The following is a 1,153,433-nucleotide window of genomic DNA, read 5'->3' on the forward strand; positions in this document are numbered from 1 at the left end:
AGATGTCGCTCTTGGCTGACATACATTGTCCAGGCCTCGCTGCCGTAGAGCAAGGTACTGAGGACACAGGCTTGATACACTCGGACTTTTGTGTTCCGTGTCAGTGCGCCATTTTCCCACACTCTCTTGGCCAGTCTGGACATAGCAGTGGAAGCCTTTCCCATGCGCTTGTTGATTTCTGCATTGAGAGACAGGTTACTGGTGATAGTTGAGCCTAGGTAGGTGAACTCTTGAACCACTTCCAGAGTGTGGCCGCCGATATTGATGGATGGAGCATTTCTGACGTCGTGTCCCATGATGTTAGTTTTCTTGAGGCCGATGGTTAGGCCAAATTCGTTGCAGGCAGCCACAAACCTGTCGATGAGTCTCTGCAGACACTCTTCAGTGTGAGATGTTAAAGCAGCATCGCCAGCAAAGAGGAGTTCCCTGATGAGGACTTTCCGTACTTTGGTCTTCGCTCTTAGACGGGCAAGGTTGAATAACCTGCCACCTGATCTTGTGTGGAGGAAAATTCCTTCTTCTGAAGACTTGAACGCATGTGAGAGCAGCAAGGAGAAGAAGATCCCAAACAGTGTAGGTGCGAGAACACAGCCCTGTTTCACACCACTCAGGATAGGAAAGGGGTCTGATGAGGCGCCGCTATGCTGAATTGTGCCTTTCATATTGTCATGGAATGAGGTGATGATACTTAGTAGCTTTGGTGGACATCCGATCTTTTCTAGTAGTCAAGAGACCATGTCTGCTGACGAGGTCAAAGGCTTTGGTGAGATGAATGAAAGCAACGTCGAGAGGCATCTGTTGCTCGCGGCATTTCTCCTGTAGCTGGCGAAGGGAGAACAGCATGTCAATGGTGGATCTCTCTGCACGAAAGCCACACTGTGCCTCAGGGTAGACACGCTCGGCCAGCTTCTGGAGCCTGTTTAAAGCGACTCGAGCAAATGGTTTCAAAGCAGCATGGGCAAAAACCTAGAACAAACCCTCTTTTTTAGCCTGGGTGTAAGATGACATACATAACATTTCAACTAATTTTTACTGCTTGCTTCCATGCCTTCCTTGTAACTTAATCCACAAGTTTAGTTAACAGCATTCTTGGCAGTGGCAGTGAAGGATTCAAAACTATTTTTACCTTCATAAGAATTGACATATACTTTAATATCAGCACCTGAAATGCTGGAGTGCTAGCATGGGGGTGTGAGAGGTTCAAGCTTCAAACTGTGGGTTCTACCTCTCCTCAGTGATGAAGACCAAATGGTTAGTAGGACAATATGTTTAAAAAAGCATTGAATCTTGTCATTAAGAACAGGAAGGATGAAAAAAACAAAGCAACCTTACTTCTGTTTTTAGTTAATATGTCATTTCCTGAAAAGTACCTCAGCTGTTGCTCAACTACCAGCAGTTCAAATGTTTGCATTTTATCAAGGTTGGTGATTACTACAACTATCCAGAGACTGGGAAAAAGGGAAAATTTCAGCAACATTAAAACGGTTCTGCCATTAGTTCACAAAAGGCAACTACAACAAGGCCAAGATTAGGACAGACATCTGGAAGTATTTTTTTTTACTACAGCTTGAATGCGTTACTAGGAAGGATTGTTGAGACCAGAACATTTAAGAAACAGCTGAATGCAGTAAAAGAAAAAAAATTGCATTTATATAGCAACTTTCACAACTTCAAGATGCCCCAAACTGCTTCACAGTCAGTGAAGTACTTTTGAAACGTAATCACTGTTGAAATGTAGGAAATGTTGCAGCCAATTTGCGCACAGCAAGGTCCCACAAAGAATGTTGTTCCTCCTTCGAGGTGAAGATGACCATGTTCATCACCTGGGGTGTTAGGTAGAGTTCCACTGGGTACGGAGGTGACTGCTAAGCCAATCTGTGCCAGAAGATTCTACAGCAAATCCTTATAGTACTTCATTTGGTTGCCATGACAGTGCACTGCAGACTCAAGCTCTTCATAGAAGATTCGCTTTGGTAAGCGAGTATCAGGCATTCTGACTACATGACCAGCCTAACTCGGTTGTGACTGTCTCAGTATGCTGTGGATGCTTGGCCTGCCAGCTCGGGTGAGCACCTCAGTGTCTCGCATGCGTAGAGCAGAGTGGGCAGGACTATTATTCAATAGACGTTCAGTTAGGTCGGCAGATTTACTCCTCTTCATTCCCAGACTGATGTTGGAAGTCTGCTGAAGGCTACAATTGCTTTGGTAATTCTTGCATGTTGCTCGTCATCGATATACACAGTTTGAGAGAGTTTGCTGCTGAGTTAAGTGCACTTATCTGCTGCTGAAGGATTCTGGTCATGGACTGAAACCTTGGGCTCGAGATAGGGCCTTCCTGGAGCAGGCTGGTACATTACTTCAGTTTTCCCTGTACTGATCGTAAGGCTGAAGTTATCGTACACATTGGAGAACATTTCCATGCTACATTGCATGTCCAGCTCTGAACTGGCAACTAGTGCACAGTCATCAGCAAACAAGGAATCGCAAAGTATGTCCTTGGAGATGTTAAGTTAAGTTTTGCCTGGAGTCATCTCAGATTGAGCAGCTTCCAGTTCATGCAATATCTGATTTCAATGCCAGCAGCACCATCATGGAAGGCATCGGAGAGCATGGCAGAGAACAAAAACATACTGCAGAGGGTTGGTGCAAGCATGCAGCCCTGCTTGACTCCATTAGTGACTGGAAATGGACCAGAAGACTCACCATCATCCGGGACATGTGTGAGCATGCCATCATGGAACTGTCGAACCATTGCGATGAATTTCTCAGAGCAGCATAATTTCTCCATTACCTTCCAAAGGCCCTTCAAGTGACTGTGAAAGCATTGGTCCACAAAGAATAATATGATAATGTCCAGATCATCTGTTTTTAGGTTGATTGAGGGATAAATCTTGACCAGGACACCAGGGAGATATCCCTTTCTCTACTTTAAAATAGTGCTGTGCAATCTTTTCCATCCACCTGAGAGGGCAAATGGAGCCTCGGTATAACATCTCCTCCAAAAAAAATGATACCATCCAATGGTAGTGTTAACTCAGATCATGTACTGAAGCATCCAGAGTGGGATTTGAACCTACCACCTTTTGGCTGAGAAGCAAGAGCACTATTAACAAAGCCACAGATGACACCTATGTAAATAGCTGAACATTGCCATTACTGGCTGTCAACATCACCCATTCACAGCAATGGGAAATAGCTTCATGGATTTAATGGCCTGTGGCCTCACAGAACATCGCTGAAGGCCAGGAGAAATTTTTATTTTAATTCTTCTATTATGAAATGATTGAGCTTTTCAAAACATAACTGAACAGAGACATTGCACATATGAGTTCCTATGGGTATAATGTCCAGTTCCAGCATGCTAATATTACCTCTCTGGGAAAGACCTACCAACTTGTACATTCAAAACAAAATCTACAACACTTAACAGAATGCAAAAAACAAGACACCTGCAATGGCTTCATCACATCCTCAGGATGTCTCAAAGTGCTTCACATCCACTAAGTTACTCTTTGAAGAGCAGTCACTATCTTTATATGGCCAAAAGAAATGGAACAGTGGAGGAAGTATCTCAGTTTTGATGGAACACAAAACAAGTCCATTAAAATTGTAGTCTAAGGTTCAGAGGTACTTCAATGTTTTAGGAATTTTAGGACAGATTCATTGATCTGTTGAGAAGTGGGATAGAGGGTCAGGATAAAAAAAAACATACAGCACAGAAGGAGGCCATTTGGCCCATCACACCTGTACTGGCTCTTTGAAAGAGCTATCCAATTATTCCTGCAAATTATTATTAAAATATTACCATTCACCCTCAGTAACATATACATAATTATTCAAAGTAAATTCCTCCTCATCTTATTAAAGGGGAACTGAACCATAGTTTAAAAAGTAAGATAAAGTTGTCAGTTTACTCACAAGTACCAATCTTTCAAAAGTCAGAATTTTGCAGTGCAAAAGGAGACTGTTTGCTTATGATATCTCTTTTCAAAAGTTTGCAAAGTTATCTCAGCACATGGATAATGCAAAATAATATTTTGGTGTTGACTTATTGTTGATCTAATACAGTCAAGATGCAGGGCAAGGTTAACAATCAGTGTAAGTTGTCATTATAGCAACAGCAAAGTACATTTTGTTATGCAAGTCAAATCTCAAAAGGAAATGGAGCAGGATACAGCCAGGAGATTGAGAAGACGAGACACGAGATAAAGCCGACAGATGATGATACAGCTCAAGGTTCGATAGGAGAGCTACAAACTCATAGGCACGTGGACGGGAGATACAGCTGACATATGACAGATGAGAGACTGAGAATGCCAAAGCCTTGGGATCAAAGAGGACTAAGAAATTGAAGAGACAGAGCGAGGAGCTAGAGAAGGATAGCACTTCAGGATCAATGGGATAGTGCTGGGAGATTGAAGAAACAGATTGAAGTCAACAACAGGTACAACCAGGACGGAAAAAGTAGCTTGCAAATTGAGAAGGTAATTACTGGAAGAATTAGGAAATGGGACTAGGTGGTGTCAAAAGGCCATGTGAAAAAGAGAGAGGATGATGGAAAAACACTAAAAGAAAAATAAAGAAAACTACAGAGTAAAAGAAGACAGAGGGAGATGAGACAGAAATATTTGTTTTCCAAAAAACACTAAAGAAAGATCCCTACCTATTACATGAGTGAGGGTGAGATAAATAAAACTGAAAAGTTGGATTCAGATGTCAATAAGGATTGGCACTGACCCAGGTTTGAACGTATTTTTTGTATCCTTAGAATAGAAAAAAGATTTGATATAAATCTGTTATAATATTGGAAAAACAACTTGCATTTTAGGTATTTCAGCTGGTTAATGCAGTGAAAGAGGAGGGGAAATTCACTAATATATTGCACTTAGTCGAGATTTAATCTTAGTTTACAGTCACTGTAGATTTTCATCTGCGCACACAGACTGGAAGCAACCTCATATTTAATACATGCCGTTTAATGATCTCTCAAATCCTATCATAATTGTGCTCAGTTAATTTAATTGTATTTTTCAGAGAAATTCTTCATTAAGAGAGTCCCACCTAGTGGAAACACATAGACAGGAGCTGATCTAATGAAAGAGCGTGGCCTTTTCTCCAGCTTTTCCTGCATATGATTCTACCAAACACAGCCCGACATATTGACATAAAACTGAAAGGAAAGGAATTCAAACATTTCTTAGACAGAAAGTTTCTGTCATTTTCGGGATATAACTGCAGTGGAACTGGATTCTACATTGTGCTTATGTTATATTATGTTGTTAGGATTTCTAATAGTTCAGTCTTGAATGTTGATGGAAAAAGTCAGATTTATTTTGGATGAAAATAACTTTGCTTGCTCACTGTGCTTAAACATGCCAGGGGCAATTTTAACCCATCCCTGCCTGGTAGCAATGGGCCAGGGACCTTTAAGATGGAGACATTCCCACTGAAATCCCACTGGCAATCATTCCAACTGATCACTTCAGTGTAAGCTGACTGAGGCATCTGTGGGTGCCTCATAAATTTATCCATGTTGAGATCAGGAAGAAAAGAAAAGAAAAAAGAAAAAAGGAAGGATGGTTGGGAAAGGAAAGAAAGAACGAAAAGACTTGCACTAAATAGCACCTTTCACAGCCACAGGATGCCTCAAAGTGCAATATTCCCACAGTGTTCAGGCCAACATTTATCCCTGAAAATCACTACAAAATCTGGCCTTTATCTTATTGCTGTTTTAGGGACCTTGATGCACACACATTGGTGGCACGCTTCCTACATTATGACAGTCACTACACGACAACGCATTTCAATGTGAAGCACTTTGGGACATCCTGAGTGAAAGGCGGCAGACAAATACAAGTTCTGTTTCGCCCCTTCGGTCGCTATGTTGCTGAGGCAGCCAACGGTTGGCCAAGCATCAAACTGAGACGGGAGCCCTGCCCCACCTCATTAGAACATTATGCTGGACCCATGTGTACCCCAGGATCACGCACAGTACGGCACATATGGAGAAGCTGAGGAAATCTTGGTGTAACGTTGATGGACGAACGGACAGCTCTCCGAACCTTTTCTTCCTCGCTGGGCCAGAAAGCTGCACGTTCAACAAGGTGCAAGGCAAGGGAAAATCTCTACACTTGGCCAGCCTGTTAACTTCTCATTTGGGGTGACAGGTTCTCATTTGCTATTAAGATGTAGCCTATTTTTTTTTTTACTTGCCTCACTCTTAAAAATAAACCCAAGCTCCATCTGCTTAAATGGATTTTTGATCTGCCTCTCTCTTTTTGATCATAAATCTTGCTAACATTCCCCAATGGTGTCTGCTCTGGTGGTGCATTCCCAACTAGACCATCTAGGGAGCTAAATGGGAATTAATTGACACTGTGAATCTGACCTTATTACCTGTAATTAATGGATGGGAGGTGAAGGAAAGATGAATTGAGCAATTAGCTGAGTTATCAGCTCTGTCTCAGTGTAACTAGACCCATTTGTGTGAAGGTTAGACTGACCCTGTGGAATGCTGCCAATTTAATAGTTAGGTATATTATATAAAGTACAGCAACAATATTGCTAATGCATTAATGAAAGTAATTTAAGACTTTTGTTTTAAATTATTTTCTCCTCCCATACTGAAGTCTAAGATACCAAGCTTCTGGTACCTGGTTCAAGTGGCAATTTGTTATATGTTAGCCCAGAAAGTGAGTGCAGGTCACTCATACAAGCATGGCGGTGGCACAACCAAGCCAAGTCCTATCTTCACCTAATTCCCACACACCTTCACTTTCCAGCATGGCATCACCAGACAGTGAAGAGGAGTGTGAACCCTGGCTGACTCGCCAAATCCATGGGCACTGAGGGCAATTGTACTTCCCTAACATTACTCCTGAGATAGGTCGTTTGGGGGATCTCCAGCTGCATTTTATGGTACACAGGCAATTAACTGCCAGGCGCCGGGTCCCTATCCCTTTAAGGAGATCCTACCTCCCAGAGTTGCCAGCCAATCAAAGGGCTGACAGCTCAGCAGTGCCACTGGGAGAGGTGGCCACTGCTGGTACTGCAGGTGGCCCAGGACCAAGAGCAGCGCTGGAGCCCCGAAGAGGAGGTAGGTGGGGCAGTCTTGCTGGGGTCAGTCTGGCAAGGCCTGATGAGGGGTGGGTGAGCTGTTGAGGGCAGGGCCCTGGGTGTTGTCAAAGGAGTGGCCTTTGCTGGCAGGGGCCTTCCGTGGGCTACAGATTGCCCAAGCAGGAGAGCCCCCATGCCACACGGAGGCCATTAGGGCTACTGGGCGACCTCCGCATGTGGTGGAGGGCCCCACAGTCGCTGGTGAAATGCCAGCAGTGGCGAGAAGAGGCCCTTAAGTGGCCTCCTTCAAATATTTATCCAATTCTCTTTTGAAAGCTATTACGGAATCTGCTTCCACTGCCCTTTCAGGCACTGCATTCCAAATCCTAACAACTTAAAAATAGTAGGGGTTAAACTTGGTCTCTTTGGCTCATTAGCACGGCATGAAGTGCACTTACCAAACAGGGGAGTGTTAATCTATTGTTATCTTACCTGTAAAGTGCTAGGAACTAATTAGCTAGGGACTAATTGTTGTGTAAGTGTTCTGGGGGGGGGCACATTCACGGCTGCACTTCAGAGTCATGTGACATGTAACAGGAAACTATATATCAGACAGCATGCTGGCTGAATGATTAAACAAAGAACTCAAGCCTTTCCAAGTTTAAAGTGTGATTATTTCTAACTTATGGGAACCAGAAAACAACCAGGAGACATAATATGGTGGCAGCAAATGTCTGTGAGTAACCCTAAAACATTTTAAATGAATTTAATGCTGAATTAGATTGGAAAAATTGACCAAAATTAGTGCCAGAGAGAGAGAGAGAGAAGAAAAACTGACCGGATCGTGCAAAAAGGAAAAAATGAAATGTCAGCCAGGACAGAAATGAACGCACAGCTAAGCCCATTATGAATTGGGAAGCTGATGATGTCGTAGAGACTTTTGAGAAGTTTAAACAAAAGTACAGATTGACATTCAGTAGTTTTCTAAAAGGCACTAGCGAAGAGGAGAGGGTCAGATATATTCTTCTGTGGGCAGGAGATAAAGGATTACATTTATTTAACAGCTGGGATCCAAGTGAAAAGGACAGCAGAAACCCAGACAAAACTTTTGAAAGATTCAGCACCCGTCTCCAGCTAAAATCACACCGTTGAATATACCAATATGAATTTCAAGGCCTCAGACAGGAGGAACTAGGTAGGTGTGTTGCCAATTTTGTAACAAGATTAAAAAGTGCCGCCAGAAAATGTAAATTTAAAGACACAGATGGAAGGCTGATAGATCACCGAATTTGGGGTTCTGCAAGTACAGAAAGGTTTAATTGGAAAGGACAAGCTCACAATATCGCAGGCTGTAAACACTGCCAGAGCACATGAAGCCACGAGCAGACAGATGAAGACACTGACTACCCAAACAGCTAGCCTTCAGTTAAGCCAAGAGAAAGGCAGCAAGGTTGATGCAATGAAACAACAATGAAAGAATGTACACCAAACAGAGAGGAAGACGTGCAGCAGCTGTGGATGACCCCATGAATTCACAGACAGGAGGAAACGTCCCGAATATGGATCAATCTGCAGAGCTTGCAGAAAGACCAACCACTGGGAAAAGATGTGCAGAACAAGGGAAGAAGGTGGTAGACGAGTCACCAGAGCCAGAGTAACAAGGCAAATGAGTAGCGAAAGAAACCAAAACAACCATACCCTGGAAGATGGTAATGGGTTTGAGAACATGATAGACATAGGAACCATAGAATTGCACAAAATGTCTGGATTTGACAGTTCCCAGAGACAAGAAATTCACATGACCATTCAAATCAGGAAGAGGGTGAGAAATAAGCCCAAAATGATAAATCCGAAGCTGAAGATTGATACTGGAGCACACAGTAACATCATCCCACTCAGACTATACCAGAAGATCTTTTGTGAAAATTTGGAAGAAAATGGTTATCCAAGGAAAGGTGCTCTGAAACTGAACATCATGCTAACAGCATACAGGGGAACTGAGATTCGACAGCAAGGAACACCCAAATCAGAGGGATACACAAAGGAAAAGATGTCAACTGTATGTTCTATGTCACTGAACATACATATAAACATAGGAATTAGGAACAGAAGTAGGCCATTCGGCCCCTCGAGCCTGCTCCGCCATTCAATAAGATCATGGCTGATCTGTTTGTGTCTCGAATTCCACACTCCCATCTACCCCAGATAGTCATTGATTCCCGTGCCTAACAAGAATCTATCTACCTCCCACTTAAAAATATTCAATGACCCTGCCTCCAACACCTTCTGAGGCAGAGACTTCCAAAGTCGCACAACCCTCAGAGGAAAATATTTCTCCTCATCTCTGTCCTAAAAGGGCGACCCCTAATTTTAAAACAGTGCCCCCTAGTTCTGGACTCACCTACAAGAGGAAACATTCTTTCCACATCCACCTTGTCAAGACTGTTCAGGATCTTCTATACTTCAATTAATTCTCTCCTCACTCTTCTAAACTCCAGTGAAAACCAGCCCAGTCTGTCCAACCTTTCCTCATAAGACAACCTGCTCATACCAGGTATCAATCTAGTAAACCTCCACTGACAGATGGTCCTGCTATCCTGGGGTTGAGCAGTTGTGAAGAGCTGCAGATTATCTCAGTAAACCATGAGGTGAAGGAGGCAACACTGAGGGTTGAAGACAGTACACCCATTGAAAAGTGCCCTCCAATCAGAAGCAAAGAGATCTGGAACAAATGTACCAGAGAGTTTTGACGAGATGGTTGGATGCTTTGAAGATTTTGAATGTCACATCACTAGTGACCCAGCGATGAAACCAGTGATTCATCCCCCACGTCCCACTAGAAGATGGTGTTCTGCTGGCCGGATCCAGAATAATCATACCCAAAACGATGCAGGAAGAACTTCTCTAAAAGAAGGCCACATGGGAAAGGAGAAGTGTAAGCTCACAGCCACATCAGCTGTGTACTGGATAGACATTGAAACTATAGTGTCTACATGCAATGTATGCCAGAAATACAGAAACACACAGCAAAAAGAGGAGATGATAGCTACTGAAGTACTACCCAGACCGTGGTATACTGTAGGAGTCAATTTATTCACACACAATCAAGAATGGTATCTCATAGTCACAGACAACTACTCAAAGTTCCCTTTTATCCGGAAGGTGAAAGACTTGACAGCCACAACAATCATCTCAACAGTACAAATTTTGTTTGCTGAGCAAGGGATTCCTGAAAGATTAATATGTGACAAAGGCACCCAATTTACTGTTAGTGTCTAATATGTTCTGTTAATGGATGTTAAATACCTAGTAGTTGAAGGTAATAGGTGAACAGGTTAGTTAATTGTACTCAGATGTATATATTAAGAAGAGCCAGCCAGCCCTTGTGGGGTGTTGTTAGGAGTGGAGAAGTAAGCTCTGTGGCAAGCAATAAATAGTCTCCACTAAAGCATCCTAGCCTCAGTGTCGTCTTCACAAACAGGCTTGCAAATTTCTCTAACATTTACATCCAGAGAATTTAAGGAATTCGCTTATGTGTTCAGCATCATCACCTCATCACCACACTACCCATGGGGACACGGGTTTATAGAAAGACAGTCAAAAGAACCCTTGCAAAATGCCAAGAGACTAAGGAAGACCCAAACCTGGCCTTATTGTCACTCTGATCCACACCTCTCAAGGATGACATGAAATCACCTGTGAGTTGTTGAATGGAAGAAAGTATAAGTCAACTCTGCCAAGCAAAATCCATCCTTCAAGTGACCAGGAGGAACTGAGACAATAACTCACTGAAGCACAGGTACGAGGAGAGCAACACTTCAAGTATGCTAAATCCCTACCTGAGCTGTTGGAAGGACAAACTGTACATGTACAGGATCCAATCATGAAAACCTGGAGCCCAGCAAAAGTTGTTGGTGAAGCTGAGACTCCAAAGGTCATATACCATTGAGACCAAAACTGGTAACCAAATGAGAAGGAATAGAATCCATATTCGACCTTAACCTGAGCTGGAAAAACAGAAAAGACTATCAACAACACCGGAAACATCACTATCCAGCAAGACAACATGAACAACATCACCAGCAAGTGGCACAACAATCGTCTGTACAGTGTGCCAACTCACTACTGAGAGCAACAAATGCCAAATCTACAAGTTGGAGGCGCAACATCTTACCACCTAAGTGATACCATGAATAATATTTTTAGAAAAGAATACACGCTATAAAAGATGCTATTAAAAAAAGGGGTATAGATAATTTCCAAAAGTTGGTTGATAACCTTTCTTTAAACTAAAGAAGATTAATAACTGGGACAGTTATATTGATATAGGGGCATTATGCCTTTAAAGAAAGAGGGATGTTATATATTTACTATCTGTAAAGTGATAGGAAATAATTATTATATGCAAGCATTCGGGGGGTGGGGGGGAAGGGTGGGGGGAAGGGCGGGCACATTCACAGCTGCACTAGAGTCATGTGACGTGTAACAGGAAACCAGCCTCGGGCAGTCCTAGATCCGAGACCATGGCGACTGAATGATTAAACAAAGAGCTCATGCCTTTCCAAGTTTAAAGTGTGATTATTTTGAACTTATGGGAACTAGAAAACAACCAGGAGAATAATAAAAGCAAAATACTGCGGATGCTGGAAATCTGAAACAAAAACAAGAAATGCTGGAATCACTCAGCAGGTCTGGCAGCATCTGTGGAAAGAGAAGCAGAGTTAACGTTTCGGGTCAGCGACCCTTCTTCGGAACTGTTCCGAAGAAGGGTCGCTGACCCGAAACGTTAACTCTGCTTCTCTTTCCACAGATGCTGCCAGACCTGCTGAGTGATTCCAGCATTTCTTGTTTTTGTTGCAGGAGAATAATAAAGAGCTTGCTTTAATCCTTAGTGGTCTTTCATCACATTGCACAGGTAAGAAGCTGTTGCAACCTGGTCTACCATTAAATAAGCTTGGGGGGCCTACTCGCCAGGTCCCTAAGATTTAATTCCGTACACGTCAAGGGAAATCTTTTGACTGCCTCTTTATAATCCTATTACGAGATCCGTGCTTGTGCGCTGGGTCTCGACATATGGTTCTTGCACAATCGGCTGCTACATGGAGCTAAACTTGATGGAATTCACCAAGTATGGCAACCAAGATGAGTTTTATCTTCAGCTTGCGGGCAGCTATGTGGGACTGGCTCATCAATAGCTGGTGCTGATGGAACAGGTCCCCTGCCATGTTAAACCAGCTAAACAACCCCTCCCTCTGAACGCAGGTCACAGCCTGTGTAGGGTTGCCAACCCTCCAGGATTGGCATGGAGTCTCCAGATTAGCCTCCAGGACACTGCTGCCAGAAAGCCAGGAAAAAGAAATCATAGGGGCATTAAAAAAAATTGTACATTCTTTTTTTCATTTTCTTTGAACAATTCTGTTTCCCAGTTATAAAAATATGGGCGATGGAAGAGAAAAGGCTGTTTTACCAATAGTCAAGGATCATGCTGTCGGGTAATGAAGTGAGAGTTTGTCTTGTAATTGGTTTGGGAAGCTGGAACACTGTTAGAATGGACATGCCTTTTTTTATTCTTTCATGGGATGTGAGGCATTTGTGGAAATTCCAGCATTTGTTGCCCATCCTTAATTGCCCTTGAACCGAGTGGCTTGCTGGGCCACTTCATAGGGCAGTTAAGATTCAACCACATTGCTGTGCATCTGGAGTCACATGTAGGCCAGACCAGGTCAAGATGGCAGATTTCTTTCCCTAAAAGGACATTAGTGAACCAAATGGGTTTTTACAGCAACAATCAGTAGTTTCATGGCACCATTACTGAGACTAGCTTTCAATTCCAGATTTTTATTAATTAATTGAATTTGTATGAATTAATTGAGTTTAAATTCCACCAGCTGCCATGGTGGGATTTCCCCAGGTTATTAGCCTGGGCCTCTGGATTACTAGTTCAGTGGCATTACCACTATGCCACTGTCTTCCCCCTAAATATTGACCTACCAATGGCTGGGGGATGGGGGCGTGGGGCAGTTGCCAGCAGGAGGTCATGTGATGAAACCTCCAGAAATGCAGTTAACCAGAGTTGGGAACCCTAAATAGCTGGGCCAGCTACAATACAGTGCAATCTTTCAATTTGTATGTGGAAATCAGATGGAAGACCTGGCCACAGAAGCATTGTAGAACCACATATCCAGCAGGGGAACTGCAGTTACAGAGCCACATCTAATCCCTCTCAAGCTGCATAGTATTTGTACATATATTTCTATTAACATCGGGTCAGATTGACATTGGCCAGGGAAGAAGCAGTATTTGTTTCCTTCACTCTCCTGCTGTGTCCTCAATATATCCGGAAATATCTTCTAACATGAAACCCCAGTTATTTAACACCACAAAACATCCTTTAAGATGAATGCAACTATTATTACCTTTGCTGCACATTCAAAGAACGCATTTAGATCCTACTGAGTCCAGAAGTCGTGTTGTTCTCAGTAGGATGTGGGGACAGACTTAACTTATCTACCACCAGAGTACAAAAGAGCCTTGTTTATTCAATTGCTCAAGGCGCCGGGCAATGATAATCCATAAAGGATGGCGTGAAAAACATTAATGATAGGATGGCTTAAAAGAGATTGAGTGTACTTTTTGACCATCTACATTTTAATGGAATATGGATTTATCATGCTTCACTTGCTGCGTTATTCCCTCATTTTAAAATAAAAATCTAAATCTCATTCTTTCTCTGTGCTTTCAAGGTCTACAGCCTTAAAATCAGATCAGACACCTCCTGCACTACAGCACTGATAACTGATGTTGGGGCAGGAGCCTAACAGAAGGCAACTCAGTGGGATGTCAAGTGGTGGAGGAGGAGGAGAAAGAGCCTGGCATTAACACTAGATGCTGGAAGCAGGACAACTGAGGATGACTAGAGCACAGCTAAATGATCTTAGGGTTGGATGTAGGGAATTAAGTTTTATGGGTCTTGAGGAATAGGCCAGGACAAGGATAACATGGAAATTGAGGGATGAGAGAAAACTACTGATTAGATTAGATTAGAGATACAGCACTGAAACAGGCCCTTCGGCCCACCGAGTCTGTGCCGACCATCAACCACCCAGTTATACTAATCCTACACTAATCCCATATTCCTACCCAACATCCCCACCTGACCCTATATTTCCCTACCACCTACCTATACTAGTGACAATTTATAAAGGCCAATTTACCTACCAACCTGCAAGTCTTTTGGCTTGTGGGAGGAAACCGGAGCACCCGGAGAAAACCCACGCAGACACAGGGAGAACTTGCAAACTCCACACAGACAGTACCCAGAATCGAACCCGGGACCCTGGAGCTGTGAGGCGGCAGTGCTAACCACTGCGCCACTGTGCCGCCCGGTGGGAAGTGTGCTGATCATTACCTGTACCCATGGGCTGGATTTTTTGGCCCCGATTATAATATTACTTGTTCCTTTGTTATGTGAACTATTGTAAGACTCATAGGACTCCAAGTAATATCCAAAGAAAACATGGATTTTTTTATTATACTTAAACTAGAACATATTTATACATATATGTATAAACAGTTACTGCATGAGCCACATCTAAAACACATCTCACTCTGTCGGGCTATACCCACAACTCCCTGGTCACACGTGATGTGATATCACTTCCTCCTGTGACCTTCACTTGCAGCTCCTTAAGGTGGTCCGCTGTTAAGGTCAGTCTAGAACACCGATGGGGGTGAGCATGGAGGTTGGCAGGTGCAGAAATTTGTGCTGCCAGCTGATGTACCAGTTTGCCAGCTCCATCCTGCCCCCGGGCCTTTTCCCGGGAGTAGGTTTAGAGACAGCAGGGTTACCCATCCACAAGCAGTGGGTAGCTACTTAACAATAGTTAATGGCCTATTAAAGTGTCAGGGAACAGGCCAGCTGTCTGAAGACGGTCTCCCGGCAACAAACCAGGGGCCAGCGAACCAAGCAGGCTTTAAGGCCCTCCCAGCCTGCCTGTCTTCAGCTGTAGCCACAGGCCGTCCAGTGGAGGCCCTCTCCATGATGGTGGCCCGGCTGCTAAAGGCATTTTTTATTTTATAGTTTAAAAAGTTGGAGAGGGTGCCTCCATCTTGATGTGCCCCCTCTCTCTTACTGAAAAGGCAGCCTGTTGTTTCCTTAGTGCTGGAGGGCCTCTCTTATTGGCCCTCCATCTTCGAGAGCCCACTTGCCATCCTTAGTTGGATGGTGAACCCACCTCTGGCCAGTAATAGGACATTTTGGGGAAAATCACTGCCAGGTGACTCCTTACCCCACAGTGCGGGCTTCTGACCCCCATTTGACCCCGAAACCTGCGGGGGAAAATCCTGCCCTATATCTGGCACCTGCAGATGTACCTGGGAGATTACTGATCAGGACCTGGAACATGTCTAAGACATGATGTAAGTTATCAATCTTGAGAACATGCCTTACATGTCTATGGCAACATGCTAGGTATGCCTCAAGTACATGGGAACATGCCTTTCACTTGTATGGAAATCGACATGAAGAGTGTTGGAACATGCCTTACATGTGTATGGAAACACAGCTCATTTGTGTCTGTTCAACCAGGCTTGGGAATATGGAATTTATTTGTCTGTCTGTACTGACAGTGGACTGACTGTGTCAGGAAGATATCAAACCAAGGCGCTTATACTGAAAAATGTGCAATGACTAGACCCATGTTAATGGAAACGCATATATATATATATATAATATGCTGTTAGAAAGAGATTAGACATGACTTGCTACAGAATATGGTTTCAAGACTATCTGTTGAGCTAGGTAATTAACAGGTCTTGTATGTCGTGGTAGACACGTCAGCTGTTTTGCATCACACTTACGGCACATAATCCAAAGTTAATGCTTTTGTGTCAAATGCATGGCTTTTGACAAAGTTCTACATTTAGATCATTTTCAGTTTCAGGCTCCTTTACAATGGTGGAAACAAAAATTCTGCTAAAGTGGTCACCTCACTGGTGTAAGGACACAGCGATCACAGTACACAGATCCACATAGAAATCAGCCATTTGCTCTAATGCCAGTATCCTAACTCGCACAAAGGTCTGTTCACTCATCACCCCTGTGCTCATTGTCCTCCATTGGTTCCCGGTCCGGCAACGCCTCAATTTTAGAATTCTCATCCTGGTGTTAAAATCCTTCCCAATCTATATCACCTTCTCCAGCCCTACAACTCTCAGATCTCTACACTCTACACTCCTCCAACTCTGACCTCTTGTGCAGCTCCTATTTTCATTGCTCCACTGTTGGCGGAAGTGCCTTCAACTGCCTGAGCCTTAAACTCTGCAACTTCCTCCCTAAACCTCTCTAACTCCCTTTTCTCCTTTAAGACACTATTTAAAACTTGCCTCTTTGACTAAACCTTTGGTTATATGTCCTAATATCTCATTATGTAGCTTGGTGTCAAGTTTTGCGTGATAACACTCCTGTGAAGCGCCTTGGGGTCTTTTACCACACTAAAGGCACAATATAGGCCTGAAAGGGTGGTGGAAACAGATTCCCGAGTAACATTCAAGAGAGGATTGGATAAATACATGAAGGGAAAAAAATTACAGGGTTCTGAAGAAACAGCAGGGGTGGGACTAATTGGGTAGCTCTATCAAAGAGCTGGCACAGGTACGATGGGCTGAATGGCCCCTTCAGTGCTGTATCATTCCATGATATAAATGTAAGTAGTTGTTTCAGTATTATAGTCTAAACCTGCTCAAGTTTAGTTGCTTATTTCAGTTTCTTGTAAAATTTCCTTTAGCATCTGTTTAGCTTCTCTTGCCCATGCCTGTGTCACAATTTCATTGGTGCTGGCAGTCAGCTGGTGCTGTGCCCAAGTTACTATTTTTCATGTGCAAACCTGGACAATCAGTTTCAATAGGTTAACTGAACAATTGGGGCCACCATAGCTCTGCCTGATCCTTCATATACACACACTGACTTAACAGTAGAGGCCAGTGGACTGTGACTAAGAGTCAAAACGAATCTGATTTTTTTACCTCTTCCTCACTCAGAAATGCTGAGGCCAATTTTAGCATCTCCAAGATGGAGAATAACTAATGCAGCATACAGATAGATTTAAAGATGGCATCTCCCTGATCTAGATGGCTCAGTAGTACACAGTATGATGCATTTACATGGTTGACTTTTAATGTTCTTTAACGTGGGAATAAGAAGCTGATTCACACCCTCTCAGGGCAACTAAGAATGGGCAATAAGTGTTGTCCACATGCTAAGCACAAATATTTAAAAGAAATTATTGATAAGAGAAAGATAGAGACAAAACACACAGAGAGACAAAGAGAGAGAGAGACGGGGTTCAGAGCTTGTTGCTTGGATTGGGAGAGGGGGAGGGGTGTGCTGCTGGGTGAAGGCTTGACTTGATGGGCAAGGAGAAGTGGGGGAAGCAGCAGAGGCAGCCACACAAGTGGTCTTTATCTTGCCCACCTGTCAGTGATCAGTTAGTGCAGTCAAGAATTACCAACAACCCAAGAAATCTTTTGCAAGAGAATCTGTATGATCTACATAAACAATCTGATTCAGACACCTAATATAATATGGTCAAATTCACAGATTAACCTGAGGGCATGAGGAAATGAATCAGTGTAATGGAATAGCCAAAGATTTACAAAGTATGTAGATACAATTTGCCAATGCAAAGATCTCTTTGAGTTGATGAAATTCAATGCAGATAAAGTGCTCTAACCTCTGGACAATAATGAAGTATGTACTTTTTTTTTTAAAACAGGAAAAATTCCTGTGCTTTAATAGTGATTTAACTTCTCACACTGCTGTACAGTAATGGCACATTTCCAAATCAGTGTGACATGGAAACCTGCTCAAGAATACCAGAATGTTGGAACACCATTTAAAATGTAAGATGACTGCAAAGCCTCCCTGCAGTATTTCAGCTGTAAATTCTGGGCCGCATTCCACGTTGGTTTTACTAACGGACTCTGAAACATGGCCAGGAGCCCTCTTTATTTCCTAATCTCATCCAGGTCAATGGAGCTAGGGACAGAGAGAAATCTGGCAGCTGAGATACCACAGATCATTATGCACCCTCTCTCTGGTATCAGAGCAGGATTAGATGAGGCAAAGGATCTGGTCAGCTGCCTGAGGAAGGGCATGTTATACAAGGAGATAGAGGTGGGCCCAAGTGCAGGAATGGATATCTGACTCAATTTGCATGTTAAAAACAGGAACGTTGCCAATTTCATTGCCATTTAATGCTTATGTGCTACATCGGGATGTGAACTTTCACATTTCCGTATTTATATTTGTGTTCAGTGGGACACATCCCCTGAAACTTAGCTTTAAATTAAAAAATAGGAACATTTATACAGTATTGATGCTCTGCCACAAGATAAAAGAAAGAAAAGAAAATAAGACTTGCACTTATGTAGCGGCTTTCATGATCTCAGGTCATTCCAAAGCATTTTTACAGCCAATTAAGTACTTCTTGTTGTAATGTAGGAAATCCAGCAGCAGCAACCAATTTACACACAGCAAAGTTCCTACAAACACCAATGTAATAATGACCAGAATTTTTTTTAGGTGCTGGTTGCAGGTTAAATATTGGCCAGAACGCTCGGGAGAACGACCTTCCTCTTCGAAATAGTGCCGTAGGATCTGACAGTACAGCATTCCCTCAGTACTGAAAGTTGATGGCTCCTTGCATGTGAGTGGCAACTGCAGCAACTCTGATCTTTTTGAGATTTCTTCTGAAACTCCATATTGTCCTTAGTTATTACAGCAGACTAAAATAATGGGTGCCAGATATTATTTCTTCCATTTCCTCCACTTTCCCCCAACCTCCTAAAACCAACGAGTGTTGCCAAAGGCTGAAATAGATTGGGGATTGTTCGCCAGTTATGTAAAGCACCAATTGGCCAAGTAAAAGAAAAGAAAGACTTGAACGTCCTTCAAGACCACCGGACGTCTCAAAGCACTTTACAGCCAATGAAATACTTTATAACAGTGACTACACTTCAAAGTGTGGGAAACGTGTTCGCCAATTTGCACACAGCAAGATCTCAAAAACAGCAATGTGTTAATGCAGATAATCAGCTTTTGTGATGTTGATGGGCAGGGGGGAGGGGATAAATATTGGGTAGGCCACCACTGCTCTTCATTGAAATAATACCAACACTGCAGCACTCCCTCAGTACTGGGCTGCAGCATCAACATTGACTTTTATACTCAAGTCCTGGAGTGGGATTTGAACCCAAAACCCTACTACTTAGAGACAGGAGTGCTGACAACTGAGCCACCACTGACACAAAGCAAACAAAAAGTCGAGTTACAGTCCCAGATCAATGGCGCACAGTTTCTTTTACACCTCTGCTGGTTTGGGTTACCAACTCTGGTTGGATGTATTCCTGAAGGTTTCATCACATGACCTCTCCCTTCAAAAGCCCAGCCCAGTAAAACATTCTTTTTCTTCATCTCCAATATCTTTGTAACTAGTAAATGAAATTGTTCAAAGAAACTGAATAAAACTCATTTTGTTTTAAACACCCCTATGATTTTCCTACTGGGCTGTGTCACAGCACCTTGAGGAGTAGTTCACCATACAGTCGTGCCTAGGAGGTTAATCTTCAATTCGGAGACACTCCAGGGCAATCCTGGACCAGTTCCTGGAACCATCGGCTTTAGATACCGGATACAATGTGACTTGAAAACTGTCAGGACATGTAGTTTACAGATGTGAGGCCATCTGAGTCTGGAGCTGTGGAGTCACCTCTGGCCAGGATTCATCTTGAGAGCTGCATTGAATTCTGGCAACCTGAGGCATAAGTGAAGCAGCAGAGAACGAGCACGAGGCTGACCCCTAGTATCAGAGGACATGAGGCAAGGCTGGAAACCCAGGAACAGGAGTAGGCCATTCTGCCCCTTGGGCTTGCTCTGCTGTTCGATTAGATCATGGCTGATCTGCACCTTAACTCCACTTCCCTGCTGTTGCTCCATATCCTTTGATATTCTTACCCAACAATAATCCATCGCTCACAGTCTTGAAAGCTCCAATTGTTGACACTCTTCTGGGGAAGGGAGTTCCAGATTTCTGCAACCCTTTAAGTGAAAATGCACTTCCTGTTTTTGCTCCTGAATGGCCTAACTCTATTTTTATGCCCCCTTGTCTTGGATTCTCCCACATGAGGAAAAGTTTCCTCCTTATCTACCCTATTGATTTCTTTTAATGTTTTAAACATAAATCTCAGACTCCTCAACTTTGAAAGGAGGTGAATGAATGGTGGTCTTGATTGAATAGAAAGTAACAAGACATAAACAAGAAAAAAGTAAGTTCAGGGCTGGATGTCAGGAAGCGCCTGTTCTTACACAGTGATCAGTGCCTGAAATTGGCTTCCGAGTGGGATAGCAGGGAAAGAAAATTCTGGGATCAATCAGGAGTCAGTTGGACTCTGTACTGGAAGAATTGCAGGCTTCTATGGAAAGAAGGGCTGAATGGCTTTCCTCATCTGCCCCTATTATTGTGAGAATAAAAAGCGTAAGTTGGATGCAGTAACTGAAAACCCGTAAGTTAATTGCAGTGTAAAAGCTGTGGAGAATGGGGCTCTCTCCCAGTACACCACTTCCTGGTGTGTAGCAATATTTAATAAACCTGTTTACATGGAGCATCAAACTCAATTTAATTTGCTTTGATCTTAATTGCAGCTTTCTGCTTTGACAATCTGTTTACACTACTAGCCCCCAGTGCTGATACACAGAAGGAAATTTGATGGAAGGCCAGTAATGACGCATAAACAACACTTTTGTGTGTCATGCATTGGCACATGCCAGAGTGCAACAGGCTCTGGTAATGGTACGGAGAGGAATTAAAAGCTCAAATCTATCCCCATCATGAACGATTACAGCAAAAGCCACAGAAGAACCTTAACAATGCAAAGGATTTCCCAGCAGAATTGTAAACTGCTCATTCATTCTGCCTTGGCCAATGAAAGCACCTCAAAGAATAGTTTCCTTTTCTTGTATAATGTAGGCAAAAGCAGTGCTGCCACTGCCTTCGCAAAGCATCTCAGCTAGGCATGGCACTAGCTTTACCTAATGCCCATATCTGCTCAACAGGATCAATGGATAGGAACCAGGGGCACTGCCATATTTTGTCTTTTTTTGATTTTTTTTTATAGAAAGGATTCGGGAAAATAATTACTTTTAATAGAAAACTTGAGTATTGCTGAAAAAAAGAGACATGCTGTCGAAGCTTTCGGTCTTGCAGTCATCAGGACAGATGCAAGAATGCCAAATTTCAAAGGCAGCAACAATTTATGCTGCATAAGAAAAGGCTGCTGATTGGTTGCAAGTTGATTCTGGCCGAGGCACTGCCATGGAGAATGCACCAGGGAACTACTGTCCCCACGCCTTTGTTTAATTCAAAAAATGTTGTATCAAACATCATGTCCCTTCGGTTGTTCACAATAGGCAGAGTACTAACCGTACTCAATCAGCCTGTACTTGCAAAACGCAGAACACAATGTTTAACGTTAGATGCGATTCTGCGATTGGACAGCACTTACTAAACAATCCCGAGTGTGCTAAAAATTACACCAACAATCAATTTAAGATTATCAGTAGGGCTCACAATGTAGCTCACTTGCGGTTGCTAGAAGCTCCATATATTCATATGCAGGGACCTTCCCTCAGTAGGAAAAAGGAATGCGTCCAGGCATTGCACCTTTTTTGAATTAAACAAAGGCATGGGGGACAGTAGTTCCCTGCTGCATTCCCTTTGGCAATGCCTTGACCAGAGTCGACTTGCCAACCAATCAGCACTCTTTTCTCATGCCATATAAATTGTTGCTCCCTTTTAAATTTTAGTATTCTGATGAGTGCAAGACAAAAGGCTTCGACAGCATGCCTCTTTTTTCAGCAATTACTTTTAATGTTGGGCTAACAATTTTTTTTTCATAAATTTCACTCATCAAGCTTTTTTTTTAGAAAGAGGAAGTGCTTATAAGGAAGATGTTGATTCTCTGCCTTTTTTTTTACTGTGAAGGCACAGTATTTTTTAATTAATTGAGCAAAACCGAAATCATTTTGGGCCTTCCAAACATACAAAAAGACAGCAGAAGATCAAGGTAGTGCCATCCAGGCATGGTGAAGCCTTTCGCACACCAGCACCACTTCCCTAGTTATGCAATCTCCTGGGAAAGGCAAATTGCTTTGAAGTTGCTTTGTGTGAACATTAGTGTCAAAACATTCAACCTGTCCACTATCTCCTGTCAAATATTAATCCATTTCTTTTTCTTTTGGGCCTCCTTATCTCGAGAGACAATGGATACGCGCCTGGAGGTGGTCAGTGGTTTGTGAAGCAGCGCCTGGAGTGGCTATAAAGGCCAATTCTGGAGTGACAGGCTCTTCCACAGGTGCTGCAGAGAAATTTGTTTGTTGGGGCTGTTGCACAGTTGGCTCTCCCCTTGCGCCTCTGTCTTTTTTCCTGCCAACTACTAAGTCTCTTCGACTCGCCACAATTTAGCCCTGTCTTTATGGCTGCCCGCCAGCTCTGGCGAATGCTGGCAACTGACTCCCACGACTTGTGATCAATGTCACACGATTTCATGTCGCGTTTGCAGACGTCTTTATAACGGAGACATGGACGGCCGGTGGGTCTGATACCAGTGGTGAGCTCGCTGTACAATGTGTCTTTGGGGATCCTGCCATCTTCCATGCGGCTCACATGGCCAAGCCATCTCAAGCGCCGCTGACTCAGTAGTGTGTATAAGCTGGGGATGTTGGCCGCTTCAAGGACTTCTGTGTTGGAGATATAGTCCTGCCACCTGATGCCAAGTATTCTCCGAAGGCAGCGAAGATGGAATGAATTGAGACGTCGCTCTTGGCTGGCATACGTTGTCCAGGCCTCGCTGCCGTAGAGCAAGGTACTGAGGACACAGGCCTGATACACTCGGACTTTTGTGTTCCGTGTCAGTGCGCCATTTTCCCACACTCTCTTGGCCAGTCTGAACATAGCAGTGGAAGCCTTACCCATGCGCTTGTTGATTTCTGCATCTAGAGACAGGTTACTGGTGATAGTTGAGCCTAGGTAGGTGAACTCTTGAACCACTTCCAGAGCGTGGTCGCCAATATTGATGGATGGAGCATTTCTGACATCCTGCCCCATGATGTTCGTTTTCTTGTGGCTGATAGTTAGGCCAAATTCATTGCAGGCAGACGCAAACCTGTCGATGAGACTCTGCAGGCATTCTTCAGTGTGAGATGTTAAAGCAGCATCGTCAGCAAAGAGGAGTTCTCTGATGAGGACTTTCCGTACTTTGGACTTCGCTCTTAGACGGGCAAGGTTGAACAACCTGCCCCCTGATCTTGTGTGGAGGAAAATTCCTTCTTCAGAGGATTTGAACGCATGTGAAAGCAGCAGGGAGAAGAAAATCCCAAAAAGTGTGGGTGCGAGAACACAGCCCTGTTTCACACCACTCAGGATAGGAAAGGGCTCTGATGAGGAGCCACCATGTTGAATTGTGCCTTTCATATTGTCATGGAATGAGGTGATGATACTTAGTAGCTTTGGTGGACATCCGATCTTTTCTAGTAGTCTGAAGAGACCACGTCTGCTGACGAGGTCAAAGGCTTTGGTGAGATCAATGAAAGCAATGTAGAGGGGCATCTGTTGTTCACGGCATTTCTCCTGTATCTGACGAAGGGAGAACAGCATGTCAATAGTCGACCTTCTGCACGAAAGCCACACTGTGCCTCAGGGTAGACGCGCTCGGCCAGCTTCTGGAGCCTGTTCAGAGCGACTCGAGCAAAGACTTTCCCCACTATGCTGAGCAGGGAGATTCCACGGTAGTTGTTGCAGTCACCGCGGTCACCTTTGTTTTTATAGAGGGTGATGATGTTGGCATCGCGCATGTCCTGGGGTACTGCTCCCTCGTCCCAGCACAGGCATAGCAGTTCATGTAGTGCTGAGAGTATAGCAGGCTTGGCACTCTTGATTATTTCAGGGGTAATGCTGTCCTTCCCAGGGGCTTTTCCGCTGGCTAGGGAATCAATGGCATCACTGAGTTCCGATTTGGTTGGCTGTATGTCCAACTCATCCATGACTGGTAGAGGCTGGGCTGCATTGAGGGCAGTCTCAGTGACAGCATTCTCCCTGGAGTACAGTTCTAGGTAGTGCTCAACCCAGCGGTCCATCTGTTTGCGGTGGTCAGTGATTATGTCCCCCGATTTAGATTTGAGGGGGGTGATCTTCTTGATGGTTGGCCCAAGAGCTCTCTTCATGCCATCATACATTCCTCTGATGTTTCCGATGTCTGAGGCCAGCTGAATATGACTGCATAGGTGTTGCCAGTAGTCGTTTGCGCAACGCCTAGCTGTTCTTTGTGCAGTACTTCTGGCTGCTTTAAGTGCTGCGGATGTTAAATCGCTGGGGGCTTTCTTGTAGTTCAAAAGTGCAATGCGCTTAGCGGCTATGACAGGTTCCAGCTCTTCATTATGAGATTGAAACCAGTCTGCATTTCTCTTCGCACTTTTGCCGTAGGTGGTCAAAGCTGACTCATAGATGGCGTCTCTGATGTGGGCCCACTTGGTCTCAGCATCCCCTGTGGGAGTGTTTTGAAGGGCTGTTACAAGTGAATTTAGAAATTTTTGTAACAGCTGTGGGTGAGAAATTCTGCTCGTGTTGATGCGCGGGTGGCCCTTCTGCTTGGAATGATGCAACTTCTTTGGTCTGAGTCTAACCTTGCTGCACACCAGGGAGTGGTCGGTGTCGCAGTCCGCACTGTGGAAGCTGCGTGTGATTTGAACACTGTTTAAGGCGGCTCGCCTTGTGACAATGAGGTCTAGCTGGTGCCAACGACGAGATCTTGGGTGCCTCCATGAAACCTGGTGACAGGGTTTAGTGTGAAAGAACGAGTTGGTGATGCAGAGGTTATGATAGGTACACAACTCAAGCAGTCTCTGCCCGTTCTCATTCATCCTTCCAACGCCATAGCGCCCAAGGCAGGAGGACCATGAGTCATGGTCGGCCCCAACCCTGGCATTAAAGTCCCCCAGCAGGAATAGGTGTTCGGTGTTGGGGATGCTGCTAATGATGTTATGGAGTTGTTCATAGAACTGGTCTTTAGCTTCAGGTGCGGAACAGAGTGTTGGAGCATAGATGCTGAGTAGGTGTACTGGACCAGAGGTGGTGAGCAGTCGGATGGACAGTATGCGTTCCGAGCCATTTGAGGGAGGCTCTATCATGCTGAGCAAGGAGTTTCTGATGGCGAAGCCCACTCCATGCTGTCTTGGTTCTTCAGGATCCCTGCCCTGCCAGAAGAAGGTGTAGTCTTGCTCTGCTAGAGAGCCACTCGCGGGGAGGCGAGTCTCCTGAAGTGCTGCAATGTCCACATTGAGTCTACTGAGCTCGTTGTTAATGATGGCGGTCTTCCGAGAATCGTTGATTTGTGTAAGGTCTTCCGACAGGCCAGGACACATAGTTCTGACGTTCCAGCTTGCAAAGCGAAGGGCTGGTACCTTCTTTCCTTTTTTCATGTTGTTTGGTGCGGTGTACCAGTCCACCTTTCGGGCAATGACCCTGAGCTCCAAGCACCCATTGAAGCAGGCAGACTGTGGCGGGACAGAACCTTATTGACCGGGGGCTGCCCGGTTTGAGGCGGGCGGTAGCTGTCCAGTGAGGTGCAATGACCTCTCCCACCGACAAAGGCAACCTGTGGCGCCCAGTTTCTACGCCAATTTATCTGGACTTATAACCCGTAACTGCTGCCTTCCGTGTTGTTTCAGTCGCTGTGAGGCAACTATGGAGTGACCTCTCCATGGCGCATGCCTGGGCAAATTTATGGAGGTTGAGAGTTGCCCAGTCGTCAAAACCCCCCTCTCGGCCTTTCTGGTGGGGTCCAAAGGAGTGCAGGACACGACGTTTGGCACCAGTATGGCTGCAGGAACTGCCGGAAACATGCCAAAGGTGACACATGACCGCCTACGGGGTTCCGCTCCGGATTTTCTGTTAGGGTTTACTCCCTTAGCCTTGGTCTCTCCCGAGACGCCCACAAGGCAGTGGGGTTGTTGGGGCCCCTACACAGGTGTAGGATGGTGCCGGTGGGAGGAGGGGATGCAAGGGGGAGGTTTAGAGGGAGGGGGTGGGGGGGGGGGGTGCAGGGGAAGGGGGTGCGGGGTGAAGATGGTGCGAGGGGGGGGCGGGCTGGGACGGGGTTGTGAGGGGGTGAGCTGAGAGGGTGGAGCAGGGAAGGGGACGGGGGTGGGGGGGGGGTGGAAGGGGGTAAAGGGGGGGGGGAGGGGGGGTGGAATCTGGTGCAGGTAATAAGCCATTTCCTCAGTGCCCACCATCTTTACACTCAGTTAAAATAGATGGTGAAGTTCGTACTAGCGTGTGGAAATGTCTTGTGTGATTGTACAGTGTAATTTCAAGGCTTTTGGTTTTTCCATCCTGTTTATTCCACACCTGCTTTGAATTTGGTAAAATTACTTGCAGTTTTGTCTCACTGGAGTGAAAGAAAATGTGAAATTGGCATGAAGCAAAGTGACTGATTTCCTGGAGTGTGTCACTGTGAGCTTAACTACCTGCAATTATAGCCCTGCGCGCTGTTTCACGCTGATTATTATTGATCGTGCACTGTCAGACAAGGTCCAGCATGCATTCTCCTTGGCTTATCCCAGATAGGAATCAAGGCGTAATGTTTCAAAAGCAACTTTTTATTTCTTCCCAATTCATTCCTCTCTTTTCTTGTGCATTTTCCTCTCTTTTCCTTTCCATTTTCTCTCTCTTTCCATGTTTTCCTCGCTTCCCCACTTTTGTCTTTCCATTTCCCCCCCCTTCCTTTTCCTTTCCACTTTTTCCACTCTTCTCATATGAATTGACAGCGTTCAGTCACCTCATCCACACTTCACTCCTGAGATCAGACAGTGAGCTTTGATAGGCTATTCTAACCCACAGTCATCACAGGCAGTTATGCCTGATCCTGCCAGCAATTGATGTCCACTTGATGTGGATTCTCCAGCAGGACTGACTGGATAGTAATTAAGACTGTTCCCATTCCTTACTGATTGTGGCACACTCCTCACCCTCTCTTGTCCACCTTCGCTAAAATCTGCTAGTTTAACATATGTCTGAAATTGAACCCTCTGTGTCTGCACTACTCAGCTCCACAACAGAAAAGAGAAAGACTTGCATTTATATAGCATCTAGTACAACTTCAGGATGCTCCAAAAGCACTTTACAGCTAAAGGAATACTTTTGAAGTGTAGCCAGTGTTTTAATGCAGTTGCATTTACACACACAGCACTAGTAGGAGCTCTCATCTTTGTTATAGTTTCTTCATTATAAATGCTGATGCTGCATTACAAAAACAGTCTGCCTGTATGTCAATGTAATTCAAGCATGCATACTATGACATACCTCACTGAGACTTGCAATGTGAATCACACACAACAAAAGGATTCAAAAAGAGATGACAATGTCCTCATGGATATCTACCATCTTACTCCACATTGATATATCAACATACATCACACAGCTACACTCACGTACATCACACAGATACCTCAATATATATCAAGCAGATATGACAGGATTCAACTCACAGGTAGCCTAAATGTACATCACACAAATACATCAATGCACATTAAACAGGCACAAGTGTACATCACACACCCAATCAATTAACTTTGCAGGCTGTTATCTACATGTATACCCTTTGCTAAACATAAAACCCATTATGCTTCTCAAGAACTACTATTAATATGTCATATGTGCATTTTCCAGCTTGGAGATTTTGTTATCTCCTGGCAGCCACTATTTGCTGTTCCAGTGCACAGGGAACAGCTCTCCCCAGGAGAAAGGCTTCAGTATGAATGTTAACTGATGTTCTTTGCATTTTATAACCACTCCTAGTGCAAGGCTTTTACTTTCTCTCCTCTTCATTTTACTCTGCCAGTTCTCTCCTGAAAACATTGACTTCTAGTTGGGTGGGGAAATGTGGGGAAGGTTACAGCCCCATCGGCATGGGACGCTCTGTGGAACCCCCATCCAAGTGCCTCTTATTCATTTATGACAGAGTGGCAACAGGCTATTCAACTGTGGTGGGCACCGCAACCAAGACTCAGTACCCTCCTGGTCTCCAGCGGAGGTCAGTGGATAATGATCAGCAGTGGGAAATTGGACTCATTTTCACATGTCTGAAATCAGGGATACTGAGGCTAACTGTTCAACCCCCACAACTGCAGCCCTGGCTCAGATCAGCTAACTCCAAAAGTACCAAGAATTGCACCAATACCTTCCGTTTAATCACGGGATTAATCTGTGATTATGTCAAGCATAATTCAGAAATTCGGTCGAAATTGTAACAGGTTTTGAGAATAGTAGATTGAGAGAAACTATTTCTACTCGCCAGTGGGTCGGTAAACAAAGGACACAGATTTAAAATAAATGACAGAAGAACGAGAGTTTTTTCCTTAAAATGTTTCCACCTCCGGTTTGCAGAGGCCCTTCTGACTCGTTTTTTGAGCTCCACCCCAAATCTGGCGGCAGCTTTATGGGAATACTCAAATTGGAGCCGGTTATAGGATCCCAAAAGAATTTCCAGCTGCAAGCGGGCTGAACGCAAGCAGCTCATTGGATTTGGTTAGAGAGGGCGGCACAGTGGCGAGGACGGCACAGTGGCGCAGTGGTTAGCACCGCAGCCTCACAGCTCCAGGGACCCGGGTTCGATTCCGGGTACTGCCTGTGTGGAGTTTGCAAGTTCTCCCTGTGTCTGCGTGGGTTTTCTCCGCGTGCTCCGGTTTCCTCCCACAAGCCAAAAGACTTGCAGGTTGGTAGGTAAATTGGCCATTATAAATTGTCACTAGTATAGGTAGGTGGTAGGGAAATATAGGGACAGGTGGGGATGTTTGGTAGGAATATGGGATTAGTGTAGGATTAGTATAAATGGGTGGTTGATGTTCGGCACAGACTCGGTTGGCCGAAGGGCCTGTTTCAGTGCTGTATCTCTAATCTAATCTAATCAAAATGCTCCTCCTGGTCCTATAAAAAAAAATAGTGCCACCCGCTGCCAACCAATTAGCACCTCCCTCCAACCAGAACTGCATCCCTCCCTTACTTTAATGCCTAATTTTGGGCATGGTTCCATGGAACAGCTGCCGGGTTTCCCCATGCCCCCAGTCGGTAAGTCAGTGCTTGCTGATCCAAACCCAATGAGGCCCAACCAAGGAATTGGCACAGGCCTCTCACCCATGCAATTGGGCAGACAGGGAGATTGCTCAGTCCACTGCCCGCTCAATGTGTGCCACAATGGGAAATTATCTCTTGTCTCTTCAGGGGAGTCTCAGCACCTCCAGAGGCAGAGATGACACTTCATTTACTGCCACTAAAGTCAGGATTGCCAGCTGTTTTACCAGCTCGGCTCAGATGGCTCCCTTGCCTCTAGGTTGCCTCTGGGTCGGAGGGTTGTAGGTCTAAGCCCGACACTGGTACTTGAACAAAGTCTAGGCTAACACTTCAATCTAATACTGTGGGAGTGCTGATGGAGGTAAGGGCACGATCAGAGAAGAACAGGGGAGTTCTGGCTAGTACTTATCCATCAACCAACATCACTAAAGTCAGATTATCTGGTTCTTTATGGGACCTTGCTGTGTGCAAATTGGATGCTACGTTTCCCTATAGTACAACAGGGACTGCACTTTAAAAGTATGTAATTGCATGTAAATTGCATTTTGGGACCTCCTGTGGTCATGAAGGGTGCTATATAAATGCAAGTTCTTTCTTTTGGAGCACAGAAACTAAGAGCAGATTTAATGGAGGTTTTTAAAATTACAATAAGTTTTGGTAGGTGAATAGACAAAAACTATTTCAGTGACGAGCCCTTTCCTATCCTGAGTGGTGTGAAACAGGGCTGTGTTCTCGCACCCACACTTTTTGGGATTTTCTTCTCCCTGCTGCTTTCACATGCGTTCAAATCCTCTGAAGAAGGAATTTTCCTCCACACAAGATCAGGGGGCAGGTTGTTCAACCTTGCCCGTCTAAGAGCGAAGTCCAAAGTACGGAAAGTCCTCATCAGAGAACTCCTCTTTGCTGACGATGCTGCTTTAACATCTCACACTGAAGAGTGCCTGCAGAATCTCCGACAGGTTTGCGTCTGCCTGCAATGAATTTGGCCTAACCATCAGCCTCAAGAAAATGAACATCATGGGGCAGGACGTCAGAAATGCTCCATCCATCAATATTGGCGACCACGCTCTGGAAGTGGTTCAAGAGTTCACCTACCTAGGCTCAACTATCACCAGTAACCTGTCTCTAGATGCAGAAATCAACAAGCGCATGGGTAAGGCTTCCACTGCTATGTCCAGACTGGCCAAGAGAGTGTGGGAAAATGGCGCACTGACACGGAACACAAAAGTCCGAGTGTATCAGGCCTGTGTCCTCAGTACCTTGCTCTACGGCAGCGAGGCCTGGACAACGTATGTCAGCCAAGAGCGACGTCTCAATTCATTCCATCTTCGCTGCCTTCGGAGAATACTTGGAATCAGGTGGCAGGACTATATCTCCAACACAGAAGTCCTTGAAGCGGCCAACACCCCCAGCTTATACACACTACTGAGTCAGCGGCGCTTGAGATGGCTTGGCCATGTGAGCCGCATGGAAGATGGCAGGATCCCCAAAGACACATTGTACAGCGAGCTCGCCACTGGTATCAGACCCACTGGCCGTCCATGTCTCCGCTATAAAGACGTCTGCAAACGCGACATGAAATCGTGTGACATTGATCACATGTCGTGGGAGTCAGTTGCCAGCGTTCGCCAGAGTTGGCGGGCAGCCATAAAGACAGGGCTAAATTGTGGCGAGTCGAAGAGACTTAGTAGTTGGCAGGAAAAAAGACAGATGCGCAAGGGGAGAGCCAACTGTGCAACAGCCCCGACAAACAAATTTCTCTGCAGCACCTGTGGAAGAGCCTGTCACTCCAGAATTGGCCTTTATAGCCACTCCAGGCGCTGCTTCACAAACCACTGACCACCTCCAGGCGCGTATCCATTGTCTCTCGAGATAAAGAGGCCCAAAAGGAAAGGAAAGGATTTCAGTGACGAGTAGCCATCAATTTAAGACTAAGAGTGATGAGAGAGGTTAGCAGAGATTTGTTTTCTGGGATATCTGCTGGAACATGGAATAGTTTGGAAGAATGAGATCAAAAAAGGCATGTTTCAAAACAAGAGGGTGTAACCTTGAAATTAGAGTCAGGCCATTCACGGGTGATGTCAGGAAGCACTTCTTCACACAAAGGGTGGTGGAAATCTGGAACTCTTTCCCCAAAAAGCTGTTGAGGCCGGGGGTCAATTGAAAACTTCAAAACTAAGATTGATAGATTTTAGTTGAGCAAGGATATTAAGGGTTATGGAATCAAGACGAGGAGATGGAGTTCAGATACAGATCGGCTATGATCTAACTGAATGGCAGAACAGGCTTGATGGCCTGAATGACCTCCTGCTGCTCCTACATCCCTTCCTATACTGTTCACTTGGGTTGCTTTTGTCGGGAGATATTTTCTGTGTCATACGTAATGAAATTATACATATCCATTTACAAAGAATGTGCTGATGGTTGCACAGTGAATAGTACATAGAAGATGTCTTCTGTTCTTGTGATCTTATGGAGCACTGAGGGGTGAATGCAGGATAAACCACACAGCACTGGATAACAGTGATTAAGAACAGGCAGGAAACATTGGCAGGTTACCAGGCCAGGTGCTAAAACACTTGGCTTCAATGAAAGCAAACAGTACAATGAAATCCGATATTTCATCCCTCCTACCCATCTCCCTTCAAGCAATCGTGAAAGCCCACTATGAATGGAATTAATGGTTTACAGTGTAATGCGACCCCTTTGGGAAAGTGTTTCAATGCTCCTGAAAGATTCAAGGCACTTGAGCTGATCCAATGCATACGAGTTTACACGTCCTTTAGGTATTGTTCATGAGAAGCAAGCACTGTTTTTTGAGTGCTAGGAATGAACTAAAATAAACGGCATGCTGCCCTCCTCCTCTGAAGATGCCAGCCACCCGCCTTCAAGTGAAAGGAAATATAAAAGCTTAAACTAAAGAGAGGCAGCGTAGATTTTCATACATGTGTGCACCATTCAACATTGAAAGCTGACCCCCTAAATGCAGGCACGTGCTAGATGCATTATATTATATACATTATATTGTGCGGCGTAGAAACATATGTTTTTATATTGATTCAGTTAAGCCTCATAGGTACGGTTCCTGATAGAGTAACTTTTAAGAATTCTTTCCTCTTCTTCCGATTTCCTCCTATTCTCTCCCGAAGGCAATAACGCAAGCTGAGGTATGTCATCTGGCATGAATCTAGTACTTCACCTAAGCTCCGTGCGTGTGCCTGGAGTGTATGTGTCAGCCAACTGCATGAGCATGAAGAGGCACCACCAGGCAAATTGGCTGGGCCAGCACATCTACCCTTTTCCAACAGGGGTCACTGGGTTGAAACATAGGAAGACCAAGGTCTATCTAGTTTGCCTTCTACCTTCCTGGTAGCTTCAAAATAAAGCAATAATAGAGCTAATGACTAATCATGGCACATTTCATGCCTCAGATCATTCAAATACTGTAGCCCCAATTATTATCCTCTGAAAGAATTCTTATCTAATTTGCATTTGAAAGAATCAATTCTTCCTGCTTCCATCACCTACCCAGGGAGTCTGTTCCATAGATTAGGCACTCACTCACTGAAATAATGTTTCTGCACATTAGTTTTGAATTTACCTCCCTGCAATGAAGGCCATGCCCTCTGGTTCTACTGTTGTGATCTACAGTAGTTGGTCCCTTGACAGCAATCAGATTAGTTCTCAATCTTCTCTTCTCCTGTGTCAACATGCCCAATTTATGTAATTGTTCTTCATAATCCAATCCCTCCATCCCCTTAATTGTTCTGGATTTCTCTCCTCTGTATTCTCTCGATCACCGCAATATCCTTCTTGTAATGTGGTGACCCAAACTGTGCACAATATTCCAAGTGCAGTCACACCAGTGATTTATAAAGTGGTAGATTTACTTCACTATTACAGCTCAATATTGACCCATTAATACATTCCAACATTTGGTAGCAACCAGTAGCATTCGGGGGAGGCAGTGGCGTAGTGGCAGAGTCACTGGACTAGTAATCCCGAGACCCTGGCTAAAGCTCTAGGGCCATGGATTTGAATCCTGCCATGGCAGATGATGAAATTTGAATTCAATTAATAAAATCTGGAATTAAGAGCTAGTCTACTGGTGACCATGAAACTATTGCTGACTGTTGTAAAAACTCATCTGGTTCACTAATGTCCTTTAGGGAAGGAAATCTGCTGTCCTTACCTGATCTGGCCTACATGTGACTCCAGACCCACAGCAATGTGGTTGACTCAAATGTCCTCTGAAATGGTCTAGCAGCCACTCAATTCAAGGGCAATTAGGGATGGGCAATAAATGCTGAGCCTGCCAGTGATGCCCACATCCCATGAAAGAATAAGAAAAAATGATCCACGGCTGATTTTTTTCTTCTTCCCTTGACTAGGGGTGCTGAGATCAATTATCGCCCTCCCTCCAAGTGCTGCCCTCAACTGAGATCACCTCAGCACAGTAAGGGGAATAAAGTTGGAATCTTTCTAAGGTCTTGCACAGGCAGCACATTAACCTATCACAGATAGGTCATTTAATACTATGGGGCCAATTTTGACAACAGTTTCTCCGTTCCTTAGAGAAGAGCACAGCCTTGCTGAATCAACTCACAACACAACATTGTGCTCTTCGGCTGGGAGAGAAAAGATATCAGGATTCCTATGTGCGTGAAGCAACAACAGAATCAGGGTGAGGGTGACAATGCCATAGAATCGTTTACCAGCGTTCGATGTCCAGGCTGAGTTAGCATTCATGGAACCACATCCCAAAATGAGGCAAAACCTTCAAGAGAAGGGGAGAAAACTAGTTTGGAAGAGGAAGGCCATTTTGTTTTCACTCCCACAGATCAAGGAGATAGAGGGCTGTTTTTTGGGAGCAGCTGAGGAGACAGTCTATTTTCCAGTTCCAATTGGAGACCGTGTACGGTTGGTGTGTCCACCGTCCACACATCCCCACCTGTTTCTTTTCACATTATAGTCATTAGTACACAATACATGTTCGACACCTTCTGTTTTCCATTGTAATTCAAAATAGGTCAAGCATGAAATAAAAAAGCATTCTTTTTAAAAAACCTAATATGAATCATTTTCAGATTCATTACCAGCAGCACAGGTACATACTCAAGTGAGGGATTTGTATTCCATTAACTACAAACGCGGAACAGTCATTGCACATCATATCACTTTCATTTTGTTCTCCCAGCCACCACCCACACCATTTCGTTCATGTTTGTTCTCTTGTTATAAAACAATAAATAACATCACTCATGCTGTGTCTGTTCTGGAACGTTTGAATGCATGGAGATAGTCGCATGGTTGGCTCAAACCAAGAGTTGCTCTCTGCCACCAGAAATGTGTTACAAACAGCGTGGGCCTTTAGGGGGTTGAGATGGTGGCTGTAAACACTTGCCTGGCAAGCTTTCTGCCCTGCAGTTCCTTAATAGTGAGAGTTATTTGATTAAACATTCTCCATTGCCAATGTTCTCTACTCCTCCTCAAATGCTGTGGACTCTTGCTGAGTTCAGTTTTATTTTTACCAGCGGTCCTCCAGCATCGTGGCCAAGTAACGGCTCTTCATGTGCAAGCCTAAACAGTGAGCGTTGGCAGGCTATTTGACAGTGTAGGGTGACATGACTGAGTCCAATCCTGCCCATTTATTTAGAAATCAAAAAAAAATCTTATTAATGTGACATCGTTAGAATTGCTGTTAAAACAGTGTTATTTCTCAATGGGCAGCTTTATTTTAAAGGAAAGCATAGATTGCCATTTTAGGTTTGCCAATCTTAACCAGAACAAAAAACTTTGCATAAAAAGCAAATAAAAGTGTCAGCATTGGCTCATTGGTAGCATTGTTGCCTCCGAGTCAGATGATTGTGGGCTCAAGTCCTACTTAAGTGGCTGACACCTCGGGGGTAGTATTGAGGGAGTGTTGGAGGTGCTATCTTTTGGATGAGATGTTAAACCAAGATCCCATCTGTCATCTTAGGTAGATGCAAAAGTTCGCATGACACCATTCAAAGAGCAGTGCGTTCACTTAGCATTCCGGCCAATTGTTTTTCAGTCTATCAGTGTCAGTAAAACTGATGAACTGGTGACTTATTCCATTGCTCTTTGTGGGATCATGCTGTGCACAAAATTTGCAACCATGTTTTACTTCACAAAGTGAACACACTTCAAGAATGTAAGGTGCCTTGCATCATCCTGAGGTTATAAAAGGCTCTTCATAAGAGGGGCGGCACAGTGGCGCAATGGTTAGCACCACAGCCTCACAGCTCCAGCGACCCGGGTTCAATTCTGGGTACTGCCTGTGTGGAGTTTGCAAGTTCTCCCTGTGTCTGCGTGGGTTTCCTCTGGGTGCTCTGGTTTCCTCCCACATGCCAAAGACTTGCAGGTTGATAGGTAAATTGGCCATTATAAATTGCCCCTATTATAGGTAGGTGGTAAGGAAATATAGGGACAGGTGGGGATGTGGTAGGAATATGGAATTAATGTTGGATTAGTATAAATGGGTGGTTGATGGTCGGCACAGACTCGGTGGGCTGAAGGGCCTGTTTCAGTGCTGTATCTCTAAAATAAATATAAGTTCTTTCTTTATCAATTCAGAAACATGGTAAAGTACTCCACATATTTTAAGGTAGAATGATTGTTATATTGGCAAACATGACAACACAGTATATAGTAAAATTCACCCCCCCCCCCCCATTAACAACAATGAAATTAATTGCCAGTTCATCTGCTCTTGGCAGTATGTGTTGGGCCACCAGTGCTGACATTGGAAGACTTTTTATTCCTCTTCAAATACTCTTATAGGACCTTGAAGGCCCATCTGAAACACTAACTGATCAAAGGATGGCATCAACACAATAGCTTTTCCTCAGTACTGCACGAGAATGCCAACCTTCATTATGTGCTGAAATCCTGTGCTTGTTTTAATTCATGTTCTAGTTTGCAAAGCACAGCTCAATTTAGATAACCTTACCTCTAAATTATCCATGCCTGTGAACAATTTTGAAGACCTGGCTTAAAACACACTTTCCTCCACTGAGACCAACTCAGTTCTGTGTGTATCTTTTCACAACTTAGAGTTTGCGCCAGAATTTTCCTGAATGCTTTCCTCCAAACCTCTGCCAAAGCATCAATATCCTTTTGTAAATACAGTGCCTACAGTATCCAAGACTTTAACAGGATTAAGTAACTTACTTCAACAAATTTACTCCAAATGCATCTCAGTTCTTGATTATCCTTGGTCGCAACTTCCTATCGGTCAAATACTTCCAGTGAATAGCCAATGATTAAACCCAAATCTTGTTTACTCATTCGGTCTTTGTTAATCAGCATTCCTACATCAAACTGTTTCGAAGAAGGGTCACTGACCCTAAACGTTAACTCTGCTTCTCTTTCCACAGATGCTTCCAGACCTGCTGAATAGTTCCAGCATTTCTTGTTTTTATTATCACTGATCTTCACTGCTGCCTCTAATTTATTTGTAGTGAAAATTAAGACTGTGTGCAGCACAGTCTACTCTAGTTTGAAATAATTTCCTCAGAAACTGGACAGTTTGAGCAGGATGAAAATCAGCTTGCTTGCAATGGTTTATTTAATATAAAATTAGTATTTTCATCTCAACAGGTTCGGGAGATAAAATGGGCTTTGGATCAATTGCTGTGTAGCAAGATGTTCACATCGCAATACTGTTTGTCTTAATTTAGTTCTATAATGGCATGCAGAGTACAACCATATTGTACGTGACATTTCCCTATGGGCTGTTTCTCACACTCTTTCATGCTGTGTCTGTCTGTCTGTCTGTCTGGTTTTGTTGCCTCATTTTTCTTTTATTCTGTTCTTTTGATCCAGCTTCACTCGGCACATTCCTGAAACCTGACATTCCCTTCTCTTAAAAGGTAATGCATGAAATGGCAACGTTTAAAGAAACCTGCCCCCATCAGGACCCCCTTTTTAAATACGAAACAACTGTGCAAAATCTTCAATGTTTAATATCCTTTGTCTGGCCCGTAATGTTGTTGCTGGGTTTACGACTGGTAAGAGAACTCAGTGACAGTACCCAGGTCCCATAATGCAGGACAACAACGAGGTTGAAAAGAGCTGGGTTTTTGAAAGCTTGCAGACTGTAGAAGGAAAGGCAGGAATGAGTTATGTGAAGAATAAAACACAAAGATTCTGAATTTCAACACATTATGGATGCAGTGAGAAAGGAGAGTGACAGAATAGCATATTTGGAGCCTAGAGAAAATGAGGGGAAAGTTCAGTAAAAGGATAATGATAATGGTCTAGTGGAAGCTGTTTAATTGCAGCATCTAGGAGGACATTATCCCACCCCAAAAGTCACAACTGACTCACATTAGTGTGATTCTCCAACTGATCAATCATCCCAACTAAATGATATTTCAGTCTGCTCTCACTCTTGACAGATATTATATATTACACAACAATATCGTTAACATTTGCGCTATTGCCTTTTTTCATCTTTTAATGACTTCACTAAAGTTTTTACTGCAAGACCTCAGCTTCACCCAAAGATACTGGCCTTGGATCTTCTGCCCAGAACCTTAACCCAGCAGTGTGAGCACTGGATACAATGTTCCAGGATGCGTCAATCCAACTGCTCAAATCTTTCTCTTCAGCTTCTAACAATAGCGCTTCAGAAACTTTTTCAAAATTATTTGAAGCTCAAGGTCAAATTTCAAAACTTTATTCAGATATAGATTATTTGAACAATTCTTTGAAAACAGAGCATGCGTAGGAGAGAGAAATTGAGAAAATACAGAGATCTAACTCAAATATGACAGGCTGTACTGATGAGACCCCTGTTGCAGCTTTTGTTTGTGCTTGAATTATAAATAAATTATCATTTATTTTTCTCAGTGGAAAAGCCATATCTTCTCTCTGTGCAGAACAGTCTTTGAGTTTGTGCATTTTTACATGGACTTACTAGAATGAACAGCACAGAATTAGGCCAGTGCCTATGCTCCACATGAGCCTCCTCCCACCCCTTTTCATCTAACCCTATCAGCATAACCTTCTATTCCTTTCTCCCTCATGTGTTTCCCTTAAATGCATCTGTGTTACAAAGGCCTGCTCAAGTCACAAAAAAAAAACCCGACCCAAACCCGACGGAACCCCATTGGACCCGAGCCCGACCCGGCCGAGTCCCTCCATTTTCCCCCCGCGTCTGACCCGACCCGAGCCCGACCACCGCAATGTTCCCTTCACTTACCTTCCAACTCCCAATCTTCAGGAAGATGCAGCCTGAGTGTGATGACGTCATAGAGACGCTCACTCGCTCATTGCACAGACTCAGAGTTTCCTTCTTTGACGTCCTGGACTCCAAGCTCAGTTAAGTTTTTAACTTTTAACACTTACCTGCAATTCTTGCTGTGTGTGTCCAGCCTGACCCGGATCCGGCCCGACCCGACCCGAGCCCACAGATCGGACCCGGAAGAGCGGCCCAACCCAACCCGAACCCAACACATGTCGTCGGGTCCTGTTGGGTTCGGGTCAGGTAGCAGGCCTTGACTGTGTTATTCACCTTAACTACCACTTATGATAGTGAGTTCAACATTCTAACCACTCACTTAGTAACACTTTCCTCCTGAATTTCCTATTGGATTTATTGGTGTCTGTGTTATATTTATAGATCCCAGTTTTGAATTCCTCCACAAAATGATTTGAATACAAACTGGATAATGAACTTGAATAAGCTTTCAATTGAACTTTTAACTGGAGAGAGAGAGAGAAAAAGAGATGAACAGAGAAAGAAAGACAAAGAGACAGAGACATAGAGGTAGATTTTTGTCTGGGAGTTTATTTGGCAGTTCACAAGTCCTTTGTAGGACACAACTGATCTTTATTCCATTGATTCTATAATGGGAGGGGGCGGGGCTGAGCTGCCCCAGGTGGTAAATACAAAACCTTCCCCACAATCTTTCCTCATTCTAATTTGAGTTCTCCCACTACAATGATGCCAGCTCACGGGGCCCCACCAATGCTACCAAACCACCATACCCCAACTCAGTGCTGCCGAACACCAGGATGCCCATATACCAGGATGCTCAATGCCATCTCCCAGTGCAACCATGACCTAGGACTGCTCTTGCTGCTACCAAAACACAAGACCTCTGCCAGTGCCACTCATATGTACATTCCCTCCCCAGTATTATTAAAATAAAGGTACCTTTCTCCACTGGTACATTTTGCTTCCCAACTTGCTGTGTTTCCTCGGACTTTTAAATGATCATAATTAAAATTGAACATACATGACAAGGAATATATTTATCGAATATAAAGGGCAACTCATTTACAGTTTTCACAGAAAAATAAACGTAGAACTGAACTCTCAGATGATCATGCAATAATTCTATCATAAATAAGTTACCCTGATGTTATGGCATAACATTCCTACTGTTATAAAACAAAATATATCCTCCAGCTCAGTGAATAATGCTATTGGACACTTGGTAAAGCCTATTGTCTTGCATCTGAAACAGCACACGTACAATGTACATCACACCTCTACCTTATGACTCTGATAGCATACTCATAAAGCATCAATAAATCTCAATTGAAGAATCATTTTTAAAAAAAGTATGGATTTTTTGCTGCTCTTGAATACCTTGCCTTGGTTTGGTTAAGGATTAGATGTAACATACCTCTAGCACCCCACAGTTGAAAACCCTACCAAAACAGCAGTTAGACATTCTTCAAGTTTGATTCTATGAGCTGGATGTTATAGATCCCATGGCTTTATTTGAAAAAAAGCAGGGAAGTTCTCCCTGTATCCTGGCCAATATTTATCACTTAATCGATATAAGAAAGAAACAAAATTACAGATTATCTGGTCATTATCTCATTGCTGTTTGTGGGAGCTTGCAGTACCCAAATTGCCTGCCACATTTCCTACATTACAACAGTGACTATACTGAGCCCCTCAAGCCTCTTCAAATAAATCATGGTTGATGTGTACCTGAACTCTATTTACCCGCCTTTGGTCCATATCCCTTAATACCCATCCCTAATGGAAATCAATCTATCCCAGTTTTGAATTTTTCAATTGGTCTACCATCAGCAGCTTTTCAGAGAGTGTTCCAGATTTCCACTATCCCTTGGGTGAAGATGTGCTATTTGATATTACCCCTGAACAGCCTAGCTCTAATTTTCAGGTTATGCCCCCTTATTCTGGACTCTCCCATCAGATGAAATAGTTACTGTCTTATCTATCCGATCAAGTCCTTTAATCATCTTATACACTTCAGTACTTCAGTTAGATCACCCTTTAATCTTTTATACCCAAGGAATCTAAGTCTATTATATGCAACCTGTCCTTATAACTTAACCCTTTTAGCCCTGGTATCATTCTGGTGAATTTTCACTGCATACCCTCCAAGGCATATGTATCCTTTCTGATGTGCAGTGCCCAGAACTTTTTTTTTATTTCCAAAATATACTTTATTCATAAAAATCTGTAAAAATTACATTCCCAAACAGTTTAAAACAGCATCAAGTCAAAAAATACAAACAGTGCAAAGATGATCAGTTTCCTTCAATACAATCATGAGTTGCCTCACAACCCTTCTATTTCATTGTCATGCCATATACATTTTTACATTTACAGCACACAAAATTTTCCCGATACAGTTCGAGGGGTTTCCCATGGATCCAGCCCCTCAGTTCAGCTTGGTGGGGGGACCTTACACTGTGGTCTTTCCCCATTGAGCAGTGCCCAGAACTGAATGTAATACTTCAGATGTGGTCTAACCAGAACTTTCTATGACGGTCACATAACTTCCATCCCTTTGTATTCCAGTCCCCTTTAGATAAAAGTTGACATTCTATTAGTCTTTTAAATTATTTTTTCCACCTATCCATGGATCTGTACTTGGACTCAAATCTTTCTGCTGCTCCACATTTCCCAGATTTTGCTTTTACACAAACATACAAGTCCTGGCATTGATCCACACCTGCGTCCTTGCAGAATAGGACTCGAGATATTCACTTTTCTCCTCACAGGTTGTTTGGAAACCACATTCAGTAATTCACACTCATAGCCATGCAGCCCAATTAATTCCTAAGTGTACTACACCTTGAGCAGGACAGATTAGTTAGCAGGAGAGCTGCTGGCAGTTGACTTTGATAAAAAGCTTAAATGTTCATTTTCCTCATGCAAGTAAACATGACTCTCTTTCAAATGGTCCTGTTAGCATGGATGAACTGTACTTTTATAAACAACTCCGCTCAGTCTAATCCAGTTAGAGCAAGATATTGTGCTTCATGGTATACAATTTCAATTCTAATGGGTTTGAAGATGACAACAGTGTGCTGCAATGAAGAAGCAATCAACAGCTTTTGATTGGGCCATTGTCCATTGCAAAGATGCTGCCAGTGACTTAAAGCACTTAATTTTAGCTTTTGTGTTGAGGAAATGAAAGAATATTTGAGTGCTGCAATACTCCTGATTTTCAAAGTATTGGAAGTAAATATAACAGCAAGCCTCACAAATTATTATTGAATTGCTGAGTTTGGCACACTGCCCTCACTATTAAAAGGAAGGGAGTGGTGGACACATTGGGTATTCTCTGGTAAAATAAGAGGGTAATGAAGGTCAGACAAGTCCCAAGATTTTGACCTTAACTGTGTCAAAGCATTTAAACTAGCCCTTCAGAAATCAATGGTTACAGAGAAGTCGCAGTGCGTCAGGGCAAAGCCCATTTTTCTGCAAAGGAGTAAGTGCGGCTGTGGGTTGGAACAGATTTGGGGTATTATTGGCATCAGCCGTGTTGAGTCTGGGGAGTTGATATCTGGTACTTTCGAACAGAGAAAGGGGCAAAAGTCAGATGTAAAGTCATCGGAGGTATGCATTCAGTGGGCAACTGGAGCACCATTGGTGGAGGCCTGGAAACAGATTGCTTGCCCACTTTCAAAGCCACAAGAGATAAATTACAGGCGGAGAGCAGAAAGGGGAGAAAAAGGTAACCTGGGTTCAAATCTGACCTTAGCAGATGGGATGAAAATCTCCTCCATTGGTTGTAAAGACTCTGAGGGTTATTTTGACTAGTGAAAAATGAGTGATATTAATTCAGCCACCTGTTATTCATCTCTCCCAATTTTAATTTCCAATGAAGTCAGTGGGAATGGAAGGTGGGAGAGATGTATAATAGGCAGCTGGCTTGATGTCCCCTGTTTTATACCATCACTCAAAGTCAAAATTAACCCCGTTAACGAAATGAGATTTGGCAGGTTCAATGTCGTTTCTAGGGGGCGCTTGAGCACTACTGTAATCTGCACTAAATTGTGAAGCTACGATGGAAAGACTGCAAGGTTGGTTGGCTGGTGTAAGGAATGCCACATTGGTACAACATTATGGGATGATTTCCAGAGAGCGATCTTAAAACAGATTATTGGAACAGAGTAAAAGGAGTTTCACTTTAGATCTCACCAAGTACCACTTGACCTGACAGTGCTTGATGCTGATATGTGGTGGGAGTGGAGGTGGGGGGGTGGCGGCATTGAGTTTACTCCTTTAATGAGAAGGCCTGTTTTTCTCCATAATTAACAATCCATTCGAGGTGTACTATTAAATCCTGCAGCCACCAAAATCCATGAAGGTTCTGCCAGTGTCCAGGGGGGCTCCTAGAACCCACTGGAAATGGCAGAGGCTTGTTTCACTGAGGGACTGCTGTATAGTTGGAGGTTTTGACTGAGATGTTCACCAGAGATTGGTCTCCCTGGGTCAGAAGATGTTAGAGATCCCAAGGGACTATTCAAGGAGCCAGGATTCCAAGTAATAATCCTTCGTCAAGTAACACCACCTAATATCAATTCACTGGTCATTGATCACACGACTGCTAGCCAAATCATACTGTGTGCACAAAATGGCCAATGTCTTTGCCTGCAGAACAATTGCCACTCCATTTCAAAGCAGTTGATACATGTGAAGTGTTTTGAAATGTTTCTGAAAAATGCAATAAGGAGCTATATAAATCTGGGATTAAAAACAGAAAGTGCTGGAAACATTCAGCAGGTCAGTCAGCATCTGTGGAGAGAGAAACTGAGTAAACATTTCGGGTCGAAAACCTCTCACTAAAAGTTCTGGTGCTGCCTGACCTGCTGAGAGTTTCCTAGCATTTTTGGTTTTTATTTTAGATTTGCAGCATCTGCAGTATTTTGCCTGTTTTTTTAAAAGTACAAATGTGGGCCATTTTATTGCTCGTGAAGTTATATAATGAATAGATTGAATTTATAGTTAAACTGAATAAATGTTGTACCAGTTTTTTTTTTTTTAAAAGAGCCATCAAGGGGGCACTGAAGGAACTGCATTGGCAACAATATTACTGGTTGTCACATGACTCAAGTTAAAGATAGAACAGAAACCCTGGTAATAGGGGCAGAGAAGTGACAAGCATCCCTTGATTGGACAAGCCCAGTAGCAGCAGAGTGCACCTAGGATGGGCAGAAAACTCACAAGCCTTTTGGTTGAGGGTCAGTATGTGTTTTATCTTATAGAGTGAGCGGCTGAGAAAGTCAATTCTACTGAAGAAGTGTAAAAAGGAGAGAAGACCACAACCCAGCTCGCTTTCCAGCATCTCTGAAGGACCCCGAGAAGTCCACTGTGTCAATTCATCTCATTTCCTGTCTTTGAAGAAAGCCTGCTAAATTACTGTTCAATGCCAGATCTCAGAGACCTGTCTATGTGTACTCAGAAGTTAGATTGTATGCCAGTTTTGGAACAACATATCTCATCTGCTGTTTGCTTCAAAAATGAGTAAGTAATCTGCCCAAGTTTTTTTGTCAGTAACAGAGCTCTGAATTTCTAAAAATCCCCTTTTTATTTTTTTTCGGTTAACCGGATTATATATGTGTGTGTGTGAATGTGAAGAGACGAAGGTAAAAAAAAAAGGAGCTTAAAAATTTTGATCTGCATGTTTACTTCATTACAAGTTCAGACTTGTTTCATAATAAACTGATAATTTTGTTGTTCATTAATGAAAGCTGGTTAGTTTGTGTTCTATTCTGGGAAAAATAAAGTATATGATTGACCGTATTGGTAAGTGGGAAAATTTAAAACAATATATGTTGTGACCTGTGGAGAAGTGGGACTAGAATAAACAGTGCACTCCTCCCGTCTCAATCGTAACAATATTGACAATATAAAATGGTTGAAAGGATATAGACATTATTTTGAAGCTTTTTAAGGAATTTTTATCATACCACATTGATGAGCATATCACAATCCACCTCCGCATGGCCAATTTATCAAATCAATTCTGTTTGCATATCATTGCTAATTCATAATCAGCACATTCGAGGTATGTTCCACTCAAACGTGATGAGCCATTATGGAATGGCAAGAGTTAAAAGGCTCAGTGAGCTCTGAGGTGCTGAGGGCAGTATAACAAATAAAGCCGTGGTCTTTCCATCAATGAGACGATCGACTCAGCTGGACACAGAGTACTATCGATTGTGATTGTGAAGTGTTCCTCGGTTTACAGATCAGGTTAGTGCAGCATAAATAGATAAACAGAAGGGGTATAACGTAGCTCTTCAAATCATTCAGCTAATAACCATGGCAACAAACTTTTTTGACCACTGAAGGCTCCTTGTTTTAATCATTTTTCATGAACCAAATTGTATTGCGAAATGGCCTCACCAGTCAAGGCTGACAGCTCCACACAAAGCCGATTAATCCATCTGACAAGGTAGCAGCCCCTAATGTCTATATTGCCATGCCAATATGAATGACATCAAACAGAAATCAATTCAGCACACCTTGTACCTGCATGTAACTGTCAAGCCTTTATGGCAGAAATTTCGAAATGACAGAGCCTTGGGTCCTATGGTCACTTTGAAATAGTTATAATCATAACAGGTATTCCAGATTCTTTGGGCTATCCCATATTCTATTGTTAAAGAGAATGTATCTCTTCCAGGTTGCTGTATGTTTGGTACAGTATCTGCACATGATCAAAGCACCACTGCACTGCCAAACGTGGAGCATAAAATCAACACAATTGGACTGGTGCAAGAAACATTTTTTGATTTCATGTACCAACTTGAGGCCTCTCACAAAGATTTTGATGAGCTGTTCCTGTGAGTTCATGATTTGCTAGGGTGATAGACTAATGCAGTATCAATGCCATGAAATGCTGGGGAAAGTCTGACCACCCCGTTCCCTCCTCTCAATCTCACAGTCAATTGCATTGCAAAACCTTCATGGCCAAGGACTTTCTGATATGATTGAGAAATTGGAAGAGGCAGTCATGGGGCTGACTGGGTCTAGAAATCTGTCTGTAACTAGAGTGGAATTGGTGGGGGAGTGGAAGGGAATGGCTCACTTTAGGGGTAAAACTGAATAGAGCAAGAGCACGAGAGGTTTTTTGAGTCAAGTCCTGGGCAACATGGCAGGTCCAGTGCCTGACACTACAAACTGCTTTCCAAATCTGTAGGAATCCAATAAGTACCAAGAAATAAACAGGGTTGAGTTTAGGAAAAGCTGCTTACACGCAAATACAGCCCATTAAAGTACCCAAACTCTTCCATTATTGCATCAGCTTCATTTTGAATATCCTTACTGCTTTCACTCTGGTGGGATGCTGGGCAGCTATCACTGTAACTTCCACTCACTCCTCACTCCTGTGATTTTATTTTTGTAACTTTGTGCCATCCGAAGGATCAACAATAGGTAACGAATTGCCAGGTGCTGTTAAACAATTTTGCCAGGTCCTTTTTTTTCAAGCAGGAGTCTGACAAATAAGCCTGAAACCAGGAAGCCTGGAGCAGTGGATTGTATACATCCCTCTACACAACAGGATAAAACTATCGCTCAGTGAATTGTATCATCAGGAATGGCTGTTCATCTGTAAACTATGAAATAGCTATGGGAGCAAAATGAAAGCAATTAACACAGTTACTGAGTTCAGTTATTGCTCACAATTCACCTCACCTTTGAAGACTTATTTATGCACGAGCTCTAAAGTGCAGAATGTTATTGCGTTACTCGTATCTCCGGTTTCCACTTCCTCTCATGATTACGTGGCAATCTCAAAACAGCCATTCTGTACGTTAGCCTAAACAGTCAGTGAGGGTCTCTGGGCTATTTGATTGCCTGATCCCGTTTTCATCCAGTGTCCATTTTCCAGCAGGGGTCAACAGAGAGCAATCAGGAATGGTAATTCCCATTGATTCTTTTCCCCTCTAACTAGCCAATAAACACTGAAGTCAGTTGTGCATTTCCCACCTGCTCCCAGGCTAAGTTGAGTTAACTCAACTTAGACCCGAGTTGGGGAGATGTGGGTGTAGCGATAATGTCACTGAATGAGTAATCCAGAGGCCCAGGCTAATTACCTGGGGATATGGGTTCAAATCCAACCACCAGTAAGATTTAAATTCAATTAATTAATTTTAAAAATCTGGAATTGAAAGCTAGTCTCGCTAATTGTGCCATGAAACTATCGCGGATTGTCGTAAAAATCCATCTGGTTCACGAATGTCCTTCAGGGAAGGAAATCTGCTGTCTTCACCTGGTCTGGCCTACATGTGACTCCAGACCCACAGCAATGTGGTTGACTCTTAACTGCCCTCCGAAAGCCACTCAGTTATCAGGGGCAATTAGGGATGGGTAACAAATACTGGACTTGCCAGTGATGCCCACATCCCATGAAAGAATATGAAAAGAAATCCAAATGACAAAGTACAATAATACACATTGTATTCCTTCACTGAGCCCTGCTTCTTTTGCTCAGCACTGCAGATTTATTGGGGCTAATGACCTTTTCCTGTTCTAATGTTCTTCTGCCAGTTTTAAACTCCTATCCTCAAGGTTTCACACTCCCAAGCAGTGGAAAATACTGACGGGATGATGGGCTTGATTTGCAGGCCAGCCATCTTGAGATGAATTGGAAATAAAAATCACTTTTGGTGATCAGATGACTGTGAGGTTTACCCTGGACCATTCCTATTTTTTCCCTTCCTCCTCTCCTGAAGGTATTGCCACTTGTTGGAGCTGACAACTCTCTGGGGAATGTCACTCCAGGAGACAATTTTTCACGTGTGTGCTTATACAGTGAGTGATGGTGAGCGATTTGAAAGTGGAGGCATGATGGTTAAGTCTGATCATCTCACCAATGTCCATACGTGTGCCCTTTCCAGCAGAATTCACTGGATAGTGATCAACCGCCCCCTTCCCCCCTTCTCCCCCCTCTACCTTATCACAGCATGACTGAGGTAGCACCTCAGCTGCTACCCTGGCTGAGATCAGTCAACTCAGTACAGTACAGGAATTGGAGCTGGGGCCTTCCAACTCTGTATTGCTCTGTACAACAGTAAGCAGTGCTTTCACCTACACCATTGAATGAATGATTAGAAGAACAAAGTAATCACAGGAGCTCATTCAGATGTTAACAGCTTTTGTTTTTCTAAGGCTTTCTTTATAGCACTAATTTAAGGCTCACGAGTCAGAAATACTTTTCAGTGTCTAAATCTATAGACCAAATATAATCAATATTAAATTGAATATATTAGTTAAGTTATAAAACATTCTTGTCGGGCTAACACAGTACAGTGCATTTCTGCAGTTGGTCAGTAAAGGCTAACCAGAAAATCAGTTCCTGATGGGTTCTGAACCACTAGAATGCACTTTGCCAATTTGCCTGTCTTCAGCTTAAACTGATATAAAAAAGTTTTAAAAAGACTTGAATTTTTATCACATTTTAAAGCACTAAATCTCCATCGAAAACTTTGAATTGCAATATGATGTTATGCAGTCACCATTTTGCACATTCTTGAGAATCTTACTGCACTTCTTCCAAATGCATCAGGGGATCTTTAATTTCAATCTGAATTACCAGAAGAGTCAAGATGGGGTTCTTATTAACAGTAATTTGAAGGGTGGCACCTCCATCAATGCTTCTCTCCTCCAGTGCCATATTAATGCCTCAGTCTCGATTATGTGCCTGGATGAGTGTAACTTCATCAACACTTAAGAGATTCAACGCCATCCAGGACAAAGCAGCCCGCTTGATCGGCACCCCATCCACCACCTTAAACATTCACTCTCTCCACAGGTGCACAGTGGCAGCAGTGTGTTCTTCTGCAAGATGCACTGTAGCAACTCATAAGAACATAAGAACTAGGAGCAGGAGTAGGCAATTCAGCCCCTCGAGCCTGCTCCGCCATTCAATACGATCATGGCTGATCTCATCTCGGCCTTAACTCCACTTTCCTGCCCGTTCGCCATAACCCTTCAACCCATTATTAATTAAAAATCTGTCTATCTCCTCCTTAAATTTACTCAATGTCCCGGCATCCACCGCACTCTGGGGTAGTGAATTCCATAGACTCATCACCTTTTGAGAGAAGTAATTTCTCCTCATCTCTGCTTTAAATCTGCTACCCCTTATCCTAAAACTATGACCTCACGTTCTAGATTGCCCCATAAGAGGAAACATCCTCTCTACGTCTACTTTGTCAATCCCCTTAATCATCTTATATTCCTCAATTAGATCTCCTCTCATTCTTCTAAACTCTAGAGAGTAAAGGCCTAAACTGCTCAATCTCTCTTCATAAGACAAACCCCTCATCTCTGGAATCAATCTAGTGAACCTCCTCTGAACTGCCTCCAATGCAACTACATCCCTCCTCAAGTAAGGGGACCAAAACTGTGCACAATACTCCAGGTGCGGTCTCACTAATGCCTTGAACAGTTGCAGCAACACTTCCCTACTTTTATACTCTATTCCTTTAGCAATAAATGCCAAAATTCCATTTGCCTTCCTTATTACCTGCTGTACCTGCAAACTAGTTTTCTGCGATTCATGCATGAGGACACCCAAATCCCTCTGCACTGAAGCACTCTGAAGTTTCTCTCCATTTAGATAATAACTTGCCTTTCTATTCTACCGACCAAAATGGATAACCTCACACTTAGCCAAGTTAAACTCCATCTGCCAAATTTTGGCCCATTCACCTAACATATCCATATCCATTTGTAAATTTCTTATTTCTTTATTGCAACTTACTATCCCATCTATTTTAGTGTCATCTGCAAATTTGGCTATAGTACCTTCTATCCCTGCATCCAAGTCATTAAAATAGCTAGTAAATAATTGGGATCCGAGGACTGAACCCTGTAGCACATCTTGCCAACCAGAAAAAGACCCATTTATCCCAACTCTCTGTTTTCTGTTGGTTAGCCAATCTTCTAGCCCAGCTAATAAATTGCCCCTGACCCCATGTGATCTTACCTTGTGTATTAACCTTTTGTGTGGCACCTTATCAAATGCCTTCTGGAAGTCCAGATATACTACATCTACTGGATCCCCTTTATCCACTTTGCTTGCTGCAGCTTTGAGGAACTCTAGCAAATTAGTCAAACACGATTTACCCTTCATAAAACCATGCTGACTCTGATGGATTGCATTTTGACTTTCTAAATGTCCTGTTATTTCTTCCTTTATAATGGATTCCAACAATTTCCCAATGACAGATGTTAAACTAACTGGTCTATAGTTTCCTACTGTCTGCCTCCCTCCCTTTTTGAATCAGGGTGTTATCTTAGCTTTTTTCCAATCCACTGGAACCTATCCCGCATCCAGGGAATTTTGGAATATTGTAACCAATGGATCCACTATCTCCGCTGCCACTTCCTTTAAGACCCTAGGATGTAGGCCATCAGGCCCTGGGGACTTGTCTGCCTTCAATCCCAATAGTTTGCTCAGTACTTTTTCCCTAGTGGTGATGATTGTTCTAACTTCCTCCCTTTCTATAACCTCTGCATTTCCTGTTACTATTGGGATGGTACTAGTGTTCTCTACCATGAAAACTGAGGCAAAATACTGATTTAGTGTCTCCGCCATTTCTGTGTTCCCCTCTATTAATTCCCCAGTCTCATCCTCCAAGGGACCAACATTCACTTTAGCTACTCTCTTCCCTTTTATATACTTATAGAAGTTTTTGCTATACGTTTTTATATTTTGCGCTAGTTTTCTTTCATAATTTACCTTTGCTCTTTTTATTACTTTTTTAGTAACCCTTCTTCGACAGCACCTTCCAAACCAGTGACGTCGACTATGTCAAAGAAAAAGGGCAGCAGGCGAATGGGAACATTACCTGCAAGTCTTGCTCAAAGCCACACACCATCCTGACTTGGAACTATATCGCCGTTCCTTCACTGTCGCTGGTCAAATCCTGGTACTCCCTCCCTAACAGCACTGTGGGTGTACCTACACCCCAAGGACTGCAGCGGTTCATGAAGGTGGCTCACCACCACCTTCTCAAGGGGCAATTAGGGATGATTAATAAATGTTGGCTTCACCAGTGATTCCTACATCCCATGAACAAATGAAAACAAAAGTCCCACACTGGTGCTTGGCGACTGTTTGATTCAAGAAATAAACGCCCTTCCAACTAAGCCAAGTTGACACTATTAAGTTGAGTCGAAGAGACTTAGTAGTTGGCAGGAAAAAAGACAGAGGCGCAAGGGGAGAGCCAACTGTGCAACAGCCCCAACAAACAAATTTCTCTGCAGCACCTGTGGAAGAGCCTGTCACTCTAGAATTGGCCTTTATAGCCACTCCAGGCGCTGCTTCACAAACCACTGACCACCTCCAGGCGCGTATCCATTGTCTCTCGAGATAAGGAGGCCCAAAAGAAAAGAACAAAAGGTAGCGATTAGCATAATCGAACGTTCCAGAACTGCAGTGACTGAAACAATCAATTGAATAACACTGAAGTAGTAATTCCTGAGCCCTTATTCAGTTTACCATATTGCAGCCAATTAAAAATGCAATGCAGCTGTTCTTTCTGATACTGCAGCAGCTGCACTGCAGCCTCAGCGAGGTTAAATGAAATAAGCACCATTTCTTATCGGGCATTTACCAATTAATTGTGTAACAAGTAATAGTCAGACAAACAGTCAGGCACATGAAGGAAGAGGATAAAAATCACACAGCCTGCTTCAATTAACAGTTCGTAAAATGGGTTGCCCAAAAGAGTGGTTGAGGTCAGACACTGACATTTAAGAAAAGGTGGATGTTGCAATGGGATGGCTGATATTCTGGAAGGATGAGATCAAACGCACTGAAGAAACTTCGAACTTGCATTAATGTAGCACTTGGATGTCCTAAGGATGGCCTAAAAAGCTGCACAAGCAATGAATTACTATTGAACGGCAGTTGCAATTTGAAGCAAATCATTGCACTACAATTGCGGGGATCTTGCTGTGTGCAAATACAGCAGCCAATTTGCACACAGCAAGATCCAGAAATAGCAATGACATGCTTTGGCTGAAGGTGTGCACATAGTGCCCATGCATCAAGTGAAGAAAGTGGCAAGAGGGAGGGATGGAGTGGAAGGACAAACTCACCCTAGACTGCTCTCACACCCCCTCCAGATGTTAGCAGTAGAGCTTCATGGGGGAGGGCAATGGGGGGGAGAGAGGGGTGAGAGAGAGAGAGAGAGAGAGAGAGAGAGCGGGGACAGGCGGGCAGGGAGAGAGTGGGGGGGGGGACAGGGGGAGAGGGAGAAAGAGGGAGAGTGAGCGAATGTGAGAGGGCGAACAGGGGGAGAGAGAGAGTGCGAGGGGGGGCACAGGGAGAGTGGGGGACAAGGAGAGAGAAGGGCGACAGAGACAGAGTGTGAGCGAACGCAAGAGGGAAACAGGGAGAGAGAGTGCGGGGGGTGGGAACAGAGAGAGAGAGCGAAAGTGGGTGACAGGAGAGAGAGAGCGAGCGAGCGAGAGTGGGGGACAGTGAGACAGGGAGAGAGAGAGAGAGAGAGAGGGGCAGAGAGAGAGAGAGAGAGAGAGAGAGAGTGGGGGACAGTGAGACAGGGAGAGAGAGAGAGAGAGAGAGCGGGCAGAGAGAGAGAGAGAGGGGTGGCAGAGAGAGAGAGAGATAGAGAGAGGGGGCAGAGAGAGAGAGAGAGAGAGAGATAGAGAGAGGGGGCAGAGAGAGAGAGAGAGAGATAGAGAGAGGGGGCAGAGAGAGAGAGAGAGAGAGATAGAGAGAGGGGGCAGAGAGAGAGAGAGAGAGATAGAGAGAGGGGCAGAGAGAGAGAGAGAGAGAGAGAGATAGAGAGAGGGGGCAGAGAGAGAGAGAGAGAGAGAGGGGGCAGAGAGAGAGAGGGGGGGCAGAGAGAGAGAGAGAGAGAGGGGGGCAGAGAGAGAGAGAGAGAGAGGGGGCAGAGAGAGAGAGAGAGGGGGCAGAGAGAGAGAGAGAGAGAGAGAGAGAGAGAGGGGGCGCAGAGAGAGGGAGAGAGAGAGAGAGGGGGCGCAGAGAGAGGGAGAGAGAGGGGGCAACGAGAGAGAGGGGGCAGAGAGAGAGAGAGAGAGAGGGGGCAGAGGGAGAGAGAGAGAGAGAGCGGGCAGAGAGAGAGAGAGAGAGAGGGGGGCAGAGAGAGAGAGAGAGAGGGGTGGCAGAGAGAGAGAGATAGAGAGAGGGGGCAGAGAGAGAGAGAGGGGGCAGAGAGAGAGAGATAGAGAGAGGGGGCAGAGAGAGAGAGAGGGGGCAGAGAGAGAGAGAGGGGGTGCAGAGAGAGAGAGAGAGAGAGAGGGGGCGCAGAGAGAGAGAGAGAGAGAGGGGGCGCAGAGAGAGAGGAGAGAGAGAGAGAGAGAGAGAGAGAGAGAGAGAGGGGGCGCAGAGAGAGAGAGAGAGGGGGGGCAGAGAGAGAGAGAGAGAGAGAGAGAGAGGGGGGGGCAGAGAGAGAGAGGGGGGCAGAGAGAGAGAGAGAGAGAGAGAGGGGGGGGGCAGAGAGAGAGAGAGAGAGAGAGAGAGAGAGAGGGGGCAGAGAGAGAGAGAGAGGCAGAGAGACAGAGAAAGAGAGAGAGAGAGAGCAGAGAGAGAGAGAGAAGACAGAGAGAGAGAGAGAGAGAGAAAGAGAGAGGCGGCATAGAGAGAGAGGGAGCAGAGAGAGAGAGAGAGAGAGAGAGGGATGGAGTGAGCAGAGTGAGAGAGGGAGGGCCAGAGAGATAGAGTGGGGACATAGAGAGAGAGCTGCACAGAGTGAGAGGGACAACACACAGAGGGGGACCACAGAGAGGGAGGGGGATGGAGAGGCCGAGAGAGAGGAGGGAGAGAGAGTGATCAAGATCACTCCTGACAGATGGATATCTATCGGGAATACTCCACATTGCTCCAACAAGTGTGCAGACAAACACTGACTACTTGTGCAAGCAAAAAATGCTAGGTATCTCACTAAATTAATGTCCAACATGGTGACGAGAAAGTAAGACAATAAATTAATCTTCTCATTTAAAGTTGACAAAATGCACATTTGTTGTTGTTTTGATTAATAGTAAGATAAATTTTTAAGGCCTTTATCTTTCCAATATTGTCTCACCCACCCCCTATTTGAGGCAAAAATCGTAATGCAGCCCCCCACATGAAAAGGTTGGACACCTCTGCCTCAAGCCTTTAACCTTGTGTTTTAAAATGCCCTCCTCTCTCTCTCTTTCTGCCTCTCTCTCTGCCTCTCCATCCCCCTCCCTCTCTGTGGTCCCCCTCTGTGTGGTTGTCCCTCTCACTCTGTGCAGCTCTCTCTCTATGTCCCCACTCTATCTCTCTGGCCCTCCCTCTCTCACTCTGCTCACTCCATCTCTCTCTCTCTCTCTCTCTCTCTCTCTGTCTCCTCTCTTTCTCTCTGCCTCTCTTGGGGCGGCACAGTGGCGCAGTGGTTAGCACCGCAGCCTCACAGCTCCAGCGACCCGGGTTCAATTCTGGGTACTGCCTGTGTGGAGTTTGCAAGTTCTCCCTGTGTCTGCGTGGGTTTCCTCCGGGTGCTCCGGTTTCCTCCCACATGCCAAAGACTTGCACGTTGATAGGTTAATTGGCCATTCTAAATTGCCCCGAGTATAGATAGGTGGTAGGGAAATATAGGGACAGGTGGGGATGTGGTAGGAATATGGGATTAGTGTAGGATTAGTATAAAAGGGGGTGGTTGATGGTCGGCACAGACTTGGTGGGCCGAAGGGCCTGTTCCAGTGCTGTATCTCTAAAAACTAAAACTAAAAATAACCTAGCAGCTAAGTTATTTTAAAATACAAGTTTAAAGGCTTGTGTTATGTAAACTCATTTTAAAATGGCAAAAGTCACTTAGGGAATGTCTCGATTGCTATGCTCTGGCATGCATTACTTTTACTTGGGACACAAGCTCAGTGACATGTTGAAATTTGCTGGACTTTTACTTCTATATAAATGTCGCAATTCTGCTGCTAGCCATTTGGAATCGCATTCTTCCAGAACTTGTATTGAGGGGAAAACAGGCAAGAAAATCCAAGGAATCTCCAGAAGTCAGCACTGTAAGTTCCTCAGGAATACAACAGTACAGTGTAATTGGACTGAGTGATATTGGCAAAAACAGGATGCGACTGACCCATATACAATAATTAGTAAATACAAATGTTACGGATAACTTTAATAAAGCTTAATCAATGATGAATTATGATTCCTTCACAAAATCCATGCTGCAATTGCAGTTTTAAAAACTGTCAGGGAAGCCAAAGTAAAAATTATTTATGTTTCATTGACCATGTTAGAAACAGTCATTAACTGATTTTTTTTGCTGCGAATTGGATTAAAAGGACAAGTGAACCTCGAGTGTGTATAGGTGTGTGAGTTTATTATTTTACTTAGATCGGTTTCAGTACAATAAAGCTAACCTCTTTCTTTGTTAAACTCAAGAAAACATGTCTGATTGGTTCTTTTTATGATCATAGCATATAAATAGTTAAACACTCACTGAGTTGGCAAGTATATCCACTTGAAAAATAGAAATAAATTGTGTGGTCAAACAAGGAGAGAGAAAAGATGGGAGCCCTTCAACCCCCTCCTCACCTGATTGTAACAGTCCCTTAACGTTATTTGAAGAGCAGAGAAATTGTTACATACAAACATACGAATTAGGAGCAGGAGTAGGCCACTTGACCCCTTGAGCCTGCTTCCCCATTCAATAAGTTCATGGTTGAACTGATTTCTCCACATTACCACATACCCCCGATAACCTTTCACCCCTCTGCTTATTAAGAATCCAGCTACCTCTGCCTTAAACATATTCAAAGACTCTGTTTTGAGGAAGAGAATTCCAAAGACTCACGGCCCTCAGGGAAAAAAAATTCTCCGCATCTCTGTCTTAAATGGGCAACCCCTTATTTTTAAACAGTGACCTCTAGTTCTAGATTCTCCCACAAGGGGAAACATCCTTTCCACATCCACCCTGTCAAGACCCCTCAGGATCTTATATGTTTCAATAAAGTCGCCTCTTACTCTAAATTCCAGCGGATACAAGCCTAGCCTGTCCAATCTTTCCTCATAAGATAGCCCACCCATTCCAGGTATCAGGCTAGTAAATCTTCTTTGAACTGCTTCCAACGCATTTACATCCTTCCTTAAATAAGGAGACCAGCACTGTACACAGTACTCCAGATGTAGTCTCACCAATGCCCTGTTGGGGGTGTGGTGCGGGTGTCTCCCAGTGCTGTGGTCAATATCTCCCCCTCAACCAATACCAGACAAGAGGAAAGACTTGTATTTATGTAATACCTTAACAGATCTCTCAGAAAAGTCTGAAAATATCTTGGATGCATCTCCTGAAATGCCACTGAGGGGAGAGCGAGGATGGCGGGGGGAATGTGACATCTTGTAAAGTATCTTGAATTGCTTTAACCATGTAATATAATGCTTTATAAATACAAATATTTTGTTACTCCGAATGGTAATCCTGGTATTGTAAAGGTGATAAAATGGATCTTAAAAAAATTCCTAGGTTGCTGTGGCAGAATTTGGCCATCAAATCACTGGGTGACTTTAATTCCATCAGATAGTTCCTTTAATTGTTTCGAAGTTCAGTCAGACACACATGCGCTACGCAGATCCAAACCCAACACTATCTCAAGGATGCCAAGGCCCGGTCTGCTGTTGTGTACAGCCATAGGTATTATTTTGTTCATTGCCACTGGTATAGTGTGCTTAAAACTTCCACACGCTGACTCGATGGGCTATTGTTGACTGAACGGAAGTTGATTGACAGATAAATAAATTCAAGTCCTTGAAATAAAATAGCCATTTAAAACTGGGTACACAGATATATATAATTCTATATAAAGTCAACCTCTCAGGGCAGAGTCTGCCACTCAGCTTATACACAGCAAAGCAATATTTGCACTAAGTCAAAATGGCACTAGTTCTATCCACAGTGGAATTTTCCCATCTTGATATGGAAACTAAATTGTGAGCCCTTGTGGAGCTGATCACATAATAACTCTGGATTGAAAGCACTCCTTTCACAGAATAAAAGTAGAAGACAGATTAACTTTCTTTCTTATTATCCCTTTCACCCATTGTTCTGGAGTGCTGTTCTGTACTGTTCCAACAGTGCTAAGGAGAAATTAAATGCCTTCATCTCCATTAGTCAAATATAGAAGTACGGGTACACAACTTCCCTCAGCTGGGTAAATACTATTGGGCGCTGACCCTGTGAGCTGGGTTCAGTCTTTGGACTCAGTTAGCTGATCTCTGTCAAACCAAGAGAACAATTTCAATTGACAACACAGCTCCCTGGGCTAGGCGGTGGGAGGGCAGTGGTGGGGAAATCAGGGGCACCCATTCCTGATCACTGTTCAGTAACCCCTGTTGAGTGTGTTTGGATGCGGATGTTGAGGGGAGACGGTATTGGCGTGATTTGCAGTACTGTCAATGTGGGGATAAGAATGGCCACCAGGATGGTTTACTGCCGGTTGCTGCAGGACAGGTTTAACCAGCAGTTCTCAGTGGCCGCTATTTGCAATCTTACATGGTGAAACCATCAGTGTGCAAGATAGAATCAAAGTAGACAATTTCAAAGATCTAACTGGGTGGTGATTGGCCAGTGACAGGTGGGCAATAGTGATAAGATTAACTTGGAGCAAAGCAAAAAGAAAGACTTGCATTTATATAATGCTTTTCACTAGAGGTCTCAGTGTTTTACAGTCAATGAAACGCTTTTGAATGTTTTAATGTAGGAAAGGCTGAAGCTAATTTGCACACAACAAGTTCCCACAAATAGCAATGTGATAATGACCAGCTACTCTGTTTATTGATGTTGATTGAGGGATAAATATTGTCCAATACACCGGGATAACTCCCCTGCTCTTCTTCGAAATGGTGTCACAGGATCTTTCACATCCACCTGAGCAGGCAGATAAGACATCTGAAAGACGGCACCTCCAATAGTGCAGCACTCCCTCAGGACTGCATTGGAGAGCTGCCTAGATTTTTGTGCTCAAGCCCTGGAGTGAGACTTAAACCTGGAATTTTGTAACTCAGAGGAAAGAGTGTTACCAACTGAGCCACAGCTGACATAAAGCACATGCCATAACCCTTTCTTGAAGATTAAAAAATTGTTGGGCAGGGGTTCTGTTTTTGACAATGCAAGAGTCCAGCACGTCTGTACTGTAGCTGATGCAAGACCTCAAAGCACATGGGTACCAGCCAACCCAGCAGGGTGCAGGGTGGGTGTAGTTGTGGTGATGATGGTAGTGGTAGGATGCCGGTGATGGAGTCTTCACTTTGTTTATAATACAGTGCTGCCTGCCAAGCTAGGACTGAAACTGGCAGGAGCACCGTAATAAAATGCAGCATCAGATTAACTGCAAGAAAGCATGCAAGAGGCGGGTTGACTTGGAATTTGAGTTCTGACTCTCCAGGACTTGCAGGGAACATTGGCTGGCAAATTGTGGGCATCTGATCTCTGATTTTCCTCCTGTTAACTTAGATGGATGGAAAATGATGGGCTGTGGGTTCCTCGGTTCCCTGACTTGTGCTCACTGTGAGCGTCACTGTGCCAGGAGAGCCCAATCTGGGCAGTCAGCTCTTTTGATGCTTTTCCATGAGGGGGAGAGGGAGAGAGCACACCACAGAGGTAATTTTAACCTAATATGTCTGGTGGGATGCTGACTGGCTCTGATCGGCACCCATTTTTCACCCTGCCTGCTACTACTCTCCGTCAGTTTCCCACTGGGCGGGTTAGGTTAAAATTACACCCACCCATCCCCATGTCCCTTCCAACAACTCTCCCTTTGAGGAACTTGCTGAGTTTGCAATCGAAAGTGCAGAACTACTTTAAGTTGTTCTCAGACTGTGGCTTTCTTGAAGGAAGAAAGGTGAACAGGTATGGAAGCAGCCAATGCATGGGATCTAATTAAGTGCAGGCTGAGAAACAGACATGTCAATCACCGACAGCTATAGCCGGTGTAGTGCTGAGACCCTGTCATCACCTGTACATCCAGAGTCAGATTGCTCATTCTGTTCATAACCACAATGATTCATGAAAAGGCAACCTCTGTCTATAAGCTTTTCCTGAGATGCATGAAATGCACAACAGTGTCCATCTCCCTGACAAGCTTGTCTACTAGCCCATTGCCTTTCAAAACTAGTTCCTTTATGGAGCTGCAATTTTGTGCTTCATTTTTAAGATGGTTGTTTTCCATATTGTTTCTCTTTCCATTTTTTTTTTTTTGCATAACCAAGGGTGCCAGCCATGGCAGAATGGGTAGCCCTCTTGCCTTTACGTCCTTAAATTGTGGGTTCAAGTCCCACTCTGGAAACTTGAGCACAAAATTTAGGCTGATACTCCAGTGCATTACTGAGAGAGTGCTGCACAGTCAGAGGTTCTGCCTTTTGAATGAGATGTTCAACCAAGGCTCTGTCTGCCCTCTCAGGTGGATGTTAAAGATTCCATGGTACTACTTTGAAGAGGAGAAGGAACATTCCTCCCAGCGTCACGGTCAATATTTCTCCTGCAACCAACATAATCTAAAAACAGATTAGCTGGTTATTACCACATTGTTGCTTGTGGGAGTTTGCAATTTGGCAGCTACATTTCCTACATTACAACATGACTACACTTCAAAAGTACTTCATTAACTGTCAAGTGCTTTGGGACATCCTGAGGTTGTGAAAGATGCTATATAAATGCAAGACATACTTTTTTTGAAGCCAGGAATAAGGTCATTGCTTGGGTAGTGTTATGGTGGCAATTACAAATACAGAAAAAAAAGCTGCAAGATCTAGAGCTGGCCCAATCCTGACCAAATTGGCCCCTGGCACTGGGAAAACAGTTGGGTATGATCATCAAGATTAGCTCAGCTCTGGCCCCACTCATGATCGACTACTCTGCTGACACTCCTAGTTGGTTGAGATATCCCAACTCCAGCCCGAGTCAGCAACTTCAGGACAGCAGGAGAGAAAATAACTGATTGATCGAGATGAAGGCCCAAACCTCCATAAGCAATATCCTGTATTGGACACCATCTTGATATCTGCAAGTGGTGTGATGTACCACAGCACAAGGCTGTTAACATAACAAACTGTGTATTAGCCTCTGTAATAGGTCTGATGCTTATGTTTTTGCAAGCCATGTTCGAAAATGTTAATCTATGCAGCGGAAGGTAATTTAAATAAAGATCTAACACACAGTCTACAGACTCTCTCAGGTGTTAATTATCCAGCCATCAGGAAGTTTGCTGTGAGTGAAAGTTTCTTGCGGATTCAGGAGAAAAAATAAAATGACAACCCTGTATCACAGTCAGCGGTGCGAGCTGACATTAATTGTTCCCACTTCCTTTCACAGATTTGCATTTGAAATAACCTGGGAGCAGAGTGGCACCAAGATGATTTTTCACTAACAAGATTCAAGCACAGTTGGAGAAGGTATTAACAGTTCAAGATACAGTCTCTGCTCTAATGAAATCTGGTGATTTATTGTACTGAGTATGTGTGAGTATCGTGGGTTGGACAATATACACTCATTTCTGAGACATGTATTTGAATCAAGCTTGGTCTGAGGAGGCGCCATTGGCTGCAAGGGTCCAATGTAAAATGAGTTGGGCTGTCACATTCCAGCTCTGAGCGGGAAGGGCAGTGACACTAATTGGCACTGAGCTAACAGTCTTAGTCAGAAAAGGCCATAGAGATTGTGTGTGAGTGCATGTGTGGGGGGAGTGAATATATTCACATCGGTGCTGTGATGTTCAGCTGGGCTCAAAGCACTTGGGAAGTAAATTACCAGGAAAGGGAGTTACAGCTGAGGTCAGTGCTGTTCCCACCTTTCACAGAGAGTCCTCCAGAGAGTGAATGGAAGAGGAATTCTGTCCCATGTTTTTTCTCCCTAACCTAAGGATGTTTAGCCCAATGGACCTGCCCAGGTGACTAAAACTACAGATTGAATCTGGCTCAGTTTCCGACTGGATAAACTCACCTAGCAATTTGCAGAGTGTCTTTTTCTTCTTTTCAGTCCGATCGTTAGGGGGTTACACTTGCTGTATTACCACTGAACAGAAGTGTTGCACACAATCCCACAGAAGATTCATTAGGTGTGAGTTGGCAAGCTGGAGGCTCTGAAGTCAAAGTGGTTCAATGATGACCAAGCAAAGTTACACCCAGGTCAGTCATGATCATAAAGCACCCCAAACTAGCTCATTTTGTTCATCTTCCCACACTGTTTTAACACTAACAGGCATCTGAGTACATTTTCCCAAAATAAATAAACTAGCGTAAGATAGCATCCTGTTGCATTGTGCTTCACAGAGGCCTGTGATGTTGTAAGTTCATTTAGTGTGAGCACTGAAGAGAAGATACATCTAAAAGACCATTGCCCCACTTCCATGATTTGCACGTGCTGTCAACAAGGCTCCAGATTAACAGCACAATCTTGCAAATAACATCAAAACGCCAGTCACAATCTCATTCCTTGCCCCAACTGTATAAATAATAATTATACAAAGATCTAAAAATATAAGAAATACTTGCTTTTTACTTTGTTCAAATGTCTCAAAGTGCTTCACACAGTGGAGGGCAGTGTCCATTGTCACATGGGCAAATGGCTTCAGAAACATCTTGCAAACAGCGTGGAGATTCATGATTAGCTCACCTTTTTTTTGGCTGTGTTGCTTGAGAGGGAAATGTAGGTCCAGACAGCAGAGGAACTCCCTGGCGATCACAAAATGAAGTACATAAGAGGGAGGCCAGCCAGCTCATCTTCCAGGTGTTAATCATTCTTTATTTGAAGAAGTGCTCCATACTATCAGTCTCGAACTTATCTTTTACTGGTTGGTACTTATATTTCTGAGTCTTGTATGTTTAACTTGAAGCAGTGCTCAGGATTAGCTCTTTCTATTCCACGTGGTGTCTTATATACCTCTGCAAGTCCTTTCTCAGTCACCTCCTTTGATCAATGCGGCGGGATCTTTAACAGTATGCTCATCATGGACCATGAGGGCAGTTGATCTAAAAGGATGGCACTTCCAATAGTACAGAACTCTTACAGTATTACACTGGAGTGCCAGCTTGGATTAAGTGCTGAAGTCTTGTGTGCACAATTCAAGCCTATACCTTTATGATCAGGGGTGAGAATGCAGCTAGCTGAGCCATCTGGATCTGGACTTACCAGAAGGCGGCAACTCCACTTATAAGTAGGCCAGACCTCAAAGGTGATGTTCTGCTGGTGAGGTCATTAAAAGTCCCTCTTTATCTTGTATGTTTATTTGAGCTGTTCCCCAATTGATCACAGCCCTCTGACATTTAAACTTGCCTATTTATTTGCATTTATCTGTCCATTCATTGCAATGGATCCGTGCACAACAACTAAGATGAGATGACTCCCTGTCAGATCCAATTACCAACACAAGGTTAGAAAACGCACAGCAGAGTGATTCATTGTACTGAGCCCTTACAGAGCTGTGTTCAGGTACTTCGTAAATGTACTGGCTCATTGGAATGTAAGTTGCTATAAACATCACAGCACAAAGCTTTCAAAGGTGGGCTCGGGGAGGAAACAGGGATAATGGATTTTTTTTCAATGCCAGCATGACCTAGCTGAACTCGTGTGTCACCTCTGACACCAATAACATCTGCAGCCTTGCTGAAAACATGGGGTGACGACAATATCAAAAATGATTTCATACCATGTGACATTGAGAGCATCAGACAGAAACAAAAAGCAAAGGTAACATTGTACAGCACTGCTGTCTGGAAGCTTTACAGTACACCAGTATTGGGAATATCAGGCAACAATCCAGTCCATCCCACAATCGTTTTTATTCATTTTGCTATATTAGTGCAATGCTACTCCTACTTTCTCCTCACAGTCCTCCTTAGTTGCAATCACCAACATCTCCACTGATGAAGCCAAAACCCTTCACCATTTCATCTACAAGGAACATGGTACGTTTTTTCAGAAATAATCATACTCATTGCTGTGGCCAAAATGAAATCGTACTTGGCCACATAACAACAGCCCTTCAATCATGGAATCACAGAAGGTGACCATTCAGCCCAATGTTCCTGTGCTGGCTCTTTGAAAGAGCTATCCAATTAGTCCCACCCCCCTGAAGTCTAAAAATAACTTATTGAGTGAAGTGTTGTGTGAGCTTTTGATTGGGTGGCAAGTTGGCATAGAAGTGCAAGTTTTAAACATTTATTGTTCACTCTTCTTGATTCTCTTTTGCACTTTACTACCGAGAAGGAGAAAGGCAGCAGGCACATGCAAACACCTCCAAGTTCCCTGCCAGTTACACACTATCCTGACTTGGAAATATATCTCCGTTCCTTCATTGTCACCAGGTCAAAATCCTGGAACTCCCTACCTGATAGCACTATGGGAGTAACTTCACCTCACAGACTGCAGCAGTTCAAGAAGGCAGCTCACCACCACCTTCTCAAGGGCAATTAGGGATGGGCAATAAATGCTGGCCTGGCCAACAACATCCATATCTCATGAAGGAATTTTATAAAGTACTCCATTCATGTCGATCCATGGCCAATAATGAAAAGACCCTGCTCCCCATTCTGCCCCACTGCCCAAGCAACAAAAGCAGCCCCAAAACAGTGGGAAGTGAGGCAGGCCGAGGGTGGGGGGATGGGCTTGTACTTTTTTGGACATCATGCACTTAAGCTGTACAACAGAGGGATTTCCTCACTTACCCAAGATTACTTTCTCCCCCTCCCTCAGATGGCCTTGGCCGAGACTGTTCTGAGGACCCAGTGTTTATCCCCACATCTTACAGTGACAGCTCTGTAAAACAGAGAAAGTGCGCCACCATCAGAAGCCTGCTCATATTCGCTGGAGTTCAGAACAGTGAGGGGGGATCTCATAGAAACCTATAAAATTTTAACAGCACTTGACAGTGTAGATTCAGGAAGGATGTTCCCGATGGTGGGGGAGTCCAGAACCAGGGGTAATAGTCGAAGGATACGGGGTAAACATTTCAGGACTGAGATGAGGAGAAATTACTTCACCCAGAGAGTGGTGAGCCTGTGGAATTCGTTACCACAGAAAGCAGTTGAGACCAAAACATTGTATGCTTTCAAGAAGGAGTTAGATATAGCTCTTGGGGTGAAAGGGATCAAAGGATATGGGGGTAAAGCGGGAACAGGTTACTGAGTTGGATGGTCAGCCATGATCATAATGAATGGCGGAGCAGGCTCGAAGGGCCGAATGGCCTACTCCTGCTCCTATTTTCTATGTTTCTATGTTTCATAGACTAGCCCATAAAATCAGCCTAAAACCAGTGGAAAATAACTAATAATAGTTGTATTTATACAACATCACATAAAAGAAAGCACAGCACTTCACTTGATAAATTATTTTTAGACGTCAATGGGACTGTTTCTATGTTCTCCATCTTGGATAGAACAATATCCATCAGCAGTGAGACCAGTGATGATGCTAATTTGGTTTTGGTGCTGTTGGCTGAGGGAGGAATGTTGGCCAGTACACTGGGAGAATTGCCTCCCATTATGCCACATGTCTGGAACGAAGTGTGTAGCCTATGTACAAGGAGAGTCTATGAAAATATGTTCCGTGTGGGTCAGACAGCAAAGGCTGGGGTGGGAGGACGAAAGACTTATATCATACTGAGACCCATGCTTACAGCACCAGCTCCAGAAATGCCTGATCAGGCTTTCTTGGTGCTTGCCATGGGCGGATCCCTGTATGCTTGCTTGCAGCAAGCTGCACAAGACCTGTGCATTGGAGGCCAGCTCCATGGCTTTGTACAATATAAAAGCAGTTAAATCCTTAGAACAGTGAAATGGATTACAGATGATTAGGGAGAATCAACATGATTGGGAACTGATTATACACTTGAGGTTTAGGGGTTTTCAAATCTCTCAATGGCTTCTCCTCTCCCGATCTCCGTAACCAACTGCAGCCCTACAACCCTCTGAGATCTCTGCGCTCCTCCAATTCTGGCTTGCACAGCCCTAATTTTAATCGTTCCATTGGCAGCCATGCCTTCAGCTGACTCTGCCCTAAGCTCTGGAATTCCCTCCCTATGCCTCTCTGTCTCTCTACCTCTCTCACCTCCTTTAAGATGCTCCTTAAAACCTACCTCTTTGTTCAAGCTTTTGGTCACCTGTCCTATTGTCTTCTTTTGTGGCTCAGTATCAAATTTTGTTTGATAACACTCCTGTGAAGTGTCTTGGGATGCTTTACGACATTAAAGGCTCTAATGATTGCAAATTCTTGTCTGTGCTATCCTTGTGGAGTAGTTAACCTACTTCAGTTAAATGGGTTATTTTTTGCATTAAAATAGCTGAGATTGACATGTAATGGGAACAAATTAGCCAGTGTGTTAAAAATAGCACACAGAGGGAATAGGACCACAGTTATACCACTGTGATTGGTTTGATACTAGTGTATGCTTTGACCAATGTGGGGCTAGCAGACCTGATTTATACTGCTCACTCCGTTTGCACACGGAGCTCCACTCAACCAAGGTCCAAGTGGCTATTTAATGCTTGTGAGTTGAAGAAATGTTCACATTACGTGAGCAAACAGCCATTTTGTAGAACCTTACAACCCCAGATCAGCAATGTAATGAATGATCCTTTATCTCCAAATATTACAACGGAAAGATCAACATCTACCTGAATATGTGGAGAGAGCCCCAGTATCACCTCTCACCCACCCTCAGCAATATGCTTCCTCAGGGCAGCAGTGGAGAGTATTACGTGCTCAAGTCCTGCTTGAACCCACAACCATCTGATTCAGAGCCACCAGTGCAATAAAGTAAGGCAAACTGATAACAATTAACCTATACTGCTAATGCCACCCAACTGTCAGCATCAAAAGGGTTAGTAATGTTTTGATTTTTTATCCCATTCAGAATAGAATGGTCTATAAATTTCAGCACAAAAGGAGGTTATTCAAACCATCGTGCCTGTGAACTATTGTACTCGGGCAGTGTAACTGCAGTTAGTGAATGGGAAGCAATCCACTTGGATATTCTCAGCAGAGGACTGGAATTTGCCTTCATTGGTGATTGCAGGTTGAAGTGATTTGGCAGGGGTCAGGGACGAGTGAGTTTGGATTCACAGTGCTTTGCAGGGTTGGTTAGCCTTGCAGGCACTGTGTACAGTTAAGCTTTCAATTTAATACTGCCTGTGTCTCCGCCATAAGCAGGCCCAGTGGGCTCGTGTCACAATTGTATTGCGCTTTGTACGAAAGCCAAAGGCACTATATTAGCACAAAGGGGCTGGGTGCTAAAACAGTAGAGGATTGCAACATCTTTAGGGCATAATTGATTGTGAGACTCGCATTTAAGCAACTTCTCCTTACATGAACTGGACACTGTGTTTATGTAGGGATCTGTCATCTGTGTAATGCACGAGTGCCTGCAATTGAACAAGGTTGTGGAACGTGCTATATAAATGCCAGTACTTGCTTTCTTTATTGATCTGTCCAGAAATCACCCCCATCCCCTTCACCACCAACAACTATTTCTTCTACTGCTCTGGCCTAGAAGTCCATTTCCACTGTCAATCACGCTCCATGTGAAGATGATCTTTTTGACTCTGCCCCAATGGATGGCATGGTCTGGGTTGTGGGGGAGGGGTGTGGAGCTGGTAAGGTGGGGTGGCCTATGTGGGCCAGCGATCAGCAATGTGTACTGCGGGCCATTATGGGAAAGGCAGCGGACTTCAGTCTGCCACCCGCCAAATAATAGTGCAGCGACCTCCTCCTCCAACACCTGCAGGTGGAGCACGTGTATTCGCTGCTGGAACCTGCTGCCTTCCTCAGATTAATGCTCCCCTTACTATCAGAAATGTTTACCTCGAGGTATTGTCACTGCAATAAGGACTGTCAGTGGCTGTGAAACAAGTGCAGTGTTAATGAGTACAGAGCGCTAGCTTCAAGGAATGAAAATGAATGCTTTAAACAGACCTGGAATCTCCAGGGTTTTTCGTGCCAATTGCTGTAGACTTCCACAGAATTCAGACCCCTAATGACCACACTCTTTTAATCTGGGGAGGTGTTGTAAGGTGCAGAGCAAACAGTGCAAAATAGATTTTTTTTTTAAAAAGAAAACCTCAATAAACAACATAATTACAGGAGTACTAACTCTGATTGCAGAAACACATTAGGACAACAGCAGTTTTTTTGCAAAAGGAAGTCTGTCCCCTGAATTCATTAACACCAGTTGAATTCCTGAGACTGATTTCTTTCAATTTATCCCCTGGATTCCCAGATCTCAGTTGGAACAAAATGCTTCCTGTAACACCTGCGATAAATCGATCACAGACTTTCACTCAGGAGCTCTGCTTTGTTTATTGTCAATGGTGCTGGGCATCTTTAACTGCGTTCTGCATATGAAACCTCTGCATCTCAGGATGAATAAAAAGAAAAGAAAGACTTGCATTTATATAGCACTTTTCATGACCTCAGGATGTCCCAAAGCATTTTACCACCAATTAAGTACTTTTTGAAGTGTTGTCACTATTGTAATGTGAGCAGACAGCAGCCAATTTGTGTAGTGCAAGCAATGATATAAGTGAATTATTAATCTGTTTTTAAGTGACTTTGTTTGTGGGATAAACACTAGCTAGCTTACTAGGAGAGTTCCTCTACTCTTTTGAATAGTGCCGTGGGATTATTTTACATCAACCTACAAGTGTAGACAGGACCTCAGTTCACATTCAAAAGACAGCACCTCCTCAGTACTGCACAGGAGTGTCAGCCTGGATTTTGTGTTCAAGTCTCTCAAGTGAGACTTGAACCCACAGCCTTCCTGAACTCAGAGGCCACTGTACTACTAACTGAGCCATGGCTAAAAGCCAATTGGAGCTGAGATATTTTGATGCATGCCATCATATTTAAATGTTTCCAAGCCAAGGTTCTGTTGGCCCAATAAAGAAGTGTACGCTCTCTCCCTGTAGGTACACAATCACTTATCCAAATCTAGAAAATCGTATGGCACAGGTTGGCAAAACAAGCTTAAGTACAGAGGAACCGCTGGAAATTAAGCAGCTAAAACACATTAAGTTTATGAGTACAGAGTATTGTGCTACCAAGACAACCCCATCTTGAGCGTAAGAACATTTTTTAAAAAAGGAACACATCCCTTTTAACTCACATCTGGCTAGAGCAAAATCCCCACCTTAAAAGAAGTCACATTATAAGGGAAGTCACTATTCAAATGCTTCTTTTAGGACCGCTGCCAGCACTCGAATGCAATGGGTACCAACAGCACGGCACGTGGTCAGAAACACACTTTCGCAATCCATTTAGATGGTTCTTCATGGGTCATTGGACAGAAAACCCACATACTTCAGGATGGAGGCTCTGAAGCATGACTCCCAACAACTGCAGTTCTGATCATTTGTTTCCCCACGTTGTAGTATTTTTTGGCAGCACTCTGAATACACAAGGTAGAATTTCCACTTTGGCGCAATTGGCGAAACAGGTGCAAAATGCACCCAAAATTGCACCCGTTTGGAAAAGTGTTTCTCTTTGAGTTTCCGCTCATGCTCATTTACATGTCACCGAATTCAAAATATGCCAAGAACGGCTGTATTTGGTGTCGCCGCAACTGCAGAGGCCGCACTCCCCATCCACGCGCAGTTGCAATGCCTGTATTAATGATATAGGCCACACACCTTAATATACCACATACTACAGACAATGATTAATCCTCAGTAATAGTCTTTCCCCATCCGCATTAGTTCCTATGTTTAATCCTTATTAATCTATATTCCGCTGCACCATAAGATACGATACTTAATACGCTTTAATATACTTCCCACGATATCATGACATTCTATTCGCAATCCTCATAAACCTATAATCAACAATATCCATTTCATATTTTTCCTCCTCAGTTTCTTGTCAATTAAATTACTTATGTGAGCTGGTAAGAAACCTGAACCCCACTATTTAATGGCATATTCTGTATGGCTTGTAGTACTGTATTTGATTAATACCCAATAATTGATGAAATCTGACATTTGATTGCTGCTTGATTGTCTCAAGATTTACTGTCCACCTGGGGCTGATTAAAGACTTTGAGGTAAAAAGGGATGATTAAAAATACTTAGGTAAACTTGAAATCCCCTCGACACTAATGACATAACCAACCAATGTGGAAAACTGAGGCGAGAGCACATGCCCGTATCTGCACATATGCAAAGACGCCTTCAAGTTGGCATCAGGAGATACAGTGTTTTACAGAAAATTACTTTTAAAATGTATGCAGAACAATTTCCTAGTTACATTGGATTGCAGTAGTCAGTTTCCTAGTAGATTTTGTTTTATTCATTCATGGGATGTGGCTGTTGCTGGCAAGGCCAGCATTTATTACCCATCCCCAATTGCCTTGGACCGAGTGGCTTGCTAGGCCATTTCAGAGGGAGTTAAGAGTCAACAACATTGCTGTGGGTTTGGAAATTAAAAGAGATTATATTCAAAATCTTTTAACACATGCCACTAGAGTCTTTGTGCTCAAAAGAAATAGTTTAATATTTAGAGTCTTCTCAAAGGCATGCAAAGGAGTTCAATTAGCACAAACTTCCAATGATGATTCTGGACATCCTGGACAGGGATGACCAGTTTTGTGGGTGGGTCCGGCTTCTAGCACAATATTTATTAAACTAGGGCAAAAGGCCAAGAAGACCTGAGCTGCGCTCACTGTAATTTGTGCTGAAAATTCAGTGATCATTTCTGCTGGTTATGCCAAATTTGGGCAAATTTCACTGCAAAAAGAGCTTCCCTTGGTATCCAGTGATTCTGGTTGATATGAGGGTTGGGGTGTGTGTGTGCGTGCTAGGGTTGCCAATTCTGGCTGGGACGTATTCTTGGAAATTTCATCACGGAACCACCCACCATCAATTTCCCCGTCCAGTCAGCTTCCCTCCCCCTCCCCAATCTGCAATACATTTATAACTAAGGTTTTCAAGGAAAATGAAAAAAGAAACACACAGTTCCCCAATAATTCTTCTCCTGGGTTGCTTGCAGCAGAACCCATGAGATGAATCTTTAATTCATGGAGACTCCAGGACAATCCTGGAGGGTTGGCAACCCCAGTGCAGGGGTCGACAACCTGCAGCTCATTAAGGATTCGTGCGGCTCCCAACCTTGATCGATTGAACCCATTTTAAAATCTACTTAAGTGGCTTGTTTTGGCTTTTTAAAACTGCTATTCACATTGTACTTGTGAGAAAGTATCATTCAATTAACAACTTTTTTGTAAAAACCTTTAAAATGTTGTTAAAATGTGTCTAAGTCTTGTTTTTCATTATTATTGGCATATGAATAACATCAATACGGGTCTTAAGATATTGTTTTTATGACTAAATCTAAAAAATGGCTCGTTATTGAGGTTGCCCACCCCTGTGGTAGTGTATGTACATATATAAATTGTAAACAAAGTGGGAGGATTTCCCTTGTTCCCTTTTCCGAGTGAAATCATAAAATCATTTTGAACGCAAACAATTATGGTTTCACTAGAAACTGTAATGGGAGAATATCGTCCAGGGCGGCACAGTGGTTAGCACTGCAGCCTCACAGCTCCAACGACCCGGGTTCAATTCTGGGTACTGCCTGTGTGGAGTTTGCAAGTTCTCCCTGTGTCTGCGTGGGTTTCCTCCGGGTGCTCCAGTTTCCTCCCACAACCAAAAGACTTGCAGGTTGATAGGTAAATTGGCCATTATAAATTGCCCCTAGTATAGGTAGGTGGTAGGGAAATATAGGGACCGGTGGGGATGTGGTAGGAATATAGGATTAGTATAAATGGGTGGTTGATGGTCGGCACAGACTCGGTGGGCCGAAGGGCCTGTTTCAGTGCTGTATCTCTAAACTATGTTGCTACACTGTCACACAATAGGAGATACATGTCTCCATTGGAGCATGTAAAAAGAGGTGAGGCTAGGACTGTCCAGTTTGCATTGTGAGCAAGTTTTTGAAAATTTCTAAGGTAATCAGCCAGAAATTCCTATGAGGGACAACACAGGACAAGCACAACTTCTTTTTGGATAATAAATGTTTATTCTTTCCCCAACACATTTCTGTCTCTCATGATGTGGTGAGATTAATTACAGAGGTTTACATCAACTTTCATCTGCAGCAAAACAATGCACAGAACTGGAGCAGTGATCCTGCCCCCATCCAATCCCATCCCTCTCCACTTTTAGATTTATCAGAAATGGCCACCTAACTGGAAAGGGAAGGAGAAACAAAATTCCTGTTAAAAATTTCTTTGAAGAAAAAGAAATACTTCTCAGTGAATGAAATTAGAGGACGAGGCACAGGCAGCCAGAAAAGGGAGCCGGGCATGGCAAGGAGATGGATAAGAAGCCCAGAAATTTTTAATCAGACCTAGTTACAAAACCTCCTGATGCGATACAACAAAAAGGCATCTTGTGCTATATGGTAGAAGCTGGCAGTGGCATGGAGTGCCAACTCTCACTTGGAGAACTGCAGAGCAACGTCAGAAAAAAGTTCAATGACCTGATGAGGGCAGGCAAGTAAACAGACCAGATAGCTACTCAATCAGGTACTGAGTACTTCATCTGAGACATGGGAGCTGGTGGCCAGTAAAGTCCATTAGTGAGTTTCTTCCTCTGATCTATTTGTCAAACCAAAGGAAACTGCATAGTTGTTTTAGGTAAAGCAGTGGTGACTGCATGGAAGTAAGTACGCTGCATCTGAACTTGCCAGACCCACATTATTGCTTATAGTTCATACAGTTCCACAAATTAGAGTTTGTTTGCAACACCTGGCAATGTACCTCTGGCCCTAAAGGTACATCTGGAAGAGCAACATTTAATTGATGCCAAATTAAAGAGCATTTTACCTCTAACTTGGCCTCCAACCAAGTCTCTTCACTGAAAGGACTAGAATCATTTGTACTGTTCATTTGATGAGTGAAAAGATTAATTCTATTAATCTATAAAGTACATCTGGTTGTACTGATATTCAATCACAAAAAGCTATAAGACAGCTCTCCAATTCTTAATTAAAAACACAAATGAAGGCATTTATTCAGCACCTTATCATTTGTCTCAAAATTTTAAAGCACCTCATGTACAACAAATTGGTACAACATCTGTTAAGGAGGCAAATATGGTAATCATTTTGCATGAGTAAGATCTGACAAACAGCAACAAAATGAGTGACCAATTAATTTGATTTCAGTGGCGTTGGCGAAGAGAGGTGTTTTGACCAAGAAACAAGGAGAACTTCCTACTCTCCCTAGAATATTGCCATGGGATCTTAAACGATTACAACAGGCAAGTGTTGTGGTTTAATGTCTCATTGAAAGACCTGAACCTCTGACAATGCAGCACTCCCTCAGGATTGCACTGGAGTACCAGCCTAGATTATATCCTTAAATCCTGGAGTGAATCTACAATCTTTCTGCTGGGCTACTTACTGAGTCAACCAGCATACTCGCACTTTCTCAGTTCTTGGGAATCAACAGGGACACTGCAATCTGGTACTGTGTTCTTTGGTGCAGAAACATTACTACTGTGTATACATACTTAACTGCAAGATTCTACAAGACATATGTATTAACAAACACAAATTTGGCTACAGGATGGTAGGATGCAAGGTTAATAACAGTTGGATTAAGCATGAACGAACAACGAATGGAGAGGATGGAAACGGGGCTAACGATATGGCTTTGATGAATATGGCCAATTTTTAACTGGAGGGTATCTAATTCATCCAATACTTGATGTGCAAAAGTAAAGCTGGGTGTCATTGGTCAATGCTTCTAGATAATGTCACTAAGAGGTCTCATGTAAATGAGGAACATGAAGGGGGCCAAGGATGCTTGATGGTCGCTTACACAGGGAGGGGGGTGCAAAGAGAATCAGCAAGCAAGAGAGGAAACAGCGCAGGAACAAAAGAACTGGAGCCCCTATTTTAACACAGCAGGAATCAAGGGTGCAGGGGCTGAAGTTAAAAACTCCCAGGCCTCATTTGACGCCACGGCTGGAATTTTACAGCCCCCCAATGAGCGGGCTGGTGGTGGGGGTGGGAGTGGGCATAAAATTGAATGGGAAGCGGGGTGGGCCATTCCCAACATGTTCCCATCCCACTGCAATGTTACATGGGCGGTGACGCTGGAAACAGCCCGTCCACCCCAGGCCAATCAAAGCCCTTAAGTGGCCAATTAACTGTCACTTAAGGGCCTTCTACCACCACCACGGGTATGTTACCCATGGTGGGTGGACAGCAAAGGCGTCAAGAACACTGCCAGGTAAAAACTGGAAGCCTTCTTGCGGGCTGGGGGTGCCTCCTGATTGGGCACCCTGTGCCCCACAGAGGGCCGCTCCTGAAGCATCAACTGCCCCCACTGCACAACACTCCCCTCCCTGCTACCACCACCCAAACCAAGCTCTCTTGCCTTACCAGGGCCTGCCTGATTGTCCCCAGTGAGGCCCTAAAAACTTACTGTTGTTTCCCGGGGCCGTCCTTCCTCTATCTTCCGATGGGTGGGTGTAGTCCCAGCAGCGGCCACTGCTCCTGGTGACGCTCCTGGGAGTAAGAGCTGCCGGTCCCCTGATTGGCGGAAGGAGGTGGAAGGGCTTAAGGCCAATTAAGGGCCGGGGGAGCGGAAAATCCCAGCATGGCTCCCCAGGCCTGGTGGAGGCGGGCTTGCGCCTGACTTTTTGGCCGGTCTCCACCCACCATAAAATTCCGGCACGAGTCCCAGAGACAGTGGGGGTGATGCCAAGGGTGGGGAGGGGGTGGCGTTGTAAAGGGGAAGTCCAGGGGACGGGAGACCATAGGTAACCTTTAAATAGTAAAGAAAAACTACTTACTAGGTCCATTGGTAGCCATGAGGCTGCCTGCTTCCAGCTTTCATTGGCAGGGCTGAGACACTGCTGCCCTCAGTCAATGTGCAGTTAAAATGGATGTGTCCTGATGATGTCACCGGGATGGGACCTCGCCATTGAAATTAGATCCCCACTTCTTTGGTGGCCTTCGTGTGCCTGAATTCAGCTAAGATAAGATGGTGTGGGCAAGAACATGGGACGATCACACTTTCCACCCCCAATTCCCGCCATCTTCGGCCACCAGGAAAGGGGTGAGAGGGAAATTGGCTAAAATTCACCTAAAGTAAAATGCACTGAGGCCTTACATTTGGAATTACTGTGAAGATTTGGCAATGCTTTTGCTAATCTTGTGCCTGTTCATCAGTTTAAAAAAATCTTGCGCCTCAAAATTTGACAAAGGATAAAGCAAATTTGAAATCATAAAAGGGCTAATTAATAATTCACAGCTCCACTCAGTAAGCAATGCTTTGAAATGTCCATCAATAAATTGAATTTGCCTTAAAATCCACTCGATTGGGAGATAGCTTTTGTAGTTCTTTCAGAATACTCATTTTAAATTCTTCCCTAACACCAGCAGAAACATTTTCTGTAACTATCTTAAAATAAATTATTTGTAGGATACTAGCTGCTGATGTGAAGTCTTGCCTATTTTTTTTGAATAACTGTCAAAAACTTAAGTGTCAAACGTGTGAGTGTAACTTTCTGACCTATCCCTTTAAATTGAAGGCTGTCCTGAAGGGTCACAATTCCTGTCTGGAAACTGCCTGTTAATTCAGTGGCCATGCAATACTATTGCCCATTATTGGATGGAACACTATGTGGAAGTGATAACAGCTGGGTGTTATTTTGTATGAGCGAATCAAAGTTTTGGCAACTCAATTAAGGTGAGATAGATCCTGAGATCAATCACATTATACAATGTGCCAGCCATGGCTCAGTGGGTAACGCTCTCACCTCTAAGTCAGAAGGTTGAGGGTTCAAGTCCAGAGACTTAAGCATAAAATCTGTGCTGCTACTTCAATATGGTCCTAAAGGAGTGCTGCACTGTTAGAGGTGCTATCTTTCAGATGCATCTGGTAGAATTAAAATATTCTGGGTACTAAAAGTAAACAGTATGGGCTGGCATGCAGTGTTACCACACATTGAGTGTATTGTTAACAGAGTATAAAAGTTGGGAATTTGGTGGCAGTGATCCTGTCAGGTAAGTTGCAATGGGAGACTAAAGCCAAACTGAAATTTAATTTAACTTAGAACCTTAAAAACTGTCAACAAAACCACAAGCTAGTTAACAAAATTGCCCTTCAGTGGCAATTAACTGTCAAGTGATTGCCCGAATAAATATTAATTACTGAGAGTAGGAAGCTGAGTTGGCGCTTGCAATTTGGGTGTGGCTCAAAAAGGTGAATAAAAATGATCAGTATCGGCTGATGCACAGGGTTATAAGCTGAATGCAGTGCTAGCAAAGTGTACAATTGGGAATTCAGCGCAGAGGATGATGGAGGTGCTTTTTTTGGTTTGTGCGACAGACAAATATTTAACTTAACCTACCTATAACTTAAACTATTAACAAATGAGTTAAAAGACTAAAAGCTATTAGCTAAGTTGATTAAATATATAGACTAATTAGTTAAATAAATAAGAGTTTTGTAAGGCTGGCAGTGCAGATGGTGTGCCATAACTGCAGCCTGTGGGAGTTTGTGGTGAACATTGCGAAACTCAAAGAACAAAGAACAGTACAGCACAGGAGAAAGCCATTCGGCCCTCCAAGCCTGCGCCGATCTTGATGCCTGCCTAAACTAAAACCTTCTGCACTTCCGGGGACCGTATCCCTCTATTCCCATCCTATTCATGTATTTGTCAAGATGACTCTTAAACGTCATTATCATACCTGCTTCCACCACCTCCCCCGGCAGCAAGTTCCAGGCACTCACCACCCTCTGTGTAAAGAACTTGCCTCACAAATCCCCTCTAAACTTTGCCCCTCTCACCTTAAACCTATGTCCCCTAGTAACTGACTCTTCCACCCTGGGAAAAAGCTTCTGACTATCCACTCTGTCCATGCCGCTCATAACTTTGTAAACCTCTATCATGTCACCCCTCCACCTCCGTCATTCCAGTGAAAACAATCCGAGTTTATCCAACCTCTCCTCAGAGCTAATGCCCTCCAGACCAGGCAACATCCTGGTAAACCTCTTCTGTACCCTCTCCAAAGCCTCCACGTCCTTCTGGTAGTGTGGTGACCAGAATTGCAAGCAATATTCTAAGTGTGGCCTAACTAAAATTCTGCACAGCTGAAGCATGACTTCCCAATTTTTACACTTTTTGCCCCGACCGATGAAGACAAGCATGCCGTATGCCTTCTTGACTACCTTATCCACCTGCGTTGCCACTTTTAGTGACCTGTGGACCTGTACGCCCAGATCTCTCTGCCTGTCAATACTCCTAAGGGTTCTGCCATTTACTGTATACTTCCCACCCGCAGTAGATCTTCCAAAATGCATTACCTCACATTTGTCCGGATTAAACTCCATCTGCCATTTCTCCTCCCAAGTCTCCAACCGATCTATATCCTGCTGTATCCTCTGACAATCCTCATCACTATCTGTAACTCCACCAACCTTTGTGTCGTCCGCAAACTTACTAATCAGAGCAGCTACATTTTCCTCCAAATCATTTATATATACTACAAACAGCAAAGATGATCCCTGCGGAACACCACCTAGTCACATCCCTCCATTCAGAAAAGCACCCTTCCACTGCTACCCTCTGTCTTCTATGACCGAGCCAGTTCTGTGTCCATCTTGCCAGCTCACCTCTGATCCCGTGTGACTTCACCTTTTGTACCAGTCTGCCATGAGGGACCTTGTCAAAGACTTTACTGAAGTCCATATAGACAACATCCACTGCCCTTCCCTCATCAATCATCTTTGTCACTTCCTCAAAAAACTCAATCAAATTAGTGAGACACGACCTCCCCTTCACAAAACCATGCTGCCTCTCGCTAATAAGTTTGTTTGTTTCCAAATGGGAGTAAATCCTGTCCCGAAGAATCCTCTGTAATAATTTCCCTACCACTGATGTAAGGCTCACCGGCCTATAATTTCCTGGATTATCCTTGCTACCCTTCTTAAACAAGGGAACAACATTGGCATTTCTCCAGTCCTCTGGGAACTCACCTGTAGCCAATGAGGATGCAAAGATTTCTGTCAAGGCCCCAGCAATTTCTTCCCTTGCCTCCCTTAGTATTCTGGGGTAGATTCCATCAGGCCCTGGGGACATATCTACCTTAATGCTTTGCAAGACACCCAACACCTCCTCCTTTTTGATAATGAGATGACTGAGACTATCTACACTCCCTTCCCTAGGCTCATCATCCACCAAGTCCTTCTCTTTGGTGAATACTGATGCAAAGTACTCATTTAGTATCTCGCCCATTTCCTCTGGCTCCACACATAGATTCCCTTCTCTGTCCTTGAGCGGGCCAACCCTTTCCCTAGTTACCCTCTTGCTCTTTATATATGTGTAAAAAACCTTGGGATTTTCCTTAATCCTATTTGCCAATGACTTTTCATGACCCCTTTTAGCCCTCCTTACTCCTTGCTTAAATTCCTTTCGACTGTCTTTATATTCCTCAAGGGATTCGTCTGTTCCTAGCCTTCCAGCCCTTTCAAATGCTTCCTTTTTCTTTTTGACTAGGCTCACAATATCTCGCGTTATCCAAGGTTCCTGAAACTTGCCAAACTTGTCTTTCTTCCTCACAGGAACATGCTGGTCCTGGATTCTAATCAACTGACATTTGAAAGACTCCCACATGTAAGATATTGATTTACCCTCAAACAGCTGCCCCCAATCTAAATTCTTCAGTTCCTGCCTAATATTGTTATAATTAGCCTTCCCCCAATTTAGCACCTTCACCTATCCACAAGTACCTTAAAACTTATGGAATTATGGTCACTGTTCCCGAAATGCTTCCCTACTGAAACTTCGACCACCTGGCCGGGCTCATTCCCCAATACCAGGTCCAGTACGGCCCCATCCCTAGTTGGACTATCTACATATTGTTTCAAGAAGCCCTCCTGGATGCTCCTTACAAATTCTGCCCCATCTAAGCCCCTAGCACTAAATGAGTCTCAGTCAATATAGGGGAAGTTAAAATCACCCACCACTACAACCCTGTTACCTTTACATCTTTCCAAAATCTGTCTACATATCTGTCGATAACCACATCTGCAGTAAGTGTCTGTATCTTGAAGAACTTCAACTCAGAGTTGTTGAGCTGGAATATGAGATGCAGACACTGTGGGGCATCAGGGAGGAGAAGAGATACCTGAACACTTTTATGCAGGAGGCAGTCACACCCCTTAGGTTAGGTGGTGGTACAGGTCTGCTGGTGGTCAGGAGGGTGTGATTGCGAGTCAGGCAGGTAAGGGAACCCTGGGTGTGGTGCTGGAGGAGCCGTGGCCTTTGTCCCTATCCAACAGGTATGAGGTTCTTGCTACCTGTGTGTATGAGGGCAAAGTCTGCAGGATGGATGTGCAAACTGCCCATGCCACTGTGGTACAGGAGGCCATTCAAGTCGGGGGTTGGGGGGGTGGTGCTAAGAAACAATGTGATAGTGGTAGGGATGGTATATCAGGGGAATAGATAATGTTGTCTGCAGCTGCGACTGGGAGTTCCAAAGGTTGTATTGCCTGTCTGGTGCCAGGGTTCAAGACATCGCCTCATGGCTGGAGAAGAACTTGGAATGGGAAGGGGAGGATCCAGTTGTCATGGCCCGCACAGGAATGAAGAATGAGGAATGAAGTTCTGCTGAGGGAGCTTGAGGAGCTAGGGACCAAATTAATAAACAGAACCTCAAAGGAAATAATCTCTGGATTACTACCTGACCTACGTGCAAAGTGGCATTGAATCAAATAGATCGGAGAGTTGAATGTGTGGCTCAAAGAGGGGTGTGGGAAGAAGAACTTTCAATTCATGGGCACTGGCACCAGTGCTGGGGAAAGAGGGAGCTGTTTTGTTAGGATGGTCTCCACTTAAACAGGGCTGGGACCAATGTCTTGACAAATCACATAACTGGGCTGTAGATAGAGCTTTAACCTAGAAGTTGGGGGGTGGAGGTAGTGGTGGGGAGGGTTCAAGTGAGGAAAAATTTATAAAGCTTAAGAGAAAGGTCAAGGCCACAGAGCAGTGTGGTGATTTGATTAAAGATAATCTGAGTGTGATAGAAAGAGATAAAAGGTTTAACAGTGCATCAGCGAAAACAGGTCAAATCTGGGAAAAAGGTAAAAAATTAAAATTAAAGGTGCTTAATTTGAAGTGTGAAGCATTTGTAACAAGAATCTTGGATTAATATCACAAAGCGGGATAAACGGTTTTGATCTAATAGCTGTTATAGAGACATGGTTGCATGATGACTAAGGTTGCTTCAAAGAGACAGAGAAGATAAAGAGGTTGGGGTTAGCCCTGATAATAAAGGATGACACAAGGACTGTAGTGAGGAAGGATCTTGGATCAGAAGAGCAGGAAGTAGAATCAGTGTGCGTAGAGATAAGAAATAACAAGGGTTAGAAAATGTTGGTGGGAGCAGTTTATAGGCCCCCTAACAATGGCTATACTGTTGGACAGAGTACTAATTGAGAAATAAGAGGAACTTGCACCAAAGGCAATGCGATAATTGTGGGGGACTTTAATCTTCATATAGACTGGACAAATCAACTCAACAAAAATAGTTTGGAGGATGAGTTCATGGAATGCATTCAATACAGTTCTCTAGAACAATACATCATGGAACCTATCAGGGAAGAGGCTATTTTAAATCTTTTTTTGTGTAATGAGAAAGGTTTAATTAGTTTTCTCATAGTAAGGGATCCTATGGGAAAGAGTGATCATAATATAATGAACTTCACATTGAGTTTAAGAGTGACATAAGTCTGAAATTACAGTATTGAACTTAAATAAAGCCAAATACATAGGTATGAGAGGTGAAATAAAAACAAGAAATGCTGGAACCACTCAGCAGGTCTGGCAGCATCTATGGAAAGAGAAGCAGAGTTAACGTTTCGGGTCAGTGACCCTTCATCGGAACTGACAAATATTAGAAAAGTCACAGGTTATAAGCAAGTGAGGTGGGGGTGGGGCAAGAGATAACAAAGGAGGTCTAGATTGGACCAGGCCACATCGCTGACCAAAAGGTCACGGAGCAAAGGCAAACAATATGTTAATGGTGTGTTGAAAGACAAAGCATTAGTACAGATTAGGTGTAAATACACTGAATATTGAACAGCAGCAAGTGCAAACCTGAAAGAAAACAGTGGGTAAGCAAACTGAACAAACTAAGATGAAATGAAATAAATGCAAAAAAAAGGATTGTAAAAAATATAAAAAAGAATGTAAAAAAAAAAGGAAGAAAAAATAACTAAAAATGAAAGTAAAATGGGGGGCTGTCATGCTCTGAAATGATTGAACTCAATGTTCAGTCCGGCAGGCTGTAGTGTGCCTAATCGGTAGATGAGATGCTGTTCCTCGGGCTTGCATTGATGTTCACTGGAACACTGCAGCAATCCCAGGACAGAGATGTGAGCAAGAGAGCAGGGGGGAGTGTTGAAATGACAAGCAACCAGAAGCTCAGGGTCCTGCTTGCGGACTGAGCGGAGATGTTCCGCAAAGCGGTCACCCAGTCTGCGCTTGGTCTCCCCAATGTAGAGGAGACCACACTGTGAGCAGCGAAAACAGTATACTACATTGAAAGAAGTACAAGTAAATCGCTGCTTCACCTGAAAGGAGTGTTTGGGGCCTGGGATAGTGAGGAGAGAGGAGGTAAATGGGCAGGTATTACACCTCCTGCGATTGCAGGGGAAGGTGCCCTAGGATGGGGATGAGGTAGTGGGGGTAATGGAGGAGTGGACCAGGGTGTCGCGGAGGGAACGATCCCTTCGGAATGCTGACAGGGGAAGGGAGGGGAAGATGCGACTGGTAGTGGCATCACGCTGGAGGTGGCGGAAATGGCGGAGGATGATCCTTTGGATATGGAGGCTGGTGGGGTGAAAAGTGAGGACAAGGGGAACCCTGTCACAGTTCTGGGAGGGAGGGGAAGCGGTGAGGGTAGAGGTGCGGGGAATGGGTCGGACACGGTTGAGGGCCCTGTCAACCACAGTGGGGGGGAAATCCTCGTTTGAGGAAAAAGGAGGTCATATCAGAAGCACCGTCATGGAAGGTAGCATCATCAGAGCAGATGCGTCGGAGACGGAGAAACTGGGAGAATGGAATGGAGTCCTTACAGGAGGTAGGGTGTGAAGAAGTGTAGTCGAGGTAGCTGTGGGAGTCGGTGGGCTTATAATGGATATTAGTAGACAGGTGAGTTGGCTAAGGTAGATTGGGAAGTTAGATTAAAATGTATGACAGGAGATGAGCAATGGCAAACATTTAAAGAAATATTTCATAATTCTCAATGAATCTACATTTCATTGAGAAATAGAAATTCAACTGAAAAGAGATTCACTGTGGTTAATTAAAGAGGTTAGAGATAGTAATAGTTTAAAAGAAGAGGCTTATAATATTGCCAAGAGTAGTAGTATGCATGAGGATTGGGAGATTTTAGATTTTGGCAAAGGATGACCAAATAATTGATGAAGAGGGAGAAAACAGAATGAAAGTAAACTAGCCAGAAATATAAAAACAGATTTTAAGGACTTCTACAAGTATGTAAAAAAGAGAGTAGCGAAAGTAAATGTGGGTCCCTTACAAGCTAAGACAGGGCAACTTATAATGGGGAATAAGGAAATGGCAGGGGCATTAAACAAATATTGTGTGTCTGTCTTGAGAAGAGAAGCCAAAATGTATTCCTCAACCACCATCTTAAAATGGATTATCTGGTCATTATCATATTGTTTTGGGGAGCTTGCTGTGTGCAAATTGGCTGCTGCATTCCCTACATTACAACAGCAACTACACTTCAAAAGTACTTCATTGGCTGTTGAAGTTGTGAAAGGTGCCATATAAATACAAATCTTTCTTGTATTCTACTCATTGTAACATTGGCCTGAAACTTCCTTGAAGACGTTCAGCTCTGCTGGTGTAGTTTAGCTGGAAGTGCGGTGGAGATCCTGGTTGCACACTTCAGCGGGGTTCTCCGATTATTGTCAAAGACAAGCAATGCCAGGGAAATACTGGCCATGGTCTTGCATTGCTCGAGCACAAACTGTTAGCACTTCCCCTACCTGAGATTCCAGTCCCAAAGGGAGATGAATGCCGCACTACTGGATATACATACATACCAGTTACCCTGGTGCTATAGAGTGTACCAATCTAGATTTGCCACTCCTAAGAACACCCATTCCCTTTCAGGGAAGCAGGTTAGTTGGAACAAACAGGGCATAATCAAAGCAGAATAATAGACATTCAATTTTGACACAAAATAATGTAGACAGGAGAGTTAATGTAGGAACCTGAAACAAATCTTGCAGGATCATGCATAACACATTGTCAATCTGTCTCAGCAAATCCCTACTGATCTATAAAAAGAGATAGCAAGGTGCAGAAGATTTCAATACAAACCCCTTTTGGTAAACCTGTGATCTTTACAATGTATTACTATTAAATTCCATTGGACCTGAGGGTAAAAATGATTATCTACAGCTTGATCTAGAGAGAGAAATTGGCCTCGGCAAACAATTGAGATATAAATTTGTTCCTGTGCCATGACAAGTGCAATTTTACAGGAAAAAACATCAAAAGATAAACTGTAACTTTCTTCAAATGCTCAACAGTAACTTTTCTCGGGTTTTTCTTCCCTCTTCCCCTGAAGGAGCTCATTCTTTCTGAGGTACAGTTCCTTGGGTGTTGGTCGCTCCTCAGTGCCTTATGCAGATGGCTACTCTTCATGTGTGAATTTAGACATTGTGATGAGGATAGGGAGGGCAGGGGTGCAATGCAATCACAGTCGAGCCTGTTTCTGCTCTCACTGGATGTCCATGCACATATACACTTTTCAGCAGTGTTCACTGTGGAGTGATTCAAAGCTGCAATCCTGATTGATACCCGCCCCCCGTTTCAGCCTTTGACATGGTCGATGACATCATCTTCTTGCAATGCCTCTCATCTGCTGTCTAGCTCAGTGGGAAAGTCTTAGCTTAGTTCCACTCTTTCCTAACTAATGGTCGCCAAAGCATCTCTACCCATGCTTCTCTTCCTGGCCTGCACCATCACCTCGAGTCCCTCAAGGATTTATCCTTGGTTTGCTCCTCACCCATTTAAATGTTGCCACTTGGCAGCATCATCTTCGGACATGGAGCCTGCTTCCATATATGCACTGACCACATCCAGCTTTACCTCTCCACTAAATTAATCCCTCTACTGCCTCTGAGCTGTTAAACTGTTTATCTGACACCAAGTCTTGGATGAGCTACGATTTCCTCCTATTAAACATCAGGAAGACTGAAGCCATGGTCTTTGGCTCCCGACACTAACTCTGTACTCTTACCACCAATTCCATCTCCCTCCCAAGCCACTGTCTCAGGCTAAATCAGTCTGTTTGTAACCTCTGCATCTCATTCAACCTAAAGCTGAGATTTCAACCCCATAATCCTCTTCCCCACCAACACCTACTTGTACTCCTGCAATATCATCCTACCTCCATCTATACCTCAGGCCATTTACTGCTGAAACCCTCATCCATACCTTTGTTACTTCCAGACTCGATTATTCCAATGCTTTCCTGACTGGCTTCCCATCCCCCACCCTCCATAAACCAGATCCAAAACACTGCTGCTCACATTCTTTCTGACAGTAAGACCCGTGCTCCTACCATCCCTGTATCCTTGCTGACTTATATTGGTTCCCATCACTCCAACATCATCAACTGAAAATGATCATGTTTAAATACTTCAGTGGCCTCGTCGCCTCCCCATCTCTAACCTCATCCAGCCCTACATTCTCCTTGAACTCTTCACTCCTCCAACTCAGGACTTTTGTGCATCCCCACCCTCCCTTCACCCCACTATTGGCAGCCCTGCCTTCAGCGGTCTAAGCCGAGGGTTCTGGAATTCCCTGTCTAAGCTCCAACTCTCAGCTCCCTCTCCTTTATTAAAAACGACCTCTTTAACCAAGATGTTGTGCCACCTCAGATGCCCACTTATTTCTCAGTATGTTTATGAAGCACCTTGAGATATTTTATTTTTCTACATTAAAGTCACTATATAACTGCACATTATTGTTGTAGCTTTATGTATGTGCACATGTTTTCTGCATGTGTTGTGGGGGTTGCGGGGGGTTGGGGGGGGGGGGGTGCAGTGGGAAGGTAGCTTGATTCTAGTTATTTAACATTCCCTTTATTGGGATCACTTAATCTTCCCAAACCTGAATAATTTCACGTGAAAATCACTGTGGGTATTTTTGATGGACTTGGATTTTTTAAACTGATTAAACCACCTCACAACTGTACAAGAGGAAAATTATCACCAATGGGACCAAAAAGTTAAACACTTTTCATAATAGATGGTTGTTCTCGACTAGAGATCTGAGTAATTATCCTGACTCACAGGATGTGCCTAGTGTGCTCTGCGAGGGCCCAGGCTTTCCTTTCAAAAACGAATACCGCATTTCCTTTTTATTTTTCAATCAGTATTAAATAGGCAACTGTATTGCAGAAATAATTTTGTTGGTCTGAAAGATCCATAAGGGAATTCTGGAAAAGAAATCTAATCCATTTGCAGTCATCAGTTAGTTAGCACTCGGAGAAACATGAGTTAATCAGACCCCCACTGTCACCTTACGATGCATCTTAACATTGCAAGTTTGGTGGAGCATTACAGAAGGAAAGAACCTCAGGATGTCCTCAGAGTGCTTTGCAGCCAATTGAGCACTTTAGAAGTGTATTCGATGTTGTAATGTAGGAAAAGTGGCAGCCAATTTGCATACACAAGCACCCATATACAGAGATGGGATAATGACCAAGTAAGCTTTTTATTAAACTGATGTTGGTTGAGGGATAAATATTGGCCAGGACACTGGGGACAACTCCCTCGCTCTTCTTCGACTCGTGCCATCCGATAAGTTATCTCCATCTGAGAGGGCAGACAGGGCCCCGCTTTAACGTTGCATCTGAAAGACTGCACTTCTAGCAGTGCAGCACTCCCTCAACTGCACCAATGTGCCAGCCTAGATTTTGTGCTCAAGTCTCTGTAGTGGAACGGAATCCACAACCTTCTGACTCAAAGGCAAGAGAGCACACATTGGCAACTGTTCACTGACTTTCTAATATGCAGGTACAATGTATTAGCAAGGCACTTTGGATTGATGCCATGTATTTGCCCTATTGTTCATTAATTGTAGCTAGTACACTGCCCACATCAGATCATTGCATGCTGTATGTTTAACAGACTCACATACAATGGGTGTTAAGCTGGACACTTATGTAATACACATCTTGCCTCATATTCCTCATTCTAATATATTTATATGATTGCAGTAAGAGACACACATAACAGATAGCAGCAGATGACAATGAATGTTGGAGATCTTGGTTGGGCTATATAGCAAGGTTCCCTTATGGGTCAAAGAATCTGAACCTTTGTTTGCCATCTTGATGGCCCATGTGCCAATCATTGCTTCAATCTAGGTCTAGTGTGTCTCAAAGGTTTCGAGAGCCACAGCTCCTATAGATCCCCTTGGATCCCTAGGGAAAGTAATGGAACGCTGCCCTGGGAAAACAGTGCAAATGTCATATTACAACTGTACATTGCAGACTGAGAGAGATTTAAGTGATATCTTCTGCTGCTGCATGGACCAACCAGCGACAGCAAATGATGGATGGCCTTCCCTCTCCTGGAAGTGGTTTCAAGATCTGACTGTAGGTCACTGCACAGTTCTGTAATGGCCTCCCTGGTAAATCACTGACTTTGATATGTCCTGGTAGATTGCCTTGGCCTCTACATGTGGGTGGTAGTATTTTGCTAGCTCACTCCTTATCACCTAAAACATAAACACCTTGTGTAATTTCTCATCTTCCTTTAGAAGCTGCAGATTTTTTTCCCACGGGAGATGGGCGTCACTGGCAAGGCCAGCATTTATTGCCTGTCCCTAATAGCCCTTGAGAAGGTGGTGGTGACCCGCTTTGTATAATATAACTGAGTGGCATGCTAGGCCATTTCAGAGGGCAGTTAAAAGTCAACCATATTGCTGTGGGTCTGGAGTCACATATAGGTGAGACTGGATAAAGACAGCAGATTTCCTTGCCAAAAGCGCATTAATGAACCAGATGGATTTTTGTGACAATCCGGTAGTATCATGGTTACTATTAGAGATACTAGCTTTTAATTTCAGATTTATTTAATTGAATTTTAATTCTCCAGGTGATATACCATACTGGAATTTGAACTCATGTCTCTAGACCATAAACATAGAAAACGTACAGCACAGAAGGCCATTCGGCCCATTGTCTCTGTGCCAGTTGAAAAAGAGCTATCCAGTTCTTGGTCCGAAGTTCTGTAGGTTACGGCATTTCAAATGCATATCCAAGTGTGTTTTAAATATGATGAAGATTTCTGCCTCTACCACACCTTAAGACTGTGAGTTCTAGACCGCCACTACCCTCTGGGTGAAAAAATTACTCCTCAACTCCCCTCTAATCCTTTTGCCAATTACTTTAAATCTATGCCCCCGATTAATGACCTCTCTGCTAAGGGAAAGTTTCTAAGATTCTCTGCTAAGATCAGTCCAGGCCTCTGGATTACTAGTCCAGTAACATAACCAATATGCTACCACATCCCTAAACAGAAAGCGATGCCCAATGAGGACACCCATAGATGCCATGTAGGCTGCAACTGCAGATCCCTCGGCAAAAACTTTTAGATGGAAGATAGGGGTGCACCCTTTAGATTCAGGTGTGAAAGCCAAAAGAAAAATGAATCTTGAGATCAACATCCAGCTCCGACTCCCCTCTAAGGAAGGGAAATCACCAAGGCTAACTTTTATACAGGCACTGAGGGATTGCAGCACTGTTTGGGCGCTATGTGTCTGTTGTCTCATTAATATATCTTTTGGGGCTCTATGGGATGTTGTGTGCAACAGGCGCACAGGGGGCATCACCAACACTGAGACTGCTTCACTCAGCAGGTTGCACAACAGTGCTACTAGGGCCACGTACTCCAGTATTAGGGCAGCACAATGGCGCAGTGGTTAGCACTGCAGCCTCACAGCTCCAGGGACCCGGGTTCGATTCTGTAGTACTGCCTGTGCGGAGTTTGCAAGTTCTCCCTGTGACCGCATGGGTTTCCGCCAGGTGCTCCGGTTTCCTCCCACAGCCAAAGACTTGCAGGTTGACAGGTAAATTGGCCATTGTAAATTGCCCCTCGTGTAGGTAGGGGGATTGAGGGAAGGTGGGGATGTGGTAGGGAATATGGGATTTCTGTAGGATTAGTATAAATGGGTGGTTGATGGTCGGCACAGACTCGGTGGGCCGAAGGGCCTGTTTCAGTGCTGTATCTATAAATAAATAAAATTATCACCTCATGATGTGCTGTTTCAACTATGACAAATTATTTGGAGGACACGTTTTCATTAAACATCCCATGAAATTTTGCCACAGAGCAACATATTACTATCATCAGTCTCTGAAATGGTCTGCGACTAAGTACAACCAACACAAAAGCTCTTTTGATATCCAGGAACCTTTATCGGAGCTCAATCAGGAGTTTACACGCCAGGGTAACTTGTCTTATCTCTCTGGCACAGATAGTGGCTGGTATTACAGCAGCACTGAGATAAGGCTGGGCTGTGTCCGAGCTGTCAAGTATTCCAGATGCACTATTTGTCTTTCTCCATCGCTATCTAATCAATTCATGCTTATATAAAGGGGGGGGGAAATAAAGTATTCCTTGGAAAAGGAGGGGAGAGTGTCAATTAATTACAAATTCAGCAAGAGGAGATAGCAAAGTACACAACAATGATTGTGCAAGTGGTTTGCTGTTTTATCTGTTCTTTTTATAATAGATATAATACTGCCAGCAGCAATAATCATAGCTGAATATGGACTGAAGAAATCATTTTCCACTAATGACCAACTTTTCACAGGAGGGACATGGAACCCCAAGGGGGCTGGATGGAGTTAACATACGGATCAACCATGGTGAATGGTCTTCTCCTGTTCCTAACCTTTTGTTGCTTTACCTTTCTTTAAAAATAGAGGCTTTAACAAAAAACACTTGTGGCTCCTCTCTTGAAGGAGGTGCTTTGTGTTGGGGACTTCTCCTTTGCCCTGTGAGGGAGGACGGAGACACCATGGTTGAGTTTGATTGGGTCTAAATCTGACTCCCATACCTACAACTTTTAGAACTGGGAGACCCAGGAGTGACAGTCCTGGGTAATTATTCCTCCTCCTTCACCCAGGCACCTCAAGTGTATTACTCCAATTGGCATCCTGTCAGGACCAGACTGCTGAGCACAGGCCAGTGACTGCACCTGACAGCCTAAACTAAATTTATTCATTTTCTCTTTTTTTTGGTACTATTGCTTCCCCCTGCCCAACATCAGGGGTTCAAGCAAACTCTGGCTGCTTGGAGGTGGCGAAAATGCTGCTTGCTGACATTCTGATTTCATGACTGAGTTGATGTGCTGGTGCTAATGTGTGCCCTACCACACCATGACAACTTGGTTTGCACAATACGTTCATATTACAAAGTGTGGAGGTCTGGGGCTTACAACTTGCCCGTGGCACCCAATATTGCCAGATGTGGGCAGTAAGTGTGAAGGAGCTAGAAGCCTGAGCACAAGTTGTGTGCCAGTCTCATTCGGTCCATAACTTTAAGGCAGGTTAAAACATTGTTCCATAATTAATGCAGGTGGAGTGTGCCAGGGGACACGTTCGAAACAGGCAGCACCAAGCGGAGGCCACCACGGTACTATTTTGAAGAAGAGCAGGGGAGTTATCTCCAGTGTCCTGGCCAATGATTATCCCTCAATCGATATCATTCTAGATTATTTGGTCAGTATCACATTGCTGTTTGTGGGAGCTTGCTGTGCGCAAATTGCCTGCCGCATTTCCTGCATTACAACAGTTTCTACACTTCAAAAGAACTTCGTTGGCTATAAAGTGTTTTGGGATGTCCTGAGCTCATGAAAGGCGCTATACAAATGCAAGTCTTTTTTTTTTAGTTCAGAGAAGGCACAGTGCTCAAACTACTGATTATAGAGAACAAATGCTCACACTATGGAGTTCAGAAAACATACAGTGCTCATACTGTCACGTTCAGATAGGAATGGGTAAGTGATGGAGGAAATTCAACATGAGGAGGTATTGCTGGGCTGGAGCCAACATAGGTCAATGAGTTTAGGAGTGATGGGTGCACGGGATTTACTACAAGTGTGGATACATGTGGCAAAGTTTTCGATGAAAGTGGAAGATGAGAGGTTGAGCAGGAGAACATCAGAATAGTCGAGGCTGACAAATAACACATAAATATATTATAATGTGTGTTGGTAGGAACACAGAATGGACCCTCATCTTTTAAGGGGAATAAACCCAGTTTGTTTCAGTGCTCCACATAACTGAAGTCTTTCATCCTTGGTACCATTCCAAATAAATTTCCTCTGCACCTTCTCTAAAGCCCTGACATCCTTCTGAAAGTGTGGTGCCCAGAATTGGCTACTGTACCCCTGCTGAAGCCTATACAGTGTTTATATAGATTTAGCATAACGTCCTTGCTTTTGTGTTCTATGGGCTGAATTTTCCCGCAGGTGTTGGGACCCTGACAGCAGGACCGTATGTGGGTCCCGAGCGCATGCAAAGCCTCAGTGCACCCACTGGAGCAACTTTACCTGATGTGGCTTCCTAATTGGCCGTGTGTTCACTGTCAAATTAAGGACAGCAGGTGGACCAGGGAAGCAGGAGGCCCAACAGGCAGGCTCGCAGCAATGTCCAGAAGGCAGTGCTACCGGGAGAGGCAAGTGCTGCTGGAGAACAGGGAGACCTAATGGGTGCCTCAAAATGGAAGCAGTCACAAAGGCCTCCCTCCTCAGTGCTGAAAAAGTACTCAGAGGGGCCTCAGGGTGGAGAGTTGACTCTTCCTGCGGCCGCTCCTGGACCCCTGGGGAGAATGGCCCTTGATTAGGGCCTTAATTGGCTTCATTGCCTACCTGCCCCCGTGCAGAAAGCTGCCAATTCCTGTGGCAGCATGCCCCTGGGAAAGTCACTGAGATATGGGACAGCGCAGAGAAGCCATTCCGGTGGGATTTGCTGCTAGTTTACAGATAACTGCCACTGCCTTCAAACTGGTCTCCATAGGGTGGGGGAAAATCAGTCCTACGCTTTGACTAATAAAGCCAAGGATTTTTCAAACCATTTAACAGCCTTCTCTACTTGTCCTGCTACCTTCAGAGACGTGTTTCCGTACACCTGCAGGTCTCTCTGTTCCAGCACCCCTTAGTTTATATTGCCTCTCCTCATTCCTCCTACTTCTCCAGCACTCTCTCCACCCCCATTCCTAGAATTCCAGACCTTTTCACCTATGCAGACTTATGTCGACACCCCAGGGACAAGCAGTACAGCCGGCTGCGACCTGTGCAGTCCATGTGGTATTCTCCAATGGTATTAATAAGGACAAACTATGCGGGTCACTACACAAACAAATTTCTCACCCTTACTCTCTTAACATCTTGCAGTTCTGATGAAGGGTCATCAACCTGAAACATTAACTCTCTTTCACTCTCAACAGATGCTGCCTGACCTGCTGAGTATTTCCAGCACTTTTAATGTTTATCTCAGATTTCCAGCACCTGCAGTATTTTGCTTTTACTCTACATTTGAAATGCCATGTGCCATTTTTGAGAACGCTGCCTTTGAAAAGGCCGTTGACAGATTGGAAAGCGTTCAGAGAAGAATGACAAGAATTATTCTGAGTATTGGGACTCTGCGTGATAAAGAGTAAAGAGAGACTCGCAGAACTGAACCTATTTTCATTCGCGAAAAGAAGATTAAGAGGAGACACAATGAAGGTTATTAAAATGCTGAGAGGCAAGGGTAATGTAAATGTAAGCGGGTTACGTAACTTGGACAGTGATCACAGAGCTAAAGAACATGAGTGCTCAGTTAGCAAGCCTCAAGCAAAGGATTTTTATTCCTTCTTCCACAGGCTGCTGGCTGCATGGAACAGTTTTGTATAAAGCCAGCCACACTACATTATCACCTTTAAAAAAAGGATAGCTAGACAGCTGAGTAGGAGCAGGCTTATCAGGATATGAGTTAATGATGAGGGTGATCTGCGAGCCCATGAAGGGTCTCAACCATTCAAATTAGTGAATGGAATATTTGGGTGGGATTCAGTAAGGGCAGGCACTTCTCCTACATGTCCCTCATCTGATTTTCCTGTATTCATTGCAGCCAACTAATCCACCAGCCCCAAATCCAGGAACAGAGACCAGCTGTGTACTCCCAGAATTTTCCGTATTTATTTCAGATTTCCACCATATGCAGTTTCTTTTTTTAAAAAACTTCTTTCACAATTTACTGGCAAGAGAAACTCCACAGACCCTTTCTTCAGGAGAGGGAATGGGATCACAAGAGCAAGTGGGTTTTCATGGTTGAGTGGATGGTTCATCAAAGGAAGGGGTTTGATGGGTGAAATTGCTGATTCTTGTTTTATGCAACAAAGGATAGCGAGAAAGAAAGAAAATACAGTCAGCCAAGTAAAGGGTGCAATACCAGTCCTACTTTCACATTGATACAAACAGGGGAGAAAAGGTTCACTTATCCCATTATGTCCCCAGCTCAATGAATTTTGAGCTCGGCATGATGTTGAGCTCTTCCTCCGTCGCCTTCGCCTCCACACCCACTTCTTTTGCCAAGAGTCCTCTCCTTGCACAGTGGACCCTTTTACCCATCTCCAGTATTCTCCCTCCAACTGGCCTCCTCCCACTGGCCTCTTACCCTCTTGTCATCTTTTCATGAGAACTGCCAACGTGACAATGGCCGTCTCAATTTCTCTGCTCCCCTCACTCACCTGAACCTATCTCCCTCTGAACTTGCTGCACTCGGTTCTCTCAGGTCCAACTCTAACATCGTTATCAAACCTGCTCACAAGGGTGGTGCTGTTGTTGTTTGGTGAACCGACCTCTACCATGCAGAGGCTGAATGCCAACTCTCCAACGCTTCCTCCTAACTCCCCCGGACCATGACCCTACCACCGGTTATCAAGCCATTGTTTCCAGGACTGTCACTGACCTCACCTCCCCTGGAGATCTTCCCTCCATAGTCTCATTGTCTCCCAACCCCAGACAGCCCACTTCTACCCCCTTCCCAAAATCCACAAACAGGACGGCCCTGGCAGACCCCATCGTTTCAGCCTGTTCCTGCCCCACTGAACTGACTTCTTCCTATCTTGACTCAATTTTTTCTCCCCTTGTCCAGTCTCTCCCACCTAAATATGTGACTCTTCTGATGCCCTCCGTCACTTTAGCAACTTCTAGTTTCCTGGCCCTAGCCCTCTCCTCTTCACTATGGATGTCAAGTCTCTCTATACCTCCATCCCCCACCAGGACGGTCTAAGGGCTTTCCGCTTCTTCCTTGAACAGAGGCCCAACCAGTTTCCATCCACCACCACCCTCCTCCACCTGGCTGAACTTGTTCACACATTGAACAACTTCTCCTTCAACTCCACTCACTTCCTCCAAATAAAAGGTGATGCTATGGGTAGCCGCATAGGTCCTAGCTATGCCTGCCTTTTTGGGGGATATGTGGAACCTTCTTTGTTCCAGTGCTACTCGTAGGAAATAAAGGGATCTGGGGAGCAGGCAGGAAAGTGGAATTGAAGCCCAAGTTCAGCCATGATCGTATTAAATGGTGGAGCAGGCTCGATGGGCTATATGGTCTACTTCTGCTCCTATTTCTTGTGTTCTTGTACTCAGGCCCCCTCCCTCACCCCTTTTTCCGGTCTATTGATGACTGGATCAGTGCTGTTTCCTACTCTCACTCTGAACTGGAAAACTTAATCAACTTTGCTTACAATTTCCACCTTTCTCTCACCTTCGCATTGTTTATCTCCATCTCTTCCCTTCCCTTCTCCGATTTCTCTGTTGTCATTTCTAAGAATAGGCGAGCAACAAATAATCATTATAAGCCCACTGATTCCCACAGCTGCCTCGACTATATTTCCTCACACTGTGCTTCCTGTAAGGACTCCATTCTATTCTCCCAGTTTCTCTGTTTCCATTGCATCTGTTCTGATGCTACAATCCTTCCATACCAATGCTTCTTATATGTCTTCCGTTTTCCTCAACCGAGAATTCCCCCCACTGTGGTTGACAGGGCCCTCGACTATGTCCATCCCATTTCCCACACTTCTGCTCTCATCCCTTCCACTCCCTCCCAGAACCAAAAAACCAACCCCTTGTCCTCACCTTCCACCTCACCAATCTCTGTATTCAACAGATCATCCTCTGCCATTTCTGCCAACTCCAGCATGATGCCACCAAACACATCATCCCCTCCCCTTTCAGCATTTTAAAGGGACTGTTCCCTCCACGACACACTGGTCCACTCCTCTATCACCCCCGAACACCCTGTCCCCTTTCCACTGCACCTCTCCATGCAAGTGCGGGAAATTTAACACTTGTCCTTTTTATCCTCTCTCCTCACTGTCCCAGGCCTAAACTCTCCTCCCAGGTGAAACAGCGATTTACGTGTATTTCTTTCAATTTAGCATACAATATTTGCTGCTTGCAATGCGTTCGCCTCTACATTGGGGAGACCAAATGCAGATTGGGTGACAGCTTTGAAAAACACCTCCACTCAGTCCACAAGCATAACCCCAAGCTTCTGGTGGTCTGCCATTTTAATTTTCCACTTTGCTCTCACGCTGACATCACAAGCTCAAGGAACAGCATCTCATCTTTCGATTAGGCACTTTTCAGCCTTCTGGACTCAACACAGAGTTCAACAATTTCAGACAATAATCTCTGCCCCCATTATTTTTTCTTTCTCTTTGCATGTTTCAGTCTTAATCTTGTTTTTCACTTGATTCTGTTTTCAGACGGCAGCTGTTCATTATTCTGCCAAATCTTTTGTCGCTTGACTTGTCCTGTTACCAATCCATTTGACTCTGCCCCACCGACTCTTTTGTCCTTGAAAGTCTCCCTTCTTCCACCCTATCACTAACCTTTCCTTTTGTTTTTTTTCCACCATCCCCCATTTGACCTCCTGAAAACCAATGACATTTCTAACTTTTCCCAGTTCTAATGAAAGGTCATTGACCTGAAAAGTTGGCCGGAATTTTGTGTGGCCCCAGAGGCGTGGTCAGAGATGGGGGAGGCATGGAGAATCGCAATGGGTGGCTGGGTGGGTGGGGGGGGGGGGGGTGAAGGGCTTATCGCCTCCCTGTCGCCAAGTGATCCTCCTGGGGATGGGATAGACTGACGATAGCCGACTGCCCAGAGGCCAATTGAGGGCCTTAAGAGTGGCCTATTAACGGACAACTAAGGGCCTCTTCCTGCTGCCACTGGGATCTTACCAGGGACAAGGGGGCTTCCACTGCATGGGCATCACGCCTTGTAACACAAGACTTTTTTTCATATTTCCAAAATATACTTTATTCATAAAAATCTGTTAAAAATACATTGCCAAACAGTTTCAAACAGCACCAAGTCAAAAAATACAAACATTGCAAGGGTGATCAGTTTCCTTCAATACAATCATGAGTTGTCTCACAACCCTTCCATTTCATTTGTCATGCCATATACATTTTTACATTTTACAGCAAACGAAAAATTTCCTGATACAGTTCGAGGGGTTTTCCATGGATCCAGCCCCTCAGTTCAGCTTGGTGGGGGGACCTTACACAGTGGTCTTTCCCCATTGAGCCTTTGCTGCGGCTACCCCAAGCTTTAGTGCGTCCCTCAGCACGTAGTCCTGGACCTTGGAATGTGCCAGTTTGCAACATTCAGTCGTGGACAACTCTTTGCGCTGGAAGACCAGCAAGTTTCGGGCAGACCAAAGGGCGACTTTCACCGAATTGATAGTCCTCCAGCAGCAGTTGATGTTTGTCTCAGTGTGCGTCCCTGGGAACAGCCCGTAGAGCACAGACTCCTGTGTTACAGAGCTGCTTGGGATGAACCTCAACAAAAACCACTGCATCTCTTTCCACACCTGCTTTGCAAAGACACATTCCAGAAGGAGGTGGGCAACCGTCTCTTCCCCACCACAGCCACCTCGAGGGCATTGTGCGGAGGGGGTGAGACTTCGGGCGTGCAGGAAGGATCTGACAGGGAGGGTTCTTCTCACCACCAGCAAGCTACGTCTTGGTCCTTGTTTGAAAGTTCTGGTGATGAGGCATTCCACCAAATAACTTTGGCGGTCTGTTCGGGGAACCATCTGACAGGATCCACCATCTCCTTTCCCGTAGGGCCTTGAGGACATTCCGTGCAGACCACTGCCTGATGGATCGGTGGTCAAAGGTGTTTTCCCGCAGAAACTGCTCCACGAAGGATAGGTGGCACGGCACGGTCCAACTGAATGGACCGTTCCGCAACAATGTAACCAGGCCCATCTTTCACAACACCGGGGACAGATAGAACCTCAGCACGTAGTGACACTTGGAGTTTGCGTACTGGAGGTCTACACACAGCTTGATGCAGCCGCACACGAAGGGAGTCATCAGGATGAGGGCGACATTGGGTAAATTTTTCACGTCCTTATTCAGAGGTTTGAACATCGTGTCCCTCCGGACCGGGTCCACTTTGGATCCCCAGATGAAGCGGAAAATGGCTCAGGTGACCGCCACAGCGCAGGAGTGGGGTATGGGCTAGACCTGCACCACGTACAGCAACAATGCGAGCGCCTCGCACCTGATGACCAGGTTCTTACCCACAATGGAGAGAGATCGCTGCCCCCACGTGCTCAGCTTGTGTTGTACCTTGGCTATTCGCTCCTCCCAGGTTTTGGTGCACGCCCCGGCCCTTCCGAACCATATCCCCAGCACCTTCAGGTAGTTTGACCTGACGGTGAAGGGGACAAAGGATCGGTCAGCCCAGTTCCCAAAGAACATGGCCTCGCTCTTGCCGTGGTTAACTTTGGCTCCTGAGGCCAGTTCGAACTGGTTGCAGATGCTCATTAGTCTGCGCACAGACAGCGGATCCGAGCAGAAGACGGCGACGTCATCCATGTACAGGGAGGTTTTAACCTGAGTGCCTTCAGTGCCTGGGATTGTCACCCCTCTTATGCTCGCATCCTTCCTAATAGACTCAGCAAAGGGTTCAATACAGCAAACAAACAAGACAGGGGAGAGAGGACAGCCCTGTCTGACTCCAGATTGGATCGGGAAACTTTCTGATTCCCACCCATTGATTGAGACTGCGCTACTGATGTTTGTGTAGAGCAGTTTGATCCAATTGCAGATTCCGTCCCCAAACCCCATTTTGGAAAGCACGTCCATCATGTAGGTGTGCGATATCCTGTCAAAGCCCTTCTCCTGGTCCAGGCTGATGAGGTAGGTGTCCACCCTCCTGTCCCGTACATAGGCGATCGTATCCCTCAGTAGCGCGAGACTATCGGAGATCTTCCTGCCGGGTACAGTACAGGTCTGATCGGGGTGGATCACCAACTCCAGAGCAGACTTGACTCGACTGGCTATGACTTTGGACAGAATCTTGTAGTCAACATTAAACAGTGAGATGGGCCACCAATTTCTGATTTCTGCCCTCTCCCCCTTCTGCTTCTCGATGAGGGTGATGATGCCTTTCCTCATGGATTCTAACATGCTGCCGGCCAGGAGCATACTCTCGTATACTTCCAGCAGGTCTGGGCCGACCCAGTCCCACAGGTCCGAATACAACTGGACCGGTAAGCCGTCGCTTCCGGGAGTTTTACTCGTCTTGAAGGACTCGATGGCCTTTGTCAGCTCGTCCAGAGTTAGCGGCTTGTCCAGTCTCTCCCTCATGCTGTCATCTAAGACCTCTGTGATAGATGACACGAAGGACTGGGAAGCTCTGCTGTCTGTGGGCTTCGGGTCATACAGCCCAGCATAAAAGGATTTGCTGATCCTGAGTATGTCGGACTGCGAAGATGTTACCGAGCCATCCTCTTCCTTCAGGCTGCTGATCACAGAGCTCTCTCTGTGTACCTTTTGGAAGAAGTAATGCGAGCACGTCTCATCCTGCTCGATGGAGCGGACTCTAAATCGGAAGATGATCTTGGAGGCCTCCGTCGCAAAGAGCGAGGCCTGCTGGCTCTTCACCTCTTGGAGGTCGTCCTTGACCTCGACCCCCATCGACTGCAGCCGGAGCAGATTTTGCACACTTTTCTGGAGTCGGGACATTTCCCTCTGTCTCTCTCTCGCCCTCTGAACACCTTTGAGGATAAAGAACTTCTTGATGCTCTCCTTGATCGCTTCCCACCAGTGAACTGGAGACTCAAAGAGGGGTTTCACAGGCCTCCAACCTTTGTAATCCCTTTTGAGTTCCTCAACGTTCTTGGGGTTAGCAGTGTAGCATTGAGCTTCAATGTCCCCCTGCCAACCCGCTGGTCGCCCTGTAAGTGACAGTCGGCCAGTAAGAGGCAGTGGTCGGAGAAGAACACCGGCTTGACGTCGGTGGATCCGACCGTGACAGCACGGGACACAAACAGGAAGTCAATCCTGGAACAGGCAGACCCGTCCGATCTTGACCAGGTGTATCTACGCTGCGCTCTGTCTGCAGGTTTGCTGAAGATGTCCTGCAGTTTGGCATCTTTAACTGTTTCTATTAGGAGTCTGGACATAACGTCCGGTTTGCTGTCGTCACTGCCGGATCATCCAGCTGCATCGATGATGCAGTTGAAGTCACCGCCTAGGATGACCGACCTGGACGTCGCCAGCAGAAGTGGGAGCTGCTGGAAAATGGTCAGTCGCTCACTTCATTGAACCGGGGCGTACGCGTTGATCAACTGGAGCGGAGTGTTGTTGTACATTACATCTACTATGAGGAGGCGACCGCCCACCACCTTCTTAACTTCGGAGATGGTGAAGTTATCTCCTTGCAGCAGAATACCCAGGCCAGAGGAACGGGAATCATTACCCCCGGACCAGATCGATGGCCCGTGGGACCACCATCGCAATCACTGACTATAGGTGCTGAGGTGTGGTATTTCACACTCCTGCAGAAACAGTAGGTCGGCTTTGACCTTGGCAAGGTAATCCAAGGTTGAAACACATCGCATAATGGATTTAATGCTACGCACATTAATTGAAGCATTTCTTATACCCATTTTTTAAAAGTTGGTTGTTGCTTCCCATACCCTTTGTGCTTGCTAGTTCCAGTCCTTTGGATGTTCCTGCATACCCATAGTGTGCGCACGCTGCTTCACAAGGCGCCCTCCCTGTGGGCTTGGGGGAGGGTCCCTCCTTCGTGGGCAATTTGTGGCCCACAGAGGATCCCCACTCGGAACCACTTTACAAACCTGGGACCCCAGACTGCACAACCACCCCCCAATCCCCCCCTCGCTAGGATCTTCTGGACAGGCCCGAGTAACCCTGCCTCACCTACCTCCGTCCGTGGTTCCAGCACTGGGCTTGGCTCCCGGTGGCGCTGCCAATACTGCTGAGCTGCTGGCTCTGTGATTGGCCATCAGCTCTTGGAGGCGGGATCCCCTTCTTTAAAGGGATGGGGATCACGGCTCGCGAAACTTACAAGTTAAAAGACCAGAGGATTGCTCCGGGGCGGGGAAGTGGGTGGTGAGGGTGCGGAAAGGTTGGGGCGGTGATCCCACTGCTTTTCCAGCCCGTTAACTCAGTTTCTGTCTTCACAAATGCTGCCTGTCCTGCTGAGCATTTTCCATTTTTTTTGCGACACAGAGTTCCATGCCTGCATATTCAAACACTGCTCATTGAGGCTCTGACTGCCTGTGAGAGTTTAAGTGATTGAAAAGATAAGAGCTGACGAGACAGTCTGTTCCTTTCAATTATTAAACTGTGAATAGTGTTTCGATGGGCTGCCAGAGTTTCTTTCTAACTTTAAAAGCTTCCAATAATCCACGCTGTGTCAGTGAGATACTGACTGCAGCATTGCAATTAGCATCAGCTTCTCTGGGCCTGGATAGTGGGGGGGGGAGGGGGGAATTGACCATTACTGTGTCACCCTCCTTTCTGTCACTGGAAAACGCATATGTGGAGAGCGGATGAGGGCAGAATCAAACCTGATGTAATTGTCACCTATGGTTGCACATCATGCCAGTCCACACCCTCGTCTTGGTTAAGGTATGAAGGACAACCTTGTCCTTGTCCTTCATACCAGATGTATCGGGGGCTGCTGGTATCTGTGGAACTGTATCAAAGACATGCGGTAATTGTTTAGCTTGGCATGAGCTGGTGCACATCCTCCCTAGGGGAGAAACAGTACCCTCTGTGTTAACGGTGCCCTGATATTCCTAGCCATGATATGCCGTATTTCTCGTTTTAGGCAAATGCCTGGTTGGACATGGCATCAGTACCCAGAGTGCAGCATAAGAGCAAGTGTGTACTCCAAGAATAAAGGGCTAAAAATTTGATTAGGTCTGTTAACAGGCTTGGGGATCGCCAGGGGCGATTTCCCCGTGCCCGCTTGAGGTGAGGCAGGCAGCCCAGCATGAGACGGGCTGGTGACTTGCTGCACGCTCAGCAGGGGTCTAGGTGCTTGCGTGGCCAGCACCTTTTACAGCTCGTCCACACTTCTAAAAGGCAGCCTGCCCCTCTAAAGGGGAGGTGCATTCAGGCTGCAGCACCTAGTGGAATTGTTAGTTCTTTCACTATCAACGGAGCATCAGACCAGAGAGAGGACTCCCAGGTTCTCTGATGCGGCACGGGAGACCTTAGTCCAGGAGATCGAAGGAAGGAAATGGGTCATGTTTCTGCAGGGGGACAGGAGGCCCTCAAGGCAAAACCTGCAAAAGGAATGGGAGCAGGTAGCCACAGAGAACACTTCCAGGAGTCTGGTGCTGAGTATCTGGTTGCAGTGTCGCAAAGAGTTCAATGATCTCACGAGTGGTCAAAGTCAGTGAGTACATCTTCCAATGATATTTCCTACTCACTGCAACACCAGCCTCACACGCTACTCAATGCACAACAGCTCCATGACTCACCCATCAGCAATTATAGGAATGTTACGCATGAGTCCTGATTGCTAATACTCCACCTCAGCCTCACACACTTACCAACGCTGCAAGCCTCACAACCACATCTTGCAGCTTCCACATATTTCCACCCAAATACATGCCGACACACTCACCGACCCTTTTCCCTTACTCTTGTAGGACAAGGTTGCACATTACATGGGGAGCAGAAGAGACCGAGCAGGTCATAAGCACACCTGCATCTCCTGAGCTCTTGGGAAGAGAAGGTACTCAGCAATATAAGGCCGTGAGTGACTGAGGCCGTTGCATCCGGTGCCACCGGAAACATTCAGGATTCAGAATGTCTGCTCCATGCTGTCCCTGGTGGCAACATGGCTCTCATTGTATGCTCACTCTCCATCTGTGGTCATGTGGCGAAGCATGAACCAGGTGTAGATCTGGTTACCGAGCAGCCAGCCTCCAGTTCGTTGTGGCTCAAATATGGTGGGAGCGGCTGACTGCCACAGGACGAAAGCTTCCTGGTTGCTACCAGGATAGTGGGTATTCACCAACAGGATGTTCTGTGTATGGTCGCACACCAACTGTACATTCATGGAGTGGTACCTTTTGCGGTTGTGGTACATCTTCCCTTTAATATGTCGTGTCTGCATAGCTACATGCATGCAGTCGATGGCTCCCTGTACCATTGGGAATCCCGTTAGCTGAGCAAAGCCACATGCCTGCTCCTCCTGTTACTCTCTGGTTAGAGGGAATCTATGAAGTCCCCTCTCCTGTTGCACAGAGCCTCTGTTACCTCCCTAATGCAGTGATGCATGATGAACTGTGATATGTTGGCAATGCCAAGGATCTGCTAGCATAGAAATTGAGGGCAATGGTGATCTTCATGGCTACTGGCAGTGCCATCCTTACCCTGCTGTGTGGCTGCAGGTCTGGCTGGAAAAGGTAGCACAGTTCAATAACCATCTCCTTGACGAACGTAGCCACCTCAGACATTGCGCCTGGCTGAGGTGGAGATAGGAGAATAGGAGAAGTGCTCCCTGAAGACCCTTTTTTGCATACGGCCTTCTATTGAGAAGCCTCCTCCTCCCTCTGCACATACGCAGCAGAGGAGGGGCACTGAGCTCCATGTCCCTGTCGTGCTGCAGCCCAAGAGGGTCTGCAACTACAGCCCCTTTCGCAGGCTTTCTGCTGACAGGCCTCCAAGCTCCTCTGAACTCCTCATAAAAGTCCAGCACCACTCCCTTCTGACTTACATATGAATATACGAATTAGGAGCAGGAGTAGGCCACTCGGCCCTTCGAGCCTGCTCTGCCATTCAATAAGTTCATGGCTGAACTGCTTACTCCACATTCCTGCCTACCTCCGATAACCATTCACTCCCTTGCTTATCAAGAATCTATCTACCTCTGCCTTAAAAATATTCAAAGACTCTGCTTCCACTGCCTTTTGAGGAAGAGAATTCCAAAGACTCTCGACCCTCTGAAAGAAAACATTTCTCCTCATTTCTGTCTTAAATGGACAACCCCTTATTTTTAAACAGTGACCCCTAGTTGTAGATTCTCCCACAAAGGGAAACATCCTTTCCACATCCACCCTGTCAAGACCCCCCAGGATCTTATATGTTTCCACTAAGTTTCCTCTTACTCTTCTGAATTCCATCAGATACAAGCCTAGCCTGTCCAATTTTTCCTCATAAGACAGCCCGCCCATTCCAGGTATCAGTCTAGTAAACCTTCACTGTACTGCCTCCAACGCATTTACATTCTTCCTTAAATAAGGAGACCAGTACTGTACACAGTACTCCAGATGTGGTCTCATCAATGCCCTGTATAGCTGAAGCATAACCTCCCTACTTTTGTATTCAATTCCCCTCGTCATAAACGATAACATTCTATTAGATTTCCTAATTACGTGCTGTACCTGCATACTAACCTTTTGCAATTCATGAACTAGCATACCCAGATCCCTCTACATCTCAGAGCTCTGCAAACTCTCACCATTTAGATAATATGCTTCTTTTTTATTCTTCCTGTCAAAATGGACAATTTCACAATTTCCCACATTATACTCCATTTGTCAGATCTTTGCCCACTCACTTAACCTATCTATATCCCTTTGCAGCCCCTTTATGTCCTCTTCACAAGTTACTTTACGACCTATCTTTGTGTCATCAGCAAATTTAGCAACTATACCTTCGGTCCCTTCATCTAAGTCATTTATATAAATTGTAAAAAGTTGAGGCCCCAGCACAGATCCCTGTGGCACATCACTCGTTACATCTTGCCAACCAGAAAATGACCCATTTATGCCTCCTCTCTGTTTCCTGTTAGCTAGCCAATCTTCTATCTACCATGAGCTTTTATTTTCTGCAATAACCTTTGATGTGGCACCTTATCAAATGCCTTCTGGAAATCTAAGTACAATACATCCATAAGTTCCCCTTTACCCACAGCACCCCTCAAAGAACTCCAATAAATTGGTTAAACATGATTTCCCTTTCACAAAACCATGTTGACTCTGCCTGATTACTTTGAATCTTTCTAAATGCCCTTCTATAACGTCTTTAATAATCTTTGGCCTCCTTGTCTCGAAAGACAATGGGTAATCGCCTAGAGGTGGTCAGTGGTTTGTGAAGCAGCGCCTGGAGTGGCTATAAAGGCCGATTCTAGAGTGAGACTCTTCCACAGGCACCGCAGATAAAATTGGTTGTCGCGGCTGTTACACAGTTGGCTTCTCCTTGCACTTCTGTCTTTTTTCCTGCCAACTACCAAGTCCCTTCGACTCGCCACTCTTTAGCCCCGCCTTTATGGCTGTCCGCCAGTTCTGGCGATCACTGGCAACTGACTTCCACGACTTGTGGTCAATGTCACAGGACTTCATGTCGCTTTTGCAGATGTCTTTAAAGCGGAGGCATGGACAAACGGTGGGTCTGATACCAGTGACGAGCTCGCTGTACAATGCGTCCTTGGGGATCCTGCCATCTTCCATGCAGCTCACAAGGCTAAGACATCTCAAGCGCCGCTGGCTCAGTAGGGTGTATATGCTGGGGATGTTGGCTGCCCTGAGGATTTCTGTGTTGGAGATACGGTCCTGCCACCTGATGCCAAGGATTCTCCGTAGGCAGCGAAGATGGAATGAGTTGAGATGTCACTCTTGGCTGACATGCATTGTCCAGGCCTTGCTGCCATAGAGCAAGGTACGTAGGATACAGGCGCGAAACATTCAGACTTTTGTGTTCCGTGTCAGTGCACCATTTTCACACACTCACTTGGCCAGTCTGGACATAGCAGCGGACGCCTTTCCCATGCGCTTGTCGATTTCTGCATCAAGAGACAGGTTACTGGTGATAGTTGAGCCTAGGTAGGTGAACTCTTGAACCACTTCAACAGCGTGGTCACCGATATTGATGGATGGAGCATTTCTGACGTCCTGTCCCATGATGTTCGTTTTCTTGAGGCTGATGGTTAGGCCAAATTCGTTGCAGGCAGCCGCAACCCTGTTGATGAGTCTCTGCAGAGTCTCTGTGTGAGATGTTAATGCAGCATCGTCAGCAAAGAGGAGTTCCCTGATGAGGACTTTCTGTACTTTGGTCTTCGCTCTAAGACGGGCAAGGTTGAACAACCTGCCATCTGATCTTGTGTGGAGGAAAATTCCTTCTTCTGAAGATTTGAACGTATGTGAGAGCAGCAGTGGGAAGATGATTCCCAAACAGTGTCGGTGCGAGAACACAGCCCTGTTTCACGCCACTCAGGATAGGAAAGGGGTCTGATGAGGCACCGCTATGCTGAATTGTACCTTTCATATTGTCATGGAATGAGATGATGATACCTAGTAGCTTTGGTGGACATCCGATCTTTGCTAGTAGTCTGAAGAGACCACGTCTGCTGATGAGTTCAAAGGCTTTGGTGAGATCAATGAAAGCAACGTAGAGGGGCATCTGTTGTTTGTGGCATTTCTCCTGTAGCTGGCGAAGGGAGAACAGCATGTCAATGGTGGATCTCTCTGCTCGAAAGCTGCACAGTGCCTCAGGGTAGACACGCTCATCCAGCTTCTGAAGTCTGTTTAAAACGACTCGAGCGAAGACTTTCCTCACGATGCTGAGCAGGGAGATTCCTTGGTAGTTGTTGCAGTCACCGCGGTCACCCTTGTTCTTATAGAGGGTGATGATATTGACATCGTGCATGTCCTGAGGTACTGCTCCCTCATCCCAGCACAGGGAAAGCAGTTCATGGAGTGCTGAGAGTATAGCAGGCTTGGCACTCTTGATTATTTCAGTGGTAATGCCTTCCTTTCCAGGGGCTTTTCCACTGGCTAGAGAATCAATGGCATCACTGAGTTCCGATTTGGTTGGCTGTTCGTCCAGCTCATCCATGACTGACAGAGACTGGGCTGCATTGAGGGCAGTCACAGTGACAACATTCTCCCTGGAGTACAGTTCTAGGTAGTGCTCCACCCAGCGGTCCATTTGCTTGTGTTGGTCAGTGATCGTGTCCCCTTATTTAGACGTGGGGGGGGGGGCGATGTTCTTGATGGTTGGCCCAAAAGCTCTCTTAATGCCATCATACATTCCTCTGATGTTTCTACTTTAAGTGCTGCGGATGTTAACTCGCTGGGGGTTTTCTTGTAGTTCATCAGTGCAGTGCGCTTAGTGGCTATGATAGGTTCCAGCTCTTCAAAGTGAGATTGAAACCAGTCTGCGTTCTGCTTTTCACATTTGCCAAAGGTGGTCATTGCTGAGTCAGAGATGGTGTCTTTGATGTGGGCCCACTTGGTCTCTGCATCCCCTGCAGGAGTGTTTTGAAGGGCTTTTCCAAGTGAATTGAGAAACTTATCTAACAGCTGTGGATAAGAAATTCTGCTAGTGTTGATGCGCGGGTGGCCCTTCTGCTTGGAGTGATTCAGCTTCTTTGGTTTGAGTCTAACTTTGCTGCATGCCAGGGAGTGGTCGGTTTCGCAGTCCGCACTGTGGAAGCTGTGTGTGATTTGAACACTGTTTAAGGTGGCTTGCCTTGTGACAATGAGGTCCAGCTGGTGCCAACGACGTGATCTTGGGTGTCTCCATGAAACCTGGTGACAGGGTTTAGTATGAAAGAACGAGTTGGTGATGCAGAGGTTGTGATAGGTACACAACTGAAGCAGTCTCTGTCCATTCTCACTCAACCTTCCAATGCGAGAGCAGGAGGGCCATGAGTCATGGTCGGCCCCAACCCTGGCGTTAGAGTACCCCAGCAGGAACAAATGTTCGGTATCAGGAATGCTACTAATGATATTATGGAGTTCCTCGTAGAACTGGTCTTTAACTTCAGGTGGGGAGCAGAGTGTTGGAACATAGAGTAGATGTATTGGACCAGAGGCGGTGAGCAGTTGGATGGACAATATGCGTTCCCATCCATCTGAAAGTGGCTCTATCACGCCATGCTGTCTTGGTTCTTCAGGATCCCTTCCCTGCCAGTAGAAGGTGTAGTCTTGCTCTCTTAGTGATCCGCTCGCAGGGAGGCATGTCTCCTGAGGTGCTGCAATACCACTTTGAGTCTACTGAGCTCGTTGTTAATGGTGGCGGTCTTCCGAGCGTCGTTGATTTGTGTTAGATCTTCCGACAGGCCAGCTGATGATTCAGCTTGCAAAACGAAGGTCTGGTACCTTCTTTTCTTTTTTGGTCGTGCAGTTTGGTGCGGTGTTACAGTCCACTTGTCGGGCAATGACCCTGAGCTCCAAGCACCCATTGAAGCGGGTGGACTGTGGCGGGACAGAACCTTTCTGACTGGGGGCTTCCCGGTTTGAGGCGGGCGGTAGCTGTCCAGTGAGATGTGATGACCTCTCCCACCGACAAAGGCAACCCGTGGCGCCCAATCTCTATGCCAATTGAGCTTGACTTATAACCCGTAACTGCTGCCTTCTGTGTTGTTTTGGTCGCTGTGAGGCGACTATGGAGTGACCTCTGTATGGCGCATGCCTGAGCGGATGTATGGAGGTTGTGAGTTGCCCAAGTGTCAAAACTCCCCTCTCAGCCTTCCTAGTGGGGTTCAAAGGAGTGCAGAGCACAACATTTGGCACCGGTATGGCGGCAGGAACTGCCAGAAACATGCCAAAGGTGATACATGAGCGCCTTCGGGGTTCCGCTCCGGATTTTCTGTTAGGGTTTACTCCCTTAGCCTTGGTATCTCCTGAGATGCCCACAAGGCAGTGGGGTTGTTAGCTTCTATCCCTGAGCAGAGGCCCTAACAAGTAAACTGTGCGATTTCATGGAGGGAGAGGGAACAGGCGAGAGGGTGCGAGGGGGAAGGGGGTGCAGGGGGTGAGAGGGAGCGGGGGTGCAAGGGGGGAGGGGGGAAGGGGGTGCAAGGGGGGAGGGGGTGGGGGGAAGGGGATGCGAGGGCAGGGGGTGTGAGGGGGGGAGGGGGTGGGGGGACAGTGCTATGGCTGGCTGCGATGTGGAGCTTCTTCTCCCGGGATCCGATCAAGGATTTTCCGTACGAGTCCAGCAAGTGGGGTGGTGGGGGGAGGGGTGCGAGGCCTCGCTGGGCCTTTGGCATGTACTCATCGTCGCCCCAGTCCGGGCACTGCAGCTCCAGCTCTGACCCGACTTCCTGGCGGCATCTTACCCACCAGGTAATTCCCAACTCGCTTTGTGTGAGAGAACCAGATCCTGAGGTGAGGCGGCAAAACACTCCGGCACTTCAGAGTCCTTGTTCACTTCATCCCGCACTGGCAGCACACGCTCCACCTTGCCCGGTTCTATCAGGATAATTATTATTATTAGGTCTTTAATAATAGCTTCTAACATTTTCCCTAAGACAGATGTTAAGGTAACTGGCCTGTAGTTTCCTGCTTTCTGTCTCCCTCCCTTTTTGAATAAAGGAGTTACATTGGCTGTTTTCCAATCTAATGGAACCTTCCCTGAATCTATGACTTGAACGCCTTTTCAGAACTCCTCCAGCAACACTGAACACGGTACTTCCACTCACTCTGCGGCAGCAAAGGAAAGTCAATAGAACCTCACCTGAAAGTCCCATGCTGCTGCCTTGTGCAGCTGAACCCACGTTCAAGTGTGAGTGTTGAACAGAGGACTTTAACAGAATCTGCAAGGTCCAACAGAGCAGGTTGGGTGTCACATCAGCATTTTATGCTAAGTGATGTCATGATCTACCCATCCTGCATGCTTCTGGCACCCTTATAAGCATGGTGCGCCGCATGGGCCGCGGCTGGAAGTGGTGCGGCTGCCATTTCCGCCTCTCCAGGCTTCTGTAGCACTAACAGTAGCAGAGCTACGAAGCTGAATTTTGCAGCCAAAGAGTCACCTCGGCTTAACCAGTCTGTTAACATGCTGGATAGAAATATGCAAACAGGGGACCAAAACTGACATGAGGTGTTAGATTTTCAAAATTCTGCCCCGGTGTAAAACAGGAGTGATGAATCGACCACCTGTTACGGAAAAGCCTCATTATTGTTTCAATAAATTTCAATGGAACATAAAATGGGATTGTTTGTATAACAGGCAGCCCATCCTCAACACCAGTTTTACACCTGGACAGCAAATTGAAAATCTATCCTGAAGCATTTATATGCAGTGTAAAACTGAGTAGCTCCCAAGATCCGGGCAAGTCACTGTACAAGACCAAGTAATAGGGGTGATTCTGGGACAGAGAATGCCAAGTCGTAAAGATATGAAGAAAAGAAATTGGGATTGGTGTTCCACTGGAGATAGAAGATCATGAAGAAGCATGATCCAATCTTTTAAAGTATCGACAGGCATAGATAATGCTGATGGAAGCAGGCTATTTAACCAAAAGTGATGTGTGGGTTTGAGCATCTGAAAATAAAGTAATCAAATGCAAGGCTAGAGATTTCGCCTCGCACAGTAGATGATGTATGGAGTAGGTTCTCATCAAAAGTGGCTCAGTAATAAGCAGAGATACACAGATTTTGAAGATGATCAAATATTTCAGAGAACACTATGGCTCTCATTCTACTTAGCTGTGATGATTTTCCCTAACTGAATTCCATTCGGGCTGTCGCTGATTATAATGCCCCTATCATTGAGATCTAACTCAACACACCAACAACCTAACCTAGGACCTTTCTGATCTGTATGTAATATTTCTCACAATATTCTTTTTTGGTTCAAAGACCCAGCTTGTTTGTCTCTCTAAGTTTTGTTTTATTTCTCCAAAGGTTGCCTTTATTAACCTTATCTGCTCCTCCCCTGTCAGTGACTTCCAACACTTCATCACAAGAGCTGCACAATGCAACACAGACCGGACTTTTAAGCCACCCCAACGAGCCGGATGGTGGTGTTGGTGGGGGGGGGGTCGTAAAATGGAGCGGGAGGCTCCCCCGTAAAATGTGGGTCGGATCCCCAGGCGAGGCAGAAGTGGGTTCGCCACCGACCTTTCGTTCTGTGGCCGGCTCCCATCCGCCCAACGTGAAATCCCAGCCATAGTCACAGCAAAAATAAAGCTGTCTGACTTTTCTGGGACATCATGTTAACCGCACAGCTCATCTTTGTTATATTCACGTTTGAAATATTCTTTTCAATTTATCTATACAAAATTATATTTCAAATTACATTCCTTCCCTCATATTCTCCATTTTTATTGCATTCCAATATTGGCTCATCCTATGTTTTATTGGGTGCTAATGCAACAACATTGCCCCACCTTTAGAAATGGCTTTAATTTTCCTCACAGTTAATTTGCAGGTGGATCACAGGGTGGAATGAGACAGAAGCGATCCTCAGTCCCCTGACTTAACAATTATAATGACACTGGAAGTTGTCAGTTTGACTCCATTATTTTAAAACATTCCCTTAACACATGTAGATTCTGTATCAACATTGCAATTAGGCAACTAGTTCAAACAAGGGTTAAGCATAGGTTTAGCCACGTTGCTGCCGAACGCTCCATTCAGTTGGAGCTTGGTGTACCACCTGTCCCTCCTCGTGGAAATGTTTGCGCAGAAAAACACCATAAGTCCATCAGGAAGTGGTCCGACCTAATGTCCTCGAGGCCCTGTGGGAAAAGGACCCTGTGGGATGGTTCCCTGAGCAGACTGTCAAAGTCATTTTACAGAATGCATCATTGCCAGAACTTTTAAACAAGCACCAAGCTTGGCTGGTGGTGAGAACGGCCCTCCCCGTCAGATCCTTCACGCACACCCAGAGTCTCACTACCTGCGCATGCTGTCCTTAAGGAAGTTGCAGTGGGGAAGAGACCATCGCCCAGCTTCTTCTGGAATGTACTTTTGCAAAGTTGGTCTGGAAAGCGATGCAGTGTTTTTTGTTGCAATTCATCCTGAGCAGCTCTGCGCTGTCTGGCTGTTCCCAGGGACGCACGCCCAAATAAACATCAAATGCTGCTGGAAGATCATCAACGTGGTGAAAGACGCTCTTTGGTCTGCCGAAACATTCTGGTCTTCCAGTACAAAGAGCTGTCCACGACTGAGTGTTGCAGATTGGCACATTCCAAGGCCCAGGACTCCATGTTGAGGGACACACTAAAGCTTGGGGCAGCCGCCGCAAAGGCCCAATTAAGAAAAGCCACAGTCTACGGCTCTCCCGCCATAGTACACTGAGGGGCTGGAACCCGTGTAAAAACCCCTCGGGCCATACGCACCAGAGAACGATTGACATGAAATGTAAATGTATATTGTAAATATTGCATGCCATGTACCACACTGAAAGAAATTGAACTGTATTGCACTTTACGTAATGTCACATTTGAAACATTATGTAATGTACTTTTATAAATTTATGAATAAAGTATATTTTTTGAAAAATTACTTATATCCAGACTGGATACAATAGGCGGTCTACGAGGCAAGAGTTATAAGCAAAGGCTGAGTTGCACAACATGCTGCAAAGTTGTTTTAAACTTTAACAAAGCACATATGTGTTTTCATTCAATCTCAGATTACAAATGAATCCTAAAACAAGGCCAACAGAAGAGCAAGGCAATGCCGAGAGAGAAGAGAAACAAAAAGGCCAAAAGGACAGTTGAGATCTCAGTCACCGACACATGAGGGGAATTGGCAGGGAGCTGGGAGCAGGCTGCCAAGGCCACAAGTCGCACTTTGCTCAAGAAAATCTGCATGCACTGGAAAAAAGGGTGGGGGAAGAGGGGTGGTAACGAGAGAGAGAGACAATCGATGGGTAAAATGAAAATTTGAGGTCATAGTGGGCCAGATTTTTCAGGAGCGAGACAGCTCACAGTGTGGCCTGTTAGACTTACAATTCCACACTTAGGTTTTAAAACATTTTTGCCACAACATTGTCGGAAGTATGAGCTGATTACAGCATAGCAAGGGCAACAGAACATCTCGGACCTTACTGAACAATGAGACAGTGTATCTCCTTAACCATTGAGATTAAATAATGAGAAAGAAACAGAAATAAAAGCAAAATACTGTGGATGCTGGAAATCTGAAATAAAAACAGAAAGTGCTGGAAAAACTCAGCAGGTCTGGCAGCGTCTGTGGAGAGAGAAGCAGAGCTAATGTTTCAGGTCGGTGATCCTTCTTCAGAACTGGCAGATATAAGAAATGTAAAAGATTTTAAGCAAGTAAAGCGGGAGTGGGGCAAGAGATAACAAAAGAGAAGGTATTGATAGGACAAGGTCACAGAATAGCTGACCAGAAGGTCATGGAGCAAAGGCAAACAATATGTTAATGGTGTGCTGAAAGATAAAGCATTCGTACAGATAGGGTGTTAATGGACAGAAAACTGAACAGCCACAAGCATAAACATGAAAAAAGTGGGTAGGCATAGTAGAAACAAACTAAAATAAAATAAGCACAAAAAATAAAATAAAAAATAAATGAAAATAAAAGTAAAAGGGGGGGCCCGTCATGCTCTGAAATTATTGAACTCAATGTTCAGTCCAGCAGGCTGTAGCGTGGATGGACAGAGGATGGACTGAGGAGGAGGGTAAATTAGAGGCCGTGGATTCCAAGCCAACTCAGGTACAGAAAAAGAAATAATGAGGGAAGGAAAGATTGGATTGAGAGAGAGGAAAAATACGAAAATTTAAAATTACATTTTTAAAATTTAAAACAATTCACAACCTGAAGGAATGCGATTTCACTTTTTTTTTACTTTCTAGGCTAGAGAGGTTGATTGGCAGTCATAAACAATTATCACATTAAAAGGATAAGCTTATTGGGCAATCAATGCGCAAATGCAGCAAATTAGTGAAACTCACGTCAAAAGCGCGAGATGTCGCTTTAACAAAATGGTTCACAATTTATTGGGTATTTCTGCCTCATCACAAGTTGCATTAATAATGGCATATGTCGTTCAAATGCCGTTATTTTTCTCAGCAAAAATCTTCCCAGCAACTGCTCAATGTTTTGTAAGTTTGTTTCTATTGCTAATTTTTCAGTGACTGAAATCCTTGAAGTGATTTCTGCCTCGTAGCCTTTCAACAGCAGTCAGATGGATGAGTAATGCAGGTGGCTTTAGACCTAGTCTATGTGAAGATTTATTGAACCCTTCCACAGTCTGTTGTTTTATGGGCATTGTGATAAGACTGTAATATTATTTCTGTGCTGTCAAAAATTATTGCTGTTCACTTGTGAATCAATAGTAATCTATTTCGAATTTTTCATCCTAATGACAGGATACTATGCAATTATAATTTGTAAGGAGAATACTAGCATTAAAATTGCAATATCTAGTTTCCTGGACTTTTATAGGTCTATAAGGAAATCTTTAACAAAATAAAATCTTTATTGATTGTTGAATAAATCATTCTATTCTTACAATAGGGTTTCTGTTGCTGAATTTAAGTTTTAATGGTGTAATCTTTTTCATTGACTGTTTCATTTTTATACATGCGCTTACTGAGGTGAAGTCCTCCATTTGAACTTTCCAGGAGGGGTTCTCCTGCCCTATCAATGGAAGAGTGACAGAAATCTCAGAAAAAAGGCGGAAATGGCCATTTACATAAATCTCCTGCCAAAGTTATGACGAGGACATTCATGATTTTCTTCCCCCCTCCCTTCTGTTTTTCAATCATTGCCCCATGGTATGTAGTGTCGGAGCAGAAAGGAGGAAATCTCATACGGTACAAGTGATGGGGGGGCGGGGGGAGGTGGGGAAGCACCTCGCTTTGATTTTTCCCACCCTCCCCTTTGAAGATCCACTTTGGCCCCCTCCAATCACCTTTATACAGGTAAGTCTCACTTTGAACTCAAATTCTGCAGAGATTGCTATTCACTGGATTTTCCAGTTAAGAGGTCAGGCAGGTTCATAGTGAGTTGATGTTCTTGTGTGGCACACAACTAACTGGCAGGCGAATGTGAACACGCCGACCTTGTTCCTCGTGAAGTTCGAATTAGCAGCTTTCAGGATCAGCTGCTTCCACCCCTACCTCATCCCCATTGCTGTTCGAACTCATATCTGTGCTTTTGCCATCCTCTAGATTTGATTTCTCCAATCTTCTATACAACCTTCCATCTTCTTCCCTTCATACACTTCAACTCATTCAAAATTCAGCTACTTTGTATTCTGTGCCATACTAAATCCCACTTTTCAATACTCCCTCATTGGTCTACTCCAGCTCCCTGGTACATAGAATTAAAATTCTTCAGCCTCATCTTCAAATCCTTTCAATGGTTTCACCACTCAACTTTTGAAACCACCATTTCATACATCTCCTCCCAGTCCCTTTGGTCCTATGTCTTCCAATGTTTTGTGCAACTTTGCCATCTCTTTGTGCCACTATTGGTGGCAAAGCCTTCAGTCACTCTTCAGCCTCAGCCCTATTCTCTGAAACTCCCTCTCTTAAATCCCTCTGGCCTCTCTCTTTCTCTCTGCCTTTATAAGCCATCTTTTCGATCAAGCTTTCAGCTTTCTCTCCTAACTTCCACCATGGTTTGGTTTCTGCTTGCACATAGAATGTTCAGGAGAGAAACAGACCATTTCTTCTATTCCTTTTCCCTCATATGCTTATTTAGCTTTCCCTTAAATAGATTTATGCAATTTGCTTCAACTACTACTTGTGGTAGGGAGTTCCACATTCGAACCACTCTTTTGGTAAAGAAGTTTCTCCAGAATTCCCAACTGAATTAATTAGTGACTATCTTATATTGATGGCCCTTAGTTTTGATCTCCCCCACATTTGCCCATTGTAAATCGCCATGGGATATTTTTCTACAATAAAGGTGCGTTATAAATACAAGCCGATCTTTTCTCCATCCTAAAATAAGAACTTAATGCAGAGTCCCTCACTATAACTCTTTCTCAAGACTTCAGCCCAATACCATTCTGCCTTCCTCCCCTCCTACAACCTACAGGATATTTTAAAACTAAGTCTGGTGTCAACTTCCTGACGTTTCTTGAATTACATTCTCTTTTACATAAGAACATAAGAAATAGGAGCAGGAGTAGGCAAACAGCCTCTTGAGCCTGCTCCACCATTCAATAAGATCATGGCTGTCCTTCTGTCTCTGCTACACCTTCCCGCACTATCCCCATATCCTTCGATTATATAAGTATCCAAAATTCTAGCGATTTCTCTTGAATATACTCAGTGACTCAGCATCCAGAGGGCTTTGGGGCAGACAATTCCAAAGATTCACAACCTTCTGAGTGAAGAAATTTCTCATCTCAGTCTAAATGGTCATTATTCCAACCTTGGTGGTGTCCTACACCACAAGTCTAGGCCCTTCACTAAGACTTCTCATTTCAAACAAGAAACAGGAAGAAGGATGGAAACAGTGAGAAAAGAGGGAATAAAAGCATAAAATAAATAGGATGGTGACTTATTTTTTATAGAAAGCATACCTAACGTACATCAAATAGCAGAGAAGCTAATGTTTTAGTGACGCTGGTAACTATGCTTTGTTCTACTGAGCTACAGCATAAACAATCACGATTCAAAGTGCCAAAATTACCCAGTGGCGCCATAGTATAAGTATGATAACCTTGTACAAGTAAATATTTAATGATCTGAGCAGTTAAATCACTGCTTGGTGTACCTTTTGCTTTAATTGTATAAAACAAATGGAATCCTTTGAGCACGTTGCAGAAACAATGTGGTCTTTTACTTATTGTTGTGACATAACTTCTTAAAAATGCCAAGAAGCGGAGCCCAGGAAAATAAAAGTTGGCAATTAATCACATGAATGTGCTGTCATTCCCACCATCCTTACCAGTGATATTCCCAACAAATGACTTTCCCTATCGAGGAAATTCAGATGTCGTACTGGCCCCTTCCTTCTCTCCTCCTGCAAATCACAAAACCAAACATGCAACCCCAGCAACCAATATGGGACTTTGCCTTTGTAACAAAGTCCATTTATAGCACAGAAAGAGTTTTTTTTTAAATAGTCCACTGTGTTCAATATTTCAATTTTTTTCTCTCAAAGTAGATGATGAGAGAAATGCACATCTGGTCAGTTAGCAATCTGCAAGAGAATTCTTCAGCGCCCACTTTAAGTTACAGCACTGCTGTCAAAGGCAGCCTGACTTCAATGGCACTGAGGTGTCAGTGAGGCTGTGCTGTGGTTCCCAAAAGGGTGGAGAAATAGCTCGAGGTAGCAGTGTGCCAGTGTCAAATGTGAGTGACAACCAGCACCAAACCTGGCTGCCATCTTTTCCAGCCCCAATAAGCCGAGCTCTCATTTCTTTGCATTGCCAGCTTGTCTGGACCTTTCCCTACACCAGGGGCAAGTCTTTAGCACAGAAACATCTGGCCAAATTGGTCTATGCCAGTGTTTATTTCCACCCAAGCCTCCTCCCCACTTCTCTTCATCTAACCCCATCTGCATAACCTTTGATTCCTTTCTCTCTCATGTGTTTATCCAGATTCCCCTTAAATGCATCTATATGATTTACCCCAACCACACCATGTATAAGCAAGTTCCACATTCTCACCTAGTTTCTGGGTGAAGAAGTTTGGCTTGAATTTCTTATTGGATTCATTAGCAACTATCTTATATTTATGACCCCGAATAAAATCAATATTGGCTTGAGATAAATATGCATGTAGTACAACACAAACATTTCTCCGGAACTGCCAATGTTTTGAAAGCCACATTGCAGAATAAGTCATTTGGCACCAGGAGCCCTGGAATGTTGGAGAACTGATTTGAATTGGAATATAAAAGAGATATCAGATACCCATGAAGTATTGCATGGCACTAATCATAGGATCATACAATGGTACAGCACAGAAGATGGACCATCAGGTCACTGTGCCTCTTTGGAAGAGCTACCCAATAGTCCCACTCTCCCTACCCTTTCTCCTCAGCCCTGCAGATTTTTCTTTTCAAGTACTTATCCAATTCCCTTTGCAAGTTATCATTAAATCTGCTTCCACCTCCCTTTCAGGCTGTGCATTCCAGATCTTAACAACTTGCTTCTGTTTCTTTTGCCAAGGACATTTAAATCTGTGTCTTCTGGTTAATGACCCTCATACACTGGAAACAGTTTCTTCTTATTTAATCACCCAGTCAAATCTTATAAAACAGCTGTCACAGATGCTGTTGTATTCTTCCTCTGGATGAACTGATATGCTGCAGGAGGCAAACGCCTGGAGACAGCTGGGAAACAGAGCAAATACAATTCAGTGAAAGCGTGTAATCTATTAGCTGAGTAAGGGTTAGATCACAACATTGACAGATTTAAGGTTCATCCCCTATTTCCTTCAGCAAGGCAGCACAAACACACATACATCATTGCTTAAGGATACCATTACTGCATGGGGAAGTGTTCCGAACATTCACTTGCGCTTCACCTGCTCTCCTTATCTCTTTTGACATACATCATCCCAATACAGCCCTGTTGGATGATCTGGAAGTGCACTCATGCCTGCAGGAGTTAGACAGCTCATCTTTGTGGATGAAGCAATCAATTTTCCAGATAGCATGATATCATTAATACCTAAATATTTATGGATGGCTAGCAAATCCTAAAATGGTACAAAGGCAGTTAGGTACTTGTACATTTACTGGGGTCCCTCAGTTCTTCATTGTTCCTGGGATTCATGCTCTCAAACTGTGATTGACAACCTGTGAGCATACATTTCGATCAGAGGCTCCTCCTCAATGGTAGAATGAAAGACCTCGCTAATAATCCTTGCTCTGCTTAATGGTGTTGCTGGAAAGGAATTTCAGTGATATCCTTCAAGAGAATTTCCATACAAAATGACTGCCTCTCACCAGACGATAAGAAGCATAGGGCACAAGGACAAGTAGCACTGAAACACACGTGTAAGTGGACTGAATTTTCTCGTAGCATTCCTTGTGAATAAAGTAAAAGCTGAATCTCTAACTTTACTTATTCTTTCATTGATATTTTTTTGCTCCCTCTCTCTTGTTCATCTTCCATTATTTTAGTTCCTCCTTTCCCTTTGTATGGCTTTCATAGACTTTATCTCTTCAACCTCTCTCCAAACTTTTCCCATGCTTTCTACCATTTTCCTGTAAGCTGCTTCTTCCCTCTGTCTGCCACTCGATTTACATGCATCTCATACCCTTTCTCTCTTCCTCCTATATGTTTCCCACTCTGTATGCCACTGTGTGACTTCATCTTCATATATCTCTTTTTCACTTTCCTGTTTCTCTCACTTCCAGTGGAGATCTGGAGCCAGACTCAGGATTCCGATCCTCCAAGATCCATGAAATTGATCTTGTCTCCTCCTGGCACAAAGTTCAAGTATGACGAAAGCAGGCCGTGGGAGGGTTGGGGCAAGTGGCTGAAGCTGAGAGGAAGCTGGGGGGATGGGTGCCGGTAGTGGGGGGGGGGGGGGGGGGAGGGGGTGGTGCAGGTGGGGAGGGGTTTGGCATCTGGAATGGTGAGGTGACATGGAATATAAGCTGGGATGTAGCTGTATACCAGACCTGAGATACTCAAATTAAGCAGAAGAGTCTGTAAAAACAAAATAATAGTTGACCACTGGTGTTCCTGATCCTGAAATAATCTCTGAGATAAATGTTCCTAAAACAAATGCAAGACCCATGAGATTAAGTATAGTTTTCACAATACAGTCCTCAGGAATGTGCGCAATTGGAATAATTGGTAGAATTGAGGCAATTTTTACTTGAAGAGGTCATCAAGTGTTTCACGCTGGGCTGTTTAAGATTTCTTTTTTTCTTTTGGGCCTCCTTATCTCGAGAGACAATGGATACGCGCCTGGAGGTGGTCAGTGGTTTGTGAAGCAGCGCCTGGAGTGGCTATAAAGGCCAATTCTGGAGTGACAGGCTCTTCCACAGGTGCTGCAGAGAAATTTGTTTGTCGGGGCTGTTGCACAGTTGGCTCTCCCCTTGCGCCTCTGTCTTTTTTCCTGCCAACTACTAAGTCGCTTCGACTCGCCACAATTTAGCCCTGTCTTTATGGCTGCCCGCCAGCTCTGGCGAATGCTGGCAACTGACTCCCACGACTTGTGATCAATGTCACACGATTTCATGTCGCGTTTGCAGACGTCTTTATAACGGAGACATGGACGGCCGGTCGGTCTGATACCAGTGGCGAGCTCGCTGTACAATGTGTCTTTGGGGATCCTGCCATCTTCCATGCGGCTCACATGGCCAAGCCATCTCAAGCGCCGCTGACTCAGTAGTGTGTATAAGCTGGGGGTGTTGGCCGCTTCAAGGACTTCTGTGTTGGAGATATAGTCCTGCCACCTGATGCCAAGTATTCTCCGAAGGCAGCGAAGATGGAATGAATTGAGACGTCGCTCTTGGCTGGCATACGTTGTCCAGGCCTCGCTGCCGTAGAGCAAGGTACTGAGGACACAGGCCTGATACACTCGGACTTTTGTGTTCCGTGTCAGTGCGCCATTTTCCCACACTCTCTTGGCCAGTCTGGACATAGCAGTGGAAGCCTTACCCATGCGCTTGTTGATTTCTGCATCTAGAGACAGGTTACTGGTGATAGTTGAGCCTAGGTAGGTGAACTCTTGAACCACTTCCAGAGCGTGGTCGCCAATATTGATGGATGGAGCATTTCTGACATCCTGCCCCATGATGTTCGTTTTCTTGAGGCTGATGGTTAGGCCAAATTCATTGCAGGCAGACGCAAACCTGTCGATGAGACTCTGCAGGCATTCTTCAGTGTGAGATGTTAAAGCAGCATCGTCAGCAAAGAGGAGTTCTCTGATGAGGACTTTCCGTACTTTGGACTTCGCTCTTAGACGGGCAAGGTTGAACAACCTGCCCCCTGATCTTGTGTGGAGGAAAATTCCTTCTTCAGAGGATTTGAACGCATGTGAAAGCAGCAGGGAGAAGAAAATCCCAAAAAGTGTGGGTGCGAGAACACAGCCCTGTTTCACACCACTCAGGATAGGAAAGGGCATCAAGTGTTTCACGCTGGGCTGTTTAAGATTACAAAGGGAGAATACAGTATACAAAGTCCTACTTTGTTTTAGTATTTTTGCATAATGGACAGCATGTTAGTGTATTTGCATTTTCTTCTTTGCCTCCTTATCTCGAGAGACAATGGGTAAGCACCGGGAGGTGGTCAGTGGTGTGTGGAGCAGCGCCTGGAGTGGCTATAAAGGCCAATTCTAGAGTGACAGGCTGTTCCGCAGGTGCTGCAGAAAAATGTGATTGTCGGGGCTGTTACACAGTTGGCTCTTCCCTTGCGCCTCTTGTCTTTTTTCCTGCCAACTGCTAAGTCTCTTCGACTCGCCACACTTTAGCCCCGCCTTTATGGCTGTCCGCCAGCTCTGGCAACCGCTGGCAACTGACTCCCACGACTTGTGATCAATGTTACAGGACTTCATGTCGCGTTTGCAGACGTCTTTAAAGCGGAGACATGGACGGCCGATGGGTCTGATACCAGTGGCGAGCTCGCTGTACAATGTGTCTTTGGGGATCCTGCCATCTTCCATGCAGCTCACATTTCAAGCGCCGCTGACTCAGTAGTGTGTATAAGCTGGGGATGTTGGCCGCCTCGAGGACTTCTGTGTTGGATATACGGTCCTGCCACCTGATGCCAAGTATTCTCCGGAGGCAACGAAGATGGAATGAATTGAGGAAGGATTCTTTGAGGAAGTGACAAAGTTGATTGATGAGGGAAGGGCTGTCGATGTCATATACATGGACTTCAGTAAGGCGTTTGATAAGGTTCCCCATGGCAGGCTGATGGAGAAAGTGAAGGCGCATGGGGTCCAAGGTGTACTAGCTAGATGGATAAAGAACTGGCTGGGCAACAGGAAACAGAGAGTAGCAGGAGAAGGGAGTTTCTCAAAATGGAGACGTGTGACCAGTGGTGTTCCACAGGGATCCGTGCTGGGACCACTGTTGTTTGTGATATACATTAATGATTTGGAGGAAAGTATAGGTGGACTGATTAGCAAGTTTGCAGACGACACTAAGATTGGTGGAGTAGCAGATAGTGAAGGGGACTGTCAGAGAATACAGCAGAATATAGATAGGTTGGAGAGTTGGGCAGAGAAATGGCAGATGGAGTTCAATCAGGGCAAATGCGAGGTGATGCATTTTGGAAGATCCAATTCAAGAGTGAACTATACAGTAAATGGAAAAGTCCTGGGGAAAATTGATGTCCAGAGAGATTTGGGTGTTCAGGTCCACTGTTCCCTGAAGGTGGCAACGCAAGTAAATAGAGTGGTCAAGAAGGCATACGGCATGCTTTCCTTCATCGGACGGGGTATTGAGTACAAGAGTTGGCAGGTCATGTTACAGTTGTATAGGACTTTGGTTCGGCCACATTTGGAATACTGCGTGCAGTTCTGGTCGCCACATTACCAAAAGGATGTGGATGCTTTGGAGAGGGTGCAGAGGAGGTTCACCAGGATGTTGCCTGCTATGGAGGGCGCTAGCTATGAAGAGAGGTTGAGTAGATTAGGATTATTTTCATTAGAAAGACGGAGGTTGAGGGGGGACCTGATTGAGGTGTACAAAATCATGAGAGGTATAGACAGGGTGGATAGCAAGAGGCTTTTTCCCAGAGTGGGGGATTCAATTACTAGAGGACACGAGTTCAAAGTGAAAGGGGAAAAGTTTAGGGGGGATATGCGTGGAAAGTTCTTTACGCAGAGGGTGGTGGGTGCCTGGAACGCGTTGCCAGCGGAGGTGGTAGATGCGGGCACGATGGCGTCTTTTAAGATGTATCTAGACAGATACATGAATGGGCAGGAAGAAAAGAGATACAGACCCTTAGAAAATAGGCGACATGTTTAGATAGAGAATCTAGATCGGCGCAGGCTTGGAGGGCCGAAGGGCCTGTTCCTGTGCTGTAATTTTCTTTGTTCTTTGTTCTTTGAGACGTCGCTCTTGGCTGACATACGTTGTCCAGGCCTCACTGCCATAGAGCAAGGTACTGAGGAACAGGCTTGATACACTCGGACTTTTGTGTTCCATGTCAGTGCGCCATTTTCCCACACTCTCTTGGCCAGTCTGGACATAGCAGTGGAAGCCTTTCCCATGCGCTTGTTGATTTCTGCATCTAGAGATAGTTGAGCCTAGGTAGGTGAACTCTTGAACCACTTCCAGAGCGTGGTCGCCAATATTGATGGATGGAGTATTTCTGACATCCTGCCCCATGATGTTCGTTTTCTTGAGGCTGATGGTTAGGCCAAATTCATTGCAGGCAGCCGCAAACCTGTCGATGAGACTCTGCAGGCACTCTTCAGTGTGAGATGTTAAAGCAGCATCGTCAGCAAAGAGGAGTTCCCTGATGAGGACTTTCCGCACTTTGGACTTCGCTCTTCGACGGGCAAGGTTGAACAATCTGCCCCCTGATCTTGTGTGGAGGAAAATTCCTTCTTCCGAGGACTTGAACGCATGTGAAAGCGGTAGGGAGAAGAAAATCCCAAAAAGTGTGGGTGCGAGAACACAACCCTGTTTCACACCACTGAGGATAGGAAAGGGGTCTGATGAGGAGCCACCATGTTGAATTGTGCCTTTCATATTGTCATGGGATGAGGTGATGATACTTAGCAGCTTTGGTGGGCATCCAATCTTTTCTAGTAGTCTGAAGAGACCACGTCTGCTGACGAGGTCAAAGGCTTTAGTGAGATCAATGAAAGCAATGTAGAGGGGCATCTGTTGTTCGCGGCATTTCTCCTGTGTCTGACGAAGGGAGAACAGCATGTCAACGGTCGATCTCTCTACACGAAAGCCACACTGTGCCTCAGGGTAGACACGCTCGGCCAGCTTCTGGAGCCTGTTTAGAGCGACACGAGCAAAGACTTTCCCCACGATGCTGAGCAGGGAGATTCCACGGTAGTTGTTGCAGTCACCGCGGTCACCTTTGTTTTTATAGAGGGTGATGATATTGGCATCGCGCATGTCCTGAGGTACTGCTCCCTCGTCCCAGTACAGGCATAACAGTTCATGTAGTGCTGAGAGTATAGCAGGCTTGGCACTCTTGATTATTTCAGGGGTAATGCTGTCCTTCCCAGGGGCTTTTCCGCTGGCTAGAGAATCAATGGCATCACTGAGTTCCAATTTGGTTGGCTGTATGTCCAGCTCATCCATGACTGGTAGAGGCTGGGCTGCATTGAGGGCAGTCTCAGTGACAACATTCTCCCTGGAGTACAGTTCTAGGTAGTGCTCAACCCAGCGGTCCATTTGTTTGCATTGGTCAGTGATTATGTCCCCTGATTTAGATTTGAGGGGGGCGATCTTCTTGATGGTTGGCCCAAGAGCTCTCTTAATGCCATCATACATTCCTCTGATTTGCACTGCACTTTTCTATTATCTCAACATCTTTCCTATAGTATGGAGCCCAAAACTGCATACAGTACTCCAACTGTGGTCTCACTAAGACTTCACATAGATCCACCATTACATGTTGACTTTTATATCCAATACTTCTTGCCATAAAACCCAATGCTATAGCCCTGATAGATGCAGATTGTGGTTGAATTCCTTGCCAACTGAACAAAGTGTGAAAATTATGTCTCTGGGGCATCCTTAAAGCTCCAATACCCAGCAACTCCAGTCTGACACAAGCAAAACCTCCACACTCCTACAGAGACCAGTTTCCATATTTGCTATTTCATGGGAGTCTTAACTATCATTTTCCACTGGCTTGTATGAACGACTAATTCATCAGTAGCTTTGCACATTTGTCAAAAGATATCCACTTTTTATAAAAAATAAACAGCAAAGCCACTGATCTCCACCACTGTCTTGTCCATTCTGGTGAACTAGTTGTCAAAACAAGTCAACTGAAAACCTGTCTACAGACGGTCATTATAAATCGAATCACAGAGCAACAGACTATATCAACATTGCAATGAAGTCTGAACATTGGTGTGTTACCAAGGTCTCAAACAAAAACATCCTATAGTGAAGAATACACAGGATACATAAATACATAAACTATGAACACTTTAACAGCAGCAAATATAGATAACCTTGAGATATCAGCTTTTGTTAGTCTGATTTCTAGCTATGTCATATATTTAACTACCACATGCCGATGCTAAGAAAAAGAAAATAATTACTTCTTGTGGCAGATATGCTAACGGATAAACTCCAAAAATTCCACAGGAAAAAGAACCAAATACAAAAACTATAAATACTTCAACAGCAAAAAGAAAGGAAATTGTGTGTTATGAGATGTGACAATGGATAGAGCAAATGTTCCAGCTGTTTTTCTGGCATTAGCCCATCTCCCTGCACATAGTGGGCTGAACCCTAGTGCGCTCATCGTGGGTCCTGGCGGCAGACCCGGAGTGGGCACCATTCCCGCTAGTCACGTGGGCGGCTGACCCACCAGGATCATGCAGCGGATGACCAGTTTGCATAACAGAAGTACAGGGCCCAGCCAATCATGCAGTGGGGGTAGGATGTGAGACGGCGAATATGGTGTCAGATGACTGCGGAGCAAGTGCTGGCACCATATGTCAAGCCCTGTCAGCTCTGCTTGCAGTGCTGCCTTGGACTCGTTTTCTGCTAGCTCTTCACAACCGACAGCAGTGTTGCAGTGACTCTGGACCTCTCATCATACCTGCCACTCCCCCAAGGCGAACCCCACACCACCCTCCTCCCCACCCCAAGACATGGGTACAGTGCCGCAAGTGGGTCAACGACATCCTTCGTTCTGCAAAGGTGACTGCTCCATAACTCTCCCCTTTTTAGGGATTGCAAGTGGCTATGTAGGAGGATGTGAGACATGGGGAGGGAGGCACTACAACTGCACTGGCAGGGGGGTTTAGGCATCACCTCATCTTGACATATACATAGCTGCATCTCGGCCACAGGCCACCTTTCTTCTCAGCTCACCCCCATTAACTCCCGAGAGCGGACAGGAACATGAGCTATATAGGATACCCCAGTATGGGACAAGAGGCTGACAGTAGCAGAACTGTCATGTTAATCTCTATACGAAGTACGTCCATCTCCCTTTTTCCACTTGCAGGACAAGAGGGCCCATAACAACAAGGAGAAATACCAGACTGGCGGAGGCATTCCAGATCTTTGGCCTCTCTCAACAGCAGAGGAGGAGGCATTAGAATTGGTGTGACCCAGGGCGGCCACTCCATATCAGATGGAGAGAGTCTCTGTGCAAGAGAGTGAGTATTGTCTTCCATCAACATACAGTTCATTTCTGGAAATCCACATCATGCATAGTTGGCAAGATGCGATCTTCACAGCCTAACCCACATGTTATGTTCTCTCATCCAGGTCGGCGTCCGCAGGAGACTCAAGGGAGGAACCGCAGTCAGAGAAAGCACCGTCCCATGACTCTCCTGCACCTTCCAGCAGCGCAGATACTGTCAGCTTGGTGGATTTCCGCTCGGCTGTAGAAGCAGGGTCACAAGTTGGTGAGTGCGTCACACACACACCCCTGAGCAGCTGACTGAGGCTGAGACAGCCGAGGCCTCCAACAGTTGGAGGACTGTGGGTGGCCAGGCCTATGCTAAGCCCCAGGCTGATGATGAGACTCTGGTGTCAACAGCACAGGGTATGCTGGAGTTGCAGAGAGAGGTAAGGCAACATCTGGCGGAGATGCAGAAGGCCGTGAGCGGGCAATGAAGGAATCCATCTATGCCAAGAGTGCTGACACGTCTCAGGCATGTGAGTGCATGGCTTCCTCCATCGAGAGGTTGGTGACCCTCATGCAGAGTCAGATCCCACAAATGCATGCAGACCTGCAAGCCCTCGCCTTGGCCATGAGCTCAATGCAGCAGTGGCAAGGTGAGAGAAGGACAAGGTGCCTGGACTCTTCTCCAGTTCCTTGTCCTTCTCTGGTCAGCAGGGATGTACAAGTTGAAAGTGAGGAGGAGAGGCTGACCTCCACAGCAGGCAGCTCCCCTCAGGGAGCTCCGAGTGTGGATATTTGAAATTTGACGTGCTGCATCATATAAAGTTCTTTTGTTCCAGTAATTAACCTTCATTGTGTAAAAGTGGTTATTCTATCATACACTAATTGTGAGCTGCTGACTTTACCCTTCCCGATTAGTGGATGCCAATGTAGGCACAGCCCTCATTTGAATACGATCTCTCATGGACCATAGCCCATGGTTCAGCTGGGCACTAGGCACGGAACACAAATAGAAAGGAAGTGACAGACTGCATGCATTGAAGTGAGTCTTTATTGTTTTTACTCTGAGTGGCCATCAGTGTGGCTGCAAGTGGGTAAGTATGAGATTGTCACTGTCCTTCTTGGCATGTCACTCAATCTGCCTGGCAATGGCTTCAACATCCAGTGCTGCTTGCTCATCTCCCTCCTCTGCATCCTCCTCGTTGGTGGAGGAGTGTCATTCAGTCATGATATGCAAAAGCCTCTCTTGGGCATACTGCAGGGCTCCATCAGTTGAACATTGACTGAATGGAAGCCCTTCCTGTTGATGAAGGCGGCTGGCTGGTCTGTTGGAGCCTTAGTGGCCACATGCGTGCAATCTATCACACCTTGCACTGGGGGAAATACAGCGATGGCCCTGTATGCTCCAGTTTTTATGCTCCACTGTTACTCATCTCAGCTCTCTATCCACTGTCCCTCTCTCCCATTTGCTCCATTCACAGATAGATGGCAAAAGAGTCCCTCACCTAGTTTCCCCCCTCACTTTCCCTCTCCCTTCCTAGATGCTATTCTGAAAGAAACTTTAAAATAAATTGAAATTTCAAAGCAAATAAAAATCGAATTAGAATGAGGAAACAAATGGTCTGTCTATCTCTTTATTTGTGTATCTCTATATCTCTCTCTCTTCCTCACTCCCTCTCCTTACATCGCATTGGTGTTAAATGTTAGAATCTATCTCACAAATGTATGTAATTACCGTTGATCTTTTCCAACTATCATGTGGAGACCATCATTTGGCTTCAAAATTCAACTGATGTATTTTTGCTTGAAAATTAAAATAACGTTAAATGAAGAAAGGCACACTATCTCTATTCTCACTTCCTTTTACTCTGACCCCAGGTTTTCTCTCATTGCCCCCTCTTCCTAAGTTTAATACACTTTTTAAAAATAATGATGGAACACAAAAGCCTCAATAGGTGTGCAATCAGAGCATTATCATTTGTGTTCACTTTCACACAGCGGGCCACACTATTTTTTTTCAAACAATTCTCAGAGTAATTGTTACCCCACCAAAGCTTTTGAAACTTGTTCTCTTGCTTTTCAAAATCAGTTGAAAGTAAGCTACTAAAGAGAAAGCACTAGGAGGTAAAGAAAACTATCCCCTAAGCACAGTTGACTGAGAAATACTGATGCATCCTACGAAATTAGGTGTGGAGTAAATACTCAGATGACACAAACTAAATCCTGATCATACAGTCACAGCTCTGGGCACAAATATCACATCCGAGTGCAGACTTTTGGGAGTGGAGAGAATCTTCAAATAAAAGCTTTAATAAACGCATTATAATCCATAAAAGACAGTCAAAGGATAAATCTATCATGTTATTGTGAAATATACAATTGTTTATTATTTTTTGGAACCAGAGTTTGCAAAATTCAGTGACTGAGAAAAAATGGCAACTGAAAAATACTTCAGAAGGTATTTGGAGTGAATTTTGGGAATCCAGCGGTCAGATTGTGAAATCTCAGGCACATAGCATAGTGACTCTTCTACCGTGTTACACGGTGTGCCACCATCAACATTGGAAAGCCCCACAGCAGTGCCACCTACAGGAGTAACAGGCTTCCAAAGACATGTCAATGACATTTGCATCCCATGTATCGAATTTAGCACATAGTATTTTGTCACATTGCTCCTCCAAAGTTTTCTTCACCTGATCTAGTTTCAGGCAGGTCAGAAATTCCTCATACTTAGAGAAGATTTCTTCTGAGCTGTATCTGTAATGAAATCTTAATCCTGTTTATAAAGAACAGGTTTACAATTGTGTTCGACATGGGGCAGAGATGAGACCTTCACCCACCCTCATCTTTTGCACAGTCTCCAAAGCACAGCAACTGGTTGACTGATGGCACCTCTTCACCTCAAAGGCAAAGGTTCCCAAACACTCAGTCTTCATTACTGTGGGCAGCACAGCACCAATATACAGAGGGCAACTATGCTGATTAACATCTTAACTACGATGTGCTCTCATTCTGTCAGCCTCAATGCTTTCACATTGATTATTTCCACATTCCATTGCTGGTCAAGCTGATGTATATAACGGGGTCTCCAGAGAGGCAAAGAAAAAGTGAAACTGTCTGATAGTGAATAACATCAGTGAAGAAGAAAGCTGCTTGCACCAGCACAGAATGAGCACAGAATCCTTTTAGTAAATAAAAACTCATTCATTTGGAGACAAGAAAAGGCAGGTCATCCGATAGTTCATCTCTCACATCTGACCTATTACCTCTCTTCCAATTTTCTTTCTCTATTTTATTGATGCTACTGAGAGGGGCTTAGAGGGTTAAATTATGAGGACAGCTTGGATAAACTTGGCCTGCATTCCCTGGAGAACAGGAGAATGAGGGGTGATCTGATCAAGGTTTTAAAAATGTTAAAACAATTCATTAGAGTGGATACAGAGAAACTATTTCCTCTGATGGGGAAAATCAAGAATGAGGGGATATAATATTAAAATTAGAGCTAGGCTATTTGGGAAGGAAATCAGGAAACACCTCACACAAAGGGTAGTGGGAGTCTGGAATTCGCTCCCTCTAAAGGCTGTGGTTACTGGCACAATGGGGCTTTCAAGACTGAGATCAATAGATTTTTGTTAGAATGGGTACCAAGGGATATGGAGCAAAGGGAGGTAAATGGAGTTGAGGTACAGATTAGCCTTGATCTAATCGAACGTTGGGGTGGGGCGGTGGTGGGGGGAGCGGGGAGCGGGGTGGTGGGGAGGAGGTGAATGAACGACTCCTGTTACTATGGTCAATATTACTGTGAACCATTGTAAGCTCTAAATATACATTCACATACATTCTAAATATACATTCACATACATTCTAAATATACATTCATAGTCCAACATTCACTTCACCCTTTCTGGATCCTCATGAAATCAAAACTCATCTCTCTGCCCCTTTAAATTACTCATTGCTTGGATATCAAACCTGCAGAACTCCTTACCTCTCTCAATTTTGTGCCTTTCTCCAATAAATTACTGGCTTTTAAAATCCAAGCTTGGTCTCACAACATCTCGATTCATTCTGTCTTCTCCCTACAATCTTTGAGGTGTCCAATACTATAGGCTTGACCTTTCACCAGGCTTTCACGAATTAAAAAAAAAGTTGTGTTTATATTTTTCTGTTTATTTAATTCCCCCCTCAAGCAAAAAGGAAATGGTGGCAAACACATCCTACAAATTAAATTTTACTTAGTGCTGTTGTGGGACTCTTGCACTTTGTTTTTCTCTTGGCAGCAATGCGCAATATACTATTTATAGCACAGCCATATTAAAAATTGAAGAATTTTGTGTGCATAGACTTGTCACATAGTTACTTAAGTATTGGATTAAAAATCAATTATTTAACTTATAACTCTGATTTGTTCACAGTGCAAGAAGCAATAACTCACCAGACACAGCAATATTTTATGAGGCAATGTTCAGTAAACTATACAATTTCTTTTCAATACACTGTGCCCAAACAAAAACTAGAGTTAATTTTGTAATTGTAATAAAATGACAGACGCTTTTTGTAAAAATGTTTACTCCAACACCAATTTCTTCACATTCCAGTCAAGGTTGAAAGTTATTATTGTATTGTCCAAGTTCACATGGACATCCATAGTCCTAGTTGACTCACGTATAGCTTCTCACTTCATGACACTCCGATATACCTCAGTTGCTTATATAATGCTGTCATAGAGATTAAACTTGGGGAAATCTGAAGTGGCTTGTGGCTCCATCTCTAATAAAGCAGTAAAAACCACTTATCCCGAGTGCAATTTGATCTCATTGGCTTCAAGAGCCCTTAAACAGGACACCTCTTCTTGGCCATGATCCAGTGAGACCTGTTGAGAAGTGTGTATGTGTGGATATCAGGTGAGGACACAATCAGAGTCATGCTTAAAGCGGCTTCTAGTATTCACTCACACATGAAGAATGGATCCGTGGACAAAGCATCAGAGAGTTGCCTGGACTCACGTAATTATACACAGCACATATCTTCAAGGGAACAGGGACAGAGAAATGGGAAACCATACAGGTTGAAGGTCAAAGACAGCATTATGGGTCAGATTGATGACATTCATTTTCTTCAATACTTGCCATTACATCATTGCCAGCAGCATAGGTGGAAGCATACAATTACAAAGAAATATTAATAGTTTAGCAAATGGGCAGAGCTGTGGCAAATGAATTTCAAGGAAGGCAATTGTGAGGTCATTCACTTTTGACCTAAAAAAGCTGGAGCAAAGTACTTTCTAAATAGTGAAAATCTAGTAAGTGAAGGTCCACAGAGACTTGGGGGTCCAGGTATACAGATCATTAAAATGCCATAAACACATACAGAAAATAATTAAAAAGACTAATGGAATGCTTGCCTTTATATCTACAGGACTGGAATAGAAGAGGATAGAAGTTATGCTACAGCTATACAAAGTCCTGGTTAGATCACACCTGGAGAACTGTGAGCAGTTCTGGGCACTGTACCTCAGGAAGGATATATTGACCTTGGAGGGAGTGCAGTGTAGGTTTACCAAAATGATACTTGCACTCCAAAGGTGAAATTACAAGGGAAGATTACACAAACTAGGGTTATATTCCCTGGAATTTAGAAGGCTAAGGGATGATATGATTGAAGCTTTCAAGGTATTAACGGGAACGTATAGGGTAGATAGAGAGAAACTATTTCTGCTGGTAGGGGAGTCTAGGACTAGGGGCATAGTCCAGAAATTAGAGCCAGACTTTTTGGGAGTGAAATTAGGAAACACTTCTACACACAAAGGGGGTAGAAGTTTGGAACTTTCTTCGGCAAATAGCAATTGATGCTCAGTCAATTGTTAATTTTAAATCTGAGATAGATAGATTTTTGTTGACCAAAAGTATTAAGGGATATGGGCAAAGGTGGGTGTATGGAGTTAGGCAACAGATCAGCCAGGATCTCATTAAATGGCGGAACAGGCTGGAGAGGTATTAAGGGCATAGTACTGACCCTGTACTCACTAATTGTACCTCTCTGTTCCAGCAATCTTCTCCTCCCCCAATAACTCTATGGTACATGCAAGCTGTTGAACAACATAGCACTATACTCAACCTTGTAATTCAACAAACAATGCAATATCCATAGCACAAATTTGTTTGCATTGCAAAACCTTGTAATATGGATAAATTAACAACTTTAAGAGTGAAATTTTCTCCTGTTCTTCTACCTTAGGTTGTCCCAGGTCAACACTCTGACACCCGAGCTGGGGAGGCCCACAGTACTGCTGATGGTCATTAGCATTGACTCAGCTGGTAGAACATTTGTACCTGCATCAGAAGGTTATGGGTTCCATCCCCACTTGAGTGCATTATCAAGGCTTATCTTCCTGTATTGTGCACATTTTCTGAGGAGCCATCTTTTGGCTGGTTTGGGTTGACATAAAAGATCCCATGGCACTTTTCAAGGAGAGGGTAGTTTTGCTCGTCTCCTGGCCGACACCTCTCCCTGAACTAACACTTCCAAGATTAGATTAACCTGCTATTAATCTGGCCTCTATTTGAGGGATATTGTTGTGCGTGAATATGTCCACAATGTAACAGTCACTGCGTTTCATAGTAATTCATTGTGTGTGAAGCACTTTGAGATGGTATAAGGTGTTACATGAATATAAATTATCCTCTTCCTTTTTCTAACAAGATTACTGCAACATTTCTCACAAATCAGCTGCTAACGGTCATTTCAGAAACTTGTGGCCGTTACATCAGAACCGTTGGTGCTTCCGCATGGTGTCATCACAACTATGCACATTGCACTGTCATCCAAGATCTGGTAAAACACATGCCACTGGTAAAATATAAACTGAATTAATTGCTTCTTGCAAAAATCTACTGTCTATATCAAAACAATTAATGGATAGATGAGAGTAATTCCAACACTGTAATCTCATCATACAGCTTTTAGGACACGTTACAATATCATCTGCATGCCTCACTGAGATTATTGCCTTCTGATCAATCCCACTGTTCAACATAAATACACAAAAACAAGAGGACCAGATGTACATTGATATCTGCGGGTGCTTTTAAAATTGAGCAAGGCTTTAAAGTGCCATTTTGCCTCAACTCATTAAAAAATGCTTTATAGCCGATCAGTAAAGTTCCTGAAGCACACCCAGTACCATTAATACCAATTGAGGCTTCTTCTGAGTCCAAACTTACATTACACAACATTCTATTGCATCATCCATAAATTACACATTTTAAGAAAAATTAAGAAGAAAGGGCAAATTATTTTTCTACCTTTGGAAAAGTATTTCAGAGTGGTACCAGCCATGCTAGTGTTATGAAAATGAGCGACTGAGTAAAACGTGAAAAGGTTCTTCAGCCTCGAGCCAAGTGCTTTGATGACAAAGTTACCTGAAGGACAGGCCAGTTAAGAATAAGTGGAAAACTCTTGCTGTTAGTGGAAAGTATATTGCAGTTTTTAACTAAAGAACTAGAGAGAGGCCGGATGTGGGGGTAGGGGGGGGGGGGGGGGGGGGGGGAGGAGGGAGGGAGGGTTAGGGATTTCCAATTAAATACAAAAATAAACTCCAGCCACAACTTGGTGGCATCAAGTCATGGTCTGATAGCTCCAAATTAAACCCAACTGAGTAAAAGCCAGACTTTCAAACAAAGAAACAGATGTAGTGACAATTTCAAACCTGAGATTGATAATTTTTTGACAGAGCTTCTGTTTGGTTCTTTCCTCCCCACCTCTCTTTCCCTGCCTCTGTACTTGCTCAAAACGTGATACGCCTCCAACATTTTCCACTTCTGAAGAAAGGTCATCAACCTGAAAAGTAAACTCGGTTGCTCCCTCCATTGGTGCTGCCTGGCACACTGAGTATTTCCAGCTGTTTTTGTTTTTGTTTTGATGGGTTTTTGTTAGGCAAGAGTGTTAAAATCATAGAATGGTTACAGCACAGAAGGAGGCCATTTGGCCCATCAACTCCTTGCCAGCTCTCTGCAAGAGCAATTTAGCTCATCACACTCCCTTGCATTTTCCCTATAGCCCTGCAAATGTTATCCCTTCAGGTGCTTATCCTATTCAGGGTCATAGAACCAAGGTGGGTAGATGGAGTTACGCAACAGATCAGGCATGATGTAACTGAATGACGAAATAGGCTTGAGGGACTCCTCCTGTTCCTATGGTCTGAAAAAGAGCTGGTAGTGAATGTCTAGATTATCTGGCAGCTAACAGTTTGGTCACAGATTCTAGTTCTGTTGCTCAGTCTTCCTCTGTTGGATACAAGTTTGGATAGTTCTTAACTGAGCCTGTTAAGTGAGCAGCACATTATGGTAAAACATTTCATGCAGATGAGAGAATGGGAGGTGGGCACTGCTTGACGTATTTTGGAAGTGGATGTCCTGTCAACCCTTTGTCCTTATTGACTACCAGCTTTTATTGAAAAAAATGTGCTGAACACCTTTGATGCATATCCAGGGGTCACAAATATAAGATAGTCACTAATAAATCCAACAAGGAATTCAGGAGAAACTTCTTCACCCAAAGAGTGTTTAGAATGTGGAACTTGCTATCAGATGGAGTGGTTGAGGTGAACAACACAAATGCATTTAAGGGAAAGTGAGATAAAGGCGTGTATAGAGAATAAAGACAGGCACTACCTGTTGGGCTGATTGCTCTGTTTCTGTGCTGTAAATACTATGCAATGGCACAAGATATTACCTAGCTTGAAAAGAAGGAAGGAGGTGAGCAGGAAATGGTGATTAGGTGACCACAAGAGCCTGTAGGTTGCAGGGGGAAGGAAAGACTTAAAGGAGTTTTTTTTAAGTTCCACAGTTTTTAAGACATGGGAAGTAATTAGAGCAGGAGACAATGTGATGAGTTTGCTTTCAAACCAGAAAAGATGTAGGGAGGAGGAAAAGTGTCTACGATGGTACATCTGCAGCTCAGAAGTAACAAGAACAAAAAAGGAACATTCAAAGGAGCACAAATATGAATGATAGAATACAGCAAAGAAAGTTTGCAACCTGACACAGAGCTGATTGTGAAATGAAGCAGACAATAATCAGCAGACAGTAGTCGAAGCGATACTTGGGTCTTGGCAGGTTAGCTTGCCCTGTCAAAGTAAGAAGCAAGTGGGTCTGTGGTGACATAAGGAAAGTGGGAACAATAATAGTTAAAATGTAATTCTCTGCACACAAAGCAAGTTTTCAATTTTGGCTCAACTATTGTGTAGAGGGAGCAGAAAATGAAAGGCCAAATCAATTTGAGCCTGTTCCTAATGGTGTGTTACACAACTACAATGGCAGACACCTGGGACTAGGCTATCTGTCCTGAATGCATTAAAACAATATTTAATAAGTTCACCAACACAGCACTGTTCCAACATCCCCACATATCTGTTTACATTATAGCCATCTTGGTTATTTTTTTGTTGTTTAGTCAAAGATAAACCAATGAGCTGAGTTGCAAACTTTGTGCAATAGCTTTATAAGCCAATGGCCAAAACCTGGCAGTAGATCATTTGCAGTATTGTTACTTACCTTTTTCTATTAAGACCAATTTTCCAAAGTTCAAAGTGTTACCAATAGAAAAATCTGGTTTGTACACACAACATATCTGTCAGGATACCAGTGACAAAATGATTAATCATTGCAGTTTGTACTGAAATAATCCTTCGATGTCATGTTTTTAGAAGATCGCCTTAAATCCCCTCATTCCAGTGCGATGCCTAACATCCAAATAGACACAAAATTATTGAGATGTGTCTAATAACACACACAAATAGCATGACAGAAAGAAGACTAGCCTAACAGGAATACTTGCTGATTGCTTTCCTATAGTGGTTACTGATCATCTTATAGAATAGTACAGTTTCTGTCTATCCACACTTTTGTGACTGGTCAGTGCACATAGCAGAGAGATTAGGTCTACAGTAGATATTTTCACGGTTTCACACGTGCAGTGAGAGGTGAGGTTGGTACGCTTTTGCAAGATGATAATATAAAATCGACAGAGATGAAGGTAAAATGTAATCAATGTAATATCAAATAGAGACTGAGGTTACATATATCCAATATAACATAAAAGAGAAAGACAGAGTTATATTATATAAAATAGAGAGAGACTGAGGTCAAGTATAATTAATGTAATATAGAGATCAATATATAAAATAGAGAACACAAGAATAAAAGAGAGTGACAGAGGTTGCTGTTAGCATAGACCCAAAGAACCATAGGCATCTCTCCCATTTGAGATAGACAGTTGGTGATGTATAGCTTGAGGGCCTCCTTGAACTACCACAGCCAGTATAGGGATTGAACCTGCACTTTTTTGCATCACACACTAGCCAACTGAGCTAACTGACCCCCAGCCTCACACGGGTGAAATAGACAAAACAGCGAGACACTGAGATAAAGTACAATCAATATAATATGGGGATCGTAGATGGCAACCCATTTTAAAAATTGGGGACAACTCCTGTTGGGTTTCTAGGCTTTGCTTTGTGGAGTGTTTTATAAGGTCCAGTGAAGCTTTGCACCTGTGAATGTAACTAAGGACTAAAATGACTGAAAGGACAATGTAACTGATCAATTTTTGGCTGCATACCATGACTACAGTTATGCCTGCTCTGAGAATGTACAGAAGGCATGATATATTAAGTTGAATTGGCTGCACATTGAATTTGCTAGCTTGCTCTTTGTGGGAACACAAGGGTTAAGGGAGTGAAAAATAGTAAGGCAATTTCTCGTGTAAGCAAACACTTAACAGAAATCGATATGGAATGTCCTGTGTGCTGCATTCCTAAGATAAGATATGAACAGTAACTGACCAAAGGCTTGTAATTACAAGACAACAGAAATAGGATATGGGCAATAAAATGACCAAACGTCTGTAATTATAAGAAACCAGGTATGGGATCTGTTCTTATCGCAAACGTTGCAATGGTACAAATACCTACGAATATCAAAACACTGGCAGGATGAAGCTCATTAATGGAATTTTGTAACTTCTTCTGGTTCCATGGTCATCATTACGGTCAGGGGACTGAGGAACCTTGAAACCGTGTGAAGGAAGACACCTGGGTGATTAAGAGAGGGACAGACATCATTAGCATCTGCTAGAGACTCTGTCCATAAGAGGTAACTTCACCTGTGACCACTCACAGAGCTGACCATGCAGGGAGTACCCGATATAAAAGCAAAATACTGCAGATGCTGGAAATCTGAAATAAAAACAAAAAGTGCTGGAAGTACTCAGCAGGTCAGGCAGCATCTGTGGAGAGAGAAGCAGAGTTAACTTTTCAGGTCAATGACCTGCTAGACCTGCTGAGTATTTCCAGCACTTTTTGTTTTTATATTAGGGAGTAACCAATTCCTGGGCGCCACAGGATCTGAACACATGCACAGAGGGGTATAAGAAAGGCATACCTTTCTATGTTCTTCACTGTACGGCCGGACCATTGGCCAATGCATCAGAAGTTACATCTTTTCCACTGGGACTCTGACCAGCGCTCCAGGTGTGAACAGAGACTAGAGGGGACCAACTGGGCTGGGTAAAGGAAAAGCTTGTGAGTATCGTTCAGGGAACATGTAACCCTTTAGTCTTCCAGTTGAGTTAAAGGCAGAGAACTGGAGGGGACATGCCAGTTTTCTGTGGTTGAGTTAAAGAGATTGAAGGGCAAGGCTGGTGTCTGTGTGGAAGATTCAGCTTTGTGGATGTCATCCAGATAACTGGATGTGTAAACCTTTGATCTCATTGTTTAGAGTAAGACAGGCCAGTTGTCCTGTGGATTGGAAAGATTCAGCTTCTGTGGGGTATTTATAAAATGAAAAAGGTCAGTTTGTGAGTTTTGTTTTCCATTGATAGGTCCTACATGGTGTTATTTGTCTGTTCATCAGCTATCAATGTGTGATTCATATCCTTGTGATTTTGAAGCATAGTTTAATAAAGTTAGTATGAGAATTTTGAAATTCTATACCTTTACCAGTGTCATTATTTATTCTATTCGAGTCTGAATCCTCATAACAGTTCACACGTTACATGGCCTGACAGTTGGTTGATTAGATATTATAACATTAAAGTACAGTGTGTGTTGAGTGAGAGCTTTTTGATCGATTCAATACCAGGTACCTGGTAAATAGGGAAGACATATCTTTGGTGGGCGGTGCCTGGCACATGCAAAGGCATGTAGGGAGGGGATTATGGTTATTTAGAGGCAGATTGGGATAAGGGATGTTTGATATCGCAGAAAATAAAGAAAAAAGAGACTGAGGTAAAATATAAGCAACGTAATATAAAAGAGAGAGACAGACGGAGATAAAATCTTCTATAATACAGTTTCTGTCTGTCCGCATTTTCTGATTGGTCGATGGGCTGATTATTGGGCGGAGCCTGGAACATGCGTCTTGGTTACGGCTCCCGGCTTTCACTGCTCCCCGGCCTCAGTTACTCAGCTGACACCCTAAGAGGAAAGTTGAAGGAGTGAACCTCAGAGACATATAGAGTATAAAATAGCATAGGTAAAGGGAGCCCAGCATGCTACTCTAATGTTAGTCAGGTAGAAGATGAGGATGCAAATTTTGGCCTTTGGTACTGGGATCTTTCCCCCACCATCCGCCACTCACTGGCCTCGATTACTGGTCCCAGGCCCCCGCTGCTCCCTGGCCTCGATTACAGACTCCCGGCCTTGATTACTGACCAACCCCCCACCCCCCACCATCCCCTGGCCTCGATTACTGACGCCAGCCCCTGTCACTCCCCAGTCTCAATTACTGACCCTCCTGGCCCTTGCCACTCCCCAGCCTCAATTACTGATTAGCCCCCCACCCCCAGTCCCCGCCACTCCCTGTCCTCGATTGCTGACCGCTGGCCCTTGCTTACTGGGTTCTTGACGATGATGGGGTGGGGGGCGTGGAGTGGCATGAGGAGGGTGGCATTGGAGGGGGAGTCATAGGAAAAGGAGATGGATAGCATGGAAGGGGAGGAGGAGGGCATGGGAATGAGGAGACAGCATGCGAAGGGAGGGCATGGCATGGGAAGGTGGTATGGTGGAGGAGTGGGGGTCGGTATGGGAGTGGTGGTGACTATGGTGGGGAAGAAAGGGGGAGGGGTGGAGGTGGGGCAGCATGGGAGGCAAGTGGACAGCATGGGGGTGGGGCTGGGACAGCCTAGGAGGTGTGGAATGGGGGATGGGAATGGGATGGCATTGGAGCGACGGAATGGGGGATGGGGATTGCATAGGAGGAAGGGGTGGAATGGGATATAGAATGGGGATGATATGAGAGGGATAAAAGGAATGGGATGGGGATATGAGAAGGATGGAATGGCATGTGATGGGGATTTAAAGAAGTACAATTGCAATAAACTTGTCAAATTCACCGCAAATGTTTTGCGGGTCTCTGTTAGTTTAATATATTTTCTGCATGATACTGGATTGTGAAGGCACTTACACAAGATTTAGATGAAGAACCCGTTCACATTCCATATGATAGATATATACATGGAAGGCTATTTGACCTATCTTAACTCATCCAACTGGAAACAACTACACATTCTATCCAATCATGGCACCTAATTTTTGCTTAAATAATTTAAGGTTTTCATCTCTACTACTCTATCCAAGTGGGTAGAAATCGGCATCTGTTGTGCCTTTTCTTGGGCATAAGATACACTGCATATGTGCTCTTTGGAAGACAACAGAGTTTTGCTGCTTTCATTGTAACTAAGACCTAAGAGTAGGGTGGGATGGAATGAGGATTGTTGAGGGAAAAACAGAGAAAAGCTTCAAAGGTAAAAAGGATCATAGTCAACGCCATGGCTTTTAATAATAATTATTATTATTAAAGATGTTATAGCAGGGCATTTAGAAAAATTCAAGGTAATCAGACAGAGTCAACATGGTTTTGTGAAAGGGAAATCATGTTTAACCAATTTATTGGAATTCTTTGAGGGAGTTACATGTGCTGTGGATAAGGGGGAACTGATGGATGTATTGTACTTAGATTTCCAGAAGGGATTTGATAAGTGCCACATCAAAGGTTATTGCAGAAAATAAAAGCTCGTGATGTAGGGGGTAACATATTGGCATGGATAGAAGATTGGCTAGCTAACAGGAAACAGGGAGTAGGCATAAATGAGTCATTTTCTGGTTGGCAAAATGTAATGAGTGATGTTCCACAGGGATCTGTGCTGCAGCCTCAACTTTTTACGATTTATATAAATGACTTGGATGAAGGGACTGCAGGTATGGTTGCTCAATTTGCTGATGACACAAAGAGCAGTAGGAAAGTAACTTGTGAAGAGGACATAAGGGGGCTACAAAGGGATATAGATAGGATAAGTGAGTGGGCAAAGACCTGGCAAATGGAGTATAATGTGGGAAAGTGGGAAATTGTCCATTTTGGCAGGAAGAACAAAAAAGCATATTATCTAAATGGTGAGAGTTTGCAGAGCTCTGAGATGCAGAGGGATTTGGGTGTCCTAGTGCATGAATCGCAAAAGATTAGCATGCAGATACAGCACATAATTAGGAAAGCTAATAGAATGTTATTGTTTATTGCGAGGGGAATTGAATACAAAAGTAGGGAGGTTATGCTTCAGCTATACGGGGCATTGGTGAGACCACATCTGGAGTACTGTGTACAGTACTGGTCTCCTTATTTAAGAAAGGATGTAAAAGCATTGGAGATAGTACAGAGAAGGTTTACTAGACTAATACCTGGAATGGGTGGGCTGTCGGACAGACATAAAGGTGGGGCTAAAGAGTGGCGAGTCAAATGGACTTAGTTGTTGGCAGGAAAAAAGACAAAAGCGCAAGGAGAGAGCCGACTGTTTAACAGTCCCAACAACCAATTTTATCTGCAGTGCCTGTGGAAGAGTCTGTCTCTCAAGAATTGGCCTTTATAGCCACTCCAGGTGCTGCTTCACAACCACTGACCACCTCTAGGCACTTACCCATTGTCTCTCGAGACAAGGAGGCAAAGAAAGAAAGGGTGGGCTGTCTTATAAAGAAAGATTGGACAGGCTAGGCTTCTATCCACTGGAATTTAGAAGAGTAAGAGGCGACTTGATTGAAACATATAAGGTCCTGAGGGGTCTTGACAGGGTGGATGTGGAAAGGATATTTCCCCTTGTGGGAGAATCCAGAACTAGGGATCGCTGTTTAAAAATAAGGTGTTGCCCATTTAAGACAGAGATGAGGAGAAATTTTTTCTCTCAGAGGGTCGTGAGTCTTTGCAATTCTCTTCCTCAAAAGGCGGTGGAAGCAGAGTCTTTGAATATTTTTAAGGCAGAGGTAGATAGATCTTAATAAGCAAGGGGGTGGAAGGTTATCGGAGATAGGTGGAAACCTGAAGTAATCAGTTCAGCCATGACCTGATTGAATGGCAGAGCAGGCTCGAGGGGCCTGTTTGCAGGTTCGTATTACACAGAATGTACGGTACAGAAAGAGGACATTCTGTCCAATTAGCCCATGCTGGTGTTTATGTTCCACCATGAGCCTATTCATCCAATCCTATCAACATAACCTTCTATCCCTTTCTCCTTCATGTGTTTATCTCACTCCTCCTTTAATGTTTTCTCTGTTATTTGTCTCAACTACTCCTTGTGGTAGTAAATCCACATTCTAACCATTTTCTGGGTAAAGAAGTTGGATTTATTAGTGACTATCTTATATTTATGGCCTCTAGTTTTGATTGTCCCACAAGTGGGCACATCTTCTCTACGCCTACCCTATCAAACCCTTTCATAATCTTAAAGCCCTTTATCAGGTCACCCTCAGCATTCTATTGCCTAGAGAAAAGAGTCCAGCCTGTACAATCTTTCCTGATTGGTAATAATCCCTTATGTGGTCTTTTGTTGCTTAGAAAGTCACACATTTTTGTAACTAGACTGCCTGATATTGGATTTTTCATGAAATACATTCAGGTCCTCTATTAAATAGTGTGACATTCTCAAACTGACACATTCATGTATTCCTTAAGGAAACAATACAGACTGCGCCCAGGGAAAAGGTTGTTTTAAAAAAAAAATCGGAACAGATTCTGATTTTGCGGCTGCATGTCAAAAAGTAAACAACACTCTTCTCACAGCACGCAATTATCCCTTACCTTGACTTGAACAATATTGCACAGGCATAAATTACTGTAATTGTGTTACATCTGTCTACCTCCATCCCAATTAATTGGTGAGCGCTCCTCCCTTCACTACAAATGTATTTAAAGACTTTCGTGTAGCTGAGCCACAGACGCCTTTGAACTGTGTCCAATCTTGTCACCTTGTTACTGGTGCAACAGAGAACACACAATTTCAAATGAATTTGCATCCTTTAACAGGAATCTTTCACAGATTAGTCTGTCTTCAATTTGGTCACACTCTGAAAGGAATGAACTATACCATGCCTCATGTAATTTACCATCTGCTGTACACGGGACATATATTTAGTGCCAGTTGCCAAGATATTTTTATGATGATGCCAATGTTTTTCTTACCAATGTAATTGATATTAGTAATGGTGAATGGAATTATATCACTTTTGGGCATCCTTTGTGTGTATCGAACACTTCCATAAAAGGCATAGTACATTTTGATGCAAAATAAAGCTCCCTTCCACTCTGCCTCTGCAATGCACCTTAGTCCCACAAACAGAAAAGCATCACTGACTGCAACAATTTTCTATTTCCCAAGGCGTCTATCCCGTGGTCTCTCTGAGTGACATTACCAATTTCATGCTGAGTGAGGGTTGGTTTTATGCAGTCGGCCTCGGCAATCTAGAAGTTAGAGATAGAGGCTGCTCAAATTTATTTCACATTGGACCCCGACAACCTGAAGCCAAAGATGACTTTAATCCCGTCAGTCTGAGGCTGGATGTGAAGCCAGCACCGGAGATGAATGACAAGGATCAGTCCTATTAGTTTCTTCCCAGCAGGTTTCCTTAGAAAGAAATCAATTAAAAATTGCACCTCACTTCATTGCCTTCTTCTATTAGTGCTGAAATCGTGATGGACTCACCTTGTACAAATGCTTACCACACTCCTAGCAGATTCCTGTCTGCGTTATTTTAACTAAGGTAACTCCTATGTTAAGATAGCACAGAGAGGAACTCGGCACAAAAGTATTGAGCATCTGTACAAGAACAGCATAGTTGTAACTGTTACTCTGATATCTTTTACCAACAGCTGAGAAAGAGAATTTAATCCAACATATCATGGGAAAAAGGGTCTTGAATGCCTTGCATCGCCAACTAAACTCAGTCGAATTCCTATGAAGCACTACAGCAGCTGCACACGTTCCAGCTATGAACTGTGTGGCCCCACTGACAGGAGTCACCCAACTCTCTGATGTCTGTAGTCAGAGGTAACTCAGCGAATGTCATTCAATATTATAACCACCAGCAGTCACAAGATTGGTGTTATGCCACTCTTTTTCTGTCGGCACAAGGGCCATTCGAAGTCGTTTATGTCTACCTGGAAATAGCCAGTCCACATATTTAATATTTGGCCAATGGATGGAGGAACAAGGGGGAATGATAAATTTCAGTCTTTAGCATTCTTATTGCAGAGCATGGGCACACTGGAATGCTGAAGAGGGAAATTTACTCCATCCACATTCATTATTAGGTAGATGCTTTGTTTCTTTATTTTCCCAAGCTGCCTATTTAGAAAACAATACATGACAAGGACCCTGAGGAGCAGTAATCCACATTATATTTCAGGAGTCGGTAGACCATGTAGTTTACTGTTGCTACCTGTGCTATAGTGAGGATTTTGGTGCAATTAAAGTTAGAATTTCACTCCCGTCTTTTGTTGAACATATTTTAGAATTCTCTGTAGTACAAGATTCAGTGAAAAAGCTGGAGCTTTATTGAACTGAAAAGCAAGTTCATATATAGCAGCTTAGCCATTGCTTGTTAACTCCACCTTGCAGACTCCTTGGCTCGTGCAATCTGGATCCAGAAATTGCTGGAAATATACAACAAGTTATAATCAGGAATCAAGACTCATTGTGCTGCATCCAGCTCTACCTCATATTTTTTCCCATTGTCTCCTAACTGCAGAACTCCTTACCTCTCTGATTTCCTCTCTTCCAACAATCTACAGTGTTTTAAATACCCCGAAAGCTTGGCATCAGTTAACTACTAGTGATCAAATTATGCTGTGCTCGCTCCAACACATTTCAAATCTTGCGATGTTCTGCTTTATGAGCTGTAACCTTTCAGCTAGGCCATGTTTAAGGAAGAAAAGTGAGTCGACTGAGCATGTGCGTTTGACCAAGTATCAGTTTAGAACTGGGTGTGCAGTTCTGGAGATATCCCAATGCAAAAAGAACCCTCAGGTTTGTCCACAATCCTATACCATAGATTTGTGGGCTCCGCAACCACACCTCATCACAGAGTCCTGATGCCATGGAAAATGTCATTTATGTGGGAAAAAAAATGTGAAGCAGTCATTTAATTCCAGTCACTGCACATCCCCCCAATATAGATGACGGATGATAGAGTCTTTAATTTGCACTTCTAGTTGCAGAATAGGAGCTTCCCTGCTGATACAGATAATTGCGAGCTACAACCATTGACAAGGTTTATAATGTGGTTTCCACATCTGTCATCCAACTGTACAACTGCCTTCATTTGTGCAATCTGCCTCTGAAATTCCATTGAAGCCAGAAACACTTTAAAGTATTTTGTCATCACCTTTTGAATATTCTATAGTTTGAATTTATGCCATCTTGTTGAGAGAAGTCTTGATCGTAATTTTATATTTGAAAAGGTTTTACTTCCCCTGGATCCTGATTGTATCATCGCGGGTCTTATGGCTCTCCAGATACTGTCATCCTTCTGGTACCTTACTGAAGTGACCATAATTCATGCCTGAGCTTTAACAGTGGGAGTGAAATCGGTCTGTGACAGTACCACGAAATAGGCTCATAGCCAATCAGCAGCCCATTTTACACTGTGCCCCATTTTGTTTTCAAATAGGAAGACAGACTTGCATTTAGATAGTGCTTTCATGATCTCAGGATGTCCCAAGGCGCTCTGCAATCAATTAAGTACTTATTGAAGGTAGTCACTGTTATAATATAAGAAATGTAGTAGCCAATTTGTGCAGAATGGCCAGTACAGCATCAAGGACTCCCCTACTCTTCTTCAACTAGTATCATGGGATCTTTTACATCCACCTGAGGGGGCAGACAGGGCCTAAGTTTAAGGTCTCATCTGAAAGGTGGCACCTCTGACAGTTCAGCACTCCCTCAGTAATGCCAGTCTAGCTTATGTGCTCAAGTCTCTGGACTGGGACTTAAACGCACAACCTTCTGGCTCAGAGGCAAGAGTGCTGCTCATTGAGCCACATCTGACACGTAATAGGCTAACAATCACTATTAGCCCTTTTCATCCATTGCCAAAGACCAATTTTACACCCTCCCCAACCCCTGTGAATTTCAGTATTTGATCTTGGAGACAGCCCAATGATTTAAATCCTGTCCTCATTCAAACATCCTACTGCTCCATACGTTTCACTGGATCCAGAGCTTGAGCCTTCTCTGCAGGCTGATTCTTTTGAGTGAATTACATTGTTACTTTTGCATGGATGTGCAGACAAACAACCTTGCAAGAACACAGTTTAAATGTAGCCTCATTTCTCTCACCCTGCTCAGTGTATTGTAGCCCATTGTGTCCACCTGATGACAGGTAGGGGACATCAGCTGAATCAGTCTGCATGCCACCAGGCAGTGCATTTAGTCAACGAACCACTGGATCAGTTCCTGAAAAGATTATTGATTCATAATATTATACAGTTTTCAAAACTCTAAGTTGAAATATAAAAAGTTCTATATATGAAGCTCCTTTACAGACATTTAATATGATTGTTAAAAGAAGCAACTTACCGAAACATGTCTGAGAAAGTAATGGATTCCCAGGAACAATTATGAAGCAATAATCCAACCAAGGACTGAGATGACATTTCCAACAGAAGAGAATGAAGCCTGAGTGGTTTATAACTATCAGAAGATTCGTGCGAGTAGATTGCAACTGAATTTAGATCACTCTCTGGTAACTCATTATTTCTAATATATACAGTTTCATAGGAGGCTTTTACTCTGTTCTTGGTCAGTTTCTGTGCCAACAACAGCTGTTGGTGCTCAATAGATCCTTGATGATGTTCACACAAGAGGACAATTAACTTTGATGTCATGAGTTTAAGTTTATCAAGAAGCGATCTGCAGATTATTAGCAGAGGAGCAGAGGTTCTACATTAAGTGCAATTTATGTGTATGCTAGTCTCCTACTCCAGTCTTCAACTTGAACATACCCTCCTTTGGGGATGGGGAAGAAATGACTCCAAGATAGAAGACCGAAAGACGATCAAACTTCAGTGGCAGAATCAGTAATCAGCCATGATCGTTTTGAATGGTGGAGCAGGCTCGATGGGCTGAATGGCCTACTCCTGCTCCCATGTTCCTAAGTAACGAAACCATGCGAGCCCACAGTTGATGACTGACCAGGCTGCTGGACCTATTAATAGAATATGGAAGGGTAGATCTATAACTGAAGGATGGGATTCTTCCTATCTGCCTCAAGCTAATGTCCCAACAGGTAGAGTGGTCCTGATTGACCAAGAAATTGGAAAGCTTATCTGTACTGGTAAAGTGAATGGTTTTAGTTGGTTGCATTGTCAGCAATGCCCTGAGCTTTGGCTTTGCCATCCTTTGCCTCAGCTCTGTGGAAGTGAATAAGTGGGGTGCATTTCTACTGGCAGAGAGTGGGCATTTGGTATTGGGCAAGCGGAAACTTTACTTGTATGGATTTGGCTTGGAGACTGTTAAGCATGATACAAAGTTTCCACTTGTGGTGGGCACCCAAATGACCAAAAGCAAATGTCCCTGCCTGCCTGTATTATACATTTTAATATCACATGCCTACACCTCTAGAGAGATGAACTGAAAGGAGTTAAATCACAGGAGGCAAGTGGTCCTGTGCATTCCTGTTTAATTTGTCCCTGCTGGATTGATAAGCCACTCTCTAGACAATCGTAATTACAAGTAATTTGTAAAAGTAATAAGAGCTGCTTTTTATTACAGGCAATAAAATCAATTCTTCATTCAATTATCTTCCTGGCTATGATATGATAGCTGCCCCCTGGGCAAGTGTAGCAGGGATATGCCAAGCTAAACACTGGTGATGTTTCGACACACTGAAATGTGATAGTACTTGGGGCTTCTACTTTTTATTTTGTTGTTATTTTACATTCCCAATGACAAAGTAAATGAAATAATGGATAGCTGAAAACATTACAGTGCAATGACATGCAGTGCACTGGAGTGCATTGTTACAGTAAAGTAACCATGGCTACCACACACAGGCCTTTAGCACTGTACCGACAGAAGAAACATTTCATTTTTCTCCCCCCTCCCCCATTATATTGAGTTAGTGTACGAAAAGATTTAAATACTGGAAAATGTAGAGCACAAGAATGCTGCAAATTGTTGAATTCTTGTCGCTTGCTCTCCAAGGTTGGAGCTTCTCCTCTTAACCTCACCCACCTTGCCGTCTGTGCTTCAAGCTCTGCCACATTACTCTCTTCACAAAGCGACATTTGATTAAAGAAGTTACTTTTCTTGTTTTGCTTTGTAGGGTTGCTACCACACATACATATAAAGAATTCTACTTTAAACTGGGTGTCGATAATAACACACAAGATGCTTTCCACCCAGTCTAGCACTGTGAGAGAAGCAGCCAGAAAGTAGAAGCTCCTTTGTTTCCGGAGTTCCTTTTTTAAAGCCAAGTACTAATCCAGCTTGGAAAAATGGGGACAAACATGTTGCCGTGATGATGTTTTGGCTCTCCGTGTCTTTAGAATGCTTCTGTGGGTGCAATATGATGTAGCAATTTAATAATGTGCTGTTGATGTCTAGAACTTAACTATCAATTCAGCATACATTGGGGAGACAGTGGCATAGTGGCAATGTCACTGAACTAGTAATCCAGAGGCCCAGGCTAATGCCCTGGGAACACGAGTTCAAATCCCACCATGGCAGCAAGTTGGATTTAAATTCAATTAATTAATAAAAATCTGGAATTGGAAGCTAGTCTCATGAAACTATCAGTGATTGTCGTAAAAACCCATCTGGTTCCCTAATGTCCTTTAGGGAAGGAAATCTGCCATCCTTACTTGGTCTGGCCTACATGTGACTTCAGACCCACAGCAATGTGGTTGCCTCTTAACTGCCCTCTGAAATGGTCTAGCAAGTCACTTAGTTGTCAAGGGCAATTAGGGATGGGAAACAAATGTTGCCCTTCCCATAAAAGAATATTTGAAAAAAAATATTAATACATATTAACAAACTATTAATTTGGAAAGGGCAAATGCGAACCATGCAGTAAACCTTGAAACATCTTTCTAGCTGCAGCACCAGCAGGCAGCTTTTTCTTTGATTCCCCTTCTAATATTTAGCAGTGTGACATGAGCCAGCGGATTTGTAAACACCTGCCGTGCCACAGCAGAACCAATTTCAACAATCTCAGACAAGGACAATGGGACTGTCCCAGTTGATAACAGCCATTAGTGTTTGAACAGCACTTTGCACAACAGTGTTGACTTATGAAAGCCAAAGCATAGTACGGTGTGATTACAGCTGCAGTATGGAAGAACGGGCAACAATCTTCGAAAGTTAGGACTGTGGCCCAATTGCTAAGGCAATTGAGAAACCCCATACAGTGTTGCAAACCACATGCTAGGACTGTGACCTTGATAGTTGGCAGAAGACGATTACAGTTGGCAGCACAAGGGCCATCACCTTCAAATTTGAGGGACTACCACCATACCTCAGTGAACATCCCTATATTTACATATATTTTAATCATACATATTCTTTGCTGGAAGATCTACCAAGGAAGAACTCAACTGAATTCAGTTAAACTGGATTATGTGTTCACTCTGCATCCTCTGGCAAAACTCTGGTGCAAGACTTGTGGAACCCAGTGGAAAATGGCAGGGCATTGGCTGTGACAGCCCTCCATCGTTTTTGGGATCTTCTCACCTGACTTGTAAAAGGAGGTACTTCTGCAATCCCTGAACAAAGGAAGTGTTGTCAAGAGGGGTGGATGGAGTTGGGACAAGGAACTTTAACGTCTAATTTCCCCAGCTCATTCGCGATGTGGAGAAGTACTGGAGGCAGGTACACCCAGTGAGATTAGACAGACTAACCTCCAGATGGACTGCAGTGGACCCCATCGGTGGAGAGGCACAGGATTTTAAAGTTGCATGTGGCAGGTGGGTGCTGGAGATGCATCAACAATTCCACTTGTGCCCATCCCATGCCACTTAGGTGACCTCACACTGACCACGCAAACTGACAGTGCTGGAGGGTACCAGTGGGTTCGATCTTGGTACAACCATCAAGATTGCACCCCCTAACATTTTTGAGACCTTTGCACTTTTGGCAATGTTCCATTTAAACTGAGGCACTGTCTGCCGTCAGGTGGACATAAAAAAATCTCCCGGCACTATTTCGAAGAAGGGCAGGGGAGTTATCTCTTGTGTCCTGGGCCAATATTTATCCCCTCAATTAACACAGATCACCAAAACAGATTATATGGCCATCATTACATTGCTGTTTGAGGGAGCTTGCTGTGCGCAAATTGGCTTCTGTGTTTCCTGCATTGCAACAGTGACTATACTTCAAAAATACTTTGAGGCATCCTGAGGTCATGAAAGACATCATCTAAATGCAAGTCTATCTTTTAGTGCAGTGAACAACAGAGCAGCAGGACATGGGTTACTCAGTACTTAGTGAATGGGACTCCTTTTTGAACTTTCCATATATGGTCTCTTGAACTTGTACTGGAGAAAATAAATCTTTAAAAGGGACAAAGCTTTATTTGGAATACATGAGCAATGAGGAGATACCAGCTCCAAGAGCACAGGCAGCAGAAAATAGGAAAAGAATTGGCAGCTGGAGCAACAAATAGGTGGCGAGTAGTTTTGCTCAACTTATAGCTGGGAAGTATCTGGTGCCAGTTGAGTTGGCAAGCGGAATTTTCCTGGTTGTGTCTCTCCAAGGTTTGGATATCCTCAACATAACTAGATAATGAGTACCCAACTAAGCCAACTTTAACTGATGTGTTCGGTGAGGGTGAGGGAGGATAGGAATATGGGACACTATTCTGACATTATCATGAAGATTAGCATTTGGTGTAAAAATATACCTCCAGGATTGGAGTTCATTTTTCAGATGAAGGAAGGAAATGGTGTGAAACTATCAACATTTCAATTCACTCTGAATATGGAGAAGCTCCACTAATCCATCCTCTTTTAAAGGCAGCTTCCTGTGTCATGCTGGTGTCAGGAATACCCCCACCTGCCAAGACTGAGGTGCACATTATTTCACCACATGAACAAAAACTTAAAATTGCAAGCCCTGACTGGAAGGACATTTGCATAGTGCCAGACCATATTGAAACAATGGGGACCCAGTAGTTGCTTCCCCAATACACAAAAGTGGTCAAACCAGTTTTAGTCACATGACCAGCTGGCTGGAGATTTTGAATTTGAATTTCCAATAAAGGATTTGAACTGAGAACACCATGTGCTCGTGGACTGAGAACATCTCCTCTCCTGTCTGCCGGCCTCCATCTCTTTCCCACGGAACTGAATCTTGTGAAGACACGTAAACTCAAAGAGAGAACAGTCTCCTACGTGAACAAGGTTTAAGACGAATACTGGGCTCCAACGAAACACAAGACCATATCTTCAATCAAGGACTACAGTGAGTTCGAGAAACAGTAACAAGACTAAGTGAGACCGGCAGAGTTTAAAAGTGCAGCGGCAGCAGGAAGGAGCGAGACTGAGTGAGACCAGCAGAGTTCAAAAGTGCAGCGGCAGCGGGAAGGAGCGAGACTGAGTGAGACCGGCAGAGTTTAAAAGTGCAGCGGGAAGGAGCGAGACTGAATGAGACCGGCAGAGTTTAAAAGTGCAGTGGCAGCAGGAAGGAGCGAGACTGAGTGAGACCGGCATAGTTTAAAAGTGCAGCGGCAGCGTGCCTGAATTTTGAAAAAGAAAAAGCCAACAGTGATGTCACAGGAGAGCTGCAAGGTGATTGGTTGGTGAGTCACTGCTGTTAGGGAATAGCTCTAAATAGCTGGGTAAGTATCTCAGGTAAGTAAAGTTTAAAAGTTTAAAGTTTATTTCAAATATCGTAAGTAGTGTTATTTTTTTAGGGAGTTCTGTAGTAACGAGGACCAGGGAAGAAGAGCCCTAGAGTAACTGATATTTATTTATTTAGAGATACAGCACTGAAACAGGCCCTTCGGCCACCGAGTCTGTGCCGACTAACAACCACCCATTTATACTAATCCTACATTAATCCCATATTCCCTACCACATCCCCACCATTCTCCTACCACCTACCTTCATTAGGGGTAATTTACAATGGCCAATTTACCTAATAACCTGCAAGTCTTTGGCTGTGGGAGGAAACCAGAGCACCCGGCAGAAACCCACACGGACACATGGAAAACTTGCAAACTCCGCACAGGCAGTACCCAGAACTGAACCCGGGTCGCTGGAGCTGTGAGGCCACTGTGCCGCCCACATTAAAATTTTCCAGAAGGTTTAATTTAATTTAAAGGGTTAAGTCAAGACAGGAGAGTTCAAAGCCATGGTGTGTTCCTTGTGCTCCATGTCGGAAGCAGGGAACATTTCCAGTGCCTGGGACCAGCATGTGTGCAGGAAATGTGTCCAGCTGCAGCTCCTGGAAGCCCGGGTTTCGGAGCTGGAGCGGCAGCTGGGGACACTGTGGAGTATCCACGAGGCGGAGAATATCGTGGATAGTACGATACTGGGTACTGCCTGTGTGGAGTTTGCAAGTTCTCCCTGTGTCTGCGTGGGTTTTCTCCGGGTGCTCCGGTTTCCTCCCACATGCCAAAGACTTGCAGGTTGATAGGTAAATTGGCCATTATAAATTGCCCCTAGTATAGGTAGGTGGTAGGGAAATATAGGGACAGGTGAGGATGTGGTAGGAATATGGAATTAGTGTAGGATTAGTATAAATGGGTGTTTGATGGTCGGCACAGACTCGGTGGGCCGAAGGGCCTGTTTCAGTGCTGTATCTCTAAATAAATAAAATAAAAAATAAAATAAAAAAAAAAGCACGTATAGAGAGGTGGCCACACCGCAGGCTCAGACCCCACAGGCAGTTCAGGAATCTCCTGTGGCTATTCCCCTGCAGAACAGGTATACTGCTTTGGATACTGTTGGGGGAAATGGCCTCTCAAGGGAAAGCAGCAACAGCCAAATTTGTTGCACCACGGTTGGCTCTGCTGCACAGGGGAGGAGTAAAAAGTGTGGGAATGCAATAGTTAAAGGGGATTCAATTGTAAGGGGAATAGATAGGCGTTTCTGTGGCTGCAAAAGAGACTCCAGGATGGTATGTTGCCTCCCTGGTGCTACGGTCAAGGATGTCTCAGAGCTGTTACAGAACATTCTGAAGGGGGAGGGTGAACAGCCAGTGGTTGTGGTACACATTGGTACAAACGACATAGGTAAAAAAAAAAAGGATGAGGTCCTAAAAGCAGAATATAGGGAGCTAGGAAGTAAGTTGAAAAATAGGACCTCAAAGGTTGTGATCTCAGGATTACTACCAGTGCCACATGCTAGTCAGAGTAGAAATAGAATATATCGGATGAATACGTGGCTGAAGAGATGGTGTGAGGGGGAGGGTTTTCGATTCCTGGGGCATTGGGACTGGTTCTGGGGGAGGTGGGACGAGTACAAACTGGGCGGGTTACACCTGGGCAGGACCAGGACTGATGTCCCAGGGAGAGTATTTGCTGGAGTGGTTGGGGAGGGTTTAAACTAAAATGGCAGGGAGATGGGAACCTTTGCAAGGTGTCAAAGGAGGGGGGATCAAAGACAAGAACAAAAAACTGTAAGGGGAATAAGAAAAGTGATAGGCAGAGAAATCAAGGGCCAGAATCAAACAGAGCCACAGTGAAAAATAGTGGGAAGGCGACAAGTAATGTTAAAAAGACAAGCCTTGAGGCTTTCAGCCTTAACGCGTGGAGCATTCGCAATAAAGTGGATGAATTAATCGCGCAAATAGATGTAAACGGGTCTGATGTAGTCGGGATTACGGAGACATGGCTGCAAGGGATGGGAAATGAACATCCAGGGGTATTCAGTATTTAGGAAGGACAGACAAAAAGCAAAAGACGGTGGAGTTGCATTGTTGGTTAAAGAGGAAATTAACGCAATAGTGAGGAAAGATATTAGCTCTGACGATGTGGAATCTGTATGGGTAGAACTGAGAAACACTAAGGGGTAAAAACATTAGTGGGGGTTGTATATAGACCCCCAAACTGTAGTGGTGATGTTGGGAATGGCATTAAACAGGAAATTAGAGACGCATGCGATAAAGGAACATCTGTAAATATGGGTGACTTTAATCTGCATATAGATTGGGCAAATCAAATTAGTCACAATACCGTAGAGGAGGAATTCATGGAATGTATACAGTATGGATTTCTGGACCAATACCTAGAGGAACCAATGAGAGAACAGGCCATCCTAAACTGGGTATTGTGTAATGAGAGGGGAATTATTGACAATCTAGTGGTGCGAGACCCCTTGGGTATGATCGACTATAATATGATAGAATTCTTCATCAAGATGGAGAGTGATGTAGTTGATTCTGAGACAAGGGTCCTGAATCTTAGTAAAGGAAACTACGAAAGTATGAGGCGCGAGTTGGCCATGACAGATTGGGAAACGTTACTTAAAGGGATGACAGTGGATAGGCAATGGCAAACATTTAAAGAGCGCATGGATGAACTGCAACAATTGTTTATCCCTGTCTGGCACAAAAGTAAAACAGGAAAGGTAGCCAAACCATGGCTTACAAGGGAAATTAGAGATAGCATTCGGTCCAAGGAGGAGGCATATAAATTTGCCAGGAAAAACAACAGACCTGAGAATTGAGAGCAGTTTAGAATTCAGCAAAGGAGGACCAAGGGATTGATTAAGAAGAGGGAAATAGAGTACGAGAGCAAGCTTGCGGGGAACATAAAAACTGACTGTAAAAGTTTCCATAGGTATGTGAAGAGAAAAAGATTGGTGAAGACAAATGTAGGTCCCTTACAGTCAGAAACAGGAGGATTTATTATGGGGAATAAAGAAATGGCTGACCAACTAAATGCATACTTTGGTTCTGTCTTCACAAAGGAGGACATAAATATCATACCAGAAATGTTGGGGAACACAGGGCTTAGTGACAGAGAGGAACTGAAAGAAATCAGTATTAGTAGAGAAATGGTGTTGGGGAATTTGATGGGATTGAAGGCCGATAAATCCCCAGGGCCTGATGGTATGCATCACAGAGTACTTAAGGAAGTGGCCCTAGAAATAGTGGATGCATTGGTGGTCTTCTTCCAAGATTCTATAGACTCTGGAACAGTTCCTACAGATTGGAGGGTAGCTAATGTAACCCCAATATTAAAAAAGACAGGTAGAGAGAAAGCAGGGAATTATAGACCATTCAGCCTGACGTCGGTAGTGGGGAAAATTCGAGAGTCCATTATCAAAGATTTCATAGCAGAGCACTTGGAGAACAGTGGTAGAATCGGGCAGAGTCTGCATGGATTTACGAAAGGGAAATCATGCTTGACAAATATACTAGAATTCTTCGAGGATGTAACTAGTAGAGTTGAGGAGGGGGAGCCAGTGGATGTGGTTTATTTGGACTTTCAGAAGGCTTTCGACAAAGTCCCACATAAGAGATTAGCATGTAAAATTAAAGAGCATGGGACTGGGGGCAGTGTATTGTGATGGATAGAAAATTGGTTGGCAGACAGGAAACAAAGAGTAGGGATAAATGGGTCTTTTTCCGAATGGCAGGCAGTGACTACTGGGGTACCGCAGGGATTGGTGCTGGGACCCCAGCTATTCACAATATAGATTAATGATTTAGATGAGGGAACTAAATGTAATAGCTCCAAATTTGCAGATGACACAAAACTGGGAGGGAGGGTGAGTTGTGAGAAGGATGCAGAGAGGCTTCAGGGTGATTTGGACAAGTTGAATGAGTGGCTAATGCATGGCAGATGCAGTATAATGTGGATAAATGTGAGGTTATCCACTTTGGTGGCAAAACCTGGAAGGCAGATTATTATCTGAACGGCTATAAACTGAGAGAGGGAAATATGCAGTGGGACCAGGGTGTTCTGGTACACCAGTTGCTGAAGGTAAGCATGCAGGTGCAACAGGCAGTAAAAAAGGCAAATGGTATGTTGGCCTTCATAGCAAGAGGATTCGAGTACAGGGGCAGGGGTGTCTTGCTGCAATTATACAGGGCCTTGGTGAGGCCACACCTTGAATATTGTGTGCAGTTTTGGTCTCCTTATCTGAGGAAGGATGTTCTTGCTATAGAGGGAGTGCAATGAAGGTTTACCAGACTGATTCCTGGGGTGGCGGGACTGACATGTGTAGAGAGATTGAGTCAGTTAGGATTATATTTGCTGGAGTTCAGAAGAGTGAGGGGGGATCTCATAGAAACCTATAAAGTTCTAACAGGACTTGACAGGGTAGATGCAGGACGGATGTTCCCGATGGTGGGGGAGTCCAGAACCAGGGGTCATAGTCTAACGATACGGGGTAAACCTTTCAGGACTGAGATGAGGAGAAATTTCTTCACCCAGAGAGTGGTTAACCTGTGGAATTCACTACCACAGAAAGCAGTTGAGGCCAAAACATTGTATGTTTTCAAGAAGGAGTCAGATATAGCTCTTGGGTCTAAAGGGATCAAAGGGTATGGGGCGAAAGCGGGTACAGGCTACTGAGTTGGATGATCAGCCATGATCATCATGAAGGGCGGAGCAGGCTCGAAGAGCTGACTGGCCTACTCCTGCTCCTATTTTCTATGTTTCTATATTGCCTCAAACAGTGCTACCTATCTTTTTTTCTGTGCTTTTCTGTCCCTATTTGTGTGTATGTATCACGTGTGCATGCTAGCGTGGGCGCGTCGCATATCCGTAGGCGTGAACCGTATCAGAGTTTAAGTTTTAAGTTTTAATAAAATTTCATCTTTCTTCTTTAAACCTGAGAACGCCTGTGTGAATTGGTTTCTTTGTCTTATAATTGGAAAACTGTGAACAAGCATTCACAAAGGGGGAGCTCAAAACACAGTGTGTTTAAAATTAAACTCTGTTACAATCTTCTTCTTCTTCTTTCTTCTTCTTTGGCCTCCTTGTCTTGAGAGACAATGGGTAAGCGCCTGGAGGAGGTCAGTGGTTTGTGGTGGTTTGTGGAGCAGCGCCTGGAGTGGCTATAAAGGCCAATTCTAGAGTGACAGACTCTTCCACAGGTGCTGCAGAAAAAATTGGTTGTCGGGACTGTTACACAGTTGGCTCTCCCCTTGTGCTTCTGTCTTTTTTCCTGCCAACTGCTAAGTCTCTTCGACTCGCCACACTTTAGCCCCGCCTTTATGGCTGCCTGCCAGCTCTGGCGATCACTGGCAACTGACTCCCACGACTTGTGTTCAATGTTACAGGACTTCATGTCGCGTTTGCAGACGTCTTTAAAGCGGTGACATGGACGGCCGGTAGGTCTGATACCAGTGGCGAGTTACCAGTGGTTACAAAAAGACCAGGTGAAGATAGTAACAGACCCCTAGACACCTTTCGCACCTGGTTGTAACACTGGTAAAATGAAACATTTTGTCTACGCATTTCTCTCTCGAAAATGTTTGTTTAGCTTACTCTGATATCTGCTAGATGTACAGTTTGATTTGCATTTAGGGTTCTTCTTCCATTAAAAGCTGTTTTTTTGTGCCAAGGTTGACTTTGTATGTTCTTGAGGCCTTATGGCTTTAATGACTATATTCCCCACCATAGTTTAACATATAGTATAATGGTTTTCAAGCAGGTCTCCTTTCTGGCCAAAATAATGTCTCCATGTTATCATGTCCTGAGCTTGTCAGATATACTGTGTAGTGATTTACTTTATAAATTGGATGGTAGTGTACAGGTCCAATGTTTTCTCAGTTCTGGTTATCGAACTGGACTGGGGCCATGGAGATTGCTCGCTGAAATTCCACTATGGCAAATTGTGAAATTGAATTCAGTAAACTGGTAATTTGTTGTCTGGCAGTGGGAAAATTTACCAGATTGCCCTCGAACATCAGCAGATTCACCAATGTTCTCCAGGGAAGGGAACACGACACTTCTGCTTGGTTTGCCTAAAAGCAACTCAAGTCCCACAATAGGCGGCTGACTCTTCATAACTTCTGCAGTGATCAAAGCTTTCACCCAGTTGTAATCATTTGCTACGGAACACAATCAGAAGGGGAATAATTCCCTCCCTGACGTCACTGCTGGAGCATCATCCAGACAAGAACTCTGTGTGCTTTGCGCACCGTTATCCAGTTGAAACGGTGGCCAGGCATTTGCTATTGCTATTTTTGGGCAGCTGCCAGAAAGGGGCATTTGAGCAGTGCAATCAGGCTCCACCTTAACTGGGGAAGTATCTCATCTAAGTTAGCTGTCTTCCTCTGAGGAGATTGTCAGTGAAATCATGGACATGACCCTATGGCATACTGTTGGAAAACAGTCCACGATGTCACTATTTTTCGTAAGAATCTTTAGTAAGAATAGCAGGAATGCAAGGGCTTCGCTCATGAGGGAAAACAAATGTGCTCCTCAGTGGCATTGTTATTTTAGAATAATTTTTGCATGCATTAACTGAAAACTTAAAAGAAACTTGATTCAGGAATACATCTCTTCAAAGTGCTTAGTTTTACTCGGAATACTCCAAGTGCCCATTTTAAATAGAGTCTTTCATCAAATTAAGACATCTATTAGTCTTTAATGTTAATCCTGAGCAGTTGCGTTGAAGTGCTTGAAATCAGGCTACAGATTAATTCTTCACACAAGTTTCGGACTTTTTCCATTGCAGTATTCCTAGCACATGCAACTGGAGAGAGTCAGCTTCTTTTCTGTAGGTTAGAAAGGAAATGAGTAAGTTCCTCAAAGCACAAATGTTTTAAGAGATTTGTTGAGGGCCAAGGGGCCGTGCGCTCCCTTTTCTTTGATCCATTTCTAACTTGCTCCATGATTGCTCAGCTACAAAGCTTTATTCATGTTGATGCAAGCCAGCAGGCATGTACTCCCTCGGCATGGCAGTAATGTTCCTACCAGGTTACTTCCTCCTCCTTTCACGGGACTCCAACGTGTTACCAATGTTTAGTTCGATGCTGCTCCTTCCCATTCCAGGCAAAACTATTCCTTGATGGTTTAGAATATATTACAGTTTACACTGTTCTCAACCACTGTTTTCAGCTCCTCAACATGATGATAACATGAGGTAAATGGCCACAATATTCTTGGCAATGCTTTTAGCCTATGCCTGTTGGGCTTCCCCAACAAGGAGCGCAACCTCCTTGTTGCACACAGATGAATACAAGATGGTATATCTTATCCCCACAATAAAAGTGGGTTAAACATCAGTGAGACATATCCTTGTTAGAATGGGTGATATGTGGACACAGCTATGGTACAATGCATAGGTCCACCATAATATTTACAAGGTTGCTGGTATCCTTGACCTAGTGGAACCTAATGGACCATTGTTAAATCACCTTGACACCCCAGAATACCCAATGTGTGCACAAAATACTGAGCACTCCAGTGTACCAACATATACCTCGAAGTAGTGTACGACAATCACTTCATGGAAAAGGTGTCTGTACCTTTTACTTAAGAAAAAAAGGTACATTATAAAATTGGAAAGAAAAGTAACTTGGTGGAATTTTTTTAAATAAAAGGTAAATCTTTTATACTGTCTGAATAAAACTGTGTCATTAAAGTTGTCAGCAGCAATTGGAATAAACACTGTCTCCTACTATTTTCCCTTCGAGGATTATATGGGAGGGTTTGAGTTTGTGATAGCACTGATTGGGCTGGATGTACGGAAGAGGCACACTGAAGTGGTTGAATGTCCTTTCCTCATTCCATTCTTTTTTACATTGTCTTTGTATCCTTATCTTAATCTCTGTAAAGTACTTCCAGATATAGTTGAAGGAAACAATGGAAGTCATGCTGCCAGGCTCAGGTGGATCCTGGACTGGATAACCTGGAACCATTCCAGTTATTTTCTCAGCTTGATATGATCACCTTTGTCTATCATATTCTTTGAACTGTCAATCCCATTCTTGATCCACTATTTACATGCTGTTTTTATTAAGGAGATAGTTGAGAGAGAGTTGAGAGAGAGAGAGAAAGAGTAGAGAGAGAGAGTTGAGAGAAAGCGAGAGAGTTGAGAGCGAGAGCGAGAGCGAGTTGAGAGTTGAGAGCGCGCGAGAGAGAGAGTTGGGGGAGAGAGAGACTTGCTTTTAGAGAGTGCCTTTCTCGACCACAGGACGTCCCAAAAACTCTTTACAGCCAATGAAGTACTTTTGAAATGTTGACATTTTTGTAATGTAGAAAATGCAGCAGCCAATCTGCACACAACAAGCTCCCACAAACAGCAATGTGACAATGACCAGATAATCTGTTCTAGTGATGTCGGTTGAGGGATAAATATTTGCATGGACACCAAGGATAAATCCCCCGCTCTTCTTCAAAATACTGCCTGTTAATCCCTTAATTGTTCATGAATTGTTTCATTATATGCAGGTGGAGGGTGTTAATTGGGGTCTTACATGAGCACTTATAAGCAGACATTTACTGAGACGAGTAGGGGGTTTGAGTGAGGAGCGATATGTTTGTAATCCTTTTATTCTGTACAATAAATGTGAAACTGAGTAAAGATAGGTTCCAGCATTATCCTTCCACAACAAGCTTTCTGGAATTTAACAGTGCCATGGGATCTTTTATGCCCATCTGAGAGGACAGACGGGGCCTCAGTTTAACGCTTCATCCAAAAGACAGCACCGCGGACAGAGCAGCACTCCCTCAGTACTGCACTTTAAAACTACTCCTGTTGGGAACTTATTCTATATATCCACTACAGTGAAGGTGTGGAGGCAGAAGTTCAAAACTTCAGCCTTATTTGAGTTTAGTTTTGTTCCTGTGTCTCCACATTCTGGGCTCACAATTCAAATCAAACAATCTGGTTAAGTTTACATTGTCTGTGCCCCTCATCAGTTTGATGATCTGGGTGATTCATCCAGGAGTCTGTGTCACACAGACAATTCTTTCAGTGCAGAAATCTGTTCCGCGCATACGTATGAATAAACTGGAGACATTCAACCTTTGCTATGGTAGAGACAACTGATCTAATCTAAGCACAATTGAACTCTTGGGAATTTACTGAAGAGATAATTCATTCAGTAACAACCCGTCCTGAGTTTTGTACATCCATGTAAATCTGTGTCCATGTAAATCTTTACATTTCTGGTATTAAACTGATGGGGTCATTTTTCACCCTAGACCAATTTTGTGAAAATGCAGCCAGCTTCAAAAAGGATAGCTGAAGCCAGGAAGAAGGAAATGGGTAAATAAGGGCCTTGTTCAAAAATAAACTGGATTAGATTAGCTAAGAATATTTTAGATCAATCAGGAAATAATAAGATTAAAGCTAATTAAAATTGGGACAAGTGTAGAAAAAAGAAAAGTAGGTTGCACTGGAGTGTTTAATTGTCATTTAAAGCTAGCTCATCTCTAATGCTGTTACTCACATCTTATTGAGTATCTGCAGTATGCTTAAAGAATTACCTGCATTTATATAGCACCTTTTACAACCTCCAGACATCTCAAAGTATTTTCCAGCCATAAATACATTCCAAATAATGTAGACTTCATCAAGCAATTGAAAGAGTTTATTTTTTGGTTTAAACAAACATACAGCCCATTGGTAAACATTTCACAACATTTAAACATTTTTTAAAATTCTAAACTACCCTCCTCTAATTTTGTGTCACTAAGTAGCTTCCTATTTTCATGCGCATTTGAAATCAAGGCCCATCAGACCATGTCCTATATTTTAACTCATTCTTTTTTTCAGGACCTCAAACCATGAAAATCCTTACCTTCCTCAATTTTCCCTTCCTCCTACAATCTACAGGCTTTTAATCCCTAAGTTTGGTGTCACCTAAGAAATAAAAGAAAACGATTTGCATTGATAAGGCACCTTATCACATCTCTCAGAAGCATCTCACAATGCTTTACTTATAATGAATTATTCTGCAGCGCAGTGACTATTGTTAAGTAGACAAAAGCAGCAGCCATTTTGTGCACAACAAATAACAGTAAGATGAATGACGAGTTAAGCTGTTTTACTTTGGACTGAGGGACTTCCTTGGGGAACTTCCTTGTCTCTGTCAAATCATGTCACATGAACTTTGATGACCGCCAGTAGTACAGGTAAAAGCGGATGATGAATGTGAATTGGTTTAACATCTTATCGAAAGGATAGACACATCAAACAATGTAACTCTCCTTGAAAACTGCATTAAAGGGCCAAGCTTCGATTATAAGCTCAACACTTGGAGATGGGCTTGAACTCAGAACCTTCTGAATCAGAGACCGGTTCATGGGATTCTTTGTGTTTTGAGGTACATGGATTCCAGTTCCTTGAAGATCTCCAGAAGGTTTATTAACAGCTAATCTAGTACATACAATACAGAGCTAACTATATACAGAACCTTTGTCCAAGGTGTTGCTCTGCAGAGTGACTATGGCTTCCAGTCACATGACTATATTCTGGTACTCAGCTCATGAGCATACTGAATTCTTAAAAGGGACATCACTCTTAAAGCGATCATACAACATCCCCTTTCTTTCCAAAGATAAGTCTCGTACTCTACAAGTAAAAACACATAAAATTGGATTATATCAAAAGTAGTTATACAGGGATAAAGATGATAAAATTTACAAGTATAAAGATAAGGATTGTGAAATTTACGAGTGCAGAAGCTGAAGAGTCCATATATCATTTCGGTGGTTTGACAATTCTTCCAGATCTTGTTATGATATAACAGTCTGGGGATGTGGATTTCACTCTTGGCTGTCCTGGGTTTGCCGGCATGTTGTCAATGTGTTGGTTGTTGTCCTGTTGTTCTAGCACCTCCTCATCGTTGGAGTGTGTTCTTTCGAGTCTGCTGTGCATAAATGCAGTATTGCACACTTTTCTTAGTTGGCTTCAGTTCCTCTTCAACACTGCTCCGTTAGATCTTGTAACCGCGCAAGACCTAGACTCACTGCCTATTTTGGATACCTCTGCGGGTAACCATGTTCTCATTATGGGACGTATGACCCTGACCTTTTGTCCTATGTATAGTTGAGGTGGTACCGTGCCTGCATGTCGGTCATGCACCATTTTCATTCTCCCTGGTTTTTTGAGCAGTGTTTCCTGCATCTTGGAAAATTTGAACAGATGGTGGCTTGGCAGAGTCGTCCACACTTGTCTGTCAAACATGATCTCTGCTGGTGATGGTAAGCCCATGTCCATAAGTGTGGTTCTGAGATGTAACATGGAAACACGAAAATCTGATTTCATTGTCCTGCACTTCAGGATAAGCAATTTAACTGTGCAAACCATTCGCTCGGCAAGACCACTGGATCCGGGATAATGTGGTGAGGATGCCACCACATTTGGCACACATATCCCTGAAGGATATACTATATACACCTATATACTGTGGCCCATTGTCAGAAATAATTTCTTCAGGTGCACCGAACAGACTGAATATGGCACTCAATGTGTCTGCGACAACCCCACTAGAAGAGTCTTTTACCTATTTGACAATTGGAAATTTGGAGAAATAATCAGTGACTAAGATAAAGTCGTCTCCATTCACAGTAAATAGATCAGTGGTGATTTTGGACCAAGGGACTGATGGAATCTCGTGAGGATATAGAGGTTCTTTACATTGTTGTGGCTGGTGGCTCTAGCATGCCTTGCACATCCTCACTAACATTTCGATGTCACTGTTGATCCCTGGCCAATAAACAGTGTCTCGTGCCAGTCATCTCATTCGCTCTATACCCAGGTGGCCTTGGTGAAGTTGTGATAAGATGTCCTTTCGGAGAGCTTTGGGCACAATCGCTTGTTTCCCTTTGAAGGTTACACCTCTTGAGATACCAAGTTAATCTCTATAAGGCCAAAAGCATCTAAGGGTTTCTGGCACCTCGTTCACCATATCACGCTAACCTTCTATGATGACTCTCCACAGTGCCTTCAGTTGTGGGTCATTGACTGTTTCTGATTGCAGTTGGTCACATTTGTGCTGACCAAAATGCAATAAATAGATTTTGAGCACATTTTCCACCTCGATGTCTATGCTGTTTACTTGTAGATTCAGTGGGACTTCTTCATTCTTGCTCGAGTTTGGCAATCTGCTCAGCGTAACTGAGCTGACCATTTTGGTACCTGATTTGTAGCAGAAGTCGAAGTCGTACCCCTGCACTTTCACTAATAGTCGCTGTAGTCAAGGTGGTGCGTTTGTCAATGGTTTGCACCAGATCATCAAGTGGTTTGTAATTGGTGTTCGGTAAGCAGTTCACTGTGGAAACCAAACACCAGAGCCAGGGTTTCACGCTCGATGCTTGAGTAATTGGATTGTGCCGAGGACAAACATTTGGACCCAAATGCAATTGGTTTGCCATCCTGCAAGATACACGCTCCTAGCCCTTTCTGTGAGGCATCGACGTCTAGGATTGTCGACGTCCTTGGATCGTAGTACTGCAGGGTACAGGTTTCTGCTGACAATGCTTATTGGAGAGACTCAAAATATGCTGATAGTCCTCCTGCCATATATATGGGATGTCTTTCTTTAAGAGCTCTCTCAGCGATGATGCTTTGTCGGAAAAATTTGCAATTTATGCTGCAAAGAAGTTGAAAAATCCAAGACATCTTTGTAAATTTTCTTTGTTTTACAGAATAGACATATGCCTTACATTTTCAACTTTGCCTGGGTCAGGATGGATTCCGCACCTGAATAAATGAAGCCAAAGAAATTATCTGACTTACATTCACCTGCTACTTCTTGCTGTTAAAAATGAGCCTTTTGCAACTAGCTAGTGCCATCAGTGAATGAAGATTTCAATTATGTTCTTCTTTGATTTTACCCATTACCACAATATCATCGGCAATGCATATACATCCAGGCACGTTTTCTGTAATTCTGTCCATATGCTGCTGAAACAGATCTTGACTGACAGATAAGCCGAATGGTAGTCTCTGGAAGCAGTATCTTCCAAATGGTGTTCTGAAGGTGGCGGACTTCCTGAGATTCCTTTCTAGGTGTACCGACCAATAACCATGTTTAGCATCCAACTTGGAGGAGAATTTGGCTCCCATGAACTTGGAATTCAATTCCTCTAGTTTTGGAATCTTGTGCAGCCATCTCTTTTTTGGCTGAGGTTTAGATGCCTCGGATCTGGACATACCCTGATTGCTCCACCCTTCTTCAATACACACATAGTTGAGATGCACCAGTCTGTGTGATGATGCACATGATGGATGATGCCATTGCATTCTATGTCATCCAACTTGCGCTAAAGCTTTTCTTGGTTGTGCATGCTATACATTCTGGGAGGGTCAATTAACGGAATTGCATCCTCTTTGAGGTGCAGTATGGCATTGCCTTTGAAATCTCCAATGGCGTCCAACCTGTCCGGGTACATTTGTTATAAGTCCTGGACTGATTCAATGCAGGTACCCTCGGTCTCTTCTGCTGTAATGGGTACCTTGGTGATCTCGTAGACAGTCACGATGTTGAGTTCCTTACATGATGGCAGTCCTAGCACTGCTGGTCCATTCGTGTCTACCAAGTAAAATATTTGTGGTTTCCATGCTGACTTTTCATAGCTGCATTGCATTAATAGTGTACCACTGCAAGAGATAGGAGACCCATTTTTTGCAGTTGTCGGTTGTATCATTAATTTCCAACAACCCCAGTACATATCCTTCAGGATTCGGACTGGTAAGATATTTGTACTAGCTCCTGTGTCAATCTTAACCCTGAGTGTATGTTTGCCAACTTTCTTTGGGTACATGATATTAATAGTAGCAAAAGCTTCCCATTGTTTGACTTCATCGACACAATGTGTCAGGTTCACAATGTGAAATGCCTGCTCATCTTGTGGCTGGGAATCGCTCCACTCAGTCTTGTCTCAGATCTTTTTCATTGTGGACTTTGTGTATCGGCTTGCCTTTATGCAGGTCTTTGGAGCTCTCCTTGCTGCTGTTGCCATGTTGCTGTGCCTATCTTCTGTTTGTCTGTGTCCTATTGTGACTTCTGGCTGCGTCTTTGGGGCCAGATTTCTTGCATAGGCGGGCCCAGTGTCCTTTTGCATCACACGCCTTGCACAGCTCTTGAAATGCAGGACAACGTCGTGGTGAGTGGGACAAGCCACATTTACCACACAGCTTGCTTGCTTTTTGTGACCTGGTTACTGTGCTGATACTGCCAGCTGTACCTAGTGCTTGCAGATGCTGTTGTCCAGCTACAATGGCTTAGTATTTCTTGCCATCTTCTAGCAGCGCATCAATGCTGCGACCTTTTTTTTCCTCAAGAGGTCTTTATGAAATGCTTCAATAGGTGTTAAGACAATCACCAGCTCCATTATTCACTCCGACTGCTCAGTTTCTGAAAAATTGCATTTGTTGCCCTTGCCACGGCATCTACTGATGAAATGATCTCTTGATTTCTGTGGCTGTTGCCTGTAGGACATCAATTCCAAGCGATGAATTCTGAAATTCACTCTTAACTGAAGCTGATCTTCTAGCACTTTCCATATCTTTGTGGGATTTTTCTGGTCCTCTTCAGATAAGCCAGAAGTATTGATTCTATTTAACCTCTCATTTCCAACTGTTATCAGTATTTTCACAGCCTGATTCTCTGGTTCTGCAACTGCTTGGCCTATGAAGCATAACTTCATTCTTTGTTTAAAAAGTTTAAACGCTGATAGGATGTCACTGGTGATCCAGTTCATGCTGGGAAATTTGATATCCATCCTGCTGTTCTTTTGCTTTCTACTCTGTTTACCTTTGTTTAGCGCTGTATGTGCCTTCAGCACTGTACTTATTATAACTTCTATTTGTCACTTAAAAGTTGTTTTATTAACTCTGTGCTGTTCCCCTTTTAAGAAATGATTTTCTTCAGGCTAGTTGCTTTGACAGAGTGTAACAGGTGCTTGACAGTGTTCTCTTTTTTCCCTTTCAGCACTTTGCTTGCATGATTACACAGCTGCTCGATAGGCATTTCAAGGGTTTTCCCCTTTGCCTTTTCTTTCTATAGTTTCTTTATCTTCACGCTTGGCTGGTTTAATGATTTTTTTTCAGCATCACTGCTTTAATGGAGATTGTTATGTGCTCGAGGGTTTCCTGCTCTTTTTTCACTATTGGACTTTTTTTCAGTTCACATGCTTTTCTATGTTTTCCCCTTTTTTTCTCTAACTCACACGGAGCCTTTAGAAAATGAATTTTTTAAACACTCTTCAAAGGCTTTTTTTAAAAACTGAGATTTCTCGATCGTCGGCACAATGACTCATCCGATCGCTTGCTTTTTAGCCACCCTTCCGTTTGCTGGAGCTTTTCTCGGTCTTCTAAGGTATGTAGCTTTCTTTCACTCTTTTCAGGTACTTCTTTTAGAGTTTCTTCACTTGTTTGCTGTTTTACCTATGGTCTTCAAGCTTATATCTTGTCTTTTGACCACCGTTGCCACCAAATCATGAGTTTCTTTGTGTTATCTTGAACAACACAATGAGGTACATTGATTCCGGTTCCTTGAAGATCTCTAGAAGGTTTATTAACAGCTAAACTAGTACATACAATACAGAGCAAACTATATACAGAACCTTTGTCCAGGGTGTTGCTATGCAGAGGGACTATGGTTTCTAGTCACATGACTACATTCTGGTTCTTAGCTCATTAGCATACTGAGTTCTTAAAGGGACATCAATCTTAAAGTGATCATACAACAACTAGAAGGCAAACAAGTGAGCCAAGCTGACACCTACTTGAGCACTACTGTTTGATTTATCTAATGATTTTTCTTACTCTTTTCAACCTTAGAGTAGAATACTGCATTATGGGCCTTGAATAAGAACATTTTCTTCAGTTAGGAAACTGGGACGGTATAGTCTATAGATAACAGGGAAGGCTTAAGCTGACCTAACTGGTTCCCTGCCACGCAACACCTCGATTTTAAAATTTTCATCCTTGTTTAAGTCCCTCCATAGCCTCGCCCCTCCCTATCTCTGTAATCTCCTCCAGCCCTACAATGCACAGATATCTGCACTCATCCAATTCCTGTCCTCTTGCGCATCCTTGATTTTAATCACCCCTCCGGTGGTGGCCATGCTGTCTGTGCCCTAAGTTAATTCCCCACTGCCGCTTCTCTCCCTCTCTCCTCCATTAAGACATTGCTGTAAGCCTACCTCACTGACTAAGCTTTTGTTCATCTACTCTAATATTACCTTATATGACTCGATGTCCAATTTTGCTTTGTAATGCTCCTGTGACACTCCTTGGGATGTTTTATTACATTAAAGACGCTATTGTTGTATAATTCCTTGATTGATCCCCCTCGTAATACACTTAAGCAATGTAGTAAGGATTTTACTAACTTCCTCCCCATCACCCCCAGAGGTCACACCTACAATGCCCTCTCCTAGAAGAATCTGAACTGAAGCTTCTAACAAGACTAATGTTGGAATATAGGCTTCCAATTAAACACCCCAGCTTTTTTTTAGTTTCTCTAGTATTATAACCAAATATATTACCGTAGAGTGGTTGGAGCCCAACATAGAGACATATAGATTGTTATGAGGTGAGGGTATCAAAGAATACGGAGCTAAGGCAGGTGAATGGAATTGAGGCACAAATCAGTGAATTGAATGGCAGAGCAGGCTCAAAGGGCTGAATGGCCTACTATGTTTCTGTTTATGGATTCAGTCACAAAATGCCAGAAATATTCATAGTAACAGTTGATGCACAGGACATATTTGCTCTGTGTAAAGCTCGATTAAAAAATGGATGCAAGTAACCAACAGAGGAAGAACCATAACAGAGAGAACAGAATTCTTCTGTTTTTAAACGACTACTCAGAGTCTTGCTCCGACATAAAGGTATGTATATGAAACAAGCCCCTTTCAAAAAGAAGGAAGCTGCTGAAACCACTTTACAGAGCAGAGGAAAAAGCCGTGGATTCCCAGGAGGAGGGTAAAACAGAAAAAAAATGCGTGATAGATGGGGAGTTGTTCAGCTCGGAGTATCATCATGTGACTTTTAGAAGGTTGTTGAAATCAGGGAGGGTGGCGCCAAGGTTTGTTAAATGGGTTTCACAAGAAACATAGTAAAATGTCCCAAGGTGCTTCACAGGAGTCCTATCAAACAAAATTTGTCACCGAGCCACATAAGAAGATATTAGGGCAGATGAACGAAAGCTTGGTCAAAGAGCTAGGTTCTAAGGAGCATTTTAAACAAGGAAAGAGAGGTGGAGAGATTTGGGGAGGGGATTCCAGAGCTTAGGACAGTGGCAGCTGAAGGCACCAAAGGTGGAGCGACTTAAATTGGGGATGCTCAAGAGGGCAGAATTGGAGAAGCACAGATGTCTCGGAGGGTTGTAGGCCTGGAGGAAATTACAGAGATAGGGAGGGACAAGACCATAGAGGGATCTGAAAGCATGCATGAGAATTGTAAAATCAAAGTGTTAACCAGATAACAATATAGGTCAGTGAGCACAGGGGTGATGAGAATGGGGGAGCAAGAGTCCAGTCTCGAGGTAACAAAGGCATGGATGAGGGTTTCGCAGCAGATGAGCTCGGGCAGGGGCAGAGTCTGGTGATGTTACGAAGGCGGAAATAGCCAGTCTTAGTGATGGTGCAGACATGTGGTTGCAAACTCATCTTGGGATCAAATAAGACACCAAGGTTGCAAACAGTTTGGTTAGCCTCAGACAGTTGCCACAGTAATATATGTGCACGTGAGTGCATATGTGTGTGTGTATATATATTATATATATATATATATATAATATATATATATATATATGCTGTTTACTGTGCTTTAATGGTAATTTAAACACATGCTGATGATTTACCACAACTTCTTTCAGATACTGGTACAAGTTGCTTATAACTGCTTTGTTTTCATTGTTTGGTCTGTTACATCCAATGATTTCCTTGTATTTTCTTACCACACCTCAGGAGTTTACATCCTGTGCTATGTGGGAACTCCAGAATGCTTCTCGGGTCTTGGATAGCCATATATGCAGGAAGTGTCAGTTGCAGCAGCTTGAGCTCCAGGTTGCCGAACTCGAGCAACAGCTGGCATCGCTGCGGCACATCTATAAGGATGAGAGCTTTGTGGATATCATGTTTATTGATATGGTCACCTCAGAGCTTAAGAGTATGCAGGCAGAGAGGGAATGGGTAACCACCAGACAGTCAAGAAGAAACAGGCAGGTAAAGTCCTGAGTGTATCTCACTTTCCAACAGGTATTAAGTTCTGAATACTGAGGAAAGTGATGGTTCATCTGGGGGTTGAAGCCAGAGCCAAGGCCATGGTACCCTGGTTGGTTCAGCTGCACAGGGGGGCATAAGGAAGACTAGAAGAGCATTGTGATAGGAGATTCAATAGTCAGGGGAACAGACAGACGTTTCTGTGAGCACAGATGCCTCCCTGGTGCCAAGGTCAAGGATGGCACTGAACGTCTGCAGAGCGCTCTGGAGAAGGATGGTGAACAGCCAGCAGTCACGGTCCACATTGGTACCAACAACATAGGTCAGAAGAGGGATGTGGTCCTGCAATAAGTTTATCAAGCTAAATAAGAAATTAGCAAGTAGGACATCGAAAGTAGTAATCTCAGTGCCATGCACAAGTGAGTACAGAAATAGGAGGATAGTGCAGATGAATGCGTGACTGGAAAGATGGTGTGGGGGAAGGGCTTTAGATTCCTGGGACACTGGGACCAGTTCTGGAGAAGGTGGGACAACCTGTACAGGCCACGGGTTGCACCTGAACAAAGCTGGGACAAATTTCCTTGCAGGGCAATTTGCTAGTGCTATTGGGGAGGGTTTAAACTAACTTGGCAGAGGTATGGGAACCAGGAGAAAATATCCGAGAGGAACACCAAGGTGTACAGAATACTGGGAAAGCTAGATAGCACTAGATTAGAGAACAGTAAGTTATGAGGTGGGGTCAGAGTAAGGGACAAAGTAATAAAGTCTAAGTCAGAGTTAATGTGAATGCACAGAGTGTAGTTAATAAGGCTGGTGAGTTACTGACGCAGATTGACATGTAGGAATATGATATGGCTATAAAAGAGACCTGGCTCAAAGAAGGGCAAGACTGGGTGTTAAATGTTGCTGGATACTAGGTGTTCAAGAAAGATAGGAAAGGGAAAAAAGGGATAGAGTGGCAGTATTAAGGAGAGCATTGCAATGCTGGAGAAAAAGGATGTCCCAGAGGGGTTGAGGACAGAATCAATTTGGCTAGAGCTAAGGAACAAAAAAGGTGCAGTTACATTGCTCAGTGTTGTCTATTGGCCACCAACTATTGGGAAGGATGAAGAGGAACATATTTGCAAGGATATAACGGAGGTGCAAAAATTATACGGTAGTTATAATGGGGGATTTTAATTTTCCAAACAGACTGGGATAGTTGTAGTGTAAAGGGCAGTGAGGGGCAAGAGTTCCTAGAATGTGTTCAGGAAAGTTTTCTACAACAGTAAGTTTCTAGTCCAATGAGAAAGGAGGCACTGCTAGACCTGGTTCTTAGGAATGAGGTGGGCCAAGTGGATCAAGTGTCATGAGGAGAACATCTAGGGGATAGTGATCATTGTATCATAAGGTTTAGTCTGACTATGGAAAAGGACAAAGAACAATCCAGAGTAAGAATAATGAACTGGGGGAAAGCCAACTTCAATGGGGTAAGAACGGAGCTGGGGCAAATAAATTGGAGTCAAAGGTTGGCAGGAAAAATGATAGCTGAACAATGGGCTACCTTCAATGAAGAGACAGAGTTTGGGCACAGTCATGGTATATTCCCTCGAAGGGGAAAAGTAGGGTAAACAAATCCAGATCTCCCTGGATGGCAAAAGGTAGAGATTAATATAAAGAAGAAAAAGTGTGCTTATGACAGATGCCAAGTAGAAAATACTATTGAGAACTAGGCGAATATAGAGATCCAGAGGGGAAGTGAAAAAACAGATAACAGAAGCAAAGAGAGAGCACAAAAAGAGACTGGAAGCTAACATTATATGTCTTTAGAAAACTTTGGGATTCCCTTTAAACAGTGAAGGGTGGTAAAAGGAAGAGTTGGGTAGATTAGGGAGCTGAGAGGGGCTTTACGCATGGAGTCAGAGGGCATAGCTGAGGTATTAAATGAATACTTTGCATCTGTCTTTAGCAAGGAAGAAGATGCAACCCAGGCAATGGTGAAAGAGGAGGTAATTCAGACACTAGACTACAGACCAGTCAGTTTAACTTTGGTGGTGGGGTAACATCTAGAAAGAATAATTTGGGACAAAATCAATAGTCACATGGACAAATGCAGATTAATTAAAAAAGCTAGTATGGATTTCTTAAGGGAAAATCATGTTTAACTCACTTGCTGGAGTTTTTTTTGAGGAGATAACAGAGAGGGTTGATGAGAGCAATGCTGTTGAAAGGGTGTGCATGGACTTTCAAAAGGCATTTGATACAGTGTCACACAACAGACTTGTGAGTAAATTCATAGCTCATGGAATAAAAGGGATGGTAGCAACATGGATACAGAATTGGCTGAGAGACAGGAAACAAAGAGTAGTGGTTAATGGATGTTTTTCAGGCTGGAGGAAGGTTTGTAGTGGAGTTCCCCATGGGGTCAATGCTGGGACCCTTGCTTTTCTTGACATATATTAATGACCTAGACCTTGGTGTACAAGACACAATTTCAAAGTTTGCGGATGATACGAAACTTGGAAGTACCGTGAACTGTGAAGAGGAATAGTGTAGAACTTCAAAAGGACATGGACAATGCAGAGAAATGTGAAGTGGTTCATTTTGGTAGGAAGAACATGGAGAGACAATATAAAATAAAGGGTACAATTCTAAAGGTGGTGCAGAGGGACCTGCGTGTATATGTGCATAAGCCATTGAAGGTGGCAGGACAGATTAAGAGAGCAGTTAATAAAGCATACAGTATCCTGAGCTTTATTAATAGCGGCATAGAGTACAAGAGCAAGGAAGTTATATTGAACTTGTATAAGACACTAATTTGGCCTCAGCTGGAATACTGCGTCCAATTCTGGGCGCCGAACTTTAGGAAAGATGTAAGGGCGTTGGAGAGAGTATAGAAAAGATTTACGAGAATGGTTCCAAGGATGAGGAACTTCAGTTATGAAGATAGATTGGAGAAGTTAGGACTGTTTTCCTTGGAGAAGGGAAGGCTGAGAGGTTTTTTGATACAGGTATTCAAAAGGTTGCGTTTTTGACAATGCAACCACTAGGTGGCAGAGTACGGGCACATGCACAAATGCAGCCTCATCCACTGAAACGTCACTGCGACATCTCAGGCAGCTGCCAGTAATAAAGATGGTGCTGCTCAATTTATCACAAAAAACAAATTAAGGCCAATTCTCTTAATGGCTGTGATCGCTGCCTCCATCCCACCCCCAACAGTACCCTGGCTCTCTATTGCCACTGTGCTTTTTTTTGCCGCTCCCTCCCGTGCCTGTGTGCTCGCTGCTTGCTTCCCACCTCGCCACTGCCTTCCTACAGCCACTTGCACTTCAGCAGTTTGTTCCCCGCCGCACCTTTGGATGGCGTGGTGGGGAGCGATCGGTCGAGGGGAGGAAGTGACGAGGCTTGGAGGGAGCGACTGGGGTGGGGATGAAGTGGTGTGCGAGCGGCCGAGGGGTGTGGGGTGGGGGGGAGCGGGAAGGCTGGGAGCGAGTAGCTGAAGGCAGGCTGAGGGAAGGCAATGGCGAAGCGGGGTGCAAGAGGCCCCGTTTCAGCATGCAATGATGTCTTAGAATGTACGCGCGCATTAGTCCTGGCAAGCTGGATGCTGACATAAGCTGCACAGGCGCAGCAGCACACTGGCAGGAAGAAACCATCTTTGGCGCATGTGTGCAGCTGGGAACGCACTGATGATGTCGGCGCTTGGCTGCATTGTCAGGAGTCATTATGTATTCAAAGTCATGAGGGATCTGGACACAGTAGAAAGGGAGAAACTGTTCCCACTTGTGAAAGGATTGAGAACGAGAGGGCACAGATTTAAAGTAATTGGTAAAAGAAGCAAAAGCAACATAAGGAAAATCTTTTTCACACAGCAAGTGGTTAAGGTCTGGAATGCGCTGCCTGAGAGTGTGGTGCAGGCAGGTTCAATTGAAGCATTCAGAAGGGAATTAGACTGTTATATGAAGACTGTGAATGTGCAGGGTTACGGGGAGAAGGCGGGGGAATGGCACTAAGTGAATTGCTCTTTCAGAGAGCTGGTGTGGACACAATGGGACGAATGGCATCCATCTGCCCTGTAACAATTCTGTGATTCTGAGCTGTTCACATACTTGTTAGAGCTAAGACGTGTAAGTATATTCAAAATAAAATTGTGAATTCCAAAGCCAAGTTCACCGGTAAATCAATAGCTTGTAAGGGCTGCTTAAAGCAGCATTAATGTCCATTATAAGCAATTGATTTAATATTGAACTCTACTGTCAGAATTTGGGTGTTGCAATTTTGTCAAAGGTGACTAATTGTTGCCATACCTGCACCCAACATCATTGAAGCTGACTGTAATGAATCTGGACTTTTACACTGGACATGTTCATAGTTAATCTGTCTGCTTTACGGTCTACATTATTTGTCACCTGCTCCATCTTGTTTGAAGTTATATATGACATTATTTTCTCATGAATTTCCATAATCTGTTTATCTCACAAAAACGTCAATGCCTTTTTTTAAAAAGAGATTCTCAAGTGTTCGATTTTCCCGCATTTGGTCTTCAGCCATGCCCTTTATGAGATGCTGCCCAAGGTTGACACCAAATCTAGGTGTGAAAAATAAAACATTGGTACCAAGGCTGCTGTTTGAAATGAATGCATGTCATAACATGAAGATCTCTCTGGGATTTCCGTTTGTCTCATTTACTCCGTTCATCTTCGTTGAGCGGCAGCAGAGCCACTGGAAGTGGAGCAGGTGTGTGCTGGTGCTTGTGGTGGTGCCCCCCTATCAGTACGCGGTCTGTGGGGTGGTCTGCACTCCTGCACTCTATCTATCTTTTTTCAGCTGCACTCCTGAGCTAAGAGAGCCTTCTCCTCTTTCCCAAATTTTCCATGCTTCCATCCTCCTTTATTCTGTTGTAGCCATTTACAGCTTGTCAGAACCAACTTAAGCTTCTAGACTTGTCTCATTATCATCTCCTTTTGGCCTTGCACCATCACTTTTGTCATTTAATCTCTCCAGCCCGCTACCCTGACACAGACCTCTCCATTTTGTTCTTCTCCCCACCACCCACTACCACCCACCCCACCACCATATCCCCCTCATTTCCCTGACTTTGCGTCTGTTCAGCTGTAACATCTTCCGGTTCTGATGAAAGGTTACCAACTAAAAATGTTAACTCTCTGTTCCTCTGTCCACACATGCTGCCTGGCCTGCTGAGTGTCCCATGCATGTTTTCATGCCATAGCGTCTTTCCTGAGAGGCCCATACTCTAACCAAGTCGATCTCTTTCCAAAGCAGCTGAAGATAGAAAGAAGTAATGATGATAATTTTGAATGTACTGCACAGAAACAGGCCATTTGGCCCAACTGGTCCATGCCAGTGTTTATGCTCCACATGTGCCTCTTCCCACCATTCTCTATCTAATCCTACAGCATACCTTTCTATTCCTTTCTCCCTCATGTATTTAACTAGCCTCCCCTTAAATGTATCTTTGCTATTCGCCTCAACTACTCCTTGTGGTAATGAGTTCCACATTCTAATAACTTGGGTAAAGGAGTTTCTCCCTATTTTATTGTTAATGATTATCTTATATTAATGGTCACTAGTTTTGGACTCCCCACAAGTGGAAACATCTTTACATACACCCTATCAAACACTGTTGTACTCTTAAAGACTAACAGGTCACCCCTCAGCCTTCTCTTTTCTAGGGAAAAGAGCCCCACCCTGTTCAGTCTTGCCTTGGCAATCTAAAATTTTCTCAGGAAAAGTTGCCAGAGGCATGGAAGTACGCAAAGTATTGAACATTTGGTGACACAGCAGGCCTCAATTCCTGTCGCCCATAGCTGCTGAAGGAAAGATTTGTCTGGGGCATGGACACTGGGGCTCTGCCACAAGAGCCCACCTGAAAAAGGAAGGTCAGGTTACGAGAGAATCCATGCTCTTGTCACATGAAGGAGTCTTGCTGCAGGATATGTTATTTTAACACCCACGTTGAACATCAGATCATGGGCTCTCATTCGACTTCATTTGAAAAGATCCAAAGTAAACCTGGCCTTACAAGGAAAAGACATCTGCGTGGCAACCAAAGGATAACAACAATATGTGGAGCACAACCTGCTGCATGAACAGCTCTTTGTGTTTTCAATCAACCCAAGTGTTATTAGCCAGAAATCTTGGGTTATATTATACAGAAAGATGAAATCAATTTATAGCCACCAAGATACAGCAAAAAAACAACAATTTGTATTTATATGCAAGGATGACACCAAACTGAGAGGTTATACCTATCAGGAGAGATTGAACAGGCTGTGCATCTTTTCTCTAGAAATGAGATTGCCGAAGGGCGGCCTGATAGGATGTCTTTAAGGTTACGAAGGTGTTTGATAGGGTAGATGTGGTATTGTAATACCTTTTGTATACTGCCTCTCTGCCACCCTCTCTGTTGGGAGGTGTAAATAAAGTTCCAACGAGGCTGCTCCTAGTGAAGACCTCATGTTAGTTTTACTCTGAATATAGTAGATGTAGAGATGATGTTCCCACATATGGCCCCTAGTTCTGGTCTTGCCCACAGATATAAGATAGCCACTAATAAATCTAATAGGGAATTCAAGTGGAACGTCTTTACCCAGACAGTGGTTAGAATGTGCAATTCTTTAGTTGAGGCAGATAGCCTAGATGCATTTAAGGGGAAGCTAGATAAACAAATGAGTGAGAAAGGAATACAAGGGCATACTGATAGGATTAGATGAAGAGTGGTAGGAGGAAGATCGTGTGCAGCATACACACTGGCATAGACCTGGTGGGCTGAATGGCCTCTTTCTGCACTGTACATTCCATGTAATTCTACCCATGCCTTTACCATAATAAGAACATCCCAAGGAGCTTCACAGGAATGTTCTCAGACAAATATGACTTTTCGTGCTGACTGCCTATTTATAAAGTATTCACTGCTATGATTATATAAAAAGACATGCAATTACATTTAGGGAACATGCAAAGGTGTTTTATCGACAAAAAAGATCTGAAGTTCTTATTACGGTGCAGAGCTTCATGAGACTGCACCGACAGCAGGATTGCCATACATGCAGTACCCTTTGAATTGGGAGGAAGCGATCTGTTTTTGAGGTGGACTTCCTGTTCATGATGGCCATATCTGTGGGCAACACCTTGTTCTCTAAAGTATCTCGGAGCTATTCTATGCATGTATTGCGTGCTCCTCAGTTTAGATTAGAGAGCCTGGCATCAGTTCCGAGGCTGTTTAGCTGCTTGAGAAGTGTGCAAAGAGCAGGATCAAGGGTGTCCAGTCATTTGGCTCCTGCTATTACTTTAGATAGCACAGAAACCTCAGCAGCAAAAATCACAATCTCCTGCAAGTCTTGATTTGGGGTTATTATATACAACCTTCGGCCAATTAATTTCTTATTCAGCAAATGAGGAAAGTGGACCCTTGAAATCCTAACTACATCGGAGATTTGTGAATGAGAAATTCTCATGGGGTGAGACAGCTTTAAATCCAAACATGAGGGACAGCAGGTGCAGTTAGGCCAGTAAGAAGGAATGCATGACTTTTGAATTCTGAGCTCCGATAAAATAGCAGCTGGACGACCAGCTGGACTTGGTTAGTGTCAATGGACACAGAGAAGAAACAGGAAACTGGAATTTCTGGAAAAGGTGTTGAACCCAGAGCCTGTGCCCCTTTATCCAGGAACCCAGTTCACCTGCTAATCTTCTTGTTCACCCTTCAATCTCCTTTATCTTTAAGAACATGCATAGGGCTCGACATTCCTGCTGCTGCTAATTTTACTGGCCATCAGCTTGTGCCCTCACAATAACCTTTCAGGAGACATCGTTGACAGGGAACCTTCATCGGTCCCTTGTTGTCTCCTAAACCTAAATAAGTGCTGTATTCGGCAATAACCATGCTGCTAACTTAGTCAATATTATTATGACCCTTTGCGTGAGATACATGTCTGAATCTCCCTATTGACTTCTAAATTCTGAATCTTATATTACATTCCCCAATTTTTCCATCAGTCCGAACCATTTGTTGGGGTGAATTTCATCAATTCCCTTCATTATTTTCTAAATGTTTATTAGGTCACTTCAAAGTCTTCTCTTTTCCAATAGGCACAAGCCCAACTTCCTTAACATTCCCTCATAATTTAAATTTCCAAGATCAGGCACTATCATATTGGTTCTATGCCACATCCTCTCAAGGGAAATAATATCCCTTCACAGGTATAGTGACCAATATTGGATGCGATACAGTAGAAGGGGAAGCAATCAACCATATCACTTCCTTTTGATTGGAATTCTGAAACAACATGTGTTTTTAATGCTTGTATTAATGTCCTAAGACAAGAAAAGATACTGGATCAGGCATTCTGTGATCACGCAATCCTATATATTGCAATACACTTCCAGTCCCCAGGAACCTGGACTCAAAAAGAATTACCTATACCTGGATCAACTTGGGGAACATAATGCTTTATGATTTTTTTAAAACAACTGACAAAGCACAGTACACCTTTATCAATCCCACTTCTTTCACACAGATGGCTAAATTAAACTTATGCGAGAAATTTCAAAGAAAGTCCACGATTTATTTTGGTGCAAAAAATGAGTTAATAGCCATCTGACAAATCACAGGTACAAGGGCCGTGACTATTAAGATATTTACTGACTGCAGGACAGGGCGAATGCTTTGCTTAGTGCACCTGCAAAGCCGATGCCACTATCTCAGCCTATCTTTAAATTAAATATTCCAATATATCCTCAACAGTAGTTACACATGTCGCTGAATGCTGCGAATTGGACAATACGTGCTTTAAAAAACAGTCAATGACTGAATGAATCACCAGTGAACTGCAGCATTCACAATGCACCTTCTGCATGCACTGAAATACAAATAAACATCCACAGATCTGGAGCAATGTAAAATATTTAGCCCTTGTCAAAAGTGCTAAGACACCGCATAGTTTGTGCTGACCTTACACTGTCCCTGTTTCTTCAGTTGTGTTTAGGGGTTAAGCAAGTGCCCCCGCTGTTGATATATTTAAAGGCATAGACTTACTTACACAGCATGGTTTATTAAAATAAGAGCACATTATATTTTACTTGCTCCACAGCAGGGTTACTGCCTCATGTCAAATACGTTATAGTTAGGATTTTTGTGAATAATTTATGAAAATATGACTGCTTTTTTATCTCATCATTTTGAATCTGACATTTCTCCGCAGAGCTTTTAATTTAAAATAAAAGTGTAAAGGAGGGTTGTTTCGAGCAGTGTCAGAAATCTATTTTGTCTTTTCAGATTTTTTCTTACACTATTTTGTAAATTGCTTTCCTTGAATGGCAATAGACGGAGGTTCAGCCGTTGTTACAGACGCAGCAAGCCGGGGAAACTGATGATAATCTAAGTGCTACTTTACATGACAATATCCAATCCCCCTGGATTTAGACTACTGAGGCTTTGGAAACTCTAGAGCAACAGAACTGAGCAATTCTTCAACCCGTCTTAAATGACTGGCCTTTTACGACTGGACACCTGGAGAATGTTGACGTACTACGCGCCTCGAAGCGTTTAAAAGAAAAAGTATAATCAATTTTTAAAAAATGTCACAGAAAAACTGAAACAGAATGAATACTGCCGAGTGCCTTTCCATTTTAGGAAGACAATTTACAAAGTTGCCGACATGTAGCAAATGGCACCAGACTGGTTTGCAAAGTCACAATAATACTTTTTCTTCGTCAGTCTCTCTATTGCCAGCTGCTGATGTCTAGTCTTACATGAGGAAAAAAAGCACATATATTTTATATATAATATATATAAATACACACACACACACACACACACAAACGCAGAGAACAAAGTGATTTAACATCAGATCACTGTTGCTAACTGCTTAATGGAAAGCAAAGTAAAGGCTTGTCAAAAAAAAACAAATGCTGGATGATACTATGAGCAGACAACATCAAATGCCTGTCTAGTCACAGGAATTGTAAGTCTGCTCCTTGTTTTTTACCCAACAGCCAAGTCAGTGCTGAGAGAAGCATCATCAGTAATGACACAAATGCAGTTATCACCTATTATGAGTGAGAAGCAAAGGTCAGATAAATGGCAAGGACACCCCATCGACCCCCCCCCCCCCCACCCACCGTTGCCGACCACCCCCCCCCCCCCCCCACCCCCCAACCTCACGCCGGCATTGTCGTCTTGTGTTCGGAAATATCACAGCAGGAAGACCATTCAGCTTCTACGAGATACACAAAGCTTATATGATTCAAAATATCTCGACAAAAGAAATGCAATTAATATTTTAAAGGAGAAAATAAAATCGGTCTTACCAGACTCGTCTTGAAGGCTCGGGTTCAAATGAATGTTACTCTAAAAGATATGTCTTTCCTTTTTTTTGTTTGTTTTGTTTATATCCTACAGGGTGAAAACAAATGGAGACTGTTAAACAAATTCTCACTCTGGAATCTTTCAGCTGTCCTGCACACACACACATACACACATACATAAACACACACACACACACACAAAACATAAATAGAGCTTCTTCAGTAATTTGCTTTTGCTGTGTGTGGAAGTCAATGCTGCATCATTCTGTCCCGCCCCTCCCTTCCCACTGGGTTTTTGACTACCTGCTGGCTTTCCTTGAAGAGCTTCTGTGAGAAACGGCAGAAGAAAAGGGAGAAAGCATGCTGGAACATTGCTGTCTGGTATCTGGGTCCTGCCGAAGCTTCTGTTGCTTGTAACCCCACCCCCAGCAACCAGCCCCCGCTGTCAGTTCAGCCTGTGCAGCATTTTTATATATATATATATATATAAACCATCACTATCAGTTAATGTCATCGGAATGGGACTCAACACTGCACGTTCCATTCAATAGAGGGAGGGCAAAACAACTTGCAAGTACCGTGGGGCCAGAAGCAACGTTTTAACTATTTCCTCACTGGCTTCACATTTCAATACTTGTATTTTAAAGAAAAAATTTATAGCAAGCCACCTTCAGTTTATTAATTCACTGAGATCTCTTCCCCAGAGAGGGCAAGTTCTGGTCATATTCCTTTTTATAGTACTGTGTGAAAAGGTGGAAGTGGGGAGTGGAGTGGGGAGAAGAGAGAAAACTGTACACTTGAGATTTTAATCAACTTCACTAATGACTGGATTGTTAAACCATAGGCTTCGGGTCCCTGCGTCATCAGTTTACATTGTGGCGAGCTTGTTAAACTCTGACGGTACATGTACATCTTGAGTGTAAAGGGGATAGTGTTTAAGAGAGACTGGGCTTCAAATCCCACAAGAACATAAAAAAAAAGAACATAAACAGACCGTTTGGCCCATCAAGGTTCACCCTCCCCATCACCATCAAAGAAGGCGAAATCTCTCTTTAAAGCATCCAGACAGATTCTGAACATCCCTCATGCTTTTCCCTTTATGCTGCTTAACTCGCTTTCTCCTCTTTCCAACCCATACCAGAAGCTCCTTTAAATTAGTTTTTGGTACAATTGCTTCATTCTATTGGAAGATTTTAAAACACTTTACAGGATTGACGTGCTATGATTGGAAGCAGAGCAGCCCTACCATTATCCCCTTGAAATCTATAGAAGCACCACTGTTTTCCATTGAAAAAATATAACACTCCTCATTTTTCTTCTGTGTTAGTTATTTTTTGTCTCACTGACTGTGAACTACTCCCTCAGGCACATCCATTATTACAGAGGCTATTTAAAAATGTCCTACTGGAGAGGCAGGATCCCTATAGTTTCTCCTTACCGGGCTCTGCTATGATTGCTTCACATTGAAGCTTTTCAGAGGTGACTAAGAACAGAGATTTTTTAAAGCATAAATTGAAGCAATTATGCAGAGCCAAATGAGTAAAATGAATCGGGTGCGAATAAACCCAACATGTCCTAAAGAACTATCTACTGTATATGGCCTTACCAGGGGTCCCACTCTCTTTAAAATCTCAGGGTGCATTTACAATTCAACTGTAGCATCAATGTGAAGAGATTTTGCTTCGCACTGATGTTGTTGCTTCAGTGTAAGTGCAGCCTGGATCTGGAGCCAGATTCCCTTGAGGAGGGAGTGTTTCACCCAGTTCAGGCCTTCACACCCAAGTTTACACTCCAAGTTTAGCATTGGTGTGAAGTGGTTTCCAAACTTACGAAGTGTGAACACTCTGTAAGACTCATTCTGGGTTGAAATGTTCAGCGAGTGATTCACCGTGCAGCATAATTTAACAGTGTCATTGTCCCTCTACCCTGAACCAATTTAAAAAAAAATATTCATTCGCGGAATGTAGGCGTCATTGCCAAGGCCACATTTATTGTGCATCCCTAATTGCCCTTGGGAAGGTGGTGGTGAACTGCCTTCTTGAACCGCTGCAGTCCGTGTGGTGAAGATACTTCAGTTGCACTAATACCAGTTGGCAATATTTATGTGAAGATTCCAGTCATTTTTCGAGATGAAGGGCTGGATTTTATTGCAGCAATGGGGGTCTCAGCGATGGACCAAAAAGCGAGGGGGGTGGTGGTGGGGTTGGAGGTGAGGGGAGGTGACCCATGGTTCTTCATTGGACTCCCATTAAAATTTGACAGTGGGCAGGCCATTGGATTGTCATCCCCTTTAAGGGACAAAATCACACCCCAAGAGTTGATAGCCAATCAGAGGACCGGCAGCTCTAGCAGCAGTGCCACCGGGAGCAATGGTCACTATTGGTATTGCAAGAAGCCTCAGGCCAAGAGCAGCCATGGAGCCCCAGACGGCAGGCAAGGCTTGACGAGAGGTGGGGTGTTGCAGGAGGTTGGGGGGGGGGGGGGGGTGGTGTTGGAGAAAGTGGATGTTGATGGGAGAGGGTTAGGTGTTGGCGTAGTTGACCTTTGTCTGGGGGCCGTTTGCAGGCCACAGATTGCCCAAGCAGGAGGGGCCTCTCCCACCCAACCCATCGGAGGCCGCCTTGTGTTACTGTGCAGTATTCCCATGTGGTGGAGGCCCCCCCCCCCAGCCCACCCTATCCTGCCACTGGTTAAATGCCAGCAGTGGCAGAAAGAGGCCCTTCAGTAGCCATTAATTGGGCACTTAAGGGCCTCAACTGGCCTCTGGGCCAATTAGCCTTCTCTACCCCTGACAAAATTGAATGGCGTTGGGAAGGTGACGGGCACTCCATCCCTCCTGCTCCCTGTCCATCACTAGAGGGCTGATACAATTCAGCCTGAACATCACTATCAAATAGTTGAATCCAAAAATCCAATTCGTTGCCAGGTTAAAGGAATGTGGGTGCACACTAGATGTTTGTGATCACCTACACTTTCAAAGCAATTCCCCCTTCTCCATGTGCTCTTTATGGAAAATATTCTACCCCGCACAATGGAATGTCAGCCGATTGGAACATATAATGGACTGAAATGTCAAGCACACAGCCCCACTTTGTTTATAGTCCTGTTCTCCGTTAAAGATACTTTAACCCTGCAAAGGCTTCCTCAACTTATTCACAAATCTAACTAACCTTCAGAAGTCAAGACTGAAGACTTAAATGTAGGGGGCATGATTAAGAAGTTTGCAGACGATACAAAAATTGGCTGTGTGTTGATTGTGAGGAAGAAAGCTATAGACTGCAGTAAGATAGCAATGGATTGGTCAGGTGGGCAGAAAAATACCTCAATCCCCTGAGCGCACTGCTCCCAGTACAAACACAGTCATGACAGGAAACCTGGATGTAGTGATGCATTCACCTCCTGCAATCACCATACAAGCAAAATGCATAGCCACCTCAAAATATACATGGCAATGCACACTTAAATGTACATGGGCCTTCCAAGCTATGGCAAGATTCTCCAGTGCTGGGACGCTTATTTTTTAAAAATTCATTTGTGGGACGTGGGCATCACTGGCTCGGCCAGCATTTATTACCCATCCCTTATTACCCTTGAACTGAGTGGTTTGCTAAACCATTTCACAGTGGCGCAGTGGTTAGCACCGCAGCCTCACAGCTCTAGTGACCCGGGTTCAATTCTGGGTACTGCCTGTGTGGAGTTTGCAAGGTCTGCGTGGGTTTTCACCGGGTGCTCCAGTTTCCTCCCACAGCCAAAGACTTGCAGGTTGATAGGTAAATTGGCCATTATAAATTGCCCCTAGTATAGGTAGGTGGTAGGGGAATATAGGGACAGGTGGGGATGTGGTAGGAATATGGGATTAGTGTAGGATTAGTATAAATGGGTGGTTGATGGTTGGCACAGACTCGGTGGGCCGAAGGGCCTGTTTCAGTGTTGTATCACTAAATAAATTTCAGAAGGCAGTTAAGAGTCAACCACATTGATGTGGATCTGGAGTCACAGGTAGGCCAGACCAGGTTAGGGTGGCAGATTTCCTTCTCTAGAGGATGTTAATGAACCAGATTTTTTTTTACAACAATCAACAATGGTTTAAAGATTAACACTCAACTAACTTTTAATTCCAGATTTTTTTTATTAATTGAATTCAAATTTCACCATTCAAACCCACATCTCCAGAGCATTAGCCTGGGCTCTGGATTACTAGTCCAGTAACATTAATCACTACGCCACCACTGGCTTGCCCTGTGCTGCGTGCAAAGACTTCTCAAACGAAGAACAGAACTCATATGGACTGCAGTAACTTTTCTTCTTCCTTGGTTCTACATTGTGACTTTTATTTTGGGGAGATCCTTTTCTCTCTTACTCCACCATGCTATCAGTGTCCAAGAGCATGCATCCTGCTCCTAAAACCAGCAGCAAACTAGAAGTGCATTATTCCTCTGCTCAGAGATCCCCACCTGCATTATGTTAAATTCTTCCCCTTGGCAAAAAACCATACTGTGCCCCCACATAAAACTAGTGAGTCTTGTCTTAAGATGGTGAGCTGAAAGGTAAAAAGACATTTCGCTTCTGTGCTCATCAAGGTCAGTGCTGAGGGAGCGAATACTTAACATCCAGCATCAACAGCTTGCATTTCCAGCTGAGGTAGAGTGTGGCCAGATGCAAGAGCTAAGCACCCTCTATGTTGCTGTGACAATGCAACTGAATCCTGACTTCAGAAGGATATACTTCTTTACTGGTTTACTGGTCCCTCCCCAAACCTCTTTGCCTTTCCACCTCTCTCTCTCCTCCTTTAAGATGCTGCTTTAAACCTACTACGTTGTCCAAGTGTCTCCTTTTTTGGCTCGGTGTCAAGTTTTGTCCGATTATGCCCCTGCAAAACATCTTAGGGTGTTTTACGACATTAACGATGCTACATAAATGCAAGTTGTTGTTGTAGCTATCTTTCCACTTCCTCAACTCCAGCCATTTGTATGGCCGTTCTGAGAGGGCCTGCCATTATAGCACCAGATTGCCAGTTGGTTTGGTCCGTGGCTCTAGGAACTGGGTTGAACCTGACCAAAATTCACAATCCAGGTACAAGAGTAACAACTCAGAGTCTACAGCACAAGAAGAGGCCGCTCGTCCCCACTGTAAACGCGTCGGCGTTTACGCTCCACACAAAAAAAGTCTTACATTTCTGTAGTGCTCCTCATGTAGAGAATGTACTTTACTAGGCAGGAAGAAAAAGCTTCAGAGATGAAAGACTTTCATCGTACGAGCCTGAGTATTAGAGGTGATAAGCAAGTGTGCTAACCCAATTCCATGGTGCAACCACTTTTAGTGCACACATGGTGTCCTTTTATTAGCATCATAAAGTTATAGAGTAAGAAGCAGCAAGCTGGTCCCCTGCCAATCTAGTTAGTTGCTAAGTTGTCATGACATTCGCTCCCTGTTGCTAAGCCAATGATGTCTTAATAGGCCATTTATTCACTTTTCCCTCAGATAATTGTATCATAAAGATGTCCTCTTTTAATCTGTACCAACTGTTAACAAATGTGATGTAATAAAGAGTGGGAGAACATTGATACAAGTGATAGATCTGCAAGTTTGATTTTGATGATTGCTAAGGTAATGAGTTTTTTTTTGTATAACTGTTGTCACATTTATATAATGCTCCAGTACATGGAGGGCTGCCGGTGGTTCTGAGATTCGGCCAGTTTTAAGTTCCAGAGCACCAGTGGAAACACTGAAATGACACCACACGTGTGGGTTTTACACACGGGCAGTTTGTCACAAGTCATGGTCACAATTAACCATTTGAAGGCGGGAACCACCGCATGGGCTTATGATATAATTGCCATCCCGCGGGTTGCCAATTCTGGTTGGACGTATTCCTGGATGTTTCATCACATGACCTCCTGCTTCCAAATGCCCCACCCAAACAAGCCTTCCCCACCCCCCCCCCCGCCCACTCTATTTCAAATATTTTCATAACTGTGAAACAAAAGTGTTAAAAAAAATTGAAAAGCACACAAAGCTATTTGGGGTTGGCGATGGCAACACTTGCCCTCCAGCAATGTGGAGAGCTTGAGTCAGTAGTTTGTGCTGCGAGTTGTGGGGGACAGAGTGGGGAGCACCTTCAATATATAAGTTTCTATTTACCAAGTGTCAGTAGCCATGTGCCTTTAAAATTAAACAGTTTGAAAGCAGCAGCATCTTTAACATCATGCTGTTTCATATTACTGTTGAATAATTTTCACTCTTTCCTCAGAAGCCATTTACTAACTGTGGCTGAGAGCACAAGCAAGCCATATGCCTGACCTCAGTGCTCTCAAACCAATCCCCAAAGCTCGATCACTCTCTCCCTGAAATCACTTACTTCTTCTCCAGCAACCCACGTCTCGTATCATGTGGCTGAGATTGGGAAGAGTGAAGGAATGTTTGCCCAAACCCACATGACACCCCTCCAAACTGCCACACGAAAGAATGAATGATCAAACATGCATTTAGGTAGCGCCTCGTATGACCTCAGGACATCCCAAAAGCGATGAGGTACTTTGTTGAAGTGTAGGCAATGTCGTAGGAAACATGGCAGCCATTTTGTACACTGCAAGGTCCCAAAAACAGCGATGAGATGGTCTCTGCAACCTTCTCTGGTCCCATAATGCTTCGAGATCTCTGCACTTCCCCAATTCTCTTGCACATTCCTGATTTTAATTGCTCCACCATTGACATCCATGCTTTCCACTGTTTTGGCCTATAAGCTCTGGCATTCTCTCTTTAAACTTCTCTGCCTGCCAACCTCTCTCTCCTCCTTTAAAATGCTCCTTAAAACCTACCTCATTGACCATGCTTTTGGTTATCTGTCCTGATATCTCCTTCTGTGGGCTCAGTGTCAAAATGTTTTATTGATAATGCTCTTGTTAAGCACCTTGGGGTGTTTTGCTGCATTCAAGGTGCTGTATCATTGCAAGTCATTGTTGGGATAATGCCCAGATAATCTGTGTTTTTTCAATGATAGTTGAGAGCTAAATATTGGCCAGGACACCGGGGAAAACACCCCTGTTCTTCGAAATAGTGCCGTGGGATCTATTACTCCTGGCTGACAGGGCAGTCGGGACCTCAGTTTAATATCTCATCTGAAAGATGGCACCTTCAACAGTGCAGCACTCCCTCAGTATTGCACTGGGGTGTCAGCCTAGCTTTTGTACTTAAAGTCATACATTAGTACTCCAACATACTGTGTCACTGTCTCTTGCTTAAAGGCCATGTACAGTCCATTAGATGAAACAGTGCGTCTGGAGACAAGACTGTAATGCAAGTTTTCTTTAGATTAATCCAATACTGCAAGCTTGACGAGAGAATCTTGCGAAGCCAGTAGTAAATCACAAAATAAACACACAGGGTTTCCCAAAGCCAGTGCTGGGAAGACTAGTTGTTTTTTTATTTCTTACAGGGTCATCCTTTCCCGCTGTTCTTTGGTGTTCTTGTAACAGTGTTGATTGCAGTTGGGAATGTGAGTCCTGCTGTCATGACATCGTGGTAAATGGGATACAGAGGAAATTCCCGTACAGTTTGTGTGTTATCATACCTCTTACTGCTGCTGTTACAGCACCACTGCTGTAACACATTCATGGTCAAGCCAGGTAACAGTCAAACAGAGCACCTTTATTATTATATACACTAACAGATCATGTGATCTTCTCATCTTTGCGAGTGGACAAGTGTAGCAGACCATGCCTCAGCTCTGGCAATTTTGTTGAACATTACACAGGTAAATGAACATTGCACAGTACTTAGAGAAAACTTACAGTAATTAAAAATTTCCTCTTAAGTTGACAAAACAACTCACCTTCAAAAATAAGATCACCCTTTGAAGACAGCTTTCTTTTCTTATGGGGTAATCTGTTACCATGAGTTTGCTGACTAGTCCCAAATGCCCTGGCTTCAGATTGATTGCACTTCTGGCAGGATACTGCCCAGATGTCCTTTGAAGGATGTTAAACCTTATTCTGCTTAACTACATGTTGGTGTCACGCATTCACATGATTCTTGTAATTGAATGGAATAGTTTGATTTCTTGATCCCTTCCAAACCACTTTGATTAACCCAGGATTGCAGGAAATGAACACTTTTCCAGTCAACTATCAGGGGCACTGCTGGACAGAATGACACTAATAACTCTGTACTAAACAAATAATAGCACTCACTGTCTTACAGGAATAAGCGACAGATGCATATTAATGGCTTTGGCGTTTCAGACTGTATTGTATATTCTCTGCAGCTTGTGAAAGCAGCTCACAGCAACCGAATCTAACCCTCAAACCAAAGCAGGCATTGTGGATGCTGGAAGTCTGAAATAAAATCAGAAAATGCTGCAAACATTCAGCAGGCCAGGTGGCATCTGTGGAAAGGGAGAGAGCGAGAGCGAGAAACAGAGTTAACCTTTCAGGTAAATTCTCTTACTACTCGACCCCACTCCCACTCCGAGCTTTCAGTCCTCAGCCTCTTACACTGTCCCAGTGAAACTTAACGCAAGCTCAAGGAATAGCAACTCATCTTTCGATGAGGCACCTTTCAACCTTCCAAACTCAACATTGAGTTCAACAACTTCAGATCTTAACCACCGCTGCCATCTTCTCAGACAGCAGGTGCTGGTAATGGCTCTGCTTTAACAATTTTACTCCTCCTTTGGACCCATCTCTTGTTTCCTTATTGTCCCATTAGCATCCCCCTTTTGTCTTGCAGCATCATCCCTGTTGTCATTTAACCACTTCCACCCCGCACCCCTCCCCCCATCTCATCCAATCACAGACCTTTCCTTTTGTTCTTTCCTAACCCATCCTGCCACCCCAGCTCCACCTTTTCCCCGGCTCTGTACTGGTTAACAAACTGTTAAATTTCTATTTCTGATGGCAAGCCGTCGACCTGAAACATTAACTCTGTTTCTCTCTCCACAGATGCTGCCAGACCCAAGTATTTCCAGGAGTTCCTGCTTTTATTTCAAGTTTAACTCTCTGGGTACTGTGACTACTTAAAAAAGGATCCATTAAACAATCCATAATGGATAAAATGTTTCAAAGATTTGTTCTGGATGGATGGGCTAAGATGGACTTCCTCATTTATATCCATCATGTAATCACTAACAGTGAAGGTTTCAACTGTGTTTGTCTGAATGTTCACCAAATTGGCTAGCTGTTAACTGCAAGCTGTGTGGAATATACATCATGGTTTGGTATGCTGAAGGCATTGATATGCATCTAGTGCTGCTGTCTGTTCAGTGCAGTCATTAGTGCCATTCTGTCCCGCATTGCTCCAGTATCTAGCTGAAAAAGTGTTAATTTCCTGTCTAAATGCGGGTTATAGCTATAAATTATCTGACAAGAGGAGGAGAAGGAGGAGATATGCTAATGAGCTTTACCGGTTACTTGTCCTGGCAAATGACCTTTGCACTTCCACACATTGGGAGCTGTTCAGCTAAGCAACAATATTTTGAACACTAAGATATTTGTAAATTTGAGAGTGTGACAAAGTTTCCAGCATTGAGCAAAGAAAAAAAATTCTGCGTGTGACTGGGCGAGATTAGACACCAGATGGTGGCTGGTATTTAAGGCTGTTATTTCTGCAAATGCCATTTTCAACTTTTCTGGCTTTTTTCACAGTTATGAGCAGTAATTATTGCTGAAGTAGAAGAAGAGCTTTTCAACTGCTTCATTTCTCCCAGCCCGCGCCCCAGGTCCAAGTCACCTCCCGGTGTCCTGAAAGCATTGACTCTTAATTGAACATAAGAACTCAGGTGTCAGCAGTCCTGCAATATCTAGACCAACTTGTTCCAGTGTGAGCTCAGACAAAGCAATGACAGTAGACTCTTTGACAATGGAGGGCATCACGGCCGAGCCCCATCTTCTCTCCATCCAAAGTCTATACACATGCAAGAAAACAGAGGAGGCCACTAAGCAGAGGTGAGGAACAACAATAGCTGCTTACATTTATATAGCACCTTTAATGTAGTAAAACATCCCAGGGCACTTCACAGGAGCGTAAGCAGACAAAATTTGACACTAAGCCGCATTAGCAGATAGTAAGATGGGTGAAGCAGGTTTTAAACAGCACCTTAAAGGTGGAGAGAAAGGTGAAGAGGTTTAAGGAAGGAATTCCAGAGTTTGGGCCTAATTAGCTGAAGGTATGGCTGCCAATGGAAATCTGGCATAAGGATATACAGGAATCCTGGCTGAAATTTTCCCCTCCTTATTCCAGAGGTCAATTGTCACAAGCCAACCTCCAATGCTCCGGCTGAACTTAGCTGTTGCAGCACAGGCAGGGATCAAACCTGGGACCGGGTAGCCTGCATGGCTGGTTATGCCACTGATCCACTGTGAGATTTGTTAAACTGCTTTTTGTGTTCTGTCAGAGGCAGTCCCACATCAGAAGGACGAAGGCGAGCAAAAGATCAACTCGACGCACAAAACATTCTGCATAAAGTTCTATCCAAACATGACCGGATAGGAAGTGGACACACCAAACAGCAATTACCACACACTGAAACTGCGTTTCAGCACCTGCTGTATTTCATGTAGGAGAGCACAGTTCAAATCTCAAGAAGAATGAGTGATATTCTGCTGGCATTTTCTCTTTCAAATTGAAAATCTGGCAAGTGATTTTTTTTCTAACAAAGGATGACAATAAATAAATTACCTTATGAAAAAAGGTGCAGCGAGGATCATAACAGGAGCATGTTATAACATCATAACAGGAACAAGGAAAGAGCCACAATAGTTGTCGACCACAGCCAGGCACAGTTGACAAAGGTGGCACAGTGCTACCTCTCTCAGTGAAGGCCTCCCAAGCCACACAAAATGACTGGGGAGGGAGGGATGGGGGGGCAAGGCATGAACCTGCACCCCGCCCCCAAACACACCAAGCCAGAGTGCAGCAGGGGAGAGGGTTGAGAGAGCGCTTTTCTGCTTCCACTTTGTCCAGATGAGAGGAATCAGCAAAGTCCAGTGACATTGGTGAACTGTGTGCCTACGTTCAATTCCTGGGGATGCAGGGCTGGAGAGTGAAGGAGCTGGGAGGTTTGTACAAACTTCAAATAACTAGCTCCGCCCTGGACATAAGAGGTGTTTTGCAGGGCTGCTGTCATAGAATCATATGGTACCAAAGAAAGCCATTCAGTTTATCGTGTCTATTGAGAGAGCTATCCAATTAATCCCACTCCCCATAGCCTTGTCATTTTTTTCTTTCAAATAAATACCCAATTCCCTTTTGAAAGTTACTACTGAATCTTCACCACCCTTTTCTGTAGGCCATAGCAAATCGCTGCATTAAAAGAAACAGCCTTCCTCAGTCACCCTTGGGTGTTTCGCCAATTACCTTGAATCTATGTCCTCTGGTTATCGACTCTCCTTGCTTACCCGATCGAAACCCTTCATAATTTTGAACACATCCATTAAACTTCCCCTTAATCTTCCCTGCCGTAAGCAGAACAATCCCAGCTATCAAAAACCTGAATCTTACAGTGAGTGCCAACAGACACAACATAGTCAACTGAAAATGTAAGAGCAGAAATGCAAGGGCCCAGACTGCTGAGGTTGGGGTTGCAGGGCCTATCACACTATTTACAATGTTTTCAGTCTCAGCAAGTTCTGTAAGCTTTTCAGCAACCATTCAAAAAGTGGCTGATATAGTTCTTTTGTAGAACTGGTGAAACTCTTACCTGAGGATTGAATGTTATTGCCCTCTACTGATGAAACTGTGACATCACTATGCACCTTGGTAGATGTTAGCTCGAAGAGGATCTGCTGGGCTTCTTTTGGCTTATCACAGAGATCCCATCATACAGCATGGCAGTGTCATTACAGACAGGGAAGCATCAAATGTGCAGTTAGATTTTATAGGCCATAAACTGAATGGTTATATTTGCACACCCCACATAGGTTTGGTCTTGTTTCAATGTGCTGTGAAAGAGACTGGATTTACTAAGCAGAGAATGACATGTTTTAACTTAATACCTTTTTGCTTACCAAACTATTCCATTCTAATTCAGTAACCATGGATAAAATACAAGGTTCCCTGCATATACAGTTTGAGAATGTGCAAAGTTAGCAAAGGGAAGTAATTCTCAATATACTCTCAGCATGCTGAACATTTTGATGGGAAAATAGGAGTGGACAGAACCAGAAGAGTCCATTGTGGCCAATCTCCCTGGTTCTACATCATCCTCTTACACCTTTCAATTCTTTTCTTTGCCAAAGATCGATCCATTTCTCTCTTGAGTTGGCTGAAATGATCTACTTCCACTGCCTTTCCAGACTTTTCCACAGATTCACCACCCTCTGTGTTCAGTTTGAATTGTCTTATTGATTGGAGCTTGATGCTTGAATACCTTGTTATGGAGAGACAACTAAATACAATTGCTTCTGAGAGGGGGGAGCAAATAAAACAAGTTTCCCTTTGAGGAAACCAAAAACATCTGCTGAATGAGTTTGATATTTCCTTAGAGAGAACTTTTAAATGAATATACTTAAGATAGATAAAGAAACAATGAATTTGCATTTATATAACACCTTTCATGATCCTGGGATGCCACAAAGCTCTTTACCAGTTAATTATGTAGTTTTGAAGAGCAGTCACTGTTACAGTGTAGGAAATGTAGCAACTAATATCCACACAGCAAGGTTCCACAAACAGCAGTGACCAGATATAAAAACAAGAAATGCTGGAAATACTCAGCAGGTCTGGCAGCATCTTTGGAGAGAGAAGAAGAGTTAACGTCAATGACCTTTCATCAGAACTGGCAAAGGTTAGAAATGTAATAGGTTTTAAGCAAATAAAGCAGGGGTGGGGCAAGAGATAACCAAAAGGGAAGGTGTTGATAGGACAGGGTCACAGAGAATAGCTGACCAGAAGGTCATAGAGCAAAGGCAAACAGTATGTTAATGGTGTGCTGAAAGACAAAGCATTAGTGCAGAGAGGGTGTTAATTGACAGAAAAATGAACAGCCCTGGCCCAAAGCACATACATGAAAAAAAAATGGGTAGGCACATGTAAAAAAAATGAACGATGAAACAAACTAAAAAAAAAGAAAAAAAATTAAAATAAAAAGGGGGGAAGCATCGTGCTCTGAAATTATTGAACTCAATGTTCAGTCCTGCAGGCCTAATCAGTAAATGAGCTTATGTTCCTTGAGCTTGCGTTGATGTTCACTGGAGCACTGCAGCAAGCCCAGGACAGATACGTGGGCATGAGAGCAGGGGGGAAGTACTGAAATGACAAGCAACCAGAAGCTCGGGGCCATGCTTTCAGACTGAGCGGACGTGTTCAGCAAAGCGGTCACCCAGTCTGCGTTTGGTCTCCCCAATGTAGAGGAGACCACATTGTGAGCTGCAAATCCAGTATACTAAATTGAAAGAAGTACAAGTAAATCACAGCTTCAGCTGAAAGGAGTGTTTGGGGCCTTGGATAATGAGGAAAGAGGAGGTAAAAGTACAGGTATTACACCTCCTGCGATTGCATGGGAGGACGCCGTGGGAAGGGGAAGAGGTGTTGGTGGTAATGGAGGAGTGGACCAGGGCGTCACGGAAGGAACGATCCTTTCGGAATGCTGACAGGGGAGGGGAAGATGTGTTTAGTAGTGACATCACACTGGACGTGGCGGAAATGGCGGAGGATGATCCTTTGGATGTGGAGGCTGGTGGGGTGGAAAGTGAGGACAAGGGGATTCCTGTCGTGGGAGGGAGGGAAAGGGGTGAGGGTAGAGGTGCGGGAAATGGGTCAGACATGGTTGAGTGCCCTGTCAACTACAATGGGGGGGAATCCTCGGTTGAGAAAAAAGGAAGACATATCAGAAGCGCTGTCGTGGAAGGTTGCATCATCAGAACAGATGCGTTGGAGATGGAGAAACTGGGAGAATGGAATGGAGTCCTTACAGGAGGTAGGGTGTGAAGAAGCGTAGTCGAGGTAGCTGTGGGAGTCAGTGGACTTATAATGAATCTTAGTAGACAGCCTATCCCCAGAGATGGAGACAGAGACGTCGAGGAAGGGAAGGGAAGTGCCAGAAATGGACCATGTAAAGGTGAGAGAATGGTGGAAATTGGAAGCAAAGTTGATAAAGTTTTCCAGTTCAAGGGCAGGAGCAGGAAACGGCACCGATACAGTCATCAATGTACTGGAAAAAGAGTTGGAGGAGGGGCCCCGAGTAGGACTGGAACAAGGAATGTTCGACATATCATACAAAAAGACAGGCATAACTAGGATAAAAGCAAAATACTGCGGATGCTGGAAATCTGAAATAAAAACAAGAAATGCTGGAACCACTCAGCAGGTCTGGCAGCATCTATGGAAAGAGAAGCAGAGTTAACGTTTCGGGTCAGTGACCCTTCATCCGATGGAATGTTGGATAAAGGATAAATATTGGCCAGGGCACCAGGAGAAATCCAGTGCTCTTTAACTAATACCATGGGATCTTTTGCATCCACTGGAGGGGGCAGATTGGGGCTTTGTTCAATGTCTCATCCAAAAAGATAGCACTGCTGACAGCTCAGCATTCCCTCAGTACTGTACTGTAGCTTCAGCCTAGATTATGTTCAGGTTTCTGGAATGGGACTTGATCCCACAGCTTTCAGACTAAAGAATCAAGTAAGCTACCACTAAGCCAAGGACCACTGAGATAGGAACATGACATACGTTACGAGCTCACAGGACAACAGTCTGCTGTGGATTCTGTCTTTAATGAAACTGACTATCATGGCTGCCCCCAGTCAGAGTGCCTCATGGTAGCGGTCACATGACTACAGCAAGCCAGGAGTTACATTGGTACAGTATTGCATTTCTATCCCAAACATTCCCTTTTTCAGCCAAAGTGGGTGGGCATACTGATTTGGAATTTTCAAAATCACAGTTCATTGATGAGTTTTAAAAGAGGCAAAGAGGAAAAATTGACCAGTAAAGGCCATATTTAATATTATTCATTTAGAACCCAAGATTGGTGTCATCTAATCAATACTTCAGGATTTATCGGGTCCTTTCTTTTCAAGCTTGGTATTCTTCCCTATGGCTCTTCAGTGCAGTTTCTCAGTAGGGAAGACTACGAGCAAGCTCCAGTTATGTTGGTGTTAGAAACTTCATGTACCCATTTTAATAAGTGTATTTGTTAGAGAGGGAGGAAGAGGCAGCGACAAAACAGCAGCTCTTTCCCACAATTCAAACCAGCAGATATCGCACAAGATAGATGGCCAATAAAACACCTCTTCATTGCCCCAGAAATGTGCCTTAAATATTGCAGAACAGCACCTACTGAATTGTCCACCACTTTGCTTATGTGATATTTTTCAGCTCCCACAACAACCTCTCTGGTCAAGACAAACAATTTATTCCCAAAATATGGACAGAACAGTGAATCGTGGGAAATGGTTGGTTTTCAGGCTGGGGGACGGTAGACTGTGGTGTTCCCCAAGGGCCAGTGTTAGGATCACTACTTTTTTGATATCGTTACACCAATGTGCTTTGTTGAATGATAATTTTCTTTAATCCACTGACTGAAATTTATATATTTTTTTTAAAAAGACATTTAAAAAAGAAAAGCTACAAGGATGACTTTGCTGGCAGCTTGGGATGTTCACCCAAATTGCAACAGTGTATCCTATACTGCAATACTATGAAGAGGGAGACAAAATGTCTCCTCATATCCCAGCAAGAACCAAAACCTAGGGAGTTTGAAGGAACTACTTGTTCTTTTTAGCAAGAGAGAAATACTGCTAACTGCTATGCTTGAATGACTGAGTAACTGCCATGTGAAAAGACCCTCCACATCTGTGGTTTTAAGCTTGGGTTTTTCTGCAGCAGAGAGAGGAGAAGCAACTGGATTCTGACACAGAATCGTTACAGTGCAGAAGGAGGCCATTCGGCCCATCATGTCCGCACTGGCTCTCTGAAAGAGCAACTGCCTCAGTTCCATTCCCCTGCCTTCTCCCCATAACCCTGCACATTCTTCCTTTTCATATAATTGGCTAATTCTTTTTTGAATGCTTCAATTGAACCTGCCTCCACCATGTTCTAAGGCAGCGCATTCCAGACTTTAACCACTCGCTGCATGAAAAAGTTTTTCCTCATGTCACTTTTGCTTCTCTTACCAAATACTTCAAATCTGTGCCCTCTCGTTCTCCATCCTTTCACGAGTGGGAACAGTTTCTCTCTATCTACTCCGTCCAGACCCCTTATGATTTTGAATACCTCTATCAAATCACCTCTCAGCCTTCTCTTCTCCAAGGAAAACAGTCCTAACTTCTCCAATCTATCTTCATAACTGAAATTCCTCATCCCTGGAACTATTCTTGTGAATTTCTTCTGTACTCTCTCCAATGTCCTCATGTCTTTCCTCAAGTGTGGCACACATGTGCACACCCCAATGGGCTCTCTCTCTTTCTCTCTCTCCATTCCAGCTTGAAAGCTTTCAAATCCTGCCTGTTTACTGACCACATACTCCAGCTACAATCAGTTTGCATACTCCAGCTACAATCAGAAACCCCATTGGAGGAAATCATCCGCATTGCTGTCTCCAAGAGACCCACCGAACCAGTCATCTACCTCTTTAAACTAAAAGCCTCAGGACCACCGAATTCAGCTAGAAGTCAACCGAATCACCAAACACCATAGACTGTATACTTATTTTTTCTATGGACTCTAACTCAACCAATCTACCTTTCCCCACTCTGTAACCTATTTGTGTGTGTAAACCTCTTATGTGTGTGTGAGTGAAAGGTGGTGAATTGTTTATTATTTTTATTAGTTTGGTTTAGGTACAATAAAGTTAACCTCTTTCTTTAACTCAAGAAAACCTGTCCAATTGGTTCTTGTTATGATCATAGCAAGTAAGTAATCAAAACACCTGCTGAATTGGCCAGTACATCCACTTTAAGAAAGAATTAAACCTGTTGTGGTCAAACAAGGAGAGGGAAAAGAGGGATTCCCTTCGACCCCTCCTCACTTGACCGTAACAATATACATAAATGACTGGGATATTGGAATACAGAGTAGAATTTCAAAATTTGCCGATGGTACCAAACTTGGAGGCATGGCAGACAATAGGGATGACACTAATCGACTGCAACAAGACATAGAAAGCTAGCAGAATGGGCAGACCATTGGCAGATGGAATTTAATACAAAGAAATGGTGAGGTGATGCATTTTAGCAAAAGGGATAAGGAGAGGCAATATGTACTAAATGGTATAGTTCGTAAGAGTAAACAGGGACAGAGGGATCTGGGGGTTCATGTGCAAACATCTTTGAAGGTGGCAGGACATATTAAGAGAGTAGTTAGCAAAGCACGTGGGATCTGGGGCTGCATAAATCGGAGGTATTGACTACAAAAGCAGGGAGGTTGTGCTGAATCTTCATCGAGCTCTGGTTAGGCCACAACTCAAGTATTGTGTCCAGTTCTGATCACCACACTTTAGGAAGGATGTGAGGGTGTTTGAGAGGGTGCAGAGGAGATTTACCAGAATGGTTCCAGGGATGAGGGATTTTAGCTACAGAAGCTTTGTTTGTTCTCCTTGGAGCAAAGGAGACTGAGGGGAGATTTGATAAAGGGGTACAAGATTCAGACATGTTTGGAAGGGTAGACAAAGAAAAGCTGATGGCACAAGGACTAGTGGACACAGATTTAAGATTTTGGGCAAGAGATGCAGGGGAATGTGAGGAAGAACATTTTTTACACAGTGAATGGTAATGAACTGGAACTCGCTGCCTAAAAGGGTGGTGGGAAGCGTAGACGATGAATGATTTCAAAAGGAAATTGGATAGGCAGTTGAGGGAAATAAACTTGCAGAGCCACGGGGATCAAGCTGGGGAATGAAATTGATTGGATTGCTTGGCAGAGAGCCAGTATGAACTTGATGGGCCGAATGGCATCCTTCTGTGCCATTATGACAGTAGGACTAATTTTGTATTTGTGTTGCGATGTGTACTTCTGTTAAAGATTAGATTGAGCCAATATGAATTAATTTTGATTCTGATGCAAGGTAATCCACCTAAAACATTAACTCTGTTTTTCTGTCTCCACAGATGGTGCCTGACCTGCTGAATATTGCCAGCACTTTTCTCTTTATATTTTGGATGTCCAGCATCTGGAGTATTTCTCTGATGAATCAATTTTGTTCAGACAAGAAACCATCTACATCTCTGTGGTCTGGGATGGGTTTAAGCCCAGGCCAAAAAGATGTTGTAATGAACTGTACCATCAAGCTATACATGTGGCAATTAAGATGATGGAGGCTGTGCAAAATGTTTCTTACTGCCTATAAAATGTCCAAAAGTATGTTTAATTACGATAATCAGGGAAAAGAACATATGACTGAAGTGACTGTAATTGCCAATAGTTATAACTACAGTCGAAACACAATATCTTAATTAACAGTTCAAGTACATTCTTCACAAAGACCCAGTTGATGTTTATCAGTCTTGATTTACATTAAAGCATCAAATTATTGACTGTAGCATTTTAGAAGCTGGAACTCAAGAAAATGAAAACAAATCTTTTCCTCCTTACCAACCTGCAAAATTACTTTAAGGGATTTCATGTCTGGCCCATACCACTACATTGCTTAATACAATTCGTAAGACATTGTTTGGTCACAAAATGGTTGCAACTAGCGGAACCCCCAGATCAGCATCTTATAGCATAATATGTTACCAACGCCAATACAAAGGATACTGATATTGGTCAGTGCATTTAGGTTAGCAATGCATCAAACATTGGGCTCCAGCACTGTGGGACACTGAGACAAAGGGCACACAGTAATGCAGTCCTGAAGCATCTGTGCCACTCAAAGCCTGCATATCCACCATGTCTTAGACTCACTGTGGTGCAAAAGGTATACAAATGAGGGGAATGCACCTGGAGTGCCCTATCAGTACACCGAACACTCAGTTGATGTATGGAAGGGACACTGCATGGGAAGCCCATCCTGATATACTGAGTCTTCAGCTTTAGTGGGAGTGACTTGCTGTCATTAGCTGCTGTGCCTATTGGCAACTGTGCTTCTAGGTGTTTATCTAAGCTGGAACCCATTTATCTCAGTGCATTTTGAATTTTTTTTAAAATTTCAAGCCAGTCCCCTTGAAGGATGACCAATAGCCCTTTAAGAGCTACTGATGCCAGGTATTATCGCAGGCACAGGCAGCATCCAAAGAGTAGCATTCGGACCACACTGCACTAGGACTGCTTTATTCGGGAGGGAGAGCAATTTAAGTTATAGGTTTCCCCATGACAACAATCATTACTATTCTGAGATGAGTCAACACACAGGGAACCAAGGGACTTGTAAAAATGAGGAACTGAAAGTAATTAGTATCAATAAAGAGGTAGTACTCAAAAAATTAATTGGATTGAAAGTTGATAAATCCCCTGGACCAGATAAGCTACATCCCAAAGTATTGAAAGAGGTGGCTATAGAGATGGTGGATGCATTGGTGGTTATCTTTCAAAATTCTATAGATTCTGGAAGGGTTCCTGCAGACTGGAAGTAGCAAATGTAACCCCACTATTTAACAAGGGAGCGAGACAGAAAACAGAGAACTACAGACCTGTTAGTTTGACGTCAGTAGTGGGGAAATTGTTAGAATCTATTACAAAGGATGAGATAACTGGACACTTGGAAAATAATGATACAACTGCCCAGAGTCAACATGGATTTGTGAAAGGGAAATCATGTTTGACAAACCTGTTGGAATTTTTTTGAGGCTGTTACTTGTAACGCAGATGAAGGAGAACCAGTGGATTTGGATTTTCAGAAGGCTTTTGATAAGGTCCCATACAGGAGGTTAGTAAACAAAATTAGAGTGCATGGGATTGGGAGTAATATCCTGCAATGGATTGAGAAATGGTTAACATACAGAAAGCAGATAGTAGGAATAAATGGGTCATTCTCAGGATGGCAGGCTGTTACTAGTGGGTTATCGTAAGGATCAGTGCTGGGGCTACAGCTGTTCACATTCTATATAAATGGTTTGGATATGAAGACTAATTGTAATATTTCCAAATTTGCGGATGACACAAAACTAGGAGGGAATATGAATTGTGAGGAGGATGTAAGGAGGCTTCAAGGGAATTTGGACAGGCTAAATGAATGGGCAAGAACACGGCATATAAATGGCAGATGGAATATAATGTGAATAAATGTGAAGTGATCCACGTTGGTAGAAAAAACAGAAAGGCAGAGTATTTCTTAAATGGAGAGGGTTGGGAAGTGTTGATGTCCAAAGAGAGCTGGGTGTCCTTGTTCATGAGTCACTAAAGCTAGTATGCAGGTGCAGCAAGCAATTAAGAAGGCAAATGGTATGTTGGCCCTCATTGCAAGGGGATCTGAGTATAGGAGCAAAGATGTATTGCTTCAATTGTATAAAGGCTTGGTGAGACTACACCTTACAGTTTTGGTCTCCTTATCAAAGGAAGGATATACTTGCCATAAAGGGAGTGCAACGGAGGTTCACCAGACTAATCCCTGGGATGGCGGGATTGTCTTAATGAGGAAAATTGCAGAAACTGGGCCTGTATTCTCCAGAGTTTTGAAGAATGAGAGATGATTTCATTGAAACTTACAAAATTCCTACAGGGCGTGACAGGGTAGATGTGGATAGGATGTTTCCTCTGGCTGGTGAGTCTAAAACAGGTAGATGATCAGCCATGATATGTTTGAATGGGCTGAATGACCCTCTCCTGCTCCTATTTCCTATGATCATATGATCCAATGCACTCAAGTCATTTCGCCTTCTTTGTCTCTTCTATCCCTCAAGATAATGGCCTCAAACTGCCACGCAGCAGAGCAGGACTTCCACCCACCAACAGGCCTGATGCTGACCTGATCCTAAATTCCAGGGTCAGTGCATTTCAATATTGCCGAGTGGGTCAAAAGGTCATGTTTAGTTTAGAGATACAGCACTGAAACAGGCCCTTCGGCCCACCGAGTCTGTGCCGACCATCAACCACCCATTTATACTAATCCTACACTAATCCCATATTCCTACCACATCCCCACCTGTCCCTATATTTCCCTACCACCTACCTATACTAGGGGCAATTTATAATGGCCAATTTACCTACCAACCTGCAAGTCTTTTGGCTTGTGGGAGGAAACCGGAGCACCCGGAGAAAACCCACGCAGACACAGGGAGAACTTGCAAACTCCACACAGGCAGTGCCCAGAATTGAACCCGGATCGCTGGAGCTGTGAGGCTGCGGTGCTAACCACTGCACCACTGTGCCGCCCATATGTCTCATCAGCAATTAATTGATCCACACCAGGAGGCCTGGCAAATTCCGAAAGAGCATCAGACGTATAGGAAGGCCAGGTAAAGACTCTCCAAAGGTGTAAAGCAGATAGCAGGGATGATGGCAGTGTCTAGTGACATCCCTTATGGCCCTGTCCATGAGGATTTGTCTACAATGCAGCAAACCCTGGACTAAGTGGAAGCTTCAGGGGCTCTGCACACACCCCACAGAAGCCTCCTAACACATAACTCCATGGATATATTGAGGGAAGACTTTCAGGGGTGATACACCCTGGTGATTGGATATCTGCAGGAGCTCTTGGTGCTGCAGGTTGCCTGATGTTCCTCCTCCTTCAACCAATAAGTCAGAGAGGAACACCCAAGCGGAGAACCATTTGGAAGTGGGAAATTCCCCAAATACAAAACTGTCTCGTTAATGTAGGAACGCCAAAGAGAATAGTTTAACATATCTGAAGTAGTTATATGCTTCAGTCTAAAAGTGCAATGCAGCACAGGAATTCACCTCTAATATTCCAGAATTAGCCTTTCACTGTTGCTGTTCTAAGGTATATTCCTATTTTATAGTGACATAGGTTAGAATGGCAGACCTTAGGGTGCAAATATTGGAATTTCTAGGACTTATGTCATCACATCCATGACTGCACCTTAACTGTGGCAGGCACATCCTACAAGCTTCCTCACTTTCAGTGGAACTTAGGGTGAAACGTAACAGTAGTATCCTCCCCAGATCCCAAATTCCACCCCTCAGCGGTTGCATCTGCATGGTTTATGCTTTATCAAACCATTGGATGTTTGTTGTGCCAGTTGTGCTGTCACAATGTAGTCATTCTGTTAGTGGCCCCTTGATTAATCTATGAATCTGACTTGCAACAGACAGCTCTAGGCCTCAATCCTGCAATCATATGGTTCAGATAGACACTTTTGTTGCACAAATGCTGAATCATTGTGATTCTTTGCACCCCAATGAGATATTCTGCCTGGTTACATGACAGTGGTAGTAATGTGGCATAAACATTATAACCTCTTGAACAAGAAAGAATTCACCATTCTAGCCTATTCACAAAAAAAGGGACTTATGGAGCACAAGGGGCTCTTAGGATTGCCCTAATTCCTGCATTTTACCTTGGATTTCTGACAGACCCCAAAATTTGAACAAAAGCTTGTGAGAAACTTAATAGAACATCGAGGCCTTCCAGATCTCCTCATAAGCCATCGATCTAATCTTCATGTAGGCCTGACTTTCTCTGCTGTTAAACTGAGCCTCCACCGATTTCATTCATGGAGTTACTTTTACTGCAATACTTTCTTTATTTTCTGAAAGGCCAACCTCACATGAAGTAATCCTACCCACAGAGGTGCACCACTTTATTTACCCCTCCAATTTTCTCTTCCTTCATCTATCAGTTCCTAAATCTAAGCGATTCATGCTCCAATGTGGTATAACAGGTACCAGTGCATTCATCTGACCTTTTCCAAGTTACCCTAAGATATAACCTGCTTTATGGTTAGTGACTCCCAGTTACAGCCAATTGCTGCTTTGGGCAGTGTTTTTCATTCCTGTTAATGCAATGCGTTTTTAAAAAATTATACTGTAAGTTCCTGTTACTTAAACGCAATAAAAAAAAACTTGCATTTTTATAGCACCTTACCATAATTCTCAGAACGAGTTGTTACGAGCCGGAATGCACTGCCGAAAGGGTGGTGGAAGTAGATTCAATAGTAACTTTCTAAAGGGTATTGGATAAGTACTTGAAAGGGGTAAAATATTGCAGGGCTACAGGGAAAGGGCAGGGGAGTGGAACTAATTGGATAGCTCTTTCAAAGTGCCAAAACGCAAACATGATGGGCTGAATGGCCCCCTTCTGTGCTTATATGAACATCTCAATGCACCTCAGACACAATGAATTACTTTGAACTGTGGCGACATGTTATGTAGGCGGTAACTATTTTGAATACAGCAAGGCCCCACAAATCGCATCAAAGCAATGGTCAATTTCAGTGAAGGTGGCTGAGGGAGGCATATAGAACACAATGAGAATTGCCTGCTCTCCTTTGAAGAGTAGTATGGGGAAATGAAGTTGTGCATTTAGACACTTGCCTTATTGAAAAATTGGGCAAAAGACTAAAGTGAAAATAAGATCAATCATTTTTGCTTTCTGGCAGTTAACATGGTCACATCATTGCTCCAGTGATTCAATATTCTGAGAATGTCTGGTAGGATCTAAATACTGCAAATGACAGCATGAAAATCAGAAAGCACACAAAAATTGCTCTCATCAGTCCCACGTGAGGTACTTAAAAAAACACACACGAAGGGATGGCAACATCTGTAACACCCTGAATAGCAAATACTTGAATAAAAGCAAAATACTGCTGATGCTGCAAATCTGAAATAAAACAAGAAATGCTGGAAATACTCAGCAGATCTGGCAGCATCTGATAAGGGAGAAGCAGAGTTAACATTTCAGGTCCGTGATCCTTCTTCAGAACTAGCAAATATTAGAAATGTAAAAGGTTATAAGCAAGTAAAGCGGGGGTGGGGCAAGAGGTAACAAAGGAGGTGTTTAGTTTAGTTTAGAGATACAGCACTGAAACAGGCCCTTCGGCCCACCGAGTCTGCCACCGAGTCTGTGCCGACCATCAACCACCCATTTATACTAATCCTACACTAATCCCATATTCCTACCACATCCCCACCTGTCCCTATATATTTTCCTACCACCTACCTATACTAGGGGCAATTTATAATGGCCAATTAACCTATCAACCTACAAGTCTTTGGCATGTGGGAGGAAACCGGAGCACCCGGAGGAAACCCACGCAGATACAGGGAGAACTTGCAAACTCCACACAGGCAGTACCCAGAATTGAACCCGGGTCCCTGGAGCTGTGAGGCTGCGGTGCTAACCACTGCGCCACTGTGCCGCCCCTTGTAAGTAGGACAAGGTCACAGAATAGCTGACCAGAGGTCGTGGAGCAAAGGCAAACAATATGTTAATGGTGTGTTCAAAGACAAAGCAATAGTACAGATAGGGTGTTAATGGACTGAAAATTAAACAGCCGCAAGTACAAACATGAAAAAAAAGTGGGTAGGCAAACTGAACAAATTAAGATTAAATAAAATAAACACAAAAAAAAATTTTTAAAAGGAAAAAGAAAAAAATAACTAAAAATATAAGTAAAATGGGGGGCCCGTCATGCTCTGAAATTATTGAACTCAATGTTCAGTCCGGCAGGCTGTAGTGTGCCTAATCGATAAATGAGATGCTGTTCCTTGAGCTTGCGTTGATGTTCACTGGAACACTGCAGCAATCCCAGGATAGAGATGTGAGCATGAGAGCTGGGGGGAGTGTTGAAATGGCAAGAAACCGGAAGCTCGGGGTCCTGCTTGAGGACTGAGCAGAGGTGTTCCGCAAAGCGGTCACCTAGTCTGGGTTTGGTCTCCCCAATGTAGAGGAAACCACATTGTGAGCAGTGAATACAGTATACTACATTGAAAGAAGTACAAGTATATTGCTGCTTCACCTGAAAGGAGTGTTTGGGGCCTGGGATAGTGAGGAGAGAGGAGGTAAAAGTGCAGGCATTACACCTCCTGCGATTGCAGGGGAAGGTGCCATGGATAGGGGACGAGGTGGTGGGGGTAATGGAGGAGTGGACCAGGGTGTCACAGAGGGAACGGTCCCTTCAGAATGCTGACAGGGGAAGGGAGGGGAAGATGCGTTTGGTAGTGGCATCACGCTGCAGGTGGCGGAAATGGCAGAGGACAATCCTTTGGATATGGAGACTGATGGGGTGGAAAGTGAGGATAAGGGGAACCCTGTCACGGTTCTGGGAGGGAGGGGAAGGGGTGAGGGTAGAGGTGCGGGAAATGGGCCAGACATGGTTGAGGGCCCTGTCAACCACAGTGGGGGGGAATCCTCGGTTGAGGAAAAAGGAAGACATATCTGAAGTGCTGTCATGGAAGGTAGCATCATCAGAGCAGATGTGTCAGAGATGGAGAGCAAATACTTGATGTTTGCTCAAGCATTGGGGCACGTGTCATATCTCAGCAGGTGCAAAGGACAATGAAGCCATTGGCGTTATCAAAACTTTGTTGGGTCGTCACTCCCTGGGCTTCAGCCCTCGGGATGAAGGGGGAGAGAAAACATAAAGAGAAAATGAAGTCCAATCAAAAGCAGAAGTCAGAAAAATTCTCGGAAATTCCAATCTGAGCTTTTGTTATGCACCAACACAGGAAAACATCAAATATTCTTGTGCTTGTTCTCCTTGCATTCAAAGGGAGGTTTTTTCTGTTCTCAAAGCTCACTCAGAGTTTGATATTCTCTCCTACAAAGAATAGTTTCCCTTTGACGTTATCCAACTTAAAGGTTCAACTGACACATCGACTCCAAGTAACATCGCACCAAATGACACTTGATATAATTAACACCACACATACAGGACAGCACAAGAGTGTTGAACAGGAGGCAGCTGACAGTTGCAGAGTCAAACTGCAGTGAATACTGGCCTGTTCCTGACCTGCTTTCTATGCTCAGTTCTTCCTTCCGTGGAGCGAGAAAATCACAGCACCCTAGCGGCTGACAGCTACACATCTTTGTACTTGTGCCCTGCATTGCCCGTGGTCCTTTACATTTTTCATGTGCACAGCCCGTCCCTGGGGTACAGCTCCCACCATCTTGATACAATCAAAAGGATTGTGCCAGTGCCTCAACAGGCTTGGACCTTTGATAAATTAATCCAGCTTTGCATACTCAGCTTTCAAGCACACTTTTCATTTTTGCCTGGTTTCTCTGCCAAATTATTCATAACTGCAGCCTACTTACAATGAACCTCAGCCAAAAGCAAATCCAACCTGTAATTCCTTAACCTTTTCCCAGTAAAATATTTTGGAATACAAGATAAATTCATTGATCTCAATTATTGACAAAAAGTTAAAAAAAAGCTTCCTTTTTAGTGAAAGAAAAACCTGCCTAGTATGATCTGTAGACAAGACACATCATCTGTGGTTCAGGAAGGCCTTGCCTGCTCTGAACTTCCTTCCTTTGTTCTTCCCAAGTTCTAAGTATACTATTCAGTGCACAGAAGTAATTTTACCTACAGAACAAGTGTCCACACTTCAAAAGTAATTCATTGGGTGGTGAAACATTTTGGGCTGTCTCGAGGATATAAAAAGGACCTATACATTAGCATGTTCTCCAGCGACTTTTTCTCCCCTCCCTACATCGTCTTTCCCGATAACTGTATCGCTATCTCACATTCTCTAATTCTCTGTGATTCTCATTCTACCTGCATCCCCATTTACCTCCCTTACATAATTTTGTTGCTGTATTTGAGATCCATTTGCCACTCTTTGTCTAACTCTATGTAAAACTGTCATTCTCTCCACCTTTTCCCACTCTATACCTCCCATTTAGCTTAATTCCTTCTCCCTCTCTCAACACTTCTAGATGTCAAACGTACTTCATTGTGAAGCGCTACGAAAAATGCAAATTCTTTCTTTCTTATGAATTCAGCCATTTATGTTCCCCTCCACCCACAGAGTGACAGGGACGTATCCAATAATGGCATTGAAATGAATAGCAGTTTCCAGATTCGAAGATAAAAGTACACAGATAACAATCTAACATCTGATTATTCTGTGTACAAATTATTTGAAGCTAGGTTTCTGTGCAGACCAATAAAAATGTAATTGGAATCAGATGAGATGAAAAGCATCAGATGACACCAAGATTATTGACCAGTTACAATTATTAAATAGCTCATTTCTGTTGCTGCTAATTCATTTTCAGTTGTGATAAAGATATGTTATGTTCTTAAGCATAATACCAAGAACCTAAGAAATAGGAGTAGGCCATTCAGCCCCATGAGCCTACTCCATCATTCAATAAGATCATGGCTGATCTGATTTTGGCCTTAACTCGACCTTCCTGCCTGCCCCCCATAACCCTTTACTCCCCTATAGTTGAAAAATCTGTCCAACTCAGCCTTGACTATATTCAATGACAGCATGCACTGCTCTCTGGGGTATAGAATTCCAAAGATTAAAGACCCTCTGAGAGAAGAAATTACTCCTCCTCTCCATCTTAAAAGGGAGACCCCTTGGGTGGAATTTTATGCTCTCCCCCGTGACGGGTTTGGAAGTGGGGAGAGCATAAAATCGGTGTGATCATGGCGGGGTGACCCCGCCACAATTTATTCTGGGGCAGGAAGGCTTGTGAATGGCCAATGAGTCCCTTGACTGGGTAATTAGCCCCCAATTAAAGGTCTCTTCCTACCACAGCCACAATCCCGTGCGGGAGGTAGCCTTGCCGTCGCACGGGAAACACGGCACAAAAAACCGTGCAGGCTGCTTCCCGGCTCCGGATGTTTGGAGCATATTGGAGCGGGGGCGTGGGAGGTAGGGGCCCTTTGTTCAAAGGGACTCAGTGCCTGAACGAGGGACCTGGCAACAGGAAGAGGGGGGCCGGCTGAGGGCTACCCCGCCCTTGCTCCTGAGACACCTCCCACACTCCCCTGCGACCCCTCCCCATTTGACCTACCTTAAGACTGCATCCAGCGTCGCTGCACGGCGTCTGGTCGCTGCAGTTACAGCAGCAGCCGCGCCTCTGCAGTGGCACTGCAGCTGCCAGCCTCTGATTGGCCAGCAGCTCTGCAAGGCTGGGACTTCTAGTGATGGGGTCCTAAATCCTATGGAAAGCCCGCCGCTGTCAAGTTAAGTACCTGATTGGCACTAGATTCGGTGGGCCTTTCGTACAACAGGCAATGCAGGGATCTACAAGAGGCAACACTGAGACCATGGCATCAGTTTCCACCGACATCGAGACTCCCCACTGCTAGCATAAAAATTCTACCCTTTGTTTTGAAGCTCTGCTCCCTAGTGCTCGATTCCCCCATAGGGGAAACATCTTCTCAGCATCTACTCCGTCAAGCCCCCTCAGAGTCTTACGTTTCAATAAGATCACCTCTCAATCTTCTGAAGTCCAATGAGTATAGCCTCATGAGTGAGGAGGAGAGATTTAACTTTAATGATTAATGAGACTTGAGTGTTCGTGGAATTCAACATACGAGCTTATGCTGCTTTTCCTAAATTTGTTGTTAACATTTTGAGGCAAGGTGCCTGTCGATTTAGACTTTCAGTTTGCGACAAATATCAATTAGTTAACTCTTGGGACAGTGATCTAGAAATTCATTGACACCACAACTGTTTTACAGGAGTAAAATAGGCTGTTTGGTGTAAATATTGCAAGCGACGCACGCACACATTTCATGCCAAAGGTACATTGCCCACCTTATTGGTAAAAACGGGCGTTAGGCACTTTGCATATGGAATAGGGGGCCTGAAGCCTGCTTCAGGACCCCAAGTGTCAGGCCAGTTGCATGAGGACCTGCAGCAGGCATCCACAGCTCCCCAGTCTAATTTAAATGAGGCCTGAGATCGAAGTGAATTTTGGGTCTATCCATGCATGCGCAAAGATCGATGCTTGTGCCCAGTTTGCACCACCACCCCCCACTCCCCCACCGCCCAATGTCTTGCTGCACCATGAGCACACTCCATGGTGGAATGCGACAATGCCTATCTGGATGGTCGTTTTGAAATTTAATTGCCTTAACTTTCTGATTTTAACTGAACAATGCGGGAGAATTTGCTGAGAGAAAGTAGGCAAGGGGCTGTTCAGAGTTAATGCCGCATATTCTTGGCTTGTTTCAGGCTCAAAATATGCCATCTTATGCATTCTCCCTCCTCCATGTATCTTCACTGTGTTGAACTGAAGAGTTGTCACACCATCTGTTGCTCTAACTCTTTCTCTGCCAATACCTTAAAGTCATGGAGCTTTTCATTTGCTAAATTCTTCCCTTCCTTCTACAATCTACCACTTTTTAATACCCTAGCTTGGAGTCACCTGACCATAGCTGCACATTTTTACATTGCTTTCATCCTTGCGTCAGTCGTAGAAATTTTGTCCGAGTCTGAAGGTCAAAGTTCAAAGCCCATTCCACTTGAGCACCTAAAATAGGCTGACACTTCATCACAATACTTTGGTCTTAATTTAAGCTCCTCAATGAATAAATCAATATCAATAGGAGCAGCCTGGGTGCAATTGGGCTGCATTGAATTGTGAAGGGTAAATGGAAAGGTTGCCTGAAAGACCCACCAAAAATTAAATAAATCACATTCCATTTCTAACAGTAAGGAATACCAAATATTGTGCATTATAAACTCACTCATGATAGCGGAGTGTCCATTATACTCATTTAACTTTCCTACCTCATGCCTTCTGCCAATTAAAAGACTGGAGGGTAGATTTTTCTGTCCTGGTGTGAGATATGAGTGGAACACCCTCAGATCACTGCTTCTGGGATTTCCCATCCTGGGCCATTAAGCCATGTCTACATCTGACAGAAAAGGCAGGAAATTGAAGTGCTGCTGAGCCTAAGGTCTCTGTCAGCTATCCAGTTGGTGGGAAATTGGAGCATGTCATAGCACCATGTTTCTCTAGGCACCTGGGAGTGGCCCGGCAGGAAAATTGAGGTCCGAAGCCAGGAAGTACCATTTATTGCCTCTTTAGCAAAACACAACAGCTTCCCCCACCAGGAAAGTCCCTTTATCCTGACCTTTGCACCTAAAAGATATGGATGTTTCCTGTGGGGAAGGGTCAGAAAAATCTACTTTCATTTCTAGCAATTGAAATGCACTATTCCTTTAGTCAGGTGCAATCTGTATGACCGGTCAGGCAGAGTGACTTCCTTGTCTGTATGGAGATGCACTTCAAGCATTTGGCTGCTGGCGGCTGCATTACTAATAACTGGCCTTATGTCACTGACTCAGGGTGAGAGGAAAATTATTGACCATTAATGAGCAGTATTTGATAGCTTTGCCTTAACGAAACAATTCCACAAGCTCCTTATTAAAAGCCAAAAAATGCTGGACATTTAGTGCAGGTCAGTCGGTATTTAAAAAGGAAACACATGTTAACCCTTGATCTGAACCCATTGAAGTCTCTTTTCCCTCTCCAGGTCCTGATTGAGCCTCTGTCCAATTCCCAGTTTTCATGATCGCTCTCCAACATTTGTGGTTGTGCTTACCTTAGGTTTGAGGTTACTTTGAATTTTGTCCCTCTCTCTTTCAGTTAACTGATTGCTCATTGGTTTTATAGAACTTCCTTAATCTCTCCTCTGCTCACCTGAAGTCACTGACCTGTGTTGGGGGCTGGGGCTGAAGTTCAGTGATTGGTGGGCATCTTCTGCTATCTCGGTAAAGTGGTTGTTCATGTGAGAGTTTCGACATGGAGCCTCGGCAGGCTTTTCAACAGCTTCTGAGCTGTGCCCGATCCCATCATCACCCTCACACACACACAAGGAGCTAAATATACCATGTCTCTTGCCCATCGACAATTTTTAAACCTGTGATTATGGGCAGTAACACACAGCCTGAAACATGAGCTGCAAAGCATCCATTAGCTTGGAAACTGCAAATGCTTCAGGTATCGCGTATCACATTTGTCGAACATTTGCTGGCGAGAAATGAGCTGGAATTGTAGCAGCCGACACTTGATGCCATTGGCCTCCGGGTTGTCAGCCACCATTATCTTCATTAGCCTGTGCCAAGCAGCTTTTAATCAGATTATATCCACCTGCTACATACTGGCGAGAAGATGGACAGCAAAATGTTTTGTGATGGATATTTTTGTAAATCTATTCAATGTACCAGAGGCGCAGCAGATTGCAGCAGCCACAGGCAGCACGCAGAAAGGTTGTGATGCATGTATAATCTCCCCCCTCACTTCTAGTCTCTGGTGAAAAGTTGTCGTGTAGAGCGCTGCTCTAAAAGGGTAGGTCCCCAATAATCTTGACACACCTCTTGTGACCTGGTACAGAATGACGCTGTTCCAGTAGGAGGGCCATCCACCTTTTCCCTTGGGCCCAGATAGTGCCTGGCTCAGGAGGACCAAACTGGAGAGAAACTGGAGAATTTGTGAGAGCAGAAGATTTTTAGCCATTTAAAAGGAGCAGAAAAACACCATCAGGCCCAAAAGGCCCTATCCTCTTTGATGGAGCAACCCTACCTCCTTACTGTATCCCTCAACCCCTTCTCTGAGCAGAAACACACTACATTGCGGCTTTTAAAACATTTATTTATGGGATGTGGGCATCACTGGCCAGGCCAGCATTTATTGCCATCCCTAATTGCCCTTGAGAAGGTGATGATGAGGTGCCTTCTTGAACTGCTACAGTCCTTGGGGGTGTAGGTACACCCACAGTGCTGTTGGAAGGGAGTTACAGGATTTTGACCCAGCGACAGCAGGTGAGCTGAGGGCACAGTTAGACACGTGGTAGTATGATATCATAGCTATTACAGAAACATGGCTTAAGGAGGGACAGGAATGGCAGCTCAACATTCCTGCTTACAGGGTTTTCAGACGTGATAGGGAGGGGGATAAGCAAGGATAGGGAGTGGCAATTTTGGTCAAGGAAACTATTACAGCTGTGAGGAGGGATGATATGTTGGAAGGTTCATGAAATGAGGCTATATGGAATGATCTAAGGAACAAAAAAGGGGCAATCACACTGCTGGGAGTGTACTATAGACCCCCCACAGTCAGAAGGAATTAGAAGAGCAGATATGTAGGCAAATCTCTGAGAAGTGCAAGAACAATAGGGCAGTAATAGTAGGGGATTTTAACTACCCCAATATTAACTGGGATCATTTCAGTGTGAAAGGAATTGAGGGAGCAGAATTCTTGAGGTGCATTCAGGAGAACCTTTTTGGCCAGTATGTAGCAGGTCTAACAAGAGAGGGCACAGTTTTAGACTTAGTTTTAGGAAATGAAGATGGGCAGGTGGAAGGAGTGGCAGTGGGAGAGCATTTTGGTGGTAGTGATCATAATTCAGTCAGTTTTAACATAATTAGGTAAAACAGGAGCTAGAGTTCTCAATTGGGGCAAGGCCAATTTTACTAAACTGAGGAATGTTTTAGCGAAAGTGGACTGGAAACAGCTACTTGAAGGTAAATCAGTGTCAGAGCAGTGGGAGGCATTCAAAGGGGTTCAGAGCAAACATGTTCCCACAAAGAAAAAGGGTGAGGTAGCCAAATCTAGAGCCCCATCGATGTCAAGGAGCTTACAGGGTAAGATAAGACAGTAAAAGAAAGCTTATGTCCGACACCGAAACTCAATACGACAGAAAGCCGAGAGGAGTATAGAAAGTGGAGAGGTGAAATCAAAAAGGAAATTAGGAAAGCAAAGAGAGGGAATGAAAGAATATTGGCAAGCAAAATCAAGGTGAACCCAAAGATGTTTTATCAATACATTAAGAGTAAGAGGATAACTAAGGAGAGAGTAGGGCCCATAAAAGACCAAAAGGGTAACCTATGTTTAGGGGTGGAAGATGTTGGTGGGGTTCTTAATGAATACTTTGCGTCTGTCTTCACAAAAGAGGGGGATGATGCAGATATTGTAGTTAAGCAGGAAGTATTGGATGTGATAAACATAGGGAGAGAGGAAATATTAATGGGATTAGTATCCTTGAAAGTTGATAAACCACCAGGTTTGAAATGTACCCTAGGCTGTTGAAAGAAGCAAGAGAGAAAATAGTAGAAGGTCTCACCATCATTTTCCAGTCCTCACTAGATATAGGTGTGGAGCCGGAGGATTGGAGAACTGCTAACGTGTACCGCTGTTTAAAAAGGGAGCAAGGGATAGACCGAATTAATACAGGCCAGTCAGTCTAACCTCAGTAGTGGGCAAATTATTGGAATCTATTTTGTGAGACAGGATAAAGTGTCACTTAGAAAGGCACAGGTTAATTAAGGATAGTCAACATGGATTTGTTAAGGGAAGATCTTATTTGACCAACTTGAACACATTTTTTGAAGAAGTAACACGGAAGATAGATGAGGGTAATGCAGTTGATGTGGTGTAAATGGATTTTAGGAAGGCTTTTGACAAGGTCTCACATTGCAGACTGGTTAAAAAAATAAATCCCATGGGATCCAGGGAAATGCAGCAAGGTGGATACAAAATTGGCTCAGTGGTAGGAAACACAGGGTAATTGTTGACGGGTGTTTTAGCAACTGGAGGGCTGTTTCCAGTGGTGTTCTGCAGGGCTCAGTACTGGGTCCCCTGCTTTTTGTAGTATATATTAATGATTTGGTCGTAAATGTAGGGGGCATGATCAAGAAGTTTGCAGACGACACAAAGATTGGCCGTGTGGTAGATAACGAGGAGGATAACTGTAGGCTGCAGGAAGGTATTGATGGTCTGGTCAGACGGGCAGAAAAGTGGCAAATGGAATTCAACCTGGAGAAGTGTGAGGTGATGCATTTGGGGAGTCAAAAAAAGCAAAGGAATACATGATTAATGGGAAAGTACTGAGAAGTGTAGAGGAAGTGAGGGACTTGGAGTGAATGTGCACAGATCCCTGAAGGTAGCAGGACAGGTCAATAAGGTGGTTAAGGTGGCATATAAAGAACAAAGAAAATTACAGCACAGGAACAGGCCCTTCGGCCCTCCAAGCCTGCACCGATCCAGATCCTCTATCTAAACATGTCGCCTATTTTCTAAGGGTCTGTATCTCTTTGCTTCCTGCCCATTCATGTATCTGTCCAGATACATCTTAAAAGACGCTATCGTGCCCGCGTCTACCACCTCCACTGGCAACGCATTCCAGGCACCCACCACCCTCTGCGTAAAGAACTTTCCACGCATATCCCCCTAAACTTTTCCCCTCTCACTTTGAACTCGTGACCCCTAGTAATTGAATCCCCCACTCTGGGAAAAAGCTTCTTGCTATCCACCCTGTCTATACCTCTCATGATTTTGTACACCTCAATCAGGTCCCCCCTCAACCTTCGTCTTTCTAATGAAAATAATCCTAATCTGCTCAACCTCTCTTCATAGCTAGCACTCTCCATACCAGGCAACATCCTGGTGAACCTCCTCTGCACCCTCTCCAAAGCATCTACATCCTTTTGGTAATGTGGCGACCAGAACTGCACGCAGTATTCCAAATGTGGCCGAACCAAAGTCTTATACAACTGTAACATGACCTGCCAACTCTTGTACTCAATACCCCGTCCGATGAAGGAAAGCATGCCGTATGCCTTCTTGACCACTCTATTGACCTGCGTTGCCACCTTCAGGGAACAATGGACCTGAACACCCAAATCTCTCTGTACATCAATTTTCCCCAGGACTTTTCCATTTACTGTATAGTTCACTCTTGAATTGGATCTTCCAAAATGCATCACGTCCCATTTACCCTGATTGAACTCCATCTGCCATTTCTCTGCCCAACTCTCCAATCTATCTATATTCTGCTGTATTCTCTGACAGTCCCCTTCACTATCTGCTACTCCACCAATCTTAGTGTCGTCTGCAAACTTGCTAATCAGACCACCTATACTTTCCTCCAAATCATTTATGTATATCACAAACAAGTGGTCCCAGCACGGATCCCTGTGGAACACCACTGGTCACACGTCTCCATTTTGAGAAACTCCCTTCCACTGTTACTCTCTGTCTCCTGTTGCCCAGCCAGTTCTTTATCCATCTAGCTAGTACACCCTGGACCCCATGCGACTTCACTTTCTCCATCAGCCTACCATGGGGAACCTTATCAAACGCCTTACTGAAGTCCATGTATATGACACCTACAGCCCTTCCCTCATCAATCAACTTTGTCACTTCCTCAAAGAATTCTATTAAGTTGGTAAGACATGACCTTCCCTGCACAAAACCATGTTGCCTATCACTGATAAGCCCATTTTCTTCCAAATGGGAATAGATCCTATCCCTCAGTATCTTCTCCAGCAGCTTCCCTACCACTGACGTCAGGCTCACCAGTCTATAATTACCTGGATTTGCCCTGCTACCCTTCTTAAACAAGGGGACAACATTAGCAATTCTCCAGTCCTCCGGGACCTCACCCGTGCTTAAGGATGCTGCAAAGATATCTGTTAAGGCCCCAGCTATTTCCTCTCTCGCTTCCCTCAGTAACCTGGGATAAATCCCATCCGGACCTGGGAACTTGTCCACCTTAATGCCTTTTAGAATACCCAACACTTCCTCCCTCCTTATGCCGACTTGACCTAGAGTAATCAAACATCTGTCCCTAAACTCAACATCCGTCATGTCCCTCTCCTCGGTGAATACCGATGCAAAGTACTCGTTTAGAATCTCACCCATTTTCTCTGACTCCATGCATAACTTTCCTCCTTTGTCCTTGAGTGGGCCAATCCTTTCTCTAGTTACCCTCTTGCTCCTTATATATGAATAAAAGGCTTTGGGATTTTCCTTAACCCTGTTTGATAAAGATATTTCATGACCCCTTTTAGCCCTCTTAATTCCTCGTTTCAGATTGGTCCTACATTCCCGATATTCTTTCAAAGCTTCGTCTTTCTTCAGCCTCCTAGACCTTATGTATGCTTCCTTTTTCCTCTTAGCTAGTCTCACAATTTCACCTGTCATCCATGGTTCCCTAATCTTGCCATTTCTATCCCTCATTTTCACAGGAACATGTCTCTCCTGCACGCTAATCAACCTCTCTTTAAAAGACTCCCACATATCAAATGTGGATTTACCTTCAAACAGCTGCTCCCAATCTACATTCCCCAGCTCCTGCCGAATTTTGGTATCGTTGGCCTTTCCCCAATTTAGCACTCTTCCTTTGGGACCACTCTCGTCTTTGTCCATGAGTATTCTAAAACTTACGGAATTGTGATCACTATTCCCAAAGTAGTCCCATACTGAAACTTCAACCACCTGGCCGGGCTCATTCCCCAACACCAGGTCCAGTATGGCCCCTTCCAGAGTTGGAATATTTACATACTGCTCTAGAAAACCCTCCTGGATGCTCCTTACAAATTCTGCTCCATCTGGACCTCTAACACTAAGTGATTCCCAGTCAATGTTGGGAAAAATAAAATCTCCTATCACCACCACCCTGTTGCTCCTACATCTTTCCATAATCTGTTTACATATTTGTACCTCTATCTCACGCTCGCTGTTGGGAGGCCTGTAGTACAGCCCCAACATTGTTCCCGCACCCTTCCTATTTCTGAGTTCTGCCCATATTGCCTCACTGCTCGAGTCCTCCATACTGCCCTCCTTCAGCACAGCTGTGATATCCTCTTTGACCAGTACTGCAACTCCTCCACCCCTTTTACCTCCCTCTCTATCCTGCCGGAAGCATCGATATCCTGGGATATTTAGTTGCCAATCATGCCCTTCCCTCAACCAAGTCTCAGTAATAGCAATAACATCATACTCCCACGTACTAATCCAGGCCCTAAGTTCATCTGCCTTACCTACTACACTTCTTGCATTAAAACAAATGCACCTCAGACCACCAGTCCCTTTGCGTTCATCATCTGCTCCCTGTCTACTCTTTCCCTTAGTCACGCTGACTTCATTATCTAGTTCCTTACAGGCTTTAGTTACTACCTCCTTACTGTCCACTGACCTCATTTGGTTCCCATCCCCCTGCCACATTAGTTTAAACCCTCCCCAACAGCGTTAGCAAAAGCACCCCCAAGGACATTGGTTCCAGTCCGGCCCAGGTGTGGACCGTCCAATTTGTAATAGTCCCACCTCCCCCAGAACCGGTCCCAATGTCCCAAAAATCTGAACCCCTCCTTCCTGCACCATCTCTCAAGCCACGCATTCATCCTGACTATTCTTTCATTTCTACTCTGACTATCACGTGGCACTGGTAGCAATCCTGAGATTACTACCTCTGAGGTCCTACTTTTTAACTTGGCTCCTAACTCCCTAAATTCTGCTTGTAGGACCTCATCCCGTTTTTTACCTATATCATTGGTGCCTATGTGCACAACGACAACTGGCTGTTCACCCTCCCCTTTCAGAATGTTCTGCAGCCGATCTGAGACATCCCTGACCCGTGCACCTGGGAGGCAACATACCATTCGGGAGTCTCGTTTTCGATCACAGAGCCGCCTATCTACTCCCCTTACAATCGAACCTCCGATGACTATAGCCCTTCCACTCTTTTTCCCGCCAGCCACGGTGCCATGAACCTGGCTACTGCTGCCTTCCCCTGGTGAGCCATCTCCCTCAACAGTATGGAATCCTTTCCCTTAATTAGCCGAGGTATAGAATATAAGAGTAGGGAGGTTATGCTGGAACTGTATAACTCATTGGTTAGGCCACAACTTCAGTACTGTGTGCAGTTCTGGTCAGCTCATTACAGAAAGGATGTAATTGCATGAGAGAGGGTACAGAGGAGATTTACGAAGATGTTGCGAGGACTGGAAAAATGCAGCTATGAGGAAAGATTGGATAGGCTGGAGTTGTTCTCCTTGGAATAGGGAAGGCTGAGGGGAGATTTTAGATTTTTTAGATTTTAGAGATACAGCACTGAAACAGACCCTTCGGCCCACTGAGTCTGTGCCGACCATTAACTACCCATTTATACTAATCCTACACCAATCCCATATTCCTACCACATCCCCACCTGTCCCTATATTTCCCTATCACCTACCTATACTAGGGGCAATTTATCATGGCCAATTTACCTCTCAACCTGCAAGTCTTTTGGCTGTGGGAGGAAACCGGAGCACCCGGAGGAAACCCACGCAGACACAGGGAGAACTTGCAAACCACACAGGCAGTACCCAGAATTGAACCCGGGTCGCTGGAGCTGTGAGGCTGCGGTGCTAACCACTGCGCCACTGTGCCGCCACTGATCAGATTGAAAAGTACAAAATTTTGAGGGGGCTGGATAGAGTGGGGGTGAAGGGTCTATTCACTTTAGTAGAGAGATCAGTTACGAGGGGGCATAGATTTAAAGTGATTGGTAGAAAAATTAGAGGAGAGATGAGGAAACACTTTTTCACCCAGAGGGTGGTGGGGGACTGGAACTCACTGATTGAAAGGATAGTTGAGGCAGAAACCCTCAACTCATTCAAAAGGAGTCTGGAACTGCACCTCAGGTGCCGTAATCTGCAGGGCAATGGACCAAATGCTGGAAGGTGGGATTAGAATAGGTGAATTGTTTTTCGGCCGGCACAGACACAATGGGCCAAGTGGCCTCTGTCTGTGTCTTAAAGTTTCTATGATTCTATGACAGTGAAGGAACGGCGATATAGTTCCAAGTCAGGATGGTGTGTGGCTTGGAGGGGAACTTGCAGGTAGTAGTGTTCCCATGCATCTGCTGCCCTTGTCCTTCTAGGTGGTAGAGCTCGTGGGTTTGGAAGGTGCTGTCGAAGGAGCCTTGGTAAGTTGCTGCAGTACATCTTTTATATATAGTACACACTACTGCCGCTATGCATCAGTGGTGGAGGGAGTGAATGTTGAAGGCGGTGGATGGGGTGCTAATCAAATCGAGCTGCTTTGTCTTGGATGGTTTCAAGCTTCTTGAGTATTGTTGGAGCTGTACACATCCAGGCAAGTGGAGAGTATTCCATCACACTCCTGATTGTGCCTTGTAGATGGTGGACAGGCTTTGGGGAGTCAAGAGGTGAGTTACTCACTGTAGAATTCCCAGCCTCTGACCTGCTCTTGTAGCGACAGTATTTACATAGCTGGTCCAGTTCAGTTTCTGGTGAATGGTGACCCCCAGGATGTTGATAGTGGGGGATTCAGCAATGGTAATGCCATTGAACATCAAGGGGAGATGGTTAGATTCTCTCTTGTTTGAGATGGTCATTGCCTGCTACTTGTGCAGTGCGAATGTTACTTGCCACTTATCAACCCAAGCCTGGATGTTGTCCACGTCTTGCTGCATATGGACATGGGCTGCTTCCGTATGAGAACCTGCAAATGGTGCTCAGCATTGTGCAGTCATCAGCGAACGTCCCCACTTCTGACCTTATGATGGAGGGAAGGTCATTGATGAAACAGTTGAAGATAGCTGGACCTAGGAAACTACCTTGAGGAACTCCTGCAGTGATGTCCTGAGACAGAGATGATTGACCTCCAACAACCATAACCATCTTCCTTTGTGCTAGGTATTACTCCAACCAGTGGAGCGTTTTCCCCCGATTCCATGTTGAGTCAGGGGTTTGCTAGGGCTCTTTGATGCCATACTCAGTCAAATGCTGCCTTGATGTCAAGGGTAGTCACTCTCACCTCACCTCTGCAGTTCAGCCCTTTTGTCCATGCTTGGACCAAGGCTGTAATGAGGTCAGGAGCTGAGTGGTCCTGGAGGAACTGAAACTGAGCGTCAGTGAGCAAGTTATTTCTGAGCAAGTGCTGCTTGATAGCTCTGTCAACTGGATGCAAATGTTTCAACCTTGTCTTTTGCACTGACATGCTGGGCTCCCCCATCATTGAGGATGGGGATATGTGTGGAGCTTCCTCCTCCTGCTGGTTGTTTAATTGTCCACCACCATTCCCGACTGGATGTGGCAGGACTGCAGAGCTTAGATCTGATCGGTTGGTTGTGTGTTTGCTTAGCCCTGTTCATTGTATGCTCTTCCGCTGTTTGGCATTCAAGTAGTCCTGTGTTGGAGCTTCACCAAGCTGATACCTCATTTTTAGGTGCTGCTCCTGGCATGCCCTCCTAGACGCTTCATTGTGGTCTCCTGACTTCATGGTAATGGTAGAGTGGGGATATGCCGGGCCATGAGGTTACAGATTGTGGTTGAATACAATTCTGCTGCTGCTGATGGCCCACAGTGCCTCATGGATGCCCAGTTTTGAGTTGCGAGATCTGTTTGAAATCTATTCCATTGAGCACGGTGGTAATGTCACACAACATGATGGTGGGTACCCTCAATGTGAAGATGGGACTTTGTCTCCACAAGGACTGTGAGGTGGTCACTCCTACTAATACTGTCATGGACAGATGCATCTGTGACAGGTAGATTGATGAGGATGAGGTCAAGTATGTTTTTCCCTCTTGTTGGTTCCCTCACCACCTGCCGCAGACCCAGTCTCGCAGTTATGTCCTTTAGGACTCGGCCAGCTCAGTCAGTAGTGATATTACCGAGCCACTCGGTGATGGCCATTGAAGTCCCCCATCCAAAGTGAATTTTGTGCCCTTGCTACCCTCAGTGCTTCTTCCAATTGTTGTTCAGCATGGAGAAGTACTGATTCATCAGCTGAGGGGGCAAGGGGGTGGGAGGTGGTAATCAGCAGGAGGTTTCCTTGCCCATGTTTGACCTGATTCCATGAGACTTCATGGAGTCCAGAGTCAATGTTGAGGACTCCCAGGGCAACTCCCTCCCAACTGTGTACCAATGTGCCGTCACCTCTGGTGGGTCTGTCTTGCCAGTGGGACATGACATACCCAGGGTTGGTGTCAGGGACATTGTCTGCAAGATATGATTCTGTGAGTATGACTCTGTCTGGCTGTTGCTAGACTAGTCTGTGGGACAGCTCTCCCAATTTTGGAACAAGCTCTCCCAATTTTGGAACAAGCTCCCAGATGTTAGTAAGGATGACTTTGCAGGGTCGAGAGGGCTGCGTTTGCCATTGTCGTTTCCACTGCCCAGGTCGATGCCAGGTGGTCTGTCCAGCTTCATTCCTTGGCTTGAACCGATTTATACTGGTTTGCATCAGTGGTCTTCCTTCAGGGAAAAAATTGTTAGTGAGCTCAAAATATTAACTGAATCTCAGATTTGCTGATTTTCATATAAAGCAAATTGAGCTTCACTCTCAGGGGTTATGGTCTCCAGAGAGCTACCAGAATGAATTAATGTTACATTACTCACTGCCAACCACCTCTTATCAATATATATTCCTGCATTGCTCAGCTAGAATATTTCAATACTTAGATCCAGTAATCCTTTGTGTGGTTAAATTTTACCATTTGTCTCAAGTTTCTGCAGAATGTTTCATTTCATACTTTTGATAGGAAAAGTTGAATTGAATATCACGCCAAAAATCATCCTTCATATAGTTTGATCTCAGCCTGGCAGCATTTGAAGCATTGCAAATCGCCTCAGGACCCTAGGTAAAGGAGGAAAGATCATCAAGCATTTCCACTTCTGATCACTAACTAGTGACTCCTGCTGGAAAATGCATGTGGATTATGGAGCAAGGACAGGATCAAGCCTGGCTATGATGCCCAACAGAACTGATAAGCCCGATGACATGGATTGCCTTCAATGGTTGCTCAGACATGGCCAGTGCCCATGTGAAATATAGCCCAGCAAGAATTATTTCAGGAATGGGATGAATATTGAGTTGAAGCCTTGGATGGTTATGAAAATACTTAGAAGTTTGCATTTAATCAAATTTTGAAAAATACATAAATCGATGTGAGTGAACCTGGTCATTCATTCCAACATTTTTCAGGCCACTACTGATGCATCATCACTTAATGTGCCGTCCCTTCTCAAAAATATCTGATTTTTAAAAATTCATTCATGGGATGTGGGGGTCGCTGGCTATGCCAGCATTTATTGCCCATCCCTAATTGCCCATAAGGTGGTGGTGGTGAGCTGCCTTCTTGAACTGCTGCAGTCCATGTGGGGTAGGTACACCCACAGTGCTGTTAGGAAGGGAGTTCCAGGATTTTGACCCAGCGACAAGGAAGGAACGGCGATATAGTCCCAAGTCAGGATGGTGTGAGGCTTGGAGGGGAACTTGGAGGTGGTGGTGTTCCCATGCAACTGCTGCACTTGTCATTCTAGTTGGTAAAGGTCACGGGTTTGGAAGGTGCTACCTGAGCAGCCCTGGTATGTTGCTGCAGTGCATCTTGTAGATGGTACACACTGCTGCCACTGTGCGTCGGTGTTGGAGGGAGTGAATGTTTGTGGATGGGGTGCCAATCAAGCGGGCTGCATTGTTCTGGATGGTGTTGAGCTTCTTGAGTGTTGTTGGAGCTGCACCCATCCAGGCATGTGGAGAGTATTCCATCACACTCCTGACTTGTGCCTTGTAGATGGTGAACAGGCTTTGGGGAGTCAGGAGGTGAGTTACTCGCCGTAGGATTCCTAGCCTGACCTGCTGTTGCAGCCACAGTATTTATACGGTTACACCAGTGCAGTGTCTGGTGAATGGTGAACCCCAGGATGTTGATAGTGGGGGATTCAGCAATCATAATGCCATTGAATGTCAAGGGGAGATGGTCAGATTCTCTGTTGTTGCAGATGGTCATTGCCTGGCACTTGTGTGGTGCAAATGTTACTTGCCACTTTTCAGTCCAAGCCTGGGTATTGTCCAGGCATTGCTGCATTTCTACACAGACTGCTTCAGTATCTGAGGAGTCATGAATGGTGCTGAACATTGTGCAATCATCAGCGAACATCCCCACTTCTGACCTTATGATTGAAGGAAGGTCATTGGTGAAGCAGCTGAAGATGGTTGGGCCGAGGATACTACCCTGAGGAACTCCTGCAGTGATGTCCTAGAGATGAGATGATTGACCTCCAACAACCACAACCACCTTCCTTTGTTCTGGGTATGACTTCAACCAGCAAAGAGTTTTCCCCCTGATTCCAGTTTTGCGAGGGCTCCTTGATGCCATACTCGGTCAAATGCTGCCTTGATGTCAAGGGCAGTCACTCTCACCTCACCATTTGAGCTCACCTCTTTTGTCCATGTTTGAACCAAGGCTGTAATGAGGTCAGGAGCTGAGTGGCCCTGGTGGAACCCAGACAGAGCATCATTGAGCAGGTTATTAATAAGCAAGTGCCGCTTGATAGCACTGTCGATGACACCTTCCATCACTGTACTGAAGATTTAGAGTAGACTGATGGGGCAGTAATTGGCCGGGTTGGACTTGTCCTGCCTTTTGCGTACAGGACATACCTGGGCAATTTTCCACATTGCCGGGTAGATGCCAGTGTTGCAGCTGTACTGGAACAGCTTAGCTAGGAGGTGTGACCTGCTGGAGCACAGGTCTTCAGAACTATTGCCGGAATATTGTCAGGGCCCATTTCTTGATATCACACGGAGTGAATCGAATTGGCTGAAGACTGGCATTAGTGATGCCAGGGACTTCAGGAGGAGGCCGAGATGGATCATCAACTCAACACTTCTGGCTGAAGATTGTTGCAAATGCTTCAGCCTTGTCTTTCGCACTGATCTGCTGGGCTCCCCCATCATTGAGGATGGGAATATTTGTGGACCCACCTCCTCCAGTTAGTTGTTTAATTGTCCACCACCATTCACGGCTGGATGTGGCAGGACTGCAGAGCTTAGATCTGATCCGATGGTTATAGCATCGCTTAGCTCTGTCTATTGCATGCTGCTTACACAGCTTGGCATGCAAGTAGTTCCGGGTTGTAGCTTCACCAGGTTGACAACTCATTTTGAGGTATGCCTGGTGCTGCTCCTGGCATGCCCCCCTGCACTCTTCATTGAACCAGGGTTGGGATCCTGGCTTGATGGTAACGGCAGAGTGGGGGATATGCGGGGCCATGAGATTACAGATTGTGGTTGAGTACAGTTCTGCTGTTGCTGATGGCCCACAGTGCCTCATGGATGCCTAGTTTTGCATTGCTATATCTGTTTGAAATCTATTCCATTTAGCACAGTGGTAGTGCCACACAACACAATGGTGGTTATCCTCAATGTGAAGTGGAGACTTTGTCTCCACAAGGACTGTACATTGGTCAGTCCTTCCAATACTGTCATGGACAGATGCATCTGCCACAGGCAGATTGGTGAGGATGAGGTCAAGTATGTTTTTCCCTCTTGTTGGTTCCGTCACCACCTCCCGCATACCCAATCTAACAGCTATGTTCATCAGGACTCAGCCAGCTCGGTCAGTAGTGGTGCTACCGAGCCACTCTTGGTGATGGACAGTGAAGTCCCCAACCCAGAGTACATTCTGTGCCCTTGCCACCCTCAGTGCTTCCTCCAAGTGGTGTTCAACATGGAAGAGTACTGACTCATCAGCTGAGGGAGGGCGGTAGGTGGTAATCAGCAGGAGATTTCCTTCCCCAAGTTTGACCTGATGCCATGAGACTTCATGGGGTCTAGAGTCGATGTTGAGGACTCCCAGGGCAACTCCCTCCCTACTGTATACCACTGTGCCACCACCTCTAGTGTGTCTGTCCTGCCGGTGGGACAGGAAGTGCCCGGGGATGATGATGGCGGCATCTGGAACATTGTCTGTAAGGTCTGATTCCATGAGCATGACTATGTCAGGCTGTTGCTTGACTGGTCTGTGGGACAACTCTCCCAACTTTGGCACAAGCCCCCAGATGCTAGTAAGGACTTTGCAAGGTCGACAGGGCTGGGTTTGCTGTTGTCGCTTCCGGTGCCTAGGTTGATGCTGGGTGGTCCATCCGGTTTCATTCTTTGCATCACATTTCTTCCCATTGGAGATGGTGGGCTGGGTTGCTCATAAGAAATGTTTATATTTTTTACTATGGTAACTCAAAATTTTATTCTGCCATTTTATAAAAACATTCATATTGGTTGGCTCAGTCCTCAGAAACCATGATTGTAATTGTAGCTCATCACCGACTTCTCATGGGCAATTAGGGATGGGCCACATCCCATGAAACAAATAAAAAAAATGTCAGGAGCTTGAGAATTGTTGCAATTTGAGGAAGATGAGTAAAAGCAATACAACTACCCCCACCCTCCCCCCACACCCTCTTAAAAGACCAGACATCTGGTCTTCCAACCCTGAGGTAAGGCCCCTTGGACCCCTCCCATCAAGAGTGCGGGAACTTCAAACCCCTCCAATCGGACAGTGCAACACTCCGAGTCCTGACCCATCGCAGTGTGTGTGAACCTCAGCCTATCCCATCACAGAGCGGAAACCTTGAAGCTCCATTTCACCATTGTATACAGGAGCTGTTGGATTCTCCCATCCTTGTATGCTGAAACCACTGACTCCTGTCTGTGTGGGCTGGAACCCTGCCTGTCATACTTTACTGTCCAGGAAACTTTGCTTCCTGTCTTATCTGGTCTAAACATTTCACTTGGGTTTTTATGACCAAGGCGAGGAACTGATTATTCAAGGGTTTTTGACATTTCAGAAGGATAGGAAGAAAGGAAATGAAGGTGGGGTAGCTCTGTTAATAAAGGATGAGATCAGTACATTAGTGAGAAGTGATCTTGACTTAGAAGGTCAAGATGTAGAATCAGTTTGGGTGGGCATAAATAGTAAGGGAAAAGCAGTCACTGGTGAGAGTAGTTTATAGACCACCTAATAGTAACCACACTATAGGACAGAGTATAAATCAAGAAATAATGGGGACTTGTAAGAAAGGTACTGCAGTAATCATGGGCGATTTTCAATCTTCATCTCGATTGGACAAATCAAATTGGCAAAGGTCGCCTCGAGGCTGAGCTCATAGGGTGTATCAGAACAGTTTCTTAGACATTCTGGAACCAACCAGGGAAAAGGCTAATTTAGACCTGATAATATGTAATGATTAATGAGTGATCTCATAGTATAAGGATTCTCTAGGCAAGACTGATCACAACATGATAGAATTTTATTTTCAGTCTGAGGATGAGAAACTTGGGTCTGAAACTCATGTCTTAAATTTAAATAAAGGCAATTATAAAGGTAGGAAGAGAGAGAGTTGTCTAGAGTGGACTCGGAAAGTAGGTTAAAAGGTAACACAGTAGATAGGCAGTGACCGACAGTTAGGAGATACTTCAAAACTTTCAACAAATATAGATATACCATTAAGAAGGAAAGACTCTATAAGAAGGATGCATAGTTAACTAGGGAAGTTAAGAATGGTATCAAATTGAAAGAAAAGGCTTACAAAAGATGTGAAGATTAGTGATAGGCCTGAAGATTGGGAAAATTTCAGAAACCAGCAAAGAATAACTAAAGAAATAATAAAGAGGGAGAAGTTAGAACATGAGAATAAACTAGCAAGAAATGTGACACCCTTATTCAAGAATGGGTGTAAGGACAGTCCTAGCAACTACAAGCCTGTGAGTTTATCAGTAGTGGGTAAGATTTTAGAAACAGTAATCAAGGGGGAAAAACTGGCACTTGGAGAGGTTTGAGTTAATTCAGGATAACCAGCATAGATTTGTAAAAGGCAGATCATGCTTGACTAATCTAATTGATTTTTTTGATGAAGTAACAGAGAAGTAGAAGAAGGGAATGCAGTGGATGTTGTCTATATGGATTTTCAGAAAGCATTTGATAAAGTACTACATAAAAGGCTGGTTAACAAAATTGAGGCTCATGGAGTAGGAGGGGTCAGCATCCAATTGATAAAAAATTGGCTTAAGGATAGAAAACAGAGTCATGGTAAATGTTTTTCAAACTGGAGGATGGTAGACAGTGGTGTTGCCCAAAAGGCCACTGCTTTTGATATCAAACTGGGAGGAGTGGCTAACGGTGAGGATGTTATGAACCACCTGCAACAGTACATAGACTAGCAGAACGGGCAGACAAGTGACAGAAGCAATTTAATACTGACAAATGTGAGGTGATGCATTTTGGCAGAAGGGACAGGGTGAGGCAATATAGACTTAATGGCACAGTTCTAAAGAGTGACCTGGGGTCCATGTGCATCGATCTTTGAAGGTGGCAGGACATATTGAGAGAGCAATCAGAAAAACATATGGGATCTTGGGCTTCATAAATAGAGGCATAGAGTACAAAAGCAGGGAAGTTATGCTGAATCTTTATAAAGCTCTGGTTAGACCCCAACTGGAGTATTGCATTCAGTTCTGGTGACCACACTTTAGGAATGTGGGTCCTTGACAGGGTGCAGAGGAGTTTTACCAGAATGGTTCCAGGGATGGGGGATTTTAGTTATATGGTTAGATTGCAAAAGCTGGGGTTGTTCTCCCTGGAGCAAAGGAGATTGAGGAGAGTAAAAGCAAAATACTGCGGATGCTGGAAATCTGAAACAAAAACAAGAAATGCTGGATTCACTCAGCAGGTCTGGCAGCATCTGTGGAAAGAGAAGCAGAGTTAACGTTTCGGGTCACTGACCCGAAACGTTAACTCTGCTTCTCTTTCCACAGATGCTGCCAGACCTGCTGAGTGAATCCAGCATTTCTTGAGATTGAGGAGAGACTTGATAGAGGTGTACAAGATTATGACAGGCCTAAATAAGTTAGATAAGGAAAAACTGTTTGTATTAACTGATGGTACAAAGACTAAGAGAGACAGATTGAAGGTTTTGGACAAGAGACGCAGGGGCCACGTGAGGAAGAACATTTTTACGCAGCGAGTGATAATGACCAGGAACTCGCTGTCCACAAGGGTGGTGGAAGCAGAGACAATCAATTGTTTCAAAAAGGAAATTGTATGGGCACTTGAAGGAAATAAACTTTCAGGGCTACGGCGATTGAGAGCTCGAGTGGGACTGATTGGACTGTTCTGTGGCGAGCCAGCATGGACTCGGCGGGCCGAATGGCCATCTTTTATGTTGTAAATGGCTCTATGACTCTAAATATAAAAAAGACCGTAAGAACTTAAATAAGTATATAAAAAGGAAGAGAGTAGCTAAAGTAAATGTTGGTCTCTTATATGATGAGACTTAGGAATTAATAATGGGAACAAGGAAATGGCAGAGACTTTGAACAAGTATTTTGTATCTGTCTCCATGGAAGAAGACACAAAAAAATCCCAAGACTTGTAGAAAATCAAGGGGCAAAAGGGGCAGAGGAACTTAAAACAATCACTATCACCAGAAAAAAACTACAAGGAAAACTAATGGGCTAAAGGCTGACAAGTCCCCTGGACCTGATCGCCTGCATGCTAGGGTCTTAAAAGAAGTGGCTGCAGAGACAGTGGATGCATTGGCTTTAATCTTCCACAATTCCTAGATTCAGGAAAGGTCCCAGTGGATTGGAAATCTGCAAATGTAATACTTCTATTCAAGAAAGGAGGGGACAGAAAGCAGGAAATTACAGGCCACTTAGCCTCACAACTGTCTTTGAGAAAATGATGGTATCCATTATTAAGGAAGCAGTAGCAGGATATTTAGAAAATCATAATACAATCAAGCAGAATTAATATGGTTTTGTGAAAAGGAACTCGTGCCTGACAAATTTATTAGAGTTCTTTGAGGGTGGATAAAGGGGAACCAGTAGATGTAGTGTATTTGGATTTCCAAAAAGGCACTCCATAATGTGCCACATAAAAGGTTACTACACTAGATTAGAGCTCATGGTGTTGAAGAGTATTATATTAACATGGATAGAGAGAGGATTGCCTAACTAACAGGAAACAAAGAGTTGGGATAAATGGAAATAAAAACAAAGTGCTTGAAATACTCAGCTGGTCTGGCAGCATCTGTGGAGAGAGAAACAGAATTAACGTTTCAGGTCAATGATCTTTCAGCAGAACCTTTCATTGGGATAAAGGGGCCATTTTCAGGTTGGCAGACTGTAACAAGTGTGGTGCCACAGGGATCAGCGCTGGGGTCTCAACAATTTATGATCTATATTAAAGACTTGGATGAAGGCACCGAGTGTATTGTAGCCAAATTTGTTGACCAAAAAAGGATAGGTAGGAAAGCAAGTTCTGAGCAGGACACAAAGAGACTGCAAACGGATATAGATAGGTTAAGTGAGTGGGTAAAAATTTGGCAAATGGAGTAAAATGTTGGACAATGTGAGGTTGTCCACTTTGGTAGGAAGAATAAAAAAGCAGAATATTATTTAAATGTAAATGGAGAGAGATTGACGAATGTTGCGGTACAGAGGGATCTGGGTGTCCCTGTATATGAATCACAAAAGTTAGCATGCAGGTACAGCAAGTAATTAAGAAGACAAATGGAATGTTGGCCTTTATTGCAAGGGAAATGGAGTATAAAAGTGGGGAAGTCTTGCTACAACTGTACAGAGCATTGGTGAGACCACACCTAGAGTACTGTGTACAGTTTTGGTCTTGTTATTTCAGGAATGATATACTTGTATTGGAGGCAAATCAGAGAAGGTTTACTAGGTTGATTCCTGGGATGAAGGGGTTGACTTATGAGGAAAGGTTGAGCAGATTGGGCCTATACTTATGGGAGTTTAGAAGAACGAGAGATGATCTCACTGAAACATATAAGATTCCTAGCAGGCTTGTTAGGGTCGATACTGAGAGGATGTTTCCCCTCGTCGGGGAATCTAGAACTGGGGGTACAATTTAAAAATAAGGGATCTCCCATTTAAGATGGAGATGAGGAGGAATTTCTTCTTTCAGAGGGTTGTTAATCTTTGGAATTCTCTACCCCAGAGAGCAGTAGATGCTGAGTCATTGAATATATTCAAGGCTGAGATAGAGAGATTTTTGATCTACAAGGGAGTAAAAAGGTTATGGGGCCAGGCAGGAAAGTGGAGTTAAGGCCACGATCAGATCAGCTATGATCTTATTGAATGACGGAGCAGGCTCAGGGGGCTGAATGGCTTACCCCTGCTCCTATTACTTACGTTAATGTTCATAGGCCAGTAAACAGATATCTATCTATTCCATGCACTGACGTGCAAAAAGTAAAGCATTGATGCACAGATTTGTGCTTGATCCTCTACTCAAACACTTTCCCAACTTCCGCAAACTTCGCTCTTTTCTCAGCAATGGGAATTGCTGACTCTTTTCAATCTGCTGGCATTTCTGAGCCAAGGTAAGCAAAGCCATCCATCACTATCAAGCACCAATACTATCAATCATGGCCCAGGCTCTTGTCTTCTTAATAATCTTAACTGGGGCGTGATATTTTCAAAATCAATAGCACTTAATGGAAAGAAAGAAATAAAACATTTGAGAGTCAGGCGCTCAAGGAGGACTGTGGTTGAGTCAGTTTGTAACTTGCAGCTGAACACTCAAAGCTCTCCACCATGGTATTGAAAAATTTGAAAGCGATAGAAGAGGAGATAAATTGGACCATTCCCCCAGTGCAGCCCCTTACCTCAATAAACAAGAACTTGACATAGTTAGCACAATAAAATGGCAATGGGTACCACTTCAAATATTAAGCAAGCTGAAAGACCTGTGATGAAGTGCTGAATTGTGTCTGCAGTGTGCAGCTTCAGATACCCCAGGCTTCTTGATCAGGGTCACGCTGAGTGCAGCCTTTGGCTTCTCCCTGCAAAGTGGGGTGGAGGAACAGACAATAAGCAGATCCACATCCAGCATGATGCCACTACCAAAGACATCTTCCCGTCCCTTCTCCTGTCAGCATTCCGAAGGGATCGCTCCCTCCACAACACCCTGGTCCACTCCTCCATTACCCCCACCACCTCGTCCCCTTCCCACAGCACCTTTCCCTGCAATCGCAGGAGGTGTAATACCTTCCCATTTACCTCCTCTCTCCTCACTATCCAAGGCCCCAAATACTCCTCTCAGATGAAGCAGCGATTTACTTGTACTTCTTTCAATTTAGTATACTGTATTCGCTGCTCACAATGTGGTCTCCTCTACATTGGGGAGACCGCTTTGCGGAACACTTCCGCTCAGTCCGTAAGTATGACCCCGAGCTTCTGGTTGCTGGCTGTTTTAACACATCCCCCTGCTCTCATGCCCACATCTCTGTCCTGGGATTGCTGCAGTGTTCTAGTGAACATCAACACAAGCTCAAGGAACAGCACCTCATTTACTGATTAGGCACACTACGGCCTGCTGGACTGAACATTAAGTTCAATAATTTCAGAGTATGACGGGTCCCCCTTTTTATGCTTAGTTATTTTTTCTTTTTTTCTTTTTCCTTTTTTATTTGGTTATTTTATTTTCGGTTTTTCAGTTTGTTTAATTTGTTTCCACTGTGCTTACCCACTGTTTTGGTTTTTTTAATGTGTTTTTTTATATTTGTACTTAGAGTGCTTTGTGCTTTACAGTCATTCACACCCTATCTTTACTAACGATTTGTCTTTCAGCACACCATTAACATACCGTTCGCCTTTGTTCCATGACCTCCTGGTTAGTTATTTTCTGTGACCCTGTCCTATCAACACCTTCACCTTTGTAATCTCTTGCTTAAAACCTTTTACATTTCTAATATTTGTCAGTTCTTAAGAAGGGTCTCTGACCTGAAACGTTAACTCTGCTTCTCTCTGCACAGTTGCTGCCAGACCTGCTGAGTATTTCCAGCATTTCTTGTTTTTATTTCAGATTTCCAGCATCTGCAGTATTTTGCTTTTATATTAATAAGCAGACTGGGTGGGATTGCTGTTGCCAGATGACACTATATGTCTCCTCGGTGACCAGTCAAAGAGTGCATTGACTGAAATCTGGGCAGCGAAGTTATGGAACTCAGTTGGACATTAATTTTTAAAAAAGAAAATGGAGGATGCATGTCCTTCATTGAGTATCTTAAAAACAAGCCTATGACTTCCTTTTGTTATTGCTTCAGTTCTGCAATCCATTAAAAAAAAAATACATGTTTTGTTTGAGTTCTGAGGCTGAGAGCCCAACTGTGCAAGGAAACTGAACTCGCATCACTAAATAGAGTCTTTAACCCAAAATGCCTCAGTGATCATCTCATCAACTGTGCATGTTAATCGAGCTCGCTCATATTGTTGGGCTCAGCAACTGCACCAACTCCAGATCCCTGCTGGGATAGAAGCAGACAGCAAAATAATCAGGTTAAAGTGAAGGGCAATTGTTTAAACCGTTGAATTTTAAGAAGGAAACCGAGAGCAAGACCTACATTTTGAGGCTCAACATCATTTGTCACCGTTTCTAAATATTGAAACAAAACCACATTTTTTTTTGGATATTAACCTTCAAAGAACATAAAAGGAGTACATTTTCACCTTTGTACAAATGTAAAATGGGCGACAGAGAGACAGCAGCCCACTGTACATTTCTCCTCACTTTTTTTTTTATTTCTACTGACTTTAAATGTTCAGGTGAGAGATATAGAATGGGCTGCCTGGCTCGCTATCACCTGTTTTACACTATCACACAAAGTCAAGATCTACCTTAAAAAGGTTCTTGGATGGCCTAAAGAGTTGCGTGGAACACTGTCAATGAATAAGCACCAGGATGAGGTCTTTCACACTGCAATGATGCAACGCACATTGCAAAAGGTCATTATGCTATAACCTTCTGACTGCAACGGGAGCGTGGTGCATCCCTCAGGGATATTTACTTCTGTTCACTAATAGGACGGAATGATTGTTCACAAGTCTAAAGCGGAGTGACTGCATACTTCATATCTGGTTACAGAAATTTGAGCCAGAAGTTAACTAGACTAGTAGGAAAGGGGCTATTCACCATTACACATAATGGAGTGCATTTTTTTCAAAAAAATAAGTCAAATTAATTTTTATCCTTCACACCTCATGCTGTGACAAATAGCTACATGATCTAATACAACTTCCAGGGATATGAGTCCAATTAAATCAACAATTTACAGCATAACAATTTCACAAAAGATAACATTCGCGAAAACAAATCTTTATTATTCCCACAGGATGTCCACGTTAGAGTCCATATACAGGGCTGGAAGAAAAACTGCTACTGGACTTTCTTCTGCCCTATAGCATGGATTATGCAGTCTGCAATATTCTAAATGCTAGATATAGGATTGCCAATGCGTGGATTCTCAAATTGTGATTTTCTTTTCCTATTTACAACATTTTATAAAAACTCATTCCACAGCCCATTTTACATCACTCCCGATTTAAAAAAAAATTTCTGTCGACTTCAGATATAAAGACTTGCCTTAATATAGAGCCTTTCACAATCACTGAATGTCTCAAAGCGCTTTACAGCCAATAAGGTACTTTTCAAGTGTAGTCATTGTTCTGATGTTGGAAATGTGGCAGCCAATTTGCATCCAGCAAACACCCACAAACAGAAATGTGATAATCCGTTTATCATGTTGATTGAGGGATAAATATTAGGCAGGACACAGGGGATAACTTCCCACTCTGCTTCAAACAAGTGCCATGGGATCTTTTCATCTACCCAAACAGGTAGGTAGGGCCTCAGTTTAATGTCTCATCCAAAAGACAGCACCTCTGACAGTGCGGCACTCTCACAGTAATGCACTGGACTGTCAACATTGACTTTTGTGCTCAAGCCCTGGAGTAGGACTTGAACCTGAAAACTTATGATGCAGAGACGGATGATGCCAACTGAGCCATGGCTAACACGGTTCAGATGAGATGTGTAAAATGGCTGCCAATTGGCTATTGCCCTCTATATACTACCACACAGCGTCAAAATCACTCTCAAAATATTTGTTCACTCTAAGTATTTTTTAAGCAATCAGTGTAAATGGACTTGAATACTATCTGGGCTGGTCAAGTAATGCATTACCAGTAGATAAGTTTAAACACTGCTTTTCTGTACTTTTGTTTCAGCACATGAGCTGTGCATTATAAATTTAAGATCTTGTGCACAGTATAAAATCTTTAATTGTGGTAATAAGCTGGCAGCGAACATGTCTGCAAATTAGCAATCTAACCCTACAGGACAGGAGAGATGTCAGTGGTGAATTTCTTCCCGCTGTCCTGTTTAGACTGCAATGTGTGCAGCCAGGGCAACTGCACATTCTGGTGGAATAACATCAACAAGGAAAAAACTTCAAAAGTCTCACCTTTTGTGAAATTGTTATGCTGTAAACAGTTAGAATCTTATTCTCTGAAAGCTGTGGTGGTATTTGGAGGTCTTAGAAGGTTCTTCTGAATCAAGTGGGAGGACAAAAAAACAAACAAACATGAGCATCCTCCAAGACACAGACATGATAAGTATATAGAGGCCATGATAATCTCACATCAGCTGAGATGTGTTATCAGAACGCCTGACTCAAGATTTCCCAAACAGGTGCTCTACTCAGAGCTACGCCAGGGAGCCTGTTCACATGGGGGCCAAAGGAAACATTTCAAAGACAATTTCAAAGCCTCCATGAAGGTCTGCTCTATTATCAACAACACATGGGAAGCAGATGCCCAATCATCACCAAAATGGTGAACAATCAGTCATTGAAAATGGTGTCAAGGCCTTCCAAATAACAAGTGCAGCCTCCGAGAGAGAACAGCGAGTGACTGAAAAAGAGGGCAGTTGCCCAAGTGAACAATCTGCCATCACCTCCACTGGCTAAAAACCGATATTCTCCTCGTGGGAGAGACTGCAAGGCTAAGATCGGGCTCGTAAGCCATCTGTGAACCCACAGTCAATGCTAACATCTCACTTCCAACCAGCCATCCCTGCAAGGAAGAATCATCCTCGACACGAGGGATTACTGATGATTATTTGGCGATCTTCCCATTCCTTCAGCTGACAAATATCAAGTTGGACCACTTTTTAAAAGTATCCTCTCAGAAGCATCTCATTATTGGCTGAGAACAAACCTTAATGAGCAAAAAGGTTCTCTTTTTGTGCTAATCTCCAGGAACCCATTTTAGGATGGGCACAGAACTCTGATGATAACAATGGCCAAAAAGGCCACTGCTGTTTTCTATCGGTCTTGCAACCCAATTTGCATGTGCCAACTTTAAGGCAACAGTCAACACATGGAAGAAAATAAGCAACCCCGCCCTCAACCCCCACCCAGCCTTTCATGTTGCTGTAAGTTTCAAGCTCCAACATTACAACATACAAATCCATGTAATGGTGCATTCCATCTACATTTTTAGTTTTGGGGCAAAGCAATCTCAATCTCGCAGCAGTGCCAATTTGTGTGTTCAAGACTCAAGATAACTCCAAAAAGAACCAGAGAGTACCTCCTCCAGCGAGGCTCATTCTGCTTTGTTCCACCGTCAGGCCTGATTCTGGGTTCAAGCTGCTACACTATAACTACAGCATCGTAGCAAAACAAAAGCACTTCACACCGAGGCTGTAGGGACCCTGTGAATGCACCAATAGTGGGGAAAGTAATCGCTTATGGCAGTTAAAAAAAGAGCTTTCAGAAAATGTTACATTTAAGGAAATTAGCAAAATGAAAACATACCTGAAACATTAAAGTCACATATGGATATACAAGGTGTTTGGCTCCAGAATTCCATGTATACTGCTGCTTCCAGCAAGCCCTTGTGATGAAGTTATGCTTGATATATATGAGTTAATAAGTCTTCATTTCCTGAACTATACACAGTATAATATGTATTAATGAAACTTGAAGACAGTTTTTGAAAGATCTGATTATATGAACAAAGGCCTGGCATTTTCTCAAGTTGGCTTATAAACAGAAAGACCTGCATTTCTGTAGCACCTTTCATGACATCAGGATGCTCCAAAGTGCTTTACAGCCAACAAAATACTTTTGAAGTGTAGCCAATGTTGCAATGTAGGAAATGCAGCAGTCAGTTGGACACAGCAAGCTCCCACAAACAGCAATGTGATCATGGTCAGATTTTGGTTCAGGGATAAACACTGGCCAGAGCACAAGGATATCTCCCCTGTTCTTCTTCAGAACAGTACCACGGGATCTTTTATGTCCACCTGAGAGGGCAGACAGATCCTTAGTTTAACACTTCAGCTGAAAGACAGAACCTCCCACAGTGTTGCACTAGTGTATGAGCCTAGATTTTCCTGCTTAAGCTGTGAAGTGGAACCTTGAACCATAGCCTTCTGACTCAGAGACAAGAGTGCTACAAACTGAGCCACAGCAGATACTTATACTGTGCTGGCATCGAAATATATGCTGAAATTTACAGCGATTCTGCTGTCACCAAATTACGGCAAAATTTCCTGTGCATCTCATTTGCATACATCAGAACGTAAAACCACCGTAAAACAAACAAATTTACCATAATGATTAGGAGCTTGAAGAAACATGTGGCACATTTCTTTGTTAATTCCCTCTTTATCTTATTATTCATTCTTGGGATGTGGGCATCACTGGCATTTATTATCCATCCCTAGTTGCCCTCGGGAAATTGGTGGTGAGCTGTCTTCTTTAACTGCTGCTGTCTGTGTGGTAAAGGTGCTTCTACAGTGCAGTGGGGTAGGTCGTACCAGGATTTTGATGTGACAAAAGGGAATCTGAAACCATGTATGATCATTAAGCACTGCTAATGTCCATGGATTAGTTTGCGGAGGGGCAGGAGTCCTCCGATCAGGATGATACTCGAATGTTTAAACTATGTAAGAGTAGGAATAGACTGGATGTTGGGCAGTTTTTTTTCCCCCCAGAGTGTAGTGAGCTTCCGGAATGTCCTTCCAGCTGGCATGGAGGCGGCTCACTCTGCATTGCCTTCAAGAGGGAGCTGGACTGGTTCCTGACTGGGGCAGAGATTGCATCATATGCAAGTGTCTTTATAGATAACACTTGGCTCACGTGATCTCCTGGAATGGTACAATCGCCTGCTGGGGTCAGACAGCAATTTTCCAGACTATTTCCTCCGTTAGCCCAGAATTTTTCTCTGTTTTTGAGTCTCTCCCAGGAGATCACACAGTTGCACACAGGGGCGGGTGGGCAGTGAGGTGGGATTGGCAGGGTCTTGGTGGGGGGGGGGCGGGGGTGCGAGAAGTATTTAGCTATGATGGTCCAGCCATCATGGTGTGGAACAGCCTTGATGGACCAGCTGGCCTTTTCCTTCTGTTCAGATAGTCCTCTTATGCCCCCTTTCCTACAGTACAACCTTGCTACATTTTACAAGGACTTCACTGACTGTAAAGCGCTTTGGAAAGTTCTGCGGATGTGAAAGGTGCTATATAAATGCAAGTTTTTGCTTTCTACATTCCACCACTTCTTACTCATTTTTTTGCTAAGAATCTCAAGTCCCAACACTGAGGTTTTTTAATCTCGTTAACTACAAAATTTGCCCCACATTTTTCTGCCTGACTCCCTATTTTTAGATTCCCAATATAGATCCTATCACAAGGGCAGCCAATTCTCATTAACTCTTCAGCAATCTACGGAAAGTCCTCTCATCTAAGGCTGTCCTGTCACTTTAGCTCCTTCCATCTATTCTTCATGGAAAAATGCCATTGAACTTTAATCAGTATGAAAAATTCAAGCTCACTTGTGAGGTATGTATTCCAGAGAACATTGCAGCTTAATGGGTACAAGATTTGGAATCTTTCTCTGTCAATTGCACCTGTGGACTTATTGGGGTCATGCAGAGTCTGATAATGAATCCACAGAGAAGTTAGAAAAAATTATGAAATGGCATTATTGTGTTGTGTTCTATAATAAAATTAAATAAACATGGAAAGCTGCCAGCATGTAGCCATTTTCCAATGTGCAATTATATTGATGCAAAATGACAATGAGTTTCATGGTTTCCAGGACAACACACATTATCAGCCTTCATTCAGTTGGCAGCACTCTTGCCTCCAAGTGAGCGGGCTCTGGGTTCAAGCCCCACTGCAGCCACTTGAGCACATAGTTCAGGCCAATGCCCAAGTGCAGTCGTGAGGGAGGGCTGTACTGTTGGAGATAGCTCACACAGCTTCAGTTTAAGTGGGTGTAAAAAAGATCCCATGGCACTATTTTGAAGAGCAAGGGCATTTTCCTGGTGTCCTCGCCAGCCAATATCATTAAAAGCACAATTATCTGGTCATAATCTCATTGCTGTTTGTGGCATCTTGTTGTGAACAAATTGGCTGCTATGTTTCATACAATCATAACAGTACCAACACTTTTAAGAAGTACTTAATTGACTGTAAAGTGCTTTGGGACATCCTGAGGTCATGAAATGTGCCATGTAATAGGGGCTTGGGGCCAATATGAATCTCCAGTGGCCTTCATGTCTAAAATGTCACTGGTGGGGGTAGGGGTGACAAGATTTCCACTCTGCCACAAACCTTTTACCCAGGAAAGTAATGAGTTAATTTTCCGTGCAGCACAGGCTCTTGATGGGTTTCCTGCCACCAAGAAGGAGCTTACCATTACCAGTCAGCAAAGTCCCAATGATACTGCGGCAGGACGAGCACTGCAGCAGCAGAAGGGGCAGCTGAGAACTTAATGCTCTGGGGACATGGGTTCGAATATCACCATGGCAGATGGTGAAAAAGATGATGATTTCACCATGGTGAAATTTGAATTCAATTAATAAATCTGGAATTAAAAGCTAGTCTAATGATGGCCATGAAACCATTGTCGATTGTTGTAAAAACCCATCTGGTTCACTAATGCACTTTAGAGAAGGAAATCTACCACCCTAACCTGGTCTGGCCTACATTTGACTCCAGACCCACAGCAATGTGGTTGACTCTTAAATGCCCTCTGAAATGTCCTAGAAAGTGCAAGGGCAATTAGGGATGGGCAATAAATACTGGCCTAGCCAGCGACGCCCACATCCCACAAATGAATAAAAAAAAAGCCCAAAGCGAGGAAGGCAAAATGTTTATAGGCCTTGGCCCAAACTCAACAGGAGGCAGCTTTGGGTCAAAATGGAAGGAATGAAGGGAAATATTAGGCCCTGCCCACCCCCCCATTAGGGGAATTCAAGGCCTTTACTGCCACCTTCTAACCAGTACGGTGGCAATAATGGATCATAAGCTGGGTCCCTCCTCCCCATTGGCATTTACACATAGCGGGAGGGTAAAGGGTGGCTGCCTGCAGCTCCTAGGGAGCAGGCAGCAGAGGAAACTCCAGGCCAGGATGGAGAAGCAGCACTAGGCCACATCACCTCAGTTTCCCACCCAGTTTGGGGGCGTGATAGCAGATCGAGCCCATACAGTCCATGCTGAACGCCCTATCTGTAACCTCTTGAAAAAAATTCAGAGGCAAAATCAAAACACCCATGAAATATCTATAGCCTGTTTATTATCTTTCTCAAGGTTATTTATCCCATCTTTTGCTCAGCTGCCTGCACTTGTGGTGCTTTACTAGGAGTGCTGAGTGAAAGGGCACCTCCCCATCAATGTCTTGAGTTAATGGATTATAGAATCACAGAAAAAGGTCAGGTCACAATGACACCAGGTCTAGAGAGCACAACAACATTTGGCAGGTTAGCATAGACCCCTATATGCTGACATAGAAGTCAGGACCTGAGAGTTATATGGAAACAGGCTACCAAACCCTGTCATGCTGTGTGGAAGGTCAGGGGCAGTCTGGGCATTGCATCTCATTTTAAGGCTTCTCTGGATTGGTAGATACCTACAAAAGCGGTATAAACACCAGGAACGCTTAACAGGTCAATCAGCACAAGAAAGTCAGATTAATGTCTCACGTGGCACTCTTTGTTCCAGATGTAGATCGATCTTCTGTGCTTTTTCCACCGAGATTATTTTTGTTCTTTCAAATTATTCACACTTACTCGCCTATCCTGGTAGCACTGCTCCTTGCAGGGCAATGGTTACATTGACTCTGGGATCTCACACAAGTGACCATTCTGTATGTATGAAGCCAGATGATTGGCAACTTGCTTCATCACAGAGGGCACCTCAGCCTTGCTCGATCTGTCCTCAACCAACTGTTGCCTGTTCTGACACTGAAGAGTGATCAGGACCAAGAAACCTGGCAGCATCTCAATGATGGTCAGTTGGAGTGTCCCAACTTGCCAACCTAGCTGACATCAGTTAATGTAGCACACAGCGTGATCTGTGTGACTCAGTGCCAAACTGGGCAGTGAATCTAGTATCCGAGACATCTCAGCCATGATCACACTGAATGGCAGAACAGGCTCGAGGGGCTGAATGGCCTAAACCCTATTCCTGTTCGTGCATTCCTATTTCTGGCAGGGGGATGGAGGAGGGGGGGGGGGTGGGGGTGCGGGGTGGTGTGAGGCAGAGCCTGCATGAATAATTTCCATTTTGTATTTATTAACTGGAAACTCCTCCTCCTACCCCTCCCACCCCCACTGCAGGTTAAACACTTCAGGCGAGGTTGGACTGGAAATAGGCTCCTAATGAAGCAACTCACTGCTGTGCGGTGGATTCTGCAATTAAAAGGTAAAATAGTCATCACATACAGAGTGAGCCAGTCACCCTGCCTGAGTATTACAGCACAACAGCATCTCTGCGGGAAAAAAAAAATACTCGATTACAAAAATTGTTGTTTCTGCAAGATATGGGTAAATGAGCAGGTCACCTGTCAATTCCGCCAATGAATTGCATTTAAGCATCACTGAGCTGAGAGAGCTAAATAAACTCAATACTCCAAACTTCCCAGCAAGTAGCAGATAATCTAACTGACAGTCACCATGGCAACACAGGCCAGGAAGAGCAAGCCACCAGCCTATAAAATGCCACAGAGAAGCCTCTCTTAATTGGAAGGCCTTTAGCCCATTTCTCATTGCAGCACAGCTTCTTTCTAAGAAGATTATTAAATTCCTCTGTTGACTTATGGAGGCTGGCACACACCATAATACGCTGCTTTTTGGATCACCCATTGCAATATCACTTGTGGCTCACTGATATTTCAAACCAAGCAGCATTTGATGAGAGCGACGCAGGGAGGCTTCTGTGAAAGGCTCAAGTGTACGTGCCAGCCACTATTTTCAGTGTAATGCCAGGAAATCACGAGATTGCTGAAATATAAGCAAAATTAAGAGAAATAACTCCACAGATCAGCAAACACCTACCCCCAGAAATGACAATCACAAATTTCACCCCCCTGCACTGACCCCCTCCCCCAAAATAGCTTTGGTCTGGTTTTTAGTTCCACAACATTAGACATTATGGTAATATAAAAGCAAAATACTGAGGATGCTGGAAATCTGAAATAAAAACAAGAAACGTTGGAACTACTCAGCAGGTCTGGCAGCATCTGTGGAGAGAGAAGCAGAGTTAACGTTTCAGGTCAGTGACCCTTCTTAACCAATCTCCCATGCGGGACCTTATCAAAGCCTTACTGAAGTTCATGTAGACTACATCAACTGCCTTACCCTCATCTACACATCTAGTCACCTCCTCGAAAAATTCAATCAAGTTAGTTAGAAGTGATCTCCCCCTGACAAAGCCATGTTGACTATTCCTGATTAATCCCTGCCTGTCCAAGAGGAGATTAATCCTGTCCCTCAGAATTTTTTCCAATAGTTTCCCTACCACTGATGTTAGACTCCCTGGCCTGTAATTATCTGGTTTATCCCTGCTACCCTTTGGAGTTATTGTTGGAGCTGCACTCATCTGACAAATGGAGAGTATTCCATCACACTCCTGACATGTGCCTTGTAGATGGCAGATAGACTTTGGGGGGGTCAGGAGATGAGTCACTTACCAGGGAACATCCAGCCTCAATGATGACCTCCAGGACATTGATGGTGGGGGATTTGATGATAATGTTGTTGAATGTCAAGCGGAAGTGTTTAGACACAATCTTGTCAGAGATGATCAATGCCTGTCACTTGAGGGATAGGAATGTGATTTGCCAATTATCAGCCCATATCTTTCTCCATGCAGGCACAGACTGCTTCATTATTTGAGGAGTTGCAACTGGAACTGAACACTGTGCAAACATCATTTAAGACTGGCATCTGTGATGGTGGGAATCTTAAACAGGAGGCCGAGATGGATCAGCCACTCAGCACTTCTGGCTGGAGATGGATGCAAACACTACAGCCTTGTCTTTTGCATTCACGTGCTGGTCTCTGCCATCATTGAGGATGGGGATATTCATAAAGTCTCCTTCTCACGTTAGATGTTTAATTGTCCACCACTGTTCATGACTAGATGTGGTAGGACTGCAGAGTCTGATCCATTTGGTTGTGGGATCACTTAGCTCTGTTGATAGAGCATGCAAGTAGTCCTGTGTTGTAGTTTCACCAGGTTGGCACATTTGTAGGCACACCTGATACTGCTCCTGGCATGCTCTTTCACAGTTCTCATCGAAATAGGGTTCCTTGGCTTGATGGTAATGGTAGAGTGAGGGATATGCCGGACCACAAAGTTACAGATTCAGGTGGAATAGAATTCTGCTGCTGCTGCTGGCCAGCTTTGAGCTGCTAGATCTATCACATTTTAGGTGGTAGAGGAGTCACACAACAAGATGGAGAGTGTTGTGTGACACTACCAACAAATTTCTTTTATTGCAATTCCAGTTTTGTTCTTAAAGGGACATTGCCTCAGCCCGGGAAAGGGAGAGCAATGAGTTATGTTGTTAAGTTACAATGGACCCAAGTCACATGATGATACTTTTACACGGGAATAATTTGTTCGACACTGACAGTGTTATCGCAGAAAGAAATGTGTAAAGGCCTGTCACTTTTTTCTAATGAAGCCTTTGCCCTTTCACCACTGCTCTTCAAATAGGAAACATTTAATTGAATTTGTGATTAAAAAAAAATAGCACTCTATAAGCCCCAGGGGTCAAACATTCAGTGGCTGATCATCAAATTAAATGTCAGATTCTGCATATTAAGATACCACCTGTCTGAATCTCATCATTCCTTTCATATTTTTCTCCAAGATATTAGTTTTAGGTTATCCCACAGGGTAGCACATCACCTAATCCCACCTCTATCTGTGCAGCACACCAATAATTCAACTAATTAGAGCAGTAAGTTGCTCTCAAGTTATTTGCTTTTTATAGAGAGCAAGTTAGGGAGCACAGAGCTGTTGTGCGTTTTGAAAATAAAAGCAAGTTTTCATTAGCCAAGCTGCAGAACACACTGAAATAAAGGACCAATGCAGAAAACAGCCTATTAGATCAATAGGGAGCACACTGGCTAAACAACATGTTGTTCAGAGAAACAGCTTGTTCTGAAGAGGAATTTACTGCTGAAAAATCAATATAAAGGAGCAACCTTACACTTATCAGACTTCCTCTTAAGTGGCAAAATACTTGAAACCTATTGCTTGTTTCTTTGGCCCATTGTGCTCCTCTTCTGCAGGCTCCGGGGTACAGTTCCAACGACCTGCTGTTAATAGGCCTCGCACTATTTTTCTGCTCCAATCAGAAATAGATGTGGTTCAGTTGGGGCAATACAGAGAGTAATCAGCCCTTTCTGTGCCCTTGATCTGTGCTGAATTATACCTTCCTGTTCCAGTACCACAGCACACAGCGTGTTTAACCACGTTCAGTGGGAGGCGGTGGTAACACTTCAAACCCTGCAGATAGTATGGAGGTTGGTGAAATTCACCATTGCAAAGTCCCTCAGCTTCTCTATCACCAAATGGCAGCAAAGTAAGCAGCACCAAGAGAGGTGAAAAATATAATTTCATACATCAAGAAAAAACACAACAGGTTTAGCAGAGCATTACAGACAGTAATTCAATCTACTTACTAACAAACTGTCAACTAAACTCTTCGATTGAGTTACTGACTTGCAATTCTCTTCCAGCACCCAGTGCTGGAACAACATGTATAGATGGACTAATTTCCCAGCAACCAACTGTCAGATTATTTCCAAAGGAAGAAGTAAAGAAGGAAAGGAAGAAAGGAAGAAAGATGCGTTTATCCAACACCTTATCAAATCTGCCAGGATGTCCCAAAGTGCTTCACATCTAATGAGTTAGTTTACCTTTCTTACAGAGAAGTCAGTCAGTTTGTACTTGACAAAGTCCTGCAAACAGGAAGTGGGATAAATGCCTATTTAATTATTTTTTTAAAAACTGGTTAGTTGAGTAAAGGGCACTCGGGGAACTCTTTGCTTTTTTTCCCAGTAGTGTATTCACCTCAAATACTGAAGAAGACGGGTCCTCAGGTTAACATCTCATTAGAAGGGCAGCACCACTGAAAATGTAGCACTCCCTCAAGACTGCAGTAAGAGTTAACCTGAATCACCAGCTCAAGGTGCAGTCTGATTCGAAAGGCAATAGTGCTTGCTACCATATAAAGCAAACTGACCAACTTGCAATGATTAGATCAATATCATTCATCCCTGAATGAAGACAATATCCTGCATCTATTGCATGGTTGTTGAAGTTTGTCATGATAATTGTCCTTTACCAGGAAAAGACAGAAGGAAAACACACAATAGTGACAACTCGACAAAACATTAACTTTTTTTAAGCAAGGATGAGCTAGCTTGTCTAGGTAATGCTGCAGTAGTCCAAGATAACTTATGGGTCAAGAGAATCACCTGGTTGCATCTAGCTTTGACCACACCAGGATAATGATGATTTTCCAATGTTGAACAGTCATGCGCAGGGCATTCTAATCCTGGTATGAACTGGGGAAACTTAGTCTGACATATAATATGAGAGAGAGAAAGACAGAGACCTGTTTGCAAACTCTCTGGGACAGTTAGCAATGTCTTAACGCACGCTACCCTCCCCCGGACCAGATGAGGAGAGGAGAGATTTATGGTTGCTGAGAGGTTGCTCAGAGGTGTAACAGCTTTCCATCCTTTTTGTCCTAGTTGCTAAGTATAGGCAAGATTACAATCTCCCCTCCCTAATACAGATGATCAAGTCGTGCATGAGACATGTCGGTTTCTGAATGCAACTGGTCTAGGATGGATAATTTAGGATATAGAGTTAGATAAGTGTCTTGGAGTCTTACTTGGTGAACCTTTAGGGGAGGGAATCAAGTGCAAGCTTGCAGACCCTCTCACTTAAATGGGCTAAAATAGAGCCCAAGATACAACTGAATGCACATTGTCTTTATAGGGGATTTCTTTCTTCAATCCTTGCTCTCTTACAATGCTTGAGAGAAAAGGTGTTTTGAAGGTAGCATATTAAAATATTTAGAAATCTGTGTAAGCATAAAGGGCAAAATGGCTTCCCCTTCCTCATACTTCTAATTTTTCTTTGTAATACTGAGAACAGGAATCCGAGAACACCTGTATGTATAACTTGCACATAGGAATTAGCAAGTAATTTCTAGTCTTTACACAGTAAGATTTTGTTCTGTTGTTTCTTTCTCATTGAACCTTAATTTTTTTTTTATTTGAATGCAATAATAGAATCATACAACACAGCAGGAGACAGTTCAGCCCATCGTGTGTGCTGGCTCGTTGAAAGAGCTATCCAATTAGCCCAACTTCACTGCTCTTTCGCCATCGCTCTGCAATTCTCTTTCCTTCAAGTATTTATGAAATTCCCTTTTGAAAGCAAATCACTTGTAAATTATTTTACAGCTTAATGGCCAGTATTTAAAAAAAATAAAATTCAGACTGCAGCGTCAGTAGGAATTAAACCAGACAACAAAGGAGCAGAATCACTCCTCTGGGATCATTTATCTTTTCCCTATTGACACTCGAGTCCTTTACTAAGCCCATAATTGAACTTATCCCTGACCTTATCCCCCCACTGTGGTTGACAGGGCCCTCAACCGTGTCCGGCCCATGTCCCGCACCTCTATCCTCACCCCTTTCTCTCCCTCCCAGAACCACGACAGGGTTCCCTTTGTCCTCACTTTCCACCCCATCAGCCTCCACATCCAAAGCATCGTCCTCCGCCACTTCCGCCACATCCAGCGTGATGCCACTACCAAACGCATCTTCCCTCCCTTCCCCTGTCAGCATTCCGAAGGGATCGCTCCTTCCGTGACACCCTTGTCCACTCCTCCATTACCCCCACCACCTTGCCCCCTTCCCACGGCACCTTCCCCTGCAATCGCAGGAGGTGTAATACCCGCCCATTTACCTACTCTCTCCTCACTATTCAAGGCCCCAAACACGAAGCAGTGATTTACTTGTACGTCTTTCAATTTAGTATACTGTATTCGCTGCTCACAATGTGGTCTCATCTACATTGGGGAGACCAAATGCAGACTGGGTGACCGCTTTGCGGAACACCTCCGCTCAGTCCGAAAGCATGACCTTGAACTTCTGGTTACTGGCTATTTCAACACCACCACCACCAACCCCCCACCCCTGCTCTCATGCTCACATCTCTGTCCTGGGATTGCTGCAGTGTTCTAATGAACATCAACGCAAGCTCGAGGAACAGCATCTCATTTACCGATTAGGCACGCTACAGCCTGCCAGATTGAACACTGAGTGCAATAATTTCAGAGCATGACGGGCCCCCCTTTTTATGTTTAGTTCTTTTTTCTTTGGTTATTTCATTTTAGTTTTTTTAGTTTGTTTCTACTGTGCCTACCCACTGTTTCTGTTTTTTTTAATGTTTGTACTTGGAATGCTTTGTGCTTTACAGTCTATTCACACCCTCTCTGTACTAACACTTTGTCTTTCAGCACACTATTAACATAACATTTGCCTTTGTTCCATGACCTTCTAGTCAGTTATATTCTGTGACTGTCTGTCTTACCAACACCTTCTCTTGTTATCTCTTGCCCCACCCCCCGCTTTACTTGCTTAAAACCTTTTACATTTCTAATATCTGCCAGTTCTGATGAAGGGTCACTGACCTGAAATGTTAACTCTGCTTCTCTCTCCACAGATGCTGCCAGAGCTGCTGAGTATTTCCAGCATTTCTTGTTTTTATTTCTGATTTCCAGCATCTGCAGTATTTTGCTTTTATTATCCCTGATCTTAGCAGGCTTGGACTCCATTGGGTCCATCAAGGGGCATATGGGTTGGAATTCCCCCAGAAGTAAAGGGAGCGGGCAGAAAGATCCGTCCTCTCCCGTACCCCCCAACACAGAATTTCCGTGCATCATCTCCACAGGGCAGCAACCAATTCCAATTGGATTCTGTTCCACATCCTGCCCTTTCTTCCCCCAGCATTCATGTTGGAAATGTTCCCTGACTCAGGGGAGAGAGAAATTTGAGGCTTGTGCCACCGACGACTGAACAAAACAAAAAGCTTTGTGTGCCATTGGAAGGCAAGTTGGTCAAGGTGCACCATTGCTGTCATGTATTGCGAGGGGAATTGAATACAAATTATGCTTCAGTTATACAGGGCATTGGTGAGACCACATCTGAAGTACTGTGTACAGTATTGGTCTCCTTATTTAAGGAAGGATGTAAATGTGTTGGAAGCAGTTCAGAGATGGTTTACTAGACTACTAGCTGGAATGGGCAGGTTGTCTTATGGGGAAAGGTTGGACAGGCTTGGCTTGTATCTGCTGGAGTTTAGAAGAGTAAGAGACATCTTGATTGAAACATATAAGATCCTGAAGGGTCTTGACAGGGTGGATGTGGAAAGGATGTTTCCTCTTGTGGGATAATCTAGAACTAGGGGACACTATTTAAAAATAAGGTGTCACCCATTTAAGACAGAGAAAAAGAGAATTTTTTTCTCTGAGGGTCGTGAGTCATTGGAAATCTCTTCCTCAAAAGGTAGTGGAAGCAGAGGCTTTGAATATTTTTAAGGCAAAGGTAGATAGATTCTTGATAAGGGGGTGAAAGGTTAACGGGGGTGGGCGGGAATGTGGAGTTGAGGTTACAATCAGATCCGCCATGATCATATTGAATGGTGGAACAAGCTCAAGGGGTCGAGTGGCCTACTCTTGCTCCTAATTTGTATGTTCGTACGTAATACGACAAGAAAATGTTCTAGTTTTGGCCCTTGCCTTGTCCTAAGTTAGCTGATCTTAGCAGAGGTGATGGTGGTGAGAGCACTGGACTAGTATTCCTGCATGTGGAATTGATGGGGGTGAGGGTGGGGGATGGGAGTGATCCAGCATTTCCATTCCTTATTATTATCCAGAGACACTTGCTGAACACTGCCCTTGGCTGGATGGATGGTCACGATGAAATCTGGTTCAGCTATAGTGTGTTCCATGTTTAGAGTAGCCCATCAACCATCGTAGCTTACATCTGAAGAATGGTCACCTAGTCCATCAGTAGGACTGAACCCCAGTATGAAATCAGCATCTTCAGGAAAGGAGGACAAAAAGGAAGGGAATCTGAAGTCAGGGATTAAATCACTAACATTCTGTCCTTGCTGTCCTGTTCCATTGTTACTTTTAAACAGAAGGCAAGGATACAGAGGCAGATAAAAGGAGCAAAACACTAAAAGTCAATGTTAATCATAGCTCTTCCTTTTATATTAGGATATTCAAATGCTGCAATCAAACGCTAGACACTTTATTCAAAATTTGTGGCTGAACATATAATTTCATTTCTCAGGAACAGGTAATAATCAATCTGCAATAGGACTTTCTGTTCCCAAATGACAGACTTGACAATTTCATATGTGAAATCCTTTGAGAAATCCGCCTCAATTCCCACAGTAAAGATTGATCTGTGGTAGCATTCCACAGCGACGCCAGATTCTGCGAGTCCCGTTCATTATCTCTCTCCACAATGAAATATTCTTTCTTTAATGTAAAGCATCTTTCCCGCCTGCCTTTCCACAACAAATACAAAACATGCCTAGAGAAACTAATTGAAAAAGGTCATTTTTATTGAAAGAGGCACTGACACGGTGAGGAATTATGGCAAATCTCTTCTCTTTTGTTTGTGAACACATAAGGGATGACACAAAATTGTGGTGAAACAAGTCATATCACTTAGGGGCGACGTGATGAAGGGAATGAAACCTGGTTCTTGCTCCTACCCAAAGTAAAAACAAAATTGCCAATACATTTTCACAAAGGCAGAACCCAAGATGCTTGACTGACCAATGACTCCGCTGGCCAGGGCAGTGAGGAGCTTCATCGTGCAGAAGAGCAAAGTCTCAATTTTGATCACAGCTCATGACCCTGTCAACTCTCATCAGGGGCAGTGGCATGGAAGCTACAATTGGTATCAGTATCCCTGGGTTTGAGAAGGAAAAATTGTCCCTCATCCCTGCCCAGTAGCCTCTGCTGGGAGTATATGTGTGGATTCCAGCTGAGGGCAGTGTTAGGCTTGATTGTAATGCCATATTAGCATTGACTGGACAGTAGGGTTTAGATTAGTTTAGTTTAGAGACACAGCACTGAAACAGGCCCTTCGGCCCACCGAGTTTGTGCTGACCATCAACCATCCATTTATACTAATCCTACACTAATCCCATATTCCTACCACATCCCCACCTGTCCCTATATTTCCCTACCACCTACCTATACTAGGGGCAATTTATAATGGCCAATTTACCTACCAACCTGCAAGTCTTTTGGCTTGTGGGAGGAAACCGGAGCACCCGGAGGAAACCCACGCAGACACAGGGAGAACTTGCAAACTCCACACAGATAGTACCCAGAATTGAACCCGGGTCACTGGAGCTGTGAGGCTGCGGTGCTAACCACTGCGCCACTGTGCCAACTCTGATGGGATAAAACCTCCTAGAATACATCCAATGCTCTACTGATTGTACCATCCCATCCCAAACATTGGCCACTGGTCATCTGACACATCCACCCTTGTAGCACAACACCTTCGCAGATCAACTGGAAAGCAAATAAACTGGGATACACAATTGGATGATCCCAGATTGTTAGTCCAAAAAGTTTTATTCCCATCTGGTGATATTTAAAAAAAAAAGGCCCCAATGATTTGCAACCCCTCTCCTTCCATCAAGTTCTCTCTGCAGTGGCCAGGAGCTCAATCTTTAATTCCTGAAGACTCCAGGGCAATCTGGTAGGTGTGGCAACCCTACTGTAGAGGCTCAAATCTGAAGGACAGTCAGTTGAACAATGTACAGAAGGGTAACCAGTGCCTCAATGCAAAGGCTGGGAAATGTAGCTTAAAATATAGACTCCTATAGAAAGTCTCAGTAACGTGATTGCAACAGTGAGAGCCACAGTACAATAGATCACAGTATGATATCAGACAACAAAGAATGACAACAGGAGATAAGATGGGAATAACAAATGTGGTGAACTGTGTGGGGAGGAAAATCCTGGACGGAGCAGCAGATGGGGTTGGGAGGAAATGGACGTTTTCTTTTTACTAAATCAATAAGAAAGGTGCTGGCACATCACAGGACAGAATTTGCAGACAGATTTGAGAGTATTGAAGAGACAATGGAACGCAGTAGTAGATGGCGAGAAGAGGGGCGGGGGTAGAATTGGTGGAATATTGGCCAGACAATGGAATGCTGTAGTACATGGGGTAGAGATTACAGAGCGTCTTAATGGATGGAGATGTCGTTTAAAAAGAAAACAGCTTCTTTGGTCACATATTGCTTCATGATAAAATTCATTAAAACATTCCAGAAATTCACATTGGCAGGCATTACATGATGGAACGTATAAGCACGTGCACATATTTTACAAAAGACAGCTATTACTCAACAGGAATTAAAAATCAAGGAGTGAGGCAGCATCTGGTTGAAGGGTCTGTCAGAAAAATAACTGCACGGGCAATACTGAATTTGTGATGCTGACAAAAAGATTGGGTTGAATTGAGAAGACGGCTAAAGTAAAGAAACACATGACATGTCCTTTATTCTGACAAACTATTGTATTAACCAAGTCAGTTTTTCACAAGACCCCATGAAGCTGATGACCTGATTATGCACTGAAATGCTGGATGATGTAATGATGTCAGACGGTTCACCAGTGGAATTATGATCCCAGGGCATGAGAAACAACAGTGCTCATGGAGAAATGAAGAGAGTGTAAGCTTACAATATATGTGTATTATTCTCCCAGGCAGCTTTAGCTTTGTTTACATATGGTAGAATTATGCATTCTGCTTCATGCTAACATAGTCAGCGATTGATATAGTATATCTACTGCAGTAAGGAACCAATTTTTTTTAAAAAAGAAGATACAGTACCTTGCCTTGGGGTGAAAATGGGTTGGGCGATTATTCTTGGAATTGAAGAGGGGCAGCCATGCTGCTGCTTCTCCTAGTCCCTCCCTGTGTGTGTTGTGGTGATATGGTTGGGCGGGGGTTGGGGAAGGTGATGTGGTGGGGTGGGTCTCTTTTTGCACACTTCTCCACGCAGGGTCAGATCAACTTTAAATTCATCAGTTACTCAGCGATGGTCTTTCCCCGAAATCCAGCGACAGGAAAACAGCAACTGTAGAGGGTGTTGATGAGACCACACCTAGAGTACTGTTGCGTTGTTCGGTTTGTATTAGTAGCATTGTAGGGCGTTATAGAGAAAGTCTTAGACTCTGGAAAATGTTAACTTTAATTATTTACAGTTACTATATACACACTTTGCAAGTTACCTAAGCTAGCATCCTTCGTGCTGCTATACCTTCTTCTCAAGCCTATCTCATGTGACTGTTACATCATTGCTTCTACAGTTTGGGGGGAGGGGCTCGCTCACTGTCTTCGGTATTGACCCTTTACATCCTTATACTACAAGGCAACTCAGAGAAGGTTCACTAGGTTGATTCCTGGGATAAATGGGGTTGTCTTATGAGGAAAGGTTGAGCAGGTTGGGCCTATACTCATTGGAGTTTAGAAGAATGAGAGATGATCTTATTGAAACATAAAATTCTGAGGGGGCTTGACAGGGTTGATGCTGAGAGGATGTTTCCCCTGGTGAGGGAGTCTAGAACTAGGGACAGAGTGGCAGAATAAGGGGTTGCCCATTTGAAATGGCGATGAGGAGGAATTTCTTTCCTCAGAGGGTTGAGAATCTTTGGAATTCTCTACCCCAGAGAGCTGAATCATTGAATCTATTCAAGGCTGAGATCGACAGATTTTTGGAATGTTAAGAGAGTGAAGAATTATGGGGAACAGGCAGGAAATTGGAGTTGAGGCCAAGATCAGATCAGTCATGACCTCATTGGATGGCAGAGCAGGTTTGAGGGGAGGGTATGATCTACCCCTGCTCATTTTTCTTATGCTATTAACTCTGACATGAAAAATCAGTCAAGAGTAGCCCAAAGATCAGTGGTTGTGATCAATGTTTCCTCAAAGCTGCGCACATGCATAGCCATGCAGCAACAGTGAACATACCACACAGGTTGCTCATGAGTTATCCTCTAAGATACCGCACATGCACGGCTGAAAAACTTTACAGGTACCACACATTGAAATAAACAGGCCCTGTGCAACAAAGAGGGATCAATGGCTGTGACTCAATAAACAAAGATTATCAGAGTAACCCCAATTCTACTTAAACCATCAGCAATTTACTAAACCTTCTCCAACTGCAATGAACTTTCTGGCAAGCATTCTGCATTTTATTGGGAGTCCCTCATTTAGCCCATGATAAATTACACATTGGGCCATCTCTCTTCCTATTCTGAGGACAGATTGAACTGCCACAAAAATAGTTAATGGGTCTTGCACCACCTGGGGTATTAACACTGCCGGTCTCTCATGGACACTGCTAAATCCCAGAATGAGTTTGCAGTGTCCTGGGCTGTTGCATAGTCTCAAAAATATAGTTGCAGAAAAACTAGTTAGTTTTTCTTTCTCGAATGCACTGAAGATAGTTGTAGCATTCCTATCACTGCCCCATTTGAGACCAACTGGGACAGAAATCACACCTGTCAAATGGAAACATATTAATTTTGTCATATGGGACACTACTTGAAATTTTTTAACTGGACATTGCAAAGAATTTGTTTAAAAAAAAAGCAGAGCTGAGTGGCTGAAAACATGGTTGCACATTTGCATTCTGAGAGACATGAATGGAGAGACAATGGGGCTGCTCCTTGATTCAATTAACAAGATTGGTCTGGACAATAGTGATGATCAATATCCTTTGACGGTGTAAGAGCCAGAACTCCACACCTCACCGAGTGTGTCTGGAAAGCTTTGAAATCCAATAACCCTCCAAGAAGCTGCTGTTTCAAACAAAGAGATGGTAACATGACATGTCTGCTGGCAAGACTGGGGTTTTTGAATTGTGTCAGCCAGAAAGTACAGACTGCAATTTTGAAAACCATGGGGAAGATCTCTCTCACTCTCTCTGTCTCTCTCTCTCCAGCAAAGTCCCAGGGAAACCACGGTGGCAATGAAAGTTTCAAGGCCAAAGCCCTTCAAGTCTGAAATTGTGCACCGGGCCCCAACTAGGACTCCAAGACTCTGACTTCAATTAAGTACATTGTAACAAATGGAATTCAAATACTGGGTTGCAAACTCTCCTTCAAGCCCCTTGCCGCCAATTCTTTGTTCCTCTCTGTATTATAGAAACATAGAACATACAGCACGGAACAGGCCCTTCGGCCCACAATGTTGTGCCGATCCTTTGTCCTCTGTCAAGGACAATTTAATCTATACCCCATCATTCTCCTTTATCCATATACCTATCCAAAAGCCTTTTGAAAGTCCCTAAAGTTTCTGACTCAACAACTTCCCCGGGCAAGGCATTCCATGCCTCGACCACTCTCTGGGTAAAGAACCTTCCCCTGACATCCCCCTTATATCTCCCACCCTTCACCTTAAATTTATGACCCCTTGTAACGCTTTGCTCCACCCGGGGAAACAGTTTCTGACTGTCTACCCTATCTATTCCCCTGATCATCTTATAAACCTCTATCATGTCACCCCTCATCCTTCTCCTTTCTAATGAGAAGAGGCCTAGAATGTTCAGCCTTTCCTCGTAAGACTTATTCTCCATTCCAGGCAACATCCTGGTAAATCTCCTCTGCACCCTCTCCAAGGCTTCCACATCCTTCCTAAAATGAGGCGACCAGAACTGCACACAGTACTCCAAATGAGGCCTTACCAAGGTCCTGTACAGCTGCATCATCACCTCACGGCTCTTAAATTCAATCCCTCTGCTAATGAACGCTAACACCCCATATGCCTTCTTCACAGCCCTATCCACTTGAGTTGCAACTTTCAATGATCTATGCACATAGACCCCAAGGTCTCTCTGCTCCTCCACATGCCCAAGAACCCTACCGTTAACCCAGTATTTTGCATTCATGTTTGTCCTTCCAAAATGGACGACCTCACACTTTTCAGGGTTAAACTCCATCTGCCACTTTTCAGCCCAGCACTGCAACCTATCCAAGTCCCTTTGCAGACGACAATAGCCCTCCTCGGTATCCACAACTCCACCAACCTTTGTATCATCTGCAAATTTACTGACCCACCCTTCGACTTCCTCATCCAAGTCGTTAATAAAAATCACAAACAGGAGAGGACCCTGTGCCTATTTGTGCCTATGTGGCTCATATGCATGCAAGCATGGTTGCATTGCGTATTTTAGTAATTTTAATCAAGTTACAGTGGTACAGCTAATAAAGTTACATCTTTCTTGTTTAAACCCAAGACAACTTGTCTGATTGGTTCATCTGCAATTACAATTAAAGTGTAGTGAGCAAAGACTCACTGGAGGTGGTAAGCTAAAAATCACTGTTTTTAAAAGAAACACAATTATGGCCAAACCAGGAAAGGGGTATGAGGGGAGCCTGAGACCCCTCCCTCACCCATTCATAACAGCAACCCCAGAGGTTGGAACGGAGACCTTCTTGGACCATATGACTCAAGAGTGTGGATATTGAGTGTGGAGAGGGTTGCTGAATTAATTGCTCTCAAATGGGGCAGTGGTACAAATGCTGCAACTATCTTCAGTGGGTTTGAGAAAGAAAAACTAACTAATTTTTCTGCAATGATATTTCTGAGACTATGCAACAGCCTAGGACACTGCAAACTCATTCTGAATTTAGTAGTGTCCATGCTAGGCAGCAGTGTTAATACCCCAGGTGGTGCAAGACCCATTAACTAACCTTTGGGAGGGCTAAAATCTTTCAACTTGAACATGAAAACAAAAGACACCAAAAAAATTCTTGGATGATATTCGAGCTCCACTATATTTATGGCACTTCCTGATTAAATTCCCAAGTCACTTTTCTCCCCCCCCTTACCACCCACCCCCTTCTTTTGAATGCGAAGCATTGGTGTTGGTGCAGAACTCAAAGCAAAACAGACAGAAATGTAACGAGAAGACACTAATGAGACCTACTGCTGCCCTGAAAGTTTCAAACGATGCAATACCCTGATTCAGCTCACAAGCTTCATGGAATACTGGAAAACTTGAAAGATCTTTTTTAAAAACTCAGAAAATGAATAACGGGAAGAAAGATGTTGGTTCAGCTTTTATTTCATTTCAATGTATTTTGATTTTTGCCCGTATATTTAAATAACAATTTTCTGACCTCTAACATCCCTCCTACAACTTACATCATTCACATATCATCAATTACATCATCAATACCAACTACTAATTTACTAGAACAGAGACAGAGAGAGCAGAGTGACTTCAACTTGAAGACATGAAGCTTGCTCTCCCTTGCCTGAGAATGGGAACTACTCGCAATCACAAGATAGAATGACATAAATGTGGCCATTTGGCCCATCCAGAAAGAACCTGGAATCCTTCCATTATGGCATCTGACTCTTTCTTAAATAATACCAATGCTTATGGCTCCACTGGCCTATTTGAAAGCCTATTCCCTGTTCCAATCACTCTCGGTATGAACTTCCTGAAATCAGTCCTAAATTTGCTGTTCAATAACCACAACCAATCTATCAATGTCAAAGCAATCTGATGTGGAACAATGAGGAATGTTTAGGATTTTGAAATTGCCTGTTGAGCCCTTTCAGCATCTGAAAACCCTATATCAATTCAAAAGAGTTTTTGAATGGAACGTTGTGAGCCTGGGAAATGGATAGGTCTTTCAGTTATAGTACTAACCACTCTCTGGCTGATTTTGGCAGAGTGTAGGTTAGCTCTCTCTCTGTATTGGTCCAGTTTCAAGCTCAATTGTCCTTTTCCTGCTGCAAACCCAAATTCGGAGGCCACGTTTATTTAATTTTGTCTGTGATCCAAAATGCTGTACTTAGATAGATAGAACATTACAGCGCAGTACAGGCCCTTCGGCCCTCGATCCCATTGTCATTTTTGTGGACTCCTACCAACACCACAGACAAGAAAGAGCACTGTTATTGTGCTGTCGATGAAGATTCAAAACTAGGTCAAAGCAAATACAAATTTTACATATGGACAAATCAACTAATCCGGTCAAATGAGAAACTCAAACCTGAAAGTGTTTCAACACCTGTCCCAACCTGATGCAGGACATCTATGGTCAGGTCTTAAGTCGTGAAGGGCTGGAGTGAAAGTTTTGGCCCACTGTGGATTTAAAACCACTGCCTGATTTAAACAGTATCTGTGCCACATTGGCAAGTGGAAATATTAAATTGTCTTTGCGCATGCCTTGCCGGAATCCTGCAGCCACCCGGACTGAGATTCCCAAGCTAATTTTGTTGGGAATCTCAGCAAACACCAATTTTTTTAAAGTTCCATCTGCCTTATTTTGCATCATAGGCCCTTAATGCAAAGGAGCATTGATCTAATTCACCCCATCAACCAGCAAAGTCAATTTAGAAAGTTAAGGGTGACTTGATTGATATTTAAGAGGAACTGTTAGGGTAGATAGAGAGTGGAACTATTTCGGCTGGCTGGGGAGTCTAGGACTAGGGGACATAGTGTAAAAATTAGAACCGGATCTTTTAGGAATGAGAACAGAAAATGCTGGAAATATTCAGCAGGTCAGACAGCATCTGTGGAGAGAAAAACAGAGTTAATGCTTCAGCTCTGTGACCTTTCTTCAGAACACATGCAGAATTTTGCTTTTACTCTTTCAGGAATGAAGTTAGGAAACACTGCTACACACAAAGGGTGGTAGAAGCTTGGAACTCCCTTCTACAAATGGCAGTTGATGCTAGGTCAATTGCAAATTTTAAATTGGAGATCGATAGACTTCTGTTAACAAAAGGCATTGAGGGATATGGGCAAAGGAAGGTTTATGGAGTTAGGTCACAGATCAACCATGATCTCAGTGAATGGCAGAACAGGCTTGAGGAGCTAAATGGCTTCCTCCTGGTCCAATGCTCCTATTTCTACCACCTGGGCAGTGATCTGGTACAGCGCCAGGAAAGGATCCTAACCCGTTGCTTGAAGCTGCACCAATTTACATTTGCTTAAAAGCAGTGAAGTATAAATTGGTTGCACTCAAAAATGGATGGACAAACTGCTTCACAAGATTACCATCCATAACTTTCAGTAAAAAGCTTACAATAATACTTAAATAGCTCCAGTAACGGCACACTGAGAAGACTGGTGTTTTGTCTGTGTAACAGGCTTTTAAAGTGTTCTTCCTCTTTGACAGAATGATGTGTAAAATGTACATTTCATATAATAAGCTCTAGTTTGTACAGGACTGAGAACCTGTTTGTCACAATGTATTACAGTGTCTGTTTTGTTAAGCAAGTTTACTGGTGGCCTTACCTATATAATGCCAAGCTTCATTAAAGTAGGATGAACTGAAAGTTATTCTAATTGATGTCCTAATGTAAATTACATTTTAATAATGAATTAATGTTAATTCTTATGACATTAAAATATGTCTCCACTAGATTTTGTTCACATTTCCCCCACCATGGTAAGAACGTAACTCAACAAATAGATCTGATGCTGCCGTTCAACTTTATACAAGGGCTGTTTGCAAGTTGTCCCTTCTCCAGAGGGCTGTAACTAGTCACCACTCTGCATGTCCCTCTGAGGGGGCATGGCTGACATTCATTTGCAGCAACCCAAATTCCCACACTCAGACATGATATCAATGCAACACTGCACTGTACACTTCTTATATCCGGAGTTCCGTACAGACTACTCTTGCTGCTCGCCCAGTGCCCACTGAGAAAAGCAAGTTATGCAGACCAGCAAGGAGCCAAATTTGATTCTTTGTTCATTCACTGATGGGAGGCAATGTGTGAGGTGCTACCATTCACCTCAGCACCCCCGGGTTAGAAAGGGACTAAAAAACCGAGGTTTTCTATCCAGATAGCTATCCAGTTACTCCTGCTGCATGCAGACATGATCTAGCTGTGCAACCCAGTGCCATCACTCAATTTTGAGGCTCACACATTAGTCATCACCAGTGCAAAAAATAAGAGGGCAGAGGTTACCCATCGAAACATACTCCAACAAAGAGTCAATGCATTAGGGAGAGGAGACGATGCGCGGGAATGAAGATGGTGGCAAACACTGGTGATTCGAAACAAATGGACCTACAACTTGGGTTAATGGGAGCAACAACTTTAAAAGTAATATTCAAATTAAGTTGGAGTAACAATCACTATCCTCAGTTTAGAAAAGATAGGACATTTACCTTTTGAATTATAGCACAAGGTTTACTTCCAATTAATCTAATACACATATGCAGAACAAAAACAATTAGCATAATTCATTCATACAAGCAAGTTCCAGGAAGGGTGACTGTGAAGTTTCTAGGCCACAAGGAAGATGAGAGAAAAGTTGCATCAATATCACTTCTCAAACCTGTTCTACTGCATGAGTGACGTCAAGTGGGAATGGTTACAGATTAGGCTGGAGACTGTAGAACTTTGCTATATCAATATGGACTTCATAAGGGAAATATCAACAGCAGATTTTTGAAGTATGTAAGTTTATAAACTGTCTACTTGGAATTCAGGGAGATTGATGAAAATGGACATGACAGCAAACTAGACTTTGAATGAAAAAAAACTCCTCTAAATTCCCTTCCCTCACGTCATCGACACCTTGAAGACACTGACTCATGTTGTGCATGGTTTCACAGGTGCCAGCAACTCCAATGCTTCACCCACCCTTTCTTCACGATTCCACTGGGATTGTTGCGATTTGAGGTGTGTGTGTATCAGCTTTTGAAAATTCGAGTTTGCATTCGGTAGGGAGCGATCCCCAACTACAGTACGCAACTGGAATTCAGGCACAAAGTTACACCTGCAGTACCAATGGATATTCTACAACAGGGGCATCACAGTCAAGCTGATCCTAACCATAATCAAAACCCATGCGCACACATACATCCATACAAGCTACAGTTTGCCCTCTCCCTGCTCCAGGGCCCTGAATTCAACAAAAGAACCTGTTGCCCGCCCCCAACAACGTGCACCCAGTCGAGCTTAGCAAATTCAACACAGATCAGAGACTGAACCTGCAACCTTCCTAGGCTCAGTCCTGGCAACGTATTTACCAGTAACCCATCGAAGACAGAGTTGAATGTTTAATTGCATGCTGCAAAAGTCATTTTTAAAAGCTGGCACGTAAATCTCCAAACACAACAATCATAGGTATCACCAAAACATTTTGTGAATCTCTTTACCAGCGCCTGTGTCAGTTTTCTTTTCCAACAGCTGTACTGAATTAACAAATACTGCTGGAAACTCGGCTTAGGTAATCAGTTACCACAGCTGTAAATGAATGTGTGTGGCGTTCCATAGGAGATTTGTGGACAGGAAGGCAAAGTGCTGATAAGCCAGAAGACTGATTGGTTTTGCACAAATCAGTCAAACGATCGAGTAAGATGCAGGAAGAAGCTATTGTCTGTTAGATTTGATATTACACAGGCTGTAACAGCAGCGATACTGTGTGAATAGGTGCTACTGCTGGAGATACTCTTAAAAAGGCTGTGTTGAAATTATCTAAGTACAATACACTGATAAGGAGCAGGGGCTTTATCATCAGGTGCATTTTCTTTCAATTTGACAATTATAAATATGATTTACAGAGATGTGCAGAAGATTTGGATTACATACAGTGGTTAGGTGCATTTTTAACAGTCAATGTTACATGTTCCTTTCTGAACACCTCTGGGAACAATCGCCCAGTACTTTTGAACAGCTCATGCACTCCCCCACAGGGCTGAGATTCGACCATCCTCTTGTAACCCATGCAAGCTAGTCTGAGGCTTGCTGCTGTGGGAAAGGACTTTCCCACCGTCGGTGTCTGTGCATCTCATAGAAACAGGCTTTATTAGCATTGCCTTTAATTAAGGCTTGGGAAGCAGGCCACTTGCCTGTCCTCTTACTTGTGGAAGGTCCGTGGCACTGGGATACAAAGCAAGAGGTACCACAAAGTATCCTCTGTAAAACGGAAAAAAAGAGTTTTGTTCTCCCTTTCATTTCATATTAAGTTGTCTTCAAAATCTTTGATTACAAAATTCTCATCCTGCTTTACAAATCCCTCCAAGACCTCGCCACTCTCTGCAACCCTATGCGATCGCTGTGCTCCTCCAATTCTAGCCTCTTGTGCATTCCTAATTTCCTTTGCTCCACCACCGGTGGCTGTGCCTTCAGCTGCCAAGGCCCAAAGTTCTGAACTTTCTCCCTGAACCTCTCCGTCTCTCTACCACGCTCTCCTCCTTGAAGTCATTGCTTAAAAACTATCTTTGACCAAGATTTTGAACAGCTTTTGTACATGACTTGTTGTCCAGTTTTGTCCAATAATGCTCCCATGAAGCACTTTGGGACATTTTACCATGTTAGAAGGCATTATATAAATCTAAGTTGTTGTTGTACACTCCTTCAGCATCACATACATCAACTGTAGACCAGATGAACAATAGAAGTGCTGTTTCTTTACATTTGCTTCTTCTCAGGAGGTGAACAAGTGGACACAGTTCCATTCTTACCTCTCCAAATGCAATCAATTCGTTTCTTCCAATAATTTTTCCTCCCATGAAATGTGGCCATCTATTATATGGTCCAATGCCCATCCTATTCCTTATCTATATGCCACACCTTGGTAACAATCTCTGCAAACAAGGGGCCTACTCTCATGTGAATGTTGAAGACACCCCACTCTACTTCTCCACTAAATCTGCCGCACTGTCCAACTGTTATCCTGTTTGGCTTCCACCAGACATTCTGCATTCCAGGTGCTGATTCCATCTCTCTCACTAGTTGTGCACTTAGACTGAAGCAACCAGTGCACCATCTCAACATCATTCTCCACCCTGAGCTGATCTTTCAACCCACATCCAGTCCACTGCCAAGATGACTTTCTTCTATTCCAGACCGTTGCTCATATCTCACCTCCAGTGCAGCCGAAATCATCCACATCGTCACCTCAAAAGCTCAATTGCTCTGCAGCCATTTTTGTCACATTCCCTACTCCAAATTATCCAAAACTGTCTCAAACAATGTCCTGCTCACCCATCATGCTCCAAGTATTCCTATGGCTTAGTTGACATCATTCTTGTTGCCAAGTCAGAGGTTGTGGTTTCAAATACATAAAATCAAGGCCAACGTTTCAACACAGGACCAAGGAATGTCTGCATTATCTTCTGGATGAGATGTTAAACCAAGGCCCCATCTGCTTGCTCAGGTAGACATAAAAGATTCCATGATATTATTTGAAGAGCAATATTCTCCCAATATCCTGGTCAACATTTCCCCCTCAATTAACACCATCAAAATCAGATTAAGTGAGCATTTAGTTTACTACTATTTGTGGCAACTTGCAGTGTTTGGCTAGAATTCAAAACTCATGGCTCATGATGACATGCAAGGCACTACATAGATACGAGTTCTTTCTTACTTGACAACCTCCACTGGCTTTGTCAAATTTAAAATCATTGTACTCCTCTTCAAACACATCCATGGCCTTGTTCTCTCGCTATCTTCTCCAGCCCTAAGCCTCAGCATGCATCTTTCTCCCCACTCCCCCCCTCACAAAATCTCCTTTCACCATTGATGACAGTCTTTTCAATCATGTCTTTCACTTCTGGAACTTTCTTCCTAAACCACTTTCCCTCACCAGCCCTCTCCTCCAAAAGCCTCCTGGAAATCTCTATCCAACTATTCCTCCAGCCATCTAGCTTAACTTCTGTCTTACTCACTGTTCCTCCAAGAAGTGCCTTCAATAGGCACAGTGGCGCAGTGGTTAGCACCACAGCCTCACAGCTCCAGCGACCCGGGTTTGGTTCTGGGTACTGCCTGTGCGGAGTTTGCAAGTTCTCTGTGACCGCGTGGGTTTCCGCCGGGTGCTCCGGTTTCCTCCCACAGCCAAAGACTTGCAGGTTGATAGGTAAATTGGCCATTGTAAATTGCCCCTAGTGTAGGTAGGTGGTAGGAGAATGGTGGGGATGTGGTAGGGAATATGGGATTAATGTAGGATTAGTATAAATGGGTGGTTGCTGGTCGGCACAGACTCGGTGGGCTGAAGGGCCTGTTTCAGTGCTGTATCTCTCTATAACACTAATTACAAAAGTCTCTATGCAAGTGTACATTGTTGTTGAAGCATCCCAAAATCAATTGGCACTGAACCCTAGAGTTACTCATACCATTTTTGTCAAAACCTCTGACAGTGCAGTACTCCCTCAGTACTGCACTAGACTGCTAGTGTTTTGATTTTTGTGCTTAAGTGGGACTTGAATCCACAAGCTTTTAACTCAGCAGTGAGAGTGCAACTGAGTGAGCCACAACTGAAGACCGTGCAGACAGAGAAACGCTGGCTAAACTGGGGTCACCGCTAGCAGCAGACCAGTGCAGCATGCGAGGTTTGGTAGTATGTGATTCACATTTCAGAAGTCAACGGCACTGCAATGTAGAAACATCTTTACAAGCAACAGGCACAGGAGACTTTCCATTAGGGTTGCAACTCTAATCAGGTGGTTACATCCCATGACCTTCCACCTTTAATTGCCCTGCTCCTGGCATGTGTCACTTGACATGCCCATACACCAACCTTCCCATGCAAACAGACTCTTTCTTAACTGATTGGATGATTCTTGACACAAACAGCTTCCCCCACCACCACCACAGCCCACGCACACCCCTCCCCCATCTCCAATGCTTTTATAAAGAAAAAGTGTTCATAGAAAATTTTTTAAAAGCACACAATTGATTTCAATGTCCCAATGATCTTTCTCCTGGGCTGCTTGCAGCAATATCCTTGAAATTAATCCTAATTCCTGGAGACTTCAGGACAATCCTGAAAGGTTGGTAACTCTTCTTTCACCCTGGTCACTGGTGACCTAACCTCGTCCTCCAACTTCAGCAGTTCTCATTCAGAAGTAATTTATTTTTATGATGTATTTTTTTATTTGACTCTCCTCCAATTGGGACTCAGAGTTACACTTCAAAAACATTACTCTGCAAAACTCTGATTGTTTTAAATCTCTACTTATCCAAGTTTTCCATTACAATTGCAGCTTTCTTAGTTATAGCTGAAATGATTCTGATCTGTATAGTTTGCCCGTAGGGAAGCATTAGAAGTTTGATTTGAAGCAGGTCATATGTTAAATGAACAACAACTTGCATTTGATCAGCGCCTTGAATATAAAATTGGCCCCAAGCCCATAGATAGAGGAATGGATGCTCAGCCATTGAGGGGTTGATTAGGAGCTTAGTTGAATAGATGCATTTTAACCATGTTTTCTTTAAAAATAAAAGGTGGAGAGAGAAGATATGGTGAAGGAGAGCCACTGTCCCAACCTGAGCTCTGATACTCAGCTCAACCCAATCAACCAGGTGCTGTGAATAAATCATCTTTGGTGTTTGTTTTGCTGATATGATGCATACCAGCATAACTCCCATTGGACTCCAACCAAAATTGCTTCTGTACTGCTCCATGCATTGCTCCCTTCATATATTACTAACTGCAGCCAAACAAACAGTCTGCCTATGTCAAGAGTACCCCAACTATCCAATACTAGGTACAGTATTGATCATATGCAACAAAAGCTTGTACCCTACTGTTCTGACCAGGTGAGAAAGAGGTCTAGGGTTCCCTTTCAGCCTTCGCCTGGTCTTACTGTAACAGGATTTAATTTTAAACACACCGTGTTTTAGCTCCCCCTTGGTGAACCCTTGTTCACTACTTTCCAATTATAAGGCACAAACAGGCTTTCCTAAGTTTAAAGAAAAGTTGAAATTTATCAAACTTAAACTCTTATTCAGTTAACGCCTATGGATACACACTGTGCCCCACGCTAGCATGCATACGCGATACACATATGTCTGGAAAAGAGCAGAAGAAATATAAAGTGGAAAGGTTTGAGGCAATATCTGAAGAGTTTTTGTTACGGTTCTTCGAGTTCACTGTAGAGTCCTTGATTGTAGATAGATCTTGCTTTTTGTTGGGGCCCAGTATTCTTCCTAAACCTTGTTCGCTGTGGAGTCTTTTCTCTCTTGGGGTTCATATTAAAGGCCTGCTCGGGTCTGCAAAAACAAAACCCGACCCGGCCCGCAACCCTCCATTTTTTCCCCGCTGTACCTTTAGTTAACTTACCTTCTGTTTTTCACTTTGTTGCTGATCTGCACAAGCTTAAAATAATTGTAACAAAACCACCTTTCCAGTGCAAAAATAAAATTAACAGTGGAGCTACTTACCTGTGATAGAGCGTGTCCGACCCAGCCCCACCCGAGCCCGAATGCTGGACCCGGAAGTGCAACCCGACCCGAACCCGACATGCCATCGGGTCCGGTAGCAGGCCTTTAGTTCATGTGTGTTCAGTGGATTCAGAGGCTTGTGAGAAAGAGATGGGAGCAGACAGGATAGAGAACTTCTCAGTCCAGGAGCAAACAGCTTTCTGCCCAAACTGTTCGTACAAATTCAAAAATCTCAGGTTGCCCAGCAGGTTAGTCATGTGACTAGCTGGTTGGACCATGTCCATTTGTTTATTCGGCCATCTTAGCAGTCAACCTGGAATGCGAGCTCCCCCACCTTCAACGTCTGGTGATCAAAAGTCCATTGTGGGTTGAATGTGTCAGGGAATGGCAGCTTTGTCCTTCCAGACACTATTTGTTATTATGCAAATGTCTTTTCCAGCCACAGCTGATCTGCTTAACAAGTCCTTTCTTTACTCCAGCAACAGTTTAAAACCAATGTTCATGAAAAAATTAATGTGCCTCATTCTTGGCAGGTGGGGGCCTAGCATGACACAACATAATGTCACAACAGTGGGTGACATTTTTCCCACTTTGAAAATGAATGGAGGGGAAGTTCTAGACAACATCTCAACTTCTAGTTTAACATTCTGGGGTAATTGGTAAAGGTGTGCGTGTACAATTATTGAAGGCTAATATTTTATCTTACAACATGGGCATCAAGTTATATCTATAGTTATGCAGATAATGCATTCATTCTTTAAAATAACCATCAGAAGTTTGGCTACCAATATGAATTTTGTACACAGTACAGCCCACCATTATATCCCCACCCTGCAACTGGACATCTGTGTCTCAAGCAAAGACGACACCCTCGCCATTGTCTATTATGATTTCTAGGCAAAATAAGCAACTAAAAGATGACTCCTACCCTTTGCCTCTATTTTTGAGATGAACCTAGTAATTTCTTCTTAGTAACGCTGTTCACTTCCTAGACTTCCTTGCAGCACAGGGGTGAAACAAGGTTGGGGGAGGGGGGGGGGGCTTCAAGCTCCACCTCACTGATCCAAAGAGTGTTAGGACATGCCTGGAATTACTTTATACAGCCATCCCATCGTGAAGCGATGTCAAGTATGGGGCACACATTTCCCCACTGTCAGGGAGAAGCCTGCTGTATGGCAGTGCTGATCAATGCCTGCAGACCATAAGCCTCACTTCCAGTTATTGCTGGACTATCTAGTGGATAGCAGTGGCACAGCCTATAGAGCAAAATGGGGTGGGCCAGCAACAGAGCAGGAGGAGTTCATTTTGAATCAATTTTTCTCTCCCCCCGCACCCCCCGCACCCCCCCCCCCCGCTTTATTGTTCGCTTTTCACGCATTCTTACTATATTTTTCACTTTTTCCAATCTTCACTTTTTGGGGTGGGTTAGGGAAGAAATTCTTGCAGTGTTAGTTCAGTGAGAGTCAGGGTAGCCAACTGGAAGCTTCACTGTGTTGCTGGAGCTCAGCCCATGTACACAAACTTTCATGGGGCTGGATCCATGGGGCTCCCGTCATCAGCACCTGTGGTGTTATATTCTGTACGAAGCTCTCTTATGCAACAAGAGAAAAACATCCAGAGAAACATAAACCTCAGTTGAACACAAAAGGTGTGAACAGATGGCTCTCAGAACACACTGCATGCCGCACAAGACGAAGTGCAAGGACATTTGAATAAAATTCACAGATCAGATCTTCGCACCTTTGAGTCCAAGTCATACAGCATTTCCTGACAAAGCCTGTGTTCTCTCTCTCTCTCTCACACACACACACACTCTGCCAATATACACTTGATGTAGTACTTGCAGACAGATCATTACTCTCACTGCTACACCTTTGAGTCTCGACTCCAAATGCATTGGAAAAGTGGTCCTTTCATTTACCACCCTTTACTTACACACATTTGCAATGAACCAATACCACCTTCAATCCAAATCACATGACTGTGTTAGTTTGGCAGGGTTTGCAGACAAAAACAAGCTGAGAAAGATGGCTGGCTGTGGACAACAGGAAACTGCTGTGGAATGGAGCATCTGGGCAACTAAGAGAAATCATACCTTCTGGAGGTGAAGGAATGCTGTGCGATGTCGCACAGTTTGAGAGTTCGAGACAACCATTTCATGAAGTATTTTTACTTTTACTTTTATTAATTTTTATTCTTCCATTTCTTGTTATAACTATTCTGAATTTGGTTGGACAAATGATGATTGAAGTACTGAATTGATACAAAAATATATTAAAAATTAAATATGCAGGATTCTTTCCTCAGATCCTTATTCCCCCTGTCTCTTGTTGATAACTTTCTTACTTAAAACATTTCTTACGCCATCTTCAGACTGTTTCTAATTTCCCTGCAATTATTTAAATTTAATGCCAGCTTGCTGTCCTGTTCACATTTTCTTTTATTCCTGAATCCTGTGTTTCTCCTTTTTCTGGGTCTGATTTCCATAACTCCAGTCAGATTTTCTCACTCTTTCCTTTAACTTGCCCTTATTCTTGGCAGAAGCCACTGCCTCCTCCTCTTCCGCCTTGGACTTAGCAAGTCCTCGTGAGCATATGCTTCATGTCTCACTTCATGCTCACTCACTCCTGTTGGCTCTCAGGTTTCACCCAGAGTCCTCTCCATTCTGCCAGGTTTCACCAGCTGCACAGGAATGCCAGTTCCCACTATTGGCCTAGATGTCACCACCAGTTGTCCATCTCTGCCTCATTACCCAATATTACTCCTGGCCCATGTTTCTCCACTGAGGTTTCCTGCCAGTTTCCACTACCAGCCTAGACTTCTTGTGCTCGAGGCTCCCTAGTGTGATTATGTGATGGTACCACATGGTACAGGGACACTTGCCAAATTTACATTATTCAGAAATTTAACCGCTATTGTGTTATGCACTAATAAAAGTTTTAAAAAGCAGGTTTAATGCCTCCAACTTTATTTTTCAATTATTTTGTTTGCTTGCCATGTTTAGTCTGAGGTTGGGTCCAGTCCAGCTTTTCCCTGAATGCTGACCTACATTGTGGTAGGAATACAGTGTAATGTTTTCAAAGGAATATCTCAATTGTGACACTCTGATGTACTGAGAGCTATAGAAAGTGGGAAGATCTGGGTTTACGTTGTTAGTTGCTCACCACATAAGCTTCAGACCTCAGCTGCTTCACCATGAGACAGGCCAGGTAAAGGATAGATAAAACTCTTTGCTCATATTTCTTTTGTTGAGGTGCTGATTCGTGTTAGTGAAATGTTCAACAAGCCCAAGGCATCCTTTGGTGCCACATCCAGAAACATGGTAAATGGTCTAGGTCCAGTATGCAGCAACACAGTAAGAGGTAGTTGGGGCAGGGGTGGGAGTGGCTGCAGGGAGGTCAGTCTTAGTCAGTTTGGACAAGTCCTCACCCATCATGCTCCCTCCCCTTCCTTGTACTGATGACAATTAGGGCAATCTCATTGTCTCTGTAAAATGGACTAGCTAACACTGCACAGACAGACATCAAACCTGGGACCATCCTAGCCTGAGCTCTATTGCCATTATCTTTTGACGCACTGGAGTTGCAGAGAGGACAGGAAAATCTAAGGACGAGCCATCGTTAGCAAAACAACTTCTCACTGTGTATCTCACTGTCAAAGATACAGCTTGGCTCTTCTTTCAAATAGTTTTGCAAACTATGCCTGTTTTTCTAAAATAAAAATAAAATCCTCCCCATTCCCAATGCTTTCATTATAACAATACTGCACCTTTCAACAAAATGGCATCATTTTCAAACATCAGAACAGCACAGATTGCATAAAACTATAGAAATAGGCCACCTGGCACAACTGGTATGTGCTGTCTTTACACTGTACACAAGCCTCCTCTCACCCTATCAGTATATCCTTCACAAGCTGTTTCAAGCACTGACATGATTGCTTCAATGCGCATGCAAAAGCTGATGGATATCTGATACCTCCCCACCGCCCCAGCTCAAATTTAATGTTTTTCCGATCACTCAAATGAGTTATCATTCTTGGAGGCTGAGAAGTGAGGTCGGTCAGTTAAAGGGGCAGGGGAGGGAAGGTAAGCAGGGTGTCTCTGATTCTGAGGTGGCTCCAAGATGACATGTCTGATGGGGGAAGATTGGAGCCACGTCTATGCTCTGTGATGACTTAGTGATCCAATACCTGAGCTAGACAGGCCTGCAGTTCTCCAGACCACCATGATGGTTGACCAGTCATTAATGAGACCTGGAGGAGATAGAGCTGTCACTCAGGACTGGGACTTTTCACATTGTTCCAGGAAGTTTATGTCCATCTTTTAATGATTAACTGCAGGCACATGGAGGTTCCTAAACCTTGGTTCTGGCCAGCCCTGGCATAAGCTCTCCAGATTTAGGGAAACTGGATGTGTCTCTTTGGGAAACATAGAAAATAGGAGCAGGAGTAGGCCATTCGGCCCTTCGAGCCTGCTCCGCCATTCATTATGATCATGGCTGATCATCCAACTCAGTAACATGTTCCCGCTTTCCCCCCATATCCTTTGATCCCTTTCAACCCAAGAGCTATATCTAACTCCTTCTTGAAAACATACAATGGTTTGGCCTCAACTGCTTTCTGTGGTAGCGAATTCCACAGGCTCACCACACTCTCGGTAAAAAGATTCCTCCTCACCTCAGTCCTGAAAGGTTTACCCCATATCCTTAGACTATGACCCCTGGGTCTGGACTCCCCCACCATCGGGAACATCCTTCCTGCATCTACCCTGTCAAGTCCTGTTAGGATTTTATAGGTTTCTATGAGATCCCCCCTCACTCTTCTGAACTCCAGCGAATATAATCCTAACCAACTCAATCTCTCCTCATACGTCAGTCCCGCCATACCAGGAGTCAGTCTGGTAAACCTTCACTGCACTCCTTCGATAGCAAGACCATCCTTCCTCAGATTAGGAGACCAAAACTGCACACAATATTCCAGATGTGGCCTCACCAAGGCCCTGTATAATTGCAGCAAGACATCCCTGCTCCTGTACTCGAATCCTCTCGCTATGAAGGCCAACATACCATTTGCTTTTTTTTTAAAATCGCCTGTTGCACCTGCATGCTTACCTTCAGCGACTGGCATACGAGAACATCCAGGTCTCGTTGCATATTCCCTTCTCTCAGTTTATAGCCGTTCAGATAATAATCTGAAGAGAGTGTCCTCCAGACTAGACAGATGAAACTCTGCCTCTATGTTTGAGACACTTAATCATAGTGATAGAATTCCACAAGCCTCAACAAAGAATGACCAAAACATTAGGCCACATTTCAATTTTTTCTTCAAAAAAAACGTCCTCTTTTTCATGACCTATAAAGAAAATGGAACGCTCATTTCTGCAATTTGCAATTTTGGTAATAAACATTCGATTAACAGCAATGACTAACAATCAGGCAAATATGATGCATCTGTAGTAATAACCATTGGACATTTTTAAGCAGATAAGTCTTTAACTGAAATAAATTATACCATTTGGTAATTCTGCTAAGGAGTGCACATTTACGATGAGTAATGCGCTAATGAAAAAGGAAACAAATCTCAGTTTGCCCATGAAACACTGCACATAGTAATAATGCCAGTAGAAAGAAAATAACTTGCATTTATATTACACCTTTCTGGTCCTCAATATCCCAAAGCATTTCACAGGCAAGAATTACTTTTAAAGTGTAGTCAATATTGTAATGTAGGCAAACACTGTAGCTAATTAATACACACATGGTCCCACAATTCTTCGATGGTGTTAGTTGAGGGATTAAGAGTTAGAGTGGAGTTGGGGAGGATGTGTCTAGTCATGATGCTGCATCATGGTGTGGGGAAGGCTTGATGCCAATCAATTTTGCCTATTCTTATGTTAGCAGAGGCATTAATTGTTTGTTTTAAATGAGTTCACACCTCCATTAGAATAGTAAAGAAAGGAATGCATTATGAACTCAACAGGAGCAAGGATGTCTTACTGTAATTATACAGGGCCTTGGTGAGACCACATCTGGAGTATTGTGTGCAGTTTTGGTTTCCTTATCTGTTCTTGCCATGGAGGGAGTGCAAAGATTTACTTGACTGATTCCTGGGATGGCAGGGTTGATGTATGAGGAGAGATTGGATTGACTGGGCCTATATTCACTAGAGTTTAGAAGAATGAGAGGGGATCTCATAGAAACCTATAAAATTCTAACAGGACTAGACAGGCTAGATGCAGGGAAGATGTTCCCGATGGCTGGGGAGTCCAGAACCAGGGGTCACAGTCTCAGGATACGGGGTATGGCATTTAGAACCGAGATGAGGAGAAATTTCTTCACTCAGAGGGTGGTGAACCTGTGGAATTCTCTGCCGCAGAAGGCAGTGGAGGCCAAATCATTAAATATATTCAGGAAGGAGATATATTTCTTAATGCCAAAGGGATCAAGGGATATGGGGAGAAAGCGGGAACCATGATCTTTTTTGAATGGCGGAGCAGGCCTGAAGGGCCGAATGGCCTAATCCTGCTCCTATTTTCTATGTTTCTAACCTACACCCCTTGTTGTTGCTAACAGTCATTCAGAATTTTCTATGTCCCCAGGTTCCAAGATAAAAACTACATCTGAGAATTTCTGAACTTGTTAATTTTAAATTGAAATATATAATCTTCATCTCTTCAGGGATTGGGTGGTGGAGTAGATTAGGTCACTGTCATTTCACAGCTCGGGCCTTGTTCCTGACTGATGGAAGGAAATTTGTGCTTTCTGAAAGTAATCTATCGGGAAAGATTGAACAGGCCGGGGCTCTTTTCTCTGGAAAAGAGAAGACTGAGGGGTGACCTGATAAACGTTGTTAAAATTGTGAAGGGATTTCGATAGAATGTTTCCCCTCTGGGGGAGTCCAAAAAAGGTAAAAAATACAAGACAATCACTAATAAATTCAATTGAGAATTCATAAGAAAATTTCTCCAGAGAGTGATGAGAATATGGAACACACTACAAGAGGGAGTAATTGAGATGCATAGTGCAGATGCATTTAAAGGGAAGCTAGATAAACAGATGGTTGGTTGACATCCTTCCATCTATGAAAGATGATGGACATGCAGCAAACAATCCATTTAGGTGAGGTGTCTTCTCTTGGTGCACCTTTGCTGATGGCTGTGAAGGCCAATTCTTGAGAGGCAGGTTCTGCCACAAGTGCCGCACATGAAGCTGCCAAGTGATACTGTGAGTTGTTGTTTTTGACATTGGCGCCTGTTGCCAAGCTGCTGTAGCAACTGGTCATCGTGGTAGTGCACACCAGTCCACGGGATGTGTCGCCATTTCTCTCCTTCGCCAGCTTGTGACTCACAAGCGTGATAGTCATTTAGCGCCTTCATGTCACGCTTGCAAGCATCTTCAAAATGGAGCGTTGGGCACCCCACTGGTCGTCTGGCTCTGGCTACCTCACCATACAAAAGGTCCTTGGATATGCAAACATCTTCCATCCTGCAGGTGTCCAATCCACCAAAGCCGCCTCTGTTTGATTAGTGCCAACACACTTGGAAGCTCTGCCTTTGAGAGGACTGTACATTTGTGATTTTATCCTGCTAGGATACACCCATAATGCACCAAAGACAGCAAAGATGGAAATTATTGAGCTTCTTTTCCTGACAGCTGTAAGTCGCCCATGCTTCACAACCATACAGCAAGGTGCTGAGAACACAGAGCTTATCAACCATCAGCTTGGTCCGAAGGGTCAGCTTGGTGTTATCCCATAAGCGTTTCGCAAGTCGGCCAAAGGTGGTAGCTGCTTTCCCTTTGCGTGTATCGAGCTCTGCATCAAGAGACAGATTGTCGATCACCATGGACCCATGAGGGAGAAAGGAATAGAAGGATATGATGCTGGGGTTAGATGAAGAGGGGTGGGTAGAGGTTCATGTGAACCATGTTGGGCCAAATGGCCTGTTTCTGTGCTGTAGATTCTATGTAATTCTAATTCTGTGTGAGTTGCAGAAGACTGCAACTGGCTGTAAGATGCAAATATCAGCTAATGTGATGTAAATATTGGATAGGCCCATGCAGATTAGGCTGATTTTTCGGTTTGATACTTTTAAGTAGAACTTTGGTAGATCAGTCAAAACAGTGAGCTGTTCTTGTCCAAAGAAAATCCATCCTCCGTGCAACATTGAAACTTAAAAGTACACTGCTTACTTTTGATCTTCTAAACAGTTCTGTATTAATTGGGACTCACCAGTGTAACCAGACTCACTTCAACTACTCCAGAGGCTAACAACTTAAGACTGATTGCATATATTATGGAGAATTCCCACTACCATGGTGCCACATCTGTAAAATGTTAAATGCAGTAACTGAGTAAAAAGCTCAACTTATATAGAGAATGGGGAGTTGTCGACCGAACGTGGTGAGGTGCTTTAAAAAGAGGGAAAAGCTACAAGCCTGCTAAAGTGAGCAGACTGTACAAGGTGATGCTTTAACTATATATTAGTCAATGATAATCAACATTATATAGAATAAGTCTGGCAGCATCTGTGGAAAGAGAAGCAGAGTTAACGTTTCGGGTCAGTGACCCTTCACCCTTCATCCTAACCCTAACCCTAACCCTTCATCCGATGAAGGGTCACTGACCCGAAACGTTAACTCTGCTTCTCTTTCCACAGATGCTGCCAGACCTGCTGAGTGGTTCCAGCATTTCTTGTTTTTATTTCAGATTTCCAGCATCCGCAGTATTTTGCTTTTATTATATAGAATAAGCCTCTTTATAGATAAAGCATGGTTAAGGTGATCTCCTTGACTGGTTTTGATCACCTGGGGGGAGGGGCAGTCGAGAGAAATTTCCCTACAGTATTTTCTTTCCTTATCGGCCACAGTTTTCCGATATTTTGCCTCTCCCAGGAGATGATGGCGGGGGTGTCGAGGAGGAAGGAAGTGCCCAACCATGATACTTCAGCCATCATGAGTGAAGACAAGATGGTGGGTCTTTTCTTGCTTGTCCTGTTCATCTGTCGATCAAGCCACTAATTATTGAGTTATCTCAAGACAAGATGAATCAATAATTAATGGTTGGCACAAGTTTTTTCAAACTTGCTCGTGGCCTGGTGAGTGAAGCCAATGAAATTTTGTACTCAGGGTTCTGATGAGAGGAAGACACATGAAGCGGTACCTCACTTGTCAGGCGCTGATAGGCCTTTTGTACTTTTTCTGTTTTATTTTAGTGCAGGATTTCATCATTTGTGGCTGTTTCCGTTTATCATTAATCATTTTCATCGGTTTTCTCCCTTTTGGATTGAAATCAAGAGAGTAAAAATCAGCTAGCACATGAAATGACCCATGCCCACCCCATTCCCACCTGTCAGTTTAAAGAAAGAACTTGCATTTATATACAATGGCATCCTAGCACCTTACAGTCAATGAAGTACTTCTGAAGTGTTGTCACTGCTGTAATGTAGGATAACTTCCCGACTCTTCCACGAAATAGTGTCATGGGATCTTTTACATCCAATTGGGAGGGAAGGCTGGGACTTTGTTTCATGTTTCAACTGAAAGATAGCACCTCCTACAGTGCAGCACTCCCTCAGACCAGCACTGGAATGTCAGCCTGGATTCTGCACTCAAGTCTCTGGAGTGAGAGTTCCAGTCTAACCCACAACCTTCTGACTTAGAGGCGAGAGTGCTACCCGCTAAACTATGGCTGACATGCTTGGGTTAGGATAAAATTGGATGGATGTGACGCTCATTTTAACATGGCTCAAAGACCTAACTGTACCAGGAATTGAACGTATAACATCATTCTAAACAATCGTCAGTTCATTGTGGAATAAAAAGGGATAATCCCAAGCAGCAAAATCAGAAGAACGTTCCTGCCCGGAATCATTGTGAAGCCATGTAATCAGTGAAATGTGCAAGTGTACAATAAGTATGTGAGTCGTGAAATAATCAATAAATTTAAAACAGATGAGGATTTTGGAACATCTGCTGTCCTGTATTAAGAATGATAAAACAGCGCTAAGCGGATTCCAAATACTCTTGCAGTGGTTTGATGGGCAGTTATACTCCTCATCTTGGCTGCCTGGCTACAGATACTCTAAGCCTGCTGCTTAAGCATGCATATTTGATACAAGTGTTGTGCGTATACTGCAAATCCAGGTTACTGTGCAAACATCATTTATATGACAATGGCTGTTAGGCACTTGGAAAGACTAAAACTCTTTAAAACATTTTTTTAAATCAACCCGGCAAAGATGGTAGAGACCCTTTTCTAAAGCAATAAAAGCTTCCTTGCATGTAAAGGCAGTGCGAGTTTATTGCTTAATACCTCACATTGAGAATGCCAGTGACAACACTGGGCTACCAACATGTCAAAACTTTCTGTGTATTTTTGTTGGGAAGGCAATCTCATTCGTGATTCTGTTTGAGAGCTTCTTGGCTGTGCTTATATTGTTTCCACAGACTTCATAAGCGTCAGTTTTATCATCTATTCCTCTGCTTTTTTCTAAAAACAAAAATCAGGCCTATCTCAGGTGCTTGATAGATTAATAAAAAACACATCACAGATCCATAAATCCTGCTCTTGGCTTGCACCAATGAGCCAAAAGGTGCCTGCCAGAAAAATAAAAGGTAAACTTTCGGTCTTGACAGGGCTCACTTAAGGTGGAGGAGTGATGAAGCACTCTCCAGCTCTGAATCCAGTGAGATTATCAAGCTATCAGGCGTGCCCCAGGTCAGACATAATGCAGAGCTCCACTTTGCGTTGCCTTGACAATGGGCACTATCCTTCCCTATTTTATTACGTGTGCAGCCACTAAACCCTGCCCAGAGCACTAACATTCTCGGCAGCATCAAATGAAGGATAATGGGCAACAGAATGAATACTTGGAAGTCCTTTGACATGGCCTTTTATTCCAATGTGATTTGACACATAGTAGAAAGCTGGAGTGGGAGGAGAAAAGTGTGGGAAGGTAGACAGTCTTATCAATTGCAGAAACTTCAGTTCAGCCTTGGGAGCACATAAAGGAAAATCAGAAGCCCTCTATTTTGAAAGTGCAGTCCCCCCTCATTGAGCTCACATAGACTATTACCTGATGATGACCACATACAATAAAAGAAAATCTGCCCCTAGTAATTATGCAACCAAGCCTCACAGGTATAAAATGAGGAATCACTGTCCAAGTACACCTAAAGCCAAGGTGTTAACCAAGGCTTGGTGGGTCGAAGGTTGTGAGTGCAAGCCCCACTCCAGAGCCTTGAGCACTAGGCTGAGCCTCCAGTGCTGTTTTGAGAGAGCATTCAATGTCGGAGGTGCCGTTTTTTGGATGAGACACCTAATCTCTCTGGTGGATGTAAAAAAATCCTATGGCAATATTCAAAGAGAGCAGGGCAGTCTCCTTGGTGTCCTGGCCGATATTTATTCCACAACCAACATTGCCAGATTATCTACAGCACATGGACAGTAACTGCTTGGAGCCCGTTCTGACCAGGACTAAAATGCTCTAAAATGGCAAGTGGAGTCCATTGTACATTACAGGACTCCTATTTGCATTGTAAAAGGGGCCTACTGCCTAAATAAAAACAGGTGCTTCGACCACCTTGTGCTAGACCCTTGTATAAATGGAAACAGGCAGAGTGCCAATGTTAACGGGATTGTAAATTTAACGGCCCCATTTTGACACCATGACCAGGCCCACTAATGCAGGGTTAAAAATCAAATGCAAATTGGTTTTCCAACAGAAGGTGAAGGAAAATCTTTTGCAGAAAGTCAGCCTGGGCGGTTTTTTGTAACAGCTGGCTGAAGAGTGACAGTCAGTCAAGACAGAAAGTGCTGGAAATACAGTTCTGGCAGCATCTGTGAAGAGAGAAACAGAATTAATGGGCTGAATTTTACACCGCCCCAGCGGGTCAGATGGTTTCGTGCGGGCAGCATAAAATTGAGTGGGAGGTACCGGGAGGCCTATCCGCACCTCTCCTGCCTCTGGTCAAGTTTACAGCGTTGGGCAGGGGGAGAATGGCCCGCCCGCCCGAGGCCAATCAAGGCCCTTAAGTGACCGCTTATCGGCCACTTAAGGGCCCTTGCCTGCCTCCACGGGTATTTTACCCGTAGCAAGTGGGCGCGCAGAGGACATGAAAGGCCACCCAGCGATAGCTGCCGACCTTTCCGCGCCCTGGGGGGGGGGGGGGGAGGGGGTGGCCATGGCAGTCGGGCACATGGTGCCTGATTGAGGGCCGCCCCCGCCTCCCAACCCACCCCCGGGACCCAAGACTCCCCCTTCCCCCCAAACAACCACTCCAGCCTCACCAGGGAAGGACTGATCCCCCTGGTGAGGCAAGCCCAACTTCCCTGGACTCCTGGCTCCATCAGGTCGGCTGGGCTGCAGTCCCAGCAGTGGCTACTGCTCCAGGTGGCGCTGCTGGGACTAAGAGCTGCTGGCAGCTCAATGAGGTGGGACCGCCTACCTCAGGCAGGTGGAAGTCCCGCCTCGGGACAATTAAAGCCCGCGGACCCGTAAAATGTGGGACGGATCCGTGGGCTAGGCGGTGACGACTTCCCGTCCGCCTAAGGTAAAATCCAGCCCAACGTTTCAGGTCTTTGACCTTTAATCAGATTTTGATACTTCATCAGCCAGTGGGCAGTGATTCATCTCAAACTTGATTCAGAGAAAGAGTTTACATTTATATAATGCCTTTCATAACTTCAGGGTATTCCAAAGTCTAAGTGTTTTTTTTGAAGTGTAGTCAATATTGTAGTGTAGGAAACACAACACAATTTGTGCACAGCAAGGTCCAACATACAAATGCGATAATGAACAGATAATTTTTTTTAAAAGGTGTTGGTTGAGGGATAAATATTGGCTAGGGCAACAGGAAGTACTCCCTCTGCTCTTCAAAATAATCCCGTGGGATCTTTTATGCCCATCTGAGAGAGCAGACGGAGCCTCTGTTTAATGTCTCATCTGAAATACGGCACCTTTGATAGTGCAGCACTTTCTCAGTACTGTACTGGAGAGCACAAAAATCAAGGCTGACAAGTTCTGGAGTGGGACTTGAACTCACAACCAAGTGAGAATACTACCCACTTAGCCTCAGCTGATACCTATATCACTCTTCATAGATGGGTCATATTCACTTATGAACATATTAATATGTTCAATAAAATTCTTTTGTGATTTTAGCATGGGGGTATTAAACTTGTTTATTTTAAATGAATTAATGCTAAATTGAAAAAGTGGGCCAAAGAATTTCATATGAATCAGTTCACATACTATAATCACAGCATGAATTCACCCCAGAAATCAGGTGCAATCTAAACTCAGCCATTGTGGCTGCTTGAATGAGTAGTTATCCCTCCATTAGAATGGCTCACTGCTGGAGTAGACAAAGCCTTCTACCCGAGAGCAGTATTATTATGCATTATATGCAGTACCAATTAAAAACGTGTTACTGCCCAAGAAAAGAAAATGCATGAACTATCATAATTTATGTTAATGTTAACAAGGGAGTGCTTTGGGGAATTCAGATCAAGTTTTGGTCTAAAAAGTTATTCATTTGCTGAAAACACCCTCAAGGAAGGTGTCAGAACCCTCATTTTCCTTCAAATGGGCCAGTCAAAGAATCTCTGGAAAATGAGATGTTGTTCATCATTAGTTCACTTGTTCTGCAATTACTTTACATGTCAATAATGAACAGTTCTCAAGAGTCCATGCTAAAGTGGATATTGTGTGGGCCTTTTTTCCTAACGATCCACCAATTCAGACATACTGCACCCACAGCAAGCCAGAAATGCAAAAGATCCTTTCCCCTGGCCCATTCATTACATTAAATTATATCTTTGACCTGCATCAACAACAACAAAAACATATGTTTATACAGTGCCTTTAATGTAAGAAAATGTCCCAAGGCGCTTCACAGGAGCAATATAAAATAAACTATGACACCTAGCCATTAAAGGAGATATTAGGTCAGGTAAACAAAAGCTTGGTGAAAGAGTTAGGTTTTAAAGGAGGAAAGCGAAGTGGAGAGGCGGTGAGGTATAGAGAGGGTATTCCGGAGCTTAGGGCCCAGGGACTTGAAAGTGCAGCTACCAATGATAGAGTGATTAAAAATCGAGACCAGAATTAGAGGAGTGCAGATATCTTGGAGGGTTGTGGGGCTGGAGGAGAATACAGAGATAGAGGGGGACAAGGCCATGGAGGACTTTGAAAACAAGGATAAGAATTTTAAAATCAAGCTGTTAGTTGACCGGGAGCAAATGTAGGTCAGCAAGCACAGGGATGATAGGGGAAAAGGGACTTGGTAAGAGTTAAGACACAGGCAGCAGAGTTTTGGATAACCTCAAGGTTATGGGGAGTCGAATGTAGGAGACCAGCCAGGAGTGCGTTGGAATAGTCAAGCCTAGAGGTAACGAAGGCACGAATCAGGGTTTCAGCAGCAGATGAGCTGAGATGGGGGCGAAGTTGGGCGATGACACAAATAATAAAATTCGTGGATGAGGCTTAAAAAATGATCGGAAGCTACAAAGACTGACCAACAATACACACACATTCCGAGAGAGCTTGCAGAAGCTTCTGACATTTGACCCCAAATTGCACTGCAAATCTGAAAGCATATAATTAGTTGGCAGGCTGTTTTTAGCTGCTGTTGAAAGAAGGTACTGTTAATAATAAGCAACAGACCACTGGGTGTCGTGTAATTGCTATGAACCCAGTGCACTGGCAGCGCTGGAAGGAATAATGGGCACCGTGCTACTAATAAAGCCATTTAAATGCACATTTAAAACAAACGTTGGGCTTTAATGAACAGTGCAAGTTAACCAATTCTTTGGACCCATACTGAAAAAAACATTTCGGCTGCTCCAGTTACTAGGCATTGGAAGAGGTGGCTGTTAGAATAAAATCGGATCTTTCTAACTATTTAAAAAATATATAAAATCAGTGACTATGGTACGGATGATGAGGTAATCGGTTTTATGCTCAAATATATTTAAACGTCCTTGTGAACGGCTTCACAGCCAAGGAAGGAAGATGGCAATCTGAAACAATAACAGAAAAATGCATACCAGGGTCCGACAGTATCTGCAAAGAGAAAAGGAAAGGGTTGTGTTTATTGTTGACATCTCCGAGAATTCATTTAGCATCTTTCATTAAACGAGTTTGTGCAAAGCAAATCACTTTCCTTTGGTAATTTTAAAATAAAATTGCCCACAAGCCCGAAATTGGCTCAGAGGTTAAATGCACCATGTGGTGTGGTATAGAATCCTGCAGCACAGAGGGCAGTAATTTGTCCCATCAAGCTTGTGTCAGCTCTTTTGGAAGGGTTATCCAATTAGTGCCATTCCTCTACTCTTTTGCCATAGCCATGCAGGTTTTCCTTTCCAAGTATAAATTCTAGTCCCTGATGAAAGTTACTTTTGAATCTCCTTCCACCCTCCCCTACTTCCAGGCATTGTGTTGCATAATTACTAGAAATGGCAGGCTGAGAGAAACTAAGAGAGGAACAATGGAATCGAATATTGTCCTTTCTGGGTAGGCTCTAATAGGAAGAGTGAGCTCAAGTGATATAAAACAACACCTTAGCATGGCAATAGGACATCCCACAGTGCTTCACAACCAATTAAGTGCCTTTGAAGTCTAGTTACTGTTGTTGAGGGAAACAGAGCAGCCAATTTGCACACAGCAAGATCCCACAAATGGTACGCAGCCTTCCAGGACTGCAAGGTCTCATATTCACTCTTTATTCTGCAGCAAGTTAACTGAGCCACAGTGGGGTTGCTACAATTTCTCTGTGAGTTTGGGGTGGGGGTGGGGGGAGGTGCAGATAAGTGGGGCCGGGTCAGAAAGCTTGCAAAGTTATCGCCTTGATCGCTACCCAGTAACTGCTGCTGCAAACAGTGGTTGCTGGGTGGGAACAAGATCCAGCTGGGCGATTATGCCTTTCATGGTAGAAAAGCTTCCTGATGCTCACTATGCAGGTTCATCCAGAAAGAATGACCACTTTGGTGAGGGGTCAGAGGGGTCTCTGCTCTCATGGAGCACACACTCCGATTCAGCACAGGAGCCAAGGTTATAAAGTTCACCCACCCCCTCTCAACGATCCCAGAGGTAGCAGTGTGTGGCACACGGGCCTGAGCCCAGACTGATGAGATTAAAGTCTCTCCTCTCTGTTGGATGCAAGGGTCCTGCATGAAATCAGTTTGGGCTGACTCCAACCTGCCCTTGAAGGGTATGGACCCATAGAAGAAAACTGCTCCATTGATGAGAAGAATAAACTGCAAATAAAAAAAGAAAATGCCACAAATACACAATTGGTCAAATAGCACCTGAGAAGAAAAAGGTTGGTTAACATTTTAGGATAAGCCTGTCAATGTAACTCTGAAGACAGTGGCTACACTTCAAACATGCTTCATTGGCTGTAAAGCACATTGGGAGAACCCGAGCTTGTGAAAGGCGCTTTGTATACCAAAGACTTTCTTTCATTCTGGCTAATTTGGTAAGGATGGCTGGTGCCAGAAAGGAAACATTTGATTTGTGCAGGAGAAGCACTTTGTTGGGACAGAATAGAGGATGTTTTACTCTTGATCTAAGCAACACTGGGGACACAAAATGGAAAACCACCTCCTTAACAACAACCTGCATTTATTTAGCACCTTTATCATGGTAAACCACCCCAAGGATGCTTCACAGGCATGGAACTGAACACAGGTTGTCACCAAACCAAAAAAAGGAGACATTTGGTCAAAGAAGTAGTTTTTAAGCAACATCTTAAAAAGGAGATGGAGAAGGAACGTCCAGCATGAATATCCCTCACTTTGATAAAGGACAAAAATTAACCAAAAGCATGAGTGCTGTTTTTTGCCATTAGTATTAAAAGGTTTCTTGCTGTAATCTTTGGGTTAGAAGAACTTTTTTTAAAAATGCAAAGGATTACTGGATATGGACTGCATCACTCACAAATGGATATTGAAATTGAGTCAATCACAATATTTAATAGTGAACTTGTATAAACACTTGAAAATGAAAATATTAAATAGTACAAGGAAAGAGCAGGGAAATGAGATTCGAGTAACTTCCATGATTAAATGCCTACAATTCTATAATGCAAGTGCAATATAATTAACATGTATTACCAATTGTTTTAAGATTCCGTCATGATGGATTTAGGATTAATACTGTTTGGTTGGAGAGTTTATTAAGGACAATGTCACGGATTGGCTGGTGAATAGATAATAATCCAGGATAGGACCTTAAATTCTAATAAGATCATTTAAGAAATATAATTAGGTTATTGGAATCCTTGTGTAAAATGGGCAAAGTTAACTCTTCAGCTCTCTAGACCCAGCGATACTTACAAACATACGAATTAGGAGGAGTAGGCCATTCTGCCCCTCGAGCCTGCACCACCATTCAACAAGATCATGGCTGATCTGATTGCAACCTCAACTCCACATTCCCGCCCACCTCTGATAACCTTTTACCCCCTTGCTTATCAAGAATCAATCTACTCTTGCATTAAAAATATTCAAAGACTGCACAGTGGCGCAGTGGTTAGGACCGCAGCCTCACAGCTCCAGTGACCCGGGTTCAGTTCTGGGTACTGCCTGTGCGGAGTTTGCAAGTTCACCCTGTGACCGCGTGGGTTTCTGCCGGGTGCTCCGCTTTCCTCCCACCTCCAAAAACTTGCAGGTTGATAGGTAAATTGGCCATTGTAAATTGCCCCTAGTGTAGGTAGGTGGTAGGAGAATGGTGGGGATGTGGTAGGGAATATGGGGTTAATGTAGAAATGGGTGGTTGTTGGTCGGCACAGACTCGGTGGTCCGAAGGGCCTGTTTCAGTGCTGTATCTCTAAATAAATAAATAAACCACCTGTTGAGGATGACAGCTCCAAAGTCTCACGAGCCTCAGAGAAAAATTTCTCATCTGTCTTAAATGGCAACCCCTTATTTTTAAACACAGTGACCTCTAGTTCTAGATTCTCCCACAAGAAGAAACATTGTTTCCGCATCCATCCTGTCAAGACCCCTTAGGATCTTTCAATCAAGACGCCTCTTACTCTTCTAAACTCCAGTGGATACAAGCCTAGCCTGTCCAACCTATCCTTATAAGACAACCTGCCCATTCCAGGTGCTAGTCTATTAAACCTTCTCGGAACTGCTTCCAATGCATCTACATCCTTCCTTAAATAATCCTGTTGTACAGGTCTAATATACATTGGGTCTGGTGAAAGTATCTCTAATGCTTTTTATAATTATGAAAGTTGAGCAGCAGTGTACAATGAGCAAAGAATCATTTTGCACATAGAAAGGCTTTTCGGCCCATCATGCCTCCAGGATTAAGCAATCTGTCAAATGGCGAAAGGCTGGTTCAGCTCTGATGAGCTTCTAGTATCAGACAGACTGCTCATGCTCATTGTCCACAGTTACACATGGAAAACCGATCATTTATGTGAGGTACCCCAAGATATCACTGCCTTCAGTGTTGTGGTGTGGGGGAAGGGGAAATAAAATACAAGCTTGATCTACTTGTAGAGAATAATGTAGGATATGCAAAACATTGACTGAATGTTTTCGCTACCTCCCCAATTTCTTTCCATAGCCTCAATATAAACCTATCACATGATAGTCTAATGCATGCAAAGAACTCAGCTTTATCCTGAACAGGCTGTAAGGACCTGCCATTGCTTTCTTTGATGCATTGACGTCGTTCACTCCCCCACTCCATCTTTATAGTGCCCCTTCAGCAATGCTGAACGACTGAGGGTACTCCTTAGGTGCTAAACACTGTCCATACAGCAGTCCCATTGTTAGACTGTTATAGATAATGATGATGGGAGCAGTAATGAAATTCTTTCTGAGAAAGACAGAGGCACTTTCCCCTGGCTCTCCATACCATTGGCATCACTGCGATCAATTGTGGCAAGGGTGCCACATGACAGTGCAATGGAAAGTGGGCTCTTTAACAGGGCCACCACCACAAGGGATAAATATACCAAGTGAGACCACACAGCTTAGATACATCAACAGGTACAGATACATCAACACAAGAGTGGCAGTGTAGTGAATAATCTCAATCACAAAAGGATTTAAGAAAGCATTAAAAGTTAAAGATTCTAAATTCCCTCGTAAACAGTGTGACTGTGGGCTTGAATGTCAAGCTTTTTACGGTGCTAATTCCGTAATACAAGATGCCATACTGAAACCAAGAGGAAATGCTACTAAGCAAATTGGTCTGATGATTGCTTAAGATGATTCCTTACCAATGTATACGTTAACCCCTCATTCACCATTTTTGAAAATATTATTTCATTCTCCTCCTCTTTAGGACCTTACACACAAGCCATTTAGTGAAAACACATGAAGGTTATGTTCCCTGGATTCTAGCAAGGACACTCTGTAGTCTGCTGATAGGGTAATATTGCCAGCCATTTTTGTTTCCAATTCTATAAGGAAGTGTCTTCCCTTCCTCCACAGGGACTAGTTACCGGCCAAGTGAAAATCCATGAACATTTCTTCTGACACTAGCTATACCTGTACCAGCCACCAGGAGGTGTGAAAGAGCAGCACAAGTTGATTGGTCCTCCAAAGTTTTCAAACCTCTTGTCACTGCCTGGTGCTTTCTAAAAGGTTTGGCTGAGATCAGGAACTCACTGTGTTGGGATCTGCAGGAGCAATCCTGGGACCCACTACAATGAGATGCAGTTTGCTAATTTGCCAAAAAAAAACAAAAGAAACAGGCAGCAAATGTCGTGACAAACCTGTTGGATTGAGAAAGAGAGATTTCAAAATGCAGGTGTATCATCTATATATTATTAAATATGCCACATGTGTGTGTCCTGGTCTAATTCTCCCCCACCCTCTAATATCCTTTTCAGACCTCATGACTCCCCATGTGCTACCACAGGGGAGATCAGCTAGTCCAACACAAAGTCTTCTAGAATTTATAGATTCTTGAAATTTCAGTTGGAATTCACAAGTTAGTTTTACAAATAAAATGCACTCAAAAGACTGAAGATAGCTTTTCATGTTTTATTTCTATCATCTTGAAATTGCATGCCAAATGATGTACCTGGATAGCAATTATAACCTTGTTAAATTAGCTATTACTGTTCAGTGTCACTCTAAGAGGCTTTAAAAGGGGTCAATACATTGGAAAATGTGCAACTTCAAGTTATCATCAAGTGGAATGTGAATCCATAATGGCAACTTCACTATAAATCACGATGGGCTCTTGAGTGGGGGCAATGTGATCTCGATTCACAGACCATATGTGGACTGGGGCACTGAATTCAGCTCTTGAACCAAACCACTTCCACTGTTGCGCGACTAGTTAGTAAAACAACTGGGAACAAGCTGTTGACTAGCCCAGAGGAAGTATTTTTTTTTAAAAATAGGTTAAAACAACACCACTTGTGGACAGCAGTCAACCTGGACTTCAAGCCAAGAAACGCCTCTATGTAACTAATTGCACAGACTAGCTGTGAGTTGCAAGACAGAAAAAAAAAAGTGAACCAAAAAGGCTCTCCTTTGCCAGAGACACTTCCAATCTTGCTCAATTTGCCACCAGGCACCGCAGGTTTTAATTAACGCCCCATTGTAGCCATACACTGGTTCTCCTGACAAGGTAACCATTTCACGCTCCATCATGCAAGAGCATCCTTCTGAGGAAGCCGGGCAATAAGCTCCATGCCATTTACCTAGATCAGCCTGAAAACATCTGGAAACTCTGAGTCATGTGGGGCAGAACAGGGAGAAACTAAAACTCTCAGCTTTTAAAATATATATATATTATATGCACAATACCATGCAACCATCAAGTGCCAGAAGAGATTAAAGTCCAATAAAACTGGAGGCTGATTCATTCCACAACAAGCCAAAATACACACATTTTATAAACAGCAGAATTCAAACATTTAAAAAAAAAATAAACCTGTTGAAAGAGAGATTAAAATTACTCAATGATTTCAAAGCATAGGTTGATGTTTCAAATCGCAAATGACAACTTGATTGTGCAAGGGCAGAAAAATCAGGTCAAAAGCTAGAATGAAGTCTAAAATATATGTTTTTTTTAAAAATCCCAACAATAACGTACCTCTTTTTGGGGGGAATTGACTTTCCAACAGCACACAAGCGGCGAGAAGCTTGAACCGGTAACTCCTAGCACTCAAGTTCTCGTTATGTTCTCTAACTGTGACAAACCCAAGTGATTGTCTTTATTCAGCGCAGCCTCAACTGCTCGGTTTTAATGAAGGTTTATGTGGGTTTGCAAACGGTTGCACACGTCAGGTGCACATCAGGAAACAAGCGAGCATGTTCAGAAAGAAAAAAAAAGACACATGCATCCTTTCTGAGGACGTGGAGGGTTTTGAATACTGATTAGCATGGACACGAGTTCAATTTAACTGACTCATCAAAAGGACTTTGGTCCATATTGATGCTCAGGAAGCATTTTATAAAAACAAAAAAAAAATCCGGGAAAAAGTGTTACAAGCAAAACCAAATGCACAAACAGCATCTAATGTGTATCACAGTAAACGCCAGAGGCAAGCGATATAATCTGAGGAGGGAGGGGGACGGAATATGAATACAGCCAGACAGCAAACAAACTGAAATCAGGAGAAAGACAGTCAGGTAGCTAAATATATTAGTGATTGGTAAGCTTAGGTCTCATTGGGATGAGTGACTGTTGGAAATAAATCACCAAGATAAAAAAAAAACTACTCGACAGGCAGGTATGCAAATAGATAATGAACTGTGTTTCAAACTTGTGCTAAAATCTAACGTTCATTTGCTTGGTTACAATATCTGTCTCTTGCGTCTCCCTCCCACTCAGAAATAGGGTGCATGACAGCAAGGGAGCTTCATTGCAAAATACCAGTAATTGACATTTTTTAATTCATAATTCACAAAGGAGTTGCTCTAATGTTATGTTGCATGTAGGGTTCCTAATCCAGTATTGGATAATAAAGGGGTAACAACAAATTTATTGCTCAAACTGCTTCACATTCAACTGCAAGCCTACAAACTCCATCTTGCAGGCAGATTCACTTCACCAGTCTGAATCTAAGCAGTTGCTTAATTGCAACATCTATTAGAGCACTTGCTAGTGTCGAAGTGTCCCGAAATTCTTATACTCAAACTGGTATGTTATCACAGAGGTGGCATAGAGAGCTGCAACTTCATATCTACAATGTATTATACAGAACAATCTCAATAACAGCAAAATATTCAAGAAACATTCAGCACGTTAGGATTTATTACGTTCAGTGTATAGCACCATACAATATTAAAGCCAGTTGGTAGTTTAATTAGGGAATGTTAGAGGTAAGCACACTGTGTATGCTGTGTTCACCTTTCTTTTGTACACTTGATCAAGCATCAGCCAGCTTCAAATCTACCAAACACGCTAGCGAAGATTCATTTATCAGAATTTTTAATAGTTGAGGGATATGTAGTTTATCTTGTGACCAATGATACCAGGCAGGAAAAAGGTAGCAGAAAGTGCCCTTACTGCATAATCACCACACCCCAATGTAGTTCTTTGGCTGGTACAAATAGAAAGGCTATCAGCTTATTCAAGATGCCACAAAAGGCATGAATCATGAATGAGTCCCATAGAGGATACAAGTAACATCCCAGAAATAGCTGTAAATCAGGAAATGGAAAGGGAGGGAGGAATTCAAGAAAATTACAATTACCAGGGAAGTAGTACTAAGCAAATTGTTGGAGCTGCAGGCGGACAAGTCCCCGGATCCAGATGGATTTCATCCTAGGGTCCTAAAAGAAGTGGCTAGTGAGATAATTGATGCATTGGTTTTAATTTTCCAAAATTCCCTAGATTTGGGGAAGGTTCCATTAGATTGGAAAATAGCCAATGTAACTCCTTTATTCAGAAAAGGAGGGAGACAGAAAGCGTGAAACTACAGGCCAGTTTGCTTAACATCTGTCATAGGGAAAATGTTAGAAGCTATTATTAAAGACGTTATAACAGGGCACTTAGAAAAATTCAAGGTAATCAGGCAGAGTCAACATGGTTTTGTGAAAGGGAAATCATGTATAATCAATTTATTGGAGTTATTTGAAGAAGTAACTTAGCCCAGTAGTGACTTTGGAGGGGATGGGATGGGATAATGCACATCTGTCTGTGCAGTCCCCCACCCCAGTGGAACTGAAGCCTGTTAAGTTACTGTACAAATATGAACAATTGGGGTGTCAGTGTTGCTTTCTGTAAATACCAAATTGAGTATACGGATCATGCTAATATTAATATGAAAACCAGTGTGCAATGTTCTTTCTTTTTGTAAAAAATGTTACATTTAAAAAAAAACCTGGGCCATATAATTTGAAGAAAGACCTGCATTTATATAGTGCCTTTCACTGCCACAGTACATCCCAAAGTGCTTTACAGCCAATGAAATACTTTTGAATTGTAGTCATTGTTGGAAAGTAGGAACGTGTTCTGATGAAATGTCATTGATTTGGACCATTAACTCTCCACAGATGCTGCCTGACCTGATGAGTGTTTCCAGCATTTCTTGTTTTTAAACGATCAGTCTGTTTCAATTTGTAAACTGTTTGTAATATTTAATTTCTTGAAATATAAGATGGAATTGAAAACAATAGTAGAAGAGTATGAATCTTTCGATTTCAGTGCTATTGTCTCCTTCCAGCTTTCTATTAACCATATTATGCCAGTGTTAGGGATGATTACACATTGCTCTGGTAGAGGTAGTAGATCAAGGTTATCTCTGGTTTCCTGGCTTGTTTTGTCTTCCCCATTTTGTCTATTACTTTCTCTCCTTTTTAGATTTCCAAGCTGGGATAACTCCCTAATGGACTGGAGGAGACATAGCCCACTTCCCGCCTTCTAACTCTGGCAGTGGCAGACTGGCCACAAAGAGGGAAAGAATAGTTAGGGTGGATGTATCCTCTGATTCTTCAGTAACAACAACTTCCATTTATTTAGCACCTTTGACATAACACTTCACAGGAGTGTTATCAGACAACATTTGACACAGAGCCACACAAACAGATATAAGTCCAAGTGGTCAAAGAGGTAAGTTTTAAAGAGTGTCTTAAAGAAGGAGAAAGAGAGGTAGAGAAGATTAGGGAGGACATTCCAGAGCTTAGGGCCTAAGCAGCTGAAAGCACCACTGCCAACGGTGGAGTGATGAAATTGGGGATGTGCAATGGATCAGAATTGGAGGAGCACAGATATCGGAGGGCTGTAGGGCTAGAAAAGATTATAAAGATAGGGGTGAGGTCATGAAGGGATTTGAACGCGAGGATGATAATGTTAAATCCCCTTCTGAGAATCACATCGCTCCCATATAAAGAGCTTAATTAAGGTGTAATACTTCCCAAACATTAAGGTTTAGGCCAAAAACTCATCATCTGGGGGGAATTACAGGAACAAGCCACTTCCTTCCAAATATATCCCCATAATAAAGTACAAAGAGAAAGGGTTTTAATATGAATATCATTAGTTTAGCAAGGGTCCTGGGGACAATCAACTGGACTTCTTGCAGACTGCTTAGCACAATGGGCAAGATTTCAATTCCATTAACATGGAAGCAAACTGTGACAAAAAATGTCATGTAATTTTTATATTGCTGGCTTTATCTGGATACTTTCTGGACTGATACATTCAGTTTCAATTCCTCCTATTCAACAGAAACCGGTTGGTTGTTGGGAAGCTGTATGTTTGGTGTGTTCTATTACTGTTCCTTCACATTATCGTATACATTTGTGATTGAGCTAAAGTTGAGCGACATATGTGACAATTTTTGTATTGACTGATGACCATGATTTTTAAAAGGGTTTTATGGTCTTGCAGAGCCTAACTGTATATGTACATTTGTGTTTTAAGCACCATAGGCAACATTTTACCTTTGATGGCTCCGTGCAGCTCTAGTATTGGCATTCTTGGCATCACTACCTCCTCTATGCTCAGATTGAACACCCACATATCCTCCCTTGCTCAAGCTGTCTCCAAGAAGCTTTATTTTCACCTTTGTTCCAATTACCCTTTCTTCCCAGAAACAACTCTTAAATCTCCATAAAGCCCAAATCCATCCAAAGATCGATCTCACTCCCAGGACACAGCACGTTGGGGATTATGCAACATCTTGTTCTGTGCTAGAGAACATGTGTGGATGACAATGGGATCAATGCTTAAGAGGCATGTTTCTGAAGGGAGCTGAACGAGAAGCCTTCTGTATTATTGATATTGGGCTGAAGAAAGTTTTGCCTTGTCCAGGACTTTGATGACTGAAAAGGGCAGATGGACAGTGCAAGGTCAATCGTGAAATAAAAGGTGGTGGTGGAGAGGTACAGTTGGTTGTTATAGGTATGCAGTTGGAAGCTGATCTCATGTTTTAGGAAGATGTTACTGATAGGGTTGCCAATTCTGATTGGATGCATTCCTGGAAGTTTCAGTACATAACACCCTGCCACCCTACCACCCACTCCCCCGCTGCTTGGAAAGCAAACAGACTCTTCATGACTCAACTAGATACTTTTTGACTGTCAAACACCCCTTTTTCCCCAACTCCTATAGTTTTGTAACTAATAAACAAAAGTGTTCAAAGAAAATGGAAAAAACATACTTTTTTAAATGCCGCTATGATTTTTCTCCCGGGTTTTGCTCAGTGCAGTGTCCTGAAAATTAATGCTCAATTCCTGGAGACTCCAGGACAATCCTGGAGTGTTGGCAACCCCAATTACTGAGGGGCAGCAGACAGATAAAGTTGGGGTGGGCGGGGAAGTTGGGCAAGGATGACCAAGCAGGGACGAGAGGTCAAGGCATTAACTTGTGAGCCTGTTACAAGAAATATGTGTGTAAGATCAGTTTATACACTGTTGTTGCTAAATCTAGTGGATGAATGCTCTGATATTTCTTCATCTGCTATTTTAGTGGGGATGGTGCTAATCCATCTGAAATAAATGGGCTAAAATTTGCATGAAAATAGCAGACAGAGAAATGCCATATGGATATTTTCTGGTATATTCCCTAATATCGCCAAGATAAATTTCTAGACCTGTAATATTATTTCTAGTGATTATTCTACAAGATTGAGAGATTGGCCCAGCCTGTCTTTGCTGTTCAAGGTAGAAAAAGCAAATTGCCTTACTTTACAAAAGGACATTGAATCTATCATGAATTCTTCCTACAACTTAAGAATTCCATTAGTGTTCAACCAATAGAAACAGATCAAACCCACTCTATAAAATTAGCCTCCTGGAGGGAGTGATGAAAGTGTGGAATTCGACTCTTTTATATTTTCTGGAATTAATATTTTGTTGTTCCCTCAGGTGACAACAGTCCTCGGCTGAAGTCCCAGCTGATGACTGAGGAAAATTACGCTGACACTTATCAGTCAACGTGTGTTAACAGGGAACAGTGTTGGCACATTGAAAATGTCCTTTAAGTGTCAGGATCCAACAAGACTGAGCATCTTGCAGTGTTGTCTCACAACTCTGTGGCCTGTTGAGTGCTGCACAACATCATGAGGAGTCGAGATGAAAAGAATGACGAGGAAATATGAAAAAAGACAGAAGTGGTGGGAATGCCACCAATTCACATCTGAAAGAGGGACACAGGTCCAGGTTTTGAGCAGAAGGTTTCATCACAGCTCGTCACTTCTTCAACATCAATCTATCAGATCCTGACTAACCTGAAATGCCTTTTGTCATGTGAGGTGGCCTTTTACTTTATAAGATTGCAGCCGATGGCAAATTGTTGGTTCTCTCACCACCGGCTACAGACTATTTGACAATGATCCTGTTTCTTATTTGCTGACTCGCACATGCCCCCCACCCCCCCAACCAGTAAAAAGGCTCAGCTGAAGACCCAGAAGAAAATTTTTGTCTTTGGCCTTCACCGCATGGAGAGTTAACTTAGCAGAATGGATTGGCTGCCCGTTTTGAAATCTGTCAAATTTTCATTCCCGATTCCTGCCCATACAATGAAGACTGCCTGACCTAACGCTGGTCCAGTAGCAGTGAAGGTGAGAGGTGGTATTCCAGCTGACTCCCCAAAAGCAACGCTTTGGGTTCACTTTCTTAAACCAGACTAGACTTTTTTCCTCAAGAGAGCAAGCAGTAGTGGTGAGTTTAGCTGCTAGTTACCAGGCAGAGAGAAGACTACAAGAACTGATCGCATTAATTTAGTTAAGAGTATTTTCCATTCTGTTGATGTGGAATACCATGGAATACATGCCTGCCATCTTTTAACTATAGGAGACATGACACTTAATTAATTGCTTCAGTAGTGCCTCGTATGTACACAAACTAAGTTAATGACTATTGGTCTAGTCTGATTGTTGTTGTTAACACAGAATTAACCCATGAGCCGGTAAGGTCATCTCACAAGTGCTCTTTGATTCCTGGTCCTTTTTAATGAACAAATCTTCATTCTAAACCACCTAAATGGAATTAAATTGTAAGTAAACACCTCTTATTTAATAAAACATTGAACACATACAAAAATAAAGCAATTCCTTATAAGTTCTGGAATCTAAAACAAAAAACAGAAAATGCTGGAAAGAGGCAGCAAGTCAGTCAGTATCCATGTAATGAGCAGACAAGTTAGAGTTTCAATTGTAAACCCTTCATCAAATTCTTTTCCATTTTGAGCACTGTTTCAGACTGGGAAATTGAAGGAGGTAGACTATAATGTGGTGACAAGACAATGCCAGAAATGTTAGAATCAAGCCAGAGACAAACCGATACAGAAAACAAACTTCAAAGAGGCAAGGGTCATCCTAAACCTGAACAATTCTTTCTGCATTTTCTTTTTTGTATGGCCACCAAAGTGTAGGAGTAGCATAGGAGATACATTTCCACTGGTTTTTGCCCCATGTTAGATACGCTCAGATCAGTAGAACATGGAAGGGGGCACAATAAAATTTAATTTGCTCTCATCCAACAGAGCACACCAGACTGAATCTCAGGTGAGAATCCTCTCCTGTGACAATACAATCCTCTTTCTTCTGTTCCTCCCCACCTTCCCGCCCCACTCCCACATCAGCCTCGACCTTATGACCTTGGTCAATCACCTTGGCAGTACAATGTTGGTTTATGCAGTTCTATGCCACGGGATGAAGTTTGTTAAGGATTGGGTTGAGCCTAGGAGGCTGAATTAAACTTTTGGCAGTGGTGACACACAGGTGGTAGCAACTGGTTGCTCATTATACCCATATAACCACTGCTCATTATACACCTGCTTGTTACACATTCACCCATTATACAATCACCAGTTAGGTACCCGCCCATTACACAACCCACCTGTTATATACTCACCGGTTACACACATTCCCATTACACATTCAGCAGTTACACACCCACCCATTATACACTTGCCTGTTAAACGCACGCCATTACATACTCGCCCATTATTCACACTTGCCTGTTATACACTCAGCAGTTATACATCTGCCCGCTATACACTCACCCATTACACGCCCACCCGTTATACACACATCAGTTAACATCCTCGCCCATTATTCACTCACCTGTTATGCACTCACCAGTTACACACTTGCCAGTTATGCACTCACCAGTTACACACATGCCTGTTCTACACCTGCCCGTTATACACCTCACCTGTTACACACCCTACCCATTATACACCCCACCCATTATACAACCCGCCTGTACACATTCACCCATTACACCCGCCCATTATACACTGCCTGTTGCACCTAACACCCCAACACCTCAAATTAAAAATTCTCATCCTTGTGTCCAAGTTCCTGGATGACTTCACCCTTCTCTATCTCGAGAACCTCCTTCAGCCCTACAATCCCCTCCAAACTCTTTGTTCCTCTAACTCTGGTCTCTTGTGCATTCCCCTCACCCCCACCCATCTCCCTTAGCCCTGCAATTGCAATTGTGTCTTTTACCATCAAAGCCCTCGACCCCCGTCCTCTATAATTCACTCCACCTCCCACTCCTTAACACCCAATTCTTTGACAACTAAGCCACCTCTTTTACTCTCTCCTTCAGTATCCTTTTTTTTTGGATTACGGCTCTGTGAAGCACCCTCGAACATTTTTCTACATTAAAGGTGCTACATAAATGCAGGTTGTTGTCAAGAGGAATAACCATTTTTTTGGAGGTGTTGGTGGAACTCCCTGCTCTTTTTCGAATAGCAGTATCGAATCTTTAATGTCTATCTGCACAATCAAAACACACTGGGGGGCTTCATCCAACAGATAATTGTAACAATGCAGCAGTGCATTAGAGTGCTACATCCTGAAATACGGGCTCACTTCCTGGATTGGGGCTTGAACCTAAAACCTTCAGACTCTGAGGGATGAGTGTCACCAACTAAGTCAAGTGCCAGGGTTTGAGCAAAGCTGATCCTGTATACTTTGCTTGGCCTCTTAATAGCATTTGGGAGAAGCCCTCCCCATAATGCCTCCCCGGCTCCCTATGGCTCACCACCCCCGCCACCCACCCCCCCCAACACCCTTACTTTGTCTCATTGAGTAGGAAGTGAACAGGGAATAGTGCTGAACACACAGATGAGGGAATGAAATGCAGAACTGAGTGACTGAATGGAAACCTAGAGATGGAGAGCTCCAGAATTGCCAAGGGTCACAGATGAAGGGGAAAGGTGGAGGTCACACCTTTGTCCTCTTGGTCTGTGTGACTGAACATAACAGGTAAAACTAACCTGCAAACATTGTGCAATGGATGGGGACAGGGAACATATAAAGAGAGTCTGGAATTCTGTCACTCAGCAGGTATTATGGGACTGAAGTGTTCTTCAGATTTTAAAAGTCTTCATTCCTGCAACAAATTAAAAACACCGATAAATGATACTGTTACAGTTCGTTCCAAGAATTAAGTAAGATTTTATGGCCCTGTACATTTCGCTAATTCTGCTTTATCATAATCATTGCAAATTCATTTCTGCAGCTGCGGAAAGGAAAGATCTGCTTCTTCTTCAGTTAAAGAGTCTTTCAATTCTCAAAAGAATTAAATTAATTTCCGAACAGTGCACACAGCTGCCAAATCTGCACATGTGCCTTCTCATTTCTGCTTCGCAGTGATGTTTACTGGGATTGCACTGGGCAGTGAAAAGATCAACACACACTGTGGATTTAGGGTTCCCCTATTTTAATCAGCTGTCTGGACTTTAACCTTTGGAATTCCCTCCGCCTCTCTAACTCTCTCTCCACCTTTAAGCCACCCCTTAAAACCTATCTCTTTGATCAAGTTTTTGGGCACCTCTTTATGTGGCTCGTTGTTAAATTTTGTTTAATAATGCCCCTGTGAAATGCCTTGGGATATTTTACTATGTTACAGCTGCTATATAAATGCAATTTGTTGTTGCTGTTGTTGACAGGTCCAGGTACGAGAGCCTAGTCCTGTACTCAAGAAAATGCTCCTACTCGCTCCTAACCTTGCACTCCTCCACGTGCTCCACCAATCAGAGGAGGAAGTGAAGTGGATGGTTGCTAGGTTTCACTGTTTGCCTCAAGAGATGGCGATGCTGGGCCAGAAGATGACCCTACCAGTGAAGGTGTCACAACTATTGACGAAGTAGGTACCTGGGCCTGCCAACTCATCATCCATGCCAACTCTTGCTAATACCCTGCTGCCAGGCACTCCCTGAACATTGTCAAGAGATTTATATGGGAACGGATCTCTGTGAGATGGTTTGCTGTCTCTATTTGATTCATCAATGTGGTAAGACCAGAGGAGATAGACTGCTGTGGACTTGGTACCAGTGAAAGCATTCTTGAGAGTGAGCAGGGAAGGGGCTTTCCTGGAGAGGGCCTTGGAGTGCGCACATTCTCCATTGTGGTCTGAAACTTGGTTAGGTAGTTGCCCACCGCTGCACAAATACAGGTTATGCAGTTACACCTCGGAACTGTATGGAGTGACTAACACACTCTTTAATGACTCCATGACGTTCGGATGTTGAGCTACCAAAGAATGTTTTTAGACAGGTCCTATGAGGACCATATCTCTGGGTACAGAGGCTGATGGATGCCTCCAGCTAGTCTTCTAGTCAACAGGCCGTGCCTCTTGTAATTCACTCTCCCTCACTTGTGCTATATGCTTCGACGATGTGATGCCATCTCCAGAATGGATATAAATATGCTGGTGCTTGCCACTGTAGGAGTGGGTGATATAGGGTGCTGTGAGGTCATAGAGTCATAGAGGTATACAGCACAGAAACAGGCCCTTTGGCCCATCGTGTCTGCGCCCACCATCAGGCTAATAACTATTCTAATCCCATTTTTCAGCACTTGACCTGTAGCCTTGTATGCTATGGCATTTCAAGTGCTTATCTAAATACTTCTTAAATTGGTGAGGGTTCCTGCCTCCACCACCTCTTCAGGCAGTGTGTTCCAGATTCCAACCACCCTCTGGGTGAAAAAGCTTTTCCTCAAATTCCATCTAAACCCCCTGCCCCTTACCTTAAATCTATGCTCCCTGGTTCTTGATCTCTCCGTTAAGGGAAAATGTTTCTTCCTATCTAACCCATCAATGCCCCTTATAATTTTGTATACCTCAATCACATCTCCCCTCAACCTTCTCTGCTCTAAGGAAAACAACCCTAGCCTATCCAGTCTCTCTTCACAACTGAAATGCTCCAGTAAAGACAACATCCTGTTGAATCTCCTCTGCACCCTCTCCAGTGCAATCACATCCTTCCTATAGTGTGGTGCCCAGAACTGTACATTGTACTCCAGCTGTGGCCTAACTAGTATTTTATACAGCTCCATCATAACCTCCCTGCTCTTATATTCTAGGCATCGGATAATAAAGGCAAGTATCCCATATGCCTTCCGAACCATCTTATCTACCTGTTCAGTGATCTATGGAGCAAGGTCCCTCTGACCCTTTGTACCTCCTAGGGTCCTACCATCCATTGTATATTCCCTTGCCTTGTTAGTCCTCCCAAATTGCATCATCTCAGGATTAAATTCCATTTGCCACTGCTCCGCGCATCTTACCAGCCAATCTGTATCGTCCTGTAATCTAAGGCTTTCCTCCTCACTACGGCACCAACAATTTTTGTGTCATCTGCGAACTTACTGATCATACCTCCTATACTCACATCTAAATCATCAATGTACACTACAAACAGCAAGGGTCCCAGCACCGATCCTGCAGTACACCACTGGTCACAGGCTTCCACTCGCAAAAACAACCCTCGACCATCACCCTCTGCCTCCTGCCATGAAGCCAATTTTGGATCCAATTTGCCAAATTGCCCTGGATCCCATGGGCTCTTACCTTCTTAACCAATCTCCCATGCGGGACCTTATCAAAAGCCTTGCTGAAGTCCATGTAGACTACATTAACTGCTTTACCCTCATCTACACATCTTGTCACTGCTTCAAAAAATTCAATCAAGTTAGTTAGGCACGATCTCCCCCTGACAAAGCCATGCTGACTATCCCTGATTAATCCCTGCCTCTTAAATTGGAGATTAATCCTGTCACTCAGAATTTTTTCCAATAGTTTCCCAACCACTGATAGACTCACCAGCCTGTAATTACCTGGTTTATCCCTGCTATCCTTCTTAAATAATGGTACCACATTCACTGTCCTCCAATCCTCTGGTACCTCTCCTGTGGCCAGAGAGGATTTGAAAATTTATGTCCGAGCCCCTGCAATCTCCTCCCTTGCCTCACATAGCAGCCTGGGATACATCTCATCTGGGCCTGGCGATTTATCCACTTTTAAGCCTGCTAAAACAGCTAATACTTGCTCCCTTTCAATGTTAATATGTTCAAGTATATCACAATCCCCCTCCCTGATCTCTACACCTACATTTTCCTTCTCCATAGTGAACACAGATGAAAAGTAATCATTTAAAACCTCACCTTTGTCCTCCGGCTCCACACAGAGATTGCCACTTTGGTCCCTAATGGGCCCGACTCTTTCCCTGGTTATCCTCTTTCCCTTAATATACTTATAAGATGCCTTAGGATTTTCCTTTATCTTGCGCGCCAGTGTTTTTTCATGTCTCCTCTTTGCTCTCCTAATTACTTTTTTAAGTACCCCCCCACACTTTCTATCCTTCTCTAGTGCCTCCACTGTTTTCAGCACTCTGAATCTGCCATAAGCCACCTTTTTTTCCCTGATCCAATCCTCTATATCCCTTGACATCCAGGGTTCCCTGGACTTGTTGGTTCTACCCTTCACCTTCACCTTAATGAGTGCCAGCTTTGAGGCTGTACAGTTGGCTTCCTCTTGGACACTTGAGGAGCAGAAGAGTGCATTCTTATAATGCCACCCATTGAAACACAGCAAGAAACTGCAATGTGTTACACTGAAAGACTGCAATACGGGGCTGTGTGGAAGGAACAAAGGAGCCAGTAAATAAGGAAATAAAGAATGAAAAGTACTGGATACTAGCCAGGGGCTTGAGAGAACCCTATGACTTCACCACTCCACCTCCCTTGATTGGCTCCATGCCCATAATTGTAATGACATACTCCGCAGAAGGAATCCATAGTTTACCAAATACTGCCTCAGTGAATTCCTCCACTTCTACTTCCCTCCATGTACGCTACATTCCTCCGACACCTCATTTCCCATTCCCTCCCTCCACCCCTCCTCTCCATCTGATCAGTGCTCACTTCTTTTACCCAATACCCAATAATTTGGGATGAAATAATGCATTGCCCATCAACATTAAGAAACACATGCTGGGAAACACCTTAATTTCTGCCAAACAGTATGCCTTGTAACTTGATTGTCCGTCAAAGTAGATTATACAAATTAAGTGATTGTTTTTTTCAAATAATGAAAACATAAAATTTGGTCACAAAACAAAGTTTTAAGATGGGATCAGATTGATCTTCGGATGTTAAAACAGGAAAAGCCTATTAATGAGTCAATGACCCAAAGCCCTGGACAGTGTCTGGAATGTGAACCTCCTCTGAAGCATTGAAAGGGTTAAGCTGATTTAGTTAATCCACTGCTCATTAAGTATTCAACATTTGCACCTTCTGCTATACCATCGTTTATCATATGGAATACACACCTTTTTACATTGGGATATGCGTTGAAAATATAGAGGGGTGGTAGAATGTGAGACTACATTTTGTGTCAGCGTGTTTACCGGTCTGCAATTTCCTTAGCTGTACATTTTAGGCAGGGATATGCTATGAACAAAAGTTTTGTGAAAATAAGTCTATGATGTTACGGAAAGATTTGAGAGGCATTTGGTGGTGTGGAGAAGTGTAAATGTTTGGATACATTCCATTTTCTAAGGAGTCCCAAACGTCTAACTCTTAAGTGGGTTTTGCAAAATTTGTCCCCTGTAATTTGGGAGACACTGAAATTTAACCAAAAACAACAAGAGGGGTAATTTGTTGGCAATTTTTTTTCATAATACCATACTGCTTTGAGATTACAGAATGCAATATGATGAAATGAAATGATTTATGACAGAATCACAGATGGCTTGCAACATAAATGATTGTTGGAAAAGCTTCAGCACAATCATGACTTTTCACTAGAGAAGGCAAAACAAAACAACATTCAGGACAGAGAAAAGCTGTTAAAAAGCAACAAGAGGCTACACGGAGACCAGGCAGCTGGGAAAGCAAATGTAGACCAACTGAAGGCATGAAGGAAGCTTTATCAGTCTACAAAGGTGTCCCAAGCAAAATACGCTCTGAATTGATGCTGCAAATAGAGAAAGAAACCCAATGAATTATAGAAAGTTTACAACACGTGTGGACATGCACCATCCAGAGACGTGCATCTAACAATGCAGACACTCCATCATGAGCTCTAATATGAGGCTGACTGACAGTTCAAGAGGACGGAAATGATGCTGTAAATCCCATAGTCCTGGCTGGGTATTCTAGAACATGAGGTCACAGTCTCAGAATAAAGGATTGGCCATTTAGGACTGAGATGAGGAGAAATTTCTTAATTTAAAGGGTTGTGAATCTTGGGAATTCTCTATCCCAGAGAGCTGTGGATGCTCAGTCGTTGAGTCAAGACTGAGGTCGATAGATTTTTGGGCACCGAGGGTATTAAGGGATTTGGGGATAGAGGGGGAAGGTGAAGTTAAGATAGAAGATCAGGCATGCTCTTGTTGAATGGTGGAGCAGGCTTGAAGGGCCAAATGGCCTACTCCAGCTCCTATTTCTCATGTCCTTATGTCCTAAACCTATCAGGTAGTTGGCATCTTGAGAAGCACTCCTCGAGGAATTTCTACATCGACGTGACTCGACATAAGGCTCATCAACAAAGACAAGTCGTGACCTGATGCTACTAAATGCCCAAATATGCTGTTCTGAACTGTCCAAGTTGTGTTGAGGTGAAGATCAGTCCAGTCAAGGGCAAGATAACATCTGCTGCGCCTGAACAACCCTGGCACACTGTTGGCACAAATCTGTTTGAGTCTAAAGCTAACGGTTGCCTGTCGAATGTCGACAACTTCTTTTTCATTGAGGTTGCTCAACAGATTCACACCATGTGGAACATCTGAAACTGATGTCTGCCTGATGTAGGATAAAAACAAGGGTGACCGCGGTGACTGCAACAACTACCGTGGAATCTCCCTGCTCAGCATAGTGGGGAAAGTCTTCGCTCGAGTCGCTTTAAACAGGCTCCAGAAGCTGGCTGAGCGTGTCTACCCTGAGGCACAGTGTGGATTTCAAGCAGAGGGATCCACCATTGACATGCTGTTCTCCTTTCGTCAGCTACAGGAGAAATGCCGCGAACAACAAATGCCCCTCTACGTTGCTTTCATTGATCTCACCAAAGCCTTTGACCTCATCAGCAGACGTGGTCTCTTCAGACTACTAGAAAAGATCGGATGTCCACCAAAGCTACTAAGTATCATCACCTCATTCCATGACAACATTTCAGCATAGCGGCACCTCATCAGACCCATTTCCTATCATGAGTGGCGTGAAACAGGGCTGTGTTCTCGCACCTACACTGTTTGGGATTTTCTTCTCCCTGCTGCTCTCACATGCGTTCAAGTCTTCAGAAGAAGGAATTTTCCTCCACGCAAGATCAGGTGGCAGGTTGTTCAACCTTGCCCGTCTAAGAGCGAAGACCAAAGTACGAAAAGTCCTCATCAGGGAACTTCTCTTTGCTGATGATGCTGCATTAACATCTCACACTGAAGAGTGTCTGCAGAATCTCATCGACAGGTTTGCGGCTGCCTGCAACGAATTTGGCCTAACCATCAGCCTCAAGAAAACGATCAACATGGGACAGGACGTCAGAAATGCTCCATCCATCAATATCGGCGACCATGCTCTGGAAGTGGTTCAAGAGTTCACCTACCTAGGCTCAACTATCATGAGTAACCTGTCTCTTGATGCAGAAATCAACAAGCGTATGGGAAAGGCTTCCACTGCTATGTCCAGACTGGCCAAGAGAGTGTGGGAAAATGGCGCACTGACACGAAACACAAAAGTCCGCGTGTATCAAGCCTGTGTCCTCAGTACCTTGCTCTACGGCAGCGTGGCCTGGACAACGTATGTCAGCCAAGAGCGACGTCTCAATTCATTCCATCTTCGTTGCCTGCGGAGAATCCTTGGCATCAGGTGACAGGACCGTATCTCCAACACAGAAGTCCTCGAAGCGGTCAACACCCCCAGCTTATACACCCTACTGAGTCAGCGGCACTTGAGAATGGAATGGCCATGTGAGCCGCATGGAAGATGGCAGGATCCCCAAGGACACATTGTACAGCGAGCTCGCCACTGGTATAAGACCCACCGGCCGTCCATGTCTCCGCTTTAAAGACGTCTGCAAACGCGACATGAAGTCCTGTGACATTGATCACAAGTCATGGGAGTCAGTTGCCAGTGATCGCCAGAGCTGGCAGACAGCCATAAAGGCGGGGCTAAAGTGTGGCGAGTTGAAGAGACTTAGCAGTTGGCAGGAAAAAAGACAGAAGTGCAAGGGGAGAGCCAACTGCGAAACACCCCTGACAACCAATTTTATCTGTAGCACCTGTGGAAGAGTCTGTCACTCTAGTATTGGCCTTTATAGCCACTCCAGGCGCTGCTCCACAAACCACTGACCACCTCCAGGCGCGTATCCATTGTCTCCCGAGACAAGGAGGCCAAAGAAGGATACCGAAACAGGCAATTTCAGATCTTGAACAACTTTCAGCTGTGGACATTGATACAACTGCAAAACAATATGGATTGGTTACAGGGAACCTCAATAGCCCCAAAATAATGGTGAGGTGGAGAAAGAGCACTGCAAACTACAGTGAACCTACTCAGGAAGCCAAAAGATCCATAGTTAGATCCCCTTCACATTCCATTGGCAAATAGATAAGCCCTATTAACTGTTAATGAGCTAACAGTTAAGAATAAAAGTACAGGGCTTCAAGCAAACCTCAAGTCTAAGTGAAAATACCTGATCAGCATCACAGAGAGAGACAAAGCAACAGCACAAGTGGAAGACTTCAATTCACGACATAAAGGTAGGGGCTAAACACTGGGCATCAGGTTTGGATAATGGCCACGGGAAGCAAAAGGATAGTGCACCTGATGTGTCAATTATTTGCCCCCAAGATACCTAAAGATCTACCGTGGAATCAGCATTGTTTTGTGCTTGTACCGGAACTGTTGGAGATGGATGTGATTGCAGGCCCTGAAACTCCTGGCAGAAGGGCAGAGACTTCAACTGAGGCTGACAGGACATAACCACCTAAAACACATGCGTTCCTGGGGACTGTCCACACCCAAGTTTGGACATTTAAGCATGAAGGAAATACTGTGTGCTGATGATCGTTGAGGTGTGTGAGGATATATGTAGAGTATGTGTTACCTTAGAAATAGGTTTGTATTGAATTTTGGAATATTTGAAAGACACGTAACATATATCATCACTGCTGAAAATTGGGAGAAAAATGAATGGATTTGTTTAAATAATCTTTCAGATAAAGAACGAAGGTGCAGGATATGAGTTAATCAAGTTAGGGAGGATATGCTACATACAATATGTATGTACTGGGCAGTAGAGTGCCTGTGTTAATTATAACTTGCTTGTTAGTCACTCTGAGTCTGATTAGAAGAATCTGTGAACCACATTCATTCCCACCATGATTAAGACCTGCTCACTCAGCACAGACCAGGGATAGAACTTTAAGCTTCAGGGTCTATTTGGTTCAATTCCAGTGGTTGGGCAATGTATTTGACCAACTCAGCTGGCGCCACAAAACAATATTACTTGTTCTTGCCAAAGAAATGACTACACATTCAAAAGTCAAAAGGGACATGAAACAGATATCATGCATGTAAGATATACAGAAATAAACTTAGCAAATGGAGGACTGGATAATGCAGTGAGTTTGCCTTTCAATTCTGGGATTCCAGTTCAGATTTAGCTCAGGCTAACTGTAAGGATCCCATATAAATAACAACACTAACTTAGTAAAATGTCCCAAGGTGCTAGACAAGAGCATTATCAAACACAATTTGATATTGAGCCATTAACGTTAAGATTATTGCACAGGTGACCAAAAGTTTGGTTAAAGAAGTTGGTTTAAGGTGCATCTTACAGTAGGAAAGAGAGGCGGAGAGGGCTAGGGAGGGAATTCCAGAGCTTGGGGCCATGGCAGTCGAAGGCATGGCTATCAGTGGTGGAGCGCAGGAAATCAGTGATGCGAAAGAGGCCTGAATAGGAGGAACACAGAGATCTTGGAGGTTTGTTGGTGTGGAGGAGGTTTTGGAAGTAGGGAGGGGCGAGGCCATGGAGGGATTTGAAAACAAGGATGTCAGCCATGTGAGTTTGGGCAGTCTTAATGCAGAAAACCTCCGCAAAAAGCACAAACAGAAATGAGGAATCTCATTCAGACAGGCTGTCAGATGGCTCATGCGGGAAACAAAGGAATGCCTCAACGGTACAGTAGAGATGCCATTCTCCCGTTGGAGCTGAGCTGCATTATCAGGGAAGAGCAGAGCGAAGTCTACCTTGACTCCAGACTGCTTGATGTTGATACTGAGTGGGCCAAAAATGAGAAACAGTTCCATTCCTTGCCATCGTGCCGAGCACTAATTTCAGACAAGGCAGGTTTAAAAAAATCACGACAGAAAGAAAGTTTCTTTAAAAAAAGAAGTTGCGGCTTTGCAGCCTTATGCAGGATGTGAAGTAAAATAAAATATAAAAAGCAATGTCTCCTCTGTGCTCCAAAATGGAACCTGTGCCTTTCCTGGTCTGGGAGCTCAGTACGACAAAGGGTAGTGTATTTAAGGCTGGTTCCATACTGGGCAATGCATTTAGTGCTCAGTGTGGGACTAAGCTTTTCAAAGGAGTCCAACAGAGCCCAAAAAAGAAAGGATCCCCTGAGCACTGATTAAACACAGCGCCAGACAAGTACATCACTTACTGGTGCTGTTTTAACCAGGGCTAGAAGCTCTGTTTGAAACACTTTCTGCAAATGGTCTCATTGATCAAGGTCAAAAGTATAACAAAAAAATGTTAAAGAAACCCCCGCCACCATCAGTAGCTCTTGCGAAAGAGAAAAAAAATGACAACGGTTACCAATTCTGGCAACTTTCCACTTCTTCCGTGAGTTTGTGTGACCATGGTAAAATATCTGAGATCAAGTGATGATTGCTGAGGTTATCATGCAGCCACATTGACTTGGAGAGACTGCACCTGCCCATTTGTACTTCCTCCTTATTGACGTTAGTGCCCATTTCTGCAGTTGTTTATATTCCTGTCCACATAGTTTTTCGTCCAATCTATTTTAAAACCTCTCTGACAGGAGTTACAGGTATGTTCAGTTAAAAGGACACTGAAGGTTCCTGGGACCAAATCAGAAAGGCCAAAGAGCCCTACTTGCTTGCTGATTTAGCTCCTGGTTGCTTGCAGTCAGCATGCTACGAGTAAAGATGGACGATTCTTATAAAATGAAAGCTTCTGGCCCCAAAGAGGCTCAGTGAGGAGAGGTGTAAATAAATGTGTTTCATAAAGGCAAGTTGTGACCTATTTGCTGAGCTATTTCAGGCAGAATTAAAGGGCTGGAGCACGGGGGTGAGCACGGAGGTGGGCGCTAACAAATAACGTCGCCAACTGGCTTGTCGGTTCCCTGGCTCCATCCAGCCCTCAGATCATTTTCCTGGAGGTGGGATGGGCGGTCGGCAGAGCTACCTGCCCACAAGCAGCAGGTAGCCAATTGAGCTCATTAGTGGCCACTTAAAGCCAATTCTCAGAGGCCAACTGGGATTTTCCAGTCAGCCTCCAGGTTCCCACTGGCGGTGGGGGAGAGTATGGCTGCCCATAGGCGGCCTCCTTGCCTGCCTGGGTTCAGTTACAGACACAGGCTGCCCAGTGGAGGGATTTCCCCCCTGCACAATGGTGGCTCAGATGCAAAGACTTTTTTTTTACTTTAAATTTTAAAAAGTTGGAGAGTGGGTGCCTCCATTTTGAGGCACACACCCCCTCGGTTACCATCCATCACAGCCTGCTGCTGATTCCACGCCACTGGCCCTCCAGCTTCAAGCGCCTGAATTCCATCCTTAATAGGACAGTGAGCCCGCCCTCTGGTGAATTCGGGGAAAATCACAGAGTACAGCCTTCTGACCCCCAATTGAGCCCGACGGCGGGGCCCTGAAGCTTATCATAAGTGTCTGAAGGCCTAACAATGGGTTACAGTGTTACATGTTCATAAAAATAAAGGATAGTTCACAATGTCTGGCCTATGAATATGAACTCGGTGTTTAGCTCAGTAGGTGCACTCTTGTCTCTGAGTCAGGAAAGTTGTGTGTTCACAGTCCCACCCCAAATATTTCAGCACAAAACATCAACATCCTAGGGGCTATCATTGACCAGAAACTGAACTGGAGAAGCCATATAAACACCATGGCTACAAGAGCAGGTCAGAGGCTAGGAATCCTGCGGCGAGTAACTCACATCCTGACTCCCCAAAGCCTGTCCACCATCTACAAGGCACAAGTCAGGAGTGTGATGGAATACTCTCCACTTGCCTGGATGGGTGCAGCTCCAACAACACTCAAGAAGCTCGACACCATCCAGGACAAAGCAGCCCGCTTGATTGGTACCCCATCCACAAACATTCCCGCCCTCTACCACCAACGCACAGTGGCAGCAGTGTGTACCATCTACAAGATGCATTGCAGCAATGCACCGAGGCTCCTTGGACAGCACCTTCCAAACCCACGACCTCTGCCAACTAGAAGGACAAGGGCAGCAAATGCATGGGAACATCACCACCTGCAAGTTCCCCTCCAGGTCACACACCATCCTGACTTGGAACTATACTATATCGCCAATCCTTCACTGTCACTGGGGCAAAATCCTGGAACTCCCTTCCTAACAGCACTGTGGGTGTACTGACCCCACATGGACATCAGTGGTTCAAGAAGGCAGCTCACCGCCACCTTCTCGAGGGCAATTAGGGATGGGCAATAAATGCTGGCCTAGCCAGCGACGCCCACATCCCATGAATGTTGGAGGTGCTATATTTTGGTCGAGACGTTAATCCAAGGCCCCACCTGCTCTTTCAAGTGGCAGTAAAAGATCCCATGGTACTATTCTGAAGACAAACGGGGGGTTCTCCTGGCTAATTGTTATCTCTCAATCAACATCAATAAATCCAATTATCTGGTTATTATCAGATTGCTGTGTATTGGAGCTTGCTGTGCGCAACTTGGCAGTTGTGCTTCCCTACATTACAGTGACTATAACATTAATGGGCTTTGAAGTGCAATTGGATGTCATGAAAGGTGCTACTTAAATGCAACATGGAGAACTGGACAAGATGTTTCCCCTTGTTGGGGAGAGCAGAACAGGGTTCATAAATAGAAGATAGTCACGAATAAATCCAAAAAGAGATTCAGGAGCAACTTCTTTACCCAGCGAATGGATAGAATGTGGAACTCACTACTACATGCAGTAGTTGAGGTGAATAGCATAAGGGGAAGCAAGATAAACCTGTGAGATGGAAAGCAATAGAAGGATATGATGATGGGGTTGGATGAAGGCGACTGGGAGGTGGTTCGTTTGGAGGGTAACACCAGCATAGGCCTGTTGGGCTGAATGGCCTGATCCAGTGCTGCAAATACTATGTATGTATTTCCTTTATCAAGGGACTTGGCAGCCAGCATTCTCTCGCCCAGCCATTGCTTTCATTGAATACCAGGACCCGATGCTATTTATGAAAAGGGATTACCAATGAGCTGCCTTATTTTTAATTTCACTGTTAATTTTTGACGAGATCCCTCCTTCATTGCAGTTACGCAAGTCTCTCAGTGGGAAGCTGAAAGGCAAAAGCAGGACAATCCGACTTAGAAATAAAAAAAATTGAGTTAAGGAATAGAATATTGCAGTCTCACATTGATCACCATAACAAATCTAGTCCACTCGAAGTAATTTGCTGTCAACTCCTGTTACGACACCAGCATTTGTTCAGGCAGTAATCTATACACCTCAGCGTGTGATGAATTCCACAGGTCTTTGCCACTGCTGTTACAGCTTAAGATCTATCTGTGAAACTATCCTCACACTGACCTGTGAACTATTGATTTGTGACATGGTTTAATGGGTCTGCTAACTGAAGACAGAACAGCATGCGTACCTCTCTGGGTTTATTTCATGTACTGTTGACAACCATTGACAATATCATTAATACATATACACAAACTGTAAATAAAAACAGGCAAAGGACGTATTGGTCCACTCAATATGATAGTAGGGAGTTGGAATCATATAAAGTTATTAAATATCTATTTCAAACCTGTCTTTATTCATGAAAGAGGGCAGGTTGCCTCAGTCGGTTATTGGAGCACAGGCGAAGCTGCACAGCATGCAGATAACAAAAGATACTAATATGAAATGATTCAATTCTTCAGGCAAATATTGAAAGATAATGTAACTAGCTTCAGGAAAATTTAACATTAATACAAGAGCAAAATACTGCTGATGCTGGAAATCTGAAATAAAAACAGAAAATGCTGGAAATCCTCACAGGTCTGGTAGCAACTGTGGAGACAGAAGTAGAGTTAATGGCTTAAATTTTACTGGTCCCCCGGAGGCGGGCTGGGAAGCAGGAGGTGGGAGGGTATTTTACCAGGGGCGAGACCAGATGCAGATTGCCTGCTTGCTCTGAGGAGGCAGGCAGTCGATTAGCGCAATTAAAGGCTCAATTAGGGGCCATTTTAGATGCTGCTGACATTTTGCCAACGGCACAGTGCCAGCTAACTGGCAGCCCAGGGGGCATCAGTGTGGGAGCCTATCTGCTAAAGAGGGCGCCACGACCAGGGAAAACAACCTCTGTGGCACCAATGATCTCGGTGGAGGGGTTTCCCTCCAATCTTGACCCCCTGATCTTTTTTTTAAACTTATCCGGCTTATCCCCTGAGGCTGCAGAGCTGCCAGCCGCCTGAGCGGAACTGCTGCATCAGGAGCCTGTCTGCTGTCCTTAATTGGACGGCAGGCCCAGTGGTGGCCTGTGGTAAAATTGCCAACAAGTGCAGGCTCGGGGCTCACTTTTCTCAATGACATCAGTGTTCTGACACCCATGGCAAATTCAGGCCAATATTTCAGGTCTGTTGGTCACAGATCTGAAACATTAACTGTTTCTCTCCCCTGCCAGACCAGTATTTCCTGTTTTTACTTCAGGAGAATTTAGCTCTTTTTAGGTCACTGGGCTGACAAATGCAATACAGTGGGGATAACTGCCAAATAGTTAGAATGGCAGACAGCAAACCAGAAGACAAAATGTTCATTAAGGGGGTTAAAATGGATAACTTACTGAAACAGTCAATACAGTGCTTCGCTACATTTTTTTTAAAAGGCAAATCAGGTTCTGACGACAGGTCATTGACCAGAAATGTTGCGCTCTGCTTCTCTCTCCACAGATGCTGCCAGACCCGCTGAGTATTTCAAACATTATGTTTAAATAATGCTCTGGGTTGCTTTAACAGAAAATAAATGCAATTTGCTAATTCGAGTTAATGTTTCCAAAGGAGAAAATTTGCAGAGCTTTGGGGAAAGATTAGGAGAATGCGACTAATTGAATGACTCTTCCAAAGAGATGGCGTATACACTATGGGCCAAATGGCCTCCTTCTGTGCCCGTGTGATTCAATGTTAATGAAGAGGTTTAGATAAGGTAAGTAGGAAAAATAAAACAATAGGATTGATTTTAAGAACATAAGAAATAGGAGCAGGAGTAGGCCATTCGGCCCTTCGAGCCTGCTCTTCCATTCAACAAGATCATGGCTGATCTTCTACTTCAACTCCACCTTCCCACACTATTCCCATGTCCTTTCATTCCCTTTGTACCCAAAAATCTATCGGTCTCTGGTTTGAATATACTCAACGATTGAGCATCCACAGCTCTCTGGGATGGAGAATTTCAAAGATTCACAACCCTTTGAGTGAAGAAATTCCTCCTCATCTCAGTCCTAAGTGGCCGACCCCTTATTCTGAGACTGTGACCCTGTGTTTTAGGTTCCCCAGCCAGGGGAAATATTTTCTCTGCATCTAGCGTGTCAAGCCCCCTAAGAATTTTATATGCTTCAATGAGATCAGCTCTCATTCTTCTAAACTCCAGGGAATATAGGCCAAGTCGACTCAATCTCTCCTCATTGGACAATCCCCTCATCCCAGGAATCAGTCCAGTTAACCCTCATTGCAGTGGCTCTCGGGCAAGTATATCCTTCATGAGGTAAGGAGACCAAAACTGTACACAGTACTCCAGGTGTGGCGTCACCAAAGCCCTATATAATAGCAGCAGTAAGACTTCTTTATTCTTATACTCTAATCCCTTTGTTACAAAAGCTAACATACCATTTGCCTCCCTAATTGCTTGCTGCACCTGCATGTTAACTTTGTGATTCATGTTCGAGATTTTGATGTTCGGGGACTGATCATCCTGGTAGTGTAGCGGTGGCTGTGATATTGAGGCCCTGGCCTCATTAACACCAGGCTGGCAAGCCATGGGGTGGCAAACGGTCATCCCTCTTCAGCGTGCTGGATTTAAGTTGCCCATTAGCAGGTCATCCCAGCTGACAGCAAGGTAAGTGTGATTGCTGTAGAGCCTGGAGCCCTGAGGTCTTGAGCCTGGGACAGCAGCTGCCCAGATTGATTTTTTGTGGGGCCAGAAGCAAACATTCCTCTTATCTTTGCTGGGCCTCTTTTCCTCTATTGCCTGTGGAACTGACTGTGGACTGAAAGGCGCCACCCCAGTGCGTTCTCTCCTAAAATGGCTAACGGAGCCCAAGTATGTCATAGGACCCCAATTTGCATGTTAAAAGGGGGTACTCGCCCTGAACCAGGCAGGGGCTACAGATGCCCAGACATAGGCTCCTTTCAAAATGGCAGCTGTGACGGAAATACGAGCAGAGGGTTAAGTTTTGGGTGGGTTTTGGTGTCCTCTCAAGGCAGCGGTGAGCTTGTTGCTGTTTGCCCACCCATCAGGGCTCTGGACTTGCAGAGTTAGCTGGAACTGAGTGTGAAAACTGCCAGTTCCCAATGATAGGTCTATTCCTCCAAATTCCCCAGTAAGCTGGTCCAGCTGGTCAATCAGTAACAGGACCCTGGGGGTACTGTGGAGCTGCTTGGCTCAGGTGTTGAATTATCAGGCCGAACTTGGTTCAAAAGGTCCATCCTGGCGAGAGGTTCAAATATCAGTGGACACAGATTAAAAAGGTGTAATGATCCTGATGGGATGGGCTGTGGGCAGCTGGAGTAAAGGCTTCTCCCAGCACTGAGGAAGAAAGGCAGAAACTGGGCCTAGAAGGCAAAACCAGAATGTGTTCTGTGAGAATAAAGAAAGAGAGGCAAAAGGAGACCTTATGTTGCAGTCGATGAATTGTATCAACATTACAGTTGACTGGACCTGGCTCTATATATATATAAAACTAAGTTTGGGGTTTTATCTGTTTCTTGGGGCTTAATTAGATCATCATACTGGGAAAAACTAACAGAACCTTTTTACCTAAAGGGCAATGGAATCAGTTACCAGAAAAAACCAATGAGACAGATGGGTACAAGTGGAATCAAGAGACAATTTGGATGTGTTTCTGGAGAGAAATGTCATTGACAGATGTGGTGAGGAGAAAGGTGGCAGGAGTGGGGGGGAGGTGGGGGGTTTGAGCTACGTAAAAAGTACAAGTTCTGGTGGGTGCCTGTTCATGTTCCCAAAAATCCTTTTGTTCCGACAAACGTGATAACATTCAGCTTTGTTTAAAATGACACGATGTGAAGGAAGGATCTAAAGCTGTAAAACACAATCTAAACTCAGTATCGGTGCCACCTTTCAGCCTCGTGCCCCACTGTGAGCCACTCACAGATCCTCTTCATTGACTACGTTATGTCCACGCTTCTAAATTTAAGAAGATAGAAATTTGGCTGCGAGAGAATAACATTCCAATTCTTCTGTTGCTATAACAACTTACAAACAATACAAAGCCTTTCAGCATTTGTGTCCTGCTCCTCAGGAATGCTGCAGGTTTGATTCCTTGTCTTTGCTGAATGAGCTGAACTCTCCTGGGGGTGATAGCAGAGGCACCCATTTGGGTTCTGAGTTTCCAGGCCTGAATCTGAACCAATCAGCCAGGGCTCTTGTTCCCAATTGCTATTTAGCGACCCCTGCTGGAAAGTGTGTTCGTGCGCATGCACAAACGTCAGGGGCTGGATTTTCAATCCGGGGTCAGGAACCCAATGCCCGGATCATTGCTGGATCCCGACCCTGTGCCGCATCAGTGTCGTTAATGCGACACTATTTTGATATGTGAAGGCCCTAATTGGGTCGGAGGCGAGTTTGGACACAATTAGTGGTGCCGGGAGCTGGCTGGAGATGGTAACTGGCTTGGGAGGGCGATTCTCAAAGACAGACAGCAGCCATGACTGGGCTTGCCATTGCCTGGCAGAATGGAGCAGCCAGGAGAGCAGAGGGCCATCAGCCTCACAGTCCAAACAAGTGTCCAAACGCTCACTCATCAGGTAATTAACCTGCTCTTCTCCAGCAAGAGCAACTTTGTGCACCGCAGTCTGACTTTCCTTTTTGTTTCAAGCCTTTGTCTGGAATTTAGTACGCCCCGCCCACCAGCCAAAAAGTTGGGGGCGAGCCCGCCTCCACCAGGCCTGGGAGCCACGTTAGGATTTTACGTGGCCCAGGGCCATAATTGGTCTGGAGTGGGACTTCTGTCCCTCTGAGGCAGGAAGTCCCGCCTCCAAGAGCTGCCAAGCAATCAGGGCCAGCAGCTCTCGGTCCCAGCAGTGCCACCTACAGCAGTGGCCACTGTTGGGATTGCAGCCAGGGAGTGGAGCAAGAGGGATGCTGGCCCCAGAAGAAAGGTAGGTTTGTGGGGCACTGCTGGGGACAATTGGAAAGGCCCTGGTAAGGCAAAGGGGGTTGATTGTGGGGGGGATGGGGGGGAAACGTAGTTCAGTGGGGGTGGTTGGGCCATTGGGGCCCAGGTGCCCGATAAGAAGAGCCCCGCCAGCCCTCAAGGAGGCCGCCAGGTTTTACTGAGCAGCCGCCTGGGGGTCCTGAGCTGCCCACGGTGGCGGGAGGAGGCCCTTAAGTGAAATTTGATTGGCCTGGGGATGGTGGGCCGTTTCTCGCCACCGCCACCCCTTGTAAAATTACAGCAGGGACAGAAAGGCAACGGGAACAGCTTCCTCTGCCTCCCACTCAATTTTATGACCTCCCAGCCTCCAGCCTGCTCCTGCTGGGGAGGTGGGGGGGGGGGGGGGGAACGTAAAATTACGGCCTTTATATCAGCAGGAACAATGAATACTGGCTCCCCGCTGTGCTCCCGACAGCTGTGCACTAACGTGCCCCAGACCGTTCGCTCTTCCTGTTTATCCCTTGGAAAATTTCACTCTGTCCCTCTCCAGCCCGTTAACAAGCTCTTCAATGAGCCAAATAATTGGAGGGCGTGTGGGTTGCCACAGCACACCACCATTCCTGGCCCTCTCTTTGAAAATTGCAGCATGTCATGGCAGCGTTGGAAGACTGATACGCCATCCAAGGGCGCGATTTTCAAAGCGGTCTGCACCCGGCCTCGCCCCCATGGGTGATTGAAAATCCAGCTCCAGGTGAGAACAGGATGTGGCCTAGCTGTGGTGCCTTCGTGGTTAAATAGTCAGCTGATACACAAAGAATAGCCACGGCTGAGGAACTGAAGCCATGCTTTCAAGAAGCGAAGGAGGTTTGAGCACAAAAACGGCTCTGGCAGTAAATGAGACTTCCTCCCTGCATCCTATCACCAGACCATCTCATTGCCTTTGTCTTTGTACTTGTAGCTGGCATTGATGGGGCTATAAACATGAAGGGCAGAAAAAACACTGAAATTTGTTTTTAAAAAAAATGCCTGATTGACATTTCCAAACAACTCACAAAGTTACATGTGCACATTTCCAACATTTTGTGCACCACGCGTTCTCATAAAATGTTACTGTGCTTCTATAAACAAAGTAAACATGCTTTCTAATCAACTGGCATATTTATGACTCCAATTTTAAAACTAAATATTTTTCTCCAGTGAATATGCACACACAGATCAAACCAAATAAATTAGCTGTCAGCAGTTCTCGTCTCAATGTAACCCCTACCACCTGTGCTGATCAGAAATATATTCAGGCTGATTTTAACTTTGAAGTGCTTTGGAAAACTGCTATCGTGGATGAGCTGAAAGGAAAATTGGGTGGAGTCAATAACAGGAGGGGTGTTACAGGCATGTGTATAACAGGTGGGTGTAATGGGCAAGGAGTGCGAAGGGCAGGAATGTAATGGTTGGGCATGTAACAGGCAGGCTTTTTTTATTCTTTCATGGAACGTGGGCATCACTGGCAAGGCCAGCATTTGTTACTCTTCCTTAATTGCCCTCGACAACTGAGTGGCTTGCTGGGCCATTTCAGAGGGCAGTTAAGAGTCAACCACATTGCTGTGGGTCTGGAGTCACATGTAGGCCAGACCAGGTAAGGAGAGCAGATTTCCTTCCCTAAAAGGACATTAGTGAACCAGATGGGTTTTTATGACAATCGATGATAGTTTCATGACACCATCACTGAGACTAGATTTCAATTGCAGATTTTTATTAACTAGACTTTTAGATTTAGATTTAGTGATACAGCACTGAAACAGGCCCTTCGGCCCACTGAGTCTGTGCCGACCATTAACCACCCATTTATACTAATCCTACACTAATCCCATAATCCTACCACATCCTCACCTGTCCCTATATTCCCCTACCACCTACTTAAACTAGGGGCAATTTATAATGGCCAATTTACCTATCAACCTGCAAGTCTTTTGGCTGTGGGAGGAAACCGGAGCACCCGGAGGAAACCCACGCAGACACAGGGAGAACTAATTGAATTAAAATTTCACATGATGCCGTGGTGGGATTTGAACCCATGTACCCAGGGTAAGGAGAGCCTGGGTCTCAGAATTACTAGTTCAGTAACATTACCACTACACCACCATCTCCCCGAACGGGTGGGTGTGGAACGGGTGGGTGTGTAATGGACAAGGTGGGGAATGGGTGGGTGTGTATTGCGTGGGTATGTGACAGGCGGGTGTGTCGCGGACGGGTGTGTCGTGCACGGGTATGTCACGGAAGGGTGTAACAGATAGGTGTGTAGCAGTCAAGTTGTGTAATGGATGGGTGTGTAACAGGCAGGTGTGTAACAGATGGGTGTGTACCAGGTGTGTGTGTAAAAAGTGAACAATCCACCACTGCTAGTTTACCCCTACTGCCCTCACAATGTGCCCAGGATAAAACTGCTCTGTTCCCTGCTATAAGTCATTTAATTCTCCCGTACATCAGCTGATTACTGCTGTTATCTTGCATCTGCCCACTGTCTAAATCACCTGCAAATCAGTGAAATAAATACACTTATTAAATAGCAGCTGTGAATTACAAAGCCAGGTTACATCCTGACTGAATGGTTAAGTGGGATCTGGAAGAGAGCTGGATAACAAGTTTGGAGTGTTGGAGGACCCTGAGTGGAGCAGCTGGTGGCACCACCAGCAGACGACTAAATTGAGCCAATCTGGGGGTGGTGGATTTGAAAATTGGAGAGAGTAAGGCTAGGGCTGAACAGATGCCAGAGCAAAGATACAATTATCTGATTGGGAGCTGTGTCAAAAGAGAAAAAATAAAGCTGCCTAAACCCAGGGTTATCAGTGTAATGGTTTTGAGTAGATGACATTTTGATAAAAGCCAGCATTCAGTGACAAAGAAGAACTTTTTCATAGGATACAATGATGCTCTAATAAATGCGAGTTTTTCTGCTGACAGTCGCTGTCAATGCTCACACTTACGGACTGACCATTTGGGTGAGGCACATAAAAGAAAAGAGAGAAACATTCCGAAAGCTTGCCGCCTGTCTCCCTCTCTCTTCTCCTTAAAATCTACCTGCAGACTTTTGGTCACTTGTCCTCGTAAAAAATCTCGGCTGACTCTCCAGTGCAGTACTGAGGGAGTATTGCACTGGTCGGAGATGACGTCTTTCACATGAGACATTAAATCGAGGCCCCGCCTGCCCCTCTCAGGTGGTCATAAAAAATCCCATGGCGCCATTTTGATGAAGAGCAGGGGAGGTTTCCCCGGTGTCCTGTCCAATATTTATCCCTCAATCAACATTACTGAAATAGCAGACTATCTGGTCAGTATCACATTGCTGTTTGTGGGATCTTGCTGTGCACAAATTGGCTGCCATGTTTCTGACGTTACAATAATGATTACACTTCAAAAGCACTTCATTGGCTGTAAAGCACTTTGAGACATCTGGTGGTCATGAAAGGCGCTATAGAAATGCAAGTCTTTCTTTTTACATGGCTTGGTGCCTGATAACGCTCCTGATAAAGCACCTTAGGACGTTAGGGAGCTATATAAATGCAAGTAGTTTTTGTTGCTATAAAAGCAAAATACCATGGATGCTGGAAATCTCAAATAAAAACAGAAAGGACTGAAATCGGCAGCGGGTGAAAACAATGGTGGGCCGCCCGTGCGGGCCGCATGTCGTGGAGCCACCGCGATATTAAGCGCAGCGGCTCATTTAAATAGCCGGGGCAGATCGCCTACCCCGATGACGTGGAGGGGGCGGGTGGTCGGCCCCCGACAATTGTGTCAGCAGCCTTTGCGCAGACGCTGACACCATTTTTAAAGGGCTTCGAGCCCTATATTTCAATTTAAATATTTAAAGAGAGATAGAAGAAAAAAAATTTAAAACATTTATTTTGCCCCCCTCTCCCACTCCCCCAGTACCATATAATTAATTACTTGCCCTCTCCCCCACCCCAAAACACTTACCTTGTCCACCTGACCTTCTCCCCACAAAGTGCATAAACTTTAAACTATATCCCTTCCTACCACGCCCGACACCAATGATACTTTGACCCCGCTGCCCCCCCCCACTCCCCGCACTGAGAAACTTACCTGCTCCCCCTCCCTCCCACCCTCCACCAGTGTTCCGCCTCAGTTTCCTGGACGGTAATCCGAAGGCGCGAGAGTGCTGGCCACCGGCAGGAGCGTAACGGTAATTAATTCATTTATTTACATCGATTTAAATATTTAAATTGGGCTGCTGTCACCGAGCGGCGGGCGGGCTGCCATGAGGCCTCACTGCTACCGGCAATGTCAGGCCGGGCCTTCCTGGCATCAAGGTCCATGGGTGGGCCTCTCCCGGAGCCATTTTGCGGCTCCCTCCGCCACAACCCCTGACGTTAGGGGCGGGGGCGGCGGGGGGTGGGGGGGGCTGTAAAATTCAGCCCAAAATGTTGGAAATGCTCAGCTGGTCTGGCAGCATCAGTGGAGAGAGAAACAGAGTAAACTGGCTGCATTTTAAATGCCCACCGCCGAGCTCAAAAAATGGCCGCCTTCCCACGTGGACGGCACGCCAAAGAGCCGCTGCAATCTCCAGCGGGGTGGCTAATTTAAATAGCTAGGGTGGCCTCCCCCCACAATCACATAGAGGGGGCGGGCTGTCCATCCCCAACAATGGCGTCAGCTGCCTGTGCGCAGGCGCTGGTACAGTTTGTAGAGAGTAGACAGCCCTGCCGGCACATTTAAATTTTTAAAGAAGTAACCCCACAAAATTAAATAAATAAATTTCTATCGTCCCTTTCCCATCTCCCCAATAACAATTACGTTAACAATTTGCCCTTCCCCCAACACACTGAACTTTTACATCTGACCTTACCCCCATAAACTGCACAAAGTTTAAAGTTCAACCCTTCCCGCTATCCCCTACACCCGTTATGTGTATTTGACCCCGTTCCCCCCCACTCCTGCACTGAAAATCTTCCCTCCTCCCCACAAGTGTGGTGCCGCATTTCCCCGGACAGGGATTTGAAGATGCGAAAGTGCCGGCCGCCGCGCATAAGATTGTGGCAGGCCCTCTGGATTGCAGGTAAGTGCACGTTAATTCATTCATGTTATTGATTTGAATATTTTAATTGTGGTCCTTTCACCCAGTGGCAGGGGGGGGGGGGTCGCCATAGAGCCTCATCGCTGCCGGGAGTATTGGGCTGGGACCTCCCGGTGTCGAGGTCCATGGCGGACCACATCCTGAGCCATCTTCAGACGCCCCCCACCCCCACCCCCATCACGGAACCTGACGCCGGGGGGACAACAAGATGCAGCCCAAAGTTTCAGGTCGATAACGAGTTCTGATGAAACAGGGCGGGGATTGGGGGGTGGGGGGGGGGGAATTTTATGCTTTCCCACACAGACGGTTTGGAGGCAGGCAGGGAGAGCATTAAATCAGGTGGGATGGGGCGGGGGGGATGCGGGGAGGACCTCACCACCTTCACGCCTCTGCCAAAATGCAGTACAAGGCAGGAAGGCCTGTGAACGGCTTTCCCGCCCCACTGCCAACTGAGGCCCTGTAGTGGGCAATTAATGCCCAAATAAAGGCCTCATCCCACCGCAGCCTCAATTAGCCCAGTGGAGGGCAGGCCTGTCTCCACACGGGGAGCACAGCAAGAAAAAAACGCGCGGGTTACTTGGTGGCTCCCTGGGGGCAGGGGAGGGGGGGTGGGTGACCCTCATTAAAAAGCACAGTGCTAGATCGAGGGATCCAGCTTCAGGAAGGGAGGGGGGAGGAGGGCCCACAGGGAGCCACTCCTCCTGCCCTTGCTGCGACCCCTCCCACCCTGACCTACCTGTGGCCAGCAGATCTCCGGAGCCTCAGGTATGTGCTCCAGCAGCAGCAGCTACTGCCTCCGCAGTGGCGCTGCTCAGTTAAAGAGCTGCCAGCCTCTGATTAATCCCGTGGAAGGCCCGCCGCTGTCCAGTTAAGTGCCTAATTGGCACTTGATTCGGTGGATCTCCTGCAGAAGGGGTGACACAGGGTTCTCGGTGGCGCTTTTGCCAGAGGTCGAGATCCCTGTTGTCCAGATAAAATCCCTGCTGTTAACTCTGTTTCTCTCTTCATAGATGCTGCCAGACCTGCTGAGCATTTCCAACATTGTTGTTGTTTTGTATTGCTACACAAGTTGTTACGAGCAAGGTGGGAGTGCATTTTTTTTTCTAGTTCCACGTCTCCATAGGTCACAACATATATTTAAATGTTTACCCAGTTACTGATATGGTCAATCATAGACTCTATTTTTATCTCAGCATAAAATACACCAACAGATTTCTTTAATAAACAACAAAATCATTAATTTATTATAAAACAAGACTTAACTAGTAATGAAGCAAAGCATTAACACACAGATTGAAAGATGAAAGTTCCCTTTTTACCTTAGTCCCTCATATATATACACACACACACGTACTGGTTAATTGAAAAATAAAGAGATTTCCTCTTGTGAGCTCTGTTACACAAAAAAGACAAAAAAAGAATACTTTGGCCAAATACTTGCTAATTCTTGAAGAAAAAAGAGAAGATGGGGAAAAATGTCAGTTGTCCCTTTATTCTGGCATTCCAGATATGCGGAGGCGGCTGTCACTGGGATCTTTCTAGAACATTTCTTTTCAGGCGACTTAGAAGATCAGTTTGGCAGGCTTTCTAGGAGAAATGCAGCATCAGCTTTTCTATTGCTTACATTCTCAAAGAGATGGAAAAACTGGCAGCCTTTTCAAAGAGATGGAAAAGGGTACTGATGGTGGCTGCTCTCTTGGTTGGTTTTCTCCAACTGGCTTCAAAACAGTTCACACTCCAACACACTGTCCAAAGCAATACCAAAAACAATATCTCAAGAGTCAAGCCTCCTGACCCCTATAAATCTTGACCTGTCACTTCTCTGTAAATATCTCCCCCAAGTCAAAAAGCCCCTGCTAGGTATTTATCTGAAGACAGATGACTCCAGTAAATGTTATTTTCAAACAAGACCTCTGTGTCCTTTCAATAACCCCAGTGAAGAAAACATTCCTGAATCCTTTTCAGTTTTCCCAAATAAAACAATGTCCATAATTCTAAAATACATGAGTCCTCAAAAAAATCAACAAAATATATGGAAGCACGATCATAACAAAGTGAAGGATGAATCTGGAAATCAACGCTGGAACTAGTGGTTTTTTGGACTAGGTCTAGCTTAGTTTGGTTAGGGCTTCAAAATATTCAGCAGCTGTTAATGTGCAGAAGCAAAAAGGAAAGGGAAGTCTTTTCTGATCGGAGAAGAATTAATGTGCTCGAGTTTCATCACCAGGAGAGAAACTGTCAGCATCATATAAATAAAAGCAAAATATTGCAGATGCTGGAAATCTGAAATAAAAACAGAAAGCGCTGGAAATACTCAACAGGTCTGGCAGCATCTGCGGAGAGAGAAGTGTTAGCATCAGCTTTGTGCAGAACTCAACCAGCAAAGGTAAATAAATATTTTTTATATATTCTTTCATGGGATGTGGACATCACTGGCTAGGTCAGCATTTATTGCCCATCCCTAATTGCCCTCGAGAAAGTGGTGGTGAGCTGTTTTCTTGAACTGCTGCAGTCCTTGTGGTGTAGGTACACCTATAGTGTGGTTAGAAAGGGAGTTCCAGGATTTTGACCCAGTGACAGTAAAGGAATGGTGATATAGCTCCAATTCAGGATGGTGTGTGGTTTGAAGGAGAACTTGAAGGTGGTGATGTTCCCATTTGCTTGCTGCCCTTGTCCTTCTAGCTGGTAGAGATCGTGGGTTTGAAAGGTGCTGTCTAAGGAGTCTAGGTGCGTTGCTCAGTGCATCTTGTAGATGGTACACACTGCTGCCACTGTGGATGGGGTGCCAATAAAGTGGGCTGCTATATTCTGGATAGTGTCAAGCTTCTGGAGTGTTGTTGGAGCTGCACCCATCCAGGCAAGTGGAGAGGATTCCATCACACCCCTGGCTTGTGCCTTGTAGATGGTGGACAGTTTTGGGGAGTCAGGAGCTGAGTTACTCCCTGCAGAATTCCCAGCCTCTGACCTGCTCTTGTCGCCACAGTATATATATAGCTGGTCCACTTAATATTCTTCTCAATGGTAACTGTTCCAGATCTGCAAGGTAGATGCAGAGGTTGTGAATAAACGATGCGACAATAGCAGGGAGTGGAGGGGGTGTAGAGAATTTTGATGTGAGTCAGTACAGCAGGGTAGATGGTGAATTTTATTTGATGTTGAATAGGATGTTGTAAATGATTGGTAGCTCAGAGGCAAAGGAATTTTTTAAGTACATGGGGTCATAAAGATTTAATGAGTGTTAATGCGAATATATCAAAGAGCACTTGCTTTCAGAACAATTTTAATATGAAAAAAGAGGTAAGAGAATCGAAGTTGAGTTTACATTCATAGGGGAAAGGATTTGTGGAACAATGGCATTACTTTAGAAATTTGGAAAGAAAGCATTTGACAGGAAGCTAGGTAAATTCATAAAGGAGAAATGAATAGAAGCATATGTTGAGTGGGAGCAGGGATAGGCATCAACATGTTGCACTATGGACATTTGACAAAATTATTGACTCAGCCACAGACATGGTGACAATTTATCTGTAGACAAAGTGTATGGACAACCTAATGCCATCAATACACAATTTCTCCCTATTTAGTGAGATATCTGGCATTATGTTTGCTTGCACAAGTAGTCGATGTCTGCCCGCACACTTGATGTAGTAATGCAGAGAATTCGGATAGATGTCCATCTGTCAGGAGGGATCTTGATCTCTTTCTCTCCCCCCTCTCTCTCCACCTTCTGTGTCCATCCCTCTCCCCTCTCTGTGTTCATCTCTCTCCCCTCACTGTGTCTCTCTCTATACCCCTCTCTCTCCTTCTCCCTCCCCCTCCCTCTGGGCTTGTGCTCATTTAAAGAGTTGCCTGACTCTCAGCGTGCTCCCTCAGCACTGCGCCTCTGACTGTGTGCTGTCCTGCTTCCTGCTCTCCCCTTGGCCTCTCTCTGCATCTCCCCAGCTGCAGCCATTCCTGCTCACTCCCTGAACTGCGCAAAAGCAGCAGGGGCACTGATCCCAGCACATCTCCGCCGCGAACCACCCATCTGTGCTCACCCTACCCGGGCAGCCTGCTGTCAGTCACAGACACTGAGAAATCACAGACAGGTGTAATGAGTTCTTTTATGTTGTCTGATGAAACATAAATGAAATGTGTGGTGTCCAGTTGGTTGAACATCTCAAACAGGTTTATTACAGCTAAAAATTATATACAGTACAGAACTAACTATTTACAGAACTTTACTCTGGATGTTACAGGTGCAGAATGACTCTGGCTCCAAGTCACATGACTGTGTGCTGGTACTTGGCTCATTAGCATACTAAGATCTTAAAGGGACATCACTCTTAAAGGCAATCATACAACAACCCCTTTCTTTCCAAAGATAAGTCTCGTATGCTAAAAGTAAAAACACATAAAATTAGATCACATCAAAATTATTTACACAGCTATAGTCCACATGTCGTTTCGGTGGTTTGACTATTCTTCCAGATCTGTTCATCCTGCGCCTACCCCCTCTGCCTGACGTACAGGAGAGCCGTCAATCAAAGCTGAGCTACAGGCAGCCGGCTGTCAGTCACAGAGGATTGGCGTGTTGGATGGAAACCTTCAGTGGGCCAGATTCTGGCCCACGGGCTGTGTGTTGGATAACCCAGTTTTAAAATAACCTAGCTGTTAGGTTATTTCAAAACACAAGTGTAAAGACTTGCAGCAAGACATTTAAAATTCCATAGATCTCAAAATTTTTACCACAGACTCTGGTGTCCGTGGATGGACATGTTGCCGACCCCTGAGTGGGCAAGATGAAGTAAACAGAATGGGAGGAGGCTTGTGTGGAGCATACACAGCGGCATAGGCCGTAAGGCCTGTTTCTGTGCTGTACATTCTATGTAAATCTCTGGAAAGATTCTGTGCTTGCAATTGCATAAATATTGGTTACACAGAAGCAAAAGAAAACAATCATGTTCCAAATAAGTGACTGAAGAGAGAGGTTAAAAAAAATATTGAGGTAGATTCTGAACTTGTGAAATAGCGTAAAATGGGAAAAAGTGAATCAGTAGCCAGTTCTTCATCTCTCTTAGATCTAAAATCCACCCCTTACAGTGCAAGCAGAAAAATTATAAACAATATGGGAATCAGGTAAGGGATAACATGGAAACATTTAATCGGAAAAAGTTATTTCCCTAATACCTTTTGTTTTTGTTCTATCTCAACCCTGCCTTCTCCGTATACCCGCTTTTCTCCAGAAATGAACCACACTCTCAAAGGGAACTAGCTGCTGCAGATATACAGAGTAGTCGCCCCAACTCAATAAGGGTAGGGTGTTCATTTTAGGGGCTTCACGCCTCAGGAAAGATAGACTGGCCTTGGGATGAGGCCTGGGGGTGGAGAAAGTTAGCGATGATGTAAGTCAGAGTCAACTTGGTTTCTGTTCCCTAGAGATGAGGGGAGTTAAGAGGTGACCGATTGAGGTGTTTAAAATATTGAAGGGATTTTGCAATATAGCGAGGGAAAGACCTTCTCATCTAGTTGGGGAATCCAGAACAAAGGAGCAAAATCTTCAAACTGGAATTAAACTGACTTTAAAAAAAAAGGTAAAAGTTCTTCACACTAAGGATTATAAAAATGCAGTATATACTTCCCCAAAAGGCCATATGCATGCAATTCATTGAAGTATTTAAAGTGGTAAAGCTATTGAGAGAGGGCTGGAGATGGAGCTGAGGTGGCTAACAAAATGGAAGAGCAAGCTTGAGGGGCTGAATGGCCTCCTCCTGTTTCTGTGCAACAGGCCTGAGGGGCTGAATGGCCTACTCTTATTCCTATGTTGGTTGTTCTTGCTTAAATCCATCCATTTCATCTGCAAAGGAGGTAAGGTAAGCTATAACAGGCAGAAAAGGATTATTAAAAAGTAAATAAATAAATAGAAAGGGAAATTGTGATGGGGATTTAACAGACTGATTTAACATGGTTAGCTATGCTAACCATGGACAGAGATGAGACTAACAGATGGAGGTTTTAAAACATAAGATTTTTTTGAATGAATAAAAGTCCTAGGTTGGCAGAATTTTAAGCATCCTGTAATAATTTTCTCAAACAGTCAAGGTTAGTTGAGCATCTGTGGAGCATGTTGGGAAGATGCTCATCAGCAGGGCAAGGAGTACTTTGGGGAAATATAGAACAGTCGTCTGAAAGCTGATTTCATATTGAGTAAGAGGATTATGATAGAAGGGTTTGTTGAGCAAGAGAGAGTAAGTAATGGGGTCCCCAAACAAACTGGATGTTGGAATTCAAATGATTTCCGCATTTGTTAATGGAATAGAATGATGTGGAGTGGCAAATAGTTCTGTGGAGAGTCATGTTATTCAAAGGGATCTCAAGAGGGCCAGAAATTGATCAAATTATTGGCGGAACACTACTTATTACACAGTGTATGAATTAAATTAACTTTGATTGAGATGAATGGCAAAGCTTGAATCAAATGGAACAGCACCTGTGAGTGATCAATGCCTACCTTGTCACAGTAACTGCATTTTCAACAGAAGTTCAGAAAGGTACTATATAAATATCTTGATTATTAAACAAATCAAATATTGGGGTTCATTGATAGAAGTGCAAAAGATCAAGTATAGGCATACAGCCTGCTCCTCCTTTTAATTAGTCGTAAACTTCTGAAATCTAATTCTCTTGCATCTTTCCATATCCTTTCGAACTATATACTTGCTGAATAGGCTCTTTCAATGCTGTATCATTCTATGATTGTTTGAATCTAAATGACTTTGCAATGATGTTATGTTCCCCACTCTTTCATCTCAACTCATCACGGACTTTCTCCAAACACCAGTACGTCCTCCCTAAGGCGGGGCATCCAAAGCAAAATAATGCAAATGAGGTCTGATCATACTCTGTATAATTACTTTTATCTTGCCATCATACCCAACATTCTGTTAGCCTTTTTGATCACATTTTGCAGCTGTAGCTATTTTTTTTAATTATTCATGCGTGGGATATGAGTGTCACTGGCTATGCCAGCATTTATTGCCCATCCCTAATTGTCCTTGAGAAGGTGGTGGTGGGCTGCCTTCTTGAACCGCTGCAGTCCTTGGGGTGCGGGTACACCAACAGTGCTGTTAGGAAGGGCGTTCTAGGATTTTGACCTAGCGACAGTGAAGGAACAGCGATATGGGCTGCAAATACATTCCTGCCGCCGAAATCAGCAGGGGATGTAAACAATGGTAGTCTGCCCGTGTGGACTGCACATCGCGGAGCCGCAGCGATATTAATTGTGGCGGCTCCTTTAAGTGGCCGGGGTAGACCACCCCCCTCCAATGATGTGGAGGGGGTGGGTGGTCTGTCCCTGGCAATGGCTAGAGCTGCCTTTGCACGGGCGTGACACTATTTTTAAAGGGCTTCGAGCCCTAACGTTCAATTTAATTATTTAAAGAGACAGCATTCTTAAAAAATAAAATAAATTGATCCTGACCCTCTCCCACCCTCCAATAACCATAGAATTAATTACCTGCCCTCTCCCCCACCACTTATCTTGTGCACCTGACCTATCCCCCACCAAAGTTCATAAACTTTAAAGTTTACCCCTTCCCACCATCCCCTAGACCAATGAAATGACTCTGATGCCACCCCACCCCAACCCCCGCACTGAAAAACCTACCTGCTCCCCCCTCACCACCAGTGTTCTGCATCAGATTCCCGGACGGGGATCCAAAGGCGCAGGAGTGCTGGGCACCGGCATCAATATCGCTCCGGGAGCGGAAAGCTAATCAATTAGTTAATTTAAATAAATTTAAATTTTTAAATGGAGCTCCCGTTGCCGAGTGGCAGGGTGGCTGCCACAAGGCCTCGCCGCCGCCGGCGATATTGGGCTGGGCCTTCCTGGTGTTAAGGCCCGTGGTGGGCCTCTGTGAGAGGCATTTTCCAGCCCCCATCCGCCATGACCCCTGACGTTGTGGGGGGGGTGAGGCTGTAAAATTCAGCCCACAGTTCCAAGTCAAGATGGTGATAGTGTTCCCATGCACCTGCTGTCCTTGGTCTTCTACAGGTCAGAGGCCATGGGTTTGGAAGCTGCTGACAAAGGAGCCTTGGTGAGTTGCTGCAGTGCATCTTGTAGATGGTACACATTGTTGCCACTGTGCATTGGTGGTGAAGGGATTGAATGTTGGAGATGATAGATGGGGTGGCAATCAAGCAGGCTGCTTTGTCCTGGATGGTGTTGAGCTTCTTGAGTGTTGTTGGAGCTGCACTCATCCAGGCATGTGGAGAGTATTCCTTCATACTCCTGACTTGTGCCTTGTACATGGTGGACAGGATTTGGGGAGTCGGGAGATGAGTTACTCAGCCAAGAATTCCCAGCCTCTGACCTGCTCTTTTAGCTACAGTATTTGCATGGCTGGTCCAGTTCAGTTTTTGGTCAATGGTAACTCCCAGGATGTTAATAGTGGGGGATTCAGCAATGGTAAAACATGTTGAATGTCAAGGAGAGATGGTTAGATTCTCTCTTGTTGGAGAGGGTCATTGCCTGGCACTTGTGTGGCATGAATGTTACTTGCCACTTATCAGCCCAAGCCTGAATATTGTCCAGGTCTTGTTTAAATAGGGCATGGACTGCTTCAGTCTCTGAAGAGATGCAAATGGAACTGAACATTGTTCAATCATCAGCAAACATCCCCACTTCTGACCTTACCTTGGAGGGAAGGTCATTGATGAAGCTGCTCTAGATGGTTGGGCCTAGGACACTACCCTAAGGAACTCCTGCTGGGGTGTCCTGAAGTTGAGATGATTGATCTCCAACAACCATCTTCCTTTGTGCTGGGTATGACTCCAACCAGAGGAGAGTTTCCCCCTTATTCCCATTGACTTCAATTTTTTTTCATCTATATTATATGCCTCAGAGACCTGGACAACAAACAAAGAAACTATTGATAAGCTGAATGCATTTGACATGTGGACATACAGGCCTGAATTTTGAAAGCAGTGGTGAGTTTCAAAAAAGGCGCAGCGCACGCGTGAGTTGTGCGCTGCTGAGCTACCGTGATATTTTGCGTGACGGCTCATTTACATGGAGGAAGCGGACCGCCCATCCCCGATGATGTAGAGGGAGCGGGCGCCACTGCGCAGGTACCTGTGCCGTTTTTAAAGGGCTTCAAACCCTTACAGGTAATTATAATTTTTAAAGAGGAATGGATGGTACATTTATATTTAAAAATTTAATAAAAGATCGAAGCCTCTCTCCCACTCCCCAATGACCTAATATTTCATTTATTGCCCTCTCCCCACTAAAAAAAACTTTTCTTCCCATTCCGAACTATCCCCCTGAACTTTATTACCTTTGCCTTCAACCTCTTCCCACCATTTCCTCAGCCAATAGTAAGAGTTTTCCCTGCTCCCCGCCCCCCCAGTCCTGAAAACTTCACTACTCCCCCCCCCCACCCCCACACCTGTGTTCCGCCCCACATCTCCGAACGGCGATCCGGAGGCGCGGGACTTCTGGCAGCCGGCCGGAATATTGGCGTGGGACAGCCATCGTGGAAATTTGAGTAATTATTCTGTGATTAGCATTTATTTAAATATTTAGATTAAGGTTCCGTCGCCAAACAACAGGGGGGCTGTCACAAGGCCTTGCTGCTGACGATAAAATGGAGCAGGGCCTTCCTGGCGTTGAGGCCTGTGGCTGGTCTCTCTGGGAAGTATTTTCCAGGCCCTGCCACCACGACCTCCGACGTCGGGGGGCTGGTAAAATCCAGCCCATAGGAGGATGTTTCGCATATCTTACACAGACAGAAAGACTAATGAGGAAGTGCTGGAAATGGCTGGAGAAAAGAGGGAATTAGTGCATAACATCAAAGAGAGAAAGATACAATATTTTGGTTGCCTCATTAGAGCAGAACGTCAACAGAGACAATTATTGGAAGGTAAGATCGACAGAAAACTTAGGAGAGGGAAGCAGAGACGAAAATGGATGACACTTGCCACTGTAGGAAGGATATGATTGCACTGGAGAGGGTGCAGAGGAGATTCACCAGGATGTTACCTGGACTGGAGCATTTCAGCTATGAAGAGAGACTGGATAGGCTTGGGTTGTTTTCCTTAAAGCAGAGAAGGCTGTGGGGAGACCTGATTGAGGTATACTAAATTATGAGGGGCATTGATAGGGTAGTTAGGAAGAAACTTTTTCCCTTTGTGGAGGTGTCAATAACCAGATGGCATAAATTTAAGGAAAGGGGCAGGAGGTTTAGAGGGGATTTGAGGAAAATAATTTTCACCCAGAGGGTGGTTGGAATCTGGAATACACTGCCTGAAGGGGTGGTAGAGGCAGGAGCCCTCACAACATTTAAGAAGTATTTAGATGAGCACTTGAAACACCATAGCATACAAGGCTATGGGCCAAGTGCTGGAAAATGGGATTAGAACAGATAGGTGCTTGATGGCCAGCACGGACATGATGGGCCGAAGGGCCTGTTTCTGTGCTGTGTAACTCTATCACTCTATGACTCTGAGATAGAATGGACTGGATGGAGTTGGCCTATGCAGAATGCGTAAGGCAGCACAGGACAGACAGAGGTGAATCCAATGCAGTCAACCTTCTGGGAAGAAGACGACACCCATGATCGAACAAATGCTACCATACCCGGTCTACTAAATCAATAACCCTTCTTGTGGAAAAGGTTTTGTCCACCTTCCTTTCTTACTCTTGAGTCTTTAATTATAACTTTCATCCCCTGTTGCTCTGACAGAGAACTACTTTCCTGTTGGGTGGAGAAGATGCAGAGGAGAAGAGAAGGACTTAACACAGCCTATAATGAGCTTTTCCTCTTCAATTAAAATGAAGATTGAGAGAAGGTGCAAGAAATTAATTCATAAAGCTTCAAATAATGAGTGGTGCCATCAAGCAGAAGACAGTTAATGCTTTCAAATTAATCAGAATAGGATATTCTTTGCAAATAAAGAAACTGCAAGGCAAATGAGCACTGAGAAGGAACTTCTTCAACTAGAGTTATTAATTCATCAAAAAAAACTACAATCTCCATGCAGCAAGTACCAAGTCCACAAAGCTTTTCTGAAAGGGAAACGGTGCATACAAATGGAGCAAGATAAAACTGAAGTCAAGGGCAAGATGAGAACAGAAGTGCTTATCGCTTCAGGGAGAAGTGAATTGTACATTAATAAAGGAAGAATTTGCATTTATATAGCACCACTCATGACATGCCAAAGCCCTTCCCAATGAATAAAATACTCTTGAAGTGTAGTCACTGCTGTACTGTAGGGAAATGAGGCTGCCAATTTACCCATAGCAAGGTCCCACAAACAGCAACGAGGCAAATAACCAGATATTCTGTGCCCGATTTTAACTCTGAGTGTTTCTTAAGTAATCATGATCAAGGGATAAATATTGACCAGGACACAGGGGGTACACCACTGCCCTTCTTATCAATTGTGCCACAAGAGGGTGGATGACATCTCTGTTCAGCCACTTGTCTAAAAGACAGCCCCTCCCACTGTGCAGCACACCCACAGTATTGCATCAAAGTGTCAGCCTAGATTGTGTGCTCCAATCCTGAACTTGAATCCTTGACTTCCTGACTCAGCCAAGTGCGCTACCACTGAGTCAACTCTCATACCTGATACCAGGGAGCCATCTATAGCACAAACATATCTGCTGAATGGAATGAATGATTCTAATGTCAAGGCATTTTTCACGTTCCAAAGCATCTTACGGTCTTAAAATCTACACATTCTGATCTTATCCAAATCCAACTTTGTTATTGCAAAGTCCAAGATATTAATGGGATGATGTATGTAAATTAAAAGCACAAATGATTTCCAGTCCATTGAAGCAAAGAATATTCTTCTAACTTTTTACACAATCTCAAATTCTTAAAATTAATATCAGATATTTGAATGACAAAAATAGCTATTACAAAGAGTTTATTTGAACGCATCAACGACAACTTGTATTTGTATTGCAGCCTTGGCACAGAAAATTGTTCTGAAATGTTTCACAGAGATGTAATCAGACAGAAATTGATACCAAGGAGCCATTAGCAGGGAAAGATGTGGGCTTTAACGGGATTCTTTAAGGAAAAGAGGGAGGTGGTGAGGCAGATGGGTTTAAGGAGGGAATTCTACTGCATGAGACCTAGATGACTGAAAGTACCACAGTTAAAGGTGGAGTGAAGGCAAAGGGGAAGGATGCATAGGTGGCTAGAGTAAGTGGAATGGAATTGGTTGGTTTCATCATAGGGGAATAATAAGAAAGGCTCTGTGGACAGACAAAGGTTAATGGTCACAAAGCTAAATAACAACAACTTGCATTTATGTAGCAGCTTTAACATAGTGAAACATCCCGAGGAGCTTCGCAAGAGAGTAATCAGACAGAATTTGACATTGAATGAAGAGATGTTAGGGCAGATGACCAAAGACTTAGTCAAAGGGGTAGGTTTCAAGGAAGGTTTTAAAAGACGAGAGAGAGCTGGAGAGGATTAGGGAGTGAATTCCAGAGCTTAGGACCATGCCAGCTGAGGGCACATTGATGGGATAAAGTAAGTGGGAGATGGACAAATGACCAGCATTGGAGGAACAAAATGTTTTTGCAAGGGTTTTAGAGCTGAAGGAGGTTATAGAGATAAGATCAGGTGAGGCCAGGCAGTTATTTGAACATGAGGATGAGAATTTTAAAATCTAGGTGTTGGTGGACCAGGAGCCTTTGTAGATTAGTGTGCACAGGAGTGATGGATGAACAGGACTTGTTGCAAGTTAAGATATGGGTAGTAGAATTTTGGATGAGCTCAAGTTTATGGAGAGTGGAAGATGGGAAGCTGTACAGTATATCATAGGAATAGTTGAGTTTGGAGGTAGCAAAAGCACAGAATACAGACAGTAGAATAGATGAATTTAATTTCTGATTGTTGAATCATTAAACTAATATACAGACATTAACACTCCACCTCACAAAATGAGCCAGCTGACTTCAAAGGACTGGTTGTAACATTGAAAAACATCAATCACCGTGAAGATTGCTCTGCTTCTTAGTTCTGACTGGAGATCTGAACTCTGTGGGTGTACTGAGAATTTGCATCACCCACGCACACTACATTATGAAGATCTCACATTTCATCCAATAATCCTGTCGCTCATCGAGCTGTGTAAGGAATTCATTCTAAGAAGGGTATTTAAACCTGCTATTGACTGATGCTATCTTTATTTGTACGTATCTTGTTGTATTCCACTGCAACTATGTATTATTCAATCTGTAAATAAATCTTATGAGTTGTAGCCTGTACGCATTAGTCTGACACCTTCTTGAGGAAGACTGTCTAAGATGTTTGGCATTCCATGCCATTTCCAGTGCATTGTATACCATAATTAGGGGTGATTGTTAACTTCAGCAATGCTATTCCATATACATAGGCACAAGTTTTGGATCATAGCATCCATGATCTGTTAGGGAACCGCCTTTTCACCTTGAACATAAGACAGAAGTGTCGTGAGAATGCCACAAAGAAAGGAGTGCCACAATTTTGGGAATGAATGGGTCAGAGTAGGAAAGACTGCAACAAATTTTATTTTCAGCACAACGAGAAAGAGTACAGGTTTAATTTCCAAAATAAAAAGGTAATAATTATCTGTACAGGGATATATGGCCTTTGCTTTGATCTGAAAATGTACCAAAGCCTGAAATATCCACGCTGTGACATTTTTGTTCGGTTTCAGTGACATGTTGTGGTGGTAAAATTTGATAAACTAAGTGAAATGGTATTACCATTGCTGAATGCCCCACTATCAACATCCTGGGGATTACCATTGACGAGAAACTGAACTGGACCAGCCACAAAAATACAGTGGCTGCAAGAGTAATTCAGAGGCTGGGAATTCTGTGGCAAGTAACTCACCTCCTGACTCCCCAAAGCCTGTCTACTGTCTACAAGGCACAAGTCAGGAGTGTGATGGAATACTCTCCACTCGCCTCGATGGGTGCAGCTCCAACAACACTCAAGAAGCTCAGCACCATCCAGGACAATGCAGAATGGGACTCCATCCATCACCTTCAACAATCACTCCCTTCACCACCGACACACAGTGGCAGTAGTGTGTACCATCTACAAGATGCACTGCAGCAACTCATCAAGGTTGCTTCGACAGCATCTTCCAAACCTGCAACCTCTACCACCTAGAATAACACAGACAGCAGATGCATGGGAACACCACCACCTGCAAGTTCCTCTCCAAATCACACACCATCCTGACTTGGAACTATATCACCGTTGCTTCACTGTTGCTGGGTCAAAATCCTGGAACTCCCTCCCTAACAGCACTGTTGGTGTACCTACACCCCAAGGATTGCAGCAGTTCAAGAAGGCAGCTCACCACCACCTTCTCAAGGGTAATTAGGGATGGGCAATAAATGCTGGCCTAGCCAGCGATGCCCACATCCCATGAACGAATAAAAAAAAAGCTCAATTTTGGGCAATAAAATCAGATATGGGCTGGAATTTTACAGTGGGCAGTGGGGGGCGCTGACCCATCCACCAGCCAAATATTTGATGTTGAGCCTGCCTCAGCTGGGCCTGGGGATCTAGACCGGATTTTACGGTTCCCAGGCCCTTAATTGATCTTGGATGGGACTTCCACTTCGTTGTGGCAGGAAGACCCGCCTGATGGAGCTGCTGGCCAATCAGAGGGTGGTGGCCACTGCTGGGACTACATCCAGCTTCAGAATGAAGATGAAGGACGGCCCGGGAAAAGAGGTAAGTTTTTAGGGCCTCACCAGGGGTAATCAGTCGTGCCCCAGTGAGGCAAGGGGGGTCGGTTAGGGGGGGCGAGGGGCTTTGGGGGCGGCCCTCTGTGGGGCACAGGGTGCCCATTAAGGATGGCACACCCCAGCCCCCCAGAAGGCTGCCTAGTTTTATCAGGCAGGTTTTCTGAGGCCTCAGCTACCCACCAGCCAAACATAAAGTACCTGCGGCAATGGGTGGAGGCTCTTAAGTGGAAAATAATTGGCCACAAGGGCCTTGAATGGCCTGGGGTTGGCTGGCACAGGGTTGGGCTGAACCACAAACTTGTTTATTAAAACCCCCCTAACACCCTGATACAAAGACCTCTAAACTAATTTAAAGGACACCGCATTACACCTTGATTGGTTAGTCCAATTTAATTCCCTCCACAATTTAACCTCAGCTCCCACCCAAACACACAAGTCACCACGACTTATAAGATAAACTTTTTTCAGAAAACCACAGGCAAAACCCCACATTTCTGCCCCAAACTCACTCAATTCAAAACCAAACCCTCCCAGGATTTGGTTGTTACACTTAAAATTGCTTTAAACTCTCAGCCCCAAATACCCCTTGGTTTTGGCCAGTAACTTACAATCCTTCATGCGGTTGTCCCTTCCGGTGAGAATTTGTAGGTCCATGAGTCAGGTTAACCATTCCTGACCCTCCTTCTTGACTGCAGTGCCAAACCCTTTGATCGTGTCCTTTTTATGATGATCCTTATTGAAATATCATAAACACATCTCCTGAAGCCATCTTGTTGGATGATCAGTGCTTAGCACCTTTTAATCTCTTTCCTCTGTTACCTGCCTTGGTCCAGACAGATCCATTTAGTGCTGATGTTATTTCCATAACAAGAACAATGAACTCCACCAAGGTGAGGTATTCCAGGCTCCAGAGCTGATATACATAAAAATGGTTTCTCTCCTGTCTAGACAGGAGTGAATGCTGTGCTCTGGGGCCAGTTAGTTGTAACAATAGCCTCCCCAATTACTTAACATGATGACAATTATCCTCTGTCACTGTTATGATAATGTCCCAAATTCCAGTCCTTTAACAGTATCAGTTCTGTTGTGATGTTGGAATGTTTGAAATTGACCCATCGGAATACAGCCTGTCTCTGTGTGCTTTGTGTTGAGGTTTGGCCTCTTTCTGTGCTGTATAACTCTACGACAAGTCAGCAACATTACCATTTTGCTACCATCCCCCTACTGCATGTATGAATGATCCATTCGTTCCTATGTATGTTTACTGCTGACTCAAGCAGCTGTTGGAGCACCAATAGCAAGTCTCTATATCTGCTCCTCGCGGTAGACTTAGCAGCCAATGAATAAGAAAGATTTAAAAAGAACACGTTTAATCCATTTGTGGATGTGCATTTTTTTTCAGGAAATCATAACATTTGCATAATAATCTAGAATACAACCATTTGCGTGAGTTTTTTTTTCCAAAAAAAAAACAAGGAGAGCAGTCATAATGAACAGCTGGGGATAACAATGTGTGCTGGGTAATTGTAACTATTCAGTGAAGCAGGCAAATTAACGTAGAGATTTCCACAACTGACAGAACAGTCATCTAAAACCACAGGTTGTCTCCCAGGTACGAAATGTGAACCCATCATTGGAGTTTAGAATGAGTCACAGAGAGGATTTTCAGTATTTAAAAAGAATGTAACGGTATTTTGTTCAACTCATTTCGGGGGGTGTGGGGTGCTGCAGAGTGGTTGGGAAGGAGACTAGTCACACAACTTCCATTGGGATTTTCTTCAGTTTTTATTTTGTAATTTAATAACTGTGTGCATAGGTGATCCATTTGTCTGTCAGCCTAAGCTCAGTTTCAGCATAAGCGTCATTCTCCACTAACAAGCTATTAATTGTTGTGCTCATGTGTTATGCAACAGCCACAACTAGCTAGAGATTTCTTCGTACCGTTGCTGAACTGATTGTGGATGTAACAAGGGAGCAGTGATGCGCACGTGTAGATATCACACTCTGTCTCTACCACATTATGAAATTTGCACCTAGTTATGACTAAACCTTCAAGACATAAAAATCAATCATCTGCACTCGTACCCTTACTTAATTCAACAATATTGTAAAAGAAGACTGCGCTGATTATTTTCCTAATGTCTTTCTCTTTCACAAATTGTAAACCCAAGTGCCTTTGTTTTTAAAGAAAGGATCCAACATACATTGCAAACATGCATATAAAATAAATTCCATCAGTTACATGCAGAGGGTGGGTGGGCTGCAATAGCATAAATAGGACAGGAGTCTCAAAGTGGTCCTGACAGCAGGGCTATCTAATTTACCGAAAGGTGCAATTGTGGGTTGTCACTTGTCAAGACGTTTGGAGAGACAGCTAAGTGACATTACACTTCACGATACCCAGGGTCACTATTCCATAATGCGACAGTTGAGAGGAAGGCAAAACCCTTGACTGGAAGCTAATGTAGCTTAGATAGCCCAGGATAAGGGTGACACCACAGGACATGACAGCTGTCACTCGACTGGTGAGAAAAAACATGTGGCTTTTTGTGACCTAACGCTGGCTGTAGATTGTGACTTGTGAGCGAGGGCGAGAGAGGCACATTATAAGGAAATGCACAAGCTTGAGAGAAAATAGATCAGCCAATTTTTTTTTTGTCCAGTTGCCTTTCTAAATGTAGGTGATAATACTTACAGTATTTTAGGTAATCTTGCGGCTTAATTGAGAATTCTCATCTATTAAAAGTATTACCAGTTATCATATGTTGGTTAACATGCAAAATTTTTTAATGGGACCATATTGAACAAATTTAATTTCCCCCCCCCCTTACTGAATTCACTTTAAATCAGCAGGTGAACCAGCTCCCCCATCAGAAGATCGTAGTACTCTGGGGTGTGCAGTACAGAAATATATGTAATGTTTGGACATTTTTGTTTTGTTTATAATCCTATTTTGATCTTTGACAATCACTGAGGGAAGAAACGGCAGGAAATTTTGTTTTCATAAAGTGTATTGAGTGATGAAATAATTCACCTCTTTTCTTTAATTTGCAGATTTTCCTGACTGGTCATTTCAGATCCGTTGTTCTCAGAAGTCCTTCATAGTTTCTTAATGATGGGTTTCCAGCCAATTTCCTTAGTTTGACTTCTATAAAATATTTCTTCAGTTCTGATTTGCTGCCATTTTACTTTGAGCCAAGTAACAAACTGTGATGGCAAAAGCATAGCAACAGGAGGTCAGTGTGACAAACAGGAAGTGTGCGCTAGATGCAAAACAAAAACAACAACGTTTAATATGTCATTAGTCTTTCTGCTGTGGCATAGTTAATTCAATTGGATGATGCCATGTTTTATAAGGACAGGAGTGTTACACCATGTGGCGCACAATGTATTATTCTACTAAGATGGAGTTGTGTCATTTCAAAAGCACAATGTCCAATCAGGTTCAAGTCCCATTCCAGGGCTTGAACACAAAAATCTACACTGACATTCCAGTACAGTACTGAGGGAGTGCTGCACTGTTGGAGCTGCAGTCTTTCGGATGAAACATTAAATTGAGGTCCCATTGCTGAATCCCCCACTATCAACATTCTGGGGGTTAACATTGACCAGAACCTGAACTGGACCAGCCACATAAATACTGTGGCTACAACAGCAGGTCAGAGGCTGGGAATTATGCATCGAATAACTCACCTCCTGACTTCCCAATGCCTTTCCATCATCTACCAGGCACCAATCAGGAGTGTCATGGAATACTGTCCACAACACTCAAGAAGCTCGACACCATTCAGGACAAAACAGCCCACTTGAATGGTACCCCATCCACCACCTTCAACATTCACTCCCTTCACCACCGTCACACAGTGGCAGCAGTGTGTACTATCTACAAGATGCACTGCAGCAACTCACCAAGGCTCCTTTAACAGCATCTTCTAAACCCATGACCTCTACCACCTAGAATGACAAGGACAGCAGACGCTTGGGAACACCACCACCTGCAAATTCCCCTCCAAGCCACACACCACCCTCTCATGGAACCATATCACCGTTCCTTCACTGTTGCTGGATCAAAATCCTGGAACTCCCTCCCTAATAGCACTGTTGGTCTACCTACACCCCAAGGACTGCAGCGGTTCAAGAAGGCAGCTCACCACCACCTTCTCAAGGGCAATTAGGGAAGGGCAATAAATGCTGGCCTGGCCAATGATGCCCACACCCCCATGAATGAATGAAAAAAATCTGCTTGCTCGGGTGGATGTAAAAGATCCCAGGGCACTATTTTGAAGAAGATCAGAGGAGTCCCGGTGTCCTGGCCAATATTTATCCCTCAATCAACATCACAAAAAAAGGATTATCTGGTCATTATAACATTGCTGTTTGTGGGAGTTTGCTGTGTGCAAATTGGCTGCTATATTTCCTGCATTACAACAGTGATTACTCTTCAAAAAGTATTTCATTGGCTGTAAAGTGCTTTGAGACATCTGCTGATTGTGAAAGGCACTATATAAATGCAATTTTTTCTCAACCTATCAGCATATCCTTCTATTCCATTTCCCTTCATGTACTTATCTAGCTTCCCCTTAAAGGCATTTATGCCATTTGCCTCAACTACTCCTTATGGTAGCAAGTTGCACATTCTAACCAATCTCTGGGTAAAGAAGTTTCTCCTGAATTCCTTATTGGGTTTAATAGTGACTACCTTGTATTTATGGGCCTTTATTTTTGGTCTCCCCATAAATAGAAACATCTTCTCTACATCTATCCTATAAAATCCTTTCATAATTTTAATGATCTCTATTGGGCCAGCACTCATTATTATCACTTTCATCTAACAATGCTTTTTAGCAAATTTTAAGCATCCCCTTTATCACATGATCTTGTTTATATTTCTTGTATGATTTAATTACTTGTATTGCAGGGAAGAGGGAGGGGAATTTATATTATTTACATTCGAATGGTATAGGAATACCAATCATACATTTTCAATAGATTTCTTCTTTATTCTTTTTCTCCTTCTGTTCGCTCTCCTTGGCCTCCAGGTGAAAAGATGTGTCAGCAAACAACAGGAGTCTCCATAGATACCAAGGACACCACTAATCCTGCTCTTTCTAAGAGGAGGTGTTGAAGTGTGTGAAGCACAAAAAATGCTTGCCTCGCTTCTGTTGGCTAAGGATTTCTTCTCCATTCAGGTTTGAGCATAAAAGCTGGATCGGGATGGTTAGGATAGATGGACTGGGTTAATCTAGAGCACAAACATCTTTTTCTTTTAAATCTTAGATTGGAACTCTGAAGTTGGTGTTAAATAATTTTAAGGAACTACAATAGTTGAAGACTTGGCTATTATAATCCTTCAGTCTGGATGATTACTTCCTGTGGAGCTTCCTCATTGTTTTTAGAGAAAAGAAGTTTATAATAAGAAAAAAATGAGATTTCCTCAATTGTCTCTAACATCCCATTTGTGAACAGAGAATGCAAGAAAGGTGATTTTCACCCCCCCCCCCCCCCCTCCCCACGGCCTCTCTGTTCATGCGTCTTGGAATTTCAGGCAGTGGCCTGGGTTAACAGGTCCTTAATTTTCACTCCTTTGCTCTGGGTCTCGGTGGAATTGTTTACAGACAATAGGCCCCCTAATGGTGCTACCATGCTCTTCCTCCGAGAGTGAGGGTGAGGAAGGGCTATTCAGCCCCATCTAACCCAACCCACTATTTAAATCTATGTATGAGGAATACAGATCATTTTCATCTCCTTCCTCATGTTAGTACCAAGCCCATATCCTGCTATTACTTGTTCTATAAAGAACAGATCTCCCTATTTTTCTGGTGTTCAACCAAGTCATCAATCCCTGATCTAAACAATAATCTAGTATCTAAATTAGCAACCAGGGGAGGCAGTAACGAGGTAGTAATGTCACAGGGCTAGTAATCCAGAGGCCTAGGCTAATGCTCAAGGGACATCAGTTCAAATCCCACCACAGCAGATGGTTAAATCTGAATTCACTTAATAAATCTGGAATTAAAAACAAAATCTAGTCTAATGGTGACCAGAAAACCATTGTTGATTTTTTCAAAAACCTACCTAGTTCACTAATATCCTTTAGGGAAAGAAATCTACTGTCCTGACCTAAAATAAAAGCAAAATACTGCAGGTGCTGGAAATTTGAAATAAAAACAAAAAGTGCTGGAAATACTCAGCAGGTCTGGCAGCATCTGTGGAGAGAGAAGCAAAGTTAATGTTTCAGGTCAGTGACCTTTCATCACTTCTGATCAGATGCTGCCAGATCTGCTGAGTATTTCCAGCACTTTTTGTTTTTATTACTGTCCTTACCTAGGTTGGCCTACATGTGACTCCAGACCCACAGCAATGTAGTTGACTCTTAAAATGACCACTGAAATGGTCTAGCAAGCCACTCATTTCAAGGGCATTTAAGGATGAGCAATAAATACTGACTTAACCAGCAACGCCCACAGCCCACGAACGTGTCAGCTTACTTACTACTAACATTACATTTAGCTGAAGTGTTAGTTAATTTAGAGTTAAACCTCCAGATCACTCTTTCACAGAAACAGTTCCCCCATATCTAGCATACTGATTCCCATCACGACATTTATACTCTCTCCAAATGCTTTTTCTGAGCAAGATGAATGTTATTTCTTTAATCTCTTTTTAGTGATTGATTTGAAGTTTTAACAGCAGGATTATTGCCTTTCTCTGAACCCTTTCCAACACCCCTGTATTTATGACATGCAATGACACAAACTGGGTACAACATTTGAGTCTTATCTTATTAATACAACATAGAGCAGTTTGATCTAAATAGATTTTTATTTTGCTCATTACTTACTTAGATTAACATTTAATTCACATTGGCAATTACTGCCATCCTATGCGATGACACTTTTTGACACGTGACAACAGCAGATCATCTTCCCTGCTTTACCTTAATTAACATCGTTTGAATGTAAACGTCATGGCTCATTCACTGGCTGATATACTTTACTGTATATTCCTCAATGATGTGAGTGTAGATAGCTCCAGTTGAAGGGTCAGCACCAGCACAGGTATAATGGGCCAAATGGTTTCTGGCTGCAGGACATCCTTCCGGGGGAGGTTGAAAAGCCAGAGGTCGTGGTCCACATTGGTACCATTGACAAAGGTAGGAAGAGGGATGAGGTCCTGAAAGCAGATTTTAGGGAGTTATGAAGGAAATTAAAAAGCATGACCTCCAAAGGAGTACCCTCAGGATTACTCCCAGTGCTATGTGCTAGTGAGCATAGGAATAGGAGGATTGATTGATTGAACACATGGCTGTGGAATTTGTATAGGAGGGAGGGCATCAGATTTCTGAGGCATTAGGGCCAGTTCTGGGGCAGGTGGGACCTGTACAAGATGGACAGGCTACATCTTAATAGGACCGGAACTAACATCCTCGCAGGGAGATTTGTTAGTGCTGTTGGGGAGGGTTTAAACTAGCTTGTCAGGAGGATGGGAACCTGAGGGGGAACACAAATTGGAAGGAAATAAAGCTGGTAACAGGAGGTAGAAAAGTATCAAGTGACATTAGAAGGCAGGCGAAACAAAGGTGAGCATCAAATAGGCTTCGAATGCAGAATAATGTCAAGAAGACAAGGTTAAGGGCGCTCTACCTGAATGCACTCAGCATTCACAACAAGGTAGATGATTTAAAGACCCAAATAGAGGTAAATGGGTATGATCTAATTGCCATAACGGAAAGGTGGCTACAGGGTGACCAAGACTGGGAACTGAATATTCAAGGATATTCGACATTTAGGAAGGACAGGCAAAAAGGAAAAGGAGGTGGTGCTGCGCTGATAATAAGGGATGGGATCAGTACATTAGTAAGGGAGGATCTCAGATCGGAAGAACAAAATGTGGAATCTGTTTGGGTGGAGCTAAGAAACAGCAAGGGCCAGCAAACATTGGTAGGAGTTGTTTATAGGTCACCAAACAGCAGTGGTAGTGTGGGGCATGGTATTAATCAGGAGATTAGAGACACATGTGGCATGGGTAATACAGTAATCATGGGTGATTTCAAGCTGCATATAGACTGGGTAAAACTAATGAGCATGAATGCTGTGGAGGATGGGTTTCTGGAGTGTGTTAGGGATGGTTTTCTACAGCAGTATGTTGAGGAACCGACAAGAGAACAGGCTATTTTAGATCTAGTTTTATGTAATGAGAAAGGGCTAATTAATAATCTTGTTGTAAAAGAACCTTTAGGGATGAGTGACCATAATATGATAGAATTTTACATTATGTTTGAAAGTGAGGTAGTTTAATCTAAAGCCTGGTGTTAAGTTTGAACAAAGGAAATTATGAAGGTATGAGGGGCAAATTGGCTGAGGTGGATTGGGAAAATACATTAAAAGGTATAACAGTACATTGGCAATGGATAGTCTTTAAAAAAATTACATAGTTTACAGAAGCTATACATTCCTTCAAGGGACAAAAACCTCAAAAGTAAAGGCAGTCACCGTAGATAACGAAGGAAGTTAAGGACTGTATAAGATTAAAAGAAAAGGCCTATGAAGTTGCCAGAAATAGTATTAAACCTGAGGATTGGGAGGATTTTAGAATACAGTAAAGGAGGACAAAGAAACTGATAAAGAAAGGGAGAATAGAATATGAATGTAAGCTAGCTAAAAATATAAAAATGGACTGTAAAAGCTTCAAAAGGTACGTAAAAAGGAAACGTTCGGATAAGATAAATGTGGGTCCATTACAGGCAGAGTCAGGAGAATTTAGAATGGGGAATAGAGAAATGGCAGAGTAGCTAAATGATTACTTTGTGTCTGTCTTCACTGAGGAAGCTACAAGAAATCTCCCAGAATTAGAGATCCAAGGGATTAGCGGGAAAGAGGAATTGAAAAAAATTAGTATTAGTAAGAAGGTTGTATTGGAGAAATTAATGGGGCTGTAGGTTGATAAGTCCCCAGGACCTGATATTCTCCAGCCCAGAGTGTTGAAAGAGGTAGCTATGGAGATAGTGGATGCATTGGTGATCATCTTCCAAAATTCTATAGATTCTGGAGCGATTCTTGCAGATTGGAAGGTTGCAAATGTCACCCCACTATTTAAGAAGGGAGGGAGAGAGAAAACAGGGAATTACAAGCCTGTTAGCCTTACATCAGTCATTGGGAAAATGTTAGAATCTATTCTAAAGCATGTGATAAATGGACACTTGGATAATAATGATCTGATTGGTCACAGTCAACATGGATTTATAAATGGGAAATCATGTTTGATGAACCTGTTGGAGTTTTTTGAGGGTGTTACTAACAGAATTGATAAAGGAGAGTAGGTGGACGTGGTATACTTGGATTTTCAGAAGGCTTTTGATAAAGTGCCCCACAGGAGGTTGGTTAGCAAAATTAAAGAAAATGGGATAGGAGGTAATATACTGGCATGGATTAAAGATTGGTTAACAGGCAGAAAAAAGAGAGTAGGAATAAACGGGTCATTCTCTCATTGGCAGGCTGTGACTAGTGGGGTACTGCAGGAATCGGTGCTTGGGCCCCAGCTGTTCACAATATATATCAAAGATTTGGATGTGGAGACCAATTGTAATATTTCCAAGTTCGCGGATGACACAAATCTAGGTTGGAATGTGTGTTGTGAGGAAGATGCAAAGTGGCTTCAAGGGGATTTGGACAGACTTAGTGAGTGGGCAAGAACGTGGCAGATGGAATATAATGTGGAAAAATGTGAAGTTATCCATTTTGGTAGGAGGAATAGATGTGCAGAGTATTTCTTAAATAGTAAGAGATTAGAAAGTGTAGATGTACAAAGGGACCTGGGTGTCCTTGTCAATAACTCACTGAAAGCTAACATGCAGGTGCAGCAAGCAATTAGGAAGGCTAATGGTATGTTAGCCCTGATCGCAAGAGGATTTGAGTACAGGAGTAGTGAAGTCTTGCTTCAATTGTATAGAACCTTGGCTAGACTGCACTTGGAGTACTGTGTGCAGTTTTGGTCCCCTTATCTTAAGAATGATATTATTGCCATAGAGGGAGTGCAATGAAGGTTCACCATACTTGTTCCCGATATGGCAGGACTGTTCTATGAAGAAAGATTGGGGAAACTGGGCCTGCATTCTCTACAGTTTCGAAGAATGAGAGGTGATCTCATTGAAACCTATGAAATACTTAAAGGGATAGACAGGGTAGATACAGCTAAGATATTTGCCCTGGCTGGGGAGTCTAGAACTAGGGGACACAATTTCAAAATAAAGGGGAAGCCATTTAGGACAGAGATGAGGAGAAATTTCTTTATTCAGAGGGTTGTGAATCTTTGGAATTCTCTACCCAAGAGGGCTGTGGAAGCTCGGTCATTGAGTATGTTTAAAGCAGAGATTGACAGATTTCTAAATACCAATGACATAAGGGGATATGAGGATAGTGTGGGGTAAAAGGCATTGAAGTGGATGATCAGCCATGACCATATTGAATGGTGGGGCAGGCTGGATGGGCTGAATGGCCTACTCCTGCTCCTGTGTTCGCAACTTCTATGTTAGATTCTTATAAATCGCTGGTTGAGCGTCAGCTGGAATATTGTGCCCAATTCTAGACATCACACTTTATAAAGGATGTCAGAACTTTGGAGAGGTTGCAGAGGAGAATTATTAGAATGAGATACTTCAGTTATGCGGAGAGACTGGAGAAGCTGGGGTTGTTCTCCTCAGCCACCATCTTCTCAAGAGCAATTAGGAATGGGTAATGAATGCTGGTCTTGCCAGCGATACCTAAATCCCATGAACAAATATAAAATGATTAAGGGGAGATTTGGTAGAGATGTTCAAAATCAAGAGGGGTTTTGCGAGAGTAAATAGGGAGAAACAGTTTCCACTGGCGGGGGTGGGGGTGAGGCGGGGGGTGGGGGGGTGCTGTCAGTAACCAAAGGACACAGATTTAAGGTAATTGGATAAATAACCAGAGGGGAGACGAGGAGAATTTGTTTTATGCAGTGGGTTGTTTTGATCTGGAATGAGACGGTGGTGGAATCAAATTCAATTGTAAATTACAAAATGGAATTGAATCAACACTTGAAGGGGTGACAGAAAAGGCACAATGGGCCAAATGATTCTATGATTCAAGTTCAGGTCATAGATTTATTCTTGTACAGGGCAAACACAGCACTCCATGATTCGTCGCTAAGAGACGTACTACCTTTGACACGGAGATGAAGGATGGCACCAGTCACTACTTACCCAATCAACTATTGAAGGGAGCTGACATTGAACAATTATGCAAACTGGGATTTACCACTGTCCCCACTGTAATATGAAACTGGCATCCTTATGTTTTTATCACTTAAGAAAGAATATTACCGAGAAACAAAGGAGTAGATTTTCAACTTGCCACCAAAGTTTCCACTAATTATTCTTTGTTGTGTGCCGCTCGTTTGTTGCACTGTGAAATCATTTTAAGATTGTTGTATGGGTGCATTTTAAAGGGATGTAGGTTGTGTGCGACCTGTTTGTTGCACCACGTGGAAAGCTCCGGATTGCTGCACGGCTGCACATCTGCAAAGGTTAGAGAGAACACTGCTCACCACCTGGGCATATAACAGGCACTGCGGGTCAGCCTCCTATTTTATGTCTGTTGAAACCAATGAAAATGAAACTCAGGTAGTTTCTATATTGGTTGTCGAGCTGCTACGCCATTTTATATCCAAGTGGCAAGCTGATAATATATGCCAAGGATTCAATGTGCTAGGGCTCCAGATTCATCTCTGCAGCATGCGGGGTAACATTAAGACCTTTCCTTTCGCTGTTTTAATGGAGCAAAACGTTATTGTTTAAAGAAAACTTTGACACTCCAGGTTTTGAAAATATTTAATGCTAACTGTTACACTTGCTCTGCAAAGGCTCAACATGTTTCTATAAAACTGCACAATTTTATGCACACCACTTATTCTCCCATAGTTTGCTTAATTACATGGCTAGTTATCAGCCTTGCTACATTTACCATGTCCTCCTTTTCAATCTAATCACAGATGGGGAGGAGAAATAAAACCCTTTTCGTTTACTGTGCCAAGAGCCACAGATGTCAGACACAGCTGTTAACCAATATGATCAGAGTTGTTGCATAATTTCATCAGTTCTTATTGTGGGAAGTCTATGTGAAGAATAGGGCCAGTGGTCTCAAATGACTGAATGGGATCAAAGCTCTTGAAAAACAGCTTATATTTTTAAATGATTATATAGCTGTTGGAGAAATTTCAAGAGTCCTCATGTATGAGAGAGGGAAGAATTTGCCAAGAAACCAAAGCCTTTAAAATGCAACATGCTGTCACTCTTCACACTTTTAGAAAGAAAATATTTTCCCACAGGTAGGAATGACAGTATTCAACATATGTTAGTGATATTATATGCTCAGGGCCAGTGATCTCATTGCTAAAATAGGGTATGGCTATATGTAGGGCAAAGCTCCTTCTACTCTGCACCAACAAGACATCCTAACTTAAATCGCAGAGGAAGGACCACCTGACAGTGCCAGTATACTCACAACTGGCCATTCATATGTATTCTGCTAGTCAGATTGGCAACTTATTGCAGAATAATTGACCATGTCAGGCGGTGAACCCACAGGAGCTGGGTTGAGACGTTCCAAACTTGGTTCATGTCTGACTATTAAAAGGAGGGATAACTTCAGTTGGACCAGAGCTGCATTAGATAGTCGGGGGAAAATGCGAATGAGAGAAAGATGAACCAATGCATCATTTCAAATATGTTCCAAAAAACAAATCAGCCTTTTTTTCTCAGTAACTGAAATTTCCAACTGTATCTCTAAATAAAAATAAATAAAAATAAAAATCCACTGCACAAATCACAGATGTGAAATTTTCAGTCACACCATATATTTGATGTGCTTACTCACATCAAAAACGAAATAAGGCTGTTAAAAGTGGCAAACGATACAGGCCACCGGGTCAGCCAAAGCACATTAATGCAGTCATTGTTCCTCTCAACACCTCTTTCCTCCTTTCTTTTCCTTTGCTGTCTCGCTTTTTTAGCATTATTTCCCCAAGGCATACGGCATGCTTGCCTTCATCAGTCGGGGCATAGAGTATAAAAATTGGCAAGTCATGCTGCAGCTGTACAGAACTTTAGTTAAGCCACACTTAGAATATTGCGTGCAATTCTGGTCGCCACACTACCAGAAGGACATGGAGGCTTTGGAGAGGGTACAGAAGAGGTTTACCAGGATGTTGCCTGGTCTGGAGGGCATGAGCTATGAGGAGAGGCTGGATAAACTCGGATTGTTTTCACTGGAAAGACATGATAGAGGTTTACAAAGTTATGAGTGGCATGGACAGAGTGGATAGTCAGAAGCTTTTTCCCAGGGTGGAAGAGTCAGTTACTAGGGGACATAGGTTTAAGGTGCGAGGGGCAAAGTTTAGAGGGGATGTGCGAGGCAAGTTCTTTACACAGAGGGTGGTGAGTGCCTGGAACTTGCTGCCGGGGGAGGTGGTGGAAGCAGGTACGATAGCGACGTTTAAGAGGCATCTTGACAAATACATGAATAGGATGGGAATAGAGGGATACGGTCCCCGGAAGTGCAGAAGGTTTTAGTTTAGGCAGGCATCAAGAGCGGCGCAGGCTTGGAGGGCCGAATGGCCTGTTCCTGTGCTGTACTGTTCCTTGTTCTTTGTGTGTAAGCCTCCACCAGGGATTGGAGCACTGAGTTGCGTACTGAAATACTGAGAAACATGTCCTTGATGGAAGAGCTATCCTTCAGATCAGATGTTATGTTGAGCTTCCCATTCAGGTTGAAATGAAAAATAGCATGTCCCAGAAAATATTTCTCCCCCATCCAACACACCAAAAACAGATTTACTGGATATTTATCTATTTGATTTTTCTGGGCTGTTGCCAGCACAGACTAGTTAATATGTCTGTCTACAGACCAGTCATTTCATTCCAAAAGTAATCCACTGTGTGAATCATTTTAAGGCACTTAGGGCTGGATTTTGTGCTGGAGGTGGAGCTCCTGGCATCAGGTCGAAAAGGCGGGGGATCCCTGCCTCTGCCTTTTTGCTGCCCATCAACACCACCACCACCTCCCCCCCCCCACCCCCAGAGCAATACTCCAGTCTTTTTAAATCATAGTGTCCCATGCCAGGATCTCCACCTCTTTAAAGATGGGGATCCCGCCTCCATGAGCTGCCAGCCAATCAGAGGGCTGGCAGCTCAGCAGTATCGCCAGTGCCACTCGAAGCCACTGCCGGTACTGCGGAGGCCTCAGACCCAGGCCCAGAGCTGGAAGCCAGGAGAAAAGGTGGGTCTGGAAGGCCACGGTGTGTGGAGCTGGGAGTGGTCTTGCTGTCCAGAGGGCAGAGGGTCCTGGGGAGTGAATTGGCTCCCAGTGGGCATCCTCCGTGAGTCACGGAGGAGAGACCCCCCCCCACAAGCCCACAGGAAGGCAACTCGTGTTACAAGGTGCCCTCCCTGCGTGGTGGAGCCTCCCCCCCGCTGCTGGTAAGATCCCAGTGATGGTGGGAAGAGGCCCTTAATTGGCCATTAATAGGCCGCTTAAGGGCTTCAATTGGCCTCTGTGCGGGAAGGCTGTAATCGGCCTATCCTTCCTCCTGGAAGATCGCTGGGTGACGGGGAGGCAACCCTCTGCCACCCGTAGTGATACTCTGTGCCTCCCCCGCCTTTGATCCTGTCTCTTGGGGCCACACAAAATCCAGCCTGTTTATAATTGTCAAGAAAACCCCATATGCCAAATAAGAAATATTAATTTCATCGGTTGGAAACTTACATTAGACTTTTCATGGAAAAAACATCCTACAGTTAACTTTTAAAAAACTAGCAGCCAAGATGGCCACTGCAATTTGCATCTGAAACACCTTTTCATATTTAAAAGATCCATCCGGAGCCAGAGGTTGGAACAGCATAGATCCAGACCATGGCTTGCCTTAAGTGATTGAATTATCAAAAATGGCTTCATTAGCACAGCAGTCAAGGCAGTCCTAACAGATTGACTTTGAAAGAGCAAACCCCCTCCAAGTGTAAATTGGCATCATGGGCCTGTGGAGCCAATTCCTAACCTTGAATTTCATTAGAAGGTTCTGGAAAGCCTGAAGCAGCCATGTGACTGTCTGTCTATCTTGGGGGAAGCTGGTTTTATTCCCCTTGGACAAAGAGACAAGCAGTAACTGAGCCTGGAGCAGTTGAGAAAGCTGTGTGCTTCCCTTTCTCTCCAGAAAACATGAAGTTGAGAACCGTCTGTGATTATGAACCCTCGAAGCCTACAGACTACTACAACCATAGAACAGGGGAGGAGACAACAGTGCTGCCTCCAAGAAAGCCTTGAGCAAAGAGGGCCAACCACAAAGTGCACTTTGACCAGCCGAGGACTTCAAGAATACATCGTCAGCCAGAAGGCTACCGGATCATCCACTTCACAGACTGTGTATTTAAGTTCCATTTATTCTGGACTTTGATCCAACCACCAAATCTATTTTTCCCTCTGTAATCTATGTGTGCATGTGATTCTCGTGCGTGAATGTGTAGTATATTTTTAATTATTTTTAAATCGGGGTGAGAGTGTTGACTATAATAAACTTACCTCTTTCTTGTTTAAACTCAAGAAAACCTGTCCAATTGTTTCTTTCACAATCACATTAAAGGAAAAAGGTAAAACATGCACTGAAGAGGTCAGCACAAGCACTGTTCAAAAAAGGAATAAACCCTGTTGCGGTCAAATAAAAAGGGCGAGAGGGAAGCCTGAGACCCCCTCCTCACCTGGCCTTAACAAGAATGAACTATACTCACATTCAAGTATTTATTTCTCTCTGCTTTCACACGGAGTGCTTGTTGAATTTGCAGTGTTTTCTCTCACTGTGTATCATTATGGAGATAGGGCCATCCCAGCATTACTATAGTTACAATAAAGGGCTTGCACTTGTGCTATGAATGGTAGGGAAGCAAGGAAATAAGGAGAGCAAGAAGGAGAAATGGCAGGAATTACAAGGTGTAAGATTGAGCTCTGGAGGCAAGTGGGTGAGAGAGTTTATGAGTTAAGTTTTAGCTTGCTGTGCCATGCTCACAGAATACATTGTTCCTGATTCAGCTTAGTAGGATTTTTCAACACAACAGCAAAAATAATTTAGTAACTGAAGAGTTAAAGTGTAGCTTGTACTTTGCAGCAAGTCTAAGGCACAATTGCGTTCAATACACTTAAATCTCTCAAGATGTTCGGTGATTACATTACCATATCTGCCCACACAGTGAGCCACACTCACAGACCTGACAACACAAAGGTTTGTTTTGTTACGAAAGTAAGGAAAATTTTAAAAACATGTCATTGTAAAACTTTCACAAGCAATTTCACCCACAGCAATCTTTAATGTGATGGATTATTGTCTTGTTCACTGATCACCATGGCAAATTCAATTGTTTCTGATTTTTGTGTATATATGCAGTTTTCTGTATGGCACGCACTTCAACTAAGTATTATTGCTTCATGTTACATTTGTTAATTGGTTCAAAATAAAACAGCAACAAATTAGGACTGAAGATGTAGGGAATGTGCAATTCCGAAGCCAAGAAAGTTGCTAGAAAACTATCAACAAGAAATTATGAAGGACTTGCGAAATAACTAGTCTTAGATGAACAGGAGAACAGACTAATAAAAGAAAGATGAAGAACAATCCATTATTTAAAATATCTTCGGAAAAAAGATTCAGTTGCCATTTTTTCTCAGAGGGTCATGTAAAGGCCACTTGACTTTGAAAAACTGTCCCTGGAAATGTTTTTGAAAAGGGGCTCTGAGAGATCGTGTGAGGAAAAAAAGCCTTTCCGGGAAACCACCTGACTTCCAGCAACAACAAGCCTTTCCAGGAAACCACCTGACTTACAGCTCAATAAACAGCAGAAACTTTGGACACCTGGAGAAGTTGTTTACAAAGAAGTGACAGGTCAAGATTGATGGAGGTCAAAAGGTTGACCTCCTGTTGTTAGTTTCGCTTTTGAATTGTTTTTATTTAGGGTTGAACTGTATAAAAAAGGATAGAACTTCCAAGGAGAGAAAAGAATCCCCAAGGTTCAGCACCATTCGCGACTCCTCAGATACTGAAGCAGTCCGTGTAGAAATGCAGCAAGACCTGGACAATATCCAGGCTTGGGCTGATAAATGGCAAGTAACATTCGCGCCACACAAGTGCCAGGCAATGACCATCTCCAACAAGAGAGAATCTAACCATCTCCCCTTCACATTCAACAGCATTACCATCGCTGAATCCCCCACTACCAACATCCTAGGGGCTACAATTGACCAGAAACTGAACTGGAGTAGCCATATAAATACCGTGGCTACAAGAGCAGGTCAGAGACTAGGAATCTTGAGGCGAGTAACTCACCTCCTGACTCCCCAAAGCCTGTCCACCATCTACAAGGCACAAGTCAGGAGTGTGATGGAATACTCTCCACTTGCCTGGATGGGTGCAGCTCCAACAACACTCAAGAAGCTTGACACCATCCAGGACAAAGCAGCCCACTTAATTGGCACCCCATCTGCAAACATTCACTCTCTCCACCACCGACGCACAGTGGCAGCAGTGTGTACCATCTACAAGATGCACTGCAGCAATGCACCAAGGCTCCTCAGACAGCACCTTCCAAACCCGCGACCTCTACCAACTAGAAGGACAAGGGCAGCAAATACATGGGAACACCACCACCTGCAAGTTCCCCTCCAAGTCACATGCCATCTGGCTTGGAACTATATCACCATTCCTTCACTGTCGCTGGGTCAAAATCCTGGAACTCCTTTCCTAACAGCACGGTGGGTATACCTACTCCAAATTGACTGCAGCGGTTCAAGAAGGCAGTTCACCACCACCTTCTCAAGGGCAATTAGGGATGGGCAATAAATGCTGGCCTGGCCAGCGTTGCCCACATCCCATGAATGAATTAAAAAAAAGGAAGAAGAGAAGACCACAGCTTTCCAGCACCTCTCTAAAAGACCCTCAGAAGTCCACTGTGTCAACTCATCTTGTCTACTGTCTTTGAAGAAAAGCCTACTAAAATAATTCTCAATGCTGCCTGAGATTTTCTAGAAGATCCCAGTGACCTGTCTACATGTACTCGAAGACCATTCTGTAAGCCAGATTTGGAACACAACATATCTCATCTGCTGTTTCTTCAAGCATCAGCAAGTATTCAGCCCAAGTGTTTTTCTGTCTGCAATAGAGCTCTAAAAACAAAAATCCCTTTATTTTTCCGGTTAACCGGTGTATGTGTGTGTGTGATGGGATAAGATAAAAAGGGAACTTTAATATTTTATTCTATGTGTTTAAGTTTTTTTCCAATTTCCCCAGAAATGTTAAAATACCTCCTTTCCATTAATTTAGCACATGAAAGGGGCTAGGATAATAAGGCCACATGTGATGAGTACAGCATTAGAGATTTACCTATTCATTACTAGTTAAGACTTGTTTTATGATGCTGATAATTTTGTTGTTTATTAAAGAAACCTGTTTGGTGTTTTTTTTTATTCATTCAGGGATGTGGGCGTCACTGGCTAGCCCTAATTGCCCTTGAGAAGGTGGTGGTGAGCTGCCTTCTTGAACAGCTGGTGTGTTTTATTCTGGGATAAAAATAGAGTCTATGATTGACAGTGGGGAAAAATTTAAATATATGTTGTGACCCATGGAGAAGTGGAATGAGAATAAACAGTGCACTCCTCCCACCTCGGTAGTAACAACATTGAACTTTCTTTTGAGGAACATGCTTTTGTGATAACACATGTTTGAGGATTCATGTATTTCTACTTTGATTGTGAAGTGAGTTTTATGTCAAAAATTATGTTCCAATCCAATAGGGCCTGAAACCTTCACGGAATCTGTTTTGAATCCAAGAACATCAGTGTGTATAACATGGCTAAAGGGGCCAGATACAATCATTAAAAATAGAAATGAATATCTAGGAACATAGGAACGGGAGGAGCCCCTCGCGCCATTCAGTGGCTGATCTCTGATCTAACTCCATATTCCTGCCTTTGCCCCATATCCCTTAATACCTTTGGCAACAAAAATCTATCAATAAAAGCAAAATACTGCAGATGCTGGAAATCTGAAATAAAAACAGAAAGGGCTGGAAATACTCAGCAGGTCTGGCAGCATCTGTGGAGAGAGAAGCAGAGTTAACATTTTAGGTCGATGACCTTTCATCAGAAAATCTATCAATCTCAGTTTTGAAATTCACAATTGATCCATTTTCAATGCCATTTGTGGAAGAGAGTTCCGAACTTCTACCACCTTTTGTGAGAACAAGTGTTTCCTAACTTCACTCCTAATAGGTCTGGCTGGAATTTTTTGACAATGCCCCTTGTCTTTGGCTCCCCCACAAGCAGAAATAGTTTCTCCCAATTTCTCACAATCTACCCCATCTCTTTCTCATCTTGATATACAGTTACCATTGCTTACAGTAGTCAACATGATATGCCTATTCTGAGAAAGAATGTGGATGGTAAATCATGCGAGAATCATGTGGGTCTTTGTTATATTGCTTCATGCTGATCAATACAAAAGCATTTACAAGGGTAAATTAAATAATCTTGTTAAAACCTATACCATTAATCATAGTGCACTGAACATTTTGGTGCAGTGTACAGATTGTTGAAAGGGAATCCAAATGTTAACAGCATCATCCTAATGACTGGTGGCAACTTATAAACAATAACATGTCAAAGCTTCCACTTGCCATGTACTCCAATATTACATAGAATTTGCAGCACAGAAACAGGCCTTTCAGCCCAACTGGTCCATGCTGGTGTTTATGGTGTTTATGCAATGGCGTCTCTTCCTGCTCCCACACTGTTATCTCAGCTGTCCCCAAGGATCGATCCTTGGCCCCTTCCTATTTTTTATCTACATGCTGCCGCTTGGTGATATTGCCAGTTTCCATACGGACACCGACAACGCCCGGCTCAACGTCACTGCCACCTCTTTCAACCTCTCCACTGTCTCTAAATTTTCAGACTGCTTCTCCGACATCCAGCAGTGAATGAACAGAAATTTCCTCCCACTAAATATTGGGAAGACTGAAATCATTGCCTTTGGTCCCTACCACAAACTCCCTGGCAACTTTCTGAATCTGAACTAGACTGTTCGGAACCTTGGTGTCATATTTCACCTGGAAATGAGCTTTCAACCACATATCCGAACAGTGCCTCACTCCACCCCTGCATCAACTTATCTACTGCTGAAACCCTCAGTTATGCCTTTGTTATGTCAAGGCTTGGCTATTCCAACACACTCCTGGCCAGCCTCCCACATTCTACCCTCCATAAACTTGAGGTCATGAAAACCTCTGCTGCTCATGTCTTAACTCACACCAAATCCTGTTCATCCATCATCCCTGTGCTCATTGACCTACAATGACCCCCAGTTAAGCAATGCCTCGATTTTAAAATTCTCACTCTGGTTTTCAAATTCCTCCAAGGTCTCACCCTCCCTATCTTTGTAATCTCCTCCAGCGCTACAACCTCTGAGATATCTGTCTTCTCCAATTCTGGCCTCTTGAGCATTCCCGATTTTAATTGCTTCACCATCGGCAGCCATGCCTTCAGCTAGCAAAGCCCTAAACTTTGCAATTCCGTCCTAAAGGTCTTCTCTTCTCTGACTCTCTTTTCTCCACAAATGCTCCTTAAAACCTCAAAGCTTTTGGTCATCTTCCCTAATATGTCTTTATGTGGCTGGCTATCAAATTGTGTTATATAATTCTCCTGTGAAGCGCCTTGGAATGGATTATTATGTTAAACACAGTTGTTGCTATGCTTCACAAGATTCTCCAACACCTCTCTTCATCTAATCCCATTAGTATAATCTTCTGCTCCTTTCTCCCTCATGCTTTTAACTAGCTTCCCCTTAAATGTATCAATGCTATTCGCCTCAACTGCTACTTGTGGTAACTACTGTTAGATCCACGCTGCCTGAAATAGCCAGCGTGCTTTAGGCGTTATCTCGCTGCCTTTGTAATTGACTTCAGTGGTAATGGCAAAAGGTTAGTGCCATTTACCCAATATAGGGAGCTGCCCAGGATACATGTGGACGGTGTAAGTCGTGAGGATTGAATAACATATCAAATAATCAACCAACTTTAATGTGTGGAATGGGAGAACATTAAGGGAAGTCCGATTCATGCTGTCTCTGTGCGCTTGTTCAACATTGGCAAGATCAGAATTAGGCTTCATTTATTTTGCTGAAATTTTGTACCACACAGCCATTGCTCCACTGCGACCATTCAATGTCAGAAATTGAGCAGCACAACATTTTGTAAAAGCCTTAGACAAACTGTACATAAAACAATTAACAGGAAGAGATAACATAGCTTCCTCTTCCTTTGCTCCACCACTGGTGGCCGTGTCTTCAACCTTCTAAGCCCTAAGCTCTAGAATTCCCTCCCCAACCCTCTTCGTCTCTCTTCCTTTGGAATCTACCTCTTTGACCATGCTGGTTACGCTCCTGTGAAGTGGCTTGGGACATTTTACTACACTAAATGTGCTATATCAATGCAAGTTGTTGTTGTAATCTAATTGTGTGACTTGATGAGAAAGCAAAGTACAACTGATTTGTGTGCAGGATCTAAACCTGAGCTTTGTTTGCAGCGTTGAAACCTCTCCCTTTTGCTACTTTCATGCCGCTGGTCAGGAGAACATTGGGATTCTGAGAAACCTATCTTCCAAAACAAAATGCCTGCCAGAATCAAATATGAATCTTCAGAAACTGGAACAATGCCTCAAGCCAGCCCCTTTTCTTATCAGTAGAGGTTTTTTTTTATATAAATCTGTCAAAGCGACAAAGTTAACATACATCCAAGACTTTTCATGATTCAAAGGTTGGAACTTTGAGACCGCAACAATGCCTTATACATAGGGAAACTGGAAATTGTAGGTGTCAAAGAAAGGAAGGAAGAAAGAAAAACTTGCATTTATAATATCGCCTTTTATGACATGATGTCCCAAAGCGTTTTACAGCCAATGAAGTACCTTTTGGAGTACATTCACTGTTATAATGCAGCAATGTCCTACAAGCAACATGTGATAATAACCAGACAATCTGTTTCTTTAGTGATATTGATTGAAAGACAAGTATTGGCCAGGACACCAGGAAAAACTCCCCTGCTCTTCTTTGAATAGTGCCATGGCATCTTTTGTGCCCTTTTGAGAAAGCAGATGGAGACTCAGTTTTATGTCTCATCCTCAAAAAAAACAACCCTTGACCCCATCTACCACTTCATCCCCAACCTCCCTTTCCTTTCCAAAGTCCTTGACCATTTTGTCACCTCCCAAATTCATGCTCATCTTTCCTGGAACGCCATATTTGAATCCCTCCAATCACCCCTGCCACAGTACCAAAGCTGTTCTTATCAAAGTCATAAATGGCTTGCTATGTGATTGCGACAAAAGAAAACTATTCCTCCTTGTCCTTCTCGACCGATTGACTGCACCATCCTTCTCCACAGCACTCCACTGTTGGGTGGGACTGCACTCACCTGGTTCCATTCTTATCTATCTAATTGTAGCCAGAATATCAGCTGCAATGGCTTCTCTTCCTGTTTCCACACCATTACCTCTGGTGGCCCCCAAGGATCTCTATTCTTGGCCCCTTCCCACTTCTCTCAATTCCTCCACTATTGCTAAATAATCAGTCTGCTTGTCTGGCATTCAGTTTAGGTTGAGCAGAAATTTGCTCCAATTAAATAATGGGGAGAACAAAACCATCGTCTTCAATCCCCAACAGAAATTCTGTTCTCGAACTACTGACTCCATCCCTCTCCCTGGCAACTCTGTGAGGCTGAACCAGACTGTCCGCAACCTTGGTGTCATGTTTGACCTCAAGATGAGCTTCCGGCCACATATCCAACCAGCATCACTAAGACTGTTAATTTCCACCTCTGATACATCTCTCAACTCTGCCCCTGCCTCAGCTCACCTGCTGTTGAAACCCTCATCCATGCCTTTGTTACTTCTAGAGTTGGCTATTCCAACACACTCCTGACCAGCCTCCCACATTATTCCCTCCGTAAATTTGAGGTCATCCAAAACTCTGCTGCCCATGTCCTTAACTGGCACACGGTCCTGTTCATCCATCACTCCTATGCTCACTGACCTGCACTGGCTTCCGGTCAGCAAGTCACGATTTAAAAATTCTCACACTAGTTTTCAAATCCCTCCATGACCTTGTCCCGCACTATCTCTGTAATCTCCTCCAACCTCACAACCGTCCAAGAAAGCTGCACTCATCTAATTCTGGCCTCTTGAGCTTCCAAGATTTTAATTGCTCCACCATTAGTGGGTGTGTCTTCAGCTGGCTAGGCCCTAAGCTCTGGAATTCCCTGTCTAAACCTCTCTTTTATCCTTTAAGATGCTCCTCAATACCCTCCTCTTTAACCAAGCATTTGGCCATCTGCCCTAATACCATCTAATGTGGCTCTGTGTCAGATTTTGCTTTATAATGCTCATATGAAGTGCCTTGGGATGTTTTATTATGTTAAAGGCACTGTGTAAATCGAAGTTGCTGTTGAAAGACGGCACCTCTGTCGGTGCAACAGTCCCTCAGCGCTGCATTGGAGTGTCACTAGATTTTGTGTTCAAGTCCCTGGAATGGAGTCTCTGATGATTAACCCATTGCAGGCCAAACCCTGCCAGTGGCTGCCAGCCTCAGAATCTTTTATTTATATTCCTTCTGATTTTTATACCTCAGCCTATCGACATCCAGTGTTAAGTAACGTTTGCTTTCACAGCTGTAATTAGGGAGCGTGTGAAGAAAATTATACTACATAAAAAACAATACCAAAAATCTATTTATTTTGGTCACAATACCCGGCAGCAAGTTTATCAAATGCATTTCAGCCACCAGTAGCAACATCAACAGAAGTCAAAGCAGTTCTATTAATCAATTAAGTTGGAGGATGGAGTACAGTGCACCAGGCAAGTCCTTTCTTGATAGGGCATAGGCTCAAATTCAGCAGAGACTAATGGCAAGAGTCGACTCTTCTCTGCAGGCTCTACGGGTCCGATGTGAAATGAGCCTGGGCCGTCTTAGTCTAGTTCCTAATGAAGCTGGCCCCTCAGCACAAACCTTCTCAAATGCAGCACTAATTGGCAACTTCACACTGAGAGGCCACAGGATTGCCGGCTTAATGGGTGTACTCTTCAGAAGCAAAGGCTAAGGTGCTAAGCTTGGGGCAGAGCAGAGGGAGCTTTATTCTGCATCCGACTGCAGAGTAAAGCTACCAATGTAACTACAGTCACCACACTTCAAAGCAATTCTTTGTATGTGAAGTGTTTTGAGGTACTTCTTAGATGTGATAAGACACTATTTGAAATCACGTCTTTTATTTCTCTTTAATTATGCAATGCCCGAATGGAACGATTGAAGCTGACACTGGATCTTTAAGATGGAAAACGTTCCATTCTCAATGCTTGCTGAGCGTAATATTATTTTTAAAGAAAGAATTATTGAACATTTTGTCTACGTGTAGCATTACTATACCACTTAATTTTAATTGAATAGCTATTCAAATTCAATTAACTTAACACTTACTCGTACCACAATAACCCACAACAGACCTGTTTGAAAATATTTCAATTTACTAATGCATTTCATAATTAATCTGATTAGACACCTTAAATATGACACTCAAGAGTTCATGCAGCATCAATTAAAGTTTGATTACCATTAAGCTCCTAGTGTCAACAGTTAACGCTGTGCATTGTAAAATCTGATCCAGATGTTGCAGAATTTCCTTTGAACTGGCTTTTTTGAATGAATCTTTGTACTCATCAGGCTGTGGGCTATCTGCATTGGGAAATGGAGCACTGGTTCACTTTACAGTATTGAGTAATTCCAAGGCAGATACAGCGAAAGGCTCCCTACGTTGCAGTAATGTGTCCCAACTTCAACCTCACAAATGCACCCTGTATTTGCACCACCTGTCCAAGGCCAAATGTACTGGCTATTTGTTAGAGCAACCAAAACCTATCCCACTGCACTACTTTCTATCCATTGTCTTGTATCATTCATCTGCTACAAATATTTCGCCACCAGTCTGAATTTTTCCATTTTCCACAACAGCCATTCTTCATGTCATCTCTTTAAGTGAGAATGCCAATTTAGTGCCAAGGTCTCTTCTTTTTTATTTTTTGTGCTGTGAATTCTTGCAGAATTGTGTTGAGACCGTCCAAGGTTGTCTCACGTTGAATGCTGGCACTGAGTCTGGATTTGAATGAAAGGCCTCAGATGAAAGCAGAGGTGTTTTAAATTGTGTTCCCTATGTCATGCTCAGCCCCCACCTGCGAAGAATGAGGCACATCAATTTTGTCGTGAACATTGATTTTTAACTGTTGTTGAAGCGAGGAAATGACTTGTTAAACAGATCAGCCGTGGCTAGAAAAAACATTTACATATTAACAGACATCGAAGATGAGGAAGCACATTCCAGGGCCTGCTAATGAGGATAAATCCACAAGGGTCAAGACTGGTTAGACCAGCTGGTCACATGACTAACTGGCTGTTCCAGGGTTTTCTTTTGAACTGGCCACAGAGAGCTTGAACTCAGAAAGACTGTATGCTCCTGGACTGAGAAGATCTCTCTCCTGTCTGCTCCCATCTCTTTCTCACAAGCCTCTGGACCCACTGAAGACACATGAACCCCAAGAGAGAAAAGTCTCCTACAGTGAACGAGGTTTAAGAAGAGCACTGGGATCCAACAAAAAGAAAGATCTACCTACAATCAAGGACTCTACAGTGAGCTTGAAGAACCATAACAACAACTCTTCAGATATTGCCTCAAATTGTTCTACTTTATTTTTCTTCTGCTCTGTTCTGTCTCAATTTGCATGCATGTATCATATATGCATGCTAGTGTGGGCGCATTGTGTATCCATAGGCGTCAACCAAATTAGAGTTGAAGTTCAAGTTTAATAAATGTCAAATTTTCTTCTTTAAACCTAAGAAAGCCTGTTTGTGCTGGTTTCTTTGCCTTATAATTGTAAAGCGTTGAACAAGGTTTCACCAAGGCGGATCGAAAAACACAGTGTGTTTAAAATTAAATGCTGTTACAGTAAGACCAGGTGAAGGCTGAGAGGGAACCCTGGACAACTTTCTCACCTGGTTGTAATAGAAATTTGGGTGCTAGCATCTGGAATTGACCCACAGACAAAAAAGAGAAATTGGAAGTGGGAAGCCAAATTGTTCCCTATCAAAAAGAGCAAGATTTCATAAAGGTTTTCTTGTGGTTGTGTGTGCTTGAATACTAACATGTTGGCAACTGAGCTAGTAGCTCCCCAAGTCAGGATGAAGTAACTTGGGATAAGTTAAAAGCACTGTCTATGGAGGAGCTGAGAAAAATGGCTGAGCAGTGTGGGATCACTGTATGTGGCAAGGCTAGGAAGTCTGAACTCCTAAGACTAGTGGCCAACCATTTTTCCCTTGAATCTGAAGAAGCAGAAACAGGGTTAGAAGTAGACCCAGACAGGGTATTGCTAGCAAAGGAACATTTGGAACAAAGGAAACTTGAATTAGAAGACAGGGAAAGAGAAAGAAAAGGAGAGAGATAGGAGAGGGAGAGAGAGAGGCAGGAGAGGAAGAAAGAAAGAGCCTTCCAGAAGGAACGTGAAGAAAAAGAAAGACAGGAGAAGGAACAAGAGAGAGGGAGGAGAGAGAGATATAAAGAATTTTCTGGAAGAAATGCGAAGAAAGGGAGCTTAGGTGGCTTGAGTTAACTAGGGGATGACAGAGTAACCCCAGTGAAACCATGGCCAATATGGAGAAGCATAATTCAGGGCTGGGTACAGAATTGTTAAAACTAGCTCAACTAATTCCAAGATTCACTGAGGAGGATGTAGAAACATTTTGTGTCCTTTGAGAAACTGGCAAGGCAGATAAAATGGCCAGCTGAGACCTGGCCTCTCTTACAGCAAAGCAATCTAACTGGAAAAGCTCATTAGGTTTATTCCCTGTTGCCAGATGAGAGTTCACCAAATTATGAACTGACAAAAAAATGCTATCCTCGGGACATTTGAATTAGTACCCGAAGCCTATCGCCCAAAGTTTAGAATCCTCAAGAAGCAAGCTGATCAAACTTATCTGGAATAAAAGCAAAATACTGCGGATGCTGGAAATCTGAAATAAAAACAAGAAATGCTGGAAATACTCAGCAGGTCTGGCAGCATCTGTGGAGAGAGAAGCAGAGTTAATGTTTCAGGTCAGTGACCCTTCTTCAGAAACTTATCTGGAGTTTGAAAGAAGTAAGGAGCTGGCTTTTGACCAGTGGCTGAGCGTTCTTAAAGTACAGCTCAGTTATGAGAATCTCAGAGAAGTAATTCTGTTAGAGGAATTTAAATACTCTCTCCCACTCTCCATGTAGAGGAGCAGCGGGATCAGAGAGCCGATGAGTTTTCTTTAATTTACAAGTAGGTTTCCCAGGGGAGAGTCTTTCCTCGTCACCCCTACAAATCTGAAAAGGACAGAGGGTGGGAAGGTGATAGGAGCCAAAGCAGTCCTGGGAGAGAAAGGAAAGCAGGAGACACAGGGGGCCCTCCTCTAGCCAAAAAGCAAGGTGCTGTGAGCAGGAGTGAGACCCGGAGACCTGTGTGCTTCCATTGTAATAAAGCAGGGGATCTAAAAGCTGACTGTTGGGAACTAAAGAGAAAACCTGTAGGGTTAATCAGGGCACACCTGCTCAGTGAAGAAGAGAACTTGATGGAAAGCACAGCAGAACAAGCTGTGGCTTTAAATGCAGTAAGAGGGAGACCCAGGAAGCTTATGGCTGCAAGTGCAGGAAAATTTAATAGGATTACTGTAGGCTATCAGGGATTTGTGTCTGAAGGGCAACCCCAGACCCCTCGAGTGGGGCAAGCAAGCCCATAGTAATTCTCAGGGACACTGGGGCCACGAGATCCCTTTTACTGGGAAAAGGCCTGACTTTTCCCCCAGAGGGTGCAATGAACACCAGAATGGTGGTGAATGGTATTGGAGGGCAGTGTATGCGGTACCTGTACACTGAGTGCACCTGGAGTATGACCTAGTTTCGGGACCTGGGACCGTAGGGATTGTCCCTAGTTTCCCTATGGACGGAGTTGACCTGCTCCTAGATAATGATTTGGTGGGGGTGAAGGTGGTAACCCCCAGTAGTGAAAGAAAGACTGCAGGAGGTCAGAGAGAAAGGGCAATGGCAGGAGATGGACCCCTGCAGTTTCCCTGAATGTGTAGTGGATCAGGCCATGATCAAACCAGCTCCCCCTGAAGAAACTGCATTGGCACTTCAAGCAGATGACCATGAGCTCTGTCTGTCTGAGACTTTCTTTGGAAAGTTAGGAGACCCAGGGAATGGATTAAATGGATTTTCCTTAGCTGAGGCTTAGCGAGCCGACCCAGTATTGCAAGACTTAGCACAGGCTGCCCAGTCTGAAAGTGAAGCAGAGAGAGTCCCTGATTGCTACTATTTAAAGAATGAGGTACTGATGAGGAAATGGAGTTCTCCTCACAGACTTGAGAGCAAGGAGTGGGCAGTGGGTCACCAGTTAGTGGTTCTGCAGAGGTACCAGAGAGAAATATTAAGAAGGGCCCACGAGACTACAGTGGCTGTACATGCCGGTATACGAAAGACCAAAGCCCGCATAAGACAGCAGTTTGACTGGCCAAAACTCTACAAAAAGTTTGTGGGGTACTGCAGGAGTTGCCACATGTGTCAGGTTGATGAGAAACCCCAACCTACAGTGAAACCTGCACCCCTAAGTCCTGTACCAGTGTTAGGAGGGCCCTCCAATAGAGGGCTGGTGAACTGTAAGCGACCCCTGCCAAGAACAAAAGGGGACAGGCAGGCACAAGGCTAGACAGGGAAGGGGAAAAAGTGACCAAGAAGGCAGGTTAAAGGAAGTCCGGGAAGAATCCCAAATGAAAACCCTTACTGTCCGGTCAGCCAACCCCGAAAAATATGAAAAGTGAGACCCCCCCATCTTTCTATGTGGATGCAGACACTCGAAGCACCCCACCAGAGTTGCTAACAGCATTTACAGGAACCTGCAGAGACAAAGAAAGACCTCTAAGGGCAGAGAAACCGTGAGGGTGATGCCTCACCTAGTCGAGGTACCACAGGAGCGTGTAGTAGAGTCTGCACAAATACCTGCAGGCAGGAGTGAACTCTGGGACAAAGGGGAGATTAGCAAAGAATCCTCCCCCACTGTCAGAACCATAGAGAACCACCCATCCCCCAAAGTCAAAAGCCTTTGCATGACTCAGCAAAGCACTGAAAGAGACTTCAGGATAGACCCAGCCACTACTGACTCTCCTGGAAAAAAATTACTTCAGCAGGAACAAAAACCCTAGGCAGCAATGGAAATGGGCAAACGGAAGAGAAACTTCCCCAAAAAAGAACCACATGTTTACTGGGATGCCAAAAAGGGGCGGCGGGGGAGGCAGTTTTAATAAGTTTTAGGGTTTGTGAATGAAAGACAAATGCATGTTTTTTTCCCCCCCTGTATCTTACATTTTTCTCGACCCTTTTAATGAAATGCGCTTTTCTCAAATCGCATTTCATTCTACTGGGTGTGGAGATGTCATGCTAGGCCCCCTCCTGCCAAGAACGAGGCACATCAATTTTGTCATGAACAATGATTGCTCCTAGACTGAGAAGATCTCCCCTGTCTGCTCCCATCTCTTTCTGATAAGCCTCTGAATCCAATGAAGACACATGAACCTCAAGAGAGAAAAGTCTCCTACAGCGAACAAGGTTTAAGAAGAATACTGGGCCCCAACGAAAAGCAAGATCTGCTGACAATCAAGGACTCTACAGTGCGCTTGAAGAACTGTAACAAAACCTCTTCAGATATTGCCTTAAATTTTTCTACTTTGTTTTTCTTCTGCTCTTTTCTGTCTCTATTTGCATGTGTGTATCGTGTATGCATGCTAGCGTGGGTGCGTCGTGTATCCGTAGGCGTCAACTGAATTAGAGTTTAAGTTCAAGTTTAATAAATGTCAAATTTTCTTCTTTAAACCTAAGCGAGCCTGTTTGTGCTGGTTTCTTTGCCTTATAACTGGAAAGCATTGAACAAGGATTCACCAAGGCGGAGCTAAAAACACGGTGTGTTTAAAATTAAACCCTGTTACTGTAAGACCAGGTGAAGGCTGAGAGGGAACCCTAGACACCTTTCTCACCTAGTCGTAACACCTACATTACAACAGTGATTTCACTTCAAAAGTGCTTTGGGATATCTGAAAGTGGTGAAAGGCACTATATAAATGCTGGTGTTTTCTTTTTAAATCGACTGTCAAACACAGTTCCTTTTACAGCTTTGTCTCTTTTATAACCCTAAATGCAAGAAAGTGACTTGTAGAATGGGAAATGTGAATGTGGTCTGTCTGGTTCATGTTGCGTGTTCCTTGAACCTCTGTGTTAGTAGAGACTGTAAACAAAGACTGACCACTCCAGATGGGATCAGTAACACAATATTGTGTGTTCTTCATTGAGTAATGGTAGAGCAGCTAGTACATCAAGATGTTCTCTGTTTCTTCAAGGCTGCTAAACACGCAGAATCACGTGGTGTGTTACATCATAGCTCTTACATGACTAACATGGTCTTGTAGCCACACCTCTTAAAGGTGCACACACACAAAGGTTCAAACCAGAACATACACCATTACTAGGTCCCTTAGTGTTTGAAAATGCAACAAATGTTAGAAGAGGCTTAAAGGCTAATCGTTCTCCATTGAGTTACATAGAATTTACAGCACAGAAACAGGCCATTTGGCCAACCTCAACAATTCTATGCTGGTGTTTGTGCTCCACTCAAGCCTCCTTCCAACCTACTTCACCAAACCCTGTCAGCATATTATTCTATTCCTTTCTTCCTCACATGATTATTTAGTTTCGCCTTTCATGCATCTATGCTGTTCCCCTTAATTATTCCTTGTGGTAGCAAGTTCCACTTTCTCTCCACTCTCTGGGTAAAGAAGTTTCTCCTGAATTCCCTGCTGGATTTATCAGTGACTATCTTATATTTATGACCCCGAATTTGGACTCCCCCACAAGTGGAAACATTTTCTCCACATTTACCCTATAAAACCCCTTCCTAATTTTAAAGACCTCAATTACTTTAAAGAAAGAAAAACATATGTTGAGGATCACAGTAAGTGCACCAAACTAACAATGCATTTAAAAAAAAAGGTTAGAAAAGATTAGCTACTTCATTATATCCTGGGCATACATCTACAATTTTAAAATTACTTGTTCAAATACATTTTGAAATCATTCAGCTCTGACAATCCTCTGTGAGGTTCCGATTCTTTAGGTTATAATTATTGGCAATTTCTTGTAGGGAGAGAAAAAAACTGTAATTTAATTGTCAGTTTAAATCTTCAATGAACACAGCACTGCACAAACACCCGAGTGCTCAAATATTTGGCGGAAGCTCAGACGTTAGCACCTAATTAAGCATCACGCACTGCAGATTAAGAGAATACATTTCTGAACTTTTGTCATGACTGAAATTTTTTTCTGAGGCACTAGTTATAGGACGTCAGTTAAGTTGCCGCCTCTTCTGTACTTCCCCGTCTCTAATTGGTACCCAACCATTGCACTAATTAGAGTAGGTGGCCCACTGCTGCTCGTCAAACTCACAGGCTGAAGGAAGATGGAAAAATAATAATGAGAACTTGAAAGGGAAAACCACGCATAAATAAAACTACCATTGCACCACTGTGCTCCATCCTCTACAATGGCTACAAAAAGCTGTAGGGTACAGGTTTTCAATCTTGTGGGGGTGAGGCAAGGGGAGTAGGGTGTCCCTGAATTCTAAAGGGAATTCCTTTTCAACTTCATCCTCCACTATTTTCACCACCTCCAGCATGATGCCACCACCAAACACATCTTCCACTCCCCACCCCATCAGCATTCTGAAGGGATTGCTCCCTCTGCGACACCTTGGTCCACTCCTCCATCTCTCCCGACACTTGGTCCCCTTCTCACAGCACCTTCACATGCAATTACAGGAGGTGTGATACCTGCTCTTTTACCTCCTCTCTCCTCACCATCCAAGGCTCCAAACACTGCTTTCAGGTGGAGCAGCAATTTACTTGCACTTCTTTCAGGGCGGCACAGTGGCGCAGTGGTTAGCACCGCAGCCTCACAGCTGCAGGGACCTGGGTTCGATTCCGGGTACTGCCTGTGTGGAGTTTGCAAGTTCTCCCTGTGTCTGCGTGGGTTTTCTCCGGGTGCTCCGGTTTCCTCCCACAAGCCAAAAAACTTGCAGGTTGATAGGTAAATTGGCCATTATAAATTGTCACCAGTACAGGTAGGTGGTAGGGAAATATAGGGACAGGTGGGGATGTTTGTTGGGAATATGGGATTAGTGGAGGATTAGTATAAATGGGTGGTTGATGTTCGGCACAGACTCGGTGGGCCGAAGGGCCTGTTTCAGTGCTGTATCTCTAATCTAAAAAAAAAATTTAAGTATACAGTATTCGCTGCTCACAATGCGGTCTGCTTTATATTGGGGAGACCAAATGAAGATTGGGTGACCGCTTGGTGGACCACCTCCACTTGGTCTGCAAGCATGATCCCGAGCTTCCAGTTGCTTGCCATTTCAATTCACCCCCCACTGCTCTCGTGCCCACATTTCTGTCCTTGGCCTGCTGCAGTGTTCCAGTGAACATCAACACAAGCTCGAGAAACAGCTTCTCATTTTCCGATTAGGCACACTACGGCCTGCCGGACTGAACAATTTCAGAGCATGACTGGCCTTTCTTCTTTTTTTTTTATTTTTTAGCCATGTGCCTACCTTGAACGTGATTTTTCATGTTTGTGCTTTTGGACAGAGCTGTTCATTATTCTCTCTTTAACATTCTCTTTGGACTAATGCTTTGTCTTTCGCAACACCATTAGCTCTCCCTTTGCCTTTGTCCCATGACATCTTTGTCATTTAATCTTTCCTGCCCTCTGCCCTATCAGACACCTTACCTTTTGTTCTCTTCCCCACCCCCCCCCCCCCCACCCCCCCCACCCACTCCCCCCAACGTCACTTGCTTAAAACCTATGACATTTCTAACTTTTCCCCGTTCTGGTGAAAGGTCACAGACCTGAAGTGTTAACTCTATTTCTCTCTTGACAGAGGCTGCCAGACCTGCTGAGTATTTCCAGCACTTTCTGTTTTTATTTCATTTTCAGCTTCGGTGGGCATACCTGAGCAGAGTGGCTGCCCATTGTAGAACCTGCCTAGTTTACAAAACATTGAAATTGATAAACTGGAAATCAGGCAGGTTCTACTCAGTACCTTGAGGTCACTGTCAGGACAGCAAAGTGGAAAATGAGCCCCGATTTTTGTCCACCCATTCCCAACTCTCTGTGTATGCTGAGTTATTTCTGTTGCAAATTAATAACATAATAATCAAAAATATGCTTTCCTTTGGGTAGCTGACACTTATTTGGACAAGGAGCTCAGGAGTGTGCCAATACTTGGAAAGGACATCATCCCCTCCCACAGACATCTTTGAAAGCCACTCATCTAAGTCATTAGTGACCAACAGAAAATAAAATAGTGAAACAGGAACCTGAGTCACCAAATCATTTAAAGAAGAACCCAAGATATAAATATATAGAGCAGATCTGGGATAAATACTGAAGTCTTATGGAAGAGAAAACTGAAGAACGAGAGAATGTAAGTCTATTATTTATGGTGATACCCCAAAGACTGGAAAACATTTACAGCCAACAGAGTTATGCTTGAAGTTTAGTCACAATAACCTTTTTTTCCCACTATACCTCTCTTTGGGATGACAAAGGGGATAAAAGAGCTTCACTGATTCATTCGTGCATTGCAGCTATGGCAAGTGGTGTGTTATTGCTCAGGAACTTAGATTGCTATAGCCTCTGGAACTAGTTGTAAAATTGCAGCAGCAAGTCAACCATAGAATGGTTACAGCACAGAATGAGGCCATTTGGCCCATTCTGTCCATGCCAGCTCTCTGCAAGTGCAACTATGCCAGTCCCATTCCCATGTCCTTTCCCCGTAGCCTGCAAATTTGTGCACAGCAAGATCCCACAAATGTGACAGTGACTGGATCATCTCTTTTAGTGATAATGGTTGAAGGATAAGCATTGGCTAGGTCTGGGGCAAACTCTCCTGCTCTTCTTCGAAACAGCAAGATCTTTCACATTTGCCAGTTGGGGACTCAGTTTAAAGATAGCATGTACAACAATGCAACACTCCCTCAGTTACTGCAATGAAGTGTCAGCTCAGATTTTGTGGTCAAGTCTGTGGAGTGGGACTTGAACCTAAAACCTTCCAACTCAAAGGTGAGAGGGTTCTGATAAAGGGTTCCCACTAAATGGGTTAGTCTATCCTCTTTCAGATGTTGACTGATGTACTGTGCGCTGCGAGCGCTCTCTACCTTAATGTTTTGCCTGCTGTGTGCAAAGAGGCGTTTTGCGTTTTGAGTGACAGCCGGTAATTTACACGGATGTCATTTTCCATGTATTTGAGACCTTTGCATAAGATGCGAGAAAAGGAAATCTCCGGACGTGAGTTCCCCCAGCTCTTTAATAGTAACAGAGCAAGAAGCAAATGTTCCATTTGGTTGAATGCACCAGCTCTTAAGAAAGCAGCAGCTGTAAATGAATGTGTGACAGAGTGTGACTTATACAGAAGAATTTACAGCACAGTGCATGTAACCTAAATGTCCTCTAGTCCTACAAGAGGAAATAATATACTAAATCCCTTTGTTGGCAGTGGTTCTCACTATGTTGTACTCTCTTTTCTCTCCCGCTTGACCTCTAAAAAATATTTTTCCCCTCTTCTCCTGACAGCACTGACTCCCTTCCTGTGGTTTGCTTTCATGGGTACCTTACACAATTGGCCATTATTCATATGCTGGGAACTTCAACAGGGTATCGGATCTATGAAGGCCATCACAGTTGACTTCAATCCTGCTCTCATCTAGCATCCACACACACGCTGCCCAGAGTTAGTTCTTGGCTGCGTTGGGGCCGGTGGAGGAGATGGGGAGCAGAGGGGGTATTAGTGGAGTTCCAAATGGCTTCAATGTAGCTGGTCAAAGAAGAAAAAATTAACCAGAGTGCCTACTCCTCTGCACCATTCATTCTGTTACTGGAGATTTAAAAAACAAATAACTTTTTTTTCCCACGATACCTCTCTTTGGGATGACAAAGGGGATAAAAGAGCTTCACTGATTCATTTGTGCATTGTGGTTAAGGCAAGTGCTATATTATTTCTCAGGAACATAGATTGCTATTGCCTCTGGAACTAGTTGGAAAATTGCAGCAGTAAGTCAACAATAGGGTTATGGTAGTGTGATGGTTATGCTGCTCGACTAGTAATCCAAAAGCCTGGACTAATGATCCTAAAATATCAAATCTCACCACAGTAGTTAGGGAATTTAAATTCAGTTAATTAAATCAGTCTGGACTATAAAGCAGTATCAGTCATGGTGACCATAAAAGTACTGAGTTGTTGTAAAAACCCATCTGATTTAGTGATGTCTTTTAGGGAAAGAAATCTGCCATTTTTACCCAGTCTGGCCTATATACGAGTACAGACCCACAGCAATGTGGTTGACTTTTAACTTCCCTGTGAAGTGGCTTATAAAGCCACTCAGTTATACCAAACCGCTGCAAAAACACTTCAGAAACTGCAGCAGTTCAAGAAGGTGGCTCACAACCACCTACGCAAGGCCAATTAGCTATGGGCAATAAATGCTGGCATTGCCAGCAACACCCACATCCTGTAAGTGAATAAAAAAATGGTGAGTTAATAAATGCAAGTTTGTTTGCAAGTGAGTGTGCAAATAATCCAGTTTTACGATAATTAGGTGTGCAAATGTTCCCACATTTCTGCCTGATAGTGTACAGTTCCATCAACCTACCTCCCTCATATTTTGGTTTCACTAAAGCCTTGTGTTCTCTTACTGACAGCATCTCTTTAGGCTGGGCTTTCAGTCTGCAGTATCTCAATTGGCAGATTAGCTCTTTTGACAGGAGTACATCTAGGCAGCTTTAGGACTCACCAATCCCCTGATACTGTCAGGTTAACAACATAAACACTCTACTTTGCAGGAGCTTGAGTTACATATTTCTCGTGTGCTGCTCTGAATGCTGTAATTCTGTTATTGTACAGTACTGCATTTGCCAAAACATCTTCATTCAGACTAGCCACAGCCCAAGAAGTAAATATTATAAACATGGAAGAAAGTAATACTTTTTGTTATGCAGTTAGTGTTTATAAGTTTTACTGCCATCTGAAAGGTTGACCAGAAAAATCCCACAAGTTAGATTACAAGTTGGAGTGCAAAGAAAGACAGATTTGCAATTATATTAGGTCTTTCATGACCTCAAGTGCTTCAGAACCAATGAAATATTTTGAAGTGTAGTCGCTGTTGCAATGTAGGAAAGCACAGCAGCCAATTTGTGCACAGCAAGCTCCCACAAACAGCAGTGAGATAAATGGCCAAATAATTTTCACTTGGTCGAGTTGGCTGAGGGATAAATGTTGGCCAACACACCTGCAAAGATTATTCCATCTTCTTAAATTCTTTCCATGTAACTCCACTGATCCAGATTTCTCCCCACCCCACCCATGTCAGAAATCTATTAACATTTAAGTGTGACATTTTGCAGGTCGCACTCAATACTTGACCAGCATGATGTCTCGGCTGTGTCTTCATTTATTCCTCATTCCCCAAACAACTGGCCCAGCCACGTACCGTTAGTGGATATTTCAAGCTTGAACCAATGACTCACAGCACAGTGATAACTAGGCCTTCAAATTGCTGGGCTGACAGCACCACTCATTAAAATGTCTTTCCCAATGGGCATTTGCTGTGCTTGGACTCATTCTTGCAAATAAACAGTGCAAGATGTCTCTTAACCTTCAGGACACAATCACAGCTCAGCTCGCCAACATTAAAGCCAAAAGAAAATGTTAATTATTCAAGGACAAAAGCTTAGCATTATATTAGATTATCGACTACATGTAATGGTTGTTGCTACTGTGCGATAACTTGTCCTCTCTCTTCCTTCCTCTCTGCTCTTTACCTCCGGCCCTGCCCAACCAAATCATTCTATCTAATTTAAGAGAGTTCGGGAGGCAAATGATTCTTGTTTTAAAGAAATTTTTCACTTTACTTAATGACATAAAAAGCATCAGCCTAGGTGAAAACAGGGGTGTTAAAGAAACAAAAACAACATTGAGAAGCCAAGGTTTTGAAGTTCTTAATGGATCCTGTTTTAGGATTCATTGTAATCATGGATTGAATAAGAAAGGAATAACTTTCTAAAGGTTTACTAACTCCATCTTGTGCACTCTAGGGGGTTCTGGATAAAACTTGTTCCTCAATTGATGTATTGCCAAATGCCAATTGTTAATTTTCTTATTCAACCTGATATGAAACATTAACCCTTACTGAAGTCCCTTTCAGATGGAGTTGCACATCAGCATCTGGCCCAGGATACCTCTGCTTCATGCCCTGAGCTATCTGTCTAAAACTTCAACTATGCTATTCCAGAGGGATTTCCTGCATTTGTTGCTGCTGCACACTCTTGTCTTCCCCAGTCTTCCTCTGTGGCCAGCAGAAGGTTTTCTATATGGGGATCTGTCCTGGTACCTCAGGAGACCTGGGGAGAATAGTGCACAGTGAGTGGCATCCAATAAATCCCTGAGCCAATTTATGAATGTCCTACTACATGTTCATTCTACTGACAGGAACAAACCTTTACGTACAATGACAAAGGATGTAGCCCCTGTTTCATTGCCTGGAGAGTCTGCCCCTTAACATTTGGTTAGTCTTCCCCCCACACTGTTTATCTTTGTTTACCCAGTGAACAGGGTAAGCAGATAACAGGAGCTCCCAATTGGTCCACCCTTGGATCATGAACATGTTCAGCTTGGTTAACATCAATGGGGAAGGTCTCTTTGAGTGTACGGCTGTGATTCAATCTGTGGTAATAGGTGTGGGTGACCATACAGTGCGACTACACAATGCCCATCAGTTCATTCAATGCTTTCTGTGGCTGGTGGTCATTGAGTGTTACACAGGTACAAATTTCCAAGTTATCATGTACTTTATTGGCACATGTTTTCCTTGAGGCTCACAACCCTCTGAGATATCTGTGCTCATCTAATTTGGGTCTCTTGAGCATTTTCTACCCTCTGTAAAATTATACATCCAATGCTCTGAAGCCCATCTCCTGACCTGCATTAAGTCCCATTCACCCATCAGTCCTATACTCGCTGACCTACACTGATTCCCGGTTAAGCAACATCTCAATTTTAAAATTCTTACCCTGGTTTTCAAATTCCTCCTTGGACTCACCCTTCCCTATCTCTCTAATCTCCTCTACCCCAACAACCCTCAGATATCTGTGCTCCTCCAATTCAGTCCTCTTGATCATCCCTGATTTTAATCATTCCACATTGGCGACGTGCTTTCAACTGCCTGGGCCCCAAGCTCTGGAATTCTCTCCGTAATCCTCTCCACCTCTCTTTCCTCCTTTAAGATTTCTCCTTAAAACCAACGTCTTTGACCATGCTTTTGGTCATCTGCTCTAATATCTCATTATGTGGCTGGGTATCAAATTTGTTCAACATCACTCGTTTGAAGCACCTTGGGACATTTTGCTATGTTAAAGGCACTATATAAATACAAGATGATATTGTTGTTATTGTTTTGGATCATTATGATGCGGCAGAGTGCAATGATGACTTGGAGACACTTAAAAAGGGTCACAAAGGAAACTAATATCATTGCAATTATCAGGTATTGTATGATAGACATGGCTTCACTATGAGATGTTCCAGCTAGTAAATAAAACATTCAACATATAATATATTTCAAAAGTTTTCAATATCTGTTTTTATTCAGTAGGGTGAAAATGTAACTCTACACTTATCTACTTGACTCTGCTGGCTACAGACTCCTATTAAAGCAGCAGAAAAGAGAAAGGCAGCATTACACTGAAGCCCTTTCATATCGAGGCAGAATCAAGTTCCAAAACCCAAGCCAAAACCATACTAATTAAACCAGACTTGGAGATTAATAAATCATGAGGTTTTTTTTCTTACATGGCAAACCTATTCATAAAATCTCAGCTGTTACTGGCACCATCGCAATCATGGGATGTGAAGACAGTGGCTCTGTCAGATAGGGTAAAATACATTGTAAACCTCTCGCTTGCAAAGGATACTTTTGGATTAGCACAACAATCATGTCAACAAGACAGTGGCATGTATGAATGCTGCAGCCCGCGTCTCAAGACGTGTCAGCCTCATGTACATCACTGGAACAAAACGATAGAACTGCAACAAAACCAATTAGTCTTTCCTATCATTCTTTCCTTCCTGCTTTTGTTGCAGAGATTGTACAGCCAGGAACTATGTGATGCTCAAATCCCTCATCACTAAACACTGTACCTGCTAATGGTAGAAATAAAAAAAAAAGAGGAAAAAAAAGGATGAAATAATGGAAATCCAAAGTAAAAATAGGAAAAGCTAGAAACTTACAGAAGGTCAATCAGCATCTGATAGGATAGATAGACAGGCACTATTTCCTCTGGTGGGAGAGTGCAGGGGGCATATCCTTAAGATTAGAGATAGACTGTTCAGGTAGAATGTCAGGACGCATTTCTTCACACAAAAGGTAGTGGAAATCTGGAACTCTCTCCTGCAAAAAGCTGTTGAGGCTGAAGACCATTGAAAATTTCAAAACAGGGATTGGGCGATTTTTGTTCAGCAAGAGTAAGTTGATCTGTGATGTGTCAGCTTGCACACTATGATGCTGAAATAAATGATAATATTACAGCATTAAAGCGAAAATGCCAGTTGTCGCTTTATGACTGTGATAATAATGCTAACCGAAAATAAGCATTTAATTTTTATTAATATATAATAATAATGTAAATGGAGTTTAGATACAGATCAGCCTTAATCTAACTGAATAGTAGAACAGGCACGAGGGGCCAAATGGCCTGCAACAACAATCTATATTTATGTAGGGCCTTTAATGTAATAAAACGTCCCAAGGCGAGTTGCAGTCGGATTATAAACAAAATATGACGCCGAGCCACGTGAGGAGATATTAGGTCAGATGACCAAAAGCTTGGTCAAAGATGTAGGTTTTAAGGAGTGTCTTAAAGGAGAAGTGTAGGGAAGGAATTCCAGAGCTTGAGGCCGAGGTAATTGAAGGCACAGACACCAATGGTGGAGCGATTAAAATTGGGAATGCTCAAGAGGCCAGAATTAGCGGACAGCAGATATCTTGGAGGAGATTAGAGATAGTGAGGCCTTGGGGGATTTGCAAACATAGATGAGAATTTTAAAATCAAGACGTTGCTTGACCAGGAGTCAATGTAGGTCAGCGAGCACAGGGGTGACATGGGCAGCAGAGTTTTGGATGACCTGAAACTTAATGAATGTTGAATGTGGGAGACCAGCCAGGAGTGTGTCGGAATAGTCAAGTTGAGAGGTAACTTTGGCATGAATGAGGATTTGAGTTGAGCCAGGGGCAAAGTCAGCCAATGTTAGAGGTGGAAATAGGCGGTCTTAGTAATGGCGCGAATATGTGGTTGGAAGCCCATCTCGGGGTCAAATATGACACCAAAGTTGCGAAGAGACTGGTTTAGTCTCAGACTGTTGCCAGGGAGAGGAATAGAGTTGGTAACGAAGGAACGGAGTTTGGAGTGGGGACTGAAAACGATGACTTCAGTTTCCCAATATTTAATTGGAGGAAATTTCTGCTCATCCAGTACTAAATGTCAGATAAGCAGTTTGGTAATTTAGCAACAGTAGAGGAGTTATATTATTAATACTGCTCATTCTCTTATTCACTTCTTTCTCGTTCTCTGTTCCAGCTTAGTTTCTGCTTATAAACTTTCATTTGACTTTCGTTTATTTAATCTCATCTATCTTTATAAACTTTTTTAACTTTAAAAGTTCTTATTCGTCCTCTGTCCTGTTTTGGAGGTGGAAGCAAGTTCCAAAATACTGGAGTTTCATTGGTTAAAAAGCAGCCAATGGGAAGTCCAGGGGAGCATTAATTGGGAACAGATGTTCTCAGGGAAATGCACGACAGAAATGTGGCGGTTGTTTAGGGAGCACTTGCTGCGACTGCTGTATAGGTTTGTCCTGATGAGGCAAGGAAGGGATGGTAGGGTGAAGGAACCTTGGATGACAAGAGATGTGGAACAGCTAGTCAAGAGGAAGAAGCAAGCTTACTTAAGGTTGAGGAAGCAGGGATCAGACAGGGCTCTAGAGGGTTACAAGGTAGCCAGGAAGGAACTGAAGAATGAACTTAGGAGAGCTAGAAGGGGACATGAAAAAGTCTTGGCGGGTAGGATTAAGGAAAGTCCCAAGGCGTTCTACACTTATGTGAGGAACAAGAGGATGGCCAGAGTGAGGGTAGGGCCAATCAGGGATAGTGGAGGGAACTTGTGCCTGGAGTCGGAGGAGGTAGGGGAGGTCCTAAATGAATACTTTGTTTCAGTATTCACTAGTGAAGGGGACCTGGTCGTTTGTGAGGACAGCGTGGAACAGGCTGATATGCTCGAACAGGTTGATGTTAAGAAGGAGGATGTGCTGGAAATTATGAATGATATGAGGACAGATAAGTCCCCGGGGCCAGACGGGATATACCCAAGGATATTACGGGAAGCGAGGGAAGAGATTGCCGCGCCTTTGGCGATGATCTTTGCGTCCTCACTGTCCACTGGAGTAGTACCGGATAATTGGAGGGTGGCAAATGTTATTCCCTTGTTCAAGAAAGGGAATAGGGATAACCCTGGGAATTATGGACCAGTCAGTCTTACGTCGGTATTGGGCAAATTATTGGAGAGGATTCTGAGAGACAGGATTTATGATTATTTGGAAAAGCATGGTTTGATTAGAGACAGTCAGCATGGCTTTGTGAGGGGCAGGTCATGCCTCACAAGCCTTATTGAATTCTTTGAAGATGTGACAAAACTCATTGATGAAGGAAGAGCAGTGGATGTGGTGTATATGGATATTAGCAAGGCGCTTGATGAGGTTCCCCATGGTAGGCTCATTCAGAAAGTAAGGAGGCATGGGATACAGGGAAAGTTGGCTGTCTAGATACAAAATTGGCTGGCCCATAGAAGACAGAGGGTGGTAGTAGATGGAAAGTATTCAGCATGGAGCTCGGTGACCAGTGGTGTTCCACAAGGATCTGTTCTGGGACCTCTGCTCTTTGTGATTTTTATAAATGACTTGGATGAGGAAGTGGAAGGCTGGGTTAGCAAGTTTGCCGATGACACGAAGATTGCTGGAGTTGTGGATAGTGTGGAAGGCTGTTGTAGGTTGCAACGGGACATTGACAGGATGCAGAGCTGGGCTGAGAAGTGGCAGATGGAGTTCAACCTGGAAAAGTGTGAAGTGATTCATTTTGAAAGGTCGAATTTGAATGCAGAATACAGGCTTAAAGACAGGATTCTTGGCAGTGTGGAGGAACAGAGGGATCTTGGGGTCCATGTCCATAGATCGCTCAAAGTTGCCACCCAGGTTGATAGGGTTGTTAAGGCAACGTATGGGGTGTTGGCTTTCATTATCAGGGGGATTGAGTTTAAGAGCCGCGAGGTTATGCTGCAGCTCTATAAGGCCCTGGTTCGACCACACTTGGAATATTGTGTTCAGTTCTGGTCACCTCATTATAGGAAGGATGTGGAAGCTTTAGAGAGGGTGCAGAGGAGATTTACCAGGATGCTGCCTGGACTGGAGGGCATGTCTTACGAAGAAGGATTGAGGGAGCTAGGGCTTTTCTCATTGGAGCGAAGAAGGATGAGAGGTGACTTGATAGAGGGGTACAAGATGATGAGAGGAATAGATAGAGTGGATAGCCAGAGACTTTTTCCCAGGGTGGAAAGGGCTATCACCAGGGGGCATAATTTTAAGGTGATTGGAGGAAGGTTTCGGGGAGATGTCAGAGGTAGGTTCTTTACACAGAGAGTGGTGGGTGCGTGGAATGCGCTGCCAGCAGTGGTAGTAGAAGCAGATACATTAGGGACATTTAAGCGACTCTTGGATAGGTACATGGATGATAGTAGAATGAAGGGTAGGTAGGTAGTTTGATCTTAGAGTAGGTTAAAGGTTCGGCACAACATCGTGGGCCGAAGGGCCTGTACTGTGCTGTACTGTTCTATGTTCTAATGCAAAGATTGACACAGGCACACGTACATATACCCATGTCAACCACTGAGGCATTGTAATTGCTTCTACCCTTTAGCTGGGTCTCTTGTCGATAGAAAAGCCAGGACAAATAAATACATCTGTGGCACAGGAAAGGTTAACATTGACAAATTTCAGTACATATAGTCCAAAAACAAACTAACCCAAATCTGAGCCTCATCCGCAAGGGCCTTCCACCAATAAAATAGGACACATAAAAATAGGAATATTAGAGAAGCTCGATACAATTTGGGTGAAAGACAATTGCTGCAAAATGCACTCTGCATTGCCACTGATGCCCACTTCACCTGTTCAGAAACCATTGATGTTGTCACTGCAAGGACAGCATTGAAGAAAAGGCAAAAATAAAAGGTTGCCTTCTGCAGCACTGTCATCCCTCACCTTAATGAGCACAAGAATTAATATGGATCAAGACTGGCATTCTGCAAGGAGTGATATCCATCCCAGTCTGCACAACTTGCTCCACACTGGGTGAATTCATTTCACTCCAAAGATAAAACATCGCAAGTAATAATTATCAACTTATGGGGAAACACAGCTGAGAGGGTAAGAAGAGCACCTTAAGAACTAATGAGAAAAGATGACAAGCTAAAATTAAACCAAAGTGCAGAGTGTGAAAAAAACATCATCATTAGCATCATAGATCTAAAAAGCACGACAGATTCATCCATGTGATTCCCAAACAAAACTTGTCAACTGCCGATTGGTAATTAAAATTTACGGGTGGCACAAAATTATGTACATGTCAGAGAAACATTGAATTTAGGAGTTGCACACATTTGTACACTTGTACTTTGGAGGAATTTTAATTATAAAGATGAGAACGAAGAAACCTATTATTTTTTAAACAGCTGGTATGCTGTGCAGAAGACAATGAACACGTGTCTAGTTTAGGCCAATGAAGCACAATGAAAAGAAAGAACTCACATTTATAAAGACTACTCAAGCCCTGGAGATGCTGCAAAGACAAAACAAAAGACTGATTGTCAGCATCAGAAAGCCTGGAGAAACTTGTGCTTTTCAGTCTTGAAGGAGGTGGCTGGCACCTCACAGAAGCACATGATAGTTGGTCACAGAATCATTGGGTGGAATTTTGTGCTGGCAGCGGAGGTCTCGACATCGAGGGAAAACAACGCTGAGATCCCCGTGTCGGCTCCTGTATGGAAGGCCCATCACACTTAGTGCCAATCAGGCACTTAACTGGATTTAACTGGACAGTGGCGGGCCTTCCAAACGATTTAGGACCCCGTCACCAGAAGGCCCGGCTTGCAGAGCTGCTGTCCAATCAGAGCTGGCAGCTGCAGCACCAGTGTGGAGGCTGTGGCTGCTGCTGTAGTAGAGGGATTGGAACCCGATTCAAGGTAGGTCAGGGCAGGAGGGGTCTCGTGGTGTGGGGGGCGTGGTGGAGTGGGGGGGTAGGGGGCTGGCAGCAAGGGCAAGGGGGTGACCCTCATCGGGCAACCTCCCCTTCCCAATGCCGGGTCCCTCATTCAGGCACTAAGCGCCTTTGAATGAGCCCCCCCCCCCCCGCCACCCCCATTTATCCACAGCCAGGAAGCAGTCAGCACGGTTTTTCATGCCATGCCTCCTGTGTGGCAATAGGGCCACCTGCCGCATGGGTAATTGTGGCTGTGGCGGGAAGAAGTCCTTAATTAGGGGTTAATTACCCAGTTAATTACCGGCGGGGTGGGAAGGCTGTTCACAGGCCTTCTCACCCCAGACTAACATTTGGTGGAGGCGGGTTGGTGGCGGGGTCCCCCCTTGCCACCATCCCATCCGATTTTATGCCCTTCCTGCCTCCAAACCCACTGTGGGAGAGAGCATAAAATTCCACCCATAAAATTTTACAGCACCATTTACCCATGGTGCCTATGCTGGCTCTTTAAAGAGCTGTCTACTCAGTCCCAATCCCCTGTTCTTTCCCCATGGTCCTGCATTTTTTCCCTTCTAGGATTTATCCAAATCCTTTTTGAAAGTTACTGTTGAATCTGCTTCCACCATCCTTCCAGGTAGTGCATTCCAAATCATAACAGCATGCTGCATCAACATTTCTCCAAATTTCCTCCCCTGGTTCTTTTGCCAATTATTTTAAACCTGTGTCCTCTCGTTATCAAACTGCCCGTCACTGGAATAAAAACAAAATACTGCGGATGCTGGAAATCTGAAATGAAAACAGAAAATGCTGGAAATACTCAGCAGGTCTGGCAGCATCTGTGGAGACAGAAGCAGACTTAACGTTTCAGGTCTGTGACTTTTCATCTGAACCAGAGGTCACAGACCTGAAACATTAATTCTCATTCTCTCTCTGCGGATGCTGCCAGACCTGCTGACAATTTCCAGCACTTTCTGTTTTTATGCCCATCATTGGAGACAGTTTCTTGTTACCTATTCTATCAAAACTCTTCATATTAGACACAAACTTCAAGTTGAGCATGACATGAGGGCAATACAGGTAAAAGGCAAATTTAGGAGTAATGTCAGGAAGTTCTTCACACAGAGTTATTAACTTGTGGAACGGGTTTCCATGTAGTTTAATGGAGACATAAACGCTGGAATCATATAAAAAAGAGTTGGAAGGATGAGCTATGGTGTGTCAGATGCTTTCCTCACACATATCTATCTTGTCACCTTGTGAGTATATGCCAGATATGGATTATACCATTGCATAGCAGCTTTTCCCCATGGTTTAGTTGGTAAATACACTGCACAGTATGAGCACTAAACCACACAGACCATTTGCACTCAGGTAGCTGACCTCACCCTGGGTGGCATTAAACCTTCAGTATCTCTGAGGCATGGAGGGGAATCAGCTGAAGATCCTGCTTCTGATTGTCATCAGGCAACGTGTTCTGGAAAGGGCCCATGTGGATATTGCAAAGATAGGTTGTATTGTCGAGTGTCCAACAACTGAACAATTGGCTCCAAATCAACAGTCACAGTGCTTCAAAGTCATCCACTGTGTGCAAAGCACTTTAAGAGATTACCTAAAGAATGCAATGAAGCTCTACATAAATACTAGTCTTTTTGCTGACAGTAGCTATCAAGGTTCACACATGAGGAATGACCATTTGGGTGAGGTACTTGTAAAAGAAAAGAAAGAACTTGCATTTATCCAATCCCAGGAAAACATGCTATGCTGAATGAGGATTTTTAATTCATCAGTTGGAAACCTACATTAAACTTTTAAAAAGGAAAGCTGGAATCCTACATGCAACTATATAAAAATTGGCAGCTAAGATGATCACCACAATTTGCATTGAAATACCTCACATTCTAAGAGATCAAAGTGGAGACGCATGTCTAAAAAGCTCCCATCCATGACTTGAACAGTTGAGTAAATTATCGAGTATCACCCTCGTTAGCAAGACATTCAAAGCCATCTTGGAGCATTCACTAGTGGAGACTTACCTCCAGGGGTAAACATTGAAACAATATGACCTGAGAAAGATTTGGGATTCTTAGACTTTGGAGCTCATTAAAGTTAAAAAGAATTGAGAGAACCATGTGACTGTCTCCCCAGATTGTGTGAACTTGGAGTTTTTGTTGTACACAGTAGACAAGCTTTGAGAGTTGAACAGTGCAGGTTCCGGGTGGGGCTCACTCTCTCTCTCCCTCCCCAGGTAGCATTGCAAATTTCACAACCTGTTTGTAACTGCGGAACATCCAAGTCTACCATCACTACAGACAGAGACCCCAGAGAGAAAGTCACCTACATCATTGTCTCCAAGAAAACTCTGAACCAGGTGGGCCAGCTATAAATGTACTTCTACCAGCCAGAGACTTCAGAACCAGAAGAATTCAGCCAGAAGACAACTGAATTACCAGACCCCACGAACTGTATATTATTTTTATTTTTTCTGGACTCTAATCCTATTCTTCATCACTCTGTCACCTATTTACGTGTCTGTGATTCTCATATGTGTGTGTGTGAAAGTCAGAGTGTACTTTATTATTTTCACTTAGATCGTGGTTTGATTTTAAGTACAATAAACTAATCTCTATCTTGTCTAGACTCAAGAAAACCTCTCCGATTCATTCTTTTACGATCATAGCACATAAAAGGTTAAACTCTCACTGAATTGGTAAGCACATCCACTGTTTAAAAAGGAATACACCTTGTTGCGGTCGAACAAGGAGAGGGACAAAAGGGGAGCCTTTCGACCTCTCCTCAGCTGATGGTAACAACAATGCCTCTCACAACTGCAGAACATCCTGAAGTACTTCACAGCCAATTATACTTTTGAAGTGTATTTACTGTTGTAATGTAGGAAACAGAGCAGCCAATTTGCACACTGTAAACTCTCACAAATAGCAATATGATAATGACCAGATAATCTGTTTCAGTGCTGTTGGTTGAAGGACATTGGCCAGGACATTGGGAAGAACTCCCCTGCTCTTCTTCAATAGATCCTTTATGTCCACCTGAGAAGTAGATGGGGCTTTGGTTTAATGTCTCTTCTGAAAGACGGCAGTTCCAACAATGCAGCACTCCCTCAGTGTTGCACTTGAAGACTTGTACCTCAGTATTCACTGACAATTTCCAGAGAGGCAGGAATAAAGATTTAGGAAAAGAAGGTTTTGTGCAGCATTTGGTTTCAGGGACATTGGATCTGAGTGCTTGCTTTGCCAGATCTGTGATCAGCAAGGGCCAAGAGGAGAAAATAGCGTTCCTAAAACTGTGAAAACCCTCGAATAATGTTACGACCGAGGCTGGAGGAGTGCACTGTCTTTCTCTAGTTCCACTTCTCCAAGGATCACAACATATATTTAAATGTTTTGCTCAGTTACCAATATGGCCAATTATGGCTTTTATTGCCACTTCATAATCTGCAAAAGCCTCCTCAGAAAGTACACCATAAACTTCATGAGCTCTGCCAATCAACCTGCTTTCCATGAGCAGTGTCCAGTTTTCTTTCAGCCCCCTCATTTGTTTAGCTAGCTTTTCAACAGAAATGAAAAATTGCCTCTACATCCCTTTCTTCAAACTTTGGGAGGACTTGCACAAATTTAAACAGCTTCGCACTGGGTCCTGGGTTGATTCTTCCTCCTCAGAACTTTCACTGGAGTCAAGGCCACCCTTTTGTTTGAGTTCCAGCTTTTTAACTGGAATACCCTTTCTCGCTCCTGCCTCTTCTTTATCCTTTTGCAATTCTAGTTTCAGCTTATGAAATGTTCTTTCCTTTTCTCTCTCCTGCTGCTCTGCTTGCTCCCTTTGAAATGCCCTTTTTTTTTCCTTTTCCTCTCTTTCTCCCTTTTTCCACTTTTTCTGTTTCACGTTCAAGTTCTCTCATTTCTTTTTCCTGTCCAACCTGCTTCATCTGCAACTGCATTTTAGCTAATCCAACTGAATTACCAACTGGATTGCTTTTTCCTTCTTCCAATTTTAAATCCTGTGCTATTACCTCAATTATGACTGCTTTCTTAGCTCCTGGTTTTAACTATAACTTCAACTTTTCTGCCAATTATTTTAGCCTAGCTTTGGTTAAGATTTGCAAATCATGCAGGGATAAATCCTCCCTCTCTCGAAAGATTGTAGCAACTGACAAAGCCATTCCAGTAGCGTAAACTTTACTCTAATACACAAGAAACCTGGTGTTTTCCTTTTCCCCTTTTCAATTATTCTTACCCCAATTACAATTGCACTTCATCAGCTTTGGGTTATCCCACTCTGAGCCCCCAATTATATGTTACGACCGAGGCTGGAGGAGTGCACTGTCTTTGTCTAGTTCCACTTCGCCATGGGTCACAATATATATTTAAATGTTTTACCCAGTTACCGATATGACCAATTGTATACTTTATTTTAGTTTCAGAATAAAATCCACCAACCAGGTTTCTTTAATAAACAAGAAAATTATTAATTTATTATAAAACAAGACTTATTCAATAAATATGCAAAGCTTACTCATACACAGGTTTAAATATGAAAGTTCCCTTCTAAATTAACCCAACACACACACCCACGCAGGTTAAAGAAGAATAAAAAAAAGTTTTCTCTGCAGAGATCTCTTTACAAAAAGACAAAAAAAACTCCAGCTAATTTTTAAAAAATTCTTGAAGGAAAAGGATAAGATATAGTACGTTGCCAGCTGGTCCTTTATTCTGGCATCCAAATACACGTAGACGGCTGTCACGGGGATCTTTTTGGAGCAGTTCTTTTCAGGTGACGTTGAGGATTAGACTGGCAGCTTTCCAGGAGAATCACTGCGTTGGGATTCTCAGGGTATCTCAAAGAGGTGGAAAAAGGATGAGCTGGGTGCTTCTCTCTTAGCAGGCTTACCCCCAACTGACTCAAAATATCTAAAAATGAAACCAATTCTTGATCACCATTAATTTTGACCTGTCACTTCTCTGTAAACAACTCCCATAGACATCAAGGCTCCTACTTAACTTAAGACATGTGACTTCCGTTGGGACTTTTTTTTAAACAAAGTCACAAGTCCTTCCAGTTACCCTTTTTTTAAAAAATAAAAGAGTTCAGCATCTATGGAATTTCTTCAGTCTTTCAAATGATTCAATTTCCACAATTTATAAACATGTGTCCTCAAAAGTATTAAAAAATGGAAGCACTTTCATAACAATAAATATCAGAGTTGTTGAGGTTGGAAAGAGGCCCTTTAAACAGGTAAGCATCTTTGTCTCTTATCTGTAATATGGTTTAAATAATTATGTAGCTACAATGGAACAGTGCAGGAATGAAGCCTACAATCTAATAATGGAGCATAATTAAAATGCATGAGAAGAAGCAAGATTTAAGTGATGGAAGTATAAAAGAATACTTTCATTGCTGGTTAATTTGAAAGTTCCATCTAACAATGCTGCACTAATAAAGAATATAATCCAACAGTATTCAAATCTTCCTAATGTAATTACATTACTTAGAGGAGTAATTGAGTTAGGTAAACATGGCACTAATTCAAGGCGCCTGCAATGTTTGTCCTGTTCAAACACAGGCGTCCATTCAGTGTCAATCGCACCAACATCTGTAACTTGTAGATACTTGATAATCTTAAATAATAATGGAGCTTTAGGGGATTAGTTCTTGGCTATGAAATGCATAAATTTTATAAAACAAATTCCACCATCTCCCCATTGTGCCACAATTTGACGCAATTGTTCGACTAAGAACAGCTGAAGACTCATCTGAAATCCTCAACAGCTGCTCACCGTCAAACTCTATTGTTCAGTCAACAAGAGAGAATCTAACCATCTGCCCTTGACATTCAGTGGTATTACCATTGCTGAATCCCCCCCTATCAACATCCTGGGCGTTACCATTGACCAGAAACTGAACTGAACCAACCACATAAATACTGTGGCTACAAATGTAAATCAGAGACTGGAATTGTGAGGCGAGTAACTCATCTACTGACTCCCCAAAGCCTGTCCACCTTCTGCAAAGCACAAGTCAGGAGTGTGATGGAATACTCTTCACTTGACTGGATGAGTGAAACTCCAACAACATTCAAGAAGCTCGACACTATCCAGGACAAAGGAGTCCACTTGATTGGCACCCATCCACAAACCTAAACATTCACTCCCTTCACCACTGATGTACAGTGGCAGCAGCATGTACCATATAAAGGTTACATTGCAGTAACTCGTCAAGGCTCCTTCAACAGCACCTTACAAACCTGCGACCTCTACCGCCCAGAAGGACAAGGGCAGCAGATGTATGGGAACACCAGCACCTGCGAGTTCCCCTCCAAGCCACACAGCATTGTGACTTGGAACTATATCGCCATTCCTTCACTGTCGCTGGATTAAAATCCTGGAACTCCCTCCCTAACAGCACTGTGGGAGTACCACACCAGATGGACTGCAGTGGTTCAAGAAGGCTGCTCCTTCTCAACGGCAATTAGGGGTGGGAAACAAATTCTGGCCTTGCCAGCGATACCCATATCCCATGAAAGAATAAAAAAAACTGGGTGCATTCTCTCATTCCCCCGCACAGACAGTTGTGCTAAATGCCAAAAGCACTTTTAAACTAATCTATTATTAAAACAACAATTTCCATTGATGTAGCTCCTTTTACATAGAATTACATAGACTTTACCGCACAGAAATGGACCATTGAGACCAGTTGTTCTATGCCAGTGTTTTAGTTCTACAAAAGCCTCCTCCCAACCCTCATCATCTAATCCTATCATCATAACCTCTATTCCTTTCCCCCTCATGTGTTTTTCTAGTTTCCCCTTAAACACATCTATGCTAGTCACCTCAACTACTCCTTGTGTTGGCTATCTGTCTAAACAGGGTTCTTCTGAATTTCTTTTTAGATTTATTAGTGTCAATCTTGTATTTATGGCCTCTACTTCTACTCTATCAAACCCCTTCATAATCCTAAAGACTTCTATTAGGTCATCCCTCAACCTTCTCTTTTCTCGGGAAAAGAGCCCCAGCCCATTCATCCTCTCTTGATAAATGTAAATTCACTGTTCTGGTAGGAAAGTGACCCAAGGCACTTCAGAGAGAAGAAAAGAAGTGTACGTGGAGAAGAGTTGGAAGAGGTGACCTAATACTCCATCAAAGAGATGTGTTCTGAGAAGGCTTTTAAAGCGCAAGCAGTTTGTGGATGAAGTTTTAAAGAGTATGGCTGCCTCAGCTGAAGGCCTTGTCAATGAAGATGAAGCGGAGAGGAAGAAAGGGTCTGGGATGCACTGCAGGCCAGTCTTACAGAACTAATGAACATGGAATATAAGGATAGAAAACAGTGCAAAGATGGGAATTGGAGGAGACCATGGAGGAACATGCAAGCCAGGCAGCAGATTTTTAAAGTTTGAACCTTTGGGGGAGAGGGAGCCCATAAATGTCATTGAGGATGGGACTGATGAGTGAGTGGGGCTCAGAAGAATGGTATCAATGGGTTGCTGTCTGCTTTTTCATCTTCAGCTGGGGCCAGTTTCACTGGGCTGTGCTGCGTAACCTGGAGACCTGATTGCTTAACGAAATGGATTCCTTGGCTGCAAAATTGAGCTCTGTATTGCCACTGGTGCCAGTGCTATGGAAGATTGGACATCAGAAAAGTTGAGCAAACTGCTTCTGGCCACTTTTGGTGTGGCCCATGTGACATGCCATGCTTGTAAGTGCTCTAGTACATGCTGTGCGTGAGCTGGAAGCATGCAGAGTGGCAGATTGTGATGTCAAGCAGTGGCTAACGCTAATTTGGCGTCGGTCTCCTATTTTGGACCACATAGGTCCTCTTAAACACTCTCAGCTGAAAATGCATTCAGCTGCACGAGGGGAACCCCCTCACTAGTGCTGTTTAAAGGCATCAGCATGGGACCTCCAGGTGAGGTGCTTTTGACTCTTTCTTGCTGCTGCAGAGTGAGTGGAAGTACTATGTTCAGTGTTGTTGCAGGAGTTCTGAAAAGGGGTTGTAGTCAGAAAGGAGTGGTGGTGGACTTTAACAAGAAGCTCAGAGCAGTTTGAAGGCTTGTCAGCAGAAAGTTCGTGATAGGGGCTGTAGGTACAGTCCCTCTTGAGCAAGAATAGCAGATTCCGAGATCCACATTTTCGTAGGCCTGTCATGCCATTGGTTCCAGATAGCTCAGGTCATAGGTCATCATATTCAGCAGTATATCCAAGGGAAAACAAACATCAATTGCACCCTGCAATGTATATACGTCATATACTTTGACCACTTGTCTAGTGTGGGCACTAAATCACAAGTATTACTAGACATTTCAAGTGCCCAGGTAGTCCAAATAATATTCTTAACCTGGCAGGCTTGCCTAGGTCATACTTTGTGAAGCTTTAATTGAGTTGGTGCGGTGATTAAACAAATGGAATTACCTGCTTGCTCTGATTGGCAATGGCCAAAAGTGCGCAATTGCTAGAGCAAGTCTGAGTGCCAGTGAACAGTATCTTAATTTGCTAAATTTGAATATATTCTATCATAGCAAATAAAGTAAAATTCTGACAGTATAATCGGCATGAAAAAAAAAAATCCAGTATCAAGTGCTGTGTATGTTATCACCGAACTGAATCTCAGTACAACTCTCCTTCTGAGAAAAGGAATGGTCCCAATTCAAAATTCGACAGGCCTGTCAGTGTCAGTAAAGGGAAGTTTTGGGTGTAGTCCCTTCAGAATGACAAATGGCCATTATTTTTCAGTTCCCCCTTGTAACACTTCACTATGATGGTCCCAGGATCTCAGTAAAAACAGTTGTGCAGCCTACAAAGCAAAGCGAGCATAAAGCTGCCCTTTCAGATAAACCTGTGTTGCCTAAACCGACACATTTAAACCTGATTATCACCTCAGGAAAAAATTTGAGAAGAATTTATCAAAATATCCAGATACTCAGTATACAGCCATCCATACATGCAGTACGCTCCCATTCATATACTTTTTTTAAATCAAGGCAGAGCCAGAGCTTTCTCTTCTCATTCTGGATGCTGATGACCCTATTGTGCTTTTCCATGGTTTTTCCAGAACTTTTCCTTCCAAGATCCTTTTCAAGTTCACAGCAAAGAAATCTTTGGTACAACATGATAGTTTTTTAACCCCCTTTGCCTGAGGTTTAAAATGCCAAAGTGCCTGATTCATTAAAAGACAGCTAGCTGAGTTAGCAAATCTGGACTAATGTTTCTTTCTATAATGAGTTCTTTATGTTGTCAGATGCAATATAAATGAAATGTGTGGAGTTCAGTTGGTTGAAGATCCCAAATAGATTTATTACAACCAAAATCTTACATACAATACAGTGAGAATTATTTACAGAACCTTACTCTGAGTGTTACAGTTGCAGAGTGACTATGATCTTCTAGTCACATGACTGAATCCTGGTACTTAACTCATTAGCATACTAAGATCTTAAAAGGAGATCGCTCTTAAAGGCAATCATACAACATCCCCTTTCTTTCCAAAGATGAGTCTTGTATGCTACAATAAAAAAACACATAACATTAGATATCAAAATTAGTTATATGGGATATAGCTCATAAAATTTACAAGTGTAGAAGCTTAAGAGTCCATATACCGTTTCGGTGGTTTGACAACTCTTCAAGATTTGGTTATGGTATAAGCTCCTGGGGATGTGGATTTCACTCTTGGCTGTTTTGGGTTTGCAGGCATGTTATCAATGTGTTGGTTGTTATCCTGTTGTTCTGTCACACCCTCATCATCGAAATGTGTTCTCTTGAGTCCGCTGTTGCAATTGGAGTATTGCACACTTCTCTTAGTTGGCTTCGGTTCCTTCTCAACACCACTCCGCTAGATGTTGCGATCTTGTAGGATATAGGTTTACTACATACTTTGGATATCTCTGCGGGTAACCATGTTCTCATTGTGGGGTGTATGACCCTGACCTTTTGTCCTACGTGTAGCTGAGGTAGTTCCACCACTGTGTGTCAGTCATGTACCATCTTCATTCTCCCCTGTTTTTCGAGCAGTGTCTCCTGCATCTCGGAGAATTTGGACAGATGATGGCTTGGCAGAGTAGTCTGCACTTGTCTGGTGATGGTAAGCCCATATCCATAGGTGTGGCTCTGAGGTGGAGCACAGCAACATGATAATCTTGTTTCGTTGTATTACACTTCAGGATAAGTGCTTTGACTTTGCGAACCATTCGCTCGGCAAGACCATTAGATCTAAGGTAATGTGGTGAGAATGTCACATGGTTTACGCCCCATTTGGCGCACATATCCCTGAAAGGTTTGCCCATATACTGTGGCCCATTGTCAGAAATAATTTCTTCAGGTACACCGAATGGCACTCAATGTGTCTTTTACCTGTCTGACAATTGGAAATTTGGAGAAATAATCAGTGACTAAGATAAGGTCATCTTCATTAATGGAAAATAGGTCAGTTGCGACTTTGGACCGAGGGACTGACGGAATCTCGTGAGGGTATAGAGGTTCTTTGCATTGTTGTGGCTGGTGGCTCTGGCATGCCACGCATATCCTCACTAACCTTTTGATGTCAGTATTGATCCCTGGCCAATAATCAGTGTCTCGTGTAGCATTTTGTTCGCTCTATGCCCATATGGCATTGGTGAAGTTGTGACAAGATGTCCTGTCAGAGAGCTTTTGGCATAATCACTTATTTTCCATTGAAGGTGACGCACCTCAAGATATTGCGTTCATCTTGTTATGAAATCCCCACATGCCAAATGGGAAAATATTAATTTCATCAATTGGAACTTTGCCTGAGACTTTTACTGGAAATTGTTACAAATAGTTTTTTTTAAAAGAACAGCTCACAGCCAAGATGGCCACAAACATTTCCATTTGAAACACCAAAGGATTAGACTGGCGACAAACATGATTGACTCAGCCTCGCCAGAACAATGGGGTGCTGTCTGATTCAGTTACCTGAGATAGCCTTATCAATGTGGTCGTCAAGAGCCATCAACACCTATTGACTTTGAAAGAGCCAACAACGCCCCCCCCCCACCCCCCGGTTTAGAGTGATAAGGATTATAAACTTACATCTTTCTTGTTTAAACCCAAGAAAACCTGTCTGATTGGTTCATTTGCAATTATATTAGAGGAGGAGGAGCAAATGCTCACTGACGTGGTAAGTTCACAGAATCACAAAATTGTTACAGCGCAGAAGGAGGCTATTTGGCCCATCATGTCTGCACTGGCTCTCTGAACGAGGAACTCCTTCAGTTCCATTCCCCTGCAGTCTCCTTGTAACCCTGCACATTCTTCCTTTTTATCTAACTGTCTAATTCTTTTTTGAATGCTTCAGTTGAACCTGCCTTTACCACGTCCTCAGGCATCTCATTCCAGACCTTAAGCATTCGCTGCGTGAAAAAGTTTTTCCTCGTTACTTTTGCTTCTCTTACCCAATACTTTAAATCTGTGCCCTCTTGTTCTCGATCCTTTTACGAGTGGGAACAGTTTCTCTCTATCTACTCTGTCCAGACCCCTCATGATTTTGAATACCTCTATCAAATCACCTCTCAGCCTTCTCTTCTCCAAGGAAAACAGTCCCAACTTCTCCAATCTATCTTCATTACTGAAATTACTCATCCCTGGAACCATTCTTGAGTCTTTTCTGTACTCTCTCCAATGCCCTCACGTCTTTCCTCAAGTGCGGCGCCCAGAATTGGACTCAATACTCCAGCTGAGGCCGAATAGTGTCTTATACAAGTTCAACTTCCTTGCTCTTGTACTCTATGCCCCTATTAATAAACCTCAGCATACTGTATGCTTTGATAACTGCTCTCTCAACCTGTCCTGCCACCTTCAATGACTTATGCACATTTACACCTAGGTCCCTCTGCTCCTGCACCCCCTTTAGAATTGCACCGTTTATTTTATATTGTCTCTCTATGTTCTTCCTACCAAAATGAATCACTTCACATTTATCTGCATTGAACTTCATCTGCCACCTGTCTGCCCATTCCACCAACTTGTCTATGTTCTTTTCAAGTTCTAGACTACCCTCCTCACAGTTCACAATACTTCCAATTTTTGTTTCATCTGCAAACTTTGAAATTGTGCCCTGTATACCAATGTCTAGGTCATTAATTTATATCAGGAAAAGCAAGGGACCCAACATTGATCCCTGGGGAACTCCACTACAAACCATCCAGTTCCGAAGAAGTGTAACTGACCCGAAACGTTAACTCTGCTTCTCTTTCCACAGATGCTGCCAGACCTGCTGAGTGGTTCCAGCAGTTCTTGTTTTTATTTCAGATTTCCAGCATCCGCAGTATTTTGCTTTTATTCCACGACAAACCTTCCTCCAGCCCGAAAAACATCCATTAATCACTACTCTTTGTTTCCTGTCACTCAGCCAATTTCGTACCCATGTTGCTACTGTCCCTTTTATTCCATGAGCTACAGGTTTGCTCACAAGTCTATTGTGTGGCACTGTATCAAACGCCTTTTGAAAGTCCATGTACACCACATCAACAGCATTGCTCTCATCAACCCTCTCTGTTACTGCCTCAAAGAACTCCAGCAAGTTAGTCAAACATGATATTCCCTTAAGATATCCATGCTGGCTTTCCTTAATTAACTTGCATTTGTCCATGCGACTATTGATTTTGTCCCAGATTATTTTTTCTAGAAGTTTTCCCACCACTGCAGTTAAACTGACTGGCCTATCGTTGCTGGGCTTATCTTTAAACCCTTTTTTGAACAAGGTGTAACGTTTACAATTCTCCAGTCCTCTGGCATCACCACCGAGTCTAAGGAAGACTGAAAAATTATGACCAGTGCCTTTGCGATTTCCACCCTCGCTTCCCTCAATGTTATTGGACGCATCTCATCCGGCCCTCTTGCTTTATCCACTTTAGGTACAGACAGCCTATCTAATACTTCCTCTTTACCAATTTTAAACCCCTCTAGTGTCTGACTTACCTCCTCTTTCAACATTGCCTGGGTTGCATCTTCTTCCTTGGTAAAGACAGATACAAAGTATTCACTTAATACCTCAGCTATGCCCTCTGCCTCCATGTCTTAATCCCCTTTCTGGTCCCTAATTGGCCCAGTCTTCCTTTTACCACCCTTTTACTATTTATATGCCGATAGAAAACTTTGGCATTTCCTTTAATGCTAGCTGCCAGTCTCTTTTCGTGCTCTCTCTTTGCTTCTCTTATTTGCTTTTTCACTTCCCCTCTGGACCTTCTATATTCAGCCTGGTTCTCAATAGTATTTTCTACCTGGCATTTGTCATAAGCATACTTTTTCTTCTTTATCTTAATTTCTACCTCTTTTGTCATCCAGGGAGCTCTGGATTCATTTGCTCTACTTTTCCCCTTCGCAGGAAGATACCTTGACTGTGCCCAAACTATCTCTTCTTTGAAGGTAGCCCATTGTTCATCTATCGGTTTTCCTGCCAGCTTTTGACTCCAATTTATTCACCCCAGCTCCATTCTTACCCCACTGAATTGGCCTTCCCCAGTTAATTATTCTTACCCTGGATTGCTCTTGGTCCTCTTCCATAGTTAGCCTAAACCTTATGATACAATGATCACTATCCCTAAATGCTCTACTACTGATACTTGATCCACTTGGCCCACCTCATTCCCAAGAACCAGGTCTTGCAGTGCCTCCTTTCTCATTGGATTAGCAACATACTGTTGTAGAAAATTTTCCTGAACACACTCTAGGAACGCTTGCCCCTCACTGCCCTTTACACTACTCTTATCCCAGTCTATGTTTGGATAATTAAAGTCCCCCATTATAATTACCCTATAATTTTTGCACCTCTCTGTAATTTCATTGCAAATTTGTTCGTCCACGTCCTTCCCACTAGCTGATGGCCGATAGACAACAGCGATCAATGTAATGGCACCCTTTTTGTTCCTTAGCTCTAGCCAAATTGATTCTGACCTCGACCCCTCTGCGACATCCTTTTTCTCTAGCACTACAATGCTTTCCTTAAATCAATACCACCATCCCTCCCCACTTTTTCCCTTTCCTATCTTTCTTGAACACCTTGCATCTACGAATATCAAACACCCAGACCTGCCCTTCTTTGATTCAGGTCTGCATTATAGCCACAGCATCATATTTCCACATGGCAATCTGCGCCTATACCTCACCAGTCTTATGAACCACACTCCGTGCATTCACATTCATGCATATTGACCCTGATTCAGACTTTATTACCTCTCCCTACTTTGACCCCACCCAATAACATACTATTCCCTACTCTATCTCCCCCAGTATTCTGTGCACCTTGGTATTCCTCTCTAATTCTTGCTCCTGGTTCCCACACCCCAGACAAGTTACCATTTGTGCTTCCCTCCAATCTAAGCTCCCTCTTAGGTTCCCATCCCCCTGACAATTTAGTTTAAACCCTCCCCAACAGCACTCGCAAATCTCCCTGTGAGGATATTCGACCCAGTCCTGCTAAGATGCAATCTGTCCATCTTGTACAGGTTCCACCTGCCCCAGAACTGGTCCCAATGTCTCAGAAATCTGATGCCCTCCGTCCTACACCAGTTCTCCAGCAACATGTTCAATCGCTCAATTCTCCTATTCCTATGCTCACTTGCATGTTGGATCAGGAGTAATCCTGAGATTACTGCTTTTGATGTCCTGCTTTTTAATGTCCTTCCTTGCTCCTTAAAATCGGTTTTCAGGACCTCACCCCCTTCTTACCTATGTCATTTGGTATCAATGTGGACCACGACCTCCAGCTGTTCACCCACCCCCAGAAGAATGTCCTGTAGCCTCTCCGTGACACTCTTGACCCTGGCACCAGGGAGGCAACACATCACATTTACTGCCGCAGAAGCACCTGTCTGTTCCCCTATCTAATGAATCTCCCATCACTACTGCTCTTCCACTCCTCTTCCGCCCCTTCTGTGCAGCTGAGCCACCTGTGGTGCCACAAATTTAGCTCCGACTGCACTCCTCTGAGGATCTATCACCCTCACCAGTATCCAAAATGGAAAACCGATTAGTGAGTGAGTTCATATCAGGGGACTCCTGCACCACCTGCCTGGTTCTGTTAGACTGTCTGGTGGTCACCCATTCCCTATCTGCCTGCATGCTCCTAACCTATGGTGTGAGCACCTCCCTAAACGTGCTATCCACATAGTCCTCCGCCTCGCGGATGCACAACAGTGATTCCAGCCACCGGTTGAGTTCTGAAACCCAGAGCTCAAGCTTCTGCAGCCGGTGACACTTCCTGCAGATCTATTTGTCTACGACACATAGTGCATCCATGACTTCCTACATTCCACAGGCTGTACATTCCAGTTGGCAGAGCTGCTCTGCCATACCTTAACTTTACAGACTACTTATTATAAGTAGAATAGCTTCCAAGGTACTCACCAAACAGCTCCTCCCACTGCACCGAAGCAGGAGCTAATTAATGGGGGGTTAAAAAAGTAGAAAAAAAAGCAGAAAAATGGAGCACCTCCTCCCCCTTCACCGAACTCACCACTCACCAAACTTGAATCTCGACACTCAGTTTGCAATCCATACTCTGTTTGCAGGCTGCACCCAGACCTCTGTACTTATGCCTTTTGAAGCAGAAACTGCAGCAACCAGATCTGACTGGTCAGCTACTTAACTAATCAGCTACTCTGCAGTAAAGCCTGTTAATCCCTACCTAAGACTGTAAGAAACTTACTTTACTTTCTTAACCCCACTTTATCTGGAGGATAAGTTAAGTGCTAACTGCAGACCAGACTTTTATAAAGATAACACTTAAAAATCCCCACTCACCAAACTCGAATCTCGACACCCAGCTTGCAATCTGCACTGCGTTTTCAAGTTCAATCAGTGTGTTAATAAAGGATAAACCCTGTTGCGGTCAAACCAGAGAAGGGGCGAAAGGGGAGCCTCTCACCCCTTCCTCACCTGGTCGTAACAATCTCTATAAGATCAAAAGCATCTGAGGGTTTCTGGCACCTCTTTTACCATGTCAGGCCAACCTTCTTTGATGATGCTCCACAGTGTTTTCAGTTGTGGGCCATTTGCTGTTTATGATTGCAGTTGGTCACGTTTGTGCTGACCAAAATACAATAAATCGATTTTGAGCACATCTTCCACGTCGATGTCTATGCTGTCTGCTTGTAGATCCAGTGGAACTTCTTCATTCCTGCTCGGGTTTGGCAATCCAGTCAGCGTATCCGAGGTGACCATTTTGGTACCCGGTGTGCAGCAGACGTCGAAGTCGTACCCCTGTACTTTCACTCAGAGCCACTGTCGTCAAGATGGTGCGCATGTCAATGGTTTGCACCAGATCCTCTCCAGTGGTTTGTGGTCAGTTTCCACCATGAGCTGCTTACCGAACTGGTAGGTGTAGAATCTTGTGATCCCAAAAACCAGAGCAAGTGTTTCATGCTCTATGTTTGAGGAATTGGAGTGTGCTGGGGACAAACATTGAGACCGGAATGCAATTGGTTTGCCATCATGCAGGATGCATGCTCCTATCCCTTTCTGTGAGGTGTGACTTCCAGGATTGTCTTCTTCCTTGGATCATAGTACTGCAGGGTACAGGTTTCTGCTGACAATGCTTGTTTGAAAGACTCAGACTTATGCTGATGGTCCTCCTGCCGTACAAATGGTATGTCTTCTTTAAGACCTCTCTCAGTGATGATGCTTTGTCAGAAAAATTTGGAATGCACCATGCCAAGAAGTCGAAAAATCCAAGACATCTTCCCTGTCTTGTGGGGTAGGTATATGCCTTATATCTTCGACTTTGCCTGGCTCAGGACGGATTCTGCAACCAGAATAGATGGAGCCAAAGAAATTGATCTGACTGACATTCACCTGACACTTGTTGCTGTTAAAAGTGAGCACTTCACGATGAGCTACTGCCATCAGTGAATGGAAGTTTCAATCATGCTTTTCTGTGCTTTTGCCCATTACTGCAATATCATCGGCAATGCATATGCAGCCAGGCACGTTTTCTATGATTCTGTCCATATGTTGCTGAAACAGATCTTGACTGACAGATATGCTGAAGGGTAGTCTCTGGAAGCAGTATCTTCCAAATGGTGTCCTGAAGGTGGTGACTTCTTGAGATTCCTTATCTAGGTGTACCGACCAAATCCATGTTTAGCATCCAACTTGGAGAAGAATTTCACTCCTGTGAATTTGGGGTTCAATTCTTCTAATGTCAGAATCTTGTGGGATCATTTCTTCAGGGAGAGGTTTAGACACCGAAGATCTAGACATGCCCTGATTGCTCCATCCTTCTTCAGAACGCAGGTAATTGAGCTGCACCAGTCTGTGTGATAATGCGCACGACAGATGATGCCATTGTGTTCCATGCCATCCAATTCACGCTTAAGCTTTTCTTGTATGTGCACGCTGCATTTTCTGGGAGGATTGATTGAGGGAATTGTATCCTCTCTGAGATGCAGTACGACATCACCTTTGTAATCTCCTATGATGTTGGACCTGTTCGGGTACATTTATTGTGGGTCGTGGACTGACCCAATGCTTGGTCTCTTCTTCTGTTGTGGGTGCCTTGGTGACCCATGTTGAGGCCCTTACACACTGGTAGTCCTGCCACTGCTGGTCTGCTCATGTCTACCAGGTAGAATATTTGTGGCATCTATGGTGACTTGCCATAGCTGCGTTGCATTGTTAGTGTGCTACTGCAAGGGATGGGTGACCTGTTCTATGCAGGTAACTTTGCAGTTGTCATTGATTTGCAATGACTCTGGTACATATCCTTCAGGATTCGGTCTGGTAGGATATTTGCACTAGCTATGGTGTCAATCTTAACCCTGAGTGTATGTTTGCCAGCTTTCCTTGGACACATGACGTTAATGGTGGCAAAAGCTTCCTGTTGTTTGACTTCATCAACACGATGTGTCAGGTTCACAATGTGAAATGCCTGTTCGTCGTATGGCTGAGAATTGTTTATCTCCGAGTCTTGTCTCAGGTTTGTTTCTCTGTGGACTTCGTGTATCGGCTTGCATTTATGCAGGTCCCTGGAGCTCTCCTTGCTGCTGTTTCCCTGTTGCTGCGCCTGTCTTCTGTTTGTTTGTGCCCTACTGTGACTTCTGGCTGCGTCATTTGAGCCAGATTTTTTGCATAGGTGGGCCCAGTGTCCTTTTGCACCGCACGCCTTGCAGAGGTCTTGAAATGCAGGACAACTTCACAGTGGGTGAGACCAACCACACTTACCACACAGCTTGCTTGCTCTTTTCAACCTGGTTATCATGCTGATACTGTTGGCTGCACCTAGTGCTTGCAGATGCTGTTGTCCAGCTACAATGGTTTCGTATTTCCTGCCAACTTCTAGCAGTGCATCAATGCTGTAACCTTTCTTTTTCCCCTAGAGGTCTTACTGAAATGCTTCAATGGATGTTGATACAATCACCAGCCCCATTATTTGGTCTGAGAGCTCGGTTTCTGAGAAGTCGTATTCATTGCCCTTACTATGGAATCTACTGACGAACTAGTCTATTGATTCCTCTGGCTGTTGCCTATAGGACATCAATTCCAGGTAGTGAATTGTAAAATTTACTTGTAACCGGAGTTGATCTACTAGCACTTTCCATATCTTTGCGGGATCTTTCTGGTCCTCTTCAGATAAGCCAAAGGTATTGATTCTGTGTAATCCCCCATTTCCAACCGCTATCAGTATTTTCACAGCCTGTTTTCTGGTTCTATAATTACTTGGTCTGTGAAGCATAATTGCATTCTTTGTTTAAAAAGTTGGAACTCAGATAGGATATCCATGGCCTTCCAGTTCCTGCTAGGAAATTTGGTATCCATCTTCCTGCTGTTGCTTTGTTTAAAACTTGCTTTAAGACCTGTTCTATGACTCTGCTTCCCCTTTAAGAAACTCTGTTATTTAGACTAGCTGCTTGGATTGAGAGGAGCAGGTAGTTGATCGTGCTCTGTGTTTATCTTGCAGCACTTAAGCTGGTCTGTCTACACAGCTGTGCAAAAGGCAGTTCAATAGCTTTTTTTGCTAGAGTTTGTTTATGTTCTTCACGCTCGAGTGATTTAATGGTATTTTTATAGCTGTGGCTGCATGAATAGAAGCTCTTCTTCACGCTTGAGTGGTTTAATGAGTTTTTTAAAATTTGGCTGCGTGGATGAGGCTCTGCGGTGATCGGGGTTTTCCCATGCTTTTTCTAACAGGTGTCTCCTGAAATGGCACTGACCTCAATCAGCCTGGGAGAGGAGCTGGGTCTTTCCCTTTTTTATGGGGCCTTTACAAAACAAAAACAACTTTCTAAGCACTTCGAAGCTTATCTTTTTTAAACAGAGATCCCATGATCATCGGCACAATGGCTCACCTGATTTACTTGCTGCCTGTCGTTCTGAGCTCTGTCTTCTACAGCTGGAGACAAGTTCCTTTTTTTTATACTGTTTGGGCCAGTGTTTCTGTGGAACATTCTTTCTAGTGGCTGTAGGAACGGTCATTTTCAAAGCTGTTTCACCCATGGTCTTCAACTTAGACTTTGTCTTCTCACCACCGCTGCCATCAAATAATGAATTGTTTATGTTGTCTGATGCAACATAAATGAGGTGTGGAATCCACTTGATTGAAGATCTCAAACAGATTTATTACAGCTAAACACTTATGTACAGTACAGAGCTAACTATTTACAGAACCTTATTCTAGTTGTTACAGTTGCAGAGTGACTATGATCTTCTAGTCACATGACTACATCCTGATACTTAGCTCATTAGCATACTAAGATCTTAAAGGGACATCACTCTTAAAGGCAATCATACAACACTTTCTATTTGCAGATGGATGTTAAGTTACGTAGACCAACCAACTGTTAAAAATATAGCCGTAACTCTTTCTTGGATGGTATGCTGTTATTGCTGCAACAACTCAGGGGTGATGTGGTGGGTTTGGTGTAATGGCTGTGTTAGTGTGCAGGCTTGCTCAAACCTTACTCAATTTTGGTCATTGGCACCGAGAGTAGGTGCACTGTGGGAGCTTGATCCATATCCAATGGTGAGGTTGACACTTTCTGGCCCTCTCACGGCCTTCTCCGTGGGCCAATTCAGCAGCAGAATCAATAAAGATCTGGAAACATCTCTTTCCCCTGTCCCCTCTCCTGGAGCAGTTGCACTCAGGTGTCAGCTGTGGCTCGGTAGGTAACACCATTTCCTCTGGGCTAGAAAGGGTATAAGCCCAAGTCACACTCCAGAGACTTGAGCACAAGTTCTAAGCTGGTATTTCAGTGCAGTACTGAGGGTAAGCAACACAGTTGCGGGTGCCGTCTATCAGATGTGGCATTGAACTGAGGCCCCATCAGCTCTATAACGTGAACAATCCCATGGCACCATTTTGAAGAAGAGCAGGGGATCTCTCCCCGTGTCCTGGCCAATCGGTAATTCTCAACCAACATCATTAACAACAAGTTCTGAAGAAGGGTCACTGACCTGAAACGTTAACTCTGCTTCTCTCTTCACAGATGCTGCCAGACCTGCTGAGCACTTTCTGTTTTTATTTCAGATTTCTGGCATCCGCAGTATTTTGCTTTCATTAAAAACAATTATCTGGTCGTTATCACATTGCTGTTTGTGGGAGCTTGCTGTGCACAAATTAGCTGCTGCATTTCCTACATTACAACAGTGACTACACTTCAAAAGTCCCAAAGACATTCACGGCAACTAAATTAATTTTGAATTATATTCATTGTTGTTATGCAGCCAATTTTCACACTTGCACAAACAACTGAAGAAATAGATGACCCATTCATCTTTTTTTTTGGGTGTTTTTGGTGCAGGCTCAAACATTTAGCTGGGATATTGGGAGCACCCCTTGCTATCCTTCAAATAGTGCTACAGGATATTTTATATCCACCTGAACATGCAGATGGAGCTTCAGATTAACATCTCATCCAATGAATGGCAATGCATCATCCCTTCGGTACCATGGCTGTAAAGTTCTTTGGGACATCCTGTGGTCATGAAAGGTGCTATGTAAATGCAAGATCTTCTTTTTCTTTCTGGAGTGGAAAGAAAAAATATCGAAAAGTAGAAGTACATAAAGCAAAGCTTCAGCCTGTCACTCACAGTCTTCAGAAAGCAATATTAATATTTTCATCAAGTGTAGGAAGAGACAGTAAAACCTTAGGTTGTTTCCTTGGTGATTTGATGTTTGAATTGTTTAAGATGAGGGGACATCAGGGTTTTTGTATAACACTGGCATTATAGCTGGGCCAGGTGTTCCTATTCTAACAATACCAACAATGCTTGCGTCAAGCGATGGTCTACAGTGATTGGCATATCCTGGTGTTACAATCACAACTCTGTGCTGGACTAATGCGTTATGATCTAAATTTGGCACGAAAATAGTATTATACAAATGCTCCAATAACGCGCCTTGACTCTAACCTCCATTGTTCATCAGTGTGTATTTTCCCATTTTTGACATGAGTATTTTATTTTAACATCGTAACTTTACGCTCTCTTATAACACTGCGTGGCATTTACACCAATATCTTTTTGCTATTTTCATCTATTCCAACATCTATTTTTAATCTATCTCATAATCACAAAGTATCTGCTTGTCAATATGGTGCTGAAAGGATGATGCATCGCCAGAGAGGCCATTCGTTGGGTGAGATGTTAATCTGAGGCTCCATCTGCCTGCTCAGGTGGATATAAAATATCCTGTAGCGCTATTTGATGAATAGCAAGGGGTGCTCCCAATGTCCCAGCTAAATATCTGCCCCTCCACAAAGAACACCAAAAAAACCCAGATAAACAGGTCATCTATTTCTTCAGTTGTTTATGCAAGTGTGAATATTGGCTGCATGACAACAATGAATATAATTCAAAATTAATTTAGTTGCCGTGAATGGCTTTGGGACTTGCTTAGGATGTACAAGGAACTCTATAAGTGCAAGCTCTTTCCTGCTTCTCTTTTTTTCTCTCTGTGAGGCCTCCGCTTTATTGCTGTTGTCCATTTTGTACATTATGCCCTCTTTTGCACTCTCCACTGACATCATGAATAGAGATAATGGGCTGTAGGTAACACTTCATGATATCATTGAAGAAGAGAGTCCACACAAAATGGCTGTTTCCAGCCTGCCTCTGACCAGCAGTTGGAAAACAATCATAGCAATGAGGGACAGACAATTGTCCTTTTGTACTATTCACAATTACATAGCAAATGAGAATATGTTTCCTTATCCTTAAAAAATAAGAACAATGAGGTAAACGACAAAGAACATTCCTTCCTTTTTGCTTAGTCTCTATTTTGGATCCATGGTGATGGGTGGACAGTGACAGTGTTTCTTTAAGAAGATTTCTTCTTCACTCCACAGTGTAATTGCAAAACATCATGGTATTCAGTACTAAAACAAGGAGAATGCCAAGGATGTGGGGTATACTGGGCAGATGACCAATCATGGATTGGACTACAGGGCCCTAGGAAATGGGCAACGACAGCACAACTAAACAAGGCTATACGTCAGATGAACAGCTATAAATTAAGAAATGTAATTTATTTATTAATTTAAATGAACATACTTATGTAAACTACTGCACATTTTAAATTTGCTTCTGGAAGATAAATTTAGTGAAGGCAAACACAGTCAAGCTGAAAATTAATCTGTTATACTGTACCCCATGTTCCTTAGTCTGTGCAAATCTGTCTGCAATAAGTTAAAAGTCTTCACTCATATGAACTCCAAAGTGGAGGCCACTCACTCCTCTTTGTGTTCCACCAAAATGATAAAAGAGCCTCAAGTATCAAAGCTAGAGTGGGTAGCCTGTACAAGGAAACATTAAACGCTACCATGAGATCACATCATATCTTATTAGTAGATCGAACCACCCAGAGAATAAATGTGCTGAGAACTGCGATGCCTGCATTTGAAATGCATTTTATTCATAAGCCAACACAAAACTTTTAAGTTTTAGTCATCCTGTGGAAGTTGTAAAATGTTGCAATGTTTAGGCCTATTTCTGGGTCCAGAGTAGGTAACGCGCTGCAAATAAGAGGCAGGATACAGAGGCTCAGCTGAAATTGGGCCTCGGACTTCACTTTCACTATAGGGGTGCCTGTTGCACATCCAGAGGCATTCGTGTGATGTCAGTGATTGAATTTGGGCCTTCTGCCATGCTAGCAGCAGCTCAGGTAAGCCCTAGGGAGGAGAGGAGGGGAAGGGAAGGTGATGGTTTGGAGGCAAATGCGGGGGAGGCCAAGCAGAGGTCGACAGTGGCATTCAATAGTTCCATGGAAGGAGAGCTCTGTCTCTCTACCTTTAAAAGCCTTCTCAAAACCATCCTTTCGACTAAGCTTTAGGTCCACCTAATTTTTCCACCATAGCCTCATACAGCTCCTATAACTTGTTTATTAATGTTGGTTCCCCTGTCTTTGAAGCACTTAAGGACATTGGCTACATTCAGAGTGGTTAGAATGTGGAACTGGAGTAATTGAGGCCAATAGCATAGATGCAGTTAAGGGGAAGCTAGATTAACACATGATGGAGAAAGGAGTAGAAGGATATGCTGATAGGGTGAGATGAAGTGAGGTGAGAGGAAACAAGTGCAGCATGAGCGGTTGGGATAAATGGTCTGTTCCTGTGCTGTAAATACTACGTAATTAAACGTACTATATGGCTGCTAGTCACTCACTAAGAAAGGAGTTTAAGCATGCTGTGAAGTAAGTTACCAGTGAAGACCACTACAGCCGACTACAAATGGGTTCAAGAGACAAGCGGATGAGTTCCTGGGAAGAGAGCGATCGAGGAACATGTTGCGATGCTGGCTGATGGGACTCATCAATGAAAAAGAGATGGGGCTTGTTCTTCGCGAATTACAAAATATTTCTGCACAACAAATGCAGTTGAAAAAGTTACAGAGATAAAAGAAATATCAAGCGTTATTTACAACTGCCTATTGTGTAAATGAAGCATACCTCCAGGCAATGAAAATTGAAAGAATGTGATCAGCACAGAAATGCATGTGAAGTGAAGAGCCTTTTGGTCAGTTGCTATACATGAGGTTTCATTAAGAGAAACACATGTGTGCCTGACAGCAATCCCCACATATTCACTTGCGCTGCTCACAACTGTCAGTGTAATGTTATCAAGATGGCAGTCTGCTGATAACTGCCTCAGGCAAAATCCTAATTACACATATGGTGCTGGCTTTCTATTCCTTTTGAAATGTTGAAGATGTTAAAGCTGTTCAGCTGGTAAATTTTCCATTAGAGAGAAAAGAATCTGATGAAACAAAATCTGCCTAGAAATATGCCACAGATTAAGGCCCAGGTAATCAGATGAGCGCTTTTTTTGTTGCACTCTCTGAGAAAAAGTACTGCATTATTAATGTGGAGGAGGCCTGTGTAGGAGAATGCATCAGTTAATTTTATGTTCAATATACGTCTTTAGTCATATAAAAATCTGATTTTGTCAAATCTACTACAACCTACTTAACATACAATTATGCATATTTCAGCCCAGAAGGAGGGCATTTGGCCTATCATGCTTGTGCTGGTGCTAACAACAACAACAACTCACATTTATATAGTGCCTTTAACATAATAAAACATCTCAAGGCGCTTTACAGGAGCATTATAAAACAAAGTATGACACCGAGCCACAAAAAGAGATATTAAGTCAGATGGCCAAAAGCTTGGTCAAAGAGGTAGGTTTTAAGGAGTGTCTTAAAGGAGGAAAGTGAGGTGGAGAGGCAGAGAGGTGTAGGGAGGGTATTCCAGAACTTGGGATGTAAGCAACTGAGCGTACGGCCACCACGGGTGGAGCAATTAAAATCAGGGATGCACAAGAGGACTGAATTAGAGGAGCGCAGATATCTCAGAGGGATTTGAAAACTAGGACGAGAATTTTAAAATCAAGATGTTGCTTGACCGGGAGCCAATGCAGGTCAGTGAGCACAGGTGTGATAGGGGAATGGGACTTGGTGTGAGTTAAGACACGGGCAGCTGAGTTTTGGATGACCTCAAGTTTACGGAGAGTAGAATGTGGGAGACCAGCCAGGAGTAAGTTGGAATAGTGAAGTCTAGAGTTAACAAAGGCATGAATGAATAACACCACATCAGAGCTATCCACTGCAATTTAAGTCCTTGATTTTTCATATACATTTTGATGATGGATTCAATGGACAGCTCCTTACATTGTACAAGTCTGAAAATCCCACATCAAACCTGCAAGTATCAATAGCTATTTGAAGGCATACAATGAATAATAATTGAATAACTAGTCTCTGTTCCAAGTAACTGAATTGGTTTGGGATTTGTACTACTGCAGATCAGTGAGGTGGATCAGGATTTGAGTTCAACTGCATCCTAATCGTCACATTGAGTGAGAAGGATCAGTAGTAGCTCATGACAGCTGATCACATATCTGCTCAGTCACAAAATAATTAATTAATTTATTTGGGGACTGTGGGCTAGGCCAGCATTTATTGCCCATCCCTAATTGCCCTTGATCACAAATCCAGCCAATCGCACTACAGCTGATTGCAAATCCATCCAATCACACTACAGCTGAACCCAAAGCCATGGATGTTGAACATGCCATGGCACTATTCATAAAGGAGCAGGAAGTTCTCCCAGTTTCCTGGTCAACATTCCCACCTCACCACCAAAACAAACAGATTAACCAGTCATTCGTTGCTTTGATGTTGATAAGAACTTTCTATGCACAAAATGACTGCTACATCTGTTTGCATAATATTCACTCACTTCAAGACAATTCATTGTATATAAAATTCTCCAAACATTCTTTTTGTTCCAGGCTGGGAGCTTTCTGAAATAAGTGATAAAGTGATTATATAACAGAAGCCCTTTCTTTAAACTGGAAACAGAGGAACTCACATTTAAACCAACATGTTATAAGCAACTTACATAATTGTTTAATATTGACTAATTGCACACATTTCTGTTTAATTCCTCACAGGTTCAGTGGACTTAGTTGCTCTGCTCACTCTCCCCTCTGAGTTAGAAGGTTGTGGGACAATAGCTCGGCGGACGCTCCAGTGCAGTGCTGAGGGAGTGCTGTACTGTCAGAGGCTCCATCTTTCAGCTGAGATGTTAAACTGAGGTCTTGTTTGCCCTCTCAGGTGAATGTGGAATATCCTGTGGCACTATTTTGAAGGAGAGAAGCGGAGTGCTCCCCTGAGTCCTGGTCAATATTCATCCTTCAACTAACGTCACTAAAACAGATAACTTGCTTATTATCACATTACTGTTTGTGGGAGCTTGCTGTGTGCAAATTGGATGCCATGTTTCCCACAGTACAACAGTGGCTCCACTTCAAAAGTACTTGATTGGCTGTGACGCACTCTGTGACATCCTGAGATCCTGTAAGGTGCTATACAAATGCAAGTCCTTTCTTTTATTGTGGTTCCCAGGCATCATCCATTTTGGACTTCACTCACACATCCAATATCTGTTTGCACAATAGAATAACCTGGGGGATGTACCAATGCAACCCTTCTTATCAGACAGACTGGAAATTGTAAACTCACATGTGCCTGAAGTGCATTTTTCCAACCTTTCAATCGACAGTATTGAGGAACAATGTGGTGAGATGAGGTTGAGACAGATGAATAAACTGTTTAATTATATGTAAATGTTCTGAGACGCACACACACACACACACACTATATATATATATGCACACAAATCTCATTATTAAACAGGAAAGAGTTATTTGATTGAATGAAACTAAGAGTGGGATAAAGTGGTTTTAGTTGGTTGGATGTAAACACATTATTATTGGTTAAAACTGATCAACCCGCCCAGGATACATAAATGGGCCCAACATAATATGATCATCCCCTTTTGCCTTGCACCATCAACCCTTTTATTCAATCACTTCTGTCCTCCACCCTATCAAAGACCTTCCCTTTTGTGCTTTCCTCCTCCCCCCTCCTTTATTCTGGCTCTGCATTTGCCTATAAACTGTTAAATCTTTAACTTCTGGCAGTTCTGATGAGAGATCAACCTCAAATATTAACTCTGTTTCCCTCTCTTTCCACAGGTGTTGCCTGACCTGCTCCGAGTCTCCAGCATCCACAGTATTTTTCTTTTGTATAATAGTCATCGATGCACTTTGACACTTTTCTATATTTGATACCCTTCAAGTGGCAGATTTTCCATTGGAAAAAGAAGAGGTAACAATAGATAGCAATAAATATTAAACAGTAAAATGCAAGACTGGCTGCAGCTGCTGATTTGAGGCTTGGAAAAGCAGCTGTCTAATGCCCTTCACCTTCCATTGCCCTGGAATCTTTCACTGCGGGACAGGCTCCACTGCGCAGGCAGCAAATTATGGCGCACATGCAGTTGTTTCAAAATTGTGATCTGCAACTTAATTTTTGGCTGATTGAGCCTTCCTGCTGGCTCGAGAAGGTCTACATCGGGCTAAAGATGAGAAAACTGCATCACTGGTCCTGTATGGAGGCTGATACTGATAACAGGAGTGCTTTAATTTGTAACCAGTAGTCTTAATTACCCTAGAATAATGGGCTGAAGTGGAACATGGGATTGCAAAATGGGCCACACATTACAAACCATGCTTGACTGAACTTTTGATTCACGTCAGTGGAAGGCAGAATTGGAACAGGGTCTAACAGTTGACCAATTCACGATAAGAACATAAGAAATAGGAGCTGGAATATGCCATTTGGCCCTTCAAGCTAGCTCTTCCATTCAACAAGACCATGGCTGATCTTCTACCTCAACACCACCTTCATGCACTACCTCCATGCCCCTTAATTCTCTCAGTACCCAAAAATCTATCAATCTCTGTCTCAACAACTGAACATCCATAATACGCTGAGGTTGAGAATACCAAAGATTCACAACCCTTTGAGAGAAGAAATTTCTCCTCATTTCAGTCCTAAATGGCCGATCCCTTATTTTGGGACTATGACCCTGTATTCTAGATTCCCCAGTCAGGCAAAACATTTTCTCAGCATCTACCCTGTAAAACCCCTTAAGAATTTTATGTTTCAATTATTCTCATTTTATTGCTCCTTTTGCGCTCCTGCCGAGGTTGAATTTCACCCGTCTTTTTAAGTGCCACTGGATTGCAAAGGACTCTATCAAAGAAGTGTATTTGTGTAAGATACAGGATGCAAGAATCCTTCAACATGATTGCATTGACCACTTCTGATACAGTGTTCGAGGGACATCCATTCTCCAAACCCCCCAGGAGAATTTCAAGACCATTACATTTAGATAATTTAGATACCTTTTGCCATTCACTGGGCAGAAGCCTTAGACCCAAGCCCAGTGCTGGAACCTGGACCAGAGGTGGGTGAGGCGGGGTCACTGGAACCAGTCCAGAAGACCACGGTGAAGCGGGGGCTAGGGGGTGGTCGTTCAGTCCAGGGGGCAAACTGTTTCCTGGTGGGGGTCCTCCGTGGGCCACAAATTGCCCACGAAGGAGGGACACACTCCCAAGCCCATAGGGAGGGCATCTCGTGTTACAGGCATCCTTCCCGCGTTGTGGAGGCACATCCTGCTACTGGTAAGATCCCAGCGGCGGTGGGAAGGAGCCCTTAATTGGCCGTTAATAGGCCAATTGAGGGCCTCAATTGGCCTCTGGGCAGGAAGGCCGTCTTTGTCCGAACCTGCCCCCGGGAAGATTGCTGGGTGATGGGGAGGGGACGGCCGTCCGCCCCCCCGCCAGCTGTCACGATACTCCGTGTCCCAGGGTCTCCAACCCTGCCTCAGGGGGCCACACAAAATCCCGGCCCGTGTGCAGGAACTGTGAATAAGTAGCTAACAGGAGCTTGTCAATTCCAGACAACAGCACACTTGAGAATGTAAGTCCCCTTTCGAGTTTAATGGGCATACACCTCAATACTATTGGGCTCATCTTGACTTTGAGCGACAGTGTGAAACGTGACACATCATAATATACCTTTATATACCTCTGCTGGTCTTCATTTCCATGACTTCAGATCAGGAGAGGTGTTTAGTAGGTGGCTGAGCAGATATCGCATGCTTTTCACTATCCCCCAAAGTTAAAAATAGTCTGAATAGCTGGGAATTTCGCCCCACTCCACTTGTGTAGCTTTGCCAGATGTGCAGCAGGAACCTTGTTGACATACGTAGGTGGGCTTTCTGTCACTGTTCCACTGAATAACAGTGTTGGAGCAGAAGCAGCTCAGAGAAAGTTACATGCCTACAAGGCACTGCAGCCTCTCTGTTATTTTTGCCAATTATTCGTTGTTAGCTTTCTCTCCATCTCTCCTGAGGGTGCTGACTTATTTGCTAGGACACTTTTCACAGTCACAGCCACCAATCAGCACCTTCTCCATTTGGCACATTACACAAGAACAAGGAGCAGGAGTAGGCAATTCAGCATCTCGAGCCTGCTCAGCCATTCAATACGATCATGGCTGATCTCATCTCGGCCTCAACTCCACTTTCCTGCCCATTCTCCATAACCCTTCAACCCTTTACTAATTAAAAATCTGTCTGTCTCCTCCTTAAATTTACTCAATGTCCCGGCATCTACCGCACTCTGGGGTAGTGAATTCCACAGCCTCACGACCCTTTGAGAGAAGTAATTTCTCCTCATCTCTGTTTTAAATCTGCTACCCCTCATCCTAAAACTATGTCCTAAAACAGATTGTCCCACCAGAGGAAACATCCTCTCTACATCTACTTTGTCAATCCCCTTAATCGTCTTATATACCTCAATTAGATCTCCTCTCATTCTTCTAAACTCTAGAGAGTAAAGGCCTAAACTGCTCAATCTCTCTTCATAAGACAAACCCCTCATCTCTGGAATCAATCTAGTGAACCTCCTCTGAACTGCCTCCAATGCAACTACATCCCTCCTCAAGTAAGGGGACCAAAACTGTGCGCAATACTCCAGGTGCGGTCTCACTAATGCCTTGTACAGTCGCAGCAACACTTCCCTACATTTATACTCTATTCCTTTAGCAATAAATGCCAAAATTCCATTTGCCTTCCTTATTACCTGCTGCACCTGCATACTAGTTTTCTGCGATTCATGCACAAGGACACTCAGATCCCTGTGCACCGAAGCACTCTGAAGTTTCTCTCCTTTTAGATAATAATTTGCCTTTCTATTCTTCCCACCAAAATGGATAAACTCACAAATAAAAACAAGAAATGCTGGAAATACTCAGCAGGTCTGTGGAGAGAGAAGCAGAGTTAACGTTTCGGGTCAGTGACCCTTCTTCGGAACTCCAAAGAACTCGGGTTCCGAAGAAGGGTCACTGACCAGAAACATTAACTCTGCTTCTCTCTCCACAGATGCTGCCAGACCTGCTGCGTATTTCCAGCATTTCTTGTTTTTATTTCAGATTTCCAGCATCCGCAGTATTTTGCTTTTATTTTAGTGGATAAACTCACACTTATCCACGTTAAACTCCATCTGCCAAATTTTGACCCATTCACGTGAACTATCCATATCCATTTGTAAATTTCTTATTTCTCTTTTGCAATTTACTATCCCACCTATTTTAGTGCCATCTGCAAATTTGGCTGTAGTACCTTCTATCCCTGCATCCAAGTCATTAAAATAGATTATAAATAGTTGGGGCCCAAGGACCGAACCCTGTGGCACCCCACTAATTACATCTTGCCAACCAGAAAAAGACCCATTTATACCGACTCTCTGTTTTCTGTTGGTTAGCCAATCCTCTATCCGAGCTAATAAATTGCCCCTAACCCCATGTGATCCTACCTTGTGTATTAACCTTTTGTGTGGCACCTTATCAAATGCCTTCTGGAAGTCCAGATATACTACATCTACAGGATCCCCATTATCCACTTTACTTGTTACATCTTCGAAGAACTCTAGCAAATTAGTCAAACACAATTTACCCTTAATAAAACCATGTTGACTCTGATGGATTGCGTTTTGACTTTCTAAGTGTCCTGTCAGTTTCAATAGTAATTATAGATGGCCATTCAACCAAAGGGGGCTGCACAACCAAGCCAGATCCTATCATTCAATATCCACACACATGTACTTCTTAGCATGGGCTATTGGATAAGGATCAAAAGTAGGAACATGACTGACTTTGCCCCTCTCTGGCTCATGACATAGGTTTACCCTAATGAAATCACTGGCCTGTGGTAATGGGAGCTAGTCAAACGTACTCTCTCTTTTTAGAACTTGTGGCAGGTGTTTGGTTAATGAAGGAGCTCAAAATTATTATCCGGAGCAAATAAGGATAATCAAGAAGAAATCTGGATCTAAATGGTTGGTATGTTGATTCATTTAGTGTCACATTAGCTGCAACAAAGCCCAATTATTTTAAAAATAAAGTTAATTGTAGCAATAACGTTTCCTCCTTTGCCTCCTCACAAGAAATGGCTTTCTCAATATCAGGAAGCAGGAATAATCTTCAGGCTTTAAAGATTTTTGCACCAATCAGCAATGCCACTTTTTGCAGGGCTATAGCCAGAAAAGTATGAAGTGAGTGGCAGCAATTGGATAACTCTTTCATCGAGCGGACACAGGCACGATGGGTTGAATTAGCCACCTTCTGTGCTGTAATTTTCTCTGATCGGCCAATATTTGAAGTTATGGAAGCCAAGTGTGGCCCATCTTCACCAAAGGCCAAGGGTTGGGTCATTTCAGCTGTGACTTATTACCGTCACTCACAATACCCTCAAAAGGAGTCCGGATGCAGCATCTGAATTAATAGCAGTGGCCAGTAGCCCAAAGCGGAAGCAAGGGAGTGGAGCCCATTCATTTCTGCATCTTCAGCTGGCGGTTGGGGTTGGAAAGCAGTACATTTTGCAAAAAGTGCTAAATCTTTGGGTTAAATCTGACAGGCAATGTAGTAGCAATACAGGACGAGGGCCTTCAGGCAGCAGCGGGGTCTTAGACTGGACAATTAGAATGCTAAAGGGTTGAGCTTGGATAGGTTAGATGGTCTTTTCTCATCCTTGGCTTCGATTGTGGCCTTATATGATGCCGAGCATTAATAAATGATAAAATAAGTTTGTGATTGTATGTTAATTCAGCTCTCAAAACTTCAGGCACAGAAAATCCATTCAGTCATATTCATCTTTTCAGTAATATCAACATTAAAAAAAAAACAGGAAAATAGACAAAAGGATGTTAATCACAATCCTTCTTTAGCTTGAGCGATAATGATGAAAATTCTTCAAGCGTGTAATTTTTTTAATATACTATCCTCTTTTATTTGCAGCTTTTCTTACCTCACTTTTTAATTAGCAGTAGAGTACATTGGGTGAATTAATACAGTAATCAAAATAAACGATGTCTGTTCTCAAGTATAATTAGATAAACTGGACTTGTGCCAGTCTGCACTGACATCTCTACACGTTCCAATTTAATCTCACTTTCCCTTTTTAATGATTTCAAAATGTTAATGTAACCTCCCATCCCACATACTTTATTACCTTACCATCTTTTTGCTTCCTGTCAGTAGAAATTTCCTTAGCATTTCCAATTCACTAACTTCCCCTAACGCCCCTGCTGAGAAAGGAAACCTTCAGGTCGTTAGTCTGCACTGGACTGGAATTCAGGTGCCTGATCAAATGGACAGAGTTGCAGCCCAGTTTCCCTCTCTCTCTCTGTCTCTCCCTCGCTCTAATTTTCAGTTTCCCTTCTCTCAATTTGATATCTCACTTATTATTATCCGCACCCTCCTCCCTCATTTTCTCACCTTCATATAATCACAACTCTACCACAATAGAGTATGGATTTAAGCCCAGAAATAGAAAATGAATAGCAAGTTTAAATTTAACTATTTCATGCAGAATCTGGTAAAGACATAGGACAGACATCTTGAAGTAGTGGAGGTGACGGGGCGGTTGAGAGGGGGGAACACAGGTGGCAAATTCAAAAGGGAACTGGATAAATATTTGACGGAGAGCACAACTGAGGGATGTCAGAGAAAGCTGGTGCCTTTTAGCCTTGCAATCACCCTGTTTACATCTGTAAATGAAGTGGTAGTGGATGAAAATCAAGGGGAAATAAAACACCGATTGCCTGCTGGAAATTTTCCCACTCGATTTAGGTGGCCAATGCTCCTGCCATAATTAAAGTGTTCAAGCAAGAGTCAGCTGTCGTTGTAAGGATCCTCAATACCATTTTTGTGTTAGTCAGCACCTGACACCACTGCTTCTTCAACTGCCCACAAACAATGGGCAGTGCAGATTGGGAAGCAGGGAACTTACCCTGCAGACAGACGAAACTGGAAACAGGTCTGGCAGTCAATTTTTTCTTCAGTCTGAGAGAGTTTTTGATCTCCTTTCTGCTGCATGTGCTCATTAAATTTCTCCAGCCCTAAAATCTGCAGTTCAGTTTACAACAACAACAACTTGCATTTATATAGCACCTTTAATACCATAAAATGTCCCAAGGCACTTCACAGGAGCATTAGCAAACAAAATTTGGCACTGAGCCACATAAGGAGATATTACTACAAATGACCAAAATCTTAGTCAAAGATCTAGGTTTTAAGGAGCGTCTTTAAGGAAGGAAGAGAGGTATAGACGTGCTGAGGTTTTGGGAGGGAATTCCAGGGCTAAAGATCCAGCCGTCAATGGTGGAGCGATTAAAATCGGGGATGCACAGGAGGCCAGAATTGGAGGAGTGCAGATATATTGGAAAGTTATGGGGCTGGAGGAGGTTACAGAGATAGGGAGGGGTGAGACCATAGATGGATTTGAAACAAAGGATGAGAATTTTAAAAGTGAGGTGTTGCCGGACTGGAAGCCAATGTAGATCAGTGAGCACAAGGACGATGGGTGAATGGGATTTGGTGTAACTTAGGATACAAGCGGAAGAGTATTTGATGAGCTCGTCTATGGAGGGTGGAAGATGGGAGGTCAACAAGGAGTGCAACGAAATGGTCAAATCTAGAGTTAACAAAGACATGGGTTAGGGTTTCAGCAGCAGATGAACTGAGGCAGGGCTGGAGTGGAACCCCTGAAGCTTCCAGTCCTCTCCTTTGCTGTAAGCCCATGATGGATATCTGTCCTCCTGGTTTTCCTACCCTTGCAATGACCAGCAGCCTACAAGCAGTGCAATTCGCGCTAACAACTCACCTGTACTATTTCAATGAGGCCCAACCAACAAAATAAATCAGCTCCCGGCTAATATCATCAAGAGGGCAGAGTGGGCATTCTGTCTAATCATCCATCTGATCTACACTCCACAACAAAATCAAACCCCATAGAGTAGTGAATGGTGGTTTTTGTATTTGAGACCAGCCAGAGGGGGCATTGGTGTTATTGAATCACTTTCCTATGTTGCTCAGGTCTGAGAAGATCATGAAGAGTTCTGGGCTCTGAGTATCCTTCAGTTTCTTGAGGAGGAGGAAGAGGAGTGAGGAAGACAAAGGAAAAAAGGTTCATTTTTATATAGCAGGTCTGGCAGCATCTGTGGAAAGAGAAGCAGAGTTAACGTTTCGGGTCAGTGACCCTTCTTCGGTTCCGAAGAAGGGTCACTGACCCGAAACGTTAACTCTGCTTCTCTTTCCACAGATGCTGCCAGACCTGCTGAGTGCTTCCAGCATTTCTTGTTTTTATTTCAGATTTCCAGCATCTGCAGCATTTTGCTTTCATTTTTATATAGGATGTTTCAAAGTCATTTACAGCCAAAGAAGTATTTTTTGAAGTGTAGTTATTGTTGCAATGTAGGAAACATGGCAGCCAATTTGTACACAGTAAGCTCCCACAAACAGCAATGTGATAATGACCAGACTTGTGAGTAAAGTTCTAGCTCATGGGAATAAAAGGAACAATAGCAACATGGATACAGAACTGGCTGAGGGACGGGAACCAAAGAGTAGTGGTTAATGGATGTTTTTCGGACTGGAGGAAGGTTTGTAGTGGAGTTCCCCAAGAATTGGTGTTAGGAGCCTTGAAGTTCCTGATATATATTAATGACCTAGACCTTGGTGTACTGGGCACAATCTCAAAATTTGCAGATGATACAAAACTTGAAAGCATTGTGAACTGTGAGGAGAATAGTGTTAAACTTCAAAAGGACACAGTTTGTAGAACGGGTAGACAAGTGGCAGATGAAATTTAATGAAGGGAAGTGAGAAGTGATTCATTTTGGTAGGAAGAATGCAGGGAGACAATATGAAATAAAGGGTACAATTCTAAAGGGGGTGCAGGAGCAGGGGGACCTGGGTGTATATATATGCATAAATCATTGAAGGTGGCAGGACAGGTTGAGAGAGTGGTTAATAAAGCATACGGTATCCTAGGTTTTATTAATAGGGGTATAGAGTACAAAAAAAATGAATTTATGTTAAACTTGCATAAAATACTGGTTTGGCCTCATCTGGACTATTGTGTCCAGTTCTGGGTCCCACACTTCAGGAAAGATGAGTGACAACATTTCAGAGATTACAGAAAAGATTTAACACAATGGTTCCAGAGATGAGGAGGTTCAGTTATGTAGATGGATTTGGGAAGTTGAGATTGTTTTCTATGGAGAGGAGAAGGTGGAGAGGAGATTTGATAGAAGTGTTCAAAACCATGAGGGGTCTGGACAGAGTTGATTGGGAAAAACTGTTCCCATTGGTGGAGGTATCAAGAACAAGAGGGAACAGATTTAAGGTAACTGGCAAAAGAAGCAATGGGGACATGAAGAAAAGCTTTTTTCACGCAACGAGTGTTTAGAATTCAGAATGCATTGCCTGAGAGTGTGGTGGAGGCAGGTTCAATCAAGGCATGAAAAAGAGAATGGATTGTTATCTGAAAAGGAAGAATGTGCAGGGCTAGGGGGGAGAAGGTGGGGCAGTGGCACTAGGTAAATTGCTCCTTTGCAGAGCCAGTGCAGACACGATGGGCTGAATGGCCTCCTTCTGTGCTGTGACAATTCTGTGAGATAATCCATTTTAGTGATGGTGGTTGAGGGATAAATATTGGCCTGGATACCAGGGAGATCTCCTCTGCTCTTCTTTGAAATATTACCATGGGATCTGTTACATCCTTCTGCGTGAACAAACAGGGTCTCAGTTTAACATCCCATCTAAAGGACGATACCTCCGACAGTGTCACACTCCCTAAGTACTGCACTGTCAGTGTCAGCCTAGATTTTGTGCTCAAGTCTTAGAAGTGGGGCTTGAACCCACAACCTTCTGACTCAGAAAGACAAACTGAGCCATGGCTGACACCCAGAAAAAACACAGTTGTTTAGGAACACTCTGACATAGAATCCAGAAAAGACCAAACCTGTTTCTTCCCCATACAGTAATATGTTTTCCGTAGCATGGCCTTTAATAAACTATTCACTTGAAGGAATGTTATGCAAAATTTCTCCCTGCTCTGCGAAAGGCAATCAACCAAAACATCCAGAATATCCATACTACATTATTCATCCTTGATTGGTTGTTTTCCATGTCATGACATTTTTATGGTCCCAGCAGCTGAGGAACCATTGAGTATTTGATCATTTCTCTTTATACAGTTGGAAGCCAATTATCCAAATATCATTCATTCAAATCAATCGGTTAACTTAACTGGCTGGATCTCCGGAATGTCAAACAATCATTTAATTGGACTCTACATTGGTTTTTGTGCTCAGCTACTATTTTTTGGTACAGTACAACACTGAAATTAATAAGCACAGTGAAACCTCTATAATTTGTGCTCCAATTATCTGCCTTCCCGATTAATTACCAGAATTATTGCCGGACAGACAATGTGTTGCACAAGATATCGTCTCATTGTGATCTGTCTGGTAATTCAAATCAACTTCACAGTCTAAGAAAGATCCAATGCAATTCATACAAAAGCAAAATACTGCAGATGCTGGAAATCTGAACTAAAAGTAGAAAATGCTGGCAATACACAGCAAATCAGGTAGCCATCTGTGGGGAGAGAAACAGAGTTTTCAGGTTGATGGCCTTTCATCAGAGCAGTTTTTTTTATTCGTTTCATGGAATGTGTGTGTCACTGGCAAGGCCAGCATTTATTGCCCATCCCTAATTGCCCTTGACAATGTGGCGGTGAGCTGCCTTCTTGAACCACTGCAGTCCTTATAGAACATAGAACAGTACAGCACAGTACAGGCCCTTCGGCCCACGATGTTGTACTGAACCTTTAACCTACTCTAGGATCAAACTACCTACATACCCTTCATACTACTATCATCCATGTACCGATCCAAGACTCGCTTAAATGTCCCGAATGTATCTGCTTCTACTACCACCGCTGGCAGTGCATTCCACGCAGCCACCACTCTTGTGGTAGGTACACCCACAGTGCTATTAGGAAGGGAGTTCCAGGATTTTGACCCAGCGATAGTGAAGGAACGGTAATATAGTTCCGAGTCAGGATGGTGTAATGCTTGGAGGGGAACTTGCAGGTGGTGATGTTCCCATGCATTTGATGCCCTTGTCCTTCTAGGTGGTAGAGGTTGCGGGTTTGGAAGGTGCTGCCTGAGTATAGCCTTGGTGCATTGCTGCAGTGCATCTTGTAGATGGTGCACATTGCTGCCACTGTGCGTCGGTGGTGGAGGGAGTGAATGTTTGTGGACAGGGTGCCAATCAAGCGGGATGCTTTGTCCTGGATGGTGTCGAGCTTCTTGAGTGTTGTTGGAGCTGCACCCATCCAGGCAAGTGGAGAGTATTCCATCACACTCCTGACTTGTGCCTTGTAGATGATGGATAGGCTTTGGGGAGTCAGGAGATGAGTTACTCGCTGCAGGATTCCTAGCCTCTGACCTGCTCTTGTAGCCACAGTATTTATATGGCTACTCCAGTTCAGTTTCTGGTCAATGGTAACCCCTAGGATGTTGATAGGGGGGGGAATTCAGTGATCATAATGCTGTTGGATGTCAAGGGGAGATGGTTAGATTCTCTCTTGTTGGAGATGGACATTGCCTGTCACTTGTGTGGTGTGAATGTTACTTGCCACATATCAGCCCAAGCCTGGATATTGTCCAGGTCTTGCCGCATTTCTACACGTACTGTTTCAGTCTCTGAGGAGCCACGAATGGTGCTGAACATTGCACAATCATCAGCGAACATCCCCACCTCTGACCTTATGATTGAAGGAAGGTCATTGACGAAGCAGCTGAAGATGGTTTTGCCTAAGACACTACCCTGAGGAACTCCTGCAGTGATGTCCTGGAGCTGAGATGATTGGCCTCCAACAACCTTTCTGATGAAAGATCATCGACCTGAAAAGTTAACTCTTTTTCTCTCTTCACTGATGGTGGAGAGATCTGCTGAGTCTTTCCAACATTTTCCAATTCAATTCATGTTGTTTGCTGTGCTATTATATTCATTCCCTGGTGCTAGCTCCCAAGCGCATTCATTACCCTGTGTAAAGTAGGAAAGAAAAAATTTGCATTTACATCGTGTCCTTCATTACCTTGGGACATCTCAAAGTGCTTTATAGACAATGAAGCACTTTTCAAAGTGTAGGCAGATGTAGGAAATGCAACAGCCCGCTTTCACACAGCAAGATCCCACAAACAGCAATTAACTTAATGACTAGATCATTTCTTTTGGTTTTGGTTGAGAGATAAATATCGGCTAGACACCGGTAGAACTCCCCTCCTCTATTTCAATAGTGCTGTGCATCTTTTACATCCACCTGGGAGGGCAACATTTTATCTGAAAAACAGTACCTCCAACAGTGCAGCACTCCCTCACCAATGCACTGGAGTGTCAGCCTAGATTGCATGTCCAGCCACGATGCTCCAGCCATCATGAATGTGGAGCAGACTTTGCCAATGTGCATAACCTCATATTGATATGCTCACCTTTAATTGCCATCTACTGCTGCTTAGCCCATCTTAATTTGTCCACACCCAATTCAGTGCTGTCAGTAGCCTTCACTTATAGTTCTGTTTAGTTTCTGAATCTTTCATTTTTAACTCAAGACTTCACCAGCCAGTCCCACATCCCCCCTGCAACCTCACCTCTACAGATGACTCTTAATGAAGTATGATACTATTGGTGCCAGCAATGTGAACCTATGGAATGCTACGAGGCTATTTGATCATGGAGGGCCTCACGGCTGGACCTAACGCCGTCAACACTTCTGCCCTTTCCCCCAGGTGCTGCTCGTTATCAACCCGGAGTACAATTGCTCAGCAACATGTTGCCCTCTCGAGCCCTCGGGTATCAAGGTGAATTTGGAGCATTCCATATACTGCCCTGGTTAGGATTGTTTCTCTTAGCTTCTCCCTACCTTTGTTTAACTTTCTATCATTAATGTTTCCATCTTACAAGAAGAAATTGTATTTATATAGTACCTTACTCATAGTCAAACATCCCAAGCTGCTTCACAGGAGCATTATCAAACCAAAATTTGACACTGAGCCATGTAAGATTTGGGCAGATGAATAAATGCTTGGCCAAAGAGTTAGGTTTTCAGGAGCATCTTATAGGAGGAAACAGAGGTGGAGCGGTTTAGGGTCGGAATCACAGAGCTTCGGGCCTCAGCAGTTGAAGGCACTGCCGCCAATGGTGGAGCGATTAAAATCGGGGATGCACAAGAGACCATAATTGGAGGAGCACAGATATCTTTCGCTGACATTGACAGGCCTGTGATTAGTCCATCAGCATAGATGCACATGTGTTACAGATGATATTTGGATAGCATAGCAGCTATTGCTGTTTTCACAATTACCATCAGTGCTGGTTTGCATACATTTCAAATTTTATTCTTTACTAACCATTCTAATAGAATTAAAGTGTGCATATTGCCTGCAAGCTACATTGTAAACTCTTGCTTAAAACAAACAAGGACCTGTCAGAAAATTCCAACTGAAATTGACAGTCAGGCAGGTTTCACATTCTCTCAAATGTTCCCTTCTACTTACAGCCACGTTGAAAATGATTGAAATCAATACTAAAATTGTATTTTGCATTACCTGCACAGAGGGATGCTTTTAAGTCAACTGTTAATAGACAAGCTATGTGAAGCAATGAATGACCCAGGTCATCGGCAGCAGCAGCTGAGTCGTGAGTGCTCAGCACCATAGGATGATAGATGCTGGAGTTATTATTGAATGATTCAATGCTTAGAGCGAGGCCTTAAGTTCTGGAATTTTGATCTCTTCACCTCACCACCTCTCTTTTCCTTTCAGCTGCTGCTTAAAACCTATCTTTTTTACCAATTAAAAGCATTTGCTCACTTACCCTAATGTCGCCTTCTTGTGTTCAGTGTCAAATTTTGTTTGATAACGTTCCTGTTAAGCACCTTGGGACATTTTACTACATTGAAGGCACTATAAAAATATACTTGTTGTTATTTTTCTCAACGTTGGAAATGCAGCCACTTATTTCAGCGGTTAAGGTGTTACAGAATAAAATGGTATGCGATCAACTAAAAGTTGATGAACTTGACAAGTGGACACAGCCAGTGAAGGACCAACTCACAAAGTTGCAAAATGGCCCCATTCAGCCAGTTCTGGACTTCAACCGTACTGGTGCAGAAGTGAGAGGGCTGGGGGTGTGGTGGGGGTTGAACAGACAGAGAGAGAGAGAGAAAGAAAGGAAAAGTGGTTAGCTGGCAATCCCCTGCATGTTACCAGCTCGATGGCTCAAAGGTGGCAATGTTAGATGGCGAATAGTTGATCAGGCACCAAGCCTACCAGCTGCAGAAGATATGCGGCCTGGTGAGGCTAAAAAGGGTGAAAAGACACACCCAGATACATTGCAGTAGATCATGGGCTCAGATCCTGAAGTGAGAATTGAGCCCATACTCCTCCAACAGACCCAAGAATCAAAATGGCATTTAAAAATAAATTTTGAATAGTTAGATGATGCTTGACACCCAGACATATAGCTTGGAAAACTACCATGCTATTCTTCATAGGGACACTTATGATAGCTTTATTTAATATTCCTATCAGAGATAACTTCAAATCAATAAAGAAAAAAATGACAGTGCTTCAACTCACTGAAGCAGCAAGATCAAGAGAGTAATTTTTACTATCTTGAATATAACTATAGAGCAGCTCTTATCTTCAGCCACATAATCCTTTTTTGTCGTGCTCTGAATGTTAAGCAAAAATTCTGGGTCCCTTTTCTTAGGATATGTTGTTCGTCTTCTCCCCTAAATAGTGCCTATTAACAGTATTTGTCTCATGTCAGTTGACTTCAATATCTTTCAAAATCCATAATACATAAAATCTAACAAAGGAACCTGAGGCACGAAACTGAATCACGCTATGAAGGTCTAACTCGCTTCTCCGAGGGACAGGTCGAGCCACAGGGCACTAGCTGTGCAACCCACGCGGCATTCTTCAAGGACATGGGCGCACACAGCTCTGTGGGCCTGAACACATCGAATTGGTGACATTCTGACGTCACACGGCCCAACTGGCTGAGGTGACTCCAGGATTCCAAATTTGGACAACGCAGATCCTTGCAACGCTTACGTTGTCCACTTCAGTAAAAAGTGTGAAGCAGCAAGATGCGCCCAGCTGTAGCACTATTTAAAGAACCATGCACCCTGAATGCAGGTAAGTTAAATTTTTAGAACCTTTTTTAAAAAAATCGGAACGTGTTTGAAAGTACTCCGGACTGTTTTTGGAGATGTTTTGATGCATTTGCCAGAGAGCGTTGCTGCATTCTCACAGGCGATGGCAGAGGAGTAGGTGAGCTGCCCAAAATAAGGCGGCTACAGATTTGAGACAGCAGTTTCATTGCCTCTGGGCCTGCAACACAATACGGAGATGGAGTAGAGAAGGCAAGCTCAATTCCACACCCTCTGCCATGTGGGAACCGGACTCTTCCATGTTCTTTGACAGTGACAGAAGGCTGCCTGGTAGGCCAGCCAATGCACCCAGCATCTCGGTGTGCATGGTCATCAGCACTCTCCTGTATGCACCCTATTGAGGCCCTCATCCAAGCTCTCTGCAGCAATACCCAGCTGCCACCTTGATCTCCAGTGAACTGGCAAATGAATCATCCTTTCCCCCAGCTTGGTTGCAGCCCACTCATGCCTAGTGTCATAGAGTCATGGAGTTATACAGCACAGAAACAGGCCCTTCGGCCCATCAGGTCTGTGCCGGCCATCAAGCACTTAAAAAACAAAGAACAAAGAAAATTACAGCACAGGAACAGGCCCTTCGGCCCTCCAAGCCTGCGCCGATCCAGATCCTCTATCTAAACATGTCGCCTGTGGCCTAACTAGTGTTTTATACAGCTCCATCATAACCTCCCTGCTCTTGTATTCTATGCCTCAGCTAATAAAGGCAAGTATCCCATATGCCTTCCTAACCACCTTATCTACCTGTACTGGTGCCTTCAGTGATCTATGGACAAGTACACCAAGGTCCCTCTGTACTTCCTAGGGTCCTACCATCCATTGTATATTCCCTTGCCTTGTTAGTCCTCCCAAAATGCATCACCTCACACTTCTCAGGATTAAATTCCATTTGCCACTGCTCTGCCCATCTTACCAGCCCATCTATATTGTCCTGTAATCGAAGGCTTTCCTCCTCATTATTTACGGCACCACTAATTTTCGTGACTCACCATGTGCCTATCCTGACTCTGTGCAAGCCTCAAGTGCAGTACCAGTGCCTGAGCTGGTGGCTGCAAGTGTCAGATCAAGCAACACTTCTTCAGTACTGCGCTGTTGCTCTCTTTTCTCCTCGTGGGGCTCTTGTGGATGGACAGGCAGAAGTTCTTGGGTGTCAGAAAACAGGAATTCAGAAGGAGAAGGTTGATGTGAGGCAATGGGGTTGGTGTGGGAAGCAAGAGGTCCTTAGTCACACATCAGCAGCTTGAGAAGGGGCATATGGCAGGAAGATGCCATCACCTCAGTGTTCCCAGAAATGTTGGTGTTGCGCGCCCCGTAGCAGAAGGCCCCATGACGTTGTAGGGTACAGGAGATGCAGGCTTCCTTGTTGCCTGCTGGCTCTGCTTTACTCCCTTTTGCTGTGTGTTATCTTATCCTGCAAGACAGAGGGCAGAATATCACTGGTTGTGTAGCACTGTGTTTGGGTGAAGTGCCTGCTATGGCGGAATAGCTGGAGGTATGTGGAAGCAGCACGCAGTGGGTGTGAGGCTGCCAGCATTGGTAGGTGTGAGAGGGTGAGGTGGAGTATCTGGATGTAAGGTGTGATCCCCGAGTGCCAGGGACTGCTGCTGTGTGAGTGATGGGGGCATGGGGCATTGAGCAGCATGACTGGTTGGTGGTTTGCTGGGTAGAAGGTGTCATGTGAAGATGCATTCACCGACCTTGACCATCTGCATGAGCTCATTAGACCTCTTGTGGCAGTGCTGCCAGGTCCTCCAGTCCAGACACCAGGAGCTGACCCTCCTGGCCACTTGCTTTCACTCCCTTAAAAGGGTGGGCCGTGAGGGTCCCCTGGTTCCTTGTGGGACCAGGGGTCTCTCCTCCTGCCGACTTGCACCACCAATGCCTCCAGCATCGGTCAGTCTGGATCCCTCTGTCTGCCTGGTGTTCAGTTTGCAAGAATTTCCATTGCTGCAATCTTTATTTCCAGCTTCCCTTTAAGAGATAGCCTGCATTTAAGAAAGAGCAGGCTGCCTGTACCACGTGGTCTGCAACAACACTGCTTGGGCCTCCTGCTGTGTGAAGGATTTGCCAGCAGAGGCGAGAAGAAGAGAGCAGCGCTGGAGGCGTAGGAACTTGTGCCAAGATCATTCAGATAAGGTGGGTAGATGAATTTTGTGCCTTACCCACCTCGATCTGAATGGAGATGGGCACACTGCCAATCATGGACCCCACGCCCATAAAAATGGAGCAAATGACATTCGCACCCCTGCAGCTTTTTAAAAGTTGGTTAACTTTGCACATTTCCTGCTGTCTGCCACACTTGAACTTTACACTGGAGCTGATGCACATTGTGATGTCACACTTCCACCTGCTTGACTCCAACATGATATTCCTCAAAAACCTCAATGAAGCAGAATTTTAATTATGACCAGAGAGCAAATTGTACCAGTTAAAAAAAGACATAAGCTGAACCAATTAAATTGTTTAAATGTTTTCCCTCTGCCACTTTCTGTTTCTTACAATTTCAAATATGCGATGACCCCTTTTAGGGGACACTAGATAAATGCATAAGGGAGAATGGAATAACAGGATATGTTGTTGGGGTTAGATGAAGTAGGATGAGAGGATGCTCATGTGGAGCATAAACACCGGTGCAGACCAGTTGAGCCGAATGGCCTGTTTCTGTGCTGTAAATTCTCTAACTGTATGTAAATTTCCTGAGTTTAAAATAAGATTTCTAACCCACCAATTTATCTTGTGTCCCTTCATTAAGATCATTACTTGCAGACTCGACAAATAGATCAAAGCAGACTGTTTTTATTAGGTGAGGGGTCTAGAACAAGGGCTACAGGCTCAAGATTAAGTGCAAGAGGTTTAGAGGGCGGGAGAAACTTGGTTACTCAGAGAGTTATGAGGCTGGGAATTCACTTCTAGGCCTAAAGCTTGAGGCAGAAACTGTGACAACACTGAAGATAGGATAGGATATGTGGATGAAGGACTAGGGGAGAAAAGGATATGGGAACAGTTTGGCTAATTAGAACTTGTTGCTTGTGTACAGGGTAAACACTAACACCGTCTAATTGGATTAAATGACCTGTTTCCATGTTGTAATTTATACGTATTGTCATGCAGGCCCCCACCTGCCAAGAATGAGGCATATTAATTTCACCACATGGACATTAAATTTCAAATTGTTGCTGGGAAGAAGAGAAGGCCTGTGACAAGGACTGCCAGACCTTGACTGGAAAAAAACATTTACATACTGACAGACATTGAAGGCAGGGAAGCGAATTCCATTCCCTGCTAAGATAATACAATACACAGAGCCAAGATGTGGTCAGACCAGTTAGTCACATGACTAACCTGCTTGGCAACCTGAGGGTTCCTGAATTGTACAGTTTGAACTGAGAGCCTACAGAAAGCAGAATGCTCCTAGACTGAAGACGACCTCCTGTCTGTCTGCTCCCATCTCTTTCTCACAAGCCTCTGAATCAACTGAAGACACATGAACCCCAAGAGAGAAAAGTCTCCTACAGCGAACAAGGTTTAAGAAGAATAATGCGCCCCAATGAAAAGCAAGATCTACCTACAATCAATGACTTTACTGTGAACTCGTAGAACTGCAACAACTCTTCAGATATTGCCTCAAATCTTTCCACTTTATTTTTCTTCTGCTCTTTGCTGTCTCTATTTGCATGTGTGTAGCATGTATTCATGCTAGGGTGGGCATGTCGTGCATCCGTAGCCGTCAACCGAATTAGAGTTTAAGTTTAATAAATTTCAACGTTACTTCTTTAAACCTCAGAAAGCCTGTTTGTGCTGGTTTTTTTGCCTTATGATTGGAAAGCGGTGAACAAGGATTCACCAAGGGGGAGCTAAAAACATGGTGCATTTAAAATTAAACCCTATTACAGTAAGACCAATTGAAGGCTGAAAGGGAACCCAAGACCTCTTTCTCACCTGGCCATAGCAGTATGTATTTCTAAAAGCCTGGGTTTTTATTCCCTACCCCTGAAGTGATTGCTTTGCTTTTAGTCGTAGGGGCTTAGCTGTGACTATAGCTCCCAGAATGCCAAATTCTGAGCATATGCACTGTGTAAACTTTTCTAGGGTGCATCGGTATGGTACTATCTGTGTCGTTTCATTTTGAGAGCAATAGCATAGTGGTTATGTTACTGTTCTAGTAATCCAGAGACAGCTGGAAATTTAAATTCAGTTAATTAAATAAATGTGGATTGAACAGTCAGTATCACTAAGGGCGAGTATGTAACTACTGGATTGCTGTAAAAACCCATTTGGTTCACTAATATTCTTTAGAGAAGGAAATCTACCACTCTTATCTGGTCTGGCCTTTACATGATTAAAGATCCACAGCAATGTGGTTGACTCTTAACTGCCCTCTGAAATGGCCTAGCAAGCCAATCAGTTGTCAAGAAGGCAGCACACCACGACCTTTTCAAGGGAAATTAGGGATGGTTAATAAATGCTGGCCTTGCCAGCGACACTCACATCCCATGAAATGAATAAAAAAATATACAAATTTACTCGCAGATCTCCTATGGCGTGGTTCAGGATTATCAAGCAACATTCTAGAATATTCATTGATTGGCACATCTCCACTATTCAACGCTATTCACTTACGCTTCTTCCGGCATTTGCCCTGACTCAGCAGCATGGAAACCAGTAAGCTCCACAGAAAACTGTGTGTTATTCTCCTTTACAAGGACTTGCTTGTTAAACCATTTGGTGCACAATATATTATTCTTCAGCTGTGTTTAAGTATCACCTGTTCTGTTTGGGCCACAAATTCTAATTCACAGAATTATACAGCACAGAAGGGGGCAGATGTGTCAGCTCCTTCCCCATAGCCCTGCCTTCTTCCCCCTTCTAATATATCCAGTTCCCTTTTGAAAGCTACCATTTAATCTGCTTCTTTACCCTTTCAGGAAGTGCAATTCAGATCATAACAACTCATTGCATAAAAAAATTCTCCTCATCTCCCTCCCGGTTCTTTTGGCAATTACTCAAATCTGTGTCCTGTGATTACTGAGGCTTTTGCCAGTGGAAACTATTTCTCCCTATTGACTCCATCAAAACTCCTTATAATTTTGAACACCTCCACTCAATCTCCCCTTAACTTGCTCAGGATTCAATTACTGGAGATCCTGGTGAAGGAAGGTTTCTGCTTATAAATTCTCACCTCCAGCTCAGAGGAAACCAGCATAGATGCTGCGAGGCTCTTTCCCCTATGGTCGAGAACTAGGGGTCATGGTCTCATTATAAGATATTAGCCATCTGGGACTGAGATGAGGAGATATTTCTGCATTGAGAGAGTTGTGAATCTTTGAAATTCTCCACCCCAGAGAGTGGTAAATGTTCAGTTGTTGAGCATATTCAAGACAGAGATTTATAGATTCTTGAGCCCTAAGTGAATCAAGGGATATGGGGATAAGGCAGGAAAAAGGTGCTGATGTAGATGTTCAACCGTGAATTTATTAAATGGCGGAGCAGGCCCAATGGGCCATGTGGCCTACTCCTGTTCATTTCATATATTGTTCTTTCTTTGAACATTTTTCATTTTTTAAAGTCTGATAGACATGCCTTAAATGTATTTAAATATATAATGCAAAATATATGTGTGATGTCACTCTCCAGTATGTGGCACATTATACTCTGGTCACAGAACTTCTTGGTGCTCAATTTTTCAAGCCAGAATTTTGGTGAATTACTTTGTTTTCCAGGTTGGGTCCTTAGAAATTTGGCAGCAAATTTTAGGCTGCCCCCAATAATGTTTCTGAGGCTGGGAGTGGAGCAGTGTAGCAAGGATTGTATCACACTGGTGCATCAAGGGTGTTTTGGGGTTAAGAGTTAATGTACATGTGTGGGGTGAATTTTCTACGTATGATATTTGTAGCTAAATTGTAAATGGAACTACAAGCATGATTTCACGACAAATTGGGCAATGTGAAGATTTGTGATTTTCTTTACAATTTTGGTATAAACAGAAAACAGAAGAAATCTCCTCCCCTCCCCCCCACTTCTCCTCCCCCACCCTCCAACCCCTGTTTTGGGACAGAATATGAAGGGGCCACACACCATCTGCCCTTCCGTTATTTAGCAGTGATATCCACCATTGCGCTAATCAGAAAAACAAATAAAATATATGAAAAAAAAACACAGAAAAAAAGAGAACAAAAAACGTACCCTACAGGGGAGCCTGGGAAATATGCTTTAAAATCTATGCTAATGCCTATCTATGTGACATTTTAATAACAAAGCTTTTTAAGATATTGTCAGTTAAAAACAGTTAGAGGTAGGAGTAAATGACGCTCATAATAACCTTCAGCGTAAATAGAATCTGCATGAAGCCCAGAGTTTGGCTTGCAGTCAAAATTTCCTCAAACTGAGAACAGTATCTTGTGAATATTCCTGTACCTTATGATTAGAAAATATGTCGATGACCTATTAAGGAAAGATGAGAAAGCTATAGAGAAAGAGGTCGAAAGAGGAGTAGAGATAGAGTTAGAAATAGAGAAGGACAGAGCTAGAGATAGATATCTATATACTTATTATAGAGAAAGAGATCGAGAGAAAGAGATCGAGGGAAAGAGATCGAGGGAAAGAGAGAGCGAGAGAAAGAGACAGCAAGAAAGAGGAAGCGAGAGAAGGAGAAAGAGAGAGAGAGACAGATAGACAGATACAAACAACTTCCAGTTTTAAGCTATAGTTATATAAACATGGGACTCCATGATAGAGCATCTGGATGCGGGTGACACAGTCAATTATAGAGTTGAGCTGTTTTTGACTTACTAATTGTGCACCTGTTGATATTCATGAGGCGTTTGACAGGAGAACAGGTGACAGCCGTGCTGCTGGAGTGAGGAGCCCTGTAGGTATTTCATTGTGTATAAAATCTTTCAGTAGATATGCAAGTATAATGCAGTATTAATAAGGTCAAATGTTGGCAGATTAAAGGCTACATCATACAGTTTTCACTGCAGAATTCATTTTTTTGGTAATCTGTTTCTCTTTAGAATTTGCATTGCTTAACATACTCTGCGTTTTACATTGTTATGTATAAACTACAGGCTTCTAATTAACAAATAAACACAGCAGTGGGTTAAAATGCTTTTTTTTCTATTTTCACTATCTTTCACCTCCCAAGCTTCAAATCTGTCACCCTACACACATGTCCTCCAGCTACATTGAAATGAAGGCTCACTTCACCATTCCTTATTCATTCTCTCATGGGACTTCAAACTCCTTACCTCTCTCGATCTTTCCCTTCCTCCAACACCCAACATGGGTCCAATATCCAAGTATGGTTTCATCTAACCCTACTTCTTGATTTTTCTGACCTTCTGCTTTGTTTTTCTAAAAACATCGATCTTCGGTGTGGGCCTCAGTCCTTCAGCTAGGGCTTTCAATTTAAATAAAAATCTCTTCAATATCTCATTGCACATTGCTCCACCCAAGAGGTCAGTTAGCAGCCAGCTGCCAGATTTCGGCTGCTCTCACTGCCATTTTCATTTTGGCCGAAATACCTTCAGAGCTGCCCTCACCCCTGGCTTTGTCGCCCGAATGTTGCCAGAATTACGGTAGAGACTCCATTAACCTAAGCCGGGATTCTGCCACATTTCCGGCTAAGTCACGATGGTGAAATGGGAGTGGATCTGATGAAATTCCCGGCCTTAGCCTTCAACGGAAGCAGCTCAAATTGTCTTTAGTGCCTTGAATTTCTCTGCGTGATGGACCCACTGAAAATGTTGACGGAATGCTCCTCTCCTAACTATGTAGAGACAACATCAGCTACCCAAATAAAACTGTGCTATGATTGCAGGAGAAAAGAAAAAAAATGTACAAAAAATTCAGGAAAAAAAACATCAAAACCTGTCAAACAGAAATTAGATGACCATGTTAATCCTTTGAGATATCTTCTGGAATCCTAATTTGGATACTTACACCCTACAACAATGCAGATAATGTTCGGATTTTACCTCATGGATTGAAACCCAAAAACTAACAACAGAGCATAATAAAGCTCCAACAATGTGAACCACTGTTCTCTCTTGAAATATCCCACACATCAAAAGGTCACCAAAAATGAGATTCTTTTCAGTTACTTGCAGAGACTGGTTGTTGCCTTCTATTGCACCCCTTAACTTAAGTTAATTTATAAACTATGAATCATTCTGGCCTCTTGCGCATGCCTGATTTCCATTGCCTTGACCATTGGTGGCCTTGCCTTCAGCTACCTAGGCCCTAAGCTCTGGAATTCCTTCTTTAAACCTCAACGCCTCTCTTCTCCTCTTTAAGCCATTCCCTAAAACCTCTTTGTCCAAGCTTTTAGTCAGCTGTCCAAATATCACTTTATGTGGCTCAGGGTCAAGTTTTGCTTGATAATGCTCCTGTGCAGCATCTTGGGATGTTTAATTACATTAAAGCTGTGATATACATGAAAGCTCTTCTTGCATAGCAATGAGTATCTTTATCCCCTTAACCTAATTTGGGTCTCTATGAAAGTAGAATGTCAAATGCCAAAGATTTTCTGATTAATTTTACAAAGGTTTAGCATTTTATTTTTAAACAAGATACAGCCATTATACTGCAGTGTGGAGGGCCTGGGGCACTGCATGTCCCTTCCTCTCCACATTGAGTTCCCATCTCAGCCAGGCTGCTCGATGAGATTTTTCTCTAGAGTAAGCCATCACTGTGATGAAATTAAAATTTCATCAGGCTGACTCCTACTCAAACCTGTTCATTGCTAGAACTCCTTGGGGGTGAAATTGATCTCGGGAGTTAGTGCGAAGTGGGCGATAGCTCCCCCTGTCCAATTTTCTTTTCCACTGAAGGCCAATATCATCCCTTTTAACCTTCCTCTTACAAATTGAAGCCTGGCATTAACTACTCACTACTTTCTGACTTTATCTTGTGTTCTGTTTTACTCATTTCAACCTGTACTATTATGGGCCTTGGCCCTTCATTTTGGTTTCTCAACTTATGAATGAATCAACCCTTCATGTACATCCTTAAGGCCAGTTTAAGAAAAAGCAAGTGAATAGCAGATTGACCTCTATACATCTGTTATGTTTGGGGAAGATGAAATTCCCCACCCCACAGGGCTGTGGATGCTCAGCCATAGAGTATATTCAAGACAAGACACTGATAGATTTTTGGATGCTAAGGGAATCAAATGATATGGGGAATAGTCCAGGAGGGTGAGTTGTGGTACAGGATCAACCATGATCGTATTGAATGGTGTGTAGGCTCAAAGGTTCCGAACGGCCTACTCTAGCTCCTATTTGTTATGAAAGGAGTGTGGCTCAGGAAAGAAGGACATGCATACAAGGGACAAAATAACACAGAGGTTAAAAAAATGGGTTTATAAAAAAAAGGTAAGGAAGCTGAAAACCTATTAATTGGAGTATCGTGTTGGAAACTAAATTATCGCAATTTGTCAGACTGCCTGTATAACCATGGGCAGAGTTAAATACTTCAGGAATTAATTGGAATCCAGGACAATGACAAAGGTTGGATCCATTAGTTGCAGCCACTAGACTGAGCTGTACTCTAACAAGTTCCACAAGATATTCTTTATTTTAAATCACCAAACATGTAGTCAGTAACGGGTACTGCAGTTCTGTTTTCTCAGTGGCTGGATGTCTTGATGTGCTCCCCACCCCTCTGTCTTTAAATTGCTTTAATAACCTTCTCTTGTACAGTAATGGAACACGGGGTTTAGTTCCGTGAGCCTCAGGATTAAAACTTCATCACGTCAAATCTAGCCCCACCAGCCACTGTCTATTTAACAACTAGGCCACAGGTTTATGCCACTTCCTGTCCCAAAGGCCACATTTCCCACCAGAAATGAAGCAACTAATTGGTGCTCAGGCTGCAGTTTTTAGGCACAATAAATAACGTCTTCGGCTTTCATTCTTGCTCTTCTCCTCAGGGACTCAGCGCCACATCTTTCTTTGCTTCTTTGTTGCATCTATCATGCATAACCAATGACAGAGATGCTCAGCAGATTACAAATCAGAACAGTAATTATTTTATCCCCCTGTCGAGCTGATTAACATTTTATCAGTGGGGTTGGTGCAGAGTTTAGTCTCAAGCCAACAAACAAGAAAAGGAAGGCTCCTCTGTCCAGTCTAAGGAGACCCTTGGGCACACTGGGAACTGGCATGACATTGTGCGATTTCTGCTTTTCACACAAATTTGATCTGAAAACATTTCAAAAGCAGCATTTGCCCGCTGAAGGAAAGGTAGCATTTAAGGGAAGATGCAAAGCTAGCTGGAAACAAGAAATGTATCAGGAAAATGTTAAAGTGTTTCTCATAGTTCTTAAAAGACCTCTCAAATTTTCTCTCCATCTGTCCTGAAGGCACTGAGTCTTGCAACCTCATTCTCTGTTATCTCGCCCAAATATCCATTCAGCAAATGTGAACTAATACAGCAAGAATCAGCAGCTTGTAAACCATTGAAAAACACCGCAGCCAGACCCAATCTTGTCGGCATTTGTGAGCTCAATCCAGCAAGAACCCCTGCACAGTAATCAGGAGCCAAACCTTGAGCTAATTTTGCACCCTCCCCCCTCTCAGTAACCCAGGACTGCTGATGCCAGTTGTAACACTACTAAATGGTATAATAATTGCACAGTTAGAACAGACCATTTCAGTTAATCCATGGAGACGATGGTCTGGTCAGTTTGGTCATAATAAGAATAAAAGCAAAATTAAAATTTTTCTTTGCTTTGAATGTGATTTTAACTCTGGCTCGTGGGGTTTTTCAATGAGCCTTCAGTTCAGTAGGGTGAGTGGTGTTAGTGTTAGAGAATGGAGCATTTTTTTTCCAGCCTTTGCACCCTCTACCCAACCCCACCATTGCTCCCACCGTCAGTATCAACTACTCCTTCGTCTGCTATGCACAAGCCAAGGGCACTATAAAGCTCTATTCAGACTATAAAAACTAATCACATTTTCTAACCACACCACAGCACCTCCTACAATGCCAGTGCACCAATTCCAGAAGTCATCCCATGTGGCCTCACTTGAGTGAGACGACCAAAAGTACTGCTAACTTGTGCCAAATTTCAGGTGGTTCTGTGCTGAATGCCCAATGTTAGATTGAGATGAACCAAATATGTTTCACGTAGAGTTCTTACAGTGAGCAGGGAGAGGAAACTTTCATCCCATTCCTTTAGGACGTAAGACTATTTTTGGTGGATTGCCTTATTCAGTAGCACTTCAATCTCAGAGTAAGACGACTGGACGCTCCAATGCTACACTGGGACCTGAGAATATAAATTTAACTGATGCTCCATGAGACAAAAAGCTTTTTTTAAAATCTGAACACCCTTGGATTATGATGCACATGCAATTTTAATTGCTCCACCATTGATGTCTGTGCTTCAGTTGCCTAGGCTCTCAGCTCTGGAATTCCCTCCTTTAAACCTCTCCACCGCTCTGCCTCTCTCAGTTCACCTGTCCTAATATTTTCTTATTAAGCTCAGTGTCAAAATTTGTTTGGTAACACTGCTGTGAAACGCCTCAGAGCATTTTACTACATTTAAGACTATATAAAGACAAGTTGTTGTTGTGGTAAGTTTTGAATTAAATTTTTCCCATCAGAGGCTGTGATTTTCAATTAATTTAAAAGGTTCCATCCCCTGTGAATAAGCTTTCATTGCTATACAATGGCTGGGATGGCAGCAGCACCAATAGACTGGGTACATCTGCAGTGCACCCTGGAGGGAGATGCTAAGAGGGTGGCAAGAGGAGGAGGAACAGGGGACCAAATGTGGAGATGAAGAATGATGGTGTGGGAATAGAAGGATTGTGCCTGCTCAACCACGAGGCTTCCCTTATTGTTCCCAGTGTCTTGAAAGAGGTGTACAGTCAGGGAGAAAGGGATACAATCATTAGCGCCTCAGTAAGGGCCAAAGCCAATGGCTGTGCCAGTTTCCATAGTGGCTTCTGGTTGTCTCTCCCATGTCTGTCTCCAAATAAGGTACATCATAAAAAAAGAAGGGACGGGGTGTCTTAGGACTGAATCTAGGGCTGAATTTTAATCAGCCCTCTAGGGACAGGCTGGGAGGTGGGAGGGGGGCGGGGGGGAGTGCCCACAAAATGGCAAGGGAAGGTGGGGGATGTAGTGCCCATCACCTTCCTGATGCTATTGAATTTTGCTGGAGCGGGGAAGATCGAGGACGACTTTCCCACCCAGAGGATGAGTGGCCAATTAATGGCTATTTAAAGGCCTTTTCCTACCACCGCTGGTATCTTCAGTGGCTGGTGGGTCCCCCACCATGTGGGAAGGCTGCCCAGTTAAACCAGGCAGCATCCCTGGGGGCTGGGGGCGGGCCCATCTGCTTGGGCAATTAGTGGCCTGTGGAGGGCCCCCCAGTGACAAACATCCCACCCCCTACCCTCAACAACCGCTCCTCCTACCCCTCAACATGGTCTGCCTGACTGACCCCGGTGAAACCCCATCCCCATTTAGCTCAACATTAAGTCTAAAACAACAGCATTGTTCAACAAACCTTGCAGCAAGCAAGACTACTTTTTAAGTCAAAAATAAAAAAAACCCTCTCTTTGACAAAACCAACTTACCCCTAAAGACATATGAGAATGATATCAGAACTGAGAGGTTATACCTATCAGGAAAAATAGAAAAGAGAAGGCTGAGGGGGTTAACCTGATGAAGGTTTTTATGAATACAAAAGGATTTCATAAATTAGATCTAGCAAAAATATTGCCATTTGTAGCAAGCCCAGAACTAAGGGCCATAAATATAAGATAGCTACCAATAAACCCAGCAGGGAATTCAGGAGAAACTTCTTTAACCAGAGGCTGGTTAGAATGTGGAACTTGCTACCACATGGAGTAATTGAAGGAAATAGTACAGATGCATTCAAGTGGAAGCTGGATAAATGCAAGAGAAAGGAATAGAAGGATATATTGATGGAATGAGAAGGGTGGAAGGAGGCTTGTGTGGAGCATAAACAACAGCACGGACCTATTGGGCTGAATGGTCTGTTTCTGTAAATACTTTGTAACTTTGTAGACAAGATCTAAACAGCAGCTCAGGAATGAGTAGCACCTGGTTCTTTTTTTTTTAGGAGATAGGGGGGTGGGGAGGGGGGGGGGATGAGGGTGGGTGGCGGGGTGGTTGGGGAAGGTGGGGAGCATTTGATCCAAAACTGTAACCAGCCTTGAGAAAAGAAAACCTGGCTCCAAAGTCTCTGTCATTCACTTGTGGGAAATTTACACCTCTCCCCATTCAGGTGTTAGTCACATGTTTTCACCAGAAGAGCTGTAGAGGAAGTTTGCATGTAGCACTGTTGAACCGCAAAATAGGAGCAAAGAAATGGTGTTCATTTTTCCTTTGCATCTTTCCAGCACTATTTGGGAGAAGGACAGGGAAAAATGGCCCTAGGGTTTGGTGGCCACCACCTGCAGAACATTACATAGAATGGCCAGCATAGAAACAGGTCATTCAACCCAACCAGTCTATGTCGGTTTTTATGTTCTACTTGAGCCTCCTCCCATCCTTCCTCATCTAACTCTTATTAGCAAAACCTCCCCGTAATTCTTTTTTTATTTGTTCATGAGATGTGGGCACCACTGGCTAGGCTAGCATTTATTGTCCATCCCTAATTGCCCTTGAGAAGGTGGTAGTGAACCGCCTTCTTGAGCTGCTATAGGCCCGTATGGGGGAGGTACACGCACCATGCTGTAGGGAAGGGAATTCAGGATTTTGAGCCAGTGACAGTGAAGGAACAGCGATATATTTCCAAGTCAGAATGGTGTGTGACTTGGGGATGAACTTGCAGGTGGTCGTGTTCCCATGCACCTGCTGCTCTTCTCCTTCTAAGTGGTAAAGTTTGTGGGTTGGGAAGGTGCTGTTGAAGAAGACTTAGCGAGTGGCTGCAGTGCATCTTGTAGATCTATACTATTAACCTCAACCACTCCCTTTGTGTTTCTTATACTTCAGGAGCAACTGAGATGGGCACCTCCATTCTTGGGATGTCGGGAAGTAGAAACAATAGTAACCTTTAATCAGGTTGACTATCCAGCTCAAACTTTAACCTTCATTTCTGTCTGGCCATGTGTCAACAATCTACCTTTTGAGATATACATCTCCTTTTGAGTGATATATAATTTGGTCTTGTTGTCTGAGGTGAGGTGATCAAATAGACGTTTTCAGGATTATGCAGGGATATAAAATTGTCCTCGATGGTAAAGGGAGCAAATAGCAGGTGTTATGACCCAGTGAGAAAGGTGTCTAGGGGCTCCTCTCCACCTTCACCTAGTCTTACCATAAGGTCTAATTTTTAAAACACCATGTTTTTAGCTCCCATTTGGTGAATCCTTGTTCACCGCTTTCCAATTATAAGGCAAAGAAATCAGCACAAACAGATTTTCTTACGTTTAAAGAAAAAAAGTTCAAGTTTAATAAATTTCAACTTAAACTCTAATTCGATTGATGCCTACGGATGATTCCATGTTAACATACGTGATGCACACATGCAGAAAGAGACAGAAAAGAGCAGCAGAAAAATAAATTGGAAAACTTTGAAGCAATAGCTGAAGAGTTTTTGTTATGGTTCTTCGAGCTCACTGTAGAGTCCTTGGTTGTAGGGAGATCCTTCTTTTTGTTGGGGTCCAGTATTCTTCTTAAACCTCGTTTGCTATAGGAGACTTTTCTCTCTTGGTGTTCATGTGTCTTCAGTGGACTCAGAGCTTGTGAGAAAGAGATGGGAGCAGACAGGAGAGATCTTCTCAGTCCAGCAGCAAACAGTCTTTGAGTTCAAACTCTGTGGCCAGTTCAAAAGAAAACCCTGGAACAGCCAATTAGTCATGTGACCAGCTGGTCTAACCAGTCCAGGCCCTTGTGGATTGTATCCTCCTCAGAAGGCCCGGGAATGCGCTTCCTCACCTTCGATGTCTGTTTGTATGTAAATGTTGTTTTCCAGCCACAGCTGATCTGCTTAACGAGTCATTTCCTCGCTCCAGCAACAGCTAACAATCAATGTTCATATGACAAAACCAATTCTTGGCAGGTGGGGGCTGGCATGACACCTCCACACCCAATGGAATGAAATGTGATATGAGAAAAGCGCATTTAATTAAAAGGTTCGAGAGAATATATGATACAGAAAAAAAAAACACGCATTTCTCTCATTCATTCATTCCCATTCATTCATAAATCCTAAAACTTATTACAGCCTGTCTTTTCTTGGTGCCAGTGCTGCTCTAATTGTCCCCTTTTTGGCATCCCAGTAAACATGTGGTTCTTTGGGGAAGTTTTTCTTCAGTTGGCCCATTTCCATGACTGCCTAGGGTCTTTGAGATGGTTAGGTTTAATTAGCTCAGAGTTGGATTTATTTTTCGGGAGAGTCAGTAGTGGGTGGGTCTATCCTGCACTCTCTTTCAGTGCTTTGCTGAGTCATGAAAAGGCTTTTGACTTTGGGGGATGGGTGGTTCTCTTTGGTTCTGAGTGTGGGGGAGGATTCTTTGCTAATCTCCCCTTTGTCCTCTGAGACACTCATGCCTGCAGGTAATTGTGCACTCACCTGTGACACTTCAACTAGGTGAAGCATCATCCTTACGGTTTCTCTGCCCTCCCCACCACCCCCCCCCCCACCCCCAGAGGTCTTTCTTTGTCTCTGCAGGTTCCTGTAAATGCTGATAGCAACTCTGGTGGTGTGCTTCTAGTGTCTGCATTTACGTGGGAGGATGTGGAGTCTAACTTTTCACATTGTTTGGGGTCGGCTGACCAGACAGTAGGGGTTTTCATCCAGGATTCCTCCCAGACTTCCTTTAACCTGCCCTCTTGGTCACTTATTCCCTTTCCCTGTCTAAACATTTGCCAGCCTTGTGCCTGCCTGTCCCTTTTTGTTCTCAGCTGGGGTCCCTTACAGTTCGCCAGCCCTCTGCTGGAGTGTCCTCCTGACACCAGTACAGGACTTAGGGGTGCATGTTTCACTGCAGGTTGGGGTTTCCCCTCAACCTGGCACACGTAGCAACTCCTGCAGTACTCCACCACATCTTTGTGGAGTTTTGGCCAGTCAAAATGCTGTCTTATGCAGGCTTTCGTATACCGGCATGTACAGAAACTGTAGTCTCGTGGGCCCTTCTTAATATTTCTCCCCAGTATCTCTACAGCACCACAAACTGGTGAATTACTGTCCACCCCTTGTTCTTAGGTCTGTGAGGAGAGCTCTATTTCCTCATCCATACCCCATTCTTTAAATAACAATCAGGGAGTCCCTCTGCTTCACTTTCAGACTGGGCAGCCTGCTCTATCTCTTGCAATACTGCATCGGTTCGCTGCGCCTCAGCTAGGGAAAATCTGTTTAATTCATTCCCTGGGTTTCCTAACTTGCCAAAGAAAGTCTCAGATAGACAGAGCTCATGGTCATCTGCTTGCAATGCCTATTCAATCTCCTCTGGGGGAGCTGGTTTCATCATGGTCTGATCCACTACACATTCAGGGAAACTGCAGATGTCCGTCTCCTGCCACTGCCCTGCCTCTGACTCCTGCAGTCTTTCTTTCACTACTGGGGGGCTACCACCTTCACCTCCACCAGATCATTATCTCGGAGCAGGTCAACCCCGTCCACAGGCAAACTAGGGACAACCCCTACGGTCACCGATCCCGAAACTAGGTCGCACTCCAGGTGCACCCGGTGTGCAGGCATACACTGCCCTCCAATACCATTCACCAGCATTTTGGTGTTCACTACACTCTCTGGGGCAAAGGTCAGGCCTTTTCCTAGTATAAGGGATCCAGTGGCCCCTATGTCCCTGAGAATCACTATGGGCTTGCTTGTCCCGCTTGAGGGGTATGGGGTTACTTTCCCTTCAGACACAAAACCCTGATAGCCTTCAGGAATCCTATTAAATTTTCCTGCACGTGCAGCCGTAAGCTTCCTGGGTCTCACTCTTATTGCAGTTAAAACCACAGCTTGTTCTGCTGTGCTTTCCATCAGGTTTACTTCTTCACTGAGTGGGTGTGCCCTGATTAGTTTTTCCCTTTAGTTTCCAGCAGTCAGCTTTTAAATGCCCTGCTTTATTGCAATGGAAGCACACAGGTCTCCAGGTCTCACTCTTGCTCACAGAACCTTCCTTTTTGGCTATGTCTCCTGCTTTCCTTTCTCTCCCAGGACTGCTTGGGCTCCTATAACCATCCCACCCTTTGTCCTTTTTGGATTTGTGGGGGTGTCTAGGAAATGTTCTCCCCTGGGAAACCAATTTATAAATTAAAGCAAACTCATCGATCCGAATGGCCGCTTGCCAGGCTCTCTGAACCCATTGCTCCTCTACATGTGTCTTTATGGACAGTGGGAGAGAGTGTTTAAATACCTATAACAGTTTAACTTCTCTGAGATTCTCATAGCTGAGCTGTACTTTAAAAGCCCTCAGCCACTGGTCAAAAGCCAGCTGCTTACTTCTTTCAAACTCCAGATAAGTTTGATTAGCTTGCTTCTTGAGGGTTCTAAACTTTTGGCGTTAGGCTTCGGGTACTAATTCATATGCCCTGATGTTAGCACTTTTTGCCATTTCATAATTTGATGAACTCTCATCTGGAACAAGGAATAAACCTCATGGGCTTTTCCAGTTCGCTTGCTTTGTAGTAAAAGAGGTCAGGTCTCAGCTGGCCATTTTAGCTGTCTTGCCAGTTTCTCAAAGGACACAAAATTCTTCTACATCTTCTTCATTGAATTTTGGAATTAGTTGAGCTAATTTTAATAATTCTGTACCCAGCCCTGAATTACGCTCCTCCATATTGGCCATGGTTTCACTGGGGTTACTCTGTCACCTCCTAGTTAACTCAAGCCGCTTCAGCTCTCTTTCTTCACATTCCGTCTGGAATTTTCTTTCTCACAGTGGCGCAGTGGTTAGCACCGCGGCCTCACACCTCCAGCGACCCGGGTTCAATACTGGGTACTGTCTGTGTGGAGTTTGCAAGTTCTCCCGGTGTCTGCGTGGGTTTCCTCCGGGTGCTCCGGTTTCCTCCCACATGCCAAAGACTTGCTGGTTGATAGGTTAATTGGCCATTATAAATTGCCCCTAGTATAGGTTGGTGGTAGGGAAATATAGGGACAGGTGGGGATGTGGTAGGAATATGGAATTAGTGTAGGATTAGTATAAATGGGTGGTTGATGGTCGGCACAGACTCGGTGGGCTGAAGGGCCTGTTTCAGTGCTGTATCTCTGAACTGAACTAAAACACTCCCTCTCCTGCCCTTTCATTTTCTTCACGTTCCTTCTGGAAGGCTCTCTCTTTCTCCCTCTCCTTTTCTCTTTCTTCTAATTCAAGTTTCCTTTGTTCCAATTGTATCTTTTAACAATACGCTGTTGGAGTCTGCTTCTAACCCTGTTTCTGCTTCTTCAGATTCAAGGGAAGAATGGTTGGCCACTAGTCTTAGAAGTTCAGACTTCATAGCCTTGCCATGTACAGTGATGCCACACTGCTCAGCCATTTTTCTCAGCTCCTCCATAGACAGTGCTTTTAACTTATCCCAAGTTACTTCACACTGGCTTGGGAGCCACTAGCTTCATTTGCAGACGTGTTAGTATTCAAGTACACACAACCACAAGAAAACCTGTATTGAAATCCTGTTCTTTTTTGATTGGGAAGCCAAATTGTTTCCATTTCCAATTTTTCTCGTTTGTCTGTGGGTCAATTCCTGATGCTAGCACCCAAATTTCTGTTACGACCCGGTGAGGAAGGTGTCTAGGGGTCCCTCTCCATCTTCACCTGGTCTTACCGTAACAGGGTTTAATTTTTAAAGCACCGTGTTTCTAGCTGCCCCTTGGTGAATCCTTGTTCAATGCTTTCCAATTATAAGGCAAATAAACCAGCACAAACAGGTTTTTTTTAGGTTTAAAGAAGAAAAGTTGAAATTTATTCAACTTAAACTCTAATTCGGTTGACACCTGCGGATACATGACGCGCCCACGCTAGCATGCTTACGCGATACACAGATGCAAATAGAGACAGAAAAGAGCAAAAGATGTCTGTTAGTGTGCAAATGTTTTTTCCAGCCACAGCTGATCTGTTTAAAACGTCATTTCCTCACTCCAGCAACAGCTAAAAATCAATGTTCATGACAAACCAATGTGCCTCATTCTTGGCAAGTGGGGGCCTGCAGAGCACAGAGAACACTAGGAAATAAAACTAAAATACTGTGGATACTGGAAATCTGAAATAAAAGCAAAATATACTGGAAATACACAGCAGGATAGTCAGCATGTATGGAGAGAGAGAGACAGACAGACAGAGAAACAGAGGTAACATTTCAGGTCACTGATTTTTAATCAGAACTGGAAAATGTTAAAAGATGAATAACTTTTTGAAGCAAATGAAGAGCTGGGAAAAGCAGCGGACAGACTGAAAAACAAAAGCGAAAGGTCTGTGATAGGGAGAAAGACAATAATGATTAAATGACAAAAGAGATGATGGTGCAAGGCGAATGGAGTGATAATGGGCCAAATATAAAGTTAGGTAACTAGGAGCAAGAAAGTCAGGTACAACTTTCATATACAAAATCTAACAGACTTGTGGAATGGTTAGGATGAGTACTGAAGCAGACAGTATAAATGAGCCTGAAAGACAACTAGACAAAGTTCTTGGAGAGAGAAGGGATCAAGGGATATTGTGAGAAAGCGGAGGGATGGATTTGATCTCTGAACAAAAGGGATGGTCCTTTTTCCACCCAGAATTTATTACCTCCCCACAGTATGTAAGGGGGTCATAGTGGGGACAGTGGGGTGGGGGGAACTGGGTAGAATAGAGAAAAATTTCAAGGGGATAAATTCTCAGGGCTATGGGGAAAGACCAGGATATTGGGACTAAATTGGATAGCTCTTTCAAAGAGATGGCACAGGCACAATGGGCCGAATGGCCTCTTCCTGCACTGTCTGAATCTATGACATAGCACCATCCACCCAGCCACCCCCCACCACCCACCACCGCCCCCCCCCCCCCCCACCCCAGTACCTTTTAAAGAGTTTTAAATATAAAGTGTCTTTATAAACATTGCAGTAGATGCTTAGGTGAACCTTGATCAAATCATCAACTATGTTCTCCCAGTCAGCTACATCAAAAATACGCAGAAATGAACTTTCGTTTAAAAAAATTCCCAGGGAGTGAGCAGGCCCAACATTTTGATTTGTTAGCATTTTGGTTTTGTGGGCAGGTCAAGCAAGATATTGCTCTAAATATCACCCAATTGCTCCCTGATTCTATTTCCCAGATAGCGTGTGGTGCAGTGATAGGCAGCGACAGACACAACTAGGCTCACAATTGTGTCACTTCCACAGTACTGGCGTGCTGCCATCAGCAGGCATGCAGGTCACCTGCCCATCGATGCACCAAACCATGAACTATACCAATCTGCAGTGTAATTAAAGCTACCCATTGTTCTAAGAGATTAAGGGAGTTTAAGGATCTAAAGCTAGTGAGGTCGATTCCTCACTCTTCTAATTAAATAAGGAGAGTGAGGAACACTCAGAATCCTGGGACCATTTTTATCAGGATCACTGCAATAGTCCATTCAAGACAGGCAACATCACAATGCAGGGTGCTGATTGGATCAGCGACACTTGCCACACAAACCCCTGTCCTGAAATAAATAAGTTGACCATCCATTCTCCTCATGCCTATGTTATATACAGGGACACAAAAATCTTCAGATTTGGATTTCAAATACACTGTAGACTCAAATGGTTTCTATAAAAAGCAGGCTACCAGTGACCAACAGGCTGCACATTCAGTGGCTGCCTTGGAGTTAGCAAACATCTGAATATTCTTAGCGACATCATATTCAGATCTGCACCTCGACTGTTTCTATAAGTAGATTTTCTAACTGACTTAGTTCAACTTACTAATTAAAGGGAAATATTCACAGCCACCAACTCTCATGTTGCCTTTCCATTCATAACATTGTAACTGGTGCAGTGGCACGGCATATTGAAGCACTGGTGTACAGTGTGATAGAGTGGGAGGCTAGGACAAGTTCCCCACAAATCGAGGTCCTGGTCTGAGTTGTGTGGAGCCTGGGCGTGTTGCCCCCCCTTTCGGGAAACAGGCTGCTGTCACAAACCACTAGTTAAAGAGATGTTTTTTGGTTCAGACCTATCATCGACCAATTGAGTAGCAAAGGTGTGTCGTAAATAAACAGGGGTCTATGAAGTTGTTAAAAAATGGGGGCTTTCACGGGAGATCAAGTATCTTCACCCAAGAAGAGACTTAGAAGTATAATTTATAGGACCTTTTATGCCATTTTTTTTGGAGCTGAATTCTTATGTTGATAATCGACAGTTCTGTTCAGATTTTTAACCATGGAAATATTAAACCAGAAGTCCCAGTATCTTAACAGATTTGGCACATTGATTTACAACTGTATTTTTTTTAGATGCAGGTGGCTCCTTCTCCAGTAGAAGAGTGGTTCCTCAAGCTTACGGTTTCAACGAAAGCTCCATACAACCCCTGATTTCTGCTGGCTAGACGCGGGGCATCAATGGACTGAAAACAACCAAATTCTATTTTTAATTACATGAAATTCCGGGATCTTTACCAATGATTTGAGATCATGTTCCACAACTTCATCTGGCTGTAGTAAGAGCCATTAGTTGATGGTGACCGAATTAGTCCAATACAGTTTTTATTACTTTGGAGGTTCATTAGTGCCAAACACAGGCTATTTTATGCCCCAACACTGTGTACAATTACATAAGGAAAGTATATATAGGAACATAGTGTATTTAATGTATTTATTGTATTTAATGTGAGTCAGCTGTGGCTCAGTTATTAACATGCTTTCCTCTGAGTCGGAAGGTTGTGGGACTTGAACACAAAAATCAAGGCTGAAACTTCAGTGCAGTGCAGTGCTGAGGAAGTGTTGCACTGTTGGAGGTGTCGTATTTCAGATGAGATGTTAAACTAAGGCCCCCTCTGTTAAAGGCCTGCAAAAAAAACCGACCTGAACCTGACAGAACCAACATCTGACCAGAGCCCGGCCCGGCCCGAGTCCTTCCATTTTTTCCCCGTGCCCGACCCATCCATCAGTTAACTTACCTTCCATTTTTCACTTTGTTGCTGATCTGCACAAGCTTAAAATAACTGTAACAAAACCACCTTTCTAGTCCAAAAATTAAACTAACAGTAGAGCCACTTACCTGTGATAGATCGTATCCGACCCGGCCCGACCGAGCCCGAATACCCCAGACCCAGAAGTGCAACCCGACCTGAACCCGACACATGTCGTCGGGCCCCGTCGGGTTCGGGTTGGGTAGCAGGCCTTTACCGTCTGCCCTGTCAGGTGGACGTAAAAGATCCCATTGCACTATTTCAAAGAGCAGGGGACTTATCCCTGGTGTCCTGGTCAATATTTACCCTTCAATCAACACCAAAAAAACAGATTATCTGCTTATTATCACATTGCTGTTGTGGGAGCTTGCTGTGCGCAAATTGGCTTTCTTGTTTCCTACATTACAACAGGGACTACACTTCATTGGTTAAAAAGTGCTTTGAAATGTCCGGTGGTTGTGAAAGGCGCTATGGACATGCAAGTGTTTCTTTGATACTAGAAGATTTATGGCATGTGTTTTCGTTACTTGGCTAATGAAACCAAAGGTAAAGCGTTTGTTTTTTTGCTCAATTATGCTGTACTGACAGACTGTGACAGGTGCTTTCACTGTCCGTCTCTGCTGCAAGATGACCATTTGATAACTCATCTGTGCCACTCACAATTTTCAAATCGATTATTAAATTCCACATGATTACTCATTGACCCTAAATACTGGAATTCACTCAAGATAGGGAATTCAGTCTGCTGAGAGGCACTGATATGTCTCTGGAAGTGTTACAGAGTGTTCAAAATTCCATTTTATTACTTAACCCTTCTATCCCTTCCTTACATTGATAGCACACCTGTCTCTTCAAATTCTCTCAGGTTTACAATATCCAAAGCCTTAGCAACAGAGTAGGGGTGGGGGGAATAAATAAATAAACACATATATTTATCATGTTCATGTTTCGCCTGGTTATTATAAATAATTAGGAATCTGACAGCAGCTGAGAGGTAGAGGAGATCATACTTATAGTCAGTTTTGCTTGTTTTCCAAGGAGAGCTGGCTGTATCTGTCAGAAGGCTTGCATATTAAAAAAATTACAGTGTCACGCTACTGCATCATGATAAAAGGAATCAAAAGGCAGAGATTTTGCACTAAAGCAAGGAGGCAAAATTGCAGAAATGGATTTTTTTCTCTCCCCCATCCCTTTCCTCCCCATTAAGCCAGCTAGGGTTTAAAAAAAATAGGGTCTCGCATGTTGTTTAAACATATTAAAAGGACACGTAATCTTTGCACAATTATCCTTCACCCGAGAATGTTTGGATGAATCAAGAAGATTAAATGGAATCATTCTTTTGGCTGCTCTTATCACAGTAGGATTTTCTGAGGGAGAAAATGAAGGATCTTGGTTATGAATGCTGGTAATTAAAGCTAACATATGATGGTTTCATGCAAGATAGTGATCGGCTTATTGTATGATGTGCAACAATGGACTCTCTGGATTTATAGTTTTAGGTGGAATTCACTTGCACAGCTTCCCCTGAATGGCTAAACAGCAAATGACAGCTGAAGAAATAGGAATAGGCACACATTTCTGAGAAATTTCCTTAAATTCTCTCCTGAATGTCTCTCCTGAAGTTACAAATTATGTACTGAGATATTATTAGAGGGGCAGGTAACACTTTGGTATCTTGCCTAAAAGTCCATTCTTCATTGTGCACCTAGATAGCGAGCACTATCGAGCTATTCCACTGTGGTTGCCATCACATCACAGATTTTGATCATAAACTGTACCTCAAATGAATGTAAAACTCTATGAATTTTTGAAATGAATTGAACAAGATATGGTTCTTCTAATCATTGTGACTTAATCTAACATTAATTCCAGCCATATGCCCATTTGTCCGACTGTCAACTGAAGTTTGAACTGAACACCATCGAAAGGTTCAGTGATGACAGCAAAGTGATGGAATGGGTCATTGGCAGCGCTAACAAGTGGCAATAATCTGCTCACTGATGCATAGTGTGGGTTCTCCCAGGGCCACTTGGCTCCAGACACCATTACAACCTTAGTCCAAACATGGTCAAAAGAGCTGAATTCAAGAGGTGAGGTGAGAGTGATTGCCCTCGACAACAAGGCAGTATTTGAGTATGACATCAAGGAGCCCTAGCAAAATTGAAGTCAATGTGAATCGGGGGGAAACTCTCCACTGGTTGGAATAATACCTAAAACAAAGGAAGGTGGCTGTGGTTGTTGGAGACCAATCATCTCAGCCCCAGGACATCACGACAGGCACAACCATCTTCAGCTGCTTCATCAATGACCTTCCCTCCATCATAAGGTGAGAAGTGGGGATGTTCACTGATGATTGCACAGTGTTCAGCACCATTCGCAACTCCTCAGATACTGAAGCAGTCTGTGCCCGCATGCAGCAAGACCTGGACAACATTCAGGTTTGGGCTGAGAAGTGGCAAGTAACATTCACACCACACAAGTGCCAGGAAATGGCCATCTCCAACAAGAGAGAGTCTAACCATCTCCTATTGACGTTCAATTGCATTACCATCACTTCCCGATTTCCCAAAGCCTGTGCACCATCTACAAGGCACAAGTCAAGAGTGTGATGGAATACTCTGCACTTGCCTGGATGAATGCAGTTCCAACAATATCAAAGAAGCTTGACATCACCCAGGACAAAGCAACCTGCGGGATCAGCACCCCATCCGCCACCATAAATATTCACTCCCTTTACCATTGGCGCACAGTGGCAGCAGTGTGTACCATCTACAAGATGCACTGCAGCAACTTACCAAGCTTCCTTTGACACCACCTTCCAAATCTGCAACCTCTACCACCTAGAACGACAAGGGCAGCCAACGCATGGGAACACCACCACCTGCAATTCCTCTCTAAACCACACACCATCTTGCCTTGGAACTATATCGCCGTCCCTTCACTGTTGCTGGGTTAAAATCCTGGAACTCCCTCCCTAACAGCACTGTGGGTGTACCTACACCATATGGACTGCAGCAGTTCAAGAAGGCAACTCAGCAGCAACTCAAGGGCAATTAGGGATGGAGAACAGAAATGTAAAAACAGGTGTAGGCCATTCAGCCCTATCCACCTGCCTTAGCTCTATATCCCTTAATACCCTTGGTTCGCAAAAATCGATTGATCTCAGATTTAAAATTATTCTTTGAGCTAGCATCTATTGCTTTCTATGGGAGGGGGTTCCATACTTCTACCAATTTTTTGTGAAGAAGTGTTTCCTAACTTCCTTTCTGAATAGCTTGGCTCTGATTTTAAGGTTATATCCCCATGTCCTAAAGTAGAAAAAGTTTCAATTGACCCTAGCAATTTCTTTCAAAATCCTAAAAGCTTCAACCATAGGAACATAGAAAGTTTACAGCACAGAAAGAGGCCACTTGGTCCATCGTGTCTGCACTGGTCAAAAAATGAGCCATCCTGCCTGGTTTACATAATCTTTCCTCATAATCTAGTCCTTGGATCTCTGGTAACATTCTGGCGAATCTGCACTGCACTCCTTCCAAGGCCAATATCTCCTTTCTAAGGCATGGTACCCAGAACTGTACACAGTGCTCCAGAGATGGGTCTAATAACCAGAACATTGTATAGCTGGAGCAAAACTTCCTCCCCTTTATATTCTAGCCCTTTAGTTATAAAGGCTAACATCCCATTAGCCTTTTTGATTATCTTTTTGTAATAAATTTAACCCTAACCTGGGACACTTGTTATGAATGCTGTTCCACTAGATGTCACTATTCCATGTAATAAATCGTGTACCATCACCTGTCTACATTGTCATGTGAAAAGCAATAAAACACACAACAGTGACAACACACCGTCACATACATACTTCAAGGATGACAAAACTCATGCCAATTTTATTACCTGTATGTTACTTCATCCAAATTACTCATGGCACAATTAGGGGAACACAATACAAAATATGACATTAGCCAGAAATATGGGGTCAGCTGGTGAAACTCCCATAACAGGAAATCCAGTGAGGAATTGAGTACCACAGTTACTGGTAGGTGGTATGAGAATTGAGGGTAGGTGGGGATGTGAGAGAGAAATGGGATTAATGTAGGATTAGTATAAATGGGTGGTTGATGGTCGGCATGGACTTGTTGGGCCGAAGGGCCTGTTTCGGTGCTGTATCACTCTATGACTCTATGACTGAGGTACTTGCAACCTTTCCCCTTTATCAAAAATAACAGGTCTCCTACCCAGATCATGCAGTTTGTTTGATACGATGATCTGTGAAAGGGAATCTTGAGTTTTAACCAACAAAAGCAACAATCCAGTAAGTTCTGGACATAGCTTGACTGAATCAAGCTAAGTGGGCAATGGTATCGTTTAAGGGCCTAAAATCACCACATAACACAAGATGAGGAGGATTTGGAGGATTAAACAAGACTTTGGGTTTCAATATTTGCTTCTTTTAATGCTCTGTCTCTTCCTTTCATTAGGAACCAATATGCCCTGCTGTGCCCTCTTGAACTCAACAAACATCATTCCAGCAGCTAGGAAAGTTCTAATGTGGTCAATCATCAATTGGCCAATCCAGGCGAATCATTTCAGCCCCAGTTCATCATTGCAGGAGTTCCTCAGGGCAGTGTCCTAGGCCCAAACATCTTCAGCTGCTTCATCAATGACCTTTCCTCCAACAAAATGCCAGAAGTGGGGACGTTCACTGATGATTGCACAGTATTCAGTACCATTTGCAACACAAATAATGAAGTAGCTTGCCCATGCAACAAAACCTGGACAACCTTCAGGATTGAGCTGATAAGTGGCAAGTAACATTTGCAGTAAACAAGTGTCAGACAATGACCATCTCCAACAAGAGAGAATTTAAACATCTACCTTTGACATTCCATTACCATCACTGAATCCCCCACCTCAACATTCCAGGGGTGGGGGTGTCACCATCGGCCAGAAATTTAACTGGACCAGCCACATATATACTGTGGTTACAAGAGCATGTCAGAGGCTGGGAATTCTGGGGTGAGCAACTCACCTCCTGTCTCCCCAAAGCCTGTCCACGGTCTGCAAGGCACAAGTTAGGAGTGCAATGGAATACTCCCCACTTGTCTGGATGAGTGTAGCTCCAACAACACTCAAGAAGCACAACATCATCCATGACAAAGCAGTCCGCTTGATTGGTACCCCATCCATCACCTTAAATATTCACTCCCTCCACCACCAGCACACAGTGGCAGCAATGTGTACCATATACAAAATGCACTGCAGCAACTCACCAAGGCTCCTTCCAAACCCATTACCTCTACCACCTAGAAGAATAAGGGCAGCAGGGGCACGCAGACACGGACACCTGCAAGTTCCCCTCCATGTCATACACCATCCTGACTTGGAACTATATCAGCATTCCTTCACTGTGAGTCAAAAACCTGAAACTTCCTGTTAAATTCCAGAAAGCTTGTTATGGAAGGATAATGATGGAGCCTATCTTTACTCAGTTTCACATTTATTGTGTAGAGTAAAAGGATCACAAGCCCTTCACCAGTCTCAGTGTGTGTCTGTTTATAAGTGCTCAATTAAGACCCCAATTAACACCTTTCACTTGCATATAATCAAACCATTGATACACAATTAACACATCCTACCTAACAGCACTGTAGATGTACCTTCAATACACAGACTGCAGCAGTTCAAAAGGATGGCTCACCACCAACATCTCAAGGGCAATTAGGAATGGACGATAAATGCTGGCCTTGTCAGCAACACCCACATCCCATAAATGAATTTTAAAAATGAGCAATCGTGTGGCAGCTGTTTCCCTCCATAACAGGACAGGCCTAGTTGTGCCTTCATAAAATTCACTACTGCGGTACACATTGATGTTGCCAACCCTCCAGGATCATCCTGGAGCTCCAGGATTAGAAATTAATCTCCATATCACTGCTGCAAGAAATCCAGGAAAAAAAAATCAAAAGCGCATTAAAGAAAATATTTCTTTTGTTTGATCACATATTTATTATTTATAAAAATAGCTGAGATGGGGGAAAATATGGCTGCTTGACCAGGCAGACAGTTGGAGGTGGGAGGTCATGTGATGAAACCTCCAGGAATACATCCAACTAGAGTTGGCAACCCTGAGTACACGTCAGTTATCAAGGCAGATTACATAGGAAAAACGGTACAGAAACAGGCCATTCAGCCCAACCAGTCCATCCTGCATTGTGGCTCCATTTAAGCTTTCTCCTGTCTTTCCTCGTCTATCTCTATCAGCATAATCCTCTTTACCCTTCTCCCTATGCTTGTCTACGGTGAGGGACTGCAGTGAGCTTTAAACTGATCTCCCTCCGCTCTGCAATCTTCCAACTTCTAAAACATTCTGAAAAGCGCAGGCTTGAGGGGGGGAACTTTCTGTCCTGCTGAAGGCTTCCTCACTATCGCTGCCCTGAATGAACAAGCAATATTGAATGTGATTTTTTCTTGCATTTCTGGCACTAGTTTATTATTTAAGGGCTCACCTTTACCCAGTTGGGGGCAAATGCAATATTTCCAGATTTCAAAAGACGTAATCCCTAGAGACACAAGAATTTTACCTGGATTTAGCTCGGCTGCAGCCAAAACTGAAATGAAAGCAAACCATTCACAACTTTGTTGCAATGATGCTGGTGCACGGATTTCTCTGTGAGTAGGAACTCGAAGATTAGCTGCTCCCTGTGCATGCTCACATTGATTGTGATTTAAAGCAGGATCAATGCTGATTAGAACAAATGAAGCCCAGTGACCTTATTAAAACTGCATCTATAATGCAATAGTTTCCCATCAAAGGCAATATTGTTCCCTTGGTCCTGCCTTCCTCCTGGGTCTAAAACAGATGCCATTCTCTTGCTTTTCAGGACCACAGTGTTTCAATGTGCAGATCTGACCAGTCACCCTCAGCCCCATCGCCTCTGTGCTGTGATCTTTCCTGAAAGCATTCAAAATAAATCTAAAATGTAACGGAGTGCTAAGGCGGGAGTGGCAAGAGGTGGTGGGGGTCAAGTTAATTTCCCAGGTATTGATCTCATGTTTACTTTCCTGTGTCTTTCACAACAGCCTTCAATTTAAGTGCCTTTCTTTTAATTCTGCTACAAATTAATCCCCGTGAATTTACAGCCTCTGAGGTAATGTCTCGCTGTCCAATTTAATCCTGTGAAAAGATTCAAAGTAAAACAAGATCAGCCAGATGGGGAAATAACTATTTTGGTATCGTTCTTTTAGCCCCACAATAATATCCAGAAAAATATACTGTTCAACATAAACAAACTATGAGATCTTAGAAGTAAATCCCTTCCATCCAGGTCTGCCTGGAATTTGCTTTATCCTTGTTTAACATCTCATTCATGATAAGTTCCTGATTGGCAATTCCTCAGCCCATAGAAGCAACATTGCTCATGTGCAAAACCTTAAATGCAAAGAGTACTTTGCAGACATTGAGTGGCACACAGCCTGCCCAGCCTCGACTGGCTTCAGATCAATTCAAGACTGACGTATATGTGTTTCTTACTTACCGTGCACATTTACTGACTAAAATCAGTGCAGGATTTAAACTTCCTGTGAGGTCGGATCAGAATGCTGCTGAGAAAATCTCTTCAGCACATGTACATCTGCAATTGCACAGTTAGTAAGCGATTGGCCAGTTTTTTCTAATTTTCTAGTTTGATGTTTATGTTGACGAATACGTTTGGTTCTGACACTCCGGGTGCTATGTCATAAAAGCTCAACTCGTACTTGTCCAGGTTTTGCATAAGATACCAGAAACATGGATGATGAACAGACATCAGTAAAACACAGCTAGATATCGATGCGTAACACCAGAGTCAAGTACTTTTAATTTCCACACAAATTTTCTTCCCTCCTGAAAGTACAGACAACAACAGCTGCGTAGACATTTTTCATCTGTTAAACAGAGGCTGCCAGTGAGCCATCTAACCATGAGGGCTTCCAGTGGAGAGATACCTCCTACAGCACAATCTAAGGAGTTTGTTTTGTTCTTACAGGTCTGTAGAAGATACTTGTCAACCTACTTATTTTTACTGATCTAGATTTCTATTGTCCAACCATTGTCATCTTCTCTTTCAGAAAGAGACAGCAATAAAGAATTTCAAGTCGAGGGGCAGCGTCTTACATACCGTTCACCCCCTCGACTGTAAACCCCACAGCTGGTGTCTTGCTGATTGATCAACACATCTGCAGATCAAGGCACATGAGTTGTCTAATGACCCAGAGGAATCCCTCTCATCAGGAGCCAATGAAACATTGTCTACTTGGCTGAGTCTCAATCGCCTCAAGACTGGCATCGGTCACTGCAAAGCCTTTATGCAGATGTGTGGATCGAGCCAAATGCATTCTGTCGACTGTGACTGCAGCGAGGAATCCCAATAATTCCATATTAGGTACAAAGTATTACATTGTGAAATGCCCCTTCTCTAGCACCCCTAACAATTTCTTTGTACTAGCATTTCTTTTTGTGAAAAAAATCGGACAGCCGATGACTTGCATCTATCCTTTAAGTTGGAGACTTCCTTTCTCTCCAGCATTTGTTTCAATCCAGCAAGATCAATATGTATTCTTTTCTCACTCACCTTTTTGCAGAATGTACATTGTCCCACAAAGAACAAATATCCACGTAACATTCAATGGGTATCCTATCTTTAGTATGTCCCTTGTTCAGAATTTCACCTAAAATATTTGACAAATAGAAGTCCCTATCCACTGCCTCCATAAGACCCAGTGTTTCCACAGCAAAAGTGCTTTTAATTACCCTTTTTATTTTCTTAGCTTCCTAAGCTAAAGGATAACATTCCCCATTTTCACCTATCAGAAATAATATGGAACCAGCAGGAAGATTAGCATGTGAAGCTTCACTAAAAATGATTAGCTTAATGTTCTTTGGGTCACCTAAGGATGAAACTTTAGTACACATTTCTCCAGATTTAATTTTTTAAATATTTTATTTGCCCTTAAAAGATTCTCAATTTTTGGGTATTTCATCATCATTCTTAGCTCCAACACGTCAAAACTAGCATCAGGTCTAGTCTGAGTACACAACCAATTTAATTAACCAATCAAGCTTCGCAATTGCTCAGTCTCTGCTTTAGATATATCATCATCTTTCTGCGATGACCTAGCACGATTAAACGGGATGGGAGTAACACTCTCTAAATAGGATTGATGATTTAAAGTTATTCCAGACTTAGTCTGCTTAATATCTAAACCAATAAATTTCAAGGCCCCACAAGCCTGACTCCCAATCTTAAATTCTGCCCTAATCTTATTATTAACACATTTCTCAAAATCCGCAGTACAACCCCATAAGAAATCATCAACGTGCATCATGAAGATGACTGAAAGTTTCCCTTTGTGATACCGATAAAACATGGCAGGATCTGCTTTTAGTTGAACACAACCAATTTTCAACAAAACAGATTTCACCGAGAAATAAAACACCCTGGAAGCATCATTAAGGCCGTAGTGTCACAAAAGGTTTTATTTTTGTACTAAAATCTTAGACTTTTATGTGTTTAAAAAAAAAATGAAAAAAGAATTTTGTTCAGTGAAAGACACCTGCAAAAATAATTGGAATTCCTGCAATGTTTTGAAAGGAAGTTCAGCACAAATAGCTAAACTTTATGGGTGTTTTAAAAAGAGGTTAAACTTGTAAAAGGACAGGAAGGTCAGCAGTTTCAATGAAATCATAGGGGTTTGGCCTTTCTTCAGAGCAGCTTTTGAACTAGGGGGAGACATGGGGCTGAATTTTATTAGTGCGCCTCATGTCGCGTCTGCGAGCTTTGAAGTCAGCGGCTTTCCGACACGGAAGCGCAGCTGCTGATCCCCTGCAATATTTTGCTTGGGGCCTCATTTAAATGGAGTGGGCGGAGCGGCCACCCCCAATGACGTAGAGGGGGAGCCGCTCCACCCTGGCAATGACATTCAGCACCACCATGCAGGAGCTGGCACCATTTTTAAAGCGCTTCAAGTACTTAGCATTAATTTGACATCTTAAAGGTTTAACAATGCACATTTTACTGAAATTAACTATGAAAGGCTTTCCCAACCCCCACAATTGTTGTTTTATTGGCTGATGTTAATAAAATCAATTTCCCCCCAACTGCTTCACATTTGCCCTTCAAATCCTTCCCACCATCCCCATAGGTAATAAGAATTGTTTTTCCTGCTTCCCCCCCCCAACCCCGATAATTTCAATCATACCCCCTCCCCATCAGTGTTTCGCCTCAGAACTCTGAACACAAGTTCCAAAGGCACGCGAGTTAAGGCTGGCGGCCGTAAAATCAGTGTGGGATGGCCGCCGGGACCAGGTAAGTTAATTAGCATATTGTTTTAAGTAATTTAAATATTTAATTGAAGACCCCGCCACTCGACGGAGGTGGGGGCTGCACCGAGGTCCCGCCGCCGGCGGTAAAATGCGACGGGGACTTCTCAGCATCAGGGGTCAAGGCGGGCCTCTCCCGGCAGAATTTTATGGGACCCCCGGCTACGACCCCCAATGTTGAGGGGCTGGTAAAATTCAGCCCACTGTGTCTGGGCATGTGACCATGTTCACGAAGGTTCTTTTTCACTTTGGATCTTTTAAAAAGCCCTTGAATGGGACAGCAGGCATTTAAACCCTTTGCTTGACCTGCCTGGAGCCAGAGTAAAAAGACCCAGAAAAGTGTTACCTCTCTCTGTAAAGGAGACTTGCATCTCTTGAAAAGGAATCCTGCATTTGAAAAGTTGCAGATTCCTGTTGCCTCTGGTCTCTGAAGAATTTCTGCATTCAGTGAGATTCCTGCTGCCTCCTGTGTTGTAAGAAATACTGAAATCAGGACGAAGTAGATGGGCTGGTAAGATGGGCAGAGCAGTGGGAGAGTCCACTCTAACATTAGTATCACCCAGTTGCTCTTCAAAACTCTTCGCAACCAAATACGATCGGGAAGGACTTTTTCAGTACAAATCTATCCATGTGACAAGGCCAGCTATTCCCTATCTGGTACTTCAGAATAAACACCAAACTCTCCCCAACTCTCTAATTCCTTATGTTTTGCTTCTCTTATTAGTTTATCTTCAAGTTTATTGGCAGCCACTAAAACGTCACGGTCATGTGGACTTCTGCTTCTAGTTCTATTCTGAGATTGCTCTCTAGCTTTCATTTCATTGTGGAATCTATTCAAACTATGGCCTCTATTAGCACTGTGATGTCTTTCGGGACCACTGCTATAAGATCTCCCTCGCGCCTATCGGAGGCTCTTTTTCCAGTACGGGATTGTTTCCTGACACAGGAGTCACTTCCAGATTCACTATTAGAATTTGCACTGTGCTTTCTTACTCTTCACTCTTTCATCCCATTTGCCAGTCCATGGACCTTGCTTCTTGGCCATCATCTTGAACATTCAACCAGCATTTAAACTTGCCTGTAGATTTGCCTGCACATTCCACAATTGTTGCATACCTCCATCTATTCGACCGCTCTGGAATATATCTTACCTAAGTACCTTTGGATGTGATAGCTCTTCCTTGAGCGTCATGATTGCTCAGATTACTATCCAACCCTTGATCTACCTCATTCTGTTCCTCAGGACCTTCACACAAAACACATCATCATTTGAGGTACAAGGTGCCTCATTTCCCTCTAGGAGCTGCTCATATTCAGAGATTTTGTAATCAACCCCGATTAATTGAGAGGAATAAACCTTAACAGTTTGATTTCCATGCTTGATAACTACTGTCTTACCATCATGACCTATTACCTTACCAGGGCCCGTCCATTCCCTATGACTCTCTCTTTCATAATATACTAAGTCTTCTGAATTAAATTCCGCCTCAGATGGCCTGATACAATGCCTCAGAGCTCTCTGAATTTTCTCCGAGACCTCAGCCTTGATGAAAGCCCGTCTCCCTGCACGTAAAGCATTCAAATGTGCAGAACAAATGGCACTAATTTCAGTACCTTCGAGAGCAGGAGGACTGTCGCACAGCACAGAAGGCAATTTGGGATTCCGTCCATAGGCCAATTGATAGGGACTATACCTTCCAACCATCTGCAGTGAATTTTTTGCATGAACCGCACATGCCAGAGTAGTTGTCAACTGGCAGTTTGGTTGGTCAGCTAAGATTTTATGCAGCATTTCATCAGTCATGCGTGATTCCTTTCACAGAGCCCATTGCTGAAAGGAATTTCAGCTGCAGTATTCATAATCATAATGTTCATGTTTTCACACATCTCTGAACTCGTCATTGGCAAATTCCCCTCCATTATCAGTCAGAAACTTAGCTGGTGCCCCAAGTTCAGTCCCTATCCATTTCTCCATGATTTTGTCCGTAACCACCTTTTTGCCTTGCTAATTATTACTTTAGAAAGACTAATTGTAGTTGCTAGATCTATAAAATGTAGAATGAAAATATTCTTGTCTTTGTCCCATACCTTTAAATCCATGGCAACTACCTCATTAAATTCACATGCAAATGGAAGGTTACAATAGGATGTGATGTGTCCTCTGATGCTTTTTACAGATTTCACATTTTTCACTAATCTCTTCTATTATCCTCGTATACTCTTCATCAATCACACCTGTATCCTTTAGTAGGGTTTTTAATATTTGACAAAAAAGATGAGCAAATTGTCTGTATAACTTAAAGACAATTTGCTTTTTATCACTCTGATTCTTATCACCTGATGCCATTAATACTTCTTTAACACTCTGACTGGAAATATCAGGTTTTATTAAGGGGGTACAATAATGCTTTGATTGGGTAAACTGCAAATTCACTGGCTTTCCAAAAACAATTGACTTTTCATGCTCCAAATCAAGTTTCATTTGTGCCTTTTTCATTGAAGGTTTACTCAACAGTTAAAGGTATTTCACTGGAGACTACATCAATATTGATAAAGTGGCTTACTCTGGCTATTTTACATGGAATTACTACTTTCTTCAGTGACTTAAATGTGTGGTCATCACCAAACCTAAAGATGGTAGTATTTTTGTAATTGTCACAGAACTGTTTTTTTCTCCTCTGTTTAAAACAGTGTGCCTTTAAAACTCTGTTTAAAAATAGTGTGCCTTTAAGACTGAGCACAGCGTGCCAGCAGCTGCACCTGTTTCCTAGGCCACAGCAGGAGAGAGAGGAGGTCACATGGCATACTGTAACCTTTAACTGTGGATAAAGACTGGCTTCAACCGGTTTGAATTAGAGTCCAGCGAAGCAAGCTCTGAAGGAAGAAGCTGTCTAATTTCTCTTAGCAGAAAAACTACATTCAGTTGCAGGCTGTGTTATTGCCTAAGGAGAGAAAAAAACCCAGGAAAAAGAACATTTGCCTTCAAGAGGGATTTTCTATCATTTGTTTGTGTTTGCTGGAATTCTCAGTAAAATTTCTACTGAAAAACTACCAATTTTAGAATCCAAATAGACCTGTGGCTATACTCCATGTTAAAAGAACTGTGTGATGCCTGCTGCAACTGAAGTGCTTTGAATGCCTATCTATTAAAAGACTGTTTCATTGAATTCACCTGGAGACTTAGAATCGCATCTGATTATTCTAATCTGGAACACCTCACCAACCAGGAACATAGCTCACCAGGACTTACAACCCAGCTACTTATTTTATTTCTTAGAAATACTATTTTTAAAACTGGTTAAGCGTTGATTCTTTCAATGTATGTGCGTGTGCATTAGGTTTAGAGAAAATAAGAAGTTATAAAGTTTTCAGACATAAATTTATCTTAATAGTGTTTAAGGTTTAGTTTATTAATAAATAGTCAATTTGTTGTTGTTTAAAGATACCTGGTTTGGTCTGTTTTATTCTGGGGGTTACTAAAGTGTTTAATTTGGCTAATTTCCAGTAGGTGGGACATTTTTTAATATTATGTTGTGACTTGTGGAGTAGTGGGACTGAATTGACAGTGCATTACTCCTGCCTCAGTTGTAACATAATCCATAACCTTGTGGATTCACTCAGTAATGGAACATTGTAACCAATCAGTTCCAGATACTGTTGACGAGCAAGCACTATCTAATACAGCACAGTTGAATGAATCTGCAACCAACACGTTCATCACAGGACTAAAACTTCTTGTGACTAGTACAATTCGTTCACATTCAAAATTATCTTCCTCTTCCGCCTCAGAATTCTCTGTGTCATGTGTTACTTCTAGGACTCTGCCTCTCCACTTTGGGCAGTTCATTGCATAATGATACTTTGAGTCACACTTGAAGCCCCGATTAACTGTTCCTTGGGCATTCCTGGGATTCATTCACCTATGATTGCTGTTCCAATTCTGTCTTCTACTGTAATAGTCAAACCTGCCAAAGGTGCTTTCATCCTCAGTCCTCCTGTTTTTAACTCTTCCATTATACATATGCCCGCAACCAGTAGCTGGACCATTTCAAAATCCAGTTAACATTGAGTCCTCCATTCTTTGTGTCACTGCAGAATGCCCTGTTTTTTCTACCAGGACTACAGGAAATGACTGTTTCCCCAGGAATTTCTTTAAGGCAGCAGACACCTGATCTAACAGAGAGTCTTTTTCCAAGAGCTGGACCCCAGTTAGAACCAAGAGTCTGTCCATATCACCCTATCACATTCTAGCAATTTAAATGTTAGCACTGAACCAGGGATCTCCAAATTGAATTTCCTCAACCATTTATACAGTTTGTTAAAGTCCATGATATATTCCTCCATTGAATAACCATCTGATTTCCGAATTCTATCAAAGTCTGACCATGCCTCATACACATTCAATAGGTGTTCTTTCTTGCAAATTTCATCCAAGAATTCTAACAGAAGATCCAAACCTTCATCAGTATCTACCTGACAGGTATCCAGTTCACAAAACAATTTACTTTTGATTTTACTTTTGGTAGGAAGAGACAAAGCCAAGGCCATACCTTGTTTCCTCCTTGGTAGAGACGTAACTCGTGTCCACATATCCACTTCATTCTTCCACTGGTCACATGGTTCAGACTCAGAACATCGGAGGATAACCATACCCTGACAATATACGCCGGCTTTCTGCCATATTTTCCACACTAGCCAGTGAAATTTTAATTTACGATGAAAAAATGTTTTTCCTAGTTTCCAACCTTCAGCTTGAGGCAACCATCCTCTGCTATCTTGTTAAACTCCAGAAAGCGTGTTGTGGAAGGATAATGCTGGAGCCTATCTTTACTCATTTTCCATTTATTGTACAGAGTAAATGGATTACAAGCATGTAGCTCCTCACTCAAACCCTCCACCAGTCTCAGTAAGAGCCTCCTTATAAGTGCTCAAGGAAGACTCCAGTTAACGCCCTCCACCTGCATATAATTTTAAAAAGATACACTATTAACACAAGGTACTTCATAAGGATGTTACCAAAATGTGATCTTTTTTTTGAATGGACAAATAGAAGTACATCTTCAGAGATTGTTGACAAAAGAAAATATTAGGGCAGATGACCAAAATCTTGGCCAAAGATTTAGGCTTAAAGAAGCATCTGAGATGATGAGAAAGGGGTAGAGAGGCAGAGAAGTTTAGGAAAGGAATTCCAGATTTAAGGCCGAGGCAGCTAATGGCAAGGCCACCAATGGTGGGGTGATGAAAATCAGGGATGTGCAAGAAGCTAGAATTGAAGGGACACCAAGATCTTGGAGGGTTGTGAGGCTGGAGGATGATTACAGAGCTATGGGAGGTGCAAGGCCATGAAGAGATTTGAAGACAACTTTCAGAATTTTGAAATGGAGGCTTAAAAAAAATCTTTTAATTATGAGAACTTTTAGTTTAGAGATACAGCACTGAAACAGGCCCTTCGGTCCACCGAGTCTGTGCCGACCATCAACCACCCATTTATATTAATCCTACACTAATTCCATATTCCTACCACATCCCCACCTGTCCCTATATTTCCCTACCACCTACCTATACTAGGGGCAATTTATAATGGCCAATTTACCTATCAACCTGCAAGTCTTTGGCATGTGGGAAGAAACCGGAGCACCCGGAGGAAACCCACGCAGACACAGGGAGAACTTGCAAACTCCACACAGGCAGTACCCAGAATTGAACCCGGGTCGCTGGAGCTGTGAGGCTGCGGTGCTAACCACTGCACCACTGTGCCGCCCTAGAGTAGTGCACATTTACTAACTCTACTCCATGACTGGACCACTACATTGATGCTGGTTGCACATCCATAACAGAGTACCTCTGAATTTATCTTGTTGCATATAAAACAGTGTGCTTTAAATTGCAGGATCAAAGAGCAATAGTACACACACACATGTGAGATTCTGTTAGCACACTGTTCTGGGTTTGAATCCAGCCACTCTATCTGCAAACTGTAAGGATCATAAATTAAATACATTTAGACATTCTCCATTCAGCTTTTAACAGGCATGGGCACATATAGCCATGAACGTTTTGGCTGTGGGCAATGAAATAGGCCCAGTGTTTTGTTCCTGATAAGGGAAATATATACCAGTCAGTTTAACATTGGAGGTAATAAAAATAATGGAATCTCTACTAGAGGGGAAAATAGAAAAACATCTAGAAACAAAAAAATATAATGAATCATCAGCATGGATTTCAGATGGGAGAGTCTTGCTTCATCAACCTCATGGAATTCTTTGAACAAATAACAGAGAGTAGATAAGGGTAATGTAGTAGATGTAATTTATCTAGATTTTCAAAAGGCCTTTGATGAGGTGCCACATAATAGACTAATGAATAAGGTCAGAGAATGCAGATTCAGGGGAAAAGTAGCAGAGTAGATAGCTGCCTGGCTTCAAGACATAAAGCAGGGAGTAGGGATAAAGGGTAATTATTCAGAGTGGCAGACGGTGGGAAATGATGTTCCACAAGGATCAATGCTGGGAACACTGCTGTTCACAATTTATATTAAATGATACCAGACCATTTGCTTCAAAAAACAGATTCTGATTGGTCATAAATTACTGTCTTCATGTTTAGTTGCAATGTTTCACTTTTTTTGTTATTGTGCTTTCATTACCATTCTTTTTGCATTCTCTCTCCCCACTTTGTCAACTTGCTCTGGCTTCATGCTGGATCTCATGGTGTCAATGATCAACTGCATTTTTCATCTAGTACAAAACAATCCTATACATTGAACATATCTAGTTAAACTACCCCAGAGTACTTTTTCTTGGCTTGCAGAAACTAAATGAAAGCCTGTTTTTGGCGGGTACTGCTATGCCTCATAATTACGTTTGTATTGAATTCACCATGCACAAAGAAACCTTTGTAACAAATTTAGTTATTGTTGGCCAGCTCAGTGTGGATTGACTCTTAAGATGGTTACCTTGCAGTGTGATGTAGTTAAAGTTTTCAGACTTCAGTGGCCCTCGTTAACTCAGCATTGAGGGTTTGTAGAGTATTCAACAGTGCAGAGTATCACATTACTATCCTCATTTGATGTCCGCACATATGTATTTTCCAAAAGGAATCAATGGATAGAAATCCGAACTGGGAACCCTGACTGATTTCTGTCACATTAGAACATAAGAAATAGGTGCTGGAGTAGGCCATTTGGCCATTCAAGCCTGTTCCACCGTTCAATAAGATCGTGACTGATCTTCTACCTCAGCTTCGCCTTCCCGCATTATCCTTTGATTCCCTTAGAATCTAAAAATCTGTTGATCTTCGATCTGTTGAGCATCCACAACCCTCTGGAGTAGACAATTCCAAAGGTTCACTGCCCGTTGATTGAAGAAATATTTCCTCATCTCAGTCCTAAATGGCCAACCCCTTATTCTGAGACTTTGACCCCTAGTTCTAGACTCACCAGCCTGGGGAAACATCCTCCCAGCATTTGTCCTGTCAAGCCCCTTAAAAAATTTATATGTTTCCATATGATCACCTCTCATTCTTCTAAACCCTAGGGAAGGTAGGCCTAGTCTACTCAATCTCTCCTCATAGGACAATTCACTCGTCTCAGCAATCAGTCTAGTCAACCATTGCTCATCTACAGTCACTGGTCAATTGTGCTACCATCACTCGTCAAACTTTAGAATCATCTTGCTCTTAATGGTTCACACTATATGCCCCATGTAGCAAAATCATAAAGGCATTTCCCATTTTCCTACATATAGGAGATCCTTATTGACCCATCATGAATGATTGGCATCTACGTAAAAGAGTAACTGAATGTTTTTTCCATAAATAGATATGTAGCTTTAAAGTTCCTCTTCGCTAGCCTCCTTCAACTTCTTTGCAGAAGGATGAGCTAAGCGGACAATGATAAGTCCTAAGACATGGTGTAGTTACATTTCCAAAAGGCGTCAGCAAAATGCCACACAAAAGGTTCTTAACTTACCTCAAAATTATAAGGATTCAGGGTAAATTCTGGGAATGGCTGAAAGATAGAAACAATGGATACTCATTAGAGGAGATATGTTAATATCAGGGGATGTACTTATTGGAGCTCCCCAGAGCTTGGTGTTGGGATCACTGCTGTTTCTTATCTACATAGATGACTTGGACCCAGAATGCAAAGTGGTCAGATCTAGGACTGATGTCAAGATATTCCTCAATTTATGGAATAGACTTCCAGGAAGAGTAGTGGAGGCAAAATCTCTGGATTCATTTTAATATAAAAATTTATGGTGAAATGGGAAGATACTAGGATCTCTCAGAATAGATAAAATAAGATGGGCCAAATGGACTTTTTCATTATATTATGATATCAGTGAATTAAAGTATTATATATCAGCTTGGTAGCACTCTTACTTCTGCGTGATAAAACTGCAGGTTTTGTGCTTCATTGAATTTGAGCATATAATCTCGGCTGACATTCCAGTGCAGTTGTCAAGAAGTGCTATACTACTGGATGTGACATCCACTGAACAAAAGGTTAAACCAAGATCCCGCCAGCTTGTTCTCGCGATCATGAACCCATAAAAAAGGACAAGGCGATTACAAGTTATCCTGGGTAACAGTCCTTCCTCAACCAATATCACAAAAACAAATTAACTGCTTATTCCAACTTAGTGCTGTTAGTGGGATCTTGTGTGTCCAAGCTTATCCCATTTTCCTACATAACAATGATCAATTCACTTCAAAGTAATTCAGAAGAACATGTGCTGAATTTTATTCAGGTGCCGCACTCCGCGGCGCTCCCAAATTCAGCGTTGGCTGCCGAGCCCCCACGATATTATGCGCAGGGGCTCATTAGCATCACTGCACACAGCCACCCTCCTCCCATATTACATGGGGAGGCGAGACATTCGGTGCAGTGAGGAACCTTTTGACAGCTGTGCAACAGGTGCTGGGGCCCTAGTTAAAGCACTCCAGCACCTGCTTCCTGACAGCTGTCAAAGAAATACTTAGCTCACTGTTGAAGAGTGGGGCTGCTGTCAATCTGGTAGCAAAACAGAAAGTGCTGGAGAAACTCAGCATGTCAGGCAGCATCTGTGGAGAGAGAAGCAGAGTTAACTTGATGACCAAGTTCACAGACCTAAAAGTTAACTCTGCTTCTCTCTCCACAGATGCTGCCTGACCTGCTGTGTTACCCCGGCACTTTCTGCTTTGCTGCCACATACTTACCCTGCTGTGTCCCCGTGTCCTGTGAATTTGCGATCCTCTTCTTCCACTCAAGTGTAACATTCCTTCTTGTAGGCGTGCCACACCTGGATGAATAATCTTAATTTCGCACATTCCAGGACGTGAGACTTAAATGTACCATAAAAAGGCAAATACACAACAGAAATAAAACTATAATTAAAGAATATTTACATACTATGGGCTTCTAATCACCTGACTGTAAAAAGCTGCAGACTAATATGCATTTGGAATCTGTATCCATTTCTCTGCTAACTGTTATGTGAAAAGACATGTAAAACTGTAATTAAACGGTCTTGGTAAGAAAACAGGAAAATATGTTCATATTCTAGCTGCATTGCCAACTAGAAATACTACACCTATAACCATGATCAACTGCTGCAGAAGCAAAGTGTTTGTGAACATGCGTTGATGTGCAATAGTTGCAAAACCAAGACAACAGCACAGATTTCCTCACTAGTTCTGCATTAGTTCAAACATGTACAAGACAAACCGTGCAGTCAGAAGTTAGAGCTGTTACACGGTGAAGTCACTTTTGCATTTAAAGGACCACACCAAAAGTCAAGGATGGCAGAGGGGTACTCTAGGGTGGCCTCAAAGTTCAGTGAAGCCTCACTGCTCACTCTTCTCCAGGCTGTGCAGGCAAGGCAGGAGGTCCTTTTCACCAGAGATGGTAAGAAGAGGCCCTCCCGCCTGAACAAGGCAGCCTGGCTGGAGATGGCAGAGGAGGTAAAGTAGCCATGGGGCCATTCGACGTCGAAGGGTCCAATGCTGGAAGGGGATGAACAATCATTCCCCCAGCCAGCCGGGGCCCTTCAGGTCTCGTGTGCACAGGGTATGACTGTCAAAGTCATCCACAGCCAAAGGACCATCATATCAGCAGCCTTCCTACAGACAGGCTGCTAACACAGAAGTGGCACAGCATAGGAGAATCTGCAAGCATTTCTAAAAAGCATCCCAACACAAATGGATCTGCATGGGTGACACAACACTGTCGAAAGGCCGAAAACAAAATCGGCTTCACTAACGTGCATTGCATTTACTGTGTGAATGAAGTATGCCAGCATTTACCGATCGCGGCTCCTCCCATTACATCATTGGCCTTTCAGAACTGCCAATCTATGGAATAACATCATTGCCATGCCAGTATCACTCATGTGTGTCTCCACGGATGCAGTATTATGGACAATGGCTCAGTATTCTGCTGCCAGTAATGGTGGATGCAAAGGTGTTGCAGATGCGGACTGCTGTACAACAGGTGAATGAGGGTGCTGTGTGGCGTGCAGAGCCCACGGTGGTTCCTATGGTGTGGAGAACCTTTGATCAATGAGGCATTGCCGTGCATCCCTAGCTTGCTCACCCTGCATGTGGTTCCTGGACGCTCTCTGTCCTCCCATGTGCCTTCCCTGCTGCAAGTCCTCAGCATCCTCATTGTCCGAGGATGAGTTCTGCTCACGTCTCTCCTAATCTTGCAAGGCTTCCCCACTACTGAGTGTGTAGTTGTGCAGAGCACAGCAGACAGCAATGATGTGAGCTATCCTTTCCGGCTCGTATTGCAGGGCACCACCCGATCTATCCAGGCAGCGAAATTGCATTTTCAGCATGCCGATCGCCTGCTCAATGATAGCTCTTGTAGCTTTGTGGCTGGTGTTGTATCTCTCTTCTGCAGCAGTGCTGGGGTGTCTCACCAGTGTCAGAAGCCATGTATGCAAGGGGTAGCCCTTGTCTCCAAGAAGCCACCCCTCCATCTGAGCCATTTCAGTGAACAGCAACGGCAACTGCGATTGGCGCAGGATGAAGGCGTCATGGCAGCTGCCTGGAAAGTGGGCACAGATTTGCATGAATCATTTCTGATGATCACATACGGGCTGCACATTGATTGAGTGGAAGTCCTTACAGTTTATGTATTCAGCTAGTCAGCTGGCGGGAGCCTTGATGGCCACACGGGTGCAATCTATGACTCCTTGCACGTGTAGGAATCCTGCGATGGAGCAGAAACCAGTGGCCCTCTGGGCTTGGCTTTCAGGGTCCGTTGTGAAGCGGATATAGTCACCAGCCCTCTCGAACAGGGCATCAGTGACCTCCCTGATGCAGCGGTGCACTGCTGACTGTGTGACCCCCACAAAGGTCTCTAGTGGGCCCCCGAAATGATGCAGAGGCATAAAAATTAAAAGCCATTGTCACTTTGAGGGCCACAGGCACAGGATGTCCCCTGAAGCCCTGGGCTGCAGGTCATCATTCAGCAGGGCACAGAGATGTGTCACTGCCTCTCTCGACATCTGCAGTTGCCCCTGACACTGGCGCTCTGACATCTGCAGGTATGTCATCCGGGACCTGTAGTTGCGCAGCAATCTGTAGTGGCGAGCTCTCCTTGGGCGCTGCTGCTCACGACCGGGGGCCTCTATGTGTGCTGCAACTGCCTGCGGCGCATATGGATCCTCTCGAGTAGCACATCAATGAATATAGGATGAACCATCCCCATCTTCAGGTTGCAATTCAACTCTGTTCCTTCAGTTCTTCGAAGGTTTCTGAAGGGCAGAGACTGATGTTGAGTGGTACATCAGGTGCTTTGGTGCAGCAGCTATGTGGCATGGCATGGCATTGCCCGTCTTAGCTCCCACTAAGAGTGGGACCGCATGACCACATAAAGATTGTACAAGCTGCATCAATTGACCCACAAGACATATAAGCTTCATACGCCTACCGTCTCTGGCACTCTCCCCACATACAGGGTGACTCGAGTTCCATTGCTCCTTCAATGACAGAGGCAGTGAATGGCACAGAGCTGCCAACCATTACGGAGGGTGGAATCAGTGGCTCCCTTCCAGTATGCAGAGTGAGACCCCTGAATATCTCTCCTCCCTCCTCCCTTCCAGTTTGCAGAGTGAGACCCCTGAATATCAGAACTGACCTTCGCAGGTGACAACTTCTGCCTCCGATGACCCGCTAGCTTTTTTAATTGTGAACGGGACGGCACGTGACAGCTGCCTGTTCAACGAAAAATCTGGCAATGTCCATGGAGAGGCAGCGAGCAGCATAATCTGCAGAGGTAAATACGGTTTTACATATGGTAATTGGGGTGCCGTTCCCAAGCAGAGGGGGTGGGGGATGCGCACTGAGGTTCCCCTGCTACTGGTAATTTGCAGCGGGCCCTTCTCAATGCCATGGGTTGAGGTGGGCCTCTCCCCGCAGAATTTTACCAGCCCTGGCTTTGAGGTGCCAGTAAAATTCAGCCCCATAAGAAATAGGAGCATGAGTTGGCCCTTTGAACCTGCTGTGCGATACAACACAATCATGGCCGATTTTCAACCTCAATTCCACCTTCCTGCACTATCCCCCTATCCTTTAATTTCCTTAGTATCCAAAAATATATCAGTGTCTTGAATATGTTCAACGATTGTGCATCTAAAGCTCTCTGGGGTAGAGAATTCTAAAGATGCACAACCCTCTGAGTGAAGAAGTTTCTAATCTCAGTCCTAAATGGCCGACACCTTATTCTGAGACTGTGAGCCCCAGTTCTAGACTACAGCCAGAAGAAACATTCTTCTATCATCTAACCTCTTAATGCCTGTAAGAATTTTGTAAATTTCAATTAGATCACCTCTCGTTCTTCTAATTTCCAGCAAATATAATCCCAGTCTACACAATCTCTCCTCATAGGACAATCCCTTAATTCCAGGAATCAGTATAGTGTACCTTCATTACACGCCCTCCAAGGATTGTATCTCCTTCCTTAGGTAGGGAGGGCAAAACTGCACACAGTACTCCAGGTGTGTTCTCCCCAAGGCCCTACACAATTGCAGTAAGACTTATTCACTCTGATACATTAATCCGTTTGCAATAAAGGCTGGCATACCATTTTCTTTCCTAATTACTTACTGTAACTGCGAATTAACTTTCTGTGATCTCACGTACAAGGACACTCAGGTCCCTCTGAATACCAACACAATTTGATCATGCAGCCTAAAAACTGAACACCCAAAGGTGATGGATCCTTCTGTACAAAGGCGGGTTTACCCCTGTCACTCTGAATGTGGTCCCTTGGTTACAAGTCACATAGCTATATAAATCCTTGGAGTCCTTTATAACAGACGGATGTCCAAAGAATTACAGGACTTGGCAAAGGGTAGAGTGGAGTGGAGTTAGCTGCTATCCCAGTTATAACAATTCACTAGCTGACAAATAATTGAAGCACAGTGGGAAATCTCATTCAAGACCAGTCTTTGTAACATCAACTAGACAAAATCTTTCGCAGAAGAGGTCTGTAGATGAAAAATTCTGTAAAAATGAATTCTTAAATTTGCCTCCAAGAACTGTCTGAGATAATATAAAAAAGAAAGACTTGCGTTTATGTAGCACCTTTCTCGACCACCGGACATCTCAAAGCACTTTACAGCCAATGAAGTACTTTTTGATGCGTAGTCACTGTTGTAATGCAGGAAACGTAGGTGTTGAGACACTAATTGGTATGGTTAACCTACATCAAAATGCCAGGTTCAAAACATTAGAGTCTAAATTCAAAATCATTGCACCATTTTACGAGCCTGAAACACATGCATTGATAGTCAAATTAGCACTGCAGAGGCCATACCCAATTTGCACAGGTGTTAGAGCCACTGCTAAATTGGTTGGGTTTTTTGCTTTTAGTAACATAAAAGTGTAGACTACAAAATACAGATAAATTGCACGTGTATAAATCATGGCCAGAATTTTATGTGGAGGCAGTGGCTCTGCCCACCAGTTGGAAAGCTGGGATCCACGCTGCTATTTTGCATGGCTCAGGCAATTAATTGGCTGCAGTGGTGGCTTCCACTCCTCAGAGGCAGGATGTCCCGCTGTCGAAAACTGCCTGCCAATCAGAAGACAGGATGCTCTTCAGTCCCAGCAGCACCACTGGAAACAGTGGCCTCTGCTGGGACTGCACCCAACAAGAAGAGGACGATGGACGGATGGTAAAACAGGAAGGTAAGTGGGGTTTGGACCTCGTCAGGGACAATCGGTCAGGCTCTGGTGAGGGTGGCGGGGTTTGATGGGGGGTGGGGGGGGGGTGGGGAGGTTCAAACAATAGGGCAGTGTTTCAGTTTCTGCAGGGTAGCCCATGTTTCTGAGGGGGGGGGGGGGGTGGGTACAGGATTCCTAATTAGAAGGGCCCACTCCCCCCGACTCCCAAGGCTGCAAGGAGGCCTCCAGGTATTACTGGGCGGCCTCCTCAGGTGCTGAAGTGCTCATTTGTCACTGGTAAAATACCAAGGGTGGCGGGAAGAGGCCCTTAAATGGCCATTAATTGGTCACAAGGGCCTGAATTGGCTGAAGGCTGGGTGGGCCACTTGCACTTCCCCCGCTCTTGGTGGGCCACTTGCACTTCCCCCGCTCTTGGTAAGAGAGCAGTGGGGGTGGGTAGGCGACATCCCCACCATCCTACATGATTTTACACCCACCCACCCACCCCCACCCCCTGCCTCCTCGCCCGCTCTGGCCCATGTTACTATTTCCAAGGAGGTCTCCCCTCCAAAAAAAGTAAATGTCACCTTCAATTATAAGCCACCTCATATATGTAGAGAATAAAGACACATGGTATACCATATATACTTGATTTTAAAGTAGCATTTTGCCATTATTGTTCTTAAAACTATTAAGTTTAAGTATCAGATTTGGCAATGAACTATTCTTTTTTGAGAAATAAATAGAAGCATTTGATGTCTGTGCTGAAAGGAAGCTCTGCGAAATAGTGTGATCATGTCTTCCTTTTAAGACCAATTGTATTTATCTTATCTATCACATAATCCCAAGCATTATAGTTTTGCTGAAATTTTCAGCTCATTATTGCTAGAGGGAGAGCAATCTTCTCAAATCCCATTTCCCTGCCCTTTCTTGTAGAAGGAAACACTTGAACAGTCACTGAACTCTGTGATTTCCACCATTCTATGCTTTGAAATGACTTACTAAAACCAGCTTAGGAACAGATATTTTGTGTAGAATTTGCATTGATATCCTCCTTTGCGCTCCTTCCAAAGACACCATGAACAGGAATTTTGGTAGCTTTAACAGGCTATGGGTAGATTTCCTCACTCATGATTTAAAAAGGTTAGCAAATTGCGGAAATCACAATGTAACTCGCAAGTGTAAGCAACGCTCTGCCCAGTTCTACGCTTCCTCTCAGCTGATCTGTCATGGACCTCCGAGCAACCATTGGCAGGAATTGGCAAAAGGCTGTGGGTCAGACCTTTCAGCTAGAGTATGCAGTGCAACTCAGAGAGACCTGAAGGAAGGGGGGAGGGGCAATATTGAAATTAAGCAAAAAAAAATTCAAAGCTTGCAACACTTAACGGCAATTTATATTTCTTCAACAGTTCTGCCAGAAAAAGATAATTCTGGAGCTAATAGAGACAAGGACATTTGAATATGACATTTAGCTTCTTGAATAAGTCTTTACTCTAGTAATATTTTCAAAGGTCTACAGAAAATGTCATATTATGTGATCCAGGAGTCAATATTTGCTATCTTATATTGGAGGCTCAGGTCTTTGCTAAGTTATGGGGAGGATAAACAGATTCTTCAAATTTTCATTTGAAAGATTGAACTCATAAGTCAAGTGTAATTTTATATTTCCTACTGAGATTCCAGAATATTCCAAAGGTAATATTTGTATTGAAATTTTGCTGAAAGAAGAAAAATCTACTTTTACTCCTCTAAAAGCATGTTACTGGACCAACTTCCTGTAACAATGGAGTTAAGCCTTGGCGTAAAGAGTTTAACAAAGATATACAGAACATCGTCTTTGAAATGTCTATACAGCACTTGGGACTTTTAAAACTTACTCTATCAAAAGACGACTGAAAGTTATTTGCGAGCTTTAAAATGCATTTTTTATAATATTAGTTTTCTTTTTCGACTCTGGCTATAAATACATTTACTTTTCCCCACATTCGCTAACTCCTCCTTCCTCCCACCATCTTTGTAGATGCCGATTCACCATGGGGTGCAGTTATATTGGCGCTGGTAACTGTTCAACACCTGGTCCAGATGGATTAGATGCAAAGTAAAGCTCCCTCCGCATTGCATCTTTAATCCAACTTCCTAATCAATCACACAACACTTCCATTTCTACATCATTTCACCCTCTTTGCTCCTTTTGAGTGGATCTGTCCATTTCGTGCCAATTTCTGGATGGTTTTATATGGGCAGCCTAAGTCCACTGGGGTGTTCGCAGCCATTAGAAAGGAACTTGCATGACATGGGAATGGATTGGTTATTTATTTTATTTATTTAGAGATACAGCACTGAAACAGGCCCTTCGGCCCACCGAGTCTGTGCCGACCAACAACCACCCATTTATACTAACCCTACAGTAATCCCATATTCCCTACCACCTACCTACACTAGGGGCAATTTACAAAGGCCAATTTACCTATCACCTGCAAGTCTTTGGCGGTGGGAGGAAACCAGAGCACCCGGCGAAAACCCACACGGTCGCAGAGAGAACTTGCAAACTCCGCACAGGCAGTACCCAGAATTGAACCCAGGTCCCTGGAGCTGTGAGGCTGCAGTGCTAACCACTGCGCCACCCACTTCCCCATTGGAGTGATTTTTGAAAGTAAGGAATGAAGCCTAATACCAATGGCTCCATTTGTACCAAATCCAGCAAATTCTGAGATATTCATGTAATGCACAAAATTCAATGAAAATTTGATACAGTGGGTGTTATTTCAACAACAATACCACCCATATTACAAATAATTCAATTTGTCCCATTTACCATTCGTGGAGGAGAGATGTTACAGCTAATCAACAGCACTGTTAATAATTTAATAAAAGCATGGATGGAATGCTGGGACTATCTGTCGGGGTTTTCTTCCCCTGAAATGATGCTCTAAATCTGTGAGCTGCTTCAGTTATCAAATCAGCCAAGAACTGATAAAAATTCAGAACACCTTTCAATTCAGTCATAACTGATGCCTGCATTCAAATTGGGTTCTAACAGCGTAAGAATTGGCCACATGCTCACTTCTCTAAGGAGACAGTTGACAGCCCAACAAGACATCACAGAAAAGATCCCAACTGTCTACTACAATAAAAAAATCACTCAGTATTGATGTTCTGTGAGTAGCACATTCTAAATTATATCATACCATACGTAGCAGCATGTTCTAAAGACATCTAGAAGCTTATGTTCATTACGCCATTTCTACTTTTAACTCATTCTTTCCCAAACTTGAAAACTGCCAAAGTCCTCATTGCCCTTGGTCTTTCCTTTTCATACAATCTTTAGTCTTTTAATATCCAAACTTGGGGCTGCCTAACCACTACTTCTTGATTTATCGAATCTTTTCTCCTACTAATTTAAATCTGCCTTGACTCCTGGCCACAGAAACTTGAGTGGACTATTAATTTCAAAATCTTAAGTCTTATGATGGCTCTCCATTGTCCTTTCAGACTTTACTAAGGATACTCTTGCAAGATAAGAAGGGGGTACTCTTATAAGCCTAGGTTGCACCTCTGCCTCATGAAAGGAGTAATGATCGAAATATTATTCTTCAATCAAGCCCTCAAACATATCCGCATGTAACAAGAAGTCAAAGATAATAGTGAATGAAAGGCCTGACAGGCACTTGGCACACACATATTCTGGTAGAGTCAAGTGTTTATGGTTTTTGACACACATTCTATATGAGGCATTGAGAGATAGGACTATTATTAAAATGTTGTCTCCTCTGAGACAACATTTTTGTTGAACTACTTAAAATTTGGCAATTATAGTTTCAGACTAAAGGTCTGCAAAGGAAACCTGACCAGAGCCCAAATGCCGGACCCGGAAGTGCGACCTGACGGGACCCGAACCCGACACGTCGTCAGGTCACGTCGGGGTCTGGTTGGGTAGCAGGCCTTTACCTATTACTGATGTAAAGGCCTGATACCCGACCCGATGGGTCCCGACTACATGTGTCAGGTTCAAGTCGGGTCGGGCTGGACTTCCGGGTCCGGCATTCGGGCTCGGGTCGGGTTTCCTTTGCAGACCTTTACTTCAGACACATATCTATTTGGTTGAATGATACCATTGAAAGTGACCCATATGACAGAATTGGTCATCATGGGTTGGTCGTTAAAGCCCAGCTTGGGTCTGCAAATGAAACCCGACCTGAGCCCGACAGAACCACATCTGACCCGAACCCAACCAGGCCCGAGTCCTTTCATTTTTCCCGCGCCTGACCCGACCCAACCCGATCACCTGAATGTTCAGTTAACCTAGCTTCTGTTTTTCACTTGTGCAGATAAGCAACAAAAACTGTAACTGGACTTGAAAGTTTGTTTAAAAAGTACATTAAAATTGGAGCCACGTACCGGAGGTGGTGATAGAGGGTGTCCGATCCGGCCCGACCCAACCTGAACCCAACACATGTCGTCGGGTCCCGTAGGGTTCGGGTTGGGTAGCCATGCTCTATTGGTCGTTATTGGTCATTATTACAACTTTAGGTCTCCCACTGACAACTTTTCAGCTCCAGTAGTGTCGGTCACTTCTATAAGCAGATCTCATATCCCTTATGTACTGGAGTTGATTAACATTTCCCAATATCTACAACGGCTAAACTTCGGGGATGTCCTTCCCACATGCCCTCACATGTGCTTCCTTATGCAGGCAAACTGAGAAAACACTTGGTAAGATGAGGCCACATACAAATCTTAATGTTGCTTTATTTCACAGACAGTAAGTGAACATGCAGAGCAACACTAGACTCATTTCATTCGATCATCACAACATGTATTGACATAATAATACAAAATAATATACATCATGTACGGGACCAGGGATCTCACAATGAAATATTTGTGAGGTGTTTATTCCTGAAACAGGCTTCTTATTTACAATCTTTGAGGAAACAACTTTGCAGTTTAGCTCTTCAGTATTTTTAATTACTTTTCATCTCAGTAGCTTTTTAAAAAAAATTTTTTTGAATACAGTTAGTTTTTTGAAAAAACAATGTAACTTGTTTTACAAATCCTTTTTTATGGAAAGGTGATATAAAATATTCCAACTTGTGGCAGCCAACCCACTTTAAATTAAGTTTCTATTGGGTGACTTTAAGATAGTTAAGGTCAGATTTAATACATGTAAATCAAAAGATTCCCGGCCCGCTCCCACCTCCGCCCCACTTTATGGTGATCCGCAGGGGGGGCGACAAACTGGCTGCCTGCCCCAGGCCAATTGAGGCCCTTAAGTGGCGACTTAACGACCACTTAAGTGCCTTTGCCCGCCTCCACGGGTATTTTACCTATGGCAAGTGGGCATCCAGTAGACGTGAAAGGTCGCCCAATGATACCTCGTGGCCTTCCAGCGCACCTGGGGGGGGGGGGGGGCCGTCAGTCAGACACAAGGTGTCCAATTGAGGGCCGCCCCCGCTTTCCCAACCACCCCCAGGACCCGAGACACCCCCCCCTTCACCCCAGACGGACGCCCTTGCCTTGTTGGGCCATGACTGATCTGCCTGGCGAGGCAGACCAAACTTACCTCGGTCCTGGCTCCATGTCCTCGGCTGGGCTGCAGTCCCAGCAGTGGCCACCGCTCCATTTACCCATCATAAAATCCAGCCCAGAGAAAGCCCAGTATTCCAGCCAATAGAGAACATCTAGTACTTGCTAGGTTAGCTGACACTAGGAAGAGATGAAGATAACCTAAAGAAGGAAGATAACCATTGAAGATGGCGCAATTATTTTACCTTAGGCAGACAGGAGTTCACCACCGACATAAAAGTCGGTGGCGAACCCGCTTCCGCATAGCCCGGGAATCTGTTCTGCATTTTCCGGGTCCCCAGGCTTTAATTGTCCCGAGGCGGGACTTTCACATGCTTGAGGGAGGAAGTCCCGCTTCATTGAGTTGCTGACCAATCATCGGGCAGGCAGCTCTTAGTCTCAGCAGCGCCACAAGGAGCAGTGGCCACTGCTGGGACTGCAGCCCAGCTGACCGAGGAGGATGCCATGGAGCCAGGACCGAGGTAAGTTTGGTTTGCCTTGCTGGGCAGATCGGTTGCAGCCTGGCAAGGCAAGGGTGTTCGTTTGGGGGGAAGGGGGGGGAGGCGTCTCGGGTCCTGGGGGTGGTTGAGGAAGTGGGGGCGGTCCACAATCGGGCATCCTGTGCCAGTATCACTGGGCGGCCTGTCATGTCTACTGAACGCCCGCTTGCCACGGTTAAAATACCCGTGGAGATGGGTGAAGGCCCTTAAGTGGCCGTTAAGTGCTCCCATAAAGTGGTGCGTAGGCGGGAGCGGGTTGGGAAGGCCTCCAGAAGCCTCCCGCTCAATTTTCCGCCACCCCCACATCACCATCTGGCTCTCTGGGGGGCTTAAAATTCTGGCCCACAGCTCAGTGTATGATTTAACACTCACTTGATTAAGGGACAGTGTTGACACTAGGAGCCTATCTGTGCTACATTGATGACAAACTTTAGGTTGAATCTGTACTGTGACCTTGGACATTGTCCTGTGTAACTTTGTTCGGCTATTACCAAGTGAAACCAAGTTATGAAGGTGGAGATGCTGTGATGCACTTAAATTAATTGTTGTACTTATGCTAATTTCTATTCATTTACTTTTAGTGTAATCACCAACAATTAGCCTTACAACTGTATCAATGACTTTATTGTAGTTGGAATTAAATAAATAGTATTAGTTCGCAACTTGCCGTGCTCAACTAAGTCTTCACTGTCTGGCCAAGTAAGAGTGCAGTTGGACTTTACTCAGTGTTGCACTCTGGTCTTGTCTTGGTTAACAATCAATATTTTTTTGACTGGCTTATGTATGATAATTTAAAGTGAGCTTTACATATTATGAAATGCTCAACATGAATGGTAAATCCATTTACATTTTCCATGTGTACATCTTGATTAAAAAAAAGGGGGAAAGGACTATTTATCTTACACCTTTCCACTAATGCAGGCCACACATAGTAATTTTTCAACAGACTATTTCTTACTTATTGTGCAGGATTAAGCATTTGTATTTCCTATTTGATCTTGCCTCTCAATGGGCACTGTTATTCTCTTTCCATGTGTAGTCCACATGCACATGAACTATTGCTGGGAGGATTAGGCAGTGATAAGGCTCACACCCAACAGGCTGTGAAGCCAGCACTATAACTACAATGTAATATTTATGTAGGAACGTAGGAATGTACAGCACCAAGAAAGATTGCTGTCGGCCACCTGGCTCTTCCCAGTACATCTAAAATAACCATATCCCATGATATTTCTCATACCCCTCTAACATTTATCTCTTTTCTCTGATTGTCTAGCTTGTCATCTCTCCAAATGGCATGACCAGAGTCTGTGCTTCAGTAGAGCTCGCAACCATTGACAATGCCATTACTTATTCACTGATTACCATGTTCACCTTGTGTGGATCGCATAATGGTCTGGAATGAAACTGTGGACACCTTCACTGAAGCCTTACGAATCTTTGGCCAAGGTGCCCGACCTTGGTCTTCAGGTCAGCTGGAACAAGACAAAAGTGCAATTGCTAGGACATTATATTATTCCAGCTACCTTCATAATAGCTGATGATTCACCCAAAACAGTAGAATCAGTGACACCATTCACCGACGTAGCTAGCACAATTACCTCCAATGGGGACCATTCTGACTGCTGTAGGGGCATTGCACTTGCAAGCTCTGCATCAGCTCCCTATCTCAAATATGGAGTTCAAGCACAGGCTACAATTGCAAACTATAAGGGCTAGATTTTACCTCACTCAAAACCCATTTGCTTCCACAGAGTAAAGATCAGGCCCAATGGCTCTACAATGCACCAGTAACATTCATATGTAAAGACGGCTCAGAAACAGGAGCATGCGGCAAAACAGTGAATAGACAAATTGGTGGACGTGATTCCAGATCGCTTCACACACTAGTAAAGGTTAAGCCTTAGGGTAAAATCTTAAATGAGACTCACTGCAACCTGACTAATCAATCACTTCCATCCTGGTTGGTTAATCATCACCAACTCTTCTCATGTGGATGCCTCGTGCCTCACCCGAAGCCTGACCCCGCCAAAACATTCACTACCAAACCACAACCAACATGGAAGAGGCCATGAGGCAGACCCAGAACAAGATGGGATGACAACATAAGTGTTCCTTAACAATATGGGCTTTAGTGCCGATGAACCGAGTCACAAATGAGAGTCTGAGATTGTGATGATTGGTAGTGAAAATGTCCTCTGAGAGATAAGACTGGTATACAATGGATAAAAGTCATAGTTGTTGTTTCAAAATGTAATTACAACAACAATGTGAGAAGACCAAGACCATGTTAATAATATCAATGTTTGATTTTAAATCTACAACAGCTCCTTTTTCCCTCTCCCCCTTCCAAAGACACAGTTTGCTTTGTAGCCAGGCCTCAGGAGACTGTCAGTGTTGTTTTGCTGACTGACCAAAAGGGATACTTGAGAGAAACAGGGAAATTTTTCTTTTCTCAGTTTTTCCATCCCTCTCCCAGAATGGTTCAGCTGAGGATGGTGAAATTCATCCCACTGTGGGGAAGAGAGGAACGTACAATATCAGAACAGGCTAATAATGAGGACAATGCACCCTTACCAATCAAATAGTACTTTTACTTTAATGAATGATGATGCTGATGGTTTACACTATCCAGTTTTGTACCGACTCTGACTTTACGTTAAACTGTTGAGCAATTTCACCCTGCACGCCAAAAGTGAAAAGTGATTTAATTCGAACCTCCTCGTTTCAAATCATCGAGCAACCCACGAGAATTCTCACTGTTGAACCAAGTTGTATAACAGCCAGTGGCTCCCTTGAGGAACTAGAGTTGACAAAGACAAAAGGAATGACAGGTAGGCTGTCGGTTGGCTCAGCCACTCCAGCAGTAGAGCAAAACTCCCTGGTTGGGAAATCTGAGCTCAAATCATCAAGCTAATGCATTGTTTTATCTGGGATTTCTCCTTGGGGGTGAGCGCCTCAGTTTCAGATAGGATACAAAGAACAAAGAACAGTGCAGCACAGGAACAGGCCATTCGACCCTCCAAGCCTGCGCCGATCTTGATGCCTGCCTAAACTAAAACCTTCTGCACTTCCGGGGACCATATCCCTCTATTCCCATCCTATTCATGTATTTGTCAAGATGCCTCTTAAATGTCACTATCGTACCTGCTTCCACCACCTCCCCCGGCAGCAAGTTCCAGGCACTCACCACCTTCTGTGTAAAGAACTTGCCTCACACATCCCCTCTAAACTTTGCCCCTTGCATCTTAAACTTATGCCCCCTAGTAACTGACTCTTCCACCCTGGGAAAAAGCTTCTGACTATCCACTCTGTCCATGCCGTTCATAACTTTGTAAACCTCTATCATGTCGCCCCTCCACCTCCATCGTTCCAGTGAAAACAATCTGAGTTTATCCAACCTCTCCTCATAGCTAATGCCCTCCAGACCAGGCAACATCCTGGTAAACCTCTTCTGTACCCTCTCCAAAGCCTCCACATCCTTCTGGTAGTGTGGCAACCAGAATTGCACGCAATATTCTAAGTGTGGCCTAACTAAAGTTCTGTACAGCTGCAGCATGACTTGCCAATTTTTATACTCCATGTCCCGACCGATGAAGGCAAGCATGCCATATGCCTTCTTGACTACCTTATTCACCTGCGTTGCCACTTTCAGTGACCTGTGGACCTGTACGCCTGGATCTCTCTGCCTGTCAATACTCCTAAGGGTTCTGCCATTTACTGTATACTTCCCACCTGCATTAGACCTTCCAAAATGGATGGAGGCCTTCCTTCCTGCACTGCTTAACTTCACCTCCTGGTAGGTTAGCTGAGAGGGAGCACAGACAGTAACTGTGAAGCTGTTCATGGGTTGAATCGTTCCATTCCTCTCACCCACCTCCCACAACTAATAAAATTAAATGGCTATTCAAGGGGCTAATTTGGGGGATGCAAAGTATAGTCAGTCAGTGCAAACAAAGCACAAGGAGAAGAATTAGTTATCCAATTGTCTACACACCCCTACAATCTGTAATGCTGTATTTTCCTTATTTTTGGAGATATCCCTTGATAACATAGCTGATGACTTCAGTGTGCAACCCATGCTCAAGTGGGAAACATGCATACAATGAAATCCATGCTGCCCCACGAAATGTGATACAGCAGACTATTGACATGCTGAAACAACACTTCTGCTTCCTGGACCACACTGGAGGAGCCCTGCAGTACTTGGCAGAACAGGTGTCAAGCTTTATATGGTCATATGCTGCATAACCTCGCCATCATGAGGGGACAGCCCTTGGTGCCAACTAGAAAGCAAGCAGCTGCAGACGAAGAGCTTGAGGAGAAGGAGGAGGAGGATGAAGAGGGAGAGAAGGAGCAGGAAGGGAGGAAGCAACCTAAACAGCGCCTTTCTGGCCAGGCTGTCCATGAAGAACTCATCTGAGTGTGATACCAGTAACTACAACCCCAATTCGCCATTCACCAGCAGTCCCACACCTTCCCTTCCCTCTGTCACTGATTATTACAGTGATGGCCACAATGCAAAAATAAAAGCCACCACAAAATAAACATTCCAAACCAAATTCATGGATGAAATCATGCCACATTGCATCTGAAATCAACTAATCACCCCTGTGCATACTCTTAGTGCCTGTCAACCATGTGCCTTTGCCTGTGCCATGTGCTACCCAAGTGGCTGCAGCACGGCTGGTGAAAGGCTGCTGACTTTCAGTGGAGCAGACTGCAGATGGCCTTGGAAGATGACCTCAAGCACCTCTGGGCCTAGAACGCCTGGCTGTGAACTGCACCATCCTCACCAGGGGCAGCAGCAGTCTGGGCTGACTGGCTGGCTGACAGGCAACTGCAAGGGCACGAGTGGAATGGCAGGTGTGATAAGACAACTGCTCTCTCTCTCAGAGAGGCCATCAGGTTCAAACTCCATGGAGACACTTCCACTCCCCTTGTGCAACACTTTAGCACTCCTTGAAATCTGTTTGAGGACAAGTAGCTGGACTGCGGTGACAGCTTGCAAGCCTCTTTGAGTGCTAAAATCCACAGAATAGCATGGATTTCCCCCATTGTACTTGCTGACATTGCTTCTTCAAGCAAAAGTACCAAAGCGAGATTACCTGGTTGATCATTCAATCTCATTGATATTTTTGAGGTTTTTGCTGGTCCTGAAAGCACAATTCATGAGCAGTGTTCTATTCCCATTTCCCACACCTGCCATCTTACAGCCTCTCTGAATTCATAGAATTGTAGAATCATACAGCACGGAAGACGGCCATTTGGCCCTTAGTGCTTGTGCTGGAATTGCCATGTATTGCCACTCTGCATGCTCAGTGTTGGTGTGAAGCTTGTGTCAATGCTAACCTTGGTGTGTAAGACAGGCATGAGGCCTAGACTTGACTGCAAAGCAAAGTGAGGTGAGACTGCCATAGAGTCATAGAGAGATACAGTACTGAAACAGACCCTTCGGCCCACCGAGTCTGTGCTGACCAACAACACCCATTTTATACTAATCCTACATTAATTCTATATTCCCTACCACATCCCCACCATTCTACCATCTACCTACATGAGGGGCAATTTATAATGGCCAATTTATCTATCAACCTGCAAGTCTTTGGCTGTGGGAGGAAACCGGAGCACTCGGCGGAAACCCACGCGGTCACAGGGAGAACTTGCAAACTCCGCACAGGCAGTACCCAGAATTGAACCCGGGTCGCTGGAGCTATGAGGCTGCAGTGCTAACCACTGTGCCACTGTACCGCCCATCTCACTCCATTTAATTCCAGTGTCAGGAAGGCTGTCAGGCTGTATTTACACAATTACTGAAGCATCAGTGCAAAGCAAAGCTGTTTTACACCAAGATTCCAGCTACAACATGAATGGAACCTAAAAGTGACATTATAGTGTAAGTTTACATAGAAATTTTGTGCTTAATGCTCATGCCAAATAGGAACTGAATTGAGGCCATACAGATCTCACAAATACTGCTAGGAGAAAGGCATTTTTTGTCTGATCTGTCTAGGTTAAATTTGACCTCAGGTCTTAGAGGTGAAAGTATCATGTTCTAACACTTTTGTCTATCCTTATCAAAGAGTATTTTCAAGCCTCTCTCTTAGAGACTGAGAAGTGAGGTTAAAAGAAATTTCTTTCCGTGGAATGTTGTCAGAACATAGAATAATTTACCATGGGGAGTAGTTGAAGGGAAACCATTAAATGTTTTAGTTTAGTTTAGTTTAGAGATACAGCACTGAAACAGGCCCTTCGGCCCACCGAATCTGTGCCGACCATCAACCACCCATTTATACTAATCCTACACTAATTCCATATTCCGACCACATCCCCACCTGTTCCCATATTTTCCCTACCACCTACCTATACTAGGGGCAATTTCTAATGGCCAATTTACCTATTAACCTGCAAGTCTTTGGCATGTGGGAGGAAACCGGAGCACCCGGAGGAAACCCACGCAGACACAGGGAGAACTTGCAAACTCCACACAGGCAGTACCCGGAATTGAACCCGGGTCGCTGGAGCTGTGACGCTGTGGTGCTAACCACTGCGCCGCGTTTTAAGATAAGGGTAATAAGTATTTGAAGCAGAGGAAGATACAGGGCCATGGAGAGACAGCAGGGCAATGGGATCAGTTTTGCACTTCTCTAGCAAAGAACCAGTCTCCTTCTGTACTATAAACATCTATGGTTCTAACCTCAATATCATTGATTCGCAACAAATTTGCTGGCTTGTTTCAATCCTGAACTGAATCCACTATTGACGGAACAGGCTCGAGGGGCTGAATGGCCGAGTCCAGTTCTTGTTAGCCCTACTAAAATCTGGGAATAGTACAGAAGTTGGTCACATATTTACCTATCCCATTATCATGTTTTTTTCAAGGGATATGGGGATCATGCAGGATAGTGGAGTTGAGGTTGAAAATCAGCCATGATCTCATCAAATGGCAGAGTGGGTTCGAGGGGCCGAATGGTCTACTCCTGCTCCTATTTCTTATGCTGTGATGTTCTCTATTGCTGGTAAGTGCAATACCTTCACTCGTACTGCTCCAGGTCTCATGTACAATAGACGTATCCCTATTTAAAAGCTATAATGCCTTTCTTTATCTTGATATCACGACTGATGAGGTAGACAACAATTACTCAGGTGCCTCTCCTCCACCCTGTGTCACGACTGACATCACTCATGTTAAGCAAATGTTGATGTAACAAGCATTCAATTGCCCTGCATTACAAATGCAAATGGTCACATTCCAGCACGCAATCATTTGTCACTCTGAGACTGATTAACTTCTGTTGAAGAACAAATGACCTCTAAACAAGCAGGTTCCAAACAAAAGCAACTGTAATCTCTGGCACAGCAGCGTTTGTTTAGCAAAGGCAAGGGAGATTGTAATGCTTCAGAGAAAACTTGCATTTATATAGCACCTTTCTCAACCTCAGGAAACTCCAAAGCGCTTTGAAGTACTTTTGAAATGTAGTCACAGTTGTAACATAGGAAATGCAGTACCCAATTTGTGAACAACACAATCCCACAAACAGCAATGGCATAAATAACCAGATAATTAGTTTTTTTTCGGGATGTATGTTGAGAGATAAATATTCACCAGGACACTGAGGATAACTCCCCTGCTCTTCTTCAACACCACAAAAACAGATTATCTGGTCATTATCACATTGGTGTTTGTGGGAGCTTGCTGTGCACAAATTGGCTGCTGCGTTTTCTATATTACAACAGTGACTACACTTCTAAAGTTCTTCATTGGCTGTGAAGTGCTTTTGAGATGTCTGGTGGTCTTGAAAGGCACTATATAAATGCAAGTCTTTCTTTTTTCTTTATCTTCAAATAATGCTGTGAGGTCCTTTATATCCACCTGAGAGGGCAGATGGGCCTCAGTTTAACGCCTCAATCAAAGGACGGCAGCTCTGACAGTGCAGCACTCCCTCAGTTCTGCAATGGAGTGTCAGCCTAAATTTTGTGCTCAAATCTCTGGATTATGAACACACAACATCCTGACTCAGAGGTGCAAACACTATCAACTGAGCCACTGGAATATAGATTACTTTCAGTCCCATGGATTTACAGGCAGATTTATTATTGCATGTGCTGAGATCAGGAGGGAGTGACTTAAATATTGAAATCATTATGGATGCTGACAGTGAAGTTTAAAAATAATGATCCAAAGCAATGCTGACATTTAATACTTGAGGAATACTGGATTTAGAAAAATTTTAGAAGTGTTTTACGAACTGGGTTTCACATTGGCACAGTCATATTGGAGACTTTACTAACCCTTTGGTTCCCAACCTGGGCACTGACCTGTGTGCTTGGCTCAGTTAAAATTCTGAATGTTTGAAGGATTTGCCTCTGAGCAGGAAGAAACATTACAGAACTGTTCTAAAATAAAAACAAGAAATGCTGGAAATACTCAGCAGGTCTGACAGCATCTGTGGAGACAGAAGCAGAGTTAACGTTTCAGGTCAGTGACCCTTTATCAGAATTGTTGTCCTGGAGTTGGCGGGATGCACGATAGAGCAGACAATGCACAGCCAATGGAAGGAAATGGTTTGTGTTACAGTTTTGCGCAAATTTAATTTTCCTCATGAACACGTGTAAGTGATGCGATGGTATTTATGCAGTGATATGATGCAGTTCATAGTGTTTGACAAAACATAGATCAAAGTTTTGCCAATTAATGAAAACTGCGTCCCTTTAAATTGCTTTAAAAATACAACATGCCTCTATTAAAGGCACAAAACAACCTCGACTTAAGATCAATTGATAGGAGGCACATTGTATGAATTTGTTAAAATTATACAACATCTATCTATATATAACTACGTGCACACTTGTGATATCAAAAGTACACAATAAAAGGCCAATTAAGGGCATCTGAGGTTGGTGATGATTGTGACTTGCGGCACTTGACAATTGCCAAATGTCTCTGACGAACACCAATTAAATTCTAAATGACTACAAGCTTGGGATTATTTGCAGCAATTAGGTTTTATACCTTAAAGGGACAGGTCGCTTTAAACACCACTGCATGTTGGCAGCAGAATAATACAGTATGCGTGACATATTTGTAACAATACTAGAAAGCAACAGACAACGGGATCTTGACTTGAGTAATGATACACATCATAGAATAAAATCACAGCATGGCACAGCACAGAGGAAGCCATTGGGCCCATCATGACTGTGGCAGCTCTCTGATACAACTAACTAATTAGTTCCAGTCATAAGAATATAAGGAATAGGAGCAGGAGTAGGTCATACAGCTCCTCGAATCTGCTCCGTGATTCAATGAGAACTTGGCTGATCTTCTACGTCAACTTCACTTTCCCGTCCGATCCCCATATCCCTTGATTTCATTCATGTCCAAAAATCTATTAATCTCATTTGCGAATATACTGAACAACTGAGCATCCACATCCCGCTTTGGGTAGAGAATTCCAAAGATTCCACAACCCTCCGAGTGAAGAAATTTCTCCTCATCTCAGCCTAAATGGTTGACCTCTTAGCTTGAGACTATGACCCCCTAGTTCTAGTCTCACTAGCCAGGGGAAATAACCTCTCAGCTACTGCCCTGTCAAGCCCTCTCAGAATTCGATACATTTCAACGCGATCACCTTTCATTCTTCTGAACGCCAAAGAATATAGGCCTAAGTCTACTCAATCTCTCCTCACAAGTCACCACTCTCATCCCAGAAATCAATCTAATGAATCTTTTTTGCACTGCCTCCAAGGCAAGTATATCTTTCCTTTGGTAAAGAAACCAAAACTGTACACAGTATTCCAGGTGTGGTCTCACTAAAGCCCTATACAATTACCAAAAGACAGAGACAGGAAACAGGAGCCGGTTTTGTTTTCAGATCAGAAACCCGCCTCCAGTGGGAAACTGATTAAAGTTAAAATTTTCATGTGGGGAAGCACTAAATTGGTATGGAGATGGGTTTCCTGTCCACTAAGAGCCAGTGGAGGCAGGAAGGGAGGTAGGTCGATGAAGTGTGGGACTGATTTAGATTCCCCACGGCAGCCATCACTGAGGCTGCTGGTTATCCTAAGGGAGAAAACTAATGATTGTGCCAAAGCCTTCCACAGCATCATAGGGAAGTGAAATGCCACAGGTGAGCAGGAGGGCTGACACCCAGGGCAGGGATGCTCCTCGTTTCATTGATGGTGACGTGGATCTAATGCTGGAGGTTGTGAGGGAGAGGAGGGAGGCCCTCTTCCCAGAAGGTGGTAGGGGGAGGCCACCTCATCATGCAGCAAGGGCACCTCTTTGTTCAGTGTCATCTCCCTCTGCCTCCTCTTCCTCTCTCACCTCCTGCTGCTCCTCCAATGAGCTTTCTCCTTCAGGGTCTTCAATGTCCACACCTCTCTGGAGAGCCATGCTATGGATAGCGCAGAAGACCACCATAGTGACCGAGTCCCTTGCAGGAGGGTATTGGAGGGTGCCATCTGGATGGTCCAGGCACCGGAACTGCATCTTCGGAAGCCTGATGGCCTGCTTAATGGTTGTCCCATTGAGAAGGTGGTACTGGTTGTATCACCTCTGTGCCTCTAACTGGGGCTCCCGCAGAAGGGTCAATAGTCATGTCTTCAAGGGATATCCCTTGTCCCCGAGGATCCATCCAAGCACTTTGGGGGTTAGAGTGAAGATCTGAGGCAGCCTGAACTGCTGGAGGATGAAGGAGTCATGGCAACTGCCAGGAAAGCAAGCGCACACACGGAGGAAGCTCTTGTTTTGGTCACAGACTAATTGGACATTGAGGGAATGGGAGCCCTTCCTGGTGATGAATCTGATTGATTGGTCACTGGGTGCCTTGATGGGCACATGGGTGCAATCGATGATGCCCTGCATCTAGGGGAATCCAGCAATGGAGGCAAAACCCACTGCCCTCTGTCCCTGCGCAGCCACGTCTGGCATGAAATGAATGTGTTGTCCAACTCTGACAAAGACGGCATCCGTGACCTGCGAGATGCAGTGGTGTGCAGCCACTTGCACGATGCCACAAAAGTCCGGAGCTGAGCCCTGGAAGGAGCCAGAAGCCAAGAAGTTCAAGGCCACAGTGACTTTGACGGCTATTGGCAGGGCATGGAGATCAGAGCTGTGAGGTGCGCAGTCTTTGGCAGAGAGGGCACAGATTTCTGTGACCATCTTCCTGGAGAGTCTCAGTCTCCTGCGGCACCGTGTCCCCATCATCTCCAGGTCCTTCCTTGGCAGTAGATCCAATGGTGATGATATGTCCTCCGTTGCGGTCCTGCCCCTCTTTTCTCTTCCGTGCCCTCCTGTTGCTCGGAAGGTGTTGCATCTCATCGCCACTGGACCCAAAATCTGGCACTTATGTACCCATTGCCAGCTGATGCCTTCCTTTCAGACAGCTGGCTGCCCAATTGTCCTTGGTAGCCTTGCCCCTTGCTCTTCTGTCCTCACAATGCTGGGGGTATGACGATCCCATTCAATGCCTGAGCGCTGAGTGCCCATTCTCCCTGCCACCTGCGCAGTGCCAAGGGCACCTCCTTACCAAATGCCGAATCCCCCTTTGCCCTGCTGACCCTCTTAGGGGATGGGTGAGATGCCCTGGGGCAGACATGACTGGCTCTCCATTCTGTACACGCCTCCCTTCAGCAGATCTACAACAAACACCTCTTGAAATCTCTGCGCTCCCTTCAAAATTCCACCCTCTTCCTCCAACAAGCTCTTAAAAAGCTTTTTAAACACTTTAATTGGCTCGATCGGGAGGAGAGTGGGATCCCTGTCCCACCCTTGTTAACATTGCTTGCGACGGGAACACTGTCCTGAAACTGACACTCTGATTGGCGCCGGTATTTTCGGGCCACCCCCGCCTCTGTTCTCGACTTCAGAGGGGTCCGAATATTTAGGCCTCTTGCTCTTCTACTCCAACCCCCTTGCAGTGGAGGCGAACATACCAGTTGCCTTCCTAATTGCTTGCTGTACCTGCATGCTAAATCTCTGTCCTCTCTGAGATTCTATTTCATATTTTATGAAAATTCAATTTCACCTTCTCTTTTCCCTTAGCTCTGCATTTTTCCCCTTCAAATATATATCCAATTCCCTTCTAAAAGTTATTATTGAATCTGCTTTCACCACCTTCTGGATTCCAGATCATAACAACTTGCTGCGTAAAAATTCTCATCTCACCTCTAGTTCTTTTGTCAGTTATCTTAAATTGGTATCCACTGATTCCTGACCGTTCTGCCACAGGATACAGTTTCTCCCTATATACTTTATCAAAGCTCTTCAAAAGTCAAAATCCTGCTATTAAGTCTCCCCTTAATCTTTTCTGCTCTAAGGAGAACAACCACCGATTCACTTGCACAACAAAGTTGCCAACACTTTCATATAGAGTGCATCAGAGAGGTAGGATTAGACATCAGACATTCCAGCAATGATGCTTTTAATATTTGGTCTCAAATCCAATCATTTTTCTCCAGAGCTCCTGGAAAACTGCTACATCAGTGAAACAGGAAGCTGTGAAATCAGCACTGGTACAATTGCAAAAAAGTCACTGAAGGTAGAATTGAATTTTCATGGAATATGGAACAGAATCTCAGGGAGGAGATGCCGCAGCTTGGATTTACATTTGGCTTTTCAGCCGCTGCATAAAATGATTTCAAATATAAAATAAACCAGCTTGTGCAACTGTTACCAGGACAACCACATTCTGCACAGCTGATGACAATGCACCATAAAACAGCAACACATTTTCACTTTTTAACTGTTAATTCATTCTTGGGATGTGGGTGTCGCTTGGCAAGGGCAGTATTTATTGTCCATCCCTAGTGGCCCTGAGAAGCTGGTGGTGGGTCTTATTTTTGAACCGCCACCAGTGAATTGATACAACTGAGTGATTTATTAGACCACTGCAGAGGGCAATTGAGAGTCATCGGAACTAGGAATGTAACTGGTCCTATTTCAGCTCTGTGTAAGTGAATGGGTTTAGAGTGAGTTAGGATTAGACCATTGAGGTCCTCGAGCCTGTTTCGCAATTCAGTTAGATCGTGGTTGCTCTCTATCTTAACTCCGACTACTTCCCTTGGTTCCATAAACATCAATACCCGTGCCTAACTAAAATCTATCAATCTCAGTTTTGAAATTTTCCATTGACCCCCCCCACCACCCCCAGCCTCACAGCTTTGTCAGGGAGAGAGTTCCAGATTTCCACTACCCCACTTTGTGTGAATAAATGCTTCCTCAATGGCCTAGCTCCTATTTGAAGGTTACACCCCCTAAATACGTTGGTGGGGGACTGGAGTCGCATATAGGCCCAGGACAGCAGGTTTCATTTTCGGAAAGTATGTTGGTGAATCTGTTTTGTGGTCGCTGGTACAGGCTTTTTAAACTGATTTCAAATTTTCAAGACACCATGGTAGGATTGCATTGCACCTCCATGTAAAATAAACAGGCACCAGCTTTAGGATGCAGGACAAATAAATTAGTGTGACAGAAGTGCCTGCTAAACGAAGAACAGCACAGCTCAGAAGGCGCAATCTTTTTCACACTCTCTTCTTTTTAATTCAGAAGCTCAATGAACTGCTGAACTTGCTGCTGGAAAGTACATGCCAATGTTTCCATTAACTACTTTTTCCCCTTGTAATTCCCATCAACGCACTTACTCCTCCCCTCTGCACCAGTCTCCTCTCCTTCTCTCTTGAACACAGTGACTCACATTACTGTGAGGTTCCACAAAACAGTCTTCAGGTATTCATTACGTGAGTGGGTGGGTAGGTGAGAGGGCGTGTGTTTTGGTGGGTGTATGTGTGCGTATGTGATAGTGAGCAAGGGAAAGATGGAGTCAATCACAACCAAGACTCACCGAGGTTAATTTTAACTTTGGACTCTACTGTAGAATGGGTGATATCAGATCAGATGGGGGCATAGTTTCAGAAAAAGGGTCACGCATTTAAGACAGGGATAAGGAGGAATTTCTTCTCTCAGAGGGTCATGAATCTTTGAAATTCTCTACCCCAGAGAGCAGTGGAATCTGAGTCATTGAATATATTCAAGGCCGAGATAGACATTTTCTTGAACTATCGGGGAGTCTAGACTTATGAAGAACAGTCAAGAAAGTGAAGTTGATGCCAAGATCAGATCAGCCATGATCTTATCGAATAGCGAGGCTGGCTTGATAGGCAGTATGGCCTACTCCTGCTCCTATTTCTTATGTTCTTGTATATCAGATGCCCGCTGTACGCCACAGCAAATTTGCATTTCCATTAAAATCGGGAGATGTTTAGGGGTCGCCTGATCAGCTATTATCTGTTTTGTACTACCAAAAGTTAAAATTCATCCTATCCTGATCCTACGTTGTTTCCAGATGCTGATCAGAAATGTGAACAATGCTTGATTATTCCTCTAACCTTGGCTGAAAGGAGCTATGATCAATTGTAGCAACAACACTGCCATCAGTTAAGTCTGAAACGAATGGGGACTGCACTGGGACCCAACTGGGCAGTTTGGCTTGGTTTCTGTTTGGGCATCTCAGCCTTTTATCAGACCGCTGTAAGCCGAATCAAATGCAACAACAATAACTTGCAAAAAGACCTACATTTCGAAAGCACCTTTCACAACCTCTGGACATTCCAAAGCGCTCTACAGCCAATTAAGTTCCTTTGATGCGTGGTCACTATTGTAACACCTTTAACATTGTAAAATGCCCCAAGGTGCTTCACAGGAACATTATTAAACAAAATGTGGCACCGAACCAAATAAGGAGATATTAGGACAGGTGACTGAAAGTTTGATCAAAGAGACAGGCTTAAAGGAGCATCTGAAAGGAGGAGAGAGGGGTGGGGGCTGGGGGTGGGCGGGGTTTCAGGAGGGAAAGCCAGAGCTTAGGGCCGATGTAGCTGAAGGCACAGCCATCAATGGTGGAACAATGAAAATCGGGGATGTGCAAGAGGCCAGAATTGGAAGAGCGCAGAAATTTTGGAAGGTTGTAAGGCTGCAGAAAGTTACCGAGATAGGAAAGGATGAGGCCGTGGAGGGATTTCAAAGCAAGGATAAGAATTTTAAGATCGAGGCAGTTCTAGTGTTCTGACATCTCTGGGAATTCATCTATTTTGCATTTGTGTAAACACTACCTCACTCCTTCGTCTTCTTGTTGACATTTTGTTTAACCTCATTTTCAAAAGGCCGTTACTGTCTTGTACTCCATGCACCATAAACTGGGTAAGATGGGGGAATGTAGCCTCTCCTCATCCATGACTGTAAAATATACAAGAGCAGTCTGGGATACCTTGCGTTGCTATCACAACAGCTCATTTCTTGATGGTATGCCATTATGATCCTGATGGTATGCATCCCAGAGTACTTAAGGAAGTGGCCCTAGAAATAGTGGATGCATTGGTGGTCATCTTCCAAGATTCTATAGACTCTGGAACAGTTCCTACAGATTGGAGGGTAGCTAATGAAACCCCACTATTTAAAAAGGGAGGTAGAGAGAAAGCAGGGAATTATAGACCAGTCAGCCTGACATCAGTAGTGGGGAAAATTCTAGAGTCCATTATCAAAGATTTTACAGTAGAGCACTTGGAGAACTATGGTAAAATTGGGCAGGGTCAGCATGGATTTACAAAAGAGAAATCATGCTTGACAAATCTACTAGAATTCTTCGAGGATGTAGCTAGTAGAGTTGATGAGGGGAAGCCAGTGGATGTGGTTTATTTGGACTTTCAGAAGGCTTTCGACAAAGTCCCACATAAGAGATTAGCATGTAAAATTAAAGCGCATGGGATTGGGGGTAGTGTACTGCGATAGATAGAAAATTGGTTGGCGGACGGAAAACAAACAGTAGGGATAAATGGGTCTTTTTCCAAATGGCAGGCAGTGACTAGTGGGTTACCGCAGGGATCGGTGCTAGGACCCCAGCTATTCACAATATACATTAATGATTTAAATGAGGGAACTAAATGTAATATCTCCAAATTTGCAGATGACACAAAACTGGGAGGGTGAGTAGTGAGGACAATGCAGAGAGGCTTCAGGGTGATTTGGACAAGTTGAGTGAGTGGGTTAATGCATGGCAGATGCAGTATAATGTGAATAAATGTGAGGTTATCCACTTTGGTAGCAAAAACAGGAAGGCAGATTATCTGAATGGCTATAAACGGAGAGAGGGGAATATGCAGCGAGACCTGAGTGTTCTCGTACACCAGTCGCTGAAGGTAAGCATGCAGGTGCAACAGGCGGTAAAAAAGGCAAATGGTATGTTGGCCTTCATAGCAAGAGGATTCGAGTACAGAAGTGGGGATGTCTTGCTGCAAATATACAGGGCCTTGGTGAGGCCACACCTGGAATATTGTGTGCAGTTTTGGTCTCCTTATCTAAGGAAGGATGTTCTTGCTATAGAGGGAGTGCAGCGAAGGTTTACCAGACTGATTCCTGGGATGGCTGGACTGACGTATGAGGAGAGATTGAGTCGGTTAGGATTATATTCACTGGAGTTCAGAAGAGTGAGGGGGGAATCTCATAGAAACCTATAAAATTCTAGCGGGACTTGACAGGGTAGATGCAGGAAGGATGTTCCCGATGGTGGGGGAGTCTAGAACCAGGGGTCATAGTCTAAGGATATGGGGTAAACCTTTCAGGACTGAGATGAGGAGAAATTTCTTCACCAAGTCGTTACCACAGAAGGCAGTTGAGGCCAAAACATTGAATGTTTTCAAGAAGGAGGTAGATATAGCTCTTGGGTCTAAAGGGATCAAAGGGTATGGAGCGAAAGCGGGAACAGGCTTGATCATAATGAATGGCGGAGCAGGCTCGAAGGGCCGAATGGCCGACTCCTGCTCCTATTTTCTATGTTTCGATATTACAACAGTGACTACACTTCAAAAAGTACTTCATTGGCTGTAAAGTGCTTTGAGACGTCCCGTGGTCATGAAAAACGCTATATAAATGCAAGTCTTTCAAGTCATTTTTATACGCACTGTCCAAGGTACAAGTTTCAATGGTGACTTTCAAAAGGGAATTGGATATATACTTATAAAATAAAACCTTAAAGGCTATGGGAAAGGGTGGAACAGTGGACTAATTAGACAGCTCTTTCTCCAATGCAACTAGTTAGCGTTTTGACCTTGATATTTTAATGCTGGTCACTGACCCAGTGTTTTACATGAAAATGTGACCTGTATTGTGCCAACTTGTCAGGGGTTGGATGGTATTACCAAGGAAAAAGGATTTAGAACATTACAGCGCAGTACAGGCCCTTCGGCCCTCGATGTTGCGCCGACCTGTGAAACCATCTGACCTACACTATTCCATTTTCATCCATATGTCTATCCAATGTCCACTTAAATGCCCTTAAAGTTGGCGAATCTACTACTGCTGCAGGCAGGGCGTTCCACGCCCTTACTACTCTCTGAGTAAAGAAACTACCTCTCACATCTGTCCGATATCTATCACCCCTCAACTTGAAGCTATGTCCCCTCGTGTTTGCCATCACCATCCGAGGAAAAAGACGCTCACTATCCACCCTATCTAACCCTCTGATTATCTTATATGTCTCTATTAAGTCACCTCTCCTCCTCCTTCTCTCCAACGAAAACAACCTCAAGTCCCTCAGCCTTACCTCGTAAGACCTTCCCTCCATACCAGGCAACATCCTAGTAAATCTCCTCTGCACCCTTTCCATAGCTTCCACATCCTTCCTATAATGCGGTGACCAGAACTGCACGCAATACTCCAGGTGCGGTCTCACCAGAGTTTTGTACAGCTGCAGCATGACCTCGTGGCTCCGAAACTCGACCCCCCTACTAATAAAAGCTAACACACCATATGCCTTCTTAACAGCCCTATTAACCTGGTTAGCAACCTTCAGGGATTTATGCACCTGGACACCAAGATCTCTCTGTTCATCTACAGTACCAAGAATCCTCCCATTAGCCCAGTACTCTGCATTCCTGTTACTCCTTCCAAAGTGAATCACCTCACACTTTTCCGCATTAAACTCCATTTGCCATCTCTCAGCCCAGCTCTGCAGCCTATCTATGTCTCTCTGTACCCGACAACATCCTTCGGCACTATCCACAACTCCACCGACCTTAGTGTCATCTGCAAATTTACTAACCCACCCTTCTACACCCTCTTCCAGGTCATTTATAAAAATGACAAACAGCAGTGGCCCCAAAACAGATCCTTGCGGTACACCACTAGTAACTAAACTCCAGGATGAACATTTGCCATCAACCACCACCCTCTGTCTTCTTTCAGCTAGCCAATTTCTGATCCAAAGCTCTAAATCACCTTCAACCCCATACTTCCGTATTTTCTGCAATAGCCTACCGTGGGGAACCTTATCAAACGCCTTACTGAAATCCATATACACCACATCCACTGCTTTACCCTCATCCACCTGTTTGGTCACCTTCTCGAAAAACTCAATAAGGTTTGTGAGGCACGACCTACCCGTCACAAAACCGTGCTGACTATCTCTAATGTACTTATTCTTTTCAAGATGATTATAAATCCTGTCTCTTATAACCTTTTCCAACATTTTACCCACAACCGAAGTAAGGCTCACAGGTCTATAATTACCAGGGCTGTCTCTACTCCCCTTCTTGAACAAGGGGACAACATTTGCAATCCTCCAGTCTTCCGGCACTATTCCTGTCGACAATGACGACATAAAGATCAAGGACAAAGGCTCTGCAATCTCCTCCCTAGCTTCCCAGAGAATCCTAGGATAAATCCCATCTGGCCCAGGGGACTTATCTATTTTCACACTTTCCAAAATTGATTGTGGGGGCCTTGCAGGGGGGGGTCATATCAGTTGGGAAATATTGAATGCCATAATGCCTAAGGATTCTCCTGTAACTTCAGAATACGAATTTCTTCAAATGATCAAAAGGTTCAAAATTGAAACGTAAATATTTTAACAGTCTTCATTCAACTCAATCTCCTGTCAGTAAATACTGCATTTTCTGAAGTAGTGTGGCTAGACGCTGATGGTGGTGTTGTTTACTCAGAGCATAGAATGGGCTGGGCTAGGCTGGGCTGCTGACACCACCCTGATCCCTAGCCTCCAGCACTTCTCTCTATCACAACCTTTCTTGCTTCTCCTTGTTTTACTGATAATACTGCTGCTTTGAGTAGTCCTGTCATTGGGTAGCACTTTCGCCTATGAGTCAGAAGGTTGTGGCATCAAGTCCACCCCAGAGACTTGAGCACCAAAATCTAGTCTGACACTGTCAGATGTGCTGTCTTTTGAATGAGACGATAATCTGAGGGCCTGTCTGCCCCCTTAGGTGGACGTAAAAGATCTCATGGCACTATTTTGAGGAACAGAAGAGTTCTCCCCGGGCGGCACAGTGGCGCAGTGGTTAGCACGCAGCCTCACAGCTCCAACGACCCGGGTTCAATTCTGGGTACTGCCTGTGTGGAGTTTGCAAGTTCTCCCTGTGTCTGCGTGGGTTTTCTCCGGGTGCTCCGGTTTCCTCCCACAAGCCAAAAGACTTGCAGGTTGGTAGGTAAATTGGCCATTATAAATTGCGCCTAGAATAGGTAGGTGGTAGGGAAATATAGGGACAGGTGGGGATGTGGTAGGAATATGGGATTAGTGTAGGATTAGTATAAATGGGTGGTTAATGGTCGGCACAGACTCGGTGGGCCGAAGGGCCTGTTTCAGTGCTGTATCTCTAAAACTAAAACAATATTTATCCCTCAATCAACATCATTAAAAAACAGATTTTGAGAATTGCTGAAAAGAGAGACATTTTGTGGAAGATTTTCGTCTTGCACTCATCAGGACAATCTGCAAGAATGACCAATGTAAGGGAAAACAACAACTTAGAAAACAGATTGTTTGGTCATTATCTCATTGCTGTTTGTGCAAATTGGCTGCCATGTATTCTACATTTATAACAGTGACCACGCTTCAAAAGTATTTAATTAGCTCTGAAGTGATTTGGGATGTTCTGAGGCTGGTGAAAGGCACTTTATAATTGCGTGTGTTTCTTTCTTTAGTCTGAGTAAACCCTTAGCAGCCAGTGTTGCTTCAATGGTTATCATTGGACACAATCCACAGTAAGCTGCACTTCAGCACTTTCCTCCATCCTCTCCCAATCTGCATTGAACTCAATCCAGCAACCCAGCCTGGAGATGACAAGGCTCACCCAACCGAATGTCTGCAACTAAACAGGAACCTTGGGGCTCAAAATCAAGAGTTTTCAAACAAACGCTCTTACCCTCCCCGAGGTCCTGGGTTGTCCCAAGGCTCCTCTTTTACAAGTTTGAATGCCACAATCAAGCATAGCAAGGAAAGCAAGGATGATTGAACTAGCCCTGAGCTTCGGTCTGCATTAAGCCCTCATGTGTAGCAGTGTGTCAAAGTTTACATTAATTAAACTGGAAGAGCTGTCATTTAAGAAAGAATCACAGTCTTACAATAAACCAAATTATGCAGCCAAACACAATAGATGGTTCATTAAAGCTGGCAGCTAAAGCAATTCAGTGAGGGCACTCACCAAAGCTTTGTAAATCCTTGAAAATATTATGTAGATAATAGTGTATTGGCAAACAACACAGTGCACATGTTTACCTTGTCCGTGTTCGTGGCTTATCCTGTCTGAACGTACACACTAGCACAAAAGGCAACTAATGGGCTCCGCTACGTATCTTGTGTTACAACCAAGAGAGCAATTAAGGGGATGGGCACAGTAAAATGCCAAGATTCACCTATAGTGATCAATGCAGGGTAGCAACAAAATTTAGAGGTGGGGGACATCAGAGGTGAACCTGCGATTAGGAAGGGGAGTTCCTGATGAGGTTTACTTTTCATAGGGGTTCATGGGGTGGTATCTGAAAAAATGCCTTTCTTACCTACAGAAATTCCAAATGTTTACCCTGCATTTGGTGCATTTTCCAACACTTTAAAGCAGTTTTAAAGATATAAATATTTTATAAAGTGTATATAATATCATGTGACAGTGATTGCAAAGAAAGGGATGAATTTGACAAGTTAATGAGCAAAATTCACCATTTTTAACAGCAATGCATTAAATTTTCTTTTAAAAAAATCAAAAAACATGACATTAGGGATGTGTTGACATCAATTAAGACTGGTGGATGTAAACTATAGCATATTTCTACAACGTTAATATGCTTCCTATTGATCACAATGAAGTTAGGGTAGGCAGTGGCGTAGTGGTATTATCACTGGACTAATAACCCAGAGACCCAGGGTATTTCTCTGGGGACATGGGTTTGAATCCCACCACAGCAGAAGGTGGAATTTGAATTGAATTAATAAATCTGGAATTAAAAGCTGGTCTAATGATGGCCATGAAACCATTGTCGATTGTTGTAAAAACCCATCTGGTTCACTAATGCCTTTTAGGGAAGGAAATCTGCTGTCCTTACCTGGTCTGGCCTACATGTGACTCCAGACCTACAACAATGCCCTTAACTCTTACATGCCCTCTGAAATGGCCTAGCAAGCCACTCAGTTGCACCTATTCGCTACGAAGTCAATGAAAAGAATTGAAACCGGACGGACCACCCGGCATCGACTTAGACACCGGAAACGACAACGGTAAACCCAGCCTTGTCGACCGTGCAAAGTCCTCCTTACCAATATCTGGGGGCTTGTTCCAAAGTTGGGAGAGCTGTCCCACAGACTAGTCAAGCAACAGCCTGACATAGTCATACTCACGGAATCATACCTTCCAGACAATGTCCCAGACACTGCCATCACCATCCCCGGGTATGTCCTGTCCCACTGGCAGGACAGACCCGCCAGAGGTGGTGGCACAGCGGTATACAGTGGGGAGGGAGTTGCCCTGGGAGTCCTCAAATTGACTCCGGACCCCATGAAGTATCATGGCATCAGGTCAAACATGGGCAAGGTAACCTCCTACTGATTACCACCTACCGCCCTCCCTCAGCTGATGACTCAGTACTCCTCCATGTTGAACACCACTTGGAGGAAGCACTGAGGGTGGCAAGGGCACAAAATGTATTCTGGGTGGGGGACTTCAATGTCCATCACCAAGAATGGCTCGGTAGCACCACTATTGACCGAGCTGGCCGAGTCCTAAAGAACATAGCTGCTAGACTGGGTCTGTGGCAGGTGGTGAGGGAACAAACACGAGGGAAAAACATACATGACCTCGTCTTCACCAATCTGCCTGCCGCAGATGCGTGTCCATGACTGTATTGGTAGGAGTGACCACCGCACAATCCTTGTGGAGACGAAGTCCTGCCTTCTCATTGAGGATACCGTCCATCGTGTTGTGTGGCACTACGACCGTGCTAAATGGGATCAATTTCAAACAGATCTAGCAATGTATAACTGGGCATCCATGAAGCGCTGTGGACCATCAGCAGCAGCAGAGCTGTACTCAACCACAATCTGTAACCTCATGGCCTGGCATATCCCCCACTCTACCATTACCATCAAGCCAGGAGACCAGCCCTGGTTCAATGAAGAGTGTAGGAGGGCATGCCAGGAGCAGCACCAGGCATACCTCAAAATGAGGTGTCAATCTGGTGAAGCGACAACACAGGACTATCTGCGTGCCAAACTGCATAGGCAGCATGCGACAGACAGAGCTAAGCGATCCCATAACCAACGGATCAGATCTAAGCTCTGCAGTCCTGCCACATCCAGCCGTGAATGGTGGTGGACAATTCAACAACTAACTGTGGGAGGTGGCTCCACAAATATCCCCATCCTCAATGATGGGGGAACCCAGCACATCAGTGCGAAAGATAAGGCTGAAACATTTGCAACAATCTTCGGCCAGAAGTGCCGAGTTGATGATCCATCTCGACCTCCCCCTGAAGTTCCCAGCATCGCAGATGCCAGACTTCAGCCAATTCGATTCACTCCGCGTGATATCAAGCAACGACTGACGGCACTGGATACTGCAAAGGCTCTGGGCCCTGACAATATTCTGGCAATAGTACTGAAGACCTGTGCTCCAGAACTTGCTTCGCCCCTAGCCAAGCTGTTCCAGTACAGCTACAATACTGGCATCTACCCAGCAATGTGGAAAATTGCCCAGGCATGTCCTGTACACAAAAAGCAGGACAAGTCCAACCCGGCCAATTACGCCCCATCAGCCTACTCTCAATCATCAGTAAAGTGATGGAAGGTGTCATCAACAGTGCCATCAAGCGGCACTTGCTTAGCAATAACCTGCTCAGTGACGCTCAGTTTGGGTTCCGCCAGAGCCACTCAGCTCCCTGACCTCATTACAGCCTTGGTTCAAACATGGACAAAAGAGCTGAACTCAAGAGGTGAGGTGAGAGTGACTGCCCTTGACATCAAGGCAGCATTTGACTGAGTATGGCATCAAGGAGCCCTAGCAAAACTGAGGTCAATGGGAATCAGGGGGAAAACCCCCCGCTGGCTGGAGTCATATCTAGTGCAAAGGAAGATGGTTGTGGTTGTTGGAGGTCAATCATCCAAGCTCCAGGACATCACTGCAGGAGTTCCTCAGAGTAGTGTCCTAGGTCCAACCATCTTCAGCTGCTTCATCAATGACCGACCTTCAATCATAAGGTCAAAAGTGGGGATGTTCGCTGATGATTGCACAATGTTCAGCACCATTCGTGACTCCTCAGATAGTGAAGCAGTCCGTGCAGAAATGCAACAAGACCTGGACAATATCCAGGCTTGGGCTGATAAATGGCAAGTAGCATACGTGCCACACAAGTGCCAGGCAATGACCATCTCCCCTTGACATTCAACGACATTACCATCGCTGAATCCCTCACTATCAACATCCTGGGAGCTACCATTGACCAGAAACTGAACTGGAGTAGCCATATAAATACCGTGGCTACAAGAGCAGGTCAGAGGCTAGGAATCCTGAGGCGAGTAACTCACCTCCTGCCTCCCCAAAGCCTGTCCACCATCTACAAGGCACAAGTCAGGAGTGTGATGGAATACTCTCCACTTGCCTGGATGGGTGCAGCTCCAACAACACTCAAGAAGCTCAACACCATCCAGGACAAAGCAGCCCGCTTGATTAGCACCCCATCTACAAACGTTCACTCCCTCCACCACCGACGCACAGTGGCAGCAGTGTGTACCGTCTACAAGATGCACTGCAGCAATGCACCAAGGCTCCTTAGATAGCACCTTCCAAACCCGTGACCTCTACCAACTAGAAGGACAAGGGCAGCAAATACATGGGAACACCACCACCTGCAAGTTCCCCTCCAAGTCACACACCATCCTGACTTGGAACTATATCGCCGTTCCTTCACTGTCGCTGGGTCGAAATCCTGGAACCCCCTTCCTAACAGCACTGTGGGTATACCTACCCCAAATGGACTGCAGCGGTTCAAGAAGGCAGCTCACCAACACCTTCTCAAGGGCAATTAGGGATGGGCAATAAATGCTGGCCTAGCCAGTGATGCCCACATCCCTGAATGAATAAAAAAATGTTAATAGATCAGCTGAGTATTTGACAATAAGTGTTCAGCCCAACCCCACAGGGTATGAAGCAGAAATTCACAATCTGTAATTTGGGTAAAGAAATTTGGGTAGCACCGCCGCCTCACAGCTCCAGTAACCCAGGTTCAATTCTGGGTACTGCCTATGCAGAGTTTGCAAGTTCTCCCTGTGACCGCGTGGGTTCCACCGGGTTCTCTGGTTTCCTCCCACAACCGAAGACTTGCAGGTTGATAGGTAAATTGGCCATTGTAAATTGCCCCCAGTATGTGGTAGGAGAATTGTGGGGATGTGGTAGGGAATATGGGATTAATGTAGGATTAATATAAATGGGTGGTTGATGGTGGGCCAAAGGGCCTGTTTCAGTTCTGTATCACTCTATGAAATCTGACATGGCAGGATGTTCAGATCTAATTATTTAACAGATTCTGTTAAATCAGGTTCTGATCTAAGTGCAGATGCAAACCAATCTTTACACATAAATATAGGAATGTACGGGGCAGAAAAGACCACCGAGTCCAGCTGGCCAGTCTATTCTTCTGATTCCCCCTTTCCTGAGTACAGAAAGAACTGGGTATACAATGGATACTTACTATGTACTCACCTCATCTCTGTGTATACATCCTATACTCCAGTCCTCTCTCAGTACAAACCATGTTTGGTTTTGAAATCCAATTGGACTTGGAAGCTGTGTCACCTAATGTTACATGATGTTTTTCATTGTCTCACTGCTTGAATGTAGGAAAAGATACTGGAAGGATGAATAAAGAATAAATAGCAATTCTGGGGTTTGTGAGTGTTTTAGAAACCAGTAAAGGGCCATCAAAAAGTTTATAAAAAAAGGTAAAAATAGAATGAGAGTAAACTAGCCAGAAACATAAAAACAGATTGTAAGAGCTTTTACAGATTGGTTGTCCAGCATACAGCCCACGGGCCAGGTTCTGGCCTGTCAAAGGTTTCCTTCCAGCTCCCGGATATATTTCAGAGATGGGATATTTTCCATTGTCTTCTCCTTTCAGACTAGCTTTTTTAAAACATCGCGCTTTCAGTTTCACAGCTGACAGGTGTTGACATTGGGAACTGCTATTTCTGAACTTTGGACAGATTTGGGGTTTTCCAGCAGATTCCAACTTTTTTTAAAAAAGGTCACCGGAAAGCCCGAATCTGTCTGAAGTTCAGAAATGGCTTTTCCTGATGCCAGCAGCTGTCAGCTGTGAAACTCAACATGACTTTTCTTTTAACTGACCAAATGCAAAGTGGCTATGCTGAGCACTACCACTCCCTGCAACTGTCAGAGAGAGGGGGAACAGAGAGAGAGAGGGAGGGGGAACAGAGAGGGAGAGGGAGGGGGAACAGAGAGAGAGAGGGAGGGGGAACAGAGAGAGAGAGGGAGGGGGAACAGAGAGAGACAGGGAGGGGGAACAGAGAGAGACAGGGAGGGGGAACAGAGAGAGACAGGGGAGAGAGAGGGGTAACAGAGAGAGAGAGGGAGGGGGAGCAGAGAGAGAGAGGGAGGGGGAAACAGAGAGAGAGAGGGGAGAGAGAGGGGGAACAGAGAGAGGGAGGGGGAACAGAGAGAGAGAGAGGGAGGGGGAACAGAGAGAGAGAGGGAGGGGGAAACAGAGAGAGACAGGGGAGAGAGAGAGGGGAACAGAGAGAGAGGGGGAGGGGGAACAGAGAGAGAGAGGGAGGGGGAACAGAGAGAGAGAGAGAGGGGGGGAGAGAGAGAGGGAGGGGGAACAGAGAGAGAGAGAGGGAGGGGGAGCAGAGAGAGAAGGGGAGAAAGAGCGAGAGAGAGGTTGGGGGAGAAGAGAGAGAGAGAGAGAGAGAAGGGAAGGGAGAGCAGAGAGGGGGGGGGCAAAGAGAGAGGGGGAGAAAGAAAGTGAGAGGAGGAGGAGAGAGGGTGCAGAGAGAGAGAGAGGGAGGGGGAACAGAGAGATAGGAGAGAGAGAGAGGGGAGAGAGAAACAGAGGGGTAGAGAGAGGGGGGAATGGAGAGAGAGAGGGGGGGGTGAGAGAGAAAGTGAGAGGGGACAGAGAGAAGGGGAGTAAGTGCGAGGGAGAGGTGTGGGGGGGAGAGAGAGAGAGAGAGAAGGGAAGGTGGAGCAGAGAGGGGGGAAGAGAGAGAGAGGGGGAGAGAGAAAGTGAGAGAGAGGGAGGACAAAGGGTGAGGGGGGACAGAGAGAGAGAGAGGGCAGAGAGAGAGAGGACGGGAAGAGAGAGAGAGGAGCGAGAGAGGGAGGGAGAGAGAGAGAGTGGGAACACTGGGAGAGAGAGAGACAGAGAAAGAGAGAGGGAGAGAGAGTGATCAAGATCACTTCTGACAGATGGACATCTATCTGGAATACTCCGCATGGCTACAACAAGTATAAGGGCAAACATTGACTACTTGTGCAAGCAAAAAAAATGCCAGATATCTCACTTAATCAGTGTCCAACATAGTGATGGGAGAGTAAGTCAATAAACTAAACCTCTCATTCACAAAAATGCACATTTGTTGTCGTTTTGATTGATAGTAAGCTAACTTTTTAATGCCGTTATCTTTTCAAAATTGTCTCACTGGCCCCCCTATGTAAGACAAAAATTGTAAAGTGGGCCCCCCCACCCCTACCACGCGAAAAGGTTGGACAACCATGTTTTATAGATATATAAAAAGGAAGAGAGTATCTAAAGTAAACAGTGTTCCCTTAGAAGCAGAGACTGGAGAAATTATCATGGGGAATAAGGAAATGGCAGAGGATTGAATAAATATTTTGTGTCTGTATTCACAGTAGAAGACACAAATTTCATACCAGAAATCGACACTAACCTGGGGCTAAAAAGAGTGAGGAAACTAACAAAATTAATATCAGCAGAGAAAAGGTATTGAAGAAACATAAGGGATTAAAATTGGACAAATCCCCTAGGGTTCTAAAAGAGATAGCAACAGAGATAGTGGTTGCAGTAGCTATGATTTTCCAAAATTCCTTTGATTCGGGAACGGTCCCACCAGATTGGAAGTTGGCAAATGTTACACTGCTTTTCAAGAAAGGAGGGAGAGAGAAAACAGTGAGCTACAGGTCAGTTAGCCTAACATCAGTCATTGGGAAAATGCTGGAACCTATTATTAAGGAAGTCTTAACAATGCACTTAGAAAAACACAGTACGATTAGAACAAATCGACATGGTTTTATTAAAGGGAAATCCTGTTTGATAAATTTATTAGAGTTTTTAAAGATGTAATTAGTAAGGTAGATAAAGGGGAACCAGTAGATGTAGTATACCTGGATTTCCAAAAGGCATTCGATAAGATGTCACACCAAAGGGCTCATGGAATTGGGGGTAATATATTAACATCCGCAGCACTTAAAGCAGCCAGAAGCACTGCACAAAGAACAGCCAGGTGCTGCGCAAATGACTACTGGCAACACCTATGCAGTCATATTCAGCTGGCCTCAGACACCGAAAACATCAGAGGAATGTATGATGGCATTAAGAGAGCTCTTGGGCCAACCATCAAGAAGATCGCCCCCCTCAAATCTAAATCAGGGGACACAATCACTGACCAACACAAGCAAATGGATCACTGGGTTGAGCACTACCTAGAACTGTACTTCAGGGAGAATGTTGTCACTGAGACTGCCCTCAATGCAGCCCAGCCTCTACCAGTCATGGATGAGCTGGACGTACAGCCAACAAAATCGGAACTCAGTGATGCCATTGATTTTCAAGCCAGCGGAAAAGCCCCTGGGAATGACGGCATTACCCTTGAAATAATCAAGAGTGCCAAGCCTGCTATACTCTCAGCACTACATGAACTGCTTTGCCTGTGCTGGGACGAGGGAGCAGTACCGCAGGACATGCGCGATGCCAATATCATCACCCTCTATGAAATCAAAAGGTGACCGCGGTGACTGCAACAACTACCGTGGAATCTCCCTGCTCAGCATAGTGGGGAAAGTCTTTGCTCGAGTCGCTTTAAACAGGCTCCAGAAGCTGGCCGAGCGTGTCTACCCTGAGGCACAGTGTGGCTTTCGTGCAGAGAGATCGACCATTGACATGCTGTTCTCCCTTCGTCAGATACAGAAGAAATGCCACGAGCAACAGATGCCCCTCTACATTGCTTTCATTGATCTCACCAAAGCCTTTGACCTCGTCAGCAGACGTGGTCTCTTCAGACTACTAGAAAAGATCGGATGTCCACCAAAGCTACGAAGTATCATCACCTCATTCCATGACAATATGAAAGGCACAATTCAGCATAGCGGCACCTCATCAGACCCCTTTCCTATCCTGAGTGGCGTGAAACAGGGCTGTGTTCTTGCACCCACACTGTTTGGGATTTTCTTCTCCTTGCTGCTCTCACATGCGTTCAAGTCTTCAGAAGAAGGAATTTTCCTCCACACAAGATCAGGGTGCAGGTTGTTCAACCTTGCCCGTCTAAGAGCGAAGACCAAAGTACGGAAAGTCCTCATCAGGGAACTCCTCTTTGCTGACGATGCTGCTTTAACATCACAGTGGCACAGTGGTTAGTACCGCAGCCTCACAGCTCCAGCGACCCGGGTTCAATTCCGGGTACTGCCTGTGTGGATTTTGCAAGTTCTCCCTGTGTCTGCGTGGGTTTTCTCCGGGTGCTCCGGTTTCCTCCCACAGCCAAAAGACTTGCAGGTTGGTAGGTAAATTGGCCATTATAAATTGCCCCTAGTATAGGTAGGTGGTAGGGAAATATAGGGACAGGTGGGGATGTGGTAGGAATATGGGATTAGTGTAGTAGTAGTATAAATGGGTGGTTGATGGTCGGTACAGACTCGGTGGGCCGAGGGGCCTGTTTCAGTGCTGTATCTCTTAACTAAACTAAACTAAACTAAACATCTCACACTGAAGAGTGTCTGCAGAGTCTCATCGACAGGTTTGCGGCTGCCTGCAACGAATTTGGCCTAACCATCAGCCTCAAGAAAACGAACATCATGGGACAGGACGTCAGAAATGCTCCATCCATCAATATCGGCGACCACGATCTGGAAGTGGTTCAAGAGTTCACCTACCTAGGCTCAACTATCACCAGTAACCTGTCTCTAGATGCAGAAATCATCAAGCGCATGGGAAAGGCTTCCACTGCTATGTCCAGACTGGTCAAGAGAGTGTGGGAAAATGGCGCACTGACACAGAACACAAAAGTCCGAGTGTATCAAGCCTGTGTCCTCAGCACCTTTCTCTATGGCAGCGAGGCCTGGACAACGTATGTCAGCCAAGAGCGACGCCTCAATTCATTCCATCTTCGCTGCCTCCTGAGAATACTTGGCATCAGGTGGCAGGACTGTATCTCCAACACAGAAGTCCTCGAGGCGGCCAACATCCCCAGCACACACACTACTGAGTCAGCGGCGCTTGAGATGGCTTGGCCATGTGAGCCGCATGGAAGATGGCAGGATCCCCAAAGACACATTGTACAGTGAGCTCGCCACTGGTATCAGACCCACCGGCCGTCCATGTCTCCGCTTTAAAGACGTCTGCAAACGCGACATGAAGTCCTGTGACATTGATCACAAGTCATGGGAGTCAATTGCCAGCGATCGCCAGAACTGGCGGGCAGCCATAAAGGCGGGGCTAAAGTGTGGCGAGTCGAAGAGACTTAGCTGTTGGCAGGAAAAAAGACAGAAGCGCAAGGGGAGAGCCAACTGTGTAACAGCCCCGACAAACAAATTTCTCTGCAGCACCTGTGGAAGCGTCTGTCACTCTAGAATTGGCCTTTATAGCCACTCCAGGCGCTGCTGCACAAACCACTGACCACCTCCAGGCGCTTACCCATTGTCTCTCGAGACAAGGAGGCCAAAGAAGAAGAAGATATTAACATGGATAGAGGATTGGTTAACAGACAGGAAGCAAAGAGTGGGCATAGACAGGGCATTTTCAAGTTGTCAGGTAGTGAATAGGGAGTGCAGCAAGGATTGGTGCTGGGGCCTCAGCTATTTACAATCTATATTAATCACTTAGATGAAGTATCAGAGAGTAATGTATCTAAGTTTGCTGATGATACAAAAGTAGATGGAAAGGTAAGCTGTAAAGAGATATAGACAGGCTAAGTAAGTGGGCAACAAGATGGCAGATGGCATATAATGTAGGGAAGTGTGAAGCTATTCACTTCGGTCATAAGAATAGAAAAGCAGAATATCTTTTAAAAGTTGTGAAACTTGTAAGTGTCGATGTTCAAAGAGACTGGGTGTGCTTGTTCAAGGAACGCAGAAAGTTAGCATGCAGGTACAACAAGCAATTAGGATGGCAAATGGCATGTTGGTCTTTACTGCAAGGGGATTGGAGCACAGGAATAAAGAAATCTTACTACAATTGAACAGGGTTTTGGTGAGACAACATCTGGAGTACTGTGTGCAGTTTTAGTCTCCACATTTAAGAAAGGATATACTTGCATTGGTGGCAGTACAATGAAGGTTCACTAAATTGGTCCCTGGGATAAGAGGGTTGTCCGATGATAAGAGACTGAGTAAATTGGGACTATACTCTTTGGAGTTTAGAAGAATGAGAGGTGATCTCATTGAAACATCCAAGATTCTGAAGGGGCTGGATAGGGAAGACACTGATAGATTGTTTCTGCTGGTCGGGGTATCTGAATCACGGCAGCACAGTCTCAGGACGAGGGACTGATCATTTAGGACTGAGATGAAGAGAAATTACTTTGCTCAGAGGGTTGTGAATCTTTGGAATTCTCTACCCCAGAGGGTTGTGGATACTCCATCGTTGAATACATTTAAGGCTGGGATAGACAGATTTTTGATCTCTCAGGGAAGCAAGGGATATGGGGAGCGGGCGGGAAAGTGGATTTGAAGCCTAAGATCAGCCATGATCGTGTTGAATGGTTTGATGGGCCATATGGTCTACTTCCACTCCTATTTCTTGTGTTCTTGTGAAATCAAAAAGCTGAAAGGCCTTCCTTAACTAAACTTATCTCTTGATCTGGTGAATACCTCTAATAAATCGTTCTTCGTCCATTACACTGACCAGTAGTCTGTGATCCATGGAAATAAAATCAATGATTAAAATTTTGTGTTGAAGACCTTGCAGTTTTTCTTTTTCAGCTACTACTGTCATCACAAGTCTGTATACCAGCAGCGGAAGTGTAAAGAGAAGCCAGATTATGCCGCTAACAAGGATAGCAGTGTCATGACGACAATGCAAATTAAAACAATCCTGTCATAATATCAACAGCGACTTGGTTGTTTATCTTTTAATAGGAGAAAATCCGGAACTTAATTTGAATTAAATGCTGCAACAGAAGGCAGTATTTATCTTGCATATTGAAGTGAGTACGTTATATAATGTCAAAAGAGAATCATTATAATAATGCAAAAATAAAGCAGCCATTATTCCCATGGTGTAGAGTTGACTATTTAAGTATTGATTTGAGAAATTACATTACCTGACAAATCAGGACTGACAGGTCCAGTTGGGCAGGGTTAACCAAAGCTGTGTACTCCTTGGCACTGCAACCTGGCATATACAACAGCAACACGTGGACAGTGGCTACAGACAGAGGGACAGATCAATCATACTGGCTCAACACCTTCTCCTTCAGTTTCTGGAAAATTTCCCAGTTTGATTAACTGCGTGATGTAATTGAGATCATTGCTGCTTGAATCCTGCCAGGAGAGATTCAGTGCATCATCTTCTATTGCTCCAAAACATAATGTTTCCTTACATTTCTTGTGGCAGCACCTGTAATTAATGGGAAGGTGGGATAGCACAGTTGAGATATTCCGTCAAAGGCTTTTGATCTTTTTGTTGACTTCTAACATTCCTGACAGAGTGCGCCCCATTGAAGAAATGATAGGTTCAACAAGAATTTCTGAAAGATAGCTTGTCAGTTGTCTATGATCAATGATAACTCTTATAAATTTCCTGAGATCTTGCCTGAGATATTCTTTCAGATGCAGTAGTGATGGTCAGTCCTGTAGGTGGTCTAAATGTCTTACATTTAGGGCTATTCCCAGTGTCTAACTATATGATGGTGTAGCCCAGGGATGTGTTCTGAATGAGATACTCATAAATTTCACTTCAATTTCATAAAGGAAGACCGAAGACACATCAAATAAGGCAAGAATATGAATCAATGAAGTTTCATAGCAAGTGAACATGTACAGTTATAACTGTATTTCTGTACTTCCATCAATGCATCTTGCTTTAATACAAAATTTATGAATGCACTATGCTTCCCCACATCAGTAGCTTATCTTTCTTGATTTAAGCAAAATTATTTCTTGGAAGCCATCTGAGTGTGGACAAAGCTATTCCTCACCGCTTTTTGTTTAAAGACCTGATTGGCTTTATGTGTCTCTGTCATACCAACCCAACCCATGTGATTCCCTGTCCGTCCAACACAATGGATGTGAAGTGTTTATCAATTGCTGGAAGAGGCTAATGAATTGCTTATTATTTATAGTTTATGGAGAAATAACATTAATGTTGAGCTTTTGTGAACACAATCCTTTCTATGGTCCTTAAATGTGCCTCTTCTTTCCAAATCCTTTCTGTGAAATAGTGCTGAAACATTACACATCACATGGTGATTGTGTGGCCAACAATGACCAGAAGAGGTGAAACTTGCACTTCGCACATTAGCTATCCTTGCAGTCACAGTGCAGCTGTCAATTGGTTCCAACTTGGCACATTTCTCTGTTGTAGCTGCACCAAGTGCGGATTGCTCAAATAAGATTTCATCTAAAAATATCTTAGACATGCCCCAAAAAGCTTCATCGATACAAATAACAGCTGTGTAACACACAATATTATGGGGAGGCCAAATAGCAATGATATTAGTTTTAGATAGCTCTAACACAGAGCCAATACAGACACAATGAGCAAATGATCTTCTTACGTGCTACAAACTGCACAGCAAGACCATCATTGAGAGGAATGGCCAGTGGGTTTTTACTGGTGTTCTGCTGGGGAAGGATAAAGCACTTGGGGAATTCTGCTCTGCTTCAAATAGAGTCATAGGATCATTAAAATTCAATTAAACCACTGGAACATTTCAATGAGACTTTGATGAACAACACTTCCAACAGCTCTTCCTCTTGGGAATCTAACCCCAGATATATCAAGCTGAATTGAATGGGCTCCCAGGAGACAGGCTAGGGGCTGGGGAGGGGGAGGGGGGGCATGGCCATAGAATTGCCCATTGCCTTCCCGTCGCGCTGCGATTATGTCAGGGGCAGGAAAGGCCGAAGACGGCCTTCCCACCCAGAGGCCAATTGAGGCCCTAAAGTGGCCAATCAGTAGCCAATTAAGGGTCTCTTCCCGCCACTGCTGGAATTAAAGCCCGTGCCGGGGGGGCTTCCGCCACGCGGGAAGGTCACAATCTGTGGCCCACAGAGGGCCCCCGGCAGCAAAGGCCTCCCCTCCAGTAACATCCCCTGTCCTCATTGCTCAACCCACCCCCCCCAACCTCCAGCATTACCGGGGCCTGCAGGATTGGCCATGGCGACCCCAATTCACTTACCTCTGGTTTGGGGTTGCACCACTGGGCCTGCTCCCAGGCCTCCTGCAGTGGCCATCATTCCCGGAGGTGCTACTGATACTAATATGCTGCCAGCTGTCTGATTGGCTGTCAGCCCTTGGAGGCGGGATCCCTGTCCTTATATGGACCAGGATCCCAGCGCCAGGTGCTTAAGTGCCTGAGCACTGTTAAATCACTCAGGGACAGGCAAAAGAAGCTAAACTTTGTGCTCCCAAAGTAAACCTGACTGGCAACTTTCAGTCCAGGGTTTGAAATCTGTTGTGTACTATGTGATTATATTGCTTTCATACAGATGTTGCAGACTGCCATCCCAGTCACTGCCCACTAATAATAATCTCCAGCACAGACCCACAAACAAACTTAAAATGAGTTTCAAACTCATTTCTCTAACTCATCCACAAATATGCCAGTGGTTCACATCACAAATGACAGTCATACACTTCTAAATATGGCAATCTCCCTGCCATTTTTATACCAAGCAACACTCACCACCACTCCAATCTCACCATTTTTTTTTGTTTCCAGGCGCTGACAAGTATTGCTTTGGCATTGCTCAAATTAAGCTCATCAATGCATTTACACTAGGTTAAGTTGTCCCTAACTCAAAGAGTTGTTGAAAGTAGTCTTGAAGAAAAGGAACACTAAATAAGCAGACCTATAACAGCTTGCATTTATCTAGTGCCTTTAATGTCGGAAACTGTCCCAAGGCAGTTATGGTTGGTCTCAGAAACCATCAGCTCATTTTAAAACTTTTTCACCTCAACTTCGTGTATAATGGCAGGAAAAAGTAAGATTAGCTAGATTATTTCTGACAAATTCAACTTCCCTCTTCTAATCCTTTGGTTTTCAAATACTGCCATGGACACCACCCCACCCCCCCCGCCATCCTACCTTTGTAACCTTCTCCAGCTCTACAACCTTCGACGCTGCTCCAATTCTGGCCGGTTTTAATCACCGCATCATTGGCAGCCGTGCCCACAGCTCTGGAATTCCCTCCCTGAGGCTCTCTACCCCTCTCTCTACATTTAAGATGCTCCTTAAGTCTTATCCCTTTGACCAAACTTTTGGTCACTTGTCATAATATCGTCTGAAGAGAAATTTTGTGTCAAATTTTGTTAAATAACACTCCTGTGTAGCACTTTGGGAAATTCGACTACATTAAAGGCACTATGTAACTTGTTGTTGATAGACTCCAGTCCTACAGTTCATCTAATTTGATGCTGACAGTGTCCAATTCCAAATTATGTTTGTTCTTTGCAGTTAGAATGGTTTTCAATAATAGTAATTCATTTGACGGTCCGCAAGAAAAAAAAAGATCTGTCCAATCTTTACAATTGAGGAACACATTCTTACTTGCAATGCACCATTGGAAAAACGTTGACATTTTCCATTGAAACAATAACAAACCAACACACAGTTGAAGTGCCAACTGACAGCTGAACAGGTTGATGGTTCCTTGTTCGGTGGTGGGTATGCTATTTTTGTATAATTGTCACTGATACCAGGTGGGCTGTTCCATGTGACCTCATAATGGCAAACTCTAGGAAATCAGTTATTATAAAAGCATTACATCACTATATGTCAGTCAGGTATGACGTCAACAAGTGCAAAAATACATTTTCGGTGCATTAAGATGCTTGGATCAACATTTCCAACTGGAATCAGTGAGGTAACCTAGGCAACCACTGCCCTTCTGCATTCAGCTCCATTAGTAGCGCTTGTGAAGTAATTCTCTATGTACATGTTTTTCCAAATACTTCTTCAATTAAAAGATTTTTCACAAATAATGTTTGTGAAAGTTTTTTTTAAACATGATGGAGGGAGTTTGGAATATTACAATTTCTTTAAATTAAACAATACCTTCCATCTGTTAGACAAATACAAAATAAACATTTCTTGCAATACCTTTCTCAACTGTTTCTTGAACAAAATAGAATTGATATAGAGGAAATATTTAAAATAGGAGTGAGGAGTTTTCTTAATGTCGAAAAGCAAACAATAATTAAGCAGTGATCGCTCTCCACTTCTCACCGGCCTGCAAGACTGTCAGGATCTGATCAATTGACCAAAGTTTCTTCAATAAAATGGTTTACTGAACCTTTTCTTGTCTTAAAAATATTAAAATGATGTGCAAAAGCATTTATAGGATATTTAAATACTTGTGCCGATAAATAATACGCTGTTTGTAAACCCGTTGAGGTTAACAAAAGAAGATATCGAGAGTTAGGAGTGAAGAAATATCTTTCAAACAGGGAATGTAATGCAGACCTCAATATCCAGAATGATTTTGAAATCACATTTTGATCATTTGTTGCAATTGTTGGTAGTGAATCTCACCAATTTCAGTGCATTTGCCATGTATATATGGCAGAGGAATCTTTTGAGAGAGGAAATTGTAGAAGTTATTTCTGCTGCTTGTGCAAAAGGTAAAGCTTCCAAGTATCACTGAAATGGTCAGAGATGGGTGGCAGAAATGCCTGGGGATGGGGAGAACAGGAAATGCAGAGGATGATCCCAGCACTATTCCTGGCCTGACCCACTCCCTTACTGCTATTCTCAACTTGACCTTGTGCAACTTCCACTCAAACTGAAGGCACCAATTTATGTGATTCCTGTTCCAGTTCAAATGTCCACACCTCTGCAGGGGAAACATGACATTTACACACAAAATGCATGAATCTGAAGTTTGCGAGCATTTCATTCATAACTTTCGGAAACTGACATTAATGCCTGCAAGACTGCTGCTCTTCATTTAGACAGCAAAGCCATATATGGTAAATGAAATGCCCTGGTAAAATTACAAAATGGCTTTTGTGAGTTGAATGAAAAATGGGGCCAGAGCACAGGTGTATACAGCTGTAATATTGAACACGATCAATTACCACCAAGACACAATGCTCTGTGTATCATTGGCTTTTTACTATATTGTTAGGACCAGGTGAGGAAGGGGTCTCAGGCTTCCCTCTTTCCCCTTTCCTGGTTTGGCGGTAACAGGGTTTATCTTTTAAAATGCAGTAATTTTAGCTTACCAACTCAGTGAGTCTTTGCTCACTGCTCTCTAAAGGTAATTGCAAATGAACCAATCAGACAAGTTTTCTTAGGATTAAACAAGAAAGATGTAAGTTTATTAGCCTTATCACTCTAACTCAAAAGCAGTAATCTCAGGATTACTCCCAGTCCCACATGCAAGTGAGCATAGGAATAGGAGAATTGAGCAATTGAATACGTGGCTGGAGAACTGGTGTAGGAGGGAGGACATCAGATTTCTAAGACGATGGGACCAGTTCTGGGGCAGGTGGAACCTGTATAAGTTGTATCTTGGCAGGACTGGGATGAATATCCTTGCAGGGAGATTTGCTAGTGCTGTTGGGGAGGGTTTAAACTTAATTGTCAGGGAGATGGGAACCTGAGAGGGAGCTCAGATTGGTGGGGGGAAGCAAAACTGGTAACTAGTCAGGGGTGTGGGAACCAGCTGCAAGTATTAGAGAGGAATACCAAGGTGCATGAAATACTGGGGGAGATAGATAGAACAAGAGTAGGGAATAGTACGTTATAAGGTGGGGTCAGAGTAAAGGAGAAAGTAATAAAATCTGAATTAGGGTCAATGTGTATGTATGTGAATGCATGGAGTGTGGTTAATAAGACTGGTGAGGTACAGGCTCAGATTGCCACGTGGAAATATGATTTTGTGGCTATAACGGAGGCCTGGCTCAAAGAAGGGCAGGACTGGTTATTAAATATTCCTGGATACAAGGTGTTCAAGAAAGATAGGAAAGGGAAAAAAGGGGGAGGGATGGTAGTATTGATTAAGGAGAGCATTTCAGTGCTGGAGAAAAAGGATGACCCAGAGGGGTCAAGGACAGAATCAATTTGCCTAGATCTAAGGAACAAAAAAGGTGCAGTTACATTGCTTGGTGTTGTCTATAGGCCACCAGCTAATGGGAAGGACATGGAGGAACAAATTCGCAAGAAAATTACAGAGAGGTGCAAAAATTATAGGGTTATTTTAATGGGGGACTTTAATAATCTAAATATAGACTGGGATACTAGCAATGTGAAGGGCAAGAGTTCCTAGAGTGTGTTCAGGAAAATTTTCTACAACAGTATGTTGCGAGTCCAATGAAAAGGAAGCACTGCTAGACCTGGTTCTTGGGAATGAGGTGGGCCAAGTGGATCAAGTATCAGTAGGAGAGCATTTAGGGGATAGTGATCATTGTATCATAAGGTTTAGGCAAACTATGGAAGAGGACCAGGAGCAATCCCAGGTAAGAATAATTAACTGGGGGAAAGCCAACTTCAATGGGGCAAGAATGGAGCTGGGGTGAATAAATTGGAGTCAAAAGCAGGCAGAAAAACCGATAGATGAACAATGGGCTACCTTCAAGGAAGAGATAGTTCGGGCACAGTCAAGGTATCTTCCCTTGAAGGGGAAAAGTAAAGCAAACAAATACAGAGCTCCCTGGATGACAAAAGACGTAGAGGTTAAGATAAAGAAGAAAAAGTGTGCTTATGACAGATGCCAGGTAGAAAATACTATCGAGAACCAGGCTGAATATAGAAGGTCCAGAGGGGAAGTGAAAAGGCAAATAAGAGAAGCAAAGAGAGAGCATGAAAAGAGACTGGACGCTAGCATTAAAAGGAAATCCCAAAGTTTTCTATCGGCATATAAATAGTAAAAGCGTGGTAAAAGGAAGACTGGGCCAATTAGGGACCAGAAAGGAGATTTACACATCGAGGCGGAGGGCATAGCTGAGGTATTAAATTAAAACTTTGCATCTGTCTTTACCAAGGAAGAAGATGCAACCCAGGCAATGTTGAAAGAGGAGGTAAGTCAGACACTAGAGCAGCTTAAAATTGGTAAAGAGGAAGCATTAAATAGGTTGTCTGTACTTAAAGTGGATAAAGCACCAGGGCCGGATGAGATGCATCCAAGGATATTGAGGGAAGTGAGGGTGGAAATCGTAGAGATGCTGGCCATAAATTTTAAATCTTCCTTCGACTCAGGGGTGGTGCCAGAGGACTGAAGAATTGCAAACATTACACCCTTGTTCAAAAAAGGGTGTAAAGATAAGCCCAGCAACTACAGGCCAGTCAATTTAACTTCAGTGGTGATAAAAGTTCTAGAGAAAACAATTCGGGACAAAATCAATAGTCAAATGGACATATGCGAGTTAATTAAGGAAAGCCTGCATGGATCTCATAAGGGAAAATCATGTTTAACCAACTTGCTGGAGTTTTTTGAGGAGGTAACAGAAAAGATTGATGAGGGCAATGTTGTTGATGTGTCGTACATGGACTTTCAAAAGGCGTTTGATACAGTGCCACACAACAGATTTGTGAGCAAACTTGTAGCTCATGAAATAAAAGGGACGGTAGCAACATGGATACAAAATTGGCTGAGTGACAGGAAACGAAGGGTAGTGGTTAATGGATATTTTTCAGGCTGGAGAAAAGTTTGTAGTGGAGTTCCCCAGGGATCAGAGTTGGGACCCTTGCTTTTCCTGACATATATTAATGACCTAGAACTTGCCATACAGGGCACAATTTCAAAGTTTTAGATGATACAAAACTTGGAAGCATTGTGAGCTGTGAGGAGGAAAGTGTAGAACTTGAAAAGGACATAGACAAGTTGGTGGAATGGGCAGAGAGTGGCAGATGAAATTCAATGCAGAGATGTGAGATGATTCCTTTTGGTAGGAAGAATGTGAAGAGACAATATCGAATTAAGGGCACAATTCTAAAGGGGGTGCAGGAGCAAAGGGATGTAGCTGTATATGTACATAAGTTATTGAAGGTGGCAGGACAGGTTGAGAGAGCAGTTAATAAAGCATACAGTGTCCTGGGCTTTATTAATAGGGGCATAGAGGACAAGAGCAAGGAAGTTATGTTGAACTTGTATAAGACACTAGTTTGGCCTAAGCTGGAGTATTGTGTACAATTCTGGGTGCCACACTTTCGGAAAGATGTGAGGACATTGGAGAGCATCCAGGAGGGTTTTCTCGAGCAGTATGTAAATAGTCCAACTCGGGAACGGGCCATACTGGACCTGGTGTTGGGGAATGAGCCCGGCCAGGTGGTTGAAGTTTCAGTAGGGGACTACTTTGGGAATAGTGATCACAATTCCGTAAGTTTTAGAATACTCATGGACAAAGACGAGAGTGGTCCCAAAGGAAGAGTGCTAAATTGGGGAAATGCCAACTATACCAAAATTCGGCAGGAGCTGGGGAATGTAGATTGGGAGCAGCTGTTTGAAGGTAAATCCACATTTGATATGTGGGAGGCTTTTAAAGAGAGGTTGATTAGCGTGCAGGAGAGACATGTTCCTGTGAAAATGAGGGATAGAAATGGCAAGATTAGGGAACCATGGATGACAGGTGAAATTGTGAGACTAGCTAAGAGGAAAAAGGAAGCATACATAAGGTCTAGGAGGCTGAAGAAAGACGAAGCTTTGAAAGAATATCGGGAATGTAGGACCAATCTGAAACGAGGAATTAAGAGGGCTAAAAGGGGTCATGAAATATCTTTAGCAAACAGGGTGAAGGAAAATCCCAAAGCCTTTTATTCATATATAAGGAGCAAGAGGGTAACTAGAGAAAGGATTGGCCCACTCGAGGACAAAGGAGGAAAGTTATGCATGGAGTCAGAGAAAATGGGTGAGATTCTAAACGAGTACTTTGCATCGGTATTCACCGAGGAGAGGGACATGACGGATGTTGAGGTTAGGGACAGATGTTTGATTGCTCTAGGTCAAGTCGGCATAAGGAGGGAGGAAGTGTTGGGTATTCTAAAAGGCATTAAGGTGGACAAGTTCCCAGGTCCGGATGGGATTTATCCCAGGTTACTGAGGGAAGCGAGAGAGGAAATAGCTGGGGCCTGAACAGATATCTTTGCAGCATCCTTAAGCACGGGTGAGGTCCCGGAGGACTGGAGAATTGCTAATGTTGTCCCCTTGTTTAAGAAGGGTAGCAGGGCAAATCCAGGTAATTATAGACCGGTGAGCCTGACGTCAGTGGTAGGGAAGCTGCTGGAGAAGATATTGAGGGATAGGATCTATTCCCATTTGGAAGAAAATGGGCTTATCAGTGATAGGCAACATGGTTTTGTGCAGGGAAGGTCATGTCTTACCAACTTAATAGAATTCTTTGAGGAAGTGACAAAGTTGATTGATGAGGGAAGGGCTGTAGATGTCATGTACATGGACTTCAGTAAGGTGTTTGATAAGGTTCCCCATGGTAGGCTGATGGAGAAAGTGAAGTCGCATGGGGTCCAGGGTGTACTAGCTAGATGGATAAAGAACTGGCTGGGCAACAGGAGACAGAGAGTAGCAGTGGAAGGGAGTTTCTCAAAATGGAGACGTGTGACCAGTGGTGTTCCACAGGGATCCGAGCTGGGACCACTTGTTTGTGATATACATAAATGATTTGGAGGAAAGTATAGGTGGTCTGATTAGCAAGTTTGCAGACAACACTAAGATTGGTGGAGCAGCAGATAGTGAAGGGGACTGTCAGAGAATACAGCAGAATATAGATAGATTGGAAAGTTGGGCAGAGAAATGGCAGATGGAGTTCAATCAGGGTAAATGGGACGTGATGCATTTTGGAAGATCCAATTCAAGAGTGAACTATACAGTAAATGGAAAAGTCCTGGGGAAAATTGATGTACAGAGAGATTTGGGTGTTCAGGTCCATTGTTCCCTGAAGGTGGCAACGCAGGTCAATAGAGTGGTCAAGAAGGCATATGGCATGCTTTCCTTCATCGGACGGGGTATTGAGTACAAGGGTTGGCAGGTCATGTTACAGTTGTATAAGACTTTGGTTCGGCCACATTTGGAATACTGTGTGCAGTTCTGGTCACCACATTACCAAAAGGATGTAGATGCTTTGGAGAGGGTGCAGAGGAGGTTCACCAGGATGTTGCCTGGTCTGGAGGGCGCTAGCTATGAAGAGAGGTTGAGTAGATTTGGATTATTTTCACTAGAAAGACGGAGGTTGAGGGGGGACCTGATTGAGCTGTACAAAATCATGAGGGGTATAGACAGGGTGGATAGCAAGAAGCTTTTTCCCAGAGTGGGGGATTCAATTACTAGGGGTCACGAGTTCAAAGTGAGAGGGGAAACGTTTAGGGGGATATGCGTGGAAAGTTCTTTACGCAGAGGGTGGAGGGTGCCTGGAACGTGTTGCCAGCGGAGGTGGTAGACGCGGGCACGATAGCGTCTTTTAAGATGTATCTAGACAGATACATGAATGGGCAGGAAGCAAAGAGATACAGACCCTTAGAAAATAGGTGACAGGTTTAGATAGAGGATCTGGATCGGCGCAGGCTTGGAGGGCTGAAGGGCCTGTTCCTGTGCTGTAATTTTCTTTGTTCCCATGTGTCTGCTGCCCTTGGCCTTCTATGTGGTAGAGGTTGCGGGTTTGGAAGGTGCTGTCGAAGGAAGCTTGCTGAGTTGCTGCAGTGCATCTAGTAGATGGTACACTGCTGCTGCTGTGTGTCAATGGTGGAGAGAATGAATGTTTAAGCTGGTGGAAGGCGTGCCAATCAAGCTTTCTTCGGGAGGTGTTGAGCTCCTTGAGTGTTGGAGCTGCACTCATCCAGGCAAGTGGAGAGTATTCCATCAAACTCCTGATTTGTGCCTTGTAGATGGTGGACAGGCATTGCCAGTCAGAAGGTGAGTTACTCACCACAGAATTTCCAGCCTTTCGCATGCTCTTAAAGGCATAGTACTTATGTGACTGGTCCAGTTAAGTTTCTGGTCAATGATAACCCCCAGGATGTTTTTAAGACAACGTGTAAAATCCTCCCTATGTAGCTACATAGTTGTCTTAAACTTCAGAAATGACAAGCAAAAAATTCAAAAAATTCTTTAGGTTGGGAATCTTGCACCTAGGAATGCTTGGAACAACTATATTGTAAACCCATCGCAGCTACTATAAAAGAAAGCTTGGAGTCATGGCTCACACTCCCTGATCGCAAATATAACTTCATGCAGTCAAATCCTGGACAAGACAGTGTTGCCATGGTTAAAACTATGTCAGAATATAAGGTACAGGAGTAGGAGTAAGCCATATGCCCCTCGATCCTGCTCCACCATTCAATGAGATCACAGTTAATCTGATCTTGGCCTCAACTCCACTTTCCTGCCTCTTCCCCATAACCCTTGATTCCCTTATAGTTCAAGAATTTGTCTATTGCAGCCTTGAATATATTCAATGACTCAGCCTCCACTGCTCTCTGGGGTAGAGATTCAATACCCTCTGAGAGAAGAAATTCCTCCTCATAGTGTCCTGGAATCATTATGGCACAGAAGGAGGCCATTCGACCCAACGATTCCATGCCAGCTCTCTGTGGAGGAATCCAGTCAGTCCCACTCCCCTGCTGTATCCCCATAGCCCTGCAAGGTTATTTCCCTGAAGTGCCCATCCAATTGATCATTTCTGCTTCCACCACCCTTGTAGACAGTGAGTTCCAGGTCATTACCACTCACTGTGTAAAAAAATTCTTCCTCACATGCCCCCTGCATCTCTTGCCTAAAACCTTAAATCAGTGTCCCCTGGTCCTTACATGATCAGCTAATGGGAACAGCTTTTTTCTCTTAAATGGGCGACTTGTTATTCTGAAACTATGTCCCCTACTTCTAGATTCCCCCACATGGGGAAACATTCTCTCAGCATCTACCCTGTCAAGTGACCTCAGAATCTTATATATTTCAATAAGATTACCTCTAATTTTTCTAAACACCAATGAGTCTAGGCCCAACCTGTGATTATGTAACAAATTAGCAAAGCGCCCAGTATTAATGTCCCAGTCTGAGAATATCGGTAGAATATCTTTGAACATGCAGTGAAACCAGAACAGTTTCAGTACACATTGTAATTAAATTAATCTGTATTATTGAGTTTTTCTCTATTATTGACATTAATTATTCATTGTAATCTGTTGCATTTGATTAAATCATGCCAGGTAGGTGGGTATAAATTTACAATTTAGTAAAGTAACTCTGTAGAACTTTAATTGTGGAATCCCTGCCTCAAAATTAGACTTTAATAGTGATTTACAGATTGGTTTCATTTGAGTAAACAAACATGAAATACAACAACTTGTATTTATAAAGCACCTTTAACATAGTAAAACATCGCAAGGTGCTTCACAGGAACATTAGCAAACAACATTTGACACCCAGGCAAATAAAGAGATATTAGGGCAGATTTGAGGAGAATCTTAAAGAAGAAAAGAAAAGAAAGGAAAGGCAGAGATTTATAGAGGGAATTCCAGAGCTTAGGACCTAGATAACTGAAGGCACGAACACCGTGGTGGGGCAATTAAAATCGGGGATGGTCCAGAAGCCATAATCAGAGGAGCTCAGAGATCACTGAGGGTTGTGGGGCTGGAGGAGATTACAGAGCCAGGGAAGGGTGAGGCCATGGAGGGATTTGAAAACAAGGATGAGAATTTTAAAATCGAGGCGCTGTTCAACCGGAAGTCAATGTAAGCCAGCGAACACAGGGGTAATGGGAAAGAGTAAGATTGATTGCACTGGACCCTGACACTCAATTATCTTAAACCAATGATATACATCACATTAAGAATAAAATGTTATAAAAAGTTATACCCACCTACCTGGCATGATTTAATCAAATGCAACAGATTACAATGAATAATTAATGTCAATAATAGAGAAAAACTCAATAATACAGATTAATTTAATTACAATGTGTACTGAAACTGTTCTGGTTTCACTGCATGTTCAAAGATATTCTACCGATATTCTCAGACTGGGACATTAATACTGGGCGCTTTGCTAATTTGTTACTATAAATACCCACTGAGAATCAGTTACTTGAGTGGCTGGCACCGAGCATGTAACTCAATACAGAGTATAAATTTGCACTTGTTATGGCCACATGGTGGATGTGGGTGGTTCCCACCGTTCAACTCCCTACCTGACTGCAGCAAGTGTGTTTTGTTATTAGGGTTTAAGCCCTTCGTGTTTTACTTGTCAAATAAACAGTCAGTGACAGATTTTCTTGTAGCTTTAACAACAGAAAATCAATTGTTTATTAATCAATACGCCTTATTTCGAAATTGTCGCAATCGCATCCACTCACGCATTCGCTCACAAGAAAAGACCGATAGAGAGGGAAAAAGGGGAAAACAATTATGGGGGGGGGGGGGAAGGGGAGGGAGGGGGGGGGGGTAAGTTTCAGGGGTGGCCACAGTAACCGTGTTGAATTCTCTTGAAAATTGAGTTCTTGTTGGTTGCAGGCCTGAGGTGATTGTAAATTTCTCTCTTGGTTGAAAGTTCAGTTGAAGTTAATGGATCACTTCTAGTTCACTGCTAATGGAAACAGCTTTTCTGTCTTAAATGGGCGACTTGTTATTCTGAAACTATGCCCCCTTCGTCTAGATTCCCCCACATGGGGAAACATCCTCTCAGCATCTACTGGTCAAGTGACCTCAGAATCTTATATATTTCAATATAGGTGTAGATGCAGAATTCTACAGCAGGACACGGGCTTTCTGGTTTGCTAGAACAAGCGTCTGGATGCTGCTTTTTTCTCTCTTACTTCTCACCTCCTGGTAGGAGACACTTTGGTCTCTTCCCCATGGTGATCACACAATGGCCCAGGACATGGCTGCTTCACACCTTCTTTGTTTCAGAAGAAGACATTCAATTCTGGAATGTTTTAGGATGTGTGTAGATTAGGTGCAATTGACACCACTTAACTTTGAAGATTTTCCTTTGTCCCTCTCAGACAATTTGAACGTACAAAGGTCAATCTCTTTTTGCTTCTGCAGCCATTTTGGAGCATTTAAAAAAAGATAAAGATCCATTTTTTAAAAGACAAGGTCAGTTTTTATAACTCTTCAGAGTTTGTTCAGAATTGTTGTATCATCGCACTTCCTGTGTGTGTGACACACTCAAGAAAAAGATTTCAGTTGCAGAGTACCCTGCATGTTATGTTAAAAATGCAGAAGTGGCCAGCTTGTATTCAAAAGCAAAATACTGTGGATGTTGGAATTCTGAAATAAAAACAGAACATGATGGAAAGACTCAGTTGGTCAGACAGCATCTATGGAAAGAAAAACAGAGTCAGCTTTCAGGTCTTCGGGTTCTGATAAAATGATATCGACCTGAACCATTAACTCGGTTTCTTTCTCTACAGCATTTTATAATTTATTGCATGTGTACAGATATTGGTCTCTAATACAGAGCAAGGGGCTGGAAATGCAGAAAGGTTATTTTACTGAACTGTGAATTTTTCTAAATAAAAAGTTTTGTGTATATTGGTGATGTCGTTTTAAGCATACTGTGGGATCATAGAATCCTGTCTCAGCATTACATTTGTAATCCACATGCTTTGCTTAAACACATAACCAGAGGGAACAAGTTGAGATCAGCTGCACTGGAGTACAGAAAGCATGAAATAAAATGTTCAAACTCTACAACTTGCAGGTTTTGTGTCATTTATTTTTATGACTTCATAAAAGAGATAAGGAAAGATATTATAATAAACAGGAGTTTCAAACGCAGTTTATAGACTAGACTTGTTTCTTGGGTTATATATGTGGAGAGATGTTCGGAGCCTTTATGCAAAACTCCTGCCTGCTATTTCAGCAGAGGTATTTAAAACAGCCACTTAAAGTAAGAAACAAAGGAATGTACCATGAACTTAATCCACACTTGGCTACTAATGTTAACAATAACTTACATTTATAATGTGCCTTTTACAAACCGTCCAAAAAGTAATCACAAGAGGTCCAATCAGAAAATGGAGGCTGAGCCAAAAAAAGGAAATATCAGGAAGAATGCTCAAAACCTTCGTCAAAGAGGAGGATTTGAAAGAGAGTCTTAAAGGAGAAAAGGGAGGTTGTGAGCCAAAAGGGTTTAGGGAGGGAAATTTAGAATGTGGGGTCATTGGCAGCGAAAGGCATGGGCAACAATAATGGGACACAGGGTAGGAGGGATGCACGATAGGCAAGAATCAAAGGAATAGGGAGTTGGGCTGGAGGAGGTTACAGCGATATGGAAGGGCGAAGCCATAAAGAAGTTTAAACATGGGGAGGAGAATTTTAAACAAGAGGTGATCAGAGACTGGGAGTCATCAGAACATAAGAACTAGGAGCAGGAGTAGGCAATTCAGCCCCTCGAGCCTGTTCAGCCATTCAATATGATCATGGCTGATCTCATCTTGGCCTCAACTCCACTTTCCTGCCCATTCTCCATAACCCTTCAACCCATTACTAGTTAAAAATCTGTCTATCTCCTCCTCAAATTTACTCAATGTCCCAGCATCCACCGCACTCTGGGGTAGTGAATTCCACAGGCTCATGATCCTTTGAGAGAAGTAATTTCTCCTCATCTCTGTTTTAAATCTGCTACCCCTTATCCTAAAACTATGACCTCTCATTCCAGATTGCCCCACAAGAGGAAACATCCTCTGTGTCTACTTTGTCAATCCCCTTCATCATCTTATATACCACAATTAGATCTCCTCTCATTCTTCCAAACTCTAGAGAGTAAAGGCCTAAACTGCTTAATCTCTCTGCATAAGACAAACCCCTCATCTCTGGAATCAATCTAGTGAACCTCCTCTGAACTGCCTCCAATGCAACTACATCCCTCCTCAAATAAGGAGACCAAAACTGTACGCAATACTTCAGGTGCAGTCTCACTAATGCCTTCCCTACTTTTATACGCTATTCCTTTAGCAATAAATGCCAAAATTCCATTTGCCTTCCTTATTACCTGCTTACTAGTTTTCTCCCAGCCCAACCCTCTGCATGCAGATCGGGGCAAATCCAGCCTCTGGTCTCTAGCAGTTTCAAAATGATCTTCCCCACTCCTACCACATACACGTTAATAAGTTTGGAGAGAGATTGAGGAGGGTAGAGATGGGCATGTTCAGAACTGCTTTTGACCCGTTGTGTTTGAATTTGTGGACTCGTTTATCAGGTAAGATCCACCCTGAGTCTGTATTGTAACAAAAATGTCCATACTGCTCTGCCTCCTTCTTCCTTTGAAATCACATGCTTTGCCACATTCCATTTATCAGTCTTTTCTGAACTGTCAGGGCTAATAGGTTCATCCAGATCTCTACTGGCACAGAGGTTGCAAGGTACGCTTACCTTGCCAGAATTGCAGTGCTGAAATGTGGCATCAAAGTAACTGTCACTCGATAAAGGAAAACTGGCAAACAATGGCAAGCATGAAAAAGTAGCTAAAGCTTAAACTGAAAACCAGATGGCAATCTAAGATGATAATAGGATGTAGCCTGCTCAGTAGAATGTCAAGGACTATGCACATGAATGGAGATGGATGTTTTTGTACACTATTTTGGCTTACCTGGAAGCAATGGTTCCAATTCTTACCTATTTGCTGAATTCAAGCAGCACAAGTAAAGCAACCAGAATGCCAACATCATGGGGACGAAAGACTTCCTTCCACTAGCTCAGGGTCACAACTGAAGTCCGTCAGTGTCAATCTGCTCAGACAGAAAGAACCTCTGGCACATCTAGCAGCTAATTTGGATCTAAAAGAGATAGAAATGCAGGTACTGTGTCAATCAGTGATACGTGCTTATTTGAATTTAAAGCCCACAGCAGCACTTAGCTGCAAAATTTGAAAATTTGCTATTCTTCAGCAGGGCTTCTTTCTGAACAGCTTGCATTTAGAGAGTGCATTTCATGTGTTACAACATGGCCAAGTGCTTCACGGAGACGAAAATGGATGCTTCAGTAGTGATTGGAGAATGGCAATAAAAGAGGATAATGGCCTGATTAAAGAGATAGGTTTTAAGCAGGATGTTAAAGCACAGGCAGGGGAGGGAGGTAAGTAATAATGTGAAGGCTATTAGGAAGAGTGTTTGATGTTGTGGGTGCAATCCCCTGTTTCTGTCAAAGATGGGTGAGGCCAGGGTAATAAAGGCAGAACAGGCAATGGGATCATGGGGTAGAATTGTACTGCTGAGGAAATTCATCAAAAAATGTAATAATTAAGGAATTAATCAAAACCCATAACAAATTCGCTGAAACGATGATAATGAAAAAATAATTTTAAAAACATAATTAAGACATTAATTAAACCCATAATAATCAATAAATTAATCAAATCCTAATAATTAATGCCTCCATATCATATGTCACTGAAGTGGAGGTGGGAAGGGTAGAAATAAAGTTTTATAATTTAGACCAGTTATAAATTTACTGACAGTGCATTTATAAGAACAAACTATTGAGTCCAAGACCAAATTAAATGTTGACTCACTTCATCTATCCTGTATTTCTTTAACCTATATGCTTCAATGGATGGAAATAGAGATTAATATAAAAGACAGTATGCACCTTTGGTAGGATTGTCTGAAACAGAAACAGTTGGTTTAAAAAGGAACAAGTGATGGAAATGTCAAATTTGATTACAGATCCTGTCATGGAGAGACATTTTACATTCAAGATGCTTCTAACTGTTTGGTGATCTTCATTTTGCAATAAACTTGTGACATTTGGATGTGACGCAAGGAAGTCAGAATTACAATTTAAAACCATAAACGTGAAGCCTTAGAGATAAAACCAATGCAAATGCTAGGAATACACTGGAGGTCTGTCGGTATTTGAAAAGAGATAAGACAAGTTAGCATTTCAGGTGTGAACTCTTCATCAAATACCTGTATTTTGGCTTTTTAGACATTGGAACAGAGAAACAGGAGTAGGCCATTCAGCCCCTCGAACCTGTTCAGCTGTTCAATTAGATCATGGCTGCATAATTCCAGCATTTACTTACTTAACATGCACGGTGCTAATGTTAATGCTCCATGAATATCTGTGTGGATTTTACAAAAAAGAGATACCAAGGCATTTAGTTTTACCTCTGAGCAGAAAAAAAGGAGTAAAGCATTGAAACAAGTCAAACGCGGCTTTTATAAATGTATAAGTAATAGGGCAAATGGTGGTGGTGAGGGTACGGAGGGGGTGATAGATGGAAAAGGGTTGAAGTCTAAGGAATACACATCACAAATCTACAGAGAGGAAGATACAGAAAGGCAAAAAAATACTATTTCATTTCCAGCGGCCAGTACGCAAGATCCAAGAGCCAATATATTCTATAAATAACCTTAAGATGTCAACTGAATTAGAGCCTTGTGCATGTAAGGCAGAGAATGTGTAGGCATAGCCAGCGGCCTGTGAACATCAAGATGACAAGCTGTGGGCATCTAATTGCATCAGCTTGTGACCATCAAGGCACCAGCAGTGCAACTTTCAATTACAGAATCCAAAGCTATGTAGTTCTACCTTAGAAAAACAAAGAGTCGCTATGCGGCAGCTGCTCTCCTACACAGAATAATTCCTCATAGATTTAATAAATCTTTTCCAATACACAGCTCTTTAATGCCTTAAACCACCACTGACATGTTTCAGCTGTATGAAGAGTGAAAGATGCAGTTCAAACCGAACTATTCCGTCAGTTCTTGTTGTGCTCATTATGGTGCTTGGAAAGAAAAAGAGACATGCGTTTGCTTCACACAGGAGTACCATCACCTCCAAGTTCCTTTCTGTCACATACCACCCTGATGGATGTACATCACCATTCCTTCACCGTCTCTGGGACAAGATCCTAGAACTCCCTATTTAACAGCATTGTGGGAGTTCCTTCACCACATGGAAAGTAGCAGGACATGGGCATAGGACAGGAAAGTGGAGTCGAGGTCCGAGGGGCTAGATGGCCTACTCCTGCTCCTATTTCTTATGTTAAGTCAAGAAGTTGATTCGCTACCACCTTCTCAAGGGCAACTAAGGATGGGCAATAAATGCCAGCCTTGCTAGCGATGTCCATATCCAGAGAATGGATTAAAAAAAAGACATCCAGCACCAATATCTATCTTGTACGACTTTTCTCAAAATAGTTTATTCTCCATTGTATCTCCCTCCCCTGCCACCAGATTAGAGCTACTTCGGGTGAATTAGATTACATCTATGGTTCAGCTCCTGGTATCAAACCAGTATCTGTACAGTGTAACAGTCAGCTGGAAAACTAGAGTTCTTCAGAGGCAGATGCTGATCTCTGTGCCAATTGAGGTTGACACATGTGTGTGTCTAGGTGCATGCACAGAATTTCAGTGTTGGGGGGTTGCTAATTTTTCTTGCATGAGATGACAACGTAGGAAGGACAGATTTTTGCATACGGTTGAAGAAAGAAAGATTTGCATTTATAAGGCAACCTGTCATGACATCAGGATGTCCTAAAGCATTTTACAATGAATTAAGTATCTTTGAAGTGTAGTCACTGTTGTAATGTAGAGAACATGGCAGCCAATTTCTGCACAGCAAGCTCCCACATGCAGCAATGTGCTAATGACCTGATAATCAGTTTTACATGTTGGTTGAGGGATGGATGTTGTACAGGACAACTCCCCTACCCTTCTTCAAAATACTGTTGTGGCACCTTTAATGTCCACCTAAGTGGGTTGATGGGGCCTTGGTTTAATTTCTCATTCAAAAGACAGCACTTCAGCAGTCCCTCAGTACTGCACTGGAGTGTCAGCATAGATTGTGTGCTCAAATCTCTTGGAGTAAGAGGTGAACCCATAAACTTCTGACTCAGGTGAGAATGTTACCCACTGAGTCACAGTTGATCCAATTGAGCCATAGCTGAGAAAAAGAATCCAACATTTAGAAAATCCTCAGGAGGGTCAGTGGAGCACCTGAACATGTTTAAAATGTGACTTCATGCCAAGCTAGGGTTACTCTACATCCAATGCAAAACACAGCGTTTTATTTTTTTAAAACTATGTGCGAGAAACAATTTCACAGCTCTTCTTGTAACTTGATCAAGAATCAGATTGCCTGACTAAGGTTAATGCTATGCCACTTCATTTAAGCCAACCTGCATCTGGCATTGGCTCATGTTAGAGGAAAGGTGGCCATACAACTGTGGTCTAAATATATTGATAGGAGGCAATTTTGGTGCAGTGCCAAGATGGACAAAATCTATTTTTATTTCCCCATAGAATGCTAATCTAGTGACCTGCACAATATCAAGACAAAACTAACCCAGGTATCAGCTGTGGCTCAGTTGATAGCACTCTTATCTCTGAGTCAGAAGATTGTGGGTTCATATCTGAGATATGAGCACAAAAATCTAGGCTGATAGCCCAGTGCAGCACTGAGGGAGTGCAGCACTGAGGGAGTGCAGCATTGTCAGAGGTGTTGTCTTTCAGATGAGATGTTAAACTGATGTCCTATCTGCCTGCTAAGGTGATTAAGAGATCCTGTGGCACTATTTCAAAGAAGTGCTGGGGAGTTATCCTTGGTCCTGTGACCAATATTTATCTCTCAATCAATATTACAAATGTAAATAGGTGTTTATGTAATTGGGATACGTTGTAAGCGTTCCTTTAGTTTTAGCTTCAATCTTCACTCCATAACATGTGCAGAATATTTATGCGATTGCTTTGTGCTCGTTATGTTAACAAAATCTCTCCACAATGCATGGGGTGCAATTTGAAACATTAGCTACTTAGTTCCTGGAGTCAGTCACAGTGATGCAGATCATATTATAGTTTTCCACAGAATGAGCCGAAACTCATTTCACAGAGGAGCCTTGCAGCCAACAGACAGAGAAGGCATTCATCAAGCCAGCTGAATGGAGAGAACATCTCCATTGCCTGCAGGCTGTAAAGGTCCACTGTGAAATGAGTTTGGTCGGTCTCAAACTACCTCCTCAATCTATTCTAATAAAAATGCTTCAAACTGATATTTTTGCTCAATTGAATTCGATGTTTCAGCAATTTCAAATTGGTCCAAAAGATACTTCCTTTGCTCCAGGTACAAAGAATAATATAAATCCAAAAGGAAATTCTTGAGAAAATTCTTTACCCAGGAGTGGTTAAAATGTAGAACTTGATACCCCATGGAGTAGTTGAGGCGAACAATCTAGATGCCTTTAAGGGGAAGCAATATAAGTACTTGAGGGAGAAAGGAATAGAAAGATATGCCGATAGAGTTAGATGAACAGGGTGAGAGGAGGCTCGTGTGGAGCATAAACAGACAGGGAGCAGTTGGGCTGAATGGCCTGTTTCTCTTCTGTACACTCTATATAATAAACTACATCCATTTCGGGGAACTTTCCTCAAGTTAGTGTTGTGTGTTGAAGCAACCTAACAGTACAGTCATTAGAAGCAGGTATATTGCAGGGTGTTACTGTGGTCTTATACTCTTCGAGTCACTACTGGCAAATCTTGTTATGTGGCCAGACGAGACAATTCCGTGGCTTCAAATCACAATCATGAGAAGTAGCTTCCTCCTGGGTACAGCAAACTTTAACAGGCAAAAGGCCGGACAGTCAGCTTTTATAGTGTCTCTTCCTTTCAAATAAAGAAGTACAAGAAAAGTACTCAATGTTAGAAAAATGTCATGGCATAACATTTTTCAGAATGGTAGAGATTGCTGTAGGCTCACTAGAAACCGTGTATTTATCCTCAAAGAAAAACAGACACATTGGTTTGATGCTACAATGTTGTCTTTCTGTAATAGAATGAGAACACTACCCTAAGGGCTGCCTTGAAGGCAAAAAGACGCTTCAGAAGACTTTGTGAAAACAATTGCAATGATCTAAGTGGAGAATCTATGAAATCATCCGTTAAGAGAAATTATTGTAAGCAACAATTGCCTTTTACCTGTGAAAGGGCATCAACTGCCCAGAGATCCACACTATATAGTACAGAAATGACAACATGAAAACAGGATGTTTGTATAATATAGTCCATGATGATGTCTAGCTTCCCTTGAGCAGTACTCATAATCCCATGTGCTATCTTCCTATATCCTTTTATTCCTCTTTCCTTCAACCATCTATCTATTTTTATCTGATCATTGCTTCAATCACTAATTCTAGTAATACATTGTACAGCATCATAACCCTCTCTATAAGTAAGTCTCCTAAATTTCTTGTGTTTCATCTATGTCCCTCTCATTCTACACCCTTCAACCCTATCCCATTCCCTCACTAATTTTAAACATCACCATCAAAGCACCCTGTACTCTCCTCCATCCTAACAAAAACAGCCATTTTTAACTCTTTCTTTACAATTGTAATCCCTCTTGCCAGGCAACATCCTAGTGAAGTGATTCTAGTGTTGTCTCCTCCTTCCTGGCTTAACAAACTTCCAATAGTGTGGAGTCCAAAATTGCAAAGCACATCAATTATGGTCTTACTAAGGATTTTTTTTATAGATTCGCCATTACATCCCAACTAAAATATTCTTTAACTCATGCCATTAAACCCAATATTCCATTAACATTTTTTAATGAGTTTATCCATGGAGGTGCTGCTTTTAATGTCTTGTGAACCTGAATCCTCAAATCTCTCAAATTCAATTAATTAATTGAAAAAAATCTGGAATTGAAATCTCGTCTCAGTAATGGTGCCATGCAACTATCATTGACTGTTGTAAAAACCCATCTGGTTCACTCTGCTCTTTAGTGAAGGAAATCTGCCATCCTTACCTGGTCTGGCCTTTATGTGACTCGAGATCCACAACAATGTGGTTGACTCTTAACTGCCTCTGAAATGGCCTAGAACACCACTCAGTTGTCAAGGGCAATTAGGGATGGGCAACAGTAGTCTATTAATGATATACAGTACTTAATATAAAACTGTTACTAATTGCTTCTTCCACGCAATGTCAGAAAACTTGTATCTCTTACTAGAAGGGTGTAGGTGCTGGATGACATTTCCTGTGAAGTGTCGGAACTCTGTTTGGTGCCAGAGTGGCACTGCTGAGGTTAGGCACTTGCTTTTGTGGAGAGTCTTGACATGACATTGTGATCTTGTGATCGAATATAGGTATAAGAGGCTTAATTAGGTAGAATTTAGATATAGTTAATATATTATAACTTTTAGAATTAGGGATTTAATAAATGGTCAGTTTTTAAGACTCACTGACTTTCCCCTTTAAGAAGGTAGAGTTAGAAATTTCAAGCTCTTTCAAGGTCCCTGTTACAATAGAATGTGAACCAGAAACCCCTTTTAAGTTGGGATATCCATATCAGCATTTCTGTTGCCAGGGACTTGGAGCATAAGTACACATTGAAATATCTTGTGTGACATCAGTGAGAGGTAGCAATAAACTTAATTGATAGTGTTGGTTGGTGATGTAGACAGATCGGCTCAAAAGGTTGATACAAGCTACCATAAAAAACACAATTATAGACAATAAAACAATAAATGGTATAGTACTTACAGGAACAAGAGGTCAAGTAAACACAATTATAAACATTTTGACCAGATAAATGTTCACAACTTCAAGAGCAGGGGAATTCCAGCAAAACATTAAGTGAAGATGTGAGTTAATGATATTACCAAATATGGATTTTAAAAGTAGGAAAAACACACACAGAAAGGTAACACCTATATGCTAAAAAGTCAGATGATACCTTAGAAACAGTATAAACATGAGAGGTCCTGAAACAAAAATTAGAAGTGTTGAATTCCTCAACAATACTTCTCACCCTATGGCTTACTCAGGGAATTTAAGATTAAAGTTTACTTTGACTTATTGATGGACATTGTAAGATATTTTGCTGTAACATTAGCAGGGTTAAACTTTTGGATTCTATGTTAGAAATAAGATTATGTGTTACATCTCTTAGTAATATTTAATATTGTGATATACTTATTCACTTAAAAGTGTATTGCATATTAAATTATTTAATATATAAAAGTTATAAATCGTCTCATGTAGCATTCTGTATACAACTACAAGAACCCCCTCTCTGTGTCTCTTTAAGTGGAAAGATATGTATTGAAGAGAGTTTCCCAGACCCTTATAATAGCTGGGATATTTATAACTAAGGAAAGGGCCCTTTCCTATCCTGAGTGGCGTGAAACAGGGCTGTGTTCTCGCACCCACACTTTTTGGGATTTTCTTCTCCCTGCTGCTTTCACATGCGCTCAAGTTCTCTGAAGAAGGAATTTTCCTCCACACAAGATCAGGGGGCAGGTTGTTCAACCTTGCCCGTCTAAGAGCGAAGTCCAAAGTACGGAAAGTCCTCATCAGGGAACTCCTCTTTGCTGACGATGCTGCTTTAACATCTCACACTGAAGAGTGCCTGCAGAGTCTCATCGACAGGTTTGCGGCTGCCTGCAATGAATTTGGCCTAACCATCAGCCTCAAGAAAACGAACATCATGGGGCAGGATGTCAGAAATGCTCCATCCATCAATATTGGCGACCACGCTCTGGAAGTGGTTCAAGAGTTCACCTACCTAGGCTCAACTATCACCAGTAACCTGTCTCTGGATGCAGAAATCAACAAGCGCATGGGAAAGGCTTCCACTGCTATGTCCAGACTGGCCAAGAGAGTGTGGGAAAATGGCGCACTGACACGGAACACAAAAGTCCGAGTGTATCAGGCCTGTGTCCTCAGTACCTTGCTCTATGGCAGCGAGGCCTGGACAACGTATGTCAGCCAAGAGCGACGTCTCAATTCATTCCATCTTCGCTGCCTCCGGAGAATACTTGGCATCAGGTGGCAGGAACGTATCTCCAACACAGAAGTCCTCTAGGCAGCCAACATCCCCAGCTTATACACACGACTGAGTCAGCGGCGCTTGAGATGGCTTGGCCATGTGAGCCGCATGGAAGATGGCAGGATCCCCAAAGACACATTGTACAGCGAGCTCGCCACTGGTATCAGACCCACCGGCCGTCCATGTCTCCGCTTTAAAGACTTCTGCAAACGCGACATGAAATCCTATGACATTGATCACAAGTCGTGGGAGTCAGTTGCCAGCGTTCGCCAGGGCTGGCGGGCAGCCATAAAGACGGGGCTAAGGTGTGGCGAGTCGAAGAGACTTAGTAGTTGGCAGGAAAAAAGACAGATGCGCAAGGGGAGAGCCAACTGTGTAACAGCCCCGACAAACAAATTTTTCTGCAGCACCTGTGGAAGAGCCTGTCACTCTAGAATTGGCCTTTATAGCCACTCCAGGCGCTGCTTCACAAACCACTGACCACCTCCAGGCGCTTATCCATTGTCTCTCGTAATAAGGAGGCCAAAGAAAGATAACTTAGCCATATTTATTTTCAAAAATAGGCTATCCAAAAGATGATAATATTCTCTATTATGTCTATAGGAATTTGTCTAGTTTGAAACTAATTAAAGGAGATTCATAGGGATGTATGCCTGATTTGGTTTAGTCCCGAGAAGGGTGTAAAGTCATAAATCACTTCAACCGACCATTACACATCACAACATGTGGTCGTTGTCATGAGTTTTTTTGTGTTATCTTAAGCAACACAATGGGGTAGGTGGATTTCAGTTCCTTGAAGATCTCTAGAAGGTTTATTTACAGCTAAACTAATACACACAATACAGAACAAATTATATACAGAACCTTGGTCCAGGGTATTACAGTACAGAGTGACTATGGCTTCTAGTCACATGACTACATCCTGGTACTTAGCTCATTAGCATACTGAGCTCTTAAAGGGACATCACTCTTAGCGAGATCATACAACAGTGGGGGTGGTGGTGTACTGGAGCATTAGCGAGAATGGCCGTTGAACAAGGCAATGCTCAAAACAATGGCCCTGAATGCTAAGTTTATGAAAGGTGATGTGCACGACTGACACTGGTTAACCCGTCCTCCAAGTTTCTAGTTCTTCCTCACAATGTTTTGCTCTTTGCCTCCCCGGATGGTCAAATAAATTGGTTTACTCATTGCATTGGGTGGGTGGAGTGAACTGGGCAGGGAAACCTACCTCTAACCATTTTCTGTTGTACTAATTCATTGTTTCAACAGCTCATCCTCAGCCCTAAGGCTATGTGCCGTTGGCTGTCTGACATTTCTCTTGGCTACCTAACTCACTGTGTGGTGATTGTCACTGATTAATTAACAATAACTGTTCATCAGACCAAAAAAATGCCACAAATTTGCAATGGCATTAAACATCCGGCACATTAATAAAAATGCTGAATAGCTAGTTAACATTTAGTGAAAAAACTTTAGTGGGTAAATTGTAATGTTGACGTGATGTAATTGCTGACAAGTTGTGACCTTCTGTTGTAATCATCTCTAGAATACCAGTGGCAAATGAAAAACACAAAGCAAATTTTAAAAAAAAAATTGTTAATACCAGGAGACTGTTTTTCACAGCCAAATACTGAGCTAGTATAGTTAGAGGTAGGCAAGTAATTCATTGCAGATTAAAGGCCAGACTTGCAGGTGAACATTTTTAAGATGGTACAAGGTTTCATTTGCATTGACCGCTGTAGTTAAATGGGAATAAGCTGGCCTCGGCTTTTTACTGACAAGGGAAATCCTGATCATTATTCAGCTGGCAGAAGCAACCTCTTTAATTTCTTCGACATAAATGTCACTTGCTCGTGGGTCATATTTGAAAGCAGTCCAAGGTGGGGGGTGGGGCATGAACCCTAGAGCACTGAGAGACCGAGGGGCCTCGGACACCCTGCAGGTGTGGGCTCTGTCCTATCTGCTTCTTCCTTGCTTTACATGGAGACACAATTTATAAAGATGGCATGCTGTGTAAAACCCAGCAGGACTGCATTCCTCGGGCGGCAGGGGACAGTTTACCAGCTGTCAATCACTTCCAGACTGATTCCCATTTAAATGCAGACATTGTCCTGTGGTCTTAAATATTATTTACAGTTCACTGACAGCTGTCCTCAGTGGTTCCTTTTAGCAGCAGAGGTACAGCAATTTCCACTCATCATTTCTTATACTGTCACTTTTAATTTATTTGAGCTGTTTTCCACAATACATATAACTACTTAACACTCAAACACAGTTTTGATTTATTTATTGGTGATTCAATTTCATGTATTGCTTCAGTGAAAGGAAGCAACCTTTTTTCCAATTACAACAACAACTTGTAATTATACAGTGTCTTTCATGCAATAAAAGTGTCCTAAGTCACTTCACAGGAGCCTTATCTGATAGAATTTGTCGCCTAGCCACATAAAGAGATATTAGGACAGGTGACCAAACGTTTGGTCAAAGAGGTAGGTTTTAGGGAATGACTTAAAGGAGGAGAGAGAAGTGGACAAGTTTAGGGAAGCAGCTGAAAGCACACCCATCGGTGGTGGAGCAATAATAATTGAGGATGTTCAAGGGGCCAGATTTGGAGGATTAATCTTTATATTACATTTTATTGATTAACCAATTATCAAAATATAACTACTGCTCATTTCTCTCCGCAGAAACATTATCTAGATTTGAACCCTCAATGTTTCAGCATTTAAAATGTACCACAGATGCAGAGCTGCATGGTGGGTTGGCATCCTCCCATCTATGAAAGATGATGGACACGTAGCAAACAATCCAATTAGGTGGGGTGTCTTCTCTTGGTGTACCTTTGTTGATGGTTGTGAAGGCCAATCCTTGAGAGGCAGTTTCTGCCACAAGTGCTGCACGTGAAGCTGCCGAGTGACGCTGTGAGTTGTTGTTTTTGATGTTGACGCCTGTTGCCAAGCTGCTGTAGCAACAGGTCATCATGGTAGTGCATGCCAGTCTATAGGATCTCTCCATTTCTCTCTTTCGCCAGTTAGTGACTCCCAGGTGCATTAGTCGACATTCAGAGCCTACATGTCACGCTCGCAAGCATCCTTGAAGCGGAGCTTTGGGTGCCCCACTGGTCATCTGGCCCCGGCTACCTCACCATACAGAGGTCCTCGGATATGCTACTGTTTTCCATCCTGCGGATGTGTCCGATCCACTGAAGCCGCCTCTGTTTGATTAGTGGCAACACACTTGAGAGCTCTGCCACATTTGTGATTTTGTCCGGCCAGGATATACCCATTATGCGCCGCAGACAGCGAAGATGGAAATTGAGCTTCTTTTCCTGGTAGCTGTATGTCATCCATGTTTCATGGGCATACAGCAATACATACAGCCATACAAGCAGAGCTGTATAAACCAGAAGGATCCTAGCTTGAATCCTTGCTCTGAGTTGATCTCAGGCAAGCAGTGGCAGGACATTAGTTTCAGTATCCCTGAACTAGGGAGGATGGAAAATAAAAATTAACAATATTGTTGATGTGGAATCCATAAGTTATTTTAGGAACATAGGAACACATGCAGGCCATTCAGCTCCTCGGGCCTACTCTGCTAATCAATTAGATCATGGCTAATCTGTACCTCAACTCCATTTTCCTGTCTATGTTAGGAAATCCTTTAAAACACATGATTCCCCATGATTCAGGCTCGAGAGTGTTGTCCAAATACAAGTTTATACAAGGGTCGATGGGCCATATGGTCTACTTCTGCTCCTATTTCTTGTGTTCTTATAACTCAAACACCAATACTAATAACTCTATCATGCTAATAACTAATACGGTTATGGAATAGATTCCTACAACCTGTTTCTTGCATACCGAAGGTGATAAAACTCTGACTGTCCTGTGTGTTTTCTAGATGCTGTCCCTCCCTTCCAGCTGTCCTGTGTGTTCTGAGCTCAAAAAAGAGTCATCTCCTGATATTTCTGTACCCTTTCTTTGTGAGTTATCACATGATGCTCAGACTGTGTATTGAAGTGACTTCCTTTTCACCCAAACTTCATCTTCTTCTTCTTAGACAGTCCCTCAGGATCGAGGATGACTTTCTTCCACTCCAGGATTGTGGGTCCTTAGGTGACTGAATAGTCCAATTCTGGATCCACACACTCTGCCACAGGTGGGGCAGGTGGTGTTTGGTGAAGCGAGTGAAAGGGATGCTCGAATTTCCGAACGCGCCTTCCGCTGTTTGCACTTGGCTGCTGCCTGGTCATGTCGACGTTGTTCAAACTGACTGGCACCATCGATGATGCTTCTTCTCCATTTTGGGCGGTCTCGGGCAAGAGATTCCCAAGAATCAGTGGAGATATCATATTTTTTCAGGGAGGCTTTAAGGACATCCTTGTAGCATTTCTTCAGCCCTCCTGGTAGCCTCTTGCCGTATAGCTTGGAGTAGAAAGCTTGTTTTGGGAGTCTTGTGTCAGGCATGCGGACAATGTGGCCCACCCAACTTAACTGACTAGCCATGACCAGTGTCTCGATATTGAGATGTTGGCCTGAGAGAGGACACTGATATTGGAGCGCTGTCCTGCCACTAAATTTGCAGTATGAATGAATGGTCCTTAAGCTAAATATCTGGAAGACAAAAGGTCCTCTCTCTACCAGCCTGCTCCCACAGCGCAACACTGTGCCCCGACTATCAAGATCCACAGTGAACCACTGGATGATGTGGATCACTTCTCATACCTTGGGAGCCTCCTCTCAGCAAGGGCAGACATCAACGATGAAACTCAGCATCGCCTCCAGTGTGCCAGCGCAGCCTTTGGTCGTCTGAGGAAAAGAGTGTTTGATGACAAAGACCTCAAACCTGGTAGCAAGCTCATGGTCTGCAGGGCCGCTGTGTTACCTGCCCTCCTCTATGCGTCGGAAACGTCGACACTGTACAGTAGTCATCACAAAACCCAACCTTCAGACTTGCATATGGTGTTGTGATGGTTTAAGTGTTGAGCAGTTAATATAACCAAAGGAACTTGCGCCTTCATTGTTTTGGCTAATACCCGAAACTCTCACCTTGATATGAGATGTAGCCAACATGTCTGCTATAGTTTCAACATGCATTTTTCTGACTAATGTAAAAGCAAAATACTGCGGATGCTGGAAATCTGAAATAAAAACAAGAAATGCTGGAACCACTCAGCAGGTCTGGCAGCATCTGTGGAAAGAGAAGCAGAGTTAACGTTTCGGGTCAGTGACCCTTCTTTGGAACTCCGAAGTTCCGAAGAAGGGTCACTGACCCGAAACGTTAACTCTGCTTCTCTTTCCACAGATGCTGCCAGACCTGCGGAGTGGTTCCAGCATTTCTTGTTTTTTTTCTGACTAATCTCTGGTTAACAAATACTTGACATAATCACATCGATATCTCAGGCAAATTCGAACACCTTACCTCCATTTCGCTTGATAACATTACCTAAACAATAATCTATTGCCTTCAGTCTTGAAAGCTCCAATTGTCTCAGCATCCACAACTTTTTGAGGCAGACAACTCCAGACTTCCACTACCCTTTGTGTGAAAAGCTGCTTCCTGATTTCCCTCCTAAATGGCCTAACTCTAATTTTTAAGATTATGTCCCCTCATTCTTGATTTCTCCCAAAAGAGGGAATAGTTTCTCCGTTTCTATCTTATCAAATCCTTTTAACATTTTAACCACTTTGATCAGATTATCCCTCAATCTTCTATATTCAATGGAATACAAGCCACAAAAACTGTCCTCATAATCCTCTAAGCCCTAGTGTGAATCTGATGAATCTGGCAAATGCTAAAAGGAAATTAGATAGTTGCTGAGAAGTAAGAGGAATATCATCGAGTTTGGGAGTGAGCAGAACAGTGCGATTGGTCTCGGTGGCTCATGTGGAGAAAAACACTAGCACCCATTTGATAGGCTAAATGGCTAATTTCTGCGCTGTAACATTCCATGCCTACAATATCTCCCATTCCTGATGGTTGCCCAGTGACCTTCCCGCAAAGGCTGAATCAAACTCGGGCCCTGGCAATTTGGCTAAACTTCAACTTTGGAATAGCAGAGAGAAAAAGACAGAATTACAATGCTCGAAACGGGAATAAAAAAGGAAAAGGCGGAAGTGCACAAGGATCTGCAATAAGAAAGGATGGGCCAAGGGTTTCTAGTTCTGATGAGAGCTCCGCACCAAACATGAACCCAACTTTTCTTTCCACAGAAGCTGATGGACCTGCTGTATATTTTTAGCATTATCTGAGTATTTAAGCCAAAGAACAGTTTCTCCTATTGTATTGGTTCGCCCAATCCATCTTCAATACTGTTCATTCTTTAGATTCTCTGAATAAGACTACCTAATCAATACATATCTGCAGCACTGTATCCGTTAGTAATATCACTCAATGGCTCTCTATAGGCTCTCAGCACCTCAACATACAAAAGTTGTGTACCTTAGTTTGGATTGAATTATCAAAAGTTGCATTGGCATCTTTTGGCCTTCATGTTACTGTCCAACAAATATCCAGATTTTTAATTTATGACCATTTCTGCCATTGAATATTTTTAAGGCCGAGTTAGATGGCTTTTTGATTGACAAGGGACTCAAAGGGAAAAATTGGTGGTAGACAGGAAAGTAGAGTTGAGGCCACAATCAGATCAGCCATGATCTTATCAAATAGCGGAGCAGGCTTGAGGGGCCGAACTGCCTACTCCTGTTCCAATTCGTATGTTCGTACGTATGTTTGTATGACCTGCTTATCGGGCAATGTCTGACATATTTGTTTACACATTACACTGCCATCTACCAGATCATACCAAGCAAGGTCAAGAGGCCATTGAGCAGTTGACAAAGCACAGCAAAACTTGTTCAATGCCACCCAGACTCAACTACCAATGGTCAACTTGGTCCTTAATTCCTGATACAAAAACAAGAAATGCTGGAATCACTCAGCAGGTCTGGCAGCATCTGTGGAAAGAGAAGCAGAGTTAACGTTTCGGGTCAGTGACCCTTCTTCGGACCGGGTTCAGTTCCGAAGAAGGGTCACTGACCCGAAACGTTAACTCTGCTTCTCTTTCCACAGATGCTGCCAGACCTGCTGAGTGATTCCAGCATTTCTTGTTTTTGTTTCAGATTTCCAGCATCCGCAGTATTTTGCTTTTACCTTAATTCCTGATGCCTGGTTCCTACCTCATTTACTTTTAAATGGAAAGCAAGCTGACAGAAATGGAATCCACCTCACATTTGGGAGCTCTCATTAACTGCAAAGTCAGGCAACATGACCAACTCTTTACTATTGTCTAATACAATAGACAGACCTCTGGAGCCTTGAGACACTCATGCATGGTGCTATCTCACTTTGGAAGGAAAACAGCATAGAAGGCAAGAACACAAACCCCTCCCCGTATACTGCAAACGCGTCAACTGTACGTGTTGTGGTTAAATATCTGAACCTCAGGTTGAAAAACGAGAGTTCTTTTTGGAACAACCATTCTGCCATTGAAATGCAGGCACATTTATGTCAACCCTGCGTGCAATTCCATGAGATGATTCGTGGGACAGCTCTGTTGTCCTGACTTAATTTATACCTTCACTGAAGACATTTGACAGATCAACCTAGTAGGTGACAAAGGATATCATCTGCAAATGAAACACTCACACACTGTCCATCATTCAAGCGCTTTCCTGCCACAGACCATGCCCCTGTGGAATGGTTTACCACCTGAGTGACTGCTGACTAATGACTATCTGCAAGCATCGAAGGCAGCAAGACAGAGACACCATGTGAACATCGTAGCTGTCTGATTGTCTCCTTACAAACTTAACAAGACAGTATGAATGCTTTCCAGTTGTCGTAACATTCACTGGGTTGCAACTTGACTTGTTGACATTGTTTACAGATGTTGTTTTAAGTGCTGCGATGCAGGATCTGAAACAAGTGTCCAGTGCACTCAGGAAAAATAAAAATGCTTATTGATCAAGCCAGTGATGCGGGTGATGTTCTGAGGCTGCTGAGCTGTAAGAATGCATCAACCGATAATGATGTGCGTAGAAAAAAGCTTCAATGGCTTCTGCACATTTCCAGCATGAATTTTTTTTTGGAAAAAGTGATTCTCACTACCTTCTGAAGAGGGGCCTTCACCATCCAGACCCCTCTTAGGAGGGTCTCACCACCCAGGCACCTTCAGAATGAGAGATTCTCAATGCCCTGCCCCTTTTAAAATCAAATAACTCACCACAATTTTTTTCTCCAATACCCTCACCCTCCTCAAGCATAGTTCCACAGTCACCAACATCTTGCCAAGTAATATTCCTTGTGCATGAGCTTTGACAGTGAGCTAATTGTGGGTGAAAAGGTTCAAATTCTGTCCTAACCTAATGTCGGTGCACACACACTTCTGTGTAGGTCACTGAGCAGTGATCAATAGGGAGAAACTTGGTTGATTTCCACCCCCCACCCCACCTCCTCCCCAAATAAAGGACTCTTGTACCAACTACAGAAAGCCTGTCAGAGTACGAACAATTACTAGCCTGAGTTGTCCATCTTACTTTGAGAGCTAAATTACAATGCAAGGGAGCTGAATTAAAATATATACAGTTGAAGTGAGATGATTGTTGGAAGCACTCTTGGGTTAAGTCTATAAATGTTAATTCAACTCCCTCAAATTGTCGGCTTAATGACACCTCCCAGCTAGCTGCCCCATTGATGGCTGCAGCACACACCATTAAGCAACAAATTAACAGAACAGAAAAGAACCAAAGGGTATTCATTATAATTCACTGTACTAAGCAGTATTAAGTGGTTAGACACTGGCTTGCATCTGCAATTTCCCACAGGACGAGAGTCCAAACTCTCAGGTCATAAAGAGAAAGATGATAAGCAGGTGTATTCCTGCAGGAAAGGGGGAAACTGTTGACTCAAGTGCAATTCCGAGCAACCAGCTAAAGAGTGGTATCAGCAGACGCCTGTGAGCAGGTGGTCCGCCCACACTTTGAAAAATTGTGTGGTGTTTCTGTGGGATTTAGAAAAGAAAAAATAAAGAAAAGAAAAGCAGAATTCCTTGCAACAGAATTTCGATGCCGATATCGAGGCCATGGCAATCTCTCTAATTGGCATTGCGAGATTTTATTTTCCTGTAAACTGTGGGTTCTGGACAACTGCGCCTCATTGCATTTCAGCCCCAAGGGCTGCACTGTGGAGTGGTGTAACCCAGGCTGCTGGCTGCAGTGAATTCCCTATCTCCACCTTGCTGTGGATAGGGCATTGAGTGTAAAACCAGCTGCTGCTCCATGAGGAGGGAGGGAAACTTAGCACAAGAGGTATGCATCTAGTTACTTTCACCCAGCCTTCTGGCAGGTGGTCAACTAACTGCACTGGCAGACACCTGGGAGAGGGTTCTTTCAAAAGGGAAAAGATATCAGGGAAACTCGAACAACAGAAAGGGGAAGAAAATATCTTAAAACATAATCTGTAACCCCCCTCCTAGTAAATCCATCTCTGAATGGATAGGGTACTATAGTACACTGGAGACTTAAACACAATGGAGGGTGTGTTTCCTCCCATCCCCCCTTCTTCAAGCTCACAGTGTCTGATCTCAGCAACATTATTGCATGGTGATGCCAAGTGTTTCTTCACTGAGAAAGAGGTGTGGAACCTAGAGGGAGAGTCACCCTGGGCATTCCATGGTCACCCTCCCACCATCTCCCCAGCCCCCTTCTCAGGCTCTTGCAAGCCACATTTTTAAATATTCTTTCACAAGTTGTGGGCATTGCTGGCAAGGCCAGCATTTGTTGCCCATCCCTAATTTCCCTTGACAACTGAGTGACTTGCTAGGGCCATTTCAGAGGGCAGTTAAGAATCAACCACATTGCCGTGGGTCTGGAGACATATGTAGATCAGACGAGGTAAGGACAGCAGATCTCCTTCCCTGAATGACATTAGTGAACCAACATCCGAACATAGGAATTAGGAGCGAGAATAGGCCAGTCGGCCCCTCGAGCCTGCTCTGCCTTTCAATAAGATCATGGCTATTCCGATTGTAACTTCATCTCCACACTCCCTCCAGATGGGTTTTTGTGACAATGGACAATAGTTTCACGGCACCATTACTGAGCTTAGCTTTCAATTCCAGAACACCAGGGGCAGATGAGATCTGCTCATTGCCCCTGACATTTCTGCATGTGCTCCAAAGACAAGAGATTTTAGCCGAGAAACGAATTGCAACTGGATGTGTTTGAATTGCAGTTGAGTAGTCGATTCTTACCTTTAAATGTATTTATTATATTTTACAAACCTTTATCTGCTCTAGCATCTCCCCACCTAACCCACTAGAAATGTAGAAAAAACAAAGAAAAATAGGAGGAGTAGGCCATTCGGCCCTTCGAGCCTGCTCCGCCATTCAATACGATCATGGTTGATCATCCAAACTCAGTAACCTGTTCCCGCTTTCTCCCCGTATCCCTTGATCCCATTAGCCCTAAGAACTATATCTAATTCTTTCTTGAATACATTTAATGATTTGTCCTCAACTGCTTTCTGTGGTAGAGAATTCCACAGATTCACCACTCTCTGGGTAAAGAAATCCCACCTCATCTCAGTCCTAAATGGCTTACCCCTTATCCTTAGACTGTGACCCCCTGGTTCTGGACTCCCTCACCATCGGGAACATCCTTCCTGCATTTAGTCTGTCCAGTCCTGTTAGAATTTTGTAGGTTTCTATGAGATCCCCTCTCATTCTTCTAAACTCTAGCGAATACAAGCCTAATTGACCCAATCTCTTTTCATACGTCAGTCCTGCCATCCCAGGAATCAGTCTGGTGAACCTTCGCTGCACTCCCTCCATAGCAAGAACATCCTTCCTCAGTTAAGGAGACCAAAACTGTACACAATACTCCAGATGTGGTCTCACCAAGGACTTGTATAATTGCAGCAAGACATCCTTGCTCCTGTACTCGAATCCTCTTGCTATGAAGGCCAACATACCATTTGCCTTCTTAACTGCCTGCTGCACCTGCATGCTTACTTTCAGCAACTGGTGCACAAGGACAACCCGGGTCTCGCTGCACCTCCCCCTTTCCCAATCTATCGCCGTTCAGATAATAATCTGCCTTTCTGTTTTTGCCACCAAAGTGGATAACCTCACATTTATCCACATTATACTGCATCTGCCATTTATTTGCCCACTCACTCAACTTGTCCAAATCACACTGGAGCTTCGCTGCATCCTCCTCACAGCTCACACTCCCACCCAGCTTTGTGTCATCTGAAAACTTGGATATATTACATTTAATTCCCTCATCTATATCATTAATATATATTGTGAATAGCTGGCCTAGCACTGATCCCTGCGGTACCCCATTAGTCATTGCCTGCCACTCGGAAAAAGACCCGTTTATTCCTACTCTTTGTTTCTTGTCTACCAACCAGTTCTTTATCCATGTCAGTACCTTACCCCCAATTCCATGTACTTTAATTTTGCACGCTAATCTCTAATATGGGATCTTATCGAAAGCCTTCTGAAAGTCCAAATACACCACATCCACTGGTTCTCCCATATCTATTCTACTAGTTACATTCTCAAAAAATTCCAGTAGATTTGTCAAGCATGATTTCCCTTTCGTAAATCCATGTTGACTTTGTCCGATCCTGTCATTTTTTTTCCATTCTTTACTGAGCACCTGGTTTCAAGGCAATCTAATCCTTCTCATTTTGGGCTTTTAAGAATTTACACTAAATCTGGTGGGAATTTGCAGCTGTGTTTGTCCATCTGAGAAGGGAAAACGTTAAGTAGCATTAGAAGTAATTTCTTCAAACTGCAATCTATTTAGATGGCAACAAAGATTAATGCACTGCAGAAATAATCTGTTTCATTGAAGTAATTTGCAGCACTGTAAAATCTCTCAAAGTACTCCTTCGTAATGAGCTCACTAGTCCCCTCAGCACACCTGTCCCTGTCCCCCACCTGCCACATTCACAATCCCTACCAGCCCATGTCCTCTACATGCCACCTTCTCCCACACACTCAATCCTGTCTCTCATGTAACACCCAGCCGACTAGACCTACCTGCTCTCCTCAGCTCTGGCCTTGTGCTTCTTGCCTCTAGCCTGGCAAGCAGAAAAAAATAAAGGAGCACAGCAGTTAAATTTGTAGGACATTTGGGGGACCTGTTCTTCTGGATTTCCCGACCTCGAAACACCACACCGAGCACACCTCCAGGCTAAAATCCAGGCCATTTTGTTTTTGCACTCTGACCTTCTCACTATGCCAGAACTGTTATTCTAAAGGGCAGTACCAACTTTCAAACAAAAAAAGTACAAAGAAATTTCAGCAATCACCAATTCTGGGTTGGTTGATCTTTGAGACCCCATGACTCTCAACAACAATGATTTCTTTTTTTTTTGCATTCCTACCCAAATAGCTTTGACCCGAATGTCTGTCACGGAAAATTCACTCTGTCACTTCAGCCCTAATCACTGTCCCTAGTGAAAGTGGCAGTTCATGCTGCATACCATTAGGCAATGATTTGGTACAGAAACAGTATGTGGCAAAAGTTATTTGTGAAAGGCAAAGAAAGTCAGGCATCCTCTCTCTTTTAAAGTGAAGTATGCCATTTTGCTGATTTACTGTGTAGTAGACCTCATCATTTATTTTCAGCATATTAAGAAATAAATCCCCTTTATCATTCACATTCCTTGTAGCTAAATCAGTCACCCTCCTGATTGCAGCAACCATTCGTACACTGAAAGATCTTACAAATATCAATGAGATGAATAGGCATGCAAATTATTTCATGTTATTTGTAAAGTATTATTTTTCAGGACACAGAGAACACCCCCACTCTTCAAAGTAATGAAATGGGATTTTTAATGTCTAATTTATGTGGCAGACTGAGCCTTAGTTTAAAGTCTTATCAGGAGAGGGCGGCTCTTGCAGTGAAAGTGCTGGAGTGTCTGGCTAGATAACTATCCTTTGGGTTAAAAAGTTCCGTGCAGTCGCACGTTCTGAGTTTTAACTTGTATTGTTTGGTAGCTGAATCCTGAATAATTTGATGGCAAGGCACCTTTGCTTGGGAATATTTTGGAAAATGAATACAGTTTACAAATTGGACCTGTAACTTTTTCACGTAGGAACAGCCGAATTGCAGAAGTGATGAAACTGCAGCCTTGCTGGGGTAGGGTAAAATACCAGTAAATAATATAATGAGCATTAAAATAAATAAATAAAGAAAGAAATTCAATTTGGAAAGCGCCTTTTGCAACCTCAGGACTGCTTTACAGTCAAATATTTTTGAAGTGTCACCATGGTTACAATGTAGGAAATGCAGCAGCCAATTAACAGACAGCAAGGCCCCACAAACAACAATGAGGTAATGACTAAATAATCTGTTTATTTTTAATGATGTTGTTTGTGGGATAAATAATTGCCAGGATAACGGAGAATTCCCTTTACTTCTTCAAGGGCAGACAGAACGTTGGTTTGACGTCTCATCCAAACGACAGCACCTCCAACAATGCAGCATTCCCTCTGCACTGCACTGCAGCATCAGCCTGGATTTTGTGTTCAGGTTTCTGGAGTGGGACTTGAACCCAGAGAGTGCGATCAACTGAGCCACGACAAAAAGCAAATTTTATCTTGTGGATTGAAGTTAGTCCATCAATGTGAATTTAAATTACAAGAAAGGAAAGGAGGAAGTTGCTCGCTTGGTTACCCAAATTCTTTAGTCGAGCAATTCTGATCAAATACAAAGATTATGGCACCAAATGGAGCACACTTGTGTCTAATGAGCTAAATAATTACAAAGAGCCAATTAGTGCCAGTGTGTGTTCATTATATAGATGATTACATGGTAAAACGAAGATAGTTACATGTTTCATGTGCAAAGGGCAGACAAGGACGGAAGGGCAACACAGTTAACTACAAATGAACCCTTTTCAAATTGTGTAGAAGTGGGTAGTACCAAGGAATGTGAGCAGGATTTTGAGGGGCCACCTGCAAGCCACCCTTCTCTCCCTCCATCCCCCACAAACTATGAGTCAACCCATTAATTCATTGTTAATTTGACTACATCTATTATCACTCCTCCTCTTCCATTCACAATACCTATTGCATTCCCTGTTGATGTGTTTGATCACAGCCAAGGCATTAATTGTTCAACTGTTGTACAACTGGGTTTTCATCTGTGAATTTTTATGTGCGAAACAATGGCGTACAGGGAATGCTTTCCCTATTTCAGGCGTCCAATGTTAGCAATAAGCAGTAATAAAAACGGAAAATGCTGGAAACGCTCAGCAGGTCCGGCAGCATCTGTGGAGAGAGAAACAGAGTCAATGTTTCAGGTCTGCAACCTCTCTCATGCTTGGGCACAGTGGATGCTAACAGGTTTTTTGTACTTTGCCCGAATAGCAAAAGGTGATGGCTAGGTTCATGTGTTGGCAGGGGTGGAGGGGGGGGGGAGGGGGGGGGGAGGGGTTGTGGTATCACAACTAAACTCTGCCTTGTGTTCACACAGCATTCACACAAACATACACTCGCAGGGTGGGAGCATAAACCAATGGCCCAAAGTGGAAATTCTAGCCTATTTTTCTCTCCCTCTCCTAACACTTGACATTGTATTGCTAAAATAGAGACGTGTTGTTGAAGCTTTTCGTCTTGCACTCATCAGGACAATGTGCAAGAATACCAATGTAAGGGAAAATAACAACTTTACACTGTATGAGAAGAGAGTGCTGATTGGTTGGCAAGTGAACTCTGATTGGTAGAGGCGTTGCCATGGAGAATGCACCAGTTTACGGTGACTGACAGTTAACTGACAAGCTTTGTTTGAAACTTAAACCAGGCAGCTTGATTCTGATTGGTCAAGGCATTACCCTAAGGAATGAACCAGGGAATGGCTGTCACTTATTTTGTTTAGCTGAAACAAGCACAATGTTGAGCTTGCAAAACTCAAAACACAGTGTCCAATATTAGATGTAATTCTGCGATTGGACAACAGAGTGCTAAGAATTACGTTGACAACCAACTTAAGATCGTCAGTAGTGCTCGCAGTGTGGCGCATTTGCGCGTACTGAAAGCTACATATATTAATACACAGGGCCCTGTTCTTTGCAGACAGAAAGAACATGTACAAACATTGCACTTGTTTCAGCTAAACAAAATAGGCAGACTGAAATACTATGAATTTCCTGGCCTGTATGGCTCAGTATTAGCTGCTGTCCGAACCTCCACCATGCATAAAAATACAGATTTTTAATGTAAAAATGTACTAGTCTTCAAAAGGGTTAATATCTACTGCTTCGCTGTAAAAACACTGAAGAAAATCCACGCTTATATATATCCAGCACAGAGAAAACAGCCTTCACTTAGCATTTTATCACATTATGTGGCTTGTTCAATTCTGATACGCACTGGCATTATCTAATTGTAACAGACGCTCACATCAGTAAATCCTGCACTTGAACATACGCACCAATCACTGAAACATTCACTTTCCATTGTAAATTGTGCACCACTTGAAGAGTAAATATCGATCTCAGGACACATCGAATTTTTTGCAGTCTATCAACAATTTGGTTTGTGGACAGGAAATGCTTGCATGGAGAAGATTGTTACCACAACATAAATGCAATCCCAAATGTATTGCATGATCAATTAACTAACACCCTTTTTAATTATTTGAGCCATTAAATGCCTTGTTAATGAAATAACATTGACTGGATATCCAACTCTCACTGTCCTACATTAATACAGAATCATACAACACAGATGGATGCCATTGGGCCCATTTTGTCTATGCTGACCCTTTGAACTAGCTATCAAAATAATCACACTACTCTGCTCCTTCCTCATCGCCTTGCAAATTTCTCCTTTTCAGGCATATATCCAATTCCCTTCTGAAAGTTACTATTAAGCTGCTTCCATCACCTTTTCAGGCTGCGTCTCCAACATCATAACTGCTGTGTTAAGAAATTACTTCTCATTTCCCTCCAGAGTCCTTTGCCGATTATTTTAAATCTGTTTCCTCTGGTTACTAACCCTGCTGGCATTGGAAATGATTCCTATCAATTCTATTAAAGCAGCTCATAATTTTGAACACCTTTATCAAATCTCCCCTTAACCTTTTCTGCTCTAGGGAGAACAGTCCCATCTTCTCTAGGCTCTCCAAGTAACTGAAGTTCCTCATTCCTGGTACCATTCCATTAAATCTCCTCCTTCACCCTCTTCAAGACCTTGGCATGTAAAAGAGAATCTCTCTATTGGGGCGGCACAGTGGTTAGCACCGCAGCCTCACAGCTCCAGGGACCTGGGTTCAATTCTGGATACTGCCTATGCGGAGTTTGCAAGTTCTCCCTGTGACCGCGTGGGTTTGCGCCGGGTGTTCCGGTTTCCTCCCACCGCCAAAGACTAGCAGGTTGATGGGTAAATTGACCATTGTAAATTGCCCCTAATGTAGGTAGTTGGTAGGGAATATGGGATTACTGTAGGGTTAGGATAAATGGGTGGTTCTTGGTCGGCACAGACACGGTGGGCCGAAGGGCCTGCGTGAGTGCTGTATCTGTTAAAAAAAAAGTGATTCTATTGTACGCTGGAGCTGTAGTTTTTTTGTTTTTTTATTCATTATTGGGATGTGTTTGCCACTGGCAAGGTCATCATTTATTGCCCATCCCCAATTGCCCTTGACCAGGTTGTGGTGAACTGCCTTCTTGAACTGCTGCCGTCAATCCGATGTAGGTACACCCACAGTGCTGTTCGGGAGGGAGTTAGAAGATTTTGACCCAGCAACAGTGAAGGAACAACGATACATTTCCAAGTTAAGGTGGTTGTGACTTGGAGGGGAACTTGCAGATGATGGTGTTCTCATGCATCATCTGCCCTGCTCTTGTCCTTCTGGGTGGTCTCAGCAGATAAACACGAATTGTGTTTCATATGCCATTTTTTCCCTATCAAATGATAGTTAGTCATTCAAGGTCATGTCTCTGACTGCCTTTAAAATCCAGTGTTATATCAACCACCTCCCAGAAACGTAAGCATGATTTGCTTGCAAAGGACCTACGGAGAGTTTTGCCAAACCCATATCAAATTGTACAATGCCACAATCTACTTTAGTGCACTACGTTCGGTTGATGTCCATGACTGACTTGAGGCAAGGAATAGAGGAGCGTAGTGGTATACTGGACATTTGTTGTTACTGGGTTCAATATACTAATCATGCTGCATACCTCATCACAGGAAGTGATGTGGCACCATGTGTGTGGAACCCTCGTGTACAGGCTTGGAAGATGTAAACCATAGTAGTAAAATGTGTTTAATAAAGCTCATGTTTCTTTTAAACCATCTGATATTCTATACTAGTTTAACAGTAAGCAGAATATTACACAAAGAGACAGAATAACAAATCTCTCTCAAGTTTCAATAATGTGCAAAATAAAAGACATTTCGATACAAGTGAGCATTTTAAACCAAATTTACTTTGGTGTCCACAAAAGGGGAACCTTTCCTTGATTCGTGCTTCTCTCCTTTTAATTACTGAATATTTCATAAGCCCTTTGTTCTTCTATTTAATAGATTCTGTAACTTAAGTCATTCCAGATCATTGGGCAGCCTTGACACATTTTCTCCTCTCAGAATTACATTCAGTTCCTATCTCAGTCAATCTATTCCTACATTGCATGAAACCTATGCTCGTAGCCTCAACAATCTTGGAGACCCTATAAAAGCCATTTTACCTTAGCGAATCCCTTTAGGGTTACTTGATGGTTGCTCAGGACCACCCGCCACAGGTTGGTGCCACTGATACATGCCTGATGTGATATCAAAGCCACCTGGAACAATGGTTTGAGAAATAAGCTAGGTCAGAAGAAAAGACTTCACTTAATGAGAGGGTACAATAACTTCATTGACCCAAGCCAGGTAGCTCAAAGAAATAGGGGTTAAAGTACTTAGATAACAAATAGTAAAGAACTGAGAAACATGAGTGGAAATTAAATGGAGATGGTATGGGACGTTGTTCCCTCCATTTCTCTTTTAAATTCACATCTCCTAATAAAGTTGGACATAAACCCTACACATTGCAGATGTTATTTATTATCAAACCTGTAATTTATTTGAAGATCATACAGCCTGTAAACTTTTATGAAAAGGTTGAGCTGGTAAAACGCATGACATGTGTTTGATTTTTTCAAAATGTTAAAATACAAGCTATTCAAGGCAGCCACAGGGTATTTAGCACCTTGAAAGAATTGCAATTTATGGTATGCTGTTACTGGTTTAGCACTTGTTCTACACAAATTGCCTTAAAAATATAAGGCAAGTTGTTGTGTTTCCGTCAGCGGAGATAAATAGATCTAATTTCCAACACTGCTTTGTCAAAGAACTCATTATCCCCACTACAATTATTGGTAATAAGGATGAACAATGTAATGCAAGTGATACTTTTAAAATTCATTTTGATACTTCTTTTTAATATCTGCGTCAGTTGGAGAAAAGCATTTCTGAATACGGTACAAAGTAAATAAAAAAAACAGCACACAGATGCTAATGTGCAAATACATCGCACCTCAAGCCTCTCACCACTTGCTTAAATTCATTCAGTCAATTCAAAGAAATTCTCACATACTGAAAACCTAGCAGCAGATACTAATTTAGACCTTTCAAACTGACATGGGTGAGGGTATAAAGGTTAATTAGCATAAAATCCCACATAAAGCGTTTTTCTTCCATTCCATTAATCAACACCCACCTTCACATCCCATTTTTAGCCACAACTGATGTTTAACAACGCCAGGAGGTGTGGAAAAACAAGCTGCTAGTTGCTTGTAGTAAAAAAAATGTATAAGGAAATAACATGCATCCAAATGCATTCACTTAAAAAAAATCTTTTATTCCAGTCATTCCCCCCCGCACCACCCCTCCACTTTCACACCTCCCCAGTAGCCAATCTGCACACAGCAATATCCCACTAACAGCACTGAAATATTGATCAGTTAATCTGTTTTTGGTGATGCTAGTGGAGGGATATATATTGGGCAGAACACCGGGGAGAACTCCCATGCTCTTCTTTGAATATTGCCATGGCATCCTTCACGTCTGCCTGAGTGGGCAGATGGGGCCTCGGTTTAAAGTCTCATCTGAAAGACGGCACTCCCTTGGTATTGCTCCGGGAGTGTCAACCTATATATTGTGTTCAGATGGAGTGGAGTTTGAACCAATAACCTTTTGACACAGAGGCGAGTGCCATGAGCCAAAGCTACATGTATTGGTCATCACATGTCAACTTTACCATAGGACAATGAGATCTTCGTATCAACCACCCAGAGACAGAACTAATGGAAACCTTTTTATATAAAATCAGGTTTACCTCAGCTACCTGAACAGATAAGGACTAAAATCTGCCTATTTATCCCACTGCGTGCCTGCTTTTGGCTTCACTCCTCTAATATAAAAGCACCTCAAGTCTTTTCTCCCTGCCAGCTCTAAAGATGTTAAGCGGAAAGAATTTAGGCTGTAACAACACTTCCTCCACTGGGATTAATCTTCAGCACAAAACTGCCAACAATCAGCACAATTTTCACATTTCACTCAGAGAAGGCACAAGGATTTTGAGTGTGTGATGAGAGAAATATTCATGCTGTTGCAGCGAGATTGGGGCTAAGATGTATATCTGGATGAGTTAGAAAGGGCATTACTCTGTTGCTGGCTGTATTTGGTTTGGACACCAGGTTACAAAATGTTCCTTGGACAAAGACTGAGATTTATTGCCTTGGTAAGCAAGTAAATGTATAACAAAAAAAAACTTGTACAGCACATTATCATTTCTCTTAAAGAAAGAAAAAGCTTCCATTTCTACAGTGACTTTCGCAACCTCAGGTAGTCCCAAATGACTTCACAGCCAAATGAAGTGTAGTCACTATTGTAACGTAGGGAAGTACAGCAGTCATTTTGCATGCAACAGAACTCCACAAACAACAATAAGATATTTGACCAAATATCTGCTTTAGGTGTTGGTTGAGAGATAAAAGTTAGCTATGACAGATGGGGAGGCGGTGGCATAGTGGTAATATCACTACACTAGTAGTGTAGAGCCCCAGGCTAACGCTCTGGGACATGGGTTCAAATCCCATCACGGCAGATGGTGGAATTTTAATTCAATTAATAAATCAGGAATTAAAAAAAGCTCGTCTAGTGGTGACCATGAAACCATTGTTGATTGTTGTAAAAACCCATCTGGCATCACTAATGCCCTTCAGGGAAGGAAATCTGCCATCTTTACCTGGTCTGACTCCAGACCCACAGCAATGTGGTTGACTCTTAAAATGGCCTAACAAGCCACTCAGTTGTATCAAACCGCTACAAAGTCCAAGAAACGGAATGAAACCGGACGGACCATCGGCATTGACCTAGGCACTAAAAATGACAATGGCAAACCCATCCCTGTTAACCCTGAAGAGTCCTCCTTACTAACATCTGGTGGCTTGTGCCAAAATTGGGAGAGCTGTCCCACAGACTAGTCAAGCAACAGCCTGATACAGTCTTACTCACAGAATCATACCTTACAATGTCCTAGGCACAATCACCAGACTAGGGTATGTCCAGGTCTTGCTGCACCAGAGGTGGTGGCACAGCGGTATACAGTGGGGAAGGAGTTGCCCTGGGAGTTCTCAACATTGACTCTGGGCCCTATGAAGTCTCAGGACATTAGGTCAAACCTCCTGCTGATTGCCACCCACCACCCCCCTGCCCCTCCCCACCTGTCCCACCCTTGGCTGATGAATTAGTGCTTCTCCATGTTGAACACCAATTGGAAGATCCAGTGAGGGCAACAACGGCGCTAAATGTACTCTGGGTGGGGGATTTCAATGTCCGTCATCAAGAGTGGCTCAGTAGCACTACTACTGGCCAAGTACTAAAGGTCATAGCTGCTAGACTGGGTATGTGGCAGTTGATGAGGGAACCAACAAGAGGGAAAAAGCCACTTATCCTTGTCCTCACCAATCTACCTGTCACAGATGCATTTGTCCATGCCAATAGTGGTAGGAGTGACCACTGCACAGTCCTTGTAGAGACAAAGTCCCCTCTCCACAATGAGGGTACCCACCATTGTGTTGTGTGGCACTACCACCATGCTAAAAGGGATAGATTTCAAACAACTCAAAACTGGGCATCCATGAGGTGCTGTGGGTCATCAGCAGCAACAGAATTGTATTCAACCACAATCTGTAACCTCATGACCTGGCATAATCATCCTCTACCATCAAGCCGGGGGACCAAAAATGAGGTGCAAGACTGGTGAAGTTACAACACAGGACTACTTGCATACCAAACAGGGGAAGCAGCATGTGATAGGCATGACGAAGCGATACCACAACCAATGGATCAGATCTGAGCTCTGCTGTCCTAACACATCCAGTCGTGAATGGTGGTGGACAATTAAACAACAGGAGGAGGTGGTTCCACAAATGTCCCCATCCTCAATGATGGGGGAGCATAGCACATCGATGCAAAGGACAAGGCTGAAGCATTTGCATCTGTCTTAAGCCAGAAGTGCCTAGTGGATGATCCAGCTTGGCCTCCACCTGACGTCCCCAACATCATAGATGCCAGTCTTCAGCCAATCCAATTCACTCCACATGATATCAAGAAGTGGCTGAAGGCACTGGATACTGCAAAGGCTATGGGCGCTGACAACATTCCAGCAATAGTATTGAAGACCTGTGCTCCAGAACTTGCCGTGCCCATAGTCAAGCTATTCCAGTATAGCTACAACATTGGCATCTACCTAGCAATGTGGAAAATTGCCCAGGTATGGCCCGTGCACAAAAAGCAGGACAAATCCAACCCGGCCAATTACCGCCCCATCAGTCTACTCCCGATCGTCAACAAAGTGATGGAACAGGTCATCGATGGTGCTATCAAGCGTCACTTGCTCAGCAATAAGTTGCTCACTGACACTCAGTTTGGGTTCCAATGGGGCCATTCAGGTCCAGACCTCATTACAGCCTTGTTCCAAACATGGACAAGAGATCTGAAGTCCAGAGGTGAGGTGAGAGTGACTGCCCTTGACATCAAGTCAGCATTTGACCGAGTCTGGCATCAAGGAGCCCTGGCAAAACTGGAGTCAATTGGAATCAGCAGGGAAAACTCTCCATTGGTTGGAGTCATACCTAGCACAAAGGAAGATGATTCCGGTTGTTGCAGGTCAATTATCTCAGTCCCAGGACATCACAGCAAGAGTTCCTTAGGATGGTGTCCTAGGCCCAACCATCTTCAACTGCTTCATCAATGACCATCCCTTCATCATAAGCTCAGAAGTGGGGATGTTCGCTGATGATTGCACAATGTTCAGCACCAGTTGCGACTCCTCAGATACTGAAGCAGTTGATACAGCAAGACCTGGACAACATCCAGACTTGGACTAATAAATGGTAATCAACATTCACGCCACACAAGTGCCAGGCAATGACCATCTCAAACAAGAGAGAATTGAACCACATCCTCTTGACGTTCAATGGCATTACCATCGCTGAGTCCCCCACTATCTACATCCTGGGGGTCACTATTCACCAGAAACTGAACTGGACCAGTCATATAAATGCTGTGGCTACAGGAGTAGGTCAGAGGCTGGGAATTCTGTGGCGAGTATCTCACCTCCTGTTTCTCCAATGCCTGTCCACCATCTACAAGGCACACGTCAGGAGTGTGATGGAATGCTCTCCATTTGCCTGGATGAGTGCAGCTCCAACAACACTCAAGAAGCTCGACACCATCCAGGACAAAGCAGCCCGCTTGATTGGCACCCCATCTACTACCCTCAAAATTCACTCCCTTCACCAACAACGCACAGTGGCAGCAGTGTGTACCATCTACAAGATGCAATGCAGCAACTCACCAAGGCTCCCTAGACAGCAACTTCCAAACCTGCAACCTCCACCACTGAGATGCACAAGGGCAGCAAATGCATGGGAACACCACCACCTGCAAGTTCCCCTCCAAGTCACACACCATCCTGACTTGGAACTATATCACCGTTCCTTCACTGTCACTGGGTCAAAATCATAGAACTCCCTTCCTAACACTGTGGGTGTACCTACACCCCAAGGTCTGCAGCGGTTCAAGAAGGCAGCTCATCACCACCTTCTCAAGGGCAATTAGAGATGGGCAATAAATGCTGGCCAACAGTGACACCCACATCTCACGAATGAATAAAATAAAAGATGTGTCTCAATGTTCTTCAACTAATGAATGCTTTCAAGTGCAATGCCTGTTGTCCTGTGGATAAACACAGTGGCCATTTTGTGCACAGCCACAACAAGAACAAGCACCAATGAAACTAATAGTCAATTAATTTGTTTCTAATGATATTGGTTGAGGGAGGAATGCTTGACTTCAAATGTACATGAGAGAAAAATCTACTTGACCTTGTTCTCACCAATCTACCTGCATCTCTGCATGATAGTATTGGTAGGAATGACCATTGGACAGTCCTTATGGAGCGGACGCCTCATCTTCACGCTGAAGACACCCACCATCATGTTGAGGGGCACAACCGCAGTGCTCAATGGGATAAAACAGATCTAGCAACTCAAAACTGAGCATCCACAAAGGGCTGCTGGCTATCAGCAGCAGCAAAATTGTATTCCACCATTATCTGTAATCTCATGGCCTGGCATATCTCTCTCAACGAGTACCATCAAGCCAAGGGATCAACCTTGGTTCAAAGTAGAAGACCATGCTAGCAGCAGCACCACGAGTACTTGAAATTGAGGTGCCAACCTGGTGAAGCTACAACACAGGCATACTAAACAGTGGAAACAGCATGTGATAGACAGAGCTAAGCATCCCACAAACGAAGGATCAGATCAAAACTCTGCAGTCCTACCACATCCAGTCATGAATTGTGGTGGACAAATAAACAACTAACTAGAGGAAGAGGTTCCACAAACATCCCTATCCTCAATGATGGGGGCGCCCACCATGTCAATGCAAAAGACAAGGCCAAAGCATTTGCAACCATCTTCAGCCAGAAGAGATGAATGGATGATCTCCTCCTGAGGGCCCATCATCACAGATGCCAGTCTTCAGCCAATTTGATTCACTCCATGTGAGCTGGATACTGCAAACTCAGGGCCATGACAACATCCCAGCAATAGTACTGAAGACTTATGCTCCAGAACTTGCTGCGCCCCTAGCCAAGCTGTTCCAGTACAGCTACAACACTGGCATCTACCCGGCCATGTGGAAAATTGCCCAGTTATGTCCTGTCCACAAACAGCAGGACAAATCCAATCTGGCCAATTACCGCCCCATCAGTCTACACTCAATCATCAGCAACGTGATGGAAGGTATCATCGACAGTGCTATAAAGCAGCCCTTACACAGTAATAACCAACTCAACGATGCTCAGTTTGGGTTCCACCAGGACCACTCGGCTCCTGACCTCATTACAGCCTTTATCCAAACATAGGCAGAAAAGCAGAATTCCAGAGATGAGGTGACAGTGACTGTCCTTGACATCAAGGCAGCATTTGACTGAGTAAGGCATCAAGGATCACTGATAAAATTGAGGTCAGTGGGAATCAGGGGGAAAATTCTCCACTGATAGGAGTCATACCTAGAACAAAGAAACATGGCTGTGGTTATTGGAGACCAATCATCTCAGCCCCGGGACATCACTGCAGGAGTTCCTTGGGGTAGTGTCCTAGGCCTAACCATGTTCAGCTGCTTCATCAATGGCCTTCCTTCCATCATCAGGTCAGAAGTGGGGATGTTCACTAATGATTGCACAGTGTTCAGTACCATTCACAACTCTGCAGATAATGAAACAGTCCCTGCCCTGATGCAATAGGACCTGGAAAACCTTCAGGCTTGGGCTGATAAGTTGCATGTACCATTTTCACTACACAAGCGAGAGGCAATGACCATCGCCAAGAAGAGAGAATCTAACCATCTCCCCTATAGTCCCAAAAGCATTACCATTGCTGAATATCCCACCAACAATATCCTGGTGGGGGTGGGGGGGTCACCATTGACCAGAAACTTAACTGGACTGGCCACATAAATACTGTGGCCACGAGCAGATCAGAGTGTTATAGACAGGTGGGTGATGGCATAGTTCGTTTCTGCTCTTCATCTACCAACTGACCACGGACAGTGTTTTTGTCTTACTGGTGTTTCAACCCCTTTGCTTTACTTGCCAATTAAACAGATGACAGGTTTTCTCATAGGTTAAACAAAAGATAACTAACTTTATACGATTCCTGAAATGTTTGCAACACCACTCACACACACATTCACCCACCAATGCATACTCAAGAATAAATAGATAAAGGGAGAAGGGTAGGATATAATTCAAAGTGAGCTAGGTGTTCATGGTTTATGACAAATCTGTTGAAACATCTCAGGAAGATAATCTCTTTGAAAGGTGCAGGCCTGGGTATTTGTAGTCTTTAACTTGTTGCGGTGCTATAGATTTCTGGTGGTTAAGACTTCAAACTGGACGTGGTGGTCAACTTTCAGTTCTCTGCTGCAGCAAGTTGAAGTGTAGTATCAGCAGCAGAGCTCCTTCCTTGCCTGGAAGAACAGTTTTTCACAGCCACTGGCTGGATTGCTTTCTGTGATGTTGGCCTGATCTCTCCCTCTCTCTCCAGAGAACTGCTTTTTAAAGGTAAAAATTCATCATATTAGCATTTTTGTTATTTGACACATGGTCTCCTTCCCTGGTGTGACCACACAATGAACCAGGATGTGGAATCCATGGCTATCTATTAATGTCTGGATGAGTATCATTCTGTTTTGATGTGATTACTTCAAACCTTCTTTGTCTCAGAAGAAATCTATTCAATTCAAGAATGTCTCTTGATGGTTTCAGAATGAGTGTAGTCTACACCTCTTAGTCTGGAATGTAACCTTTTGTCCTTTCGAGACAGTGAGGCAGTGTTTGAAGACAGAGGCCAGGTTATCTGACCTTCAGTAGCCATCTTTGCAGCACAGTGCCCACTTTTTTTAAAAGGATAAGTAAATCTCAAAGAGTCCACATTGAATAAAGTTTGCATCTTAAAAGTAGGAATATGATATGTCTTTACTGGGCATGACAAGAGGCTGGGTATTCTGTGATGAGTGACTCATGTCCTGCCTCCCCAAAGCTTGCCACCATTTACAAGGCACAAGACAAGATTGTGATGGAATACTTTCCACTTGCCTGAATGAGTGCCAGTCCAACAACACTAAAGAAGCTTGGCACCATCCAGGACAAAGCAACACGCTTGACTGACACCCTATCCATCACCTTAAACATTCACACCCTCCACCACTGGCGCACAGTGGCAGCAGTGTGTATCATCTAAAAGATGAACTGCAGCAACTTACCAAGGCTTCTTCAACAGCACCTTCGAAAACTGCAACCTCTACAATTTAGAAGAACAGGGCAACAGGCAAATAGGAACACCACCACCTGCAAGCTCCCATCCAAGTCACACACCATCCAGTCTTGGAACTATATCACCTTTCCTTGATTGTCACTGGTCAAAATGTTCTAACTCCCTTCCTAACAGCACCGTGGGAGCACCTACAATGCCTGGACTGCAGTGGTTCAAGAAGGCGGCTCACCATCACCGTCTCAAGGGCAATTAGGGATGGGCAATAAATGCTGTCTTTGCCAGTAACACCAACATTCCTTGTATGAACATAAGAAAAAGTTTAATTTTGGCCAGAATATAAAATCTCTGATGGGAATATTGCTTATGATTAACTCCAAAGTTCCCCTCTCTGTCAGTAAGCTGGCTCTGGAACAAAGAACATTTTCTTACTGCTATGAATTAAACAGGTTTTAGTTCTTTTGTTTAAAATATTGATGTAAAATTCATCTGTCCAAATGGTTAAGGGCTGCATTAAAATTGCATGCGGAGGAAATTTGCACAAATATGTTGTAGGATCAGAATTCCTCCCCCATCCCCAACTGGACTTTAAAACTGGACTTTGTGGAGTATGGGGAAGGAACCCCCAACTCCCACGGACAATAGTACTGTAAATAAGAGCCAAACCTCAACACAACACATGGGCGGCGCAGTGGTTAGCACCGCAGCCTCACAGCTCCAGCGACCCGGGTTCAATTCTAGATACTACCTGTGTGGAGTTTGCAAGTTCTCCGTGTCTGTGTGGGTTTTCGCCGGGTGCTCCGGTTTCCTCCCACCACCAAAAGACTTGCAGGTTGATAGATAAATTGGCCATTATAAAATTGCCCCTAGTATAGGTAGGTGGTAGGAGAATATAGGGACAGGTGGGGATGTGGTAGGAATATGGGATTAGTGTAGGATTAGTATAAATGGGTGGTTGATGGTCGGCACAGACTTGGTGGGCTGAAGGGCCTGTTTCAGTGCTGTATCTCTAAATAAAAAAATAAAACAAAGCACACAGAGACAGGCTGTATTCTGATGGGTCAATTTCAAACATTCCAACATCACAACAGAACTGATACTGTTAAAGGACTGGAATTTGGTACATTATCATAACAGTGACACAGGATAATTGCCATCATGTTAAGTAACTAGGGAGGCTGTTGTTACAACTAACCAGCCCCAGACCACAACATTCACTCCTGTCAAGATAGCAGAGAAACCTTTTTCATGTATATCAGCTCTGGAGCCTGGAATACCTCACCTTGGTGGAGTTCATTGTTCTCAGTCATGGAAATAACATCAGCACTAAATGGATCTGTCTGGACCAGGCAGGTAACAGTGGAAAGAGAATAAAAGGTGCCAAGCGCTGACCATCCAACAGGATGGCTTCAGGAGATATGTTCATGATATTTCGATAAGGATCATCATAAAAAGAACAAGATCGAAGGGTTTGGCGCTGCAGGTATGTGAAGGAGGAGGGGGACTGGTCATCTCAGGTCCAGGCCTACAATCAACATTGGTAATGACCAGCTGTGTGGGTGATTGTAAGTTTTTCAGTCAAATCGTGAAGGGGTTTGTACTATGGGGGCTGCAGTCAGAAGAAGGGTCAAAGTTGGTCATCTTGACTCAGGACCTATAATCAACACCGGGACCGAATGGCCGTGTGGGTGATTGTGTTTTCAGCCAATTCATAGTGATCTTGGTCTGAGGGATTGGGATAAAGTGTAGTGTTTTTGCCTGAAATTTGTAAGTTTGAACCAAGTCGTAGTGACTTTGTTTTGGGTAACTGGGAACAGTGGTCAAATCGTTGAAGGGTTCAGCTGGGAATTGGGGTGTCAATTTTAAGTTACTGCAGGAGGCTTTGTACTGAGGACAGTTTTATTTCATTTCTGTTTCAACTAACCATAGAGGTGTCCGTATTAGGGATATTATTGGATTCAATAAAACAATTCATGGTTAATCCAAACCCTGTGTCATGTGCAATTTTGTTCTTGTAATTCCTAAAGTCCAAGAACTGTAGTAAGGGGGTATGGGAACAGAACCTCTTACAATGTTAATCAATGCACAATGTCTAAGATCTCAAAATGTAATTTTAAGCAAAAGCTTCAGTTTAGAGAAGGCTTAGAAGACTCAGCTCATATTTCTAAGCCTCTTTTGCACTCATTAAGCTGAAGAAAATGATGTTCTACTTTTTCATTTCCTGGTTAAGTTGGGAGCAGTGTAGGTACTAAAGTACCCACTTTGGGTGAATAATCTTGCCTGCATCAAAATGACACTGCTCTTTCCCACATCAGTGATCTTTGTGGTGTTGCTGATCGACAGGAACAATTTCAATGTCAATGAGGAATGAAATGTCTGTACATTTTCATTGTAGATTTGCACTCATGGGATGTTACATTGATGAAGGTGAAGAGGACAGGCGACCAGACTGGAATGAGATGGCAACCAATGATTCAACAGGTTGGTGTAATGTTTTGGAAGACAGGAATAGGGGTAGGCTATCCAGCCCTTTGAGCTTGTTCCGTCGTTCAATTAGATATTGGCTGATAATACCATAAGAACAGAAACAGAAGCAGAAGGAGTGTATTCAGCCCTTTGAGCCTTTGCCGCCATTCAGTAAGATCACGTCTGATCACCTCAGCTATCCACACATCCCTTGATTCCCTTCACATCCAAAAATCTACCGATCTCGGTCTTGAATTTTCTCAATGATTGCACATCCACAGTTCTCTGGGGTAGAGAATTGCAAAGATTCTCAACCCTTTGTGTGAAGAAATTTCTCCTCATCTCAGACCTGATCAATATCTTAACTGCATTTACCTGTCTTGGTTCCTTATCAATTCATACCCTTACCTAACAAAAATCTCAGTTTTGACACTTTCAAATGACCCCTAGTCACAACAGCGTTTGGGTGAGAAATAAGAACATAACCAATAGAAGCAGGGCTAGGCTATATAGCCTCTTGAGCCTGCTCCATCATTTAATAAGATTATGGCTGAAATACATGAATTCCACATTATCCCCATATACCTTGATTCCTTTAGTGTCCAAAAATCTATCAGTCTTGACTTAAACTTTCGATGATTCTATGGTAGATTAGAATAGGTGGATCGTTTTTCGGCCTGCACAGACACGATGGGCCAAGTGGCCTCTTTCTGTGCCTTAAACGTTCTATGATTCAATGATTCTATGAATATAATCATCAACTGAACATCCACAGCCCTTTGGGGTAGAGAATTCCAAAGATTCACAACCCTGAGTGAAGAAACTTTTCCTCCTCTCATCTCAGACCCTCATCCTGAAACTATGACCTCTATTTCTAGATTCTTTAGCCAGTGGAAACAGCCTCTCTGCTTCTTCCCCATCAATCTCTCTAAAAATGTTATATATTTCAATGAGATCACCTGTCATTCTTCTAAACTCCAGAGAATATAAATCAATTCGACCCAACCTCTCCTCATTGGACAGCCTTCTCATCTCAGGAACCAATCTAGTGAAGCTTCATTGCATCCCCTCTAAGGCAAGTATATCCTTCCTTAGATAAAGAGACCAAAACTGTACACAGTACTCTAGGTGTGGTCTCGCCAAGGCCCTATATTATTGCAGCAAGACTTCCTCACTCTAATACTCCAACCTCTTGTGGTAGATGTTAAAATAACATTTGTCTTCTTAATTGCATGTTAACTTTCTATGATATGTGTGCAAGGACACACAAAGAATTTAAGTATTTGCTGGATAGCAGCATTGCAGATGCCTGCCAAGATTTCCCAGTTTCAGCCAGGCCACTTCCACAATGAATCCCCGGAGGAAGTGAGGACCAAAAGGACAAATGAACCTGCACAACTCTCCATGCATTGGCTGATTTAAGAGCAGCAAGGACAGAGTACTGGGAACTGCCTGTCTCTCATATCTCGTGACTTGGCCAACAATTCATCCCTCAATTAAACAGCAACAAAAGCAGATCGACCAGTCACTCATCAAATTAGTGTTGTGGGATTTTATAGTGTTCAAAATGGCTGCCTTATTTTTCATGTGAACACCGGTCACTGGATTTCAAAGCAATTCATTATGTATGAAGCATTTGGAGATATTTGAGATCTGCAATTAGACACTAATATAAATGCAAGTCCTTCTGTTTCAGCTGCATCTCAGCCAGAACCGTACCTAATGAACAACAGCGCTGCTTTCATAGCTAGCTTACTCTGCTTAATATATATGCAGTTAGGCACAAGTTGAAACCTTTTCGTGTGTAATTAACAATGAACATGTCATCACCTTCATTTGACAGTCCTCTCTGTTATTTTAACAAAGACATTAGCCTAGTTAAACAAAACAGGTTAAATAGTCAAGGAGTTTCATATTAATACATAACACACTCATTACTAGTATCACACAGTCCTATTTAAACCCCATGGTCTTAATGTTCACAGGTTCAGATTGCAATGAAGTTGTGAGTGAGCATGTAGCAATTTGAAGATCATTGCAAATGACAAGTGGCAAAATTCTGTTTCACATTTCATCAAAACAATTTAAAGTTAGAAAACATACTTTTAAAACTTCCATCAATTCCAATTACACTTTCTTTATTAGTTATGCTAGTGGAAAATGTGATTGTTTATGCAGACGTAAACTGTCATTAATCTGTTCATGTACTGCCAGAACAATTTCTCCAATTTCAAGACAAGTTTGTTCTGCAAACACACAGTCCTTGACAGTAATGTTCATATATGGACTTCAAAAAGCTTTAACAATGTAATTATTTATGTAACCAAAATTTCAAAATGAACAGCAGCTCATTCCACCTTGAAACGTACTTACTGTAGTTTACTTGGTGAATGTTGTTGTAATCTCATACGAGTCCTACATGTTATATATTTCATTTTAGAAGTGGGTGCTGTGAACTGCTAAAAGGTTATTCTCTCACCCTCTATTTAAGATTAGAGAGGACTTTAAGTTCTCACCTGCCCCTTTATGCTCTCATTTTATGCTTTTGTACATTAGATGGACATTGCGCAATGTGGGATTCTAAATCTAGATTCTTGAAATAGGGATAGGGCATTATGCTGAATATTTCAAACTTAAGAATTCTAAAGAATGGAGAAAGGTCATTAGGTTGACCTGATAAGCCTGTCGCTTCTAACAGATCAATTGCATCTATCTTCCATCTCACTATATCACTCAATGCCTTCTTGCTCTAAACATCGCTCTCCTGAGCCCATGCTTTCTTCAATGGGCACCCCTAGTAAGTGAGTTGACACATCTGTTACCCTTTGGTAAAAAAAGTTCTGCCTGACTTTTTTTCTAATGCCTAACTTCTTAGTTTTTAACTTGTGCCTTGGTGCTCACATAATTAATATCTTGTGTGGATCGATTGGGAATTGGTAAAGTATAATTAGATCACCTTGAAGTTGTCTCTTTTCTCAACATGACAGACCCATTCCTTTCACCTTTCTGCATAAATTGGATTCTGAATACCCACAATCATCTTCACTGCTTGCCTCTGTGTACTCTCTAAGGACAATAATAATGCTGTATTTATATTGAGTCTTATCATATCAAAATGCCTCAAACTACATCACACAGTGAATTTTTTTTTTTTGAACTGCAATAGCTGCTGTTAAGACCTAACATCTGACAAGAGTTTCTGCTGCCCAAAAGGAAAACAGTGCTCTTACTGCAGAATTACATTTATTAATATACGGCAACATAAATAATATGCCAATAAGTCAACAAATACAGAATTCTTGAGTTAGCCGTGAGTCCCAGGTACAAATCTGATGCCTCTAGTAACCCCATTTTTGGATCCGCATTTAAAACCTCATATTCTCTTTTATTTGCTGTGAACACAACACAGGTGAGTGTAAAAACAGGTACAATTCATAAAGCTACGCTCACCAGTGAAACAGAGCTTTCATTTTTGATTTAATTTACCCAAGACTAAAATGTTTCTTACTTTAATCTAATTAACAGCACTGCTCCTTTGCTGTAAAAGAAATGGAGCCAAACCACTCTGCATCTTTACACAATAGGCACACATGTGCAAAATAGTCATAATTCCAAGATACTACTCATTGTACTTGTGATGTCAGTTCCTGTTAAATGTAAATAGGTGTGGACTACTGATAATTCACAAGGAATTAACTAAATTGTTCGGCTCAATACCCAAGATGAGTTTGAAACATCACTCTTTACTTTGCTTGAATCATAAGGGTGGTCCCAAAAATATGGTGTACTGCAAGATAAATTAAGATTTAAGAATGAAGAGATAAAACAAGCTGCAACCACTACTCAAAATAAGGATTGAGATATTCAACAGCACGTTTACAAAAGGCAGTTGACACATTGACTGGATGAGCAGAAGATTCCTCCAACAATTTATTGGGAAGACTGAAGCCATTGTCTTCAGTCCCAAAAATAAACTTTGTTCCCTAGTCACTGACTCCATTACTTTCCCTGGCAGCTGTCTGAGGCTGAACCAGACCATTTATAAACCTGGTGTCGTATTTGACCCGGCGATCAGCTTCTGGCCACATATCTGTGCCATCACGAAGACCATCCATTTTCACCTCCGTAATATTGCCTAACTCTGCTCTGTCTCAGCTCATTTTAGTATATTGGACATTGGGTTGTTAATGGGTTGATTCTAAGTAGTTAATATGCTAATCATATTGTGTACCTCATCACAGGAAGTGATGTAACACCACATGGTTTGGATCCCTCGTGCAGTCTCTTGGAAGATGTAAGCCATAGCAGTAAGACATGTTTCAGTAAAGCTCCTGTTCATTTTACCTCAGCAGTCTCATTAGATATTCTGTATTAAACTAAAAATACTCAGAATATTATATGATGGCAGTGGGTGAAAAATAATGATGGGAAAGTCCTTTGCCAGAAAGCTTCGAGAAAGTCGCAGGCCTCAATCAAGCTGAAGCATGGCCAAAATGGTATTGGAGGTTTGCCAGAGATCGCACTGCGTCCGGCCTCACTGTGAAGCCGAGCAGTGAGCAGATCAGTACACGGTTATATATGATGGTTGATTGTGTGGAGAAAGCCACGTATGATGAAGTAATCAAAGCACTCGATACATAGTTTAAACTGAGAAGTAATATCGTTGTTGAGCGGGTGAAATTTAACAAACGTTCCCAACGTCAAGGGGAAAGTGTTGATTAATTTATAAACGACCTGCATAAACTTGTGGAAAAGTGAGTATGGTGGCTTGAAAGATGAACTGATCAGAGACAGAACTGTTGTGGGAGTGTTGGATGGTGCCTTGTCTGACCACTTGCAGTCAAAAGATGATCTAACCTTAGCAAAGGCAATCCAACTGAGTGGATAAGCGGAGGTCAGGAAACAGAATCAGTCCATGGTTCGAGGTGACGAGGAGAGCCCCAACTCAAAAGCAGCCGACTCAGTTTAGTTTGTCAAAAATAAAAAAGGGAAAGCTGGCGTAAAAGCGCATGGGTGACAGGAAGAGCATATATCAACAGCCCAAGCTAATTGTAATTGGTATGGCAAAGAGAGACACAGGCAGGAAAATTGCCCTGCCAAAGAGGCTAAATGCTGTTTTTGCAGAAAGATGGGCCACTTTCAGTCTGTCTGCCGTAGCAAAAAGCCTGTACAGAATACGCACAAAGGGAAGCCTTCGAAAGGTGGCAAGATCCATGAAGTAGAGGATATCGATGACATTGAAGTGCCTTTCCTTGGAGAGATCCAGGAACCAAGCAGAAGTTGCTGGAGTGCTGAGATCCTAGTAGAGGGAAACAAGATGTACTTTAAGCTAGTGTGGCAGTTTCGGTTCTTTCTGATGCCGAACTGTGGTTAGAGAGAAGCTCTCTTCAGCCATCATGCAAAAAATTATACGGGCCAGGAGGGATAGAGCTCAAAGTCATAGCAGAACTGAGGGCAACCTTTCAATATCGAGAAAAAAAATCATAGAAACACTGTATGTGAGTCAAAACCAGAGTTGCTCACTTTTGAGCAGGAAAGCCTGTACGGGCTTGCATCGGATTTGCAGAGTAGAGGAACTGAAAAGCCAAGGAGAGCAGCCAAAAAACTTCAGAGCTGAATTCCCACAGCTGTTCACAGGACTAGGGAAGCTGAAGACAGCATTTCATGTAACCCTATGGCTAGAAGCAAAGCCTGTGTGCCTGTTTACACTGAGAAAAGATCCTCACCCACTCTTGCCAAAAGTAAAGAAGGAAATCGACTCTATGGTGAATCAAGGAGTTATTTCAACTGTGGCAGAACCTACAAGCTGGTGCTCAGGGATGGTCCTGGTGCCAAAACCCATCGGATCTATCAGAATTTGCGCCAATCTTACACAGCTGAACAAAGCAGTTGAATATGAAGTTCATCCTATGTTGTCTGTAGACGAGAGCTTAGCTAAATTAGGAATCTTCATGAAGCTAGATGCAAATAGTGGCTTTTGGCAACTACCCCTCGATGAAGAGTCTAAGTTGCTCACAACATTCATTTGGAAGGTTTTGTTTCAACAGACTCCCCTTTGGTATCACAAGTGCCAAAAATCTTCCAGAGGACAATGTCAAGCATTCTAGAAGGACTGGATGGGGTTGTATTTCATATGTCATATGCATGATGTCCTGATCCCTGGATCCGCTCAGACAGAACAACAGGACACTAGAGTAAGAGCTGTGTTGCAATGCCTAGATGAAGCAACACTTACACTCAACAACAAATGTGAATTCTTGCAGCTGACTGCATATTGTGGATGCATCTGGTGTCAGAGTTGATCCACAGAAGACAAGAACAATCAAGTAGTTTCCAGTTCCTCGGAACGTGACTGAGCTCCAGAAATTCATGGGTATAGTAAACCAAGTCGGAAAGTTTCTGCCAAACCTAGCTGTAGTCAATGAGCCACTACAACAGCTGTTGTGACAGGAGAATACATGGTGCTGGGAGGAAGCACAACAGAGGTCTTTTGAGAATATCAAAGAGATGATGATATCACCTGATGTAGTAGCTCACTACGACCCAGAGTGTTAACCGTGGAGCGGAGTCAACTCCCCCTTGTCCACAGCTACAGTTACTGGCTTAGTACAAAGAGGGGGAACTCAGTCCTTTCTTTAACTATCAATTTACTTTATTCACGTTGTTGTACAATGTAAGAATAAGGCTTATACACTTAGTTAGACAGAAACCTACAACTCCCTTGAGTTATACAGTTAATAACAAAACTAGCTAGAATTCATAAGCACACCCACTAGGTTTCTCTGACCTTTCCCTGTCCTAGTCACAGAATACAAAGGATATTACCCGAAAAAGGGAGAGTTAACGCTGGCCAGGCGTTCCGTTCTCTCTCTCTCTTCTACGTCGTCGTCGCGTCGCTCACGCAGGGTCTTCCGCTTCCATGATGGTTGATCTCCGGAGTTTTCGCTGGCTCTATGCCCAAAAAAGCTCCTATTCTTATCCTGTTGCTTATCTCTCCAAATCTGAGCTGTCTCTTTCCGGTTGGTTTAAGCTTGATCACCTCGTTCACAGCTTCTCTTAATTGGCCCAGGCCCAAAGACCCCGGTATCACACCGTGTCCAAATAAGGCCTGTGTCCTGTTCTTTGTCTTATCCCATAAAGTAATTAGTTCAAACAGGTTTTTACCAGTACAGGCCAGTGTCCGAGCTCCAGGTTACTACAGGTCAAACAATTCCAGCATTTTGTAACTGATTCTGTGTTTCTTGCAGCCCCTGGCCAACAAGAGCTACCCACTACCATTACTGCAGATGCATCTTCTACAGGACTTGGAGCTGTACTCTTTCAGAGACAGATGGATGGAAAGCACACACCAGTTTACTATGCACCCTGTTCACTGACAGAGATTGAACAGAGATATGCATTGATAGAGAAAGAAGCACATGGGCTTGTGAGAAATTCACAGATCATGTTCTTGGTCTTCACTTCAAGATACAGACAGACCACAGCTCTTGGTGACGCTCCTAAATTCAAAGGAGTTAGCAAAAATGCCTCCACGAGTACGCCGATTCAGACTGAGGATGATAAGGTTTGATGCAAAGACAGAATATGTTCCAGGAAAGCAGCAGATTACAGTGACTGCTTTGTCTCGTATCTCAGTGACAAGGTCTGAACAAGGTGATGTAGCCCTTGTTGAAGAGGTAGAAATCTTTGCATTGAGAACAACACAAATCTATCAGCAACAGCTCAGTGACTGAACGAAATTAGAGATGCACAGAAATCTGATGAAGAATGTGCTCAAGTCCAAGAATACTGAGCGAAAGGATGGCCAGCATCCATACCACACAATCCCATTCTCAGATAGTACTGTGAACAGAGAGGACACCACAGTATAGTTGATGATTTACTCATTTATGACGAGAAAGTGGTCATTCCGAGAGTTCTGAGACTCGACATACTACAAAGATAGCACCAAGGACTTTTGGGTATCACAAAATGTTGAGCCAGAGCAAGATATTCTGTTTGGTGGCCAGGTCTCTCAATATCACAGCAGAGATGAAATCTAGCTGTATTACTTGTGCTGTTCATCATCAGGAGACAAGAGAACCGTTAACAAAAACAAGAAATGCTGGAATCACTCAGCAGGTCTGGCAGCATCTGTGGAAAGAGAAGCAGAGTTAACGTTTCGGGTCAGTGACCCTTCTTCGGAACCGTTAATGTCATCTTCCTTTCCATCATGACCATGGGAACGTCTTGGGATGGACCTTTTCGAGTACAGAGGTAAAATGTTCTTGATAGTTGTAGACTACTACTCCAGATGGGTAGAAGTCAAGCAACTGCAGGGTCATACTTCTAAAGCAATGATTACATCGTTGAAGGAGATATCTGCTGGAATCCCAGACCTTGTAATTTCAGACAATGGACTGCAGTTTGCCAACAAATACTTTAAAGAGTCCACAGCATTGTATGGATTTGTCTATACTAGCAGCCCACCAAGACAACCTCAAGCCAATTGTGAAGCTGAAAGAGGTGCCTACATCGAAAGCATTGCTGAAGAAGAATGATGACATCCAACTTGCACTTCTGAGCTATCGTTCAACTCCACTCCAAAATGGTCTCGCGCTATGTGAACTCCGAATGGGAAGAATACTGAAAACACAACTCCCTACTCTCACACATGCACTCATGCCACAAGTACAAGTTGATGACTTGGACAAAATGAGAGAGAAAGAGGACAAAGATCGTTCCAGCCAGATATGGAACAATGACAAACATCACAAGGCACAAAACCTGCCAGACCTCCAACCAGTCGAGCAAGTTTGGATCTGATACCAAGCTCGTTATGGAGACGTGGTTGAACAGACATCACATCCACAATCCGACCTCATCTAAACAGAACATGGTACGGTGAGGCGGAACAGACGTACAGTGGTGGCCAGACAAAAGCAGCCTCCTATCTCAAGGAATCAGTCATCTACCTATCTAATGGACCAGAGATGCTGCATTCATCCACCAATCCCAAATGGTGAACCTGAATCATCTACCAATTTCCCTCTTGCCCAGCAGAGTCTGAGATCACTCACAGTGCTCAAAACCTCAATCCCCTCGAAAGGAGAAGAGGACCCGTTCGAGTAGACTTTTGAAATCACCACAGCAATTGTCCATATAGAAGCAGAAATCAGTTTCTTGGTGGGAAATGTAGTATAATGTGTTATATACTAATCATATTGTGTACCTCATCACAGGTAGTGGTATAACACCAGGTGCTTTGGATCTCTCGTGCAGTCTCTTGGATGATGTAAGCCATAGCAGTAAGACGTATTTCAATAAAGCTCCTGTTTCTTTTACCTCAGCAGTCTCATTAGACATTCTGTATTAAACTGATACTCAGTATATTACACTCATCTGCTCTTGAAGCCCTCATCCATGCATTTGTTACCTCTAGACTTGACTATTGCAATGCAATCCTGGCTGGCTTCCCACATTCTACCCTCCATAAACTTGAGGTGATCCAAAACTGCTGCCTGCATCCTAACTCGTACCATGTCCCGCTCACCCGTCACTCCTGTGCTGGATGACCTGCACTGGCTCCCAGTTAAGCTGTGCCTCAATTTTAAAACTCTTATTCTTGTTTCAAATCTCTGCATGGCCTCACGCCTCCCTAGCTCTGTAATCACCTCCAGCCTTAGCTCCACCATTGGTGACGTGGCTTCAGCAGACAAGGGCCTAAGCTCTAGAATTCCCTTCCCAAACATCTCTGGCTCTTTAACTTTCTCTTCCCTTTAAGACGTTCCTCAAAACCTACATTTTTGACCAAGCTTTTGATCATGCTCCCTAATATTTCCTTATATATCTTGGCGTCATGTTTCATTTGACAATGCTCCTGTAAAGTGCCTTGGGACTTTTTACTGTTTCATGTAAACACAAGTTGTTTTTGTTGTAAAGTCTTTCTCACTATATGTACATTTGGCTAAGTACTTTTAGCATCTAACAATGTTTATACGTCATATTGCTATTGAATATGAAATTAAGATTCTAGTTGCTTTCAGTGCCTTATTGTGCTCTTGGGGCTTTTCAAAGTGCTTCAAGTCCAATGATTTACTTTTGAAACTCAACCACTGTGGTCATTTAGACAAATACAGCAGTCAATTTGCAATTGGTGAATTCCAAGAATTGATTGAGGGAGGAATGTTGGCCAGTACACTGGGAGAATGTTGACTCTTTTTGCCAAATACTGCTCTGGTTCTTCCACATCCACCTGAAACACTGGAGCAGGCAAATAGGACCTCATTTTAATACCTCATCTAAAATTACAGCAAATTATTTTAAAACTATGAACAAATTATATTGCCTATGCAGCGATATGCTAATATGAAACCTTTTCACTCCATTGTGATTTTTTTTCTCGGCTCTTGTTGCTACATTAACATCCCTTTCAGTTTTTATTCAATTTCAGCAATTAATGGCACCGGTGGGTTGTTAAGTCAGTGAAATGAGACTTAAGGTTTGACTCTTGTGATTTTCCATGGACTGTGTTTCTGATTTCAGCCAGGGGCAGCAATGAAATGGCTCGCAACAGAGAGGGAACTTAAAGAAAGTTTTTTTTTTAATCCCTTCTGTGGAGTGGAAATGTGTCACAGAATACTAACAAAAAATTGAAGCCGTAACAATTCCCCACTTTGAAAAGAAGCCGAATCTGGTTGGGAATGTGATTGGTGACTTTCGGAGTAAGTATAGACTGAGGTGATGAAATACCCAAGGAACACAATGTTCCTCAAGCCAAGTGGAAGTGGAGGGCGAATGACTAAAGTTGACTGGAGTTCAGGGTTGAATGGTGGCGATGTGAGGGTGGAGAGATATTCTGGAGTTTTGCTTGATTAGCATTGGAGATAAAAGACTGCACAGAAACCAAAAGCAGCTCAGCAACTTGATGCGTACACTTTCTTGTATAAGGGAATGTCACCTTTTGAAGGAAGAGGTAAACTGTGCATCTTAACTTAATTTTCAGGTCGGTCTGGATTCAAATACAACAATTTCAGTTCCCAGCAAGGCAGATATTTCAATGCTGCGTGAATAAAGAGATCTAGAATAATACCAACGTCACCTGTACTCTAATTACTCGTTGTCAGAACACCACACAAAGTAGCAGGTTTTGACTCAGTGTGGAGGTGATGACAACTACTGCACTGGTAAAGTGTGCATGGTGTTAATTGGAGAACATCTATCTTCCAGCTGCTGCCTCATGCACACATTTCACAGATTCTGTAGCTAGATAGAGAAAAAACAAATTCCACGACAGATTGGGTGACACAATGAATTAAAAGCACCATTTCTCCACCTCTGAAACCTGGGTTTTAATTCTGTCTAGACTGGCGGGATGAATATCTTCCATCTCTAATGAGCATTCAGAGTACTGTTAATGAAATTAGCTTGGCCAGTCTGAATCAGTTCCCACTGAATCTGAGTCCAAAGCAGAAAAAACAGCCCTAACTCAACACTAATTGGCACTGTAGTTGAACCCTATTATAATAAATTGTTGGCGCCCACTTCATTTAATTTATTGTGTCCAATATTAGTTTTACAAAAGAAAACCATGTACAGCTATTTAAATAGACAAGAACTGCACAGTTTACATTAAGTCGCTGTTCAGACTACAAGAAATAAAAATTACAGCACTGCCATTTACAGGCTTAATATGTGCATGGGCTATTTTATGTAATCATTTTTATTGGTAAGCACAGTATGGACATTATTGCTAAGGTCTGTTTTTGAGTTATCTAAATCTACATGAAATTTAATCACTAATTGGTGTTGAAGACACCATCATTAAAAATTTTATTCCAAATTATTGTTCCATCAGAGAAGCTTATACACTTTGCAAAGTGACTTGTGAAATGCTTCACAAGGCATAGGCACAGAGATATTGTTAAACATGAGACTAATGTATCCCATTACTGCTGAAAGCTCTGCCTGGTGGTCATTTAATTTTTGCGTGACCCAAGATGGATCAGGTTGCCCTGTTTTAGATTGCAACACTTAACTGTCTAATATCTGTTGCTGGGCTCCATGTCCATTCTTTTACCATAATCTGTAATGGTCTCCATTTGGCTTTAGTTGGTCATAACCAATTGCACAAGACTACTATGATCTCTAAGCTCTATGTGGTATCATAACTGGTTGTAACTTTTGGAAAAGTCTTCGAGAAATAGAGAGTGAGTGGAAGCTTCTCAAATAGACAGCAATGCATACAAACATGTATTTCTATAGTCCCAGTGTATGTTGTCTGCTGTGTTCTGATGAAAGGACCTGGAACATTAACTCTGTTTCTTTCTCCATAGCTGCTGCCTGACCTGCTGAGTGTTTTCAGCATTTCCTGTTTTTTATTTTGTTCATTAATGTCCTTTAGGGAAGGAAACTTGCCATCCCTAATTAGACTGACCTATATATGACTCCAGTCCCTCATTGGCGTGGTTAACTTTAACTGCCCTTTGAAGTACCGTGTTTTATGGATTAATTTCTTCTGCTTAGATCTGACATGTTGCTTAACTACAGCACTGCTAGAGCACTCTCTGGTACTAAAGGAATATCTTTAAATTTTCATACTGAAATGGCTCCCATATTTGCTTTTCTCTTCCCTGTGTTAGCTATTTACTTTGGCTCCAACACTCTAAATAGTCTACTCTGAGCAAATACTTTGCAATAAAAGCATTACGATGCATGCAATAAAAAAAATGGACATTTGGCACCAAATGCCCACTCTAGACCATGCACATCTACCATAAAAGAACAAGGAACAGTACAGCACAGGAACAGGCCATTCGGCCCTCAAAGCCTGCGCCGCTCTTGATGCCTGCCTAAACTAAAACTTCCGGGGACGTATCCCTCTATTCCCATCCTATTCATGTATTTGTCAAGATGCCTCTTAAACATTGCTATCGTACCTGCTTCCACCACCTACCCCGGCAGCAAGTTCCAGGCACTCACCACCCTCTGTGTAAAGAACTTGCCTCGCACATCCCCTCTAAACTTTGCCCCTCTCACCTTAAACCTATATCCCCTAGTAACTGACTCTTCCACCCTGGGAAAAAGCTTCTGACTATCCACTCTGTCCATGCTACTCATAACTTTGTAAACCTCTATCATGTCGCCCCTCCACCTCCGTCGTTCCAGTGAAAACAATCCGAGTTTATCCAACCTCTCCTCATAGCTAATGCCCTCCAGACCAGGCAACATCCTGGTAAACCTCTTCTGTCCCCTCTCCAAAGCCTCCACGTCCTTCTGGTAGTGTGGCGACCAGAACTGCATGCAATATTCTAAGTGTGGTCTAACTAAAGTTCTGTACAGCTGCAGCATGACTTGCCAATTTTTGTACTCTATGCCCTGACCAATGAAGGCAAGCATGCCATATGCCTTCTTGACTACCTTATCCACCTGCGTTGCCACTTTGTGACCTGTGGACCTGTACGCCCAGATCTCTCTGCCTGTCAATACTCCTAAAGGCTCTGCCATTTACTGTATACTTCCCACCTGCATTAGACCTTCCGAAATGCATTATCTCACATTTGTCCGGATTAAACTCCATCTGCCATTTCTCCGCCCAAGTCTCCAACCGATCTCTATCCTGCTGTATCCTCTGACAATTCTCATCACTGTCCGCAACTCCACCAACCTTTGTGTCGTCCGCAAACTTACTAATCAGACCAGCTACATTTTCCTCCGAATCATTTATATATACTACAAACAGCAAAGGTCACAGCACTGATCCCTGCGGACCACTAGTCACATCCCTCCATATTGAAGATTCCTCATCCATTTAGGCTCCTAAAGGAAAGTTCCGTACAAATGTTCTGCAATCCTATAAATATAACTAAAAAAAAAACTTTGAAATATTTACCTGATCATATCAACAGTATTTGAGCATGCTGTGCTCAGTAGCACATTCCTATGGACTACTTGATCGTCTTAGGTTGATATCTATCTGTAATATATAGTGCTGACTGGAAAAATGAATAATGCTGATATATAGCATCCTTTACAAATACTTGTAAAGCACACTGCTAAGTCCAACCCTGTCCAAGATATGACTACAGTGACATCCAGATTTAACAGAAAAGCACAAACTGGTGTTGCGTTAGTTATCAAAAACCACAAGCTTATATCAGTCAATGTGTACTGGATCCTCAGTAAACAGCTGGAGGAGTTAGTTACCAACATAGTACCCTTCTTCTAGGCTGCAATCTCTACGATTCTGTTGTTAATAACATTTCTGTCTTCTCACTTTGTCTGTATCAAATGCAGTCAACCATTTTCAGAAGCAGTCAAGTCATTCATGCGTACCACTCCTACAGCAATGGGAAAATCTTAAAATTGATCATATTCTCTGCCGCCAATAGTTCAGAACTCACAGCAGTAAACTCACTACATATTGGGTCTAAACATTCCCTGGAAGAAAAACACTAAGAAAATATCCACTTGTCATGAGCACAGTGAAATTATTGCCATTAAATTTGCAATTTCACTAGGGTTTGAAGAGGCAAGTGGTTCAATACACATGGACCATAACCTTTCAGCTGGCACAAGCCAATTAGATGAAGATAAGTCTGTGTTGAAGCTGGGCTTTGCTATAATGCTAATATTTGAAATGTGGAACTAAAGGACTTCTTCAATGGAGATATGAAGATCATGGCTAGTGATCTTTGTTACAATAAAAACAAGCATGAGGGAAATAAGATAAAGTTAGAGGGAGTGGATGGCACAGTGGATTAAATTACATTGAATTATATAGAATGTACAGTACAGAAACAGGCCATTTGGCCCATCTGGTCTATGCTGGCATTTATGCTCCACATGAGCCTCCTCCCTCCTCTCTTCATCTAACCTTATCAGTATAACCTTCTACTCCTTTCTCCCGTATTTGATTATTTAGTCAACCTTAAATCCATCAATGCTATTCACCTCAACTACTCCCTGTGGTAGAAAGTTTCACATTCTAACCACTCTTTGGGTAAAGGAGTTTTTTTCTGTATTTCCCATTAGATTTACTGGTAATTATCTTATATTCATGACTCCTAGTTTTGGGTTTCCCAACAAGTGGAAACATCTTCACTACATTTATCCTGTCAAATCTGTTCATAATTTTAAAGACCTCTATCCGCTCTCTTCTTTTTAAGAGAAATAATTCGTGGCTTGGTTAACCTTTCCCCATAAGTATAATGTCTCCATTTTGGTATCAGCCTTGTGACTCCTTTATGCATCTCCTCCAGTGCCTCCCAATCCTTTCTATAATATTAAGATCAGAACTGTGCATGGTACTCGAAGTCTAGTGTAAGCAATGTTTGATACAAGTTTTAAACACAACATGGTAGAGTTTCCACTTTGGGTGCAATCAGCAATCTGGGTGCAAGTTGCACTTGAAATTGCACTAGTTTTCTAAAGTGAGTTTATGGTTCAAGTTTCCAGTCAAGCTGCTTGGCATCATCACCAACGTAAGATCTTCCATGCACCAGTGCAATTGAGTAACGGCTTAGAATGTAATTGTTTATGTATTTTCCCTTGCATTAAAAAAATCCTTGATGTATTTAAGAGTGGTAATCAGGTACAGTTTCATTAACGCTGCTGAAATTGGATTTATCACAAAAAAATAAGCATTTTTGATAAGAGTGTCTATCCATCACCTGTGAGTAACCTGATATTAAATAACTGAGAATGACTTTCAAAAAAAAAACTATACAGAACCATTTCTAGTTTAATTTGTATACACTCGTCAGTTTCTTAGTAAATTAAATGCTTTTAACATTTAAAAGCATTTGAAAAGATGTCTATCAGTGCCTTTGCACCTGAGCAGAAAAGCAGCCTCTTCCAGGCTGACGGGATGAAAGCCTCCTTTCTGTTTGCTGGCTGTGAAGACATTTGGAAAATGGACCTCAGTAGTGTTGATCTAGCTCCTAATGAGTGCAAGTGCAGAACAGAAACTGCCCCTATTGTGTTAGTAAATTGGAGATCTACGTCAGGGTGGCTAGTGTAGGAAACAGAAAATATTATACAGAAAGGATGCTCCATCCTTCCGATCAGGCATTAAATCAAAACCCTGCCTGACTTTTCAGGTAGATACTGAAAAATGCACCACACATTTTGGAAAAGGGCACAGTATTTTCCTGGTGACTTGAACATTCTTTCCACAATTAATGCCACCAAAAAAATTATTTGATCATTCTCTTCATTGCTTATTGTGGGATCTTACTGTGCACAAATTGGCTGACATTCTTGCTTACTCAACAGTCACTGCATTTGAAAAACTAATTGACGTGGGGTGCTTTCAGATGTGTCAGAGATAAAATAAGGTGCTCGATAATTTCAAGTATCTCTTTCTCTTTTGAGGTTGCAGGAAAGCAGATTCAGATATTCTCTGCACTTAATTCATGCTGCAGCTGATGTGGGAGTGATTGATGTCAACGCTGGCTCCTTGTGATAGGAAAGTGCTCCATTGTTTTGCTCTAGCATCCCCATTTTGATGAGCATAAAAAAATGAAAATGCACATTTTGCAATCTTGGCTACTTTCAATTTTGACAAGTTACTTCACCTTTTAATTTCTTGGGAGATTTTGGTCCACAAGATTTATTTTGCTGAAAATCTTAGTCATTATTTTAGTGACATGAAAAAGGACCCATCCTGACTCCCACACTGACAATTGTTAAAAAGGATAATGTATCAGAATAGCCCTTCTTTTTAATTAAGCAGATCACAAATTGCCAGGTCCTTGAGCTCCTGTGATGCAGTGCATTCATTAAGTACAGGCAGGTCCCAGGGTTGACCTCTGCCCCTGTACTGAGTCAGTCGATCTAATCTGGAAAGCAGTGAGCCTGATACACTGACTCCTTATCTGACTTCCTTATCAAGTAAAACCTGTTGCAGATTAAGTGCTCATCCTATGTGCAAGATTAGATAGCAAGTATCAGTAGAGTTCTGGCTGAGGCTGATCTTGCCATCACCCAATATGCACAAGTACGCACTTTTGATGACAGGTCACTGTGATCAGGAGCAGGAACCCTGGTGAATTTTCCTGCTTCTTGGCTGAGGAGCATCATGGTCAATAATTGCATCACCCATTGCCAGCCCAGCTGAGATCAGTAAACTCATACTGGGGATCAAACCTGTGTGCTCCTGGGTCTGTATGACTCAGTTAATTGCTGGGGAGCTTTCTGAAAGGATTTGTAATAAAATTTAAAAAAAAATTGTGGTCTGGTAGTGCAGGTAATAATGACCTCCAACCACAATGCTTTTTTCACAAGCTCCTCTGAATCATCCACTGAAGAACAGAAGTACTTTGTAATTGCAAAGCTTTTACTGTTTAACTGTATGTAGTAATATATGTAAAGGTGCAAGCATTGTATAATTCAGAGAAAAGTGTAGCTGTGTGTATTGAGCTGTCATACGTAACAATCCACTGTAGCAATTGGTTGTGAACCATCCACGTAGGTGAGTACACATGACTCACCCACTTGTTCAAAAAAATTACCATTATCTTTTTTTGAGTCAGCAACAGGCAGCAATTTAATTATTTCACACAGTAGTGCATTCAATTCATGTCCTTGATTTCTGTATGTGTTATTTTTCGCCTCTGATGCTGCCACACAGTAAGATCTGTAACAATGGATAAATGAGAGGTTCTCTGCAGAGCTTCATCCTGACACCTCTTCATTGGCATTGCCTTTAAAAAAGCTTTCTGCCTACAATCCCAAATTCCCCATCATTATTCCCGAACACAGTTATTCACTTACATCCATGGACCAGTATCTGGTCAGGATGGTCCAAGGCAACATTAGTATGATGAAAGAAGGTTTTCCCGTTTCCTTCCTGCCCTCTTCTTCACATTCATCTTTCTCTTCTTCCCGCGATCTGTCATCAGAGGGCAAAATGTGAAGAGGACAGAAGTGCAATTCACAGCTTATTACTGGAATAAAAATTATTCCAATAATCTGAGAGTTACTTCTGTAGGGCTGTGGTCTTATCGTGTCATTGCAATAGGATGTTTTCAACTGGCAATATTAAAAACTCAGCTCCCCACCCCTACCACTTATCCAGCTCATTCACAACCTGTGTGTCCTGTTTGACTCAAAGCTGAGTTTCATGGCCCATAACGTTTTCCACTTTGGTCGGAAGAATTGGAAAGCAGAATATTATTCAAATGGAGAGAGACTACAGAATAAAAGCAAAATACTGTGGATGCTGGAAATCTGAAATAAAAATAAGAAATGCTGGAACCACTCAGCAGGTCTGGCAGCATCTGTGGAAAGAGAAGCAGAGTTAACATTTCGGGCCAGTGACCCTTCTTTGGAACTGAGTTCCGAAGAAGGATCACTGACCCGAAACGTTGACTCTGCTTCTCTTTCCACAGATGCTGCCAGAGACTACAGAATGCTGTGCTACAGAGAGATCTGGGTGTCCTTGTATATGAATCACAAAAAGTTAGCATGCAGGTACAGCAAATAATTAGGAAGGCAAATGGAATGTTGGCCTTTATTGGAAGGGGGATGGATTATAAAAATAGTGAGGTTTTGCTACAACTGTACAGGGTGTTAAGACCACACCTAGAGTGCTGCATACAGTTTGGTCTTATTGAAGGAGGGATAAACCTGTATTGGAGGCAGTTCAGAGAAGCTTCACTCGGCTGATTCCTGGGATGAAGGGATTGTCTTATGAGGAATGGTTGAACAGGTTGGGCCGATACTCATTGGAGTTTAGAAGAATGAGAGGCGATCTTATTGAAACATACACGATTCTAAGGGGGCTTGACAGGATAGATGCTGAGGGATGTTTCCTTGCTGACCTTCACTGGCATCCTATTATGTATGATGCTACGAACAAGTGAGAGGGGTCTAGAGGTTCCCTTTCAGCCTTTGCCTGGTTTATCCGTTACAGGGTTTAATTTTAAAAAACACCGTGTTTTAGCTCTCCCTTAGTGAATCCTTGTTCACCACTTTCCAATTGTAAGGCAAAGAAATCAATACAGATTCTTAGATTTTAAACTAGAAAGGTAGAAGCTTAGTAATCTTAACTCTAATCCGGTTACCGACTACAAATATGCGAGGTGACCACACCAGCATGCATATGCAATAAACACACATACAGATAGAGACTGAAAAAGTAGAGGGAATAAAGGGGAAATGTTTGAGGCAATATCTGGTAGTTATAGTCCTTTACGTTCAATGTGGAGTTTTTGGTTGCCAGTCAGTCCTGCTGTTTTTTTAGGGCCCAGTTCATGCTGCAACTTGTTTCGATATCGGAGTCTTTTCTCTCTTGAGGTTTACGTGTCATCTGTGGGTCCGGTGGCTTGGGAGATAGAGAGAGATAGAGAGAGATAGAGAGAGATAGAGAGAGATAGAGAGAGATAGAGAGAGATAGAGAGAGATAGAGAGAGATAGAGAGAGATAGAGAGAGATAGAGAGAGATAGAGAGAGATAGAGAGAGATAGAGAGAGAGGTTTCCTTGTTCCAGGTTCAAAACTGTCTTCTGAAATCAAACTGTCCTGTGGCTAGTTCAAAAAAACTGGACCAGCCAGTTAGTCATGTGACCAGCTGGTTTAACCAGTCCTGGCTCTGTGGATTGTATCATCCTAGCAGGGCCTGGAATGTGCTTCCTTACACCTTCAATGTCTGGTGATCAAAGTCCATTGTGGGTTAAGTGGACCAGGGATTAGTCCTTTGTCTCCACAAGCACTGTCTGTTAGTATGCAAATGTCTTTCTAGCCAAGTGTCTGGTGATTTTTTTGACCAGTCTTTTCTTCACTCCAGCAACAGTTTAAAATCAATGTTCATATGATAAAATTAATATGCCTCATTCTTGGCAGGTGGGGGGTCTGCATGACAATGGACACACAATGATGTACAGGAACTGACTCTGGATCCTCCACCCTGTATCATACAATGGTGATACCTTGTGTATCATAATAAATACACACCCCATCCCACCCAAAAGCCCTCTGGGAAAGGCAAAAAACCCCCACAAAAACCCAAGTCAATTTGGGTAATAAATTCCTCTCCAATCTATCTAGATGATCAAAACTAGTCCAGGAGATCACTCTGACCCTGAATTTCCTGCACTGCCAACCTTTTATAAGAAATGATCATTGCCCCAGCCAGAAACAGATCCAGTTCTCACTTGAAGCAATTCAGCCAGTGTCCACCACATGAGCTGGCAGCCTAATCCAGAGATCTATTATTCTCTGGAAAAAGAATCATCTCCTGACATCTAACCTAGGTGTGGCCATATACATGTAAAACTTGTGACCCATGGTCCTCTGTGATCTACTTAATAGGAACAAACTGTCGACTGGAATGTAACCTATTCCCTTCATCATCTTATAAACCTTAATCAGATCAGCCCTAAATCTACATCTCTCTCGAGTGTAGAGTGCCAACTCTTTCAGCCTATCTTGGCAACTAAGATGCTTTATACTGGGAATTAGAGTAGTCGTCCTCCTCTGCACCCTTTCCAAAGCCTCAATATCACCCACCATCTGAGGAAACCAAAACTGGATGCAATATTCCAAGTGAGGCCTGACAAGGACAAACTAGTAAGCCTCGTTTTATAATCAATTGTTTTAGGAATGCACCCCAATACCCTATTCGCTCTAGCTATAGGTTCATGCCATTGCTTATATACCTTTATAGGTGTATGTGCTCATCTTTAAATCCCTCCATGGCCTTGCCACACCCATTGAGCGAGTCTCCCCGCGCCCCCCCCCACTCCCAATCCCAGTACAATATTTCCCTGTGACAAACTCGGTTCTCCTGACTGTCTGTTTGTATACGTCCCTCTCTTCATCTTGCTACTAGTGGGGGACTTGGCTCCTACTCTCTGGAATTCCTTCCCTAAATCTCTCCTCCTCCCCGCCCTGTTTTAAAAACCTTCCTAAAACCATCTCTTCAACCAAGCTTTTTATTATAAAATAAAAACAAGAAATGCTGGCAATACTCAGCAGGTCTGGCAGCATCTGCTTCTCTCTCCACATATGCTGCCAGACCTGCTGAGTAATTCCAAAATTTCTTGTTTTTATTTCAGATTTCCAGCATCCGCAGTATTTTGCTTTTATTTAAGCTTTTTATTATTCCCCCTCCTAGCCTCTCCCTCTCCCTCTCTAGCCCAGTGCCCATTTTCCGCATAGCTTGGGACACTCAATTTTTAGGGATATAATGTAACTCTGAATTCTACAAATAAATGGAGTACCTTGGAATTTATGAAAACAAAATATACTGGAAATGCACAGGTAGGTTGCCAGAATCAAAAGAGAACTAATTTTTAACAAAGATTAAGAGGAGAATTGATAGAAATGTTCAGAATCATGAAAGGTTTTGCTAGAATAATAAGAAGAAACTATTTCCAGTGGCAGAAGGGTCGGTAATCAGAGGACACAGATTTAAGATGATTGGCAAAAGAACCATAGACGACGCAAGCAAAAAAAGGTTTACGCATTGATTTGTGATCTAGAATGTGCTGCCTGAAAGGGCATTGAAAGTAGATTCAATAGCAACTTCCAAAAGCGAATTGGAGAAATATTTGAAGGGGAAATATTTACAGGGCTGTGGAGAGAGCGCAGGGCTGTGGGATTAATTGGATGGCTCTTTCAAAGGGCTGGTCCAGGCACAATGGACCGAATGGCATCCTTCATTGCCGTATCATTCCAGGATTCTATAATTTAGGTTGAACCCTTCCACATTTTGGGCTGGATTTTATGGGACCCCATGAGGTGGGGCCGGAGGCGGGGAGACCTGGAGAATCGTGATGGGTGGCGGGGGCGGAGGGCCTGTCGCCAGGCAATCTTACCGGGAGCAGAATAGGCCAAAGGCCAATTGAGGCCCTTAAGTGGCCTATTAATGGCCAATTCAAGGCCCCTTCCTGCCACCTCTGGGATCTTTTCAGCGGCGGTGGGTGTCTCAGTCACATGGGGAGAGTGCTCTCCCTGCGGGCTTGGGGGGGAATCCCTCCCCCTTGGGCAATCTGTGGCTCATGGAGGACCCCCCCACTGGGAACACTTCACCCCACACCCCCCCGGAACCCCCCCTTCCACTGGGCCTTCCGGACTGGTCCCGGGGACCCCACCTCACCTACCTATGGTCCAGCGTTCCAGTGCTGGGCCTTAGTCCAAGGCCACTGCAGTACCAGCAGTGACCACCACTCCTGGTGGTTCTGCCGATAATACTGAGCTGCTGACCCTCTGATTGGCGGGTAGTTCATGGAGGCGGGATCCCTGGCTGGAATTTTACAACACTCCAACGAACAGGCTAGTGGTGGGTTGTGAGGGGGGGGGAGGTGGGAGAGAAAGAGTGGCCGTATAATTGGGTAGGAGGTGGGAGGGGGAGGTGGGCGTTCCCAATACATGTCCCTCCCCGTTGCAATTTTACGCGGGGCGGTGACAGCGATAAATGGCCCACCTGCCCCAGGCCAATCAAGGCCCTCAAGTGGCCAATTAACTGTCATTTAAGGGCATCCTCCCTCCACCACTGGTACTTTACCCACGGCAGCTGGGCAGCAAAGGCCCCAAGAACACTGCCATATAAAACCTGGCGGCCTTTTTGTGGACTGGGGGGTTTTGCCTAATTATCAGGCACCCTGTGCCCCTTGGAGGGCCCCCCATGGCTCAACTGCCCCCACTAGACCACACTCCTCCACGCGTCCTTGGCAAGGCCCCAAAAACTTGCATTAGTTCCGGGGTGGTCCTTCCTCTTCCTTGCAATGGCTGGGTGTAGTCCCAGTAGTGGCCACCGCTCCCGGTAGCGCTGCTGGGACTAAGAGCTGCCAGCTCGCAGATTGGCTGGCAGCTCCACTAGGCGGGACTTGTTGCTTCAAGGTGGTGGAAGTCCCATCCAAGGCCAATTAAGGGCCTGGAGAGTGAAAATCCCAGCGTGGCTCCCCAGTCCCAGCGGAGGTGGGCTCCCCCCACTGACTTTTCGGCCAACAGGCAGGGCCTTCCACCCCACAACATTCTAGCCACTGTCTTTAAAGGCACGGGGATCCCGGCTCCTAAAACTTTGCTATAATCAGACCAGAGTATCACAGCAAGGGTGGTTGGCAGGAAAAGGCAGAGGCGGGGGTTCCCCTGCCTTTTTGGCCTGGGGCTGGGAGCCCTGGCTCCAGACACACAGACACACAGACACACCTGAGAGGTCTAACAAGCATCAGTTAACTGAATAACTGTATACAGCATGCTCCAAATCTCTCAAATTACGAACTGCAATCAGGATATTACAACATTCCACAGTGTCACTGAGAAAAGCAGCAGAGATCCACGTGACTCCCAAGCTGGGAGAGCCAGTTCGGTTCTGGATTCAGCTGCACCAGCTCCTGCCCCAAAATTTACCCTTTGAACCTTTTGTGGGTCGTGAGCAATGCTGTACTTTATGACCACAGTTTAAGTTTTATGACTAGCCATATATTTAGGTACCAGGCATCATACAGTCACTGGCATTTTTGAAAGGTCTTGTTCCCCTGATATATGGACTTTATTTATAACCTCCCTTTGTGTAACCATGCCATCATCACAAAGGATTGGAGTTCAAAAAACCTTAGCAATTGCCTGAAAATTGATTTGACGTCTATCACCCGTCCCTCCCTTAGGTCCCTGAAGACATTTTAATATGAGCCCTGACATTAAGATGGATGAAATTTGGCATTTAACTGCAGCGACAGTACTCCCCTGTGCAACATAACAGCTTGTTCAAAGCTCCTCTTCAAGTTCTGACTCACTCTTAGGCTCAAAGCCACATACAAATCCATCTTGTGCATTTACTCCAGTCGTTCCAACCAGCCTTATTTGGCAAGCGAGAACAGGAGAAAACCATTGCTTTACAACTTTTTCAAAAATGGCATAAACATTTTAAACACCGTGTAACGCTCAACCTCAATGTGGATTTGAAAGAAGAGGGGACTAAGTAATCTGCTGCAAAGTCAGTAGTACATGTTTTCTGACTGAAGTTGGGCCAAGAATATGAATCGCCGCAGGATTTAAGATAAGTGTAGTTGGAGCGCCAAATTAAATTCAAAAAGCATAAAATTCACTGCTTCAGCTGCACTGTGTGCTGTCTTCCAGAATTTCCCAAAAATCACAGCATTGACTCCTGGATTTCAAACTTTATCTGAACTCTGTCTCTTTTTTTAATGTTTCCAATTGCCGTCCAGCAGGGTATTAGCTCTATTATTATTGTTGTAATGCTGCCATGTGTTTCCAATTACATAGTGCTGACAGGTCAGCAATGGGTTCAGTGTTTGTGAGCGAGAACAAACTGGGTTGCTGCTGCCGCTAGCAAAGCTGTGTTCCTATGGAAATGTTGCTAATGATGCTGTTTATTAAAACAGCATTTCGATGTCAGGGTTTTAATTGCATGGAATCATAGAAAGAAACTGCACAGAAGGAGGCTGTTCAGCCCATCGTGCTGTGCTGGCTCTTTGAAAGAGCTGTCCAATTAGTCCCACTACCCTGCCCTGCAAAGATTTTCTCCTTCAAGAATGTCTCCAATTCCCTTTTTGAATGTTGTTATTGAATCTGCTTCCACTGCCCTTTGAAAAGGGTACGCACACATGCAGCAAAAAGCCTTTAGTACACTTTAGGGATGTGCAGGCTCAGAGGGAGTTCCAGCTAGGCTTCACAGAGCCCCTAGTCTTAAAATGCTCATCAGAAAAATACACCCTATTTTGTGTTTAAAAGGGGAAGAAAAAAACTGAAATTAGTATCGGTCAGAAATATCTCAAAACACTTTGCAAATACATACAAATGCAGCAAACCTTTTCAGCAGATGTGGCAGCCATTTTGCATGCAACAAGATCCCATAGCAATGAAATGAACGACCAGCTAATCTGTTTCTGGCGGGTCTGGTTTAGGGAGGAATGTTACTCAGGACACTAGCAGTATAACCTTTCACCTCTGCATGTAGAAAAAGCCTCAGTTTAACATCTCACCTAAAGGGATGCACTGCAGTGTCAGCTTAAGTTACACGTTCAAGTCCTGGAGTTGGGCTTGTCATATTACTCGTTCCTTTGGAATGTGAACTATTGCAAGATTCGCAGGGAGCACAAGTAATATCCAAAGAATACATGGGTTTTTAATATAACAAACTGGAACACATACATACTCATAGCTACTACAGGAGCACACCAACACACGTCTCACTCTATCGGGCTACATCCACAACTCTCTGGTCATGTGTGATGTGACATCACTTCCTCTGGTGATCTTCACTAACAGCCTCTTAAGGTGATTCCCACAACAGGGTTTGAAGCATTTGCTTTTGGATTCAGAGATAAGAACGTTACCAGCTGAATCAAACTAACATCCATCAATTTTATAACTGGAAATGAAAATATAGATTATCCATAAGGGAGAAGGTGTTCCGACCATGGCTCGCATTTACGCACCATTTTTGAATTGAAGCACAGAAACATTTTGCTTTCTTACCCCTTAGTTGCAGCTCCTCTACACCACCTCCCCACCCCGCAATCTCACATTTCTCTAAGTTATTGCAATGCTCTTTTTGTAGTCAGTTAAAAAAAATTCACCTAGTTTTACTTATGAAAGATAACATCAAATTTACTGTTGGCATGGAGACCCTTGAGTCAGGCATCCTTCGCTATTCGGACACACCAGTGATATCACTGATGGAGAGAGCAGCCCCCATGGAAGGCAATTAATTCAGGCTGTGGTCAAGAATCAAGTCCAGCGCATTGGACCCAAGGAAATCAGGCTAGAGGCTGGAGAAAAGCACATGGATTTGTCCTCCCTATCCACCACCACTAGGCAACTGGGTACCCAGAGTGGGATTCCTCTAAAACACCACTTATAATGAGGACTTAAATCTGTATCTCTTCTGTATGATAGAGGCTGTGCCACTGGTCCCCAACATATTTCCAATTCCACAGTATTTTGAAGAAAACTGACCTCAGTGTTACCAGTCGTGTTCTCATTATTGTAAGATCTGAACTGGGTAATGATTATCTTATGGGAGTGAATGATTCAACACTGCTTTTGCAGGCAGATCTGGCCCCCATCGTTTGTCTATAAATTGAAGGTTCATAGGTAGACCACAGTTCCTGAAAAGATGCGTGTTTATTTAACCTCTTATCACATCTCTGAGAAATATCACTAAGAACTTCACTTAGAATGTGTTATGTTGAAGTGTGGTGACTATTGCTATGTAAGCAAATGTGGTAGCTTCTTTGCACACAGAAAGATCCAATAAACAAAATGGAGATGAATGGCCAGGTAATTTGCTCGTGGTTGCAGCAGAAACATTACCCAGGGCACTGGAGAACTCCCTGTTCTTCAAATAATGTCACAGGATATTTAATGTCCTCCTGAACAAGGCGGCAGCGACTTGAAGTTAATGGCTTATTTTTATTTATTTATTTAGAGATACAGCACTGAAACAGGCCCTTCGGCCCACTGAGTCTGTGCTGAACAACAACCACCCATTTATACTAATTTTACATTAATCCCATATTCCCTACCACATCCCCACCATTCTCCTACCTACACTAGGGGCAATTTACAATGGCCAATTTACCTATCAACCTGCAAGTCTTTGGCTGTGGGAGGAAACCGGAGCACCCAACGGAAACCCACTTGGTCACAGGGAGAACTTGCAAACTCCGCACAGGCAGTACCCAGAACTGAACCCAGGTTGCAAGAGCTGTGAGGCTGCGGTGCAAACCACTGCGCTGCCCTGAAGGACTTATCTGAAGGGCTTTGATTCCGACAATATAACACTGACCTCAGCACTGTATCATAGTTTCAGTCAAGATTACGTGTTCAATTTGTGGAGTGAAGCTCAAAGCAATAGTCTTCTGGCCCACTTAGAATGCTACTAACTGATCCAACCTGACTATGTTCAGATGACACTCTGAGGGAACCAGAGTTTGCTTTGTTCCTGTAAGCAACACCTATAATTTCCAACAAATAATAATTCCCAATTACTAACACACCATGAAATGTAATTGATTCCAGCCATGAGACAATGCTGTCAGTTAGACTTAAAATGCCTTCTCGAAACAGTGATTTGACCTGAATGCTTTTCCCTAAACAGAATTAGCATGAATATTTTGAATGTACAATGGGTAAACCAATTTTGTGAACACCAGCCTGTAATTACAAAATGTTAAAATCAGAAGTTTGATGTTCTCTCCCAAATCTCCTTCCATCACTGCAATTTACTGAGGTAGTGGGATTTCTTCAGCATTGTGTATGATATTTCATTAGAAGGAGCACAAATAGAGGGTGAAGTACCTTTTATTTGAATGGCTAAGGACAGACACTTGAAATTTCTAGGCCTTTCTATGCATTCCCACAAGTGGCCATTAGAGATGAGTCACCACAAACTTTAAGGGGGTCTGAGAGGAAACACTTGAAGATAGATATTAAAGGGGACGGGGAAAGAGCAGGGAGGTGGGATGAATGTAAATAGTTTTGGTGGAGGAGACCTCACTGGCACAGCCAAGTTAAACCGAAGGACCTCCTTCTACGTTGGCAGTTGTATGGCACAATGCAAGCAGCTGCAAGGCCAAGGACAGTCGTCTACCAGGCTGAACTGCAGTATGTTGGCCGAGATTTGCATCACTTCTACTGCCTGATTTTGGGTGGTATTGCAATAGCCTGAGAATCAGTGCAAACCGTGCCGTGCCCTGCCAGATCTGCGCCTTAACATTTATTTGTAAAATCTAAAAATCAGAAATTTGATGCGCTCTCCCAAATTTCCTTGCAATACTGCAAATCACAGTTCACATAGAATTTACAGCACAGTAACAGGCCATGCTGGTGTTTATGCTCCACATGAACCTCCTCCACCTATCTCCATCTAACCCTATCAGCATAACCTTCTATTCCTTTCTCTCTTGTGTTTATCCAGCTTCTCCTTAAACACATCCATGATATTTGGCTCAACTATTCCATATGATTAGATTAGATTAGAGATACAGCACTGAAACAGGCCCTTCGGCCCACCGAGTCCGTGCCGACCATCAACCACCCATTTATACTAATCCTACACTAATCCCATATTCCTACCAAACATCCCCACCTGTCCCTATATTTCCCTACCACCTACCTATACTAGTGACAATTTATAATGGCCAATTTACCTATCAACCTGCAAGTCTTCTGGCTTGTGGGAGGAAACCGGAGCACCCGGAGAAAACCCACGCAGACACAGGGAGAACTTGCAAACTCCACACAGGCAGTACCCAGAATCGAACCCGGGTCCCTGGAGCTGTGAGGCTGCGGTGCTAACCACTGCGCCACTGTGACACCCCTGCGAGTTTCACATTCTAACCACTCTGGGTGGGGGGGGTGGGGGTGGTAAACAAGCTTTTTGTCAATTCTTTATTGGGTTTATTAACATTTAAGTGCGCGGCTTTCCTGCATGCTATTTCCACTGTTCTGGCATATAGGACACCTGATGTACGGAAGTGGTAATTGAGGTGGCCATGACATAGAAACAATAATATAAATTTATGAAGTTGAGTGGCTTGAGCAATTTCTTAAACTGATTTTTCTTCTGTTTTTATTTTCTTCCCATTGGCACTGAGGTTCTCATCTGCCTTTGTGCCAATTGGCTCCTCTTTCCAAACAAAGCAAGGAAAGTACGCCAAATCTCATTACCAAAATATGTGAATGCTTGATTTAATCATTAACCTCAATGTTACATGTTTTCTTTGTAGCCTTTCCCCCACAGTATTGCATGCTTTTAGTGGTGCCTGTATGCCAGAGTGATCACAAGCCAGTGTTACCTGATGGGTCTCACCCACTAACCATTTCTGCTTGTGCCATCAACCATTTCTGCCCACTTGGTCCTCTCAGGGTCGAGATTGGTAGAGAGGTTTACTTGCAATGACTCATGCTGCTGATAAATGCACGGACAGGAATACGTGGCCTAGAACTAGGATCTGCCTCCCTTAGCAGGTGCTAATCTCTGGGAAAGGTACCATGGAGTGGCACAAATGACAACCCTTCAATCACCCACCTCATTCACCAATTCAACAGCCATCAAGCAGGAGTTGAGGTGCTTGGCTGCCTCTTCACATCTGACAGGCAGAGAAGAATGAATTGGAGAAATCAACAACCATTCTCTGTGGCTCAAAAAAAATTAAAGAAAAAAGCAAAATTTGTTACCAATTGAGATCACATTCTCTCTAGATTTCAATTAACAAGAGTCCTTGGGCAGGATTTTACCGCCGGCTTTGGGACCCCAACATTGGGTCCAAATGGGGGTCCCAAGCCCACACTTGCCAGGACCTACACTGGAGGAGCTACCTTCCTGGAGGGCGCCTCCTAATTGGCCCCCTCTGAGCCCGCGGACTCTCCACGCTGTTGGCTTAATCAGAGGGTGGGCAGCTCTGGACCCTCAGCAGTGACACTGGGTGAGGTGGGCGCTGGTGAGGCAGTTTGGGGGCCGCAAGGACAACTCAACATGGAGACACCCTTGCAGGGGTAATTTTAAAATAAAATTCTGGATAGCTGATGGTGGAAGGACGTGAGGAATGGAAGAGAAAGCCCTCTGAAGGGAGTGTTTGGTCTGCGGTGGAGGTGGGGGTGGGGGGGGGCCTTTCCTCCATGCACCCCTTTTAATGGTCATGGAGACTTTGGCTCTGCAGATCTCCCGGGCTGCCACAGGGAGGCGACATCCATTAAGCTGGTGTCCCCACCGCTGGCAAAATCCCGGCAGGCCTGAATAATAAACCCTAAATGGATCCTTAAATATTTAATTTGGCTGCCCACCTCCGCGGTATGGGCAGATGATCCGGGTCAGAGCCAGCTGCTGGGAACCTCCTCCGGCGGGTATGTGCCAGGGAACCATCCGTCCTGCCTCTGTTCCTGCTACCACAGGGCCGGGAAATTCTTTACTTTAAGCCTGCTACGTTTCTGTGACTATAATATTCCAGTCGCGACTGTTTAAAAAATGACCCATTAGAAACAAAATCTTTAAGCACAGGCTTTGTTGCAATGATTTGGAAAATGAAGTTCTAGTGGTGCCAGCTATAACTCAGCTGGATGGTTGATTAGGTGGCCATATTTTAACACTATACCCTCCACATCACTGAGCCACAAAGTGCACCTGGTAACTAGGTTTTGCATATTTTCTTCAAATTTCATTCAAAGAGATCAATCTATTCAGAAGGAAAGCAAATTGATGCGACAGAACAACTTGGTACTCATCGGAGCAAAGTCACAGCAGGTTGGAAATTAAAACAAGATAGAAAATATCGGAATCGCTCGGCAGGTCAGGTGGCACTTCTGGAGAAGAAGAAACAGAGGCTTAACATTCCAGGTCGTTGACCTCTTGCCAGACCTGCTGAGTGTTTCCAGCATTCTCGGCTTTTAAGTCAAATTTACAGCAGCTGCAGTATTTTGTCTTTTTTTGTCTCAGTAAGCCTTTTTGCTGAAGGGTATTGATGTTGCCTGAACTTTGAATGAAATAGGTGTGGTATACTGTCGACACAATCCACTACACTTGCACACATTATCGAATCGGTCTTCCAATGTTAATTTGGCAAATTTCTTACTGACTCTTTTTAATTATTTTTTTTCTAAACCAGATGGAAGAACTCGAGTGCATATAGACGGCGTTCCCAATGAAATACTGAGGAGGTGCTGCAGTGTCAGTGGTGCCGTCCTTCAGTTGAGATATTAAACAAGGTCCTGCTGCCTTCTCAGGAGAAAGCTAACATTCCCACGGAACCATTTGAAGAGCGGAGAGTTCTTCTGCTATTCACACAAACTCTCCTCTCTTAATTATGATCAATCCATGGTCCTTTCATGTCACTGCTGCGTATGGCACTGTGTGGGTATGAGATTGGATCGCTGTGAACTGGGGACCAGGGAACAATCCCTGTGCGTGAACAGTTAGGATCAAGGCTCACTTCATTAAATTAGACCAGCAAGTTGCAGATATCTGCTACACGTCCTTGTTGGTGATATGGATTTAAATTTTAAATATGCAGATTTCCCTTCCCCCCCAAAGCATTAAATTTAAAATCTTCAAATTCCACTATAACCTCATTATCCCAACCTATCTCTTCAGATTCATCCAGCCATATATCTCTGCCCCTCCCACTCCTCTGCAAACAAACTGCTCCTCTGACTCTGAACATTTGGCTACCCTCCACGTTTGCCCCACCAAAGGCTGTGCCTTCACCTGCTTGGCTCCTTCTCTCTGATATTTTCCACCCTAAACCTCTTCTCCTCCCTATCCTCATTTAAAAGCCTTTATAAAACCTGTCTCTTCAACCAGACTTTTGGCCACTTATCATGGTACACACAATTAGATATACACACACAGACATACAACCATACACACACACATATATACAAGTGAAAGTTACTGTTGGTGTACATGATGTGTAGTCAACAAAGCCAGAGGCTGTGGATTCATGTATGTAATTATCCACTTGGTAATTCCTTATTTTGGCTATGCTCCTGGAAATGGGGTAATGCCGAGTTCTGGCCGTGAGTGGGGTGTCAGGCTGGCCGATTGCCAAGTTATTTCAAGCTCATGGCCTGCAGATTTGAAGCTGTGGAGGTGGTGGTTTGACAGAGGAGCAGGGATGGAGGCCTGTGGAGACCAAATGAGATCTGAAGGGAACAAGGGCGCTGAAAGTCAACAAATATGTCAACATGGTCATGAATAGCAGGGCCACGAGAGGCAGAGATCAAAATTTAAGAAACCATTTGTGAGTGAGGTGTGGTTTTTTTCCCAATGGAGGAATTTTCGATAAATAGGGACTGTGGAGATGAAGATGTAGAAGAATTTTAGATAGTGCGTTCATTATATATCACACAATAGTTATCAGGATGTCCATCATGAGATAAGACAGAGGGAGAGGGTTAAGCTGTGGGGGCACTTGATGACATTGATAAACTACTTGAGCTTTATTATTATGCTTTATGACATCCAAGTCCCTTAAAGGAATGTGCGCTGGCCTAAACATTCCTCTATACTCACTATTCAATACTTTTATTTGCAATAATGTCAGAAAATAAATGTTAGGATTAGTAAAGCCCATTGGCTCCTCTTTGATAGATCAACCCAACAATATGCATCTAACCATATCCCTCCATTATGTCATTCAGCAAAAATGCATCCAATCATTGCTTGAATCCATTTCTAACACCTACTTCCATTATCTTCCTTGGTGAGCCATTCCACAACTTCATAATTCCACACAAAACAGAACAGTTTGCTCGATCTCCTTCTCACTCCCACCTTTCCTTACTTTGGCCTGTGTTACATTATATTTGAACTCTTCACCATGGTGAGCAATTCCCCATGATTAACTTTTGTTAACTACCTCCTCAATGACAGTGCTGTGCTCAAAGTTGTAATCAACATAGCTGCACTGGGCAAAGCCAGCACGTTAGCAGAACTTTAAAACGAAGTGGTACAAAAATGCACACCTTCAACACAGTATTAGGCTTTATTGATGGCATAAAATGTTTGCTATATTGTATTGTATATATTTTTAAGCCAGTCATGGAGCTACCAAACAGAGATAACACCCCATTAGGAAGTCAGAAGTCCTGAGCTTAGATCTCAAAGGAGGTAATTATTGCTTATTTTTAAAGTTCTTAAAATATTTTCTCTTTTTTTAAAAACCACAACTTTTGCAAAGCAGGATTTGTCTTAACAACAGAAGTAACATTCAAATTAATCGGTAAGTGATTAAAAGTTTGGAGCAATTAGTTTTTATAAAGGCAACTTGGTAGGATGCAGGTTTGTACCTGTGATTCTTCTGCATGGCAAGTTTTTGATCCAGTCAGGAGAAGCATCAAGTGTCCATCTCAATACAGGGGAGGTAGTGGCGTAGTGGTATTGTCACTGGACTAGTGACCCAGGGTATTGCTCTGGGGACATGGGTTCAAATCCCACCACAGCAGAAGGTGGAATTTGAATTCAATTAATAAATCTGGAATTAAAAATCTGGTCAAATGATGGCCATGAAACCATTGTCGATTGTTGTAAAAACCCATCTGGTTCACTAATGTCCTTCCTTTAGGGAAGGAAATCTTCTGTCCTGACCTGGTCTGGCCTACATGTGACTCCAGACCCACAGCAATGTGGTTGACTCTTACATGCCCTCTGAAATGGCCTAGCAAGCCACTCAGTTGTATCTAACCACTACAAAGTCAATAAAAAGGAATGAAACTGGACGGACCACCCAGCATCGACCTAGGCACCGGAAACAACAACAGCAAACCCAGCCCTGTCGACCCTGCAAAGTCCTCCTTACTAACATCTGGGGGCTTGTGCCAAAGTTGGGACATGTCATACTCACGGAATCATACCTTACAGACAATGTCCCAGACTCTGTCATCACCATCCCCGGGTATGTCCTGTCCCACCGACAGGACAGACCCAGCAGAGGTGGTGGCACAGTGGTATACAGTAGGGAGGGAGTTGCTCTGGGAGTCCTGAACATCGACTCCGTACCCCAGGAAGTCTCATGGCATCAGGTCAAACATGGACAGGAAACCTCCTGCTGATTACCACCTACCGCCCTCCCTCAGCTGATGACTCAGTACTCCTCCATGTTGAAGAGCACTTGGAGGAAGCACTGAGGGTGGCAAGGGCACAAAATGTACTCTGGGTGGGGGACTTCAATGTCCATCACCAAGAGTGGCTCGGTAGCACCACTACTGACCGAGCAGGCCGAGTCCTAAAAGACATATCTGCTAGACTGGATATGTGGCAGGTGGGGAGGGAACCAACAAATGGGGAAAACATCATTGTCCATGACAGTATTGGTAGGAGTGACCACCTCACAGTCCTTGTGGAGACGAAGTCCTGCCTTCACATTGAGGATACCCTCCTTTGTGTTGTGTGGCACTACCACCGTGCTAAATGGGACAGATTTCGAATAGATCTAGCAATGCAAAACTGGGCATCCATGAGGTGCTGTGGGCCATCAGCAGCAGCAGAATTGTACTCAACCACAATCTGTAACCTCATGGCCCGGCATATCCCCCACTCGACCATTACCATCAAGCCAGGAGACCAACCCTGGTTCAATGAAGAGTGCAGGAGAGCATGCCAGGAGCAGCACCAGGCATACCTCAAAATGAGGCATCAACCTGGTGAAGCTACAACACAGGACTATCTGCGTGCCAAACTGCGTAAGCAGCATGCGATAGACAGAGCTAAGCGATCCCATAACCAACGGATCAGATCTAAACTCTGCAGTCCTGCCACATCCAGTTGTGAATGGTGGTGGACAATAAATCAACTAACTGGAGTAGGTGGCTCCACAAATATCCCCATACTTAATGATGGAGGAGCCCAGCACATCAGTGCGAAAGATAAGGCTGAAGCATTTGCAGCAATCTTCAGGCAGAAGTGCCTCCTCCTGACGTCCCCAGCATCACAGATGCCAGACTTCAGCCAATTCGATTCACTCCGTGTGATATCAAGAAACGACTGAAGACACTAGATACTGCAAAGGCTATGGGCCCTGACAATATTACGGCAATAGCACTGAAGACTCGTGCTCCAGAACTTGCCGCGCCCCGAGCCAAGCTTTCCAGTACAGCTACAAGACTGTCATCTACCCTGCAATGTGGAAAATTGCCCTGGTATGTCCTGTACACAAAAAGCAGGACAAGTCCAACCCGACCAATTACCGCCCCATCAGCCTACTCTCAATCATCAGTAAAGTGATGGAAGGTGTCATCAACAGTGCCATCAAGCGGCACCTGCTTAGTAATAACCTGCTCAGTGACGCTCAGTTTGGATTCCACCAGGGCCACTCAGCTCCTGACCTCATTACAGCCTTTGTCCAAACATGGACAAAAGAGCTGAACTCAAGAGGTGAGGAGAGAGTGACTGCCCTTGACATCAAGGCAGCATTTGACCGAGTATGGCATCAAGGAGCCCTAGCAAAACTGAGATCAGTGGGAATCAGGGGGAAAACTCTCCGCTGGTTGGAGTCATACCTAGTGCAAAGGAAGATGGTAGTGGTTATAGAGTCATAGAGTCGTACAGCATAGAAACAGGCCCCTCGGCCCATCGTGTCCATGCCGACCATAATGCCTATCTATACTAATCCCATCTGCCTCCATTAATTCCATATCCCTCTATGCCTTGCTCATTCAAGTACCTGTCCAGATGCCTCTTAAATGTTGCTACTGTTCCTGCCTCCACCACCTCCTCTGGTAGTTCATTACAGATACCCACTGTTCTTTGTGTGAACAATTTACCCCTTTGATCCCCTTTAAACCTCCTCCCTCTCACCTTAAATCTATGCCCTCTAGTTTTAGTCACCCCTACCATGGGAAACAGACTCTGGCTATCTACCCTATCTATGCCTCTCATAATTTTATATACCTCTATCATGTCCCCTCTCAGCCTCCTTCGTTCCAGGGAAAACAGACCCAGCCTATCCAATCTCTCTTTATAACTCAAGCCCTCCAAACCAGGCAACATCCTTGTGAATCTTTTCTGCACCCTCTCTAGCTTAATCACATCTTTCCTGTAGTGCGACGACCAGAACTGCACACACTACTCCAAATGGGGCCTAACCAACGTCATGTACAACTGTAACATGACATCCCAACTCTTGTACTCAATGCCTCGGCCAATGAAGGCAAGCATACCATACGCCTTCTTCACCACCCTGTCCACCTGTGTTGTCACTTTCAGGGAACTATGTACTTGCACCCCTAGGTTTGTCTGCTCAACAACACTCCCCAGGGCCCTGCCATTCACTGTGTATGTCCTGCCCTGGTTTAACTTCCCAAAATGCATCACTTCACACTTGTCTGCGTTAAATTCCATTTGCCAATCCCTTGCCCACTTTCTCAGTTGATCTATATCCTGTTGTAACCTGAGACAACCTTCTTCACTGTCCACTATACCACCAATTTTGGTGTCATCTGCAAACTTACTAATTATGCCCCTTACATTCACATCCAAGTCATTAATATATATGACAAACAACAGAGGGCCGAGCACCGATCCCTGTGGCACACCACTGGTTATCGGCCTCCAATCTGAAAACAACCCTCCACTACCACCCTCTGCCTCCTATCACCAAGCCAATTTTGTATCCAATTTGCTAGCTCACCCTGGATCCCATGTGTTTGAACCTTCTGGACCAGCCTACCATGTGGGACCTTGTCAAAGGCTTTGCTAAAGTCCATGTAGACAACGTCCATCGCCCTGCCCTCGTCAATCCTCTTGGTCACCTCTTCGAAAAACTCAATCAAATTTGAGAGACATGATTTCCCATGCACAAAGCCATGCTGACTATCCCTAATCAGACCATGCCTTTCCAAATGCATATAAATCCTGTCTCTCAGAATCCCTTCCAAAAACTTTCCCACCATTGATGTAAGGTTCACTGGCCTGTGGTTCCCTGGCTTATCGCTGCTGCCCTTCTTAAATAAAGGCACAACATTAGCTATCCTCTAGTCTTCCGGTACCTCACCTGTGGCTAACGATGATACAAAAATCTCTGCCAGGGCCCCAGCAATCTCCTCCCTTGCTTCCCATAGCATCCTAGGATACACCTGGTCAGGCCCTGGGGATTTATCCACCTTAATGCGCTTCAAAACCTCAAACACCTCCTCCTTTGTAATGTTGATATGCTCCAGGATATCGGTGTTCCTTCCCTTGAACTCCTTAGCTTCTATGACCTTCTCCACGGTAAATACAGATGAGAAATATTCATTTAAGACCTCGCCCATTTCCTGTGGCTCCACACATAGATTTCCACACTAATCCTTAAGGGGACCTACTCTCTCCCTAGCTACCCTTTTACTCTTAATATACTTATGGAATCTTTTAGGATTCTCCTTTATCTTATCTGCCAGGGAAATCTCACGCCCCTTTTTGTCCTCCTAATTTCCTTCTTAAGTATAGTCCTACATCCCCTATACTCCTCGAGGGACTCGCTCGATCCCAGCTGCCTATACCTGACATATGGTTGTTGGAGGTCAAACAATCTGAGCTCCAGGACATCACTACAGGGTAGTGTCCTAGGCCGAACCATCTTTAGCTGCTTCATCAATGACCTTCCTTCAATCATAAGGTCAGAAGTGGGGATGTTTGCTGTTGATTGTACAATGTTCAGCACCATTCGTGACTCCTCAGATACTGAAGCAGTCCATGTAGAAATGCAGCAAGACTTGGACAATATCCAGGCTTGGGCTGATAAGTGGCAAGTAACATTCGCGCCACACAAGTGCCAGGCAATGACCATCTCCAACAAGAGAGAATCTAACCATCTCCCCTTCACATTCAATGGCATTACCATTGCTGAAACTCCCACTATCAACATCCTAGGGGCTACCACTGATCAGAAACTGAACTGGACCAGCCATATAAATACCGTGGCTACAAGAGCAGGTCAGAGGCTAGGAATCCTGCGGCGAGTAACTCACCTCCTGACTCCCCAAAGCCTGTTCACCATCTACAAGGCACAAGTCAGGAGTGTGATGGAATACTCTCCACTTGCCTGGATGGGTGCAGCTCCAACAACACTCAAGAAGCTCGACACCATCCAGGACAAAGCAGTCAGCTTCATTGGCACCCCATCTACAAACATTCACTCCCTCCACCACCGATGCACACTGGCAGCAGTACGTACCATCTACAAGATGCACTGCAGCAATGCACCAAGGCTCCTTAGACAGCACCTTTCAAACCCGCGACCTCTACCACCTAGAAGGACAAGGGCAGCAAATGCATGGTAACATCACCAACTACAAGTTCCCTTCCAAGCCACACATCATCCTGATTTGAAATGATATCGCCGTTCCTTCACTGTTGCTGGGTCAAAATCCTGGAACTCCCTTCCTAACAGCACTGTGGGTGTACCTACCCCAAATGGACTGCAGCGGTTCAAGAAGGCAGCTCACCACCACCTTCTCAAGGGCAATTAGGGATGGGCAATAAACGCTGTCCTAGCCAATGATGCCCACATGTCATGAATGAATAATAAAAAAAGCATAACTAGCCATAGTAGTAGTAATGGAATAGAAAACAAGAAGAACAGTTACAATAGGTAGTGGGAAGCTGGAGGTGAGGAAGCGAATGATCACTCCTCAGATGCCAAGCTTATTGATGCAAAATGCCACATGGTATGTGTTCTCTGTAATGTCATAGAAGAATGAGATTTAACTGTCAGATATGGTTGTACACCTTTATTTTTGTTAGCTTAAATTACTTTAATTTGAAATGTTTTTTACAAGCACTTTAATCCATAACTTGTCACATCAATATTAAAATAAAAATGAGGTCTAATTGCTCCTATTCTTGACTTGACTGACAAAGTAGTGAAATAATTATTTTATCGCCATAAATATTGATGCATGACATTTTAACTTAAGACCAACTATTGCAAACAAAAATGATTAAAAAGATTCCCTCCCACCACAATTTATTTTCCTTCGATTTCACCTTCCCCTCCATAGTCAATGACTTGACCTGCTGTATGAGCTCATGGGTACCAACTGCCCTCTGTCACTCACACAAGTAACCATTTTTATATGTGGACCTAGAAACAAGAGAATTGTCTGGTTATTTGACTGTGGAGGTCACATGAGATAAGACTGCCTGGAGCCCTGTTTCTTGATAGTGTCACCAGTTAGTTGTCTGTAAGGATCCCTGGCTGTCTCTCCCACATAACTTAGCAAGACTTGTACTTCCTTGCACTTTTGTCTGACATCAGGTAACTCAAGGCAGATAGAAGATCAAACCAGTAATCTTTTTGGGTCCAAGCGGGGCAGTTTCATTAAGTACTTTAAAGATAGTGAATCTCTGGAAGGAGATTGGTAGCAGAAGTTTGGAATTCTTGACGAAAGATTGTGGATGCTGGGAGAATTGGAGTTTTCAAGACCAAGATCTATTAGCTAAAGATACTGAGGGATGTGGAGCAAAGGTGGGTAAACAAGATTGGGGTACAGATCAGCCATAATCTAATTGAATGGTAGAGCAGGTCTGAGGGGCTGAATGGCCTAACCTTGTTCCTACAATTCAAGACGTTCAATCGAAACATTCTCAATCTGATTGAGCTAACAAGTCTTTCACCGTAACCACACAGAATGGAAATGACTCACTTACTTTAATGCAAGGTTTGATGTGAAAGTGTTATTTAATTGTGGTAAACAGTGTGATTGGCAGATATAACATCAAAGATCCATGTCCACTTAGCTGTCAGCATCTCAAGGCTAAATTTAATTTGGCAGCAGCGACAAATAAAACGGTTTTGTTAAACTAAACTGGTATCATTCGACAAGGAAACAAGTTTTACTGTGCAGAATTGCAAACAAATGTTTACCTAGCTTATCATTCAGGGACTTTTAAGTCTCTCCCCTTACAAAACACCAAAGGCATCATTGGGTTGTAAAATGCATTGGCATTGTACAATGCTGCTCCAGTGGAGAGCTGGGTTTAGTCGGTTTTCAGATCTTAACGATGTTGCTATGGGGAGGCATGGTTAGATGTCTGGAGATTTCCAGGATTTGCAGTAATTTGTTTCTGTGGGAGAGCAAGTCATTGTACCAGCCACCCTGGTTACTCTAGTCACCTCATAGCAGAAGGCACCAGTGGCACTTGTGGATAACTAGCAGCAGATTTAACTTCCAACCTCTCTCTGGGTGCATTGTCCTGACAGCCATGGCAAAGCAGCTTCACTTTGTAGTAGGGCTAGTGTTATTGTGTAATATAGCTGGAGCCCAGAGTCAGGGTCAAAGCAGACACCAAAGCGAAGAGCAGTCAGGTTCCCTCGAGAGGGAAACCCAACTCTGCTTTATTTTGGAGTCAGTTCAGGCCTTAACATTCGAGTTGCTCCACATAAATACTGCATCAGTGTGAAGCTGAAACCCCTTTCTGCCAATACTAAGCTCGTAGTGTAAATGCCTCTATCACACCATTTCTTGTTTCACATTATTTTATTGAAATTGATCTGCTAAACCATCCTCTGCTGTTCATCAAGATCCAGGTAAAACTCCAACATAACATCCCCCTCCCATTGAATCATCAGAATTTATGGCACAGAAGGAGGCCATTCGACCCGTTGTGTCTGTGCCAGCCAATAAACAGCTATCCAGCCTAATCCCACTGTCCAGCACTTGGTCCATAGTCCTGTAGGTAAAAGCACGTCAAGTGCATATCCAAGTACTTTTTAACTGCTATTAGGGTAGTAATACTGCTTCAGGCAGTAAGTTGCAGATCCCAACAACCCTCTGGGTGAAAGTATTTCTCCTCAACTCCCCTCTAATCCTTCTACCAATTACTTTAACCTGCCCCCCCTGGATATTGACCTCTCTGCTAAGGGAAAATAGGTCCTTCCTATCCACTCCATCTAGACCCCTCATTATTTTATACATGTCAATTAAATCTCCACTCAGCCTCGTTTGCTCCAAAGAAAACGTCAGTCTATCCAATCTTTCCTCATAGCTAAAATTCTTCCGTCCTGATAACATCCACATAAATCTTCTCTGTACCCTCTCGAGTGCAATATCCATCCCTTTTCCTATTTGCACAAACCCCTCCCCCAATTCATTCTTTCCAAAGACCTCAAAACAAGGATAGCCTTAATCTCTGCCAAAAGCTGCAGGCTTTTAAAACTCAAGCTGGGCAACAGCTAAATTTCTGTCACCCTTCTCTTGTACTTTTCACCCTTGATGAAAATAGAATATAAAGAGTGTGAAAAGAGACTGACAGCAAATATAAAAGGGAATCCAAAAGTCTATGGGCATATTAATAGTAAAAGGGTGGTAAAAGGAGGAATGGGGTTGATTAGGGACCAAAAAAGGGGATTTACACGTGGAGGCAGGGGGCATTGTTGAAGTATTAAATTAATACTTTGCATCCGTCTTTACCAAGGAAGATGATGCTGTGCAGGCAAGGGTGAAAGAGGAGGTAATACAGACACTTGAAGGGTTTTAAATTAATAAGGAGGAGATACTGGAAAGGCTGTCTATACTTAAAGTTGATAAGATACCAGGGCCAGATGAGTTGCCTCCAAGGATACTGTGGGAAGTGAGAGTGGAAATTGCGAAGACACTGGCTGTAATTTTCCAGTCTTCCTTAGATTCGGGGTGGTGCCAGAGGACTAGAGAATTACAAACGTTACACCCTTGTACAAAAAAGGCTGTGAAGATAAGCCCAGCAACTACAGGCCAGCCAGTTTAACCTCGGTGGTGGGGAAGCTTCTAGAAATGACTTTTCGGGACAACATTAATAGTCACTTGGGAAAACCAGCACAGATGTTGATGTGGTGTGCATGGACTTCCAAAAATCATTTGATAAAGTGCCGCACAACAGACTTTTGAGCAAAGCTATAGCTCATGGAATAAAAGGGACAGTAACAACATGAATAAGAAATTGGCTGTGTGACAGGAAATAGAGAGTAATGGTTTATAGATGTTTTTCAGACTGGAGGAAGGTTTGTAATGGAGTTCTCCAAGGGTCAGTGTTAGGATCCTTGTTCTTCCTGATATATATTAATGAACTAGACTTTGCGGATGATAAAAAACTTGGAAACATTGTGTATGTAAGGAGGATAGTGATGCAGAGACGTGTGAAGTGATTCATTTTGGTAGGAACAAAGCATAGAGACAATATAAAAGAAAGGGTGCAATCCTAAAGAGGGTGCAGGAGCAGAAGGACCTGGGTGTTTATGTGCATAAGTCATTGAAGGTGGTAGAACAGGTTGACAGAGCAGTTAGTAGAGCATACAGTATCCTAGGCTTCATTAATAGGGGCATAGAGTACAAAAGCAAGGAAGTTATGTTAAACTTGTATAAAACATTGGTTTGACCTCAACTGGAGTATTGTATCCAGTTCTGGGCACCACACTTTCAGAAAGTTGTGAAGGCATTGGAGAGAGTGCAGAAAAGGTTCACGAGAGTGTTTCCAGGGATGAGAAACTTCAGTTATGTGGATAGATTGGAGAAATTGGGACTGTTTTCTTTGGAGAAGAGAAGGTTGAGATTTGACTGAGTTATTCAAAAATCATGAGGGGTCTGGAGAGGGTGGAGGGGTCGCAAACAATGGACCCACAGATTTAAGGTAATTGGCAAAAGAAGCATTAGTGACAGGAGGCAAAACTTTTACATGCAGCCAGTGGTTAGGATCTGCCCGAGAGTGTGGTGGAGGCAGGTTCAATCGAGGCATTCAAGAGGGAATTGGACTATTATCTGAAAATAAAAAATGTGCAGGGCTATGGGAAGATGATGGGGGATCGGCACTAGGTAAACTGCTCTTTTGGACAGCCAGCATAGACACGACAGGCCGAATGGCCTTCTTCTGTGCTGTAACAAATTGTGTGATTCTGTGGTTGCACCCTGCCCTATGGACTTTGGTTCTTTTCCTTGCTCACATTTGCCTCTTAGTAGACATCAGAAAGAAAGGAGAGAGAAGGAAAGTAGCTTAATGTTGAGCGGCATTGCTTCATCTCTGTACTGTGACCACCCACTGGAAATTTTTTTGACAACTTGCAGCAGTCTTTAAGTAGAATGCAATTTTTTCCCAACATTTAAAAAGCAGAGGATTTGATTCATCTGTGACCACCTGTGAAACTACAATCTGTGATGGAAGTCTCTGCCAACCCAATTAGATGATCATTACAGGAAGAACTGTTGTCAGCAGATAATTTTGAAGCCTTTGCCCATCATGAACTTATACTTAATAGGAAACTGCCTTGTTAATCAACATGGAAAATTTTCAACAGCACAAATTAAATAACGGAAAAATGATGAGCGCTGGTCATGGATTTCTGCATGGCAAAGTCATTAATTTATTTGTTTATCTAATTGTGACAGTTTATACATCCTCATATGATGAAGTTGTTCGGCTCCAGGTTATACGATAAATTATGAAAAGGTAATGAATAGGTGTTACAAATAATTCTTTTCAGTGCATCTTTAAATTGCAGTAATAAATAATCCCAATACAATTATATAGATATAATCAAATTAGAGTATCAGCTGCATTGTTAATTAACAATTTGAGGCAGAGTGCACGTTTCTCAAAGCTTAAAATCTGCAAAGGCATCTTCAAAAAGAAACTATAAATTTGTGCAATTACAAGTCAAAATGGGCAAATAATCTGCCCCCAAGTGCTGTTTATTAATTCCACATATGGGTTCCCATTCAGGCACCATGTGTCCTTTCAATGGTTTAATTACATCAGACAAATTGTTGGAAACAGGGCTTATGCAGTGGAGCTCAAACATCAGGGGGAATTTTAAGGAGCTTCTAATATACTGCAAAATCCAGGTCTTACATGGTACACCAGTTTCAGCCTCCATGTATACAAACTCAAAAAACAAAATTTGCTATTCAGCTTGTTCATGGGTCCTTTGTGATGCCATTATACATGTGTGAATGGGAATTTGATGCTGATCTATGTAGTTGTCATGACTTAATATTGCATCATGCCATCAATGAGCTGGGACACCATGACTAGAAACTCAATGAAGAAACTATCTGAAACTTTACTTGTGTTCTATCTCCTGGAGTTTAAACTCACCTGCATGCCCAAATATGATTAGGGCAGCTTCGCACTGAAATTGCACTACACAATTTTTATTGAAGCAAAGCCGAAATCATCAACACAAAAACTGTGCAGTATAACTGGCCAACATAGCGGTCATTATCCATCTACTCATGGAAAAACCATACATCTGCCACAGAGGGAAGATACTAAACTTGTTTCATGTATTTTCCTTCTATATAATCCTACTTTAAATAAATGCAATTTTGTTGTTCTTTAGCCTGGCTGCGCAGGCTGGCAGGATGGTGTTTTCTGACATTTGGGACAGATCTGGACTACACATTGGCTAGGCCAAATTATTCCCAGTGTCTCAATTGATGGTAGAAGAGATCACTGTTTTTCCTATAGCATTCCTGTCAGATATTCTATATATAAGATCATAGGAAATACTAGCTTCTCAATGAAAACTAACATTGGAAAAGTAGCTTAATATTGGGAAGAAGTCAAAATTCCAAAAGGACTAAATGGCTTTTCGTTGTCTTTGACTTTTTCTTATGTTATTATCACACGTTCAAACTGCCAAATAAATTCTACTTTCATATCGCATTGAATTCAGCACTTGGCTTCAGATTGTTAGAATAAAATGATTCCTTACTAGAACAACTAGAAAACAGAGATGACAATAAATATGGCATTGATATTCACTTCATGCATGAGGAAGATTATTACATGCCAATATGAAATGTTGAATAGATATGTCAAAAGCGTAGAGTATATATTTTCAAATATCGACAACAAAATGTGTAAGAAAAAGCTGGAAAGGGTCAGTTAGCTCATCAAGCTGACTTCAGTTGCTCCATTCCACTTTCATTGAAGTGAAGGTTTTGTTGTTGGACTTTGTAACTGTGCTGCTGTCAATGATTCTCAAAATCCAGGTACTTTTGAGTTTACCAAGTGAAATGAATATTTCTAAAGCACGTAATGTGGCCACAGGGCAGCTGTTACCATACAAGTGATTGAGGAACTGACTGCGATTGGAAAATTCTTGGAATGATGATGCATAGTCTAACCAAATAGTATATTTGTGGCTGAGCAGCAATGGTGGATAAAATGTGTCTTGGGAAATAACCCATTATAGGCGCTAACGTATTGGAAGCCTGATTTACATTCAGCCCGTTATGGAAAAGAATATCAGGCGGAGTGTAAAACAGGTTGTTGATGAGCTGGCGCCCATTTTGTGCTATTGCACAAGACAGCTTTCAACCTGAATGGGTCAAGCTCCAATCAATACCCATTACTAACAAGGAAGGACTTAATACATGCAATGAATTCATTCAGCATTACAATTGATATGAAGAAACTAATACTCTAAATTTAACCAACAACAGTGCACGATAGTTGAGACTAGGTCAAAGATTGCTCTGACACTAACTGGGGGTGTGTAACCTGTTCCTGTGCTGTATATCCTATGTAAAAAAAATACAACCACATGAAGTATTGGCTGAAGCAACCTGGTTGTGTGAAAATTATCTAAGACAAGGACAGCACATAGAATTTGTCCAGTTAGTGAAAGTGGTTAATTCATTCTACTGCTCATTACAGCAATCAGAGATACTGCAGAAGAAAGCCTTGGCAAATCGAAACATCAAAGCAGAACATGGATATCTGATTGAACTGTGACAAAGGCAGAGAGGAAAGGTTCATCAAGCAACATAGATTTCAATCTATAGACAAAGGCACAGCTAACTGACAAGGGAGATGAAAAAAATCTACCAAACAAGACAAAGACAGCCATGATTAATGCACAAGAGACAAAAACTATAACTGTAGCAATTTGGGAACCATATTTCAAGTCAGGAAATTATAGACTTTGAAGGCAGACAATTACATGACATTAGATTTAAAAATTACCTCAATGTTGGTGGATGGGATAGTTGGACAAAATTGTAGAATGCTTAACCTCTCAATCTACCGGGTTTTGAAACTGACTGCTTCACTTGGTTTGCTCTTATTAGTTAGCCTTGGCTTAGTGGCAGCTCTCTGATGCTGAGCCTGTAGGTTCAAGCTCCAATCCAGAGACTTCAGCACATAATCTAGGCTTGTGCTCCAGTATAGTACTGAGGGAGTGCTGCACTATCAGAGGTGTCATCTTCTGGAAGAGACTGAGGTCCTGTCTACCCACTCAAGTGGTGTGAAAGATCCCATTGCATTAGGCAGAGAAGAACAGGGAGCTGACTGATGTCTTAGCCAATATTTATCCCTCCACCAACTGCAGCAAAAACAGTTATCTGGTAATTATCTCATTGCTGTTTGTGGGACCTTGCTGTGTGCTAATTGGCTGTGACATTTCTCTACATCACAACGGTGACTGAATTTTAAAAGTGCTTCAGTGGTTGTGAAGTCCTTTGGAACATCCTGAGCACACATAAAATGCTGTGCAAATCTTTTAACCTCATCTTTTAATAGTGATAAACTTCATGAGGACACAGGCTGGTGAAATGGGCAGACAAGTGACAGATGAAATTCAATGCAGAGAAATGTGAAGTGATTCATTTTGGCAGGAAGAATGAGGAGATGCAATATAAAATAAAAGGTACAATTCTAAAGGAGGTGCAGGAACATGAGGGACCTGGGGTATATGTGCACAAATGATTGAAGGTGGCAGTGCAGGTTGAGAAAGAGCTTAATAAAACATATGGGATCCTGGGCTTTATAAACAGGGGCATAGAGTACAAAAGCAAGGAAGTTATGATGAACCTTTATAAAACATTGGATCGGCCTCAACTGGAGTATTGTGTCCAATCCTGGGCACCACACTTTAGGCTGGATGTGAAGGCATTAAAGAGGGTGCAGAAAAGATTCATGAGAATAGTTCCAGGGATGAGGAATTTCAGTTACGTGGATAGATTGGAGAATCTAGGGCTGTTCTCCTTGGAGAAGAGAAAATTAAGAGGAGATTTGATAGAGATGTTCAAAATGATGAGGGGCCTGGACAGAGTAGATAGGGAGAAACTGTTACCACTGACAGAAGGATCGGGAACCAGAGGACACTGATTTAAGGTGATTGGCAAAAGAAACAATGGCAACATGAGGAAAAACATTTTTATGCAGTGAATCGTTCGGAACTGGAGTACACTGCCCGAGAGTGTCGTGGAGGCAGATTCAGTTGTGGCTTTCAAAAGGGAATTGGATAATTCTAAGAGAAAGAATTTGCAGAGCTAAGGGAAAAGACAGGGGAGTGGGACTAGGTGAGTTGCTCTTGCAGAGAGCCAGCACTGGCACGATGGGCTGAATGGCCTTCTTCTATGCTGTAACCATTCTATGATTCTATTCTGTCCTATTTTTTTCAGTTTTGGTGGTGTCTACAGCATGGCCTTGGCCCTTTATATAGGCTTCTAATCATTAACAAGAACAGCAACAGTAATAAAGTTATCAAATAGAGCAATCAGACCTTTCTGAAAGAGCATCACCATGTCTGGCTGTAATACTTTACATGGTCTGAAACTGAAACACAGTTGCCAATGTCTGCAAACCTTATCAAAATTATAATCTTTCCCAGACCTCAAATTGCCCATAGACCAGAAATGGAATGGTTCAATTTGTGGCTGTTATTGGTAATTTATATTAGTTGAGATTATGTGCGTTTATAATTTTCAAAATGGTTGTATCTCTCATTCTGAAAAAGGTGCCAATTTTCCTAGGTTTGCTGAGTTGAAGTTTGTCGATCAGTCTTGTCATTAAAGAAGGTCAAGGGAGTACAATCAGAATTGCTTTATGCAAATTGTGATACAATCAGTGAACTAACACACAATATTTATCAAAGAGTATGGGAAATGGAGGAATCCCTGGATGAAGCATTATTGGTTTCTATTCCTCAGAGGTAGCTTGAAAGGATACAAGTTCTTTTCGACAGAACCTTCAAAACTTACGGCCTGTACCACCTAGAAGAACAAGGGCAGCAGGCACATGAGAACACCACCTCCTGCAAGTTCCCCTCCAAGTCACACAGCACCCTGACTTGAAAATATATCGCTGTTCCTTCATTGTTGCTAGGTCAAATTCCTGGAACTCCCTACCTAACAGCACTATGGGAGTACTTTCACCACATGGTCTGCAGCGGTTCAAGAAGGCAGCTCACCACCACCTTCTCAAGCACAATTAAGGATGGGCAATAAATGCTGGCTTGCCAGCAATGCCCACATCCGTGAATGAATTATAAAAGGAAAATCATTGTGTTCTCTCACTAATCCCCCATGTCAGTAAAAGCACATTAAATATCATGCCAGAACCTTTCAATGATGTTCAAGTAATCTTTTTCAGTTGTTTCCAGAACTTACTTTATGAATAATTCCAAAATTAAATATAAATCAAATAATATGGTCCTGTGGCTTAAGAATCAAAAGTCAAACCGTAGGCAGCACTCTATACAAACTGTTCTTGTGATGGATATTGAGTAGAAGCCACCTTACTCGCCTAAGACATCAGCCTTATTACCTTCTTAAATGTTAAAATGTTTTTTCCTACAATTACTACTTTAACGTTAGTCTTTTTTTACAGCTTCAGTCCGATCTACAGATTCCCTACTTAGGCCAGAATATTACAGCCCCCATGGGAGCAGACTGGAGGCAGGGGGAGGGCATAAAATTGAGTGGGAGGTGGGTGGGGCTGGGGTGTGCCATTCCTGTTGCCTACCTGTCCCCGCTGACATTTGACGAGCAGCGGGGAAGGTTGAAATGGCCCACCCGCCCCAGGCCAATTGAGGCCCTTCACCACCTGGGAAGGCTGCTTGCGGTCTTGGGTTGGGTCTCCTGATTGGGCACCTATGGAAGGCACACCGCGGCACAACCTGCCCCCACTGAAGCACCTCCCCTCACCCTCCTAATCTATCCCCACCACCCCTCGCCAGGGACCAGCTGATTTTACCCGGCGAGGCCTGAAACCCCACTCACCACACGGTGCCAGGATCTACGATCCTCCTTCTGGCTGGGTGCAGTCCCAGCATTGGCAACTGCTCCTGGTGGTGCCGCTGGTACTGAGGAGCTGCTGGCCCTCTGATTGGCTGGCAGCTCTTGGAGGTGGGAATTGCTGCCTCAGAGAGGCAGAAGTCCCACCCATGGCCAATTAAGGGCCTGGGCCATGCAAAATCACTGTACGGCTGCCAGGCCCGGCAGAGGCGGGCTGTCCCCCAACTTTTCAGCCAGTGGGTGGGGCCTCCACCGCTCCATAAAATTCCAGCCTTAGTATCATAAAGGCATGGAATGAGAAAAGGTAATTTGGCCAATCAAGCCTGTGACTATCATACATTTCATATACAATTCACATTTTTACAAAAGTCCTCAACTGATTTTGACAACACAACTACTTTGGTAGATGCTTGGAATTGTACGGTAAATCAATCTTTAAAAAAACCATTCTTACTATGTTGCTACAAGTAGCAACTGGAACAGAGCATTTCTGACCCATTTATGTCTTGAGGAAGGACTTGACAAAACTTTTGTCTGCTCCGTCGAAGGAAGAGCAAGGAAAACTCAATATTCATCACATTTTGAACCCCACATTGCACAGTGCAGGGCTGCTGGCCATCCACATCTTCGAGCCCTCTGATTGGGCCTCCTGCCTGAAAACCCACCGACCGTCCTTAATTGGACAGCAAGCGCAGAGGTGGCCTGTCAATTGGCCGCCTCCAAGACGATTGCACAGCCGGGTGGAGGCAGACACTAATGGAATTGGGACCTGGAAATTGTCTTCTAAGACCAGAAAATTTTCCCCATGTTGCTTCATCTAGCAGGCCATCCACGGATTGATAAGATGTACTGAATAGGTGGAACTGATTCGGACTGACAGTTCATTCTAGCATTCAAATTCATTCCCCCTGACTGACTATGAAAGCATGTAATACAGTCTGGCCCATCCAGTCAACAATTTCTGACAGATCATGGTCATTTTATATTAACCTGAATACAGCTGATTATTGATTACATCTTCTGATGGAGCTTAAAACCACAGGCAAATCTCCAAGGGTCGCAAACAATGAACAACTTACATTATATATAGCGTCTTCAATGCAACAAAACACCCCAAAGCACTTCACAGGAGCATTATCAGACAGAATGTGGCAGAGAACTGTATATGGAGATATTAGGACAAGTGACCACAGGCTTGGACAAAGAGTAAGAATTTACAGAGTGTTTTAAAAGAGGAGCGGGAGGTACAAGCAGAGGAATTTGGGGAGGAAATTCCAGAATTGGGGCACTGAGAGCTGAAAATCTTCCTGCTTTTGTGCAGGAATCAGAATCCTGTTCCTAGTACCAGTGGAGTAGCAAGTGGGCATGCCCAGAAGGCTAGTTTCCCTCATGGCAATGCACAGGACAGCATTAGAACAGAAGTCTACAATCAGGTTGACAAGGAAACCATAAAAAATGGACTGAGCATGTTCCATGTCTATCCCAGACCACAGGAGTGCCCTGATATCAGGGCCACCTCCATTCCATGAGGTTTCTAACAGTTTGGAACAGCTCAAGCCCCAGCACCTCAAGAAGAATATGAAGGAAAGCTAGAATAGAAGAGAGAAATGGATGCATGGTCACTAAGGGTGCACCCTGTGAAGGAATCAAATAATACTTATGTTACACTGTGGCTTGTCTCCCAACCTGCACCAAGTCCTGTTCACCAAACACCCCTGTGCTTGATGACCTACATCGGCTCCTGGTCCAGCAATGCCTTGATATTAAAATTCTTCTTCTTATTTTCAAGCCCCTCCATGGCCTTGCCACCTCTCTATCTCTGCAACATCTTCTAGCTTCACAACCCTCAAAGATCTCTGCACTCCTTCAATTTTGACCTCTTGCGCATCTCTAACTTTAATTGCTCCACCATCCACAAAATGCATTGCAGCAACTCGCCAAGACTCCTTTGACAACACCTTCCAAACCTGCGACCTCTACCACCTAGAAGGACCAACAACAGCAGCCACAAGGGAACACCACCTCCTGCAAGTTCCCCTCCAAGTCACATTCCATCCTGACTTGGAAATACATCGTCATTCCTTCACTGTCGTTGGGTCAAAATCCTGGAACTTCCTTCCTAACAGCAGTGGGTGCACCTATACAAAATGAACTGCAATGGTTCAAGAAGGTAGCTCACCACCACTATGTCAAGGGCAATTAGCAATGGGCAACACATGCTGGCCTTGCCAGCAACACTCATGAAAGAACAAAAAAAAACATTGGTGGCCGTACCTTCAGCTGCCTTAGTCCTAAGCTCTGGAATTCCCTCCCTAAACCTCACCTCTCCTTAACAACGCTTCTGAGATCTCTTTTGGTCAACTGCTGATAGATTGGGAAAGGGGAAGGTGCAGCGAGACCTGGGTGTCCTTGTGCACCAGTCACTGAAAGTAAGCATGCAGATGCAGCAGGCAGTTAAGAAAGCAAATGGTATGTTGGCCTTCATAGCGAGAGGATTCGAGTACAGGAGCAAGGATGTCTTGCTGCAATTATACAAGGCTTTGGTGAGACCACATCTGGAGTATTGTGTGCAGTTTTGGTCTCCTTATCTGAGGAAGGATGTTCTTGCTATGGAGGGAGTGCATTGAAGGTTCACCAGATTGATTCCTGGGATGGCAGGACTGACGTTTGAAGAGAGATTGGGTCGATTAGACTTGTATTCGCTACAGTTTAGAAGAATGAGAGGGGATCTCATAGAAACCTACAAAACTCTAACAGGACTGGACAGACTAGATGCAGGAAGGATGTTCCTGATGGCGGGGCAGTCCAGGACCAGGGATCACAGTCTAAGGATAAGGCCTTTTAGGACTGAGATGAGGAGGGATTTCTTCACCCAGAGAGTGGTGAACCTGTGGAATTCTCTACCATGGAAAGCAGTTGAGGTCAAATCATTCAATATATATATGTGGGTGCAAGTGAATGCGGAACATGCTTGAGTGATGGTTCTGTAAGAATTAACTGGGGATTTGTTTCAGATTGATAACTGAACTTGGATATTTAAAAAAAAAATTATTTTGCATTTTAGACCTGTACACCTGAAGAGATGGTGGAGGCAGAAACCCTCACAACACTTAAGAAGTATTTAGCTGAGCACTTGAAACACCATAGCGTACAAGGCTACGGGCCAAGTGCAGGAATATGGGATTAGAATAGTTGGGTGCTGTATGGCCGGCACAGATACGATGGGCCGAAGGGCCTGTTTCTGTGCTGTATAACTTTATATTCAAGAAAGAGTTATAGTTCTTAGGGCTAATGAAATCAAGGGATACGGGGAGAAAGCGAGAACAGGTTACTGAGTTTGGATGATCAGCCGTGATTGTATTGAATGGTGGAGCAGGCTCGAAGGGCCGAATCCTGCTCCTATTTTCCTACGTTTCTATGAATGTAAATTCTTATTCTTACCGAATGCATGTCCCATCAGCCTTGGCTTAGCAAATGATAGTTAACATATTGACCAGTTAAAAATATAAAACCAGGAGAGACAGTCTTAATTCCAAAATACTTTCTTTACTTAAACGTAAACGCGATCTTTGAAACACCTTGTCTTCTATTTTTGGTGCCAATTGGAGTGAAATTGCATTGCATTATCATGATCTCAGCTTGAGTCCATCTGCAACCACAGAGTGAACAAGTTTGCAATTGTTTCATGCTGGTGGAAGTTGTGAAATTAGGCCATGCAGGAACTGGAAGCAATTGAAGTATTGGCCATGTAAAGAATGACACTCTGTGATGAAAGCTGCTATTGCACCCAAGAGTAAAGCTCCAACCACCTCATTTTTAAAGAATTTTCATTCAAAACAAAGGTTGAATTCTTGCACTGAGTAAATTAAAACTAAATGCAAATTAAGCCTAATAATTCGCGATAAAATAGATGTTATTGCAGTCTATGGGGCTTGTGGGATTACAGAAAAAGATTGTGTTACTTTCAGATTCAAGAAGTCAATAGTGAATAAGGCCAAAATACCAAAACATGGACCTTCAAAAATCTTATGGGAACTGCGTTGATCAAAATCAGAGAAAGGTAGAGACAGAGAGAGAAAGAGAGAAAGATTTACAGAGAGAGAGAGATCCATTAACAAAAGACTTGAGCTCCGCCCTTGCTCTTTCTGATATCAATTACTTTGCTCTGCATTTCAGGGATTTTCTGTTCTTAATTTTTTTTTAAACTCTCATTATTAAATTGAAAAACTCAAAATGCTGGACATCAAAGTTGAAAAGATTCCTCCATTAGCTTAGTGATTTTATTCAATGAATACTCGAGTCATTCAGGCCATAAAAGGTGTGAGGTTTGATACTTAGCCTTGGCTGAGCTACCTGACCTAAACTGGGAGGTGGCAGAAGCAGCATCGCATAACTGGAGGAGAGTGGGTGGTAAAGGTGCCAAAAATCAGTCAGGGTTCCCATTTCAGATTTTTATTCAGATTGCAAACTAGTGGGAAGGAAATGTTAGGTTGACGACAGGATCTGGATCAGCTCTGATATCCTCCAAGTACAAATAACCTGCCAATACTCATTGTGAAAATCCATACATGAAGAAAGGCAAGATACCAGGGAGTGCAAAGCTTCTGAGGCAACAAGGAGGGAAAATTGCTGACAGAAGAAAAGAGAGCAGATAAAGCAAACAGCAGTGGCTAGCCCGTAAACCAGAAGAGGATGCAAAGATTGAAGAAGTATGAAGTTTTGAAAGAGTGAATAAGCATCTAAGACAGCATGATGCAACTAGCTGCAGCATAATGAGGATGTAGGGAGCAGGAAAAGTTGTACAGGATGATGTATTTCAGGCTTAAGAGAAATAAGAGAAAGTTCAGAGGAGCAATGACAAAAGTAGATTTCATGAATTGGAGAAAGACACACAAAGATTGCAATGGAGCCCTCTATAAAGTGGTGGAATACACCTCTGCAGTTGCATATGGAGCTGTCATGCTGTAAAATTATCCGATCTGCCTTGGTGTCAGACAAGAAACTCCAATCTCCACAGGACAGATTAAATATTGCTCAGCTACAGTGTAATGCAATTTACGGCTGTGTAAACAGGCAATGGCACTGATTGAAATTCCTCTCCCAGAACGTGTACACTGGGTCTGGCTGGTTAGTGATGTCTACTCCTGAGGAGACTGCTCTATGTGCACCTCAGTGATAGACATGGCAATAAAAAGCTCCTGTGCGCTGAATAAATACAGAAACCAGGGCGCATATTAGTGTACAGAAGCTTTTATTGCCTCTTATTTTTCAAAAAGGAGCAAACTGTGATTAGTTTTTGCACTGGATTCTAAACCTCAACAATTTCCTTTAAATCACGAGGGAGCAATTGTGATCTTTTTCAACAGCAGTTTAACTAGTCACAAGACCTTAAGAGGTGACAATCACTCATTTCCTTCTACCACAATGGATTATAATTACAGCACACATCATGTGCCAAGGGGATGATTTCCCCACATGTTGTTCTCCTGTCAACGTGTTATATGGTTTATTAAAATCCAGGATTGAATGATAAAGCAACAGTTTTACTATGGTTTGAGACAATTTTGCATAGAACAGAATGCAGCCATTCAGCCTTTGCTTGCAAAGTAGACTTTGCAAACTCTGCATGACTTGTTAGCTCTGATTTTAACTCATCTGGCTGGCAAAAACAAAGAGGGGGGGGGGGGGCAGTTAAAATGTAGTAGGGACCTTACCACTCCCTTATCTAAAAGGCTTCAATTTTAAATTGCAGAACGAGCAAGGATACTCGTTCTAAGCCGGCAGTAACCTCTTGAAAAAAGCAGTGACACATTGATGCCTTTTGTTATTTGTTCACGGCAGTGCTGGCTAGGACAGCATTTATTGCCCATCCCTAATTGCCCTCGAGAAGGTGGTGGTGAGCTGCCTTCTTGAACTGCTGCAGTCCATGTGGGGTAGATACACCCACAGTGCTGTTAGGAAGAGAGTTCCGGGATTTTGACCCAGCGATAGTGAAGGAACGGCGATATAGTTCCAAGTCAGGATGGTATGCGGCTTGGAGGGGAACTTGCAGGTGGTGGTGTTCCCATGCATTTGCTGCCCTTGTCCTTCTAGTTAGTAGAGGTCACGGGTTTGGAAAGTGCTGTCGAAGGAGCCTTAATGAGTTGCTGGAATGCATCTTGTAGATGGTACACATTGCTGCCACTGTGCGTCAGTCGTGGAGGGAGTGAATGCTGAAGGTGGTGGATGGGGTGCCAATCAAGTGGAATTGTTTGTCCTGGATGGTGTCGAGCTTCTTGACTATTGTTGGAACTGCACCCATCCAGGCAAGTGGAGAGTATTCCATCACACTCCTGACTTGTGCCTTGTGGACAGGCGTTGGGGAGTCAGGAGGTGAGTTACTCGCTGCAAAATTCCCAGCCTCTGACCTGTTCTTGTAGCCACAGTATTTATTTGGCTGGTCCAGTTCAGTTTCTGGTCAATGATAACCCTCCAGGATGTTGATAGTGGGGGATTCGGTGATGGTAATGCCAATAAACATTAAGGGGAAATTCTCTTGTTTGAGATGGTCATTGCCTAACACTTGTGTGGTGCAAATTTTACTTGCCACTTACCAGCCCAAGACAGGATGCTGTCCAGATCTTGCTGCATCGGGACACAGACTGCTTCATTATCTGAGGAGTCACGAATGGTGCTGAACCAGTTGTGCAATCAGTGAATATCCCCACTTGACCTTATGATAGAAGGTAGGTCATTGATGAAGCAGCTGAAGATGGTTGGGCCTCAGACACTACTCTGAGGAACTCCTGCAGTGATATCCTGGGACTGAGATGATTGACCTTCAACAACCACAGCCATCTTCCTTTGTGCTAGGTATAACTCCAACCAGCAGAGAGCTTTCCCCCGATTCCCATTGACTCCAGTTTTGCTCGGGCTCCCTGATGCCAAACTTGGTCAAATGCTGACTTGATGTCAAGGGCAGTCATTCTCACCTCTGGAGTTCAGCTCTTTTGTCCATAGTGTAAAGCGGTCAGGAACTTAATGGCCCTGACAGAACCCAAATTGAGTGTCAGTGAGCAGGTTATTGCTGAGCAAGTGCTGCTTGATAGCACTGTCGATGATCCCTTCCATCAATTTGCTGATGATCAAGAGTAAACTGATAGGGCGGTAATTTGCCTGGTTGAATGTGTCCTGCTTTTTGTGCACAGGCCATACTTGGGCAATTTTCCACATTGCCGGGTAGATGCCAATGTTGTAGCTGTACTGGAACAGCTTGGCTAAGGGCATGGCTAGTTCTGGAGCACAAATCTTCTGTACTATTGTCAGAATGTTGTCAGAGCCCATAGTTGTCAGAGCCTTTGCAGTATCCAATGCCTTCAGCCATTTCTTTATATCACATGGCGTGAATCAGATTGGCTGAAGACTGGTATCTGTGATGTTGGGGACTTCAGGAGGAGGCCAAGATGGATCATCCACTCGGCACTTCTGGCTGAAGATGGATGCAAATGCTTCAAGCCTTGACTTCTGCACATGAACACGTGTTGATCACATGCTGCTTCTGCTGTTTGGCACGCAGATAGCCCTGTGTTGTAGCTTCACCGGGCTGGTACCTCAGTTGCTCCGGACATTCCCTCCTGCACTCTTGATTGAATCAGGGTTGGTCCCCCGGCTTGATGGTAATGGTAGAGTGGGGGGATATGCAGAACCATGAGATTACAGATTGTGGTTGAATATAATTCTGCTGCTGATGGCCCACAAGACCTCATGGATGCCCAGTTTTGGAGTTGCTAGATTTGTTCGAAACCCATCCCATTTAGCAGGGTGGTGGTGCCACACAACGTAATGGTGGGTATCCTCAGTGTGAAGATGGGACTTTGTCTCCACAAGGACTGTGTGGTGATCACTCCTACCGATACTGACATGGACAGATGCATCTGCAACAGGTAGATTGATGAGGCTGAGGTCAAGTAGTTTTTTTATCTCGTTGGTTCCTTCACCACCTTCCGCAGACCCAATCTAGCAGCTATGTCCTTTTGGACTCGGCCAGCTCGTTCAGTAGTGGTGCTACCAAGCCAGTCTTGGCGATGGATATTGAAGCCCCCCCACCCAGAGTACATTTTGAACTCTTGCTACTTCTTCCAATTATTGTTCAACATGCAGAAGCACTGTTTCATCAGCTGAGGGGGGGTGGTAACCAGCAGGAGGTTTTTTTGCCCAGACGCCATGAGACTTCATGGGGTCGGAGTCAATGTTGAGGACTCCCAGGGTAACTCCCTCCCGACTGTGTACCCACCTCTGGTGGGTCTACTGGTAGGACAGAACATACCCAGGGACGGTGATGAAGGTGTCAGGGACATTGCCTGTAAGGTATGATTCCGTGAGCATGACTATGTCAGGCTGTTGCTTGACTTGTCTGTGGGATGGCTCTCCAAATTTTGGCACAAGCCCTCAGATGTTTGTAAGGAGGACTTTGCTGGGTCAGCAGCCCTGGGTTTGCCGTTGTCATTTCCAGTGCCTAGGTCAGCATTGAGTGATCCGGTTTCATTCCTTATCGACTTTTGTAGCAGTTAGGTACAACTGAGTGGCTTGCTGGGCCATTTCAGAGTCAACCACATTGCTGTGGGTCTGGAGTCACATGCAGGCCAGATCAGGTAAGGACAGCAGAATTCCTTCCCTAAAGGGAATTAGTGAACCAGATGGGTTTTTACAACAATTAACAATGGTTTCATGGTCACCATTAGACTAATTCCAGATTTATTAATTGAATCAAATTTAACCATCGCCATGGTGGGATTTGAACCCATGTTGCCAGAGCATTAGCTGAGGCATCTGGATTACTAGTCCCGTGACATTACCACTACACCACTGCCTCCACATTAAGGGGCAATCAGCTATTGTAATCCAAGGCCTAAGCAGAGGAGCAGTGGGCCTCCCCCACCAAGCCAATCCTGTTTGGGATTGGATCCAGGACCATAAAAAGCCCAATAAAGTTACTTTATTTGAAAGAAAGATTAATTTCCCTTGTGGGGCGGGAGGAGTTAGGCCCTACAACGAAATCATTGGATTTCCTCTTCCCGGACTTCCCCCCACCCCACCCCCACCCCACCCCATGATCCCACATGCCCCCCTCCCACAACTGCCCCTGCACCCCCCTGCCCCACACCACCCCCACCCCCCCGTCACTTATCTTACAGTGCAAGACTGTTCCTTTTGGGTTGCTAGCAGCAGCCTCCTGCTGCCCAAATTCCTGCCTTAGCAGCATTCTTAATCCTGCCCACTGTTCAGGCAGTGATCCCTGCTGGGTTCTATTGGGAGTCGGAGCCTGAATATGAAAATGAGACCCAGGAGTTAAAATCTCTTCGGGCCTCCACATGAAACTTTGCCTCTCATCCAGGCCACCCCACCCTGTTCCCTCCCCTCGCATGCACTTCTCTGACCCAGAGTTCAAATCTAGGCCATCCAATTTGAATACAACTAGTTACAGAAATTTAAGACTGATGTGGTAATTAGTGGTATTAAGGCAATATCACTAAGTGACATCTCATTATACCTCAGGGTGATTAGTGATTGGTGAGATCCAAAGGAGAATTGAGATAGCCAAGACCAGCTTTGTCAGAATGAAGGACTTGTTAACATCAAAGAAACTAATCCTGAATCTTCGGAAAAGAATGCTGAAGTACTACATTTTGCCATTTGTGTTATATGCCTCGGAGTCATGGACAACGAATCAAGAGACTATTGATATGTTGAACATATTTGAGATGTGGACATATCGGAGGATGTTCTGCATATCCTACACAGCCAGAAAGACTAATGAGGAAGTGATGGAAATGGCTGGAGAAAAGAGGAAATTAGTGCATACTTCGGTCACATCATTAGAGCAGAAGGTAGTCTGAGATAATTATTGGAAGGAAAGATCGATGGAAAACGTAGGAGAGGGAAGCAGATGAATGACAGATAGAGTGTACTAGATGCAAATGGCCTACGTGTAAGCACAGCACAGGACAGACAGATGTGCAGCTCCATGAGTCAACCTTCTGGGAAGAAGATGACACCAACGAACGAACAAACTATTGGTGTTAATGTTACAGTGGAAGAGCACGATAACAGTGACCCAGGTACATGAGACAGTGATAGTGGTTGGTAGGAGGTACAGAGTGCTAAGTGCAAAATCACTTTTTTTTTTAGACAGAGTCTGCAGGAATTGGGTTTAGACTCACAAACAGAATTTTAAAGGAGTATACCATGAAGAGTTTTTTTTTCCTGCAGATTGTCATGCTGGGCCCCCACCCGCCAAGAATGAGGCACAATGATTTTAAACTGTTACTGGAGTGAATAAAGGACTTGTTAAACAGATCCGCTGTGACTGGAAAAGACATTTGTATATTAACAGACAGTGTTTGGAAGGACAAAGCAGCCATTCCCTGACACATTCAACCCACAATGGACTTGTGATTACCAGACGTTGAAGGTGGGGGAACTCGCATTCCCGGTTGACTGCTAAGATGGCCGAATACACAAATGGACATGTCCAAACCAGCTAGTGACATGACTAACCTACTGGGCAACCTGAGTTTTTTGAATTTGTACAAACAGTTTGGGCAGAAAGTTTGTTTGCTCCTGGACTGAGAAGATTCCTCCTGTCTGCTGCCTCCCATCTCTTTCTCACAAGCCTCTGAATCCACTGAAGACACATGAACGCCAAGAGAGAAAAGTCTCCTACAGCGAACAAGATTTAAGAAGAATACTGGGCCCCAATGAAAAGCAAGATCTACCTACAATCAATAACTTTACAGTGAACTTGAAGACCCGCAACAAAAACTCTTCATGATATTGCCTCAAACTTTTCCACTGTATTTTTCTTCTGCTCTTTTCTGTCTCTATTTGCATGTGTGTATCGCATATGCATGCTAGCATGGGCGCGTCGTGTATCAGGAGGCGTTAACTGAGTTAGAGCTTAAGTTTAATCAATTTCAACTTTTCTTCTTTAAACCTAAGAAAGCCTGTTTGTGCTGGTTTCTTTGCCTTATAATTGGAAAGCAGTGAACAAAGATTCACCAAGGGGAAGCTAAAAACTGTGTTTAAAATTAAACCCTGTTATAGTAAGACCAGGTGAAGGCTGAGAGGGAAACCTAGACCTCTTTCTCACCTGGTCGTAACAAGATTGTTATTCTTTCGTACATCTTACAACACCAACCTGTCCAAGATTGTGCTGTCAGTTAATCTGCACTATAAACACATTCAGAACATGGTTTGAAACATGATATTTGTGATGTGATATTCATTGAAATTGGCATTATATAATGCATAGGTTTGCTGATTTATCTTTAGTAAGATGCTAAGCAGTGCATATCATTTCAGAAATCTGTCTGAATACTGTAATGCAGAATTATCAGGAGCATATTCTGCTATAAGCTGGAGTCCCAAGGTTTTACTGCATGTGATGATGTGGTAATGTGACCCAGAAGGATTGAATTAGCAGCAAATGGGATACAAACTGAATCCCTGATGGCCATGTAAATAGGGCAAGAGAGAGAGTAAAAAAAGAGACAGTGACAGATGAGACACACAGAATTAGGCACAGAGAATGACAGAGGCAGTGATAGTGAACACTTGTCGTTATTTTCCTTCCTTTAAGCCTTGAAGGAACAACTTACTTCATCGCCCAACTGAGGACAGATCATTTCTAATGATACAATTGAATGGCCTATAGAGACAGGTTATTGAGACATAAGCACTTCCTCCCAGCATTGTATGTGGCTATCAGATAAAGACAGAGCCAGGTTTACCCATGATACCCCTCATCACAGTTAGATTACTGGTTGACAGGCCTATTGACACTCTGCCTGGGCTCATACAACAAGGGCAGCACTTGCTTGAAGTAGTGAAAGGTTGTTGGCACCCGTGAGACCATATCTCAGCATAACTTCTGGAGACAAGTGGAGAAAACAAGAGAGGGGGAAAAAAAATCTCCCAAAGTCAGTGCTTACCCAATCTGCAACTATTCTCAGTTGGACAAAGCTCTGGGCAAGAAGACTACTCAGCAGTGCCAGAAAAGCAGTCACTGGTGCAGATGCAAAAAGATTATATTAGCAGAACACATAGGTTGTAAAACAGCATCAGCCTCATTAAAACCTGCTGACTATTAGCAAAAGGCAGGTGGGTCCTGAATTCCGAAAGTTATAGAGCGTTTTCTTGTGGCACATTAGTCATGCCTTGTGCATTAAAAAGCAGATGCTTCTGTTAAAATAACACGAACAACAACCTGCAAATAGGAGGCTCTCTCAGTCAGAGAATTGCACATTTTAATCTCCTATTTAATTGCTGAGGAGCTGTCTTCAGGCTGTAATAGTCTTATATGAATCCAGTTTCCAGTGACTGTGGATCCACAGCATAAAACTGCTTCTAACTGGCAACCTCACCCATTGCAGGAAGACCTCCTTATTCTGATTAAAATGGTAAGTGTGCGCTTTTAGAAATCGCGAGCGCAAAAATTGTCATACTGTTGCTCTCCTGCAGCTCATAGCCGAGGTTGTGCAGGGAGAGGCTTCAATCCTTGGACAACTGTCCCATACATGACTTGGAGAGCTTGATACGGACACTGGGCATCTAAAATTGCACATTTTTAAAAGAAAATTCATTCTCAGGATGTGGGCATCACTGGCAATTGTTGTCCATCCCTAGTTGCCCAGAGAAGATGGTGGTAGTGGGTCTGTTTATTCTTTGTTTCCCATTAAACAACTGCATTAGGATTTGGTTGCTGCTAAGTGAAAAGAGAAGACAAACTGCCATTTATCTAATTATGGAGCCAATATAATACATAGGAATGATGGGCCAAACAACTTGTTTTGGTGCTGTAATTGCCATGCCTAAGTGACCACTGTCCTGTTTCATTGCTTTAACAAAATTGACACACTGTTTATGAGGATCATTTTGTTCACTGTCACCTCTTTGGTCATTAATCGAAGATAGGCACCGAATCACGACAAGTAGGGAGCAGCGCTTCTGTTGATATCGTTACTCCCTTCTACCATATTACACCAAAATCTCTCAAAACATTATTTCTTTCTTTTTGCCACCATGACTGACCCTTTTTTTTTTAAGAAAAAAAGGCTCAATAAATTATTAACCCCAGGCACAGAGGTTTAATTGGTTTATTTGGGGACCAGCTGCACAAACTGAGCTATTCCCTTCAATATATTAGATTAAGGAGTGATCTGACTGACACGCAAAAAATGGTAAAATATTCAATAGAATGAATGCAAATAAACTCTTTCCTCTGATGGAGGAATCTGAATAAGGGGACATAAATCTCAAGATTAGAGCTAGGTGATATAGGAGTGAAATCGGGAAGCATTTTTTTCACAGAAAGGATAGTGGAAATCTGGAACTCTGTTCCCAAAAAGGTTGTGGATGCTGAGGGTCAATTGGAGTTTTCAAGACTCAGATTGTTTGGTAAGGGTATCAGGGGATAGGGAGCTAAGGCAGGTAAATGGAGTGGCGGTACAAGTCAACCAGAGTCCAATTGAACGGGTGGAGCAGGTTCGAGGGGCTGAATGGCCTACTCCTTTTCATACATGCCTATTATATTTGTAACACTCTGGTCGATGTTGAAACAATAACACAATTAGGTTTTTTTTTAAGTAATCACTTTGCTTAATGGAAAACCCCATTTACTCTGTTTTTTTTGCCACAAAACAAAAATATTTTCCTAATGTTGCAATGACCTGCTGATCTTTCACAGGGTGTTCTTGGCATATCTAATACAAGATTGAAAACTGATCTGTTTTGAATCAGAATTCTTTCTGATGACTAGATAACACTACAATGTGGTTCAAATGCCAAGCCTTGTTTTTTTTTGAAGATCAGCCAAAATAAGCAAGATAAATTAAGCTTTCTTGGAATGCTTAACAATATTTCTTTAACCGCAATATCCAAATGATATGGTTTAGAGCAACAGGGACCTTGAGTTACACAAACACATTGCTCTCTTACTTAGGAAATTGAGTTCTGCATTTGCATCCGGTTCTCAGAGACATCCGAATGATGGTTACATTAAAGAAAGAAAAGGAGGGAGTAATTTGTACTTATATAGTGACCTCAGGATCTCCTAAAGCAATTTACAGTCAATTAAGTATTTTTCAAAGTGTAGTCACTATTGTCATGTAGGAAACACAACAGCCAATTTGCACACAGCAAGGTCCCACAAACAGCAATGTGATAATGACTAGATGATCTCAATTTAGTGATGTCGGTTGAAAGATAAATATTAACCAGGACACCAGAGAGATACTCTTCTTCGGATAGTGCCATGGGATGTTTAACATACACCTGAAAGGGCAGACAGGGTTTTGGGTCTTATGGCTCATCCAAAAGACGGCTCCTCCAACAGTGCAGCACACTCTCAGTACTGCCCTCAGATGCCAGCCTGAATTATGTGTTCAAGTCTCTGGAGTGGGATTTGAACTCACAACCTTCTAACCCAGTGGCGAGAGTGATCCTAATGATCCAAGGCAATTACTCTACAGCTCGAAAATAGCAGTTTGAGTTGTTTTGATAACATAAGACACTTTATGAATTTAAGCTGGAACATAGGAGCAGGAATAGGCCATTCAGCCTGTTGAGTCTGCTCCGGCATTCAATTAGATCATGACTGATCATCTACCTCAATGCCACTTTCCTGCGCTATCCCCATATCCCTTGATGTCATTAGTATCCAGAAATCTATTTCTGTCTTGAACATGCTCAATGATTGAGCTTCCACAGCCCTCTGGGGTAGAGAATTCCAGAGATTCACCACCCTCTGAGTGAAGAAATTCCTCCTCATCTCAGATCTAAATGGCCTAGCTCTTATTCTGAGATTATGTCACCTGGTTCTAGACTCACCAGCCAGAGGAAACATTCAATCCATATCCACCCTGTCATGATCGCAAGGAGATCACCTCTCATTCTTCAATACTCTAGAGAATACAGGCTCAGTTTTCTCAATCTTTCCTTATAAGACAATCCCACTATCCCAGGGATTAGTCTGGTGAACCTCCATTGCACTCCCTCTGTGGCAAATATATCCTTCCTTAGATGAGGAGACTAAAACTGTATGCAATACTCCAGGTGCAGTCTCACCAAGGCTCTCTACAACTGCAGCAAGATTTCTTTATTCTTGTAATATACTGGCATGGATCAAGGATTGGTTAACAGGCAGAAAACAGAGAGTAGGAATAAGTGGGTTATTCTCGCATTGGCAGGCTGTGACTAGTGGGGGACCGCAAGGATCAGTACTTGGGTCCCAGCTGTTCACAATATGTATCAATGATTTGGATGTGGGGACCAAATGTAATATTTCCAAGTTCGCAGATGACACAAAACTAGATGGGAATGTGTTGTGAGGAAGATGCAAAGTGGCTTCAAGGGGATTTGGCCAGAATTAGTGAGTGGGCAAGAACGCTTCAGATGGACTATAATGTGGAAAAATGTGATGTTATCCATTTTGGTAGGAGAAATAAATGTGCAGAGTATTTCTTAAATGGTAAGAGATTAGAAAGTGTAAATGTATAAAGGGACCTGGGTGTCATCGTCAATAAGTCACTGAAAGCTGACATGCAGGTACAGCAAGCAATTAGGAAGGCTAATGGTACGTTAGCCTTTATTGCAAGCAGATTTGAGTACAGGAGTAGTGAAGTCTTGCTTCAATTGTATAGAACCTTGGTTAGACTGCACCTGGAGTACTGTGTGCAGTTTTGGTCCCCTTACCTTAGGAAGGATATTATTGGCATAGTGGGAGTGCAACAAAGGTTCACCAGACTTGTACCCGGTATGGCGGGACTGTCCTATGAAGAGAGATTGGGGAAACTGGGCCTGTATTCTCTAGAGTCTCTAAGAATAAGAGGCGATGTCCTTGAAATATACAAGATACTTAAAGGGATAGACAGGGTAGATGCAGGTAAGATGTTTCCCCTAGCTGGGGAGTCTAGAACCAGGGGATACAATTTCAAAATAAAGGGGAAGCCACTTAGGACAGAGATGAGGAGAAATTTCTTTACTCAGAGGGTTGTGAATCTTTGGAATTCTCTACCACAGAGGGCTGTGGAAGCTCAGTCATTGAGTATATTTAAAGTAGAGATTGACAGATTTCTAAATGCCAATGACAAAGGGATATGGGGATAGTGTGGGAAAAAGACATTGAAGTGGATGATCAGCCATGATCGATGGGCTGAATGGCCTACTCGCTCCTACATTCTTACATTCCTATGTACTCAAAACCCCTTGGATGAAGGCCAACATACTATTTGCCTTCCTAATTGCTTGCTGCACCTATATGCTAGCTTTTAGTGATTCATGAACAAGGACACCCAGGTCCCTTTGGACATCAACACTTCCCAACCTCTCACCATTTAAGAAAAAATCTGTCTTTATGTTTTTTCTACCAAAGTGGATTACTTCACACTTATTCACATTATCTTCCATCTGCCATGTTCTTGCCCTTTCACTTAGCCTGTCTAAGTCCCCTTGAAGCCTCCTTGCATCCTCCTCACAACTTACATTCCCACCTAGTTTTATGTCATCAGCAAATTTGGAAATATTACATTTGGTCCCCATATCCAAATCATTTATATAGATTGTAAACAGCTATGGCCCCAGCACTGCTCCTTGCAATATCCCATTAGTAATAGTCTGCCATCCTGAGAATGACCCATTTATTCTTACTTTGTTTTCTGTCTGTTAACCAATTTCTAATCCATACTAGCATATTACCCTTAATTCCATGTACTCTAATTTTGTTTACTAATCTCCTGTGTGGGACCTTATCAAAAGCCTTCTGAAAATCAAAATAGACCACATCCACTGATACTCTTATCTATGCTACAAGTAACATCCTCAAAAACACTCCAACAGGTTTTTCAAACAGGATTTCCCTTTCACAAATCCATGTTGACTCTGTCCAATAATATGATTATTTTCTCAGTGTCTAGTTATCACATCATTTATTATAGATTCTAATATTTTCCCTACTACTATCATCAAACTATTAGGTCTATAGTTCCCCGTTTTCTCTGTCCCTCCTTTCTTAAATAGTAGGGTTACATTTGCTACTTTCTAGTCTGTAGTAACCTTTCCAGAATCTATAGAATTTTGAAATATAACCACCAAAGCACCTTCCATCTCCATAGCCACCTTCTTCGACTCTCTGGGATGTAGCTCATCTGGTCCAGGGGATTTTGTAACCATCAATCCAGTTAATTTTTCAAGTACCACCTCTTTATTAATACTAATTTCTTTCAGTTCCTCATTTTCTCAAATCCCTTGGTTACCTAGTATTTCTGGGAGATTTTCTGTATCTTCCTCTATGAAGACAGACACAAAGTAATTGTTTAGTTTCTCTGTCACTTCCCTATTCTCCATTATAATTTCTTTTGTCTCCACCTGTAATGGACCCACATTTGTCCTTGCTAATCTTTTCCTTTTCACATACCTAAAGTATCTTTTACAGTCCTCCTTTATGTTTCTCGTTAGCTTGCATTCATATTCTCTTTTCCCTTTTTTCAATCAGTTTCTTGGTCATCCGTTGCTGGATTCTAAATTGCTCCCAATTCTCAGGCTTACCACTTTTCCTGGCAACCTTATAAGCCACTTCCTTTTATCTAATGCAATCTTTAACTTCTTTTGTTAGCCACGCTTGATTAATCTTTCCAGGGCTTTTGTGTCTTAGAGGAATATATATTTATTGTAAACCATGTAATACTTCTTTAAATACTAGCCATTGCCTATCTACTGTCAAATCTTTTAGTGTATTTTCCCAATCCGCCATAGCCAACTTGCCCCTCAGACCTTCATAGCTTCCTTTGTTCAGATTTAAGACCCTAGTTTCTGAATGAACTATATCACTTTCAAACTTAATGTAAAATTCTATCATATGATCATCACCATCTCCCAAAGTGTCCTTTACTGAAAGGTTATTAATGATGCCTTTCGCATTACATAATACTAAATCTAAAATAGCCCGATCCCTGTTTGGATCTTCAATGTACTGCTCCAGAAACCCATCTCGTACACACTCCAGGAATTCATCCTCCACAGCATTAGTGCTGATTAGGTTTACCCTGTCTATATGTATGTTAAATGCACCCATTATTACTGTATTATCCAAGTTACATGCTCCTCTAATTTCCTGACTTATACTGTGCCCAACATTACCACTGCTGTTTGGTGGCCCATAAACAGCTCCCACCAAAATTTGCTGCCCCTTACTGTTTCTTAGTTCCATTCAAGTTGATCCTTCGATCCAAGATCCTCTCTCACCAATGTACTGATCTCATCCCTTATTAAAAGAGCTACCCACCCCCTTTGCCTTTTAGCCTATTCTGCCTAAATGACGAATATCCTTGAATATTCAGTTCCCAGTCTTGGTCACCTTGCAACCACGTCTCTGTAATGGCAATTAAAATCATACCCATTTACCTCTATTTGTGTCTTTAATCATCTACGCTGTTGCTGTGTGCACACATAGAGTGCCCTTAACTTTGTCTTTTTAACATTATTCCACATTCTGATGCTTGCCTTCAGTTCATCTTTCTTCTAATTTCGCTTACTACATTTCTACTTCCCGTTACCAGTTTTGATTCCCTCCAAGCTTCCCTTCCTGCCATACACAGATTACCAATTCCCTTATTGCTACTTTGCTCTCTTGCCTTCTCTTCTCTCTAAATTATCACATCTTCCCTCACTAGATTGCTCACCTCCACTATTTTGTTTAAAGCCCTCTCTGCCATCCTGGTTATATGACTCAACAGGATATTGTCCCAGCATGGTTCAGGTGCAGACCATCCCAATGTCCCACTTTCCCTAGCACTGGTGCCAGTGCCCCATGAATCGAAACCCATTTTCCCAACACCAATCTTTGAGCCATGCATTTAAATTTCTAATCTCATTTACCCTATGCCAATTTGCTTGTGGCTCAGGTAATCTTCTTTCTTCTTCTTCTTTGGCCTCCTTATCTCAAGAGACAATGGGTAAGCACCTGTAGGTGGTCAGTGGTTTGTGAAGCAGTGCCTGGAGTGGCTATAAAGGCCAATTCTAGAGTGACAGGCTCTTCCACGGGTGCTGCAGAAAAATTTGTTTGTCGGGGCTGTTACACAGTTGGCTCTCCCCTTGCGCTTCTGTCTTTTTTCCTGCCAACAGCTAAGTCTCTTCGACTATCCATGCTTTGGCCCCACCTTTATGGCTGCCTGCCAGCTCTGGCGAACGCTGGCAACTGACTCCCACGACTTGTGATCAATGTCACAGGACTTCATGTCGCGTTTGCAGACTTCTTTAAAACGGAGACATGGACGGCCGGTGGGTCTGATACCAGAGGCGAGCTCGCTGTACAATGTGTCTTTGGGGATCCTGCCATCTTCCATGCGGCTCACATGGCCAAGGTAATAATCCAGAGATTATTAACTTAAAAATTCTGCTTTTTAATTTAGCCCCTACCTGTTCATACTCTGTATGCAGAACCTCTTTCCTATTACTATCTTTGTCTTTTGTACCCTCGTGGACCACAACAACTGGATCGTTCCCACTCCAAGTTCCTCTCCAGCCCTGAGCAGCTGCCTGAACCCTGTCACCAGACAAGCAACACAGTCTTCTGGATTCTTGCTCTTGGCTGCAGAGAACAGTGTCTATACCCCTAACTATACTACCTCCTGCTGCCACCACATTCCTATTTATTCCCTCTGCTTGAATGGCTTCCTGTATTTTTTTTTTAATTCATTAATGGGATGTGGGCGCCGCTGGCCAGGCCAGCATTTATTTCCCATCCCCTAATTGCCCTTAAGAAGGTGGTGGTGAGCTGCCTTCTTGAACTGCTGCAGTCCATGTGGGGTAGGTACACTCACAGTGCTGTTAGGAAGAGAGTTACAGGATTTTGACCCAGCGACAGTGAAGGAACGGCGATATAGTTCCAAGTCAGGATGGTGTGTGACTTGGAGGGGAACTTGCAGGTGGTGGTGTTCCCATGTATGTGCTGCCCTTGTCCTTCTAGTTGGTAGAGGTCACGGGTTTGGAAGGTGCTGTCTAAGGAGCCTTGGTGCATTGCTGCAGTGAATCTTGTAGATGGTACACACTGCTGCCACTGTGCGTCGGTGGTGGAGAGAGTGAATGTTTGTAGATGGGGTACCAATCAAGCAGGCTGCTTTTTCCTGGATGGTGTCGAGCTTCTTGAGTGTTGTTGGAGCTGCACCCATCCAGGCAAGTGGAGAGTATTCCATCATACTCCTGACTTGCGCCTTGTAGATGGACAGGATTTGGGGAGTCAGGAGGTGAGTTACTCGCCTCAGGATTCCTAGCCTCTGGCCTGCTCCTGTAGCCACGGGTATTTATATAGCCACTCCAGTTCAGTTTCTGGTCAATGGCAACCCCCAGGATGTTGATAGTGAGGGATTCAGCGATGGTTATGCCATTGAATGTCAAGGGGAGATGGTTAGATGCTCTCTTGTTGGAGATGGTCATTGCCTGGCACTTGTGTGGCATGAATGTTACTTGCCACTTTTCAGCCCTAGCCTGGATATTGTCCAGGTCTTGCTGCATTTCTACATAGACTGCTTCAGTATCTGAGGAGTCACGAATGGTGAACATTGTGCAATCATCAGCGAACATCCCCACTTCTGACCTTATGATTGAAGGAAGGTCATTGATGAAGCAGCTGAAGATGGTTGGGCCTAGGACACTACCCTGAGGAACTCCTGCAGTGATGTCCTGGAGCTCAGATGATTGACCTCCAACAACCACAACCATCTTCCTTTGTGCTAGGTATGACTCCAGCCAGCGGAGGGTTTTCCCTGATTCCCATTGACCTCAGTTTTGCTAGGGCTCCTTGATGCCATACTCGGTCAAATGCTGCCTTGATGTCAAGGGCAGTCACTCTCACCTCACCTCTTCAGAAAGAGTTCAGCTCTTTTGTCCATGTTTGAACCAAGGCTGTAATGAGGTCAGGAGCTGAGTGGCCCTGGCAGAACCCAAACTGAGCAGGTTGTTGCTAAGCAAGTGCCGATTGATGGCACTGTTGATGACACCTTCCATCACTTTACTGATGATTGAGAGTAGGCTGATGGGGCGGTAGTTGGCCGGGTTGGATTTGTCCTGCTTTGTGTGTACAGGACATACCTGGGCAATCTTCCACATTGCAGGGTAGATGCCAGTGTTGTAGCTGTACTGGAACAGCTTGGCTAGGGGCACGGCAAGTTCTGTATCACGGTGCCACGGTCAGTTTGCTCATCCACCCAGCAGCCCTCTCATCTATACAAGCTGAAAGAATCTCAAATTTGTTGGACAATTGCAAGGGCTGAGCCTCCTCGATCCCCTTATCTGCCTCACTCACAGTCACACCCTCCTGTCCCTGACCACTGACTAAATCAGAAGACCCTATCCTAAGGGGGTAGAATCATAGAAAGTTTAAGGCACAGAAAGAGGCCACTTAGCCCACCATGTCTGTGCTGGCCAGAAAACAATCCACCTATTCTAATCCCACCTTCCAGCATTTGGTCCGTAGCCCTGCAGCTTACAGTACTTGAGGTGCATATCCAGACTCTTTTTGAATGAGCTGAGGATCTCTGCCTCAACTACCCTTCCAGGCAGTGAGTTCCAGAACATCACCACCCTCTGGGTGAAAAAGCTTTTCCTCATCTCCCCTCTAATGTTTCTGCCAATCACCAAATTTAAATCCATGCCCCCTCGTCACTGACCTCTCTGCTAAGGTGAATAGACCCTTCACCTCCAATCTATCCCGGCCCCTCAAAATTTTGCACATTTCAATCAGATCTCAAAGAACAAAGAACAGTACAGCACAGGAACAGGCCATTCGGCCCTCCAAGCCTGTGCCGATCTTGATGCCTGCCTAAACTAAAGCCTTCTGCACTTCCAGGGACCGTATCCCTCTATTCCCATCCTATTCATGTATTTGTCAAGATGCCTCTTAAACGTCATTATCGTACCTGCTTCCACCACCTCCCCCGGCAGCATATTCCAGGCACTCACCACCCTCTGTGTAAAGAACTTCTCTCAGCCTTCTCTGTTCCAAGGAGAACAACCCCAGCGTATCCAATCTTTCCTCATAGCTGCATTTTTCCAGTCCTGGCAACAGCCTTGTAAATCTCCTCTGTACCCTCTCTAGTGCAATTACATCCTTTCTATAAAGAGGTGACTAGAACTGCGCTGCCTTTTGGAACAAAGTGTTCAGTAGCTTCCCCCTTGCAGTGTCTGTAGCTCAGCTTCCAGCTCACTGACTCTGAACCGAAGCTCCTCGAGCTGCAGACGTGTTTGCCGTGGATCACACTGGCATCCACCAGCTCCCACATACTGCAGCTACAACACATCACCTGCCCTGCCATCTTTATAATGTGTTAATTTATTTTTCTTAATTTATAATTAATAAACCCCATTAATACTAAGCCCCACTACTAGTAAGCTTTACTAATGCTGATAAACCTTACAACAATTATTAAAAGCTTACTAATAAATCACCCGAGTCTCAGAAGATTCTTATTCTTATTATTCCAATTAATGTTATATTTACCCCAGTTAAAATTCCTTAGTTTCTATAAGAGAAAAAAAGAAAATGTTCACCAACCAATCACTTACCTTCTATTCTGGAACACCACACGTCAATTCCTCTTTCCCCCTCTGCCCCCAATTTCCACGTGAACCAAACTCCCACCTTCACACTCTGACTATGTCTCACTCCAGCAAAGTCTCCTCTCCATGCACCCCTCATTCCGTGCGGTTTGAAAACCTGACTGTTTTTATAGAGCCTCTGATGAATCACCAGCCCGCTTCTAATTAACATCTATTGAACCAACTACTTTCAGCTGATTGACAGGTAACTGCCACTACCAGGCAGCTATTTTACAAGGCAATTTAACTAATTTGAAGTTTGAAAGTTCCATGTCAAAGCCTGCCTCTTCATCATAATTGAACTTGAGAAAAACTTATCAGAACTTACCACGTGAACCAAATTCCCACCTTCACTCTCTGACTACGTCTCATTCCAGCAAAGTCTCCACTCCATGCGCCCCTCACTCTGTATTTCTTTCTCATCCATCCCTACATAACACTAGTGGCTACACAAAAAAAAACTTAGTTGACTGTGAAGTGCATTGGAACATCGTGCGGATGTGAAAGTTGCTATATCAATACAAGTCCTTTCTTTAAAGCAAGCAGGTAGCCAGCTGTCCTGCCTGCTCTATGGTAATGTCAGAAATGAAAGTCATGAAGTTCCATGGAATAACTGGGAAGTTTTTAAAACTAGCTTACTTCTGGACTGCAGTTTTATTTCAACAGGTGTGAAGCTACAGTGCTCGGAAAGCCCCTCTCCTGGAAGGGCTGTCACACCTTTAATCCAAGACAATTTTGGATAACCTCATATCTGAATGGCACAATATGGTTTGAGTGAATGTGAAACCACAAACCATTTTGCATTGTCACAACCTTGCAGTTCAACTGCTGTAAAAGGCGACTGAATTCTCAATGGTCTTTTATCAACCACATCGAACAGAAGCCAAGCTTCAGGATTCATGAAGTTCTATTTTAAAAAATGAACATGCATTTTGCATCCACTGTATATGTTGTCCATCAAATCAGATACTAAAACCTAAAGCCTCCTATTGGATAGGCTAACTGTCGTGAATAATCTGCAGGGTAATTTAACAAAACAACTGTGCAGAATGTAGGACCAGCTGAAGGATATTCAGATTTGAGCCTGCTCCTTCATTTTTGTTAGCTATTGCTTTATCTTTTTAATCCCATTTTTCTGTCCTGTCTCCATATCCTTCAATACCCTTACTTTCCAAATATCTATCTCTCTTTTAAAAGGCATGCATGTGGAAGGAGACAGGGCTCCAGCACAACACGCAGCACCGTACCCATGGCCTCCTGAAGCAATACCTTCCACATCCTCACGACTCTTTTCTCTTTGTGTGAAATATTCTCATTTTACAGTGAATCAAAAAGGAAAGGCCAGTTTAAGTTTGGTGTTGATTTTTTTTATTTACTCATGGGATGTGAGCATCGCTGGCAATGCCCACATTTGTTGCCCATCCCTAATTGCCCTTGAGAAGGTGGTGGTGGGGCTGCCTTCTTGAACCATTGCAGTCCAGTGCATTATAGGCTGGGATTTTCTGGTCACTTTGAGGGCAGCCTTGGAGGCAGGGGGTGGGGGCTGAAAAATTGCGTGGGGTGGCATTGACTTGGACGTCCAAAGCCATCATGCCAGGTCCAGATTTCACCAGCGGCTGATAGCAAATCAAGTGTGAGCAGCATGCATTTTGGAAAAATGGCAACTAAGAGGTAGTTAAGGTAATTAAAGTTGTAATTGAATGGTATTTTATGGGCCAGTTTGAATTTTTGTCAGAGCCCCGGCAAGTACATCATGGCGGTAACGGGGGTGCAGCTGAGGTCATTGCCGCATTGGGCAGCCCTGAAGTGAGGCAGTGTGCCTTCACAGGGAGGTTGGGGCAGCATGGCCAGAGCAATTTGCATCAAGGAAGGGGAGTTCAGGTGCCAGGGCTTTGGGGTGGAGCTGCTATCGTGCCATCTGGCTGCTGGCACATTGAGAGGGGGCTGAGAGGGGATGGGACGAGGTGGTGTTGGGAGGAAGCCTCTGGCAGAGTGACCCTTCAGACCAGCAGTACCCACCTGGGCATCATCCATTCAGGAGGTGGGTCCTCCAGCGAGGAGGAGAACCTAAGAGGGAGGGAAGTGCAGCCACACGAATCCAGACAGCAGCAATCTCATGGCCACCTGCAGGGGTAATCTTGGGATGGGGAAGCAGCAGAAGGCCACAGATGGGACCACAAGCAGGTGCCAGCATTGAGAAGGTACCCTGTAGCAAGGGTGTACAAACAGAGGATGAGCGACTGTTGTATGATTGCCTTTTAAGAGTGATATCCCTTTAAGATCTTAGTATGCTAATGACTAAGTACCAGGATGTAGTCATGTGACCCCAAGCCAGAGTCACTCTGCAACCGTAATACCTGGAGACAAGTTCTGTAAATACTCTGCTCTGTACCATATATAATAGCTGTAACAAACCTGTTTGAGATCTTCAACCAACTGGACCATACTTTTATGTTGTATCAGACAACATAAAAGAACCCATTACAAGCTACCTCCAGATGTTGGAGGGGCAGTGTCGCTGAAGACTGCGCCTTTCCCCGCTGGCCTTCACTATGCCTGCCTTGCTGACCTTGACCTTCTCCCACTGGCAGGGCTGCACTACTGTTTGGAGGTCCTAAGGGTATGGCTGTAGCATGTCTGAAGGAGGCCTTAGGCTACATTCCAGTGCTGGCAGCCCTTTAAAGGTGGAACCAGCACATCCATTGGTGTCAGCTGATAATGAGGCCACTTCATTAGTCCTCGCCTCCAACCGCTGAATGGGCAATCACACAACAGGGTTGGTCCCCTCGCCTGCTAGTCTAAATTGGCCAGCTGACGCAAGATTTCAGTGAGATTGGGGATCGGCCCAGCCTTCCCCTCCTCACGGATTCACACAAAATCTTGGCCATAGTTTTTCATAGCAGTTTTGATACAACTGACCAGCTTGCTAGGCCATTTCAGTAGGCATTTAGAAGTCAACACATGGCTAGTGGGTCTGGAGACACGTACAGGCCAGACCAGGTAAGGTTTTTCTTTGCCTGAAAGGACATTAGTGAACCAGATATGTTTTTACAAAAATCTGGTAGTTTCATGGCCATGATTACTGATTCTAGCCTTTTTATTCCAGATTGATTTAATTACATAGATTTAAATTCCCCAATTACTGTGGTGGGATGTGAACTCACATTCTGTGATTAGCCTAGGTACCTCAGTCACAAATTTAGTAACATAACTACTACACTAGCATATCTATCATTAAAAGCTGCTGAACTCCAGCAAACTAGAGCTTCAGATAAATCATCTATAACCAATGATAAACATGAGGATAATATTCTCTGTGCTACTGTGATCTCATTCCAATAGTGCAAAGTGGGCAAGTGGACCAGGGGATCATGTCAGCTTTCCTCCCTACTTGACTGTCCACCAGCCATCATTGCATTCGTACAGAATATGCAACAGCTTCATTTAAATACATAATTTTATGCAAATACCTAGGTAATGGGACTGCACATGAAATCTCCATTTTCTTTATACACAAAGCACGCACAGTGCCTTTAACCTAATTATTTATAATGCGCATTAAAGACAAGTCACGTTGGTGTCTTTCAGGAACTGTGTCCTTAAAGATGGACTGCTCCATTTATGGTTACAACAGAGTAATTTGAAATAATAGATAATACTCTCCATGTTCCTTGAGGGAGAAGGGAAAAGCCAAAAGCTAAAAGGAGGGATGCTAGGGAATTAAATCAGAAATACCCCTTAGCAATTGAGAAACCTAATCCTTCTACACTCTACCTTCCTAAAACATTGGATGCGGCCTTCTCAAACAGCACCAATAGCCTGAAATACCTGGGGTTCCTCCTTTGCCAGTTTGTTCCATTCTGCTAAGCTTCATCGTGTCCTGTATTTAAATACTAAAAATTTCAAAAGTGCCTAAATGACTCTCAAAGCTTCCATTCTGGATCCCTATGGTGTGTGCGAATAAAGGGAGAGGCAACATTGTGGAAGATGTTGTGGGAAAGTTTTTTTTTATGCAGCCACTTTACGGTGCGACAAGAGTTTCAGTTGTAAGTTGCAGCTGGAGTGCGTCCAAGTGGCAGAGGCTGCCCATCCTCCCCCAGAGTCCTCCCAATGGCAGGAGAAGCCCTTGTAGTGACTTCTTCACCCTCCTAAGTAAGGCCCAGCCCTTACTTCAGTCTTAAGCCTTCTGTGGAAGCATTAAGAGTACCTCTGCCCCTTCGAAAAGGTCCCTCGCTGCTTCTTCTGGTGAAACAGCATCCCCACTGCAGCACTGCCCGAGTTTCCTCGGTTGCACAGACGAGTTTCCAGAGAAAGCAGCAATCCTTCCAGCAACCTGCTGTACATATGGAATGACCCCCAATATAGGAAAATGGATCAGGTCCAGGCCAGATACAGAAGGGGTGACCAGGCAGGTGAAAGACCTGACCTGCTGAAAAATCAGCAGCCTTATAACATGTATACCCAGCCAAACTACTTGGGATAAGAAACTTCTTCTCACCTTACCTCGGCAACTTTCTTCAAGTCTCTGAAGTTCTTCTCCATATCCTCCCACAGATGGCGATGCCCTGACTGCTGTCTCCCCTGGTATGCTGCAGTGATCTCCTCTGAGGGGGGCAACCTTGAATGCCAAACAGCTCAAACATTTTTGCACCCACTTTCAACATTTGCCCCTCCCATGCTGGGTCTGTAAAATGGAGGCACAAACAAGAAATGCTGGAAATATTCAGCAGGTCTGACAGCATCTGTGGAGAGAGAAGTAGAGTTAATGCTTCAGGTAAGTGACCATTCTTAATAAAATGGAGGGTTTGGCTGATGTTGCAATCTAAAATTATGCAGATGCTTCACTTATTTGTCACTCTGTTTATCCAGTACCGAATGAGCAGAAATTTCCTTCAATTAAATATTGGGAGGACTGAAGCAATTGCCTTTAGTCCCCTCCACGAACTCCATTTCCTAGCCAGAAACTCAGTCCTTCTTTCTGCCAACAGTCTGAAGCTGAACCAGATCATTCACAACCTTGCTATCATATTTAACCCTGATTTGAGCTTCTGACATATCTGCGCCATCACTAAAACTGTCTACTTTCAGCTCTGTAACATCACCCAACTTCGCCCTGCCTCAACTCAACTGCTGCTGAAATCTGCATTCATGCCTTTGTTACTGCTAGTCTATTCCAATGGCGGGGCTAAAGTGTGGCGAGTTGAAGAGACTTAGCAGTTGGCAGGAAAAAAGACAGAGGCGCAAGGGGAGAGCCAACTGTGTAACAGCCCCGACAAACAAATTTTTCTGCAGCACCTGTGGAAGAGTCTGTCACTCTAGAATTGGCCTTTTAGCCACTCCAGGCGCTGCTCCACACACCACTGACCACCTCCAGGCGCTTACCCATTGTCTCTCGAGATAAGGAGGCCAAAGAAGTCTATTCCAATGCACTCCTGGCCAGCCTCCCAAATTCTATCCTTCATAAGCCTGAGGTCATCCAAACTTCAATTGCTCTAACTTCCATGGTCTTGCCCCTCCCTATCTCTGTAACCTTCTCCAGCCCCACAACCCTTCAAGATCTCTGTGTTCCTCTAATTTTGACCCCTTGAGCATCCCCGATTTTTATCACTCTACCATTGGGGGGCCGTGCCTGTTGCTGCCTAGGTCCTAAACTCAGAATTCTCTCCCTAAACCTCTCCACTATACAATGTCTGTCAGCCGTGGCTCAGTTAGTGGCAGTATTATCTCTGAATCACAAAGCTTGAGGTTCAAGTCTCACAGAGGGCTTGAGTGCCAAAAAAAAAATCAAGGCTGACGCTTCAGTGCAGTAGTGAGGGAGTACTGCACAGTTAGAGGTGCTATCTTTCAGAGAAAATGTTGAACCAAGACTCCATTCTTCCTGCTTGGTTAAATGTAAAAGATCCCATTGCACTAACTTGAAGAGGAGGGGATGCTATCCCCAGTGTCCTGGCCAATACTTATTCCTCAATTAACATCAAAACACATTATATGCTCATTATCACATTGTTGTTTGTGGAAGCTTGCTGTGCACAACTTGGCAGCCACATTTTCTACATTACAACAGTGACAATACTTCAAAAATACTTAATTGGCTGTAAAACACTTCGAGACTTCCAGGGGTTGTGAAAAGTGTTATATAAACGCAAATCTTTCTTTCTTTAATCTCACCTTCCTCCTTTAAGACATTCCTTAAAACCTACTTCTTTGGCCAAGCTTTTCACTGAATATCTCCTTATGTGGCTTGATGTCAAATTTTAATAACACTCCTGTGAAGCTTCTTGGGACATTTTATTCCACAATATGAAAACAAGTTGTTCTTATTGGCTCAAAACACACACTTCACTCCTGAACACTACTTGTGTTTGAAAGGCAGCTTCACTACAAATGAACTCTTTGAATAAGTACACCACCAAAGTAAATCCTCCCTCCCTACCTGAAGGTCCCCAATGTTAAACACCAGTAAGCTTGTCATGTAAGGGTAATGCTGGAGCCTATCTTTACTCAGTTTCACACTTATTGTCGAGTATTCCATTTTAAAAAAAAAAAAAATTTTTTTTTACAAACATATAACTCCCCACTCAAAACCTCCACCAGTCTCAGTACATGACTCCTTATAAGTGCTCAAGTAAGACCCCAATTAATACCCTCCACCTGCATATAATCAAACAATTGATACACAATTAACAGATTAACACAGAGTGATAGATCACAGTGAACATCTAATAAAGGCTGAAACTAAGAGTTAAGGTGTCAACAGTTGGGTAAATGATCTGCTCTACAAAGTTCCTGTCCCAAGAACATACACATTGAAAAATCTAGCCTAATATCTGACCCTACTCTGAACGGACAGGGAATGAGTAAAAATGTGCAGCTATTAACTTCATCTAAATCATTGAGCTATGAGGGAACCGTGGCCATTTTCCCATTCCAAATAACTTTACATAGAATTACATAGAATATACAGCACAGAAACAGGCCATTCAGCCCAACCAGCCCATGCTGGCATTTATGCTTCACTCAAACCTCTCCCCATTTTCCTCAACTAACTCAATCAGCACAGTCACTGACCTGAAACGTTAACTCTGCTTCTCTCTCCACAGATGCTGCCTGACCTACTTAGTATTTCCAGCACTTTCTGTTTTTATTTTAGATTTCCTGCATCTGCATAACCCTCTATTCCCTTCTCCCTCATGTGCTTATCTAGCCTCCCCTGAAATGCATCTGTGCTATTCGCCTTAACTACTCCCTGTGGTAGCAAGTTCCACATTCTCACCACTCTCTGGGTAAAGAACTCGTCTTTAGAAAGTTAGTTAATGGTGCCTCCAGTGATACCAGCTTGAAAGTGTGTATGGGTGAACAGTGCCGAGGGCTTGGCATAACTGTGGAGAGGGGGGATCCCGGGGTTTAACAGGAGTAGGAGTGGAATGAGAGGTTTGTCTCACTGGTGGGCTCCGGGAATTAGTCAGCAAGTGAGGGGAGAACATATGCTTGACTGCACTGGTTAGGAAAGAATTCACATCCAGCAGCACTAGTTTCAGGATCTGAGAAATCCCTTCAAACATTGACTGTGGTGTTTTGTGATGCATTAGCGGATGTGCATTTGCTGCATCTGTCTGCTTCTCTTTTACAGCTATTGGTAATTAGAATTCATCTATTTGAATTAGAGGGAAAAGATTATATCTTAATTAATAAGACTACAAACATGTCATCTCACACATCCTTCCCCCTCCCTATATCCTCAACCAAGAATCATCGTCCCATCTCTTACTCTAACTCACTCTTTGCACAATCTCAGAATTCCTTAACCACTTCAGTCTTCCATGTTCCTGCAATTCTTATCCACAGTCCATTTTGCACCATGCTACTTTGAGGTTAACTAACCCCATGACGACCAATTTCTTCCAAAAAATCTCAGAGTCCTGTGGTATATTCCCTCCTCATACTCGCTTCCTCAGTATTACACAAGAACTAAATACATCAATCTTCTGTTTGTTCCTCTAATTACAGGCAGAATAAACACAGGATAATATTTAATATTAGGCAGTATCCTCTGGATGATTATTTTCCCCACCTCTTGAGAAAGACCTAGATTATACAGTCATTCTCATTAGGGAAATAAAATGTCACCACTTAACATTTATTTTAATTTTTTTTGGACAATTAAACTGACTCAAACTGTCTTGTGATGTGATTTATTATCTTATAATGACAAACACTAATTAAACAAAGTGACAGTGGGACTATGCACAATTTATACTTAGCAATCATTCGATTTAAAGAGTAGAAAATATTGTTAACTCTTTCTTCCCTTATTTTCTCTCCTGAAGATACTGACTGTTTCTGGGCTAAAGTTCCAGGGGGCACAAACTGATCTCTCTGAAAACCATTCAGCTGCAAGCTGAGATAGCAAGTGCTGACAAGCTATTCGACTGTAGGGAACCTCACAGCCAAACCTGATCCTGTTTTCACTTGACGTCCACAGATGCTCACTTTTCAAAAGGGTCTCAACTGAATAGCAATCAGGAACAAAACATTGACTCTCTTCTTCCCCTCACTTCCCTTGGCCAGATGAAATGAGGTCAGTTAAAACGCTGCCCACTAACTGCTGCAGATTAAATACCAGCTTGTAACTGAAACCACATTTGAGGCTTTGTGGACTTTACAACTTAACACCACACCAAGGAGTGCTAAGTTAACTTAATGCAGCAATGTAATGAGTGCTACTGAGTTGAAGCAAAGACAAAAAAACCTGTCCTTCAAAAGGCGTGTGTTTTATTTATTACTAAATTGTATGTTTCTTAGATAAAGTCTCCAGATTTACCCCACAATGGGAAAACAAAACCGTTCATTTTAACACAAAGGCGAGTCTGTTTTTAGATTAGATTAGAGATACAGCACTGAAACAGGCCCTTCGGCCCACCGAGTCTGTGCCGACCATCAACCTCCCATTTATACTAATCCTACACTAATCCCATATTCCTACCAAACATCCCCACCTGTCCCTATATTTCCCTACCACCTACCTATACTAGTGACAATTTATAATGGCGAATTTACCTATCAACCTGCAAGTCTTTTGGCTTGTGGGAGGAAACCGGAGCACCCGGAGAAAACCCACGCAGACACAGGGAGAACTTTTATAGAATCATAGCACAGCTATAGCACAGAAGGAGGCCATTCTTTGCAAGACCAACTCAGCTTGCCCCACTCCCCTGCTTTTTCCCTGTAGCCCTGCACATTTTTCCTCTTCAGATAATTATCCAATTCCCTTTTTGAACCTGCCTCCATCCCACTCTCAGGAAGTGCATTCCAGATCCTAACCACTCGCTGCGTACATTTTCTGGTTTCTTCAAAAGACAGCAAAAGTCATTATCTCGAAGTGTTTTCTGCATCCAGTCCAAGGCTGTATTGTATATTGTATTGCCACACACACCTGGAATACAAAAATGATCCAACCACATAATTCAAATGCATTAACTATCAAAAGTTGGGTCTAATATTAAACTTGGTGTATAAGCCAGTCCCATCATACTTTGAAAAACAAATCAAATTTCCTTCTCTCCTCTGTAGGCTTTGCAATCCTGGATACCTAACATCAGGATCTAGAGCTTTCAGGCTGGATTTTGTTCCGACGTCGGATTTCGTGGTGGGGGGTCGGGGGACAGAGAATTGGAGCGGCAGCTGCTGCCATGGAACCCGTTGCCGGTATTGCCGTGCCCGATCTTCCCGGCGGTGGTGAGGCTCCGTGGCAGCCCCTCTGCCACTCTGTGACGGGACCCTACTTCAAGTATTTAAAATACCTTCCTGCTTAAATTTAAATTTAATTCCCCGTGGTCTTACCTTTAGTTCTCAATCTTGAGCACGTCATGCGGCACTCACGCGCCTTCACTTTGCCGTCCAGGAGAAGCTGGTGCCACCGAGGTGGGAAAGGGGTCAACTCTGAATGTTTTGAACTATTTGCAGGGCTGGCAGCCTTTCAAAAATGGCGTCAGCTCCTGCTCCTGCATCAGGTGGCGCCATGAACAGCGTTGCTAATGCCGCCCCCGCCACATGATTGCAGGGGAGCAGCCGCCGTCAATATGTTTATCCAGCCCTTCATTCCAGGGAGGGTTCAGGATTGTGAATTACTTTATTCTGCAAGCCGACAACCCTCCGACATCCCTGCACCCCTTTTTGGCCTTTTGAGCATCCCCAATTTTTAAATCACTCCACCATTGGTGGCCATGTCTTCAGCTGCCATGCCCTAAGCTCTGGAATTCCCTCCCTAAACCTCTGTTGCTCTACCCCTCTCTCTTCCTTTAAGATACTCCCTAAAACCTACCCCTTTGACCAAAACCTTTGGTCATCTGTTCTGATATCTGCTAATGTGGCTTGGTGTCAAATGTTGTCTGATACAACTCCTGTTGTATCCCAAGCGCCTTGGGAAGTTTTACGACACTAAAGGCGCTATATAAATGCATGTTCTTGTAGTAGTTATCAGGAACTCAGGGCCTCACTGTCAGCTTCCTTTAACATTTACAAGCTTCTTGTTTTGTTATCAGATGGAAGTACTGCAGGTTCCTTCAGTAACCAAGACAATACAATCCGGCATGTATTTAAATCAGTTGCTCAAATAGCTCATCTCTATTGCTCATGATCCCGTGGTGTGTACAAAACGAACTAACTAAGCTTTTTATAAAGCATCTCAAGATGTCCTGAAGCACTTCATATTTATTGAATTACTCTGGGCGATTGTTGCTGTGTGGGTAAATACAGAAGGCATTTTGTACACAGCAGGCTCACACAAAACAATATGTAAATTTATTTATTTATTTAGAGATACAGCACTGAAACAGGCCCTTCGGCCCACCGAATCTGTGCCGACCATCAACCACCCATTTATACTAATCCTACATTAATCCCATTACACGCTCACATCCCCACCTTCCCCCTACCTATACTGGAGGCAATTTACCTATCAACCTGCAAGTCTTTGGCTGTGGGAGGAAACCGGAGCACCCAGCGAAAACCCACACGGTCACAGGGAGAACTTGTAAACTCAGTACAGGCAGTACCCAGAATCGAACCCAGGTCGCTGGAGCTGTGAGGCTGCGGTGCTAACCACTGTGCCGTAAATGTTGGAGATCTTGATATAGAAGTGAAATTTTCCACATTTTTATTTTGCTAACACTCATCAGCAAGTATCATGTTTTCAAACTCTGCATCCTTTTATCGTCTGTCCCTCAAATGTCAACAGTTCTCTCTCAGAGCACCTTCGTATTTGCTCCAATAACTTGATGGTTCTTTTCAATCTCCCAATTACAACATGGTCTGAATTTTCAGGTCCCGCCGGTTTCCCAATGTCATTCACGGTGCCAGTGAGTTTGACCAGGGTGGGGGAGGACGGGATGGCTGACCCGATCCATTAACAGCATCAATTAACATTGTTAAAGAGCTCATTGAGAACCTGTTAAGGGACGTATTCATGGGGGCGCATGTGCTGCACGCGCTGTCTGGAGAAGACCACGTGAATGGAGGCAGACACATAGCGGGGAGCCAGTCATGGCCACCTCAGGGAATTGGTGGGTCCCATGAAAGGGTGAACGGCGCAGAGGGGGCCTCAGCACACAGGTGTCATTGGGTTGCATGGAAAGTGAGCAGCAAGTGCTTGGACAGTGCAGGGGGTCCATCACTCTCCTGGCATTGCAGGGGCACAAGAGGAGGGGGTAAGGCTGACAAACACAACTAGGGGAACAAGTTGAGCACAAGGAAGGCAGCAGCTGACAATGTGGGCATGACTTTCAGATTTTGGGTCCAGTGGCAATGAGGAGCAACATCCTCCCCAGGCAATAGAGGGGCAGAAGAGAGGGACAAGGGGCAGGAAGAACACGGAGGCCATACCCTCAAAATAGGATCTACCACCGAAGGTGGAGCTACCATGAGATGACCGAGAACCGGTGCCACAGGAGACTGTGACTCTCCAGGCAGATGGTCACAAAGAGCTATGCCCTTGTTGCCGAAGACCTCACACATTGCAGCACTGGTCGCCATGCGCTGTCAGTAACCGTTAAAGTCACAGTGGCCTTGAATGTCTTCGCTTCTGTCTCCTTCTCGCAGATGGCTGCACACTATTGCATCGCACAGGTCACTGATGCCCACTTTGACAGAGCTGGACAGTACATTTAATTGCAGACAGATGCAGCCTCGCAGGCATAGAGGACAGTGGGTTTCACCTTCATCTCTGGATTCCCCAAGTGCAGGGCATCATCGATTGCACCCACGTAGCCATCAGGACACCTGTCTAAAAGGAAGGCTGCAGCTGGTATTGGGAACACGATTGCCAGATTCTGGGCCCAGTGGCAATTAGGGGCAACACCCTATGCGAAAGGCTGGAACTCTGGGCATCAGGAGGGCACAGGAGAGGAAAGAGGAGCAGGAAGGCAATGGAGGCCATATCCTCTACAAAGGATCTGCTACTGAAGACGGAACTACCTAGAGATGACCGACAACCAGTACCACAGGAGACTATGACTCTCCAGGCACATGGCCACTGTCATCTGTATCCTCGTCACTGAAGACTTCACACCTTGCAGCTCTGGTCTCCTTGCCCTTCCAATAGTCATCAAAGTCACTGTAGCCTTGAACCTCTTCGCTTCTGACTCCTTCCAAGGATCAGCTGTGACCTTGGTGGCAACTCGCAAATGTCTGCACACCATTGCATCTGACAGGTCACTCATGCCCTCTTTGCCAGAGCTGGACAGTACATTCATTTGACGACAGGGCCTTGTAGGGACAGAGGGCAGTGGATTTTGCTTCCATCGCTGGATTCCCCCAGGTGTAGGGTATCATCTTACACCCATGTGGCCATCAAGGCATTGAGCCAGTCAGATTCATCAACAGGAAGGGCTTCCAATTTCTCTATGCTCAGCTGGTCTCCGACCATAACAAGAGCCTCTTTCCTGGCAGCTGCATGACTCCTTCATCCTCAGCCAGTCCAGGCTAGCTCAGATCTTTACTTCACCCCTCTAGGATTCTAGGTGACAAGGGATATCCCTTGAAGAGATGGCTACTGACACCTCTACCAGAGTCAGAGGCTCAGAGGCGATACAACTGATACTACTCACTAGGACAACCATTGAGCAGGCCTTCAGACTTCCACAGATGTGGTTCTGATGCCTGGGCTGGTCAAATAGAGCCCTGCAATACACTCCTGCAAGGGTCTCACTCATTGTGCTGCTCTGCTGCGCTCTCCATCACATGGCCCATCAGAGAGAATGTGGACCTTGAAGGGTCTGAGGCCCTGGAAGGACACAGCTCATTGGAGGATGAGGAGGAACAGGATGTAGAAGAGGAGGAGGAAGAGGAGGCAAAAGGGGAGGATGCAGAACACTGAGGTGCCCCGGCTGCACAGGGAGAAGGCCAGCCCCGGTGTGGGGTTCAAAGATCTCGGAAGGATACCATTAATGTCAGAGTTCATCTGATTTGGGCTCGATTCAACTGAGCCTCTCTGACCCAGGAACAATGGTGTGTTTTGGAACTCACTCTGAGCTGCCTGTGCTAACACATCCATTGAAGATGCAGCCTTAACGCCACTGAAAGATGCACATCTGGCCAGAGGTTTCACCATCACCACGTCATACCTCTTTTCTTATCCCACCATTAATAAAAGGAGGCTGACATGCCTGGCTTCATGTGTCAATAATTACATGGTGCTCACAAAGGCAAACAATGTACTGTAATGGGTAGAAGACACCCCAGTGACCCATTCTGTGCTCTGCCTGCTGTGGTGGCCTATGCACTCAGCCACTTCTACGTGGTGCTCCACGGGACCTCTGAGGAGGTGGAGCCGTTCTTCTCACTCGTCTCTGCCTGCGGCTGAAATACATATAGCAGTCGTCTTTGTCATGGAGGTGCCCCTGGAGGCACCACCAGAGGCTGCTGCACTTGCATCATTGCAGGGGTGGCCTCTGTCGCTGGGCCCTGCTGGGCTGGAGTGAAGCATTAGCTGGGGCCAAACTGGCATCCCGTCCAGACATCCCTGCACCACCAGCGCCACTGACTGGTCCTGTGAACATCAGTGTGCTGTTCCTGCATGTACTCCAACTGCTGTCGCATATAGCTCTCCTTGAGCTTGGCCACTCTCTCAATGGAGGAGCTCATGTGCTCAAAGCCCTGAGCCATGGTGGTGCACATGAGTTGGATGGACTCCTCTATTCTCTACCCAAGACCCTGCACTACCTCAGGGAACTCTGACATGTGGGAGCACATCTGTTGCTGGTCTCGGTGGAGTCTCCTTTCCTGTGACTCCTGACACCCTGAATCTGTGCCCAGCTGAACAGGGCTGTGCCTGTCCTCCTTCCTCTGAGGGGGACTGCCTACAGCTGTCTCTGCCTCTCGCACCTCCTCCTGCACACTAGTGCCATGCTCATCACCCAGTACCACCCTTTCTAACCGCTCGTGAAGACTCGAGGTGACGGATCTGTGCTGGTGGAGGGTGCGCTTGTAAGATGTGACGGTGCCTCTTCAGAGCTCTGATGTTGCTATGCTTGGCCTGGTAATGCTGAGGGACCTGGTCTCATTGCCTCTATAGGAGACAGAAGAAGAGATTATGAGTTCTGATGAAAGGTCACCGACCTGAAATGTTAACTCTGCTTCTCTCCCCACAGATGCTGCCAGACCTGCTGAGTATTTCCAGCATGTTCTGTTTTTATTTCAGATTTCCAGCATCTACAGTATTTTGCTTTTATATATTATATTAGAGATCATGAGAACTAGTCTTGGAGAGCAGACGTCTCTGCAGTGCTGAGGCTCCCCCATGCAACTCAGTGTTCAGTATGCTGCTGCAATGCACTCCTTAAATTAATGCATTTCACTCTCTAATCACCATCTTCACCATCGATGCCCATTTCATCTTGCCCGAGTCCCTCATGGTCCGTAACCTTGGCGATGTCCATGGCTCCCTCCTCCATTGTGGTGATAACATGAAGGTAGGGCACCCCACCTCCCTTCTGGGCCCTCTCATGGGCATTATGAGCCCATTTCTCCTGCAAGGACAAAAGGGAGTGAGATAAGGCACTTCTGCCCTCTATGGCCAAAGCCAGCTGCTCCTATTCATCAGAAGCTGCATGTCTCAGTGCCGGCAGGTCCTCAGCAGCACTATGGCTCTGAGCCATTCTGAGGGGTCAGTAAGTGCCCAGGGTGCACACTCCTCCCATGTTCAGGAGCAGCAAGCACCCTGAGGCTCCTCAGCTGGTGTGTCTGCTGGAGGGTGAATACCCAGAGGCCTGTCCTGATGGTTGGGGGTTGCACTCACTTTGCCAGAACGTTATCAGACCGTGAAGCCTCTTCCTACAGTGGGTGCAGTTTCTGCACACCACACTCCTTCTGCTGACTGTCTCAGCTATCTCCATCCAGGCCTGTTTAGTCTGGGTGGGTGGTCTCCTCCTGCCACCCTCTGGAAAGAGGACCTCCCTTCTCTCCCTTACGGCCTCTAAGTCCACATTGACGAATCAAGGAGCTGCCCCGCCCCGGGTTCCAGGCCTCTGCAATTATAGCGGCCCTGGTCTGTTTAAATTGGGTCCTGACTTGAACAGTCTCATCTCCAACCCCTCACCCGGGCCTCTAATTGGCCGCCAAACCTGTCTCAAGGCCAATTAAGGGGGCGCCCCCATGGAAATCGGGCCATGTGACTGCTTCCTCTTGAGGGGAAGTTCAGAACCCGGAAATGGTCTTGACTTCTGTTTCCCATCTCTTGAAGAAAAATCCTGTCCAATATCTTTGGTTATCACACCTCACCCTCTTTCTCATGCCCGGTTTCTCTCACTCACATGTCCCTTTTTTTCCCCCTCTGTTTCTCTCTTTGTCACTGCTCTTGGTGATTGAGCAAACTTTGCTTTTACTGTGAAATCCTGGGATTTTAAGGCTGCCAGCGCCAGGAATTTAGTGACTGTTAAAATGGCCGAGATCCCAGAATATGAGATTTCAAAGCCTGCTCCTAAATCTTAATCTGGTTCAGATACAAAGGCAACCATCTGGTGCCTCACCCATGTGAAACCCGAGACAATAACAACAATTTGTATTTATATCGCTCCTTTAATGCAGGAAAACACTCCACGTTGCTTCACAGGAGCATTACCAAACAAACTTTGACACTGAGCCACATAAGGAGATATTAGGACAGTTGAGGAAGGCTTTAAGGTACGTCTTAAAGGAGGAGAGAGAGGTCACAAGGTGGAGAGGTTTAGGCATGGAATTCCAGAGCTTAGGGCCTAAACAGCTGAGGGCATGGCTGCCAACAGTTGAGCAATGAAAATTGGGGATGCACAAGAGGCCAGAATTGGAGGAGAGCAGAGATCTTGGAGACATCGAGATTGGCCAGGCCAAGAAGGAATCTGAAAGCAAGGATGAGAATTTTAAAATTTAGGACCTCACTGTTAACCATTAGGATACAGGCAACAGAGTTTTGGAGGAGCTCAAGTTTATGGATGGTGGAAGTTGGGAGGCCACCAGGAGTACATTGAAATAGTCAAGTCCAGAGTTAGCAAAAGGCATGCACGAGGGTTTCAGCAGCAGATGGGGCAATGCTACAGGAAGGTGGAAGTAGCCAGTGTTGTTGAGGGAGAATGTATGGTGTTGGAAGCTCAGCTCAGGGACAAGTAGGATGGCCAGGTTGCAACAGTCTGGTTCAGCTTCAGCCAGTGACCAGGGAGAGGGATGAAGTCAGTGACTAGAGAATGGAGTTTTTGGCGTGTCACATAACAGCGAGTGTCAGGTGATTATTCAGCTACTGGCGATGGGCGGAGGGGGATGGAGGAAAAGACTCGAGAGTGGGAATCACTGTTGAGCCTGATGCTGTTCTCGAGCAATATCCATTTCCCAGGCACCCTCTCCACTGGAGTCACTGAATAGTGAGCAGGAGAGGGAACCATGATTGACAGCCAATCCACCTTCACCCTCCTGAGGCCTCAGCTCATCCACAATATCACCATTCATGTTCTAACCTTCTTAAAACCCCGTGCTTCCATTACTCTAGTCTCACCATCTTCTACTAGTACGGCAAGTCGCTAGGAATCAATTACACAACATTTACCCTCACCTTCTGATGCCAGCACAGCTTTACCCTAAGCTGCCTTATTGACCTCTCTTAGCCTCAGGGCCCTGTTCGCACACATCACTCCTCTGACATTCGACTTAATTGAGGTGCCAGTAAGGAAGGCTGATGGATTTGGGGATATGTAAGAGTTCACACAAGCCAAAAGGCTGGTCTCTGGGTTTTGAACATTAAGCTGGAAGATGTTTTCATTGGGCCTAGAAGGGCTGAATTTTATCACCAGGTAAGAAGTCCCACCACTGGGACTGAAAGGGGGAACTGACCCCACATCGTAGGGCAGTGGGACCATGCGGCGGCATTTTACCAGAGGTGGCTAATTAAGAGGCCACCACTGCCAGGACTGCCATCCAATTGAGGACGGCAGTTCACCTCCTGGAGCTGTTGGCTCAATCAGAGGGGAAGCAGTCACAGGCCCCGATTTCCATGGGGGCTCTCTCTTAATTGGCCTTGAGACAGGTTTGGCAGCCAATTAGAGGCCCCGGTGAGGGGTCGGAGATGGGACTGTTCAAGTCAGGACCCAATTTAAACAGACCAGGGCAGCTATAATTGCAGAGGCCTGAAACCTGAGGGGGGTGCTGGGGGGAGTGAGGGCCCCTCCATAGGTCATGGAGGGGCCAAAAAGGAGGGCCCTGGAAACCTGCTGGCAGGGTTTACCTGGCAGTCTCCCCATGTGGCGGTGGCCCCTCCCAATGCCAGTAAAATGCCAGTGGGAGCATGAGGTGGCCTTTTATTGGTCTCTTAATTGCCACAATTGGGCACCCGATGGGCGGCTGCCCACTTAGATTTCTGTCACTGGTAAAATGCCGTGGTAGCGGGAATATGTCAACTTCCCTTCTGATGCCTTCAGCCACCATTTTATTAGTGCTCCCACCTCCCAACCCCTCTCCATTGGGCCAGTAAAATTCTGCCCTTGATATAGGACAAAGAAGTTGGTAAGCTTATGCCTTCGAATCACATGGGAGAAAAAGACGCTCGTGAACCCTTGACTCCAAAATGAATGGCCACCCTCTCTGCCACCTTGCTGCTGCCCACTGGAATTTCCTTTGCCTTCTCTCCTCCCTCCCTGCTGTAAATAAAAACCCTGGAAGACTTTTCTTTCCAACTACTTTTTCATCTCTGCCTCTTAAATCCATTCAAACAATTCTTCCCACTCAGTGCCGATTCTCATTCATTCGAACTGTAAAGAGCTCTGAGAAATCTTGCCACCACCAACGACAACAATAACAACAACTTGCATTTATTTTAACAAGACTTGAGCATTCAGTAGCAGGAATGAGTATACAAAAACTAAATAGAAGACCAATTAGAAATGATTTGTTGATATCATTTCAACAAATAATATATTAAACAATAATATTTCAATTTTCATTTTCCATCGAGAAACTATTGAAAAGAAGTACATTTACGTTGATTGGATCTGAATGTAGAGACATTGATAACTTAGGACGCTCAGGCAGAATTATAATGTGCAGTTGCAGACTTTGTTACGGCTTCTGTCACCAATGATCCCAGGAACTGTCACATTCTATCCTCTCACTCTCATTGTATTGGAGAAATATTCACCATCTACTGTAGATGACTAAATTAGACCACAGGGGATTTCTTACTCATTTCCAATCAAACAAACAATCATTTTCTAACAGGTATGATCCACTACTTGGGGCAACAAAGAGGAAACACCCTAAAGTGCATCAAAATCTGCAAATGATGTTGTCTGTCAATCAAAAAACTGAACAGTTTGCGATAATTTATCTCCTCATTTTCCTCAGTAGAGTGGATCAGACCCTACCCACCCCCCCAGTTATTACAGTACTTGGGACCTGTAGTGAGAACAAAAAAAAACTATTCTGCTCTAATGGGCTCAGATAATAAGATGCCCACAGGAAGCTGAGGCTGCACAAAAATATACCATGAATAAAAGGAGCATGTTTTTGCAGAGTAGCATAGCTTCTTAGCTGGCAACGGAATACATTGTATATTTTTTCATGCAATTAAATTGATTTCTAAGAATGAACATTCCTTACGCCATAGTTTGTCCTTAAGGTAGAGGCTGCAGCTATAAAGGAAACCGTGGGGCATGTCTAATGGGGGGGTAGGACCTTTTCTCCAGACTAAATCCCCTTGCGTAAATCTGACCCTGTTGTAAAGGAAATAATGGGAGAAAAAACTGGAGCTATATGCAATTAAAGAAGGGTTTATACGATGTGTGTATACGAGCAGATGCATGTACATATGCATGTGCACATTTCAACCCTGATGTGTATGCTTGCCACACTATGGGCTTTGCATCAACTCACTTGTGCTGATATTTCATATGATACTTTGGGCTGCATTTTATGGCCCCCCACCCCCACCCCGAGGCGGGATCATAGGTAGGGAGGCATGGAGCATCACGATGGGTGGTGGGGGGGGTGGGGGGGGGGGGTGGTGGTGGCAGGGCGAAGGGCCCGTTGGCTCCCCATTGCCCAGCGATCATCCCGGCAGCGGGACAAGTCGACGACAGCCTTCCTGCCCGGAAACCAATTGAGGCCCTTAAGTGGCCTATTAATTGCCAATTAAGGGCCTCTTCCCGCTGCCGCTGGGAGCTTACCAACGATGAGGGGGGCGGTAGGGGGTGGGTGCATCTGCATTGTGAGGAGGACGTCTTGTAAAAATGAGGCACCCTCCAGGTGGGCTTCAGTGTGGGGGTGGGGGGGGGGGGAGATACCTCCTCAGTGGGCAAAATGTGGCCAAGGGAGTTCCCCACCGGGAAGCAATTCACCCCCAGGACCCCCCTCACCCTGGTCCGCAAGACCACCCCCCAGCACCCCCTTTGCCAGGGTGTTCTGGACTGGCCCCGGTAACTCCGCCTCACTTACCTTGGGTCCGGGGATCCGGAGCTGGGCCTTAGATCAAGGCCTTTGCAGTACCGCTCCTTTTTTTTGGAGGCGGGATCCCCGTCTTTAAAGGAGATCCCTTTTCCTAAAACTCACATTTAAAAACATCAGAGGATTGTTCTGGGGGCCCCAAAAATGCAGAGGCGGAGTTCTCTCCATCCTTTTGGCCCGCGCAGGGAGCCCCACTTCCTACACAAAATCCAACCCATTGTATTGGTATTAGGCACCTATAAATAAACATTATAAATAAAATGCAAAACAAGTCCATAGGCCATTAAGCTCTCTCCATCCAGAGTTCAAGTATTAGTCAGCGACTGTTTCCATGCAATTCCTCTACCTGTTGTTGATCCTCTACTTTCAAGGAAGTTGACTTCTACCTCTCCTGAAAACAAAAATCAGGCAGTGCTATCTCCGATCTCTGCAACCCTGAGTCTCCCACCTCAACAGTTATCCAGCCAGCTCCTTTTTGCTCAGGTGTCAGTTGACCTTGCATCTACTACTTCCTCTGGGAGGCTGATCCAACTGTCACTAACTTCTGAGGAAAAACTTCCCAATCTTGAGCCTCACACAAGTTTGTTAACTTTGCGTTGTGTCCTCTAGTCCTGCTAAAAGCCTGTTTACTTCAACTTTATCGATATTTGAAGAACTGTATCACTTATCTCTTCAGTCTTATTTTCTCCAATGAAAATAAATTACATAAAATAGACAGCACAGAAACCAGCCATTTGGCTCAATTGGTTCCTCCTGGTGTTTATGCTCCACACAAAATTCCTCCTCCCTTCAACTCGCCCTATCAGCATATCCCTCCATTCCTTTCCCCCTCATGTGCTTATCTAGATTCCCATTAAATGCATCTATGCTATTCACCTCAATTACTCCATGTGGTAGCAAGTTCCACAGTCTAAGCAATCTCTGGGAAAGGAAGTTTCTCTGGAATTCCTTATTGGATTTAGTAGTGACTATCTTATGTTTAAGGAGATGAGTCTATCCCGCCCTCACAAGTGGAAATTTTGAGCCAAATTTTGCAAGCCCTCTGAAGATGGACTGGGAGGCGGGACGGCTCCTAAAATGGCGGCAGAAGGCAACAGGAGGGAAGCCCAACTTCTTCCTGTTGCCACGGGATATTCCCAGAAGTGGGAACAGCAGCAATTCGGCCACCTCCGATTGGAGGCAGGCAGCCGATTAATTCAATTAACTGGTCATTAACGGCTACAACAATCTTCAGCCAGAAGTGCCGAGTTGATGATCCATCTCGGCCTCCTCCTGAAGTCCCCAGCATTACAGATGCCAGACTTCAGCCAATTCGATTCAGTCCGCATGATATCAAGAAACGACTGAAGGCACTGGATACTGCAAAGGCTATGGGCCCTGACAATATTACGGCAATAGGACTGAAGACCTGTGCTCCAGAACTTGCCACGCCCCTAGCCAAGCTGTTCCAGTACAGCTACAACACTGGCATCTACCCGGCAATGTGGAAAATTGCCCAGCTATGTCTTGTACATAAAAAGCAGGATAGGTCCAACCCGGCCAATTACCGCCCCATCAGCCTATTCTCAATCATCAGTAAAGTGATGGAAGGTGTCATCAACAGTGCCATCAAGCGGCACTTGCTTAGCAATAACCTGCTCAGTGACGCTCAGTTTGGATTCCACCAGGGCCACTCAGCTCCTGACCTCATTACAGCCTTGGTTCAAACATGGACAAAAGAGCTGAACTCAAGAGGTGAGGTGAGAGTGACTGCCCTCGACATCAAGGCAGCATTTGACCGAGTATGGCATCAAGGAGCCCGAGCAAAACAGGTCAATGGGAATCAGGGGGAATTCTCCACTGGCTGGAGTCATACCTAGCGCAAAGGAAGATGGTTGTGGTTGTTGGAGGTCAATCATCTCAGCTCCAGGATATCACTGCAGGAGTTCCTCAGGGTGGTGTCCTAGGCCCAACCATCTTCAGCTGCTTCATCAATGACCTACCTTCAATCATAAGGTCAGAAGTGGGGATGTTCGCTGATGATTGCACAATGTTCAGCACCATTCGCGACTCCTCAGATACGGAAGCAGTCCATGTAGAAATGCAGCAAGACCTGGACAATATCCAGGCTTGGGCTGACAAGTGGCAAGTAACATTCGCGCCACACAGGTGCCAGGCAATGACCATCTCCAACATGCTAGGGGCTACCATTGACCAGAAACTGAACTGGAGTAGCCATATAAATACCGTGGCTACAAGAGCAGGTCAGAGGCTAGGAATCCTGAGGCGAGTAACTCACCTCCTGACTCCCCAAAGCCTGTCCACCATCTACAAGGCACATGTCAGGAGTGTGATGGAATACTCTCCACTTGCCTGGATGGGTGCAGCTCCAACAACACTCAAGAAGCTCGACACCATCCAGGACAAAGCAGCCCGCTTGATTGGCACCCCATCTACAAACATTCACTCCCTCCACCACTGACGCACAGTGGCAGCAGTGTGTACCATCTACAAGATGCACTGCAGCAATGCACCAAGGCTCCTTAGACAGCACCTTCCAAACCTGCGACCTGTACCAACTAGAAGGACAAGGGCAGCAAATGCATGGGAACACCACCACCTGCAAGTTCCCCTCCAAGTCACACACCATCCTGACTTGGAACTATATCGCCGTTCCTTCACTGTCGCTGGGTCAAAATCCTGGAACTCCCTTCCTAACAGCACTGTGGGTGTACCTACACCACATGGACTGCAGCAGTTCAAGAAGGCAGCTCACCACCACCTTCTCAAGGTCAATTAGGGATGGGCAATAAATGCTGGCCTGGCCAGTGACACCCACATCCCATGAATGAATAAAAAAAACTTTATGCCCCCACTGGCATTGGCACAGCCCCCCACCGCATGGGGGTGACTGCCGATTACATCACGGTGGCCTACCAGTGGCTTCCTGGGGCCAGGGGCCTTCCTTTCTGGCCGCTCTATGGCTCACGGAGGGTAAACACCCATCCCCCACTCGCCCTGACGGCGGCAATGGCTCTGCCAAAGGAGCTCTGAGAGGCAGGCCACCATTCTTAATTGGAGGGTATAGGTGCGGGAAATGGGTCGGACACGGTTGAGGGCCCTGTCAACCACAGTGGGGGGAAATCCTCGGTTGAGGAAAAAGGAGGTCATATCAGAAGCACCGTCATGGAAGGTAGCATCATCAGAGCAGATGCGTCAGAGACGGAGAAACTGGGAGAATGGAATGGAGTCCTTACAGGAGGTAGGGTGTGAAGAAGTGTAGTCGAGGTAGCTGTGGGAGTCAGTGGGCTTATAATGGATATTGGTAGACAACCTATCCCCAGAGATGGAGACAGAGAAGTCGAGGAAGGGAAGGGAAGTGTCAGAGATGGACCATGTAAAGGTGAGAGAAGGGTGGAAATTGGAAGCAAAGTTGATAAAGTTTTCTAGTTCGGGGCGGGAGCAGGAAACGGCACCGGTACAGTCATCAATGTACCGTAAAAAAAGTTGGGGGAGGGGGCCTGAGTAGGACTGGAACAAAGAATGCTCGACATATCCCGCAAAAAGACAGGCATAACTAGGACCCATGCGGGTACCCATAGCGACACCTTTTACTTGAAGGAAGTGCGTGGAGTTGAAGGAGAAGTTGTTCAATGTGAGAACAAGTTCAGCCAGGCGGAGGAGGGTGGTGGTGGATGGGGACTGGCTTGCCATTTCAACACTCCCCCCTGCTCTCATGCTCACAGTTCTGTCCTGGGATTGCTGCAGTGTTCCAGTGAACATCAACGCAAGCTCAAGGAATAGCATCTCATCTACCGATTAGGCACACTACAGCCTGCCGGACTGAACATTGAGTTCAATAATTTCAGAGCATGACAGCCCCCCATTTTACTTTCATTTTTAGTTATTTTTTCCTCCCCTTTTTTTTTTACATTCTTTTTTACATTTTTTACAATCTTTTTTTGCATTTATTTCATTTCATCTTAGTTTGTTCAGTTTGCTTACCCACTGTTTTTTTTTCAGGTTTTTTTTCAGGTTTGCACTTGCTGCTGTTCAATATTCAGTGTATTTACACCTAATCTGTACTAATGCTTTGTCTTTCAACACACCATTAACATATTGTTTGCCTTTGCTCCGTGACCTTTTGGTCAGCTATGTGGCCTGGTCCAATCTGCACCTTCTCCTTTGTTATCTCTTGCCCCACCCCCACCTCACTTGCTTATAATCTGTGACTTTTCTAATATTTGTCAGTTCCGAAGAAGGGTCACTGACCCGAAACGTTAACTCTGCTTCTCTTTCCACAGATGCTGCCAGACCTGCTGAGTGATTCCAGCATTTCTTGTTTTTATTTCAGATTTCCAGCATCCGCAGTATTTTGCTTTTATTTACATAACAGGAGTTGGAAGTCACATATTGCTGCTAAAATTTAAAATAACTTAGAATCAAAGCTGTTGGATTACTAACCAATATCAAACAGAAACATTAACGCAAGAAAAATCTTGAACAATGGTGCTTTTCACTAAATGTCTAAAGTACAATACATACCCATAAAATGGGGAGCAAAAAGAAAACGTTAAATTTCAGATAGCTACAACAACAGCAAAACAAAAGCAACCTGCATTTATCTAGTAGCTTTATCATCACAAATACCCCAAGGCTTCACTGAGGGAGGGAAATAAAATAAACAGAGGAATGAACACTATTACTAACTTGGTATGTCTGAACCAAATCACCAGAATACAACAGTGAGGAAAATGACTTCAATGACTTTTAGTTAATCGCCGGCGCAAAGTTACTCGTGATCCATTCCAGTGTTAAAAAATAATAGTTTATGGCCTAGAACGCCACAGTTGCAAAAAGCATGCCAAACAGGTTTAATGTTCCTGGTTCACACTATGGCCACCTTTTGTTTTCCACCAGGACCATTTCTGTTATTTAATCATCTCCTGTCCTCCACCTAATCACAGACCATTAGACCGGAATTTTGAGCAAGTCGGATGGGAGCCGTCCATAGACCCAAAAATCAGTGGCGATCCCGCCTCCGCCAGGCCTGGGGATTCAGTCTGGATTTTACGGTCCCCAGGCCCTTAATTGGTCTTTGGCGGGACTTCCACCTCATTGAGGCAGGAGGTCCCACCTAATGGAGCTGCCAGCCAATCAGCGGACCGGCAGTTCTTAATCCTAGCAGCGCCACTGGGAGCGGTGGCTACTCCTGGGAGTGTAACCCAGCTTCATGATCAAGATGAAGAGAAGACGGAAAAGAGGTAAGTTTTTGGGACCTTACCGGGGGTGATTGGTCGGGCCCCAGCGAGGCAAGGGAGGTCGATTGGGGGGATGGGGACGTGTTGGGTGTTGGGGACGGTTGGGGCATAGGGGGCGGCCCTCCGTCGGGCACAGGCCACCTACTTTTTACATGTGGCTTTTCTGGACCCGGGCTGCCTGCCTGCCAATGGTAAAATCCCCGTGGCGGTGGGTGGAGGCTCTTAAACGGCCGTTAACTGGCCACTTAAGGGCCTTGATTGGCCTGGGGCGGATGGGCCGTTTCCCGCTGCCGCCACCCCTTGTGAAATGGTGAAATGGCGGCGGAGGCAGGAGCAGGTCGGGAAGGGCCCCCAAAGCCTCCCACTCCATTTTACACCCTGCCAGCAGTAGGGGGGAGGTGGGGGGAGGCGTAAAATTCCAGCCGTAGTTTTATTCCCTCTATGCTCCCTTTTCCCCTCGCTCTCTTCCTCCTCAAAAACTGATCATCCATAACATCTTCCAAATCTGATGAAAGACCGCCAACCTGAAACGTTACCTCTACCTTTCTCTTTCCATACATGCTGCCTGACCAGCTGAGTTTTTCCATAATTTTTCTCTCTATATTTCAGATTTCCAGTATCTGCAGTGTATTGTGCTCTATCTCTGGAGCTTTGACTCACACAGTTTACCTGATGCCTCTTCTTTCGACTGCTCTAACTGGTGATGTTTGAGAGCTGGGGTAGTATGAGACTCAGAAGAAGTGATCCTTCTGCCTCTTTTTAGATAGATTGTTACACCCATCCGCTACCATCCTGATGAGTGACACATCATAATGAGGTCATCATCACTTACCCTTGCTTTCTTTAGAATCTTTGGTTGTCCATTTGGTAAGTATTGCATTGAGGAGCATCAATGTTCACACTGCATGTGAGCTTCTAGTTGCCATGTAGGCCTCTACTTTAGCAGTCAAAGCACAACTGGGCAGACAATATTACCCAGTAACCTGTCAGTGGTGCCTCTTACATGACACTCCCACCGCTGCCTGCACCAGGGAAGGAAAAGGCAGAAAATTCTGCATTTTTGGCCATGCCTGGACTTCACTTTTACAAACCCAACTGGTTGCTCTTGGAGACAGCTAATATGAGGGCCTCCTGTCAGCCAGACAGGGTTTTGTGAAACATTGAATACAAAAATGAAGAAAAGCATTGCTCACGGGTTGTGTGGCTGTTCTTCCAGTGTGTTACCACAAGCATACAAAAAACATGCACTCAATCAAAGAAAGCTGAGAAGCTTTAGAACTAATCCGGGGACATTAAAGGCCACCACAGCAGCAGCTAAGATCAGTTAACTCAGCAAAGCTCAAGGTTTGAACTTTAAACCTTGCTCGTTTCTATCAAAGAAAGAAAGACATGTATCTCTTTCCTGACTTTCATAACCTGAGGATTTTACAACTGCTTTGCAACCTACTAAGTACCGTCACTGTTGTAATGCAGGAAACAGAATCACAGAATTGTTACGACACAGAAGGAGTCCATTTGGTCCATTGTGCCTACAGTGGCTCTCCAAAGGAGCAATTTACTAAGCACCAATCCCTCGCCTTCTCCCGGTGGCCCTGCACATTCTTCCTTTTCATATAACAATCCAATTCCCTCGTGAATGCCTCAATTGAACCTGCCCCCACCACACTCTCAGGCAGTGTATTCCAGATCCTAACCACCTGCTGTATGAAAACATTTTTCTCAGTCAAGTCACTATTGCTTCTTTTGCCAATTACCTTAAATTGGTGCCCTCTTGTTCTTAATGCTTCCAGCAATAGGAACAGTTTTTTCCCTATCTACTCATCATTTTGAACACCTCAATTGAATCTCCTCTCAACCTTCTCTTCTCTAAGGAAAACAGTCCAACTTCTCCAATCTGTCCACGTAACTGAAGTTCCTCAACCGTGGAACCATTCTTGTGAATCTTTTCTGCACTCTTTCTAATGCCTTCATATCTTTCCTAAAGTATGACACCCAGAACTGTACGCAATATTCCAGTTGAGGCCGCAACAGTGTTCCATACAAGTTTAACACAACTTCCTTGCTTTTGTACTCTATCCCTCTATTAATAAAGCCCGGTACGCTGTATGCTTTATTAACTGCTCTCTCAACCTGTCCTGCCACCTTCAATGAATTATGCACATATACACCCAGGTCCCTCTCCTCCTGCACCCCCTTTAAAATTGTACCCTTTATTTTATATTGTCTCTCTACGTTCTTCCTATCAATATAAATCACTTTACACTTCTCTGCATTAAATTTCATCTGCCACTTATCCACCCGCTACACCAACCTGTCTATGTGCTTTTGAAGTTCTACACTATCTTCCTCACAATTCACAATGCTTCCAAGTTTCGTGTCATCCGCAAATTTTGAAATTGTGCCATGTACACCAACATCTAGGTCACTAATATCAGGAAGAGCAAGGATCTGAACACCGACCCCTGGGGAATTCCTCTACAAATCTTCCTCCAGTACGAAAAACATCTATTAACCACTACTCTCTGTTTCCTGTCACAAAGCCAATTTTGTATCCATGTTGCTACAGTCCCTTTTATTCCATGAGCTATAACTTTGCTCAAAAGTCTGGTGTGTGGCACTTTATCGAATGCCTTTTGGAAGTCCATATATACCACATCAACAGCATTACTCTCGTCAATCCTCTCTGTTACCTTATCAAAAAACTCCATCAAGTTAGTTAAACACAATTTGTCCTGAACAAATCTGTGCTGGCTTTTCTTAATTAACCCCCACTTTCTCAAGTGACTACTAATTTTGTCCCAAATTATCATTTCTAGAATCTTCCCCACCACTGAGGTTAAACTAACTGGCCTGCTTATCTTTATACACTTTTTTGAACAAGGGTGTGACATTCACAATTCTCCAGTCCTCTGACACCACCCCTGAGTCTAAGGAAGACTGGAAAATTATGGCCAGTGCCTCTACAATTTCCACTCTCACTTCCCTCAGTATTCTTGGATGCATCTCATACAGTCCTGTTGCCTTATCAACTTTAAGTACAGCTAGCCTATCCAATACCTCCTCCTATCAATTTTAAATGCTTCAAGTATATAAATTACCTTCTCTTTCACCATGACCTGCGCAGCATCTTCTTCCTTGGTAAAGACAGATGTAAAGTATTCATTTAATACCTCAGCCATGCCTCCTGCCTCTATCCGTAAATCCTCTTTTTGGTCCCTAATTGGACCACTCCTCCTTTTACCACCCTTTTATCATTTATTTGCCTATAAAGGACTTTATGTTATCTGCCACTCTCTTTTCATACTCTGCCTTTGCTTCTCTTATTTGCTTTTTCACTTCCCCTCAGAACCTTCTATATTCAGCCTGGTTCTCGGTTGTATTATCCACCAGCCATCTGTCACTTTTTTCTACTTCATCTTAATCTCTATCTCTTTCATCATCCAGGGAGCTCTGGATTTGTTTCCCCTTCGTGGGAATATACCTTGACTGTGCCCGAACTATCTCCTCTTTGAAGATAGCCCATTGTTCAGCTATTGCTTTTCCTTCCAACCTTTGTTCCAAGTTATTTGGCCCAGATCCATTCTTACCCCATTGAAGTTGGCTTTCCCCCAGTTACTTATTCTTACTATAGATTGTTCTGTGTCCTTTTCCATAGCAAACCTAAACCTTATGGTAAAATGATCACTATCCCCTAAATGTTCTCTACGGATATTTGATCCACTTGGCCCACCTCATTCCCAAGAACCAGGTCTAGCAGTGCCTCCTTTCTCATTGGACTGGAAACATAATGCTCTAGAAAATTTTCCTGAACACACTCACGGAACTCTTGCCCCTCACTGCCCTTTAGCCTCCTACTATCCCGGTCTATTTTGGATAATTAAAGTTCCCCATTAGAACTACAGTATAATTCTTGCACCTCTGTAATTTCCGTGCAAATTTGCTCCTCTATGTCTTTCTCACTAATTGGTGGCCTATAGATTACACGGAGCAATGCAATTGCACCTTTTTTGTCCCTTAGCTCTAGTCAACTATATTCTGTCCTTAACCCCTCTGGGAGATCCTCTCTCTCCAGCACTGTGTTCTCCTTAATCAAAACTGCCACCCCTCCCCCTTTCCTTCCTTTCCTATCTTTCCTGAACACCTTGTATCCAGGAATATTTAATACTCAGTCATGCCCTTCTATGAGCCAGGTCTCCGTTATAGCCACAACATCATATTTCCACATAGCAAATCATGCCTGTGACTGATCAGTCTTATTTACCACACTCCATGCATTCACACACATGCACAGTAACACCGATTTAGACTTTATTACTTTCTCCCTTATACTGAATCCACCTAATAACTTACTATTTCCTACGCTAGTGCTATCTGTCTCTCTCAGTATTCTCCCATCTCCCCCAGCTCCCTAAATTCTGACTGCAGGACCACATCCCTCTTTCTGCCTATGTTGTTGGTACCAAAGTACCAAATCACAACTGCTGGCTGTTCATCCTCCCCACCCAGAGTGCTCTGCAACCATTCAGTGACATCCTTGACCCTGGCACCAGAGAGGCAGCTAATTTCCGCACAGCAAGATACCACAAACATCAATGTGATAATGACTAGATATTCAATGTTTTTAGGTGCTGTCTGAAGAATAAATATTGTCCAAGACACTAGAGGGAACTCCCATGCTTTTCACCGAATAGTGCGATGGAATCTTTTAAATCCACCCAAGAGGACAGACAGAGCCTCAGTTAACATCTCTCTTGAAGGACAGCACCTCCAACAGTGCAGCATTAGATCCCACAGCCTTCTGACTCAGAGATAAGAGTGCAGCCCACTGAGCCACAGCTTTCGTACCAGCCTATACTTCGAAACTGAGCCATCAGCGGACCAACAACTCACATTAATGTTGGCAGCCCATCAAATGCAAACAAATGTGTGCAGTCCCACAACAACAGAGGCAACGTCAATACACAAAGTGAAGAATCTACGCAGGAACCACACAATAAAGTAGGTCAGGGAGTACCTGTAAAGACAAGAGACAGGTAATGACATTCTGATGAACGTGCATGCCTGAAATGCCATAGCCTATCTTTTCACCACGGATACTCACTAACTTGCTGCCTAATGAGAGGAAGAGAATGGTTTTTATGCTGTGAGTTGTAATGATCTGGAAGGCACTGCCTGGAAGAGTGGTGAAAGCAGTTTCAATAGTAACTTTCAAAAGGAAATGGGATAAAACAATTGAGAAGGTAAAAAAAATGCAGGGCTGTTAGGAAAGAGCATGGGGTTGGAACTAATTAGATATCTCGTTCAAAGAGCCAGCACATGGAAGATGGGCCGAATGGCCTCCATTTGTGCTGTACAATTCTAAAGACTTACAGTATTTTCTGCTTTGACAAAACATTTCCAGCATTTGCAGCTTTTTTCTCTTTTTACCACTACAGTCAAGCCTGTGTTCTGCTACACATGAAACAGAAGAGTTGAAGCAAGATTTACGCTTGCATTCTGAGCTTAATCATCTCTGAAGTATTTCAGTGCAAAAAAACCGGATTAAGCCTTTTTCAAACAAACAAAGTAGCGCCATTAAATGCAACCCCTTCCTCTGCCTGCTGCACGTTCAAATAAAGAGCTGATGGACAACTGCTAATTAAATTTCAGTAATTGTGCTCAGGTTTCTTAAGCTCACATCAATTGGCAACATGGGAACAAACCACAGCAAAAGGCAGAAAGGAAAAAAAAGCTGCTCTGAGCGGCAGTCAAATTACTTAATGCACTTCATTAAGCGATGGATGTAGCGTTCTTTAAAGAGTCCTCATGGCAATGTCACGGTGCATGTTGCACAATTCAAAGGCTTCTACTGAATCAAAAGCTGCCTGTACACTGGTCCAAAACAATGTGTTCCTATTACCTCCAAACTAACACAAGTATAAAGGGTGCTTAATTTCAGCAATAAAATTTATCTCTAAATGATTACTTTCATTGCTGCATTTGTACAGCAACTCAAAAAAAATCATTTAAATGCTGCTCTCAAAAGTGCAGTGATCTTCGGTAAAAAGCATTCATTGGAAGGAACACAGGAATAGGAGGAGATCATTCAGCCCTTTGAGTCTATTTATTTAGATCATGGCTGAACTGTACATTAACTCCATCCAAGCCCTGAATCGGCTTACCAAAAAAACCTATCAATCTCAGCTTTGAAATTTCTGAAATCCCCTTGTCGGGTGCTTTTCTGAATGGAGGGATGTGACTTGTGGTGTTCCGCAGGGATCAGTGCTAGGACCTTTGCTCTTTGTAGTATATATAAATGATTTGGAGGAAAAAGTAGCTGGTCTGATTAGTAAGTTTGCGGACGACACAAAGGTTGGTGGAGTTGCGGATAGTGATGAGGATTGTCAGAGGATACAGCAGGATATAGATCGGTTGGAGACTTGGGCGGAGAAATGGCAGATGGAGTTTAATCCGGACAAATGTGAGGTAATGCATTTTGGAAGATCTAATGCAGGTGGGAAGTATACAGTAAATGGCAGAACCCTTAGGAGTATTGACAGGCAGAGAGATCTGGGGGTACAGGTCCACAGGTCACTGAAGTGGCAATGCAGGTGGATAAGGTAGTCAAGAAGGCATACGGCATGCTTGGCTTCATTGGTTGGGGCATAGAGTATAAAAATTTGCAAGTCATGCTGCAGCTGTACAGAACTTTAGTTAGGCCACACTTAGAATATTGCATGCAATTCTGGTCGCCACACTACCAGAAGGACGTGGAGACTTTGGAGAGGGTACAGAAGAGATTTACCAGGATGTTGCCTGGTCTGGAGGGCATTAGCTATGAGAAGAGGTTGGATAAACTCGGATTGTTTTCACTGGAACGACGGAGGTGGAGGGGTGACATGATAGAGGTTTACAAAGTTATGAGCGGCATGGACAGAATGGATAGTCAGAAGCATTTTCCCAGGGTGGAAGAGTCAGTTTCTAGGGGACATAGGTTTAAGGTGAGAGGGGCAAAGTTTAGAGGGGATGTGCGAGGCAAGTTCTTTACACAGAGGGTGATGAGTGCCTGGAACTTGATGCTGGGGGAGGTGGTGGAAGCAGGTACGATAGCGACGTTTAAGAGGCATCTTGACAAATATATGAATAGGATGGGAATAGAGGGATACGGACCCCGGAAGTGCAGAAGGTTTTAGTTTAGGCAGGCATCAAGATCGGCGCAGGCTTGGAGGGCCGAATGGCCTGTTCCTATGCTGTACTATTCTTTGTTCTTTGACTCCTGTACGGAAGGCTCGCCAAATTTAGTGCCAATCAAGCACTTAACTGGAATGCAGCAGGCCTTTCATACGATTTAGGACCCTGCCGTCGGGAGTCCCCGCCTTGCAGAACTGCCGGCCAATCAGAGGTTGCAATGCCACCGCGGGCAGAAACGGTGGCTGCTGCTGAAGTTGCAGCGACCAGACACCGAGGAGCAGCACTGGAACCAGGTTCAAGGTAGGTCAAGGTGGGAGGGGTCTTGCGGGGGAGGGGGGGGGATCAGCAGCAAGGTCAGGGGGGGTGACCCTCAGTGGGCCCCCCCCCACTTTCCCGATACCCGGTCCCTTGTTCAGGCACTAAGTGCCTTTGAACGAGGGACTGCACCCCCCACCTCCACCACCCCCCCACAGTCGGGAAGCAGCTGGCTCTACTTTTCGTGCAGTGCTACCTGTGTGGTGACTGGGCTACCCGCCGCACAGGTAATTGCGGCTGCGGCAGAAAGAAGCCCTGAATTAGGGGTTAATTGCCCAGTTAAGGGCCTCAATTGGCAGGAGGACGGGAAAGACATTCACAGAACTTCCCACCCTGGACTAAATTTCGGTGAATTTCGGCGTCACCCCGGGGCAGGCCAACTCTAATTTTAAGGTTATGCCCCCTTGTTCTGCACTCTCACATCAGAGGAAATAATTTTTCTTTAACACATCAACTCCTTTACTCATCTTACAAATCTCCGTTAGATCACTCCTTAATCTTCTGTAATCTTGGGAATACAAGCCTAACGGGGTGGGGAAGGGGGGGCATTTGGGGACAGTGAGGTGGCGTTGAGCCTTAATAAGCTGACGCTTAGTGCTGCAGAGTGGGCATGACTGCAGATGCAATGCCTTCCCCATTTAAGGTACTTCTCCATTTTGGTGTTTCTGCATTTTGGGTTGCAGAAGCAGATATCTGTGTTGTGTCCCCTGCCTCAACTCACATTACTAAAACTGACTTCCTTTTTTGAATCACGGACACCCAAAAAGTGGGTTAGTGATTCCGCTGTCTCGCATAAGGGAGCCAGTTTTAGAACTGCAGGGAACTGTTGGAAAGTCACAATGCCTCAGCCTAAACCGAAGAAACACTACATGTTAAAAAGAGACATTCATTTATATAGCGCTTTTCACAACCTCAGGACATCCCAAAGCACTTTACAGCCAATGCTGTAGTTCTATGAAGTGTTGCACTGTTGTAGTGTAGCAGCCAATATACACACAGCAAAATCCCATAAACAGCAATGAGACAGATGTCCAGCTTTTTTAGTGATGTTGGTTGAGGGTTAAATATTGGCTAGAACACTGTGGAGAACTCCCCTGCTCTTCTTTAAGGTAGGGCTGTGGGATCTTTGATATTCACTGAGAAGAAAGAAGGGGCCGCGCTTTAGAACCATAGAACCATAGAAAAGTTATGGCACAGGAAGAGGCCATTCAGCCCATCCTGTCTGCACCAGCTGAAAAAAACTATCCATTCAATCTAATCCCACCTTCCAGCATCTGGTCCGTAGTTTTGCAGGTCACAGCACTTCAGGTGCATGTCCAGGTACCTTTTAAATGGGTTGAGGGTTTCTGCCTCCACCACCATTCCTGGCAGTGAATTCCAGACAATCACTTTAAATCTGTGCCTCCTGGTAATTGACCTCTCCACTGGGGGAAACAGGTCCTTCTTGTCTACTCTATCTAGGCCCCTCATAATTTTGTACACCTCTACTAAGTCACCCCTGAGTCTCCTCTGTTCTAAGGAAAACAACGCTAGCCTACTCAATTTTTCCTCTTAGCTTCAACTTTTAAGTCCTGCCAACATTCTTGTAAATCTCCTCTGTAGTCTCTCTGGACCAAGTATGTACTTCCTGTAATGTGGTGACAAGAACTGTGTGCAATACTCCAGCTGTGGCCTAACCATCATTTTATACAGTTCCAGCATTAGATCCCTGTTTTTGAATTCTATACCTCGGCCAATAAAGGAAAGCATTCCATATGCCTTCTTCACCACTTTATCTACCTGTTCTGCCACCTTCAGGGACCTGTGGACATGCACTCCAACGTCTCTCACTTGTTCTACCCCTCTCAATATCCTCCTGTTTATTGTGTATAGCCCTCGTTTTGTTCCCCCCCCCCCAAATGCATTACATCACACCTCTCCGGATTGAATTCCATTTCCCATTCAACCAAACCGTTGATATCATTCTGGAGTTTACAGCTATTCTCTTCACGATCAACTACACATCCAATTTTTGTGTCATCTGCAAATTTCCCAATCATGCCTCCCACAGTTAAGTCCAAATCATTAACATATGCCACAAACAGCAAGGGACCCAAAACTGAACCCTGTGGAGTGCCACTGGAAATTGCCTATCATTCGCAAAAACATCCATCGACCATTACCCTTTGTTTCCTGTCACTGAGACAATTTTGGATCCAAGTCGCCACATTCCCCTGTATCCCATGGGCTTTTATTTTTCGGACCAGTCTGCCATGTGGGACCTTGTCAAATGCCTTACTAAAATCCATGTAGACAACATCCACTGCACTACCCTCATCAATCTTCCTCGTTACTTCCTCAAAAATTTAAATTAAGTTAGTAAAACACGACCTTCCCTTAACAAATCCATGCTGACTATCCCTGATTAATCCGTGCCTTTCTGAGTGACAGTTTATCCTCCCTCTCAGAGTTGATTCTAATAATTTGCCCACCATTGAGGTCAGACTGACTGTCCTATAATTATTTGGCCTATCCCTCGTACCCTTTTTAAACAATGGTACAACGTTCGCAGCTATCTACAACTATCCCCTCTGAGACAGGAGGTTATGGGTTCAAGTTCCACTCCAGAGGCTGGAACAATAATGCAGGCTGACCTTGCAGTGCTGTACTGAGGGAGTGCTGCATTGTCAATGGTGCAGTCTTTCAGATGAGACGTTAAACTGAGATCCTGTCTGTCTACACATGGTCATTATTTATCCCTCAACCAACATCACTCAAACAGAAAATCTGGTCATTTATCTCAATGTTGTTTATGGGAGCTTGTTGTGCACAAATTAACTGCATGTTTCCTGCATTGCAACAGTGACTACACAAAGTACTTTTTGTCTGTGAAATTCTTTGGGGTATCCTGAAGTTGTGAAAGGCACTAAATAAATACAAGCTCTCTCTTTCAGAAGGTATGGCTTTAATATCAAACCATTTACCACAGTATTATGAAATCTTGTAGTGGTCGGAAAGGGTAACAGCTTCAGACTGTGGTCATCAGAAAGGGGCTTAATTTCAGCCAGTGGAGCACTGGTTAATATGTCTGCATTGAAAATAAATTGGCCCAGAACTACATTAGAATGCTGCACAAAGGAGTATTACTCACTTGAGTTGAACTGTGAATATCAGAGGAAATAAAATCCCCTAAGGGTGTTGTTATGCTACAGGCGTTGGCTCAAGACCGATAGCTGTATGTTGCTGTGATCTGTGTTGTTTTTGATCAGAAACAAACAAAGCCCTATGTGCGTGTGCTTGCAGCTAGACTCAGTGCTCAGCTTGCCGACAGCCAAATAACAATTTGTTCCTGAAGTTACAGCAGAGTAGCTGCCTCTCCAATAACATTAAAAAGAATCAAAATTAAAATGTAAGATGTTTGTTTTGAACTTCAGTTTGCATAAATTGCATTTACACTGTAACAGGTGTGAAGGATGTGTGCCACAGCCTCGAGGTAGTCCAAGATGGGCTGTCTAAATTTGACTTGTGTGACAGCACACTTGATTTGTACTAGAAGCTGTGCTGTTATTAGGCTAGAGCTTTTACAACCATATAACACAGAAGGAGACCATTTGGCCTATCATGTCTGTGCCAGCTAGAGTCAGAGTCATTTATGGCATAGAAAGAAGCCATTTGGCCCATTGAGTCTATCCCAGCTCTCCGCGGAGCTTTTTGAAAGAACTGTCCAATTAGTGCCACTTCTCTGCTCATCGCCCTGCATATTTGTCCGCTTTATGTATTTCAATTCACTTTTGAAAGTTATCATTGAATCTGCTCTCACCGCCCTTTCAGGCAGTGCATTCAAGATCATCATAAATTGTAGGGTTTAGAAAAACTTTTCTTCATCTTCCATCTGGTTCTTTTGCCAATTACCTCAAATCTGTGTTCTCTGGATACTGACCTTCCTGCCAGTGGAAATGCAGGAACATAGGAACCTAGGAAATAGGAGCAGGAGTAGGCCATTCAGCCCCTCGAGCCTGCTCTGCCATTCGGCTGATATTGTACCTCAACTCTATTTTTCTGAACTATCCCCATATCCCTTGATATCTTCAATGTCTAGAAATCTATTGATCTCTGTCTTGAATATATTCAGTGACTGAGCATCCACCACCCTCTGGGGTAGAGAATTCCAAAGATTCACTAGTCTATGAGTGAAGAAATTTCTCCTCATCCTAGTCCTAAATGGCCTATCTTATTCTGAAACTATGTCCTCTGATTCTGGATACCCCAGCCAGGGGAAAAATCCTTCCTGCATCAACCCTGTCAAGCCTGTGAAGATTTTGTGTGCTTCAATGAGATCACATCTCATTCTTCGAAACTCTGGAGAATACAGGTCCAGTCTCATCAATCTCTCCTCATAGGACCATCCCCACATCACTGGGATCAGTCTGGTGAACCTTTGTTGCACTCCCTCAATGGCAAGTATCTCCTTCTTTAGGTGAGGAGATCAAAACTTTACACGATACTCCTGGTGCGGTCTCACCAATGCTCTGTACAATCACAGCTCCCTATTTATGCTATTAAAACCCCTCTTAATTTTGAATACCTCAATTAAACCTCCCCTTAACCTTCTCTGCTCTAAGGAGAACATTCTCAGTTTCTGCAGTCTCTCCACCTAATTAACGTTGTTCATCCCTGGTACCATTCTAGTATGTCTCCCCTCTACCCTTTCCAAGGCCTTGACATCCTTCCGAAAGCAGACACTCAAGGATCCCTTGTGGGGCCCTGGAGGATTAATCCTGCCCCTCCAGGAAAGCCCACAAGGCAACCTTCAACAATTTAAAACCTTTTTACTTCGTTGGGCTTTCCTAACACTGGAACCTTCTCACCAGCTTCCCCAGCTGTGACTGGCACTGTGCATGAATGGCATGACCTGAGGTTCAAATTACATCATCAGACGCTGACTTTTGCAGGTCAAGGAGGCCCTTAAGCCTGCGATGAGGGCCTTGTGTGCTGCCCAAATGTGCCTGTTAAAATGGCATGGACTTGGTAAGTAGCATATTGCTGATATTTTAACACCCAGTACATCTCATTCTTGTCAGACGCAGTGGGTTAAAATCAGGCCTAAAAGGATGATAAATGTCTGGAAAAATCTGCAGGAGAGGGTAATAGAGACATAAGTGCATAAAATACTTGGCTGGAAGAACTACAGTACCAGCAGAATGAACTTCGATTGGCTCAGTGACTTCTTCCTGCCCTTTGAATTTGTTTCATTCCATATTTCTCAAAGAAATTATTGGAATCTTGCACCTTCAGAGTAAAATATATAATGAATGAAATCCATCACTTTTTTGTGCCAGCTAACTTAATGGGGACACTCATATTTTCAAAAGCTTCATGGAAATATGCGATGATTCAATTCACATTGAAATGTTTCATCACCGTGCCAATTGTCTAGGATTGTCCTTGAATCTCCAGAAATTAAAGATTAATTGCCTGGATGCTTCTGCAAGAAATTTAGGAACGAAAACAATATAGCAGCCATATAAAGAACAAAGAACAAAGAACAGTACAGCACAGGAACAGGCCATCCGGCCCTTCAAGCCTGTGCCGATCTTGATGCCAGCCTAAACTAAAACCTTCTGCACTTCCGGGGACCGTATCCCTCTATTCCCATCCTATTCATGTATTTGTCAAGATGCCTCTTAAACGTCGCTATCGTACCTGTTCCACCACCTCCCCCAGCAGCAAGGTCCAAGCACTCATCCACCCTCTGTGTAAAGAATTTGCCTCGCACATCCCCTCTAAACTTTGCCCCTCTCACCTTAAACCTATGTCCCCTAGTAACTGACTCTTCCACCCTGGGAAAAAGCTTCTGACGATCCACTCTGTCCATGCCGCTCATAACTTTGTAAACCTCTATCATGTCACCCCTCCCCCTCCGTCGTTCCAGTGAAAACAATCCGAGTTTATCCAACCTCTCCTCATAGCTAATGCCCTCCAGACCAGGCAACATCCTGGTAAACCTCTTCTGTACCCTCTCCAAAGCCTCCATGTCCTTCTGGTAGTGTGGCGACCAGAATTGCACGCAATATTCTAAGTGTGGCCTAACTAAAGTTCTGTACAGCTGCAGCATGACGTGCCAATTTTTATACTCTATGTCCCGACCGATGAAGGCAAGCATGCCGTATGCCTTCTTGACTACCTTATCCACCTGCATTGCCACTTTCAGTGATCTGTGGACCTGTACTCCCAGATCTCTCTGCCTGTCAATACACCTAAGGGTTCTGCCATTTACAGTATACCTCCCACCTGCATTAGATCTTCCAAAATGTATTACCTCACATTTGTCCGGATTAAACTCTATCTGCCACTTCTCCGCCCAAGTCTCCAACCGATCTATATCCTGCTGTATCCTCTGACAATCCTCATCACAGTCCGCAACTCCACCAACCTTTGTGTCGTCCGCAAACTTACTAATCAGACCAGCTACATTTTCCTTCAAATCATTTATATATACTACAAAGAGCAAAGGTCCCAGCACTGATCCCTGCGGAACACCACTAGTCACATCCCTCCATTCAGAAAAGCACCCTTCCACTGCTACCCTCTGGCTTCTATGACAGAGCCAGTTCTGTATCCATCTTGCCAGCTCACCTCTGATCCCGTGTGACTTCACCTTTTGTACCAGTCTGCCATGAGGGACCTTGTCAAAGGCTTTACTGAAGTCCATATAGATAACATCCACTGCCCTTCCTTCATCAATCATCTTTGTCACTTCCTCAAAATACTCAATCAAATTAGTGAGACACGACCTCCCCTTCAGAAAACCATGCTGCCTCTCGCTAATAAGTTCGTTTGTTACCAAATGGGAGTAAATCCTGTCCCGAAGAATCCTCTGTAATAATTTCCCTACCACTGATGTAAGGCTCACCGGCCTATAATTTCCTGGATTATCTTTGCTACCCTTATTAAACAAAGGAACAACATTGGCTATTCTCCAGTCCTCTGGGACCTCACCTGTAGCCAGTGAGGATGCAAAGATTTCTGTCAAGGTCCCAGCAATTTCTTCCCTCGCCTCCCTTAGTATTCTGGGGTAGATCCCATCAGGCCCTTGGGACTTATCTACCTTAATGCTTTGCAAGACACCCAACTCCTCCTCCTTTTTGTTAATGAGATGACTGAGACTATCTACACTCCCTTCCCTCGGCTCATCATCCACCAAGTCCTTCTCTTTGGTGAATACTGATGCAAAGTACTCATTTAGTACCTCACCCATTTCCTCCGGCTCCACACATAGATTCCCTTCTCTGTCCTTGAGTGGGCCAACCCTTTCCCTAGTTACCCTCTTGCTCTTTATATGTGTATAAAAAGCCTTGGGATTATCCTTAATCCTGTTTGCCAATGACTTTTCATGACCCCATTTAGCACTCCTGACTCCTTGCTTAAGTTCCTTTTTGCAGTCTTTATATTCCTCAAGTGCTTCGTCTGTTCCTAGCCTTCCAGGCCTTATGACTGCTTCCTTTTTCTTTTTGACTAAGCTCACAATATCCCACGTTATCCAAGGTTCCCGAAACTTGCCTATCTTATCCTTCTTCCTCACAGGAACATGCTGGTCCTGGATTCTAATCAACTGACATTTGAAAGACTCCCACATGTCAGATGTTGATTTACCCTCTAACAGCTGCCCCCAATCTAAATTCTTCAGTTCCTGCCTAATATTGTTATAATTAGCCTTCTCCTAATTTAGCACCTTCACCCGAGGACTACTCTTATCCTTATCCACAAGTGCCTTAAAACTTATGGAATTATGGTCACTGTTCCCGAAATGCTCCCCTACTGAAACTTCGACCACCTGGCCGGGCTCATTCCCCAATACCAGGTCCAGTACGGCCCCATCCCTAGTTGGGCTATCTACATATTGTTTCAAGAAGCCCTCCTGGATGCTCCTTACAAATTCTGCCCCATCTAAGCCCCTGGCACTAAATGAGTCCGAGTGAGTCCCAGTCAATATTGGGGAAGTTAAAATCACTCACCACTACAACCCTGTTATCTTTACATCTTTCCAAACTCTGTCTACATATCTGCTCCTCTACCTCCCGCTGGCTGATGGGAGGCCTGTAGAAAACCCCCAACATTGTAACTGCACCCTTCCTGTTCCTGAGCTCCACCCATATTGCCTCACTGCACAACCCCTCCGAGGTGTCCTCCCGCAGTACAGCTGTGATATTCTCCTTAACAAGTAATGCAACTCCCCCACCCATTTTACATCCCCCTCTATCCCGCCTGAAGCTTCTAAATCCTGGAACATTTAGCTGCCAATCCTGTCCTTCCCTCAACCAAGTCTCTGTAATAGCAACAACATCATAGTTCCAAGTACTAATCCAAACTCTAAGTTCATCTGCCTTACCTGTTATACTTCTCGCATTGAAACAAATGCACTTCAGACCACCAGTCCCGCTGTGCTCTGCAACATCTCCCTGCCTGCTCTTCCTCTTAGTCTTACTGGCCTTATTTACTAGTTCCCCCTCATTTACTTCACTAGCTGTCCTACTGCTCTGGTTCCCACCCCCCTGCCACACTAGTTTAAACCCTCCCGAGTGACGCTAGCAAACCTCGCAGCCAGGATATTTGTGCCCCTCCAGTTTAGATGCAACCCGTCCTTCTTGTCCAGGTCCCATCTGTCCCTGAAGAGATCCCAATGGTCCAGATATCTGAAACCCTCCCTTCTACACCAGCTGTTCAGCCACGTGTTTAGCTGCACTATCTTCCTATTTCTAGCCTCACTGGCACGTGGCATGGGGAGTAATCCCAAGATTACAACCCTAGAGGTCCTGTCTTTTAACTTTCTACCTAACTCCCTAAACTCTCCCTGCAGGACCTCGTCACTCTTCCTGCCTATGTCATTGGTACCGATGTGTACCACAACATCTGGCTGTTCACCCTCCCCCTTCAGAATGCCCCCTGTCTGTTCAGAGACATCCTTGACCCTGGCACCAGGGAGGCAACATACCATCCTGGAGTCACATTCACATCCACAGAAGCGCCTTTCTGTGCCCCTGACTATACAGTCCCCTATAACTATTGCTCTTCTGCGCTTTCTCCCTCCCTGCTGAACAACAGTGCCAGCCATGGTGCCACTGCTCTGGCTGCTGCTGTTTTCCCCTGATAGGCCATCCCCCCCAACAGTATCCAAAACGGCATACTTGTTAGAGAGGGGGATAGCCACAGGGGATTCCTGCACTGACTGACTGCCCCTTCTAGTGGTCACCCATCTATCTGCCTGCACCTTGGGTGTAACCACTTCTCTAAAACTCCTGTCTATGACGCTCTCTGCCACCTGCATGCTCCTAAGTGCATCCAGTTGCCGCTCCAACCGATCCATGCGGTCTGTGAGGAGCTGCAACTGGGTACACTTCCTGCAGATGTAGTTGTCCGGAACGCTGGAAGCGTCACGGACCTCCCACATCTCACAGGTGCAGCACTTCACCCCTCTGACTGACATTTCTAACACTAATTAATACATTAATTTAAGATAAATAAATACTTATTAAATCCTTACTAAATTGTTATAACTATGTGGTCCCTAGTGCTAGATTCCTAGTATAAATATTAAATGCTAACTAAATACAGTAATCTCCTCCCTCTGGTTTAGTTACTCTACTTATTAATTAGTTAATTAGGGTTTTAATCAATTTTTATCAATGTTTTATTTTCAAATACAGTAAAACAAAATTCCCAACCAGCCAATCAGGTCACAGCTTTCCTTGTGGCATCACTTTCAGTTTTTTTTACCAGAGGTACGTTTTTTATATTTACCGGTCCAGAACTCTGCCCTCCGAGTCTTCTCCCAGTCAGCTATAGAAAATGTTACTTTCATTTTCTTTGAACAGTTTCATTTCTTAGTATCAAAAATATTGGAGATGGGAATAACAGCTTGATTGACAGTCAAGTAGCATCCAATTACATAACAAAGTGTTTATTTGCTTTCTGATTGGTCTGGGAAGGTGTTATTCTGCAACGATGGATGTGTTGGGTGACCAATGGTGGGAACGTGGAGGCAGAACAATGGGATGTCATGTGACAAAACCTCCTGGAATATATCCAGAGTTGGCCACCCCATGATCATGTGAGAACACCATTACATCATAAGTTTGGCTTCACCAAATCAGTCAAGATCCCACTTTAAAATAAACTGACACAGGTCTTCCTGGTTGAAAGAATTTACAGCCGCCCCACATTTATCGGTGTCAAAAGGTCTGCCAATTCATTTTTACATCAAGATAACTTCTTTTGCCTGATCTATCCCCACTCTGCATCCATCAAAAAGAAAATCACAGGTAGATTGTGTACAGCACAGAAGAAATTCAGCCTGGTAGGCAGTACTATTTTCAGATTGAGTGACTGTCACATCTCATTCATCTTTCACAGGACCATCACTAGCACTTGTTACATTTAAAAGAGAGATGGGAGAAAATTGCATAATTAGAGGATTGGAGGTGAAAGTGGGCCGGAACACAATGAAATAAAAAGGAACGAAAATTAAACAGGAATCTTGTTAACACCACCAGTCCCTAATCTGCATCTTGCTGATTTGATGGTGATAAAGAGCGAATGTGGGGAATGCAAACTGACCAAAGACTTCTGCATCCATTAATTATTTAGACAGAGATATGGAAGTACCAGTCATACTCACCAAGATTAAAGTCTTCATTTTCATAAATAAATACAAATGACCATCGCTGCATCCGCCACCTTTAATATCAGTCACAGCCTTTCTTTCTGCTCCTTTTAAACTGCCAATTTAGCAGGAGGTTCAGTCTGACTAACAAAATCAAACCACCTGAGGAAATAGATTATTGCATTTAATTTTTTTTTAAAGTTTGAGGTCGAAACTAAAACTGCTAGACTTCCAGATAGCAGTGATAAAATAGTGAGATGCATAAATGCGGGGATCAGAGAAGCTTGTTGCTATAATAGTCATTTTTTGGGAGGCTTTAATTTTCCCATAGACTGGGGAAAACAGAGCAGCTCAAATCCCAGAGGCAGTGAATTTCCTGAGTGTATTTGGGACAGTTCGCTGGGGAAATATTTTCTCTTGAACCAACAAGAGAACGGGCCATTTTAGATTTAGTACTTAGTAATGAGCCTGAATTAGTCAATAATCTAAAGGTAAGGGAACACCTACCCAGGATGAACACAGGAACAGGACTACACCATTTGCCCTCGACCCTGTTGCGACATTCAACGAGATTGTGGCTGATCTGTGACCTAACATAATATGATAGAATTCCCTAATAGGTTTGAGAGGGTGAAGTGTGAGTCATGAACCAAGGTCTTGACTTTAGCTAAGGCTGACTTTGAAGGGATGAGGCAGGAATTGACCTAAAGGGGGGAGTTTTAACCCCAGAAAATGGTGCGGTTTGGGTTGGATTGGGAGGGGGGATGAAGTGTTAAAAATCTGAACCTCTACCCCAGCCCATCTCCAATCTACCTACTTCCAGTTTTAGCAGAGGTGGGATGGAGTGGGGCTGGGTGAGCGATCAATCTGCTCCAAGGAGGCCGGTTGACACTTTAAGTATCATAATGTGGTCACATGCCTCATTTTTGTTCACCATTTAGAACTTAACTTTGGCTGGACGAGTTTCCCGGGTTTTGGGAAATTGCCAGCTAAAGCAAAATGACGGACTGCTGGATCAGGAGGAAAGTGCCTTTCCACTAACCTGCTGGATCTGGGGTGCTGCCTGAATAACCCCCCAGTGATGGGACATCCCCCCCCACCCCCGACAATTCTGATCTCCTCCCGGATTCCACTGAAACCCCTTCAAGGCCACCAACCCCGCTTAAAGGGCTTTGATTCTCTCCACCCTGAGACCTCCGAACTCCCCTTCAGGACTCCGACACCCTCCCTTTCCCCGGGGACGCGGACCTCCCACCCACAGGCCCTCGATCTCTCCCCCACCACCCCAAAGGCCTCTGACCTCCCCCAGTGCCTCCAAACTCTCCCTCCCTGAAGCCTGTGATCTCTCCACCCCCAGCCCTCCGACCTCCCACCTCTTCAGCCTCTGATCCCTCAGGTCTCTGATGTCCGATTTCCTTTGGGATCGGACCCTACCCCGCCAACCCTATGCCCAGTGCAGACTAACTGGTCCAGTGGCATTTTCCGGATTTCTCAAGGAGGCCAAGCTTGTCAATCAGACTAGCTTCCGGGTGGGAAACTCGTCAGTGTTGTCACCTTGTCTTCTGCGTTTCCCACGCTCTACCAGCCCAACTTCCCTGCTCATCGTGTATCAAGAAAGTTAAACTCGCCCCAAAGGGTCCTAAAGAGCAAGAGTTCTACTCATGTAACTGAACAATCTTGGTCAACAAGGGAAGTGAGCGATAGTATAAAACTAAAAGATAGGTCTTATACGAAGGCAAAGAACAGTAGAGATCCCATGAACTGGGAGGGGTATAAAGGACAGCAAAGGAATATAAAGAAAGTGGGAAGAGCTGAAAAAAAGAATCTGAGAAAAAGCATGCCGGGTTATCAAGAATAAGGCGAAAGGCTTTTACATATATATTAAAAAACATGAAAGGTTATTACAAATATATTAAGAGAAAAAAGGTGGTTAATATTAATGTGCTCCCCCACCAATGACAAACATTGCAATTGGAAATGAAAAAATGGCAGACTTATTAAATAGTTATTTTGTTTCAGATTTCACACTGGAGGATGAAGATAAAGTACCAGAAATACAAGGAAAACTTAAAATAAATCAAGGGGAGAAGCTATTCTTCAATATAAGTACAAAAAAAAGGAGAAACCAATGAAATTAAAGATAGACAAATCTCCAGGACCCGACAGTTTCCATCCAGGGCATTAAGTGTAGGATGTGAGGAAATCATTGATGTGTTAGTCATGATCTTCCAAAACTCTCTTGATTGATGAATTGTCCCCATGGATTGGAAATTTGCCAATGTCATGCCATTATTTAAGAAGGGCAAGAGAGATTAACTCGGAAATTATCGGCCTATTTGTTTAATCTCAGTTGTGAGGAAGTTACTCGAATCTTAGAATGGGAATAGAGTGGCTGAGCATCTGGGCAAATATGAGGTGATCAGAGAGAGCCAGCATGGTCTTGTAAAGGGTAAGTCATGTCTAGTGAACCTATTTGAATGTTTTGAGGAGGTAGTTAAGGAAATTTCCATGTACACTATTTATATGGATTTCCAGAAGGCATTCAACAAGGTTTCATGTAAGAGACTGTCAACAAAAATGAGGGTGCATGGAATTAAAGGCAACCTATTGGCTTGGATAGGGAATTAGTTAGGAGATAGGAGACAGAGGAGAGGGATAATGGCTATGTACTCAAATTGGCAGATGTGACTCGTTGTTTCCCCCAAGGATCTGTAACGAAGCCACAGCCTTTCACTATATATGTAAATGGCTTGGATGAAGGAATAAAGAGCTGTATATATAAGTTTGTGGACAACACTAAGTTAGGCGGCACAATAAATAATGTAGATGGGAGGAGAAAGTTGATAAGGGACACTGATAGATGAAGTAAGCAAGCAAAACAATGGCAGTGAAGTTCAATGCAGGAAGTGTGAGGTCATCCATTGTGGATATTTTCTAAATGGTGAGAAGCCCAGAACTGTGAATGAGCAGAGACATTTAGGGGTACAAGTACACACAGCACTAAAAGCTAGTTGACGGGTACAAAAAATAATTAAAAAGGCTAACGTAATATTGACCTTTATCTCAAGAGGACTGTAAAAACAAAGGGGTGGAAGTTATTTTACAGCTGTATAGAGCTCTGTTGAAACCCTATCTGGAATACTGCATTCAATTCTGGGCACCAGAGGTGATGTCAGGAAGTACTTATTCACACTAAGGATAGTGGAAATCTGGAACGCTCTCCCCCAAAAGGCTGAGGACCAGTTGGAGATTTCAAAGCTGAGATTAATTGATTTTTGTTAAGCAAGGGTATTGAGGATTATAGAACCAAGGCAGGTAGATGGAAGTTAAGATACACATCCGTCATGAGCTGATTGAATGGCAGAGCAGTATTGACAAGCTGAATGGCCTGTTCCTATGTTCCTATCAGTGTAAAATCAAATACAGTAGTTGACAAGGGAAACATGTTTTTGAAGAAATTATATGAAAGCAATAATTAATTTAGTAGCATAATACAAATCAGGATAAATTGTGGGAAATTGAGCAGCTAAATCTCATCCGCAGTATTTTATTATTGTTCACAAAGTACTTTCTTCCTCTGCATTAAACATTGCTTTGTGTAAATTAACTGCAATGCATTACAATTTTTTAAAAGTACTTTTCAGCATGAAAACCACACAGTGTTTTTCAAAACATCTCTTTCCCCCATTTCAAACATGCAAAGTGACCAATTAATCCAATTGAAGGTGCTAAAAATGACCAAATACCCGAGAGAATTCTCTGCAGAGAGCTGTCTGGCAAATTACTGCATTAAATATGAAATAGGAGGAAAGGAAATCTGCAAGCCACCATTAAAATGCATTTCTGCAGTTCCTCTGATAGCTCAGTTGCCCATGCACAGTTTAAAAGGCAATAAGAGCTTACCTTTCCACAGCTCTCTTCGTGTCTCAAAGTGTTTAAGGTGCAGAGGAAAGATAGTCAGCCAGCAGAAGGGAAAGGGGAGGGAGGGCCAAATGCATTGTCAATGATAATGGAGTTTAAGGAGGCTTTTGCTACCACAGCAACAACTTGTATTTGGTACCTTGAACATCTTGAGGCATTTTGGAAAGATGCACAGAAAAATAAATGCTGGGACAAAGGAGGAGAGATTTGGTAGGGTGACCAAACTCTTGGTCAAAAAATTAGGTTATAAGGAAGAGGAGGAGGTGGAGGTTCAAGAAGGAAATACCACACAGTATAACCTAGGCTAGTGGTTCTCAAACTGGGGTTCCTGGTCCCCTGGGGGAAAATAATGTGAACATGCCGTGGTAAAGGTCAGGAATAAGTGAATGAGAAGGGGCCAGAGGAGTGCTCTGCTCTCCCCTGAGCTCCTGCTCGTTTTGTGCTCCTGCTCCTCCTGCGCTCCTACTCCCCCTGAGCTCCTGCTTTCTCCATTCACCTGTCCTCTGTTCTCCTAGTCTCTCTGTGCTCCTGCCAAGTGAGAGAAGTAGGCTCACCCACCTCACTGTCATCTGTAAGTGAATATCTGTTTTCTTAAAAAGTGATCGCCAGATCTGGCACACAGCCATAAAGGCGAGGCTAAAGTGTGGCGAGTCAAAGAGACTTCGCAGTTGGCAGGTAAAAAGACAGAAGCGCAAGGAGAGAGCCAACTGTGTAACAGCCCCGACAACCAATTTTATCTGCAGCACCTGTGGAAGAGTCTGTCACTCTAGAATTGGCCTTTATAGCCACTCCAGGTGCTGCTGCACAAACCACTGACCACCTCCAGGCGCTTGCCCATTGTCTCTCGAGACAAGGAGGCCAAAGAGAGAAAAACGTTATAAAAACATTCTTTACATGCAACACTTTTATATTATGAGTATTATATAATATAATTTAGATGGGGCATCTATGATTACTTACTCATTTGAAAAGGTGTCCTTCAACCAAAAAGGTTTGAGAAGCACTGACTCAGGAAGCTGAAGGCACGGTGCCGGTTTTGGGGCAAAGGAAAAGGATTATACAAGGGGCCAGAATTAGAGGAAGAGAGAATTCAGGTGCTGTGTAGGGCAGAAGGAAGTTACAGAGATGGAGAGGGGTGAGACTGTGGAGGAGTTTAAACACAGGGCGTGAATTTTAAATGTGAGGCACTGGAGGAACGGGACTCAATGTAGGTCAGCTTGTTCAGGGGTGATAGGCAAGTGGGGCTTGGTGCATGATCAGATACAGCAAACAGGATGGAGGAGAGACACAAAGGGATTGAGGAAAAGATTCATAATTAACAGCAGAACACTGGCTGACGGAACGGAAGGAGCCGCGATAAAGAAATAGGTCGATGTCAGAGGAGTAGAAGAACACAAGATTAGTGAATCTCAGTGAGGCAGGATAGGGTGAGAACATGGATCAATTTGAAGGTTAGGATGTGTATTTTAAAGCAAAACTGAAGTTAGTTAGCTTATCTCAGTTGGGCCAGTGATAGGGGTGCTCTTGGGATTGGAGTGGAGCGATGAAGAAACAGTCTGGATTCCTCCTTCTAATTGCTATCCAGCAACTCCTTCTGGAAAGTGCATATGTGCAGACAGTGCACAAGGATAGGACTGGGCTTGGCTGTTGAAGTCTCCCATAGCCAAAAGGCCGACAGACACACAAGGCATAATTTTAACCTAAAAGCAAAATACTGCGGATGCTGGAAATCTGAAATAAAAACAGAAAGTGCTGGAAAAACTCAGCAGGTCTGGCAGCATCTGTGAGAGAGAGAAGCAGAGTTAACGTTTCAGGTCAGTGACCCTTATTCACAATTTTAACCTAATTCGTCGTGTGAGAAATCCATGGGATTGGGGTGGTATCCCAGTTCTACATCCCACTCAATATTCAATGGACAGTAACGTAGGGTGGGGTGTAGAACCTGCATTGCAACCAATCCTGTGAGTTTCCCACCTGGCTGGTGAGGTTGAAGTTATCCCCATACTGTCAGGAGAATCCTGGCAACAGGGCTTCCTGGACACTGATGGTAACTTCATGCACAGATGCCATGATCTTGCTCCAGGATCAATTACACAGCCAAGGGAAATTCTTCCCAAAGCTACATAACTTCCAAACGTTGATGTCCTCCAGGAACGCTAGATTGTGAAGAAGGGATGGATCCCATTGTTCTGCTTTGAAATCGCGGAAAGACCAATTGCATCCCAAGGGACCGGCTGGAAAAGGAATTATGGCATTCATCGGGGTTGTTTGTGGGGCAGGGTCAAGGGTCAAATGAGTGTCATTACTCCTCTCTGGAGGGCAGTACAATCATTGACTCAATCTGATTGATATTCGAGCTGAATTGCTGCATTTAACTCGCCAGAACAGACACAATGGGTTGAATGGCCTTCTTCTGTGTTGTATTATTCTATGAACTACACTTGGAGAATGGTCACTCCAGCAAAGTGCCAAAGAGCAACCAATAGCACTGGGACTCTGTCAATGCATGAGTGAATAGGGGAGAGACAAGTCCAGTGGCAAAAAAAGTGTTGTTGCTTTTTTCTGCGGTTTTGCTGTGGTGAAAGGTAATTAAACAAAGTTAGGCAGGAAATCATTAAGAGACAAGTCAATGCAATATCCGCAGTACTACAAAACCAATATTTATTGGTGCCAGCCACAGAAGTGACACATCTCAACGGTCTTTAAATGAGACACATTTGTAGATGATCCTCCAGGTTTGCTATCGTGTTTTATTGGTCAATAAATGCTAAGATAATACTTTCCAATAATGCATTCCCAAAAGGAAATGCGAAAAGGCAATATTGAACCCAAGTTGGCTTCTTGCATTTGTCTTCTCAGATGCTAAGTTAGATGGATAGACATCACAGAAATTTCCATTTCTCTCAGTTACTGACAGGCCTAACAACTTTCCAACATTAGGTGTTAGGCTCAGAAATGAGATAGCGATTTCCTGTCCTCCTGCCCTGTAACAACCATCTCATGTGTGTGTAGTATGAAGGCCAAATGGGCTGAAGCAGTTTCTTCATCCAAACCTCTCTCGTGATTCTCTAGCTGGAAGGAATATTATGGTGGAGGGGAGGTGGTGGGTGAGGTGGGGGTGCTATCCAGCATTTACAAAAGTAGAGAAAATAGTCCAAAATTACAAGGTAAAACAGAGCAAAGGTGGATTCAATTGCACCCTTACAGAATACCAACCCTACAGCTGTTTCTCTAAGGAGGTCGATCACCTTTCCTATAAAAGCTTACATTTTGAGAGTGCTTTTCACATCTCAAGAGTGCAGAAGGAAGGTGAACACTCAACAAGGGGAGAAAAGGGAACAGAGGTTTTGGGATGGGAGGAGGGTCAAAGCACACGCGAAGTGAAGCATCAGCTCCATCTACTCATCATAACCCTCCCCCTCATGTATAGAAACTCTTTCCAACTCCAATGATGAACTTTTCTTGTTGCCTTAGCATTTCTGTAAGTGCCATTCCAGGTTAACTTTCTCTCTCTTGTTAAGTATTTGATTCCTCTATAAGTCCTCACTGAGGTATCTCTTTCTGCAACAAAAAAGACTGTGAGGACAGAGAGAGGCAAAAAAGAAGCAGAAGAAAAGATAGCAGAGAGAATGAGCGAAGAGGACCGTGTTCACATCACTTAGCTTGTTTCTATAATTGATATAATAGAAAACAACTTGCATTTCTCTAGCACTCTTTGTGTGGAAGGAGACATCTCAAACTCTTTCACATTCATGTCAAAACTATGAGGGTTTTGAGAAAGCGATGACACAATGGTGAGAACTAGGCAGAGAGCTCCAGAGGGCAGAAACACAGCATTTGAATGAATGTCTTCCAATGTTGAAGAATTCCAGTGTTAGAGGTGCAGAAGATGTGGGCAGCGACAAAGGCTGAAGCAGATTTCTGAGGCAGGGCGAGGTGAAGCTGCAGAGGCTGCGAACTTTGAAATCAACTGGTTGTGGGTGAGGGAGTGATGCGAGTGCAGAGTTTGTGTGTAGAGATGGAAATGCCAGCTGGGAGAGGGCCTTGGAATTTGAGACTTGAGATGATGACAACATGGATGAAGATTCCTGCAGCAGTTGGCGAGTGGTGGGGGTGGAGCTTGCGAGATTGCGCAGGTAGTAGACAGCAGTCTTGTTGTCAGAATGGACATGGGAGTGGAAGCTAATCTCACAGTAAAGATGCATTCCTGGTTTCCACACCTTCTGAGGGAGCCTCAAGTGGCAGTTGAAAAGGTTGATGGAATCAACAAGGCCAGAGCCTCACTGCTGTATAAACATACTTAAGTTTAAGGTGAATGTTACAAACTCAGATATATGGTTCACGGCTTGTTTAATTTTGGCGGCTTTGGTTGCTGAGGTTCTGAATAGGATACTGTCTGAAAGCTGTGAAGGGGAATCAATCAGTTGGTTCCATTTGTTCATCCCAGAACTGCAATCATAACAGATGGAGACAATTGCAAACTTACATCAATGTGGGGGAGGTTAGCGTTTAGCAATGGAACACTTTTTGCTTTGGGCACTCAGTGACAGCATCAAGCACTCCCAAGTTAGGTAGGTGCACAGTAAAACAATCAATACTTGACTCCAACAATATGCTTCAACCCAAATTTTAGAAGAATGCCTACTGCACCAGAATGACATATTTCCATTTTCCACACCAGCTATTCCTGGGGATTTTGAGTGAGATTGCCACTTCAATACAAACTATGTGCTGCAGGGCCAAGATTCGTAAGAATCCAATTTCACATAAAACCTTTAGAACCACAGAGAAGACTTCTCTGCCTGAGTCTTGATTGGAACCCGCCTGAGAGGCTAAAGGAGCTTGTATATTTTAAGCGAAAATGTAATAGTGGTAAGGAAAAATATTATATACAAGATCGGGGGCAAGAACAGGAATGAATGCTGCCCATATAGTACTCAGAATGCAATCTGCTCAGCATTGATAACTGTCCAATATTTATAGACTGCTCTGCATTCATAAAAGTCAACAAGCCTCATACAACAGTGGTGTTACAAGTTATATAAATATTTCTAGTACAGAGCACAGTCATGGTAGTCTTTGCAGTGAAAATGTTCCCAGCTGCTTATTATAAAACTTCAATTTTCTGAACTGCATGTATAAAATCCAACAGCTTTTCTTTCGTCCCTGAGTCCAGGGTGGTAACTTATTGATGATACAGGCTGATTGTGCTTGACTCTCAAATTAAAGTTCTGTCAGTACCCAACGCCCATAATCACCTTGACTTATGCCGTGACTTTATGCCTCCTTTCCCTCAAAAGCACTGCCAGCAGCAGTGGCTTAATTTAGACATCTGATTATAAAGTAAATGGCACACTCTTACTCCCTAGCAGAGGTGATTTTTGTCAACTTATTCAGAGGGAACAATGCTCCAGTGACAGATATACCTTCTTTCTGACGGCCGGACTCTAGCCCATTTTATTTTATTCTTTCATGGGATCTGGGTATCACTGGCAAGGCCAGCATTTGTTGCCCATCCCTAATTGCCCTTAACAACAAAGCGGCTTGCTAGGCCACTTCAGAGGGCTGTTCATAATCAACCACATTGCTGTGGGCCTGGAATCACATGTAGGCCAGACTAGGTAAGGACAGCAGATTTCCTTCCCTAAAGGATATTAGTGAACCAGATGGGCTTTTATGACAATTGATGATAGTTTCATGGCACCATTATTGAGAGTAGCTTTCAATTCCAGATTTTTATGAATTAATTGAACTTAAATACCACCAGTTGTCATGGTGGGATTTGAACCCGCGTCCCCGGAGCATTAGGCTAAACCTCTGGATGACTAGTTCAGTGACATTACCACTACACCACTCTCTCCCGATAGCCACAGGTGAAAGGTATCACCAACATCACAAGGCAGTGTCTCTACTCTAAACTTCTGTTGGAAAAATCAGTGGGTTTCCTCACTTGCACACACAGAATATGATTACAATGAAATTGTTCTAAGGTATCTCTAAGCTAATTCCTCATGGTAATGTTGCCAGAACAAACCACAACTTCTAACATATGCCCTGCCACTGATATGTGATGATATTCACACAAAATGATTAATGACCCTGAAGTCAGCAACATAAGGTTTATGGTAAAACACTTTGCAGCTCATCAGCAGGAATTCGTATGGACAAGTATGAAAGGACATAGGACATTAAAACAGTCCATTTGGCCCATTTCTTCTTCAAACCAATTGAACCTCGGTTAACAGACACTCAACCCATTTAACCTCCTTTGGAAAGGTTCCCCAAAGCTTCTCCTTAGCTGTTTCTCAAAAATGATTCAAGCAGAATTTGCTCTTTAAAGACCCCAGATTGGTTATCTTTGTTGATATGATCCCTGCAGTGCAGGATCAGTTGGCAACATTCTCTATGCTCAATCCAGTTACACTTCACACATTTTGCGTGATTTGTTTTTTATGTAAAAGAGTTACGAAACATGCCTTTACCTGAAACCTGCTCCACATATACAGTCCTTGGCTGAGCAGTCTAATTTTTTTTCTGAGTGAGCTATTCAGCAAGTTTCGAAAAGCCCAGTGCCAATATTTTGTAGTTAATTAGATTTAGTTTTGTTTTTGCTCCCCTTTGTTCTGGTCTTTGGTTCATTGAAACTATAAATGGAAGATACATTCTCCTCAAACTATTCAGCATGAACTCATTGTTGGCCTATCATCTCACTATCCATTTTACCCACAAACTGACCAAGTAATTGGCATGTCAATTGGGCCTAAAAGGGCCCGATGGTCTCCCTGTGCTTAAAATTCAGATGTCCCTACAGGGCCCAAATTTTTTAGAATCCTGGACTGACACTCCAACTCTGCTATCTCCTACAGAGCAAGTTTGTTGTTGTTTGTTGGACTATGTGAATTAGTGAGGGAAATCTGCTGGAGATTTGAAGGGGGGGGGGGGGGGAAGGGAGGAGGGAAGGGGGCTGCTTTTGAATTCTTCAAACTTATTTCCACGGAAATATTAGTAGGATGGATCATGTTAGAAGGATAGCATGAACAGTATAGAAAACAAATATTTAGTGATTAAATCAAGCCTTTAATGCGTTCCAGTTATCTTTCTAACCAGTTTACTAAGGCTGTAACTTAAAACAATCAAAACCATAATCTCCACAATGTGTCTTTTAACAGATTCCAGCTGTTCAGGAGCATCATGGTACCACAATAACTTTTGGCAACTTGGCTTTCTAAAACAAAAAAAAAATCAGTATGACAGTCTTAAAACTGCAGAAATCGCTTTTTAAAAAAACTCATTTTGCTGGAATTTGTAGAGAAAGCAAAGAGTGTCTAAGTTTATTGACTGAACGTTTTTAAATCCAACCTCTGGCTTCCAAAACAAAAGATGTCAATGACCGAAGTATCCTCTACTCACCCTGGGCCTGCCTCACAACAGCAAATCTACCCTTGGCCCCTTTGATCTCTGCAAAACACATGGCAACAGCACCCTCTGTCTTCAGAGTGCAGAACTTCCAAAGCCAGCACCAAAACTTGTCACTGTAAATGCCGCGAACAATTATATTCAGTGTTATATCATACCGCCCCTCACATGACATTTCAGATGATTAGCTGAAAGAACACTTCACCATACAAAACCCACAAGTAAACATACGAATAGCACCAATCTGCAAGCCAATTCTAAATTTTATTCTCTGTAAGTTGGCTGTGGGTTGCAATAATCATCCACCCACTTACTGTATGTATTTTCCTCTAGAGAGCTGTCCTCACATTAATGCTAAAAGCTTTCAGAAACATATGCGGAGTACAGTTTGTATCTGGATAAACACGTCTCGAGTTTGCCAAGAAATGTTATGCTTGGATCAATACGTGCTTGGAGCACTGCTGGTCGAATGTGGGAGTGAATGGGAATGGACTGCTGGAATCCTGTGCTTGGAGTCTGTCCCAATTCCACTTCATTTAACGGTTAGAAAACTGCAGTTTTTCTCTTTGTCTTTTTTTTTAAAAACTGCGACAGCGCTTTTTTAAAAAACAAAAGCTAATTTTAAAAATCTCACTAGACTGAGGGTAAAGTCCCAAGGAAGGCAACTAAGCAATTTTACAAATATGCATGTTTTCTCTATGACTACACTGCACAAAGCATCTCTGAGTACTTCTCCACAAATCACTGAGGTCTGGGAATATGTGAAAAAGCCTCCCCGGTTAATTAAAAATCATCACAATAAAAGTCATTTTGAAATCAGATTTCTGCTTTCGGTTCTTTCGTTGTTGCCACGTTTCTCTACAAACCTGAAGATGGGCCTTCAACTTTAAGAGTGAGCTATCACCTACAAGGATGAAGGCAGGATCTAATTAGCAGTGTTGTCTGCTATGATAAAAGAGCCCATTGATATTCACTGTCAAGACTGGAGGAAGAACCAACATTTGGTTAAGGTCCAGAGGGGGTTCTGGCACGCATGGGACTGTACCCCAGCAAGGGTTTGTAAAAAGGACATAACCTTCAGGAGAGAAAAAGAAGAAAACTGGAAAAGAACCTGGAAAATAATACAGATCTATTTACTATAGTTCCACTGGAAGCATTGCACAGCACTGAGTCATAGCAAACCAACTCTCCTAATGTGTGGAGTACACAACAGGAGCAAAGAAACAACCTACGGCTTCAGTCAAAAAAACACAGGAAAACAAAAAGAAACAAAACCTGTTTAAAATAAGGCCTTTGGTAAGCCATCTCTCCAGTGTTCATGTGGTTTGCGTGTTATCCATGCTCCTGGGTGATGTCACTCTTTCCTCCTGATATTGTTGCAGCTAATATTAATAATTAATATTAATAACCTTCCACCACCAATCTTCAGTTAAACTGGGGAATTGGGTGGTGTAATGGCTGAGCTTGTTCTTGTCACACTGCCGAGACTTGGGCTTAACTATGGAACAAATTAGGAGGACGGAAATCTCTTATCTCTCTGCTCGCTGCAACAGTCTTGTGAATAATGAAGTTAGTTAATCTGAACCCAGGTCATAGTGAGTGTTGGCTCACAGCGTACCTCTGCTGTTATGATACTCTACACTTTGGCACTAAAACCAGGAACCCAAGAGTATCAATATGGGAAATGGAAATATTTACCCTGGAGGAGCTTTTCTGAATTTTCTTACTGGAGTTGGCTGAGTTCCATCTAACCTGAAAGTGCTTGATACTGACACTAGATGTACCAAAAAACAAGAGAAAATGCTCCATTCTCCAAGACTGAGTAAAATAAACCCTTACATTTAAAAAACATCTCATCACATCTTTCAAAAATATCCCAAGCTGCCTCACCACTTTCTATAATTGTGTTAAGTTCTGGGCACCACACTTCAGGAAAGATGCCAAGGCCGTGGCGATGGTGCAGAAGTGAGCACGAGAATATTAACAGGGACGAGGGACTTCAGTTATCTGGAGAGACTGGAGAAACAGGGATTTTTCTCCTTTGAGCAGAGAAGGTAAAAAGGAGAATTGACCGAGGTGTTCAGAATCACGAAGGGTTTTAAATAGAGTAAATTAAGAGAAGTTGTTTCCAGGGGCCGAAGGGTCAGTAACTTAGGACACAGATTTAAGGTGATTGACAAAAGAATCAGAGGCGACATGAGGAATCGTATTTTACACAGTGAGTTGTTATGATCTGGAATGCACTGGCTGGAAGGGCGGTGGAAGCAGATTCAATAGTAACTTCCAAAAGAAGATTGGATAAATATTTGAAGGGAAATTTTGACAGGGTTATGGGGAAAGAGCAGGAGAGTGGGATTAATTGGATAGCTCTGCTATCAAAGAGCTTGCATTGGCGTAATAGGCCAAAAGGTCTCCTTCTGTTTTATATCATACTATGATTCTATGGTACAGAATTCTAACAGACTAACCCATTAGCCTTTTACTCCCATTGTATAGAATTCCCTTGGATCAAATCACTTTCCCCTTCAGTCCCATTATTCAAAAATCTAATGGACCAAATAATTTTCCTGCCGTATAATTATACTACACATGGTTGAAAAGATGAAACAAAAACCAAACTAAAGAATATAGACAGAAGGTTTATCAGCATTTGTAAAAAGATGATGGGCCGAATGACCTCTTTCTGTGCCGTTATGACTCTTTGACGAATATACAAAGGAAGATGGTTGTGGTTGTTGGAGGCCAATCATCTGAGCTCCAGGACATCACTGTAGGAGTTCCTCAGGGTAGTGTCCTAGGCCCAACCATCTTCAGCTGCTTCATCAATGATCTTCCTTCAATCATAAGGTCAGAGTGGGGATGCTCGCTGATGATTGCACAATGTTCAGCACCATTCATGACTCCTCAGATACTGAAGCAGTCTGTGTAGAAATGAGCAAGACTTGAACAATATCCAGGCTTGGGCTGATAAGTGGCAAGTAACATTCGCGCCACACAAGTGCCAGGCAATGACTATCTCCAACAAGAGAGAATCTAACCATCTTCCTTTGACATTCAATGGCATTACCATTGCTGAATCCCCCACAATCAACATCCGAGGGGCTGCCATTGACCACAAACTAAACTGAGGTAGCTATATAAATACTGTGGCTACAAGAGCAGGTCAGAGGCTAGGAATCCTGCGGCGAGTGACTCACCTCCTGACTCCCCAAAACCTGTCCACCATTTACAAGGCACAAGTCAGGAGTGTGATGGAATACTCTCCACTTGCCTGGATGGGTGCAGCTGCAGCAACGCTCAAGAAGCTCAACAACATCCAGGACAAAGCAGCCCACTTGATTGGCACCCCATCTACAAACATTCACTCCCTCCACCACCGACGCACAGTGGCAGCAGTGTGTACCATCTACAAGGTGCACGGCAGCAACGCACCAAGGGTCCTTAGACAGCACCTTCCAAACCCGCGACCTCTACCAACTAGAAGGACAAGGGCAGCAAATGCATGGGAACACCACTGCCTGCAAGTTCCCCTCCAAGTCACACACCATCCTGACTTGAAACTATATCGCCGTTCCTTCACTGTTGCTGAGTCAAAATCCTGGAGCTCCCTTCCTAACAGCACTGTGGGTGTACCTACCCCACATGGACTGCAGCGGTTCAAGAAGGCAGCTCACCAGCACCTTCTCAAGGGCAAGTAGGGATGGGCAATAAATGCTGGCCTGGCAGCATTCTGTGATGAATAAAAAAAAAATTTTCATGCGTAATCCTTCGTAACGTCTTTAAACTGAAAGCTCAGTGGGTTCTGTAATAGGGTCGGGAAAAAGGAGGGAGAGGAAAGAAACTGATTTTTCAAATACTCAGAGGAAGTTAATTATGCCATGCAAGAGATCGGAGAAGAAACAGAAGATACTGGAAATGCACAATTGGTCCACCAGTTCCAAGAAAAGAAAAAATAGATCAACACCATGGATACACACACTCCCTGCTCCCCTCCTCTAAAGTTTTGTTCCAATGAAGAATCTTATACCAAAATGTTATCCTGACACCTCTTTCCCCCGAGTTTCTCAGGCCCAGCCCTGCTGTGAAGGAAATTAAGGATGTAGCTGAGGTCCGAAGTCAATAAAGTAAATTTTCAGACCAGAAAGCTACTGAATGCCCAGGAGAAAGATGAGGTAGTGTTCCTGCATTTGCCATTCGTATTTCAGACATCCTGCACAAACCACATCCCATTCATCCACACTTTCCAAAATTGCAATGGACCAAACTGCTCCGATTTGCCCCATAATATATAATTCCAACAAACCACAGTGCTCTCTATTCAATGCTATTTTACAGATTTCTTGATCTAAACACACTTAAATTTTGTTGCCAGCATAATGTAATCCCTTTTGACCCTCTTCTTAATTCTTGGTGCACAGATTATAGCCAAGTATTACCTGGCACAGGTGCAACATCTTAAAACTCTGATGTCTTTCATGTAAAATCTGTTCTTGATAGTTTTTGATGTCTGTGAGTAGACTGCATGATTGAATAGGTTGTGGTACAAAGACTGTGAGCAGGCTATTTTTATCTGAAGTTTATGAAAATCATCATCCATATGTAACAATTCTAGGCAAAGTATGTTTGTGTTCATGAAACCAAAACGCAATTTAAAATTAATTTTCTTTTTGAGAAATTCAAAGATGAAGCTTCCGGCATTTAATTTAAAGTACTGAGCTTTTCAAATTTCTCGCATGCAGTGTGCCAAACATCATTGACTTTTACTGGGTAACCAGGGATTGTTTTACTTATATCAATCAAATGGCGATAGCTTAGAATTTCTATGGTTTTCTTGCACTCTCCAAGGGTTGAACTAAGGAGCAATGAACAGGATTGTTCACTTGAGCAAGTATTGTAGTAAAACATTCAGTACTTTTTTTCAAATAAAGGGTTGCTTTTGTGGAGTTTCTTCATGAATAATTAAGCACCACTTTGACTTATAAAATTCTTTTCGAAGTGACTTGCCTTAATGTCCTGGGTTGGGCTTTGACAATTCTAGGCCCAGTCAACCACCAATTGCTCTTTATTTCCATTTTAATGTGCAAGAGATGAGGAGGTGGTGGCATTCACAGGGTGATAAGCCTCAGAAATAGAGAACCTCAGGCTACTCCAGTCTAGAATGTCAACCTTTCGCCAGCGACAACCTAAAAAACGCATCAAATGGCGTTTCAATTGCAACCCATATTATTGTTCCTCCCCTACCCCCACCTTATATTATTTCACACTTTTCTGCCTTACCCTTATCCGTCTGATGAGATACCTCCAGGACAGAACAGGTGCAAAACATACTCCTGGGCTCTTCCTATGTGTCCTAGCTGACAAGAACCCAGACAGTCCTCAGCTGTGACTCTTCCCTCTGCATTTCCTTCCCTTGTGCGGGGTTTGGGCACAGCCTCTGCTCTGCACCAATCAACTACAGTTTTGGCTTAAAGTGGGAACTAATCAGAGTGGCACTCAAAGCTATGCCCTCGGCCCCTCTGTGACGTCAAACCTAATCTCAGGTTTTGTTGTGTTAATTTTTCTTCCTATTGTATTGCCACAGGAGTCTGGTTTGCTGTGTTCAAACACACCCTGCTCTTGCACAGTAATTGTTTTAAAATGTTTATTCTTTTATAATTTACTGGACACCTCAAGGTGAGGAATGCAACATGGATCCTCCCCACTTTAGCCACACAGTATTAACAGCCACCACTCCCTGGTCAGGTATAGCATGGTTAGATGTAGAGTCCCTTTTTTGTTCTACCCCTGTATATGCCTTCGCTGCAACCTGAGAAAACTAATCCTCGTGCAGCACCGGGGCACTTTACATTATCCCCACAGGTCTCGAAGTTAAATGACATTTTTAGTAAAAAGTTAGGGATGGTTTTGTTTTGAGCGGCGATGCCTGTTGAGACAACTAAACTCATGTGATAGATGGATTCTTACAGGGAGACCTTCACCTTTTTATTTATGAATGGGCATTTTAATCTTTAAAACATCAGTAATTATAGGGGAAATTTCTCGATCTTGAAATTACATTAGCCAGAATTTTACAGTGAATGTCAGGACCCCGACATTGGGGAGAAAAGCGGGACCCAAGCCCACACTCGCCGGCAGTGGGACTGGCTCGGTAATTTTACCACAAGTGGCTTCTTAATTGGCTGCCTATGGGCCTACTGTCCAATTAAGGATGGCTGGCAGACTCCTGATGCTGCTGGCCCAATCAGAGGGCCAACAGCTCTGAAGCCTCAGAAGCTCTGTAGCCTCAGTAGCACCCCCGGGAGAGGTGGACACAGATGAGGTAGGCAGGAGACCTCAAGCCTTCAGCAGGCAAGATTGAAAAAACTGAAAAAATTCACAGGGCCAGGGGTCGTAAGGGAAACCCCTCTGGGGAAATGGTTGAGGCTGTGGGGTTGCCTTCCCTGCCTGTGGCCCCCTCTTTGTGCCTTGGTGGCCCCCCCCCCCCCGGCTGCTGGAGGAAGGGTGCCTCTTTTAAGCTGACGGCCTTCCCATGCAACGGGGGCAGGTCTGCCATCGATAAAAGGCTGGTGCCTCTGTGAAACGCCTCTTAATAGAGCCTTTAAGTACATAAATAGACTGCCCAACTCCTTGGAGCAGACAGCTGCTCAGCATCTGGACCTGCCACTGCGAAATGCCACCTGGAGCCTATAAAATTCTATCCATTGTGTCTCGTAGTTGTGAAAGTCTTTTAAGAAGGGGCTATAGTGTTGTGTTGTATTCTTAAGTCTTCTTTAAATGACAATTGCAGACTTTATATTCTGCATTCAACACAAACACTATTTATGGTCTTACTTATTTACATTACATGATTTCAGGTACAGGTCTTTTCCTCACTGGTGTGTGTCTACCCTCCATAAAGCCATGTGCTGAATGTCTCAAAATGGTGTCTCCTTCTTATATAAGACTGATTATGTCATCAGTTGCATCAGTGGCCTGATCTCTTAAAGGTACAGTTTCTTAAAGGTGAAGGCACCACTGCAGTATATTACAGGATCAGTGCCAGAGTGACTCTTAGTGGTTGAGCATCATTCCATTCAAAATATGGAAGAAGAAACACTTAATTTCATATAATACCTCATCACACCCTTGAAACCTCACAACTGGACTTTATACCATCAAACACTTTCCCTTGGATTGACTTTGTTATGCAAACAAAATGTATCGAGGGGAAGGAATGGGAGATGTCACTGAAGCGTACCTCAGTGTTCCAAAGCAACCCAGAAAGAAAGGCTTGTATCTACATAGCTGTTTACCAGGTCTCTCAGAAATATCTCAGATACTTCAATTAACTAGTTTGAAATGCAGTGAATGTTGTAAGCAAATAAACACAGCAACCATTTTACGTTCATTAAGATCCCCAAAACAGCAATGAAGAATTGGCAAGTACATCTATCTTTGTTGGCTGTGGTTGAGGGAGGAACGTTAACCAGCTCCTCAAATATTGCCATGAGATTTTAACCAGCAGAGCAGGCAAATAAGACTTTGGCTTAATGTCTCATCGAAAGGATGAGTGGAAACTGGTGTGAAACGAACTCCTGAACCAATATTTCTTTATAAAGACATTAGTTTTTAGTTGATTGTACTCCACTGGAATAATATCCATTGCCCTCACCCTGCTGAGGTTTCATTGCTTTGGTCTGCAATAAAAACTGTTGCTCTGCCAACATTGCAGAAAAGAAATATATCTTTAAAATATCTGATATACCCAAGTAATTGATGAAGGCAGTTTGAATAAAATACCTTCACCAGTAACTGAACACAGGAACATTGCAGTGGAAAAATTGTGGCAGCTGGTTTTCACCTGTCCATCCTACTGCCATCATCCTGGAAATGCTGTTAACTGTCTGAGACTTAGTCTGGTCAGCCTGCGCAAATTTGGATCACTGGAGCAATACAGGAAAGCTTTACTGCTGCAGAACAAGAGACTCAAATGTTTCACAACCACGCAAAAAAAAAGCTCTAGTCAATTGGCAGCTTCCAATTCTCAGCATCAGAAACAACATGCTCATGCTAGCCAACCCAGACCTGCTGAATATTTCCAGCATTTCTTGTTTTAATTCCAGCCATGGTTGTTCATATCAGGAGGTTTCAGTCTCAAGGACAACTTATTGAGAAGAGCCATATGCACAAAGTGAAAGTTCTGAAACACCACAAGTTACTTCTGCTCACAGCAGCCACATGTCTCTAGCCTGTGCTTCTGGTATGTTAAAAATGGCACTGAGATTTAAGTGACTAAAAACACGATATAGGGCTGAATTTTACGCCGCCCCAGTGGGTCGGATGGTGGCGTGGGGGTGGCGTAAAATTGAGCAGGAGGCTCCGGGAGACCTTCCCATCCTGCTCCTGCCTCTGGCCAACTTTATGGCGGTCGGGTGGACGGGGGGAGGAGGTGGGGGGAAATGGCCTACCCGCCTGAGGCCAATCAAGGCCCTTAAGGGGCCAATTAAGGGCCCTCACCCGCCTCCAGGGTTATTTTACGCGTGGAAAGTGGGCAGCTGGAGAAGTGAAAGGCCGCCCAGCAATAGCTGCCGGCCTTTCCGCACGCTGGGGGGGATGCCAGTGTAGTCGGGCACAAGGTACCCGATTGAGGGTCGTCCCCACCTCCTAACCCATCCCCAAGACGTCCCCTCTCTTCCCAAGCGACTACCCTGGCCTCGTCGCCATGCCTGATCCCCACCGATGAGGCAACCCCAACATACCTAGGTCGCGACTCCATGGCATCCTCCTTGGTCAGCTGGGCTGCAGTCCCAGCAGCGGCCACTGCTCCTCGTGGCGCTGTTGGGACTAAGGGCTGCCCGTCTGCTGATTGGCTGGCAGCTCACTGTGACGGGACCTCCTCCCTCAAGCGGGTGGAAGTCGCTCCTCGGGACAATTAAAGCCCAGGCAGGACATCTTTTAGAATTAGGACATTCCAAAGACTGGCGGATCGTATCAAACAACATGTCCCTTCTGCTGTTCGCAACGGACAAGGTATGGGCCGGATCCAACCAGCCCGTGCTTGCAAAATGCAAAACACAGTGTCCAACATTAGATGTGATTCTGCGATTGGACAACAATTGCTAAATAATCCTCACTGTGCTAAGAATTATGCTGACAACCAATTTACGATTGTCAGTAGGGCTCACAGTGTGGTGCATTTGCGCGTAGTGGAAGCTACATATATTAATACACAAGGCCCGGTTCTTTGCAGACAGAAAGAACATGTACAAGCATTGCACCTGTTTCAGCTGAACAAAATAAGTGACAGCCATTCGCTGGTTCATTTCTCAGGGCAATGCCCTGACCAGTCAGAGTCAAGCTGCCTAGTTTAAATTTTAAACAAATCTTGGCAGTTAACTGTCAGAGTTCACTTGCCAACCAATCAGCACTCTCTTCTCATGCAGTATAAGTTGTTGTTTTCCCTTACATTGGTTATTCTTGCGATTGTCCGGATGAGTTCAAGAAGAAAAGCTTGGCTAACATGTCTCTATTTTCAGCAATACTCTAAACTTTGTAACCAATGGATGACTCTTGAAGTGTGGTACCTGTTGTTATGGAGACAATAGCAGCCAAAAGGGCAAAAGACCATATAAAGCAAGAAGTATGTTGTGGAAAGTTGCAGGTCCTGAAAGAGTAGGAAGACTGAAGGTGGTGAGATGCTGGAAAAAGAATGGGAAAGATGAGGCAGTGAGTCTTTATTATAACATAATGAGGATTCAGAGGAGAAAGATCATGTAGGACAGCAGTGTGGAGCTTGGAAGGAATGAGAGGTGGAGCAATGTCTACAGCACTTTAAATAGGACAAGTGTCGCTAATTAGACAGCAGATATCTTCTCGGACCCTGTCCGTGTGCAAGAGAGCCCCGGTGTGAACTATTTAAGCATAGTTTTACAGTATAATCCGATAAATACCTCACATAATATTTCCGTCAGGCTGCCTCTAGAATTTACAACTATGTATTATTACGACGTTTGGTCATAGCAGGACTTACCATGCTGCTAGATTTAAAACGACAGAAAGATTGCCACCCACCATCTGTAAAGAGCTGCTGATATCAGTCCCCAAAGGCAGGTCTTTAGAGATTGGTTTTAATGCATGTCGTCTGGTATTAACAAAATACCTGTACAATCCAGTTCTACGAAACATAGACCTATTAAAGCAGTCATTGAGGGCAGAGCACTCCTTTCATCTCTAGGTAAAGGACTAACTGGAGTCCTTCATATTTTATTATGTGAAATCATAAATCATCACATCCACCAGAACGTCTTCACCAATTTATACTCAGCTTTCAAACTTGTTCATCATTATGCGATAGAAGTCTTCCGCATTGCACTTCAAGAACATCAAAGCTTAGTGAAATATCCCATTTATATTAAATTGCAGCCATTCATCTGCTTTTATGCCTCAGACAATAACACAGGCCTTGGACAAAAGTTGAACAGGGAGATTACTGACAGATAGCAGCAGCAGTGAAGGAGCATACAAAATGGAAGTTTAGCGAAGCTACAATTATGCGTGAGAAAACCCAAAGGAGCCCAGGCTCTGAACAGAGGTTTTTTGTGCTTTATTCCGAGAATAGCTATAGTTTGTGTCAGAATAATTCCCATTCCTTCTGACACTAGATTGAAATTAAAAAATTCTTTTGTAAATCCGCTTTAAAATTTTTATGTGAATAAAAACAGTGCAGTCAACAGTGCTGCCGACTCTCCTTCACTCTTGCAGACATTGAGTGAGGACAAATTTAGACTGGGATTGGTGAAGACAGGGGTTAGGGGGTAAAGGGTGGAGGAATCTTCTCCAGTCAGGAATTCACAGGTGATTGTAAGTCCTTGGGTAACTTTTCTAACTGGCCATTCACAAGTATCATAAGAATTAGTTGTGGATCAGTTAGTAGCAATTTCCCGTCTGTGAGTAAGAAGGTCATGGGTTCAAGCCCAACACGAGAGAATGGAGCACAAAATCTAGGCCAACGCGCCCACTAAGGGATTGATGCACCAACGGATGAGACATTAAACTGAGGCTCCATTTGCTCTCTCAGGTGGTCATCGAAGATGCCATGACAACAGCAGGGGGGTTGTCCCCAGTGTCCTGGCCAACACTTAACCGACATCACTGAGTAAAGCAGAATAGCTGGTCGTTCCCTCACTGCTGTTTGTGGGAACTTGCTGTGTGCAAATTGGCTGTAAAGTGCTTTAGGACGCCCAGATGTTGTGAACGGTTCTATATAAATGCAAGTCTTACTTTTTTCACAACTTAAGGCTTCCACAGTTACACCAGCCATTTATTTGACTGGAGAAAGTCATACCTGAGCCCAAACTTGTCCTCACCCAAAGTCGACAGGGCACGTGCACTTTCCAGCAAGGGGGGGGTCACCAAATTGTGTTCAGAAACAGAAGCCCTGAGTGATTTCCCTTCCCCACACCATCCCCACCACAAACCAGGGATCCTCAGACCAATCGCAGTTAATGCAACATAGACTGTGAAGTTTATTTTGACCCTCTGTTTTGCATCTGGTGACTGCAGGAAGCACATTTATGATTAAAATGAGGGACCACACAATTACTGTTGAAGCATATGAGGCAATATTGAAGTCATGACCATTCCTTATCTGCATTCGGAGTATCTTTACAGCTTTTACACGATATTCCTAACTATGCAGGTCACTGTCGATAATTTTCAAACAGTTGAGAATTTTAGGATCCTTTATTGTATTCTCGACTCGACCCGTAAATGAAATAATCAGAAAACATCTGTATTTGTCTCCAAAATCTCCCACAGGGTGTGTTGTGTAGATGTGGCTCGGTAATCATAGTTCATAAAATAAACACACTGCTCGTGTACTTGCACATAGTTTAGCCATTCTACTGCTGAGCTATTTTAAAGTAGGACATCTGTGACATGTCATCACTCACCAGCTGCAAGTACACGGTACCTGTCCTTTCCTCTGTCAAAGTTTTTGGCTTTATTTAGCATCGTATTGTTGTGACCAGGACATGTGGAGTGGAAGAATGCACAGTGGCATTTAAGGTGAGCCAGTCCAAAGCAGGGCAGGAGTGGAGCATGAAAACATTGCTCTGAGCAGCTGTTTCCTCTGTCTGGAGAGTCTAGAACTAGGGGTTACAGTCTCAGAATAAGTGGTTGGCCATTTAGAGTTTCCTCACTCAAAGGATTGTGAACCTTTGGCATTGTCTGTTCCAGAGGGCTGGGGATGCTCAGTCGATGAGTATGTGCAAAACAGAGATCGATAGATTTTTGGGTACTCAGGGAATTAAGGCATATGGGGATAGGGTGGGAAAGTGGAATTGATGCAGAAGATCAGTTATGATCTTATTAAATATCAGAGCAGACTCAAGGGGCAGTATGACCCACTCCTGCTCCTATTTCTTATGTTCTGATGTTCCACTTTTGTGAGCATAAATCATTCACTATATTATACAGCAAATAAGACTTGGGCTGTCTTTCCCTTATCAAAATTACTGAGCTGATACCCCCCCAAACCAGGATGCCTGCTTCACAGCTGGTCATTGAGCAGGCACAACAGGAGATGTGACTCCTAGGCTGAGTTTAAAACATGTTGTTTGCCGAAATAAAGGAAACTTGACTCTGCAGCTGGCTGCACTATTCGTAATCTGGACATGCTCACATTGGTGCCTGAAACAGGGAGAGAAAAAAATGTGTCCAGCACTGATGTTCCTCTCCTTGATGGACACTCAATTTAACAAAGAAAGTTAGATCAAAGAAAATGTTTTCAAAAGAGATTTAGCCCTTTGACAATAATGACAACTTCCAACAGTTTCATGTCCACATAATCTCATCTTTCTCTGGTAATTAACGAGTGAATTCTCTGGTGGAGTTTGCCCCCTTGTTGGCCATGACTTTGGGCGAAAAGCCATGGAAAATCATGGAAAAACAGTGTAAAGGTAAATTATGGAATCCTATTACACTGTCAATGAAATGAAACTCCTACATTTGTAGTGTTTTGAGATTGTTTTGAAAAGTCCACTTGAGGCTACCATACTTACACACGTGAACATACGAACATACGAAAATAGGAACATATGAATTAGGAGCAGGAGTAGGCCACTCGGCTCCTCGAGCCTGCTCCGCCATTCAACAAGATCATGGCTGAACTGATTTCTCCACATTACCACCTACCCCCGATAACCTTTCACCCCCTTGCTTATCAAGAATCTATCTAGCTCTGCCTTAAAAATATTCAAAGACTCTGCTTCCACTGCCTTTTGAGGAAGAGAATTCCAAAGACTCGCGACCCGATGAGACAAAAAATTTCTCCTCATCTCTGTCTTAAATGAGCAACCCCTTATTTTTAAACAGTGAGTTTCCTCCCACAAGAGGAAACATCCTTTCCACATCCACCCTGTCAAGACCCCTCAGGATCTTATATGTTTCAATGAAGTTGCCTCTGCCTCTTCTAAACCCCAGCAGATACAAGCCTAGCCTGTCCAACCTTTCCTCATAAGACGACCTGCCCATTCCAGGTATTAGTCTAGTAAACCTTCTCTGAACTGCTTCCAATGCATTTACATCCTTCCTTAAATAAGGAGACTAATACTGTACACAGTACTCCATATGTGGTCTCACCAATGCCCTGTATAGCTGAAGCACAACCTCCCTACTTTTGTATTCAATTCCCCTTGCAATAAACAATAACATTCTATTGGCTTTCCTAATTATGTGCTGTTCCTGCATACTAACCTTTTGTGATTTATGCACTAGGTCACCCAAATTCCTCTGCATCTTAGAGCTCTGCAATCTCTCACCATTTAGATAATATGCTTCCTTTTTATTCTTCCTGCCAAAATTTCACATTTTCCCACATGATACTCCATTTGCCAGATCTTTGCCCACTCACTTTTCCTACTATATCCCTTTGTAGCCTCCTATGTCTTCCTCAAAACCTACTTTCCTACCTATCCTTGTGTCATCAGCAAATTTAGCAACCATACTTTTGTTCTCTTCATCTAAGTCATTTATATAAATTGTAAAAAGTTAAGGCTCCAGCACAGATCCCTGTGGCACACCATTCGTTACATCTTGCCAACCAGAAAATGACCCATTTATGCCTGTTCTCTGTTTCCTGTTAGCTAGCCAATCTTCTATCCATGCCAATATGTTATCCCCTACACAATGAGCTTTTATTTTCCACAATAACCTTTGATATGGCACCTTGTCAAGTGTCTTCCGGAAATCTAAGTACAGTACATCCACCGGCTCCCCTTTATCCACAACACGTTACTTCTTCAAATAACTCCCATGAGCCAGAAAAGGGAGTGAAAATAAAAAGAAAATAAAAGAAGAATCCATGGTGTTTGAACTGCTCTGTCTATGTCTTTGTCTCACACTTTTTACTAAACTCGGCCAAACCTTAATCAAGTCCTGAGAACAATGACAACGAGGTAAATAGAAAATGCATGGTGAAAAACAGAAAACATTGCTATCAGGAATGAAATTTTCTGAAGGATTTTGTCTACTTTTGCAGGTAGCATTTTAAGTTGGAGACTGTGTTCGACACACAGGAAGCTCGTACAGTGTAAACACACACACTGATCTCTTCAAATTAACCATCCAATCAAACAAATATTTTAATCTCGGATCATTGCCAAGAAGGGCGGCACAGTGGCGCAGTGGTTAGCACCGCAGCCTCACAGCTCCAGCGACCCGGGTTCAATTCTGGGTACTGCCTGTGTGGAGTTTGCAAGTTCTCCCTGTGTCTGCGTGGGTTTCCTCCGGGTGCTCCGGTTTCCTCCCACATGCCAAAGACTTGCTGGTTGATAGGTTAATTGGCCATTATAAATTGCCCCTAGTATAGGTAGGTGGTAGGGAAAATATAGGGACAGATGGGGATGTGGTAGGAATATGGGATTAGTGTAGGATTAGTATAAAATGGGTGGTTGATGGTCGGCACAGACTCGGTGGGCCGAAGGGCCTGTTTCAGTGCTATATCTCTAAACTAAACTAAGATTTCTCTGAAAGGAATACCATAGAATCATAGAAAAATTACAGCACTGAAGGAGGCCATTCAGCCTGTCATGCCCAGCTGAATAAACTAGCCGCCCAATCTAATTCCACTTTCCAGCAGCTGGTCCATAGCCTTGCCGGTTACAGCACTTCAGGTGCATGTCCAGGTATCTTTTAAAAGAATTGATGGTTTCTGCCTCCACACCATTCCTGACAGTGAATTCCAGACACCCACCACCCTCTGGGTGAAAAAGTTTCAATCACCTTCAATCGGTGCCCCCTAATCAGTGACCTCTCTGCGAGGGGAAACAGGTCCTTCCTGTCTACTCTATCTAGACCCCTCATAATTTTGTCACACCTCAGCCTCCTCTGTTCTAAAGAAAACAACCCTAGCTGATCCAATCTTTCTTCATAACTGCAACTTTGAAGCCCTGGCAACATTCTTGTAAATCTCCTCTGTACTCTCTCCAGAGCAATTATATCCTTCCTGTAATGTGGTGACCAGAACTGTACGCAATACTCCAGCTGTGGCCTAACCAGCGTTTTATACAGTTCCAGCATCACATCCCTGCTTTTGTATTCTATATCTTGGCCAATAAAGGAAAGCATTCCATATGCCTTCTTCATCACTCTGTCTACCTGTCCTGCCACCTTCAGGGACCAGTGGACATGCACATACAATCCTGGATCCTTAATTACGCATTATCACTTAGTTGCTGATCAATATGGCTTGGTCTATGCCCAAACTACCACTTTTGATCTGCATTCAGTGCCATCATCTGTATTTCCACATTGGCAAAAGTGGCTGTGACATTTTGAAGGCAGGATGGCAGGTTTTGAAATCACAGATGACACAAGGAAAAAGGCCTTGCTTCTTCACAATGGAGGTGAAGAAATGGATGATATCTTTGAGACACTTTATGGAAAGAAGGCAGGGAAATGGGACTGAGGGAATTTCTCTTTCAGAGAGTCAGTGCGGACATGATGGGCCGAATGGCCTCCTTCTGCGCTGTAACAATTCTGTGATTCTGTGACTTACGCTTGAGCAAAATGACTACGACTCAGCAAAAAATGCACTGACATCCTATTTTACAGCCAAGCAATATACAATACATGAAACTATTGTCTTCCGACACACTAAACTAGAAGCAAATGCGATAACTGACCGATATTACTCGCAATTGAGGCAACTATCAACCAAGTGAGATTTCGGTGATGTTGAACATGTCAAACAGGAAATGAAAACACAAATAATGAAAAAGGCTGTCTCTGCAGTCAACTACACCAAAAAGCATTTGAGAAAGACAACAGCTGTCAGAGCTGTTGGAGTGAGCAAGATCATTATCGTTCTCAGAGTCCAGAGCTACTGAAGTTGAAACTGCTAACAGTAACTACCACACTCCAAGTTCAGCTCCTGCTGGGAAACCACCTGCAAAACAACAACAGCCGTCTCACAAACATAGTTGTGACTCATCCAAAGAATATTTCCACTGTGGCGGTGCTTACCCACACTGGACAGCGTGTTCTGCTACTGGTAAACAGTGAAATGTCTGTGGAAAACCCAACCACTTTGCTCGTGTTTATTGCTCATCAGCAAAATCAACTGCAGAGACCAATACCAGCAGAAGCTTGCCACATATGCATGCCACAGCAAAACGGTGAGAGAATGTGGCCAAAGTAGAGACGGACAACACTAAATATACTTTTATGCTCGCTCTCAGACACAGCAAACAGCCACGTGTGACAGTGACCATTGGCTGCTCAGATGTAGATGCTCCCATAGGTACAGGTATATCTGTCAATGTCATGGGAGTCAAAACAAACTTCAGGATTGCACCATTCTCTGCAAATCAAGGAATACAAAAATTTTCCCTTACGACAGTGACAAATGGCTGAAAATCTTTGGGACTTTTGAAACGCCAGTCTCATTCAAAGACACTAGAATGAATGTTGTATTCTATGTCATATCTGGAGTTTCTGACACACTTATCAGTTTCCACACAGCAGCGGATCTACACATGATTGCTGTCACATATGCGATTCCTTTGCATAACAAAAACATTCTCGAACTGTATGCTGATTGCTTCACTGGCAAACTGAAAGGTGTTACATGCAAGCTGCATGTAGACCCTAATGTTCCCACAGTCGTGTAGCAACGGCAGCGAATACCATTTCATGTCAGGAAACAGAGAAGGAACTTCACTGCCTACTTGACCTTGACATTATTGAGAAAGTTGGGGATGAGCCTACCCCTTGGGTCTCACCAATACAAGTCATCAAAAAACTCAGGAGTGAGAACGAGATTAGAATCCATGTTGATATGCGATCACCAAACCAAGCAATACAGCGAGAAAGACTCTTGAAACCGACAATCAATGATATCATACAGAAAGTGAATGGTGCTAAACACTTCGCTAACTTTGACCTCAATGCAGGCTGCCATCAAATTGAGCTGGCAGAAGAATAGAGATATCTTACTGTATTCTCTACTCACATCGGACTTTTCTGATACAAATGTAAATTCGCGAGAGTCAGCATGGCTGGACGTGTTCAAAATTGTGAAGGTTTTGGATAGAGTAAAGAAGGAGTAGAGTAAATAAGTATAGAGTAAATTGCGGCTGCCTGCAATGAATTTGGCCGAACCATCAGCCTCAAGAAACGAACATCATGGGACAGGATGTCAGAAATGCTCCATCCATCAATATTGGCGACCACACTCTGGAAGTGGTTCATGAATTCACCTACCTAGGCTCAACTATCACCAGTAACCTGTCTCTCGATGCAGAAATCAACAAGCGCATGGGAAAGGCTCCACTGCTATGTCCAGAATGGCCAAGAGAGTGTGGAAAAATGGCGCACTGACACAGAACACAAAAGTCCCAGTGTATCAAGCCTGTGTCCTCAGTACCTTGCTCTACGGCAGCGAGGCCTGGACAATGTATGTCAACCAAGAGCGCGTCTCAATTCATTCCATCTTTGCTGCCTCCGGAGAATCATTGGCATCAGGTGGCAGGACCGTATCTCCAACACAGAAGTCCTCGAGGCAGCCAACATTCCCAGCTTATACACCCTACTGAGCCAGCGGCACTTGAGATGGCTTGGCCATGTGAGCTGCATGGAAGATGGCAGAATCCCCAAGGACACATTGTACAGCGAGCTCGTCACTGGTATCAGACCCACCGGCCGTCCATGTCTCCACTTTAAAGACGTCTGCAAGCATGACATGACGTCCTGTGACATTGATCACAAGTCGTGGGAGTCAGTTGCCAGCAATTGCCAGAGCTGGCAGGCAGCCATAAAGGCGGGGCTAAAGTGTGGCGAGTTGAAGAGACATAGCAGTTGGCAGGAAAAAAGACAGAAGCACAAGGGCAGAGCCAACTGTGTAACAGCCCCGACAACCAATTTTATCTGTAGCACCTGTGGAAGAGTCTGTCACTCTAGAATTGGCCTTCATAGCCACTCCAGGCGCTGCTTCACAAACCACTGACCACCTCCAGGCGTTTGCCCATTGTTTCTCGAGACAAGGAGGCCAAAGAAATAAGGAGAAACTGTTCCCTGTTGGCAGGAGGGTCAGTGACCAGAGGACACAGATTTATGGTGATTGGGAAAAAACCAGAGGCGACACGAGGAACATTTTTTATGCAGCGAGTTGTTGTGATCTGGAATGCGTTGCCTGAAAGGGCGGTGGAAGCAGATTCAATAATAACTTTCAAAAGGGAATTGGATAAATACTTGAAGGGAAAACTTTGTTGGGCTATGGGTAAAGAGCAGAGGAGTGGGGTTAATTAGATAGCTGTTTCAAAGAACCAGCACAGGCCCATTTGGCTGAATGTCCTCCTTCTGTGTTCTATCATTCTATGATTCTATGATTCTAAGAGGCTCAACTTTGGAGTCAGCTAAGCAGCTGGGGTATTTCAGCATTTGATTCAATCTGCACTTCAAGGACTTGAAGGTATGCTGAACATCAGTGATGACATTCTCATCTACGGTCACACTGAAAGTGGACTCCAGCCACACATACCTGCATGCCGACAATGTTTCAGAGAATGTAACCTCACCTTGAACAAAGACAAGTGCTTTTTTAATGAAAGCAGAATTGAATTCTTCAGCCATGTGTTCTGTGGTGAAGGAGTGTCACCTGATCCCTGATCAAGTGCTGCGGATCCTACAAATGTGCAGGAAGCCTGGAGTCTGCTAGGACATGTCACATACTGCAGTTACTTCATTCCTGACCTCTCTACATTATCTGCCCCCTACGCGATCTGACAAAAGAGACTGCCAAGTGGGAATGGACTAAATCGCACAAATGGGTGGTACACAAATGAAACAATGTTTAGTCAGCAATTTGCACAAATGCCTATTTTGACCCTGAGAAAAACCACCCAGTTAGTCATGGATGCAAGCCCGGTTGGCTTAGGTGCAGTTCTCGTGCCATCAGTCATTGCAAGCAGATCCCTAACAGCTGTAGAGCAACGTTACTTGTAAACAGAGAGAAAACGCTTTCAATCACATGAGGTATCTTATACTTTCATCTCTACTTATATGGAAGTGAGTTTAAAGTAATAACTGGTCATAGACCATTAGTGAGCTTGTTCAAGAATCCACATAGCAAATCACCCACTCGAATAGAAAGTTGGATACTCAAACTACAAGAGTACGAGTTCCATGTTGAGTATTAGCCAGGCAAGCTCAACCCAGCGGACCATCTTTCATGAAGTCCATTGCCGACATTCGGTCCTACTAGTCGTGAGGAGAAGGTTTGTGACAAACATCTTAACTAAGTAAGCCTAAATGTGGTGCCAAAGTCACTAAAACTCGCTGACATCTGTTATGCCAATGTGTTTTGTTGAATGATAATTTTCTTTGGTCCACTGGTTGGAGTTCTGAATGTGTATGATTTTTTAAAGAATTTTTAAAAGACAAGCTGCCAACAAAGTCATCCTTTCAGCTTAAGATGATCACCTAGTTTGCTACACTGTATCCTACATAGCAAAGGACTGTGAGGAGGGAGACATAATGTCTGCATTCCCCCAGCAAGAACCAAGAACCAGGATGTTTATCAGAACTACCTGTTTCCTCATTAAGCAGAGAAATACTGCTAACTGCCATGTTTGAATAACTGTCATGTGACCAGCCCCTCCCCATTGTGGTTTTTAAGCTGGTATTTTTCTCTACAGCAAAGGAGAAGAAGCTGTACTCTGACAGGAGCAGACCCCAAGTGGAGGTCTCTCTCTCTCTCCATTCCAGCTTGAAAGCTTTCAAATCCTATTTGTTGACTGACCACCATTGCATACTCCAGCTACAATCCATGACCCCATCCGCATCGCTATCTCTAAGAGACTCACTGAACCAATCATCTACCTCTTCAAACTAAAAGCCTCAGGACCATTGAATTCAGCTAGAAGCAGCTGAATCACCAAACTTCACAGACTGTATATATTTTTATTTTCTGGGCTCTAACACAACCAGTCTACCTTTCCCCACTCTGTAACCTATTTGTGTGTGTGTAAATTTCTACTCTGTATGTGAGAGTGAAAGTTGTCACATTGTTTATTATATTATTAGTTTGGTTTAGGTACAATAAAGTTAACCTCTTTCTTTGTTAACTCAAGAAAACCTGTCTGATTGGTTCTTGTTATGATCATAGTAAGTAAGTAATCAAAAACCTACTGAATTGGCCAGTACATCCACTTTAAGAAAGAATTAAACCTGTTGTGGTCAAACAAGGAGAGGGAAAAGAGGGAAGCCCTTCGATCCCTCCTCATTTGACTGTAACACATCAAAACATCAACAAAACAAGATGAGACTTTGCAATTATATATGATGACTATAGAATCATGAAACTGGAAAGACGTGACCGAGAAAGCGTCGACATACAAATCACTCACACATTACAAGATCTTCACAATGTTCGAAATAAGCTCACCATTACAACCACATTAAGCAACAACTGTATTGTCATTCCCCACTCATTAAGGGAATGTGTTGTCATATAGCACATGAAGGACACCAGGGAATTGTTAAACCAAACAACTCCTTAGGGAAAAGATACTGTTCCCAGGAATTGACCACATGGTAGAGCACAAGATCACTAGTGTTTGCCATGTCAAGCAACCACAATGTCAAATCCTCTCGAGATGTCCAAACTACCTCTCGGACCATGGACTGAAGTTCATGTTGATTTTCCAGATTTGCCCACAGGTGAACACTTGCTTGTTGTCACTGACGACTACAGCAGATTCCCAATTGTGGAATTAGTTACGTCAATGAAAGCTGTCACCTCAAACCTTGACCAGATCTTTGCCTTGTTTGGAATCCCTCAAACAGTAAGAAGTGACAATTGACCCCCATTCAACAGCGATCAGTTCAGCAAATTCGCAAATTACCTAGGGTCCACTCATCGAAAAATCACACCCTATTGACCAAGAGCTAATGGAGAAGTCGAAAGATGTATGCATTTCTTGACAAAAAGTGATACGTACAACTACAGCTGAGAACAAGCTATATCATTGTCTTTGTAATTACAGAGGGACTGCTCACTCGATTACTGGGAAAACTCCAGCTACACTAATCTTTTCACATCCTATGCTCATGTCTTCCTGAGCTACCTCGCGGAGCTAATGATCAACATGTACGTGAACGAGATTGAGAACAGAAGGATCGAATGAAGATAAATGCTGAGCGAAACATGAAATTTAGAGAAATACCACTTAAGCCAGGAGATAAAGTACTTGTGAAACGTGATGGTCATGTTAACAAGCAAACAACCCCTTATGACATCCAACCATTTGTTGTGACCAATACAAAAGGATCAATGATCACTGCTACGAGCAGTTCACAAATCATCACAAGAAACGTGTCATTTTTCAAAGCATTCGCAAGCATTGAATCCAATTCCGACATTGACATCTCAAATGAAGGACATGATTCAAATGAGACTACACCCGATGTCAGACAATATCCTACTCATGAGTGAAAACACCCACTGTACTTAAGTGACTATGTTATGAAGTGAACTATTTAAGTTTAAGTTTACTGCTTACATTTTTGGAAGCAAACCATTGAAATATGCTGTGTCTCTCATTTACTAAGGGGAGGGATGGAGTGTTTTGAGATTGTTTTGAAAATTGCTTTGTACATTTTGTCCACTTGAGGCTAACATACATACACACATGAGCCAGCAAAGGGAAAGTGAAAGTAAAAAGAAAATAAAAGATGAATCCATGGTGTTTGAACAGCTTGTCTATGTCTCTGTCTCATATCCTTACTAAATTGGCCAAACCACAATCAAGTCTCGAGAACATCACAACATTGTACATCAGTTTGGCTGAGATGGTTGCCTTCTTGCCTCTGGTGAACTCTGCATCAAAAGTCTAAACTCAACCAAAGTTTGCACTCCACTGCAGTACTGGAGTACAAAAAGGCTCCTTTTGAAATTCCCCTTTGAAACATCTTAGTAGTTCAGTTAAAAGTGTTGGCAAATGGCTGTTTTCTTCCCCCAATATCACTCTTTTTTCCTGAAGATTTTGGGAATGATTCCACAGTTGCTTAAAGTCCTTGGGTACCATTTCCAAGTGGACAATTATCAGGTGCCAGCCAGCCGACAGAGTGGCCCGGTTCCCAGCAGTGGCGGGTAGCCAATAATTAACAATTAGGAACCTACTGAGGGAGACAGAGATCTTCCTAGAGTCGGAGCAGCCTCTCACTGAATGACAAGCCCAGCAGCTCCTAGGAGGCAGCCTCCCAGCGGCAGGCAGCGTGGCCATCGAAGCCGAAGGCACCGTGCCCCAGTGACGGGGCCGCAGGTAGGAAGGGCTGCAACCGCAGTACAAATCATTTCTCAGGAACATCCACTATGCTCTGAGGGGCCTTCCGGCTTCAACCCTTGTCATTTTTGAATATGATGAACGTCTCCGACAGCGCCTCCATTTTGAGGCACCTTCGTGTTCTTGTTGCTGCTGGAGCACCGTCCACCTGTCCTGGTGGGGTTGCCGGCCTTGCACAGCTGCAGGCTCTCTGATTGGGCCGACAGCCTCAGGAACCCGCCCGCCATCCTTAATTGGACAGGGATCCCAGAAGCAACCTCTTAATTGGCCGCCCCTGGGAAGATCATGCAGGCTGGTGGAACTCACAGTTCATTGGAGTTGGGACCTGGATTTGTCCCTGATGGATGAATATTTTCTTTGGCGGTAAGAATCCATCCAGAGAGTGCCAGCTGGTTACCTCTTCAAACTAAAAGCCTTCGGACCCCCGAATTCAGCTAAAAGCCAACTGGATCACCAAACTCCTCAGGCTGTAGACCCCTTTTTTTCCATGGACTCTAACTCAACCAATCTACCCTTCCCCACTCTGTAACCTATTTGTGTGTGTGTGTGTGTATGTGTGAAAGTTGGAACGTAGGTTATTATTTTACTTAGTTTAGTTTAAGTACAATAAAGTCAACCTCTTTCTTTGTTAACTCAAAGAAGCCTGTCCAATTAGTTCTTATTATGATCAAAGCAAGTAAGTAATCAAACACCTACTGAATTGGCCAGTACATCCACTTTAAAAAAGAATTTAACCTGTTGTGGTCAAACAAGGAAAGGGAAAGAGGGAAACCATTCGACCCCTCCTCACCTGACAGAAAGAACTTGCATTTGTTTTTCATGGCGTCAGGATGTCCCAAAGTGTTTTACAGACATTGAAGTACTTTTTTTTAATTTTATTTTTTTTTTATTTTAGAGATACAGCACTGAAACAGGCCCTTCAGCCCACCGAGTCTGTGCCGACCATCAACCACCCATTTATACTAATCCTACACTAATCCCATATTCCTACCACATCCCCACCTGTCCCTATATTTCCCTACCACCTACCTATACTAGGGGCAATTTATAATGGCCAATTTACCTATCAACCTGCAAGTCTTTGGCTTGTGGGAGGAAACCAGAGCACCTGGAGAAAACCCACGCAGACACAGGGAGAACTTGCAAACTCCACACAGGCAGTACCCAGAATTGAACCCGGGTCGCTGGAGCTGTGAAGCTGCGGTGCTAACCACTGCGCCACAGTGCAGACACACTATAATATAGGAGACATGGCAGCTAATTTGCCCATAGCAAGTTGTCCACAAACAGCAAGATGATAATGACCAGATAATCTGCTTTTTGCAATGTTGGTTGTGAGTAAATATTGTCCAGGACACCAGGAAAAACTCCCCTCCCCTTCTTCAAATAGTGCCATAGGATCTTTTGCATCTTTTACAGCAAACCAGGCTGTGGATTAACATCTCTTCCAAAAGACGGCACCTCTGACAGTGCAGCACTCCCTTAGAATGGCACTGGGGTGACAGCATAGACTTTGCGCTCAAGGCGCAGTTGGACATGAACCTACAGGTACAATGTTTTGTCTCAGTGTCATGTGCCGCTGTCTGCTGGAGGAAGACAAGACACTGCACGCATGTGCAAGCTCAACACTTTTGAATGCCAGTTAAAGTTTTTAACATTGGGAGTCTGCTAACTGTGCAGTCAGAATGGCACTAACATTGCAAAGTTTAAAAGTGAAGTTTAACTTTCTCAGGCAGTCACAGCAGATTAAAGATGAAACTATCCTTTTGAGAAATTTCTGAACTTTGCTTTGCACTGTCTGCAGTCCCACTGAGAATCCCTCTTGGAGGTGAGATCACACCTCATTCTTCAATGCTCTTTAGGGGCCTTCACACTCAATTTACTTTCCACAGTCTGCATTCGTGCCAAGCTCAAACCCCTTCACATAAACCACACAGTATGGCATATCAAAAACATAATCCACACCACATCTGCCTTGTACTTCCTCAAGTTCTTGCCACTCAGTGTCAACACCTTGGGAGTGAAGAACAAATTTTGTGAATGAACAAACCCTTGACTTTTATTCTTTCCTTGACAGTTTTGTCCTCTTATGAAGGATACTTCAGGGACATTTCTTCCTTAGCCATGATTAACTTGTCCATGTGGACATAATTAAAGTGAGTGGTCTTCACAGCAAGTGCTGACAGGCTACTCAATCACAAGGGTTCATTGTGGTTCAGCTCAGCCTCTGATACTTAAGGTGAGGTACTGAAGGGCAGTTGACATTGATAAGTCTGCATCACTGCAAGAGCCTGCACCTTCAAGAAAGGAAGGGAGAAAACAGGAAGAGTGAAAAAATTATAAGCAAGTCTTACAGAGTGTAAAGGATGCCTGGCTTGCTGATCTACCTCCCCAACTTCCACAGAGAAGTAAAAATGAGCAGACATCGGAAAACTGGGTCACCTTCAATCCAACTGATGAAATGAAAGTGAAAACTAAGACCAGCACTGCATGCTGGCGCTTGTTTCTGACACAAGAAGTAATGCAGGTATTAAACCAAACCCTGCTCTTCCAGTGGAAATGAAACCATTTCTTCAGATTGTCCCTCAATCACGATTTCAGCACCAAAGCATGAACTTAAAACTGTAATTTTAAAGATGACCCAGCAGGTGCATTTGCTCAGTTTTAAATGAAAGAGCTAAAAGATAAAAACACAGCCATTAAATATATTCAAATCAGTTGATTTTTGAGATAAATTGATATCAAGGAATATGGGGATTGGGCGGGAAAGTGGAGTTGAGGTCAAAGATCAGTCATGATCTTATTGAATGGCGGATGAGGCTCGCCAGGGCCGTATGGCCTACTCCTGCTCCTATTTCTTATGTTCTTATTCTCTAAGCGTGAGGTTGGATAGGATAGTAAGAGAAATGTGCCACAATTTTTCCCAATGTTACTCTTATTAGAATTGACTGGACAGTCACAAAGAGGGAAACCTGCAGCAACCACTGTGGGAAATCACCTCAGGTGTGCGAGTGCAATCCTTTTGAGGAATCTTTCTTTCTGTTCAAAATCAAATAGATCCAACATCACTTCTATAATGCTAGACGTAAAGAACCAAATGATAATCAGCCACGGCCTCTGAGTCAGAAGGCTGTGGATTTAAGCCCCACCACAGTGTGAGCAGGAAATCTATAGTCAGAAGTGCTGTCGTCAAATGAGGCATTACATCAAAGTCCCACTTGCCTGCTCAGGTGGGTGTTAAGGATCCCATGGCACTATGTGAAGAAGGGCAGGGGCTTCTGGTTTAGGGGCTGAAGCCACATCCTCCAAGAAGCAGATCAACAAGTCATCTACTTCTGCCTGAAGGTAGCAGGACAGATTGATAAGGTGGTTAAGAAGGCATATGGAATCCTTTCCTTTATTAGCCAAGGTATAGAATATAAGAGCAGGGAGGTTATGCTGGAACTGTATAACTGATTGGTTAGGCCACAACTTGAGTACTGTGCGCAGTTCTGGTCACCTCATAACTGAAAGGATGTAATTGCACTAGAGAGGGTACAGAGGAGATTTATGAGGATGTTGCCTGGACTGGAAAAATGCAACTATGAGGAAAGATTGGATAGGCTGGAGTTGTTCTCCTTGGAACAGAGAAGACTGAGGGGGGATCAGATTGAGATGTACCAAATTTTGAGGGACCTGGATAGAGTGGAGGTGAAGGGTCTATTCACCTTAGCAGAGGGATCAGTAACGAGGGAGCATAGATTTAAAGTGATTGGTGGAAAGATTAGAGGGGAGTTGAGGAAAGAAAATTTAACTGAGAGGGTGGTGGGGATCTGGAACTCACTGCCTGAACTGCAGTTGAGGCAGAAACCCTCAACTCATTCAAAAGGAGTCTGTATATACACCTGAAGTGCCGTAATCTGCAAGGCTACGGACCAAATACTGGAAGGTGGGATTAGAATGGGTGGGTCGTTTCTCGGCCAGCACAGACACAATGGGCCAAGTGGCAGCTTTCTATGACATAAACTTTCTATTATTCTATTCTATGAGTCAATGCTGTTATTGGGAACTTGTAGTGCACCACATGTTTGCTGCATTTAATCACAGTGCAAGTCCCTCTTTCTAATGTAATAGTATCATGATGATTTATAAATACTATAATGTCCAGTTTATTGGAAATCTTGCTTTATGAGTGTTCTAGGGAGGCCACATCCTTTCGAGTTGTTAAATGAGTAATCTATATCCTTTGCTTAAATAGATCACCAGTCCAAAACTAATTGTACAGGGAGAGCAGAATGCAGACAATAAAAGATCTGGTCTCCACAACTTTCAACCTCTTCATGGCTCCTTTATTAGCATCTCCTTAAAGACAAACCAGACAGTCTAACAACGATCTCATCAGAAAAAGTCCCTCACCAAAATAGTTTTTGGTAGCTGAAGTTCTTCAGTGAAGTACTGCAGTATGTTCCGAGAATAATATGAATTATGAAATGCTCCAAGGTTTTGAAAACATTTCCCTAATTCTATTCCATAATACAATTCTGCATTAAAAATTTATTGGCTGTACTTTTTGAACATTTTATGTAACAGGTAACATGTATATTTTGAAAACTGTAAAAGATACTCAGTACTGAAGAGGGTTAAAAGGCCACATTCATTAATGCACAGCAGAGTTTCAACATTCTCCCAAAATGCTGCATTGCGTTTTAGGAAGTCACTTAACAATGAAACACTGCAAGCGGGCATTCCCTGACAGGTAGTCATCAGCCTAGAAATTCAATTGCGCCCAGAAATGGTCAAGCAACAGAAGGGTCACCTAGGACACAGGCTTGCTATAGTTATCCTGGCCAATATGTGGTGAGGTGGTACTGAATGACACTGATCAAAAGATTCCAGACCTAATTCCTGATGTGTGCTGATTGAATTAATCTCACCCAGGAGTAGGATTTGGAATGTTATAAGTTATGTGAGTTCTCTAAGTTTAGGGATGGCTGTTGGAGGGTTGGGAGTGTGGGGGTAGGTGAGCGGGGAAGGGATGGGTGGAATTACAAAAGAAGCTAGGGTCCTTGTCGATAATTATTATCTGATGACTGCTGCTGGACAGGAAGTATCAAGCAAGGACAGGAGCGGTGATGCCCCCCTGTTGAATGGCCGACTGATTCTCATTCACATACACATACACTCATACAGAAGAATGATCCAATTGAGCAGGGTTCTGGGATGTTGGGGCTGTGTAGCACCTGTGAAACTGCAGCAGTCAGCCTACAGCAGAGAAAAAAAATCTGAAAAATAATGAGCCTCCCGTCAACTGACACATCTGAGAAAGACAGTTCAGCTAAAAAAATGGCGCAGCTCAATGTCTTTCACAATCTTTGCAATAGGCTTCGAATTGCCTTAACGTTTTGCATCACAGTAACACAGATCAGAGGGAGTCAGACTTGTTAAACCTAGTAAAGAATGCAAAACGTACAATCCAATCCTGTACACAATCACGCCTTTAGCCGAGACAGTGCTTTTAATTTTGTCCAAATATGGGCAGAGGCCATTTTTATGTCTCTGCAGCACCAAATCAGCAACACAAATGCGAGGAGCAAAAACTACAGTCAAATTTACAGTCTCCATTCATTTTCAAGGTCTTGCTGCACTGAGGAAATTAAACATCAACACTGGAGATGTCACGAGATGCCCTATTTCTGTAAAAGGAACACTTTCATTTGCACGTTGTTACGACCAGATGAGAAAGGTGTCTAGGGTTCCCTTTCAGCCTTCACCTGGTCTTACCGAAGCAGGGTTTAATTTTAAATACATCGTGTTTTTAGCTCACCCTTGGTGAATCCTTGTTCACCGCTTTTCAATTAAAAGGCAAAGCAACCAGCACAAACAGGTTTTCTTAGGTTTAAAGAAGAAAAGTTGAAATTTATTAAACTTAAACTTAAACTCTAATTCAGTTAATGCCTACGGATACATGACATGCCCACGCTAGCATGCATACACGATACACTCATGCAAATAGAGACAGAAAAGAGCAGAAGAAAAATAAAGTGGAAAAATTTGAGGCAATATCTGAAGAGTTGTTGTTATGGTTCTTCGAGCTCACTGTAAAGTTCTTGATTGTTGGTAGATTTTGCTTTTCGTTGGGGCCCAGTATTCTTCTTAAAGCTTATTCGCTGCAGGAGACTTTTCTCTCTTGGGGTTCATGTGTCTTCAGTGGATTCAGAGGCTTGTGAGAAAGAGATGGGAGGTGGCAGACAGGAGAGATCTTCTCAGTCCAGGAGCAAACAGTCTTTCTGAGTTCAAACTCTCTGTGGCTGGTTCAAAAGATCCCAGGAACAGCCAGTTAGTTATATGGCCAGCAGGCCGAACCAGTCCTGGTCCCTGTGGATTGCATCACCCCAGCAGGCCCTGGAATGCACTTCCCCACCTCCTCACTGTCCGGTAATCAACATCCATTGTGAATTGAATGTGTCAGGGAATGGTCCTTTATCTACATAAGCACCGTCTGTTAATATGCAAATGTCTTTTCCAGCCACGGCTGATCTGTTTAACAAGTCATTTCCTCACTCCAGCAGCAGTTTAAAATCAATGTTCATGACAAAATTAATGTGCCTCATTCTTGGCAGGTGGGGGCTTAGCATGACAACATCCAGTTTCTCTCACTCGGTGATTGTACCCAGCATGGTGCTGTCATAATATGGCGTCTTGTTTCCCAGAATATACAGTAAGCTCAAAGCACTTCAACATCATCAAAGTCAAGTTCACAGAAAGTGAAAGTAAGTCTGGACCAGTAAGAAAGCAATGCTTGACAACCACGCAAATATGAAACTGTCACTTAATCCATTAAAGATATTATAGAAGGATGCACTGCTAAAAGCTCAAGTGTTTTTTTTTTCCTCTGTAGAGCTCAGCTTTTTACTTTTACTTATTCTTTTGTCATCTTGAATGAGAGATGGATGATGTTGTAGCTGGAAGAGTCTTCAAAAGATTGCATCATCCAGCACTAAAGGAGGCCATTCAGTCCATCGTGTCTGTGCCATCTCTTTGAAAGAGCTATCCAATTAGTCCAAATCCCCTGCTTTTTCCCCATAGCCCTGCAATTTTTTTTCATTTCAAATATTTATCCAATTCCCTTTATGAAAGTAACTACTGAATCCGTTCCACCACATTTTCAGGCAGTGCATTCCAGATCATAAGTCATAATGTAAAATATTCCTCCTCATTTTCACCCCACACCACTCCCATCCACTGTTCATTTGCCAATTATCTTAAATCTGTGTCCTCTGGTTCCCAGCCCTCCTTCCACTGGAAACTGTTTCTCCTTATTTGCTTTATCAAAACCCTTGATCATTTCGAACACCTCCATCAAATCTCTTTGTAACCTCTGCTCTAAGGATAACAATCTCAGCGGCTCCTAGTCTCACCACATAACTGGAGATTGGACTGGCAAAGTTAATAAACGCTAGGATTTCAGAAAAGCACAACAACTATTTACATTTCCACAGTAGTCCTCACAGGGAAACCTGTCAGCGGGGTGGACAGGTCAGAAGAGAAAAGGAGGCTGTCGAACTGGAGAGAAAATTAAAAAAGAATATTTGAAGATGGCGAATGTGTGTGAAGACAATCAAAGGAAGCGATTTTTTAGCAGGACTCCAATAGCAGTGGAAAGCAATAATGAGAGAGGCTTCCAGAGGACAAGGACATAATCACAGAAGTGCATAGGACCAGGAGTAGGCCATACAGTTGCTGGAGCCTGTTCTGTCATTCTATCAGATCATGTCTGTTCTGTATCTTAATTCCAGCTACCTGCATTGGTTTCCATAACCTTCAATAACAAAAACTCTATTGCTTAACAAAAAGCTATTGAGCTCAGTTTTACAATTTTCAATTGACCCCCAGCCTCAGCAGCTTTTTGGGGGTGAGAGTTCCAGATTTCCACAGCCCTTTGTGTGAAGAAGTGTTTCCTGACTTCAATCTAATTTTAAGGTTAGTTCCCCCCACCCCCTGCCCCCCAACACTGCAGTCACCACGGAAATGGGGAGGAATCCAGTGTCACAGCAATGGAGGATCAGTGCTGGAGAAGATTGGTGAGGTAGGGATGTGGTGAGAACTTGGGTGATATTTGAAAGTGAAGATAAAGATCTAAACATCGATTTCCTGTGGCACAGAGAACCTGCGGAACTTTACTGTGAGCTGGGAAGGGGGAAGAGAGTAAGTATGGAATTGTAGGACTCTGTGCAGAGAGAACTTTGCGTTCTTAGTAAATGGGAAGTTGTAAAGAATGGAGGTGTGGAGATCAGCAAGGACAGCATTGGAAAGTTGAATCTTGAGGTAATCAAAAAATCTGCAGCAAATCCTCCATTTTAACCCTTCAGGTATTCATTAGCAGCTCATGAGAGGTAAGAACATAACATGAGAAAAAAGAGCTGAAGGAGGCCTGCTGCGTCATTCAACAAGATCTTGGCTGATCTTCTACATCAACTCCTCTTTCCCGCCTGATCCCCATATCCCTTCATTGCTCTCAGTCTTGAATATACGCAGTGACTGAGCATCCACAGACCTTTAGAGAATTCCAAAGATTCAAAACCCTCTGAGTGAAGAAATCTCTCTTCATCTCAGTCCCTTATCCTGAGACTAGTTTGGGCTCTCAGCATCCAGCCCGTCAAAGAATTTTATGTGTTCCAGTGAGATCACCTCTCATTCTTTGAAACTACAGAGAATATAGGCCCATTCTAGATGTTCTGGTCTGCGATCCTTTGCAGCAATGTTAATCCATTGCCTAACTATATGCTGCTTTACTGCTACTGTCACTAGCTGTACCTAAGGGACCACGTCTATGTACTACTGCTCTCTAGTGGTGAGAGTTGTCTGTGCAGCATGGATGATGGGCTGAATGGCCTCTTCTCAATTGAGATTTTGTGATATTCTTATTCAGAGGTAACAACGTCAGAGGAAACTCAGAACAAATTGTGCCTTATGAGTTTACAAATATTGAATCATTGGCATTAAGGATAAGCCAAGAGCTTTTAGTATCATTTTCCATCTATTTCATAATAATTGAAACACATTTTGTAAGTGCACCAGCATCAAACATCAATTAATTACACTGTACATGAGACAAGACAGTTCTAATCATCACCAAATTATTTTATGTTTCTCAAAAATATGTATTCATTTAAGCCACTCAATAAATCAGAAACTTAAAGCCTTTGACACTTTAATGTGGTTTAATCAATTGACTTGCAATCAGCAGGAATATAATTCTGTGGTTACTGGACTGTTAAAAAAAGAGGTATCATGGGAGCCTAATAATAAGAGTTCATTCAAGCTGTGTTAGTCCCAAGTAAACTCCGTCATGGCATCTGCTTGAGAAAACTCAGTCATTTGGCTGCAAGAAACAAAAGGAAAGGAATTTGTATCACAGCAAAAGAACCACTGATTAATACAGCATTCCATTTGACCTGTGTGAACCATTTTACTTCCTTCTCCTGCACTACAGTGAAATATACAGGGCCACATTCTTTAATATATCTGCCCCATTTCCAGTTCTCTCATCTTGCCTGCTGAAGGCGATGACTTTTGTTGGCATTTGTTCCCACTCCAGGATCAGCTCTCTGACACATCGCCCTACCTGTCCATTTGTGAACCCTGACAAGTGATTGGTCAAACAATTAAAGGCGACAGGACGAGAAACTTCTTTGACACAACAAGTGGTTATGATCTGGAATGCACTGCCTGAAAGAATCATACAATGGTTACTGCACAGAAGGAGGCCATTTGACCCTGTAATGAGAAGCGTTTTATGTTGTCTGATGCAACATAAATGAGATGTGTGGGGTTCAGTTGATTGAAGATCTCAAACAGGTTTATTAACAGCTAACTATTATATACATCCCAGAGCTAACTATTTACAGAAGCTGCCTCTTGGTGTTACAGTTACAGAGTGAGTCTGGCAAGTAGTCACGTGACTATGTCCTGGTACTTAGCTCATTAGCATACTAAGATCATAAAGAGACATCACTCTTAAAGGCAATCACCCAACAAACCCACTGTGTCCACGCTGGCTTTCTGCAAGAGCTGCTCAGCTAGGCACACTTCCCTGCCTTTTCCTAGTAATTCTGCAATTTTTTTCTATTCAGGTAATTATCCAATCCCTTTTGAAAGCCATGATCAAATCTGCCTCCACCACACTCTCAGGCACTGATTTTCAGATCCTAACCACTCGCTGTTTTGGTTCTTAGTTTTTCCTCATGTCACCTCTAGTTTCTAAAGGGTGGTGGAATGATTCAATAGTGGCTTTCAAGAGGGAGTTGGCTAACCATCTGAAGGGAAAAACATTGCAGGGTTACTGCAAAGGAACTGGGACTGGGACTAGCTAAATTGCTCTTCCAGAGAGCTGGCACTGGTTCAATGGGCCAAATGGCCTCCTGTGCTGTAAATATTCTATGCTTCTATGATTCTGTGACTGTGAATGGTAGTTACCCGATTCCTGCTGTTGCCCAGTGGTAGCCACACACACGATTTTCCCCCTAGTACTCCAGGACAATGAGGTTTATTGTACTGCTCCAATTGACATCCACTACCTCAGCATAAACTGATAATCGATTCTGTAATCAGTGAAAGTGTGAGAGTGAGAGTGAATAACTGAGTAGTTAGGGAATTAGATGATACAGCAGAAAGCAAGAAAGGTGTTTCTGGTACCAGGGATCTAATTCCTGAAGAAAGGTCAAAAACCTGCACTTATTTTCTCTGTGGAGACCTAATTGAAGTTTTCAAGATGATGAAGGGAATGAAAAAAATTGATTCAAGTAAATTGTTGACTGGGGTGACAATTTCAAAGACCAAGGGAAACTAGCTAACATTCTGGAGGTGAACAGTAAGTGGGGAGAATATTTCATCCAAAAACCACCAGACTTTTGGAATAAGCTAGCGAGGAAGTACACTGATATGACTATTATAAAGAGGCAACTGGATATGTTTCAGAGAGAGAGAGAGACTGAAACAGAGAAAGATACAGAAAGAGAGAGACAGAGAGAAAAAAGAGAAAGAGATACAGAAAAAGAGAGATGAAGAGAAACAGAGACACAGAGACAAACAAAGAAAGAGACACACAGATTGACAGAGAGGCAGAGAGACAGAGAAAGAGAGAGAGACAAATAGAGAGACAGAGAACAAGAAAGAGAGACACACAGACACAAACAGACTGACAGACAGAGAGAGAGACAGAGAGAGATAGACTGAGAGGCAAAGGAATGACACTGACACTAGTCAAGCAACAGCCTGAAATAGTCATACCCACCAAATTATACCTTACAGTCAATGTCCCAGACTCCTTCAGCATCATAAGAGCAAAATACTGCGGATGCTGGAACACTGAAATGAGAAGAGAAAGTGTCAGAAATACTTGGCTAGTCTAGCAGTGTCTGTGGAGAAAGAACTGTAGCAAAACCAGCTTTAAATTCCAAAAGGTAAATTAACATTTAAGTCACTTACCTGAGGTGCTGATAGAGCGTGTCTGATCTGGCCCGACCAGACCCGAGCCCGAATGCCGGACCTGAAGTGCGACCCGACCCGACCCGACCCGAACCCGACACATGTTGTCAGGTCCCGTCGGGTTCGGGTCGGATAGCAGGCCTTTAGTATCCAGTGCCTTCAGCCATTTCTTGATATCATGTGGAGTGAATCAGATTGGCTGAAGACTGGCATCTGTCAGGAGGAGGGAGATGGATCATCCACTCGGCACTTCTGGCTGAAGATGGATGCAAATGCTTCAGCCCTGTCTTTTGCACTGATATGTTGTAGCTTCACCAGGCTGACACCTCATTTTTAGGTATGCCTGATGCTGCTCCTGGCATGCCCTCCTGCACTCTTCAATGACCCAGGGTTGGCCCCCCAGCTTGATGGTAATGGTCGAGTGGGGGAATATGCCGGGCCATGGAGGTTACAGATTGTGGTTGAGTACAGTTCTGCTGCTGCTGATGGCCCACAACGCCTGTTCAAAATCTATCGCATTTAGCACGGCGGTAGTGCCACACAACACGATGGTGGGTATCCTTAATGTGAAGATGGGACTTGGTCTCCACAAGGACTGTGTGGCGATGATTCCTACCAATACTGTCATGGACAGATGCATTTGCAACAGATAGATTGGTGAGGATGAGGTCAAGTAGGTTTTTTCCTCTTGTTGGTTCCCTCACCACCTGCTGCAGTCCCAGTCGAGTGGGTATGTCCCACTCCCACCCTGGCAGCACAGTGGTATACATTTGGGAGGAATTGGCCCTGGAAATCCTCAACATTGACTCCAGACCCAAGAAGTCTCATGGCATCAGGTCAAGCATAGGGAATGGAACCTTCTGCTGATTACACCGACCACCCTCCCTCAGCTGATGAATCAGTACTTCTCCATGTTGGACACCTCTTGGAAGAAGCACTGAGGGTAGCAAGGCCACAGAATGTACACAGAATGTGGGGGACATCAATGTCCATCACCAAGAGTGACTTGGTAGCACCACTATTGACTGACCTGGCCGAGTCCTGCAGGACATACCTGCTAGACTGGGTTTGTAGCAGGTGGCGAGAGAACCAACATGAGGGAAAAACGTACTTGATCTCACCCTCACCAAACCTGTCATAGATGCATGTGTCCATGACAGTATTGGTAGGAATGACCACCTCATTGTGTAGACAAACTCCCATCTTCACACTGATAATACCCTCTGCCTTGTTGTGTGGCACTATCACCGTGCTACGTGGGATAGATTCAGAACAGATCTAGCAACTCAAAACTGGACATCCATGAGGTGCTGTGGGCCATCAACAGCAGCAGAATTGTATTCAATTGTAACCTCATGGCCTGGCATATCCCCCACTCTACCATTAGCATCAAGCCGGGGGATCAACCCTGGTTCAATGAAGAGTGCAGGAGAGCATTGCAGGAGCAGCACCAGACATACCTCAAAATGAGGTGCCAAACTGCTGTTCCTACACTATCGCTGGATCAAAATCCTGAAACTCCGTCCCTAACAGCACAGTGGTGATGTCTACACCACATGGATTGCAGCGGTTCAAGAAGGCACCTTCTCATGGGCAATTAGGGATGGGCAACGAATGCTGGCCTTGCCACTGATGCTCACATCCCATGAATGAATAAAAGAAAGGGATGGAGAGACACAGACAGTGAGGGACAGAAAGTGTGATGAATATATGTATATTTCTTTCACAAATACACTGTTTAGCAGACCTCCTGCAGAATTGCTCAGAGTGAGATCTAAGTGTGACAAAGAAAGTTATTGAAAGAAAAAGTTATAAATGCATGAATACTGCACCCAAGTGCTATTTTTGTGATGTATGTTATATTAGATATGTTAGTACAGGAGCTGCTAATACTTGGCTTTATCTCAGAACCCCAGGCTTCTCGTGACAATGCTGGCATCAGCAGCAGTGTCTTGAAATTTGTAAACTCCCGTATACCTTTCAGCATTCTGTCTCCTTTTCATTCTGATGGGTAGGGAGCCAATTATTTTTATTTAAAGTGCGTCTCTACTGACCTCCCTTTATTTTTTTTTTGGACTGCACAGAAGTCATGGAACATACACTGCAAAACCACAACTTCCAACATTATGACCCTATTTAACACATTACCAGAGCCGAGTGCTGTTCCTTGAAGTGAGCAGGAAATGCAGTCTCATTAGTTTTCTCAAGCTGGTGGCATATTTTGATCTATCATGACATTCTGTGCCTGGAAATATCGATTCATTGTGCGCAGCACAAAATGGTGCACAACTACCACAACGTTAAAAAGTTCCAAAAACACTGCAAAGATTGCTAGTTTCTGCTCGACTCCTCAGAAAGCATTTCTTCTTGCTAGAATCCAAAGAAGAAAGGGAGACTTGCATTTATGCAGCACCGACCACAATCTCAGGACGTTCCAAAGTGCTTCACAGCCAATGAAGTACTTTTTGAAATGTAGACACTGCTGTAATGTAAGAAATGCAGCAGCCAATTTGCACACAGCAAGGGGTTAACAACCAGAATAATGTGTTTAAGCCACAGCCGTATAGTGCAACTGTGTTCTGTGCAGCAGTGTGGCACCTTCCTTTGTCAGGACATGTCTTGGGTATATATTTCTCTATTTGGTAATACTTATTTTTAATTCCTTCATAAGATGCAGGTGTCACTGGCAAGGCCAGCATTTGTTGCCCATCCCAACTGAGAGGCTTGTTAGGCCATTTCAGAGGGCAGTTACTGTGGGTCTGAGTCATATTTAGACCCAGGATGGACGACAGATTTGCTTCCCTAAAGGGTATTAGTGAACCAGATGGGTTTTTACAACAATCGACAACAGTTTCATGGTCACCATTACTGAGACTAGCTTTCAATTCCAGATTTATTAATTGAATTTAAAATCCAGCAGGTACGATGATGGGAATTGAACCCGTATCCCCAGAATTAGCCGGGGCCTCTGGATTACTAGCCCGACGACATTACCACTATGCCACTGCCTCAGCTTGGTTGAAGATGTAGGTTTGAGTGTAATGTGGTTATGTCACTTGATGCTCAGATTTATTTTTCATAAAATTTACTGAATAGAGGGAAATATACCCTTTTAATATTCAGAAACTGACAAAACATAGGTTATTTTATGGATACATGTGTGTTTCTTGCAGTACTTCTTCCATTTTTCCTTACTTAGTTATCTTGAATTGAGAGAAACAGGATAGCACTCAGACCTCCAGCCTAATGACAGTCATTATGTTACTCTATCGTATACTATCGGAAAACTTGCAATTATATAATACCTTATCATATCTCAGAAGCACCTTGTAGTTATTTTTTCACACAGCTAGATCCCACACACAGTAGTGAGATGAATGACGAGATAAACTGGTTCTTTTGGCAGTGTTTGTTGAGGGAGGAATGTTTGTAGGATCATAGGAAATAGGAGCAGGAGTAGGCCATTCACCCGGTCGCGCCTTCTCTGCCATTTAAACAAATCACGGCTGATCATCTGTCTCTACACCATTTTTCCCCACTAACCCCATATTCCTTGATGTCATTAGTATCCAGAAATCTATCAATTTCTGTCTTGAACATGCTCAACGACTGAGCTTCCACAGCCCTCTGGGGTGGAGAATTCCACAGATTCCCCACCCTCTGAGTAAAGAAATTCCTCCTTCTCTCTGTCGTAAATGGCCTGCCCCTTATTCTGAGACGACGTCCCCTGGTTCTAGACTCACCAGCCAGGGGAAACATCCTATCTGCATCCAGCCTGTCATACCCTGTAAGAATTTTGTAAGCTTCAATGAGATCACCTCTGAGTGACAGGAAACAAAGAGTAGTGGTTAATAGATGTTTTTCAGTCTGGAGGAAAGTTTGCAGTGGAGTTCCCCAGGGATCAGCGTTGGGACCCTTGTTTTTCCTAACATACATTAATGACCTAGATCTTGGTGTACAGGGCACAGTTTCAAAGTTTGCAGATGATACGAAACTTGGAAGCATTGTGAACTGTGAGGAGGAATAGTGCAGAACTTCAAAAGGACATGGACAAGTTGGTGGAATGGGGGGACAGGTGGCAGATGAAGTTCAATGCAGAGAAATGCGAAGTGATTCATTTTGGTAGGAAGAACATGGAGAGACAATATAGAATAAAGGGTACAATTCTAAAGGGGGTGCAGGAGCAGAGGGACCTAGGTCTTTTTGTGCATAAGTCATTGAAGGTGGCAGGACAAGTTGAGAGAGTGGTTAATAAAGCATACAGTATCCTGGTCTTTATTAATAGGGGCATAGAATACAAGAGCAATGTTGAACTTGTATCAGACACTATTTCGGCCTCAGCTGGAGTATTGCATCCAATTCTGGGTGCTGCACTTGAGGAAAGATGTGAGGACATTGGAGAGAGTACAGAAAAGATTCACAAGAATGGTTCCAGGGATGAGGGAATTTCAGTTATGAAGATAGATTGGAGAAGTTAGGACTGTTTTCCTTGGAGAAGAGAAGGCTGAGAGGTGATTTTACAGACGTATTCAAAATCATGAGGCGTCTGGACAAAGATAGAGAGAAACTGTTCCCACTTGTGAAAGGATCGAGAATGAGAGGGCATAGGTTTAAAAGATGTGATGAGGAGCAAAAGTGACATGAGGAAAAACTTTTTCACGCAGCGAGTGGTTAAAGTCTGTAATGCGCTGCCTGAGAACGTGGTGGAGGCAGGTTCAACTGACGCATTCAAAAGGGAATTAGATAGTTATATGAAAAGGAAGAATGTGTAGGGTTACGGGGAGAAGGCAGGGGAATGGAACTGAGGGAGTTGCTGTTTCAGAGAGCCAGTGCGGAATGGTGGGCCGAATGGCCTCCTTCTGCACTGTAACGATTCTGTGATTCTCATTCTTTGAAGCTCTAGAGAATACAGGCCCAGTTTCTGCAATCTATCCTAATAAGACAATTCCACCGTCCCAGGGATTATTCTGGTGAACCTCTGTTGCACTCCCTCTATTTTTCTTTAGAACATTACAGCGCAGTACAGGCCCTTCGGCCCTCGATGTTGCGCTGACCTGTGAAACCATCTGACCTACACTATTCCATTTTCATCCATATGTCTATCCAATGACCACTTAAATGCCCTTAAAGTTGGCGAGTCTACTACTGTTGCAGGCAGGGCGTTCCACGCCCCTACTACTCTCTGAGTAAAGAAACTACCTCTCACATCTGTCCTATATCTATCACCCCTCAACTTGAAGCTATGTCCCCTCGTGTTTGCCATCACCATCCGAGGAAAAAGACTCTCACTATCCACCCTATCTAACCCTCTGATTATCTTATATGTCTCTATTAAGTCACCTCTCCTCCTCCTTCTCTCCAAAGAAAACAACCTCAAGTCCCTCAGCCTTTCCTCGTAAGACCTTCCCTCCATACCAGGCAACATCCTAGTAAATCTCCTCTGCACCCTTTCCATAGCTTCCACATCCTTCCTTTTAATGCGGTGACCAGAACTGCACGCAATACTCCAGGTGCGGTCTCACCAGAGTTTTGTACAGCTGCAGCATGACCTCGATCCCCCTACTAATAAAAGCTAACACACCATATGCCTTCTTAACAGCCCTATTAACCTGCGTAGCAACTTTCAGGGATTTATGCACCTGGACACCAAGATCTCTCTGTTCATCTACACTACCAAGAATCTTCCCATTAGCCCAGTACTCTGCATTCCTGTTACTCCTTCCAAAGTGAATCACCTCGCACTTTTCCGCATTAAACTCCATTTGCCATCTCTCAGCCCAGCTCTGCAGCCTACCTATGTCCCTCTGTACCTTACAACATCCTTCGGCACTATCCACAACTCCACCAACCTTAGTGTCATCCGCAAATTTACTAACCCACCCTTCTACACCCTCTTCCAGGTCATTTAGAAAAATGACAAACAGCAGTGGCCCCAAAACAGATCCTTGCGGTACACCACTAGTAACTAAACTCCAGGATGAACATTTGCCATCAACCACCACCCTCTGTCTTCTTTCAGCTAGCCAATTTCTGATCCAAAGCTCTAAATCACCTTCAAACCCATACTTCCGTATTTTCTGCAACAGCCTACCGTGGGGAACCTTATCAAACGCCTTACTGAAATCCATATACACTACATCCACTGCTTTACCCTCATCCACCTGTTTGGTCACCTTCTCGAAAAACTCAATAAGGTTTGTGAGGCATGACCTACCCGTCACAAAACCGTGCTGACTATCGCAAATGAACTTATTCTTTTCAAGATGATTATAAATCCTGTCTCTTATAACCTTTTCCAACATTTTAACCACAACCGAAGTAAGGCTCACAGGTCTATAATTACCAGGGCTGTCTCTACTCCCCTTCTTGAACAAGGGTACAACATTTGCTATCCTCCAGTCTTCCGGCACTATTCCTGTCGACAATGACGACATAAAGATCAAGGACAAAGGCTCTATGGCAATTTTATTCTCCTTAGATAAGGAACGTCGGCGAGAAGTTCCTTCTTTTTGAGTTGCTTTAAGGGATACTTTAGCATCTGATATGTTGATAGGATGAGATGACATCAGGTGGGAGGAGACTCGTGTGGAGCATAAACATTGGCATAGACCAACTGGGCCGAATGACCTATTTCTGTGCTGTAAAAGTCTGTGTACTGAACAGCTGAAATAGAATCGCACAGCACAAAAGGAGGCCATTTGGTCTATCATGCTTGTGCTGGCTCTTTGAAAGTGCATAAAATGATACTAATCTCAGTTTAACATCGCAGTGAAGTGCAGGAATGGGTCACAGAAATTTGAAATACAAAGCCAGAGAAGCTGGAAGGACACACAGGGTTATTCTGCACATGAAAGAGAAATGAGGAGTTACCATTTCAAATAGATTCCCCCATCAGAATATTTTTCATGAAGTGGTTCACCTGAAATATTAACCCGGCTTTTCACAGCAGCAGAGCAGGCCCAGAGCTGACCATTTAATGTCACAGCTGTAACTTTTAAACAAGGCACAGTTGTTCTTGTGTTGCCCTGGTGGTGTCTTGATATTTGCAGCACATCTATCTGCATTAATAATAAATATAGGGTAAATAAAATAAAAACTGTGGATAAAATAGTTGCCTGGCCTGTGTTGTTTTATCTTATTGTTGGAGAGTGGTTGAATATCCAGTATTGAATAGTAAATGCAAATCAGATAGATTTGTTGGCTGAAATGAGAGTATCCAAACCCATTATCATTTTCTACCTTGACCCACTAATCTCATTGCAGTTGCTTTCTTCCGAGCACAGTGCAGATGTCCACCTCTGCTCAGCCTTGTTCCCTTAAACCCCCAGGACCTCGCGTGCTGGAGAAGACTGCTGACCATTGGTGGACTCAGGCCAATAAAAGGACAGGAAAGACTTGCATTTCTGTAGCACCTTTCATGATCAGAGGACAAAACAGAGCAAAGAGCTTTACAGCCAATGAAATACTTTTGAAGTGCAGTCACTATTGGAATGTAGGAAACGCAGCAGACAATTTGCACACAGGAACTCCCACAAACAGCAACTTGGTATTGACCAGATAATTTATTTTTGTGATGTCGATTGAGGGATCAATATTGGCCAGGACACTGGGGAGAACTCCCATGCTCTTCTTCAAAATAACGACCGCGGGATATTTCACATCCACCTGCGAGGGCAAATGGGGCTTTGGTTTAACATCTCAATCAAAAAACAGCACCTCCAAAAATCCCTCACTACTATGCTGAAATAAATATTGGTAAGACTGAAGTCATGGTTTTTGGTCCCTGCTCCAAACTCGGTTCCCTAGCCATCGACTCCATTCCTCTCCCTGGCATCAGTCTGAGATTAAACCAGTCTGTTTGCAACCTTGGTGTCAAATTTGACCTTGAGATGAGCTTCCAAACTCATGCTCGCACTGTCACTAAGACCGCCTATTTCCACTTCCATAACATTGCCCGACATTGTCCCTGTCTCAGCTCATCTGCTGCTGAAAACATCATTCATGCCTTCATTACCTCTGGACTTGACTATTCCAATGCACTCCTGGCTGGTCTCCCACATTCTACCCTTTGTAAACTTGAGGTTGTACAAAACTCTGCTGCCTGTGTTCTAACTCGCACAAAGTTCTGTTCACCTATCACCTCTATGCTTGCTGACCTATATTGGCTCCCGGTTAAACAATGTCTTGATTTTAAAATTCTCATCCTTGTTTTCAAATCCCTCCATGGCAGCACCTCTCCTTATCTCTGTAATCTCCTCCAGTCCCACAACCTTCCAAGTTTTTAGAATTAGAATTAGAATTAGAACATTACAGAGCAGTACAGGCCCTTCGGCCCTCGATGTTGCGCCGACCTGTGAAACCATCTGACCTACACTATTCCATTTTCATCCATATGTCTATCCAATGACCACTTAAATGCCCTTAAAGTTGGCGAGTCTACTACTGTTGCAGGCAGGGCGTTCCACGCCCCTACTACTCTCTGAGTAAAGAAACTACCTCTCACATCTGTCCTATATCTATCACCCCTCAACTTAAAGCTATGTCCCCTCGTGTTTGCCATCACCATCCGAGGAAAAAGACTCTCACTACCCACCCTATCTAACCCTCTGATTATCTTATATGTCTCTATTAAGTCACCTCTCCTCCTCCTTCTCTCCAACGAAAACAACCTCAAGTCCCTCAGCCTTTCCTCGTAAGACCTTCCCTCCATACCAGGCAACATCCTAGTAAATCTCCTCTGCACTCTTTCCATAGCTTCCACATCCTTCCTATAACGCGGTGACCAGAACTGCACGCAATACTCCAGGTGCGGTCTCACCAGAGTTTTGTACAGCTGCAGCATGACCTCGTGGCTCCAAAACACGATCCCTCTACTAATAAAAGCTAACACACCATATGCCTTCTTAACAGCCCTATTAACCTGGGTAGCAACCTTCAGGGATTTATGCACCTGGACACCAAGATCTCTCTGTTCATCTACACTACCAAGCATCTTCCCATTAGCCCAGTACTCTGCATTCCTGTTACTCCTTCCAAAGTGAATCACCTCGCACTTTTCCGCATTAAACTCCATTTGCCATCTCTCAGCTCAGCTCTGCAGCCTATCTATGTCCCTCTGAACCCTACAACATCCTTCGGCACTATCCACAACTCCACCGACCTTAGTGCCATCCGCAAAGTTACTAACCCACCCTTCTACACCCTCTTCCAGGTCATTTAGAAAAATGACAAACAGCAGTGGCCCCAAAACAGATCCTTGCGGTACACCACTAGTAACTAAACTCCAGGATGAACATTTGCCATCAACCACCACCCTCTGTCTTCTTTCAGCTAGCCAATTTCTGATCCAAAGCTCTAAATCACCTTCAACCCCATACTTCCGTATTTTCTGCAATAGCCTACCGTGGGGAACCTTATCAAACGCCTTACTGAAATCCATATACACCACATCCACTGCTTTACCCTCATCCACCTGTTTGGTCACCTTCTCGAAAAACTCAATAAGGTTTGTGAGGCACGACCTACCCGTCACAAAACCGTGCTGACTATCGCAAATGAACTTATTCTTTTCAAGATGATTATAAATCCTGTCTCTTATAACCTTTTCCAACATTTTACCCACAACCGAAGTAAGGCTCACAGGTCTATAATTACCAGGGCTGTCTCTACTCCCCTTCTTGAACAAGGGGACAACATTTGCTATCCTCCAGTCTTCCGGCACTATTCCTGTCGACAATGACGACATAAAGATCAAGGACAAAGGCTCTGCAATCTCCTCCCTAGCTTCCCAGAGAATCCTAGGATAAATCCCATCTGGCCCAGGAGACTTATCTATTTTCACACTTTCCAAAATTGATAACACCTCCTCCTTGTGAACCTCAATCCCATCTAGCCTAGTAGCCTGAATCTCAGTATTCTCCTCGACAACATTTTCTTTCTCTACTGTAAATACTGACGCAAAATATTCATTTAACACTTCCCCTACCTCCTCTGATTCCACACACAACTTCCCACTACTATCCTTGATTGGCCCTAATCTAACTCTAGTCATTCTTTTATTCCTGATATACCTGTAGAAAGCCTTAGGGTTTTCCCTGATCCTATCTGCCAATGACTTCTCGTGTCCTCTCCTTGCTCTTCTTAGCTCTCCCTTTAGATCCTTCCTGGCTAGCTTGTAACTCTCAAGCGCCCTAACTGAGCCTTCACGTCTCATCTTTCTCTTGACAAGCGCTTCAACTTCTTTCGTAAACCACGGCTCCCTCGCTCGACAACTTCCTCCCTGCCTGACAGGTACATACTTATCAAGGACACACAGTAGCTGCTCCTTGAATAAGCTCCACATTTCGATTGTTCCCATCCCCTGCAGTTTCCTTCCCCATCCTACGCATCCTAAATCTTGCCTAATCGCATCATAATTTCCTTTCCCCCAGCTATAATTTTTGCCCTGCGGTATATACCTGTCCCTGCCCATCGCTAAGGTAAACCTAACCGAATTGTGATCACTATCACCAAAGTGCTCACATACATCTAAATCTAACACCTGGCAGGGTTCATTACCCAGTACCAAATCCAATGTGGCATCGCCCCTGGTTGGCCTGTCTACATACTGTGTCAGAAAACCCTCCTGCACACACGGGACAAAAACTGACCCACCTAAAGTACTCGAACTTTAGTATTTCCAGTCGATATCTATAAGTTATCTATATTCCTCTAAATCTGGCCTCTTGTGGATCCTCAATTTTAATTACTCCACCATTGGTGGCTGCGCCTTCAGTTGTCAACCCCCTAAGCTCTGGAATACCCTCCCGATACACCTCTCTTTCCTCCTTTCAGACACTCCTTAAAACTAACACTTTCACCAAGCTTTTGGTCATCTTACCTGGTATCTCCTTACGTGGCTCAGTGTCATATTTTGTTTTATAACACCTCTGTGAAGTACCTTTGGATGTTTTATTCTGTTAAAGGGGTTACATAAATATAAGCTTTTGTTGGAATGTCAGCTTTGATTTTTTTGTACTGAAATAGGAGTTTGCTCCAAGCTTCTGACTCACAGGCAGAATTGCTACCAACTGAGGCATAGCTGACACAAATGTAGGAATAGCATTCCCACATCAATCAGCAATCAGCCTTTACCCATCTTCTTGGCCCAGAAAAATTACTGATGCTCCCATTGCTTCGAATTTCAGCCAGCAGAGGTAACATATGTGAGCTTGCAACTGAGAGGGAGATGACAAGAAGTACAGTAGTTGGCAGTGGGACAGACTAGAGCAGTGGCTGACAGCAAACCAGACCAGACTGCAAATGGAAAAACGAAACATTATGACCAGCCAACTAGTGCTTGCAAGGGAGTTTTGGATATTTATAAATGGGAGTTTCTATTTCTATTCATTCATATGGAGCTCACTCCCTTGTTGTTGCATGCATTCAAAAGATTGGACAACCCTGGTTCAAAACATGTTTACATAAAGCAGCATTTAGCAGCTCAGTGTCATGTACATAGTAAAACATCCACAGGAGCATTATCAAGTAAAATTTGACACTGAGCCATATAAGGAGATATTAGGACAAAAGCTTGGTCAATGACACAGGTTTAAGAGAGCCTCTTAATGGAGGAGGGAGAAGTAGAATGAGGAGAGGTATAGGGAGGGAATCCTGTAGCTTAGGGCCCAGGAGCTGAAGGTTTGGCCCCCAATAGTGGAGTGATGATAATTGGGGACGAGCAAGAGGCCAGAATTGGAAAAGCACAGATATTTTGGAGGGTTGCAGAACTGGTAATCAATTTCAATCTTCTTCTCTCAATTCCCACATTCAGACTGTATAATTACAGTGTCTGTGCCATATCACGCAAGCTAATTTGCTTCCCAAACCTTCGCTCTGGAAAACAGCTCACAAATGCACCACCTGGGAAGTTTACAACTAGCCAATGAATATTTATAAGGTGCCACTGAAGTGCCAGAAATAACCAAGGGATGAAACTCGCCACTTAGTGAATGCCCACATGCTCGGATGATGAATGAGCTCTCGTGTTTTTTTTCAACACAATTGTTTTTCAACCAGCCCGCAGTTGGTCTTTTGAAAGGAAGTCGCAAGTCAAGAATGAAATGAAGTACTTTTTAATAAGGTGTCAAGTCAGTGCCTGCAGATGAGTGTAAGGAGCCTGGTCAGCTGCAGGCACTTCACTATCCTGCCCAACTGGAACACTTTGAAACTTTCAAAGACATGTCCAAAATGGGAGGGGTAAGGGGGGGGGGGGGGTTAGATTGAGTTAAGTAATGAATTTTCACCAACTTTAGAGACGTTGCAGGATAAAAAAGCTTTTGTGTAGATTTTCAGTCATTGTAAGATTCTGTAGCAACTGAGTGATGTAATTTTTTCCTCTGTACAGCAAGACCCATAACTGTTAGAAGAGGTCAAGCTGTGTCTCTTATTCTCCCTTTCCCACTTTCTCTAATGCCTGTCACAACTCTGAAATGATTGCCTTTCCAGTCACATAACACTTTCACAAATAACAAAAATAACCTGTCATATAATGGAGCGATGCAATGGAAAAAGACAAGGCATCATACAGGCAAGTTGCTCTCTCTCTCTCTCTCTCTCTCTCTTACACACACTCAAACCTCTTCTCCCAGTCAGCTTCAATTTCTTCCAATGCAATCATTTTCATTTGCCCCAATCTAGATTCCTCCATTTACAAATCACAATGTTATTTAAATTACAAGTAATGATAACTTCTCCAGTGAATATCTGCACAGGTCAGTTACGACCTTAAAATAAAAGCAAAATACTGCAGATGTTGGAAATACTCAGCAGTTCTGGCAGCATCTGTGGAGAGAGAAACAGAGTTAACGTTTCAAGTCTGTGACCTTCAATCAGAGCTGATGAAATGTTAACTCTATTTCTCTCTCCGCAGATGCTGCCACACCTGTTGAGTATTTCCAGTATTTTCTGTGCCAACGAGGATCCTGCTGGGTTCAGGCTCTAAGGGCCCACTCAGAAGGGCAGGTTAAGTCGGGCACTGCAGGATTCAGGTGGCCTTCCAGCAGATAAGTGACCTTGGACAACTTAACTGCCCACCAGCCTAGTTTCTGCCAGGCGCTTCAGGTTAAAATCTCGCCCCCACCTAAGTTTAACTGGTAAAAGCCACAAACAGACCAAAACGTTATACAAATGCGGATTAATTTCCCTTCATTTTAACTCCAACACAGTTATGAAGGGATGGGATGGGGTAGATAGAAACAGACTGTTTCCAGTGATTGAGCTTTCTGGAAGAACAGGGGCATATGTTTAAATGTAAGAGGTTTAGGACAGGAAAACCTAAACAAATAGGAGTTATTTGCATTATGTACTTGCTGCTGTTGCTGCTTTAAGTTGTAAGTTATCAGCGAGCTATGGGCCTGGATTTTATGTTGGGCGAACTGAAAGGTCAATGGCGAACTCACATCCGCTTCGCCTGGGCATCTGTTCCATATTTTACGGGTCCCCAGGTTTCAACTGTTCCGAGGCGGGACTTCAACCCTCTTGAGGGAGGAAGTCCTGCCTCAGTGAGCTGCCAGCCAATCAGCAGGCCGGCAGCTCTTAGTCCCAGCACCACCACTGGGAGCGATGGCCACTGCTGGGACTGCAGCCCAGCCTAAAATAGAAGAGGACATGGGGCCAGGAGTAAAAGTAAGTTTTGGTTGCCTCGCCGGGGCAATCGGTTGGGCCCCGGTGAGACAAGGGTGGTCGGATGGAGGGATGTGGGGTATGTTGGGTGTTGGGGGTGGTTGGGCTGGTGGGGGCGGCCTTCCATCGGGCACCCTGTGCCTGGTGATCAGGGCACCCCCCCCACCCCCCGACCCCAGGGACGATCGGCAGCTGCCTGGTATTTCCAGGCAGCTTCTCTGGGTCCTCGGCTGCCCGCATGCACATGTAAAATCCGCGTGGAGGTGGGCGAAGGCCCTTAAGTGGCCACTTAAGGGCCTTGATTGGCCTGGGGCGGGCAGGCCGTTTTTCGTCCTTGCAAAGTGGCAGCGGAGGCGGGATTGGGTCGGAAAGGCCTCCCAGAGCCTTTCGCTCCATTTTACGCCATCTCCCCACCCCCCCACCACCGTCCCACTCGCTGGGGTGGCGTAAAATTCCGGCCATGGTTTCCTTTCAGTTCTGCTGATCAGGTGGCTTTTTTTATTCTTTCCTGGGATGTGGACATCACTGGCAAGGTTGCACATCCCTAATTGCCCTTTAACTGAATGGCTTGCTGGGCCATTTCAGAGGGCAGTTAGGAGTCAACCGCATTGCTGTGGATCTGTTGACACATGTAGGCCGACTAGGTAAGGACAGCGGATTTCCTTCCCTAAAGGACATTAATGAACCAGATGGGGTTTTATGGCAATTGATGATAGTTTCATTACTGAGACTAGTTTTCAATTCCAGATTTTTATTAATTAATTGAATTTAAATTCCACCACCTGCCATGGTGTGATTTGAACCCATGTCCCCAGGACATTTGCCTAGGTCTCTGGATTATTATTTCAGTGACATTTCCACTGTGCCACCATCTCCTCCATACAGTAATGATATTATTGTTTTTCAAATTTCCTTCATTGAGAGAGTAGCATTCCTAGAAATATCTCCCAAGACAAGGAATCCACACACTAATTTCCCCAGGCGAAATATCCCTTAATGTGCTAGGAATGTCTTCAAATCATTACGATGGTCCTCAAGCCGATATCCATTGCCCTGAGGCAAGGCCCTGGCAGCCCAGACTGACTCCGAATGAATGAGTCAGAAAAATCAACAATAAACTGCTTGGTCAGCATGGCAGATAGAATGCAAATTGATGGGACAATTACCCCTGTGATTTACATACACAAGGTAACAATGCTTTTAGACATTGGTTGCTATATGCATCCTACTATTGTAAGTCACTAGGGGACAGCAGCAATAACTTAGTCTTGCCATTTTATAATCTGGGACGCCACTGATCTCAGGAGGTTCATGGACAGAAGGCTAGAGTAAGTGGTAACCAAATTAACAGTCAACACTGAAGTATGAAACATAGCAAATAATTTTGAAAGACCAAAGGCAATAGTAATAAGATGACAAAATGGGCAACAAGTGACAGATGCAGTTCAATATCAGTGAATATGAGGTGGGATATTTTGGTAAAGAAATAAACATAACTTCCCCATACTTTGAATGGGGAAGAAACTGGGTGACGTAGAAATGAAGATGGATTTGGGAGCTCAGGTTCACAAGACATTAAAAGAAGCACCTCAAGCGGATAAGGTTATAAACAAACTAATGGCAAAATCGATTTATGGGAGAGATACTAGAATATAAATGGCAAGATGCAATAGTGATTTTATATAAAACTTTAGTAAGACCACAGTTGTGTCATTTGGGTCTCCACACTATAGGAAGGATGTTTAGACAATAGAGAGAGTACAGAGCACATTTAACAAAATAAAGAGGAAATTTAGGGGTTATTTAAAATTATGAATGATGGGAGAATAGATATTTCCAGTGTTTGGATGGTCATAGACCCAAGATTAAATATGAGATTTGGAACAAAAAGTGGGACAAACATTTTTTCAACAAGGAGGGTTGGAGGGCTGTGAAATGTGATTGAAGCAGAAATTTAAGAATAGGGTAGATAGGTGGTGATAGTCAAGTGGGATAAAACAATATGGATTAAAAGCAAAATACTGCGGATGCTGGAAATCTGAAATAAAAACAAGAAATGCTGGAACCACTCAGCAGGTCTGGCAGCATCTGTGGAAAGAGAAGCAGAGTTAACGTTTTGGGTCAGTGACCCTTCATCGGAACTGATGATCGGAACAATATGGAAACAGGTTAACCACATAGAACTAGGATGCACTGCTCATGTGCAGGATAAACATCAGTGCAGACTGTTTGAATTGAACAGCCTGTTTCTCTGTTGTGATTCTGTCTTCACATTGCTGAGGAAGGGAGAATACATGACCTTGTCAATAAAATTGGATGCTGCTGACTGAGCATTGCTAGAAAACCTGCTCCTGAAGACCAAAGTGAGCACTGTACTCCAGAGAGATACCTCTGAACTAACAAAGCTGATATGGGAACTGAGTGTCTGAGTTACAGAGATTAACTCCACTTCAGCAATGACTCACCAGCACACTTGGGGTTAATGGGGACTTCCAGGTATTGGAGCTACCTTATTAACTTTAGCCAGATTCATCCCTTAACAACTACCTTATTGGTATTTTGATCAATGTGTAGCATTCCATATAACACACAGTTACACAAACATTGCATAGTCCTGGTAATTACTGTAAGTGTTACTTTATACGCAGTATAATTTGTATGATTTTTATCGAAGTATATTTTGTGATTATACTAACTCATATGGAAAGATCTAGCAGATTTACAATAAACTTTGAGACAAATTAGAGCTTGGTGAGATAACAAGTGCAAATCACAGTAACAATTATGACTTTCAATAGACATTTCCAGGAAAAGTGGCATGGGATTGCAGAGTGGGATGCCCCAGGGGTCAATGTTGTTACCCCTGCTCTTTCTAATTTGCATTAATGACATGGATTCAGAATGCCAATACAAATTGGTCAATTTGCAGATGTGACTAAACAGGGATGTCCAGAGATCTACCAGATAAATTATATATGTAAATGGACAGAACAGTGTAGGCGAAGTCGTACACAAACCTGTACAATGTACACAGGGATATCACAAGAATTCGATGGCTGATGTCAAAAGAGCTAATAGTGAAGTTGAAGGAAGATTTTGGGGTGTTAGGTCGACTTGGTGCTGAGCTCTCCACTGGCTGGTGTCATACCTATCACAAAGGAAGATGGTTGTTGGAGGTCGATCATCTCAGCCCCAGGGCATCATTGTAGGAGTTCCTCAGGATAGTGTCCCAGGCACAACCATCTTCAGCTGCTTCATCAATGACCTTCCCTCCATCATCAGGTCAGAAGTGGGGATGTTAGCTGATGATCGCACAATGTTCAGTTCCATACGCAACTCCTCAGATACTGAAGTAGTCTGTGCTTGCATGCAGCAATACCTGGACAACATCCAGGCTTGCGCTGATAAGTGGCAAGTAACATTCACGCCACACATGTGCCACGCAATGACCAACTGCAACACAGGAGAATCTAGCCATCTCCTCTTGACATTCAAAGTATCAAACTAAGAAAAGACAGACGTAAGATTGATGTCAGGATTTTCTTCTTCGCATAAAGAGTATTCAACACATTAACAGTGAATTACAGAGAATGTTGAGCATAATAACAGGCTATTTGGCCCTACTGGCTTATACCAATGTTTATGTTCTACATGAGCCTCCTCCCACCCTTCTTCATTTCACTCCGTCATACCAGCATATCCTTCTATTCCTTTCTCCCTTTTGCGTTTATCTAGCTTGCCCTTAAATCCATCTAGACTATCCATCTCAATTACTCCTTGTGGTATTGAGTTTGACATTTGAACCACTTTCTGGATAAAGAAACTTCTCATGAATTCCCTATTAGATTTATTAGTGATTATTTTATATTTATGGCCCATAGTTTTGGTCTCCTTCACAAGTAGAAACATCTTCTCTACACTTACCCTATCAATCACCTTCATAATTCACGGACTTCTGAGCAGAGCAGTGGATATATACTAGAATGGTTTGAGGGATAAGGGACTTTAGTTACATGGATAGATTGGAAAAGCTGGTGCAGTTCTCCTTAGAGAAGAGAAGGTTGAGAGGAGATTTGATAAAGATGTTCAAAATCATGAAGGGGCTAGACAGAGTAGGTAGAGAGAAACTATTTCCATTGGCAGAAGGGTCAAGACTGGAGGACACTGATTCAAGGTGATTGGCAAAAGCAGCAACAGTGACATGAGAAAAATTTTATTACACAGTGAATGATTAGGGTCTGGAATGCACTGCTTGAGAGTATGGTGGAGGCAGATATAATAGGGGCTTTCAAAAGGGAATTAAATAAGCAGCCTCAGGACACTCCAAAACCCTTTATAGCCAATGAAGTGCTTTTTTTTGAAGTGCAGTTACTGTGGTAATGTAGAAAACACGGCCGCCAATGTTTTGCACAGGATGATCCCACAAGCAGCAATGTGAGAATGATCAGATAATCTGAGGGATAAATGTTGGCCAGGACACCAGAGAGAAATCCCCTGCTTTTCTTCTAATAGTGCGATGGGATCTTTTATGTCTACCTGTTACTGCAGTACAGATCTTTGTCAGGCAGTATCGATTTAGGGTGCGAGGGTGAAATGCAAATTCTGCTGCCAAGGAGCACAGGAGTCTTACAGTCAGGTGCATTGCTGCTTTCCCACATGTACATTCAGAAAGACTGGGTGCACTGTCCACACTGCCAAAACATTTCAATCAATTATGGGCAGGTGTGGGAGGTCCATGAGGCCCCTATGTACTTTGTCCATCTGCTTTAACTTCACGGTGGATTTACACTCTATACAGAGCCATGCCAAAGCAGACTGTGAGACTCCCTCCCTCCCTCAGGCACTGAATCCAGACTTGCACTGCAACTTCAGTGCATTGGAAATGCATCTTGAGAAGTTACCCTGTGGAGTCACATTTGTTGTCTAAGTTCAGGCTGAGCAATTTCTGCATCTGTTACATCATGCATTTTATATCAGTGCAAAGCTTCGCTGACAAGAAAAATAATTTGACATAAACAGCAGCAAAGGCAAGAGAACCAATGTTATTGGTTTGCAGAGTTTATTCTGAATCATATCATCACTGATAAAGCTCACTTAGCTGGTAAAGCTTGTATAGGTTTCACCCCACACCAACAGTCCGCACACCCCCCCCCCCACCCCCACAATTCCTTGTACTTGTTCAGAAATTAAGATATACCCGTCTAGAGATTGCAAGTCATTTGCAAAGGAGTTAAATTAGGTCTCACCTGACTAATGTCAACCTTTACAATGCCTGCTTTGCTTTTCTATATGCCCAGGAGGAGGAGAAAACCTAGTGCAAATACAGATAGCAATTAGTCACAGGAAACCTAAATCTGTCATAAAGACAAGCAATCAATACACGAGGTAAACTATGCAGTCAGACAACTAGTGTGAAGGATGCCCACACAAAAGGAATTTATTGTCCCTTCAGTGGCCTAAATAATATTAAAAACTCGCCATATGAAATAGAACAATAACTGGCGTCATCCAGCACATATTATAGGAAAAGGGAAGGTACGCTCTGTTTCCAATTTTTAAAAAATCTTGCATGGTGTCGCTAAATATAGCGAATGCAGCAAATCTGCCTGCTGAGGTTAATTTTCACTTTGGGTAGAGGCAGTCAACGAATGGTTGAAGATCGATGCCTGTCATACACCCTGCCCGACATCCATTTGGGGTGGAAAGGAAAATCAGGCAGTTTCTGTGGCAACTGCCCAATCCGCAATGCCAGTTTTACGCTCCCAGGATTGAAAATTAACCTTGCTATGTTTAGCAGGTTGCTAATACATGGCAACCGAAATGAATCTCTACCCCTCCCCGACCCCAGTGAACAAGACATCAAAGTCATGTATGGTAGAAAAAATACTGCTTGCACTAATATCTTTGCCACATTTGGAAGTGAAGGTTGGGAGGATCAAGACCCACTCCAGAGACTCGAGTGTATAATCTAGGCTGACGCTCTAGTGCAGTACTGAGAGTGTGCTGCACTATCAGAGATGCTGTCTTCTGTACGAGGCATTGAAACAAGGTCCTGTCTACCCTCTCAGGTGGACCTGGAAAATTACTCTTTGAAACAGAGCAAGGGAGATCTTCCCTTGTCCTGGCCAACATTTGTCCCTCAACCAACGTCACCAGAACAAATTATCTGGTCAGTTATCACATTAATGTTTGTGGGTGCTTGCTGTGTGCAAATCAGCTGCTGCAATTCCAACATTTCACTTCAGAAGTACTTCATTGGCAAAGTAAAATACTTTGGGACAAGGTCATAAAAGGCACTAAATAAATAAATAAAGTCCATAAATATATGTGTCCTTCTTTCAATTTAGCAGATTGTATTCGCTGCTCACGGTGCAGTCTGCTCTACGTTGGGGAGGCCTAATGCAGATTGCGTGACCGCTTTACAGAACACCTCCATTCAGTCTGCAAGCACGACCCTGAGCTTCCAGTCGCCTGTCATTTTAATTTTCCATCTTGCCCTCACTCCTGCCCTCTCTGTCTTCAGCCTCCTGCAGTGTTCCAATGAAATTCAACATAAGCTCAAAGAACAGGATCTCATTTTTAATTATGCACTTTACAGCCTTCTGGACTTAACATTGAGTTCAGACTGTAATCTCTGCCACCATTTTGTTTCCTCTTTCTTTGCAGGTTTCAATTTTACTCTTATTTTCCTTTTGTTTTTTTCTTGTTTTTGCTTTCGGATGGCAGCTGTTCATTATTCTATCACTCACATCTCCTCTACACACATCTTTTGTTTCATTACTTTTCCCATTACCACTCTATTTGGCCCTGCACCACCAACTCTTGTGTCATTTAACATCTCCCATCCTCCCCACGATCACAGACCTACCCTTTTGTTCTTTTTTTCACCCGCCCCCCCCCCCCCCACCCCCTTTCACTTGCTCACAGCCTATTGGATTTCTAACTTTTACCAGTTCTGATGAAAGGTTTGACCTGAAACGTTAACCCTGCTTCTCTCTCTGCCAGATGCTGCCTGGCCTGCTGAGTATTTCCAGCATTTTCTATTTTTGCAAATCAAATCGAAAACTCAAGTCCTTAATAGCAAAATGGTGGTGGGGGAAGAAAGAAAAATAAATGGCAGTGACCTAAAATAATTTCAAAATTGACAAATTATGTAAGCACCTGCATCAATGAATCTGAATTTCTGCAGAACATGGCTTGACTCTCATGTTGATGTTACCAAGCAAAACCCACAAGATAATACTGAAAAACAAAGCACCCAAGAGACTATTCTTGTTTCCTTCATGGTTTTGTAAACAGAGCTCAGGCAGTCTGCAGCTGCACACTCTTCATCTCAAACAGCAGCGTGTGCACCAGGCCAAGTCAGTGCTTCGCTTGTCCGATTCTGCACAACTGGCTTTCCCAGAAGGAATTTTATTCTGACAGCAAAATACAGCTGCAAATCATTCACAGCTCCCTCCAGAATAGCAATAGCATTTGTTCTTTTCATTAACAAATAAGAATTTCATCTAATTAACATCTGTCTCATATGCTGAAGAACACGAGGCTTAAAGTGTGTGTGCGTATGTGTGTGCGTGAGTAATCTTTTCCTCCCTAAAGAGGTACGTAGGACAATGACTAATTTTTAGTGTGCATTTTGTGTTCATTAAAGAGAGGGGAGTTAGTGCTGTGAAATGGAACGCTTTCATTTTGGTCTCTCAGATTCAGAATCAAGCTCTGCCATGCAGGATATATCACAATTAAATATAGTAAAAAAAAACTCCCTCTACTCTATCCCAACAACATCCATTGAACCCAATATAAGAGGACAATTTCTTCTTCAGCCACCGTTGATGAACATGTATTTCCAGTGGGAGTTTGCTGTGTCACGATCAGAAGCAGGGAACTCTGGCTTATTTTCGCTTTGCCAACCCCAGTCCATGGTCAATAGGAGCAGCCCTACTGCTGCCTGACTGAGGATTCCACATCTGCCAGGAAGCTGGGGTCAAACCTGCAGCCTTCTCATTTTGTATAATGGAAGATTATGGGGCCATCCATGTATCATGAGCACCCTGCTTGCAAGCAAAAACAGGACTAACATAGTACAAGGAATGCGAATATCACTGACTTCCAGCTGCATTCCCACCCATTCCAATGAAGTGGACTTCAATCTCGATGGTCAGAGTTTCCATCAGAAATAAGAAGAAGCTTAATACAGCAAGGACACCTTTCCTGCAGCTCTCAAAGTAGCAGTGTATAAGGACACTATGTTCTCAAGGGAGGCTCTGGCAATGTTGGGTCACTTCCTGTGATGAGACCAGGAACACATTGCTACAGCAATCATGGTCACTGCACCCTGAACCTCTTTGCTTCAGTAACATTAGTCAGTCTGCAGTTCACGCTTGTATTTAGCAGGTGACTGATGCTTTGTTTGTCCAGGGCCTCAGTGATGCACCTATAATACTTTGTGGACTCCTGCACATGGATCCACTGCCTTCATGAATTAGATGAGATACGATTCCAGTTATGAGTATTTTGGTGTGTTATCATCAGCTGTATGTTATACAGGTCTGTGCTTGATTTCCTGGCAACTGCCATTGTGCTACTATATTATAATAATCCTCCATTGACCCCACTCTTTTCCCAAGAGGCTGGCTGCTTGGGGACACAGACTATCCACATGGCTTCACTCAGGATCCCAAGTTCAGCGGTTGAACTGTGCCACAATCAGACCCATGTGTCAGGGCCCTCATTGAACAGACTAATAGAGCCCTCTAACCTGGAGTAGTGAGCAGTTTTGGCAGAGAAAAGCAGAGCCCAACATTGCTTGATGTGGTCCAGCCATATTTGACGATGAATGGCTAGTGCAGCTGTACACTATAACCTCTCGAATCTGCGTCCCTTGGACTTAAATGAGTGAAGGTGGCAGATGTGCCCAGGTGGGAGAGAGTGCCTCAAAGCCATCAAGAATGGTTGGTGTGAGAAATGATGTAAAAGCATCAAAAAGTGCAGTTATGGTTGTTCTTCCAGGGTTGGGATATGGCCAAATAGACCTCTTTACTCTGCTTCTCTTGGTTGATGAGGAAGCACTCATGCCAAAAGTGAGAAATTTTTTGACTCCCATAGAGCTGACATCTGTAACTTTAGCAACAATACAAAAAGTTCTTCCAGCTGCCCCCCTCCTCACAAAGAGCAAATACTGGAACAGCTGATATACTCCCAAATACCAATGATGGACAGTAACTTTCTTGTCGGCAACATACCTCTGCTTGTCAGCGACTTCAGTAAAAGGCCTCTCATTAGGATAAAGAAAATCTGTCTTCAAAAGATACTGGATGATGGGTATAACTAAATAACAATGTGTTGGTATGCCAGAGGGGATTTAAGGACAGGTTGGTGACAGCTGAAGGCAGAGCTTGCTAGCCTATCTCCAATACTCCCATATTTTTGTGCATTGTTCAATTAGTTACCACCCTGACACCATTATTGATTTTATGACTTCGGAAAATTTCTCTTCTGATTGCGATGACTCGGTTTTCCCTTTACCGTACTAATTCATTCAGACAGACACAGTAGATACATTAAATCTGCATCTTTGTAAAACATGCCAACTTCATCCAGGTCCTAGAAAACTGCTTAAGAGACCCTTTTGGGACAACATCTCTGCAGCCAGATTATTACACTTTTGTGATTAATGTTAAGTTTGTTCCAAGAATATCATTTCATAAACATTACTCAAATGTTACTCATGTTCAGTTTGCAGGCCTGGATGAAAAGTGAGATGTGTAAGGAATTATAAAAGCTGAAGGGGTATCATAGCATTTATAATGGTCCTGTCTGATTAAGTCAGATTAGATTAGAGATACAGCACTGAAACAGGCCCTTCGGCCCACCGAGTCTGTGCCGAACATCAACCACCCATTTATACTAATCCTACACTAATCCCATATTCCTACCAAACATCCCCACCTGTCCCTATATTTCCCTACCACCTACCTATACTAGTGACAATTTATAATGGCCAATTTACCTATCAACCTGCAAGTCTTTTGGCTTGTGGGAGGAAACCGGAGCACCCGGAGAAAACCCACGCAGACACAGGGAGAACTTGCAAACTCCACACAGGCAGTACCCGGAATCGAACCCGGGTCCCTGGAGCTGTGAGGCTGCGGTGCTAACCACTGCGCCACTGTGCCGCCCGATAGCTGAAGGGAATCCATAGTCAGTTCCATTACACATTTTATGAATGTGGATTAGTACCATAGAAACTGTTGCAATGCAAACTTTAAAAAGTTGATCTTCATTTTTAATCTAAGTTGGTGAAGTTAGTTACATTGGTGCTTTAGGGGCAGGTGAGGCCAACAATGAGAGACAAAAGTCGAAAAACACTCTGTTCAACAGCAGTGGTATTAGTAACCTTGATGAAACACAAGAATTCCCCACCCACTGCCCAATGTGTAATGTAATGAAACTTAGGTGGCTGAAAGCACAGCCACTAATAATGGAGCGATTAAAATAGGGCATACCCAAGAGGCCAGAATTGGAAGAGCGCAGAAATCTCAGACGGTTGTAGGGCTGGAGGAGATTACTAAGATAGGGAGGGGTGATGCTATGGAGGGATTTGTAAAAGAGGATCCCTAAACTCTGGAATTCCCTCTTTAAACTTCTCCACCTCTCTCCTCCTTTAAGATGCTCCTTAAAACCTACCTCTTTGATCAAGCTTTTGGTCTCCTCTCCTATTATGGGACATCTCCTTATGTGGTTCAGTGTGAATTTTATTTGATAACAATCCTGTAAAGCACCTTGGGGTGTTTTACTATATTAGAGGTCCTACATAAATACAAGTTGTTGCAGTATCTTTCCATGGAATGGCAAAGGTTGGGTATAATCAGTGTGCTATCATTATATGGAATGACAGAGCAATGGGCACTAATTTATTCCTCATCATTTCAAGGAATAACAGGGAAATAGATACTGACCTATGTCCCAGCATTCAATGGAATGACAGGAGACTAGCTATTACCTTGCATCTTACTATTCCATGGAATGACAGTGGGATGAACAGAATTCTGGGTCCTAGCATTCAAAGGAATTATGGGGGAAACGGTCCTCATCTACTAAAACCTTTAGCCGCATGGGTGGTATACCTCATTACTTATGATATAAAAATATCCTTAGAACCATGTAAATATTCAACCATTTTTCCACAGTGGCTAATAAAAATGCATGCAATAAATAGATAGCTGGAAGTCAGAAATAAACACAAAGAATAATTTTGTGCTTTGTAGAAAACTAGTCAATTATTAATAAAGCCTCAAGAAACAAGACCTTGAAAATCAAATCTTGTTAAAATGAAAATTAGCACATAATGTTAGATTAAGGTCAACTTTCAATACGCCAAGTTGTAATTTAATGAGCTTCAGAATCATCACCTTTCAATTAAAGGAAATAAATTAATTTTTAGTACTGACTACTTTCTGCATGAGAAGGGAGTGGAGGGTGGCGATGGCATTTGGGGAACATTTCTATAAATATGCAACAGTCAATACTGCACAAGTACTTCTAGAAGTCATCATACTTTGCAGAATAAGAGCATTTATTGATGTTGCTGTCGATCATTACATTTTGCTATTGGCAAGAAAATTTATTTTTTTTCTTCCTTGCTTAATAACTTATTCAAAATTGAATATCGCAATTGCAGACCAGTGGAATGAGAGTTTTGTTACTACAAATCTAAGGCTTTGTAAAATTAAAATGTCCCAGTTTTACTGATTGATATTCTACACCATGACATAATTAAGATCTAATTTTCCTCTGAAACTTCTGTCAAAGGTCACTTGCTTTGAAATGGTTGTCATGATGTATCTATCTCTGGTTACACAACCATTATTGAGTATTAAACAGACCTACTACTCTGAAGCAGCAAGAGATTTTTGTGCGTAATTGTCTGCACAAATTAATGATGAATGGAACTATTGATGGCAAAGGCTCAATATCGAAGCCATGAATTACGTTGGCCGTGAAAACCCCAATCTGAGAAGTAAGTACACAAACCGCTTTGAAGAATGTAAAACTTCAGGGCTGGCCAACAGCACAACAAAGCAGCCGAGGACTCAGCTATGACTTATTTTTTTACTGGCACTCTTGTAGTTTGGCTTTTGGAAGACCAGTATCCGTGAGATGATTCCCCACCTTTACAGCACAAATGGAGGACACTTGCACTTACAGCAGACTCAGTTTATGTGGTCTGTGAACGCGGTGATGAGTTCTTGAGCAGTCTGCTGAGTTTCCAATCTCTGTAGAGCTGGTGATTCATCTTCACTCAATACCTGTTTACAGAGATGAGGGGAAGAACCAGAAGATTAAGGGGAGAACCAGAAGTCTCTGTAACACTCTTCAAATTTCATCACTTCCAAATATCATACTTTCTCACAAAGTTCAAAGTTTCCACTTCTTAAAACATTCTTCTCTTGAACAGGTACAGTTTCAACAGGACACTCCTCACATATGAGCCCAAACAGAAAGTGGCAGTGCGCTATTTGACAATGCTGTCTAGCTGATTTCACACCTGCGCTCAGTGTGGGGATCTTGGCCAATATTTCCCTCCTGGGCTTATAATAAACCACACTATCTCCTTGTTGATGAGATTAACTAACTCAGCACAGGTCAGGGATCAAACTTGGAACCTAACTCCTAATGTCCATGCTACACCAACTACTTTTTTCCCTACCAAGCCAACATTCTGTCAGGGCAGAGTAGGGGGAGTGGGTAAGGAGCAAGAAAAGACACTGGCTACATAGGACCATAGAAGATCAGAAGATAAAGCTAATCTCCAAGTTTGAAGAATACAAGACATTAATTTATTTCTTATCCTTCAATCATTTGCCACGCCAAATTTTGATCTCTTAAGTCAGCCAGTAGTATCCACCTACACTGCCTCTCTGTACAGTCTGTTCGATATACTCATATTCCTCTCAGTAAAGTTGTTACAACTAAACTGGCATTCTACTTTTAATATTGTTGCCAAGACCAATTATAAACATTGAACAGTAATGCTCCAGAATTGAGCCCTAATGTGCTCCTCTGTCCAATTAGAACTGCTATAATTCATCGCTGCCCTTTGTTTCCTATGCTGTGGGCAATTTATTATCCAATTTAGTTCCTCCCTTATGTGGCAGCTTTCACTTTATCCATAACCTCTTGTGAGGTCTTCTGAAAGCCAAAATATATAACATCTACCAGCACTGTTACATTCCCCAAAACTTCCAATAAATTTGTTCAGTATGACCTGCCTTTCATAAAGCCATGTTGGCTTGGAATTATTGCCTGTACTCTTGTTAAAAGCTCTTGAATGACTTCCTTTATAATATACTGCACTGTTTCTCTTACCTTGGATGTCATGCTAACAGGCCTATAATTCTCAGATCATGTTCCTGACCTTTTGTTAGAAAAATGGAACATTAGCTATTTTCCAATCTTCTGGTACAAGCTCTGCATTTAATGAGCTGCAAAAAATATAAGCTACAGCTCCCCTTAGAGATGCCATTAAGTCTTGCCTCAAAGTACATTTTCCGATTTTATTCTAGTCATATATACTTTAAAACATGTTTAGATAGCCCTTCCAGTATGTTTTTTGTTGCTTTCTTCCTTTACCTGTTCTGTCAGTCAACCTCTACAGTGGGGCTAAGTGTACATAAAAGGAGCCTAACCATTCCTTAGTGTAGGAGGACAACTGATGATGGTGGGAAGGAAATCTATCGTGGAATAATCATACATGGACTGTGGACTCAGCAGATTTAATGGGTCACTTTGTGCCTCTAAGTTACGTAGAAATTACAACACAAAACAAATCCTTTGTCCCAACCAGTTCATCTTGGTCTTTATTCTCCACATGAGCAGTAGTCCAAATCCATGCTCCCGCCCTGTTCCCATGTCCCACCACTCGAACCTATTCTTTCAGGTTTCACTTTTGCTGCCTGTGCACTTTCTACAGGTGATTCTGCTCTATTGGGATACCTTCTGACTGTGCTTTCAGCACAGAGATTCTTTGAAACCACATATTGTAAACTGGGTCAGATTCCTGGATTTTGACCCAGTGACAATGAAGGAATCACAATATATTTTCAAGTCACGATTGTATGTGACTTGGAGGTGGTGATGTTCCCTTTGGCCTGCTGCCCTTGTCCTTCAAAGTGGCAGAGATTGTGGGTTTGGGAGGTGCTGTTGAATGAGCCTTGGCGAGATGCTGCAGTGCAACAGCAACAATTAATCTTGAGTGCAAGTCCGCCTGTTGAAATATGGCAGATCTGAATTATAGCAAGCAATACTTTGGGAGGCCAGAAGAAAGACTTTTCCACAATTTACCCCTGGAAAAAAGCCACACTGTCACTAAAGACAGGACTCCAGAATTATTTAGATGACAGATTTTTAAGCTTCCAATGAAGATAAGGCCAACTTCTACTGGTCCTTACTTTGCAAGCTGGAAATAAGGAAGTAATAGGTTAACATTTTGGGTTAGACCCTTTATGAGAACTTGAAACATGAACAAAGACCACAGAAGCTGAGTTTGTACTTTCAAATAGAATACAATAGGCCATGAGGGAATCTTATGGAGGTATTCAAGAATGTTATGGTGAAATGTTGAAACCCTCAAGTGACAATGAGAAAGACAATGAGGTGGTGCGGGATGAAGACTGAAGCAAGAAGGTGAATAGACAAATTTCTAACTATGATATACACAGCAGGGTGAATCTTTGGAATGGACTGTCCAGGGCATCAATTGAGGATGATAATGCCAGCAATATATATATGGAAATATATTGCCCATACTTGGAACTACATCGCTACGCCTTCGTCATCGCTGGGTCAAAATCCTGGAACTCTCTCCCTAACAGTACTGTGGGTGGATCTACACCACATGGACTGCAGGGGTTCAAGAAGGCGGCTCACTACCACCCTCTCAAGGGCAATTAATGATGGAAAATAAATGCTGTCCTTGCCAGCGGCACTCACATCCCTCCTTAAATTCAAGTTGGACAGGTCATAAAATTAATTATGGGATATCGATAACAAACTGTTGATTCTGTCTGTCGACTCTGCAGCCAGATTGTCGAATATGTTTTTCTGGTCCTCTGCATTTCAATGAGCCCTATTTTTCTCTTTCTGGCACTAATTTCTGTTTGCTTTCCTTATTTTTCTGTCCACCCATCCTCGCATCTTTTGAAGCTGTTGACTCTTTCCCAGATTAGTTTCAACAGGTGCTGGTTGCCCTCTATTATTTTGCCCAAGTGGCAATCTTTCATGTGTGGTCCTAGCTAGTGAGTGTCAACAGGCTGTTTTGACCACAGTCCATTGTCTCTCGAGATAAGGAGGCCCAAAAGAAGAAGAAAAGAAGAGAGATCACAGCAGAGCCTCATCTTGTCATACCGGATGTATACATGCATGTACACGCACGCACGAACACACACACACACACACACATTCAAATACACAGGGCTGAATTTTCAGGGCCTCCAAAGTTGGGAACGGAAGTGGGGGGCCCCCGAAAATACTGGTCCCAATCCCAACGCTGGCAATAATCACCCAGGTGGGGGAGGGCAGGACAGGAATCCTGCTCTTCTTCCAATTGAGGGCAATCAAACAAGTTAAAAAGCTCATTTAGAGCGTGTTGAAAGGGGGGGGGGTGGAATTTATTTTTATTCGTTTGTGGGATGTGGGCGTCGCTGGCTAGGACAGCATTTATTGCCCATCCCTAATTGCCCTTGAGAAGGTGGTGGTGAGCTGCCTTCTTGAACTGCTGCAGTCCTTGGGGGTGGGGTGGGGGGATGGGGGTGGGTAGGTACACCAAGTGCTGTTCAGAAGGGAGTTCCGGGATTTTGACCCAGTGACAGTGAAGGAACGGCGATATAGTTCCAGGTCAGGATGATGTGTGGCTTGAAGGGGAACTTGCAGTTGGTGGTGCTTCCATTCATCTGCCCTGCCCTTGTCCATCTAGGTTGCAGAGGTCGTGGGTTTGGAAGGTGCTTTGAAGGAGTCGGTGAGTTGCTGCAGTGCATCTTGTATATGGTAGACACTGCTGCCACTGTGAGTCAGTGGTGGAGGGGTTGAATGTTGAAGGTGGTGGATGAGATGCCAATCAAGCGGGCAGCTTTGTCCTGGATGGTGTTGAGCTTCTTGAGTGTTGTTGGAGCTGCACCCATCCAGGCAAGTGGAGGGTATTCCATCACACTCCTGACTTGTGCCTTGTTGGTGATGGACAGGTATTTGGGAAACAGGAGGTGAGTTATTCACCATAGAATTTGCAGCTTCACACGTGCTTTTGTAGCCACAGTATTTAAGTGGCTGGTCCAGTTCAGTTTCTGGTCAATGGTAACCCCCAGAATGTTGATAGTGGGGGATTCAGTGATCATAATGCCATTGAATGTCACGGGGAGATAGTTAGATTCTCTTTTGTTTGAGATGGTCATTGCCTGGCACTTGTGTGGCACGAATGTTACTTGCCACTTATCAGCCCAAGTCTGGATGTTGTCCAGGTCTTGCTGTATATGGACATGGGCTGCTTCTGTATTTGAGGAGTTGCAAATAGTGCTGAACATTGTGCAATCATCAGCGAACATCCCCACTTCTGACCTTATGATGGAGGGAAGGTCATTGTTGAAGATGGTTGGGACTAGGACACTACCTGAGGAACTCCTGCAGTGATGTCCTGAGACTGAGATGATTGACCTCCAACAACCACAACCATCTTCCTTTGTGCTATGTATGACTTCAACCAGTGGAGCATTTTCCCAGCTGATTCCCATTGACTACAGTTTTGCTAGGGCTCCTTGATGCCATACTCAGTCAAATGCTGCCTTGATGTCAAGGGCAGTCACTCTCACCTCACCTCACCTCTGGACTTCAGCTCTTTTCTCCATGTTTCAACCAAGGCTGTAATGAGGTCAGGAGCTAAGTGGCCCTGGTGGAACCCAAACTGAGCGTCAGTGAGCAGGTTATTGCTGAGCAAATGCTGCTTGATAGCACTGTTGATGACCCCTTTCATCACTTTGCTGATGATCGGAAGTAGATTGACAGGTCGGATAAACCAGGTTGGATTTGTCCTGCTTTTTGTGCACAGGACAGATCTGGGCAATTTTCCACATTGCTGCGTAGGTGCCAGTATTGTAGCTGTACTGGAGCAGCTTGGCTTGGGGCGCGGCTGGTTCTGGAGCTCAAGTCTTCAGTACAATTGCCGGAATGTTGTCAGGGCCCATAGCCTTTGCAGTAACCAGTGCCTTCAGCCATTTTTTGATATCACGCGGAGTGAATCGGATTGGCTGAAGACTGGCATCTATGATGCTGGGGACCTCAGGACGAGGCTGAGATGGATCATCCACTTGGCACTTCTGGCTGTAGATTGATGCAAATGCTTCAGCCTTGTCTTTTGCACTAATGTGCTGGGCTCCCCCATCGTTGAGGATGGGGATATTTGTGGAGGCTCCTCCTCCTGTCAGTTGTTTAATTGTCCACCACCAGTCACGACTGGATGTGACAGGGCTGCAGAACTTACATCTGATCCATTGGTTGTGGGATCGCTTAGCCCTGCCTGTTGCATGCTACTTACGCTGTTTGGCATGCAAGTAGTCCTGTGTTGTAGCTTCACCAGGCTGACACATTTTTTTGGTATGCCTGGTGTTGCTCTTGGCATGCCCTCCTACATTCTTCATTGAACCAGAGTTGGACCCCTGGCTTGAAGGTAATGGTAGAGCGGGGGATGTGCCAGGCTATGAGGTTACAGATTTTGGTTGAATACAATTCTGCTACTGCTGATGGCCCACAGCACCTCATGGATGCCCAGTTTTGAGTTGCTAGATCTGTTCGAAATTTATCCCATTTAGCCCAGTGGTAGCGCCAGACAACCCTATGGTTGGTACCCTCAATGTGAAGACTGGAGTTTGTCTCCACAAGGACTGTGTGGTGGTCACTCCTCCCAATACTGTCATGGACAAATGCATCTGCAACTGGTAGATTGGTGAGGCTGAGGCCAAGTAGGTTGACCAAGTTGGCACAAGTCAGGAGTGTGATGGAGCACTCTCCACTTGCCTAGATGGGGGCAGCTCCAACAACATTCAAGCAGCTCAACACCATATAGGACAAAGCAGCCCATTTGATTGGCACCACATTCACAAACATTCACTCCCTCCACCATCGACGCACAGTGGCAGCAGTACGTACAATCTAAAAGATGCACTGCAGCAACCAAGGCTCCTTAAACAGCAACTTCCAAACCCGCGACCTCTACTACCTAGAAAGACATGGGCAGCAGTTGCATGGGAACACCACCACCTGCAAGTTCCCCTCCATGGTACACACCATCCTGACTTGGAATTATATCGCCGTTCTTTCACTGTTGCTGTGTCAAAATCCTGGAACTCCCTTCCTAACAGCACTGTTGGCATACCTACCCCACATGGATTGCAGTGATTCAAGATGGCAGCTCACCACCACCTTCTCAAGGGAAATTAGGGATGGCAATAAATGCTGTGCTAGCCAGCGATGCCCACATCCCATGAATGAATTTTTAAAAAATTACATTTGAGTAAATTCCAAATCGCCCCTTGAAAAAAAAAACAGACTGGTGCTAACTCTATGGGTATTCAAGTTCCAACCTAATAGGTCCCTGCAACTAATATCAATAAATATCAATCGACACTAGCCATCTACTTCCACTGACTCTCAGTATATGAAAGTACCCAGGTAAAGTTTCAACCAATAGTGACACAGTGGTCTGCAAAAACTCCTCTTCATTGTGTCAGCTGTGTTTCAGTGGTTGCACTCTGATCTTTGAATCAGCAGGTTGAGGGTTCAAGTTCCAATCCAGAAACTTGAGTGTTTGATCAGCTGACCCTCTCGTGTAGTACTAAGAGAGTGCTACACTGTCAGTGGCCACGTCATTTGGATGAAGTGTTAAAATGAAGCCTTGTCTTCTGTCCCAGCTGGATGTTAAACATCCCATGATGCTATTGAGGAAGATATAGAGGTGCCCTGGCCAACGTTTATTTTTCAACCAACATCGAGGAAAAAAATGACCTGTTCAATATCTCATTCCTGTTCGTGGAAAGATGCTGAGCACATGTTGCTACCATAATGTAGTGTAATGGTAACTTCATCTTGAAGAAACTGTACCTTTCAGAGGCCAGGCCACTGATGCAACTGATGACATCATCATACATATATAAGGAGACACCATTTTGAGAGTGTTATGACTGAGGTTGGAGTCCCATTACTCCACTGGTTACAACATATATTTAAAAATATTTTAACCAGTTATGGAAATGGCCACTTATGTATTTTTTTTCTATTTGTTTCAGAATACAAATCCGCCAACCAGGTTCTTTAATAAACAACAAAATTATTGATTTATTATAAAACAAGCCTTATTTAATAAAGATGCAAAGCTTATTAACACACAGTGTGAAATATGAACGTATAAATGTCTACCCTTCTAAAATAACCTAACACACATACATATCGGTTAAAGGAAAAATTAAGAAAATTGAAAAAACTGGCTCTGCAGAGATCAATTTTAAACACAATACTTTGGCAAAGTTATAGTCAATCCTTGAAGAAGAAGGATAGATGTGGAATGTTCCAGGTGGCCTTTTGGTCTGATGTCCAGGTGCACATAGACGGGTGTCACTAGACACACACGGTCATCACAGGGATCTTTTCAGAAGCAGTTCATTCAGGAGATGTTGAGAGGAAGTCTTCCAGAAGCTTCTCAGGAGTAATGCTGCATCAGTTTCTCTAGCTCTCACACTGGATTCTCAGGGTTTCTCAAAGAGATGGAACAGGATGGGTTGGTTGCTTCTCTCTCTCTGCAGGCTGCAACCCCAACTTAACTCCCAACAATATCCAAAACCGAAACTAAGACTCCTGAGCCATAAGCCAGACATGTGACTTCTCTAAGTCCAAACAGTTCCATAGTCCATAAGGCTCTGGCCATTTACGAAGCTTATGACATGTGACTTCCAGTAAGTGTTTGTTTTTAAACAAAGTCCCAATTGCCTTTCCAGTGACCCTTTTAAAAAAACAAGTCCAGCATCTCCTTAGGTATTTTCCACAGTCCTTTAAACAGATATCCTCAAAAAAATTAGTAATGGAAGCATCTTCATGACAAGAGAGACACTCAGCACATGGTTTAGCGAGAACATACATCAGTGAGGAAAAGACCTGGACCTGGGATTATGAAATGTAGCTAAGTAAGACAATAAATAATGTTTGTATTGAATCTGAATATAAAGTCTGCATCGATCTTGAATGAAAAATTAAAAACACAGCACAAAAGTACACTGTGTTTCCTATATTACAGCAGTGAATACATTGCAAATGTACCTCAGTGGGATGTCCTGAAAAGTACTATATAAATGCAAACTAATTCTTTTGTTTTTGTACAAATTCTACTAAATCCTGATTTCTACCTTTTCTTTACAAATTGCAATAGAATAGTTCTTTCAGCCACTTTTAATGATGATATAAAACATTGCTGCACGATATTGCCTGTACCAGTATGCTAACATACTGATGCTTAGATATCTTCATACAACAGAAATACCAAGTGCTAGTTAACAGTCAGCTTTATTCAAAAAGGTTAAAGCAAATCCATGAGTTTGAAATATAATTTTTACATTTTGTATGAGAATTAAGCCAAGCCAAGATGAAACGGACAAGAAATAGATTAGGAGGAAATTGCACAGACTCCCCTTATTATAGTGAAAGCAAGGCAGCAATGACAGAGTCTGGTGTACAACTCTCCCCTGTGCTACCTTCAGCCATGCAGAAAGCCTATGGTATCAAACCAATTAAGTTTCAAATGAAATTGAAAGACAAGGGATCTGAAGGGAAAGCCAGCCAATACCTCGCATTCACTCCTCTCTGCTGTGGTTTCTGAAATGACAAGCTCTAGTTTACAGTATTACTCTCCCATATTGAAGCACACAATTAGGAAGGTTAAGAACAAAATAAAGAATTGAGCAGAAGAAAGCCCTGAAGGTCCAATAACGTATTTGTTATAACGACTTTTGAAAACTCAGGATAATTATTTTGATGTTTTGAGCCTGCGTCCATTCCAAATCTTATCTTTTTCTTAAAAATCTTTTTGCTTAAAAAATGGAACAATGAATGCTTTCAACTACAGAAACCGACATGAATTTTAAACAGCAAGATAAGAGAGACTGAAAGCACTCGGTATCTAACTTGACAAAAAAAAGCCTGAAATAAAAAAAAACAACTATTTAAAGCTGCATAGTTACAGGTTCTGCTAACGAAACAATTGTTATAATTTTGCTCATTGTAAAACTACCTAGCAAATAAAAAACTGTAATAAATTCATTAATATCTGTCAGGAAATTACAATCTTCTTATTGGCTGCTCAATCTCTGATAATGTTTTAACTGTAAGGAATGCAATTTTCTTTTGGGATCTGCCATGCTGGTGGTAATAGGTCACCATTAGTGTTATCAGGAAAGTGGGTGCTAAATCACCACCTGTAGGGGATTGGAGGCTGCAGGAGGGTCATTGTCCCACAGAATAACAGAGATCTGCAAAAGTAGTTGAGGGGTGGAGATAATTAACCTGTTTACAAAGGAGCTAGCTAGGATCTGTTTGTGAAGGGGATTGGCACGGGTCAAGAGGACTGAGTGCTCCCTGAGGAGAATTGTTCCTCCAATATAAGATAGAAAGGAATGTGGCTGGTGGTGGGCAGCAGGTCAGGATAGAACAGTGGGAATATGAGGCTAGCTGAATTTCTGGAATTTAGTCATCGTTACTTTGAGAGATCAGGGAGTTTTTTCAGCAGAACTTTGCTTCAGCAGAATAACTGGGGGCAATTTTGACTGCTCTGTGGTGTTTAACAGGCAACCGAGCCCTTGTCAGATTTTTTACACTACCACTCAAAGTCAAAAGTACCCCCAATATGTGCAAGAGTCCATGATGGATGGACTATAAATGGTTTGTGGAAGGAACAGGCGCAATGGTTTAAATGACGCTTTCCCATTCCATGCCTTTTTTTTGAGCAACTCAAATTTATAAGATTAAATGGAATGCGTCGTTATCCCTACAAGAGAAATTCCTTTGCATGAAATAGATTGTCCCTTCTCCGACATGGTTCAGTTGCCATCCTCAGAAGCTCCAGGTGTTATTTAAGTTCATGCAACTTGTCCACACAACCTGCTGGACTAAAAATGTCCCAATCTCGTCATCTGTTCAGCAGTACCCATGTCTCTGGTGTAAACGCCAGCAGAGTACCAGCAGGCAAATACTGACATTATTCCAATCCAATTGAGAGTAAGAAGCAGATGGAGTGATAACTGTACAGATTTATCATCAATAGTAACCATGGCAATTCCTAGAAAGAGATTAAAATAATTACAATGTAAATCTTCAATATATGGCAAATGCTCATCATTGAATAGTTTTAGGATTGCTTGGTTATTTAATTCACTTAGACTCTCATGGACATCTATATTGATTGATCAGAACTTTAGTGATCTCATATTTATCTAACATACAGGGCCAAAATTTGCAGTTGCAGGACACCTAATGACATTTGCCATTAGTCAGACATGCCTTTGGATCTTTCGGTTTTTAAATTTTTTGAGTGGAAAGCTGCTGCAAGTGTGAGCTGATAACTTCTCAGCGAGGGAAACCGAGCATCTCGGACTTGAACCGCTGTGCCTCTCTAACCAATCAGATTGATGGATTGTAAAATTAACAGTGCAAGGACTGGGAAGGAAATGTAAATTAGAATGGGTGAATTAAATGTTAAATCAGGTACAGAAAGTGCAATAAAATGGGAGAATGAAAGATTGGATTAAGAGAGAGAGTGAAAAGAGGCAGAAAAGAAAAGGATTTTTAAAAAAATATATTAAATTTGGCACTTTTAAAATCTCAAACAATTAAGACCTGAAAGAATGAGACTCCACACTTGTAATGGTTAACTTTCAGTGCGACAGGGCTTGTTTGGTAGCAACTAATACTTACCATGTTATTAAAAGGATACTTAAGCTGGAATGGATAACGCTTAACTTTCTGTGACAAGTTTAGTTTGTATCTACTGCACAAACACAGCAACTTCACGCCATTCAATGCACTTCAATAATGAGGCAGACCATGAGACACTGTTTTTGCAAAGCTAAGGATAATGTGGAGCAATGCAGACTACAACTGTTAGATATTTGAGTTTAATTGTGCATTTGACCCTTGCCCGAAGTTGCTGCACCATTTGTGCATAAATAACAGCAAGTGCCAATAGCCTCATCATTATTTTGGCTGGAAAATCTGGGCCATAATATCTCTTGTTGGTGATGGGTAATCTGTTAATACTTTAACATTGTCCAGTGACAGTTTGGTGCATGTTTGAGAGCGGTCATCTTTCTGAAAATATCACATTCAAAACCAGCAGGGCAAAGAAAAACTAATGTAACTCAAAAGTAATCCAATTAAAATCAGTGCCCAAAGCGACTGGACAGCACAGTGGGTTATCACAGCATCTTTTTAATTCTCAGAATTGGGTTTGAATCCAGCTTAGGCTGATGAAATGAGTTTCTTCCATCAGATCACTGAACGGGTCTTATACAACATTAACCTCTGCTAGTTCAGCACCACTTCTAGTGACCCCTCCCCCACCGCCCACCAGAAAATTGATCAGAAAACAGCACTGTTGAAAATCTCACTCTAAGTGACCAGAGGATGGCTGAGGAATGGCATTATCCTTCTGAGGTGAAGTGAGACAATTACCAGAGCAGAATGAGGGAAGGTTTATGCTGTACCTATTTGTACTAGATATGACCTAGGATTACTTGATACTCTAGTGGTAAAATGTTGCAGGTCTTGGTGCTAAAATGTCCCTCATATCGAACGGCACAAAACTGACCAAATCAACATACCCATTTTCAAGATATGTGTAACTTAAACATTTTAGCCACTAAGTATCAATATTCTTGAACAGAAAACAAATATTAGATGGATTTACGTGATACTGAGGTCTCCTAAATAGAATGCTTTCGGTACCATCATTGAATTCCTTTAAAATCAATATATAACCAACACTATAGAATCCTGAAGAACCAAGACAGCATGGAGTGGGCTTCGCCATCAGAAACTCCTTGCTCAGCATGATAGAGCCTCCCTCAAATGGCTCGGAACGCATACTGTCCATCCGACTGCTCACCACCTCTGGTCCAGTACACCTACTCAGCATCTATGCTCCAACACTCTGTTCCGCACCTGAAGCTAAAGACCAGTTCTATGAACAACTCCATAACATCATTAGCAGCATCCCCAACACCGAACACCTATTCCTGCTGGGGGACTTTAATGCCAGGGTTGGGGCCGACCATGACTCATGGCCCTCCTGCCTTGGGCGCTATGGCGTTGGAAGGATGAATGAGAACGGGCAGAGACTGCTTGAGTTGTGTACCTATCATAACCTCTGCATCACCAACTCGTTCTTTCACACTAAACCCTGTCACCAGGTTTCATGGAGGCACCCAAGATCACGTCGTTGGCACCAGTTAGACCTCATTGTCACAAGGCGAGCCGCCTTAAACAGTGTTCAAATCACACGCAGCTTCCACAGTGCGGACTGCGACACCGACCACTCCCTGGTGTGCAGCAAGGTTAGACTCAGACCAAAGAAGTTGCATCATTCCAAGCAGAAGGGCCACCCGCGCATCAACACGAGCAGAATTTCTCACCCACAGCTGTTACAAAAATTTCTAAATTCACTTGTAACAGCCCTTCAAAACACTCCCACAGGGGATGCTGAGACCAAGTGGGCCCACATCAGAGACGCCATCTATGAGTCAGCTTTGACCACCTACGGCAAAAGTGCGAAGAGAAATGCAGACTGGTTTCAATCTCATAATGAAGAGCTGGAACCTGTCATAGCCGCTAAGCGCATTGCACTTTTGAACTACAAGAAAGCCCCCAGCGATTTAACATCCGCAGCACTTAAAGCAGCCAGAAGTACTGCACAAAGAACAGCTAGGCGTTGCGCAAACGACTACTGGCAACACCTATGCAGTCATATTCAGCTGGCCTCAGACACCGGAAACATCAGAGGAATGTATGATGGCATGAAGAGAGCTCTTGGGCCAACCATCAAGAAGATCACCCCCCTCAAATCTAAATCGGGGGACATAATCACTGACCAACGCAAACAGATGGACCGCTGGGTTGAGCACTACCTAGAACTGTACTCCAGGGAGAATGCTGTCACTGAGACTGCCCTCAATGCAGCCCAGCCTCTACCAGTCATGGATGAGCTGGACATACAGCCAACCAAATCGGAACTCAGTGATGCCATTGATTCCCTAGCCAGCGGAAAAGCCCCTGGGAAGGACAGCATTACCCCTGAAATAATCAAGAGTGCCAAGCCTGCTATACTCTCAGCACTACATGAACTGCTATGCCTGTGCTGGGACGAGGGAGCAGTACCCCAGGACATGCGCGATGCCAACATCATCACCCTCTATAAAAACAAAGGTGACCGCGGTGACTGCAACAACTACCGTGGAATCTCCCTGCTCAGCATAGTGGGGAAAGTCTTTGCTCGAGTCGCTCTGAACAGGCTCCAGAAGCTGGCCGAGCGCGTCTACCCTGAGGCACAGTGTGGCTTTCGTGCAGAGAGATCGACTATTGACATGCTGTTCTCCCTTCGTCAGATACAGGAGAAATGCCGTGAACAACAGATGCCCCTCTACATTGCTTTCATTGATCTCACCAAAGCCTTTGACCTCGTCAGCAGACGTGGTCTCTTCAGACTACTAGAAAAGATCGGATGTCCACCAAAGCTACTAAGTATCATCACCTCATTCCATGACAATATGAAAGGCACAATTCAACATGGTGGCTCCTCATCAGAGCCCTTTCCTATCCTGAGTGGTGTGAAACAGGGCTGTGTTCTCGCACCCACACTTTTTGGGATTTTCTTCTCCCTGCTGCTTTCACATGCGTTCAAATCCTCTGAAGAAGGAATTTTCCTCCACACAAGATCAGGGGGCAGGTTGTTCAACCTTGCCCGTCTAAGAGCGAAGTCCAAAGTACGGAAAGTCCTCATCAGAGAACTCCTCTTTGCTGACGATGCTGCTTTAACATCTCACACTGAAGAATGCCTGCAGAGTCTCATCGACAGGTTTGCGTCTGCCTGCAATGAATTTGGCCTAACCATCAGCCTCAAGAAAACGAACATCATGGGGCAGGATGTCAGAAATGCTCCATCCATCAATATTGGCGACCACGCTCTGGAAGTGGTTCAAGAGTTCACCTACCTAGGCTCAACTATCACCAGTAACCTGTCTCTAGATGCAGAAATCAACAAGCGCATGGGTAAGGCTTCCACTGCTATGTTCAGACTGGCCAAGAGAGTGTGGGAAAATGGCGCACTGACACGGAACACAAAAGTCCGAGTGTATCAGGCCTGTGTCCTCAGTACCTTGCTCTACAGCAGCGAGGCCTGGACAACGTATGCCAGCCAAGAGCGACGTCTCAATTCATTCCATCTTCGCTGCCTTCGGAGAATACTTGGCATCAGGTGGCAGGACTATATCTCCAACACAGAAGTCCTTGAAGCGGCCAACATCCCCAGCTTATACACACTACTGAGTCAGCGGTGCTTGAGATGGCTTGGCCATGTGAGCCGCATGGAAGATGGCAGGATCCCCAAAGACACATTGTACAGCGAGCTCGCCACTGGTATCAGACCCACCGGCCGTCCATGTCTCCGTTATAAAGACGTCTGCAAACGCGACATGAAATCGTGTGACATTGATCACAAGTCGTGGGAGTCAGTTGCCAGCATTCGCCAGAGCTGGCGGGCAGCCATAAAGACAGGGCTAAATTGTGGCGAGTCGAAGAGACTTAGTAGTTGGCAGGAAAAAAGACAGAGGCGCAAGGGGAGAGCCAACTGTGCAACAGCCCCAACAAACAAATTTCTCTGCAGCACCTGTGGAAGAGCCTGTCACTCCAGAATTGGCCTTTATAGCCACTCCAGGCGCTGCTTCACAAACCACTGACCACCTCCAGGCGCGTATCCATTGTCTCTCGAGATAAGGAGGCCCAAAAGAAAAAAGAAACATTTGCTTCAACAAAATGACCATTCATCTGAATTTATGGGAAATGAAAAAAATATATATAAATACTAGAATAAACTGGACACATATCGCAAAAATGTTGGTTAATGGCAAAATGTTTGATTATTAAATGTCACAAATGCGCCTTAAATTGACATTTAGCAATGTCTTATAAAAATAGCCCAAAAGATGCCCTGCAAACTGAATGCAAACATAAATCAGGAGATTGAGATTACAACCTAAACCTCTTACATTTGAAACGTCAGTGGACACAAATTGGATGAGTTATTGAGCATTAATGAAGAGAAAAAGAACTACACAGTGCTCCAACCACTTGTTCCTACTGGCGAGCAAGGCTTCTTACTAACTTAACATTCAGGATGATTGACATTTTCACCATGAAATTCCTGACAATTGACCTCTTTGATGTAGAACTGTACAGATTCACATCTGAAAAGTTTGAATACTGTTAACAACACTTGTATTTACATAGCACTTTTACCATAGATGTTCCCGATGGTGGGGGAGTCCAGAACCAGGGTTCATAGTCTAAAGATATGGGGTAAACCTTTCAGGACTGAGATGAGGAGGAATTTCTTCGCTGGAGAGTGGTGAGCCTGTGGAATTCGCTACCACAGAAAGCAGTTGAGGCCAAAACATTGCTTGTTTTCAAGAAGGAGTTAGATATAGCTCGTGGGTCTAAAGGGATCAAAGGGTAGGGGCGAAAGCGGGAACAGGCTACTGAGTTGGATGATCAGCCATGATCATAATGAATGGCGGAGCAGGCTCGAAGGGCCGAATGGCCTACTCCTGCTCCTATTTTCTATGTTTCTATGAAGGCGCTCAGAGATTGTGAAGAGTTGCAGGGCTCGAGAAGATTAAAGAGATAGAGATGGGTGAGGGCATGGAGGCATTTGAACACAACGATGAGAATTTTAAAACTGAGGAATTGCATGACTGGGAGCCAATGTAGGTTAGTGCACACAAGATGATGACCATGTGGATCCAAGAGGCTCCTGAGAATCTGCGTCAATAGGTTTAAAGGCCTGCATGTTCTTACCGGCCAGAAGATCTTGTCAAGACTTTCTGTGTGATTAGAAGTCCAGTTAGCTTGATTTTTGATACTTCACATTTAAACCTTCTTTTGAATAAATTCAAATGCAGGAACCCATTATCGCTGGACAACCTACACCCAGATTATTAAATATAACTCAAGTCCAACAGAAACAAACATCAGACAACTGAGCTGTTGGACTGCTTTCTTGTTTGAATTCATCTTATTACCTGAAATAACAGATTGCACATGCATATCCAGTTGTAACAATGCAGGATCAGGTCTTTACTGAGATATTGTGCTTCAAAATTCCAGTCTAAATGAATTCAAGATAATGGCTCACTCACATCTCCTATACCATTGAGCTCTGCATTCCATGCATATGACCAATAAATCATACTACCTCAAAGGTACATACAAGAACAACAGAATAACATGAACCCCCCTCCCAAAAAAAAATGCACTTAGCCTGTCTAATATCTTCCAATCATTTTATTACCATGGTTATATTGCCCTCAAACTCTTTTGATCATAGTCTTACCATAAACAATATGCTAACATATTCCAGACCGTTACAGACATGGCTGAGTGATTCTCCCACATTCCATTACCCTCCTTGTCTGTGGAAGTATCCTTGTGTTAAGTCCACTTTCACAATATTCATCAGAAAGCTGTTTTAACCCCATCGTGTGCTGATCTCACAAACAGTCCAGGAAGTCGAGGTACTCAGGTAGTGTGAACTCTCATTGCCACATGGGCCATCATCCAGAATAGCGAGTGTTTCTCCGAAAGAGCCTTTCCCAATATGAAATAAAATGTAATACTGCAAATATCTTCATACTACTTATGAAACCAAATACTCTTTGCAGTGTGTAGAGCATAAATCCTGAGCCCCATCATCCTGAAATATGTATGACAGTAAAATAGCTGAAATCTGCAAGGAAAAATCTTGTTTAATTATGTACCGCAGTAAGTTGGTCAGGAGTTGTCTGCTCTGTGGATCCCTAGGTGCTCATTCCTTCTCCGTTTCACTGTTTTATCATACACTCTTCCTACACATCGTTCCACTCGGTGCCTTTTGTACAGAGGAAGGGTTCTCTTTGAATTGCACATTACAAACAATCGAGGGGAGTTCAGGCGACGCCAAACACTCAGACAGCAATTCTCATGCACTTTCTAAAATAATCAGAAACGCAATGATGCATTACCGGCTCAACATGCAAACTCTTGAGGGGAAGGGGGTCCTCCTGCAGCTCGGCTTAATATTGGGCGGTGCAGCAGGGTATGTTTTAAAAGTCTGCACAGGCTGAGTAAACATGGGCAGTGGCGCATGGTCGAACATCCACAACCCTCGTCTCATTGCTGTTCTGCTAATTTCAACGTTCTTTTCAATAAAATGAAGCGGTTGATAAAAAGGCTCCATTCTGACTAAACCTTTATCATTTCTTTTCTGCAGATTGTTGTATCTTTGGAGTAAGAAAATAATTGACATTCGTGACCTCAGGACGTCCCAAAAGGCTTCACAACCAATGAGGTACTCTTTGAAATGTAGTCAGTTTTGTCATGTTGGAAACGTGGCTGCCAATTTGCAAGCAGCAAGCTCTCAAAAACAGTAATGAGAAGGATGGTGCAAATAGGAGGAGGAGTGGAGTACAGTTGTAGGGAATGAGCACAGGTGATTCATTTCTTAGCTCTCTCCACTTTTAGATATATTTGAGCATTGTTGTGCGATTGAAGCTAAAAGGAATGATCATGGCAGGATTTGAGTTTTTTTTTGTTTCGTGTTTTTGATTTAAGAATTCCATCACTCCATGCTGACTGATAGAAAAAGAGTTCCTTCCTGTTTCAAATTATCTTTCCATATTGTACTTCTATTTGAATAATAACTAGGACATGTTTAAAATAGTCGCTATGACTAGTAATGTTGCTAAGATTTCTTCTGATCTTTGTCTGACATGGGAAGCTTGCAGTGATTGAATGCAATGCACTACTTGGGTTTAACATTGTAGAATTTGCCTTCAACTGTCCCTCATCAACTCCAATTTGTCCACCACCCAGCCCATGTTGCCCCAGTGAGAGAAGTTCACACTCTGCCTGGAATATATAAATTGAAAAACTTGATTGCTTGCTCGATGAGAAAGGTTCTGGAGCTTCCTCAAAGCAGCTTAGTGGGGATGAGTGTCTCTTAATCTGAGCTGTAACAAGCTGCCTGGACAAGGCTATTGTCCGTTTGTTTAGTTTACATCTTTTATTTGTTTAGCTTCATGCTGTAGTGTTGGGTGGATCTCTGTGGAGCTTGCTGTACCCATGTTATGGAATTTTAAGACACCCTTAGAAGGACTATGAACTTTAAAATGCTTGGTTGTTTTGGCTTAAAGTATCAGCAAAAGTTGAGTATTGTATTGTTCTCATATTATTTCAAACATTATTAATGCCCCTCCCTTTAATTACCACATTTTAAGTTTTGGACTTAACCTAAGGGTGAATGATAAAGATCAACCCTGACTAATAGCCAAGAGTCACAAAGTTAACCTTGGCAAGTTCTGTGTATATAAAGAAGATTGCTTGAATTTAAATGTTCAAAATGTCCATAACGGCTGTCTGCTAGATCGTAAAGAATGAAAAAAAAACCCTCTCACCGATGCATTAAAAAGAATAAATAAATGAAAGTGGCTACGCATCACTCTTTGCATCCACTTCAGACAAGACAGAGCCTCAAATGTCTCCATTCCCTGAAGTTAAACACATTTACTGTCAGATGCACTTTCAATGTAGTGCACAGGATGGAAATATTAGAGCTCTTATATCACAGCTTTACCTCCTCCCCATACACTTGGAATAATTAATTTACCTCACAAATGCTGCATATTCGTTTCCACACATATAAACACATACTGGCTTTCAAATCGGGAGGTCAGTGGTGGGTGGTAATGGTAGAGGGGTTGGAGAGGAGGAGGTGTGCACACCTTTAAGTTAAATGCAGAATTTTAAATGCTGTAATTAAAAGGGTGTTGTGTTATTAATATTAAGAGTCCTGACCCAGTGTATCATATAACTTAACAATTCTGTTCCAATCTCTGCAAGTAATTATATAAAGACTGTCCCGTGACCATCTGGACTGCAGTGTTCTTTAGGGAATGCTGCTCAGCACAAATGTGTCTCTATTCCTGCTGAACACAGGAGAAAAATGTGACATTTCCAGACATTTATTTCTTGAAATCATGAGGCATCATTTTAGTGACTCTTGACAGATTGCGGGGAAATGGGGCTGGAGAAACTCGCACCATCTGGAATTCACATCAACGCACAAAACCACTGAAAATATGACATGACTCTACATCATAATCTTTTCCAGAGAAAGTCGGGCTCCTAGAAAGGCATTCGGCTTTGTATTATGTCAGATAAATATCTAAAGGGTATCTTATCGCTGGACTCGGTGGGCCGAAGGGCCTGTTTCAGTGCTGTAACTCTCTATGACTCTATGACTCCACTCATTATTTGGTTCATTGTTACATAGACAGAGAAAACAGTTGGAAAGTGGTCACCTAGTCTGGGTGAAGAGGAGGTAATAAAAGCCACAGAATAAAGTAGAAGCATTAGGCCTGAACCTTGAGGTCAGCGGCGAACGAATGCTGCTACCTGTTCATTACATTTACACTTGACCACAGACTTTCAATGGCCCTTTGCACTGGAACTTGGGTTTTTAGAGAGTTAAAACAGTGCAGCACCTTCTACAGGGGATCTGTTTGAAGAAGGTATGATGTATCTCTTTAACTAACCAATCAGATTGAAGAATCCTCACTGACACACACAAGCTGTGGAAATTGGCTCCTGGAGGCTGGAAGGTGGGAACTCCAAAATATTAGCTGGACCACTTCTGACCACTTGTGGTGCTGCCCGCATTGTACGCCATGATTGTAAGGGCACTATGCACCAGAAGCATGTAGGGTGGGCTGCTGATGATGTCAAACACCTAATGCTGTTTTAGCACACTACCTGCCATTTTGGACCTCGCAGGTCCTCTTAAATGCCTTCTTTTAGTCACTCCCTGCAAGAGGAACTGCCCACTAGCTCTATTTGAAGGGAATTCCAGGTGAGGTGTTGTAGAGAGAATGAAGTACTGCATTCACTGTTGTTGGCGGAGTTCTGATAAGTCAGAAGGGAGTGGTGCTGGACTTTGACAAGAAGCTCAGAGGAGTTTGAAGGCCTGTCAGCAGAAAACCTGGGGTTATAGTTACAGACCCTCTTGGGCTGCAACACGACAAGGACATGGAACATAAGCAGCAAGAGGGGAAGCTATGCACAGAGGGAGGAGGAGGGCTCTCGATAGAAGGCCGTACCCACCAAGGGCCTTCAGAGAACACTTCTCCTACCTCCACCTCAGCCAAAAGCAGTGTCCAAGGAGGTGGTTACTGAACTGTACCAGCTCCTGCAACCAGACGTGCAGCCGCACAGCAGAGCAAGGAAGGTGCTGACAATGGCCATGAAGATCACCGTCACTTTCTTCACAACAGGATTCTTCCAGGCAGAAGCCGGTGACATTGCCAACATTTCACCATGCATCACTGAGCAGGGAGCTCACCGAGGCCCTGTACACCATGAGAGGGGCCATCACCATCTTCTCTCTAACTGGAGTAGCAAGAGGAGTAGGCTTTGCCAGGCTGGCGGGATTTCCAATGGTGCAGGGAGCTATCGACTGCAGACACGAAGCTCTGCAACCAAACATATTAATAGCGAGATATACTGTAATCTCAAAGGATACAACCATGCATAGGATATCACGTCAGTGAATGCCTGCTATCCTGACTACAGCTACCACGCATTCATCCTGTGCCAGTCAGCCGTATCCACAATCTTTGGGTCACCACGACAAACCAGAGGCTGGCTGATTGGTGCCATATTCTTTCACAGTGACAAGAGGCTCTGTGGCAGGCTGCCAGTGCACCAATGTCTCTGTCTGCATGGACAACAGCCTTCTCCTATACATTGCCCAATCTGAATCCTCTGCAGCAGAATTCATCTGTGACCTCATCCTTTGGTGAACGGGGACAAGTGCTATCCTTTCCCCCTCACCTGACTGCAGCCCTTTTATGCCCAGTGACTCACATGTGCTGATCCTGCATCTATACTACCCTCTAATGTATGAGCAGTACCAATAACTGAACTGGTGGCTGTGCTTGTCAGATCAAGTGATGGTGCTTCTTTCTCAGAGCTCTTTAGATGGTCCTGTCCTTCAGGGTAAGGCTGCACTAGCTGGTCAGGTAGCAAATCTTGGGCATCTGAAATCAAAAATCTGAAGGGAAGGGTTAGGGTGAGGGGAGGGAGTAGGGGTGGAAAGCAAGAGGTCCATGGTCACACCATCTGCAGCTTGTGCATCATACCAAATAGTAGGATGAGGATGAAGTGGGATTTGAGAAGGGGCATCAAACAGGAACATACTGTCATCCTGAATGTTCTCAGAGATGCTGGATTCAATGGCCTCAGTGACTGCTGGTCCTATAGTGAGGAGCACCATCACCTCTAATGGGCTCAGGGGTGCAGGTGTGCCTCTCCCCCATTGGTTCTCTGCTGCTCCCAGTAGTTACGTGCGATCTTGTCCTGCAAGAGAGAGGGAAGAATATAAGCGAGTGTGCTGCCTGCCACAGGTGAATTTCTGGAGGTACGTGGAACTTGCAAGAGGTGGGTGTGAGGCTGGCAGCATTGTTAAGTGTGTGAGGGTGAGGTGGAGCATCTGACCATTAGGCATGAGTCTTGATTGCTGATGGGTGAGTGATGGGGCTGTAGTATATCGAGCAGTGTGAGAGATTGTTGGTTTGTTGGGTAGGCGATATCATTTGGAGATGCATTCACAGACCTTGATCACTCGTGTGGTCAGCCAGGTCCTCGGGGCCAGATTCTAGGAATTGACCACTATGGCTATCTGCTCCCATTCTCTTCAGAGGGCATGCTTTGAGGGCTTCTTGGCCCCCTGTAGAAACATCACTTCACTCCTTCTTTTCATGAAGACTGCCAGCGCTGCAACTGAGAACCTGAAAGCCATTGCTCCTTCTTTCCATTGTTACGGTCTAGTGAGGAGAGGTTGAAGGGCTTCCCTCTTCTCCCTCTCCTTGTTAAACCACAACAGGCTTAATTTTTTTCCTAAAGTGGATGTACTGGCCAATTCAACAGGTGTTTGATTACTTACTTGCTATAATCATAACAAGAACCAATTGGACAGGTTTTTTTGAGTTAACAAAGAAAGAGATAAACTTTATTGTACCTAAATTGAACCAATAAAATAATAAACAACACAACAACTTTCACTCTCACACGCACACTAGAGGTTTACACACACACAGGTAGGTTACAGAGTGAGGAAAGGTAGATTGGTTGAGTCAGAGTCCATAAAAAGATATACAGTCTGTGAAATTTGGTGATTCAGCTGGCTTCTAGCTGACTTCAGTGGTCCTGAGGCTTTTAGTTTGAAGAGGTAGATGACTGGTTTGGTGAGCCTCTTGGAGAGAGCAAGGCATATGATTTCCTTCAAACAGGGTTTCTGTCTGTAGCCGGAGTATGCAAAGGTGGTCAGTCAACAAGCAGGATTTGAAAGCTTTCAAGCTGGAATGGAAAGAGAGAGAGAGAGATGGACCCCCACTTAAGGTCTGCTCATGTCAGAGTCCAGTTGTTTCTCCTCTGCAGTGGAGAAAAACAACAGCTTAAAAACCACAGATGGGGGTGGGGCTTGTCACATAACAGTCATTCAGTGATTCAAAACATAGCAGTGAACAGTAATTCTCTTTTGCAAAAGAAGAACAAGCAGTTCCTTTAAACTTCCTGGGTCTTGGTTCTTGCTGGGGAATTAGCAGACATTTTGTCTCCCTCCTCACAATCCTTTGTAATGTAGGATACAGTGTAGCAAACTAAGTAATCATCTTAAGCTGCTAGCAGTCATCCTGTTTTAAATGCTGTTTATTTAAGTTTCTTCAAAAAAAATATAAATTCAGATCTCCAGTCAGTGGACCAAGGAAAATTATCGTTCAACAAAGCACATTGGCCTAACACCATCAAAGACTTTATGAAACTGTTCCAGCAGCTGCTGTAGCCTGAATATGCCTCCCTTTAAGAGGGGCAGACTCCCTTTAAGATGTGCAGGCTAGCTGTACATCATGTGTACAGCAATGCATACTTCTGGGCCCCTTTCTGAGCATGCATGCTGTCATATTGATGAGCAGGCAACGCAGAGGCAGGATCTTTCCTATCCCCGTGGAAGCACCTTTGGAAGGGGAGGGGGACCTGGAAATTTAGAATGCAGCACTTTGGGTCAGCTCCCCATGTATTCCAGCCTCTGTGCACTTTTCTGAGAAGCCGTCTCCCAGCGGCAATGGTGGCTAGCCAATTAAAGGTATTTAAAAGGGCAGTTAGCCCCTATTATTGAACTTCAATGAAATTTTATGAATGCTGCATGGGCCCCACTCTGTGTCAGGAACCCAGCAAAACATCGGAAGTAGCTTCACAGCAAGGGGTCAGAGTGCCATCGCATGATATTGCACAAACATGTATAAAGCAGCAGAAAAGTTGTACACAGCCCACCCACAGCCAAATGCCTTACTCTGGAGATGTTTCCCCTGCAGACTGATACCCCTGACAGTTCTGGCCCTAAGAGTTTGCATCCTATTTGGACCATTAGCTGAGCACCTCCATCTTGTGGCACCCTCTCACTCTCTGACTGCCTGAGCAGTGATCACTTTTCCCAGTAGGGCTGCTGGCCAGGCCTTCCCTCGACACCTATGATTGACCCTCCTGCATCCATGAGCTGCCCGCTGTCCTTAATTGGGTGATAACTGCAGAGGTGGCCTACTAAAACACGTGCTACTGTGCTACTGAAACACGTAGGCTCAGGACCTGGGAATAGTCCTGCTGTCGGGTTTCCGAGGCCCACAGGAAAATTCAGCCCAAAGTTTTAGACACTGAGTCTAATATGGGAATTGAAAGTTGGAATAGTCAATTCAATGTCAAATTATGTACAGAAAACAAAATAAATAGAGGGACATGAAGATGGGATTGAGAAAGGTAAGAGAGGCAGTAAGAAAAATTATTTTTTTTCAATGTTTTATATTTTTAAATCTCTGATAATTAAAATCTGAAGGAGAGACTCCACATTTGTGAAAGTTATTTTTCAGTGCCAGTGAGATTTCAGTTTTATTAATAGACTAAGTCTTAACCAATAATGAGATAAATCTATGTACAAAAAGCTCCTTATTTCCTTAGCCCTTATGCACACACATACTCCCAAAAAAAAGTTAACTGGAGAAAAATGATTTTTTGGTTGACAGCTGTTTCTTAGGAATAGAAGGAATAATAAAATAGATCAGTTTGACACGTTCTGATAGGAAATTCTTCGGTTTGGTGAGGTGTCCTAGAGTCGAATAGTCGGATGTCACTCAAAGTCTTTCCAGGCGAGGTTGTTGAACAGAATGAGATGGGTAGGCGTTCAAGGCAATTCAACTGCTGCAGGTCTGAGTTGGTCTTACAGCAGCAGTATAGTAGTAGAAGCTTTCTTCAGATCTCAGGATTTCTTAAAACACAGGAGGCGACAGGAACCACACATGATTCAGGGATTCTTCAGAGACAAGAGGCCATAGGAATCTACTACCTCTGACATACAGGGATTTCTTCTCAAAAGATGCAGGTTTCCTTTACAGAGAGGTAAGACTTTTGCTTCTAACTTCTTCTAACCTCCAGTCAGGTCAAAGCCACATTTTAAATGCCTTCTCTTTGTCCAACTCACTGTTTTTATTTAAAGGGTCCAAAGTAAAAGCAAAACCTTCCCGAGCGGATCACATGTCCAGACATAGAGGGCTGGATATTACCATGGATGGACGGGACTTCCCCACTGACTTAAAAGTTGATGGCGAACCCGCTTCTGCCTAGCCCGGGGATCCGACCAGCATTTTACGGGTCCCCGGGCTTTAATTGTCCCAAGGCGGGACTTCCACCCACTTGAGGGAGGAGGTCCCGCCTCAGTGAGCTGCCGGCCAATCAGCGGCTTGGCAGCTCTTAGTCCCAGCAGCGCCACTGGGACTGCTCCCAGCTGACGCCATGGAGCCAGGACCTCGGGTAAGTTGTGCTTGCCTTGTCGGTTGGGGGGCGGGGGGGTTAGTCGTGGCGGAGAGGCAAGGGTAGTCGTTTGGGGGGAGGGAGGGGCCTCTTGGGTCCCGGGGATGGATTGGGAGGAGGGGGCAGCCCTTGATTGGGCACCCTGTGCCCGACTGCCATGGCACCCTCCCGGCGCGTGGATAGGCCGACAGCTATCGCTGGGTGGCTTCTCACGTCCCCAGCACACCCGCTTGCCACGGGTAAAATACCTTTGGAGGCAGGTGAATGCCGTTAAGTGGCCACGTAACGGCCACTTAAGGGCCTCGATTGGCCTGAGGCGGGCGGGCTGTTTCCCCCCCAACCAGCCGCCGACCACCCTAAAGTTGGCCTGAGATGAGAGTGGGGCGGAAAGGCATCCCGGAGCCTCCCGCTCAATTTTATACCGTCCCTATCCACCCTCACGCCACTATCCGACCTGCTGGGGCAGCGTAAAATTCAGCCCAGAGTCTCACTTGTCATTCAAAGTTGCTCTGAGGAGTTCAACGCCCTCGCTAGTTTCCTTGAAATTGCTTGCATTCCTGTCCTTATACACAATTTCAGCTTCCTTTCAAACCACCCATAAAGTTCAGCTTTTGCTTTGACTTCCTTTCAAAACATTACAAAATTTTCAGCTATTTGCAGGTGTCACTATCCACTGAAAAATCCTTTTTCAGTTTTTAAAACACAGAATTCTGAGTTTTTAGTAAAAAATAAAAACCTTGTAACACTATTTAAGACTGTGATCAACAGTAGGAGGATAGAATAAAGAAGCACAAGACTGACTTATAGTTACACACCACACAAGACATGTGCTGTACCGTAGCAGAGATCCCACTGAGGCTTATTTTCTGGACTTGTACTAAAGCACGGTGGTTCTGAAAAAGGGTCTCATTTGAGAGATATTTCAGAATTTCTTGGTATAAAAATGCTGAACTATTGACTTAGCAGCTCCCCTTGCTATAACCATAGTATGTTTTAGGGTCAGTCATAGTAAGTGAGCAGCTGTGCCCAATACTCTTTCCATGACCTATAGCATCCATTCCCTACATGAGCTTACTGAGCTCAGAATTTTCAAATATTTTCATTTGACAACTTTGGATAGGGTCTAGTGTCCGAGGAAGACTTACTTAAATAATGGAAGTGTTTATAAGAACATAACATAAGAAATAACAGCAGGAGTAGGCTATATGGTCCATCGAGCCTGCTCTGCCATTCAATAAGATCATGGTTGAACTTTTACTTGAACTCCACATTCCTGCCTGATCTCCACATCCCTCAGTACCCAAAAGCAATCTATTGATCTGTGTCTTGAGTATACTCATTGACTGAGCATCCACAGTGCTCTGGAGCAGAGAATGCCAAAGATTCACAACCCTCTGAGTGAAGAAATTTGTTCTCATTTCAGTCCTAAATGGATGACCCTCTAGCTTGAGATCTCTGCAAGTGACAAATGACGTGTGGTTATGTAACTATGTTGTTACGACCAGGTGAGAAGGGGTCTAGGGGTTCCCTCTCAGCCTTTGCCTGGTTTAACCGTAACAGGGTTTAATTTTAGAAACACTGTGTTTTTATCTCCCCCTCAGTGAGTCCTTGTTCACTCAATTGTAGGACAAAGAAATCAATCCAGACAGGTTTTCTTAGATTTAAATAAGAAAGGTGGAAGTTTATTAATTTTAAACTCTAATCCGGTTAATGACTACGAATATGTGACGTGACCACGCTAGCATGCATATGCAATAAACACACACGCAGACAGAGACAGAAAAAGTTGAAAAGAATAAAGGGAAAATGTTTGAGGCAATCTCGGGATTATAATTACAGTCCTTTAAATTCAATGTGGAGTCTTTGGTTGCTGGTAAGTCCTGCTGTTTGTTGGGAGCCAGTTCATGCTTCAACTTGTATCGATCTTGGAGTCTTTTCTCTCTTGAGGCTTACGTGTCTTCTGTGGGTCTGGTGGCTTTGGAGAAAATGAGAGAGAGACAGCCAAAAGAGAGACTTCCTAGTTCCAGCTTCAGTTGCAAACTGTCTTCTGATTTCAAACTGTCTTGTGGCTAGTTCAAAAAACTTGGACCAGCCAGTTAGTCATGTAACCAGCTGGTTTAACTAGTCCTGGCTTTGTGGATTGTATCATCTTAGCAGTTCCTGGAATGTGCTTCCTTACACCTTCAATGTCTGGTGATCAAATTCCATTTGGATTAATTGGATCAGGGAGTAATTCTTTTGTCTCTCCAAGCACTGTCTCTTGGTATGCAAATGTTCTTCCAGCCAAGTGTCTGGTGATCATCAAACAAGTAATTTCTTCACTCCAGCAACAGTTTAAAATCAATGTTCATATAGCGAAATTAATATGCCTCATTCTTGGCAGGAAGGGGTCCGCATGACAATGTATTCAGGCTTCATTTTATGTGGTTAACAAATCTGAAGTATTTTCTCAGTTTAACCTTTGGTTCAACGAGCCCCCTCATAAAATTAAAGCAGAGGTCAGTCTGGTTGTTGAAGACAGAATGTACAAATCTCAATTCAACTCTCACAAATGTGTCAAATTTTGACAAGTACTAAAATACATTGCTGTCACAACAGGAAAAGCAAGAAATGGCTAAAATCATTCTGATCAACTTTGAATTTAAATGGTTGGTTAATTATTTTTTACAATGGGCAGAACTCAATGAAAGTACCAAATAAATGAATCCCATTGCATGTATATTAAATTGCTGTTTTTTTAAAAAAGGATATTCTGCAGACATGGATTATATGCCAACTAAAAGATAATAAAAATTTTTATCTCTAAATCATATGTTCAGTAAGATCACAAAGATATGTATGGAAATAATCTGAGTAAAGGCAAAAGTATCTTTTCTAATCTAATAAATTTTTCATTGGTTTACCTTGACTACACTAACCAAGACATGCTCAGTTCAATTAGTTTCTGACATTGCATAAAGAAAAAGCAAAATAAAATAATTCGAAAAATCAAGCAGCCTGTGGTTGTGCTGCTATGGTAACGAGGGGTTAGACCTTTGCTGACAAAGGAAATGAATAGTTTTTGTGAACGGCCTTCCCGCCCCGCTGCCAATTGAGGCCCTTAATTGGCAATTAATGCACAATTAAGGACCTCATCCTGCCTCTGCTGGTATGAGCCCAGCAGCAGGCGGGCCCATCGCCGGACGGGGAGCACACAAAGCAAACCCGTGCAGGTTGCTTGCTGGCTCCGGGGGTGGGGTGGGGGGGGTTCCCTCATTCAAAGACACTTAGTGCCTGACGGGAGGGATCTGGCATCAGGAAGAGGTGACCTGCTGAGAGCCATTCCCCTAGCCATGCTGCCAACCCTCCTACATCCCCTCCGCCCCGCCTCCGCGATGCCCACCCTGACTTAACTGTAGCCTGGGTCCCTTAGCGATCCACGGCTACTGGTGGGTGCTTTACCGGTAGCAGCCACTGCCTCCGCGGTGGGGCGGCTCAGTAAAAGAGCTGCGAGTCACTGATTGGCTGGCAGCTCTCAGAGGGCAGGCCTTCCGTCGCTCGGTGTCCTTGATCCCGGGGAAGGCCTGCCGCTGTCCACTTAAGTGCCTAATTGGCAATTGATTTGGCAAGCCTTTCTCAGAGGAGGCAATGTGGGGCTCTCACTGGTGCTTTAGCTGGTGGTTGAGAGTCCCAGTGTCCAGACATAATCCTGGCCTTAGTGTGTTATAGTGTCTCCACAGCACTGAACGTTGACACCTGACCACCAACTGTTGGCGCTTGCCCTTTCCTGAAAAATCAGGAAACTCCAAGGCAAAGTCTTAGGAACAGGAATATGCTACCTAGCCACTCAAGCCTGTTTGCCATTCAATTTGATCATGGCAGATCTTAACTCAATCTACTAGCCTTGGTTCTGTAACCTTGAGAACATCCTGAGTTAGAGATATAGATATATGAAAAATGAAAAATGCGTAAGCCTCTGTCAAATGGTTACTTCTGTGACCAACAGTTCTATTGATAATGATAAGAACTCAAATGATTGACTTGTATTAAAAGCTCAGATTTTTGCAAGTAAATGACAAATATGATAAATGGCTGTATGGACTATGAAATAGCGAAAGTACCCAAGCCCGCAATATTAGAAAGCAACAAGAAAGCTCATGAGTCTTATGTTCAAAACCCTTCACCATGTACACATGCCTAACTTCATCCCTACGCAGCAGGAATAACACTACATTAAATGACATCTGCCACATGCAGTCTCATTCCAACATTGCTTCTAGATCTACTCATATTTCATTTTTCTTATCTAAGATCCTACCACTCCCACAAAGATTATGAAGAGCAACAGCCCCAATCTTTGTGGGACTGGCCCTCCATGCTGAATTACTGCCTTTAACAACCTTTCACTTACGACAGTGTAACCAATTCCTTGTCCAAGCCAGGACCTGTCCACCAATCAAACAAACCTCTCTCAATAAGTAGCCTGTTGTGTGGCAACTTCTCAAAAGCTTTGTGAAATTTCAGGTTTACGATGAGAACAGGGCTACCTATATCAACAAACCTAGTAACTGCCTCAGAAAATGCAACGACGGTTGACGAGGCATGACTCCCAGAAGCCACACTGATAGTCTTTCATAACCAATTCTCAGTCATCATGTGCTTGCATAGCTTCTCTATGATCTCTTCTTGGAGCATACCAATAACCAAAGTCAAAGTTCTACCTTGTTAACCTTTTTGAATATTGATACCACCTATTCCTCCCTCTAGTCCCGTGAGCTGTTAAAAATACCTAAACTGGGGGAAAAATGAGCAGACCTCTCATTGCTTGGTGCATCAGTGGTCCAATCTGTTTCATGATCCTTTATTCTCTCCAGGACAATACCTGCATGCTTTGACACTTAAAACTTCAGTGTCAACTGTACAATGCTTATTGCTAACCGATCATCATCTTCTGGGGTGAAAACTGATGAAAATAGCTGCTTAAACCTTCTGCCACATCCTGGGAATCCACCTGTATTTCTCCTGAGGAATCTTTCAATGGTCCTATGCTGTACACCGCCCCTCTGATCTCTAACACAAAGAGTTTGTTATTCCGAGTGCAGTTATCTACTATCTTCTTCTCTAATTACCTTTTGGTTGCTTTGATGGCATTCATTTAAAACAAATCATTCTCAGGATGTGGGCATCACTGGCAAATATGATATTTATTACCCATCCTGGTTGCACTTGAGGAGAGAATGTGGTTTTGATGCAACCAAGCGACAGTGAAAGGTTAACCATATTGGTGTGGGAGCAGACCAGGTTAGGACGGCAGTCTTCCTTTCCCAAAAGACATTAGCGAATCGGTGGCTTAAGCTGAGCGCAATGCCTAACCGCCTTCTCTCGAGAATTGTCTTCTTGAATTCTGTAAAAACATGATTGCTTAAGTCCTAATTGTCCCTGTACACAACCCATTAGCCACTTTGGCCTAGTTTTGCCATGTGCCCGTCCTTTAACTGAAAGGACATACATACAAAAAGCACTCAGTCCAAGACAGCAGCCAAGAATATTTTGCGATTTCTTTGGCTAATGACTTTTGTTTTCATTGGTAGCAGTTGCTAGATCATTTATGATTCATAGTTTTCTTTGAACTTCATGATTGGTGGCTTTCATTCCTACTTGCCCATTGGTTCAAATTTATTTAATAATTACAACTAAACAGGTAGGCAATGTACCAATCAGGTGCAAGTATGATACCAGTGTGTGAAAGACAAAAATACATGCTACTTCATGCATTACATTATACGTCATCTGATCTCCCTTAACATTGTTCACCACAAGTCAGCGGATGTGCTGTTTTCTGAAAGGTCATTAGCTCATTCTTTGGCTGGTGAGCTAGAGCTGTGTCCCTTTAAGGCCACAAAATCCAATTGTTAAGCAAACGAGCAAACACAGGCTTGAGTCAAATGTTTATTTGTTGTTTGGGTAGGAAATGCTGCAAATCATAAAATGCTTGTCAATGTCAGGATGCATTTCAGAAACACCCAACATTAAGAAATAGCAGATGCGCTGAGGATCATCTTCAAATCCTCACTCGATATGGACGAGGTGCCAGAGGATTGGAGGTCTGCGAACGTTGTACCATTGTTTTAAAAGGGTGCAAGGGATAGGCCAAATAATTATAGGCCGGTCAGTCTGACCTTGGTGGTGGGTAAATTATTAGAATCAATTCTGAGAGACAGGATAAACTGCCACTTAGAAAGGCATGGATTAATCAGGGATAGTCAGCATGGATTTGTTAAGGGAAGGTCATGTTTTACTAGTTCTGAAGAAGGGTCACTGACCTGAAACGTTAACTCTGCTTCTCTCTCCACGGATGCTGCCAGACCTGCTGAGTATTTCCAGCATTTCTTGTTTTTATGTCATGTTTTACTAACTTGATTGCATTGTTTGAGGAAGTAACAGGGAGGATTGATGAAGGTAGTGCAGTTGATGTGGTCTACATGGATTTTAGTAAAGCATTTGACAAAGTCCCACATGGCAGACTGGTCAGAAAAATGAAAGCTCATGGGATACAGGAGAATGTAGCAGGTTGGGTCCAAAATTGGTTCAGTGACAGGAACCAAAAGGTAGTAGTCAATGGATGCTTTTGTGAATGGAAAGCGGTTTCCAGTGGCGTTCCACAGGGCTCACTGTTGTGTCCCTTGCTGTTTGTGTTATATGTTCATGATTCAGACTTAAATGTGGGAGGCATGATTAGAAAATTTGCTGATGACACAAAAATTGGGCATGTAGTTGATAGTGAAGAGGACAGCTGTAGACTCCAGAATGATATCAATGGTTTGGTTGAGTGAGCGGAAAAGTAGCAAATGGACTTCAATCCAGAAAAGTGTGAGCTAATGCATTTGGGGAGGGCAAACAAAGTAAGGGAATACACAATAAATGGGAGGATATTGCGAGGGGTAGAAGAAGTGAGAGAGTTTACAGTGCATGAACGTAGGTAACTGAAGGTGCTGGACAGGTAGATAAAGTGGTGAAGAAGGCATATGGAATGCTTTCCTTTATTGGCTGAGGTATAGAATACAAAAGCAGGGATGTAATGCTAGAACTGTATAAAACGCTGGTTACATACGAACATACCAACATACGAATTAGGAGCAGGAGTAGGCCACTCGACCCCTCGAGCCTGCTCTGCCATTCAATAAGTTCATGGCTGAACTGATTACTCCACATTTCCACCTACCCTGATAGCCTTCCACCCCCTTGCTTATCAAGAATCTATCTACCTCTGCCTTCGGCCACAGCTGGAGTATTGTATACAGTTCTGGTCACCACATTACAGGAAGTACATAATTGCTTTGGAGAGAGTACAGAGGAGATTTACAAGAATGTTGCCAGGCTTGAAAATTGCAGCTATGAGGAAAGTTTGGATCGGCTAGGGTTGTTTTTCTTAGAACAGAGGAGGCTGAGGGGTGTCTTAATTGAAGTGCACAAAATTATGAGGGGCCTAGATAGAGTAGACAGGAAGGAACAGTTTCCCCTGGTGGAGAGGTCAATTACCGGGGGCACAGATTTAAGGTGATTGGTAGAAGGATTAGAAGGGGCATGAGGAAAGACTTTTTCACCCAGAGGTTGGTGGGTGTCTGGAATTCACTGCCAGGAATGGTGGTGGAGGCAGAAACCCTCAACTCATATAAAAGTTACCTGAACATGCACCTGAAGTGCTGTAACCTGCAAGGCTATGGACCAGGTGCTGGAAGGTGGGATTAGATTGGGCAGCTAGTTTTTTTGGCTGGTATCAGGGTCTTGTTTTATCTCTCCTTGGAAATATTGTGTGTGCCTTTAAGACTGCAAAAAGATCAGTGCACCTTTAAGATAGAAACTTCCAGAGACTCAGATTGCCAATTGCATTCCAGTTGCCAAGCAACAACAGCAGGAGAGAGAGGTCACATGATTCAATGTTGCAATTTGACTTTAAACTAGCTGGCTGAGACTGGTTTGAGCAGTGAGTTCTGAAAGACATTTCCAACATCTGAAGGAAGAAGTAGTTTTATTTCTCTCTCTCTCAAGAAGATTCTACAAAGGTATGAGCCAAATTGATTCCTAAGAAAATAAGAAAAGCTTTTCTTTTCAACAAATTACTGTTATTTGCTGTGCTTATCGTTGAACGAACTATTTAATGCTACAATAGTCGGACTGTCGAATGCCTATCTTAGAAGGACTTTTTTTTCATCAGACACATGTGAAGACTGCAAGTGACCTTTGACTGTTTCTACATTGGAAGACTCCATTCACCAAGAACGTAACCTGCAAAGACTCTCTTATTTTTATTTTATTCTCAACGGACAGCTAATTTTAAAAACTACTCTTTTTAAAACCAAACATGGTTAGTTTTGAGTTTATGCATCGAATGCGGGAGTTAGATTTTTAACTAAGAAGCTGTAAGGTCTTTAGACATAGGCTTATCTTAGTAGTATTTAAGATTTTAGTTTTTTAAAAATAAATAGTTAATTTGTTGTTGTCAAAAAATACCTGGTTTAGTCCGCTTCATTCAGGGGGTACTAGAGTGTTCAATTTGTCTCTTTTCCGATTTGGAAATCTTAAAGAAATATACTGCGCCGAGTGGAGCGACGGGACTGAATTAACAGTGCATGGCTCCCAACGCGGTCATAACACCCGTGCATACATGATGGGCTGAATGGCCTCCTTCTGTGCTGTATTTTTCTATGGTTCTATGGTTCTAAGACTTACTAAAAAACAGAAAATGCTGGAAATACTCAGCAGGTCTGATTGCATCTGTGGAGAGAGAGACAGAGTTAATGTTTCAGGTTGATGACTTATGCAGTTCTAATGAAAGGTCATGGGCCTGAATCGTTGGGCTGGATTTTGTTCCCAGCGTGATGTCAGATTCTGTGGTGGGGATAGGGGGGAGGGGGTGGAGAATCAGAGCAGCAGTGGCCGCCACAGAGCCCAATGCTAGAATTGTTGGGTCTGATCTTCCCGATGATGGAGAAGCTCCATTGCGGCCACTCTGTATTTTGCGACAGAACCTGAGTTTGCATATTTAAATTACATTTTTGCATTAATTAAAATGGCATCAGCCGCGATCTTACCTTCAGTTCCCGATCTTCAGCACAACGAGCAGCACTCGTGTGCCTTTACCTTCACATCCAGGGAAAGCTGGTGCCACCGAGGTAGGGAACGGGTGAACCCTGCACTATTTACTGTACAGGGGGAAGGGGACAACTCTGCACTATGTACTGTGTAGGGAAGGGGTAAAGTTTGCACTATGTAGTGTATCGGTGGGGAAGGGGCTAAACTCTGCAATGTGCAGTGTATAGGTGGGGAAGGGGTGAGCTCTGCACTATGTACTGTATGGGGGAAGGGGTGAATTCTGCACTATGTACTGTAAAGATGGGGAAGGGGTGAACTCTGCACTATGTAGTGTATGGGGGAGGGGGTGAACTCTGCATTATGTACTGTATAGGTGGGGAAGGGGGTAAACTCTGCAATGTGTAGTGTATAGGTGGGGAAGGGGTGAGCTCTGCACTATGTACTGGATTGGGGTGGGGGTGAACTCTGCACTATGTACTGTATAGGGAAGGGGTGAACTCTGCACTATGTACTGTACAGGGGGGAAGGGGTGAACTCTGCACTATGTACTGTATAGGGAAGGGGTGAACTCTGCACTATGTACTGTATGGCGGAAGGGGTGAACACTGCACTATGTACTGTATAGGGGGGAAGGGGTGAAATCTGCACTATGTACTGTATAGGGAAGGGGTGAACTCTGCACTATACTGTATGGGAGAAGGGGTGAACTCTGCACCATGTACTGTAAAGATGGGGAAGGGGTGAACTCTGCACTATGTAGTGTATGGGGGAGGGGGTGAACTCTGCATTATGTACTGTAAAGATGGGGAGGGGGTGAACTCTGCACTATGTAGTGTATAGGTGGGGAAGGGGTGAACTCTGCACTATGTACTGTAAAGATGGGGAAGGGGTGAACTCTGCACTATGTAGTGTATGGGGGAGGGGGTGAACTCTGCATTATGTACTGTATAGGTGGGGAAGGGGGTAAACTCTGCAATGTGTAGTGTATAGGTGGGGAAGGGGTGAGCTCTGCACCATGTACTGTATTGGGGTGGGGGTGAACTCTGCACTATGTACTGTATAGGGAAGGGGTGAACTCTGCACTATGTACTGTACAGGGGGGAAGGGGTGAACTCTGCACTATGTACTGTACATGGGGGAAGGGGTGAACTCTGCACTATGTACTGTATAGGGAAGGGGTGAACTCTGCACTATGTACTGTATGGGGGAAGGGGTGAACACTGCACTATGTACTGTATAGGGGGGAAGGGGTGAAATCTGCACTATGTACTGTATAGGGAAGGGATGAACTGTGCACTATGTACTGTACAGGGGGGAAGGGGTGAACTCTGCACTATGTACTGTAAAGGGAAGGGGTGAACTCTGCACTATGTACTGTATGGGGGAAGGGGTGAAATCTGCACTATGTACTGTATAGGGAAGGGGTGAACTCTGCACTATGTACTGTAGGGGGGAGGGGGTGAACTCTGCACTATGTACTGTAGGGGGGAGGGGGTGAACTCTGCACTAGGTACTGTATAGGGGGGAAGGGGTGAAATCTGCACTAGGTACTGTATAAGGAAGGGGTGAACTCTGCACGATGTACTGTATGGGGGAGAAGGGGTGAAATCTGCACTATGTACTGTATAGGGAAGGGGTGAACTCTGCACGATGTACTGTATGGGGGGAAGGGGTGAACTCTGCACGATGTACTGTATGGGGGAGAAGGGGTGAATTCTGCACTATGTACTGTATGGGGGAAGGGGTGAGCTCTGCACTATGTACTGTATAGGGGGGAAGGGGCGAACTCTGCACTATGTACTGTATAGAGAAGGGGCGAACTCTGCACTATGTACTGTATAGGGAAGGGGTGAACTCTGCACAATGTACTGTATAGAGAAGGGGTTAGCTCTGCACTATGTACTGTATGGGGGAGAAGGGGTGAAATCTGCACTATGTACTGTATAGGGAAGGGGTGAACTCTGCACAATGTACTGTATAGGGAAGGGGTGAGCTCTGCACTATGTACTGTATGGGGGAGAAGGGGTGAAATCTGCACTATGTACTGTATGGTGGAAGGGGTGAGCTCTGCACGATGTACTTTATAGGGGAGAAGGGGTGAGCTCTGCACTATGTACTGTATAAGGAAGGGGTGAACTCTGCACGATGTACTGTATGGGGGAGAAGGGGTGAAATCTGCACTATGTACTGTATAGGGGGGAAGGGGTGAACTCTGCACTATGTACTGTATAGGGAAGGGGTGAACTCTGCACGATGTACTGTATAGGGAAGGGGTGAGCTCTGCACTATGTACTGTATAGGGAAGGGGTGAGCTCTGCACTATGTACTGTATAGGGGGGAAGGGGTGAACTCTGCACTATGTACTGTATAGGGAAGGGGTGAGCTCTGCACTATGTACTGTATGGGGGAAGGGGTGAACTCTGCACTATGTACTGTAAGGGGGAAGGGGTGAACTCTGCACTATGTACTGTATAGGGAAGGGGTGAGCTCTGCACTATGTACTGTATAGGGGGGAAGGGGTGAACTCTGCACTATGTACTGTATAGGGAAGGGGTGAGCTCTGCACTATGTACTGTATAGGGGGGAAGGGGTGAACTCTGCACTATGTACTGGATAGGGAAGGGGTGAACTCTGCACTATGTACTGTATAGGGGGGAAGGGGTGAACTCTGCACTATGTACTGGATAGGGAAGGGGTGAACTCTGCACTATGTACTGTATAGGGAAGGGGTGAACTCTGCACGATGTACTGTATGGGGGAGAAGGGGTGAAATCTGCACTATGTACTGTATAGGGAAGGGGTGAACTCTGCACGATGTACTGTATGGGGGAGAAGGGGTGAAATCTGCACTATGTACTGTGTAGGGAAGGGGTGAACTCTGCACTATGTACTGTATAGGGGGGAAGGGGTGAACTCTGCACGATGTACTGTATGGGGGAGAAGGGGTGAACTCTGCTCTATGTACTGTATAGGGAAGGGGTGAACTCTGCACTATGTACTGTATAGGGAAGGGGTGAACTCTGCACTATGTACTGTATAGGGAAGGGGTGAGCTCTGCACTATGTACTGTATAGGGGGGAAGGGGTGAACTCTGCACTATGTACTGTATAGGGAAGGGGTGAGCTCTGCACTATGTACTGTATGGGGGAAGGGGTGAACTCTGCACTATGTACTGTAAGGGGGAAGGGGTGAACTCTGCACTATGTACTGTATAGGGAAGGGGTGAGCTCTGCACTATGTACTGTATAGGGGGGAAGGGGTGAACTCTGCACTATGTACTGTATAGGGAAGGGGTGAGCTCTGCACTATGTACTGTATAGGGGGGAAGGGGTGAACTCTGCACTATGTACTGTATAGGGGGGAAGGGGTGAACTCTGCACTATGTACTGGATAGGGAAGGGGTGAACTCTGCACTATGTACTGTATAGGGGGGAAGGGGTGAACTCTGCACTATGTACTGGATAGGGAAGGGGCGAACTCTGCACTATGTACTGTATAGGGAAGGGGTGAGCTCTGCACTATGTACTGTATAGGGGGGAAGGGGTGTACTCTGCACTATGTACTGTTTAGGGAAGGGGTGAACTCTGCACTATGTACTGTATAGGGAAGGGGTGAGCTCTGCACTATGTACTGTATAGGGGGGAAGGGGTGAACTCTGCACTATGTACTGTTTAGGGAAGGGGTGAACTCTGCACTATGTACTGTATAGGGAAGGGGTGAGCTCTGCACTATGTACTGTACATGGGGGAAGGGGTGAACTCTGCACTATGTACTATATAGGGAAGGGGTGAACTCTGCACTATGTACTGTATGGGGGAAGGGGTGAACACTGCACTATGTACTGTCGGGGGGAGGGGGTGAACTCTGCACTATGTACTGTAAAGGGAAGGGTTGAACTCTGCACTAGGTACTGTATAGGGGGGAAGGGGTGAAATCTGCACTATGTACTGTATAGGGAAGGGGTGAACTCTGCACTATGTACTGTATAGGGAAGGGGTGAACTGTGCACTATGTACTGCACAGGGGGGAAGGGGTGAACTCTGCACTATGTACTGTACATGGGGGAAGGGGTGAACTCTGCACTATGTACTATATAGGGAAGGGGTGAACTCTGCACTATGTACTGTATGGGGGAAGGGGTGAACACTGCACTATGTACTGTCGGGGGGAGGGGGTGAACTCTGCACTATGTACTGTAAAGGGAAGGGTTGAACTCTGCACTAGGTACTGTATAGGGGGGAAGGGGTGAAATCTGCACTATGTACTGTATAGGGAAGGGGTGAACTCTGCACTATGTACTGTATGGGGGAAGGGGTCAACACTGCACTATGTACTGTCGGGGGGAGGGGGTGAACTCTGCACTATGTACTGTAAAGGGAAGGGTTGAACTCTGCACTATGTACTGTATAGGGGGGAAGGGGTGAAATCTGCACTATGTACTGTATAGGGAAGGGGTGAACTCTGCACGATGTACTGTATGGGGGAGAAGGGGTGAAATCTGCACTATGTACTGTATAGGGAAGGGGTGAACTCTGCACGATGTACTGTATGGGGGGGAAGGGGTGAACTCTGCACTATGTACTGTATAGGGAAGGGGTGAACTCTGCACTATGTACTGTATAGGGAAGGGGTGAACTCTGCACTATGTACTGTATGGGGGAGAAGGGGTGAATTCTGCACTATGTACTGTATGGGGGAAGGGGTGAACTCTGCACTATGTACTGTATAGGGAAGGGGTGAACTCTGCACTATGTACTGTATTGGGAAAGGGTGAGCTCTGCACTATGTACTGTATAGGGGGGAAGGGGTGAACTCTGCTCTATGTACGGAATAGGGAAGGGGTGGACACTGCACTATGTACTGTCGGGGGGAGGGGGTGTACTCTGCACTATGTACTGTATAGGGAAGGGGTGAAATCTGCACTATGTACTGTATAGGGAAGGGGTGAGCTCTGCACTATGTACTGTATAGAGGGGAAGGGGTGAACTCTGCACTATGTACTGTATAGGGAAGGGGTGAGCTCTGGACTATGTACTGTATAGAGGGTAAGGGGTGAACTCTGCACTATGTACTGTATAGAGGGGAAGGGGTGAACTCTGCACTATGTACTGTATGGGGGAGAAGGGGTGAACTCTGCACTATGGACTGTTTAGGGAAGGGGTGAACTCTGCACTATGTACTGTATAGGGAAGGGGTGAGCTCTGCACTATGTACTGTATGGGGGAAGGGGTGAACTATGCACTATGTACTGTATAGGGGGGAAGGGGTGAGCTCTGCACTATGTACTGTATGGGGGGGAAGGGGTGAACTCTGCACAAAAACAAGAAATGCTGGATTCACTCAGCAGGCCTGGCAGCATCTGTGGAAAGAGAAGCAGAGTTAACGTTTCGGGTCAGTGACCCTTCTTCGGAACTGACAAATATTAGACTGTTTAGGGAAGGGGTGAACGCTGCACTAGGTACTGTATAGGGGGGGAAGGGGTGAAATCTGCACTATGTACTGTATAGGGGGGAAGGGGTGAACTCTGCACTATGTACTGTATAGGGAAGGGGTGAACTCTGCACTATGTACTGTATTGGGAAAGGGTGAGCTCTGCACTATGTACTGTATAGGGGGGAAGGGGTGAACTCTGCACTATGTACTGTATAGGGAAGGGGTGAACTCTGCACTATGTACTGTATTGGGAAAGGGTGAGCTCTGCACTATGTACTGTATTGGGAAAGGGTGAGCTCTGCACTATGTACTGTATAGGGGGGAAGGGGTGAACTCTGCACTAGGTACTGTATAGGGGGGAAGGGGTGAAATCTGCACTATGTACTGTATAGGGAAGGGGTGAACTCTGCACGATGTACTGTATGGGGGGGAAGGGGTGAACTCTGCACTATGTACTGTATAGGGAAGGGGTGAACTCTGCACTATGTACTGTATAGGGAAGGGGTGAACTCTGCACGATGTACTGTATGGGGGGGAAGGGGTGAACTCTGCACTATGTACTGTATAGGGAAGGGGTGAACTCTGCACTATGTACTGTACGGGGGAAGGGGTGAGCTCTGCACTATGTACTGTATAGGGGGGAAGGGGTGAACTCTGCACTATGTACTGTATAGGGAAGGGGTGAACTCTGGACTATGTACTGTATTGGGAAAGGGTGAGCTCTGCACTATGTACTGTTTGGGGGAGAAGGGGTGAACTCTGCTCTATGTACGGAATAGGGAAGGGGTGGACACTGCACTATGTACTGTATAGGGAAGGGGTGAGCTCTGCACTATGTACTGTATAGAGGGGAAGGGGTGAACTCTGCACTATGTACTGTATGGGGGAGAAGGGGTGAGCTCTGCACTATACTGTATGGGAGAAGGGGTGAACTCTGCACTATGTACTGTATAGGGAAGGGGTGAGCTCTGCACTATGTACTGTATAGAGGGGAAGGGGTGAACTCTGCACTATGTACTGTATGGGGGAGAAGGGGTGAACACTGCACTATGTACTGTATAGGGAAGGGGTGAGCTCTGCACTATGTACTGTATAGAGGGGAAGGGGTGAACTCTGCACTATGTACTGTATGGGGGAGAAGGGGTGAACACTGCACTATGTACTGTATAGGGAAGGGGTGAGCTCTGCACTATGTACTGTATAGAGGGGAAGGGGTGAACTCTGCACTATGTACTGTATAGGGAAGGGGTGAGCTCTGCACTATGTACTGTATGGGGGGGAAGGGGTGAACTCTGCACAAAAACAAGAAATGCTGGATTCACTCAGCAGGCCTGGCAGCATCTGTGGAAAGAGAAGCAGAGTTAACGTTTCGGGTCAGTGACCCTTCTTCGGAACTGACAAATATTAGACTGTTTAGGGAAGGGGTGAACGCTGCACTAGGTACTGTATAGGGGGGGAAGGGGTGAAATCTGCACTATGTACTGTATAGGGGGGAAGGGGTGAACTCTGCACTATGTACTGTATAGGGAAGGGGTGAACTCTGCACTATGTACTGTATTGGGAAAGGGTGAGCTCTGCACTATGTACTGTATAGGGGGGAAGGGGTGAACTCTGCACTATGTACTGTATAGGGAAGGGGTGAACTCTGCACTATGTACTGTATTGGGAAAGGGTGAGCTCTGCACTATGTACTGTATGGGGGGGAAGGGGTGAACTCTGCACTATGTACTGTATAGAGAAGGGGTGAGCTCTGCACTATGTACTGTATGGGGGAGAAGGGGTGCAATCTGCACTATGTAGTGTATAGGGAAGGGGTGAACTCTGCACGATGTACTGTATGGGGGGGAAGGGGTGAACTCTGCACTATACTGTATGGGAGAAGGGGTGAGCTCTGCACTATGTACTGTATGGGGGAGAAGGGGTGAACTCTGCACGATGTACTGTATGGGGGAGAAGGGATGAACTCTGCACGATGTACTGTATGGGGGAGAAGGGGTGAACTCTGCACGATGTACTGTATGGGGGAATGGGTTAGCTCTGCACTATGTACTGTATAGGGGGGAAGGGGTGAACTCTGCACTATGTACTGTATAGGGAAAGGGTGAGCTCTGCACTATGTACTGTATAGGGGGGAAGGGGTGAACTCTGCACGATGTACTGTATGGGGGAGAAGGGGTGAACTCTGCACTATGTACTGTATAGGGAAAGGGTGAGCTCTGCACGATGTACTGTATAGGGGGGAAGGGGTGAACTCTGCACGATGTACTGTATGGGGGAGAAGGGGTGAACTCTGCACTATGTACTGTATAGGGAAGGGGTGAACTCTGCACCATACTGTATGGGAGAAGGGGTGAACTCTGCACTATGTACTGTATGGGGGAAGGGGTGAACTCTGCACTATGTACTGTATGGGGGAAGGGGGTGAACTCTGGACTATATACTGTGTAGGGAAGGGGTGAACTCTGGACTATGTACTGTGTAGGGAAGGGGTGAACTCTGGACTATGTACTGTATGGGGGAAGGGGTGAACTCTGCACGATGTACTGTATGGGGGAGAAGGGGTGAACTCTGCACTATGTACTGTATGGGGGAAGGGGTGAACTCTGCACTATGTACTGTATGGGGGAAGGGGGTGAACTCTGGACTATGTACTGTGTAGGGAAGGGGTGAACTCTGGACTATGTACTGTATGGGGGAAGGGGTGAACTCTGCACGATGTACTGTATGGGGGAGAAGGGGTGAACTCTGCACTATGTACTGTATGGGGGAAGGGGTGAACTCTGCACTATGTACTGTATGGGGGAAGGGGGTGAACTCTGGACTATATACTGTGTAGGGAAGGGGTGAACTCTGGACTATGTACTGTGTGGGGGAAGGGGTGAACTCTGCACTATGTACTGTATGGGGGAGAAGGCGTGAGCTCTGCACTATACTGTATGGGAGAAGGGGTGAACTCTGCAGTATGTACTGTATGGGGGAAGGGGGTGAACTCTGGACTATGTACTGTGTGGGGAAGGGGTGAGCTCTGCACTATGCACTGTATGGGGGGGGAAGGGGTGAACTCTGCACTATGTACTGTGTAGGGAAGGGGTGAGCTCTGCACTATGTCTGTCTGGGGGAGGGGGAAGGGGTCAGCTCTGCGTTATGTTGTGCTATTTTCAGGGCTGGTACCTTTTAAAATGGCCCCAGCACATGCTCCTTCATCAGGTGACGCCATGAACAGCGCTGCTGAGTCCGCTCCCACCACATCATTGGGGCGGGGGGCTGCCGCCGTGCTTATGCTAAGTAGCCGCCGGATGCAAGATCACGGTGGTGCAGCAGCACGAAGCCCTTGCGTGGCAGCTGCCATTTTCTTCACCAGATCCAGCCCGTTAACTCTCTCCAAAGAGGCTGCTTGACTTGCTGAGTATTTTCAGCATTTTCTGTTTTTGTTTCAAATTTCCAACATCCACAGTATTTTCCTTTTAATATTGTGACTTGCTTCTTTTTTTAAAGATTACTTGCACTAGCAAAGTTTAACACCTGACATGAGTTATGTATACCTCATCATTTTTCCATCGCAATCAATAAATCGGATATACTCCCTCTGGATTTGCCTCCTTCTTCAGAGTGCATATTACTGGGCGGCACAGTGGCGCAGTGGTTAGCACTGCAGTCTCACAGCTCCAGCGACCCGGGTTCGATTCTGGGTACTGCCTGTGCGGAGTTTGCAAGTTCTCCCTGCGTCTGCGTGGGTTTCCTCCGGGTGCTCCGGTTTCCTCCCACATGCCAAAGACTTGCAGGTTGATAGGTTAATTGGCCATTATAAATTGCCCCTAGTATAGGTAGGTGGTAAAGAAATATATAGGGACCGGTGGGGATGTTATTGGAATATGGGATTCGTGTAGGATTAGTATAAATTGGTGGTTGATGGTCGGCACAGACTCGGTGGGCCGAAGGGCCTGTTTCAGTGCTGTATCTCTAAACTAAACTAAAAGATAGCTTTCCGGTTAGAAAAATTTTTGAAGCTAGGGACAATGAATAGATTTGACACAGCACAGAAAATATCACCTTGTAATTAAACTTCTAATTAAACTCATAATAATTATACTAGACTACACCAATCTATACAAGCTCCATTTCTGCATTAACATTTTAAAGACATATGTTACCTGCATGTGTAATTATAGTGGCTTTGATCAATTTAATGGACCTGGATTCAGAACAAGGATTGTGCTAATTCAGGCTGATAAGAGCTGTGAATTTTAAAATGGATCTAAAAAATTAAATATCAGCCTAAGGACAGTGCACTAATAGTATACATCTGTATATAGAGATCGTAACACTAAATATAACATACAGATTCATTCAGTAGCAAAAGCTGTTCCAGCTAATTGTGCTGACACCATATTTTAACACTACAGATGTATTAGCTGGAGTAGCAGCTATTGTATACAATCTTTCAAACACTGCAATCGACAATTTACAAGTGAAATACCATTACTGTTACCTAAACTCAATAATTTACAATTGGATTGTACAGGATGAGTGATCTCTTAACTGGGCTGTTACTGGTGCAGTCCAACACCACTTCATTTGTAGGAGGAAGCAAGAAGTTTGGAAGGGCAAACACCATTCCAATCATAAAAGATCCTCCGGTTAATCAGGTGATAGCAAACCAGTAGAGGCAGTGGACTTGAAAGAGACAGCACAGAAATTACCAAATAAATTGGACAAAAAGGGATAGATTTTGCTTCCAAAATAACGAACAGGCTAATGCCATTAACTTCAGGTGAGGAGCAGACACGCGGTTAAATGCAAGTATCCAAAAGTTGCTGTCTGAGTTGTGCAGCAGCGCTATTGGTTTTGCAAAAAATGGCATTTCATTGTCTGCCTCACCATTGAATATCATGAAGTTGCTGTATTTGTGTGGTAGATACAAACCGATATCTCAGGCTGTTAATTAATACTGCAAGTACTCTTTTAGCAATGTGATAATTGTTAATGGCTGCCAATCAACTGGCACTGAAAATGAATTATTACAAGTGTGGAGTCTCATTCCTCCAGGTTTTGAATTTTTAGGGAGATTTTTAAAATGTTGAATTTCAAAGTTTATATTTTATTTTCTTACTTTTCCCTTCTGGCTCTTTTCCCCCCCTCTCTTCATTCACTTTCTTTAACTCACTATTTCTCTGATTTGGCATTGAATTTATTCACTTTAATTCACCCTCCTTCTCATCTGCGTTTATTTCTCAATCAATAAATCTCATTGGTTAAGCAGATAACTTGTTTGTTGTCCTGTTCACTCAGATCCAAGATGCCTTGTTTCCCTTGCTGTATCATTATCAGATCACACTATCAGCAACTTTGTAGGTCTGATTATAAAGACTAGTGAAACTTGAACCTTTTTGAGGTGATCTTTTTAAGGTTTATTTTAACTATGGAAAATTCAAAGCTGGAAAGTTATTTCAAAATGAATTGAGACTAAGACAAGGGAACACAGTAAAGAAGTTGGGGAAACATTGCAGAACCGCTACGTTCCTGGGAAGGGAAGTTTTGAAACAAAGAAATTAGAGATGTTTCGCACCTGCAAGAAAGAGGGTAGATTGTATGCGCTGCAAAGTGTGAATTTTCCTAATTGTAAGAAACATTGTTTAAAAGTTTAAGCGTTCCTACATTTAGAACTTGTAATTGTTCAGTTAACTTACTTCACTGTCTTCTGTTGAAAAATGAAAGTAAGACCTGGGAGTTACTGAGGCATGATAGAATAACTCTCCCTAGTAAATACGTGTAAGGTTAGAATAAATTGCATAACGATTAGGTATTGACTGTCAACGGATGCAAGCAAAGCTAAACCGTTGTTTGTCTCTGCATAACATCACTCAGCAAGTTTCCCTGAGTGCCCTGTCTGACATTTCTCCCTTCACCAACACCACAAAAGCTGGATTATCTGGTCATTCATTCATTTGCAGCTCGTGGGATCTTGCTATGCAGAAATTGCTTACCGTATTTCCCTACATATTCATAACAAGTCCTCAAAAGTATTCCATTGGCTGTAAAGAGCTTTGGTGCAATTGTGAGAGTGTGAAAAGACACCGTATACACACACGCAGCCTCTTCACCTTCGGAAATTATGCTTGTCCTTATTCTGTTTCTCGTTATCAACAAGCACCATCAAAAGTGATGTTTTTCTGTTTGCTGATGGGAACAGTTAATTCCCTGTCTGAAGAGAATCAGTGGCTAAAACAGCACTGAAGCAAACATAAGTTTAATTTAATTTTAAATTTAATTTAATTAAACATAGTTTAATTTAAATACAAGTGCATTATCTACCTTCTTTCTTTCTTTCTTTCTTTTGGGCCTCCTTATCTCGAGAGACAATGGATACGCGCCTGGAGGTGGTCAGTGGTTTGTGAAGCAGCGCCTGGAGTGGCTATACAAATGGAATTAGTAGTGCTTAAAAATTGCCAGTTATTGCTTTATTGCTATATCTTTCACTAATTTCTACCTCTGCCTTTAGATCTATGCTTTCAGCAACTGTTGTAATAGCCCTGGCCAAAAAGTCCATTCTTCCACTGAGTTTAATAGTTCCATCTTTACTCTTCCTGCTTCAGTGTGGGTAGAAGCAGCTGGGATCAGATTGACACATCTCCTCTCCCAGCTTTGTGCGCTCCAAGACATAATCATTCTTCATAATTACCTTATTATGCATATGCTGTGTGCATATGCTGTTAGATACCAGTTTAAAGGCAGCAGTAGTACTACTCTGAAACTATGGTTCTTTGGTTTTTAAAATTTTATTCAGCTCTGTAATAACAGAGAAAGGTTTCTGCACCCTCACATGACACTAGTTGGTTCCCCTCAAGCTTCTATGTCTGTTGTCAGCACTTTGATCCTGAGACTCTGAATATTTTCTACTCAAAGTCCCTTGCTGCCTCATTTCTTCTTGGTTACATATGAAGGGGAAAACATTTCTCTATCTCTTCTTTAATATATGTTATTTTTTAATGGATTATTTAATCCTTTCACATTTAGCGATACCAGTTTAATGGCTGTCACTGCATAGTATATACTAACATGGAAACTAGAAGGAGGCGAGTGATTAAGCACTCTCCCTTCCAGTTCTCTGCAGTGTGCCTCTTTGGATTTGTTTGGCAGGGTAGGGTCAGCTAAGCATCTGTCATAATGTGGTGCACTACACTGGTGCTCTGGAAATATACCTGCACTGAATGAACCTGTTTTATTCAGAATATCTTTTCTCATCAGCTTGAATAATCGTGCACCCCTGAGATCTCCTTAAAAGTAAACATGAAAAAAAGCACATGAAACAAACTTTCCTTCTCCCTTATGAGAAAACTTGACATAATTAACATACAAACCTGTTGTACAACTTGTAATGAGACAGCATGAGGGATCAAAGTGTATCAGCCACTCCCCTCATATTAACATCGTCGGACTCGAATAAGCTTTTCCAAATGGATCGGTAAGATATGTGTGACAAAATGGGAAAATTCTGTATTTTTTTGATAATTAGAGTTAAAACAAAGTTATCTTCCTTGAACTCATTTCAAAATGGAGGCTTGGAAATGAGGGAATAAATATTTTAAGGTTCTGATCCTAAGATATAATTAGGTTCATCTGGAATACAGATTGGGGAATCTGGCTAGAGTGGAATAAATAATCACTCACGTACGAAACAAGGAGGTTTCAATTAATGTACATCACCAGAAAGCACGGATCAGGGCACACGTGTCAGCTCATACAATACTGCAAACTCAAATCATTGCAAAATTGGGAGTACCACAAATCTCATCTGCTAACCTCCATGCCTGAATCTCTGATCAGCAATGGAAGTGGAGCTTAGCAAAATCTACTGAAATGCTTGTGAGTTATGGGCCAGGTTCCTTATTTTATAAATCAGTCAGGATATAGTGGATCTCTTGTAGCTGCTAAATCAATTAGATGTAGCCAAAGCAATTACAACATCACAAGTGAGGCTCTTCAAATAAAACATTTCATCCAAAAGTTCCTGTCACTTTTCAAATTTCAAGAAATATATTCTAAATAGGGTATTTTAACCCCTTGTGAATTGCCTCTATTTTAGTTTTAAATTATTGTTGTCTTATGGAGTCTATGCATTATTCAACCAGCAAATAAATCTGTTAGCTTTGGCCCATACAGATTGGTCTGGTAGCATTTTATACCTTTTAAGAGAGGGAGAATGCAATGGGATTTGGGGCATCCTGAGATTGTTAAAGGTCCTTCATAAATACAAGTGCTTTTATTTTACTGAAAACAGCTCTTCAGCATTTTGTGATCCTGTTACGTTACGTTTAGAACTGTCAATGAGATCCTTTAAAATGGAGTATATGAACCATTGTCATTTAGCTTAAATATGTCTTCTCAGTTTCTGGCACCTTATTCCACAACTACATTACCCTTTTGGTGAAAGATTCTGCCCAACTTCCTTTCTTACTCAAAGTCTTCCAAATTTTTTAAACTTGTACACTTAGTATTTGAACCCTTCATCATAATGAACAATTTACCTGAATCACCGTTACTAATTCCCTTCAGAACTTCAAGTCGGTCATCTACCCCCCCCAATCCCACCCAAATGAAAACAAGCTGAAAAAGAGAGTTTAATTTGTTCTCAGAACTTAAAATTCCTGGTTCCTGAGCAATGGCAACTTGTGGAGACAGCTGAAATCCTATTCAGTGTAGCGAAGTATGGCATATACACCAGCACAATAAACTTCATTTTTTTTGACAGAGTAACAAGTTTGATGATAGGGCCAAACATTGATAAGTTGATCTTCTGTAGAATTTTTTCTTGTGGAATGGAGCATGGGTTACATCACTACCCTTCTACCTCTGGCACTCAGTTTGAATGCAGCCTGGATTGATGAGATAAAAGTTTCCTTTCACTTGACAGCTGTAAAGGTCCATTGTGAAGCTACTTTCAGAAGTCCCATTGCAGCTCCTGCTGGGAATGGGTCTACAGCACTCATTCGTGGACAGCTCTGCACTAATTGGATGACTTGCTGAGAAAAGCCAGAAGGATAGCTTGGGTGGGCAATAGAAAGGTTGCAATCGTGCAGCGGAGGTAATCTATTGAGGTACATTGTTAAGACAGTCAGAAGGGTATTAAGCCTATATGTAACTTAGGCTGTACGTAACAGTGAAGTGTTTGATTAGATTTTGGTGCAGAAACCTAAAAAAAAAAAAGTTCCATCCCCAGAAATTATGGAAGCATAAAGCACAGAGGGCATCCCTTCAGCTTGTTGTGCCTGCGTCGGCCCTTTAACAGAGCTATCCAATTCCCACTCCTCTGCTCTTTCCCCATAGCTTTTTTCTCTTTTTAAAGTATAATATGCACTGCCATTTTGAGAGTTGCTATTCAATCTGCTTTCACTGCCCTTTCAGGCAGCATATTCCATATCATCATAACTTTCTGAGTATAAAATATCTCCTCATCTCCCCTCTACCTTATTTGCCAATTATATTAAATCTGTGTCCTCTGGTTGCCGATAGTGTAAACAGTATCTCCCTATCTATTCTATTTCATAATTTTGAATGCCTCTATTAAATCATGCCTGAAGCTTCTTTACTCCAAGGAAAATAATCCCAGTTTCTCTAGTCCCATGACATAACTGAAGCCCCTCATCCCTGTTACCATTCTGATAAATCTCCTCTGCATCCTGCACTTTGAATGAACATAAGATACACACATGCACACTCAAAGATATGATTGGAAAGTTTATAAAGTATGCAATGAATGCTCATGGACTTTCTGGCCAATTAGAACATGGAGCCAGCTATAAACTGCTTTTCTATTGTAGCTTGGGTCTCAGGAGAGGGAGTTGACAGGACTGTCCTTCCCACTTTCAGGTTCCTAACATGCAGATGACCTTTGCGCACTTAGGGACCAACGATCTGCACAAGCACAGGCTGGTCGCACTATTTTGGCTGCAGACTTTGGAAAAATTGCCTTGGGCATAAAGTGCATCAATGCAGCTGATGGTAAAAAATCCATTACGTTTGGATCATCTAGATTCAAATTTAATGGAATAGTGACATCAGGACTCACTGCAGAGGCACTTGAGGCATTCGTGTGTGACATTGTCCAGGAGACATGTGGCACTCCGAAAAGGCCCAGTGGAATATGGATCTGGCCCCAGTGCTGGTCTACAAACTGCTGGCAGGCTTACGCTGATATGGCCACAACAGCCCTATGTTGAAGGAGTCGGTGGCCAGAGAACAAATCAATGGCAGTTAAATTCACAAATTTTCTAATGTCCAATAAAGTGCAAGTCATGTTAAAGTATGGGGTTAAAATTGCCCACTCCCATTGGGAATAGAATCATAGAATCATAGCATAAAAGGAGGCCATTCGGCCTATTGTGACAATGCCAGCTCTGCAAGAGCAACTCAGCTTGTGCCACCCCCTGCCTTTTCCCTGTAGCTCTGCAATGTTTTCTCTTGAGATAATTATCTGATACGCCTTCGAAAGGCATAATTGAATCTGCCTCCACCACACTCTCAGGCAATGTATTCCAAATCCTAACCACTCGCTATGCAAAATTTTTTTTTTCCTAATGATGCCTTTGGTTCTTATGCCATTCACCTTAAATGTATCCTCTGATTCTCGATCTTTCTTCCAATGGGAATAGTCTCTCTCTATTTACTCTCAATCATCTCTCTAAAGTGAACAGCTTCAGCATCTCTAACCTATTCTCATAATTGAAGTTCTTCATCCCTGGAACCATTCTTGTAAATCTTTTCAGCACTCTCTCTAATATCGTCCCATCCTTCCTACAATGTGGTACTCACAATTGGGCACAATACTCCAGTTGAATTTTATAAAGATGCACTCATCCTCCTGGCTTTCTTACTCTATGCATCTATTTATAAAACCCAGGATACCATATGCCTTATTATCCTTTCTCAACCTTCCCTGCCACCTTCAATGATTTGTGCACATATGCTTCCCCCACACCCCCCCCCCCACCCCGCCCCCCCCACCAGGTTCCTCTGCTCCTGCACCTCCTTTCCTCATTCTTCCTCTCAAAATGTATCACTTCACACTTCTCCGCATTAAATTTCATCTGCCACAAGTCTGCCCATTTCACCAGCTGATATCCCTTTGAAGTCTATATCTGCCCTGCTACAGTTCACAATACTTCCAAGTTTTTTGTCATCGGCACATTTTGAAATTGTGCCCTCCACACCTAAGTTTAGGTCATTTATCAAGAAAAGTGGTGGTCCTAATACCGATCCCTGGGGAACCCCACAATCTAACGTCCTATAGTCGAAAAACAACTGTCCACGACTACTCTCTGTTTCCTGGTACTTAGCCAACTTTATATCCATGCTGCTACTCTCCCTTTTATTTCATGGGCTTTAACTTTGCTGACAAGCCTGTTATGTGAAACGTCATCAAATGCCTTTTAGAAGACCATGTACAGCACACCAACCGTATAATCCTCATCCACCCTCTCTGTTACCTTATCAAAAATTTCAATCAAGATAATTAAACATGATTTGCCCTTAACAAATCCATGCTGGCTTTCCCTAATTAATCCACATTCATCCAAGTGACTTAATTTTGCCCTGGATTATTGTTTCTCAAAGCTTTCCCACCACTGAGGTTGAATTGACGGCTTTGTAGTTGCCGGGCTTATCCTTACGCCCTCGCCAATCCTCTGGCACTACCCCCTAGATCTAAGGAGGATTAGAAGATTATGGCTAGTGCCTCTGCAATTTCCATCCTTACTTTCCCACAATATCCTCAGATGTATCTGATTCAATCTTGGTGATTTATCAACTTTAAGTGCAGCCAGCCTTTCTAATCCCTCCTCTTGATCAATTTTTAGCCCATCCAGTGTCTCAACTGCCTCATTCTTCACGATGATTTTGGAAGCAGCATCTTCTTCCATGGTAAATATAGATGCAAAGTATCCATTTATTACCACAGCCATGCCCTCTGTATCCATGCACAAATCTCCTTTTTATCCCTAATCCGCCCCTCTCTTCCCTCCCTGTATCAACCTTTTGCTATTTATATGCTAGCTTCCTGCCTCTTCTCATACTCTCTCTGCTTCTCTTATTTCTTTTTTCACTTCCCCTCAGAACCTTCTGCATTCAGCCTGGTTCTCATGAATTATCAACCTGCCATCTCTCATCTGTACTCTTTCTCTGCTTCATTTTTCTACCTCATCCAGGGACTTCTGGTTTTGTTTGTCTTACCTTTCCTTACTGTTGGAATGTACCTCGACTATACCTGAGCCATCTCCTCTTTAAAAGGCACCCATTGTTCCATTACAGGCTTTCCTGCCACTCTTTGGCTCCAATTTACTTGTGCCAGATCTGTTCTTACCCCATTGAAATTGGCCCTCCTCCAATTAATTATTTTTACTCTGGATTTCTCCTTGTCCTTTTCCACAGCTAATCTAAATCTTATGGTTAGGGCTCTACCAAATTCATGGACTGTGAAATCTCGGGTCCTCCATGAAATCACCCATTTTTCGAACTTTGCGCCTTTGATTCATTGACACAAGGGTCACCTTGCTGATTGCTGGACATTTTGCGAACACCGCACGTTTTAATGATTGACACAAGGCTCATCTCATTGGTAAGAGTAAAAATGGTGGCATAGCGGTAATGTCACTGAACTGAATTAGTAATCCAGAGGCCTATGCTATGCTCTGGGGAAATGGGTTCAAATCCCACCATGACAGCTGGTGGAATTTAAATTCAATTAATTAATAAAAATCTGAAATTGAAAGCTAGTCTCAGTAATTGTGCCATGAAACTGGGGAAGGAAATGTGCTATCCTTACCTGGTCTGGCCTACATGTGACTCCACAGCAATGTGTTTTACTCTTAACTGTCTCTGAAATGGCCTAGCAAGTCACTCAGTTGTCATGGGCAATTAGGGATGGGCAACAGATTATTGGGCATGCTGCAAACTTCACACATTTTAATGGTTGACACAAGACTTAACTCACTGATTGGTAGATGAGGGAGGGCTTCCGGTGCAGTTTTGAGAGAAGCAGTTTCAACTATTGGCCCAAGTGGGCACACATCAGAGATGCCATCTATGACTCATCAATGACCACCTATGGCAAATGTGAGAAGAGAATGCAGACTGGTTTCAATCCCACTTTGAAGAGCTGGAACCTGTCATAGCCTCAAAGCGCATTGCACTGTTGAACTACAAGAAAGCCCCCAGCGAGTTAACATCCGTAGCACTTAAAGCAGCCAGAAGCGCTGCACAAAGAACAGCCAGGCGCTGCGCAAATGACTACTGGCAACACCTATGCAGTCGTATTCAGCTGGCCTCCGACACCGGAAACATCAGAGCAATGTATGATGGCATTAAGAGAGCTTTTGGGCCAACCATCAGGAAGATCGCCCCCCCCTCAAGTCTAAATCAGGGGACACGATCACTGACCAATGCAAGCAAATGGACCGCTGGGTGAAACACTACCTAGAACTGTACTCCAGGGAAAATGTTGTCACTGAGACCGCCCTCAATGCAGCCCAGTCTCTGCCAGTCATGGATGAGCTGGACGAACAGCCAACAAAATCAGAACTCAGTGATGCCATTGATTCTCTAGCCAGTGGAAAAGCACCTGGGAAGGACGGCATTGCCCCTAAAATAATCAAGAGTGCCAAGCCTGCTATACTCTCAGCACTCTACGAACTGCTTTGCCTGTGCTGGGATGAGGGAGCAGTACCACAGGACATGCGCGATGCCAATATCATCACCCTCTATGAGAACAAGGGTGACCGTGGTGACTGCAACAATTACCATGGAATCTCCCCGCTCAGCATAGTGGGGAAAGTCTTCGCTCGATTCGTTTTAAACAGGCTCCAGAAGCTGGCTGAGTGTGTCTATCCTGAGGCACAGTGTGACTTTCGAGCAGAGAGATCCAGCATTGACCTGCTGTTCTCCCTTCGCCAGCTACAGGAGAAATGCCGCGAACAACAGATGCCCCTCTACGTTGCTTTCATAGATCTCACCAAAGCCTTTGACTTCTTCATCAGACGTGGTCTCTTCAGACTACTAGCAAAGATCGGATGTCCACCAAAGCTACTAAGTATCATCACCTCATTCCATGACAATATGAAAGGCACAATTCAGCATAGCGGCACCTCATCAGACCCCTTTCCTATCCTGAGTGGCATGAAACAGGGCTGTGTTCTCGCACCTACACGGTTTTGGGATCTTCTTCTCCCTGCTGCTTTCACATGCATTCGAGTTCTCAGAAGAAGGAATTTTCCTCCACACAAGATCAGATGGCAGGTTGTTCAACCTCGCCCGTCTAAGAGCGAAGACCAAAGTATGGAAAGTCCTCATCAGGGATCTCCTCTTTGCTGACGATGCTGCATTAACATCCCACACAGAAGAATGTCTGCAGTGACTCATCGACTGGATTGTGGCTGCCTGCAATGAATTTGGCATAACCATCAGCCTCAAGAAAATGAACATCATGGGACAGGACGTCAGAAATGCTCCATCCATCAATATTGGTGACCACTCTCTGGAAGTGGTTCAAGAGTTCACCTACCTAGGCTCAACTATCGGCAGTAACCTGTCTCTCGATGCAGAAATCAACAAGCGCATGGGAAAGGCTTCCGCTGCTATGTCCAGACCGGCCAAGAGAGTGTGGGAAAATGGCGCACTGACATGGAACACAAAAGTCCGAGTGTATCAAGCCTGTGTCCTCAGTACCTTGCTCTACGGCAGCGAGGCCTGGACAACGTAGGTCAGCCAAGAGCGACATCTCAATTCATTCCATCTTCGCTGCCTCCGGTGAATCCTTGGCATCAGGTGGCAGGACCGTACCTCCAACGCAGACATCCTCGAGGCGGCCAACAACACCAGCATATACACCCTACGAAGCCTGTGGCGCTTGAGATAGCTTGGCCATGTGAGCCGCATGGAAGATGGCAGGATCCCCAAAGACACATTGTACAGCGAGCTTGTCACTAGTATCAGACCCACCGGCCGTCCATGTCTCCACTTTAAAGACGTCTGCAAATGCGACAAAGTCCTTTGACATTGATTTCAAGTCGTGGGAGTCAGTTACCAGTGATCACCAGAGCTGGCGGACATCCATAAAGGCGGGGCTAAAGAGTGGCGAGTCCGAAGAGACTTAGCTGTTCGCAGGAAAAAAGACAGAAGTGCAAGGAGAGCGCCAACTGTGTAACAGCCCCGACAACCAATTTTATCTGCAGCACCTGTGGAAGAGTCTGTCACTCTAGAAATGGCCTAGACAGCCACTCCAGGCGCTGCTTCACAAACCACTGACCACCTCCAGATGCTTACCCATTGTCTCTCGAGACAAGGAGGCCAAAGAAGAAGAAGAAAGAAAGAAGAAGAAGTTTCAACTATTAGCAGACATGTGAGAATGTCAGAACAAGCAAATCAAAAATGGCCACAACAATTACTGCAGCACATTTAGTGAAAGAATTTGGAAGCCAAATTCTGCATGCTGACGATGGAATACTGTTTTGTACAAGCTGCAATGTTTTGTTGGATCACATGGCGGGCAACGGTTCAGCGCCACTTAGAGTCCGAAAGTCATTGCAGCAGAATGAGAGCATCTGATACTGCACCGCTGGAAAACAAACATGCAAAAGAACAAGCAACGCTTCACCTCTTTTTAAGAGGTCAACAGAGAGCTCAGAAAATCATCAGTTGGTTACAATGGAACTTGTGGGTGCTTTTGCAAGCATCAACATGCCACTGGGAAAACTTGATCACTCAAAGGTAATTCAGTATAATGTGCAAAATGGTGGTTGCTTGCCAAGTGCAATAAACTACGACAGGACTACCTACCAAAGATTTTTGCTAGCCACTGTGAGGAGATGAAATCTCAGATTAATGTGCATGAGTCTTTTGCAATTATTTTTGATCAGTCCACCGATGAGCAAGACAACTATGTGCTGCAGAGACAGGTAATGAAGAAAGAGACAGTTGCAGCTTGCTCCATGCCCACATTCAACCACTGACTTCAATAAGTAAAGAAATCTATTCCAGCTAAGAAGGAGACCCTGCCGAATTCCATCTTTAAAAAAAAACAACCTAGAGGCAGAGATGAAAAGGTGACCTTTTGAAAATTCCCCATCTGAGAGATTGAATCAGGATCTTAGTCATTGGACTGTAACTGAGATTTAACCAAAGAAGTCTGCAGCCAAGCGTCCATCCATCTGAAACTCTCCAGAGCTTGACTCCAGTGAACTAGGAGTAAAGAAAGAACAGGCCTGCACCGTTTAAATTTTCCTCCTGGGAAAATGAACAAGGTTTCACAATGAACTCTTTTTAAAAAACAGAAGTCCTAAATGAATGCTAATTAATCTCTATCGTTTCTTGCATGTGTGCACGTGCGTGCGTGTGGGTGGGTGAAGTTGCGAATTTTTGGGTTTTTAAACATTTATCTTTCTTTAAACCTATGAGAAAAACAGTAATTTGTCTTTATTGACCATTAAAATGCTCAAGGGATTAAAATACAATTCTAATAAAAACACTGTCTGCGGTCAGTTGAGAAGTGAAAAGGGAAACCACCCCTATCATTTCCCACTTGTCCATAACACTACCTATGTCGTTGGTACCAATATGGACCATGATCTCTAACTGTTCACCCTTTCCCCTCAGAGTGCTCTGCAGCTGCTCAGTGGCATCCTTGACCCTGGCACCAGGAAGGCAATATACCATCCTGGATGCACATCTGCAGCCACAGAAATGCCTGTCTGCTGCCTTAACAATAGAACCCCTATCATTATTATTTTCCCAATCATCCTCCTGCCCCCTTGTATAGTTGAGCCAGCCATGGTGCCATGGACTTGGCTCTAGCTGCACTGTCCAGAGGAACCATCATTCTCACATGTATTCGGAGCTGAATGCCAGTTGGAGAGCGAGATGTACTCTGGGGACTCCTGTGCTACCTGTTTTGTCCTCCTCGACTGGCTGGTGGTCACTCATCCCTCTCTGCCTGCATATCCTTAAGCTATGGCATGGTCACATCCACGAAAGTCTCAAACTCGTGGATACACCGCAGTGACGCCAGCTGCTGCTCAAGCTCCGAAACCCAGAAGACTGAAAACACGTCAATTTTCTATGTCACTTATTGTTTGGATACAACATTATTTATAATGTGGAAAACAGGCCATGAATAAATTTAAGTGTTAAACACACATTTGACTCAAGTTGATAATGCATCTGCAAGAAAACAAGAAATGCTGGAATCACTCAGCAGGTCTGGCAGCATCTGTGGAAAGAGAAGCAGAGTTAACGTTTCAGGTCAGTGACCCTTCTTTGGAACCCTGCATCTGCAAGCTTGCATTGGCTAGTCATGAACTTGGAACAAATAGGCAGTGGGTGTATATGCAGGAAGAATACTCTGTTTGCAGCTAGGGCCACTGGTTAAAAAGTGAATGAAAAAATCAGGTTCTATTTTTTGTGTATGGGAATCCGGGAATCTTGAGGATTGCATTCTGCATTTCTAATAATTTTACTGTGGGAGTGGAAATCCCAGTTATCATGCCTGTAGGGTGCTACAATTCCCTAATAAATAAATCACAATCTCCTGTTATTATATGGGATTCTCAGATTTGTACTAGCATTTTGGTTATTCGATCTGTCTTTTTAAAAAAATGAAAACTGCCATCGTGATGGTTACTTTTAAACACTCTCAGCTCGCCACATGGGAGCTGACCTAGACTACAAAGTGTGAGTTGTGAATCACTGTGTATATCAGGCTGATATAAATATATGATACTAATCTTTTTGCCTTTTGTCCTTCAGAGAAAGAATGCTCAGTACATACATTGAACTGATAATGTAAAATTGCCTGGAGCATGAAGTGAAATCAGTGCAGCTGTAAGTATAAACCCCAGGAGATTCCATTATGTTTGGATCATCTTGATTCAAACTTAATGCAGTCTCTACAGGGGTGGTATTATAAATGGGGCTTTAGTATTCGTTTATGGTCATCATCCTCTAATCTACTAACAAGGCAGCATTGATTTATCTCTTCCCACATCAAACAACGGGAGAGGACCTTTTCACAGGACTGATGAGGGTAAATCAGGACGTGCTCAAGACAAGAAAGAATCCCTCCCTACTGTTCTCCCCTCCCCTCTATTTTCTTGGGTAGGTCACGATTTGTCCGAGTCACTTAATGGCCTTTCTGATTCACAGCTTGCACAGTTCAGATTTTAATTTCTTACAGTTTGCTTCACAAGTGCACCGCCTCCAATTCTGATGAAGGGTGCACACCTGAAACGCCTCTTTAAATGATGCTGACTGACCTACTGTGCATGGGCTGTGTATTTTCTGTTTTTAACACAGCCAGTGACACACCATCTGTGTGGCTGGTTCAAACCTCTTTGGGTTTGCCTTAAATTTCAATCTGTGACCTACTTTAACTGCAGTGGTTATGCAGGGCACAGAATGTGGTTGATAACAGGCAGTATGACATTTGCAACAAATGCATTGGCATGTCTATGAAATTAATTTGTTAATGAAAATATTAACCTATTTATTTTAGTTCATAAAAAGGAGCCATTCCAATCTGACTGCCAGTTCTGCGGGGATCAGTTTGTAGTTTCTACCATTTTCTTTTTTGACTTCCATCACTGAGTCTTTGTTTTTGAAAATTCAGAACAGGAGCAGGAGCTGAACATAGGGAGTCGAAACCACAGGACGAATGGTCAGCAACACAATTCTTCCTTCGTGCACAATTGCTTTAAATGAAAGGCAATTATAACTGAAATATAGCACAAGTTTTTCATACAAAAGATTACAGAAATCTGGATCTCTCTCCCCCAAGGGCTGTGGACACTGGGACGATTAGAGCTTTTAGGACTGAGCACGATAGGTTTTTGTTGTTAGGCATGTGTTTCAAGGGATATGGACTTAAAGCAAGCAAACAAAGTTTTCTTTTAATTTGTTGCTGGGATATGGCCATTGATGGCAAGGACATCATTTATTGCCCATTCTTAATTGTCCTTGAGAAGGTGGTGGTGAGCTGCCTTCTTGAACCATGTGGTGTAGGTACAGATAAAGTGCTGGTAGGTTGGGAATTCCAGAATTTTATTCAGTGATGATGAAGGACTGGTGATATATTTCCAAGTCAGGATGCTGTTTGACTAGGAGGGGCACTTGCAGGTGATGGTGTTCCCATGCACCTGCTGCCTTCAGATCAGCCAGGATCTAATCGAATGAATGGTGGAATGGAGCAAATTAACTGATCAGGCAGTTCCCCTCAGTATAGAAAATTTTAATCTCACATTACTTGCAGTTAGCTTCCAATTGCTGAAAGCTGTAAATAACAGAAATCACTATCAACTTGGTTGACAGCTAGGTGGGTCAGCTGATATGTAGGAGATAGTGTGTTTGAGTACATGGTGGGAAAGGTCAGAACCCCAGTGAGAATGGAATATTTTCAAGACTGGATAGGCATTTGACAGAGATGATGATTGAGGGGTATGGGAGATTGAGCATTTTCAAACTTCAGGGCAGAATTTTATTGGGGCGCTGCTGTCCGCTGTGGCGCCCTTTGAACTCAGCGCGGTGCCGGCATTTAACGGCCGCCAGAGAGACCCCGCAATATTACACAGGGGGGCTCATTAGCATCACTGCGTCGAGCCTCCCTGTCAATATTACGTGGGGAGAGGCAGGACTTTTGGCGCAGTGAGGAACCCTTTGACAGCAGTGCAGCAGGCGCTGGAGCCCTATTTAAACTGCCCCAGCACCTGCTTCCTGACAGCTGTCAAAGAAATACTTACCTGACTACTGAAAAGTGGGGCTGCTTTCAATCTGGCAGCAAAGCAGAAAGTGCTGCAGAAATCCAGCAGGTCAGGCAGAATCTGTGGAGAGAGAAGCAGAGTTAACTTGTCCAAGTTCACAGACCTGAAAGTTAACTCTGCTTCTATCTCCACAGATGCTGCCTGACCTGCTGAGTTACCCCAGCACTTTCCACTTTGCTGCCACATACTTACCCTGCTGTGTCCCAGTGTCCTGTAAAGTTATGATCCTCTTCTCCCACTCAAGTGTAACATTCCTTCTTGTAGTTGTGCTACACCTGGGTGAAGAATTCAGACAGGGCTGTCCTCTCTCCCCGGTCTTGTTTGTTTGCTGTATTGAATCCTTTGCTGAGTCTATTAGGAGGAATGCGAGCATAAGAGGGGTGACAATCCCAGGCAGCGGAGGCACTCAGGTTAAAACCTCCCTGCACATAGATGACGTCGCAGTCTTCTGCTCAGATCCGCTGTCCATGCGCAGACTGATGAGCATCTGCGACCAGTTCGAACTGGCCTCGGGAGCCAAAGTTAACCACGGCAAGAGCGAGGCCATGTTCTTTGGGAACTGGGCTGACCGATCCTTTGTCCCCTTCACCGTCAGGTCAGATTACCTGAAGGTGCTGGGGATATGGTTTGGAAGGGCTGGGGCGTGCACCAAAACATGAGAGGAGCGAGTAGCCAAGGTACGACAAAAGTTGGGCATGTGGGGGCAGCGATCTCTCTCCATTGTGGGTAAGAACCTGGTCATCAGGTGCGAGGCGCTCACGTTGTTGCTCTACGTGGCGCAGGTCTGGCCCATACCCCAGTCCTGCGCCGTGGCAGTCACCCGAGCCATTTTCCGCTTCATCTGGGGATCTAAAATGGACCGGGTCCGGAGGGACACGATGTTCAAATCTCTGGACAAGGGCGGGAAAAATGTACCCAACGTGGCCCTCATCCTGATGACCACCTTTGTGTGCGGCTGCATCAAGCTGTGTGTAGAGCTCCAGTACGCAAACTCCAAGTGTCACTACGTGCTGAGGTTCTATCTGTCCCCGGTGTTGTGAAGGATGGGCCTGGGCACATTGCCGCGGAACAGTCCATGCAGTTGGGCCGTGCCGTACCACCTATCCTTCGTGGAGCAGTTTCTGCGGGAAAACACCTTTGACCACAGGTCCATCAGGCAGTGGTCTGCACGGAATGTCCTCAAGGCCCTACGGGAAAAGGAGACGGTGGATCCTGTCGGATGGTTCCCCGAGCAGACCGTCAAAGTCATTTGGCGGAATGCCTCATTACCAGAACTTTCAAACAAGCACCAAGACGTAGCTTGGCTGGTGGTGAGAAGGGCCCTCCCCGTCAGATCCTTCATGCACACCCGAAGTCTCTCCCCCTCCGCACAATGCCCCCGCGGTGGCTGTGGTGGGGAAGAGACGGTCGCCCACCTCCTCCTGGAATGTGTCTTCGCAAAGCAGGTGTGGAAAGAGATGCAGTGGTTTTTGTCGAGGTTCATCCCAAGCAGCTCTGTAACACAGGAGTCTGTGCTCTACGGGCTGTTCCCAGGGACGCACACCGAGACAAACATCAACTGCTGCTGGAGGACTATCAATTTGGTGAAAGACGCCCTTTGGTCTGCCCGAAACCTGCTGGTCTTCCAGCGCAAAGAGTTGTCCACCACCGAATGTTGCAGACTGGCACATTCCAAGGTCCAGGACTACGTGCTGAGGGACGCACTAAAGCTTGGGGCAGCCGCAGCAAAGGCTCAATGGGGAAAGACCACAGTGTAAGGTCCCCCCACCAAGCTGAACTGAGGGGCTGGATCCATGGGAAACCCCTCGAACTGTATCGTTGATATTTTCATTTGCTGTAAATGTAAAATGGTTTTTGGCATGACAATTGTGAAATGGAAGGGTTGTGAAGAAACTCATGATAGTATAGAAGGAAACTGATATCCCTTGCAATGTTTGTAATTTTTGGTGCTGTTTGAAACTGTTTGGCAATGTAATTTTTGCAGATTTTTATGAATAAAGTATATTTTGGAAATAAAAAAAAAATCCTCGATTTGCACATTCCAGGACGTGAGACTTAAATAGACCATTAAAGGTATTACAGAGGTTTACAGGGAACACACTGACACAAATGGGAATGCACAGGTGTCACAGCAATGTAAATACATCTTTCACTAAATGTTCCTCACCAACATGTGTGTCTGTGCGAATGATGTGTGCCAGCATGTAGTGCCAATGTCACATCCTTTTGCACCGTTGGCCCTTCAGAAGAGCCAATGTATGCACTAACATCATTGCCATGCCACCATTACTCATGAGCGTCTCCACGGATGCAGTGACATGGACATTGGCTCAATCAGCTGCTGCCTGTAATGGGTTACACAGGGATGCTGCAGATGTAGACTGGTGCACAGCAGGTGAGCTAGGGTGATGTGTGGCTTGCAGAGCTCATGTCAGTTCCTATGGAGCAGACAGCCTTTGTCTGATAAGCCACTGCTGTACATCCCTACCTCACTGCTAGCCTGGGTGCCATCTGCCCTCCCATGCGTCTTTCATGTTGTAGGTCCTCAGCGTCCTCATAATCCGAGGAGGAATCCCTGTTGATGTCTCTCCTCATCATACCAGGCCTATTGGGTGCATAGTTGTGCAGAGCAGCAAAGAAAGGAGCTGGCCTTTTCAGCCCGTAGTACAGGGCATCACCCTATACATACAGGCATTGGAAATGCTCTTTCAGCATGCCGATCTTCTGCTCAATGGTGGCTCATGTAACTCAGTGGCTGGCATTGTATCACTCCTCTGAAGCAGTGGTGAAGTCTCTCACCAGTGTAGAGAACCATGTCTGCAAAAGATAGCCCTTATCTCCAAGAAGCCACCCCTCCATCTGAGCCAGTTCAGTGAACAGTGGTCGCAGCCGGGACTGGTGCAAGACCCAGGTGTCATGGCAGCTGTCTGAAAAGCAGTCACACATTCGCTGCAAGCATCTGTGGTGTTCACATACCAGCTTTAGCTAGATTGAGAGGGCTCCTTTAATGGTGATGTCTGCAGGTGGTAGCCTGGCAGTAGGCCTGATGGCCACATGAGTGCAGTCTATGAACATTACAACCTATGGTTCTCTGGCAATGGTACCAGAACCAAGGTCCTCTGGGCCTGGCTGTGAGAGTCCGTACTGAAGCGGACATCCTCACTGGCCCTCTGGTGCAGGGTATTGGTGACCTTTCTAATAGGCTGCAGGTCATCCATAGGCTGCAGGTCATCCTTGAGCAGGGCACAGAGAGGTGTCACCACCCTCTCTACATGCGCAATCATCTCTGACACTGATGCTCTGACATCTGATGGCATGTCATGTGAGGAGGCGGTGGTGTAGTGGTATTATCACTGGACTAGTAACCCAGAGACCCAGGGTATTGCTCTGGAGACATGGGTTTGAATCCCACCACAGCAGAAGGTGGAATTTGAATTTAATTAATAAATATGGAATTAAAAGCTAGTCTAATATTGGCCATGAAACCATTGTCGATTGTTGTAAAAACCCATCTGGTTCACCAATGTCCTTTGGGGAAGGAAATCTGCTGTCCTTACCTGGTCAGGCCGACATGTGACTCCAGACCCAGAGCAATGTGATAGACTCTTACATGCCCTCTGAAATGGCCTAGCAAGCCACTCAGTTGTACCTAACCGCTACAAAGTCTATAAAAAGGAATGACACCGGATGGACCACCCAGCATCGACCTAGGCACCGGAAACGACAATGGCAAACCCAGCCCTGTCGACCCTGCAAAGTCCTCCTTACTAACACCTGGGGGCTTGTGCCAAAGTTGGGAGAGCTGTCCCACAGACTAGTCAAGCAACAGCCTGACATAGTCATACTCACGGAATCATACCTTCCAGACAATGTCCCAGACACTGCCATCACCATCCCCGGGTATGTCCTGTCCCACCGGCAGGACAGACCCAGCAGAGTCTGGCGGGACAGTGGTATACAGTAGGGAGGGAGTTGACCTGGGAGTCCTCAACATCGACTCTGGACCCCATGAAGTCTCATGGCATCAGGTCAAAAATGGGCAAGGTAACCTCCTACTGATTACCACCTACCGCCCTCCCTCAGCTGATGAGTCAGTACTCCTCCATGTTGAACACCACTTGGAGGAAGCACTGAGGGTGGCAAGGGCACAAAATGTACTCTGGGTGGGGGACTTCAATGTCCATCACCAAGAGTGGCTCGGTAGCACCACTACTGACCGAGCCCTAAAGGACATAGCTGCCATACTGAGTCTGCAGCAGGTGGTGGGAGAAACAACACGAGGGAAAAACATACTTGACCTTGTCCTCATCAATCTGCCTGCCGCAGATGCTCCTGTCCATGACTGTATTGGTAGGAGTGACCACCGCACAGTCCTTGTGGAGACAAAGTCCTGCCTTCACATTGAGGATACCGTCCATCGTGTTGTGTGCCACACATCAGCCGTGCTAAATGGGATAGATTTCAACCAGCTCTAGCAATGCAAAACTGGGCATCCATGAGGCACTGTGGGCCATCAGCAGCAGCAGAATTGTACTCAACGGCAATCTGTAACCTCATGACCCGGCATATCCCCCACTCTACCATTACCATCAAGCCAGGAGACCAACCCTGGTTCAATGAAGAGTGCAGGAGAGCATGCCAGGAGCAGTACCAGGCATACCTCAAAATGAGGTGTCAACCTGGTGAAGCTACAGCACAGGACTATCTGCGTGCCAAACTGCATAAGCAGCATGCGATAGACAGAGCTAAGCGATCCCATAAGCAATGGATCAGATCTAAGCTCTGCAGTCCTGCCACATCCAGCCATGAAAGGTGGTGGACAATTAAACAACTAACTGGAGAATATCCCCATCCTCAATGATGGGGGAGCCCAGCACATCAGTGCGAAAGATAAGGCAGAAGCATTTGCAACAATCTTCAGCCAGAAGTGCCGAGTTGATGATCCACCTCAGCCCCCTCCTGAAGTCTCCAGCATTACAGATGCCAGACTTCAGCCAATTCGATTCACTCCGTGTGATATCAAAAAATGACTGATGGCACTGAATGCTGCAAAGGCTATGGGTCCTGACAATATTCTGGCAATAGTACTGAAGACCTGTGCTCCAGAACTTGCCGCGCCCCTAGCCAAGCTGCTCCAGTACTGCCACAACACTAGCATTTATCTGGCAATGTGAAAAATTGCCCAGGTATGTCCTGTACACAAAAAGCAGGACAAGTTCAGCCCAGCCAATTACTGCCCCATCAGTCTATTCTCAATCATCAGTAAAGTGATGGAAGGTGTCACCAACAGTGCCATCAAGCAGCACTCGCTTAGCAATAACCTGCTCAGTGACGCTCAGTTTGGGTTCCGACAAGGCCACTCAGCTCCTGACCTCATTACAGCCTTGGTTCAAACATGGATAAAAGAGCTGAACTCAAGAGGTGAGGTGAGAGTGACTGCCCTTGACATCAAGGCAGCATTTGACTGAGTATGGCATCAAGGAGCCCTAGCAAAACTGTAGTCAATGGGAATCAGGGGGAAAACTCTGCTGGTTGGAGTCATACCCAGCGCAAAGGGAGATGGCTGTGGTTGTTCGAGGTCAATCATCTGCAGGAGTTCCTCAGGGTAGTGTCCTAGGCCCAACCATCTTCAGCTGCTTCATCAATGATCTTCCTTCAATCATAAGGTCAGAAGTGTGGATGTTCGCTGATGATTGCACAATGTTCAACACCATTCATGACTCCTCAAATACTGAAGCAGTCCGTGTAGAAATCCAGCCAGACCTGGACAATATCCAGACTGGGGCTGATAAGTGGCAAGTAACATTCGCGCCACACAAGTGCCAGGCAATGACCATCTCCAACAAGAGAGAATCTAACCATCTTCCCTTGACATTCAATGACATTACCATCGCTGAATCCCTCACTATCAACATCCTCGGGGCTACCATTGACCAGAAACTGAACTGGAATAGCCTTATAAATACTGTGGCTACAAGAACAGGTCAGAGGCTAAGAATCCTGTGGCGCGTAACTCACCTCCTGACTCCCCAAAGCTGGTCAACCATCTACAAGGCACAAGTCAGGAGTGTGATGGAATAGTCACTTGCCTGGATGGGTGCAGCTCCAACAACACTCAAGAAGCTCGACACCATCCAGGACAAAGCAGCCCAATTGATTGTTTGTGGATGGTGTGCCATTCACTCCCTCCACCACCGACGTACAGTGGCAGCAGTGTGTACCATCTACAAGATGCACTGCAGCAACACACCAAGGCTCCTTAGACAGCACCTTCCAAACTCACGACCTCTGCCACCTCGAAGGACAAGAGCAGCAGATGCATGGGAACACCACCACCTGCAAGTTTCCTTCCAAGTCACACACTATCCTGACCTGGAACTATATCGCCGTTCTTTCACTGTCGCTGGGTCAAAATCCTGGAACTCCCTTCCTAACAGCACTGTGGGTGTACCTACCTCACATGGACTGCAGCGGTTCAAGAAGGCAGCTCACCACCGCCTTCTCAAGGGCAATTAGGGATTGGCAATAAATGCTGGCATAGTCAGCGATGCCCACATGTCATGAATGAATTTTAAAAAAAAGTGTGGCCTGTAGATGCACGGCGACCATAATGGCGGACTCCCCTTGGGGCTGCTGCTCATGACCGGGGGTCTCTACGTGGATCACACCTGCCTGTTGGTATTACCTCTGGTGCATACAGATCCTCACGTGCGGAGGATCACACAATGTAGGATGAGCCATACCTATTTCCATGTGATAAATAAAGTTGAACCCTGCATGTATTCGAAGGTTCTTAACAGGGCAGGGATTGGTGTTGACAGGTACAACAGCTGCTTTCCTGGATCAACTATGTGCTATGCCATGGCATTGCCCATCCTGGCCAGCATTCAGAGTGGCACAACATAACATAAGAACATAAGAACTAGGAGCAGGAGTAGGCCGTCCGGCCCCTCGAGCCTGCTCCGCCATTCAATAAGATCATGGCTGATCTTTTCGTGGACTCAGATCCACTTACCCGCTCTCTCACCGTATCCCTTAATTCCTTTATTGTTCAAAAAGATATCTACCTTAGCTTTAAAAACGTTTACTGAAGTCGCGTCAACTACTTCACTGGGCAAGGAATTCCATAGATTAACAACCCTCTGGGTGACCACATCAAGATCCTACCAGCTGAATTGATTGCCCCCACCTTAATGCTCCTGCCCTTTCTGGCACCCTCCCCACACACAGGGTGCCTGATGTGCCATGCCCTCTCACAAACACAGAGCGACAGTGTTAATGGAGGGATAGTACATGGTACCTCCCTTCATGCCAGCACAGCTTTCCCTCCAGTAATCTCAGACCCCCTCCCTTGCAGAATGCAGAGTTAGACCCCTGCATATCCCCCCCTCCCTCCTCCCTTCCAGAATACAGTGTTAGACCCCTGCATATTCCCCCCTCCCTCCTCCCTTTAAGAATGCAGAGTTAGACCCCTGTGTATCCCCCCCTCCCTCCTCCCTTCCGTAATGCAGGGCGAGGACCCGCCAGCTTTTCAGATCGTGAATGGGATGGCACGTGACAACCGCCTGTTCAACAAAAAATCCGGCAGTGTCTGTGGAGAGGCAGCGGGCTGCAAAATCAGCATAGGTGAGTAAGCATTACCACCATGCGGCGGGGGGCGCCCCGATGTCCCGCCACCACCGAAAAATGCAGGCCTCTCCCCGCTGTGTCAAGGGGCCGGTAAAATTCAGCCCCAGGACTCACCATGCAGCTCGATCTTTTCCAGTTCTGTACATGCCTTTATTCCCAGGAAGCTATTGCCAACACCAAACAGTGTCCAGCAAGGTTTGAGAATAAAACTCCTTCTGGAGAAAAGTATTGTCAACCTCTAGTGAACCATAGAATCTCACAGCACAGAAAGTGGCCATTCAGCCACTTAAAAGGATCTTTAAAATCGCTATTATTCCAACTTCCCTGTTCTTTCTCCATAGCCCTGTAAATTTCTCCTTCTCAAGTATATATCCAATTCTCTTTTGGAAGTTGTATCTGCTTCTGGCAGTATATTCCTGACCATTTTTTTTTTTTCAAAAATCTGTACAAATATGGGCTATTGCAAATTCAGAGCCAATTAGTGTTGAATTTGCACTCTGAGCTCAAATTACTGGAAACTGGGTAAGTTGTGACAAGCTCAGTTCATTAAAACCATTTCGTTAACAGAGAGGAGTTGCATCCCAACTGTCTGTGTGTGCCCTATTCAAACGCAGACCCCTGATATGAAGGGAAAGTTTGCTAATACATTGTGCCACTAAGTACTCCAAAATTCCATTTTAAAAAAATGCAATTAAGTTTGAAGCCACAGAAGTGGTCTACATATACTTACCTGCATTATATAAGAGTTGCATATGACATACACACCACTCTAAATTCTGGAGCTCAATTATGATATGCCAAAACCAAGGGGAATTGCTTCTTTCAAAATTGTTTCGGGGAATTATGTGCATGAAGCTGAAGAAATCCAGTGTTGGGGAATAAATATTCTCTACTCAATACTCCCAGTAGTAGCATCAACCATTTACACATCAAGTACAATTCAGGTTGCACAGAGCAAAAAGTCCTCGACAATTCTCCATTAATGTGTTCTGACTGCAATTGCAGACAAGCAGTCCCTCCTGTATCAGTGTAACTATTTTCATTTTATGATTCCTCCAACTGCCAATTAGTGTGGAATTATGGACAACTTTTCTTTTTCTGTTTATTGGGGGCCATTGAGAATGATGTGAGGAAATGCAAACTCATTTCATTCAGGATCCTGACGGAGATCGGAAAGTTTTAGTAAGTCACTACAATCTGGATTCAAACTCTTCCTGGCCAATGAAATAATTGTTACTGAGTTCATGATGTAATCTGTTCAGCAAAGAGCTCAACATAGGAAAAGTGCAATTTGCCTTTGCAATAACAGATGGGTAGTATTCACATATCTAGTGAACAGACTGCCTCAATGAGCTGGTAGAACGATTGGAGGCCAAATGCAGAGTTTAGGCACAGATCTCAAACTTAAGGGTTCATTGGCTGAAATTTCTTCTGCTACATCAGGCCAAGTTTCATATCTTTCTGGACCAGTTTACTCCTGATGGTGGGATGGGGGTGGAATTATAAATTACATAGGACAAATGTACTAACAGGTTTTGGATACATTAAATACCTGAATATTGGAGAAACTTTAGTTGCCAAACATGCTTAGTGCATCGAGATGATGATGTTTATGCCAAGTGGTGTTGCTGCAAAACTCCAAGAGCTATTTGGAAGGCTGTGTCAGACTGCATTTAATTCCAGTCTGAAAAAACTGCCATCTGTTTCAGAAGTGAGTCAACTGTAAAGCTGTTATAGAGTCTCACTGAATACGACTGCAATGATCCTTCTAAAGAGCAAAGCTGGCCGATTAAACTCATCGCCAAGAAATACACAGCAGGTGGCCTTGCTGAAACCAGGGAGGCGCTACATTGCACGAACACTGGTGCACACTGCCAGAACTGTTGTCGCATTTCAGGAAGAGAAGGTGCCTCTGTGGGTAACAAATCCTGTTGACAATCTGGGGACCATCTTTAAACATATGGCAAGCGCAAGATGTCATCTGCTGCAACGTGTGATGCTATCGTTGTCTTCACTCTGCTGGAAACAACGCGTTTGCCTTTGTGGTCAGAGGTGACAAGAACGCACAAGAAAAACAGTCATCTGTTCTGACTGTTAGGACCCAGCTAAGAGATGGGCAAAAGAAGTTGCAAGATATTCCTGCAGCTGATTTGAGGATTTTTGATGGATGAGAAGTGTGTGCAATGCACACAGTCTGGAGTCTCCACACATTTTTCAACCATCAAGAAAGGTATTTTTCCAATTGGGAGAGTAAACAGACAGGTAGGTTTGGAGGATCTTGTATTATGAAGTTTTAGAACTATTTATGGATCCTTGCATATCAGCCATTATTTTGTTAAAGGAGGATGCAATGATGTGATTCTGAGCTTACAACAGAAAACTGCAGAGTGGTTCAGTACAGAACCTCCCCATTGACTTAAATTGATGATTGTCCACCTCTATTTCTAAGCTCTTGTTGGTTTTCAACCTGAGATGGATACTGGCAAGGAAAAAGTCACTGAAAGTAATGGAGTAAAAGCTACTTTCACTGTGGTGGGTGGCCATAAGTCAGCTGTTATTCCATTTGGCTCTGTAATGGACTTTGGAGTTATGAGCATCTCATACAATAATGTGTTGTTTTATCCTTTTGCTTCTTGAGAGCATTAATACCCAATTGGTCAGATTTGTTGCTGTCACTCAAGTTTGAGCGTCGGAGTCTCAAGCATACGTGGTGCTCAAATAGTTTGGTCAACCCTCACCAAATCTAGCTTGACAGTCTCAAAAAATATGGCATTTCCACCATCACAGATAAATCCTCCCAATACTCCAGATTCATCCTCAGGGACAACCCCATATTCCTCATCTCAACAAATCAACAGCATTTTTCAATGCTTTTACCCCAGCCCTCACCACATATCACTAACCTTTTCGGCATTACCTCTAAGCCCTCATCAGCATCATCACTACAAGACCCAGCTTTAGCTCTCAGGATCCCCTCAACAAACTCCTTGCTGTTCAAGTACTTCCCCCAGCTGCAGCATTCATGAACATTTTTTATGGTTACCTTTGCACAGGAACCATTCCTCTCCCCTTCAAGAATGTAATCACTCCCCCTCCTCAAAAAGCCTACCCTCAACCCAATCATTCATTGCTGGATACTTCCTTTCCTCTTCAAAGTGGTTCCAATTTATCTTCATCACTCAGCTCCATGGTCACACCCTCATTACATCCAGATTCGAACATTTAAACACCCTTCTTGCCAGTCTGCATCCTACACAAACTCCAAATATTGTTCAATGGGTGGGGGCATTTGTCACATCATAAGTTTCCATATTTTAACACCCATTTATGAGATGGGATTAATCACTTTTAATTTATTTTTGTCATGCTGGAGCGGGTGCTTGTCACAGTCTGATAGGCAAGATGTCATTCCAAAGGCATTGGCCGGAATTCTATGCCACCGCCCAAGGAGTGGGCTGGGAGGTGGGAGGTTGGGGGGGGGGGGGGGGAGGGGGGGGGGTGTAAAATGGGTTGGGGTGGTGGGCGGTGCCTACCCGCCCCTGCTGGTATTTTACCAGCGTTGGGAGAAATGGTAGACGGCCCGCCTGCCCTTCGGCTAATCTTTCCACTGCTGCTGGTATTTTACCAGTGGTGAATGGGCACTTTGCCACCTGGTGAGGCTGCCCTGTTAAACTTGGTGGCCTCCTTGTTGGCTGGGGGCGTGCCCCCCTGATCAGGCACCCTATGCCCCATGTAGAGCCCCTCCAGTGGCACAGACTGACCCGGTGGAACACGACCCACCCACAGGATCAACAAACTCCCAGCCTTTGCTGGGGCTTGGCTGATTGACCCCGGTGAGCCCCAACCCAGAATATAACACACACACAACCCAACCAGGAGTGGGCTAGGAGGCAAGGAGGCATAAAATCGGATGGGAGGTGGGGCGTGCCGTGTCTGTTGTCTACCCACCCCTGCTGCTATTTTATCAGTGGAGGGGGAGTTGGCAGGCGGTCCATCCACCCTTAGGCCAATTGAGGCTCCTATGTGCTAATTAATTGCCACTTAAGGGCCTCTTCCTGCTGCTGCTCATATTTTACCAGTGGTGGACAAGCACTTCGGCACCTGGGAAGGCTGCCCAGTAATACATGGTGGCCTCCTTGAGGGCTGAGGATAGGGCTGTACCTGATCGAGCACCCTGTGTCCCACAGAGGGTCCCCCCAACAGAATGGGCCACCCTCGCTAAAACAATCCCCCTGCCCTACACTCTGAAACCCTGCCCCCACCCCCCAACTTGCTGGGACCTAGCCAATTATCTCTGGTGAGGCCTGATCCCCACTTACCTTTTTGGAGGCCAACAATCATGGTCCTCTTCTTGCTGGGACTGAAGAGCGGCCCTCTAATTGGCTGGCAGCTCTTGAAGGCAGAACTTACTGCCTCAGAGGGGCAGAAGCCCCAACTGCGGCCAATTAAGGGCCTTATCCATGCAAAAATAGCAGGTTGGCCTCCAGACCCAGCGGAGGCGGGCTCGCCCCTGGTTTTCCAGCTGGTGGGTGGGGCCACCACCTCATCATTAAATTCCAGCCACCACCTTCTCTGGCCTCCAACATTAGCTGGGTCTGGGGACAACTGCAGTCCCAGCAGTGGCCACCACTCCCGATGGTGCTGCTGGGTTTGAAGAGCTTGCGGCCCTTGGATTGGCTGGCAGCTCTTGGAGGCAGGGACATCCTGCCTCAGAGGAGCGGAGGCCACAACTGCAGGCCGTTAATTGCCTGAAGACCGTTAAATACGGTCGTGGCTTCCTTGGCTGGTGGAGCCAGGTTCACCCCTGGCTTGCCAGCTGGTAGGCAGGGCCACCGCTTCCTCATGAAATCCTGGCCATTATACTTGTGAAAACACAATTTGATTGCAAATGAAGTAGAAACCACATCATATAGTTTACTTGCTTTGCCCAATCCATTTTAAGTAAAGTGCTTGGGAACGTATACAAATGGTTCGGCATCTCACATCTGTGTTGAGTTCAGGAAAACATTGCTTTAAATTGATAAAAGTTGTTCAGCTATGGAAGATGGCTTTTGTTTCTCTGTATCCCAGTTTTGAATTTCCCATGCAGTATGCTTTTGGTTTATTGGTTTTACTGAAGCTATCAAGAGAGAGAATACTTATTGCTTAAAAATCGTTCAATGGCATCTCATATTTTGTGATGGGCGGTGGTCCAGGTATGTTGCTAAGAGAATTATCATCTTTGTCTTCGAGGCAGTACAAGGTAAAAATTGTGTGACCAAGTAAAATCTGCATTGGCTTCATGCTACTGTTTAACCCACACACCCTTAAGTTGCACAATTTCAATTTCAGAGGTGCCATCTTTCAGATAAGATGTTAAATTGATGCCCCGTCTGCCCTCGAAGATGGATGTCAAAGATGCCATGGCTTTATTTGAAGAAGAGCAGGGGAGTTTGCCCCAGCATCCTGATCAATACTTATCCCTCAACTAACACTTAAAAGCAGATTATGTGGTCATCACTATATTGCTGTTTTGGTGACCTTGCTGTGTACAAATTGTCCTGTTATGTTTCCTACATTACAACAGTGACTACACTTCGAGTGCAGCTGTAAGGCGTTCTGGGACATTCAGGGGCCATGAAATGTAAATGCAAGTTTTCTTACCTTAAGAGCCAGTTGAGAGTATTATTCCAGAAAAGAACCCTAGATGGTGTCACAATGTGGATAAAGTTAAGGCTATGCACACTGGAAAGATAAATATAAACCATGTGTATACAACAAAGGGGATCCTTTCACATGGTTAAAAATGACCAGGGATTTTGATGTGATTAGAGACAATTCAAGAAAAGATTCCAATTAATGTAAAACAGTTAAAAAAAAACAAATTCAAGTATTGGGATGACTCTCAAGAGTATTTGATTGCAAGATGAAACAAGTAATTTTAACCTTGTATAGGTTATTGCAAAGGTCACATTTGAAATACTACAGAAATTTTGAACATCATACCTTCAAAGGGCTTTGAATCAAGGGACATGATTCAAAGCAGAGCGGCTAGGATGAATTCAGGAACTGACACTCAGATCTGTATTTGTTTTCATTGGAGTGAATTTAGTGGCAACGTCGTCCAGATTTTACAAATGTTGACAAATAATGTAGATGTAAGCAGATCATTTGTCCAGTGATTGCAGAATTAGAAGACAAAAGTAGAAAACACAGCAAGCCTAGAAATTAGAACTTTTTCCGCAGGATATACGAACAGACTCGAAGTAAGAAAGTATTTAATGCCACATTGATTAATTGATGAATTTTTAAAAAGGCAGAGAATTAAAGGTTATACAAGTACAGTCAGAGATGATCAAATAGTCTTTGGAAAATGATGGCTCCTTCTCTGCTTGGGCCATGAGAATGTTATCTATGGAAAGTAACCAGCTAAAGTTGAATAATGAAGGCAGCAAGATTAAGTTGTTATTTGGGGAAATGCTTCATAGTTTCCCTCAGGAGATGAAATATGATGGGAAAAGTGCAGATAAATCAAATTGTAGATGTAAAGAATGGCCTTGATGGGATGAATACCTTGTCTTGTTCAGTCTTTTTTTAAATCTCATACTTCTTTAAGGTCCTAGTTTATCATTGAGACATACGGTGTGGTGCAGCTTAGTGCAAAGACAGATGAACTGTTGGATTGTAGTTGTGGGAAAGAATGACTTAAAGAGTCATCTCAACAGGGCTCAGTTCAAAAATGAAACCATTAAAAAGAATTAGGGTCAGCTTTTGACACAGGAACATCCCATGCCTTGGGATGTTTTTACTTCATTATAGGGTGCTGCATTAATGTAAGTAACTATTCCAAAATAAAAACGGGAAATATGTAGCAACTCAATCAAGATATGGAACAGAAAAATGGGTTTAACATTTCAGGGATGACCCTTCATTAGAACAAATGTTATTCTTGATAACTTACATACACATATGAGATGTCATATGGTTTTAATGTTTAGTGTTTCTCCACGTTTGTTCAGCCTAACAATGAACACAGATTTTCAGCCTCAGAGGAATGTTACAGGAAATTTTGAACACGTACATGCTGTAACTGTGAGCTGGCAGTTCTACAAGAAACACATTCTTCCATCAGCCTGAATGTTACCATTCGAGCACATTCGGAGTCAAAGCAAAGTCGCAAACATTAGTTACTGGATTACTTTGGGTAGGAAAGCTGGGCCACAATCAAAAGAATGTTGTGGACCCTTCATTTTGTTAAAAATTGTGAGTCTTTGTAGGTCAATAAAAGGATATAGTTAAGCAAAAGTAAAAAGTTATCACCATCAATTTTAATGTATACTAAAAAGAATGGTGTAACATTGAACAGAAAACACTGATTGGCAAAACTGATCCTTTTTAAAACATTGAAGTTACAATTTTTCAACGAAGAAAATATTACAGATTATTGGTTTTCCTGGCTTTGTGCACAGCTCAATGTGCTCTGTGATACCATTTTTAGAGGCATAGGAAATCAATTTTGTAGATCTTACATAATAGAAAAAAGGTAGTTATTTTGAAGGCTGAAGAAAAGTTTTTCTTGGTATGTAAAATGGTTGAGAGCTCCATAAAGTGTCAAATCCAGGAGCAAGATGTTAAAGAAATGTAATCGGACCTGATTTGTGCTCTCACACTGACAGTCTGATATTTCAGGCCGGCAAATGGAACAGACAGTGTTTGTGGCTTCCTCATTAACAGCGAAACCATATAAAACACCCTTTCTATCAATTTGTACAGCTCATAAAGACAGCTTTAGAAGGTCTACAGCACTACACTGCTGTATATCAGCTCTAAACTGGCAGTAAGTGACAATCCCAAGAGAAACTTTTGACATTTGCCTTGTTGAGGGTTTTACTGAGTTGTAGTAATATGTGTGGGAAGAGAAAGTTCCCACAAGAGAGTGTGGCAAAATGCCGCACTGACACGGAACACAAATGTCCGAGTGTATCAGGCCTGTGTCCTCAGTACCTTGCTCTATGGCAGCGAGGCCTGGACAACATATGTCAGCCAAGAGCGACGTCTCAATTCATTCAATCTTCGCTGCCTCCGGAGAATACTTGGCATCAGGTGGCAGGAACGTATCGCCAACACAGAAGTTCTCGCGGCGGCCAACATCCCCAGCTTGTACACACTACTGAGTCAGCGGCGCTTGAGATGGCTTGGCCATGTGAGCAGCATGGAAGATGGCAGGATCCCCAAAGACACATTGTACAGCGAGCTCGCCACTGGTATCAGACCCACCGGCCGTCCATGTCTCCGCTTTAAAGAAGTCTGCAAACGCGACATGAAATCCTGTGACATTGATCACAAGTTGTGCGAGTCAATTGCCAGCGTTCGCCAGAGCTGGCGGGCAGCCATAAAGACAGGGCTAAAATGTGGCGAGTCAAAGAGACTTAGTAGTTGGCAGGAAAAAAGACAGAGGCGCAAGGGGAGAGCCAACTGTGCAACAGCCCCGACAAACAAATTTCTCTGCAGCACCTGTGGAAGAGCCTGTCATTCTAGAATTGGCCTTTATAGCCACTCCAGGCACTGCTTCACAAACCACTGACCACCTCCAGGTGCGTATCCGTTGTCTCTCGAGATAAGGAGGCCCAAAAGAAAAGAAGTAACATGGTGTCAAGATAGCAAATGCTATCTGACTGGTTGCTTATCACTGGTCTCCGCTGTCCCAATTCAGCACAATTATAATTAACAGGAAACTAGCTGGTTAAAGTAGATTACACTGGCCAAAAAAGTTATTTGTTGCTCTCAGATGAAATTCAAAAGACACGTCTTCATGATATGAGTCAGTCTACCAGGATTATTTAGAGCTGCTGCATCGTAAAAGTATCAACACTAACAAAATTGCAACTGAGTGAAAAATGTTCTCCTGTGTCCAACATTAAATTTAAAAAGCAAGAGACAAATGGAAATAAGCATACTGCCCATGAAATATCGATGCCGCAGGAGTTGGAAAAAGCAGACATAATTCTGAAACTGCTATAATCAGTATGTCTAAATCGCCCATTTAGATTTTCCAGCAGCAGCAACTATACCAAGTTCTCCTACAAAGAATTTAATAGAAGTTGGCAATGAAGATCCATTTGAAGTAACATTTGGAGGTTTGCTGCATTTATTGGCATTGCTGCATTCTATTTACCTTAGGAAGGTGCACGTACCAGCATGCTGGCCATCGGTGGCAACCTGGAAAGGTAGACAGAAAAAGAGACTTGCATTTACATAGTGCCTTTCATAACCTCGGGAGATTCCAAAGCAATTTACAGTCAATGAAGTACTTTTGAAGTGTCGCCACAGATCTAATGTTAGGACATTCAGCAGCCAGTATGTGCACAGCAAGTTCGCACAAACAGCAATGTGATATTGACCAAATAATTTGTTTTTTTTGCGTGTTGGTTGGGGGATAAATATTGGCCAGAACACCATGGGTACCTCCCCTGCTCTTCTTTGAAATAGTGCCATACGATCTTTTATGTCCATCTGTGAGAGTCGACGGGTCCTCAGTTTAACATCTCATTCAAAAGACAGCATCTCCAACAGTGCTGCACTGGAGTGTCAGCCTAGATTTTTTGTGCTTAAACCCACAACCTTAGTGAGTCAGAGGCAAGATTGCTATTTACTGAGCCACAGCTGGCAGGCTGTATAAATTGTCCTGTGTCTTTTATCACGTTTAGAGCTGCATCGTGTGCTTTTATAACCAATAGAGAAAGCCACTTTGAGCATTGGAATGCCATCTCTGCTGCATCTGAACACAGGTTCCTATCAGACCACTCCAGTCCATCATCAACTGCTATTTGTCCTCCCTAAAAGGGAATGGATATCACTTGGGGGAATAAAAACTATTGAAATCACACACTTCATTACCTGTTAACCCTATTTTTTTCCCATTTGTTTCAAGGGATGTGGGCATCACTGGTAAAGCCAGCACCTGTTGCCCATCTCTAATTGCCCTTGAAAAAGTGGTGGTGAGCTGCCTTCTTGAACTGCTGCAGTCCTTGGGGTGTAGGGAGGGAGTTACAGGGTTTCGGCCCAGCGACAGTGAAGGAACAGCGATATAGTTCCAAGTCAGGATGCTGTGTGTCTTGGAGGGGAACTTGCAGGTGGTGGTGTTCCCACGCGTCTGCTGCCCTTGTCCTTCTAGGTGGTAGAGGTCATGGGTTTGGAAGGTGCTGTCAAACGAGTCATGGTGAGTTGCTACAGTGCATCTTGTATATAATACACACTGCTACCACTCTCCATTGGTGGTGGAGAGAGTGAATGTTTAAGATGGTGGATGGGTTCCGTTGAAGCGGGCCACTTTGTCCTGGATGGTGTCAAGCTTCCTGAGTGTTGTTGGAGCTGCACTCATCCAGTCAAATGGAGAGTATTCCATCACACTCTTGACTTGTGGACAGGATTTGGGGAGTCAGGAAGTAGGTTACTCGCCACAGAATTCCTAGTCTCTGTCCGGCTCTTGTAGCCACAGTATTTATGTGACAGGTCCAGTTCAATTTTTGGTCAATGGTAACCCCAGGATGTTGATAGTGGGGGATTCAGTGATCATAATGCCATTGAATGTCGAGGGGAGATGGCTAGATTCTCTCTTGTTGGAGATGGCCATTGCCTGCCACTTGTGTGGCATGAATGTCAATTGCCACTTATCAACCCAAGCCTGAATGTTGTCCAGGTTTTGCTGCATCTGGACACGGACTGCATCAATATCTGAGGAGTTGCAAATGGTACTGAACAGTGTACAATCAATGAACATCCCCACTTTTGATCTTATGATGGAGGGAAGGTCATTGATGAAGCAGCTAAAGATGGTTGGGCCTAGGACACTATCCTGAGGAACTCCTGCAACAATGACCAGGGGCTGAAATGTTTGGCCTCCAACAGCCACTACCATCTTCCTTTGTGCTAGGTATGAACCAGTGAAGAGTTTTCCCCCTGATTCCCATAGACTCCAGTTTTGCTAGGGCTCCTTGATGCCATAGGTGGTCAAATACTGCCTTGACATCAAGGGCAATCACTCTGACCTCACCTCTGGAGTTCAGCTCTTTTGTCCATGTTTGGACCAGGGCTGTAATGAGGTCAGGAGCTAAGTGGCCCTTGTGGAACCCAAACTGAGCGTCAGTGAGCAGGTTGTTGCCACTGTCGATGGCACCTTCCATCACTTTGCTGATGATCGAGAGTAGACAGATGGAGCTGTAATTGGCCGGATTGTACTGCTTTTTTTGGACAAGACATAGCTGGGCAATTTTCCACATTGCCAGGTAGATGCCAGCATTGTAGGTCTACTGGAACAGCTTGGCTAGGGGCATGGCTTCAGTACTACAGTCGGGATGTTGTCAGGGCCCATAACATTTGCAGCATCCAATATCTTTAGCCGTTTCTTGAGATCACGCAGAATGAATCAAATTAGCAGAAGACTGGCATTTGTGATGTTGGGGACAGATGGATCATTCACTCGGCACTTCTGGCTGAAGATTGTTGCAAATGCTTCAGGCTTATCTTTTGCACTGATGTGCTGGGCTCCTCCATCATTGAAGATGGTGATATTTGTGGAACCTCCTCCTCTGGTTAGTTGTTTAATCATCCACCACCATTCATGACTGGATGTGGAAGGATTGTAGAGCTTTGATCTGATCCATTGGTTGTGGGGTCGCTTAGCTCTGTCCATTGCATATTGCTTCTGTGTTTGGCATGCAGGTAATCCTGTGTTGTAACTTCACCTTGTTGACAGCTCAAGTGCTGCTCCTGGCACACTCTCCTACACTCTTCATAGAGTCATAGAGTTTTGCAGCACAGAAACAGGCTCTTTGGCCCAGCATGCCTGCACCAACCATCAACCACCTGTCCTAAGTAATCCCATTTCTCCACACTTGGCCCGTAGCCTTGTATGTTATGGCGTTTCCAGTGTTCATTTAAATACTTCTTGAAAGTCATGAGCGTTCCTGCCTCTACCACCTCTTCAGGCAGTGTGTTCCAGATTCCAACCACCCTCTGGGTGAAAAAATTTCTCCTCAATTCCCCTCTAAACCTTCTGCCCCTTACCTTAAATCTATGCCCCCTAGTTATTGACCTCTCCGCTAAGAGAAAAAGTTTCTTCCTATCTTTCCTATCAATGCCCCTCATAATTTTGTATACCTCAATCAGGTCCCCCCTCAGCTTTCTCCGGTCCAAGGAAAACAACCCCAGCCTATCCAGTCTGTCTTCATAACTGAAATGCTCCAGCCCAGGCAACATCCTGGTGAATCTCCTCTGCACCCTCTCCATTACAATCACATCTTTTCTATAGAGTGGTGACCAGAACTGTACACAGTACTCCAGCTGCGGCCTAAGTAGCATTTCATACAGCTCTTATATTCTATGCCTCGGATAATAAAGGCAAGTATCCCGTATGCCTTCCTAACCACCTTATCTACCTGTGCTGCTGCCTTCAGTGATCTATGGACAAGCACCCCAAGGTCCCTCTGAACCTCTGTACTCCCGAGGGTCCTACCATCCATTGTATATTCCCTTGCCTTGTTAGACCTCCCAAAGTGCATCACCTCACACTTCTCAGGATTAAACTCCATTTGCCACTGCTCCGCCCATCTTACCAGCCCACCTATATCCTCCTGTAGTCTCAGGCTTTCCTCCTCACTATTTACGACACCACCATTTTTCGTGTCGTCTGCGAACTTACTGATCATACCTCCTATATTCACATCTAAATCATTAATGTACACTACAAACAGTAAGGGTCCCAGCACCGATCCCTGCGGTACCCCGCTGGTCACAGGCATCCATTCACAAAAACAACCCTCGACCATCACCCTCTGCCTCCATCCACTAAGCCAATTTTGAATCCAATTTGCCAAATTACCCTGGATCCCATCATTGAACCAGGGTTGATCCCTTGGTTTGATGGTAATGGTAGAGTGGAGGATATGGAGGTCATGAGGTTACAGATTGTGGTTAAGTACAATTCTGCTGCTGCTGATGGCCCATGGATGCTGGAGATGGTCATTACCTGGCACTTGTGTGGCACGAATGTTACTTGCCAGTTTTCAACCCAAGCCTGGATATGGTCCAGGTCTTCAATTACATCAATACACAATGTTCAGCACCATTCGCAACTCCTTAGATACTGAAGCAGTCCTTCCAGAAATACAGCATGAAGCAGCTGAAGATGGTTGGGCATAGGACACTACCCTGAGGAACTCCTGCAGGGATGAGCTGAGATGATTGACTTCCAACAACCACAACCATCTTCCTTTGTGCTAGGTGGGACTCCAACCAACTGATTCCCATTGACTCCTGTTTTGCTTGGGTTCCTTGATGCCATACTCGGTCAAATGCTGCCTTGATGTCAAGGGTAGTCACTCTCACCTCACGTCTTGAATTCAGCTCTTTTATCCATGTTTGAACCAAGGCTGTAATGAGGTCAGGAGCTGAGTGGCCCTGGCGGAACCCAAATTGAGCGTCAGTGAGCAGGTTATTGCTAAGCAAGTGCCACTTGATAGTACTCTCGATGACACCTTCCATCACTTTACTGATGATTGAGAGTAGACTGATGGGGCAGTAATTGACTAGGTTGGACTTAGGAAGATAGGAACAGGAGTAGGCCATTCAGCCCCTCGAGCCTGTCCCGCCATTCAATGAGATCATGGCTGATCCACGGCCTAACTCCATATACCTGCCTTTGGCCCATATCCCTTAATATCTTTGCTTAACAAAAATTTATCTATCTCAGATATAAAATTAACAACTGCTGTAGCTTCAACTGCTGTTTGTGGGAGAGAGTTCCAAACCTCTACCACCCTTTGCATGAAGAAGTGCATCCTAACATCTCTTCTGAACGGTCTGGTCCTAATTTTTAGACTATGCCCCCTAGTTTTAGAATCTCCAACCAGTGGAAATAGTTTATCTTCATCTAGCCTGTCTTTTCCTGTTAATATCTTGAATACTTCGATCAGATCACTCCTTACCCTTCTAAATTCCAGTGAAAACAGGCCTAATTTGTCTAATCTCTCCTCATAACTTAACCCCTGTAGTCCAGGTATCATTCTTGTAAACCTACGTTGCACCCCCTCCAAGGCCAATACATCCTTCCTAAGGTGTGGTGCCCAGAACTGCTCACAGTACCCCAAGTGGGGTCTAACCAGGGTTTTGTACAGCTGCAGCATAACCTCTGTGTCTTTATACTCCAATCCTCTGGATATAAAGGCTAGCATCCATTAGCCTTTTTGATTATTTACTGCACTTGCTCGTGACATTTTAAAGAGCTATGCACCTGAACCCCAAGTCTCTTTGGACATCTTGCTTTTTTGTGTACAGGACATATCTGGGCAATTTTCCACATTGCCGGGTAGATGCCAGTGTTGTAGCTATACTGGAACAGCTTGGCTAGGGGTGCGGCAGGTTTGGGAGCACAGGTCTTCAGTGCTATTGCCGGAATGTTGTCAGAGCCCATAGTCTTTACAGTATCCAGTGCCTTCAGTCGTTTCTTGATATCAACGTGGAGTGAATCAAATTGGCTATGATGCTGGGGACTTGAGGAGGAGGCTGAGATGGATCATTACTTCTGGCTGAAGTTTGTTGCAAATGCTTCAGCCTCATCTTTGCACTAATGTGCTGGGCATCATTGAGGATGGGGATATTTGTGGAGGCACCTCCTCCAGTTAGTTGTTTAATTGTCCATCACCATTCATGACTGGATGTGGCAGGACTGCAGAACTTAGATCTGAGCCATTGTTTATGAGATTGCTTAGCTCTGTCTATCGCATGCTGCTTACACTGTTTGGCACGCAAGTAGTCCTGGGTTGTAGCTTCACCAGGTTGACACCTCATTTTGAGGTATGCTTGGTGTTGCTCCTGGCATGCCCTCCTGTACTCTTCATTGAACCAGGGTTGGTCCCCTGGCTTGATGATAATGGTAGAGTGGGGGGTATGCCAGGCCATGAGATTACAGATTGTGGTCGAGTACAATTATGCTGTTGCTGATGGCCCACAGCGCCTCATGGATGCCCAGGTTTGAGCTGCTAGATTTGTTCAAAATCTATCCCGTTTAGCAAGGTGGTGGTGACAAACAACACGATGGAGGGTATCCTCAATGTGAAAACGGGACTTTGCCTCCACAAGGACCATGCGGTGGTCACTCCTACCAACACTGTCATGGACAGATGCATCTGCAGCAGGCAGATTGGTGAGAACGAAGTCAAGTATATTTTTCCCTCTTATTGGTTCCCTCACCAACTGCCACAGAACCAGTCTCACAGCTATGTCCTTTAGGACTCGTCCAGCTCGGTCAGTAGGACGTTGTAGTCCCCAACTCAAAGTACATTCTGCACTCTTATCACCCTCAGTGCTTCCTCCAAGAGCTGTTCAACATGGAGGAGTACTGATTCATCGGCTGAACGTCTGCAGGGCAGTAGGTGGTAATCAGCAGGAGGTTTCCTTCCCCATGTCTGACCTGATGCCATGAGACTTCATGGGGTCTGGAGTCAATGTTGAGGACTTCCAGTCAACTCCCTCCCGACTGTATACCACTATGCTGCCACCTCTGCTGGGTCTGTCCTGCCGGTGTGAAAGGACATACTCGGGAATGGTGATGGTGGTGTCTGGGACAGTGTCTGTAAGGTATGATTCCGTGAGCATGACTATGTCAGGCTGTTGCCTGACCCGTCTGTGGGACAGCTCTCCCAACTTTGGCACAAGCCCCCAGATGTTAATAAGGAGAAATTATACAACTAAATGGCTTGTTAGGCCACTTCAGAAGGCAGTTATGAGTCAACCACATTGTGGGGGTCTGGAGTCATATTGTGATGAAACATAGGTATAATAGGCTTAATTAGGTAGAATTTAGTTATAGTTAATATATTATATCTTTTAGAATTAAAGGTTGAATAAATGGTCAATTTTCAAGACTCACTGAAACTCCCTTTAAGAAGATAGAGCTAAAAATCGCAATTCTTCCAAGGTCCCTATTACAATAGAATGTGAACCAGAAACACCTTTTAAGTTGGAAAATCAATTTCAGCGTTTCTGTTGCCAGCGAATTGGAGGATAAACACACATTGAAACATCCTGCGTGACATCAGTAAGAGGTAGTGGTAAACTTAATTAATTGATAGTGTTGTTAAAAAGTAGACAGATTGATTCAAAAGAAGGGTTAAAGTTACCATAAAAAGCAATTATAGATAATAAAATAATAAACTGGAATGGTACTTACAGAAACAGATGTCCAGTATACCCAATTATAAATATTTTGACCAGATAAATGCTCACAACTTCATGAACAGGAGAATTCCAGCAAAACATTAAGTGGAGATGATATTAATGACATTACTCTATATGGATCTTAAAAGTAGGAAAAACACACACAGGAAGGTAACACCTATATGCTAAAAGGTCAGATGATAGTTTAGAAATAGTATGAACATGAGGGTTTTTGAAGCAAAAAACTAGAATTATTGTATTCCTCATCAATGCTTCTCAACCTATGGCTTACTTGGGGAATTTAAGGTAAAAGTTTACTTTAAATTTTGATGGATATTCTCCGGATATTTTGCTGTAACAATATCAAGATTGAACTTTGGAATTCTATTTTAGAAATAAGATTATGTGTTATATCTCTTTAGTAATATTTGATATTGTGATATATTTATCTACTTAAAGTGCATTTCATGTTCAATTCTTGAAGAATATATAAAAGTTAATAAATTGTCTCATGTATTATTCTGTATACAACTACAAGAACCCCCTGTCTGTGTCTCTTTAAGTGGAGAGATACGCATTGAAGAGAGTTTCTCAGACCCTTATAATATGAGATACTTACGAATTATTAAAAAATAGGCTATCCGAAAGATGGTAATATTCTCTGTTAGTTTTCTTTCTTTGAGGGAAGGCTAGTTCAGTTCTTTGGACCCAAATAAGTGTCTTTAAGAATTTGTCTGGTTTGAACTTAATTAAAGGAGATTCATCGGGATGTAAGCTTGATTTGGTTTAGTCCCTATAAGTGGTTAAAGTCAGAAATCACTTCAGTTGGCACCCAAAAACGTGTCTTGTTGTTAACAGAATCCTGTACTTATATGTTAGACTTTAATGTTTACTTTAGATTTGTAAGTATGGAAGGAGTGTTTATTGTCAGTGGTATTAAGATCCAGATTTAAGAATCTAGAGACGACAAACTCTTGATCATGGTTTGTGGATCTTAAATCAGAACTCCCTCATTCTACTTTTGAGGTTCGGAATTTTCTTTCAAGTTGCCTTTAAATCCTAGTTGAGATTAGGTCCTGATGCATTTTAACTCCTAGTTCAGGTTCCGTTCAGACATAATGGCTTATGTTGAAGGGATTCTTATTCTTTCTATCTAGAAGAATTACTGTCCATACTCCGTGGCAAATGGACAGCACAGTATGCTGAAGCTGCAGCATTAAGGTATGCTTTAGAAAAGGCAGACCCTGTTAAGCCCACATTAATTTGTACAGATAGTGACTATTGTAATTGGGCTTACAACCAAGACCTTGTGTTCTGGGAGCAAACAGTCTTTACCAATCATAAAGATAAACCCATAAAATACAAATTATTGTGGGAAAAGATTCTCCATTTGCGAAAGGAGAAATGTAATTGTCAGGTAATTCATGTACCGAAGCATACCACCGGTTCAATACATTCAAAGGACAACAGTCTTGCAGATGGACAGGCAAAACATTCAGTCTGCATGACAACCCCTCGAGAGGGGCCTGCCACAGTTAATGTAATTACTAGGGCAGAACGGGCAACTAATCAGGATGAGGAACTGCTTTAGCTATTAGATCCAATGAAAGAGAATCCAAAAGAATATCCATCAAAGTATTTCTATTTGGAGACCCCGATTGGTATTGTACTGGTTAAGTTGCCCAAGGGTGTCCAGGAAGTACCCCCGAGTCACAAATGAGAACAGCTTGTAAAAGAAGCTCACAAGGGTATAGGTCAGGCACATAGTGGTTGCCGAACAACATTCCAACATTCTGCAAATTGACTCCTTTATATTGGTGGCCAGGCATGCTTAAAGCCTGTAAAACATATGCGGCAAATTGTGAGCCATGTAATTTGCTCAACAAATCATCACTTATTAAACCACCACCATTGGCTCCTGTGAAGCTTAATATATCAATAGAGAATTTTTTTGTTGATTTTATTGGCCCACTTCCCCCATCAATGAGCTATAAACATGTTCACGTTTGTGTTGATGGCTGCACTTCTTTCTGCTGGCTGGTCCCCACAGAAATTGTTTCAGAAACTGCACTTGTCAATGCTATTACTGAAATTATTACTGTTACTGGTGCACCTAAAATCCTACACTCTAATCAAGGCAGAGCCTTTGTTTCCAAGGTTTTCAAAGACTATTATGTGCAAAGGGGGATTGGGGTAGAGCACAGCACACCACGTCATCATCAGTCAGCGGGACTGGTGGAATGTAAAAACCAGGAAGTAAAAAAGCTATCGACCAAACTGTTGAGAATCAGAGGGAATAAGTCGGCCGCCATCATTCCGGAGATACAGTTATCACTAAATAATGTGCCATGTGCGCATCAGGGATAGTGTTCCCTAGAACACATATTATTTAATGTATGGTGTTGAAGTGCATACATCACTATCCTTTCTGACTCCTTGATCCGACAGCAACAATTAGATTTAAAACAAGAAATAACAAATCAAATTCATGAAATTGATCAGAGAGAGGAATTGACAAAAACAGGTAACTAACAAAGCTTGGCAACCTGCGACCGGGGGGTGGGTTTAGGCGAGAAAGTTTGAACAGAAACCTGGTTTGAGACCTAAGTGGAAGGAACCTGTTCAAATACAATATGTTATTATGAAAGAACTGTCAAAATATTTGCTAACCAGCCGAATGGCAAGCAATCGTTTAAAATTGGCTCTGTAGACAATCTGAAGAGGTGTCCTGAAGGGTACAGGAATGGAGGAACGGTACAAGGTGCGGTCGTACTCTGTCTTTCAGGACACAGCCTGGAGGATGGCATTGGAAACAACACTAATCAAACTGCAACCAGCTGTGTCAATAACCGTTCCTCCCCCATGCAGGACCTCACAGTGCCTCAAAGGTTGGTTTCACCGGGAACCACACCCGATGCAACGAGTGAAGGTCAAGTCACAACAACAGAAGAAGGAAACGCCATGGGAAAGGAACAAAGCACTGAAGGCTATCTGAAAGATGGTAATAGTCTCTGTTAGTTTTCTTGCTTCGAGGGAAGGCTAGTTCAGTTCTTTGGACCCAAATAAGTATCTATTAGAATTTGTCTAGTTTGAACTTAATTAAAGGAGATTCATAGGGATATAGGCTTGATTTGGTTTAGTCCCTATAAGGGGTTAAAGTCATAATTCACTTCAATATATAGGCCAGACCAGGTAAAGATGGCAAATTTCACTCTCTAAAGGGGCATTAGTAGTTCTTACGGCAGTCCAGTAATTACATGGTCACCATTATTGATACTAGCTTTTCAAGCCCAGCTGTATTTAATTAACTGAATTTAAATTACCTTGTTAATATGATGGGAAGTGAACTCCTATCTCAGGATCATTCATCCAGACCACTGAATTATTAGGCCCAGTACCATAACCACTATACTACCCTTCCTGTAATCACAGTTAGAGCCCAGCCTAACTCTGTCCTTGCTCTATAGTCACACATGAAGTCACTTGACAGAAAGCAACAGCCAAGTTTTTTTTCACTTTTCCCAAGCTTTGGCTTATCTGCCCTGGTGGCAATCAATTTAATTGTCACAGAACAGGGCCTTTCTTGATCTGTGTGGCTCAGTACCATACTGGACAAAACATTTCCCCAGTAAGATATTTAACTACGTATTTGTCCTGTCCCTTTGAGACCACACAATCTAATTGCTGGCTAGAATCAGTGGATTCAAGTGCAAAAGATTTGCAGGGTAGAATGAAATTAGATTTTGCCTGCTTTTACGCGAGTTTGTCAGAATCTAATTAATGTAGTATGACAACTATGTTAGCGTGTTACCTTTTTGCCCACATGATATTCAAAATAACTTATTTTTAAGTGCAAGATTGCACAGTGTCATGCTAGGCCCCCAACTGCCAAGAATGAGGCACATCAATTTTGTCATGAACATTGATTTTTAACTGTTGTTGGAGTGAGGAAATGACTTGTTAAACATATCAGTCGTGGCTGAAATAAAACATTTACATACTAACAGACATTGAAGGTGAGGAAGTGTATTCCAGGGCCTGCTAAGGAGGATACAATCCATAAGGGCCAGGACTAGTTGGACCAGCTGTTCATATGACTAACTGGCTCTTCCAGGTTTTCTTTTGAACTGGCCACAGAGAGTTTGAAGGCAAAGTGTCTGTTTTCTCCTGGACTGAGAAGATCTCTCCTGTCTGCTCCCTTCTCTTTCTCTCAAGCCTCTGAATCCACTGATGACACATGAACCCCAAGAGAGAAAAGTCTCCTTCAGCGAACAAGGTTTAAGAATAATACTGGGCCCCAATGAAAAGCAAGGTCTACCTACAATCAAGGACTCTACAGTGAGCCTGAAGAACTGTAACAACAACTCTTCAGATATACCAGATGAGAAAGAGGTCTAGGGTTCCCTTTCCACCTTCACCTGGTCTTACTATAACAGGGTTTTATTTTTAAACACTGTGTTTTTAGCTCCCTCTTGGTGAATCCTTGTTATAAAGCAAAGAAACCAGAACAAACAGGCTTTCTTAGGTTTAAAGAAGAAAAGTTGAAATTTATTAAACTTAAACTCTAATTCGGTTGACACCTACAGATACAGGACGCGCCCACACTAGCATGCATATGCGATACACACATGCAGACAGCAGAGCAGAAGAAAAATAAAGTGGAAAGGTTTGAGGCAATTTCTGAAGCATTGTTGTTACGGTTCTTCAAGTTCAACCCCGTCCACAGGCAAACTAGGGACAATCCCTATCATCACTGGTCCCGAAACTAGGTCGCACTCCAGGTGCCCCCAGTGTACAGGTACAGGCATACACTGCACTCTCTGGGGGAAAGATCAGGCCTTTTCTCAGTATAAGGGATCTCGTGGCCCTTGTGTCCCTGAGAATCACTATGGCTTGCTTGTCTCACTCAAGGGGTATGGGGTTACTTTCCCTTCAGACACAAAACCCTGATAACCTTCAGGGATCCTATAAAATGTTCCTGCACTTTCAGCCATAAGCTTCCTGGGTCTCACTCTTACTGCAGTTAAAGCCACAGCTTGCTCTGCTGTGCTTTCCATCAGGTTCTCTTCTTTATTGAGCGGGTGTGCCCTGATTAATCCTACAGATTTTCCCTTTATTTTCCAGCAGTCAGCTTTTAAATGCCCTGAGTTATTACAATGCAAGCACACAGGTCTCTGGGTAGAGGAGGGCCCCCTGTGTCTCCTGCTTTCCTTTCTCTCCCAGGACTGCTTAAGCTCCTATCACCTTCCCAACCTTTCTCCTTTTCAGATTTGTGGGGGTGACGAGGAAAGGTTCACCCCTGGAAATCTGCTTATAAATTAAAGCAAACTCATTGGCCAGAATGGCCGCTTGCCGGGCTCTCTGGACCCGCTGCTCCTCTACATGTGTCTTTATGGAGAGTGGGAGAGAGTGTTTAAATTCCACTAACAGAACTACTTCTCTGAGATTCTCATAGCTGAGCTGTACTTTCAGAGCCCTCAGCAACTGGTCGAAGGCAGCTGCTTACTTCTTGCAAACTCCAGATAAGTTTGATTAGCTTGCTTCTTGAGGGTTCTAAACTTTTGGCGATAGGCTTCGGGTATTAATTCATATGTCCCGAGGATAGCATTTTTATTCAGTTCATAACTTGATGAACTCTCATCTGGCAACAGGAAATAAACCTCATGGGTTTTTAGTAAAAGAGACTTGGTCTCAGCTGGCCATTTTAGCTGCCTTGCCAGTTTCTCAAAGGACACAAAAATTCTTCTACATTCTCCTTATTTAATTTTGGAATTAGTTGAGCTAGTTTTAACAATTCTGTACCCAGCCCTGAATTATGCTCCTCCATATTGGCCCTGGTTTCACTGGGGTTGCTCTGTTGCCTCCTAGTTAACTCAAGCCGCTTCAGCTCTCTTTCTTCACATTCCTTCTGGAATATTCTTTCTCACTCCCTCTCCTGCCTTTCATTTTCTTCATGTTCTTTCTGGAAGGCTCTTTCTTTCTCTCTCCTGCCTCTGTCTCTCTTTTTCCTCTCTCTCTGTCTTTCTCCTCTAATTTAAGTTTCCTCTGTTCCAATTGTATCTTTGTTAATAATACCCTGTCGGAGTCTGCTTCTAACCCTGCTTCTAATTCTTCAGATTCAAGGGAAAAATGGTTGGCCACTAGTCTTCGGAGTTCAGACTTCACAGCCTTGCCACCTACAGTGATCCCACACTGCTCAGCCATTTTTCTCAGCTCCTCCATAGACAAAGTTTTTAAACTTATCCCAAGTTACTTCACACTGGCTTGGGGAGCCACTAGCTTCAGTTGCAGACATGTTAGTATTCAAGCACACACAACCACAAGAAAACCTGTATTGAAATCTTGCTCTTTTTGATTGGGAACAATTTGACTTCCCACTTCCAATTTCTCTCGTTTGTCTGTGGGTAAATTCTAGATGCTAGCACCCAAATTTCTGTTATGACCAGGTGAGAAAGAGGTCCAGGGTTCCCTTTCAGCCTTTGCCTGGTCTTGCTGTAACAGGGTTTAATTTTAAATGCACCGTGTTTTTTTTTTGCTCCCCCTTGGTGAATCCTTGTTCCCTGGCTGCTTTAGCTGAGAGCAAGAGATAGCGTTGGAAATATCTACAAAGTAAATAAGCATCATTGCTGGGTTCAAATTCTCCAGCAGCCTCAAGACAATCTCAGCGACACTGCGAGGAAGCTTTAATTACCAGAAGTTATTAATGCTTCAGGATGCTTCACTAATTGTGCAAATTCAACCATATGCGTCCCTCTCCTAATCCAACTCCTTTAATACTTCCAACTTCGGACCTCCCTTGTTAGGCCCACTTGATCCAATCCTTCCAGAATACTGATGAAAGGTCACAGACCTGAACTGTTAACTGAGGTTTGATCTCCACAGATGCTGCCAGACTTGCTGAGTATTTCCAGCACTTTCTGTTTTTATTTCAGATTTCCAGCATCTGCAGTATTTTGCTTTTATTCATCCAGTATAACAAGCTTAGTCTTCTCTTTTAATGTCCACTTTAACAACTAAACAACTAGCACCTCATTAAAAAAGAACTAATGTTATTAGTGCAGATGCCTTGTGCAACAATATTAAATACAATATTAATAATATTCACAAAATATTTTCCTATGTTTGACTGGTAGGTTATGGAGGAAGTTCTGATTGCTAAACTACCATTGATACATGCTCTTATGATATGAATAGAACATTTAGTGTTTAGCTATGGACTTTGACCTTTATCTCATATTAGATACATCTCATGGAGTTGACAGGCAGCTTTAACACTTCTCAGTCATTTAGTTGAGAGAATAAATACCCCATTCAGCAACTTAATATTAGGAATACACCATGCACAAAGAATTACAGCTACCTGTTGCTAGGGAAGAGCTCAAAGAAGAAATTTAAGAAAACATTTTCCCCATTTCTTCTATTTCAGATCATGGCCCAAAACCAGACTTAAAGAATATCTCTAACGAGCCATGAGGCAGTGCAAACAAACAATCGGCAATAACAATTTATCTTCACACACTTTCTCTGGGTGGTGCTCAATATATGTTGGGGAATTCATTTTGATACTGCATCTACCTTTTCTTTAAAAAGATTTGTTTACATGTTTAAAGTGAAGAATCTCTAGGACAGGTGGTCGAAGTTTCAGTAGGTGAGCATTTCAGGAACAGTGACCATAATTCCATAAGTTTTAAGGTACTTATGGATAAGGATAAGAGTAGTCCTCGGGTGAAGATGCTAAATTGGGGGAATGCTAATTATAACAATATTAGGCAGGAACTGAAGAATTTAGATTGGGGGCGGCTGTTTGTGGGTAAATCAACATCTGGCATGTGGGAGTCTTTCAAACGTCAGCTGATTAGAATCCAGGACCAGCATGTTCCTGTGAGGAAGAAGGATAAGTTTGGCAAGTTTCGGGAACCTTGGATAACGCGGGATATTGTGAGCCTAGTCAAAAAGAAAAAGGAAGCATTCGTAAGGGCTGGAAGGCTAGGAACAGATGAATCCCTTGAGGAATATAAAGACAGTAGGAAGGAACTTAAGCAAGACGTCAGGAGGGCTAAAATGGGTCATGGAAAGTCATTGGCAAACAGGATTAAGGATAATCCCAAGGCTTTTTATACGTATATAAAGAGCAAGAGGGTAACTAGGGAAAGGGTTGGCCCACTCAAGCACAGAGAAGGAAATCTATGTGTGGAGCCAGAGGAAATAGGCGAGGTACTAAATGAATACTTCGCAACAGCATTCACCAAAGAGAAGGACTTGGTGGATGATGAGTCTAGGGAAGGGAGTGTAGATAGTCTCAGTCATCTCATTATCAAAAAGGAGGAGGTGTTGGGTGTCTTGCAAAGCATTAAGGTAGATAAGTCCCCAGGGCCTGATGGGATCTACCCCAGAATACTGAGGGAGGCAAGGGAAGAAATTGCTGGGGCCTTGACAGAAATCTTTGCATCCTCACTGGCTACAGGTGAGGTCCCAGAGGACTGGAGAATAGGCAATGTTGTTCCTTTGTTTAAGAAGGGTAGCAAGGATAATCCAGGAAATTATAGACCAGTGAGCCTTACATCAGTGGTAGGGAAATTATTAGAGAGGATTCTTCGGGACAGGATTTACTCCCATTTGGAAACAAACGAAATTATTAGCAAGAGGCAGCATGGTTTTGTGAAGGGGAGGTCGTGTCTCACTAATTTGATTGAGTTTTTTGAGGAAGTGACGAAGATGATTGATGAAGGAGGGGCAGTGGATGTTATCTATATGGACTTCAGTAAAGCCTTTGACAAGGTCCCTCATGGCAGACTGGTACAAAAGGTGAAGTCACATGGGATCAGAGGTGAGCTGGCAAGATGGATACAGAACTGACTCTGTCATAGAAGACAGAGGGTAGCAGTGGAAGGGTGCTTTTCTGAATGGAGGGATGTGACTAGTGGTGTTCCGCAGGGATCAGTGCTGGGACCTTTGCTGTTTGTAGTATACATAAATGACTTGGAGGAAAAAGTAGCTGGTCTGATTAGTAAGTTTGCGGACGACACAAAGGTTGGAGGAGTTGCAGATAGTGATGAGGATTGTCAGAGGATACAGCAGGATATAGATCGGATGGAGACTTGGGCGGAGAAATGGCAGATGGAGTTTAATCCGGACAAATGTGAGGTAATGCATTTTGGAAGATCTAATGCAGGTGGGAAGTATACAGTAAGTGGCAGAACCCTTAGGAGTATTGACAGGCAGAGAGATCTGGGCGTACAGGTCCACAGGCGACTAAAAGTAGCAACGCAGGTGGATAAGGTAGTCAAGAAGGCATATGGCATGCTTGCCTTCATCGGTCAGGGCATAGAGTATAAAAATGGGCAAGTCATGCTGCAGCTGTACAGAACTTTAGTTAGGCCACACTTAGAATTTTGCGTGCAATTCTGGTCACCACACTACCAGAAGGACGTGGAGGCTTTGGAGAGGGTACAGAGGAGGTTTACCAGGATGTTGCCTGGTCTGGAGGGCATTAGCTATGAGGAGAGGTTGGATAAACTCGGATTGTTTTCACTGGAACAACGGAGGTGGAGGGGCGGCATGATGGAGGTTTACAAAGTTATGAGCGGCATGGACAGAGTGGATAGTCAGAAGCTTTTTCCCAGGGTGTAAGAGTTAGTTACGAGGGGACATAGGTTTAAGGTGCGAGGGGCGAAGTTTAGAGAGGATGTGCGAGGCAAGTTCTTTACACAGAGGGTGGTGAGTGCCTGGAACTTGCTGCCAGGGGAGGTGGTGGAAGCAGGTACGATAGTGACGTTTAAGAGGCATCTTGACAAATACATGAATAGGATGGGAATAGAGGGATACGGTCCCCGGAAGTGCAGAAGGTTTTAGTTTAGGCAGGCATCAAGATCGGCGCAGGCTTGGTGGGCCGAATGGCCTGTTCCTGTGCTGTACTGTTCTTCGACAGGGAATACAGCATTAATGGGAGGCTTGCCAGCTGGGTTATTTTCAAAAAGATAACAATTAATATGCTTCTATATTTCATTCTTGTACATTCTTTTTAAATATTGCTGCTTGAGCAGTCAGTGCTGTCGTCATCAGACCTTTGGATGAAATGTTAAACCAAGGTCCTATTGTTCAAGTAGACTTTAGAAGCTGCAGTCCAATGGCAGGGTTGGTATTCTGAAAGGAGGATTTCAAATGGAAGAAGGTTTCTTCTTCTAAACATGTTTGTGTTCATGTCACACAGGGTAGGGAAAGGAGGGGGGAAAGTCCATATTTGGAAGGAGTTATTGAACTGGACTTTTGGTTATTTTGATGTTTACAATGCCTGCACTTTTTATCCCCCAGTATGTTTCTGAAAACCCAATTTACAGAAACTGGCCATTGTTGGTCGTAAAACAAGAAGAAAATAATCCTGATAAGAAAGTAATCGCGATAGAATTTTACACATTCACATTCGAGCACAAATCCAACCATTTTTTGAGAATACATTTGACAATTCTGATTTCTTATCCCAACCAGCTGTGGAATAGGAAGTAAACCCTGTACTTAAATCAAAAGCTGTAAAAGTGACAGCAGATTATTAGCATGCAACAGTCACACAATAAGACTATTGTAAAGACCATGATAGAGGACAAGAGCAACTGGCAACATAAAATAAAATGGATCTACTGCAGCACAGCTGTTGAATACTCACAATAAAATATGCAATTCAAACTAATTTGATATCTTTGGGTCTTGGTAGTAAGGGTGCATGCTAAACTGCTCCATAAAACTTCTGTTATTTAGAAACTATACAAGTTTTTGATAACTACATTTCCATTGAAGTAGGAAAAGAGGGAAGGTTCCGAAGCAATAAATAAATAAGAACGGGAGGATCTCCCCTGGCATTGCTTAGTTAGCTGGATGCTAGGAAGTTCTATAAGGACAGGAAGAGCTTATTATGTAATGCATGATTTATTATTCTACTTCAGAGATGAAGTTGCGAACATATAAGGGACAGTGATCATTGTATCATAAGATAAAAGCAAAATGCTGCAGATGCTGGAAATCTGAAACACAAACAAGAAATGCTGGAAATACTCAGCCAGTCTGGCAGCATCTGTGAAGAGAGGAGCAGAGTTAATGTTTCAGGTCAGTGACCCTTCATCAGAACTAGCAGATATTAGAAATGTAAAAGGTAGTAAAAGGTAAATGGTAGGCAAGTAAAGCGGGGGTGGGGCAAGAGATAACTAAAGAGGTGTTGATAGGACAAGGTCACAGAGAATAACTGACCAGAAGGTCATGGAGCAAAGGCAAATGGTATGTTAATGGTGTGCTAAAAGACAATGCATTAGAACAGAGAGGGTGTTAATGGACAGAAAACTGAGCAGCCTGGCCCCAAGCACAAACATGAAAAAAACAGTGGGTACGCACAGTAGAAGCAAACTAAACAAACTAAAATATAATAAACACATAAAAAAAGAAAAAAGAAAAACTAAAAATAAATATAAAAAGGGGGGCCCGTCATGCTCTGAAATTATTGAACTCAATGTTCGGTCCAGCAGGCTGTAGCGTGCCTAATCTGTATATGAGGTGCTGTTCCTCGAGCTTTCGTTAATGTTCACTGGAACACTGCATAGAGTCATAGAGTCATACAGCACAGAAACAGGCCCTTCAGCCCATTGTGTCTATGCCGGCCATCAAGCACCTAACTATTCTAATCCCATTTTCCAGCACTTGGCCCGTAGCCTTGAATGCTATGGCGTTTCGAGTGCTCATCTAAATACTTCTTAAATGTTGTGATGGTTCCTGCCTCTACCACCTCTTCAGGCAGTGTGTTCCAGATTCCAACCACCCTCTGGGTGAAAAAATATTTCCTCAAATTCCCTGTAAACCTCCTGCCCCTTACCTTAAATCTATACCGCCTGGTTATTGATCTCTCCACTAAGGGAAAAAGTTTTTTCCTATCAAATCTATCAATGCCCCTCATAATTTTGTATACCTCAATCATGTCCCCCCTCAGCCTTTTCTACTCTAAGGAAAACAACCCTAGCCTTTTCAGTCTCTCTTCATAGCTGAAACACTCCAGCCCAGGCAACATCCTGGTGAATCACTTCTGCACCCTCTCCAGTGCAATCACATCCTTCCTATAGTGTGGTGACCAGAACTGTACACATTACTCCGGCTATGGCCTAACCAGCGTTCTATACAGCTCCATCATAACCTCCCTACTTTTATATTCTATGCCTGGGCTAATAAAGACAAGTATCCCATATGCCTTCCTAACCACCTTAACTACCTGTGCTGCTGCCTTCAGTGATCTATGGACTAGTACACCAAGGTCCCTCTGACCTTCTGTACTTTCTAGGGTCCTACCATCCATTGTATATTCTATTCCATTTCCCGCAGCAATCCCAGGACAGAGATGTGAGCATGAGAGCGGGGGGAGTGTTGAAATGGCCAGCAAACGGAAGCTCAGGGTCATGCTTTCGGACTGAGTTGCAGTGTTCTGCAAAGCAGTCACCCAGTCTGCGTTTGGTCTCCCCAGTGTAGAGGAGACCACATTGTGAACAGTGAATACAGTATACTAAATTGAAAGAAGTACAAGTAAATCGCTGCTTTACCTGAAAGGAGTGTTTTGGGCCTTGGATAGTGAGGAGAGAGGAGGTAAATGGGCAGGTATCCCTCCGCGATCCTGGACATCCCACTTCTACCTCCTTCCCAAAATCTACAAACAGGACTGTCCCGACAGACCCATTGTTTTATCCTGTTCCTACCCCACTGAACTTATTTCTTCCTATCTTGACTCGATCTTTTATCCCCAGGTCTAGTCTTTTCCCACATACATCCATGACTCTTCTGACACCCTACATCATTTTGACAATTTGCAGTTTCCTGGCCCCAATGGCCTCCTCTTCACTATGGACATCCAATCTCTCTACACCTCCATCTCCCACTAGGACAGTTTGAGGGCTCTCCGCTTCTTCCTTGAACAGAGGCCCAACCAGTCCCCATCCACCAGCACCCTCCTCCGCCTGGCTAAACTTGTTCTTACATTGAACAACTTCTCCTTCAACTCCACTCACTTCCTTCAAGTAAAAGGTGTTGCTGTGGGTACCTGCATTGTCCCCAGTTATGCCTGTCTTTTTGTGGGATATGCCGAACTTTCCTTGTTCCAGTCCTACTCAGGCCCCCTCCCCAAACTCTTTTTCCAGTACATTGATGGCTATATTGGTGCCGTTTCCTGTTCCCGCCCTGAACTGGAAAACTTTATCAACTTAGCTTCAAATTTCCACCCTTCTCTCACCTTTACATGGTCCATCTCCGACACTTCCCTTCCCTTCCTCGATTTCTCTGTCACCATCTCTGGGGATAGGTTGTCTACTAATATTTATTATAAGCCCACTGACTCCCACAGCTACCTTGACTACACTTCTTCACACCCTACCTCCTATAAGGACTCCAATCCATTCTCCCAGTTTCTCCATCTCCGACGCATCTGCTTTGATGATGCCACCTTCCGTGACAGCGCTTCTGATATATCTTCCTTTTCCCTCAACCATGGTTGACAGGGCCCTCGACTGTGTCCGGCCCATTTCCTGCACCTCTACCCTCACCCCTTCCCCCCCACTCCCAGAACCGTGACAGAATTCCCCTTGTCCTCACTTTCCACCCCATCAGCCTCCACATCCAAAGGATCATCCTCCGCCTTTTCCGCCACCTCCAGTGTGATGCCACTACTAAATGCATCTTCCCCTCCCTTCCCCTGTCAGCATTCCGAAGGGATCATTCCCTCCACGACACCATGGTCCACTCCTCCATTACCCCCACCACCTCATCCCCTTCCCATGGCACCTTCTCCTGCAATCGCAGGAGGTGTAATACCTTCCCATTTACTCCCTCTCTCCTCACTATCCAAGGCCCCAAACACCCCTTTCAGAAGAAGCAGCAATTTACTTGTACTTCTTTCAATTTAGTATACTGTATTCGCTGCTCACAATGTGGTCTCCTCTACACTGGGGAGACCAAACGCAGACTGGGTGACCGCTTTGCGGAACACCTCCGCTCCATCCGCAAGCAGGACCCTGAGCTTCCGGTTGGTTGCCATTTCAACACTCCCGCCTGCTCTCATGCTCACATCTCTATCCTGGGCTTGCTGCAGTGTTCCAATGAACATCAGCGCAAGCTTGAGGAACAGCATCTCATTTACCGATTAGGCACACTACAGCCTGCCGGACTGAACATTGAGTTCAATAATTTCAGAGCATGGCAGCACCCCCCTTTTTATTTTTACTTTTAGTTATTTTTTCTTTTTTTATGTGTTTATTTTATTTTAGTTTGTTTAGTTTGTTTCTACTGTGCGTACCCACTGTTTTTTCACGTTTGTGCTTGGGGCCAGGCTGCTCAGATTTCTGCCCATTAACACCCTCTCTGTACCAATGCATTGTCTTTCAGCACACCATAAACATATTGTTTGCCTTTGCTCCATGACCTTCTGGTCAGTTATTCTCTGTGACCTTGTCCTATCAACACCTCTTTTGTTATCTCTTGCCCCACCCCCGGTTTACTTGCTTAAAACCTTTTACAGTTGTAATATCTGCCAGTTCTGATGAAGGGTCACTGACCTGAAACATTAACTCTGCTTCTCTTCACAGATGCTGCCAGACCTGCTGAGTATTTCCAGCATTTCTTGTTTGTGTTTCAGTGTATCATGAGATTTAAGTTGGCTATAGAAAAGGACAAGGAACAATCCAGAGTAAGAATAATTAACTGGGGGAAAGCCAACTTGAATGGAATAAGAAGGGATCTGACCCAGATAAATTGGAATCACAGGTTGGCTGGCAAAACAGTAATTGAACAATGGGCTGCCTTTAAAGAAGAGATTGTTCGGGCACAGACAAGGTATATTCCCATGAAGGGGTAAGATACGGGGGCAAACAAATCCAGAGTTCCCTAGATGACGAAAGAGATAGAGATTAAGATGAAGGGGAAAAAAAAGTGCTTAAGGCAGACAGCAGGTGGATAATACAACCGAGAATCAGCTGAAGATAGAAGGTTCAGAGGGGAAGTAAAAAAGCAAATAAGAGTAGCAAAGAGAGAGTATGAAAAGAGACTGGCAGCTAACATAAAAGGGAATCCACAAGTCTTCTATAGGCATATAAATAATAAAAGGTTGATAAAAGGAGGAATGGGGCCAATTAAGGATCAAAAAGGGGATTTACACATGGAGGCAGGGGGCATAGCCAAGATATTAAATTAATACTTTGCACCTGTCTCTGCCAAGGAAGCTGATGCTGTGCAGGTCATGGTGAAAGAGGAGGTAATTCAGACACTTTAAGAGTTTAAAGTTAATAAGGAGGCGGTTTTGGATAGGCAGTTTGTACTTAAAGTTAATAAGACACCAGGGGCTGCATTTTAAGTCTCTGCCGCTGAAGTAGGCGGCGACGTAAAAAAATGCGGCCCGCACGCACGGGGACCACGTCACGGAGCCGCCACGATTTCAGACGCGTCAGCTCATTTGCATCACCATGGAACCCGCCTGCCATGGCTGGCTCCATTTTTAAAGGGCTTACAGCCCACAATGTACATTTAAAATTTAAAGGACAAGTTAACGGAAGGTTATTGAAAAATGATTGAGATGACCTTTCCATGCATTCTCCCACTCCCCCTCCCAATGGCATAGCACAACATTCCTGCCCTTCCACCCCCCCGCCCCCCCGGAATTCCTATATTGAAAATTTGACCTTTCTCTCCACCAACCACCACCCTCCCAACCAAAGTTTGGCACCTTTGCCCTTTAACCCTTCCCATCACCCCCCCCCAACCAATCCAAGGCGATCTAACCCCGCTCCCCCCTCCTACACCGAGAAAAAAACCTCTTCCCCCCCCCCCCACTGGTGTCGCACCACGTTTCCTCGAACGGGGATTCGAAGACGCAGCATTGTCAGTGGCAGGAATGAAGATGGCAACGTGATGACAGAATCACTGCGGCCTGTATGGTAAGTAGGCATTTGCATATTTTAATGCGGGTCCCATCGCCAAGCAGCGGGGCATCTGCAACAAGGCCTCACCGCTGCCACCGCAATTAGTACAGGGCTGCCAACGTCAGGGTTGGTGGCGGGCCTCCGCCGTACCAATCTTCATTAACCACCCGCCACCGGTGACGGTGGCGGAGGGCCTTTAAAATCCAGCCCCAGGACCAGATGAGATGCATCCAAGGATACTGAGGGAAGTGACTCTGGGTGGTGCCAGAGGACTGGAGAATTGCAAATGTAACAGCCTTGTTCAAAAAAGGATGTAAAGATAAGCCCAGCAACTACAGGCCAATCAGTTTAACCTTGGTGATGGGGAAGCAGCTTGAAATGATAACTCAGGACAAAATTAACAGTTACTTGGGTGAAAGTGGGTTAATTAAGGAAAGCCAGCACAGATTTGTTAAGGGAAAATCATGTTTAATTAACTTGCTGGAGTTTTTTGATGAGGTAACAGAAAGGGTTGATGAGGGCAATGCTCTTGATGTGGTGTACATTGATACAATCAAGGCGGGAGCAATGCACTACCAATTCAGTCCCATCACTGCACAGGTTGCAGCATATCATTAAAGTTTTGCACCTAATCGGAAAACAGCCAAATTAAACACTCTAGTAACCCCCAAAAATAAACAGACCAAACCAGGTACCTTTAGGCAACAACAAATTAACTAATTATTAAAACTAAATCTTAAACACAGTTAAGATAACTCGATGTCTAAAGACCTTATAACTTCTTATTTTAACCTAACTCCCCCATTCACACACATACACTCAAAAATCAATGGTAAACCGTTTTTTTTTAAAGAAAAGAATGATGTTTTAAAAGTTAGCTGTTTCTTAAGAAGAAATAAATAACTGGGTTGTTAGTCTTTGTGGGTTACATTCCTGATGGGTGAGGTATCCTAGTTTAAAAATAACCAAATACCACTCAAAGTCTCCACATGGATTTGATGAAACAAACTTTTCTTGATAGGCATTCCGAAGCACTTCGGCTGCAGCAGGCATCACACATTTCTTTCAATGATGAGCAAAGCAATAGGTCTACTTGAATTTTAAAACCAACAGACTCTCAGTCAAAACTTTACCACGAATTCCAGCAAACACAATCAGTCAAGAGAGATTCAATCTTGAAGCAAAGACTTCTTAGATTGTAAGTAAAGAAAATGAATTTGGCTACCTCCAGCAATACAAATGGTCTCTTCAAAGAGTATTTTCCCCCTTAGGTAATTAATATGGCCTGTAGCTCATCATAGAATTTCTGCTGAGAGAAATAGACAGCTCTTTCCTTCAGTCAGCACACTTCACTGGTGTCTCTCAAAACTGGTTTTAGCTGGTTTTTACACAGTTAAATTGAAACATTATACCATGTGACCTCCTCACTCTCCTGTTGTTGTCTAGGTAACAAGTGCAGCTGGCACACTGTTCTCAGAAATCCAACACTTCTCTCTCTATCTTAAAGGTACACTTTTTTAACAGAGTCTTAAAGGCACACTATTTCAGACAGAGTCGAAAAAAAATACTGTTCCATGACAATATGGACTTCCAAAAAGCATTTGATAAAGTGTCACTCAACAGACTTATGAACAAAGGTATTGCTCATTGAATAAAAGAGACAATAGCAACATGGATATGAAATTGACTAAGTGACAGGAAACAGAGGGTAGTGGTTAATGGGTATTTTTTGGACTGGAAGAAGGTTTCTAGTGGGATTTGCCAGGGATTGGTGTTAGGACCCTTGCTGTTTCTGATATATATTAATGACCTAGACCTTGGTGTACAGGGTACAATTTCAAAATTTGCGGGTGATACGAAACTTAGAAGCATTGTGAGGACAGTATAGAACTTCAAAAGGACATAGACAGATTGGTGGAATGGGCAGTCACATGACAGATGAAATTTAATGCAGAGAAGTATGAGTGATTCATTTTGGTAGGCAGAACATGGAGAGACAATGTAAAATAAAGAGTGCAACTCTAAAGTGGGTGCAGGAGTAGAAGGACCTGGATGTATATGTGCATAAGTCATTGAAGGTGGCAGGACAGATTGAGAGAGCAGTTCATAAAACATGCAGTATTCTAGGCTTTATTAATAGGGGCAGAGGGTACAAAAGCAAGGAAGTTATGTTAAATCTGTATGAAACACTGCTTCGGCCTCAACTGGAGTATTGTGTACAGTTCTGGGTAACACATTTTAGGAAAAATGTGAAGGCATTGGAGAGACAGCAGGAAAGATTTACAAGAATGGTTCCCAGAGATGAGGAACTACAGTTTTGTGGTTAGATTGATGAAGTTTTCCTTGGAGAAGATAAGGTTGGGATGAGATTTGATAGAGACACTCAAAATCATGAGCAGTCTTGACGAAGTAGGTAGGAAAAAATTGTTTCCCTGGTGGAAGGATTGTGAACAGGAGGGCACAGATTTAGGGTAATTGGCAAAATAAGCAATGGGGACATGAGGAAAAACTTTTTCACACAGCAAGTGGTTAGTATCTGGAATGCACTGCCTGAGAGTGTGGTGGAGGCAGGTTCAATCTGGGCTTTCAAGAGGGAATTCAAGAGGGAGTTAGAGTTATCTGAAAAGGAAGTATGTGTAGGGCTATGGGGAGAATGCGGGGGAGTGACACGAGGAGAATTGCTCCTTTGGAGGCCAGTGCAGACACAATGGGACGGATAGCCTTCTTCTGTGCTTTAACAAATCTATGATTCTGTGTTTAAACTGTCCTGTCCATTTCAGGCCATGAAATCTAACTGCTGACTAAAGAACATTCTGATGTCATTCAGAAGTTAATTAATGATTAGAAAGTTGTAATTTGGAAAGCGGTTGTTAATTTCTGACTCCAGGTCAGAAGCAACTTGTTGGTAATTTTGTTCAAAGCACAAAAAGTACAGCTTTTCACAGGGGGGAGTTTGCACATTTTATATTGGGCAGATAGATACACTACGATTAGTGGATTTGTCAGTAATTTGATTTGGCAGCTTTAAGCTCAGTGATGGGTCTCTACTCATGATGGTTGTCATTGTTGAAGACCAATCATCTCAGCTCCAGGACATCACTACAGGAGTTCCTCAAGGTAGTATCCTTGGCCCAACCATCTTCAGCTGCTTCATCAATGACCTTCCTTCAATCATAAGGTCAGAAGTGGGGATGTGCACTGATGATTGCACAATGTTCAGCACCATTTGCGACTCCTCGGGTACTGAAGCATTCCATGTAGAAATGCAGCAAGACCTGGACAATATCCAGGCTTTGGCTGATAAGTGGCAAGTAACATTCGTGCCACACAAGTACCAGGCAATGACCATCTTCAACAAGACAGAATCTAACCATCTCCCCTTTACATTCGATGGCATTACCATTGCTGAATCCCTCACTATCAACATCCTGGGGGTTGCCATTGACCAGAAACTGAACTGGAGTGGCTATATAAATACCCATGGCTACACGAGCAGGCCAGAGGCTAGGAATCCTGAGGTGAGTAACTCACCTCCTGACACCCCAAAGCCTGTCCACCATCTACAAGGCACAAGTCAGGAGTGTGATGGAATACTCTCCACTTGCCTGGATGGGTGCAGCTCCAACAACATTCAAGAAGCTCAACACCATCCAGGACAAAGCAGCCCACTTGATTGGCACCCCATCCACAAGCATTCACTCCCTCCACCTTCGAAGCACAGTGGCAGCAGTGTGTACTGATAAACTCCAGAAAGCTTGTTATAGAAGGATAAGGCTGGAGCCTATATTTACTCAGTTACACATTTATTGTACAGAGAAAAGGATTACAAACATGTCGCTCTTCACACAAATCCATCTCCCAGTCACAGTGAGTGTCTGCTTTTAAGCGCTCAACTAAAACCCCAATTAACTCCCTTCACCTGCATGTAATCACACAATTGACGGATTCCCTTCTTTCTTTTACAATACAACTTTGATTAACATGCTCAAAGAATATTTCAAAATAAATCAAAATTAAATTCCATATTGTGCACAAATTTTTGCATTGTGAGACGCCCCTCATCCAGCACCTCCAACAATTTCTTTGCACTCGCATTTCTCTTTGTGAAACAATCGGACAGCTGATGACTTGCATTTGAGTTTGGAGATTTCCTTCCTCTCCAGCATTTGTTTCAATCTAGCAAGGTCAATACATAGTCTTTTCTCACTCACACTTTTTGTAGACTGTACATTGAATCACAGAATCACAGAATAATACAGCACAGAAGAGGCCCTTCAGCCCATCGAGTCTGCACTGATGCATTAAAGACACCTGACCTGTCTACCTAATCCCATTTGCCAGCACTTGGCCCATAGCCTTGAATGTTATGATGTGCCACGTGCTCATCCAGGTACTTTTTAAAGGATGTGAGGCAACCCGCCTCTACCACCCTCCCAGGCAATGCATTCCAGACTGTCACCACCCTCTGGCTAAAAAAGTTCTTCCTCAAATCCCCCTTAAACATCCTGCCCCTCACCTTAAACTTGTGTCCCCTAGTAACTGACCCTTCAACTAAGGGGAACAGCTGCTCCCTATCCACCCTGTCCATGCCCCTTATAATCTTGTACACCTCGATCAAGTCACCCCTCAGTCTTTTCTGCTCCAGTGAAAACAACCCAAGCCTATCCAACCTCTCTTCATAGCTTAAATGTTCCATCCCAGGCACCATCCCGGTGAATTGCCTCTGCACCCCCTCCAGTGCAATCACATCCTTCCTATAATGTAGCGACCAGAATTGCACACAGTACTCCAGCTGTGGCCTTACCAAAGTTCTATACAATTCCAACATGACCTCCCTGCTTTTGTATTCTATGCCTCGATTGATAAAGGCAAGTGTCCCATATGCCTTTTTCACCACCCTATTAACCTGCCCTTCTGCCTTCAGAGATCTATGGACAAACACATCAAGGTCCCTTTGTTCCTCAGAACTTCCCAGTGTCAGGCCATTCATTGAATACTTCCGTGTCACATTACTTCTTCCAAAGTGTATCACCTCACACTTTTCAGGGTTAAATTCCATCTGCCACTTTTCTGCCCATTTGACCATCCCGTCTATATCTTCCTGTAACCCAAGGCACTCAAAACCTCACTGTTAACCACTCGGCCAATCTTTGTGTCATCCGCGAACTTACTGATCCTACCCCCCACATAGTCATCTATGTCATTTATATAAATGACAAACAATAGGGGACCCAGCACAGATCCCTGTGGTACGCCACTGGACACTGGCTTCCAGTCACTAAAACAGCCATCTGTCATCACTCCCTCTCTCCTACAGAAAAGCCAATTTTGAATCCACCTTATCAAGTTACCCTGTATCCCATGTGCATTTGCTTTCTTGATAATTCTCCCATGCGGGACCTTGTCAAAGGCTTTGCTGAAATCCATGTAAATTACATCAACTGCACTACCCTCATCTACACACCTGGTCACATGCTCAAAAAATTCAATCAATTTTTTTAGGCATGGCCTCCCTCTGACAAAGCCGTGCTGACTATTCCTGATCAAATTTTGCCTCTCCTTCAGAATTTTCTCCAATAGTTTCCCTACCACTGACATGAGACTCACTGGTCTATAGTTCCCTGGCTTATCTCTACAACCTTTCTTAAATAATGGGACCATATTAGCTGTTCTCCTGTCCTCTGGCACCTCCCTGGTGGCCAGTGAGGAATTAAAAATTTGGGTCAGAGCCCCTGCAATCTCCACCCTCGCCTCCCACAGCATCCTGGGACACAAATCGTCCAGACCTGGAGATTTGTCCACTTTTAAGCCTGCCAAAGCCTCCGATACCTTGTCACTCCCTATGACAATTTGCTCAAGAACCTCACAGTCTCTCTCTCTGAGTTCCATATCTACTTCCTCATTCTCTTGGGTGAAGACAGATGTGAAGTATTCATTCAACACCCTACCAATGTCCTCTGGCTCCACCCACAGATTTCCCCTTTGGTCCCTAATGGGTCCTACTCTTTCCCTAGTTATCCTCTTCCCATTGATATACTTATAGAATATCTTGGGATTTTCCCTACTTTTACCAGCCTGAGCTTTCTCATGCCCCCTCTTTGCTCTCCTAATTGCTTTCTTAAGCTCCATCCTACACTTTCTCTACTCCACTAATGCTTCCATTGATTTGCTCTCTTTGTATTTGCTAAAAGCCTCTCTTTTCCTACTCATCATACCCTGAATGTTTCTGGTCATCCATGGTTCTCTGGGCTTGTTGCTCCTACCTATTACCCTAGAGGGAACATGTTGGGTCTGTACCCTCCCCATTTCCTTTTTGAATGCCCCCCACTGCTCTTCTGTAGATTTCCCGACAAGTAACTCTTTCCAGTCTACCTTGGCCAGATCCTGCCTTATTTTACTAGAATTCGCTCTCTCCCAATCCAAAACCTTTTTTTGCAACTTGTCTATTTCTTTCTCCATAACAAGCTTAAATTGTACCATGTTGTGGTCACTATCACCAAAATGCACCCCCACCAACACATCAACCTCCTGTCCGGCTTCATTCCCCAGAATTAGGTCCAGCATTGCACCCTCCCTTGTTGGATCCTCTACATATTGAGCTAAAAAGTTCTCCTGTGTACATTTTAAGAACTCCACTCCATCGAAGCCCTTAACACAATGACTATCCCAATTAATGTTAGGAAAGTTGAAATCGCCTAATATAATTACCCTATTATTATTTTTACACACCTCTGCAAATTGCGCACATATTTGCTCCTCAATTTCCCACTGACTATCTGGGGGTCTATAATAAACAAATAGAAATATGGCTGTCCCTTTTTTATTCCTAAACTCTACCCATAAAGCTTCATTTGATGCCCCCTCCAAGATATCATCTCTTCTTACTGCAGTAACTGATTCCTTAACTAATATTGCAATGTTCCCTCCTTTTTTACCCCCTCCTCTGTCTCGCCTGAAGATTCTATATCCCGGGATACTGAGCTGCCAATCCTGCCCCTCCCTGAACCATGTCTCCGTGATGGCTGCTATATCACAATCCCACATGTCAATCCTTGCCCTTAACTCATCTGTTTTACCTGTAATACTCCTGGCATTAAAGTAGAGGCCATCCATCCTGGTCTTACTCTCTTGAAACTTACTTCCACTGTATTCCCTCTGACTTGTTTGCTTTCTTGTGTTTAGCTGTGGCCCTATTCTGCTAGGAGTCTGCGTCCCCTCCCCCTGCCAAATTAGTTTAAACTCCTCCCAATAGCACTAGCAAACCCACCATCAAGGATGTTAGTCCCCCTCTGGTTCAGATGTAGACCGTCCCGCTTGTACAGGTCCCACCTTCCCCAGAAACGGTCCCAGTGTCCCAGTGGTCCAGGAATCTAAAACCCTCCCTCCTGCACCAACTCTTAAGCCATGCATTCATCTGTGCTAATCTCCTATTTCTATACTCGCTAGCACGTGGCACTGGGAGTAATCCAGAGATTACAACCCGAGAGGTCCTGCTTTTTAGTCTGCTGCCTAACTCCCTGAATTCTTTCTACCTATGTCATTGGTACCAACATGTACCATGACCTCTGCCTTATCACCCTGCCCCTTCAGGATGCCCTGCAGCCGTTCAGTGACATCCCGGACCCTGGCACCAGGGAGGCAACACACCATCCTGGAGTCAATTTGACAGCCACAGTAGCGCCTATCTGTTCCCCTGACTATAGAATCCCCTATTACTATTGCTCTTCCTCTCTTTCCCCCTTCCTGTGCAGACAAGCTGCTTGTGGTGCCAGAAGCTTGGCTCTGTCCGCACTCCCTGGAGGAACCAGCCTCATCAGCCTCCAAAATGGAATACCGATTTGCAAGCGGGACCCCAGGGGACTCCTGAACTACCTGCCTGATCTCTTGGACTGCCTGGTGGTCATCCATTCCCTTCCTTCCTCAAGTCCCTTCAGCTGCGGTGTGACCACCTCTCTATACGTGCTGTCCATAATGCTCTCAGTCTCACGGATGCTCCACAGTGTTTCCAGCCGCCGTTCCAGCTCTGAAACCCGAGCTTCCAGGAGCTGCAGCTGGACACACTTCCTGCACACATGCTGGTCCCGGGGACTGAGAATGTTCCCGAGTTCCCACTTGCAGCAAGAGGAGCAAACCACAGCTTTAAGCCATGACTAAACCCTTTAAATTTAAAACTTTAGAAGACTATTATAATAAATAAAATCAACTAAGTCTTGCTAAAACAATGACTTACAATTCAACCCAGTTTGAAAAATACCCACCAGGACTTACTCACCAGTCAGCTGTGCTCTGTGGAAACTCTCGGCTCCCCTCACGCTCTTTGAGGACAGGTAGAAAATGAAAGGATCTCCTCGCTCCCTCTTCACCAAACTCCCTCAGATACAAAACTCACACTTCAGCACTCTAATGCAACCCAAGTCAGCACTCCAATGCAAACAAAGAACGATTATCCACATAACATACAATGGGGATCCTATGTTCAGGATGTCCCTTGTTCAGAATCTCACCCAAAGTATTTGACAAATAGAATCCCATGTCCACTGCCTCCACAAGACCCAGTGTTTCCGCAGCTAACGTGCTTTTAACAACCCATTTTGTTTTCTTAGCCTCGCAAGCTGAAGGACAACATTTCCCATTTTCACCCACCAGAAATATTATAAAGCCAGCTGCACTCGAATACCCATCAGCAAGATTAGCATGTGAAGCATCACTGAAAATTATTAGCTTCATGTTCTTTGGGTCACCTAAGGATAAGAACGTCAGTACACATTTCTCTAGATTTAGTTTTTTCAGCGTTTTATTTGCCCTTGAAACATTCTCAACCTTTGGATGTTTCATCATCATGCTTAACTCCAGCACATCAAAACTAGCATCAGGCCTAGTCTGAGAGCCCAACCAGTTTAATTGACCCACCAGGCTTCGCAATTGCTCAATCTCTGCTTTGGATAGATCATCATCATTCTGTGATGACCTAACACGATTAATCGGGATGGGAGTAACACTCTAAATAGGATTGTTGATTCAAACTTATTCCAGACTTAGTCTGCTTAATACCTAAACCAACATATTTAAAGGCCCATAAGCCTGACTCCCAGTCTTAAGGTCTGCCTTAATCTTAATAACATATTTCTCAAAATCCGCAGTACCACCCCATAAGAAATCATCAACGTGTATCATGAAGGTGCCTGAAAGTTTCCCTTTATGATACCAATTAAACATGGCAGGATCTGCTTTTAGTTGAACACAACCAATTTTCGACAAAACAGATTTCACCAAGAAATACCACACCCAGGAAGCATCATTAAAGCCACAGTTCAGTTTCCATAGTTTTCCTTCTGTATCTGCTGCCTCTTTAGGTGGTTTCAGATACACTTCTCTGAAAAGTATCACCTTGCAGAAATGCAGCTTTTACGTCAATGGATCTACATTCCCATGAATATGTGGCCAAAAGAGCCAAAAAGATTTTCAAGATTACTTTTCCAGCTATGGGAGAGTCCACTCAAACATCAGTATCACCCAATTGCTCTTCAAAACCCCTCGCAACTAACCTCGCTTTAGCCTTATAAGTTCCATCAGCAAGGACTTTTTCAGTACAAATCCATCTATGTGACATGGCCGGCTGTCCCCTATCTGGTACCTCAGAATAGACTCCAAGTCCTCTCCAACTCTCTAATTCCTTATGTTTTGCTTCTCTTATTAGTTTATCCTCAAGTTTATTGGTGACCACTAAAACTTAACGATCATGAGGACTTCTGCTTCTAGTTCTATTCTGAGACTGTCCTCTAGCCTTCATTTCATTGTGGAATCTGTTCATACTAGGGTCTCCATTAGCACTTTGATGTCTTTTGGAACTACTGCTAGAAGATCTCCCTCACACTTTATCAGAGGCTCTTTCTCCAGTACGTGATCGCTTCCTTACGCAAGAGTCACTTCCTGACCCACTATCAAAACTTGCACTGCACTTTGTTACCCTCCACTCTTTCACCCCATTCTGCCAGTCCATGGCTCTGGCTTCTTGGCCATCATCTTGAACATTTAACCAACATTAAAATTGCCTGTAGATTTTCCTGCACGTCCCACAATTGTTGCATCCCACCATTTATCAGGCCCCTTTGGAATATACGTCACCCGAATAACTACTCGAGTCAATTGGCCTTTGGATGCGAATGCTCTTTCCTGAGCATCATGATCGGTTACATTAATATCCAACTCTTGATCTACCTGTACCTCAGGACCTTCATCACAAAACACATGAGCTGCTCAGATTCTGAGATTTTGTAATCAACCCCAAATAATCATGAAGAATGAACCTTAACAGTTTGATTTCCATGCTTGATAACTACTGTCTTATCATCCCGACCGATTACCTTACGAGGGCCCTTCCATTCTTTATGGCCATCTCTTTTATAATACACCAAATCTCCTGAACTAAATTCCACCTCAGATGGCCTTATACGATGCCTCAGAGCTCTGCAAATTTTCTCAGAGACCTCAGCCTTGATGAAGGCCCATCTCCCTGCATTTAAAGCATTTAAGTGTGTAGAAAAAAATGGAACTAATTGTCGTACCTTCTACAGCAGGAGGACTATCACACAGTACAGAAGGCAATTTGGGATTCTGCCCATAGACCAATTGATAGGGACTATATCCTCCAACCATCTGAAGTGAATTCCTCGCATGAACCGCCCATGGCAGGGCAGTTGTCAACTTGGTTAGCCAAGATTTTATGTAACATTTCATCCACCACTGCGTGATTCCTTTCAGAAAGCCCATTGCTGAAAGGACTGTCAGTTGCAGTATTCATAACCATAATGTTCATGTTTTCGCACATATCCCTAAACTCATCATTGGAAAATTTCTGTCCATTATCAGTCAGAAACTTAACTGGTGCCCCAAGTCCAGTTCCTATCCATTTCTCCATAATTTTGTCTCTAATCACCCTTTTGTCCTTACTATTTATTATTGTAGAAAGACTAAATCTAGTTGCTAGGTCCATAAAATGTAAAATGAAAATATTCTTGACTTTGTCCCATACCTTTAAATCCATGGCAACTACCTCGTTAAAGTCACATACAAATGGAAGGCTGACAATAGAACGTGATGGTGTCCTCCGATACTTTTTACAGATTTCACACTTTTCACTAATCTCTTCCATTATCCTTGTATATGCTCCATCAATCACACCTGCATCTTTTAACAGGATTTTTAATCTCTGACAAGAAGGGTGAGAAAATTGTCTGTGCAACTTTACGTTAATTTGCCTTTTATCTCTCTATTTCATAACACCTGATGTCATCAACACGTTTCTAACACTCTGACAAGAAATATCAGGTTTTGTTAAGAGGATACAATAATGCCCTGACTGGGTAAATTGCAAATTCACTAGCTTCCCAAAAAAGTTGCCTTATCATGCTTCATATCAAGTTTCATCTGTGCCTTTTTCATTGAAGGCTTAGTCAAGAGTAAAGGCACCTCACTGGAGACTACATCAGTACTAATAAAGTGGCTTACACAGCTATTTTACATGCGATTACTACTCTCTTCAGTGACTTCAATGTGTTGCCATCACCAAACCTAAAGCTGGTAGTACTTTTATACTCCTTAACCATGTATTGATCCTCACTACTGAGTGAATCCAGATGACACTGTAACTTCCACATACAAGCACTATCCAGTGACCGCACAGTTGAACAAATCAACAATCAACACATTCTTCACAGGACTAAAACTCCTTGAGACGTGTACAATTGCTTCAGATCCATCAGTATCTTCATCTTCTGCCTCAGAATTTTCTGCGTCATGTGTTATTTTGAAGACTCTGCCCCTCTGCTTAGGACAGTTCATTGCACAAAGATACTTTGAGTCACATCTGAAGTACTTATTAACTGTTCCTTGGGCATTCCTGGAACTCATTCGCCTTTGATTGCTGTTCCAACCCTGTCTTCCACTGTCATATTCAGACCTGCTAAAGGTGCTTTCATCCTTATCCTCCTGCCTCTAACTCTTCCATTGTGCTTCGGCCTGCTTCCTGTACATGGATTATTTCTAAATCCTGTAAATGTTGAGTCCTCCATTCTTTGTTACACTGCAGGATGCGCTGCCTATTCCACCAGGACTGTGGCAAATGATTATTTCCCCAGGAATTTTTTTAAGGCCGCGGACATTTGGTCCAGCAGGGAGTCTTTGTCCAAGAATCGCATCCCAGTTAGAACCAGGAGCTTGTCCATATGCGACACCCTAGCACAATATAGCAATTTAAAAGCTAGCACTGAACCAGGCATCTCCAAATTGAAATTCCTCACTCTTTTATACAGTCTGTTAAAATCCATAATATATTCTTCCATTGAATAATCAAGTTTTCCGAAATCCATCAAAGTCTGACCATGCCTCATACACATTCAATAGGTCATCTTTCTTGTAAAGTTCATCCAAGAATTCTAACAGAAGATTCAACCCTTCATCAGTATCCAACTGACGAGCATCCAGTTCAGAAAACGCTTTAGTTCTGATTTTACTTTTGGTAGGGAGTGACAATGCCAAGGCCATACCTTGTTTCCTTTATGGTAGAAATGTAACCCGTGTCCACATATCCACTTCATTCATCCACAGGTCATATGGTTCAGACTCCACAAACACCGGAGGGTTATCTTAATCTGACAATTTACACTTGCTTTCTGTCATGCTTTCTGCCATTTTTTTTTCACAATGGCCCTTGAGACTTTAGTTTTCTACCCCAAAAAATGTTCTTATTTTCCAAACTTCAGTTTTGGGCAACCATCCTCTGCTACCATGATAAACTCCAGAAAGCTCATTATAGAAGGATAAGGCTGGAGTTAGTCAGCCACACATTTATTGTGCAGAATAAAAGGATTACAAACATGTAGCTCTTCACACAAATCCCTCTCCCAGTCCCAGTGAGTGTCTGCTTTTAAGTGCTCAACTAAAACCCCAATTAACTCCCTTCACCTGCATATAATCTCACAATTAACAGGTACCATCTACAAGATGCATTGCGGCAAAGCACCAAGACTCCTTAGACAGCACCTTCGAAACCCACAACCTCTGCCAACTAGAAGGACAAGGGCAGCAAATACATGGGAACATCACCACCTGCAAGTTCCCCTCCAAGCCACACACCATCCTGACTTGGAACTGTATTTCCTTCATTGTCGCTGGGTCAAAATCCTGCAACTTCCTTCCTAACAGCACTGTGGGTGTACCTACCCCACATGGACTGCAGCGGTTCAAGAAGGCAGCTCACCACCACCTTCTCAATAGCAATTAGGGATGGGCAATAAATGCTGGCCTGGCCAGCGATGCTCACATCCCATGAACGAATAAAAAAAAACATCAGCCACCCAGTTCATCAAGAGAATATATATGTTACAATTCAAGATTGCAGTAATAAAGATATTGGCACCTGGAAAGCTTTATTAGGATTTTGCTTCAGTGTTAGTGTGATACCTGAAAACCTAATAAAGTATGCAAATAAAGTATGCAATCCAAGTCTTAAAAAAATAAAGACTTGCATTTATATAGTCGCTTTCACTACCACTGGATGTCTCAAAGTACTTTTGTGAAGTGTAGTCACTGTTGTAATTTAGGAAATGCAGCAGCCAATTTGCACACAGCAAGCACCCACAAACAGCAATGTGATAATAACCAGATAATCTGTTTTAAGTGATGTTGGTTGATTGAGGGATAAATATTGACCAGGACAGCAGAAAGATCTCCGCTGCTCTTCTTCAAAGTAGTGCCATGGTATCTTTTACTTCCACGTGAGAGAACAGACAGGGTCACAGTTTAACATCTTATCCGAAAGTCAGCACCTCTGGCAGTGCAGCAGTCCCTCAGTACTGCACTGGAGTGTCAGCCTTGATTTTTGTGCTCAAGTGACTTGAACCCAGAATGGTATGACTCGGAAGCAAAAGTGCTATCAACTGAGCCATAGCTAACACTGACAATAATCGATGAATAATATGAACAGTGACTCCACTCAGAATACAGTGCTATTCCTCTCTTTTCACTTTTTATGTATAATTGTAAATATTAATGCCTGCATTTTCAAACTCAAATAATATTTGGATCATGCAGGGTTTAAAAAAAACAATCTAGGAAAAGAAAATACATTTGTAGTTTTCATTTTGTTGATGATTAGATATATTATTCTAAATTGCTTTGAAAACCGACATTGATTAAGGTGCAATAAAAAAATCTCATTATTCTCTCTATATTCCACTCACATCTTCTCAGGAGGTCTTACACCCCTATCATTTATGCCAACATTATCTAAATAAGGCTTGCTGACATATTCAACCCATCTTCATTATATCTCTCTTCACTCTATGTTTTCGTAGGAAAAATAACTAAGTAAACGACTGCTGAAGATATACAAATGAGACTTAGCAATTATAATAGCCATTGCAAATCTAAATGTAACAAGATTTATCGAAGACAAGACAAGATTTTTATTCTCTTGCATGGCAGATATATACATGGCAACGAGCTAGACATCTAATAAAGAGCTGCTGCACCTCAACAATAATGGTTAATATTCAAATTTTGTATTTACACAGTGCCTAGACAGGACCAGGAAGGGGAATTGGACAGAAGAAGAAATTTAATAAACATTTGCAATTTAGGGGCTGTCATTCTCTGCAAAATTAAATCCTCTGCTTATAAAAACTTTCAGAGAGGGCTCATTGCCAAGGCACTGAAACTACACAACCTTTAAATACCAATGGATTATTCTCGTCAATCATATTGAGCTCTGACACAACATACCCTCCCTTGAAGCCAGCCAGCAAGGGTAATTTCTCCTGCAAGTAGCTCAGGCAGCACACTTAGAAATGCAGGAAGGGGAAAAGAAGCAATAAAATGAACCATAGTAAACAAATATTAGTGACAAGCTGCAGATAAGATATTATATTTGACTTCTGGGATGCTTGGCTTGAATTAACAATGAGGCACCATAACATTAATTACCTAGGGTAGTGATAACTCTCATTGGCACAGTGGTGGGTCAATGAGTGTTACAGACTCAGGATGACAGTAATTACTACAGGCAGAAGGCTTCACCAGGGTTAAATGTCTTAAGACTTTCATTGGCAGCAGATATTACAAGAAATATTATTGTAAGGTTTTTTTTGAAGTCCTGTGGGATGTTTTTCTACATTGAAGGTACTATATCAATGCGAGTAGTTGTTTTTAAGATTTTGGCCAAATTTCAAAGTCAAAGCACATGGCGTTCTAAACCCCTTCCTATCAAGGGAAGCCTTGAAGCCACAGACTTTGAAGAGTGAAACCCAAGTCAAAATGTCAGTAGCACAAAGCGAAGGACCAAGGTTTAGGCAAAACTGACTGGGCACCAGACCAAGCTAGATATTCAGATGGCAAGGAAACAAACTAAATGGGCTAAGTGAGATTTTCTGGTCTGTGAATCTACACCTTAAATTTCACCCTCAAACTTAAAACAAAACATGGCGAGCAACGGCAGAGCAGCAAAGCACAGCGGGAGAGAAGAGCAGCAGAGAGAGAGGTGGGGATATATCGCAAAGTGATGTCATAGGACCAGCAGTCATGTGGGGTGAGTACCCTGATAAGTTTTTAATTTCTATCATAATTAAATTAAATTAATCAATTATGAAGTAAGACTAGATCAATTAAAGCTAGGGATAAAGTTAAAATTAAAGGGTGGCACTGTGGCGCAGTGGTTAGCACCGCAGCCTCACAGCTCCACGGACCCGGGTTCGATTCTGGGTACTGCCTGTGCGGAGTTCGCAAGTTCTCCCTGTGACCACGTGGGTTTTCGCTGGGTGCTCCGGTTTCCTCCCACAGCCAAAGACTTGCAGGTTGATAGGTAAATTGGCCATTGTAAATTGCCCCTAGTGTAGGTAGGTGATAGGGAATATGGGATTACTGCAGGGTTAGTATAAATGGGTTGTTGTTGGTCGGCACAGACTCGGTGGGCCGAAGGGCCTGTTTCAGTGCTGCATCTCTAAATAAAATAAAAATAAAAAAATAAATAGAAAGGGCTAGCAATACTAAAGAGTTCTGAATTTTTCATTAAATTAAAATCTGAGGTATATAGGTAATAAAAGTTAAGTAAAATATTTAAGTTAACTCCATATAAAATAAAGTTATGACAGCACAGGGGAAGCAGCTGATTGGTGAGTAGCTGCTGAGTTTTTATTTATCCAAGTCTTAAGTTTATTTCCATTAAGTCAGTTAATTGTCTAATGAATAGACAAACCTGCCCTGCCCTGCATGGCATGGCAGGGCACCTCAGTCCCATGGAGTGTGCATCCTGTTCCATATGGTAACTTCAGGACACTTCTTGTGGCCTGGACAACCACATCACCAGGAATTGTTGTCAGTTGCAGCAGCTTGAACTCTGGGTTTCAGAGCTTGAACAGCAGCTGGTGTCACTGCAACATATTTACAAGGCTGAGAGTTTCATGGATTGCATGTTTCTGGATGTGGCTACCCCAAAGCTTAAGAATATGCAAGCAGAGAGGGAATGGATGACCACTCAGCAGTCAAAGAGGGCCAGGCAGGTAGTGCAGGAATCCCCTGAGTGCATCTCACTGTCCAATTAGTATTCAGTTCTGAATACTGATGAGAGTGATAGTTCTTCTGGGGAGTGCAGCCAGATGAGGTCCATGTCACCACCGTTGGCTCAGTTGTACGGGGGAAGGGGGGGGGGTGTGGTGTGCAGAAGGAAGTTGGAAAATCAATAGTGATAGACGATTCTATAGTTAGGAGAACAGATAGGCATTTCTGCAGCCACAGATATGAATCCAGGGTGGTATGTTGCCTCCCTGATGCCAGGGTCAAGATGTCACTGAGCAGCTGCAGAGCATTCTGAGGGGCGAGCGGTCATGGTCCATATCCGTACCAACGACATAGGTAGAAAGAGGGATGAGGTCCTGCAGGCAGAGTTTAGAGAGCTCGCTAAGAAACTAGGAAGCAGGACTTCAATCTCCAGATTACTCCTGGTACCACATGCTGGTGAGTATCGAAATAGGAGGATAGAACAGGTAAATGCAAGGCTGGAGAGGTAATGCAGGAGGGCCGACTTTAGATTCCTGGGACATTCGGACTAGTTCTGGGGGAGATGGAACCTATACAGGCTGGATAGGTTATACCTGGACAGAGCTAGGACCAATGTCCTTCTGGGGTGATTTGCTCGTCCTGTTGGTGAGAGTTTCAACTAACTTGGCAGGGTGTTGGAACCAGGAAGTAACATTCGAGAGGAAGAACAAGATGCACAGAGAATTGGGAGAGACAGATAGCACTAGAGTAGGAAATAGTAAGGTATTAGGTGGGGTCAGACTAAGAGAGAATGTAATAAGGACTAAATTAGGTTAACTGTGCAAGTATGTGAATGTACAGAGTGTGATAAATAAGGTTGGTGAGTTTCAGGTGCAGATAGCCACATGGGAATATGATGTCATGGCAATAATGGAGACTTGGCTCAAAAAAGGGCAGGACTGGGTACCAAATATTCTTGGATACAAGATGTTTGGGAAAGATAAGGAAGGAAAAAAAAGAGGAAGGTTAGCAGTATTGATTAAGGAGAATATTACAGTGCTGGAGAGAGAGGATGTCCTGGAGGGGTCAAGGACAGAATCTATTTGGTTACAGCTAAGAAACAATAGAGGTTCCATTACACTACTGGGTGTATTCTATAGGCCACCAACAACTGGGAAAGATATAGAGGAACAAATGCTCAAGGAAATTATGGAGAGGTGCAACAATAATAGAGTAGTTGTAATGGGGGACTTTAATTATTCTAATATAGACTGGGATAGTAATGATGTAAAGGAAAGAGAGAGGCATGAATTTCTGAAGTGTGTTTAGGGGAATTTTTTACATCAATACATTTCTGGCCCAATGAGAAAGGAAGCATTGCTTGATCAGGTTCTGGGGAATGAGGTGGGTCAAGTGGTTCAAGTGTCGGTAGATGAACATTTTGGGGACAGTGATCACAGTACCGTAAGGTTTAGGTTGGCTATGGAAAAGGACAAAGAGCAATCCAGAGTAAAAATAATTAATTGGGGAGGGGCAATTTCAATGTGGTGAGATTGGACCTGACCCAGGTAAATTGGAATCAAAGATTTGCAGGCAAAACTGTAACGGAACAAGGGGCTGCCTTTCAAGAGGAGATCGGGTACAGCTGAGATACATTCCCACGAAGGGGAAAGGTAAGATAAACAAATCCAGAGCTCCCTGGATGATGAAAGAGATAGTGAGTATGATGAAGCATGAAAAGGGCACAAATTACAGATATCAGGTGGATAATACAATAGAGAACCAGGCTGAATATAGAAAGTTCAGAGGGGAAGTGAAAAAGAAATAAAAAGCAAAGAGAGAGTATGAGAAGAGACAGACAGCTAACATTCTACAGGCATAAAAATAGTAAAAGAGTGGAAAAGGGAGGAGTGGGACCGATTAGGGGCCAAAAAGGGAATTTAAGCATGGAGGCAGGGGGCATGGCTGAGCTATTAAATGAATACTTTGCAACTGTCTTACCAAGAAAGAAGATGCTCTGCAGATCATGGTGAAAGAGGAGTCAGTTGAGATACTGGATGCGCTAAAAATTTATAAGGAGGAGATATTAGATAGGCCGGCTGTACTTAAAGTTGATAAGTCACATGGACTGGATCAGATGCATCCAAGGATACTGGGGGAAGGAAGCATGGAAATTATGGAGACACTGGCCATAATCTTCCAAACCTCCTTAGATATGGGTGGGGGGGGGTGGGGGGTGGGGTGGAGGCGCGTGAGAGGATTGTAGAATTGCAAATGATACACTCTTGTTCAAAAAAGGATGTAAGGATAAGCGCAGCAATTACAGACCAATCAGTTTAACCTCAGTGTGGGAAAGCATTTATAAATGATAATTTAGGACAAAATTAACAGTCACTTTAACAAATGTGGATTAATTAAGGGAAGCCAGCATGCATTTGTTCAGGGCAAATCATGTTTAACTAACTTGCTTAAGTTTTTTGATGAGATAACAGAGAGGGTTGATGAGGGTAATGCGGTTGATGTGGTGCACAAGAACTTACTAAAGGCATTTGATGAAGTGCCACATAATAGGCTTGTCAGCATAGTCAAAGCTCATTGAATAAAATGGACAGTGGCAGTATGGTTATGAAGTTGGCTAAGTGACAGGAAACGGAGATTAGCGGTGAACGGTTGTTTTTCTACGGAAGGATGGTATATAGTGGGGTTCCCCGGGACTCGGTGTTGGGACCCCACTTTTCTTGATGTCTATTAATGATCTAAACTTGCGTGTACAGGGCACAATTTCAAAATTTGCAGATGACACAAAACTTGGAAATTTTGAGGAGGATAGAGATAAACTTCAAGAGGACACAGACAGGCTGGTGGAATGAGTGGACTAGTGGCAGATTAAATTTAATGCAGAGAAGTGTGAAATGTTTCAGTTTTGTAAGAAGAACGAGGAGAAGTAATATAAAATAAAGGGTATAATTCTATAGGGGTGCAAGAGCAGAGGGACCTATGGTATATGTGTACAGATCATTGAAGGCTGCAGGCAGGTTGAGAAAGCAGTTAATAAAGCATATGGGATCCTGGGCTTTATAAATAGGGGCATCGAGTACAAAAGCAAGATAGTTATGATGAACCTGTATAAACACTGGTTCAGCCTCAACTGGAGCACTGTGTCCAGTTCTGGGCACCACACTTTAAGAGGGTTGTGAAGGCATTAGAGAGGGTGCAGAAAAGATTCATGCGAATGGTTCCAGGGATGAGGAACTTCAGTTATGTGGATTGGAGAATCTGGAGCTGTTCTCCGTGGAGGAGAGAAGATTAAGAGGTGATTTGATAGAGGTGTTCAAAATCATGAGGGGTCTGGGGCAGAGTAGTTAGGGGGAAATTGTTCCCATTTGTAGAAGGGTTGCGAACCAGAGGACACAAATTTAAGGTGATTGGCAAAAGAAGCAATGGCTACATGAGGCAAAACTTCTTTACACAGCAAGTGGTTAGGATCTGGAATGCACTGCCTGAGGGTGTGGCGGAGGCAGATTCAATTGAGGTCTTCAAGAGTATTGGATAATTATCAGAAGAGACAAAAATTGCAGGGCTCATGGAAAAGGCCAGGGAGTGGGACGAGACGAGTTGCCCTTGCAGAGAGCCAGCACAGACATGACAGGCCAAATGGCCTCCTTCTGTGCCATAATCATTCTATGATTCTATGAGACTCTTGGGCCCAGATTCTGCACTCACTGTTCACCTCACTGACAGTTGCCCCCAAAGCTGTTGTGGGCATTTGAGTGGAGACTTGCTCTAATTCCATCTCTGACCCAGTGCATTGTCCTCTGCAGGGCATCTGTGGTGTCTGTGAGCAGAGCAAGAAACAGCGAGGCTCATCAACCAACCAGATCGATGAATTCTCATGAAGACATACAGCTGCGAATTTCATCTCTGGAAAGAGGCATTGCTATGCAGGCCTAGCGCCATTTTACGGGGGCACACTGTGCCACCAGCCTCTTCTGGTGTGTCGCCATGAGAAGGGTACCTGTGCGGACATCCCCAAAGTGTGTCGGAAGCCTGCGAAAGAGTGCTATTGTGACATCACACACCCCAACCGGCTGATGTGATGCCTAATTTGGATCACACCGGTCCAGGCCATCAATTCATGCATTACCCTGCAACCAACAAGCACTGAGTTGCAAGATAGGCCCCACACTAGTGTTTCTTGAAGGGCCAGACATTCAAATTGCAGGTCAGGCAATTTTTAAGAACTTCTGCAATTGAAATTGTCTGGAAGTACTCTACAGTGTTTTTGGAGATGTTGTAGTGAGTTCCTGGATTTGCCAGAGGGTGTTGCTGCATTCGCCCAGGGAGGGCAGGTAAACTGTCTATACAAAGGCTGCAGTGGCTGTGCCTCCGGGTCTGCAACGTGGTGGGGAGATGGAACAGAGGCTGTGGAGAGAACAAGCTCTGTGTGATGCCCTCATCCTACTTGGAGCCAGACTCCTCCATGCTCCTTGACTTCGACAAGAGGCTGTCTGGCAGGCCAGCCAATGCACCCAACATCTTGATGTACATGTCCATCAGTGCTCTCCTGTATGCTGCCTGCAGCAGAACTCGTCTGTGACCTCACCCTCCAATGAGCTGGCAAATGAATCATCCATTGCCCCTGACCTGACTGCGGCCCACTTGTGCCCGAATGACTCACAATGTGCTGTTCCCAACTTCATGCTTGCTTCAAAGATATGCACAATGCCATTATCTTAGCTGGTGGCTGCTAGTGTCAGATAAAGTGACAGGGCCTCTTCATTAGTGCAGCACTGTTGCTGTCTCTCTTCCTCCTTGGGCTGCTGTGGCTGGGCAGATGTAGCAGTTCTTGGGTGTCAGAAAGCAGAAGAACAAAAAGGAAAGGTTGGTGTGCGGGAAATGGGGTGGGGTGGGGAACAAGATGTCCATGATCACACCATCAGCAATTTGCTCATCATGCCACATACAGGATGAGGGTGTGCTGGGAGTTGAGAAGGGGCATAAGGCAGGACCATCCTCAATGTTCTCCATCACAGCAGGCCCCCTGGTGCTGAGAGGCATCTCCTCCCTAGCGCTCAGGAGATGGAGGTGGCCTTGTCCCCTGCTGGTTCTGCTCTGCTCCCTTCTATTGTGTGCCATGTTGTCCGGTAAGAAAGAGGGCAAAATGTCAGTGCGTGTTGCACTGTATTTGGATGATGTGCGTGCGATGGCAGAATAACTGGAGGTATGTGGATGCAGCAAGAGGTAGGTGTGAGACTGGCAGTATTGGTGGTACATAAGGGTGAAGTGAAGTATCTGGATGTTACATGTGTGTCCTAAATGCCAGGGAGTGCAGCTGGGTGAGTGATGGGAGTGTGGTGCATTGAGCAATGTGAGATGTTGGTGGTGTGGTGGGTACGAGATGTCATGTGAAGATGCTTTCACTGTCCTTGATCACCTACGTGAGATCATTAGACTTCTTGTGGTGCAGCAGGATCAGATCCTGGGAGTTGATCTCCCTGGCTACCTTCTCCCAATCCCTTCTGAGGGTGGCCCTTGAGGGCCTCCTGCCCCCCTGCAGAACTATAGCATCTCTCCTCCTGCCCACCTTCACCACTAATCTCTCCAGCACTGCATCCATCATCCTGGAACCCTCTCCCTGCCCTGGTGTTCCATTTTCCATGTTTGAAATTCCAGCAACATTATTCATTGCAATTTCACTTTAAGAGGGACAGACTACCTTTAAGAAGAGCAGGCTAGCTGCACAATGCTGATCATCCTCCTGCTGTGTGCAGAGGCAGCCAGCAACACAAAGAGGAAGTCAGCAGTGAGGCCCCTCACTACAATCGTGCTAATAAAGTGGAAACACCAAATTTGTATACTGCTTACCTTCAACAGAACCAGTGCAGGCAGGTTGCGAATTGCAACCCCTGCACCCAGAAAACAGGACAATTGAATATTTAGTTAACAGAGTTTAAACTGGGAAATATAAAACAGGAATTACAAATTATTTTTAAACTGCATACAGAAAGTGAAATAAAGATTGGGAAAGACAGATGGGATCAAGAGAGGGAGATAAAGGAGATAGACAGAAAAAGTTTTAAAAAAAATTCCAAAAATCTCCAACATTAACTTTTGAAGAAATGAGACTACACTTGCAAAGTTAAATTTTCAGAAATGTTATTTAACAGTAATTATCATGGCGTTAGAAATTCACTTTCTCCTGAATGGGCCAGCCCTAAGTTTTTCTGGCATCTTTAGTGAGAACGAGTGGGCAAGAACCCCACCTTCATACTGTTGCATTGATTTCAGTGCTGGGCATTTGGTGAGGACTGTTACATCGTACCCTGTAGAGGAGCAAGTATCTGTGACAGCAAATCCAGATTTCCACATTTAACTGTGCAGGTACGAATGCTTTATTCCATTATAACAGTGAGCAATGTTAGTCTCACCATTATTATCTATGTAAGATCCGGGTCTTGATTTTAATGAAGCATGACGTCTTAATAAACTATACTGATTAGAATCATGCAAGGCTATTACAATCGTATTAAGATGTTGTAGTGACGATCATGTTAACTGCTTAAAAGCAAAAAACTTCAATCATTTTAGCTATTATTATCTCTAGAAATCTAGTTTCCAACAGCTTTATTCTTTTTTGACACTTCACCAAAATGTGACATTTATTTGTCCATGTTATAGCTACAGGAGGTCCTAAATTGGTGTAAAAATGTAGAACTTTTATTCATGAGACTCAGGAAAGAAAAATCAATTTGTGCTCAAAAGTGCACATTAAATGGAAGTTGGACTAGGTTGTGTAAGAATAGGAGAGGGCCCAGTTGCATAGTTGAATATCTTGTTAACACTCTAGGCTAGATTTTCTGATTTGATTTATTTTAATACCAGCAGGGTTAAAATAGTGCCAACCAGAATATCGAGGCTTGCAAGTGCTGTGTTATTGGGTTCTCAACACAAAAGTACCGAACAGTAGGAGGATGATTGCTAAATTGAATGAAGGGTACTTTATTCCAGAATAACAGAATTACCGGAGAACTCTGAGATAGACGTACTACCTGCTGACTAACACTGCTCCAACTATTGTATCCATGTTGGCTTGCATCACTTCCTGTGACAATGTATACAAAACTATTAACATATTCAGCAGCATGTTAACTAGTATTCAAGCAGTTAAAGCAAAATCACAACAGCAAGTCCCTGAATATCCCAGCAAGAATCAAAACCTGCAGGACAAGAGAAAATATATTTTCTGGAGTGGAGGGTAGAATTTGCATTTATACACCGCCTTTCACAACCTCAGGATTTCCCAAAGTGCTTTATACCCAATGATGGACCTCCGAATTTTAATCACTGTTGTAATGTAGGAAACACGGCAGCCAATTTGTACACAGCAAAGTCTGACAAACAGCAATGAAATAAAAAAAGTTGATTTGTTTTAGGCTTGGTTGGGGACTAAATGCTGGCCAGAATACTGGAAGGATTCTTTGCTCTTCTCTGAATGGTTCCATGTGACATTTACACCCCCTTGAGAGGGCAGATGGGGCCTCAGTTTAATAACTCATCTAAAAGATATTTAATATGATAACTATCCTGTACTGTTTTAAAATTTATATTAGCCTGAGCTCAACCTAATGTTCAGGCATAAATTGTTTTCCAAAGAAGAAGACAGATTTAGCTCCTCATACTAATAGTCTCATGAGAGTAAATTATACCTTTCACCCTTCTTTGATTAATCATTGCTGCTAAGACACCAATTACCGGCACAACCAAAAGAAAAACCTATAAAGAGAAAGATTGATCAAAGTTTCTACACAATAGAAGAATCAGCTACAAAGAAATAAAATCAGGTAAAACATTACAACAAGGCTGATGAAGTTAAATCAATGCAGAATAAAATGGGGAAGTACAAAAGCTCCTCCTTCAAGAAGGAATTTGAAAAGGAGCCGAACCGTGCATTGATATAACACCTTACCTGACGAAAAGCCTTGATGCACTTCAAGGAAGTAACTCACCATGGGAAGTGCAATTATTATGTGGGCAAATACAGCAGCCGCTCCATTCCTTCAACATCCCTCAAAAACAGCAAGGGGAAATATTTTTGCATCAATGCTGGGTTGGTAGCACTCTTGCCTCCGAGTTAGAAAGTTGAGGCTCCAAGTTCCACCCCAGGTCTTGAGCACAAAAATCAAGGTTGACACTCCAGTGCGGTACTGAACGAGTGCGTCACTGTTGGAGGTGCCCTCTTTTGGATGAGATGTTAAACTGAGGCCCTGCCCACCTTTCAGGTGAATGTAAAAGACCCCAAGGCACTATTTTGAAGAGAAGGCTAATTGTGTCATGGTCAATATTTATCTCTCAATCAATATCACAAAGACAGATTATATGGTTGTTGTCACAATACTGTTTGTGGGAGCGTGTTGTGTTCAAATTGGCTGCAGCATTTCCTATATTGCAACAGTAACTCCACTTCAAAAATACTTCATTGGTTGTAACATGCTTTGGGACATCCTGTGGTTGTGAAAGGCACTATATAAATGCAAGTTTTTTGTTTGTTTTTCTTTTCTTTCCATTACATAGGTTGTGAATGAGGAATGAGGGCTAGGATACCAGAATAATTCTCTGCTCTTTGAAGAATGTCATGGCACCTTCAACAACCCCTAGAATTAGCAGACACAATCTCGGTCCAACACAACATCCAAAGAGCAACATTTTGCACAATGCAAGTTCTTTGTGCTGAAGTGCTGGCCTAGATCATGCACTCAAATCTGATGTGGGGCTTGCATGTACAAGCTTCTGAACCAGAGGCAAGAGTGCTACCAACTTAGTGAAGTTGACACAGAGCTGATACAATTCAGAGGTAGACCATGAAAGTAAATGAACTGTTGCTGCTGGGTGAGAGTCCATGATAGAATAATCACACATGTATTCCAAATGGAATAGTTCTATAGGTCAAATGTCCTTTTCTCATTCTAGATTTTCACTAGCAAAGACCCTTGAATCCTATTCACCACAGTGTCAATAAATCCTCTGTTTTATATGAACATACGAATTAGGAACAGGAGTAGGCCATTGGGCACCTTTGTGCCTGCTCCACCATTTAATAAGATCATGGCTGATCCTATTGTAGCCTCAACTCCACTTGCCCACCTACCCCCAATACCCTTTGACTCTTGTTAGTCAAGAATTTATCTACCTCTGCCTTAAAAATATTCATTGGACCTTCCGAGAGAAAAAATGTCTCATTTCTGTCTTAAGTGGGCGACCCTTTACTTTAACCTGTGCCCCCTATTTCCAGTCTCTTCCACAAGGGGAAACATCCTTTCAGCATCCACCCTGTCAAGTCCCCTCAGGATCTTATATGTTTCAATAAGATCACCTCTCATTCTTCTAAACTCCAACGGATACAGACCAAACCTGTCCAACCTTTCCCCATAAGATAACTACAGCAACATCATTGCATATGCAAACATTCCCTTCATTCAGTATTTCTAGTGAAACCGTAAACATGTTTCAGAAGAATTTACAATATCACTACGTGTGACTTGGGGAATTGCTACTCCCCTCTCCACCAGCTGGCCACCAAATCTACTGAAATGGCTATCAAAATGGAGACTATATAGAATATTAAGCGTAAAGTGAAGCAGATGCTGGAAATCTGAGAGAGAAACAGAAAATGCTGGAAATATTCGGCAGGTCTGGCAGCCACGGTGGAGAGAGAAACAGAGGTAAAGTTGCAGGTCGATGGTTTAAGCTATGAGATTATGGGATCTTTTTCATCAATGGAGGAGTCTATCCTGCTTTTCTGGGTTCAGCCACAAAATGTTGCTAACTCCTTTCCTGCTCTGTTAACTCAAACACCTGAAGTACTTCATGTTTTCGATTTTTTCTTTTCATGTTCTTATTAGCTTCTCAGCCACCACCTGCTAGATTTAATAGTTCTCCTTATCCTGCTGCTTCCCTGTACATGTTAGCATTTATACACCCTGTCTGTCAGCCTACCATGACTTCCCTTTTCCATTCATATCACTTCTAGCCCCTTGTTTGCCCCCAACTGGTTTCAGATTGAAGAACTCACAGGATATTATTGTTATAGTGTTGAGACTTAATTGACAGGACCATGTCCTATCTTGCTTACAGATCCTATTCGTCTTTACCCTCACAATTGCATCAGACTGACTATTATTCTTTAAGAACTAACAAAAAAATATAGATCGCAAGTGGTCAGAGTTGGTCCACATATTGTTCAGCTGTTAGGCAACTTCCCCACCCCCCCAAAAAAGACGCATTTTACTAAAAGGATGTTAATCAGGCTAAAGAAAAAAAGACTGAATAACACAATTCATCTCAACACAAAAATAAAAGCAAAATACTGTGGATGCTGGAAATCTGAAACAAAAACAAGAAATGCTGGAATCACTCAGCAGGTCTGGCAGCATCTGTGGAAAGAGAAGCAGAGTTAACGTTTCGGGTCAGTGACCCTTCTTCGGAACTGACAAATATTAGAAAAGTCACAGATTATAAGCAAGTGAGGTGGGGCTGGGCCAAGAGGTAACAAAGGAGAAGGTGCAGATTGGACCAGGCCACATAGCTGACCAAAAGGTCACGGAGCAAAGGCAAACAATATGTTAATGGTGTGTTGAAAAACAAAGCATTAGTACAGATTAGGTGTGAATACACTGAATATTGAACAGCAGCAAGTGCAAACCTGAAAAAAAACCTGAAAAAAACAGTGGGTAAGCAAACTGAACAAACTAAGATGAAATGAAATAAATGCAAAAAAAGATTGTAAAAAATGTAAAAAAGAATGTAAAAAAATAAGGAAGAAAAAATAACTAAAAATGAAAGTAAAATGGGGGGCTGTCATGCTCTGAAATTATTGAACTCAATGTTCAGTCCGGCAGGCTGTAGTGTGCCTAATCGGTAGATGAGATGCTGTTCCTCGAGCTTACGTTGATGTTCACTGGAACACTGCAGCAATCCCAGGACAGAGATGTGAGCATGAGAGCAGGGGGGAGTGTTGAAATGGCAAGCAACCGGAAGCTCAGGGTCCTGCTTGCGGACTGAGCGGAGATGTTCCGCAAAGCGGTCACCCAGTCTGCGCTTGGTCTCCCCAATGTAGAGGAGACCACACTGTGAGCAGCGAATACAGTATACTGCATTGAAAGAAGTACAAGTAAATCGCTGCTTCACCTGAAAGGAGTGTTTGGGGCCTGGGATAGTGAGGAGAGAGGAGGTAAATGGGCAGGTATTACACCTCCTGCGATTGCAGGGGAAGGTGCCCTGGGACGGGGACGAGGTGGCGAAAATGGCGGAGGATGACACCCTACCTCCTGTAAGGACTCCATTCCATTCTCCCAGTTTCTCCATCTCCGACGCATCTGCTCTGATGATGCTACCTTCCATGACGGTGCTTCTGATATGACCTCCTTTTTCCTCAACCGAGGATTTCCCCCCACTGTGGTTGACAGGGCCCTCAACCGTGTCCGACCCATTCCCCGCACCTCTACCCTCACCCCTTCTCCTCCCAGAACCGTAACAGGGTTCCCCTTGTCCTCACTTTTCATCCCACCAGCCTCCATATCCAAAGGATCATCCTCCGCCATTTTCGCCACCTCCAGCGTGATGCCACTACCAGTCGCATCTTCCCCTCCCTTCCCCTGTCAGCATTCCGAAGGGATCGTTCCCTCCGTGACACCCTGGTCCACTCCTCCATTACCCCCACCACTTCGTCCCCGTCCCAGGGCACCTTCCCCTGCAATCGCAGGAGGTGTAATACCTGCCCATTTACCTCCTCTCTCCTCACTATCCCAGGCCCCAAACACTCCTTTCAGGTGAAGCAGCGATTTACTTGTACTTCTTTCAATGTAGTATACTGTATTCGCTGCTCACAGTGTGGTCTCCTCTACATTGGGGAGACCAAGCGCAGACTGGGTGACCGCTTTGCGGAACATCTCCGCTCAGTCCGCAAGCAGGACCCTGAGCTTCCGGTTGCTTGCCATTTCAACACTCCCCCCTGCTCTCATGCTCACATCTCTGTCCTGGGATTGCTGCAGTGTTCCAGTGAACATCAACGTAAGCTCGAGGAACAGCATCTCATCTACCGATTAGGCACACTACAGCCTGCCGGACTGAACATTGAGTTCAATAATTTCAGAGCATGACAGCCCCCCATTTTACTTTCATTTTTAGTTATTTTTTCTTCCTTTTTTTTTACATTCTTTTTTACATTTTTTACAATCTTTTTTTGTATTTATTTCATTTCATCTTAGTTTGTTCAGTTTGCTTACCCACTGTTTTTTTCAGGTTTTTTTTCAGGTTTGCACTTGCTGCTGTTCAATATTTAGTGTATTCACACCTAATCTGTACTAATGCTTTGTTTTTCAACACACCATTAACATATTGTTTGCCTTTGCTCCGTGACCTTTTGGTCAGCTATGTGGCCTGGTCCAATCTGCACCTTCTCCTTTGTTACCTCTTGGCCCAGCCCCACCTCACTTGCTTATAATCTGTGACTTTTCTAATATTTGTCAGTTCCGAAGAAGGGTCACTGACCCGAAACGTTAACTCTGCTTCTCTTTCCACAGATGCTGCCAGACCTGCTGAGTGATTCCAGCATTTCTTGTTTTTGTTTCATCTCAACACTATTTTAGCTGCATCTACAACCAGGACTAGTTCCTTTATAAATGATCCTGATTTCCTGAGGGAGACCCATTTCTGTGATTTTATATACAGTCCTCCAGATAGCCACAAACAAAATGCACAGGATGACTATGCATAAACTCTCGCCCCCCGCAAAAAATATTTTTTTTAACTTGATCAAATACTAGAAAAAAGGACATGTGTTCAAATTTCCATGATTCCCTCAGGATTGTGTAATGATAGAACAGCAATTTACAGTTTCCAAAACTACAGAAAATATTTAGAAAAGTGACATTAATTTATTCTCCAGTGTCAAAGTTACATCTTGAAGCTTATCTTGAAATGACAAAAGCCCAGAGCTGAGGGCTTTGATCTTTGGTAAGTTTACATCTTAAGTAAGTATCATATTGACATAAAAAAGGAGCAAGAATAGGCTGTATGGTCCCTTGAGCCTGCTCCACTATTCAATAAGATCATTACTGAACTGCTACATCAACTTCACTTTCCTGCCCTATCCCTCAATTCCAATAGTGCCCAAAAATATATCAATTTCAATTTTGAATATACTCATCGACTGAGCATCCACAGCCCTCTGGTTAGAGAATTCTGAAGATCCACACGGAATGTATATTTTGGACTTGTCCTATCTGATTGCTCTCCTCTAACTCACGCCAGTGCAAGTGTCTTCCTTTCCTCACCAGTCTTCTTCACCAGTATTCTTCTATGGTACAGTAGAATATGCACTTGCCACCCTGCACTAGCACACCCAAATCACCACACTTCATGAATGAGCCTCAACATTCAGTGCCAGAAGGTCATTCGACCAAGTGAGTTATCATAGCGAGTCCAATCTTGTCCTCACTTAATGTCCAGATGTGCATTTTCCAGCAGGAATCACTGCTTAGGAAGCAAGGAATAGAAACTTCAGCTGACTTTTCCACTCTTTGTCCAAGACAAATGATTATATAGAGCATCATAAAGTTTTATATCACAGAAAAATGCCTTTTGGCCCAACAGGTCTGTATTGGTATTTGGGCACTATGCAAGCCTTCTCCCACTTGACTTCATATCAGCCTATCAACATAGTCATCTATTCTTTTCTCCTTCATGTACTTATCTAGCTTCTCACTAAATGCAGCTATGCTATTTGCCCCACTTACTTCATGTGGTAGTGTACTGCATTGGCTGTAAAAAGCTTTGGGATGTCCTGTGGTTGTGAAAGGCACTATATAAATGCAAGTCTTTCTTTCTTTCAGTGAGTTCCATATTCTCATGACTCTTTTCAATTGAATTCCTTACTGGATTTATTAGTGATTAACTTGCTTTCTTGGCCCTTGGTTTTGGGCTCCTGCACAAGTAGAAGATTAGTGAAAAAGAGACTTATTGTAATGTGCAGCATGCCCATTGACATCTGGGCAAGAAGAGAAGACAAAAATCAAACCCAAGTTCTAAACTGAGCAGGCAATTCACCAACTGAGTAATTGAGGTAGCTAGTTTTATTGTATAATTTATGTTACAGATGATTTCTTCAATGAAGCGTGTAGATGGAAAAGGATTTAAGAGTGGTTTTTTTGCATGTCTACATAATACTTCTGACGCAAAGCCTATCTACAAAAGGTCACAGCAGATGCAATGCTGAAACAAATCTTATTTCAAGGTTATAAAAATCAACTTAAAAAGCTCGTGGAACATATTCACAAAGGGCACTTGCACAGATTAGCTCAAAGATGCATTTCATCTGAGATACTTTTTACCATAAGTACTCAAATTAACCAATTATCAATGCCCCCAGGAATGATTTAAACTTTCTATAGACTGGCATCAAATGTTTGTCAGAGCAGTGATATAATACAAAGCAAAAATTGCAGCATCTAGGTGAATCAAAGTGGCTTAACGTTAGTGCAATATTTCCTCCATGACAAAATGCATAACAAATGACCAGTTGAAGTCACCTTGAGGGGGAGTTCAAAGCAATTGGGAAGCATTGCAAGCAAAGGGCTACAATACTGCCAGAGTGGGGCATCCAAAGGCCACCGAACCCATGGATAAATGCAGGTAATCAGAAAGATTGGACAATCATTGCCTGACACAAATGTAAAGAGCGTTCTTTGCTTTTATAAATCTAAAGATGTTTTCGATGCACTGATGAAGCAAACCTCCACTTCCAAGAAGGATAAGGACAGCAGGTGCATGGGAACACCATCACATCCAAGCTCCCCCCAGCCTCACACACTATCCTAGCTTGGACACATAATCGCTGTTCCTTCATTGGTCTGAATTTTAAGAGCCCGCCCCCGATCTTGGTGGCGACAACAAAACCAAAGACTCACCGCAATCTCAAGTGTGGCAGTTCATTTAAATAGCCATGTGGTTCCCCCCTTTCCCCGCCCCCCAATCATGTGGAGGGGGCGGGCTGTCCATCCTCGGCAATGGCGTCAGCTGCTTCTGCGCAGATGCTGGCGCCTTTTTAAAGGGCAGCCAGCCCTGCCGCCCAATTTAAATTTTTTAAGTCTTACCCCGCAAAATTAAATAAATAAGTTTTTAATGCCCCTTTCCCACCCCCTAGTAACAATTGCAATAACTATTTGCCCTTTCTCCCCCAAAAACACTTACCTTTACATCTGACTTTCCCCCCCACCAAACTGCACAAAGTTTGATGCTCAACTCTTCCCACCATCCCCTACACCCATTACGTGTATTTGACCCTGTTCCCCCACCCCCGCACTACCTCACCACACTGATAAACTTACCTCCTCCCCCCTCCCCACCAGTGTGATGCCACATTTCCCCAGAAGGGGATCTGAAGGCAGGGGAATGCCGGCCGACGTGCCAAAGATCGCAGCAGGTCCTCAAAATCGCAGGTAAGTCTATTTAAATTGAATAATTTTATTCATTTGAATATCTAAATTGTGGTCCCGTCACCCAGTGGTGCGAGGGCTGCCATGGAACCTTGCCGTCCGCTGGGAGGATTGGGTCAGGCTCTCCCGGCATCCAGGTCTGTGGCGGGCCTCATCCGGAGCCACCTTCAGCAACCCCCACCCCCCCCGCCATGCCCCCCCCACCATGGAACCTGATGCCTGGGGCAGGATAAAATCCAGTCAATCATTACTAGATCAAAATCCTGGAACTCCCAACCTAACAGCACTATGGAGCACTTTCATCATATGAACTGCAGCAGTTCAATAAGAAGACTCAAAATTACCTTCTCAAGGTCAACTAGTGATGGCCACACTCAGAGAATGAATATTAAAAAAAAACTTCTTACTCAAATTTCTCTTATTTTAGGAAGCCCACAGTGTGCAAGCAGGCTCACCACAAACAAGTAACATTTCACTTAAACACACATTTGGCATTTTGCTTCGTCATGAGATCAGAGGCAAATCCAGACAGGCAGCCCCAACTTTGTTTCTGTCATGAAGAAATGGTCCTGTGTATGAAAGAGACCCCAGTAAAATGCTTTTTTATCTATTGCTTATTTTAAAAAAAATATATATATATATTGAGCACCCAGGACATCGCTTCGACCTGAGACAAAGAGAAAAGTGGCTTAATCACAAAATAAATAGCAACTATGAAGTCAAGGGATCACAAGCAGTTCAGGAATCCAAGGTGCATTTTTGAATTTTCACTCTTTATATTCACACTGTCATAGTCCATTTTCCCAAGCAGACCCCATGTTCTCCCGATCTGGAGCATATTTTAAACTGCCCTCTATCTAGGCAAACAATAGCAAGACCCAAAGATCACAAAACAGAGCCATGATTCTTTACTGGAATGTGCTGCCATGTGATTCTCCTCTCTCCAAAAAGATAAACTGAATATCCATTCTCTTATCAGACTGAAACTCAGGCTCTAAACCAACAAATGTCTCTATTTAAATTAATCAGGTACATGAACAGTATAAAACAGTGAATCAGACACGATTATTCTCCAGATGCATAAATACCATTCATTTTCATTCTATAGATAAGGAGATAGAAACTGACTTTTTATACTGTGAAACAGACCATTGTTTCCAAACTGATCTAGTGTTCTATTGGTTGTCAGAATCTCAAACATAGGTCTTTTCTGATTGTTGAACAAGCACATAAAGTCCAATAGAATGTGTCATTGGAGTGCCCAAGTCAATGAGCTATCTACCAAAGAGTACTACAGCCAATTAACGACACTATCTGATTTCCAAAAGGCCTCAGACAAAGCGGTTGGTTAGAAGCACAGCTCCAAATCTGGCCTGATTCTGGACTATCTTTGCTGACATGTCCAAACAAAGGACACCAATACAAAGAACTGTGGTTCCCTTATCAATATTGAAGAGATGGCCAAAATTTTAGGTGCATAATTGGCTGAGGGATAGGAGGCAGAGTGTAGTGGTGAATGGATGACTTGTCTGACTGATGAGAATGCAATGGAGTGCCCCAGAGGTCTCTATTAGGATCATCGCTTTTCACGCTATATATAAAATGACACAGACTTGGGTATAGGAAGTACAATTTTGAAGTTTGCAGATAAAACAAAACTTGGCAGCATAGTAACTAGTGAACAGGACAGTAGAAGACTTAAGGAGGACATTGACAGACTGCTAAAATGGGCAAACATTTTCAAAACATTTCAAACATTTTAAAGTGGCAGGTATTATTTAATGCACATAAGTGTGAAATGATGCACTTTGGGAGGAACAACACGGAAAGACAGTATAATTTAAATGGGACTATTTTGAGGGGGTGCAAGAGCAGAGGGACCTTGGGGTGCATATTCACAAATCAGTGAAGGTGGCAGGGCAAGCAGATAAGGGAGTTTACAGCACTGTGGGAATACCTACAACACTAGACTGCAGTGATTCAAGAATGCAGCTCACCACCACCTTCCCAAGGGCAATTAGGGACGCACAATAAATGCCGGCCAAGCCAGCAAAGCTCACAACCCACAAACAAATTAAAAAACCTTGGCTTTGTAAACAGGAGTTTTGAATTCAAAAACAAAGAAGTCATGCTAAACCTTTACAAATCACTGCTTAAGCCTCTGCTGGAATACAGTACACAATTATAGGTACCACACTATAGAAAAGATATCAAGGCCTTAGAGAACGTACAGAGGAGGTTTACCAGGACTTCAGTTATGTGGAAATATTGGAAAAGCTGGGATTATTCTCCTTGGAGCAGAGAAGGTTAAGGTGAGACCTAACAGAGGTATTCAAAACTGTGAGAAGTTTTGATCGAGCAAGTGGATCAGCAATCAGAGATCATGGGCTGAATTTTATTAGTGTGCCGCACTTCGCAGCGGCCGCTTTGAAGTGGGTGGCCTTCCGACACAATATTTTGCACGGGGGCTCATTTAAATGGAGAGGGCAGAGCGGCTACCCCCACTGATGTAAAGAGGCGGCTGCCATGTCCCTAGCAACGGCGTCCGGGGCCCGCAATATTGCCGTGGGACGGCCGCCCAGTCCAGGTAAGTTCATTACCATTTATTTTAATACATTTTAATATTGAAATGAAGGCCCCGCCGCTTGGCGATGGGGGTGGGGTGGGGTGGCCACACTGAGGCCTTGCCGCCGCCAGTAATATGCGACGGGGCCTTCTCGGCATCGTGAGTCGTGGTGGGCCGCTCTCGCAAGTATTTTACAGGCCACCACCCCCCCCCCCCCCAACATGTTTTCCGATGTCGAGAGGCTGGTAAAATTCAGCCCCATAGATTTAAAATAACTGGCAAAAGAACTACAGGGGAAATTAGGAGATTTTCTTTCCACATAGAGGGTTGTTAAGATCTGGCAAAGACTACCTGAATGTGTGGCGGAAGCAGATTCTATAGGGACTTTCAAAAGATACCTGAAGTGTGCATGTACTTGTCGAGAACCAATTTACAGGGTTATGGGGAAAATGCTGGGGTGTAGGACTAAGTTGGACATCTCTTTTGAAGAACCAGCATCGCTACAATGGGCCAAATGGCTTCCTCCTCTGCTGCAAGATTCTGCCATTCAATGAATGTTACAGAAGTTTGTGGTTCAAATGTGGCCATTCAAACAGTGAACACTAAAGCTATTCCATCACGCTTCCCTTAGCACTTCACAGCTTGTGAAGTGCATTGCAGCCAGTGTTTCTGGAGTCTGAGCTCATGGACTTGTCTTTGGTAAATACTCTGGGTGTCTTATGATTTTAGCCCTTCAAATGTTCTCCAATAGTCAAATATAGAATCATAGAGAGATACAGCACTGAATTTATTTATTTATTTATAGATACAGCACTGAAACAGGCCCTTCGAGCCACCAAGTCTGTGCTGACCAACAACCACCCCTTTTATACTAATCCTACATTAACCCCATATTCCCTACCACATCCCCACCATTCTCCTACCAACACTACAAATAACAAAGAACAAAGAACAGTACAGCACAGGAACAGGCCATTCGGCCCTCAAAGCCTGCGCCAATCTTGATGCCTGCCTAAACTAAAACCTTCTGCACTTCCGGGGACTGTATCCCTCTATTCCCATCCTATTCATGTATTTGTCAAGATGCCTCTTAAACGTCGCTATCGTACCTGCTTTCATCACCTCCCCCGGCAGCAAGTTTCAGGCACTCACCACCCTCTGTGTAAAGAACTTGCCTCGCACATCCCCTCTAAACTTTGCCCCTCTCACCTTAAACCTATGTCCCCTGGTAACTGACTCTTCCACCCTGGGAAAAAGCTTCTGACTATCCACTCTGTCCATGCCATTCATAACTTTGTAAACCTCTATCAAGTCACCCCTCCACCTCCGTCGTTCCAGTGAAAACAATCCGAGTTTATCCAACCTCTTCTCATAGCTAATGCCCTCCAGACCAGGCAACATCCTGGTTAACCTCTTCTGTACCCTCTCCAAAGCCTCCACGTCCTTCTGGTAGTGTGGCGACCAGAATTGCACGCAATTTACAATGGCCAATTTACCTATCAACCTGCAAGTCTTTAGTAGTGCTTTAAGGAGAATCAGAACACCTTAGCAAGATCATGAAAGATTCTACAAAAGCTCAAGGTGAAGATAATCTCACTCCACAAGAGCAGAGAGCTGTCACAAAATAGGAGTGGAAGATGTACAGTATCTCAGCAACACCTATAAACCAGCAACTACCATTGGGCATAATACCAACAAATATAACATAGCAGGAGATTCAAGTGAGTTACTCATAAGACGATGCTATTCCACGTAAATGTAAAAGATGTCATTACATTTAACACCCCTGTCATCCATACTGATTAGTGGATTTGCTTTCCTTAAACCAATTAAATGTAGACACAAGGAGAGATGATGGCACCTGAACAAAATTCCTCACTTCTAAGTCTGTTCAAAACTACAGCACTGGCAATCTGCTAAATTGTATTATAGCAATTCGATACTTAATTGGGTTCAATTTCATTACCCACCGATAACCCAAAGGACATTTCAAGGAACAAGCGATTTCGCAGAGCTTTTTCAATGGAACACTACCATTGAAAGTGCAATATAAAGGCCGAAGAGCTAGCATAAAGAATCTATAGCTATACTGCGGACTGTCAGCTCATGCGATTCAAATAGCAGCATTTATATACCAGCTATCATAAAGAAGAGCATCTTAGGAGACCTTAAAAGGGGAAAGGGAGGACATTCACCAGAAGACAGGGAATTGGGAGCAGAGGAGAGGACCAGAAACATGGCTTTTAAGAATAAAGTGGAGACATCAAGTAATTAATGCAAATTCCAATGTAACACAGCCATTTTCAGATTTTTTTTATGTAGTGACTGCATCAATCAGGCAAAAAAAGTGACTCTAATAAATTAACTTCAATCATAATACCATTTTGCCTGCTCCATTTCCACAAGGAGCTGAATAAAACGCCATGTGACCTTTGTTCCGGACTTCCTCAATCCTGCTTTTTCCATGAGATTCTCTTAACCAGGCTCCACAGTCTCCCTGCTGCAAAAGGAACCTCAGAGGAGGAAGAGGATAGAGAGCTTATTGATGCTTCATAAGACAACACTCATTTTGGGCAAGAACAGTAAGCCACCCATTAAAGATAAACAGCAATGTGAGAATAAGCCTGCCAGAAACACAGAAGAATTGGAAATTGGATATTTTACTGAATCTGTTTGGTTGCATTCATGCTTTACAGGATTGTGAGACTAAGCTGGAGCTGCTAGAATCTCAAGTCGAATGGAATAAATTGGATTGACAGTTCAATACAAAACAGACTAATTATACTCACCAACTAGCTGGGAACTAGTTACAATCAAGGTTCAGTGAGCTGAAAAATAACTTGTCACCAAGGAAATAACATAGACCCGGCACTAAAATGGGCCAAAATCTCAACAGGAATTCACTGGCTAAAATAACCATTCCCCCACCCCTCCCCCTCTTCCTCCTTCCACCCCACATCCCAAAATTGCCAGCTGCATGCCACAGCATCTACTGCCAAATGCAGGAAGGAATCTAATATCCCAAATAATTTTAAACTTCAATGAAAATCACGCTTTTCAAAGAAATCTTTATTGTAAAAATAATGGTGGACTCCTGCTTCCAGGATGCACCTCCAGCCTAATCATTGTTTGTATATAGTGTAATATACCCCTAGTCATGTACACATATATATGTAGGATTAGGATTTGGCTAAATCATATATGATTAGCATTTTGTCACTCTTTTTATTTATAACAGGTGTTACAACCAAGGCTGGAGAAGTGTACAGTCTTTCTCTACTTCCACTTCTCCACAGGTCAATACCCTTTTCCAAGCAAGGAATTGGGTAGGAGTCTGTCTATGTTATTGCATTAACCTTTCTGTAGTCGATACAAAATCTCGTTGAACCATCAGGTTTAGGTATTAGCATGACTGGGGAACTCTAGCTGCTTTGACTGGGTTTAATTAGGTGGTTTTCCAATATGTATTGGATCTCTGCTTTCACCTGGGCCTGTTTTTCTGGTCTTAAGCAATAAGGATGGTGTTTTATAGGAGAGGATTTTTCTACATCCACATCATGTATGGCTAAGGTTGTACATCCTGGTTTGTCCCTACAGGCTCCTTCAGATGCTGTGAGCAGCTTTGTTAGGTCTTCTTGTTGTTCTGCATCTAAATATGAAAGCATAGGACTGGATTTTAAGGAGCCCTCAATGAGGGATCCATGGCAGGGTGGAGGGGGCCTGATGATGACCCTAGATGAAGCCCGCCACAGACCTCGATGCCGGCAGGGCCCGGCCCGATTCTTCTGGCAGTGACAGGGCACAGTGGCAGCAACCCCCCTCCTCCCACCACCGCTCAGCAATAGGAACACAATCACCATATACAAATAAAGTAAATTAATAGATTTGCATGTACTTACCACTAATCTTGAAGTCCCACTGCGATTTTCAGGCCATCGGCTGGCACTCCCATGCCTTTTGATCACCGTCTGGGGAAACAAGGCGCAACACTGGTGGGGAGGGGGGAGGAGGTGAGTTTCTCAGTGCGGGGGGGTGCATGGATGGGGTCAAATTAACATCATGGGTGTAGCGGATGGTGGGTAATGATGATGCTTTCAGCAGTTCACCCTGTAACACTAACACATCATCCCCTGGTTGAAATGTTCGGGTCTTTGGCATGCCCGTCTGCCCATTTCTTCTTGCTTGTTTGGGAAGCTTTAAGGTGTTTCTGAGCCACTTTGCAGGCTCTCATGAGCCACTCCTGGAACACGGATACATAATCTAACATGGAAGATTCATCTCTCTGTTCTAAAAAGTTTTCTTTGAATAGTTTTAGAGGACCTCTGACCTTATGTCTATAAACTAATTCGAAAGGACTGAAACCGGCAGACTCATTAGGTGAATCCCTGGTGGCAAACAAAAGAAATTCCAACCCTTTATCCCAATCATGGGGATATTCATGGCAGTATGCCCTGATCATCATTTTGAGGGTCTGATGGTACCATTCTAAAGCTCCTTGTATCTGTGGTGGCAGGCTGCAGTCTTTAACTGTGTTATACCTAGATAACTCATAACTTCCTGAAAAATTTTAGATATGAAATTGGAACCTTGATCTGACTGAATCTCAATCGGTAATCCAGATCTAGTGAAGAACTGGGTTAGCTTTTCTACCACTACCTTAGCAGAAGTTATTTTCAAGGGGATGGCCTTGGTGAACTGAGTAGCCATATACGTAATACTAAGTATATATTGATGTCCCGCTTTTGTTTTCGGTATTGGTCCCACACAATCTACCAACATCCTACTAAATGGTTCCCCAAAAATTGATATGGGAATTAGAGGTGCCGGTTTATTGGCAGGTTGTGGTTCTCCCACAATCTGGCAAGTTTTACAAAACTGCACCACGTCCTTTAAAAGACCTGCCCAGCAAAAATGTCGACTTGTACCTGATTGAGTCTTCCAGATCCCTACATGTCCTGCTATAGGAATTTCATAATCCTTAATATTTCCCAGTGATACTTGGGTGGTACCACTATCTGGTAAACAACCGTTCAGTCTTCGTCCATGGGTTTGTGAGGAGGTCTCCACTTCCTCATGAATATCCAATTTTTAATATAGTAGCTTTCTGGAACTCCCTTTGCTTCAGCTTCAGTTAGAGCCGATTGTGCCACTTTATTTAACTCTGGATCAGCTTGCTGAGCCTTGATCAGAGAAGACTTACTGAACATTTCTTTTATCCAAATCTCTAAAGAAAGTTTGAGGTGCCATTTTTACCTCCGACAATGGAACTTGATTAGCCATTGCTCGGTCACTACACATGAAGGAAAAATTCCTGGAATCTTTTCCTGCAACTATTTGTCTCTTTGACTTCACTTTGTCTTTCCGTGACTACTGGAGAAACTACTACCGTTGCTCTGACGAAATCATTCCCCAGGAGTAGGTCAACTCCGTCTACAGGCAAGCTGTGGACACCTCCTACAGTTACCATTCCAGACATTAGGTCGCACTCTAGGTGCACCCAATACAAAGATAGACGTATATACTCCCCGCCAATACCATTCATTAAAACCTTGGCATTCAGTGCATTCTCTGGTCAAAAAGTCATGCCTTTCCCCAGCAAAAGAGTGGCTCCTGCATCCCTCAGTACAACTATAGGTTTACCTGCCTCACTTGAGGGATAAGGGGTTACTTTTCCTTTTCACAAGAATTCCCTATAACTCTCAGGTATCTTGCTCACATCCTCTGCACTCACAGCAGCTTTTGTACTTGGCTTTACAGCTGCAGTCAGAGCGACAGCTTGCTCTGTCATTCTCTTAGTCAGGCACCTTTCTCTGCATTGACCACTGTACCCCAACAAGTCCCATGGGTTTACCCTGCAACTTCCAGCATTCTGCACGAAGGTGTCCCACCTTGTGGCAATGGAAACACATAGGCTTTCAGATCTCACTTCCACCCTCAGCCTCTTCCTTTCTGACCTGAGGTGGAGATCTCGGGGCGTTCCCAGCTATCCCTTCTTGTCTTCCTTTCACTCTCATTCCTTCTCAGGTTTGTGGGGGTGATGGACAAAGGGTTTGGGCTTGTAAACAAGCTTGTAATCATCAGCGATCTCAGCTGCCTGCCTGGCTGTTGAAACCTTCTGGTTCTTTACATGGTTTCGTACTAACGGAGGGAGTGAATTTTTAAATTCTTCCAGGAGAATTATTTCCCTAAGGGTCTCATTTGTGGCCTCTACCTTTCGTGTTCATATCCAATGACCAAAGTTAATTTGCTTTACCCTCTCAATTTCTATATAAGTCTGCCCAGGCTGTTTCTGGCGGCTCCGAAATTTCTGCCAATAAGCTTCAGGGACTAACTCACATGCAGTGAGAATAGCCTTTTTTGCCATCTCATAATCTGCAGAAGCCTTATCAGAAGGCACAGCAGAAGCTTCATGAGCTCTGCCCATCAACTTGCTTAGCATAATCAGTGTCCAGCTTTCCTTTGGCTACTTCATCTGTCTAGCTATCTTTTCAAAACAAATGAAAAATTAATCTACATCCCTTTCCTCAAACTTCAGGAGAGCTTGCACAAAGTTAAACAGCTCTCCACTGGGTCCTGAGCTGGAATCAGATCTTTTCTCACCAGAATTTTCATCGAGGTCAAGGCCACCTTACTTTTTTAGTTCTAGCTTTTTAAAATTTGAATACCCTGTTTTGCTCCCTTTCTTCTTTTTCTCTTTCTCTCTCTCTTTCTTTTTCTGTCTTCTGCCTCTCTTCTCTTTCCTTTTGAAATTGTAGTTCAAGCTTTTTCATTTATTTTTCCTGTTCAAGCTGAAGTTTTTTCATTTCCAATGCTCTTTCCTGTTGAAGCTGCTTCATCTTTAACTGAATCCTAGCTAATTCAATGGAATTATCATCTAGATTGCCTTTTCCGTCTTCCAATTTCAAATGCTGTGCTAGTACTTCAATTATGTCTGATTTCTTAGCACCTGGTTTTAACTGTAACTCCAATTTTGCTGCCAATTCCTTTAGTCTAGCCTTGGTTAAAATTTGCAAATCACTCAGGGATAAGTCCTCCCTCTCCAGAAAGGTTGTAGCAACTGAAAAAGCCATTCCGGCAGTGTAAACTTTAATGCACAGGAAACCTGGTATTTTCCTTTTCCCCTTTTCAGTTACTATTATCCCACTTACAATTGCACGTCATCAGCTTTGGGTTATCCCACACAAAGCCCTAAATTATATGTTATGACCAAGGCAGGAGGAGTGTGCTGTCTTTCTCTAGTTCCATTTCTCCACAGGTCACAACATATATTTAAATGTACCAATACAGCCAATAATATACTCTATCTATTTCTGTTTCAGAATAAAATCCACCAACCAGGTTTCTTTAATAAACAACAAAAGTATTACTTTATTATAAAACAAGACTTAGTCAACAAAGATGTAAAGCTTCAACACACAGTTTGAAATATGACAGTAAATATATATATATATTCTCTGCTAAATACCCAACACACACACATACACACGCATGTAGACTGGTTAAGGGAAAAATAAAGATGCTTTGGCCAAAGTACTTGTTAATTCTTAAAGAAAAAGTATAAGATTTGTTATGTTCCAGATGGCATACAATCTGGTGTCCGAGTACATGTAGCCGGGTCACTGGGATCTTTTCAGAAGCAGTTCGTTAAGGAGATGTTGAGAGGAAATCTTCCAGAAGCTTCTCAGGAGAAATGCTGCTTTTGTTCTCTATTTCTTACACTTGAGTTTCAGGGTTTCTCAAAGAGGTGGAGAAAAGATGGAACTAGTCTTCTCTTTTAGCAGGCTAACCTCAAAACTGACTTCAAACAGTGTTCAAAAATAAAACCCACTCCTGAGCACCATAAATCTTGACATGTTACTTCACTTGGCACTGCGGCACAGTGGTGCAGTGGTTAGCACCGCAGCCTCATAGCTCCAGTGACCTGGGTTCAATTCCGGGTACTGCCTGTGTGGAGTTTGCAAGTTCTCCCTGTGTCCGCGTGGGTTTCCTCTGGGTGCTCCGGTTTCCTCCCACATGCCAAAGACTTGCAGGTTGATAGGTAAATTGGCCATTAGCAATTGCCCCTAGTATAGGTAGGTGGTAGGGAAATATAGGGACAGGTGGGGATGTGGTAGGAATATGGATTTAGTGTAGGATTAGTGTAAATGGGTGGTTGATGGTTGGCACAGACTCGGTGGGCCGAAGGGCCTGTTTCAGTGCTGTATCTCTAAAACGAAAAACTAAACTCCCATAGTCAGAAGGCACCTGTTGTTTACTTAACAGAAGACATGTGACATCCAGTAAATGTTGTTTTTAAACAAAGTCTTTCCAGATCCTTTAAAAAAAAGTCCAGCATCTTCAGTCCTCCAATGAATCCGTCTCCACAATTCTAAAACACAAGCCCTCAAAAAATATTTTTAAAAATGGAAGCACTTTCATAACACTGGCCTGTGAATTGGCACTAGAAATAATGAGATGATTAAAGTTGTTCAATGCCAGGATGTTTAATGTGTTAGGGAACAGTTTGGCTGACAACACTGTTTAGCTCCCACTGAAAGTGCAGGAAATGTGATTTGCACCTGTTAACTTTTGTTCCGCCATTGCATTGTAAAAAGTCATGATGGTCTTGAGTAAGGAAACAGACCAAGACTAGTGTAGTTGGAGCCAGTTCAAATTAAATTGGCAGCTGGATGGGCACCAGCATATAGAAGTAAAAAAGAGGAATACGGTGCATAAAGGAATGAGAATGTTGGATAGTACTAGAGAAGGAGGTAGTATCATATTACATTGCAGCAGACTAAGAAGGACTAAGAAGAATACAGGCATGTTTGCAATGCATGTATGTAAATGCACAAAGTGTGGTGAATAAGGTTGGTGAGCTACAAACCGTGTGGGAATATGATAGAGTGGCAATAATGGAAACGTGACTTAAAAATGGTGATGGCAGGGCACTTAATATTCAAGGATTCAAAGTGTTCAAAAAAGGTAGGGAAGGAAAAAAGGGAGATGGGGTGGCAGTACTGATTGGAGAAGACATTCTGGTGTTGGAAAGAGAAGATGTCCTTGAGGTGGCATTTGGTTAGAGTTGAGAAGCAAAAGGGAGATGATCGCGCTATTGTGGGTATTCTATAGGCCTCCAAATAATGAGAGAGAGATAGAGGAGCAAATCTGCAGGGAAATCACAGAGATGTGCAAGAACTACAGAGTGATGGCATTGAGGGACTTTAATTACTCAAATATCGATTCGGAACATATTAGAGTAAAAGGCAAGGAGGGGGAAGAATTTCTGAAATGTGTTCACGAGAACTTCCTTGGCCAGTTTGTTCTCAGTCCAACTAGGAAGGAGGCATTGCTGGATCCTGTGCTGGGGAATGAGACAGCGTGATCACCGTATCATAAAGTTTAGATTAACAATGGAGAAGAGGAAGGAACAATCTAAAGTAGAACTTCTAAATTGGGAGAAAGCTAATTTCGATGGGATGGGACGGGATCTAGCCAGGGTAAAATGGAACCAAAGCTTGACAGGAAAAACAGGAATGGAGCAATAGGTGATCTTTAAGGAGGAGATGTTTCAGTACTGGCTAGGAACATTCCAACAAGGGCAAAAGGTAAGAGAAACAAAGCCAGGGCTGCTTAGATGGTGAGGGAGATGGAGAATATGATGAAACAAAAAAAAGAGGGTGTATGATGCATGTGAGATGAATCCTTTAAGTGAGAACCAGCCAAATACAATACGTTGAGAGGGTAAGTGAAGAGGAAAACATGACTGGCAAAGAGAAAATATGAGAATAGAATGGCAATTAACATAAAAAGGAACCCAAAAGAGATGCTTAGAGATGCAGGGCATGACAAAGGAGGGAAAGAGAAAATGGAGGACTACCAACTTGTTAGTTTGACATCAGTAGTAGGGAAAATGTTAGAATCTAATATAAAGGATAAGATAACTGGACACTTGGAAAATAATGATATGATTGGGTAGAGTCAACATGGATATGTGAAAGGGAAATCATGTTTGACAACCATTTGGAGTTTTTTGAGGATGTTACTTGTAACATAGATAAAGGAGAACCAGTGGATGTGGTGTATTTGGATTTTCAGAAGGCTTCTGATAAGGTCCTACACACGGGAGGTTAGTAAACAAAATTAGAGCACATGGGATTATGGGTAATATACTGCAATGAATTGAGAATTGGTTAACAGACAGAAAGCAGAGAGTAGGAATAAATGGATGATTCTCAGATTGTCAGGCTGCTACTAGTGGAGCTCAGTGCTTGGGCCACAGCTGTTCACAATCTATATAAATAATTTGAATATGGGGACCAATTGTAATATTTCCAAATTTGCAGATGACACAAAACTAGGTGGGAATGTAAGTTGTGAGGAGGATGCAAGGAGGATTCAAGGGAATTTGGAAAGGCTAAGTGAATGGGCAAGAACATAGTAGATGGAATAACTGTGAAGTGATCCACTTCGGTGAGAGGTTGGGAAGTATTGATGCCCAAAGAGAGCTGGGTGTCCTTGTTCATGAGCCACTAAAAGCTTGTATGGAGGTGCAGAAAGCAATTAAGAAGGCAAATTGTATGTTGGCCTTCATTTCAAGGAGATTTGAGTACAGGAGTAATTCTGTATTGTATAATTGTATAAAACTTTGGTGAGACCGCACCTTGAGTATTGTGTCCAGTTTTGGTCTCCTTATCTAAGGAAGGATATACTTGCCATAGAAGGAGTGCAATGGAGGTTCACCAGATTAATCCCTGGGATGGTGGGATTGTCATGAAGACAGATTTCAGAAACTGGGCCTGTATTCTCTAGAGTTTCAAAGAATGAGAGGTAATCTCATTGAAACTTACAAAATTCTTACAGGGCATGACAGGGTATATGTGGATAGAATGTTTCCTCTGGCAGGTGAGTCTAGAAAAAGGCAACACAGTCTTAGAATTAGGGGCAGGCCATTTAAGACTGAGATAAGGAGTAATTTATTTACTCAGAGGGTGGTGAATCTGTGGAATTCTCTACCCCAGAGGACTGTGGAAGCTCAGTCATTGAGTGTGTTCAAGACATAAATTGATAGAGATAACATGGTGTAGAGGTAGATGATCAGCCATGATCTGTTTGAATGGCAGAGCAGACTCAACGGGCTGAATGGCCTACTCCTGCTCCTATTTCCTATGATCCTAAGAAGATGCTGACAAAATATCAGTAGAAGCTGAGATGGTAGAGGTAATGGATGACATGAAAATTGATAGGCAGGATGTCTGGAAAGGCTGACTATGCTTAGAGTGGATAAGTTGCCTGGTCGGGTTGGCTTGCATACCAGGTTGCTAAAGGAAGTGGGGTGGAGATAACAGAAGAACTTGCCATAATCTTCCAATCTTCCCTAGATATGGGGGAAGATTGGAGAGTGGCAAATGTAACACCCTTATTCAAGAAAGGGTTTAATGACATTCCTAGTAACTACAGGCCAGTCAGTTTAACATCAGTTGTGGGTAAAGTTTTAGAAACAATAATCAGGGAAAAAAACAGGCACTTGGAGAGGTTTTAGTTAATTAGGGAGAGCCAGCATGAATTTGTAATTGGCAGTTCATGCTTGATTAATCTAATTAATTTTTGTTGATGAAGTAACAGAGGAGGTTGATGAAGGGAAAGTAGTGGATGTTGTTTATATGGATTTTAAGAAAGTCTTTGACAAAGTACCACATGAAAAACTGGTTAACAAAACTGAGGCTCACGAAATAGTAGAGTCAGTATCAGCTTGGATAAAAAATTGGCTTAAGGACAGATAACAGTGAGTCACAGTAAATGGTTGTTTTTCAGACTGGGGGATATAGTGTTGAACTTCAAGGTTCAGTGTTAGGACCACTGCTTTTTTGATATATACAAATGACTTGGATATTGGAATGCAGAGTAAAATTTCAAAATTTGCTGATGATACCAAACTTGGAAGTGTGGCAGACAGTGAGGATGATACCAATCAACTGCAACAGGACATAGATAGACGAGCAGAATGGGCAGACAAGTGGCAGATGGAATTTAATACAGAGAAATATGAGGTGATAGATTATGACAAAAAGGATAGGGAGAGGAAGAAAGGGAGGTGGGGTGAAAAATTGGTACAGTTCTAAAGAGTGTTGACGGACAGAGGGACCTGGGGGTTCATGTGCATAAATCTATGAAGGTGGCAGGACATATTGACAGAATAGTTAGCAAAGCTTTTGGGATCTTGTGCTTTATAAATAGGGGTATTGAGTACAAAAGCATGGACGTTATGCTGAACCTTTATAAAGCTCTGGTTAGGCCGCAACTAGAGTATTACACCCAGTTCTGGTCACCACACTTTAGGAAGGATGTGAGGGTCCTTAAGAGGGTGGAAAGGAGATTTACCTGAATGGTTCCAGGGATGGGAGATTTTAGCTACAAGGTTAGGTTGGAGAAGCTGTGGTTGTTCTCCTTGGAGCTAAGGAGATTGAGGGGAGATTTGATAGAGATGAACAAGACTATGACAGGTTTTGAGAGGATATACAAAGTAAAGCTGTTCTCATTAGCTGATGGTACAAGTTCTAGGGGACAAAGATTCAAGGTTTTGGGCAAGAGATGCAGGGGTGAGGTTAGAAGTTTTTTTACATGACAAGTGGCAATGGCCTGGAACTCGCTGCCTACGTAGGTGGTGGAAGTGGAGACAATGAATGATTTCAAAATGAAATTATGTGGGCATTTGAGGGAAATAAATTTACAGTCTATGAGGATAGACCGGGGAATGGGACAGTTTGGATTGCTCTACAGAGAGCCGGTATGGACTTGATGGGCTGAATAGTCTCCTTCTGTGCCGTTATGACGCCATGATAAACAACAACAGTCAACAACAACTTTTACTTATATAGTGCCTTTAATAGAATAAAATATAACAAGGCACTTTACAGGGGCATTATAAAACAAAATATGACACCAAGCCACATGAGGAGATATTAGGCCAGATGGATAAAAGCTTCATCAAAGCTTTTTAAGGAGTGTCTTAAAGGAGGAAAGTGGGGTAGAGAGGTGGAGAGGTTTAGGGAGGGAATTCCAGAGCTTAGGACCTCGGCAGCTGAAGGCACAACTACCAATGACGGAGTTATTAAACTCAGAGATCCTCAAGAGGCCAGAATTAGAGGAGCACAGATATTTCGGAGGGCTGTGGGGCTGGAGCAGATTACAAAGATAGGAAGGGGCAAAGCCATGGAGGGATTTGCAAACAAGGTAAGTCCAAATTGAGGCTTTGCTTAACTGAGAGCCATGGGAGTCATCAACAACAGGGGTGATGTGTGAATGGGAATTGATGTGATGTGAACACGAGCGGCAGAGTTTTGGATGAGCTCAAGTTTGCGGAGTTTAACATCTGGAATTTTAACATGAACTACCACATTTCTTTGGGTCTTGTTCATAATAACTGTTATCAGAATATAGTCAATCATCTAGGACATTATGCACGACCACAAGTCTATAATGAACTCGACAATTTGTAGGATTGAAAGGATCAATAAAGGTTATACTTCTGACCAGGAGCTGGATAATTTCTTCGAACCATATCATACGTTAAAGACTTGGTTGAACCCAATAAAAGAATTGAGTTGCAAGCCATAGTTGGTCGTTAGATTGGAATGATTTTATAATAGGAATTTATGGCTTGCTACTAGAAACTTGCACAAAATACCTTGAATCGAATTCAATTGTGCAGCAAAATATACCCTGGACTTTATTACTGTATTGATGAAAAATGTAATTACTGTCAGCAAATCCAAAATATTTTGACATTCTAATTGACTTGTTCCGTTACTCACTTGGATTGGTAACATCAGCTGCAGTTGCTCTCAATGGAATCAAAGACAACAAAAACACCAGAAGAAGTGTTTTTTTTTCCTGCTGTTTTGTGTCAAAGTTCTGTGTAACTAACAGTTAAAATGCTATTTTTGTGGATTACAGGTTACTTAGTGTTTGTTATATATTTTGGTGGCATTTTGTAAAGAGCGACTCAATCAAATAAGTATTCTAGAATTTTTTTCTGGTTTGCTGCTCTGTATCTTTATCAAATTTTCCTACTTGTTATAATTGGTTATATATGTCTTACTTAGCCATATCACATTGGATAAAATGGCTTCTGATTTTTTTTAGCAACCTAGAGTTTAATTCATGATGAACTTGGAATTGTTTTCTTTGGAAAAGTGTTTTGAAAATAACATAGCTTGATTGATAGCACCTGCTCCTGAGTCAGTAGGTTGTGGGTTGAAGTCCCATTCCAAGACTGAAGCAAATAACCTAGACGGATACTCTCAGGGAGTGCTGTGTTGTCCTGAAGTGGATGAAACATTGATCCGACTCACAGATTGATGTGAAGGATCCCATTGCATTATTCGAAGAGGAGCAGGGAGATCTCCTAACAGCCAACATTTATCCCTCAGCCAACGCCAACAAAACAAATGAATGAGTCATTGATCCTATGGTGTGTGGAATCTTGCTGGGCACACAATGCTTGCCACATTCACCTACATAATAACAGTGACTGCATTTCAAATGTAATTAATTGAATGCAAAGCATTTCTTGAGGACATAATGGGCTGAATTTTATTGGGGCGCCGCCTTCCATGGCAACGCCCTTTGAACTCAGCACGATGCCTGCAATTAGCGGCTGCCGCAGAGCCCCCGCGATATTATGCAGAGCCTCCCCCCGATATTACGTGGGGAGAGGCAGGACATTTGGCGCAGTGAGGAACCCTTTGACAGTTGTGCAGCAGGTGCTGGAGCCCTATTTAAAGCGCCCCAGCACCTGCTTCCTGACAGCTGTCAAAGAAATACTTACCTGACTGCTGAAAAGTGGAGCTGCTGTCAATCTGGCAGCAAAGCAGAAGGTGCTGCAGAAATCCAGCGGGTCAGGCAGCATCTGTGGAGAGAGAAGCAGAGTTAACTTGTCCAAGTTCACAGACCTGAAAGTTAACTCTGCTTCTATCTCCACAGATGCTGTTCGACCTGCTGAGTTACCCCAGCACTTTCCACTTTGCTGCCACATACTTACTCTGCTGTGTCCCATTGTCCTGTAAAGTTATGATCTTCTTCTCCCACTCAAGTGTAACATTCCTTCTTGTAGGCATGCTGCACCTGGGTGAATAACCTTCAATTTGCACATTCCAGGATGTGAGACTTAAATAGACCATTAAAGGTATTACAGAGGTTTACAGAGAACACACTGACACAAATGGGAATGCATAGGTGTCACAGCAATGTAAATGTGTCTTTCAATAAATGTTCCTCACCAGCATGTGTGTCCTTTTCTCTGTGCGAATGATGTGTGCCAGCATGTAGCTCCAATGTTACATCCCTTTGCATCATTGGCCCTTCAGAACCAATGTATGCAATAACAGCATTGCCATGCCACCATTACTCATTAGCGTCTCCACGGATGCAGTGGCATGGACATTGGCTCAGTCAGCTGCTGCCTCTAATGGTTTGCACAGGGATGCTGCAGATGTGGACTGGTGCACAGCAGGTGAGCAAGGGTGATATGTGGCTAAGGAGCAGACAGCCTTTGTCTGATAAGCTGCTTCCGTACATCCCTACCTCACTGCTAGCCCTGCGTGCAGAGCCTGGGTGCCATCTACCCTCCCATGCGTCTTTTATATTGAAGGTCCTCAGCATCCTCATAGTCTGAGGAGGAATCCTGTTGACGTCTTTCATCATCATGCCAGGCCTGGCCCCTATTGGGTGCGTAGTTGTGCAGAGCAGCAAAGAAAGGAGCTGGCCTTTTTGGCCTATAGTACAGGGCATCACCCTATCCATACAGGCATTGGAGGTGCTCTTTCAGCATGCCGATCTCCTGCTCAATGGTGGCTCAGTGGCTGGCGTTGTATCTTTCCTCTGCAGCAGTGGTGGAGTCTCTCACCAGTGTTGAGAACCATGTCTGCAAAGGATAGCCCTTATTTCCAAGAAGCCCCCCCTCCATCTGAGCCAGTTCAGTGAACAGCGGTGGCAGCCGGGACTGGTGCAAGACCCAGGTGTCATGGCAGCTGCCTGAGAAGCGGTCACACATTCGCTGCAAGCATCTGCGGTGTTCAGATACCAGCTTCACCTAGATTGAGAGGGCTCCTTTAATGGTGATGTCTGCAGGTGGTAGCCTGGCAGTGTGATGGCCACATGAGTGCAGTCTATGAACATTATAACCTATGGTTCTCTGGCAATGGTACCAGAACCGATGGCCCTCTGGGCCTGGCTGTGAGGGTCCGTCTTGAAGCGGACATCCCCACTGGCCCTCTGGTGCAGGGCATTGGTGACTCCTCCCTGATGCAGTGGTGCACTGCTGACTGTGTGTCCCCCACAAAGGTCTCTGGTGGGCCCCTGAAAGGCTGCAGAGGCGTCAGGCTTGAGAACCACTGCCACTATGAGGAACAAAGGCATGGGATGTCCACCGGAGCCCATGGGCTGCAGGTCATCCTTGAGCAGGGCACAGAGACGTGTCACCACCCTCTCTATATGTGCAATCTCCTCTGACATCCGATGGCATGTCATGTGGGTCCTGTGAGATACATGACAAACATAATGGCGGGCTCCCCTTGGGGGCTGCTGCTCATGATCGGGGGCCTCTGCGTGGATCACACCTGCCCGTTGATATTGCCTCTGGCGCATACAGATCCTCACGTGTGGAGATTCACACAATGTAGGATGAGCTATAGCTATTTCCATGTGATAAATAAAGTTGAACCCTGCATGTATTCGAAGGTTCCTAACAGGGCAGGGATTGGTGTTGATGGGTACATCAGCTGCTTTCATGGATCAACTATGTGGCATGCCATGGCATTGCCCATCTTGGCCAAAACTTAGAGTAGCACAGCATGACCACATCAAGATTCTACCAGCTGATTCGATTGCCCCCACCATCCAGAGAACCTTAATCCTCCAGCCCTTTCTGACAACCTGCCCACACATAGGGTGCCTAGTGTGTCATTGTCCCCTCAGAAACACAGAGCGACACTGTTAACAGAGGGATGGTACACGGTACCTCCCTTCATGCCAACACAGCTTTCCCTCCAGTAATCCCAGACCCCCTTCCTTTCAGAATGCAGAGTTAGACCCCTGCATATCCCCCCCTCCCTCCTCCCTTTAAGAATTTATGCTTATTGTGGTGCTGCCGCTGTGCAGCGGGGGGGTGGGGGGGTAGCGCACCGAATTCCCGCGTCATCGGTAATATGCAGCAGGCCCTTCTTGACGCCGTGGGTTGAGGCAGGCCTCTCCTCACAGCATTTTACCGGCCCCCATGCCATGACCCACGGCGTCAAGGGGCCGGTAAAATTCAACCCAATAAGTCAGTGGATAAACGCAATACCTTTCTTCCCTTACTTCATGAAACTGATTCACAAAAGCGTATCTGGAACACTTGGTTATGATGCAAACATTTCAAAGTCCAGGAGAGACAAATGAAAAGTTGGGAAGTTAGAATTAAGAAGGGATGTCATGTGAATAGTTTTCACAAAAAGGTTTCTAGAATTGCTGAACAAGCTTTTTTTTATTCATTTATGGGATGTGGGCATTCTAGGCCAGCATTTATTGCCCATCCTTAATTACCCTTGAGAAGGTGGCGGTGAGCTGCCTTCTTGAACTGCTGCAATCCTTGGGGTGTAGGTATGCCAACAATGCTAGCAGTTTGATCCAACTGAGTGGCTTGCTAGATCATTTCAGATGGCATTTAAGTGTCAACCACATTGCTGTGGGTCTGGAGTCAGGTAGGCCAGACCAGGTAAGGATGGCAGATTTACTTGCCTAAAGGACATTAGTGAACCAGATAGGTTTTTACAACGATCGACAATGGTTTCATGGTCACCATTAGACTAACTTTTTTTTTAAATTCCAGAAGCTACCAGTTATTAGACCATTGAGAATTGAACAGTGCAAGAGCGATTCGATGTGTTTGTCAGTAAGAAGGGTTTGAGAGTTCTAGCGAAAAAGTGGGTAGGTGCAATTGATCAAAACAGGCTCATGGGGGCCTAATGGTTCTGTTGGGAACTTAAACAGTTCTGATTGCGTTGCTTTCAGTGAGAGCTTCAAAACTCTCATAATTCATTAAGCTGAAGAGAACACGTCAGCAATCAGTTCAAATAAAAAGTCTACCCAAGGCTTGGCTTTCAAGTTTATGAGGTGTGACGACTTCAGGATGTCTCAGCTTCCATCACTGTAACATTTCAGTTTCGCTGTCGCAAGTCTTATAATAACACAACACTACTTATGCTGCATTCTGAAGCAGGGACTGGTGGAGGAGAAACAAAAGACAAGCAAGGAACACATTCTGTGTGCTAATTATATGCCAGCTCAATCACATACTTTGTTCTTGTATGTGATTGAACTGCATTGCTATTGCTCTAGAGAGCAGACACTTGCTGTGCGAGCTACATTGCAGATTGCTAGTTAATATTATAGTGTAGGCGTGGCAAAAAATACAAACACTAGTTTTTAAGGTTTGAATAGTTAGAAAAAAAACCTTTGAATCTCCATTCCAAAAAAATCAATGATTAAAATACATAATTTGAATCAAAAATGCTTCAGCGTGTACCTGTAATTATGCTGAAAGGCTCAGATTAAAACTGCTGCTAAAAAAACAAAGCTGTCAATAATACTAAGGCTTGACTGCCAATTATACAAGATTTAGGTGTACCAAATAAGCTGTCCCTATTCATTCATCACACTAATCCTTGTCAACCACAAGTATTAGAAGCAGGAGTAGGCCATTCAGCCCTCAAGCCTGCTCCCTCATTCAATAAGATCATGGCTGATCTGATTGTGGTCTCAAATCCACTTTCCTGTCTGCCTTCCATAATCCTTGACTTCCTTATCGATCAAAAATCTATCTAACTCAGCCTTGAATGTATTCAATGACCCAACCTCCACTGCTCTCTGGGGAAGAGAATTCCACAGACTAATGATCCTCTGAGAGAAAAAAAAATCTCCTCATCTCAGTCTTAAAAGGGAGACCCCTAATTTTTAAACTGTGACCCCCTAGTTCTAGACTCTCCCACAAGGGAAAACATCCTCTCAGCATCCACCCTGTCAGGTCCCCTCCACTGGGTCTCCATTCCCTAGTGCATTAGATTCAAAATCCTCACACTTGCCTCTACATTCTGCCCTGGCTCAGTGAGTAGCCCTCCAGCCTCATGGTTGTGGGTTCAAATCCCACTCCTGAGACCTAACTACAAAAGTCTAGGAGGTGGTGCCATCTTTCAGATGCAATATTAAACTGGGCCCCCTTCTGTCCTCTCAGGTAGATGCAAAAAATCCCATGGCACTACTTCAAAGAAGAGCATGCAGGTTCTCTCTGGTGTCTTATCCATATTCATCTCTCAATCTTCATCACTAAAACAGAATATCTGATAGCTATCACATTGCTGTTTGTAGGAGCTTGCTGTGCATAAATTGGCTGCTGAATATTTTACCTTACAACAGTGACTACATTTCAAAACTGATTCATTGCTTTACTGTTGTGAAGGGATTTGGGATGTCCCAAGGTTATGAACTGTACTATACAAGAGCAACTTCTTTCTTCTTTCGTGGCCTCACTCACTGTACATCTGCAGCCTCATCTTTACCTTGTTTCAGCTCACACACTTCATTCTTCTAAGTCTGTATGTTGACTCCTTTTCCTTTGTCACCAGTAGTAGAGTTTTCAACTACCATGACCCTGCACTTTGGAAATATTTCCTAAACCACACCATTTTATTTCATCTCTACCTACCTTGTAAAGCCTCCTCACAAGTTACCTCTTCAACTATATTTTTGGTACTTCCCCAAGTATTCACGTCTCACTTCTTTAGAATCCATTTCTCTCCCATTTTATGAAGTGCGCTGGGATGTTGACTCTTTAAGTGGTGCTATATGAACCTAAGTTGCTGTACCTCAAATTATATGTGACCATAGTTCTCTATAAAATAATTCTTCCCTGAACTTTAAAGAAATCCCTTCAATTTTCTCCACTGGTCTTCCAAAAGGGATTAATTTAAGTTGAGGTACAGTTCCATCAGCTTTCTGGTACTGAGCCCAAGTAGCCATTCTTCTTGGCTAGACAGAGAGCACTTGATCCTGGAGGAAATCACAGTAGGGGTCCGATCCTATCCTCATCTGGTTTTGCTCAGATGCCAAGTGTGAAAGTGAAGATTTGCTCAGTGTTTGAAGCCTGAAACTTCACCTCATGGTTCCAATGCTAAATTTGCTAACTCCTGTACAACAGCAATAAAACTAGGCTCACTAAGTGACAAAATGTATTTTTTGACTATTGCCAATATATTCCATTTCATTGGGGGATGGGAACATTCAATCACAGTACAGAGTAAAGAAGGTTAGTCAATTCTTTGCTCCCTTAATACTTAAATGGCAGCCACATGAACAGACATGAAGCAAAGCAGAATACGACTGTTTGACATCTGCAGCAAAGAGGGTGACTATGTGGCTGGTGTGATGACCTCACACATAACAGGGTAGATATTGACTGTGTGTGATAATGTAAAAATGAGTGTTCGTGAGTCGGCATCTCATTATACATCTCTCCTGATTTTTATTTCCACAGATTTCATTAGAAATAAACATTGGGAAAGATGTAAAATGGACTGCCAACTCTCTTTCACACCTTTTACACTATTACACGATGTCCAGCTGTACCAACAATCACTTCATTCAGGCAATGTGTTACAGTGTGCATAAGTGTTAGACTACATATATGAATCTTTGGCATTCTCTAACCCAGAGGGTTGGGGATGCTCCATTGTTGAATACATTTAAGGCTGGGATAGATAGATTTTTGATCTCTCAGGGAATTAAGAAATATGGGGAGTAGGTGGGAAAGTGAAATCGAGAGAGAAGATCAGTCATTACAGGGCGAACCCCTGAAAGTGAGATTTAGTGGCCCGCACTGCATGGGGAAAAAGATCAGTGAAGTAAATTACTTGATTAACACCCCAGACCGGAGAAGGAAACAACGACTGTGCCACATAAATATGTTATAGAAATATCATAATGGGGTACAGGAGAAACAAGTGAATGTATGCCAGGTGGTGAGAGCAGTGGAGGATGGAGACAATAGTGACGAGAAGCTAGGGGAAGAAGGGAACCTGGTAAATACTCAGATTGAACCCCCTACTGTGAAATTAGCCAACCCAATCTTAGGGAGACAAGAGACAGTATTTAACTAACTGACGAGCAGAGGGAAGACCTAACAACACTGCTAAGAGAATTTGGGAAAGTGTGTAGGAATAAACCAGATCGTACATCTTTGACCATTCAAGATTTGGATGTCGGGGAGACCCCACCTATTAAACAAAACCCATATCGCCTGAGTCCTGATAAATTGACTCAAGTCCGAGAGGAGATCCAATACATACTAAACAATGACCTAATTGAACCTAGTCAAAACAGCTGGAATTCACCAATTGTATTAGTCCCCAAGACAGATGGATCGAAATGAATCTGTATTGACTATTGAAAGGTTAATGCAGTGGCCCGAACAGACTCATACCTGATTCCTCGCATTGAAAACTGTATTGACTAGATAGGCACCTCTGCTTATATCAGTAAAATTGACTTATTAAAAGCATACTGGCAAGTCCCCATGACCACTCTAGCTAAGGAAATCTCAGCTTTTGTAACACCAGATGGCATATTCCATTAAAAAGTCATGTCCTTTGGTTTAAAGAATGCCCCAGCAACCTTTCAAAGACTGATGAATCAGGTGGTGGCTGGCTTAAATAATTATTCCATTTACCTTGATGACCTGCTGATCTAAAGCAATACCTGGAGAGATCACCTAAATCATTAAAAGCATTATTCAAGGGTCTCCAAAATGCTAACATAGTGGCCAGCCTAGCTAAAAGCAAGTTCACTAAGGCCAAATTGACCTATTTGGAACATGTTGTCAAGGTCGGGTGTTGCCAAGGGCAATGAAAGTACAAGACAAAGAGAGAGAAAATGTGATTCCTGGGAATGTGCAGTTTTTATAGAAAATTTGTTCCTAATTTCAGAATCCTAGCTGCCCCATTGACTGACCTACTTAAGGAAAATGTCAAGCTAGTGTGATCAGAACTGTGCCTGATGGCTTTTGAGAAATTGAAGGCTGTCCCGACAAATGAACCCATATTAGTATCACCAAATTTTAACAGATCCTTTAAGGTGGCTATTGACACGAGTGATGTGGGAATAGGAGCTGTTTTACTTCAAGCAGATGACTCAGGTATTGAGAGACCAATTGGCTATTTATCAGAAAAAGTTAAATAAACATTAGGATAAATATTCCACAATAGGAAAGGAGGCATTGGAAATTCTGCTAGCCTTTCAGCATTTTGAGGTCTATGTTAATAATGGACACAGGAATTTTTAATATACACTGACCACAACCCACTAACCTTCTTGGAGAAATTCAAAGTTAACAAAGCCAGGCTGTTCAGATGGAGTTACTCCTCCAGCTATTCAACTTAAAAATCATACACATCGCTGGAAAAAATAATGTCATTGCAGACGTGCTGTCCAGAGTTTAAATGGACAATACCACCAGCAAGCTGTGGAAATTCTCATGACAGTGACTGAGAAATGCATGTGAATGAATACTTGTGAATGTTTACTATTGTGTGTTTACTTTTCTTCCTTTCTAAAACAAAAAAGTGAAATACCAAGGAATTTCATTTTCCCCTTTGTTGCAGGAAGGTGTTATGCTCACACATGGAGAAATTATGAATTATATAATGAATTTATAAAACAAGCCCAAAAACTGACACTTTCCCTGAAAAAGAAGATGGAGTTGAGCAGTCAGGTGACCTCATCCTGAACTGCCAATACACATGGAAACTACAAGAACCCTGAGTCAATCTTCATGTCTGGACCAGCCTTGGAGAAGGCATTAAAATGTAAATGGCCCATTCTGTGTGAATGGCTACCTCTCTTAACCAAATTGGGCTAACAATGGTATGGCAGAAATGGCATCTCCAAATTCAAACTCAAATGATTGGGTGTGAAAAAGCACCACTTTATCAAAACAGAATGAAGATGGGTGATGCCCACACCCCACTGTCTAATAACAACCCTGTCATCAGACATCATTTATGAGGACAATGGTAAAGAGAAATCATGGCCGCATAACAGAAACCAAGTATCTGTTAAGGAGCTTCAGAAAAGTATATGCTGGCATACAAAGACAAAGAGCCAGAGAGAGAGAGTTTCTATCTGCTCCAGCAGAAGAAGAAGGACCCTGCCTAAGAACACATTTAAAAAAAAACTACAAATGGTCTGTGATTGGGAGTGGTTTTAAACTCCATACCTGGGAAATTGTACCAGGGTTTTCGACAATGAATTGTGATTGAGATACAACGAAATGAAGTCTGCAACAATGCATTTGCCCTCTTGAAACTTTCCAAGTTTTGTTTCAGTGAACCAGGAAAAAGGAAGAACAGACCTGCACTGTTTTTTAAAATCTTCACCCACCCCCACAACCATACCCCCGCCGGCTCCTTGGTAAGAATACAAGGTTAACAGTGAACTCTTTAAAAACCATCAAACCTAAGCGCATGTTATCTTTTAATCTTTAACTTCTGAGTGTGTATGTGAGGGAGTGGATGAAGTTGGAATATTTTCAGGTGTTTTGACTTTGACAGTTTATTCATGTTAAAAATATACGAAGCAGAAAATGACAGGTGCAAAAGAGGATCAAATTATGGTATAGATCATGGCAATGGGCCTAAAGATGGTCACAATTGTCTTCATTGACTATATTCTTTGAACAGATTGCTTCTTTCAATCTGATTGAAGAAACATCATTAGTAGGGAACTTAGAACAAGCTCCATGGCCTCCATCAGTCTGCAAGATGCTTAAGCCCCTTCAAAGTAGAGTAAGATAGGAACCCCAGCTGCAATTCCTCTGATGTTCCTCTGGTATAGTTACCTAGCCCCTATTTCCACTACTGCGATGTAAAGTGTGTGGGGACTGCAAATTTAAATTTGTAAAACCCCAGGGTATTGATGCAGGAGTATGCAACTGTGCATTTTTTTAATACAACAGACATACACGTACTACATGCCATCACAGTCATGATGTCAATTAGAGTGAGACACTTTGTCAAACTGAGGCAATGCGAGACACAAGTTGGAAGTATGAAAAATATTATTTTCCATTTATTAGAGGTGTCTTAATGCCTAAGATGTCTAGTGTATTAATAATTAAGTGCAAGCACCTTTTATTGACAGAAAGAAAGCTTTCATACATGCTGAGCTTCTGGTATTATACACAGTCCTGTGTGCAAATCATTTACTTGCTATAGTCACTGAATTCAGGAAGGATGCACTTATCCTATCATTCAGTTTTCATAATTTTTATAATAAGCTGTTGCAGAGCTCTTGTATCCTTTTTCCAATAATCTACCAACCTAATTCATAGGGGAGACAGTGGTTTAGTGGTAATATCACAGGACAAAGTAATTCAAAGGCCCTGGCTAATGCCCTGGGGACATGGGTTTAAATCCCACCACTGCAGCTACTCTCATTTAAATTCAATTAATTAATTAATAGAAATCTGGAATTGAAAGCTAGTCTCAGTAATGGTGCCATTAAAACTATCATTGATTGTTGTAAAAACTCATCTGGTTCACTAATGTGCTTTAGGGAAAGAAATCTGCCGTCCTTACTTGGTTTGGCCTACATGGGATTCCAGACCCACAGCAAGGTGGTTGACTCTTAACTGCCCTCTGAAATAGCCTAGCAGGTAGCTCACCAATACCTTCTCAAGGGCAATTAGGCATGGGCAATAAATACTGGCCTTGCCAGTGACACCCATATCCCACCAAAGAACAAAAAAAAACCCAGACGGATTAGCTAGGATGGGTGCTTGATGGTCGGCGCAGCTGCGTTGGGCCGAAGGGCCTGTTTCTGTGCTGTAAAAGCCTATGACTCTATGACTCTATGATACAATCCAATCAATATCTGCACGATTCGTTTGTAGTAATACTGATGTAAGCATGAAAATTAAATTGGTATTATCACATGATTGGTTTACACACTCATATCAGATTCCTCTGACCACTATTCCAGCTGAGCTGATAACCTAAAAGTAAAATACTGCGGATGCTGGAAATCTGAAATAAAAACAAGAAATGCTGGAAATACTCAGCAGGTCTGGCAGCATCTGTGGAGAGAGAAGCAGTTAATGTTTCAGGTCAGTGACTCTTCTTCAGAACTAGCAAATATTATAAATGTAAAAGGTTATAAGCAAGTAAAGTGGGGGTGAGGCAAGAGATAACAAAGGAGAAGGTGTAAATAGGACAAGGTCACAGAATAGCTGACCAGAAGGTCGTGGAGCAAAGGCAAACAATATGTTAATGGTGTGTTGAAAGACAAAGCATTAGTACAGATAGGGTGTTAACAGACTGAAAATTGAACAGCCGCAATTGAACAGAGCTGATAACCTATTCCACTTCAAGGTCACTTATGCTTTCAGCCACTCAAAACTGTGTTTTCTTGTTTTCAAACAATTTGTTCAATAATATAACACAATTTCTGAAGGTAAAATTGTTTCAATATTATAAAGGCATAAATGTGATATATGGTAGGAAACAACTATAAAAAAAACTTCACAAATAAACTTTAGGTGAATAATAAAATCTAACAGACAAATGTAATACAAAACTCAATTACTGCTGCAAGATGCCCTTGGAACATTTCTCACAGGGACCCTCAATTCATCAAAATGGGTTGGTAGAGTTTTTTTTTATAAAGTCTGAAGGAAGCTGTTCCTTTTTATATTTGAAAAAAGAAATCTGATTTTTTTTCTTCCATTTTCTGTTATTTATCTCCTTCCTTAGGCTGGAGTCCAAACTTTTGATATGTTTGAATCCTCTTCTGACCTCACTGCTCCCTTTCTTGGTATGCTCTTCCAGAATCACAAATTTTCTCTGAACCTGCTATTCCTCTAAATCCAGCCTCATGTTCATCCCTTGCACAATGTGTGTGTGAGAGAAAGATGAATCGTGGAAGTTGTAATGTCCCCATGCCCCTGTGAAACTACAATTCCTATCTGTGCAACGACAACCAGGAAGAAAATTGACAAGAGGACAACTATGTGAGTTGAGTATCAGATGAAAAGTCTCAAAAATAAGAGGATCCTGGAGCAAGGCTACACCAACACACAATTTCCAGGAGGACTATAAATCCACCATGGAAATTAGAATAAAAAATAAATATTTTATAATGTTAGCAACTAAACAGAGAAAAGTAGACAAACAAAATGGCTTGGATGTTAAGATAGATTTGTTAAAGTGGTAGTTAGTTAGATGATAGATGGTTCTATCTGTGAGGGCTGTACCTTGCCATATTTCAACACAGCATTCTCGCCTCTGAGTCAGTAGATTGTGAATTCAAGTCCCACTTCAATAATTTAAGAACAAAATCTAAGCCAACATTTCAGTGCAGTGGTGAGGAACTTGAAGTTGTCATCTTTCAGGTGAGCCATCTGCTCTCTCAGGTCGATGCATAAGATAGCATTATTGCAAAGAAGAGCAGGGGCGGTCTCCCCAGTGTCCTAGCCAATAATTAATTCCTGAGTCAACATATTAAAAAACTAGATTATCTGGTCATTATCACATTGCTGTTTCTGGGAGCTTGTTGTGTGTATATTTCTGCTGTTTTCTACATTGCAATATTCACTATACTTCATTCTAAAGTCTTGAGGTTGTAAAAAGAAATATATAAATGCATGTTCTTTCTTCCAGTACTGGTAATATAATTTTTTGTGTGCCAGTTAGACTTCAGTGAAATCATGCAAAAATCAGAAACTGCAGACCATTTTCCAGACTCCAGGTCCTGTGAGCAATGGCATGGGAGAACTACTAGCTGTTATAATGGCCCAGAACTTGCAATTGCAATGACAGCAAAATTTCAGTGATCACTGTCATTACTGTGTAAAACTGACAGCAAATTCTGGTGCCTGCATATGCGCAGTTTAACATGGAAATCTGAACATTACTGTCAGTGATGCCCTGCTGCTCCACAGGGAGCAGAATCAGTGATTTGATGTGAACTTCAAATTTTTACACACTTTGCTGTAAAAAAAACATTTGTTGCACCAATGTGTTTTGTTGAATGATAATTTTCTTTGGTCCACTGGCTGAAGATCTGAATTTATATTTTTTGAAGAACCCGAGAAAGAACATTTGAAAAAGGATGACTGCTGGCAGCATAAGATGATCACCTAGTTTGCAACACTACAATGCAAAGGACTGTGAGGATGGAGACGAAATGGCTGCATTTCCCAGCAAGAACCAAGACCCAGGAAGTTTAAAAACAGCTTGTTTATTTTTAGCAAGCAGGGAAATAATGCTAACTGCTATGTTTGAATGACTGAGTGACTGTCATGTGACAAGCCACACCCATCTGTGGTTTTAAGCTGGTGTTTTCTCTGCAGCAGAAGAGAAGTAACTGGGCTCTGACATGTGCAGACCCAAGTGGGGGTCCCTCTCTCTCTCCTCTCTCCATTCCAGCTTGAAAGCTTTCAAATCCTGCCTGTTGACCGACCACCTTTGCATATTCTGGCTACAATCAGAAACCCCATTGGAGGAAATCATCCGCATTGCTGTCTCCAAGAAACACACCCAACCAGTCATCTACATCTTCAAACTAAAAGCCTCAGCACTACTGAATTCAGCTAGAAGCCAGCCAAGTCACCAAACTTCACAGACTTTTTATTTTTTATTTTTTGGACTCTAACTCAACCAATCTATCTTTCCCCACTCTTAACCTATTTGTGTGTGTGTAAACCTCCAGAGTGTGTATGTGAGTGCAAGTCAGTGCGTTGTTTATTATTTTTATTAGTTTGGTTTAGGTACAATAAATTTAACCTCTTTCTTTGTTAACTCAAGAAAACCCATCTGATCGATTCTCGTTATGATCATAGCAAGTAACTAATCAAACACCTACAGAATTGGCCAGCACATCCACTTTAAGAAAGAGTTAAACCTGTTGTGATCAAACAAAGAGAGGGAAAAAAGGGATGTCTTTCAACTCCTCCTCACTTGATCATAATACATTGAAACTTTTAAGCCTTGTTGAATGAGGTGTAACTGAATTTTTAAAGATGTACTAAGTCATAATAAGTGCTGAACAACCTCTCTGGCCCTGAAAAAAATAATTTTACAGGTGTGGAGTCATTCAAAATAACATTTAAAAATCCCATTTTTTTTAAAATAATAAAAAATATTTTTAAAGTTTATTTTTGATATTTCAGCTTCTACCTTAATCCCATGTGTATGTCCAAATATTTGCTTTCTGTACAATAATTAAAATGTGAATTATAATCCTTTTACTTTTTACTTCCTGATTTGCTGTCTGTGAGAATTCTTCAGTTGGCTTGGCTGATCAGTTTGCCTGCTGTTTGCTCTATTGCTGAACACCAGATTCACAGTCACATTGGACTACCGTTAAATCTTTGTGGGCAGCTTTTGCCGAGGTCAGCAGTGAGTACTGTCCCTTTGCCACTGACAGCAAAATCCAGACCATAATTGCCAAATTACTTTGCCTTTCAGATTATACAAAAGGAGAAACAACAGTTAGTAGCTTGTTACAGTGTTGAAATATACCCAAGACATTCAGATAATATTATAAACCACAGTTGTCTAAACCCCTAAGAATTAATACCTTGGTTGAGTGAAGAAAACCTGGGATGTGCAAGACTCAAGCAATACCACTGGGATTTACAGTTCAGTCCGGTCAGGAAATAAAGCTTTGCTTAACCTTGTTTGCATGAACATGCAGAGCTTTGCTCTATGACATATCCAGCACTGATCATCATTTAATGTTAACGAATGGCTAGCAGAAAAGTCTGCTAATATTATAAAAGATCAGACCGTGAAATTTTGTGTGGTCCTTTTCCGAACAGTGTTATGTGCCATTTGCAGTTTGCCTTTACACCTCTGCTTTGAAACCTCTTTGGGTTGGATACCAGGGAGGCTGACATTCACTAAATGTTTTTGTCCCCTTTCCCAGATGGCTGACGACAAACTGTCACAAAAGTGTGCAATTGAAGTAAATCAAGTGTTGCATATGTCGTCTCTGTCATTACAAGTCGGAGATGTGTTATAAGTCAGTTAAATAAGATTTAATATACCTATTGCTGGAAATAAGGCTCTTGAGAGAGTTGTTTAATAAGGCTATAATCCTGAGAGCAGTTTGTTAATCCTAGATAACTTTATCAGTGAAACAACATATTCAAGACACTTAATGTTATTATCATACTGCTCCTCAGCCTATTTCGCACTTGTCGCAATATTAACAGATTATCCTGTAACGGTTTGAAAGGCAATATTCAGCAGAATTGCATTTTCACTCTGCCTTCCACTGCTGTCGCACGGACCACATCATTTATTATCTTTCTGACAACTGGTGCATGCTCAAGTGAGGAAGATTACAGAGTGCATCAACAAGGCCAGACCTCTTTGGGTCAAGGCTCACAATGAAAAATCTTTCAATCTTTTTGAGACCTGCCCATCATTTCAGATGTTTTTAACAGCAAGATATAATTTGAAATATCAAAAAGAAATGATCCCCGGTTTCAAAATGTGTCTTGAAATCATTTCAGCTAGAATTCAGTTTTTTTATTGTTTCTGGAAAGTGAGGGTCATTTTTTTTCAGATTTTACCTGTGTGGTGCCTTTTATTAGTTCAGTTTTAGAAGTTCTTCATGGGTCACTGTCAATCCTGTTTTGTGAGCTACTTGTTAGCTTGGCTCATTTGATATCTTCTCACCTGTCAGGAGGTCATGGGTCCAAGCTTTTCCTTAAATTTCAGGACACAGACAAGGCTGTCATTCTAGAAGGAGTGCTACATTATCAGAGAAACAACCTTTCTAAAGAAATATTAAACCAAGGCCCCATCTGTCTATAAAAGATCTCATGGCACTCCAATAGTGAGAAAGAGATAGAGGAGTAAATCTGCAGGGAAATCACAGCCATGTGCAAGAGCCATAGAGTGGAGATATTGAGGGACTTTAATTACCCAAATATTGATTGAGATAACTTTAGAGTAAAGGGAAAGGAGGGGGAGGAATTTCTGAAATGTGTTCAGGAGAACTTCCTTGACCAGTATGTTCTCAGTCCAACTAGGAAGAAGGCGTTATTCGATCTGATGCTGGGGAATGAAGTGGGCCAAATGAACCAAGTATCTGTGGGAGAGCACTTCGATAAGAGTGATTATCATATTATAAGGTTTAGATTGGTAATGGAGAAGAGCAATGAACAATCTAAAGTAGAACTTCTAAATTGGAAGAGGGCTAACTTCAATGGGATAACAAACGATCTAGCCAGGTAAAATGAAGTCAAATTTATACAGGAAAAACTGTAACAGAACTTTAATGAAGAAATGACTCAGGTACAGGCTCAATACATCACAACAAGAGAGAAAGGCAGGGGAATCAAAGTCAGGGTTCTTTGGATGATAAGGGAGAATATGATGAAATAAAAAATGAGGTGTATAATGCACGTCAGGTGAATTCTTCAAGTGAAAACAGGCCAAATACAACAAGCTGAGGGGGGAAATGAAGAGGAAAATAAGACTGGCAGAGAGAGAATTTAAGAATAAAATGGCAGTTAACATAAAAGGAAACCAAAAATCATCTATGGCATGTAAATAGTAAGCAGGTAGTAAGAAGCAGGGTGGGGTCGATTAGGGACAAAGAAGGTAATATATGTTTACAGGAGCAAGACAAGGCTAGAATACTTAATGACTACTTTGTAAAGGTGTTTAATGAGGAAGAGACAAACTATTAGCAGAAGTGGAGATGGGAGAGATAATGGATGGGTAAAAACCGATAGGCAGGATGCGCTGGAAAGGCTGGCTATGCTTAGAGTTAGTAAGTCGCCTGGTCCAGATGGCTTGCATCCCAGGCTGCTAAAGGAAGTCAGTGTGCAGATAGCGGAAGGGCTTGCCATAATCTTCTAATCTTCCCTAGACATGGGGAAGGTGCCAGAGGATTGGAAAGTGGCAAATGTGACATCTTGTTCAAGAAAAGGTGTAAGGATATTCATAGTAACTACAGGCCAGTCAGTTTCACATTAGTTGTGGGCAAAGTTTTAGAAACAATAATCAGAGAAAAAATTAACAGGCACTTGGAGAAATTTGAGTGAATTAAAGAGAGCCAGCACATATTTGTAAATGACAGATCATGTTTGACTAACCAAAATGAATTTTTTTGATTAAGTTACAGAGAAGGTTTATGAAAAGAATGCCAAAGATGTTGTCTATATTGATTTTAAGAAAGTATTTGAAACATAAAATGCTGGTTATCAAAATTGAGGCTCATGAAATAGGAGGGTCGGTGTCAGCTTGGATACAAAATTGGCTTAAGGACAGAAAACAGCGAGTCATGGTAAATAAAGACAAGAAATGCTGGAAATACTCAGCAGGTCTGGCAGCATCTGTGGAAAGAGAAACGTTTCAGGTCAGTGATCCTTCATCAGAACTAGCAAATATTAGAAATGTGAAAGGTTTTAAGCAAGTAGGTAGGGGTAGGTGGTGGTGTAGTGGTATTATTACTGGACTAGTAATGCAGAGATTCAGGGTATTTCTCTGAGGACATGGGTTCGAATCCCACCACAGCAGAATGTGGAATTTGAATTTAACTAATAAATCTGGAATTAAAAGCTATTCTAATGATGGCCATGTTGTCAAAACCCATCTGGTTCACTAATGTCCTTTGGGGAAGAAAATCTGCTGTCCTTACCTGGTCTGGCTCAGACTGCTCTGCTCTGACTCCAGACCCACAGCAATGTGGTTGACTCTTACATGCCCTCTGAAATGGCCGAGCAAGCCACTCAGTTGTACCTAACCGCTATGAAGTCAATAAAAAGGAATGAAACCGAATGGACCACCCGGCATCTACCTAGGCACCGGAAACGACAACGGCAAACCCAGCCCTGCCGACCCTGCAAAGTCCTCCTTACTAACATCTGGGGGCTTGTGCAAAAGTTGGGAGAGCTGTCCCACAGACTAGTCAAACAACAGCCTGACATAGTCAGACTCACGGAATCATACCTTACAGACAATGTCCCAGACACTGCCATCACCATCCCCGGGTATGTCTTGTCCCACTGGCAGGACAGACCCAGCAGAGGTGGCGGCACAGTGGTATACAGTAGGGAGGGAGTTGCCCTGGGAGTCCTCAACATCGACTCCGGACCCCATGAAGTCTCATGGCATCAGGTCAAACATGGGCAAGGTAACCTCCTACTGATTGCCACCAACTGCCCTTCCTCAGCTGATGAGTCAGTACTCCTCCATGTTGAACACCACTTGGAGGAAGCATTGAGGGTGGCAAGGGCACAAAATGCACTCTGGGTGGGGGACTTCAAAGTCCATCACCAAGAGTGGCTTGGTAGCACCACTACTGACCGAGCTGGCCGAGTCCTAAAGCTGCTAGACTGGGTCTGCGGCAGCTGGTGGGGGAACCAACACGAGGGAAAATCATACTTGACTTCGTCCTCACCAATCTGCCTGCCGCAGATGCTTCTGTCCATGACAGTATTGGTAGGACTGACCACCGCACAGTCCTTGTGGAGACGAAGTCCCGCCTTCACATTGAGGATACCGTCCATCGTGTTGTGTGGCACTATCACTGTGCTAAATGGGATAGATTTCGAACAGATCTAGCAATGCAAAACTGGGCATCCATGAGGCGCTGTGGGCCATCAGCAGCAGCAGAATTGTACTCAACCGCAATCTGTAACCTCATGGCCCGGCATATCCCCCACTCTACCATTACCATCAAGCCAGGAGGCCAGCCCTGGTTCAATGAAGAGTGCAGGAGGGCATGCCAGGAGCAGCACCAGGCATACCTCAAAATGAGGTATCAACCTGGTGAAGCTACAACCCAGGACTACTTGCGTGCCAAACTGTGTGAGCAGCATGCGATAGACAGAGCTAAGCGATCCCATAAGCAATGGATCAGATCTAAGCTCTGCAGTCCTGCCACATCCAGCCGTGACTGGTGGTGGACAATTAAACAACTAACTGGAGGTGTTGGCTCCACAAATATCCCCAGCAATTTGGCAATTAGGTATGTCCTGCACACAAAAAGCAGGACAAGTCCAACCCGGCCAACCACCGCCCTATCAGCCTACTCTCAATCATCAGTAAAGTGATGGAAGGTGTCATCAACAGTGCCATCAAGCGGCACTTGCTTAGCAATAACCTGCTCAGTGATGCTCAATTTGGGTTCCGCCAGGGCCACTCAGCTCCTGACCTCATTACAGCCTTGGTTCAAACATGGACAAAAGAGCTGAACTCAAGAGGTGAGGTGAGAGTGACTGCCCTTAACATCAAGGCAGCATTTGACTGAGTATGGCATCAAGGAGCCCTAGCAAAACTGAGGTCAATGGGAATCAGGGGGAAAACCCTCCGCTGGCTGGAGTCATACCTAGCGCAAAGGGAGATGGTTGTGGTTGTTGGAGGACAATCATCTCAGCTCCAGGACATCACTGCAGGAGTTCCTCAGGGTAGTATCCTCGGCCCAACCATCTTCAGCTGCTTCATCAATGACCTTCCTTCAATCATAAGGTCAGAAGTGGGGATGTTCGCTGATGATTGCACAATGTTCAGCACCATTCACGACTCCTCACATACTGAAGCAGTCAGTGTAGAAATGCAGCAAGACCTGGACAATATTCAGGCTCGGGCTGATAAGTGGCAAGTAACATTCACGCCACACAAGTGCCAGGCAATGACCATCTCCAACAAGAGAGAAGCTAACCATCTCCCCTTGACATTCAATGGCATTACCATCGCTGAATCCCCCACTATCAACATTCTAGGGGTTACCATTGACCAGAAACTGAACTGGAGTAGCCATATAAATACCGTGGCTACAAGAGCAGGTCAGCGGCTTGGAATCCTGAGGCGAGTAACTCACCTCCTGACTCCCCAAAGCCTGTCCACCATCTACAAGGCACAAGTCAGGAGTGTGATGGAATACTCTCCACTTGCCTGGATAGGTGCAGCTCCAACAACACTCAAGAAGCTCGACACCATCCAGGACAAAGCAGCCCGCTTGATTGGCACCCCATCCACAAACAATCACTCCCTCCACCACCGACGCACAGCAGCAGCAGTGTGTACCATCTACAAAATGCAATGCAGCAATGCACCAAGGCTCCTTAGACAGCATCTTCCAAACCCGCGACCTCTACCAACTAGAAGGACAAGGGCAACAAATACATGGGAGCACCACCACCTGCAAGTTCCCCTCCAAGTCACACACCATCCTGACCTGGAACTATATCGCCGTTCCTTCACTGTCGCTGGGTCAAAATCCTGGAACTCCCTTCCTAACAGCACTGTGGGTCTACCTACCCCAAATGGACTGCAGCTGTTCAAGAAGGCAGCTCACCACCACCTTCTCAAGGGCAATTAGGGATGGGCAATAAATGCTGGCCTGGCCAGTGACGCCTACATCCCATGAATGAATTTTTAAAAAGTAAAACGGGGGTGGAGCAAGAGATAACAAAGGAGAAGGTGTAGATAGGACAAGGTCATCGAGAATAACTGACCAGAAGGTCATGGAACAAAGGCAAACAATATGTTGATGGTGTGTTGAAAGACAAAGCATTAATACAGATAGGATGTTAATGGACTGAAAACTAAACAGCCACAAGCACAAACATGAAAAAAACAGTGGGTAGGCAAACTGAAAAAATTTGATAAAATAAAATAAAATAAACACAAAAAAAAACTAAAAATAAAAGTAAAATGCGGGGGGGGGACACGTCCTGCTCTGAAATTATTGAACTCAATGTTCAGTCCGGCAGGCTGTCATGTGTCTAATCGGTCAATGAGATGCTGTTCCTCGAGCTTGCGTTGATGTTCACTGGAACACTGCAGCAATCCCAGGATAGAGATGTGAGCATGAGAGCAGGGGGGAGTGTTGAAATGGCAAGCAACCGGAAGCTCGGGGTCCTGCTTGCGGACTGAGCGGAGGTCTCCCCAATGTAGAGGAGACCACATTGTGAGCAGCGAATACAGTATATTACATTGAAAGAAGTACAAGTAAATCGCTGCTTCACCTGAAAGGAGTGTTTGGGGCCTGGGATAGTGAGGAGAGAGGAGGTAAATGGGCAGGTATTACGCCTCCTGCGATTGCAGGGGAAGGTGCCATGGGAAGGGGACGAGGTGGTGGGGGTAATGGAGGAGTGGACTAGGGTGTCGCGGAGGGAACGATCCCTTCAGAATGCTGACAGGGAAGGGTGGGGAAGATGCGTTTGGTAGTGGCAGCACGCTGGAGGTGGCGGAAATGGCAGGGGATGATCCTTTGGATATGGAGGCTGATGGGGTGGAAAGTGAGGACAAAGGGAACCCTGTTCCAGTTCTGGGAGGGAGGGGAGGGGGTGAGGGTAGAGGTGCGGGAAATGGGCCGGACACAGTTGAGGGCCCTGTCAACTAGAGTGGGGGGGAATCCTCGGTTGAGGGAAAAAGAAGACATATCAGAAGCACTGTCATGGAAGGTAGCATCATCACAGCAGATGTGTCAGACATGGAGAAACTGGGAGAATGGAATGGAGTCCTTACAGGAGGCAAGGTGTGAAGAAGTGTAGTCGAGGTAGCTGTGGAAGTCGGTGGGCTTATAATGTATATTAGTAGACAGCCTATTTCCGGAGATGGAGACAGAGAAATCGAGGAAGGGAAGGGATGTGTCGGAGATGGACCATATAAAGTCGAGAGAAGGGTGGAAATTCGAAGCAAAGTTGATAAAGTTTTCCAGTTCAGGGCGGGAGCAGGAAACGGCACTGATACAGTCTTTAATGTACTGGAAAAAGAGTTGGGGGAGGGGGCCTGACTAGGACTGGAACAAGGCCCAGTGGCGCAGTGGTTAGCACCGCAGCCTCACAGCTCCAGCGACCCGGGTTCAATTCTGGGTACTGCCTGTGTGGAGTTTGCAAGCTCTCCCTGTGTCTGCGTGGGTTTCCTCCGGGTGCTCCGGTTTCCTCCCACAGCCAAAAAGACTTGCAGGTTGATAGGTAAATTGGCCATTATAAATTGCCCCTAGTATAGGTAGGTGGTAGGGGAATATAGGGACTGGTGAGGATGTGGTAGGAATATGGGATTAGTATAAGATTAGTATAAATGGGTGGTTAATGGTCGGCACAGACTCGGTGGGCCGAAGGGCCTGTTTCAGTGCTGTATCTCTAAATCAAAAAATCTAAATCAAGCAATGTTCGATATATCCCACAAAAAGACAGGTATAACTCAGACCCATACGGGTACCCACAGCAACACCTTTTACTTGAAGGAAGTGAGTGCAGTTGAAGAAGAAGTTGTTCAACGTGAGACCAAGTTCAGCCAGGTGGGGAGGGTGGCGGTAGATGGGGACAGGTTGGGCCTCTGTTCAAGGAAGAAGTGGAGAGCACTCAAACCGTCCTGGTGGGGGATGGAGGTGTTGAGAGATTTTATTTCAGATTTCCAGCATCCGCAGTATTTTGCTTTTATTTTAGAGTCATGGTAAAGGGTCCTGAATCTTAGTAAAGGAAACTATGAAAGTATGAGGCATGAGTTGGCCATGACAGATTGGGAAACGTTACTTAAAGGGATGACGGTGGATAGGCAATGGCAAACATTTAAAGAGCGCATGGATAAACTGCAACAATTGTTTATCCCTGTCTGGTAGCCAAACCATGGCTTACAAGGGATATTACAGATAGTATTAGATCCAAGGAAGAGACATATAAATTTGCCAGGAAAAACAACAGACCTGATGATCGGGAGCAGTTTAGAATTCAGCAAAAGAGGACCAAGGATTAAGAAGGAGAAAATAGAGTACGAGAGCAAGTTTGCGGGGAACATAAAAACTGACTGTAAAAGTTTCTATGGGTATGTGAAGAGAAAAAGATAATTGAAGACAAATGTAGGTCCCTTACAGTCAGAAACAGGGGAATTTATTATGGGGATTAAAGAGATGGCTGACCAACTAAATGCATACTTTGGTTCTGTCTTCACAAAGGAGGACACAAATATCATATCAGAAATGTTGGGGAACACAGGGCTTAGTGAGAGAGAGGAACTGAAAGAAATCAGTATTAGTAGAGAAATGGTGTTGGGGAAATTGATGGAATTGAAGGCCGATAAATCCCCAGGGCCTGATGGTATGCATCCCAGAGTACTTAAGGAAGTGGCCCTAGAAATAGTGGATGCATTGGTGGTCATCTTCCAAGATTTTATAGACTCTGGAACAGTTCCTACAGATTGAAGGGTAGCTAATGTAACCCCACTATTTAAAAAGGGAGGTAGAGAGAAAACGGGGAATTATAGATCAGTCAGCCTGATGTAGTAGTGGGGAAAATTCTAGAGTCCATTATCAAAGATTTTATAGCAGAGCACTTAGAGAACAGTGGTAGAATTGGGCAGAGTCAGCATGGATTTACGAAAGGGAAATCATGCTTGAAAAATCTACTAGAATTCTTCGAGGATGTAACTAGTAGAGTTGATGAGGGGGAGCGAGTGGATGTGGTTTATTTGGACTTTCAGAAGGCTTTCAACAAAGTCCCACATCAGAGATTAGCATGTAAAATTAAAGCGCATGGGATTGGGGGAAGTGTATTGCGATGCATAGAAAATTGGTTGGCAGACAGGAAACAAAGAATAGGGATAAATGGGTCTTTTTCCGAATGGCAGGCAGTGACTAGTGGGGTATCGCAGGGATCAGTGCCAGGACTCCAGCTATTCACAATATACATTAATGATTTAGATGAGGGAACTAAATGTAATATCTCCAAATTTGCAGATAACACAAAACTGGGTGGGAGGGTGAGTTGTGAAGAGGATGCAGAGAGGCTTCAGGGTGATTTGGACAAGTTGAGTGAGTGGGCTAATGCATGGCAGATGCAGTATAATGTGGATAAATGTGAGGTTATCCACTTTGGCAGCAAAAATAGGAAGGCAGATTATTATCTGAATGGCTACAAACTGAGAGAGGGGAATATGCAGCGACACCTGGGTGTTCTTGTACACCAGTCACTGAAGGTAAGCATGCAGGTGCAACAGGCGGTAAAAAAGGCAAATGGTATGTTGGCCTTCATAGCAAGAGGATTCGAGTACAGAAGCAGGGATGTCTTGCTGCAATTATACAGGGCCTTGGTGAGGCCACGCCTGGAATATTGTGTGCAGTTTTGGTCTCCTTATCTGAGGAAGGATGCTCTTGCTATAGAGGGAGTGCAGCGAAGATTTACCAGACTAATTCCTGGGATGGTGAGACTGATGTATGAGGAGAGATTGAGTCGGTTAGGATTATATTCGCTGGAGTTCAGAAGAGTGCGGGGGGGGGATCTCATAGAAACCTATAAAAGTCTAACAGGGCTTGACAGGGTAGATGCAGGAAGGATGTTCCCAATGGTGGGGGAGTCCAGAACTAGGGGTCATAGTCTAAGGATACGGGGTAAACCTTTCAGGACAGGGATGAGGAGAAATTACTTCACCCAGAGAGTGGTGAGCCTGTGGAATTCACTACCACAGAAAGCAGTTGAGGCCAAAACATTATATGTTTTCAAGAAGGAGTTAGATATAGCTCTTGGGTCTAAAGGGATCAAAGGGTATAGGCAAAAGCGGGAACAGGCTACTGAGTTGGATGATCAGCCATGATCATCATGAATGGTGGAGCAGACTCAAAGGGCCGAATGGCCTACTCCTGCTCCTATTTTCTATGTTTCTATGTTTTTCAGACTGGAGGATGATAGACAGTGGTGTTCCCCAAGGTTCAGTGCTAGGACCACTGCTTTTTTTGATAGAAACATCGAAACATAGAAAATAGGAGCAGGAGTAGCTCATTCGGCCCTTTGGGCCTGCTCCACCATTCAAAAAAGATCATGACTGATCGTCTAATTCAGTCCCCTGTTCCCGCTTTTTCCCCATATCCCTTGAACCCTTTGGCATTAAGAAATATGTCTATCTCCTTCTTGAATATATTTAATGACTTGGCCTCCACTGCCTTCTGTGGTAGAGAATTCCACAGGTTCACGACCCTCTGAGCAAAGAAATTTGTCCTCATCTCAGTTCTAAATGCCATACCCCATATCCTGAGACTGTGACCCCTGGTTCTGGACTCCCCAGCCATCGGGAACATCCTCCCTGCATCATAGCCTGTTAGGATTTTATAGGTTTCTATGAAATCCCCTCTCATTCTTCAAAACTCTAGTGAATATAGGCCTAGTTGACCCAATTTCTCCTCATACGTCAATCCTGCCATCCCAGGAATCAGTCTGGTAAATCTTCTTTGCACTCCCTCCATGGCAAGAACATCCTTCCACAGATGAGGAAACCAAAATTGCACACAATACTCCAGATGTGGTCTCACCAAGGCCCTGTATAACTGCAGTAAGACGTCCTTGCTCCTGTACTCAAATCCTCTTGCAATGAAGGCCAACATACCATTCACCTTCCTAATTGCTTGCTGAACCTGAATGCTTGCTTTCAGCGACTGGTGTACAAGAACACCCAGGTCTCATTGCAGCTCCCCCTTTCCCAATCTATCACTATTCAGATAATAATCTGCCTTTCTATTTTTACAACCAAGGTGGATAACCTCACATTTATCCACATTATACTGCATCTGCCATGCATTTGCCCACTCACCCAACTTGTCTAAATCACATTGGAGCCTCTTTGCATCCTCCTCACAGCTCACATTCCCTCCCAGCTTTGTGTCGTCTGCAAACTTGGAAATGTTACATTTAGTTCCCTTACCCAAGTCATTAATGTATATTGTGAATAGCTGGGCCCCAAGCACTGATCCCTGCGGTACCCCACTAGTCACTGCCTGCCACCCAGAAAAAGACCCATTTATTCCTACTCTCTGTATCCTGTCTGTCAATCAATTCTCAATCCATGCCAGTATATTACCCCCAATCCCATGTGCTTTAATTTTGCACACTAACCTCTTATGTGGGACCTTATCAAAAGCCTTCTGAAAATCCAAATACACACATCCATGGTTCTCCCTTATCTAGTCTACTGGTTACATCCTCAAAATACTCCAGTCGATTTGTTAAGCATGATTTTCCCTTTCATAACCCATGCTGACTTTGCCCAATTCCGTTTATGCTTTCCAGGTGTTCTGCTATCACATCCTTTATAATCGACGCTAGCATTTTCCCCACTACTGATGTAAGGCTAACTGATCTGTAGTTTCTTATTTTTTCTCTCCCTCCTTTTTTAAATAGTGAGGTTACATTTGCCACCCTCCAACCTGTAGGAACTGCTTCAGAGCCTATAGAACTTTGGAAGATGACCACCAATGCATCCATTATTTCCAGAGCCACTTCCTTTTGTACTCTGGGATGTAGATTATCAGGCTGTGGGGATTTGTCAGCCTTTAACCCCATTAATTTCTCTAGCACTATTTTTTTACTCATACTGATTTCCTTCAGTTCCTCCCTCTCATTAGACCCTTGGTTCCCTAACATTTCTGGGAGATTATTTGTGTCCTCCTTTGTGAAAAAAGCCTAACTACTATCACAATATGTTCTGCCAACTTCAAAGATCGATGCATATGAACCTCCAGGTCCCTCCATCCTTGCACACTGTTTAGAACTGTCATTAAGTCTATATTGCCTCTCCCTATCCCTTCTGCCAAAATGCATCACCTCACACTTCTCTGTATTAAATTCCATTTGCCACTTGCTTGCCCATTCTGCTAGCCTATCTATGTCCTGTTGCAGTCGATTGGTCTCATTCTCACTGTCTGCCACATCTCCAAGTTTGGTATCATTGGCAAATTTTGAAATTTTACCCCTGTATTCCAATATCCATGTAATTTATATATATCATATATATGTTTTAAAAAGACAAGTCTAAAGGCATTGCGTCTTAATGCGCGGTGCATTCGCAATAAGGTAGACAAATTAACTGGGCTATGGGATTAGAACGGGGGAATGGGACTGATTGGGATTTCTCTACCAAGGGCTGGCATGCACTTGATGGGCTGTATGGTCTCCAGTGCCATAATGGCTCTATGGAAATCAATTTCACATCCATATGGGGGTGAGTACAGAGGCGGATGGGTGATAAAATTGCGCTGCTGGCTAGCATGCCTGTTTTCCGGCACCATCCCCACCCCCACCACCGCACCCACCCCCCCCAACCCGCCACACCACCTAGCTATTTACCCGGAAGCAGGATCGGAGGCCAAATGACTACCCGCTGCAAGTGGCAGGTAGCCAATTAAATCAAAGTTAATGGCCGAGTAAGGCCTATTGTCAGAGGCTGTCGGGAACTAGGCCAGCTGCCTGGAGGTGCCCTCTCGGCAGCAGACCAGGGGCACCAGCACTCTAGGCAGGCTTTGAGGCCCACCCCGCCTGCATGGCTGCAGCTGCAGCGTTAGGCCACCCTCCCACTTCCATGATGCTGGCCCCATTGTTGACGCCATTTTTTAATTTAAAACTTCAAAATGTGCCTTAGCTGCACTGCAGGCTGATGCTCTTTCTACACTGGAGGGCCTCCTTTTGGGCTTGCAACTTTGAGAGCCAGCCTGCTGCCCTTAATTGAACGGTTAGCCCGCCCTCTGAGTGCTAATTGGCCAATTTAGGAAAAATTTCTGTCAGGTGACTGTTTCTTACAATCAGGATCCCAACCTAAAACCCTGCCCTTGTGGTGGTGAGCTCCCTTCTTGAACCACTGTTGTCCATGTGGTATAGCTACACCAACGGAACTTTTTTCCTGCAACAATTTGATGCAAGTGAGTAGCCTGCTAGACCATTTCAGACTCAAACACATTGCTGTGGATCTTGAGCCATGTGTGGGCCAAACCCTGAAGGGGATTAGTGAACCAGATGTGTTTTCAACAACAGTCTGGTAGTTTCATGATCATTATTCATAGTACTAATTGCTTATTCCAGATTTATTAATTAATTGAATTTAAATTCCCCAGCTACCATGGTGGGATTTGAACACACGTCTCTAGAGCATTAGTCTGGGTCTCTGGATTACTAGTCCAGTAATTTTTCCACTATTCTACTGGCACCCTTATGTCTAAACTGAGGTCTAACCACAATAAGGTTCACTTGCCAAATTTTAACTTCCAGCATGATTACACAGTATAGTCGAAGACTCAGTAGTGCTTTGTTGTCTTAGTGGTGTCTGCATTTTCCAACACTACACACAGCAGGGGCAGGGCAGATTTAACTATTAATGTGCATCAAATTTACAAAATAGGGCTCAGCATGAAGTGTTAAATTTGCACTAAATGCCTAATATTTTATGAGCACTGTGAAAGGAAAAGAAACAAAGTACAACGTACTTCCAGGTGAAGTACATTATCCAATATTCTTTCTAGAAAGAGTTGTGTCAGATATATATGAGGGAGGATTTTTACACTAGTGTTAGGTCCCAGTAGTATAAAATAACTGGGGACATTATTTCACTCTTCAAAATTAAATTCTAAAATGATTGCTCTTGCTTTTCTGAAAGGTACAACTTGACTGAAAAAGAGGTGCACATGGACATGCCAACTCCCCCTTCTCACCCACTCCACTCACCCAAACTCTGGAATTAGATTCATTTCTGATCCAAAGGTGATTTACCTCAGTCTATTATTGTTACCTGTTGGTATGGGGTAATACTGGAGCTAAATGGTCCAAATCATGTAATCTGCTGCTTCACATTCTGCAATTTTCTGCAGTTCCATTTTTTTTTTTAAAGTACTGGAAATTAAAGCTCTGATTCAGTGTCGACAAATCAAGGCACAAACTCTACAGCACTGCAGTTAAAAAAAAACAATTCATTCTAAATAAACTGTACAGATCACACAAATTTTGGAATCGGAATGTCACTGCCTTGCTCACCTAATCCCAGTTACTCACACATATTTCCACAGGTCATGTTGGTTAGCATCCTTTCATCTATGAAAGATGATGGACACGCAGCAAGCAAACTATTTAGGTGGGGTGTCTTCCCTTGGTGCACTTTTGCTGATGGCTGTGAAGGCCAATCCTTGAGAGGCAGGTTCTGCCACAAGAGCCGCAAGTGAAGTTGCCAAGTGACGCTGTGAGTTCTTGTTTTCGGCGTTGGCGCCTGTCGCCAAGCTGCTGTAGCAACTGGTCGTCATGGTAGTGCACACTAGTCCACAGGATGTGTTGCCATTTCTCTCTTTCATCATCTAGTGACTCCCAAGTGTGATAGTCAACATTTAGGACCTCCGTGTCACACTTGCAAGTATCCTTGAAGCGGAGCTTTGGGCTCCCCACTGGTCACCTGGCCCTGGCTACATTACTATACAGAAGGTCCTTGCGTATGCGACCATCTTGCATCCTACGGACATGTCCAATGCACCGAAGCCACCTCTGTTTGATTAGTGCCAATGCACTTGGGACTCTGCCTTTGAGAGGACTGCCACATTTGTGATTTTGTCCTGCCAGGATATACCCATAATGTGCTGCAGACAGCGAAGATGGAAATTATTGAGCTTCTTTTCCTGGTAGCCGTAAGTAGCCCAAGCCATCGAGCAAGGTGCTGAAATCACAGCCTTATAAAGCATCAGCTCGGTCCTAAGGGTCAGCTTGGTGTTATTCCATGCGCATTTCACAAGTTGGCCAAAGGTGGTAGCTGCTTTCCCTATGCGTGGCTCCCTTCTCATGCCTTCTGCTGCCATTTGCCAGCCCTCTCGCCTCCCAGCCCATCTCCAAAGAGCTGGTAAAATCCAGTCCGCTATTTCCACTGGTTAAGGAGTCTAGGACCAGGGGCATAGCTTAAAAATTAAAGCCAGACCTTTCAAAAGTGAAATTAGGAAACACTTCTTCATACAAAGGGTGGTAGAAGTTTGGAATTATCTTCCACAAACAGCGATTGATGCTAGATCAACTGTTAATTTTAAAACTGGGATTGATAGATTTTTATTAGCTAAAGGTATTAAGGGATATGGGGCAAAGGCCATGATGTCATTGAATGGCAGAACAGGCTTGAGGGGTTAAATGGCATATTCCTGTTCCTATGTTCGACAACTGGCAAGAAAAAACTGCTCGAGTGAGATACAGAAGGGCTGCTGAGACCCATGAAATTGTGACTTTCTGGATTTCTTGAATTACAAATACAGTAATGGACGAGCCAGTTTCAGTTAACACAAAGACATTTCACCTTCAAGAACATGCAGCTCCATGCCTCTCTGCTGATGAGTAGAGAGGGCCAGTTTTCTGCTCTAGCCAAAACCCCTGAACATGCATTTTATATTGGTATAGTCCTAAAACTTGAATAGCCCACCTGTATCATACTCAACATCAGAGGTGAAAAGAAAATTGGAAGGAATAAGCAGAAAAGAAGGAAGTACATGAACTATCCAATCTTTACCCACAAGTACCATTTTCCTTCATGGCCTTTTGCTTCAGGCTTTTAAGGGGGCAAATGACTCACTCCCTGACTCCCCAAAACCTGTCTACAAGTCAGGAGTGTCATGAAATACTCTCCATTTACTTGGATGAGTGCAGCTCCAATAACACTCAAGGAGCTTGACACCATCCAGAACAAAGCTTGATTGGTATCGCATCCACCACCGTAAACCTTCACTCCTTTCACCAATGGTGCACCGTGTCTGCGGTGTGTACCACCTACAAGATGCACTGCAGCAACTCGCCAAGGCTTCTTCAATTGCATCTGTCAAAAGCGAGATCTCTACAGCCTAGAAGAACAAAGTCAGCAAGTGTATGGGAATACTACCACCTTCAAGTTCTCCTCCAAAACAGGAGCTATCCTGACTCGGGAAAAATACTTACACCAGTTCAAGAAGGCAGCTCACCATCATCTTCTCATGGGCAATTAGTGATGGGAAATAAATGCTGGCCTTGCCAGTGATGCCCACATCCCATGAATGAATTAAAATTAGCAATTATTTATTTAGAGATACAGCACCGAAACAGGCCCTTTGGCCCACTGAGTCTGTGCCGACCAACAGCCACCCATTTATACTAATCCTACATTAATCCCATACTACATCCTCACCATTCTCCTACCACCTACCTACAATAGGGGCAATTTACAATGGCCAATTTACCTATCAACCTGCAAGTCGTTGGCTGTGGGAGGAAACCGGAGTACCCAGCACAAGCCCACGCAGTCACAGGGAAAACTTGCAAACTCCGCACAGGCAGTACCCAGAGCTGAACCCAGGTCGCTGGAGCTGTGAGGCGGTGGTGCTAACCACTGCGCCGCCCAAATTTCTCCTCATCTCAGTCCTGAAAGGTTTACCCCATATCCTTAGACTATGACTCCTGGTTCTGGACTCTCCCACCATCGGGAACATCCTTCCTGCATCTACCCTGTCAAATCCTGTTAGAATTTTTAGGTTTCTATGAGATCCCCCCTCACAGTTCTGAAATCCAGCAGATATAATCCTAACTGATGGGGCAGAGATTTCTCAGGCGCTCCCTCCAGTGTCCTGGGCAATCTTTCAGCTTTAAATTTCAGGCTGCAGCAGCACCTCCCCCACGCGCCCCCCCCCCCATCCCACCCCACTTACTGACATCATTGACTGCTGTTCAGGGATGCCTCTGGCTCAGAGAAGTAACCATCACTTGCCCCAACCTCCTGCGCTGCAGAGAGCCAGGACCGGCTTAGTAAATTACTTGCATGCAAATGTATGATTTACATAGCAAGATTTCCAGCATTTAATGGTGCCTAAATCATAGTGCTATAAGCTCTAAGGTTTAGAATACTACTATTCACGAAGGGATCTGATCTTATATAACACTTTGAAAGTACCTTTCAATTCAGGGAATGCATTACCTTCCAACATTCTGGGATGAATTTAGTAGGTGGGCGATAAAATGGCAGCCCACCTGTGTGGGCCGCACACCAAAGAGCCGTCGCGATTCCAAGCGCAGTGGCTCATTTAAATAGCCAGGGCAGCCCCCCCGCCCACTCGATTACGTTGAGGGGACGGGCTGACTGTCCCCAGCAATGGCATCAGCTGCCTGTGCGCAGGCACTGACACTATTTTTAAAGGGCTGTCAGCTACTGAGAACTTTAAATATTTAAAGGGAAATGGAATTAAAATAAAAATACATTTCTTTTGCCCCTCTCCCACCCCCCAATAGCAATTAAATTAATTATTTGCCCTCCCCCACCCCCAAAACACTTAGCTTTACCATCTGACCTTCCCCCCCGAAACTGCACAGACTTTCACCTACAACCCTTCCCACCATCCCCTACTGATGCTAATTTGATCCCGTTTCCCCCCCACCCCCACACTAATAATCTTATCTCTCCTCCGCCCACAAGTGTTCTGCCTCGTTTCCCCGGACGGGAATCCGAAGGCGCGGCAGTGCCGGCTGCTGGGCTGAATATTGCGGCGGGACATCAGGAGGCAACGTGAGATTAATTAATTCACTTACTTTAATTTATTTAAATATTTAAATTGTGGTCCCGTCACTGAGCGGCGAGTGGGCTGCCATGAAGCCTCAACACCACCGATAATATCAGGCTGGACACGGCTGGCGTCGAGGTCGTGGTAGACCTCATCCAAGGCCATCTTCAATCCAGCCCTCTGAGTGCAGTCAAATTCAAGAAAACAAAAACAAAATGCCAGTCATGCTCATTTAGAAATGATTAACTTGCTCAGATCAATTTCTTCCATCTTGCTATATTTATGGAAGTTATGTAAAAGTACCTTTTGTCTGTATTGAATTTTTAGCTTGTAGAACCTTATTACAAGAAACAAGAATAGTTGCTTATGGTTTTCTGTGAGTTAGATCAATGTTAAATGTTCACTTCCTCACCCAAATCAGCTGCCTCAGCTTATTTGCTACTGAGACCCTTATCCATACCTTTGTTACCTCTAGACTTGACTATTGCAGTGCTGTCCCAGCTGATCTCCCATGTTCTACGCACCCTAAACTTGAGGTCATCCGAAACCCTGCAGCTTGTGCCCTAAGTCCCATTCACCCATCACCCCTGTGTGCGCAGACCTACTTTGGCTCCCAGTTACGCAACGGCACAATTTAAAAATTCTCATCATTGCTTTCAAATCCCTCCTTGGCCTTGTCCCTCTTTATCTCTGTAACCTCCTCAGGCCCACAGCCCTCCAAAATATCTCGGCTCATCTAATTTTGGTCTCTTGAGCATCGCTGATTTTAGTCACGCCACCACTGGCGACCGTGTCTTCAGCTGCTAAGGCTCCTAATCCCAACATTTCTGCCTCTCTACTTCTCCTTCTTCCTTTAAGACACTCCTTAAAACCAACCTCTTTGACCAAGTTTTCGGTCATCTACTCTAATATCTCTTCATGTGGCTCAGTGTCAAATTTTCTTTTATAATATTCCTGCGAAGCCTCTTGGGACATTTTATTGCATTAAAGGGGTTATATAAATACAGGTAGTTGTTTTTGTTGTTGTTGACAAAGGCAATAAGACTGAATGCAGAGGCATTTAAGGGGTTCTCTCACTTGTCTGCTGCAACTTCAAAGGAACACCCCAGGCACGAAAACCCCAGAAACACCAGGAACTCACCCACATTATGCATGTTCCTCTGATTTTAGCTGTGGTCAGGGAGGCATCTATTACATGCGCAGAAGCTCTGTTGTGCCCTGATCTCTTTCAGGAGGCTGCTTTAGGAATTTCCAGGCCATCAAAAAATACTACATAATGATTGGTCACTTAAATGCAGTACTTGCCTGTATCCAAATAACCGTCCCTCAGCATGAGTCTATGGTTTCAGAAAAGGAGGAAATTGTTGCAGGGGTTGGTGGGGAGGGGGGGGGGGGGGGGGGATGGGGAGGTGGGTGGGTGTTGGTGAGCAGGAATGGAACAATGAGAAATACAGACCATGGTTCAACAGTAAATACTAGATTTCACCCTTTTGAGCTGTTGCAAAAGCAGGAAATAGGACACAAGACAAGGTCGTGGCACATTTACATTGCACTCCATTGTGGTTTTAGCATTGGCCAGCCAACAATGATTCAGATATTGCTACAGATAACAACACACTGAAGGGAAAGTGCAAGGTGAAAATCTAATCTTTAGAGAAAGGCCAATACGATAGATCAGTTCCTTGGAACAGGGACCATTGCAGACATCAATTGCCCACAGCAATTGATGAGCGTTCTGTGTGTAAGATGCAGCAGACGTGCTTTGTCTGTAATGGCACCATGGAGAGGAATCAAATTGTTGGTGGACTAATGAATTCAGCACTTTCCTGAACATGAAAATGTTGGTAAAGGTGCTGGACCTTATCCATTCAAATGTATTTTCCACTCTATCTCATTTTTAAAAAATCATATATGTTTCCTTTTGGGAACACAGCCACACAGAAAATAAATTGGCTGTTTCAGTAACTTTAGAACAAATAACCTTTTGCGAATGGTTTGTGTTTATGCTTACGATTCTGGGTTAAGAGGAGAAAGAATAAAAACAAAATGAAAAACATATCAAAATACACCATAATATAGCAAATAAAAACTGCCAATCACATTTTTGGCTGAGGAGATTTGGCACAGAGCCTGATTCAGGGGTTTAAAAGATAAAGTGATGTATGGGAGTTTTTGGAACTTTGCGACTGGTCAGATGGATTGCAATAGTTTCTTCCTGTATGTTGTTAAGAAAACTATGGAAGGCAGTGCCATCCGCTTTGTGTCTAGAATTCCATCCTAACTGACACTGGCATGCTAGTCTGTCCCATCAAGGTCACAAGAACAGGAAATGATGCAGTAAATTGAAATGTCAGATTGGTACAGTCGGGGGAGCCCTTTGCATTTTGAGGATACTGTACATGTTGGGGATCTTGTAGTGGGTGCTTTCTCTTTATATCTGATCAAAAGTGAAGGAACATTCTATTTCCCAACACCCATTAAAAGTCACTGAAACTTTTATGAAGGACATGTCCCTGTCTCTGTAACTGCACTACTTTGAGGGATGTTGAATGTACAATCTAGGGAATGCACGCCCAGAAAAAGAGATCGACAGAAACATTTGAAAGCATTTGTTATATTCTGCTGTTAGCAACGCCTTAGTATAAAAAGAAACAGATTGCAATCCAAGCAGACAATGTGGATTGTTCCCCATCTCCGACAATAACAGAAGAATGAGTCGTGGATCGTTCCCCACCTCCAACAATAAAAGAAGAATGAGTCAGAAATGGAAACATGAAGAAAATCCTGGCATGTAGTCCTAATAAGTGTTTGGCCATTCCAGAGACAGAGATAATAAATCAGTTTAAATTTCCAATGGTGGTGATCAGGCGAGGAAGTGAAAATGTTATGAGAAGGTGAAATGAGAAAACTGTCACAAAAGTGCTAGGACATAATGTACTGCTCTTTATAGACTAACACTTGTCATGTTGCCCTTTTGCCAATGTCAGGAAAGGATGGGGGTGGTGCAGGGGATGGGAGAAGATAGGGATATTTACTTTTCAATTTGGATGAGCTGAAAATAGTATGCCAATAACACCAGTTAAACACAAAATTATTTATTGCTGAAAAAAAATGCCCGCCGTTGAAGCTTTTCATCTTGCACTCATCAGGACAGATGTAAGAATGCCAAATTTCAAAGGGAGCAAAAATTTATACTGCATGAGAAAACGGCACTGATTGGTGAAGGCTTTGCTATGGAGAATGTACCAGGGAACAATTGTCCCTCAAACTTCGTTTAATTCAAAAAAGGCACAAAATCTGGACATGTTCCTTTTGCCTGCAGAATTGTTTATAGGAATGGGGGACTATAACAAATGTAGGAACCCATTTCTGATCATTTTGAAAATCTACTTAATTATGCATTTATTTTTCTCTAAATATTTTATCAGTACTTCAATTACCATTGCTCTTTTGAACTTTCCCCTCATGTTCCTGTACTCTTTGCAATATTTTATATTTTAGGGCACAATTCCATTCTCTTTCCTGAAATCTATAGGCTTCTAAACCCCAACATTGGCATCAATTAATCATCACTTTCTGATTTGCCTCATCTCTTTATACTCTTTTCAGCCTGGACTATGCTTCCCATAGGCTTCAATATTATCATAAATGTCTAACTGATGTATATTGATGACCTACACCTTGGTGTACAGGGCACAATTTCAAAATTTGCAGATGATACAAAACTTGGAAGCATTTTGATCTGTGTGGAGGATAGTATAGACCTTCAAAAGGACATAGACAAGATGGTGGAATGGGCAGACAAGTGGCAGATGAAGTTCAATGCAGAGAAATGTGAAGTGATTCATTTTGGTAGGAAGAACATGGAGAGACAATATAAAATAAAGGGTACAATTCTAAAGGGGGTGCAGGAGCAGAGGGACCTGGGTGTCTGTGTGCATAAGTCATTGAAGTTGGCAAGACAGGCTGAGAGAGTGGTCAATAAAACATATAGTATCCTTGGCTTTATTAATAAGGGCATAGACTACAAGAGCAAGGAGGTTATGTTGAACTTGTATAAGACACTGGTTCGGCCTCAGCTGGAGTATTGTGTCCACTTCTGGGTGCCATATTTCAGGAAAGATGTGAAGGCATTGGAGAGAGTACAGAATGGTCTCCTTCTGTGCTGTATCGATTCTGTGATTCTGCGAACTGTCCAAATAGCTGTTTATATTTTGCAATGCAGATTACCTCAAGAAGGTTGTTTAGTGACTCAAGTTGCATCAGGAAACAAAAGAACCGGATTGCTGAAAATAAAATTAGCATGAAGCCCAAGGATTCTGGGGAACATTGAGAAAAAAATTGGGGAAATTTTAAACGGACAACATTGTAGCCTTGATGGAGTCAAACTGCCGCACCATGCTTTAATGTGTTGAGTATTTTCTGGTGGAATCTTAATTCTGAGTCTTAATTTCATGTGGACACTTCTTGATAACAGATATATGAAGAAAAAAAAATCACAGGACACAAGGAGAAAAAGGAACATGTGTTTCTTCCGGTGTGGTCACACACAGTATAAGAAGGATTAGTAATAGAATTGAAGGTTACCAGGATAGGGGAACTCACTGTCGCACTCCAATTTTATTTCTGCAATGGACAGCTTTCAAAGCCCTGGGATAACTATTAGGTCAATAGCCTAACAATTCTCAGCCTGTTAAACAATGTGAAGAGAATTGGCATTGTTCTTCTCGAAAGACATTTATAAATGTTGGCACAAGCAAGCACATGTAATTTGGGTACAGTTTAGAGAGAAACACTTAATGATATTTTTCAAATGACTTGTGTAAACTATGAGCATCCTGTAGCTACAGTACGTTAAGGTATTGAATTACTGCTTGTGATCAGTCAGTTGTGAACAAGTGGCATCAGCATGACCTCCAGAGCAGCTTTCACATTGCTTATTATTCTGCTGAAGAGAAGTATAGTATGAGAAAGTGAATCAAAGTCAGATTACGTCAAGATTGTGGGGTTTCAGGGTTAGCGATTATTGATCCTGAGCCCTGGCTACATTTTCCAAGACTAACAAGCAGTAGAAACACCCACTCCTGCAAATTGCTTTGCCTGACTAACCAGGTCACTAACCGGCTGGAGACTCAGTTAAAGGTTTTGCAGTGAACGTTTCGCAATTTTAGAAGTTTATGGGAGAAACAATTTTGGTTGAAACATTTCTTTGTGTATTAATTTTAATTCCAAATAAAATTCTATTTTGAAATACTTTTATTAATTGGTATGATAACAAAACATACTTATGCTGCAGTGGGTTGTCTTACACATTGCAGTGGCACAGATAATGTGGTGGAAGGCACTCAACATGCGATAGTCGCTCGGGTGCCAGGGCCTCTTTTTATTGGATGCATAGGCCAGAGGCCTATTCATCCTCAAAAGGGCCCAGTTCACATCAGTGTGGGTAGACAGTACCTAATAAGCTAGGGTCCTGTATAACAGTGCCAAAACTCATTCCCACCTTCAATTTGGCTGTTTCAATGCGAATTGGGCTCTGATGATGCAATATTAACCTGAGGCCTGAGTGAGGGAGTGGTGATGGCTTTCCCCGACAGGTCAAAAATGTCGGGAAGTGGATCGAAGGCCTGAAAAAGCCCAGACAGGTAAGTTTAAAAGAAACCTCTCAGTATTGTGGTTGAAATACCTGAGCAATGCTTCAAACACTGAGTGCGCATTTCCAACAAATGCTGAAAACCAAGGCCTGCATCCAAAATTTTAAAATTTAACCCTGAGTGACTTTTCCATGTGTTTGTGCCTATCTTTCATGAGGCCTCCACTGGTTAATTCGCCAATAGGTCTTTTTGTTGCCTCCCCCCAAACTCCACAGCAGCATACAAAAGAAATGGCGGCCCACCACAAGTAGCCCACGGTCCATCATAGGCTGATGGTGTCTTGGTGTCTGACACTCTGGCTTTGATCAATGTGGCCCTCCCAATGTATAAAGTTTCATTAAAATGTACTCATGGGCTGACCCTCCAGCATCAAGTGAGGTTGCCTTACCTGGGCACAGTGGCTAAAGAGCAATGATCCCAGCATGACTGCACCAAGACCATGTCATTCATGTGGCTAAATGCTTGATGCAAGCTGTGCCATCAAGTGAGCCAGAAAGCTGAAAGGTGTGTATTTCCCCTCCCCTGCCATACCCACTGACTGCTTTGGTTAAAATAAGAAAACTAAAAAGAAAGAAAGGGTTGCCTTTATATAGTGCCTTAACATGTCTCTTAGAAATGTTTCAAGGCAGTTCACAGACCACTGATTACTTTGAAGTGCAGTGACTATTGCTATGTAGGGAATTGCAGTAGCCATTTGCACACAGGATGGTTTTGTAAATAGCAATGAGGCTAAAAAGAAATTAATCTGATTTTGGCTGTGTTGGCTGAGGAAGGGATTTTGGCCAGGACACTAGAAGACCCTATATTTCTTCATATAGTGTCACACAATCTTTAACACTTACCTCAGCACATTGATAAGCCTCAGTGTAAAGTCATACCCGAAAGACAACACTCTTCTAATATTTCCTAAACTCATCTACCTCTCCACTTCCCTCTGGTCTTTAAAAGCTACCTCTGGCCAATTTTTCAGTCACCCCTCTAATATCTCCTTATATGGCTCAATGCTAATTTCCTTGATACTGCTCCGAATTGCCTTAGGATAATTTTCTACATTAAAGGCATTTTATAAATGCAAGTTGTACTCCTTGCACTGAGTGTCAGCCGAGATTATGTGTTGTAATTCCAGACTGAGACTTGAACCCACAAATTTCTGACTCAGAAAGTGGTACTAACTAAAATCAGTGGAACAAAAAGTGGGCTGGTTCTATAAAAGGCAGTCATTCTGCTCTACCAGGTTGCCACTCAGCCACAGCAGATGACATCTTTCTCTACAGACACTGGATTTAGATCCAGCACTCAGCATTCAAACATTCTTCCTCTTGGCTCCTCCATCATAACACAACAGCAATAATATTTGGGCTTAGAGAGTTAAATAATGAGGATTGGTTGCATAAAAGTGGGTTTTATTCCCTCGAACACAGTGGTTAAAATGTTAAAAGAATTCAGTAGGGTAGATATATAGAAATTACTGCCTCTGGTGGGAGAATCAAGAACGAGGGGACATAATCAGGCCATTTCGGAGTGAAATGAGAAAGCACTTTTTCCACACAATGTGCAATGGAAATCTGGAACTTTCTCCCTCTAAAAGCTGTGGATGCTAGGACAATATGAGCTTTCAAGACTGAGATTGATAGATTTTTGGTAGGTAAGAGTATCAGGGGATATGGAGCCAAGGCAGGTAAGTTGAGTTGAGATACAGATCTGCCATGATCTAATTGAATGGTGGAGCAGGCAATAGGGGCTGTTTGGCCTAATCCTGTTCCTATGAGCTTTTTCATATGTGTGACAGAACTTTCCAACTCTTGAAAGATATTTATAATTCCCCAACGTTATGACTTCTGGCTCAGGCAGATCATCTTTAAGGAAACAAACTCTAAAGATGTGTTCTCCAACAATTCTGAGCTATAGTACTCGGAAATAGTTTTCCCTTGGGACGGGGGTAGCCTCTATAGCATAGCACATGCATTCATTTAAACCTGGTGCCTTCTACTACAGACTTTTACTCATCACCTCAATTTACTGCATTCTTCCTGGGCCTCCTGGTGCAATGTATTTTAGTAACATTCCCGGGGTAATGTTAAACAGATTGTTGTCAGCCTGCAATGAGCAGCTGCACCCTCCCAGACTCTCAGATAATAAATTTTGTAATGACTTATGGAACAAGATCACTGTGTATTTCATTACACCGGGCGATTTATCTGTGCTGTGATGTATGGGACATCGCCTCATATTAGATCAGGCTCTGGGAACTGATTTTGCTACAGGAACAGTGAATACATGAATGTATGTGTCCAAAGCTAATGTGGCCTAACACACTGTGTGGAACAAGTTAGTGTTGAAATGAACCATTAGGGAACAGATGCATACCTAGACGGTTTAGTTCATAGGATTATGTGCCAGAGTTATTCTGCTATCTTTAATGTTTTATTTGCCCTCTCCCCCCGTTTCTTGGCTAAAGCTGTGTGTTTCTATAGTATTTCATTAGTGTCTGCAGCTCATTTCTCCAGTGACGTACAGATTTTATATTTACTGCAATTGAGGCTGGGAGAGGTGAGCACTACTCTGAGCTGGGAACTCCAATCAATCAACCAGCAGGGCCACTGTGCTGCATTGCACAAAAACAAATTTCTTTGTAATTATTTGCCTTCTATTTTTAGGGCCCTTGAGGGTCATGCAAGGCTCCATGCCTCAAATGGCATGTGGAGGATGTGCTTGCAGGACTCTGTCACTGTCTATTTGCAAGCAATGGTTAGGAGCAGCAACAGACCATGTTCATTGCCCGTCACCTTCCAACCTTCTTCCCTAGGTGGAAGCACCACAGCTTCACTTGGCATGTCCCAGAGATGGGCACAAGATTGGACACTCACAAGAGAGTTCAACTTAGTCCTAGTCCATTGACATTATGTTAAATAAGAGTTACATTTTTTCTCCCATGTCAGTACAATCACAGGAACAAAGGGTTAGTGATAATGCCTTCTTGGAGCTGAAGATGTTTTAGGACATTATATGATTATATGATTAGGACCATTATAACAGGTACCATTCTTCCACCATCCCTGCACTCACTGAGCTACATTGGCTACCAATTGACACCAATTCTTATCCTTATTTTCAAATCCCTCCATGGTCTCATACCGTAGTTGTGTAACTTTCTTCAGCCTCACCACCCTCTGAGAACTTTGTCTCCCTCAAACTCTTGTGCACCCCCAACCCCCCCCCCCCCCGCACTCTCCCACCCCCACCCCCTCTTTCTTCACCCCACCATTAGTGGCTATGCCTTCACATGTCTAGGCCTGAAGTTCTGAGTTCCCTCCCCAAACCCCTTCGCCTCTCCAACCTCTCTCTCTCTCTTATAAGACACCGCTTAAAGCCACCCTCTTTCATCTGGTCACCTGCCCTAATTTGCCTCTTTGGCTCAGTGTCTATTTATGTCTGATTACACTCCTGTGAAGTTCCTTGGGACATTTTATTGTGTTAAAGATGCTATACAAGTGCAAGTTGTTGTAGTGCATACCTAAACAGCCAGTCAGAAAAATGCTGCAATAATGGTGCTGAATCGCTTGCTGTAGGAAAGAAGCAAATTTGCATATTTCACATTAATTGCTGTTTAACAAGCAAAAGAAAACATTAACATTTGCCCCCAGGAGCAAACATGCACAAATGCTCCATTAATGCTAGAAGTTATTATCCTTAATGCACACTGAACACATGTGCCAGCTCCAACACACACACCAAATGGAACACTCTGGTACTAGTTGTGGAAAGAAAGGTACTAGTATTTTCTTCTTGCTAATTTTTGTCAGCTCTTGTCTCTTGCAGATATTTAATTCCCTGCTGAGATATGATTCTGCAGCTGGTATTTGCCCCTCCAGCAGTTTGTCCAAATGACCATCCTTCAGGCATCAGCAATAATGATGAGTCTTGGCAAGCTGTTCCACCATGGGGAGCATCAGAGCCAAACCCACTGCTCCTCTCACCCAGCATTACCAAAACCGTACTTTCCACAGTACAGATCAAGGGCAGGAGCCCGGCTGACTTTCCCATTCTTAATCTAGGGGGATGGAAACCAGATGAGTCAGTTTTACTCCAGCTGAGATCATCTAATGTAAGACAGACAATGGTGGCAGCACAAACATTGAACTTTTCTGATCGGTATGGCTCAACAATTCGCTGTATAAACTCACTGAGGCAGTTCACCATGGCAAATGGAAGCTTGTTTCAGTAATTGCTGTAACTTGCATGGCACTTAAGCCTCTCAACCCAGACAACTTCAGACTGGGAACAAGGATAGAAAAGGATACAAAACTGCAGCGTTTGTAACAAAGCCTCCATCCCAGTCATCCATCTCATTGAGACATTCTGACATCAACCGATCTGAATTTTAAACAAGAGTCTGGAATAAAAAGCTAGCATCAGTAATGGTGACCACGAAACTACCAGGTTGTCGTAAAAACCCATCTGATTCACTAATGTCCTTTAGGGAAGGAAATCTGTCGTCCTTACCTGGTCTGGCCTACATGTGACTCCAGACCCACAGCAAATGTGGTTGACTTTTAACCACCCTCTGAAATGGCCTCACAAGCCACTCAGTTGTATTCGAGAAAGTGGCTCACCACCACCTACTCGAGGGCAATTAGGGATGGGCAATAAATGCTGGCAGTCAGCTACACTCACATCTCATGAACAAAAAAGATTTGTAAAAAATGGAAGACTTTTGCTAACTAAAGGTATTAAGAGATTATGGAGCCAAGGCAGATAGATTGAGATAGGATAGAGATCAGCCATGATCTCATTGTATAGTGAACAGGCTCAAGGGGCTGAATGGCCTCCTCCTGTTCCTATGAGCTGCTGCTTATTGAATGAAAGGTCTCATGGGAAATAGGAAGAATCCTGAATATGAATGTATGCAAAGAAGGATGAGAAGAAACCATCAGGCCCATCAATGAACAGCAAAACCATTGGATGGTGAAATCTGGTGCACCACAAACACCATCCACTATTAATTCTTATCCCAGAAAGAAATAAAACAAAAAGATCAGAGGAATTAAAAGCAGTGGCCAATTTCAAGAATAGGTGTTGGAAATGCTTCTCCAAGTTTATCAAGCAATCAAACAAACTCTAGGTGACCATGATTATCCATGTCCATCATGAGGTGAACTTAATTATGTTAATTTTAAACTTAACTTAATTAAGAAGGCTGAAGGGTGACCTAATAGAGGTCTTTAAAATTAAGAAAAGATTTGATAGATTTGATCGATGTAGAGAAGATGTTGTACTTGTACAAGCTAGGGATCATAAGTATAAAAGCATAATACTACAGACTCTGGAAATCTAACATAAAAGTAGATAATGCTAGGAATACTCAGCAGGTCTGGCAGCATCTGTGGAGTGAGAAACAAAGTCAACTGGACCCTCTGTGAGCCATGTAGTACCTTTTAAGGAGCCCCCCCACCCCCCCCGGAACCTGCTAGGAGGCTGCCAGTTGGACAATTAAGTGGGTCATTTGGCTGGTTAGTGGGCGTCCACGCCACTAAGGTTCCTGCCACTGGAAATTATCCATGGCATTGAGGCTCCCTCCCGAAACCCTCATCCCTCATATCGCCAGCCTTCTTGCCTCCCAGCCTGTCTCCAATGGGCTGGGAAAATACGGCCCGTGAACATTTCAGATCTGTGACCTGCTACTTATTTCCAGCATTTGCTGTTTCTAGGTCATAAACATAAGATAGTCACTTATAAATCCAGTTGAAGACTCAGGAGAAATATCTTGACCCAGAAAGTGGTGGGAATGTGGAACTCGCCACAGAGAGCAGTCGAGATGAATAGCACAGATCCATCTAAGGGGAATCTAAATAATGAGGGAGCAAAGAATACGCTGACAGTGTTAGGTGAGGTAAGATGGGAGGAGGCTCTTCTGGAGCATTCACACTGGCATGGACCATTTGGCAACAAATGGCCTGTTTTTGTGCAGTAAATTCTATTTAATCCTATGACATTAACCCATGCTTCCAGGACATGTCCCTGTGTCGTCCTGCCCCATGAACTTGCCAAGGCCGTTCTCAAGGAACTTTAACTTACCTCTTACCATTAGAATCTGTTCCAGAGGGCAACAATCTTCTGAGAAAAGACAACCTTCCTGATGTCTAATCTGAGTCCCTTTTGTTGTATTTTATAGATGTGTCCTCTAGTCCCACAAGATCAGAACGATTATTTTTCTCACAATACCTGGCGAAGTACCAATATTTATACTTACATCTTCCTGTAACAGAATGCTAAATCTTCCTGGCTTTAAAATTTCTGGTTTGGAAAATGTCATTAAATTGAAAATTCAAAAAAAAATTCTATTAAAATTGCTAGTGGATGAACTTATCTAACCCTCTATTATGAAACAAACCTGTTCCGGGGAGCTTCCCACACACAACATAATCAACATCTTTTAAAACGGAAGCTTTAATTATAAGATATCTCGGCTTGGTGTATTTCAGCTAACTTGTCATTCTCATGTCTGTCCTCCTCCCCCAAAGCCCCCTCCCCAGCCCAACAACTACTTCATGAGTCCTTTTGTTTCAACACATTAACTGTAATTCATTTTGGCAAAACCCAAAGCAGCTGTAGAGCGAGTGACTTCGAAAATCAAAAGCCCATTTGTTAATAAACATTCATCATTAAAACAGACTTAAGATAAAAGGCGGCACACAATTGGTTTTTATTTTTTGGGACCTGTTTGAGTGAGTAGGATTGCCAACTTAGTGGCAATCATGCCAAACTGTTGGTGGCTTCATCATGCCCACTGCAAATCTCTGGGCTGCTCAAATTCAATTCACTTACAGTCGTGACTTAGAAACATGGAAACATAGAAAGATTTATGACACAGAAGGAGACCTTTTGGCTTGCTGCATCCAGGCCAGCTGAAAATGAGTTATCCAGCCAAATCTCAACCTCCAGCTCTTGGCCCATAGCCTCATAGGTAGTGGTACCTCAAGTGCATGTCCAAACGTTTTTTAAACATGATGAGGGTTTCTGCTTCTGCTGCCCTTTCAGGCAGTGAGTTGTAAATCTGCACCACCCTCTGGGTGAAAAAAATACTCATCAATTCCCCCCTAATTCTTCTACCAATTACTTTAAATCTATAGTCCCTGGTCATTGATCTCTATGCTAGAGGAAATAGGCCATTCCTATTCACTCTATCCAGCACCCTCATAATTTTATACACCTCAATTAAATCTCCCCTCAGATTCCTCTGTTCCAGTTATCCAAGCTATCCTCATAGCTAAAAACTCTCTATTCCTGGTAACTTCCTTGTAAATCTCCTCTGTACCCTCCCTACAGTGATCATATTCTTCCTGTAATGCAGTGACAAGAACTGTACACAGTACTCCAGCTTCAGTCTAACTAGTGTTTATACAGTTCTAGCAGAAACTCGCTGCTCTTATATTCTAGGCCTTGACTAATAAAACAAAGTATCTTTTATGCCTTCTTGACCACCCTTTCGACATATCCTGTTACTTTCAGGGATCTGTGGACATTCACTCTAAGGTCCCTCTGTTTTCTCCTGCCTTGTTTGTCCTCCCAAATGCATTACCTCACACTTCTCCATTCCATTTGCCACTTTTCTGCCCAACTGACCAGTCCAATGATATCTTCCTGCTGTCTACAGGTTCCTTCCTCACCATCAACCACACAGTCAATTTTCATATCATCTGCAAACTTCTTAATCATATCCCCTACATTCAAGTCTAAATCATTGATATATACCATGAATTGCAAGGGACCCCATTACTGAGCCTTCTGGAACCCCATTGGAAACATCCTTCCAGTCACAAAAATACTGCTTGACCCCTTGTCCCTTTGCTTCCTGCCACTGAGCCAGTTTTTGATCTGACTTGCCACTTTCCCTTGGATCCCGTAAGCTTTTAATTTTTCAACTGTTCTGTCATGTGGGACCTTGTCAAAAACCTGTCTAAAATCCATGTCGACAACATCAAAAGTGCCACCCTCATCGACCCTCCTTGTTACCTCTTCAAAAAATTGAATTAAGTTAATCAGACACAACCTTTCCTTAACAAATCCATGCCGACTGTCGTTGATTAATCCGTGTTTTTCTAAATGACATTTTTTTAAAAACGCTGTTTGCTATTTGCCCCATTTGAGGAAACTAGCCCCAGATGTTCAAATGCCCAGAGCTCTTCCCTTTTTAGCAATGCAATCGGCTCATCAGATTTGTGACATCTGTGCAAGCAAAATTGCTTGGTTCATGCTGAGCTACTGTTGAAAAGCAGTCAAGCATGCTTTTTCTAAATCGTTTGTGCAGATCAGGAAGTCTTCGATCTTAAGTGTTAATGTAAGATATCAAGCTAAAAGTTTTGATTTTGGCGACATTTAAAGTATGAGACAGAGGAAGCACCTGCAGTTGATTCTGTAATTGTCGGAAGACTTCTGTTACATTTTAATTGAATCCTTCATGGATTGACCTAATGAAATACTTTGGGGGACAGATCTCATAAATGTTTAATGGTGTTACAACCAGGTGAAAAAGAGGTCTAGGGTTCCCTTTTAGTCTTCACCTGGTCTTACCATAACAGGGTTTAATTTTAAACACACCGTGTTTTTCGTTCCCCCTTGGTGAATTCTTGTTCAACACTTTCCAATAAGGCAAAGAAACCAGCACAAACAGGCTTTTTTAGGTTTAAAGAAGAAAAGTTGAAATTTATTAAACTTAAACTCTAATTCAGTTGATGCCTATGCTACACGACGCGCCCACGCTAGCATGCATATGTGATATACACATACAGATAGAGACAGAAAAGAGCAAAAGAAATAAAGTGGAAAAGTTTGAGGCAATATCTGAAGAGTTTCGCTGTAGAGTCCTTGATTGTAGGCAGATATTGCTTTTCGTTAGGGCCCAGTATTCTTCTTAAACTTTGTTTGTTGTAGGACACTTTTCTCTCTTGGGGTTCATGTGTCTTCAGTGCATTCAGAGGCTTGTGAGAAAGAGATGGGAGCAGACAGGAGAGATCTTCTCAGTCCAGGGGCAAACAGACTTTCTGCCCAAACTGTTTGCAGAAATTCAAAAAACTCAGGTTGCCCAGCAGGTTAGTCATGTGACTAGCTGGTTTGACCACGTCCGTTTGTGTATTCAGCCATCTTAGCAGTCAACCTGGAATGTGAGCTCCCCCACCTTCAATGTCTGGTGATCAAAAGTCCATTGTGGGTTGAATGTGTCAGGGAATGGCCCTTTGTCCTTTCCAAGCGCTGTCTGTAAATATGCAAATATCTTTCCAGCCAAGATCTGGCAATTTTTTAAAGCGAGTCCTTTCCTCACTTCAACAACAGTTTGAAATCTAATGTCCATGTGGCGAAATTATTATGCCTAATGCTTGGCAGGTGGGGGCCTGCATGACAATGATCTGCCATATAAGCAGAACTCCTGCTCCACATAATGCAAAAATTGGATTGATTACTGATAAAGCAGTAGGCTTGTGATTCCAGGCTAATCTCCTACCTATCACACTCGTAAAGTTGAGCTCATTCAAAACTCTGCTGAGTGTATCTTAAAACGTACCAAGTCCTGCTTCCCCATCACCCCTGTGCTCGCTGACTTATATTGGCTACCTGTCTGGTAACATCTTGATTTTAAAATTCCCATCCTTGTGTTTAAATCCCTTTATGGCCTCACCCCTCCCTAACTCCTTCCTGCACCTCCTCCAGCCTTACAACCCTCCGTGATCTCGGTACTCCTCCAATTCTAACCACTAGTGCATCCCAGATTTTAATTGCTCTACCATCGGCAGCCATGCTTTTAGCCACCTAGGTCCTAAGCTCCGAAATTCCTCCCTAAACCTCTCGGCCTCTCTACCTCTATCTCCTCATTTAAGTCATTTGATAAAACTTGCCTCTTTGATCAAGCTTTTGGTCACCTACCCTAACATCTCCTTATGTGGCTCGTGTCAAATTTTATCTGACTACACTCTTGTGAATTGCCTTGGGACATTTTATTATGTTAAAGATGCTACATAAATGCAAGCTATTGCTGTTAAAATTGGATTATGGGGACCAGGTAAATTGTACCCTTTCACCTCTGAGACCCAGGTAAGGAATTCTGCTTAGAATGATGGAACGACACGCTCTCTCTATCAGTGGGAGTGTCCGATTTATTGTAAAGTGTGAGGTTATACACTTTGGGAGGGAAAGTATAAAGTGGGAGTATACATTGGATAAAAAGTTGCTGAAAGATGTGAATGAACAAAGATTAGGAGTTCTAAAATATTCCATTAAAAACCCAAGTGTAAATAAAGAAATAACAATGACATTTTGGGTTTTATAAATAGGAATAAAGAGTACAAGTGTCAAGAAGTAATAACAACAAATTTATTTCAAAAGGCTATGGCTGGAGTATTGTATGCAGTTTTATGCATTGCACACTAGGGTCATAGAGAGTGTTGATACACCATGGAGGAAACCATAGTTATGAGGAGATTCTTGAAATACATGGATTATTTTTACTGGAGTAGAGAAAGTTAAGAGGAGTTTTAATAGAGTTTCTTAAAGTTACCAAGGCCTTGATAGGCTGACCAAGAAAAGACTAATTCCTCTGGATGATGAGTCAGTGATGATGGTTCATCAAATTAAAATTGCCAAGAGGACTAAAAACAAATTAAGACTCGCATATACGTAGCACCTTTCCTGACCATAGGATGTCCCAAAGCACTTTACAACCAATGAATACTTTGAAGTGTTGTCATTTTACATACAGCAAGCTCCCACTAACAGCAATGTGATAAAGATCAGATACTCTGTTTTAGTGATGTTGATTGAGGTAGAAATATTGGCTGAGTTACTGGGGATAACTTCTCTCCTTCAAAATGGTGCCAAACAATCTTTTACATCCATCTGGGAAGACAGACAGGGCCTCTGTTTAGCCTCTTACTTGAATAACAGCTCAATACTACACTAGAAAATCAAGCCTAGATTCATGTCTTACGCACAGCAGTGGGATTTGAACCCACAGCCACCTAATTCTAAAGCAAGAGTGCTATCTACTGAGCCATGGCTACAGAAGAAAAAAAAATGAGGCTGAGAGAAATGTCTTTAGGCAAAGGGTTGATAGAAAGTGGAATATTTTGTCACAGAGAGTGATTGAGGCAGAACCTGTTGTATCTTCTCAGGGAGAATTCGATTAATAGCTCAAACAGAGAAAGAGGAAAAACAGTACAATTAAGATTGAATTGACTGAGAAAGAGTTATTATGGATATGATTGGATGAATGGCCTCCTTCTGTTCTCTAAGGTTCTATGGGCTGTTGCTTAACTATTATTTAAACATTAATTTTGACAAGTGTCTTTATTTAAAGGCACATTCATTTGACATTTATTCAGTACTAATTCCTCTCTTGTATCATGCCCATTGTGGTCTGATGTTTGGAGAATGGTTTTAATATTTAACTGTTAAGATGGATCTGTATTTAATATGGGGTTTCCTACAAAAAAATAAAGCAATGCTCAGGTACTCCCTAAGAGTAGCTGCTCTAAATAGGCATGTGCTACAGTGAGCATATCAAAGTTAGAAAAGATTGACTTTCTTTCTCTTTTATTGGATGTTTTTGACACTTTGTAGTGCAATGACATGCAAGATGCGCATGGCATAATGCCCAGATTTTTCTGGCAAGAAGCGGTGAGTTTAATGACGTGTGCTGTTATTAACATATAAAGCATCCAGCAATTTGTGGTGAGGAAGAAATACCCCAGAGAGACGTATCACACAACTGCTGGAACAATTGTGCCTCTCCACAATTGTGGGGCGGCACAGTGGCGCAGTGGTTAGCACCGCAGCCTCACAGCTCCAGTGACCCGGGTTCAATTCTGGGTACTGCCTGTGTGGAGTTTGCAAGTTCTCCCTGTGTCTGCGTGGGTTTCCTCCGGGTGCTCTGGTTTCCTCCCACATGCCAAAGACTTGCAGGTTAATTGGCCATTATAAATTGCCCCTAGAATAGGTAGGTAGGGAAATATAGGGACAGGTGGGGATGTGGTAGGAATATGGGATTAGTGGAGGATTAGTATAAATGGGTGGTTGATGGTCGGCACTGACTCGGTGGGCTGAAGGGCCTGCTTAAGTGCTGTATCTCTAAACTAAATCCCCTGTTAGCCTTATAAAAACAGTAGCTCAATGTGAGTTTGAAGAAATTGCTGCATTTGTGTATTAATTGCCAACTGAACTTACTGCACAAGGTTAGGGCTTGTACATAATTGCATAAGTTTATTTTAATAAGATTAATGTTCCTGCAATGCCACTCAACCTCTCTGGCCTAAAAAGGGAATAATTAAAACCATGAGGTCTCATTCTAATACATAATAAATTGTTGATGAAGATTAGGAGTTTTAATCTTCAAACATTTTCATTTTTTTCTTACTATTCCTTCCTGTCTATTTATTTTCTTTCTGTTACAACCAGGTGAGAAAGGGGGGCTAGGGGTTCCTTCTTAGCTTCTTTGTGGTTTGGACCTAACAGGGTTTAATTTCTAAAACACTGTGTTTTTAACTTCACCTCAGTGAATCCTTATTCACCGCTTTCCTATGGCAAAGAAATAAATCAGACAGGTTTTCTTAGATTTAAACAAGAAAGGTGTAAGTTATTAACCTTAAAGTTCTACTTCAGTTAAAACTACTAAAAATACGTGATGCACCCACGTGAGCATGCATACACGATAAACACACATGCAGACAGAGACAGAAAAGGAGAATCAAGGGGAAGGTTTGAAGCAATACTGGAGTTTATTTACTGTCTTTTGAGTTCAATGTAAAGTCTTTGGTTGTAGTTAAATCTTACTGTCTCATTGGGGCCCAGTACACACATTCAAACTTGTTTTGATGGTTTTCTGTCTTCTTGAAATCCAGTTACAGTCTTTGCTTTTCGTGAGAGAGAGAGAGAGAGCAAGACAGGGAGATGCTGTCGTCCTTGAAGTTCAGTTGCAGTCTGACCTCAAACCGTTCTGTGAACACAATTCAAACCAAACCTGTGCCAGCAGGCCGGTCATGTGGCCAACATTTTTTTTAAACAACTTGCCTGGTGAGGTTTTGTGGATTCTTTCAATCTTAGTCGACATCCTCAGTTGGGGGCTGGAATGCTGGCTTTCACACAGTCACTGTCTTATGATCAAAATCCATTTGGTTAATTGAATCAGGGAGCAGTTCCATTGTCTTCTCCAGGCAACTGTCTCTTAGAATGCAAATTTTTCCAGCCACTGTCCTGTTAGAATGCAGGTGCAGCCATGTTTTCAGTTCAGTAAGAGTTTAACATTAATGTTCCACATGATGAAATTAATATTCCTCAGTCTTGGCAGATGTGATATTCCTCACACCTCAACATCCAGCAGAATGAAATGTGATTTTAGAATGGCATTTCATTAAAAAAGAATAGAGAGAAGAGTAAATACAGGAAAGCATACATGCATTTTTCTCATTTATTCTCATTCATTCAGAAATCCTAAAAATTGTTACCGCCTGTTTTTCCTTTGTAGCAGTGCTGCTTTAAACTGCCCCCTTTCCCTTGAGGTGGGTCTGGCTATGTGTTGTCCCAGAGGGGTTTGAAGTTTCTTCTCTATCAGCCTGTAATGATTTAGGAATGGACATCTCAGTAAACATATGATTTCTGGGGAGGTTTGCCATTTGCACATTTCCATGACTGTCCAGGGTGCTGTTGAGGTCTGCAGGGGGAGGGCTAGATATAATTAGCCCTAAGTTGGAGTTCTGCTCATGAGAGTCAGTATTGGGTGGATCCATTCTAAATTCTCAGTGCTTTGATGAGGGCTTTTCACCTTAGGGGATGGTTGGTTACCTTTTCTCCTGACTGTAGGGGGAGATTCTTTACTAATCTTCCCTTTGTCCTCTGGGACACTCCTGCTTGCAGGTATTTGTCCAGATTCTACTGCACTCCCCTGCAGCACTTTGACTAGGTGAGGCATCATTCTCAGAGTTTCTCTGCCCTCTCGAGGACTTTCTTTGTCTCTGCCAGTTTCTGTAAATGCTGTTAGCAACTCTGGTTGTGTGCTTCTGGTGTCTGCATTTACATAGGAGGATGTGGGAACTAATTTTTCAAACATTTCGAGTTGGCTGACTGGACAGTAGGGGTTTTCATCCAGCATTCCTCCTGGACTTCCTTTAACCTGCCCTCTTTGTTGCTTTTCCCCCTTTTCTTTCTAACCTTTTGCCAACCCTGTGCCTGCCTGTCCCCTTTTGTTCTCAGCAGGAGACCCTTACCATTCACCAGCCCTCTGCTGGAGGGTCCTCCAAACACCGATACAGGATTTAGGGGTGCAGATTTCTCTATAGGTTGGGGTTTCCCCTCAACCTGGTGCATGTGACAACTCCTACAGTACGCCACCACACCTTTGTGGAGTTTTGGCCAGTCAAACTGCTGTCTTATGCAGGATTTGTTTTTTCGTATACCAACATGTACAGCCACTGTAATCTCATGGGCCATTCTTAATATTTCTCTCTAGTACCTCAGAGGTACCATTAACTGGTGAACCACTGTCCATTCTTTGTTCTCAGGTCTGTGAGGAGAACTCCGCTTCCTCATCAGTACCTCGTTCTTTAAATAGTAGCACTCAGGACTCCGTCTGCTTCAATTTCAGACTTGGCAGCCTGTGCTAACTCTCTCAATACTGGGTCAGCTCGCTGAGCCTCAGCTAGGGAAGATTCATTTCATTCATTCCCTGGGTCTTCTAACTTTCCAAAGAATGTCACAGACAGACAGACCTCATGATCATCTGTCTGCAGTGCCAATTCAGTCTCATCTGGAGGAGCTAGTGTGATCATGGCCCAAAGTCCTGACAACCTTCAGGAATCCTATTAAATGTTCCTGCACTTGCAGCAATATGCTTCCTGTTTCTGACTATTACTGTAGTTAAAGCCACAGTTTGTTCAGCTGTGCTTTCCATCAGAGTCATGTCCCCTTCACTGAGCGGGTGTGCCCTGATTAACCCTACAAGTTTTCCCCGTAGTTTCCAGCAGTCAGCCTTTAGATGACCTGCTTTATTACAATGGAAGCACACAAGTCTCCGGATCTCACTCCTACTTACAACACCTTCCTTTTTGGCTGGAGGAGGGCCCCCTGTGTCTCCTGCTCTTCCTTCTCTCCCAGCCTTTTCGGATTTGTGGGGGTGACTAGGAAAGGTTTTCCCCTGGGGAACCGATATGTAGATGAAAGCAAACACATCAGCCAGAACTGCGGCTTACCCGGATCTATGAGACTTTTGTTCCTCTACATGTGTATTTATGGAGAGTGGGATAGAGTTTATAAATTCCTTGAGCAAAATTACCTCTCTGAGATTTTCATAGCTGGGCTGTACTTTAAGAGCCCTCAACCACTAGTCAAAAGCTTATTTCTCTCAAACTCCAAGTAAGTTTGATCAGCTTGCTTCTTGAGGGTTCTAAACTTTTGGCGATAGGCTTCTGATACTAACTCATATGCCCCGAGGATAGCATTTTTGATCAGTTCAAAATTGGAAGAACTCTCATCTAGTAACAGGGAATAAACCTCATGGGCTTTTCCTGTTAACTTGCTTTGTATCAGAAGAGTCCAAGTCTCAGCTGGCCACTTTAACTGCCTTGCAAGTTTTTCAAAAGATACAGAAAATGCTTCCATGTCTCCCTCATTGAATTGTGGGATCAGTTGAGTAAATTTTAACAATTCAGTACCCAGACCTGAATTATGATCCTCCGTGTTGGCCATGCTTTCACTGGCATTACTCTGTCGCCCCATAATTAATTCAAGCCATCTCAGCTCTCTCTCCTCGCATTTCTTCTGGATGGTTCTTTCTCTCTCTCTCTCGCTCTCTCTCTCTCCTGTCTTTCTTTCTCTCTCTCCTCTCTCTTTTTCTTTCTCCTGTCTCTCTTTCTCTTTCTTCAAATTCAAGTTTCTTCTGTCCCAATTGTATCTTTGCTCGCAATATCCTGTTGGAGTCTATTTCTAACCCTGTTTCTGCTTCTTCAGATTCAAGGGAAAAATGGTTGGCCACTAGTCTTAGGAGTTTGGACTTTCTAGCCTTGGCACAGACAGTGATCCCACACTGCTTAGCCATTTTTCTCAACTATTCCATAGACAGTGCTTTTAACTTATCACAAGTTACTTCAGCCTGGCTTGGGGAGTTACTGGCTTCAGTCACTGACATGTTAGCATTCTAGAACAGACAACCACAAGAAAACCTGTATTGAAATCTTTTCTCTTTTTGATTGGGATCAATTTGACTTCCCACTTCCAATTTTTCGTTAGTCTATAAGTTGAATCCAGATATTAGCCCCCAAATTTCTGTTACGACCAGGTGAGAAAGGGGTCTAAGGGTTCCCTCTCAGCTTTTTCATAGTTTGGCATTAACAGGGTTTAAAACACCGTGTTTTTAGCTTCCCCTCAGTGAATCCTTATTCACTGCTCTCCCATTGTAATGGCAAAGAAATCAACCAGACAGGTTTTCTTAGATTTAAAAAAGAAAGGTGGAAGTTGATTAATCTTAAAACTCTACTTAGGTTAAAACTACTAAAAATACGCGTCGCACACATGCTAGCATGCATACACGATGAACACACACACAGATAGAAACAGAAAAGAAGAAAGAATCAAGGGAAAAGGTTTGAAGCAATAGCTGGAGTTCATTCACTGTCGTTTGAGTTCGATATAAAGTCTTTGGCTGCAGTTAAATCTTACTGTCTCGTTGGGGCCCAGTACACACATTCAAACTTGTTTCGATGGTTTTCTGTCTTCTTGAAATCCAGTTACAGTCTCTGCTTTCCGTGAGAGAGAGTGAACGAGACAGGGAGATGCTGGCATCCTTCAAGTCCAGTTGCAGTCTGACCTCAAGCTGTTCTGTGAACACAATTCAAACCAAACCTGTGCCAGCAGGCCAGTCATGAGACTAGCTTTTTTTTTAAACAACCTGCCTGGTAAGGTTTTGTGGATTATTTCAATCTTAGTAGACATCCTCAGTTGGGGGCTGGAATGCTGGCTTTCACACTGTCAATGTCTTGTGATCAAAATCCATTTGGTCAATTGAATCAGGGAGCAGTTACATTGTCTTCTCCAGGCAACTGTCTCTTAGAATGCAAATGTTTCCAGCCACTATCCTGTTAGAATGCAAATGCAGCCATGTTTTCAGCCCAGTAAGAGTTTAAAATTAATGTTCCACATGACAAAATTAATATGACATTCTTGGCAGGTATGGTAATCCTCGTATTTTCTTTCTTAATCCAATCTATATTTCACTCTCTTTGTTTCTCATTCTATACCTGATTTGACTCTAATTCACCCGATTTCCACTCTGTCATTCCTGTTTCCTTTTCAATCCCTAAATCACTTTTCTTAAAGAGATAGACTGTTGGTTTGTTGTTCACTCAGGTCCCAGATGGCCCATTGCTCTTGTTGCGCTGTTATTAGCCCAAACGTCCAACAACTTGCAGGGCAAAATTCTTTTGAGCTGAAGGGTGAGGAAAAAGTCTAATGAATGGGGCATACCACAAGATGTCCCGCTTCAGCAAAATCTTAATGCCTTCAAACCTAAAGAAACACTCACATTCTGTGCATCTTCTGCTAATGTAACTAATTGCATTAACGATTCACAGTTTGGAATTAGTAAAGTGCTCTTCAGAGGCATTAATGCAGGGCACCATAGTTTGAGTTGCTCACTGAGGTGAATGACAGTGTCTATGGGAAGGCACCTTCATGCAAGGAAAAAAGCGAATCAATAATTGGGAATCTCAACTTCAGTCACGTGCACCAATTGTAGCTAATTAGAGTGACATTGACATGGGACTGAGTTATCTGCTTGATGGCCACCACATATGGTCCAAGGAAACTGGGCAATTGGGAGAAAAATAGTTACTTTTGCTTTCAATAATGCTTGGAAATAAATCCAGTACTCCAAAGTCTATATTGTTTTCTTTGTAGATTGGTTGAATCCATATGGATGAGCCTAGTCTGCAGCAATTGAGCACAAACACTGCCACAGAGATTGTGGATGTGCAGCAGGCACAACACACATTGGGCTGAATTTTACCAGCCCCCCGATGTCAGAGGTCATGGCATGTGAGGGGGGAAGGGGCCAGAAAATACGTCTGGGAGAGGCCCGCCATGGGCCTTGACGTTGAGAAGGTCCTGCCCCATTTTACCGGCGGCGGCGAGCCCTTGGAGAGGACCCCCTGCTGCTTGGCGAAAAAAAATAATTAACTTATTTAAATCCATGATAATAAAGGAATAAAGAAATAAAGGAATAATTACTTACCTTTCCACAACGGCCATCCCGTGCCAATATTCCAGTGGCGAGCTATAAAAATTCAACCCATTGTCATTTGGAGCTATGTTACTCAGCACAGCTGCCACTTTGAGAGACCTGCCAATCATTCAAACAAGAAAGAAAATAAGGAAAGGCTTTCCCAACCTCAGGACATCCCAAAGTGCTTTACAGCCAATGAAGTTCTTGTAAAGTGTAGCCACTGTTATACTGTAGGAAACTCTGCCGCCAATTCATGCACAGCAAGCTCCCACAAAACGCAATGCGACATTGGCCCAGTTAATCTGTTTTTTAAAGATGGTGGGCGCTGGATAATGTTGGCCATGACACCAGGGAAAACTCCCCTGCTGTTCTTTGAAATAGTGCCATGGGATCTTTTACATCCACCTGAGAAGGTAGATTGGACCTTAGTTTAATATTTCATCCAAAAGACAGCACCTCCAACAGTGGAGCCCTCCCTCAGTACTGCGGTGGAGTATCAACCTAGATTTTTGTATTCAAGTCTCTAGAATGGAACTTAAATCCACCACCTTTAACCTAGCAGTGAGACTGCTGCCCACTGAGACACGGCTGTGGGCAATTTCATGGAGAAAAATAATTATTAGCTGTGAGATTCTGAGTCGCAAAGTCAACAAAACAGCAATTGTAGATGTTAATTGATCTGGTATTCCCCCATGAAACTTATGCTGTAGGAAGCCAAAAACTGCTGAACAAGTAGCATAAATGTAGATTCAGATTCAGAGTTACAAGAAATGTTTAGTGTACTATTCAGAACAGCCTTGCTCAGATATGTGGAAACCAGCACATAATTGTACAAGCTGGTTTGGGACTGCACAAGTTATTCTCAATGGTCAACTTGTTGACAGAACTTTTATTAAACCAGATGCCACACTCTACCCAGCCCAGGGATAATGTCCAACACATGTTCTCTGGGATAGCAGGTGGCTTATTGAAACAAGAACAGAAAACGTTGGAAACACTCAGTCAGAAAACATTTGTGGAGAGACAAACAGCATTAACGTTTTAGTACCCATCAGAACTGGAAGATGTAGAGATGAAAAGCTTTTAAGCAAATACAAATCCAGGGAAAAGACTTATTGAGTAGACTTCAAAAGCAACAGCGACTGTAACACCTCATAGCATGAAAACATGCTCCATATAGGTTTCTAGTTCTTATCATTCCATTGAAAACTTAGTAGCAAGCAATGAGAAATAGTTGGAAACAGGCTAAAATGCGGAGTTACTTGCTCTTCAGCTGAAACAGCTGAAGCAGAGGAGGCAGTGCTGTCGTGGTAATATCACTGGACTAGTAATCCAGAGCCGATGCTAATGCTCTGGGGACATGGGTTTAAATCCCACCATGGAAGATGGTAAAATTTGAATTCAATTGATCAATCTGGAATTATAAAGCGAGTCCAATGGTGATCATGCACAATTGCTGATTGTTATAAAAACCCATCTGGTTCACTAATGCCTTTTAGGGAAGGAAATCTGCTGTCTTTACCTGGTCTGGCCTACATGTGACTCCTGATCCACAGCAATGTGGTTGACTCTTACATGCTCGCCAAAATGGCCTAACAAGCCACTCTCTTGTGAAGGGCAATTAGGGATGGGCAATAAATGCTGGCCTTGTCAGCGACATCCACATCCCACAAACAAATAATTAAATAAAAGGTATTACAAATGGCCTTTCTGCATCCTAGTGCCTTTTTTGCATCCCTGCTGCAGCTACAGCAAATTGAGGGCATTTTGTCTATACTGTAAGTCTATGCTTAACAAACTTGCCTTTCGTAATGTTCTCTGTCTCAAAGGCAATGACTGCTCATTGAGCAAGTCATGATGATAAAATGCAACAAAAAGACAAGCAGTGTGTGCAGCAATATTCCAATACTGTAAGATGTTGATGCCTCCCGGAAATGCTATTCTATAGAACGCTGATTCTATGTGCAACAAGATAGTTCTCACCTGCGGTGTCAAGGGAAACCATCAAGTGGAAGATCATTGAAAAAAAAAGGTGGGAGAAAGCAGAGAATTCTCTCGAGTATCTTCTTGACCAAGGGTGTGTGTAGTTGAGATGTGAGAACAAGCTGATGAACAACAAGGCTGGAAAGTGAGAAAAAAAACTTCAAAATGAAGATAACAACATTCTTAAAAACTATATTGTAGAAATAGCTTTTCAGATGTATTTCATCTTCTTCTTCTTTGGCCTCCTTGTATTGGGAGACAATGGGTAAGCGCCTGGAGGTGGTCAGTGGTTTGCGAAGCAGCGCCTGGAGTGGCCATAAAGGCCAATACTAGAGTGACAGACTCTTCCACAGGCGCTGCAGATAAAAGTTGTTTGTCAGGGCTGTTACACAGTTGGCTCTCCCCTTGCGCTTCTGTCTTTTTTCCTGCCAAATGCTAAGTCTCTTTGACTCGCCACACTTTCGCCCCGCCTTTATGGCTGCCCACCAGCTCTGGCGATCGCTGGCAACTGACTCCCACGACTTGTAATCAATGTCACATGACTTCATGTCACGTTTGCAGACGTCTTTAAAGTGGAGACATGGACGGCCGGTGGCTCTGATACCAGTGACGAGCTTGCAGTACAATGTGTCCTTGGGGATCCTGCCATCTTCCATGCAGCTCACATGGCCAAGCCATCTCAAGCGCTGCTGACTCAGTAGTGTGTATAAGCTGGCGATGTTGGCTGCCTCGAGGACTTCTGTGTTGGAGATAGGGTCCTGCCATCTGATGCCAAGGATTCTCCGGAGGCAGTGAAGATGGAATGAATTGAGACGTCGCTCTTGGCTGACATACGTTGTCCAGGCCTCGCTGCCATAGAGCAAGGTACTGAGGACACCGGCTTGATACACTCGGACTTTTGTGTTCCGTGTTATCACTGTTTTACTATGTTAGAGGTGCTGTAAAACTACAAAGGGCTCACAGCTCCAGCGACCCGGGTTCAATTCTGGGTACTGCCTGTGTGGAGTTTGCAGTTCTCCCTGTGTCTGCGTGGGTTTCCTCCGGGTGCTCCGGTTTCCTCCCAAATGCCAAAGACTTGCAGGTTGATAGGTTAATTGGCCATTATAAATTGCCCCTAGTATAGGTAGGTGGTGGGGAAATATAGGGACAGGTGGGGATGTGGTAGGAATATGGGATTAGTGTAGGATTTGTATAAATGGGTGGTTGATGGTCGGCACAGACTCGGTGGGCCGAAGGGCCTGTTTCAGTGCTGTATCTCTAAACTAAACTAAACTAAATATAAGATAGTCACTAATGAATCCAATAGGGAATTCAGAAGAAACTTCTTTACCCAGAGGGTGGTTATAACGTGGAACTTGCTACCACAAGGAATAGTTGAGCATAGATACATTTAGGGGAAGTTAGTTAAGTGCATGAGGGAGATGGGGTTAGATGAACATGGGTGGGATGAGGCTCATGTGGAGCATAAACACTGGCATAGACCAGTTATGATGAATAGCCTGTCTCTGGGCTGTAAATACTTAGTAAAGTTGTTACTATAGGCCCCAAATTCAGAAGTGATATTCATAAGTGGTTTGGTGTCAGCACTGTGCAATTATAGCAGACATTATAGGGCTCTATTTTAAGGAGTCCTCAATGTCAGGATCTGTGGCACGGGGGGAATGCCTGAAGATGGCCCCGGATGAGGCCCGCCAAGGACCTCGATGCTGGCAGGGCCCGGCCCAGTCCTCCTGGCAGCAGCAAGGCACCATGGCGGCCTCCCCACTGCTGGGTGATGGGACCATAATTTGAATATTTAAATCAATTAAAATAATTAATTTAAATAAACATACATCACTTCCATCGCACATTCGGATCCCAGTCTGGGGGAACGAAGTGCAATACCGGTGAGGAGGGGGAAGAAGGTGAGTTTATCAGTGCGGTGGGGGGTTGTCAAATAAACATCCTGGAGGTAGGGAATGGTGGGAAGGGTTGTAGTTTAAAGTTTGTGCAGTTTGGGTTGGGAATGTCAGATAGTAAAGTCCAACCCCCTCACATAATCAGCTGGGTGGCCCATACTGGCTATTTAAATGACCCGCCCACTTGGAATTGCGGCAGCTCTTTGGCATGCGGCCCGCAGAGGCGGGCTGCCATTTTTTCGCCCAACGCCGAAATCGGTGGTGGGCTTATAAAATTCAGCCCTATGGGTAAATGTTTTTGCTCAATTGGAACCCAGATTCCAGCACAGCCATTCTTAAATACATCGAGGAATACTTTTTAATGGCACTAAAAAGGAAAATGATTAGGTTCTCTCACACGGCCTGATTACATTGGTTCATGGAATGTTTTATGTCTGTGACTGTGCAAATGAACTTTAGCGGAAACCTGTAGCTCATCCTAGCCAACTAAATTTCAAATGCATTTTTAACACAATATTCTCATTGCACCCAAAAGGGGAATTTTACCTCATCATTTCTGTAAATCCATTTTATTATCTGGGTGTGAATCTCATGCCATTTCAGATTCATGTACTTTTTGAAAGCCAGTTTGATTCTCTGGTGCTAGCATCCATGGACGAACACGAAAAAATATAAATCACATCACAGGCACCACAACCTGTTGCAAGAACAAATGCGTAGACTCTATAAATGAGGGAATTATAAAACTAAGCAAAGTATTCTGCTGATTTTAGTCGCCAGTTGAGGTTTGCCTTTATGGTTGACATCAGCAGAAGTCCTGCAGCACAATACAACCCAACCATTATTCTAGCATTCCTAGAAACAGATCAATTTTTATCTAGAGCTTTGACATTTACATTTCCCAGTATAATCTCTGATCTTTAAACCCAGCCAACAATCCATAATTCCTTAAACACATATGTTCAAAGCACACTAGACTCAGAAACTCACTTGTAAGTACAAGGTCTTCAGTGAAAACTTCACACAGAATTATACTTCAGGAAAGATTCACATTTCCTTTCATCAAATATATATATATATATATGGAATTCTCCAAAGATTAAAGCTGGATGAATAATGTAATTTAACTGGCCACTACAAATGTACATCATATATTTGAACTTTGTTTCTCAAAGTTTGTACAATGAAGAGGAAGTCTAATTTTTTCAAAAGACAGAGATTAATTTACATTCTCATTAAACCCACGTTCAGTTTCCAAGCGTCAAAAAAAGACAACATGAAATGACCATAATAGGCTTTTGCTTCGATGAAATACAGTTTAAGAACTATTTTGGAGTAACAGCTACTGCAATTTTGTGGAAGCTTCGATTACATTTCCACTTAGGGGAATGTTGTGCCCATTTGCATCTGACGGAAGTGACAAGAAAATTTTCTAAGTGCGCAGTCACATTATATAGAAAAAAAACTTGAGGGAATAAATGACAAGAAGAAAAAAAATTATTGTTTTAAAAATGAGATAATAGATTTATACAGAATAGAGTTGGAACTTGAAGAAAAAAAGTGACAGAAAAGGCCCAGATTTTGCAGAAACTTGTGAAGGAATGGCACTCGCTGTTCATCATACTTACAGCTGCCCACAGAATTTTTGTGGGCTTTTGTATGGTGGCTTGTAGTAAATAGAGATCCAGTTTAGTTTGGCGTCTCTACATGTGATCTGAGGCCCGTGTGAGCAGGACAAGCAACAGTGCATCTTCTTAACCATTCAGATTGAAGAATCTTCACGGAGACACACAGGAGAGAATGTTAATTCACTCAAAACCCATTCACTTGTACAGAGTTAAAATCATACAAACAGAGTCTAAACTAAGCAGTGTGATTTTCAATATGTATTTCAATGTAAAATTATGTACAGAAAGTGAAGTAAAGAAAGGGAAAGAAAATGGGATTGAGAGATAAAAGAGGCAGAAAGAGAATGTTAAAGAAAATGTCCAACAATAATTAAAATCTGAAGGAATGAGACTCCAGACTTGTAAAAGTAATTTTTCAGGGCCAGAGATGCTGTCTGGCAGTAATTAAGACATCTCACCACCAACTTCTCAAGGGCAATTAGGGATAGGCAATAAATGCTGGCCTAGCCAGCCGATGCCCACATCCCATGAATGAATAGAAAAAAAAACACTGTTAAGAATTCACTTACATCTGAACGCAGGAGCCTAACCTTTTCTATTGTGTTTAGTGGGTAACTATGGGTAGTTTGAATGCTGAGTCTCTTGGCGTGGCCCTGGTATAGTGAAGCTGATGGAAAAGCAGAGATCCACTATCACCCGCACCCCCCGCCCCAACCTGAGAGCCTCTATCTTTTTTAATGATAGTTCCATGAGTCTCTCTTGATTACTTGGAGCTCCAATTGTAATTGTAACTGTGATTGTTATGCTGTCTGAGGTGCTGTCTTTTGGATGAGATGTTAAACCGAGACTCAGTGTATTCCTGAGTATTTGATTAACTCTGTTACTAATGGCTATGCATTGAATGTAAACTTGCAGTGCATTCTCAGTAATTACATCTAAATAATTTCTCTTTGCTACCTCTGTTAATACACCTTCAACATGTACTTTCATATTTTTAGCATGTATTATCTTACAGTCTTACAGGCACAGTGGCGCAGTGGTTAGCACTGCAGCCTCACAGCTCCAGCGACCCGGGTTCAATTCTGGGTACTGCCTGTGTGGAGTTTGCAAGTTCTTCCTGTGTCTGCTTGGGTTTTCTCCGGGTGCTCCGGTTTCCTCCCACAAGCCAAAAGACTTGCAGTTTGATAGGTAAATTGGCCATTATAAATTGCCCCTAGTATAGGTAGGTGGTAGGGGAATATAGGGACAGGTGGGGATGTGGTAGGAATATGGGATTAGTATAGGATTAGTATAAATGGGTGTTTGATGGTCGGCACAGACTCGGTGGGCCGAAGGGCCTGTTTCAGTGCTGTATCTCTAAAAAAAAATTAAGACACACCTTTTATTACTTGACTCATCTAGTATGAGCACAACACTAATCCCCTTTTGGGCAGCCTGACCGAGATTAGGAGATATTACATTTGCTAGAAACTGTGCTTTCTGGAACTACTTCTAAAAGAGATGGAGTTGTTGCTTCTTGCACTGGGAAATTGTCCTGTTCACAATTCACCAGCAGATTCTCCAGCACCGGCTGGGACACAAAAACAAGTGCAAGTGCATGTGTGAGCAGTTGTGAATTTCATTTATGGCTCAGGACATTCCTACATGGCCAGGGATGGTTTTCACTTGGCAGCAAGCCTCGGGATGATCCACTCAAGCTTTTGGACATGGATGCGGCCAAACCAGTGGCACCACTGAAAAGGTAGTTCATTCTTCTTTTATTTACTTTTGATGTGAAGTTGGACAGAGCAGAACAATTCCCAACGGCTGTGATCAGCCCCACTCCCTCTGTCCTCCTCGCATCAAACAACCTCTGCCCTCTCCCCTTGGGGCTTACAGAGAGCCATGTCAGGAAGGGAGTCAAAGTCTTCCCTTGAACAAGCTTCCAATGGAACTGCTTGTCCTGAATGTGTAGATGAAGGCCAAGGACCAATTTCTCTTGATCCTCGCGCTTTCATTTTGCGCATGCTACCTTCACAGTCCTGAGTCTAGCCTTGAAAATGGGTCAAGACCAAAATCTACACTTGATGTTCCAGCAATGTGCAGAGGCAGCTGTTTACTTCCTCCAACTGCATGGGGAAATATTACCTCAATACTCCTCCTCTGGAGGCAATAGTACTGTATCACTTACTGTACACCACTGGGCTGAAGTTCGGGCTGTAGCTGGCAGCTGTGGTTTCTGGTGTTCTCACATTAATTATGTGTGACAAGCTGGCACAGACTCGATGGACTGAATGGCCTCCTTCTGTGCTGTCCTATTCTAAGTACCTTCACGAAAATGCAAACATTAAAGAATCACAAAAAGGTATTTCATACTTAAAAATTTAAAGGACCACTTCGATTCAAGCTGCTGCTGATATCTCTTCGTTGTCAAACTCCGCATTGGACCTTGGATGTAGATTTGTATTTGCACGTCATCTTTCAAAGAAGAGCAGCAAATTCTCCTGCTATCCCAGCCAACATTCATTCCTCAACCAACACCATGAAAAATAGATTAGTCATTCATTCACTTACGGAATGTGGGTCCTTAATATGTGCAAATTGGCTGCTGCATTTGCATATAACAATGACTGCGTGTCAAAAAGTAACTTATTAGTTGTGACATCCTAAGGATGTGATCAGGTGCTGTATAAATGCAAGTTTCATCTTTTAGCTTATTTATTTTAAATAATGCTTGAGTTCTTCCTTCTGTCCACCTGGGATAATGTTAAGTGAAGCAGGCACTGAAATAATGTTCCTCATAAATATGCTGTCAGAAGAATGTTGAGAGCAATGATGTCACATGGGCTTCTGACATTTGACTGCAAATCAAAATGGCCAACAAACAAAATGTGCACTTTTCTGTTTCTTTATATTTTGCTACAAATGTTGTATATGCTGGAAGACACTGCTGAAACATTCTTCCCGGCTGCTAAAATAATTATTTTGGCATGTAGCAGCATGTCAGCAAATAAAGTGCTCCTTTAATTTGTAATATGACAGTATCTTGGGGGGGGGGTGGTGGGGAGGGTGAAAATGTCTGCAATTAGAGTGAAAAGGTTTGGAATTCCCTTCCATGGCCAAAAGTAGGTAAATAATGTAGTCGGCAAGGAACGCTAAACTATGCCAGGTGTCAGGAAAATATGCCATGCTGAATGAGGTTTTTTAATTTATCAATTGGAAAGCTACATTAAAATTTCAAAAAGAAAGCTAGAATCCTACATTCAATTTTTAAAACTGGCCACCACAATTTGCATTGAAATACCTCACATTCCAAGGCATCGAGTGGAGATGCATGTCTAAATAGCTTGCATCCAGAACAATGGCTTGAACAGTTGAATAAATTATCTGGTATCTCTCCCTCATTAGCAAGACATTCAAAGCCATCTTGGAGCATTCACTAGGGGAGACAAACCTCCAGGGGGTAAACATTGAAACAATTAGACCTGAGAGAGTTTTGGGATTCTTAGACTTTAGATCTCATTAAAGTGAATAAAAGAATACACTGAAAGAATCATGTGACACTCTCATCAGTCTATGTGAAAAGTTGGAGTTTCTGTTGCACACAGCAGACAAGCTTTGAGTGTTAAGCAGTGCAGAGGATCTGGCTTTCTCTCTCTCTCTCTATGCAGGTATACTGCAAGCTTCGAATCCTATCTAAGCCTATCACCATTACAGACAGAGACCCCGGGGCAGAAAGCCACCTACATCACTGTCTCAAAGAAAATCCTAAACCAGGTGGACCAGCTACAAGTACATTTCTACCAGCCAGGAACTTCAGTACCATGAATTCAGCCAGAAGGCAGCTGAATTACCAGACCCCACAGACTGTATATTATTTTTATTTGTTCTGGACTCTAATCCTATTCTTCATCACTCTGTAACCTATTTGTGGTATGTGATTCTCGTGTGTGTATGTGTGTGCGTGAAAGTTGGAGTGTAGTTTATTATTTTATTTAGATAGGGGTTTGATTTTAAGTACAATAAACAAACTTCTTTCTTGCTTAAACTCAAGAAATCCTGTCCGATTGGTTCTTTTGTGATCGTAGCACAAACAAGGCTAAAAACCCACTGAATTGGTAAGCACATCCACTGTTTAAAAAAGAAATAAACCCTGTTGTGGTCAAACAAGGAGAGGGACAAGAGGGGAGACTTTTGATCCCTCCTCACCTGATCGTACACAGGAGTAATTTGTAAATCATAATGGGATAGTTTATCCTACATTCCTTGTTTTAGGTCAACCAGCTATATAAGCTGGAAAGAATTGCTTCATTTGTGCCAAAAAGCACAGATCATAACAAGCGTTGAAAGTAAAAATGATGAAGGGAAAAAATGCATGTCCTTTTTCATCTAGATTTTCCTCGGTTAACTCACCAATACGTCCACAATTGAGATGTTCCTACAATAAATAGATCAGTCCATATTATGAACTGCAGGGAAAGATTTTCTCTCTGTGCTATGTGCACTGAAATTGGAAAGCAGTTTAGCAATGGGTTTACGATTTCATTAAATGTAACACACAAAGAGAATCTTCCCACAGTTTAAGTTCACTTTATAGAGTAAATTTGTGAGGCTTTGCTTCCACCACAGTGCATTGCTGGTCAGAAACATGGGTCAATAATTAGGGCACAGAGGTCGTTGACAATTTGTGGCTGATCCCATTTTGTGATTAAAAGAGTCTGCTGTCATCCAGTGTCAGCCTCATTATACCTTCAATTTGCACAGGCATGATTTTGCAGCGATTGCCTCTTCTCTTGTGCCACTTGTCATATGAAAATGCCTCAAGGTAGTTTTTGATTGTCAAACCTTTAAGAGTTGGCATTGCAGTTGTATTTTCTGACTTTTGCTTGCAAATCTTGAACTGCTTGCTTTATTGAACAACTTTATCTGCATTTCGATGAACAATGTGCTTTCCGCTATTGTTACTTTTGGACATATTAGTCTTGCAGTTATTTCATTTGTAGCAAACAAAGTGGGTAAGATGAAAATTATTTTGGATTTCCAGCAGCATTTTAAGATTTGGAAGAAGAAGATCAATTCATAAGGGTACATGAAAGGCAAGCTACATGTCGGGTCTTATATAGACAACTGTCCTTAACCCAGGATCCACATTTGCACACCTGAGGCTGAATTTTACCAGTTCCTCGATGCCGTGGGTCGCGGAGAGGGGGCTGGTAAAATTCTGTGGGGAAAGGCCCGCCGCGACCCCCGACGTCGTGACGGGCCTACCGCATATTACCGGCGGTGGGGGTACCTCGGTGCACACCGCTCCCACCCCACCCCCCGACACTGCTTGGCAGTGGGGCTTCATCTACATATTTAAATCAACCTAAATTATATGTAAATGCACTTACCTGCTGGCAGCGGCCGTCCCACATTGATTTTACCCCCACCGTTTGTACGGAGTTCCGAAGAGAGAACCTAGTGGGGAGGGGGGGAGCAATAAAATTTTCAGGGCGGGAGGGGTGGCGGAGCGGGGAAACACTTTTTATTGGCTGTCGGGATGGTGGGAAGGGGTTGAAGGGCAAAAGTTAGAAGGTTGGGGGGGAAATTGTGGGGAGAGAATAAGGCAAGTTTTGCTAATATCGAGCAATGAAATGACTGTGGGGGGGGGGGGATTGGGAAAGGGCCTTCATATCATAATTATTCATTTTAAAAAACAAAGCAAACTGTACCTTTAAATATTTAAATCTTTGCTAAGGGCTTAAAACCCTTTAAAAATGGTGCTGGTGCCTGCACGGTGGCGCCAGATGCTGTTGCTGAGGAGGTGGTGGCCACCCCCCTTTACATCATCGGGAGCTGTTGCTCCGCCCCCTCTATTTAAAACAGCCCCCAGTGTAATATTGCGTGGGCCGTGCAGCGGCACTTCCATGTCGGAAAGCCGCCGAGTTCAAAGCGCGGCGTGCTAATAAAATCCCGCCTCTAGATGTTCTTACTTCGGAATTTCAGAGGAAATCAGTCTTTGTCAGTTTTGCTTTACCGATCAGGCTAACACAGAGATATGACTGTGACAATCTCTCTCGCGAAGTAGAAAACAAAGCTTGATTTCCTCTGATATTCCCAAAGCTGGTAACAGTAAAAAATAAGTGACCCTGACACTACTGGGTAATTGTAAAAACCCACTTTATGGGGAAAAAAAATCCCACTGCCCTTGCTTGCTCGAGCTTATATATAATCCACACCACTCGTGGTTGACTCTTAACTGTCCTCTCACCTGGCCAGGCAGGACACTCAATTTTTATCAAAACTGCTGAACTCTCTTTTCAACACCACCTGGGGACCACCTTCACCATACAACTGGAGTGGGTCAAGAAGCAGCCCACTCTTACCTTCGCAGGGAAATTTGGAATGGGTAATAAATATCAACCTTGCCAGAGAAATCCATATCCCAAGAAGAAATGAAGAAAGGGCATTTTTTTCTGATCTGCAAAATACTTCAGCCACGGATTTGGCTCTTTCAATGGCTGTGAAGATCACTACCACATTGAACTTTTAGGATGCCAAACCCTTCCAAGTTACATGTGCCAAATCGCTTACTTGGTAATGGACAGATGCAAGCAACAGTTTGCAAGGGGCAACATATTAATTACTTTCACTGTGGAAGGGAGAAAGATAACTGCTAACTAAGCAAACATAAGACAAAAACAAAGAAAATGAATGGACTTGCATGGACTATATAGCTCTTTTCACAACCTCAGGATGTCCTAAAGCATTTCAGTCAATGAAATACTTTTTGAAGCATAATACAGCAAAATTTTATCAAACACTGGTTAGGCCTCAGCCTCCAGAACATTTTTTTCTTGCTCCCTGTTCTCAGTTACATCAAGCAAGCTTCAGAATATCTATCTAACCTTAGAACCTGCATTATTCATCCCTGACTGGTTGCTTTCATTGGCACATCATTTCAAGTTCCCTGTTCCAATGAGCATAACCTTACATCTATCTGCATTAAAATCCATCTGCCGTTGTAATCCCTCTTCCTTCACACAGTAAATACTGCCAGAAAATCAAACACTATACTCTACAGAGTATGAATTGAAAACACAGCTTGGAATTTTACAAAAATTATTGAAACTGCTATTTAACAGCAATTAAAAGAGGATAACAGCCCTGAGGGTTAATTAGTTAAACCCCAGCAGAGATTTGAACACTGCCCTCCTGGAAATGTCAGCCTGAATCAGTCTCTAAGAGACCACTAACATTGATTCTCGAGCTATTCTCTTCATCAACTGCTGTCTGAGTCAGTATCTGCAGAGTTCCACAGAGGAAGCTGTTAGAGTTTTTTTGAGGTTGCCTCTAGCAGGGTAGATAAGGGGGAACCAGTGGATGGAGTGTATTTGGATTATCAAAAACCATTCTTCAAGGTGCCACACGACAGATGATTTCACACGATTAGGGCTCACGAAATTGGGGGTGATATATTAGAATGGATTGAGGATTAGTTACCGGACAGAAAACAAAATAGGAATGAGTGGGTTACTTTCGGGTTGGCAGGCTGTAACTAGTGAGGCACCGCAAGGATCACTGCTGGGGCCTCAGCTATTTACAATTTATATCCATTGCTTAGATGATTGAACCGAGTGTAAAATATCCAAGTTTGCTGATGATACAAAGCTAGGCAGGAAAGTAAGCTGCAAGAAGAACACAAAGAAGCTGCAAAGGGATATAGACAGGTTTAGTGAGTGGGCTAAAATTTGTCAGATGGAATATAATGTTGAGAAATGTGAGGTTATCCACTTTGTCTGGAAAAATCAAAAAGCATATAAGAATATTTTTTAAAAGGTGAAAGATTAGGAAATGTTTGTACTCAGAGGACCTCTGTGTCCTTGTACATGGATCACAGAAAGTTAATATGCAGGTACAGCAAGCTGTTAGGAAAGAAAATGGTATGTAAGCCTTTATTAAAATGGGATTGGAGTATTAGAGTAAAAATGCCTTTCTGTAATTATATAGGGCCTTGGTGAGACCACACCTGTGTATGGTTTTGGTTCCCTTACCAAAGGTCGGATTTATTTGCCTCAGAGGGAGTGCAGCAAAGGTTCACATGACTGACTCCTGCAATGTGGGATTTGTCCAATGAAGAGAGATTGAGTAGACTAGATCTATATTCCCTAGATTTCAGGTGATCTCCTTGAAATATATGAAATTCATAAGGAGTTTGACAGGGTAGATGCTGGGAGAATATTTCCCCTGGCTGGGGAGGCTAGAATTTTACATTGGGTGGGAGGCCCCGACCACCAACCGAAAAGAGCCTTGCTGGGCCTGGGGAGCCTCGCCGGGATTTTTCTTTCCCCAGGCCTTTAATTGACCTTGGGTGGGGCATCCATCTCCTTGAGGCAGGAGGTCCCACCTAATGGAGCTGCCGGCCAGTCAGCAGGCGGGCAGCTCTTGGTCCCAGCAGTGCCACGGGAAACGGTAGCCACTGCTGGGGCTATACCCAGCTATCGGAGGCAACAGGATGCACGGCCCCAGAACGCAGGTAGGTTTTTAGGGCCTCGCCGGGAACAATCAGTTGGGCCCTGGCGAGGGAAAGGGGGTTGGTTGGTTTGGGGGTGGGGGGGGTGGTATTGTGCTTTGGGAATGGTTGGGGCTTCAAGGGCAGCCCACCCTGAGGCACAGATGCCCAATCAGGAGGGCACCCCCCACCCCACAAGAAGGTGTTCTTGAAGCCTTTGCCATCTGGCTGCTGAGGGTAAAGTACCAGCGGCACCAGGAAGAGGCCCTTAGGTGGTGGTTAATAGGCCACTTAAGGGCCTTGATTGGCCTGGGGCGGGTGGGCCGTTTCTCGCCACCGCCCCACGTAAAATCGAGATGAGAAATTTCTTCACTCAACAGCTTGTTAATCTTTGGTATTCTCTACTCCAGAGAGCTGTGGATGCTCAGTTGTATATTAAAAATATTGCTTTTTGTAGTTTAGACTTGAATGGAGGGAAAATTATTAAGAAGTTTGCCATTGATACAGAAATTATCCACATGGTTGATAATGAAGGAGAAAGCTGTTGATTGCACGAAGGTATCAGTGGACTAGTCAGGTGAGTGGAACAGAGGCAAATGGAGTTCAATCCAGAGAAGTGTCAGGTAATGCATTTGGGGAAGATTAACAGGGCAAGGCAATACACAATAAATGTAGGTTACTGAGAAGTGTAGAGGAACAGAGGGACCTTGTGCAACTACACAGATCCTTGAAGGTGGCTGGACAGGTAGATAGGTGGTCAAGACGGCTTACAGGATATTTGCTTTTATTAGCCAAAGCATAGAATATAAGAGCTGGGAGGTTATGCCAGAACTGTATAAAACAGTAGTTAGGCTAGAGCGAGAGTACTGCGTGCAGTTCTGGTCATCCCACTATAGGAAAGATGTGATTGCGCTAGAGAGGGTACAGAGGAGATTAATGAGGATGTTGCCTGGAATTGGAGAGTTTTATTTAGAAGAAAAGATTGGATAGGCTCGGGTTAGTTTCTCTGGATCGGAGGCAGCTGAGGGGAGAGCCAGGGCTGAATTTTATAAGCTCGCCGCCGACAATGGCGATCCGCTCCTGCGGAGCACACGTCACCGAACCACTGCAATATTCAGCGTGGCAGCTCATTTAAATGGCCGGGGCGGACCGCCCACCCTGATGACCTGGAGGGGGCAGGGTGTCTGTCCCTGGCAATGTTGTCAGGCACCGTCGCGCAGGTGCCGTCTCCATTTTAAAAGGGCTTCGAGCCCTTCCATTTAATTTAATTATTTAAGCAGATATGGATTTTAAATTGCTTTTAAAAAATTAAATATATGTTTCTAGCCCCTCTCCCACTCCCCCAATAACCATATAATTCATTCCATGCCCTCTCCCCCCACCCAGAAATACTTACCTGTGCACCTGACCTCCCCACTGCATAAGTTCATAAACTATGCTCTTTACCCTTTCCCACCATCAGATGAGCTTGACCCTGCTACCCACCACCTGCCCCCACCACCACCCCCCCCCACCCCCCGCACTGAAGTACTTGCCTGCTCCCCCCTGTCCCCACCAGTGTCCCGCAACGGATCCCTGGACTGGTTTCCGAAGGCGCAGGAGCGCCGGCCACCGACAGCACTATTGCTTTGGAATGGACGGCGAGAGTGGGTAAGTAATTAATTCATCTATTTTAATACATTTAAATATTTAAATTTTGATCCTGTCGCTGAACGACAGTGGTGGGGGTGGGGAGGGGTGTGGGCGCCACGAGGCCTCACCACCACCAGTATCGGGCTGGGCCTTCCCGTTGTCGAGGCCTGTGGCAGCCCTCTCAAAGAGACATTTTCTGGCCTCCCCACCCCCGGCAGACCCCAACATCAGGGGGAGCTGTAAAATTCAGCCCCTAATTGGTGTATAAAATAATGAGGGGTCTAGATAGAGTGGATTGGAAGCCCCTATTCCCCTGGGTTGAGGAATCCAGGGGTTTAGATTTAGGATAAGAGGTAGAAGGTTTAGAGAGGATTCAAAAGGAATTTTTTTCACCCAGATTGTGATAGGGATCTGGAACTCACTGCCTGAAAGAGTAGTAGAGGCAGAAACCCTCGTAATATTTAGAAAGTACTTAGATATGCACTTGAAGTGCTGTAACCTATAAAGCTATGGACCAAGAGCTGGAAAGTGGGATTAGGCTGGATGGTTGCTTGTCAGTCAGTGCGGACACAATGGCACGAATGGACTCCTTCTGTGCTGTAAATTTTTATGATTCTATGATACCATGAGAGTTCGTTAGATGTTTGGGTACTAAATGAATTAAGGGATATGGGGATGGTGGAGCAATGTGGAGTTGAGATAGAAGATCAGCCATGATCTTGTTGAATGGTGGAACAGGCTTGAAGGGCCGAATGGTCTACTCCAGCTCCTAGTTCTTATGATCTTATAAGTAATACAGCCAAAGATATTTCAAAACTTAACAACTGGATATTGTGTGATATCATCCTACATGTTCATTGGAAATGAATTATTTTAAGTGAATCAACACTTCCATGAACTTATGGGACAAAGTAATTTGGAACAATTGTGGCTTTCCCACAATAAGAATGTACAGCACAAATTCTATATTTAAAAATGTCAGCAACAGATTCCCCTGATGGCTCAATAAACAAATGCACCAGGAAGGCTCCAAAATTTGATTCCAGATATGCAAAGTTAATAGGCTGGATTTGTGCTCAGGGGTGGGTTCGGGGAAACGGTCACTGACCTGGGATTTTCACAGAGGCATCCCCTTAATTTGCATGGAAACAGGTTCTCCATTGAATTAAGGGTGGTGGGTGAGCTCTCAAAGCTGGTGGGCCAACCAGAGGCCTTCCAACATGAGAGGAACAGCAGCCTGCAATGGATGGTAAGTAACAGAGAGGGCGCTTCAACATGGAGGTGCTCTCTCATAAACTTTTCTAAAAGTTTAAATAAAAAAGATACAGTAGTCAGACCTCCACTGTGGGTGTTGGAGGGGGTGGGGGGAAAATTCCTTCTACAGGGTGGCCTTTGGCTGCACTTGCACCCAGGCATACATGGAGGGCCTTTAAGCCTGCCTGGAGTGCCTGCCCCCCAGACTGCCACTGAGTGCCCGCCTCCAGGCAGATAAACTTACCTGCTCCCCACAAGCCCGCACCTCCCGCCTCTAACAACCCCCCACTGTCAGTTGTGGAAACTGAAGGTCTCCTTTAAGTGGGTTTAACAAGTCTCTTAATCAGCCTAATTAATTAATTAATTAAGCAGGGCCCAAACTCACTTTCACCAAGATGGCCTGGCATCAGGAAATCGGCACACACTGGCTGGTGTTGATATTTTAGAGCCCTGTCCACCTCCCTTCCTGCCCTCAGCGGGGCCCAATAATTCAGCCCAATTGTTCCCTATGATTGTAGTGGAGGTACTACAATGAGAGCAGACAAATGCTTGTTACGTCTTCTTGTTGTTTTCTGGTTCACAGATGTTGGAAATAATCACACTTTAAACTTGGAAAGGCTTGAGCTTTTCATTTATTTGTTCAGCCACCATGCTGCCTGCTGTAGGACTGGCCAGACCGGTTTTCTGTTATTCTACAGTGTCGCCGTGAATGTGGCCCCACTGGAACACTTACACATAACAATTAGTTCCTAGCTATTTAGTTCCTAGCACTTTACAGATAGTATAACAACATATAACAATGCCCTAGGTCAGGAAAGAAAAAGACTGTTGAACAGCCTGCCAACACTCATTGAGCACATGAACAAGCATTTAGAGAAATATTGAGAGTGTTTGCAGCTCTAACAAGCTGGGCCTCTTTTCTCCAGAACAGAGAAAGCTGGGAGGTGACCTGATAGGGGTCTTTAAAATTATGCAAAGGTTCAATAGGGTAGACATAGAGAAGATTAGATTAGATTAGAGATACAGCACTGAAACAGGCCCTTCGGCCCACCGAGTCTGTGCCGAACATCAACCACCCATTTATACTAATCCTACACTAATCCCATATTCCTACCAAACATCCCCACCTGTTCTTATATTTCCCTACCACCTACCTATACTAGTGACAATTTATAATGGCCAATTTACCTACCAACCTGCAAGTCTTTTGGCTTGTGGGAGGAAACCGGAACACCCGGAGAAAACCCACGCAGACACAGGGAGAACTTGCAAACTCCACACAGGCAGTACCCAGAATCGAACCCGGGTCCCTGGAGCTGTGAGGCTGCGGTGCTAACCACTGCGCCACTGTGCCGCCCTGTTTCCACTTGTGCGAGACCAGAACTAAGGGACCATCAATTTAAGGAAGTTACTAATATAACCAATAAGGAATTCGAGAGGTCAAGAGGAACTTCTTTACCAAGAGAGTGGTATGAATGTGAAACTCATTACCATAAGGAGTAGTTGAGGTCAATAGCATAAATGCCTTTAAGAGAAAGTTTGTTAAATACATCAGGAAGAAAGAAATAGAAGGTTATGCTGTTAGAGTTAGATGAAGTAAGGTGGAAGGAAGCTCATGTGGTGCATAAACACAGGCATAGACCAGTTGGCCTTGTTCTGTTCTGTAAATTCTATGTAATTCTATAATGTAACTAGAGTCAGTGAAATAGAGTTTGATTCTGTGTTAGTGTAAAGTGGCTGATGATGAGTTGACAGCCCATTTTACATTTCTCCAAATTTTTATTTACATTGATATTAAACAGGATGTGACTCTCAACCACCTGTTTTATGCTGTCGTGAAAAGCCAAAATCTATCCCAATGCCTTCCAGAGAGGAAAAAAAGGGGGAGGAACCTGGCGACCGGAAATGAAATACATCACGGGGATGAAACTCTCAGGGTGAAAATCCGTGGCGGTTCACCCGCCTTAATTTCAGTGGAAGAGTCATGGTAACCTCAGGAAACAGAAACAATTTCTCCAGGATTTTTGCAGCTTTGTTGCTGAAGTAAAGATGGGCAAGTGAGAGAACTTCCAGAGAAAATGTACTCGCGTATAAATATCGCTGCTTTCTGCTTTCAGGAATAACAAGAACAAATGCATTTATAAAGCGTCTTGAATGTAGGAAAATGCCCCATGGCACTTCACAAGAGCATTATCAAATGAGATTTGAAACCTAACCACATAGTGAGGACAGGTAACCAAACGTTTGGTTAAAGAGGCAGGTTTTAAGGAGAGTCTTAAAGGAGGAAAGTAGGGTAGACTGGCTAAACAATTTAGGCAGACCTTAGGGACTATGCTGCTGAAAGTACAGCTGCTATTGTGCAGTTCTTATGAATGCTTCCTCTTTTTGTTTAATTATGAGGATTTGTGTTTTAAAACTGAAAAATGATTCCATACATGCTGGAACTTATTTTTTTAAAAAGAGGTAATCAGAAGGTCTTTTGGACTGAGTTTGTAAACAATAGTTACTGGAAGGCACCTGTTTTCAGATAATTACCCAGCAGGGTTTTTTTTAACTTGGGGAAAGATGTTTACGAAGAAGTAACAGGTCAAAATTTATAGAGGTCAGGAGGCTTGACATCGGGATGTTTTTAGATTAATTGTGGACAGGCAGTTGACATATGCACAGTAGTTTGAAGACAGTTGGAGAAAACCTCCCAAGGGAGCAGACCCTAACTCAGCTTGTTCTACCTCTTTTGAAAAGCCTGCCAGTTCTCCACATCTTTAAGAAGTGCTGAGAAGCAAGTGTAAGAAACTGTCCGAAACTCCTGTTGCTGTATTTCTTTCTGGAAAGCCTGCCCAAACTGATCTTCAACCTGTCCAGACAAGAACTTTTCTAGGAAGATCCCAGTGACAGCCGTCTATGTGCACTTGGGATGCCAAACCAAAACAAAGGACATCTGACATCTTTCCATAGCTTCTCTTTTTTTCTTCAAGTATCTGGCCAAAGTATTCTTTTTGTCTTTTTTTTTATAATAGAGCTCTAAAGAGTAAATCTCTTTATTTTTTTGATTAACCGGTGGATGACTGTTTAAGGGGCTAAGGTAAAAACGGAACTTTTATATTTCAATCTGTGTGTTAATGCTTTGTTTCATTACTAGTTATGTCTTGTTTTCCAATGAACTAATAATTTTGGTTCGTTAAAGAAACCTGGTTGGTGTATTTTATTCTGGGATAAAAATAGAGTCTATGTTTGGCTGTATTGGTACCTGGGACAAAATTTAAATATATGTTGCGAACTGTGGAAAAGTGGAACTAGAAAAACAGTGCACTCCTCCCGCTTCAGTCGTAACAGCAGTGATAAAAACCAGTAAGTGCAAGAGACCAAAATTGGAGGAACACAGAGATTTCGGAGGCCAACAAGTAGATTGGCCCTCCAGGCTTTAATGGGAGAAGACAACAACCCATCACAACCCTCTTGACAGCAGAGGTTGAAAGAACATGTGGGCACGGATGAGGAATGTGAGGTGAGAAAGGCCAAAGATCCCAAAACGGAGCTTCTGAAAATTCTTTTTCGGTGCTCCCCATAACACATGGCACAAGAACATCATTACCTCTGAACAGCAATCGCGCCTTCAAAATATGATGTGAGTCCCTTACTTCACAACTCTAGAATATATGTGAATACTTTCTGAATCACTCCACAGATTCATGCTCTGTGAAGTTCTGTTTCTCAAAGTGACAAGATTCTGGAAATCATCACATTGCACTCTCACTAACTTTCACGGAACTTGGCATCAAAAATCCATCACACTTGTAAAAAATCCACTCAGGGTGGAATATTCGGTGGCCATTGAAACATCACGTTCTTGCAGATTAAAATAATGCATCTAAGTTGTACCATTAATGTTCTTGTTTGATAAGCTCCACTTAGGACATCGGTTAAAATGCCACTGATTCCTCACTCTCGCTCTCTTCTGCATCTAATTTCCGCAGTGTAACAGATGCTGAGGAAGGAGTAAAAAAATCAGTTCAGTCATTAATTGGAGTAGGTGGGCAGGCTGGTTGCTAAATATAAACTCCAGCAGCAAATTGCTTCAAACAGAAGCACAGCATTGTACATCTTTTAAAAAAGATATTAAAAAGAACTGCAGTACAGCATTATGACTTCAATCCAGCTAACAATTCTTAAATGGCTTGAATAGCAGGTGCTGATGGAAGTTGCACTTAAATTGTGCAGCAGGAGCTCTCCGACTGCTATTCCACACTATACCATTTACTCAGTTCACCAGCCTATATAAAAAGATGTTCGTACATCAAGGCTTAAAATCAGAAGAGAAGGACATTAAGTATGGAATATCTGAAATAAAGGCAGAATCTTTTGAAATTGACAGCCAGTCTCTCAGCAACTACAAGGGAAGTAGAAAGAAATCCAAATTTTGTGTTTTTGGGGCTGCTCTTTGGCCCCGCTGCCCTTTGCCGCTGGGTTGTGTCTTGTGGAAAATTTGCCTCTGCTTTCCACTCAAGGCACCTCGTTAAAATTGCAGCCAGGTCCGGATGACCTCATCAGGATCTGACATGCATGCAGGAATGTAGCAATTGAGGTAAGCCATTTAGTCTCTCAAGCCTGTTCCACCATCCTGTTAGATCAAGGCTGCTCTGTACCTCACCTCTATTGACCTGCCTTTGTTCCATATCCCAACAAAAATCTATCGATCTCAGTCTTGAAAATTTCAATTGGTCCAGCATCCAGAGTTTTTTGGGAAGCGAGCTTTGTCTTTCCACTACCCTTGGTGTGAAATATATTTTTTAAAAACTCCGCGGCTTTAGACACGTTTTCTTGGTGCTTGCTCGTTTGAGTGGCTTAAAATAGTGGAAGGTCAGCTCCCAACAGCTCCAGGGTGGGTAAGTGACCTGGTCATTTTTAACTGTCCAGCTGCCGGCTTTCGAGCACAGGCAGAGTTAAAATTAACCCCATACTCTTCATTACATTGGCGGAAACAAGTGAGACAGGGAAATCAGTGCGAAGGATAACCTGCTAAAGTACACATTAAAGCACGGTCTGGTGTGTGTGGAGAAGAATGATATAGTCCTTTATGGCTTCTTTATCCATCGAATAAGAAACACCATTTGGTTCATTGCGTGTATTCAGCAAACCACCGAGAATTTATCCTGTCATGGCACTTCACTCAACCTAGTTAAACCTCTTGGAAGAAATTTTCCAATGTTGCTTCCTGACCAATGGTCGCCAAACAAAACTATAGGAGACCCACCTTCCCTTCCCTTTCCTCCCCTTCCTTTCTTGTCCCATAAACAGGAAATTAAATCAATTGTCAGTTAATTTATTTTGAGTGTGGTTGGTTGAGGGAGGATTCTGGCCAGGACAATCAGAAGCACAGGCTGTTCTTTTTCTATTAGTGTTACAGGACCATTAATGCTCACCTAAACAACTGGAACAGAAAGACTTGGTTTAACATCTCATCCCATGGATGGTACTTCTGACATTGCATCATTCCCTGAGTACTGCACTCAAGCTATACTTAACCATATGACTATCAATGTTGTTGTTAGCCATATTTGTATCTGACCTTTGAGAAAATAGGTTTGCATTGATGCACTGAACTACTTTAAATTTGTTCTTATTCCATTCTACCGAAGCTAACATCTTTTCTAACCACGCACATCCCATGAAGCTTGTACTCCAGCTTCTTGTTCTGTATTCACAGTCCAAGTTAAATAGGTTTGCTTACAAAATTAACCATGTCTGTAAAAGTGTAAAAGACCTGGATCATGTCCATTTTCAGTCTTCCTTTGTTCAGTGATCCACCGTTGTAATATTATTTGAGAGGGCGTGGACTCGATGGACTGAATGCCCTCGTCCTGTGCTGTAATGACCTACTGACTGTGAAACGGGGCTCTGTAGGCTCACTGGTGCTGGTGCTATGGAAGCCCTGAAGACCTAAAATGGTGCTGGTCACGCTTCTGGCAGCATCAGGCATGGCGCCCCATTTTGTAAAGGGCTCCAGCGCGGCTGTGCCGTCTGCGCACCAAAAGCATCAGAAGAGGCTCTATCATGACATCAAACAGCCGTTCCAGCTGATTTGATGCTCACTTTCCTAACTTGGTCTGTGCGTGTGCTCTGAATGCCTGTGTGAATCACTCATAGCTGAACAGGCACAATGCACGCACCCCCTCCTCCCCACTAGAGTTATTTAAATGGCCAGCCACCAACTTGCAGGTGGGATGCCTTTGTCTTACTTCTGCTTAGGCAAGGTTAATAGAAGCACTGTGAATCATATTTGGAGATGTTTTGGAGAGCTGCTGCAGACAAGCAGGGAGGCAACAGGATTTGGTGACCCAACCTGCACAATGTCAGGGGGCTGTGGTTGCAGTGCCTCTGCAACATGGCTAGGATAGGGAGCAAAGTCTGCAGAGAGGGGAAGGTCTGAAAAGGGAGGAGGAGGTGGAGGGCTCTCCATGGAAGTCCTTACCCACCATGGGCTTTTTTGAGAGCACTTCACTTACTGCCACCCCACCCAGAAACAGTGCCTGAGGCAACTCAGGTTTAATAAGGAGATTGCAACAGAGCATCATAAGGTGTATCCAATGCCACCAGGAATCCAGAGGAGGAAGAGGTGGAGGAGGATGAAGAGGCGGAGGCAGGAAGGATGCATCCTGGACCCCTTCATTTCAGGCAGGCTGTCCGTGAGAGCCTGCTCAGACACGTTTCCATGACTACTTCCCTTGACCACCATGGATCCATCATTCCCCACCCTGACATCCATCTGAGACGTCCCCTTTGTTACCTTCCAACAATAAAGCCACCCACCATAATCTTTTCACATTGTATTACCCACACAGTGAGCTGGATTTTAAGAACTGCCACAAACTCAAGCGCGGCGGCTGATTTAAATAGCCGGGGCAGCCTGCCACCCCAGCCAATCGTGTGGAGGGGGCGGGTGTTCGTCTCCGGCAATGGCGTCAGCTGCCTGTGTGCAGGTGCTGGCGCCTTTTTTAAAGGGCAGTCAGCCCTGCTGCCTAATTTAAATTTTTAAATACATTCCCCCAAAATTGAACAAATAAATTTCTTATGCCCCTTTTCCCCCCCCCAATAACGATTACATTAACTATTTGCCCTTCCCCCACCCCCCAAAACACTTACCTTTTACATCCGATTTTCCCCTGCCCAAACTGCACAAAGCTTAAAGTTCAATCCTTCCCACCATCCCCTACACCCATTACATGCATTTGACCCCGTTGTGCACCCCCCCCCCCACCATGCTGAAAATCTTACCTGCTCCCCCCTTCCCACCAGTGTCACGCTGTCTTTCTCCGGACGGGGATATGAAGGCATGGGAGTGCCAGCCGTCACACTGAAGATCGAGGCGGGCTCTCAAGTTTGCAGGTAAGTCTATGTTAATTCATTCATTTTATTCATTTGAATATTTTAATTGAGGCCCTGTTGCCCAGCGGCAGGGGCACCACTACGGAGGATCGGGCCGAGCTCTACCGGCATCAAGGTCTGTGGCGGATCTCACCCATACCCACCTTAAGGTCCCCCCCGCCACGGAACCCGATGCCAGGGGGACAACAAGATCCAGCCCAGTGCGTCAGTTTTGGCTAATAGGCAGGATTAATACAGAACAAAAAGCTGACCTTGAATCTTGTATATAATGGGAGGCATCGACAGAATGTTCATCAAAAATTACCACTGCACCTGTAATAATGACACTTCCAAATATTGTGTGGCAGTGAATCTGCCACTCTCAAACTTTGCATCCAATCACATCCTAATTGAAATTTATGCAAATTAATGGGTCAATCAACTCAAGATAGGAGTCACTAGTGAGGTGAAATCACACCGCATGGCCTCAGTTTGGTTTAAAAGGCTGAACACAATAGGAGAGGAATTCCACATAAAAGTTTGAAGGCTTTCATGTACTGTAATGCAATATGCGATTTCACCCCATCGCTCTTCATTAAAATGCCAGGCATCATTTTTGCTGCAGTTATGGAGTAGAAAACGGCAGGTAACGAGAAAAGACAGACAGAACTTGTGTTTAAGTTAAAAAAGTAAGGCAATATTGATTGAAAGGAACAGGTAGACAAAGTGTTAAAAGTGAGGTGAAACCACATCTTGGTCCTTTAACATTCTCCAAATTCTTTTGATGTATTGGCTCAGGGAAGGAAGTGCCAATGTTCAGAAATGGTTGTTACTGGACTAGTAATCCAGAGGCCTGAACTGATGATTTGGAGACATGAGTTCAAGTCCCATCATGGGCAACAGGAGAGTTTAGATTCAGTTAATTAAATAAAATCTGTAATAAAAAGCTAGTATCAGTAATGGTGACCATGAAACTACTGGATTGTCATAAAAACCCATCTGGTTCACTAATGTCCTTTAGGGAGGGGAATCTGTCATCCTTACCTGGTCTGGCCTACATGTGACTCCAGACCCACAGCAATATGGCTGACTCTTAACCATCCTTTGAAATGTCCTAGCAAGCCACTCAGTTATGTTCAAGAAGGTGGCTCACTGTCACCTTCTCAAGGGTTGTTAGGAATGGGCAATAAATACTGGCCTTACCACATGCCCACATCCTGTGAATGAATTTTAAAAAATCGAGTATCCAACCCAATAAAGAAAGATTTGTATTTGCATAGTACCAAATCACATCTCCCAGAAATGTCTCAAAGCATTTCAAGTACTCTGGATGGCTATAAAATGCAGCGACTGTTTAAGAAGCAAACATGGCAACCATCCTACCTGCAGTAAAATTAAATGAATGGCTGTTTTTGGCTGTTTTTGGCAGCGTTGGTTGAGGGTGGAATTTCAACCAGGATAATTGTTTTACTCTCCTTTACTCTTTGAACAGTGCCATGCTCGAACTTTATAAATCACTGGTTAGGCCTCAGCTGGAGTACTGTGGACAATTTTGGGCACCGCACTTCAGGAAAGATATAAAGGCCTTAGAAAGAGTGCAGAGGAGGTTTACCAGGATTTTACCAGGGATGACAGACTTCAGTTATGAGGAGAGGCTGAAAATGTTAGGACTGTCACTGACTTCATCTCCTCTGGAGATCTTCCCTCTACAGATTCCAACCTCATAATCCCATAACCCCGGACAGCCCGCTTCTACCTCCTTTCCAAAATCCACAAACAGGACTGTCCCAGCAGACCCATTGTGTCAGCCTGCTCCTGTCCCACTGAACTTATTTCTACCTATCTTGACTCTATCTTTTCTCCGCTGGTCCAGTCTCTTCCCACCTACATCTGTGACTCTTCTGACGCCCTCCGTCATTTTGACAATTTCCAGTTTCCTGGTCCCAACCGCCTCCTCTTCACTATGGACGTCCAATCTCTCTACACCTCCATCCCCAACCAGGACGGTTTGAGGGCTCTCCACTTCTTCCTTCAACAGAGACCCAACCAGTCCCCATCCACCACCACTCTCCTCCACCTGCTGAACTTGTTCTCACATTGAACAACTTCTCCTTCAACTCCACTCACTTCCTTCAAGCAAAAGGTGTTGCTATGGGTACCCACATGGGTGCTAGTTATGCCTGTCTTTTTGTGGGATATGTCGAACATTCCTTGTTCCGGTCCTACTCAGGCCCCCTCCCCCAACTTTTTTTCCGGTGCATGGATGACTGTATTGGTGCCGTTTCCTGCTCCCGCCCTGAACTGGAAAACTTTATCAACTTTGCTTCTAATTTCCACCCTTCTCTCACCTTTACATGGTCCATCTCTGACACTTCCCTTCCCTTCCTCGACTTCTCTGTCTCCATCTCTGGCCATAGGCTGTCTACTAATATCCATTATAAACCCACCGACTCCCACAGCTACCTCGACTACACTTCTTCACATGCTGCCTCCTGTAAGGACTCCATTCCATTCTCCCAGTTTCTCCATCTCCGATGCATCTGCTCTGATGATGCTACCTTCCATGACGGTGCTTCTGATATGACCTCCGTTTTCCTCAACCAAGGATTCCCCCCCCCCTCCCACTGTGGTTGACAGGGCCCTCAACCGTGTCCGGCCCATGTCCCGCACCTCTACCCTCACCCCTTCCCCTCCCTCCCAGAACTGCGACAGGGTTCCCCTTATCCTCACTTTCCCCCCAATCAGCCTCCATATCCAAAGGATCATCCTCCGCCATTTCTGCCACCTCCAGCATGATGCCACTACCAAATGCATCTTCCCCTCCCTTCCCCTGTCAGCATTCCGAAGGGATCGTTCCCTCCGCGACACCCTGGTCCACTCCTCCATTACCCCCACCACCTCATCCCCTTCCCATGGCACCTTTCCCTGCAATTGCAGGAGGTGTAATACCTGCCCATTTACCTCCTCTCTCCTCACTATTCCAGGCCCCAAACACTCCTTGCAGGTGAAGCAGCAATTTACTTGTACTTCTTTCAATGTAGTATACTGTATTCGCTGCTCACAATGTGGTCTCCTCTACATTGGGGAGACCAAGCGCAGACTGGGTGACAGCTTTACGGAACTCCTCCGCTCAGTCCGCAAGCAGGACCCCGAGCTTCCGGTTGCTTGCCATTTCAACACCCCCCCCCTGCTCTCATGCTCACATCTCTGTCCTGGGTTTGCTGCAGTCATGGAAGTTATACAGCACAGAAACAGGCCATTCGGCCCATCATGTCTGTGCTGGCCATACAGCACCCAACTATTCTCATCCCATATTCCTCCACTTGGCCCGTAGCCTTGTATGCTATGGCATTTCAAGTGCTCATCTAAATACTACTTAAATGTTGTGAGGGTTCCTGCCTCCACCACCTCTTCAACAGTGCATTCCAGATTCCAACCACCCTCTGGGTGAAAAAATGTTTCCTCAAATCTCCCCTAAACCTCCTGCCCCTTACCCTACATCTATGCCCCCTAGTTATTGACCCCTCCACTAAGGGAAAAAGTTTCTTCATATCTAACCTATCAATGCCCCTCATAATCTTGTACACCTCAATCAGGTCCCCCCTCAGCTTTCTCTGCTCCAAGGAAAACAACCCTAGCCTTTTCAGTCTCTCTTCATAGCTAAAATGCTCCAGCCCAGGCAACATCCTGGTGAATCTCCTCTGCACTCTCTCCATTGCAATCACATCCTTCCTATAGTGTGGTGACCAGAACTGTACACAGTACTCCAGCTGTGGCCTAACTAGCGTTTTATACAGCTCCATCATAACCTCCCTGCTCTCATATTCTATGTCTAGGCTAATAAAGGCAAGTATCCCATATGCCTTCCTAACCACCTTATCTACCTGTGCTGCTGCCTTCAGTGATCTATGGACAAGTACACCAAGGTCCTTCTGACTTTCTGTACTTCCTCGGGTCCTACCATCCATTGTGTATTCCCTTGCCTTGTTAGACCTCCAAAAATGCATTACCTCACACTTCTCAGGATTAAATTCCAGTTGCCACTGCTCTGCTCATCTTACCAGCCCACCTATATCGACCTGTAATCTAAGGCTTTCCTCCTCACTATTTACGACACCACCAATTTTCATGTCATCTGCAAACTTACTTATCATACCTCCTATATTCATGTCTAAATCATTAATGTACACTACAAACAGCAAGGGTCCCAGCACCGATCCCTATGGTACACCACTGGTCACAGGCTTCGATTTGCAATAACAACCCTTGACCATTACCCTCTGTTTCCTGCCACTAAGCCAATTTTGGATCCAATTTGCCAAATTGCCCTGGATCCCATGGGCTCTTATCTTCTTAACCAATCTCCCATGTGGGACCTTATCAAAAGCCTTACTGAAGTCCATGGAGACTACATCAACTGCTTTACCCTCAGCTACACATCTAGTCACCTCCTCGAAAAATTCAATCAAGTTAATTAGACACGATCTCCCCCTGACAAAGATGTGCTGACTATCCCTGATTAATCCCTGCATCTCCAAGTGGAGATTAATCCTGTCCCTCAGAATTTTTTCCAATATTTTCCCAACCACTGACGTTTGACTCATCGGCCTGTAATTACAGGTTATGCTTAGTTTATCCCTACTACCCTTTTTGAATAATGGTAGCAAATTGGCTGTCTTCCAGTCATCTGGTACTGCTCCTGTGGCCAGAGAGGATCTGAAAACAGCCCCAGTGTTCCAGTGAACATCAACACAAGCTCAAGGAACAGCATCTCATTTACCGATTAGGCACACTACAGTCTGCCGGACTGAACATTGAGTTCAATAATTTCAGAGCATGACGGGCCCCCCATTTTACTTTTATTTTTAGTTATTATTTTCTTTTTCCTTTTTTTTTCTTTTTTTTCTGTTTATTTTATTTTATTTCATCTTAGTTTGTTCATTTTGCATACCCACTTTTTTTCATGTTTGTACTTGCGGCTGTTCAATTTTCAGTCCATTAACACCCTATCTGTACTAATGCTTTGTCTTTTAACACACCATTAACATATTGTTTGCCTTTGCTCCACAATCTTCTGGTCAGCTATTCTGTGACCTTGTCCTATTTACACCTTCTCCTTTGTTATCTCTTGCCCCACCCTCATTTTACTTGCTTATAACCTTTTACATTTCTAATATTTGCCAGTTCTGAAGAAGGTTCACTGACTTGAAACGTTAACTCTGCTTCTCTCTCCACAGATGCTGCCAGACCTGCTGAGTATTTCCAGCATTTCTTGTTTTTATTTCAGATTTCCCGCAGCCGCAGTATTTTGCTTTTATTTTACTGAAAAAGTTAGTACTGTTCTTCGAACAAAGAACTTTAAGAGGTGATCAAATAGATGTTTTCAAGATGATGAGCCAAGTTTTGATAGAGTAAATAGAGAAAAAATGGTTCCCTGTGGTAAGTGGGTCAATAACCAGAGGTCATAGATTCAAAATCATTGGCAAAAGATCTAGGGGGGAGATGAGGAGTAAAAGTTTCACTCAGTTGTCAGGATCTGGATTGCTCTACCTGAAAGGGTGTTAGAAGCTGATTCCATCAATAATTTGAAAGTTGGACAGATTCTTGAGGATAAAGAACTTACAGGACTATGGACAAAAAGTGGGGATATGGAACTCAGCACAACTGGTCTTCCAAAGAGCTAGCACAGTAACAATTGGCCAAATGATTTGCTTCTGTGCTGTAAGTTTCTGTGATTCTATGAATCAACATGTACTTGACCAGGAGAGGACGGCCTTGATTTAATTTCTCATGTGAAGGATGACCCTTTTGACAATGCAGCAATCCCTCAGTACTGCACTGGAGTATCAGTCTAGGCCTAGTGCTCAGGTCCTGGAATGGGGTTTGAACACAGAACCTACTGTAAGAGAGCAATTAAACTAAGCCACACTGATACTCTTGGCAGGGATAAAGGAGAAAGTGGCATGAGCGTTTTCAGTGGAAATCACAGATGGTTCAATAGCTCTTCTGCTTTGGTAAATTCTGTCAAGTCATTTCAATTAAAATCTTAAATATAACCTCTAATCTGTGCAATGAGATGTACATTTGAGACAAATGGGGCTTTCACAAAATGTATGACCATCTGATAACACCTGAAATTCCATTAGCAGCTTACTGTAAATGTAGCATTCTCCCAGTCCACTATGTGTTGTTGAGTTTTCATTTGAAGTCTGTACAAATAATGCCAGGCCTACTGATCATCTTTACAGACCACAGGCAATCACACTGATAACGCCCTTGAGGAAATGAAGCAGAATTTATCACTGCTTTGGGACAAAGCCTCCCTGAACAAAACTGTTGTTCGATTAAGGCGTGACAACAACCATCCAGCCCCATGAAGCTCCATGGAGAGCCCTATACTAACATAGGAATTAGGAGCCATTTGGTCCCTCTAGCATGCTCCGTTATTCAATAAGATCACGGCTGATCTGTTTGTGTCTCAAATTCCACACGCCCATTTACTCCCAATAACCTTTAAACATCACAGGAAAAGAAGTCATGCAGGGTGGGTTTTCTGCTAAGCTTTTAATTTAATCTAAATAAATCAATTGTAAACTAAGACTTCATCGTCTAAAAGAGTCTGGAAGGCAAAATACAGCTGCTGTGGCCAGGATTTTGATTCAACCTTCTTGATAGACCTTCTGAAGCTACAGAAGGGTGGAAGCCTTGTCACTAACTTTCATGGGAAGTAAGTAGATGTCGTGCATTTAATGTGATAAAATGTCCCAAGGTGCTTCACAGGAGCATTATCAAACAAAATTCAACATTGAGCCACATAAAGAGATATAAAGGCAGGTGATGAAATGCTTGGCTTAAGAGGCAAAGAGGCAGGTTTTAAAGAGAGTCTTAAAGGAGCAGAGCGAGGTAATGCTTTGGCAGCCAATGCTGTGATGAAATTTGGGGGTGCGCAAGAGACCAAAACTAGAGGAATGTAGAGATCTCAGAGGGTAGTTAGGCTGGAGGAGTTTACAGAGATAGGGAGGGGCGAGGCTATGGAGGAATTTGAAAGCAGAGATGAAAATTTTACAATCAAGGTGACTAGTCTGGCATGTCACTTGCTAAAGATATCTTTTGTAAATTCTGTGAATCCACTTTTCCAACCTGTTGCTGGCACTCAACATAGTTTTGCTTATTCTTAGTACCCTTGTTGTGCATTAAATGAAAGCCATTGTCTTTCTTTAGAGCACAGAATTATCAAATATGCATCCTAAAATTTAATTCTTTGGTCAGGTCAGATTGCTGTTACTATTATTGCGTTGTTGTTTGTGGGATCTTGCTGTCTACGAACTGATGCAAATAATTGTTCCTTCCTCTCCTGTTTCCTCGTCTCATCCCCAACCTCCCCATGGAAAGCTTCTGCCCTTTCCTCCGCACTACAGCGTTCACTCACTCGCATGTCATTATCCAAAGTCCTCCAAAATGCAAACGTCTTCAGAGCATTTCAGAGAGAAGAAAAGGCTGTACAACAGTGTACATAGTGCCAGGTCTAATTGAATGAGATGTGAAATACTCTGCTAGCAGAAGACAGAAAAACACCATTATTGAAGACTTTGCCTGAATAGATACTCAGTTGTACGTTAGTTCTAATGCATGGATCCAAGAAAGAAAAAACTTGCATTTCTATAGTGCCTTTCATGACCTCAGAAAACCCCAAAGTACTTTTGAAGTATAGTCACTGTTGTAATGTAGGAAATGTGGCAGCCACTCTGTGCACAGCAAGCTCCCACAAACAGCAATGTGATAATCACCCTATTACCTGTTTTAGTGATGTTGGTTGAGGAATAAATATTGACCAGAATACCGAGAAGAATTCCCCTGCTTTTTGAAATAGTGCAGCAGGATCTTTTAAGCCCACTTGAGAGGGCTGATAGGGCTTCAGTTTAAATTCTCTCTAGCATTTCTGACAGTGTAGACCTCCCTCAGTACCAGTTTTGTATTAATTTGAAGCAGGTTGACAATCTGACTGCTTCCCTGCTAATTATCCCTGCTAAAGGCCTGCTTAGGTCAGGGGGAAATATCCGACCTGAACCCGACAGAACCACACCGGACCCGAGCCTTACCCAGCCCGAGTCCCTCCATTTTTTCCCAAGCCCGAGCCCAACCCGACCCGAGCCCGACCCAACCACCGGAATGTTCCCTTTACCTACCTTGCGACTCCGAATCTGCAGGAAGCTGCAGTGTGAGCGTGATGACTCACTTGCTCACTGCGCAGACTCAAGAGTTTCCCTCCTTGACATCCCGGACTCCCAGCTCAGGTAGGTTTTTTACTTTTAACACTTACCAGCAATCCTCACTTTGTGTGTCCGACACAGACCTGGCCCGACCCGATCCGAGCCCAAAAGCCTGACCCGGAAGAGCGACCCAACCCGACCCGAACCTGACACATGTTGTCGGGTCCCGTCGGGTTCAGGTCGGGTAGTAGGCCTTTATCTTGAGCTGTGGGACCAACTCCATGCGGTAGTGTAAGAGAGCTTGGATTTCACACAGGGTGCAGTATAATTGCAGTCTCATTCAAGGCCAGACTTAAAAGTTACCAGTGCCCTGATTTTTAAACTTGTACATATTAACATTGAGCCGATGCTGTGAGATCAGAGTCAATTTATCAGTTCCTAAAGGATTAATAAGGTTTCTGGACTCACTCTGCATCCTATTAACCTTTACCTGTCACTTTCCTTTTGTATGTAAGGCCACACATGCTGATCCATTTAATATGAAATTTTGTTTAATTTAGTAATAACCCACCGATAACTCATATTCATATAATTTCACTTAACAAAGAATCTCAAGGTGTGTTACTAGGTGGAGGAGGGAAGGGGGGAAGGGTGCAGTGGACATCAAGTAGAATGTAGAAAATAAAGTGAGGGAAGGTGCTTGCAGGAATAATCAAACAGATAGGATTTAATGAGGCTTTTGAAGGAAGAGGCTCAAAAAGAGAATTCCGCTAACAGTGGTGTAGCAGAGAATGGGGGTGTGGGACGCACAGTTAAGTAGAGTCGGAAGGGCAGACATCATTTGTTCGGGTGTAGAGGTGGACAGCATTGCTGAGATGGGGTGGAATCAGGCCAGGACTGGATTTGGAGATGGACAAGGATTTTTAAGCAGCCAATGCATTCGGATCACAGAGCCATTGGGCGTTGATGAGGGTAGGGGTACTGGGACTTTGTGAGCGATGGGATGCGGATCGCAGTAAACAACAACGTTGAACTGAGCTTTGGTAGCAAATATTTCTCAGCTTTCATACTTTCACACTGTAGACTACATTGCACAAGAATTCTGTTCTAAATCCAGGGAGACAAGCTCAGCATTTGTATTTCTACTTTGAAGAAATTGTAAGTTTTTTCCTCAGAGGAGCTCCTTCACCACCTTCCCCCAACCACTAACACCCAATGTGTGCCTGTAAGGCAGCTCTAACCAAAAACGATTAAAATAATAAAACCTGCATTGACAACCAGTAGGGGCTTTAAAATACAATCACACTGCACTGTACATAGTCAGAATATATTCAAACACCATATTATACTTGAACAAAAAACACCTCTAGTAAACACAGTTTGGATCCTTGGTTGCAATATGTTACCTGGAAACAAACATAAACTAGAAAATAATTAGTACACACCCTTTACATGGTCCACACTTTCTCCCTGCTTTATTCCCATGTACAATGTGTTAGAAGGCACAAGCATTTCAGAATTATCCAGCAATTCCTCCCATTCACTTACATTGCCTCTGCTACAATATTTAGACATCTGAAGAAGGTTACCAGATTCCTTGATGTTAAATGTTCACATAAGGGACTGAATAACAATATTTGTGCAATGCTTTCTGTCAGACCATATAAATAACAAATGTTCACTACACCTTGACAGAACTCCGAGCTGGTACAGTGCATTGAATACAGTACAGTGAACCGCAACAGCAATGCGATGGACTGTGTTGGGTTCAGCTGTAGTGAACCAATTTGCCACATGGTTTGACTGCACTGTGTAGTCATATTTTAAAAGATTTAGCATGAAAGGCAAGGCAGTATATTGGAGTCAAAATGCAATGTCACAGAGTTAGTCGGATACAGAGTTGTGACTGTTACCTATCTCGGCTTTTCGAAGATTTATGAATGTAATGGATGGGGATAGATCTACAGACTGGGATTTTACTCGTTTTTGGATGAATTGTTAAATCAGTGCACATGGCACTATTTTGAACAAGAGGAGAGGGATTCTCCCAGTGTCCTGGTCAACATTTATCCCCTCACAGCTAAGCTATCCAAACTTTGGAGGAAGATGACAGCCTTAATGTCACCACACCTCCTCTCACTTGGTTGGTTACTTGTTCTGAATTGGACATGTCAGAGTGGGCTGTCCAGAAACTGCTAAAGTTTAAAGCAGACTCCCACTGCATTTTTTTTTAAAAGAAAAGTCCGCCTATTCAATTTGAAACTGTGGCTTCTGATACGGAGGGTGTTATTTAGGAATGTTATTCTTCAATGAATTGGCATTAGCAGAACAACAACTCTTAGGACATAAGCTATAACTCCAAGCGATGTCCTCTGTGTATTCTGTCACCTGTTTTGCTTTCACAACTACTGCCCATGGCACAAGAATCTACTGACTGACGTTGGTTCCCTCCAAGGAAGAAATTTCACCTTCAATGGAAAGTAGTGGAAAATGAGGAATGTTCATCATGGAAAAGCTCACAGGTTTTAGTTTTCCCTGTGGATTTTTTGCATCTTGTCTTGATGCAGCTCTCCCCCATTCCCCATTTACTGTGTCCAGAATCACAGGCTATTCATCTAAATTGAGCAAGCAAGGAGTAAGGTTGGATATCTGCAAGTTTTCTTTCTCTCGGAGGTTGAGCGACCCGCGGTACAGGATTCCAGAGGCAGATGGAAGGACCCACTCTCAAGAAAATGTTAGGCACAATTTTGATAAGTGAAAGAAGATGCATTTTCCTGGGAAATTAATAACTGTTGAGGCCTTCTGGAGCTATATTGATTGCCTTTGAGGAGTTGGTGTTGCATTTGTGACAGAGGATTCTTGAATTGGCTCTGCTTTTTTTTGCCTCTTCTGGAGGTGGGTGGGAGGAGGCAGATGAAGATTAAGGTACGTGATGGTGGGGCCAGCATGTATGGACCTTTTCTCATATTGGACACCAAACCATAACAGAACAAACTCAGTGTCGCTTACAATTGGATTACACAGTATTTTTTTGGGAATGGGCTGACCTCTACTGGACACTGTTGCAATGACACCAGAAAAACACAGCAAGTGGCAAGTTCCTGGGCTGGAGAGTAACTGGATACCGAGGGATGAGAGCACCACCTGCCTGTCTGTTGAGAAGATCCTGTACCAACCAGTCTAGTGTTGTTGCAAGAAGATGCATCACAAAAAATGGTTATGTACCTACTTGAATGTGTGTGCTGTTGTTTGATGGAGACGATTGGAATGATTGATTTGACTCAGCAAACTTCAATGATAATTTATTTGTGGGACTGAAAGGACTTTTACTTGGAAATTCAGGAATGGGAATAAAAAGTGACAGGTCTGAAAAAAAGCATTAAGGGCAGTCAGAAAAATCAACCAAATTTTTTGTAGATAGAGAGTAGAAAGCTTTTCCTGCCTGTTTTCTTTCCTTGTCTCCTAACCATACTGATTCCTTGCCTGAAATTGGTTCCACAGGGTCAGGTGTCCTAAAGTATCACCCAAGTGAAAGTATTCACCTGCAAGTCTCGGCAATGAACGTCAGCAGGCTGCTCAACCACATGTGCCATCACAGCCTGGTTTGATCAGTTTTTTGGCCAATAACAACAACTTGGATTTATATAGCACCTTTAATTTAGTAAAATGTCCCAAAGCACTTCACAGGAGCGATATCAAACAGAATTTGACATCGAGCAACATAAGGAGCTATATGGGCAAGTGACCAAGAGCTTGGTCAAAGAGGTAGGTTTTAAGGAGCGTAGTAAAGGAGGAGAGAACGGTAGGGAGATGTTTCCCTTCACTAACTCCAGGGTACTGAGGCTGTTTGTTGTGCCCCATACCACTGCCCCGACAGAGGTCAGCTAACTCCGCACGGGATGGAGAGATTACATGGCCTGAATGGCATGGCTATTCATTTAATAAACCTTCTGATCCACCAAGAAAGCTGTCAGTCTGAAGTGAATACTGCAAATTCGGCCTTTATAAATATTCCAGAGATTCGTTGTATTAGTTTTGGATATCATAGAGACATGTGACAGAACTTTCTGTCAGCTGATTAAATAAATAAAGGCGGATTGTACATGACCTATAGAAGAGGAAGGATCAATGAGCTGAATTACTTTTTCTCAATCCATGTTTTCATCTGAATAATGACCCCACATTCTCTCTTTTTCCTGATGTATAAGCATTAAATGATCCTGAGACAGCTTTAAATGAATTACACAGCAAGCATTTCTTTTTAGGTTCTCTAGTTAACAGTAAAATTCCTACAGCCATAAATCCAAGTCATTTACTGTAGTGCAGAGCAGAGTGGACACACTGGAATTGTGTAGAACAAAGGGAATCCTTTTTGCAGTTCATCCACTTCCCAACATTGAGATCAAGGCTTACCAGTTTGTCCTTTCCAACACCTTCCAGGAGCTAAGTTTCACATTTATTTTTGAGGATTGATGGAGTTTAAGTGCAATATTAGAGCTGTTGGTATTTTCTCAAGCCCATTGTTCTAGAGGGCTTCCTCCTCCTCTCTTTGCAAAATCTCACATATATGACTGCTAAATCCATAGTGCTCTGCGCACATGGGTGTGAATCCTACCCTCACTGTATTTGAGGCTTGTATGGAGTATAAACATTGACATTTACCAGATGGGTTGAATGGCCTGTTTCTGTGCTGTATGTTCTATGTAAAGTCCTACATTTCCATAGCCCCATCTTTGCCATATGCCACTGCCTCCCTCTCCCTCAGCCAGCCAATTCTAAGATGCTCAACACAATTTTCAAAATCCTCCATGGATTCTTTCCTCCTTATCTGAGTGACCGGCCATGCATCCCACTCTCACCCTGGCTTGTCTAGTGTCAGATTACTACACATCTTCCATCCCACTACGTCAGTGCTTCAGTCAGGGCTTCTCATGCTCTTGTTGAATCCTTTTCTAATCCTATCTTCTCTTCCTACCTCTCTCGTTTCCTTCCAAGGCCATTTAATCCAGTGATCTCATCAATTGGGATTTTGATCTGCTCTTCCCTTGACTCTTCCGTTGTGTGCCCAGTGTTCTGCACTTTCTCTGGTCCTTCTTTGTGAGGTGTACTGTATCAATGCAGTTGTTCTTGTTGTCATGGTGGACATTTGTGGGTTAACAGTGGACTCCATGGTTGCCTAATCGCATTGCTTGTTGCTTGCACATCAATGGAAATCCTTATCTTGTTTGAATTGTTGGTCCTGGGGATGGTACCTCAAGGTAAGCCCAAGGTGTAGGATCAAAATGAGCCCATCTATGTCACATGCTATGTCAAATCCTTCAGTCCCCCACCCCCAAGATAGGCACTGCAAGATGCAATTTATAGACTGATGTGGGTCCTCACACTTTTCTTCACAAGTGAAAAGAACATGGTCTTATACTCACTCAGAGAACTGTTGATTTGTTGAGGAAGACTTAAATATTTTTGCCTCAGCTTCACAAAGCAGGGAATGCCACTAGATCCTAAGATGTTCAACACAATCCACAATGCAGTGCATTGGAAGTTTGCAATCTTCTGGGAATGGCTACGAATGGGTCCTGTTTTATTCCCAATTTCGCTAAATTTACAGATCCATTATGAGAACTCACCACTAAACAGGGGCAGGCCACTTAGCCCCTCACGTCTGCTCTGCCATTCAATGAGATCATTTGATTACACCCTGCTTCAAACCAAGCACTTACCATCCAGTTGTACAGTGATGGCTTATCTTAATACTGACAGACCAACAGAGAATTAAGTTGGTGCTAGTCTGCTAGGCCTAGGAATAACTGAACACATCCTTTATTCCAAATTCTACAGAGTAATCCTGCAGTTTTGGCAATTACTTTCGCTTTACAAACATCCCTGTCAATAAAGTGTTGCATTTGTATTTATAAACATCATTGTTTTTTTAATTTGCAGGAATGTCCTTGGTTGGTACAAATGATACAAATCATTGCAGTATTTTTGTTGCAACACCAAGCTCCTAGTTCCTCTCTGTATGAATACATTATAAAAATATCAAAGCAACAAACAACAGTAATTGTGAACTTGCTTTTCCTAAAGACTGCAAAACACAATAAGGCATGGACTTTGGGACTTTTTCCAAGGTTAGTTTTCATAGGGAATCCACTTTCAAGGGGTTATTGTTACAGACAAAAAGAGAGAAAAAGATTGAAAAGGAAAGTGAGAGACAGACAGATACATGAAGGAGAGATAGACACACATGGAGCGATTATGTGGTCCCAGCTTAGTTGTAGCAGCTGTGAAATAAGCGGATTTTGCACAATAATGTGCGGTCAACTCCTTTAAATATTTTCCTGGTGTGTAGTGTATGACATGAAATTATAAAAACTTGCATTTCTAAAGCCTCAGACTGTCTCAAAGCACTTTACAGCTAATTAAGTACTTTTGAAATGCTATAAGCTGTTGTAATGTAGGAAACACAGCAGCCAATTTGCACACAGCAAGCTCCCATAAACAGCAATACAATAATGACTAGATATTTTTTTTTAAGTAGCATTGGTTGAGACATAAATACCTCAGAATAACACCATGATGTCTTTTACATCCACTGAAATGGCAGATGGGGCCTTAGTTTAAGGTCTTATCTGAAAGACAGTACTTGCAACAGTGAAACCCTCCCTCAGTAATGCACTGATGCATCAGCTTAGTTTTTTGTGCTGAAGTCTCTGGAGTGGGACTTGAATTCACAAACCTCTAACATAGAGCCACGTGTGCTAACACTAAGCCATGGTTGACACCAGGTGGGGAGGGGTGTGCTGCAATGTTAGAATGTTAACCAGTGAAGGGCTACTAGCTGGCTGAGTATTACCACCATTTTCATTAACACTTTCAGCTGCTGGGGACTTAAAGGTTAAATATCATATTTGTAAAGTGGTAGATAATGTAGCAATCGAACAAGGGAAAAATGAGTGGATAAACTACCTATGAATAACTACTAATGCTGTATGAAAATACTTAAGAATGACCAGTTAGCAGAACACAAAAAGAGAAGGGAGGCAGGAAAATGGGTTAAATAATTTTTTATAAACACTTTGGGAGTGTCTTGTTCTTTTCCAGTACATGAGGACTCAATCGGGAAAAAAGGTTTGCAATCTGTTCAGGTGCTGCTTTAACATATCAGCCATGATCTTATTGAATGGCGGAGCAGGCTAGAGGGGCCGAATGGCCTACCTCTGCTCCTAGTTTGTATGTATGCAGTACAGTTTTTCAAAGATACAAAATTTACAAGAAAACTTACCTTACAATTTCTGTGCTTTTAGTTCTGCTGGCAGTTCTTTCCATTGGAGGCCTGTGTCTGTTTCGGTTGCTTTTATTAAGAATTCGTAGGAAAGAGTGATGTGTTTATGAGTCACTAAACTGAGGTTTAATCTGTTTGGATAGTATTAAAGATCCATGGACACTATCTGTAGTAGTTCACTCAATGTCCTGGGTGTCATAAGGGGAGGTGGTGGCGTAGTGGTATTGTCACTGGACTAGTAACCCAGAGACCCAGGGTATTGCTCTGGGGACATGGGTTCAAATCCCACCACAGCAGAAGGTGGAATTTAAATTCAATTAATAAATCTGGAATTAAAAAGCTAGTCTAATTATGGCTATGAAACTATTCTCGATTGTTGTAAAAATCCATCTGGTTCACTAATGTCCTTTAGGGAAGGAAATCTGCTGACCTTACCTGGTCTGGCCTACATGTGACTCCAGACCCACAGCAATGTGGTTGACTCTTACGTGCCCTCTGAAATGGCCTAACAAGCCACTCAGTTAGGGCAATTAGGGATGGGAAATAAATGCTGGCCTAGCCAGTGACGCCCACATCCCATGAATGAACAAAAAAAAAAATCCTCTCTTAAACAGCATTTAACAATAAAATAAAACACTAGACATTTACTTAAAATAAAAACAGAAAGTGCTGGAAATACTCAGCATGTCAGGCAGCATCTGTGGAGAGAGAAGCAGAGGTAATGTTTCAGGTCAGCGACCTTTTATCAGAACAGCTGACTGCTTGTTCTAGGATCTTGCTATGTGTGAAATAGCAGGTACGTTTGCTTACTTCACCGTGCATGATATACTTTGCAATGGCTAACAATCCATCTGAGTTCACCTGTATTCTCAGCTCTATTAGTTAGTTACAATCCTCTGTTCTTTGAATCCTTAATCTCCTCTAGAATCTCCCCATTTTTGCTCTCATAAACCTCCAACACAATGGGGTAGATTTTCAACTTGCTGCACTAATGTAAAACTGATTGGCTGACGAAACACCAGCTTTATGTTAGGTAAGTAAGTTGAAAATCTGCCCCAATATCTGCAACACATACACCTCGCATTTCCACCCGTGTCATTGTACAATAGGAATCAGGGGGAAACTCTCCGCTGGTTGGAGTCATACCTTGCACATACCTGGTTGTGGTTGTTAGAATTCAATCATCTCAGCTCCAGGACATCACTGCAGGAGTTCCTCAGGGTAATGTCCTAGGCCCAACCATCTTCAGCTGTTTCGTCAATGACCTTCCCTCTATCATAAGATCAGAAGTGGGGATGTTCGCTGATAATTGCACAAAGTTCAGCACCATTTGCCACTCCTCAGATACTGAAGTAGCCCATGTCTATATGCAGCAAGACCTGGACAACATCCAGGCTTGGGTTGATAAGTGGCAAGTAGCATTCGTGCCACACAAGTGCCAGGTAATGACCATCTGAAACTCGAGAGATTCTACCCAGAGGCTGGAAATTCTGCAGTGAGATGGTATACTCTCAACTTGCATGGATGGGTGTGGTTCCAACAACACTCAAGAAGCTTGACACTATCCAGAACCAAGCGGCCCACTTAATCGGCATCTCATCCACCACCTTCAACATTCACTCCCTCCAGCACTGATGCACAGTGGTTGCAGTTTGTGCCACAGACAAGATGCACTGCAGAAGCTCACCAAGGCTCCTTCGACAGCACCTTCCAAACCCGCCACCTCTACCACCTTGAAGGACAAGAGCAGCAGATGCATGGGAACGCTACCACCTGCAAGTTCCCCTCCAAGCCACACACCATCCTGACTTGGAACTATATCGTAAAGGCCTGCTTGGGTCTGCAAATAAGACCCGACACGAGCCCGACACCCCATTTAACCCCTAGCCCGACACGGCTCGAGTCCTTCCATTTCTTCCTGCCCCCGACCCGACCATCAGTTAACCTACCTTCCGTTTTTCACTTTGTGCCTTACCTGCACAAGCTTAAAATAACTGTAGCAAAACCACCTTTAAGGTCCAAAAAGTAAATTAACATTAGAGTCATTCACCTGAGGTGGTGATAGAGCGTGTCCGATCTGGCCCGACCCGAGCCCGAATGCCGGACCCGGAAGTGCGACCCGATCGGACCCAAACCCGACACATGTCATCGGGTCCCGCCGGGTTTGGGTCGTGTAGCAGCCCTTTACTATATCGTCATTCCTTCAATGTCACTGGGTCGAAATCCTGGAACTTCCTTCCTAACAGCACTGTGGGTGTACCTACACCCCATGGACTGCAGTGGTTCAAGAAGACAGCTCACCACAATCTTCTCAAGGGCAATTAGGGATGGGCAATAAATGCTAGCCTAGCCAGCGATGCCCGCATCCCTCGAAGGAATTTAAAAAAACTTGGCCACCAATAATACATTTTTCAGTAGGTGTGTAAAACTCTAACACAGGCACTGCATTGACACTGGTTACTGTTCATGCAAAAAGTCTGGAGGGCTATTGTAGAGATGCAACAGTAAGCCCAGATCCTTCTCAAGATCTACCAAATACTCCAAAAGCCCAGGTTCAGCCTCAAGTGAATAGTCATGCCCTGTAATCCTTCCATCCACGTCTTGGCATTCGTTCCTCTATCTCCATTGTAAAGGAGATTAAGACTTTTAGTTATTATGCAATATAAATACAAGTTAGTGATGATGGTTAATTCTTTGTTTGAACTTGTGCATCCCCAAAGTCTGTCCACAATCTACAAGGCACAAGTCATGAGTGTGATGGAATATTCACTTGGCTGGACGAGTACAGTTCCAACCACACTCAAGAAGCTTGATACCATCCAGGACAAAGCATCGGCTTGATTGGCACCCCAATCACCACCTTAAACATTCACTCTCTCCACCACCGGCGCATAGTGGCTGCAGTGTGTACCATGCAAAACGCAATAAAAAAATCATCTACATTCACTAAAGTACTGCTGCATTCCTTCGGCTGTGCTTTATGTTTGAAGGTGTGTTTGCTGTGTCCTTTATGTATTTCCTCATGTGCAAACAATTACTTTCTTTGCAACTTTAATATTTGATGTTGGATGTTGCTGGCAAGGCAACATCCCTTCCCTTGTTTCCCTGATAGCATTAAAAGCCAAGCCTCCTTCAACAGCACCTTCCAAACCTGTGATCTCTACCACCTAGAAGAGCAAGGGCAGCAGATACACGGGAACACCACCACCTGCAAGTTCCCCTCCAAGCCACACACCATCCTGACTTGGAAATATATTGCCATTCCTTCACTGGGTCAAAATCCTGGAACTCCTTCCCTAAAAGCACTGTGGTTGTACCTACACCACATGAACTGCTCACCACCACCTTCTCAAGGGCAATTAGGGATGGGCAATAAATGCTGGCCTTGCCAGCAACGTTAACATGTTGTGAACAAATTTTAAAAAGTGCAAGGACGGAATTGCAGGTGTCAACCATTGTGTAAAGTACTGGAGCTGGGACTTACACAGACATTGTGGATGAGCGCAAAATGCTTAAGTGCAGCTGCAAGAGCTTTCAAAACATGGCTGGTGTTGTACCGGGGACAGTCAGTTAAACAGGCAGTTTTACAGTGAAAAACATGGACACGCTAGATAGATTGAAATATACTGAAAGGACTGGGCAGGGCAGTGGGTTAGAACATTGTTCCTTTACTCCTGGGACTTGGGGTTTAAACACAGCTCGGGCAGATCAATGATCGTCTACTCTGTTCAGCGTTAGTGAAATAAGACTGGGATGGTCTTAACTCAGCTGGCAGTTGGTGCGAATCCAAGTGTAATGTGGCCACTAATTGACCCTAATTCACGCTCTGTCTGGTGCTGCAGAGATCCTTCTCTACTGGTATAGCTAAGGCAAGTTAGATGAAGAGGAATGAAATTATCACATAGGAACAGGAGTAGGCCATTCAGCCCCTCGAGGCTGTTCCACCTTTCATTCAGATCCTGGCTGATCTGTACCTCAACTCCATTTAACCACCTTTGTTCGATATCCCTTTACACCCTTACCAAACAAAAATATCAATCTCAGTCGTGAAATTTTCAATTACATCCACAGCCTTTTGAGGGGCAACATTCCATTTGTCCACTGACATGTGTGTCAAAAAGTTTCACTCTGGAAAGACCCCACTCGAATGTTAAGATTATGATCCCGTGTTCTGGATTCCCCCACCAGAGGAAGCAGTTTCACTGTAACTACCCTATCTTTTGTCATTTTTAATACCTCAATTAGATCACCCTAAATCTTCTAAATTCAAGGGAATACCAGCTAAGTTTATGCAACTTGTCCTCATAATTTACCCCTTTAAGCCATCCAACTTCACAAGAACTAGTGAAAGTTGTAGAAATGAAATTCACATTTTAGTTTAAAAAGCCACCTAAGCATCTACAATCAATCACTCTGCAACAGGCTGTCTCTCTCTCTCGCTTCAAAATCTAAACAGCCCTTTTATTGCCCATAGCAACGCTGGGTAACAGGGTGAATAGGCATTCCTGGCAGCCAGTATCGTTATGACACAAATGAAATAAACTACGCCAGGTACCACTCTTCGGTCATTTGCATTATGTCACAATACTTGTGTTCATGTAACATCGTCCACATCTTCAGGACATTCCAAAGTGACTGTCGATTAATTACTTTTGAAGTGTAGTCATTGTTGTTGTGTATAAAGAACAAAGAACAGTACAGCACAGGAACAGGCCATTCGGCCCTCCAAGCCTGCACCGATCTTGATGCCTGTCTAAACTAAAACCTTCTGCGCTTCCAGGGACCGTATCCCTCTATTCCCATCCTATTCATGTATTTGTCAAGATGCCTCTTAAACATCGCTATCGTACCTGCTTCCACCACCTCCCCTGGCAGCAAGCTCCAGGCACTCACCACCCTCTGTGTAAAAAACTTGCCTCGCACATCCCCTCTAAACTTTGCCCCTCGCACCTTAAACCTATGTCCCCTAGAAACTGACTCTTACACCCTGGGAAAAAGCTTCTGACTATCCACTCTGTCCATGCCGCTCATAACTTTGTAAACCTCTATCATGTCGCCCCTCCACCTCTGTCGTTCCAGTGAAAACAATCCGAGTTTTTCCAACCTCTCCTCATAGCTAATGCCCTCCAGACCAGGCAACATCCTGGTAAACCTCTTCTGTACCCTCTCCAAAGCCTCCATGTTCTTCTGGTAGTGTGGCGACCAGAATTGCACGCAATATTCAAAGTGTGGCCTAACTAAGGTTCTGTACAGCTGCAACATGACTTGCCCATTTTTATACTCTATGCCCCGACCGATGAAGGCAAGCATGTCGTATGCCTTCTTGACTACCTTACCAACCTGCTTTGCCACTTTCAGTGACCTGTGGACCTGTACGCCCAGATCTCTCTGCCTGTCAATACTCCTAAGGGTTCTGCCATTTACTGTATACCTCCCACCTGCATTAGACTTTCCAAAATGCATTACCTCACATTTGTCCGGATTAAACTCCATCTGCCATTTCTCCGCCCAAGCCTCCAACCGATTTATATCCTGCTGTATCCTCTGACAATCCTCATCATTATCCGCAGCTCCACCAGCCTTTGTGTCGTCCACAAACTTACTAATCAGACCAGCTACATTTTCCTCCAAGTCATTTATATATACTACAAACAGCAAAGGTCCCAGCACTGATCCCTGCGGAACACCACTAGTCACATCCCTCCATTCAGAAAAACACCCATCCACTGATACCCTCTGTGTTCTATGACCGAGCCAGTTCTGTATCCATCTTGCCAGCTCACCTCTGATCCTGTGTGACTTCACCTTTTGTACCAGTCTGCCATGCGGGACCTTGTCAAAGGCTTTACTAAAGTCCATATTGATAACATCCACCGCCCTTCCTTCATCAATCATCTTCGTCACTTCCTCAAAAAACTCAATCAAATTAGTAAGACACGATCTCCCCTTCACAAAACCATGCTGTCTCTCGCTAATAAGTTCGTTTGTTTCCAAATGGGAGTAAATCCTGTCCTGAAGAATCCTCTCTAATAGTTTCCCTACCACTGACGTAAGGCTCACCGGCCTATAATTTCCTGGATTATCCTTGCCACCCTTCTTAAACAAAGGCACAACATTGGCTATTCTCTAGTCCTCTGGGACCTCACCTGTAGCCAATGAGGATGCAAAGATTTCTGTCAAGGCCCCAGCAATTTCTTCCCTTGCCTCCCTCAGTATTCTGGGGTAGATCCCATCAGGCCCTGGGGACTTATCTACCTTAATGCTTTGCAAGACACCCAACACCTCCTCCTTTTTGATAATGAGATGACTGAGACTATCTGCACTCCCTTCCCTAGGCTCATCATCCACCAAGTCCTTCTCTTTCGTGAATATTGATGCAAAGTACTCATTTAGCACCTTGCCCATTTCCTCTGGCTCCACACATAGATTCCCATCTCTGTCCTTGAGTGGGCCCACCCTTTCCCTGGTTACCCTCTTGCTCTTTATATATGTATAAAAAGCCTTGGGATTTTCCTTAATCCTGTTTGCCAATGACTTTTCATGACCCCTTTTAGCCCTCCTAACTCCTTGCTTAAGTTCTTTCCGACTGTCTTTATATTCCTCAAGTGCTTCATCTGTTCCTCGCCTTCCAGCCCTTCCAAATGCTTCCTTTTTCTTTTTGACTAGGCTCACAATATCCCGTGTTATCCAAGCTTCCCGAAACTTGCCAAACTTGTCTTTCTTCCTCACAGGAACATGCTGGTCCTGGATTCTAATCAGCTGACATTTGAAAGACTCCCACATGTCAGATGTTGATTTACCCTCAAACAGCCGTCCCCAATCTAAATTCTTCAGTTCCTGCCTAATATTGTTATAATTAGCCTTCCCCCAATTTAGCACCTTCACCCGAGGACTACTCTTATCCTTATCCACAAGTACCTTAAAACTTATGGAATTATGGTCACTGCTCCCGAAATGCTCCCCCACTGAAACTTTGACCACCTGGCCGGACTCATTCCTCACTACCAGGTCCAGAATGGCCCCATCCCTAGTTGGACTATCTACATACTGTTTCAAGAAGCCCTCCTGGATGCTCCTCACAAATTCTGCCCCATCCAAGCCCCTAGCACTAAGTGAGTCCCAGTCAATATAGGGGAAGTTAAAATCACCCACCACCACAACCCTGTTACCTTTACATCTTTCCAAAATCTGTCTACATATCTGCTCCTCTACCTCCCGCTGGCTGTTGGGAGGCCTGTAGTAAACCCCCAACATCGTGACTGCACCCTTCCTATTCCTGAGCTCCACCCATATTGCCTCGCTGCATGACCCCTCTGAGGTGTCCTTCTGCAGTAGAGCTGTGATATTCTCCTTCACCAGTAATGTAACTCCCCCGCCCCTTTTACATCCCCCTCTATCCCGCCTGAAGCTTCTAAAGCCTGGAATATTTAGCTGCCAATCCTGCCCTTCCCTCAACCAAGTCTCTGTAATAGCAACAACATCATATTTCCAAGTACTAATCCAAGCTCTAAGTTCATCTGCCTTACCTGTTATACTTCTCGCATTGAAACAAATGCACTTCAGACCACCAGTCCCACTGTGCTCAGCAACATCTCCCTGCCTGCTCTTCCTCTTAGTCCTACTGGCCTTATTTACTATGTCCACCTCATTTATTTCACTTGCTGTCCTACTGCTCTGGTTGCCACCCTCCTGCCACACTAGTTTAAACCCTCCCGACTGACGCTAGCAAACCTTGCAGCCAGGATATTAGTGCCCCTCCAGTTTAGATGCAACCCGTCCTTCTTGTACAGGTCCCAAATGTCCCTGAAGAGAGCCCAATGGTCCAGATATCTGAAACCTTCCCTTCAACACCATCTGCTCAGCCACGTGGTTAGCTGCACTATCTTCCTATTTCTAGCCTCACTGGCACGTGGCACAGGGAGTAATCCAGAGATTACAACCCTAGAGGTCCTGTTTTTTAGCTTACTACCTAACTCCCTCAACTCCCCCTGCAGGACCTCATCACTCTTCCTGCCTATGTCGTTATAGCCACTCCAGGCGCTGCTTCACAAACCACTGACCACCTCCAGGCGCGTATCCATTGTCTCTCGAGATAAGGAGGCCCAAAAGAAAGACAACCCTAGAGGTCCTGTTTTTTAGCTTACTACCTAACTCCCTCAACTCCCCCTGCAGGACCTCATCACTCTTCCTGCCTATGTCGTTGGTACCGATGTGTACCACAACCTCTGGCTGTTCACCCTCCCCCTTCAGAATGCCCCCTGTCCGTTCAGAGACATCAGATCAGCTCTGATCTAATTGAATGATGGAACAGGCTCAGTGGGGGCTGAATGGCCTCCTCCTGTTCCAATGTAGGAACATATTGGCAGTCAATCTGTATTCAGTTCCACAGATAGTAGTGGATTGAGTTGAAGGACCCACACAACATGCTTTTGTTGATGTTGGTTGAGAGAGAATTGTTGGCCAAGATATCAAAGGCAAAAACTCACTGTACACTTCTCCCAAAAGGTGTGCCTAAACAGGCAGATTGGGCTTTAGTTTAAAGGTATTTTCAAAGGATAGCAATTTCAACAATATATCACTCCCTCAGTACTGCAAGCTATGTTATGGGCTCAGGTTCTGGAGTGGACATTCTCAGTCGGAGGTCAGAGTGCTATCATGAAGCCAAGTTCTTTTCACAGTGTTGATTGAAGTGTCCCATTTTCTTAAAACCATGGAGAAGACTCTGCAGTAAGTTTATAAAGTTCCTATTGTGCTGCTGGTACTCCATGCAATGTCTACTCAAGCTATGGCTTAAAGAGAATCCTAAACCATTAAATGTCATTGTGAAAGTGGCAGCATAATGACATCCCAAGATGGATATTTAGATCTTAAATGCCAAATCTTAAGCTCAGTTCTTGAGCTGAAAGAAGAGATGGAATAAGCTTAGGTAATTCTCATTGCAATAATGCAAGTTCAGGATGGAAACTGTCACATAAGAAGCACTTAAATAAGTGAGATCACATGAAAATTAATGCATGGAATGAGGGGTTATAACAGTAAGCTGCAGATGAAGAGATCGGTATGAGAACTGTTTGCTTCTTTTCAGAATAGTAAGGAAGATAACTGTAATGAGCTGCTAGCGAAAGCAGTGATATTAACTGTTAACCAGCCCTTTCTGTTTTTATTTCTATTCTGCAGCCAGTTGTTAAAAGGCGAACAGTAGCCACTGCGCATGAACTGTTCTCTGACTTTTCTATTCTCCCTGTTGGTGGGCTGAGGAGAGGAAGGTTACCTTGTTTGAAAGAGTGGCATTGATCACAATGCAGCAACTGAACACTGCAGAGCAGCTTGTGAAGTCATCTTCTGCTGTTCGACATCTGCTGTAGGTTGCAATATCCACCAGGTGGCGGAATTCACTAACAAATGCCTGATGCTCACAGAATACATAACAGTGGCTGGTTGATATTTTATTCCTGGTTATTCAGGAAAGATTACGAGCTTTATTCATGAAAAATATATAAGATTCTATAGCATTTATTTTTTAAAAATTATATAGGTTTCAAGATATTATGCAATTATTTTCATAATTTTGGAAAAAAGTTCACAAAATATAGGCTCATTAATATTCTGTTAGCGCTCTCATCCCTAAAGGATATCTCAAAAATGTTTTAATTGCGTGGTGCTGTGCTGCCTTTCTCCAGCGTAAGCCACTCTCAATTCCTTTTAAGCTGTATCATTTGGGAAAACATTGAAATTACCGAATGCCCCATAATGTATTATTTCAAAATTGCATTTTTGCCTCAATTAATATTTTGAATCAGGCATGGAGTTTTCTAACTGAGTTCAGAAACAATTGTGAATTAATATATTGGGTGTGAATATGTGAACTCATTAGAGTCATAGAGTCATAGAGTTATACAACACAGAAACAGGTCCTTCGGCCCAGCGTGTCTGTGCTGGCCATCAAGCACCTATCTACTCTAATCCCATTTTCCAGCACTTAGCCCTCCAGTCCTTGTATGCTATGGCATTTCAAGTGCTCATCTAAATACTTCTTAAATGTTGTGAGGGTTCCTGCCTCTACCACCTCTTCAGGCAGTGCGTTCCAGATTCCAACCACCCTCTGGGTGAAAAATTTTTTCCTCAAATCTCCTCTAAACCTCCTTCCCCTTATCTTAAATCTATGCCCCCTAGTTATTGACCCCTCCACTAAGAGAAAAAGTCTCTTCCTATCTAACCTATCAATGCCCCTCATAATTTTGTATACTTCGATTATGTTCCCCCTCAGCCTTCTCTGCTCTAAGGAAAACAGCCCTAGCCTGTTCAGTCTCTCTTCATAGCTGAAATGCTCCAGCCCAGGCAACATCCTGGTGAATCTTCTCTGCACCTTCTCCAGTGCAATCACATCCTTCCTATAGTGTGGTGCCCAGAACTGTACACAGTACTCCAGCTGTGGCCTAACAAGCGTTTTATACAGCTCCATCATAACCTCCCTGCTCTTATATTCTATGCCTATGCTAATAAAGGCAAGTATCCCATATGCCTTCCTAACCACCTTATCTACCTGTACTGGTGCCTTCAGTGATCTATGGACAAGTACACCAAGGTCCCTCTGTACTTCCTAGGGTCCTACCATCCATTGTATATTCCCTTGCCTTGTTAGTCCTCCCAAAATGCATCACCTCACACTTCTCAGGATTAAATTCCATTTGCTACTGCTCTGCCCATCTTACCAGCCCACCTATATCGTCCTGTAATCTAAGGCTTTCCTCCTCACTATTTACGACACCACCAATTTTCATGTCATCTGCAAACTTACTTATCATACCTCCTATATTCATGTCTAAATCATTAATGTACACTACAAACAGCAAGGGTCCCAGCACCGATCCCTGCAGTACACCACTGGTCACAGGCTTCTATTTGCAATAACAACCCTTGACCATTACCCTCTGTTTCCTGCCACTAAGCCAATTTTGGATCTAATTTGACAAATTGCCTTGGATCCCATGGGCTCTTATCTTCTTAACCAATCTCCCATGTGGGACCTTATCAAAAGCCTTACTGAAGTCCATGTAGACTACATCAACTGCTTTACCCTCATCTATACAGCTAGTCACCTCCTCGAAAAATTCAATCAAGTTAATTAGACACGATCTCCCCCTGACAAAGCCATGCTGACTATCCCTGATTAATCTCTGCCTCTCCAAATGGAGATTAATCCTGTCCCTCAGAATTTTTTCCAATAGTTTCCCAACCACTGATGTTGGACTCACCAGCCTGTATTTACCTGGTCTATCCCTGCTCCCCTTCTTGAATAATGGTACCACATTCGCCGTCCTCCAGTCCTCTGGCACCTCTCCCGTGTCCAGAGAGGATCTGAAAATTTGTGTCAGAGCCTCTGCTATCTCCTCCCTTGCCTCACATAACAGCCTGGGATACATCTCATCTGGGCCTGGGGATTTATCCACTTTTAAGCCCGCTAAAGCATCTAATACTTCCTCCCTTTCAATGCTAATATGTTCAAGTATTTTCGCAATCCCCCTCCCTGATCTCTACACCTACATCATCTTTCTTCATAGTGAACACAGAACTCATTATTTTATTAAGGGGTCTGTTTGAAATAAATGGGTTAATATCTGTCTTAAAATGGTGCTACGACCGTGGCAGGTGCAACGCATTGTTAATTCAGTCCCGTCACTCCACAGGTCACAGCATATTATTAAGCTTTCACCAAATTGGAAAAACAGCCAAATTAAACACTCTAGTATCTCCAGAATGAAGTTGACCAAACCAGGTATCTTTAGACAACAACTAATTAACTATTTATTTAAAAAAAAAATCTTAAATACTATTAGGATAAACCTATGTCTAAAGACCTTATAACTGCTTATTTTAATCTAACTCCCACATTCATGCACATACATTCAAAAATACCAATGGTCCAGTTTTAAGGGTAGAGTTTTTAAAAATTAGCTGTCTCTTAAGAATAAAATAAATAGGTAAGTTTTTGCGTATTATATTCCCGGTGAATGAGGTCTTCTGATGTGAAGATAATCAAAGTTCACTCGAAGTCTTCATCCTTATTTGATGAAAATACTCTGTTCTTGATAGGCATTCAAACAGTTTGGCTGCAGTAGCATGAAATAGTTCTTTCAATGATGAGCACTGCAATACAAATAATTTGTTGAAAAGGAAAAGCTTTTCTTCTTTACTCAGGGAATTAATTTGGCTTGTAGCTTTGTAGAATTTTTTTTTTTGAGAGAATAGAATAGCTCCTTTCTTCTGATCACCTTGCTGGAAAAGTCTCTCAGAACTTATTGGTTCAGACCAGTCCCTGCCAGCTCCACACACAGTCAAAATGGAAACATCACCGTGTGACCTCTCTCTCTCTACTGCTGTTGCTCAGGGTAACCAAAAATGCAGCTGTGGTACACTGTGTCTCCAGGTTTCCAGAATCTTCCCTCCCTTAAAGGTGCACTGTTTTAACAGAGTCTCAAAGGCACACAGTTATTAATCCAAGGAGAAAAAAATAATACAAGTCCATGACAATGGCTTGCATAAGAATTTCAAAGGAATGTGTTTTCAGCAATTTTTCGATTTGTACTGCTCATTGAAAACACCAATATATCATCTAAAATATACAATAAATACCCTTGGACAAGACAGTTACAACAACAGCAACTTGCATTTCTGTAGCATCTTTAACATAGTAAAACATCCCAAAGTGCATCACAGGAGCGGAGCACTGGCATAAGCACATAAAAACATAAGAAATAGGAGCAGGGTAAGGCCATTTGGCCCCTCAAGCCTGCCCCGCCATTCAATAAGATCATGGCCGATCTGCCCCAGACCTCAACTCCTCTTTTGTGCCAGCTCCTTATAGCCCTCAACTCCCCGATATTTCAAAAATCTATCTACCTCCTCTTTAAATACTTTCAGTGATCTAGCCTCCACAACTCTCTGGGGTAGAAAATTCCAGTCATTCACTACCCTCTGAGAGCAGAAATTCCTTTGCATCTCAGTTTTAAATGAGTGCCCCCTTATTCTGTAACTATATCCCCTAGTTCGAGATTCCCCCACTAGTGGAAACATCTTCTCAACATCTACCCTGTCAAGCCTCCTCAGAATCTTGTACGTTTCAATGAGATCACCCCTCATTCTTCTAAACTCAAATGAATAAAGGTCTAACCTGTTTAGCCATTCTTGATAAGTCAACCCCTTCATCCCAGGAATCAGCCTGGTGAATCTCTTTTGAACTGCCTCCAATGCTAGTATATCCTTTCTTAAATACAGGGACCAAAACTGTACACAGTACTCCAGGTGCGGCCTCACCAACACCCTGTACAGTAGTAACAAGATTCCCTATTTTTAAACTCCAAGCCCCTTGCAATAAAGGCCAAAATTCCATTTGCCTTCTTAATTACTTGCTGCACCTGCATGCTAACTTCTTGAGTTTCATGCACAAGAACATCCAGATCCCTCTGTGCTGCACTTTTTTGGAGTCTATCTCCATTTAAATAGTCTGCCTTTTGATTCCTCCTACCGAAGTGCATGACCTCCCACTTTCCTACATTAAACTCCATCTGCCAGGTTTTTGCCCACTCACTCAACCTATCTCTATCCCCTTGCAGATTCCTTATGTCCTCATCACAATATGCCCTCCCACCTATTTTTGTATCGTCAGCAAATTTGGATATATTACACTCTGCCCCCTCCTCCAATTTGACACCAAACCATATAAGGACATATTAAAGAGGTAGATTTTAAGAAGCATTTTAAAGGAGGAGAGAGAGGTTTAGGAAGGGAACTCCAGCGTTTAGGGCCTCGGTGACTGATCCAATAGTGAAGTGATTAAAATTGAGGATGTGCAAGAGGCCAGAAACAAATGAGCGCAGATGGTTTGTGGGGCTGGAAGAGGTTACAGAGATAGGGAGGGGCGAGGCCATGGAGGGATTTGGTTAGAGGGCTTTCTTATAACTGACAAAATAGGAAAAACACTGTCATGCTAGGCCTCCACCTGCCAGGAATGAGGCACATTAATTTTGCCATGAACGTTGATTTTAAACTGTTGCTGGAGCGAGAAAATGACTTGTTAAACAGATCAGCTGTGGCTGGAAAAGATATTTGCATACTAACAGACAGTGCCTGGAAGGACAAAGGACCATTCCCTGATACATTCAATCCAAAATGGACTTTGATCATCAGGTATTGTATGTAAAAGGAGCATTCCAGAGATTCCTAAGGTGATACAATGCAGGACTCTGTGGCTAGTTCAAAAGACCAGCTGGTCACATGACTAACTGGCTGTTTCAGAGTCTTTTGAACTAGCCACAGAGAGTTTGAACTGAGAAAGACTGTTTGCTTCTGGACTGAGAAGACCTCTCCTGTCTGCTCCCATCTCTTTCTCACAAGCCTCTGAATCCACTGAAGATACATGAACCCCAAAGGAGAAAAGTCTCCGACAGTGAACAAGGTTTAAGAAGAATACTGGGCCCCAACGAAAAGCAAGTTCTACCTACAATCAAGGACTCTACAGTGAACTCGAAGAACCGTCACAAAAACTCTTCAGATATTGCCTTAAACTTTTCCACTTTATTTTTCTTCTGCTCTTTTCTGTCTCTATCAGCATGTGTGTATCGTGTATGCATGCTAGCGTGGGCGTCAACCAAATTAGATTTTAAGTTCAAGTTTAATTAATTTCAACTTTTCTTCTTTAAACCTAAGAAAACCTGTTTATGCTGGTTTCTTTGACTTATAATTGGAAAGCGTTGAACAAGGATTCACCAAGGGGGAGCTAAAAAACACAGTGTGTTTAAAATTAAACTCTGTTACATTGGTCTGTCGGTAAGACCAGGTGAAGGCTGAGAGGGACCCCTAGACCCCTTTCTCACCGGGTCGTAACAACACGCACAATGGGCAAGATTTTATCCGTGTTACGCTGCTTCAATCAGCGGAACCGGAAGTGGGAGGCAATTCCGCTCCCTCCCTTTTGATGGTTCCCACACGATTATAAATGAAAATTAAAGGGCCGGCGACAGACACAGGAGACAGGTGATATCATGCAGTGGGGGATGTTTTTCATTGGTGGAACTCACCATCAGTCAGCGAAACATCATGTATGGGAGGGCTATAAATAATCCTTCAGTACAATATGCGGTCTCATAACGCGGTCAATTTTCTTCAGGCAGGTTTCTCCCATTAAATTTGTACAACATCTTACCCACCCTCACCCGTCCTTACACCTCTCCCACACCATCACCACCTCCCTTTACGCTTGTCTGGATTTTTCCATCACCACCACTATCAATGTGTCAGCCAGTAGGCAGAAACCAGCCCACGGATCAGTGATGCCTCCCTGCAGGTGCTCCTCTAGGCCATCAGTGAAAGGAGGGAGGTCCTCTTTCCCGCAGATGGCATCAGAAGGCCCCGCTGCCTGAACAAGGCAGTCCGGACGGAGGTGGCCGAGGAGGTGTCAAACCGTGAGGTTCAATGAAGAACCTGGGTGCAGTATTGGAAACGCGTTAATGACCTGCTCAGATCGGCAACAGTAAGTGATGTGTCCAAAGCTTTACAAATGGTATCTCATGAGCCTTAAAACTTTGGGGGGAGTTTTATGCTCTCCCCTGTGGCAGGTTTTGGAGATGGGGAGAGCATAAAAGCGGGTGGGATTGTGGCGGGGGTGGGGGGTTGTCCCCGCCATCTTCCTGTCTCCACCGAAATTACGCCCTGTGAAAGGCCAATTGAGGCCCTTAACAGGGCAGTTAATGCCCAACTAAAGGCCTCATCCTGCTGCCACTGCAATTAGCCCTGCAGCTGGTGGCCCTGTCACCGCACATGAAGCACAGCCCAACAAACCTTGCGGGCTGCTTTCCAGTTCTGGTGGGGGGGACCCGGTATTGGGAAGGGGGTGGGCCGCTGAGAGCCACATCCCTGTCTTTGCCGCGACCCTCTTATATCCCCTCCCCCACCACCCCCCACAGCGCAAGACCTCTCCCTCCCTGACCTACCTGTGGCCTGGTTCCTGGGTCTCATGTGAGTTCTCCACTGACAGCAGCCACTGCCTCTGCAGTGGCGCTGTTCAGTTAAAGATCTGCCGGCCTCAGATTGGCTGGCAGCTCTCAGAGGGCGGGGGTTCCATTGTCGGGGTCCTTGATCCCATGGAAGGCCTGCTGCTGTCCAGGTAAGTGCCTAATTGGCACTTGATTCGGCGGGCCTCCCACAGAAGAGGCAACAGGGGGTTCTCTGCACCACTTTTGCCGAATGTTGAGGCCCCACTGTCACCTGGATAATAGCCCAGCCTTTATGTCTGTCAGTGGGTATTCATGCCAGGTGGGTGAATACATGATCAGCGTTGGTACCATATAACAGTTGTGTCTGGAGAATGTGCAAGTCTGGCATCTGCTAGCACTTGGATGCAGCGTGTGACTGACAGGCCAGAATGGGTGATGGGGATGCATGCAAACAAGGGGGTGTTAGTCATCATTTGGCATGTCATTAACTCAGCGCTTTCTTGTGCAGGACAAACAGACTCACAATCAGCAGAAGCACAACAAGACAGGAGGCGGTGTTGCAGATTTCAGACTCCTGACCCCAGCAGAGGAGAGGGCTGTTCAGACTGCCAGAGAGGAGGCTGTACCAGCCATTGTGGATGGCCAGCCTAGATCATTTAGATGCAAGGCTGATGGGCTAACTTTACTATTGATACCACATGGGCACACAGGAGGACTGTGCAAAAAAGTAATGAGCTCATGCTGTGATGATGCTTAATGTGCTTCTCTTTGCTCTCTGCTGCAGATGTCCGCAATCGCACGATGACAAGCCAGCAAACTGTTGACTCTATCTCCGGGGATAATGACAATGTTTCACAGGGTGCACCTTCACCTGCCTCTTCTGCAACCTCCATCAGCACAGTTACATCCACATGGTCTGCAGAGAGGTTTGCGGGTAGAATCAGGGTGAGAATCTGGTGAGCATGGCACAGACATGTCCCAGCGGCTGAGGGAGTATGTTACAGCTGACTCCCCTGACACTCAGAGGTCTGTTGATCCTCTGGTCAAGGCCACAAGAAATCTGCTGGAAACGCAACAAACATTTGGGAACATATGTCGGAGATGACAAAGGTCATGTGCAGCTTTGTGCGGGTGATGGTGATGTCTATGCAAGCCATGACGTCTGCCATGTCCCAGGCATGTGAGCATATGGCTTCCTCCATGGAGATGGTAGCAACAGCCATAGAGGGCATGTTGCGCAGCTGGACCTCCCTCCGTGTGCCCCTTCCCCTCAGGGATACAGGCAGGTGACATTGTGCACCCAGATGAAGGAGGAGCGTGTGCCAGCTGCCCCAGGGCCTTCCTTTCAGGACACCCCCAGGCTGAGCAGTGTCTCCTCTTCCACCCCCCACTAACCCCCCCCCGCCCCATCAGCATTGACACCCTTCCCTCCAGCAGGCAAGTCCAAGGGGGATGCCCCTGCACTAGTGCAGGAGATTCCCAGTAGGATGGCGCCCTCAAGGGCACATACCTCCAGAGGAAGCCCATCATGGTCATCCAAGGCAATGGAGCAGCGCAGTGAGCAGACTGCCTCCACCTCAGCTACTGATGTCGGGGTTGCACCAAGACGTAGTGGGAGGAAACGTAAACTTTAGGAATTCTGAGTTTGAAGGTGGTACAGGTGGTCAAATTAACAATATTACACATGATACATTATCATCAATTCTTGAAACATGCCTACTTAGAGAGTTAAATATAATGGCACACCTCATGGCTGGCATGCTTTGATGCTTACAAAGGAGTAACATGTCCTAAGGACATGTTGACATGCCAGCGTCCGTCTTCTATGATGTCTTCCCTGGTTACCATCACTCTGAGCAGCCACCCCCTCAGCATTAAAATGAAACCTTGTTTGACCATGATGCTCAAGCATTGAGCTTATGAGCAGCTAGGTTCCATACATCTCCCTCCATCCACCCAACTCCACCCACCCAACACTGGCCTCCTCCCACTTTGATCTGCACTTCTGACATGCCCATGTAGTTTACCATCTTATTTTGCAAAATGGGTCACATCCGGATCGAGGCAGGATCCTCCACCTTCCACCCTCCTCCTGCCACCTTCCAGCTTGTCCCCATCACCCTTTGAACTCTAACTTTGAACCCACCGTCAAGAAATCAAAATGTACAACTCCCGCCCAATTAAGACATCCTGCTTGCCATGAATGCCGCTCTTGCAGACCCCATAAAATTGCCCCAATGAGCCAGAGCAATACCCATGGGAAATAAGGAGCAGAATCATAGGGAATATAATAATGGATCAAATTACATTATTGCGTGAGTCATAAGCAAGGCACTATAGCGCTACTTTTAATTTTGGCTGTGAAACCCAAATTAACTACAGAGACATTGCAGTCTGTCCCCTGGAATTAGTGGGAAGTTAATTTTCTTCCCCACAAAATTACTGCAATATAAGCCAGCCCCCAACACCACGTCCTGCCACAACTTGAATGTAACGAGCCAGGCTGAATTTTTGGGCTCAGGTAATTTGCAATGGTCAGTCTCGACCCTGCAATGAATTTGGCCTAACCATCAGCCTGAGGAATACGCACATCATGGGGCAGGACGTCAGAAATGCTCCATCTGTCAATCTCGGCAACCACGCTCTGGAAGTGGTTCAAGAGTTCACCTACCTAGGCTCAACTATCACCTGTAACCTATCACTCGATGCAGGAATCAACAAGCGCATGGGAAAGGCATCCGCTACTATGTCCAGACTGGCCAAGAGAGTGTGGGAAAATGGCACACTGACACGGAACACAAAAGTCCGAGTGTATCAAGCCTGTGTCCTCAGTACCTTGCTCTATGGCAGCGAGGCCTGGACAACGTATGTCAGCCAAGAGCGACGTCTCAATTCATTCCATCTTCACTGCCTCTGGAGAATCCTTGGCAACAGGTGGCAGGACCGTATCTCCAATGCAGAAGTCCTCGAGGCGGCCAACATCCCCAGCATATACACACTACTGAGCCACATGAAAGATGGCAGGATCCCAAAGGACACATTGTACAGCGAGCTCACCATTGGTATCAGACCCACCGGCCGTCCATGTCTCCGCTTTAAAGACGTCTGCAAACGCGACATGAAGTCCTGTGACATTGAACACAAGTTGTGGGAGTCAGTTTCCAGTGATCTCCAGAGTTGGCGGGCAGTCATAAAGCTGTGGCTAAAGAGTGACGAGTCGAAGAGACTTAGCTGCTGGCAGGAACAAAGACAGAAGCGCAAGGAGAGAGCGTTACAGCCCCGACAACCAATTTTATCTGCAGTGCTTGTGGAAGAGTCTGTCACTCTAGAATTGGCCTTTATAGCCACTCCAGGCCCTGCTTCACAAACCACTGACCACCTCCAGACATTTACCCATTGTCTCTCGAGACAAGGAGGCCAAAGAGAGAGAGCGTCTCGGCCCACTTGTAAAATTGCCAGAGATCATGACAGGACAGTTGTGTTCAGCTCCTGTGACCCCAATTTTCCACACTGTTGGCCATAAGAATTGGAAACTTATCTAATTGTAGGTCTGAGCACATTTTGATCTTCTACAGCAGCCTCCAGTGATCACTTCTCTAAGCTCTGGAATTCCCTCCCTAACCCTTTCTAACTCTTTAAGACACTCTTTAAAACCTACCTCATTGATCAAGCTTTTGGTCTTGTGTCTTAATGTCTCCTTATGTGCCTCAGTATCAATTTTTTTTTGATAATCGCTCTTGTTAAGTGCAATTCTACTATGTTAAAGGTGCTACATAAATACAAGATTTTGTTGTTCTCTGGGCAAACCTCTTCTAGGTGTCAAAAATTTGAATTCACTCTATATTCAATTTGAAACCAATGTAACAATGTGTTGATATGTAATTTCTCTGTGAATTATTTTAACATATCATCCATTTAGCAGTTTAATTCTTTCAGTGCACAGTTCTCTACAACAATTTCAACACCTCCAAGGTACTTTATTGACTGTAAAGCACTGCAAGATGTCCTGTGGTCATGAAAAGTGTTACATTATTGCAAGTCTTTTCTGTTTTCGCGCTTTGGTTAACAGGTGCATGTTAATTTCCTTTCTCAGCTGATGTCACGCATTCATTAACTCATTCAACATAATTAAGCGCCTTGAAGTAAACAGGTTAATAAATGCATTAAAATAATGAAGAAAGGAATTTTGCATGAATGCAGTAAGCAACCGTTATGTGTATCTTAAGATATCACCCTCATGCAGTCTCCATTAATATCTGCGGATCGTTCTAAAAACAAATCTTTCTGCTCAAAAAAGCGGGAGCATGTTAGACCCCTCACTTGTTTCTCACTTTCATTACAAAGTCCCAGATGTATGCAGTATCGCAGGGGAAGTTGGTTGCCACTCTGAGCACTATGGGGCAGTGTTGGACTGCTAAGAATTGTAATGATATGTTTTACATTCATGTGAAAAACACTGTTGCTGATTAACTTCAGAAAGAAACATTAATAACACGCACACGTATATATTATATATCTATAGGGAAAACCAATTGTGACAGAGCTAAAGAATGGAGCTATAGAGTGCTAAAATTCATTTTCAAAAAGAATCTAACGATTAAACGCCATACTTCTCTATTCCTGATCAAAGAAGCCTCCTCTGTCATTGTAAATCTTTACAGCACTCCACATCAATCAGTTCACCTCTCTTCCTTTTCTAGCCTTATATTCTCTCCAGCTTCACTCTTCAGGGTGACTCAGTTATCCTTCTCCATCTCACTACCTGTGATACCGTGACAGCTCAAGTCATTTGCTGATCGAAGCTTGAATTGAGTGGCTCTCCCTCAAGCAGGATTATTATGACCAGACATTCTCTGCTAAATCTGTCCAGGTTACAATTAGATAAAAGTAAAATACTGCAGACGCTGGAAATCTGAAATAAAAACAATAAGTCATGGAAAATACTTAACAGGTCAGGCAGCATCTATGGAGAGAGACGCAAGGTCACTGACCTGAAAGGTTAACTTTGTTTCTCTCCCCACAGATGCTGCCAGACCTGCTGAGTATTTTCCAGCACTTTTTGTTTCTATTTCAGGTTACAGATATTTTATGTCCTGGACTAGACTGTTCATACTGTTTGTCTCAGGGTGGTAATTTAATCATGGATCCCACAGCCCATACCAATACAATTCAAGTACAAAACTCCACTCCCACACCTACCCTCCAACCATCACTGTTAAAATAGATGCCAATATTGTGTAATTAAATCCAGAGAAAAAGACCTCTCCCCAATCTGAGGTTCAGACGGATTTAGAATTTTTCATCAATTAAGGGGCATCACGGAGAACTGAGCTTTCCAAAACAGGATGGCAAAATGCAAACAGAATGGAGTGCAGAATATCGGCAGAAACAGGAGCTCATTCACCAGGATTTTACAGTGAGGCCTCACAAACCATGCACACCCATGGGCCATTGTTCGAAAACCTATCCAAAAGATTTGATTTGCAGAGACAACTATGCTCAGGTGGGAAATGTGAAATTAAACCAGAGAAACAGTAGAGATATAAAGCAAGATGATGACCTGAATCATTCATCTATTCCACTGTGAGATCCTGATCAAGCCACTGTCCATTCTCCCTGCCTTTGCTTTGTATTAATGGGGCGGTGAAGGCCTGAAAATGGGGTCGGTCACCTTACTAACAATGGCGATAAGGCTGGCTCCATTTTAAAAAAGGGCCTACCACACGGTACCCATAGTGCGCTACTGCTTTAGGCAATAGGACCCTTTTTAAACTAGAAATTAGGGTCCTACAATACAATTAGGACAACGTTTTCCATTTTTTGGTCGGAATTGGTTGGGGCCTGCACCACCCAGTCTCTGAACATGTTCCACGGGCAATGGAACTAAAGCTAAGGTTAAGTGTTGAATTATATTTGCAAAAATAATCTGGCTCACTGTCTTCCACTTCGTTCATGACCCTGATCATAACCTACTTTGCTGGCGGCCAGGCTGGCCCAAACGTGAGGCCTGTTTGTCGCGCTGCCAAATTTTAAAGAGCCCGAGGCCTCAAAATCACGAGGGCCTATGTACCGTGGGCACAGGTGACCAATCAGTGCGCTCCACCAGTTGACCAAAAGTCCAAATTGACCCCACCGTGTGTCTCTTGCATTTTTGTTTCTCTCATTCGCAGATTACTCATAAAATTGTTCCCATCTTATCGCTCACTGATCTACCTTTCACTGCCAGTCAAAGAAAGCTGAGCACCTTGCAAATGAGCTAACTCTGCATAAAACGTGGTGAAGTGAATAATTGACGACAGGAATGCGTCTACTCTGTGAGCTGCCGACTCTATATTTTTTATACTTATTCATGAGATGTGGGTATCGTTGGCTAGGACACCATTTATTGCCCATCCCTAATTGCCCTTGAGAAGGTGGTGGTGAGCTGCCTTCTTGAACCGCTGCAGTCCATGTGAGGTAGGTACACCCACAGTGCTGTTAGGAAGGGAGTTCCAGGATTTTGACCCAGCGGCAGTGAAGGAATGGCGATATAGTTTCAAGTCAGGATGGTGTGTGACTTGAAGGGGAACTTGCAGGTGGTGGTGTTCCCATGCATTTGCTGCCTTTGTCCTTCTAGTTGGTAGAGGTCACGGGTTTGGAAGGTGCTGTCAAAGGAGCCTTGGTGCATTGCTGCAGTGCATCTTGTAGATAGTACACACTGCTGCCACTGTGCGTCAGTGATGGAGGGAGTCAATGTTTGTGAATGGGGTGCCAATCAAGTGGGCTGCTTTGTCCTGGATGGTGTCAAGCTTCTTGAGTGTTGTTGGAGCTGCACCCATCCAGGCAAGTGGAGAGTATTCCATCACACTCCTGACTTGTGCCTTGTAGATGGTGGACAGCCTTTGGGGAGTCAGGAGGTGAGTTACTCAGGATTCCTAGCCTCTGACCTGCTCTTGCAGCCATGGTGTTTATATGGCTACTCCAGTTCAGTTTCTGGTCAATGGTAGCCCTGAGGATGTTATAGTGGGGGATTTAGCGATGGTAATGCCACTGAATGTCAAGGGGAAATGGTTAGATTCTCTCTTGTCATTGGAGGTGGTCATTGCCTGGCACTTGTGTGGTGCAAATGTTACTTGCCACTTATCAGCCCAAGCCTGGATATTGTGCTGGTCTTGCTGCAGTATCTGAGGAGTCACAAATGAAGCTGAACATTGTGCAATCATCAGTGAACATCCCAACTTCTGACTTTATGATTGACGGAAGGTCATTGATGAAGCAGCTGAAGATGGTTGGGCCTAGGACACTACCCTGAGGAACTCCTGCAGTGATGTCCTGGAGCTCAGATGATTGACCTCCAACAACCACAACCATCTTCCTTTGCGCTAGGCATGTCTCCAACCAGCAAAGAGCTTTCCCCCTGATTCTCGTTGACTTGCGTTTTGCTAGGGCTCCTTAATGCCATACTCGGTCAAATGCTGCCTTGATGTCAAGGGCAGTCACTCGCACCTCACCTCAAGAGTTCAGCTGTTTTGTCCATGTTTGAACCAAGGCTGTAATAAGGTCAGGAGCTGAGTGGCTCTGGCAGAACCTAAACTGAGCGTCACTGAGCAGGTTATTGCTATGCAAGTGCCACTTGATGGCACTGTTGATGACACCTTCCATCACTTTACTGATGATTGAGAGCAGACTAATGGGACAGTAATTGGCTGGGTTGGACTTGTCCTGCTTTAGTTCTGTATTAGTTCCTTAAATGCATAGGAGGGAGCAATCCAATTTCACCTCAGGCCTCAGCATTTCAGATCTATGAATTAAAAGAATCAGACAGTTCTTTTGCTTCGGGTTTGGAGTTAAACAGAGACCCTGTCTACCTGCTTGTATGTCAGGCATTGCTCAATGATAGCACTCTTAAATGTATCAGATGGTTGCAGATTCAAGTTCTATCCCTGAAATTTGAGCACACAATCTAGGCCAACTCTGGATGGGTGCTGCACTGTCAGAGGCGGTGTCTTTTGGATGAGATGGTAAACCAAGGCCCCATCTGCTCTGTCAGGTGGACATAAAAAGAGCCATTGCACTAATTGCACCATTTTTCAAAGAACGGGGGAGTCCTCTCCACTATCTTGGCCAATATTTATCCCTCAACCAACATTACTGAAGCAGATGATCCGGTTATTATCACATTGCTGTTTGTGGGAGCTTGCTGTGCACAAATTGGCTGCCGTGACTATGCTTCAAAAAGTATCTCATTGTCTGTAACATTCTATGGAACTTATAGAAGGATGGTATATAAATGATAATCTATCTTGCTTGCTCACATGATTGTTAAAGATCCCAAAGCACTAATCAAAGAAGAGCACAGGACAACATTTATCCTTTCATCAACACCACCAACACAGATTAACTGGTCATTTAAATCATTCGCTGTTTGTGGGACTTAGCTGTGTTGCAAATTCGCTGCTACGTTTCTCTACATAACCAATCTTTGGCCATGAAGTACTTTGCAGGGTACTGAGGCTGCAAAAGCCACTTACAAATGCAAGTTCTTTTTTTAAAATCTTGCTCCTGATTGTTACTTGTTGCCCTTTTTTGCAAGATATGCCTGTGTGAGTTTGGGTTGAGAATAGACTCGGGTTTGCCCACAATAGTTTTCAAGGTTGAATAACTTTGCTAACACTACCCATCTGGCTGATAAATAAAGGTGAGCTACTGCAGGGCTTTAGGTACCTGTGGAACCATGCCCATGCAAGGCTCAATACCCGTGGAAGAGGGAGGGGTGAAAACTGAGGAATAAAAAGCATGGACTCTGCAAAGAAGCTACAAAGTAATGAAGTAACCTGAACAGGGATGTTTTTGCTGCACGTTATTGAATTAAATTAGTTGTTAATGGGTTTATCTCAACTGTTGGGTCCAAATTGTGACAGGGTAGAATTCAATAAATTATATCATCTGCGGAGCAATATAGTATGCACCTGAAAGCACTTTAACTTGTTGGTGCTAATTACAGATGCTTCTTGAGAGTTTTAAGTGTCCTCTTTGAGTGTTTCAATCTTGTCCTTTGAAAGTTTCAGGTGTGCCTTTTGAGAATTTTAAGTGTGCGAATGAAGAGTTTGAAGGTGTGCCCCTTGAGAGTTTCAGTTGTGCACTTTGAGATTTTCAGGACTGCCATTCAAGCCTTTAAAGGTGTGCCCTTGGAAATCAGCAGCTGTGCCCATTAACCAACTGGCAACGTGTCCCAGTTTAACAGATTGGAATTCCATCTACATTATATTTTGGATATCACATCAAAAGTCTGCCTTCCTGTTTTCTAGGTCTTGTTGGCAGGAAAAGAATGACTCCAAAGCCGATAGCATTTATTTATTTCAAAAATTTTATTGGCTTTCTTTCTCGTGCCAAGGAAAGCTTTTATTCGGATTGGCATCACTTCAGTTGAATCTGAAAATACCAGATATAAAGTGCTTAACCGGATATAATATTCTACAGAAGCATCAAGAAACTTTATTCTCAATGACGTAGCATTATAAACAGATTGGAGGATAATTGTCTTAAATCATGTATTTAAGAAGACTCTGGCCAGAATCCTTGACAAAAAAAGAGACATGAATCACGTGATCATAATTTAGTTAGATTTAGTGTAGTTATGGAAAAGGACAAAGACAGACCAGGAGTAAGAGTTCTCAATTGAGGAAAGGTAAATTTTACTGAGCTGAGATGTTATTTATCAAAAGTGAACTGGAAACAACTACTTGAAGGTAAATCAACAGCTAAGCGCTGGGAGGCATTCTCACAAAGAAATAGGACGAGACTCCCAAATCTGGACCCCCCCCTCCCCCCTCCGGATGTCAAGGAGCATACAGGGTAGGATAAGGCGAGAAAGGGAAACTTGTGTAAGATACTGAGAACTCAATATTGTAGTAAACCTAGAGGAGTTTTGGAAGTGCAAGGGTACAATTAAAAAGGAAATTAGGAAAGCAAAGAGAGAACATGAATAAATGTTGGCAAGTACAATCAAGGAAACCCAAGCAAAGATGTTTTATAAGTACATTAACAGCAAGAGGATAACGAAGGGGACTGCAGGACCATAAGACACCAAAAAGGTAACTTGTGTATGGAGGTGGAAGACATGGGCATGATTCTTAATGAATGCTTCGGCCGGAATTTTACTAGCCCTGGGGTAACAGTTGGGGTGGGGGTGGGGTGGAGTGGTGGTCTAGTAAAAGACGAGAGAGCCATGTTGGGAAGTTTCCCAGCAGCAGAACCAGATGAAGAGCGGATGCCCACCATACAAAAGCAGGCAGCCACTTTAAGTATTTAAGGGTCACATTACAAGCTATTTTGCGGGGTTGCGGGCATTTTGCCGGTAGTGGAGCAGCCCCCCCTCCCAATGGGGAGTCCATCGGCTTTCAGTCTCAATCCAGCTCTTAGTGGGCATTGGCCCATAATACAAAATTGCACTCAATCTGCAGCTAAGTGAACAAGCTCAGACAGAGACATCACAGGATGTCTGATGCTGAAACTGGATAAATGCTGTATAGACCATGCTTGCAAGGGTTGTCACTCTCCTGAAGAATATAGACATTGGCTGATAATTGTATATTAATTGAGTATTTAATTGTATTCAGGAGGTCAGTTTGAACTGGGGACTCATTCGTGCTTCTCTACATAGGAAGAGACAAACTGTGGCTATTGGTTTTGCAGGTTTATGTTTGTAATATGTGTCTCTAAATGAAAAGATTAAGTGTGTCAAGATTACGCTCCAATTCTATCCTTCACTCTTTGGTTATCTAAAATAGAACATTAACTTGATTGTTTACTGGCAGATGATATAATTTTTGCTGTTTTTTTTCCAGGAAAAGGATTTTGAGATTGAGTTATGCAGGAATTGGAGAACGTGTTTTAAAGCCAGACAAGTCAGTTTGGTGGTGGTGGTAGGGTGTGGCCGGGGGTGGGGGCGTGAGGGGTGGGTGCAGGGGGAGGTGCAGGGGTGGGTGCAGGGGGGTGTGAGGGGTGGAGGTGGGGGGGTGTGAGGGGTGGTTGGAACAACTTACAGCATATTTCAGATTGGTACAATGAGGATCTATTGTCTCATCCCAGACTGACCAGAGTCATTAAGAATTTAAGAAAGAGTGTTACTTCTTCCAGATAGAGTGAATTTGGTTATTTAACAGAGGAACAGAACAAAAAGCATTAGCTAGCTCAGGTTCCTCTCAACTCATGCAGGAATGAGCATGTTTCTGAATCCAGGTGAGTCTGTAATGGTAATCAATGCTTTTGAGGAGAGATGAATGGATAAACTCAAATAAATAACTTTGTTATGGGACTCTGAGTGCAGGACCATCCGATGCACAAACTGAGCAATTAGCTGTATTTATGTTTATAGCACTGGTGACTGTGATTGAATTGGGAGAAACTAGTGAACTGTTATGGTAAATAGTTTGCTTTAAACAGAACCGATGAACTCTATCCTCTTCTCATTGATGGTTTTCTTGGATACCATGTGTATAATATGTGTATAATCCATACAGTTCATAACTATAGCTGATGGAGTTCGATATGTTGCTGTGTGACATCATCAACTTTGGATTTGAGAAAGAAAATACAGAATTTTTTTTTAATGGTGTGAGACTATGAACTGTGGAGGAACAAAGGGATTTAGGTGTCTATATGCACAATACGTCGGGAGAAACTGTTCCCTTTGGTGGAAGGATTGAGAACCAGAGGGCACTGATTTAAAGTGATTGGCAAAAGAAGCAATGGGGACATGAGGAAAAACTTGTAGCGAGTGGTTCGGAGAGGGAATGCACAGCCTGAGCGTGTCATGGAGGCAAATTCAATCATGGCTTTCAAAAAGGAATTGGATAATTATCTGAAGAGAAAAATTTGCAGGGCTGTCGGGGAGTGGGACTCAGTGAGTTGCTCCTACAGACAGCTGGCACAGACATGGCAGGCTGAATAGCCTCTTGTGCTGTAACCAATCTATGAAATCAAAAAAAGCTAGTTCACAGATTCAGAAAGTAATCAGAAAGGCTAATTAATTCTGGCCTTCATCTCAAGGGGATCGCAGTTCAAAAGTGAACAAGTGATGCTTCAGTTGTCCAGAACCTTGGTCAGACACTATTCGAAGTACTGCCTTCAGTTTCAGGCACTTAACCTCAGGAAAGATATACAAGCAAAATAATGCGAAGCTGGAAATCTGAAATAACAACTGAAAATGCTCAGCAGGTCTGGCAGCATCTGTCAAGAGAGAAACCAAGTTAACGTTTCAGATCAATGTCATCCATGTGAAATGTTTAATCTGTTTTTCTCTCTCCACAGATGCTGCCAGGTCGGCTGAGCATTTCCTGTTTTCATGTCAGAAATTATATATTGTCTTTGGAGGGGGTAGGTGCAAATTAACCAAAATTATACCAAGGCTTAAGGGATTAATTTATGAGGACAGGTTGCATAGAGTTGTCTTGTATTGCCTTGAGTTTAGAAGGCTGAAGGATTATCTAAGTGAGATGTCTAAAATGGATAAGGCATTCAAAAGGATAGATACAGATAAATTGCTTCCTCTGGTGGGGGAAATTCAGAACAAGGGGACATAGTCTTAAAACTAGAGCTAGGCTATTTAGGAGTGAAACAGTTTTTCACAAAAGGGCTAATGGAAATCTGGAACTCTCCCCCACCTAGAAGGCTGAGTCAATTGAAATTTGCAAGTTGGATTTTTGTTGGGTAAGTGTATCAAGGGATGTGGAACAAAGGTAGGTAAATAGAGTTAAGACAGTTTTTTTTTATTTATTCATTGGATCATTCATTTATTGCCCATCCCTAATTGCTCTTGAGAAGGTGATGGTGAGCCGCCACCTTGAATCGCTGCAGTCCATGTGATGTGCAAGTGGCAATATATTTCCAAATCAGAAGGTGTGTGACTCAGAGGGGAAATTGTAAGTGGTAGTGTTCACATGTTTCTGCTGCTCTTGTTCTTCTAGGTGGTAAGGGTTGAGGGCTTCGGAGGTGCCATCTAATAAGCCTTGGCAACTTGCTACAGTGCATCTTGTAGATGGTACACACTGCTGCCACTGTGTACCAGTGGTGGAGGGAGTGAATGTTTACTGTGAAGGATGGGTGCCAATCAAGCCAGCTGCTTTGTTCTGATGGTGTTGAGATTCCTGAGTGTTGTTGGAGCTGCACTCATACAGGCAAGTGGAGAGTATTCCATCACACTCCTGACTTGTAGATGGTGGACAGGGGTTTTGGGGACTCAGGAGTTGTCACCCACTGCAGAATACCCAGCCTCTGACCTATTCTTTTGGGTCATGGATTAGCTCTGATCTAATTGAATGGCAGAACATGTCTGAGGGGCTGAATGGCCTGCTCCTCTTCTTACTTTCACAGTAGATCTTGGGTTCAATTTGATCAGTGCTTTCATGAGGGAGAGAAACCTCAATCAGAATTCCTGAACCTGTGTGCTTTCCAGTAACATGGACATCAGATGAAGACATGATTGAGCTTGACTGTGAAGACCTGCTTGGTTGATTAGCTTGTTAACACTCACTGCTTAGAGAGAGAGATACAGCACTGAAACAGGCCCACTGATACTGTGCCAACCAACAACCACCCATTTATACTAATCCTACATTAATCCCATATTCCCTACCACATCCTCACCATTCTCCTACCTACACTAGGGGCAATTTACAATGGCCAATTTACCTATCAACCTGCAAGTCTTTGGCTGTGGGAGGAAACCAGAGCACCCAGCAGAAACCCACGCAGTCACAGGGAGATCTTGCAAACTCCGCACAGGCAGTACCCAGAACCGAACCCAGGTCGCTGGAGCTGTGAGGCTGTGGTGCTAACCACTGCGCCACTGTGCTGCCCTTAGGCTCGCACATGAAGGATGACACTCGGGCAAGGTACAGGAGCATTGAAACCTGGCAAAGCTTTCAGAAGCATTTACTTTCAGAAAAAAATAAACTTAAAAAAATACAGCCAATAACTTTTCCACAGCCATTTAAAGAAACATAAAACATAGTTAGCTTAGATAAATATTCCTATCATGGAGGAGGAAGGAGACTCATATTCACTCCAGGGAATTAGGCACATTAATTTTCCTAACAAGGAGTAGTTGGCAGAATTAGCTTGAGTAATCATTCATATCCTGCAGTGAGAGCGTAAAACAGTCTCTCTCTGGGGAAGTTGGTCAAGTCAATCATTTATTCGGAGGAGTGGGAGGAAGGATGTTACTCCAGGGAATTATCTAATGATGTTAATTCCTACTGTGTTGGTGGAGAAGGAGGAATACTCTCTGTGGAAGTCACCTGTTAAGGAGGATGATTAAAACTGTTACTCAAAGTTAGCAGACCTGACGCAGGCACTTTGACGTAGGTAGTGACACTGATGGTGTGCGATGGTGATATTGATTGTGTGAGACAGTGACACTGATCTCTGATAAAATCAGTGATGTAAAATAGAGGCAGCGATGTAAAGCGTACAACACAAGTATAAAGTCGAGCCACTGATGGAAGATTGACTTTTTTTCACAGAGAAAGACATTATGAAGTAGCATTGGCCCCAGTAAACCACTAGAATCCCCATGATAAGTTTGCATGTCTTAGCTGAAAAAAGGGCCTTATCTTTCCTGGTTACATCTATACAGCTGAAACCTTTATAGCCACTGTTTGATAGATTCACAAATTGCTTCTGTTTCACTTATTCCAAACAAATGTTTGTCCCGGGTAAGTAATCTGCTGAAGATCATACAATTTATTTGCCCAGGTTTGGTAGCTACATTTATAACCTAAGCTGGAGTATTGCTCCCCTAGTCACTGCAGCCAAGCACATCAGTTCTGTGGCAAATGCACTCAGTCAGTTTTAGTACCACATTTGTCTATCTCAGCAACTGCATCAGATTCTTTGTGTAAAATAATTGCGCAGAAGTTGTCCACATGGATAAAATATTGTTAAAGCAAGTGTTAGCAAAAGATATAGGGATGGAGTGAGTTGACCTTTTTAAAAAAGAAAGATGTGTATATATTTCTATCAAGTTCCTGGATAATGTAATGTAAGATACCCGCTCAACAATCCAGATGTCATGGGTTTAAAGCTGCAAAGCTACATTCATTTTAAAACACTTCACCAATTGACCCTCCTGTAAAAAGGGTCTTAACTAATTCCCTTGGATGAATAACACAAGGGATGAAATTGAACTATGCGATATGAAGACATGAACACAGTTGTATGAAAGGTATTAATATATTTATGGTAAATGGATTAATGTCTTCACTACAACTAAATACAAACATGTTAATATGCAGGTACCACATAACGCTATTTATCATAACAGTACATTAGATTCACCCCCTTTGATGCAGTTGATAAATCCAGCAGCAGGAACTAAATCATATAGATTGGGTGGGTCCCACATTCAAATGGTGGGTATATGTTCATTCAGCTGGTCTCAGTCAGGGTGAGAGCAGAGGCACAACATTAGGCTCAATGTCCGAGGCTCGGGAGAAAAAAAAAAATGAACTGAAGTTTTTTTTTATTCATTGTGGGATGTGGGTGTCGCTGGCTAGGCCAGCATTTATTGCCCATCCCTAATTGCCTTGATGTGGTGGTGAGCTGCCTTCTTGAACCGTCGCAGTCCTTAGGGTGTACCCACAGTGCTCTTAAGAAGGGAGTTCATAGGATCATAGGATCAAAGGAAATAGTAACAGGCCATTCGGCCCATCGAGCCTGCTCCGCCATTCAAACAGATCATGGCTGATCATCTACCTCTTTGCCATTTTTCCCAATATCTCCATATCCCTTGATGTCATTAGTTTCCAGAAATCTATCAATTTCTCTCTTGAATATGCTCAATGATTGATCTTCCACAGCCTTCTGGGGTAGAGAATTCCACAGATTCACCACCCTCTGAGAAAAGACATTCCTGCCCATCTCAGTCTTAAATGGCCTGCCCCTTATTCTGAGACTCACCAGGCAGAGGAAACATCCTATCCACATCCACCCTGTCATGCCCGGTAAGAATTTTATAAGTTTCAATGATATCACCTCTCATTCTTCGAAACTCTAGAGAATAAAAGCCCAGTTTCTGCAATCACTCCCCATGAGACAGTCCCACCATCCCAGATATTAGTCTGGTGAACCTCCTTTGCACTCCCTCAATGATAAGTATATCCTTTCTTAGTTAAGGAGACCAAAACTGTACACAATATTCCAGGTGCGGTCTCACCAAGGGTCTATACAATTGCAGCAAGACATCTTTATTCCTGTACTCAAATCCCCTTGCAATAAAGGCCAACATACTATTTGCCTTCTTAATTACTTGCTGCACCTGCATACTAGTTTTTAGTGACTCATGAACAAGGACACCCAGGTCTCTTTGGACATCAACACTTACCAACCTCTCACCATTTAAGAAATTCTCTGCCTTTTTGTTTTTCTACCAAACTGGATCACTTCACATTTATTCACATTATATTCCACCTGCCATGTTCTTGCCCATTCACTTAGCCTGTCCAAATCCCCTTGAAGCCTCCTTGCATCCTCCTCACAATTTACATTCCCACCTAGTTTTGTGTCTTCAGAAAATTTGGAAATATTACAATTGGTCTTCATAGCCAAATCATTTATTGTGAACAGCTGTGGCCCAAGCACTGATCCTTGCACTACCCAACTAGTAACAGCCTGCCATCCTGAGAATGACCCATTTATTCCTCCTCTCTGCTTTCTGTCTGTAACCAATTCTTAATCCATTGCAATATATTACCCCAATACCATGTGCTCTAATTTTGTTTACTAACCTCCTGTGTGGGACCTCATCAAAAGCTTTCCGAAAATCCAAATACACCACATCCACTGGTTCTCCTTTATCTATGCTACAAGTAACATCCTCAAAAAAACTCCAACAGGTTTGTCAAACATGATTTCCCTTTCACAAATCCATGTTGAATCTGCCCAATCATATTATTATTTTCCAACTATCCAGGATTTTGACCCAGCGACAGTAAAGGAACGACGATATAGTTCCAAGTCAGGATGGTGTGTGGCTTGGAGCGAAACTTGCAGGTGGTGTGTTCCCATGCACCTGCTGCCCTTGTCCTTCTAGGTGGCAGAGGTCGTGGGTTTGGAAGATGCTGTTGAAGGAGACATGGTGAGTTGCTGCAGTGCATCTTGTAGATGGTATACACTGCTGCCACTGTGCGTCCATGGTGGAGGGAATGAATGTTAAAGGTGTTGGATGGGGTGAGGATCAAGCTGGCTGTTTTGTCCTGGTTGGTGTTGAGCTTCTTGAGTGGTGTTGGAGCTGTGGAGAGTATTCCATCACACTCCTGACTTGTGCCTTGTAGATGGTGGACAGGCATTGGAAAGTCAGGAGGTGAGTTACTCGCTGCAGAATTCCTAGCCCCTGACATGATAGAGGTTTATAAGATGATCAGGGGAATAGATAGGGTAGACAGTCAGAAACTTTTTCCCCGGGTGGAGCAAAGCGTTACAAGGGGTCATAAATTTAAGGTGAAGGGTGGGAGATATAAGGGGGATGTCAGGGGAAGGTTCTTTACCCAGAGAGTGGTCGGGGCATGGAATGCCTTGCCTGGGGAAGTTGTTGAGTCAGAAACTTTAGGGACTTTCAAACGGCTTTTAGATAGGTATATGGATAAAGGAGAATGATGGGGTATAGATTAAATTGTCCTTGACAGAGGACAAAGGATCGGCACAACATCGTGGGCCGAAGGGCCTGTTCTGTGCTGTATTTTTCTATGTTCTATGACCTGCTCTTGTAGCCACAGTATTTATGTGGCTGCTCCAGTTCAGTTTCTGGTCAATGGTAATCCCAAGGTGTTGATTCTGGAATGAGTGGGCTGGCTTATGAGGAAAGATTGGACAGGCTAGGCTTGTATCCGCTGAAATTTAGAAGAGTAAGAAGTGACTTGGTTAAAACATATAAGATCCTGAGGGGTTTTGACAGGGTGGATGTGGAAAGGATGTTTCCTCTTGTGGGAGAATCTAGAACAAGGGGTCACTGTTTATAAATAAAGAGTTGCCCATTTAAGACAGAGATGAGAATTTTTTCTTTCAGAAGGTCGAGAGTCTTTGGAATTCTCTTCCTCAAAAGGCAGTGGAAGTAGAGTCTTTGAATATTTTTAAGGGAGAGGTAAATGGATTCTTGATGAGAAAGGGGGTGAAAGGCTATCGGGGGTAGGTGGGAATGTGGAGTTGAGGTTACAATCAGATCAGACTTGATCTTGTGGGATGGCAGAGCAGGCTCAAGGGACTGAGTGGCTTACTCTTGCTCCTAATTCGTATGTTCATATGTTCGTATGTTTGTCTTGCAATGGGGGATTCAGCTATGGTCTTGCTGCATCTGGACACGGGCTGCTTCATTATCTGAGGATTCGTGAATGGTGCTGAACATTGTGCAATCATCAGCGAACATCCCCACTTCTGATCTAATGATGGAGGGAAGGTCATTGATGAAGCAGCTGAAGATGTTCTTGAAGTTCTTGCTCGCCGTGCTCATCACAGAAGAGATCTATGAGTTGGTGGACGAAAGATCATCGACCTGAAAGGTTAACTCTGTTTCTCTCTCCACAGATGCAACCAGATCTGTTTTTATTAGTGAGTCGTATTAGCAAAAGGCTGGAGTCTTAATCGAAGGATACCTAATGGCCGGAGAATTGCTCGGAGCTGCTCCTGCTCTGTTGGACGTGCAGTGGGAAAACTCTGTTAACATGGTTTCCATTACATTCTGGCAAAGTAACAATACCAGAGCAGGAACAGATTGAAGGAACTTCTCAGCCATTGTTTCTATAAAGGCAAAGGTGCCTCGTCACCTTAAGAAAATATATTATTGCCCTTGAGAGTCTGCAAAGAAAAACAATGCCGATAATAGCAACTTTCATTTATATAGCACCTTTAAGATAGTAAAAACTTCCCACAGGAGCGTTAACAAACAAAATTTGACACCAAGCCAGGTAAGGAGATCTTAGGTCAATGACCAAAAGCTTGGTAAAGACATGAGTTTTATTGAGTGAGTTCAAAAAGGTGAGAGATGCAGAGAGGTTTAGGGAGGGAATTCCAAAGATTTGGGTCTCGGCAGCTGAAAGCATGGCCACCAGTGATGCAATGATTAAAATTGGGGATGTGCAAGAGGCTGGAACTGAAGGAATACAGATATCTGAGGGTTGTAGTGCTAGATCAAATAGCGGGGAACACATTAAAAATCAGGAAGTTACAAGTATGAGGTAAGTGAGGCAGAATGGTTTCCCTCCAGGTATAATGGAGTTAAGGAGAAAGTAGATCCAGGCAGCATAAGGGAGTGTGATAGCAATTGGAAGTGCTTTTGGGTGAGAAAGGGGATTGTGATATATAGTGAGAAGGTGGGTTGGTTGATATTTATGAAACATAGACAGATTGTTGTGCTTCATATCATTTTCCTGATTTTATAAATACTTTTGTTCTTATCCCCATTGAATCCAATAAATAAATAAAGACTGGTATTCACAAACATGGCCTTGAAATTTAAATTTGTTGAATATTAACATATTTCCACCTCTGTCCATTTTCATTGAAACCATCATCCATTCTCTTGTCACCCTTAAATCTGATTTCTCCAATGTCAACCTAGCGGTCTTTCATCCTCCACCTTCCATATGTGCCAACTTGTCCAAAGGTCAGTCTGCCACATCTTGCCCTGCTTGTTCATCACTCCTGTCCTCACTGACCTATAATGGCTCCTTGTCCCCCATCTCATTAAATGTAAAATTTTCACCCTCTCTCCCTATGCCTGCATGGACTCGTTCTTATGCAAATACCCTTATCTGCTTTCATAACACATGCATTTTGCCATTTACTTTAAGGTGTCTGTTAAAGTAGCAGAGAAAAGGGTTGCAAACAGTTATGCTCATGTTTGCAGCCTTTAGTTTCAAGGTCCATGTATTTCTGTACCACTCTTTCTCAGTGAGAATATGTGCCCAATGTATTAGATAAATGTGCAGGAAATATAGGACTTCCAGCTACAGATTATTTCTCAATAAACCCACATGAATGGCGCTGGAAACCATTTAAAGCCCAGTTCCAGCTGTCCTGAGAACCAAGTGATATTTAGGCATCAGAAATTTCCTCGTGGTTTTTCCCGATTGGCTAGCGTTACCTTGGCGTAAGATCGGCAGTGACCTTATTTGCGTGTCTATCTGGGGTTTGGACTGATCTTCTGCTGGAGTTATGGCAGCTGGTCAGGAGCACATCCCTTCTCCCCCTCCACACCACTTGCAGAGGAGATTCCAGACCAGGAATTTCCATGGTCAATGTTATTTGATTGGCAGCAGCATATGAAGAAATGTTATTTGCCAGTAACCAAGTGCAGAATCGGGTCTTGTAACCTTGCAGCATTGACATCAACATATGGGACTTCAGTTTACACTTCAGGTGAGGGGCCTCGCCTATTGACTTCACATATTCAAATTGCAATGTCAGTATTGTCCTGGCTGCCCACACACACTGTCAATAAAAATAAAAATTATCATCAGAACCAAAGGTCATTCACTTCATTTTTAATAAATAATTAAGAAATGGTAGTTACAATTCAAATCGCCATGTCTTGTGTTCAGACAACAACTGATCGCTTTAAGCTTTGCTTTGGTGGTTTGTGATGCCAATCTCAACGAATTATTTTCCCATAATTAATCCTTCCAATACTCTTATTCCAATCTTCAAATTTAAGATTGTAGGAAAGCCCAGAGTGAGCAGGGACCATTCGTCCCATCAAGAAAGCACTATCTATTCTATCATGGACTCCGCCCTCGCCAATAGATATTGATTCCATATTGAAAGGGATGCTACCTCCCCTTATATTAACCTGCAATTTGATTCATACTTTAAGACTGCATTAGGACCTCTCAGATAAATTACAGTCTTGTATTCATTTCCAGACATCCATTATCCTTGATCTGTCGTTTTATAATGTAATACATAGAAGCTTACTAATTGAAATACCAACCCCCCCCTTTATCTAATTATTAAACAAGCACTTATATGGGAATGACTGTGCGTCCAGCCAAACAATCCCTTTAAATGAATGCTCTTATTAACAGGCTGGCAATTAACTTGCTTATGAATCGAGGAATATCACCTAATACAATAGACTTTTTCAAAAAAAGCCTGCACTTTCCCTTTGTTTGGGCTGCAGTCATTCTTTTCATCACTATCGAGAATTAGATCTGCACAATCCCCCCCTTTAATGTAAAATCCTGCTCTTGAACAATATATTGTAGAAAGCATGTTGCCATGGTTCACTCTGTAGATGAAATTCAGTGCTCAGGCAGCTAATGCAGAATGATATATCATCATACTGAATAATTGTGACAAGCACAGACGATATCAGTGTTTGTTTGTTTGCACAATAGCCTGCGCATTAAGAAAGCCGCGCTGACTGTCTTCAGCTCAGCAGTCAGCTATTTCATCATCTGCCACTGCAGCAGATGTTATGGTTTGATAACAGACTTCACTATATTTGTTTCACATCTAAGATTACTCCTGAAAATGAAATACATTACGGAGCTCCCAACCATTTATAAAAAAAAAGGACGGCAGTTTAACCTTAGGAGCACTAACTATCCCCTGCAGCTTGTGGCCTTCAAACACTTTTTAAAATCAATATTCTGTTTAATTTTATAACTCATTTGCCAAACAATATTGTGCAATTACTAGGGAAATCGGTTAAAAATGAATATGCATTCTGTGCTTTGTTCTCTCCAATAAGATGGATTATGTTGTTCTTACTTGTGAGTAGGCTTAGCAAGACTTAGTTAGTATTTTTTAATTTGTTCTGGGATGTGGGGGATGCTGGCATAGCTACATTTATCGTCCATCTCCAGTTGTCCTGAGGAGGTCCTGCTGGTGGGCCTTCTCCTTAAACTGCTGCAGTCCTTGTGCAGATAATAGCTCCATGATGCTGTTAGGTAGGGGACTCCAGGGCTTTGACCCAGCAACAATGAACAAAGATTAGGGATAAATTAGTTCAAGTGCATTTATTTTGAAGCTTTAGCCTTTAAACAGGAGACCATCATTTTAATGCTAGAGCAACAGGCCAACTTAAGTAATGTTATGGATGCTAATTCCAATGTGGAAGTGTGATGGTCCAGTTTGCCTGGCCCGTTTGGCTCTTGCTTATTTGCAGGAATCCAGGGCTTGATTGACGCCTCACCATTGAATGAAATATCTGCTTCCTCCTCCACCAGCACACTGTAGCTGCAGTAAGTACTAAATACGCATTCACAGCAGTAACTCATTAAATTTATTTCAACTGACTCCTCCCAGCCCCATGATCTCTACCTTCGAGAAGGATAAGAACAGTAAAGGTACATGTGCAAGTCAGAGTGGGTGGGGGGGGGGGGGGGGGGGGGTTGGGGGAGGAAGGTTGCGGGGTTGAGACTTGGAGGGAAATCTGGAGGTGATGGTGCTCCCTTACTGTCTATGGCCTCTTGCTCAAGCATTAAAATTATGGTCTTCTGTTTAAAGAGTAAAGCTTCAAAATAAATTCACTTGAACTAGTTTATCCTTAATCTTTCCTGGGCATTCTGCTGTATGGATGTGCTTTGTGTTGGTGGGTGCTCCATCTCAGTTGGTTTCAATTCCACTTCAATTTCAATGTTAGTTAATCACAGAGTGCTATTGATCAGTGATTGTCCAGAAACACCCAGTGGTTCACCACAAACCCATTGAACTGAATAAGGGTGCTGTGGTGTAACCGAGAATAAAAGAGACAATGAAACAGGTCGACAGTCCTCACAGAAGGTAGGCAGCAACAGTATATGTGTGAAGTCTGCCTTTCATCTTTTTTTAAGAAACTTAATCAGCCATTTTATTTTCCATGTTCTATTTTCTATCGGTCCCACGAGCTTTTCTCAATCAGTAGAAAACTCCCTGACAGTGAGACGCCACAATGTTGTGCTCTGTGTAGCCATATGTAGAGCTCTGCTTTCCAGTTACTCAAGGCTACTGAATGGTGTTTTTTTAACAGATAAATGGACAGAACTGTCGACTGCAATTGTAAAATACCAGTTAAAAATATCAGGAAATCCTGAAATCCCAAATAATAAAAACATAATGTGACTTATTTGATCACTGTAACATAGTGGCCCTCCCTATGTGCTATAGAAGAAAGCAGAAAGCATTTCCCTCTCACTCCCTTGTACAACCTCTGGCAGCATTGCATTGGCAACACCACAAAACCATTAAAGGAGCGGTCAAGGAAACAACAAAAAAGACTGGGCTCTGGAGCAGGAAAACAGAAAACTGAAGAGCTGTGAAACATGTGTCCCCTGGTTACTGGCCAGATCCCTTCATATTGAACTGGTTATCAGATAACATGTGACCAGACCCTCTTTGAAGCCACGCACTTTAAAATATAATGGCAAGGCGTCTTTCCATCATATGTTTATGAGGGGATTAATGTAGATACTAATGTACTTGAAAAATAACCTTTGAATCAGCGCAGCCCCAGTTTTGTTTTGTCTCCTCAGTAGTGATGGCGTGGTGTATTTCAAACAGATCAGACGATTCTGTAGTGGGTGCAACTATCAGAGCAGCATCTTTTATTGTTCAGCCTGAATCACATATATAGTTTCGGTAGAAGAATGTGCATCCAAACAAATGGGAGTGTTTTCCATTGCAAAGCACCAATGCATTTAGTGAAGGAAGGACACCATGACATAACAAGCAGTCGTGCCTGCTACTGATGGAACGATTACCATTGAGAAGAGTCTTGCAAAAAGGATGATCAAAATGATTCAATATCAAGGAATGAAAGGAGCTACAATGGGTGTTTGATTTTACTTTACGGTGAAATTAACAGCCACATTTTTGTGTCTGTTTTTATTACATTTCAATGTAAAAAAATGCAAGTAACTAAGCTTTATTCTGCCCTTGTAAGTAAAACAATAGATGGATATATACAGGTCAGTTCACTTCTTTACAGTCTGCTTCATCCATATGCACATATACTTTACCCCTATATATAGATATGCCTGCTACACCAATACAGACCATCTAACTATATATACAGTCTGCTTCATGTATAAATATAATTTGCTTTCCCGATATATGTCTGGCCAGTAACCAGGGTACACATGTTTCACAGCTCTTCAGTTTTCTGTTTTCCTGGTCCAGAGCCCAGTCTTTTTTGTTATTTCCTTGACCACTCCTTTAATGTTTTTGTATGTATATCCAATCTATCTGCTTCCCCCTTGTATATCTGCGTCAAATAGCTTTACTCAAAATCTGCTTTACTGATTTTTTTTATTCATTAATTGTAAAGGGTTTTGATGGGAAGACCATTTTTCATTCATGCCATGAACCCAGTATTTCCAGCCTGTGGAGAGAGGGCAATCGTCACCAGCAGCCATTTCGTAACTGGCCAGAAAGGCAGAATAGGGGAGAGGTCGGGAAAAATTCCCACTATTATTTGTAGTGAACCCATAAATTCTCAAATTTTTCTTACAAACAGCAAACAAAGGAATTTTTCCTTCAAGGTGACTCATAATTCTATTTAATAGACAGGAATGACCTAAACCATTCCCACTCTATCTCATGGGGAATCTCCAAGCTTTCATTCTCAGACTCTTTTCCGGATAGCAGGGAGGTGTGAGGAGCTCTCTCTGTCTACGCATTCCCTATCACTAAGAGTAAGTTACCCACTATCTAAAAATCAAAAATAATATTTTTAAAAGACACCTGGGGGTTACCTTTGATCAGAAATTTAACTGGACCAGCCATATAAAAATTGGCAACAAGAGCAGTTCAGAGGCTGGGAATTCTGCAAAGAGTAACTCACATCCTGGCTCCCCAAAGCCTTTCCACCATCTACAACGCACAAGTCAGGAGTGTGATGGAATACTCTCCATTTGCCTGGATGAGTGCAGCTCCATCAACACTCAAGAAGCTCAACACCATCCAGGACAAAGCAGCCTGCTTGATCGGCACCCCTTCAACATTCACTGCCTCTGCAATAGGCACAAAGTGGCAGCTGCGTGTACCATCTCCAAGATGCACTACAGCAACTCACTAAGGCTCCTTCGACAGCACCTTCCAAACCCATGACCTCTACCATATAGAAGAACAAGGGCAGCAAATGAATGGGAATACCACCTCCTGCAAGCTCCTCTCCAAGACACACACCATCCTGACTTGGAACTATATCTCCGTTCCTTCACTATGACTGGGTTAAAAAACCTGATAATCTCTCCCTAACAGCACTGTGGGTGTACCTACACCGCATGGATTGCAGCGGTTCAGAAGGCAGCTTACCACCACCTTCTCAAGGGCAATTAGGGATGGGCAACAAATGCTGGCCAGCGACACTCACATCCCAGGAATGAATAAAAAAATAGCACATTACAGGCCACAATGCAGGCAAGTCACAAATGCTTTGCTTGTGCCACCATTTAGCATTGTTTGGGAAAAACAGAAGTCTGTAAACCTGCGCTGCCAACAATGTGCTGTAGAGCTATCACTGGAGTGTACAAAATATTAATGACATTGATAAGAAAAACAATCCTTCAAGCCCAGTAATTATTCAACATTCAGTGCTGTGGCTCAGTTGGTAGCCCTTCTCACCTAAGAGTCAATACGTTTGTGGGCTCAAGTCCCACTCCAGAGCACAAAAATCTAGGCTGACCCTCCAGTGTAGTACCGAAGGAGTGCTGCACTGTTGGAGGTATTGTCTTTTGGATGAGAGGCCCTTTCTGCTTTTTACGGTGGGCGTAAAAGATTCCATGGCACAATTTTGGAGAAGAGCAGGGGAGTTATCCCAGGTGTTCTGGCCAATGTTTATTCCTTCATCAACATCACAAGAAGAAAACAGGTTATCTGGTCATTATCACATTGCTGTTTGTGGGAACTTGCTGTGTGTAAATTTGCTGCCACATTTCCTACATTGCAACAGTTACTACACTTCAAAACTACTTAATTGGCTGTAAAGTGCTTTGGGATGTCCTGAGGTCGTGAAAGGTGCTATAAAAATGCAAGTCTTACTTTTTCTTTTAACAGAACATTAATGTATGCTGCTTTACATATTCGAAATTGCTTCCTCTGCTATTTCAACTGAGGCAAGAACCTTATAATAGATGGGTGTTTATATTGAATTCTGTAATTTCAAGGCCAATGTTTTCAGCAAGAAATCATAAAATCTTTTGTGAAAAATGCAGTAAACACTCAATTTTTTTCTCTGCATATTTCCTTTTATTCCTACATAAAAATGAGAACAATGGCGGGCATATTTGTTTGACTTCCTTTCCTCCTACAATCTTCAGGCTGTCTGATACATAATAGTCATTGCACTTCAAAGCAATTTAATGTAGCCGTTTGGGATGTTTCTGATAAGGTGTTATGTCAATGCAAGCTCTTTCTTTTATATAAAAAGATAGAAGTTTGGCATCACCTAATCACTACTTCCTGACTTATCTCGCCTTCTCTCCACTTTTTAACCTTCGTGACATCCTGCACCGAGGCTTTGCTCCTCATTTGGTTTATCATTAATAAAAGAAATACATGGTTGAGAGCCCCAGCATTTAATCATTGCTCAGAAGAGTGACAGATAATAATCATAATCACTTCTTGTTAACTCTACTTTGAAAAGTTTGATGAATAAAATAGGATTCAGGGGAACGAAGGATGTGTATTTTGGACAGCATTATTTCCACATGTAATGGGATGTTAATGGAGCACAAAAGCCTATTTTCACTGTCAACTTAATTATGTCCTTATACCATAATCATCAAGGGGAGGGATGGTGGTACACTATTTCAGGCACCTAGGGTTGGATTTTCATTATTGTGGCGGGAAATAGGAAGCAAGTCTGATGCTGGGTCAGAAGTGGGAAACTGATTCAGGTTCAGGTTTTCAAATGGGTAAGCCCTTGATTGGCATGGAAACAGGTTTCCTGTCCATTTAGAGCCAGTGCGGCCATGAATGCAGGTGAGTCAGATCAGTTATCAGGCTCATGTAGACTCCCACGGCGGCCATCACTGAGGCAGCTGGTTGTCCTGAGGGAGAGATCTACCTTCCACAGCTCCAGAGGGAAGCGAGATGTCACAGGGGAGCTGGAAGCCTGGCACTAGGAGGAGGGCAGACCCTTGCTTCATCGATGCCCACCTGGATCTAATGCTGGAGGCTGTGAGGCAGAGGAGGGAGCTCCTTTGCCCGGAGGGTGGCAGGAGGAGGCCATGTCATCATGCAGCAGGGGCAGCTTCCTGTTCAATGTTATCCCCCATCCGTCTCTTCTTCCTCGCCCTCTCTTACCTCCTGCTTCTCCCCTGATGAGCTTTCTCCTTCCGGGGCCTCACTGACCTCAAGATCCACACCTCTCTAGAGGGCCATGTTATGGAGAGTGCAACAGACCATCACAGTGACTGAGACCCTTGCAGGAGGGTATTTGAGGGCACCACTCGACTGTTCTGGGCGCCAAAATCACATCTTCAAAAGCTCGATGGTCTGCTCAATTGTTAGCCTGCTGAGCAGGTGACTTTGGTTGTATCGCCTCTGTGTCCTGTACACTGGTCAGTAGCCATCTCTTGAATCCATCCAGGCACTTTAGGAGTTGGAGGGAAGATCCAAGGCAGCCTGAACTGGTGGGGAATGAAGGAGTCATTGCAGGTGCCAGAAAAGTTAGCGCACACATGGAGGAAGCTCTTACTGTGGTCGCAGATTAATTGGCCATTTAGGGGGGTGGAAGCCCTTCCTGAGATGGATCTCACTGGCTGGTCACTGAGTGCCTTGATGTCCACATGGGTGCAATAGATGATGCCCTGCACCTAGCAGAATCCAGCGATGGAGGTGAACCCCAATGTCCTCTGAGATCCCAACTCAAAGTGGATGTAGTTCCCCGTGTAATATTACTTGTCCTTTGTGTGTGATCTATTGTTAAGAGTCACAGGATTATAAGTAATATTTAAAGTAAACATGGGGTTTTATTATAACAGAACTGGAACATACATACAAATAGTAACTGCAGGAGATAAACTCGAATATGTTTTACTATGTCAGGCTCCACCCACAACTAACTGGTCATGTGTGACTCGACACCACTTCCTCTGATGTCGTCCCACAACAACCTGCCCTTCTGAATACGGTATCCATGATCTGCCTGATGGTCTGATGAGCTGCCAACTGTGAGATGCCACCTAGGTCTGCAGCTGATCCTTCGAATAACGCAGTTGTATGGAAATTCTGGACTATGGTGACCTTGATGGCTGAAGTTAAGGGACTGCCATGGCGGATGCGAGGCTTCAGCTCTTTGTGGATCAGAGCACAAAGGTCCGAGACCATCTGCCTGGATAGGCGCAGCCTCCTACGACACTAGCGCTCCGTCTTTTGCAGCTGGCTGACTCTTGGGCAGTAGACCTGATATCTTAGGTAGTTCCTTCTTCTCCTTGCAGCCGCCCGTTGTGCTGCTCTGGCCTCCTGCTGTCCAGGAGTTTGCATCTGCTGAAGCTCATCCTGGCTGCTCTGTCCAATGTCAGAGTAGCCTGTTCCCAGCTGAACTCCCTCAGCTGGGGTTCGTTGGTTCACCAGGCCTTCCCCTGCTAACCGCAGGTGTCCAAGTGATGCCAGCAGGCTCACATCTCTCTCCGCATTCGTGCTGCACACCTCTAAGTAAAGCAAGTCTCACAGCTTCAGCAATGGCTACTCTGTGGCACTTTCGGAGCAGCTGAGCTTTATTTTGTGCCTCAGCATCATTTTAATCAGCACTTCCCTCATGGTCCCTCACAGGGTTCACTTCTTGTACACCCTACTGTGTTTCAGACATGGAGTACTCCCAATTCTCTTCCTTTAAAAACCCAAACTGCTGCTCCCAAGCCTGTTAATGAGCTCCCCAATGAGCTCAACAGGCACATAATTGGAGGCATGTGGGATTGCTGTTGTCTCCCTCTCAGTTTCCTTTTAAAAATGGCGCCGGATTCCAGACGTGGCGGGACTTAGTGTTGACCTCCGAGAACACGATCTTTAACAGTGGTGCAGTGGTTAGCACCGCAGTCTCACAGCTCCAGCGACCCGGGTTCAGTTCTGCGTACTGCCTGTGTGGAGTTTGCAAGTTCTCCCTGTGTCTGCGTGGGTTTCCACCGGGCACTCCGGTTTCCTCCCACGGCCAAAGACTTGCAGGTTGATAGGTAAATTGGCCATTGTAAATTACCCCTAGTGTAGGTAGGTGGTAGGAGAATAGTGGGGATGTGGTAGAGAACATGGGGTTAATGTAGGATTAGTATAAATGGGTGGTTGTTGGTCGGCACTGACTCGGTGGCCGAAGGGCCTGTTTCAGTGCTGTATTTCTAAATAAATAAAATAAAAATAAATAAATAAATTGCGCTTGCACCCTTCCCCACACTCAGAGGGCTTTAAAAATCTAGTTCCTAGTGTCAGCATCAATCACTGCCAGTATAGCATAGTCATATGTAAAGTTTTGTCTACATTTCATGAACAACATTCTTCAGCCCCATCTCAAAAGTTCTGCTATTGCATCAGTGTGACTTTTTCTATATCCCACACCAACCTTCCTTTGGATCTCTCTGTGTGATATAGAATCTTGGAGTGGTTACAGAACAGAAGGAGGTCATTCAGTCCACTTCCCAGCTCTTTCCCCATATACATGCAATTTTTTTCTCTTCAGGTGCTTATCCTATTCCCTTTTAAAAACCATGATTGAAACTGTCTCCACCACTCTCAGGCAGTACATTCCAGATCCCAACCACTCGTTGTGTAAAATGGTTTTTCCTCATGGCCCCATTGGTTCTTTTGCCATTTACCTTAAATCAGTGTCCTCTAGTTCCTGAACTTTCCACCAAAAGGAACAGTTTTTCCCTATCTACTCTGTCGCCTCGTGATTTTGAACACCTCTAGCGAACCTCCTCTCAATTGTCTCTTTTTTAAGGAGAGCAGCCCCAGCTTCTCCAACCTATCCACATAACTGAAGTCCCTCATCCCTGGAACCATTCTCATAACTCTTCTGCACCCTCTCTAAAACGTTCACATCTTTCCTAAAGTTTTGTCCCCAGAAATGTTGCCAATTTAATGCTACTTAGTGCTTGACGCAGCCCAAATTTAGTCCAGGATAGGGCTGGGCAGTGATGCCTCTTGCTGGCGAATAGCCTACTGACATTCATTGTCCAGAATCACCTATGAACAATGGCCATTTGGGCAAGGAACTGGAAGGCAGCCAGTGCTCAACAACCACAGAACCCATCTAGGGTCAGGAGAGGAGGGGGAATCTGAAAATTGGTAAAATAAGGTACAATGCTTACAAGATTCCCCAGCACATGAACAGTTCCGAAAAAGGATCACTGACCCGAAACGTTAACTCTGCTTCTCTTTCCACAGATGCTGCCAGACCTGCTGAGTGGTTCCAGCATTTCTTGTTTTTATTTCAGATTTCCAGCATCCGCAGTATTTTGCTTTTATTTACATGAATAGGAGGATTTGATCTGGGACTCTGAATGTGATGGAAAGTGCATAAGAAAGCATAGAACACAAAGAAAATGCCTATTTGGAGAATCTATTAAATTATAAATGGGATGGTTTACACTAAGTAGTAAAGTTGTAAATTTACTCGGGGGTTCAAGTGGCACAAGAGAAAAGCTTGAGTGGTTTTTAAATGTCATCTGAATTCTGAGATTAAACCTACAGTAAATTACTGTTCATTTTAACATCTTGCAATCTTTAAAAATATATCTTACAGTCCAAATAAAATATAAACCAATCCTAATCACGGTTAGATGTAGCGCAGGAATGCTATTGATTGAAGAGTCTATTGTGCTATTGTAAGTGCAGAATGCTATTCTCACATCATTCATGGAAGGGCATAACAGATACCTGGGCACGATAACAAGGCACTAATTTCATCCAGAGGCTCATATGGGGTTTTCCAATGACTCATTGGGTAAAGCCCCCATTTAGTGCATTCCTCTGAGTTTAACAGGCCAGAATGATTAGCCTGTGCTTACTTAAGTAATCTCAGTCAGGGCAGCAATTGGGATACTTAACAATGACCCCAATACCTTGTACTTGGAAAAGGAAAAGTAATCAGGCATTCCTGCATCTGTTTGATACCTAGTGACCACAGTTGGAAAGTACATATGTGTAGATATTGTGGGGTGCAGGAATGAACTCTGTTGTGATGCCACCAGGGTCAAATAGTCTACCTACACTCACTGTTGAGGCAGTTGGAGACGACTAGCAAAAGTAGCCTTACCTTTTACATGGAATGTTATGATGGCAGTTAACCTCCGCTTGTCTGGAACTGTCTAGTTGTGGATGCAAGGTTGTTTGTGCTTGTGTGGAGCATTCTAATGCAGGACACTAAGGCTGGTTATGCTTGTGTAGGGCTGTCTGTTTGAGGATGCTGAGAGTGTGCATGCTTGTTGGGAGCATTATGACTGAGGATGTTAAGATTGCTTGTGTTTGCATGACATTTCATGATTCTAGTCATCTTGTGCTTTCGTAGAGATTCACAAATGGAATTGTTAAGTTTGTACTATTTTTCCTTTATTGACGCTGGAATGGCTTTTGGCTGGTTTTAGACAGACTCAAATGTATTGCTCACAGACAATTTTTTTCGGTCAACTCAAGTTCAGATTTACATAGATCTAGGGAGCACACAAGGTATCCAAAATTGTATACGTGTGAAATTAAAAGAGATGGGACACTGGAAAGAAATTATCGCATTACTGTGGCAAAAATTCTTTGGAATTTTTGGAAATTATCAAACGAGTACCTTGCATGGTTACTTCAGTGGTAGTAGTTCACTGGCACTGAACCTTAATTTTGGGGTTCAAGTCTCAACTTTGAAGTATATAAGCTAGCCTGACTGAGAGAGTATGGCATTGTCAATGGTGTCATGCTTTTGATATGATGTCCAACTCAAGCCCCGACTGTCTGCTCAGGTGAGATGTAAAGGTTGTGACGACCTTATTCAAAGAAGAACAAGGAGTTATCCTGATGTGCACTTCAATGTTTATCTCTTAACAGACAGCACCAAAGCAGACTAACTGGTCACTAATCTCATTTGCTGTTCGTGTGATCTTGTTGTTTGCAAATTGGCTGTTCCCTTTTCCTACATAACAATGACAGCACTTCAAGATAATACTACGAATGTCTTCAGGACATAAACATGAAATGGCTGGATTACCTTAACCTTTAGATTACTGTGTCCTTCCCATGACTTCCAGCATACTTACCACTACCTGGAAACTATAGTACTCTTTTCAAATTGGCATCCAAAACTTGGTTGCTTTTCATAAGAAGATCTAGGCTTTAGTGTCTTCATTGTGTTTTACATTCAAGATGAATATGCTCATATATATTGTAATGAGCAATTGGAAGGGTGGTCTTCTGGAATAGTAGAATCAAATGGCCGAGTGCTTTCCCCATCCAAACCAGTCTTGTAGTCTGTGATCTGGTGAGTGGAGCTTTACATTTAAGGTTACTTTGTGGTTGATTGAAGTGTTATGACTAGGGTGCTAGATTGTTTGTGCCTGCATGACATTTTATGATTGCCTCGTGTTTGTATAGACAGCTAGAATTGACGTTGCTTAGTTTTTGTGTTTGCATGGAGCATTACACTTGTGGTAACCTTGTGGTTGAGTGGAGCTTTACATTCAAGGTAACCTTGTGATTGACTGGAGCTTTACATTTGACGTTAGCTTGTGATTGAGTAGGACATTACTCTCCAGGTTACATTGTGGTTGAGTGAGGCTTTACATTCGAGGTCATCTGGTGATTTAATAGACCTTCACATTTGACGTCACCCTGTGATTGAGTGGTGTTTTACATTTGGGATTGTCTTGTGTTTGAGTGGGGCTTTACAATTTACAGAGCATGCATTTGAGTACAGCTTCACAATGGAGGTTACCTTGTGTTTGAGTGGCGATTCACATTCAAGGTTGCTTTGCACTTCCACAGAGCTTCACCATTCAGATTTCCTTTGCTTGCTCCTCAAGCAAACAAATCACATAAGAACAGAAAACATTTACACAAAAACAGGCGGTTCCGTCCCTCCAGTCGGTTGCTTTCAAAGACTCAACCTAAAACTGCTGACAGGTTGATATTAAATTTATGGTGTTTTGCGAAACACTTTATTTATATTTTCCTGGCTTCCAGTCAATAAAAGAAAAACAAAATCGAGTAACATGTGCAAGGTTGGGCTCTCAGTTGGTTCCTTCACAATGTAAGAGCAGGTCAAGGTTAATATGAACTAACGATTTACAGTTGCACGGCCTGTTTCTGAGCCTATTGTTTACAAATAGGTACATACAATGGATACATTTTGATAAAATTTATTAACATTAAAGTATAGATAGTGTGTAATGGATGCCAAATATGATATCAATCAAATAAAGGCTGCATGTTTCACAAGTGCCGTAGGCATGTCTGACACATTAACAAAATAAATAGAGGATATTCATTGAGTTACTCCTGACTGTTAGATTTGTCCAACTTTGTCCCGGCCTCTGGAAAAGAAACAAAGAAAGATTTGCATTAATATTGTGCCTTTCATGAAATCAGAGCATTCCAAAGCACTTTACAGTCAATGAAGCACTTCTGAAGTGTCGTCACTGTTATAATGTAGGAAACACAGCAGCCAATTTGGGGATAGTCAGCTCCCACAAACAGCAATATGATAACCTGTTTTTTGAGGGATAAACATTAGGCAGGACAGCAGGGATAACTCCCCTGCTCTTTCTTCAAAATAGTGCCACAGGATCTTTTACATTCACCTGACAGGGCAGCTGGGACCTTAGTTTAAGGTCTCATATGAAAGACAGCACCTCCTGTGTTGCAGCACTCCCTTAATACTGCACTGGAAGTGTCAGCCTAGATTTTTGTTCTCAAGTCACTAGAGCAGGACTTGCTCATACAGCCTTCTGACTCAGAGGCAAGACTGTTACCAGCTGAGCCATTGCTAACACACAATAGAGCTTATGGCCGCAATTTTACAGCCTCCCAACGAGCGGGCTTGTGGTGGGGGGGGCGGGGGAGGCCAAAAAATTGAGTGGGAGGTGGGGTGTGCTGTTTCCGACATCTTCCCGCCTCCACTGCAATTTTACGTGGGGCAGCAACGACGAGAAATGGCCCACCTGCCCCAGACCAGTTGAGACCCTTAAGTGGGCAATTAACTGCCACTTAAGGGCCTCCTCCCTCTGCCGCTGGTATTTCACCCGCAGCGGGTGGGCAGCAAAGGCCCCAAGAACACCACCAAGTAAAAGTTGGTGTCCTTCTTGTGGGGGGGGGGGGGGCCCTCCTGATCAGGCACTCTGTGCCCCAGGGAGGGCTGGCCCTGAAGCCCCAACTACCCCCAACACACGACACTTCCCCCACCCCCCCTCCCTCACAACCAACCCCCCACCTTGCCTCACTGGGGCCCAGCTGATTGTCCCTGGGGAAGCCCCAAAAACTTACCTTCTTTCCTGGGCCGTCCTTCCTTTTCCTGCTGAAGCTGGGTGTAGTCCCAGCAGTGGCCATCACTCCTGGTGGCGCTGCTGGGACTAAGAGCTGCCAGCCTGCTGATTGGCAGACAGCTCCATTAGGTAGGTGTTCCTGCTTCAAGAAGAGGGAAGTCCCGCCCAAGGCCAATTCGGGGCCTGGGGAGCGTAAAATCCTTGTGTGGCTCCCCAGGCCCGGCGGAGACAGGCTCGCCACTGACTTTTCAGCTGGTGGGCAGGGCCTCGTGCACAATATTAAATTCCGGCCTATATTTCTCTGGTCAAAAGAAAAAAAAATAATGGCAGGGAAAACTTGATTTATCATCATTTTAATGATTATGGTAAACTGCAGAATTCGTTCACACTCCTAAGTGTGAATTCATTAGCAGCGAGGATAAAGCATCAGGTAATCATAATGCACCTGAAATAACAGTTTTGAAAGGGCCAGAAACCCAGAGGTACAGGGCTGGATTTTGAGGCGTCGACGGAGATCTCGGCACCAGGCCAAAAAGGCAAGGAATCCCCACCTTGGCCTTTCTGAGCTCCCCCGGCACGATCTTGCATTGTTCCGCCACTTAAGTGGTTGCGCCAGCTTCCCCATCCCTTAAAAGATGGGGATCCGGCCTTCAAGAGCTGCCGGCCAATCACTGGGCTGGCAGTAATGGCACAGGGAGCAGTGGCGAGTATTGCAGAGGCCTTGGACACAGGCCCAGTGCTGGAGACCTGGACCTCAGAGTGAGGCAGTGTTGCCAGGACCAGTCCGGAAGGACTGGTGAGGGAGGTTGGGAGGCGCGCATTAGGTGCAGGGGGTAGGGGGTCCAGGGAGGTGGAATTTTTCCCAGTGGTGTCTTCTGTGGACCACAGATTTCCAAAGGAGGAGGGACCACCTCCTCCCCAAGCCACAGTGAGGATGCTTCGTATTACTGGGCAATCTTCCTATGTAGTAGAGGCACCCCCCACCCCACCCCCGCCACTGGTTAAATCCCAGCGGCAGGGGAAGAGGCTCTTAAGTGGCCATTAATAGACCACTTAAGGGTCTCAATATACCTCTGGGCGGAAAGGCTGTTGTCGACCAATCCTGCCCCAACAAAATCGCTTGGGGTCTGGGAGGCGATGGGCCCTTTTCCCTCCTGACTCCTGTCGCAATGCCCCCCTCCCCCCCACCCACCCCCGGCTCTGATCCAACTCGGGGGGGCCCATAAAATCCAGCCCGCAGTGTACAATGGTGGATGAAAATGGCTTAAGTGCACCACTTCAAAGGCAAGTTCAGTTACAAGACTCTGCAAGTTCTGCCAATCACTCATAGGGGCCTGCACAGGCTCTTTTACAAGGGAATACCATTCACTCCCAGTTCTCAAAGAAGACAAGAAGCAAGTCATCATCTTCAGAGAGAGAAACAAAGCTAATGTTTCAGGCCTGTGACCTTTCATCGGCACTCTAGTCTGTTCTGATGAAAGGTCACAGACCTGAAACGTTAGCTGTTTCTCTCTCCACAGAAGCTGCCGGATCTGCTGACTGTTACCAGCATTTTCTGTTTTGATTTCAGATTCCCAGCAAATGCAGTATTTTGCTTTCAAATTCAATTGTGAGCCTTGTCCGTGAGTGCCAACTGACTATATAAGCAGGGGAAGCAACACAGCCAACTCAATCCTGTTCTCAACCAATGCCCACGTGCAGGCTTCCAGCAGCATTAGCTAGATGGCAATCAGGAGCCGGAAGCCTAGCCAGTTTCCTTTCCCTAAACCAGGGGCTGCAAAGTTGATTTTAACAAACCCCAACTACTGCCATGGGCAAAATTAGATAACTCAGCACCAACGTAAGATCTAGCCTGGTCTGTGTGACTCAACTACTTTCTGCACACACTCCCTGAGCCATCAACAACCCCTGTAATTTTTTTTTAAGAAGAGGCAAAATTGGTTTAATATGGTTTTAATCTGGTTTCTTTGAGGTAGTGAGCATGTGGCATTATTACCTAGCTGGCAAGGTAATGAAACTGACTATAACATTTGACCTGAAGCCTTGTGACATTACCTGACTGGCACTATATAACTAAGAGGCTAGTTTTGGCAGAGAATTATTCAGAAATAAATCAGTCAGTAAACTTTCTTAGCAATTTATGACTTGTTGTTTTCACTAATACCACATGACAATTTATTTTTATTGTCCTGGCACCATTGCTTAATTTCAAAGGTGATTAACAGCTCTTTAATAGCTGAATAATAATTTCTCTATCTTGCTGAGAAAAGCCATCTCATGGGGCATTCTAGAAACAGGCAGCAGGCTGATTTGCTTATTTAAATCGGGGTCCTGTGCTGGATGTAGAATATTAATTTGAAATTGGACAGAAACTAGGTAGAGCTTTCAACAGACAAGATCTGTCTGGTTCCTCCGGGTTGTAGTGTAGTTTTAAACAATGTTCCTTAAAGGAATACTGGAGGTCACTGAAAAAAGGACCAATAACTTTAAAGATGTTTGCATTTTGAGCAGTTGGAAGAAGCTGGAGTACATCTCCTGGCTCCTGATGTATCCTCGAGGGGAGATAGAGAGAAACTATTCCTGCTGGTTGGGGAATCGAGGACTAATGAGCATAGTCTAAAAATTAGAGCCAGACCTTTCAGGATTAAAATTAGGAAATACTTCTGCACACAAAAGGCCAGGATTTTACTGAGCTCCCGACGTTGGGCTCCATGGTGGGGAGGAGCCAGAAGATCATTCCGGCAGCAGCCCGCCATGGAGTCCGAAGTCGGGAGTGCCGGGCCCTATCTTCCCGCTGGCGGTGAGGCTCCATGGCGGCCACCCCCACCGCTGGATGATGGGACCCGGCTTTGAATATTTAAATTAAGCACATGAATAGATTTAAATAAAATTGACTCCAATCTTACCTTGAGGCCGCGATCTTCTGAATGGCAGCTATCGCTCACGTGGCTTCCCTTTCCCATCCAGAGAAAGCAGGCGCCACAGTGGTGGGGAAGGGGGGAGCTTTTGATTGTTAGTGCAGTGGTGGGAGTTGGGGGGAAACGGGGTCAGATTGACAGTACTAGTGTAGGGGATGGTGGGAAGGGGTGACCTCTGCACTTTGTTCAGTTTGAGGGCAGAAAGGTCAAGTGTTGAAGGTAAGTGTTTTATGGGGCAGGGGGATATGGAAAATATTTAATTTAATTGCTGTTGGGGGGCGGGGGTGGGAAAAGGGCGACAGATTTTTTATCAGTACAGTGGCCAGCAGGCATCGGAGAGCCCACCCTCTCCACATGATTGGGGGGGCTGGGGTTGCCCAAGCGGCATATTATCGTGGGTTGCTGCCAGGAAGATCACAGCGGCATGGTGGTGTGCAGCCTGCACATGTGGGCCTTCATTTTTTTTACCCGCCGCCACTCCCAGTAGCAGGTGCATAAAATCCAGCCCAAAGGGTGGAAGAAGTTTGGAACTCTCTTCCGTAAACGGCAATTGATGCTAACTGATAAATTGCTAAATTTAAAGCTGAGATCAATAGATTTTTGTTAACCAAAAGTGTTGAGGAATATGAGGCAAAAGCAGGTATACAGAAGTTAGTTTACCGATCAGTCATGATTTCATTGAATGGTGAAACAGGCTTAAGGGACTGAATGGCCTCCTACTGTTCCTGTGTTCCTATGTCCAACAACTGCCAGCATTGTATCTCCACCCCACCAGCCCACCGCCACCCCACCCTCACCCCACGCCCAACTGGCAGGATCCACTTGAGGACACACTGCCCACATGGCAACCATCCCAAGATTTCTGCCAATTGTACTGGTCAGCTGCTTCTGGACCACTTGCTTGATGCCCACAATGTGCAGCCTCATCCCCCGTTGGAGGCAATTGAGGCCTGGTACCAAATCAAGCACGGGCCTTGCACAGCCATAGACTGGTGCATGAAACAATCATTCCGCTGACCTCCCACCTATTTTGGGCTCAAGTCCAATTTCTGCTCCACTGTTGCTTAAAGTAGGGAATCAACGTGCAATTGACAAACTAGCCATACCAGGATTCAATGGAGCAGTTTTAATAGACTGAATGTCTTTTTTGGCTTCAGATGTTCTTACATAATTCAGGGTTGGGTCCTGTCTTGGAGGAGATAGAGAACCTGGCTGTTTAATGAAACTGAAATAACACACAGTTGTATTTGCAAGATAGATGAAAATGGTTGGACTGTTGATTTGCGACAGTATATTGTGATAGGACATGGTGCCCTGAGTTCCCTGTCTAGGTGAGGATATGTATTAGCTCAACAGGAAAGAATAAGATGCAGGCAAGCAATTGTGTGCTGCCCTACTAACTGGCCGAACAGCAATACTAAGGGAAGCCAAGGAGTATGTATTGTCCTCTGAGATTGAGAGTAAGATATGAAGCTGAGACACACAAGTGAGGAAGATAATAACAAAATAAATGTTTGGTTTATAAAGATATTGTTTCATGATTTGATGTTCATTCATCTCCTTCATTGATTCAGTGACTCCACCAATCCAATGTGCCAAGAAGCATTATCTACACTCAGAATCACAAGTTGGGTTTGGATGAAGAAGGCCCTTTGATACCACCCTTCCAGGATATCAACCCTAATATCTTCCTATTACAGCAACAAGTTGATTCTTCAATGAATTCAGTGTCCTGACTTCAACCATCCATCCTGTAAATCTGTTCCATCTACTGATTATTTTCAATGTTGTTTAAATTTAAGACGCTTCCACTTGTTTTTAATACTTTTGTATAATCTCAGTTCCTTGAACCTTATTTTGGGAAGGGGTCCAAAGAGTGGGACAATTAACCTGAACCAACCTCGGATGATCACAGCAGCTGCAAAGCACACATCAGCACTGTCAGATCCTGTGTGGTGAAACCAAAGACTGCCAATGTTGAATGGGAATCAACTGAATGCAAGGGATCAGGCATTGTGCATGATTCGTTACAATGAAATGATTGTTATTCTACATTGACTCAAGCTATCTAATTTTTTAGTTATGTTTGTTTGCAATGAAAAATGAAGAGATGGTGGCATGGACTCCTTTCAATAGAGATCTTGAAACATTCTCACTCGCAAAATTCCACTTTCTGAATTGGTTCCTTTGCCACAAAGTCCCCCATTATCAACATCCTGGTGTCACCATTGACCAGAAACTGAACTGGGACCAGCCACATAAATACTGTGGCTACAAGAGCAGGTCAGAGGCTGGGAATTCTGAGGCGAGTAATTCACCTCCTGACTCCCCAAAGCTTGTCCACCAACTACAAGGCACAAATCAGGAGTGTGATGGAATACTCTCTACTTCCCTGGCTCCAACAATACTCAGGACGCTCGACACCATCCCATCCAGGACAAAGCGACTCGTTTGATCGGCACCCCATCTACCAACTTAAACATTCACTCCCTCCACTACCTGAGCACAGTGGAGCAGTGTGTACCATCTACAAGATACACTGCAACAACTCACCAAGCCTCCTTTGACAGCACCCTCCAAACCCGTGACCTCTACCACCCAGAAGAACAAGGACAGCAGACAGATGGGAACACCACCACCTGCAAGTTCCTTTCCAAGTCACGCACCATTCTGACTTGGAGCTATATCATCGTTCCTTTCCTGTCACTTGGTCAAAATCCTGGAACTCCTTACCTAACATTACTGTGGGTGTGCGATCACCACACCAATTGCAGTAGTCCATGAAGGCGATTACCACCACTTTTTCAAGGGCAATTAAGGATGGAGTAGGGTGTCCTGGTGTCCTGGTCAATATTTATCCCTCAATCATGATTACTGAAACAGATTATCTGGTAATTATGCTGTTTATGTGAGTAAATTGGCTGCTGTGTTTCCTACATTACAACAGTGACTACACTTCAAAAGTACTTAATTGGCTGTAAAGAGCTTTGGGATGTCCTGAGATCATGAAAGGCGCTATATAAATGCAAATCTTTCTTTTGCAAGCTGGTTGAACGTATTTGTTGCTGAGGTACATGAATGGGTATAAGTAATAGTCAGAGAACCTGTTCAGATCATCGTCTAGGCAGGATGGACTAAATTTGACCCCTAGCTGTTTAATTGTTGAAGCATTAGTGTAAAGTCTCTAAAATAATAATGGGGGGTGGGTGGGGGAGTTGGTGGGTAACTGACCATATCAATTGTTCAATGATTAGAATCAAGGGGCTGAACTTAGTTATGCTGGTGGGGCTCCTGGCACAGGGCTGAAAAGGCGAGGGAACCCTGCCTCAAGATTTTGGAGCCCCCGCCCAGAACAATTCAACGGTGTTCGGCCACTTAAATGCCCGGCACGGGAAGCCCTGTCCCTTTAAGGATGGGGACCCTGCCTCCAAGAGCTACCAGCCAATCTGAGGGCTGGCAGCTCAGTAGTATCAGCAGCGCCACTGGGAGCAGTGGCCACTCCCGGTACTACAGGAAGCTTGGGACCAGGCCCAACACTGCAGCCCCAGACCAGAGGTCAGTGAGGTGGGGTCACTGGAGCCAGTATGGCAGGACCCGGTGATGGGTGGGCAATGAGGTCGGGGTGGGGTGTTACCGGAGGTGTGACCTTTGCTGCCAGGTGCCCTCCTTGGACCACAGATTGCCCATGGAGGAGGAACCCCCCTCATTCCCACAGTGAATGCCTTGTTTTACCGGGCGCGCTCCATGTGTGGCAGAGCCCCCACCCTGGCCACTGGTTTAATTCCAGCGGTGGTGTGAAGAGGCTCTTAAATGGCTACTAACTGCTCACTTAAGGGCCTCAATTGGCCTCAGGGCAGGAAAGTGGTCTTCAGCCTTCCCCCCTGCCCCAAACTTCATCATGGTGCAACAGGACTACGCCTCCCCCCTCCCCCCCACCGCTCCCCCACCCCAACCCGCCATCCCTCGCAATTCTTAGGGCTCCCCACGTCCCAGCCCGCCCCTGGGGGGCCCATTAAATTCCGTCCATGGTGGACAATATTAGTAGCAATTTGGTTAAACAGGTTAACAACTTCTGAATGCTTCCATAATATTGCACAGTGCAATTCCAACCCATTTTTCGACTCTAAGATAAACATGAACAATGAAGCATTTTGCATATTGCATTATCAACATTGAAGTAAGTGAAAGTTTCTGATGTTGTACATGAAAATTATGGGGCTGCATTTTAATATGGCGACGGGGGACCCGATGACAGGCCGGAATACAGGGGGAGACCCCGCCTTGGCCCTCTGTCAGACTCCCGAAGCCATTCGATGGCAGGCAGGCAGGCAATTAACTGCTCACCGTCAGGGATGTGTCCCTTTAAGCTGCAGCTCCCACCTCCAGACTCCAGTCAGAAGGCTGGCAGCTCTGCAGTACCGGCAGCACCACTGAGAGCAGTACGAAGATGGCGAAGTCCCCGGGAAAGGTGACTGGGGTCAGGGTTGTCAGGTCATTCAGGCAGGCCCTGTGACGGGGCAGAGGGTGGGGTTGGTGGGTGTGGGGGTTGTCTTCAGGAGGGGTGGCAGTTACCACTGGGGGGGGGGGGGCCTCTGGGGGCCCCGGATTGCCTCCAAAGGAGGGACACCCCCAATTCCGCTAGGTGGCCACCAGGCTTCACCCGGCACCATCTCCCTGTGGCAGCGGACCTCCCCACCTTCCACAAAATTGAGGTGAAGGCGGGAGGAGGCCCTTAAGGGTCTCAATTGGCCTGGGGTTGGCCTTCCCTGCCCTGGCCAAAATGGCAGGGGACCTGGACAACATTGGGAATGGCACCCCCTGCCATTTTGTTTGCACCCCCCCTCCCCCCAACACCACCCCCCCCCCCCACCCCCCACCTCCAAGTGCAGAAAATTCTGCCCATGGTGTGTATCTCTGCTGGGCTAATAGCAGATGAAGTCATTCAGAATCCAAAGGATTCTGCTTTCATTAACCAAAGAGATGCAAGCAAGACTTGCATTTGATGTAGTACCTTGACTTTATGTACAATAAATAACAGTGATTGTTGCTACATTATAACAGTGACTACACTTCAAAAAGTACTTCATTGGCTGTAAAGCACTTTGAGATATCCATTGGTCATGAAAAGAGCTATATAAATGTAAGTTTTTTCTTTTTATGGAGGCAAATGCAGCAGCCGTATTTTCACATAGCAAGTTTTCACATAGCAAGATCCCACAAATAACAATGAGAGGAATGACCAGTAAATGTGCTCTTGGTGGTATTGGCCCAGGAGAATTGCATGCTCTTCTTTAAACAGGGTCATGGGATTGTTAACATCCACTGGGCAGTTTTCGATTTAGTGTCGAATCAGTAGCATGGCACCCCTGACAATGCAGCACTCCCACAGTCCTGCATTGGAATGTTAGCCTAGATAATGCACTCATGTTCTCAGTGGGGCTTCTCCCTAAAAACTTCTGATTCAGCAGTGAGAGTTTTACCACTGAGCCATAGTGACACATGGTGTGTTCAGTGCCAAGTCAGTTCCCCATGTCAGCCAGTGTGCTGGTGAACCTGTCTGGAATCCAGGAATATATCAGGACTAGCTGTACTTGGCTTGAGTTTGGCTGTTTCTTTTCAATGTAAATCTGCCCTATACTTATGCACTTCCTACCTTATCTCGACTAAAATATAATTTATGTGACATATGGAGATATATAAAATAATTTCAATGAGGCTGGTATTCCTAATCCCTATGGCAACACTGCATTCCATTTAAAATACCAACACATTCCTTTTTCCAAATTCTTACTGGTTTTGTTCAAGTCTATCATGCAACAGCTGTCATGCTTTGTTACAGACAGAAAATGGCCTTTAAAAATGTATGCAAAACCAGAAAGAAAACATATTTCCTACTCTTTTTTCAGACCTGGTGAGGGTCACGGATCTGCCAATTTATCGAGAAACAATTACTCATTGTCCTCTTGATGTCCCTGAAAGGACCTCTTATGACCTCAGCATGGGCCTATTTGAAGCAGATAGACCTTGTGACTGGGGACAGGCTAAATTATAGACAGTTCTACTTTAGCCGAATAGTTCATTGTGGATCACACGGCATAATGTTTCTGAACTTATAAGGCAGCACATCTTGCGGCTTACCAAGAGGATCCGCAATTATAGTAATAAAATCTTTTGAGGCAGTTGAGTTTGAATGCATTAATGTAATAGAATTTTGGCTCCAAAGCAAGCCAATAGGAGATACCACTGATTTGGCTATTGGATTTGTACTGCCACCCAACTAAAGGCCCACAGAAAATGGCAAAGAACCTTGAATTTTCCCTTTGTTTAAGTAAGAGTATTAATTGTTGCAATGACCTGAAGATTAATTAAGACTCTAGACTATTCGTTGCACGAATTAAGACATGTGACCTTGAACCCCTCCCGCCCCGCATTGCCGCCTTGACTCTGAAGCTGACTGATTGAGGGTACTAACTTCCCCCACTTTCTAAGGGTGAAGGATGTCACTGTTCAAAGTACATGAGCATGTTTCCAGATTGTTGGAAAGCTCCAGTCCTTTAGCCAGGAGAAGAGCCAGCACAGGCAGGATGGGCTGAATGGCCTCCTGCAGTGTGTTATTCATTCTGTAAGAGACAAGTTGTGATGTTAAACTCTTCCTATGTTGATGGGGACAGAAGAGGTTGGTATAAAAAAGCAGGAAGAGGGAACAAAGCTGTGATTAAGTTATTATTAGAAGCATGGAAGAGAACTGATGAGGTATACTCGGATCCTGTAAATAATAAAAACAGCTCTTTTAGCAGAGACTGGGGTGGTGATGTGACTTAGACCCTTGCCTTTCATCTCTTGAACAAATGTTTGAATCCAGCCCAGCCCAATGAAACCTCTTTTTGCAGTTGTGAAGATGCTATCCACAGTAAGTTGGGTTGTTTCAGTCCAGTTCCTAATGGACACACAGCTACAGTACCGGTTTTAGGGTTGACAAACCTCTAGGATTGATTTGGAGTTTCCAGCAATTAGAGATTAATCTCCAGGACATTGCAGCAAGCCAAATCATAAAAATAAGATTGTGTGTGATATTTTTTTCTTCATTTTCTTTGAACATTTATTGCTCATAAAACTGTTGGAGACGGGATTAAAAGGCTGTTTGACTAGCAGTCAATCATCATCCAATCGGGTAATTAAAGCCCGTCTGCTGTGGGTGATGGTGCGCTGCAAGGACGGATGTGTCAGGCGACCAATGGCAGGGGAGCAGGGCATTTGAAGACAGGAGTTTGTGTGATGGAACCTCCAGGAATAATCCAACCAGAATTGGCAACTTTGTTGGGAGTGTTTTTCTAAGGCTGAGGCATGTTTTTGCAGCATAGTCGAGGTAGCTTTCCTCCATGCTATCCATGATCTGAGAGTGTCTGAAGTGGAAAATGTTCCATTCCCAATCTTGAAATGTCCTCACGTATGTTTTTTGTAAATAGCGTTCTTTATGCTCTGTTTTGCCTGTGTCTTTTTTTTTCCCAGCCAAGGTGACTGGCCTTGGTAATCATGCAACCTCATTTAACTGGTAAAATCAAAGCAGTTTTCGGCTTTCTCATTGCCACATTCAATGCTGCACAGTGAATGACCACAGGAGGGGCAATTATTGGCAGGTCAGTCAGTGCCCTCTTAACATTGTCTCTAAGCAGACAAACCAGGAGCCCAGCTGATTGCTGGTTGAACCTACCCAACTATAGCATGTGAGTTAGAGTTATATGCTGTCCTGGAATATAAAGGTAAAACCTTCTTGGTTTGAATTCAACTATTTGAGTTGAAGAGCAGCCAACCGCTAAAAGCATCCTTAATTACTGATAAGTCAATGGATAAAAATATGGGCATGTGAAGTCATCAATGTTAATCATTGATTAAAAGATGAAGGAAGATTTTAAAGCAAATCCAAGTCTCTTGGAAATAAAATGGTACAGCTCCATCATTCTATCTGTGATCTAGCGATGCCCAAGGTCCGATTGCAGACATGATTATGCCGTTTGCGTATTCTTTCCATTCACATGTCACAAATGTAGAGATCCGAAAATTGGTGACACTTTTCAAATGGAACATTAAACATTTTTTGGTTGGTGGGGGGGTGTTGGTGAGGTGGAGAAATAAATGCTGCGTGGGGCAGTTTAAGTGCTTCAGAGACACACTGGAGCCCTGCATCTAGAAAGCAGACTTTGAAAGAGAGACTTTGAAGAGGTGCCAGATCTGATGACAGATGCGTCTCATTGCAGGGTATTTACCGTGAGAATTAGGTTTCACTCTTTGCATGCTTGCCTGGGTTCAGTTTTTGTAACTGGATGCAGCCACCACAGAATTCTGTGCCGAAGATTATCCTGAAGTAAAATCTGTTTCTTTTAATGGAGGGAAAGCTGTAAAGAGTTTGAGGCCAAGGAGTTGAAATCACGATGCACCAACGAGCTTCTGTCAGCTATTTAACAAAGGTGTTAACCTAAGTAAAATAATGAATAGCTTCATTAAAACACACGGCAAGTGAATGTCGTACTGCCTCAATACATTCATTGGGGGTCATTTTTGACAATGGTGTAATATTGGGTTAGGAATCCACTACATTCCATTGGAGTTAAAGATCGGGAATGGTGTACAATGTGAGGTTGATAGCCCCCATTTTGCATTATTGTCAAAAGTTAAAGTTGACGCCAGTGTATTGTATGGTGCCATTTCCACCCTTAGGACTAGGGCGTGTGGCAATCCCACTGCAGACCACCATCTTCAGGAAAACAATATTGTTCAGCTTCCTCTGAGTTATGGGAGACTGACCAGTGGAATGCACTGGTAGTCTGTCCAGTTCTGAGGCCCTGGCCTCATTTAAATTTGGCAGGCGCGCTGCGAGATAATCATCTCCGGCCTCACAAGGAATGTCCAAGCCTCTGCTACCTTGGGCTCCTTCCATCCTCCCATCGCAACAATTTTTCCTCCCCTTTCCTTGCACCCAGAATTTATCTTGCTGTCCGCATCCTTTTCTTGGTAGTGGTGGGTGAATTGCGGACCACCTGATCTTCATCGCCCATGACCCCCTTGCCCCTCCGCCAGCCAGACACTGCCTTCTTCCCAAAACAGGTAAGTAGCTAACGATTGCCATTCAAATGAGTCCTGGCAGATAAAAATGCCAAGTGGGTTGCTGGCCTCATCCACAGGCTTATCTGCCTGGAATTAAAATCATCCTTTTAATGTTGTCAGACTATTTGACTATTGGGTGCTTCACAGCCTTGTTCTTACCCAACACCCTTACTGGTGTACTTTGCAGCCACAGAGACTGGACAACAACCAGTATCTGGAATAATTTTTCATACCTAGTTTTGGGACTCTGAGATTAACTGTTTCAAACTAACAGCTACTCCAGCTGAGGTAAGATGGCTCATTATAGACCTGGAATCAAGCTATACCTCATCTGAATGTCTAGATTTCAGAATGAGTAGTACATTTACAAATGGAGCGAGGGTAAATTATTCATTTTGAACAATTAAACAGAAACAGAACTTTAGGGGGACAACTGTCAATACGTAGTTTTTAAAATGCATTTTCATAGGATGTGGGTGTCGCTGGCTGGGCCAGCATTTAGTGCCCATCCCTAATTGCCCATGAGAAGGTGGTGGTCAGCTGCCTTCTTGAACCACTTCAGTCCATGTGGGGTAGGTACATCCACAGTGCTATTAGGAAGGGAGTTCCAGGATTTTGACGCAGCAACATTGAAGGAATGGCAATATAGTTCCAACTCAGAATGGTGTGAGGCTTGGAGCGGAACTTGCAGGTGCTGGTGTTCCCACATATCTGCTGCACTTGTCCTTCTAGGTGGTAGAGGTTGCAGGTTTGGAAAGTGCTGCCTGAGTAGCCTTGGTACGTTGCTGCAGTGCGTCTTGTAGATGGTACAAACTGCTGCCACTGTGTGTCGGTGGTAGGGGGAGTGAATGTTTGTGGACGGGGTGCCAATCAAGCAGGCTGCCTTGTTCTGGGTGGTGTCGAGCTTCTTGAGTGTTGTTGGAGCTGCACTCATCCAGGCAAGTAGAGAGTATTCCATCACACTCCTGACTTGTGCCTTGTAGATGGTGGACAGCCTTTGGGGAGTCAGGAGGTGTTATTCACCGCAGGATTCCTAGCCTCTGACCTGCTCTTGTCGCCTCGGTATTTATATGGCTACTCCTGTTCAGTTTCTGGTCAATGGTAACCCCAGGATGTTGATAGTGGGGGATTCAGTGATCGTAATGCAGTTGAATGTCAAGGGGAGATGGTTAGATTCTCTTTTGTTGGAGATGGTCATTGTCTGACACTTGTATGGCACAAATGTTATTTGCCACTTATCAGCCCAAGCCTAGATATTGTCCAGGTCTTGCTGCATTTTACACGGACTGCTTCAGTATCTGAAGAGTCGCGAATGGTACTGAACATTGTGCAATCATCAGCGAATATCCCCACTTCTGACTTTATGATTGAAGGAAGGTCATTGATGAAGCAGTTGAAGATGGTTTGGCCAAGGACACTACCCTGAGGAACTCTTGCAGTGATGTCCTGGAGCTGAGATGATTGACCTCCAACAACCACAACCATCTTTCTTTGCTCTAGGTACAATTCCAACCAGCAGAAAATTTTCCCCCTGATTCTCATTGACACCGGTCTTGCTATGGCTCTCGATGCCATACTTAGTCAAATGCTGCCTTGATGTCAAGGGCAGTCACTCTCATCTCACCTCTTGAGTTCAACTCTTTTGTCCATGTTTGAACCAAGGCTGTAATGAGGTCAGGAGCTGAGTGGCCCTGGCGGAACCCAAACTGAGCGTCACTGAGCAGGTTATTGCTAAGCAAGTGCTGCTTGTAGCGCTGTCAATGACACTTTCCATCACTTTACTGATGATCAAGAGTAGACCGATGGGGCAGTAATTGGCCAGGTTGGATTTGTCCTGCTTTTTGCGTACAGGACGTACCTGGGCAATTTTTCACATTGCCGGGTAGATGCCAGTGTTGTAGCTGTACTGGAACAGCTTGGCGAGAGAGGCGGCAGGTTCTGGAGCACAGGTCTTCAGTACTATTGCCGGAATGTTGTCAAGACCCATAGCCTTTGCCGTATCCAGTTCCTTCAGTCGTTTCCTGATATCACACGCAGTGAATCGAATTGGCTGAAGACTAGCATCTGTGATGCTGGGGACTTCAGGAGGAGGCCAAAATGGATCATCCACTTGGCACTTCTGGCTGAAGATTGTTGCAAATGCTTCAGCCTTATCTCTTGCACTGATGTGCTGGGCTCCCCCATCACTAAGGATGGGGATATTTGTGGAGCCACCTCCTACTGTTAGTTGTTTAATTGACCACCACCATTCATGACTGGATGTGGCGGCACTGCAGAGCTTAGATCTGATCCATTGGTTGTGGGATTGCTTAGCTCTGTCTATCACATGCTGCTTACACTGTTTGGCATGCAAGTAGTCCTGGGTTGTAGCTTCACCAAGTTGACACCTCATTTTGAGGTATGTCTGGTGCTGCTCCTGGCATGCTCTCCTGCACTCTTCATTGAACCAGGGTTGGTCCCCTGGATTGACAGTAATGGCAGAGTGGGGGATATGCCGGGCCATGAGGTTACAGATTGTGGTTGAGTACAATTCTGCTGCTACTGATATATTGCACCTCATAGATGCCTAGTTTTGTATTGCTAGATCTGTTCAAAACCTATCCCATTTAGCACTTTAGTCATGCCACACAACACAATGGAGGATATCCTCAATGTGAAGACTTCGTCTCCACAAGAAGTGTGTGGTAGTTACTCCTACCAATACTGTCATGGACAGATGCATCTGCGGCAGGCATATTGGTGAGGATGAGGTCAAGTATGTTTTTCCCTCTTGTTGGTTTCCTCATCACCTGCTACATACACAGTCTAGCGGCTATGTCCTTTAGGACTCCGACAGTAGTGGTGCTACTGAGCCATTCTTGGTGATGGACATTGAATTCCCCCACCCATATTACATTCTCCATCCTCAGTGCTTCCATAACATAGAGCAGTACTGATTCATCAACTGAGGAGGAGGAGGGGCAATAGGTGGTAATCAGCAGGAGGTTTCCTTGCTATGAGGACTCCCAGGGCTACTCCCTGCATACCACTGTCCTGTCAGTGGGACAAGACATACCCAGGGATGGTGATGTCTGGAATACTGTCTGTAAAGTATGATTTGGTGAGTATGACTATTTCAGGCTGTTGCTTCACTCATCTGTGGGACACCTCTCCCAATTTTGGCACAGGCCCCCAGACATTAGTAAGGAGGACTTTGCAGTGTCGACAGGGCTGGGTTTGCCATTGTTGTTTCCAGTGCCTAGGTCGACCGTCTAGTTTAATTCCTTATTGACTTTTTAGCAGTTAGGTACAAGTGAATGGCTTGCAAGGCCATTTTAACAGTCAACCACATTGCTGTGGGTCTGGAGTCACATGTAGGTCGGACGAGCAGATTTCTTTCCCTAAAGGGCATTAGTGAACCAGATGTTTTTTTTTTTGTGACAATCATTTCATGGCTATCATTTGACTAGCTTTTTAATTCCAGATTTTGTTATTAATTGAATTCAAATTCCACTTTCTGCCATGGTGGGATTTGAGCCCATGTCCCCAGAGGAATAGTCTGGGTTACTAGTCCAGTGACAATACTACTACAGCACCATCTCCCCCTTACTCCTCTCCGGCAGAGGTCAGACAAAGGTATTTATTCCCCATACCAATCGCAAAGTCTATCATTCACCGACACTCTCCCTCATGTATGGCCCCTCAGATGGATGTGAACCTCTTGTTTCCCCAAAGCCCATCTATCTTCTACAAGGCACAAGTCAGAAGCGTCATGGAGTGGTTCCCCATAGTGTCAACCATGCCTCAGTTAGTGACACTGTTGTCTCTGAGTCAGAAAGTTGTGGGTTTAAATCCCACTCCAAGACTTGAGTACAAAAATCAATGATGATACTCCATTGTAATACTGAAGGTGTGCTGCATCGCTAGAAGTGCTGTTTTTTGGAATGAGATATTAAACCAAGCCCCATCTGCCCTCTCAGGTGGACATTAAAGATGCCATGAACTATTTTGAAGAGCAGCAGAGTTATACCTACTGTCCAGGCCAATATTTATTTCTCAATCAACAACACAACAAACAGATTATTTGGTCATTAACACATTGCTGTTTGTGGGATCTTGCTGTGCACAAATTGGCTATCACATTTCCTACATTACAACAGTGACTACATTTCCAAAGTACTTCATTGGCTGTAAAGCACTTTGAGACGTCCAGGAGTCAACATTTAGAAAAATGCTAGTCTTTCCTTTTTTTCTTTCACAGTGGCGCAGTGGTTAGCACCGCAGCCTCACAGCTCCAGCGACCCGGGTTCAATTCTGGGTACTGCCTGTGTGGAGTTTGCAAGTTCTCCCTGTGTCTGCGTGGGTTTTCTCCGGGTGCTCCGGTTTCCTCCCACAAGCCAAAAGACTTGCAGGTTGGTAGGTAAATTGGCCAATAAATGCTGGCGTTGCTTGTGATGCCCACATCCCATGAACAAATAAAATAAAAACTCTGCTGGCTTTAAGTGCTTTAGGGAAGAAAATCTGCTGTCCCTACCTGGTCTGGCCTACATGTGATTCCACACCCACAGCAATGTGGTTGACTCTTAAATGCCCTCTGAAATGGCCACTCAGTTCAAGGGTAATTAGGGATAGGCAACAAATGCTGGCCTAGCCAGCCACGCCCACATCCCAGGAATGAATAAAAAAAAATCCAGCACTAATTATCTTACACTGTATGAGCACAGACCTCCATGCTTCCCCACCCAGTGCCTCAGGAGATCCAACGGTAGTGTTATCCAGAACACAAGGCCGCTGCATGAAAATGGCTTTCTCCAGCTGTGAAACCCAATGCAGCAGAAGACCACTGAATAATTTGGAATTCCTCTTTACAGCTAAGAAATAAATAAAAGTGAATATCAAGTCTACTAAACTGTATGGAGGACAAGAAGGAATATTACACATTCAATATGCTCACTCCCTTCCCACAAAGAACGGGATGTTCCCCTTTAATATAAGTCAATTAGTTAGCAATGATCAGAAAAATAAGGAAACCACCTCAGGAAAAAGTGAAGCCAAATGCACTCATTCCAGGAATAAATGCCAAGGGCTGGATTTTACCAGCCCCCCGACGTTGGGAGTTGTGGTGGGGGGTGGCCCAGAAAATACCTCCAGGAGAGGCCCGCTACGGGCCTCGACATCGGGAAGGCCCTGCCCCATATTACCAGTGGCGGCAAGGTCATGTGGCAGCACCTCGCCGCTTGGCGATGGGGATCTAATTAAAATATGTTAATCAATTTAAATTAGATGGACAAACAACTTTTCACAATGGCCGTCCCTCACCGTTATTCCAGCCGGCTTCGAAACTCCCATACCTTCAGATCTCCGTTTGGAGAACCAAGGCAGAACACTGGTTGGGAGGGGGAAGCAGTGATGTTTTCAGGGCGGGGGATGGGGAGCAAGGAAAACTCTTGCCAATAGTTGAGAGGATGGTGGGAAGGGGTTTAAGGTCAAAGTTAATAAAATTTTGCGGGGGGGGGGGGGGGGTGTTCAGGATCGGATAAAAAGTTTTTTTGGTGGGAAGAGGGCAATAAATAAATTGTTTGGTCATGGGGGTGGGTGGGAGAGGGGCTTCGATCTTTTATTAAATTTTAAAATGAAACTGTAACGTGCATTTCACTTTAAAAATTAAAATTACGTGTAAGGGATTGGAACCCTTTTAAAATGGCGTCGGCGCCTGCGCTGTGGCACTGAATGCCGTTGCTGGGGATGGAGCGCCCATCCCCTCTACGCTAAATATCACAGTGGCTCCGCAGTGCACATCTCACGCGTACGCTGTGCCGTTTTTGAAGCTCGGCGGCGAGCTGGAGTACTCCAGCACTATATTTCAACAAGGTCATTCATATGTACTTTAAAATTATCTGAGATATTTCCAACCGCAGTTATGGCTCCAGTGAATTGTATTAGCCAAGTTCCTTTGTCCCACTGTTGGTGGCCATGCCTTCAGCAACCTGGGGAATGCAAGTTGTTGTTTTGTAACCTGGAAGCTGCTGCCAGCAAAGACCTTTTTTATTCATTTGTGAGATGTGAGTGTCGGTGGCAAGGCCAGCATTTATTGCCCATCCTTAATTGCCCTTGAGAAGGTGGTGGTGAGCTGCCTTCTTGAACCGCTGCAGTTTGTTTGGTGTCGATACATCCACAGTGCTGTTAACGAGGGAGTTCCAGGATTTTGACTCCAGCAACACACTCTATCACTTTGCCCTCCATTCGAAAGATGTTAGTGCTTCTGTTAAACTAGCCAAGACAGGGATTTTAAACCAGTACGTTCATCACTCATACAATAACATCACAAAGTATTTTCTAATCTGTAGTGTTGTAATTGTTCAACAGCAGCCAATATGAAAATGGCTCACCTTTGAACCAGACAGTTTTGGATTTGAGCTATGCTCCAGGATGGCAGCAGATTTTCTAGGTTAACACTTCAGTCCAATCATGAGGGAGAGTTGCATTACCTGAGTTAAACTCAGTGTTAAACTGAGGCCATTTCTGGATGTAAAGGATCCCACAGCATTCTCGAATTACAGAAACTTACAGTACAGAAGAAGGGCATTCAGCCTATTGTGTCAGCTCTTTGCTCGTTTTGATGTTAAACTAATTAATGCCACTTGCCCCCTTCTCTTCCTCTGTTTCAAATATTTATCCAATTTTCTCTTAGAAGATGCAATGAAGTCTGTCTCAACCACTCCCTGTGGTGAAGCATTCCATGCTAATCTTTGCATAAAGACAGTTCACTTAACCACACCTCATACTTTTATTGACCATTATAAATTGATGGCCCCTCATCCATGACTTGCCAGCCAGAGGAAAAAGACTTTTCCTCTTCATTTCATAAATTTAACATAAAAAGCCTCCATTAAATCTCTTTGTCACTTTTTCCACTTCACTGGACATATTCCCAGTATTTCAAATCACACCATGTAACTATAGTTTCCCATTAAATTAACATGAAGGATGGCAGTGCTTGGAATGGAGCTATTTCTCATTTTTGGCTTCCATTGTCTGTGATCACTCTGAAGTCAGATATTATAGAGATAAGATGTACAACAAAGCTCCTTCTACTCAGCTTACCTCAGATGAGCATCTCCTTATTGCACTGGCTTGATACTTTATGTGAGACATTTTGTGGCCTTTCTGAATGAGGCTCTTAATTTGTATCGAATTGTGTTGAGGGCCTGCACTCACTAGACTCATTTTGCATCCCATACATAAGCAAACAAATGCAAAAAGAAAATTTAGAGCACCAAGCCCATTCTTTCCAAAGAGCATGCACATGTCACTTGATCATTGATCTTACCCAACCCAATTCATTCCTGCGGAGTAATTTTAATGTGAAAAGATGAAAGAAACAACATTTTAGAATATCTATATATGTTAAAGAACTTGGATTAATTTCCTTCTGAGATGGATCTGCTTTTGGACACTAATGCCCCAATATTGACAAGGAGGTCAAAGCTAGCGGGCGTAGAGTTTTGGTTGGACCAGTCTGCCTATTTTTCTTTTGACAGCATTCCCACCCAGAAGTCAGCCTAATTAACAGGCTTGGCTTTCAGTTGGGCGGGGAGCACTCTGGAGCAGACCACACAAGCAGCTAAGGAGCCTGCAGCTGCTAATGGGATTGTGTGGGATTGGCATTGGGGGATGGTGAATCTGATCCCCAATTCCAGGAGATTTAATCCTGGTTGCGGGGGGGGGGGGGGGGTGGGGTGTGGTGGGTGGATCCAATCCTCGATGGGGGAGGGGGGTGGTGGTGGGTGGCTGTTTGGATCAGGTGGGCCAACGTTGGGAGCAGGGTTGGGAATCCAGCACACCAGCAGGAGCTCAGAATTTTTGGCGGGGCCTGAAAATTCAGCCATGTTTCTCTCTCCACAGATGCTGTCTGACCTGCTGAATGTTTCCAGCATTTTGTGTTCTTATTATTGTGAAACACTTTGTTCGCAACATAACTCCCAGGTGAGCTCCGCCAATGCATGTCAGCCATATGCAACAATCAACTGAGATGTTTTTCATATTATTTTACAAGTGTAATATGTTGATGGAGTTAGATGAAGAAGGGCGGGAAGAGGCTTGTTTGGAGTATTAACACTGGCGTGGACCTGTTGGTCCAAATGGATTGTTTCTGTGCTTTAAATGCTTTGTCATGATTTGAAATCATTGGATTTCAATTGGAAATGGGATTTTTTTTTATGACTGCCACTTTTCCTACAAACATTTTATAACATTAATACTAAACTCGTTGATGTAAATCATACAATAACTCCAGCCTGGAGTGACAATGAAACATCAGTGGTATAACATCTTTGTCAAGGCCTCCTTTCAACAGTCCCAGCACAAGTTACCTATAGGGGTGGAGGACTAGATAAGCAACCTCAGATTGTATCCATAACCCACAAACTCCAGACTTCCAACTGCAAAGTATCCTATCGTGTACATTGTCCGACTTCACAGTAAACAACAAATTGAATTTGTATAGTGCCTTTAGCACAGTAAAATGTCCCAAGGCACTTGACAGGAGCATTACCAACCAAGATTTGACATCAAACCTCATCAGAAGACATTAGGACAGGTCTAAGAGGTAGGTTTTAAGGAGCATCATAAAGGAGAAGAGAGAGGTAGAAAGACAGAGAGGATTATGGAGGGAATTGCAGAGCTTAGGGCTGAAGCAATTGGAAGCACAGCCACCAATGGTGGAGCAATGGAAATTAGGAACGCATTAGAGCTCAGAATTAGAAAAGTGCAGAGATCTTGAAGGTTTGTAGGGATGGAGGGGGTTACAGAGTTGGGAAAGGGCAAAGCTATGAAGGGATTTGAATACAAGGATGAGAATTGTAAAATTGAGGTCTTGCTGCACTGGGAACCAATATAGGTCAACATTGGCATTGCACAGTACCTCTAGTGTTGGTAGCATTTTAATATATAGGACATCTTAACCCACCTTGATGTCATTTTATTCAAGCATTTGTAATTTTATATCCGTGTATATAATATGCAAGGCCTATATTTATCATGCAATTTGTACTATTATTTATATGAGTGCCTCTGTGTCTGTGTGTGTTTCCAGCAATCTGGATATGATCCCATTTGGGCTGTAAACTGACATCCTTCTCATCCGAGCTTCCTGACACAGCAGCCCCCACGTCATTTCCCATTAGCGTTGTTTATACAACCCTCCAGATTCCCATACTGACACATAGTGAATAGCTTAGAAAGAGAGGAGCCTGTCACACACTGCCAGTATGGGTGGTCAAATGGAAGTGTACTTTCAAAGGGAATTAACACAAGGTCACTGGGGCCTATTCATTTTAGGCCAGTAGTGGGAGTTTAACTACAATTCTGTCATCTTGCAATGCAAGCAGCGGATGATGATTTTTGCTCCTACTGCATAGCAATGGAAGCACTTTAAGATGTGCTGTCACACAGAAGGAATGCATTTTGCCCACAGTCTACATTCCCAGTGTCCCTGTATTATTTCACTGGGGACTTGTGCATATAAAGAACTGTCTCAACACTCTCTTAGGTTTATATTTAAATTGTTTGGCCAACAACAAATATGTGTATGTTTTGATTGTCATCAGCATGTGTACACTGGACAGACTTTTCTGCTATTTAATGGTCAAATAAAGCTTAATGACCTGTGGATGGTAATGCTACAGTACTAAGTTTACCTGCCACCTACCATGGAAAGTTATCTTGCAATAGGTGCCTACTCGGGTTGTCAACTCTGGTCGAATGCATTCCTGGAAGTTTCATCACATGACCTTTTTCCTTCCACTGCCCCCGGCCTGTACTCCTTCCATTGGTCACCTAACATGTACACCCTGCCCACACCAATTGGAAAAACAGCCTCTTTATTACCCAATTGGATGATTCTTGACGATCAGTAAAAAATAATTCCCCCAAACCGCCCCCAATCGCCAATACTTAAAGAACCAATAAACTGAAGTGTTCAAAGAAAATGAAAGAGGCGCACTTTTTTTTAACACCCTAATGATTTTTCTTCTGGGTTGGTTGCAGCTGTGTCCTGGAGCTTATTCGTCAATTCCTGGAGACTCCAGGCTAATTCCAGAGGGTTGGTAACACTAGTGCCCGCAGACACTAATAGTTATATGACACCTATGTGAGTTGACTATGGTAATTTGAAACAGGAATTGTCAATCACTCTCATTTTTACTCATTGTAACTATCACTGCTGAGTTTGAGATTGGATGTAGAGGTTTGGCCCTGCAATGCTGTATAATGGATAGGAAATTCATCAACAACCCCTCTGACTATCTACACAGGGAAGCAGTGAATATGTTGGTTTGTGAGTCACTGACTCCACTTGCCTTAAACCTGGGTTGTAGATGTCCAAAGTTCCATCCAGTTTCTACATTACCTGTCAGAATATACCTTACTGAATAGGTCAGAGTGTGAGGGGCAGGGGTTGGTGGTGGGGTGGAAGTGAAGGTGGGGGATGGTGGGGGAAGGGGAGTAGATTTACAACAAGTGCTCAACTCAATGTTGTACTCTGTCCAGTTGCAAATAGTATTCACGCTGCAGTGCTGAGGGAAAATTATATTGTCAAGATGATAATATAAGCCTCGAAATTACTACTTGTGATACTATTGTACAAAGACTTAATTGTTCATATGTCCACCATCTCAGCAGTGGTGTCAATACATTTAAGATGTAGGTTAATGCCTCCATTATCACAGTAGACAACGAAATGTGATATGAATGCAATTGAAGTCTTCACCCGATAGTATTGTAAACAATTGGGCTCAATTTCCTCTGTCGTTCCTGATCAGAGCACATACCAGAATATTGGGTACATCGCATCACAAGCCTGTTATGCAGCCTGCTTGGTTCTTATGTCAATTTAAATTAATGATTGAGAAATTGGGCATCCATGTAATGGCCAAATGCTCCTCCACACCTAATGTTCAACATAAAATTGAGTGTAACTACTAGCTCATTGTGATATTACTAAATTAACTCCAATGAAAGCAGGATTCAGGAGGTGATAACTATATGCATGAGTGAATTGATAGACATTAGTCTGTAGCAAGTCTGACTCATTTGAGTTCATAAATTCCTTTATTTGTAAAGAAGCTCCTTTGCAAACATTGCCACTTTTCTAATGCTGACACCAGTTTGCTGCTTTCATGATGACTGACAAACTACTTGGTACACAAAGCAGACCGATTAAAAATATCACCACCCACAATCTAGAGGAAGGTCTCAGGTGTGATCTGAGCTGAATTGTTCCTCTTAGTTAGTCCAAGGGTGTGAGAGCTGGCTGCAGTGCTGCTGGGTTATGCAAGGGTAGGCTGGTCCTGGGTTGCTGCTTCAATTCTTTATATAGCCAGCGCTACTGGAAGATTCTGGGTGGACACTGGTTGAGGATAGGGCTGGGCTCTGATCTGAGCAGTTGAGTAACTTGCTGATACTGACCTCCAAGGTTCAATGCAGATTGGTCATATGGACGAGGTACTGGAAGACAAAAACAGCCATGAAACCAAAGCTAACAAAGAAGTTAATGTCTTCAGGATAGGAGAGGATGGGAAAGGAGGAGAGAGGAGAATATTGGAGATAGAGAAATATTAATTAAAGATTTTGAGGGAAGGGAGCTCTGCTATAAGTGATTTTGAGGGGAAGTATCCATATTCTAGCCGAGAGGCCAGTCCCTCCACTGTAGGTGTAAAGGTGAGTTTGACAGCTTCTTTAGCAATCGAATGGGAAAATATATCCCTGTTCCGTGGCTGTCGAAGGTGATGTGCGTGTTTGCCTCGGGGATCTCTTCTACCTGGATAGGGAATGCGGTCCTGGCACAATGGCTGTGCTTCAGGTGTCCTGTGAGCTGGTATTGACTTGAGCTGACCTTGTGCTGCAATGACTCGACACATGGGCAGGACCTTGCCTAATAAATGGGAAGAGGCTTTCCCTGCAGTGCACGTTTCATACAAACACTGACATCTGGAGAATTGCTCAGATGTTCCAAATACATTGTGGGTTTGGTCCCCTAACTTGAATAAAATTCAGGCTCATACTAAGCCTACTGCATGGTAAGTACATGAGCTCTTAGTGTCAGTGGCACTTGCTAATTGCATTATTGCAAACTTGCATTGGTATCTTGCAGGCCTCCTTCTTCTTCTTCTTTGGCCTCCTTGTCTCGAGAGACAATGGGTAAGCGCCTGGAGGTGGTCAGTGGTTTGTGCTGCAGCGCCTGGAGTGGCTATAAAGGCCAATTCTAGAGTGACAGACTCTTCCACAGGTGCTGCAGATAAAATTGGTTGTCGGGGCTGTTACACAGTTGGCCTCCACACCTCATAATATGGGGCCTTGGAGCCTAACAGTTCTGCAAATGCTGCAATATCAGGCACATGGATTTTATCTTCACAATACTTACAATCTGATGCCCCTGGACCTGAGAGATAAACTCACCCCTCTTTAAATTCTTGTGCCTTGTTAAGTTGAGCTTTAATTCAATCTTTGCTCCATTAATGCTTTAGCGTTTGATTTATTGATCTATGAATTTGATCAAGTCCACAAGAGCAAAACCCATGGAAAAAAAACTTGTGTGGTCAAAACAAATGTGAACTCTGTTTCCCACACCTACTCCAACTATAAATCGTGATAAGGCAGATGATGAAAATTACCAATTCATTAGCTGTGGAAACTCTTTTAGCACAGGCTAAAGGAGTGCGAGGTTTAGATGAATATGTGTGAACTGGGAACCTAAATTGTACGAGAAAACAGATGTTAATTGTGGGTGAAAACAAGAAGGTCCTAAAATCTATCAGTAATTGTTCAAAAGCAAATTTTATAGATACTTTGAGGCTCTTTAGACTATAAAAATCATAGCTCCAACATCCCAACTTATCCATTTTGACTTAAATCATCTGGTATAGGATTTTCATTACAAAACTGAATGATAGCATGCTTCTTACAAAATGATTTGAAAGCAATTGTAAGATATATAATGACATGATCAGAACAATTCAAAGTGACTATCCCTCATTGTGAAGATGTAACTGGTCTTCACTTGCCATGTCCTAGAAACAGTGTAGCTGAGATAGTGGAATCATAGATGGAGAATCATAGATGCAAGCTGGTGTCTTACCAATTAACATTGTAGATTTGTACTGCACCTATGCCATGCAGAATCCAAAGCAAGTTACTGACAATTCTTATTTGCAGTTAAAATAAGTTATGGGAGGTGTAGTATTATGCACATAAGTTGTTGCTGAGTAGATTATGTATGTAGACCTTAAGCATGATCACAGGATGTGATGTCACAAGTCTGTACCTCGTGCTGCTCAGTGTTCATGTAGCTAACTTAGTGAGAAGGCCCCTGTAAATAAACTCCTGTTACTTGGATGTGAAGTCTACTATCCTCATTCTATACTAATAGCACACTGACAAGATAGTATATGGTGGCAGCGATAAAAATGACTTTTGCAGCATAACAAAACAGAAGAGATCGAAAAACATTGAGGAGACATGGAAGAGTCGATACCATTACCAGAGAGCTTCGAGTGAGTGGTGGACCCCAACCAGGATGAAGCGTGGCCAAGATAGATTCATAGATTCGAAGATTCGGCAGGTACTGTTCTGCATCAGGTTTAACGGCACGACTGGACAGAGAACAGGTCAGTGTTTTGCTTTACGCCATGGGAGACAGTGCAGACAACATTCTGATTATACTGGGGATCGATGAGAAAAGAAACCCTGTATGACGAAGTAATTAATGCATTGGAGGGATACTTTCAGATCAGGAAGAATGTAATGGTGGAAAGGGCTAAGTTCAACAAGCGCACTCAAAAAGTTGGTGGAAGTGTTGATTCATTTATTAATGATCTGTAATGAAGAGTAATCAACTGCTAGTTTGGGGGGATGGAGGGAGTCCAGCCTTGAAAATTCTGGAATCAAGTTGGATCCATTGAGAAGACAGAGTAATGGCACCAGAAAGTCCGAGAGGCAGGAAAAACACCTACAGGCAGCAACACTGAATTGCAGTAGGTGTGGCTGAGAGCGGCACTGGCGGAAATTTTGCCAAACCCGGGAATCTGAATGTTTCTGGTGCAAGAGAAGGGGGCACTTTCAGCAGGTCTGTCACAGCAGAAAACAAATGCTGCAGACTGGTAAAAAGATAGACAAAATAGGGAGGGTCAAACAATTACTACTCCCTTCCTAGAAGAAGTGCAGGGAAAGCATGAAGATTGCTGGGAAGCAGATATTTTAGTGGGAGGAAACAAAACCAATTTCAACCAGGAGCAGCGATTTCTATCCCGTCTGATCAAACACTTTGGCTGAAGAACAAAAGGCTGAGGAACACCAATAAGAAATTATGTGGGCCAGGAGGGATTCAGTTAAAGGTTATGGGAGAAATACTGACAACCTTAACAGACAGAAACAACACCATCTCGGAAACCCGATATGTTATGAGGAACCAAGCCCGTTCACTCCTTAGTAAAAGAGCATGCCTAGCCTTACAGATGTTACACAGGGTGGAAGCAGATTGTCCTGGAAAACTCTTCATCGCTGGTCTTAATATTGAAACAAACGAAAAGGCACTTGAAGCAGTGTTTAGCAAATATGGAAGAATAGTAGAAGTCCGGCTGATGAAAGATAGTGAAACAATTAAGTCAAGGGGGTTTGCTTTTGTTACCTTTGTAAGTCCAGAAGATGCGAGGGTGCAGCCCGGGAGATGAAAAGGAAGCCTTTGGATGGAAAACTCATTAAAGTACTGCAAGCTACCCGACCAGCATTTGAAAATAGTAGATGACGTAGACCACCTCCACCCCTAAGATGCCGTGGTCCTCCCAGGAGGATTTGAGGAGGAATGAGAGGTTCCCCTCAGAAAGGTGGGCGCGGTGAGCAGATTCAAGAGAAAGAACAGTGCTACCTTAAGCGGAAGGTACCACAACCTAAAAGGACCCTTCCTTTAAAGGCAATGCGAAGTGGAGGAATGGGAGGAAGAGGAAGTGGCTCAAGGGGGCCTCCCTGACACGAAAGGGATGGTTATAGTTTGCCTTCATCTCGTAAAGGGAAGATACCATCAAAAATAATTGATGAAAGATCAAGAGAACTAACTACCAGAGAGAGCTGATGGGCCAGTGATACAACCAACAACAGATCACTCAGACGACAGTCAAGACAGTACATGAGTCATCCAGTAGTTCCACTCACCCACAGGAAAGTGAGGAAGAAGAACTGAAAGACTCAACAGCCCAAACAAGTGAAAGAAGAACACACTATGGCAGAGTCATGAGAACCCCACAGCATTACAGACCCGATGAATGAAGTCAGAGACTTGGGGGGAGATGTAATATAATGTACATAAGCTGTTGCTGGGTAGATTATGTATATAGACTTTAAGATCATCACAGAGTCACGAGTCTGTACCTTGTGCTGCTCAGTGTTCATGTAGATAACCTTAGTGAGAAGACCCCTGTAAATAAACTCCTGTTACTTGGACACAAAGTCGACTATCCTCATTCTATACTAATCTTCTTTGGCCTCCTTATCTCGAGAGACAATGGGTAAGCGCCTGGAGGTGGTCAGTGGTGTGTGGAGCAGTGCCTGGAGTGGCTATAAAGGCCAATTCTAGAGTGACAGGCTCTTCCACAGGTGCTGCAGAAAAATTTGTTTGTCGGGGCTATTACACAGTTGGCTCTCCCCGCACTTTTGTCTTTTTTCCTGCCAACTGCTAAGTCTCTTCGACTCGCCACACTTTGGCCCCGGATTTATGACTGCCCGCCAGCTCTGGCGAACGCTGGCAACTGATTCCCACGACTTGTGATCAATGTCACAGGACTTCATGTCGCGTTTGCAGATGTCTTTGAAGCGGAGTCATGGACGGCCGGTGGGTCTTATACCAGTGGCGAGCTCGCTGTACAATGTGTCTTTGGGGATCCTGCCATCTTCCATGTGGCTCACATGGCCAAGCCATCTCAAGCACCGCTGACTCAGTAGTGTGTATAAGCTGGGGGTGTTGGCCGCCTTGAGGACTTCTGTGTTGGAGATATGGTCCTGCCACCTGATGCCAAGTATTCTCCGGAGGCAGCGAAGATGGAATGAATTGAGACGTCGCTCTTGGCTGACATACGTTGTCCAGGCCTCGCTGCCATAGAGCAAGGTACTGAGGACACAGGCTTTATAGACTCGGACTTTTGTGTTCCGTGTCAGTGTGCCATTTTCCCACACTCTCTTGGCCAGTCTGGACATAGCAGTGGAAGCCTTTCCCATGCGCTTGTTGATTTCTGCATCTAGAGACAGGTTACTGGTGATAGTTGAACCTAGGTAGGTGAACTCTTGAACCACTTCCAGAGCATGGTCGCCAATATTGATGGATGGAGCATTTCTGACGTCCTGCCCCATGATGTTCATTTTCTTGAGGCTGATGGTTAGGCCAAATTCATTGCAGGCAGCCGCAAACCTGTTGATGAGACACTGCAGGCACTCTTCAGTGTGAGATGTTAAAGCAGCATCGTCAGCAAAGAGGAGTTCCCTGATGAGGACTTTCCGTACTTTGGACTTCGCTCTTAGACGGGCAAGGTTGAACAACCTGCCCCCGGATCTTGTGTGGAGGAAAATTCCTTCTTCAGAAGACTTGAACGCATGTGAAAGCAGCAGGGAGAAGAAAATCCCAAAGAGTGTGGGTGCGAGAACACAGCCCTGTTTCACGCCGCTCAGGATAGGAAAGGGCTCTGATGAGGAGCCACCATGTTGAATTGTGCCTTTCATATTGTCATGGAATGAGGTGATGATACTTAGTAGCTTTGGTGGACATCCAATCTTTTCTAGTAATCTGAAGAGCCCACGTCTGCTGACGAAGTCAAAGGCTTTGGTGAGATCAATGAAAGCAATGTAGAGGGGCATCTGTTGTTCGCGGCATTTCTCCTGTATCTGATGAAGGGAGAACAGCATGTCAATGGTCGATCTCTCTGCACGAAAGCCACACTGTGCCTCAGGGTAGACACGCTCGGCCAGCTTCTGCAGCCTGTTTAGAGCGACCCGAGCAAAGACTTTCCCCACTATGCTGAGCAGGGAGATTCCACGGTAGTTGTTGCAGTCACCTCGGTCACCTTTGTTTTTATAGAGGATGATGATATTCGCATTGCGCATGTCCTGAGGTATTGTTCCCTCGTCCCAGCACAGACATATCAGTTCATGTAGTGCTGAGAGTATAGCAGGCTTGGCACTCTTGATTATTTCAGGGGTAATGCTGTCCTTCCCAGGGGATTTTCCGCTGGCTAGAGAATCAATGGCATTGCTGAGTTCCGATTTTGTTGGCTGTATGTCCAGCTCATCCATGACTGGTAGAGGCTGGGCTGCATTGAGGGCAGTCTCAGTGACAACATTTTCCCTGGAGTACAGTTCTAGGTAGTGCTCAACCCAGCGGTCCATTTGTTTGCGTTGGTCAGTGATTATGTCCCCTGATTTAGATTTGAGGGGGGCGATCTTCTTGATGGTTGGCCCAAAAGCTCTCTTGATGCCATCATACATTCCTCTGATGTTTCCGATGTCTGAGGCCAGCTGAATATGACTGCATAGGTGTTGCCAGTAGTCATTTGCGCAGCGCCTGGGTGTGCTTCTGGCTGCTTTAAGTGCCATGGATGTTAACTCGCTGGGGGCTATACTAATAGCACACTGATAAGATAGTATGGGGGAAAGGGGTAAGGGTTCCATATTCACCAAGAAGAACTTAGAAACTGTTCAGATGATTTCACAAGAGAAAGGGAAGACAGACTTTCATAAATTACTTTTGATCCTCCCACTTCACTAAAGATGAGATAAATGTTGGAAAGCTCCCCAGTTTCTTGACAACCCTGGAGTCCAGCTTGTTACAAAGCAGAAATCACATAGGAAAACATTATGACTACTCCATGGCACTTTCATCTCCATGAGTCCCAGAAGGCCTCCTTTAATTAAGACTGGGGGGAGATGAGGTGCAGTGGAGATTTGATGGTGGGGAATAAGAAACGCTGTGGTGGGTTGCTCACACAATATCTTCTGGCAAGAACATTAAAGAGAGATAATGCATAATATTAAACAGAACCTATTACAACTCCCCCATACAGCACAAATTTTGTTTCTTTCTCAGGATCTTCTCTTCCAGGGCTAAAGTTATTGCAAAACTTTCCAGCTCCTTTAAGTCCCCATACTGAACAATGCATCTATAGATAAACGAGGATGTGACATGACCCAGGCGAAGTCTCAGATCAAAAATTTGAAAGATTGTCCTATCTGACAGCTATTAGTGAATTCCACTATCCCAAAAGATACAGAGGTCCTTGTTGGGTTAGTTGTATTTGTATCAGTTGAGTTGTAGGGCATTATAGAGAAAGTCTTAGACTCCGGTAAAGGTAAACTAAAAACTCTATTATTTACAGTTACTATATACACTCTCCTCAAGCCACCTAAGCTAGCATCCTTCGAGCTGCTATACCTTCTTCTCCGCAAGCCTATCTCATGTGACTGTTACATCATTGCTCTTAGAGTGGGAGGGGTCTCTCTCACCTTCTTCAGTATTAACTCTTTACAACCTTATACTACATCTCTCCCCAAGTCGTTATCCAATATTTTTCCAAACATATATACACTTATGACTTCTCTACTACTCTCTCCCCTCAAGTATCTCACTTTACAGATTCGGTCTCATCGGAGGTTTGACAACTCTCCTTGATCTAGTTGTAATCTGTCTGGGACGATCAGTAGTCTTCGTAGGAAGTCTACGTTGTTGACTTGGTTTTTCATTTCTAGGGGTTGTAGTATTCCCTTCGGTTTGGGTTTGGTCCTCTTCATCTGGATCTTGCCAATGGATTACAGGCTGTTGTTTTTGTGGAATGGGAACGATATTCCTCCGATTCCTTCATATGTTCCCTTCATTCGTTCGTATAACATATGATCGCTGATAGTCCTCATGTTTATGGATTACTGTACCTTCTTGTTCCAGCCGTATCCAAAATTTTTGACCATTGTTTAATTTGAGTAAGCTTCTCACTTCAAATCTCCTGTTGTAATTCTGGATTTGTTTTCTTCTGTAGGAGTTTTCTCTTTCTTAAACTTTCTCATGGTCTTGAGTCTTCAATCCTGGCATTAATTGTTGAGGCAATACAGGAAGCTGTGTTCTTAACTTCCTTTCCATTAGTAATTCTGCTGATGATAATCCGCACAGCAGTGGTGTTGAACAATAAACTAGGAGTGAGATAGGAAGATCTTCATTTTTCTTGTGTAAAGATTTTATGATTCTCACACCTCGTTCTACCTCGCCATTAGACTGTGGAGACCTCAGTGAGCTCATAAGATGTGGAAAGCCCATCTTCACGGCAAACTGGGTAAAACATTTGTTCACAAACTGTGGTCCGTTGTCTGATAATTTCATCTGGAATTCCATGTATCTCAAAGATATCCATCAGGATTCTGATAACTATCTCAGTGGTCATAGAATGTAATGGTCAGACTTCTATCCATCTGGAAAAGTAGTCGATAATGATGATATATGACTTCCCACCAAACATAAATTAATCCTACTTAACCTTTGCTATGGTCTAGTTCAAAATTGGGTAGTCAACAGCAGTTTGTGCTGTTCTGGCCTCTGTATCAAGCATGTCTGACAGTTGCTGTCATGGTCTTGATATCCTTAGATTTCCCGGACACCATACCAAAGATTGTGCCCTTGCTCTGCACTTGTTTACACCCAAATGGCCTTGGTGTAATCGATCTACGATATCGGATCTCATTGAAGTAGGAATAACAATTCTGTTGTTGTAAACTAATAAGTCATCAATTATGGTAAAGTATTTCCTATGCCCATGGAATGTTTCCATTATTCTCCCTTCTGGAGTTTCTTGTGGCCACCCATGTGCACAATATTGTCTAATGCAAATGGAATCTTTGTCATTCGTCTGTGCTTGTTGTATTTCTCGCAACTTCTGTGTGCTTGCTGGCCAACTTTGTGCTGTCTGTCGCAAGTATGACTCTATGTTGCATACGAAATTCATGTCTTCCTGTGATGGATGATCTACGGTTGCCATCGATAGTGCATCGGCTGACAATTGGAACTTCCCTTGGACATATACAGTTTCATATGTGTACCTCATTAATCTGAGATTAAACCTTTGTAGACATGGAGACATTTTTACTATTTCTTTTTCGTCTAATAAGGAAACCAATGGCTTATGGTCTGTCTGAATTACCACACGTATTCCAATGATGTCATCTGAAAATTTTTCACGCACCCATGTGACAGCTAGAGCTTCTTTTTCAATAACTGCATAGCGTATCTCTGTATCTGACAGTGCTCTTGATGCACAGAACATGGATCTACAAGAGAAAGAACCAGGAGAGTTCTTGGGAGAAATCAGTAATCCAGACCAAGATTTCTCCAAGCAACTCTTCAGCATAAAGGAAGAGAACTGGTAGAGACCTTAAACGTCTTACACAATCAAGAATTTTCTTTACTGAGCAGGAATGCATGCTTACAACTACAGTTGATTAAAAAGTAGCTGAAGTCAAGCAAACAAAGGTAAACAATTCCTTTCAAACAGAATTCCCAAAGCTGTTCACACGGCTTGGAAAACTAAAAACAGAGTACAGAACCACTCTGAAGGAAGGGGCCAGACCAGTGTGTATCTTCACACCGAGAAGAATACCTCATCCTTTATTAACCAAAGACCAAGAACAATTGGAGGAGATGACAAGAATGGGTGTTATCTCTTCAGTTAATTTGTTTTTTTTTCCAGGCTTGCTTGCCTTAATGGAGGTGTCCCAGCTGTTTTTGAGAGTTCCACACTGTTTTAATAGGCTTTTTATAGGCTTTTCCCCTTTGTCTGAGAAATTCATTTTTTTCAGGCTTGCTTACCTTAATGGAGGTGTCCCTGGTGTTTTCGGGGGCAGCCTACACTTTTCAGGAGTTCCCGTGCTTTTTGGGACTTTCCTGCTCTTCGCCTTTGTGTTCAACCCGAGTAAAGAATTGGGTTTTTTCCCTATTTTTTTCTTCCCGAGCATGGTGCTTTAAGAAAATTACTGCAAGCTTTTCAAAGGCTTTTAAAGTGACCCCCAACTGTCGGTATCGTAACTCACCCACTCGCCAGATTTTACTTGCAGGCCACCACGCTTCTGTTCAGTGGTGCAGCCTATATTTCTGAGCTCTGACTCATGACAGCCGCGGAGCTCCTCACAGCCTCTTCTTCAGGTAAGTAGTTTTCTTACTGTACCGGGCCAGTATTTATCTTTAAGTTTCTCTGTTGTTCGCCTGGTGTTTCTTCCAAAGGTAAGGAGATCTTCAATTTCTCCTGGTCACTTTCACTGCTGCCACCATGTTGGGCTTAGATGTATTTCTATTAGTAGCACTGGAGGGCATTCTATAGAAAGTCTTAGATTCCAGTAAAGGTTAATTGACAACTCTTTATTATTTACAGTTACTATATACACTCTCCGCAAGCCACCTAGGCTAGCATCCTTCATGCTGCTATACATTCTTCTCCTCAAGCCTATCTCATGTGACTGTTACATCATTGCTTGTACAGTGGGAGGGGTCTCTCTCACTGTCTTCAGTATTAACCCGTTACAACCTTATACTACAGTCCTGGCCATCAAAATGCAGGTTTTACATGATAGAACATTTAATTTCGAAAATATGCACTATCAATTCACAGGAGCTGCAGGAGTGAAAGTAGGAAACTCTTCTTTACACGAAGGTGGTAGAAGTTTGTAACTCTTTTCCACAAACAGCAATTGATGCTGGATCAATTGTTAATTTGAAATCTGAGATTGATAGATCTTTGCTAACCAAAGATATGGAGTTAGGATGCAGATCAGCCATGATATCATTGAATGGCGGAACAGACTCGAGGGGCTAAATGGCCTCCTCCTGATCCCATGTTTGCTATGTAGTGACCTGTCTCAAAGGTCACCCTTTCCTCCATCCAGTTCAATAAGTTGCTTTTGAAGATTCCCATTGGATAGCTATGTTCCAATTCACGCAACATTGTATGAAAATGTAAAAATGTTGGCTTTCTGTAATGTCTTACAATTTATCGTAATGGAATACCTTTTCCACCTTTTGGCAGTCACTGTCAACATCAGTACTTCCTGGCTGTTATAGTGTGAGTTGGATCTGGAGTATTTGTACCTGCACTGCGGACTTGGCAGTATGATGGATCTTGACTTTATGCAATAGTGTAAAATGGATGATAGCCAATCGGCAGCCCATTTTATATCTTTTCCAATTTTTAATCTCCATTGAAGTCTTTTTACCCTTAAGACTTGGGTTCAAATCTTTCCAATGCAACAGCTGTTTTCTTTCGCAACTGTAAGTTTCTTTACTGAGTTATAAGTAAAGATTGGAAAAGCTTACATTCTTCACCCTTAAAAGAAGGTGAATGAGATTGCGACTTTATAGAGGCACATACGAATAAGGAAGCTAAATTCTGAGTGTTATTAGTTAAATCAGAACACGGAAAATAGATACAAGCTGGTAAAAGGTGAGTTCAGGACTGATGCTGGAAAGCACTTCTCACACAGAGAGGGATTAATCCTGGAATGGCAGAAGAGGCAGAAATTCTGGAATAATTTAGGATGCAATTGAATGCCTGCAAGTTGCGAATGTAATATTTCCATCCCCTGAAGTTTTTGTGAAAAAAAAAATCCCTTCAGCTGTACAACATTTGAATCTTGGGAAGAGGCCAGAATATGAAGATTAGAATCATAGAAAGTTTACGGGACAGAAAGAGGCCACTTGGCCCATCGTGTCTACGCTGGCCAGAAAAAATGAAGAGCCCCCCAGCCTAATCCCACTTTCCAGCATTTGGTCCGTAGCAGGACTACGGCACTTCAGGTGCACATCCAGGCACCATTTAAATGAGATGAGGGTTTCTGCCTCTACTACCCCTTCAGGCAGTGAGTTCCAGACCCCCACCAGCCTCTGGGTGAAAAACATTTTCCTCATCTCCCCTCTAATCATTCTACCAATCACTTTAGATCTATGCCCCCTAGTCACTGACTAATGTAAATAGGCCCTTCCCATCCACCCTATCCAGGCCCCACACAATTTTGTACATCTCAATCAAATCTCCCCTCAGCCTCCTCTGTTCCAAGGAGAACAACCCCAGTCTATCCAATCTTTCCTCATAGCTGCAATTTTCCAGTCCTGGCAACATCCATGTAAATCTCCTCTGTATCCTCTCTACTGCAATTACATCCTTTCTGTAATGAGGTGACCGGAACTGCACACAGTACTCAAGTTGTTTCATATAGATCTAACATAATCTCCCTGCTCTTATATTCTATGCCTCACCTAATAAAGGAAAGGATTCCATATGCCTTCGTAACCACCTTATCGAACTGTCCTGCTACCTTTGGGGATCTGTGGACATACACTCCAAGGTCCCTCACTTCCTCTATACCTCTCAGTATCCTCCCATTTATTGTGTATTATCTACTTTGATTGACCTCCCCAAATACATCGGCTGGAATTTTACACCACCCCAGCGAGCTGGATGGTGGTGGGGCGGGTGGCCTAAAATGGAGTGGGAGGCTCCGGGAGGCCTTCCTGACCTGCTCCCGCCTCTGCCCCACTTTACGTAGGGCGGAGGGGGCGGAAAACGGGCCACCCACCCCAGGCCAATCAAGGTCCTTAAGTAGCCAATTAACGGCCACTTACGGGCCTTCACCTCCCCCACAGTGATTTTACCCAAGGCAAGTTGGCGTCCTGGAGCCGGGAAAGGCCATCCAGTGAAAGTTGGCAGTCTCTCAGCGCCCAGAGGTAGGGGGGAGACCCGGACGATCTGACACAGGGTGCCCAATTGATGGCTGCCCCAGCTTCCCCAACCACACCCAGGACCCAAGACGTCCGCCTTCCCCCCCAAACGACCACCCATGCCTCGCCAGGGCATGACTGATTACCCCCGGCGAGGTAACCCAAACATACCTGCAGTCCTGGCTCCATGTCCTTGGCTGGGCTACAGTTGGTGGCACTGCTGGGACTAAGAGTTGCTGGCCCGATGATTGGCCGGCAGCTCAATGAGGCAGGATTTGCTCCCTCAAGCAGGTGGAAGTCCCGCCTCGGAACAATTAAAGCCTGGGGACCCATAAAATAAGGGACGATCCCCAGGCTAGCCGGAAGCATGGTCGCCTCTGAATTTTACGTTGGTAGCCAACCCCTGACCACCCGACGTAAAATCCAGCCCATCAACTCACACTTCTCTGGGTTAAATTCCATTTGCCACTTTTCTGCCCACCTGACCAGTTCATTGATATCTTCCCGCAGTTTATACCTATCCTCCTCGCTATCAACCATGCAGCCAATGTTTGTATCAGCTGCAAACTTCTTGATCATCCCCCCTACATTTACGTCCAAATCGTTAATATATACCACAAAAAGCAGGGGATCCAGTACTGAGCCCTGCGGAATGCCCACTGGAAACAGCCCTCCAGTCGCTAAAACACCTGTCAACAATTATCCTTTGTTTCCTGCCACTGAGCCAATTTTGTATCCAGTTTGCTACATTTCCCTGGATCCCATGGGTTTTTATTTTTTTAACCAGTCTGCCATGTGGGACCTTGTCAAAAGCCTTGCTAAAATCTATGTAGACCACATCAGCTGCACTACCCTCATCAATCCTCCTTGTTACTTCCTCAAAAAAATTATCAAGTTAGTCAGATACTACCTTTTCTTAACAAATCCATGATGACTATCCTTGATTAATCCATGCCTTTCTAAGTGACAGTGTATCAGAATTGATTCCAATAATTTGCCCACTACTGAGGTTAGACTGACTGGCCTGTAATTATTCAGTCTATCCCTCGATTATCAAGGTTAAACATAACCAATACAAAATGACTGACTTACTTTTTCTTTACACTTTTTTTTTATTTAGAGGCTACTTGTTCAATGTTTGGTTCACCATCTATTCACTTGAGACTTGTTTGTATATGTACGTATATACACATATATCACCACTCAAGTGCAAGTGTGATGCTGACTTTGGCTTTGACTTTGTCTATGATAGACACAAGAGCTCTGCGTTTCCACAGGGTCTGGGACTAATACAGGCATAAGGGGCAAAATTAATACCCTCAAATATGCGTACTATCCTGGCTTGTACACCACTCCCCTGATCCGTAATCTAATTGTTTAATTAAAACAAACCCTTGGAGGAGAAAAAAAAATCCGTTGGGATCTGCAAATACTGGGTCCATTCCTCAAAGAATGAGTGAGGTCAATTCTTCCTGGTGTCTGCACTAATCAGAAGATTCATCCACATCAAAGAAGGTCCATTGTGCTGGAATGAGGTGGGATGTTTATCATTGTCAGATTTTATGCAGCTCCCACACCCCCACCACATCCCCTGCCACCCTCTGTGCTGAATAATTATAGGATGCTGGTAACTTAACAGCATCCAAGTCTATAAATTGTTAGATGTGGGACCACTGACATAAAATGCTGGTAGGATTGGCAAATCAGCCATCTTATAAAGGGAGGAGGTAAATTACCAACATTTTAAAAACTTTGCAATTGTTTCCACCAGGGTGTCCACTGAGCAATTTGCCAGTGTCACATCTTTCTCCCTCCCTCTCTCTAGTGGGCATTCCAGTTGTGTCTACACTGATGTGAATGTCTGCCAGAAATACATAATACTGCTAGCCCTGTAGTAACTTTGGATACTCCATGGGGCCTGGAGCAATGATAGATTGGTCCCAAGGACCTTCAGCCTCAAAACCTTTGCACAGTTAGATTAACAGAGGGATGGAATAATGCAGATGTAGTAATGCCATTGGAAACTCATTGACAATGGTGGCAAAGCCCCTTCAACGACCATATATCTTCTATTCGTCAAGAATTATCTTCTATCTGAAAACTATTTGTATCATTACAGGCAACATCATAGAGTGGTGTTTAATCTCTGGTCACCATGAAAATGTATTCCAAGTGTCTGTACCATATTCCACTAGCAATTCTGAATGAAGAATTTAGTTTTTGGATAAATAATATACAGTAACTGTCAAGTTTTTCAACAAAACCTCTCACTGGGAAGCCCAGATTTCATTTAGGATTTTCTTTATATAGAAGACTCCTGCTAGTCTGCTTCTGGTTAATCTTTGAAACTGTTACAATAGCTATTATTGAAGAAAGAAATAAAAAGAAGCACCAATATATTTGCATCTAGATTTACAGAGCATTTAATATTATTTCCTCCTTTGCTGTATAAGAACACAAGAACTAGGAGCAGGAGTAGGCAATTCAGCCCCTCGAGCCTGCTCCGCCATTCAATACGATCATGGCTGATCTCATCTCGGCCTCAACTCCACTTTCCTGCCCATTCTCCATAACGCTTCAACCCATTACTAATTTAAAATCTGTCTATCTGCTCCTTAAATTTACTCAATGTCCCGGCATCCACTGCACTCTGGGGTAGTGAATTCCACAGATTCACGACCCTTTGAGAGAAGTAATTTCTGCTCATCTCTGTTTTAAATCTGCTACCCCTTATACTAAAACTATGACCTCTCATTCTAGATTGCCCCACCAGAGGAAACATCCTCTCTACGTCTACTTTGTCACTCCCCTTAATCATCTTATATTCCCCAATTAGATCTCCTCTCATTCTTCTAAACTCTAGGGAGTAAAGGTCTAAACTGCTTAATCTCTCTTCATAAGACAAACCCCTCATCTCTGGAATCAATCTAGTGAACCTCCTCTGAACTGCCTCCAATGCAACTACATCCCTCCTCAAGTAAGGGGACCAAAACTGTATGCAATACTCCAGGTGCGGTCTCACTAATGCCTTGTACAGTTGCTGCAACATTTGCCCACTTTTATACTCTATTCCTTTAGCAATAAATGCCAAAATTCCATTTGCCTTCTTTATAACCGGCTGCACCTGCAAACTAATTTTCTCTGATACATGCACGAAAACATCCAGATCCCTCTGCACTGAAGCACTCTGAAGTTTCTCTCCATTTAGATAATAATTTGCCTTTCTCTTCTTCTGACCAAAATGGATAACCTCACATTTATCCACGTTAAAATCCATCTGCCAGATTTTGGCCCATTCACCTAACCTATCCATATCCATTTGTAAATTTCTTATTTCTTTATTGCAACTTACTATCCCACCTATTTTAGTGTCATCTGCAAATTTGGCTTTAATACCTTCTATCCCTGCATCCAAGTCATTAATATAGATTGTAAATAGTTGGGGCCCGAGGACCGAACCCTGTGGCACCCCACTAGTTACATCTTGCCAACCAGAAAAGGACTCGTTTATCCCAACTCTCTGTTTTCTGTTAGTTAGCCAATCCTCTATCCAAGCTAATAAATTGTCCCTAACCCCATGTGATCTTACCTTGTGTATTAACCTTTTGTGCGGCACCTTATCAAATGCCTTCTGGAAGTCCAGATATACTACATCTACAGGATCCCCATTATCTACTTTGCTTGTTACATCTTCGAAGAACTCTAGCAAATTAGTCAAACACGATTTACCCTGCATAAAACCATGCTGACTGATGGATTGCGTTTTGACTTTCTAAATGTCCTGTTATTACTTCCTTAATAATGGATTCTAACAATTTCCCAACGACAGATGTTAAACTAACTGATCTATAGTTTCCTATTTTCTGCCTCCCTCTCTTTTTGAATAAGGGCGTTATATTAGCATTTTCCCAATCCACTGGAACCTTCCCCACATCCAGGGAATTTTAATCCAGCTTAAAGTCTCACCTGAGAATAACATGTTTACTCTTTCCTTTCGCAAACTATTATCACACAGGAAACAATAAACTGCAAAGATATGTTGACCAAGTTGTGTGTATGCAAAAAAGTCAATTATGAAAATTGAAAAGTGAAGTATGGGCTTTTTACATGTAATACATTCACTTCTATCTTCATTTGTACTCTCCATTATTTCTCTTGGCTTTATTTTCTTGTTCCTCTTTGCTGGAGTGAATTTCTCTTGGACCTCTCTTTGGTTTCTGTTCATTTTCCATTTGCCTGTCCCATCAGATACTTCTCAAATAGTGTCCCATCATGTCAGGTTTGATCTTCCATGGCACAAAAACAAGAAATGCTGGATTCACTCAGCAGGTCTGGCAGCATCTGTGGAAAGAGAAGCAGAGTTAACGTTTCGGGTCAGTGACCCTTCTTCGGAACTGACAAATATTAGAAAAGTCACAGATTATAAACAAGTGAGGTGGGGGTTGGGCAAGAGATAACAAAGGAGAAGGTGCAGATTGGACCAGGCCACATAGCTGACCAAAAGGTCACGGAGCAAAGGCAAACAATATGTTAATGGTGTGTTGAAAGACAAAGCATTAGTACAGATTAGGTGTGAATATACTGAATAATGAACATCAGCAAGTGCAAACCTGAAGAAAAACAACCTGAAAAAAACAGTGGGTAAGCAAACTGAACAAACTAAGATGAAATGAAATAAATGCAAAAAAAGATTGTAAAAAATGTAAAAAGGAATGCAAAAAAAAGGAAGAAAAAATAACTAAAAATGACTAAAAATGAAAGTAAAGTGGGGGGCTGTCATGCTCTGAAATTATTGAACTCAATGTTCAGTCCGGCAGGCTGTAGTGTGCCTAATCGGTAGATGAGATGCTGTTCCTCGAGCTTGCGTTGATGTTCACTGGAACACTGCAGCAATCCCAGGACAGAGATGTGAGCATGAGAGCAGGGGGGAGTGTTGAAATGGCAAGCAACCGGAAGCTCAGGGTCCTGCTTGCGGACTGAGCGGAGATGTTCCGCAAAGCGGTCACCCAGTCTGCGCTTGGTCTCCCCAATGTAGAGGAGACCACACTGTGAGCAGTGAATACAGTATACTACAGTATTCGCTGCTCACAGTGTGGTCTCCTCTACATTGGGGAGACCAAGCGCAGACTGGGTGACCGCTTTGCGGAACATCTCCGCTCAGTCCGCAAGCAGGACCCTGAGCTTCTGGTTGCTTGCCATTTCAACACTCCCCCCTGCTCTCATGCTCACATCTCTGTCCTGGGATTGCTGCAGTGTTCCAGTGAACATCAACGCAAGCTCGAGGAACAGCATCTCATCTACCGATTAGGCACACTACAGCCTGCCGGACTGAACATTGAGTTCAATAATTTCAGAGCATGACAGCCCCCCACTTTACTTTCATTTTTAGTCATTTTTAGTTATTTTTTCTTCCTTTTTTTTGCATTCCTTTTTACATTTTTTACAATCTTTTTTTGCATTTATTTCATTTCATCTTAGTTTGTTCAGTTTGCTTACCCACTGTTTTTTTCAGGTTGTTTTTCTTCAGGTTTGCACTTGCTGATGTTCTATATTCAGTATATTCACACCTAATCTGTACTAATGCTTTGTCTTTCAACACACCATTAACATATTGTTTGCCTTTGCTCCGTGACCTTTTGGTCAGCTATGTGGCCTGGTCCAATCTGCACCTTCTCCTTTGTTATCTCTTGCCCAACCCCCACCTCACTTGTTTATAATCTGTGACTTTTCTAATATTTGTCAGTTCCGAAGAAGGGTCACTGACCCGAAACGTTAACTCTGCTTCTCTTTCCACAGATGCTGCCAGACCTGCTGAGTGAATCCAGCATTTCTTGTTTTTGTTTCAGATTTCCAGCATCCGCAGTATTTTGCTTTGATCTTCCATGGAATCTTTTCCAAAATAGGACCCATTCCATGACCTGCAGAGAGTAGTATTTTCCACCATGTGGCATACATTGCCTGCCCAGTTTAAGTTTCTTGTCTTAACATGCTCCATTATTATGTGTAGGCTGCTCTTTCTCAGTACTTCAGTGATTGCTATTCTGCCCTCCCAGCAGTTTGAAGAATGCGAACAGGAAGATAGTCAGGAGAGCTAGCAGAAGATAATGCAATGGCATGATCTTGAGATGCCTGGTTATGATGACTGACTCCTTTCCTCTCTTCTTGCCCCGTCCCCCCCCCAACCCCGACTTGTCACTCTGATTATCTCCTCTTTGGACTCTTTCTATTCATTTGCTCTAGTTTTTGCTTCTTTCTCCTAGCCGATTGAAAGCCACATGTATGTTTGACAAAGACTATAGTTGTGACTATTACAGAGCCAAAAGAAAAACACAGCAAAGTCAAAAACAATGTGGGGATAAACGATAGACTCGGGTTGCAGTTTATGAGAGCCGCAAAGTGTTACTTTATTCTTGTGATGCCTGCTTTCTGGTAAGATACCAATCATTACAGAGTAAATGAACTCTGTAGTAGTTTGTGTTAGAAAGAACTGGGTTGCATTATTTAATGTGCCTAATAAGATTTTCTATAAAAAATTCAAGAACATTTACAAACTGAGTGATTCATAAATGCAAAATCTGTTACCATCCCTGGGTGCAAACACATCATATGTTTTATTGAGAAAGAGGAAATGAATTGTTGAAAGGTATCTGAAATTCACATTTCAAAATCAAAAATTCCATGACAATTAAACAACACCTCCTTACATTTATGTAGTGCCTTTAATGTAGTAAAACATCCCAAGGCGCTTCATAGGAGCATTATAAAAGAGTTTGACACTGAGCCACATAAGAGGATATTAGGGAAAAGGACCAAAATCTTGGTCTGAAGGAGCATCCCAAAGCAGGAAAAAGAGGTACAGAGGCAGAGAGGTTTAGAGAGGGAATTCCCACAGCTTAGGGCCTAGGAAGCTAATGCTGCCAATGCTGGAGCGATTAAACTAGGGGGATGCCCAAGAGGCCAGGATTGGAGGACCACAGATTTCTGGGAGGGTTGTGGATTGGTGGAGGTTGCAGAAGTGGAGAGCAGCAAGGCCATGGAGGGATTTGAAAATAAGGATGAGAATTTTAAAATTACAATGTTGCCGGACCAGTAGCCAATCTGGGTCAGTGAGCACGGGGTGATGGGTGAACAGGACTTGGTGCGAGTTAGGATATGGGCAGAAGAGTTTTTGATGAGCTCAAGCTTATGGATGGTGGAAGATGAGAGGGTGGCCAGAAAAGCATTGGAATAGTCAAGTCTAGAGGTAACAAAGATATGGATGAGGGTTTCAGCAACAGATGAGCTGAGACGGGGAAAAGTTGGGCAATGTTGCAGAGGTGGAAACAGGCAATCGTAATGATGTTTCAGATCTATGGTTGGAAGCTCAGCTCAGGGTCAAACATGACACCAAGGTTGCAAACAGATTGGTTTAATCTCAGACTGTTGCCAGGGAGAGGGATGGAGTTGATGGGTAGACAATTGAGTTTGTGGTGGGGCTGAAGGCAATGGCTTCAGTCTTCCCAATATTTTAGTTGGAGGAAATTCTGTTCATGCAGTACTGAATGTCAGACAAGCAGTCTGACAATTTAGGGACGGTGGAGGGGTTGAGAGGGGTGGTGGTGAGGTAGAGCTGGGTGTTGACATTGTGCTTTCAGATGACCTCACTGACGGACAACACATAGATGAGAAAAGAAGAGCCAAGGACAGATCCTTGTGGGACACCAGAGGTAATGGTGCAGGAGTGGGAAGAGAAGCCATTGCAAGTGATTTTCTGACTACAGCTGGATAGATAAAAAAAGGTACCAGCTGAGCACAGTCCCATGCAGCTGGATGATGGTAGAGAGGTGTTAAAGGAGGATGGCATAGTCAACAATGCCAAATGCCACAGATAGGTCAAAAAGAATAAGGAGGGATCATTTACCTTTGTTACAGTCACAAAAGATATCACTCATAAAGGATTAAACATTAAATCGCGGCCAAGTCTGCCTGCGTGGGGGGAGGCAAAAGGCCCCAATACACTATTCAAAATTGAGTAGGGAGTTCCCCAGAGTCCTGCTCCCTCTTAGTGGGAAGTGATGGAAACTTTGAAGGTACTTGAGGCTGACAACTATCTTAGGCAAAATGCTAGAGGCTATCCTGAAGAAACATTCTGTGAACCACTCTTGTTATGAACACTTTGTGTGAAGTTATCAGGGCAAGACAGCATGGCTATTTGTGGGAAGATCATGCTTGATAAACCTGTTAGAATTATTTCAAGAGGTAGAGGAGCTTATAGATAAAGGGAACTCTGTGAACACTGTTTATCTAGACTTCTGCAAGGCTTACGGCACTGTATCACTTCTGGATGTAGACCCATAAGGCAGAAAAGCATGGAACAGGTAGAACGTATTAAAGTGGATTGATGAGTGTCTGCATTGAAGGAGACAGAAATGAGCTGTCGTCCATATAGACCTACCCACACCAGCACTAAGACCACCTATCTCCACCTCCTTAAAATTGCCCCACTCCATCCCTGGATCATCTCATCTGCCGCTGAAACTCTCTTCCATGCCGCTGTTACCTCTTAGATTGACTATTCCAGCACACTCCTGGCCGGCCTCCATGTTCTACCCTCTGTAAACTTTAGGTCATCTAAAACTCTGCTGCCTGTGTCCTAACTTGCACTAAAACCTGTTCACACATCGCCCATGTGCTCGCTGATCTACATTGGCTCCTGGTTAAGCAATGACCAGATCTTAAAATTCTCATCCTTGTTTTCAAATCCCTCCTTGGCCTCACCCTACCCTATCTCTATAATCATCTCCAGCCCACAACCCTGGGAAATATCTGGGCTCCTCTAATTGTGGCTATTTGAGCATCCCTGATTCTAATCGATCCACCAATGGTGGGCATGCCTTCAGCTGCTGAGGTCCCAAGTTCTGGAATTCCCTTCCCAAACCTCACTGCCTCTCTTTCCTCCTTTAAGATCCTGCTTAAAACTCCCAACTCCTCCACCAAGCTTTTGATCACCTTCCCTTAATTCTCCTTATGTGAATCGGTGTCAAATTTTGCTTGATAACACTCTTGTGAAACGCCTTGAGGACATTTTACTACGTAATGGCACTATATGAACACAAATTGCCATTGTTGGTTGTGCATGGAGATGCATACAATGGCAGTACATGACTAATGCTGCTTGAAACTTCAGCGCTTGAATCTTTGCTTTTCACACTGTGTATTGTTGATTTGGAATTGGCAATAGAGAGAGAACTGTTCAGTATTTGGCAATGACACCGAGGGTAAGGGGAGATGCAAACAATCAAGATATGGCAGATCAGTTGTCGAAGAACCTAAATAGTTGGGCAAAGAAATACCAAATAAAATCTTAACGTTAACAAATGTAAAGGACTGAGAAGAACAATAAATATTAGAATTATAAACTAAATGCTGTGAAGATTCGGCACAGGAAAGGGATTTTAGTGTTTGAAGGGCAGATTGGTGAAAATATTTGCAGAGTATGGCAGCACTAAATGAGACAACTAAGATCTTGGGTTGAGTACAGCACAACTCAGATATGAAGGAAAGACAATACAGAGAACTGTTTCATTCCTAACTATTGTAGTGTTTTATTAGTAGCTTCAAGAAAGACTTGAATCTATATAAAATTGGATCCAATCTCTCAGAATGATCTCAAAGACATCCATATACAATGAATTGCTGCTCAGTATAGCAAGTGTTGTTATGCAGGTGAATGTGGAAGCATTCTTATACTCACAAAGATCACATAAAGTGCAATGAAGTTTTTTTTATTCTTTTATGGCATGTCGGCATCACTGACAGGCAAGCATTTGTTGGTCATCCCTAATTGCCCTGACAACTGAATGGCTTTCAAGGCCATTTCAAAGGACAGTTAAGAGTCAACCACATTGTTGCAGGAAGGAGTCACATGTAGGCCAGACCAGCAGATTTCCTTTCCTAAAGGGCATTAGTGAACCAGATGGATTTTTAACAATTGATAATAGCTTCATGGCACCATTACTGAAAATAGCTTTCAGTTCCAGATTTTTTACTGATTTATTGAATTCAAGTTCTACCAGCTGCAATGGTGGGATTTAAATCCATGCCCCCAGGGCATTAGCCTGGGTCTGGAGCACTAGTCTACTAACATTACCATTATACCCCTGTCTCTCTTTTCAAATGTTCTGTTATGAATCTATATTGATGATTTTGGTGGATAACGGATTACTGCCAGGCTATGAAGAGACCGCCTTTGAAAAGAATCATTGAGATCATTAAGGACTGCTTTCAGCTTTGTGTGATAGTGTAAAGTGAATGAGAGCGGGTCGCCATCTCGCTCTACATCTCTTCTGGCTTTTATTCCCATTGACTTCAATGGGGAGGGATGTAAAAAGTTCCGAGGAACAAAGGGACCTTTTGTCCATAGATCTCTGAAGGCAGAAGGGCAGGTTAATAGGGTGGTGAAAAAGGCATATGGGACACTTGCCTTTATCAATCGAGGCATAGATTACAAAAGCAGGGAGGTCATGTTGGAGTTGTACAGAACTTTGGTAAGGCCACAGCTGGAGTACTGTGTACAATTCTGGTCGCCACATTATAGGAAGGATGTGATTGCATTGGAGGGGGTTCAGAGGCGATTCACCAGGATGTTGCCTGGGATGGAACATTTAAGCTATGAAGAGAGGTTGGATAGGCTTGGGTTGTTTTCACTGGAGCATAGAAGACTGAGGGGTGACCTGATCGAGGTGTACAAGATTATGAGGGGCATGGACAGGGTGGATAGGGAGCAGCTGTTCCCCTTAGTTGAAGGGTCAGTTACGAGGGGTCACAAGTTTAAGGTGAGGGGCGGGAGGTTTAAGGGGAACTTGAGGAAGAACTTTTTTACCCAGAGGGTGGTGACGGTCTGGAATGCACTTCCTGGGAGGGTGGTAGATGCAGGTTGCCTCACATCCTTTAAAAAGTACCTGGATGAGCACTTGGCATGTCATAACATTCAAGGCTATGGGCTAAGTGCTGGCAAATGGGATTAGGTAGACAGGTCAGGTGTTTTAATGCATCGGTGCAGACTCGATGGGCCGAAGGGCCTCTTCTGCACTGTATTATTCTGTGATTCTGTGATTATTCTGTGAAAAAGGCTACCAATTCACAATTTACACTTGTTTCACACTATCAGACAAATTCAAAATTATCCCCCCGTAGTGGAGTTGGAACCCAAAATTTTCTTACTCAGAGAGCACTACCTACTGTTGTGAGTTGGGAATTCCCATCAGAAAGTCATAGAATTTCATATTATTTATAACATAGAAGCAGACTATTCTGCCTAACAGGTCTATGCTGGTGTTGATACTTGACACGAGCTTCCTCCCAACTTCATCCCACCCAATCAACACATCCTTCTATTGCTTTCTTTCACTTGTACTTATCTAGCTTCCACCTAAGGTGAAGGAAATGGAAGAATGTTGCATTGGTGCAGCAGAACAGGAGTTGAGGAATGTATGCTGAAGGACGTTCTATTTGGCTCATAACACATGATATCTGATCTGATAATGTTTAAAAGCCACCTGACTGGCTGAAATAGATTCCTCAGCAGTAAAATCCCTCACCTAGATGAGCATAAAATTCACAATTCTTTTTCTGAAAGGCATTAGTCAGACTCCATTTGCATTATAATGTGAAATTCTGGTCTATTAATCATAGGAAGGATATTGTTGCCCTTGAGAGGGGACGGACATGAGCAATTAAGATTATTTCAGGTATTGGGAATTTGAGTTATGAGGAAAGATTAAGGAAGTTGAACTGATTCTGTTTGGAAGAAAGAAAACTTTGAAGTGACATAATTGTTTTCAAGATTAGAAAGTTAATTCAAGAAAATTGGGCACTCTGGTGAAAGGTTCAGATGCCAAGGGACATAGGTTAAAAATTAGGAAGTTAAGAGTCAGAAGGGAAATCAGGCAGAGCTTTTTTCACCCAGAGGGTAATAGATGTGGAATAAGTTACCAGGGAAGGCAATAGAAGTGAATACGTTTAAGAGACAGTTAATGAGTTTGATTTCCTCCCTCTTTGTTTATAAGCACCCATTAAAACATTTACATAAATTCTTGTCTGTGCTATTTTCAGTCAGAAACAAACTCATTTAAAATAAAAATCGAGCATAGAGAGGGAATTAAACTCCTCAATGCATTTCTGAAGAGAAAAGGGTTTGAGGGATGCAGTGAGAAGGCAGATAGGTGGAAAGGGACAATGCAGTGATAAAAAATCCAGAAAAGGTTTTGGGTTGAATGGCCCTTGCCTGTTCTGGAAATTGCTTATGTTCTTGTATTGTGCGGAACTGAAAGCTGTTGCAGATTCTCAATCACAGCAACCTGTTGGCAGGTCACCAATTTGATTTCCGAGCAAAAGAGTTGGTTTGGGACTCCTTCAATATTATGGCCCAGAACTGAAGTGATTCCTTTAATGTCCCATACTAATGTGGCTCTGTGAATTTGAGCTCCACTTGATCCAGTAGCCGATTTATTGTAATAAAAGCAAAATACTGCAGATGCTGGAAATCTGAAATAAAAACAAGAAATACTGGAAATACTCAGCAGGTCTGGCAACATCTGTGGACAGAGAAGCAGAGTTAATGTTTCAGGTCAGTGAACTTCATCAGAACTGATGAAGGGTCACTGACCTGAAACGTTAACTCTGCTTCTCTCTCCACAGATGCTGCCAGACCTGCTGAGTATTTCCAGTATTTCTTGTTTTTAATCTGATTTTATTGTGTTTAGTGCCCTCTCTCCCACGCATGCTTAATTCTCTGGTCCTGATGTCCTGATGGTCTTTGCCTATGTTGCCCACTTTCTCACACTCTTCCTCCCCACCCCAACATAAATATGTGACTTTAGTAACTTGTATTTGGAGAAGAAATAATAAATGCTTTCATTTATACAGCAAGGCGTCCCATCATTGAAACATCTCAGGCAGACCTGATGGACCAGCCGGTCTTTTCCTCCCCATCAGTGTGTTCATAAAGTAGAATAACAGTCTTTGACATCTCGACAGATCTTGGATGAGCCACCAGGTGTTTAAAAATAAATCCAGCAGCCGTAAACTGGCTCTTGCTATCATCCATTGCTGGATGTAACCATGGAAACTCTCCTGCCTCGACTGCCCACAAGCAATCTGAAGCGTCAACAGTATAATAAAAGCTTGCTGATGCTGCACAGTTGATCTAGAGCAAAAAAATTAATACAACTGAAAATGCAGAAAGAAAAGACTGTCCATGGTGAATCCAAACTTGATTTGTAGTGCCCAAGTTTGTTTTAATTGTTAACTATATTCGAAATCATGTGTGCATTTCATATCGATTACTACATGTAAAATTGTTGACTGTTACTTTTGTTCCATGACTGAAGTGAACCATTCTTTCTTGACTCCTTTATCTTTAGTCTTTCCTTGAGCTGGGCCAGGATTATCTTTTGAAAGTTTGCCACTTCTGCTTGTGACATAGTTACTTGTGTATCATGTGTGGTCATGGAATCAATACACTCTTCATGGTAATTTGTGGTCTTCCAGTATAGCTGGGGGTGAAGGAACCTTATGTACAGATTTCACTTCTCTCTAGACACCTCAAATGGCAGAAGCTGCAACTGTTAACTTAATCCAATACTCCTGTGGGTTTTTCAAAAAATAACTTTTAAATGAAAAGAAATGAACCCATTTTCTCCCAGTCTCTTCTGAAGGCACAATATTTGCCAGTGTAAGTCTAAAGGGTACAAATGTACTGAATGTCATGGTTAAAGCTTATATGTATATATTTATATATTTTTTGCACTACTATTTACTCTTCCAGGGAGGATCATCATCAAGGGTCAGCTGAATGGACTATTCTGACTGCCGAAGACCTTGATGACCTTTGGCCAAACAAAATGACTTCAAATGGATGATTTCAAGTTGGGTCTGTCCTGCGAATTTCCTGTTGTTGTGACAATAATCAAGTGGCAGAACTTGGGACAGAGATAGAAATTAGCCTAGATTTTTAATTTTGACTGTCTTTAAGCTATAATTAACTGTTCTATGGTTTAAGTCCTATTGCAATTTTAGGATTAAACTATAATTCCCAAAATGCACAGGAGGGCATGATATCTGTGAGAAACAATGCAGGGACATGTTTGCCAAACAGAAAACACTCAGCCTTGGCTATCAAGATTGGCATGGGTGGAAAAGGCCCTTCAGCACATTTCTAATCCTTCTGATATATCAAACTTACCATCTTCCCATTACAGCATCTCATTGCTTTCTAAATAAAGCAGAGTGGCTGCCAGTGATTGCCGATGTTTTACCAAGAAGAAAGCTTGAGACCAAAAAACGACCTGGCCTCAATCACTCATCCAGAAAATTCATTTCTGTTGTTGACTGGCATCTGTGCCAAAAATACTTTTTGATATTGGTCCTAAATTTTCCTTTCAGAATTCTGAACCTGTGCCCTCTTGCCCTGCAGCCCTGCAAATCTTGTGTTTCTGATTATGGTTTCCATGAGTTTTCTGAGTATTGAGGTCAAGCTAACAAGTTTTAAATTGCAAGGAATGGCTCTGTCAAAATTTATTGGAACTACATTTGGCCATTTCCAGTCTGTCATAACCTCACCATCGATTCCTTTAATAGGATAATCAGTGCTTCACAATCTCCTCCCTCATTTCTCAATGCTCATCTGTTTTGAAGACTTCATTGGCTGTCCATCCCTTAAGCCAATATAACATCTCTGCTTTAGGTAAATCAAGTCCTGGAATACACCCAATGTGTATTTACTGCTGGATGGTATGCTCTTAGTATCCTCCCTGATCAAAAATACTTCTAAGTCGTCATTAGCCTGTTCTTTAACTATCTTCTACTTACCTTCATATTCTACTCTATTTAAACTTGCTTCCTGATATGCCTTACCATTGTAAATTTTTTCTGGCATTGTGTTTTGCATCTACTGTGAAAGCTAGATGCATTGAACTTAGTGCTTAACTGAAGACATAAAATTTAAACATGATGGTGGATCCAAGTGGATAGAGGTAAGCTATAAAGGTATCAAGTTTTACAGACCAAAAGATCCCAGGTGCTGCGTTTGAGCTCTTCCCAGTTGTTGGGTGGCAATTGGGCTCAGCGCCTTGAGAATATGATCAGGTATGACTGTATTGCCCTTTTCTGATCAAATAGCAAGCTAAAACTCACCACCTAGACTCACTCAACTCATATATCTGCAGCGGATAATTGGGAGGTGTTGGACGGTTCTGCAGCACATAGCAGACCCTCCAAGAGAGGAGAACAGTTATAATATATATATAAAAAACACATTCTATAGGATGCTTCTTCTACATACATGATTCACTACTGTCTATGTAGTATTATTTGGTTTTTGTTCCTTTTCATTAGAGGGGTAGAACAAAGGTTATACAAATGTCAATCTGTCCATGGCAACACGCTGAATCTTTGCTCTTACCCCTTCTCCCGTCCTTCTCCCCCCACCTTGTTTTCAATTCTTAGTCATTGTACAGAATGCCAGGCTTTAACAGCAAAGACAGAAATAGAAACAACGAGTGCCAGAAATCTGAAATTAAAATGGAAAAAATGCCAGACATGCATCATAAAAACATTAACTTCAGAAACAGAATGAGGTGTTAACAATATATTACCATTTGGTTTTGGGTGTAATACCTTCCAAAGTATAAATGTGATTTGCTGCAAACAAATATCAGCAAGTCATTTTCTAAACTTAGGAACAAATCCCAAGTGATTGTGTCTATATCAGAATGGTGTAGATGAGTTTTTTTATACCAGACTGCATTATGACAACACCCCAAGCGCACTGTGGGATTGAAGTCATGGGGTGTGATGTTAGGAACGAATGCATTAATGTATCATATGAAATCCTTTCATCTGTCATTCTACATGCGATGACACCATTGTTAAAATACTGGACAAAGGGCTTGCAGAACTCATATCTCACAACATGGTTTAAACTCGCGTTGCCAAAACAGAAAATGCTGGGAATACACACTTGATCCATCTGCATCTCAAAAGAGAAAAGACTGGTTAATGTTCCAGACAGGATCTTCCACTGTTTTTAATTTCAGATTTCTTCAGCATTCTTCACCTTTTCCCCCCTTTTTTTATCTCTCGTCTGTGTCACGAGTGACTATATTTCGGGAGCCTTGACACAATGATTTGCAAACTGTTTCAGCATTTTAATTTGCAGGACGACCTTTTTTTTTAGCATGACAAATTTTCTAGATATGCAATGTTTTCTTGACTTTGTATGTGTGTTTGTGCCTTGGTGATGTGTTGGGGGAGGGAGGGGGAGGGTGCATGAGTTTTGCAGAAGAAAAAAAATATAGACAAAGTTGTGCGAGAGTGGCAGGCTTAATTTCAAAGCATGAGTAGTGAAGAGAAAAGGAAATTAAGTACTCAGAGGGTAAAAGGCCAGGCATCAGACAGCTGGTCTGTGGCACTGGGACAGAATTTCACATTTTCTGTACTCTGAGCTGGAACAAAAGACTGGGTTGGATGGAATATAAAAAATATATATAAAAAAGAAACAGGTGATGATCAGAGCCTACTGATAAAGGGAGCCTGTGTGCTCCTGGGTGCTGTGTGCATTCAACTCCAGACTGACTCCTCTTATGCTAATGCAGCCAATTTCCTCTTTTATTTCATTTATGGAGTCTAAATCTGCGATCTCTGATAAGGTCTCCTTGGATACCGCCTTCACTCAAAACTCGGCTGATGGAGATGTGTAACTTGCAGTGAACAGTGTATGAATAATTTAAAAGCTATGCCCGGAGATTTGGGGGAGAAATGGTATGATAACAGACACCAGAGAGTACTGCTGTTTATTCAAAGCTTCTTCTTCCACTGACAAGTGACCTACAAGGTCAAGGGCATGCTGGGATATCTAGCCAACATGAGGAAAGGTACCAGGCTCCCTCAGGATTAAAGAAAAAGAGAAAGGATTCAGTCTCAGGTGAAAGGAAGAATAAGGTATCCTGAATTCTCAAAAAGCTTTACTGCATCTGTATCCTTTAATGCCCACTGTGAGTTACAGAAATGCATGTTAAACAAAAGCAGTGTTTATACTTAAAGATTCCATATTTTGCGAGTCATCGAGCAAATAGAGCAATTGGAGTGCGACAGGTCAATGAAAGCTTAGTGCAGTCTTTTCTGATCCAAGGGAGCTTCGCTGTGAGGTGTGAAGACTATGTTGCCTATATTAAATTGAAATGCCTCACATGTACACTATATGAAGTCAAAGCAAATATTTCAACACAGGTCAAATGATGGCTGCTCTTATCTGTATATGATACTGTATACAGTAATCACTTGCTGCTCTAAGGTTCCATTGGTGGAAGGATGGAGAACAGTAGGACACTTATTTAAGGTGACTGGCAAATAAAACAACAATGACATGAGTAGAAACCATGAGTGGTTAGGAACTGGAATGCATTGCGTGATAGCGTGGAGGAGGCAGATTTAATTGTGGCTTTCAAAAGGGTATTGTGTGTTAGAAAGGTCTGAAAGGGTTAATGTTGAGAGAGTGTAAAGAATTATTCCTACCATGATGATGTAAGCAAACACGTGTGAGAGAGACTTGAAGATAGATGCAGTGTGGCTTTGGAGGAGTCACACAGACTGCTGTCAAGTGTAAATAGTTATAATGTAATAAAAGTTAATGTTCGAACTACTCGAGACTAAAGAATCTCTCTAGGTGGACTAACTAAGGTGGCAGCGCACCGCAATAACATATAACAAGTTGAATAAGCACCCCCTGAAGAGAAAAGAATTTGCAGGGCTGTGGGGAAAGGACAGGAGGAATGCGATTAGCTGAGTTGCTCTTGCAGAGAGCCAGCACAGACACGACAGGCCAAGTGGCCTCCTTCTATGCTGGAACCATTCTGTGATTCTATGATTCCTTGCCCAGATTACAAAATCTTTTATAGTCAATATAAAATATAGGGGCCAGAGCTTTCAGGAAGGCAATTTTTAAATCTGATTCCGGTGATCCCGAACAGTCTGGTGCATGTTAGTACAGAGCTGTCAGGGTCACCTCCAGGCAAAAAAAGAGTTTGTTTCTGTGGGCTGGATTTTATGCTCTCCCCCAGAGTGAGTTTGAAGGCCAGGAGAGCATTTAATCAGGTGGAATGGTGGCGGGTGGGTCCAATTAAGTCCTTGGCAAGAAGGTCAGTGGATGGCCTTCCTGCCCCACCACTAATTGAGGCTGTTAAGTGGTCAATTAATGCCCAATCAAGGGACTCATCCTGCCACCGGTGGTATTAGCCCATCGATGGGCGGGCCTGTCACTACCTGGGTAGCACAACAAACAAACCCATTGAGGTTGCTTGCCAGCAAGCTAGGGGTGGTGAGGGGTGGCGGGGGGGGGGGGGGGGGGTGGGGGTGGTGGCCCTTGTTCAAAGGGATCTGGCATCGGGAAGGGGGAGGCCAGCTGAGAGCCAACCCCCTGCCCTTGCTGCTGACCCCCCCACTACACACCCCTCCCCATGGCCCGCACCCCAAAAACCCCCTCCCACCATGACTCACCTTTGGTCTGGGTCCCTCGATGTTCCTAGGCCTCAGGCGGGTGCTCTACCGGCAGCAGCCAACACCTCCACATGGTGCGGATCAGTAAAAGAACTGCCAGACTCTGAATGTCCAGAAGCTCTCAGCAGGTGGGACCTCTGTCGCCGGGGTCCTTAACCCCGGGTAAGGCCGCTGCTGCCCAGTTCAGTTCCTGATTGGTACGTGATGTGGCGGGCCTTTCCACAATGAGACGCCGCGAGGCTCTCTCTGGCTCTTCAGCTGGTGGCGGAGACCCAGTCGCCTAAATAAAATACCGCCCTATGTGTGTTGAAATGAAGTTTGAGGGGCCAACTAGCATCACATTGCTGTGGGTCTGGAATCACATGTAGGCCAGACCAGGTAAGGATAGCAGATTTATTTCCTCAAAGGATATTAGTGAACCAGATATGTTTTATGACAATCTGGTTCTTTCATGGCCACCATTACTTAGACTAGCTTTTTATTCTAGATTTATTTAACGAATTACATTTAAATTCCCCAGCTGCCATTCCATTGTCTATTTTTAAATATCACCAATTCATAATGATGGACTTCATCCTAGGGTGTTAAAAAAATGGCTAGTGATATAGTTGATGCATTAGTTTTAGTTTGCCAAAATTCCCAAGATTCAGGGAAGGTTCTGTTAGATTGGAAAATAGTGAATGTAACTCTTTTATTCAAAAAGGGAGGGAGAAAGAAAGCAGGAAACAACAGGCCAGTTACCTTAACATCTATCTTAGGGAAAATGTTAGAAGTTATTATTAAAGATGGTATAGCAGGGCATTTAGAAAAATTCAAGGTAATCAGGCAGAGTCAACATGGTTTTGTGAAAGGGAAATCATGTTTGACCAATTTATTGGAGTTCTTTGAGGGAGTTACGTCTGCTGTGGATAAAGGGGAACCGGTGGATGTATTGTACTTAGATTTCCAGAAGGCATTTGATATGGTGCCACATCAAAGGTCAGTGCAGAAAATAAAAACTCATGGTATGGGGGTAACATATTGGCATTGTTAGAAGATTGGCTAGCTAACAGGAAACAGAGAGTAGGCATAAATGTATCATTTTCTGTTTGGCAAGATACGCCAAAGACTTGCAGGTGATAGGTAAATTGGCTGTTATAAATTGCATAAGGAGGCTACAAAGGGATATAGATGGGTTAAGTGAGTGGGCAAAGACCTGGCAAATGGAGTATAGTTTTGAAATGTGGGAAATTGTCCACTTTGACAGGAACAATAAGAAAGAAGCATATTATCTAAATGGTGAGAGATTGCAGAGCTCTGAGATGCAAAGGGATCTGGATGTCCTGGTACATGAATTGCAAAAGGTTAGTATGCAGGTACAGCACATAATTAGGAAAGCTAATAGAATGTTATCATTTATCACGAGGGGAATTGAATACAAAAGTAGGGATGTTATGCTTCAGCTATCCAGGGCATTGGTGAGACCACATCTGGAGTACTGTGTACAGTACTGGTCTCCTTATTTAAGGAAGGATGTAAATGCATTGGAGGCAGTACAGAGAATGTTTACTAGACGAATACCTGGAATGGGTGGGCTGTCTTATGAGGAAAGATTGGACAGGCTAGGCTTGTATCCGCTGGAATTTAGAAGATTAAGAGGCGTCTTGATTGAAACATATAAGATCTTGAGGGGTTTTGACAAGGTGGATGTGGAAAGGATGTTTCCCCTTGTGGGAGAATCTAGAACTAGGGGTCACTGTTTAAAAATAAGGGGTCACCCATTAGAGTCATAGAGTTATATAGCACAGAAACAGGCCCTTCGGCCCATCATGTCTGTGCCGGCCATCAAGCACCTATCTATTCTAATCCCAAAAGACAGAGATGAGGAGAATTTTGTTCTCTCAGAGGGCCGTGAGTCTTTGGAATTCTGTTCCTGAAAAGGCGGTGGAAGCAGAGTCTTTGAATATTTTTAAGGCAGAGGTAAATAGATTCTTGATAAACAAGGGGTTGGAAGGTTATCGGGGGTAGGTTGAAATGTGGAGTAATCAGTTCAGCCACGAACTTATTGAATGGCGGAGCAGGCTCGAAGGGCTGAGTAGTCTGTCTACTCCTGCTCCTAATTCATATGTTGGTATGTAAATCCCAGGCTGAAACCGTATTCTGTTGTTACAGAACCGTGCAGCAACACTATGCATATACTACTGGGCAGCCAAGTTACAGGGTCATTATTTATTAATGCAAAATTGCATTATTGGGAATAGCAGATGGAAATCCACATTCCTCTTGCCAGCATATGATTGCAGAAGGCATTCTGCTAATCTGTGACCACAGCCCAATATTCATCAGTGTTTTGTAAAGACAGGTGATACAAGATGCAGGTTCAAATTGGTGAATAACCACTGTAGGAGCAATGTCAGAAAGGTTCTCTCCTTGCAAAGCAATGGTTAATGCTTAGAATTGGCTGCCTGTGAGGAGAGTGAAGGCATATTAAGTTGGATATTGTGATGGTTCCATTATAGGTTTTACTAGATGGGTGAGCTAAATGGACCAATTGTTCATCCTCCTCCATACTTAGCCTGTCCCATTCTTATAAACCTTGTGCAATAGATTGCTGATCGTGTGGTGAAAGTACCTTGTGATGTGTAGGTTGTGCATTTCTGCCATTATAATAACCTTGAGGAGTTTGAAGTGACCTTAATGCTCACAGATTCTACAACACATCGTACCATATAACCCTTGAAGTCTGAATTCCAGTCTTTAACAACAGCTTGAATTTATATAGCACTTTTACTATTGTGTGTCTGCTGTGGCTCAGTTGGTAGCACTCTTGTCACTGACTCAGACGATTGTGGGTTTAAGTCCTATTCCAGAGACATAAGCATAAAAGTTTAAATTGAGGTTCACTGTTGGCAATGGCACCTCTTGGATGAGGTGTCAAACTGAAGCCCTGCCTGCTCTCTAGTGTAGATACCATGGTTTTACTTTGAAGAAGTGCTTGGGAATTTCTGGCTAATATTTATCCCTCACAAAACAGATGATCTGTATATCTTATCATTGCTGTTATGGAAGCTTGCACAAATTGGCTGTTGCATTCCCTACATCAAAACAGTGACTACACTTCAAAAGTACTTTATTGGCTGTAAAGTGCTTTAGGATGTCCTAAGGTTGTGAAAGGTGCTATATAAATGTAAGTCTTTCATTTAACCAAATGTCCCAAGGCGGTTCACAGGCTAATGATGGGACACCAAGAGATATTAGGGCAGGTGACTAAGGTTTTACGGAGCGTCTTAAAGGAGGGGAGAAAGTAGAAAGGTGGAGAAGTTTAGGGAGGGAATTCCAGAGATTAGGACCAGGCAGTTAAAGACACAGCTGCCAATGGTGGAGAAATTAAAATCAAGACATGCAAGGGGCCTGAATTGGAGGAGAGCAGAGATCTCAGAGGGCTGTAGGGTTAGGGTTAGGGTTAGGAGGAGATGACAAATATAGGAAGGAGGACATGGAGGATTTGAAAACAAGGATCAAAATTTTAAAATCAAGGCATTCTCTGATATTTTACATTATGTTATGTGGTTTAAGATCATCTGTTTACAAAGTAAAACTATTCAACTTGCAGTGTGGGTTAGTCTGATATGAGCCTGTATCATGTCAAGTCTGCAAAGGTATCTTTGGATGCTTGATCTCAAAGATTCCAGAATCAGGTGCTTTAGTTCACTCTTTATACTTGTTCAGTTTTAATTCCCTTTATGCATAGCTAATTTGATGTTTGTTTAAGAATACAAGACTCTTAATAAATATTTTTGTTCATTTAAAAAAATATATATGACTGATGTTGGGGTATGAATGGGTTGTTTGTGACAATCTTTTATTACTGTGCAATATGCACTGGAAATAAAATTCTAGTTTATCAACCGCAGATGATTTCTCAAAACAGTTGTTGTGACTTTGCAATTGTTAATCCTCTAGTGTGATTACCATCAGTCCTCAAGGACAATTTTGAAAGTTGCTGCCAACACAAGCACTGAATAAAAATTGTAACTATATCACCTCCAAATAATAACAGAATGAATTGCTCAGTGTCTTTTTACCCTGGAGCTATAGGTTCAAATCAACCAAGGGTGTTGAACGAAGTCTTCCTGTCCTGTTGACTGTAGAGCCCCAGTTGATGACTGGGACCATGTCTGGTTTGGATGGAAGTTCCAACTGTCTCAGCTCCCATTGGTTCAAACTAATGCCTAGCAGGCACAGTCCCTTGGCACAAAACCACCCCTAATGTTAATACTGTAATATGCATTATGATCAAGGCAAAATTATTTCTGCTTTTATTGGAAAATTACAGGTCTGCTGTAATTATTTGCCACCACCATTATTCAGTGCCATTCTGAAATACAGTCTTACAATCTCTAAACAACAACCTGTATTTATATAGCACCTTTAACATAATAAAGCATCCCAAGGTGCTTCACAGGAGCACTATAAAATAAAATTTGACACTGTGCCACATAAAGAAATGTTATGGCAAATGATCCAAAGCTTGGTCAAAAAGATTGGTTTTATGGAGCATCTTAAAGGAGGAAAGAGAGGTAGCAAGGCAGACAGGTGTAGGGTGGGAATTCCAAAGCTTAGGGTCTTGGCAGCTGAAGTCTCTACTCTTGAACATGGTGCTAATATACCTGTAGGTGCTCATATACTAGTAGGTACTTACATACTAATGTACTGGTAGATGCTAATATACTAGTAGTAGTAGTGGTACGTGCTCAAATACTGATAGACACTGCCCCGATATCGATGATTGCTTATAGCCTGGTTGGTGATAATATACTTGCAAATTTTCATCTACCAGTAGGTACTGGTATGCCGATAGCTGTGTTGTTTATGTACTAGAAGCTGTATGCAAATTGATAGCACAGATTAGATACCTGGATTATAACATGGGGGCGTAAAAAACTGGGATTGTTTACACTGGAGGAGATTTGGCACAGCAGGTGAGATGATTGAAGCATTGATGATCCTAAAATGTGTTGACAAGGTAAGCATTAATACGTTTAACATAGCCACTGGTTCTAGAACAGGAAGGCATAGCCTCAAACTTAAGATGAACCAGAGTGAAAATACTGTTTAGATTGAAGTACTTTAGACTGAGGGTAGTGCTGTATGGAATGGACTGCCTAGGGAGACTGATTATATCAGCAAATTCAAGACAGAACTAGACAAGTACCTGGTGAAAAAAAATTGTTAAAGGGATATGAGAGGTATTGTGGAATTCGGTATCTCTGAGATACTGGAACTGGCCAGATGAGTTATAATGGTCTTTTCCAATAATGCACATTGAACGACAACTTACATTGATAGGCTGCCTTTAACATAATAAAACATCCCAAGGCACCTCACAGGAGCATTATAAAACAAAATGTGACACCTAGCCATGTAAGGAGATATTAGGTCAGGTGACCAAAAGCTTGGTCAAAGAGGTAGGTTTTAAGGAGTGTCTTAAAAGAGGAAAGTGAGGTAGAGGCAGAGAGGTATAGGGACAGAATTCCAGAGCTTAGGGCCTAGTCAACTGAAGGTACAGCCACTGGTGGAGTGATTAAAATCAAGAGGCTAGAAATAGATGAGTGCAGATATCTCAAAGGGTTGTGGGACTGGGGGGGGATTGCAGAGATAGGGAGGGTTGAAGCCATGGGGGGGATTTAAAAATAAAGATGAGAATTTTAAAATCAGGACGTTGCTTGACCAGAAGCCAATGTAGGTCAGTGAGCACAGGGGTAATCAGTGAACGGGGGTTGGTGCAAGCTAAGACACGGGCAGCAGAGTTTTGGATGACCTCAAGTTTACAGAGCGTAGAATGTCGAAGACCAGCCAGGAGTGTATTGGAATAGTCAAGTCTAGAGGTAATAAAGACATGAATGAGGGTTTCAGCAGCAGATGAGCTGAGGCAGGGGTGAAGTTGGGCAATGTTACAGAGGTGGAAAAGGCAGTCGTACTGATGGCACGAATATGTGATCAGAAGCTCATCTCGTGTTCAAATATGACACCAAGTTGTGAACAATCTGGTTTAGACTCAGACAACCGCCTGGGAGAAGGATCGAGTTGGTAGTTTGGAGTGGGGACCGAAAATAATGGTTTCAGTCTTCCCAATACTTAATCGGAAGAAGTTTCTGCTGATCCAGTACTGGATGTTGGATAAGCAGTCTGATAATTTAGCAACAGTGGAGGAGTTGAGGGAGGAGGTGATGAGGTAGAACTAGGTGTCATCAGTGTACATGTGAAAACTAATATGCTGATGATGTATCAAGAGGTAGCATGGAAATGAGAAATAGGGTGGGCCAAGGATAGATCCTTGGGGGACACCAGAGGTAACGGTGCAGGAGTGGGAAGAGAAGCCATTGCAAGTGTTTCTCTGGCTACAATTAGATGGATAAGAATGGAACCAGGTGAGTGCAGTCCCACCCAACTGGACAACAGTGGAGAGGCATTAAAGGATGATGGTGTAGTCAACCATGTTCCAATGTTCTATGTGTCCTGGAAGATGCTTGTGTATGGTAGGTATTGGTATACTGGTAGATGTTTTTACAACATATGACTGGTTGATTTATGAGGTTTCTGGCTGAGTGGGGCCTTAAGTGGGGTAATTTTAATCTAACACGTCCGTCCCACCAGGAGGAAATTGATGGGGTTGGATTGGCTGTCCATTTTACACTCGCCCAATTTTACTTCCCACTGTTATATCAGGCATGTGTAAAACCAGCAGCCGTTCCGATTCGGTCAGTTTTATTTATTTATTTATTTTTTAATTTTGAGATACAGCACTGAAACAGGCCCTTCGGCCCACTGAGTCTGTGCCGACCAACAACCACCCATTTTATACTAACTCTACAGTAATCCCATATGCCCTACCACCTACCTACACTAGGGGCAATTTATAATGGCCAATTTACCTATCACCTGCAAGTCTTTGGCGGTGGGAGGAAACCGGAGCACCCGGAGGAAACCCACGCAGACACAGGGAGAACTTGCAAACTCCACACAGACAGTACCCAGAATTGAACCCGGGTCCCTGGAGCTGTGAGGCTGCGGTGCTAACCACTGCGCCACTGTGCCGCCCAGGTGTTCTTTTTCCACCAAAAAGACATTTACATCTTTACCCCTAAATGCATTGAATCTTGCTGGGATACAATGACTCTGCAGGGCTTGGTTCGGTAGAGACCAAGACCATGTCATTTGCTGCAAGACACCTACAGCTATTAAGCATCATGAAGCGGGAATATCCATTGACAATTGTGGTCTGAAAACTTGCTCTATCCCCTTGCAGTCATGCTGCAATGAGGAGGTTAAAATGACTTGCATTTCTATAGCGCCTTTCATGACCACAGGGCATTCCAAAGCATTTTATAGCCAATGAAGTACTTCTGAAGTATAGTCGCTGTAGTAATGTAGGAAATGCAGCAGCTGATTTGTACACAGCAAGCTCCCACAAACAGCATGAGGTGGGACCGGAGGCAGGGAAGAATGGAGAATCAGGATGGGTGGCGGGGTTGGAGGGCCTGTCACCTCCCCGTCGCCAGCCGATTTTACCGGGAGCAGAACAGGCCAATTGAGGCCCTTAAATGGCCTATTAACAGAATAATCTGGTTTTGTGATGTTGATTGAGGGAATATATATTGTCCAGGTCTCCAGGGATAACTCTTCAAAAATAGTACTATGGGATCGTTTATGTCCACCTGAGAGGGCAGACAGGACCTTAGTTTAACCTCTCATGCAAAAGGCAGCGCTTCAAACACTGCAGCATGCCCTCAGCACTGCAGTATCAGCTTTGATAAGTCCTGGAATGGGACTTAAACCCATAACTTCCTGACACAGCGGTGGAAAGTACCACCAACTGAGCTACAGCTGACACTCAGCTATCAGCTAACAGCTAGATAGCACAAAGTAGCAAGTGATGCTCCCTCTAATTTCCCTTTGCTGTACGCGGCCCATTTGTTGCACTGCAAGGTCCCTTTAAGATTGCTGCATGGCCGCATCTATGCACATCTTAAAGGGACCACTTCTTGAGCGCAGCCTGTTTGTCTCCTTAGTGATAAGTTCTGGACGGCCTTGCAGGTGAGCTGCCTTCTTGAACCGCTGCAGCCCTTGGGATGTAGGTACATCAACAGTGCTGTTAGGACGGGAGTTCCAGGATTTTAACCCAGTGACAGTGAAGGAACGGCGATATAGTTCCAAGTCAGGATGGTGCGTGGCTTGGAGGGGAACTTTTAGATGGTGGTGTTCCTATGCATTTGCTGCCCTTGTCCTTCTAGGTGGCAGAGGTCAGGGATTTGGAAGGTTCTGTCTAAGAAGCCATGGTTCATTGCTGCAGTGCATCTTGTAGATTGTACACGCCGCTGCTACTGTGTATCGGTGGTAGAGGGAGTGAATGTTAGTGGATGGGGTGCCAATCAATCGGGCTGCTTTGTCCTGGATGGTGTTGAGCTTCTTGAGTGTTGTTGGAGCTGCACCCATCCAGGCAAGTGGAGAATATTCCATCACACTCCTGACTCGTGCCTTGTAGATGGTGGATGGGCTTTGGGAGTCAGGAGGTGAGTTACTCGCTGCAGGATTCCTAGCCTCTGACCTGCTCTTGTAGCCACGGTATTTATATGGCTACTCCAGTTCAGTTTCTGGTCAATGATAACCCCCAGGATGTTGATAGTGGGGGATTCAGCGATCGTAATGCCATCATCAGTCAGCATCATAAAGTTTCATTTGATAATTACTCATGGGCACCAATTATTTATAACAATTTATTACAGCATTGGTTTGATTTGTGTCTAAAAAGCCTTGAAGATCCTGGCAATAGCTCAATTGATGTTGGTTCAGCGCCTGAGTTCTAAATCTATCTGAATTCACTCGCCTTTCATCCTCCTGGAGTCAATTTCCTCCCTAAACCTCTCTGCCTAACCCCCTTCTTCCTTTACGATGGGTCCTTAAAACTGACCATGCTTTTGGTCACCTGTCCTAATATCTCCTTATGTGGCTCGGTGTTAAATTTTGCCCGACAACACTCGACTGATTAGCCTTAAGGTGTTTTTACTGCATTAAAGATGCTATATAAATGCAACTTGCTCCTGTTAAGTTGTGGTGAGGGAATGGGAGACCACAAGGATTGAGCCATATGTCTTGTGTCTATCATTAGCTATTGGGCAATAGATGCAATGAATAACAAACACGCCCTATAAACATTTATGTCTAACAGAGACAGAACTCAATGGGTATTCTTCTCTATTTGTAACCGATTATAGTAAAACCATTTTTGTATGCTATTAAAGAAAATATCTGAGAAGTTACTGTTGGTGATATTACTAGGGAAATATGCAACATATTTGCATGAGCTTCCTCTGTCAGTTATTTTATGGGAGGCCTTAACCTGTTTAAAATAGATGAGTTAGCATCTTGAGTGAAAATTGTCGGCAGAAGAATGTCACACGTTACGCATGTTACGCATTCAATTGCTGATATTGGAACAGTCATTTATAGGCCAAATGTTAATTTGTGCAACTGCTCCTGACAAAATCAAGACAGACAGGAAGGTTGCAGTCTTTAACTTGGGTGCTCTTTGCACAACTGGTTTGACCCTCTCTCTGGTTCTGCATTAAAGGAAGGTTTATAGGTTATCTACCTAGCATCTGGACCGGATGCAATGATACAAAAACATTCTTAATGCCAAAGAAATAACGTATGGAGCATTATGCTTTTTTCTGAGTTGACTGGTGATTATTGACCTTTCTTATCTTCTGTTACTTAGAACATTGCTAACATTTCTTTAAAAAAACAAATGGCTCATGGGTTAACAATGAGAAAATTCCTTTTTTGTTCAGTTGAGGAACCTAGATAATGGATCAAGGTCCATGGTGCAGGATTTGGTATTTGTGGGATCTTACTGTGCATAAATTAGCTGCTGCATTTGCCTACACAACACCCATGATCACACTTCAAAAAGTAATCCATTGGTTGAGAAGCACATTGTGACAGCCTGAGAATGTGATTAGGCATGAGAATAAATGCAAGTTGTCTCTTTAATCTAACAACATATTTGGAATTTAGAAGAGGAAATTTAAGTGGAGGAATAACTGTAATAATATCAATAAGACAGGATGTGAGAGAGACAAAAAAGACAGTGAGGGAGAAAGAAGTTAGAGGCGAGAGATGAGGAAGGTTCAGTTGGCTGGGTGTTGTTGTATGCTGTCCAAAAGTGCGAGGGAGGTCCTGGAAGAGACCGAGTTCAGTGGCATTTTATTTATTGGTTTCTGATATATGTTTATACTGCAGTTTAAATCTGTAGGTGACCAAGGCCTAATTTTCATAGCGATAACATGCTTATCATCTAGGTAGAATGCATGTTGGGCAATTGTTTTTTTTGGCACATTTGGAAATAAAGGAGATTTTGTCTCTTTAATCAAAGTTGGACCTGAAACACTGGCTGCTCCTTGTTGACGGACTGATAATAGTTCATATCAAAACATTTTTGAATGCTGGTTCACCTTGCTAACGCGGTCACTGGCTCTGGCCCCTCCTCTCCCCTGATTCATCCTTCCTCTGTTATCATTCCAGAGGGAACTCGGCTCCTTATCATCTCCAAGACACAAAGCAAAACATAGACGGCGGTCGCCCTAGTGTGCGTGACTGCCACTCAGCCTCTCCCAGCGCCCCATACAATGCAGGCACCTGGGAATGCTGGGGAGGTGGGGGCAGGGTGTTGAATCATATTCAAAGCTTTCTTTGCGAAGTACCACACAGGTTGGTCATGCAAGGAATTTCAGCCCAAGCATGACAGGTCCCTCCTCTGGCGCCACACACACCCCATGTCCCGTCCTGGTTCTTTCCCCTTTGTTTGCTCTTTTTGTTTTCCCGCATGTACTTCATTGAGGTATTGCTTTTCTAACAGTACATAGCAACCTTAATCTTCATCTCGCCAGCAAAGCTTCCGCAGCTAGAGGTCAAAGAGCGATGCCTGCTCTCCCATTCTGGGGATGTCTTTTCCCGTTGTCTGCTCATCTTTCCTTTAACTCTTGATGTCTCTGCAAACCTCAGCTGCTCACTATGGTTCGAACTGTGGTTATTCCATGTTTACATACAGGGCACGGAATCGTGTTTGGAAAAAAATGCTGATAATTCCTACACACAGCTGCCATATTATTAATTTTCTTCCAACTTTTCCCAACTCCTGCTTGTACCTCATCTAAGTAGGCTATTCTTCATGCGTGACAGACTATTTGAATATGGAAGGAATCGCACCCAAACCCAATTCTATCCTTGACGTATTCGCACATTTTCGAGCAGGGGTCACGGAAGAGTGCTCAGGAGTGGGAATCCTAGCTGATTCTACTCCGCCCTCTTGCTGCCTGCCCTGGTTTTGATAAACCAGCTCAGCATAGACTAGGCATCAAACCTGGGATCTTCTGGTCTGTTTTTATCAATGGTACAGTGGGCAGTGCACATATCCATTAAGCGACGGTGAATTTTCATGTGTGAATGCTGTTACATGTCAATTTATAGTACAGATGAGCATTCATTGATTCAACCGATCGTGTTAGGAGTGTGTGTGTGAGTGTGTGTGTGTTTGCCTGTGAGTCTCTGTGTGTGTGAATGTATATGTGTGTGTGTGCACGTATGTGACTATGCAGGTAGGTGGGGAAGCTGCTACAAAAAACTGACCAAAAACAGAATCAAAGTCCCCACATGATCTAATCTAGAGCTGCGGTACTGCCAGTAGTTGTGAAGCCATGAGGCTTTCTTCTTTCTAACCTGACATGACCAGAGTTACACAATGTTCAGTGGATGGACATTTTAAATATCATCTTGTTTAGTTTCATCTGCATTTGATTCCTTCAGCTCCTCAGCTCTGCTGACACTTATTATTTTAGTCTGTTGCAACATGCCCCTTTAATTCACGATGATACCAATTGTGAAGTTGTTCATTCAATGTGATGTCTAAAACATCTTGGGTGAGATCAGTAAACTCTCTTTCCGTAGAACTGTTCATTTGCTCAACCTTCTGTGGGCCAAACATGCAGTAGCATGGACTAGTCTGTAGATGTCAGCAAATATACACGCTGTTAATCACTTTTTTCACCATCACTCTAGAATTTGATTTTCAGTGAACAGTGTACTATTTGTTAGCACAGAAAATAGTTTAGTAGACGACTATATTTCTGATCCCGAATCGTTAAGACACCAAATCATAAGCCTGTGTAAGATCTCCCCCAACCAGGTTTCTTCTTTTTTCTCTTCAACACACCAGGGGTGAATCTCACATGGAATGGCACAGAATGGTTGATGGCGAATCAACAGCTCACGTTACACCTGGAGAATTTTTCCTTTTCCTTGAAGTCAGTTGATTTGAAAATTGGGCGGCGTCTAAAGCAGCAGCCATTTCTCAACTGCCAGTTTTGCTCAACTGCCCCAAATGATTTCGCCCATCTTCCCCGCTGTCTCTCATGTGGGCAGCTCCGTGTCTTGTCTAAGTACCATTCTTGTTGGCTTGGACGGGTGACACCTGCAGGCTATTTGACCTTGGGGAGCATCGTAGCCAACCCTGATCCTGGTCTCACCTGACACTGTTCACACAGGTTCTGCAACAAGAATCATCAGGCAATGGTTAGTAGTGGGGATTCCAGATGATTTTATTCCTTATCTCCCCCTGGGGAGCACCGAAGGCAACTGTACCACATCAATGACTGTCCTGGGTGAGATAAGCATAAGTCTGGGATTAAAGTCCAGTGGTAGTGCTGCTGTATATCCATGTGGATTATTCAATGATTATTGATAAGTTCTCTGGCAGAATGCCAGTGTTTAGAAGGTCACAAATGTTTCATCTATTGGTCTATGACTGACTGAGCTGGACTATTATGATTGGTGGAAATGCCCACCTTTTCTTTGTCTCCTCTGCCAGATACAAGCTTGTCATATATACCGATGACAAGACAAAGCAGTATAGACAGAGAAAGCAGCTAAAATTTACAGAAGAATGAGGATCAATTTTGCAATTGGGCAAGTCGGAGGCAAATTAAATTTAACACCACTATATCATATTGGCCAATTCCATAGTCCCAGCAGCTCAGAAGTCATCGTATTTAATCACTGCAGATGTGGTCTCACCAAAACCCTGTACAATTGTAGCAAGATTTCTTTATTCCTGTACTCCAATCCCCTTGCAATAAAGGCCACCATGTCATTTGCCTTCCTAATTGCTTGCTGTACCTGCAGGTTAACTTTCTGCATTCCTTGTACAAGCACACCCAAGTCTCTTTGACCATCACCACTTACAAGTTTCACACCTTTAAAAAAATATTCTGTTTTTTTTATTACTCCAGTCCATTTTAAAAGTAATAGACCAGAATTGGCTCTCAAAATAATGGAAAGGTTAATGACTCTTAGCATTAGTTATGGATAAATGGTACAACAACTTCAGGCGAGCAGGGTTAAATATGACAATCACAAAATTGTTGTAGGAGTTGCATTCCTCCACAGTTAGCTTTGTGAAAGCAGCATCTCACTCTTAGCTTCCCAGTTTTCTTTTAGGAATTTGCTGTATTTTCACATTCAGATCACCCCAGCAAGTTAAGTTCTGGCAATACAAGCATAAGTACCATTTTAGTGACGGGATATTTGGTAGTGACTGCCAATCATCCTTTCAGGCATTGAATGTTATCTATTACAGATGTGGAGTCTCATTCCTTCAGGTTGTGAATTATTTGATGAGACTTTAAAAATGTCAAAATGTTAAATGTAAATTTTTAATATTTCCTTTCTGTCTCTTTATTCTCTTGTTTAATTCAATCTTTCTTTCCCTCTCATTATTTCTCTTCCAATGCTTATTTGACATTGAATCATTCCCTTTCATTCACCCTCCTTCTTAGTCCTTCCTGCATTTATATTCCAATCCTGGAGTCTGATTGGTTAAGGAGATATCCTGTTAGTTGCACTGTTCACTCAGGTCCTGGGTCCACTAAAAGCAGGACAAATCCAATCCGGTCAATTACCACCCCATCAGTCTACTCTTGATCATCAGCAAAGTGATGGAAGGTGCCATCGACAGTGCTATCAAGCGCCACTTAAACAGCAACAACCTGCTCACTGATGCTCAATTTGTGTTCTGCCAGGGCAACTCGGCTTCTGACCTCATTACAGCCATGGTTCAAACATGGACAAAAGAATTGAACTCAAGAGGTGAGGTGAGAGGACTGCCCTGCATATCAAGGCAGCAGTTGACTGAGTGTGGCATCAAGGAGCCCTAGCCAAATTGAAGTCAATGGGAATCGCAGGAAAACCCACCACTGGTTGGAGTCATACCTAGCACATAGGAAGACGGTTGTGGTTATTGGAGGCCAATCACCTTAGCCCCAGGACATCGTTGCAGGAGTTCCTCAGAGTGGTGTCCGAGGCCCAACCATCTTCAGCTGCTTCATCAATTACCTTCCCTCCATCATAAGGTCAGAAGTGGGGATGTTCGCTGATGATTGTACGATGTTCGGTACCATTTGCAACTCCTCAGATACTGAAGCAGCCCATGTCCAGATGTAACAAGACCTGGACAACATTCAGGCTTGGGCTGATAAGTAGCAAATAACATTCATGTCACACAAGTGTCAGGCAATGACCATCTCCAACAAGAGAGAATCTAAACATCTCTCCTTGACATTCAATAGCATTACCATTGCTGAATCCCCAACTATCAATATCCCGGGGGTTACCATTGAACTGGACCAGCCACATAAATATAGTGGCTACAAAAGCAGGTCAGAGACTGGGAATTCTGTGGCAAGTAACCCACCTCCTGACTCCCCAAAGCCTGTCCACAATCTACAAGGCATAAGTCAGGAGTGTGATTGAATACTCTCCATTTGCCTGGATGGGTGGAGTTCCAACAACACTCAGGAAGCTCGACACCATCCAGGGAAAAGCAGCCCGCTTGATCGGCACCCCAAGCACCAGCTTAAACATTCACTCTCTCCACCACTGGCGCACAGTGGCAGCAGTGTGTACCATCTACAATATGCACTGCAGCAGCTCACAAAGCCTCTTTCGACAGCAGCTTCTGAACCCGTAACCTCTACCACCTCGAAGGACAAGGGCAGCAAATGCATGGGAACACACCCATCTGCAAGTTCCCCTCCAAGTCACACACCATCCTGACTTGGAAATATATTGTCGTTCCTACACTATTGCTGGATCAAATCCTGGAACTCCCTTCCTAACAGCACTGTGGGTGTACCTGCACCAGATGGACTGCAGTGGCAATAGTTCAAGAAGGCAGCTCACCACCACCTTCTCAAAGACAAATAGGGATGGGCAACAAATGCTGTCCTAGCCAGCAACGGCCACATCCCTTTAACGACTAAAAAGATACCCTGTTGCCCTCACTGCACCATTATGAGCTCACACATTCAGCAACTTTGTAGGCAAATGTTTTTTGAGCTGAAGGGTGTGGGAGCAAGTCTAACTATTGACAGATGCTGTTAGAGGCCTTGCTGCAGTCAAATCTGGCTCAATAACTTGCTTTGGCTAAGATTCTTCTACAGGTCTATTATTTTATAAGTGGGAGAAAAGTTGCTCCTGATCGCTTGTCCTTCTTGAGGCCAATTAATGAAACCCTTACATTATTCACAGCTCACTGTCTGCTCTCATTCTTTCTGTCATCAATTGGCAATGAACAAAAAGGAGGACGTCTTATTTCAGACATGTAAACTTGGCTGCTGCTGGTCATGAAAAAGGCAAGCATGTACTGCATAACCTCCACAAGGGAGAATTAAGATGTTGGGAATGACTGGTGTTTTTTTTTTGTTTCCCAACCTTTCAATGTTATGCTTCCACCTCCTAAAGGGATTGACTTATAGTGGGATTAAGTTCCATATGTTCCAGTTGACCTCCTGTGCCTTGTCCAAGGCTATACTTCTTGTGTGGGCCTAGACTATCAGCACCTTGAGTGGTATAATCGCTGAGATTAATCTTGTCTTCATCCAGCCCCCAACACCTATGCACTTTCAAGCATTGGGGTGCGGGGGTGGGGGTGGGTGTGGGATTGGGTCACAAGATTGTCACAAGGAGTGGGAATACTGGATAATTTATCCCCATGCTCTCAACCCCAAGCACAAGAGGCCAACTGCAGCCTCACTGGTGCTACTTTTGCTGAGAAAAGTCCAATCAGCAGAGATCAGTGACCGAGTCTGCGATCGTTCTGGTCTGTGTGGTTCAGTTCCACACTGGACAATGCCTCTCTGAGCTGAGCCAGCAGAAGCACGGAAGTGGTATTTTTAATACACACTGAAAAACATTGTGAGCTCTCCGCACCCCATATAATAAAAAAGATAAATTGGTTAGGATTGCTCCCTGACTAGAAGGGGTGAATTAAAGATTCTATAATTGGATTGGAGAGCAATAAAAGCTAATTTCAATAGTGCTTTTAATATGAAACAATTCCTGTAGCCTTTAGGAATGAGTACAAATTGTGTAATGATATCTAAGGTCATCAGAACCTGGTTGGCTCTGTAAAACAAGCCACAGTGAAACTGTCGGGTTTGAATGTCAAGTCACTCCTTGTACTGTAAACCCGCTTAAAATATGGTAAAACTCCACTTCTAGTGAAAAAAATCTAGCAAGGGCACAATTCACTTCCCATGCAGCTAAAAGAATGACACTCCTTTATATTGGAGCTGCAATGCTATGATGTTGAATGTATGTATACTTATTTTTCATTGTTTATTCGTAAGCACTCAGGGGCATCTGAGACATGGAAAGGAAATAGTGTGTCCAGTCACAAAACCCCGGAGAGCATAAGAATAATGAAGGCCATTCAGCTCATCTTAAATCCATCTAAAAAAAAACACTTTGGACCACCATTTGACCACTGCTTAATTGATTTCAGGGGTTTTGACTCTGCTGCCATAACTAGATCTCCACTAAATCATTCTTTGTGTGAAGACCATCCTGAGTTCAGCTGTAAACTTGCCTTTTGTTAGTTTGAGCCTGTGTCCCCTCATCCTACTCTCCCATTTTAGTTTGAAGCTAGGTCCTGGGTCTTTCTTTTCTGTACCATTTATTTTCTTCATATAAACCGACCGAGAAAACTAGTGGAAGCTGACATAGTTCCCCACCCACACCCCACCTACCCTCAAAAAAAGTTGAGTAGCTCATAACATGTGAAAGCAAATAATTACACTGAGAGTGGAATTGGACACAAGGATGTAACTTTAGCTGGCAGGGAACCCAATAGTGCGGATTCTCCTATCAGGCTCTCTCAATAAGGAGTGGCACCTGCAGATTCCTGATTTCCCATCCAGCATTCCCTGCGCCCACCAACTGCCTGTCCGTTTTTGGGCACAATCAAAGTTCTAGGCCATAGTGCAAAATGCCTTCAAACAAGATTACTCAGTTTTAACGTTGCACAAGCATCAATGTTGTGAAAAATGCCCACTCGGAGGTTATCGATTGGCCCCTTTATTTACAAACAGGAAAATTTGCTTGTTTCACAAAAAGGAGAAATTCCTGACGACTATATGGGCTTCATAAAAATAATGAGGGAAAAGAATGACTGAAGTTGGTGTGTGTTTTCTTCTTTTGCAAAGGGCAGCACCGGCTGCTTTCTTCAATTATCAGAGAAATACATTCAGCTAAATGTTGACAGACCAAGTATCAGGTGAGGGGTAGTCCAGGTACACATGTGTACATTGGTCGGGTAGAGACTGTGGCATTATCTGCAGATTGATAATCTGCCACAATCAATTCAGGTTGATTCTGACAACCCATTGAACAAATAATTAACCAACAAAATAAAAATGTATTCATTTGAAATTGATCTTTTGCGTCACAATACAGCTGAGTTTGCAATAGAAAGAAAAGAAATACTTGAATTTATATAGTGACTTACACAACCCTCAGGACCTCCCTAAAATGCTTCACAGCCAATGACGTACATATGCATCTCTATTGCAATGTAGAAAAATCCCATAAGACTTACAAGTTATCCCACAAATATACCATCAAATCCTAACGCAAGACCATAAAATAACCCCATATAATACAATAGGATTCAGTACCCAATCAGGTACCCTACAAGTTAATGCAAAGTGCTGGTTGCTCTCTTCTTTCTCTTTCTCGAACTCTACCCATTCTTCAAACTCCCCCCATCTTGAATTTCCGTCTTTGCATTCTAAGCAAGTGCTTACAGAAAGCAGAAATTCCAATTTAGTGTTTCTATCTGGAATTAATGCCGTTCTCATTTTTCCGTGCCACGGTTTGTTAATATTCCACATGGTCCTATACTCCGGGAATAATGTGCAGCTTAATCTATGAACAAGGTGCAATCATGCTCAGCAGAGTATAACAGTTATTAGGACGGAGATTAAATAAAAATAATTAGAAAAAGTTAGTTGAGTTTTGATGTATTAATTATTCTGGACTGCTTTATTCCAAAGACTAATTATCTGCTTCACTGCAACTGCCAAGCTTTCTCCATCTCAAAATTACATTGAAATAATTATGTTACCAATTTGAAAGAAAACTAGAACATACTAACTGCGCAGAACATTTTTACAGGCCCTATACAGTCTGCACAATCAGCTCTCTCTTGAACTTCAAATTGAAAACAATTTATTTCAATATTAATTGTGATGAGTTGAAGATTTGGATGTTTTGGCCAGCTCTGACAGTCCTTTTCCCCTCTGAACCATTTGGAGAATTATTGACATTAACTCCAAGTCTGTGTCTCTCTTCACAGTGTTGCCAAAATCAGCCAAATCCTCGATGTGAGAGTTTCAGCCAGGTACCATATATTTACGACATCTGTGCAAAAAACCATGAATATGACTAGAAATGGCAAGATGCAACTGTCTGTGATTCCTTAGGCAGCTGTCGTTTAATCTTAACTGAGTAATTTTGGGGTAGAGAAGAGGAGAGAGAAAATTAGAGGCTGAATCAATCCAGGCTTTTCAGAGATACTTTCCAGTGCCTGCTGACAAAGCAGGTAGTGGGCTACCTGACTGTCAACCTGAGGAAATGGTGCACAATGAAGGAACAGAAGGCAAGAACAGCTCTTTCGTATGCTAACCTGCCATTATAACATTTCAGCTGCATTGGGTCTGTTCCTATTGTTAGTGCTTCTATTATCTCACCTGGCAGTTTATTCCAAACATTCATTGCTCTTTGAGTAAACGAGTTCTTCCTAAATGTACTTCTCAGTGCTTTGGTCCCACTTTTCTTAACTCAGAGAGTAGATTTTAGACTGTCGACTTGAAAGAATTTGGCAATCTTCCCCTCCCTTCCATATGCTGGTTATTCTCTTCTATGTTACAGTTTTGGAAGATTTTGCCACCAAGAGAGCGGAACAATATTTATTTTCCCCTGTGGCCTACATTGGTCCAGTGCACTAAGTCGACGCAGCCCAAACCTCAATCTCTGTGGTCACTTCAGCCCTTTGTTATACATAGTTTCTCAGCCACTGGCCAGGGACTTTAGTCATCCACTGCATACATTTTGAATGCATACTAGAATTACATGGAATTTACAGCAAGATACAGGCCACTTGGTGTTTATGTTCAACATGAGTCTCCTTATTTCATCTCACCCATTCTGTATATCTTTTAATTCTTTTCTCCCTCATGTACTTATCTAGCTTCCCCTTAAATGCACCTATGCTATTTCCTTCAGTTAACCCTTATTGTAACGAGTTCCACCTTCTAACCACTCTCTGGGTAAAGAACCTTCTCGTGAACTCTTCAGTGGATTTATTAAGTGACTATTTTATATTTCTAGCCACATCTTCCTATGATCTTTATTGGTATTTTTGCTATCAGCGCTGATTTCATTATTATTCATGTGATTCTGTGATGCTTGTTTGAAGGAAAAGCAAAACCTTTTGGTCCTTGAATGTCCTTATGTATTAGGTGTGTATAAGTGGAGCAAGAATATTTTTATGGCACCAAAATTGGACAGAAGCTATTTCTGCCCATTTTCCACCATTAAATCATATACCTCGAGTTCCCTTGTGCTTTTTGGATGTGCCTTCAATCTGCCTGTCAAGTCCCGAGCAGTAGTTATTTTAAACAAAAACAAGAAATGCTGGATTCACTCAGCAGGTCTGGCAGCATCTGTGGAAAGAGAAGCAGAGTTAACGTTTCGGGTCAGTGACCCTTCTTCGGAACTCGAGTAGTTATTTTAATATGTGCAGTTGAGGGCCAATGACACTGCAGTCCACAGTACACTCAGGGTAGCTTTGACTGAGAATTATGAGGTACAGCTATTACCAGGATTGGCTAACACACAGAGGTTTCTGAGCCTGAAGAGATTAAAGATTTGGATAAAGATTTATTGCTTCTGGGAAACACTTGTTGGAGTAATTTATTTTATCATTCTGCATTTATATATATATATTTATGTATATGTCTTCTTTGGCCTCCTTATCTCGAGAGACAATGGATAAGCGCCTGGAGGTGGTCAGTGGTTTGTGAAGCAGCGCCTGGAGTGGCTATAAAGGCCAATTCTAGAGTGACAGGCTCTTCCACATGTGCTGCAGAGAAATTTGTTTGTCGGGGCTGTTACACAGTTGGCTCTCCCCTTGCGCCTCTGTCTTTTTTCCTGCCAACTACTAAGTCTCTTTGACTCGCCACACTTTGGCCCCGTCTTTATGGCTGCCCGCCAGCTCTGGCGAACGCTGGCAACTGACTCCCACGACTTGTGATCAATGTCACCGGATTTCATGTCGCATTTGCAGATGTCTTTAAAGCGGAGACATGGACGGCTGGTGGGTCTGATACCAGTGGCGAGCTCGCTGTACAATGTGTCTTTGGGGATCCTGCCATCTTCCATGCGGCTCACATGGCCAAGCCATCTCAAGCGCCGCTGACTCAGTAGTGTGTATAAGCTGGGGATGTTGGCCACCTCGAGGACTTCTGTGTTGGAGATACGGTCCTGCCACCTGATGCCAAGTATTCTCTGGAGGCAGCGAAGATGGAATGAATTGAGACGTCGCTCTTGGCTGACATACGTTGTCCAGGCCTCGCTGCCATAGAGCAAGGTACTAAGGACACAGGCTTGATACACTCTGACTTTTGTGTTCCGTGTCAGTGCGCCATTTTCCCACACTCTCTTGGCCAGTCTGGACATAGCAGTGGAAGCCTTTCCCATGCGCTTGTTGATTTCTGCATCTAGAGACAGGTTACTGGTGATAGTTGAGCCTTGGTAGGTATTTTGGGATTTTCTTCTCCCTGCTGCTTTCACATGTGTTCAAGTCCTCTGAAGAAGGAATTTTCCTCCACACAAGATCAGGGGGCAGGTTGTTCAACCTTGCCCGTCTAAGAGCGAAGTCCAAAATACGGAAAGTCCTCATCAGAAATTCAAACTCCCAATTATTACTAAAAGAATTGTGCCACAAGATTTCACATTTTAAATAAAATGTTTACTGTACAAGTGTTAAACAAAGTAAACGCTACTAACTTAACACTACAATTTGAAATCACTTATTCTTTAAACTTAAAATCTTAACAGAACATGAAGACGTATACTTTAAACTCTAAATTTCAACAGAACACCTCCGTTTGACTTTTACTTCCACCCCATGAGTTCCCCTATAATTTATAGGATCTTGGTGGTTTGTTCACTTCTCCTGGGACCAATCTAAAGTGTACCACAACTCTTAGGAGTTCACTTTGATTTTCATTAGTTTCTCAGCTATCTCCCAAGGTATGCGATCTACTGGGGATTTTCCCTCTAGCATCCGGCTAGGCAGCCCTCCAGTTCTCTCTTAACACCTCATGAATCTGGATTTTCCAGCCTGAGCCTGGGCCTTACTCAAATCAGAAACACTCCCGGTTCCTGATGGCCTTCCTGCTCCTGAGTCCAGCTGCTTTCAAAGTCAGCTGCCCTTCTGAACCAACTGACCTACTGTGTCCACAAGCACAGATATAAAAACACTTGACCAACAGGCATCTCCCTGCATCATATATCTCCATAGCATGTGGTGCATGTGAGATGTCCCAGATAGCAATTTAAGCTGATTACCTCCAAGTCCAAAACGTCGCTTTGATTTCAGATACTCACATGAATAATTGATATTGCTAACAATGACAGGACAATTCCTTCCAGGCTTTCTGGCTACAGTTCCCCAACAAAATTAGTCTATCTGCTGTTTTATGGCTCTCACCTCAGTAACACTGTCTCTCTCAGTATACATGGAAAAATCTTTGACATAAAATCTCTTGGGTGTCTCTGCAACCTTTTTAAATTCTGGGATTTCAATTACCTTACAGCTACACATTTAATTTCCCCAAAACTAAAAGTGACTTCTAAAATATTAATACAAACCATGAACTAGATGATTGTAACACCTGGAACTAGAAATATGCCACTCAACTTATCATCGCCCATAGCAAGAGCAAAACATCTCCAGATCCATTCCATGGCATTCTCCTTGTTGGGTTTGAGGTGTTTCAAGATGGACAAACCTCCTCTGCTGACCTGGATTTGGTAGGAATTATGTGCCAATAGGCATGTGTGGAGCATAAATGCCAGTATGGACTGGTTGGGCCAAATGGCTTGTTTATGTCTGTAATTTCATGTAGTTCTATGTAATTCCTCCCTCAAGGAAATAGAGTAAATGAGGAGAAGGCTAGCAGTTGAGGAATGTGTGCAAGTGACATGAAACAGCTGAAGTAAGAGATGTGGGGTATTGGCTAATAAAATTCCAGGAAAGATTGTGCATATTAATAATTGCTGTTTGGGAAGCTGGGGTGCTGTAGTGCATTGTGAAGGATAAGTTGTACAAGTGCTGCTTTAAGAGGGTAAAGAGTGGGTTGGTGTCCAGGGTAGGCAAGGGACTAAAGGTACAGTGTGTTACTTTGTCTACCCTGGTGAGTTCATTGAACTTCATGTTGCATTGCTCGGCAGCCCTGGGTTGAAAGCTGGCATCGACTGCCCTTGCCACCACCCTCCAGGTGGCATGAGTGAAATTCCTGGTAGGTTTGCTGGCAAGGACACCCGGGAATCTGTGCCTCCATAATTCTTGAGGAAGGCTTGGGGGTCTGAGTCTGAAATTCTGGGTCTGGGTGCTCTGACTTGCTGCCTTGTTTGGCTGCAGAGGGTCCCCCTAAAGACATTCTTGAAAAGTAGGAGATTGAAGAGACATGACATGAATTTATCTGAGAGTCAAGTAAGCGAACCAAGCACTGTTCCTTCCTCACTTAATTGCCCCTTGGTTGGCTGCTGAATTGTGAAAGCTGTGCTCTCCTTTTAAAGGCTGCATTGCAGTTTTCATGTGCCCCAGAACCTCACACCTATTTTGCAGGGAATTTATACCAATGACTATTCCAATAGCTATGTGAATGAGCTAAGCAAGGAAACCCTTGTTTATACGATAGGAGGCTCCTGTGGAGCATAAACACTAGCATAGTCAAGTTGGGCCAAATGGCCTATTTCTGTGGTGTACATTCTATATATTTCTAAATAATTCTATGTAAATTGCCTTTCCTGACCATCAGTGGCTGAAAATCTTCCATTGGAATATCAACAACACAATTTTTGATATGGTCATTCAGATCCATTAAGTGAAAAGTTATAATAACTGGAAGAACAGGTCAAAAGTAGGAGAGAAATTAATTTAGAAAAATATGTTAATGATCTCATTCAAAGAGTGGAGCGTTCTCTTGATATCCTGGCAATATTTCTCCCCCAACCCCATCCAAGCAACAACCCAGAAACAAATTAACTGGCCAATCATCTCATTATAGTTTCAGGGATCTAGTTGTATGCAAAATAGCTGCAACAGCCAGCTCTTTAGGTGTCAGCTGTGGCTCAGTTGGTAACACTCTCATTTTTCTGTCAGAATGCTGTGGATTCAAGTCCCACTCAAGACACTGCAGTAGAATATCTAGGTAGACAATCCAACGCAGTCCTGAGGGAGTATTGCGCTGTTGGGGGTGCTGTTTGAGGATGAGACACTAAACTGAGGCTCTATCTGCCCTCTGATGTGGACGCAAGAGAATTCATTGCACTATTCAGAGAAAAGTAGGGGCTGGTGTCCTGACCAGACCATTTTTTATCCTTCAACCAACAGCACTAAAACAGATTCTGGTCATTATTGCATTGATGTTTATGGGACCTTGCAGTATGTGCAAATTATCTTTTTTTCAAAGCAGTTCATTATATGAAATGCTTTAAAATGTTTCTATGAGATAGGATAAAATGCTAAGTAACTGCAAGCCTGTTTCTTTTTGTTACATTTTTGATTTTGCTGTGTCGATTCCATTGCCGTTCTCAATTGTACAGAAGAATATCAAACATTGAATAAGATGAGAGAAGGCTGGAAAGCTCAAATAGAAACAGAAAGTCACTCAACATCTGCAAAAAGAAAAGACAGATTAACTTATTGGGTACAAACCCTTCATCAGGAATGTTATGATAAAGAGTTCCAGCTGAAACGCTAATTTCTCTTTTTCATTCAGACACTGTCTGAACTGCTGTGCATTCCCAATGCTTTCAGTTCTGAATATCCCACAACAATATCACCAAAGGCAAGTATTTATTAATAGAGGTGCTTACAAATTGGTTTCTTCAATTGTTTTAACGCTTGTATTGTTTATGTTAAGTCAGCTCCCTGGCAGTAGTGGAGAAACAAAGGGAAAAATGGATGTGTTGGGGGTGAACTGAATGAATGTAAAACTGATGAAGATGAGGAGTTCTGTTTTGTTGAAAGTGGGGAAAGAATGAGTCGTCATACAGGACAGCACACTGAATAATTAAAAAGCCTCAATTAGGCAAAGTGAAAGTCACCAGCTCACTTTAAATGCAGTCTGTGATGAAGCCCACCATGGTTGAATATCCTACCATCATTCACAAGGATTGTGCATGAAGAATGGCTGTTTGGGTAAGATACCAGCACCCATGGGTCCATATCCCAGTGACAGTCTATACTTTCATTACATTCATCTACATTGCAACAGTGAATACATTCCCAGCTATTGTCCCACAGCACCCTCCCAACCCCACTTTCTTGCGTACCTGAGAACTTATGTAGCCTGATCTTCAAATCTGCTTCACAGCTAACGTTTACACTTGCCCGTTTCATGGAAATGACGCTTGTGGCCCAATATCAGGACGTCACATGGTGGGGCCTCACCATTCAGGCACAGGGCATAAAGTGTGCGCCACCCCTCTCACACACACAAAAATGGGCACATCAGTATTTCTAGACCTCTATCCACTTGCATTGAGTAGATGCCCTTACTAATTGGAAGTGTAGAAAAAGATCGCAGCGTAGCTTGCTCTGACAGAATCAGGCTGAATTAGGGGAGATGATTTCGTGCAGTGACAAATTCCACCAATTTCTACACCTTCTGCTGCCCCAGAATCATTCGATAAAGCTGGACATTTAATCACATGCAAATTGAAGCAAAATCTAATTATCTTTATGCTAATAGGCCATTTTAGGAAAAGTCTTCTCAGATTGCATTCAGGGAACTTCTTTCCATGGGCAATCTAAGATGTGGATCAGACAGTCCTTGTTGTTGGTAAAATGTAATGAAACAAGGAATAAGCAGATAAAACCACCGGGAAAAAGAAAGTAGTCTCAGTGAGCGGCCTTTTAATATAGATTTGGCATAAATAGCAGCTGAAGCAGAAAGCCCACTGTACTGCATTCTTAGTTTCCAGCTGGAGGGAGAAGAAACACTTTATCAGCTGCAAGTACCACTGTGTGAGAAAGGTCATTTTTTTTCCTGTCATTCATAAGCTTTCAGGAGACGGGCATCAAGCTATCAATTACCCTGGCGTGCTCAACCTCTGATTGCCCCCAAACCCACTTTCATCCCCTGTGTCTCAGAGGTGAGGTGGTTGGGTTCGAGATCTCATCCCAAAATAGTCATTAATGGCTTAATGCATTTGAGTGGAGGTGGGTCAGTTTTGAAGACAATATTCACTTGGGCTTAATTCTTTTTCACTGCCCAATATTTACAGTTCAGCCAAGTTACCGTTCAATGAACACAGCCAGGATAGCCTGAATAAATATGACTCATTTCACCGTGACTCTTGTTATTAAATGAAAGCCATGCTGTTTTTTCACGGTTGGAGAGATCAGAATGTCCTGAATATTAGCTTTCAACTCTATAGATGATTAAAATGAACCTGCGGAGCAATAAATGTGTACTGCGTCTGATAGTGTTGTGTCATAGACTGTCATTTTAATTATGTATTAAATTATTTTTATAAATATTGCATTAAATTTATTACCTGACTGAGAACCTCTGCACTGTTCCAATTCCAAGCCCATGATTGTGTTTTTTTTAATATAAGTGTACTCACCAAATTTTTTGGCCTTTAATCACTTCTTTTATTTCAAAGTTTATAAGCTAATTTAACAAAGTTTACATGCTTTTCTAAGTTGGGGCATTTTAGAGGCTACTCAACACACTACATACAATGAGAGTGCTACATTTCATTATTGCGAACATTCAGAGTCAGGGTCCTTCCACATAACGGAAGGAAATTGGGTCAAGCTTATAATAATCCAGCAAGTATTAATATTTTAGATTTACCATTGCCCATGTATAACAACATTTACAGCTCAAGAATGGGATCACACTGTGGATCTAAGTAGAAGAGGCTCATTAATTACACCACAATGATGTCCAGATCATGGCAGCAATAATGGGAGCGGATGGCAGAAGTGCAAAGTATCTAATTATAAGTTGCTCCCCAATAGATCAGTCACGAAGTAATGATACAGATACATAAAGGCCACGAAGTCCCCAGTTTTGATCCACCGTCTGTGCTACGTCAGATGAGCTCAACCAATGCTGCAAAAGAGACACTTCAATTTGTCTTTGAATTCCTCAACCAGGAAGGGGGAAAGGAAATCAAGCAGAGATCATGTTCCTGGTAGCTGATCAGTCGGTTCTACAGGAACGTGTGTCATTGTGAATAGTGGGAAAGGCCAGCATTCAGCTGTGATGCCCTTCAAATTCTCAAGTAAGATGCTGGCACTCACCAGGCAGGCAAACACATACAGAATGGCCTTTTAGGTGTCCACAGAACTGCACCCCAGGCAGATTCAGTGCCTTCAGGGGAGATTGGGAGAAATTGGAAGGAGGATTTTTTTATTTAATAAAAACACCCAACAGCCAAAAGAAAGGTAAATAGCATGTTGATTAAATCAGTAGAGCATAAGCTTATGGGTTAATGGGGAGGCGGTGGTGTAGTGGTAACGTCACTTGATGAGCAATCTAGAGACCCCAGCTAAAGCTCTAGGGATATGAGTTCAAATCCCACCATAGCAGATGGTGAAATTTGAATTCAATTAATAAAAATCCAGAATTAAAAGCTAGTCTTACGGTGACCATGAAGCCATTGTCAATTGTTGTAAAAACCCATCTGTTTCACTAATGTCCTTTAGGGAAGGAAATCTGACATCCTTACCTGGTCTGGCCTACATGTGACTCCAGACCCACAGCAAATGTGATTGACTTTTAAATGCCCTCAGAAATGGCCTAGCAAGCCACTCAATTCAAGGGCAATTACAGATGAGCAATAAATACTGGCCTAGTCAGTGATGCCCACATTCTACGAACGAATAAAAAAAAGATGGAGTGTTGTGTGCAATCATGCTTCATAAAGGGACATTCTTGCAGAGAAGAGCAATAGAAATGATACCAAGAGTAAAAGGATGAGAAATGAGGAAAAGCTCAAGTATATTGAGATGCATAAATTATTAAAGAGAGAAAATGAACCCCAAACATTAATATTACCATAGAACATAAATGGGAAGGATGATAAATGTCTTGATTATCTTCCAGGTAAGGTAGTAGGATGTTTAAAATGGAGTTGGATGTTGGACTAGGTGAGTTACAGCATAGCATTAGAGCTTTAATGGGTTCAATAACCTTCTCTCACCCTTGGGTGCCTTCTTGAGTTCTTATCTAAACTCCTCCCACCCCACCCTGACCCCCACCCAGGAAGAAGAGAAAATTAACTAAGAAGAAGAGAATAATACATTAAAATGAGGAAATGTAATCCTCAAGCAGCAACTAGTGAGTGAAGGGATGGATATGGACAAAATAAGGAATTGTGGAAATAAGCAGGAAGTAACCAGACAAGAAATGCCAATAGCACAGCACACAGAGATTTTACAGCATGCCAGCTTTGTGAACTGAAACTTTTCAAAATCCCTTTTCAGAAATGAGGGCGTGCACACGGGTGTCAAGCCTCAGACTGCTGTCACATCCTCTTCTGCAGACAGGCTTCAATTAGAGCCCATATTAATGCTTTAAGTGGTTCAGAGGTTATGTAAACAGCTATTTTTACAAGTAGGTATACTACAAGCCTGACCGTTTGTTTGGATGGGCTTAAAATGGCTATTGAGTCCAGCAAGCCATCCCCTAGAGAGCAGAGCTTTATTTTCTCTGATTGGAAGATATTAGAGCTGGCTCCATTGTGCAAGTAGCCTCCTAGGCTGGGACAGTTGGAATTGGACGAAGGAGTCGGTAAGATTCAGGCAACTATGGGAAGCAGCAATACTGATGTAATCAGAGTGGGGCAGAAAGAGCCTTTTTAGCTGTGGCTCATACAAAGCATCTGTTTGATATTCAGCAGTTCTGGTAAATAATCTAGAGATGCCTGCACGCCAGAAAAGAGACATCACACATTATGCTCACTGTTGCTGTGACAAAGTAGAGAGATTTGTTTATTTAATCTATTCAATTCTTAAATAAGTCGAGTTACAATAGTAGCTGTCTTTCCTTGCAAAGATTCAAAGTGGGCATCCGTGATAGGTCACCTCCTGGACCACTCCCCCTCAGTTTATTCATGCTGAAATTATTCAGAATATGGGGGCTTTGTTCTAGATGGAAATTAAATTGAACTCAGTCAAGGTATTAGCACATCCTTCACTACCAATAGTTTTCTTCACATCACGGTTATTTGTGGGCTACTCACTTTCCGTTCTGACTCCGAAGAAAATTCAGATGTGGTAGAAATGATCTTTCACTACCTCGATCTGTAGGGCACAGCTTTGTCTGTCACAAGCTCTTGTGGAATATTTGGGACTGCACTGCCCATGGCTATTTAAAGTAATGTTGTGGAGATCTGTGCAGAGAATGCTCCCAAATGACTGAAACAAACTTGTTTGTGGGTGAGGCTTCTTCTGAGAGAGGAATGTTGGGAAATTGCCCCTTGCCTCTCCTCTAATGATAGATTTCATTTCAAAGTCAGTCTTAATTGAATCTATTACTATTCAATTGGGATTTTACTTTTCCTGTTGATTTAAAAGGAATACTGTACAGGAGCCCTGGCCATAGTAACTTAACCTTTCTAAATAGTTCTAAACCCCTTTAAAAGTGCATTTTGATGGTTAAAACAATTTATTCGGCATTTTTTTTCACGGGATTGGGTGTCACTGACAAGGCCAGCATTTGTTGCCCATCCCTAATTGCCCTTGACAACTGAGTGGCTTGCTAGGCCACTTTAGAGGGCAGTTAAGAGTCAACCACATTGCTGTGGGTCAGGAGTCACATGTATGCCAGACTGGGTAAGGACAGCAGATTTCCTTCCCTAAAGGACATTAGTGAACCAAATGGGTTTTTAGGACAATTGATGATAGTTTCATGGCACCATTGCTGAGGCTAGCTTTTGATGCTAGATTTTTAATTAGTTAATTAATTAATTGAATTTAAATTCCACCAGCTGCTATGGTGGGATTTGAAACCATGTCTCCATAGCATTAGCCTGGGCCTCTAGATTGCTAGGTCAGTAACATTACCACTATGCAACCGCCACCACCACCTCCTCCTCTACACCAATTAACATAAAAACATGAGAAATAGGAGCAGGAGTAGGCCATCTGACCCTTCGAGCCTGCTCTGCCATTCAATTAGATCATGGCTGATCTTTGACATCAACTCTACTTTCCTGTCCAATCCCCATATCCCTTGATTTCCTTAGAGTCCAAAAATCTATTGATCTCAGCCTTGGATATACTCATGAACTGAGTATCCACAGCCCTTTCACTTTTTCATTTAATTACGTTTAAATTAAGGAGCTGCTGATTACAGAGCTGTGGGTCACGTGAGCTGATTTAGCTGTGAGGTTTATTTTTTAATTTATTGTCATGGGACCTGGTTGGGAGTGCTCTTTGAACACTGCTGATTGTTACACGTCTCTTTATTACGCCTCCCAACTGTATTTCTTAATATGTATATGGAAATTTACTTCAAACATAGACTGTGAATCTGTCCCTCGACACTTTCACCTTGAAATCAGACTCTGGTTATTAGTGGCTGAAATGTCTTCACATGCTATTCCAGCAGAGGTGAGAGCCCATTTATTTTAAAAGGATTAGTGCGTCAGTTATAACAGCGGACAAAGGGATTTCATATAAACACGTTAAGCAATCAGACTCTGATATTTGAGGAGCCTAGTTTCAAAGCATTTGACTAAATGATGAAGGAATGTCAGAGAACCTAAAAAGGAAAATGACTATTGCTGCATACTTGTAGTGTTTAGGAGTAAGTAATCTGCAGAAGACACCATATCACACTGATCTGCTGGGAACTCCCTGCTGCATGACATCACAGAGTAAGGTAAGAGGAGATCTGATACAGGTGTTCTCAATTCTGAAGGGGCCTTGATAAAATGAAGAGGGAAAATCTAATGACATTTGTGAGTACCTTAGTAACTTAGAGTAAGATCATCAGTAAAAGAATGAAAGGAAATATTTTCTCCCACGAAGGATCGTTGGGACATGGAGTGCTGGAATGCTTTATCAGCAACAGTAGTAGATACAGAATTCATTATAGCTTCTTAAAGAGAAGTGGATACATATTGGAAAATAAAATTAGTGTATGGGAAGAGTAGGGGAATGTGTCTAAGTGATTAGGTCTTTAAGAGAGCTGCCACAGTTGCATTGGGCTGAAAGGCCTTCTCTGTACTGTAAAATTCTATGATTGATATAAAGCAGCTCCACAGTCATGCAGTATTATATATTATGCTTATGTTACATTGATGGTGTAACTATGGTGTGCTATGCATTACCCCCATGGATCAAGAACAGTAAAATATACTTCAAGCAATATACTAATTTTAATACTTGACAGACACCTCACTGGATCATTCTTCTCACTCTCTGCCTCTCTCTGTGGGTATACGTATTCTATATTTTGGTGGTTAATGAACAGTGCACATCGATGCATAAACATCTCCGTCTCTCCAGAGGGGGATCGTATCAACCCCGGATGTTGCACTTCCCCATTCCCACAAATTAATGAGCCACATTCTGCTTTGCCATCTTCTTGATCTATTTCCATCAAATTTTCCAGATCATAGACTGCTGAATAATGTCCCCACCATGGCCACCTTCACCATCTTTATCTCTAGTTCAAGGATCCTTCCATTAGTTACTCTCCCATCCAACTAATATTCAATAAGTGTCTGCTACGTTTAGAAACTTCAAGAATAATATATAGAGAGTTGCCTCAAAAATATTAGGATGCACTGCAAATGATTCAGAATATATTTCTAACTGAAATAGCTCATTGGTCAGAAATTTTAAGAACATAAGGAAAACCAGAGTGTGAAAAAGTAATTCGACCCATCAAGCCCATTCTCTCCAGAGGCCATGCATGATTATTCTCTTATTAATTTCCCTTCCGCACCACCTCTTGATCCCCTTACTTTAAGGAACTAATTCCCTGTCCTATCTCTTCAAATAGCAGTGCTGTAAAACATCACATTTTTTACATTGGTTCATGGGATGTGGGTGTCGCTGGCCAGGCCAGCATTTATTGCCCATCCCTAATTGCCCTTGAGAAGATGGTGGTGAGCTGCCTTCTTGAACCACTGCAGTTTTTGGGATGTAGATACACAAAAAATGCTGTTAGGAAGGGAGTTACAGGATTTTGACCCAGCTACTGTGAAGGAATGGCGATATAGTTCCAAGTCAGGATGGTGTGTGACTTGGAGAGGAACTTGCAGATGGTGGTGTTCTGATGCATCTATTGCCATTGTCCTTCTAGGTGGTAGAAGTCATGCGTTTGGAAGGCGCTGTCGAAGGATGCTTGGTGAGTTGCTGTCGTGCATCTTGTAGATGGTACACACTGCTGTGCGTCAGTGGTAAAGGGAGTGAATGTTGAAGGTGGTAGATGGGGTGGCAATCAGATAATCAGGTATTAATCCAGCTCCTTTTAAAAAGCTGCCAATTAACACGGATCATATTATTGTTATCCTGTTTGCATGTGCTTAACCATGTTTTGTTTTTAACCCTTAATAATTTTAGTGCTGTTACCTTTGTTCCAATCTGGCACACAATGCAAATGGGATTGGTAACAGAGGAAGGAGTGAAATTAGGAAACACTTCAACATGTAAAGGGTGGTAGAAGTTTGGCACTTTCTTCCCAACATGGCAATTGATACTAGAATCACAAAATCACAGAATTGTTACAACGCAAAAGGAGGCCATTCAGCCCATCGTGGGCACACTGGCTCTCCGAAAGAGCACTTCACTCAGTGCCATTCCTCCGCCTTCTCCCTGTAATCCTGCACATTCTTCCTTTTCTTATAACAGTCTAATTCCGTTTTAAATGCTTCAATTGAACCTGCCTCCACCACACTCTCAGTCAGTGCATTCCAGACCTTAACCACCCGTTGCACGCAAAAGTTTTTCCTCATGTCACTTTTGCTTCTCTTACTCACTATTTTAAATCTGTGCCCTCTCGTTCTCGATTCTTTCACAAGTGGGAACAGTTTCTCTCTATCTACTCTGTCCAGAACCCCATGATTTTGAACACCTCTATCAAAGCACCTCTCAGCCTTCCCTTCTCCAAGGAAAACAGTCCTAACTTCTCCAATCTATCTTCATAACTGAAGTTCCTCATCCCTGGAACCATTCTCGTGAATCTTTTCTGTACTCTCTCCAATGCCCTTATGCTTTTCCTAAAGTTCGGCGCCCAGAATTGGACATAATACTCCAGCTGAGCCCAAACTAGTGTCATATATAAGTTCAACATAACTTCCTTGCTCTTGTACTCTATGCCCCTATTAATAAAGCTTAGGATACTGTATGCTTTATTAACTGCTCTCGCAACCTGTCCTGCCATCTTCAGTGACTTATGCATATATACACTCAGGTCCTTCTGCTCCTGCACCCCCTTTATAATTGTACCCTTTATTTTATATTGTCTTTCCATGTTCTTCCTACCAAAATGAATCACTTCACATTTCTCTGCATTGAACTTCATCTGCTACTTGTCCGCCCATTCCATTAACTTGTCAATGTCCTTTTGAAGTTCTACATTATCCTCCTCACAGTTCACAATGCTTCCACATTTCGTATCATCCGCAAACTTTGAAATTGTGCCCTGTACACCAAGGTCCAGATCATTAATATGTATCAGGAAAAGCAAGGGTCCCAACACTGACCCCTGGGGAACTCCACGACAGACCTTCCTCCAGCCCGAAAAAATCCATTAACCACTACTCTTTGTTTCCTGTCATTCAGCCAATACCGTATCTATGTTTCTACCATGCTACCTAGATCAATAGTTAATTTTAAATCTGAGATTGATAGATTTTTGTTAAGCAAAGGTATCAAGAGTTATGGGGCAAAGGTGGGTGTATGGAATTAGACCACAGATCGGCCATGATCTCATTAAATGACGAAACAGGTGAGTGGGGCGGAACAAGTGAGTGAGGCAAAACGGCCTCCTCCTGTCCCTATGTTCCGATACAGAGCCTTGGCAAACTGTCAAACCTTCTTGTGTAGAAATGGCTACAGTTCTAAAATGTAGAATACAAGAAAGGAGGTGTTTTAAGATGGTGGCTGCAACAATATAGTGAGTTAACATTGAGCTTTTTAATAAAATAAACTACTCTAACAAAATGAATGAGAAGTATGAGAATTATGTAAGTGCCGTCAAACTATTCACAAATCACCTTTGGAGCTGTCAAGGTATAAAAGTTTAGCATCAAAACAATGTAGAAATGGCAGGAAGGTTGGAGTCGAATAGTTTCTTTAAACTAGACCTTGCTGTTATTGTTTTTCTTAAGACCGTAAGTGATTGAAAATCATTTTGGACCCAGGCCAGTTTCAACAAACTGAATGAGATGAATTTCACCCAACCGGTCACTGGAGACGTGGAATTTTGCTGGAGACATTTCAGTGACTGAGGGATGCTGAACTCTTCCATTATCTGAAAGGTACCTGTTGTAAATGAGTGTTCAGCGGGCTCCAGTGTCAACTTGAGAAAGGTCCAACCACTGCTGAAAAATATCGCTCTTGTCCTGCCCTGAGGTAAAACTGTTCATTTGCCTGTCAGGATGAGATACCTTTTTTACACTTGCGAGACGTACTATAAAGGGAAATTGATATAGTCATCATTATGCAACAGTTAAAAGAGTTTGTCTTGCCTGTTATATGATATGGAGGTAACTGCTTCTCGAAAGATTTTTTTTTGTGAGATTTTTATTTTCAGGGTCTACTGAATTGAATGAAGTCAAAAAACGCATCTTTTAAGATGTCAAATGTCACGCTTTTCAAAGTCATGCATTCCTGATCACGAATTGCAGAGAAAAGCAGGCAATTTCTGATATTTTGTTCTGAGACAAAGTTCAGGTACTTGTGAAGTGGTTAAAATAAATTAGAATTAGCCACTGACTGAGATACATATATCGACAAATATTTATACTAAAAAACTATAATTATTTCTTTATGCTACACCATTAAAGAAGGAAAAGCTTGCATCCAGTAATAAACTTACTTCTATTAGAAGTGGCTTCATAATGTGAACTGAGTTCATTCCTTCTTATTTTGTTAAATTGATATTGTGTAATGGATACCGCAACAAATGGAAAAAAGAGACTTGCATTTTTATAGCAACTTTCATGACCACAGGATGTTTCAAACAACTTTACAGCCAATAAAGTACTTTCGAAGTGTAGTCACTGTTGTAATGTAGGAAACACAATGGCCAATTTGCGCACAGCAAGCTCCCACAAACAGCAATGTGAAAATGACCAGATAATCTGTTCTAGTGATGTTGACCGAGGCATAAATATTGGCCAGGACACTTCCCTGCTCTCCTTCAAAATAGTGTCACAGGAGCTTTTACTTTGACCTGATTGGGCAGTCAGGGCCTCAGTTTAGCATTTCATCTGAAAGATAGCACCTCTGACTTTACAGCACACCCTCAGTACTGCAGGATCAGTACTGACTGTCAATCTTGATTTTTGTGCTCAAGTCTTGAAGTTGGACTTGAACCTACAAACTTCTGATTCTTCTGACAACAGAAAGACTGTAGAGGTGGAAATATTCACTCCTGTGCAACTGCAGACATCTTAAAGGTAGCTTTAATGCAATTAAGTTAATGCAAAGTTACAAACAAGCCTGTCAATCTAGAGAGCACTTTCCCCAATATTGAATGTAAGAAAGAACTTTCATTTATTCTAACATCTTATTGCATCGTCAGGATGCTTTAACACATTTTGCAGTCAACAGTTTAATATTGTTATGTCAGGAAATGTGGCAGCCAATTTACACACATCAAGTTCCCAAAAACAGTAAATGAATAATTAGTCTGCTTTGCTGGTGTTGGTTGAAGGATGAATGCTGTCGGAGGACAGCTCTTTGCTCTTTCTCAGAAAGTACAATGGGATTTTTTTCATGTACCTAACCAGGCTGTTCAACATCTCATCTAAAAGACTCTCTCTCACACTACACTGATGTGTCAGTCTATATTATGTGGTCAAGTACTCAAGTGGACTTGAACCCTCCTCCACCTAGCTCAAGCTTACCCTCAACTTAGTGCTTGCACTCTTGCCCTTTTGCCAAATTGTGGGCTTAAGATCTCTGCTAGAAAATTGAGTATGCATTCTATGCTGACACTTTAATGCTGTAGTGAGAAAGTGCTGGGTAGTATTAAACCCTCTGTTGGCATAGCCAAGCTGGCAGACTTGGTACAAGTAGCTAGACTCCATCTATTTTTACCATTGGCAGGTTATAGCATTGAGGAGCACCCTTTCCCAAGACTGGTTTTGTTGCTTTTGATAGCTCTTTTACCAGGTTGTTATTTCCAGGTTTTTCTCTTTACATCACCCCCGAAGTAAACTGGGTAGACTTCCTGTTTCCATCTGCTTCCAAAGACTTGATCAGAAATGACCACAGAGAGACACAGAACTCAGTTAAACGCATAATAATGACAATTGCACTGTTTAGTTTAAAGTATAATATTTACATTAGCTACTTGAATAATGGGTCAGTCACACTGCTACCTAGTGTAATGGTAGTTTAAACTGCTATCACTCAAAAGGTTTGTCTCTTGGAACGTATGGATAATGGATATTCACTGGGTTTCTGGGCAAACCTTGTCTTTAAGGTTTGCCAAGAAAACACGATATTCCAAATGAGGGATTTTTAATTCATCAGTTGGAAACTTACATTAAACTTTTAATGGGAAAAATCCTGCAGTTAACTTTTTTTAAAAACTGGCAGCCAAGATGGCCATCGCAATTTGCATCTGAAACACTTTTTTACATTCCAAAGACCCACCCAGAGACAGAGATCTGAACAACATGGACCTAGAACAATGGCTTGCTCTAAGTGATTGAATTACCTAAGGTTACTTCATTAGCATGTCATTCAAGGCAATCATAACACCTTGACTTTGAAACAGCAAACCCCCTCCAAGTGTAAATATTGACATCCTGGGGCCTGGGGAGCCAATTCCAAACCTTGAATCTCATTAGAAGGTTCCAGTGAATGCATGGTGGTTGTCATGTGACCATCTGTGCATCTCTGTGAAAGCAAAAATTTTCCTTGAACAAAGACAGATGGTCAGTAACTCAGATTGTGTAACAGCAGGAAGGCTGTGTGCCTTTCTCACTCTCTCTCCAGACAACACAAATTTGAACCCCGTCTGCAACTGTTGATCCTCCAAACCTACAGATTGCTACAGACAGAGACCAGGGGAAGAGAGCCACCTACAGGTCTGCCTCCAAGAATGCCTTGAGTCAGGCGAGCCAGCCATAAAGTGCACCTTGACCTGCCAAGGACTTCAAGAATATGACTTAATCCGGATGACCAGCAAATCATCCAACTTCACAGACTGTGTATTTAATTTCCATTTATTCTGGACTCTAATCCAACCACAAAATCTACTTTTCCCTCTGTAATCTATTTGTGTGTGTGTGATTCTCGTGTGAATGTGTGTGTGAATGTATAGCATAAATTTATTGGGCTGAATTTTACACTGCCGCAGCAGATCAGATGGTGGTGTTGGCTCAGCATAGAATTGAGCTGGAGGCTCTGGGAAGCCTACCTGTCTCACTTCCTCCTATGGTCAACTTTAAGGCAGTCAGGCATGGCCCGCCCGCCTGAGGCCAATCAAGGCTCTTAAGTGGCCACTTAACGGCCCTCGCCTGCCTCCACGGGTATTTTACCAGTGGCAAGTGGGCGTGCTGGGGACGTGAAAGGCCGCCCAGCGATAACTGCCGGCCTTTCCGCGCGCGGGTTGGGGGGGCCATGGCAGTGAGGAACAGGGAGCCCAATTGAGGACTGTCCCCACCTCCCAACCCACCCCCGGGACCCAAGACGCACCCCCCCCTCCAAATAACCACTCCAGCCTCACCAGGGAAGCGCTGATCTCCCTGGTGAGGCAAGTCCAACTTACCTTCCCTCCTGGCTCCATGGTGTCAGCTGGGCTGCAGTTCCAGCAGTGGCCACCACTCCCGGTGGCGCTGCTGGGACTAAGAGCTGCTAGCCCACTGATTGGCCGGCAGCTCAATGAGGCAGGACTTCCTCCCTCAAGCTGTTGGAAGTCCCGCCTCGGGATAATTAAAGCCCGGGGACCCGTAAAATGCGGGACGGATCCCCGGGCTAGGAGGAAGCGGGTTCACCACGTCGGTGGCGAATTCCCGTCTGGCGAAGGTAAAATCCAGCCCATTATTTCTAGATCAGTTTTAGATTGTTAAGTATAATAAATTCACCTCTTTTCTGTCCAACTGGTTCTTTCACGGTCACATTAAAAGGTAAAACACTCACTAAGGTGTTACGCACAACCACTGTTTAAAAAAGATCCTGAGGGGTCTTGACAGGGTGGATGTGGAAAGGATGTTTCCCTTGGTGGGAAAACCTAGAACTAAGGGTCACTGTTTAAAAATAAAGGATCGTCCAATAAAGGCAGAGATGAGGAGAAATGTTTTCTCTCCGAGGGTCATGAGTCTTTGGAATTCTGTTCCTGAAAAGGCGATGGAAGCAGAATCTTTGAATATTTTTAAGGCAGAGGTAGTTAGATTCTTGATAAGCAAGGGGGTGGAAGGTTATCGGGGTGGGTGGAAATGTGGAGTAATCAGTTCAGCCATGAACTCATTGAATGGCGGAGCAGGCTCGAAGGGCCGAGTGGCCTACTCCTGCTCCTAATTTGTATGTTTGTCTTTCTTTCTTTCTTTTCTTTTTTTGGCCTCCTTATCTCGAGAGACAATGGGTAAGCACCTGGAGGTGGTCAGTGGTGTGTGGAGCAGCGCCTGGAGTGGCTATAAAGGCCAATTCTAGAGTGACAGGCTCTTCCACAGGTCTGCAGAAAAATTTGTTTGTCGGGGCTGTTACACAGTTGGCTCTGCCCTTGCGCCTCTGTCTTTTTTCCTGCCAACTGCTAAGTTTCTTCGACTCGCCACACTTTAGCCCCGCCTTTATGGCTGCCCGCCAGCTCTGGCGAACGCTGGCAACTGACTCCCACGACTTGTGATCAATGTCACAGGACTTCATGTCGCATTTGCAGACGTCTTTAAAGCGGAGACATGGACGGTTGGTGGGTCTGATACCAGTGGCGAGCTCGCTGTACAATGTGTCTTTGGGGATCCTGCCATCTTTCATGCGGCTCACATGGCCAAGTCATCTCAAGCGCCGTTGACTCAGTAGTGTGTATAAGCTGGGGATGTTGGCCGCCTCGAGGACTTCTGTGTGGGAGATACGGTCCTGCCACCTGATGCCAAGTATTCTCCGGAGGCAGCGAAGATGGAATGAATTGAGACGTCACTCTTGGCTGACATACGTTGTCCAGGCCTCGCTGCCATAGAGCAAGGTACTGAGGACACAGGCTTGATACACTCGGACTTTTGTGTTCCGTGTCAGTGCGCCATTTTCCCACACTCTCTTGGCCAGTCTGGACCTAGCAGTGGAAGCCTTTCCCATGCGCTTGTTGATTTCTGCATCTAGAGACAGGTTTGTATGTTCATAAAAAGAATAAACCCTGTTGTGGTCAAATAAGAGGAAGGGCAAGAGTGGAGCCTGGGACACCAACCTCACCTGACTGTAATGGGTTGCATTCACATTACATTTGGTGTATCACCATGAAACAGATTCACTTTACATTAATTCTTCTGTTATAACTCTCAGTCAGAACGTTCTGGGTCCAAGTCCCACGCTAGAGACTTGAACACAAAATTTCCATGCTGACACTCCGGGGAAGTACTGAAGGAGTGCTAAACTGTCGGAGGTGCGGTCTTTCAGACGAGATGTTAAATTGAGGCCCTATCTGCTCCTTCAGGTGGATGTAAAAGATCCCATGGAGCTATTTCCATGTCCTAGTCAGTATTTATCTCTCAATCAACATCATGTAAACAGATTATCTGATCACTATCACATTTGTGGGAGCTGTTTGTGGGAGCTTGCTCTGCACAAATTGGCTGCCACGTTTCCTACATTACAATACGGACTACCCTTCCAAAGTTCTTCATTGGCTGTAAAAGGCTTGGCGACATCCTGAGACGGCAAAAGCCCTACCTGTTTTGTGCCGATGATAAACTTGTGGTGTAATCCAATCCAAATCAAAGGTGTCAATGCTAAGCTTGAGGGCTATTAATAGGCTGCGATCCCTGGCTGACTGACCAATGAAGCCCCCGTCCACTGTTCAAATTAATTAATTTTTAATTGAAGTTTACAAATTGTCTTATGGAGGAAATGCCTTCATGTGTGTTCTTGGAATTTTGTACAGATGCAGCTTAAGGAGCTGTACGATGCACAACTAAACAGCCCACAGACAGACAAAAGATTTTCAACCTGAAACGTTAACCCTACGTTCCTCTCTCCACAGATGCTGCCAGACGCACGCCCAGCATTTTCTGCTCTTATTTCAAATTTCCACAGTATTTTGGTCATCCCTTCTCAACGTGAATATCCTAATTAAAATGCATTAACAAACCAGCATGTTGAACAAGAATAGTTTAAAAAATACATTCAATCAGCCCAATGTTGACATTTTATGATGCATTAATGAAACCATAACAGTCCCAATCTACTCTCAATAGCGTACCATGTAAAATTTAAATCATACTTTTAATGGACTAACACTTAACCATGCCCGACCAAGAGATTCTGGTGAGAATAAATGAAGGATTATAATAGAGAATAGCAAATATAATAGAAAATAGAAGATTATAGTCCATTAGGAGTGTCAATTAACCTTAATTAGATTTCAGTACAGGAGGCCTCAAATCTCCCATTATAAGTCACCTTTTCACCATGTCCAACTACTTATTATCACAATATTCACAGTTCTCTGAATGACACTTGAGAATGCAGGGTACGACTGCACTGACAGATAAACATTCACTTAGTCATCATAACTGCTATTTCAAATATAGTATGCTCCAAATCATTCAATTCTGCCAAATAAAATGGAACAGAATATAATGGTCCCATGAGTAACCACCAGAAAATCAAACCACAGTTATCTTCAAGGTGACTTAGTAATCTGGTAACTCTCATTATGTTGAACATTTGGGGCAATGGCTGAAGAGCATTAGTCAAAGTGAGTCCCACTACAGCCTCAGCTGATGAATGCAGTGCCTGGTGTTGTAATGAGTTCTTTATGTTGTCTGATGCAACATAAATGGGATGTGTGGAGTCCAGTTGGTTGAAGATCTCAGGTATATTCCAGCGAAACTATTATGTACAGTACAAAGCAAACTATTTACAGAACCTTCCTCTAGGTGTTGCAGTTGCAGAGTGACTCAAAGCTTGTAGTCACATGAGTGCATCCTGGTACTTAGCTCATTAGCATACTAAGATCTTAAAGGGACATCACTCTTAAAAGCAATCATAGAACATCCTCTTTCTTTCCAAAGATAAGTCTTGTTTGCTAAAAGTAAGGACAGATAACATCAAAACTATTTACGCATGGATAGAGATTGTGAAATTTACAAGTACAGAAGCTTAAGAGTCCATCTATCATTTTGGTGGTTTGACAATTCTTCCAGATCTGGTTATGGTATAACCTTCTGGGGATGTGGATTTCACCCTCGGCTGTTTTGGGTTTACAGGCATGTTGTCAATGTGTTGGTCATTGTCCTGTTGTTCCGTCACACCCTCATCGTCGGAGTATGTTCTTTCGAGTGCGCTGTGCGCAAATGGAATATTGCACATTTCTCTTCGTTGGCTTCGGTTCCTTCTCAACACCACTCTGTTAGATGTTGTAATCTCATCGGACATAGGCTCAATGCATACTTTGGATACCTCTGTGAGTAACCATATTCTCATTGTGGGGTGTGGACAGATGATGGCTTAGCAGAGTTGTCCGCACTTGTTTGCCAAACATGATCTCTGCTGGTGACGGTAATCCCATATCCATAGGTGTAGCTCTGAGGTGGAGCATGGCAACACAAAAATCATGTTTCGTTGTCCTACACTTCAGGATAAGTGCTTTGACTGTGTGAAACATTCACTCGGCAACGCTGTTAGATCTAGGGTAATGTGGTGAGGACATCACATGGTTTGCGCCCCATTTGGCACGCATATCCCTGAAAGGTTTGCCCATATACTGTGGCCCAAAGTCAGAAATAATTTCTTCAAGTGCACCGAATAGACTGAATATAGCACTCAATGTGTCTGCGACAACCCCGCTTGAAGTGCCTTTTACCTGTCTGACAATTGGAAATTTGGAGAAATAATCAGTGACTAAGATAAAGTCGTCTCCATTAACGGAAAATAGATCAGTGTCAATTTTGGACCAAGGGACTGACGGAATCTTTTGAGGGCGTAAAAGTTCTCTGTGTTGAAGTGGCTGGTGGCTCTGGCACACCTCGCACATCCTCACTAACCTTTCAATGTCATTTTTGATCCCTAAAAATAAAAAGTGTCTTGTGTCAGTCATCTTGTTCGCTCTATGCCCATATGGCCTTGGTGAAGTTGTGACAAGATGTTCTGTCAGAGAGCTTTGGGTATAATCACTTGTTTTTCCTTAAAGGTGACGCCTCTCGAGATACCGAGTTCATCTCTATTAAGCCAAAAGCATCTGTGGGTTTCTGGCACCTCTTTCACCATGTCTATGATGACTCTCCACAGTGCCTTCAGTTGTGGGTCATTGGCTGTTTCTGATTGTGGTTGGTCTCATTTGTGCTGACCAAAATGCAATAAATCGATTTTGAGCACATCTTCCACCTCGTTGTCTATGCTGTCTACTTGCAGATCCAGTGGAACTTCTTCATTCTTGCTCGGGTTTGGCAATCTGCTCACTTGTTACCTGGTTTTTAGCAGATGTCAAAGTCATACCCTTGTACTTTCACTAAGAGCCGCTGTAGTCGAGGTGGTGCACTTGTCAATGGTTTGCGCCAGATCATCTCCAGTGGTTTGTGGTCAGTTTCCACCGTGAGCTACTTACCAAACAGGTAGGTGTGGAACTTGTGATCCCATACACCAGAGCCAGTGTTTCACCCTCAATGTTTGAGTAATTGGATTGTGCTGGGGATAGACACTTGGACCAGAATGCAATTGGTTTGCCATCTTGCAGGATGCACGCTCCTAGCCCTTCCTTTGAGGCTTCAACTTCCAGGATTGTCTTCTTCCTTGTATTGTAGTACTGCAGGGTACAGGTTTATGCTGACAATGCTTGTTTGAGAGACTCAAAAATGTGCTGATGGTCCTCCTGCCATACAACTGGTATGTGTTTCTTTAAGAGCTCTCTCAGCAATGATGCTTTGTCAGAAAAATTGGAATGTATGGTGCCAAGAAGTTGAAAAATCCAAGACATCTCTGGACGTCTTCCTTGTCTTGTGGGGTAGGTTGTGCCTTACAGCTTCGATTTTGCAACCCGAATAGATGGAGCCAAAGAAATTGCTGTGACTTATATTCATCCGGCACTTCTTGCTGTTCAAGACAAGCCTTTTGCAACGAGCTACTGACATCATTGAATGGAGATTTTGATCATGTTCTTCTTTGGTTTTGCCCATTACTGCAATATCATCAGCAATGCATATACATCCAAATACGTTTTCTATAATTCTGTCCATTTGCTGCTGAAACAGATCTTGACTGACAGATAAGCCGAAGGGTAGTCTCTGGAAGCAATATCTTCCAAATGGTCTCCTGAAAGTGGTGACTTCCTGAGATTCCTTAGCTAGGTGTACCGACCAATATCCATGTTTAGCATCCAACTTGAGAAGCATTTGGCTCCTGCGAACTTGTTATTCAATTCCTCTAATGTCGGAATCTTGTGGGGGTTTTTCTTTAGGGAGCGGTTTAGACACCTCGGATCTAGACATATCCTGATTGCTCCATCCTTCTTCAGTACGCATGTAATTGAGCTGCACCAGTCTGTGTGATGATGCACAGGACAGATGATACCATTGCGTTCCATGTCATCTAACTCATGCTTAAACCTTTCCTGTATGTGCACGCTGCACTTTCTGGGAGGGTCGATTGACGGAATTGCATCCTCTTTGAGGTGCAGTGCAGCAGTGCCTTTGAAATCTCCTATGGCATCGAACCTGTCCAGGTACATTTGTTGTAGGTCATAGACTGACTCAATGCGGGTACCCTTGGTCTCTTCTGCTGTAATGGGTGCCTTGGTGACCTCATGGATAGTCATGATGTTGAGGTCCCTACACACTGGTAGTCCTGCCACTGCAGGTCTGCCTGTGACTACCAGGTAGAATATTTGTGGTTTCCATGCCGAGTTGCCATATCTGCATTGCATTGCATTACGACCGGGTAAGGAAGGGGTCTCAGGCACCCCTCTTGCCCCTTTCCTGGTTTGGCCATAACAGGGTTTATCTTTTAAAACACAGTGTTTTAGCTTTACCTCAGTGAGTCCTTCCTCACTGCTCTCTAATTGCAACTGCAAATGAACCAACCAGACAGGTTTTCGCAGGTTTAAACAAGAAAGATGTAAGTTTATTAATCTTATCACTCTAACTCAGTTAAAATTACTAAACTACACAACACAACCACGCTAGCATGCATACGAGATAAACACACACACAAATAGATACAAAGGGGGAGAAAGAATTAAAGGGGGAGGTTTAACTTGTGTTGACAATACATAGAATTCAGATACTGTCTTTCGGTTTGGACATAAAGTCCTTGATTGAAGTTGAGGTCTTGCAGTTCTTGCTGAGACCCAGTTCGCACTTTCAAACTTGTTTCTCTGGTACCAGACAGCTGAAGAGGTCTTCTGTCTTGAAGCTTAAGCTGCTTCTGTGGGTCCTTGGGACTTTGCATAAGAGAGAGAGACAGGGAGAGAGAGCTTCTTTCTCTTTGGTCTTCAAATTGCAGTCTGCCCCAACCTTTCTGTGAGGCACAATTCAAACAGTTCCCAGTCTGGCCAGCAGGTAAGTCATGTGACCAGCTTTTTGTTTAAAACAGCAGTGTCTGTGAGGGTTGCTGATTGTCAAAGTTCTCCAGTCACATTCGGCGTGGTGTGGAGCTCTGGCTTTTACACAGCCAAAGAAGGTTGATTATTATGATTGCCCAGACCAGTCTTGTTAATTGAATCAGTGATCCCATTGTCCCTCTATTCAGCTGTCTCTCAGAATGCAAATGTGCAGCCATGTTTCAGCTGTCCAACTCTGTGATCTTTTTTAAACAAATTCTGTGCAATGTCCAGCAAAAGGGTTCAAGTAGTGTTCCATCTGATGAAACTAATATGTTTCCTTTTGGCAGGTGTGATTTCCATCACACATTGTTAGTGTTCCACTGCACAGGATAGGTGACCCATTGTATGCAGGTAACTTTGCAGTTGTTGGTTGTATCATTAATTTCCAATGACTCCGGTACATAACCTTCAGGATTCGGACTGGTAGGATATTTGCACTAGCACCAGTGTCAATTTTAACCCTGAGTGTGTGTTTCACAACTTTCTTCGGGCACGTGATGTTAATGGTAGCAAAAGCTTCCAGTTGTTTGACTTCATCAACATGATGTGACAGGTTCACAATGTGAAATGCCTGTCAGCTTCTGACTGGGAATTGCTTCTTCCTGAATCTTGTCTCAGGTCTGTTTCACTGTGGACTTCGTGTATCGGCTTGTGCTTCCGTAGGCCTCTGGTGCTTTCCTTGTAGCTGTTGCCCTCTTGCTGCACCTGTCGTCTGTTTGTTTATGTCCTACTGTGACTTCCGGCTGTGTCTTTGGAGCAAAATTTCTTGCATAGGCGGGCCCAATGTCCTTTTGCACTGTATGCCTTGCACAGATCTTGAAATGCAGGACAACTTCGGGGTGAGTGGGACCAACCACACAGCTTGCTTGCTCTTTTCGACCTGGGTATCATGCCGATACTGTTGGCTACATCTAGTGCTTACAGGTGCTATTGTCCAGCTACAACGACATTGTCCTTCCTGCCATCTTCTCGCAGTGCATCAAGGTTGAGACCTTTCTTTTTCCCCAAGTGGTCTTTCTGAAATGCTTCAATGGGTGTTGATACAATCACCAACTCCATTATTCGGTCTGACAGCTCAGTTTCTGAAAAATCACATTCATTACTAGAGCATCTACTGATGAACTGATCTATTGATTCCTGCGGTTGTTGCCTGTACGACATCAATTCCAGGCGGTGAATTCTAAAATTCACTCGTAATCAGAGCTGATCATCTAGCGTTACATATCTTTGCCGGATCTTTCTGGTCCTCTTCAGATAAGCCAGAGGTACTGATTCTGCATAATCCCTCATTTCCAACTGCTATCAGTATTTTTCAGAGCTTGCTTCTCTGGTTCTACAACCACTTGGTCTGTGAAGCATAATTGTATTCTTTATTTGAAAATTTAGAACTCAGATAGGATATCCATGGCCTTCCAGTTCATGCTGGGAAATATGGTTTCCATCTTCCTGCTGTTCTTTGCTTGAAACATGCTTTAAGACTTGTTCTATGACATGTGCTGTTTCCCCTTTAAGAAACTCTCTTGTTTAGACTGGCTGCTTGGATTGAGAAGCGCAGCTGTTTGACAGTGCTCTGTGTTTATCTTGCTTGCAGCACTTAAGCTTGTCTGTTCACACAGCTGTTCAGTAGGCAGTTCAATCGCTTTTTTTGCTAGAGTGTGTTTATGTTCTTCATGCCCGAGTGGTTTAATTAGTTTTTTAAAGCTTTGGCTGCGTGAATGGAAGCTCTTCAGTGATCAGGGTTTTCCCATGCGTTTTGGAATCGGATGCCTCCTGTAATGGCGCTGACCTCAAATCAGCCTGGGAGGGGAGTCGGATCTTCCTGGTTTTTTTTAAGAGTCTTCAGAAAAAGATCAATCCTTTAAGCACTTCAAGGCTCATTTTTTTACAACAGTATCCCTCGACCTTTGGCACAATGACTCACCAGATTTACTTGCAGCCTGTTGTTCTGAGCTCTGTCTTCTACAACTGGAGGTAAGTTATTTCTTCTTTTCACTTTTTGGACCAGTATTTCTTTTGAATTTTCTCTCCAGTGGCTGTAAGAAAGTTGATTTCAAAGCTGTTTTACCCGTGGTCTTCAACTTAGACTTTGCCTTCTCACCACAGCTGCCACCATGTAATGAGTTCTTTATGTTGGCTGATGCAACATTAATGAGATGCGTGGAGTCCAGTGAGTTGAAGATATCAAACAGGTTTATTACAGCGAATCGATTATGTACAATATGGAGCAAAATGTTTACAGAACCTTTCTCTAGGTGTTATGGTTGCAGCGTGATGCAAAGCTTGTAGTCACATGACTGCATCCTGGTACTTAGCTCATTAGCATACTAAGACCTTAAAGGGACAGTACTCTTAAAGGCAATCATACAACAGGTATAGCCCTGAATTACATCCACCTGGTTGATCCCAGATCTGATCCCTGTTTACCGAGTTGTAGTTCGCTTTGAGGCACATGCACTTTCCTTGTGTTAAAAGTTCAAAACTATTTTTATAATACTCAGGACTACAGACTAATTTATATTATTTTGTTGAGCTTCAAACAAAAATGAGAGAAAAAACTGTAGTTACATAGGAACATTGGAACATACAGGAGGAGTGGGCCATTCAGTCCCTCAAGCCTGTTCCGCCATTCAATGAGATCATGGCTGATCGGCTTCCTAACTCCATTTACTAGCCTTGGCCCCATATTCCTTAATACCCCTGGCTAGCAAAAAATCTATTGATGTCAGATCAAAAATAATTAATTGACCTCGCATCTATTGCTGATTATTGGAAAGAGTTCTGCATTTCTCCCACCCTTTGTATGAAGAAGTGTTTCCGAACTTCTCTCCTGAATGGCCTGGCTCTGGTTTTAAGGTTATGCCTCCTTGTCCTAGACACCACCAGTTCAGGCAACACTGCGAAAGAATCAATTTGTATTGATATCAGGACTAACACGTTCTCTGGATATCCCAAAGTCCTTCATAGTCAATATTTTTATGTGCATAAATGCAGCAGCCAATTTGCAGAGAGCAAGGTTCCGTGAACAGCATTGTAATAAATCACCTGTTTTCCTCAAAGGGTAAATGTTGGCCAAAGCACCAAGAGATGCCCTCTACTCTTCTTCAAATAATGTCACAGGAATTTTGACAAGGCACCGGCAAGATCAGCATTTGTTGGCCATCCCTAATTGCCCTTGATAACTGATTGGCTCGCTAGGCTATTTCAGCAGATCAGTTAAGATTTTGACAAGTTCTCTGCTGGTAGTCTTCAACTAACTGGACTCCACGCATCTCATTAATGTTGCATCAGCCAACATAAAGAACTCATTACATGGTGGCAGCTGTGGTGAGAAGGCAAAGTCTAAGTTGAAGACCACGGGTAAAACAGCTTTGAAATCAACTTTCTTACAGCCACTGGAGAGAAAATTCAAAAGAAATACTGGTCCAAAAAGTGAAAAGAAGAAATAATTAATTTCAGGAGATCAACCACATTGCTCAGGGTCTGGAATCACATGCGGTCAGATTAGGCTGAGGACAGAAGATTTCTTTGCCTCAAGGACATTAGTGAACCAGATGGGTTTTTACAACATTCAATGATAGCTTCATGGCACCATTACTGAGACTAGCTTTCAATTTCAGATTTTTATTAATCGAATTTATATTCCAGCAGCTGCCATGATGAGATTTAAATCCATGTCCGTAGGGCATTAGCCTGGGCCTCTGGACTACTAGTTCAACGCCATTACCACTACACCATCGCCTCCCCTGTCTATCTGAATCTTAATACTTAATGTCCGTAGATGTAAAAGATAAAAATGATGCATTGTACAAATAATGGGGGTGATTTTCAACTTCAAAGCCTGGCGGTAATCTGTCCAATTGGGTCGGCCGCCCAGCTGCCCAAATCACTTCCATTGATTTCAATCAAACAAAAATTGTGCGGGTTCCAAAATGGGTGGATGATCAGTCACAAGTTTAATGCTAAGTTACTGCCAGGTAGTGAAGTTAAAAATCACCCCCAACATATTTGATGTCAAGTTTGCAAATGAAAGACATGCCTTTATTTAGGGCTTTTCATGACCTCAGGATGTCACATACACCTTATGGCCAATTAAGTACTTTGTGATATGTTGTCATTGTTGTAAGGTATGAAATGCAGCAGCCAATGTGTGCACAACAAACTCCCTCAAAGAGCAAAATGATAATGAGTTGATAATCCATTTTTTTGTGATCTTGACTGAGGAATAAATATTGGCCAGGACAACCAGCAGAGAACTTGTCAAAATAGAATCATAGAATCATAGAAAGTTTAGGGCACACAAAGAGGCCACTTGGCCCATCATATCTGTGCCAGCCAAAAAGTGATCTACGTATTCTAATCCCATCTTCCAGCATTTGGTCCGTAGCTCTGCAGATTACGGCACTTGAGGTGCATATCCAGACTCCTTTTGAATGAATTGAGGGTCTCTGCCTCAACTACCCTTTCAGGCAGTGAGTTCCGGACCCCCACCACCCTCTGGGTAAAAATGTTTTTCCTCACGTCCCTTCTAATTTTTCTACCAATCACTTTAAATCTGTGCTCCCTTGTCACTGACCTCTCTGCTAAGGTGAATAGACTCTTCACCTCTACTCTATCCAGGCCCCTCAAAATTTTGTATATTTCAATCAGATCTCCCCTCAGCCTTCTCTGTTCCAAAGAGAACAACCCCAGTCTATCCAATCTTTCCTCATAGTTACATTTTTCCAGTATTGGCAACATCTTCGGAAATCTCCTCTGTACCCTCTCTAGTGTAATTACATTCTTTCTGAGGTGACCAGAACTGCACACAGTACTCAAGTTGTGGCCCAACCAATGAGTTATACAGTTCCAGCATAACCTCCCTGCTCTTATGTTCTATACCTCGGCTAATAAAGGAAAGGATATGCCTTCTTAACCACCTTATCGACCTGTCCTGCTACCTTCAGGGATCTGTGGACGTTCACTCCAAGGTCCCTCACTTCCTCTACACTTCTCATTATTTTCCCATTAATTGTGTACTCCTTTGCTTTGTTTGACAAGGCAAGAATGCTACCCACTGAGCCACAACTGACACATGAGTCTCGTTATGAACTGCTTTTAAGAACCTCAGATCAGAATATCTGTTGAACACACTGAGTAGGATTCCCCAGGGCTCAGCATTGGGACTATAATTTTCCATCTGCATAAATAACCTGGACTCAATGTAAACTGGTCAACTTTGCTGCCAATATCTAACTGTGAAGTGCAATGGAATCAAAGGAAGCAGACGAGAAATTACAGAATGCGTGGTACAAAATACATGAGTGGGCAGATCACTGGCGGAAGAAATTTAATGCAGACAAATATAATTCACTGCACACAGTGGGGGGGGGGGGGGAGGGGGGTGGAATGGGTGACACACACATACTCAATGAATAGAATTAAAAACTGAAAGGGCAAGGTTGAAAGTTTAGAGTTTTAGTAAGCTCAACATTCAACATGCTCAACCAATCCAGAGCAGCAAACCAACATTGTCAATAGAGTGTTGAACTGCAACACCCAATCCAGTAAAACATAACCCAGAGGATGTCATGACCAAACCATATCAGTGCTCGAGTCAGTGCACTCTTCAACTACTATATCCTGCTCAAGTTACTGAAGAGAAACACTCAAATACTGGAGGCAGTGCAGAGAAGAGCCAAAAAGCTGCTCTCTCTTGTCAGTGGTCTCATCTGTGAAGAAAGGCTGGAAACTCTTGAGCTTTCTGGCCAAGAAAGATTGTGCCTGAGAGGTGATCTTATAGAGGGGTATAAGGCAGAAAATGGTATGGAAAGAATCTTGAATCATACTTTCAATTAAATTGTAGCAGAAGGGCATCACTTCGAGCAAGTATAGGGTAATTTTAGGACTGATATTAGGAAGATCTTCTTCACGCAGTGTGATTAATACTTGGAATGGAATATAGGAACATAGGAAGAACATAGGAACATAGGAGCAGAAGTAGGCCATTCAGCCTGTCAAGCCTGCTCCGCCATTCAATTAGATCATGGCTGATCATCTACCTCAACGCCAATTTCCCACGCTATCCCCATATCCGTTGATGTCATTAGTATCCAGATATCTATCAATTTCCGTCTTGAACATGCTCAATGATTGAGCTTCCACAGCCCTTTGGGGTAGAGAATTCTATGTATTCAACCACCCTCTGAGTGAAGAAATTCCTCCCCATCTCAGTCTTAAATGGACTATCCTTTATTCCGAGGCTACTGTTACGACCGAGGCGGGAGGAGTGCACTGTCTTTTCCATTTCCACTTCTCCATAGGTGAAAACATATATTTAAATGTTTACCCAGTTACCGATGTGATCAATCATATACTCTACTCTTAATCCCAGAATATAACGCACCAAACAGGTTTCTTTAATAAACAACAAAATTTTCTGTTTATTATCAGACAAGACTTATCCAGTAATGAAGCAAAGCATTAACACACAGATTGAAATATGAAAGCTCCCTCTTTAAATTCCCCACACACACATTCACACACACTGAAATAAATACAGAAATTCTCTTTGCAGATGTCTGTCAAAAAAAAGACAGAAAAAGAATACTTTGGCCAAATACTTGCTAATTCTTGAAGAAAACAGAGAGGATATGGAAGGAAGTCAGTTGTCCCTTTTGGTCTGGCGTCTGGGTATACGGAGAAGGGTCACTGGGATCTTTTCTGAAGCAGGTTTTTTCAGGCGGCATTGAGAATTACTCTGGCAGTTTTTCCAGCTTCTCAGGAGAGATGCATCACCAGGGATTTTAGTTCTCCCACACTGGATCTTGCATCATTTTCGAAGATGTAGAGAAAGAGGTGAGCTGGGTGCTTTCTTTTTCCTTAGCAGGCAAAACACCAACTGTCTTCAAAACAGTTCACATCCCAACTGACTTGAAAACAATATTCAAAATCCCAAAACAGAAAGTCAACCTCCTGACCTCCATAAACCTTGACATGTGGCTTCTCTGTAAACATCTTCCCCAGGTCACCAAGGTTCCTGTTGTTTTCTGAGCTTAAAGCACATGATTTCCAGCTTAGGTTGTTTTCAAACAACATCTCAGTGTCCTTTCAGTGAACTATCAGCAGTAAAGAAAAGTCCAGCATTAATGAAATCTTCAGCCTTCCAATGAATCCATCTCCACAATTTAAAACTGAGTCCTCAAAAAAATACTGAACAAAAAATATAGAGGCATCGTCATAGCACTATGTCTCCTGGTTCTGGACTCATCAGCCGGGGGAAACATCCTATCTACATCCACCCTGTCACACCCTAGACTTCCAGATAGAGTAGCGAAGACATAGATCTTGCATCATTTCTCTAGTCCCACTTCTCCACGGGTCACAACCTATATTTAAATGTTTACCAAGTTACCAATATGCCCAATTATACACTCTATTTTTATTTTAGAATAAAATTCACCAACCAGGTTTCTTTAATAAACAACAAAATTATTAATTGATTATAAAACAAGACTTATTCAGTAAAGATGCGAAACATTAATGCATAGATTGAAATATGAAAGTTCCCTTCTAGAATAGCTCAACACATGCAGAAACTTATAATTAAAAAAAAAGAAAAAATAAAGAAGTTTTTTCTGCAAAGATCCTTTTACAAAAAAGACCAAAAAAATATTTTGGCCAAATACCTGTTAATTCCTGAAGGAAAAGGAGGAGGTATGGAATGATATCAGTTCTCCCTTTATTCTAGCATCCCGAAAATGAGTAGACGGCTGTCACTGGGATCTTTTTGGAACATTTCTCTTCAGGCGATGTCGAGAATTAGTCTGGCAGGCTTTCCAGTAGAAATACGGGATCAGGAGTTTCAGCTCACACTGGATTCTCAAGGTTTCTCACAGATGTGGAGAAAGGATAAACTGGTCTTCTCCCTTAGCAGGCTGAAAACTGACTCAAAACAATATCCAAAATGAAGCCAACTCCTGACCACCATCAGTCTTGACATGTCACTTCTCTGTACACGACTCCCCTAGTCACCAAGACTTTTGCTGTTTATTTAGCTCAAGGCATGTGACATCCAATAAGGGTTTGTTTTTAAACAAAGTTTCCCAAGTCCTTCTAGTGACCTTTTAAAAAAAAAGTCTATGGAATCACTTCAGTCCTCCAAAGGAATCCATTTCCACAATTTTAAAACATGAGTCCTCACAAAAAATTTTTTAAAATGGAAGTACTTTCATAACATTGTACGAACAGCAGGATTGTAAGGATTTTCTGGATGAATGAATTAAGTTGATCTGAGTGGCTTGTGATCTGGTGAAATTTCTTGTGATTCATGTAGAAAGCCCTAGAGGAGAAATGATACAAGTCTATGAAAAGGTTATTGTTAAGGTAGAGGAAAGTAGGTTGCTTTGATTGTACAGGGAGCATAAATCTCAAAGACACAATCGAGCAAAATGAGAGTTTAGAAGGCATTTTCTCCCACAGGATAGGGGATGTGGAACAGATGTGGATGCCAGAACACTGTAGTTAATTCTGAGTCAGTTGATACCTTTGAAAAGGAACTGGATCAACAGAGTAGATGGAGAGTTATAATGATAGGAGCAGATCTGTTTTCAGTGATCTGCGGCAATGACTCAGTGGCTCTTATAATCACTATTCCCACATGATTCCTCCAACTGAACAGATAGTACAGCAGCATTGGTTAGCAAGAAGGCAGCCTGAATCTAAACCAGCAGAGGTAAGGACATCTACTCAAACTGATTTGGAAAGGATTGGAAGGCACTCTGGTAGATTCTTGGGTTCAATGCCCAGGTTTCTTTCTTTTCTTTTAGGCCTCCTTATCTCGAGCGACAATGGATATGCGCCTGGAGGTGGTCAGTGATTTGTGAAGCAGATTCTTGGGTTCAATGCCCAGGTATTTATGTGATTTCTGGGTGGAGCGAAGCACCGAAAATCCGACAGGAATGATCGCACGTCCCTAACAGAAACCGTCAGATTTTCCTTCCATTCATCTCAATGGAAGGAACTTCCAGTGGGTTCATGTTTGGGGCATGCATTCCTCCCCGCCAGATTGTCCTTTCTATATTCCTTGTGAGTGATGCTCAATGCCCGAGCAATAAACAGGGAAGAATCCAACCTGCTATCTCCAGAGAAGAACAAACATAGAAAAAGCTAGTCCCGCTTTCCATCTCACTTGCGCCACCTGGGACAGCGGGGGCTAGGGTGGGGGGCAGGCACAGCACTCAGTTAAAAGATGTGGAACTGGTAGGATCGCTGAGCTTTATTTCCATATTGTAAAGTGGAGCAGTGTGTGCAGTCAACGAAGTCAGTTAAAGTTCAACCGATCGGTCATGTTTCAGAGTTGGACATGACATCCTATGGGACCCAGCAGTAACAGTACTAACATATTATAATCGTGCATTGTTATTGTGAAATCTCTGTCAGGAATAATTTATCGTTAACTTTTCTTTGGCTGGGGAATTGGAATCGAACACGGCGATGAATGAAGCAAAATTGGCTCGGTTGTTCAACGCAAATCATTTTTCTCACACCACCGCTGAATCCCTACCCTGACAAAAGCAGACAAGCGGGCAGCACCGTTCTTGTTTTGAAAAGTAACTGCTGTGTTTGCTTTTGCAGCTATGATGTAACCTGCCAGTCTCCAAAATGCGGACTGTCTCTTACGGAGACAAGGAAACAAGAGCAAGGGACTGTGGAGAGGCCAGCTGTTGTGGGTAGTCAAATTCATAATTCTGAGGTGATTGGAGCTGACAAAATGTTATTGGAAGGATCATTGTCCTCAATGGTGTTTGCTTTAGAAAGTCAGTTAGAGATTTATTGGGGTTGAAAGAAAGACCAGCTGTCGGAAGTGAGAGCAGCTGAGGGTAGCAGAAATAGCGAAGCTGGGTCGGGGGGAGGGGGAAGGGCTGGTTGGACAGGTCAAGTCCTTCACTCAGATAATTGAGTTGCAATACATATTATGGTAAAATATGAGGCTTTGGCTTTTGTTAAATAATTTATTATTTTATATCAAAAAGGAACAAGAGAAAGAGCAGTAAGGAGCCATAACATACAGCAAGGCAATGTTTCCTTGCAGCAATAGTGGAACTGGTTCTTCATAGTTAGTCAGATATAGTACAGAATTGCTTTGGAATATTGCAAATGTCACAGACTGAGTAAAGGGAATAATTGAAGTGGAAAAATATTGTTATATTCTGCACATGAAATAACAATACGCACATTTAAACCAAAGGAAAAATGTGCGATTTCTGTCGGGTTGGCCCCATTGGGAAGATTGCCTTGTGTGAATGTTGATTGAGGGCAGAGTCATGCTCAGCTATAAGGCCACCCTTGGTTAATTAGCCTACTACACTCACTGCCTAGACTCACAGATGCAGAGCGGCCATAGCATAAGGTATAGAGGTGTAAGCATCTCCTGTGGTATTGTACCCCAGCGAGAGTCAATACCGTCAGAATTTTTTTTTTTAAATCTGCAGGTTAACTTCCTGCCAGGATTTAAAAAATAACAAATCTTACTATTACAGTATTTCACTCCTCAAAATGAAAGGCACATTCTACAGATTTGCAGCGCAATTTTGAGCCATGCAAATGGAGACAAGTGCGTTCCCAATGTCTTTGACAATACCCTTGCATCAAAACTGGTGCTTGGAGAACAATTAAGAACAGAATTGTTGTGTTGAATTTCCCTTGATATGACGTCGTGAAGTTGTGTTAATCGCAAGGTGAACATTGACAACATCCCAACCTTTTCACTTAAATTTCTGGTGCAGGCTTTCTGACGGCTCATCGCCTGCCATCCTTCAACACCTCACTCATCAGAGCAGAACCTCAGCTTGTCTTCGCCCAATATAGAACTCCCCTTGATGCTACTGTTCTGTTCCAGTGACATACAAATGATGCCCCTTGACTGCTTGTCTAACCCTGAAAACACACCCACAAGGGTCAACTAAAAGATTCTGGCAGAACAACCCAGACCTTCCTTTTTTAAAGACATAAGGAAGTGAGAACAGCAGACAATGAAGGGATTGCTATGCAGTTGGTTGCATTCATTATTCTGTCGTGACTGGAGCTGACAAAAGATTATGGCTCTTGATTGGCTACTAGGATGTTGGGTTGTGGAAAGCGCATTGTGCAATATTTGTAACAAACAGCAAAATAAGTCTTTTAAAATAGTGGGCTGATAATTTTCATACATTAGCCCGAAATTCTTTGGGGCCCACTATATTGCCACAAGTGCAATGCGGTGGAACTCCTGTCTGCACTAACTTGAAAGCAGAGACTTCACTTGAAATCCTGCAGACAGGATTGTTTACAGGACTGGAGAGAGAGGGCAGAGCCACACTGTCTGAGGTGTCCCTTGGCCTTTCTCAACTGAACAAAAATGGGCCAAGAATGTCTTGAGCTCCAAGGGGAGACTGTGGCCTTGGAGACTGGGGTAAACAATTCCCTGTCCACTGATTACTTTAGTCCGATAATTTTTTGAGGCTTTTCTAAAGGCCTGTAGTGGGTCTCATGGCAGCCCTCAACTGGCATGACCTTTGCCTAGGCCTCCCGAGTGCGTAATTGGTGCAATTTCCAGGGAAGCCCAGCAGCACAGCAGTTCCCCTGTGCCTGCCTTTCCCATTTACTCGGGGGTGAGTGAAATATCTATCCTTACCCAACCCCAAACCCCTCAACTGGAATTTTAAAGGGCAGTGCAAACGGGTATAATCCTTTCAGAACTGAGTTCAACCCTAAATTTTCAGAGCACCTTTGCCCTCTTCCCAGTGAAATCTTGCTTTCCATTCTCTCTGGCCCATGTATTTTGGGGGGCATTATCTCATTTGTTATTAATATTACATGTACAGTGCATCTTCAAGCAATAAACTCCCTTCCCACAATCTGCTGTACCATCTGAGAAAAAAACAGCTATTTTGGAGGCTAATTTTACCTTACCCAAAGCAAAATGCAATCCAAGCACATCTGGACTCAGCTCGCGTCTGGTGATGTGTATGCTGCACATAGAAAACTTAATGGAATACATTTCTACTGTTTATAGGAATGCAATTATGTGAAGCCATTTTCTCAGGCAAGATTGATCCATAGGTTGCTCAAGCACTCAGCCATGATTGGGCCTTGTTTTTGGTTCAGTACACACATACTAAACATTTTCACTTAAAAACTGGGTATAAAATTTTGTAGGTAATTCTGGACCTAGCATAGTTTCCTTAACTTCCTTTTTATTTGTGCCCCCTAATATTGATGTTTGAACAGTAACTTTTTTATGTGTACATCTGAATTTCAGAATCTGAATTAATTCTTGTTTCTTCCTCTTTTGGTCTTCAATTTGCATATACATCCAAACAATGACCGTGACTGACATCGAATTATGAGTAGGATTGTGTAAAATGATTAGTGATGTTTAGCATATGCTGAATGATAAGTGCAAGGATGTGCATGGACATAAGTGCAATGCAGGGTTCCAAATGAAAATTGGGCCTCAAGGCAGCAGAAATTGCTATGTAGAGGAATCTGCTTCGATCTCTGGTATGTGTTGATTTATGTCTTGAAGAGCAGAATCTGGGTTGTTAAAGGCTGGTCTTTGGCTCTCCATGAATTAAGCAAAGTGACATTTTGACTCGCTCCAAGGAGATTCTGACATGCATAGAAACCCATCACTATGTTTACGAGACAGTGAACGAAATTGCCAAGAAATACACAAAAGTCGAATTAACTTTTATCTAAGGTGGAGGGCACATTGGGTTGCACCCAGCTGACACAAAACCAGGGAACATAGTCGAAAGCTGGCAAGATCCAACACTTGGCACTGTACACAGGTAAACTCCTTGCTGTATTTGCACTAAGGACCAACCTTGTTGGTAGATTATTGACTTGTAGCATTTCATTATTAATTCGTTCATGAGATGTGGGCGATGCTGGGGAGGTGGTGGAGCAGTGGTAATGTCGCTGGACTAATACTCCAGAGGCCCAGGCCCTGGGTACACAGGTTCAAATCCCACCATGGCAGATGGTGAAATTTGAATTCAAATAATAAATCTGGAATTAAAAGTTAGTCTAATGGTGATCAGGAAACCATTATCGATTGTTGTAAAAAACCATCTGGTTCACTGATGCCCTTTAGGGAAGGAGATTCTGCTGTCTTTACATGGGTCTGGCCTACATGTGGCTCCAGACCCACAGAAATGTGATTGACTCTTAACTGCTCTCTTGAAATGGCCTAGCAAGCCACTCAATTCAAGGCAATTGGGGATGGGCAATAAATGCTGGCCTTGTCAGCAACACCCACATCCCATGAATGAATAAAAAAAAAGGCCATCCCTAATTTCCCTTGAGAAGGTGGTAGTGAGCCAACTTCTTGAACGGCTGCAGTCTGTGTAATGAAGGTATACCCATAGATAATCTGACCTTTGATGCAGAGCTCGATACACACAGAGGAAATGCAGCTGCCATCTTTGGTCAGCATGGGATAACACGAAACTGACCCTTCGGACCAAATTGATGGTTTATATGACTTGTGTTCTCAGCACCTTGCTATATGGCTGTGAAACATGGGTGACTTACAGCTACCAGGAAAGGAAGCTCAATAATTTCCATCTTCATTGTCTGTGGTGCATTATGGGTATATCCTGGCAGGACAAAATCACAAATGTGGCAGTCCTCTGAAAGGCAGAGCTCCCAAGTGTGTTGGCACTAATCAAACAGAGGCGGCTTCAGTGGATCGGACATGTGCACAGGATGGAAGATGGTCGCATACTCAAGGACCTTCTGTATGATGAGGTAGTTGGGGCCAGATGACCAGTGAGGTGCCCAAAGCTCATACCACCTTCTCAAGGGCAATTAGGGATGGGTAATAATTGCTGGCCTTGCCAGCATTGCCCACATCCCATGCACAAATTAAAAAAGAAATGCTATAAGTCAATATCCTACCAACAAGGATGCCTGCAAGCGTTACATGAAGGCCTTAAATGTCGACAAGCACACCTGGGAGTAATTAGTTTGTGAAAGAGGTAAATGGCGACACATACTGTGGACTGGCATGCACTACCATGATGACCTGGGGTTCCATCAAAGTTTCTGACTAATAATGGAGCTTGATTGCCATGCTTGATAAGTACTGTCATACCATCATGACCTTACCCGGGCCTTTCCATTCCTTAATGCCCTCTCTTTATTGCATACAAAATATCCTGAATTAAGGTCTGTCTCAGATTTTTAAAAAATTAATTCATGGGATGTGGGCATCGGTGGCTAGGCCAGCATTTGTTGCCCATCCCTAATTGCCCTTGAGAAGGTGGTGGTGAGCTGCCTTCTTGAACCGCTGCAGTCCATGTGAGGTAGATACACCCACAGTGCTGTCAGGAAGGGAGTTCCAGGATTTTGACCCAGTGACAGTGAAGGCACGGCGATATAGTTCCAAGTCAGGATGGTGTGTGACTTGCAGAGGAACTTGGAGGTGGTGGTGTTCCCATGCATTTGCTGCCCTTGCCCTTCTAGTTGGTAGAGGTCGCAAGTTCGGAAGGTGCTGTCTAAGGAGCCTTGGTGCGTTGCTGCGATTTATCTTGTAGATGGTACACACTGCTGCCACTGTGCATCGGTGATGGAGGGAGTGAATGTTGTGGATGGGGTGCCAATCAAGCGGGCTGCTTTGTCCTGGATGGTGTCAAGCTTCTTGAGTGTTGTTGGAGCAGCACCCATCCAGGCAAGTGGAGAGTATTCCATCACACTCCTGACGTGTGCCTTGTAGATGTTTGGACAGGCTTTGGGGATTCAGGAGGTAAGTTACTCACTGCAGGATTCCTAGCCTCTGGCCTTCTCTTGTAGCCATGGTATTTATATGGCTACTCCAATTAAGTTTCTGGTCAACGGTAGCCCCTAGGATGTTGATAGTGGGGGATTCAGCGATGATAATGCCATTGAATGTCAAGGGGAGGTGGTTAGATTCTCTCTTGTTGGAGATGGTCATTGGCTGACACTAGTGTGGCACGAATGTTACTTGCCACTTATCAGCCCAAGCCTGGATATTGTGCAGGTCTTGCTGCATTTCTACACGGACTGCTTCAGTATCCATGGAGTTGCGATTGGTGCTGAACATTGTGCAATATCAGCGAATATCCCCACTTCTGACCTTATGATTGAAGGAAGATCTTTGATTAAGCATGGTCTTGTACAATGCCTCAGTGGTCTTCAAATATTCTCTGAGACCTCAGCCTTGATGAAACCTTATCTCCCTGCATGCAAATCATTCAAATGTGCAGAAAAATGGAATTCATTTTCATATCTCCTAGCACAGAAGGACCATTACGCAGAACAGAAGGCAACTTGTTATTTCGGCCATAGACTAATTGATAGGGACTATACCTGGCCAATCATCTGGATTGAATTCTTTGCATGGTGGTTCTAATTTGCAGTCTGGCTGATCAGCTAAAATTTTATCCAGAATTTTATTGATCACTTCATGATTCCTTTCATAGAGTCATTGTTAAATGGACCTCCAGCTGCAGTATTTATGATCAAGACAATCACATTTTTATACATGTTTCTGAACTCGGCATTGGCAAATGTCCCTCCATTATTAGTCAGAAACTTTGATGGAGCCCCAGGTCTAGTCCCTATTGTCACGGTCCTGTAGTTTTTATTTCTCTGGGGAATAAGTGGTTTGCCTTTAAGGCTTGCAAAGGATCAGTACTGCTTTAAGAACCAGCAAGCCTCAGGAGTTAGAGAAAATGCATTTTGGTTGCCGTTGGATACAGCCATTCGGAGACTGTGATTCAAAAGGTGCATTCTCGTTACCTTGGATACAGCCACTTCCTTTTCTCAATGATCTTGTCATAATAACCCTTTTGTCCTGACTATGTATTATCATAGAAAGACTAAATCTGATTGCCAGATCTATAAAATGTAGAATTAAAATACTTTTGTCCTCATCCATACCTTTAGATCTATGGCAATTACCTTGTTAAAGTCACGTGCCAATGGAAGGCTTACAATAGGACCTGGAGGTGTCCTCTAATAATTTTACAGATTTCACAATTCTCTCTAATCTATTCTATTAGCCCTGTTTACTTTTCATCATTCACATCTACACGTTTTAGCAAGATTTTAACCTTTGACAAGTAGATTGTGTGAATTGTCTGTGTAACTTTAAGACGATGTTTTTTTCACTTATTCCTATCACCTGATGCCATTAACACTTGTCCAATACTCTGATGAGAAACAATAGGTTTTATTAAGCAGATACAATAATGTCCTTATGAGGTAAACAGCAGATTAACTTTTTTTCCAAAAATAATTGCTGTGTCATGCTCCATGTCAAGTTTCATTTGTGCCTTCAAAGGTTGACCCAACAGCATAGGTATCTCACTAGAGACTACATTGTTACTTATAAAATGGCTTAATCCAGCTATTGTGCACAGAATTACAACTCTCTTTTGTGACATCAATTGTGTTGTCATCACCAAACATAAAGCAAGTAGTATTTAAATATGCCATTTCCTTATGTTGATCCTCATTACTTAGTAAATCGTTAACATTTTAACCAATCTGTGCCACATACTGTTGAAGTACAAATACTATTTAGTACTGCACAGTTAAAGGAATACATGACTAACACATTCATTTCAGGATTAAAACTCATTGTGATCTGTATAATTTGTTCAGATTCATCATTATCTCCATCTGTTTCCTCAGAATTCTTTTCATCGTGTGTCATTTTGAAGACCCTGCTTCTTCACTTTGGGCAATTTACTGCAAAATGTGCTTCAGGCATGACAACATCCCACACTCTCCTATCCACCATGTTAGTGACATTCTCAAAAATGTCAACAAGATTAATCAGATATGATATCGCTTTACAAATTCATGATGCCTCTCTGATCACCACCATCCTTTCAAAGGCGATTAGAGATGTGTAATAAATGCTGGCTTTGCCAGTGATGCCCACATCCCAAGAACAATTTTTTTTAAATGATGGATGCCAGAAACGTCCCTATAACTGATGTTAATCTGGCAAATCTAGTTATCTAGTTTAACCCTCCCTGAGTTCTTGAATAATGGAATGTCACTTATAATTTTTCAATCCTAAGGCATAAATAACAAATTTAGAGAGCGTTTGGAAAATTATGACTTTTTTTATTCTTTCATGCGATGCTAGCATCACTGGCAAGGCCAACATTTGTTGCTCATCCCTAATTTTCCTTGAGAAGGTGGTGGTGAGCCACCTTCTTGAACTGGTGCAGTCCATGTGGTGTAGGTACACTCTTTGTACTAGCAGTTTGATATAATTGAGTGGCTTGTCAGGCCACTTCAGTGGGCAATTAAGAGTCCACTGTGGGTCTGGAGTCACATGTAGGCCAGACTGGGTAAGGACAGCAGATTTCCTTCCCTAAAGGACATTAGTGAAACAAATGGGTTTTTATAACAATCCAGTAGTTCCACGGTCACCATTACTGATACTAGCTTTTTCAATTCCAGATTTATTTATTTATTTAATTGAATTTAAATTCCACTAGCTGCCGTGGTGCAATTTGAACTCATGTCTCCAGAGCATTAGTCCTGGCCTCTGGATTACTAGTCCAGTAACTAGATTACTAATCCTGTAACATTACCATCCCCCTAACATGTCTGAAATTTCGTGATCTATTTCTTTTAATACCCTGGGATGGAAACCATCAGTTTTGTTTTTCTTTAGCCCCATTATTTTCACAATCGCCATTTATTTACTTATATGAAATCCATTAATCTTTTCCCTCGTACCCAGTGTTATGATCAGGCGAGAAAGGCGTCTAAGGGTCTTTTACTATCTTCACCTGGTCTTATTGTAACAGGGTTTAATTTTAAACACACTGTGTTTTGAGCTCCCCCTTTGTGAATGCTTGTTCACAGCTTTCCAATTATAAGGCAAAGAAATGAGAACAAACAGACTTTCTTTGGTTTAAAGAAGAAAAGTGAAATTTATTAAACTTATTTAAACTCTAATACAGTTCACGCCTACGAATATATGACACGCCCACGCAAGCATGCATGTGCGATATACACATGCAGATAGGGACAGAAAAGAGAAGAAAGGATAAGATGGAACAGTTTGAGGCAATATCTTGTTATGGTGCTTCAACCTCACAGTTTATTCCTTTGTAAGTAGTCTTGCTTTCATCGGGACCCGGTGTTCTTCTTAAACCTTGTTCGCGTAGGAGACTTTTCTCTCTTTAAGTTTCACGTGTTTTGACAAGATTCAGGTCCGTGGGAAGGAGATGGGAGCAAGCAGACAGGACAGGAGGTAATTCTTGCTTCAGTTCCAGGAGCACACGGCGTTCTGAGTTCAAATTCTGTTTTTCAAGTTTAAAACTCCCCTAGTTGGCCAGCAGGTGGTCACGTGACCAACTGGTTTGACCAGGTCTGTCCTGTGTATTGGGGCGGTGACTGGTTCCTTTGTTTCAACACCGTTAGGTACTATGCAAATGTCCTTTCGGGCAGGGGCTTGCAATTTTAAGTTTTATTGTTCATGTGGCAAAATAATATGTGCCTCAGTCTTGACAGGTGGGGGGGTTTGCCTGACACCCAGTTACAAGTAAATATGAGATAGAAGTGATTGTTCCTCCTTCATTATGGAAATGGTTATAAGTTCTGAAAATGATTAGAATTTTAGCAATTGTTTGAGACAATGACCTCAGCCATGTCCAATATCTTTGCTGAAAACACACAGATCATTGCAAATACCTGATGATATTATCAGAGTTTCCATTTTGAAAACCATCTGTTCCCTTTGACTGAATTTTGAACTTTTTAGTAACTGAACGAAATTTTGCAGGAAATCTGGTACAAACATCAATCATCTTTAAGACAATGTGATTAAACTTCCAAAAATGGAGTCAAAAGAAGTTAGCAAATCTGTGGAGAAATGCAAACCAACATTTTCAGATTGGTTTCTTTCTTATTTTCTCTCTCTTTCCTTCTCTCTTTGTTTCATAATTTTTTTCCACATTTCTCATTTTTCTCCTGTCCTTTTGTGTTCCCCCTCTATTTATGACTCATTTTATGCTTGGAAAGTCACATGTTGTAAATGCCATATCATTAGTAAATCAGCTAAAATGTCAGAGTTGCTGGGATTGCACTTACATCGATTCCCTAATCAAGGGTCCTCAGGGTAAAATATTCATAATTTGCATCAAAAAGTATGGGAATTCAGTTGGAAAAAAATAACCCAGAAAGACTTTTACACTGTTGTGCTAACATTATCTTTCCATACTGTGTGAGGTACTCCCAAACTAGCGGCAGTAATAATGCACTGGGGGCGAGTTTATATTTTCTGTTCTGAACATCAAAACCACCCTCTCTTCACAGCATCTGCTCCAGAGATGAGAGCATTAATGACCGTATAATGTTGAATATCCTATTTCAAAATTCATTGTGATTCTTATAGGTTCTTGGAGTCAAGCCTCCAGGAGAGGTCAAGTTATGTTAACACAATTATCCCACCTTCAATTGGACCAAATATAATACTACAGGATAATTAGCCCTGGCTTATTCTTTAAAGCAGCGGTGATGGGAAACTTGTGGGCACACATGACAACTTGTCAACTGAGTCACTTTATCAGCCATGGCTCAGTGGGTAGCACTCTCTTTTTGAATCAGAAGTTTGTGGGTTCACGTCACACACTAGAGACTTGAACACTGGATCTATGCTGACAATTCAGTGCAGTATTCCCTGATAGAGTGCTACATTGTCAGAGGTGCTACCTTTTGGATGAGATGTTAAACTGAGGTCCCATCTGCCCTCTCAGGTGAATGTAAAAGATCATAGGGTATTATTTTGAAGGAGAGCAGTGGAGTCCTCCCCAGAGCCTTGACCAATATTTATCCCTCAACCAACATCACGAAGACAAGAAATGCTGGAAATACTCAGCAGGTCTGGCAGCATCTGTGGAGAGAGAAACAGAGTTAGTGAAACGTTAATTCTGTTTCACTCTCCACAGATGCTGCCAGACCTGCTGAGTATTTCCAGCATTTCTTGTTTTTATTTCAGATTTTCAGCATCTGCAGTATTTTGCTTTTATCACTAAAACAGATTATCTGGTCATTTTCTCATTACTGTTTGTGGGGCCTTGTGTATCAATTGGCTGCTGCATTTCCTATGTTACAAAGAGATTATGCTTCAAAAATACTTTCTTGGTTACCTTGGGCTGGATTTTATAATCTCGCAATCCTCCGTGCGGTGGCTCATTTGCATCCCTGGGACTGGCCGCCCCCCCCCACTCCCCCCAACACGATAACGTGGAGGGGGCGGGTTATCCGTCGCCGGCAATGGCGTCAGCTGCCTGTGTGCAGGCGCTGACACCATTTTTAAAGGGCTGTCAGCCCTACCGGCTAATTTAAATATTTAAAGGTAAATTGAATTCAAATAAATAAATACATCTCTTTTGCCCCTCTCCCCCGACAATAACAATTAAATTAATTATTTGCCCTTTCCCCCCAAAAACACTTAGCTTTACCATCTGACCTTTCCCCGCAAACTGCACAAACTTTCAACTACAACCCTTCCCACCATCTCCTACACCCATGACGTTAATGTGACTCCTTTCCCCTCCCCACCATCGCACTGAGAAATTTACCTACCCTCCCTCCCCACCAGTGTTGCGCCTGGTTTCCTTGCCCATGTTGACCTGATGCCATGAGACTTCATGGGGTCCGGAGTCGATGTTGAGGACTCCCAGGGCAACTCCCTCCCGAGTGTAAAGCACTGTGCCGCCACCTCTGCTGGGTCTGTCCTGCCAGTGGGACAGGACATACCTGGGGATGGTAATGGCAGTGTCTGGGACATTGTCTGTAAGGTATGATTCGGTGAATATGACTATGTGAATATGACGATGGCACAAACCCCCAGATGTTAGTAAGGAGGACTTTGCAGGGTCGACAGGGCTGGGTTTGACTTTGCCGTTGTCGTTTCTGGTGCCTCGGTCGATGCTGGGTGGTCCGTCCGGTTTCATTCTGCTTTATAGACTTTGTGGTGTTTAGATACAACTGAATTAGAATTAGAATTAGAACATTACAGAGCAGTACAGGCCCTTCGGCCCTCGATGTTGCGCCGACCTGTGAAACCATCTGACCTACACTATTCCATTTTCATCCATATGTCTATCCAATGACCACTTAAATGCCCTTAAAGTTGGCGAGTCTACTACTGCTGCAGGCACGGCGTTCCACGCCCCTACTACTCTCTGAGTAAAGAAACTACCTCTCACATCTGTCCTATATCTATCACCCCTCAACTTAAAGCTATGTCCCCTCGTGTTTGCCATCACCATCCGAGGAAAAAGACTCTCACTATCCACCCTATCTAACCCTCTGATTATCTTATATGTCTCTATTAAGTCACCTGTCCTCCTCCTTCTCTCCAACGAAAACAACCTCAAGTCCCTCAGCCTTTCCTCATAAGACCTTCCCTCCATACCAGGCAACATCCTAGTAAATCTCCTCTGCACCCTTTCCAAAGCTTCTACATCCTTCCTATAATGCGGTGACCAGAACTGCACGCAATACTCCAGGTGCGGTCTCACCAGAGTTTTGTACAGCTGCAGCATGACCTCGTGGCTCCGAAACTCGATCCCCCTACTAATAAAAGCTAACACACCATATGCCTTCTTAACAGCACTATTAACCTGGGTAGCAACCTTCAGGGATTTATGTACCTGGACACCAAGATCTCTCTGTTCATCTACACTACCAAGAATCTTCCCATTAGCCCAGTATTCTGCATTCCTGTTACTCCTTCCAAAGTGAGTCACCTCGCACTTTTCCGCATTAAACTCCATTTGCCATCTCTCAGCCCAGCTCTGCAGCCTATCTATGTCCCTCTGTACCCTACAACATCCTTCGGCACTATCCACAACTCCACCGACCTTAGTGTCATCCGTAAATTTACTAACCCACCCTTCTACACCCTCTTCCAGGTCATTTATAAAAATGACAAACAGCAGTGGCCCCAAAACAGATCCTTGCAGTACACCACTAGTAACTAAACTCCAGGATGAACATTTGCCATCAACCACCACCCTCTGTCTTCTTTCAGCTAGCCAATTTCTGATCCAAAGCTCTAAATCACCTTCAACCCCATACTTCCGTATTTTCTGCAATAGCCTACCGTGGGGAACCTTATCAAACGCCTTACTGAAATCCATATACACCACATCCACTGCTTTACCCTCATCCACCTGTTTGGTCACCTTCTTGAAAAACTCAATAAGGTTTGTCACAAAACCGTGCTGACTATCGCTAATGAACTTATTCTTTTCAAGATGATTATAAATCCTGTCTCTTATAACCTTTTCCAACATTTTACCCACAACCGAAGTAAGGCTCACAGGTCTATAATTACCAGGGCTGTCTCTACTCCCCTTCTTGAACAAGGGGACAACATTTGCTATCCTCCAGTCTTCCGGCACTATTCCTGTCGACAATGACGACATAAAGATCAAGGACAAAGGCTCTGCAATCTCCTCCCTAGCTTCCCAGAGAATCCTAGGATAAATCCCATCTGGCCCAGGGGACTTATCTATTTTCACACTTTCCAAAATTGCTAACACCTCCTCCTTGTGAACCTCAATCCCATCTAGCCTAGTAGCCTGAATCTCAGTATTCTCCTCGACAACATTTTCTTTCTCTACTGTAAATACTGACGCAAAATATTCATTTAACGCTTCCCCTATCTCCTCTGATCCCACACACAACTTCCCACTACTATCCTTGATTGGCCCTAATCTAACTCTAGTCATTCTTTTATTCCTGATATACCTATAGAAAGCCTTAGGGTTTTCCCTGATCCTATCCGCCAATGACTTCTCGTGTCCTCTCCTTGCTCTTCTTAGCTCTCCCTTTAGATCCTTCCTGGCTAGCTTGTAACTCTCAAGCGCCCTAACTGAGCCTTCACGTCTCATCCTTACATTAGCCTTCTTCTTCCTCTTGACAAGTGCTTCAACTTCTTTAGTAAACCACGGCTCCCTCGCTCGACAACTTCCTCCCTGCCTCACAGGTACATACTTATCAAGGACACGCAGTGGCTTGCTAGCCCATTTTAGAAGGCATTTAAGAGTCAACCACATTGCTGTGGGTCTGCAGTCACATGGAGGCCAGACCAGGTAAGGACAGCAGATTTCCTTCCCTAAAGGACATTAATGAATGAGAAGAAATA

The sequence above is a fragment of the Heterodontus francisci genome, chromosome 27, assembly GCF_036365525.1.
Source record: "Heterodontus francisci isolate sHetFra1 chromosome 27, sHetFra1.hap1, whole genome shotgun sequence".
Classification (NCBI taxonomy): Eukaryota; Metazoa; Chordata; class Chondrichthyes; order Heterodontiformes; family Heterodontidae; genus Heterodontus; species Heterodontus francisci.